Genomic DNA, 1,153,433 nt, shown 5'->3' with positions numbered 1-1,153,433 from the left:
GACACTATCTGAGGGGCTTCTTTAAATTGGGATTTAAGAAGCAACAGCAATGAGATGAAAAAGACCACAGGAAGAGGAAGAATGACTCATGCATAGGCTGTTTGATAACATATTAGCCTACATAACTTTGTCACACGTATGTCATTAGTTAGGGAGAATTCCACTGATGGTCCTCTTATTAGAAAGAGTATGTGGGTAGTTGGAAGAGGTATTTTATTTCCTCCTTTGAGTTTCAAAGTGGGACTCCTAAGGGGCCTTCTCTAGCAATAATACATATTACCTAAACTCCCCTCCAAAGAGGGCCTTTGTTTTTCAGACTAAGTATACAAGTTGGGAACTAAAATGCCTAGTGGAAAAGGTGGAACAGGTAGAGAAGGCGTATAAGATTTGGGCAAACCATATCTGTGGTCATTTGCTATGTAGTAGGCAATATAAATTACTTCTTCTGTTTTCCCAATGAAATCTTCCACAGAATCTTTTTAAAAAATTACAAAACATGAATATGATTAGATTTTCTAGTGCAGAAATGGTAAGGATCTGCCTACCAGCTGCTGTAGCTCCAAGCCTATGGAAATGAGGGGGGCCCTGAATACCCCCACCATGGGTGTGCCACAATCAGAATCCAGTTTATCTGCCTCTTGCTTTTTATGCTAATCTTCTTGGATGACTGCAGGGCTGTCAGGGTCTCTGCTTTTTTTATTATTATTATTATTATTTCTGGTGATTATAATGCAAGAACATTCTCCTTTTGCCAGCAAATATTCTCTGCTATCACCGCTGTTGTTGCTGCAGCTGGAGGCTTCTTCTAGCCTCAGCACATTTGTGTCCCACAGAATATGCCGTGCGTGGCTGTTTCCTTTGTGATGCTTCTCTAGGCTGTGCTTTGTGCCCATTTTTTATCATTTGCCTTAAAGATGGCCATCAGATTTCCCAGGTCTCCAAGTGATTCCCTGCCCTCAGCCACATGGTCTCAGGGTCATGACCTCACAGATCTCATTTCTTCTTCTTACCTCACAGCCCACCTCACCACGTGCCCACATATCACATGTTTGTTCACTTTGAAAATCTTCATGGAGCACCCTTTTTGTGCCTGGCACTGCTTTAGTTTCTGCTTCCATGGGGCTTACAACCTAGTGAGGAAAAAAGATCATCAAGAAGTAAAAACATAGATAACATGTGCTGGACGGTCCCTCTTTGCTACTCCAGATCCACTCCCACCCTTTTCCATGCTGCTTCGTGCCCCTGGATGCTGACCTCTGTCGTATCACTTGGGATTCCTTGACCTCTGGCTTCTGGCTGGGTTTGGCCAACAGGGGACACCTGTAGGAGACAGGCGATCAGAAGGAGGAAGATGAGGGTATTTATTCCCTTGGCACTCCTTCTACCAGGTGGCCATTAGGCAGTGGCCATATTATTCTAAGGCCACATCTCCTGATGGAAGTCCTCTCTACCATGGCTACAGCTCTCTCTGGGTTCCAGTATCAACCCCCTTCCCTCGTCCCTTCAGGACCACCTCACTTTCTTTAAAATAGCTTCTGACTATTGCCAGACTGGGTGCTTCACCATCCCTGGGTGGTTCTCTTAACCTTGCCTACATCCTTGAAAATAGTGTCTTTGTTAAATTACCCCAATGAATGTGCCATCTGTTTCCTACCAGGATCCTGTTCCATATAAATGTCAAATGATAAGGAATACACACACACACACACACACACACACACTCATACACACACACACAGAGCAGGAGAGGGATAGGAGTAAGAGGCAATGAGGGGAGAAGGGTTAATTAGTATCATGTGGATGGTAGTCAGGGAAGACATCAGAAAAAAACACAAAGGAAATCAGGAGTAAGTCCTGCAAATATCAGGGAAGAGCATGCCTGGCAGAGGGAACAGCACATTTAAAGGTCTTGCAGTGAGAGTTTTCTTGGAGCATTTAAAGGGCTACAAGCAGTCTAGGGTGCCTGAAATGGAGTGAGAACAGGGCAGGGCTAGGAAATGAGATCAGAGGGGTGGTAGAAGGCCAGAACAAGTAAGGCAGTGTAGACCATGGTAAGGACTTCAGAGTTTATTCTGAAAGAAAGGGAAAGCAGTTGGAGAGTTTGGGCAGAGGACTAGCATGATCTGACTTTATTTTTTATTTTTTTAGAGACTAGGTCTCTTTATGTTGCCTAGGCAGGCCTCAAACTCCTGGGCTCAAGCCATCCTCCCGCCTCAGCCTCCTGAGTAGCTGGGACTATGGGCACTTGTCCCTGTGCCTAGCTCCCTGACTTTATTAAAAAGATCACTCTGGGCCAGCCATGCTGGCTCACACCTGTAACCCCAACATTTTGGGAGGCTGAGCTGGAAGGATCACTTGAGCTCAGGAGTTTGAGACCAGCCTGGGCAACATAGTGAGAACTCATCTCTACTAAAAATAAAAAAAAAATTACCCAGGCATGGTAGCATACCTGTAGTTCCAACTACTCAGGAGCTGAGGTGAGGGGATCACTCGAGCATAGGAGTTCAAGGTTGCGGTAAGCTATGATTGCACCACTGCACTCCAGCCTGGGTGACAGACCAAGACCCTGTCTCTAAAATAATAATAATAATAATGAAAATAAATACATAAAAAGGATTAATCTGATTGCTATACAGAGAATCCACTGCAGGGGAGCAAAAGTGGAAGCAGGGAAAACCATTAATGGGCAATTCTAGTTGTCCAGGCAAGAGAAGGTAGAGGCTTGGACTGGAGGATGAAGGCAGCGAAATGCAGTTTGTTTTTATAAATATTCCTTTGAGATGCTTATTCCATATCCAAGTGGAGATGACAAGCAGGCAATGGATTTCCAGCTTTGGAGTCTGGAGGAGAGGGAGCTATAAATCGGGGAATATTCAGTCTATAAATGGCATTTGAAGTCATGGCACTGAATGAGATCATCTTGCGAGTGAGTATCTATGGAGATGCAAAGGGCTAAGGCTGAGTGTGGGGCCTACTGTCATCTAGGGTTCAGAGGCTACAGCAAACAAGACTGAGTGAGGTAGGAGGCAATTCAGAGGGGTCCCAAAGGCTAGGTGAAAGAAGTGTTTCACAAACACAAAGGGAACACTGTGCAGGCATCAGATAGGACTGAGAGTTGACCACTGCATTTAGCAATACAGAACTCATTGGTGACCTTGAAGGAGCTGTTTTAGAAGAGTGGTGTAGATGAAGCCTAGTTTAAAAAGATTAAAGAGAGAGAATGGGAGGAAAGGAAATGGAGTCAAGGAGGAAATATATCTCTTTTGAATGTTCTGCTATAAAAAGAAGGAGAAAACTGAGGATATAACTGCAAGGGGACGTGGGGTCAAGGAAGGCCTTGTTTTGTTTTGATTTACAGGCTGATGGGAATGATCCAGTAGAGAGGGAAAAAATAATGATGTGGGAAAGAGAAAAAGGCCTAGCCTGCAGGAAAGAGGGGTTGGCCTTAGACAGGACACAGTCAGTTCATCCACAGTTACAGAAGGAAGACAGGGAAAATGGATGCAGATGGAGGTGGGTGGGTAATTAAGGTGGTGTATTAGTCCATTCTCGCATTCCTATAAAGAAATACCTGAGTCTGGGTAATTTATGAAGAAAAGAGGTTTAAGTGGTTCATGGTTCTGCAGGCTGTACAGGAAACATGGTGTTAACTTCTGCTCAGCTTCTGGAGAGGTCTCAGGAAACTTAAAATCATGGTGGAAGGCAAAGCGAGAGCAGGCATGTCACATGGCCATAGCAGGAGAAAGACAGTGAAGAAAGAGGCAGTACATCCTTTTAAATGACCAGATCTCACGAGAACTTAGCATCTCAAGGACTGTACCAAGGGGGATGGTGGTAAACCATTCATGCGAAATCTGCCCCCATGATCCAATCACCTCCCACCAGGCCCTACCTCAAACACTGGGGACTACAATTCAGCATGCAATTTGGTTGGGAACACAGATCTACAATATATCAGGTGGTGAGAGCTTATGGAAGTCCTCTTCTAATTGCTTCTATTTTCTTTACAAGAAATAAGAAGCAAGGTCATCAGCTGAGAGTAAGGAAGGAGGAGGAGGAGTTGATGGTTTAAGGAGAAATGGTGTAAAATGTATACTTAAGAGACTGAGAGTGTGAGTTGAATGGAAATGGATCATTAGGCAGCACTCAGAGTCCCCTTGAGGTTTGTGGTCACACTGACCAGTGACTTTTCCCTGACCATATATCCTTCTGATCTGGCCCACCCTCACATACATTTCTATATCCCATTTTTAGTATGCCCTGGCCCTTGGGAAACACTCATCCCTTAATAATCATCTCTGCACATATAGAGGGCATTTTCCCAGCACCATGACTCTAGAAGGGTTGCCTTTCAGGCAAGGCGGCACTGGGAAGACTGTCCCAAGAACAACAGAGCCTTCTCTATTCCTCCATCTCTCATTCAAGGTGTCTTATTTGGGAGACAGGGATTAATGTTGTAATTCTGCTTCACTCCCCTAGGCATTGTGTTAGGTGCTTCAGGAATACAAAGACTAATAGGGATCCTGCCTGCGTTCAATGAATTCATAATCTGGCTGGGGAGCAGTGATTTGTACACAAGCGAGCGGCCTATGTACAATAGCTAAGCCTACTTGACCATGAGCACTTCCATCCAGGGATGGAACTGTGAATAACTAGAGCATGGGGTATATGATTCCCATCAGATAATAGAGGGGATCAGGAATGGAAGAGATCAGATAAGGCTTGGAGGCATCAGGGGAAACGTCTACCGGGGCAGTGGGACTTGAGCACAGTCATTAGGCATGCAAATCATCTTGTGGGCTTTCCAATGTGTGCACTGGAATACGTTAATGAGCTCAATTTCCCCCGTGCTAAAGCTCTGCTCTATGCCTTTGAACTGACACACCCTGTCAAAATATGTAGAAACTGAATACCCTGAATCCAGACCTCCCATGGAGGCTCTGAAGGGAAGAGAGAAAGAGCTACTCACATGTTGGCCACCACCACCTCTCTCCCTCCCAGGCAGCTGGATGGAGGAGGCTTTGCCTAGGCTTCTCAGTTCATTTCCTTTCTGAGACATCTTTGTCCTTGATGTTTGTTTTAACCAGAGTTTGCCCATATTTGGGAGCTGGGGGGGGCATCAATGGTGAGATACAGTCACACCCTCCCAGGATGGCCTCATTCCAGTTCCTGGGAGTCTGGGATGTGTACATTATCTCTACTCTGTATTACAGCTGGGCCAGGAATTGGCTCGTTTTGCCTATTTAAATTAATAAACTGGAAGAGTCTTTTGTTTCATAGCCATCGTGTGGTTGAGTGACAGCTCTATGCCTTTGCCTGATGCTGAGCCTCCATGGGAAACATCATGTACTCTTGCTGAACTCTGATGAAAAGACAAGTGCCACAAACTGTTTAATTTTTAGATTGTACCTGTCATTCACCTTACCTTTCCAATGCCTCACGGTGATAAGAAACTCACCTAACATCTGTCATTCAAAAGATCCTAAACAAGGCTAGTTCATTCTGTGACCTTAAGGAGATGGCAGAAACTGCATTATAGCAAGCAATAACAGAGTGCCCTGCAGTGAGCATTAGAGATTACTGAGAATATGTTTAGAAATATCATAGGGGGCTTGGCATAGTGGCTCATGCCTGTAATCCCAGCACTTTGGGAGGCCAAGGCGGGCGGATCACAAGGTCAGAAGATCAAGACCATTCTGGCCAACATGGTGAAACCCTGTCTCTACTAAAAATATGAAAATTAGCCAGGCGTGGTGGTGTGCACCTGTAGTCCCAGCTACCCTGGAGGCTGAGGCGGAGAATCACTTGAACCAGGGAGGTGGAGGTTGCAGTGGGCCAAGGTCACGCCAACACACTCCAGCCTGGGCAACAAGAGTGAAACTCCATCTCAAAAAAAAAAAAAAGAAAAAGAAAAAAGGGAAAAAATAAATATATCAGAGGGAATAAAGTGACTAGCTAAGCAAAGAAAATAAAAGTACATAAAATTGGGGCTTAAAGGGCAAACTGTAGGTATATCTAAAATTGGCAACCTCAAAGACAAGAGCAAGAGAAAGAACTAAAATAAATTTAGACTATAGAGGGGCTTAGTTCCTGACTAATGTCAAAAGCTGATTGTCCTTTTCCAGGAGTGGGGCAAAAAAAAAATCCTTCACCCTTCGCTAGCTCTGCACTCTCTAATGGGTGTTCTCAGTCTGACATCTGTTAATGGTTGGAGCTGGTTACAAGTTTTTAGTAAAGAACAACCAAGAATTTTGCCTCTGGCAACCCAGGGAGGGACTTTCTCACTAGACAAGCCTTATGTAAGAATGGGAGGAAGGTGCACTTTTCTTAGAGAAGGAGAGAGCTGTGCTGGTTGAAGGGGAAGTGGACACCATCAGCCTTGAAGCTCAGGGCTTGGCCAGGAATGCTGCCTGCTTAGGCAGAACTGGGAACAGATGGGGTCTTTGGACGAGCTGGGAGTCCAGCCAGCCAGTGGAAGTTCTGCAGGAGGCTCCGCCTAGTCTGACAGTAGAACAAGGACAGGACTTCGTGGAGAAATCATTTCTCAGCTAGAGAGAAGGGCTAACTGCTCCAGAGAATTTGCCATCCATATACTCACTTAGCAACTCAGCTTTGTTTCATTATTTAACATCTATTTATAGTCAACATCTCCCCAACTAGATGGTCATATTCTTAAGGGAAAGTGTTTTATGTTAAACCTTTAATCTCTATGGCAAGCTATAAATACCATTACTGGCTGTATATTGCATAGGAAGAAACTGAGGAAGAGAGAGAGATGGGTAAGCAACTGATCAGGATCAGCCAAGGCATGGCCTCTCGTATTTTTATTGAATAAAAGTAAATCAATAAGTAACAATTTGTACATTTCCAAAAATGTCCTTTTCAACTTTTTCTCAAGCAAGTTTAAGATGTCATTTGGAATTCATCATTAAAGAATTGGAAGCAAGCTATTTTAAGGGAGCAACTCAAATTGAGTGCATTGAGATGGCAAAACAGCCAAAGGGTGATCCTTAATTAGTTTATATGACTGTAAAATGCAAAACAGTAATGCCTGTTATCTAAAGGAAAAGATAAAAGGCAAAGGCAGAGTCAAAGATAGCAGATTTCAGCAGTCATAGATTTCGCTCTCTGGAAAGCACAGCTATTTTTTGTATCTGCCAACCTAATGGAACTCCTCAAATGACTTTTGTTGAAAGCCCACAGGTCCTGGCAGGGCATACAAGAACTTGAGAACACATGGATTCTTTCTTTCAGGACCTTACATTTTAAAAAGGATTCACCATGAGAACTCAATGGAAAATTGATCTGGTGAAGGGGGAAAGACAAGCTTCAGAGCGTGCTTCCACAGGCCCTAACATTTCAGCCAGGGAGCACGGCCCCTAGTCAGTCTGTGCAACAGGGGAAACAGGGACATAAATAAGTCTATATATACTAAAAGGCTACTATCAATTTTAGTATTTATGGGTGGCATCAGCACTGACAATAGTCATTGCTATAGTTTGAACACTTGTCCCCTCCAAAACTCATGTTAAAATTTAATTGCAATTGTAACAGTATTAAGAGGTGAGTGCTTTAAGAGGGGATTAGGCCATGAGGGCTCTGCCCTCCTGAATAAATTAGTGCCCTTGTCCTGGGAGTAGGTTCCTTATAAAAGGAGAAGTTCAGCTCCATTTTGCACATCTTCCTCTTTCTTTCTCTGTCTGTCCTTCCCTCCCTCACTGCCTCCCTCTCTTTGCCCTTTCACTGTGGATAATGCAGCAAGAAGGCCCTTACCAGATGCCAGCCCCTCAATAATGGACTTTTCAGCCCCTAGAACCAAAAGCCAATAAATATCTATTCATTATGAATCACCCAATCTGTGGTATTTCTTTTGTAGCTGTACAAAACAGACTAAATCAGTCATCTAATTAGTCAATAAGCATTTGGTAGGACCCACTGGGCTCATTGCTAGTTACAGATTTGCCAGCACGGTAGAGCTATTCCTACAGTCTTGCAACTCAGGGGACCTTATTCCTCTACAGAAACCAAGTTCGAGTTGCATGTTGACCCAAGTCAGCATCAGGTAGATGGCCAGCTGGGCTAACAAGTCATCTGACGAGCTCTTATACAATCAACACATTGCCTCCTACTTGCCTTCCCATCTCCGAGGCAACAGGGGTAGACCTGAAACTGGCTGCCAAGTGCCCCCACTGTCAGCCTCTGCCCTTTTGTGACATTTTCCTCATCTCCACCTTTGTCTGACTCCCTCAATGCTTCTACCCACACTTCTATCCACTGCTGTCCCTAGTGTTGACACTCATACTGATCAAGGCCACCCTTGAAATTTCATTTTTACTAGATTTTGTGTCTGCTGCGACACTGGGGTGCAGATATATCACCCTCAGAAGACCTGTGAATAGTCGCTACAAAGTGGGCTGGCTGAGATGAAAGGAAAAATGGAGTTAGCATTTACCGAAACTGGTCAGGCTGAAGTGGAAATCCCCAAAGAGACAGATGCAAAACATTCTACTGTTTCTAGAAGGGATGAAGAGATCTGTGGAACCAAAGTGGGGGTAGGGAGCAGGAATATAGTGTAAAGTTAGCTATATGGTGAGAGGAAAATGAGCTGAAGGCTACATTTCTTTAGATGAAAATAAAATTTTTCAAACATGCAGAATAATAAAGGAAATAATCTAATAGTGCCCAGATTAAATAAATGTTAGCATTATGCCTTTTTGCTCTAACTCTTTTATTTTAAAAAATAAGATGTTACAGATCTAATTGAAGCTCCCTTGTAATCCTTCTGATTTCATTCCCCCCACCACCCCCTGCCAAGTGCAGATCACTTTCAAACAGAATGAGAGCTACTGATTCATCATATTGGGATTATTTTTTATAGACTTTCATTGGTTTTTGCTTCACATCAAATATTAAAAAGCTTTGTTAAACAACTACCAATTGGTCAAAAAAAAAAAAAGGTTTAAAATAAGGCAAATTCTATTTCTTATATACCACACCATGCTCAAATGAACCAAACCTGGTTTATGTAACACTTCTTAGAAAACGTGACTCATTTTACAACTGAAAAGAAATGGAGGTTTAGCATGTCTTCTCCTACATATCACCCATTATGCCTCGGAAAAGAATCTGCCCCTCTGGGACCCATTTCTGAAATTTACCACTTTCAACACACACTTCACATGTGGCCTGTGTCACTTCTGTAACTAGCATCTTGTCCTGAGAACATTTCTCAGTGTGTAAGTCAGCAGGGGTTGGTCTAAGCACTTTGTGTATATTAACTCATTTAATCTTTACAACAACGTGGTGAGGTGGATACCGTTACTATACCCATTTTATAGATGAGAGAACTTACTGGTCATTGTATTTTTGTGAAGGAATCATGTGGCTGCCAAGAGTTCTTGTGTGCAGAGTAAACTGTAGCCCTTCCTATTTTATGTTATTGCACTGTGTTCATTACTGGGTCTTTAAATAGCCCAAGGCTCCTAACCATCCAGGCATTGTGTTAATGCTTGGCTGTATTGTAGCGACTTCCTTGACTTTCTTCAAATACAGAGTTTTCATTTCTTCATAGAGAACACACTAGAAAATTAATGTCTCATAAGGCCTAGATCGCCCATTTTTCACAAAGAAGTATGTTAGTTACTCACCTTTTTGAGCCGAAGGAGGCGCTGGGGCTCTAGAGAAGGTATTTACCCATTGGCACTCGGCCGCAGCAGGACACAAGTCATATGGATGCAGCAGGAGAGGAAGGAAGGATGGTGTCCCTTCAGCCATGGCACCTCTCTGTCCTCTCCGTTTCATTCTACCTCTAGCCACCCTTCCCTTCCCAACTGGCCTGGCCAACCCATAATCATTCTTCATGGCCCAGATTAACCCCACATCTCCAGGGAAGCCCTCCTGGACAATTACAGCCCACATTGGTTCTTCATCACATTGGCCCTTAATGCTGTGTAATTATTTCATTTCCTTCATTCTTCTTCTTTTTTTTTTTTTGAAGCAGGGTTGTGCTCTGTCACTCAGGCTGGAATGCAGTGGTACAATCATGGCTTACTGCAGCCTTGACCTCCCAGGCTTAAGCAATCCTCTTGCCTCAGCCTCCCAAGTAGCTGGGACTACTATGTGTGCCACCATACCCAGCTAATTTTTAAATATTTTTTATAGAGACTCTGTGACCTTCCTATGTTGCCTCAGCTGGTCTCGAACTCCTGGACTCAAGTGATCTTCCCACTTCAGCCTCCCAAAGTGTTGAGATTACAGGCATAAACCACTGTGCCTGGCCTTTCTTTCTTCTTTTCTTCTTTTCTCCCTTTCTTCCTTTCTTCTTTTCTTCTTTCCTTTCTTTCTTTCCATTTTTCTCTTCCTTTCTTTCCTTCCTTCCTTTCTTTCTTTCCTTCTATTTTTCTCTTCCTTTCTTTCCCTTTTTCTTTTTCTTTTTTTCCTTTCTTTCAGTGACTGGCCAATGAACACCTAAAGGTCAGAGATAACATCTTATGTATACCTAACGGCCACCACCACAAAAATCACTGGCATGCTGGTTATTTCCTGTTTTAAGGCTATGGAGGGGAGAGTGGAGGGGACTGGATGTAGAAAGAGAGGTTATCATCATGGTGCCCTACCCAACCCACCCAGAGGAGGAAGATGGTGTTGCTTTGGAATTGTATGGCTATTCAGCCTTCTTCCAGCCACAGGAGGGGCAATACTCCTTCCTTCCACTCCAAGCAAGAAATAATATGGACATGTAAAGGATCTTCAAATGCCTTCTTGTGCTGGTTTACAGGTGGCTCAGCAGGACCTGCCATTAGATTCCTAGCTGAAAACAGGAATTAAGCACAAGACAAAGGTAGCAGAGTGAGGGGGTTAATAACATGGACTCTGGAGCCAAATTTACCGAGATCAAATCCCAGCTCTACCACTTACTAGCTGGGTGACCTTGAGCAAGCTGCATAACCTCTCTTTGTCTCTGTTTCTTAATCTGGAAGCCCAGGGTAACCATGAAAGCACCTATCCCATAAAGTTGTCATGAACTTTAAATGTGTTGGTAGTCACAAAGCACTTAGAGCAGTACCTCATACAAAGGGGGACTTTACAAGTGTCTGCTATTATTATTCATGTCCCCCTTCTTCTAGTGTTTTCTTTTTTACTAAAATAGAGCTTTCATTCAGATGGCTTATCTTATAGCTTTGCACACCTAGGCCTCTGCTTATCTTATAGCTTTGCACACCTAGGCCTCCTAGTATACATGAATGATTTTTGCAAAAGCCATCAGCAGAAAAGCCTTTCAGCCTGGCATAGTGGAAGAGGTCTGGCAGACCTGAGTTCAAATGCCAGTGTTAAGCCCCAGCATTGCTGAGTCTCAATAGTCTCAATTTCTTTATCTGTTAAATGAGGCTAATAATGCTTTCTTCATATTATCATTGAAACAGTTAGAAATAATGCTGGATATAATCACTTGTTGGCACACAGTAGGCACTCAATTAATGTAGCAACTTTCACCATCCCTGTCATCATCACGAGTTGAGTTTCTCTCAGGTGTCATAAAGTACTTAGCACACAGCTAGAACTTATTTATAAAAGATAGCTATTACTTACAAGCTTGAGGTTTATAAGGTCTTCTACAAAAGAATGCACAGCTTTCCCATACAAGTTGACATGAACTTTATAAACATACTATCATACAATTCTAATGCTTCTACCAATTAACAATATGCTGGCAAAATCTAAAATCAATTTTTGCATCATGTTTATATTTTAAACAAATCCTCAGGCTTCACTATAATCTACACACTGAAATATGCATTTAAAACCATTTTCAGGGGGCTGGGCACAGTGGCTCATGCCTATAATCCCAGCACTTTGGGAGGCCAAGGTTGATGGATCACCTGAAGTCAGGAGTTTGAGACCAGCCAGGCAACATGGCCAAACTCCGTCTCTACTAACTGTACAAAAATTAGCCAGGCATGATGGTGTGTGCCTGTAATCCCAGCTACTCAGGAGGCCAAGGCAGGAGAATTGCTTTAACCCGGGAGGCAGAGTTTGCAATAAGCCGAGATCTCGACACTGTACTCCAGCCTGGGCGACAGAGTGAGACTCCGTTTCAAAAAATGAAATAAAAAATAAAACTATTTTCAACAAAGAAAGGCTTGGCCTCAGTAGTAACTAAAAATGGTTACTCTATTATAGGCAGTCGCAGGCATCACTATTTTAAAAGAGAAACCAAGCACCAAAGGAATATAGCAAGAGCTTGTTCAAGATGTACACTGCCTAAAGAAAACATTGTGATGAAAAAGCAATTACTCAAAATCTTTTTGAAGTTACAAGTTACAAGGGATTTGTTCCTTTGAAACCATTTTAAGAGTTTAAAAAACTTTTTAGAAAAAAATAATGAATAGCTTTAGCCTTATTCAGAAGACTCTTAATAGAATCATTGCATGTTACAGCTGTAAGGAATCATCCTAAAGATAATTTTAGGATAGTTGCCTCCCTTCACAGATTAGGAGCTCAAGCCCAGAGAGGTGATAAAAGTAGCACAGAATCAGTCTTTTATCACCTCTTCCACTGCCGCTCACCTCTCTGGACCTGAGTTCTCACATTGGCCTTAAACTCAAGAGCTACTGCATTTCTTCTCTGACTTTAAATTTAAATAAATGTGTCAATTGATGTACATGCACCCAAAAGAAGATGATTTACACCTCTGTAAAGGAGGTGTGAGAGATTAGCAAGGTGTGAGATTAGCGAGAAAAACATGAAAGAGCAGGAAGGTCGAGAACCTTTTTAACATAATTTTGTTTTATCAATGTCTTAGACTACTTCATCCATTGTGAAAATTTTTTATCTAAAAACTATTAAGTCAAAAACATATTTTTTGATGAGGACTATAAAGCTTTGACTACTGAAACATATGAACCCACCGAAAGGCACACCCTGAGTATTCGAGTCGGGTGGATTATAGGAAGAGCACCAGCGCCATGAATTGTATTAGTCAACCTGGTATCTATGGTCATAACGTATGTTTACGGAAAGCCCCTTTATTCACAGCGACTGAAATAGAGTAAAGCCTTCACAGATGATGGAGTACAAATTCTGTTCTCTGTTCTAGCCTTCTTGATGCTTTCAGCACTCAGCCTCCCAGAGGAAACCAGCCAGTACCAACGTGGACAGCTCAAAAATGGTTTCCAACAGGTGTTTCCATGGCTGCTTTTCACTTTTTGGAACTTTGTAAAGGGCTATCAGAACCAGGATTAGACACATAATGCAGAGGCAAAGCCAATTTTTTTTCTCCATTGTCCCGATATGACTTTTTTCCCTGTATCTTTCATCCTCTGTATGGGAAGCCACTCATCTGGACTATGTGAAAATTATTTGGGGAGGGGTGTTGCCAAGGCAGAAGTTCTTTCATAGGGTGGAGAGAGTAAGTTGCTAAAATTCTTATCTCATTCTCCCTCTCACAGAGCCTCCTAAGTCTTCTGGGAATAGGAAGGAAAGTGGAGATCACCCCGCCAAGCCAAGCCCAGCTCCCTCTGTGTATTCCACTCATGATTAACTTCTAAGTACCTAAATGGGAGTTATTTTGAAGTCTTCATTCCTTACTTTTTTTTTTCTCCTATTCTCAACTTCTTTGTTATTTCACTGCTCATTACCACCTCTACTAGAGAACACAGGAAAGGAAATGAAACTCACCTATAATGATATAATACTAGGAAAAAAAATTGGTTCAGTACATGCTGTGAGAGTCTTAGAACAAAGTGACTTTAGAGAGTATCACTTTGTAGTGGTTACAATCACTTAACATGTGACTTTGGCTGTAAGAAAGAGGAAACCTGACTCTGTTTAAGAGCTAGAGACATGGAATCACTTCATGTAATAAGAAGGCCATAGGTAAACAATTCTGAGATTGGTGCAATGGCCCAGCAATGGTGGTCAAGGGTCCAGGCTCTTGCTGTCTCAAGGCTCCGCCATCCTCAGAGAGTTGACTTTTCATCCTCACATCTGTTTACACAAGATAAAGTGGTCGTCCCAATTCCAAGCATCTTTCCCCCACAATTGCTTTCAAGGCAGGAAGGTGAAGGCAGGGAACAGGCTGTTTTCTCGTGTCTCTATCACTTTATTTAAGAAAATAATTCTTCCCAGAAACCCTCCAGCAAACAGCCCCTTAGGTCACATGAGCCACCTAATTGCAAGACAGGCTGAAAGAAGTCATTTGTCATTTACCAGCCTCTATTCTATACTGAGAAGTAGACAGGAAAAGGGTGTTTGAAATGACTATAGAGTTAATCAACAGTATCTGCCACAGTGGAAAACTGTCTTATTTGACAACAAAGAAAATCGAGGCCAAGAGAATTTTTAAAACTCACATTTCACATGTGTTGGACACCCACTGTTTGCTGGACCCAAAAGTTAGTTGGTGACAAAACCAGAGCTAAAAGCAGGGTGGGCCTGACCCCATCTCTATGCATGTGTGTTAGGCCACACTGCGGTCTGTCTAGGAGTAGAAGAGAGAAGAATGCACACTGATATTTGCATTAGACAGATGAAATGACTTTAAAAAGGAGAAGGAAGATGGTTTGATTCTTCTTGAGTAACAGAAACATAAACACTTTTCTATTAGATATAGCATTGATTAAAAAGATGCACCAGGGAGAACATTTTGAAACTTCTGGCTATAGTAAGATTTGGGAGAATTTGTTATAGATTCATTCTGTAGCAAGGTATCCATAAGGAACCAAGACTCTACCAACCAAAAGACTAAAAGATAAAAATATAAAAGCACGCCAGTGTTTTGGAACCTTTTTATCATCCCTGATTTCATAATGAAGAACTGAAGCTAAACAAGGTTCAATGACTCACATTAAGCTCAAGGAGACTCGATGACATGGCACAGGTCAGTGATTAATGAAATTTTCATGTGATCTCAGGCAGTAGAGTTTAAGCCATACATTTAAGCAGAGTATATGTTACATGTTTCTGAAGCATGTCAGCTCTGTCTGATTCCCTAGACAACTCAGGCAAACTCCAAGATACCAACCTGAATTACCCTTGGATTTCATCCCAGCTTTGAGACTATGACCTAGAAAACTGTAACTATGGTCTATTCATTATTGTCCTACAAATAACGTTATATGGAAACTTCTAACAACTGTGGTAAATTGTTTAATTTGTAGCTTAATGTGGAAATGAGAGTTTCAAAATTATATTCTACTATGAATATTAACAGCCACAAATTACCAACACACCTTTGTCCTGAGCAAATGGTCACAATAAACCTATACATTGAGGGCATTGATGCAGGTCCTCCCTTAGATACCCTAAGGGAAGAGTGGTGATGGTGTCACCAGGCTGGGGCAGGGCAAATGAGTGGGTCTGCCCAGATCCCATGCAGCTGCCAATTGCATTGTGTGACTACAAGGAACTTTATTTCCTATAGCATTGAGGAGTGGCCTTCTACTGTAGGGGAAGCTTGAGCAGGGCCTGGAGGGATGGGAAGTTTCATTCTTCACCCAATTCCCTAAGACATTGTTCTGATCTAACAAAGCCCAGTCATTTGGAGAAACACAGAGTCCTTTTGTCCTATGCAGGGGAATCCACATTCGATTTAGCACAGAGGCCCAGTTTTACTAATTATGTCACTATGCAATACTGTGCTATGAAGAAGCCCCAGACAAATACGAATGCTTAGCCATGTTCTTGCCCTATTATATGCAAATGTTTTTTATTTCTGAATTCAGATTATCTATATGACTGCTCTAGAGAGATACAGAATGCTAGAGACAGAAGGGGCTCTAGAAATGATCTACTTAGACCCCATCCTTTGACAGAACAGAAAAAGACACTCTAACAGTGTTAAGAAAGCAGCCAAACTGGAACCATAATCCAGAGCTCCTAACTTACTTGATTATCTTTTGTAATGCAGAAATAAAGTGCTGCCTTCTGCATGGATCTATCCATGACCACCTATAGTGGAAGGCGTGTCCCTTCCTGGAATGTACCTTTCTGTGAAGACACAGTTTTACAAATAACAATTGGTAAAACTGAAATCATGCTATACTTCAGGTACATTGTGGTCTTTTGTGGGCTTACAAGGAAACCTATTACTTACTATTTCTATGAAAAAAAAATGTACTTAGGGTTCCAAACAACCAACTTGCACATGCAATTTCAGAATAAAGGCATTTCATAAATAGCCTGAGACTATGACCCCATAGCATAGTTCTTGGAAATTCTTGCATTGTTTCCATGGTCACAGATACCCCGTGACTGTGAGATGGCTGCAATGGTTGATAGGAAATTCCCAGCATCTTCACTGGTGTCTCTCCTGCCTAGGCCCTTCCTTCCCAGTATCAGAATGGCTGCCCTCCCAGCAGCTGAAACAGCAAGTCCTTGCTGAAGATCATCTGTGGCACATCTCCATGTCTACTGCAGAGATTCACTGAGGTAGACACTGCTGATGTAGTGGACACAGACATGTGCCACCCAGATTCTCTGTCAAGGAGGGGCTTGCTGCCCAGCTGCAAGGAGTGTGGCCAACAGATGGCCTCCAGCTGTCAGCTTCTTCAATGTCAGCCTCAGCTAGAAAGAGCCACTTTGCCCAAGATTGTGCCTTCCTGGCATGGTCCACACCTAGTGATGGAGTGAGGCAGCAGGATAAAGGCCCAGAGAGTTCCGTTCAATGTGGGAAACACAGACAGACGATGGTCTCTCCAGAGCTCCCCAGGGGTTGGCTGAGATTTCCATGGTCCTGCATTGTGATTCAGCTTTTTCTTCTGCCCAATCCTGTTAGCTCTCCCTTCTTTTGACAGGTTTTGGTTTGTTTATAATAGACTGCTTTTAAGAATAGTTTCTGAGGCCGGGCGTGGTGGCTCACGCCTGTAACCCCAGCACTTTGGGAAGCCGAGGCGGGCAGATCACGGGGTTGGGAGTTCAAGACTGGCCTGGCCAACATGGTGAAACCTCATCTCTACTAAAAACACAAAAATTAGCCAGGCACGGTGGCATGTGCCTGTAGTCCCAGCTACTTGGGAGGCTGAGGCAGAAAAATCGCTTGAACCTGGGAGCTGGAGGTTGTGGTGAGCCGAGATTGCACCATTGCACTCCAGCCTGGGTGGCAGAGCAAGACTCCGTCTCAAAAAAAAAAAAAAGAATAGTTTCTGATATACAGAAAAACTGAGACTATAGCACAGAGTTTCCATATGCCTTCATTCAGTTTTCCCTATTAGTAACACCTCACATTAGTATAATACATTTGTTACAATTAATGAAGCAATACTGATACATTACTATTAACTAGAGTTGGTAGTTTATTTAGCTCTCCTTAGTGTTTACTGAATGTCCTTTGATGGTTCCAGGATCACATCCAGGATGCCACATTATGTGTTGCATCTTTATGCAACACATATGTTGCATATGTTGCATATCTTTATGTTGTTATGTGTCTTTAAGCTTCTCTCCTTTCATAGGTTTCAATCCAAATAAATATCTTGCATCCCAAGTTCCATCTGTGAATCTGCTTCCAGAGAACCCAAGCCATGTCAGCTGGTTCACTACCCAAAAGCCATTCTCCCTTCTTGCTAACAGCATCCCAATTTCCGATGGGCAGCAATAAGCCCAGCCCCAGGACGTGAATCACAATGGGTCTAATGCAATAGGTCCTCTGCAATCTTGTTTGCTAGTGACTGACCCAGGGTGACCACCCAGTCCTGACAGACATCAGGGGATATCTTCCAGGGTCTTTCTAAGAAGATTTTCCTCCTTGATTTTTTTAAGAAAATTATCATAAGGGTTCAAGGAGAAAGTTTGTTTGTCCCACCTCTTTCTCCATCTGCTTTAGTCACTGCCATGTGACGCCTGAAACTACACAACATCAGGCATTAAAGCAAAGCAGAATGGGCCAAGGGTCCTGGATATCTCATGACATCACTGAGCTGCGGAACCAACACTGTAACTGGAATTCTTAAGTAAATAATAAATGCCCTTGTGTTTAAGACACTGCCAGTTGAATTTTCTGTTACTTGCAGCTGAAAGCATTTCTAATATGCACTCACAGGCTAGCATAAGGGAAGGATTTACTGTAAGGATTCACATGGCTAAAAGGAAGTTAGAATCTCATAAAATTTTAAGAACAAGGTCAGACTGCACAGAAAGTAGTTCTGAACAGTAGTTCTAAATCCAGGGAAGCTGTAAAGACCCTCATTAACAGTTTTAAAGATCCTTACTCCAGTGCTCAATTTTTTATAATCTTTTATCTGCCTCATAGTCTCTGCTTCCTCATCAATGTGACTCCCTTAAGATATCTCAAGTCTCTCTTAATCTACTGAACTTTTAGTTCTAGCTCCCACTAGAAATTCTCGTATGTCCCTGTTGAAATCCCTCAGGGGAAGACCGTAGCTGACCCAACTCATCTTTTTTCTGCTAGGCTATACCAGGACACTGGCCAGCCTATAACTTGTCTATTTTTGACACAAGTATCCTATCTTAGTCCAATCAGCTATTCTTGGAGGGACAAGGTCACAAGGATAAAACCTGGCCATACATACAGCTATACTTGGAGCAACAAGGTCACATGGATAAAACCTGCCCCTTCAACAAGACTATATATGGGACAGAGACTTGGTCTGGCATAGGGACACACAGACTCTAGCACAGTCAGGAGCAGAAAGGTGAAGCTATCAATGCCTTGCACTCTTATCCTCATTTCTGCCCCCCTCCTTCACCAAATTAGTCTGGTTCTAATACTTTTTGTCCATTTTGAGTTTTATTACTGGCAACATTTACATCTCACACAAATAAAAGATGTCTCCAAATGCATCTTTGGTTACTACTGATAGGAAAGAAAAAGAGAAAGACAGAAAGAGAGACAGAAGAAAGAAAGAAAGAAAGAAAGAAAGAAAGAAAGAAAGAAAGAAAGAAAGAAAGAAAGAAAGAAAGAGAAAGAAAGAAAGAAAGAAAGAAAGAAAGAAAGAAAGAAAGAAAGAAAGAAAGAAAGAAAGAAAGAAAGAAAGAAAGAGAGGAGAGAGGCAGGGAGGGAGGGAGGGAGAGAGCAAGGAAGGAAGGAAGGAAGGAAGGGAAAAGAGGAGGAAAGCAAGAAAAACAGAGCGAGAGAGTATTGTGTTTCACTGGCACAAACAGGTGTTGATGGCAGAGACTTGGCACTTTAGCCAGAGAGGAAGACAGAATGCAAAGCCATGGAGGAGTGAGGTCCAAGCCAGCTCCCAACTCAGCCCAGAACCAATGGGAAACAGAGAAGGTTTCATGGAAGATGGAGGTTTTAATTGATGACATAAACTAGACTAATCCCACAGGCTCCTGCAGCACAATCCTGCTCCGCGGAAAGCATTTTGTGGACTTAGCCATACCCTGGGTCATACAATTCTTCCCACAGGAGTGTCATCTCCCTTCCCCTGACATCAGCACTATGATACATTTTTACTGCATATCTCATCAGAGAGGCTTAAATTAATACCATTTCCAAAACAGCATAAGCATCCAATTTATCCCTGAGAATATGACAAGCAATGGGAAAACCCAGCCCAACATATCTAAAAGCACAGTGAAACTATGAAAATGGGATTTTACTCCATGACTACCAGAAGTTTCTTGCAAGTATTTGCTTTGCAGAAACCTTGGCTTTCATTCTTCTCTTGATTTTTTAAGCTGGTCTTTGAACACTACTCTCAGTAGGTAGTTGGCCCTTTTGATGTTTGGCACTTGCATAAAAAGGATGAGTTATTTAATTTTCTGCAAAGGCAACCAAGCCTGTTCTGTATGTAAAGAGGCAAGCAGTTCAGGCATATGTGACCATGTGGGAGTGAAAACTTTTCTTCTTTGAAGGTTCAAAGTTAACATGTCAATTGAATTTCAAGGAATTGTGCATTGGACCCTAAAATGTGGAAACTAAACAGTTAGGCAACTTGAAGTGTAGGGTTAAAGCAATTATCAAAAAAATTAAGAGGAACCAAAGGACTGCTCATGGTGGAAAACATTTTTTTTCTTCTTTGTTTCCAATTATCTAACTTGGCTATATTCTTACCATATAGAATGTTGGCAATCCAGCAGAAAATCCAAAAGAAACTTAAATTGGCTACGACCCTAAAAGCAAGACAAATTAGAAGTCTGGCTTGCTCATGCAGTTGGATTAGAATACAGGCTGGTGAGAAAGGTCGTTTAGCCTGAATGGTCCAGATTGATCACTTGTGTGAAGTTGAGTTAATGTGTGCTGATAGACGTTTTCAATTTATGTATAGACAAGGCCTGAGAGGAAGTGAACAACACTCAACAAACTTGTTGAATGTCTGTATGTGGTAGGCTGTGTGCTAAAGGCTACAAATACAGAAATGAAAAAAATACAAACATCTACCAAAGCTACTCTGTAAAATGAACCTAAGAAGGATAGACTAAAAATAAATTAAATATTCAAAAAGATTATGAGTTTTGAGGATGATGAAGCATTTTGAGTTTCATGGACTTTCAACTCCCACCTCCCACCCCACGGACCAGCCTACTTGAAACCAATCCAATCACCTTAAATGGAATTGAAGACCTTCTACAATTTGATTTCAGAAAGTACTTTTCCACTCTATCCCCAACCAAACATCTCCAGCCCCACGCCATACCCTCTAGGGTCAGCTCAACTGTTTTCCAATGTACTGTCACTCCGTGGATTCAGTCAAGCCATTCTCTCCCCCTGAAATATCCTCCCCTCCTTCATTCATCATAACTCCCCATTCTTCCTCCCACCAGTCCTTCCTGCCCTACCATATCTGACTGTTGAAGCCCACTTTTTTAAGCCTAATTAAATGCAAAAGCCTCCATGAAGAACATGAGTGATTCTTCTTAGTCTACAATTACCATGCACTCTCTGGGCTCCTATGACATTTTGTTTATAGCTCCTGCTGGGATCACATTATTTTTACCTGTCTTTGTAGTCATATACATATCTCCATCTCCTACTAGTTTGTTATTCTGAAGAGAGTCATGGTCTTATTCATTTCCTTAGTCGTGCTGGATTTGCACAGAGTAGATATTCAACACGTTCATTACTGTATTACTGTTGAAGAAGGACAAAGCAAGATGCATGATTGTGTTCTCCTTCTAGAAGCAGAGCCAACAGTAAAGACTAAATAGCCTGCAAAAATTAGTTTGTGAGGTTTCTTTGTATCTTTCGTTATTTTCTATATCAACACGTTGCTTTGACCATGAGTTTCCCCTCCAGACTTCTGTAATTCTTGATATTTTTTGTTTTGAAAACTTATTTTTGTTCTGAGGCACTCTTCCTTTGTGTGTCTATCTGTGCTAGGAAGTTGGTCCACTTCAGGAAAGCATGGACCAATATACGGCTGACAGAACTTCCTTATCATCAGAACACGCCCACATCCAGACTTTTCAAGGAAATGTACGTTTTGCAGGAATGTTCACCACAATTTCAGCTAGAGGGTTCTCTTTTTCTCAACTTTTATTTTAGATCCAGGAGGAACATGTGCATGTCTGTTACAAAGGTATGTTGTGTGATGCTGAGGTTTGGGATGCAAATGATCCCTTCACCCAGGTAGTGAGCATAGTACCCAATAGGTAGTGTTTCAACCCTTGCCCCCTTCACTCCCTCCCTACTCCGTGGTAGTCCCCAGCATCTATTGTCCCATCTTTGTGGCCATAAGTACCCAGTGTTTAGCTCCCACTTACAAGTGAGAACACGCAGTATTTGGTTTTCTTTTTCTTTTCTTTTCTTTTTTTTTTTTTTTTTTGAGACGGAGTCTCTCTCTCACCCAGGCTGGAGTGCAGTGGTCCAATCTCGGCTCATTGCAAGCTCTGCCTCCAGGGTTCACGCCATTCTCCTGCCTCAGCCTCCTGAGTAGCTGGGACTACAGGCGCCTGCCACCATGCCCAGCTAATTTTTTGTATTTTTTAGTAGAGACAGGGTTTCACCATGTTAGCCAGGATGATCTCGATCTCCTGACCTCATGATCTGCCCGCCTCGGCCTCCCAGAATGCTGGGATTACAGGCGTGAGCCACCACGCCCGGCCTTTTTTTTTTTTTTTGAGTTGGAGTCTCTCTCTGTTGCCCAGGCTGAAGTGCAGTGGCACAATCTTGGCTCACTGCAACCTCTGCCTTCCAGGTTCAAGTGATTCTCCTGCCTCAGCCTCCAGAGTAGCTAGGACTACAGGCGTGTGCCACCACATCCGGCTAATTTTTGTATTTTTAGTAGAGACAGGGTCTTGAACTTCTGACCTCAAGTGATCTGCCTGTCTTGGCCTCCCAAAGTGCTGGGATTACAGGCGTGAGCCACTGCACCCAGCCAAGGATGGATTATTCTATGTCAACAATTAGAGAAATTCAGAATAGAGAAATCAAGAAAAGAGGTAAAGGCAACAAGGAAGGTATTTTTTACATGAACTAAGCTGCTTTTGACCTCATGGACTTCTGAGGTTTCAAGGAAAGGATGGTTATCATACTAATGACAGTCCAGACAGAGTCATTCATTCAGTCATTCAATAAACATTTATTGAATGTCTAACACATAGCAGGACTGTTCACAGGACAAGGCAAGGCATGATCCCTGTCCTCAGTCTAGTGAGGTGACCAGATCTTAAACTACACAATCAATTGTGAAAAGTCTGACTATGGAAAAATGTATGGTGCTGTGAGAATGAATGATGGGGGTGTGCAACCTAGGCTGGAGGTCAAGGAAACCTCTCTGTGGAAATGACATTGAAGTTGGGCCCCAAAGGACAAGAGGATGTTTCCCATGTTAGAAAGTAAGGAGAATTTGTTTCAGGCAGAGATAATGTGAACATGGACAAAACCAGGCCTGGAAGTCACAACAGGAAGAAAGATGGGAGACAAGAAAATTAGGGTGTGAATTTACATGTAGGGACCCAACCCTGACTGTCCCACTAGGCCTCCTTATTATGTGTTCTTGTAGCACCCGGTCTCTGTCTTCCAGAGTTCATAATTGTGTGTGTGTGTTTGCCCAAAGAGACTATCACTCAGTCTCTACTGCCTAACTGTAAGACCCACGAGGGTGAAAACATTTTCCGTTCCATTCACTATTGCAAACCCAGTACCTACCCCAGAACCTGGAACATCGTATGCACTCAATAAATATTTGCAGAATTAAGGAATGACTAAGTGACATTCCCTCCATATTGTTTTATCCTACATTGTTATGGTATTTTAAAAAACACTGCAAGGAGTTGGGTTTAATTCTGGTTCCAGCCTTAATTCCCCAGTGATCTTGGATATTTCCTTTAACCTCTTTGGGAGCCATATTCATTCATGACCAAAATTAAAATATTGAATGTGATTATCTCTGAACTCTTCACCAGCTAAAAATTCAAATGTATTCTATTTCTATGGGTTATACTTTTTGTTTCTTTTCTTGTGTTTATATTTCCCACTGGGTCTTGTGTGTTTTTCCCTACCATTTATTATTTGCCTCCTCACAGGAAAACCCCAGTACTCCAGGTGCTGCTATATAAAGTTAGAATTTGTAAGTTTATCAAGCCTCAAAGGAAGCAAATCCTGAAGAACTAGCCTTTCCTCTATGCACACCCGTGGGGGTTATCAAAAGACTAACATCAAAGCTGATTACTTTACCAAGAGGTTCCCAGCCAAGTAGCCCTTTGACTTGCTTTCATACCCATACACTAAGATGAAGCTAGTTTCGCAACCTACTCATCTGACAAAGGGCTAATATCCAGAATCTACAATGAACTCCAACAAATTTACAAGAAAGAAACAAACAACCCCATCAAAAAGTGGGCAAAGGACATGAACAGACACTTCTCAAAAGAAGACATTTATGCAGCCAAAAAACACATGAAAAAATGTTCACCATCACTGGCCATCAGAGAAATGCAAATCAAAACCACAATAAGATACCATCTCACACCAGTTAGAATGGCAATCATTAAAAAGTCAGGAAACAACAGGTGCTGGAGAGGATGTGGAGAAATAGGAACACTTTTACACTGTTGGTGGGACTGTAAACTAGTTCAACCCTTGTGGAAGTCAGTGTGGCGATTCCTCAGGGATCTAGAACTAGAAATTCCATTTCACCCAGCCATCCCATTACTGGGTATATACCCAAACGACTATAAATCATGCTGCTATAAAGACACATGCACACGTATGTTTATTGCGGCATTATTCACAATAGCAAAGACTTGGAACCAACCCAAATGTCCAACAATGATAGACTGGATTAAGAAAATGTGGCACATATACACCATGGAATACTATGCAGCCATAAAAAATGATGAGTTCACGTCCTTTGTAGGGACATGGATGAAATTGGAAATCATCATTCTCAGTAAACTATCGCAAGAACAAAAAACCAAACACCGCATATTCTCACTCATAGGTGGGAATTGAACAATGAGAACACATGGACACAGGAAGGGGAACATCACACTCTGGGGACTGTTGTGGGGTGGGGGGATGGGGGAGGGATAGCATTGGGAGATATACCTAATGCTAGATGACGAGTTGGTGGGTGCAGCGCACCAGCATGGCACATGTATACATATGTAACTTACCTGCACATTGCGCACATGTACCATAAAACCTAAAGTATAATAATAATAATAATAATAATAATAATAAAAGAAAAAAAAAAATAATAAATAAATATAATATATAACATTATATAATAAAATTATATATTATATCTACAATCTCATGATTATATATTTATTATATATAATTATATATTTGATTATATATATTATTTTATATATAATATATATAATTATATATAATATATATTATATATATAATTATATATAATATATAATAATATATAATTATATATTATATATAATAATATATAATTATATATAATATATAATAATATATTTATAATATATAATATATAAATAATATATATTTATAATATATAATATATAAATAATATATATTTATAATATATAATATATAAATAATATATATTATATATAATATATTTATAATATATAATCTCATGATGTCATATAAATACATATATATGAGTAACCTCATGTATTTTTTTTCCCATGAAAACCACTAGCTAGAGGAATTCTTCAGACAACCCTCCCATTGGGCTGCTTCTCTGAACTCCAAGCAACAGTGAGTCTGAGGTCATACCTGTGAGAAGAACTCTGTAGCCAGGTAGATGTCATGTGTCCTAAACCATCAGCCCAAGTGGGGCAAAAGTGAGTCACATTTGTGAGGAGCTGAAGAGCTAAACCGAAATCAGAAACTGAACGTGAGACCAGAGATCTCAACAAACTCCCTGAAGACTGGCCCAAGAGTCCCCTCAAGGCAGAATTTGGGCTCTCCCTAGCACAAAGGTAGAATGAACAAGCCTAGGTTCGTCTCTGTGGCTGAACAGCGCCTCCCCAGTCTAACCACTTTCTCTCCCTCTTCTTACATATGACCTCTTCTGCTCAGGAAAAATCTAATCTATATGAGTCTAGGGCTTACAGTTGAGACATTTATTCCCTGCCTTCTCCACCTGAGAAATGCCCATATTACAATTCCAAGCTTAATTTCTATCTCCTTGGTAAAAATTTTCCAAGCCACAGTCAAAGTTCCCTTCTCTGAAGTTCTACATTTTTTAATTCATTATGACGATTTTACTTCTATGAATGTATGCATTCATTCAAAACAAATATGTATTAAGCACCTGCTGTATGTCAGATACTGTGTTGGTAGGAAATTCATCACTCAGGCAAATGACATATATTGTTTGACTATAAATAAGTCAAACAGAAATTGTTAACTAACTGACTATTAATATGCATTTTTGCTTCCTACCTATGTTTTTTTCATTTTTTCTCTCCTGTCCTTTTCTTAGTTTTTAAACTGGGTAATAATAGATGCAGTGAAAGAACATCAAAGTTCAGAGCCAATTGAGTGGCGGGTAGTTGTGCTGATTTTCTCATAGCTTTACAATATAGGGCTGCTTTTGTGTAGATGTGATCGTATTTAATCAAACTAATAACACTTATCAGGAATGTATCTGAATATATTCCAAGCATATCTATTCTAAAAAAGCAAGTCCGCTGAATGCATAATACACTTTTTCATTTGTTTCAATTTGATCAACTTGGGATGCTTAAATGAATACATAATACACTCACATCTCCCTAGGAATATCCTAAACCAAAAGCTAAGAACGACTTGCTCCTTTCTTTGCTACATAAGCTTTAGGAGTAAAAATATTGCCTTTTACATTTTTCAGCAAGGAACTAAAATAAAAATATCTTTATATTGTGAAAAAAAGACAAAAATTTTTACTATATTTCTGTAATTGAGTAGTTTGGAACAGCTATGAAGCTGAATCCACAAACACTCTTACAATAAAGCTTTTGAAATACACAACAATATATATTAATTACAGAAAAATTTGAAAACAGATAAGTACAAAGAAAAATAGTTTTTTAAAATCACCTGTAATCATACCACTTATGTAATAACACTTGGACTATATCAATAGGTCTTACTGAAGAAGTCTTTAGATTTTTTTTTAAATATTGACTTGAAATCTTTGGATTTGCTAGCTCTAAGAATAGAACTATGTCATCTAGCCTTTGACATAATGGTAGAATCAGATAGAAAAAAACCGGTATGGAACAGGCAGTATGTTCCAAGAAACTTCCTACGCACCTTTCTTAATGCAGCTATTAAAATGGGGGAGAAAAACTGTTAACAAAAGGTAAATTTATCACCAGGACAAGATATGCTATTATTGCCTTAATAATCAAATTACTCTGTGATATTACTTTCACTCAAGAATGTTCTATGCTTAATAAGAAGTGTCAGGATGGGATGTGCTTGGCATTTTCACGCTCATTGATTGCAGTGCCTCTGAGCATTATAGAATGTTCAATGGAAATGTAATTTTCCAGCTAAGTTACAGCTCTGCAAAAGATTAGGGAAACTCAAATCCTAGATTTCATCCTACAGATTTTGAAGTTAATGTTATTATGACTATCTCACATGCCAGGGTAAACCCAATAGTGTTAAGTTACACTCATGAGAATAGAGTGAAACTACAACCACCAACTTACAACTGACTTACAAAAAAGAAAAAATTTACACAGACTAACTGCCGCTTTAAAGGAAACTTAACTAATGACAGTATTGCAAAGATGAAAGCAACTTGATCTCTACATATTAATGTCAATATGTCCATGCATATCCCACTATAATGACAATATAAAAATGGAAATATGTCAGGATATCTAAGCATGGTGTTAATGTCTAGACAAAATTAAATTTGATCAAAGAACAAAGATATTGTGACTATCAATCTTAACTTCCTTCTATTAAGTTTAATTATGAGCGTACCCATAATTTATTTCCAAGATCCCCGAGACATTCTGACTAGTACTCTGGAACTTTTTACTTGGCAGTTCAGAGATTGAGATATTTTAAGAATATAAGCCTATAATAGCATATTTATAGATAATTATATATATAACACGATTCCCTGATCTTTTGATAATACTAGGACCCGTTGAATGAGAGCTTGAGTGAAAGCAGTAATTCAAAATTTCCTTCCTTTGTGATTTTTTTTCATCTAAATCTCACCATGGCTTTTTCATTGTTTGGGCCTTATTGTATAAAGGGCAGAGTGAGCCTGATAAGAGTAAAGGAAAGGCTTAACACAGTTTGGAGAAAGCAGTGTGGATTTCCTCCAAAATCAGCACAGGGACCCGCCCTGGGGGCCTGGAACCATGGGAATTTCCTACTGAAGGATGTACCAGACTATAACATAATTTTCACCATAAGATTAATGGGACTTGGACTATGGAACATTCTCTGACTCTGGGTAGAATCAAATACCACAAATTAGAAGTTGAATTTTTCTTTTTTATGGATACCAGCATATTGTCGAGGAGACCCACAGACTACATACAGGGAGAAAAAAAGATTTCTCCTGCATCTCCTATGAACTGTGAAGAATTAAAATTCTATGCTTGAAGACAGCAACCACACATAGCTTCAGAAGAAGAAAAAACTTTAAAGCCACTTCTGAAAACCGATGAATGTCACATATTATGCTCACTGGATATCCTATCCAAAAGGATTTGCTCCTTTCCACTGTCAGCTTGCAGCTGTGACTGTCACATTCTTGGGGTGAAACTATGCTCCACATCCACTTAAGCCTGATCTGTCCATGAAAGTTACCAACCACAAAAATGCATCCACTGGAACATCCTGCCCTCCCATCGCTACTGTAAATACTTTGGATACTGCTTGATTTATTAACGTGGTAAGTGATTCTACTAGAACAGTGGTTCTCAACATGGGGCAATTTGCCCTTCAGAGGACATTTGGCAATGTTTGGAAACATTTTTGATAGTCACAACCAGGTGTTTGGGGCTGCTACTGGCATCCTGTGGGTAGAGGCCAGAGATATTGCTAAACATCCTACAAGTCATAGAAGAGCCCCCACAGCAAATAATTATTTTGCCTGACGGGTCAATAGTGGCAAGGTTGAGATATACTGAGCTGGAGTTTTTTATTCTTTTATTTTTTTACCACTGCTCCGTGGAAATGATTATGTATGCGGATGTGTAGGAATGAAATAAGAGTATATTTATTTACTCTCATATTTCTCCACCCATCAACATCCTACTGTCTACCTTTACATAAGTGGTCACCATTCTGCTTTCACCTAAAGCCATGGCTTCCTATTGAAAGACACAAAGAGTCACTTTTAGCACAAAACAAATGTTTCTCTCTTCTAGGAGCCAAATGGTAAATGCTAACTTTTCAAGTGACTTCAACTATTTTGATGATGAATTGAAGCTTCTTCTCTAGCCGGTGATGAAAAACAACATAGATAATAGTCTCTGCAGCTGTTGGGAGGCCTGTGTGTCTCTCTCTCTCTCTCTCTCTCTCTCTGTGTGCGCGCGCGCGTGTGTGTGTGTGTGTGTGTGTGTTTTGTCTAGATTAGCTGTCCTGGCTACATCAATTCATGCGCTTTACCAAGCAAAATGTCTCATTCCTAAAATAGGGTAGTCAAAGAAACCAGATCAACCTGGAAGGAAACATGAAACCATGGGAAAGAAGATAAGGCTGACCACACCACATAATCATCTTGTTTTCAGAAGAATCAAAGGCTTGCAATGCCAAGGCCACCTGTTGAAGTCCAGGAAAAGAAACATTGGAAGAAGACAAAAATGCCCATGAGGATGCAATGACAGGGCAAACCAGAAATAGAGGTTGGGGGACAGAGAGGGCCACATTCTTTTACCAGAACTACCTCAGAACCATGCCCCAAAATCTAGGCATTGCCTGCCTTCTCTTAAAAGTGCCAAAGGATAATATACATCCTCCCTTGATTGCACATCACAGAGTTTACAGCCCTATTCTGATAAAAGCAGATATCTCTATTTCCTGAGATGTTTGAGTCTAAAAAGCAGAGTGGCCTGCATGACCTGATAAGCCCTTATCTGGTATCATCTTTTGACATGGAGCACATTTTTATTCCATGTGCGTGGATTATAGAAACTATGATGTGAAGGAAAAGGCCAAGTCCTTGCCAAAAACCAGAGCCCCTTATCGGAGAGAGGACTTGAACTTATAATGAGGCAGAGTGACATAAAGAAATATCCCTTGCTCAGAATGAGTTTTCCACTGTCTATCACAGTGCTTGAAAGTCACCATCAGTGATTCATTCCTCCTTTCTCCTTACACTCCAGCTACAGAAGGAAATGTGGGTTTCTCCTTACACTCCAGCTACAGAAAGACACTTCGGGATTCTGTGTCCTGCCCCCATTCCATTTATCACTCTGTCCCTCACTCACCCTCATCCCCACCCTTGTCTTCTCTTTCATTAAAATAGGCTCAGGTGTCATTTTGATTCTTCTTCTTCTTTTTTTTTTTTTTTTTTTTTTTGAGACAAGTCTCACTCGGTCACCCAGGCTGGAGGGCAGTGGCGCGATTTCGGCTCACTGCAAGCTCCGCCTCCCGGGTTCACGTCATTCTCCTGCCTCAGCCTCCTGAGTAGCTGGGACTACAGGCGCCCGCCACCACGCCCAGCTAATTTTTTTTGTATTTTCAGTAGAAACGAGGTTTCACCGTGTTAGCCAGCATGGTCTTGATCTCTTGACTTCGTGATCCGCCCGCCTTGGCCTCCCAGAGTGTTGGGATTACAGGCGTGAACCACTGCGCCCGGCCCCAGGTGTCATTTTTAGGGAACTTCCCTTTTGATCCTACCCCACCACCCCCTTCTATGCTTCTATAATAATCAGTTCATAACATCATCATTATACCTAAGATATTTCACATCCATTCACAAATTCCAGTGGATTTCAATTGTTTAGTGTGCAAAATATTCACTTGAGGGAGTTGTTAAAATACAGATTCCCTTGCCCTGTGCAGATTTTGATTTAGCAATTGTGGGGTGGGCGCAGGAGGCAACATTTGTAAATAAAACCTTCCCCAGCGATTCCTTTTTTTAAAATGATTTGTTAATCTTTATTGAAGTATAATAACACATTTTAAAAATGTATATATTTAAGGCATTCAACGTGGTGTTTTGACATAAGCATACCTTTATAACGATTTCCACAATCAAGCTACTTTTGCGTGTATGGTGAGAACACTTGAGGTCTACTCCCTTAGCAAACTTCCAGTATCTAATACATGATTATTAACTAGAGTTACCATGCTGTACATTAGGTCTCCAAAACTTATTCATCTTATAACTGAAAGCTTGTGCCTTTTGACCAACATCTTCCCATTTCCCCCACCCCCTGGCAACTGCTATTTCTCCGTTTCTCTCAGTTCAACTTTTTAGATTTCACATATAAGTGCCATCATGCACTATTTGTCTTTCTGTGATCCCTAGTGATTCTGGTGCTGGTGTTCGTCAACCACACCGAAGAACCTGACCTTGTCTACACTCCAAGCCCCTTGACGCTCAAGGCTACAAGCCATGTTTAATTTATCTTCATATCCCTGGTGCTGGCCCAGGACCTGACACAAGGAAAGTCCATGCTCGATAATAGCTGTTGAAGGAATGGGTCCTGAAACATCTCTAACTGAAAAGGCCAATTAAGGCCAGGCATGATGGCTCATGCCTGTAATCCCAGCACTTTGGGAGGCTGAGGTGGGAAGATTGCTTAAGCTCAGGAGTTTAAGACCAATATGAGCAATATAGTGAGACTCCCCTCTTCTCTATTAAATATTTTTTAAAAATTAGCCAGGTGGGTTGGGCACAGTGGCTCACACCTGTAATCCCAGCACTTTGGGAGGCTGAGGCAGGTGGATCACGAGGTCAGGAGATCAAGACCATCCTGATTAACATGGTGAAACCCCATCTCTACTAAAAATACAAAAATCAGCTGGCTGTGGTGGTGCCAACCTGTAATCCCAGCTACTCAGGAGGCTGAGGCAGGAGAATCACCTAAACCTGGGAGGTGGAGGTTGCAGTGAGCCGAGATGGCGCCACTGCACTCCAGCCTGGCAACAGAGTGAGACTCTGTCTAAAAGAAAAAAAAATTAGCCAGGTGTGGTGGCATGCGCCTATGGACCCAGCTACTTGGGAGGCTGGGGTGGAAGGATTGCTTGACCTCAGGAGGTCAAGACTGAAGTGAGCCATGATTGCACCACTGCACTCCAGCCCAGGCAACAGACTGAGATCTTGTCTCAGAAAAAAAAAAAAAATGTTGATTGAGATGTCAAAGTCTTAAATGTGGAGTTGTTGGGAGTGTGAGAATAGGAAGGAAACTAGAAAGCAGGAGTGATGGAAAATTCCTAAAATCAAATTTCCATTTGCTTCACATTTTGTCAAGGAACACTGCACCAGTCCCTCCTTCACTTTCAGCATCAACCCACTACTGAGCTTCCCTCGGCCCACCATGCCCACAGTTACACCAGTTAGCTACCCATGAGATTTTATATCATCTTTCCACCGCAGCCTACACCCTCCTAGTATTGTAGTCAGGAAGTAGGTGCGCTTTAAGCACCCCCGTGTACTGTCTCAGCATCCTTTTTTTTTTTAGCTTTATTGAAGTATAATTGATATACCGAAGTGTGAACACATTGAATGTATACATCTTGATGAGTTTGGACATATGCGTATACCCATGATATTATCATCAAAACCAAAGCATGTAATATTTCCATCATCTCCAAAAATTTCCTTGTGTTTATTTGTTATTATTATTATTTTGTAAGAACACTTGCAATGAGATCAGTCCTATTAACATATTTTAAAGCGCACAATATAGTGTTGTTAGCTATAGTTACTAAGTTGTATAGCAGGTCTCTAGATCTTAATCATCACCCATTCTTAATAACTGGTAGTGCTCAGCCTAAGATAAAATGTTTAAGAGCTCAATTTGAAGGAAAGCAAGGAGTGGGTCTCATATCATACTATTTTTGGACAAACATAAAGGAAAGCTTGTATTCACACAACTAGTAAAATCTGGAAAAGAATATAGATCCTGGTTTGTAAATCAAAGTCTTGTGTATGCTGTTTGGCATAGATGTTAGCCAGATTAGAAAACAAAAAGGGAAGTGTGTGTGTGTGCGTGTGCGTGTGTGTGTGTGTGTGCCCGCGCGTGTGTGTGTGTGTGCGTGCGCGCATGCAGTTAAAAATAAGCTGGCCAACAATTTTCTAGTTTCCTATTGGAGCAAAAAGTTTAATTCTTTGTTCCAGTGTTCCCATCCTGGTTCATCGTGAGCTGAAACTGTTCGCCTAACCCTCAGGGTCAAAGAGTTATGTGTAATTGGATTGCTATTTTGTTTTCAGGCTGTTTGATGTTAATGGCTTGATTACCAATACAGTGGTGTAGCAAGGAGTTTCATTTTGGGAGGTCTTAGTACCATATGTCAACAAATAACAAGAAAAACATTCCTTCATGTCTCCAAAACACACACACACGCACACACACACTCCAAATCCTGATTTACTCCCCCAACAACAAATCTCTTTCTAAACATTTCATCTAAAAAGCTTTCCAATTAAATACTTTTTTAAAACCAGCTTTTTATTTTGGAATAAACTTAGATTAACAGGAAGTTGCAAGGAGAGTACAGAGAGTTTTTGTATACCCTTCATCAATTTCTCCTAATGTTAACATTTAACACAACTTTGGTTCATTTGTTCAAACCAGGGAATGACAAACTGTAGCAGCCTGTAGGCCAAATCCAGCCCACTGTCTGTTTTTGTAGGTCCTGCAAGCAAAGAGTATTAAATGTTTAATGGTTAAACAATCAAAAGATGAGTAATACTTCATGGCATGTGAAATTTATATGAAACTGAAATTTCAGTGCTCATAAATAAAATTTTAGCCAAACAAGTTGGCTCACACCTGTAATCCCACCACTTTGGGAGGCTGAGGCAGGAGGATCACCTGAGGCTGGGAGTTTGAGACCAGCCTGGGCAACATAGTGAGACTCTATCTTTACCAAAAAAAATTTTTTTTAATTAGCCAGGCAGTGAAGTGTGCCTGTAGTCCTACCTATTTTGGAGGCTGAGGCAGGAGGATTGCTGGAGCCCAGGAGTTCAAGACTGCAGTGAGCTCTGCCATTGCACTCCAGCCTGGGCAACAGAGCAAGACTCTGTCTCAAAAAAATAATAATGATAAATTTAAAAATAAACTTTTACTAAAATAGAGCCATGCTCATTACTTTATATATCTGTCTGGTTGCTTTAGCTCTACAGTGACCGAGTTGAGTAGCTGCACACAGACCATCTGGACCACAAGCCCCTGAGTATCTCCTCTGCTCCTTTACAGAAAAAGCTTCCGGACTCGTGGTCTAAACTAAGAAATTAGTTTAGTTGTTACATTACTATTAACCAAACGACAGGCTTTATAGCACCAATGTTTCCAATTTCACGATGCAATCCAGGAACCACACTACATTTAACAAATGTATTTTTGTATGGTGAGCCTCCATCTATTCATCCACCAGGTGCATGGTAGGTCCTACTTTGGAAAATTTTCCTGACTCACAAATGAATTTCAGCTGGCCACTTGAACAAGGTTTGTTTTTGTTGTTTGTCTGGGGTTATTTACGTCTTTCACACAATAGGCAGACAATGGAATACAACATCTGGGCTAGGAATGCTGTGCGAACTTGAAGACGGAGGAAGAGCTGTATTTGTTCAAGCAGTTCATGCGCTGGGCTAAAACAGGGCACCAATTCAGGGCCTTGAGAAAAGGGGGTTCCCAATGTCCCCCCTCGCACGGTGTGAGGCCTTCTCCTGATCCCACGCAATCCCTGCCTCAGCTCCCTGTCCTTTGTTTCCTGTTCCCCGGGACCGGCCTGTGAACCACGCGGCTCTGCCTTTCAACCCGGCTGCGGCTGCTTTCAGTGCGCTCTGCAGGCGCGATCGGGCGGCGTCCAGTTGCCGGGCAACGGCCTGACAGGCAGCTCACGTTGCCGCCGGGGCCAAGACACATCCGCACCAGCCAGTCTGCACCGCGAGCCTGTGGCCTGATTTCTCCCCCTCCATTGTTGTCGCTAACACAAAAGGCTACAACTCCAGTGTGGTCACCGGGCCTGCATTGAATTACACGCCAGGCCATTCTTCGGGCCAGAGCCTTTGTAGTCTGGGATGCGTTTCCTCCAAGGGCCAGAACTCTGGGCCTCGCCAGCCTTTACGAGTTGTCTGCCTCCCTCCGCCACTTCCACCCACCTACCGCCTTTGTTCCTTTCAGTTGGCGGCGAGGCCCTCGCTTGCCTTTTGGCTGGTATGAGATCACTGGCGGCGGGCTTGGACAGTCCTTCCCACCGGCTCCCCTCACTCTCAATTAAGCACTGCGCATAAAATCCCAGGCCTATTCAGTCATCTCTTCTTATCTCTTTCTCAACCATCCCCCCAACCCCCATCCCTCTCTCTCAAGTTTCTAAGGCTGCCGTTGCTAGGGAACTCAAACCTGAGGACTGAAGGGAGGTTTTCTACGATGTCTGCCAAACTCCCAAAACTCAGAAAGCGGAGGCAGCACAAAGTCTTTGGGATTCCCCAAACGCTGAAAAGAGTTACATGTAACTCAACGCCCTCTACCCCATAACCTAGTGTTCAGCAGCATGTTTGGATTCCGGGAAATTCAGCGGTGAAGTGGGAAAAGAGATTTCAAATCACACTAAGAAGCAATTGCTCCTAATGTAAAAGCTGGAAGGGATCTCCTCTCAAAGGAAAAACATCCCAAGGTATGAGTTTATTTTTCTTCAACAGTGTAACATGGACAAAGAGTGTTCTTACATCAGCTATTTCATAGAAATCCTTACTTAATGAGGGAGGAATGCATGAAGATAACAATATGCTATCTGGCTTTTTAAATACTAATACCAGGCTTTACATTGTGGCTCACGCCTGTAATCCCAACACTTTGAGAGGCCCAGGTGGGAGGATTGCTTGAGCCCAGGAGTTCGAGACCAGCCTGGGCAACAAAGTGAGACCCCTGTCTCTACAAAAAATAAAAATAAAATTAGCCAGTTATGGTGACCTGAGCCTGTAGTCCCAGCCACTATAGAGGCTGAGGCGGGAGGATGGCTTGAGCCCAGGAGTTTGAGGCTGCAGTGAGCCTTGATCTCTGCAGTGAGCCATGATCATGCACTCCAGCCTTGGTGACAGAAGACCTCTAAAAAAATAAATACTATTACCATTGTGAAATGCCTCCTCAGCTGGTCCCCAAGTGGGGGCTCCACTCACAGCGCCATCCGCAGGCCAGGGGTGGGAGTGCATGCTGGCTACAACCAGTGTGGCAATCCAGGTCTACCTGGCTCCTGCAGCCTTCTGCCATCTCTTTGTGTTTCTCCGATTATTCCCTCTACCCTCCGTATAATATTCTGTTAAAACCTAGGCATAGGGCTGGCCATGGTGGCTGACACCTGTAATCCCAGCACTTTGGGAGGCTGAGGCAGGTGGATCACCTAAAGTCAGGAGTTCGAGATCAGTCTGGCCAACATGGCAAAACCCTGCCACTACTAAAAATACAAAAATTAGCCAGGCGTGATGGTGGGCGGCTGTAATCCCAGTTACTTGGGAGGCAGAGGTGGGAGAATTGCTTGAACCCGGGAGGCAGAGGTTGCAGTGAGCCGAGATCATGCCACTGCACTCCAGCCTGGGTAACAGAGCAAGACTCTGTAAAAAAAAAAAAAAAAAAGAAAAAAAAAGAAAAAAACACCTAGTCACAATGAAGTAAGGCAGGCCATGAGAGGGATTCAAACCATACATTGTAACTTATTGTTAATACACAATTCATATTATGAGGGTGGCAGGGAGAAAGTCAAACCTGTATACCTTTCCTCTATTTTAACTTTTTTAGTTGGTCAAGGCTAAACTCCAGTTACCATAAATCAGTCAAGCAAGGGTGATGTGCAAATATTTGTCAACCAACGTGGCACAAGCACTGACCCATCAGAACAGATGCCCTACGGAGGGGCCTGGACCCTGGCTGGTAGCCGGCATGAGCACAATCCAGCTGAACAACACTCCTGATACCCACTGAGATCACAGCCCCATACTGGGCAATTGCTGGGCTTCAAAGGGAAGCCCAACAGGCAACACATTGTCTTCTCCTCAAGATATTTACCTTTTGGGTAAAAAATAACTAAAACTAGCATACATGAAATGATACCAAATATTAGAAGAAAATAAAATTTACTTCATAGCTTGGCATTTTCTCATTAATAATAATAGCTAAACTTTCACAACAACCCTATGAAATTATTAGTATTATTATTACCCCCCATTTACATATATGAAAACTGAATCACTACAGACTTCTTCCCCCAGCTTTGGTATATGTAGGATAGATGGAAAAAGAAGAGGAAGACACTTATTAACCGCTGCAGTGTTTCAGGTGCAGTTCCAGGCAAGATGGGCCATGTCTGCAAATGACCACATTGTAGAAACATAGATTTAGCAGGTATGTGTAGGACAAATAGGAGGAAGAAAAGCTGTGATCAAGAGCACTAATTAGGAGAAGATTGGAAGAGTCTAGATCAAAAATTATAGGAAGGAAACTAAGGGAATCATAGTAAACTAGTTTCAGTTATCTAGCAAACTCAAGGGAGTAAAAACAGAATGCTTTGAGGGAAAAGAGAAAAGAATGTCAGGGCTATAGGGGATCCCTGGGAGGAGGGGATCCAAGCCTCAACCACAGAGTGGCAGTTGGGTAATAAGGCCTTCCTTCAAGACAAGCAGATGAAGAAAGGAAAGAAGTGATGTAAGAGGCACTTGGGAAAGAATCTTAGCCACTGATTTGTGAGGGGGATGAGACAGAGGAGTAAAAGTGGTGGAGGTTTTAAACATGCAGAAGTTTGTTATAATCAATAGCTAAAGCGCTAACTCATCTCTGAGTAGCTTACCAGCAGAAAAACTGAACAAATGAATAAATATTAAATTACTTTATGTTATGCAAAACAGTGCTAGGCACACAGTAGTAGCCAATTGAGTATTTATTAATTGCTTAAATAAATTGAGGAACAAAGATATGTGCCAATCCTAAACTTTTCTTCAAATCGATGTGCTTTCAGCTTCTGCCCTGGGTGCAAGGCATGGAGGTACAATAGAAAGAAGCAGAAGACTTTGGTTTGTACCCTGGTTCTGGCTGTAACTTGCATGTAACACCTTAAGGTCATTTCATTCCTCTGTTCTTGGGTGTCCTTGCCTGTCGAATGCTGAGGCTGGACTAAATAATCTAAACTATGAAAATCCAAATTTTACAAACATATATCCACCCAAAGTACTTGAAGAAAAGTGAAGCATTTTGCACTGAACAGAGCTTGGCAATTTTCTCCAAAGGCAATAGAAATACATCTGACTAAATGGTGAAGGAGATGATTATAGGCTCTTTTCCTATAAGAATCCTGGCAATTTTCACACTCTTGGAGGGACTTTCCCATCAATTTTGATTCCCATGATTTCACACTCATGGAAATTTCCTCAGAGAAGTAGTTTCTTTGGCAACTTCACGCTCATGATCATCATAGCATCAATAGGAGTGACGCAGACATGTCAGCAGGAGAATAGGCCTCTTCTGAGCAATAGGAAAAGGCTCTGTCTCCTTTTGTTACCAAAAAAATAAATACAGAATACACAAAAGATTTTTACCACACTTGTCACATATGGTGCCATAAGTGGAAGGTAAAGCTAAAATAATCTCCATAAAACAAAGGCTTTGTGTGTGTTTCAAAGACATTTTATGTTGCATAACATGGAATTAACTCTAGCTCTTTGAGCATTACATATATATGAGTATTAATGCTCATATATGAGCATTATATATATATGTGTGTGTGTGTGTGTGTGTGTGTGTGTGTAATGCTCAAAGAGCTGGAGCTAATATATTCTGAAATGCAAACATATTGAATTCTTCCTTATGCTTCCCCTCCCAGGAAAACAGGATGCCACTTAAAAGACTGAAAAGAAACATTGTTTGGGGAGAGCTTATCTATAAACAATGAGTTGTCCTCAATAATAAACAGTTCCACCAAGTGGTACCCGTGGTCACATTCACTATGCCTTGGTTTGGTATATGTTGTACTAAAATCTTGACTTAGCTTTGATTTACTATTGTCTGTTTAGTTGCATGTTCTTCTGATTGTGGTCCCTGGATCAGCAGCAACAGCATCATCTGGGAGTTGGTTGAAACACAGTATCTCTAGCTCTACCCAGGCCTATTGCAGCAGAATCTGCCTTGTAAAAAGACCCCCAAGTGATTTTTACATTACTACCAGAAATAGACTGCTCTAGTCTACAACACCCCCTCTATCAGAGATAATGTTCAAAAGTGGCTTGATTATTTTGAAATGGCATTTTCCTTTCTGGGGAAAAAACTGTAGAAATCATTGGCTACATTGGTCAAAAATGGCACTAGTACTCTAGTGACAGAGAACAGTGAAATATAGCATGCTATCATTAGTATAAGAAAATGCCAACAGACACCTGTGATCAATGAGGCTTGCATTTGTGGTAATTTTGGGACTCCTCCATCCACATTCTCTTGACCCAGCCTTCCTATGACCAAATGTTCACTTTTGCAAGATGGCTGAGGTTAAGAGTGCAATCTGGCCACAGAAAGGAGAAAAGCTTGCTGACCCATGCTGACCTCTGACCTTGACCTCATTAGCTAACCAAATGAGCTAACCAGCCATGGACATCAGAGAGCATTATGTGTTGATTGAGCCAAAGCATAAGAAGGACCAGTAAAAGATCAGTCATAAAGACATTTCTACCTTGATCATCTATACTTATTAAAACGATATGAGGAGCACATATGCGATTTCTTTTCTATCTTCCTGCATTTTTCCCCATTGTACAGCAGGACTTGAAGACAACAAAAGGTTCTTTTCTTTCATAGCTCTCTACTCTTTTCCTTCAAAGTAATTAAATTGTAATTATAAATTTATTCTTGTCTTTATTCATTTGTGATAGTCTCTACCACTAAAACCTCTAAAGGCAGAGATCTTCTTCCTCTGGTTTGTCATCTATACCGAGCACTTATCAAGATCTCCAGTGCCCAGTAGGAGTTCAAGAAACATTTGCTGAGTAACGGACTAAATGAATAAATGAGTGAATAGTGGGTCAGAGCTCTAAAACCAAATCTACCAAAACTATCCTCTAACATTCAAGAAGCATTGAATATTCTATTATGCTAGGGATTGGATATACAAATTTGCCCTTCCTTTTTTCCACATTCTTGTGGAAAAGATAGATTTATAATAATATTAACAGCTAATATTGTAGTCACTGCTCCAGGCACATTACACATATTAACCTTGATCCCAACAGCAGCTCTAGGAGACATTATCTCCATTCTGTAGTCTGAGCCACAGAAAGGTTACGTAACTTGCCCAAGGCCACACATCTAGTACCTGTATGTGAATGCAGGCTGGCTGGCTCCAGAAGCCATACTCTTAATAAGGCACGTTGGTTACTTGCCTTCCAATAAGCCAGCAGCGACTGGATATCATGAGAAGCGGTCAAAGAAGTAGACACAGGATCTAACGAAGCAGAGAAGGGACAACTGGTTCCAAACCCAGCCTATGCTCTTCAAACAAATAATCAAAAGTGAGCACTTGCTGCCAAGGAAGAATTCCCTGGCACGGTCTGTGTGGTGGCTGCAATGCGCAGCATGGTGTTCCTTGGGGTTGGAGTCAGCCTGCCGGAGGGTCAATTTCATCTTTCCTCAGCTTGCTCTTTTCAGCCTTAGTAGCAACAGAGATCCCAGTCCAATAAAAACGTGTATTAACCTAACTGTGAGTTTGAGGCAGGAAGCAAGCTCTGGCTTCAACAGTTTAGTGGATTCAGAGGAAGCTGGAACAGGATATCAATGACATCCAGATTCAGAACTTAGGGCACAAGAGGATAATCACATACCCAGGCACAATGCGTATAACTGTTTTCCCTCTTGGCCATCTCTCTACCTTTATTCTTCCTTTGTCCCCCGGCCAGGGAGGGACCTGTCTCCTTCAGTCTTAACATACATTAGGGTCCTTCAAATGGAATCACTTCCTTTAATTCCTGATAGGTTATGAGCGTGACCTCTGGTTCCGCCTCATGTGTTTCAAGCTGAGATACCATCAGAAATCACATTTCCCTTCCAGGGCTTCACAAATTACTCTGGTGTGCAGATGACATAAAAATATACTCTCAGTTCCTCGAAGTAGTTTAACAGAATTTGAAATTTGGGGGAAATTATACACTGTGGCGCAATTTTTAAATAACTTGCTTAAACCAGTTAAGTTGAAAAAGGAAGATGTCATTTAATTCAAGTCTTCTCGAAGGCAACTATCTTTGAGTAGCTCCTTGGTCACTGAATCCATAACTCTGGGACCTTTTTCTAAGGAATAAGTTATAAGAAGTAAAATAAAAGAAATCTTTCACTAAATTAAAACTTACTTGAGTCCAGGCACAGTGGCTCACGTTTGTAATCTCAGGACTTTGGGAGGCCAAGGCAGGAGGATCACTTGAGCCCACGAGCTTGAGACCAGCCTGGGCAACATAGTGAGACCCCATCTCTACCAAAACAAAATTTTAAAGAAACATTTTTAAAGTTACTTGATATAGTCTTGGTCCATTTTACGTCTTTTTACCTTCTGCCTCCTTTTTTGGTTAATTGTACCTTTCAATGTGTTTTATTTGTTTATTTTCCTATTCCTTTTGTACTTAAAAGGTACTTGCATTTTTTATTCAAAAGAAAATCTCTCTTACAGCATTTCCACTTACCCTTTGGGGTTTGGTTGTACTTCCTCCTTCCCCTTCTTTTTCACCAGCCCCTCCCAAATTCTTTGCCCCTAAACTTCTCTCTATTTGCTTGCTTCTCCCACCACCAAATTTATCTTATTTCTCTCTCCCTTACATGCCTGGATGGCACAAAATGAACAGTATAAGGTGATAGTATTTTTCTATGTGCTGTTAAATTTATTTGCATTTTTTCCTGTCTGTGCATATATTATCACAGAACTTAGTCATTCCTTGGAAAACATTACCAATGACTTGCAACTCAATACTAACAATTTCTATGATTCCCATCGTTATAGAAATATACCAGCTATAGCCATATCAAGTGCAACTGATGACCAGGGTGAAGGCTAGGTAGTGGTGAGTATTCTCTCCTTCCAAGTCAGTGCGCTCCCTGTAGTGGCCTGGGTGAAGGCGGCCATTTAAGTAAGGGGCACACAGAGTGGGAATGGGGTAGGATGCAATGGTAGTAAATATTTTTATTAGAAACCATTCTGTTGGGCCAGCCACAGTGGCTCACGCCTATAACCTCAGCACTTTGAGAGGCCAAGGAGGGTGGATCACTTAAGACCAGGAGTTTGAGACCAGCCTGGCCAACATGGTGAAACCCCATCTCTACTAAAAATATAAAAATTAGTCGGGCATGGTGGCTCTTGCCTATAATCCCAGCTGCTTGGGAGGCTGAGGCAGGAGAATTGCTTGAACCCAGGAGGCGGAGGAGGTTTCAGTGAGCCGAGATCGTGCCACTGCTCTCACCCCAGCCTGGGCAATGAGCAAGACTCCATCTCAAAAAAAAAAAACAAGAAACCATTCTGTTGATCTCATTTGCCCTGCGTGGCCTGACAGAAGAAACTGAGAGCTTTAAACTTGACATGAATAACCACTTACTTATGATTTTCCAGCCATGTCTACTTTCTGAGTAACTGAAATACTTTTCTGTTCCTGATTTTGGATAGGCAGTACTTTCAATGTGCCACTGTCTGACATACACAAAAAATAATTTGAAAACTCAATACAATTAGGTAGAAGTATAAATGCAGTCATGTAATGTTTTATTATTAATACCTTATGCAGCACAGAAAGAATGGTTCAAATACTTTTTTTTTTTTTTTTTTTGAGAGGGAGTCTCACTCTGTTGCCCAGGCTGGAGTGCAGTGGCACAATCTCGGCTCACTGCAACCTCTGCCTCCCAGGTTCAAGTGATTCTCCTGCCTCAGCCTCCCAAGTAGCTGGGATTACAGGCGCCCACCACCACGCCTAGCTAATTTTTTGTATTTTTAGTAGAGATGGGGTTTCACCATGTTGTCCAGGCTGGTCTTGAACTCCTGACTTCATATGATCCACCCGCTTTGGCCTCCCAAAGTGCTAGGATTACAGGCATGAGCCACTGTGCCCAGCCGGTTCAAATGCTTTTAACATTTGGGTAACCACTTGCTAAATTTAACTTTTAACTAATGCTTGCTAGTAAGAATAATCCTAAGCTAACTGAAGTTTTCATTACCTTCCTATCTAACAGCATTCACCACAGTTTAACTCTTCAGCCCACCAAGGGAATAAGCAAGACTAGTGGGCAATTTTATTTTCATTGCATAATATCAATTTTATTTACATCCCAAGAAAATATGGATGAAAAATTACAGTTGAGCAGTTAGACTAAGGTGGTATGTAGTATTGCCTAATACATCAAGTTTTCTGTTAATAGTATTTCTAAATCTATTACCCTATTAGAATAGAATTAATAATTTGCTATGCATGTATAACAATAGAAATCAAGTTGGAAGCTTGTTTCTTCCATAGGTCTTCTGCACTGTCACTATTCAAAACAAGGTCTCTTTCAACAAAATGCCCACATCCGACGAGTGATGTTGAAATGTTAAGTGATTTGTAATTCCTAATAATAACTTTTGTTTTGTTAAGTCCCTTTTTTCTGCCCATTAGCATCCTTCAAAGCTTTAATGATCCATGTAATTAAATTACAACCCAGAATGAGACCTTTCTGGAAACATATAATACTAGAAATATAGATTTTGATTAAAATCAAAGCAATGTAACTTAAAGACAAATGTCTAAATGTCATTAAAACTGGGGGAGCCTGGGCCTAAAACAAGTGCTTCTGATAAAGAAGCGAATTGAAGATGTGTAAGAGGGCAGAGAACCACACCCCTGAGGCCAAGGTCAAGATTAATTCACTTTCTAACTAAGACAGATGAGAATCATTGCACAGGAGCCCACAGAGATGAGGGCCATGCATCAAGCCCTGATGCCTATGGATCCCAAATGCTTCAAATAGCCACTGAAAATTCATCAATTCCATTTCAGAGGAGCAGTCTTAATGAACAAGGAGCAGGGCTCAGGCAATCACATAGTTCAGACTTGGGGGAGTTTCTACCCAAGGATTAAGTGGTGTCAGATTCCTGCCAGAAACAGAGCTACAAGGCAAAAGAAAAAAAATAAAATAAAGCTGAGTTTCATCATCATAAGAGAACACTTTGCTATTTTGTCACCTGAAAAGAAATAACAACACAACTGCACAGCTGATACCTTTGGATGAGGTCCTGCTGTCTTCAGAGAAAAGAGAACATCTGAGAGAAAAGCATGGCAAGTTTCTCAATCCAGATCCTCTGCTTTCATATTTTTTAAAAGGTGAAAAAAAAATGTTAAGGTATGAAATGAACGCGAGTGCATGTATGTGTGCACATGTGTGTACTCAACCTTGCTGCTAAATATATTGTGAGATTTCTTATTGCTAGACAAAGCAAATTAGCCATGCTGTTCTAGGTGGTCAGAGGACAAAGGAAAGAGCTCATCCTCCCCTGACCTTACCCCTTGTACAGTCCAGGAGAAAATGTCTTCTGTCTATTGTAGTGCACTTTAGAGGATGATTAGCTTGGTCAGGTTCATTCTAGCATAGCATTTTAGTAGAGCACATCTGTTTGAATTTCTAGACTGATGCCTCAATGTCTACTCCCCAGACACTTAATTTAACACATCTACCAGACAGAGATCAGAATCTCTTGATATTACATGTTAGCCACAGATCAAAATAGTTGGCCACATAACAACTCTAGCTCCATCTAGCAGTTCCCACAACAGCTCAGCTCTGACCCATTATCTGCAATGATGAGAACTCACATCATCCTAGAATTGTAAAGAAGTAGCCAAAATTTATATTTGATAGAAACTGACCTTTAGGGTTCTCTTTCTACCCTTAGAGACTCACTGTATCTTTCTTACACCTTTTTAATTGCACTTTTGAAATTACAACAGTTCATAGCTCTATGACATTTTCAAAATGGTAGGGAAGAGGTTTTCCTAAACACCTTGACTGAATGTGCAGAATCCATAGAGAAGGATAAATAACAATTCACAAATACCGACTCAGTTTTGTTTGGTTTATGTTACCTTTGATTATCCGCACTTAAGCCATATGAGATTATTTCTCTTTGACTCAAAGCTTAGTGATGCTTTTTTTTTTTTTTTTTTTCTGAGACAGAGTCATTCTGTTGGCCAGGCTGGCGTGCGGTGGTGCAATCTCGGCTCACTGCAACCTCCGCCTCCCAGGCTCAAGTGATTTTCATGCCTCAGCCTTCTGAGTAGCTGGGATTACAGGTGTGTGCCACCACGCCCAGCTACTTTTTGTGTTTTTAGTAGAGACGGAGCTTTGGTTTTTTTTTGTTTGTTTGTTTTTTTTTTGAGTCAGGCTCTTGCTCTGTCACCCAGGCTCACTGCAGCCTCGACCTCCTGGGCTCAAGCAATCCTCCTGCCTCAACCTCCTGAGTAGCTGGGACCACAGGTATGAGCCACCATGCCAAGCTAATTTTTATTTTTTGTAGAGACGGGTCTTGCCTTATTGCCTAGACTGGTCTCCAACTCCGGGGCTCTCACAATCCTCCCACCTCGGCCTCCCAAAGTGCTGAGGTTACAGGTGTGAGCCACCAGGCCCAGCCTGGTGTTTTTTGTTTGTTTGTTTTTTAATGACAGTGCTGCTCCCAAAAGATCTTCCAAGATGATTTATATACTGGACTATCTAAGAATTCCTGAAAGCCAGGGCACTGAAATTCCAGACCTGCCTGTTGCCTAACCCTTTGTCCTCCAAACCTCGTGAGTGCCTTTTCCATACCTCCTAGCTGGTCTTCCCTCTCCTCAGCAGGGAGAAATTCAAAAAGAGCTGGAAAGCAGCAGAGTGGGGAGGTAGAGGGAAGCCCAACAGAATGTGCCTGAAGGAACCTGGAAAGAAAGAAAAATCTGTCAAGCAGAATGCCAGTGAAGAGCTTGCTCTGTGTGTTTGGAATACCAACTAAACAGGGTCCTAAGGAGAAGGGTTCTTAAAATAACTTTTTTGTCTTTATGTAACCACCATGTGATACTACTCAGAGCAGGGAAAAGCCAAGTGAAAGGCAATTATTCCATCTATTCCACATGCTCCATTAAATATTCCCACTGTAACTTGTTTGTCCTGTATTTTATACACAGGAATTTGGGACAATATAGTTCCTTCCTTGACAAACAAGCATTTTCCCTCCTGGCCACCACACTATAACACAATTGTAACCCTGGTGTGCCTGATGGGCCCTGTTGAGCCTGCAGCCTCTCCTTCCTTGCTGCTCTGAGAGCTTCCTCCCCACACTGTGTGTGCTCCAAGAGTTTGCTCTGCCTGAGCCTGTTTATAGCACGGGAGGAGGAAGAAACAAAGCAATTGTGAAGCTTGTTAATAGGCAGTTCATATGATATTAAAGGTGACCTTGCCATTTCCAGTTCTATTTATTCCACTTCCTTCCAAACCGGGGCAAATCCTTCCTTTCAGGGCAAGAGCACCGCTCTGTGGATACAGTCTGTGGGAACGGAGAAAAGTTCAAGCCCTCAGAGGTTATTCATTACCCATGTCTGGAAATATAGTATTTCCCATTCACTCACATGTTGGGTCTGTAAATCACTGCTACTTGGCAGGAGAGGAACCTTGGTGAAAAGTAGTTTTTGTTGTTGTTTACTGCAAAAGGTATTCATATCAGTGAGGTTTAATTTTATCACACTAGGGAACTTTAAAAAAAATAGTAATGATCTCCTTTTTGCCAATATAATATATGCATATAAGAATTTATACATACTTATGTAAGTGAAGAATCCATACTACGTAGACTCTACATATATATGTGTATATATATGTGTGTGTGTGTGTGTATGTATATATATATATATATATATGACTTTCTTTTTTGAATTTGACCTTAGCACAATCTGCAAATATTAATCACTCAAGTATCTAACCCTGTCAGAGAGAGGACAACAGTTCACAGTTTGGTGTCAGCTGGCTGGCTGTGGTGGTGTTTTGGGTTGTTTGTTGCATTCTTCAGGAAGCAAAGGTATTTCCTGAAGGGCCGAGAAAGCCAGCAGGTGTATTGTGAAGTACAATAGGACATGTAGGTATGAGTTGTACTCAGTGGGGACAGAAAATTCCTTAGCAACACTTAGGCTTGACTATTCTGAACAGTAGTTCGGCTGTTCAGCTTAACTTCCTCATTGACAGTCTCCAGGCATTTGCACCATCAACATAAATGTAGTTTTTGCTGTATATTGACTCTGGGAGGGTAGAAATCAATGTGCGTCATTAAAATGCTTTCAAATTCCTTTTTCTCCACTGAGAACACTTTGTTTCTATTTTTATTTTGCCCCTCAACTATATGGATAGTCCTCATCTCTTCATTTTGTGGACAAATGTGCTGTCGTTGAGGCGGTAAAAGAGCTGATAACTTAACCATAAGCGATTACCTCGTTGCAATGTCTTCATCAGTTCTCCCTTGGTAAAAATTCCAATTTATCCCTCTTCCACTAAGTATTGGGGTGACAGGGGTTGAGAGTGGGAAAGACTGCAGTTTGGTTTACCATTCTGGTCTCCCCCTCTCGGTGGAGAGATGAGAGGCTCCCCTCAATGGCTCAGATGAGAAGTTTCAGCCTGAGGTCTCATGCCACACAAAAATCAAAGAGCATCTTTAGCATTTGTCAAGTTTATTCCATGTCTGCAGAGAATATGAGCATTTGGCTCCAAGTGTACTTTTGCATTCACTCACTCGCTTATTCAGTCAACAATCATTTTCCCAGCATGCTTTATAACTCTGGGGGGGTATAAATCTGAACAAGATTGGCCCCTGCCCTCAAGTTGTTCAAAATCTAACAGGAACAAAACAAGACAAAAAATATATACACACACATATACATATATTTCGGTAATTCTAACACAGGACAAGGGTGAGTAGAATAGAAAATGAACAAATTGCTATGAGCATACAGAGAAGGAAGTAAATCCTTCTGGCTGGGTGAGGAAGGGGGACATCATAATAACATTATGTAAGGTGGCTTACACAATTGGGTCTTGAAGAGATGAGACCTCAGAGATTAAGGAAAGCCATTGAGACAGTGGGAAAGCACGAGCAAAGGCAGAGAGGCAAGAAAGTGTATAAGGTCAGTTCAGGACACAAATAGCAAGTTGTCCTATTTGGCAGAAGCACAGAATATCTGAAGAGGAGGAAATGGAGGGGAGGGGATTGACCTTGGGTAGAATTATTAATACTAACTTACCTAAAACACTTGGAAGATTTTTTTTTCTAAGTCACTAGGCTTGGTTTCTAGGCATAGTGGACCACTACTATTCCCTTCCTAGCGTAATACTTTTAAATTTATTAACCTATTTTGGGGCATTTCTTTCTTTCTTTCTTTCCTTCCTTCCTTCCCTCCTTCCTTCCTTCCTTCCTTCCTTTCTTTCTTTCTTTTTAGACGAAGTTTCGCTCTTGTCACCCAGGCTGCAGTGCAATGATGCAATCTCGGCCCACTGCAACTTCTGCCTCCCAGGTTCAAGAGATTCTCCTGCCTCAGCCTCCTGAGTAGCTGGGATTACAGGTGCCTGCCACCACGCCCAGCTAATTTTTGTATTTTTAGTAGAGAAGGGGGTTTCACCATGTTGGCCAGTCTGGTCTCGAACTTCTGACTTCAGGTGATCCACCCGCCTTGGCCTCCCAAAGTGCTGAGACTACAGGCATGAGCCACCGCGCCTGACCGGGCATTTGTTTCTCTACTCATTCTTCCCAATAATAAGCAAAGCTCTGAGGAATAATTTTGTGCACAAGTTTTTGCATAGGTCTGTACTATTCCTCTGGAATACATTCCTGGAAGTAGACTTGATGAGCTATAGGATGTGGATTGTTCTCCAGCCATGGTGAGCCAAGGAATATTCCACAGGTAGAAGGAGAAAGCCTGTCACTCCTAACCTCCCCAATGCTTGGTGGCCATTTTAAGTCTTTACCAATTTGATAAACCAAAAACAATGATTGACTTTTTATTCTAGTTTTCATTCCTTTGATTACTAATGAGGCTAAACACCTTAATCAAATACTAACGGCCATAGAGCCAACATATAAAATCCTTCAGGTTGGATTTTATTAGTGTGAAATGAACTAAAAAGAACGCTTCAGATTCATTTTCATTTTGCTTCCCGAAATGAGATTATAAAACTATTGATCATGAAACTGCATCTATGGGAAAATAGGAGAGGGTGGCCTGATTTTCCCATTGATTGCACCTGCCCTCAGCTTCCGTCTTCGTTTGACTGGGAACAGCTGGCCTTTGAAAATTGGCCATGCTGTAATGCATTGTACCAGAACCCCAGTTCTGTGCCTTATCTTAGGCTCTTTGAACCTTGACCTCTTCTTCCAGCTCTTTGAAGCCTCATTAAAATTTATTCCTCTCTAAAGATATGTATCATATCATATTTTGCTTGGAATAGGCACTTAACTTTCCCTTCTACAAAGTGGTAAGTTTTTTGAGAGCAGCTTTGTCATATTCATGTTATCCCCTGCAATTGCTAACATGATGCCTCCAGCATTTTTTGAAAATAAATAAATATAACAGTTTAAAATGTATTTATCTCCTTCTCTTAAAAACAATGACTTTTGTTGTCATTGGGATTTCTTATTCTTAGAAAAACTACCCCCCCAACATGAAAACAAAATCTCAAAAAAAAAAAGATATAACCAAATTAAATAAAACAATGAATTAAATAATACACTTAATACCTAAGTAACACCCAAAGAGGGTATTTCCTCCTTTCTAGAAACTCTCCCCTTCATGGGCCAGCTGTCATTGAATCATTAAATTATATTGTATTCTAGTGGATGCAAATAAGAACGTGTTTTCAAGCTAAATATGGTTCGGTTTTTGGACCCAGCTGTTTTTTCCCTTCAATTCTAAAATAATTTCAGATTTTTATACATATTTAAGGACTGTTTATTTAAAACCCCAGATTGAAGTATTTTCTAAACATAATTCATGTTGTATTTCTCCACTGGAAAGGTTCACCTCCATTGAGCACAGGGACTTCTGAAACAGAACCTTAATAGCATACTTAGCCAAGGAATAGTCACCAGCTGACTAGCTATTGATTTAATGTTCCATCATTTCCATGGTTCAATCACACCTACCATGGTGAATCAGTTGGAACATCCTCAATGAACCAATAAATGAGCAATTTCCCCCACCAAGGGGATACGTTTCATGTGCGGCAGAGGCATACATAACTTATCTCAAACAATGTGAGGATCAAGTGCAGCATTGATTTACCCTGAATCATCCAGCCTTCTGTTTTCAGTAATGGTTTAGTCCTCTAATTGGCACAAACCCCACACACCAGCTTTTTGTTTAAATATTTGGGCATGTGATGTATCTCTGCTTGAGGTCAGGGACCATTTCTTACATACTTTATCATTTTCAAGGCATATATTAGGTGGTCAATTTTTATTTGTCAAATGAGAATCATATGTTAAGGTAGAATAGGGCCAGAGTTTGCTATATGCCTGTGGTTCTCAACCCTCGGTATCCATTAGAATCACCTGGGGATCTTTCTGAACAATACCCAAGCCTCATCCTCAAAGCTGTGGGCTTAATTGGGTCTAAGATAAGGTCTGAGCATTCCATCCAAACCTTATGTTTTAAAAGCTTCACAGGTAATTCTAATGAATTGCTAGGCCTGAGAAGCGCGGCTATATTGTGACACAATTAGGCAGGCAGGAAGTATGGTAAATGGTCTCGTAAGTACCGCACAGTACCATACTTCTCAAAGTGTGGTCCCTGGACCAGCAGCAGCAGCAGCAGCAGCAGCAGCAGCATCCTGCCACTTGTTAGAAGTGAAAATTATTGGGCCCCTTTCCAGACCTAGAGAATCAGAAACAGGCCAGGCATGGTGGCTCACGCCTGTAATCCCAGGGCTTTGGGAGGCCGAGGCGGGTGGATCACTTGAGGTCAGGGGTTCAAGACCAACCTGGACAACATGACAAAACCCCATATCTACTAAAATATAAAAATTAGCCGGGTGTGGTGGCGTAAACCTGTAATCCCAGCTACTCAGGAGGCTGAGGCAGGAGAAGCACTTGAACCCAGGAGGCGGAGGTTGAAGTGAGCCGAAATCACACCACTGTGCTCCAGCCTGGGCAACAGAGCAAGACTCCATCTCAAAAAAAAAAAAAGAGAGAGAGAGAGAGAATTAGGAACTGTGGGTGACATCCGTAAATTTGTGTTTTTGTGCCCTCCAGATGACTCTGATGCCTCCTAAAGTTTGGGAACCACTGTAATAGAGAAATCTATGTTGAACTGAAAATGGCAAGGCTGGCACTGTCTTAGAGAAACTGATTTCAAGTTATATTAAACTCAAAACATAAAGCAGGTTATGCTTCATAAAACAACACTCTGAATCATAGTTTTTTCTTTTAAAGAGACAGGATCTCACTCTGTCACTCACACTGGAGTGCAGTGGTGCAATCATAGCTCACTGCAGCCTCAAACTCCTAGGCTCAAGCTATCCACCCACCTTGGTCTCTCGAGTAGCTGAGTAGCTGGGACTATAGGCACGTGCCACCATGCCCAGCTAATTTTAAAAAAAATTTTTTTAGACACAGGGTCTTGCTTTGTTTCCCAGGCTGGTCTTGAACTCCTGGTTTCAAGTGCTGGGATTATAGGCATGTTGGCCATTCACTGCCCCCACCCGTAGTTTTCCTTGGTATTATCCTTTTAGCACATGAAAACAAAAACAAATTTCAGTATGTATAAGATAATCCACTAATACCAAACCGTGAAGATGGCCATGTCGGCCTTCCCTATACAAAGATACTTGGCCTAGAGGGGGAACCAACCACATGTCATCAGCTCGTGCCTTCATTGCTCTATGCTTCGTGATGGCCCTCAATACTTGGGCAAGAGACCTGTTACTCAACCTCAATTTCCACTCATTGTAAAATCAAAGGCAGCAGGAACCTCAAACCACAGGCCCAACTTTCTAGCCAGGTTTGCAGAGCTTCTTCAGAAGCCAGGGTCAGAATTAGGTGTGCTTCTGCTCCCAGCTGTGGCCTTGTGAATGTAGAATGGGAACACCCTCATCCCGCCTTCCACAGTGGCTTCTTCCTCAAGTGCCCAGTGCTGGATCTGACTCAGCTATGGAGGGTGAGGAGCAGAGGGACAGTGGCCGTTGGTGGTGGCAAGGGGGAAGTGACAAAGGGAAACGTGGGGGGTTGGTGGCAACAGCAGAAGTGATGACTGGCAGCACATGATGTGGTGAAGGGGTGATGCCGTGACTGTCACACCCCACCATGACAGGAGGCTTGTTTGCCACACCTGTATCCGGATCCATTCAAGGGACAGGCAGATTAGGGTTGCTGGTTTAAAAGTGATTAAAAAGCCGGGCGCAGTGGCTCACACCTGTAATCCCAGCACTTTGGGAGGCCGAGGCAGGCAGATTGCTTGAGCTCAGGAGTTCGAGACCAGCCTGTCTCTAAAAAAATTTTAAAAATTAGTTGGGCATAATGGAGCATGTCTGTGGTCCCAGCTACTCAGGAGGCCGAGGCAGAGAGGATCGCTTGAACCCAGGATACAGAGATTGCAGTGGGCCAAGACCGTGCCACTGTACTCCAGCCTGGGTGATAGAGCAAGACCCTGTCTCAGAAAAAAAAAAAAAAAAAAAGTGATTAAAGGCCTAACAGAAAGTAACGTTGGTGATGCAGAGCTGTGAACAAATCTCTCCAAGTTTGGCTGCTGTGCTACCTGTGTCAAAATCACCAGAGGTAATTGTTAAGGCTGCAGCCTCTTGAACCCCCACCCCAAACTCCTGAATGAGCATTTCTTTTTTATTATTATTTTATATTTTACTTTAAGTTTTGGGATACATGTGCTGAACATGCAAGTTTGTTACATAGGTAAACATGTCCATGGTGGTTTGCTGCACCCATCAACCCATCATCTGGGTTTTAAGCCCCACATGCATTAGGTATTTCTCCTAATCCTCTCCCTCCCCTTGCCTCCCACCCCCCGACAGGCCCTGGTGTGTGATGTTCCCCTCCCTGTGTCCATGGGTTCTCATTGTTCAACTCCCACTTTTGAGTGAGAACATGCAGTGTTTGGTTTTCTGTTCCTGTGTTAGTTTGCTGAGGATGATGGTTTCCAGCTTCATCCACATCCCTGCAAAGGACATGAACTCCTGAATGAGCATTTCTGAGGGGGGACAATCTGGAAATTTGCACACTAAACAAGCTCTTCATGGGATTCTGATACGGGTGGTTCTTAAGATCTCGCTTTCAGAAAACCACCCGAACATAATTTTGTTGCTTGGAAATTTGAAGTTGCTTGTCCTTCAACATTGACTCTATGCAAAGAACTGCAGAAGACACACAGTCCTAAGATATAGTCCCTTAAAAAGAAATTAACCATAAGTATTATTAGGAGGAGGAGCAGTAGTCGTGATAAATAAACAAATAAACACTAAACTGCAACAAGGTAGAATGAGGGAGGAAAAATAGCAATGAAAGTTTATGGGCATTAAAATGAGAAAAGTTAAAACTCGGGGTTTAGGAAAGGGATTGGGAAGGAGGTGACAGTTCAGACTTCTTAAATAACTTTTTTCCTTAAAACAGTATGTGTGTAACAGGGGTTTATGTTCCTTGAAGACATCTGAGATCATTCTTGGAGGAATGAAGAGAGGATTTCAACAGGTGGAGCAGGAAGGGGAAAGCAAAGGATTCCAGGAGGAGGGAAAAACATAGGCATTGATGTGTGTTGACTAGTATTTCTGTCATCTCGGGAATTTGCTCTTAGTAAGAATCCTCAAGTGCCTTAAAGTTAGGACCTTAGGAAACTGGGTTCTCTTTCAGGCTAGCCAAGGCTAATTTACATTTTTGGGGTCCAGTGATTTCTTATAATGTTTCCTGGTTCCACAATGTATATAAAATTGAGGTATTAAATTATTAAATGATGATAAAACACTATGCTGCTTTAGGGGAAGGAGTACAGATGTCTGCAATTCACTTAGAAAGGCATCCAGGAAATAAGGTGATAGAAGGATGGATAGAGGGATAGTTAGAAAATAAACAAGTTTAATAAAATATTAACAGTAGAATCCAGGAAATGCATATACAGCTGTGCCTTGTAAAAATCCTTTCAACTTTGCTGTGTGTTTGAATTTTTTCACAATAAAATGGGGGTGGGGATGTTCTGCTTCTACAGGTCATGTGATTCTGAGCAAATCTCTGCTTAGCTCCCCTCAGCTTCACTTTGCCATTATTTTTAAGGACAAAAACTGCAATTACTTTTGCACCAACCTAATGGTTAATCTGCAAGGTCCTGTCCAGTTCCCAAATTCTCTCTTATTCCCTCTTCTCAGACAGGGAACACAGGGGTTACTACCACAGAGAAGCAGTCCTCTAACCTACCATGACTTAGCTCTGCTAATAAAGTTAGTTAATCTTCCTTATGGTGTGGCAGGGAGGACCTAACTTGGACCCAGACAGTGTCAAACTGCTGTCTGTGGTTCTAGAGCAGGTGCCAGGCGAGTCAGACCTTGAAATTTGTTTTGAAACTGACCACCTGTTACTGTAATTGTGTGGCTGTTTTCCTGGCTTATGGGATTTTACTTCAGCTGTTGTTCTCAGGCGAGAGTTTATTTCCTCTAGCAATCACTCAGTTCACTTGCCCTAAACTTAGAATTTGAGTGTAGGGATCTTCCGGAGACTGAGTCAACTATGCAAATCTGAATCTTCTGTCAAAAATCCTGAAGTTACCTACAGACTTGAGTAACAAATTTTAAGGAAAAAAGTGAGAATCCTCTTTCAAGTCTTTTGTTACAGATAAAACATCTTCTGAATTTTGCAGGGAGAAGGAGCTAAAGGATTAAATTTATGGTTGCCCCTCATTTTTGTTCCTGGCTAACAGACAGCATTGTGCTGAGTCAGCACTTTCCTCGCACTCACCACCTCGCTGAAAATTCTCACGCCCATAAAACTTTACTGCAAGCTACAACTTAACAAAGAATAAGTCAATTTTTCCCTGATAGTTAGAAGGGAATGCCACAATTATGGAACTAGAGTGGACCTTAGTGATTAACTAGTTCAATCCTTCATATTAGAATTGAAACAAGTAAAGTTCTGTGACATTATTATAAAGAGACTTGATCAAGATCATAAATCTTGTTCAGGGCTGAGATGGAAATCTCCTTATGTTGCAGAATGTGCTCGTATAAAGGGAAAAATAATAAAAGCAGCTTAAAAAGCTCTGCTTATGAATATCAAGTTATTTTCTAAAAAAAAAAAAAAAAAAAGCTATGGTGTTCTAGTTTCCTATTGCCACCTAACAAACCACCACAAAACAGAGTGGCTTCAAACAACAATTTATTATTCCCTGCCATGGTTCTGTCAGAGAGAATAATACTAGGCTCCTGTAGGCAGTTCTCGCTCAGGGTGAGCAGTGTAGTTGCATCAGATGGTAGCTGGGGCTGGGCATCTAGGATGGCTTCTTCACCACATGTCTGGTACCTGAACTGGGGATGGCTGGAACAACGGGGGGCTGGCCAGATGTCTCTCCATGTGGACAGCTTGGGCTTCATACAGGAAAGAACACTTGAGCAGAATCATGAAATACAAGTGGGAGTTTGCCATACACGGGAGATGGGAAAAGGAAAATCAATAGAACAGACACAGCATGTACAAAGGCATGGAAACAGAAAACATCACCGAGAAGGGAAAGCAGCTTTAGACTGGGAGTGAGAATGCAGTGCCTCCTCCCTCAAAAAGAGCCCAAAATGGAGGTAATCCTAATGGGGAAAAGAAAGTCGTTGAGGCCGGGCGCGGTGGCTCACGCCTGTAATCCCAGCACTTTGAGAGGCCCAGGCAGGCAGATCACCTGAGGTCAGGAGTTCAAGACCAGCCTGGCTAACATGGTGAAACTCTGTCTCTACTAAAAATACAAAAATTAGCCATGCGTGGTGGTGCATGCCTGTAGTCCCAGCTACTAGAGAGGCTGAGGCAGGAGAATCGCTTGAACCTGGGAGGCAGAGGTTGCAGTGAGCCAAGATTGTGCCACTGCCCTCCAGCCTGGGCAACAGAGCAAGACCCTGTCTCGAAAAAAAAAAAGCTGTTGAATATTTCAAGGGAAATATTCAAGGGAAAGCTGAAGGAAAATAATGTTCCTAAGTGAGTACCATCTTGGGGTGAAGTTCCCCTTCATTATTTGAAACTTCACAGTTTTGTTAGAAATTGAAGCTTCTGCTGGGTAGCAACTGAACTCCCTGAAGCTCTCTTCTTTTGAGTTTTTCACTGCCGGAGAGAAGGGTCCTTTCTGCCTTGTGAAGGTAATAGAAACTTTCCCAGATCTAACATTGACATAGATGTGTCATGTGTCTCAGAAATTAAAATGCAAAACTCTTTTTTAAAAAAGTGAAAGCAGTTTGATAGCACTGAAGCATAGAGCCAAAAGGAAGGAAGAGGAGAAATGAGGTCAACTAGAAGCACCGACAAAGGGACCATTTTGGAAGCCATCATGACAACCCAAGCAAGAGATGATGAGGGCTTGAACTGGAGTTGAGTAGAGATGAAGGAAGGGGTGGTGATTTGAGAGCAATCTAAGGAGTACAATGAAATGACTGGTTAGCTATCCAGAGACAGGATAGAAGGAATCCAGAAACTGCCTGGATTCCTGGCTAAGATGAAACAGTGGGTGATATATATAGTCATTAGCTGATAGAGTGTAGCCAGGAAGAAGAATGGATGGGGTGGGAAAGAAAGTAATGAATTTGGACATACTAAGATGAAGATGCCCACAGGTCATCTAGAAGAGAACTGTTCCATATGCAGTTCAATGTATGGGCCTGGAGCTGGGGGAGCTGGGGCAGGAGAAGAGATTTGGGAGTTACTTGCCCATTTGGAGAAGTATTTTTAAAAGTTACTGTTTTTAGGCCGGGCACAGTGGCTCATGCCTGTAATTCCAGCACTTTCAGAGGCCAAGGCAAGTGGACCCCTTGAGCCCAGGAGTTTGAGACCAGCCTGGGCAACGTGGCAAGACTCAGTCTGTACAAAAAAATGTTTTTTAAAAATTAGCCAGGACTGGGCATGATGGCTCACACCCGTAATCCCAGCACTTTGGGAGGCTGAGGCAGGTGGATCACCTGAGGTCAGGAGTTTGAGACAAGCCTGGCCAACATGGTGGAATCCCGTCTCTACTAAAAATACAAAAATTAGCATGGCATGGTGGCACGTACCTGTAATCCCAGCTACTTGGGAGGCTGAGGCAGGAGAATCACTTGAACCTGGGAGGCAGAGGTTGCAGTGAGCCGAGATCACACCATTGCACTCCAGCCTGGGTGACAAGAGTGAGACTCCATCTCAAAAAAAAAAAAAAATTACCCGGGTGTGGTGGTGCACTCCTGTAGTTCTAGCTACTCAGGAGGCTGAGGTGGGAAGATCGCCCCTAGTGGGATGCAGTGAGCCAAGATGGTGCCATCGCACTCCAGCCTGGGCAACAGAGTGAGGCTGTGTCTCAAAAAAAATTTTTTTAATAACAAATAAAAATTCCTGTATCACAAACTAATCAGGAAAACCTGCCACCCCTTAGTTGATGTCCATTTAGTTGGTTCTATACACAACTAAATTATATACAAAGAAACAGTCCATTGTCATGGAGTTTGATTCTCCCTGGTTTACAACAGTATCAAGTAGGGTTAGGGTCTAATAAAGGTGAAAGAATTACTGCCAGTTTGTTTCAACTATTTTCACTAAAAGATACTAAAGATCATTATCATTCTTTATCATTACTTACTCTTCTCAAGACTCTCTAAGAGCATGCCTTAGGAATGAGGGGCTATAAGTTCTGATATCTATTCCACTGTTTCCTGTTACAATTGGTTCTCAAACTTTTAGCTTTAGAATGTCCTAGCAGCTTCTTTTTTTTTTCATCTAGATTCCAGAGCCCCAGCCCCAATGATTCTGATTCAGTAGGTCTAGGGTAGAGCCCAGGTATCTGCAATTTTAACAAGCATTCTAAGTGATTCTGATAAAGCAAGTATTACCAACACAAATGGAATAAGTTCCTAGGGCTCAATTTCTTTATCTATAAAGGGGAAATAATGACACCTGCCATGCCTATTCTCAGGGCTTTTATGAAGTCCAGAACAACAGTAATATATGTAAGAGAGCTTTGAACACTGTGGGTTCTCCACACTGGTAAGATGTTGGTATTGTGTGGGGCAGTGCATCAGAATTACCTGGCAGCCTCCTTAAAACATAGAATGGTGAACCCTATTTCCAAGATTTCTGATTCAGTAGGTCTGTGGTGAGGCCCAAGAATTTGCCTTTCTATCAAGTTCCTAGGAGATATTGATGCAACTGCTCAGGGGACCAGGCTTTGATATGCTCATCTGGGCACCCAAAAGCACTGGTCTTAGGTCAATCAACTGAAAGCTGTCGAGTTGGTTCAGAGGGTGACATATTTTACCTTAGAATTGTCTGGGCCTGGGTTCTCAATGCTCATGATTCCCAAAACTGTATTCACTTACCCAATAAACATTAACTCAGCACCTTTGATGTGCCAGGCACTCTTCTGAACACTGGACACACAATCCTGAATAAAATAGACCCAAAAATGAATGAATAAAATTACTTCAGATAACAGTAAGTGCCATGAAAATATAAAACAGGGTAATGGAATAGAGAGTAGCTGAGTTGGAGGTAGTTCTTCATATAGAGGGGTCAGGAAAGCATCGTCAAAGGAAGTAACTTTTTTTTTTTTTTTTTTGAGAGAGGGTCTCACTCTGTCACCCAGGCTGGAGTACAGTGGTGCAATCTTGGCTCACTGCAACCTCAGCCTCCCAGGCTCAAGCCTCCCGAGTAGCTGGGACCACAGCTGTGTGCCACCACACCTGACTAATTTTTGTATTTTCTGTAGAGACGGGGTTTCGCCATGTTGCCCAGGCTGGTCTCAAACTCCTGGGCTCAAGTGATCTGCCCACCTCGGCCTCCCAAAGTGCTGGGATTGCAAGTGTGAGCCACCGCTCCCAGCCAGAAGTAACAGTTAAGCTGACATAAAAGAGTCAGCCATACTAGATGGGGCAACAGCACTCCAGGCAGAGAGAACAGCAAGTACAAAGGCTTCGAGGCCAGAACGAGAAAGTCTAGTGGGACTGGAACTAGTGAATGAGAGGTAGAGTGACATGGGATGAGACTAGAGAAGTATACAGGGCCAGAAACATAGGATCTTGCAGGCTTTGGGGAGTGTGGGATATGAGTCAGGCCTATAGGGCAGATCTGTACAGATCAGCCCTTTCCAAACTAACATGCATGCAAATCACCAAGGATCTTGTTAAAATGCTGATTCTGATTCAGTAGTCATAGGATGGTGCCTGAGATTCTGCACTTCTCATAAGCAAGATGCTGCCGTTCTGCTGCTGGAATCACACTTTCAGTAGCAAGAGCCATAGAAGAAGATGCTAGGAAGCAAATAGACTCTGTCTTCTTTCAATCAGGGAAAAGTATGGATAAAAGGTAAAGGGAATGGCAGAAGATAGGGACCAAAGAAAAAAATCATCATATTGGGGAACCGTGGATACTAAAAATTATCTTTCAGGAGGATCTATAATGTCCTTTTCAGCATACAGCTCAAAGGATTAAAAGATTGTCACCGAAATGAGGAACCTAAATAAAATAATAATTCTCTTGGTAGTTTACTTAGAAGTGGCTGCATAGGTTTCCAAAGTGAGTTTGTCTGCTCACAGTTGAGTGCTGCTGCTTTCTCAAACCCCACCAGAACTGCTTGCAAAACAAATGACTGTTTCCACAACCTCTTTAACCTTCTATGACTCTCTATGGCTATTGCCTGCCACTGCCTTCCTCGACATTCTCTATTCCTGTTAACCAATGTTGCTGGCCCTTCTCCCTCCCTCTGCCATGTAAGGGCCCAGAACTTGGGTGGAGTAAGAGGGAAACATAGGCCTGAGGATAGCAGGGGGAAGAAGGCATCTCAGAGCCTGCCTGTTGCCTCTGCAGTACTGCCTGGAGTGCAGCCATAAAAATATAGCCAGAGTCTGCTTCCCTTCCTCCATACTCTTCTGGGGGTTGGGGTGGGAACTGAGTAATCTTACCTTATAAGCCATATGGCTATTTCTTTTAAGGAATGATCTTCCTAGAATGCAGCCAGAAGCCCAGAACGGTAAAAAAAATAAATAAATAAATAAACTTAAAATCGGATGCCTCTTTGTGTAAACTTCTATACCACATGATAGAGCCCTTGTTTGTTATCATAAGCATGTTTCCCCAAAATTTCCTGTTTTTTAGATGATTTGTGAATTGAAAATTCTGTCTGTGGAAGGAAAGCCACATTATTGAAGCCCCAAACAATAGAATGACTATGGCTTTAATCCTTTGAATAAGGCTTTGTTTCCCATTGACTGAAAACTTCCGAAAGGAAGAAAAGCTAGGAACATTCAGGAAGGATTTGTATTTCATTTTACAACAGTTTTGTGAAAGGGGAAAATCATCTGGAGGCCTTAGACTCCCTTTCCTGGTTGATGGGTATCCGAACATACAGCCGTGCTGGGAGCTGGCTGCAGATGGTGGCTCCCGCCCACCAAACACTTCCCCACCCTACTGGCAACTTTGTCTCATTATTGTTGTGCTGACACCAACAGACGTTCATCCTGAGCCAGAGTTTCACATATTCCCCGGGCATGACTAGGAACAGGTGCACCCAGTCTATCTCAATTTACTTGCATGGATCAAAAATGTTTCTTTAATATATTCCACAAGGCTTATATTGCATACTCCTTAATTTATGAATTTCCTGTTAATAAAGAGATATCATAATAATTGAAAAAATAGTCATCAACCATTGAACTCTTACATTACTTTGAATTACACTACCCCTTGACTGTGTTTTCATTTACTTTACACATCAATAATTATTTTCTTTTAAAATAAAGTAAAATCAATGAGCTGAATCCTCCTTACAATTTGGGGAAGAGGTCTGTGGATAAAAGAAGCTGCTTTAGCTGGGCATGGTGGCTCACGCCTGTAATCCCAGCACTTTGGGAGGCCGAAGAGGGTGGATCACCTGAGGTTGGGAATTTGAGACCAGCCTGACCAACATGGAGAAACCAGTCTCCACTAAAAATACAAAATTAGCTGGGCGTGGTGGTTCATGCCTGTAATCCCATCTACTCAGGAGGCTGAGGCAGGAGAATCGCTTGAACCCGGGAGTCGGAGGTAGTAGTGAGCCGAGATTGTGTCATTGCACTCCAGCCTGGGCAACAAGAGCAAAACTTCATCTCAAAAAAAAAAAAAAAAAAAAGCTGCTTTAAATCCCCAAATGCTGATACGGCCATTCCTGCTTTGCACAGATTCTATGCCAGAGGCATAAATTATGGAGCTCAGTTCACGGGCTGTCAGGCCCCACTGCAGAAGTCAAAAGGGCCTCTTGGACACCTGCCCCTTCTGAGTGATATCATCCTCATTTATAAATCCCCACTGAATGTAGAATACCACACACACCTTCTTACGGCCAACAGCCCTTAGGGTTTTGTCTCAGGTATGTCTCTGGGGACATAATTTAGAGATTCATCATCCTGAGAATTATGTTTCAGGTACCAAATCCTAATTATAGGTCTACTCCATAAGTGACTTCCCAGAGACAGAAGGTGCAGTTGAGGTTAGGCCTGGGTCTTTGTTATCTGTAAATAGAGAAGGCAATACCTCTTCGTCCACATGGTCCTATCTTTACCGCATTACCTGTACTGGTGGAACAGCCAGACTCCCACTCTGTTAGGAACATACTGGAGAAAAGAGACCAGTCCTTGGCTGAGAAAGACAGGATCCATTTTTCCGGTGCTTTCCAAAGCAGCATCCACTTTAAGTCAGGGAAAGCCTTCAAATTACTTTCCATAGAAGAAGATTTAAAAGAATGTTTCTGTTTAGGGTTTTTCAGTCTTCTGTCCAAGGACTCTTCCATCTTTTGTCCAACCACAGAATCCTTTGAGAGTCTGCTGACAATTATGAATCATTTCCCCTCAAAAATGCACATATGTGTAGACACAAACAATGTTGCATGCAATTTCAAAAAGTTCACGGACCCCTGGAAACCCATAAGCCTCAGATTAAGAGCATTTAATCAAGATTTAGACACTTTTTAAATTTATAGAAGTTGTGAATTTATAGAAGTTGAAAGCAGAAGAGCTATTAAATGCTCCAAAGCATTTAAAGGACAAAACTAAAATAAGAAAATAAAAAGAGAAGCGATTAAAAGATAGCATTTTTCTAAAATAGATCACGGTGATTGTCTTTTTTCCTCTGCAAACATTGTACAGCAGGGCATGAAACACCAGCTTTACCCTTTGCAGCTTACATGCTAAGACTGCATGGTATGTTAATGGTCTCATAGATCCACAATATATTCTATGTTTGTAATTAATAGCTACCCTGATGGTTGCCTGGTATATATGAGGCCAAGGGTTCTGACTATAGGATTACTTATTGCTCACAACAAGCACACAGGGTAAATATCACTAACCCATTCTACAGCCAAGAACATGGAGAATCTGAGAAGAAAACAGCTTTCCCAAAGCCACACAGCAATTAAGCAGCAGAGATGGAACTCTGACCCAGGGCTGTCTGTCTCCAAAGGCCTCATTCTTAATACAATGTAAGAATGCAGGCCTACTGAATTTTATAATTAGCGTTTAAAATGTTCCTTCAGAGTCCTTGGGGCAGTTATCAGGCAAATAGGAAGCAGGAGAACTTCAAGGGCTGCTTGAAGCAAAATCACACGCTTTGCAGTGACAGCTCCAGGATGTCTGCCTGGGAGGGATCTGAAGGCCCTGGGGAGCTTGCCTTAAGGCTGCAATTGCAATTGCGTAGCAAGCAAGGAGACTTTCCTCCCCTTCAAGTCAGATGGCACAGTTTTGGCAGCCATAGCCCTTGCTATTGGAAGAAGAAGCTGCCCTCTCCGTCAGTGGGTGGTTGGTGAGAGTTAGGGCTGAGCTCCCACCTAGCTCTCACACCTGAGATGTGCAAATAGCTCCGCCCACCCCTGCCCTGCCTGGGCCCTCCATCAGTTCTGCTTCTCTGCCCCCTCTGCACCCTCAGCCTGTCACTCTGCTGCCCTCTGCGGTGGCCACACAGGGATGAGAAACCTGGGAAAACCAAGCAAACACTCTATCCTACCCTGAACTGTGAATGTAGGAATAGTCAATTTAGACTTCTCTAACATTAGAGTTTTCTAAATGTAACTGCCAGCATGAGACACAGCCTGGAACCTAGAATAAATGAAGGAGGGAATCAAAGCTTTAGAGGATTTTCTTAACTCAAGTAGGGCCAGGCATGGTGGCTCACCTGTATAATCCCAGCACTTTGGGAGGCCAAGGGAGGAGGATCTTTTGAGCCCAGGAGTTCAAGTTTACAGAGATCCATGATCATACCACTGCACTCCAGCTTGTGTGACAAAGTAAGATCCTGACTCAAAAAGGTTTCTTAAAAAAATAAAAATAAGCTTGAGATATTATTTATGGGAGGCAGGACATCGCAGTAGCTAAGCATGTGGCTCTGGGGGCCGATGCTTGGGTTCTGATGGTGATTCGACCCACTTACTGTCTTACAAGTTACTTTGCCTCTCTGTGCCTTAGTTGTTTTATCATAAAATGGAAATAATAATAGTGCCTAGCTCAAAAAAGTTGTTCTAAAAATTGTTTAGACTGAAAAACCCTAAACAAAAATATTCCTTTAAATCTTCTTCTAATGAAAGTAATTTGAAGGCCTTCCCTGACTTAAGACAAAGAGAATGCTGCTTTGGAAAGCACTGGAAGTGAATCCTGTCTTTCTCAGCCAAAAAGTTGTTTTAAAAATTAAATATATGAATAAATATATTATACTTAAAACAGTGCCTGGCACATCATAAGCATTCAAAAAGTCTTAATTAGTATTGTGATCATTATTTGGCCACTTTCATAGTCACTGATGAGTGAACCACTTTGTCCATAGAGCTAAAATGATTGTGAAAACCCAGAAAGTAAGTTGTATTTCCCTGCAGAGGTTTGAGGGTGATGAGGTGAGCAGGTGAACGTAGTGCAAGGCCTCAAAACCAAGCTGAGCAAAGGAGCCCCAGTGTTTCAGTCAGGTATTGCTGCATAACAAACCACCTCCCAATGTACTGGCTTAAAACAGCAGTTTATTATTTCTTATGATTCTGCGGGTCGATCAGGCAGTTCTAGTTTGTAGAGTGTTGGCTAGGGCTCCAATAGGCTGGAACACTCAAAATGGCCTCATTCACATTCCAACTGGGAGCTCAGCTGGGGTTGTTGGCCAGAGTCCTCGGTTATCCTCCATCAGGTCTTGTCATATGGCTCTGGAGCTTCCTCACAGCTTGGCAGATGGTTCCAAGAAAGAACACTCTAAGACATGAAGACAGAAGCTGAAGACTTCTTAAGGCCCAGCCTTGGAGATTATATTATATTTGTCAAAATAGGTCATAGGCCAGTCTAGATTCAAAGGGAGTGAATCTAGACTCTACTTCTTGATGAGGGAGTGACACAGTCACATTGCAAAAGAACATATGGGATGAAAGATATTGTGGCAGCCGTCTTTGGAAACACGATCCACCACAGCTACAGGAAGAGAGAGGAACCAGATTTTCCTACCAAGGTTTGGATTGAGTGACTCGAATAGGAAGACCAATCCAAGTTTGGATCACAAAGTTACCTACTAAAATGAAGAAGTAAATGGAACTAAATGTTTTTAATTTAGCACAACTTGTTTATACGTGACTTAAATAGGATTATTCTTCAGAATATTAAAAATAGTTCCTTTAGGTCAAAAATCACATGGAGAGGTCGGGCGTGGTGGCTCACACCTGTAATCCCAGCACTTTGGGAGGCCAAGACGGGTGGATCACCTGATGTCAGGAGCTCGAGACCAGCCTGGCCAACATGGTGACACCCCATCTCTACCAAAAACACAAAATTAGCCGGGAGTAGGGGCACACACCTGTAGTCCCAGCTACTCAGGAGGCTAAAACAGGAGAATCACTTGAACCCAGGAGGCAGAGGCTGCAGTGAGCCTAGATCATGCCACTGCACTCCAGCCTGGGCAAGACAGAGTGAAACTCCGTCTCAACATACATACATACATACATACATACATACATACATACATACATAAAACCAGAACCATAAATGAAAATAGAAAAAAAGACATTAGGTTGGAGAAAATAATTATCAGTAATGTGCCTTTCTAAAAGTAAAAACTTTTCCTTAAAAGGTAGATGATAAAACCACATACTCCCTGATAGTGACAATGGTGAGCTTGTAGTGAACACTGAAGGGTACTGTGTTAAAGTGAGCAAAGCAGAAAACCATAAAAAGGAGGCTGGCTGATGAATAGGAAGAGTCAGACAAGAGCCCCAGGAGAGTCTTGAAATTGCTATTGCTGAGATTTTGATTTTTCCCTACCTCCTTGCATATATAGAATTCTTTTTAAAGTGTGATATACTTTATATTTGTATTTTACATTATAATTTATTGGGGTTGGGGGTTAACACCCTTTTTAAAATTTCTGGATATGGCTGCAGTCATACATGGATTTACAAAATAAGACTGGAGATAATCTCACCAAATGAATTATGATTTACCTTGAATGTTCCAGTTCTCCACAATTACAAAAGGTCCGGTCTTTAAGATTCATTAGAGATGGATAATGTTAAAAAAGGAAAAAGCAGAAAGACTTTGACAGATTTTTGAATGGTGGGGAGAAGAGAAAGCAACAAGAAATGGCACCAAGATTTTGGGCCTCGGTGATAAATGAATGGTTATGTTTCCTAGAGTGATTGAGAAGATGAGTAGAAGGAAAGAGAATTGCATATTGCAGGGCAGAATTACAAAAACAACAAGTCTGGGACTGAAAGACTATATGAAGGGAAAGTAGCAGACATCCAGCATTTTCATAACATCCTGATGTCCCTGGCTTACTTCTATTTGGGAGGGGGCCCCACTCGTTCTCATTTTATGTGACTATAACTTTTTAGTATTCATTTTACTGTTTGTCATTTATTGAGTTGTTTCCACCCAGTGTGTTTACAACTCACATAAAATACTGAAGACAATCAAATATACAGAAACAAGGCTGGGAAATGCAACTTGCCTGGCGAAAATGTCGTTAGTATCTAGCAGCAGCTGTGTACTGTAAAATCATTGGCATCGCCTCAGATAAAAGGCAGATGAAAAACAAGGGAAATTACTATCTAGATGCCCTGATGGAAAACTGTTTTTAATAGAAGGTGGTTTTAAATAGGCTGTCAGAGAAAGAGGATAAGTTGTCCAAGTGAGAAACTAGACAATCCATCAAGAACAGAATGCAAAGAGGAGAAAAAGGTAAAGTTCTCATGGGAACAGGATATAAAGTTGATGACAAAAGACCTTCACAGGGAATGAAGAGCAACACAACAATGTGTGCCATGTATTATTTGCATAAACTCCAAAGAACTTGGCACAATTTATATTTCCTACATCACAATCATAAACCAGGAAGTAAGAAAAAAGAGTGTTAAGCAGCCAAAATAGGTGGAGTATTCAACTTCACTCAAGGGAGTTAAGGGAGTTCTCAGGTCCTCACTTTAACAGTAATTCCAACAAGCTTGACTATCTGTTTCTCCAAACCCAACCATTTCAAGTGAGATGCAGATTCAACACTTACATGTTATGTATCTCAACAGTAGCTCACCCTTGTTGAGCATTAACTACGCATCAGGTACCATTCTAAATTCTATCTAGATGGACCTATTTATTACCATAGCAACCTAAGAGGTAGGGATTAGAATTATCCCCATTTTACAGATGAGGAAGCTGAAACACAGAAAAGTTTTTAAAACTACCCACCAATCACATAGCTAGTAAGTGGTAGAGTCAGGATGTGAACCCAGGCTAGGCAGATTCCTATATCCTTAACAACTAGGCCAGCCCTGCCCATAACAATCACCTGTTGGGCTTTTAAAACAGTTTGCTAGGCTTCACTCTGAGAGTTTCGGATTCAGTAGGTCTGGGATGGGGCCAGAGACTTTACATTTCTAACAAGTTCCCAGGTATATTCGTTTGCTTGGACTGCCATAACAAAGTACCATATACTGGGTGGTTTTAAATAACAAAATTTATTTTCTCACAGTTCCAGAGGCTGAAAGTCTGATATCAAGATGTTGGCAGGGTTGATTTTTTTTCCGAGGCCTCTCTTCTTGGCTTGTAAATGGCCCTCTTCTCCCTGTGTCTTCACATAGCCTTCCCTCTTGTCTGTGTGTGTCTGCGTCCTATTTCCCTCTTCTACAGACACCAGTCATACTGGATTAGGGCTTATCCCAATTACCTCATTCTAATTTAATTGCCTCTTTTAAGACCCTATCTCCAAACACAGTCATCTTCTGAGATATTGGGGGACTCCAACATATGAATTGGGAAGGTGGAGGTGGGACTACACCTTCAGCCCGTAACACCAGGTGATGCTGATGTTGACATGCTGGTCCGGGGACCACAATTTGAAAATCACTGAAATTAGCAAAAGTAGGTGTCATGGACTGTTTTCTCTTTCAATTATTTTTTTTTGCTTTTATTTTTATTTATTTATTTTTATTATACTTTAAGTTCTAGGGTACATGTGCACAACATGCAGATTTGTTACATATGTATACATGTGCCATGTTGGTGTGCTGCACCCATTAACTGGTCATTTAACATTAGGTATATCTCCTAATGCTAGCCCTCCCCCCTCCCCCCACCCCACAACAGGCCCCGGTGTGTGATGTTCCCCTTCCTGTGTCCATGTGTTCTCATTGTTCAATTCCCACCTATGAGTGAGAATATGCGGTGTTTGGTTTTTTGTCCTTGCGATAGTTTGCTGAGAATGATGGTTTCCAGCTTCATCCATGTCCCTACAAAGGACATGAACTTTAATCCTTACATGAGAAAACACCATGACTCTTATTTTCTTGACAAAACTGAGGATCCAAGATGTCAAATGACTCTCTTCAGATCACACAGCTAATGTAATGGACACAGCTGGCTATCCATTCAGCATCCATTCTTATCCTTCCTCCATCCTAACAGAATCTGGTTTTATTTAGATGTCCACCCCTCTCCCAGGTATACATGTGCTCCAGTGGAGGCAACACTCCCAACCCACCCCCAAAATTCGGAGGTAGGCTTGATTGCCTATTGATCACATTTCCCTTACCAGTAACTGGTTTGAACACAAGCATGTTGATCCAATTCTGGCCTATCAGGTGTGAAGGAAAGCTGGCTGCAGAAATTTTAAGGAACGGTTTCTACATTTGAGGGAGAGGCACGGGAAAGTACGAGGTCTGTCTCATTCCCTGATGTTGTCACAACTGAACGTGATGCCTGAACTTGCCGCAGTTGTCTTGCTACCAACCTGAGGGTGAAGCCTCCAGAGCAGCAAGAAGGAAAGAACTGCTCGGTCCTTGATGACATTGCTGAATACATGGATCAACCAAACCTGTACTCTCCTCTTTCCCCAACTTCCTACTGGATGAGCAATATATTACTGTTTGAAACAGTCTGAGTCAGGGTTTCTCTTATTCGCAGCCAAAAGCTTCCCACCTGATTCAGCTGGTAAACAGGGGTGTTAAGATTTGAATTACATCCAGGCGTGAGAGAAGTAATAGCTAAATTCAACATGACAGCAAGGCTGGAGCCAGAAGGAATTTGCAATACAAGAACTCAAAAAGTTTGGCAATATACAACAGGACAAATACTATATGATTCCACTTATCTGAGATATCTAAAATAGTCAAAAATCATGAAATTAGAAAGTCGAATATTGGTTGCCCAGGACTTGGGGGAGGGGAAATGCCAAACTGTTACTCCATAGGTGCAGGATTTCAGTTTTGCAAGATGAACAATTTCTAGAGATTTATTACACAATGTGAATATAGTTAACATTACTGAACTGTATACTTTTAAAAGGTTAGAAAGATAAATTTTATGTGTTTTGTCACAATTTTTTAAAAAGATTGGCAAACTAGAGTCATTCAGGATAAAGAATCCTACATACTTCAGAGGCCTTAAAGATGTTACCCTAGGTATAGAACATTGGCCTCCTTGCTCCTCCCATCTTAAAGCCCTTACACTGGTTGTCCTCTTGCCTGGAATGCTCTTTCCCCAAATATGTACACAGGCACATCTCTCAGTGCCTTCAAATCTTCGAATGTCACTTTCTCACTGAAGCCTACCCTGACCACCATATTTAAAACTGCAACCTCACCTCCCCAGAACTCCTGTTCCTCTTAACTTGCTCAATTTTTTTCATTTTCTCACGTTACATAATTTACTTATTATGTTACTTATTTCGTTATTTATTATCTGCCTCCATCCTCTAAAACATAAGATCCACAGGAACAGGGACCTTTATCTACTTTATTCTCTGATGTATCCCAAATGTCTAGACTAATGCCTGACACATAGTCGACTCTCAAGAAACACTTGCCGAAAGAATGTATGAGCACTGGGACCGGATGTGGTGGCTCACACCTGTAATCCCAGCACTCTGGGCGGCTGAGGCAGGTGGATCATTTGAGGTCAGGAGTTCAAGACCAGCCTGGCCAACATGGTGAGATCCCATCTCTACTAAAAATACAAAACTTAGCCGGGCATACTGGTGCTCACCTATAATCCCAGCTACTTGGGAGGCTGAGGCAGGAGAATCTCTTGAACCCAGGAGACGGAAGCTGCAGTAAGCCAAGATCGTGCCACTGCACTCCACTCCAGCTGAGACAGAGTGAGACTCTGTCTCCAAAAAAAAAAAAAAAGTATAAGCATAAGCATTGGTATAAATTTTGGTAACTACAGTCATCAGCCAGAAACTTTGTATACACTGAGGTTATAAAACATGAAAAGTGACTTCTGCACTAAGATGGCAGATCTAATCTTGCTCCTGCCCTTAATGCCACAAAAACTATAATCGAGAGGATGGGAGAACAGGAGAGGAGACAATCCCCCCAAAATTGCAGTAAGCCAAAAAGCAGCCAGTGGGCCAGTGGTAACCTACTTAGCAGATATGAAAAGCTGAATCCTAAGGGAGCAGTCAAGAAAGCTGAGAAGTGACCTCACTCATACCACAGAAATCACAAAAGACTCAAGACAAGCAGCACCAAATACCTCTGGAAACGGAGATGGGGAGTGGGAATGATAATGACAATTTGGGGAAAGCTACACGAGAAGTCTGATCCCTGCAGCCCTCCATACTCTACTCTTTTGGCAAGAGTCCTCTCCTACTCTGACATGATGGATTCTCTAGAGAAGGTAAAAGATGGGTCTTTGACTTCAGGAACTGGGTACTGTACCCAACTAGGGGAATTCAGTGACCAAATACATGTGGGATGCCAGATATTCCCAGAACACTAGCAGTCAGACCTTTATTCTTCATGCAGCAGATCAGAAGAGCTTTGTCCCTGAACAATCTCACCAGCCAAAGGGAAAGATCTAAAGATACTGACACCCATCAAATGGCCCAACCAGACCATCATACAGTAAAACCCACAATGGACAAACCCCATGGAAGTGCTCAGAGAGCTTCTAATCAGCTTTTTAGTCTCCACTTTTTTTTTTTTTTTTTTGAGACGGAGTCTCGCTCTGTCACCCAGGTTGGAGTGCAGTGGTGCGATCTCGGCTCACTGCAAGCTCCACCTCCCGGGTTCACACCATTCTCCTGCCTCAGCCTCCCTAGTAGCTGGGACTACAGGCACCTGCCACCACGCCCGGCTAATTTTTTGTATTTTTAGTAGAGACAGGTTTTCACCGTGTTAGCCAGGATGGTCTCGATCCCCTGACCTCGTGATTCGCCCGCCTCGGCCTCCCAAAGTGCTGGGATTACAGGCGTGAGCCACCACGCCCGGCCTAGTCCCCACTTTTAACATAAGCAGACAATCAAGGATTCACTGAACGCCTGAGGTAGGTCTCTAACATGGAAGACAGAGGCCAAAAATAAACAAATAGAAAAGCAACTTGTAAGAAAGGGGTTATGTAGAGAGAACACTTCTAAAAATTCCCCAAAAAATCACTTTATTAATATGCTCAGTAAGATGAGAAGATATTATATACATTTTAAAAGATCAGGATTCTATTATTTTAAAGGACCGTTCAAATAACAAAAAGAGTGCTTTAGGAAATTATTAAATGATGGCAATAATGGGAAAAACGCAACTGAAAGACTATATGATAAAGTTGAAAAAATCTCCCAAAAGCACATCAAAATACAGTAAGATGGAAAAATGGAGAGAAATTATAAGGAAATTAGACCAGCTCAGAAAGTCCAATACTTAATAAGAATTCAGGAAACAGAGAAGAGAAGAAATGGAAGGTAGAGAATCATCAAAGACATTTTTCAAGGAAATGCCCCAGAACTAATGAGCTTCCAAGATGGAATGGCCCAATGTCCAGCACAATGATGAATTTAAACCCACAGGCTGATAAATATTATGAAATTCCTGAGCATTAGGAACAAAGAAGGACCCATGTAGTCTACTTAGCAGATGTCCTGTGAGCTTCTTTCTTTTCCAGGGGGAAAAGAACCACATACAAAGGACCAAGAATCAAAGTGGTGGTTGGGTACAACGGCTCACACCTGTAATCCCAGCATTTTGGGAAGCCTAGGCGGATGGATCACTTGAGACCCGAGTTCGAGATCAGCCTGGGCAACATGGGGAAACCCCATGTCTACTAAAAAACAAAAAAATTAGCTAGTCTCATAACCCAGTCTTGAAAAAAATAAAGAAATAAAAGAACCACAATGGCACTTCAACCCTCTTAACAGCAACAACTGGGTCCATGGACCTACCCAAAAGTCATTTTCCAGCTCCCTAAATGTATAGTTTGGGATGGATATCGTATTGGAAATTGGCAGAGTCCCACGCTGATTGCTGTCAAGACAGTAACACACAGGACAAGCAAGGAAAGATCAAGGCCTGAATGATTCCATCAGTAAAGCTGTAACATGCTGCTTTTAGATTTAGATGGTTTATTACTTACATAGACAGCAAAAACAAGAAAAAGCCCCCAGCCTGGACAACATGGTGAATCCCCATCTCTACAAAAAATACAAAAATTAGCTGAGCATGGTGGTGCACACCCGTACTCTCAGCTACTCCAAAGGCTGAGGTGGGAGGACCCCTTGAGCCCGGGAGGTCAGGGCTGCAATGAGCCTTGATTGCACCACTGCATTCCAACCTGGGCAACGGAGTGGGACCCTGCCTCAGAAAAAAAAAAAAAAAAAAAAAGGCTAGGTGTGGTGGTTCACGACTGTAATCCCAGCACTTTGAGAGGCTGAGGCAGGCAGATCACCTGAGGTCAGGAGTTTGAGACCAGCCTGGCCAACATGACGAAACCATGTCTACTAAAAATACAAAAATTAGCCAGGCATGGTGGCGGGCACCTGTAATCCCAGCTACTCGGGAGGCTGAGGCAGGAGAATCACTTGAACTTGGGAGGTGGAGGTTGCAGTGAGCCAAGATCATGCCACTTCACACCAGCCTGGGAGACAAAGCGACACTCTGTCTCAAAAAATAATAATAATAAATTAAATTTAAAAAAAAAAGAGACAAAGAAGAATAAGCCAAAGGTGCCAGCTCCCTGTGATTCTTGTCCCATTAAGGACATCACTGAAACAAAAGGCACCAAATGACTGCAACATGAGTAGTGGGACACTCTGTTGCTTAAGAGCCACTTCTAGACTCCACTTAAGCAGTAAGTTATTATATACATTTTTGTATTCTGCATTTCCCTTGAGGGAAGGGGGCAAGAAGTCCCACACCTCATCAGAATCTAGGAGGTAATAAAAAACCATCCCATGACAGCCTCTCAGGGAGACAGGGAAGTGAGTGGGAGATGGCCTTCCACCCTCTCATGTTCCAGCAGGATCACAAGGTGTTTTTCCAAGATTCAGGTTAGCTGCAGTTCACGCCCTTGCCTACATGGCTTATGTGGATCTTGCAAAGCAGCCAGAGCACCATGGCAGAGCTGTTTCCCTATTCCTTGGTCTGTGGAATAGGCTACCATACTGGATAAAGCTAAGAGGAAATCTCTAAAAGTCACTTTCCCAGCCCCCAACTAGGATAGTAAATCATAAACAATAACATGTCCCCAAGAGGAATAGTGGAGATCAGTGCAACCCTTAAAGACCTGATGGTTGGTAGTCTCCATCACATTCCTATTGTCACCAGTGTGGCTCCAGCAAAAACCAGACAAATTCAGGAAATTGACAGTAGACTACTGCAAGTTCAACCAAGTCACAGCCTCAGTTGCAGCTGTGGTATCTTTACTACAACAGATTCTTAAAACCTCAGGCATATGACATGTGGCCATTGATCTGGCAAATGCTTCTTTTCTATCACTATCAGGAAAGGAGGCCAGAAACAAGAATATATATTTACAGTCTTATTCCAGGACTAAATAAGAATACTTTTATCAAGGCAACGGGGCCAAAGTAAGAAAGAAGTACATGGATAGGCCTCATGGACAGATGGAAAGGTAAGATCGCTACCCTAGCAAAGGGATAATAGATGGGATTTGTATTCAGATTTCTGATAACCAGTCCATACATTAGGACTATACCTGATTGAGGCAATCCAAGTTTTAAAAAAAAATTCCAGGATGAAGCAACTTCACAGACCCCCTTCTGTATTCGAATCCCATGAGTATAATGGGATGCCTTTTTTAACGGAATGTGATATTGATCATGAATATTCAGTGCTGCTCCCCAAGGAATGAGTAAATTCTCCTGCCCCCATGAACTCAGGAATGACTATGTGACTTGTTTTGGCCAATAAACTAGGAGAATGTGAAATGTGTCACTTCCAGGCAGCCATTTTAAGAGCTAAATTCTCTTCCTGACACTGTAATCATGGAAGCATGTATCAAGATGGCGCATCTATCAGCCTAGGTACCTGTGTAATATTAAGAACAGGAACTAGGACTTATCTTTTTATTGCCAGCACCTGATAGAATGCCTGGCACAAAGTAGATGTTTGTAAATAATCTTTGATCAATTAAATAGGGAATAAAATTTCATACCACCTGCAATTAGAAGGAAAGCTACAGGCGAGCAAGGACCATGGCTGTCTTCTCACTACTCCATGGGGGAGCCTCCAGAGAGAGCCTTTCACTTGGGCTGGGATCTATGTGCACCCCTTAACACTTTGTGCCAGACTAAGACACTACCAAGTCAGTTTAAAAAATCAGTTTTTTAAAAAAGCCTAACTTGGGGATATTCGCCCATCGGGCAACCAACACTATGCACTGTCCCTAACACTGCAACAGATCCAGGCAATCAGTGCAATTGTATGGGTTTCTTGTTGTCGTTGCCACTGTATTTACACCTCACTTACACAGGGACTGGTACCCCATGCTGCCTTGGCAAGACAATTGCACTCCTCTGTCCCAACAAGCAGGGCAATGGATTGCGAAGAGGCCTCCTCCGTCCCCAAGCAGCTACGTCGCCCAGGGGAAGAGAGAAGGCTGGGAAGTCCAAGAGAGGAGAAACCAAGGCCCGCGCTTAGGTGGGTGTTTTAGTGACGAGTCTGCCGTTACAGTCGAGCGGAGTTGAAAGGGCTGTTAGAAGAATGGAGCAGAAGTCGCAGTTGGGACGAAGCTGAAGAGAGCTGGCATTCGCCCAGGTCTACAGCCAGCCACCTGGTAACCCCAGACCCCGCCCCCAGAGCCAATCCAGCGAAACTACCGCGAATTCCCGGGAATTCCCTCCAACTCCGGGAAAACTCCCGGAGGGGCGGGGCAAGAGTGGGAGGACACCCCGCGCGCGGCCGCCAGCGCTCCGGGATCTCGAGATAGCCGCAGCTCTCGCGATCTTTCTGGAGCCGCACCTCCACGCGGAGTCCGAGCGCGTGTGCTGAGACCCGAGGGTCGGGAGGGCGGAGACTGGGAGGGAGGGAGAAGCCCCTTTGGCCTGCCTTACGGAAGCCTGCGAGGGAGGGTGGTGTCCACTGCCCAGTTCCGTGTCCCGATGCCCAGCGCCAGCGCCAGCCGCAAGAGTCAGGAGAAGCCGCGGGAGATCATGGACGCGGCGGAAGTGGGTTTCCTCCTTTCCCGGGCCTGGGAGGACAGACCCCTGGGCCGGGCTGCGCCGAGGGAGGGAGGAGGGAGAGCGGGGCCCTCTAGGTCCTTGTCGGCACGTTCTCCGCAGGCTGCGGGCGTGGGGTCCGGGCGCCTAGAGCCCTTGCCCCAGCAGTGGGGCCATACCTTCTCCGGACCGCGTTTCTTGCGGGGGTCACCTGGGAGTTTGGCCTACTAGAAACGTGTCCCCGGGGTGGGGAGGACGGGAAAAACCAGCCGCCCCGGAAGTAGGAGCGCGGCCTCACACTTGAGTCTCTCTGGGTTAGGCACGTCCTGCACGTAATGCACAATCCCTGGGAAAATTTTAATAAGCACTAGTAATCGATATGTACTCAGCCCTCGTGTTCCTAATGCTTTAGCAAGTAATGACAGTACTTAGCAAAGCCATCTGCCAATATGTTTAATGACCATTTCCCATGTGACAGCTTTAAAGAACACATGTCATTTTTATTTACTTTCTCTCTCTCAGTGACCCGGTAAGGTAGGTAATAGGAGTTACCGAGAATGCATTTGAGGTGAAGTGACCCCACATCACGTGGATAATTCATAACAGCCAGTGATCCTTCGGTGCTTTTCAGAAATCAGAGTTTGAAACCATCCTACAAGTTGTGTGTGCTGTAGTACTGTTAAGCCTTAATTTCCGTCTGGCTCCCTAATTTTTCTATGAGGAGTTCTGAGTTTGTGGTAAGCAACATGAGAAATAGGTCATCTTAGAATACTAAATGAGGAAGAGTCACTGAAATATTAATAGTACTAATTATGAATGCAACTTTTTTGTCCTTCACACAATTTAATCTCCTTCTGTTGCCCTCAGGCTTCATTGTGTGACTGTATCTCTCTACTCTGGCCAGGGTTATCTTTTTCTTTAAATTGTTCAGTAAGCGCCTTAAACATGTCTGGTTTTATTTTGGTGTAAACACAAAATCCAGCACCCTCCTGCTCTAAAGGAGAATTCCAACAGGTAGCTGTAAAGTGACAAACTTAATTGTTTCATACAGATCTTAAGTTACCTTGTAAAAATCTAGGGCAATTATTTTTGTGTACTCTTAATCTGCTTAATTGCATAAACTATCAGTGTACCCTTACAGATAGTATAGGTTTAGATACAAGGTAGACATTGTGGCAGAGTTATGCCATTTTATAGCTAGAAGAATCTTAGATCATTTTAGGGGTAAAGTAAGATTGAAATAAAGGCCACTTACCTATTTAATAAGTATATTTTGTTAACAGATTGGACCCTAGGTCTCCTGTTTCCTGTTCCTAACTCTAATCTGTAACAAGAAATTTGATATTATTATATTGTCAGTGTCAAACTCCTGTAACCTGGTATCCTGAAGCTGGTTTTTAGAAACAGGAAGCTGGTGAATTTTTTGATGATGTTTTACAAAAGGAAAGTTGTAGTTAGCTTATACCCAGCATCTCCAGTTTCTAAAAACTGTGGACATCTGGTGCTCAGAAAGCTTACCCAAAACGTTGGTTCTCTTTGAACATTTCTTCCTGTAATAGGAAGTTAATAAAACTGTGGTACTTCATCCTACTCCCTTCACAGAGGAAATTTATGTCCCTGCTTTGAAGTAGTTTCATCTTTTTGAAGAAGATAGTTAAGATGTGTTGTACATATGTGTAAATTTTCTGAGAATGTTATTAAGTATGGTAAATCCATCTAGGAGTGGTGGTCTTCAAAACAAACTAACCAGAAACAGTACTTTTCTGTAGAGTACATATGTAAATGAATGACAGATTTCCACATTATGAAACTACTGACTTTCTGAATTAATAAAATGATCCTGAAAGTTAAATTCATTTTTATATTCTATTATTAGTATTTATGTGTTTACTGTGCTCTTAGTGTTTACATAAAAAGTCACAATGCAAAAACTTCTTTTGTAGGATTATGCTAAAGAGAGATATGGAATATCTTCAATGATACAATCACAAGAAAAACCAGGTTAGTAGCTATGTGACAATAAATAAAGCTTTTTTGCTTTCTAATTCCAGGAAAGCTCTTCATGAAGTTTTAAGTAAGGTTGGCATAAATCTGAAGGTATAATTCTGAAAAGCTTAAACGACGTTAATAATCCAAGTAGATGTCATAACCCTGTGTAAACATTGTCAGTTTAGAGTTCCGACTCTAGAAAAGGAAAAAAAAAAAATGTTATTAGGTATTGTAGGTTAAATGGTATGTTTTAAATGGTAGATTATATTTTTTAAATATTCCTAAATTATTAGGTAAGATTCAGCCGTTGTCTAGGAGATAGGAGAATGGCTAATAATAACTGCCTTCATCACATGTAGCCTTTTTGCATGCTTTAATAAAGCTACCTCTTTTACTTCCCCCAACCCCCACAACTTTACTTCTCTGACTGTTTTTAGCTATTATTTATTCCTATTTTGCTTAACTCTTCCCAAACATTTATATTTTCACTTATTCTCTACAGCATCCTTGAAAACTAAAGAACCAAAGTTGAAAGATAAGAAACTTGACTTACACAGTCTGCCAGACCTGGGATTAGAACCAAAGGCCATCTGACCCTAGAGTCCATGGGTCCTTCCATCTTACATCTTCTCTGGCTTCTTTGGCAGTACTATGATTTGAGTTTTAAAGCCTCCAACTCCACTCCATTTTGTTTACTCTTAGCTTCAGTGTCTGGGAATGAAATTAATTATTCTTAGACCCCAGTCTATCTTTTCTCATAACCACTCTTTTTTGTTAGCGTATGTTGGCATCTTTATATTTTTTTTTTTTTTTTTTTTTTTTGGAGACGGAGGCTCGCTGTGTTGCCCAGGCTGGAGTGCAGTGGCATAATCTCGGCTCACTTCAACTTCCGCCTCCCAAGTTCCTACAATTCTCCTGCCTCAGCTCCTGAGCAGCTGGGACTACAGGCGCACACCGCCACACCTCGCTTTTTTTTTGTATTTTAGTAGAGATGGGGTTTCACTGTGTTGCCCAGGCTAATCTCGAACTCCTGAACTCAAGGCAGTCCACCCACCTCGGCCTCCCAAAGTGCTAGGATTACAGGTGTGAGCCACCGTGCCCGGCCTTATATTTCTTTGAAATTCACCTGACTCATGTTGTTTCTCTCAGACCTGTAGATTTTTTATTTATAAATGTTTGCCTTTCTTTTACTTCTATTTTGTATATGTAATTTCAACAGATTTATCTTACTCAACTATTTGACAGTCTTTTTTCTTTTGGTAGACACTTCAAATTACGTCTCTCACTCTTTGGTGCAGTAATTGTAGACCTTTACATTCTCGCCCATTGGAAGCACTGCTTCAAGTTCAGAGGGCTGCCTATGAATATTATGCTTTGGAAATAAAACACCTCTAGGTTAATTTTATTGTTATATTTGATTTACCACATGATCACAAAATCACTTTTCTTTCCCAGCCTTGTTGGGAAAGAATACAGTAAAAGACCAAAATTCAGAGACTGAGTTGGGAGGATCACTTGAGCCCAGGAATTTGAAACTAGCCTGGGAAACATAGTGAGACCCCATCTCTACAGAAAGTAAAAAAATTAGCTAGGCATGGTGGCATACACCTTTTATCCCAGCTACTCAGGAGGCTGATGGGAGGATCACTTGAGCCTGTGAGGTCAAGGCTGCAGTGAGCCACGATCACACCACTGGACTTCAGCCTGGGCAACAGAGTGAGACCCTGTCTCAAAAAAAAAAAAAAACCCAAAACCAAAATTTCTGAAAATCATTTCCAAAACATAAAGATGAAATAAAGTAGTTGAGTACAGGTTGAGTATCCCTTAGCCAAAATGCTTGAGACCACAAAAGTGTTTTGGACTTTATTTATTTATTTTTTTGGACTTTGGAATATTTGCATTATATTTACCACTTGAGCATCCCTAATCTGAAAATCCAAAATCCTCCAATGAGCATCTCCCTTGAACATCATGTCAGCACTCAAAAAGTTTTGGATTTGGGAGCGTTTCGGGTTTTCGGGTTAGGAATGCTCAACCTACGGAAAATGGAGTATGGGGGATGATATTCCTCTGCCAGGGCAAGCAGGAGGAGACACTTGAGACTTTGTTTTCAGGTTAGGTGTCTTTCTCAACTGTACTTCCTTGAGCTGTAACACAAAGAAGTTCACTGGAGTTTAAGTCTTTAACATAGGTCCAAAGCAGCCATTAACATAATTGCTGTTCTTCTTTTGCTGGCAAATCCACAGACTGTTGCATTCTTCCACTTAGAGAGAAAGATAACCTATGTATGTAATATGGTTATAGTAATATAACAATAAAATTCTACCTTTGGTTTTACCTCTGCAAAAATCCCAATTCTTTGCTCAAGGTGGTTTCCTTTCTCATCTGCTTCCATTTCTCCACATTAATCACTCTGATGCCCATGACTCTTAAAAGTGCAGTTTTCAAACGGAAATCCTGCTACCTTGGTTGTTACTGGTTAGCCAGTCATACTGGTGTGAGTATGGCATGGGCTTCAGGTATGTTCGGGTGTATTAAAGGTTGAGAACCCCTATGCTAGTTAATTGCCATGCCACAAGAAAGAAGAGCCATTACCCTTTTTCTTTTCCAAAATGCTAGTAAAATTATCCTAATTATCACATATCTCTTAGACTTATGCTTTTCTGTTTTGTGTGGTTTTGAGTTGTGATTGCTTGGTTAGCCATTGCTTTTTCAGTCTTGGCATTTTCAAATCTGCCTTTTAAAATCTTCTGCTGATGTGTCTGTCTTTTCTCTTTCACACTTTCTTTTGCCTGAGTTTACACAGCAGACTTGGAAGTTGGCTTAACTCATAAAGTCTGTTGGCAGTGTTTTGCAGAAATCCTCTTATGATGCCAGTGGCTTTAAAATTCCTCTTTCATTCTCTTTGCTTTTGGCTATGAGAACCATGTTATTTATTCTCCTATAAATCAGATTCTCTCTGCAGCTGCATCTTTTCTTCAATAGGCAAATTATAAATACATTTAGACAAATTCGGTAAGACATACAGTATTTATAATTTGACTTCATTTTATGTCTCAAAAGGTATTCTTGATATTGTAATGTCATGTCTATTGCTATGTTTAATTTAACTAATACTTAAATGTTTTTCTCTAATCAAATGATTGCATTTAGAAGAGTAGCAAAAATGATTGTTGAATGTTGCATTGTATACATATCTTTACATAATAGTTGTTTTGTAGCTGTTTTCCTGTTTAGGAACTCTAGATGAATGTAGTATTTTGTTTAGTATTAGGAGCATAATATTTGGGGCTCACTTACAGCCAAAAGGCTCGATAGGGAAATGTATGAGATGACATCAAGCATGATTGGATCTTGGGGCTCAGGAAGCATCTACAGGCCTTTCTCTCTCCACCTTTTGGCTCTGTTTCCTTTAGGATATTGGCCTCCTTCTCGAATCCTGCAAACATAGCAGGAAAGGTGAAAGCTGCAGCCCTGGGCCTGCACCGTGTCAGCGCAGCAATCCCAGGAAAGAGAGCTTCATTCCCAGCATCTGTATATTTAGTCCCAGAGAAAGACTTTTATTAGCTCAGTTAGAGTTACTGCGTCCTGGGGAATAGGGTACTGCGACTGTCCAGACTTGGCAGAGACTAGCTGACTTAGGTACTGTGGCAGGCAGGCAAAAGTTCCATGTCCTAGGCAAGATAGGCTGTGTTTGGCCTTACAAGTCATTGAAGTGTTCAGATTTGCATTTTGAAACTGTCTGACTTCAAAGGAGACTGAATTAGAAGGGGACACAGGGATTGCAGTTAGGAAGCTATTGCTGTGGTTTAGGTAGGAGACAATAGCTTGGTTTAGTATGGCGGCAGTGAAGATGGTAGAGAAATAGATGGATTTTAAACATATGTTTAGAAAGCACAGTTCACAAAACTTGAGGCAAATTGCATATGGAACGTGATAGAGAAGACAGTGTTGTCAAAGATTGAGAATTATTCAAGATGGTTCCAAGTACTTATGCTAGCTGTCAAAAATAATTATGATCTCTTTGTAAATTCTGAATTTAAAAATTATTTTACTATATAAAAATTGTTTACTTTTATTACAGATCGAGTTTTGGTTCGGGTTAGAGACTTGACAATACAAAAAGCTGATGAAGTTGTTTGGGTGCGTGCAAGAGTTCATACAAGCAGAGCTAAAGGTAGGATTGATTTCATTATTAAAGCTCTTTCGGTAAGGACTCCGAATTTTTTGTCTTACATGTTCCTCACAGACCAAAGTAAATCTTTAAAAACAAAACAAAAACATGTAACTTTTCTTTCTTAAAAGTCACTGTAAAGTATTAACCCATAGTTAATCAACTTTAGATTCCTGTAAGACATCCTTACAAATAATTTGACCCTAAAGACTGATGAAATCTAAGACTTCAAGCTACTTTTCTAGCATCGCTCTAAAGTTTTAATTATTTTCAGCTGGAGAAGGAGTAGCTTAAAAAAATTGAAAAAAAGTAAAGTTTAATTATAAAGTGAAGAGTGTTTTTGAGAAACTTCCCGTTTGTTAATATTTTTATATTTGTAATTATCTAGATGAGGAGAGAAGTGAACAAAAGATAAGACTGGGCAATTCAGTACAGTAACCACTGACCACATGCAGCTATTTACATTTAAATTCAGTAATTCCGTCACACTAGCTGTATTTCAAGAGCTTAATGACCACATGTGGCTAACGGCTCCCATTTTGGACAGACAGCACAAATACAGAATATTCTCATCATAGAAAGTTCTTTCAGACAGTGCTAAAAATGTAGCCTCAACAGAAAAGAAACATTAGGATCATTTAGACAGACCTCTGTTTCTTATAGGAAATTGGCCTACTATAGTGTTCAGAATTGTCTAAAAATATTAATTGACACATTAGTTTATAACTTTATACTTTTCATACTTTTTCACATTTGATCATCCCTGCAAGTTTGTGAAGTAGGCAGAACAAGCATTCCTGTTCCACTTTATAAATGAGGAAACACGTTCAGAATGAAGCTACTTACCCAAAGTCTCATAGTAGTTGGTGGAGTATAAACAGAAGCTAGAAGCTTTCTAAGACACCTCCTTCTCTTTAGCAGAGTTCTTTGCTTCTGTAGTATTTAATATGTCCCATGATAATAGCATTTTTAATTGTGTTTCATAATATTTTTATTGTAGAATTAATACATGCCCATTATTTTAAAAATTCTACTTTGCTTCTATAGTATTTAATATGTCCCATGATATATAGCATTTCTTTTCTTTTCTTTTTTTTCTTTTTTTTTTTTGAGACAGAGTCTTGCTCTGTCACCCAGGCTGGAGTGCTGGGTTGTGATCTCAGCTCACTGCAACCTCTGCCTCCAGGGTTCGAGTGATGAGTGATTCTCCTGTCTCAGCCTCCCAAGTAGCTGGGATTACAGGCATGCACCAGTATGCCTGGTGAAGTTTTGTATTTTTAGTAGAGACAGAGTTTCACCATGTTGGCCAGGCTGGTCTTGAACTCCCGACCTCAGGTGATCCTCTCACCTTGGCCTCCCAAAGTGCTGGGATTACAGGCATGAGTCACACCACCCAGCCGATAGAGCATTTCTTAATTGTGTTTTATAATTTTTTTATTGTAGAATTAATACATGCCCATTATTTTTAAAATTCCAGCACTTTATACATATATTTCACTTTTAGGGCCACCATTGTTAAGAGTTTGTCTATTCTTTCAGTGTCCTCCCCTGATGAATACTGACAGACTTTGAGAGGAGTACTGGTGGAGTTTTAAATTTTCGAATAATGTTGATATGCCTTCCTGAAAGGTTGGGCCATTTATTCTGCCAATAGTCCGTCACATTGTATTATAATCCTTCATTTACTCATCTCTCTCCCGTTATACTGAGAGCCTTTGTTCTGTCCAAATGGGGCACTTTTTCCTAAACATAGTAATTTAGCAAATTAAAAGATAGAATGCATACTACAAGTAAGCCTGAACCAAGAACATTTCTCTTCACACCCATCCCTTTATTTTATGACTGCCGTGTCTGTTTCTTCTTAACAGTTAAAACTCATGAGTGATACTTCCCAGTGGTTGTGAATAAGACCTTTTCAGTGAGACAGATGTGTGTTTGAATCCTGGATTTGTGCTTACAATCTGTTTACTCTAGGCAAATTGCATAACCTTTCCAATCCTCAGTGTCTTCTCTTAAGACAAGTATATATTAATACCTAGCTTATAAGATGTTATGTAGTAATATTTATAAAGTATTTAGCTCTATGTTTGGTGCAGTGTAAGCCTTCGATAATTGAGTCATGTTAATGAGCATGACAGTTACTTGCCTTCCATTGTAGTTTTTTATGTGTCTTATTTCCTGTTGTCAGCTCTTGGAAGGTGCTACTGCTTATTTTCTTGCTTTGTTTGGTACACAACACATAATAAGAACCCTACCGAATAATAGATGAATAAAATAGGTGTTTTATACACATATAATAGAGCATTGTCTTCTGGGTCTTGTTCTTGCTGTCCAGTAGCTCACTCTAATTGAGATCAGCATGTAAGTATGAAGCATCACGTAAGTGAAAAAATATACAGGTTGAGTATCCCTTATCCAGAATACTTGGGACTGGTGTTTTGGATTTTGGATTTTCTTTTTTTTTTTTTGGAATATTTGCATTACTGGCTGAGCATCCCAAATCTGAAATCCAAAATGCTCCAATGAGCATTTTTTTTGAGAGTCATGTGGGCACTCAAAAAGTTTTTGGATTTTGAAACATTGCAGATTTTCGGATTTGAGAATGTTCTTCCTGTACCATCTGCTAGTGTTTTTTTTTTTCCATTTGTGACAAATTATTTGTGTCTCTTAATTGATAGTGCCTCCTGCCTCAAAACCTGAAACAAATTGCAAGGTGTAAGGACTTTATTGATGATATGAGCTAATCATGGTGGGCGGATAGGGAGAGTTTATGAGTGTCAATGTTATGAACAGACTGAACGGTTTAAAACTTTCTTGAGTTTTTAATTTAGGAATTTCATAGCACTTTTTATTAGTATATTAACTAACTGTTATTCTATCTCAAAAAAATAAATTATTTATGGGTATTGGGGAATTTTGGAGGGGCTAAATGCTAATGCACTATTTTAAAACTCAAACAGCACAAAAACTAAAGAATAAAGCAGAAAGTGTAATTCACTTGTTCTGCTCCCAAGAGAATAAAAACACTGTGAAAGTTTGAAATGATAGAAATTGCTTTAAACAAAGATTGATACTTTTTCTTTTACAAAAATGAGTTCATATGCTATATCAGTGTTTTATGTAGCTCTACATGATCATTTACAATATTTTTAATTTGCAAAATAGAAAAATTTGTTCTAGATTATAAAAGTAATAACCATTTTTGTGAAATACTCAAGCATTATAGAATTAAATCAGGTATAAAGTGGAAAACTGACTGTAATCCTTCTTTACAGATTTGTGGGGTTTTTTTGGTTTGTTTGTTTGAGGTGGAGTCTTGCTCTGTCACTCAGGCTGGAGTGCAGTGAGGCGATCTCAGCTCATTGCAACGTCCGCCTCCTGGGTTGAAGCAATTCTCGTACCTCAGCCTCCCAAGTAGCTGGGATTACAGGCACCTGCCACCACATCCAGCTAATTTTTGTATTTCTAGTAGAGATGAGGGCTTTTTTTTTTTTTTTTTTTTTTTGAGTCAGGGTCTTGCCCTGTCACCGAGGCTGGAGTGCAGTGGTGTGGTCTCGGTTCACTGCAACCTCCTTAGTTAGGACTACAGGCATGCGCCACCATGCCCAGCTGATCTTTGTATTTTTAGTAGAGACGAGGGTCTCACCATGTTGGCCAGGGTGGTCTCAAACTCCTGACCTTAGGTAATCTGCCTACCTCGACCTCCCAAAGTGCTGGGATTACAGGCTTCAGCCACTGCGCTCGGCCTCAGATTTGTTTTTATGGGGAGGTTGAGGGTCAATGTGAGTGTATATGTGTGTTTGAGCTAAAATTTTTATAATATTCTGTATTATTTTATAACCTGCACTTTTCTTTATCTTTTGGATATCTTTTCATGTCTGTGCGTATAGTCCTGCTGCATCATTGTGTTTATTTATTTATTTATTTATTTATTTTTTCGAGACAGAGTCTTGCTCTGTCGCCCAGGCTGGAGTGCAGTGGCACAGTCTCCGCTCACTGCAAACTCCGCCTCTTGGGTTCACATCATTCTCCTGCCTCAGCCTCCCAAGTAGCTGGGACTACAGACACCCGCCACCACGCCCGGCTAATTTTTTTGTATTTTTAGTAGAGATGGGGTTTCACTGTATTAGCCAGGATGGTCTCGATCTCCTGACCTCGTGATCCACCCACCTCAGCCTCCCAAAGTGCTGGGATTACAGGCATGAGCCACCACGCCCGGCCGCATCATTGTTTTTTAATGGTTTCATAGTATTTCATAGTGTGGCTATATTTATTTACATATATTTTTCCCATTTGTATAAAGTTCAGGTTTATCCATTGTTGCTTTGATTTGTGTTTCAGTCATTGGTTAAACTTCTTTTCCTGATATGTTAACTATTTTGAACTTCTTTGATATATTGTTTGTTCTTGCCCTGTTCGTATTTTATTAAAAAAGAATAATTTTCTCCAAGTCTGTTTGCATTTCAGTTTTTTGAGGTGAAGAGAGGCATTACAAATAATGATCATTATGTCCTTTTCTTTCAGATGTTTGTATCTCATTTCTTGTTTCTCTTTGCAATACTAGTAGGTTCTCTAGTACCTCAGGGATTCACACAGTGAAGAATTTTTGAAAGAGCAGAAATTCCAGTTCTAAATGAATGATTTTGAGTTTAAGGTTCTACATAAAATGTCATTAGAAAACAAATGGCAAAGTTTTAAAAAGTAGATTAAAAGTAGTTTCCCAGCCAAGTTTTCTGTTTGTCAGGAGGAGATGTTGAATTTTATCAGACCTTTTTCTAGCATTTTTTCCCTTCAAAATATAAGTGTGTTATGTAATGTATATGTAGAGAGGTTCATTATACTATTCACTCTGCTTTTGTGTTTGTTGGAAATTTTCTGTGTAATAAAATAAATTTTAATGTAGTTGATCCTCATTATTCGTGGACTGCATATTCACAAATTCACCTACTGGCTAAAATGTGTTTATAACCCCAGAACACTTGCAGCACTTTTGTGGTCATTCTCAGTCATGCCAGACCTGTACACGTGCAGAGTGGCAGAGTATTTGCGTCATCCAGTACACACATTCCCAATTAAAGTCAAACACAGTAATGCTCTGCCTTCTTGTTTCAGCTCTCATACTGTAAATAAGCGTCACTTTCACAGTCTCTTTAATGCCACATTTATGCCTTTTAAAAAAGGACTTTTAAAAACTGTGTGTGAGTACATAGTAGGTGTATATATTTATGAGGTACATGAAATATTTTGAAACAGGCATGCAATGTGTAATAATCACATCATAGAAAATTGGGTATGCATCTCCTCAAGCATTTATTCTTTGTGTTACATACAATCCAGTTATATTCTTTTGATTATTTTTATTTTTTAAATTTTATTTATTTTTTGAGACAAGGTCTGGCTCTATGGCCCAGGCTGGCGTGCAGCCGTGTGATCTCAACTCACTGCACCTGTGGCTCCCAGGCTCAAGCCATCCTCCCACAGCCTCCTGAGTAGCTGGGACTACAGGCACATGTCACCACGCCCGGCTAATTTTTATTTTTTATCTTTTCATTTTTTTTGTAAAGATGGAGTTTTGCCATGTTGCCCAGGCTGGTCTGAAACTCATGAGCTCAAGCTATCTATCCACCTCAGCCTCCCAAAGTGCTTGGATTACAGGTGTGAGCCACCACGACACCCAGTCATTCTTTCAGTTGTTTTTAAATGTACAGTTATTATTGGCTATAGTCCCCCTGTTCTGCTATCAAATACTAGGTCTTATTCATTCTATTTTTTTTGTTGGTACCCATTAATTTCCCCAGGACCCCCCGCCTTCAACCCCTTTTACCCATCCCAGCCTCTGGTAACTATCTTTCTATTCTCTATATCCATGAGTTCAATTGTTTTGATTTTTAGATCCCACAAATAAGTGAGAATATGCGATGTTTGTCTTTCTGTGCCTGGCTTATTTCACTTAAAATGACCTCCAGTTCCATCTATGTTGTTGCAGATGATAGGATCTCATTGTTTTTTATGGCTGAATAGTACTCCATTGTGTATATGTAGCACATTTTCTTTATCCATTCATCTGTTGATGGATGCTTAGGTTGCTTCCAAATCTTGGCTGTTGTGAATGCTGCTGCAGTAAACATGAGAGTGCAGATATCTCTTCGATACACTGATTTCCTTTCTTTTGGGTATATACCCAACAGTGGGATTGCTGGATCATGTGGTAGCTCTATTTTTAGTTTTTTGAGGAGCCTCCAAACTGTTCTACATAGTGATTGTACTAATTTACATTCCCACCAGCAGTGTACCAGGGTTCCCCTTCCTCCACATCCTCACCAGCATTTGTTATTTGACTTTTTGATATAAGCCTTTTTAACTGGAGGGAGATGATACCTCATTGTAGTTTTGATTTGCATTGCTCTCAAGATCAGTGATGATGAGCACTTTTTCATATGCCTATTTGTCATTTGTATGTCTTCTTTTGAGAAATGTCTATTTAAATCTTTTGCCCATTTTAAGATTGTATTAGATTTTTTTCCTGTGGAGTTGCTTGAGCTCCTTATGTATTCTGGTTAGTAATTCCTCATCAGATGGATAGTTTGTAAATACTTTCTCCCATTCTGTGGGTTGTCTCTTCACTTTGTTGATTGTTACCTTTACTGTGCAGAAGCTTTTTAACTTGATGTGATCCCATTTGTCCATTTCTACTTCAGTTGCCTGTGCTTGTGGAGTATTACTCAAGAAATTTTTGCCCAGACCGGTGTCCTAGAGAGTTTCCCCAATGTTTTCTTGTAGTAGTTTTATAGTTTGAAGTCTTAGATTTAAGTCTTCAATTCATTGTGATTTGGTTTTTATATAAGGTAAGAGATGGGATCAAGTTTTAGTCTTTTGCATATGGATATCCAGTTTTCCTAGCACCGTTTGTTGAAAAGACTGTATTTTCCCCCATGTGTGTTATTGGCACCTTTGTCAAAAATGAGTTTACTGTAGATGTGTGGATCTGCTTCTGGATTCTCTCTTCTGTTCCACTGGTCTGTGTGTCTGTTTTTATGCCAGTACCATGTTGTTTTTGGTTACTAGAGCTCCGTAGTATAATTTGAAGGTAAGTAGTGTGATTCCTCCAGTTTTATTATTTTTGCTCAGCATAGCTTTGTCTATTCTAGGTCTTTTGTGATTTCACGTAAATTTTAGGTTTTTTTTTTTCTATTTCTGTGGAGAATGTCATTGGCATTTTGATAGGGATTGCACTGAATATGTAGATTACTTTGAGTAGTATTTAACAATATTGATTATTCCCATCCATGAACATGGAATATCTTTCCATTTTTTGTGTTTCCTCTTCAATTTCTTTCAGTAGTGTTCTATAGTTTTCAGAGATCTTTCACTGCTTTGGTTAATTCCTAGGTGTTTAATTTTCTTTGTGGTTATTGTATATGGGATTACTTTTTTTTATTTCTTTTTCACATTGTTCACTATTGGCATATAGAAATCCTACTGACGTTTATATGTTGATTTTGTATCCTTCAACTTTACTGATTACTGAATTTATCAGTTCTGATAGGTTTTGCTGGAGTCTTTAGGTTTTTCCGAATATAAGATCATAGCATCCACAAAAAAGGATTATTTTACTTCTTCCTTTCCAATTTGGATGCCCTTTATTTCTTTCTCTTATCTGATGGCTCTAGCTAAGATTTCTAGTCCTGTGTTGAATAACAGTGGTGAAAGTGAGCATCCTTGTCGTGTTCCAGATCTAAGAGAAAAGGATTTCAGTTTTTCCCCATTCAGTACAATACTAGCTGTGTGTCTGTCATATATGGCTTTTATTATGTTAAGGTATGTTCCTTCTATGCCCAGTTTTTGGGGGGTTTTTATCATGAAGGGATTTGAACTTTATCAACTGCTTTTTTAGCATCAGTTGGAAATGATCATATGGCTTTTGTCCTTCATCCTGTTGTTACAATGTATTACATTGATTGATTTGTATTTTTTGAACCATCCTTGCATCCCTGAGATAAATCCCACTTGGTCATGATGAATGATCTTTTTACCGTATTGTTGAATTTGGTGTGCTAGTATTTTGTTGAGGATTTTTGCATCAGTATTTATCAGAGATGGTGGTCTGTAGTTTTCTTTTTCTGATGTATCTTTGGTTTTGGTTCCAGGGTAATACTGGCCTCTTAGAATGAGTTTGGAAGTATTTTCTCTTGCTCTGTTTTTTGGAACAGTTTGAGTAGGATTGGCGTGAGTCCTTTAAATGTTTAGTAGAATTCAGCAGTAAAGCCATCAGGTCCTGGGCTTTTCTTTATTGGGAGACTTTTTATTACAGCTTTAATCTTGTTATTTGTTACTGGTCTGCTCAGATTTTGGATTTCTTCATGGTTCAATCTTGGTAGGTTGTATGTGTCTAGAAATGTCCATTTCTTCTAGATTTTCCGACTTATTGGCATATAGTTGCTCATAGTAGCCACTAATCTTTTGAATTGCTATGGTATCAGTTGTAGTGTCTCCTTTTTCATCTCTAATTTTATTTATTTAGATCTTTTCTCTTTTTTCCTTAGTCTGGCTAAAAGCTTGTCATTTTTGTTTATCTTTTCAAAAAACCAACTTTTTGTTTCATTGATCTTTTATATTGTTTCCTTTATTTCAAATTCATTTATTTCTGCTCTGATCTTTATTAGTTCTTCTAATTTTGGGTTCAGTTTATACTTTTCTAGTTCTTTAAGATGCATTGTTAGGTTATTTGAGGTTCTTTTTTTAGGTAGATACTTATAGGTATAATTTTCCTCTTAGTACAGCTTTCACTGTATCCCATATGTTTTGGCATGTTGTTGTTTCCGTTATCATTTGTTTCAAGAAATTTTTTTATTTCCTTAATTTCTTCATTGACCCACTGGTCATCCCAGAGCATATTGTTTAATTTCCGTGTGTTTATATAGTTTCCAGAATTTCTCATTATTGATTTGTAGTGTTATTCTGTTGTGGTCCAAGAAGATGCTTAATGGGCTCTTTTTTTTTTTTGAGACAGGGTCTCACTATGTTGCCCAGGCTAGAGTACAGTGGTTATTCACAGGTATGATTGTAGCACACTGCAGCCTCCAACTCTTGGCCTCATACAATCCTCCTGCCTCACCCTCCCAAGTAGCTGCGACTATAGTTATGCACCACTGTGCCCAGCTTGCTTTTGCCTTTTAAAATGGCCCCAAGTATGGTTCTCAAATGTTTCTAAAGTTCACAAGCACAAGAAGACTGTGCTGTTCCCTTAAGAAGAAAATACCTGTGTTTAGATATGCTCTGTTTAGGCATGAGTTATAGTGCCCTTGGCCATGAGTTAAGTGTTAATGACTCAACAATATATATTAAGGTATCTTTAAACAGAAACACACACAAAAGAAGGTTATGTATTAATCAGCTGGCAAAAATATTGTGACCATAAGCGTGAAGAAACCTAACCCTAAACTTCCCTCAGGAGCAAGGATTCAGTATGCCCTAATTCAGTATTATGGCAGCTTTACAGAGCATAACTTCTATAAATAACAAGAATCAACTTTATGTAATTGTAGTGAGTGACAATAATGTATTTTATAATGTTGAACCATTTTTAGATTCTTTGAATAAACTCAATTTGGCAAAGGTGCGGGTGGCTTTTTTTTTAGTATAGTGCTTGTTTAACTTACTTTTTATGGAATTTTGCATTTATAATCTGGTCTTCATTTTTAACTGGAAAATTCTATTCTATTTTTAAGTTATAATACTTAATGTAAATTACTCAAATAATACATTAATACTTGCAACATGAATCTTTAAAAGAATACAGAAATAATGATACTCCCTTTTTTCTTCTATACTACCTATCCTCTGCCTGGGATTACACGCTTGTAATCCCAGCTACTCGAGAGACTGAGGCAGGAGAATCACTTGAACCCAAGTTGCAGTGATCGTGCCATTACTCTCCAGCCTGGACAACAGAGCAAGACTCTGTCTCAACAAAACAAAACAAAAACAAATAAAATATGAAAAGATAGTTCATTCAGCTGTTTTGAACACTGACTTTGTTTTCTATGAACTGTCTTTTGTGTTGGAAAGTTCCAAGAAGAAAGATTAATAATATTTAGCAGTTGATTAATCTGCCCTCTAAAGTTCATATACCAGCTTTTGAAGTGAGAACTTTTTACTAAACTGAGGAATTATATATTTGCTTCTTAAAATAGAAAGTAATTTATGGGTATGGTAAAAATAAAAATTCCAGTAGTAGAAAAAGATATGGAAATAGAGGTTTCACAGTTCTCCTCCATCTCACCACAGTCTCTTCCCTGCAAAATAGCCACTGTTTTTTCTTGTGTGTTCTTGCAGAAAAAAAAATATACATTTACAGACAGACAAAATATACATACAGACATGACCATATTTTTTGTTTTTTAAATTTGCACAAAAAGGATCATGTACACACTGCTCCTATTTATCTCTCAGCATGTGGAAGGTAGTGCCTTGTAAAACATGGAACTAAGCTAATCATGCAGTATAGTGTGTCACCAACCAGAGCCAAAGAAAGAACAATTTTGTTTCCTAATACATGACAAGAACTTGGTCTCAAAAGTACTTCATAGAGAAGTAGTCTGAGTGGACAGTTCTATTTACCAGGAAGCCAGTACTGGTTGTTTGTTTGTTTGAGTCCTTTAAAAATCATTTTAAGTGGACCATCAAGGTTCTTGTATTTGAAAGTGCTTTGAACGTAGAAAGCTTGGGGACCATAGCATTAGTCACAAGTAGTTCTGTTTTGATTTCCTTAACATGTATTCTAAGAAATGTATTTATTGAGTCAAAGATAACGTTTTTAAGCCTTTTAATGCTTATTGCCAAATTGTTCTCCAGAAGCATTACGCAAGTTTACCCTGCCTTCAACAAGTTATAAAGGAACAGTTTTATGATTTTAATTCTCCCAAGCATTGAGTAATAATTCGATTTTATATTTTGTATTTTTTTAATCTTTGCTCATTTGAGAGGTAAATAATCTGTCGTCGTCGTTTGCTTCAACTTGCATTACTTGCATTACCAGTAACATTTTTTTCCTTATACGGTATTTACTTACTATGGTTTTTTTCTTTCTCCTTCAGATTATCTGTTTTGGTCTATTGCCTGTTTATGTGTTGGGATCTCAGTGTTCTTTTCTCATAAATCTTTAAGATCCTTATGTATTAAAAAGATCAACTTATATAGGTTATATGCTGTTCAGCACTTATTTTTTCTCAGTGTTATTGTTCCTTTGATTTATTTTGTATATAGATGTTCTTTCATTCTTAAACTTAGAAAGTTCTCCCTTCCTCCGTGATATAGTTTAATATTCGGTTCCATTTTTTACTCTGTTCTTGTATTCGTTGGGGTGTTTATTTAAATTTTGTAATCTCCTGAATTCTGTTTAGAATTAGGATCTCCTTTATCTAATAGGGTCTATTATCAATTTTTTCTTATGTTCTATTGATCTGGTTATTTTTGTACTGGCACACTTTTACATACTATATAGGTTTTTGTAAAACAATATGCTCATAGACTGTTCTCACTACTTCATTCCCTTCCTCCCCCATCTGTTGCCTTTTTTTAATATGAAAAAATTTTTAGAATTAAATCTAATAAGCACAGTAAACATTTAAAGGGTATAGTGAACATTCTTCACTTTTTTTTTTTTTGAGATGGAGTCTTGCTCTGTTACCCAGGCTGGAGTGCAGTGACACAATCTCAGCTCATTGCAACCTCCGCCTGCTGGGTTCAAGCAATTCTCCTGCCTCAACCTCCCAAGTAGTTGGGATTACAGGCACCTGCCACCACGCCCAGCTAATTTTTGTATTTTTAGTAGAGATGGGGTTTCACCACGTTGGCCAACCTAGTCTCGAACTCCTGACTTCAAGTGATCCGCCCACCTCAGCCTCCCAAAGTGCTGGGATTACAGGCGTGAGCCACCATGACTGGCCTTCACTTCACTTACAACCATTGATTTTATTTCTTTTCTCTAGCAGGCATGCAAATCTTAGGAGGTACATTTGCTCTTATGTTTAGCTGCCTAAAACCTCCAAGGTTCTACTTAACTGCTTCTGTTTAATTTTGAACTTGGCCAAAATTTCCTTTCAGCCCTTACCTTTCTTCTGTACCTACCTCTGAGTGTATAGTTCTCTTAAAAAATTTTTATTCTGATGAGAAAAGGAGTGCATATTTATTGTAGAAAGTTCAGAAAATACAGAAAAATAAGGGACAGAACAATTTCCTATAATTTCACCATTCATTGGTAGCCACATTTTGGTGGTTTTTTTCCCTATATGATCAATCTTAATATAATTCTTACACAAACAAAATTGGGATTACACATTACATACGGTTTTATCACTTTTTCCTCATGTAAGAGTCTATCATGATTTTCTAACAAATATTTACGTTTGTGTTCCCAGCGCCCTGCATACTTTTTGTATATAGTCATCCAGCTGCGAAATAGGAATGATAATCAGTCATCAAATAAGTAGTCAGTGGTAGTGGTGTTACTAATAATAGTCATTAAGGCCAGGCACAGTGGCTCACGCCTGTAATCCCAGCACTTTGGGAGGCCAAGGCGGGTGGATCACCTGAGGTCACGAGTTCGAGACCAGCCTGACCAATATGGTGAAGCCCCCATCTCTACTATAAATACAAAAATTAGCCAGGTGTGGTGGCGGGCACTTGTAGTCCCAGCTACTCAGGAGGCTGAGACAGGAGAATTGCTTGAACCCAGGAGGTGGAGGTTGCAGTGAGCCGAGATTATGCCATTGCATTCCAGCCTGGGCAACAGAGGGAGATGCCATCTCAAAAAAAAAACAAAAGTCATTAATAGGCCGGGCGCGATGGCTTACACCTGTAATCCTAGCACTTTGGGAGGCCGAGGCAGGTGGATCACCTGAGGTCAGGAGTTCGAGACCAGCCTGGCCAACATGGTGAAACCCCATCTCTGCTGAAAATACAAAAATTAGTTAGGCCTGGTGGCACGTGCCTGTAATCCCAGCTACGCAAGAGGCTGAGGCAGGAGAATCGCTTGAACCTGGGAGGCGGAGGTTGCAGTGAGCTGAGATAGCACTATTGGATTCCAGCCTGGACAACAAGAGCAAAACTCCATCTCAAAAAAAAAAAAAGTCATTAATAGTTAACATTAATTGGGCTCCGTCTCAACTTTAAACATATTATAAAATCCTTATGATTATGGAAGAAAACCCCATGACTATTACCGTCTCCATTTTCCAGATGAAGAACTGAGATATAAAGTGGTTTAATAATTTTCCCACAGGCCCCTTCATAGGAAGCGACAGGATATGATACCAGGCCTTTTGATTTCAAAGCTTTTACTTTTTTTTCTACCAGACACACTAATTGTTACCCCCTGGTGCTGACCCATAGACTTATCCTGTGCTCACCCTTTGTAAGTCCTTTAGAGTTCTTCATTCTTTCTCCAGGGTCTTTGTGTAGCACTGAAATTCATCACTGGACAGCTTTGTGAGGCAGCTAGGTTGGTGCTGCTTCTGTCTGGACTATTAGAGTAGCTAATACACTCTGACTACATTATGGCTTAGCCTAGCACTGTCGTGTGCGCATTACCTTCCATTTCACAGTAACATACTTTTCTAAGTGGGGTAACATGTGGCTGTGGTTTCAGTAGTAGTTCCTAGGAAAATGTTATTTTTATTCATCTGCAAGTTTCTCTGTGGTTATAACCTTTGTCCATCCAATATTTTAAAATTCCTTTGAATTTGTTTCATGTATTAATACAACTTCGTTTTTTGGGATTTTACTTTGTGACTGGGTCATCCTCCAAAGGAAAAGGGAAAATTAAGAGTGTTTTTTAGTGGTTAAAAACCTGCCAATCAAATATGACTCTAAAGTCAATAGATTATATCTGTGTTGACACTTTGTTTGCAACCTGTCTTTTTTAACTTGTGATTGCTATCTGATTTGCATTTCAAAATACTGTATGTTAAAAGTAGTAACTGTAAGTCTGCTTGCATTTTTTGCTTTCCTCTTTCTTTCTTTTTTTGGTTAAGGCCCATTCTAAATGTAAAATATAATGCTCAGTTTAAAAAACAAAATCTTCTTGTGATGTTTTATAAAACAATCTGTTGTGAAAAGTGGTCTTGGAGAGATTAACCCCTTTTTTATGAAGAAGTAATTTCCCAGAATTTGATCAGAGACTTAAGAAGGATCTGCTTTGGAGGAAAAAGGGATATCACAAGGATACATAATAACTGAAATATATTATGAATAATGTTTTTCAGAAGGTTAAGAATAAGGAGTGACAGTTCTTTATCAAAGAAGAAGGAATAAAGAGGCCCAGGATATGTAAAAATAAAACTGGTTATAGGGCTTGAAGAAAATGATCTTTAATAGACAATATAAGTTATTTGGAGTAAGAAAAATGCGAGACTCATAAAATATGAAGGACTAGGAAGGTGATAAAGGAAAAATGAAGAACATAGAACATGAAAGGCACTACCCTGTCAATTTAAATGCTCTTTAAAATGTACTTTGGTAGGAAGAAACTCTGTAGATGGGCCACCCCCACAGAGTGTTTGTGTCCTTGTTTTTAAGCACTGTGTTAGCACTTTTGTGGTTGCAGTATTGAAACTTCCGTAGTAGTACAGTGCCTTTGCATGTAGAATATACTAACTATTGAATGAATGTTGAAAGTGATCTCAAGTTACTTGAAATTTGTTTAATAAATCAATGCAATGACAAAATAATTTTCTTGATTTAGAAGTTTTTTTGAAATTGGTGATTTGCCTGTGTTCTTATAACAAACAAGTTGAAAGCATTTCTTGTCACTCATCATAGGAACTTGAGTTTCTTTAAGGGTTGTCAATTGAGTGTGAGTATTTTGTCTGTGGAAGCCAAATGGATAGTTTACACATGTGTGCGTGCCTGATGAGTATAGTAAATTTTGGCCCACTTTTAAAGTAGAGAGCATTTTCCTTCTTTGTAAAACCTGAAGTTGCATGTCCTTAATACATTTGTGTTCTTTCTGTCTTTTTCAGGGAAACAGTGCTTCTTAGTCCTACGTCAGCAGCAGTTTAATGTCCAGGCTCTTGTGGCGGTGGGAGACCATGCAAGCAAGCAGATGGTTAAATTTGCTGCCAAGTAAGTAAGCAATTATATCCTGTTGTCAGAATAAACAATGGTGGGAACCAAGACTCCCAGGGGTTTGGACCATTTTCATACATTAACATCAATGCTTCGTTTGTTTAAAAATGTAGTTATTTAAATTGTCAGTTCAGTGTTGCTGAATACATTAAACTTACAAAAGAGAAAATATGGAGCACAGGCTTAAAATTCATTTGGAACTGCTGAAGCAGCACTCTCTACAGACAAGTCACATTTACTTTCAAGTAGAGTAACAAAAAGCCTGGCAGCCTCAACATAGCAGAGCAACTTTATTTTGTTGTGTTTGTCGAGCTTCATTTCCTCCCTTCCTCCCTCCCCCAGTTTGAGATTTGCATATTGAGCAACAAGTTTTCTAACCAAAAAATAAAAGTATATAAAATAAAAGAATGTCGTTTGGCAAATGATTGCCCCCAGAAGGAAGTAAAACAAATGTTCTACAACTTTTAGCCTTGACACCAAAAGGGTTTAGGAGAAAAAAGGTAAAACTTGCTTTTTCCTCCTGTAAAAGTCTGGGCTGTCTGGCTCAGAGTTCCCATAGAAGCAGCACGTTGTTTTGTTCAGCTTGCAGGAGGCGGATATAGAGATAGAAGTGTGGTTGTGTGTGCAGTGGCTCTAAGGTGATGAGAGCTGTTTTACTTGGTAGTGGTGATGTGGCTAATTTTGTTTCATGTTTTTTTCAATTTCATCAGAATTTTATTTCCATGATAATGATCTCAGAAAACATGAGAAAATGGATGGTCTTTGTGTTTGAAGTAATAAAGTAATTTCATAGGTGTAAGTGTTTTTTAAAAGAAAGAATTCAATCAGAGTAAATGATATATTTTTCTATTGATTTTTTTAAATGTTTGCTTTTTAGATGCATGCTTTCTAAGAATGAGTTAATACAGATGGACTTATGAATTTTAGAATTGGAAAGAAACTTAAAAATTATCTAATTCAATATCCTAATTTAGCTTTCAGCCCTCCCTGACCCTCTAGCACAATGTTATACATATAAAGGATGCTCAGCAGCTGGTTTTGGTTTAGATATTTATCAAATTACATCATAGTAATACCTGCACTCGGATTTAAGAACTTAAGTGCCATGAATTATATCAATTCATTGATGAGATCAGTAGTATTTTAATACTACTAGTACAGTAGCCCCACCCCTCCCTATCTCCCAGTGCTGCCCAGAGATGACCACTTTTCTTCTACATGTGTCTTCTGGTAATTAGGTTTGCTTGTTTCGTCTCCTGGTTAGAGTGTGTGCTTGTGAGGTGCATTTGTTTTCCAGCCTTTTAAGGCTAGTGTGTATCCTATGAAGTCAAAAATAAATGAGCTTGGTCCCTAGAAATTTTATCTGCACAGAGAACCTTCTATAAAAGAAAAAATGATGGTCCTGGAAACCGCAGACGTAGATGCTAAGTTCTATTAAATATACTGAAAAATACTGGAAAAAAGTCAACCTCAAATCAACAAACAACTTTTGTCTTTTGTATAATAATTTGGTTTTGAAAACTAATACGTGAAGCCGACAGTTACATAGAGAATATATTTTTCCATTAAACTGCATTATAACCTCGGTGTTACATTCCTAAAGCTTCCAGTGGAAAAGCCTTTTGAAAATCTCACTTACCCATAATATTCAGTGAGAGGCATTCTACTGACAAGTGGACAGTTAATCCATGTGATGTGTTTAGAAGCAGACACATTAAAGTACTCCACAAATAAGTTATTCCTATTATTTTGGATCTTCTCAGAAACCCCCGGGACTTGACTAAATAACAGCGATTGACTACATCAGATGTCAACCATAGCTTAGTAGCTAAAAGAGCTACCTTCAAATGCTCCCAAACAGAACTTAGTTCACTAATGCCCTCATAAAATTAAAGAACATCTTTTTATCATTATTTTATTAAAGGCTTTCATCCAAATGGGATGATATATGGGCGATCTTTTTTTTTTTTTTTTTTTTTTGTGAGATGGAGTTTCTCTCTTGTTGCCCAGGCTGGAGTGCAATGGCGTGGTCTCTGCTCATTGCAACCTCCTCCTACCCGGTTCAAGCAATTCTCCTGCCTCAGCCTCCCCAGTAGCTGGGATTACAGGCATGTGCCACCATGCCCAGCTACTTTTGTATTTTTAGTAGAGACGAGGTTTCTCTATGTTGGTCAGGCTGGTCTCGAACTCCCGACCTCAGGTGATCCGCCCACCTCGGCCGCCCAAAGTGCTGGGATTACAGGCATGAGCCACCGCGCCCGGCCATGGGTGATCTTTCTTTTAGACAAGGGAAGAATATAGGTAATTTAGCCTAGATTTTTTAATTCCTGAAGTGGAACTCCATAAAGATCTAGATGCAGTTCAGGCTTAACTAAATTGTGACTTGATTTTTTTTTTTTTAAGCAAAGAACATGCAGCTATTTTTAGTCCCTTTAAAAAATGGACTTTATATAAAGTAGCAATGTGTGGGAAAAGGTTGAGCTGTTCCAAATTATAAACCTTGTCACTGGTTATATGTAGGTAAATGGAGCCAATTTTATACAATAGGTTCAACATGTGGTACATAGATAACTATTATTAAACTTTTGGCACTAGTATGTTAAGGAATCGAGCCTGAATAATTACCAGTAGGTGGGTTAATGGCTTTTGCTATCTTGTGAAAAAGGAAAATTCTTATGGCTAAGACTCGTTGGCAAAAAATGATGAGTTTTTAGGTTTTGTAGTTGGTTAAGATAATCTTCTTAGGAACATGATTTTATGTTCCAGATGGGTCAGTCAGTTTGTCCTTTCTGTGTGATGTAACCTATACTTCTAAGATAGTTCAGAAATCCTGATCCTTCTTGGTAGGAGAAGTCCACTTTTAGACTTCAGCAAGAACTTTTTAGAACTTTTTTAGGGAAAAGATGTGCGGGGTTTTTTTTCGTCTTTTAAAATCCTTTTCCTAAAAATTGTTAACTGTGTTTTATCTAAAATGGGTATGCGCTAAAATTGTGAAAGCGAAAATTAAGGTAGCTTTCATACATTTATCTCTGAGGTCACTTGTTTAGGCAGTACTGTTTGGTGAACTGATACTTCTAAAAACAAAAATCTAAGGTGTAAGGTTATTATTGAATCATAAATAGCAATAAAAAGAAATTCCTCTATTTGTTAACAGATTAAAAGGAAGAAATTTTATAACCTGATGTTGTCTAACTCTATTCACTGTGGTTATTATTATTGTTATTCACTAACTGTATTCATTATTGTTGTACCAAACTGCAGAAACCTTAAGTTCACTTGGACTTTCTGTGTTGTTGTTGTTGTTGTTGTTGTTTTGAGTTGGAGTTTTGCTCATTTCCCAGGCTGGAGTGCAGTGGTGTGGTCTCGGCTCATTGCGACTTCCGCCTCCTGGGTTCAAGTGATTCTCCTGCTTCTCAGCCTCCTAAGTAACTGGGATTACAGGCGCCCGCCACCATGCCTGGCTAATTTTTTGTATTTTTAGTAGAGACAGGGTTTCACCATATTGGTTGGTACCAAACTGGTCTTGAACTCCTGACCTCAGGTGATCCCACCCGCCTCAGCGTCCCAAAGTGTTGGGATTACAGGCGTGACTTTCTGTGTTTTTAAGCATGGGAGATAATTGAATTTTCTGATATGACACCAGAATGAAAGCAGTACTAAAATCTCTAAAACATTTGAGAGTAAAGTCTTAACATTTGTCTCTCCACATGAGATTTTAAAGATATTTGGCTTCAATTTTTCTTGTCTCCTTTTAGTGTCGTTCTTTATATTTTCTGCCATGTTATTTGGTTTAGGACAAAATAGTCCAATCATTTATTAAACTAATATTTATTGAAGGATATATGCCCTTTTTGCCCCCTCTTTAAGTTCACACTTGCCAGAAGTTTTATTTTCAGTGCTAGTTTATCTAAAATCTTTAATGGCTTCCTACTTCCAACCATGTCCAAGATTAATCCTGCCTGGTGGTTCCCTCACTGCAATGTTATTTCCCACTACTTCCCAGTACATACTCTTCAGATTGGGCAGACACTCCATGCCTGCAGTGACCTCTCTTACTTCCCTTCTCATTTTAAAGGCATTGGCTTTATTCATTAATCCTCATTCTTTGTCATTTAGCTTAACCCCATATCCTTCACTATCCTCATTGTTTGGTTTCTCTGTTCATTTCTTAGGGATCCACATATATATTCTTAGGAGGCTGAGAATTATATATATTTAAATATATGTATTATATATATTTAAAATTTTTAGTATACATTTTGATGATAATCTTAGAGCTACATTATTCCATATCATCTTAAAGACAGATTTATAACTGAAAACTGCCATGTGAATTTAGTGCTCCATTAGCATTACTGTCTTATTTACAATTGCATTCATGCCAGCTGAAGCCAAATGATGTTCATATTCTGTAGAAATGAAGGTTTCACAGTAGTTTGAATAGAGACACATGCTGAACGAGTTGGGTTACCAAGTAGTACTTGGTAATTTAGAGGAATTCTGAACTCAGAAAAGCCTGTACCATTCAAGCAGATATATTAAATTCTCTTTTTGTCTGTATAGGAGCAGCAGATCACTAATAGTATAACAGTTTGATGCAAGGAAAAATGTTTCTATTTCTAGTTCCAGTTAAGTTTCAGATACTTGATAATTCATTTGATACAAATTTTAACTAACAATGCCACATTAACTTTCACATAAGTAAGACAGTTTTATAAAATGATTGACTGATACTTTATTTAAGTTGTCATTCTTAGATTACACTTTGCAGAATTTTGGTTAATTGTGAAGCTGAAATATCCTGACTACCTCAAAGTTAATGTTTTAGGTAACTGAACAGGTATTCTTCCCATTACTAGTATTGAAGTCAGAATACAGAAACAAATTAATTATGGAACTGGCTCTGAGGCTACAAGCTTTATACAGTAAACCAAATGTCAGCAATTTAGTTTTAGTGAAACTAAAAATTAATATTACTTATTAATTTGAATTTTGTTTTTATTTAAAAATTTATTTCTGTTTTAAAGTTAAGGGCTATAAGCATAAGCATTTACACTAGTTTGGTATTTGTAGGTCTTTAAGTAACATGACAGAGCTTATTTAAGTGATTAATGGGGTTTGCTGACATTTTTTGTTCCGCTAAAGAGAACCCATATAGTAGTTTTAGAACTGCTGGTCTGTGCCTTATTGAGTAGTGCATACTTCTCACCACGCTTATTTTGGACCCAAAATTCTTGTGATTTTGATGAGGAAAAGTGAGTTCATAAAATAAGTTATCAGCTGGGCATGGTGGCTCATGCCTGTAATCCCAGCAATTTGGGAGGCCAAAATGGGCCGTTCACTTGAACCCAGAAGTTTGAGACCAGCCTGGCCAACATGGCAAAACCCCATCTCTACCAAAAAAAAATTTTTTAAATTAGTCGGCCGGGCGTGGTGGCTCATGCCTGTAATCCCAGTACTTTGGGAGGCCAAGGCGGGCAGATCACGAGGTCAGGAGATCAAGACCATCCTGGCTAACACCCGTCTCTACTAAAAATACAAAAAATTAGCCGGGCATGGTGGCCGGCACATGTAGTCCCAGCTACTCGGGGGGCTGAGGCAGGAGAATCGGTTGAACCCGGGAGGCGAAGGTTGCAGTGAGCCACTGCACTCCAGCCTGGGCGACAGAGCGAGACTCTGTCTCAAAAAAAAAAAAAAATTAGTAGCACATGGCTGCAGGCACCTGTAGTCGCATCTACTCTGGAGGCTGAGGTGGGAGAATCACCTGAGCCCAGGAGATCCGGGCTGCAGTGAGCTGTGATTGTGCCACCGCAGTCCAGCTTGGGCAACAGAGCAAGACTCTGGCTTAAAAAATAAGTATCACAGGCCCGGCGCGGTTGGTCACACCCCAGCGCTATGGAAGGCCAAGGTGAGTGTATCATCTGAGGTCAGGAGTTCAAGACCAACCTGGCCAACATGGTGAAACCCCGTCTCTACTAAAAATAAAAAAAATTAGCCAGGTGTGGTGGTAGGCGCCTGTAATCCCAGCTACTCGGGAAGCTGAGGCAGGAGAATTGCTGGAATCTGGGGGATGGAGGTTGCAGTGAGCTGAGATCACACCATTGCATTCCAGACTGGGCGACAGAGTAGGACTCCATCTCAAAAAAAATAATAAGTTATCATGATTTAAAGAATGATTTAAATCTTTAATTTTTGCAAAGCACCAGTGGACAGATGGGTGTAATAGAGGTACAGAGAACACAAGGATTTAGTTCCCTACTAACTAGTGACAAAGAGTCCCTCATTGACCAAACTCTCCTCAGATTCCTTTGAAAGAACTTTCTGCTCCAGTAAGCCTCGACTTTTTTACTTCATGTTTATGCCTGCATTGTTCAGTTTTAGTAAGAATCCTGCTGAGTTGCTTTAACTATAACCCCTGTCATCCCCCCTCAGTATCTGATCACCCGCCATAGCTAATTGGGTTCCTTCTCCTCCACCATCCCTCAGGTGATGTCTGATCACCCTCGCCTGCCTTCAACAAGAATCCTGTTAGGTCACTTTAGCCAGAATCTTCCCTTTCTCCTGATGGCTCCTCTTAGTAATTTTCCATCCACTGACTCTATATTCCCATCTTTGGCTCTAAGTTTCCACTTGCCAATGGTGTATTCAAAGTTGAGCCCAGTTCTATACTCAGATCTCTTTTCCCCTATTGCAATAATCTTGAATAAAATTTGTTTTTACCACTTTAAGTATTGTCCATCTCTGGTTTTCCCTGACACAGCCATGTGACTTCTTATATTGTTTATTGTTTGGTTATTTTAACTCATTCTTCAAAGCTAAGATGCTTATTCAAACACTTATTTCTGCTTGCCTGAGAAATATAAAAGTCTGAGATCTAGTGTGGTACTAATTCACTATAATTGAAAGAAGTGCTTGACCTATAAATGAAGCTTATACTTACCTTAGAATTGAAACATATGGCTGGGCGCGGTGGCTCACACTTAAAATCCCAGCACTTTGGGAAGCCAAAGCGGGCAGATCACTTGAGCCCAGAAGTTCAAGACCAGCCTGGGCAATATGGCGAAACATCATCTCTACAAAAAAAAGTCAAAATAATTAGCCAGGCGTGGTGATGTGAGCCTATAGTCCCCAGCTACCTGGGAGGTGAAGGTTGCAGTGAGCCAAGATTGTGCCACAGCACTCCAGCTTGTGTGACAGAGCGAGACCCTGTCTAAAAAAAAACAAAAAAGAAAAAAAAAGATTTTTATTTTCAAAAGGTGGTTTTATTATTTTTTGAAGTACTTACCTAATTTATTTTTGTTCTTTTGATGCTGTTTTAATTAGCAAATACGTGGTTTCTTGTGTTTGGGCATTTTGTACTTCTTTGCCTCAGTGAATTGTACATTTAATTTATAACATTGAAGCATTTTATGTTGGTGCATTATTTGAAGAACTGGTGTGTGACAACTTTATGGCATGCCTCTTTTCTAACTAATCTTTTTTTACTCCCCTTGCAAAGATTTAAAAATTACTCATTTGAGTGTGGGTGGTTATGTAGATCTGTAAAGTATATTTATCATTGAGTATATAGTAAGATTTAACACATTATTTCTGACAACCAGAAAGCTAAAAAATGTATCAGTTTTGCTGAAAATCTTTAATAGTCAAGTTTCTGTGTTAAAAATTTTAGTAGTTTTTGTTGATGTAAGGATATATAAATATGCAAATGGAAAAACTGTTAATGTACATAGTGTCTCTTTCACCATTATTGATTTTTGTGTGTGTGTGTGGTGGTGGTAATCAGTGGAACTAGTTCAGAAAAATATGAGCCGATGACTATCCAAAAATAAAACTTGGTCATCCCCCAGCCTCTACCAACTCCCAAGTTTATCCCTACTATTAACAACACAATCAGAATACATCAATATATAGGATTTCTGTTATATTTTAGGCATTTATTGAGACTATCTAGTATAATGAAATACTTCAAGGTGCTTAAATCTGTGGTACCTAGAATGATGAGAAATAAAAGGTAACACTATTTGTGTAAAGGTTATGCTGCCCATCTTCTGTCATCTTGGGTTTATTGATAGATTATATGAATAATGATGGGCTACTCTTCCTCGACCTCCGTAGCAGATGTCATGTATTTTTTAGATGAAAGGTCATGGAAAACCCATCCCCCCCCCCACATACCAGACTCATTGCATGTGAAATATTTTTAATATTTAAGAAGCTTAATCTGAAATTAAAACTCGGTATAGTAACTACACTTGCTTTTTTTTTGCCACCTTTCCAGTGTCTAGCATGGATTTTTATGCTTATTTGGATGCCTCTTCTCTGTTAGTCCCTGTACCATACCCAAAAGTTACAGTACAGTGGTCACCAGCATCTTCCCCAGTTGATGTACAGGGGAAATAACAGGTTCCCTTATAATAATAGCAATAATAACTGACTATTATTATATACTAAGCGTGGAGCCACAAAGTGCCAGACTTTTTTCTCACTTGATCCACACAACAGCCCCATGAGGTGTAAATACTGTTTTTGTCTTTTTTTGTTTTGGGACGGGGAGGAGGTTGGTTCTGTTCTCTCTCTTTTTTTTTGGTTTTGTTTTTTTGGTTTTGTTTTTGTTTTCAGATGAGAAAATCGAGATGTGAAATATTAAGTGTCTTGACTAAGGTGTCTTAGATTCTGGACTCACACTCTAGTCTCTGTGTCATCCTGCCTCTCTGAAATAGTGTGTAATGGTGTTAGATCAAAACCCTCCACATTATACCTCCACTTAGAATACAGTTTGTTAGCTAGACACTGCTCCCAAGCTATTACAAGTCAAAACTAAAGGGAAAAAAGTTTAGTTTAAAAAATAGAACTGGGCCAGGCGTGGTGACTCATGCCTGTAATCCCAGCACTTTAGGAGGCTGAGGTAGCAGGATCACTTGAGCCCAAGAGTTCAAGACCAACCTGGGCAACATGGCAAAACCCTGTCTCTACAAAAAAATAATTAAATAAATAAAAATTAAAAATAAATAAAAAGTGGATCTGATTATAAAGTAATAAAAAATATTTTTATGTTTGAGTGATAAATTCCTGCTAAAAATTCCAAAGGAGGAATTTATTTTTAACCATTAGTAACACTAATGAGTTTGTCTCTTCCAGTATAAAGCAGTAGCTGCCTTCTAAGGAATCACCCTATTGCTAAAAAGCATGCTCTAAAAATAAGGGGAAGGGACAGGGAGTTGGAACCTAGAGAGTTTCATGTTTTCAGTGACAGTTATTCTTCCTGAATAATCTCAATAATAAAAATTTTGATAGTTATAAACATGAAACCTAACACCACTAGAGGCAAATCTAATAATTAATTGCATCTACTTTTGCTTAGGCTTTGGGCTTTTTTTTCTTATCAGCACTGCCATTAACACAACACAATACATTTTGCACCTTTGTATCACTCTCTTGAGAAGTAAGGCACAAAGTCACTCAAAAAAGCATCTGTGTGGTGTATGCCACTGATGTTGAAAATAAAACCACAGACTCAGAATTTAAAATAAGAATTTATCTTTTACTAAGATTGTGGATGCAGGAAAGAATTGAAAGAATTTGGCTGGATAACTAATACTGTTCCTTAACACATCTAATTGCAGGCGCTTTGTTAGACACTTGTACCAACTAAAGTCCTTTCCTAGAATTGCTCCGTCAACAGCAAGGGAGAAGAGATCTTGGAACATTTAGGTATGGGTGTCCTTTTAGATTAGCTTTTTGTAGAGTGTGCTAATGTACTGTCCGTTCTGCTGTGTGACATACGCATTCCTAAAAATAACCGTCCTATGCAAAATTGTGCAATAAAAACCACGGTGTTTATGGAGAAAATGGGGTTAATGGCATAACACTCAAAAACTTGATGTGGAGAAAGGGAACCCCTCATACACTATTGGTGGGAATGTAAATTAGTATAGCCTCTATGGAAAACGGTATGGCGGCTCATGAGAAATTAAAAATAGACTACCATATGATCCAGTAATCCCATTATGGGGTAATTATTCAAAGGAAATGAAATGATTATGTCAAAGAGAGATACCTATTTGCACTCCAATATTTATTGCAGCACCATTCACCATAGCCGAGATACCAATTCAACATAAGTTTCCTTCAACAGATGAATGGATAAAGTGGGGATATATACACTCTGGAATACTATTCAGCCATAAAAAGTGAAATCTTGTCATTTGTGGCAACATAGATGAACCTGCAGAGCATTATGTTAAGTGGAATAAGCTGGACACAGAGAAATACTGGATGATCTCATGTGCTAAAGATGTTGATCACATAGATGTAGAGAGAATAGTTGGTGGGGGGCGGAGGGGGATGACGGAGAGATTGGTCAGTCTGTTCAAAATTACAGATAGGAAGAAGAGTAAGTTCTGGTGTTCTCTTGCACAGTAGGGTAACTATGGTTAACAATATTGCATATTTCAAAACAGCTGGAAGAGAGGATTTAGGAAGTTCTAACCACAAAGAAGTGATAAATGTTTGAAGTGATAGATATGCCAAATGCTCTGATTTGATTTTTACATAATGTGTACATATATGGAGACATCACACTGTACCTCATAAATATGTACAATTATGTGTCAATTAAAAAAAAAACTTCATTAATGGCATACTTTTTGAAAAGATGAGATGGAGTCTCACTCTTGTTGCCAAGGCTGGAGTGCAGTGGTGCAATCTCGGCTTACTGCAACCTCTGCCTCCCGGGTTCAAGCGATTCTCCTGTCTCAGCCTCCTGGGTAGCTGGGTACATTACAGGCACCCACCACCATGCCCAGCTAATTTTTGTATTTTTAGTAGAGACAGGGTTTCACCATGTTGGCCAGCCTGGTCTTGAACTCCTGACCTCAGGTGATCCACCCGCCTCAGCCTCCCAAAGTGCAGGGACTACCGGCATGAGCCACCACGCCCGGCCAGTAACCTAACTTCTTAAAGGTAACAGTTTTATACTCGTTGAATGGTTAAGAAATACATAAATACTACAATAAATATAGCATTTTACCTTGAAAAAAATGTGCAGTTTGCTTGTGGAAGTGGGTATCAAAAGAAAGGCAGTTTGTAAGTTATTGCGAAGTGATAGAAGGAACAGTGTCTGAAATCAGAGGGAAAGTTGTAACACCAGATGTGGATGGGTATGGCTCATAACATGAGTTACAAGTAGATGTTGAAGGTGTGTGCATTTTGTGTATTCCTGCATGGCCGAGTGCACCCAAGTATTGTTGTCTGCATTGACCGAGTGTTCTCACTGATGAAATCTGGCATAGGCAAAAGCAAAATTATCATTGTACTCAAATTGTTCCCTAATGTGTCAACGATGTTGAAACAAATTCACATTTTCAAAACAAGCTTTATAGCAAAACTGTACTCTTGAAAGTGACAACAGGGTTTGTTAGTGAATCGATAAAACATGAATCTTATCTGTTTGCTTACTGCTTATGTGTGGGGGTAAGGAAAATAATGAATTAGAAAATCACCGGTTTGAGAAACTAAGTGGAAATGACACCATTAATCTGGAATAAATTGCCAACATGGACTGAGAGTACACATGACCCACTCTTTGGAACTGAGATAGGCTCATCTTCCCATATAGCACTTGGCCAAATAAAGAGGAGACACCGAAGAGGAGTGAAGCTAGCCCCTTTAGCAAAGAAGAAAGGAAGTCCATTGGGTAGGCAGCCAGTAGTGTTTCCTAAGCTTAACTATATCGAGAATTGAAGAGAAGTTCCAGGCTTTTGAGTTTATAAAAAGCCCAACAGGTTGTTTTACCCAATAATCCTCTGATTATAATTTCCACCAGTCTGCCTCCCCCAGGCCACCTCATTTTCTGTTGGACCTCATCAAGACCTCTAGTCTTTTTATCCATTTCCACATTCTCCCCCAGTCTTTTCAGCCTCCTTCTGACCTCATGTGGCCCCATGCTCCATTCCTGAAACTACTCTCTGCACCTTTATCCACTGTTCCCTGCCCCTTTGTTTCTCTTGCCCCACAAACACCCTACAAACTCCCCTGTCCCAAAGACTCCTGATTCCATCATCTAACACCAGGCTAGAGTATCCTGTGTGTTCATGGCATGACAACTGATTCCTATTCCTCAGCTGGGCCCACTAGTGTATATTCTACTTTATACTGAAAATAGAGGTTTATGGGCTGTGCCTGTATTTTCGTTGTTTCACTGACCTCTTCAGGGTCTCATTCCTCTTTATCTCTTAGTTTGTAAGTATAATTGGAAAGGCAAAATTTGGAAAGCACTGTGAGTTCCATTGCTTAGTATTCTACCACCCTTCTGTTATTATTAAAAACAGTACATCACCAACATCTAAACCAATTCTAGTGGATTCTGTTGCTTAAATAAAACAAAAATCTTTACTTAGAAACTTGAGGATCAGTGAAGCATGAGATAATTCAGAAGAATATTTACTTAGTAACACATTCTCTTCGGGAAGCTAGCAGCTCAGTTAGTGGACGACCTAACTATTCTGCCAGAATCTGGCTTGGAAAATAGTATGGATAGAAATATGTCTGTGAGGAAAAGGCCATTTCTAATCTCCATTTAATTTTAATTCTGTCTTAGATCAGTTGTTATATATAAAATGCTTGGAGCTAGAGCTAGAGGAGTGCCTAAGGACTATTTGTTTATTTTCAAGATGTTTCGTTTCCATTTTGAATGTTACTGCCCAAAGAGACTGGACATTAAAGCATGTGAACTCATACACAACAAAGTGGGAGAAATAATGGTATTTATATGTTAATTCCATGAAGCCCTATATTTAACTCTATTCCCTCTGGCCATATACCAGGTGGAAAAAAGCAAGATCTCTGCTATTAAAAATATCAAATCAGATAGTTCCAGCTGGGGTTTCTTAATCATTTAAAAGGCAAAATATGAGGTCACTTTTAATATCTTAAGTAGATAACGATCTTAGCATTTACTTTAGATATTAAATCTGAAGTGCTTATCTTTTGCCTCACTGGCTAGACAATACTACTAGCAGTTTCTAGCTCTGGAGTATTTTCCTTAAAAGAAACATTGGAATTTAATACGGAGCCAACTATTTTGCCTCAAATTGTCTGTCTTAGGAATATCCAATTCATCAATAGAGTAATCTAAAAAGTTGATTCACTAATTGGATTTAAGTGCCACAGGACTCTTCACACATTTTTTAATCAATTTGTTGGAAAGATCAATTTTCTCATGGCTGAATGCATATAAAAATGAAGCAACTGAATGAGTTACATAGGAAGGTTGGCACATCTAATTCCCTAGAGGTTCTAGGAACAGGTTCTTAATTATATATCTGAAATGGTTTGAGGTTTTTAAATGAAATTTGTCTAGAAGCAGGAAGATGCAATACCTATCTATCCAGGCCTGTATTTCTGGATCCCCATCTTATCTAATATTTAATAGTTGATCCTGAAGTTGAGATATTATCCCTTTATTCTTTTAAAAAAAATTTTTTTTGTATGTGTGCCATTTTAAAGTATAACAGAGTAGTTTGTGTTAGTTTTGGTTAAGTGTTATAAAGCCAGTTTTTTTTTAAAGGAAGTCCTGGAGGCCTTTTTGTATTGACTGTTAGAGAGGACAGTGAGTGTAAACACAAGTTTTTAAAGTTTAAAGTTACAGTGCCCACTATAAAGGACTACAATTAATGTGAAAAGTAGTTTTAAAGTTAAAATTTATATATCGCTGTTTGTGCTTACATAATACTTCCCACTCTCCCCAAACATAGAGGTATTCTGATTCTGAAAATAAGCCTTTTTTAGTACCATTATGTGTATACATATATATTTTATTTTATTTTTCTTCATATTAGTCATTGTGGTTAAATGATTTATTGGTAGCTGATGAGTCACAAGTATGTTTCTCATTCTCTAATGAGTCACCTAGCTACATACAAGTTTATTTATTTTCTTTCCTTTCTAGATCTTTCACCTAAAATAGGTGTTTTACTAGTTGGTAGGTTAAAATTTCAGTTTGCTACATTAACTTTTTTTTTTTTGGAGACGGGAGACGGAGTCTCGCTTTGTCACCTTGGTTGGACTGCAGTGGCGCAATCTTGACTCTATGCAGCCTCTGCCTCCCAGGTTAAAGCGATTCTCTGCCTCAGCCTCCCGAGTATCTAGGACTACAGGCACACGCCACCATGCCTAGCTAAATTTTTTTTGTGTACTTTTAGTGGAGACGGGGTTTCACCATGTTAGCCAGGCTGCTCTCTAACTCCTGACCTCAAGTGATCCACCCGCCCTGGCCTCTCAAAGTGCTGAGATTACAGGCATGAGCCACTGCACCCAGCCTACATTAACTGTTAGATCTGGAAAATACCAAAATAATACTCAGAAGAAGTCTCATTGATTTTTACAAACTTGTATTTAGCACCTGCTCTGGTCCAGGTACTCTGCTGGGCTTGAGTATGCAAAGATTTATGTGTGTCATATATATCTTAGGAGAAGCTTAATTTTGGGAGAAGGCAAGGGAGATAAACAACTGCATGCAGAGGCAGGGTATACAGGTGCTGCGGTAGGAGTGTATATTGTCTGTAGTTGAGGCCCAGAGAGAGGTGTGCATGTGGATACCCCTTGAGCATCTATGTGGATAAGTTGGTGAACGTAGGCAAGGCCATTATACTGTTGTGTATTGCAACTCCTTGAACAGTTGCACCTACATTTTATACCTCTTTGTTGGAACAGGGTATTTATCTGTTAGAGGAAAAACAGCTTCTGTTTTCAGTCCTGTCCACTGCAACATCTGTATTGAAAATTTGGATAATGCTAAAGATGTGCTAAGAAAAAAAACAGGTCTAAAATCTGTCAGAAATTTTCAGATCGTTTGTGGGATTAATTTTCCTGGGCTAAATATAACTTTGTATAAAACAATATGAAATTATTATTTAAAGATTTTGCTGAATTTCTACTAAGGTTGGCAGCAACAGCAAAACATCAAGATACATCAGCGTTACTGGGGAAGGTAGTATGATTCCTGGACATTTGGGAAACTATTACTAAAGGGCCTATTATTTTCAGTTGGTTTTTTTTTTTTTTTTTTTCACAGAAACTATAAAGCAATCTAGCAGCTCATGAGCTTCTAAGAATGAAAATGTATTATTTCAGAGTGAGCTGATGATGCATTCTGAGATATTTAAATTTAGTTCTAATTTGTCAGTCTGTAACAGAACTGTCTAGTGCAATAATCATTAAATGATCTTATTAGCTATGTGATGGTAGTCTAATTACTTAACCTTGTAGAGTCTCAGTTTTCTCATCTGTAAAATGTTGATAATACCTACCGTGTAGGCCTTTGTGAAGCTCAAATGAGATAGTGTGTACCTAAAGCACTTCACACAGAACCTGGAACATAAAAGGGAATTGCTAAAGAAATAATAGAAATAGTACTTTAGGGATTTAGTTGTTAAATCTCTTTTCTTTTTTCTGTTTTTTCTTTCTTTCTTTCTTTCTTTCTTTTTTCTGAGATGGAGTCTCATTCTGTCACCCAGGCAGGAGTGCAGTGGCACCATCTCTGCTCACTGTAACCTCTGTCTCCTGGGTTCAAGCAGTTCTTCTGCCTCAGCCTCCAGAGTAGCTGGGGCTACGGGGCCGTGTCACCACACCCAGCTAATTTTTTTGTATTTTTAGTAGAGACTGGGTTTCACCATGTTGGCCAGGCTGGTCTTAAACTCCTGACCTCAGGTCATCCACCCACCCCGACCTCCCAAAAATGCTGGGATTACAGGCATGAGTCACCATGCCTGGCCTAAAATCACTTTCATTTGAGCTATAAAAATAAAAGTGTGTTTGCCAGGCATGGTGGCTCACGCCTGTAATCCCACCACTTTGGGAAGCAGAGGCAGATGGATCACTTGAGCCCAGGAGTTCAAGACCATCCTGGGCAACATGATGAAACCCTGTCTCTACATAAAATACAGAAATTAGCCGGGCGTTGTGGTTCCTACCTGTAGTCCCAGCTTCTCAGGAGGCTGAGGTGGGAGGGTCACTTGAACCTAAGAGACGAGTTTGCAGTGAGTCGATCCCAGTGATTCTTCTCTGTACTCTCAGGAGGACTCGTCAGAGTCAAAACCTGACACTGGGACCCAGCAGCAAGAGATAAACTGCTTTTTCTCCAGATTTATGTCTCCATTTATTTGCAAGATGGTGACCTCTTTGACTGGAGTTGTGTGCTGTTAAATATTTTTTCACGTATCTCCTATACAGAAATTATACCTTCACCCTTGATTTTCAGATCATCTACAGTAGCCATTTCTCAGGGTTTATGATTCTTGTTCTCTACCCCAGTGCTCTCCAAAGTGTGATATGCTCAAGATTACCCATTGAGGGAAAGAAAATAATTCAACTTTCTTCATTCTGCCTACCCTTTCTTCCCTGCTTTTTTCTTTTATCTAAAAGAATGAGAATGAATTTGAGTTTTTCCAATAGTTAATTTATACATAAACACTGGACCCATAACTTGGATTGCTTCTCAGAAGGTTACATATCACCTATAGCATGTGAGGTTTCTGAAGGAAGATTGTGGGATTCCAGTAATGAAAAGAAGCTAGCAGTGGTACCCTCATTCTCCTCTCTCCTCCCCTCTTTCTTCCCCTCCCCTCCTTTCCTCTCCTGTAGATATTATGCCATCTTAATTTACAATGTCAGTTAAAATCATATAATTAGACTGTTTCTACAATCAGTAGAATTTTATTCTTCTACTGGCAGTAATGAACGCAAGTATTCCTGTCTCTTGTTTTGACTCTTATTTTATATATACACATAAAACCCTCGGATAGTCTGACCCTTTTTCACAAATGGCACCTTTTTGATTTTAATGTTTTTTCTTCTGAATTCACTCATGTCTACAGTAAGATAAAAATAGATGTAGATACAGATGTAGCTGTATAGAGATAATAGGGCTAAATTGTCCAAAATCATGTAATAGTTTTACTAATGTCTAAATAGGTTATGATTTTTAACAGCTGCATATAATAAGGGGAAATACTGAGATTGGAAGGGTTAAAAAAAATTAACTGTTCTCTATCTCTAATTAATCCTGCCTTCTTTCCTGTTGATTCAGTAGAACAATTTGTAACTGCAAAAATTTATAATAGCTTTGGCCCTAGCTTAAGAAATAGTTTGTGGTTTCAGAAGTTAACTTGTAAGTTGTTTAGTCCTGGAAACAATGTTCTAAGTGGTAGTTGTTTTCTAGACTACCTGATCTAATATTTTAGCACTCAGTACTACGAAATTAAAGTACTAAAGGTAGGTATAGTTCCAGGTTTCAGGTCCTGGGTTAAAAGAGTCATCTGGTACTTTTGAATGAGAAAGAAGAGGGAATTTTTGTTTGCTTTAATTGGACCTGCAGCCAGCCCTGGGCAGATATCTTTAACTACATTCCACCTTCTTTCTAGAAGGATACTAGCATGATGCTCAATCCTTAAAAGTAGATGTGTTTGGGCCGGGCGCGATGGCTCATGCCTGTAATCCCAGCAGTTTGGGAGGCCGAGACGGGTGGATCACCTGAGGTCAGGAGTTCAAGACCACCCTGGCCAACATGGTGAAACCCTGTCTCTGCTAAAAATACAAAAATTAGCCAGGCATGGTGGCACATGCCTGTAATCCCAGCTACTCGGGAGGCTGAGACAGGAGAATCACTTGAACCCAGAAGGCGGAGGTTGCAATGAGTCGAGATGAAGCCACTGCACTCCAGCCTAGGTGACAGAGACAAGACTCTGTCTCAAAAAAAAAAAAAGTAGATGTGTTTGACTTGAGTTGGCTTGAAGAAGACTGTCTGATAATGGAAGGTGCAGAGGGCCAGCAAATGCCGTCTAATAGGAGTCAAAGGAGGTGAGATGAGGGGACCAAGGGGTCAGGGATATAGAAGAAAGGTAGCAGAGTGGACCTCTACTTGGGACAGGTCAGGTTGCTTGATGAAGCAGTACATTGATCGATACAGAGGAGAAAACCTTCCTTGTGAAGATGTGTGAGATAAGCAATAGAATTCTCACCAGGCCTGAATATACACTCAGTTACCACATTACTGATAGGTGGCAGTCACATTGAAGATAGATTCGTTCAGTGACACTAGATTGCAAGTATTAGAAAACCTTATAACAGTCCACTGGAGCTTCTTGATCCCTTCAAGCCTCAGAAGAGCCTTATCTTAGTTCACCAACTACTTCTTTTGCCATAATAAATTCTGAGTTTCTTCAGTAGTCAAGATTTTAGCTAGGTGTTAGGTGATAGCCCCAGTGCAGAAGACTTATGAGAGTACAAGAGATTTGCATGCTGTTGATTTTTTTTTTTTAAGTTAGTTGGTAACAGACATACAGATTTCTAGGCAGTGTAGCCAAGTGACATAAACAATTTTCTTTCTTAACTACTCTTACCTATTATCCTCATTTTGATCCTTTTTCATTGAAATGGATTCTGGTGTTCTCTTGTATAAAGTACTGTCTGGTTTCTGGAATGTCTAATTGCACCACAACTACTAAAGACCCAAATCCTCATCAGAATGAATAGAATTTTTCCATGAAAATTAAATCTTATCCTTTTCATCAACTATCTTGTGATATACTTTGTCAGTACAAGAATATACACAAAAGAAAAACTGGTACATTTTGTATGGGAATCACCATTTTGGATTATACATTTTCTTCCTTGGTTATGTACTAGTGATTAAAAAAATAATCATTGTGTTCAATAAGCTACTTTATAAATTTTGTATTTTAGAATTTCAGTGTCTGGTGTTCAGAATTCAAGTTATAAAAATAAGCTGTCCAGGAGATGCATTTATTTTACACTCATCATATATTAAACTTCATATAGGCATCCTTTTAAATGGGAGTACACAATCCAATAATCATAAATCCGATGATGGGTATACTCAGAAACTAAAGGTAGTGAGGATTTAATTGCAAAACAGCACCCTAATGTCCTCTTATTACCTTAAAATCTTTTCAGTTGACCTTCTTCTATTATTTAATTCCATCACATACCAGTAATTGCATTTATTGAAGCCAGTATTTCTCATTATAGGAAATGCTGATCTTAGTGATTCTCAAAAATAGGAAGGGAAATGTTCTTTAATAAATAATTAAAAGACTTTTTACTACTTTTCCCAATTTGGTACTGGTTTTATTACCTTTTATGTGCAGAGTATTTTATAAGTGGTAACTAAATTTTGGCATCTAAAAAATCATCTCTTCAAGGAATCTCACAAGGTATGATACATAATAGCTTATTCTAAGTAGGTTAAATAGACTGGGTTTATCTCAAGTGGCTTACTGTATTAAAAAAGAGTTTAACATATTCAGCTTTACTGCTGAAACACCAGATGAGTTCTGGCACCTCTGTTGAGATGATTAAAGTTGGGAATTTTTTCTCTTGACAGCATCAACAAAGAGAGCATTGTGGATGTAGAAGGTGTTGTGAGAAAAGTGAATCAGAAAATTGAAAGCTGTACACAGCAAGATGTTGAGTTACATGTTCAGAAGGTAACTTTTTTCAAAATATAAAATCGCATATAGAAATAGATTTGGGTTCTAATAGTTTTCATGTCAAATTTATATGTTCTTACTAATTAAAATTAATGTAAAATACTGAGGTTTATAAATTAGTTACTGAATCAATTAGCTTTTGTTATATAACAAATCACCCCAGTACTTAGTGACTTGAAACAACAAACGTTTATTTGCTTACAATTCTGTGATGCACCCAGCTGAGATAGCTCATCTGCTCCATGCGACATTGGCTGGGCTCACTGATAAATCTGGCGCATCTCTTTCTGTGGCTTCCTCTCATCCAGCAGGCTAGCCCAGATATGTTGATATTCAGGTACCAGGAGGGTTCCCAAAGGCAAGACAGCAAAACCCTAAGAACAGATACTTTTCAAGCTTCTACTTGTGTCACATCTGCTAAATATTCCACTCGTCAAAGTCACACAGCAAAACTTAGATTTAAGGGGTAGAGAAATAGATTCTAGCCCTTGATGGGAGGAAAGGCAACATGATTGCAAGGGAATATACATGCAGGAGCAAGAGGAAGTATTGCAGCCATTTTTGCAAACAGTCTACCACAGCCACATAGGGAAAAATACAAAACACATCTGAAAAACTACTCGCCAATATAAGTGAATAATAATGGACCTATCTTGCTATAAGTTTTCTGATGATGTACTTTTATTTTTCAGTTTCTATTTTTTATTTTTTCTTTATTTTTATACTTTAAGTTCTAGGATACATGTGCACAATGTGCAGGTTTGTTACGTATGTATACATGTTCCATGTTGGTGTGCTGCACCCATTAACTCGTCATTTACATTAGGTATATCTCCTGATGCTATCCCTCCCCCCTCCCCCCACCCCACTACAGGCCCTGGTGTGTGATGTTCCCCTTCCTATGTCCAAGTGATCTCATTGTTCAATTCCCACCTATGAGTGAGAACATGCAGTGTTTGGTTTTCTGCCCTTGTGATAGTTTGCTCAGAATGATGGTTTCCAGCTTCATCCACATCCCTACAAAGGACATGAACTCATCCTTTTTTATGGCTGCATAGTATTCCATGGTGTATATGTGCCACATTTTCTAAATCCAGTCTATCATTGATGGACATTTGGGTTGGTTCCAAGTCTTTGCTACTGTGAATAGTGCTGCAATAAACACACATGTGCATGTGTCTTTAGAACAGCATGATTTATAATCCTTTGGGTATATACCCAGTAATGGGATGGCTGGGTCAAATGGTATTTCTAGTTCTAGATCCTTGAGGAATCACCACACTGTCTTCCACAATGGTTGAACTAGTTTACAGTCCCACCAACAGTGTAAAAGTGTTCCTATTTCTCCACATCCTCTCTAGCACCTGTTGTTTCCTGAGTTTTTAATGATCGCCATTCTAACTGGTGTGAGATGGTATCTCATTATGGTTTTGATTTGCATTTCTCTGATGGCCAGTGATGATGAGCATTTTTTTCATGTGTCTGTTGGCTGCATAAATGTCTTCTTTTGAGAAGTGTCTGTTCATATCCTTTGCCCACTTTTTGATGGGGTTGTTTGATTTTTTCTTGTAAATTTGTTTAAGTTATTTGCAGATTCTGGATATTACCCCTTTGTCAGATGGGTAGATTGTAAAAATTTTCTCCCATTCTGTAGGTTGCCTCTTCACTCTGATGGTAGTTTCTTTTGCTGTGCAGAAGCTCTTTAGTTTAATTAGATCCCATTTGTCAATTTTGGCTCTTGTTGCCATTGCTTTTGGTGTTTTAGTCATGAAGTCCTTGCCCATGCCTATGTCCTGAATGGTATTGCCTAGGTTTTCTTCTAGGGTTTTGATGGTTTTAGGTCTAACATTTAAGTCTTTAATCCATCTTGAATTAATTTTTGTATAAGATGTAAGGAAGGAATCCAGTTTCAGCTTTCTGCATATGGCTAGCCAGTTTTCCCAGCATCATTTATTAAATAGGGAATCCTTTCCCCATTTCTTGTTTTTGTCAGGTTTGTCAAAGATCAGATGTTTGTAGATGTGTGGTATTATTTCTGAGGGCTCTGTTCTGTTCCATTGGTCTATATCTCTGTTTTGGTACCAGTACCATGCTGTTTTGGTTACTGTAGCCTTGTATAGTTTGAAGTCAGGTAGCGTGATGCCTCCAGTTTTGTTCTTTTGGCTTAGGATTGACTTGGCAGTGCGGGCTGTTTTTTAGTTCCATATGAACTTTAAAGTAGTTTTTTCCAATTCTGTGAAGAAAGTCATTGGTAGCTTGATGGGGATGGCATTGAATCTATAAATTACCTTGGGCAGTATGGCCATTTTCACAATATTGATTCTTCCTATCCATGAGCATGGAATGCTCTTCCATTTGTTTGTGTCCTCTTTTATTTCATTGAGCAGTGGTTTGTAGTTCTCCTTGAAGAGGTCCTTCACATCCCTTGTAAGTTGGATTCCTAGGTATTTTATTCTCTTTGAAGCAATTGTGAATGGGAATTCACCCATGATTTGGCTCTCTGTTTGTCTGTTATTGGTGTATAGGAAGGCTTGTGATTTTTGCACATTGATTTTGTATCCTGAGACTTTGCTGAAGTTGCTTATCAGCTTAAGGAGATTTTGGGCTCAGACGATGGGGTTTTCTAAATATACAATCATGTCATCTGCAAACAGGGACAATTTGACTTCCTCTTTTCCTAATTGAATACCCTTTATTCCTTTCTCGTGCCTGATTGCCCTGGCCAGAACTTCCAACACTATGTTGAATAGGAGTGGTGAGAGAGGACATACCTGTCTTGTGCCAGTTTTCAAAGGGAATACTTCCAGTTTTTGCCCATTCATTATGATATTGGCTGTGGGTTTGTCATAAATAGCTCTTATTATTTTGAGATACGTCTCATGTATACCTAGTTATATTAAGAGTTTTTAGCATGAAGGGTTGTTGAATTTTGTCAAAGGCCTTCTCTGCGTCTATTGAGATAATCATATGGTTTTTGTCTTTGGTTCTGTTTATATGCTGGATTACATTTATTGATTTGCATATGTTGAACCAGCCTTACATCCCAGGGATAAAGCCAACTTAATCGTAGTGGATAAGCTTTTTGATGTGCTGCTGGATTCGGTTTGCCAGTATTTTATTGAGGATTTTTGCATCGATGTTCATCAGGGATATTGGTCTAAAATTCTGTTTTTTTTGTTATGTCTCTGCCGGGCTTTGGTATCAGGATGATGCTGGCCTCATAAAATGAGTTAGGGAGGATTCCCTCTTTTTCTATTGATTGGAATAGTTTCAGAAGGAATGGTACCAGCTCCTCTTTGTACCTCTGGTAGAATTCAGTTGTGAATCCGTCTGGTCCTGGACTTTTTTTGGTTGATAGGCTATTGATTATTGCCTCAATTTCAGATCCTGTTATTGGTCTATTCAGGGATTCAACTTCTTCCTGGTTTAGTCTTGGGAGGGTGTATGTGTCCAGGAATTTATCCATTTCTTCTAGACTTTCTAGTTTATTTGTGTAGAGGTGTTTATAGTATTCTCTGGTGGTAGTTTGTATTTCTGTGGGATCGGTGATGATATCCCGTTTATCATTTTTTATTGCGTCTATTTGATTCTTCTCTCTTTTCTTCTTTATTAGTCTTGCTAGCGGTCTATCAGTTTTGTTGATCTTCTCAAAAAACCAGCTCCTGGATTCATTGATTTTTTGAAGGGTTTTTTGTGTCTCTGTCTCCTTCAATTCTGCTCTGATCTTAGTTATTCTTGCCTTCTGCTAGCTTTTGAATGTGTTTGCTCTTGCTTCTCTAGTTCTTTTAATTGTGATGTTAGGGTGTCAATTTTAGATCTTTCTTGCTTTCTCTTGTGGGCATTTAGTCCTATAAATTTCCCTCTACGCACTGCTTTAAATGTGTCCCAGAGATTCTGGTATGTTGTGTCTTTGTTCTCATTGATTTCAAAGAACATCTTTATTTCTGCCTTCATTTCATCATGTACCCAGTAGTCATTCAGGAGCAGGTCGTTCAGTTTCCATGTAGTTGAGCGGTTTTGAGTGAGTTTCTTAATCCTGAGTTCTAGTTTGATTGCACTGTGGTCTGAGAGACAGTTTGTTATAATTTCTGTTCTTTTACATTTGCTGAGGAGTGTTTTACTTCCAACTATGTGGTCAATTTTGGAATAAGTGCAATGTGATGCTGAGAAGAATGTATATTCTGTTGATTTGGGGTGGAGAGTTCTGTAGATGGCTATTAGGTCCGTTTGGTGCAGAGCTGAGTTCAGTTCCTGGATATCCTTGTTATCTTTCTGCCTCATTGATCTGTCTAATATTGACAGTGGGGTGTTAAAGTCTCCCATTATTATGGTGTGGAAGGCTAAGTCTCTTTGTAGGTCTCTAAGGACTTGCTTTATGAATCTGGGTGCTCCTGTATTGGGTGCATATATATTTAGGATAGTTAGCTCTTCTTGTTGAATTGATCCCTTTACCATTATGTAATGGCCTTCTTTGTCTCTTTTGATCTTTGTTGGTTTAAAGTCTGTTTTATCAGAGTCTAGGGTTGCAAACCCTGTTTTTTTTTTTGGTTTTCCATTTGCTTGGTAGATCTTCCTCCATCCCTTTATTTTGAGCCGATGTGTGTCTCTGCATGTGAGATGGGTTTCCTGAATACAGCATATTGATGGGTCTTGACTCTTTACCCAATTTGCCAGTCTGTGTCTTTTAATTGGAGCAATTAGCCCATTTACATTTAAGGTTAATATTGTTATGTGTGAATTTGATCCTGTCAATGATGTTAGCTGGTTATTTTGCTCGTTAGTTGATGCAGAAAAGCTGAAAATTCTAAAAATCAGAGCGCCTCTTCTCCAAAGGAACGCAGCTCCTCGCCAGCAACGAAACAAAGCTGGACAGAGAATGACTTTGACAAATTGAGAGAAGAAGGCTTCAGATGATAGGTAATAAACTTCTCTGAGCTAAAGGAGGATGTTCAAATGCATCGCAAAGAAGCTAAAAACCTTGAAAAAAAGATTAGATGAATGGCTAACTAGAATAAACAGCATAGAGAAGAACTTAAATGACCTGATGGAGCTGAAAACCATGGCACAGGAGCTACGTGACGCATGCACAAGCTTCAGTAGCCAATTTGATCAAGTGGAAGAAAGAGTATCAGTGATTGAAGATCAAATGAATGAAATGAAGCGAGAAGAGAAGTTTAGAGAAAAAAGAGTAAAAAGAAACGAACAAAGCCTCCAAGAAACATGGGACTATGTGAAAAGACCAAATCTGTGTCTGATTGGTGTACCTGAAAGTGACGGGGAGAATGGAACCAAGTTGGAAAACACTCTTTGGGATATTATCCAGGAGAATTTCCCCAACCTAGCAAGGCAGGCCAACATTCAAATTCAGGAAATACAGAGAACGCCACAAAGACACTTGAGAAGACAACTCCAAGACACATAATTGTCAGATTCACCAAAGTTGAAATGAAGGAAAAAACGTTAAGGGGAGCCAGAGAGAAAGGTCGGGTTACCCGCAAAGGGAAGCCCATCAGACTAACAGCTGATCTCTCGGCAGAAGTGGGGGCCAATATTCATCATTCTTAAAGAAAAGAAATTTCAACCCAGAGTTTCATATCCAGCCAAACTAAGCTTCATAAGTGAAGGAGAACTAAAATCCTTTACAGACAAGCAAATGCTGAGAGATTTTGTCACCATCAGGCCTGCCTTACAGGAGCTCCTGAAGGAAGCACTAAACATGGAAAGGAACAACCGGTACCAGCCACTGCAAAAACATGCCAAATTGTAAAGACCGTCGATGCTAGGAAGAAACTGCATCAACTAATGATGATGTACTTTTAAAGGATGATTAATTAACTAATTCTTAATCTTATAATCATTACTTTTCTGATATTTTTTACAGCATAGAGAAGTCAAAATAAATAGTACCTTATTGGTCTTATATTCCAACAGTAGCTTCCTTTTTTTTTTTTAACAAGACTTATCTCTGATCTGTTTTTTCCTCAGGATTAAAAACTGAAAGAGCTCATTATCATTGACTTAAAATACCATAAGTGTCACTTGAGGTCAGGAGTTCAAGACCAGCCTGATCAACATGGCGAAACCTTGTTTCTACTAAAAATAGAAAAATTAGCCAGGCGTGGTGGCAGGTGCATGCAATCCCAGCTACTCAGGATGCTGAGGCAAGAGAATTGCTTGAACCCAGGAGACAGAGGTTTCATTGAGCCAAGATCGCACCACTGCACTCCAACCTGCATGACTAAGTGAGACCCCATCTCAACAACAAAAAAAAACCATAAGTGAATTCACACATATTTAGTACTATTGAAATAACCCTGCCAGTTTGAACCTACAGTGCTCAGATTTAGGTCTAGATTGTATCTACAATATACATCACTAAATTTCTCTTAAGGAGTAGTCTTTAAGACAGCATGGCCTCTTCTCGCCCTGATCCGTGTGCACATGCATGACCATATGTAAGAGTCAGGCAGACCAACAGGCAGACAGATTCAGAGATAGGCCCATATGTACTTACTAATTTAAGAGTAACATTGTATTTAACTGGAATCGATTTTCATGGAACTCTTCAAGACTTAGAAAACCTTGTAATTTTTACTGACCTAATTTGACAAATGACTTTGTTGTCTTTGTGTAAGTCTCATCTTAAACCAGCCCCACCAGGAAGTTTGTAACCTAGTAAAGACAAACTGACCAAAGAGTAAGAATAAAGATAAATGAATAAACCCGTTTATGTTGACCAAGAAAGATAACTCCCACATCCTTCTAAGTAGCACATCTTTTTCAGTACTTGAATAAAGAAAATTTGGCCAGATGTGGTGGCTCACACCTGTAATCCAAGTACTTTGGGAGGCCAGGGTGGGAGGATCACTTGAGCCCAGGAGTTGGAGGTTACAGTGAGCTATGATCACACCACTGCGCTCTAGCCTGGGTGACAGAGCAAGACCCTGTCTCAAAACTAAAAAAAAAAAAGTGTATGTGTGTGTGTATATATATTTCTGTTTTTTTACTAGAAGCAAATGTAGTTTTAAGATATTCTTATTGTCTAGATGTGTGCAGTGCAACATTAATAAATATCAGTAATAAATTTTAAGCCTAAAGAGCTTACAGATTTTGCCATAATAAAAATAATTATAAAGTATTTCACAAAGCATGAAGTATTACCTACTAAGTAGAATCTTATATAAGTAATGACTTTGCTTTATCACTTATTTATTTATTCAGCCAGCAGTTACTGTTGATAGGTACTTTGTGCGAAGCACTATGTGAAGACTCTGGGGTCAGAGTACTCATGGTCTAGTAAAGAGGATGATGAATTCCCACTAGTTCTAAAAGTAGAAGTAGCAGCTCTTCAGTTCCCCAATTTGGATTGGAGATCAAGTTTCTGTTAACTTGTCAAAGGGAATCCTAGAATTTGGGTTTAGGGAGTGGTGACAAATAATTCTCTTTTATAATAAGGAATACTAGAGTATCCTACACTATTTCTTGGAGTATCTAAGCTGAATGCCAATATTGATCTGCCAACTAGAAGAGTATAATTCCCTTTCATGAAGTAACTAAATAAGGTATTTTTCCCGTTTGTGCTTTAGCAGGTTTTCCAGACATAGTTTGGGTTAACTAATATGGTAATATGGTTTTTAAAGGTAGCCAGAAAAACAAAAAGCAAAAAACTCTAGTTCAGTCTTTATGACCCAGTTGCTTTTTATCACTAAAATGTGAAATTAGTGTGAGTGAATATTGAGGGAATTTTTTATTTATTTATTTATTTTTTTTTTTTTTCGAGACAGAATCTTGCTGTGTCACCCAGGCTGGAGTGCAGTGGTGGGATCTCGGCTCAATGCAACCTCCACCTCCCAGGTTCACGCCATTCTCCTGCCTCAGCTCCCGAGTAGCTGGGACTATAGGCGCCCGCCACCACGCCCCACTAATTTTTTGTATTTTTTTTTTAGTAGAGATGGGGTTTCACTCTGTTAGCCAGGATGGTCTCGATCTCCTGACCTCGTGATCCACCCACCTCGGCCTCCCAAAGTGCTGGGATTACAGGCGTGAGCCACCGCCCCTGGCCTATTGAGGGATTTTGACAACATAAAGGAACATCCCCTAGGGCATTTCCTAACCAGGAGACTGGCAGGAAATCAGATGTTTGTAACATGTTTAATGAGAGAGAGCAATGAAGGGGTACTTGAAAGGAGAAAGAATGAGAAAAGAAGTGTAGCAGAGCTGGACTGAATTTGGTCCTAGTGGTGGCAGTGGCAGTGGCGCTGGCCAAATGCTGTTAAAAATAACAAGACGGCCGGGCGTGGTGGCTCATGCCTGTAATCCCAGCACTTTGGGAGGCCAATGCAGGCAGATCACGAGGTCACGAGTTCGAGACCAGCCTGGCTAACATAGTGAAACGCTGTCTCTACTAAAAATACAAAAATTAGCTGGTGTGGTGGCACGTGCCTGTAGTCCCAGCTACTCTGGAGGCTGAGGTAGGAGAATGGCTTGAACCCGGGAAACAGAGGTTGCAGTGAGCCAAGACCACACCATTGTACTCCAGTCTGGGTGACAGAGTGGGACTCCGTCTCAAAAAAAAAAAAAAGATAGCAAGTCATATGTTAATTGCTCCTTCACATGAGTAAAGTGTTTTCACATTTATTATTCTGTTTGATTCTTATAGCAGGCTTTATTTTAATTGAAGCTCTGAGATTAAGTGATTTCCCTAACAATAGCTTTTTCGTGTTTATGTTTGTTTTTGTTTTTTTGAGACAGGGTCTCACTGTCACCCAGGCTGGAGTGCAGTGGTGCGATCTTGGCTCACTGCAACCTCTGCCTCCCAGGTTCAAGTGATCCTTGTGCCTCAGCCACCCAAGTAGCTGGGATTTTAGGCACGTCCCACCATGCCTGGCTAATTTTTGTGTTTTTTGTAGAGACGGGGTTTCACCATGTTGCTCAGCCTGGTCTTGAACTCCTGGGCTCAAGTGATCAACCCACCACAGCCTCCCTAAGTGCTGGGATTATAGGTGTGAGCCACAGCACCAACCCCTAACCACAGCTTTTTTGACATAGCTAGACCATAAGCCAGTGCCTACACCCCAGTCATTACTTATTACATTGGTAGGCATCTTAGAATTTACAAATAATTTTTATATATATTTGACTGATATAACAACCATAGAGGTAGGCAAAAAATATTATTATCCCCATTTTAAACAAATCATCAAGGTGAAAAAACCTGTGTCATCTTGTTTGATTTCAGCAAGTAGTTTCAATTAAAGATGTATGCAAACATTGCTTCATGCTTAAGTCAACTGTAGATTGTTTTTTAAGCAAAAGATGCAGATTTTGTGTGCTTTCTACTATTTTTGGTAATCTCTCACTTACAGATTTACGTGATCAGTTTGGCTGAACCCCGTCTGCCCCTGCAGCTGGATGATGCTGTTCGGCCTGAGGCGGAAGGAGAAGAGGTAAAAATTATACTTATGAAATATTATGCTTCCTCTGTATATTTAGTTTGCAAAACATTGAAAACCTGATGTACTAAGGGTGCCTGTGAATTGATTTTGAGCTCCATTGTTATTTAAACTTACTCTTAAAATCAGCAATTCTCAAACCTTTTGGTATCGAGTTGCCTTTTACATTATTAAAAATAATTAAGAATCCTACAAGCTTTTGTTTTTATTGGTATATATATCAATATTTACAGTATTGGGAATTAAAACAAATTTTTAAATATTTATTACTTTATTAAAAATTATATATACATTGCATACATGTTTGCATATGTAGTATTATGTAAATAATGAAGCTAATAACATATTTTATGAAAAAATTACAGTTGTCCAAAGCAAAAAATAATTATTGTTAAGAGTGACATTGTATTTAGCAGTCCATTGCCTTAACCACTCAGCTACCTCATCCTTCGGATGACATTCTGTTTATATAACCACAATTCCTTGTAATTTCTGGCTTAGTAGACAACAACTAGATTCTCATATTGCCTCTGCATTCATTCTATTGTGATAATGCACATCATAGAATCTTTAGAAAACTGCTCAGTATACTCATGAAGAGTGAAAAACAAAAAGTATTATTATGAAAAAGTAAATTTGACTTCATCAACTTCTGGAAAGTCTCAGGGACCTTCACTGCTCCCCAGACCACATTTTGAGAACCACTACTCTATGTCAGCTTTTATCTGTTCCTTCACCCTTGGGCTAGCAGGTTAAATCCAGGAATCAATGAAGAAGCGAGTGGTTAATTTTTCTTATATCCCAATAATGAGGCAAGGCTTTGAGGGGTGGAGGAGGGAAAGAAACCATTAATATCTGTTCATTCTTTGTCTTCTTTCCATCTCTCTTTTAACACTAACTTCTCTCTGGCCGCACTTTGTGTTTCTACCATTATCTGATTTTCGGGCATAATATTAACGTACACACATCCTACTCAATTAAAAGTAAACATGGCTTCTAAAAGTATTTTTTGTGCTCTTCAAAATATTAGTAAAATTTATTTTTTTCTTTTCTTTTTTTTTTTTAGGAAGGAAGAGCTACTGTTAACCAGGATACAAGATTAGACAACAGAGTCATTGATCTTAGGGTATGCCTCATTTATTTATTAAGTGAAGCGATTATGCCACATTCGAGAGGGGCAGGGATACCATACCTGTCTCAGGCTTATAAAGCTAAATGGTATTTGCCTGACTGTAAGTATGATAATACAGGAAACAATTTCCTTTTCTGACTGACCCTTCCCCTAAAAAGAACTGCAGGCAACAGGAACAGTTAAATACTAGTTAACAGGATATTGACTTTCTTTGTTTTAAAATGACAAACGAATTTGAAGCCAGTAAATGATCTTGCTTCCAGGTGATATCTTTTTTAGACAAGTTATTCAGCAAGTAGAAACATAACCGTTAATATCACTACAAAATTATGAAAAAAATTACATGCACATTTGAGATCAACCAGGTGGGGATGAGTAATTAGTGTTTCAATCCTTTGAATTTGATTGGAGCACCAAATTAAAAATATAGAAGCAGTTGGCTCTGGTGGTTTATGCAGTAGTCTCATGGGTCTTCTGTTTCCCTTTCTGGTTTGGTTGCAAGTGAAAGAGAGTTTAGTGGTTTCATCATTATTGTAGTAAAACCATTGCATCTTTCTTTCTTAATATTTTGACCACATCTTCCTTTTTTACTTAAATATTCTACTCAAGCTCAAATTTTTTGTCACCTTAAGAGTTCTTGGCTCTTCTACCATCATGTGAGTCTACCTTTACTATATACTCATGTTATTCCTAACTATTTGCTTTTTGTCTTTTACCTTTTCCATTTTAATTTGTATAGGGAAAGCACGCAGTAATCCAAAGTCCTCTTGTTACTACCTAGAAACCTCAGGTTTTTCATGTATGTTGGCCACAGGAGTGAGACATCATTCTTTATTTATTTGCCCTTGCTAGTTGTTCACACAAGTTATTATTGGTTTGTGCCTCTAGAATTTGGCCTGAGAAGTTTTTGGGTTTTGGGTTGTATTGTTTTGTTTAAATTCATTGCCACCATTGAAAAAATGGGTTTTCACATTAAAATCTGGATGACATTTCTTAAAAAGAGGAGAATCTGGAACATGAGCTGGCATGCTAGATGTGACATATACAGGTTTCTTACACTGTCCTTTGCTTTGCCCTGCACCACCCAGCAAATGTCATTCATTTCATTCATTCATGTTATTTGGCCCTTGCAAGCGTTCACATGTTTAACCCTTACTTTGACTTTACATTTTGGGAGATGTTGTGTACATTAGTAACTTTAAGTTTTTAAGCACCTTAGTTTCCTTCTAAACTACTGTCTTGGTTTGGTGCATTGTCTCACACCTGTAATCCCAACACTTTGGGAGCCTAAGGTGGGAAGAATGCTTGAGCGCACGAGTTTAAAACCAGCCTGGGCAACATGGCAAGACCCCTGTCTCCTTAAAAAATTTAAAAATTAGACAAGTATGATGGCATGCATCTATGGTCTCAGCTACTCAGGAGGCTGAAGCAGGAGGATTGCTTGAGCCCAGGAGGTTGAGTCTGCAGTGAGCTGTGTTTGTACCACTGCACTCCAGTCTGGGCAACAGAGCAAGATCCTGTCTCAACAAAGAAAAAATAAACTACTATCTAATTTAGTCCCCAACGAGCTCTTTCATAGACTCTCAGCAAAGTCAAGGGTTAAAGAATTTGGAAATAAAAGGCAAAATTGCCATTCTTCTTCTATAATACAAATGTTCTAAGATATATCCTCCTTTAGGTTCTAGTGTAGCCTGACTTTTTTCTCGTATATGAATTGTTTTCTCTCTGAACTTTACAGGCAGGTGCCCTGATTAAAAATACTTCACCTTCCAGCCCCCTAGAAGGTTAAAGCAATTTTCATTCCTAGAAAAGTGAATTAAAATGTCTTTGGCACCCTTTTCATACATAGCACTCACATAGCTCATATTCCAGATTGGCATGGCAAATTAGCTTCATCCTCATAGGTTAGCAGGTCGTTAGGAGGGTTTTCTGGGAGCCTGTTCAGGAGAGTTCCCTTTAGATCAGAATTGTCCCCTTTATTTCACCTCACTCTTAGGTACAGGTGAAGGTTGTCCTAGGAGTAAATGTTAGTCTTCCCTCTTGAGAATCATTGTTTAAGTACTTTTCCCAAATACAAATGGATTAGTTGGTTCAAAATTACAGTCTATTTCTTTTATTTCTTTATCTAGACCCCCGTACTATAGCTAGTCTACAAAATATTTATTATGTTCGTATTACAGGTTTCTTATACTGTGGAATATGTATTGGTCATCTTCAAAGAACACATCATTTTGTTGGGGAGATAAGACTAGTAGTGTGAGGTCTCCTTAATAGGGATACCCTCCCTTGGGTTGCCAGGTAAGCATAGAAACTGAGCCATCTTTAAAGGTGAATCATCATCTCTTTTTTGCTACTTGGTTTCACATGCCAAGGGGATAGACAATTCAGGACTCATGGGCATCCTAACCCTTGAGACCCCATGGCTTTCCTAAAGTTCTCTTCGTTTGCTAATACACCACATTATCCTCAGTGCTACCTCTGAAATCACGCTATCAAATAGCCCCTACATGTAATTCTGTAACTTTTTTTCCTGAATGTTTAGGTCTATTTTGGCATGCAGGGATTAAGAAAATAGCTATCTGAGCATATATTTTATAGTTCACTAATGAACCCTACTTTGACCCTGTGGGTTAATGAATGAAAAGTATCTGCTATTATGGTGTGGTTTCATCTTATCAATTACATGTTTTTGTTTTGAAATTTGTCACCTTTGTCTTCACCATTCTTTTCTCTTGGACAGACTGTTAGCCCCTTAACTCATGTACTTGCCTTGACTTAACAGTCTGTCCAAGAGAAAAGAATTACATTCATGGCAAATGCCCCCAGTCAGGCACAACATACCACATACGTATTATTCTTGATGAGCTTAAAGTAGCCACACAGCACTCAGGGCAGCCTCCACTAACTGATTGGAAATAAGCCTATTTGCCATATCTCCCTGAAACTTTCTATTAACAAAGCCACAAAACGCTTAAACAAAGAAAAATTAGATAATATCAATAGCCCGTCTTCTAACACATTGCCTAGCTCATTACTTTCAATACATATTTTCCAAACTAAAAATTAAAATCTCAACTCTTTAAGAGAAGTTTTGTAATTTTGTAGTATAAGAGATTATCCTGGCAATATAGTTTTAATGCCAATATATTGAAACTTATATGACATTTCAGTGGTTTTGCAGTGTTTTCCCAAGTATGGTACCTTTACCACTGGAGGTACACAGTGATTTCTGGGTGTTAAACAGATGAAGATTTTTTATTTTAATAGCTATACAATATAACCAGCAAATAAACTCCATGTTTTCATGGATATTATTGCTTAGAGTTAGTTAAGTTTTAAAATGTGATTTAAAGGAAAATATTAAGTACTAGTACAAGAGATACCCAGTGTGACAGAAATGATAGTAGAAGGCAAAAGACAAGTTTAAGAAATGCTGGTTTGTGTCAGCAGTGGGCAGAAAATTGGGGACTCAGGGCTGCCATGAAAATGATAGGTGTTTGATCACCACAGCTATAGGAGTTCTTTGAAAGTAGATCTGGACAGTCTGAAATAGTCAAGGGAGGTGTCCTCAGGGATGTCATAACTGTTGACCTCAAGACCAATGTATCAGTTAGAAAAACATTTTAAGGATGCTCAGCACTGCTATATATCACAGGGTCCCTCCATAGGACATACATACTTGATCTGCTAGCGTTTTTGTCATATGTTAGAATGAATGGATATGTGCTGGAATGTCTTGACACAGAGTTAACCTGAATACATACAGCTGGAATCCCCCTGTTGCAATTGTTATTATATGTGATATAATAGCAATTGCAGACAGCTCGGATTCTTTCTCACAGATATTACTTTTGTTCGATTGGACATTCTACATAATTCTGGCTGAGCACAGTGGATCACTTGAGGTCAGGAATTCAAGACCAGCCTGGCCAACATGATGAAACCCCGTCTCTACTTAAAATACAAAAATTAGCCAGGCATGGTGGCGGGCACCTGTAATCCCAGCTACTCGGGAGGCTGAGGCAGGAGAATCGCTTGAACCCAGGAGGCAGAGGTTGCAGTGATCCAAGATCACGCCATTGCACTCTAGCCTGGGCGACAAGAAAGAAATTCCATCTCAAAAAAAAAAAAAAAAAAAGGAAAAACAAATTCTACATAAATCTGGCCAGGCGTGGTGGCTCATGCCTGTAATCCCAGCACTTTGGGAGGCTGAGGCAGGTGGATCACTTGAGGTCAGGAGTTCAAGACCAGCCTGGCCAACATGGTGAAACCCTGTCTCTACTAAAAATACAAAAAAATTAGCCAGGCGTGGTGGCATGTGCCTGTAGTCCCAGCTACTCAGGAGGCTGAAGCAGGAGATTCGCTTGAACCCTTGGAGGCAGAGGTTGCAGTGAGCTGAAATCACACCACTGCACTCCAGCCTGGGCAACAGAGTAAGCCTCCGTCTCAAAAAAAAAAAAAACTACATAAATCTGATTTTTTAAAATAATAGTTCCCTTTGGAATTAAATCAGGTATCATTTTAGAAATGTCTTTCCCACTGCCTTTTCTACTATCTCTCCTGACCCCTAGTCCAGCTTCACAGTAGTGTCTCTGTAACCTGATAAACCATAAATGAACAGGAATTCTCTACAGCCATTAAAAGCAAAAGATACAGTGGGTATCTTAACTAAGATGATAACTTAAATAGGTATTTTTAAAAGCTACAAGCCTAATACAACATGGAAGTAATTTGTTGTGAGGATTGTAAGGCGCTAAGTACTATTAAAGATTGCTGTATAAAGTTTGGGTTTGTTTGAATTTTTGTCTCCTATTGGAATTCTTTCTCTCAACACCCTTACTTCTCTCCATGTACCTGCCTCTCTTCTCCACAAAAGATATAATTTTGCTTTCTAGTGCTATGAGGACCTCAGGGAAAGGAATTCTATAAATGCAGAATATTGTTTTTCCCCTTATTTCAGATCTTTCACATAATACAGAATAGCAGTGTTTTAATTTTAACAACCATACTTTTGGGAAGTTTGCTATAGAATTTAAAAATACTATTTTAATATAAGGAATGTCAAGCTTTTTTAGAACCAAAGTTCAAGGACTGGGTTTTTCGTTTGGTTTTTCTAAGTGTAGAAAAATTAGTTTTCTGCTTTCTGTTTAGTTTATCTTCTACCTCATGCCCTCTGTAATCACCATTATCATCTAACACCTAGCCCAGTACCAGGAGGCATATAATAAATATTTGTTTAATGAGTGAGCAGGAAGTACTTTTTTTTACATATTATGGAATCATTAAAATATTTGTTTGACCCAAAACAATTTTTAGATTTAAACATTAGGGAAACTAATATTATTAGTATGGTTTATAACTTAAATGATAAAGAAGGCCTTTTTCCTGTTCATTTAGGTATCTTAAGGTAAGAGTAAGTATAGTAATGATAAATTAAATATATAAGGTATTTGTACGTTCCTTGTCAATTGAAAATAAGGTTGTTATATATTTTCATTGAAATTAACATATGTTGCATTCATTTTATGTACTATATTTTAGAAGCATTTAATTTGAGATAGATTTAATATATAATTACCCTTATTAAACATACTTTTCTTTTGTTATATACGTTCTGTAATCTTACTGATAAGTTGGATCATTGTTGATTTTTACCTTAACCATCAAATTCTTACACACATGTAGAAGTCAGTTGTAGTAATCAATATGTAATAGGGAAACAGTTTTAAAATGAGTCTATAAAAAACTGATTTTGTTTCTCTTTAGATGTGTTCTACACAAGAGTGTCTTGTTTTGATCAGGAGAGGAAAAAATACCATTACCATTTCTTATTTTAACTATATTGTGTTGTTCTCTCATGTAATGATAAGGCTTTTTGAAGGAGGAATAAATGTAGAAAGACAACCCAGCAGTAGGTACAAAAAGTTTCTCAGACTGTGATGCAGTCTGCTTAGTGCTCTTCCTCTACTAAATTAACTGACTAACCTGGGCCTGAGGACATTATTTTCCTCTGAGCAAAGTCAGAGAGTTTACAGGATACTAATCTTACCTCTTTGTCTTGTTCCAACCAGCAGAGATAGCTAGTCTGAATTCACTTGCACAATGTGATTCTCTTTGCAGTAATGGGTATTCTTGCTAGTAAGATACATAATCAAAATAGTTGAAGATTTATTTTGAAATATTTGTTTTTCTTCCTTGTTATTTACTTTTAAAGAACATCTTATATTTAGTAATTCCTTTTTGTTTAATTATTTTCCCATCTACCTCTGTGATTGGTGGTTTTCAAATTAAACCATTTAAAAGCTAGAATCTGCTAGAAAATATTCTCCAGTATGTAAATGCTAGGTGGAAATTAGTATGTATTAGAATTGTCATGTGAATAACTGTTCACTGTCTAATCAAGTAGGTGCCTGTCTTCTTATTAGCAAGTGCCTTGAAGAAACTAATGAGAAAAAAATCATTTTTCTTATATATGACAGATCCGTTTTCCCCATAAATGTTACACATTAACATAGTTGTTTGTACAATCAGGAAGTGAAGAAGTACAGTTTTTTAAAAACATAATTGGTGAAATTTCTATTCATATTAAATAATCTATGACAACCAGTTCATAAGTTAAATTTCCATTTAGCAAGATGTTGAAGTGAGTTTAGGCCAGGTGTCGTGGCTCACACCTGTAATCCCAGCACTTTGGGAGGCCGTGATGAGCAGATCGCCTGAGGTCAGGGGTTCAAGACCAGCCTGGCCAACATGGTGAAACCCGGTCTCTACTAAAAATACAAAAATTAGCTGGGCATGGTGATGGGCACCTATAATCCTAGCTACTCAGGAGGCTGAGGCAGGAGAATCACTTGAACCCAGGAGGTGGAGGTTGCAGTGAGCCAAGTTTAGTTGAACTAGCCAAGAGGCAAGCGGCAATAAAATGTATTCAGTGACCCTCTTATAGAATATATTCTAAGTGAAATACATCTCTGTACATTTGTCAGTAACAGTGAAACAGCTTTTTGCTAAATAGGTCACTAGGTTTTTGAAAGCAGAAGATTATGCCATTTGTTTTGATTGGATGAACCAAATGTTGCACTAAACCACATAATGTGAAAAAAACGCAAGTCTTTTTCTATAGTTTAAATGTAGACATCTTGAAAATGAGTAAGTAAATAATAAATTATAAAGACCTTTGAAATGGTTTTCATTGTTTTATGAGAAACTATTGATTTGTAACTTTGAATGTAAGTTATAAAATAATGTTACTTAAATATGACCAGTTTACATGAATGTTTTTATCTGATCTGCAGAAATTCAAGATTATTTAAATATCATTCTTTAGAGTGAAAGAAATGTAATCATTCCATTAACAGTGTTTTCACAGGGTACTACTGTGTAAATGCAGAAGGGGTGAGCCCTTTGATATGGGAGAAGTAATTGAAATTCTCGTAATGAGACTAAGAAGACACCTTCTTCACCTAACTGAGTTATTCACAGCTAACTTAGTGGTTTGAGGTCACATGTTTTACTAAACACCTACCTAGCCATAGGATAGCTATTTTTTAAAAATATAATAAGCCAGGACCTAAAGATAAGAAGTCACTTCTTTTGACCAGAGAAGTGGACAAAAGTTAGTCTAAAGTAGAGATAATTACCTCTAGAGCTTTCTGGTCACCATCACAACTGATTGAGGCTAAAAGTAAAATAGGAGGACCAGAGAAACTGAGAAAGAAAGGAGGGAAAGAGAGAGAATAGAAAGAACAGGCAACTGTGCTGCACAGTTGGAGTGCTACTATTGTTTTATGTACCACATTGGAAATCAGTGTCATGGGATGCCTACCCCTTTTATTTTATTTTTTTCTTTTTAATTTCTTAATCTAGTTGAACAAATACACAAGTATCTGCAATTGTATTGTTGTAACGGTTAAAATAAAAATACATGGTTTTCATTAATTTATTGCCAAATACCAAAATCTTACTTAGAACATTAGTATGCTGCACAAACATTGCTATGTCTCACTTTATGGGTTGCCTTTAAAAAAAACAGACCATTCACAAGTAAGTTGTTTCACTAATTGTTAAGAAACATTTTTCTTTTATGGAATTCCTACAAATTAAAACATATGCTCACTAAGCATTTCCAGTGAAATACCTTTTTATGATCATATATAGTCATTATATTCCAGCATGCCTTTTTGCCTTGTATTTATTCATATCCTTTTGTCTTCTCTCCAGTTATTAGAATTTAAAAATGTTGAAAGCAAGAATTGTTAGGTTTCCACAGTGCCTAGCCCACAGAGTTAGTGCTTAGTAATTAAGTACGTTGATATAATTAGATTTTATTACTGTCTTCTAGACATCAACTAGTCAGGCAGTCTTCCGTCTCCAGTCTGGCATCTGCCATCTCTTCCGAGAAACTTTAATTAACAAAGGTTTTGTGGAAATCCAAACTCCTAAAATTATTTCAGGTATGCTTCAAAATATTTCTCTTAATTTTTAAAAATAAATTTGCTCTCCCCAGAGTTGCTTTATATTAATAAAATTTTTAACTTGAGAATCCCAAGTGTCCATTAAGGTTTATTGCCATGAGACTACTATTTTGAAGACCATCTTATATAGCAATAATCATATATCACCAACCTTAATAAGTACATTTTCTTATTCCAAGAGTCATTTTGTGATAATGATTGTAATGTGAGGCAGTAACACACAAAGCAAGATTCTTGTTACAGAAGTTACACCAGGAACTACTTTCATTATATAGATTTCTTTTGAAATTAGTATTGCAGTTTTGTTTTGTATAAACTGCATTGTAAAATCAGTAAATACTAATGATGGGAAAATTTCCTTAATTCTTGTTGCCCAGGCTGGAGTGCAGTGTTGTGAATTCGGCTCACCGAACCTCCACCTCCCAGGTTCAAGCGATTCTCCTGCCTCAGCCTCCCAAGTAGCTAGGATTACAAGCATGCACCACCACGCCAAGCCAATTTTGTATTTTTAGTAGATACGGGGTTTCTCCATGTTGGTCAGGCTGGTCTCGAACTGCCAACCTGAGGTGATCCATCTGCCTCGGCCTGCCAGAGTGCTGGGATTACAGATGTGAGCCACCACGCCTGGCTAATTCTTATTCTTGTATGAGAATCTTGTCTTAATCATTTTACCCTTTTTAGATTTGTTTAACACTAGAAAGTGTGTTACAAATGGCATTTTGTTACAAATTCAGAATTGAACATTGCATTCTTAATAATTATTAGAAAAATGATTATTCCAGGCTGGGCGCAGTGGCTCATGCCTGTAATCCCAGGAGTTTGGGAGGCCGAGGCAGGTGGATCACGAGGTCAGGAGTTCGAAACCAGCCTGGCCAAGATGATGAAACCCTGTCTGTACTAAAAATACAAAAACTACCTGGGCACAGTGGTAGATGCCTGTAGTCCCAGCTACTTGGGAGGCTGAGGCAGGAGAATCGCTTGAACCTGGGAGGCGGAGGTTGCAGTGAGCCGAGATCGTGCCACAGCATTCTAGCCTGGGTGACAGAGCAAGACTCCATCTCAAAAAAAGAAAAGAAAAGAAAAATGATTATTCCAACTCCTGGGGAAATTTTTTTTAAAAAGGAAAAATGATGAGTATCTCTTCATTTAAAAAAAAAAAAATTACAATTACAAAGGGGCTTTAATAGTTTTGAACTGATGCAGAAAGGGAGCATATATATCCACAGAAGTGAAATAAAAGCATAGCCAAAGAAGTAAATCTGGTTTAAATATAAACTATTTAGAATCACATACAAGACGATGTATATAGACTATGATTTAGCCACAATTCTTCATTTTCCAGTTTTTCTTAAAGTGAGCTACCTGAGTATAAACTTTTTAACTAGAAGTTTGCATTGATAAGCTTACAATTGATTATAATAATATAAATATAAATGTTTACCTTTCAGCTGCCAGTGAAGGAGGAGCCAATGTTTTTACTGTGTCATATTTTAAAAACAATGCATACCTGGCTCAGTCCCCACAGCTATATAAGCAAATGTGCATTTGTGCTGATTTTGAGAAGGTTTTCTGTATTGGACCAGGTAAGATTTTGGCAGTTATGTTTTATCCAAGTTCATTAATTATGCAGTAGTTAAAATTTAGAAACATTTTACTTAATGTACAGACACTTTGAAAGCTTAAATTATTTTATCTGCTGACTACACAAATGCTAGACTTTGAGTTAGAGATAATATATTTGGGTAGACATTTTCTTAAAAGTAATAATAATAATAATATGGTCAATAGTTCTTTAAACAGATGAGCATCATTCCATGTGAATACAATTATAAGCATATGTATTCTTACAGAGGAATGCTGAAGAAAATTTTTATCTTGAGAATATGTCATTTTAAAAATGCGTTTTTTGAAAATATACACCATCTGAAATATACCTAAGTATATATTTTAATATACCTCAGTGTAGTTAGAACAGAATTAGCTCCCATTTGCACTCTTTTCAGCTCCCTATCAGCACTAAAGAGCAAGTAGTTGCAGTGGTCAAAGTAATATATGTTTTTGTCCTTTATAATTTCTTACTCCTGTAAGTTTACAGTGTACCTCTGTCTAATTTGCTATCAATTTTATTCCAGAGCTGTTCTGTTTCACTATTTTGTTTGTATTGTCCTTACTATTGGTAATGTGCTGATGTCCATTAGAAACTACTAACAAATATCTTATATTTAATAAATTTTATTAATATGGTTTTTAAGAAATGTTTGCTAAAAGTCAAGCACAGGCACATAATCATGTGGCAGATTCTTTTTTGAAGCTAATTGTAAGTGAAAAGCCAGCGTTACTTTATTCTTTAACACTTACCAAGTTATTTTATATATGTTTTTTGATACCTTAATAAAAATTAAATACTTGCTAATAGAGAAACTGGCAAGATCATTAAGGGTCTTAATTTTCTGAATTTATTAACTGGTTATTTGTTGAACACCTGCTGTTTATATAACCTTGTGCTAGGTACCATGTACATAAAAGAAGAACCAGCCAGCACTTCTCAAATGTTAATATGCACACAGATTACCTGGAGATCTTGTGAAAATACAGATTCTGATCAGTAAATCTGGCGAGAGGTCTGAGATTCTGCAGTTCTCACAAGTTCCTGGGTATTGTTGATGCTGCTCATTTCCACACCATGCTTTGAGTGATAAGGGAATCAATATTGTGCCTGCTCCCAAGACTAAGACATACATACATATCACAGTCATAGGGAATAATCAGATAATTTTCACAACGAATAATCAGATTGTCCTTATACAATCAGCAAATGGGTGTTAATTATGTAGTATAAATAGTAAGTGTAAAAAGAGAGAAAATGGAGTTTGCTAGAGTCACCATAAAAGAAAATTCAAACTGAGATGTGCTTTAAGGACAAAGTAGGATATATAGACAACAGAGATGGCATTCTAGACAGGAAGCAGACTAAGTAAAGAGCAAGAACTACACAAGAAAACAAAAATAAGACAAGTTAGTATTAAGAAGTGAGAAATATAGGTTAGGATTAACTTATGAAAGCATAAAGGTTTTAGGGTTTTTTTTGTCATTTTATGTCTTACTGCAGTAGTCATTTGGGAACCATTGTAAGTTTCTGAGCAAGGATGTATTATACAAATATTAGTGATGTGAAAGATGAGTCGAGCTAGAGTCAAAAACACTGGACAGGAGGAAAAGGCACTGAGGATATTAAGGCTGGACTGGATATTAGCTGGACTGAGATAATGGCTCTTAATATCCTCAGTGCCTTTTCCTCCTGTCCAGTCTTCCTGACTCTAGCTCGACTCATCTTTCACATCACAAATATTCCTATAAATGACTACTGTAGTCAAATGGAATATGTATGTTACTTTATTTGTAGAGTTTCACTTAGTTTGAGTCAGGTATGTTACTTTATTTGTAGAGTTTCACTTAGTTTGAGTCAGGTTTTAATAAAATGGAGAAGAACTCACTATCTTGGTCATAATTGAATATATTTTTAAATATTGAGAAGACACCTCAGGATCTTGCATTCCCCCAGGGTTCTCTTGAACCTCTCTTACTAATTTACATTTGGTACGGCTTTTATTGCATGACCGTAGGAGTTTATAATGAACTTGCTGTCCAAGAGAATGCTCAAACAGATGGTTCATCAGAGGTCCTTCCAGCCCTGTAATATGAAAATAATACCACTGGAATCCAACTAAATAAAATTTTGTATTTAAATCCCAATTTATCCAAAATTGAAATCAGTGTTTGCTCTCTATTTCTTTTATTAACTTCACAGTATTCAGAGCGGAAGACTCTAATACCCATAGACATCTAACTGAGTTTGTTGGTTTGGACATTGAAATGGCTTTTAATTACCATTACCACGAAGTTATGGAAGAAATTGCTGACACCATGGTACAAATATTCAAAGGACTTCAAGAAAGGTAAAATGTATTTTATGCACCTAGATGGACTTAATTTCAGATGTTTGGGCTCTTTAAAAAAAAAATTCTTCAATTTAAACATACAAACTTAAGTTTCTATGAACATATATATAAAGATTTACCAGTTAGATGATCCATTTAATTGGTTGGGAAAATCTACACTCAGAATACTGCTTCTGGATCCAAATCATTTGGGGGCTCAACTAATTAACCTCTATTGTGCTAGTAAATTTACCACACTGTCAACAGTCCAACTGTATTTTGTTGTTGTTTTTGTTTCCTTTATACTGACATCCCGAATGTCTCAAGAAATACAGCATGTGTTTCTTTTAACAGTTTATTTGGGAAATAGTATGAGGGTAGTGCGTAAGAGGTTGGATTCAGCAACATCCAGATAGCCTGAGTTCAAATCCCAGCTCTGCTCCTTCTCTGTGTGGGCCTTGTGCAGGTTATTTAACTCTGTGCCTCAGTTTTCTCAGCCATTAAGTGGAAATAGCATTATTACCCACCTCAGAGGCAAAAAGTTCCTTCAGTCAGCTGAATCTGTCGACATGTAAATTAAGCCTGGTCAAATATGGTTAATTCTTAAATTAATTTATATTTACATTGAGTGCTCAGTAAAGATTAGAAACTAGTAGACTGAACGGATGTTTAAACCTATTTGGATCTGATGAATTAACATTTATAGAAATATTAGATGTGTTCTAGATGTTCAGAAAATTGAATTATGTAGAATGTCCACTTCACCTACACCCTCTAAACTGGCAAAGAGCTCTTTCCCTTTAAAGGTCATTGAAAGTTGTTTATTTATGATGATGTTTAACATGGAGAAAATAGGAAAAGAAAATAGAAGCGAGTCGAGTTGATTAAGAAAGTCTCTGTTTTTCCCTCTTTCTGTATTTGTGACTATATTTCAAGTATTAGGTAAGCTATAATAGTCTAAGCTAGCATTTTAATAACTGACAGAAGATCATATTTAAAATTTTTATTTGAAGACCAGCAATTCAACTATTCCTTGTTGATGTATTTGATATGTTTCATTGGTATTTTAAAAGAGTTCAAAAATACAAATTTTATTTACTGCATTGCAGGGCTAATGAGTATGTTTAAGAATGTAGAAATTGGCCTGGCAAGGTGGCTTATGCCTGTAATCCCAGCACTTTGGGAGGCTGAGGCAGGCGGATCACTTGAGGTGAGAAGTTCAAGACCGACCTGGCCAACTTAGTGAAACCCCATCTCTACTAAAAATACAAAAATTAGCCAGGCATGGTGGCACGCGCCTGTAATCCCAGCTACTTGGGAGGCTGAGGCAGGGGAATCACTTGAACCCAGGAGGCGGAGGTTGCAGTGAGCTGGATCACGCCACTGCACTCCAGCCTGGGCAACAGAGCAAGACTCTGTCTCAAAGAAGAAATAGAATGTAGAAATCAATCACTGATCTTAAGAATACTGTAGCGTAAGTGCCAATATTTCCAGGCATTCTCTGCAGCTTTGTACCTTTGATAGCTAGTTAATTGCAGACAGCCTTTTTCTTTTTGTATCTTTGTTCTCTAAAACATTTTGATGCAATTTATTTTAATCAATTTTCAGTGGTTCATGGAACAACTGATAACATTTTCCTTATAAGACAAAATATACTTTAGAACTACAATAAAGGAACACACACAGCTTTTCTCATTTTCTGTTCCATTTATAATTCAGGAAAGTTTCAGAAACTCATTTTTAAAAAATACTGATAGCTTCTCTATTAAATAATAGAGTTTGACATTTCCACTTTGATTTTTATAACAACAGACCAAGCATGAATTTGAGTCCTTGGGATTAATCAAATCTCTACTTACAAATTAGACTCAAACGCCATTACTGCTGAACTTTTTCAGTAGAGTTAAGGTGGCAATTTGAAAATAAAAACCTTGTTTGTATGTTCTTCAAGTCATTTAGGAATTTTAAGTTTTGGTGTCACTTGTTTATTGGGTTATCTGACCTGTGTCATGTTCCTCTCATGTTTATCATTAGTATTTACCTCTCATAGAAAAATACATATACAAATGTATTTGTATTATATTGTATGTATATGTATTGTATATATATCCAAATATGTATATGTGTATAAAATACATATATAAATGTATTTTAAAGTATTGATAGTCATATTTTTGTACTACCATTGATAGACATGATGAATGGGAGTTGATATATACAGCAAAGAAAAGCTATTCAAAAATCAATTTGGGGGCCGGGCTCCGTGGCTCATGCCTGTAATCCCAGCACTTTGGGAGGCCGAGGTGGGCAGATCAGGAGGTCAAGAGTTTGAGACCAGACTGGCCAGCATGGTGAAACCCCATCTCTACTAAAAGTACAAAAAATTAGCCAGGCATGGTGGCACACGCTTGTAGTCCCAGCTACTTGGGAGGCTGAGGCAGGAGAATTGCTTGAACCCGGCAGGCAGAGGTTGCAGTGAGCCAAGACAGCTCCACTGCACTCCAGCCTGGGCAACAGAGCAAGACTCCGTCTAAAAAAATAAAAAATAAATTTTAAAAAATCAATTATGGGGTCTTTTTAACCCTTCTTACATCAAGATTTTAATAAATCAATGGCTAAGCTTTATTATTCCCATGAAAGCCTGTAAGACCAATCAAGAAATGATAAGTGTTTTAATTTCGAGAATATAAATTCTAGGCCAGGCATGGTGCACATCTGTAATCCTAACACTTTGGGAGGCCGAGACGGGCAGATTGCTTGAGCCTAGGAGTTCAAGACTAGCCTGGGCAACATGGTGAAACCCCATCTCTACAAAAAGTAACAAAAAATTAGCCGGTCATAGTGGCACATATCTGTAGTCCCAGCTACTCAGGAGGCTTGAGGTGGGAGGATCGATTAAGCCCAGAAGGCCGAGGTTGTGGTGAGCCAAGATTGCACCACTGCGCTCCAGCCTGATTAACAGAGTGGGACCCTGTCTCAGAATTAAAAAAAAATAAAAATAGACTGTAAATTCTAGGTAAAGAATTCTATATATAAAATACAAACGTACTTTTTTCTGTATATAGAATATAAACATACTTTTTTCAAGTCTGTTAATTATGGAAAAATTTCAAACATACAAAAGGATGTGCAGTACTCTAATGAGCCCCCATGAACTCATCAACCAGTTTCAGTCCTTGTCAACCTGTGGCCAATTTTGTTTACCCATTTCCCTCATTCACTATTATTTTGAAGCAAATCCCAGCCATCATTTAATACATAAATACTCCAGCAAAAATACACTTTTTTTTCTTTTTTTTTTTTTTTTGAGACGAGTCTTGCTCTGTTGCCCAGGCTGGAGGGCAATGGCCGATCTTGGCTCACTGCAGCCTTCACCTCCCAGGCCCAAACAATTCTGCCTCAGCCTCCCGACCACACCCAAATAATTTTTGTAGTTTTAGTAGAGATGGGGTTTCACCATGTTGGCCAGACTGGTCTTGAATTCCTGATCTCAAGTGATCCGCCCCCCAAAGTGCTGGGATTACAGGTGTGAGCCACTGTGCCCGGCCAAAAATAGACCTTTTAAATCTCAATAAAATACCGTCTTCCATAGCAGAAATTCAGCTCAGTGCAGTAAACATTGTCCTATACCTTCTATATATATATAGGGTAGGCATTGTACTATAGAGATTATCAAAATGGGAAAGAAATTGGCACTCCCCTGAACATACAGTGTAATACTGATGGGGGAAGATAAGACAAATACTCATTAATTTGGTCTTCCTCAGTGATAACAAGAATTGTTAAAGGATTAAAAAGTCAGATTTTTGTAATGCTTCATAAAATGGGTATTTTATGTTTCTAACCATATTAACTGATATAAAGAAAATTTGTAATCCTTTGATGTTACTGTGGTTACAAAAACGAGATTCAAAAATGGTGTTAAATATTTTAAGTATTTAAATTTCATTCTTTAATAATTTGATAATGCTTTTCCTGGTGTATATACTGATTCAAAGATTGATTTTTGTATATTGCCATAGTGACCTCTTGTGGGGGAAACATTTATCTCATACATTTTATTAACTAAATCATTCTGCAAATAGGTTTCAGACTGAAATTCAAACGGTGAATAAACAGTTCCCATGTGAGCCATTCAAATTTTTGGAGCCAACTCTAAGACTAGAGTATTGTGAAGCATTGGCTATGCTTAGGGAAGCTGGAGTCGAAATGGGAGATGAAGATGATCTGAGGTTTGTCTTTGTGGTTTTTGTTTGTTTTTTTTTAAGTTCCAGGATCCATGTGCAGAACGTGCAGGTTTGTTACATAGGTATACATGTGCCATGGTGGTTTGCTGCACCTATTGACCCGTCCTCCAAGTTGTCTTTGTGATTTTTAAAACCTTAGTAATTTGGTTTAAGATAAGAGAAAATGAAAATATTAATAAATGATTTTTTTCACCTGATACATTTTATTAACTTTGGTATACAGTATGATGCTCTTTTATATAGTGTGTGATCTGAAATAAAAATGTTTACTATAGTTTGCCTAAGTTTTCATAATTTTGTTTATAAACACCATTTTCCATTATTTTCCCCTCATGTTTGTAACTCTTTAAAGAGTATAGAGAGTTTTGCCTGTGATTTTATCTTCTAATATGTCACTTTTCTTTCCAAATTAGTGATATTAGAGAAGGTAGACAGCAGTCTAAAATCCATCCCCACACAGGATCGGGGTATAAACTGTTAACATCCAAAAGTTATAAAAGTATATATTGTTTATATAGTATCATACATACTATATTATATATAGTATTTGGTATAGTATTATCTAAATTTAGATCATACGACTTCTAATTTTGAAACAAATTATGTAGTTCAATAAAGATTGAGGCTGGGCATGGTGGCTCACGCCTGTAATCCCAGTACTTTGAGAAGCCAAGGTAGGAGGATCATATGAGGCCAGGATTTCGGGACCAGCCTAGACAACACAGAGAGATGCTGTCTCTACAAAAAAATTTAAAATTTAGCTGAACGTGGTGGCACACACCTGTAGTCCCAACTACCCCGGAGGCTGAGGCAATTGGATTCACTTGTGCCCAGGAATATCAAGGCTGTAGTAACCCATGATCATGCCACTGTACTCCAGCCTGGGTGACAGAGTGAAAGCCTGTCTGTAAAAAATAAACAAACAAAACATGGAAAGGTTGAAAATTTCTATTTACTTATATTTTATTCAAGACTTCCTTGAATGATTCCTTTAAACCATCACAAAGAGGGAAAGGAAATGATTATTGTCACTTTTTAGGGTTTCTTAAAAAACAATTCACCCAAAACCCTTTATTTTTGTTTAACAAAAAAATATATATATGGCTTTAAATATTGCCTACATTGCTAGATGACATTTTAAGGCAAAATGAAAATCCTATAAGCTTAGGTAGTATTTTTTTAAGTATTTTAGAAATTGTTTTTACATAAGATAGAAGCTAAAATAGCTACCTCTTGGCTATAGAAATGTAACATGTTTATATAAACACTTTTAAAACCTTGGATAATACTAATTTTTATTTCATAAACCATTGATAAAGAGTACCAAAAAGGGAAGATTATTTCATGGCAAGACTAGCCCATATTAGTATAGCAAACTTTTATTATGTGTAATTGTAGGAAATTACTTCATCCATGATATTTCTGAATCAATGAATTGCTATATTCTGTTTATTGTTTTAAGTAAATATTTGAGCAGCATCTACTAAGCACTGAGTCACTGTACCAATGTATACTCATAAGTGATTTTCAATAGCACTTGCCTTTTAAGAAAAGAGCAGAATAGACAACTGCGTGTTTTGGCCAAATTTTGTAATCCCTTGAGAAACTCAAATAGAAGAAGTTCCTTATTAATGTTTTTAAGTTGCCATTTGATCTTCAAACACTGATTTCATGTTTCTTTTTCAGCACACCAAATGAAAAGCTGTTGGGTCATTTGGTAAAGGAAAAGGTAGGACTCTTGTATATGCTGGATTTCTTTTTCTAATTCTGAAATGTCTCTTGGGACTAAAAACAATTGCAGAGGGGTCTGAGCTTCCTAGAATGGTATGATTCTGGAATAAATAAAAACTGAAGAAGGACAACATTAAAAAAAATTTTTCTTAGAAAATTGAGAAATATTCAGACAGCCTGCCTTTCTCCCCGATGATCTGATTAACTCAGTATTTAATGTTTCTACGAAGTTGTTCTGAGGTGTCTCTAAAAGTGATACCTATGTCGGATTAGTTGGAAATGACCTCCAAATTATCTGAAATTATTTAGAAATGGTCTTCCCTGTGTACCCCTGCTGTCTCATGAGACTTCAAGATGAATGAGCTTCCTCTCTGCCTCTTATGTAATAGCTACTTTCCAATCTCATTTTCTGAAACCAAGACTCCAAAGAGAATGAAAGCTAAACTTAGTACGATCTTTTTCAAAATTTTAAGATAATGATATAATGAAAAGGAAAATTAGTCCTTGAGCTCCTCCTACTGGTTGCAGTTGAAACTGTTAAGACTAGAGAACTGATATTTCTGAAGTCATGCAATATTCAGTTTATACCTTTAAAATGCTGTGTCAGCAGAGCCAATTTCAGTTTGTCAGTTGTTAACATCCTCATCTCAAGTTTTATCAAAAATGTTGAAAGTCAGAAACTGTTGAAATGTAATTTTTTTTTTTGAGACGGAGTTTCATTCTTTTTGCCTAGGCTGGAGTGCAATGGCACTATCTTGGCTGACTGCAACCTCCACCCCCTGGGTTCAAGGGATTCTCCTGCCTCAGCCTCCCGAGTAGCTGGGATTACAGGCACCCACCACCACACCCAACTAATTTTTTGTATTTTTAGTAGAGATGGGGTTTCACCATGTTGGCCAGGCTGGGCTCGAACTCCTGACCTCAGGTGATTCACCTACCTTGGCCTCCAAAGTGCTAGGATTACAGGTATGAGCCACCGCGCTGGGCTCTCAAATGTAATTTATTTCTTTTTAATTAAATCTAGGTCACATAGTAAGCATTCTCTAAAAAAAGTCATAATTTCAAGTTAATGTCATTTATTTCTTTCAGTTGTAGCATTCATTTGAGGAAAACTACCAAAATCTCATGTATATATCTAGATAAAAATTTAAATTCTTGGGAAGATAATCCGTGTTTTTCAATGATGAATATTGTAAAATACATCAAATTTCCCAAAATAATTCATGGACTTAATATAGTTTCTATAACAACCAAAAGGATTTGAGATAATTTTTTTCATTATAAAATGCATCAGAATGACTAGATGAACTAGAAAAATCAAAGATGTTTATCAAAGTGTAATTTAGAATGGGGGAGAAATTAGAAAGGGCTTACATGTTCAAAAAAAAAAAACAGGAAAAAAATGAATATTTAAACCATAGGCCTGGCACTGTGGCTCATGCCTGTAATTCTGGCACTTTGGGAGGCCAAGGTAGAAGGATCATTTGAGGCCAGGAGTTCAAGACCAGCCTGGGCAAACATAGCGAGATTCCATCTCTACAAAAAATTTTAAAAATTAGCCAGGCTCCTGCTTAAGCTATGATCTCATCATGCACTCGAGCCTAAGCAACAGAGCAAGACCCCATCTCTTAAAAAAAAAAAATTTTTTAACTATGGATAATAAGTAATGCCTAAAAATTAGGTATTGCAAGAATTTATGACATCATGGCAAAATGCTATAGAGTAAAAATGTTACTTGAAAAAAAGTAAGATATTCATTGTATATACAATATAATTAGAGTAATTATGAAGAACCAAAATTTTTGTATAAAAAAGTTAATTACCAAAATGTTAGCCATTTTATTTTAAAAATGTATTTTAATTGCATTTATTCTTTTTATAGTATGATACAGATTTTTATATTCTTGATAAATATCCATTGGCTGTAAGACCTTTCTATACCATGCCTGACCCAAGAAATCCCGTAAGTAATTTGGTTTTAAGTAACCCATTTTGGGGCAGAAGAGAAATTTTATTGTCACTGTCAGATTGTATAATGGGAATAATGGTTTTCATTAATAATTTGCAGTTTTGATAGACATACATATTACCACTGATGTCTGTCACCACTGGTCAAAATGATAGTGTAAAATTTGAATATTCTAGAAAATTAGTTTTAAAAACCCATGTTAAAATCATTTTCCTTGGTCATTTTTCTGAAGATTTATGAGGGAGAAAGACTATGTAAATTATAAATAGTACTACTAGATTTGTATACTTTAGCAAATCATCCTGTCATTGACCTTAAACTGGGAATTCACATTGTATCCTGGGAGTTAATAATCTAAATAATGTCTTATGGTCTTTTACCGTTTTTCCATTGCAGTGGTTTCTAAACTTTACCATGCATCAGAATCACCTGGAGGGCTTTTTAAAACACCAATTGCTGAGGCAGAATTTCTCATTAGTTGCACTGGAATGGGAGCCTGATAATTTGCAGGCCCCACTCCAGACCAACTAAAAAATTTCTGGTAATACTGAAGCTACTGGTCCAGGAATCACACTTTGGGAACCACTGGTTTATTGAAAGACAGGGGATTAAAGTAAAAATAATAATAAAGACTCACACCTGTTGATAACTTGGAGTTCCAAAAGTCACCCCAAAATCATACCATGCTTAAAAACATCTCAGATGATAAAGTGAAATAAGGATCAGCACTGCTTCTTAAAAATTAGATGTGGTGCTCTGATTTGTTATTGGGGGGTGTGGGAGGAGAGCACAAAATCTGATATAAACAAAGAAAAAGTTATTCAGCCCTCAGTAGTTTAATTCTACTTTAGAGAACAAGGTTGCATTGTTAACTGTAGGAAAAAATGAACTTGCTCTTCATGCAGCAGAGATTTTTTTCCGTATATATGTAATAGAAATAGGATGGTAGTCACTTGAGGACTGGTGTTTTTTTTCTCTTGCAGAAACAGTCCAACTCTTACGATATGTTCATGAGAGGAGAAGAAATATTGTCAGGAGCTCAAAGAATACATGATCCTCAGCTGCTAACAGAGAGAGCTTTACATCATGGAATTGGTAAACAACTTAAAATAATTTAGGAGAGTGTATATTCTGAAAATAATACATTATAAACATTTAAAAGACTTCTCAGTCTTTTTAAAAATCTCCATTGAACAGTAATTGCTTTTGTGATCTTTTAAGATAAATAAGATGATAAATTATATTTTATTTTGTGTCTTTTTGCAGATTTGGAGAAAATTAAGGCTTACATTGATTCCTTTCGCTTTGGAGCCCCTCCTCATGCTGGTGGAGGCATTGGTAATATTCTGTTATTGCTTACAAATAAGTTCATAAGTTCTAAGTATAATATAAATTTGAATTACAAGAATTTTTAAAAGTGAATTACAACGTAAGTGAAAATTTGATTTCCAAGAAACAAAATAAACAGCTAACTTGCCTGTTATAAAATATTATTGTCATAAAGTTCTAGCCATTTTTTTTCTCTTAAGAATTTAGAAGCCAAATGTCCTGTAAGTGGAGTATCCTGTTTTCTCTCTGCTGCTGTGAGTTCATTCGCATTAGCACAAATTAAAGCTCTACCTTAAAATAGCTCAAAGAGCTGCTAAGTGTTTTTATTGAGATGTAGCACTTGATTGACTTTAAGAACACTTCTACAGTATATGTAAGGGACTGCTCTGCAATTTAAAATGAGTAAATATTTAACTCATCTTTGGATGTCCATATCAAACACTCTTAAAAATTTTTTTGAATGTATAGTTTCATTGAAGTTTTTATTTGTTGTTTTGGGGTTTTTTGGAAAATACAAAATGTACTTAAAAATTTTCAAATTAAAATTGATCGAGGGACAGTTTTTTCAACAGATGGTACAGAGAAAACTAATGTCCATTTGCAGAAGATTGAAATTAGACCCTTACCTAACATCATATACAAAAATTAACTCAAAATGGATCAAAGGCCTAAATGTAAAACCTACATATAAATGGCCAATGGGTATATGAAAAAATGCTCAACATCACTAAACATTAGGGAAATATAAATTAAACCCTCAATGAGATAACCATCTCACACCTCTGGCTGTTAGTAAAAAGATAGTGGATCATTGTTGCTAAGGATGTGGAGAAAAGGGAATCCTTGTTTGTAAATAGTTGATGGGAATGTAAAATTGGTACAGCCATTATGAAAAACAGGATGGAGATTCTTCTAAACATTACAAAGAGAATTACCATATGATTCAGGAATTCCATTTCTGGTCTTACATACCAAGGGAAATGAAATCAGCATGTTGAAGAGATGTGTGCACTCTCATGTTCAATGCAGCATTATTTACAATAACCAAGATACAGAAATGACCTTGGTGTCCATCAGTGGATGAATGGATAAAGAAAGTATAGATTGAGTATCCCTTATCCAAAATGCTTGGGACCAGAAGTGTGTCTGATTTTGGATTTTTTTCAGATGTTATCATATTTGCATTGTGCTTACTGGTTGAACATGCCAAATCTAGAAATCTGAAATGCTCCAATGAGCATTTTTTGGTTTTTTTGTTTATGTTTTTGAGTATCATGTTGGCACTCAAAAAGTCTCAGATTTTGGAGCATTTTGGATTTTCATATTAGGAATACTCAAACCTATTTTATCTATACAATGAAATAACACTCTGCCTTAAAAAAGAAGGAAATCCTGTCACTTGTAGCAATGTGGATGAACATAGAGGACATCATGCTAAACAAATTAGCAAATCAGGCACAGAAAGACAAATACTGTGTGATCTCACATATATATGGTACCTTTTAAAAGTTGAACCCATAGACAAAGAATAGAATGGTTGTTGGAATGGGGAGAAGATGGTCAAAGGGTATAAAGATTGAGTTAGGATGATTAAGTTCTGGAGATCCATTGGTCCACATTGTGACTACAGGTAATAATGTGTGCTTGAAAATTGCTAAAAGAGTAGATTTTAAATGTTCTTTCCACAAAAAATATAGGTATGCAAGATGATAGATATGTTAATTAACTTGATTTAATCATTTCACAGTGTATCAGAGTGTCACATCGTACACTGTAAATACATAGAATTTTTGTCAATTATAACTCAAGCTGGGCAAAATTTTAAAAATAAATAGCACCAGTTAAGGTCATTACATATGGTTTTTTATTTTTTGTTTTTTTAAGTTCTGGGATACATGTGCAGGATGTGCAGGTTTGTTACATTAGGTAAACGTGTGCCATGGGGGCTTGCTGCATCTGTCAACCCATGACCTAGGTATGAAGCCCTGCATGCATTGCTCTTTTTCCTAATGCTGTCCCCCACCCCACCCTCCCGACAGGCCCCAGTGTGTATTTTTCCCCTCCCTGTGTCCATGTGTTCTCATTGTTTAGCTCCCACTTATAAGTGAGAACATGTGGTGTTTGGTTTTCTGTTCCTGCATTAGTTTGCTGAGGATAATGGCTTCCAGCTTCATCCATGTCCCTGCAAAGGACATGATCTCGCTCCTTTTTATGGCTGCATAATATTCCATGGTATATATGTACTACGTTTACTTTATCCAGTCTATCATTGATGGGCATTTGGGTTGATCCCATGTCTGCTATTGTGAATAGTGCTGCAATGAACATACACGTGTATGTATCTTTATTACTCAGAATCCACAAGGAACTTAAACAAATTTACAAGAAAAAAGTAAAACAAACAACTCCATTAAAAAGTGGGCAAAGGACATGAACAGACACTTCTCGAAAGAAGACATTTATGAGCCAACAAATATATGAAGAAAAGCTCAACATCACTGATCATTAGAGAAATGCAAATCAAAACCACAATGAGATACCATCTAATGCAAGTCAGAATGGCAATTGTTAAAAAGTCGAGAAACAACAGATGCTGACAAGGTTGCAGAGAAATAGGAATGCTTTTACACTGTTGGTGGGAATTTTAAATTAATTCAACCATTGTGGAAGACAGTATGGCGATTCCTCAAAGATTTAGAACCGGAAATACCATTTGACCCAGCAGTCCCATTCCTTTGGATATAAATATGATTTTTTTTAAGAGTTATAGAGATGAATGACAGTGATGATTGCACAATGCTGTGAGTGTATTTGGCACTACTAAGCTGGACACTTAAAAATGGTTCAGATGGTAGATTTTATGTTATATGTATTTTAACACTTATTTTTTAAATTGGAGGAGGAAAAAGAATAGTGCGTATTCGCCTCCCTACAGGAAAGCATTGTTTCTAGTTTTCAGCTTAACCTTTGCAAAGATACCTTTGCATATACGAAAAGACATACACATTTCTTTAAATATTTTTACACAAATTGTAGCATACTATTATATATAAACCATTTAGTACTTTGCATTTTTTACTTAATGTATCATTTTTTTAATATGAGTCCGGATGGAGAAGAAATACTTTAATGTGTCTTGTAACTTGTTTCTTATCAATACCTGAAGAGCTTTTTCATTCTTTTTACACCTCTACATAGAATCAGTTGAAAGGAGGGACCATAATCTTGTTAACCACCTTCCAAAAATCAGTTTCTTCTTTACAGTCAAAACACTTAGTGTAATAATGTACTCCAGAGCTTTTTATCGTAGGGTCCACCATGTTAAATGTCTATAAAATTAACAGTAAATTTTCTCATACTTCTATTGTTGCTTAAGCAAGTTGATGGCTCTCATCCTCATTGCCTGGACTGTATAATCAGAGTGTGGTATCATTTGAAACGTTCAAGCTTATAAAGTCTTTTGTTTTGTTTTTCTTATTGTTTACATCATAGATTTTGTTCATTCGTATAGATTTTTGTGGTTCACATTTTAGACTCCATACCACTTAAAGATATATCACTTAGTCCTTTTCATTTATAGCAGCATCTTTATTTCTGAATCAATACTCAAAACAATTTTAAATAAACCCAAAATAATAGGAGTCATTTTCTTTCTTAACAAGGAAAAGTATTTAGTTTAACAATTATATTTATGTTTGTAGTTCTAAGTAAGACCCTGAGAGATTTTCAGAAAGGAATTAATGATTATTTTTGTCTTCCCCAGGATTGGAACGAGTTACTATGCTGTTTCTGGGATTGCATAATGTTCGTCAGACCTCCATGTTCCCTCGTGATCCCAAACGACTCACTCCTTAAATTCACACTTTGCCACTTAACTCCAGTGTGGATGACAGAGCAAGACCCTGCCTCAAAAAAAAAAAAAAAAAAAAAAAAAAAGCCACACTTATTCTTTTCAGTAACCTGCTAGTGCATAGGCTGTACTTTAGGTACTTAAAATATGCACTAGAATAAATTTGCAAGGCCCTAAAGTATCACTGTTATTTTTGGAGTAATTCAGTGTAGGTTCATTTAAAAGAGATTTTTATAACTTCAGATATGCATCAGTAGGAAATACTTGAGAAATTCATATGGTTATGTTAAAAATTCATATTCTGTTACTACAGTAAACGTTAAGAGTTTTAAACAGTTAAGATTGTACAATTTTTTTTCTTTTCTATATTACAAGGGCCCCAGTGTTAATGTCTTAGATTTTCAGTATTTGAACTTATTTTTTTAAATTCTGACATTGGGATAAGAATAATTCAGGTAGCATCTGAAATTTTAATGAATGTATAATTGGCATATCATGGAAAATTAACCATAAAGTATCAGTTCTTAAAAGTTATGCCTAGAAATTATGTAAAGCTAAACTACTGGTTAGAAAGTATTCAGTGTAATATTGTATTAATTTGTTAAATTCTAAACTTGAATTTCAATAAAATTTTAAAGCTAATTATAGTTTGTTTTTGTGTAACTTTGTGGCCAACTGATTTTATAAGTGCTGCTAGGCATTTATAATTTGGGAAAAGAAAAAATACACAACTAGTTTATATAAATAAATGAAGACTAATATGTTGTCAACATGTATTCATTTCAGGATATTAGTTTAGATGGGCGTAGGGATAGAGTTGTTAAAGTTGACAGCTTGGGTCAGTTGACAGAGTTCATTTCACATGGGTTAAAATATATTGCAGAATTTTGTTTGATTTTTAACTGGAATGGTACTGATACTTAGTGAACGTCAGTAAAATCTAGTCACATCTTATCCATCAAAAAGAAATTTTTGTGTAAGAATTACAGTTAGAAACACTTTCCCTTTAGATTATTACAAATATTGATGCTAATGTCAATTTTACATGAACCACAAATATTGAGGAACAAAACATAACATTTTTGTACAGGAAGAAAAAATTATATGCAGAAAAATATGAGGGTCAAAAAGGAAGTTACCCCTGGACCACGAACATCTGCCTATTATTTTTGAAAGTTAAAGGGGGTGTTTACCATCTAGATTGTGCAGTCTTTGAAAGTTTAGATTCAGTTCTTATTTTTTCTTTCATATCCTACCAGAATACCTTAAATATAGAAGGCACCCCAAAAGTATTTCATAATTTAATCCACAGCAAGAATAAAATATCCATCTTCTATAGTGTGTAATTGCTAGACCCTAAAATAGTACAATAATATTGGCCCTAGAGCTGTTCTTAATTTAATATAATTATAGCTTGTTTCAAAGTAAAGTTTGTAAAGTCTTGGAATGATGTAATCTTTTTTATTGTGAAGGTTTTCAAACATGCTGACCAAATTAGAACATGATAAAATACTCTTGTACCTATTATCCAGTCTTATCAAATCTTAACATTATCATATTTGCTTCAAATATTTTTTCTTTTTTTTTTTTTTTAATTTTTATGTATTTGTTTTGAGACCAGGTTATGAGACTGGCTAATTTTTGTATTTTGGTAGAGAAGATTTCTCCATATTGCCCAGTCTGGTCTTGAACTTCTGGCCTCAAGCGATCCATCTGCCTTCACCTCCTAAAGTGCTGGGATTACAGGTGTGAGCCGCTGCACCTTACCTTTTATTTATTTATTTATTTTGAGATAAGTCTTGCTCTGTGGCCCAGGCTGGAGTGCAGTGGCACGATCTCAGCTCACTGCAACCTCCGCCTCCCCAGTTCAAGCGATTCTCCTCAGCCTCCCAAGTAGGTGGGATTACAGGGTCCCGCCACCACGCCCAGCCAATTTTTGTATTTTTAGTAGAGACGGGGTTTCTCCATGTTGGCCAGGCTGGTCTCGAACTCCTGACCTCAAGGGTGATCCGCCTGCCTGGGAATCCCAAAGTGCTGGGATTACAGGTGTGAGCCACTGTGCCTGGCCTTTATTTTATTTTTTAGAGAGAAAAGAAATTTCAAAAAAACGAGAAATTGTGGGCATAGTTAAGGTACCCTCTTATAGGAAACTATTATATGAATTCAAACTTTTATTCTTTTCTTTGTTTTTATATTTTTGCTAAATATGTTTCTATAAATGTCTAATATTGTTTTGCAGATTTATTTGATATGTAAATCCTGAGATTTTCATTGGAATTACCTTAAATTTATAGAATAATTTGAAAAGACTTGGAATTTCCCTCTCTTTGGTCTTCCAGTGGATGAACATGGTATATCTCTTCATTTATTGATTTTTTTAATTGTAGTAAAACATTTTTATTTTATACTTTAAAAGTATTTTGCTTTTTGTGTGATGTTATTGTTTATCCTACCAGCATTTTATTCTCAAGATTATCAAAGAATTTAGTACTGTTAATGCTGGAGGCAAATATCTTTCCATTTTAACTCTACATCCTTGTCCTTTGCAGATCTGAAGATATTTTAGCTGAGTCAGAACAGCCTTGCCAAGGATCTGCTAATCATGTGATGAAGGGAGAAACTGGTGAGGTAGCTTAGTGTTGTTTGTGGGCAGGATTTAATGAGTACTCTTGAAAACTAAATATTCAGTGTAACAAATTTTAAAAGATCTCACCCTGTTGCCCAGGCTGGAGTGCAGGGGCAGGATCTCAACTCACTATATCCTCCACCTCCTGGGCTCAAGCAGTCTACCTCAGCCTCTTAAGTAGCTGGAACTACAGGTGCACACCACCACAGCCAGCTAACTTTTGTATGTTTAGTAAAGACATGTAGTAGTTGTCATGTTGCCCAGGCTGGTCTTGAACTCCTGGGCTCAAGCGATCCACCTGCCTTGTCCCCCTAGAGTGCTGGGATTACACGCATGAGCCACCACGCCCAGCTTGTGTATTTTTTCGGTTTCAGCCCAGAAATAAATGTTTCCCCATGAATTCAATCATAATATAGACATTACTTTGTTTACTGTAATTTTACTTAGCATATTAAAACTACTTTTAATTTTCCAGTTTATGTTAGAACACCTTACAGTATTTTTTTTTCTATTGGGAATGAAACCATGCCCCAAGGAGTTAAAAAAAAAAAAGTTGGGTAACAAATTATTGGGTGTGGAGGATAAACAGATAAGAAAAAACAACTTACCTTCCTTATAACAAAACTGTCTAAAATCAGTTAAAACCAATATGGCTAACTAGAGTTTACACAGCAAGCTTGCTAATGTTACAGCCTAAAGTTTCACCACATATTTTATACTAACTACCTCCAAATTGGCATATGGGACCCATAAAGAGGCATAAAGAGGTAACTACACATGCCAAAGAACTTTCCAGACCTCTTCCACCAATCACCTACTAATCCCAGAATCCACCCCCTAAAGGATAAAATCACTGCCTTAACACCAGCACAGAGAGAGCAATTTGAGCTGCACTCCTGTCTCCTTGTAAGTCACTTGAAATAAAAAGCTTTTCTCAAAAACCCAGTGTCATTTTATTGGCTTAGAGCATTGGGCAGTGAGCCCCTTCTGCTTGGTAGCAGGATTGAGATCTCCTTTTCCGTGACATTTTTAAATTGTTACAAGGGTAAAGAACACTATCAGTTACCAATTTTTTTTTTCTTAGATGGAGTCTTGCTCTGTCGCCCAGGCTGGAGTGCAGTGGCAGGATCTAGGCTCGCTGCAAGCTCCGCCTCCCGGGTTCTCGCCATTCTCCTGCCTCAGCCTCCCGAGTAGTTGGGACTACAGGCGCCCACCACCACACCCGCCTAATTTTTTGTATTTTTAGTAGAGATGGGGTTTCACCGTGTTAGCCAGGATGGTCTCGATCTCCTGACCTCGTGATCCGCCTGCCTCAGCCTCCCAAAGTGCTGGGATTACAGGCGTGAGCCACCGTGCCTGGCCTCAGTTATCAATTTTTATATGTTGCCTTTTTATTCAGCAGTATTCTTGATCTCTTACTCGTTCTAATAGTTTGTATTGAGTATCTTGTATTTTCAAGGTAGGTGGAGAAGTGTTAGAAAGGATAGCATAACAGTAAAAAGTATGGATTCTTTTAGCCACACTGCCTGGGTTCAGATTCTGGTTTTGCTCTTACATTAATGTATAACCTTGGATAACTTGCTTATCTTCAGCTTTCCTCACTTGCATAATCCTATATCATGAGACTATTATGGCAATTAAAAAGTGTAGAACACATAGAATAGCATGGGGCAAAATAAGAGTTTAGTCTTTTCCTGTCTCATTCTTATATTTGCCGATTGCATTAGATTGGTTCTTCAGTAGAGTGTTGAATAAAAGCAGTGATAGAGGCATGCTTGTATTGTTTTTATTTAAATACTAAAGTCTTGAGATTAAGTGTGATAATTTCTGTAGGTGGTTTTTGTTTTCGTTGTTTTTTTTTTTTTTTTTTTGAGACAGGGCCTTGCTCTCTTACCCAGGCTAGAGTGCAGTGGCGCAATCTCAGCTCACTGCAGTCTCAACCACCCAGGCTCAAGCAGTCCTCCCACCTCAGCCTCCTAAGTAACTGGGACTACACGTGCATGTCACCACACCCAGCTAATTTTTTGTATTTTTTTGTAGAGACAAAAAAATGTATGTTGCTCGGTCTGGTCTCGGATTCCTGGGCTCAAGAGATCCGCCTGCCTTAGCCTCCCAAAATGCTGAGATATACAGACATGAACCACCTCACCTGGCCTTTAGATTTTTAATAAATGTCTTTTATCAGGTTAATGGAGACTTTGTTCATTTTCTGTTATGAATAAATTTTGAATTTGTCAAATACTTTATCAGTATTTGCTGTGATTTTTTCATTGTTGTTTGGATATAGTGGGCTATAATAACAGAAATCCCTGATACTGTTTTTCTGGAATAAATACCGTTTGATCACTACGTATTATTTTGTGTATGCAGCTGGGCATGGGCAACATAGCAAGACCTCATCTGTACAAAAAATGAAAATTAGCCAGTGTGGCAGCACATGCTTGTAGTCCTAACTACTTGGGAGGCCAAGGCACGAGGATGACTAGAGCTCAGGCATTCAAGGTACAGTGAGCTATGATTGTATCACCACACCCTAGCCTGGGTGACACAGTGAAACCTTGTCTCTAAAAATAAACATTTTTAAAATAAATGTTGTGTATGTGCCGAATTCAATTTGATAATTTTATTTAAATTTTTTTCATTTTGATCAGGTATACACAACAAAATTCATTTTAAGTATACAGTTTTATGAATTTTGGTAATTGTATAGAGTCAATTAACCTTCACCATACTCAAGCTACAGAGCATTTCCACTGCCCCAGAAAGTTTCATAGTGTATCTTTATAGTCAGTCCCCATTGCTAGCAACTCAAGGTCTGTTTTTGCCTTTTCTAGAATTTTATGTAAACAGAACAATACAGTATGCAGTCTTTTGTATTTAACTTCTTTCATTAAGCATAATTTTTTTAGATTCATCCAAGCTGTTGCATATATTAATAATGTTTCTTTTTATTGAGTAGTATTCTGTAGAATAGATATACCATAATTTGTTTATTCATTCACCAGTTAATGGATATCTAGGTAGCTTCCAGTTTTTAATCTATAATGAATAATGCTGCTATGAGCAATCATTTGCAAGTCTTTATATAGACATGTTTCTATTTCTTTTAGATAGATACCTAAGAGTAAATTTTCTGGATTATATAAGTGTACTGTCTTGGTCTGTACTACTATAACAAAATACCATAGATTGGGTAATTTAAAAAAACAAATTTATTTCTCATAGTTCTGGAGGCTGAGAAGTCCAAGATCAGGGTGCCAGCAGTGACTGGTGAGGGGCCCAGTCCCTTCTTCGAAGATGGTGCCTTGTTGCTGCATCCTCTGAAGGGAATAGATGCTGTATCCTCACATGGCAGAAGGAACAGAAGGTCAAGAAAGGGTCTAAACTACTCTCCAGCCCTTTGATAAGGTGGATAATCCATTCGTGAGGGCACAGCCTCATGACTTAATCACTTCCCAAAAGGCCCCACCTCAATACCACCACAATGGGGATTAAGTTTCAACATGAATTTTGTTTTTTGTTTTTTCTTTCCAACTTTTATTTTAGGTTCAGGGGGTACATATGCCAGTTTGCTACACGGGTAAATTGCATGTTGAGGTTTTGGAGTAAAGATTATTTCATCACCCAGGTAATAAACATAGGTAGTTTTTGGTTTTGTTTTGTTTTGTTTTTCTCTCTTTTTCTGGAGTAGGTGTTTGTAAGAAAATGATAGGTAGTTTTTCAATCCTCACCCTCCTCCCACTCTTGACTCTCATGTAGGCCCCGGTGTCTATTGCTCCTTCTTATGTTCACATGTACTAAATGTTTAGCACCCCTTGTAAGTAAGAACATGCAGTATTTGCTTTTCTGTTCCTGCATTAATTTACTTAGGATAATGGCCTCCAGCTATCATGTTTTTTGCAAAGGACATTATCTCATTCTTTTCTATGGTTACATAGTATTCCATGCTATACATGTACCACATTTTCTTTATCCAGTCCACTGCTGATGGCCATTTAGGTTGATTCCATGTCTTTACTATTGTGAATAGTGCTGTGATGAACATACATGCCTATGTCTTTCAGGTAGAACGATTATATTCCTTCCATGTCTTTACTATTGTGAATAGTGCTGTGATGAACATACATGCCTATGTCTTTCAGGTAGAACGATTATATTCCTTCCATGTCTTTACTATTGTGAATAGTGCTGTGATGAACATACATGCCTATGTCTTTCAGGTAGAACGATTATATTCCTTCCATGTCTTTGCTATTGTGAATAGTGCTGTGATGAACATACATGCCTATGTCTTTCAGGTAGAACGATTATATTCCTTCCATGTCTTTGCTATTGTGAATAGTGCTGTGATGAACATACATGCCTATGTCTTTCAGGTAGAACGATTATATTCCTTGGGTATATACCCAGTAATGGCATTGTTAGGTTGAATGGGTAGTTCTGTTTTACGTTTTATGAGAAATTTCCAAATTGCTTTCTATAGTAGCTGAACTAATTTACATTCCCACCAGCGGTGTTTAAACACTTCCTTTCTCCACAACCTCACCAGCATCTGCTATTTTTTGGCTTCTTAATAATAGCCATCCTCACTGGTGTGAGATGCTACCTCATTGTGGTTTTTATTTGCATTTCTTTAATGATTAATGATATTGAGCATTTCTTCATATGCTTGTTGGCTGTGTGTCTTCTTTTGAGAAGCGTCTGTTCATGTCCTTTGCCTGTTTTTGTTTTTGTTTTTTTTTTGTATTTTTGGTATAGATGGGGTTTCACCATGTTGGCCAGGCTGGTCTCAAACTCCTGACCTCAAGTGGTCTGCCCGCCTCAGCCTCCCAAAGTGCTGGGATTACAGGCGTGAGCCATCGTGCCTGGCCCTAACTGATATTTTTAAGTGAATATATATAAAATACATTACTGTATAGATGGGTTAGATAAGAATATGTTTTTTAACATAGGCTACTGTGATCTCTGGAAATTTTTTTTTCTTTTTTTCTTCACTGTATATATTAGGATCTGGAAGTATTTAGACCATTAAAATAGCCTGGGTTTTGTTGTTGTTTTTTGTTTCTGGGCTATGGTTATAGACTTCTAAGTGACACTGCCTTTGGCAAAGTCTAACCATAAAGAAAATACAACATTCTCCGAATTTATGTTTCAGTTCAGTTGGCTGGCACTTGAGGGTTTCTCTAGATTTTGAGTTGTATTTGCTACCTGCTGTGTCAGTTTCTCAAAAGTCAGGTAGACTCAGATTAATACAAACATTTTTATTTTTCCACTTTCTGCCAAATGTCAACATCTGCACAAATGATTGGCTAACTCACTAGTCAAAGTAGTCCTTTGTTCACTACATGGTGTTGTAAACCAAAAAGTGACTGAGGCAGATCTCAGCTGAGTAGAGGTTTATTTTGCCATGGTTGAGGACGCACCTGGGAAACAAAACACAAGTTACAGTTGGATCTGTGACCCGTGCTTTCTACAGAGAAGGTTTGGGGAACTTCAATATTTAAAGGGGAAAAAGCAAGCAGGAGGGGAAGGAAAAAAAAAAGGAGGGAGGGTAGGCAGTGAGGCAAGTGGATACATTATTGAGAGGCTTTGATTAGGGCTCAGTGAATCTGCATTTTACATGTGAAAATAAAGGAGTAGGGGGAAAGTCAATTATGCATTTGTCTCAGCTCAGTAAATCTACATTTTGCGTAAGATAAAATAAGCATTGTGAAGTTACAGCCATCTGGGAACAAAAAAAGGTTTTTTGTGTGTGACTCAGTTCCCAAGTTTAACTTTTCCTTTGGCTTAGCGAGTTTGGGTTCCCAAGACTGTATTTTTCTTTCACAGTGTCTTACATTTCCTCATCAGTACAGCAGAACCCACACCACCAGCCCCTGATGTTCTTTCTCCAGATGGGCTGCATCTGCCATTTCTTCCCCTTGCTCAGCCGTAAAATGTTGTCCTTTTATCCTATCAGACCCGGGCAAACCTTCAACCCTCCTTTCCCTAGGCCTGCTTCTGTCTCCCAACACTTACAGGAATGAATCTTCTGCTCCTACAGCTGCTCAGGATCTTCCAAATACTCACCTGTCCATTCACTATATTGCAGGTTATTAAACCAATGAAAAACGTGACCATCTTACTATCAAAACCGTGTGGTTTTGGCGCTGTGAGAGGTGGGTGGGAGGGCAGCCACTCCCGGCCCTGGGCCCAGGCCTGGAGCTGGCACCCTTGGAGCGATGCCGGAGGGGGCCCCGGGCAAAGCCTGCACATCCACTTGGACCTGCACACCTTCTACCACTGGTGGTACCAGAGCCCTCAGAGTGAGGGCCACTACATTCACTCGGACCCCAAGATCTCGGCCAGCTACCGCTACAGCCACCACAGCCCCCCAGACGACTTGGGCTCCAGCTTCTACATGGAGCTGGGGCCCTACGGCTCCTGGGACCCCAATGTCCTGGTCCCTTCCAGGTATACACCTGGCATGGCTGATGGTCACAGGGAACCCTCAGATGACCTGGTGCCTGCCATTCTGGACACCACCCACCAGTGCAGATCCAGATGACTGGATCCACATCCAACCCCACATCCACATCCAACCCCACAAGGTCAGGATGACATCACTGTACATGACAACATCAAGTATATCATTGACATGAATGGCTCCCATGGTGCATTTTATCCCCATAAGAAGCATGGGCAAGAGCACCCCACTGTTTTATATCTATGACTCATACCTGACATCCCTTGAGTTCTGGACCCACCTCCTGACACCAAACAGCCCCCACTATGGGGTCTTCATAGCACTGCTGGTGGAAGAGGGCCACACCCATGATGTCCTGGCCACGGGGTTTGACGGCATGTCCACCTACTTTGTCTCCAATGGATTGTCCTGGCCACGGGGTTTGACGGCATGTCCACCTACTTTGTCTCCAATGGATTCTCCTGGGGCTCCTCCCATCAGAAGTGGAAAGCTGTGAAGAACTTTTATGACGCCAACAACCTCATGTTCATTCCCAGCGTGGGGCCTGGCTGCATAGACACTAGCATCCGGCCCTGGAACGACCACAATAGGGAGAACAGGGTCAATGGCAAGGACTATGATAGGGCCCTGCAGGCGGCTGCGATGGTGAGGCCCAAGATCAGCTCCATCACCTCCTTCAATGAGTGGTCCAAGGGCACCCAGATGGAGAAGGCCACTCCCAAGAAGACACCCCAGCCTGTATTTGGACTACCTGCCTCCTCAGCACAGCCTGTACTTGGAGCTGACCGGCTGCTGGGCGAGCACTTCATCAAAGAGAAGGTGCAGTGGCTCAGGTGAGGGGCCTGTAAACAGGGGTGTGAGGTGCTAATGCCCTTGTCTCTCTGGAAGATGTCACCACATGGGGCTCAGCTGAGGTTGGAGGCACTCACTCCTTCCCACGTTGGCAGCTGAGTGCTTCTGGGTGGCCCTCAGATAACCCAGTTATCTGGAAATCATCCTGAGCGCTCTCAGGTTCATTGAACACTTGCTCCTCAAGCAACTTCCTATGTGCCAGGTGCCAGGGAAAGCTTGACCAAGGAGCGGTCCCTGTCCTGAAGCTTACAGGACCCAAGCTTTCCTTATCCGGTGCAGCCTTGTAGCTAGTGCCTGGGCACAGGTGTTTTTCTTTTTGCAGTTTTGCCCGGTGCTAGGAGTTCAGTTCTTTTTCCTCCAAAAAAATACCTCTGAGTGGCTGGGTGCAGTGGCTCACACCTGTAATCCCAGCACTTTGGGAGGCTGAGGTGGGTGGATCAGGAGTTTGAGACCAGCCTGGCCAACATGGCGAAAACCTGTCTCTACTAAAAATACAAAAATTGGCCAGGCATGGTGGTGGGCACCTGTAATCCCACCTACTCAGGAGGCTGAGGCGGGAGAATAGCTTGAACCTGGGAGGCAGAGGTTGCAGTGAGCCAAGATCATGCCACTGCACTCCAGATTGGGCGACAAGAGCAAGATTCTGTCTCAAAAAAAAAAAAAAAAAAAACCCAAACCTCTGTGCTCCAGAGCCTACTTTTTCCCAGGTGCATATTTAGCTCCAGGGAGAGGACTAGGAGGACACTCCCCTCCCTTTAGCTGCCTGAACTGAATGAGGCCCACTCACTAAAGCCATGTCCAGTGCTCCTGTGATTTGTGGTAATTAAATATGAACTGGTATTCTCAAAACACACACACACACACACACACACACACACACACAGTTTCACACCTAATTTTTCTCTAAAATTTGTTACTTTGTCTCTTTCACTAGGTTTTGTTTTGTTTTTTGGGGTCTTTTTTGAGACAGCATCTCACTCTGTTGCTCAGGCTAGAGTACAGCGGTGCCATCTTGGCTTACTGCGGCCTCTGCCTCCTGGGTTCAAGCGATTCTCTTGCCTCAGCCACCTGAGTAGCTGGGATTACAAGTGTGCACCACCACCCCCAGCTAATTTTTGTGTTTTCAGTAGAGATGGGGTTTCACCATGTTGGCCAGGCCGGTCTCGAACTCCTGACCTCAAGTGATCCACCCACCTTGGCCTTCCAAAATGCTGGGATTACAGGTGTGGAGCCCCCGTGCCTGGCCTCTTTAACTAGGTTTTAAACAATTTGGTGTAGCAGCGTGGAATCAGAAAACTTCAGGTTCAAATTCTGACCTGACACTAGGTGTGTAATTCTGAGCACAGAATTCACATCTGTAGAGTGGCATTAACGATGCTTACCTTGAAAGATCATGAGGATTAAATGAGACCCATAAGCGAAGACTCTTCTACAGCTCCTGACATATAAAATATATTCACTAAGCAGGTATTATTGTTAATGCTATGGGTAGGGACCACATTTTAAACTTTTTTTTTTTTCTTTTTCATACAAGGTCTCTCTCTGTCACCCAGGCTGGAGGGCAGTGGCAATCATAACTCACTGCAGCTTGACCTCCTGGGCTCAAGTGATCTTCCCACCTCAGCTCCCAAGGAGCTAGGACTACAGGCACACACTATCACACCCAGCTAATTTTTTATTTGTTGTAGAGAGGGAGTTTCACTATGTTGCCCAGGCTGGTCTCAAACTCCTGAGCTCAAGCAATCTACCTGCCTCAGCCTCTCAAAGTGCTGGAATTACAGGTGTGAGCCACCATGCCCTGACCACATTTAAACTTTTTGTAGTCCCATATTCATAGCATAATGATGAGTATATGGCATGTGCCTGATACTACAAATTGATTGCTTAGTTTTGGGAGTTCAGAGATAAAGCTGATAATAATAAACCAAACATAAAATGTATTTATACTAGAAGTTTTATTTTTACATTCACATCTGACAGTTTATTATGTACATTTATGTCTGATAGTGTGTGTGAATATATTTAGTTGAGAGATGAAAATATGACCCATAGGCCTTTCTTAAAAATGAGCTAAGACACTTTGCAAAATCTTACCACTTTTTCTCTATAGTCTTTCTTCAAATCATTATGTATTAGCTTAATTAAAATGAGCTGGCAGACTCATAATTGCTACCCAGAATGTTAAACTGGTAGCTGCCACTGTTTCTCATGGATAAAGATACCATACTCCTAGAGCAAGAAAATTCTCTGCTTTCAATGTCAGTAATATTGAAGGAACTTTTTTTTTTTTTTTTTTTTTTGAGGTGGAGTCTCACTTGGTTGCCCAGGCTGGAGTGCAGTGACAGGATCTTGGCTCACTGCAACCTCTGCCTCCCAGGTTCAAGCGATTCTCCTGCCTCAGCCTCCCGAGTAGCTGGGATTACAGGTGCCCACTACCACGCCCAACTGATTTTTGTATTTTTAATAGAGATGGGGTTTCACCATGTTGGCCAGGCTGGTCTCGAACTCCTGACCTTAAGTGATCCTCAAACCTCAGCTTCCCAAAATGCTGGGATTACAGGCGTGAGCCATTGCACCCGGCTAGGAACTCTTCAAATACCTTTTTAAAACCTTATTCTTTAAAAATATTCAGCTTCCCTGGTGATCATGAATTGAAACAACAGTGAGGTGACAAACTGGCAATGAAAAAAAAATGTGCTTATTGTTCACCACAGGGTGGAGAATTGGGAACTTTGAGGTGCTGTTGGTGGAGTATAAACATACATCATTTCAGGCAGGCACAGTTTAGCTGTGTGTATCAAAATGTGAATGTGCATATCCTTTAACCCAGTAATGCCTCTCTCTTAGAATTTAGCCTTAGCTGGGTGGGGTGTCTGGCATCTGTGATCCCAGCTACTATGGAGGACTGAGGCAAGAGGATCGCTTGAGCCCAGGAGTTAAAATTAAAGGCTGCAGTGAGCTATGAGTGCGCCACTGCATTCCAGCCTCAGTGTCTCAGTGACACAGCGAGACCCCATCTCTTAAAAAATAAAATAAAAAAAGAACGTATCCTAAGAATACAGGTGCACAAAACAAGATGTGTTTAAAGATATCTATTGTAGCATTGTTTATACCAGAGAAAGAAATGCAAACAACCTAAATGTCCATTAGTAGAGGATTAAATAATGCTATATCCATATTGTACAATGTTAATCAGCCATTGAAAAGCACAGTACAAGAAGTCCTCACTTTGCATAATTATGTGGGACCCTAAAAATGACCATGCAAAGCAATGTTAATATTCAAAGGGTAAAATATGATTGTCCTATGATCTTTAAAAATTTTTGTCAAATGTTAAAAATTCCCTTACTGTTGGTTATAAGAATATAGAGAAATGAAAAAAATAGTGGCCAGGCACGGTGGCTCATGCCTGTAATCCCAGCACTTCGGGAGGCCGAGGAGGGCAGATCACGAGGTCAGGAGATTGAGACCATCCTGGCTAACACAGTGAAACCCCGTCTCTACTAAAAAATACAAAAAAATTAGCCGGGCGTGGTGGTGGGCACCTGTAGTCCCAACTACTCGGGAGGCTGAGGCAGGAGAATGGCATGCACCCGGGAAGCAGAGCTTGCAGTGAGCCTAAATCCTGCCACTGCACTCCAGCCTGGGTGACAGAGCGAGACTCCGTCTCAATAAAAAAGAAAAAAAAAAGAAAAAGATAGTGAAACTAATATTTATTTAGTGTACTATAATTTAAAACATTAGAAACATTGAAAATTAAAATGGTTTATGCCTTTGTAAAAAAAATTATGAAGAGCAGTTTGAACAATGCTTCGCTTCTTGTGGTGTAACTTTAACTATAGAATGACTGTTTGTTTTTTTAAGAGACAGAGTCTCCCTATGTTGCTCAGGCTGGTCTTGAACTCCAGAACTCAACCAATCCTTCTCCCTCGGCCTCCCGAATAGCTGCAACTACAGGCACACACTGCTGCACCCAGCTTGGGGTGACCATTTCTTCTATGCTTTGGTGAATTGTCATACTCCATCCTATATTCAGATCAGCTTCCAACATTTTATCTGTTGTGCTTTCAAAACCATGAAATCTCTTCAAAATATTTTAATGTGAATTTTTTTTGCTATTGTTACTTCCTCTAGGAAATCCTCATCCTTTCCATCACAACCTCTTTCCTCATTTATGGTATATACCTGGAGTTTCTCAAAAGGTGGCAGTGTCGATACTCCCATGGTCAGCTATTTCTTAGGCAATGTCATTTATGTTTGATGCAAATTTCACTTCCAGAGTTAACATGTTTTGTTCCTTTGCTGCACTGTCATCTTTGTTGACTAATGCCCTCTTTTGAATATCTATTTTTAAAAATATCACATGGATTCATCAGTGGGAGACATGGAGGCAACACAACTACACATTTTGCTCTCTGTGCATGAACTGAATAACATGTACAGTGACTGATCACCAACAGATTTTGAAAGAAATGACATAGCTGATCACCGATTATGACACACATCTGTTATTTATGGAGTAATTTCTGACCTGAAGAGGTGACAGTGTATTTTATGCAATTACTCACAATTAATATACCATGGTAACTGAAATTTGAACCACATTGAGGGACTGATGTAATTTAACTTGACAGAGGTAACTGAAAATAATATATATCAGAACCACCCAAAGCAAGGACTACCTATATGTGTGTTCATTGTCATTGAAAGCTCTTCCTGTGAGCTGGACATTCTCTTTGCCCTTGCTTTCTCCACTTACTGCCCTTTTCCACTCTGCTGTGTGTCCTGGGAGGCCAACCTCTATGGACTGCATTAACCAAGCACCTTCCCTAATGGCTTCTAATTGGCTTTGGTCATTGGAAAACACCAACAGATCAAATGGAGGGAGAAGAGAAAGGTCAGGATATTTATTTTCTTTCTTTGCTGGACCACATTCTAGCCATAGCTACTTTCCTCTCCTGAAGGCCACAGCCTCCTCTCTACCAGTACACATGCTTCTTAGACCCCACTAGCTGCTCCCTCTCTGCTCCTTCAGACCTAAAGGTGGTAGTAGTTTCATCAATCCTTTCTGTTTCCTTTAAAGCTTCCCAGATCTTTATGGCTTCTTTACATAACTCTTCAACCATATTTTGTTTGAGTGGCCATATGTTTCTGACTGACCCTGAGCTAGATAACATATCATACTGCTCAGGGAAATTTATATGCACATATCCAAATAGTATATGCATTCGGAGGTCTGAAAGGATGCAAGCAGTAACATTTTTAAGCAATTTCCTTTTTCCCATCTGTTTGTAAAAGTAGATTACATATATTGATGGATTATTTGGGCTTCAAAATAGTTATTCATTTTTCTAATTTAGTCAAATCTATTATAGAAATTTCCAAATTAACTATTCTACCTTTTTTTTTTTTTTTTGAGACGGAGCTTCACTCTTGTTGCCCAGGCTGGAGTGCAATGGTGCGATCTCGGCTTACTGCAACCTCCACCTCCCGGGTTCAAGTGATTCTCCTGCCTCAGCCTCCCAAGTAGTTGGGATTACAGGCATGTGCCACCACGCCCGGCTAATTTTGTGTTTTTAGTAGAAACAGAGTTTCTCCATGTTGGTCAGCCTCGTCTCGAACTCCCAACCTCAGGTGATCTGCCCACCTCAGCCTCCAGCCAACTATTCTACGTTTTAACATATTCAGTCAGATATATCTTTGAATGAGTGTTCTTATAAATCTGTTCTAACAAAGAAGAGCAGATCATGCAGCAATTCATATTTAAAAATTGCTAGCCAGGCGTGGTGGCTCACGCCTATAATCCCAACACTTTGAGAGGCTGAAGTGGGAGGATCGCTTGAGGTCAGGAGCTCAAGACTAGCCTGGGCAACACAGCAAGACCCTGTCTCTACCAAAAATAAAAAAAAAATTAGCTGAGCATGGTGGCACGTGCCTGTAGTCCCAGCTACTCAGGAGGCTGAGGCAGGAGGATTGCTTGATCCCAGGAGTTCAAGGCAGCAGTAAGCTGACTCCAGCTGGGGCAACAGAGCAAGACCTTGTCTCTTAAAAAAACAAAAAGAAAAAGAAATTGCTGAACAGAGACAAGTTTCTGGAATTAAATAAGATTAGCTGTTGTCTTCTTTCTTAGACTAACTCAGAACCTGCTTTCTTTCATAACAGACTCCCACATCTGGACTGTCACTGGGTCCAATTTGGGAGAGCTAACATTTCCACTTTGCAAGAAAACAGGCAACATCCACACTCAGCTTTAGTGCTGAGTGGCTTTAGGCCACAGCCTCCACATAGCAAACTTAACATTTGCTTCAGAATGAGACTCAGTTGATTTTACTTATGAGAAGCATTAAAATGCTAATTCTGAAACTCCTTTGTGTTCTTAGTATTGTCACCAGAATACCAGAATATTCAACGAGGCAAGCAAACATGATGGGGCTAAACACATATACAAAATAGCTTTTGAAAATGCCTATGTAGATTTATCATTTGAATTGCTAAAGGTTCTGGGGTGTTTTTTTATTTTTATTTTTATTGTAAGGTGATAGGAAAGTAAAACATTTCTTGGATGTTTTTGAAGAAACCTATCATAAAAGAGCACCCTAAAGAAGATTTGTTTACTGGAATTCCTTGCCTTTGCCTTTAAAAGTCTACCATTTCTACAGCGATAGCTGTAGAATGCACTCCACTGGTTTCACGTTTGTGAATTGTATTAGGCCATTTTTGCATTGCTATAAAGGAATACCCGAGACTGGGTGATTTATAAAGAAAAGAGAACTAATTGGTTCATGGTTCTAACGTAGGCTGTAAGGAAGCATGGTGCCAGCATCTGCTTCTGGTGAGGGCCTCAGGAAACTGACAATCACAGTGGAAGGCAAAGGGGAAGCAGGCACGTCACATGGGAGGAAGAGAGGACAGAGATGCCACACACTTAACCAGATCTCACATGAACTCAGAGTGAGAACTCACTCATCACCAAGGCGATGGTGCTACACCATTCATGAGGGATCTGCCTCCATGATCCAAAACACCTTCCACCAGGCCCCACCTCCCATACTAGGAATTACATCTCAACATGAGATTTGAAGGGGACAAATACCCAACCCATATCATGACTGAAGACAGATTTATTCAATAAATAACATTTTTACAGTGCCTCACTTTTTGTAAGACATTCAAAAAGTGTTATAATAATAATAACTTCTTGGTTTCTTTGCACTTCCCAAGTCCAGAATACATGGAACTAGTAACTAAATAACTATTGAACAGAACCTTCAAACAACACTGCTCTGACCCATCTACATGGAGTGCTGCCAGTTTTGAGCTGTGCCTAGCACAGGAGAGGGCTCTAAAGCAGTTGCAGGCTATGGTTCAAGCAGCAGATCCTATGCTACTAAAGGTATCTGTGGTAGGAAATGATGCCATGTAGAGTTTATGGGAGGCCCCAGTAGGAGAATCACAACACAGACCTCCTAGGTTCTGGAATAAGACTATGCCATCTGCAGCAGAGAACTATACACCATTCAGAAAAGAGACCCTGGCTGGCTACAGGGCCCTGGTGGAGATAGAGAACCTAATTATAGGACATCAAGTGACTGTGCAGCCAGATCTTCCCATTGTGTGCTGGATTCTTTCAGATTCACCAAGTTACAAGGGCTAAAAGCATCCTAGGATAGTAGTTGCCATCTGGGCACAGTAGCTTACACCTGTAATCCCAGCAATTTGGGAGGCTGAGGTGGACGGATCACTTGAAGTCAGGAGTTCGAGATCAGCCTGGCCAACATGGTGAAACCCTGTTTCTACTAAAAATATAAAAAAATTAGCCGGGCATGGTGGCACACGCCTGTAGTCCCAGGTACTCCGGAAGCGGAGGCATGAGAATCACTTGAACCTGGCAAGTGGTTGTTACAGTGAGCAGAGATCTCACCACTGCACTCCAGCCTGGGTGACAGAGCAAGACTCTCACACACACAAAAAATGTGTACACACACACACATATATATAGTAGTTGGACACTTGGGATTGGGCACGAGTAGAAGGACCCAAGTAAGCTGGATAATAATCAGGACTCCCAGAGTTTCATGTCATCACCACTGTTGGGTCTGTTCTCTTCCTCAGCTCAAACTTATGGTCATGTTTGGAGTTGGAGGAAGAGGGAAAAAGGAACCTCCCTTGACACCAGCTGGCAGAGGATGAAAAGAGCCATGTTTGTTTCACGGTTGGGCTGACTTAGTAAGAGGCTGCTACTATTATACTACAACAACTTAAGGTTGGCCTTGAAAGACTTAAAATCTTTCCAATGGGCAGTGCCTCTGGTTATGTATTTTGTATGGAAAGGGAAGTGGCCCAAGGTAAGAACAACATACATGCATTTGTGGACATTAGTGAATGGCTAGGCTAATTAGGGGCTTGGAAAGAGAAAGATTGGAAATTTAGGGGCAAGGAGGCTTGCCCAAAAATCATATGGATGGAACTACAGAAATAAGAACAAAATGTAAAGATCTTAGTATCATATGTTAACACTCACCAGAGAATATCCACCATGGAATTCTGGTGGACAGAACAACTTGACCATTCAACGTCAACCTGCCTCTGTCATCAGTCACTGCAAGTCTAGTACAACAGTCTCATGAAAGTAGACAGGTGGCAGGGATGGAGGCTATGGACCCAATGTGGGTTCCCACTCACTGAGACTGATCTAGTTTCTCTCACTGCCAAATGTCCTATTGTGTCTGGAATTTATTCCTTCTGGTGGGTTCTCGGTCTCACTGACTTCAAGAATGAAGCCGTGGACCTTTGCGGTGAGTGTTACAGCTCTTAAAGATGGTGTGTCCGGAGTTTGTTCTTTCAGATGTGCCTGGAGTTTCTCCCTTCCAGTGGGTTCGTAGTCTCGCTGACTTCAAGAATGAAGCTGCAGACCTTCACGGTGTCACAGCTCTTAACGGTGGTGCGGACCCAAAGAGTGAGCAGCAGGAAGATTTATCTTGAAGAGCGAAAGAACAAAGCTTCCACAGCATGGAAGGCGACCTGAGCAGTTGCCACTGGCTCAGATGGCCAGCTTTTATTCCCTTATTTGGCCCCGCCCACGTCCTGCTGATTGGTCCATTTTACAGAGCACTGATTGGTCCATTTTACAGAGTGCTGATTGGTCCATTTTACAGAGTGCTGATTGGTGCATTTACAATCCTCTAGCTAGACAGGAAAGTACTCCAAGTCCTCACTTGACCCAGGAAGTCCCACTGGCTTCACCTCTCACTGTCTGCCAGCAACAGAACTCAATGCCAAGCCCTCAGTGTGGCAACATCCCTGGAGGAAACCAACCACTCACTTCTTAGCAAGTTGATAACATTGGACCCTTCCAACCTCCAGCAGCAATTCACCTTTACTGGACTCAGCACATGTTCTAGGTATGTGTTGGGAGAAAAGCTGAGTGTTGGGAGAGAAACTAAGGCAGGGCTTGGAACATGTCTGGGTCCAGGGTCTAAAACCCCTCGTGGCCTCTGGAGTGTGTCTAGATTTGCTGGCTCCTTGCTTCTGGCACTCCCATTATCTCAAGTAGCCATATGTCTCAAAGAAAATGCTAAACCATCACAGCTGTACCTCATTTGCTTGATACACTGCTTCCTTTCAACCCCTACATCCTCACCACCTGTTTCTTTGTTTGATCACCAATAAATAGTGTCGGCTCCCAGAGCTTGGGGACTTCATAGCCTCCAAACTAGCATTGGCCCCCGGTCCCATTTTCTTTCTTAACTTGTCTCTTCTCATTCCTTTGACTCTGCCGGACTTCGTAGCCCCCACAGCCTGGTGTTGGGTCTGATCACCCCAACAGGGGTTTTCATTTTCTGCCTTTGAGGTCTCATCTAGTAGCAGTGTCCCAGCATTTATAAAGTTTGATGCACCAACATGGAATCCCCCACAGCTCAGACTCAGAATCCCACCTTACAGCAAAGCAATAGGCGCAATACCATGGGATCTATGGGTTGAGGAGTCTGGCCCTTGGTTAAACACCTATTTGTGATTTTTCAGGCCTGACCATAAGCAATTACAAAGACTACCTGGCAGGCCTCACAGGGAAAGCTGCCCTCTCCATGCCATTCATGGTGCACAGCCAGTGCATCCTGGTTTCTAAAGGAAGTTGCAGTCAAGGACTCAGGCTCCCCTGGCCAGTCATGGTCTTCATGCATTTACATTCCGAGCCTGGTGCCTTTGTCTCTGGGTCACCGTCTGAGACCTTGGGCAGAGGTCCTCCTTGGCCTCCTCTGCTGAGGTCTCCTTATGGGGGGAGGAGGAAGAACCTTGAAGACACTTTTTCCCCAATCTGACTGAGCACCCAGGACTTTTTTACCCCAAACCCTCTCCACTTCAGGGTCCATAAAACTGCTGGAGCCTTTTGCCCAAGAGACCGCCATGTCTGTGCTGATGCATCTGACCCTCATCCACTGCATCATTTCATAGGGGAAATGAAGCAGGAGTCGGCACTTTCTCCAGCTTTAAACTCGCTTTTACCATCGCAGTAAGTGATTAAAGGCTTCACTTTCATTTTTGGCTTATTGCTTTAATCAGCTACTCTGACAGCTCACTCTCCCAGCTCCACTGAGTTCCTGACACTGATCCTATTACTCACTGAACTGCCCAGAAGCTTCATGACTTATAGGGTGATAGAAGGGCCTTTTAGAGGCTCAACCAAGGTGCTGGCTTGGAGATGTTATTGTGCAAGGCAGGGGCACCACCTCCAAATATGGTCTATGCCTTAACTCAGCAACTGTTTTAAGATGCATAGTCCAGCTGGGCACGGTGGCTCACGCCTGTAATCCGAGCACTTTGGGAGGCTGAGGCGGGCGGATCAGTTGGGGTCAGGAGTTTGAGACCAGCCTGGCCAACATGTTGAAACCCCGTCTCTACTAAAATACAAAAAAAAAAAAAAAAAATTAGCCGGGTGGTGGGCGTGGAGATTGAGGCAGGCGAATCACTTGAACCCAGGAGGCGGAGGTTGCAGTGAGCTGAGATTGCACCACTGCACTCCAGCCTGGTGACAGAGGGAGACTCTGTCTCAAAAAAAAAAAAAATCAGCTGGGCGTGGTAGAGCACACCTGTAATCCCAGCTTCTCGGGAGTCTGAGACTGCAGAATCGCTTGAACACGGGAGGTGCAGGTTGCCGTGAGCCGAGATCGCACATTGCACTCCAGCCTGGGAGATGAGAGTGAAACTCCATCTCAAAAAAAAAAAGATGCATAGTCCCCATGAGGTAGAATACAAGGGTCCAGGATACAAGAGGTGGAAGGAGTGGCCCTGCACACCAGCTCTTCCGGTGATCCGCTTGGGAAATTGGTGCTTCCTTCCCCACAGCTGGAGACTCTGTGGTTCTATACATCCTAGTTCCCACAGGTCTAACACTTGCACCAGGAGACACAAGAAGAGCTCCTTGAAACTTGAAACTGTCGCTGCTGCTCTGCCATTTCAGGCTCCACATGCCTGCCGGCAAGCCAAAGAGTCATAATATTAGCGGGTTTAACTGACCTGAGCAGCAAGAAGAGGTCAGGTGTCTGTTATACAGTGGGAGCAGGATAAAGGTTTGACACCCAGGTAATCCAGCACTTCTCATACAACCACTAACCAGTTTTGACAGTAAATGGACAAGTATACCAGCCATGGCCTGAAAAAGTATGGTGACCAAAGACTTAGGTCCTTCAGGAATGAAGGTCTGTGTCACTCCGCCAGGTAAGCCACCTAGACTAGAAAAGGTGCTAGCTAAGAGGGGAATCTAGGAATGGGTGGCAGAGGAGGGAATCATGATCAGTATCAGTTTTAGGCTCAAGTTCAGCTCCAGCCGCAACAGCTGAAGTTCGTCCTATTAGCCTTCCTCTTGTAAGTTTCCTTAGGAACAGAGGCCAACCAGGATCCTGTAGGTGCTGTTCTGAAGTGCAGTCGTGTTACTATACAGAGCAGGTACTAGGGTGGGCTCTAGTGGATGGCATGATGTGCAGCCCAGAAACCTACTTTAGTATCTCATTGGCTATTGACAGCTCATAGCTAACCTCTCTCCCTAGGAATTGCCCTTGACTAAAATAAGCTGGTTCACCCACATTTACACTACTTCCCCAAGGGCAGCCTGCATCCCATGACTGGTTGATGCTGGGTAAAAGGCCCAGCCCCCTTGCCTGATTTGGAGCCACTCTGAAGGGCCATCTGAGCTGCAGAGCTCCCTGTGGGCTCCACCGAGGTCTTTGTTGCAACTGCACAGCAGTTCAACTTCTCCCTCTGCCCATTCATGCCCTCCCTGTCCCCACTAGCTATTGATCCCCAGAGCACTCCCCAGTAAACCTCCTGCACACCGATCTCCATTTCTGAGGACTAAGACAATGAGGAAGATGTACTCTCAGAGTGTGCACCCTTTGTGTGAAATGCAAGAGGAGAGAACACCCTTGTACAAGATACAATGGAACAATCCAAGAAATCCTGGTTGAGTGCAATCCACTGAACTGGACTGATTGAAAGCTGGTGAGGTGCCCTAGGAAATTATTAAAATATATGTAAGAAGTAAACATGGTCTTATTTTTCCCCTTTCAATTTGACAAGGAGAAAAATAGTTGTAACAGCACTATCATATGCCTGTGAGGATGTGCAAGTTTTCTGGAGGATACTTTGGCAGATGTATTAAGAGCATTAAAATGTGATTCCCGGGCTGGGCGCGGTGGTTCACGCCTGTAATCCAGCACTTTGGGAGGCTGAGGCAGGTGGATCACGAGGTCAGGAGATCGAGACCATCCTGGCTATCACGGTGAAACCCTGTCTCTACTAAAAATTTAAAAAAAAAAAAATTAGCCGGGCGTGGTGGTGGGCGCCTGTAGTCCCAGCTACTCCGGAGGCTGAGGCAGAAGAATGGCATGAACCCGGGAGGCAGAGCTTGCAGTGAGCCCAGATCGCGCCACTGCACTCCAGCCTGGGTGACAGAGCGAGACTCCGTCTCAAAAAAAAAAAAAAAAAAAGTGATTCCCCTTTGACTCATTAATTTCTCATCAAAATTATCTAAAGATTTAAATTTGTAAAAATATACTACATGGATGGTCTTTATAGTAATAGACTTAGCCATTAAAATAATACAAAAATATATTTATCAACTGAAAAGATGTTTGTGATATACTGTTGAATTTCTTTTATTATTTATTTATTTATTTATTTGAGACGAGGTCTTACTCTGTCACCCAGGCTAGAGTGCAGTGGCACCATCTCAGCTCACTGCAACCTCTGCCTCTCAGGTTCAAGGGATTCTCCTGCCTCAGCCTCCCAAGTAGCTGGGATTACAGGCATGCACCACCACGCCTAATTTTTGTATTTTTAGTAGAGACGGGGTTTCACCACGTTGGCCATGCTGCTTTCGAACTCCTAACCTCAAGTGATCCACCCGCCTTGGCCTCCCAAAGTGCTGAAATTACAGACATGAGCCACTGCACCTATCCTGAATTTCTTTTAAAAGGAGCTTATACAATAATGAAGTTCATATGAAAGGATGAAATTCATCAAAATATTAAATAATATTTCTGTGTGGTACAATCTGGGGTAGTTTTTATTCTTTTTGCTTTTCTGTATTTCTGCTTTCCTTCAATAAATGTATATTATTTGCAATTTTTTAAATTATAATTTGCTATAAAATAAGAAATCAGTGATTTTTTTGGCCTCCCAGTAGATTATCTCTTTTTACAGTAAATATCCTAATTAGGATCCTTTATTTCTACTGTACCCTCGTACTTTGATTTCACTTTACACTTTATGTATTTTGGTACAGTTGCATATCACTCTGCACATTGTAGTTGTGTTCATATCCTACCTCCACCATTAGGTTGTAAGTTTCCAGGAGCCCTATCCACAAACACGGCTGCCCACTGCAGGATACCCCAACAGAAGGATGGACTGAAGGACAGCAGAAGACTGAAGGACAGAATGCACACACTGAAACGAATCATATCACAGAACACATCAGCCCTTCATTCTTCTTAATTAGGAACCTAACAACAAAACCCCCACATACCATGCCCTTGGATATTTTAGCTGAAGTCACACTAGGAATAAACTAGCCATCCTTGATGCCTGCCACATACTGTGCAACTAAATGCTTTCTACAAAGCTGCCACCATTCATACAATCCTCTCTGCACCTGCTGAAAGCACCATGGGCTCTTTTTGTTTTTTTTTGTTTCATGTTTTGTTTTAATTACTTCAGAATAACTTGCATTCAGATCAGAAAAAATGTTCCATTTGGTTCCACCTGAATTTCTTGAAAGTGCACCTTTTTCTGAGCTCCCTGTCAACCCAATGATCTGTTAATCTTTTTTTTTTTCATGGACCATACATGAGACTTAATGGTCTGCTATTTCTAGGATATCTCCTGGGGCTCATGAAAGTGAGGGTCAACCCATGCTGCCTGTGCAGCCTCCTACAGCTGCACATGAGGAGTACAGATCTCTTTTATGTCTAGAAGAGTGGGATGTGAAATTTTCTTTTTCAATCTCAAGCCATGGAGATGGGTTTTATATCTCTGTGAAATACTGGGTGATTCTTGGGCTCTATAATATAATAACAGAAGCAATTTTCTTGTTGAGGCTCAAAATCAAGAAGGAATGAATTGTATCAAACTCTTCAGTGTGCTCCAGTGCACCTCGCCCCCTAGAATGTAAGCTTCATGAGAAGCACGGACTTGTGTCTGTTTTGTTCACTACAATATCACTAGTACCTATCACAGTACCTGACGCAGAATGATTGAATACATTAATGAATGGAGCAGTGTGGGGATGGCTGAGATTTTAGAGACATCAGGAAGCTTCTAATCCCCAAATAATCCTTTCCCACTGACAGACTGAAGCCTGTAATTCTAAGATCAGAACTAATGCATTTGCCTTAAGGTTCTTATTTTACTTAAAATGAAAATGCCATGTGCATTGATAAGAGAATAAATTGATACGACCTTATTGAAAAGCAATTGGGCAGTTTATGAAAACATAAAATGTTCATACCCTTTCACCCAGGACTAGCTCTTCCAGAAATTTAACCTCCAGAAATACATGCATGCAAAGATGCTAATCGTACTGTTATTTCTAATGGAGGAGCAGAGAGCAAATAACCTAACCTAACCTAACCTAAATATCCATCTGCAGAGGATTGGTTAAAGACAAGAAATTTAATCACTGACTCATGTCTTTGACCAATGTCAGAGATTCTCCAGGGCCTTAACCCCTCTCTCCTTCAAGGTGCTTCTGAGAGGCATGAGCCTGTTCCTCATGGGGACGATAGAGAAGCCTGAGAGCCACAGAGGGCAAGAGTCATCACTGAGTGACTCAGAGCCCATATGGAGCTGGAATGAGAGACAAGTGAACCTGGGAGGATCTTAAGGGGGACATAAAAGCATTTTATAGTAGCTATAAAACAGGAGTAAATTTGTATGCAGCTTCGTATTTCTTAATTTATAATATAATGTGAAGTAATTTAAAATGATAGGTTATTATGAATTGAGGAGTATATGAAAGTTAAAAGTGAGTGTATCAGCCAGGTTCTCCAGAGAGCAGAACTAATAGGAGAGAGAGAGAGAGAGAGGGAGATTTATTATGAGGAACTGGCTCATGCAATTAGGAGACTGGGAAATCCTATGAGCTGGCATCTACAAGCTGGAAACCCAGGAAAGCTGGTAGGTGGTTCAGTCTCAGCCCGAAGGGCTGAAAACCAGGGGAGCCAACGGTGTAAATCTTATCTGAAGGCAGAAGATGAGACGAGATGTCCCAATTCAGGCAGTAAGGCAGGGAAAAGAGGGCAAACTCCTCTTTCCTCTGTCTTTTGTTCTATTCAGGCCCTTAACCGACTGGATGGTGCCCACCCACACTGGGCAGGCCAATCTATTATACAGATTCTATCTATTCAAATGCTAATCTCCTCCAGAAACCCCTCAAAGACACAAGCAGAAATAATATTTAATCTGGGCAGCCCATGACCCACTCAAGTTGGCACATAAAATTAACTCTGTGTGTGTGTGTGTGTGTGTGTGTGTGTGTGTGTGTGTGTGTGTGTGTATGGAATTCTGGTGTTCAGCTTTTGGAAAAACTAAGAATTATGTAAAAATAACTAAAAATTGCCATTATTTGCACTTATTTTGTTAGACATCATAGTCGAACTTATTTTGTTAGAAATCAAGATCAAACTTTGCTTATTTAAGTAATTAGGAAGAAAGTCATACTGCTAAAAACTGGTTAGCAGCTAGCATACATTTGTTGTTGTTGTTGTTAATAAGAAGTAGAACAGGCTGGGCACAATGGCTCATGCCTATAATCCCAGCACTTTAGGAGGCTGAGGCAAGAGTATAGCTTGAGCCCAGGAGTTTGAGACCAGTCTGGGCAACATGGTGAAACCCTATCTCTACAAAAAATAGAAAAATTAGCTGAGTATGGTGGTGCACACCTGTAGTCCCAGCTACTTGTGAGGCTGAGGTGGGAGGATCACCTGAGCCCAGGAGGTCAAGGCTGCAGTGAGCTGTGATTGTGCCACTGCACTCCAGCCTGGGTGACAGAGTGAGATGCTGTCTCAAAAAAATAAATAAATAAATAAAAAAGAAGTAAAATATACCAAATATTTTATAAGATGAGGGTTGACTGCATTGAAAGAAAATATTTCATAATATGAGAAATATCTTATTGAATATTGCACACCACCCACAATAAATCATGTAACTTTTTAATCTGCTGGTTTTATTTAGTGTAAGTTGAAGTGTCAATGATTCTGGAAAATATTACAGTTATATTTAAAATAATGAGCATCACTAACCTGTACTGCTACAGCTGTTTGAAGGATGTTTCCTTCCCAGCTAAAAACATGTCTCAGGAAAAAGAACCCTTATGTTTTAGAAAATCATTCTGAAATATCTACAAATGAAATGATACAATGTCTGGGATTTGCTTCAAAATCATAAGGTAATGGTAAGAAACCGTGTACTTTACCTCTGTGATCATCTTTCCCTAACCCATAATCACTGTCTAATCATGAGAAAAACATTAGACAAATCCCAGCTGAGAGACATTGGCATTAAAACTATGGAAAGTCTGAGACGCTGTTACAAACCGGAAGAGTCTAAGGAGACATGACCACTAAGTGTAATGTGGCATCAGGATGAGATCTGGGAAGAGAAAAAGAACAGTAGGGAAAAACTGGTGAAATCTGAATAAAGTGTGCAATATTAGTTAATACTAACATACTAAAGTTGGTTCCTGAGTTGTAATAAATGTATTATAAGAGTGTAAGATATTCACAGTAAGGGAAAATAGGCAAGGTGTATTTGAAAATTCTATACTGTCTTTCACAACTTTTGGTAAATCCAAAGCTATTCTAAAATAATTTTTTAAAAAGAATCATGGATGGCCGGGCATGGTGGCTCACACCTGTAATCCCAGTACTTTGGGAGGATTGCCCGAACCCAGGAGTTCAAGACTGACCTGGGTGACATGAGGAAATCTTGTCTCTTCAAAAAATATAAAAATTAGCCAGGAATGGTGGTGCACATCGTGGGAGGCTGACGTGGGAGGATCGCCTGAGCCCAGGAGGTCATGGCTGCAGTGAGCCATGATTGTGTCACTGCATTCCAGCCTGGGTGACACAGCATGACCCTGTCTCAAAAAAAAAAACCAAAAAATAAGGCCCCAGTGTGGTGGCTCACACCTGTGATCCCAGCACTTTGGGAGGCCAAGGCAAGAAGATCGCTTGAGCCCAGGAGTTTGAGGCCAGCCTGGGCAACACAGCAAAACCCCATCTCTAAAAAAAATACAAAAATTAGCCAGGCGTGGTGGCATGCACCTACTTGGAAGGCTGAGGCAGGAGGATCACTTGATCCCAGGAAGTCAAGGCTTTAATGAGCCGTGATTGTGTCACTGCACTCCCGTCTGGGTGACACAGCAAGACCCTGTCTTTAAAAAAAAAAAAAAAAAAAATTTTAGACTTCCAGGTTTTCAGCATAAATCACATTGTACAGTTTAGGTACAATGAGCCATCATTATCAAGGGATAGTGTTATATCGATGTAGAGAATTATTTACCAGTCAAGTTCCCAATGCCAGCCAAAGGCCAATCTTGTGAACAGGCCTTTCTAAGGATAGCAATCAGGCCTGGGCACCAGTGCACACACATAGCATACAACTTTCTGGGGTGTGACAGAGATATTTCATAACTCATACCCTCCTCCTGTTGTGGAAGTTATCCCTACAAACCTCACTTACAGACCTCATCTACTATTCTGATTCAGAGATACATGTCTGAAGGAGGAAGGGAACACCTGTGAGATATGGAGAGCTGAGAAGAGGAAGCCTTGAGTTTCTCAATGAGCATAGCTGAAAATCAGCCCAGAGCTCTGCACTATCATTTTTGTTTTTTCCCTTCTGTACATGGGACTTTAGTTCTGAGAAATCTATCCTGAGGATAGAAAAGGAAGAGAAGGGAGAAGAAGAAAAATGAGAAAGAAAAGAGTGAGGCCTTTTGAGAGGATGGAGTAGAATCGGGTTAGCTCAATCGGGTTGTGAATATCCAGGAAGCACTGTTGAGTTCAAGCTTCCTAAAATATGTACAAGTGGTGATGTCCAGTAGGCAGGCAGACTCTGGAGCTGGTAAAGGGCTGTAGGACACAGAGCCTCAAGTGTTCATTTTCTTTTCTTTTCTTTTTGAGACAGAGTCTTGCTCTGTCGCCAAGGTTGGAGTGCAGTGGTGCGATTTTGGCTCACTGCAACCTCTACTTCCTGGGTTCAAGCAATTCTCTGCCTCAGCCTCCCGAGTAGCTGGGACTACAGGCACCCACCACCACGCCCGGCTAATTTCTGTATTTTTAGTAGAGATGGGGTTTCACCATATTGGCCAGGCTGGTCTGGAGCTCCTGACCTCAAGTGATCCACCCACCTTGGCCTCCCAAAGTTCTAGGATTACAGCATGAGCCACCGCGCCCGGCTGAGTGTTCGTTTTCGGTTTTTGGTTTTTTTTTTGAGAAGGAGTCTCACTCTATCACCCAGGCTGGAGTGCAGTGGCACGATCTCGGCTCACTACAAGCTCCGCCTCCCAAGTTCAGGTCATTCTCCTGCCTCAGCTTTCCGAGTAGCTGGTACCACAGGTGCCTGCCACCACGCCTGGCTAATTTTTTTGTATTTTTAGTAGAGACAGGGTTTCGCCCTGTTAACCAGGATGGTCTCGATCTCCTGACCTCGTGATCCGCCCATCTCGGCCTCCCAAAGTGCTGAGATTACAGGCGTGAGCCACCGCGCCCGGCCAAGTGTTCATTTTCAAATGAGGTAATACATATAATTACAGATACACAGCAACACACCAGCATTGAGCTTTTTTGTTAAACTCTGTAAATATCTTGTGAATAGTGTATTTGTACATATGTTAAAATAATTACTTGAGCTTCTGTCCATTCTGTTTGGCATTTTAAAATCTTTTCAGGCCGGGCGCGGTAGCTCATGCCTGTAATCCTAGCACTTTGGGAGGCCGAGGTGGGCGAATTGCCTGAGCTCAGGAGTTTGAGACCAGCCTGGGCAACATGGTGAAACCCCATCTCTACTAACATACAAAAACAAAAAAACAAAAACAAAAAAATTAGCCGGGCGTGGTGGTGTGCGCCTGTAGTCCCAGCTACTCAGGAGGCTGAGGCAGGAGAATTGCTTGAACCTGGGAGGCAGAGGTTGCAGTGATCCGAGATTGTGCCACTGCACTCCAGCCTAATGACAGAGCGAGACTGTCTCAAAAAAAAAAAAAAAAAAAAAAAAAGAAAGAAAGAAAGAAAAGAAAAAAAAGAAAAAGAAAAAATTTTTCAATAAGTTGGATTTGGTGGTGGCAGGAAATCCCAGCTACTCGGGAGGCGGATGCAGGCAGATTGCTGGAGACCAGGTGTGTTCAAGGTCAGCCTGCACAACATAGCAAGACCTCATCTCAAAAAAAGAAAAGGAAGAAAAAATATTTTTAATATGCAACAAGCCTCAAAAAATGGAAGTGGTCCCCGTTTCTCTTAATGTCTTGGAGGCCAAAAAAAGGTACTGGTTGGTGAAATACACATATAGATATCAGATAACGTCTGATATCATCAGTACCCAGACGTTAATTAACGCCAAGGGAGTGTAAGGAGTCGCCGAAGAGAGCGACTTTATGGGAAAAGAAGGCTCTGGAACCAGAACATTTAAAAGACTCACTGAAGGAGAGGGGCCTACAAAGGATGCTAACCAGGAATGGCCAAAGAGATGGCAGAAAAACCAAGTGAAATGGTTAGGGAAAGATGGGGGAAAAAAACATAAGGATAACTCAAGCCAATAGTGCATTTTAAGAAGGGTATTAAGGCCGGGCGCTGTGGCTCATGGCCGTAATCCCAGCGCTTTGGGAGGTCGAGGCAGGCAGATCACCTGAGGTCAGGAGTTCAAGAGCAGCCTGGCCAACATGGCAAAAACCCTGTCTCTACTAAAAATACAAAAATTGGCTGGGCATGGTAGCGGGCGCCTACAATCCCAGCTATTCAGGAGGCTGAGGCAGAAGAATCCCTTGGACCCGGGAGCTGGAGGTTGCAGTGACCCAAGATCGCGCCATTGTTCTCGAGCCTGAGCGACTGGGTGAGACTTCATCTGAAAAAAAAAAAAGAAAAGAAAAAGAAAAAAAAAGATTAATCAAAGTGTCAAATATTTCTTTCTTTCTTTCTTTCTTGAGACGGAGTCGCACTCTGTTGTCCAGGCTGGAGTGCAGTGGCATGATCTCGGCCCACTGCAACCTCCTACTCCCGAGTTCAAGTGATTCTCCTGCCTCGGCCACCCGGGTAGCTGGGATTACAGGCATGCACCACCATGCCCGACTAATTTTTGTATTTTTAGGAGGGACGGGGTTTCTCCATGTTGGCCAGGCTGGTCTCGAACTCCTGACCTCAGGTGATCCACACGCCTCGGCCTCCCAAAGTGCTAGGATTACAGGTTGTGAGCCACCGCGCCCGGCCAATGTCAAATATTTCGCTGATTTTCCTCGGTCAGCACCACCACAATAATTGTGCCACCTTACCCATGCAAGGTTTAGATATCTCTTTGACCCTTTTACAGGGTTTTGTACTGTGGTTTCCATTATTTCCTCCAACTAGACAGCAGAAGCGGGAGATTTGAATCTTACTCATTTTTCTCTTCCATAGAGTCTTACTCCGATCGTTCAATTAATATCAGTGGACTGATTTAAAGAACATTTGAAAAACCACTCGGACAAAACCCTCTGATTCGAACTTGTTCCAGCAGCCAAAAATACCCGCGGGCCACGTCTACACTGCGCAGGCGCAAAGGCAGATGGGCTTTTTCCAGAAGGGCTTTGCATTTGGCGCGAAATCCCTTTCCGTGGCCGGGGGCTCTTGGAGAAGCGCCGTTCATTGGTCAGGTTTGGCGCGAAATCTCCGGCTCTTGTGTCACGATTGGTTCCAGCCTTGCAGGTCGGAAGAGGGGGCGGGGCGGAAGCGGCGGCGGCGCGCGCAAAGCTGCAGCGTCTGGAAAGAAGCGACTTGTGGCGGTCGAGCGTGGCGTAGGCGAATCCTCGGCGCTAGGCAAATATGGACCTCGCGGCGGCAGCGGAACCGGGCGCCGGCAGTCAGCATCTGGAGGTCCGCGACGAGGTGGCCGAGAAGTGCCAGAAACTGTTCCTGGACTTCTTGGAGGAGTAAGTCGGCGAGCGCCCGGGGCCTCGCCCGCCTCCGGAGCCTGCGGTGTCTGGGCCGGGCGGTGCCGTGTGGGCGGCGGGTGTTCCGGAACCTGGGGGTCGCGCGTCCGGGAAGCGCCTCCCCGCCCGCCCCCCAACTTTAGGCTCCGAGCCCAGCAGCCGCGAGGAGTCTGGCACAGGCTGGGTTTTTCTGGACTAAAACCCATCTCGAGCCCTAAGACGTTCGTGCCGAGTGCTCAGCGCTTTGCTTCTGTCACTTGATGCTCACCACCCCGCGAGCCTGGTATTTGCACGGCCCCCGGTGACCGGCGCGGAAACCTGGGCTCGCTGAGTATATTAACTGGGCCGCTGGGTGCGGCCGGTTCGAGTGGGAGGCCGAAGTGCCATTGAATCCCGTCGGTGCCTTGCTGGGCCACCCAGCCAGGAGCCTGGTGCTGGGTGGGGGTGCGCAGGGCCCGGGCCACCCTCGCCTCCTGTGCTGATGAAAGTTTCTGCGTGAACTGTGGTTTGAAAGCTCCTGGGGGACGGAGCCCTGTCCTGTAGAGAGTAGCTCACCATATCCCTTCTTCTGGGTCCCTTGCTCCCCTTTCCCTCTGGCCTTCCTTTTCTTTCTCTACCCTTCTTTTTTTCTGTGCCTCTGGGCTCCTAGCTTCATAACCCCGACCTCCTCCCTCCCTGGCTTGCCTCACCCACCGGTTATTTTTCCTAGAGCAGATACACCACGGCCTCCAGGATGAAGGGTCAGCAGTTTGGAATGGCTTATGAAGTTCTTTTTTAGTAAAATATACATAACAAAGTTGACCATTTTAGCCATTTTTAAGTGTACAGTCCAGTGGCACTAAGTGCGTTCACCTCGTTGTGCAGCCGTCACCACTCTCCCATCTCCAAACTCTTTTTTTCTTTTTAGGCGTAATTTAGCCCTTTGTTGCCCAGGCTGGAGTGCAATGTCACCATCTCAGCTCACCGCAACCTCCGCCTCCCGGGTTCAAGCTATTCTCCTGCCTCAGCCTCCCTACTAGCTGGAATTACAGGGATGCGCCACCACGCCCGGCTAATTTGGTATTTTAGTAGAGATGGGGTTTCTCCATGTTGGTCAGGCTGGTCTTGAACTCCTGACCTCAGGTGATCCACCCGCCTGGGCTTCCCAAAGTGTTAGGATTACAGGCGTGAGCCACCGTGTCCGGCTCCAAACTCTTTTCATCTTCCAAACTGACATTCTGTGCCCATTAAACGCGAACTCTCCTCCGTTACCCTCTCCCTCAGCCACCGTCACCCACCACTCTGCTTTTCATTATGAGTTTGACCACTCTAGGTACCTCATATAAGTGGAAGCGTATAGTACTTGTCCTTTTGTGTCTGGCTTGTGTAGCATAATGTCTACAAGGTTCCTCTGCGAGGTAGCATGTGTCAGAATTTCCTTACTTTTGAAGGCTAAATAACATTGTACAGATTGAGTATCCCTTTTCTGAAACGCTTGGGACCAGAAGAGTTTGGGATCTTGGATTTTTTTTTCAGATTTGGAATATTTACATTATACTTAACCAATTGCATCCCTAATTTGAAATGCTCCAGTGAAAATCATCTCAGCACTCAAAAAGTTTCAGATTTTGGACCATTTCATATTTTAAATTTTCAGATGAGGGCTGCTCAACCTGTATATATACTGCATTTTGCTTATCCATTCGGTGGACACGGGTTCATTCCACCTTTTGGCTATTGTGAATAATGATGCTGTCTTATGAAATTTTGGTATACTTAAAACCATAATTTAATTTCCATTTCGCTACCTATGGCAATGTTATTGTCTGCCTGATAGTGCCTCCTTCAAAGCCCAGCTAAAAACTCACACCTTTGTGAAACCTTGTACACCTTTTTGAGAGGCACTAATCCTTTCTTCCTTAGGCTCCCAGGGTGCTGTTTTTCATTATCTCCGGCAGTGTAACACGTTTACCTCTCAGCTACTTAGTCTGGAATTCAAATTCCATCCTCAACCCCACCTACCCACCACATCACATTACAAAGGTTCTTCAATAAATGTTTCATTTCAACAAATAATCTAAGTGCCTTGACTTTGCAGCTAGATGATAATGATGAGACAAATAATCTCTGTACTTTGTTTAAAGAAATGCCAACTCCCTGTCACAAAATAAACTTTAATTCACCATTGCTTGTGGAATAAAGTTCAAATTCTTCACCACTCCTCTTTCCTGTTTGTCTTACAAAAACACCCCAGTCATCACCCACACTTCTCCCCTACCTTCTCTGACTTAATCACATACTTGCAATCATCTATAGTCAGTCACTCCACCACCTGTTTTCATTTGAAATTTTTAACTCTTTCAGAAGCTGAATTCCAACGCCACCTTTTATATGTATGACTCTTGTAGATGTTCTGTTAGGCAGAATTAGTTTCTATTACCCTAGCACATTTCTTGTTCTTCTCATTAACAGGAACATCTTTCTTGTCTGTCTTCATTGTTTACATGTCTAACTCCCTAGACACAGACAAAGTGTTAGTTAACCGTAGGGCAGGAACAACACTGCCGTTTTCAGCCTCAGGTACCTCTGTTATAGGGCTTTGCACGTAGTTGTTTAACAAATATTTTAAGGAGTCAGAACATGCTGTATTTGGAGGAGAAATTGATTTTTTTCTTAAAGCGAATCTGCATATTATGTTTAAAGGAACAAATAAATTTGTATGATATCCTGCTTGGGCTTTAGAAGCAAAAATACCAGCAGCTTTATTTAGTGTGCATGTTTCACTGTCTTGGGCAGTGAAACACCTCATTTCCATGTATTCTTATTTCTATTCTGCTTCTTAAATCCCTGACTGATTTGTTAGTTTGCAAATTCCCTACAGAAATGGAATCATTGGGTTTGAGACTGAATTTCTTGATTTAACATTTTCCAATCTTAATTATACATGACAATAATAAAAGAAGAGTTAGTTGTTTTGTTGGGTTTTTTTGTTAGTTGCAGTTAAACCTCACAATCATGGTGGAAGGCAAGGAGGAGCAAGTCACTGATGTCTTACGTGGATGGCATCAGGCAAAGAGAGCTTGTGCAGAGGAACTCCTCTTTTTAAAACCCATCAGATCTCGTGAGACTTACTATCAGAGAACAGCAGGGGAAAGGCTTGTCCCCATGATTCAATTAACTCCCACCAGGTCCCTCCCACAACATGTGGAAATTCAAGTCGAGATTTAGGTGGGGACATAGCCAAACCATATCAGAAGGGACGAGTAACTTGCCCCAAGTTACAGAAGTGCCAAACATGGGCCTGTCTGAGCTTAGTTGTTGGACTTTAACTAATATTCTGAATTATCATTCAGGTTCTTTGTACTGCCTGTGTCCTTAATCTAGTTGACTCGAATGTACCTGCAGGTTTCAGAGCAGCGATGGAGAAATTAAATACTTGCAATTAGCAGAGGAACTGATTCGTCCTGAGAGAAACACATTGGTTGTGAGTTTTGTGGACCTGGAACAATTTAACCAGCAACTTTCCACCACCATTCAAGAGGAGTTCTATAGGTATGGGCATATTAATCTTCTTTACTTTGAATAGGGGTTGAAATCCGGGAAGCCAGCTCTTCTTGGACTGTAAGTGTTCACTCGTGTAGCAGAAGGGCAGCTTTCACAGTTATTTCCCACTGAGAAGAGGCGCTTTGATACTGCCAGTGGTCATTTTAGTACTGCTCTGAACTTCATGTAGGCCTTTGTAGAGCCGAACTTTTTTTTGTTGTTGTTGGTTTTGTTTTGTTTTTTTTTTTTTTTGAGACGGAGTCTTGCTCTGTCACACCCAGGCTGAAATGCAGTGGCGCGATCTTGGCTCACTGCAACCTCTGCTTCCTGGGTTCAAGTGATTCTTCTGCCTCAGCCTCCCGAGTAGCTGGGATTACAGGCACCCGCCATCACTCCTGGCTAATTATTTACATTTTTTAGTAGAGACAGGGTGTCACCATGTTGGTCAGGCTGGTCTCCAACTCCTGACTTCAGGTGATCCGCCTGCCTCAGCCTCCCAAAGTGCTGGGATTACAGGTGTAAGCCACCGCGCCCAGCCAGAGCTGAACTTTTTTTTTTCAAATACAAATGTTGAAAATCTTTGCTTTCTATATAGTTTTCCCAAGAGGGAAACTGTACTTACTTACTTTTGTGTCATTCCATTGATCCTTTTTCCCCACAGGAATAGGTGTTTGTGTGGGTCCTTTTCTTGTACTGGGGATATCTTTACAGCATTGACGTTGTTGTACTTCTTGTTCCCTTAAAGTTTAATGTTGTTTTCGCTTATAAAAGTAATAGGTATATATTGTAGAAAATAGAGAAAAGTAAGGAGAATTAAATTGCTTATACACTTGTAATCCGCCACCGTCATTAGCAGGTCTGCTACAACAAAGTTCCAGGAGCCTTCCAAGTCTGCAAGTGCAGAGTCTTGTAAGGGTCTTCTGTCACATTTTGTCTTTGTGTGTGTACTGTGTATGAAATTACTCAAATTCATATAAAATTTCCTAAAATCATACTAATAGCTCCAATTGTGGTTTTTTGGTAGAAATACTGTGGTTAGACATTATATTTAATAGAAGGCTTTTATTTTGTTTTGACTTGTTATATACAGCAAGAAACATCTTTGCACACAAGACTTTCTTTATATTAGGATTAGATGAATGTGACAATCTATAGAAATAGAATCAGGTTAAAATAAATTGTGGACAGTTGTGAAAGATAAATGAAAACCCAGGGATAAGGAGGCACAGTCTTGTTCATTTCTTGTTAGATTAGGAGATGGTGGATTTGTCTGTGTTTCTAGTCATAGCTGATGATCAAGAATAATTGGAGGGGTAAGTAAGCAACAGGATTTATTATGAAAGCCTGCAGCAGTAGAAGTTATAGCACTGACAAATGAGGGAGAGGTAGACAATCAAGCCTGGTGGTAGAAGCAGCTGTGCCATGCCTCGTGCACAAGCCAGGCAGCAGTTCTCTTTCCTGAGAGTAGCGCCTTTTTTAGAGGGCTTTCAGACCCCACTTCTTAAACAAACTAAGCTGGAGTAGGTATTAGAAACTTACATCAAAAGGACATGCATACTTCACTCTCACCAGTCAAATGGAGCATTTTTGCCAATTCGTTCTCACATTAGTGCACAAATACTTCTCCTGTCCTCATCCATTTCTTATCAAACCAGCCAGATGTGGCTCACACCTGTAATCCTAACACTTTGGGAGGCTGAGGTGCATAGATCACTTGAGCTCAGGAGTTTGAGACCAGCCTGGACAACATGGTGAAATCCCATTTCTACAAAAAAACCCACAAAAATTAGCTGGGCATGGTGGTGCATGCCTGTAGTGCCAGCTACTCAGCAAGCTGAGATGGGAGGATCACCTGAGCCTAGGTAGATTGAGGCTGCAGTGAGCTGTGATCGTGCCACTGCACTCCAGTCTGGGTGACAGAGAGAGACTTTGTCTCAGAATGAAACCAAAGAAATAGACTGACTTGACACCTGACTTACTAAGTCATAAACAGCCCACAGAAAATTCACAGTATTGAGCATAATATTGACAAGATGATTGTTCAGCTAGTCATCTTGGACAGAGGAATGGCCAACAGTGTGGGTGCTATATGATTATTTATGTGCTGTATGATAATCAGGTATGGTGTGACATTTTATATTTAGTGTTTCGGTGGGATAGGAGAGAACTGAAAGAGGGTCCTAAACCTAGACTAGATAATAGAAGTGTCCTGCACAGTTAAGTTCTAAGGCTTAGTTGTAACCAGATGAAATTCCTTAATCTCGGCTGTTGGTAGGTATGTAAAGGGAAGGAGGCCTTGGTAAACCTCTAAGGTATCAGTTGACTTTTTTGTTTTTCAGAGTTTACCCTTACCTGTGTCGGGCCTTGAAAACATTCGTCAAAGACCGTAAAGAGATCCCTCTTGCCAAGGATTTTTATATTGCATTCCAAGACCTGCCTACCAGACACAAGTAAGAAACCCTTCTCTGGAAAAAAAGGGATTCACCAAATGGTATAGGTACCACTTAGCTGGTAGTCAGAAAACCTGAGAGGTTGCCTTGATCTGCTATTAGCTGACTATTTAACATTATACAAATCACTTTTACCTCCCTGAGCCTCAGTTTCCTTGTCTGTGAAGTCTTTTGGCTTAGGTTTTCTACCTAAATCATGCAAAAAGTAGGTTTGTTGCTGTAAAATTACTTTTTCATAATTGATAATCACAATAATTATAAAACAAGTACTTACAAAATTGATGCTGTAAAATACCAGGAAGAAAAAATAGTGGTTTGCATTCAGATTTTGTAGAAGGTTGACTTTTGTAGGAGTTATACCCAGTTATCCAGAAAGTTTAGTTTTGGAGAAATGTATTTTCCTATGGAGATAGGATTAGATGTAAAGGGAGTGAAGCAAATTTTTAGGATTATTACATTTGAGGGCACCTTTTAGGGAGATTTGGGAGAAAATTGATCAAGGGAGAAAATATAAAATTCTAGAAATTCCTGAATCTCTGGAAATTTTTGTCGGTTTAAATGCATAATTTTCAAACACCCCTTTGGCAGTTATTTTAAGAATAAATTTACTGGATAAAATTGAAGTGATATTTTGAAAAGTTAAACTACTGAAATTACTTTATAAAATTACTTAAGTATTTCACATAAAATGGGTTTGTAAAGGAAGTGTTTCTGAACTTTGAGTACAAAATTTTTTCTCATGATAGGATTATTATGTGACACATGCTTTTTTTAGAAATTGCAGGTAAGCAAAAAAGCATATAAAACAAGAACAGGATCATTCTGTTTTTTTTTTTTCTGAGACAGAGTCTTGCTCTGTCACCCAGGCTGGAGTGCAGTGGCACGATCTTGGCTCACTGCACCCTCCGCCTCCCAGGTTCAAAATTCTCCTGCCTCGGCCCCCCGAGTAGCTGGGATTACAGGCACCTGCCACCTCGACTGGCTAGTTTTTGTATTTTTAGTAGAGATGGGGTTTCACCATGTTGGCCAGGATGGTCTTGATCTCTTGACCTCATGATCCGCCCGCCTTGGTCTCCCGAAGTGCTGGGATTACAAGCGGCTCAGCCCGTTCTGTTTTATAATTTTAATTTTCATTTTTTTGGCATCCTTTAGTTTATTCATTTATATATTTTGTTCTGGATACATATACATCATATAATTTAGGAATGGGCACGTTGACTAAATTATTCTTATAGGAAAGTCCAAAGAATCCCTTGTCTCTTGAATTTTTTTTTAAAACATAAATTATCTTTGAATACCCTCTCACTAAAATGGAAAGATTCTTAGTTAAGATATGAATGTTTACTAATGGGACATTTGTCTTTAAACAGGATTCGAGAGCTCACCTCATCCAGAATTGGTTTGCTCACTCGCATCAGTGGGCAGGTGGTGCGGACTCACCCAGTTCACCCAGAGCTTGTGAGTGGAACTTTTCTGTGCTTGGACTGTCAGACAGTGATCAGGGATGTAGAACAGCAGTTCAAATACACACAGCCAAACATCTGCCGAAATCCAGTTTGTGCCAACAGGAGGAGATTCTTACTGGATACAAATAAATCAAGATTTGTTGATTTTCAAAAGGTATTTATTTAACATCTGTTTAGATCAGAGTCCATCTATGATAATAATTCACTTCTAGGCCCTTGCAATAGCTTATTTAGATAATGTTCAACTCAATTTTTATATAAGTTAAGCATCATCAAAATGACTACAAAGTTAAGCCCAAAACTGTTCATGTAAATTGTAATTGTTAGTATATACATTTGTTTTAACTTTCAATAACTTGGAAGTTCCTTAAGACTGACAAGATGTATTTGTCAAAGAATAAATGGTAACTAGGTGGTGGTGGTTGTTATTATGAACTGGAGTTAAGAAAACTTAAAGAAATAGCAACTTGTTAGTGTAAGATTTCCATTTGCTGCATAGAAAGGAAAGCATGAATAGGACAGGCTAGCTTGGAAGCAATGAGGAGTATCATGATTGAAGTAAAGGAGCCAAATTGGAGATCATCTGAGAGATGATTTGATGTGAGACCTGGAGGTACTTGGATCCCTAAATCTTAGGCCGAGGAGTTTGAGCCTATCTTAATAAGCAGTGGGAATATAGTGGGAAGGTAGTTTGTGTGTGTGGGTGTGTGTTTGTTTTGTTTTTTTGTTTTTTTGAGACAGAGTCTCTCTCTGTCACCCAGGCTGGAGTGCAGTGGCGTGATTTCCACTCACTGCAAGCTCCGCCTCCCGGGTTCGCGCCAGTCTCCTGCCTCAGCCTCCTGAGTACCTGGGACTACAGGTGCCCACCACCATGCCCGGCTAATTTTTTGTATTTTTAGTAGAGACGGGGTTTCACCGTGTTAACCCAGGATGGTCTCGATCTCCTGACTTCATGATCCGCCTGCCTCGGCCTCCCAAAGTGCTGGGATTACAGGCGTGAGCCACTGCACCCGGCCTGTGTGTTTTTTTTTTTTAAAGGAAACTAAATAAGTCCATGATAGGCTTAACAGAGGGTAGTAGGCAATTTCAGTTACCTGGGCAAGAGGTGATAGATGGCAGTAGTAAGAATGAAGGGGACCCTCAGATTTCAGCAGGACTTAATTTTATGGGACATACAAAAAGGAAAGAAAAGTTGAAGCAGCTCAAGTATGGAATAATTATTATCAGATGAATTTAATATTATTTATATTGCTCTGATAATCATTCTCCTTATTTAGCTTTGTTACATTAACCTGGTAGCTTATAAGATGCACGTATTCTACCAACAGCTTTGGGTAGGAGATGCCTTATCTTACAAAGTGTGAGTCTAGATTGGGTCTTAGTTTGGGGGGGAAAACACAACTGTATAAAGGACAATCTTGACAAGACATTTGAAGACAGACTAGATAATAGAATATATGTAATTTTATGAAATTAAATATTGTTTAATTATCTTGGTTGTGATAATGGTATTGTAACAGAAGATTGTCTTTATTCTTAGAGATGAATGCTAAAATATTTAGGTGTGAAGTTTCTTGATGTTTACAACTGTGTTCAAATATATAGTAAAAAAGAAAAAACGTATCTATAAATAATAGCAGTTGTGTTGAAGTGGAGGGTATAAAAGGTGTATTTGAAATTTTCTGTAAAATTAAAGCTTAGGAGAAGATGGAACATAGAACAGATATTTGGAGTCATTTTGAACAAAGAAAAAAATTATTTTTTAATGAGAGTAAAAGTGAAGTTTTATTTTCTCTGCTGCTTGAATCAGCATGAAGTTTTTAAATAGATGTAATCTCTTGCCAAATTGAACTATTTGACTAAAAGGAGTTCTAGAGTAGATAATTTTTAGGATAAATGTTGGTACATGTGAAAAGTCTGCTAATGGGTCAGATAGTCTAGAATATGTCAGTATTTGTGGTATTTAATTTAGATTGTATGGCATCTGAAAGGGATCGCTTCTCATTCTTGGTTGGTTGGTTGTCTGTATTACAGGTTCGTATTCAAGAGACCCAAGCTGAGCTTCCTCGAGGGAGTATCCCCCGCAGTTTAGAAGTAATTTTGAGGGCTGAAGCTGTGGAATCAGCTCAAGCTGGTGACAAGTGTGACTTTACAGGGACACTGATTGTTGTGCCTGATGTCTCCAAGCTTAGCACACCAGGTCAGTAATCTGTGGCTCAAATTTAACAAGTTCTAAGTTACCTAAACTGCAAAGTATCTAGCTTCCCACATCTTCATTGTCTTCTTTTTGGCTACCAATCAGAAGCTGAGCAAGGAAGTGTGATGAGAATAAAAACAAATTGGTTTTGCCACAAATGGTGCTATTCTGAAAGTGTTCAAGGCTTAAGTGAAGTCTTTGGATTTATAGCTTTCATTTATTTGAGCAATTTTGATGTTCAGCACCTTTAATATTTAAGTTGTGAAACAACCTATCATTCTGTTTCAGGAGCACGTGCAGAAACTAATTCCCGTGTCAGTGGTGTTGATGGATATGAGACAGAAGGCATTCGAGGACTCCGAGCCCTTGGTGTTAGGGACCTTTCTTACAGGCTGGTCTTTCTTGCCTGCTGTGTTGCGCCAACCAACCCAAGGGTCAGTCGTTTTGGGGGTTTTTGTTTGTTTTTGAAACAGTCTCTCTCTGTCACCTAGGCTGGAGTGCAATGGCAAAGTCATGGCTCACGGTAGCCTCCACTTTCTGGGCTCAAGTGATCCTACCGTCTCAACCTCCTGAGTAGCTGGGATTATAGGTGTGATTCACTGCACCCAGCTAATTTAAAAAATTTTTTTAGAGATGAGGTCTTGCTCTGTTGGCCAGGCAGGCCAACAGTGAGTCTTAGTAGAGTGACAGCTTAAGAAACACCTACCCTGAGGCTGCCACAAAGTGATAGGATTCTGAAACATCTGGGCTGTCTCATCAATGTTAAGAGCACGGGATGGGGTTAAGATTTGATGAGTTTTAAAACCAGATCTTTTGATATTTGTCTTTCTGATCTTGAAAAAAAGTCTTATTTGATGTCTTACATAAAATCTCAATGCTTTTAAGTGCGGTGGTACAAATTATCCACGCTGTTTTTTGTTTTAAAGTTTCACAGTTCCTCTGTTATTCTTCTGGAGGAAATATAAATAAAAAGATTAGTAATCTGGGAAGTAAACTTCTGAGAATGATGAACCCCTGGCAGTATTGTTCAGTTAACTTGATTCTGTGTCATAAATGGGAGTTTGGAAAATAGTTCAGTATTGGAAAAGGGGAGTGAACATAATATTCTTTTATTTTATTTGCATCTTTATATCAGTGATTAACATTCTGCTATGGCTTATCTCTTGAGCATTCAGGTAGCTTTTTTTCTATTTAACTCACTGGACGAATGACATACCCTTAAGTGTCTTTGTTAACTGAGGGCTTACTGGTTTGGGGAATTGTTTTGTTTCTTTTTTTTTTTTAAACCTTTACAGTCAATAAATTGTGAGGTTGACTTCCCACGCTATGTTGTGTTCGTAATGAAGTTTCTTCTCCTTTATGCTCTTTTGACTGCTTCTATACTAATGATTCTTCCTCTGTTCTCTACCGTTAGTTTGGGGGGAAAGAGCTCAGAGATGAGGAACAGACAGCTGAGAGCATTAAGAACCAAATGACTGTGAAAGAATGGGAGAAAGTGTTTGAGATGAGTCAAGATAAAAATCTATACCACAATCTTTGTACCAGCCTGTTCCCTACTATACATGGTAAGAATTCCATCCATTTGTACCATAAACTTGAAATGAAAATAACGATTATAAACAGCCACAAGTGATTTCTGAAAGCACATAAATCAGACTGTGAAAGTTTTTAGTGGGTCTAAAAGAGGTCATTTACAAAAGGACAGGTACATGATTTCACTTATACGAGGTACCTGTAACGTGCAAATTCATAGAGACACGGTAGGATAGAGGTTATCAGTGGCTGGGGGAATGGGAGAAATGAGTTATTTAATGGATAAAGTTGCTATTTGGGATGATGACAAAGTTCTGGAAAGGGATAGTGGTGACAGTTATACAACATAATGTACTTAACTGCCACTGAAGTATACACTGAAAAATGGTTAAAATGATACGTTTTATTATGTATTTTTATCACAATTTTTCTTTTTTAAGGAAAAGTTATTTTGTCATCTTATTTCCTGGCCTTATGACAGAACTGCACTTAAGTGTGTTTCTATATGCTAGACTAGTCTCCTGGCCTTGTTGTGGTTGTAGTCTCCTGGCCTTGTTGTGGTTGGGGGGGGTGTGTGTGTGTGTGTGTGTTTTAGAGACAGGGTTTTGCTATGTTTAGGCTGAAGCACTCCCTCCTGGGCTAAAGCAACCCTACCTCCAGCCTCCCCAGTAGCTGGGATTACAGGTGTAGGTCACCACACTTGGCTCTTGTTTGTCTTTTTATTTACCGAAATGGAGTGTTTATGATTGGTTACTTGTTCTGTCTATACCTTTGGCAGTTTCTTTCACATTTTCCTGACTCTTGGTTGCTAGCTGTGTTTTGAAGGCTATGACTAAAATTTTAGGCCTGATGCTTTATCTTGGAACTCTTCCATCCTTGTCTTCCATACTCAATTGGGATTATGGTAAGAACTCAACCTTTTTAAATCTTTTTTTATTCTATTTTATTTTGAGACAGAGTCTTGCTCTGTCGCCCAGGCTGGAGTGCAGTGGTATGATCTCAGCTCACTGCAACCTCTGCCTCCCGGGTTCAAGCGATTCTCCTGCCTCAGCCTCACGAGTAGCTGGGATTGCAGGATTGCCCCACAACACTCGGCTAATTTTTGTATTTTTAGTAGAGATGGGGTTTCGCCATGTTGGCCGGGCTGGTCTTGAACCCCTGACCTCAAGTGATCCGTCCACCTTGGCCTCCCAAAGTGCTGGGATTACAGGCATGAGCCACTGCGTCCGGCCCTTTTTTTCTATGTAAATATAAGTCAAAGAAGTTTTGTTTGTGGAATGGATTTTTAGTTTTCTACCTGTTTTGCTTTTGTTTTGTTTTGTTTTGTTAGGGTCTCACTCTTGGCCAGGCTGGAGTGCAGTGACAGCAAACATGGCCTACTACAGCCGCAACCTCCTGGGCTTAAACGATTCCCCACCACAGCCCCGAAATTAGCTGGGACTACAGGTGCCTGCCACCATGCCCAGCTAATTAAAAAAAATTTTTTTTTTTTAGAGATGGGGTTTCACCATGTTGACTGGGCTGGTCTCAAACCTCTGGGCTCAAGCAGTCCTCCCTCCTTGGCCTTCCAAAGTGCTCGGATTGCAGGCGTAAGCCACCACACCCAGCCTAATTTTCTGCTTTAAGTAATGCCTTGTGTAAATTTGCATAGCACTTTGTTGATGGAGTTCAGAGAGTCGATAATTCCACAGAAAAATGTTTCTTTTAATAGCAGTGTTCTTTTTTAAGAAAATTGTTTTTCCTGGCCGGGCGCAGTGGCTCACGCCTGTAATCCCAGCACTTTGGGAGGCTGAGGCGGGTGAATCACGAGGTCAGGAGTTCAAGAACAGCCTGGACAACATGGTGAAACCCCATCTCTACTAAAAATATAAAAATTAGCTGGGCGTAGTGGTGCTCGCCTGTAATCCCAGCTGATCAGGAGGCTTAGGCAGGAGAATTGCTTGAACCCGGGAGGCGGAGGTTGCAGTGAGCCGAGATCGCGCCACTGCACTCCAGCCTGGGCAACAGAGCGAGACTCCGTCTCAAAAAAAAAAAAAAAAAAAAATTTTTCCTTCTTATTGGATTTATGAACTAAGCAGCTGTAAATTGCATTCAGCATTTTATTTAATCCACATGAATTCAGTTAACATATATTTATTCAGTGCTGGTCACTGTAGGTGATAGAAAAGTGTTATGAACCATTTCCTCAAACTCTTGACAGAACTATAAGAACTGGCATTAAAAAGGACTAGCAAATGTGGTAGGCCTTGGTGGACATAGTTCATTTATCAGGAGAGATCTTTGAGGGCTAAGGCACTGGGTAAGGTTTTGTGTAGGAAGTAGGACTCATGGACACATAAAGGCTCTTAGGATGGTGAGCACTGGCACGGTGACATCTGTGGTGTAGGAGAAAACACTGGAACAGTGGTTTAGGTGACTGAGTCCACAGAACAAGAACCAAGATCGGAAGCCAGGTGTTATTACTCCAGTTTTATGCTTTGCTTTAGCTGACTCTGCCTTTTGGTTGGTAAACATGCCTTTACTGTTTCCTCTGAAAGTGTTTAACTTCATGTTGAAAAATTAGTTTTTCATCTGTAGCTTCTTTTCATTTCAGGCAATGATGAAGTAAAACGGGGTGTCCTGCTGATGCTCTTTGGTGGTGTTCCAAAGACAACAGGAGAAGGGACCTCTCTTCGAGGGGACATAAATGTTTGCATTGTTGGTGACCCAAGTACAGCTAAGAGCCAATTTCTCAAGTAAGCATTTGCCTGATACAGTGTAGCAGGGAAAAGTGTACATAGTTCCCAGACTGGCTGTGCTACCAAGAATGCAGTCAGTATGGCCTTACTAGGAGTGTAAATTATGACTATGTTGAATATATAATTCTCATAGATTAAAGATATGGCAACATTGTACAATTTTTTAGACTAGGGAAAAATTGCCTGTAATACCAATCTCACATTGAACTCTTTAGTCTTTGTATAATATCTTTGTATAAAAGTATTTGAATATATGAATTACGTATTTTCATTATTGTAAATCATATTATACATACTTGTAATTTCAATTTTCCGTAAACATTTTTTCCATGTTTCTTTTCGCATGGAAAAATCTCATGAGTTTGTCATTTTCACAATTGTCTTTTTTTGTTGGTATACTATAACTTACAAAATCATTTTCTTAGCCCTGTTAAATTTAACAGGATAGTTTATTATAATAATTACCAATATAGATGCAGTGAACATCATAATGTTATATACATTTTTTGTTTGTTTCCTCTGGGTAAATTGCTAGATACAGAATTGTTGAGACTAAGAATACAAACATTTGTAAGGTTTTAAAATAAGATGTACTGGCCGGGCGCCATGGCTCATGCCTGTAATCCCAGCACTTTGGGAGGCCGAGGCGGGCGGATCACGAGGTCAGGAGATCGAGACCATCCTGGCTAACACGGTGAAACCCTGTCTCTACTAAAAATACAAAAAATTAGCTGGGCGTGGTGGCGGGCACCTGTAGTCCCAGCTACTCGAGAGGCTGAGGCAGGAGAATGGCGTGAACCCGGGAGGCGGAGCATGCGGTGAGCCGAGATTGTGCCACTGCACTCCAGCCTGGGCAACAGAGCGAGACTCCGTCTCAAAAAAATAAAAATAAAAATAAAATAGGATGTACTTTCCAAAGGGAATGCTATGACATATTTTATGTTAACTTTGTCAGTGTGAACACCATTTTTGACTGTTCTTAGAAGCTATAATAAATATTGGTTACTTTCAAACTTTTAAGAAACTTAGGGCCCAAAATAAAAGCAACAAGTTTCTGAGCACCTACCATGTTCTCGGTGCTGTATATGTGTTATGTCTTACTCTAGCAGCACCCAGACAGGCATGTGTATTATTCCCTTTTTTTCAGGGAGTCAAAACGTCTCCAAGCCTGCAAGAAATTTGCCCACTTTCTTGTAGGTGAAAGGTGACACTGAGCCATGAATATTAAAATTCAGATACGGTTGCCTGCAAAACATGTACTTCATACTACATCAAGCTGCCTTTTCTTTGTTTTGGAAATTTGTAACATAGTACCATTTTAGAATATTGAACATTTTTAGTTGGTTTGGAGTTTTATGATTAAATATTTCTTTTGAACGTATCACAAACAGTTTTAGATTTTAAGATGGTAGTCCTGTGTTACAAAGGATTCTTTTTTTTTTTTTTCTTGTCATTCTCTGTCCCCTCCAAAAAAAGATGTACTACAATGTTGCCTCTGGTAACGGTATCATGTGGTATGTGACAGTCTTAGTGAATTCCATAGCATTTTCTATGTATAAAATCTGTATATAATGATAGTCGGAGTATCCAATCTGGCTGCCTTTTTTTCTTGCCTAATTGCCCTTGATTAGAGCCATCAGTATAATGTTGAATAGAAGTGGCAAGAGCAGACATCCATGTCTTATTCCTGATCTTAGGGGCAAAACATTCAGCCTTTCACCTTTAAGTTTGATGTTTTCTGTGGGTTTTCATAGATGCCCTTTGTCAGGTTAAAGAAAAAACCCTTTATTAGACTTAGGAAAACCTCCTCTATTCCTAGTTTGTTTGGTTTTTGTAATGAAAAGGTGTTGGATTTTGTCAAATGCTTTTTCTACATCTATTTAGGTGGTCATGTAGTTCTTTTATTAATTTAGCATATTGATTGATTTTCAGATGTTAAACCAATCTTGCATTTCTGGAATAACCCCCATATCTAGTTTTGTTTCGTTTTATTTTTAATTGCAAGGCCTTCTGATAGATGATTGTTGCTATTTATTACTATTAAAGACTTCTTTTAAAATTGATGTTTTAGCCAGGCGCAGTGGCTCATGCCTGTAATCCCAGCACTTTGGGAAGCCGAGGTGGGTGGATCACGAGGTCAGGAGATCGAGACCGTCCTGGCTAACACAGTGAAACCCCATCTCTACTAAAAATACAAAAAAAATTGGCCGGGTGTGGTGGCGAGCGCCTGTAGCCCCAGCTACTCGGGAAGCTGAGGCAGGAGAATGGCATGAACCCGGGAGGCGGAGCTTGGAGTGAGCCGAGATCAAGCCACTGCACTCCAGCCTGGGCGACAGAGCAAGACTTTGTCTAAATAAATAAATAAAATTTAAAAATAAATAAATAAAATTGATGTTTTAGGCTAGGTGTGGTGGCTCACACCTATAATCCCAGCACTTTGGGAGGCCAAAGTAGGCCGATCACCTGAGGTCAGGAGTACGAGATCACCTGAGGTCAGGAGTTCGAGACCGCCTGGCCAACATGGTGAAACCCCATCTCTACTAAAAATACAAAAATTAGCCAGGCACAGTGGCGCACACCTGTAATCCCAGCTACTCGGGAGGCTGAGGCAGGAGAATTATTTGAACCCAGGTGTCAAAGGTTGCCGTGAGCTGAAATCACACCACTGCACTCCAGCCTGGGCGATACAGTAAGACTCTGTCTCAATTTTTTAAAAAATTGATATTTTTATCAGGTATTAACTCTGAAAATACAAAAATTAGCCAGGCATGATGGCGCACGCCTGTAATCCTAGCTACTCGGGAGGCTGAGGCATGAGAATCGCCTGAACCTAGGAGGTGGAGGTTGCAGTGAGCTGAGATTGTGACAGTGCACTCCAGTCTGGTGACAGAGCGAGACTCCATCTCAAAAAAAAAAAAAAGAAAACAAAAGCCGAGGGAGATAAACCTTCCCATTTAGTCTGTGGCATGTGTCTTTATGAATTGCTTAAGCTTAAGCTCTCAAATGTTCTTTCAGTAATTTAAACTCTTCTGCTGGTTTTCCTGGGAAGGGTGCTGTACAGTCACATATTAATGAGTCTTTATATGATAACCTTGAACAGGCACGTGGAGGAGTTCAGCCCCAGAGCTGTCTACACCAGTGGCAAAGCGTCCAGTGCTGCTGGCTTAACAGCAGCTGTTGTGAGAGATGAAGAATCTCATGAGTTTGTCATTGAGGCTGGAGCTTTGATGTTGGCTGATAATGTAAGAACATTTTACGCTCTTCAGTGTAAAGAAGTCAGAATACCCCTACTCTATCAGTAAAGGCCTATAAGTTACCATTAAAAAAATGTCCTTAAAAACAGCATTCTCAGCTGGGTGCAGTGGCTCACACCTTTGTCCCAGTACTTTGGGAGGCCGAGGTGGGTGGATCACCTGAGGTCAGGAGTTCGAGACCAGCCTGGCCAACATGGCGAAACCCCATCTTCTCTACTAAAAATACAAAAATTAGCCGGGCGTGGTGGCGGGTGCCTGTGGTCCCTGCTACTCAAGAGGCTGAGGTGGGAGGATCACTGAGCCCAGGAGGTGGAGGCTGCAGTGAGCCGAGATTGCACCACTACACTCCAGCCTGGGCGACAGAGCGAGACTCTGTCTCAAAAAAAACCAAAACAAACCCAGCATTCTTTAGTAAATAATTCATAGTTTTCTTCATTTAGAATTTAAAATTGTGATAGTTGATCAGCATGTCCTGAGCACGTGTGTTTGCTGTGACTAGTTTAGATCGGTAGATGTGTATATAAGTTGTAAGTATAAAATCAATCCTGAGTTGACACAAGGTTTTGATGTTGAGTACAAGTACAGTAAGTGTATATTTTTAGTTGTGCAATTAGTTTTAAGTCAATTGTATGGTTCTTTCTAGCTTTAGGATCTGTTGAATTATCTTCCTTAGAAAAGGGAGTTAAGAATCTTCACTTACCTATCTTCTACTTGTTTGGAGAATAGAAGAGTCCCTGTGGTAGCAGACTTTGTGAGTTTACTTGTAATGTTCCCTCTGAAAGACTGTTGTTCTTGTTTTTTGCGATGAAGTCTTGCTCTGTCGCCCAGGCTGGAGCGCAATGGTGCAATCTTGGCTCACTACAACCTCTGCCTCCCAGGTTCAAGCAATTTTCCTGCCTCAGCCTCCCGAGTAGCTGGGATTACAGGTGCACGCCACCACACCTGGCTAATTTTTGTATTTTCAGTAGAGGCGGGGTTTCACCATGTTGGCCAGGCTGGTCTCGTACTCCTGACCTCATGATCAGCCCACCTCAGCCTTCCAAGGTGCTGGGATTACAGGTGTGAGCCCCCACACCCGGCCGTTGTTGTTTTTTAAGAGACAGGGTCTCACTCTGTCACCCAACCTGGAGTACAGTGGCAATCATAGCTCACTGTAACCTCAAATGCCTGGCCTTAATGAAGCATTCTTCCTGCCTTGGCCTCCCAAAGTGCTGGGATTACAGGTGTGAGCCATGCATCCAGCTTGAAAGACAGCTTCTTAGGCTTGATTTGTTTGGTTATAGGGTGTGTGTTGTATTGATGAATTTGATAAAATGGACGTGCGGGATCAAGTTGCTATTCATGAAGCTATGGAACAGCAGACCATATCCATCACTAAAGCAGGAGTGAAGGTATGTATTATCTACTTCTGTTCTGCTGCATCGTCCATAGCCTTGTTGATTAATGTAGTACTAGAGAAGTTCACCTGGATAAAATTCATTACTTCAATGTGTAATGCTGTTCATTAAAATGGAAAATACAGCCCTGAGAATTATTTATTCAAACTATAAATGTTGTTTAGAGTACTGTGTAAATGTATTGCTGTGATAATAGAGGAAAATGTCCATGAACAAATCTTCTATTTTCTTTGATAAAGCGTGCTCCAATTGTAACAAAAATAACCAAAGATCAACAGATTGATTATATATGTATATATTTATTTATATTAACAGATTATTTAAATGAAAATAAGTATGACAGTATAACCAACACTAGGGAGAATCTAAACTTTAAAAGCTACAGATTCAAGTAGCTTTTAAGCAGTACACAATTGTAAATTGAAAAGAATTCTTTCCCTGCAACTCCCAGCAACAGTAGATACTTAGAGGTATCTAATGGATAAAAAGGAATTTTAGGAGGAAGAAAAAAAGGCATCTGTTGAGTTTGTGCCCCTTTTAGGAATATTTTGTACATAAATAAGCATAATATCGACAGTTTCATTCCTGCTGGTTTAACTTCATAATTTTATTTTGGCAATCTTTTACCAGCACATATTAGATCAACTTTGGTTTTTTATTACTTTCCCGTATTCGATTGTGTATACCACAGCTTGATTCTTTAGACTCCTGTTGAGTGACATTTGGTTCATTTTCAGTGTTTTGTATTACAAACAAAATTGTAGTAAGCATCCTTGAATGCAACATCCTCTTATATTTGGCTATAAGAGAAATTTCTAACAAATTGATGTCTTCAACGGTGTGCACGTCATACCACCAAAATCACATAGGAGTTCCTGTTTATGTGAAAAAGGTTATGTCATTATTTTGGTTTGCGTTTAGTTAATTATGGGTGAGATTGAACATGTTGTTATATATTTATTGGCTGGTGTCTGTTTAAACCTGTTAAGATTCTTTTCTTTTGTGGTCAGGCTACTCTGAACGCCCGGACATCCATTTTGGCAGCAGCAAACCCAATCAGTGGACACTATGACAGATCAAAATCATTGAAACAGAATATAAATTTGTCAGCTCCCATCATGTCTCGATTCGATCTCTTCTTTATCCTTGTGGATGAATGTAATGAGGTAACCCCATGAGCTTCCTTTTTTATTTCCAGTTTGAGTAATCGAGTGAGACAAGGCTGGAAGATACACTGCTCAACAGCTGGTGCATGTATGTGCACCAGCCTTTGATTTCCCTCAGGGTGGCACAGGATCGGGCAAAGGGTTTAGTAAGCAACTCAAAATAAAGTCATTTGAATTGCCGCTTCCACTTAATTGTGTTAAAGAATATTAAGTTTTCGGGTTTTGTTACTATTTATTTCTCAAAAGGAAACAAGTTACAGTTAACTTCCAACCACACTTTTTATTTTTTTAAACAGCCTCTCACTGGAGACTGGGCTGGAGTGCAGTGGCACAGTCTTGGCCTACTGCACCCTCCACCTCCCAGGTTCAAGCAGTTCTTGAGTCTGAGCCTCCCAAGTAGCTGGGAATACAGGCATGTAACACCACGCCTGGCTAATTTTTATATTTTTAGTACAGACAGGGTCTCACCATGTTGGTCAGGCTGGTCTTGAACTCCTGGCCTCCAGTGATGCACACCCACCTCAGCCTCCCAAAATGTTGGGACTATAGGTGTGAGCCACTGTACCTGGCCCCAACCACACTCTTAAGATTTTTATACGATTTTTTGTTTTGTTGATTGGGCTTTTATTTTATTTTTCAGTCACCTTGAAAAAAACTGGGATGCCAAAGAAATCTCTTTTCTTTTTTTTAATCACGAGTCATTTATCTTCGTATTTTTTCCTATCAGGTTGCTGAACGTATTTTACCTTTTTTTCCTCACTTTTAAGATTGAGTGAAAAAATGTAGATTTACTTGGATTCTGATACGTTAGTTTAATTATTAGAGTTATTTGTACTTAAATATTTAACAATGCATCTCATGCCCACAGAACTATAAAATGACAGTTTGTAGGAACTAATATTTTAGGCTGTACTTTTTAAATCATTCAGCATTGAGGTTCTACATTTTATTGGGCACAATGCACAACTCTTTATTACAGTGGAACTTTAAATGTTATCTAAATAAAAGTAGCCTTCCATTTTGAGTGGTTGGAGGGCTTGGTCCCCTATTTTTTAACGACAGAGTCTTACTCTGTCACCCAGGCAATGCCACAATCATAGCTCACTGCAGCCTCAATCTCCTGGGTTCCAGTGATCCTCCTGCCTCAGCCTCCCAAGTAGCTGAGACTACAGCTGTGTACCACCATGCCTGGTTAATTTTTTCATCCTTTTGTAGCAACAAGTTCAAGACTTGTGTTGGTCTTGAACTCTTGGCCTCAAACCACCTTACTACCTCAGCCTTCTGAGTAGCCAAGATTATAGGCCTGCACCATCACACCTGGTTTGGTTTGGTTTGGTTTGGTTCACTTTTTTTCCCTTCACAAGAGAGACATATTTAATCACCAGATAATTGAGTTGTCTGATTTTCATACATTTATGTTTGTTCATGATTCATTAAAGTAGCTTTAGTAGCCGATCAAGTTATAAACCTTTGAAATATCAATTTATAAACCTTTAAAACATTCAGGATTTTTTAAAAACTGTTTTGTTTAGTTTTGTTTTGTGACGGAGTCTCGCTCTGTTGCCCAGACTGGAGTGCAGTGGCACGATCTTGGCTCACTGCAACCTCCGCCTCCTAGGTTCAAGTGATTCTTCCGCCTCAGCCTCCTGAGTAGCTGGGATTATAGACGTGTGCCACCATGCCCGGCTAATTTTGTGTATTTTTACTAGAGACGGGGTTTCACGATGTTGGCCAGGCTGGTCTCGAACACCGGACCTCAGGTGATCCACCCACCTCAGCCTCCCAAAGTGTTGGGATTACAGGTGTGAGCCACCGTACCTGGCTTGTTTTGTTTTTGAGACGGTCCCACTCTTTCCTGCAGTGGCGTGATCATGGCTCACTGCAGCCTCAGCCTCCTGGGCTAATGCAATCCTCCCACCTCAGCCTCTCGAGTAGCTGGGACCACACATGTGCACCATTGTGTCTGGCTGACTTTTGAGTTTTTTTGTAGAAACAGGATTTTGCCATGTTGCCCAGGCTGGCTGCAAACTCGAGCTCAACCAATCTGCCCACCTCAGCTTCCCAAAGTGTTGGGATTATAGGCATGTGCCACCGTACCTGGCCAAAAAGCCTTTTCTTTTTCTCTTTCTTTTTTTTTTTTTGAGATTGAGTCTCACTCTGTTACCCAGGCTGGAGTGCAGTGGTGCCGTCTCACCTCACTGCAACCTCCGCCTCTCAGGTTCAAGTAATTCTCCTGCCTCAGCCTCTTGAGTAGCTGGGATCACAGGCATGTGCCATCATGCCCGGCTAATTTTTGTATTTTTAGTAGAGACGGGGTTTCACTGTATTGGCCAGGCTGGTCTCAAACTCCTGACCTCAGGTGATCCCCCTGTCTCGGCCTCCCAAAGTGCTGAGATTACAGGCGTGAGCCACTGCGCCCAGCCTGTTTTATTTTAGTTAGTTATTTTGAGACAGGGTCTGGCTGTATTGCCCAGGCTGGATTGCAGTGGCATGATCTCAGTTCACTGCAACCTCTGCCTCCTGGGCTCAAGCGAGCCTCCCACCTAAGCCTCCTGAGCAGCTGGAACTACAGATGCAGGCCACCATGCCCAGCTAACTTTTGTATTTTTTGTAGAGACAGTTTTGCCATGTTGCCCGGGCTGGTCTTAAACTCCTGAGCTCAAGCTATCCACCAGCCTTGGCCTCTCAAAGTGCTAGGATTACAGGCATGAGCCACTGTGTTCCGCCCAACTTCTTAATTAGAAATAATTTCAAGCTTACAGAAAAGTTGCAAGAAATGGAATAGTGCATAGAACACCCATATACCCTTTACGTGATTCACATAATAACATTTTACCCTGTTTGCTTTATTGCTTACTGTCTCTATATATCTGCACACTTTTTTCCTGAACCATTTGAGAGCAAGTTGCAAATTTTGGGGTCTTTTTTTTTTTTTTTTTCCCCCAGTATTCTGGGATGAATATCTTCAAAATTTAGTGGCTAAGAGCACAGTCTCTGAAGCTAGACTGTTCAAATCCTGGCTCCACTACTTAACTGTGACCTTGGATAAATTACTTAACCTTCCTAGGCCTCAATTTGCCCATGTATAAAATGGGGATAATATCATTTACCTAATAAAATTTTTGTGAGGATTGCATAAGTTAATTCTTCTAAGACCTGCCTAAGACAACAGTGTCCCATACACAGAGGGCCCTGTAAATGTTAGTTCTGCTATTTTTGTTGTTTTGTTTTTGAGACAAGGCTTGCTCTGTTGCCCAGGCTGGAGTGCAGTGGTGCAATCATGGCTTCACTGTCCTTTCAACCTCCTGGGCTCAAGTGATCCTCCTGCCTCGGCTGCCTGAGTAGCTGGGATTACACATGTGCACCACCATGCCCAGCTAATTTTTTTGTAGAGACAGGGAGGGTCTCACTTTGTCGCCCTGACTGGTCTCAAGCTCTTGACCTTAAGCTCTCCTCTCACATCAGTTTCCCAAAGTGTTGGGATTACAAGTGTGAGCCACTGCACTTTACCCTGCTGTTGTTTTTAAAGCCAATTAATTCCTTCAGGTATAGTTTTAGAGTGGGGCAATGGTATACATTTAAAAGTTTGATTTTAAATCCACCTGTTCCCAAACTTTCATTAGAAACTTGGTACCCATTAATACTTCTTTAAGTGGCATATTAGAGCTTGTTTTTGGCTATAAATCATTTCTTATTGCCTGGGATAGTCTGGAGAAGATATTGCTGTGACTATCAAAGTGATTTTCTTGTTTTGAATTAGGTTACAGATTATGCCATTGCCAGGCGCATAGTAGATTTGCATTCAAGAATTGAGGAATCAATTGATCGTGTCTATTCCCTCGATGATATCAGAAGATATCTTCTCTTTGCAAGACAGTTTAAACCCAAGGTAACCTACCCTTTTGTACTGGGATAAGGTATAATGGGTATATTAAAGTGGAATTTAAGTAAGTGTGTTATATGGAAATTAACTGAACCTGTCATCTACCTTAGTTCCTAAATTTTACAACTTTTTTTTTTTTTTTTTCTGGAGCAGCAATTTGTTTTTTCAGAGAGGGCTGAGAAAGGGAACTTTAAAAAAAATTCTGAATAATTCCATTATTTGTTCGGTGGTAATAAAAAGATTTGTATAGGAGAAGAGTTTTGGATAACTGGATAATCTAGAACATTCTTTTATTTCAAACATTACTAAGAACGTTAAAATTGTCTATCTGCCTAAATCAATAGTTGAATCTTTCTTTGAAGGAAACATTGGATTCATCTAGGCCATTATGATAAATATAAATTACTGTTTTACAGTGATTGATGCATTGTATTGGACTGCCTCTGTCCTGGACCCAGGATTCTTACCTGGACATAAACCCCCAAATGCTTGGCATTTTCCCAAAATAGGGTATGAAAAGGAAAAAAAATACTCATTCTGGTTGAGATTTTCACACTGTTGGCTAACTTGACTTCTGGAAGGTGTTACTAGGTATTGATCATTTATCATCTTCACTTGATTATTCTTGAGATTCCAGTTGGCTTTCACTGTCCCAAAAGAAATTTAATCATTTAAAACTAAGGATTATGGGTGATTCTTGTGTAAAAAAGAGCATCTGGTCTCCATTACTGCATACTGATATACTGATCCCTCTGTAACCTTGGCATGCTTCCTTAATATGCTGAATTCCTTGCTCTGAAAAGCTGAGGATCCTTTAGATATAAAGTTTATTGAAACAGCTTTTTTCCCCCCAAAGAGTGTGAGTTAATTAATTGAGCCTCAAATACTGAGCATTAATTTATTTAATGAGCATTGACATCCTGAGGTGTAAAAGACATTACATCTTGTTCCATTGCTTCAGCTTGTTAAGCAGCTTTTAGAAATAGTCATTTGCTTAAATACTAAGCCTTTTTTCAGGTTCATAAAATTAGTAACATGGAATTCACAAGCCTCCTTAATATTAGTTTCTTTTGAAAGACATTACAATAGTAATTTATTGTCACTGGCTTCTCAAAGTTTCAACCCTCTTGGGTCCCTAAATGTTTCCACCTGGAAGGCTCTTAAACTTAGGTTTACCGTAGCTCTCATCAAATAGAAATGTTTCTCTAACTTGAGTGATGATCTGAAACAGATTTCCAAAGAGTCAGAGGACTTCATTGTGGAACAATATAAACATCTCCGCCAGAGAGATGGTTCTGGAGTGACCAAGTCTTCGTGGAGGATTACAGTGCGACAGCTTGAGAGCATGATTCGTCTCTCTGAAGCTATGGCTCGGATGCACTGCTGTGATGAGGTATCAGAGTCACTTTGATATGATGAGAGCAGAGATAAACAGATTTGTTGCATGTTTTTAATCTTTGGTATGGGACATACTAGAATTCACCGCAAATATATTTTTATGTAACTGTTGAGTGCTCATAGGACCATGGAATTCTTCCCTTTAAAAAGCTTGTTAAGCATTTGAGTGTAGTTGTTAGACGGAGATGATCACGTCATAGGTTATAGAGTGCATAAAGACGTAAGTTACCATTTAATATCTTTCATTCAGGAAAAATGTACTTAGACCCCACAATATACTAGTAGGCCTCTGCGCTGGCAATACAGATAAGATAATGTAGCCCCTGGCCTCAAAGGAACTTTCGTCCTTAGGTTGCATTTGTATAATGTTTGATTTTTAGATTGTTCTTTGAGCCCTGCATTCCACGAGGATAGGTCAGTGGGTATTAACGGGGTAAAAGGGGAGTAGTACGAAAGGGCATTCAAGCGTCCCATCTTCGCTTCAACCAAAGCAGCCCTGCTTTTTCCTAGTTTTATTAATAGGTTTGATGTGAGGTTTTCTTTGAAAAGGGGATTTGGCTTTTTTTTACAGTATGACTGAGGTATAATTTATAAAAAGGGAAATGTATGGCATGGTGAGTTTTTTCACATACATCCTTGTGAATACCCAGCTCAAGATCCAAAACATTTCCATAATTTCAGAAAGTTCCAAACCCCTGCCTTTTTTCAGTCTTAGCCCTCTTCCCCTGAAGTAACCACTGTTCTGACTTCAATCACTACTTTTATCCCACAGGTTAATTTTTTGGCTTTTTTCCCCTAAATTTTCAAATTCTTTGATATGGTACTTACTGTTGATGAAGTACTTTCACACTAAGTTATTTAATATTCTTTGATTCACCTAATATTTAGGGAACACCTGTAGGGAACAAAAAAGGAATGAGAGCCCCTGCCTTCCATTGCTGCTAATCTGGTGGGAACAAGACATGTATTTAATTAAGCATGTAAAAAATGAGAGAGCGTGGGTGATGAAATAATCTATATACCAATCCCCATGACACACAGTTTACCTATGTAATAAACCTGCATATGTACCCCCGAACCTAAAATATAAGTTGGAAAGAAAAAAAAACCAATGAGAGGGAGAATAGAGCATCACAAGCAGAGTGCTGAGATGAATTACTTTATTACTAAAGAAGGAGGAGGACTCAGGGAGGTGCCGACATTTAAACCCAATCACTGAAGGGTGTGCAGAATTTGGATAGGCAAGATACCCTGGGACAAGGTCATTCTAAAACTATGCTAACATTTGTACTTTTTTTTCATTGTGATAGTTCCTGAAATGAGTTGCATAAAACTGATATGTGTCTTAGGGCAGTCTCTAATTGATTTTTATTTTGTTCTATTTTTAAAAATTAGTCTTCAAATAGATAGCAAATTCACATGGATATTAAAATATATGCACATAAATTATATACACAAATATATTTTCTGAATGAAATTTAGTATATTTGCATATATTTAAGAGCTATTTCTGTCTCATATGTTCATAATCGTCATCCATTAACAAAACTTTTGTTAGAAAGGCCTTTCTCTAAGATTAAAAAAAATTCTCCCATTATTTACCTAGCTAGTTTTCTAGTTGTTCCAACACCATTTATTGAACAATCCATCTTTTTGACACTGGTTTGGCATGCCTTAATTATATATTTTTGTGTGTGTTAGGATCTCCTTTTGGACTTTCCATTCTGTTTCATTGAGTCTTATCAGCTCCTCTTACATTGGTACCATGATGTTTTAATCTATGGGGCTTTCTAGTTTAAATGTAGGGCTAGTTCCAGCGCATTGTTCTCTTTCAGCCGTTAGGAACTTAGAAATCAGCTTGCTCTGTTTTAAAGAAAAACCTGGTATTTTTTATCAGTATAACATTCAGTTTATATTAACTTGAAGAATTGAAAACATCTTTATGATTTTTCCTATTCAGTAACATAGCACTTAGAATAGGTTAGGTTGTACTACTATAAAATCTCAGCTGCATAAAACAATTTTTTTTTTGCTTGTGCTACACATCCATTAGGTCACCAAGGGACTCACCTTGTCAAGTTACTCAGAGATTCAGGCTGATATAAAGGTTTGATCTTGACATACGCTTTCATGGTAACAGAAAGCAGGGAAGAGAAGGTGGTGAGCCACGTGCTTTCTCCACCTTCTATCCAGAAATGACACATACTCACATTTCATTCGCTGGAGAAATTAACATGGCCACCCCTAAGTTCAAGTGAATAGAGAAATGCCTTCCTACCTGGTGCCCAGAATTAGAAGAGCAAACATTTGTGAACAGTTCTGAGTACCATAAATACCGTTATCTTTCCACTTAAGTATTTTGTTTCACTGAGTAGTGCTTTAAACTTTTCTTCATATGTTTTTCAGTGTTTCTTGTTGAATTTCTTGATATTTTATCATATTTGTTGGTACTGGAAGTAGCCTTTTTTTCCATTTCATTTTCTGGCTGGTTTCATTGCTGGTTTTTGTTTTGTTTTGTTTTGTTTTTGAGATGGAGTCTCACTCTGTCACCCAGGCTAGAGTGCAATGGCACAATTTCAGCTCATTGCAACCTCTGCCTCCCAGGTTCAAGCGATTCTTCTGTCTCAGCCTCCCGAGTAGCTGGGATTACAGGCATGTGCCACCATGCCTAGCTAATTTTTTGTATTTTTAGTAGAGATGGGGTTTCTCCATATTGGTCAGGCTGGTCTCAAACTCCCAACCTCAGGTGATCCGCCTGCCTCTGCCTTCCAAAGTGCTGGGATTATAGACATGAGCCACTGTGCCTGGCCTAGTTCTTATGGGATGTATATGTCTTTGGGTTCATATGATATGTATATATGTTTATATTTCTACAAGTACATACTTAGGAGTGGAATTGTTGGGTCATAGATTAATGCATGTTTTTCTGCCAAACAGTTGTGTCAATTTCTGTTTTCACCACTGTGAATGAGAGTTGTTCTACCTTCTTGCCAACACCTGATATTGTCAGTCATTTTAGCCATTCTGGTGAATTTATAGTGCTATCTCTGTGTGTGTAAGAGAGAGAATGAGAGAGGGTGTTTGTGAGAAAACCAAAGCAACACTGTAAGAGTGTGTGTGTTTGTGAGAAAACCAAAATATATACTACTGTGATTTCATTGGGAGAAAATCTGTTTGGTATATCAAAAAAAGTAACTTAATTGCTTCATCATTATTGGTTTAGGTCCAACCTAAACATGTGAAGGAAGCTTTCCGGTTACTGAATAAATCAATCATCCGTGTGGAAACACCTGATGTCAATCTAGATCAAGAGGAAGAGATCCAGATGGAGGTAGATGAGGGTGCTGGTGGCATCAATGGTGAGATACTTGTTCATGTGACTGTTTTGGAGTTAGGGACCAGAACATTTTCTGAGATGTCATGTGGTAGAAATACACCTGCTGATGGTTAATAAAGTCTATGGTAGCAAAAAGGAAAAAGCAGGTACTGAATTCTATTAACTGTTTACAAGTTAAAATGAAATTAGTTGATATAAAATATATATACTTGGCTGGGCACGGTGGCTCTCGCCTATAATCCCAGCACTTTGGGAGGCTGAGACGTGTGGATCACAAGGTCAGGAGTTTGAGACCACCCTGGCTAATGTGGTGAAACCCCTTCTCTACTAAAAATGCAAAAATTAGCCAGGCGTGGTGGTGGCCGCCTGTAGTCCCAGCTACTCGGGAGGCTGAGGCAGGAGAATCGCTTGAACCCGGGAGGTGGAGGTTGCAGTGAGCCGAGATTGTGCCACTGCACTACAGCCTGGGTGACAGCGTGGGACTCTGTCTCAAAAAATATATATATTTGAAAGACTAAAAGAAAAGGCACCAAAATGGTGATAATAGACATAAATCCCTGGGTTTTACCCTTATTTGTGGTGTTGTTTTGCTTCTGAATTAAAAACATTTTTTCAAGCATATTAGAACAGAAAAATACTAGAAATTTTATTTATTTTGAGATGGGGTCTCATTCTGTCACCCAGGCTTGAATACCTTGGTACACTCATGGCACTGCAGCCTTAACTTCCTGGGCTCAAGCAGTCCTTCTCCCTCAGCCTCTCTAATAGCTGGGACATATGCCCATGCCACCACTCCTGGCTAATTTTTTGAGAATTTTTTCTAGAGACAGGATCTCGTCATATTGCGCAGACTGGTAGAATTTTTTAGTTTGTATATAATACTGCAAGTGGACTTTCAGATTGTGAAATCTTTATATCTCTGATCCCTCGCATTCCTCCCAAGTTAGTTTTTGTCTTTACTAGTAGAGTTTTTATATTTGCTTGTAATTTATTTGAAAATTATTATATACTATGTGTAACTGTATGCTTGTTTTTTGTTTTTTGTTTATTTATTTTTGAGATGGAGTTTTGCTTTTGTTGCTCAGGCTGGAGTACAATGGTGCAATCTCATCTCACTGCAACCTTTGCCTCCTGGGTTCAAGCAATTCTCCTGCCTCAGCCTTCCGAGTAGCTGGGATTACAGGCACCCACCACCACGCCCAGCTAATTTTTGTATTTTTGGTATAGACAGGATTTCACCATGTTGGCCAGGCTGGTCTCAAACTCCTGACCTCGGATGATGTGCCCACCTTGGCCTCGCAAAGTGCTGGGATTACAGGCGTGAGCCACTGCACCTAGCCGGTTTATTTTGTTTTTCATTTTTATTTTTTGGCAGAGGAGATCATGTGGGAATGTATGCTTGTTTTAAAATTAGTATTAAGGCTGGATGTGGTGGCCCACACCTGTAATCCCAGCACTTGGGAGACCAAGGCAGGAGGATCAGTTGAGTCCAGTAGTTTGAGACCAGCCTGGGCAACATAGCAAGACCCTGTCTCTAAAACAAATAATAATAATTTTTAAAAGTGAAAAAATCAGTATTAAATATAAGTAGTGTATTTGTAAATGCTTGACAAGGGGATGTTAAGGGCACAAAAATAAGATTCAGGTGGTCAATTTTTCACTTAGGTCATGCTGACAGCCCTGCTCCTGTGAATGGGATCAATGGCTACAGCGAAGACATAAATCAAGAGTCTGCTCCCAAAGCTTCCTTAAGGCTGGGCTTCTCTGAGTACTGCCGAATCTCTAACCTTATTGTGCTTCACCTCAGAAAGGTGGAAGAAGGTGAGGCTTACCTGGTACTGCTTACATGCTCGGTCACCTCTGTAAGCTCTGTTCACATAGGCCACTTGTGATTGCCAAACTTCGTGTTGTTCTGTCGGAAGAGAGGATAAGTTGTTAGATAAACTCACTTTAGCAAAGTAAATTTGTGGAGTATCAGCATACCTGCCAGCCTGAACATTTCTTCACAAGCTTATTGTCAGGCAAAGATTTGTAGGTCCATCATTTTAACATTCTGGGCCTATTTTAATAATTTTGGGACCTGATAACATATGAAGCAGCACATACAAATTTTTTACAAATGCAAAGTTACTATTCCCTTTCAATGGTCCTGTTTAAAACAGCTGGACCCCTAGGGTATATTTTAACAGTAATATTTTAACAGTAATTAACTGAGCCTAGAAATCTATACTATCAAAAGGTCATTGCAGACTAGAAATGGAGTAAAATCCTCATCTAGTTATTGGTAAAGTGTGGCATCTGGACACTGGTACGCTTCCTACCCTTAACTGCTTTACCATGCTATTCAAAGTTTTATCATCCAGCCTTAACTACAAAGCAGAAGGAAAAATGATGAATTCAAGATGTTGAACCTAAACTTCTACTTGATAGTTAAGCATCAGATAATTCTTGATTAAAAGCCTCAAGGATGGCTTGTGCTGGCTTCCTGGAATATTTTGTCATCACAGTATTTGCTCTGCTATGAAATAAGAGAACAAGAGATTGTAGTTTCTGCCCTTGTTCCCCTGGGAACTTTAGACTAGTAGGAGAGAAGGCAACAAAGTGGCCACTAGGACGCCTCAGCTTTTGTCCTCATTCCCGTCTCACACAAAATGATTTGGGAACTCAAGGTGTTCTTGATTCATGTTGTATATCATTATTCTCTTTCTCCCTCATACAACTAAGTTTTAAACATAGCAGAAGTTGAGTTTTATGGTAGTTATGTTATCCAGGTCCAAACATTTCCTATGTGTTGAGGGTTCTACCAGGACTTTCTAAAAGTCTGGTAGACCTTGGACTTGTTAAAAGCAGCAGGCAGTTCACGTAGTAAGATGAACCTTGCTAAAACAAACAGGTAATTTTTTATTTTGAGTGAATACTCATGAGTTTTACTTCTTACTAAACTCCAGTTCCATAAAGGCTTCCCCTTTCTACAGAGGAAAAGTTGTTATATTTCAGAATTTTTGCTTGCTGTTGCTTCATTCCTAATTTATGCTTTTAGTTTCTGTTGGCAAACATTCTCAGAGGTGGTGAAGCATAAGAAGATGAAGAAAAGACCTTCATACTTTGAAATCTTAATAGCTTTAAGAAACGTATTTCTTATAATCTATTTTATTAGGTTTCTCTCCTTATGGATAAAATAAGGCATGCTTTAATACAAGTGATACGACTTGTTATTTCAGGCTTATGCTAGAACATTGCGGACCTTATGTCACCAGATGTACTTTCGGACGGCTTGACATTTATCTAATCTGTACATTATCTTGTTGTATATGTGGCAGAGATTTAACCAAGGACTGACAGTACGAGTTGCTAGGATAATTTGAATGTGTTTTTTTGTTGCAGAAGAGGACGAGTCAGCATTAAAGAGGAGCGAGCTTGTTAACTGGTACTTGAAGGAAATCGAATCAGAGATAGACTCTGAAGAAGAACTTATAAATAAAAAAAGAATCATAGAGAAAGTTATTCATCGACTCACACACTATGTAGGTGCAGAAGTGCGCGTGCTCTGGTATCAGGGAGGGAGGGAGTTCATGCCCTATATCTGCAGGTTCACTAGTGAAAATTTTTTTGACCTTTGTTTGTTTTGAATCATTGGAGTGTAGTCAGAAGTATGAGTTGTAAAATAAGAGAGAATTAACAGCAGGTAAATGACTTATTTCCTCTGCTGAAACAAGCAGAATTTAGGTTAAATCTCAGAAGGTGGGATTGAAGTCTTACTAGTTAGGTGTTTTAAGCTTCTGTTTCCCACCCTTATATTCACCCTTGGTCGTACTGCTGTCACCTACTTTCTATGTTTCATTTTCCTCACATCCTTAGTTCCCACCTTACCCAACCCAATAATCAATCTTTTGTCTTACTTGCTTGGCGAAACCCCAGACTTGGTTAAATATAACTTTTTTTTTTTTGTATCCTTATCTAAGCAGCTGAAAGTATCTGGAGAAAAGCATACAATTATGAGCCCAGTCTTATTTAAATCGATGACCAGAAATTTCAAGTGGACAGTTCTTACTGTCTCATCAACCTCATGACAGCACTGCCCAGTGCAATTCATTTTCCCGGGTCAGTTCTTTGCCTCACTCTCTCACAGGCCCATCGCATACCTTCTCTCCACTCCTGTCAGCTGGCCATTCTCAGTACTCAGCCTGTCCACAGCTTTGTCACAGTCGATCACTCCTACAAATACTGTCTTCCTCACTTGGTTCTGAGTCACTGTATCCTCCTGGGGCTTCTTTCTCACTGGTTATTCCCTCTTAGTCTCTTTCCCTGAATGGTGTTTTTTTGTTTGTTTGTTTTGTTTTGTTTTGTTTTGAGACAAGAGTTTCGCTCTTGTTGCCCATGCTGGAGTGCAGTGGCACAGCACACTGCAGCTTCCGCCTCCTGGGTTCAAGGGATTCTCCTGTCTCAGCCTCCCAAGTAGGATTACAGGTGCCTGCCACCATGCCCAGCTAATTTTTTAATTTTTTTTTTTTTTTTAGTAGAGACGGGGTTTTGCCATGTTGGCCAGGCTGATCTAGAACTCCTAACCTCAGGCAATACGCCCACTTTGGCCTCCCAAACTGCTGGGATTACAGGCGTGAGCTGCCGTGCCTGGCCTGAGTCTTTTCTTACTTTACTCTCAGATAGTTTACATTCATTACCTAAGTGATCTCATTTGGTTTTATGAACTTATCCATCTACTGATGACTTCCACATTTATGTCACCAGCTCTCACCACTCCTGTAAACTCCAGATGTATAGAGCTGGTTGCCTACTGATGAGCGTTTAACAGGCATCTCGTGCTTAATGTGTTCAAAAACAGAGTTGTTCTTCCCTGTTTGCAGTTGAGTTGTTCTTACTCAATTGCTATAGGCCAAACGCCTTGGAATTGTCTTTGACTCCTTGATTCCACTCTCCCCTCACAACTCCTCTTCAGCAGCAAATCCTCTGACCCCCAGCTTCAGTGTGTGTATATTTTCTGTTCTCTTTTTACCGCCTTCACCAGCCCACCCAAGCCACCAGGCATGGACTGTTGCAGAAGCCTCATAATTGTCCTTTTTTTTGTATTGGCTTCTTGCTCAGCAGCCAGATAAGTCTTTTTAAAATATAAATCAGATTATTTTACTACCCTCCCTTCCAGTGCTTCTCTCACAGTAGAAGGAAATTCAGCCTCCTTGTCATGGCCTGCAGAACTATTATACAGTGTAACCCCTGTCCCCTCATTCACCTAATTTCACAGCAGTCTTGTGCGTACCCATTTCACCCCAGTGACACTGGCCTTGTTACCTAGACACACCAAATATGAGGGCCTTTGCACTCACCCTTTGTCCGTTTCCCTAGATATCCTCCTCCTCTCCAATGTCTGCTCAAATGTTACCTCTTCAAAGAAAGCTTTCTTGCTAGCCTGCCAAAATAGTAGCCTTCTGCTCTTGCTGTCACCCTGCCTTGTATTTCTTCATAATGTTTAACATGGCCCAGCAGTATATTCTTTATTTAAGTGGTTAGTTTGTCTGTTATGGAATATAAGCTCTGTGAGGGTAGAGACTTTGCCCCAGGAGCTACAGTGGTACCTGGCACATAGCAGGATCAAATATATGTTGAATGGTTACATTTTCCTATTATGTGGCAGAGATTTAACTGTCGTGCCAATTCACAGGGCTCACTATATAAATATTACAGAGGTCATGTATTAGAGTTGTGTCTTCTCAAAAACCGTTTTCCTGTGAAGGTAGATCAGTGTGTGATTATTGGGGGGTAGGGAGGTGTAAGAACAGCTACTCAGATCAGGGTCCAGAGTTGCTTTTCTAGTGGTGGGACATGTCTATGTGCTCCTTGGGATCAACGTAAAGTAAAACGACCCAGGCAAGGAATCTGCTTCAGGACTTTGGAACACACTGTGAAGCTAACTGATCTAAACTTGAATTACCTATTTATTTATTTATTTATTTATTTATTTATTTATCTTTTGAGACAGAGTCTTGCTCTGTTGCCCAGACTGGAGTGCAGTAGCGTGATCTCAGCTCGCCGCAACTTCCGCCTTCTGGGTTTAAATGATTCTCTGATCTCAGCCTCCAGAGTAGCTGGGATTACAGGTGCCCGCCACCACACCCAGCTAATTTTTGTATTTTTAGTAGAGATGGTGTTTCACCATGTTGGCCAGGCTGGTCTCAAGCTCCTGACCTCAGGTGATCCACCCGCCTCAGCCTCCCAAAGTGCTGGGATTACAGGCATGAGCTACTGCGCTCAGCCTGGATTACCTTTTAAAATTTGGCTTACCACCTGAACTAATTTGCTACAGAAAACTAGAGAGCTTATACTGTGCTGATGAGATACGATGCTTCCTATGAAGGTATGTTAACACATAGAGTGAGTGCTTGAAAGTGTCCAATCTAACTTCAGGGGTAGATTTGAAAGGGCAATTTTTTTAAAAAGTGTCCAGTCCCCCTTAGTGGCTTCAGTGTTTATACTGTGGAGCCTTGCCAAACTTCTTAGGATCAAATCACAGTTTCCTGAGTTCCTTTCTATGGGCTTGGCTAGGAGTTCTTCTCATTTGTGGACATTTTTGACTAACCTATAATTATATTGTGGGCTTAAAATCTGTCATCAAGATTTTAAGCCAGATGGCATGTTCTACCTTTTTTTTTATTAGCTCAGAGTGAAAAATTTTTCAGATGAATTTTCATAGATTCTTCTCCTAACTCTGAAATGGTGGTATATGAAAAAGTTCAGTGGTCAGTAATTAAAAATTGCTGAATGATATTAGGTATGAAACAGACTTCCAGTTAATTAGAAGATTTTGCAGAGTTGTTTAACCTTAAAATTCAAGCATTACTTCCTTTTTTGAAGTTGTATTTACAAGCATTTGATGTAATATATTTAAGTATTTCTTAATTTTCCACAAGGGGTTTATGGTATGAAAAGGTCAGCATCCTACTAGGAACAGGGTTTAGCAGAGCACTGATAGTGATTTTTAAAGTGTGGTCCTTTTCCTAGGAGTTTCTAGTTGGGAAATGAAAGAAAGTGTTGATAGCAAACACTCGGAAGAAGGGTCAAGTCTTGTATATCTGGACATTGGTGTAATACTGCTTGAAACCTGAGGACAAATATTTGTGTTTTCACAGGATCATGTTCTAATTGAGCTCACCCAGGCTGGATTGAAAGGCTCCACAGAGGGAAGTGAGAGCTATGAAGAAGATCCCTACTTGGTGGTTAACCCTAACTACTTGCTTGAAGATTGAGATAGTGAAAGTAACTGACCAGAGCTGAGGAACTGTGGCACAGCACCTCGTGGCCTGGAGCCTGTCTGGAGCTCTGCTAGGGACAGAAATGTTTCTGGAAGTGATGCTTCCAAGATTTGTTTTCAGAAACAAGAATTGAGTTGGTGGTCCTGTGTGTCACATTCATCACAGGTTTCATACCAACACAGGCTTCAGCACTTCCTTTGGTGTGTTTCCTGTCCCAGTGAAGTTGGAACCAAATAATGTGTAGTCTCTATAACCAATGCCTTTGTTTTCAGGTGTAAGAAAAGGCCCATTACTTTTAAGGTATGTGCTGTCTTACTGAGCAAATAACTTTTTTTCAATTGCCAGCTACTGCTTTTATTCATCAAAATAAAATAACTTGTTCTGAAGTTGTCTATTGGATTTCTTTCTACTGTACCCTGATTATTGCTTCCATCTACTTGTGAATGTGAGACTTTCGCTTTTTGCTTAACCTGGAGTGAAGGGGTAGAACTGTGGTATTATGGATTAGGTTTCTATGAGAAGGAGTCATTAGAGAATTCATATGAAAGCTAGAGGCCTTGGAGATGACTTTCCAAGGTTAATTCCAGTTTTTTTTTTTTAAGTTTATAAAAGTTTATTATACTTTTTAAAAATTGCTCTTTAATAATTTATTTTACTTCTGTGTCCTAAGGGTAATTTCTCAGGATTGTTTTCAAATTGCTTTTTTAGGGGAAATAGGTCATTTGCTATATTACAAGCTATCTCCAAATTTTATGGTCTTCCAGGAAAAATTATTACCGTTTATGATGCTAACAGTTCCTGAGACTTAGCTATGATCAGCATGTTCATGAGGTGGAGCAGTTCCTGTGTTGCAGCTTTTAACAACAGATGGCATTCATTAAATCACAAAGTATGTTAAAGGTCACAAAAGCAAAATAACTGTCTGAGGCTAAGGCCCACGTGGGACAGTCTAATACCCATGAGTACTCAACTTGCCTTGATGTCTGAGCTTTCCAGTGCAATGTGAATTTGAGCAGCCACAAATCTATTAGTAGAAAGCAAGACAGATTAATATAGGTTAAAACAATGATTTAAACACGTTTCTCCCAATAATTATCTCTTTCCGTGGAATCAACTTGTATGAAACCTTGTCAAAATGTACTCCGCAAGTATGTACAATTAAGTATTTTAAAAATAAATGACAAACATTAAAAACAAGAATGAATACTCAAGTAGATTTGTCATGGGATTTTTATAAGAAGACTGGTATCATGTATCTTTAGGCTGCCCTGCCGACGTAGTAACCATTTTTTATTCCTTTACTTTCCTAATAGGCTTGCTTTCACTTAAGAAAGAAAAAGGCTAGGCACGGTGGCTCATGCCTGTAATCCCAGCACTTTGGGAGGCTGAGGTGAGTAGATCACCTGAGGTCAGGAGTTCGAGACAAGCCTGGCCAACGTGGAGAAAACCTGTCTCTACTAAAAATACAAAAATTAGCCAGGCATGGTGGTGGACACCTGTAATCCCAGCTACTCGGGAGGTTGAGGCAGGAGAATTGCTTGAACCCAAGAGGTGGAAGTTGCAGTGAGCTGAGATCATGCCACTGCCCTCCAGCTTGGGTGGCAACAACAACAACAAAAAAAGATTCCCAGGCTTCACCCTCTACAGTCTATGGAAAGTCATGGGAATCTATTTTAAAAAAGAAAACTATAAACCAAATTAAAAGATGGGAAAATTTTTCTATCACGTTTTAGTATGTGATATCCAAACTCCCATTAAGAATTCCTATATCAGTAATAAGATAAAACTCAGAAGAAAAATGCCCAATTAACAAGAAGAGCTTCACTTCTTAAATAATCAGAAAAAGCACATAATATTTACGTCAAAGTATCAAAAATGTAAAAGTTTTATAATAGGCATTAGCAAGGCAGACAGATACAGGCACACATCTAACTATATGTAAAATTTAACTTGGAAGACAATTTGCATTTCAATCAATCAAAAACCATTTTTTTTTGAGACATGATCTCCCTATGTTGCCCAGACTGGCCTCAAGCTCCTGGGCTCAAGCAGTCCTACAGTCTCAGCCTCCAAAAGTACTGGCAAAACAGGCGTGATTGACCATGCCCAGCCTGTATATAAGGATATTCATTTGCAGCATTGTTTGCAACACAAAAATGTAAAACCAACCGAAGTGTTTAATATGCAAGATGTTAATTTATGGTACATTCTTGCTGTGGAAAGCTGTGCATCTGTTAGAGGTGGATCTATATGTTCTGATACAAGCAGAGCTCTAAGAGCTATTAAGTGAAGAAAAGAAGGCTGAAAATACATATGGCATAATTCCATATATGTTAAATTGTTCTATATTTTAAATGTTATACACACGTTTCCATTTGTATATATGTAATAATAATGATCCCTGAGCTGTACTGTTCTATACATGCTACAAGAAAGACCGATTTAATCCCCACAGCCTATGATGAATTATCCACATTCTACAGGTGACAAAATAGAGGCACAAAGTTAAGTAATTTTCGTCAGATGAGATTTCAACCCAGGCATTCTGACTCCTGTATAACCATTAAGATACGCAGAGAAAGAAAACTGGAAAGATACATATTGCTGAAGATACTTATTCTAGGAAGAGGAGGGGGGAGGGTGAAGGAATTTGCAAGTTTTTCATAGATGTTTCCGTACTGTTTGAATCTTACAAAATATGTTCAGCATATTTTTAAAGAAAATTTGGGGCAAAAGACTTATTTTTGTTGTATTATGTAAACAAATTTTAAAATAATTTGTGGCTGGGTGCACTGGCTCACACCTGTAAGCCCAACACTTTGGGAGGCTGAGGCAAGAGGATTGCTCGAGCCCAGGAGTTCAAGACCAGCCTGGGTGACATGGCAAAACTCCATCTCTACTAAAAATACAAAAAATTAGCCAGTTGTGGTGGCGCACACCTATGGTCCCACCTACCCAGGATGCTGAGATGGGAGGATCACTTGAGCCCAGGGAGTCAAGGCTGCAGGGAGCTGTGATCGCACCACTGCACTCTCACCTGGGCAACAGAGTGAGACCCTGTCACCAAAAAAAAAAAATTGATAATTGTTTTCTTCAGACATTTTCCGGGTTCCTCCGCTTAAATTGAATAGGAAGTCTGAGGTTTTTGTGTTGGTCTTTACCTTTTTTTTTTTTTTTTTTTAAGATGGAGTCTCATTCTGTCGCCCAGGCTGGAGTGCAGTGGCATGATCTTGGCTCCTGCAACCTCCGTCTCCTGGGTTCAAGTGATTCTCCTGCCTCAGCCTCCTGAGTAGCCGGGACTACAGGCGCATGCCACGATGCCCAGCTAATTTTTTGTATTTTTAGTAGAGACGGAGTTTCACCGTGTTAGCCAGGACAGTCTCGATCTCCTGACCTCGTGATCCGCCCGCCTCAGCCTCCCAAAGTGCTGGAATTACAGGTGTGAGCCACCACGCCCGGCCCTGATCTTTACATTTTTAAATATTGCATTAGTGAACCGTGTACTGATTTTGTGATCATAGATAACCCAGTTAAATATTAAGTCTTAATTATCACTTAGTATTTTACAACCTCAGTTGTAGTTATAAAGTAAGGGTTCCACATACCTCCTAACAGTTCCTAGAAAATGGAGCTGTCTTGGCATGTAGTCTTTATTGCCCTGCTAAGTTTTTCATGCTGGGGGTCAGACTGGGAGTCTGATAGAAATTTCATTTCCACCGCTGGTCCTCTAACCAATGACTTGCTGCACAACCTGAGTGGTCCCCTGGGAGACCAGAGTTCTAACTTTGTAACAGGGGACAAAGACATGTATGTTTGTCACCAGCCACTGCCCACTTTCCTGCCAGAATACTTCAGCAGTCTCCATGCCAGTCAGATCACCCATTATAAGGTATTTCTGTCATGGGCACAGCTCCTCCCAGCAGGAAGCACCCAGAATCCAGACGAGAAAACAGTGCAGTGCTACCGGCAACTCCTGGAGGCCCTCAAGACTGCACGGCTTCAGCCCATGGTCATCCTGCACCAGCAGACCCTCCCTGCCAGCACCCTCCAGAGAACCGAAGCCTTCGCTGACCTCTTCGCCGACTATGCCACATTTGCCTTCCACTCCTTCGGGGACCTAGTTGGGATCTGGTTCACCTTCAGTGACTTGGAGGAAGTGATCAAGGAGCTTCCCAACCAGGAATCAAGAGCGTCACAACTCCAAACCCTCAGTCATGCCCACAGAAAAGCCTATGAGATTTACCACGAAAACTATGCTTCTCAGGGTGAGTACACATTGACCTGATGGTGACCCCTTGGCAGCCTTCATCACACACCTTCCCCGTCCTCCTTAGAGCAGATTCGACATTTTTCCCCACTCACCTTCAGCAGTCCTCTTATGTCTGTGCATAGGGAGAAATTAATATTGTATTGATTTCCCACTGGCGATAGGAAGGGGTAGCTAACATGGCAAAACGCTGAGCATTTCCTTTGATAAATATCTTTGAGGCCAGGCACAGTGGCTCACACCTGTAATCCTAGCACTTTGGGAGGCCAAGGTGGGCAGATCACTTGAAGTCTGGAGTTCGAGACCAGCCTGGACAATATGGCAAAACCCCATCTCTACTAAAAATACAAAAATTAGCCAGGGATGGTAGCAGGCGCCTGTAATCCCAGCTACTCGGGAGGCTTAGGCAGGAGAATTGCTTGAACCCAGGAAGCAGATGTTGCAGTGAGCCGAAATCATGCCACTGTACTACAGCCTGTGCGACAGAGCAAGACACCATCTCAGAAATATATATATGTATAAATATATATATATAAATATATATATATTTGTATACACACACATATATCTTTGAAATAACCCTTGCCCAGTCTTGAGCTGTGCAAGCACTGATTGTCTTTCTGTCTTCCTTTCCGTCTAGTCCTGCTGCCCTGACTTGGAGGCAAGGTTTCATGGTTTCCCGTCCTTCCCCCTCAGCTCCCCTGTACTTACATGTCTTAGTTGGAGCTTACAATCCAGCTTGGGAGACAGACAAATACAAGATGAAACAATTATATACCACAGGATGGGGTGAGCACAACTGTCACTGTTCACATTCCTGCCTCCTAGGGGACTTGAAGTTCTGATCTGTAGGCCTAGGCTGAACCAGGACATTTGTGATTATAATCAATTCCCTAAGAGTATGTTAGGTACACCAATTTTGAGAATCAATTTTGGATTATATATGCTTTCTTGTTTTTATTATATACCATATACGTACTTATTTGTATATATAGTACCTGATATGTATATATATATACTTCTATGTTCTACTTTTTCATTTTAACATAGTTTATGACTATATATTCTCATTTTATTAAAAACTTGAGCCAGGCGTGGTGGTCATGCCTGTAATCCCAGCACGTTAGGAGGCCAAGGCAGGAGGATTGCTTGAGGCCAAGAGTTGGAGACCAGCCCGGGCAACATAGAGAGCCACCATCTCTAAAATAATATTTTACTGCAGTGCTAGAATAGTATTGCTTAAAACAAAACAAAAACTTGAAAGCATAACTTTCAATAGTCTTTTAGGTTCCCATTGTATAAATGGAGCATAAAGTTTAAGGTATTTTCCTTATTTTTGTATGTTTATTCTAATTTTCACTAGTTACAAGTTATGTTGCAATGACATTCCTATCTATAAACTATTTCCCACCTTCTGATAAATTCTTTCTGACAGAGTCTTAGAATTGAAACTACTATGTGAAAAGATCTGCATTCTTTAAGATTTTAAAGCGTGGTACTAAATTTTTTTCCAGAAAAGTTGTAATCATTTATACGAACAATTATGAAATTACTCTTCTGACCCCATTCTGTCAGTTTCAAATGCTATATTTTATTACTAATTTGACAGCTGAAAACAACTTATTTTCATCTCTTGTTAATTTGCATGTATTTGATTATAGAGATGTTAAACATTTTTTTCTTCTTTTTTTTTTTTTGAGATGGAGTCTCACTCTGTTGCCCAGGCTGGAGTGCAGTGGTGTGATCTCGGCTCACTGCAACCTCTGCCTCCCGCGTTCAAGAAATTCTCCTGCCTCAGCCTTCCCAGTAGCTGGAAATACAGGCACGCACCACCACATCTGGCTAATTTTTGTATTTTTAGTAGAGACGGGGTTTCACCATGTTGGCCAGGCTGGACTCAAACTTCTGACCTCAGGTGATCCGCCCGCCTCGGACTCCCAAAGTGCTGGAATTATGGGCATGAGCCACCACGCCCGGCCTTAAACACAAAAATAAAATAAGGCCGGGCGTGGTGGCTCACGCCTGTAATCCCAGCACTTTGGGTGGCTGAGGTGGACGGGTCACGAGGTCAGAAGATCGAGACCATCCTGGCTAACACGGTGAAACCCCGTTTCTACTAAAAATACAAAAAATTAGCCAGGCATGGTAGCCGTGTCTGTAGTCCCAGCTATTCAGGAGGCTGAGGCAGGAGAATCGCTTGAACCTGGGAGGCAGAGGTTTCAGTGAGCCGAGATTGCGCCATTGCACTCCAGCCTGGGCAACAGAGCGAGACTCCGTCTCAAAAATAAATAAATAAATAAATAAATAAATAAATAAATAAATAAAAAATAAACTAGGACATCATAGCCACCTTATTCACAATAGCCAAAAGGTGGAAGCAACCCAGATATCCACTAATGGATGAATGGATAAACAAGATGTGGCATAGACATAAAATGGAATATTACTCCACATTTATTAAAAAGGGAAGAAGTCGTCACATGCTACAACATGGATGAACCTTGAGGACATTATACTACGTGAAATAAGCGAGACACAAAAAGACAAACGCTGTATGATTCCATGTATAGGAGGAAACTAGAGCAGTCAAATTCAGGGAGAGAGGAAGGAGAATGGCAGAGGCCAGGGACTGGGGTAGGGGAGAAATAGAGAGCTCTTTAATGGGGGTAGAGTTTCTGTTCAGAAAAATGAAAAAGTTCTGGAGATTGATTGCCAACAATGTGAATATACTTAATAATACTGAACTGTGCACTTAAAAATAGTTAAGATGGCTGGGCGCGGTGGCTCAACGCCTGTAATCCCAGCACTTTGGGAAGCTGAGGTGGGTGGATCACGAGGTCAGGAGATCGAGACCATCCTGGCTAACCCGGTGAAACCCCGTCTTTACTAAAAATACAAAAAAATATTAGCCGGGCGTGGTGGCGGGCCCCAGTATTCCCAGCTACTCCGGAGGCTGAGGCAGGAGAATGGCGTGAACCCAGGAGGCGGAGCTTGCAGTGAGCCGAGATTGCGCCACTGCACTCCAGCCTGGGCGACAGAGCGAGACTCTGCCTCAAAAATTAAAAAAAAAAAAATTTAAATAAAAAAAAAATAGTTAAGATGGTAGTTTTTCTGTTATGTGTGTTTTACCACGATTTTTTTTTAAAAGACAGAGTAAGGGAAGAAAGTGTGAGAGTGGCTGGGGGTATTTTAGAGTTGCCAGGAAGGCTGTTCCTGGGCCACCATTTGAGCAGTCGGGAATACAGGGAGACAGCAGGCTCCAGAAAGAGGAAAGGGGCCCAGTCTGAGGGAGAGCGGAGCTCTGGACATGGAGACAGTTTCCTGAACCTAGGAGCGCCATGAAGAAGAACCACTGCGCTCATTGCAGAGCCTGTCTTGCGGCGGGTCAGCAAATAAACACAGAGACGTGTGTTGGCTCCAATCCTACTGAAGAAGCTCTGAGTAAAATAAACTTTGAAAAAATGAGACCAGGCGCAGTGGCTCACATCTGTAACCCCAGCGCTTTGGGAGGCCAAGGTGGGAAGCTTGTTTGAGCTCAGGAGTTCGAGACCAGCCTGGCCAACATGGCGAAAACCCCATCTCCGCCAAAAAAACAAAAACAAAAAAAAACACAAAAATTAGCCAGGGGTGGTGGTGTGCGTGTGTAATCCCAGCTACAAGGGAGGATGAGTGAGAGAATCGCTGGAACCCCGGCGGCAGAAGCTGCAGCGAGCCAAGATCACACAGTGAGCCAAGATCACACCACTGCACTCCAGCCTAGGCGACAGAGCCAGACCCTGAGAGAAAAAAAAAAAAAGGAAAGAAAAAAGAGAGAGAGAGAAAGAAGGAAGGAAAGAAAGAAAAAGAAAGGGAAAAGAAAAGAAAAAAAAGAACGAAAGACTACAGAAGAAGCAGGATTGAAAAATGATAATAGAAAGAAGGAAAGACAATATAATCTCAAATAAAGAAAAATCTTATTTTGAAGGTGAATGCCACAAAATTCTTTAAATTATAAAACTATATGTACATGTTTATTTAAATGTTTTCCATATTTTATTTTTACTTTCCATCAGGTGACTAAAGACTTTCTTTTTAAACTCATATCTTCCTTCTTTTCTTCTGCTTATTTCTCCTACCCTTCATTTTGTGTTTCCCCAAATATCTGTCCCCAGTATCATGCAAGACAGAGAATAAGTTCTCTTTTTCAGTCTCCTTACTATTTTAAAAAGTGGTTTTTCTTCCCTTTCTCTCCCTCATTCTCACTTCCCTTCTAAGTCCAATCCTGTAGACTTATTGTTCTTTTAAAAATGTATTATTTAATATACATCAAAAATGTTATATAACATAGCTTGGTTAAAAGTAAAAAAAAAAAATAAGAAATGCCAATGAACCAACTACTTAAACAATTAAAATAGAACAGAATACTGCTTCACACCTACAAGGAGGGCTATAATTAAAAAGACAGACAATAACAGTGCTGGTGACACTGTGGAGTGAATGGAACCTGTGTACACTGATGGGGCCATGAACAACGGTGCACCCACTTTGGAAAACAGCCCAGTGTTTCCTCAAACTTTAGAGTTAATATATGGCTTAACAATTCCTCTTCTAGGTATAGATCCAAGTGAAATGAACAAATGTCCAAACAAAAATGTGTACACAAACATTCATAGCAGTGTTATTCATAAAAACCAAAACTGGAAACACCTAATGACCATCAGCTGGTGGATAAAATGTGATATTGATATATCCATACAATAGAATATTATTTAGCAATAAAAAGAGAAGTTCTTTTATTTATTTATTTATTTATTTTTTTTTAGACAGTCTCGCTCTGTTGCCCAAGCTGGAGTGCAGAGGCGTGATCATGGCTCACTGCAACCTCCACTTCCCAAGTTCAATTAATTCTCCTGCCTCAGCCTCCCAAGTAGCTGGCACCACGGGCATGTGCTACCCCGCCCAGCTAATTTTTTTGTATTTTTAGTAGAGATGAGGTTTCACCATGTTGGCCAGGCTGGTCTCGAACTCCTGACCTCAAGTGATCCTCCCATCTCGGCCTTCCAAAGTGCTGGGATTACAGGTGTGAGCCACCGTGCTTGGCCAGAAAGAAGTTCTGATATATGATACAACACAGATGAACCTTGAAAACATGCTAGTGAAAGTGGCCAGTCACAACCACATATTTACATTTACATTTACAACAAATGTCCCGAATAGGCAAATGTATAGAGACACTGAAGTAGATTAGTGGTTTAATCTGCGGAAGTGATGATGGTCTGAAGTCTGGAAATCTGTGGAATGTGAAACAGATCCATGGGGCACAACCATTAAATAACTGGGAAACGTTATCTTGTCAGAATGAGAACTAAATATCTCAGAGTGATATTCCGTGCTAGAAGGATTTCAAAGATTCATTAGGCTTATCAAAATAAGCACTATTGTAGTTGGTAATGGTTGTTTGTGGTGGTTTCATTGGTGGAGGATATATCTTCCTTCTGTAGAGAATTTGGGTGAAAGTGAGAAGACAGCCATATGGTCCTATTGTTAAAATCTGAAACTCCGGTTTTATTCAATTTTTGTTTTGTGTTTCCAAATCACAGGTCTGAGCACTTTCTATCCACCCAGTCCTAAGCTTGATACTTGGAGGGATTAAATAAATGTTTAAGTTTTGCTCCTCAAGGAACATCCAATGTGGGTTGAAAATTTATATCCATCGATAGCAACACAGAACGGCTTAGCCATCCCAGCTCCACACAGTGTTTCTCAAATTATGGTCTGAGGACCATTGTATTGGAATCCCCCGAGAAGTGTGTTAAAATACATGTGCCTGGGCCCACTCTACTCTGCTGACTCTGAGTCTCTGAGGGCAGGGCCTGAAATCGGCATTTTTTTTTTTCTTTTTGAGACGGAGTCTCACTCTGTCGCCCAGGCTGGAGTGCAGTCGTGCAATCTAGGCTCGCTGCACCCTCTGTCTCCCAAGTTCAAGCAATTCTCCTTCCTCAGCCTCCCAAGTAGCTGGGATTACAGGCGCACTCTACCACGCCTAATTTTTGTATTTTTAGTAGAGACGGGGTTTCACTATGTCACCCAGGCTGGTCTCGAACTCCTAATCTCAAGTGATCCACCCACCTCGGCCTCCCAAAGTGCTGGGATTACAGGCGTGAGCCACCGTGCCCGGCCTGAAATTGGCATTTTAACAATTTCGGTAGGTGATTGTGATGCACACAACAGTTTCAGAACCACTGTTATGTCATCCAATGTCAAAGCAAGTGGGTACAAGCCACACATGCTTATATTTCCTTGTTTCTCCCCTCAATGCCCAGTAGGGGCTGTATTGATGTTTTCCCATGAATAAGAATCAGGGAACAGCAGTTTCCTGAGAGCACCCTGACTTTAAAAAGAAGTTTAGGAATGGACGCAGTGGCTCATACCTGTAATCTCAGCACTTTGGGAGGCCGAGGCGGGAGAAGTGCTTGAGCCTGGGAGTTTGAGATCAGCCTGGAAAATATAATGACACCATATCTCTACAAAAAATTTAAAAACTAGCCAGGCACGGAAGCACATGCCTGTAGTCCCAGCTACTCAGGAGGCTGAGGCAGGAGGATTTTGAGCCTGAGAGGCAGAGACTGCAATGAGCTGAGATCGCGCCACTGCACTCCAGCCTGGGCGACAGCAAGACCCTGTCTCAAAAAAAAAAAAAAAAAGAGGCCGGTCACAGTGGCTCACACCTGTAAACCCAGCACTTTGTGAGGCCGAGGCGGGCAGATCATGAGGTCAGGAGATCGAGACCATCCTGGCTAACACGGTGAAACCCCATCTCTACTAAAAATACAAAAAATTAGCTGGGTGTGGTGGCGGGCGCCTGTAGTCCCAGCTACTCAGGAGGCTGAGGCAGGAGAATGGCATTAACCCAGGAGGTGGAGCTTGCAGTGAGCCGAGATTGCGCCACTGCCCTCCAGCCTGGGCGACAGAGCGAGACTTCATCTCAAAAAAAAAAAAAAGTTTAGGAAGGAGTTCTCTCCTTGCCAACTTTCCAACTGCTCTGCATTTCATAGTCCATTTTCACAAAACACTCTCTAAAGGAACATTATTTTTTTAAGCCACCTTGTCTTCTAAAATCTTTCAGCTAAAGTCATTTGGATGATTTCTTCAGGTCCATAGGAAATGAATCCCGCAGTGGTTTCCACAGTCAAAGCCTCCTGCCCTCGCTCACCTGCTGTTCATGTCTCTGGTTGGTTTCAGGTGGAAAAGTCTCTGTTGTCCTGCGAGCTGAAGATATTCCGGAGCTCCTGCTAGAACCACCCATATCTGTGCTTGCCCAGGTGATAGCAGCCCAAAAATATAACTGTAACATCTCAGGAGAGTTTGATTTTAATTTTTTAAAAACAAGAGAAGTGTTGGTCTATTGGTTTGACATTTCTGTAAATGCCTCAGAATGAGTGGTGTACATTCTCCAGGTTCATAATTACCTTAAAAACAAAATCTTGAAGCTGAACCTCCTGTTTGGTCAAGTGTCGGCTTGCCTGCAGGAAGAAGCCACTTGCCTCTGCTGGCTCTGATTTTTGAGTCCAAAATAGCTTATAGGATAAGAGATGAGATTATGGCAAAACAGGTACTAGGGTAAAGGGGTTTTTCAAAAATGTGCACCTGGCCAAACACGGTGGCTCATGTCTGTAATCCCAGCACTTTGGGAGGCGGAGGTGGGAGAGTTGTTTGAGCCAGGAGTTCGAGACCAGCCTGGGCAACATGGCAAAACTCCCTCTTTATTAAAAACACAAAAATTAGCAAGGCATGGTGATGCATGCCTGTAGTTCCAGCTGCTCAGGAGGATGAGGTGGGAGGATCGCTTGAGCCCTGGAGGTCAAGGCTGCAGTGAACTGTGATCATGTCACTGCACTCCAGCCTGGGTGACATAGCAAGACCCTGTCTTGAAAAAAAAAAATTAAAAATGTGCATATATCCTCTATCACTTTTTATTTTTTATTTTTATTTATTTATTTTTTTAGAGACAGGGTCTTGGGGCCTTGCTCTGTCACCCAGGCCAGAGTGCAGTGGCATGATCACAGCTCACTGCAGCCTCTACTTCCAACTCCTGGTCTTCAGCAGTCCTCCCACCTCAGCCTCCCAAAGTGTCAGGATTAGAGGCATGAGCCACCACACCCAGCCAACTGTCACTTTTTAACTATAATTTATATTTTTTATTTTATTTTATTTTTTTGAGATGGAGTTTCATTCTTGTTGCCCAGGCTGGAGTGCAGTGGCATGATCTCGGCTCACTGCAACCTCTATACCCTGGATTCAAGCGATTCTTCTGCCTCAGCCTCCCAAGTAGCTGGGATTACAGGCGTGCACCACCACGCCCGGCTAATTTTGTATTTTTAGTAGAGATGGGGTTTCACCATGTTGGTCAGGCTTGTCTCGAACTCCTGACCTCAGGTAATCCACCTGCCTCGGCCTCCCAAAGTGCTGGAATTACAGGCTTGAGCCACCGCGCCAGCCTTTAACTATAATTTTTAAAAGAAAAATTAAAATAATCTGGGAAGTGAACGGCTTCAGGCCCCCTTGGGCAGCTGGGCAGTCTGGAAGCCATGGGAACCATCACTGGTCTCCGTAGTTCTGCAGCATCGCTCTGGCACTGAAGAGATGCCGTGCTGCTCATTGGCATCTGTGTGTTGATGGGGGCCCCAGGAGTCAGGGTCAGGTCTTCAGATTTTCCAGTTCAAACACGATGGAACCAAGACCTGATAAGGTTCTGGAGGGACAACTCCCAGGCTGATTGCACGGCCAGAATGGCACCTAAATTAGTTTACAGAGGGCGATAACTGCTATCAGTTATGAACGCGGGAGACCAAAGTGCTGATCAGAAAAATGCTTGTCGAGAAATAGCCTTTGTACTAGTCTCTCCGCCCCAGTCCATGCTGTGCAACGCTTCTGGGTAATGTCCCAAAAGCACAGTTCTGACCAGTTCCCTGCTGGGAAGCCACACTCCCGAGTGGGACGAATCCCGCAGGACCCTCCAGTGCATGAATATGTGGGCGTCTCTCTCTTTCTCTCTGGCCTCACCTCCTATTTTGCCCGTGTGAGTGCTGTGCTTGCTTCCTACCCTCCTGCATCCCTTACTGGACGTCCTTCCTGTCTTCCTGTCTTCTTGCCTTCCTCAAATCTCCTTCCAGCAAAATTTTCTCCATTGTTAATGTACATGTAACTGTGCTCTCCAGCGGAGGCCTCACTCAGTAACACTCACTCACTCACCCTGATGCGCTCTCTCCCCACCCGGACCCTTAGCCATTGCTTTAGACCAGTGGTTCCCAAGCTTGAGTGGGCATCAGAACCACCTAGAGAGCTAGGAGAGAGCACAGAGACCAAGACTTAATGTGGTGGGACCCACCTGGGCCTGCACAGGCGTCCCAAGTCCCCAGGTGAGTCTAATCCCCAGCAAGGCATGAGAACCACTGGTGTGGGCTTCTTACAGCACTTCTAAATTTCTGCCTTCTCCTTGTGTGATTGGTGCATTTGCTAACCCTCCCTATTAAAGGTGTAAACCTCTGTGGATATTATTTATCTCTAAATGTGAATCCCTGCCCACCATCTCAGCACAGTGTGACATTCAGAGGTAGGAACTCAGTGACGATGTGTTGTGCAGAACTGACAGACACAAGCAAGAGCTGCGAGAGTGGGCAGGGAATGCTGGAGTGATACCTGCCAGTGTGGTCTTTAGTGAACCCTGATGACAACTTGACTGAGAAAGAAACAGGGAGCCAGTAGTGAACCACTTATTAACCCATTTATGCCTGAGGTTGCAATTTTTTGAACTTTTGCAATCAGACCTTAGCGAAGACCTTGAGCAGGAGGATATAAGTAACTTCCATAGGCTTAGCATTCCAATAATGGAACACTAGGCATGCACAGAGCACTTGGTTCTGACCAGGTGACAGTAACCGTTAGTCCTTGTCTTGAAGAAGCAGATGATCAGTGCGAGGGATAAGACAGGTAATGATCTAATCAGGCCAAGGGTAGACAGGTACGGCCAGCCAGGCTCGTGGAGGGGAGCGCAGCATTGGGAGTGTTGGCATGGTCCTGTGTAGACTCTGTGAATCTGAAGTTCTTTGAGCACATGCAGGCCAGAGGCAGGGCAGAGGGGACATCCTCATCAGAAGTGTGGATGGGGGTGTCGATGACCAGGACCATGAGGGTTGTGCTCTGCTAAAGAGGAAGTCCCCAACGCGTACTCCACAGGCCCTAGCTCTTGGCCTGGCTAGGGATAACTGGGGGTGGACTTCAAATGGTGGCCTGAAATTAAAACCAAAACCAAAAACCTGGTAGGATTCACAGGGATGACTGTGGAGTCATGTGTGGCTGAAGGCTCCACCACCCCCATCCTGGCCAAATGTGAGGGTCTGTGGAGGAAGCACCAGGGGCAGCACTGGCCTCTAGCTGCCTCCCATTTCTGGCATACACACTCCTTCACGCATTCATTTAGCCATCAACACTGCGTGCTTTCTGTGTGCTGAACACAGAGGCACATGGATGAGCACATAGGTGATGCATTCCCAACAACATACAGGCATAGGCACCCCCCGCTACCCTACACACACACACACACACACACACACACACACACACACACACACACACACACACACACACACACACACACACACACACACACACACACACTCTTTCTCATTCCATCTCCATCTTTTCCTTTGGAAAATCCCGCTTTGGAATATTTGGTTTAGTGATAAGGGGAGAAACAAAATTCTGAGAGGCTCTTAGTCTTGACACTGCTTAGGTTCTAATGACCCTATTTACTATTTTCAGGACGCGGTCGATTTCCTCTCTCTTGATTTGTCTTATGAATGCCAAAATGAGGCAAGTCTGCGGCAGAAGCTGAGTAAACTGCAGGTAATTTGAGCCCTTTTCCACATTAATGATGAATGCGGCGAAGATTTCAGAGAGCAGATTAGACATTTAATGCTTTGGCTACTGCATAAACTGAACTTCCATCAACAGTCAGAGACCGGCTGAGTTGTGTCTGGGGAGATATCTGTTGCAAGCATCCCTAGAGAACATCGGATGTTAGGCAGTCTTTCCTAGAAGGGATACGAGGGTTAGCTTGTTAAGATGAATATTTATATAGATCCTCTGCTTGCTTGTGTAGAAATCTGCCGAGAATCGAGATTCTAGGGTTCATTCTGAGTTTTAAAAAGGCAACTCATCAATGGGGGTGATGGTTGCATAACGATAAGCATCTACTTAACGCCACTGAACTATACATTTAATGGTTATGATGGTAATTTTTTTTTTTTGAGACGGAGTCTTCCTCGGTTGCCCAGGCTGGGGTGCAGTGGCACGATCTTGGCTCACTGCAGCCTCCACCTCCCGGGTTCAGGCGATTCTCCTGCCTCAGCCTCTCCAGTAGCTGAGATGACAAGAACACACAAACACGCCTGGCTAATTTTTGTATTTTTGGTAGAGGCAAGTTTTCACCATGTTGGTCATCTTGGTCTCAAACTCCTGACCTAAAGTGATCCGCCCACCTCAGCCTCCCAAAGTGCTGGGATTACAGGCGTGAGCCACCACACCTGGCCTGTAAATTTCTTCTTTATGTCTATTTTACCACATTTTTAAAAAAACAAACATTTCACACCCAGGTCTACTAAATCAGATCCCAGCTGTATGGACCTTCCAGTAAGCTCAGGACTCCCTCCTGTACCTGGTACTGCTTTTCTCAAGTCTAATGATGCGGGCTCATTAGAGAAAGTATGTTAGGAGCCTCCTATCCAACTACCAGGTTTCTCTCTTAGGCTTGGTCACTGCTGTGTGACTTACTTGCTTCATTCCCTAGAGTCCCAACTATTCCCCTTGTCTATCTGATGGTGCCCATGTTTTCTCCTGCACCTTCCGAGTGCTGGCAGTATTCCTATAACCCTGGAGAGCTGCCTTCCTGTGGGCCTTTCCAAGGATGTCTGGCCACTGGAATGCACCCACATTGGACCTCCTGCCTCTGCAGGTTTGGGCACAAAGCCACTCCCTGCTGCTTTCAGCCTGTGCCTCCCACGAGGCAGGCAGAGCAGCCCCCTACACTCACCTGTGGTTTTGAATCCCACCATCTCCGTCACCAAGGAGGATGGTTTACCTGAGGAATTATCCCTTTAAAGGCCAAGTTTGGCCGGGCACAGTGGCTCATGCCTGTAATCCCAGCACTTTGGGAGGCCGAGGCAGGTGGATCATGAGATCAAGAGATTAAGACCATCCTGGCCAACATGGTGAAAACCCATCTCTACTAAAAATACAAAAATTAGATGGGCATGGTGGCACGCACCTGTAGTCCCAGCTACTTGGGAGGTGGAGGCAGGAGAATCACTTGAACCTGGGAGGCGGAGGTTGCAGCGAGCCAAGATTTCGCCACTGCACTCCAGCCTGGTGACAGAGTGAGACTCCATCTCAAAAATAAAAATAAAAATAAAAGGCCAAGCTCAGGAATGTCAAACTGAGCTTCAGGTACATGGACCCTCCATTTTACCTGAGGCAGTGTGCTTGAAATGGACAAATTAGCACCAGTCCAATCCCAATGTCTATGTGTTTCTAGCTGTTTGTGTAGTAGACACTGCTGCTTTTGTTATCTACAAATAACAAGATGATCTAATTCAGGGGTCCCAAGCCCCCAGGCAGAGCACCAGTACTGGTCCATGGCCTGTTAGGAATCTGGCTGCACAGCAGGAGGTGAGTGGCAAGCGAGCAAGCATTAACCACCTGAGCTCCACCTCCTGTCAGATCAGCAGCCATATTAGATAGGAGGACAAACCCTACTGTGAACTGCGCATGGGAGGGATCTAGGTTGCGTGCTCTTTATGAGAATCTAATGCCTGATAATCTGAGGTGGAACAGTTTCATCCCCAAATCATCCCCCCTACCTCCCCCAAGTCTGTGGAAAAATTGTCTTCCATGAAACCGGTCCCTGGTGCCAAGAATGTTGGGGACCACTGATCTAATCAAAGGTGACGGATACAACCACAAAGACATCTGAGTAACAGCTATATAATTTTAGTGCTTGCTTATCCCAGACACCTGGGAGGCACTTCATCCTCACATCATCTCAACCCCTCAAAACACACTCTAAGGTTTAAACAATTTAACCAAGGTGGTGAGCTCCAGGGTTGGGATTTGAACCAGGGCTTTCTCATTCTAAGACACCACACTGTCTCTTCAAAAGAAAAATAAGTCTCACATCTGCAATCCCAGCACTTTGGGAGGTTGAGGCAGGTGAATCACTTGAGGCCAGGAGTTCAAGACCAGCCTGCCCAACATGACGAAACCCCGTCTCTACTAAAAATAGAAAAATTAACCAAGTATAGTGGCACGAACCTGTAATCCCAGCTCCTTGGGAGGCTGAGGCACAACAATCGCTTGAACCTGGGAGGTGGAGATTGCAGTGAGCCGAGATGGCGCCACTGCACTCCAGCCCAGGGGACAGAGAGAGACTTTTTTTGGTCAAAAAAAAAAGAAAAAGAAGTCCAAGTGTTGGGAACATGATAATGAGGGTGGTATTTTTTAAATCACATATGATCAATTTCAGTTGTTTTTGTGACTGCCTCACCTGAACCTAAACTTGCTTGCTACCCAGGGCCTGTGTTTGTGGGCTGGCTGACAAGGTTTCTGGGCCTTACGTAGCACTCTAGTGTCTTCGAGGTCTGCTTGTGCCTTTTGTCCTCCTCATGGAATTAAACCAGAGCTTGTTGCTAGGCTAATGGGTTCAGACACAGCTGCCATTTTAAAACCATCTCTGTTGTGCGGAGGCGGCGTGCCTCTGACAGGCAGTCAGCAGAGGCACTGCATGGCTGGTACTTGAGGATGTGATTTTCAGTCTCTTCCCTTTTTCCATCACAACATTTTTTTTTAAGATGGAGTCTCGCTCTGTCACCCAGGCTGGAGTGCCCTGTGGCATGATCTTGGCTCACTTCAACCTGCACCTCCGGGATTCAAGCAATTCTCCTGCCTCAGCCTCCCAAGTAGCTGGGACTACAGGTGCCCGCCACCATGCCTGTTTTTTTTGTTGTTGTTGTTGTTGTTGGTTTTTTTTTTTGTAGTTTTAGCAGAGACAGTGTTTCACTATGTTGGCTAGGCTGGTCTCGAACTCCTGGCCTCAAGTGATCCACCAGCCCCCTCAACCTCCTAAAGTGCTGAGATTACAGGCATGAGCCACTGCACCTGGCTACCACATTTTCAAGACACTTCTACCAGTGTCTGGGTAAAGCACTGAAACTTCAGTCTGTAGCTGGCCAGTCAAATAGTAAAACTCTCCCTGGACAAACGTAGCAGCCATTTATAAATGCTCTGCAATGGTTATGTATTCCTTTTACTTCCTTGGGTAGGGTTGGCCCCTCTGAGGCAGCCTCAAAGATGCGGAAATGACAGCTGACAACCCCTGAGCTGGAGAGGACAGTGTTCCTTCCTGGGATTGTGGTCTCATGCCTGGTAGCATTTCCCATGCACAGTTACCACACCCAGGACAGGAATAACAGCTGAGCCTGCCCTGAGGACAGGGCCAGAGTTGTGTCCACAGGAGCCTGAATCGTGCTGCCCACCTTCCCAGTGTCCCCTCCCTCCCTGTCCCGGAACCCCACCCTCCCCTTGCAGGGGCCTCTTCCTGTGGGCTGTGAGGGAAGAGGGCGAAAGCAGGGCAGGGAGGAGCAGGCACCTTTTCCCTTTCCCACCCTCTCCCCGGAGCACCTGCGCAGCCCTCTCTGAGCCACAGGGGCCCTCAGCGGCCACTCCCCAACGGCACGCAGCTGTCTGAGGGCCTGAGAACAGCCTCGAGCCCAGCAATGAAGAGCTGCGGCACACCCTTGGGTTCTCGGTTCTGCAGGAGGCACGCGAGGAGGTCCCGCATCCACTTATCAGAAAAAGCTGTGCTCCCAGGGAGTTCTCCGCTTGGCAGAAGGCAGGCTGGGGGCCTCCGAGGCTCCTCTAGCTCTCCAGCCCTGGGACATCACCGGCTGCCTCATGGCATATCCGTCTTTCAGGAAGGAGAAAACCCTTGCTTCCCCTAAGCATGCCACCCTGGGTGGTTTGTCCCCACTGCACTGACACAGCACAGGGAGGGATGAGGACTGTGTGGAGTCACAGCTCCACTAACTGCACAGTCATGGGCAACCTGCTTGGCCTCTCGAGCTTCTGACTCCCCGTCTGTAAAGGAAGTCACAGGTGGCTATGAGAAAGTAAAGACTATGCCTGGCTCCTTTTAAAGTGGTTACTATTGGTATCTTTTGGTAGCTTTTAGTTGCTCAGAGGAGAAAAAAGTTACTGTGAGTAAAATGACCAAACTCCAACCCCCGTAAAAAAGGTAATTTAAAATGAAGTCAAACAGCATGTCAGCCCTGAGACGTTTTCCTTGATACTGAAATGGCTAGAAATAAGGAGAGGAAATTACGTTTGCTTCCATTTTAATGATGACAGCTAACATAACTTTTTTTTTTTTTTGAGATGGAGCCTGGCTCTTGTTGCCTAGGCTGAAGTGCAGCGGTTCACTGCAACCTCTGCCTCCTGAATTCAAGTGATTCTCCTGTCTCAGCCTCCCAAGTAGCTAATATTACAGGCATGCACCACCAAGCCCAGCTAATTTTTGTATTTTTGATAGAGACAGGGTTTCGCCATGTTGGTCAGGCTGGTCTCGAACTCCTGACCTCAGGTGATCCGCCTGCCTCAGCTTCCCAAAGTGCTAGGATTACAGGCGTGAGCCACCACACCCACTGGGCTGCTGTAACTTTTTGTTTTGGAAAATTTCTAACGTCCAAAAGTAGAAAGTATGATGAACCACTATGAAGCCATCTCCAGCTGCAAGAGCTATTACTGGCTCGTAGGTAATCTTCTTTCACCTAACCTATAACTTCTATCTCCCAAACTAGATTTTTAATTTAAAAAAATTTTTTTAGAGACAGGATCTTGCTCTGTCACCCAGGCTGGAGTGCAGTGGTGCAATCTAGCTCACTGCAGCCTTAAATTCCTGGGCTCAAGCGATCCTCCTGGCTTAGCCTCCCAAGCAGCTAGAACTACAGGCATGCACCACCACACCCAGCTAACCAAACTGGATTATTTTGAAGCAAATCCCAGACATCCATAATGGCAATGGTGGCCTCTTAACTAAGCTTCTTAAGTAGCACAGGCTCTGGATGTGAGCAGTGGCCTTGTTCCTGATCCTAACACCGTGCCTGGCTCTAAGAGGTGCCCTGTAAGCCTGAGATGAAGGAAGAGGTGAAGGTGGGGGTTGGTGGGGAGGGTAGACTGTTATTGAAAATTGTAGATCTTTCTCCTTCAGAGTCTAGAGTCAGCTCCTTTAATTAACTGGGACAGAGGTCATTTCCAAAGCCAGAGTAAGTGCCATAGCTTCTCATCTTGAAACTCTGTCCCTGTTATCAAGATGCTTTCCAGGAGGCTTCAGTTCACTTGCTGGTCCTTCTCTTTTTCAGACCATTGAGCCAAAAGTGAAAGTTTTCATCTTCAACCTAAAACTCCCGGACTGCTCCTCCACCATGAAGAACCCAGCCAGGCTGCTTTTCAGCCTTTTTGAAGGTGAGTAGGCCATGGCTGAAGAGGTTTTGAGTGACATTTGCTGCACTGGTGTGCTGGGTAGCAGTCTTAAAAGTCCGGGGTTCCAATGGGAGGAGGAGCATGGAGGAAGGCTAGTCTAAAAGCCCACCCCAGATTGGGTTAGTGTACTATGCCTTCCTACTGATGGTCCCTTGTAACCATCCCCCATTGACCCAAGAAAGAGGAGAGGTTCTACACAAGGATGCCTCTTATGGCCATAAAGATAGTTAGGCCTCAGCTGTGAATTGTAGGCATGGAAACTCATCTTTGCCTCCTTTCATTACCTGTCCCTCCAAGGTCTCTCATCTCTGCTCCTCTTGGCAGGGCTTTCCTGTGCCTCTCTCTCTCCAGCCAGCCCTCTCCACTTACCCTTGTTCCGTGTCCCCATTATCTTAGTTTGCACATGGCCCTGATGGGTACCTGACCAAGATGCTAAGAACTTTCAACTGTAGGACTCACGGCTCAAGGGCCATCTTCCTAGTGTCTCTTAGTTCAAATTCTTGAAAGTGAATCTGATTGTTGGCCATGGATCAGGAGGCTGCTCCTGGTTCAATCAAGTCAGGGGAAAGATGGGGTCTATGACAGCATTGAGGCTGGCAGTCACTGGAGACTCTGCAAGAAGGGAGGAAGGGGCAGAGGGGAATGTGCCTGAGGGCCCTGATATTCAGGTCTGTCACTCTTGTCCATAGGCCAGAATATGGGAGAAGTCAGTTGTGTTCTTTCTACCACTGTGTCTTAGTCTGTCTTGTGTTGCTGTAATAGAATACTCTAGACTGCATAATTTATAGAGAAAAAAGGTTTATTTAGCTCATGGTTCTGGGGACTGGGAAGTTCAAGATCAGGCAGACACGTCTGGTCAGCTTCTGGTGAGGGCCTCATGCTGCATCCTAACCTGGCAGAGAAGTGGAAGGGGAAGGAAGTGCCTGCAAATAGATAAAACACCAGAAGCAGCCTCACTTTATAACAACCACTGTCATGGTGACTAATCCAGTCCCACTAGAATGGGAACTCACTCACTGCCTGGAGACTGCACTAATCCCTTCATGAGGGCGGGTCCCTCATGACCCAAATGCCTCTTAAAAGTCCCATAACCTCTCAACAATGTTACATTGGCAATTAAATTTCAACAGGAGTTTTGGTAGGGACAAACCACATCCAAACCATAGCACACCTGGACCCCCTCCCAGCATTGGGTTGGCTCCAGAGGGCCCCTGAAGTTCATCCATTGATACCATTTAATAATGCTTATCTGAACTCACCTTTGATGGCATTACAATTTCTGTTCTTAGATCCCACCTCTCTCTAAGTGGTTAAAATTGTACCTTTTCTGTTTATGCGTATTTTACCACAGTTTAAAAAATATTCCACCCCTTTCTGATCTTTGAGTTCTTCTAAATCAATTGTTCCCAAAGTTGTGGTCCCCAGACCAGCAGCATCAACATTAGCATCACCTGGGAGCTCATTAGAAATGCATATTCTTGAGCCCTGCTTGAGACCTACTGCATCAGACACTCTCAGGGTAGGACCAGCAACCTGTGTTTTAACAAGCTCTACAGATGATTTTGATTCACATTGAAGTTTGAGAACCACTTTTAAGTAATAAGTAAGTAGAATTCACTTCTAAGCTTTTAAAGTCCTTAGCCCATGGTATTTTCCAAAGGGGCTTGGAACCACTGCTTGGAGTTTGGGTGTGTTGTATGAGCGAGGAAAACTGTTGATTTCAGACTTGCATGTTCTTAGTTGGCATTTACATAGAGTTAATTTAATTTCTTCTCTTACAGCCATAAATAAAGACCAAGTGCTCACCATTGGGTTTGATATTAATGAGTTTCTGAGTTGTTCATCAAGTTCCAAGAAAAGGTAATGTCAGGTTGCCTATTGAACTATCGATAACTGATATTTGTAGAATACTCTGTTTCTTTTACATGTATAATCTTATAGGACTGTTGTCATCAACTCTTGGGCCACCAAGTTGATTACTGCCATTCAATTGATGAGAAACAAAGATTCAGAAAGAAAGCAGGGAGTCTCTTACTGAGTGGGACTCACAAGGTTCTGCTTTCTCATCTGTCAGTTCGCCCAACTGTGCGCAACTAGCATGATGGCTCACACCTGTAATCCCAGCACTCTGGTAGGCAAAGGTGGGAAGATTGCTTGAGTCCAGGAGTTCAAGACTGGGCTGGGCAACATGGTGAAACTCTGTCTCTACAAAAAATTACAAAAATACAAAAATTAGCCAGGCATAGTGGTGCATGCCTATGGTCCCAGCTACTTGGGAGACTGAGGTCGGAGGATCGCTTGAGCCCAGGAGGCAGAAGTTGCTGTGAGCCGAGATTGTGCCACTGCACCAGCTAGGATTTGAACTCCTGCCTTCTAGTTTAAGATCTTGTTGGAGACAGTGTGAGCTTGTGGAAGAGTGGCCAGGTTAAGGATAGATCTGACCATCCCGCTGAAGTTACATGATGAGTAAGAGAAATGGGTTCTCTGTGCCCATTTCCTCAATATGAAGGGTGAAACATCCTCCCCGGAAGGAGACAGCGTAGACAGGAAAGCCAGTTGCTGCAAGCCAGATGCCTAACTCGACAACATTCTAGGGACAGAGGTTTCAATCTATGGTGGGGTTGTAAATAATATCTTACTGAGTGACTCAAGTGCCAAAGTTTGCAAATGATACGCTTTAAAAAATTAGAGCAGATTGCCGGGCACGGTGGCTCACGCCTGTAATCCCAGAACTTTGGGAGGCCGAGGCAGGTGGATCGCGAGGTCAGGAGATCGAGATCATCCTGGCTAACACAGTGAAACCCCCGTCTCTACTAAAAATACAAAAAAATTGGCCGGGCATGGTGGCGGGTGCCTGTATTCCCAGCTACTCGGGAGGCTGAGGCAGGAGAATGGCATGAACCCTGGAGGTAGAGCTTGCAGTGAGCCGAGATCGCGCCATTGCACTCCAGCCTGGGTGACAGAACGAGACTCCATCTCAAAAAAAAAAAAAGAAAAAAATTAGAGCAGATTTTGAGGTTGTACCCATTATTACATTGCTTTCATGCACACATATCCCAATACGCTCTTGAGTGAATGAGAAAAGGCATGGTAGCCAGCACTGGGAATTGCCCAGAACCTCAGCGCTCCTGGAGGGATGTTACATGCATGAAGTTCATGCACCATCCCTTAGGGTGGGACAGAAGCTGGAGACAATAATTGACTTCCAGACCTTCAGCTAGAGTTCTCTTTGTCACTCACCTCTGATATTTCCAGTGCAGCCCTGTTCAGGGTCATTCAGTGCCAACACCTCTTTGTACCTTTCCTCTTCCAGTACTTGACTGTTCTGAGCCGTATCCTCCTTCTATTGTTCCATCCTTTCAATCCACTTCAAATCAGCAGTTCAGATCAACAGACCCGCAGCAGCAGCTGTACCTCAGGCTTTGAGTGGCAGTGCAGACTTGCAATAGACAGACATGGGTTACCACTGCTCCCTGACCACACTTGGAGTCAGCCAAGAAGGACTGGCTGTGGCTTCAGGAAAGAAAACTCAAGAAGCCATAATAAAATGGGTTCCCTGAGAAGCCAGTGATTACAAATGACGCCAGCTCAGACGTTCTCTCAGCACTTGGTGGTGCTTTGCCTGAAGGGGAGGGCCAACACAGGCTTACATTAAATGGACAGCCAGGGGCCCCTACTCAGGAGGATGTGGTTGGAGAACCCGCTGAATGCAGGGGCGGTGGGTGGGGAGTGATTCAGAAAGGACTAACATAGTTTTCTCCTTCAGAATTTTAGACCTTATAGGGGAGACAGGCCCCTGAACAACTCTCACATGAGAATGTGGCAGGAGACACACAGCACTGCACCCTAAAAAAGGGAGAACTTAGGAGCCCTGGGTGTGGAGCCTGAGGCGCCATCATGTGCTAAATCCCTCTCCATGGCCGGCAAACCCAGGGTTCCCAGCTCCAAGCCTGTACAGCAAGTTCTGTTTCATCCCAGGGCAGTTTATTTGTTTCCTCAAAACTCTTTTCATGCAATCCAGGAGGACAGAGTCAGGGCCAGGAGGGCTGGGTAAGAGCGAGGTTCAGAGCAGCGGACACTGTGTTTATGGGCACCGTGGATACGTAGAGGCTGAGCACCAAGGGGCGGCGACACATCCCCGGCTGCGCTCCACAGTCGCATATGTTTTGGGATCATCTACAAAGGAAAGGATCATTTCCCTTTCCCCCTGATCTAGCAAATGTCAGGGAGTTGATGCTGAGTGAAACAGAAGGCTTTTAGGTCTGGAAGACGCCTCCTGCAGGGTGACCCGGCCCCAGGCTTCGCTCTTTGAGGGGAAGATCCCTGTGCAGTGTTCCTGTCACTTCTCCCAGTTCTGCGCTGTGGGCCAGCCTGGTATAGGTGCCATCGGCTCTCCACACAATGGCTGTGTGACAGGGAGATGCTCTTGTACTCCACGTCCTTTTCCCCAGGCATGTGCCACACTCCTCAAGGCCGCCCTCTGCTGGCTGTAATTTGCAGCATGCATGCTTTCCTGCCTGCATGACATGACTCATTGTGAAATCAATTTAGAAGTTGGCAATCACAATTGAAAAAAAAGAGGAAAGGAGAGTGGGAGGGAGGAAAATGGACTAGAATAAAATAGAAAATATCAGACCACATTTTGTATAAATGCAGCATGCACTTTTATGTGATGTTTTATTTCATATGCATATACATATGTACACGCATATACATGCACATAAACATGTATGTGTATGAGGTTAAAAGCGCAGAATCTGCTCCACCACCTGCAAGCTGTGTGCAAGGAGAAGTTACTCATAATCACCAGGAATCCAGGCTCCTTTGTTGTTGCTTTGTCACCTTTAACAAGGTTTCTACCTCATGGTCTAGGATGGATGCTTGAGCTCCTGCCATTATGTCTGAAATCCAAGTAGCATGAAGAAAGGAGGCAGTAGCCAGGACTGATATTCAACTGGTCCACATCAGTGTACTTCTGTACCAGCTGATAAATAGCTGCTGGCTCCCTGAAGTCAGGAAGTTTTCCATTTCTTTTTTTTTTTTTTAGACTGAGTTTCACTCTTGTTGCCCAGGCTGGAGTGCAGTGGCATGATCTCAGCTCACCACAACCTCTGCCTCCCTGGTTCAGGTGATTCTCCTGCCTCAGCCTCCTGAGTAGTTGGGATTACAGGCCCCCACCACCACTCCTGGCTAATTTTGTATTTTTAGTAGGGACGGGGTTTCCCCATGTTGGTCAGGCTGGTCTCGAACTTCTGACCTCGTGATCCACCTGCCTCGGCCTCCCAAAGTGCGGGGATTACAGGCATGAGCCACCACACCCAACTCCCATTTCTTTTAGTCTCAGTTTCCTCCTGTGTAGGATGAGGATAAATCATTGTAGTACCCATCTCATAAATTTGTTGGGAAAATTAAATGAGATAATACACATCCATTCTTATCACAGTGGCCAGCGCAGAATCAAGGCTCAATAATTTGAAGTCATTGTTATTATTAGCTATGTTTTACAAATAATGAATTATAAGAAGAATAAAGTATGGTACTAACACTGAAGACAATATTCAAGGGCAATCTAATACAGAGAACAGTAGCATTGTTCCTGTTTTAACCACGAAAGAGCAAGAATCACTCACCTCAGAAGGGGTAATAATAATAATTTTCCCATCTGCCAGTTACTTCCTGCCCATGACTTTGCAGATATGACTTTTGACTCAGTGTTTCTGGAATCTTTTCTGATTAAACACAGTAGTCATCCGTAGGGGGCATTTGTAACTGACAGCATCATTCATTATTATGTCCCTTTTTGTCCCTTCAATCCCACAGCATGTCTTGTTCTCTGACTGGCAGCCTGGCCCTTCAGCCTGACCAGCAGCAGGACCATGAGACCACGGGCTCCTCTCCTGCCTCTGCCTATCAGAGAGTCTGGGAAGCATTTGCCAATCAGTCCAGGGCGGAAAGGGATGCCTTCCTGCAGGACACTTTCCCTGAAGGCTTCCTCTGGGGTGCCTCCACAGGAGCCTTTAACGTGGAAGGAGGCTGGGCCGAGGGCGGAAGAGGGGCAAGCATCTGGGATCCACGCAGGCCCCTGAACACCACTGAGGGCCAAGTGACACCGGAGGTGGCCAGCGACAGCTACCACAAGGTAGCCTCTGACGTCGCCCTGCTTCGCGGCCTCCGGGCTCAGGTGTACAAGTTCTCCATCTCCTGGTCCCGGATCTTCCCCATGGGGCACGGGAGCAGCCCCAGCCTCCCAGGCGTTGCCTACTACAACAAGCTGATTGACAGGCTACGGGATGCGGGCATCGAGCCCATGGCCACGCTGTTCCACTGGGACCTGCCTCAGGCCCTGCAGGTTCATGGCGGATGGCAGAATGACAGCGTGGTGGATGCCTTCCTGGACTATGCGGCCTTCTGCTTCTCCACGTTTGGGGACCGTGTGAAGCTGTGGGTGACCTTCCATGAGCCGTGGGTGATGAGCTATGCGGGCTATGGCACCGGCCAGCACCCTCCTGGCATCTCTGACCCAGGAGTGGCCTCTTTTAAGGTACTTCCCATCCCTGCAGCTCCTACTAATTGGAGGAGAAAGGACATTGGCTGGAAGAAAGTCATTTTCTCTGTTTTCTTCCATCAGCAAGCCTTTACTTTTTGTTCTTTCTTTAAAGGAAATCAGGGGGAGGGAAGGAACCATAAATTGTTAATTAAATTGTTAATCACCTGGCCAGGTGCAGTGGCTCATGCCAGTAATCTCCTCACTGTGGGAGGCCAAGGCAGGCAGATTGCTTGAGTCCAGGAGTTCGAGACCAGACTGGACAACAAGGCGAAATCTCGTCTCTGCAAAAAAAAATACAAAAATTAGCTGGGCATAGTGGTGCACGCCTGTGATCCCACTTACCCAGGAGACTGAGGTGGGAGGATCGCTTGGCCTGGTATGCAGAGGCTGCAGTGAGCCAAGATTTTGCCACTGCACTCCAGCCTGATCAACAGAGCAAGACCCTGTCTCAAAAAAAAAAAAAAAAAAAATGTTAATCACCTTATTTTGTCCAGACACTCTACTGGTACTTTTAAAATATAATAGTTATTACATCCTCAGAATAGCACTGATGGATGAGTGAGGCTCAGACAGGATAAACAATGTGGTCATGATGACATTGTTAGTGAGTCGCCAGGTGGAAGTCAGGATTTGAGCCCGAGTCTTCTTGACTCCAAAGCAAGTTCCTCATGTCACTTAGTGACAAGTGACAGAAAACTCAACCCAAAGTGACTCAAGCAAAGAGAGAATTTACACATTCAGGAGGTTGAAAATTCTTCATTTAGCCTGATCAGGGTGGAATTTGATCAGAGCGCAAGCGATGCCACCAGGACCCAGTTCTCCCTCTCTTGTTCCCCTCATTGGCTTTATTCTTGGGCTACTTTGCAGCCAGATGGCAGCAGCCCTGTTTCTGTTATTTCATGACCAGTAGGGAAAAAAGCTCGGCTCTTTTCTGTCCTTCCCAACAGAAGTGTCCCTGTGTCTCATGGTCTCTCAGTGGGTTGCATACCCACCCTGAACTCATTGCTGGGTCCTGGCCGGGGGGCTGTGACAACTGACTGGTGTGGGCCAAGGACCCATGCTTTACTCCTCAAGACGCTCGCTGAGAGCTGAGGAGGCGGAGAGGGAAGAGGCAAGGAGGCATTGGCTTTCCAGACACCAGTCAGGGCATCGTTTCAACAAGAAGGGGATGTATACACTTGGCACAAAATTTTAAATGGTTATAGGTCTTTTCCATTATTTCCCTTTTTCTTCAGAATCTCCCAGAAAAACCCACCAGCTTTCTCTGGCAGCGTTCTTCAGGATGGACGTGTTAGTCTGCCTTTTCCCTGTCACTGTTTGGGTTCTGTTCTTAAAGATGAGTATTTCCGGCCGGGCACTGTGGCTCACACCTGTAATCCCAGCACTTTGGGAGGCCAAGGCAGGCATATCACCTGGGAGGTCAGGAGTTCAGGACCAGCCTGGCCAACATGGTGAAACCCCGTCTCTACTAAAATACAAAAATTAGCCAGATGTGTTGGTGGGCGCCTATAATCCCATCTACTTGGGAGGCTGAGGCAGGAGAATCACTTGATCCTGGGAGGCGGAGGTTGTAGTGAGCCGAGATCATGCCACTCCACTCCAGCCTGGGCAGCCTGGGTGACAAAGCGAGACTTTCATCTCAAAAAAATAATAATAATAATACTATTTTCTGTGCCCCGTGCTAGGTGTTAAAAAGGGGTCACAGCCATGCCCTGGACATGTTATAGCCTTTTGGGAAAGATGACACTAACACACACAGCAAAATTACAGAACTCTTCAAAAAGACCATTACTAGGGTGAGCTGGAAGGAACATCATGAATAAATGACTCAATGAAATGTCAAACATCGTAGCACATAAGTCAGAGCTTCCATTCAGCTCTTGAACAGCAAGTGACTGCACATATGGAGTCATTCCACCACCCACCTTCTGAAAATGGAAGGTTTGAAATCTTCTGTTTCACTCCTTGTTGTAAAACTTATCTAAACCTTTTCTTCTTAGGCTTTTCTTCCCCTTTGAACTGTGGCTCCTGAGATATCTTTACAGATACTTTGATGAGAAAGTCCCCTTCACTCTTCTCCTTCAATTCTTCCCTTTATTTATTAGTTGAATGTTAGAATACCATTGTCTTAGTGAGCTTGAGCTGTGATAACAAAACACCATAGACTGGTGGTTTAAACAACAGATATTTACTTCCCAGCATTCTGGAGCTGGGGAAGTCCAAGATCAAGGGACCAGCATGTTTGGGTTCTGGTGAGGGCTCTTTTCCTGGCCTGCAAGCAGCCACCTTCTTGCTGTCCTCATATAGGGGTGGTTGGAAGAACTCACTGGTATCTCTTCTTATAAGGATACTAATAACCACCACCATGAGAGTCCCACCCTCACGACCTCCTCTAAATCTAATCACCCCTCAAAGGCCCTATCTCCAAATACCATCACATTGGGGATTAGGGCTTCAACATATGAATTTTGATGGGGGAACTAATTCAGTCCATAGCAACTATTAAGGAAAAAAATTAAACAAAAAAATGTCTTGGGCCGGGCACGGTGGCTGACACCTGTAATCTCAGCACTTTGGGAGGCCGAGGCAGGCGGATCACGAGATCAGGGGCTCAAGACCAGCCTCGCCAACATAGTGAAACCCTGTCTCTACTAAAAATACAAAAATTAGCCAGGCATGGTGGTGGGCACCTGTAGTCCCACCTACTCTGGAGGCTGAGGCAGGAGAATCGCTTGAACCCAGGAGGTGGAGGTTGCAGTGAGCCGAGATTGCACCACTGCACTCCAGCTTGGTGACAGAGTGAGACTCCATCTCAAAAAAAAAAAAAAAAAAGTCTTTTATTATTTTAGAGTATTTCCTTCCAGTCTTGGCTTCTTTGCATTTATGATGTTGTCACAGGGCACCTCAGATTGTTGCTCACTGTTTGCTTGATATCATGTCATTAGCACTTTTCCCTATTATTAAGCAGTCATGATGACTATTTTTGATGGTTGTCTAATATTCCACTGAGCTCGCTTCCTGACACTGGCTAATTTAGAAGAAAGACATCCTTGCTTTTGGGAAAGGAGCACAGTTTGCCATTCGAGTTTAGAACTCAATTAAGGACTAATATTTGGGATGTGAGAAGCAGCCAGTCGTTTTAGTGATTATGGCATATTTTGACATGAAATTCTTCAGAGGTAAGTGTCATCCTCTTCAGATGATAAAAAGGAAAAAGGAAAGCAAGCTAAGATTTAGCAAGCTCACTCCTGCTCTCTGAGTTTCTGCTCAATGCTTTATATACACGTATTTAATCATCCCAGATGGATCCATAATTACCCACTTCTTGCCAACAAGTAAGCTGAAGTTGAGAAAACAAATTGTCCAAGTTAACAAGTTAGTAACAGAGTCAAGATTTAAATCTAGGCTTGTTATATTTCAGACACCCTCCTTTTGCCCCTACTTCCCACAAAAAGCTGTTGCTGTTTGTAAGAGCATGAGTTAAGTCTACAAAGAAACTCCTAGTTTGGTTTTTCTTCTGAGATTCCATTAAATAGAAAGAAGAACAAGTAAGCAAGAAAGAGCCCTCCTCTCCCTTGTGTGCTAATTAAAATAATCTCCCCATGGACTAATTTCTCAACAAGCACTTATTAAGGACAGAGGCAGAATAGCAGTGTGGGTAACAGTAACAGGCTTGGAGTCAGACTGCCAGGGGCTTGTTCTCACTTTACTCCTGACTCTTGGCCTTGTGAAGTTACTACACAGCTCTGGATCTTGTTTTCCCCATCTCTATAGTGGTGATAATAATTGTACCTGCCATATGAGGTTGTGGTGAGGATTACATGAGAGAATTCATTAAGTAGTAGGTGCCCAATACATGTTAGTTGTTATTGTTAATGTGGTTGTTGATGCTATTATTTTGTTGACAATGTTAAAGAATTGCTATTGACTTGTTGACTTTGTTGATGATATTGGTGTTGACTTGTTGACATTGTTGACTTGATATTGTTGACCTTTTCACATTGGTGTTCACTTGTTGATGCCGTTCATGTTGGTATTGATGTTGTTGACATCAACATCATTGATATTATTGACTTGTTGACATTGGTGTGGATTTCTTGACATTGTTGACTTGTTGACATTGTTAGTATCAGTCTTAACTTGTTTATGTTGTTAACTTGTTAACTTTATTATTGACTTGTTAACATCATTGACATTAGTGTCAACGTTGTTATTTGTTGATGACTTGATGTTAACATTAGTGCTGATGTTGTCAATATTGACAGTGTCAATGTTGTTGTCTTTATTGACTTGTTGACGTTGTTGACTTGTTATTGGTTCATTAGTCCTGTTGTTGTCATTGTTGTTATTACTAATCACTGTATTTCCTTCTTACTTTTTCACAAGGTGGCTCACTTGGTCCTCAAGGCTCATGCCAGAACTTGGCACCACTACAACAGCCACCATCGCCTACAGCAGCAGGGGCATGTGGGCATTGTGCTGAACTCAGACTGGGCAGAACCCCTGTCTCCAGAGAGGCCTGAGGACCTGAGAGCCTCTGAGCGCTTCTTGCATTTCATGCTGGGCTGGTTTGCACACCCCATCTTTGTGGATGGAGACTACCCAGCCACCCTGAGGACCCAGATCCAACAGATGAACAGACAGTGCTCCCATCCTGTGGCTCAACTCCCTGAGTTCACGGAGGCAGAGAAGCAGCTCCTGAAAGGCTCTGCTGATTTTCTGGGTCTGTCGCATTACACCTCCCGCCTCATCAGCAATGCCCCACAAAACACCTGCATCCCTAGCTATGATACCATTGGAGGCTTCTCCCAACACGTGAACCATGTGTGGCCCCAGACCTCATCCTCTTGGATACGTGTGGTGCCCTGGGGGATAAGGAGGCTGTTGCAGTTTGTATCCCTGGAATACACAAGAGGAAGAGTTCCAATATACCTGGCCGGGAATGGCATGCCCATAGGGGAAAGTGAAAATCTCTTTGATGATTCCTTGAGAGTAGACTACTTCAATCAATATATCAATGAGGTGCTCAAGGGTAAGAACAATGGATGTGCCAGTGATTGGAAGGTGGGTGGTACTTTTCCAAGTCTTCACAGTTTCATTTAATAGGACAAAGAAAGTCTCCTAGAGAAGTGGAGCCAAAGAAAGCATTATTGGTAGTAATAGTGGGGAGTCCTTCACATCAGCTCCCTAACTCTCTTTCCCAAGGTTCATTCATGTCATTCACATCTTTGCTCCTGTGGCTTTTTTGTTTTGTTTTGTTTTGTTTTTGAGACAGGGTCATGCTGTGTTGCCCACTGGGGAGCATAAGTGCAGTGGCATAAACATTGCTCACTGCAGCCTCAAAGTCCTAAGCTCAAGCCAATCTCCCACCTCAGCCTCTTGAGTAGCTGGGGCCACAGTACACACACCACTATGCGTGGCTTTTTTTTTTTTTTTTTAGACACGGGGTCTCTTCACATTGCCCAGGCTAGTCTCAAACTCCTGGGCTGAGTCTTCTCACTTCATCCTCCCAAAGTGTTGGGATTACAGGCATAAGCCACCATGCCTGACCCAGTGTCCTTATTGCCTCGAATACCTGCCTCTACATTCTGCCCATCTGAGTCCTATGCAGTCATCAAGCCTCATCATCTTTTTTTTTTTTTTTTTTTTTTTTTAGAATTGGGGTCTTGCTTTGTCACATAGGCTGGAATAGAGTGGCATGTTCATAGCTCACTTCAGCCTCAAACTCCTAGGCTCTAGTGATCCTCCAGACTCCAACCCATTAACTCTTCCCTCATTGCTCCAGCCACACTGGTCTTCATTTCCTCTAATTGGCTATAAAATCTGCATTCTATGTCATTGATTTTGATCCAGTTGATCCACATCTACGGTCTCATTCTTACCTAACATACTATTTCATATGTCTTTTTATTCCAATTGGAAAGGTATAGCAAATATGTTTCATCTCACAGGTCAGTCCTCAGTTAACCCAGGATGTTCTTATCTTGAGCTTATTAACTTAATTACATCTGCAAAGATCCTTTTTCCAAATAAGGTTATATTCACTGGTACCACAGGTTAGAATTTAGACATATCTTTTGGGGGCCACCATTGAATGCACTGTACCAGGGAATACATGTTTTAGGCTTTATTTATTTCTTTATTTTAATTTTAATTTTTTTAAAAAGGGTCTTGCTCTGATGCCCATGCTGGAGTACACTGGCCTGATCTTGGCTCACTGCAGCCTTGACCTCCTGGGCTCAAGCGATCCTCCCACCTCAGCCTCCCAAGTGGCTGGGACTGCAGGTGCACACCACCATGCCAGGCTAATTTTCTTTCTTTTTTTTTTTTTTTTTTGAGATGGAGTCTCGCTCTGTCACCCAGGCCAGAGTGCAGTGGCGCGATCTCGACTCACTGCAAGCTCCGCCTCCCGGGTTCATGCCATTCTCCTGTCTCAGCCTCCTGAGTAGTTGGGACTACAGACGCCCGCCACCACACCCGGCTAATTTTTTTGTATTTTTAGTAGAGACAGGGTTTCACTGTGTTAGCCAGGATGGTCTCGATCTCCTGACCTCGTGATCCACCCGCCTTGGCCTCCCAAAGTGTTGGGATTACAGGCGTGAACCACCGCACCCGGCCGCCTTTTTTTTTTTTTTTTTTTTTTAATAGAGACAGAGTCTGGCCATGTTGCCCAGGCTGCTTTATTTCTTTTTTAAAATATGAAATATGTTGTCACTTAATGTCAATATTACTAAACATAAACAAGGTAAAGCAAAAGCATATTGTTAAAAGATTGATTTATATATTTTATATAAAACCAAGACATCCTGGTGGTAACACATGGGACACATCCCCTCCACTATTTATTTGAAGATGGAGATGCTCCTTTGGTTTGAGATTTATGGCCACAAAAGTGGCCTGATATTTTGTGAGGATCTTGTGGATTTTCCTTTTATCCATTCTGAGGAGGAAAAAGGGTGAACATTTGGGGGGTAACCCAACTCACCCCCAAAACTTTCATGTCAAAAGGAACACTTTTTAAAAGCAACATTAGTAACAGAGACTATACTTCTAATTTTTCAATAAAAACTATTTTATTGAAAACCAGTCCTTGCTGGTCCAAGGTTATAACTTATCTCAGTTGACTGTTCACAACCAGTTACAGATCAAACAGCTTCTAATACCCTTCTCCCCCTTCTCACTACTGCACTGACTAGTCTTTAAAAGATAAATAAAATAGTGGTGCACTAGCTCACTCCTGTAGTCAGTCCCAGCTACTTGAGAGGATCACTTGAGTCCAGGAGTTTGAGACCAGCCTGGGCAACACAGTGAGACCCCATCTCAATTAAATAAATCCATAAATAAATAAATCTAATTTTTATTTTTCTTCACAGCTATCAAGAAAGACTCCGTGGATGTTCGTTCCTACATTGCTCGTTCCCTCATTGATGGCTTCGAAGGCCCTTCTGGTTACAGCCAGCGGTTTGGCCTGCACCACGTCAACTTCAGCGACAGCAGCAAGTCAAGGACTCCCAGGAAATCTGCCTACTTTTTCACTAACATCATAGAAAAGAACGGTTTCCTCACCAAGGGGGCAAAAAGACTGCTGCCACCTAATACAGCAAACCTCCCCTCCAAAGTCAGAGCCTTCACTTTTCCATCTCAGGTGCCCTCCAAGGCTAAAATCGTTTGGGAAAAGTTCTCCAGCCAACCCAAGTTCGAAAGAGATTTGTTCTACCACGGGACGTTTCGGGATGACTTTCTGTGGGGCGTGTCCTCTTCCGCTTATCAGATTGAAGGCGGGTGGGATGCCGATGGCAAAGGCCCCAGCATCTGGGATAACTTTACCCACACACCAGGGAGCAATGTGAAAGACAATGCCACTGGAGACATCGCCTGTGACAGCTATCACCAGCTGGATGCCGATCTGAATATGCTCCGAGCTTTGAAGGTGAAGGCCTACCGCTTCTCTATCTCCTGGTCTCGGATTTTCCCAACTGGGAGAAACAGCTCTATCAACAGTCATGGGGTTGATTATTACAACAGGCTGATCAATGGCTTGGTGGCAAGCAACATCTTTCCCATGGTGACATTGTTCCATTGGGACCTGCCCCAGGCCCTCCAGGATATCGGAGGCTGGGAGAATCCTGCCTTGATTGACTTGTTTGACAGCTACGCAGACTTTTGTTTCCAGACCTTTGGTGACAGAGTCAAGTTTTGGATGACTTTTAATGAGCCCATGTACCTGGCATGGCTGGGTTATGGCTCAGGGGAATTTCCCCCAGGGGTGAAGGACCCAGGCTGGGCACCATATAGGATAGCCCACGCCGTCATCAAAGCCCATGCCAGAGTCTATCACACGTACGATGAGAAATACAGGCAGGAGCAGAAGGGGGTCATCTCGCTGAGCCTCAGTACACACTGGGCAGAGCCCAAGTCACCAGGGGTCCCCAGAGATGTGGAAGCCGCTGACCGAATGCTGCAGTTCTCCCTGGGCTGGTTTGCTCACCCCATTTTTAGAAATGGAGACTATCCTGACACCATGAAGTGGAAAGTGGGGAACAGGAGTGAACTGCAGCACTTAGCCACCTCCCGCCTGCCAAGCTTCACTGAGGAAGAGAAGAGGTTCATCAGGGCAACAGCCGACGTCTTCTGCCTCAACACGTACTACTCCAGAATCGTGCAGCACAAAACACCCAGGCTAAACCCACCCTCCTACGAAGACGACCGGGAGATGGCCGAGGAGGAGGACCCTTCGTGGCCTTCCACGGCAATGAACAGAGCTGTGCCCTGGGGGACGCGAAGGCTGCTGAACTGGATCAAGGAAGAGTATGGTGACATCCCCATTTACATCACCGAAAACGGAGTGGGGCTGACCAATCCGAACACGGAGGATACTGATAGGATATTTTACTACAAAACCTACATCAATGAGGCTTTGAAAGGTGTGTGAGGGTTCAGTTCCCCTTAAAGAAACCTTCCAACATTCCCTGGGTCATATGCCTGAAATGTTTTGCCAAGATAATTTATGAACCATCAACAGGTCTCTCTCTTAGGTCCCAACTCCATAATTCTTTATCCGTTTGGGGAAGCTGGGAGAAAAAAGGCTATGGTTGTCTCTGCAGAGGAAAAACACAAACACAACACACACAGGGTCCCTAGCAGAATATTCATATTGTCATGGGTCCATTCATTCATTACTGAGCAAGTTCTATTTTAGGTGCTGGGAATACAGCAATGAACAAAACACAAATTTCTGCCTTCATAGAGCTTATCCCATGCACCCCAGAACAAGAAAGTTGTGTAAATTCAAACTTCCTTTTTTTTTTTTTTTTTGAGACGGAGTCTTGCTCTGTTACCCAGGCTGGAGTGCAGTGGCCACCATGCCCGGCTAATTTTTTTGTATTTTTGGTAGAGATGGGGTTTCACCATGTTGGCCAGGCTGGTTTCAAACTCCTGACCTCAAGTGATCCACCTGCCTCTGCCTCCCAAAGTGTTAGGATTACAGGCGTGAGCCACTGTGCCCAGCCTAAAAATCATCTTTTTGTTTCATTGATTTTTTTTTTTTTTTTGAGACAGAGGAGACAGAGTCTCACTCCGTTGCCCAGGCTGGCGTGCAATGGTGTGATCTCGGCTCACTGCAACCTCTACCTCCCGAGTTCAAGCAATTCTATTGCCTCAGCCTCCCCAGTAGCTAGGACTACAGATGCATTGGGCTTAACTTCCTAAGTGGGCTGAGGATCTTGAATTTGGGGCATATTTCTTTACCCCAAGAGAAGAATTTGATTTGGAGATGATCAGTCATTAATGCTTGCTGTGGGGTCATAGGTACTGGCAGAAAAGTAAGATCGACAGATGATCTGTTGGTCTCTCAGGGCATATGTCACTTTTAGGACCACAACCTTGAATTGAGGAGCTGGCACTGGGTTGGCTGCATGGAGGTCCTGACTCCTGGTGTCAAGCTCTCCTCTGCTCCCTTTGGGATGTTCCCAGCCTACAGGCTCGATGGTGTAGACCTTCGAGGGTATGTCGCCTGGTCTCTGATGGACAACTTTGAGTGGCTGAATGGCTACACGGTCAAGTTTGGACTGTACCATGTTGATTTCAACAACACGAACAGGCCTCGCACAGCAAGAGCCTCCGCCAGGTACTACACAGAGGTCATTACCAACAACGGCATGCCACTGGCCAGGGAGGATGAGTTTCTGTACGGACGGTTTCCTGAGGGCTTCATCTGGAGTGCAGCTTCTGCTGCATATCAGGTGAGGAGTTCAGGGTGGTGGGACACCAGTGACTACACACCTGCCCTGTGCCAGGCTCTGGGCTCAGTGCTGGGAAGGGCAGATGCATGAACAGGAGATTCCAGCAGACCCATGGAGGGGCAGCATGGGGTCTGGGAGGTCCTCTTCCGGACAGCCTGGCTTCCTCACAGCCCCAAATTTACCCAGACCAGCATGGTGAGGCTCACCGTCCTGAGATGGGTGCTTGCAGGGCCAGATGGAGCAGGGGGAGCCTGGGCAGAAGTACTTGGGCAAAGACACACAAATACAGTCATGCATCGCTCACAACAGGGATTTGCTCTGAGAGATGTGATGTTAGGTGAGTTCACAGTTGTGTGAACATCACACAGAGTGCACTTACACACACCTAGATAGTGTAGCCTACTACACACCTAGGCTACACGGTATAGCCTAGTGCTCCTAGGCTACAAACCTGTACAGCCTGTTACTGTACTGAATGCTGTAGGCAGTTGTAACACAGTGGTATTTGTGTATCTAAATGTATCTAAATGTAGAAAGGCACAGTGAAAATATGGCATAAAAGCTGTGAATGGAGCCTGCGGGACTGGAAGTTGCTCTGGGTGAGTCAATGGGTGAGGGGTGAGTGAATGGGAAGCCCTAGGCATTACTGTACACTACTGTGGATTTTATGAACACCGCACACTTAAGCTACACTAAATTTATTTTTTAAATGTTTTTCTTTCTTCAATACCACATTAACCTTAGCTTACTGTAACATTTTTACTTTATTAACTTTTTAATTTTTTAAACTTTTTTACTCTTTTGTGATAATGCTTAGCTTAAAACAAGCACATTGGTCCAGGTGTGGTGGCTCACGCCTGCAATCCCAGTGCTATGGGAGGATCACTCGAGACCAGGAGTTCAAAACCAGCCTGGGCAAAACATGGCAAAACCCTATCTCTATAAAAAAATCAAAAAAATTAGCCAAGTGTGGTGGTGTGCTCCTGTAGTCCCAGCTACTCGGGAGGCTGAGGCAGGAGGATCACTCAGCCTCCCCATTAGCTGGGATTACATGCACATGCCACCACACCCAATGAATTTTTTATTTTTAATTTTTTTTGTAGAGACGGGGGTCTTGCTATGTTGCTAGGACTAGTCTGAACTCCTGGCCTCAAGTGATCCTCCTCCCTCAGCCTCCCAAAGTGGTGGAATTACAGGTCTGAGCCACAGCACCCAGCCTGCATGTGCTATACTTTTATACTGCTGGCCATACGGTAGATTTATTGACATGAGCACTGCCACAAACATGAATAATGCAGTGCTGTACAACGTTACGATGGCTGCAAAGCACTAGGCAATAGGATTGTTTCAGCTCCATTATAATCTTATGGGACCACCATCATATATCAGGTCCATCATTGACCAAAACACTGTTCTACAGCCCATGACTATGACGAGTCCCTGTTGGACCCCTTTATCCCTCAGCTAGATTCCTCCAAGCAGGCAGTTTGCTCACATTGGCTCTCAGCATGGGCCTGAGCTTATTCTGATGTCCTAACAACATCACACCGCTACTGTATTCATGCCAAAATGAGGCTTACTCATACAGAAAATAGGATGGTTTTATTTTGCCCAAGAAAAATGGAAAAGGCAAGAATGACTTGCCTGGCAGTTAGTGGTGGTTCCTGCTTTCCATCTTCTGCCTGCGCCTGTCTCTGAGCAAGAGTGGGCCTGCCACATGCATAGAGAAAGCCAGGGGAGTTCTGAGACTGAGTAGGGGCCAGAGCAGGCTCCCAGAGGAGGTAACCCCACTTGGCTAATTTTTTGATTTTTTTATAGAGATGGGGTTTTGCCATGTTGCCCAGGCTGGTTTTGAGCTCCTAGGCTCGAGCTATCCTCGCATAGCACCGGGGTTGCCGGTGTGAGCCACCACACCTGGACAAATGTGCTTGTTTTAAGCTAAGCATTATCACAAAAGAGTAAGTCTCCTGACTTGAGACTCACCCAGTGGCAGAAAGGAACCTGTGAGTGCTTGACTGAATGACCTAATTAGACCGTGTCTTATCATCTTGAGATTGAAGGCGCATGGAGAGCAGATGGCAAAGGACTCAGCATTTGGGACATGTTTTCTCACACACCACTGAGGGTTGAGGATGATGCCATTGGAGACGTGGCCTGCGACAGTTATCACAAGATTGCTGAGGATCTGGTCACCCTGCAGAACCTGGGCGTGTCCCACTACCGTTTTTCCATCTCCTGGTCTCGCATCCTCCCTGATGGAACCAACAGGTACATCAGTGAAGCGGGCCTGAACTACTACGTGAGGCTCATCGACGCACTGCTGGCCGCCAGCATCCAGCCCCAGGTATGGTGGGTCCTGGCAAGGCCTCGGGAAGGTCGACATGCAGGAACCAGCGGGGCTGGGGGAGCACATTTTTCATGTAAACAAAATGCTAGTTTCAAATTTAGCTGTTGGTGTTGTTGTTGTTGTTGTTTTTGAGATGTAGTCTTGCTCTGTCACCCAGGCTGGAGTGCAGTGGCGAATCTCGTTTCTCAGCCTCCAGAGTAGCTGGGCTTATAGGCACGCACCACCATGCCCGGCTAATTTTTGTATTTTTAGTAGAGATGGGGTTTCACTGTGTTGGCCAGTCTGGTCTCAAACTCCTGGCCTCAAGTGATCCACCCGCCTCGGCCTCCCAAAGTGCTGAGATTATAGGTATGAGCCACCATGCCCGACCTCAAATTTAACTTTTTAATTGTCAGTAAATTCATATGGTGCAGAATTCAAAAAGCATAAAAGAGTTTCCTTCCCAGCCTTGACCTCAGCCATCTAGTTCTCCCTGAAAGCAATTTACCCCTTTCCTAAAAGAAAAAGAAAAAAATCTTTGAGCCTTTTTGTCTCATAAGTCACTCTCAGGATTAGCAGCAGATATTGATGCTGGCACATCTAACCTAGGGCTTCCCATGGAAAGCACGATTGATGCAACAGCTGATCTGGCTTCTTCCCAGGTGACCATTTACCACTGGGACCTACCGCAGGCGCTCCAAGATGTAGGAGGCTGGGAGAATGAGACCATCGTGCAGCGGTTTAAGGAGTATGCAGATGTGCTCTTCCAGAGGCTGGGAGACAAGGTGAAGTTTTGGATCACGCTGAATGAGCCCTTTGTCATTGCTTACCAGGGCTATGGCTACGGAACAGCAGCTCCAGGTAAGTCCCAGCCCTGGCTCATTAGCTCTTTGGATCATGGCATTCTTAGCACATCAAGAGTTGAAATCCGGATGGCACAGGACGAGGCAGCCAAGAAAGCCCCATGGCAGAAACCCTGCCTCTTGCTCAGGGCTGTAGAGGTTTCCCTCCTGGCATTGCATTGCTAAACATGAATTTCACATCTCAGTTCCTCAAGGTGGGTTCGTTTCTTTGCTCTGTGACTCTGATCGGCCTCAGGTGGGAAGCTCTCTGAGATCAGAGATGTGGGCACATTGATGTGGGGGAGGACAGTTTGTCAGGCTGTACAGGTCTACAGTCTGTTTCCACAATTCCCAAACCCCAAAGTTTCTGACGATTGGTTTGGCTGACCTGAGCTCATTTAATAGTAGTGAAACCTGATTCAGACCAACAGGAGGCTGCTCATGGTCTTTATAACACTGAGCGAACATTCCTAAGTTCTGCTGCAGGGATATCAGTGTGCTTGACTGTGGAGAGCTGTCCGCGGCCCGTGGGGCTGATAGGTACTTTTCTCAAAGGAAACATTTAATTCCAAAACACATCTGACCCTAAAAGATTTTTTTTCTTTTAACTTTGGTTGACATGCAATAATTGTACATATGTATGGAGTACAAAATATATTTTGATACATGTATACAATGTGTGATGATGAAATCGGAATAATTAGTATATTCATCACCTCAAACATTCATCATTTCTTTGTGTTGGGAAAATTCAGAGTCCTCTTTTCTAGCTTTTTGCAAATATACACTAAATTATTTTGTATCATTATTTTTTATTCATTTTTTATTTTTTTGAGACAGAGTCTTGGTCTGTTGGCCAGGCTGGAGTGCAGTGGTATGATATCAGCTCACTGCAACCTCTACCTCCTGGGCTCAAGCAATTCTCCTGCCTCAGCCTCCCAAGTAGCTGGGATTACAGGCATGTGTCACCATGCCCAGCTAATTTTTGTATTTTTAGTAGAAATGGGGTTTCATCATGTTGGCCAGGCTGGTCTCGAACTCCTGACCTCAGGTAATCTGCCCGCCTCAGCCTCCCAAAGTGCTGGGATTACAGGTGTGAGCCACTGCACCCAGCCTAAATTATTGTTAACTATATTCACTCTACAGTGCCACACATCACTAGAACTTCATCTTCTTATCTAGCTTAACTTTGTATCCATTAACCAACCTCTCCCTATCCTTCCTCCCCACTAGCCTTCCCATCCTCTAATAATCACAATTCTATTCTCTGCTGCTAGGAGCTCATCTTTTTAGCTTCCACATGTGAGTAAGAACATGCAGTATTTGCCTTTCTGTGCCTGACTTATTTCACTTTACATAATGACCTCCAGTTCCAGCGATGTTGTCACGAATGACAAGATTCATCCTTCTTTATGGCTGTATAGTATTCCATCCTATATAGATGCCACATTTTCTTTATCCATTCATCTGTTGATGGACACTTAGGTTGATTCCATATCTTGGCCATTGTAATAGTGATGCAATAAACACAGAGGTCAAGGTATCAATTTGGTATACTGACTTACTTTCCTTTGGATAAATACCCAAAAGTAAGATTGCGCTATCCCTTAAGGTTTTGAATAAGAAATTGTGGACCTATTTTTGTGCCTTGAGAACCATCCAGTTTCCCTTTTCTCTAGTTCTGAGTTAATGAGAGTAAATTTGTGTTCATCCATGTGATTCCTCAGAACACTGTGTAACAGCTGGAAAGAGCCACCAGGAGATGTGCCTCAAATCGTTATCAGAGGCATCTCCATTGGTCCTAGGTCGCCTGTTTGGTTTACACTCCTTCAACACATGAGAGGCGCCTCTCTTGCAGCATTCACTGTCAGGGTATCTCCGTGTCAGCTGCTTGCATTAGCTACATTCTCCAACCCTAATGATCACAGTGGGTCCCCAAGCAGCTCCAGATTATTAACTCCTGTCAGTTCATTTGAGCCCAGGAGTTCAAGGCTGCAGTGAGCCATGCTCATGGCACCACTGCACTCCAGCCTGGATGACAGTGCATGACCCTGTCTCAAAAATAATAATAGGCCGAGTATGGTATCTCACGCCTGTAGTCCCAGCACTTTGGGAGGCCAAGACAGGTGGATCACCTGAGGTCAGGAGTTCAAGACCAGCTTGATCAATATGGTGAAACTCCGTCTCTACTAAAAATACAAAAGTTAACCAGGAGTGGTGGCATGTGCCTGTAGTCCCAGCTACTCAGGAGGCTGAGACAGGAGAATTGTTTGAACCCCTCGGCTCACTGCAGTCTCCACCTCCCGGGTTTGAGTGATTCTCCTGCCTCAGCCTCCTGAGTAGCTGGGATTACAGGCGCCTGCCACCACAGCTGGCTAATTTTTTGTATTTTTAGTAGAGACGGGTTTCACCATATTGGGCAAGTTGGTCTTGAACTCCTGACCTCAGGTGATCCACCTGCCTCAGCCTCCCAAAGTGCTGGGATTATGGGTGTGAGCCACCCTGCCTGGCCTGGGTTGTCTTTTAAGTTTTAAAAAATCATTTGTACATATAGTCCTTTCTGAATGTAACATTGGTTTGAAGCTAACTCAATAGAAAGAAATTCCATCTCTTTAGCCTCTCTAGTTTGACTATAGTAGCTAACAGAGCTGGGCTGCAATGTCACACTTCACCTTTAGGTGCCACCATCTGATTTGATTTGCTCCAGCTTAAGCATTTCTTCAATTGGGGGCTTTCGATTCTGCGATAGGTATCTCTATTATGGGTATTTTGCCTGAGACATACGAGCCACTCTTCTGGAGGAGGGGAACAGAAGCCAACATTTATCAAGTGGCCTTCCCTCTTCCAGACACAGTGCTGCTGTGGGTGGGTTTCATACACTGTTTCATTTCCCTCTCACAAGCACTCTCTGCTGCCCATTTCACCAAGGAGGAAACTGAAAGGCTGAATTACTCACCCAAAGTTACACAGCCAGGTAATAAGAGGGAGAGCCAGGGTTTGAATTCCAGTTTTCCTAGTGCCAGAATCTACACCCCTTCTCCCAAACACAGAGGGGACATCTGCAGGCAGGGACTAACAATCTCAGTCACATCCGTTCTATCCATTCTCTGTTGACGTCCATGTGTATGTTTCCAGGAATCTCCAATAGGCCTGGCACTGCCCCCTACATTGTTGGCCACAACCTAATAAAGGCTCATGCTGAGGTCTGGCATCTGTACAACGATGTGTACCGCGCCAGTCAAGGTGGCGTGATTTCCATCACCATCAGCAGTGACTGGGCTGAACCCAGAGATCCCTCTAACCAGGAGGATGTGGAGGCAGCCAGGAGATATGTTCAGGTCTGTTTTTCCTCTGGGCGCTTATTCTTACTCTTGTCCATCTTTCCTTCCAGCCTAATGGAAACAGATTGTGAATCAAAGATTTAGGGTGTGGTGGCTCATGTCTGTAATCCCAGCACTTTGGAAGTCTGAGGCAGGAGGATTGCTTGAGGCTAGGAGTTTGAGACCAGCCTGGGCAACATAGAAAGACCTTGTCTGTGAAGAAAAAAAATTATTAGGGCATGGTGGCACACACCTATAGTCCCAGCTGCTCAGGAGGCTAAGGTGGGAGCTTGAGTCCAGGAGTTCAAGGTTGCAGTGAGCCATGATTTTGGCACCATTAAACTCCAGGTGACAGAGGGAGACCATCCCTAACCCCTAAAAAAGAAGAATTATTAGGATCTAAGCCTAGTTTTTCTATTGCCTGATTTTGTGAGCTTGGGAAAATCATCTAACTTTTTCGTACCTTAGTTTTCTCATCTTTGAACTGGAGATGCCCTGCCCGCCTCATAAGTTTGCTGTGATGAAAGTGATAAAGTCTATGGGGTTAAGTTGTCTTTAAGTTTTTAAAAATCATTTGTACAGGTAATTCTTTCTGTAACATTGGTTTGAAGTTAACTCCTAGAGAGAAATTTCCATCTCTTCAGTCTCTCTGGTTTGACTATAGTAGCTAACAGAGCTGGGCTGCAATGTCACACGTCACCTTTAGGTGTTGCCATCTAATTTGATTTGCTCCAGCCTAAGCATTTCTTAAATTGGGGGCTTTAGATTCTGTGAAACTCATTAGTGCCCCTAATTTGCCAACTCAGTGAGTTTAAGAATAGTATCTTTTGGTCATGGAATTTCACCAAGGAAGTAGAGACATTAGCAGGAAGCCAACTGGGCATGGCGGCTCACGCCTGTAATCCCAGCACTTTGGGAGGCTAAGGCAGGCTGATAACCTGAGATCAGGAGTTCTAGACCAGCCTGGCCAACATGGTGAGACCCCATCTCTACTAAAAATATAAAAATCACCCAGGCGTGGTAGCACATGCCTGTAGTTCCAGCTACTCTGGAGGCTGAGGCAGGAGAACCCAGAAGCTGACATCACCATTGCACTCCAGCCTGAGCAACGGAGAGAGACTCCATCTCCAAAAAAAAAAGGAAGCAGGTGCCAGCATGGCCTACCTTTATTTCCACCTGAACCCCCGACTGACAAGAGGAGAGAAGGAAAAGAATGATCCTCATTCACGGCACAGCTCCTCTGGCTCCTCCTAGAGTCTCTGAAAGGGATAGAAGGTGCTCTCTCCTACATTTTGCATCAGGAAGGAAAGGCAAGGGTTTCTCTCTGGATTGGTTCCCACTTTGGGCTCCGTGGAAGAGTCTGCTAACTGTGGCACTATAACTCTCTCGGGGGAAACACCATGGGCCTTGGTTTGCCAAACTCTTCACAGGAGAACTTGACAAAGATAGTGAAATTAATAAATGCAACGAAGAGCTTAATTTTCTGGTCTGCTAGCCAGCTGGGGAAACAGTTTTGAAATAAAATTAATGTATCCCTCATTTCAGACTCACAGAACTGGTGATTTAGAGCAACATTTCCTTTTTTCCTGAAATCAAAACTTCAAACGTCAGGAAACGTTAGGCTGTCATATCGTTAGATTGAGCCACTTACTGGTGAACTGTGATACTGCAGTTATGGACTATGACAGATGCATCTCCTATTAGAATCAGCTTCCACGAAAATATCTAGTGTGTTACCTTGGAGTGGGTGCATTTAAGCCTCTTTACCAGGGCATGTGTGTTCCATGCCTCATCTCTGACCATGAGTGGAAGCTGCCCTCACCCCACATTCCCAGCAGCAGCCAGTCGGTGAGGAGAGGATTTGGAGAGACTAAAGAAGGCTCTCAAACCCCCAACATCATAGTGTTTGGGTGCCACGTATCTCCCCTCATGATAAGGATGGCCTAGGCCTCGTTAGAGAAAATAGGTCAAACAGTTCCCCACTCTGGGGCTGTGAAAGCCCATTAAGAGTTATGCTTTGCCCAGAAAGTCAGGAAAGCCTTGCATCTCAGCCCTCCCCGGAAAGTTCTGGTTGCTTCTTGGGCACTTTGATGAGGAAGTTCAGCCGCTCAGTGGTGAGAAAGGGAACTGGGATCCTGGAGGCTTGTGGGTTCTCCCTTCTCCTCTGCAGGACCCATCCAAGGGCAGCCAGGAAGCATTTGTTGAGCACCAGGGCCAGTGCCCAGGTCAGTTCCTGTCACCTCAAGCTGTAACTATGAAGAGGTGGCCCTGTCCTCAGTGCAACAGCAACTGAGCAAGCACAGACCCAGCTGGGAGACCTGTGGACACTGGAGCTGCAACAGGCAGGAGCCACAGAGAAGAGAACTTAACCTGGAGGTCCAGAAAAAGGAGGGAGGTTGTGAGGCCAGGCACTTCTGAGTGGGGACGGTGCTGTCTCTTGCTGTGCCCACCTGTAATGCCTGGACTGACTGTCTCCCCCACCCCACCCGCAGTTCATGGGAGGCTGGTTTGCACATCCTATTTTCAAGAATGGAGATTACAATGAGGTGATGAAGACGCGGATCCGTGACAGGAGCTTGGCTGCAGGCCTCAACAAGTCTCGGTAAGGGCCTGGTGCCCGCAGTGGTGAGGGCATGGGCGTCGGGGTCACAGAGGCATGTCTCGGGCAAGTTACCATGACTGAGCTTCTTTGCTTGCTGGGAAGTTACATGTGATCATATATGTAAAGCTTAGCCCAGCACCTGGCACTGCTATGTGCTTGACAGAGGGGGGTTGCTATTATGGTTATTATATTGTGGAACAGCCAGGAAATCTGTCCCAAGGATATCCACCTCTGAGCAACCCCACTACGCCACTCCACAGACAAATCCCAGCTCATCCTATCCTATTTCATCACTGCACATGTGAATGTGGGTGGCAGTGGGTGAGTCAGGCGTGTGCTTTGCATCACTTGGCCAGCAGGTGGCGATGGTCTGCACCAAAGCGTCCTTCCTTACCCGCCCGCCCCTTCTTGTCAAGGAAGGAGTAGCAACATCAGCAGCCAACGTTTACCCATCTTCTGTTGGTATCTTTATTTCTACTTAAATATGAGTAAAGTGAGGCGCAAAGATTAGGGCAAGATCACCCAGCTATTAAGAGAGAGAGCTGAGATTTGCAGCCAAGCTGTCTGCCCCCAGGGTGCATGCTGGGGGCTTGAGAATCATGCAGGTGGGGTGAGCGGTGTGGTGTGCAGAAGCGCAGGAAGCGGCAGTCACTGCCCACGGGAACATGCCCACCGCTCCAAGGCCGGTGGGAATCAGCTGTGAATTCCCAACATAGCCTTTGAGTCCTGCCCCTAGATGCCCCCATATATCCCAGCTGAGGATTAAAAATCCAGCTCCCAGGCTGGGTGCGGTGGCTCACGCCTGTAATCCCAGCACTTTGGGAGGCCAAGGCGGGTGGATCACTTGAAGTCATGAGTTCAAGACCAGCCTGGCCAACATGGCGAAACCCTGTCTCTACTAAAAATACAAAAATTAGCTGGGCGTGGTGGCGGGGGCCTGTAATCCCAGCTACTTGGGAGGCTGAGGCCAGAGAATCTCTTGAGCTCGGGAGGCAGAGGTTGCAGTGAGCTGAGATCGTGCCACTGCACTCCAGCCTGGACGACGGAGCAAGACTCTGTCTCAAAAAAAAAAAAAAAAAAAAAAAATCCAGCTCCCACCTCACAATGCACACCCTGGCCTAGTTAGGGTAAGTCCACCAGAGCAGGCTGTGCCTAAAGGTCTGATCTGCGAACTGTGATCTCCAGCAAAACCGATGAGTGCCCGGCCCATCTGCACAACTTTGCTGAGCACCTACCATTTGCCCAAGCCAGGGCCAGGGGAGGGGTCCACGGAAGGAGAGGATTCCAGTCGGCTCCTCAAGCTGCTGACAGATCAGCTGGAAAGACAGTTCTCCATGGAATCCCATTCCCCAGGCTCTTCAGTACAAAGAAGACTCAGAAGATGAGATCAGGGTAGTCTGGGTAGACCCAGGAGATTTCATGGACAAGGCAGGATATCAGCTGAGCTGGGCCTTGACAGGGGATAGAATGTGGGAGATTACAGGTCATTCCTTCCAAGGGGCAGGGTTGTGAAGACAGGCCTAGAGGTAAGAATGAGTGGGGTGCCAGAGCTGAGAGTGGGGAGACCAGCCCAGCTGCAGTGAAGGGGCTGAGGCCACATGGTGGTGGGCCTGGAAGCCAAGCACAGGGCCTTGGCTTTGGTGCCACAGGCCATTGCTGGCTTCTGAGCAGAGGCGTCAGGGACATGAGGAGGCTGTGCTTTGGTTTTCTCCCATCATCCCATAAACCCCAGGGAAGGAAGGTTCTTGATCCCTCAGGTTAATGGTAGCAGAAAGGTCAAGATGGAAAGTGTCAGAGGCCTCAGCAGGGCATCTCTGGGCCACACCTAAACCAGAAACACCAGGTCTCCCTGTGGGCATGCGCGTGCATTCAGGATCACCTGTACATGCTGCACACAAGTGTATTAGTCAAGTTCTACAGGAGAGGCTTTTCACTCAGACTGCTGGAAAATGTTCCATCTACACGTTAAGAAGCCAAAGTTCCCAGGCTCACATGTAATCCCAGCACTTTGGGAGGCTGAGGCAGGAGGATTGCTTGAGACCAGGAGTTCAAGACCAGCCTGGGCAACATAGTGAGACTTTGTCTTTACAAAAAATTTAAAAATTATCTAGGCATGGTGGCGCACACCTATATTCCCAACTACTTGGGAGGCTGAGGTGAGAGGATTGCTTGAGCCCAGGAGACTGAGGTTGCAGTGAGCTACGATTGCACCACTGCACTGCAGCCTCAGGGGGCGTGCAGTGTCCCCAGGAGGACAGAGAGAGACCCTGTCTGCAAAAAAAAAAAAAAAAAAGAAAGAAAGAAAACAAAGTTCAGTGAAATCGTGAGAACTGAGAAATTCAAACTCAAATACTCAATTTGCAAATTATTTCCCCTGCTACTTTGAAGATCTTGAAGCTATTATTATTATTAGAGTTGGAGAAAAGAGGCATGCCTAAACAAACCCCAACAGGAGCAGAGAAATTTGGAAAGGGCAGAAAACGGAAATACAAATTATACAAGATACAGGGCCGGGTGCGGTGGCTCATGCCTGTAATCCCAACACTTTGGGAGGCTGAGGTGGGCAGATCACTTGAGGTCAGGAGTTCAAGACCAGCCTGGCCAACATGGTGAAACCCCATCTCTACCAAAAATACAAAAAATTAGCCAGGAGTCGTGGCAGGCACTTGTAGTCCCAGCTACTTGGGAGGCTGAAGAGGAGAATTGCTTGAACCCAGGAGGCGGAGGTTGCAGTGAGCTGAGATCGCGCCACTGCACTCCAGCCTAGGTGACAGAGCCAGACGCCATCACACACACAAAAAAATTATACAAGATCTAATTTTACAAACATAGGGGAAGAGTCTCAGGTATGTACCTCAGGCATGCTCTTGATTTTGAAATCTGTCATAGATGCTAAATATCAGAATTTACATATGTTAATGTTTGAAAGAAATTAAAAACTGTGTGTGTGTGTGTGTGTGTGTGTATGTGCATGGGTGCGCGTGTGTGTGTATGTGCATGGGTGCGCGTGTGTGTGTGTGTGTGTGTGTGTGTGTGTATGGTCCTTCAGGCTTCAGAAGCTCTTGTAGAGACCTAGGGAAGCCAGGTTTATGATCTGGTGGGAGGAGCCGCAGGTGCTTCCTGCACTGCCTGAAGGACCTCTTCTCCTTCCCTGCCAGTTTCCCCTACTCACTGCCAAGTGCCTGGGGTTCAGAGAGCTCCCCAGCCCCAGCCCTATGACATTCTCTTCTCAAAGCATGGCTTTCCCCAAAACCCTGCCGTCAATGGCTTCTTCCACCTAGGCTGCCAGAATTTACAGAGAGTGAGAAGAGGAGGATCAACGGCACCTATGACTTTTTTGGGTTCAATCACTACACCACTGTCCTTGCCTACAACCTCAACTATGCCACTGCCATCTCTTCTTTTGATGCAGACAGGTAAGTCCACCAACAGGGAACCCGGAGCCGTCTCTGGGAAAGGCAGAAAGGTGCCCTTGGCTGTGCTCTCCGAGGCCTGCCCAGCCTCAAAACAGGGCCTCCAACGCCGAATGTGCCAGGGTTTGCAAGATGCTCGCCACCCCACAGATCCCAAGGAAATCTCCAGCAAGCAAGAGGGAGAGAAGGCCAGGGTCTCCAGGGCACCTCCCATTAGGGCACATGTGCTTGGCTTTTTATTTTATTTCATTTTTAAAATTTATTTATTTATTTTGTGTTCTTTTTCACAGGCTGCTCAACTCTAAAAATGCTTGGTTTTTAAAAAGGATTTTCAAGAAAAAAAATTGTTTAGGTTTTATCAAAATTCACTTTAATATTAATAAATATTACAATAATACAAGAGTAAAATTTTATTTTCTCTTTTTAAACAATGCTTTTATGAAGTAGAGATAGTAAAAGATTTTGGTTCACCTTTTAAGTAACGGTTTTTATTTTTATTTTATTTATTTTTTTTGAGACAGAGTCTCGCTCTGTCACCAGGCTGGAGTGCAGTGGCACAATCTTGGCTCACTGCAACCTCCACCTCCCGGGTTCCAGTGATTCCCCTGCCTCAGCCTCCGAGTAGCTGGGATTACAGGCGTGTACCTCCACGCCTGGCGAATTTTTTTTTTTTTTTTTTTTGTATTTTAGCAGAGACGAGGTTTCATCATGTTGGCCAGAATGGTCTCAGCTAATTTTGTATTTTTAGTAGAGACAGGGTTTCTCCATGTTGGTCAGGCTGGTCTCTATCTCCTGACCTCAGATGATCCCCTCGCCTTGGCCTCCCAAAGTGCTGGGATTACAGGTGTGAGCCACTGCGCCCAGCCGATTGTCTTTTTCTTTATGATATCTATTTATCTAGAGACTTTTTCATCCATATCCTGTATTGTTTTTTAAATTTCTATAAGTTAATTTTCACCTTTCTCTAGTACCTCCTTGAGTAGTTTAATAATCAACCTTCTGAATTCTTTATCTGGCAATTCAGAGATTTCTTCTTGGTTTGGATCCATAGCTGGAGAGCTAGTGTGACCTTTTGGGGGTCTTACAGAACCTTGTTTTGTCATATTACCAGAATTAACATTTCTGGTTCCTTCTCATTCAGGTAGACTGTTTCAGTGGAAAGATCTAGAACTCAAGGGTTGCCCTTCAGATTCTTTTGTCCCACAGGGTGATCCCTTGATGTGGTGCTCACCCCCTTTCCCTAAGGATGGGGCTTCCTGAGAGCCAGACTGCAGTGATTGCCATTGCTCTTCTGGGTCTATCCACTCAGCAGGACTAATGGGATCTGAACCGGTGCTGAGGAATGTCTGCAAAGAGTCCTGTGATGTGATCTGTCTTCAGGTCTCCCAGCCATGGATACCAGCACCTGCTCCAGTGGAGGTGGCAGGGGAATTAAGTGGATTCTGTGAGGGTCCTTGGTTGTAGTTTTCTTTCGTGTGCTGGTTTTCTCAAACACTGGTTATACCAGCAGTGAAGTTGTCATGTGGACAGACTCAGGACCTCTGGTTAGCCAGGATGTTGCAGGCAGCGGAATTAGTTGTTGTTTTCTCCTTCTTTGGAGCAGGGTTGTTCTGTTATGAGTTGCTATAATGGTGTGAGTTGGTTGGTCTCCAGCCAGGAGGTGGCACTTTCAAGGTGGCACTTTCAAGGTGCTTTCCCCTTCCACTGCCACCAGCTGCAGTAGTAGAAGGGGGATTATAAGCTTGCCCTACGTTGGCCAGGGTAAATATTTGGGTTTCTCAGGTTATGGGCGGGGCCATAGAGCTCCCAAGAGTTTATGTCTTTTGTCTTCAGCTACCAGCAAAGGTAGAGAAAGACCATCAGGTGGGGGCAGCGTTAGGCATGTCTGAGCTCAGACTCTCCTCGGGTGAGGCTTGCTGCGGCCACTGTGGGGGAATAGGGGACTGGTTCTCAGGCCAGTGGAGTTCTTTTCCCAGGGGTATTATGGCTTCCTCTGCTGTGTCATACAGGTTGCTAGGGAAGTTGGGAAAGCTGGCAGTCACAAGCCTCACCCAGCTCCCATGCAGCCAGCAAGGCCAGTCTCACTCCTGCTGTGCCCTGCCAACAGTGCACAGGGCAGAGATCTCACCCCAGGCTACAAGCCTTCTCTCTGAGAAAGCAAGCAGGGCTTTCAGGCCTTGCCCCTCCCCACCTGCCCACACTGTTGGCTGTGGCTTCTGTGCTTTTATCTGCACTTCTTGTTTGCCCCCAAGATTCTGCTCAGGAAAATTCATGCTTCTAGTTGAAATATAGTTGAGCTAGAAGCTTCCTTCATCCTGCCCCTCCCTAATTCCACTGGCTTCCTTCTGCAAGGACCCCTGTAGGATAAAGTCAGGAATGGCTTCCCTGGGCTCAAGCTGGGGACAGGGAGTGGCTACAGGGCTCTTCCCACTGCTTCTTCTACTTTTACATTTCACTTGGCTCTCTAAATCCACTTGCACTCTAGGTAAGGTTAAATCCTCCTATGATCTGGATGTTCAGGTCCTCAGAGAGGATGTGTGTTCGGAGGCAGACTTTCCCCTTCTCACACTTTGGGAACTCACAGTTTTGCAGCTGTCTCATGGAGTTTGCAGCAGCATTCTGCTTCTTTCAAAGGGTCTGTGAATTCTTTTGGTTTTTCTGGTATGTTCCCACAGTAGTTCTTGGAGCAACAGTTAACAACGTGAGTCTCCACACACTGTTCTGTCCATCCAAGTGGGAGCTGTACCTAAGTCCTGTCTCCTATCTGCCATTTTCAGAAAATCTCATTTTGTTCCTTTTCCATCAAGCATCTTTCCACACCAGTAGCTCTGAATGTGTCCAGGTTCTTCCTTTGAAAACCAGCCCCTCCACTCCTACTGTATCTTGAAGCCCCCAGAGTCAGGCTCACCAAGGGGGGCTCAGGAGACTCCAGAACACCCCTCTACTCCTTCTGATTCTCCCTCCCTCTCATAAGCCCTGGGGCTGTCCCTGGGAAGACCTCCACTAGTGCTTATGAAATGGCCCACATTCAATTCAGCTGAGTCAGATAAATCCAGGTGCCAATAAAACTAACATTTTTTTTTTCCCTGAAAGGTCTGAGTGTAAGAAGTGTCTAAATGCTTGGTCCTTATGTGACATATGTGACTACAGGTGATCAGGCTTCTGTGGCCTCCCCCAGCAGGCACCCCTGTGGCAGGAGCTGTCCACCTCCTCGTCCATCACTGAAGAGAGAGGCCGGGCTCCTGGACACTTGAAGGAGGTGCCAGCCTGTCTGCTGCCTGTCTTCACACAAAGCAGGGCCCCTATAAATATTCGTGCCTGAGGCCTCACCCATGGTCTGCATGTGGCATTGACTAGACATGGGTGACCTGGGGGAGCCCATTCTCTGAAGACACAGCACTGGCGTCCATCGGAAGCCTGGAGCTGGGGACACCCACAGCCTTTCATAGCTGGTGTAAGGAGCCATCTATTCAGAGTAGTGGAGGGCTGGCCTCCACGAGCAAGACCATTCTCTGCACAAGCAGAGAAATTGAAGGACCGAGAGCTGAGTGGCTTGTCCAATGCTATACCAGCACAGAGAACAGGCAGCTAGAACCAGCGAAAGGAGGAGAATTTGAGGCAATTTGATTCTTCTGGGTTTAGTATGATTCTTAAGGCTAGACAAAACCTAAGGCTTTTCCTGGTCTAAGTCCTGTTTTGTGTTTCGTGTAAAGGGCCTCTTGAGATTTACAAAACAAGACCTCATCTTTAGTTTTTGAACTTGTAGAGGAGTTGCTTCCATCGCTGATCGCTCGTGGCCAGACTCTGGCTCCTCCTGGCTGAAGATGACACCTTTTGGCTTCAGGAGGATCCTGAACTGGTTAAAGGAGGAATACAATGACCCTCCAATTTACGTCACAGAGAATGGAGTGTCCCAGCGGAAAGAAACAGACCTCAATGACACTGCAAGGATCTACTACCTTCGGACTTACATCAACGAGGCCCTCAAAGGTATGACGGGCCCGCCCTTCCCCAGCGTGCACCTTTCCCTTTTGGAAACATCCGCTATCTGCAGGAGTGTGATACAGCGTCCTTGGGCCACAGTAAGAAGAGAACGATAAGGCTTCTTGCTCCTGTTGGGATTAAGCTTTGCTTTAGGGCTGCGCTCTGAGTTTTTTCCTTCCTATGTCTAAGCTCAGCAAGCAAGCCCAGTGGCCTGACACCACCAAACCCTAGTTCCTGGCCTGAGTCACTTGCTCCCCTTGATCCTCCCTGATGTTGGAACAGCAGTGCCCTCCTGAGAACGGTCTGGGTAGGGCCCAGGAGGAGTAGGCTGTGTGGTTGCCTGTACGGTCTCTTAGTCTCCAAGCAAAAGTTTGAGGCCCTTGGCTCAGCCCTAACAACTTGAGATGGGATCACGAGGATAAGAGAATGGAACAAATGCTGAGTAAAAGAGCAAGCAATGCACCAGCAAAGGAAATGATTAGAAAAATCCTACCCAGCTGAAATCTATTCTATCTAAGGGCTATTTTCTACAGGGAGAAGCATTAACATTCTAAGGCACTGACCAAGATCATGGATAGAAGTGTAGATGACCCAGGGGAATTAGTCCACCTATGTTCCCGACTCCCATTCAGGGCTGAGCCTTTCTAAAGATGCTGGTGGCTCTGCATCTCCATCCACAGAGGACCCGCTAACAATCACTGCATGCAAAGAAAGGGGCAGCTTTCTCACAGAGCTAAAGCCAAAGCTTACCGCCATCTGTGAGGGCGGTGGGGAGAGCAGTAGGCAGACCTGGCTTCCGAAGGCCTGGCAGGAAGCTGCCTTATGAGATAGGAAACTTATGCCTAGTCCTCTGTGTTTGAGCAGCTGTGCAGGACAAGGTGGACCTTCGAGGATACACAGTTTGGAGTGCGATGGACAATTTTGAGTGGGCCACAGGCTTTTCAGAGAGATTTGGTCTGCATTTTGTGAACTACAGTGACCCTTCTCTGCCAAGGATCCCCAGAGCATCAGCGAAGTTCTACGCCTCTGTGGTCCGATGCAATGGCTTCCCTGACCCCGCTACAGGGCCTCACGCTTGTCTCCACCAGCCAGGTGAGATGTGGCTCTGGGAGGGAATAAAGCCTAAGGGTGAGGAGCAGGTGGAAGGGCCTCTCTCAGTCTGTTTTCTTCTAGTTTATTACCCTCCTCTCTGCTGCTCCATCTCCTTCATTCATTCAACAAATGTTTATTTTCTTTGAATGACTCCAGACATTTCCTGGGGTGGAACAAAGGACACTTAGGGTCAATGTTACACCTAGAAACCAGAGCCCTGGTCTGGGAATAAGCAGGTCTAGACTCTTCTTCCAGCCCTACCACTAACTTGCTGTGCACTCACAGATAAGAAACCAGGCACATGCTTCTGGGCAGTTACAAGGATCAAATAAAGGGACCATGAAAGTACAATGCCTGCACCATGTGGGTGCCCCATATTTGTTAAATATAAGAGTATAAATCACTACACAAATGTAAATGACAGTTATCCAGTTTCAATTATACAGGCTGAAATTCCTTCATCTGAAAATTCAAAATCCAAAATACTCCATAATCTGAAACTTTTTGAGCACTGGCATGACAACACAAATGGAAAATTCAACACCGGACCCCATGTGACAGGTCGCAGTCAAAACACAGTTAAAGCTTTGTTTCATGCACACAATTATTTAACATACTGTACAGAATTACCTTCACACCATGTGGATAAACTGGTTATAAAACATACATGAATTTCATATTCAGACCTGGGTCCCATCCCCAAAATATCTCATTATGTATATGCAAATATTCCAAAATCTTACAAAATCCCAAATCTGAAACACTTCTGATCCCAAGCAAGCATGTCGGATAAGGGATATTCAACCTGTATTCTAATTGCTGACAGAGATGTTTAAAAAATACAACCGCTTAACTTCACTCAGAGGCTCCTGACACACAGTGAAAGGGGATGGGTACCTCCACCTCGGCAACCCGTCAATGGCTGTGCGGATTTGGGGTACTGTGCAGCCTCTGCTGGGGTCTCAGAGATCTGAGAACTCAAATCAGCGCCAGAGCACCAACCACCCTGTGTCACACTCTCCTAGATGCTGGACCCACCATCAGCCCCGTGAGACAGGAGGAGGTGCAGTTCCTGGGGCTAATGCTCGGCACCGCAGAAGCACAGACAGCTTTGTACGTTCTCTTTTCTCTTGTGCTTCTTGGAGTCTGTGGCTTGGCATTTCTGTCATACAAGTACTGCAAGCGCTCTAAGCAAGGGAAAACACAACGAAGCCAACAGGAATTGAGTCCGGTGTCTTCATTCTGATGAGTTACGACCTCCAAGTTTTGTGAAGCAGGCCTAGTTTCTTCATCTACCTTTGCTGGCCACCAAACTCCTTAGGGTCTTAGATTCTGCTTATACTGGACTTCTCCATAAAGTCCTGCTGCACCGTTAGAGATGACTTTAATCTTGAATGATTTCGACTTACTGATTAAAATGGAAATATCTCCATCTTGCTCCAGTATCAGAGTTCATTTGGGCATTTGAGGAGCAAGTAGCTCTTGCGGAAACATGTAGATACTGGTCTAGTGGGTCTGTGAACCACTTAATTGAACTTAACAGGGCTGTTTTAAGTTTCAGAGTTGTTAAGGATTAAGTTGTTAAGGGAGCAAAAACCGTAAAAATCCTTTGTATAAGAAGAAATCAACTCCATTGCATAGACTGCAATATCATCTCCTGCCCTTCTGCAAGCTCTCCCTAGCTTCACATCTTGTGTTTTCCAGAAAATAAAAACAGCAGACTATCCTTTCTCCTATGGTTGCCCCTCCTTGAGAAATAGGTTCAAGAGAAGTTATGAAGTCACACAAACCATCTGGAGCTCCGATTAAGCTTTCCCACCAGACCAAGTCTTTCTGTTGACATTATATTCCTTGGGGCAAATACCACAACATGCAGAAAGTGGCCTTTTCCCACCCCTCAAACACCCCCACTGCCACTTTTTATGCCATCCCCAGCTCTCCCATCTGACCTTGGTTCATTTAGCCTGTTTCCTTCCTCCTTTCCCAATTTGTGGTAGTTCTAAACTGCACATAGGACAACTATCCATATTCCTTTGTGTCTTCCCAAATGCTATTCCTTCCACCTAGGATGCCCTTTCTTCTGAAAATGCCTTCAAGTCTCAGTTGAAATAATGTACTTCCTCCTCTGAATGGCTTCCCTGAAATCCCCAGGCAGATTCTCCTTCGTCTGCTTTGCTTGTAAATATCCCCTATTACAACTTGACCATCCAGTTTCTATACTGGAATTGCGTATTTCTCTATCAGCTTCTTAAGGCCAAGGACCATGTTTCATTGTCTCTGGCAAGCACAACTTGGAGAGAGCAATGAAAAGCACAAATGCTCCTTTTGTGTGTTCACCCATTCACATACCATTTCCAGGGCAGTGGTGGGAGCAGAGAGATATGTTCTTTATAATCCCCTCAAATGTGCTGAGAGACGATCTCAGTGTGAAACACCTAAACACTTGATTGGCCCATATATTACGTCTAGATAGCTAGGAAAATGTTTTGTAAAAATAGAGTAATTTTGGGCTGGTCTTAAAAGGATGATCACACTTGAAATTTGCTTCTTGTAAGCATTCCTTTCCTTATCAAAACATTCCAACGCCATGAGTCCCAATCTGGCAGTCAGGAGCTTGTGGTGCACAAGCATTTTTCTCCATCAATCGACTGGAAAAATTTGTCAGATGGGGGTGGGGGTGGTTCTAAAATTGATATTAAAGACATTCGTTGGCCAGGCGTGGTGGCTCACACCTGTAATCCCAGCACTTTGGGAGGCTGAGGTGGGCAGATCACGAGGTCAGGAGATCAAGACCATCCTGGCTAACATGGTGAAACCCCGTCTCTACTAAAAATACAAAAATGAGCTGGGCATGGTGGCAGGCGCCTGTAGTCCCAGCTACTCAGGAGGCTGAGGCAGGAGAATGGTGTGAACCTGGGAGGCGGAGCTTGCAGTGAGCTGAGATTGTGCCACTGCACTCCAGCCTGGGCGACTGAGTGAGACTGCCTCAAAAAAAAAAAAAAAAAAAAAAGACATTCTTTGGGTAGAAACTCAGTATCATAAGGTGCCAATTATACCTAAATAATCTCAAAACTCAACATCACTTTTTTGGGACAACAGTAACAAAATAATATAAAGTTTCATATACGAAATAAACTTGTAAGAAGAGCCAGGATAAATCTGGGGGAAGAAGATTAAAACACATTATAAAGCTAGCTTAGTTTGGTATAGCAGAGAGCAAACAGATCAATAAAGGAAGAGAAAGCCTAGACCCAGAAGCATCTGCACATGGAACAGATGCCCGCCTCGCAGGCAGTGTGCCTACTCGGGGCAGAGGGCCCGTGAAGGCAGTGAGGGAATAGACTCCTGGGGATGTTAGCCACGGGCATGGGAAGGAGCCAGGTCCTTTCCTTGGATACCAGATTTAAACATACAAAAAGGAAACCATAAGAATCCTAGGATATAAAAAAAATAATTTTTGAAGTGGGAAAGGTATTTATAAGCAAGACTCAAGACCTGGAGGTCATAAAGGAAAACAGATAATATTGTGGAAAAAATTACCAAATATACTCAACAAAAGGGAGGGAGAAGCCAGGCGTGGTGGCTCACGCCTGTAATCCCAACACTTTGGGAGGCCGAGGCAGGTGGATCACGAGGTCAGGAGATCAAGACCATCCTGGCTAACACGGTGAAACCCTGTCTCTACTAAACAAAATACAAAAATTAGCCGGCCGTGGTGGTGGGCACCTGTAGTCCCAGCTACTCGGGAGGCTGAGGCAGGAGAATGGTGTGAACCCGGGAGGCAGAGCTTGCAGTGAGCCGAGATTGCGCCACTGCACTCCAGCCTGGGCAACAGAGGGAGACTCTGTCTCAAAAAAAAAAAAAAAAAAAAAAAAGGGAGAAAATATTTACCGCATATGCTAGCAAATGGCTTTAATGTACACAGTAGTCAGTAAGAAAAATATGAAAACAAAAATTGGCAAGGAATACAGAGTTCTCAAGATAAGCCAAACTCATCAATAACATCAAGATGCTCACTTCATTCATGATAAATACAATGCATACGAGATTATATCATTTTTCATCTGTCATTTTGACAAAGCTAACAAAGTATGATAATACAGTGTTGGCAAGGGTGTGAGAAAATGGACATTCTCATGACTGTTGGTAGGGGTTCAAATTCACACAGCTTGTAGAGGAAGCAATGCAACAGCATCTTTCATAATCCAAACTGCAAACACTCTTCTTTCACTTAGCAAGTTATACAAACATATTCTACAGGTATATTCTCACAGTAAGACTATACCTCCCACCCAAGGTTGCTTACGATAGCAATGTTTGTAACAGAAAAACAAAAATGTGTAATAACCACTGAATGCCACCAGAGCATGGACAGTAAGCTGAATGCAGTACATTCATCAAGCAGAATGCTATGCAACCATTAAAAATGAGGTAGCTTGGTGTCGACAGGAAAAGATCTCAAGACTATGTAAGCAAAAAAGCAAGACGCAGGGTAGAATATATAATATGATCCCATTTATTTAAAAAATAAAGATTACATATTTGCTTATATACGCATACAAATTTTCTGAAAATTACATAAGAAATTGTTAATAGATTACTTCTGGAGAATAGTACTGGGGTAAGAGGTGAGGGGGCAGAATTCTCATTTTACAGCCTTATATACTGTTGTGAATTTTTTTTTACCATGTACTTTTTAAAAATACAAAATTGAGGAGGGATCCTCCTACTCCAAAATTACGAAGCATTCTTTTATGTACATTTCTCTAAGAGTTATATTTGATATTTTTCAAGGCAAACTGACTTGAGGTACTCGATGTTTTTCCAAATGTATTTCTAATAATTATTAGTAGGGTCACAACTATTTGACAGCTTTTTTAAAAAGTCACATATTGCTGTATTTTTTAAACATGACAAACCTTTATTTAAATGGGATGCTTGCTGAAGATTTTTTCAAACTCACTTTTTAAGTTATGGAAATTACATCACTGCCGAAAGTTTGGAAAACATATATAAGGGTGCCAAAAATACCATTGAAATCACATAAACCAATCTTACCATTATTAATGTTTTGGTGTGATTTCTTTCTTTACATATATATTAATACCTAGTACTATCTATGTAGAAAATGTGTTTGCAAAGCTGAGATCACACTGTACCTATAGCTCTGGATCCTGCTTCTTTTTCCCCCAACACTTAACAGATGCTCAGTAAACATGTTAAACCAAGTTGTTAATTAGTATTGTACCATTTCTCCTCATCAAAAATTACTTCTACAGAAGGCATTTAGTTGGTTTCCAGTTCTTGAGTAAAATAAATAACACTTAATGATTATGTCTTTACCTAAACGTTGTCTGCATTTATGATTTAGAAGAAGCTACTGGATCAAACGGCATGAAATATTTTAAGTTTCTGATAAGTGTTTTTCAGAAGAATTATACTGGTTTTCACTCCTACCAACAGCACAGCCTGTGTTGCTGTTTCCTTGCCAACACTGTCACCATTTTAAAAAGACAGTTATTTCACAAGTAAAAAATAGAAAGTTTGCTCTGAAAAAATTTCCTCCTCCCATTACAAAATAAAGTCACAGTCTTTCCATATGTCCACTCTAGAGTGCTATCTTCCAATCTAAAACAGAGGAACTGTTTTCAAACATCATTAGTTTAGTGGTCTCCACTAACAAAGACATATGGATAAAGTAACACGTAAGTCAGATTAAGAATCTCAACTTTTTAAGAAAAACCAAATGACTAAAGGCATATCTTTATTCTACACTTTTTGTCCTATAGGTACTCTAGGTCCTTGTGTAATTATTGAGGACAAAACTTCAGTCAAAGGTGAGAGGGAAAACTCGGTTGCAGACTAGCAGCTGTTTTGCATCGCACGAGAACAAAGGCCTTAACAAACCGTATACTTTATGCAAACAAAGTGATGCCTCACTGACTTAGGAGACAAGTCACATGGCATCAGTGTGTGTCAGAAAATTTCTTTCTTCAGTGATAGTTAAGGTAACCTAGCCAGCTACTTTCCAGAGACAGCTCCAGGGCAATACTGGGGAAAAAAAAAATTAGAGACATAGGACCTCAATAGAGAGCCCTGTGCAACAAAAAGATGCTAGATAACAAAACTCAAAGCAAAACTAAGATCATTCCAATTTAGGGGAAAGTTTTTTTATTCAGTGTTTAAGATTAAAAACTACAAGATTTTGCTTGCAGCTGATGAGTAAAAATAGAAGTTAAACATAAATTCTCATCTGAGTGGCTAGTTAAAATGCTCTGACACAGAGTCAAGCTACTCAGTGACATACCAGTTACTTTGGGCTTAAGAGTCTTGGAGCAAAGTAGCTCTAAACAAAACGTGTCATCTGACAGCACAGGGCTAATGGGCATATGAAATACTAAATAAGAAGCTGATGGAGGCAGGCTGCGGCAGACTTTTTGGTTCTTTTAGGCTTCTAGCAGTGGTTGCCATATAAGCAAGGACCTAGCAGAGTTATTTCCTGTCTTCACTTTTCTGAGTTAAACACCTTCAACCCACACCCACTAAGCAGGAATAAAGAGACATTTTATAGACCAGTTGGAAAATATAAAGCAGTCCCACTTCTCCAGTAGAATTTTAGTTGAATTAAATCGTAAGAGAAACAATGATTATTGCACATATTATACTTGTCACACTACATCTGTTGAGTGGAATTTCCATTCCAAGTGTTGTTTTCATCTTCACCATCATCTTGAGTCCTTAATCTATAAATTTTCCCCTCCTTTTTAAAGTCGTCTCCACGTTTTTCCAGCACTCTTTTTCTCACTGGTTCCCTGATATGAAAAAGAGGGAGCAAGGGGAAGATGTCATAAAATAAAAACAATAGTAATACAAGCTGTTTCCAACTTCCATCAGTACAGGCAACTAAGTTTTACTTTTAATGCCATCTAAAGTAAGGAAAGTCCATGGGAGACCATTATATCTACTAACACAGTACTAGACTTTAGTAGTCTTTGGTAGTTTAGCTTCATCTGATTTCTAAGTCAAGCCAGCCAGCCAAATCACGTATTCCATTTCCACTGTTTCTTAGTGACTTACTAAGCATTAGAGGAGTGTGACCATTTGCCAACTAATCTTTCCTTTGTTATTTATGCAAGCTGACATATCTACTAAAACATTTGCAACTTAGCACCCTAGAGACTATCCAAAGCTCCAGTCAGCTTGACAGAAAGGGTCAATTTTTAATCCTTCGCAAAATCTTCAAGAATGACTTATTTATAAACAATTAAGAATGAAGAGGACTTCCTCATCTGAAAATACAAAGGTATAAGGATAAAATTTAAGCCAACAGACTTTTATAACTCTAGAGGGGAGAGAGAAAAAAGGAAAAATAATGGTGGAACACAAAGCTTCACCCTCTCTTTGACACACCTTTTATTCCATCCTTTGCTCCAATCTAAGACCTTTCTCTTATTTGAAAAAAGTGTTGTTTTTTGTTCTTTTTTGAGACAGGGTCTCCCCTCTGTTGCCCAGGCTAGAGTGCAGCAGCACGATCACGGTTCACTACAGCCTCAAAACTCCGGAGCTCACACAATCCTCCTGCCCCAGCTTCCCAGGCAGCTGAAACTATAGGCACACACTATCACACACAGCTCACTAAAAGTTTTTTTTGTAGAGATGGAGCCTCACTATGTTGCCAGGCTGGTCTCAAACTTCTGGCCTCAAGTGATCCTTGCGCCTCAGCTTCCCAAAGAGCTGGGATTACAAGTATGAGGTACCACACCCAGCCTGAAAAAAGTTTTAAAAAACCACACAACGAGCTCTCCTGTATACAGTAATTCAGTATTAAATGTTCCCACCCATTGCTCAGTATGAGTTTTAAGATTCAGCCTTGTTTGGGTTTCCCTCTGTCCTCACTAGAGTAATGTACTTAGTAGGTAACTGGTCTTCCTGCCTAACAGTTATGAAATAAGATAAAGGACAAAGCAGCCCAATCACAATACTTATATGTCATTACCTATGGAATCCATAAACACATGACTAGGGCTTCTCCATACTGAGGGCAGAGAAGAAAGAATTTCTATTACTTATCACATAGGACTGGCATGAAGATTTGTTATAATGCCTATAAAAGGCCTCAGAGAGTGCTTAACAGAGGTGTCCATTTCAGTAAGTTACATTATTATGTAATTATTAGAAAGGGGCATAATCTTACTTTCTAGGAAAATACTTCCCATTAACCTGTTTCAAGTATATAAAATCTTAACAAAGATATGAGTTAAAATTGTCAGTGTTGTATTACTGTGCTAACCATTGCATGCTATCTGCTATAAAGGTTGTTTCGTTTTTGTTTTGAGACAGGATCTCACTCTGTGTCACCCAGGCTGGAGTGCAATGGCACAATCTTGGCTCACTGCAGCCTCAATCTCCTGGGCTCAAGTGATCTTCCCATCTCAGCCGCCCAAGTAGCTGGGACCACAGACATGTGCCTGACAAATTTTTAAATTGTTTTTGTACAGACAAAGTCTCACTATATTGTCCAGGCTAGTCTTGAATGCATGAGCTCAAGTAATTCTCTCGCCTCAGCCTCCCAAAGTGCTGAGATTACAGGTGTGAGCCACTGCATCAGGCCCTGGCCTCTTGGTTAAGGGATTAGTACAAAATAATTATCTGAGAGAGAATTTTCAAAGGAATAACCTGTTTCCGCAATTTGGTCCTTCTCTGAATGATCCAGACAAGGCTGTCAGCCGGTAGATAAAAGAACCAACAGGGTTAAAATGATCAAAGCAGAGTAGTTCATCTACAGTAATTATGCAAGACGACCCTGAACGATTAATGCAATGAACTATCTTGTCAAGCAAAACATGGTTAGCAAGAAAGAGGTTACTAGAAAAAAAAGTCTGCCTTGATAGTTACGGGGTAAAGAAACTTCAATGAATGAAACAATAAACCAGTAGAGGTGAAGCTGCTTTCCAAAAAATTGGTTTTATAAAGCTGGCTGAGAAAACGCAGGTAGTGAGCTTTGCAGTAGAGATGATATAATAAAGTTTCAGAGCATCGGAGTTTTTCTCCTCCACTGTGGGAACTGGAGAGGACATATACAGAAAGGCAAAGTACTCAACTTTTTACTTTAAAAAAGATATTGGGCATGACTTACATATTTTATAAATGGGGAAAACACACACAAATACCTTTTTTCTGATTTGCTAGATGATGCAGGGTTTGGGGGTTCTGACGATGTTACTCTCACTGAAGTCTGTGTGGGAGGCGGATTACTAAACAAGAAATTGCTAATTAATCTCCAGATGGCAAGGAATGGATAAAGCACTGTTCCCAACAAGGTCCAAATGTCTCCACTGGAAGAGTGTACAATGGATGCAGTTGGTCTTCCTGCCTAGAAATTAATAAACAAACCTAGATAAAGACTACATTAGCACAATCACATCAGGTCCAAGGTTCCAGATAAAACTTTTATCTGGAAAAGGAGGTCCTACTGATTTCAGTTTACTTCAAGAGGGTAAAATGGTATCTTTTGCTGTTTTTCACGTATATATAAACTTCTGAAGACTCCCAGGAGTTTTAAAGATAAATTATAATATACAATATTACAATTGTATATAATTGTATATTATATATACAATTGTAATTTTATGTTATAATATTTGGAGCTCTGTTTAAGAGAAATTGTAATATACAAACTAGAAAGTAGTTCTCAGTGAAATAAGCCAACTAAAAGTCTTTCTTGCTGATTTAAAAAAAAAGGTTCAAACAATGAAGTCCTGATTACTGGAGAGCTAACTGTTTTGGGGTGGAGGGCACATCTAGTATAGAACAAGGAAAACTATGTTAACCAGGACATAGAAGACCCAGGCTCTCATCCCAGTTACGGCACTTAAGGTAGGACCTTGGCAACAGTCATTTAAGCTGTCTGAGCTTCTTTTCTTCACCAGAGATTAAAATATTGTTGTGCAGATCAAATGGGATAATCTGTTTGAATATTCATGTTATTTTTAGGTTAAAATAATTTTTTTTAAAAAACTTGGCAAACAGTAGAGCATATATAAATAAAAGACACTAAATGTGTGGATTAGGCAGATAATCTGCATTTCTCATTGTCTTCTCCTATTGGTCATTTTTTTGTACACAAAAATAGGTGAAGAAAAAAGTTGAAAATTAAACTATTTCATGTCTCACAAGTCATATCAGCAATACAAATAAAGCACAGGATAATGGAATTATAGATTCATCTAATTATTGGATCACTTGAATTTTAATTACCTACAGTGTACCTCTGTACTTCCTTTCCCCTAACTATAAGAAGAGTATGATAAACAGAAAACGATAAGAAGAGAAAAAAATGCATCTGTATATACATACTGGCAACACTACCACCGAAGCGCTTGGGGCAAGTTCCAAATCCAGTAACTTCTTTTTATAATCTTCTTTGGTAAATTCCCTCCTGGGAAACATGGTTGCTAATGAAAAATTACCGTAAGTGTTGCCAACAGTCTGTAAAATAAGTTTTAAAAACTTAAAGGGTGCCTTTAAAAGTAAGGTATTACTCAGATGAATCCAAAATGATTGCTTTAATTAAAATTGCCTTAATTTTAAAAGTTCATTTACATGTAAACTCAAAAAAAGGTATAAAATTGTGCTTCCAGCCCCTAAGCAGCTGAAAAGCTATCAAGTCCAAACAGTTTTTAAAAGCTTCTATAACTCAAAGATGACCACAAAATAGCAAAATATAGTTCCTAAAAACACACAAATAAATTGAGTAAAAATGGACAATTGTGTATCTCCTTTAAGTACTGTTGCAGTTCATCATTAGGTTTTCACTATCCTTTGGCAAAATCAATGTCTCATGAACACACATTTGGATTACAGGTAATCCCTATTAAGAATCTGGACTAGACCAGTATTTCCCTCATATATACCTTCAGGAAGTGTAGCCTCCTCCTTGTCTCAAAGCACAAATGGTCCATAATCAACCTACATGATACACATAATCCCAGATCCAGGAATGTACAATGGACAGCACCATAAGTCACCCTCACAATTTTAAGTCTTCTATATACAAAAATCACTTGTAAAATCTTAGACATCTGTGTATCCTTCCCTAGAAGATTCCAAAGAAGGAGACTAACTTGTTTTTGTTTTTTTTTTTTTTTTTTTTTTTTACCGTAGATCACACATACCCCTCACTGTTCTAAAGATATACACAATACAAAACTTGATAACTGTACTGAGGTGGAGTTTTTGTTTTCTGGGGTTTTTTTTTTGAGACAGTCTTGCTCTGTCGCCCAGGCTGGAGTGCAGTGGTGTGATCTCAGTTCACTGCAAGCTCCACCTCCCGGGTTCACGCCATTCTCCTGCCTCAGCCTCTCGAGTGGCTGGTACTACAGGCGCCTGCCACCACACCTGGCTAATTTTTTGTATTTTTAGTAGAGACGGGGTTTCACAATGTTAGCCAGGATGGTCTCGATCTCCTGACCTCGTGATCTGCCCACCTCAGCCTCCCAAAGTGCTGGGATTACAGGCGTGAGCCACTGCGCCCAGCCTGTTTTTTGTTTTTTTTGAGATGGAGTCTTGCTCTGTTGCACAGACTGGAGTACAGTGGCGCAATCTCAGCTCACTGCAACCTCTGCCTCCTGGGTTCAAGCGATTCTCCTGCCTCAGCCTCCCGAGTAGCTGGGATTACAGGCGCCCACCACCCCGCCCAGCTAATTTTTGTATTTTTAGAATAGATGGGGTCATCGTGTTGGTCAGCCTGGTCTCAAACTCCTGACCTCGTGATCCACCCACCTCGGCCTCCCAAAGTGCTAGGATTACAGGCGTGAGCCACCATGCCTGGCCTGAGGTGGAGTTTTAATAGGACACATGCAATCAAAGATGTAGTCCCTTCTCCATTTACCTGTGGCAAAAGCAGTGAAACTCAGGACAGGAGACACATTGTGGGAGGCTCCAAGACAAAAGAAGAATGAAAGCACCTATTTGGGACTATTTCTACTATAAAGCTTAGGGGGAAACAGTTTTTAAAATAAACGTTTACATCGTCCAGCCTAGTTCACGAGTGCAAGAAGAAGACCAAATGTGGAGAAAAGGTCTGGCGGAAAGATCTGAACCCAACTCCCTAATTTTAATCTTGAAGTTACATATGAAAAAAATACTGATACATATAATGAGCCTAGAACCCAAAGGACATCTGATGCTCAGAATCTGTTTTGAATAAGGAATCAATCAGGGAATAAAAATAAATTGAAAACTACTCATATCTTAAGATATATATTCCATTCAGATTCTGAGTAAGGCCACCTTTTGGAAGTAAATTCCTGAAGAAGATACTATTGTCAAATAAAGTTTACTGCCTCTTTTTCCTTAGCCAAAAGGTAAATCATAGGAAAATGACCAGCCCCTAAGCAATCTGTAGGAAATGGAGAGAGGACCGAGAAAAACTGCTTCCATTTCAGGGGAGTGGGACAATTCCCTCACATCAGACCTTCGGGAAATCACTTGCTTGTCACTCCTTCAGTGAGTCTACTAATCAGTGAAAAAAGTTCCCAGTGGCTGGGCTGGGTGGCTCACGCCTGTAATCCCAACGCACTGCGAGGCTGAGGTGGGAGAAATGCTTGAGCCCAGGAGTTCAAGATCAGCCTGGCTATATGGTGAAACCCTGTCTCCACAAAAAGTACAAAAATTAGCTGGGCATGGCAGTACATGCCTGTAAGTTCCAGCTACTTAGGAGGCTGAGGTGGGAGGGTCGCTTGAGCCCAGGAGGTCGAGGCTGCAGGGAGCTGTGATCACACCACTGCACTCCAGCCTAGGCGACACAGTGAGATCCTGTCTCAAAAAATTTTAAAAAAGAAAAGTTACCAGGACCTATTATACAATATCAGCAAATTCCTACTTCTACAAACAAAGCAGATTATGTTACTCCCATATGCACTAACACCCGACAGAATTTCCACAATATCTCAGAGGCGCCTTGTGCCTCCCTCCTGGAGAGGTCACAATTCACTCACATTCAACTTCTGCTTTGAAATTTTCCCTTCCTATAATTCAGTAACCTACATATCTATTTTTACTACAACTCAAGACATAAATTTACCTGTGCAGCAAACTGCCTTGCCTCTTCTAGAGGAGCATCAGAAGGGAACTGATTTGTAAAGGAAGAACCATCAGGAAGACGGAATTGAATTCTTGCAACAGTGCTATGAAAAAAGAAAATTAAAGTCACAATCTTCACCTCTATATATTCTCTAACAATATCATTAAGTTAGAGAAAATGGAAGTGGAAATGTGCAATGACAATAGTTTTTTCCACCATATCAGATCTTTTTGTTTGTTAATAACTGCTTTACTGAGATTCATATAAAAAAATTAACCCTTTTAGGCTGGGTGTGGTGGCTCACGCCTGTAATCCCAGCACTTTGGGAGGCCGAGGTGGGCGGATCACCTGAGGTCAGGAGTTCAAGACCAGCCGGGCCAACGTGGTGAAACCCTGTCTCTACTAAGAAATACAAAAATTAGCTGGGCATGGTGGTGCCTGCCTGTAATCCCAGCTACTCAGGAAGCTGAGGCAGGGAGAACTGCTTGAACCCGGGAGGTGTAGGTTGCAGTAAGCCGAGATCACGCCACTGCACTCCAGCCTAGGCAATAGAGAGAGACTCCGTCTCAAACAAACAAAAATTAAGCCTTTTAAAATGTACAATTAAATGATTTTTAAATATATTCAGAATTATGCAACTACCAACACTATCTAATTCCAGAACATTTTCATCATGCCAAAAAGGAACTCCAACCCCATCAGCAGTCACTCCCCATCCTTCCCTCCTCCAGACCCTGGCAACCACTAATCTACTATCTCTATGGATTTGTCTATTTTGGGCATGTCATATAACAGAATCATACAGTATGTGACCTTTGTAACTTGCTTTTTTCATGGAAATTGTATTTTCAAGGTTCACCCATGTTGTTGCAAGTATCAGTTCTTATTCCTATTGCTGAAAAACACTGTTGTATGAGATACAGTTTACACATTCTTCAGTTGCTGGACATTTGGGTTATTACCACATTTTAGCTATTTTGACTAATGCTGCTATACATACTCATGTACAGGTTTTTGTGTGGACGTTTTCAATTCTCTTGGATATAAACTGCTGTATAAACTGCTGCTGTAGAACTGCTGGGTCCTATGGTAACACTATGTTTAACATTTTGCGTTACTGGCAAACTGTTTTCCAAGGTGGCTACATCATTTTACAATCCCACCAGTAACATAGAAAGGTTCCAAATTCTCCACATCCTCACAAACACTTATTACTTTCTCTTTACATTTAGGCATACTTAGTGGGTGTGAAATAGTATCTCATTGTGGTTTTGACTTGATTTCCCTAATGACTAATGATGTTGAACATCTTTTCATGTGCTTACTGGCCATTTGTTTATCTTCTTTGGAGAAATGTCTATTCAAATCCTTTCCACATATTTGAACTGGGTGTCTTTATAATTGAGTCACAGGTTATTTTTATATTCTAGACACAAGTCTCTCATCAAATATATGATTTGCAAATATTTTCTCCAATTCTATGGGTTGTTCTTTGCATTTTTTTTTTTTTTTTGAGACAGAGTCCCACTCTGTCGCCCAGGCTGGAGTGCAGTGGTGCGATCTCAGTTCACTACAACCTCCGCCTCCCTGGTTCAAGTGATTCTCATGCTTCAGCCTCCTGAGTAGCTGGGATTACAGGTGTGCACCACCATGCCTAGTTAATTTTTGTATTTTTAGTAGAGACAGTTTTTTGCCATGTTGGCAAGGCTGGTTTTGAACTCCTGGCCATAAGTGATCTGCCTGCCTCAGTCTTCCAAAGTGCTGGGATTATAGGCGTGAGCTACCACACCCAGCTTCTTTGCACTTTCTTGCTGATATCCTTCAAAGCACAAAAGTTTTAAATTTTGGAAGTGTGATTTACCTATTTTTAAATTTTGTTCCTGTGCTTTTAGTGCCATGTCTAACAATCCATTGGCTACTCCTAGATCACAAAAATATATTCCTCTTTTTTCCTCTAAGAATATATATTTTATACAGTTTTACTTTTTGGTAGATGATCCATTAAGTTAATTTTGTACATGGTGTGAGGTAAAGGTCCAAATTCATTATTTTGCATGTAGATATTCAGTTGTCCAAGCACCTTTTGTTGAAAAGATTCTTCTTTCCCACTGAATAGTCTTGGTACCCTTTTCAAAAATAAACAGTTCATAAATGTAAGGGTTTATTTCTAGAGACTCCATTCTATCACACTGATCTGTATGTTCATCTTACACCATTACATCACTGTATAGCTTTGTAGTAAGTTTGAAAATTGGGAAGTATGAGTCATCCATCTTCATTTTCCAGATTGTTTTAACTATTGTGTTTCTTGCATTTCCATATGAATTTTAGGTTTATAATTTATGGAAAAAAGCCAGCTGGAATTTTGATAGGAATGTTGAATCTATAGATCAGTTAGATCAGTTTGGGGAGGATTATCATCTTGACAATATTAAGTATTCTTATCCATGAACATAGGATACTTTCCATGTATTTAGATCTTAAATCTTTCAACAATGTTTTGTCATTTTTAGCACACAAATCTTACACTTTTGTTAAATTTATTACTTCATTATTTTTGGAAAATTATTTTTAAAAATTTTTCTCATTACAAAATACTACTTGTTAACTGTCCAATACAGAAGTATGAAAAGGCACAGAGAAGACAATAAGTATTAACCATAATCCAACTAGCAAGGTGTACTAGAAATCTAAATTTTTTTTGTCTTTTCAGCATATTTTTGTTTTGGGAACTGCCTTCTTACCCTGCTATGTGTCCTTCATTCTGGTATAATTATCAAAAACATTTCCCCCACCTCCTTCACCACAAGGTTGGGCATGTCACCTCCTCCAACCAGAGGGCCCACACATGTGGACACTGACTACTCTGAAGGTGGCCACATGATCCAAACAGGGGCAGTCAGAATTCTCAGTGACTGATACAGGCATGAGAGAGAAAAGGTTAAATCTCTTCTGTCTGGGATCGTGAATTCAAGGTCCTGAAAGTGCCAGGAGGTGCTGGGCTCTCCTGACACCATTTGGAGAGTTTCTCCAAGAATGAAGCTAAAACAGAAGAAATCAATAATTAAAAAGAGAGAGAAAAATTTTAATGGTATCCTTTAGATTGTTGGACACAGCTATGCCTAACCAAATTCACCCTTGGATTTCTGAACTGCAGAGCCAATGTATTTCCTCTTTTGCTTAATCCTATCGGATAGGGGATTCTGAAAACTAAAGAATCCTAATATGTATGAGATAAACATTATATTCATTTGGTTACAAATCATTTCTGTCTTTGGAAAATAGGTATTTATTGGGCCCTCTTTTAAAGTCATTTATGTAGTACTTTTTTAGTGTACACTCACACGAAATGAGAGATATCATTGGGAGCTGTCAAATTAATCAATATGTCCCCTGGAATGGACTGCTTATAACTACAGTATACATCAGTGTTAAAAACCAGCCTATAATCATTCTCCTCGGGCCCTATGTGCACAGAGATGTTTCAGCATGAAATATAGTACCTTCTTTCTCTTGCATAAGATTCCCTCTTGACTTCCATTTCTGCCTGTTTGGCTAGCAAGGCAGCAGCTTTGGCAGCCTCTACTTCTTCCTTTGTCTTTGCAAAACGAGCAGCTCTCTCTGCACGGTCCTTTAAAACATCATTAAATAGCAATTACCTTTACTGCCAGAATGGTCAATTCACACAATTCCAAACAAATATGCATGGATTTTTTTTTTTTTATTAAGAGACAGGGTCTTGGTCTGTCATCAAGGCTGGAGTGCAGTGGCACAATCATAGCTCACTGCAGCCTCTGAACACCTGGGCTCAAGCAATCCTCCCACCTCAGCTTCCAGAGTAGCTGGGACTACAGGTGCACGCCACCATGCCCAGCTAATTTTTTTTCTTTTCTTGTAGAGGTGGGGTCTCACTTTGTTGCCCAGGCTGATCTTGTACTCCTGGCTTCAAGCAATCCTCCCACCTCAGCCTCCCAAAATTCTGGGATTACAGTTGTGAGCCACTGTGCCTTGCTGCCTGAAATTCTCTAACATCATATGTGAACTTTAACATTCTGGAACTGTTATTTTTTACTTTTATCAACTGTCGGAGACCAGAATTATTATTAAGGAAACAAGGAAATGAATTCACTTACTATTGTATCTCCAAAGCCTGGAACAAGGTCTGGCACATAATAAATACTCAACAAGACTGGGCGTGGTGGCTCACGCCTGTAGTCCCAGCACTTTGGGAGGCCAAGGTGGGTGGATCACCTGAGGTCAGGAGTTCGAGACCAGCCAGACCAATGTGATGAAACCCCATCTCTATTAAAAATACAAAAATTAGCCGGGCATGTTGGCGTGCTCGTATAACCTCAGCTACTTGGGAGCCTGAGACAGGAGAATTGCTTGAACTCGGGAGGCGGAAGTTGCAGTGAGCCGAGATTGCGCCATTGCCCTCTAGCCTGAGCAACAAGACTAAAACTCCATCTCAAAAATAAATAAATAAATAATAAATGCTCAACAAATACTTGTTGACTGAGCAAATGAACAAAAATATTAAGGTAGGGATGGGTTTTTTCTTTCTTTTTTTTTGAGATGGAATTTCGCTTTTTGTCACCCAGGCTGGAGTGCAATGGCACGATGTCAGCCTACAGCAACTTCCACCTCCTGGGTTCAAGCGATTCTCTTGCCTCAGCCTTCCAAGTAGCAGGATTACAGGCGCCCACCACCACACCCGACTAATTTTTGTATTTTTAGTAGAGATGGGGTTTCACCATGTCAGCCAGGCAAGTCTTGAACTCCCGACCTGAGGTGATCCACCCTCCTCAGCCTCCCAAAGTACTGGGATTATAGGCATGAGTCACACCTGGCAGGATGGTTTTAATATGTATTGCAGCTGATGAATTCTAAAAGCAATTGTTGCAAACTAAGCTTTATGATGTGCCTAAATCCTTTCAATGTTGCAAAAAAGTGTGCCCGTGACTAGAGAAGAACTACTAGGTACTTAGTACTAGTAGTTACTAGTAGTAGGTACTAGTACTTAGCTTATTTTCTAGGGAATCTTTAAAAGCTGCTTTTTGAATGCTGATAAAAGTCATAAATTAACAAAATATGAATAAAAATCACTTTGAAAAAATCAACTCAATTTTAATCTTAACTATTTTAATTCATTTACAATTTCTAATAAAAGGAAGCTCAGGATTGGTAGTCTATGAGTCACTAAAATCTACTATTTTTGTGTAAACAGTCTGGTAGTAATCTAAAGCTACTGTGCACAGAAAAACAATTTCACTAATGTCTGGAAACTTAAGACTTACCAATGCAATCTGCTGTTTTATACGTTCTCGAGCTGCCCTATCTTCTGCCTTTTCTCTGTTTCTTTCCTCCAGCATTCTTTTTGTTAATTCTTCTTCTTGTTTTCTTTTATAATCCAACATTTCTTTTCCAGTTTTTCTCCTCTCAATTTCCTTCTTAATTTCTCTCTGAATTAAAGAAAAAGTTTTATGATCCAAAAACTTGATAATCTGCCCCAGATATTATTTTGAATGCAAGGAAAACTGCAGTTAAAAGAATAAAACTTCATAAAAAGTAAGTCTAGACGAGTTTATTAATGGCACAGTTAATGGTCAAATGTCCATCAATCTATAAATCATTGCCAGCGGTCTGTTAAGATAATAATGTAGTCAGTGTAATTTGAAGGCAAGCATAATTACAGGTCTTTAGTCATGAGGGTAAATATATTACCCTTCAGGGACAAAATGGCAGTCATGTATTCGGCTTGAATGAAATGGTAACCTTCCTATATTAGAACTCCAAAGAAATGCTACACAGTTAGGTATACATGGTGAGAAAAATGAACCATGTGCTAGAATGCTTAAAAGGAGAGGAAAAATTCAGCAAAATGTCTACACATTTTTTCACAAAAATGAACTAAAACTTTGTTCTGCCTCAAGCCAAACAATTTTAGCTCAAGTCCCTTTATTCTTAGTGTAAAAAAAAAAAATCATTGCAGAGGGAAAAAGCATGGTCTAATTTATTCATAGCAATTTACGAAAAGAACACAAAAAATGTATATACTATGACTATACTAGAGAAAACAGGAATTATCTTCACAGTGCTGCAACACTGAACTAAAACTAGGAAGTCACTCTAGGCCTGCCACACTGTATAGAATAATCAATCACAACCTCAGTTAATGAGAGGACAAAACAATGCTAACTGCATGAACTTTACCTGTTCTTCCTCTTTTCTTTTCTCTTCTCTCCTTTCTTCAAGTTTTTTTGTTAGTCTGTATTAAAAAAAAAAAACCACTAATTGAGACACATCATATTAATATAATATAAAACACATTTAGGAGATGGATTTAGCTAAAACAATTGGAGAAATACAGAAACAAACAAAAAGCAAGCAACTATTTATCTGCCTGGCTTCAGGCCCCTACAGAAATCCTGGAGTCAACGAGAGACCATCAGAAGCCTAGCTTCACTCTATATGCCTCACTTCCCACTTATGATTAGTTTCCCTTTTTTTCTGATTTACCTGATATTGACTTTAAAATCTACAAATACATTTTCAAACAAATACATAAATCAGTGACTTATAAATGCTCTACTCCTTATATAAAACTAAACAGCACTATGGTAAAAAAAAAAAAAAACAAAAAAACCTGTAAAAATAAAAACTTAAGGCCAGCAAATTATTAATACCAAATTACTAACACCAACTTCATTCTCAACTGTAAGAAGTTCATCAATTAAAAATGGAGGCTGGGCACAGTGGCTCATGCCTGTAATCCCAGCACTTTGGGAGGGCTGAGGTCGGTGGATCTCTTGAGCTAAAGACCAGCTTGAGCAACATGGCAAAACTCTGTCTCTACAGAAAATACAAAAATTAGCCAGGCGTGGTGGCGTGTGCCTGTAGTTCCAGCTACTTTAGGGGCTAAGGTAACAGAATTGCTTGAGCCGGGAGGTCGAGGCTGCAGCGAGTCACGTTCGCGCTACTGCATTCCAGCCTGGGTGACAAAGGGAGACCCTGTCTGAAATAAACAAACAAATGGAGGCTGGGTGTGGTGGCTCACATGTGTAATCTCAGCACTGCAGGAGGCTGAGGCAGGAGGATAGCCTAAGCCCTGGAGTTCGAAACCAGTATGGGCAACAACTTGAGACCCCGTCTTTACAAAAAATAAAAAATTAGGCTGGGCACGGTGGCTCAAACCTGTAATCCCAGCACTTTGGGAGGCCGAGGCAGGTGGATCAATTGAGGTCAGGAGTTTGAGACTAGCCTGGCCAACATGGCGAAACCCTGTCTCTACTAAAAATAGAAAAACATCCGGGCGTGGTGGTGAGCGCTTGTAAACCCAGCTACTCGGGAGGCTGAGACAGGAGAATCGCTTGAACCTGGGAGGCAGAGGTTGTAGTGAGCCGAGATCATGTCACCGTACTCCAGCCTGGGTGAGAGAGTGAGACTCCGTCTCAGAAAAAAAAAAAATAATAATAATATAAAATCAGCTGAGCATGGTAGTGTAATGCAATGTAATGAAACCCCATCTCAAAAACTAATAAAATAGGCCAGGCACGGTGGCTCATGTCTGTAATCCCAGAACTCTGGGAGGCCGAGGTGGGCAGATCACAAGGTCAGGAGTTTGAGACCAGCCTGACCAACATGGTGAAATGCTGTCTCCACTAAAGATACAAAAATTAGCCAGGTGTGGTGGCGTGCGCCTGTAATCCCAGCTACTCAGGAGGCTGAGCCAGGAGAATCGCGTGAACCTGGGGGGCGGAGGTTGCAGTGAGCCGAGATGGTGCCACTGCACTCCAGCCTGGGAAACAAAGCAAGACTCCATCTCAAAAAAATAAAAAAATTAAAAAAAAAAAAAATGATTCTGAAATTAGACAGTGGTAGTGGATGCACAACCTTGTGAATATGCTAAAACTCACTGAATTGTACACTTTCAATTTCATGGTAGTGAATTATATTTCATTTTTTAAAATGAAAATGGTATTTTCTCTAAAAGTGTTTGGTGTATACCAAACTGAACAACATGTGCCAGCAATCAAGGGAGTGAGTACTGTCAAAAAGCCAGAAGACCCAATATGAAGGGGATTCCAACAAGTCAAATTTGGGGCAATTTGTGCACCAAAAAGAATAGAGAAATGGATAGTAACACATGAGAGAAAAAAAAGCATCTGTGACATATCTTAACTGCTAAGGGGAACTGTAAATTGGCCTAACCACTTTGGAAAGCTGTTTGATCAGTATGTATAACCCAGAAATTCCCGCTTCTTCATATATATGCCCAAAAGAAATGTGTACACATGTTCACCAAGACATATACAAGAATATTCCTCATAGCAGTTCTATTCAAATAGCCCCAAACTGAAAACAATCCTAATATCTACCAACAGTAGAATGGATTAATAAATCAAGGTAGAGTCAAATAGAATACTATAAAGCAATGAGAGTGCACCAATTACTGCAACATGCAAAACAGATAAGCCTCAAAATACAAAGCTGAACAAAGGAGATCAAACACAAAATACATGTTGCGTGATTCCATCACAAAGTTCACAAGCAGACAACTAACCTACAGTGTTAGATTCAGGATAGTGATCCTCTTATGGAGGGAATCCATAACTGGGAAGGGGCATTAGGAAAGCTTATTAGGCACTGTTAATTTTCTTTCTTTCATTTTTTTTTTTTGAGACAAGGTCTCACTTTGTCGCCCAGGCTGGAGTGCGGTGGCATCATCTCGGCTCACTGCAACTTCTGCCTCCCCGGTTCAGGTGATTCTTCTACCTCAGACTCCTCAGTGGCTAGGACTACAGATGCACACCCCCACGCCCAGCTAATTTTTGTATTTCTAGTAGAGACAAGGTTACAATGTGTTGGCAAGGCTGGTCTTGAACTCCTGACCTCAAGTGACCCGCCCACCTTGGCCTCCCAAAGTGCTCGGATTACAGGCGTGAGCCACCATGCCAGACTAGCACTGGTAATTTTCTATTCCTTCATCTGGGTGCTGGTGTCCAATAAGTAGTTTACTGGAAAAAGGGGGCGGGGGTGGGCAGATGGAAAGTAGAGGGGGTAGATCAAAGCATTTCTCTACAGAAGAATGCTAGCTGATAAACGTAGAAAAAACAGAATGAGAAAAATACCACAATTTTTAAACATCAATGAAATAAGTGATTACAGCAAAAATCAATGAATGCTGAAACCACCGGGTGAAGTTTTTAAGCAGTAGGATATTGACCGTTTGAATCACCCCATAGACAACTTATATATTAGAAAATGAAAAGGGTACCCAACAGATACCATCCTAACCAAATAATTAAACTTTACATCTCCAATAATGCATACATCTGATATTACTTGTCTCCTGATATGAGTAATGGAAAGGACAAAACATTATCTTGGTAATGTTCTTATCAGAGTTTAACCTGAATCTAATGATAGAACTGGGACCAGATCAAAGGACATTGTAGAAACAACTAACCTAGACTCTTCAAAATGTCTAAAATCATGAAAAATGCAAACAAGAATAGAAGTGTCTTGGATTCACAGCCTAAACTAAATGCAATGAACAATCCTTGACTGGATCCTGAATCAAGGGAAGAAAAGTTAAAAGGGCCATTATTGGAGCAACTGGGAAATCTGAATACGGACAACAAATTAGATAATCTTACTGTATCAATTTAGAATTTCTTGAGTATGATAATGGTATTGTGCTTATATCTGAAAATATACACCATCTGAAAATGGTGTATAAATGTATTTATAGACCATTTGTAGAATTTTCTTCTGAGAAATATAAACGCAAATTTGTTTTAATCTGGGTGAAAAGCTAAACTGCATCTAATTTAATAACAAATCGACTGTTCCATAACTTCTACATTTGGGCATCGACTTTTTTTTTTTTTTTTTTGAGATGGATTTTTCTCTCTTGTTGCCCAGGCTGGAGTGCAATGGCATAATTTCAGCTCACTGCAATCTCTACCTCCTGGGTTCAAGCAATTTCCCTGCCTTCAGCCTCCCAAATAGCTGAGATTACAGGTACCCACCACTACATCTGGGTAATTTTTGTATTTTTAGTAGAGACAGGGTTTCACCATGTTGCTCAGGCTGGTCTCGAACTCCTGACCTCAGTTGATCCACCTACCTCAGCCTCCCAAAGTGCTGGGATTACAGGTGTGAGCCACTGTGCTGGGCTGGCATCTACTTCTTAATGGTCACTATGCCTGCCTGGGCGCCAGAAGGGGGAAGGACACAGGTCTGTGAGCACAGATCCCCAGATCCTGGCCTAGGATGGAGTCCCTGCTCAAAGCCTACAGACCCTCAGCCAATGTCTTCCTAGGAGATGCATGCTGAGGTATCTAGGCATGAAGTGAAATTATGTCTGCAACTTTCAAATGAAATCAGAAGAAAAAAAAAGAAAAAAAATGAAAAGGTGGTCATTACACTATTTTTTCAACATTGAGGTTTGAAACTTATTCAAATAAAAAGACTGGAAGTCATGGTACTATATATTATCTTTGCCAGATAATTCTGCCCATGTTAAACATAATGACATGGCTGGGTGCGGTGGCTCATGCCTGTAATTCCAGAACTTTGGGAGGCCGAGGCGGGCGGATCACCTGATGTCAGGAGTTTGAGACCAGCTTGGCCAATGTGGTGAAACCCCACCTCTACTAAAAATATAAAAATTAGCCAGGCGTGGTGGTGGGCACCTGTAATCCCAGCTACTCGGGAGGCTGAGGCAGGAGAATCGCTTGAATCTGGGAGGTGGAGGTTGCAGTGAGCCGAGATTGTGCCATTGCACTCCAGCTTGGGCGACAAGAGCAAAACTCCATCTCAGGGAAAAAAACAAAAACAAAAAAAAACCATAATGAAATAAACAAAATAATGCATTTTATCTAAAGATTCGCTAAAAGATTCCTATTTCACATCTGTTAGCTTTAATGAAACACTGTATATCCTGGCCAGATGTGGTGGCTCAAGCCTGTAATCTCAGCACTTTAAGAAGCCAAGGCAGGTGGATTACTTCAGGCCAGGAGTTCAAGACCAGCCTGGCCAACATGGCAAAACCGTCCCTACTAAAAATACAAAAATTAGCCAGTCATGGTGGCGCACACCTGTAATCCCAGATACTCAGGAAGCTGAGGTATGAGGACCACTTGAACTGGGAGGAGGAGGCTGCAGTGAGCCGAGATCACGCCACTGCACTCCAGCCTGGCAACAGAGCCAGACTTCATCTCAAAAACAAACAAAAAACCATCACAGGCGAGGTGCTGTGGCTCACACCTGTAATCCCAGCACTTTGGGAGGCCAAGGTGAGCAGATGACCTGAAGTCAGGAGTTTAAGACCAGCCCAGCCAACATGGCGAAATCCTGTTGCTACTAAAAATATTTTAAAAAATTAGCCGGGTGTGGTGGTGCATGCCTGTAATCCCAGCTACTTGGGAGGCTGAGGCAGGAGAATCGCTGGAATCCCGGAGTCAGAGGCTGCAGTGAGCCAAGATCATGCCACTGCACTCCAGCCGGGGCAACAGAGCAAGACTCTGCCTCATAAATAAATAAATAAATAACCACTGTATATCCATTAATATTAAAAATAAAAACTTAGATCTCACAATTTCAAATCACCAATCCGTTTTTTTTTTTTTTTAATTATGTTTACTTGACAAAATGCAGCTCAAGATTGAAGGACTATGTTCTTATGTACAAGATAGGATGAATTTCTCACTAATGTCAATTTTATTTAGTCACCCTTTCCCTTAACAAAATTAGTTTTCTTTGAAGCTAGATGAGAAAAAAGCCTAAGACTTAAAGTCAACTACAGTAATTAAGTTTTCCAAAAACATAGTCTTTGGAAATAGATCTCAGTTTCAACTGTAGCCTGAGAGGAAAGTAAGAATCTTACATTTGCTAATCCATCCTGCTTTATTTTTTATTTTATTTCATTTATTTTGAGATGGAGTAGCACTCTGTCGCCCAGGCTGGAGTGTAGTGGCACGACCTTGGCTCACTGCAACCTCCGCATCCCGGGTTCAAGCAATTTTCGTGCCTCAACCTCCTGAGTAGCTGGGACTACAGGTGCGTACCATGCCCAGCTAATTTTTGTATTTTTCTAGTAGAGACGGGGTTTCGCCATGTTGGCAGGCTGGTCTCGAACTCCCGGCCTCAAATGATCCACCCACCTCAGCCTCTCAAAGTGCTGGGATTACAGGCGTGATCCACCATGCCTGGTCTTATTTATTTACTTTTTGAGACAGAATCTTGCTCTGTCACTCAGGCTGGAGTACAGTGGTGTGATCATGGCTCACTGCAGCCTTGACCTCCTGGGCTCAGGTGATCCTCCCACCTCAGCCTCCTGAGTAGCTGGGACTACAGGTGTGCGCCACCTCACCCAACTAATTTTTGTGTTTTTTTGTAGAGACAGGGTTTTGCCATGTTGCCCAGGCTGGTCTCTATTTCCCAGGCTCAAGCAAACCACCTGCCTCAGCCTCCCAAAGTGCTGGGATTACGGGCGTGAGCCACCACTCACAGCCCCTGCCAAATTTTAACTCTGAATTTTTAATTTGTATGAAATAGATTTTAAAATATCATCAAGGTCAGAGAAAAATGGATGAATTTTGCTTTATAGAACTTCATATAATTCTAAATTATCAGATTACACCACAGGGACTGATGGGTCCAACTTAACCAGGCTGAGGAAAAGCACTTCAGTTCAGAGAGACAGGGAAACTAGTAGTTTCAGAGTTCAATACCCTGCAGAAGATGGCAGAGGATGAGTTAGTTGAGGGCACAAGAGCTTCATAGTCTATGGCAGGGGATGGTGAGAATGATGGCAACTCTTAGGGTATAAATAATGAGCTAAGTGGACATTTGGAATAGGAATATTATACGCTGGTGTCATTAGTTATTGTCATTGTCAATGAATCAGATTCCACAAAAGGAACAAGATTCCTAATTTGGCATGAACTCAGATGAATAAAATGCAGGATCTCAGCTTGTGAATTAATTAGTACTATGACACAGGCAGACACTAGCTGACATTCCCTTACATAAGAATGGAGGCTATTAAAAACTTTTTCCAGTGTAACTAAATAGCGCCTGACCCCACCTCAAAATAAAGGGCTACCTGATGTAATTCAGGTTTTCGCCCCAAGTCTCCAAACCCTTTTCCAGATTTTTTATTTTCACTTCAGCCCGGAGTGGTGCAAATAAAGGTACAGAGTAGTGGGCCTGGTGTTAGCAAATCAGAAAGAAGCAAAACAGGATGAACCCTTGGGAACTTAAGTTTCCTGCTGCTATTCTTCTAGTCTTATACCACTTTCCTCACCACTGTGAGGTCCAGCCTGCTTTTCACCTCAAGGTCTGGGCACTGCCCCTACCCCTACAAAGAACAATCAGAATCTAGGTTTTGTTGAAAAGAAGCTGATCTTTACTGAGTCACAAGCAAACTCAAAGACAGTATCAGCAATCACTTTGAACCCTGTTTCCCCGAAGCATCTATGTGAACAAGAAAATATCAAGTCTCTCTAAGGAAGGTTTTTTAAAAAAAATTTTTAAATGCTAAGGAATTTTTTTAAACTTCCATATAACTAACGCTAAAGGGGTTTAAATCAGGGTTTAAAATATTCCTGCTTAACCACTATTAACTCATGTAGGAATCACAGCATAAAAGACTATGATTTGACAATTACTGTATCATTAAAAATACTAGAAACTACAAAGAGCCAGAAATTTGTATCTGATTATTAGACCAACTAATGAAAAATGCCACTTAGTAGACACCCACTTATGCAGAACTTAAACTCAGTACATAGTCATGAAATAAGCTGAAGCCCATATGGAGCTTATTATCCTTATGGCATAAAGAGATAAAAGCAGAAGTGACAGATGGAAACACCCATGTACCAAAATACCATTAAAAAGGGGATTCTTAGAATGATCAGACCAAAAGCTGACTGGTGACTTCAGACATACAGGAAAGCTTTACACTTAGAGTGTAATGTTTATGGATACAAATTAGTTAGGTGATCAAAAATTTCAACTCAGAATTCTAAAACTTCATTTGTATAACTTTAGCTTTAATTCAAATTAATGAAATAACTGAAAACCACTGTCTTTTTAAACAAAATGCTATTTGCAAAAAGAAGAGCAAACCTTTCCACTCGGATGTTGAGGTCCTCCGCAGGTCTCTGATCTGAGCATCCACTAGGCTCCTGAGAGGAAGTGGCATGGCCTGCACTTTCTCCTCCTTAATTATTAAATAAAAAGAAATAAGAATACTGCATTTAATGCAACTTTTTAAAGGAATAAATCTTTCAGATTACAGCATCTGTTAATAATTTTATATCTTAAGCATTATATATTTTCCCTAAAAATGGAGAAGGAGCTAAATATGCTATTACTAATCCTAAAGTTTAGACGTGGATAAAATTGTTCACAATTAGAAATAAAGCAGTTACCGAGTTAAGATCACCAAGGTGAAGGTCAGACGTAAAACATGAATACCAATCTGGCAGGAGGCATGCCTGGCTATGGGTAGGCTTCACTCTAGAGCAGTGCCCTCCAATATCTATACTGTCTAATACAGCAGCCACTAGACACGCGGCTGTTGAACATCTAAAATGAGGTTACTGCAAGTGAGGAACAAATTTTAATTGTAATTAATTTTAATTAAAATGTGGCTGTGGCTATTGAGCAGTGAGCAATACAGGCCAGGTTTGATCCTGGGTATGGCTCTGGACTTACACTGGTCCAAGGAATCTGCTTCTGCTGACCAGAGTGGTTCCTTAGAGAGCCTCTTTGTGCTAGTTTTCTTTGAAGGATTTCCTGAAAGACAGACTTTTATCCTGGCCTGTTCTACAAGACCTCTGTCATTCCCTTCTTACAACTTGCCACCAACCTGATTCTTCTTTACAGTCTTTGGCAAACAAGGACTCTGGAGCCACACAGTCATTTCAGTAAGTTCCTTAATCCCTCTGTGTCTCATCAGTAAAATGGGGATAGTAACCTCACACGGTTGTTATAAGAAATACGTGTTAACACAAGTAAAATGCTTAGAACTTAACTGAGACTGGCACATGGTAAGCATTTTCGTTACTACAGTAGTAGTAAAAATAATTAGTATGACTAAGTAGAGATGATGGTGCATATCTATTCTCCTTCCCCATTCAGGGGCATAACCTAGGTAGCTTGAAATCAACAAAGTGGGAGTATTTACACCTTGGAAATTAGCAAATACTACAAATATGGGTCTTTGCTTCCACAGACCCTTCTGATAAATATTTACCAGTGTATCACTGAATGCAACTCTTGGATAAGAACTGGTAACCACTAGCAGCCAGTAGAGGCTCAATAGGAAATTAATCACCTTTCTTTAGCAAATAAAATGAATGCTGAGGACATGTCTTATTATCAGCAAAAATTTAACATCTTATGAAGATAACTTGTGGACAAACTGGGGGAAAAGTGTTGAATAAGAGTACAGTTAGGTGAATCTATGACTCATAATCAAAGAGAAATGGATAGATGTCATATAGAGGAAGATTTCCAATTGTATGTCACAGAGTTCTCTGCCTTTGGTATTTTATAAATGACTTGAAGATGTAAAATATAAATTTGTAACTTTTTTTTTGAGACAGGGTCTAGCTCTGTTGCCCAGGCTGGAAAGCAGTGGTATGATCTTGGCTCACTGCAACCTCCGCCTCCTGGGATCAAGCCATCTTCCTACTTCAGCCTCCCTAGTAGCTGGGGCCACCAGTGCACGCTACCATGCCTGGCCAATTTTTGTATTTTGTGTAGAGACTGGGTTTTGTCACACTGCCCAGGCTGGTCTCGAACTCCTGAGCTCAAGTGATCTTGGCCTCCTAAAGTCCTGGGATCACAGATATGAGCCATTGTACCTGGCCCATGTGTAACTTTATGGGTGACCCAAAATTGTGTGAAATAGCTTATTAACACTCATATTTAACTGCTAATTCCTAAATGAAAAATTCTAGCTTGGGTATGGTGGCTCACACCTGCAGTCCCAGCACTTTGGGAGGCAGAGGCAGGTGGATCATTTGAGGTCAGGAGTTTGAGACCAGCCTGGCCAACATGGTGAAACCTCATCACTACTAAAAATACAAAAATCAGCTGGGCATGGTTGCGGTGCCTGTAATCCCAGCTACTTCGAAGGCTGAGGTAGAAGAATCACTTGAATTTGGGAGGTGGAGGCTGCCGTGAGCCAAGATCACGCCACTGCACTCCAGCCTGGGAGACAGAGCGAGACTGTCTCCAAAAAAAAAAAAAAAAAAAAAAAAATCTGGATTGAAAAAACACCTCAATGGAGCGCCTCTGCCCGGGCGGCCCCGTCGGGGAAGTGAGGAGCGCCTCTGCCCGGCCGCCCCGTCTGGGATGTGAGGAGCGCCTCTACCCGGCTGCCCATCGTCTGGGATGTGAGGAGAGCCTCTGCCCGGCCGCCCCGTCTGGGAGGAGAGGAGCGCCTCTGCCCGGGCGGCCCCGTCTGGGAAGTGAGGAGCGCCTCTGCCCGGCCGCCCTGTCTGGGACGTGAGGAGCGCCTCTGCCTGGCTGCCCTGTCTGGGAGGTGTACCCAACAGCTCCAAAGAGACAGCGACCATCGGGAGCGGGCCATGAGGACGATGGCGGTTTTGTTGAAGAGAAGGGGAGGAAGTGTGGGGAAAGGAAGGAGAGATCAGATTGTTGCTGTGTCTGTGTAGAATGGGGTGGGCATAGGAGACTCCATTTTGTTCTGACTAGGAGAAATTCTTCTGCCTTGGGGTGCTGTTGATCTATGGCCTTTCCCCCAGCCCCATGCTCTCTGAAACATATGCTGTGTCAACTTAGGGTTAAATGGATTAAGGGCGGTGCAAGATGTGCTTTGTTAAACAGATGCTTGAAGGCAGCATGCCCTTTAAGAGTCATCACCACTCCCTAATCTCAAGTACCCAGGGGCACAAACACTGCAGAAGGCCGCAGGGACCTCTGCCTAGGAAAACCAGAGACCTTTGTTCATGTGTTTATCTCCTGACCTTCTCTCCACTATTATCCTATGACCCTCCCATATTCCCCTCTCCGAGAAACACCCAAGAACGATCAATAAATACTTCATAAATTAAAAAAAAAAAAAAAAAAAAAGAAAATAAAAAAAAAAAAAAAAAAAAAAAAACACCTCAATAAGCTAAAACAACTGATAAAAATCCAAATATAATAAAAATGTATTAAGAGAAGTTCTGCCTTTAGGCTTAAAAAGCCAACTGGAATAACAGACATAATGTATCTCCTGAGAGAAATATACATCATCATCTATAAAGTAGTCTTGTCAAAAAGAATAATGAAGCTGACTTGATCAAGTCTGTAGCTTTACCAATTTAGAGGAATAAAGGGGACAGAGGAACATCTTACACAATTCCATGGGGATGCAGTAAAATCCAGACTGTGGAAAACGATAGGAAAAACTACCAGGGAGAGCAGAAATCACCAATAGCAATATATCGAACTGTAACTCAAACTGAAAAAAAAGTATAATATAAATATTGCCTAGATAGTTGATGACAAAAAGGATTACTATTAACCTTTCTGGCTTTGATAATAGTATTGTGGTTATTTTTAAAATTTTCTTATCTTTTAGATATTGATATTTTAAAAGATGAAATCATATAAATGCCTGAGATTTGCTTCAAAATAACCTGGGAGGGATGGTCATATAGGGAGACAGATAACAAAAACCGAGCAAATAATGGGAATCACTGACGCAGGATGATGAGTACCTCGAGATCGTTATTCTGTTCTCTCTACTTTAGAATATGCTTGCAAATTTCCATAATTAAAATTTATTTTTGCCGGGCGCAGTGGCTCATGCCTACAATCCCAGCACTTTGGGAGCTGAGGCGGGCGTATCACCTGAGGTCAGGAGTTCGAGGCCAGCCTGGCCAACATGGTGAAACCCCGTCTCTATTAAAAATACAAAAATTAGCTGGGCATGGTGGTGCGCGCCTGTAGTCCCAGCTACTCGGGAGGCTGAGACAGGAGAATCACTTGAACCTGGGAGGTGGAGGTTGCAGTGAGCCGAAATCATGCCATTGCACTGCAGCCTGGCCAACAGAGTGAGACTCTGTCTCAAAAAAAAAAAAAATTATTTTAAAAGGCAACTATATATAATCTTAAAAGATTTATATTCCTTTCTTATATTTTAGAGATACATACTGAAATATTTTACCTGAGATTTGTTCTAAATAAGTTGAAAAAGAAGAGGAGTGGAGGGCACAGATGAGAATACTGGCCATGAAGCTAGGCAATGGATTAATGGGGTTTTCTTATACTATTTTTTTCTACTTCTATATATGTTTGAAATTTTCCATAATAAATAGTTTTAAAAAGCTACAGGCCTGGATCCAATGACTCATGCCTGTAATCCCAGCACTTTCAGAGGGCAAGGCAGGAGGATTACTGGAGGACAGGAGTTTGAGACAGCCTAAGCAACATAGTGAGACCCCATCTCTGCAAAGAATATAATTAAAAAATTAGGCTGGGCGTGGTGGCTCATACCTATAATCCCAGCACTTTGGGAGGCCAAGGCAAGCAGATCACCTGAGGTTGGGAGATCGAGACCAGCCTGATCAACATGGAGAAACCCCGTCCCTACTAAAAATACAAAATTAGCCAGGCATGGTGGTGCATGCCTGTAATCCCAGCTACTCGGCAGGCTGAGGCAGGAGAATTGCTTGAACCTGGGAGGTGGAGGTTGTGGTGAGCCAAGATTGCACCATTGCACTCCAGCCTGCGCAACAAGACCAAAATTCCATCTCAAAAAAGAAAAAAAAAAAAAATAGCCAGGTGTGGTGGTGCACACCTGTAGTCCTAGCTACTCATGTGGCTGAAGCAGGCAATCACGTGGGCCAGGAGTTGGAGATTATAGTGAGCTATGTTTGTGCCAGCACACTCCAGCCTGGGTGACAGAGCCAGACCCTGTAGACACATTTTTGTATTTTTGTAGAGACAGAGTTTTGCCATGTTGTCCAGGCGGGTCTCGAACTCCTGGGCTTAAGCAATCTGCCCACCTTGGCCTCTCAAAGTGCTGGGATTATAGGTGCGAACAACCACACCTGATCAAAAAAAAAAAAATTTTTTTTTAAGCTAAAAAAAACTGAGATTAGAGCTGCTACTCACCTCAGGTTAAGCCAGAGCTTGCAGTTTTAGTCTAGCCAAGTTAATTGTCTACTAAAACAAAAACAACACTCTTTGCAGGAATACAATGAAATCCAGAGTGTCCACAACAATGTACAAGATATAATCCAGCATTTTTTGACATACAAACAAACAGGAAAATGTGACCCATTCTAAAGGGTAAAGGTGATCAACACAAGCCAATCCTCAGATGAGCTAGATATTGAAACTGTCAGACAAAGACTTTAAAGCGGCCATTATAACTGAAATGAGGAAAAGGGAAATACACTTGAAATCAATTAAAAGAATAAAATGTAGATGAAGAGTACTCATTCTGCACAACTTTTGTAACTTATGAGTCAAACTATTTCAAAATAAAAAGTTATAATAAGAGAGAAAGAAATGGAAATCCTACAACTAAAAAATGTATAACATAATTTTATCTAAAATAAAAAATTCACTGGATGGGCTTAACATCAGAATGGAGATGATAAGGAGTCAGTGAACTTGTAGATCAACAGAATTATCCAATCCAAAGAAGAAGAAAAAATAAGAGTGAAAAAAATAAACCTGTGGGACAATACCATGAAGCCTAATATACATGTAATTCATTCCAGCAAGATATATGGACCAAAATTCCCAAACCTGGTGAAAGTCACACATTTACAGATGCAAGAAACTAGGCAAACCAAACACAGGATAAATACAAAGAAAAATACACTTAGGCATATCACAGTCAAATTGCTAAAAACCAAAGAAAGAAATCCTGAAAGCAGCCAGAGAAAACCAACATACTCCTTACAGGGGGGAACAATCAGAATTTGTGGAGACTTCTCAATAGAACACTATGAAGACCAGAAGACGGTGGACAATACCTGTAACTGTAAACACAAAATTTTTATATCCAGCAAAAATATCCTTCCAGAATGAAGATAAAACAAAGTCATTTCACATAAAGAAACCTCCAGACCTGTACAATAAGTAATGCTAAAGGAAAATTTTCAGGCTGAAAGAATATTATACCAGAGGGAAACACGTGTCTATCTTCAAAATGGAATGAAGAATTTTGGAAATGATATATATCCAGGTAAATACAATTAAAATAATTATTCTGTTGTAGACCTAAATGAACATCCATAATAGAGTCCCCCCGTTCCATACACATCCAGAAGTTGAATGATCCATGGATGTAAAACCTCAAAATGAGACAAATAGCTGTATTTCAAATATTCAAAACCTGTCACGTGTAACTCCACAAGGCAGCATTAATGTTAATAGGAAGTTATGGGGAATCAAATTTCAGCTCAATATAAGGAAGACTCTTTCTAAAAACTAGAGCTGTTCAACAACAGAACAGGCTTCCTAGCAAGGTAATGAGCTTCCCATCATTGAATGCATTCAAATAGAAGCTTGATGATTATTTGTGTGGGATGCTAGAATAGAATCATCTTTTAGGACACTAATATCCTAACATCTTGATTTATCTACCCCTCGGTTGCCTAATACAAAGCTATATTACACCAAACAACTCCAACCACAATCCCAAAAATTCAGTTTAAAATTTCTCTTTTGCCTTTTCTATCAATGAGTTTACAGTCACACCTCTTACTTCTACAAGCTCTATTTCAAAATTATCTTTTACCTCTAATTAAAATATATATATAATACTATTCTCTTAAATTTATATAGCTTTTTACATGTTATAGAAACAATTTCAAATACAATACTTTAGTTCATTTGAAACTTTCAAAATTCTCTAGGCTAGTAAGAGATTTATAAAACTGCTCAGCGTCATGATATTCCTTGAAGCATATAGTGCAATAGCAGAAATTATAAATCAATTGCTCTGGAATGTTGACTATTTGGGAGTCAAGTTGACATTCACTGACTTTATTGTCTTCTGCCACTAAAAGACACGTGTATTCAATATGATTCTTAAATTTTAAGTTAAATAAATGTGAAGAAAAATACATACAATATATTTCAAAAATATTAATATTTAAATATTAAAATGTAGTGAAGGAGCTTCTATTGTACTCAAAAAGGTACATTAAAAGTTACCTGTTGCAGTATCTGACTTTGTATCAGAAGTGGGTGGTATCTCACAAAGCTCTGCATTTCTTGACTGAGAGTTTTCACAAGTGTTGTTAGGTTCAAATGAGGCAGATGGTGTAGACACTGAACTTTCTGACTGACTGCCATTTGCTACTGATGTTTCACTTTTTAGCAAATGCATCTAGGGAGAAAATAAATTGGATTTTAATAAATAGATAAGAATCTAAACTTACCATGGCAGTAGAGACCAAAATACAGGTTGATTTATACTCTACAAAAAGAGAAATACGAAACGCTCATAAACAGATGAATCCAAAATGTATAATCCTAAGTATGATATAATCACATTATGGAATTTACCTGCAGGCTGGCAAGACCATAAAAACATTTGTTAAAGCACACTATTGATTTTCCCTCAAATTAGAATTCAAAGAAAAGTTACAAACTTCTACTAGCCATTTGTCCAAAGTAGACAGAAATGATTAATTATTGAGTATAAAGTCCTTAAAATATATTAAGCAATATATAGTTAGAGTCTTAATATGACAGCAACTTTCTCTTTCAACAAATTTATGGTGATATTCATTATGTGTTGAGATTGGGGTGAAAGATGGCTCGGTGTAGTGGCTCACGCCTGTAACCCCAGCACTTTGGGAGGTCAAGGCGGGCAGATCACTTGAGGTCAGGAGTTTGAGACCAGCCTGGCCAACATGGCAAAATCCCGTCTCTACTAAAAATGCAAAAATTAGCTGAGCATGGTGGCATGCACCTGTAATCCCGCCACTGGGGAGGCTGAGGGCTGAGGCAGAAAAATCGCTCGAACCCGGGAGGTAGAGATTGCAGTGAGCTGCGATCAGTCCACTGCACTCCAGCCTGGGCAACAGAGACTCCATCTCAAAAAATAAATAAATAAATAAATAAAAAAGAAAGGTAAAGAAGTCAGTCAAGTATTAGGTACTGGCTACTGGCACTTATAACTTCATGCTATTTACAAAACAGGTGACAAAGACAGTACTTACTACCTTTTAAGATTTTTGGCATGGCAGTTTCCTGAATATACAGAGGGGCTCCAAAAATATTCCAATGTTAGGAACGGTGCGGTGGCTCACGCCTGTAATCTCAGCACTTTGGGACGCCAAGGCGGGCAGATCACCTGAGGTCAGGAGTTTGAGACCAGCCTGGCCAACATGGTGAAACTCTGTCTCTACTAAAAATACAAAAATCAGCTCAGTGTGGTGGCAGGTGCTTGCAATCCCAGCTACTTGGGAGGCTGGGGCAGGAGAATCACTTGAACCTGGGAGGCGGAGGCTGCAGTTGAGCCGAGATCACACCACTGCACTCCGGCCTGGGCGACAGAACGAGACTCCATCTCAAAAAAAAAATAAATAAATAAAAAATCCAATTCCTGACATACCATTTATGGAAACAACAGTTCTGTTCCTTCTTACCTGTCGGACTTTGTGAATTCTTGTAACAAGTTCATCTGCAGAAACACTTCCTGCTATTACTTCCAAGGGAATTCCACTGTCTCCAATAAAGAAACTGGATGGAACACACACTACAGGATCTGTACAGTTTAATTAAGTCTAACAATTCATGTGAAACAAAAGGATAGTTTTATGAAATACTATTGGTAACAAAGGAAAACAAATTATCTTTGTGATTTTCACAATATAATCTAACATTTATTAAATAATTTCAAGTACTGCATCATTATACCTGTAGTATTAATACATGTGACATGTTAATTTATGAGGTATATTCTACTGAAAAATCTACTACATTCTCCTCTATCATAACTTCCTTTTCTATCCATCTTGCTGCCAGCTGACTCTTGCAAGCTACTTGTAACATTCCAACCCAACTGATCTATATTGTTTTTCAGATATTCACATTTTTAAAACTCCCTATCCTATCTTTAGCTACAATATATTATCTCAATGTATGGGGTGCACTACACCATTGAGTTACTTTTATATACGTTTGAAATTTCCTATAATAACATTTTTTTTAAATGAGGACACTTAGTAATAAAGTTTCCATAAAAAAGAATGTATGATTTCCTAAATAAAAATTAATAATTTCTAAATTTCATAAATTAACCAAAAGGAAGGTAAATAAATGTATATATATAAGCAATTCTTTACTGAAAGGATACAGATTTGTGAAAACTGTAGGCAGGCTTCACTGTAAAACAAAATCAAACAGAAAATCACTAGATGAATGCAAGTATTTTCTAAATACTGAGTTGTTTTAATAAAATTTACTGTACCACAGTAATTTTATCAATTTTATTTGTGTACTTGTATCACAAGTATTTTCCTGCAACTACCAGTTTCTTTCACAGCAATCGGGTTGAAGGAGAAAAATATAATTCTTATTTCATTAAGACTTTTTCTGGTTTGTTTTATAATTTTCAAATGAAAGAATTATTTGTGGCCGGGCATGGTGGCTCATGCCTGTAATCCCAGCACTTTGGGAGGCCGAGGCAGGCAGATCACTTGAGATCAAGAGTTTGAGACCAGCCTGGCCAACATGGTGAAACCCCCATCTCTACTAAAAATACAAAAATTAGCTGGGCATTGTGGCAAGTGCCTGTAATCCCAGCTACTCGGGAGGCTGAGGCAGGAGAATCACTTGAACCCAGGAGGCGGAAGTTTCAGTGAGCCAAGATCGCACCATTGCACTCCAACCTGGGCAACAAGAGCAAAACTCCATCTCAAAAAAAAAAAAAAAAAAAAGGGCTGGGCGCGGTAGCTCACAGCTATAATCCAAGCACTTTGAGAGGCCAAGGCGGGTGGATCATGAAGTCAGGAGTTGACACCAGCCTGGCCAACATGGTGAAATCTGGTCTCTACTAAAAATGCAAAAATTAGCTCGGCGTGGTGGCACACACCTGTAATCCCAGCTACTCAGGAGGCTGAGGCAGGAGAATCGCTTGAACCCGGGAGGTGGAGGCTACAGTGAGCTGAGATTGCACCACTGCACTCCAGCCTGGGCAACAGAGTGAGACTTCATCTCAAAAAAAGAACTATTTGCTCTTACAACCCACAAGCTAGTGGCTGCATCTGGTGGCTAAAAAATTAATTTGGTATCTGCCATGCTGCTTCCTCAGCAGACAAGTATACCTGAATACAATATCTTAACCTGGAACACGAAGACATAAGGCCTACAACTTACTTAGGCATGTGATAATGTAATACTCTATAATAACAAAAGATTAAAAGCAATCTATCTACCAATAAAAACTGAATAATTATGCAATCATAAAAAAAGGCAGGCCAGCACTGTGGATCAGTCTGTAATCCCAGCATTTTGGGAGGTCAAGGCAGGTGGATCACGAGGTCAGGAGTTCATGACCAGCCTGGACAACACGGCAAAACCCCGTCTCTACTAAAAATACAAACATTTGCCTGGCGTGGCGGCTCGCACCTGTAATCCCAGCACTTTGGGAGGCCGAGGCAAGTGGATTATGAGGTCAGGAGTTCGGGTCCAGTCTGGCCAACATAGTGAAACTCCCTCTCTACTGAAAATACAAAAAATTAGCTGGGTGTGGTAGTGTGCGCCTGTAATCCCAGCTACTCGGGAGGCTGACGCAGGAGAACTGCATGAACCCAGGAGGCAGAGGTTGCAGTGAGCCGAGATCATGCCATTGCACTCCAGCTCAGGGGACAATGTGAGACTCTATCTCAAAAAAAAAAAAAAAAAAAAAAAGGTACAGAAAAATATGTCAAAATGCTATTAATACTATTTTTGTAAAACACGGAAGGAAAACAAACATAAATATATTTTCTTGATTTGGTTCCCTCCAGAGAAGGGAGCTGAGTGGTCAGGGATGGGAGGGAGAATTTGTAAGACTAGTAAGAGATACTCATCAATGTAGATGCTTCCAATAATCAAACAAATGCTTCTAAGAACTAGAATTTGCTTTTTTCGCCCAAATATAAAGCATTATTATCATAAAAACATTTGAAAACAGTAAAAAATCAAGAAAAAAATTACCAAAAATCCTACCATCTCAGAAATAATTGTAAACTTTTTATGCATTTCCTACTAATCTATTTTCAATGCACACTATCTCCAAAAATACATATACACTAAAACGTTCCCAAAACATTGGGTGACTTAGTTATTATGAAATAAAGAAAATTTATTTTCCATAATTTAAAGGCACACTAGATTCTATCAGTGTGCAGTCTATAGTGAAACAAACATGAACCATCACTATATACAGGTATCCCTGCATCTGCTAATAGAAATTTGTTTTTAAGGCCAGGCGTGATGGCTCACACCTATAATCCCAGCACTTTGGGAGGCCGAGGCAGGCGGATCACGAGGTCAGGAGATCGAGACTATCCTGGCTAACACGGTGAAACCCTGTCTCTACTAAAACTATTTTAAAAATCAGCCGGGTGTGGTGGTGGGCGCCTGTAGTCCCAGCTACTTGGGAGGCTGAGGCAGGAGAATGCCGTGAACCCGGGAGGCGGAGCTTGCAGCGTGCCGAGATCACGTTACTGCACTCCAGCCTGGGCTACAGAGCAAGACTCCGTCTCAAAAAAAATAAAAAATAAAAAAAGTAATTAATTTTTAAAAATACCAGACACGGCTGGGCACGGTGGCTCATATGTGTAATCCCAGCACTTTGGGAGGCCGAGGCAGGCGGATCACAAGGTCAGCAGATCGAGACCATGGTGAAATCCCGTCTCTACTAAAAATACAAAAAAAAAAAAAAAATTAGCAGGGCATGGTGGCGGGCACCTGCAGTCCCAGCTACTCAGGAGGCTGAGGCAGGAGAATGGTGTGTGAACCCGGGAGGCGGAGCTTGCAGTGAGCTGAGATCGCGCCACTGCACTCCAGCCTGGGCAACAGAGCAAGACTCCGTCTCCAAAAAAAAAAAAAAAAAAAAAACAAACAAAAAAAACATGCCAGACACATCAGTCTGTATACAATCTCTAGAATTCTGGAATTCTCATGTATTGCACATTCCCTATAAATCCCTATATTCTTCTTGCCACTGCCAACTCTCGAAGGTGCTTCAGGAAGCTGATGAACAATAAAAAAAAAAAAAAAGATATACTTAAATTGACAGATTCTGTTTTTTAAAAACTACTCAGTAAATATATAGTCCAGTAACTGTTGTGAGACAGGCTATACTACGACTTGATGTTTTTGTAAATACAGAAAATTTTTACATAAAGTTTACAAACTTATAGGCAAATTTCTGAATTTATTTTTTTATTTTTATTTTTTTTGAGACGGAGTCTTGCTCTGTTGCCCAGGCTGGAGTGCAGTGGTGCAATCTCGGCTCACTGCAAGCTCCGCCTCCCAGGTTCACAGCATTCTCCTGCCTCAGCCTCCCAAGTAGAAATTTCTGAATGCTTTAATCTTGACAGTGATTTTCAAACACATTATTCATTCTGATAGTATCAATATCAAAAAGACAGGAATACCACTTTGTAAGTGCTAATGAATTAATGTTTTCAGCACCAGGCACAGTGAAGCATGCCTGTAACTACAGCTATTCAGGAGGCTGAGATGGGAGGATCTCTTCAGTCCAATATTTTAAGACTAGCCTGGGCAACATAGTGAAATCCTGCTTCAAAGAAAAAAATAAATAATAATGTTTTTAGGTAATGATCACTGATAGCTGCTAACATCATAAAGAGAGAAAACAGGGTATTATCTGTCTTCTGATGGAAGACACATCACTACCTATGAAGTAGTCTTAGGACAGGATGAGGGTAGGGGAAACAAACCTGAATCTACCTATCAATACAGAAAATAGGAAAGAACCAACTTGACACTAACACATTGCAGTCAACAAAATCCATACTGTAGGAAACCACAGAACAAATGTATAGAACAAATGACCTGGTGTCTTTAAAATATAAATTCCAAGGAGCAGGGGAGTTGGAGGAGAGGCCTACATACTGAGAGAAATCAATGCTTCCTAATGTGTAGCCCTTGAATAATTTTGAACTAAAAAACTGCAATAAAGTAATAAAACTATAACTTTGATGAGACAACTGAAAAGTTGAACACTGGCTGGTTATTTGACATTAAAGAATTATTATTAGTTTGTGAAGTATTAATATTATAGTTATGCTTAAAAAATTAACAATACTTATATTTCAGAGACATGCTAAAATATTTACAGATGAAGTGATACAGTGACTGTGATTTGTTTAGAAATTATTTGGATTGAGTGGAAATGGGTGGGGGTATAGATGAAATAAGACTGACCATGAGTTAATTACCAAAGCTAGTAGACAAGTACATGGGGTACATTACACTGCTACATTACTTTCATATATGTTTGAAACTTCCTATAATAAAAATTTGTTTAAAAGATGGGGAGGAGGAACGGAGAAACAAAATAGACTTGTGGACATCAGGTACTGTGAGGAACCTATAAATGTCCTTATTTCCATTGATTAAATTACTCCATTCCCAAAAATAGGATTCAAGACAGTAAGTGATCAACCTCTCAGAGATATTCAATGTATGATTTACCATTACTTCCAAGTTTTTAGAAGCTGGAGATCACTGTTCTTTTTGCATTCCTGGTACATGTTAGATGGCTGCTTGGTAGAGTAGGAAAGCTTAAAGTTTTTTCAGCAGGATTCATGATGAATTTAGCAAACAGCAGTCAGAATTTAAGTTCCTAATATGCCTTAGATATCCAAAAACATAGCATAAACATTTTTTTTTGAGACAGTCTTGCTCTCTCACCCAGGCTATAGTGCAGTGGTGCAGTCACTGCTAACTGCAGCCTCAACTTCAACCTCCTGGGCTCAAGTGATCCTCTCACCTCAGCCTCCCGAGTAGCTGGGATTACAGGCGTGTGCCACCACACCTGGCTAATTTTTGTATTTTTTTTTTTAGTAGAGACAGGGTCTCACTGTGTTGCCCAGACTGGTCTCAAACTCCTGACCTCAAGTGATCCACCTGTCTTGGCCTCCCAAAGTTCTGGGATTACAGGCGTGAGCCACTGTGCCTGGCCTACATTCTTTTTTTTTTTTGAGACAGAGTTTGACTCTGTCGCCCAGGCTGGAATGCAGTGGCATGATCACAGCTCACTGTAGCCCCAATCTTCAGGGATCAAGTGATCCTCCCCTCAGTCTCCCAAGTAGCTGGGACCACAGGCACACACCACACTCCTAATTTTATTATTATTTTTTGTAGAGACAGGGTCTCACTATGTTGCCCAGGCTAGCCTCTAACTCCTGGGCTCAAGCAATCCTCCCACCTCAGTCTCCCAAAGTGCTGGGAGTGCCCAGCCCAACATCAACATTCTTATAGTCCAAGAGTATCACTATAAATCAAAGACAATACTTATAAATTTTAAAACTAATAAAATATTAAAACATAAACAAACCTTTTGGTATCGATTTTAATAGCAACAAAACTGTTTGAAGATGCTTCTGTAACTTTATCATCTTCCCAACTTGCAGCCATCTGTGTAGACTGTTCATCATCACCTGTAAAACATTTCAAAAATTCTTATACCAGGCTGGGATCTGCTGATTGCAAATTCTTTTTCCCTGGAAAACGGAAACTTCAAATAAAATATAATCCCACCTATATCACTTTCTGCCAAATTTGAAAACTGAATTTTCCACTAAATGAAAAGTGTGACTGCATACACAGTTCACATCATGAAGAGCAATGAAAACAAACTACACTGGACTATTTAAATGATACAAAATATTTCATAAAAGAAGCCATCTAAATGATGATGCGAAAAGTACCACAATAATAAGTAGTCATGGGTGCAGTGCCTATTTGGGCTTTTGTACATGAGATTTTAGAAAAATAAAAGTTGTGAGCTGGGCACGGTGGCTCACGCCTATAATCCCAGCACTTTGGGAGGCTGAGGCGGGTAGATCACCTGAGGCCAGGAATTTGAGACCACACTGGCCAACACGGTGAAACCCCGCCTCTACTTAGCCAGGTGAGGTGGCGCATGCCTGTAATCCCACCTACATGGGAGGCTGAGGCAGGAGAATCGCTTGCACTCGGAAGGTGGAAGTTGCAATGAGCGGAAATCGCGCCACTGCACTCCAGCCTGGGCGACAGAGTGAGACCGTCTAGAGAGAGAGAAAAATAAAAAGTTTGATATCTGTCCTTTATGTGGCAGCTTTCTGTTGAGTTCAACATCTCCACTCCACAGCATTTATACTCCAAAATTAATCCAAGGTAGACACAGGCAGGTACAATTCTGTTTGCAATTTTGGACTTGCCTTTTATTGTAGGTATGCTAATTATAAAAGGTATGCTAACCTATAACTAATCTATGGTGACAGAATTCAGTATAGTGGCTACTTTGATAGAGGGGAAAGGTACTACCAACTGAGAAAGAGCATGAAGGAGCCTTCTGGAATGCTGAAAATGTTCTGTATTTTTTTTTTTTTTTTTTTGAGATGGAGTTTCACTCTTGTCGCCCAGGTTGTAGTGCAATGGTGCGATCTTGGCTCACTGCAATCTCTGCCTCCCGGGTTCAAGCGATTCTCCTGCCTCAGCCTCCTGAGTAGCTGTAATTACAGGCGCCCGCTACCACGCCCAGCTAATTTTTTGTATTTTTAGTAGAGACGGGGTTTCACTATGTTGGCCAGGCCAATTTAATCCACTTTGGCCTTCCTCATTGCAGTTATTCATTTATGGTAACTCCATCCTTCCAGTTCTCAGGCCAAAAACTTTAGTTTTCCTTGATTGTAACTGACTCCAGCTCCAAAATAAATCAAGAATATAACTATTTCTTACCACTTCCACTACTACTACCCTGATCCAAGCTATCACATCTCACCTGGAAGCCTAGTAAAAGCCTCCAAATTGGTCTTTCTGTTAAGTCTATTCTTAACACAGCAACTTTCTCTAAAAAAAAAAAGATCACATCAACCCTCTGCTTAGATCACACAACGGCTCCCCATTTTCCTCAAAGTAAGAAGCCCCCACACATCAGGCCTCCAACTACCTCTGTGACCTCATTCCTTTTTCCTTTCTTGCTATCTTTTTCCTTCTATTCCTCAAATATGAAAGACACTTCAGCCATAAGGTCTTCGTACTAGTTGTTTCCTCTGCCTGGAATGTTCTTCCCCCAGATAACTACATGGTTAACTTCCAACTCCTTTAAAACTTTGCTCAAATATCAGCTCAATAAAGCTGATACTTAATCACCCACTTTAATATTACAACTCCCCTAATCACTCACTTTAAAATTACACTCTTGAGACATTCCCAAAGCTCCCTTACCTCCTGTTCTGTTTTTCTGTATTACTTATCACCTTCCAATATACTATGCATTTTTAATTATGTTTACTAGTATCTGTCTCCCCTAACTAGAATGAAGGTTCCATGAAGGCAAGGATTGGTTCCATTTTATTTACTGACAAGACTAAAATCTCTACAAAACATAGTAGGCACCCAATAAGTACTCTGTGGAATAGCTAAATGCCTAATATAGTAAGTATGATGGCATGCCTATAATAATTGACTCTAATGCTGTTTATTTGCATATATTTTGTGAGATGAGATTCAGGAATACCAGAAATAGGAGTTTCAGAAATTTGACCATGGAAAAGTAAACGGGGGTCGGGCGCGGTGGCTCATGCCTGTAATCCCAGCACTTTGTGAGGCTGAGGCGGGCGGATGACGAGGTCAAGAGATCTAGACCATCCTGGCCAACACGGTGAAACCCCGTCTCTACTAAAAATACAAAAATTAGCTGGGCGTGGTGGCACACGCCTGTAGTCTCAGCTACTCGGGAGGCTGAGGCAGGAGAATTACTTGAACCAGGGAAGTGGAGGTTGTACTGAGCCGAGATTGCACTACTGCACTCCAGCCTGGCGGCAGAGTGAGACTCCATCTCAAAAAAAAAAAAAAAAGAAAAAAGAAAAGTAAACGGGACTAGAATGCATCCACAGACCAAATGCTCCATTAAGAATGCTCCATTAGCAGACTCCTAGATGCTGAAGATGCAAAATAACGAGAAGTTACTATTTGCAAGTGAGATCACTCTAAATGCATCTTCAGAAACCATCTGATGAGGAGAGATGTAAGATTCCAAATAAATGACTCACCTACCAAAGAAAAATAAGTATATGAGAATATTCTTACCACAAACACTTCTCAGAGAAGGCTGTGAAGAGTGAGAAATCCTTTCCATTCATTCTTTCATATGTTCACTATTTTATTGCATTTATTTTGTTCTAGGCATTGAACTGTATACTAAATATACACCAAATGAGACGGTGTCTGCCTTCAACAGAGCTTAAAATCTAATGGTATACAACATTTTTAAACAAATAGACGCCATACATAATTACAGTAATAAATGCTACGAAAAAGAAAACTATGAGAGAAAATAACAAGAGAACTCTTTATAATGGTCAGAGAAGCCCTCTCTGAGGTGACAGTTAAGCTAAAATCTAAAGGATAAGAGAGCTCAGCCATGCCAACAGCCAGAAGAGTTCACCATGCAGAAGGAATACGTGTGTAGGGAAAGGCCTATGTGATTTGGAATGTTGTGAACAATCCGGAGCTCAAGACGAGACTGAAGAGTTAAGAGTCAAAGATGACTCTCACATTTATGGTTTATCCAACCAGATGTATGGCAGTGCCACTCAGATGCAGAACACTGGGAGAGAAACACAGGTTTAGGCAGTACTTACACGTTTAGGCTTGAGAATCCCGGGAGGATCTAAACAGGGATATCACGTAAGTAGCTGAAAGTATAAATCTTGCTTCTTGTGAGGCTGGTGCATCACTCCCTCACCTATACTGTACCATGTGATTAGGGTCCCAGATGTCTCAACCCCACTGGCAGTGTCTGTCCTAGACTCAGCCTAGTGGTGGCAGCAGCTGCTTGAACAGCAGTGGTGGAAAGCTGAATGGAATTACCCAATGCTTAATGACAACTTTCCTACTACTACTAAGTGGGATGACTGATTGCTAATTCTGGTATCTTTCTTTTCTTATTTTTAATCAAATTATCAACTATAAAGTTAGGTGGGCCTAAGATTTTAGGAGAAAACATCATATCCTTTGTATCGGCAGTATCCTAAGCGAAGGCACTTAAAGAGAACAACACGAACTCAGAAGCAAAGAGTTGCAGACCCTCATACAGCCAGTCTTTCCGATGTAAAAAAAATCTCAACTGCTCAAAACCTAAAGGCTTCTGTGGTCTACATTCACTAAAAAAGGCAGAAAATGGCGTCTGTCATTAACAAAGTTTAGCCTACCTACCTAGCAACATTAGCCAGTGAACAGATACCTTTGCTTCAGTCTCCTTGTCAGATTATTCTACCTTCTCAAGTATTAAATGAATATCGTTTTGTTTTACTTACTTTACACAGCCACAATACTTTGAAAATCATATTAATTTGTTAGCTGAAGTAGTAGTAATCTCTCCAGTCTCCTAACATCAACTCTACAATATTCTTTAATTCATCCATGAAAATGTCACTAACTAAAGACAACTTGCCTAAAACGTTTCCCACTTGAACAGTTCTATGAACCAAAGTGTACTCCTGAGATCACTTCTTCCAGCTATAAAGACATCTTTCAAATTTTCCATTAAGTTGGTATATTATTACTGAGGTCTCAGACCTAAGAAAATCACGAGTTCTGGCTTCAGAGTTATGAAGAAAGCTCTAAGCAATCTGTGTTTTGGTTTCATGAGTCCAGTATCTACATATTCCTAGAGTGACACTAATCCTACTTAGTCTTGGGGATTAACTGGCTAAAGCTCTAAAAAAGCTAGCTGTATTTTGGAACAGGTCAAGGGACAGACAGAGACTCCTTTGTGAGATTGCTAACAGTCTTCCTGCAAACATTCAAGAGTCATTATATTCTAAATACATGTAATACATGCTCATCAGTAAAAAATTAATTCAAGTATATATATACACAAAGCCCCGAAAGGCAAGACCTATAACTTTATTTAACTATTCCAATAATTTGTACTAGAGTTTCCAAATATTAATATTTGTTAATAAAAATCTCTCGTTTCTTTTTTTAAATTAACTGATTTACCTCAAGAGTGCCTTCTAGGAATGTCTGGACATTTGTTCAAAAACATGACTACCATAATTCTAGATTTCTGATTTCTATACCAATTTAAATCACCAATTTACAATTGTTCAGTTTCTTCCTTAAGAAACAAAAAAGCCAGTTTTTTTGAAGCTACTAAAAAATTTGACCGTTAAGACAACATGTAAATCCTTTTCGTGACCCTAGTGCAAGTCACTTTGTGACTGCTGACCTAAGTGCCTAATCTATAAAATGGGGATAATTAAACCCGTTCTATTTACCGCAAGGATCAACTGAGATATTAGGAGAAAAACAATTTAAAATGTCAAAAACCTACTACTGTACACAATAAGCATAGTGTCATTTACTTTTCCTTTCATTTTCAATCCATTTTTTTCCTTACGGGATTACAGAATTAATTTATGTAAAGTATAATATAACCCCCAGACAGCATCACAGAATCTAAACTATTCAAGCTCTTCTAATAAACAGCATTGAACTAAAAACTTAGCGTAACAAAACAATTATAAATTCCAAATTTAATGCTAAATGACATTCACATTTCAGTAATTCGTTCTGCACTGCAGTGCATAAAGTTATAGAGCTATTAAAAGACGTGAGTTAATTATGAATAAACCGTTATTAAACACAAATAGTTGAAGAAATACACCTCAAATTAACAATAGCCACAAACATTGATTTGGTCCATGTAATGAGAATGAGCAGAACCGTAGAGGCAGGGAGTTCACTGTAAATCTACAAGATTTCAGTAATAAAACAGGAGAATACGGAGCAAAATAACCCAGAGCAACATAGAATATATGAGTTAATAAACGTTCTCAAAGTCGTGTAGATTTTAGCCTAGGAAGACAACAAAGGGAAGAAACCAAGGACTGAACGTCTATTTTCTTTGAAACTAATGGATTATTTTTAAACTTGCAACATTATTTCACACTAGATCCCCTACCAAGACTGCCATTAAAAAAAATTAAACCTCTATTCAGCTCAAAAGTTTACGTTTCAGGAACGTACTAACACCAGTAACCGTGAACATCAGGTGGTTTCTCTTTGTTGCTTATCGATGACACAGCTTTCTTCCCGACAGTCCACAACTAATTACAACCCAACTGCTTGCCTAATGGCCCGTTCCTACCTCCAACTAAACAGTAGTAACGAAACGGGCGTTCTAGCAGCCCAAAGAGGATCCTTGGAGACAGAGAGGGACGTCAGGGAGAGGGTCGCGGGGGTCTGGCTGCGCAGGGGAGAGGCTCGGGGCGACGAAGCGGGCTGGGCGGCTGGGGCCTGCTGGCCGCGTCCGTCGCCCCGAGCGGGGAGATTTCGGCGGGCCTTGGGGCGCTTTGGAGACCAGCGCCAGACGGTGCCTCCGGCCCGGGTGCCGGGAGAGGCAGCGGTAGGGCCAGGCCCGCTGTATCTCAAACGAACCGGGGAGGCGCTTAACAGCCACGGGCCGGCAGCCCGGGCCTCTCGGACACTGAGGAAAGGCTGGGGGCGCCCGGGGCCTGAAGGAGCAGGGCGCTGAGGGTCTGCTTGGCCCCTGTGGGGGATCTGGCGGCGGAGTCGCAGCCGTCCCTGGGGCGCGGGGTAGTAGTGGCAGTTGTGCGAGCCGACAAGCGCCCGCGTCTCGGGGAGGGCGGGCCGGCGGCTGAGGTATACAAGAGGATGAAGGTAGGCCGGAAGGGTGTCCCGGCCGCCTCTCGAACCCCTGCCTCCTTCACCTGCCACGAACACCACGAAGACCGCGCCGCTCCTTTTGGCCGTCGCGATGGCGGCCGGAATGGCGCCCTGGAACCACAGCATCGCTCCCTTCGGGCCCAGGCGCTCGCTCGGTGTGTAGTCTCCGCAGTCCCGAAGCCGGCTCCGCCCTCCGTCTTCGTCCTGCTCTGCGGCCCCCGCAACCTCGGCTGGTTCGGCCCCCACCACCGACTCCGCAGAAGCGCGCACTCCCGTCAGCGGCACCCGGAGACGCGCGCTACCGCGCGCGAGAACACCTCACGTCACATGACGCAACCCGTCGCTGTCCGTGCCCCAGGGCCTTCTCTCGTTGGCGAGTCGGTGGTGCGTGCGCGCGCCCGCTAGGCCTCCTGTCGCGCAGTCCAGGAAGTGGAGGAAGGCGGTAGGAAGGATGACTAACCGCTAAGACACGTCGGCGGCGCCTGCAGTGAGGCATGATGGGAATTGTAGTCCTCTTAGGCTTTTTCGCCTCCATATTGTGGAGCATGTAACTGTGGGTTCTGAGGCACGGCTAAAGGGGGCAGCAGTGAGGGCCACTGCACATTCTATAAAGGGGAGAGGGAGAAATAAGTGTCACTCCAACTGGCATATGCTATTCTCGGCCTCGTTGAGACTCTCAGTGTGGAGGAAATAGTCCTCGCATGGAACTAAATGGGCTTTGTAGGGATTAACTCCGAGGCTTTGATTTCTTCTGAACGTAGCTCAACCTTGCGGAAAAACAGGATAAAAACCGCAAGTCACCTTCTGTAATAACCTGTAGTCCATGTGCCTAAGCGGAGGAATTGGTAGAACGCAGGCCTTCAGCAATTTCCTAGACACTGGATAGAGATCATTCCAAAGCTTCAAAATGCGTTAGGCTATTGCCACAGCTACTTTTTAAAGTAACACAAAAGCAGAGAATAGATCATTTATTTTCCAGCTACTTTCCATGCTAATACAAAACAGACTAGATAGTGATTTATTTTCCAATTTTCTGGGAGAATGTCCTATAATTAAGATGTGGCGCTTTGTGATTGGCTGCCATTAAATGAAAACTGATCCATATTTAATACTTTTCATGAAATCACATGGTCTGTAATAACTATTAGCTAAAGGCTTGCATGGTTTATTTAAAGTTGCATATACTATTATGTTAAATTCTACATCAATTAAATTTATCCTCCAGCAGTACATCTATCTGACAATCTTTGCAACATAAAGGAAGTGATACATCTGAATATACCAACTTTCCTACAAATAGCTAATTATTTGCACTCCGATTTTTGTACTTTTTTTTCCCAATCAGGCCTCTCGTATATAGTGTTATTATAAACTGAGACATAATGCTGATTACGGACAGTTGCTTCTATAGGACAACAGTCCTATAGAAAAATTAGAATTGACTTTTAACATCAACTTTAATGGACTTCTTGAAATTCGATCAATCTAGAAATTATTCCAATAGAACTATGTCTTTAATTATCTCTAATTTTAGAATTAAATAAGAATCCTTCATAGTTTTATATTCATTTGTCAAGTGTTTATCACTCATCTATTATGAGCTAGGCATTGTGCCTGGCACTGATAAGGAGGTGAGGCAGTCAGAAAAAGGCCCTATCTTTGTGACTGTACAGTCTAGTCAGGAAGACAGACATTGAATAAATGATTATGAGTGATGATGAATGTCACAGAAGGGTAATTCAGAGTGCTACAGAAGTGTATGAGGATGGGACCGAACATGGACTAGTGGAGTCAGAAAGGGCCTTCATGAGGAAATGACATGTCGGGGAACTCTAGGTAGGTGAAGGAGAAGGCCATTCCACATGGAGCAAGCAACAGTGTGAGGCTCTGAAGCAAGCAAACACAGTGCACTTGCAGAACTAAAAAATGCCCACTGTGGCTATAACATAGGAAGAGGAGTGTGGTACAAGTGAAGCTGGAAAGCTAGGCAAGGATCAGATGATACAGAGTCTTGAAAATCATGTTAAAAATTTTAAGACATTTTTCTAAGGATTACAGGAAGCCATTGAAAATTTTTAAACAGAAAAGCTGGCCAGGCACAATGGCTCACGCCTGTAATCCCAGCACTTTGGGAGGCCAAGGCGGGCAGATCACGAGGTCAGCAGTTCGAGACCAGCCTGACCAACATGGTGAAACCCCAGCTCTACTAAAAATACAAAAATTAGCTGGGCGTGGTAGCACACGCCTGTAATCCTAGCTACTCAGGAGGCTGAGGCAGGAGAATTGCTTGAACCTAGGAGGTGGAGGTTGTAGTGAGCCAAGATGGGGCCACTGCCAACCAGCCTGGCGAAAGAGCGAGACTACATCTCAAAAATAAATAAATAAATACACAGATACATATAAGACTTCCATTTTTAAATTGTAGCATAGCAATTGAATAGATTGGATTTGAAGTGGAATGGCTGAATGTGAATAGACCAGGTAAGAGGTACTTATTCATGTATTAACATAAGGGAGACAGTGAAGTGGATACTTTTGATATTCTGGAGACAGACCCAATATATGTTGTTGAGGTTGAGGAAGAAGGACTCAAGAAGGGATTTTGTGGCCAGGTGTGGTAGCTCATGCCTGTAACCCAAGCACTTTGGGAGGCCAAGGCAGGAGGATGGCTTGAACCCGGAGTTTGAGGCTGCAGTGAGCCATGACTGCACCACCGCACTCCAGCTTGGGTGACAGAGCAAGACCCCATCTCTAAAATAAAAGAGAGAGAGAGAGAGAGATTTGGGGTATCTGCCTTGGGAAATCATAAAGAAGATGGTACTGAGATAGGCAACACTGAAAGAAGTGAAGAATGGTGGGGAGGTTGTTCATGAAGGTGTGAGTTCAATATTAAACATGTGTTTGGAGTACTAGAGAGATAGTCACATGGCGGTGTTAAGTAGGCAGATAGCTGTTAGTCTTGGAGCTCAGATAACAGTTCTTAACTAGAGATAGGAAAGTGAGATTTATCTACATACAGGGGATCAATGAGGCACTGGAAGATAACGATACCATCACTTAGGGAGATGGTGCAAAGTGAGGTGAGACACGAGCATGATTGAGGTCTTAGGGCCTCCAACGTTTATAGGGTTGTATTAAAAAGTATAAACCAGTAAAAGAGACTCAGCAGGAAAGGCAGAGTGTGGGGTGGTGGAAGAAAATGGGAGAGTGTGTGATATCAAAGAAGCCAAGGGTAGAGAGAATTTTAAGAAAGGAGAAGCAGTGGTGTGGAATGCTGCTGTTGGGTCAATTAAGATGAGAGACTAAAAAATGTCCATTGTTTTTGGTAACACAGAGGTCATTTTAAGCTTAGCAAGAGCAATTCTCATGGTTCTTGTGTACAGAAGCCAGATGGCAGAAGGTTGAAAAGTAAGGGGAGGTAAAGAGTCAGTGCATGTGAAGGTGAGGAGGAAGAAAGGAACATTAGCTGGACAGGAATTTGGATTTGAAAAGACAGCTTTTTAAAGATGGGAGAGATTTGCACAAAATTAAATGCTAGTGGAAAGGAACTGGTCTTAGATTGAACAAATGAGATAACGGAAGCCCCTCTGGAGATGGGAGGGAAAATGGGGTATACAGCACATTCTGTTGATGGCCGATCCAGCAGTCATTCTTCTACCATGCCTTCTATTATTCCTTCCTGACAGAGTTGATTTTCTACTGAGAGGCAAAACTGCTGGGTGCAGTAGCTCACTCCTGTAATCCCAGCACATTGGGAGGCTGAGGCAGACAGATCACTTGAGGTCAGGAGTTCGAGACCAGCCTGGCCAACATGGTGAAACCCCATCTCTACTAAAAATACAAAAATTAGCCAGGCATGGTGGCATGCACCTGTAATCTCAGCTGCTTGGGAGGCTGAGGCATGAGAATCGCTTGAACCCGGGAGGCGGAGGTTGCAGTGAGCAGAGATTGCGTCACTGCACTCCAGCCTGGGCTACAGAGTGAGACGCTGTCTCAAACAACAACAACAAAGCAACCTGCCAGATACTGGGCTTTTCAACCTCCCTTTGAAGCCAGTAAGACCTTGTAGGAAGGGTAGGGGGTGGGAGGGGCTACTTCTAGGAAAAGCTTTCCTAATAAAAGACACATAGAAGAAAGCACAGATTGGGCACAGTGGCTCATGCCTATAATCCCAACATGTTGGGAGGCTGAGATGGAAGGATTGCTTGAGGCCAAGAGTTCGAGACCAGCCTGGGCAACATAGTGAGACTGTCTCTACAAAAAAAAAAAAAAAGAAAGAAAGAAACAGAAAAAATTAGCCAGGTGTGGTGGTGTGTGCCTGTAGTCCTCAGGAGGCTGAGGTGGAAGGATTGCTTGAGCCCAGGAGATTGAAGTTGCAATGAGCCATGTCCACACCATGGCACTCCAGCCTGAGCGACAGAGCGAGACCCTGTCTCAAAGAAAAAGGAAAAAAAGAAGGCACAATCTTCCTTTGCTGGATGTGGTTATATGCAAATGATGCCAGGTACTGCTGCAGCCATCTTGTGGCCATGAGGAAAGACATTGCTTATGCTCTAAGAATGGCAGAATGGAATCTAGAAAGCACTTGTGTCTATGATGACCTCACAGAGCTCCTGAACCAACTCTGGGACTACTCAGCCTCCATATGACTTGTTTTGTGAGATAGTAACTGTCCTCACTAGTTAGGCTACTGGAAGTTGGATCTTGCTTCTTATAATTACCACCATTCTAAACAGTCTGGGGTGGGATCCAGAACACAGGCAGATAGAAGAGATACCCTTCCCATTTTAACAGACACAGGAAAGAAAAAATAACTTATGTATTTTTGTTGTTGTTGTTGTTTTGTTTTGTATTTTTAGTAGAGACAGGGTCTTACCATGTTGCCCAGGCTGGTCTCAAACTCCTGAGCTCAAGCATTCCACCCACTTCAGCCTCCCAAAGTGCTGGGATTACTGGCGTGAGTCACCACACCTGGCCGAAAAAATAACTTCAGATATAAATAAGTTTATTTAAAAAAAAGATATAAATATGTTTATACATTTCAAAACAATAATTTGAGGAAGATTTTACGTGAAAGCTTTAGCTGTTTTTTCTATGAAGGAGAGGTTATTTGCTGAGAGTAAGGTGGGGTAAGGAAATTGGCGCCCTGAGTACAAGGAAACAAGGTTTGAAGTAATGTTGAGTGTTGGAGGGCAAGTGGACTAGGGAAACACAGTGTGCCAAACAGTGCAGAAGGGACTGTGAAATTGGTGGTCTTGAATTTGCCCAATTGTATAATTTTCTTCAGCGGTCACTTAATCCCTGAGGGCAGGCGTGGAGAAAGTGGAGACTTGGATTTATCCAGGGTTTTAGGTGCTAGGCAGTGGGAGAAAGAACAAATGAAAAAGAAGTTTAGGAGATTAGCAATGGAACAAACAATGTGATGGAACATGGAGTCTAAATTGGTTGGGGGACGGGTGCCGTGGCTCACTTTGGGAAGCTGAGACAGGTGGATCACCTGAGGTCAGGCGTTCAAGGCCAGCCTGGCAAACATGGTGAAACCCCGTTTCTACTAAAAATATAAAAATTAGCCAGGTGTGGTGGCTCATGCCTATAGTCCCAGCTACTCGGGAGGCTGAAGCATGAGAATCACCTGAGTCCAGGAGGCGGAGGTTACAGTGAGCTGAGATCACACCACTGCACTCCAGCCTAGGCAACAGAGTGAGACTTGGTCTCAAAAATAAATAAATAAATAAATAAATAAATAAATAAATAAATAAATAAATTGGGGAGGGAAAGAAATGCAGAAAGGAGAAACAAAAAAACAAAATGGTACAGGGGAAGCAATGGCCTGGAGGGCTCAGAGTGGGCAGGAAACAGGTCAGCAATATGGAGTTTTAAAATGTTGGCTGGGGGTGGTGGCTTATGCCTATAATCCCAGCACTTTGGGAGGCCGAGACAGGCGGATCACCTGAGGTAGGAGTTCAAGACCAGCCTGGCCAACATGGCAAAACCCTGTCTCTACTAAAAATACAAAAATTAGCTAGGCATGTTGATGGGCGCCTATAGTTCCAACTACTCGGGAGGCTGAGGCAGGAGAATCCCTTGAACCTGGGAGGAGGAGGTTGCAGTGAGCCGAGATCGCATTATTGCACTCTAGCCTGGGTGACAAGAGCGAAACTCCATCTCAAAATAAATAATAAATAAATAAATAAACAAATATAAATAAAACGTGGCCAGGCACGGTGGCTCACAACTGTAATCCCAGAGCTTTGGGAGGCCGAGGCTGGCAGATCACTTGAGGTCAGCAGTTCGAGAATAGCCTGGCCAACATTGTGAAACCCCATCTCTAATAAAATTACAAAAATTAGCCGGGCATGGTGGCACACGTCTGTAATCCCAGCTACTCGGGAGACTGAGAGAAAAGAATCGCTTGAACTCGGGAGGAGGAGGCTATAGTGAGCTGAGATCCTGCCACTGCACTACAGCCTGCGTCTCAAAAAATAAAATAAAATAAAATAAAATAAAACAAAATAAAATAACAAAACGTTATGCTTTCTGGGAGGGAAAGCAGTCAGAGATTATGGAAAAGATTCTTGAGTCCTGAAGTCTGATATTATAAAATTCAATTAGAACATAACCCCTGTCGGCCGGGCATGGTGGCTCACGCCTATAATCTCAGCACTTTGGGAGGCCAAGGGGAGCGGATTGCCTGAGCTCAGGAATTCGAGACCATCCTGGGCAACATGGTGAAACCTCGTGTCTACTAAAATACAAAAAATTAGCCAGGCATGGTGGCGGTTGCCTGTAGTCCCAGCTACTCGGGAGGCTGAGGCACAAGAATCTCTTGAGCCAGGGAGGCAGAGGTTGCAGTGAGCTGAGATCGTGCCACTGCACTTCAGCTTGGGCTACAGAGATTCTGTCTCAAAAAAAAAAAAAAAAAAAAAAGAACATATCCCTATCCCTTCTCGAATCAACACACCCTTGTGTCTTCTGTCACATAGAGTGAAGCCAGAGTCTTCCCTTTACTTGTATGAAACCAGTCACAGAAGCCTTCCAATTGTTTTGTGTTAATCTTAAACCCTTTTAATTTCTACTGTAATGGATACCATAGTGCCCCATCTTCAGGATCCTGGCACTCTCTCTCCCCAGCAGTTGAGAATATCCAAAGTGTGTCCTTTCCAGGAGTGGTGCTTCACTGAGGACACAAAGGCCTGGGCCCCTTGCCTCATTTTGGCTTCTGAGGGGCTTCTCATCTCCGGCTGTCTTTGGGTGCATCTCACCAATGTTATTTCCCATGTAGCTTACTCCCTATCAACCTCCTGCAAGCAGATCTTCTGTTTCTGTGAACCCAGCTGAGAGACATACCTAATCACCTGATGCCCGAAAGATTCATACAGCTTTCCTAACCACTCTGTCTTCTCTCCAGTCTATCTCACACAATTATGTCATATCCATCTTCCCTGATTTTTAGCATGTTTCTGCTTAAAACTCTTCAGTGCCGGCCAGGCGCTGTGGCTCATGCCTGTAATCCTAGCACTTTGGGAGGTCGAGGGGGGCAGATCACGAGATCAGGAGTTCGAGACCAGCTTGACCAACATGGTGAAACCCCGTCTCTACTAAAAATACAAAAATTAGCCGGGCATGGTGGTGTGCACCTGCAATCACAGCTACTCAGGAGGCTGAGGTAGGAGAACCACTTGAACCCAGGAGGCAGAGGTTGCAGTGAGCCAAGATCGTGCCACTGCACTCCAGCCTAGGCGACAGAGTGAGACTGTGTCTCAAAAAACAAAAACAAAAAAAAACTTCAGTGCATCTGTAGTGCCTCCAAAAACAAAGTTTGTAGCCATTCAAAATCCTCTGCATTCTGGCTCCAACCTGCTTTTCCAACATTCATTTCTTCTCTTTGCCCACTTGGGTCCTCTAAACCGACAATACTATTATTCACCTACCAGGGCATACTATTTGCCAACTCTGTTTTTGTTCACACCATGCTGCTTCTTGCATGGTTCACTCTTGCATGGAATTCTATCCCTTCACTTATTATTATTTTGTTTTCCAGACATAGTCTCGCTCTGTTGCCCAGGCTGGAGTACCGTGGCACAATCTCGGCTCACTGCAAACTCCGCCTCCCAGGTTCCAGCAATTCTCCTGCCTCAGCCTCCCAAGTAGCTGGAATTACGGGTGTGTGCTACCGTGCCTGTCTAATTTTGTATTTTTAGTAGAGATTGGGTTTCACTATGTTGGCCAGGCTGGTCTTGAACTCCTGACCTCAAGTGATCCTCCTGTAATCCCCTCCCAAAGTGCTGGGATTACAGGTGTGAGCCACTGCGACCGGCCTCTCCCTTCACTTATTAAAACTTTGAATGCCTGTTTTGGGACAGGCAATAGATTAGGTGCTGGGATTGAACTATTGGTTAATTCATTGACAATAATACTATTTTTGTCCTCAAAAAGCCTGTAGTCTAGTCAGTGAGAGAGATTGATACATGAATAGGTGACCATAATTCTTTGGCTTGGATAAAATGAAAGAGCCATGTACTGGTTATTGTAGAGGGAAAGTAGGGGTGAGTGGTGGCCTGTTGAGGGAAGCAGCATCAACGCCAATTTTCAGACAGACCTGAATCACAAACTACAGCAACTTTTTACACTCAGGACCTTACCACAGAAGTTTGTTCACTGCTGCGCAGCAGGAAAAATACGGCATGGTTTGCACTGTTATTTTCCTTCCCAGTGCAAACCCTTAATTCTAGAGATAAAAGACTTCCTGTGAGCTGAGTCCCAAGGTTTTATGGGCTTCTTTGATACACAATGAATGGTTTCATTGCAATGAGCTCTTCTCTGAGGGGTCTTGGGTCTTAGGCTGGTTACCAGGTTTAGAGCTGCTGAAGAGGAAGGTCAGGTTTCAGTTGGTGTCTCTGTGACCATTGGAAGAACCCTCACCACATCAGCTTGACCCCAAAAAGCATTCTCAAAGTCCTGCTTTTTGTCTTCCAAGACAGAGAGGTTGTTCATGGTGGTCCCAGGGCAAGATGGGGAACCATCCCATGTGGCTTGCCATAAAGCCCCTGGCCTTCCACCTTTGAAATCTCCCTGTTTTCCTCTGTGACCAATCACTGTGTGCTGTTTCTGGTTTGCTCCGTGGAGGCCCTGCAGCTGTTTACCTCACACAGGGCCCTTCTAACTCTCTTCATGTCTTGGCAGTGTGAGATGTATGAACTGTGTCTGGTCTCCTGATGTTCTTACTGGGCCTGCAAAAGGTTGTAGAAAGGTCATGTGTGTTCTCCTTTGCCACAGCCCCTCCCACTACTAAGCTTCACTCATTTACTTACACTCAGGCTATAGCGAGTATTTGAGTTTGCGGTCGCTGCTGTACATGTGAAGCTGGCATCGGACAGGCATCAGTGTACTCACAGCATTGGCCAGTGTGGCACATACCTGTTCAGTACCGGCTTCCATCACATCTCAGGGAAGAGCGCAGTTTCTCATGGTCATTTATATCCTGTGAACATTTTATTTTATATAGTTACTTAAAGTTCTGGGTTTATATCTTCTCTCTTCCCCAAGAAGAGAGTTTGGAAACAATAGATTTGGCTGGGCGCGGTGGCTTATGCCTGTAATTCCAGCACTTTGGGAGGCCAAGGCATGTGGATCACCTGAGGTCAGGAGTTGGAGACCAGCTTGGCCAACATGGTGAAACCCCGTCTCTACTAAAAATACAAAAAATGTGCCAGGTGTGGTGGCGGGTGCCTGTGATCTTAGCTACTCTGGAGGCTGAGGCAGGAGAACCACTTGAACCCAGGAGGCAGAGGTTGCAATGAGCCCAGATCACACCATTGCACTCCAGCCTGGGTGACAAGAGTAAGACTCCTTCTCAAAAAAAAAAAAAAGAAAGAAAAAGAAAAAAAGAAACAATAGCTTTACTCAATCTTCTTTTATTTATTTATTTATTTGAGATGGAGTTTCGCTCTTGTTGCCCGGGCTGGAGTACAATGGCACGATCTCGGTTCACTGCAACCTCCGCCTCCCAGGTTCAAGCCATTCTCCTGCCTCAGCCTCCCGAGTAGCTGGGATTACAGGCGCGCACCACCATGACCAGGACATTTTTGTATTTTTTTTTTTTTTAGTAGAGACAAGGTTTCACCATGTTGGCCAGGCTGGTCTCAAACTCCTGACCTCAGTTGATCCACCTGCCTTGGCCTCCCAAGGTGCTGGGATTACAGGCGTGAGTCACCGCGCCCAGCCTCAGTGTTCTTTCTATTTTCAGTGTCTTGTATTTTTTGCCAAATGAATGAGTTACTAGTGTCATTGAGGCCAAAGGTTTCCCACTACTAAGGTACTATTTTAATTTGCACAGAGAAAAACCTACCACAAACTGAATTCTTAACTGTAGTAATTCAAAAGAAATCAAAGGGCATTTCCTACTGAAACTGGATTGGTAACATCACCTTAAAATATAAAGTCTCACATCATGCTTTAAAAAAAAAAAACATTTTCTGTCCCACAGAAGCCTGTACCTGCTTACCACCAGAGAAGGCTTTATAACTTACATGTTGCAAAGCTGGTTGTATAAAAACCATGTAAAGGAAAAATATTATTGTCTGTTCTTGTTTTTTCTTGAGTGAAAGTGAGAAGTATAAAAAATGCTAAACATGGCCGGGCGTGGTGGCTCACACCTGTAATCCCGGCACTTTGGGAGGCCAAGGTGGGTGGATCACCTGAGGTCAGGAGTTTGAGACCAGCCTGGCCAACATGGTGAAACCCCATCTCTACTAAAAATACAAAAAATTAGCTAGACATGGTGGCAGGCGCCTGTAATCCCAGCTACTTAGGAGGCTGTAGCAGGAGAATCACTGGAACCCATGAGGTGGAGGTTGCAGTGAGCCGAAATCGCACCGTTGCACTCCAGCCTGGGTGACAGAGCAAAACTCTGTCTCAAAAAAAAAAAAAAAGCTAAATATGATAGATGACACAGAGCATCATCATCACTCACCTGTAGACCAGTAGGAGAATAGTTTGATTACCACATAAAGTTCATGGGTGCGCATAAAATAAAAAAAGAAGAGAAGAAGCATTTAAATAGGTTTCAGGGCCAGGCGCAGTGGCTCATGCCTGTAATCCCAGTACTTTGGGAGGCCGAGGCGGATGAATCACAAGGTCAGGAGTTTGAGACCAGCCTGGCCAACATGGAGAAACCCCGTCTCTATTAAAAATACAAAAATTAGCTGGGCATGGTGGCAGGCGCCCGTAATCCCAGCTACTTGGGAGGCTGAGGCAGGAGAATCACTTGAACCTGGGAGGCAGAGGTTGCAGTGATCCGAGATCGTGCCATTGCACTCCAGCCTGGGCGACAAGAGCAAGACTCTGTCTCTAAATAAATAAATAAATAAGTTCCAAGCTTCACTCGCAACTATCAAATTTTCACATGTAAGATAGGATGGTACTCCTCTCTGGCTTCTCATAGAGATCCAGGTGAATAAGCCAAATCAAAAATGGCAATTACTGTGTTAGCAAGGCTTGAAGCAGTAATATAAATAGTTTAGCCCATGACCTCTGGAGTCAGCCTGCCTGGTTTATGAATACCATCATCACTTATTAGCTGAGACGTTAGGCAAATTTCTTCACCTCTCTGACACTTCAGTTGCCTCACTAGTAAACTAGGGTAATAATATAATTTATCCTTTAGGGCTATTGTGATGATCAATCACATAGAGACCCTTGTAAGTGCTTAGCAAGTACTTGGCACATAGTATTTAACTGCTTTACATATGTTAATTATTTCTGACAGCCTGCCAAAATCTTGCATATATATACACGTATATACACATATGTATATACGTGTATATGTGTAGATATACATATGTATATACGTGTATATGTGTATATGTATATATGTGTATATACAAATGTATATATGCATATGTGTATATATGCATATGCATATGTATATGTGTATATATGCATATGCATGTGTGTATATATGCATATGCATGTGTGTATATATGCATATATGTATATATGCATATGCATATATGTATATATGCATATGTATATGTGTATATATGCATATGTATATGTGTATATATGCATATGTATATGTATATATGCATATGTGTATATGCATATGTATATGTGTATATATGCATGTGTATATGCATATGTATATGTGTATATATGCATATGTGTATATGCATATGTATATGTGTATATATGCATATGTGTATATGCATATGTATATATGTATATGTGTATATGTGTATATACATATGTGTATATGTGTATGTGTATATGTGTATATACACACATATGTGTATAGGTGCATATGTGTATATGTGTATATACACATATACGCACATATGTGTATATGTGTATATACACATACACGCACATATGTGTATATACGCACACGTGTGTACACGCATATGTGTATATACGCACACGTGTGTACACGCATGTGTATATACGCACACGTGTGTACATGCATATGTGTATATACGCACACGTGTGTACATGCATGTGTATACACACGTATATACGCATGTGTATACATGCACACATGTATATACGCATATGTGTATACATGCACACGTGTATATACGCATATGTGTATACATGCACACGTGTATATACGCATGTGTATATATGTGTATATATACATATGTGTATATATACACGTGTATATATGTGTATATATACATATGTGTATATATACACGTGTATATACGTGTATATATACATATGTGTATATATACACGTGTATATATACGTATATACATATATATGCAAGATTTTGGCAGGCTGTCAGAAATAACTAATAACTAACAAATGTATAGCAGTTAAAATGTATGTATATACATATATATATATGCCTTTCAAGATTCAAAGCAGCTGCGCACAGTGGCTCAAGCCTATAATCTCAGAATTTTGGGAGGCCGAGGTGATCGCTTGAGTTCAGGAGTTTGAGACCAGCCTGGGCAATACAGTGAGACCCTGTCTCTACAAAAAATTTTTAAAAATTGGCCAGGCACAGCGGCTCATGCCTGTAATCCGGGCACTTTGGGAGGCCGAGGTGGGTGGATCATGAGGTCAGGAGATTGAGACCAGCCTGGCTAATGCAGTGAAACCCCATCTCCACTAAAAAATACAAGAAATTAGCCAGGCATGGTGGCACTCGCCTTTAGTCCCAGCTACTCGGAAGGCTGAGGCAAGAGAATTGCTTGAATCCGCAAGGCAGAGGTTGCAGTGAGCCAAGATTGCGCCACTGCACTCTAGCCTGGGTGACAGAGTGAGACTCCATCTCAAAAACAAAACAAACAAGAAAAACAAAAAATTTTAAGAAATTAGCCAGTGCAGTGGCTCACACCTGTAATCCCAGCTGCTTGGAAGGCTGAGATGGGAGGATTGCTTGAGCACTGGTGGTTGAGGCTGCAGTGAGCTATGATCATGCCACTGCACTCCCAGCTTGGGTGACAGAGCAAAACTCTCAAAAAAAAAAAAAAAAAAAAAAGAAAGAAAAAGAAAAAGAAAAAACATTCAAAGCATTTGACTCTGCCAAATCATTTGTTCATTTAATCACTGGATAAATGTTTACTGGGAAAGGCACTGGTGGTGCCAGGGATATATTAGTAAACAGAAGCAATAGACATTTTCCCTGTCCTAAAGATTACATTCTGATGGATAGAAAAACAGTAAGCAACTAATTGGCCAATTACTCATGTAATTATCATTGTGATAAATGCTTTGAAGAAGAAGTACAGGATATTATTAGAGTTTATTACTTGCAGAAATGAGCCAGTCTGGCAGATCACCTGAAGTTAGGAGTTTGAGACCAGCCTGGGCAACATGGTAAAACCCCATCTCTACTAAAAATACAAAAAATTAGCTGGGCATGGTGGCGTGTGCTTGTAGTCTCAGCTAATCGGGAGGCTGAGGCAAGAGAATCGCTTGAACCTGGGAGGCAGAAGTTGCAGTGAGCCGAGATTGCGCCATTGCATTCTAGCCTGGGCAACAGAGCAAGACTCTGTCTCAAAAAATAAATAATTAATTAATTAAAAAAGTATTTAATGTATCTATTTCAATGCTTCCTCTTCCTCAACCCCCAAAGAACAAACTTTTATCATTTTTCTTTCTGATTCAGAAGTTCCCTCTGCCTTTTCTTTACAGCCCTCCAGTATTCTTATGTGGGTGAAATCAAACCAAAATGAATACAAGTAGAGACATTGAGGGGAAAAATAATGAACAAATATGCACTGTGTAGCCTGAGCATATGTGGACGTGGGGGTGGATTCAAGGGCAGCTGTATCTGTTTTTCAAGCTGGTGAAGGTCATGGGCTGAATGTGTGTGCAAGAGACTCAGGTTCTTTTAGCACCAGCTGTTAAAGGCTTCTAGAATCCCAAGCAACCAGGGGCCAGCTTTGAATCCCACCAGCATGTATATAATGCCTTTGTGCTAGCACTTCACTGGGCCCTAGAAGACGGAACTCATGCCCTTAGCCTTTGGAGACTATAGATAACATATTATCTGTTGGGCAGGCAGTGGGCTGGGATTAGGGGTCTTGCCTCTGCTGAAGTCTTAAGTTTGCATGTCTTCTGTTGTTGGTAACAGGTAGAGAATCCAACTCAGCTGTTTCCTGAGGTAGCTGCAGATATGCTGACTTTACTCTTCCCAAGCTAATCCGGAACTGTGGGTTCTACTCAGAGGCCTGTGTTGCCACACTATTCATAGGCCATAAGGCCCTACCTAGTGGGATCAGGAAAACATTTTCCTAGCTTGGGAAAGGCTCACATCCCTATTTTGTTGCCAGCTCTGATGCCAACCTAATAATTTTTAATTACCTGTGGCACCATGGCAAACACACCTTGTACTCTAGATCACAAACATGTACCCAATATATCTGTGTTCTTTGCAAACCAAGAGCTTCAAACCATAAGCCATATTCTCAGTTTTCTAATATTAAGTAGCATAAACAGACAGAATGTTATGGACTGACCTCTATCATTCCCAAAGAAAGGACTGCTGGAGCTGCTGATATTGGCACAAGAAAGAATAACACTTTGTTGGTAAAAGTAATATCTGGCCGGGCGCGGTGGCTCACACCTGTAATCCCAGCACTTTGGGAGGCCGAGGTGCGCGGATCACAAGGTCAGGAGATCGAGTCCATCCTGGCTAACACAATGAAACCCCATCTCTACTAAAAATACAAAAAATTAGCCGGGCGTGGTGGCAGGCATCTGTAATCCCAGCTACTTGGGAGGCTGAAGGCAGGCGGAGCTTGCGGTGAGCAGAGATCACACCACTGCACTCCAGCCTGGGCGACAGAGCAAGACTCCATCTCAAAAAAAAAAAAAAAAAAAAAAAAAAAGCAATATCTACCCCTAAAAATGGTCAGGGGTCTGGAAAAACCCATGATAAGGATTATTGCCAGGGCTATGGGACATCGAAAGCTGTCTTTGAGATTACCAGTCTAGACCAAATCACATCTTAAATGCCTCCTGTATGTGCTTCTACCTCCCACCATTTTTATACAGGGGAAATCAAAATTTACATTAAAAAAAAGGGGGAATGTAGATTAGGGAACGTGTGCATATTTTTGTAATGGTGGTGGGATTGGCCAATTTCATTGTTATTTCTATGTGATTGTCAGGGAACGTGGTGGTGGTGGCTAGGAGTTAACTCTACAATAGCCTCTGATCTTTTTTTAGCTCTAGTGTCTTACCTATTTACTTTGCACAGTATTCAACTCCTACAAGGTAAACTAAGAGTTTAAAGCAAAAACTGGTTTACCAGAATTCCTACTGCAGGAGTGAAAGATAATTTCTTTGAGACGGAGTTTCCCTCTTCTGCCCAGGCTAGAGTGAAGTGGCGCAACCTCGGCTCACTGCAACCTCTGCCCCCCAGGTTCAAGCGATTCTTCTGCCTCAGCCTCCCGAGTAGCTGGGATTATATAGGTGCCCACCACCACACCCGGCTAATTTTTGTGTTTTTAGTAGAGATGGGGTTTTGCCATGTTGGCAAGGCTGGTCTCGAACTCCTGACCTCAAGTGATCTGTCCGCCTCACCCTCCCAGTGCTGGGATTATAGGCATGAGCCACCATGCCTGGTCTAAAGGGAATATTCAAGAGAAATTAATTGCAGGCCAGGTGTAGTGGCTCATGCCTGTAATCCCAGCTCTTTGGGAGGCCGAGGCGGGTGGATCACCTCAGGTCAGGAGTTCGAGATCAGCCTGGCCAATATGGCGAAACCCTGTTTCTGCTAAAAATACAAAAATTAGTGGGGCATGGTGGCAGGTGCCTGTAATCCCAGCTACTCGAGAGGCTGAGGAAGAATTGCTTGAACCCAGGAGTCTGAGGTTGCAGTGAACTGAGATCGTGCCACTGCACTGTAGCCTGGGTGACAGAGTGACTCTGGTCTCAAAAAAAAAAAAAAATTAATTGCAAGGAACCATGAGGTTGTGACTTTTTTTTTTTCAGATGGAGTCTTGCTCTGTCACCAGGCTGGAGTGCAGTGGCACGATCTTGGCTCACTGCAACCTCTGCCTCCTGGGTTCAAGCAATTCCCCCGCCTCAGCCTCCCAAGTAGCTGGGATTACAGGTGCGCACCACCATGCCCAGCTAATTTTTTGTATTTTAGTAGATACAGCGTTTCACCATGTTGGCCAGGATGGGAGGTTGTGACTTTTTTGGTCTCCATCCCCATGTATGATTGAAGAATTGTTGCTGAAATGCTAGCCTTACTTACGTGTCCTTTCCATCTTTGACTCTCTGCAGGTCAAAAACAATTAAAATTCAACAAGCCTTGGAAGCAAGAGATTTTCACAGACCTCACACTCTTACTCTTTTCCCTGGCTATGGCTCCTTAATCTAAAATGGTTCTAAGACAGCTTCAACTTTTGATCCCAGGAGTACAATATTCACAATTGGGATGTGCTAGTTGGTGGGGAGGCCTGGCATTCTCTGGGACCAGTGGGACCTTGCAAATGCGCTGAAGTGAGTGCACATCTGCACCAGAGTCTAGTAACACCTAGTGCTCTTCAATTTCATAGTAGAAGCCCTACTCTGGGCTGGAAGATAACCAGACTCCAGGCAAGCTGCAGCTGGCAGACCCCTACCTTTTAGATTTCCCAACAGGGTGACTTTGCTTGGCTAACCAAAGGGAAAAGATGTCTATAAAACATTTGAGCCTAAGTGGACAATTTGGTGTGCAATACATAAGCTAAAAACAAATTTATCTCACCAAACATAATATTCTATTTTTAGTTGCCTGACAATAAGTATGTTCATACTCCAAATTTCTACAGTTGGTAATAACTTTGTGATAGAGAACACAGTAACACGAATCGTATCCACCAGGAATCACTGCCACAGAGAAAGAGATGTTTAGGACATTTGTAAAATGAGGTGGTTTACTGTTTTTCATCTTCTGTAAGTCTGAAATTGACTTAAATCTTCCAAAAAGGTTATTGTCTTCAAAACTGACACTCATTTAAAAGGTGTTTTTAATTAAAAAAAAAAAGACAAAGTGAGCCTATATTTGTAAACATTTATTCTCTTGAACTGAAAAAGGCTTGCATCAGCACACATTGTACAGCCTTGCAGATTACACAGAAATTGAAAAGAAGGTTCCTTGTTCATAAGTGCAATGAATCTTTGATGTCCAGTGATCCGCTGCAAACAATGAAAACAAACTGTAAAGCACTTAGGAAGTTTCCAGCACTCATCAAATGCATTTCCTTAGGTGACAAAAAATCCACAAGGAGGGGAATGCAAATAAGTGGCATTTAGTTATTAGAGAGATACTTGAAAAAAAAAAAGTGGAAGTATTTTCCTGCTTAGAATGATTTCTGTTCCCCTTTGAATGTAAGTGGTTTAAGAGGCATTAAGAACATAATTTATTTTATACTTAATGTTCACACTACCTAAATGAATAAGGAAAGGGCCCTACAAGGAAGAGTTATGTATTTTTTGGCAATTGTTTCTGAGTTTAGAGATTCAGGGGAAGAGGAATCCTCTATTTGTGGGATCTTCTTAGCATCCCTAACCCCCAAGGAGATAGTACATGGTTTTGACTTGGTTATTTCACTCCTGCATTCTTTTTCCCTGAAATTTTAAGTTGGGTCACATTGTGCTGGCTGCAAAAAGAAATACAGGTTGCAACTGGTTATAATCATTTTGAAGAATAATTTGCTGTACAATAGAGCTTTGGATCTGATACAAGAATTTAGAAATATAAAACGAAATAACTATAAAAGTTAGGAGGCATTTGAACGGCATTTCCTTAGAAAAACCTGCTAACTCTGTATCATTCTGATGTGGATTCCTATAGTCATGTGGGGTGAAATGCATATTTTTTCCCCCTTTGCTGGATCACTGGCCTTTCTTCAAAAGCTATAACGCCATGAACACACATCCTAGGAGTCTCTATAATGTTAACAGAAGCTCCAAATACCAAGCCAATCAAAGATGGGAGAGGGCAGGGGAACCATAAAGGCGAAGGGTCCAAAGGTGGCTGTTACTGAGAACTTGCCCTTTCCAAAATGTGAAAGTCATAGTGCTTCTTGCTTGTTCTCAGCTTAAACTTGTTAACTGAGTTAATTTGTTTCTTCAGTGCATTCTGTGCAGCTGAAATGGAGGGGAATGTGGCTAAGACGGTGTAGGTGGAGGCCAAGTCACTGGGTTTAGAGCGTTCAGGGTTGACAGTGTTGTCCCCGCTGCCACAGCAGAGGGGGTGACGACGTGGTTGGGACTGGGGGTCCCGGAGCCACCGGATCTTGGCGCCAATTTTAAAGAGTTCCCCAAAAAGCTTTTCAGCTTCCATGCGAGTTATTCCATCTGGCAGTTCAGTAATTTCCAAGACCTTCCCAACAACTAGAATAGAAAAGGTACAGAATCAGTACATCCCTGTTACCAAAAAAGTTGGGTAAAAAAGCACTGCAGACCCAAATATGACATGGGAAATGACCATTCGAATACACAACATTAAAACTGTTAGGGCCATCTTTTTTTTTTTTTTTTTTGGGAGACGGAGTCTGACTCTGTCTCCCAGGCTGGAGTGCAGCGGTGTGATCTTGGCTCACTGCAACCTCCACCTCCCAGGTTCAAGCGATTCTCCTGCCTCAGCCTCCCAAGTAGCTGGGATTACAAGTGCCTGCCACCATGCCCAGCTAATTTTTTGTGTTTTCAGTAGAGATGGATGGGGTTTCACCATATTGGCCAGGCTGGTCTCGAACTCCTGAGTTCAGGTAATCCACCTGCCTCAGCCTCCCAAAGTGCTAGGATTACAGGCATGAGGCACTGCACCCGGCCAGGGACATCCATCTTTTAAATCATTCCTACTTACCCCATAGGCAAGGAATAGAGGGCTAATAGTGTTAAAGCTACTAAGCCGGGCGCACCTGTAATCCTAGTACTTTGGAAGGCCGAGGTGGGTGGATCACCTGAGGTCTGGAGTTCGAGACCAGCCTGACTAACATGGTGAAACCCATCTCTACTAAAAACACAGTGGGCGACTGTAATCCCAGCTACTCGGGAGGCTGAGGCAGGAGAATTGCTTGAACTTGGGAGGTGGAGGTTGCAGTGAGCTGAGACTACACCACTGCACCACTCCAGCACGGGCAACAAGAATGAAACTCCATCTCAAAAATAAATAAATAAATAAATAAAATAAAATAAAATTAAGCTACTGATGTCATAGTCTTTACTGGTAGTTGCACAAATAAAAAGCATCGTACAGTGGCTTTTCTAAATTAGGTGATCTCAAACATTTTTCTGAACTTCACATTTCCATTGTAAAATAAAATAAAAGCACTTGCCCTATCCACACCACAAGGCTGCTGAGTAGAAAGTTAAAATACAAACTTGAAGGCACTTTACCAGAGAGGCAATATATTTGTTCACTCAGACTCTCTCCCACATGGATGTAAGGAAAAAACCCTTTCTCAAAGAACTAAGAGGCTGAGTTTCACTCTACTTGTTCCTCTCACACATTTCCCTTTGGCCCCTCTGTCCCTCCTAAACCTACCTGCATCTTACCATATATATTCTCACATCTCAAATGACACAGGGTCATAGGAACATATCCAAGAACGCTAAATCAGAGATGGCAAAAATTATGACTTTTTGCAGGATTCTAGGAAGAGGAAAACCCATTTCTGTGCTGTGGTGTATTTTTAAAGACTGTCACCAGTTTGCAGACCCACATCTAGCTGCCCCTCAGAGACATACCTGTTTCTCCTGCTCCAAGGTCCGTGGATGCAGCTTTTTTAGCTTGTCTCCTTCCTCGGTTTCCATGCCTGCTGCCAGGCTGACCCTGAAAACCCACAAATAGTTGAGAAACAAGGTTAATAATGCTGAAAAACACACTTTGGATGTTTACCAACTTAACACCAAAACACTTTTAGTTTGGGTTTTGCACTCTGGCAGAAGAAAATCAGTCCGAGGCCTTCTGGATTCTGTCTGTGCAGTGGCATTCCTGTCCTTCATTATGACCAATCACTTGCTGACGGTCCTTCATTAGCAAGAGTGCCCCAATCCCTAGCCACTGCCTTGTCTTTGGGTGGCACTAGAGAATTACTGCTCTGCCAAGCAGCACACCATCTTCTCCTTTGCTCTGCTCCTGATGGAGCCAGTGATAATCTGTGTAAACCAACTGGCCGAGGCACAGAGCTCTTCTTGGGCAGTGCCAACAGGTGGGCTCAGGGTTACCCCTTACACTCTGAGGGAGCTATGATGTTCTGCAACAAAGCCTAGGAGGTTAGTTGTCTTTCATACCTGTTGGTTTGGAATGTGTCCGTGCAGAACAGCAGGAGGATTATACTGCAGTGGCTGGCCAAGTAATGGATACCTGGAATCTCCTGAAAAGTCAATAAAATATTTTTACATTTTTTCTTTCCTCAGTTAAAAAGTACTTGCCAGAGGCTGGGCATGGTGGTTCATGCCTGTAATCCTAGCACTTTGGGAGGCTGAGGCAGGCAGATTACTTAAGGCCAGGAGTTTGAGATCAGCCTGGCCAACATGGTGAAACCCCCATCTCTAATAAAAATATAAAAATTAGCCAGGACTGGTCGTGGGCACCTATAATTCTAGCTACTCAGGAGGCTGAGGCATGAGAACTGCTTGAACTTGGGAGGCAGAGGTTGCAGTGAGCCAAGATGGTGCCACTATATTCCAGCCTGGGTGATGGAGTGAGAGACTGTCTCAAAAAAATAAAAAATAAAAAAAATAAAAAGTACTTGCCAGAGTTTTCTAATTGTTCAAAATAAGATGAACAGGGGACACAAGTATGGTGGCATAAAAAAAGTATAGATAACTGACATTTTTCTTTTGGAGACAGGGTACTGCTCTGTCGACAACCCAGGCTGGAGTGCAGTGGTGCAATCATAGCTCACTGCAGCCTTGAACTCCTGGGTTCAAGTGATCTTCCTGCCTCACCCTCACAAGTAGCTGGGACTACAAGCACAAACTACCATGCCTGGCTAATTTTATTTTAGTAGAGATAGAGTCTCACTATGTTGACTAGGCTGGTCTCAAACTCCTGGCCTCCAGCAATCCTTCCACCTCATGAGTTGCTGGGATTACAGGTACAAGCCACCATGCCTGGCTAAATGACATTTTAAACAAGAATGAAAAATTTCCACATATCCTTTTAAGAGCCCAGGCAAAATTCTGAAAAGATTAAGGACTAATAACAGTGGTTAGGAAGGAGGGTGCATGGTAGGAACTACATGAATAGAGACAGGATGGAGAGAAACTTCTCTGGATACTTTGAAGATATGGAAGAGGAAGAATCTAAGACAACTATGACACTAAATCCTAACATCCTGTATGAAATACACCAAAATAACTACGACACACATGCCAATCACTTGAGGTGCTGAAATTCACATCACTCTATTATGATTAAAATCTGACCTTTCAGAGGAAGGAAGAAACTCTGGATAAACATTAAGTTTTTATCTCCCCAATTCACTATTAATTGCTATAAATTTATGCATAGAATATATGCATGTACACATTTACATATACTCAAACACACTTTAATAGTTTTAACCAATGAGTAGTTGTACATCCTGGGTCTTAAGTCTGCTCTTCTTAATCTTTAAGTGAAATTTGCATTTATAATTTGAACCTGTTCAGAAAAAGTTGTGTAGTTCTTAAGTGTCATTATTCATAAGTATTCCCTTCCTAAATCAGTAAATGTGGGTTAGTGAGGATGGAGATCTTCCAATTGCTTTCTTTCACTCAGGAAAGCCTAAAGTCATCACATGGCAAAGGCTTAATAAATGCTGACTGCAAAAACTTTGTCTTGGATAATAAGATTTTAGTGTTACATTTTCATTTATTTTATAATCATAAGTTCTCAAATTTAGTACATTTTGTGTTTGGGGGAGGGTTATCAGTAGGTGCTAGGAAAGCATCCTCAGGAAATCGTACACCCCTTCTCCTGAGAGCTTCATAACAAGCAGCAAGGTGTGGACTTCTTGCCATTCCACAAGGCTCCTTCCGGGTGAACACAGTGAAGATGCCTGGGCAGCACCCTGGCAGGACATATGCATGACATACTCACTCTTTCCCAACCTATAGATGGAAGGGCAGATATGACATGGGGATTTAGCACTGAGATCAGAGATGCCAAGTGAACTGTGAAGGTGTATAAAAAATAGTTGTCAAGGTCGGGCGCGGTGGCTCACGCCTGTAATCCCAGCACTTTGGGAGGCTGAGATGGGTGGATCATGAGGTCAGAGTTCGAGATCAGCCTGGCCAACATGGTGAAACTCCGTCTCTATTAAAAACACAAAAAATTAGCCAGGCGTATGGCGCATGCCTGTAATCCCAGCTACTTGGGAGGCTGAGGCAGGAGAATTGCTTCAACCCAGGAGGCAGAGGTTGCAGTGAGCCAAGATAGTCTATAATGACTGATGTTAAATATCTTTTCAAGGGCTTATTAGACATCTGCATACTATTTCAAAATGTCTGTGTAACTTGTTTTTCAAAATCACTCACCATATTGTGAATACTGCTCCCCGTCTTTTTTTTTTTTGAGACAGAGCCTCTCTCTGTCGCCCAGGCTACAGTGCAGTGGCACGATCTTGGCTCACTGCAGCCTCTGCCGCCCAGGTTCAAGCGATTCTCCTGCTTCAGCCTCCCGAGTAGCTGGGATTATAGGTGCCTGCCACCATGCCCAGCTCATTTTTCTAGTTTTAGTAGAGATGGGGTTTCACTGTCTTGGCCAGGCTGGTCTTGAACTCCTAACCTTGTGATCCACCTGCCTCGGCCTCCCAAAGTGCTGGGATTACAGGTGTGAGCCACTGCGCCTAGCCTGAATATTGCCCCCTTTTAGTGATTCTTTAGATAGCTACATAATATTACTTGTATGAATATACCATAATTTAAGTACTCCTCATTGATGAACAGAGTTAGGTTGTTTCTAAATTTTTTTTGCTATAGGATAAACTCTTCTGTATATAAATCTTTGTGTGCATTATCCTTAGGATAAATTCTAGGAAATAAAATGGTTTCCATATTAGTTTATAATCATCTGCTTGCATATCTGCTCCCCCAAGTAGACTAAGGGTTAGTGAGGGTGAGGACTTCTCCTTATTCATCTTTATACACCAAGGGCATAGCCATTTCCTTAATAAATGATTGCTGAATAAATTTTTGGATAATCTCTTTTTTCTGTTTTATTTTTGAGACAGAGTCTTGCTCTGCTGTCCATGCTGGAATGCAGTGGCATAATCAGAGCTCACTGCAGTCTTAAATTCCTGGGCTGAAGTGATCCTCCCGCTTCAGCCTCCCGAGTAGCTGTGACTACAGTCATGTGCCACCACTTCTGGCCGATTTTTGTAGTTTCTCTAGAGACGGGGTCTTGAGTGGCCTCAAGTGATCCTTCCGCATTGGCTTCCCAAAGTGCTGGGATTACAGGCGTAAGCCATTGCGCCCGGCCTGGATAAACTTTTGATATATATTACTCTAACGTAGAAATTAAAATACCGAAAAAATGTAGAAAACTGTGTATTATTACTATAGAGGAATGGATTCTAAGAATAAGTTAAAGTGATTTTAATGTGATCATGTAATTACTAAACATAAGTAATTACTGAATTAATAATTATTAATTAGCAATGATACATTAAGGTTAGGAGAGTATATGGTCACAAATAGACATGCCTGAGTGTAGATGAAGATGCAGCTCTATGGAAAATAGAAAGGCAATATTACCAAGATAAATTACCAAGTGACTGGGAATGGATGTCTTAAATTCTCTGAAGTTGTGACTAGTTTCATGTACACTTACCTTGCCCGGGGACAAAAGGTCTAGAAAATTGGGGCATGATGGAAAGTGGTGGTCCAGAGGGACGTACAGTTTTCAGGGTGGACAGCTGAGCTGGTGCTGGCGACTGAGCTGGTGAAATAATGGGGCTACTGAGTTGAGGGCTGTGCTGCAATTACAATACGTCAAGAAAATGGGTCAGCATTTTGGGCAGGCTTATTTTTTATTCTTCCTGATTACATATATGTACTTGTTAGAAAATAATTCGAACATTATAGAAGCATGTGATCTGCAACTCCCAAAAATAAACACTGGTAACAGATGGTTTCTTTTTTTTCTTTTTTTTTTTTTTTTTGAGACGGAGTCTCGCTCTGTTGCCCAAGTTGGAGTGCAGTTGTGCAATCTCAGCTTACTGCAAGCTCTGCCTCCCAGGTTCACGCCATTCTCCCGCCTCAGCCTCCTGAGCCTCCTGCCTCAGTCCCAGCCTGTAGCTGGGACTACAGGTGCCCGCCACCAAGCCCAGCTAATTTTTTGATTTTTAGTAGAGATGGGGTTTTCCTGTGTTAGCCAGGATGTTCTCCATCTCCTGACCTTGTGATCCGCCTGCCTCAGCCTCCCAAAGTGCTGGGATTACAGGCGTGAGCCACCGCATCCGGCCAACAGATTGTTTCTAAGCACATGCATTCATACATCCATTTTTCACAAAAATGGGAACAGACTATACATCCTACTTTCGAAACTTGCTTTTGTACCTTGGCAATAATATTGCTGATACTTTTGCATGAGAGAATACATACAGCTAACTCACTCTTTTTTCATATTAAATACTGTAACATTTCATATTTAAATAATTTCATTAGAGAATAGTTCCTAAGATTGTAAAAGAATTCCCAGATTTCCCAAATGATGTTAACTTTTATTACACTGCTTTCTCTCTCTCTCTCTCTCTGTGTGTGTGTGTGTGTGTGTGTACACCCATATATATACATATATATCACTGTGTTTTTTGGAACTGTTTGAAAGTGAATTTCACATGATATTCCTTTAACCCAAAATAATTAGTGTCTATTTCCTAACAACAAGGACTTTTATAATATAATCAAAGTAGAATAATAAAAGCCAGAAAATTAACAATACAATAGTATTATCTAATCTACAGTTAATTTAAATTTTGCCAAGTGTCCCACTAATGTCCATTATAGCAAAAGATAAGAAAAATGTTTCCCTTCAAGTCCAGAATCCAGACTAGAATCAAGGGCTGCATTTTGTTGTCATGGCTCTTTAATCTTCTTTAATCTGAAGCAGAACAGCACAGTCTCTTCTTTCTTTCATGACTCTGACATTTCTGAAGATTTGTTTCAGAAGATCAGTTATTTTGTAGACTGTCCCTCAATTTGGGTTTGTCTGCTGTCTCCTCATTAAAAAGTTCATGTTATATATTTGGGAAAGGAACACCAGAGAAGTAATGTGTCCTTCTCAATGGATCACATCAGAAGGAACCTGATGTCTATCTGTCATCACAGTATTGGTGATATTTACTTCGACTGCTTTGTTAACGTGTTGCCTATCAGGTTTCTCCACTGTAAATTAAAATTTTTTTCCTTTGTTTTAAGTATCTTGTAGGGAGATACTTTAAAAAAAAATTCTGCTTTTCCTCAGAATTTCACCCACTAGTTTTGTAGCCTCTAGTGGTGACTCTTGCCTGATGGTTTCTTGGTGGTGATCTTCTAATTTCACGATTCTACATTTATCACTTTACATTACACTAAGGTAAGACAGAGCTTCATTTTCCATTTATTGATTTTTATCAGTATGGACTCATGAATTCTTATTTTATTCTATGGATGATCATTCATTTCTATCATTGTTTTATGCCCCAAACCTCCACTCCTGATCCTGTATTCTTCAACACGTCCCTATTTTTCTTCCATCCCTTCCTTACTTTCTGGCACAGCCAAGATGGCCTACGCCCATCTGGTACTTTCCCTGCACCAACTCTGGCAACAGTTATTTTTCTAAGGAGCCCTAGTTCCTTTTAATGGTGACTGGTTATTTACAAACTACCATCTCAATAGTAGGTGTATCTTATTCTTTTCAGTATTACACACTTAAGGGTGTTTTCCTAAATGGCACAGTAATAATCAGTTACCCACTGATGAATGTCAAGACTGTTTACAGTTTTTCAATATTACAACAGGGAAAAAAGAAATATTGTACACATATTTTTGCACTTATTATTTAATTTTTACTGGATAAAGTTCCAGAAGCATATCTGTGGATCAAATTCTACATTTTGAAAAATGTCTCCAAAGTGCATTCCAAAGAGCTGTACCAATTTACACTACCACAAAGAGAGTCCCAGAGCTTATAACTTGATCTTTGCCAAACTATTACTATGGCAGATTATTGGTCTTCCTGAATTTTCCCAATTATATAGATGAAAAGTAGTTTTATATTTTCATCTGTTTAATGGCCATTGGTAGTTTGTGAGCTGATCTGTAATAACTTTTGTTCCCCTCCCTTTTTTTTTTGAGATAGGGTCTCACTCTGTCACCTAGACTGGAATATGGTAGTGTGATCACAGCTCACTGCAGCCTCTACCACTCAGGGTCAAGCAATCCTCCTGTTTCAGCCTCCCGAGTAGCTATAGCTACAGGTGTATACCACCGCACCTGGCTAATTTTTAACTTTTTTATAGAGATGGAATCTCATTATGTTGTCTAGGCTGCTCTTGAACTCCTGGACTCAAGCGATCCTTTCTCCTTGGCCTCCCAAAGTGCTGGGATTTTTTTATTTTTATTTATTTTTTTTGAGACGGAGTCTTGCTCTGTTGCCCAGGCTGGAGTGCAGTGGGGCGATCTTGGCTCACTGCAAGCTCCGCCTCCCGGGTTCACGCCATTCTCCTGCCTCAGCCTCCTGAGTAGCTGGGACTACAGGCGCCCGCCACCACGCCCGGCTAATTTTTTGTATTTTTAGTAGAGACGGGGTTTCACCATGTTAGCCAGGATGGTCTCGATCTCCTGACCTTGTGATCCTCCTGCCTCGGCCTCCCGAAGTGCTGGGATTACAGGCGTGAGCCACCGCGCCCGGCCGGAAGTGCTGGGATTACAGGCATAAGCCACCATGCCCAACCACTGTCTTTTAAATAAAGTTAAAACCTGGCTGGGTAAAGCAGCTCAAGCCTATGATCCCAGCACTTTGGGAGGCTGAGCCAGGTGGACCGCTTAAGCTCAGGAGTTTGAGACCAGCCTGGGCAACACGGCAATACCCCATCTCTACAAAAAAAAAAAAAAAAAAAATTAGTTGGGCATGGTGGTGTGCATATGTGGTCTCTGCTACTCAAGTGGCTGAGGTGGGAGGATGGCTTGAGCCCAGGAGATGGAAGCTGCAGTAGGCCCGGAACATGCCACTGCACTCCAGCCTAGGTAACAGAGCCAGACCCTGTCTCTAAATGATGAGCCCAGGAGGTTGAGGCTGCAGTAAGCTGATTGTGAAAATGTAGTCCAGCCTGGGTGTCAGAGGGTAACCTTGTCTCAACAAAAGATAAAACCTTTTAATTCTATAAAATTTCAAGTATATAAAAGTATAGATAGAAAAGCACAATGAAATTCCATGTACCCATCATCCAGGTTCAACTGTGATCTCCCCTGCTTTGTTTTTCCTGAAGTATTTAAAGCAAATCTCAGCATTTTACTTGTAAATATTTCAGTATACAAACACTTGTATCTAATGGACAACTCTTTTTTTTTTTTTTTTAATTTTAGACAGAGTCTCGCTCTGTCACCCAGGCTGGAGTGCAATGGCATGATCTCGGATCACTGCAACCTCCGCCTCCTGGGTTCAAGCAATTCTACTGCCTCAGCTTCCTGAGTAGCTGAGATTACAGGTGCCCGCCACCACATCCAGCTAAGTTTTGCATTTTTAGTAGAGACGGGGTTTCTCCATGTTGGCCAGGCTGGTCTCAAACCCCTGACCTCAGGTGATCTGCCTGCTATGGCCTCCCAAAGTGCTGGGGTTATAGGCATGAGCCACTGTGCCTGGGTTTTTTTTTTTTTCAAAGAGTTGGGGTCTCCCTCTGTTGCTAGGGGGCAATGCAGTGGCATGATCGTAGCTCACTGCAGCCTTGAACTCCTGGGCTAAAGCAGTTTTGCCTCAGCCTCCTGAGTGGCTGGGACTACAGGTGCACACTGCCATGGCCGAATAATTTTTTGTATTTTTTATAGAGATAGGGTTTCACCATGTTACCCAGGCTGGTCTCGAACTCCTGAGTTCCAGGTCTGCCTTAGCTTCCCAAAGTGCTGGGATTACAGGCATGAGCCACTGCGCCTGGCCTTAAAAAATGTCTTTTGATCATTCAATATCCAAATAAGATCCATACATTATATCTGATATTATACCTCTTCAGTCTCTTTTAATGTATAACAGACCAAGCTCCTATTTCAAAATGCCATCTATTAAAGTAATAGGGCCAATTTGTCAAGTAAAATGTCCCACTGGTATCAGGTAATTTGCTTTTGTTTCTTCTTATATTTCCCATAAACGTAGCTAGGGTTAGAGGCTTGAATAGATTCAGGTTCAAATTTCGGTAAGAGTGTATCATAAGTAATGCTGTGTACTTCCTGCTATACCACATGAAGAGGTAAATAATGTTTGGCTGGCCTACTTTTAGTGATGTTACAACTGATCAGTGGATTCAGGGCTGTCTGTCTAATTCATCCATTTAAAATACCCCTCAAAACTTTTTTGTTTTTTTAAGTGAGCAGTTTCTCAACCAAAACTTTTTAATCCAATATTTTTAGGATCTGCTGATGATTTTCTGGCAATTTTCTAATTCTACCATTGCTTCTGCATTTATTAACTGGATTATTCTACAGAGAACATTCTCTTATCAACTATTTGGTTACATTAATATATACTCATATGGGAAAGGTAGGATAAATGCTTATTTTTCTTTACCAAATTTTAGATCTAGTTTATCTTTTGAAGTTAAAAAACATTTTTTGAATACGCAGAAGTTAGCAAATAATATTTAAATACTGATTCTTTTTTTCCTTCTTTTTTTTTTTGAGATCTTGGCTTACTACAACCTCCACTCACCTGGGTTCAAGCGATTCTCCTGCCTCAGCCTCCTGAGTAGCTGGGATGCATGCTACCACCATACCCAGCTGATTTTGTATTTTTGCATGTGCCATCACACCCAGCTGATTTTGTATTTTTAGTAGAGATGGGATTTCACCATGTTGGTCAGGCTGGACTGAAACTGGGTGATCCCCGTGCCTCAGCCTCGCAAAAAGTGCTGGGATTACAGGGGAGAGCCACCGTGCCTGGCCCAAATTCTTTTATTAATCTGGCTGACAGGATTTCAAATTCAAGCCTTATAAGTCAATCTTAGGTAACAAAAATGTAATGTTTCAAAATGATAATGAACAAAACCATCTTACCTGGACAATACTGTCTACACTGCTAAATTCTACACACTTCTGTCCTCTCTGGTGATCACAGTAATATTTGTTTTGTTTCCACTGCGGGGGTGAGTGGGCACAAGATTGTGGATTGTTTGGTACACTGAGCTGCATCATCACCATGCCCCCACCAGGTGGCGGTGGTGGTCCAGCTGAAAATCAGAATTAGGATGCTACAGTCAGAATATTTTAGCAACTAGTTGGTGTTTCTCTGAACACTAGGATAACAGTAGTAATTTTACATTTCTGAATAAAATTTTACTATTAACTAAGGAACCAGGTTGAAGCCCTAGTGCATCATACTACAAGTATTGTGTGTTTAAACAGGCATTAAGATGGACTCTGTAGGCCTCAACATCTCACTTATCATAATGGTAAGTTGGAGTAAACAGGAACAGCTGGAAGAGTAATGAGAGAAGGCGTAGGAAATAACCCTAGAGAATATCAATACTTACGAGAAAGGAGAATCAGGATAGTACTGTGATAGCAGCAGTAGAAGGAAAGGAAGAAGTGGACTGCACATGTTAACTATGATTCAGTACAGCACCCTCAATATTGTGGGTGTATTTCAGCACATCACAAATTGAGAACCTTTTTGTAGAAATGCCTAAGGAAATTAATCGAACTACTTCTCATATGAACCAATCATTACCTTATTTTCACTGATTTCTTCATACCTGTACATTGGTGGCCTTGAAGCTGCTGGGAACTGCATGGTGAAGTGGTTCGAGGAAACTGTACTTGTTCTGATGCTGGATGTTGCAGGTAACCTACTGAAGAGCTATGGAAAAAACAAATACAAAAACACAGCATAATGAGAGGAGGATGACTATAAAGATTCTTGAATGGGCCGGGCGCGGTGCTCACGCCTGTAATCCCAGCACTTTGGGAGGCCAAGGCGGGCGGATCACGAGGTCAGGAGTTCGAGAACATCCTGGCTAATATGGTGAAACCCCATCTCTACTAAAAATACAAAAAATTAGCCGGGCGTGGTGGCAGGCGCCTGTAGTCCCAGCTACTCAGGAGGCTGAGGCAGGAGAATGGTGTAAACCCGGGAGGCAGAGCTTGCAGTGAGCCGAGATTGCACCACTGCACTCCAGCCTGGGCACCACTGCACTACAGCCTGGGCGACAGAGCGAGACTAATTACTAAGAACAGAGGAAACAACAGAACATGTTCTGACATAGTTAACAAAATATTGACAAAAATTAAACGCTATTAGTGTGAAACCATTAAGTTACTCCTGTATTTTTGAACAGTTAGTCTTTTTTTTTGAGATGGAGTTCTGCTCTGTCACCCAGGCTGGAGTGCAGTGGTATGATCTCAGTTCACTGCAACCTCTGCCTCCAGGCTTCAAGCGATTCTCCTGCCTCAGCCTCCCAAGTAGCTGAGATTACAGGTGCCTGCCACCACACCTGGCTACTTTCTGTATTTTTAGTAGAATGGGGTTTTGCCATGTTGGCCAGGCTGGTCTTGAACTCGTGACCTCAAGTGATCCTCCCGTCTCAGCTTCCCCAAATGCTGGAATTACAGGTGTGAGCCACTGCACCTGGCCTGAGCAGTCTTTCAGACTCAAATTAATATGGGGTTTGTCATAACATTATCTCTGAAGTTTTTTCTAGAAAATTTTTTTATAATAGTTAAAAACCACAGAATGATACTATTCTTTCTGAGAATTCATGAGTAACTGAGAACCATAATTTATATCTAAAACTCTATTGTCTTTGTCATTTTAAAAAGCTGTCTTACAAAAAACAGTATTTCTTAATTTGGTCGGAATAACTTTTTGCACCTGTGTCTCGTATAATTGCGTTAAACTTTGTACACAACTACTGAATTACAGAGAATACAGGAAGACATGTTAAATGACAGCATGATGATGCAATCAGTAAAATCCAGAATATGGGAAACTCTAAGATAAATGTGTAAAAACATAAGCAATATTTGCGAGGTGGAAGGAAATACAAATATGAACCGGATATTTGACGTAATTAATGAATTAACCTCAATATTTTAAGATATAAAATGATATTAGTTATGTGGGATTAAAAAATCCTTCAGGGATACATATACTGAAATACTCATGGATATGAAATACTATGATGCCTGGGATTTATTTCAAGCTAATATTGGAGGGAGAAGAGGCAGAGATTTATATGAAAACAGATTAGTAATTACATAATTGGTGATGGGCATATATGGGTTGAGTATACTTCTGTTTATATTTATATATGTTTACAGATTTCCATAATAAAAAGTTAATTCTGTCTTTCAGGCTGACAGTTAATAAGAATTAGTAAAGCTTTATGCATTTTTAGGGGCAGTAACTCAGAGCGGCTCAATAAAAGGGAAAAAGAGATATAAAGGGAGGATTTAATAGAAAGTGATTTTGGATCATAAGTGAAAACAGTACTTTCTGAAATTTATGTTAATTATGATTGTAATGTGTAATATAAGTATTAGCTACCTGTGGAAATAATACAGCTTAAGTCTGTAAATGTGCCGAAACTGAGGAAAACAGAAAGGTTCCCATAGGTGGAAGGTTTTTTAGGCTCTGTTCTAACCCATGTGAACAGCTCTCCTGAGCCATGCCCCTCACTCTGATCTTTTTCGCTAAGGTCTGAGACATGTGGGTGAAAGCAAGCCATCCTACAAAGGGCAGGGAATACTCAGGTCGGTCACTGAGGTAAGCAATATAGCCCATACTCTACTAAACTACAAACTGCGATTCCATTTTACCACTCGAGTGGGTTTCTAGCACTAGACACCCGTTAGGTAAATGAGTAAGAATCAAGTTTTAGAATTATGTAAATGAGTTCCAGGCCTCTACTAATCTTCTGAGAGATATTTAGATAATTCAAGGGACATAGACTAGACAATGAGACACCCTCTTAAATCACTTAAACACTTTAGAAAAAAGAAAGCATAGAAGTCAGTATTTACACTCTCTTTAAAAATACAAATATATTATACCAGAGATGAATCAGTTCTGTAGTAATTTCACAAGTTTCTCCTCCTTTGGAAGACAGGAGGGAAAGAAGGACTTTTAAAGTAAAGCACCAGGCCTAGTCATTCAAAGTTGATATCCTACACCCTTTAACAGAAAAATGAAACATCAATTTCAAATAATCCCATTTATCCCCAAACTTCCTGAAAAGTCCTGACATAAAACTATGAATATGTAAACTAAAAAAAAATCAAAATATCCACTTTCAAATGTATTAAGGTCACTGCTATAAAAATTATTGCCAATATATTTTTCCTGTTTAGGAGCTGCCTCTTCTCTACGTAAGGTAGAGCCTGGCAAACTGCCGTGAAATGCTTGAGAGATTGATGAATGACATTATAGGATATCCCACAGGTTTCTTCTGAGTTTTTTTTTTTTTTTCGAGATGGAGTCTCCCTCTGTCACCTAGGCTGGAGTGCAGTGGTGCGATCTTGGCTCACTGCAACCTCTGCCTCCTGGGTTCACACCATTCTCCTGCCTCAGCCTCTCGAGTAGCTGGGACTACAGGTGCCCGCCACCACACCTGGCTAATTTTTTTGTATTTTTAGTACAGATGGGGTTTCACCATATTAGCCAGGATGGTCTTGATCTCCTGACCTCGTGATCCACCTGCCTTGGCCTCCCAAAGTGCTGGGATTGCAGGCGTGAGCCACTGTGCCCGGTCCTTCTTCTGAATTTTTTACAGTGATCATCTTATTCCTTTAACATTAGAGGGTAATTCAGAGAGATTCCCCTTCTCTCCAGTTAATTATTTCTTCAATCTTACTATGTTTTGGAATTGAAGCCATGATTTAAAAAAATGACAAATATAATGTATTTTTAAAGTTAGAAACTTACTTTATCAAAGTGTGATTTTATTTTATTTATTTATTTATTTTAAACAGACAAGGTCTCACTCTATTCCTCAGGCTGGAATGCAGTGGTGTTATCATAGGTTACTGAAGCACTGAACACTTGGGCTCAAGTGATCCTCCTGCCTCAGCCTCCCGAGTAGCTAACTACAAGCGCCCACCATTGCTTAATATCAAGCAATATCAATGCTTGATATTAAGATATATTCACTAGATCTTGCAAATTCAAGTGACAGTACATTGCTATTTTAATGCCTTTGACATTTAATACCTGACCTAGGGCAAAGCACCACGTATTTGGGTGTCAGAAGGGAGCACAGGGCTGTGTTCCAACTCTACTTGTTATTCGCTATGTGAGTCTGAACATGTTATTTGAACTTCAGCTCTTTCATCAACAAACATGCAATTAGCACTTAAACATGCGATTAGCACTTGCCTTACCAAACTATGATGAAAGATTTGGCCAAATAATTCAAAGCATAAACAGCCAAACATAAAAATGTACAACTTCATTAATAATCACAGAGCCAAATTAATACATGTTGCCATTTATGAAATGTGAAAACAATAAAGCAGAGTCAGTACATATTGGGACTGTGAATCAAAGATTCTGGCAAAATGTACCATGGACCTTAATAACAGTCACATCCTTTAACCTACTAATTCCCTTCTAAGGACTCATGCCAAGGGAGTAATTAAAATTGCTTACAAGATGGCTCAATAAAGTAAAAAGATATGACCTAAATGTTCTGCAGTAGGGTAAATATACTATTGTATATTCATAAAATGTAAGAGTATGATCATTAAATTATATTAATGAAATTTTTAATGGGATGAAAAAATTTTTACTATGACCAATAAGTGAAATATATACAGTAAGATTTCAACTACATTAAATCTCTGTAAGAGGCTGGGTGTTGTGGCTCATGCCTGTAATCCTAGCATTTGGGGAGGCCGGGGAGGATGGCTCACTTGAGGTCAGGAGTTTGAGACTAGCCTGAAACCCTATCTCTGCTAAAAATACAAAAATTAGCTGGGTGTGGTGGTGCATGACTGCAGTCCCAGCTACTTGGGAGGCTGAGGCAGAAGAATCACTTGAACCCGGGAGGCAGAGGTTGCAGTGAGCCGAGATGGCACCACTGCAGTCTGGCCTGGGCGAAAGAGCGAGACTCTGTCTCAAAAAAAAAAAAAAAAAAAAAAAGCATGCATGCATTTTGTAATTATAAATAATACTTTAAAAATGCTTTTTGAAAACTGAAAAGTTTAGCTTTTAAATATTATAGTAGAAAGTTAATTTCAATGAAACAATCTGAATTTGCTTCAGAAAACTTCAGCAGATGTCAGAGTATGGCCATTTGAAGATGTTTATGCTGATATTCTGTAATATAAACCTTCAATTCAGCCGGGTGTGGCGGTTCACACCTGTAATCCCAGCACTCTGGGAGGCTGAGGCAGGTGGATCACTTGAGGTCAAGAGTTCGAGACCAGCCTGGTCAGCATGGTGAAACCCGTTTCTACTAAAAATATAAAAATTAGCTGGGCGTGGTGGTGGGTGCCTGTAATCCCAGTTATTCAGGAGGCTGAGGTTGCAGTGAGCTGAGATCACACCACTGCACTCCAGCCAGGGCAACAGAGCAAGACCCTGTCTCTAAATAAATAAATAAATAAATGAATAAATAACCAATTCATTTGTGGGTCAGATGCTCAACTAGGCTTGTAGTCTCTGGAAGAAAACACCAACTTTCTGCCTCATAAACTTTCTCAAAGTCATAGGGATTTCCATTTTATATATATTTTTTGTGGTGAGGGTATATATACCTAGTATAATATAAACTTTCAATTAATCAGAATTTGACTATATGCTCAATTAATGAAAATAAATGTCAAAATCTTTAATATATAATTTTTTGGGTTTTCCTTTAAATGCTAATAGCTGATTTATCTGGGCTTTCTGGTTAAATGCTCATATTTATAGAAGCATTTATAGCTCATCTATTCCCTAATGTGAGCCATTTAAAAAAAACTGAATTTGACTAAAAAATGAAGTATTAAAAAAGGGAGTGGGGACGCCTGCCCTAAGATTGTTGCTTTCACAGAGCACTGAATGTACCTTTGTGTTTCTTGGCAGCTAAGATAAAATGGTGAGCCCAGGCATTATATAACTGCCAGGATGATAAGGAAAGCAAGCAGTTAAGCCACTGGCAGGTGCTGGATTGCAGAATATCATAATTGTATTCTACAACAGATTTACAGCATGCAGTAATTATAGAGAAATCCAGTCTTCCCGTATCACATATAAAACATACTTCATGTTTTACTAGGAAACTTAGAAGCTGGGCTGGAAATCTTGCCCAAAGAGGATTATTTCCCATTTAATAAATAGGTAGGATGCAGAAGTACCTACAAGAAGGGCTAATATATATTCCTTAAAAATGAGCTCTGAACTTTTTAAGTACTTAAACAAGTATTTGCATGAAACCTAAAAAAGAGTCTATATTATATTTTTAATGGAAAAGATGCCTTTGGCTTGAGAAATTGGAGGGTAGGTATCATAAACACAATTCACCACAAAGATGTCTCTGATGCTCCTGGAGAATGACTGATCTTGAGATGGGGCATATTCTGACCAGCCCATTAGGATGAACCAGCCATCATCAAGCAGCATATTAGCAGATCTGTTAGAGACAGCACTTTAGTGGGTCAATGAAGTGATAGAAAACACCTGCTAAACAATAATTTCAGTTTTAGTACAGTTGATTCTATGCTGCTCTCTTTTGCCACCTCTTAAGTCTGTTCCTAGACTGAGATCTCTTTACTCTTTATATGTTTTTCTTTTTTTTGAGTCAGAAGTCCTGCTCTGTCACCTAGGCTGGAGTGCGATCTTGGCTCGCTGCAACCTCCACCTCCCAAGTTCAAGTGATTCTCTTGCCTCAGCCTCCCAAGTAGCTGGGATTACAGGCACACACCACCATGCCTGATTTTTTTTGAGACGGAGTCTTGCTCTGTCGCCCAGGCTGGAGTGCAGTGTCATGACCTCGGCTCACTGGTTCGGCTCACATGAACTCGGCAAGCTCCTTCCTCCTGGGTTCATGCCATTTTCCTGCTGTAGCTGGGACTACAGGTGCCCGCCACCATGCCCGGCTAATTTTTTGTATTTTTAGTAGAGACGGGGTTTCATCATGTTAGCCAGGATGGTCTCGATCTCCTGACCTTGTGATCTGCCAGCCTCGGCCTCCCAAAGTGCCGGGATTACAGGTGTGAGCCACCACACCCGGCCATTTTTTTGTATTTTTTAGTACAGACGGGGTTTTGCCATGTTGGCCAGGCTGGTCTCAAAACTCCTGACCTCAGGTGATCTAACCACCTTGGCCTCCCAAAGTGCTGGGATTACCAGCATGAGCCACTGCGCCCAGCATTTTTTTTTTTTTTTTCCTGAGACAACGTCTTGCTCTGTCGTCCAGGGTGGAGTGCAGTGGTGCAATCATAGCTCACTGCAATCTCAAACTCCTGGCTCAAGCCACTGTATGTACATACCACATTTTCTTTATCCACCCGTTGATAGACACTTGAGTTGCTTCCACCTCAGGGTTTCTTTCTGAGGGTGATGAAAATGTTTTAAAATTGACCATGGTGATGTTGCACATATTAGTAAATACACTAAAAACTACTGAAATGTACATGTTAAGTGAATTGTATAGTATATAAATTATATCTCAATAGAGCTGTTTAAAAACAAGATAAATAAGAACATGGAAGAATGAATAAAAATGGTGCATACAGTAGTCACCCCTTATCTGTGGTTTTGCTTTCCTTGGTTTCAGTTACCCTCAGTCAACCATGGTCCAAAAATATTAAAAATGCAAGAAATAAACACTTATCTGCCCAAGATGTGAATCATCCCTTTGTCCAGCATATCCATGCTGCCTATTAGTCATGGACACTGTTTGCTCCTGACATTTAGCTATCAACACTGTCACGACTTGATGATCTAGATTACCTGAAGCAAATGATCCTCCTCCCGACATCCTGTTGGAGAGTCAACAGTAGCCAAACACTATGTCACAATGCCTACAATCATTCACCTCACCTCACTTCATCTCATCACATACGCATTTCATCATCTCACATCACCACATCTCACATCATCATCTCACATCACATTTATATGTATGTATGTGTATATATTTACTTTATTACTATTTTTTGGAGATAGGGTCTTGCTCTGTGACCCAGCAATGCAGTGTTAAGATTGTAGCTCACTGTAACCTTGAACTCTGGGGCACAAGTGATCCTCCCACATCAGTCTCCCAAGTAGCTAGGACTACAGGTGTGCACCACTACACCTGGCTAATTTTTATAGGTTTTTTTTTTTTTTTTTTTTTTTGGTAGAGATGAGGTCGTTATGTTATGTTGCCCAAGGCTGGTCTCAAACTACCAGCCTCAAGTGATTCTCCCATCTCCGCGTCCCAAAGTGTTGGGATCACAGGCGTGAGCCACTGTGCCAGGCCGATGTACAATATTTTGAGAGACCATATTCCTGTAACTTTTCTTACAGTATATTGTTATCATTGTTCTATCACTAGTTATTAATCTATCACTGTGCCTAATTTATAAATTAAAACTTTATCAGAGGCATGTATGTATAGGAAAAAACATAGTACATACAGGGTTCAATTCCATGGTTTCGGGCATTCACTGGGAGATCCTGGAACATATACCCTCTGGATAAAGGGGACTACTGCACATGAAAGGTATTTACAAAATCCTATTGTATGAAATCACCCACAAAAAGGTCGAGACTTAGGAAAATTAATAGCATGGGAAATTCCACATGAAAATATATTGCCATCATGTGTCTTTTCTCTATATTTTTTTGTAAATATTTCATGGCTGCTATTTCAAATTATTTTTTAGATGGGAGAATAGGAACAAGTGTATTCTTCTCAAGCAATAATGGATTCATTTGAAAAGCAAGCCATACATCTACTACAGCTTTTAGTGACTACTAGAAGCGATATCTTTGAAAAATTTATGAACAGTTGTCAAGGTGTGTTAAGTCATTTGGTTTTCTGCCTTTTTAAACCACCCGACATCTTATTGTCAATGGCAGTTAAGCAAGTTTCCTGAACTTAATAATATTACTTAATAGACATGTGCTCTATTCACTTAAAATGCTGTAAGTCATCAATAAAATCCATTTGTGAACTACAGCAGCCTGAGTATCAAACATTTATTCTTCTGAATTGAAGAAACTGGAGCAATTAACACAGAACAAACACCTTTAAAACTCACTGGTCCCACTATTTGAGAAACGGTCTGTGACAACTAAGTAAATCTCACTATGACTTAAGCTAAACTTAATCAGCCTAGCAGAAAAATGAATGGAGAAGAAAATTTAAACTATTCAAAGGTTACTAGGTTACGCCATGTTTTTTTTTTGCATCTTTTAATTTGGATTCTTATGTTAATAATAGCACTGTTATAATTTGTTTAGCCACAATTTAAATTCTGGGGTGGATTATCTTTGTGATAAAATTTTAGAGGTGGAATTTAAAAGTACAGCAATTTTGCATTTTGTTAAATATCCCGACTGATTTATAGAAAAATGGGCTTGATATGCCTAGCAACCAGCAATGGTTAAACGTCTCTATGCACAGTATTGCTAACTATATGTTTTAGCCTACTTTTTTGTGTTAAAGTTGCCTTAATTCTCATTTTTTGGATTGCTGGTAAGACAACATTTTCCCCATGTGAAAACTTACTATCAGTTTTCTTCGAGTAACAATTTATCTTTATGGATTATTTACTTGTAGTCTCACTGTTACCATCTTAGAACACAGAGAAGTGATAAAAATGTTCTATACAATAAGCTTTTATTAGGCATACTTATCACATTTCCCCTGTATCTTGCTTCTTTCCTTTGAATATTAGTCTTAATATAGCGGTAATGGATTTCTATATTTACAAAACTTTAAAACGTTCTTCTACTCTGATAATGTACTTGATATCTTGACTAATTCACTGAGAAAAGCAAAGCAATCAGAAGAGAATTTCTCTCGCTGCCATATCTATCCACCTACCCATATCTGTATCCTTATACTCTCCTTGTCCTCGTTTACTGCCCATGAAATCCTCTGCACTGTTATCTAAGGCTAACCTGCTTCCATTTTTGTGGTGGCTCTCACCCTCCCTGGGGACCTTACAACTCTCTCTCCCGTCCCTTGTAGAGGCAAATCTTCTGTATCTACTAAGCCTTTCCCTTCAGCATACAAACACATGCATCTTTCTTTCAATTAAAAAAGGATCCTCTGTCTTGACTTCATCCTCTCCATATACGAATCCAATTCAATGCTCATCCTTATGAAAGCAATTCTCTTCAAAGGCTGTCTCTATTTATTGTCTTCAATTCCTCTCCTCCCATTCTGTTAGCTTTTTTTCTCCGAAAGTCTTCTTCATATTTAGGCCTCTCTTCAAATGATTTTATTATTTTTCGGGGTTTGGAATATCTATCTTATCTATCTATCTATTCTTTCTATCTATCTATCTATCTATCTATCTATCTATCTATCTATCTATCTATCTAATCTGAGTGTAATATTGTTTGGATGTGTGTCCCCACCTAAATCTCATTCACAATGTAATCCCCAATGCTGGAGGTGGGGCCTGCTGGGAGGTGACTGGATCATGGAGGTGGTTTCTAATGGTTTAGCACCATCCCCCCTTGGTACTGTACAGTGAGTTCTCATGAGATCTGGTTCTTTAAAAAGTGTGTGGTGCTCCCCCCACTCTTCTCTTCGTCGGGCTCCAGCCATGTAAGATGTGCCTGCTTCCCTCTTGCCTTCCGCCATGATTGAAGTTTCCCGAGGCCTCCCTAGAAGCCACTATACTTCCTGTGCAGCCTGCGGAGCTGTGAGCCAATTAAACCTCTTTTCTTTACATTACCCAGTCTCAGGCATTTCTTTACAGCAATGCGAGAACAGATGAATACAGAGTGCTTAGAAATATATTACAGTTTAAATTAAGTATAATAACAAAATAATTATCTATGTAACTTCATTCAGATTGGGAAACAGAACATTGCTAGTATCTTAGAAGTAACCCTGCCTTGGCTGGGCACGTGGCTCATGCCTGTAATCCCAGCACTTTGGGAGGCTGAGATGGGCGGATCACGAGGTCAGGAGATCGAGACCATCCTGGCTAATATGGTGAAACCCCGTCTCTACTAAAAATACAAAAAATTAGCTGGGCGTGGCGGCGGGTGCCTGTAGTCCCAGCTACTCGGGAGGCTGAGGCAGGAGAATGGCGTGAACCCGGGAGGCGGAGCTTGTACTGAGCCGACATCGTGCCACTGCACTCCAGCCTGCGTGACAGAGCGAGACTCCGTCTCAAAAAAAAAAAAAGAAGTATCCCTGCCTTCCCGTCTCATGCACCTCTAACATCAGAACCCCCTCCTAACACAGTTTTGTGATAAGCACTTACTTTTTTTTTTTTTTTTTGAGACAGAGTTTTGCTCTCTCACACAGGCTGGAGTGCAGTGGCACCATCTCGGCTCACTACAACCTCCGCCTCCCAGGTTTAAGTGATTCTTATGCGTCAGCCTCCTGAATAGCTGGGATTATAGGCATGCACCACCATGCCCGGCTAATTTTTTGTTTTTAGTAGAGATGGGGTTTCACTATATTGGTCAGCCTGGTCTCAAATTCCTGGCTTCAACTGATCTGCCTGCCTTGGCCTCCTAAAGTGCTGGGATTACAGGCGTGACCCACTTTGTCCGACCAGTACTTACTCGCTTTTTATTTCTTGTATAATTTTACCACATATATATGTATCCCAAAAGAACATAGTTACGTTTTGACTGTTTTTGATCCTAAATAAATGGAGTAATATATTTTATGACTGTTTAATTACTCAGTATCATATCTGTGAGACTCAACCAATTGGATACAAACAAGTAGTTGTACTTTAGTAATTTTCTTTGTTGTATAGTAGTGTCTGAAATGAATACATCAAAATATACTTACACATTCTATTCCATTTTATTTGGATTACTTCCAGTATTAGGCTAAACGTTGTTGCTACAAACATTCATAAACACATCTCTGATACATATCTGTCAAGGTTTTTTTAAAGGCAGATGCTGGTAAACTTTTTCTGCAAGAGCCAGCTAGTATATATTTTAGCTCTGAGGAACACATGGTCACTTAGGAGTTAAAAAATAATAATCCTTTAAAAATTTAAAAACCATTCTTAGATTGTGGGCTGTAGTTTTCTGACATCTGTTCTAAGATATAAACCATATGGAGTACAAATCTTCCACATCACAAGATGGTTTTGGGCATAAAGGTTTTACATGTATTTTGTTGGGATTACAGGAATATGCCACCACATCCAGCTAATTTTTTGTGTTTTTAGTAAAGATGGGGCTTCACTATGTTGGTCAGGCTGGTGCAACATAGTTATTTGGACTTTCTTTTTATTGTTTTTTTGTTTCCCCCCAATCTCTCACCTCTGGCTGAAAGGAGTTTTTAATCATTTGCTTTTTAAAAAATTTTTTTTGATTAAATTTTAACATTTCAATATGACTCTGTAACAGGTTTTACAATCAGTTAGTTCAAGTCTACCTTTATCCCTCCATTAAATGCCCTGTAGCCTATCTTACCTTACAAATTCTTACTCTTGTTTTTAATAATTTGTTAGTTTTACAGTATTTCTTTTCACTTTATCTAAAACTAGTCTTTGTTTAACCTATTAGAAAAGAAGGCTAGGCAAGGTGGCTCACATCTGTAAACCCAGCAGTTTGGGGGACTGAGGTGGGAGGACTGCTTGAGCCCAAAAGTTCGACACCAGCAGGGTAATACAGCGAGATCCTATCTTTAAAAAAAATTTAAAAATTAGCCAGGTGTGGTGGTGTGCACCTGTAGTCCCAGCTACTTGGGAGGCTGATGCAGGAGGATAGCTTGAGCCCAGGAGGTTGAGGCCTCAGTGAACCAGGATCACACCACTGCATTCCAGCCTAAATGACAGCAAGAACCAGTCTCTAAGAAAAAATTTAAGACTCAGATTATTTTATAGTTTTATTGAGGTATAATTTATAGAAAATAAACTGCACATAAAGTATAGAATTTAAAGAGTTTTATGTATATGCACATCATGAAGCCTCACCAAAGTTGCCTTGTGCCCCTTTGTAGTCCCATCTTTCCTTCTTCCCCATAAACTCTTCCCAGCCTCCTGGCTCCAGGCAACCACTGATCTGTCTGCTGTCAACAGAGATTAGGTTGTATTTTCTATAATATCAATGGAATAATATGGTTTATATACTTTTTTTGGCCTGACTTTGTTTTCTTTTTTCACTCAGGATAATTATGAGATTCATCCATGTTGCTGTTATCAACAGATCTTTTTTTTATTGCTAAGTAATATTCCACTGATGAATATACCATGGATTGTTTATCCATTCACCTGTGGGTGGACATTTGGGTTGCTTCTAGTATTCATTTTTCTTAAATACTTGGAAGTGGAATAATTGGGTGAGATGGTAGGAGTATGTTTAACGTTTAAAACAAACTGTTTCCCTAGGTGGTTGGTTTGAGAATTCTTGATTTATTATACACACAAGCCCTTGTCAGAAGGACAAAAATATATTTGGTTTTTAAGCCTGTATATTGCTTACCTTTTATTTGTATTCTTTTGTGTACCACCAATTTCCATTTGGTATCATTTTCCTTCTGTCTGAAAAACTTGCTTTAACAGTTCTCACAGTGCGGGTTGGCTGGCAATTAATTCAGCTTTTGTGTGTTTGAAATCTCTGTTTCTGAAAAATATTTTTACGGGTATAGAATGCAAGTTTTCTTTCTTTCACTTCTTCAAATAAAGATGTTGCTCCACCGTCTTCTGGCTTGTATTGCTTCTAAGTCGGCTGACATTCTTAACTGTGTTCCTCTGTATGCAATGACTCTTTTCCCCCTCTGGCTGCTTTTAAGATTTTCTCTATAACTTTTTAAGATGTTTTCTTCACATTTCTTTTGCTTGGATTTGCTGAGCTTGTTCGATCTGTGGGTTTATAATTTTCATCAAATTTTGAAAAACTTCAACCATCACTTACTCAAATATTTTTTGTTCCCTTTTCTCTCTTTTGAGGATGCCCGTTACACATGAATTAGCCCCTTAAGAGCAATGATGCTTTGTTAATCATTTTCCCTCTCTGATTTTTATACTGGCATTGTTTCACAGTCAGTTTCAACTCACTGATTTTTCTCCTCATTATTAGCCTTAGTTTCCTGATTCTCTGCATTCTCAGTAATTTTTGATTGGAGACAGGTAATTTCTGATTGGAGTCAAGACTAAATTGTGAATTTAACCTTGTTGGGTGTTGGATACTCTTGTAATTTGTAACAGTATTTTTGAGCTTTGTTCTGGACCACAGTTAACTTGTCTGGAAGTAATTTAATTCTTTTGGGTTTTGCTTTTATGATTTTTTAGGCAGGACCACAGCAGCCTTTTGTTTTTAAATGTTTTTGTAGGGGTGGGCAACAGGAAGCTTAAAGCCAAACAGAGCAGCCTTTAATCTAGGACCAATTTTCCTCCACATTGAGATAGTGTCCTTTTAAGTCCTCTACTTGTTGCTTCCTGTATTATGAAGTTTTGCCAGTGGCTGGTAGGACTACAAATGATTACTGTCCTTGGGTGAGTTCCAGGGATTGTTTGTGTCTGCTCCTTTTGAGTGGTTCTTTTCCTGGCCTCAGGTAGTTTTTGCGAACATATGCACCAATCTCTTCAACTAAGACTCAAGGAGGTCCCTCCAGAGATCCTAGAGCTCTCTTCTCTTCAGTATTCTGCCCTGTAAACTCTAGTTACCTTGGCTTCCTTAAGTCCCAACTCCATCTCCTAACTCAGAGACTCTGGTTGGGTTCCCCCTCCCTAAGCTGTGTCTGGGAAACATTCTTGTGGCACTAAGCCGGGGCAATCCTAAGACTCACTTCTTTTGTTTCTCCCTCTCAGGGTTTACTGTTCTTCAATGTCCCATGTCCAATATCTAGAAACTATTGTTTCACATAATTTCTGGCTTTTTGGTTAAGGTAGGAGTTAAATCCAGTCTATATTACTCCATTTTGGCTAAAAACAGGAGTCAGGAGGATGCAAGTTTTAAAGATCCTTTCTTCAATATCCCTCATAGTGGCCCTGATACCACGTAAGATGCCAAAGTCAGCACACTCCCAAGACCTGGAAATTATTCAAAAAATAAAATACACAGGATATGCTAGAGGGACACTTCCAACACATACCTCTTCTACCTTGTAAACTGGGTTGGCCTATCTCAGAGGACTGCTTGTTATACAGGTTGCTTGTGGCCTCAAGAAATATCTAAAACAGCAAGTTTGGCAATAGCCATTCAAAACCTTAGGCAGTACAAACAGTCGCTGTGGATTTTTAAAAACAATTTGGAAAAGTTTAAAATTTACTTGAGGAATAAAAGCTGTAAAAATCTAAACTGAAGAATAATTCAAAAGTAGGCAGGGAAGATTTAGAGAATCATTCCTTTTTGTCTCATATTAAATTAATTTTTTTTTTTTGAGGCAGTTTCGCTCTTGTCCCCCAGGCTGGAGTGCAATGGCGTGGTCTCGGCTCACTGCAACCTCTGCCTCCCGGGTTCAAGCTATTCTCCTGTCTCAGCCTCCCAAGTAGCTGGGATCACAGGCGGGTGCCACCAAGCCCGGCTAATTCTGTATTTTTAGAAGAGATGGGGTTTTGCTATGTTGGCCAGGCTGGTCTTGACTCCTGACCTCAGATGATCCACATGCCTCAGCCTCCCAGAGTGCTGGGATTGCAGGTGTGAGCCACTGCACCTGGCCTAAGAATTCTTTTCTCCTTTATACAAGTTCTTTCTCTTCTAGTTTTCAAAGTAGTTACATCTTTCCTCTTTTTGAATAAATACTATGACCTTTTGTCCATAATACTTCATGAACCATCTGAACTTGTTATTTTTTCCTTAAGAGTCCTTTTTACTTTACCACATGCTATCTCAAGGTTACAAATGACCTCTTCTGGTCACATCCAGTGTTTTTTATTCCCTTTAATGGTCTTCAACTCTCTTCCTTCCTCACCCCCCACAACATCTGACTATTAATCTTTGAAATCTCCTCATATGTTGGCTTCCACACTCCTTTTTCCTAAGTTGTTGGTCTTCATTTGTGACCACTGCCTCTTGGTCTTTTTTTTTTTGCTGGCTATCAACCATCTAGTACAGGAGTTGGCAAACTATGGCCTATAGGCAAAACCCAGACCACTGCTTGCTTCTGTATTGCCTCCAAACTAAGAATGGTTTTTACAGATGAACATCTGAAATCAACTTGATAACAAAGAAAACTAACTTTGAACCCCAATTAAGTAAAATATTATCTGCCAAACAAAATAAATCCATTGTGCTCATTATTATATTTTGAATTTTAGCAATAAAAATTTATGGAAACTTATTTTTCCCCTTGTTATATAAATACCTAAATAGAATCCATAATTCTGTATTTTGGCTTACAAAGCCTCAAATATTTCCTATTTGGCCTGTTTCAGAAAAAGTCTGCCGACCTTAGATCTAGTAGGTGTGTTAAAGTAAATGATACCCAAATAACAGTTACAATGATTTTCAATCCCAACACGTATTGCTGCTAGTGGGGCATTACCCATTAAGATATCTCAAATCTTTCCTTAATCCTCACTTAACGTAAAATATTTGTTTCTTCTTTCAAAGTGCACCCCAGATTAATCCCCCTCCTACTGTCACTACCACAGCTGAGGATGCCACCACCTGATGCACATAATACGATATCCTTCTGCCTGGGGGTTCTTCCCACTTCAAGTTCACTTCAAAGACTGCTACTGGACTAATTTTTGACCTTTTTTTTTTAAAGAGTCTCAAACTAATTTCTTTCTATCCTAACCTAAAATTCAGATGCTCTATGGAAAGAGGTTTAAGCATAATGTTTGTTTATTTTTTTTGAGACCGAGTCTTGCTCTTTGGCCCAGGCTGGAGTGCAATGGCATGATCTTGGCTCACTGCAATCTCTGCCTCCTGGGTTCAAGCGATTCTCCTGCTTCAGCCTCCTGAGTAGCTGAGAATACAGGCATGTGCCACCACGCCCAGCTAATGTTTGTAATTTTTAGGGTTTTGCCCTGTTGGCCAGGGTGGTCTAGAACTGACCTCAGGTGATCCACCTGCCTTGGCCTCCCAAAGTGCTGGGATTACAGACGTGAGCCACTGTGCCCGGCCAAGCATAATGTTTAATAAGACAAGCAAATTGCAGAATAAAAGATTCATAAAGACTCCACATGACACAAACAAAAACAACACTGATCTCCACCTTAGAAAAAAAAAATGGCTGGGTGTGGTGGCTCTTGCCGGTAATCCCAGCACTTTGGGAGGCTGAGGCGGGCGGATCACTTGAGTTTCAGGAGTTTGAGACCTGCCTGGCCAACATGGTGAACCCCGCCTACACTAAAAACACAAAAATTAGCCAGGTGTGGTGGCGGCAGCCTGTAATCTCAGCTACTTGGGAGTCTGAGGCAGGAGAATCGCTTGAACCTGGAGGGCAGAGGTTGCTCAGTGAGCTGAGATCTCACCACTGCCCTCCAGCCTGGGCTACAGAATGAGACTCCATCTCAAAATAAAAAAACAAAGACAAACAAAAACTCTAGTGATTATATTGGTGTATAGTGACTGCTTTCCAGAAAGGGCAATGGAGGTAGAATTTTACTATTTAACTCCAGATATTTATATATGGTTTATTTATTTATTTTTGAGACAGAGTCTTCTTTTGTTGCCCAGGCTGGGGTGCAGTGGCACAATCTCGACTCATTGCAGCCTCTGCCTCCCAGGTTCAAGCTATTCTCCTGCTTTAGCTTCCCGAGTAGCTAGAATTACAGGGGCCCACCACCACATCCAGCTTATATATTTAATTTAAAAAGAAAATCTCTTTCTTTACTTCTGTTTTTTTTGGAGACAGGGGTTCTCTCTATTGGAGTGAAGTGGTGTGATCTCAGCTCACTGCAACCTCAACTTCCTGGGCTCATCCCACCTCAGCCTCCTGAGTAGCTGTGACCACAGGTATGCGCTACCACGCCCAGCTAATTTTTGTATTTTTTGCAGAGATGGGGTTTTGCTATGTTGCCCAGGCTGGTCTTGAACTCCTGAGCTCAAGCGATCCATTCACCTTGGCCTCCCAAAGTGCTGGGATTACAGGCATGAGCCACCATGCCCAGCCTAAAAGAAAAATTAATAATGGAGTTTTTACAAAGTATAAAATCAAACGTTAAAAAATTTGATTGCTAACATGGTTCATATACATGTACGCACACTGAAAAATGACTTTGGTGAGGTACATCAAAATTTATCAGTGATTATTTCTGGGTGCTAAGACTGTGGTTGATTTGTCATCAAACACTTGAAATTTCAAATATTTTCAAATTTTCTACAATGACTATGTATGTTTAACCAGAAAGACCTAAACAAGGTACATAGAGGAAAGACTGTTTTAATAGACAAAATACAGATATAAGAGAAGTATTTTTCAACAACAGAAACTCACTGAGAGGCTGAGGAAGCACCACAAATACTCAGTGTGATCAATTATGGATAAAGGGGTTTTTTCATGAAATGTTGCCTCTCTTACTCCTTAAAGGTACCTACTTAAATAATTTAAATCCAAAGTATTACTATTATCACTCATTTTGGTGAGTTCACAAAAATGAAATAGCTAAAGCACCTTCTTCCCTTCTCCTTTAACATTTTTTGGTGAATAAAACAATTTACTAATAAATTTTGCTAATAAACACATGCCTACAAAAATGGTAAAAAAGAAAAAAAAACCCAAAAAAACCAAAAACAACAACAACAACAACAAAAAACCTCTTTTATATCCACTAAAGAAGAAATGATGTTCTGAAAAGGCAATGTTTTAGCAGTGAAAGTAACTTTTTTTCTTTTACATTTTATTCCTTCAACAGTATCTTTCTTCATCTATTCTGTTAGTGCTACAAAATCATACATAGGTTATCAGCACAGATATGCTGTAGAGTATATTGGTTTGCTCAGTTTAAAAAATATTTTTATTGGTGTAAAAACACTTAACACAAGATCTATCCTCACAGAGTTTTAAGTGTATAATACAATATTTATCTGTAGACAAAGTCTTGTACAGCACATCTCTTGGACTTATCTTACAAAATAAAAATTTTATTTCTTATTACATTTTATTTCTCTAAGATGTTAGTAACTTCATTTTTAAGAACGGGAGAAGTAAAACTTTACCAAAAGATATAGTTCAGATCAAGAGACTTATTATCAACAATTATTTCAAAGGATAGCTGAGGCAAACAAAAAACTGAAAATGTAAAACTAGAAGCTTAGGAGAAATAAAATGAATACAAGAGAGGTATCACAAGTAGGACAAAAGGGACACTAGAGAAATACTAGGATACAAAAATGAGGAAAAACAGACTGTGGACAGAAAAAAGGGAAAAAGACTTGAAAGTAGGTTTTCTTTTTCATAATTTCATAAAGATTCTGTGAAACATTTTTTAAAGGTTCTTAAAAAAAGGATACAGTCTTTTCAAGTTCCTCTCTGTATGCTACCCCTTTGAGAATATAGATCAAAGACAAAGGTATTATCGTTTTGAATTTCAAGATAAAAATAGTGAAAATGAAAGGCAAAATAGGAGAAGAACCGGTAAAAATGAGAGCATTTTGAAGATATCCAACTCACTTGCCCACTTTTGAAGACTGCTGGTATCAAACTAATTTTCTCTCCACACTAAGGACTGAGAAAAATCTCATGAGTTGTTGTAAAATTAGTGTCCCTGACTAGTACTTTGCTCGCTTAAAGTGACAGTATATGTTGACTTGTATCAGGCTGTGCTCAATCTTCGTAATGATAAGTAACAACACAATCCAATCCAAACACAAAGTTGCCTCAGTGAACTGAAAGGATGAGCTGAAAGTAGACATAATTCAAATTCTACCTTTCTACACAAGGAACCTCTGTAAGAAAACAATTTTGCTAAGCAACCCAAGCTAAGTAAGACATTTTTCAAAACACTCACTTTGTGTTCTTATAGGAATCTTATTCCTTACAATCTTGTAATAAAATGAAGGCTACTACAGTCCATTTAGCATCTAAAACATAGTAAGACGGTATGGATCAAGACCCTGTAACCTAGAGTTTAAGATACACTTTCCATCTAAGATCTAGAAATTTATAAACTTGTTGATATGTAGTAATTTATAGTTTTATGTCAGGACACTGGATTTCAGATGAAAATCTACTAATAAACAGTGACAGACATCATGACTTTTCTGCTAATGTGTAAAGTTTTACTGGGCTATAGCTACTTGTGGACAGCTGACGGCATGAATAAAAACCAGACTAAAGGGCTGGTTAGTGTAGGCCAGAGGGTTTCAATTCTTGGCTCCCACTAGAATCACCTGGAGGGCATTAAAAAATAATGTTGCTCAGGCTTAAGATCAGGGCCAGACCAATTAAATGAAGATATATAGGGTTGAAATTTCAGTGTCTACACGTAAAATAGAAACAAATACATATTCTTATCCTTCTTAGAAGGACACTGTGAAGACAAACGAGATTCTAGAAATGTAAAAACTTTGCAGTATTTGTTTTTGAGAGGGAGTCTCGCTCTGTCAGTGGTGCCATCTCGGCTCACAGCAACCTCTGCCTCTTGGGTTCAAGTGATTCTCCTACCTCAGCCTCTTGAGTAGCTGGGATTACAGGTGCCCGCCAACACACCTGGCTGATTTTTGTATTTTTAGTAGAGATGGTGTTTCACCATGTTGGCCAGGCTGGTCCCCAACTCTTGGTCTCAAGTGATCACCTGCCTCGGCCTCCCAAAGTGCTGGGATCACAGCCATGAGCCACCATCCTTGGCCCTTCGCAGTATTTCTTGATAACAAAACACTATTTGAGAAGTGTTTACCATTTTCCTGACCTTGGGTAACATGATCATGAATTTCTTTGGCTTTCAGTTTCACAACAATTCTGTCCACTATGCTTTTTAAAAAACTTGGTTATCATATTGAGAAGCCAAGAGAAAGGAAAAAAAAAATCCCCCAAAACAGGAAGATAAACTCATTCATCATCTCATGAATCCACCAATCCAGCTGCCTTTCCATCTTTTTCATAACTTTGTCATGTATTTCGGATGTTATTTTAGGACTTTCTAGAGTGGCCTCACATACACATCTGTGAATTTCCTCTTTTTCTGGATGTACTGTATTGTTGATTCATTAACACTGAACTGATGGCCGGTACCAACTCATGCTTGAACACACAGCAGAGCTTTCTTGTGCTTAGTAACACAAGACAGAAAATCAGCATTGTTTGGGAGCCATTTCAAACAAAAACCAAAAAAGTGTGAACAACGTGGCACTAAATAGACTGAAAAGGACAATTGTTTATAATAGAAGAACTGAAACAGGGAGGCAGCATGTGCCTTGTTTGACCTCAGATGGGAATGTGCTTGCCTGTTGACTCAAACTTTTTTGCCACACTGAACATGTCCACGAATGAAAAAGAAAGTACAATAAGTATCAATTTAGGGGTTACAAATAATTTCATCAAATAGGCAAATTTGCAAATACAAAGTCTACAAATATTGAGAATCTGCTACACATATTTTTCTTTATGTAACTCTGAAAATTAACGTGATTTATTTTTCATTTCTCAGCTGAGTGTTCTTGTAAAAATGTAGACTTCAAATTCAGTGAGGTAAACAAAAAGATAACTTTTCTTAAACCCAAAAAGGTAGTGTCTTTGTAAAAGACACTACTGGTTTGATGAGCCAGAAAAGAACAATGACGTAGATTCATGTTACACAGAAAACATATTAATCAGGAAAAAAGTCACACTAAAAAAATTCACATCTTACTACATTTAGTCTAATTGGGAATAAGAGCCAAAATAAAAATATTTGTTGCTTTAAGGATAAACTAATGATTCTGTATGGTTTCTTCAAGCTTTCATACTTGCTTTTTGGAGAAGTATTCACTTATTACAATGATCTGGAACAGAGCTCAGAAACAGGTTAAGTGCTAAAGACATGTGAACTATTAAAACGGATGTAACAAATCCCTCAAAGACACCATAACTGTTTTTCTTTTTCTGTTTGTTTTAAACACGAGAGCTACCCTTTTAATAAAATTTCAAGTGTACAACACAGTATGACTATAGGCAAAATGTAGTACAGCAGATTTCCAGAGTTCATTCATCTTGCATAAAAGAAATGTTATATCCACTGAAGAGTAACTCTCCACTTCCTCCTCCCTGCAGCCCCTGGCAACGACCATTCTACTGTCTGCTTCTACAAGTTTGACTATTTTATTTTATGTATTTTTTGAGACAGAATTTTGCCCTGTTGCCTAGGCTAGAGTGCAGTGGCACTATCTTGGCTCACTGCAACCTCTGCCTCCCAGGTTCAAGTGATTCTTGTGCCTCAGCCTCCTGAGTAGCTGAGACTACCGGCACCACCATGCCCGGCTAGTTTTTTGTAGTTTTAGTAGAGATGAAGTTTCACCACGTTGGCCAGGCTGGTGTACACTCCTGACCTCAGGTGATCCACCCGCCTTGGCCTCCCAAAGCGCTGGGATTATAGGTATGAGCCACTGCGCCCAGCCAAGTTTGACTATTTTAGAGGTCATACTGTGGAATAAGGCAGTATTTGTCCTTCTGTGACTGGCTTATTTTACTCAACATAATGTCCTCAAGGTTCATCAACACTGTTACATATGGCAGGATTTCTGTCTTTAAAGGCTAAATAATGTTCCATTACAGTACATATATAACCTTTTTTTCTTTCAGAGAGGGTCTGGCTCTGTCGCCTAAGCTGGAATACAGTGGCGTAATCATGGCTCACTATAGCCTTGACCTCCCAGGTTCAAGTTATCTTCCCACAACTCAGCTTCCTGAGTAGACTAGCTTCACAGGTATTTGTCACCACACCCAGCTACTTTTTAAATTTTTTGTAGAAATGGGGTCTCCCTATGTTGCTCAGGCTGGTCTCAAACTCCTGGGCTCGAGCCATCCTCATGCCTTGGCCTCAAACAGTGTTGGGATCACAGGAATGAGCCATACCCACATTTTCTTTATCCATTCATCCACCAATTGACATTTAGGTTGTTTCCACATCTTGGCTATTGTGAATAATGCTGCAATGAATATGGAAGTGTAAATCTCTCTTCGAGATACTGAATTCAATTCTTCTGTGTAAATATCTAGAAGTATTTGGAATTGCTGGATCAAATGATAGTTCTATTTTTATTTTTTTAGGAACCTCTGTACTGTTTTTTCCATAGCAGCTACACCATTTTACATTCCCAACAACAGTTACAAGGGTTCCCTTTTTTCCACATCCTTACCAATACTTATTAGCTTTTGATTTTTTTGATAATAGCCATTTTAACAGGTGTGAGGTGATATCTCATTATGGCTGTGATTTGCATTCCTCTAACGATTAGTGATATCAAGCATCCTTTCACTGGCCTGTTTGCCATTTGTATGTCTTCTCTGGACAAATTTCTATTCAAGTCCTTAACCCTTTTTTTTTTTCTGAATTGTAGGATTTCCTTAATATTTTGGATATCAGATATACAGTTGGCAAATTTGCAGTTTCCATATACAAAGTTCTAGACATGTAATTCCTTCCACCAGTCCTGTAAGGTATTTCTGTCTTACAAATGAGAAAACAAAAGTACAAATAAATAACTTGTCCAAGGTCACACTGGCTTGAAGACAGGTTTTTATGATTCCAAAGCCCATTTTTCTAACCACATCATGCCACCTAATAACTAATGTTTAAAGGCATGAGTTTTAGTTATCTGAAAAATTAGCTTATTGGACCAGCATATTCCCTGGTATCAGATCAATGGGATTTCATGATGAAGAGTCTCAATGAATATAGCATGTATTTAGAGAAATTTCTCAGATAAATATCTGAGAAAACAGCAGAAGACTAACCAATCAGTCGTCAGTTACAAGTAGAGTGTGGTGAAATACACAAACAAATACGGGCTGGCACAAAAAAGTTCGGTATATCAGTTGTAATATTAAATGTGAATGGATTCTCCCATTACATGTCAGACATGATGTGCTCCTACAAGAAACCAAAACCAAGTTGTAGACATTTTATATTTAAAACTATTTATAAACTCAATTTGAGTGTGTGTATGTGTGCTATTTTGTTCATGTTGCCATACCATATCTGTGTTAGTATATGAATAAGCACAAGGAGAAAAGTGAGGAAGGAAGGACAGAAACCAGGAGAGAAACACGGGTTAACTAGCATGTGTGTGTGTGGGAAATGGTCCAGTGGTAGGGTAGGGAGAGAGAAGGAGGTTAGGACAATAAAAAACTGCCAGGATGACATAATCTTATTTATATAAAATTATGTTTGTCAAGAAATTAGAAAAACAAAACAGGATGTTTTATACTAGTATTTACTAATCTGATGTTCATGATACATTATTATGAAAAAAATGCAGGCTGGGAGCAGTTGCTCATGCTTGTAACCCTAGCACTTTGGGGGTAGAGGTGAGAGGACTGCTTGAGCCTCGGAGTTCAAGACCAGCTTGGGCAACCTAGTGAGACCCCATCTCTACCAAAAATATAAACAATTAGCTGAGTGTGGTGGTGCGTGTCTGTGGTCCCAGCTCCTTAGGAGGCTGAAGTAGAAGGATCGCTTGAGCCTGGTAGGAGAAGGTTGCAGTAAGCCATGATCATGCCACTGCCCCACAGCCTGGGTAACAGAGTGAGACACCTCAAAAAAAAGAATAAAATGGAAAAAAAAATGCAAGAGAATGTGTATTTCACTAAAACTCACCACCCAGTTCCTATATATGAGTATTTATGAGTGTATTGTTTGTGTAGCCAGGAGGCCAATGTGACAGAACACACCCTCGCCTGTGAATGCTGGTTACCTGGGGATGGGGGGCGGAGTAGGGCATGATGATTACCTTCCCCTTTACACATCTCTGTATTGCTTCACTTATATTAACAGCATTATTTATTTTATAATTTTAAAAATTATTGATGAAAAATTTAAAAAGCATAGAGAGGTTACAGAAACAAAATAAAATTGAGTCCAACAGTTAATGATGTCTATGTACATACACACATGTGCAAGCTGGCCTTTAACATTTAAGAAATATGTTCGGCTGGGAGCAGTGGCTCACGCCTGTAATCCCAGCACTTTGGGAGGCCAAGGTGGGCGGATCACGAGGAGAGGAGATCGAGACCATCCTGGCTAACATGGTGAAACCCCATCTCTACTAAAAATACAAAAATTAGCCGGGCGTAGTGGCGGGCGCCTATAGTCCCAACTACTTGGGAGGCTGAGACAGGAGAATGGCGTGAACCTGGGAGGTGAAGCTTGCAGTGAGCTGAGTTCGCGCCACTGCACTCCAGCCTGGGTGACAGAGTGAGACTCCGTCTCAACAACAAAAACCAAAACCAAAACAAAACAAAACAAAAGAAATATGTTCATTCAGTATAGATTTACCAAGCTCTGACTCTATGCTAGGCCCTGTTCCAGGTGCTTGAGTATGTATGTACGTACGTATTTATTTATTTATGAGACAGAGTATCACTCTGTTGCCTGGCCACCACACCCAGCTGGTGCTTCAGTAATTAGATCAACCACTGCTTTTCGTGTAAATATACTGAAATATGTAGGATAAAATATAATTTATATAAGCCACTAAGTCTAGATTTCTGAATTGCCTCTATTCATTAGCCCTTAGATGGTAATTCAACTATTTGATTAATAAAAATTACCAATAGTTGACTTTTTAAGTGATGGTTCCAAGTAAACTTGAAATATTATGGTGATTTGTCTACTAAATATTGCCCAGAAGCAGAAATGACATTTTCTGTAAAGACTGCTGCTATGTTTTAAAAAAATTAATCAGTTAATTATGAATTTTTTTCACCCAAAGAGATCTTTAATGAATTCTGTTTTTTTTTTTTTTTGAGATAGGTTCTTACTCTGCTGCCCAGGCTGGAGTGCAGAGGCACAACCTCGGCTCACTACAACCTCAACCTCCCAGGTTCAAGTTATTCTCCTGCCTCAGCCTCCCGAGTAGCTGGGATTATAGGCACCCACCACTGTGCCCGGCTAATTTTTGTATTTTTAGTGGAGACAGGGTTTCAACATGTTGGCTAGGCTGGTCTCAAACTCCTGACCTCAAGTGATCCACCTGCCTTGGCCTCCCAAAGTGCTGGGATTACAGGCGTGAGCCACTGCAGCCAGCCAGAGATCTTTAATTCTGTACATGACTTGACTTCCTACCAAGTAACTAGTCCAAAATGTACCAAGATGAGTCTGACAGAATACACATTCCCTGCTTCACGTACAACTCATTCAGTTTCTCACATTGGTACTCTATACTTGGAACAGATCAATGCTAGTTTGTTACATGGTGACCAATCACTACTGTCAGCTTACACCTACCTTATTTCAAGTTTATCTGCCTCATTTGGGTCACAGCTCCAAGCTGCGGGTAATTCCAAAGACTTTTTTTATTTTATTTTTTTGAGGCAGAGTTTCCCTCTGTTGCCCAGGCTGAAGTGCTGTGGTGCAATCTGAGCTCACTGCAACCTCTCCCTCCCAGGTTCAAGCAATTATCCTGCCTCAGCCTCCCGAGTGGCTGGGATTACAGGTGCTCGCCACCATGCCTGGCTAATTTTTGTATTTTTAGTAGAGTTGAGGTTTCACCATGTTGGCCAGGCTGGTCTTGAACTCCTGACCTCAAGTGATCCACCCGCCTCAGCTTCTCAAAGTGCTGGGATTACAGGCGTGAGGCACCATGCCCAACACCAAAAACTTTTAATCAAGATTCACATTGGAGGTTGTTGGAGAATCTCATCTATCTTTTAATTTCTGTGCTGCAGGCTATCCCTCAGGCCAAGGCTAGCTCTTAAAAATTTTTTATTTTCTTTGTGAAGCAGGCCCAGGGACTAAAACCAAGGATCTTTCCAAAGTGTAGTCATCAGCACCCACTTGACAGCTTTTGGATTCTGCTCTTATGCTTAAAATAAGGCTCACTATAGGGGCAGGAACATAATTATGCTCTCTCACCTGTATCCACACTCTTATGGCAAGCTCTCTCACAAGTCAAGCACACAAAATCTTTTTTGTTTCAAGGGACTGACAATATAACAAACGTGAAAAAGTGTGAAAGCCTAAGCCATCTTATGTAGGTTCTTATAGGCTTGATATCCTTCCCTCATGAAAGCCCCTCTTCCCAGTAGGCAGGCCTACAAAGGTAACTTAATACCCATCTCTCAGCCTCTGCCCCACATAGAAATGATGACTTTGGTAATATTCTCTGGTAAATAAAAAATTAAACTTTGGTTCAAAAAGTAGATAATTCATCAATTTTCTCACTCCTCATTTCACCCTACTTTAGCACAGATTTCTGCCTCTAACTGACAGTTTGGAAACTGAATTGGCATTCTAGATACCAAACTTAGATTTATCAGGGTAAAAAACTCAGATTCGGAGTATTTTTTCCTTATTTATAAAATTTAAACTCATACAACAAATGGGAAATTTAACCAAGTACATATTTCTATTTTCATTGTGTAGCAGTTTTGCCTCAAAGGGGCTGGGATTAGCTAATCTTAAAACTCCCACTAGCAAGTCATGTGGCCAAGCAATATATAACTAAACTCCCACTGTTTTCCTTATAGATAATATTTCTGACGGTGGGTAACTATATAACAGGTATTTAAAGCTGTTTTTCAGGATCCAGGGGGCAGCTCATGTCCAGTCCAAGCTGGTTGAGATCACGAACCCTTCAACTAGGCCTGCACAGGTGCCCAGAGAGTGACCTTTTGGCGTCAGAGGGCCTAAAACTCCACCTTCAGATCATGCTAACACCATTTTCTGCACACACGTCCTATGAAGAACCATGTAGCTTGATTATGCTTGTGCAGAAACCCCAATTACCTCATCTTTCCAACCTGCCAATCACCTTTCCCACCCATCAATCACATTTTCTCATACTTTAGACCACCCTACTTTCTATTCCATAAGTACCCACAAGCCCTATTTTCAGAGGCAGATTTGAGATTTGTTCTCCCACCTCCTTTCACAAGCAGCCTTGTGAATAAAATATTTTCTCTTTTGCAAAACCCATTGTCAAAGTGATTGGCTTGCTATACGCAGGCAGAATGGACTTGGTTGGTAACACAGGGATGCCAATGAGAATAAATGAATGGTTTGGTAATACATTATGAACAATGAACTAAAGGGACCCAATTCAATGAAAGATTAGTATTTTCAACACATGGCTTGTCAGGGACATTTCTGCTGATGGAATACTTCATGACTTGCTTTAATGTAGAACTACTATCATTTACTTCTCTTTCATGCCTTCCCTCCCTTACTGATGAAAAATGAGCTTCCCAAAGCCTGAAATATTCCAGCAAGATATTTCACTGCTAAAGTTATACATAGGAAATACAATTTTTCCAGACCCCTATAAAAACCTTAAATATTACACTCCAACTGTTACTCCATTTGTGTGAGTAACAGAAGACTGGCCTAATTTTTAGGCACAAGAGAGATTTGACTTGCCTTTAGTTTTTATATGGACTGCTTTCCTTGTACTGATTTTACTGAAAGAAATATACATATATATTTTTTTGGAGACAGAAGTTCACTCTTGTTGCCCAGGCTGGAGTGCAACGGTGCAATCTTGGCTCACTACAACCTCTGCCTCCCGGGTTCAAAAGATTCTCCTGCCTCAGCCTCCCGAAAAGTTGCGATTACAGGAGTACGCCACCTTGCCCAGCTAACTTCTGTATTATTAGTAGAGACAGGGTTTCGCCACGTTGGCCAGGCTGGTTTCGAATGCCTGACCTCAGGTGATCCACCAGCCTTGGCCTCCCAAAGTGCTGGGATTACAGGCGTGAGCCACCGTACCTAGCCGAAAGAAATATTTTAAAAAGTATACTGTATTATAGTTTTTTTTCTATTCTACATTACAGAATGTTCTCAAGTAATGCCCCTTAGTCAACTTTAAAACTAGCAACAGACCATAATCCTGGTAAACATGAGAAGCTGGAAGATTAGGTTACTCAGTCATACTCACCTTAAATTATTTTGTTGACCAGGTGGAATGACACTATAGTAAACAGGCATTCCGGTTGTGGGCATAGATCCTTGATTAGACTGATTAGGGAACATAACAGGCTGTTGATAAGTCTGATGGGGAATTCCTTGAGAACCTTGAGGCAGTGAAACCTAAAATTTGAAAGACAATTTCAAGAGAAAAAGGTTTTTTTCAAAGCCTTGCAAATGTTTATGTTTTCAACCTCCATAAACTTTATTTTTTTCGAGACGAAGTCTTGCTCTGTTGCCCAGGCTGGAGGATAGTGGTGCAATCTTGGCTCACTGCAACCTCTGCCTCCTGGGTTGAAGCAATTCTCCTGCCTCAGCCTCCTGAGTAGCTGGGACTACAGCCATGCGCTACTATGCCTGGCTAATTTTTGTATTTTTAGTAGAGATGGGGTTTCGCCATGTTGGTCAGGCTGATCTCAAACTCCTGACCTCAAGTGATCTGCCCACCTTGGCTTCCCAAAGTGCTGGGATTACAGGTGTGAGCCACCATACCCAGCAGCCTCCATAAACTTTTAAAGCATGAACAGTCAGAAATAAGCTAACACTGCCAACAGGCTTTCCTGTTAGCCACAGCACTACCACTTTATTTCTATGTCAGCTATTGCTTCTGGCTAGCATTTGTAAATGTATGTACTGTAGGCTGGATGCATTAAATTATGAAAAGGTTAAATTATGAAAAAGAAACTTTCCACATAAGGATGGCCATTTGATATAGAAAGAGTAACACAGTTTACCTCAGGTAGAACTAAGTAAAAATCAGGCAGGATGGCAGTGAGATGCAATGGGTCATAAAAAGTGAGAGCTTTGGAGCTTAAAGTACCTACATGTGATATCAGCTGTCTATCTAAGTGATATTGGGCAAGTGACTGTTCTGAGGCTCCTCAGCTTCTTATCAGAAGAAATGGAAACACCACCTCCATTACAAAGGAGGTATTATTTCCATTATGAGATAGCACAACTAAAGGATCTAGTTATAGAAGGCATTCAGTAAACAGTGTATCTTTCAGTTCTGTTTTCTATATCATCTAAATGAAATCGCACGAACACAATTCTGTATTGCCATTCTCTAGTTTCTACAGTTTCTAAGATAGAAACAACACAGACATAAAGGGTTCTTAATTTACAAATGTACCTCAATATTAGAGTTGGATTACAGTGATTTTGTTAAATAAAGCCAATATATATTCAATGGCCTGAAGGATCGTTATTTGAAAAAAAAAAAAAGAAAGAAAGCCGGGCTGGGTGCAGTGGCTCACACCTATAATCCCAGCACTTTGGGAGGCCGAGGTGGGAAGATTGCCTGAGCTCGGGAGTTCGAGACCAGCCTCCGTCTCTGCTAAAATACAAAAATTAGCCAGGAGTAGTGGCGCGTGCCTGTAGTCCCAGTTACTCAGGAGGCTGAGGCACAAGAATTGCTTGAACCAGAAGGTGGAGGTTGCAGCGAGTTGAGAATGAGTCACTGCACTCTAGCCTGGGCAACAGAGTGAGACTCTGTCTCCAAAAAAAAAAAAAAAAAACCACACAGAAAACCCAGTATAACCACTATAACCACTGATGATAATGATGTTAGTAATAGTAATGATAGGGAGGGTTAACATTATTGGGTACTTATTGCCATGTTTTAAGTTCTGTTCTAAGTGCTTTATGTGTATTATCTCATTAAGGCTTCTGAACAACCTAAGAAGGTATTTTTCAGTAGAGATGGGGTTTCACCATGTTGGCCAGGCTGGTCTCAAACTTCTGACCTCAGGTGATCCGCCTGCCTCGGCCTCCTACAGTGCTGGGGTTACAGGCATGAGCCACTGTGCCAGGCTTGAAGGTACTTTTTATCATCTATTTTATAGATGGGTAAATAGAAGGCATGAGTTTGAATTCTGACTTTCCCATTTAGTAGCTGTAAGACCTTAGATTAGTAAGTAGGAAACTCAGAATTCAAACCCTGTGGCTCCAGAAACTCAGTTCTAGAATCACTTCACTGTTCTCTACACCTGGCTCTATGATTTAAAAGGTAATGACTGGCTGGGTGCAGAGGCTCATGCCTGCAATCCCAGCACTTTGGGAGGCCAAGGAGGGTAGATCACTTGAGGTCAGGAGTTCCAGACCAGCCTGGCCAACATGGTTAAACACCGTCTCTACTAAAAATACAAAAATTAGCCAGGCATGGTGGCACGCGCCTGTAATCCCAGCTACTTGGGAGGCTGAAGCATGAGAATCGCTTGAGCCTGGGAGGCAGAGGTTGTAGTGAGCCAAGATTGCGCCACTGCACTCCGGCTTGGGTGACAGAGCAAGACTCTGTCTCAAAAACAAAGAGAAGGAGGGAGGGAGGGAGAGAGAGAGCGAGTGAGAGAGAGCAAGCGACCGACCACTACTAGAGAGTGTACAGGCATAGAATACACTGGAGGGAAAGTCAGAATTCAAACCCATGCCCTCTGGCTCAGGAGGTATAGGACAGATGACTTTTCTGGCTTATTTTTTAGATGACAGTTTATCACTGCCTAGCTTGTTTATCAAATGTAGTAGGAGCCATACTTTAAAGCAGATGACTATTATTGATTGCTGGCCAGAGCAATACTTCCTACAATCATTCAGGCAATCTGAGAATTACATTAAATACAATGAGAAAATAATGTTAAAATGTAAAAATGTATGGTGTAAAAATTATGACCACTATCTTAGCTCTGGAATATTTTCAATATCCAGCTAATTAAAAAAAAACTATACTAATTAGGCTGTAATTTGTTTAAAAATGACATTTCTCTTACTAGATGTAAGCCCCCGAAGATTAAGGGCAGATCTTATATGCTGAACTCTGTATTGGATTAGATAGTATAACCACAGTCTTTGAGAAAGGAAGGCTTCAGGCTTGGTGCCAATCCTGTTTAATGCTTAACTATGGGGAAACAGATGAAGGGCAGGCTCATGTGCCTAGGCTCAAGGATGGAGGATAAGGGGTCAGAAGCATGGGGGATGTGAGAGAAAATGAAGATGGAAAACCCAGTTTTTATGAAGTATCTTTTCTTTCTTTTGTAGATGTGTTCTATGGTCAAGGGTTCTCAAAACTGGACATACACTTGGTACTCGACAACATTTGACAATCTCACATTTCACACTTTAATTTCAATTTTCTGAAATTATATGGAATATGTTTGCACCTTTGCTTATATTCTTCTTCATTCTCAGAATGTCATCTTAACCAATTTACGCCCATCATTTTCTTTGAAGAGCTAAAGGTTTCTAACTTCTCAGAAGGCTTCAAATCAAGTCCTTAACCTGTTCATTGCTGTATTTCATGATCCTCTCAGTTACTCATCTGTACACTATCACCAATTTGTTTACATGTGTTCATATAAAATACACAAAATACGTGTATTTTATCTTCCCAACTAGGCTATTCCCTGTCTTCCCAACTAGGCTATTCTCTCCTTGTTGAGATGAATGAAAGTGGTCTTTGGAGTTCTCTCCTTTTTTGTGACAGAGTCTCTCTTTGTCACCTAGCCCGGAATGCAGTGGCGTAATCTCAGCTCACTGCAACCTTTGCCTCCCGGGTTCAAGTGATTCTCCTGCCTCAGCCTTCTGAGTAGCTGACATTACAGGTGCCTGCCACCATGCCTGGCTAATTTTTGTATTTTTCATAGAAATGGGGTTTCACTATGTTGGCCAGGATGGTCTTGAACTCTTGACCTCAAGTGATTCACCCGCCTTGGCCTCTCAAAGTGCTAGGATTACAGGCATGAGCCACTGCACCTGGCCCTGGCCTGGAGTTCTTAAAATCAGACTCAGCTATGAAAAAAATGAGGCTAATAAAATAAACCCTCTTGCAAATTACTCCATAAAGATAAAGGTAAAACAAATTTTTGAAAAATGTGTCATATTATATTGAAGACACGTGCTTATTCATGAAATAATAGGTATTTCTGCTTTAGAACTATAAATTAAAATCTGTAACATTTTGTTTTTATTTTTGAGATGGCGTCTGCCTGTTGCCCAGGCTGGAGTGCAGTGGTGACCCACTGCAACTTCCACTTCCCGGGTTTAAGCAATTCTCCTGCCTCAGCCTCCCGAGTAGCTGGAATTATAGGCCCCGCCACCTTGCCTAGCTATTTTTTGTGTTTTTAGTAGAAACAGGGTTTCACCATGTTGGCCAGGCTGACCTTGAACTCTTGATCTCAAGTAATCTGCCTGCCTAGGCCTCTCAAAATGCTGGGATTACAGGTGTGAGCCACTGTGCCTGGCCTAAAATCTACAACATTTTAAAATATGAGACATATCATCGCTTTTTGGGATGTAGAGGAAGGAAAAAAATCAGTCACAGCACAGAAAACTGCACATACTTCCCTATTCTATAACTACAGATTCATGGTCTATACTGTATCTCACTATTTCAAATATCTACCACTAACCTCTATTTTCCCTCCTATTCCTCTCTCCCAGCAATGAGGACTTTCTAAAGAGCTGAGGAATAGAATAAGACATTTGCTCATCTACCTATATTGCTGGAAACATAAGACAATGCCAGACAATATTTACTTGCCGATATCAATGTGTTTCAGATCCTAAACATTAATAAATGAATAATGCAATAAAGTGACGATAAAACCAAGCTTCTACGACTAATAAAACTCTTAAGACTATAAAAAGTTGTATATTACAGAAGCGTTTTTCCTGTATTAAAAGGAGACCATAGAAGATGTATTGTAGTTGTGCACTTAATTTATTCAAAATCATCTCTACCCAAAGTACATAAAAGAGACAATATACCTGATATGTTGGCACTGAAGTATAGGGGATGACCACTCCTTGAATCTGATTTCCAATGCTGTTGGGTTGGCCACTGACTAGGCTCTGACTCTGGGGTTGCTGAACTCCAACTATTCCTTGGTAGTTTTGCTGCTGGTTGGGTATAACTTGATAACCTGTAATGGTACAATGAGTTAAATCCTGCGCTGAATTCATTTCATATAGTAAGATTTAAAAAAAAATTTAAGCAAGTACTTTTATGCTCTAAAATGACAAAATTTTGATTAAATGGTAAGCCCCTAAAACCATCTATTATGAAATAACATTTTAGCCCAAGTTACCTACATTCCCTCACTAAAATATAATGAAATAAAATCTGCCTACAAAGATTTCTTCTACAATTGCAAAGATTATAGGGTCACACACTTAGATAACATAGGACAATTACTATTCAGGGCATATTACAATCGATTATGACAACTAGTTTCTCAGGACCAGGAGTTGCTACATAACATGAGCCCAGAGTAAATGGAAAATATGTAGGGCCCTTTGTTAAAAAAAAAAAAAAAAAAACTATTAAGAATTTCAAGTTGGTAACAACAGAATATTAACACAAGCATGTGGCTCTATGCATCTGCAGAGGTTCCATTCCCATGAAACTGTCCCTGCTGGGATTAAAAAAAAAAAAAAGGCAGGGGAGAGAGCCACTTATGAATGTGTCAAAGACACAGGCAAATGGAGTTATACAGTAATTTTTTAGATTATTTCTTCATTGTATGATTAAGGTCACTTGACAGATCATTAAACAAATCAAGTAAACTGCTCAAGGTCACAAAGCAAACACCTAAACTGACTGTTGGTAATTTAAGTGGTAAGTTAAGTGCACAAATTTACTTTTATCAAGTAAACTTATTTACTTAACAAGAATCTACAATGATAAGCGCTAAGTAGTGAATACGAATCGTATTTTGTCTCCTGATCCTAAGAGGATTCTTTTAAGTATACTAATTAGCTAAAGACTCATGTAAATTACTAGATGCTACCCACAAAGTTTTTTTATTTTTTAAAGAACTGGATAAAAATAATCATCTAGCTTCAGAGTACTGAAAAGTTTTTTTTGAGTTGGAGTCTCTCTCTGTCGCCCAGGCTGGAGTGCAGTGGCACAATCTCAGCTCACTGCAAGCTCCGCCTCCCGGGTTCACGCCATTCTCCTGCCTCTGCCTCCCCAGTAGCTGGGACTACAGGTGCCCGCCACTGCGCCCGGCTAATTTTTTGTACTTTTAGTAGAGACGGGGTTTCACCACGTTAGCCAGGATGATCTTGATCTCCTGACCTCGTGATCCGCCCACCTCGGCCTCCCAAAGTGCTGGGATTACAGGCGTGAGCCACTGCGCCCAGCTGAAAAGTTTTTACAAAGATGAACTGAACTAGAACACCACCTATACAGACTTTAACAGCTAAAGGGCAATGAAATTGTTTCCCTGATAACACCATAAATACATTTTGTTATCAGTTTTCATTTATATCCTCACTAATTCCTAAAGCAACAAAAATGGCAATTTCAAGTATTGATTATAGACAGCAGCATCACTGTAGTTGTCTGGTAGCCTTAATAATTCTGCTCAAGGACCAAATAATTGAATAAAATCTAGCATCTATGTTCTCTAAAAATATAACTACAAAGTATATCCAGTAACAAAGCAACACATTAAAATTAAGAAACTAAAAATCTTGGCCAGGTGTGGTGGTTTACACCTATAATCCCAGCACTTTGGGAGATGGATGGATTGGGTGGATGGAGGTGGGTAAGCTCAGGAGTTTGAGACCAGCCTGGGCAACATGGCCAAATCTTGTTTCCACAAAAAAATACAAGATAGTGCCACTGCACTCCAGGCTAAGCGACAGCGCAAGACCCTGTCTCAAAAAACAAACAAACAAAACCAACCAACCAAACAAACAAAAAACCAAAAACACAGAAAAAAACCAAAACCAAAGTAAAAATTCAGTTATAGTGAATCCCTTAACAGTGAAGGGTTTTTGTAAAATGATGTTATTTCTATGGCAAAACTACTTTATGGCCATGTTTCCAATGACTTCCTTCTCACCAATCTAACTTTGTAAAAATAAAATACTGTGTGTTCTAGTTCTTATCTGTAATAAAGTGATTGATAATATGCTGTTTGCTAAACCTTTATTCCTTGTGAATTTCCTATACTACTTAAACTTACAGGCAGGTAAAGGCTGAGAACAGAATAAACTTCTTCCTTTTTAATCTAACAATTAACATTTAACACTATTTTCAGTTCATCAAATGATAAGTATTTCAAATTTATACCCCAAATTCCAAACACCATTAAAACATACAATGACAAATTTCCACCCTTAGAAAAATAACACAGGAATGGAAATGAAATGTGAACATGAGACCTTTTTTTTTTGTGTTGGAAATGCCACCTCAACACATACACATGTCTATTGCAGCATCAGAATTTGGGTTCTGTATAGACTGGAATAATAACTTCTTATGACAGACTTGGCAGAATTTTAGTTTACTAAAATGAAAACAAACTGTATATATCTGGCAGAAATCACTGTATATAATCTGACTTAAAATAATTTGACTTAAAACAGTCATACCCCCCTAAGAAACTAAAAATGTTATGCATATTACTTTTGTAGTCTATTCAAGAAATATTCAAGGTTATAGGTTGCCTTGAAAGAAAGCTTTAAAAAGCAAAAACAAGGCCAATTTATGTGCAAATGTGCTTCTGATTTTTTTTTTTTTTAAAGACAGAGTCTCATTCTGTTGCCCAGGCTGGAGTGCAGTGGCACAATCTGGGCTCACTGTAGCCTCCGCCTCCCGGGTTCAAGTGATTCTCCCGCCTCAGCCTCCCAGGTAGCTGGGATTACAGGCACATGCCATAACGCCCGGCTAATTTTTCTATTTTTACTGGAGACGGTTTCACCACATTGGCCAGGCTGGTCTCCAACTGCTGACCTCAAGTGATCCGCCCACCTTGGCATCGCCAAGTGTTGGGGTTATAGGCGTGAGCCACTGTACCGGGCCTGATTTTTTTTACTTATCTAAATTTAACAATTTTACGAGACTCGTCTTGGAGGTCTCCTGCTTAAAATCCTCTATTATGATAAAAGGTCTGAGACAAAAGGCTTTCAATAAATACCTATAAGAAACCATGTTGTAGTGATTTAATATGGGGTCAGTAGGACTCTAGGTCATTGAATTTGTTTTTTTGTTTTGTTTTATTAGAGACAGGGTCTCACTCTGTTGTCAAGGCTGGAGCCCAGTGGCATGTTCACAGCTCACTGTACCCTCGAGCTCCTTGTCTCAACAAATCCTCCCCACCTCAGCCTCTTGAGGAGCTAGGACTACGGGTGTGCACCACCACGCCTCGTTACATCATGAAAGCTGCGTGAGTAAATTTCCAATGGCATCTTATTCTTTTTTTTGTTTTGTTTTTAGATGCAGTCTCTATCGCTCAGGCTGGAGTGCAGGGGTGCAATCTTGGCTCACTGAAACCACCACCTACTGGGTTCAAGCGATTCTCTTGCCTCAGCCTCCCCAGTAGCTGAGGCTACAGGCACACACCGCCATGTCCGGCTAATTTTTGTATTTTTAGTAGAGATGGGGGTTTCACCATGTTGGCCAGGCTGGTCCTGAACTCCTGACTTCAGGTGATCCGCCCACCTCAGCTTCTCAAAGTGCTGGGATTACAGGCGAGAGCCACCAAGGCTGGCTTGGTGTCTTATTCTTTAAAGCAGCCTAATCTCCATTAATATCCATGCCCACTAATTGCCACACACACACACAAGCACACACACACACTCTCTTACAAACACCACGTACATTTTGAAAATTTGACATGAAATATAAAACAGTTGATCTCAGCATCTAGTTATTTGTTACAAACGATAGTAAAAAGGACACCATCTGAGTTAGATAAAGATAGATATGACATGGTCCCTATCTTTGAAATTAGGCATTTTTAGCCACCACACCGTATGAGGATAGCAGTATAAATAGAGTCTTATGAAAATAAGAGGAAGAAATTAGTCCTGACTGATATTTATAGAGGTAGTGACATTTGGGCTTGCACTTAAAGGAAAAGCTCATTTCAGCAAAAATAAAAGGTTTGGAAAAAGTAAGACAGTTAATATGTTTTAATGGGGAATAGTCATGAATGAATGAATATGGTATGTGAAGTGATAAGCGGAAGATGAAGGTACAACAGAATACTGGTGAAGAAGCAAAGGTTTTACACATAGAAGAGTGATAAGAACTACCAGGAAGTTCTAGATTTTAAAGACTGTGAAAGGAGAAAAAACACTAACATCTCAGGATTTCATTCAGAAGTAGCATAAATAAGCTAGGATTGAGTTTTTGAACACAGTGGAGCTGTTAAAAATAATGATGCCAAGCACTTAAAAAATGCCTTCGTTAAGAATCTATCTTATTAATCCCTTCACGATTTTGTCCATTTTCTTATGCCACATCTCATAAAACTCTACAGGTAACATAAATGTTTTCTGGTTAGTTCTTCTCTCACGGTTTGTGTATGCCTCTTTTTTTTTTTTTTGAGACACAGTCTCACTCTGTCGGCCAGGTTGGAGTGCAGTGGCACCATCTTGGCTCACCGCAACCTCCACCTCCTGGGTTTAAGTGATTCTCATACCTCAGCCTGCCGAGTAACTGGAATTACAGGCGTGTGCCACCATGCCTGGCTAATTTTTGTATTTTTAGTAGAGACAGGGTTTCGCCATGTTGGCCAGGCTGGTCTCAAACTCCTGACTTCAGGTGATCTGCCCGCCTCAGCCTCCTAAAGTGCTGGGATTATAGGCATGAACCACGGCGCCCGGCCTGAATTTAAATTTTAAGGTAACATTGGGCCAGCACAGTGGTTCACACCTGTAATCCCAGCACTTTGGGAGGCCGAGGTGGGTAGATCACCTGACGTCAGGAGTTCAAGACCAGCCTGACCAACATAGTGAAACCCCATCTTCACTACAAATACAAAATTAGCCAGGCATGGTGGCGCATACCTGTAATCTCAGCTACTTGGGAGGCTGAGGCAGGAGAATCACTTGAACCTAGGAGGCAGAGGTTGCAGTGAGCTGAGATCGCACCATTGCACTCCAGCCTGGGCGACAAGAGCAAAACTCCATCTTAAAAAAATAAAAATTAAAATTAAAAAAATAAATTTTAACGTAACAATGGTTTATAAGATTAAACATATTTAATCACCTTTTCATTAAAATGACACTCCCACGAATACAAATCACATCAGACTGGAATTTCTGGATCACTCATTAAGTCTCTCCTAGAAAAACTGTACAGCAGCTAAATCACAGATTCCATATAATTAGCCTCCAAGTGCTTAGGAAGAACTCAAAGAAAGAATACAAATGTTTAACTTTATATCTAGTATGTAAAGTTTGTAATGAAGGTGTTATTTGAATATTTTTACTTTTAATTTATTTACTTACTATTATTTTTTGAGACAGAGTCTTACTCTATCGCCCAGGACAGAATGCAGTGGTGCAATCTCACCTCACTGCAACCTCCACCCCCTGGGTCAAACGACTCTCTTGTCTTAGCCTCCTGAGTAGCTGGAATTACAGGTGCGTGCTACCTCACCTAGCTAATTTTTGTATTTTTAGTAGAGACAGGGTTTTGCCATGTTGCCCAGGCTGGTCTTGAACTCTGGAGCTCAAAGTGATCTGCCCCTGTTGGCCTCCCAAAGTGCTGGGATTATAGGGGTGTGCCACGGCACGTGGCCTGAATATTTTTAAAAACGTAGACTTAATATCTTTTATAAAAATATTTTTATGCTCTATAAGGTAGAGCATAAAAAAGATTTTTATAGTAGAAAATTTGGAAAAAAATACATACATAGAAAAAGTCTACATGGGAAAATAATCACTTACAGATACTCTCCATTTACATTCTTATATGTGGCTAGCCTAATTTTCCATGCAGAGGGCAACATATATATTCATTTTCATTATTTATAGAAATGGGGCTATATGACACAGACTATTTCAAAATCTTTTTTCATATAATGCTTCCACATCTTATCAATAGAAATTTTACAATGTATGGGAAGAAAGTATTTAAGTAATTTTCTTCAAAACATATTTAGACCTCAAGTTTAACATCAAACAACTCAACTGATCTTTACTGTACTTTCAGGATGAAGGCATGTGTTGAGTAGCTAAAAGGACAAAAAATATAAACATTTTAGAGCTAACTCTGTCAGCTTCCTGTGTCTGCTCTGGAATTTGGCCCCAAATTCCTGTCTTTTCACTTAAAATATAATTTAAAATTATATTTTCATTTTAAATTTAAATTTTCACTTAAAATATAATTATCTTAAAAATTATATTTTCATTTTAAATTTAAATTTTCATTTAAAATATAATTATCTTTGCTTCAATGATACCACAAGCTAATCTTTTTTGTTGGTTTGTTTTTTTTTTTTTTTTTGAGACTGAGTCTTGCTCTGTCTGCTCTGTCGCCCAGGCTGGAGTGCAGTGGTGCAATCTCGGCTTATGGCCACCTCAACCCCCTGGGTTCAAGTGCTTCTCTCGCCCAAGGAGCTGGGATTACAGGTGCGTGCCAGCATACCCAGCTAATATTTGTATATTTAATAGAGATGGGGTTTCACCATGTTGGCCAGGCTGGTCTTGAACTCCTGACACCAGGTGATTGGACTGCCTCAGTCTCCCGAAGTGCTGGGATTACAGGGGTGAGCCACCGTGCCCAGTCACACAAGCTAATCTTAATACCTAAGCCTCAAATGATATTTATTAAGTTTCAGGCACTGTTCTGAGTACTTTACATATGTTAACTCATTTAGTGTTCACAATTTTATGAAATAGATACAATTATTATCCCTATTTTTCAGATGAGGAAACAAAAGGCACAGAGAGGTTCATACCTTCTCTATGGTCAACAGCTATCAAGTGTGTAGCTGGGAGCTGCACACAGCTGTCTGATTCTAAAATTTACTTTTTTGAGGAACATATGTTGAAGAAGAAAAAGTATTATAGTAATATTGTTCAAATAAGCAGAACCTGGCCTTGTTTCATTTTCTGATAATTTTGGTTAATGAAGACTTTACTGTAGCTTAACATACCTAAGTTTCAAGATAAACTTAATTACAGGAAAACAGATAATTACTGGAAATAATGTCAATCAACAAGGAAACTTTTCGTTCATTTGAACTAAAGATTTATTGGTGAGTATAAGCATTGTTATTTAAAATAGAAATCAGAGTGAAAATTTTTGAGTAGTTAGTTCAGATGGTAGCCACATGAACTTGGGGGCTTTAAAAAAGAGCAGGTGTAAATAAGCATATGATTAGCCCACATTGTCCTCTCTGTGGGAGGAACAGTCCTTCCCTTGGTTTGTCCACTACCCCCAAGATTCGTGGTTTACTACTTATGTATTTCAAAGTTACACTTCCTTGCCTTACTATAATTAGATTATATGCATAAATTGTATTAAACAATTAGGAAGGGCCACTGCACTCCAGTCTAGGCAAAACAGTGAGACTCCATCTCTAAAAATATTAAAACATAACAAAAGACAATTGGGAAGGAGAAGAAATGGCTCAAATGGTGACACTATTTCAGGTTCCACATCCCACAGTTCTGTCTCTCAGCCTGAGTATTTCCATGTGAATCTCCAATGTTCCCTTTGGGCTTTAGTTTTGCTATTTCGCCTCAGAGGCTGCTTTTGCTCAAAATGTCTGCTGCCACATTCCAGATGAGTCTATACAAGATTAGTCTGGCAGAGTTTTCATAGATACTGGCTGTCTTCTCCACAAAGTCAGGCTGCTTTGCCAAGAAGTCAGACTTTACTCAGTAGGGCTGTGACAGCTTTAACCCGGACACATTTTGTGCAAAGAGAGCTGCTATGTTTTATGGGTGAAGTCTTGAAGTTCTGTGAAGCAATGACTTTTTTCCATCCACTGAGTAGCATTTCATTCATTTTTACATCCAAGGCAGGAAAACTCAACCAGGTTTAAACTACACTGGGTAGAAAGCCATCAGGGTCTGAGGAACCGTTCTAAACTAACATAACTAAAATTGTCATTTAACATTTGATGCTCAGTATGATCAGTACCCCAGGAGGGAAATTCGACTGGCATTAGGACAGGAATATGAATGTTTTTTCCAGAAATCATGATGAAATGTTTTATCACTCATTCTAATAATTATACAACACAGTAACTGGCTAAAAAGTATATAATTTTGAATTATATTCTCTAAAGAGCAGAACATTAAAGATTACTAAAAGATTATTGGTCTTTTTCTAATGCAGTCCTTAGCAGAAAAGTACTCAACAGGCATTAACAGGCTAGCATTTGTTCCAATGAAAAAGAAAATAAAACTGGGATCTATATTGGTTAAAATTACTATAATCACAAGCAAAACTAGAAATACTCAGCTGGAAAGCACTAAAAACAAAAAAACCCACATAATTCTCCTAATCCAATCAAAGATAAGAATCTTACTCTTGCCTATATAAGACAAAATCATTAATAAAATAATTGTTAACATAAAGGATCATTTAATTACAGGTATGCCTCACATTATGTACATTTGCTTAATAAAATTTACATCTTGAACTGTTCAAGTTGCTCATGAATTCCTCTGAACTTTTGTTTAAACAAAGAAATTTCAGACTGCTGGGCATGAACCGTTACAGAGTGACACCTAGAGAAGTGGCATTGTAGGTTTGGTTCCTTGTCTAATTATTCACACAAAAGCAAGAGTGGGTACAGAGTTCTGATAGTGTCAAAAGTATAGTTTGAACACTGCCAAGTTTGAGAAAGAAAAATCCAATGATCTGGAAAAGAGGGAGAAGGCTGAGGATTAGGAAGGAGAAGTAGATTCCTAGAGAATGAAAAGTATCAACAGGTTTCAAAAATGCTACAAGAAGAGTATTTCTAGTATCCTGACTCCAACTTGGCTACCACATAAATTATTCTTTCTTCATTAAAAAGTATATTTTAGTATATTAGAATTAAAAAAAATTCTTCCTGTGATACTTCTGAATTTAACCTGGAAAGTAGAGGAAAACAGTATATCTTTTATAGGAATTTACGTCAATATTGTGGGAAAGCCTCTATTTTGTAAAGTAAGAAATGCCAATAGTAAGTGATACCAAACAACAAAATAAATATCCAGATCTCAACATAGATTTTTTTTTTTAAAAAAACACTACCATTCTGCTTTGTTAAAGGACTGCACTGCTGCAATATTATCCCATTTCTTTCAGCACTTTCAGAGGAAAGCACAATCAATTCTGCAAGCTGAGAGAACTAGGACAATATAAATTGATGGTTCAGGAACTTCCCTGGAGGGCTCCAAAGAATATTCTATTTTTAACTCTCTTTCACTTTAACCGAGAAGAGAGCAGGAAGGAAATGCAGTGTTCAGCAGAAAAGTATTGAACAGGCATTAACAGGCTAATTTTATTTTATATAGGTGATCTGAACTAGCATTTGTTCTAAAGGAAAGCATTCTTAATAACACAGAAATAATCAGAAAAATTACAAAAAGTATTAAAGAAATGCTTAGAATACCAATGAATCTAAGGTTATTTCACTTAATAGTACCTATTAATTTTTTTTTCCAGACTGTGCTTGTACAATAGAAGCACTGTGAAGGTAGGTTTTTTTTTTTTTTTTTTTTTTTAAAAAAAGATGAGCCATTTTACTAAACTCAAATTTATTTGTAACTAGGCATCTACAAGACCAAATTGTTAAAATCTCAAGCTTATAATCTTGGGCTTCTGTCTGTGGCACTATTTTAGTAGGCAGGCAAGTTCAACTAAAGCCAGCCCCATGGGTGTATTTGGAAGGAGATGCAATTGCCATCACACTTGATTATCCCTTCTCATCTATCATCCCCTCTTCTCTCACTCCTGTGCCTGAAATAAACATATACATATACAAAAACCAATTCTAACAAAAACAGCCACACAGAGTTTATTGCTCACAGCTATTTAAAGAACTATTCCATGGAAGAGTCTATACAACTCAAGGAAATCTGTGGGTACTTACCAGATATATTTGGCTCCAGATTTCAGTGGCGGCAGGTTAATGGAGAAGGGAAAAGGGAAATAGGTGGATTTGTAGGTATTATACAATGTCTGAATCTATGCTGAATCACACAATACATACTAAGAAATGCTCACAGAATCAATGAAAAAACAAGAATAGCCAGAGCCACTACCTAGTAATTTACAAATACAAAATTCCTACTACTTGGATTGAAAGTTGTCAATAAAGAAATTGACTTTGTGCCTAGAGTCCCTATTTGACATAGCTGACTCCCCTATCAATAAGCCCCCTCACCTGCTCACTCAGTAGCGCTGACCTTTCCTTTCTCGGCTTTTACACCCTAGTTACTCTTAAATTTGTGCCTTCAAATTCTGTCAACAATATGCACACATTGAAGACTGTTTATCCTAACAAGTTTCTTCCATAGTGTCGTTCATCAGGATCCTACCATAGTCTGCTGGTAACAAAGTTTAATCAATTTGGAACCGTATGATTCTGGGTTATCTGGAAAGCTAAGACTATAGATATAATGCATTGATAATCTTTGAAGTTATCAAATGGTTGCAAAACTAAAAGTATAGTTTCACAGAATCATTTTGCTTTCCACAGGTATGCAACAACATCATCGTTTGGAAAAAAAAATTAAATTATATCGTTGGTAAGAACCGAGACCAAGTAGCTTCAAATGCATTTAGGTGTATTAGGTCCGTTTGATGTCATGCTTTCATATATAACAATATCCCTAAAAAGTTGTGTAGCAATAGGGAGAGACATATTTGACTTCTGCTAATGAGTTTGGTATGCTTAAAACATTAAGCTTTTTAGATAAGCTCAAAACCAAACTGAATTTGTCATCCAAATCTACTTTGGAAAAGAAAGAAGCGATAGCTTTCACAAATTTTTAATAGGTAAATTATATTAGGCCAAAGATGTCACTTAAATTCTAATCCTTATTTCTGAGTATGATGCATAATTTAAAGGTATTACAATTAATGAAAAATATAAACAAATGTTAACACCTTCATACAGCATTAAAAAAAAGCAAAAAAGCAGTGGAAACCTGAGTAAAAAGAAGCCAGGAAGCAGCTGAAAAAGAGACCGGTTCACTGTGAGAAATGTAAACCTCTCAGACAGTGCTACGGCCCCGAATCCAACAGCTCAGGAACAAGGCCAATTATTGCAAAATATTAAATGTATATGGTGAAGCTACAAACTTTTCAAGAGTCATAAGAATAATAACAGCTACACAGAAAACAGCTAGGGCTTTGTAAACCTACAATCTTCACTATAATTACTACCTGCAGAAAGTTTCTTTATACTATACCACACTCCTTATATGCAGTGTACTTCACAGTATTCAAAGCATACATTTTATGATAAAGGTTTAAAGTAATAAATCTTTATTAGTGAAACTGGTAAGTAATCTGATCTTTTGAAATAGTTGCTTTCATTGACTCCAGTTATTGACAGTTGGTTGCCAAGCTGTTACAAACCAATTCTCTATTATTCTACCTTTCAGAACTAGAAATGACTCACATGAGACACAAAGAATCATGGAGTTTTAGAGTACACAGAGGCTTCAATAGACAACACAGTAAAACTTCCATACTTTGCAAATGAGTCCAACTGAAACTCAGTGGCTTTAAGTGATATGCCTAACACCAGTTACAAATGACTAAGGGCCATCAGGATTCTGACTTTTATTTTGTTGTTCTTTCCCAATATACAGTGCATTGTCCAGAAAGTCTTATGTGTGTAGCCAGGGTTTCTTCCGTTTCTGTTGATAGGGGTTTACTCAACCTTGTTTTGAATGAACAGTTCAGTAGTTTCACATTCATAACAGAAGACTAGTACATTCATTTCCCCAGCAGTAATGTTAGTCCTGATTTCAGTTGTGGTCCACTGGCACACATGGATAAAAGACCTAGAGCATTTTATCCTTGAGATATTTCCCCAACCTCCTCCCTATCCACCAAAGGAAAAATAATGAAAGATCCTGTATTTCTACTGCCTATACCCTATCTGGTCTAAAAATACTTTGTTCAGTTGGGCTTTTTAATTTAGGGCAAAATTTCTTTAAGTTCAAATACAAACATTTAAACATTACTTGTGCCACAGTGAAAAAAAAATTGCTCCAAATCTACTAGTGTTTTCATTATTTGGTTGAATAATTAGTTTCACCCTTTTATGTAATTAAAAAAAAAAACATGCTTCTTGACACTGTGGGGTAAGCAAGTGCTGTTTGACAAGAAATAAAAATATAAGAGATATGAAAAATTATTTCTCATTTTTAATCAGATTGGGATAGTAGAATGTAGAAAGGTAAGAAAATAAAAACCAAAAGGAAACCCAGAAGTATGTTTCCATATAAAAATGTAAATTATGAGACAGTAATTGCTATATATCTGTAAAAAAACTCAAAAACAATAAACTATTGTGTTAATTTCCCAGTACCTTTTACTTTTCTACACTAGGGCACATACAAACATAAATGCACACTTTTCTGTTAAGTTTTTTTTTTTTTGAGACAGAGTCTCACTCTGTTGCCCAGGCTGGAGTGCAGTGGCGCCATCTCAGCTCACTGGAACCTCCGCCTCCCAGGTTCAAACGATTCTCCAGCCTCAGCCTCCCGGTAGCTGGTATTACAGATGTGCGCCACCATGCCCGGCTAATTTTTTTTTTGTATTTTTAAAGTAGACACAGGGTTTCACAATGTTGGCCAGGCTGGTCTGAAATTCCTGACCTCAGGTGATCCACCTGCCTCGGCCTCCCAGAGTGGTGGGATTACAGGTGTGAGCCACCGTGCCTGGCCTTCTGCAAGTTTTGACATAAAAATTAATGATGAGCTAACTATAAAAAAGTCTTTAGATTATAACTTTTAAAAAAGAGTTCAAATCCCCACTAATTCTATGAAAAGGTTCAATACAATTACCAACACAATAGTTGGCACTGGCCCTGCTGAACTTTTCTTTAAAGGAAAATTTTCTATGATACTTATTAGCATAACAAAATTCCTTTCTCTTTTAGATAAGAATGCTTTGAGGATTTATTCCTTTTATTCTTCAAACTGAATGAGTCAACTAACTTAAGCTGTAAGTTAAGAGGATACTATATAAAACAGCTGAAAGGACAAGTCTAGTTTTTATAAAGTTATATTGTGACTGACTCGTAAGAGTCAAACACAATGTCAAACATTTTTCAAAGACATGATTCTCTTTTTTGTGCCTGTAGCACTATCCAGATGCAACCTGATTTATTGTTTCCTCCTTCTCATCATAACTAGCATCAGAGAAAACCCCACAGTTAAAAATATCACCAATGATAAACACATGCTATCTGTCACATAGATGTTTTCACCCCCAATCAGGCATATTTAGTTGGATTCTATTGAGTGTCATTTTTTTTTTTTTTTTTTTTTCAGAGAGGCATTCATACTAGCACACTAGTCCCAACCTGTGATTGAAAGTGATTTTGTAGGCAGTTTGACCATGGAGAGGGATAAAAATTTTGCCATGTTGAAGAACAAAATTAGTAAGCTAACACAAACACAGAACAAAGGATTTTTAATCGCCTTATTAATAGAGTGTACTAATAAGTTAATTAGTCACACACAAGGATATTTAAATGAGTAGCATGAAGGTACATTTCTTTATTATGGCATCAGCTACAGTCTGTGTTATAATTTTGGAAGAAAAAAATCAAGAAAAAACAATATGAAAATTCTATTACTTGAGGTCCAGAAAAATTCAGAAAATTGTTTCTGAATAAAACACCAATGTATATAAAGCTAATGAGCAGTACCACAACCAATGTTCCCACGAATAGAGAATAACTTTTGATACCTTTTGAAATTATATCATATACTAGTTTACATTATTTGACGTGGACTGTATTATTAAATTTTAGGTAGCTTGGAACTAAAATTCTAACTTGGCTAAAATGACCAATGTTTGTATTCAACGTTCTTTGGAAGAACATTTGTCACACGTACAATACAAGGCTAGTAACATACTAAAAAGGGGAGAACCTGTAAACTAACAACGAGACAACTCCTAATGGTAACAGATTGAGGACCTGGAAGTTATCCTGCATGGCTATGCTAAGCATGAACTATATCTAGCAGAGAAAGTTAGTGAATCACAATGATCACTGAAGACTGCAACAATAAAGAGAAGTATGACTACTATTCATCAGATGGGCCAGTGCAGAGATGCTTCTCCTAAACTGGTGGTAACCCTGAAGAGTTTCACACAATATCAAGAGCAGTAAACAGCCTCAGTGGAGGAGGAGGTTATGGGTTCCTCAGTGAGTCACACTCACATAGTCAGGGAGCCTCCAATAGTGATAAGCAGTTAAGAAAGCTCTAAAGAAACCAATGATAAAATTCTACTTCAACTCCTAGAGTTATAAAAGGCTGAATAAATACCTTATTAAACATCTGGGAAGTACACATCTAGGTGAGAAGCATATAGAGAAATGAGTTCATTAAAAAATCAGTAAGATAGTTTTATACACTGAGATCAAAATTGTTTTCACTGAATGCTTGAAGAAAATCTGCAAAGTGCTAAAACAAAAACAATGCTGAGTTTTAATAAATTTCATTTAAGTGGCCTTAGATTGTATTTGGTTTAAAAATACTTTTCATTATCAATCAATAAACTGAAAAGCAAAACACAGAAAATATGCTAAGTACATCATTTCTTTTAAAGGCATGCCTACTAAGAGATCAAAATATCATCCCTAGACTAGGGTTCTCAATCCAAGTTAGGTGGTTTTGATCTTTGCTTCTGGTTAGCCATTCATAAGTCTCCTTGCCTTGCCTTGCCTCTCTTTTGCTGTTACCATAGGTGATTTATCAGGCTGCAAAGACAGTTTCAATCTCAATGGCAGTGAGAGATGGCAGCCACTTAACAAACTGCTTAAGATATTCCCAGTACAGCTCCCAACTCTTTAGCATGTAGACGTGACACTGTGGTATTTTCCAGAGGATGCTAAGATTTGCTCACTCTTTTAATCTCATTGGTTTGCAAACTCATATGTATGAACATATTCGAGATCCTGAGAGACTCAGTAGGTACTATCTTAAGAGCAATACTGAAATAGAAGATGGAAAAAAGCATGGCTCAGAAGTTATGACATAAGAAACACAACTCACCTGTCTGCTGCGCAGGTTGTGGCAGTGGTTGGCTTAGATGTGAATTGTAATGAACAGAAGGGACTGGGCGATACTGAGGTTGGCTGGAGTGATAGTGGCCTGGAGCGCAATAACAGGCTGGCATCTAGGATCATAAATATTCCGGGAAAAAAATCAATTTTACTTGCATTACATATGTTTTTCTGTGAGGAAGATCAGAGTTTAATGAGTGATAATTCTTTTTAGCACTAATCATCGGAAAACTGATTTTTCTTAAATTTAACTGAAATTTTTAAAAAAATTCAAACATACAGTATCCATAAAAAGATAACTAATGTGTCATCAATCATATTTAGATTTTAATTTTTTTTGCCATATTTGCTTCAGCTCTCTCTCTTACAAAACCAAACTTACTGAATTAGCTAAAGACTCACCCTATTTCCTTTACTCTAACTTCCACAGAAGCCATTATTCTGTAGTTGGTGATTTTACTATATAGTATATATCTATTTACTATATATCTATTATCCATACATGTATTACTATTTTATTTATTTTTAGGTTTTTTTTTTTTTTTTTTGAGAAGGAGTCTCGTTCTGTCGCCCAGGTTGGAGTGTAGTGCTGCCATCTTGGCTCACTGCAACCTCCGCCTCCCAGGTTCAAACAATTCTCCTGCCTCAACCTCCCGAGTAGCTGGGATTACAGGCATGTGCCACCATGCCCAGCTAATTTTTGTATTTTCAGTAGAGTTGGGGTTTCACCATATTGGCCAGGCTGGTCTCAAACTCCTGACCTCAAGTGATCCGCCCACTTCGGCCTCCCAAAGTGCTGGGATTACAGGCATGAGCCACTGCGCCTGGGCGAGTATTTTAAAAATTCAAATGTCCAAAATCTGAAATGCTCCAAAATCTTTAACTTTCTGAGTACCCACATGATGCCAAAAGCATCATGTCACGTCAGTACTCAAAAAGAAACTCCACACCTGACTTCATCTGACAGGTTACAGTGAAAACTTTACATCATGCATGAAATTATTTAAAATATTGCTTAGATTACCTTAAGCTATGTGTATAAGATGTATATGAAACACAAGTCAACTTGGTTTTAGACTTTGGGCCCTATCCCAAGATATCTCATTGTATATGTGAAAATATTCCAAAAAAAAAAAAAAATCTGAAACTTCTGGTCCCAGGCTTTTCAAATAAGGGAAACTCAACTACATACAACTTCATGAAACTTATTTTGCAATTCATATTGTTTTTGAGACATCTTTCTTTATTGAAACATACACAGCTAGCTCATTCAATTTAATTGCTAAACAACATTCATTGTATAAACTATTTTATCCACTCCCACATTAATGCACAGTTATACTGGTTCCATACTTTAATTCTTCTCATACAGTCATGTATCACAAAGTGACATTTTGGTCAATGATAGATTGCATATATGATGGTGGCCCCCTAAGATTATAAAGGAGCTGAAAAATTCCTATCACCCAGTGATGTCATAGCATAATACATCACTCACATGTCTGTAGTCCCACTGTGCTAGCAGTTGTTTAAAAATGTAGCAGATAGTATATAAATAAGACTTGGTAATGATAATAAATGGCTGTTATTGGTTTATGTATTTACAATATTTTTAACTATTATTTCAGAATGTAGTCCTTCTGGGCTGGGTATGGCAGCTCACGCCTGTAATCCTAGCACTTTGGGAGGCTGAGGCGGGAGGATCGCTTGAGCCCAGGAGTTCGAGATCTGGCTGGGCCACATAGTGAGACCCTATCACTACTGAAAATTAAAAAATTAGCTAGGTGTGGTGGTGCACACGCCTGTAGTCCTGGATACTCAGGGGCTGAGGTTGGGGATTACTTGAACCCAGGAGGTCACAGCTGCAGTGAGCAGTGATTGTACCACTGCACTCCAGCCTGAGTGACAGAGGCAAGAGCCTGTCTTAAAAAAAAAAAAAAAGGATGTAGTCCTGCTACTTATTAAAAACTACAAAACAGATTCAGGGCCAGGGGCAGGGGCTCACACCTGTAATCCTAGCACTGTGGGGAGGCTCAGGTGGATGGATCACTTGAGCTCAGGAGTTCGAGACCAGCCTGGGTGACATGGTGAAACCCTGTCTCTACAAAAAATACAAAAATTAGCCAGGTGTGATGCATGTGTCTGTAGTCCCAGCTACTTGGGGGGCTGAGGTGGGAGAACTGCTTGAATCTGGGAGGCCGAGGCTTCAGTGAGCCAAGATCATGCCATTGCATTCCAGACTGGGTGACAAAGTGAGACTCTGTCTCAAAAAACAAAAAACAAAAAACAAAAAACCAACTCCAAACCAAACACACACACACACACACACACAGAGGCTCAGGGAGGTCTTTCAGGAGGTATTTCAGAAGAAGGCATTGTTATCATAGGAGATGACAGCTCCACAAAGGAGATGACAGCTCCACGTGTGTTACTGCCTCTGAAGACCTTCTAGAGGGACAAGATGTGGAGGTGGAAGACAATGATGCTGATGATCCTGAACTGTGTAGGCCTAGGCTAATATGCATGTTTGCACCTTAGTTTTTAATTAAAAAAAATTAAAAAGAAAGAAAATTTAAAAATTCATAAAAGAAAAGCTTTAGAATAAGGATATAAAGAAAATGTTTCTGTAGAGCTGTACGGTGTATTTGTGTTTTAAGCTGTTTTATTACATAAGAATAAAAAAGTGAAAAGAATTAAAAAGTTTATAAAGTTACATAAGCTAAGGTTAGTTTATTAGTGAAGAAAGAAAAATGTATTAATTAAATTAGGTGTAGCCTAATTTAAGAGTGTTTATGAAGTCTACAGTAGTAAAATGTCCCAGGCCTTCACATTCACTCACCACTCACTGACTCACCTAGAACAACTTACAGTCCTGCAAACTGCATACATGGTTAAGTGCACTATATCGGTGTACCATTTAAAAAAATCCTTTGGCCGGGCACAGTTGCTCACACCTGTTAATTCTAGCACTTCTGAAGGCCGAGGCGGGCAGATCACAAGGTCAGGAGTTTGAGATCAATCTGGCCAACAAAGTGAAACCCCGTCTCTACTAAAGATACAAAAAATTAGCCGGGCGTGGTGGCACGCGCCTTGTAGTCTCAGATACTCGGGGGGCTGAGGCAGAAGAATCACTTGAACCAGGGAAGCGGAGGTTGTGGTGAGCTGAGATCATACCACTGAACTCCAGCCTGGCGGCAGAGAGAAACTCCGTCTCAAAAAAGAAAAAAAAAAAAAAAACAACAAAAACCAAAAAACTTTTATATCATATTTTTACTGTACCTTTTCTATGTTTACATATGTTTAGATGCACAAATACTTACCATTGTGATATAATTGCCTACAGTATTTAGTACAGTAACATGTTGCATAGGTTTGTAGCTTGTAGGCTATACCATATAACCTAGGTGTGTAGAGGGCTACACCATCAAGGTGTGTGTAAATACACTTTGTGACATTCACACAATGACAAAACCCACTAGAGATGCATTTCTCAGAATGTATCTCTATCATTAAATGATGCATGACCATATTTCTAATGCAAATTAAAATGCCATCAAGACCATCTTGATTTATTTTTCCTTCCAGAGTTATTAGTATTAGTAATGAAGTTCTCTTAATCTGACCTAGTTTGGGGTGAAGAATAAATACCTAATCCAGTATTACAGAGGTATGTGGGTAAGTTAACTTTAACAGTGTCATGGGCTCACTCACATTCTGCTCTTCTGATTGGGTTATCTGTAAAAAGAACAGAGATCTGTGGAGATTTTAAAGAGTGCTCATCTCATCTGAAAACCAGCCAGGCATAACATTCCTAGGTTAGTTTTTAGCCAAGAATCACTCAAGTTTACTGTAGATCTCCTGCCTTTGAAGCATTAACATAGACACAATACATATGGGATCCCTTAACTGTTCCTGGAGGTATCAGAAAGTAATCTAAATCCTGAGTTTAGGTATTTTCCTTTAATTAAAAAAGGTATCTTTTTTTTTTTTTTCTGGAGACAGAGTCTCACTCTGTCTCCCAGGCTGGAGTGAAGTGGCGCAATCTCAGCTTACTGCAACCTCCACCTTCCAGGTTCAAGCAATTCTCCTGCCTCAGTCTCCCGAGTAGCTGGGATTACAGGTGCCCGCCACCACACCTGGCTAATTTTTTTTTTTTTTGGTATTTTTAGTAGAGATGGGATTTCACCATGTTGGCCAGGCTGGTTTCGAACTCGTGACCTCAAGTGATCCGCACATCTCGGCCTCCCAAAGTGCTAGGATTACAGGCTTGAGCCACTGTGCCTAGCCAATATCTCTCTCTCTTTTTTTAATTGAGATGGAGTCTTGCTCTGTGGCCCAGAAGTGCAGTGGCACGATCTCAGCTCACTGCAACCTCTGCTGCCCAGGTTCAAGCAATTCTTGTGTCTCAGCCTCCCAAGGTAGCTGGGATTATAGGCACCCACCACCAGGTCCAGCTAATTTTTTTTTGTATTTTTAGTAGAGATGGGGTTTTGCGACGTTGGCTAGGCTGGTCTCGAACTCTTGACCTCAAGTGATCCGTGTGCCTCGGCCTCCCAAAGTGCTGGGATTACAGGCGTGAGCCACTGTGCCCGGCTGCCAATATCTCTTTTAAGGCAAAAATTATTGACACTGTTTTTGGTATATCATATATAGAGATGCAGTGTATATGGCAACAACAGCAAAAGGATGGAGAGAATGTAAATGGAATTATACTGTTATAAGGCTGCTACATTTTACTTGAAATTTCAATATTAACTTGAAGTAGATTTTGGTAAGGTAAAGGCACGTAACACATTCCCTAGAAAAACACACACATTCAGAAAATTCAAGGGGATGTACCTAAAAAGACAGAATTGGAACAATACAGAGAAGATTAGCATGGCCTCTGCACAAGGATGACACGGAAATTCATAAAGCATTCATTATTAAAAAAAAAAGCTCAAATAATATAAAATGCGGGAAAGTAAAATAAAATACAGATAGAGCAAATAAAAAAAAAATAGAAATGTGGCATACCTGAATCTAACCATGTCAAAAATATATTAAATTTAAAGGGTCTAACGATACTCCAATCACTGTATAAAGAGGCAGAACCAAACTAATAATCATAAATGAAAGACACTTTAAATACAGGGGTTGCAAGTAAGATAGAAAAAGATATACCATTTAAATGTTACTCAAAAGAATGACACTATAATGTCAGATAAAATAGGTTTCAAGAAATACTATTAGAGACAGAGAAAAACGTTATGTATGAGTCAATATATCAGGAAGACATGATAAATATAAATTGTTTAATATAGCTTCAAATACTATAAAAAACTGATAGAACTTAAAAGGGAGATAGACAAATCCCAAAACAATAGAATATGAAATCAATGATGACCAGAGTAAACAAAAAAACATCCTATGCTCATTTAAGACTGGAAAACTTAATATTGTTAATATGGCAATAATATCAAAGAGACCTACATATTCCACGCAATACCTATCAAACTCCAAAGGTCTTTTTTTGCAGAAACAGAAAAGCCCATTCTCAAATTCATATGGAATTGCAAAGAGCCTGAATACTAAAAACAATTTTGAAAAAGAACAGAGTAGGCCGGGTGTGGTGGCTCACGCCTGTAATCCCAGCACTTTGGGAGGCCGAGGCGGGCGGATCACGAGGTTAGGAGATCGAGACTACTGTGAAACCCCGTCTCTACTAAAAATACAAAAAATTAGCTGGGCGTGGTGGCGGGCGCCTGTAGTCCCAGCTACTCGGGAGGCTGAGGCAGGAGAATGGCGTGAACCCGGGAGGCGGAGCTTGCAGTGTGCCGAGATCGCGCCACTGCACTCCAGCCTGGGCGACAGAGCAAGACTCCATCTCAACAACAACAACAACAACAACAACAACAACAAGAAAAAGAACAGAGTAGGAGTACTCACTCTTCCCATTTTTAAAAGTTACTACAAAGCCACAGCAATCAAAACAATGTAGTACTGGCAAAAGGATAGAAATATATAATAGGGTAAGGTGAGAGCTCAGGAAAAAACCCTTACATTTATGGTCAACGGATATTCGACAAGGATTCCAAGGTTATTTAATGGGGAAAGAAAAGTATCTTCAACAAATAATGCTAGAATTACTAGATATATACTTGAAAAAGAATGAGGATGAACTCTTGCCTCACGCCATATTCAAAAATTAACTCAAAATGGATAAATGACCTAGGAGCTAAAAACATAAAGCACTTAAAAGACAGGACAACCAATTCTTAGATATGACACCAAAAACACAAGCAATAAAAGAAAAAATGGATAAAGTGAACTTTACCAAAATTAAAACACTTTTGTCCATCAAAGAACATTATTAAGAAACTAAAAAGACAATTTTACAGAATGAGTGAAAATAATTGCATATCACTTATTTGACAAGGGTCTAGTATCCAGAATACAAAGAACTCTTAGCTCAATAACAAAAAGACAAATATATACATACACACACACACACACACTTAATATATATACACACATACACCAAAAAACTGAAAACAGATATTAAAAAAATACATGTACCTACATATTCAAAACAGCACTATTTACAGAAACAAAAGATGAAAACATTCCAAATTTTGGCCAGGTGCGGTGGCTCATGCCTGTAATCCCAGCACTTTGGGAGGCCGAGGCGGGAGGATCACCTGAGGTCAGGAGTTTGAGACCAGCCTGGCCAACATGGTGAAACCCCGTCTCTACTAAAAACACAAAAATTAGTTGGGCGTGGTAGCTTACGCCTGTAATCCCAGCTACTCGGGGGGCTGAGGCAGGAGAATCGCTTGAACGCAGCAGGTGGAGGTTGCAGTGAGCTGAGATCGCACCACTGCATTCCAGCCTGGGCAACAAAAAGAGACTCTGTCTCAACAACAACAACAACAACAACAACAACAACAAAGAAAGAAAACATTCCAAATTTCAATTAATGGATAAAAAGGTAAAGAATGAATAGTGTGAACAGATTTTTAAGTGTGAATACATTTTAAGTATGAATAGTGTGCCACTGTGTGTGTGTGTGTGTTTGCAGGCCTATGCTACAATGTGAACTTTGAAAATATTATGTTAAATGAATGAAGTCAGACACAAAAGGTAACATGTCGCCTGATTCCATTAATATGAAATATTCAGAATAGTTAAAACCATAGGAGACAGAAGCAGATTGGTGGTTGCCAGGGGCTGGGAAATGGGGGAAGAAGTATCAACTGCCTAACAGGTATGGGGTTTCCTTTTGGAGTGATGAAAATGTTTTGGAACCAAACAGAAGTGGTGGTTGTACAACACTGTGAATATGTACTAAATGCAAATAAAATGTTCACATAAAAATGGTTAAATGATTCATTTTATATTATATGAATTTCAATAAAAAAATCAGAATGCCCTGCCCCACAAAAGAACCCTGAACAAAAAACCACATAACACTAAAATATTAGAACACAAATTCTCGGCTCACTGCAACCTCCGCCTACCAGGTTCAAATAATTCTCCTGCCTCACGCTACCGAGTAGCTAGGATTACAGGTGCGCACCACCACGCCCAGCTAATTTTTGTATTTTTATTAGAGATGGGGTTTCAACATGTTGGCAAAGCTGGTCTCAAACTCCTGACCTCAAGTGATATGCCCACCTTGGCCTCCCAAAGTGCTGGGATTACAGGCATAAGCCACTGTGCCCGGCCCAAAACACTGAAATCTTAAAGAGTAAGCTCTCTGACCACATGTAATTAAAATAGAAATCAATAACAAAAGGTATTTAGAAAGCCCCTAAATATTTGGAAATTAAATAACATACTTCTAAGTAAGTCATGGGTCATAAAAAAATCCTCTCAAAAGAGAAAACATTTTAAACTAAACAATAACTAACATACTACATATCCAAATTTGTAGATAGCACCAAAATGGTGCTTAGAAATTTGCAGCATTAAAAAAAAAGAAAAAAAAATTTATAGCATTAAAAACTTCTATTAGAAGAAAAATCTAAAATCACTGAAAATAAAATCATAAAAATTAATGAAACCTTGTTTTTTTTTGAGATGGAGTCTTGCTCTGTTGCCCAGACTGGAGTGCAGTGGCTCAATCTCAGCTCATTGCAAACTTCATGTCCCGGGTTCAAGTGATTCTCCTGCCTCAGCCTCCCCAGTAGTTGGGATTACAGGCATGCACCACCACGCCCAGCTAATTTTTGTATTTTCAGTAGAGAAGGGGTTTCGTCATGTTGGCTAGGCTGGTCACGAACTCCTGACCTCAAGTGATCCGCCTGCCTCAGCCTCCCAAAGGGCTGGGATTGCAAGCGTAAGCCACCACATTTGGCCCGTGTTTTTATTTTTTAAGAACATCAAAAGACTTGATAAATCATCTGGCTACATTAATAAAAAACAAAAAAGAGAGAGAAAAATCAGCAGTATCAACAAATAAAAAGGGGATACCACTAAGATCCTAAAAACATTAAAAGCATAAGGGGATATTAAGAACAATTTTATGACAACAAATTTGAAACATGAAATGGAAACAAAGTATGAAATTTAGTCCAAAGAGAAAAAGAGAACTGGAATCATTTTATATCTACTAAGAAATTAAATTTGTAATTTAAAAACCTTCCCTGCAAAAAATCTACAGCTATAGATGAATTCATTGGTGAATTCTGGCAAACATGTGAGAAGAAGTAACATCAATCCTACATAAACACCTTCAGAAAATAAAGGAGGAGGGAACAATGCCCAACTCATTTTAAGGCTACTACCATCCGGATAGTACAACCAAAAATATTACAAGCAAACTGCAGACCAATATCCTTCATGAACATAGATGCAAAAATCTTTAACAAATATTAGCAAACTGAATCCCACAATATGTAAGAAGGATACTACATCATAACCAAGTGGGGTCTGTTTCAGAAATTAAAAGTTAGTTAAACATTCAAAAGTTTTGCCATCGCCCAGGCTGGTCTCCAACTCCTAGGCTCAAGCCCAGCCTTGTGAGTCGGCCTCAGCCTCACAAAGTGCTGGGGTTACAGGCGTGAGCCACTGTGCCCAGCCTTACCATTTTATTTTTACAGTGGACTTACACTTTATTGTGTTTCCCTTAGGTTAGTTTTTTAGAAACCCATACCTCTCAGTCAGAAAAAAAACCCCTCAAAGCTCACATACTTTACCAACCAACTGGAGCATTTACCTGTCATATGGTTGCTTGGCATGTGCATGAAAATCTCCAGAGGAGGAAAGATGAGTATATGCTTTGTTTATATACTCTCACAAATTCTCTTCAGGAGAATTTAAAAATAAGTTCTTTGAAGTTAAAACTGATCTTAAGTGAGAGGTTTCCACAAGAAAGAAAAGGTTAAAAAGCAATATACCTGTGGTGATGGCTGCTGAATATATCCCTGCTGCTGGAGCACAGGCTGGCTGACAGGATGACCAGAGGCAGGATATCCAGCAGTAGGGACTGGCTGCCCAGGTGGTAGGGGAGGAGGAGGAGGTGGTGGTGGTGGCGGTGGAGGAGGATGTGGTGGAGGGGCTGCTGTCATGATATACCCAGACTGCTGTGGAGACTGAAGAACCACAGTGGACTGGAACATGGCGGCATGAGGGTCAGAACCATCAGCAGATGGCTGGCGAGCAAGACTCATGTGGCTAAACTGAGACCCAAGGTTATCCTGCTAAAAAAGGAAGAAGACAAAAATTAGTAAGCCTTCTACACATAGTCCAAACTTATCAAAGAAAAATACTTCCTATTTTTAAATAAGATGCAATAGTACACATTATGGAAATTATATATATCAACAACAGCAATGATGTAATAGGGTGAAGCTTCAAAAAAATGACAACTCTATTGTTGAATATTACAATGCTGTCATTATAAATTATTTAAAAAATATATCTAATGGGGATGTACAGCATGCAGAAAAGAGTAGGGTACAACATTTCACATTAAAAAATGAAGACATTTATTTAAATGAAGATGAAAGCAACATTAGAATGTAGAAGTGAAATTGGCCCAGTTCATATTATACAATTAATATTTTCTGAAAGGACTTCAAAGACCAAGCAATGAGCAAGGTACTAATTAGTATTTGCTTTAAACTATCTCCCCTCTTCCTAGAAGGCAAAATGCAAATTCTATGCATTTCTGTATCCCTAACCACGAAAATTACTTGCAGAAATTCAATACATAAAATCCAACTACACAGTCCTTTCTCTAATCTTTCAAAAATAATTTGGCCACACGTTCCATTCTTCCCTTGTGTTTTTCAGTCTGTTCTGGAAGTCAGATAATTTGACAAATGTAATTCAAATGACAGTTTCCTATGCTTTTGCTAAATGGTGCCCTACCAAGACAAGGGTTATGATTTATGTGCTATCTGACAAACATTTCTCTAATTCAACAGGATAAGGACCAGCTCTTATTGTTCCAGAAAAATATCAATGAAATGATGATATAGGGTTAAAATGCTCCCTGTTCCCAAGAAACCACGGACTGGCAACAAAATATACCACATTTTGTTAAAAGGTCAACAATGAAAAAAATGACTTACAAAACTGTGGCAATTGAGTCATCGTATCAAAGTTGACATGTCTGCAGTTTCTAAATCTGCTAGATTTTCCAAAGTAAATTAAGGCTATAGAGAAGATAAAGGACTGAAAGGAGATGCCTGATTTAATGATCGAAAATATATGGTTTTTCTCTTCCCAAACTGTCACTCTGACACTCTAACACTATTAGCCTAATTCAGTGAATGGTGTCAAAAGGAAAAAAAATTTACCTATGAACTGTAATTTCAACGTTATATTGAATATTGTAATCAAATATTGTTAACAGAAGTACCATAATTGTATACCACTCTCAGAGTCACCTTGGAAAAAAGTGATTTTCTTATTCCAGTAAAAATTGGGGCATACTTTGGATTGAAGAAAGTATCATTACTTTACATTCACAGATTAAATATCCAGAAATCTTCTTAGAAAATATACTTAGAAGTCCTCTGTAGCTGTAAGCTACAACTCACCCTAAGAACTGGTACTGGGTCTACTGGAGTTACAGTGTTGGGGAGAAAATAGAATGCCTAAACCCAGATGAAAGCTGCCATCCCAGGGCAGCACAGATCCTGCACTGGCCTCAATGAGAAAGTTGCTAAAACATCTTAGGACTAGAATAATCAACCTGAAAATTATTTCGTTATGAAAAAGCAGGAAAAGGTTAAACAATCACCATAATAAGCCACTATAACCAATATTTTATGGAATAGAATAAATTATTTCTAGTTTGAATTAGAAATACTTTTTTTTAGATGCATATGTAAACCTGACTCAAAAAAATCACAAAAGATCATATTACATTAATGACACTCTTGAGCATTCATCACACATCCACCCACAGAAACAACGCAGGAGGTGAATAGAGATATAGTACCACGGAGTATTGCTGGGTGGGTGAGACTGGCAGGAGCGGGGATGGGTAAGGGGCTGTAGAGTACTGAACAGGCTGTGAAGAGGACTGCAGAGGACGAACAGGCTAAAGAATAACAGGTTGGCAAACAATGTTAATGTCAGAATAAAACGTTAGAAGAATTGCATAAAACGGAAATTTACACTTTTCTGGCAATAGCTTTAACTACATTTATAAAGTCATTTAAAATATAACAACATAGGAAACAACAAAAACAATACAAAGTGAAAAAACTCTAATATAGTAAAACTTTCAAAAACATGTATGCCTGAATTTATTACATAATTAGGAGAATAATTTTTTGCAATAAAATATTTCTTTATTATAGATTAATGGAACAGGTGATTTAGGCATTTTGAATCCTATTATTTAACCAAGACCCCCGGGTTAAGTCAGTAAAAGCAAAACTACTTCTCATTATTTCCTGGTTTTATGAAAGGGTTGCCCTATTTTACAGTATAACACTAAATTATAAATGAAAAACTTCATTCTTACTATCAGACAGTAATAACTTACACAATAACTCTTCCAATTACCCTACTGATACGGTAAAATTAAGCAGTCTTTTGAGACCAAAGCCCCTAACTTTTAGCAATTTTATAAGAAAAATGCACTAGGTAAAAAAATATATCCCAGCACTTTGGGAGGCCGAGGCGGGTGGATGACGAGGTCAGGAGATCGAGACCATCCTGATTAACACGGTGAAACCCCGTCTCTACCAAAAAATACAAAAAATTAGCCGGGCGTGGTGGTGGGCGCCTGTAGCCCAGCTACTTGGGAGGCTGAGACAGGAGAATGGCGTGAACCCAGGAGGCGGAGCTTGCAGTGAGACGAGATCGCGCCACTGCACTCCAGCCTGGGCGCGAGAGGGAGACTCCGTCTCAAAAAAAAAAAAAAAAAAAAAAAAAAAAAAATGTATATTATATATATATATGGTGGGAACTACTAAGAATAGCCTAAGGAACAACAAACACATATATACATACAGACACATGCACACACACACAAACACATCTCTTTTATATAAGGAAGATAAACACTTTCTTTGTAATTAAACACATTTCTATTAAGATAGTACATGTTAGGAGCTGAGAAACTAGTTACTTAAAATCTCTGGCCATTAATGAAATACTCCTGAGTTTCAGGAAAAAAAGGGTTTTATGTTTCCCAGGGGCACTCAAAAACAGGTGTTTTTTTTTTAAAAAAGTTGTAATCACTTTTCAATCTTGCAAATACAGCTGGTCATCCACAAACTAAAATTGCATCTGTTTAATATTCTCATATTTATACTGTTTATTACAAAAATGGTAATATACATATTGGCTTAAAGACTCTAGCAACCCACTTTACAGAAGGCAGTTAGACTAAGGTAAATTAAGTGACTTGTAGACAGCCACATAAGCAAGTAGATGAGGAACCCAGGGAATCTTACTTGATGAAAACTCTTAGTTAAAATGTATATTCATGCATCTCCTTCTGAACAATATCTCTGAATATTGTCTTCAGAGACAATACTTTAAAAATGTTAGATAAACTAATGGAATTAAGATTGTTCAGGCAATAATTTAAATAAAGAACTTCTATGTCAACTAAGATAGACATTGTTTGTCTATCATATCTTAGATAGATAATAGATAATGATTTGAGTTGCACTTTTACCACAAAATCAACACAACGGTTTCTAAAAAACAAAAGCTTAGATAAGCTTAAAATAAAGCAAAAAAATCTATAATTAAAGCATTAAAAAAACTTTCAGTAAAAGCTGAAAGATCTATAAAGTAGCCTCTGGTTCCTCACAAAACTCATGGCTAGAAATAAGTGAGCTTCCTAACGGATGATAGTACATATTATACTACATGAGGTGCCATAGCTTTAGAACTCTCAAGAACAAGCTACTTGATGTGTTATTAAGTCAGATAACCATTAAGACATAACTTTCAGGTGACTTGATCTCCTATGCATCAGATGAAACAAAAGTTTTAGTCAGCTGGGGGATTAAGGAAAGTACTATGAGCACCAAGGGTATGAATTAATGTCTTCCTGAATTTCAGAGAGTAACGAAAAAAACTGTGGGCTAGAAGATTGATTGATGAAAGTGAAATTCTGACACCATTTAGGGAAGAAAGAGCCTTAGCACATCCTTTTCCTACTTGAATTGCAACTGGCTGCAAAATAACATCCACCTAAAGTAATTGGTTTTATGTTAGGTCTAAGAAAAGTATCCCTTCTGAAGGCTTTGGAAATCACAGCATTATTTTGTTTGGTTATTTGCAATCTCATTGATGAATTATTTCAGATTGTGCAAAAGGTATTTATTGAGAATCACTTTTCTTTGAGTCTCTGTTTCTGGATCTGATGATGCATTACCTGAACTTGGAGCAATGCTAGAAAAATAAGTTATGAAATTTGATGACTATTCCAAGAATTCCAATTATAGCTCATTAAAGCATCTGTTTCTAAACTAGGTGGCCTACATCTTCATTTAGAACTGTCTCTTATCACTAAATCAGACAAAGTTCTAAGAGACAATAATCTGAAATATATAATCACAGATAAATCCCAGAGTTTTTAAAAGTTGCCAGATTAACATTATTTCCACTGAAATTTAAATAAAAATGAAACCAAATGAAAATTAGTGTTTCAAAGCTCCTGGTGAAATACATGGCACTGCAAAGACAACTACATGACAGCATAATAAAGAGGAAACTCTCTGGGACCAAGCTGACTGAAGCCAAGGCAGAGAAAGCCAGGGAAGTAGTTTTATGCAAGCTCATTGTATGTAACCAAATGGGATTAGGAAGGGAATATGGGAGTCTGTGGAAATAGTTTTAGGCAATCTCTTCTACATACACTAACTGATTTCTATGGTCTTAGAAGTATATCCATAACTTGTAAGTTCTTCTTCTTTTTAAAAAACTGCCTTGCCCAGTATTAGGAGTCTTAATTGCCAGAAGTACAATTACTTTTTATGACTTTCACACCATTAAATAATATAATTAAACTTGTATGTTCTTCAACCCTACAATACAAATGATATCATCTGTGAGCAAAATTAATGAAATTTCTCCAGTTCAAGTTTATCATTACACTTCTTCTTCTTTTTTTTTTTAAGGGATACTCATTAATTTAATTTTTTTTTTTTTTTTTGGGATGGAGTCTTGCTCTGTTACCCAGGCTGGAGTGCAGTGGCCTGATCTCGGCTCACTGCAACCTCCTGGGTTCAAGTGATTCTCCTGCCTCAGCCTCCTGAGTAGCCGAGACTATAGGTGCACACCACCACGCCCGACTAATTTTTGTATTTTTAGTAGAGACGGGGGTTTCACCGTTTGGGCCAGGCTGGGCTCGAACTCCTGACCTCAGGTGATCCGCCTGCCTCGGCCTCCTAAAGTGCTGGGATTACAGGTGTGAGCCAACGCACCTGGCCCATCATATTTCTTTCATACAAAATCACTCTGCATGTTTTCACCAATGGAATATTTAGAGTCTTGCAGGGAAAAAGAGGTATAACTAACTACATAAACTTTGATAGGTTAAACAATCTTTAAAAGTTAGAATAGGCTGGGCGCGGTGCCTCACGCCTGTAATCCCAGCACTTTGGGAGGCCGAGGCGGGCGGATCACGAGGTCAGGAGATCGAGACCATCCTGACTAACATGGTGAAACCCAGTCTCTACTAAAAATACAAAAAATTTGCCGGGCGTGGTGGCGGCCGCCTGTAGTCCCAGCTACTGGGGAGGCTGAGGTAGGAGAATGGTGTGAAACCAGGAGGCGGAGCTTGCAGTGAGCCGAGATCACTTCGCTGCACTCCAGCCTAGGTGACAGAGCAAGACTCCATCTCAAAAAATAAAAATAAAAAAAAAAGTTAGAATAAAAATAAGAGTTCATACTGGTATAGTCAACTTCCCCAAAGATGGATAATACATCTGTAGGGGAAAAAGACTGAATGTGAAAATGAATGTGTAAATTCTAAACATTTTTACAAACTCAAAATATTACTGAGAGTACTTTTGGGAATTCTAACTCAGAACTGCTTTGTCTTTCATAGGGTAGGTAGAATGGATGAAGAGTACCTTGTAGAACCTGAGCAGCCTATCTCAGTTTCTTCTAACTGCTTAATCTGTGGAATCTTAAAACAACTCACTTTGCTCATTGGGCCAATGAACAATCATAGTTTTGTTTTTATTTCTCCTGTTGTCCATTTCTTGCTGTTGTGAAATAGGGATAAAATACTCACCAGACAGGCTCATAAGATTAAAACAATTCCCTTCTTTCCAATATATTTTCAGTATTTATCAGGGGAAAAGCCTTTGAAGTTATCTCTCTTTTCCTATGAGTAGTGAGTGGAATATCACTGGTGGCAGAATATTAAAGTTCTAAGAGATACTTAGGCTATCTCAATTATAATTAGCGAATTTAGTCCCAAATATGTAAAGGCAAGTCAACTTAGCATTATGTAATCATGGATATGTGCACCTGTGAGAAGATGTGATTAGCTGCTGGTTGTTGAGGTGGGGCTGGCAGAGGTGGCTGTGGAGGTCCAGGCACTTGGGGTCTAACTGGTTGTTGAGTCATAGGAGGATTATACACAACTGGACTCCCATCTGGGTTTATGAAGGGCTGACCTGAAAAATTTAAAAAGAAGGAAAAAAAATAACTTAGAATACAGATGGAAAACAGGTCCTTTTACTAACAATTTACAAAGCATGTCCAAAATCCTTTAACCTCAATTAAAAAAAAACCCTAATATTTGAAAACAGAAAGATTTCCTTAGGTTGGGAAATGCCTGCTCTGACATGAGGCTATTAATAGTCTTTATTTCCCTCACTTAAATATTCAAATGTTTTACTGCATTTCTTATTATGGGGTACTGGCCCAGACTGCTAGTGAGCTTAATTTAATTAATTAATTTATTATTATTATTTTCTTAGACGGAGTCTCACTCTGTTGCCCAGGCTGGAGTACAGTGGCACAATCTCACCTCAGTGCAACCTCTGTCTCCTGGGTTCAAATGATTCTCCTGCCTCAGCCTCCCGAGTAGCTGGGATTACAGGCATGTGACACCACACATGGCTAGTATTTGTATTTTTCGTAGAGATGGGGTTTCCCTACATTGGCCAGGCTGGTCTTGAACTCCTGACCTCAGGTGATCTGTCCGCCTCGACCTCCCAAAGTAATCCTAGCCTTATTTCATAATATGTAGTATTTTCTGAAAAACTCTGAATTGCGAAACACATTTAGCCTAAGAAATTCAGTTACAGGACTGGGGTCCTATAAGGCTATATTTCAGTTCAAAGAGAAAATGCTTGACTTCAGGATACTGGAAAGTTATTCATTAATTTTTATTAGGAGGTAGGAAATATCTAATTTTTAGGCCACATTACATATATTTCACTAATAAAATTAGAACTGGATGAAAAACTAAAATGATTAATAGCTCACGTTTCAAATTGTAAACTTGATGGTACTGTCCTTATTTTACAACCTCTTTTCTCTTTTTTTGAGACAGTCTCACTCTGTTGCCCGGCCCAGGCTGGAGTGCAGTGGTGCAATCTCAGCTCACTGCAACCTCAGCCTCCCCCGGGTTCAGGCAATTCTCCTGCCTCAGCCTCCAGACCGGCTGAGATTATAGGCACCTGCCACCATGCCTGGCTAATTTTTATATTTTTAGTAGAGATGGGGTTTCACCATGTTGGAAAGGCTGGTCTCGAACTCCTGACCTCATGTCATCCACCCGCCTTGGTCTCCTAAAGTGCTGGGATTACAGGTGTGAGCCACTGCACCCGGCTTCTCTACACGTACATTCTAAACAACTTTTTCTTATTACAAAAAGTAACATTTGTTTTAAGAAAATAACAAATAGAAACAAAAAAGAAAATAAATTCACCATAATCTCTGTGTGTGTGTGATTTCACTTTTAAGTTCAGGGGCACATGTGCAGCTTTGTTATACAGGTAAACTTGTGTTATGGTGGTTTATTATGCAAATTGTTTTGTCACCCATTCGTTATTTTTCCTGATCCTCTCCTTCCTCCCACCCTCCACCTTCCAATAAGCCCCAGTGTGTACTGTTTCCCTCTTATGTGTTCACATGTTCTCAGCATTTAGCTCCCACTTATAAGTGAAAACGTGTGATATTTGGTTTTCTGTTCCTGCGTTAGTTTGCTAAGGATAATGGTCTCTAATTCCATTTGAGTTCCTGTGAAGGACATGATCTTGTTCTTTTTTATGGCTTCATAGTATTTAATGGTGTATATGTACCACATTTTCTTTATCCAGTCTATCACTGATGGGCATTTAGGTTGATTCCATGTCTTTGCTATTGTGGAATTCCCCATAATCATATCATTAACATTTCAGATACTGTCTTCCAGACATTTTTTCAATAAGTAGATTAAAAGATTAGTACTTTTCTTTACTAAAATTGGATTGTTAAAAAAAGAAACAAGAAAGGACTACATAAAAAGTTAACTGTTCAATGATTATCAGTGAGAAAAATACACAGAAACAGAAAAATTTGACGAAAAACAGTTTCTTAAATTGTCTTAAAAACATCTGTTCTTCCATAGTAAATCCCTCTCCATTTTTTTTTTGAGGAAACTTATGATATAAAATCATAATATTAGGGAGAGAAGACTATATTAGTCTATAGCTATCAAGCAGAAAAAGTCCTCTAAAGTAAAATTATTTTAATCAATTAATATACTGATAATTTGTGTGATAGTTATAGATAACTAAAAACAAGTTGTCCTGGGTATTTGTTGACTGCTAAATAATCTGGGGAAAAAATTGGTGGAGCAGATTCGGGTGAAGGCGGTCAAATGTAATTTAAGGGTCGCCTTAAAAAAGTTCAATGTATTGTAATACTGTTGTCAAAAACCAGAGATTACTTTTGGATTCATTTAAATTAATAGTACAATTCAATTTCAGACCAATCAGTTTCTCAGTCTATCCCTTCCTAAGCAAATGAATCTTTCATGTTACCAAAACCATATTAATATGTTTTGAATGAAAAATAATAAGAAAAAGTAAAATATTAAATCATCTTACATCTTGCTGGACAAAAACAGGAATGTTAGTAACATAATAACCTGAAGAATAAGAAGGTAATTACTAAGCAAAAATTGAATTTCTGAAAAATCAGTTATTTATGCTAATTTAATTCTTATAAGAGAAACAAATGTTTGCATACTTCATCTTAAAAAGAGATGTGAATAAAACCTGAAAGTAATGAGTCCCAAGCCATGATTTTTCTACTACAAATGAAAGGAAAGGGCCAGGAACACTTAGAGACCTTATACTCCCACCTGTATCTGCCTGTAAACTACTGCCATTATGATGAGACCACATCAGCTAAATCTATGAGATTTAAAGTTATCAAAAGATCAAGGAGAGTTTTCATTACCTTGCCAAATGACTGGTCTATGCTATCTTGAAGAGACCAAGACTTCTTGTGATCTTTTAAAAGATAATTTTTTCTACATAAATCATTTTTACCAATTTACATAGTGAAATGTACTATAACTGCAGTTTCTTCACCTCTCTGAGGTTCAGTTTCTTTATCTGTAAATGAGGATTTCACCTACCTAACAAGGTTATAACATATTTAAAGCACCTAACAGAGCATATGGTAAAAGGAAATGCTCCAAAATGTAAATTACTATTAGCTAATTGCAAAGAATATGTATTGTCAATATTAATACATGACTCCCCCCAATTTTTTTTTTTACTACCAATAAGATGTCCTGTATCTTTTCCTCAGTAGAAAATCAACATTCTGAAAGATAATTATTTTCCCCCCCTCCATTATATAATGAAAAAAAACTGCTCATTCAGTCCTTCTTCATAAAATGTACCCGATTTTCCCAAGTATAAAATTGTTGTATCATCCAAAAAAACAATGTTTAAAAAAAATTGTTATATCAAACAAAGCTCTTTCGTAGGTAGTTGTCTCATTTCTAGGAAATAAATTTTTAAAAAAATTACAATTGGGCTAGTATTTGGCATAGATGATATCACAGATGTCATAAAGGGAAAAAATGCTTTCTGATATAAATGTCTTTTAAACTTCCCTAGCATAAGTGTTTTTGTTATAAAGTTCTTCGAAAATGCTAATTATTCATGAATAATAAAAAGCTGACTACACATATTCAGAAAATACATTTAATAAGTATCCTTAAATTTTCAGATAATTCCTGAAACACCTTTTTCTGGATACCAACCTGTTTGTGGGTTGATCAGAATACTGCCAGGTGGTATGCCTGCCGCTTCCAAGGGAAGCAAAAAGAAGCTAGTGCTAGGAGATGCGACTTGCCCATTTAGGCCATCATCAAAGGAAAGAGAACTATGAGTGCTGACAGTTGGATAGACGACAGGTGCGCCATGAGAAGACTGGCTGAGAGCTGTACCTGGAAGAGGCTGCTGCATGTGAGAAAGAGAGCCTGTAGATGACCCTACACTACCAGAAGACTCAGAACCTAGAAGAGGAGTAATGAAAAATATGGATTTTTTAAACCTCATATAAAAAACACAGGTTTTTAAAACAACAATAAAATTTACATTGCATAACATGCAGTTACTACATAAAAGCATTGGCTCTTTTTAATTTACTGTCCACGTTTGCTTACCCTCCCCATAACGAACAAGTTTAATACAGCAAACTGATTACATAAGTTGTCAGAGAAATCACTGCCAAAGCATGCAACTTAAGCACGTTTATAACAACACCAGCCACAGACAGCCACAAAAAGCACATTACCCACATTCCCAAAAGGACAAAGTTATGTACATTTTACCTTTTAGATTAACACCTAGGAATATATAGATAATTTTCCCCCAGGAAAAAGAATTTAGTACAGCAAAATGCCCAAAACCTTTAATACCAGAAACCCCTTATCTATAAGAACACAGAAAGATTCAGTGTAAGAAATAAATAATAAATTCTGCATTAAGACAAACAATTGTCAAATTTAATTGCAGAATCTAATTTCTCATTTTACTAGCATAACATTTTCCCAAAATGTAAAATCAACTTTGAATACTTTATCTAATCAAGGGACAGAGATACCATGAAAAATATTCCAAGTACTTATACTGGTGTTAACTTAAAATTTATTTCTTACTGAACTAATTTGATAACTGATTTTTAAATGCTTTCATCCCTGCAATTTATTCCATTTTCTATTATACAGGGACTGAAAATGTCACTGATTTTTAGCATAATGGCTGAAAAAGGTGGCCAACAAGACAAAGAAAGAAAATGATTTGCATCTTATGTATATAGTTAATTAGGTTTTGAATAAGAGAATTGATTCTGGGATGGAGAATTAATCTTTAATGAATGAAACAACTATGATACACTATACAGATTGCCTTCTGAAGGACAGTTTCTATTTTAAGTTGTGCCAAAATAACTCTTCATAAAAACTGTATCAATTTACCCTAAAAACTGTATAAATTTACCCTAAGTATTAAAAACAAAAATCATTTTTTGCCTATTAAAAGGGCCAATTAATATTTCTTTTCATCTCTGAAGAGAATACAGAATACATATAGTACACATTCTTAAAATGTTTTAATTTGGCAGTGTGTCTACATAATTTTCTCATGATACATAAATAGTTTTTTCTGTTATGATGACCAAGTGGCCATTTTCCAAATAATGCATATTTGGTACACAAGTAGATTTCTTATACTGATAAAATTTACCTATTTTTAGCAAAATCCTAACATAGATACTAAGATATTTTCAATACAACCACATTATACATTAAAAAGATGACAACTGCAATTCATAAGCCTTAATAATTTAAAGCACTGATTACAGCCCTTCAGTTCAAACATGTCCTTCAATTCTTATGTGTAGAATACCTTATGTTTAGGCTCATCCAAATAGGTTAGGGAGAAACAGTCATTTCTTTTACTTTTTTTTTTTTTTAGACGGAGTCTTGCTCTGTTGCCCAGGCTGGAGTGCAGTGGTATGATCTCGGCTCACTGCAGCCTCTGCCTCCTGGGTTCAAGCGATTCTCCTGCCTCAGCCTCCCAAACAGCTGGGACTACAGACATGTGCCACCACGCCCAGCTGATTTTAAAATATTTTTAGTAGAGATGGGGTTTTGCCATGTTGGCCAGGGTGGTCTTGAACGCCTGACCTCAGGTGATCTGCCTGCCTCGGCATCCCAAAGCGTTGGGATTACAGGCGTGAGCCACTGCGCCCGGCCAGGGAAACACCCATTTCTGACTTTCATGCTTATTTTGGGATAAAAATAAAGATCTTCAAGGATCCTAAAAACACATGAGCTTCTTTAGTATTGAAGCCAGTTAGAGGAAATGAAAAGAAGAAATGTTATGAGCCAATGAACTCCAAGGAAGCAGGTAGTAGAATGAGGAGATTACTGAAATTTTCAGTAATTTATAATAGTTACTTATTTTTGTTTTTTAAATTCCTCAAAATCTCCTCAGCAATTTAATTTTCTTTAATGGAAAATGAAGGACTTTATCATAAAAAATGCAATCAATAATTGATAGTATTAGCTGAAAATGCAATCAGTGTTAAATAATCCTAGGTGAGAACCATGCCTTCTACCAACTACGAATAAGTAATAAAGAATTTCCAATTACCTATGGGCATTCAATCAAGAGATAATGTTTCATTGAACCTACCTAATTAAGTTTATGTCACAATAGAGAAGAATTTTTATGGTAATTAATGGTTGTAAATCTGTGTCCAGGACAGAGAGTGAATCCTCATGTCAAGAAACATATTACCCCTTAAGTGCTTTGGAGGTGGTCAAGGTACTATTGATAGTGATTTTATATTTTAGGATAATTAGAAGCCATCTGATAAATAAGGACCTAAGACAACATTAGGAAAACTAATGACTTGACTGCACAGTTTTGTGTAGATATTTATACCTGTTTTTGAAAGCCTGCCTATGCTTTTGCTGCTTCCAGAACTATCACCTCTTGTCAGGACTGAGATTCCACTGAAGCTGCTGGCTTTGGTTACAGCAGGTTTCAGGTTTCGAAGAGAGCTGTCTGAATCTGTGCTGCTCCAGGGTCGTGGTTCCGAGTACTTCAACTCATTCTCAGTGCTGCTTTGATGGCTATTTGTAGATCTCCCTGAAGCATCTTTATTAACTCTGTAATTTAGAAATAAAACTTTGAAAAGCTAATGCAGGGGAACAAAAAGTAAAGAAAAAAATGCTTTAATTTTTCAATACTGTATTGAAAACATGCTTCCAATACCTAAATATCTGGCGCCTCTGCTGGGTACTACTGGCATCCTCGTCTTGGAGTCTGTTGGCATTTTAATAGGACATTTTAATTTTTATTAGCATCAGTCAGACAATTACCAAAACAGATGTTAAAAATTCCCTCACCTTTTGTCAATAATGTAATTCTCTTGGGAACACAGGGACTAGAAAAAAGAACAGATACAAAAAGTTGAACTTTTGTCAAATATAATGTAATGCCATCTGTAAACCAATGATGACAACAAAAATCATGTATAATAATATAAGTTAAAAATGGTGATAAGGGTACACAAATAAATAATAATGGAATTTTTTTTTCTGGTTTGGAGATCCTATGCTTACTTTTAACAAATATATAATATATACATATCTTGAAGCCATTCATTTTGTGGCTCAAATTAATTTGAAATTCAAATATTATCTTCCAAATAAGTGAACCCATTTTCATTATATATTCAAGGTATATATAGGATACATATTCCACTTCATTCACTTAACAAATATTTGATCACCTGTGCTTTATCTGTGGCTAGAGCAGTGAACAAGCAGCTATGCCTTAATGGTGCTTAAAGTCCTTCAGCACTGTTAATCTGGGTTAGGAATGACCATTTTTGTTCGTATGATTACAACAGTCTTCTAACTAGTTTTCCAGCTACCATTTTTTTGCCCATTTTATATAACAGGAGCAATCTCTCTAAGATGTCAACCTGATCATAACTCTTCCCACTTGAATGGCTCCCTGATGTTTTAGCACCAGTGTCAGCAAACTACAGCCAGATACCTGTTTCTGCAAATAAAGTTTTACTGGAACACAGCCATGACCACTCATTTATGTATTGTCTGTGGCTGCTTTCATGTTTGAGTAGAAAAAAAGTCAGATTTGAGTAGCTGCAATGAAGACTATGTGGCTCACAATGCCTAAAACAGCTATTATCTGACCTTTACAGAAAAAGTCTGCTGACCAAAAAAGAAAAAAGCCAAAAGTAAAAAACAAAACAACACCACCAAAAACCCCAGAAGTCCAATCATCTTAAACCTTCAGGACCAAGTCATCTCATTTCTGATTATTTTTCCAACCTAAACTTTCCTTACTTCCTGTATCACTCAGGCTAGAATCTGACTACTCTGAATCTTTTGAGACAGGGTCACTCTATCACCCAGGCTGGAGTGCAGTAGTGCCATCTTGGGTCACTGCAACCTCTACTTCCTGGGCTCAGGAGATCCTCCTGTCTTAGCCTCCCGAGTAGCTGGGACTACAGATGTGCACCACCATGCCTGGCTAATTTTTTGTAGAGATGGGGTTTTGCCATGTTGCTCAGGCTGGTCTTGAACTCCTGAGCTCAAGTGATCCACCCACCTCAGCGCTCCCATAGTGGTGGGATTACGGGAGTGAGTCACTGTGCTTGGCCGCCTCTTAAATCTTTTAATTCCTAATGTGTGTCAAGTTCTCCCTTACCTCTGGGCCTCTGTACATACTGACTCTCTACTTGGAACTCTTCACTCCTGTAAGGTTACGTCTTGGAAGCTAACTCTCCCATCCCTTCCCCAGTTCTGATTTTGGTGCTTATCTGCTGTGTCATCTATTATATCTTCATGTCTCTATATAAACCACACACCCTGTTGTCATTACTTGGCTATTCATCAAGGGCAGATACCTCATCTATCTTATAAACTAGAGAGAAGGACATTTAGTATAGGCTTGGAGTTCAGCAGACCTGGGTTGAAATCCCAACTCTGCCATTTTCTAGCTGTGTGATCTCTATTTTAGCCTCCTGGAATCTCGGGTTCCTTATCTGTTAAATAAAAACAATGATAGTATCTACCATATAGGGTTGTTTTGGGGATAAATTATTATAACTGTCCATGAATATGTTCTCCAGTGCCTAGGATAGCACTTACTAAAGGTGCTCAATAAAATTTGTTGAATGAATAAGTTCTTCACTTACAATCTGGATTTTAGTGTTATTTAATCTTCTTTTTTTTTTTTTTTAACACAGAGGAAATTTCTATCTGTAGCTGATTAACACATATTATAGGACAGATGCTTAATAGATGTTGACAAAAAACAAATTGATTCTCTTCTGGCATATATGCATAAAATAATTAGCCATTTAGAAAGCCTATATCTTATATAATCACTTATGAAGTAGAAAACAGATATTAACCTACAAAATCAATTAGCTTTATTTCAAAAGAAGAAATAAATTATTTGTCAAAGAAAGTCAACTAAAAAGCATCTAGAGTATATGATTTTGCAGACAGTGGAGCAATGTTCTATTAATAAAAGTCTCAAGTCTGTCAGAAGTCTGGGGAAGAAAAAAATCACACAAACTACATAGACTGGAGAACATTCTTTTAATGACTCCTGTAGTCCACCTGCTTCCAACTTTTGTAAAATTTTATATAACTACTGCAATGTAGTATTTTATAAACTATTAAATTAATAACACAAACAAAACTGATCTCAATATTTCTAAAAGATGATCTTATGTGCAACAAATGTGATTAAAAATAAATGTGATCAATAGATAAAAGGGAGACTGAGACCCTACAATGTAATTAGAATATACTCTAACATGAAGACCTAAATATAATAGTACATACATCTTGGGAAAATATTCGGTCTCTAGCTCTCTGGTACTCTTCTTCTCTTTCTTCTATAGATTTGCTTCTTCTGTCATCTTTCAAACGTATTCTCATCTACAGAAAAGAGGATAATTTTTAGGCAAATGAACTATTGGTATAGTATGTCTTGCACCTATAAAAATGCTACAATTTTTCTAGATTACCTGGTTATCATCTTTGTCAAAGCTAGAGTTATCTCTCTTGAGGATATAACGTTTCTGAAAGTCTTCACCTTTATCATCCTTAATATGTTCATTAAATTTCTGATCAGGTCTTAAAAAACAAAAACAAAAACAAAGGAACAGGAAAAGACAATGAACAATATTAGCAAAGAAGTTAAACATAACATTTTATGAAAAGCAATAAAATAAAAGTTACCACTTTTTAGTGCCATCCATAGATACTTATGCAATCTCATTTAGTCCTCACAATAATCTCATGAGAAAATACTAACTATTCCATGTTATGGTTGAAAGGCCATATCAAATACAATGTTGGCTCTGGAGTCAGTCCGCTTGAATTCAAAGGCTGAGCTTTAGCACTTTATCTGCTTTATGACTTGCACAAGTTACTTAACCTTTCTCTTTCCCAGTTTCTTTATTTGTAAAATGGGAGTTATATAGTGTATCTATTTCTTAGGGTTGTTCTGAAGATGAAATGAAAACGTCAATAACACATAAAACAGTAAACACTCAGAAGTTAGTTACTGATATAAATATTATTGAGCAAACTGAGGTTCAAATGGCTTAAGCAAATATACAAGGTCAAAGGCAGGCATATGATTAAACCATAGTTGGAGCCTAGGTCAGTTAGACCCAAAGCCTGTACTGCCTTGTCTAAACCTACGAAAAAATGCTGGGACAAGGAAAGTAGCACTTATGCTACTCCTGCGGTACCTAGTTTGGTGTTATACAACTGAAAGTAATAAAATATTTTGTCATTCAATTAGCTAAAAACTTACAGACTACTTCAAAGTGCATCCATTAATTTTAAATTACAGTAGGGCACAGGTTTGCTTAACATTAACTGGAACAGGTTAGAAAAGAGATGTTCTTTTATAGAGGTCAAAGTTGTGACCTAAAGTAATGATTATGAAATCTTAGCAATATATTTTATAGTGGACTTGTCTTTCTTCTACAGAAATGTTGCAAGTTCCACTGTGATCTAGAGGACAAACACAAGGTTGTGGCCCTTGGAAAATTACAATTATCTAAAATTTCACCTCCCAAAATACATTCTCAGCTTCAACAAATTAATTCAATCAATACTCTTGTGACTGTCATTCTATTATAAAACTGGAATTATTCTTTTGAAATATGAAATATAACAATATATTAAATGGCTTTAGAGAAAATCTCATTGAACTCCTAGGTAGTTTTTATAGTTCAAATATCTATTATATAGTCAAACGATATATGTGAATAACCTAAGTAAATTTCTAATCCAAATAAATCTGAGTAATGATATTTTCAGCAAACTTCCTTATATCTAGAACCTAAGTAACACTTCTTTTTTTAAAAAATTTTTTAGAGACAGAGTCTCACTCTGTCACCCAGGCTGGAGTGCCATGGCACGATCTTGGCTCACTGCGACCTCTGCCGCCTGTGTTCAAGTGATTCTCCTGTCTCAGCCTTCTGAGTAGGTGGGATTACAGGAGGGTGTCACCATGCCCAGCTAATTTTTTTTGTATTTTTAGTAGAGATGGGGTTTCATCATGTTGACCAGGCTGGTTGCACACTCCCGACCTCAACTGATCCACCTGCCTCAGTCTCCCAAAGTGCTGGGATTACAGGCGTGAGCCATTGCGCCTGGCCCTAGAACCGAAGTAATACTTTTGAACATTTATTTTAACCTATGAATTTCTAATAAAGTACGTAAAAGCCTCCTGTCAAATTATGCAAAAAGAGATTAAAAGTGAGAATTATCTACGCAAGTTAATGAAATTTCTATTGTAAAATACTTAGATGGGTGAAATAGAGAACAGATTTGTACACAAATATATATAAGAAGTAAAGAAGAAAAATAAGAAGACGAAAAACAGCTTTGTGACCAAAATAATAAGAAAAAGAGTATTTTCTTCAAGGGTTTGAAAGATTTTTATTTAGTTCTGACAATGGCAGTATGTTATTTTTGTCACATGATTGCCCCATTTACTTATGTCATCTATCTTTGTAACTGTTCAAAGTCACATTTTCTTATTCATGGAGTTTATATTTGAATGAGAGACTGCTATTCCAAAGTGAACTATAAGGTTTAACCAAGGGCCTGGCAACTTTTCTAAGAGCAGCTGGATTCCCACACCGATAGCACTGGGCAGGCATTTCAGCTAACCTTAAGACTGTCTTACCTCATTCTTTTATAGATGCCTGAATTTACTGCCCTGTAATCGCCAACTTCCCGCTCCATTGAGATACCCCAGTGGACACTGGGTTGTTGACATCCATAACACCACTGATTCAAGGCTGGAGCGGGTAATCTCCCTATGAGGAAAAGGTAAGTTTGTTTTTATTCAATGTGGAGCAGATCTCTAAGGTCTTCTGATTTACAACCTTCTTCATATCCCAGAAGATATATTAAAAAAAAAATACAGTGTAACTTCAATGATCTGAACTGTCTGATTATATTATTGACCCATACTTCTTTAAGTATATTACAAGCATCTCTGCTGAGCCTAGCTTTTGCTTATCTTGATAAAGACAGCTCTAATGCTTTTTGATATCATTCATATAATTCAAATAACTGAGGTTACACTGTATTGAAAACCTTAGAGAGTCACCAGTCAAAATGTTAGTCAAAATGCCTGCTAATGTATATGTGCTTGTGTATCCAGCAGCTCTGAGTAATGTTGAGAGGTACTGGTTAAATGAATTAACAGTTCTATTCACCTCTAGCTCAGCTCATAGCTTAATGGTTACTATCCTACTTTAGTCATGATATTACTGACTGGAAAAAGACTAACTGAACAGAATATTAAAGACGAAGGGATATGAAAATTTAAATTTTAATGAAAACTAAATCAGACTCACATTTTGGTAACATTTAATCCCTATAAGAAGAAAAGATCCCTTTCTAAACACATCTGTTTTCACTAATTTACTTTTAATTACAGGAACGATCATTTAAAAATACTGAAGTATTTACTTAGTTTACAAAAAGACTATTTAAAATGGGAGAAAACCAATAGTTCCAGCAAGTGATATGGCAGCTATAAGGACAAAAGACCATAAATCAGAAAAGGCATAGATGAATTAAATATAACCATGCAAATTAAATCATTCATAGATAAGAACCTGAGAGAAATCTGGCTTCAGGAAAGAAAGAAAAATAATGGACCAAAAAGGATTATTTATGCCATCTGAAGTTGACTGCTATTCATTACCACAGACTTGTTGCTGCCTCATATCAAACTGAAATTCCTTTTGATAGGCAAATCACCATCAAAATATAAATTTCGGCTGAACTCAGCTGGGTGTTTTAGGATTAGCCTTATAAATAGGGAGAAGATGTAACGGATGTGCTGTGTACGTTTTATAACTTGGGTGCCTCTGCATTGGGTCTTCTGTTCCCAAGTAACAGCAATGATGATCTACTTCCGTAACACTATAAAGCAATCAATTCTTAAAACAAAAAGCTCCTCCAGAGAATCATACATAGCCCAGGAAGAAGACAGCACTAATGATATTGCATTAACCAATAGTCCCACTTTCTTAAGAATTGTGAGAGAAAAGGAGTAAATTTGGAGGCTTTTGGAAAGAACGGTAAACTGATAGAAGATTAACTAAATGTGAGGGTGTCACAGACAAAGTCTGCTCTCTCTCCTGTTTTTTTTTTTTTTTTTTTTTTTTTTTTTTAATTTGACTAAGGCTGGCTATAGCTATCTAAATTAATTTTAAAAATCCCTAAGAGTGGTTGTCAAACATCACTGATACTATGTCCTCTGGATTTTTATTTTTTTTACCATATGCCCCAGTCCTCATTCATATGCCATATTTGAGTCCAGGCTGTTGCGTTTTGTTCCCAGTAAACTAAATGTGTTTTTCAGTCTTATCACATAAGGTTATCATGAAACTTAATTAGACTGTTCAAACATGTGGAAAACCTCAGATGATAGGTACTATAGAAAGATAAAGTATTATTATTTAGATATATAATACGTAGTTACATCTCTTGACACTTACATTCTTGTATTGCTAGTTTTGTTTACTATGACAGACTTCCCACTCTGATCAACGTTGTGGTCTAATCCAAAGTAAGCAGCTACTCTGTGTAATAGCATCCTATGGTAAGATGTCATTGGGGGGAATTTTTTACGTGGAGACCTAGAAGCACAAGAAAAACCAACTTAGTAAGTCAAGGAGAATGGTGATGACAATTTCTTTTCTTGTTAAATGTCAGGACTTACTCATTATTACCAATGAAATCTAAAATTTCTTGTTCCAATTTCAGCAGCATCATTCTGTCCCTGAAACAAAGTATGAAGACTCTGATATGTAAAACTTGGCAATGAAGTAATCACAAATGTCAACAGCCTATGATTTATACAGCTAAATTTCACCCCCTAAAAACTATACATTCAGTACTAGCCCAATCTTGATGCTAGAATATTAATGTTTTAAAACAATAAAAGATGATTTTTTTAGTTTAACTTTTTATCACAGAAGTTTTCACACATACACTAATGTAGAGAATAGTGTAATGAATTTTGATGTACCCATCACCCAACTTTAACAATTATCAACATGTGGCTATTCTTAAATGCATTTTTTTTTTTTTTGCTTACACATAACGAAGGAACTTAAATGTATTTTGAACTGCTTAGTATTACTATATTAGAGTTTGCTCTGTGAATGTGTGGATAATAAAAGCATTTTAGTTTTTATTTCCTCATTCAATAAAGTGGAGAGGAAGCAGAAGAACAGACATCTTTAGTTAGACTCAGGACTTTGTTATCATGCTGAACTCCATAGAAACAGTATTCTAAAGAACATGCAACGCCAGTAACAACAGGAATACTTCTATGGGAATCTAATACTAGTATGTAGATGGGACTATGGCAGAGTAGTATTAATGATATCGCTAATTTAGAAGAAGAGGATATTTCAACCCATTCTATAAACTGCCATTATACATTTTTAAATTTTCCCATAAAAATCTAAGTGAACCAAAAACCTCCAACATATAAAATAAATAAAAACTCTAGGGAGTACCTGTATGTGCTCCTTTAGATAACTAGGGTCTTATTTAGTTCTCTTAGCTGCAACAAGTTAATGGTATTGCTCCCCAAAGGACCTCCCTGCTCACACACCCATAACATGGCTCTAGAATTTTCCTGTGGTAATTGGAAATTTCATGTACGTGTGAAAAAAAAAGTAACTTACAGAAACTTAAAGCTAAAAGCAGCTTTACAAATCATTCAGTTTTGTCTTCCAAAGTTTACAGATCAAGAAAATGAGGCCAAGGGGTTAATGATTCCCTAAAATAAACACTATGCAGATTATTCTCAATTTCAATAGAAGAACTGGTAGCCCCTGCTTTGGTCACCTGAAAGTCTACACATCAGACCTGCATTTGATTCTCCTCCTATACTGCAAAAGTTTCATAAAAATAAGTAATAACATTTCCCCCATCATTCATTAAATATTTAACTATACATTTTTATATTCGTTTAAAAAAAATCAAGAGAAAAACATGTCTACCTGGTGATTTCAAATCCAAAGCTGAACACAGAATTACATTTTAACAAAATTTATAGCAATATTCAGTTTTGTCTCCAAACCTGCTTCTCCTTAGTATATCCCAGCTCAGTAAGTGGCACCACCTTCTACTTAGTATATGATAGTAGAAGCATGAGAATTTTAGTTTTTTTTTTTTTTTTTTGGTTGAGACGGGAGTTTTGCTCTTGTTGCCCAGGCTGGAGTGCAATGGCACAATCTTGGCTCACTGCTACCTCCGCCTCCCAGGTTCAAGCGATTCTCCTGCCTCAGCCTCCCGAGTAGCTGGGATTACAGGCATGCGCCACCAGGCCAGACTAATTTTCTATTTTTAGTAGAGTCGGGGTTTCTCCATGTTGGTCAGGCTGGTCTCGAAGGTTTTTTTTTTAATCATCCTTTTTCAAATGCTCCTAATACAGTTAATTACTACTGCAAATTTTATCTACTTTTGATCTATTTTTCTACTGCCACAACCCTGGATCTAGGCAATCAGGATTTCTGGCTTGACTACTACAGCAGGAGTATATCATCTCCCTGTATCTTCCCTGATCTTCCCTAATCATTATATTCTACATGAAACATGCATAACAATCTTTTAAGAACACATATGTGATCACACATCACTCCCTTTGTTAAATTGGTCATGGGTTTCTTACTGTTCTTAGAACTAAACATATGTACAAGGCAGGCATGAGCTGGTCTTCATCCAGCTCCAGCCACATCTCCTGACCTGAACTCACAAAACTGTTATCATCCTGGTTTATTTCTGTATTTGCCAAGCTCCTGTCTTTCTCAGGTACTTTGAATATGCTGTTCCCCTTTACTGAAACATTCTTATATTCTTTCTTAGAATTGTTTCTTTCATATTTTTCTTTAATAGCATTTATCACAATTATTGTCATATATAGTTATTTGAAATATTTGTATATAGAAAGGTTCAACAAATATATTTTGCATGGAATAAATTAATAAAATTACTTCATCCAGAAGGTCTTTTAGTATTCTTTTTGTTTTCTTAAATTTTAGGGGAGCGTGAAGAATTTTTACTTCCTAAAGTTTTCCCAACAAAGAATTTATTTACTAAATTATAAGACCCTCTTTCACCCAAGTTTTGTTTGTTTGTTTGTTTTTGAGACAGTCTCGCTCTGTCCCCCAGGCTGGAGTGCAGTGGCACAATCTCGGCTCCCTGCAACCTCTGCCTCCCGGGTTCAAGCGATTCTCCTGCCTCAGCCTTCTGGTAGCTGGGGTTACAGGTGCGTGCCACCACACCCGGCAAATTTTTGTATTTTTAGTAGTCACAGGGTTTCACCACATTGTCCAGGCTGGTCTCAAACTCCCGACCTAAGGTGATCCACCCGCCTTGGCCTCCTAAAGTGCTGGGATTACAGGCGTGAGCCACTGTGCCCAGCCTCATCCAAGCTTTTGGGGTTATCGTTGAGACAGTATTTGCAGTAACTTTTATAATTTACATATTGCCTTACTGTAAAAAAATAAAGATGAGAATCAAAAGCAGGCAACTACTGAGATTACAGGTGGTGGCTCACGCCTGTAATCCCAGTACTTTGGGAGGTTGAGGTGGGCAGGTCACCTGAGGTAGGGAGTTCAAGAGCAGCCTGACCAACATGGAGAAACCCCCATCTCTACTAAAAATACAAAATTAGCTGGGTGCGGTGGCGCATGCCTGTAATCCCAGCTACTTGGAGGCTGAGGTAGGAGAATCGCTTGAACCCGGGAGGCGGAGGTTGCTGTGAGCTGAGATCGCGCCATTGCACTCCAGCCTGGGCAACAAGAGTGAAACTCTGTCTCAAAAACAAACAAAAAAGGAGGCAACTTATTTGGAGTTCATAAAACAGTACATTTAAATTGATTTTCTGTGTTTGAGCTAAAGAGCAGGTATAAGAATATTTCAATTGTTCTTCAGTGAATGTACTGCCACTGAAATTTCCACTATCTGCATGATATAACAGAATCTAACAATTTTACTAGCAATTGATACAAATTTAGGCTTTCTCTCCCCTTAATACGTAGATCTATAGATTGCAGAGGATTTTTAGATTATCTGGGTCACTTATTTTAAAAAAGATACCCTGCTTTTAGTAGCACTTTTTAAAAAAAATAAGAATGACAACTTTCCTAAGGTCTTAAGATTTATACCTTCTGCCTTTTATTCCACATTGTAGCTTATTCAAGCTTTCAAATTTTCAAATCTGTAATTGAGGTTAGATATTTTTATAATGGTCATAACTTAAAGGTTACTAATCCTTTATAGAGGCCCTACATATGAGACTCAAACTAACAGGTAAACTACTTTTCTTAAGGTATACTGATGTTTTAGCAGGTGAGCCAAAACCATCTAAAAGTAGGCACAAACTAAAACTTCTATCGTGTAACCTTTAAAATGAACTGATACATGCTGTTAATTATTAAAGAAGTAATAAAAACAAGCTAATAAACTAAAAGCTAAAATGAAGGGCTAACAATCTTTTAGTTACTAGTGTTCTAGTCATTGTTCCAGAAGTAATTTTAGAGAAACAGGGAACCGATGTTATACCAGTGGCAAATAAAAAAAGAAGAAAATAGTAATGTTTCTGTTTGACCACCCTCCACCCAATGTTTCATATGCTCTTGGTTAAATGTCTGCAACAGATAAGAAATAAAATGACTTAAATATCACCTCCAATAAAAATGACTTTTAGAAGATATTTCAGAGAACAAATACGTGATGTTCCCTAGAGCAAAACAAATTACTTAAAAAAATCCATTTTCAGGATTAATCCATGGTATCGTTTTCCTGTTACATAATATAGTTATCTGTCCCATCCATATTTCTCCATATAAAATTTATACAATATGGCTAAAAGCAACACAAAAATACGTATAAAATCATGTCAGTGAGTGTAATCTTTATCAGTAACACCTTCAGGTTCCTAGGTTCTAATTTATTAATGACTGTATTTAATAGGGTAGTCTCTGAAAATATTGCAGACACCCAGAAATTCCAGATAACTTATTATTTAACCCCTGAAATTTAGTTTATTTATTGGGCTATGACAAGATGATGGAGATTTAATGATGTGAAAAAAAATTTTGAAATTAAAGTGATCCAAAAAGGAAAGGTTGACTAAATTTTAGTATCACTAAAAATAAATCTGCTTAACATCTAGTAGAATTCTCCAGGCAGTATTCAACCCTGAATGCTTCAGTGGCAATTTGCCATACTTCTAACTAATTGTGTAGCAGGTATAGCTGGCAATTAGCTGTATGCTTCACTGAGAGAGAATACTGAATCAATTATTAAGCAAACCTTATTTCTCACAAAATTTAACATTAGCTTCAACTTCGTAAAACCACAATGACACTAATAGTAACTTATACATTAGCCATTATACGAATTATTCACTTGTATATTTGCTCAAATAAAAATGCATACACAGAAGGAATAAAAAAAGATACATGCTACAATATGGATGAACCTTAAAAACATTATGCTAAGTGAATAAAAGCCAGTCCTGAACGACCATATATTATATAATTTCATTCATATGAGATGTTCAGAACAGGGAAATCTACAGAAACAGAAAACAGATTAGGGCTGGGATCATCCAATACCAGTATTACTATTATTATTAGCATAGGAATAGCTACAATGTATGGGGTTTCTTTTGGGGCAATGAAAACATTCTATAACTGTGGTGATAGTGCTCCTATCTGTATACTGAATATACTAAAAACCATTAAACTATACAGTTAAAAAATGTCTATGTGGATAACTTAAAAACGTTTGCATCTATAGAGGAAAAATAACTACACAATCAAAACGTAATTTGGAAGACATAAAAATGGATTTATAATCTTTGTTCCTTGCTGATGTCTTTCCCACAGGTTTAGAGAGAGAAGAAAAATTCTACCTGTCTAGGATCTTGTTTTACTCATACTAGTTATGAATTCCTACCTTCCCACTTATTACTCAACCCACTGAGTTCTGGTTCCCACCATCCTATCCCAAATGAAATGACTTGTTAAAATAGCCAACAATTTCTAACTTCTGAATCTAACGAATTATTTTTGGTACTTGTTTTGGAAAACCTCTTTAATCATGTTTTCCTTCTGTTCTCACACCAACACAACAACAATCAACAGAGAAGACTTCTGTGACCCGAAATATGTGGAGATTTCTCTCCACCAGCAAGCAAGCAAGCAAGCAATTCTGCAGTGTACAGCAGCTGGGTGTCCTCCAATTCAATTCTGACACTCTATACCTGGAGATAGTGTCAGATCCCACAGTTTGGGTCTCAGTCCCCAAGACTGCCCCACTTCAGACACCAGTTCCAAGTCTAGGCCTCTGGAACTTCTGACTACCGGCTTCAAGTTGGGGTTCCCATGACCCCTGCTTTGGATTCAACTAGTTTGCTGGAGCAGATCACAGAACTCAGGGAAACACTTACTCATATTTGTTGGTTTATTATAAAGGATACAGATGAAGAGATGCATACAATGAAGTATGGGGGAAGAGGGATGGAGCTTGCATTCTTTTCCTGGGGCCTGACATCCTCCAGGAACCTCCATGTGTTCAGCTATCTGGAAGCTCTCTGAACCTGTCCTTTTGGGTTTTTATGAAGTCTTCATTATGTAGGCATGATTGTTGAGGAGACTGACTTTCACCAATCTCCTCATCCAGGAGGTTGGGAGCAGGGACTGAAGTCCTAACCCTCTGATCATGCCTTTGTCCTTCCAGTGACCAGCCTAATCTGATATCTTGAAGCTATCAGTCAACCTTAGCATACAAAAAGATAGCTCTTTGGAGATTACAGGTATTATAGTTGTAAGCTAGGAAACAGGGAGGAAGACCAAATATATATATTTCGCAATATTACAATACTTATATTTTCATATCCCTCTGTTATTTTAATTAATTAATTCATTTATTTTGAGATGGAGTTTTGCTCTTATTGCCCAGGCTGGAGTGCAATGGCGTGATCTCGGCTCACTGCAACCTCTGCCTTCCAGATTCAAGCTGTTCTCCTGCTTCAGCCTCCCAAGTAGCTAGGATTACAGGCATGCACCGCCCAGCTAATTTTTGTATTTTTAGTAGAGACGGGGTTTCACCATGTTAGTCAGGCTGGTGTCGAACTCCTGACCTCAGGTGATCCACTGTCCTCAGCCTGCTAAAGTACTGGGATTACCGGCATGAATCATTGCGCAGGGTCCCTCTGTTATTTTATTTTCTGTGTAACTGTTCCCTTTTGGTTGAGTTCCAGGACAGATGTTCTCAGGATTCCTCTGCTCTCTCTCTCTCTTTAGAGATGGGGTCCAGGCTGGAGGGCAGTGGTGAGATCACAGCTCAGTGCAGCCTCAACCTCTAGGACTCCAGTAATCCTCCCACCTCAGCCTCCTGAGTAGCTGGGACTACAAGCCCATGCCACCAGGCCCCGTTTTTGCTATCTTTAGTACTTGGCCATTCTATTCTACTCTACTGTCCCCATTGCCTTTCCATATACAAATGATCATCAAGTCCTGCCATGATACTTCCTAAATATCTTTCAAATGTGTCTTTTCCTCTCCATTCTTTTCTATGGTCTCCTAGCCACTCTTTTTCTTTACAGTTATCTCTGCCAAAATAATCTTTCTAAAACACCAAAGTAATCTTTCCAAAACACAAATCTCATTATGGTATGGCCCTATTTAAAATTCTGTTTAACCACTCCTTAACTTGGCATGCCATAGTCAGTATTTCTCGACTGATGCACTACTGGCATTTCAAGACAATTTTTCGTGGCTCATCACCATTTCATAGGTCTTTTCGGCATCCCTGGATTCCCAGCAGCACTCTGCACTCACTGGGACAATCAAAAGGTCCCCTCACATTTCCTCACTGCTGTAGGGTGTTGGTATTATCCCTTGTTGACGATAGTTGGATATGACCTATGCTTCATACCTCACCAGTACCTTTACTGTCACTTTCTCTTTTTTTTTTTTGAGACAGAGTCTCACCCTGTCGCCCAGGCTGGAGTGCAGTGGCGCATCTCCGCTCACTGCAAGCTCTGCTTCCCGGGTTCACACCATTCCCCTGCCTCAGCCTCCCATGCAGCTGGGACTACAGGCGCCCGCCACCACACCCAGCTAATTTTTTATATTTTTAGTAGAGACGGTGTTTCACCGTGTTAGCCAGGATGGTCTCAATCTCCTGACCTCGTGATCCACCCGCCTCGGCCTCCTAAAGTGCTAGGATTACAAGCGTGAGCCACTGTGCCCGACCTTTACCGTCACTTTCTAGAATAACTTGCCACATGCCTGTGAGAGCCAGAGGGTACAATCTTATCTTTCCTTGAATGTAACACTCCCTCTCACATAACTATGCCTTGGCAATCCTCTAGTCTCTATCTCGAATGCCCTTCCCATGCTTCTCTGTATAGACAGCTCCAATATGAAACACTCTTAATTCAAGATTCAGGTTAGGCACTACCTTTTCAGTGACACATTCCCAAATCCTTTAAGAGGTTGTGGCCCTTCTCTGGCTATTACAGCACCTGTAAACCTCTTTTACATTTGTTTTATTTTAATTATCATGTGTCTTTTTCTAGTACAGAGACAGTGAATACTGTAGGGTCAGAGCTTTTATGTAATACCTTTTCATATCTACAATGTTTAGCACAATGCTTGGCACATAGTTAGAGCTGTTCAATAGACTCATAAATTTATCTTTCTGTTGGGACTACTGAGGAATAAACTTGAACTGGAGGAAAAAAAGTCAAGCAGAGTTGCCTATCTTCTCTCTAAATCCTTACCTATAATTCTTCAGCTCCTATTATAGAGACCACTTCATTTTGTAATTCTCTTTGGGGTTGATATTAAATACAAAACAGAAAATCAAGATAGTACTGAATACAATACATCCTGAATAAAAACAAGTTATCTTGAAGCAAGACTGTGTAAGAGATAAACAACTCTCTTATCTTCCGTGTGCCCATATCTAGTGACACCATTTTTATTTCAACGTATGTCAAATACCTACTACTCTGGAAAGCTAACATCTAGAGGAAGATTTCTTCACCTTGGCATCTTTCACTCTATGAAAGTGTTGGTCAGATAATTTGTGGGTAGCCATTTTTGCAGGGAGAATGCCTCAAAGTGCTTATGAGTTGTCAAAAAGTTAAAAAGTATTCATTTAGTAATCTGAGAAAATGAAAGATTTCACAATTAAAGTAGTGACTCAAACACCTCAAAAATCTTTGGGTTGATGGTTTATAAACACAGCAAGAAGGAACAAAAACTTTGCATTTAAAACGTTCAAAAACTCATAAGTGAATACACTAAGTTCTTATTTGGTTGAGTGCACTATGGTGAGATACCTATTTTTCTTTTTTTTCATGATTAATGGTATATGTCTAACTCAATCAAGAGCCTAAATATCTTAGTGATTCTGTATTTCCCAAAATTCATACATCATGGTGACATGCATAATGCAAAAAGATATTTATATATTTGCATATACTAGACCAACAACATCTTTGCCCTAAAAAACTAAAATGTTTCTGGTGTACTTCAAATATCTGCAATCTTATTCTATTACTCTAACTCAATAATGAAAACATATATAGCAAAATTATGGTACTCTAGAAGCAATGGAAACCTTATAAATTTAATTTTTACCTGGGATTGTTTTTTAATGTATTTACTAAAAATTCATGTAGATCTATGCCAGTTGAATCAGTGTATTCTTGACTGGAATCTAAAAAACAACAACACAAAAACCCAGTATAAAGTTGTTTGAAAACAAGTCCCATTCCCTTTTACACATGATGTATATCTTAAATAAAACAAGATGCCCCACATTGAAAAAAATTTGACAAAGTAGGAAAAGTTACAATGAAATCAGGTGACCACAATTTTTCTATTCCCATATAATGTACATGACATGAGTTTATATAACTGCATATCCACGCACATTCTTAAAAAAAAATTAACCTCTCACATGTGTCTGTTTAATTTCCTCTAAATTCTTTAAAGATCCTTTTATATACTCACCACAACCTCATGTTCAAAATGCCTCTGTGGGTGAAAAATTTAAATGATTTACATAATTAACTACATTTGTAGCAAATTAAGACAGCTTAGTTCAGATATGAGTATAATGGAGGCAATAATTTGGAGGTAGACAGAAATTTTAGTTGTGAAAGAATTTGATTTTTATCAGGTCTATTACTACAGGCTTGCTTTCAAAATACTTTTCAAATATTCATGCTATCTTTGCCTTAAATGTAGTATCTTTATACTATTTATAATACTGATCAACATAACTGGGTTTTTAAATTTATAAAGCATTTCTATTGATCTGCAATGCTAAGTAATAGTGAAGACCCTCCAAACTTATAAAAAATAAACACTCTGTTTCCAAGAATATTCTTACTGGATACTCAATATTATGACGTCAGCTCTTTGTACCATAAGGAATTCAAGAGTGATAGTATCCTTAGTGGAATCAATATAAAAATTATAATGACTTTAGTATTTTACTATGAGTGAGGGACCAGTAAGAGATTAAGATGTTTACCTTCCTCAATGTCTGTTATGTGTTGCAGTTTTTGGCTGAAACATCTTACTGATATATGGAACTGTGTTAAACCATTTTGCCCAGATGAGTAAGTACTGTATCATCCTTCCAGTCTGTTCTGTGTCATTTTACATAAACATATACTATATATAATTATTCAAGGGGAAAAGGATGGAATTACTGATAGCAAAATTATTTTTTTTAAAAAAGCAAAAGAACTGCAAACCTCTTGATAACATTTTTCTGGGCAACTTATCACTGGCCTTTTCTTTTTCTGCTTCATCTTTTGAGGGCTTCTCTTCTTTCTCAAATGATTGTGTTAACTGGATCTGAATTTTCTCCTGTTGGAAGGCAAAGTCAATTATTCAATGAAAATACAATATAATTCATTTAATACCACACATTTATATTGTTTGAGTAACATAGAATTGTACAGAGGAAAAAGATTATTTTACCCAACTAGATTCTTCAAACTAAAAAACAACTTAATAATACTTTACCATTTTTATCAAATACTTTATATAAAACGTAAAATTAATGTTCTGAGTTGAATACATCAATTAAAACAAATCCTCAACATTATAGAAAAAAATAAATGTTTTCTATTATAGTTTAAGTGCATCAACTTGTAAAATCCCTGGAGGATGAGAACTCAGGTCTTCTTAACTTATTTTTGCAAGTAAGATGCCAAGCAAGAGCATAATTATCATCAATCATGACAATACGAATGTATAAGTGTCAAGTCAATGATTAATAAAAATCAGGTTTCTGAGTATCCATTATAATCACACATTCCGTCATTCTCCTACCATATAAAAATGTTAAGTACAAAAATTTCCAAAATCAACGGCACACAGCTTTATTTCCTTTTTGAGATTTATATATCACTGCCAATCCTTCAATCACCACAGTTGTTTAGAAATATTTCAAACAAAATTGTATCCTTACAGATATGTAATGTTTAATTGTAAAGTAACCACATTCTGTAAGACTGAGCAAGGAGAATTCACGTTTTATTTTAAAAGCAATGCCATTACATGTAATTCCAGAACCCAAAGGGATTACTAGAAATTAATCCACACAGAAAAGGCAAAAATCATGTAGCTCTGTTTACTTAGGTGAAGTTATAAAGAAAGCTATAACAAATTCTACACCAGTTTTACTAAAGATAAAAGTGTAGCCTATTTTTAGACTACATTATACTGTTGTTCTATAGTCATGAAAACCATCAATCAGACACATAGACTTTTTACCCCAATAGGACTGCTACCTGCTATTTTCATCTCTTTTCTTCTTCTTAATTCATCATACCAGTTAAAATTTGTGCTCATAAAATAGGGTAAATGATGCACACTGGCAGTTTTCACTAGGATGACAAACACTTGCTTTATGCACTCTCTGTCTTGTTTACCAAAGACACTGGCAACTTCCTTACACTCATCAACCAGTAAGTAATTTTTCTTATTGTGATTCATTTTCCAACCCACTTTCTTTACTCTTTTCATAACTGTAAAACAGGTATCTAGAAATGAATCCCAGAACTATTTTTCAGAAGTATAATATTTAGAAGTTTTCTCGACTTGTAACTACTATTCTGGTTACTCAAGAGGAACCCAGTGAAATCCAGGCTGAGAGAAAAGATTTCACACTACCTCCTCTTAGATCTTCACTAAAAGGCACTTCCAGTAACTAGCAGATTTCATTTCTAAGCTCTCCTCAAAAAGCCATATATTTTAATTACAGACACTAAACTATTTTATCAAAATGAACTATATTTTTAAAATCTTGTAAGCTTAATGTACTGTGAGGCCTGTCTTCAGTTGGCCTAGTTTTCAGTAGCAAATAAACAAGATATATTTTAAACACTGAAGTTCTTATATACAAAATCTTCAGACTATAAATAACTGGAATAATAGCTACCTCTCCATAGGAAGCTGCAATTCCTTTCCTCTTCACTCTGTCAATGACATCTGTTATTGAGGTCACTTCCCTCTCACAAGCTCTTATCAGATACAAGTGACATCTCTCTCTTAATTGCCTCTCAACTTTTTGAATAATGAGTTTTCTTCCAGATTAATTCCTCAAAAATCACATTCTGAATCAAGCAAATTAGTTGGAAAGTGTGTCTACCATCAAGGATTAGATACTAGTACCTTTCATGAGAAATAATTTATTTTCCAATTTCCACTCAGGTGCAATTTATTTATCTCAAGGTTTGGAAAAAGACTTCCTACTAGAAGAAGTATCTTTTATTCAGAGGATTGTATTCATAGGCAATTATCCAAAAAGAAAAAGCTTACTGTATCTAAGAGAAACTGAGAAAGAATATATTAAGGGAAATAATTGAGTTTTGATATAGCTTCTTTAGTCATTATCCACATGCCATAACTCATCTTTTTGAACTGTCAACACAAAAAATTATCTATTATCAATAATGTATATATCAATACACAACATATATTCCTGTTATTTTTTCTTCATATAAATTGTCACTAGCCAAATTTAGTACCATAACAGGCTCTCCCTCAAGATTTTTCAAATAGGTAAAATGCACTACAAAAAACAAAGGTCATGGTACAGCTTTTATTTTTTCAAAAAGTATGCACTTTCTCTATATTAACAGATTTATGAATGTCTGACTCTTCTTTCCTCAATCTCTTTTGACTGTCATGAGGCTAAGATGGTGTAATATCTGTTTTTTTTGGTAAACAGAAAGAAGACATAAATTTTCAAAAACATTACACTGCCTACTACTCCATCCCAAACAGGCGTATTCTTTACTCTGACTTGTACAAAATAACTTTTTTTTTTTTTTTTTTTTTTTTTTTTTTTTTTTTTTTTTGAGATGAGAGTTTCGCTCGTCACCCAGGCTGGAGTGCAATAGCGCAATCTCGGCTCCCTGAAACCTCTGCCTCCCGGGTTCAAGCGATTCTCCTGCCCCAGCCTCCCAAGTAGCTGGGATTACAGGCGTGTGCCACCACACCTGCCTAATTTTTGTATTTTTAGTAGAGATGGGGTTTCACCATGTTGGCCAGGCTGGTCTTGAACTCCCGACCTTAAATGATCCACCTGCCTTGGCCTCCCAAAGTGCTGGGATTACAGGCATGAGCCACTGTGCCTGGCCAAAAGAACTTTCTAAAAGTGCTGTTTCAGAAAACAATTTTATCGATTTTTTTTCAGACTGTATTATAGCTCTTCAGCTTTATTACAATCATGCAAAAGCCAAAGGTTAATATTTGAAAATGTTCTCCAAGCAAGGATTTAGTAAATATTTTGACCGTATTTCTGCTTTTTGCTAGAAAGTCTATTTCATTGCTAAAATATATCTATTATATCAAATAAATGCATACAGCTATCTCTCCTACGTAGATACATTAAAAAAAAAAATCGGCCGGGTGCGGTGGCTCACACCTGTAATCCTAGCACTTTGGGAGGCAGAGGCAGGTGGATTACCTGAAGTCAGGAGTTCGCAACCAGCCTGGCCAACATGGTGAAACCCCGTCCCTACTAAAAATACAAAAAATTAGCCAGGCGTGGTGGCGGGTGCCTATAATTCCAGCTACTCGGCAGGCTGAGGCAGGAGAATGGCTTGAACCTGGAAGGCAGAGGTTGCAGTGAGCTGAGATCACACCATTGCACTCCAGCCCGGTCAACAAGAGTGAAACTCCATCTCAAAAAAAAAAAAAAAAAAAAAAAAAAATCATAAATTAATTTTCAGCCGTATGTTTCTGATGCAAAGAAATGTCAAAGCAAACAGATTTTTAAGTACATTTCATTGACAACAATCTATTTCAAAACACTTTCCTTGCATTTTCAAGCAATGAAATGTAGTGCTTTTCAAAAACAGTACATATTCTAAATATGTGACAACTATCCTAAATATCTGTAATAGGCTTTTCAGGGTATCATGTAAATCAAGGGAAAGTATAACAATTTTAGTTTGAATCACCAAATGTATAATGATATTTACTTTATAAAAAAGATGTGCATGTCATGGATCAGTCATGGCTTCTTAAATAACCACATAATTGCCCAAATTCCTTGGAAACTGTTTGTTGGGGTAAAGGAGCATTTTAAGTTGCTCAAACTCTTAGTAAGTAGAACAAGCCACTAGGCAAAGTTATCACAAGATAAACATTGGTAAAGGATCCAAAAATATTTATGCATAAATATACAGATGTAACATGAGACAGAGATCAACCCATAGCTGAGATTAACAGAAAAGTAGTCATAGCATTAAAAAGAATGCAAACTAAATGGTTTGCCTAAACCTCATTGTCCCAAATTTTACAAGAATAGACATGTGAGAAATTAGAAGTACTAGATAACTATTAAAGAGCCAAGCTAATATGAAAATTGGTTTCACCATGCATTCAGGTTACGTTAACCTATCAAGAAGAAGTCTTGGCCGGTCTCTTTACATAGAAGCATTAAGTATCTGAGAAATTTCTAAAAGGTAAAACTAAAAGGGCAAATTTCACCACAATTATATTCACTGGAAGTGCTACCTTAATATATATATATATTTTTGAGACGGAGTCTCGCTCTGTCGCCCAGGCTGGAGTGCACTGGTGCTATCTGGGCTCACTGCAAGCTCCGCCTCCTGGGTTCACGCCATTCTCCTGCCTCAGCCTCCTGAGTAGCTGGGACTGCAGGCGCCTGCCACTACGCCCGGCTAATTTTTTTGTATTTTTTAGTAGAGATGGGGTTTCACCGTGTTAGCCAGGATGGTCTCGATCTCGTGACCTCGTGATCCACCCACCTCAGCTTCCCAAAGTGCTGGGATTACAGGCGTGAGCCACTGCGCCCGACCAACATTTTTTAACTTTATGAAAATTAATTTATAACTTTATTAAAGCCACATTCCTAATTAATTACATGATTCCTAAGTTTTTCCAGAAGAGAAATAATTGCTCTAAGCCTTAGATTGAAGGAAAGAAGTTTTCTAACTTTTCATATATATCTTGGGTGCCAAGTATTATTGAATCAGTTTCATTTAGTCAAAATAAAACAAATATAACAAACACAACTTAAATCATATACGAAAATTCTCCAGTTCCACCATGTCTTGAAATAACATTTGTTTTGCTTTTTTACCTGGTTCTCCTGTGATATCTCTGGTGCAGGGGGTGGTGGAGATTCTTCACACACTGCAAGGCTCCGAACTAGCTTTAACTTTGAGCTTGACTAAAGAGAAGTATTTATAATTAACACTACATTTCAGAAATCTAGGGCATATCCAAAAGCCCCCTAGAAAGAGTTTCTAAGTTTCTTTATAGTTTCTGCCATGTATAACAGTAGATGAAATGTGCAAGTTAAATATATCATTAAACACTACTAAAGGCCTTTGTTAAGAAGGAAAACAAACACTTGCAGTTTTGAAAATTATAGCAATAGAAAGAAAGGGAATAATTCCAACTTCATATCCCCAAAAATGGTGAGAAAGCGATTTTCTCTACAGATAAAGAACCATCAAGATAAAAAAAGCAATGCACAAAAGCGACTAGGCAAGACAAAAATCCCAAATAAAACAAAATAAGCTTTCTGCCCCCCATAAAATATGGAAGAACTAAACTGAATGTAGTGCTATATGAAAACAAGGATTCATCAAGCATGAAGGAAGGCCCTTGGCATGCCAGCACACCAAAATATTTACTATACCTTAGACCTTTTTCCTGTCTGTCCAAATGACTGCAATGGCCGCTGAATATACAAGAAAGATTTGAATTAAATTTCATACTGAAACAGAAAATTTGCTTCTTAATTCATAGTCCTAAACCACAGAAAAACTAACTGTGCATAAAGTATGAAAAGTGAGGAAATCAAAGTTGGTTTCAGTAAAGGAGTACTGACTGCTCCCAGAAGCACACTTGCAGAAGATTCTTTAAAATCCTGATAGGTTGGCATTTTTATTATTATTTTTCTTTCTTAGGCATTTTTCTTTAAATCAGCAAATGGCCACAATTTCTGTGTTAATTGAGTACAATGGAACTTATATGGTGACTTCTTGGTAGTAAAATAAAATACACTTCATTATTTTACAACATATTATAGTTTAGCCAAGGTTATGGAAAAACAACACACACAAAAACCAGCAGTTAAAGGTGGATAAACTCAGAAAAGTTCCAAACTTAATGAGAATGTTTCAAATGCACAGTGAGTTAAGAGTCCAACCACAAATCTACAGAGGTGTTTCAACACTGTATAAAGTACACCACCAGTTTATTAGTGATAGAAACCTATTCATCAGGTCTGAGGTGAGGCAGTGAAGCAGAAAGGAAGAAAAAACGGCAGACTTCCAGTACGGATGTCCAGCATGACTGACAGGCCGACCATCAGTCACATGATTGGAGAACGCGGTAAGGCAAACTAACTCAAGTTTGTGATACAAGCTTTGGTTTGTGAAACCAGCTGAAGCACCTGTGAACCACAGCCAGACAGCTTTTAAACACTCTTTCCTTCTACTTTCTTCCAATTTTCCTCCCCAAACCCAACACCAAATAGTACACGGCCCAAGTATCTATCATTTTTACTCTTAATGTGAGGGAGCCAGTCTGGTACCAAACATAAAACAGATACAAAATCCTTAATATCCAGACTAGTATGCTTTACATTAAAAAAAAAAAAAAAAAACCCATCATTTTATTTCAAAAAGGCCTTCCTTGTAGAGTCAACAGAAACAAGAGTCTATAGTACCAGTATGTCCTGCTCCCATTTTGAGCCAAAAGTTCTTCAAAATTAAAAAGCACTGTATTCTTGGGATTTTAACCCTAGATTACACTAACTACAGAATAACAACAAAAGGAAAATAGAAAAAATAAAAGAAAAATGACTTTGTTTCTTATACAGAAGAAAATAGCATGTGTACGCACACATGCATATGGCAGTGCTGCCTAAGAGGGCTTCTGCATGTTGGTATTGTCTTCTGTTTTTACCTACTCTCTAACTTGTTCAAGAGGATTTCTAATTACCCGTAACTCACATCTAACAATAGAAGTAAAATAAATTGTACTATCATCTAGTCTAGGTGGTAGATGCCACCATCTAGGGATTACAGGAAAAAAAAAAAGAGGGAGAAAAGCAACAGGTGAATACTATGAAAATGCATATACCTAAATGAGTTCTGAGGAAGCAGAAGGGAAAATAATTTGTGACTTACTCCCAGTCCTCTGCTTTAATCTCTTGTAATTTTAAGTATCACTGGTATAAAATCTTCTATTAAAAATTCTAAAATGAAAGGGGTCATTAACTGTCAATGTAAATCCTATATTCATATGCAGAAGAGCTGGACTTAAATTTTTGAATTTGCTTCTTATTACTGGGTAACCATGGTCAAATTACTTCCCTTTACTTTTATCTGTCTAAAAGTTCATACTACTTGCACTAATTCACAGGATTCTTGAAAGGATTCAGTGAAAGCGTAGCTAACAAAGGGGCTTTGAAAACTCTAAAGTGCGTCATAAATGTAATCGATTATTAAAGGTTAGGAACTGACCATGTCAGAAAACCAATGTGCTGCCTCTGCTTATTAGCAACGAGATTAAGATAAATTACTTAATCTAACAAATGCTAATTTAAAAAAGTCTATAAAATGGGGGTGCTGTATATTGTCCCTATTGTAATGCTTGAGAATATTTATAGACTTACACATGTATTTATCTCACTTTTAATCTACAAGGACGCTTTAATGAAAATGAGGAAAAGATAAAGGAAGATACAGAGAAGTAAAATTATCTTAATTTGACTTCATTTAACGAACATGTTTTAGGTTCCTGCTGTACACCAGATACTGTGCTAGGCACTAGAGCTATGAAGATGAATAAGACATAGTTCCTGGTCTTAAAGACCTCACAGTCCAGAACCAGTTACTAAAGTCAAACAGAACCCCAGATCTGCAGAATCTTAGTCCAGTGCAATTAATATATTTAAAAAAACTTTATTGTGGATTAAATTCTACCTGAGGTAGACAGAATTCTAAAGATGGCACCCAAGATTCCCACCCACTGGTTATTTAATCAAACACAAATCAAGGTACTGCTGAGAAAGGATTTTGCTTTTTTTTTTTTGAGACTCAGTCTCACTCTGTCGCCCAGGCTGGAGTGCAGTGGCGTGATATCGGCTCACTGCAACCTCCGCCTCCCAGGTTCAAGTGATTCTCCTGCCTCAGCCTCCCAAGTAGCTGGGATTACAGGCACTTGCCACCATGCCCAGCTAATTTTTGTATTTTTAGTAGAGACAGGGTTTCACTGGGTGGCCAGGATGGTCTCAACCTCCTGACCTCAAGTGAGCAGTCCGCCTTGGCCTCCTAAAGTGCTGGAATTACAGGTGTGAACTACCATGCCCTGCTGGATTTTGCATTTGTTAACTAAGCTCCAAGCCAGCTGATCTTAAGATACAATTTAAGATTCAGGTGAGTCTGATTCAATCAAGTGAGCCCTATAAAAGCTCAGACTTTTCTCTGGTGGGAGCATGGGGGCAAGTCAGAGAGATTTAAAGCGTGAGAAGGACTTGACATATCGTTGATGGCTTTGAAGATAGAGGGGCCATGTAAGGAGGACTATGAGCAGCCTCTTGCAACAGAGTGGCCTTTACTGACAACCAGCCAAAAAACAGGACCTCAGACCTACAGCTTCAACAAACTAAGGTGTGTCAACAACTAGAATGAGCCTTGAAGCAAATTCTTTCCCAAAGCGTTCAGAAAAGGGCCCAGCCTGGCTGACTTTGGCCTCATAGAACCCTAAGCAGACAACACAGTTGGGCCCACTGTGAGCTGATAACGGGTGTTGTCTTTTAAGCCTCTATGTTTGTGGTAATTTTTATGCAGCAATAGAAAACGAATACATTACTATATAAGTAAACTATAAATTGCCAAAGTGGCATTATTCAATAACATAATTTATTTCAATTTCCTTTCAAACAGCAAATAGAAATTATATGTACTAGAAAATATGCCATACACACACAACAAAGCAGAGAAAACAAGTTGTTTATTAAAGTCAACATACTTTATTTCAGATTTTTGTAATCTACTTGGCAGCCAGATTTGGCTTTAAGTAGGAATTCCCTCTATTTGATATGTAATTATTTTAAAAGTGGATTTTATTATTTAGAGCACACTTTTCACCCTTAGAATTTCACTGTCACAGTAAAAATTTAGCAGCTTGTTTAATAGACCTGTATTAGTCCAGAGAAATGGTATCTAAATTAGAATTTAGAAGGCTTAGGGACAAAGGCCCCAATTTATAATTTACGTTGTTTTATACTGAAGTATAAGACAGGAACTAGGCCAAAAAATGGGTGCAGAATATGAAACATCCTTAATAGAATTTCAGTTTGAAATTGATACTAATACGTTGTCAGAGTTACCAGCTACTAGAATTTGGAGAACTGAAAAAAACAGAGCAATCCTTATGAGTTATATATGTATTAGCACAAAAATAACCAATTAAATATCACTCAACTAAGAAAATCTGACATTTAAAAAATAGGAATAATTTTCTTTGTAATTAATAATTGTTATGAAGAAAAATTATAATGGTTACACCCTTTCAACCAGACTCAAAACACCTTGAAGAGGTTACGAATTCTCAGTACTTTTCTAGGTAATAGTAAAGATTAGTGGCAATTGTAAGGAAGATAATGAATTAAAATGTTCCATGTCTAGTTAAGGTCAGGGCAGTAAAAATAATGGATGCCAGGATGCTAATTTCTACTGGAATAAATGAAAAATACAAAGTTCTCTGAGGTGGGAGAGCTATTTTAAAAATCAATAAACTAAACACAATCACGAATTTGTTTTTAACATTTAACCTTTTGAGCCATAAAGCACAGAGTTAAGTACTCAAAGGCCTAACTCTTAGATTCTAATGAAAAGTATGTGGAGAAAGTCACAACTATCTGGTTTGTAGTTATTCCTTGTAATAAATGAAGATACAGGATCACCCCATCCTACTGGTGATGTACATGAAAATTATCCAAAGAAGTACAAACGGTAAGTATGCAAAAGCATTTCTACATCTACAAGATGTAGCCAACATCTTTACACAGCACAAGAAAGCACCGTGAAAAGTAAATGCGCTTAAAAGAGCTACCATATGTGCATATGACCCAAGTTCAGTAGAAAGAGTACCAAATCCTAGAAATAATTATAAAAATATACTATGGAAAATGTATCATAAGTTTTAAAAAGTTGAACTCATTCAATATTAATAAAAAACAATAAAAATACAGTGTACAGATACAGAACTTCATAGAAATAAAACTACAGTACTGAAAATGTGGGGAGGTTATGTTAAAAGTAAGTTTTACTCTGTTTTATTACTAAAGAAAAAATCTATCTTGCATGACAAAGTGATAAATTTTTGAGAAGCCAAATAATCGTGTTATTGCTAATAAATAGTAACAATTATAATTATTATAACATTGTTAATGGCACCTACCATTTGCTAGGCTCTATGTACTAGGTACATTACATGTATCTTTTTTTCTCTGAGACAGGGTCTGACTCTGTCACCCAGGCTGGAGTCCAGTGGCGCAATCACAGCTCACTGCAGCCTTGACCTCCTGGGCTCAGATGATCCTCTCACCTCAGCCTCCAGAGTAGCCTCCATGTCTGACTAATTGTTTGTGTTTTTTGTAGAGATGGGGATTTGCCATGTTTCCCCAACTGGTCGGCCTCCCAACGTGCTGAGATTACAAGTGTGAACCACTGTGCCCAGCCGTCCTTTTTTTTTTTTTTTTTTTTAAATTTTATTTTTTTTAAGGGACAGGTCTTACTCTGTTGCCCAGGCTGGAGTATACTGGTGCAATCCTAACTCACTGCAGCCTTGAACTCCCAAGTCATCCTCCCACCTCAGCCTCCCAAACAACTGTGACTACAGGTGTGTACCGTGACGCATGACTAATTTTTTTATTTTTATTTTTGTAGAGACAAAGTCTTCCTGTGTTGTCCAGGCTGGTCTCAAAGTCCTGGGCTCAGGTAAACCTCCTGCCTCGGCATCCCAAAGCGCTGGCAGGAGCCACCACGCTTGGCCACATACATCCTTTTAATCCTTGTTTGACAAACAGGAAATAGCTAAGATTATTATTTGAATGGTTTTATATAAAGAGACTTTTATTCAGTCCTTTAAAAAAATACTTCATTTCTTAACAGATTAATGACATAAGTTAATTGTTTCATCAATACTTTCCAAGCAAATGAGGGAATTTGTTATGTACTGCCTTCATTGTCGAAGAAGTGTGGCATTGTGTTCTGAACTTTTCTGATAGCCTTATTAGATTCATTGCTTTCTTGCCCAAACCACTTTTAAAGAAATGCACTGGAATTAACTTGAAGGATACAAGATGTAAGAGTCTCATCTTGATTATCGAAGGGCTTACTACTGAAACAGAATATACAAAATATGCACTTTAGCCAACTCTGTGTATGGAAAATTGACTCATGTATGTCAGAGCTATTCATTGACTCTGGCACACAAGGCCTAGTTTTTAACAAAAATCAGCTCTCTTATTTTCTCCATGACAAGGGTTACCAACACAATGTGGACTTGCTATCCTACTGTTAATAATAATGTGAGGGAGAGGCATTGTTTGAACTGTTCCCAAATATGTTTTGAATTGTGTGCATATACACATGTATACAGATGAACATCCCTGGACAAACTATTTGTTAAGTACAAAGATACAACTGTAAAAGAAGGGGAAAGTTGAGTTTGAACCTTTAATAAGCAGAGCACAGGGTTCTGAATTTTATATTTAAAATAAATGACTGTAAAAATCAACACAAATAATTTACTCTAAGTTTATTATTTAAATTTTTTTTTTTTAAGACAGGGCCTCACTCTGTCACCCAGGCTGGAGTAGAGTGGCACGGTTTCAGCTCACTGCAACCTTGATCTCCCTGGCTCAAGCAATTCTCCCACCTCAGCCTCTTGAGTAGCTGGGACTACACGTGCATGCCACCACACCCGGCTAATTTTTGTATTTTTTTTTGGTAGAGACAGGGTTTCACCATGTTGCCCAGGCTGGTCTCGAATTCGAGCTCAAGCGATCCGCTTGCCTTAGCCTGCCTCAAAGTGCTGAGATTACAGTCATGTGCCATCGCACCAGGCTAATTTAGACTAATTGTAATCTGAAAAACCTATCCGTGAAGAAAATCAAACAATGGAGACCCATCGGTGAGTTATACACAGGAAATCAAAGCAAATACTCCCCACCATCCAATTAACCCATGTTAAAGATTAGGGATACTCATAGTCTAACAAAATACATTTTTCTGGATTTAGAAACCTGGCATCCACCACCCCAACCTTCCAAATGTTTCATAAAAATATAAAGTCCGAAATGTACCTCTACATTCTCAATAGGAACAGTGTGTGGCAGCAGAAAAATTCCTAACCAAAAACCTGTCAGATAATTATCTGAGACCATAATCAACAATTCAGAACAACTCCAAGGCAATTACGTGGGAAAGTTAACTTCCTGACGTTAATGCACACAGATTTCTTGAATTAGCTCTGAAGTATTAAGAAATTCTTATGAAAGTAATCCTAAAATTTCTATAAAAGATTACAGTCCAAAACAAAACCCCGAATAAGAAACACAACATTTTTTAAAAGTGGAAAGAGAAAACTAGTAAAAGCAGAAAGAAAACACAAGTAGAATTATTTATAAATTAAATGGTCAAAGAGCTCTCTTTGAGATAATCGCTGCTTGGAACCACCTGAGATGACATGTAATGTCTGTTGGCCTCTCTCTAGTTTGATGAAATTATTTTTTATGTAAATACTACCCTTAACAGAAAGAAAATAATAAGGTCTCTTCATAGTACAAAAGGGACTGTAACATCCCTTAATTAAAAATGACTTCACTCAAAATGTATATATTAAACGTGCAGTTTTGTTATATAAATGAATGAAATGAATGCGTCTTTTGGAAGGTAAACATTTGTTTCCTTTAATCACTTTAATATTACTATGCTGAAGCAAGATAACAGACGTAAGTTATAATATTCATGGTAGCTGATTTTCAGAATGAGAGCAAAGTAGAGAGTATCTTATCACTCTATTAGAATAAAGTAATAGTTTATTCAAAAATCTCAATAGAAAACCTACATTATTTGCTACATACATCCAAACTTATGAGTGAAAAATAGCAGTTGTTATTTAAGATGACAACCTTTAGGCGGTACCTTAGAGGTACCAAAGGAAGATGAAATATCTGGTAGTATGTTAGAACAGTTAACTCCACATTAAGTTAAAAGTAACTCTGTATTAACCAGACTTTTTAAAACAAAACACTTATTCCCTGTTGATGCTTTAAACAGTTAACTTTGTTTTATAATATTTTAAATGAAAACACAGAAGAAACCAATTTTCCAGTTTTATCTACTTCCAATTCCCAATTTCCATTAATTAAATCTATTCTATACAAGGTATCTCAACTGTACACCCCTTGCCAGGCACCTTGGATGAAGGCATCTTGGGCCTCAAAAGCTCAAAGCAGAGTCAATATTCTTACATATAGTAAATTATTATTATTATTATTTTGAGACGGAGTCTCGCTCTGTCACCTAGGCTGGGTGCAGTGGCGTGATCTCGGTTCACTGCAACCTCTGCCTCCTGAGTTCAAGTGATTCTCCTGTCTCAGCTTCCCAAGTAGCTGGGATTACAGGCGTGCGCCACCATGCCCAGCTAATTTTTTTGTATTTTTAGTAGTGACAGGGTTTCACCATGTTGGTCAGGCTGGTCTTGAATTCCTGACCTTGTGACCCGCCCACCTCGGCCTCCCAAAGTGCTGGGATTACAGACGTGAGCCACCGCGCCCAGCCCATATAGTAAATTATTAATAAATACTTCAATAAACAATGAATATGGCATTCACCAGATTAACATAAAATAAATTCTCACATTCTCTTTTTCCCTCCTTCCAAATCGTTACAGTCACTATGCTACAGGAAACGAGAGGTCAAAGACCATGCCCATGTTTGTTTACTATGGTATTCCCTTGGTAAAGAAGAGATTTTTCCATAAATGGTTTGGGTAATGTGGGAAATTTTCTTATACTACAAACAACTGGGCCATGATGCAAAAGTGGTCATCAGAATGTTCTTGTGGCTTACTGCCAAGGGCAACACAATAGACATTGTAGGAAATGCAATAACCCAAATTAATGACTTGTTGATAAGCATGATATAGGAAAAGAAACATTAGGTGTAGAAAAGAGGCTAAAATGAAGTATTTTATTATTTCAATCACAAATGCAATAGAATTTTAGCAGATTTTCTCTGATGTAATCAGGACACTGGCATGCTGTCATCACCGAGTGTACTGATTACAGGTATGGCAATTTTTTGTTGTTCTAAAAAGTGCTGTTAGTAAAAATGACTGGGAAAAAAATATGTTATTTCTCCCAATTTCTTAGATGATTACCACTTGACTATAAGTGAGGCCGAAATGCTTTTTTATAGCTGGAGGAATTGCTATCGTTGTCTCACCTGCTGTCTGGCACATAATAGGGAAAAAAGACAGTTTTTGACTGAACGAAAGAATGAGAAAACCTTTAAAAACAGGTTTCTTGGCCAGCAGTGGTGGCTCATGCCTGTAATCCCAGCAGTTTGGGAGGCTGAGGCAGGCGGATCATGAGGTCAAGAGATCGAGACCATCCTGGCCAACATGGTGAAACCCTGTGTCTACAAAAAATACACAAATTAGCTGAGCATGGTGGCGCAAGCCCATAGTCCCAGCTACTTGGGAGGCTGAGGCAGGAGAATTGCTTGAACCCGGGAGGTGGAGGCTGCAGTAAGCCAAGGTTGTGCCACTACACTCCAGCCTGGTGACAGAGACAGACTCTGTCTTAAAAAAACAAAAAACAAAAAAACAAAAAAACCCCACCCCTCCCCACGCAAAAAAACCAGGTTTCTTTACTTTAAAAAAGTGAAGCTAAAAAAGAAAACACAAAAGAAAAAAAAAGTGAAGCTATAATTTTTGGCTTATAGCCTTCAAAGTGTTTAGTATATAGAATGATAGAATATTTTCTCCAAAAATAGAATTCTTTAATTGCAAAGCAAAATTAAAACATTATTGTTAAACATTTTTTTTTAAATTTTTTCTTTTTTTTGAGATGGAGTCTTGCTCTGTCGCCAGGTTGGAGTGCAGTGGTACGATCTTGGCTTACTGTAACCTCTGCCTCCTGGGTTCGAGCTATTCCCCTGCCTCAGGATCCCTGGTAGCTGGGACTATAGGTGCGTGCCACCATGCCTGGCTAATTTTTTCTATTTTTACTAGAGACAGGGTTTCACCATGTTGGTCAGGATGGTCTCGATCTCCTGACCTTGTGATCCACTCACCTCGGTCTCCCAAAGTGCTGGGATTACAGCCATCGCTCCCGGCCTAAACAATTTTTTTTTGAATAACTTTTTCTGATAGCTTAAAGGTGGCTACAAATTCTTTACTACTGAGAGGTAGGGTCTAATTCCCCATCCTCTGGCCTGGCTTTATTGACTTATGTCATCAAAAGAAGACAGCTGAAGTAACGTTCTGGAACTTCTGGGCCTATGTCAAAAGAAACCTTGCAGCTTTGCTTGGCTTTCTTGGAACATTCTCTCTGGGACCCCTGAGCTGCCACATAAGAAGTCTGACTACTTTGGACCCACCTTGTTGGAGGAGCCATAAATAGGTGCTTCTAGTTCCACCTGAGCCCAGCACTGCAGCCATTCCTACCTAGGTGCCAGGCAGGTGCGAGAAGCAATCCGGGATGCTCCAGACCAAGTCCACCGGCCTGTTAAATGCCAACAAAGGACCTCTTTGGATACCTTGTAGAATAGAAAATTCACTCAGCCCAAGCCTTGCTTCGTTTCCTGACTGATAAATGATGAGACATTAAAAAAAAAAATTGTGGGCCAGGTGCGATGGCTTGCGCCTGTAATCCTAGCATTATGGGAAGCCGAGGCGGGCGGATCGCTGGAGCTCAGGAGTTCTAGAACAGCCTATGCAACACAGTGAAACTCCATCTCTACTAAAATAGAAAAATTAGCCGGGTGTGGGGGTGCATGCCTGTAGTCCTAGCTACTCGGGAGGCTGAGGCAGGAGAATTGCTTGAACCCGGGAGAGGGAGGCTGCAGTGAGCCGAGATCACGCCACTGCACTCCAGCCTGGGCGACAGAGCGAGACTCCATCTCAAAAAAATAAAATAAAATAAATTGTTTAAAAGTGTTAGCCTTTCATTCTGAGAAAACAGATAACTGGAAAACCTTACCAAAGAAATGAAAACTACTAGAAACGCTATTACTTGGGACCATTTTTACCTATCTTCAATTTGTTAATCAACTCAATTTCCATTTATGCCTGGAATTAGAAGCCTTCTCAGTGGCTAGTTCTAAGTTATTATATATGCACAGCATTAAAAGCATTAACTTCCCCCGGGCCCACAAATCTTTTTTGTCAGTCAGGTTGAGTGACTGAGGAACCCCCTGAGGGCTGTTTTTGCCAATAGTTCGTCTGCAGTTTTATTCTATTCTATTTGTCTTTCCTTTAAGAGCTCTTAGGTTAAACTCAAAATTTAACTGTGAGAGTTCAAAACTCTCACAGCACTGGTAATTAGGAAAAGGGTGGAATGAGAAAGTAGAAAGCCAATAAAAACGCACTAGCCACATACAAATAAAAAGAATTATATTACATGATACAAGCCAAGTTAAGACTCACAGCAAGCTAATCCAACTGGCTCCAAAACCAGCTAGTAAGCATGTCACGAAGGGTCAACTTACCCTTTTAGAATTTTGAGAAGTGAGTTTTGTATGAAAATAAACATAAATATATACTGAATATTTAGTATTTGTAGCCAGAGAAAAATTCCTGTTTACCTGCAAATCTATATTGTTCTCAATACAATGTTCATTCTTCTCTACCAAAATCTTCCCATAGTTTTCTGATTTGATAAGATTTTCAACTCTGGTTGTATCTTTCACTTCTGCCTCCAAATCCTTCATTGTTGCAGTTTCATCTTTTACAGTAACAGTATCAGACATCCTCATTAGAAAAGGTTATTTTCGAATTCTACAGGGAGCTTGAAGCCTTAAGAAAAAAAAATTAATACAATTTGAAACTTTTTTACATTCAGTTACTGCATGATACTGACCTACTGTCTGTTATGTTCCAGAAATAATGTTGAATATAGACAGGAACAAAATTCTTGATTTCAAACAGTATATAATTTTGTGCTAGATACATCCAAATTTAAAAAAAGATCACAATACAGTCAGAAAAGAGCTATAGAAAGTATGTGAGCCAGGCACAGTGGTACCCAGCTGTAGTCCCAGCTACTTGGGAGTCAGGCAGGATGACTGCTTGAGTCCAGGAGGCGGAGGCCAACCTGGGCAACACAGCAAGACCCTATTGCTAACACATAAATAAGTACATTTAAAAAAAGAATACGGAGTAATTTTGATGCACATATACTTGTGGCAATTCTTAAGAAACATTAAGGACTAAGCCAGATCAAGGTAGAAGGTAATGGCTGGAGAATAATATATGTGTATTTAGAAGACATTAGAAATCTTTTTCTCCAAAGGGATACCTATAATAGCTTTTTCATCTGGATTCCTAAAATTCCAAATTTCTTAAATTACCCAGAAATATTTCCAAAAGGAAGTAATTTAAAAATAAACAGTAACATTCTATTACAAAATACACTTGTAAATCTGGATTAACAAATACGTTCAGCAATATGAAGAAAGCATTGAAAACTCTCCTGAATTAAGTGATTCATTGCCAAACAACACATATTATCCAGGCAGTCTAGAATATGGAATCCACAGGAAATCAAATACATAAGATTCCAATATATTTTCATGTCATTAGTGAGTTTAAGAAAATCACTGGTTTCACACTGGATTAATGTATCAGAGATTAAGCTAAAGATAGCACTCATTTTAAGCTGCAAAAAATGTAATAAAAATAGCAGAACTTGGCTGGCTGCGGTGGGTCACGACTGTAATCCCAGCACTTTGGGAGGCCAAGGTGGGCGGATTGCTTGAGCTCAGGAGTTCAAAACCAGCCTGGGCAATGTGACAAAACCCAAACTCTACTAAAAATACAAAACTTAGCCAGGCATGGTGGTGCACGCCTGTAAAACAGCTACTCAGGAGGCTGAGGCACGAGAATTGCTTGAAGCTGAAAGGTGTGTGTTCCAGTGAGCTGTGATCACGCCACTAGACTCTGCCTTGGGTGACAGAGTGAGGCTCTGTCACGAAACAAAACAAACAAAAAAACCCAATAATGGCAGAACTTGATATAAACAACTTATTCTGAAATGCATCTTTAAAAAAAATGAACAGATTGATATACAGAGGGATAGACAGATATAGATTATAGCAAGTATGCTAAAATATTACTGGTAAAATCAAGGGGTGATTATGGGGTGTTCACAGTAAAATTCTTTCAACTTTTCTATATTTCTGAACATTTTCGTAATAAAATCTTGTACGGGGGGAACCAGTGAAACTTATTTTCTCTATATCAATTTGAAAAATTCAAAAGTTCATTTCCTGAAAGAATGTTTTGCAATCTAAATGGATTTTAGGGCCAGGTGCAGTGGTTTACACCTGTAATCCCAGTGCATTAGGAGGCTGAGGCAGGTGTATCACTTGAGGCCAAGAGTTTGAGACCAGCTTGGCCAACATGGCAAAACCCCATCTCTATTAAAAATACAAAAATTAGCTGGGCATGGTAGCGCATGCCTGCACGCCTGTAGGCCCAGCTACTTGGGAGGCTGAGGCAGGAGAACTGCTTTAACCTGGGAGGCGGAGGTTGCAGTGAGCCAAGATCGTGCCACTGCACTCCAGTCTGGGTGACAGAGTGAGACTCCATCTCAATAAATACATAAATAAATGGATTTTAGGAATTGATAAATACAGCTGAAAAGTTAAAAAAGCCAAAGAGAAGTAGATCCTAAAGTCACAGACAGACTGAACTGAATTAAGAAAAAAACCATGTCTTCCTTAATTATAACCCATACAAAAGTTAATTGGTTCATTCCGAAAACAAACAGCTGCAAAGTAGGGAGAGGGTGGTGAAGTTACTTAAGACACTGGCTTCTTGCTTTTTATAGGTGAGATTTTGTAAGAAAAAGAAATGTGTTTTTATGAATGACAGGGAAGTATTACCTGATGCGTCCTTTGGATTTGGGATTGTGGTGTCCCACAAAAATAAAATAAAATAATCCAAGGTTCTTTTTCACAGTTGTCAGCCAGGATGTCAACTGTAGTGAACCATCTGTAATCTGGCAGGAGGAGTCCCATGTCCTTGTCACCACTGTAGATTCCTGGACTGGAATAGACTGTCTTGGATCAAATATATCATACCTTTCCGTGGCCTAAAATGAAAACAAAAGAAACCATTTTAACAAAATGGCCAAGGGAAATGGAACACTCCACATGAAACTGAGAAATTAAAAATATTACTGTCAGTTGTTTTATTACATTATTTTCCTAAACAAAAGTCAGAACACTGAGTAACAATGAATTCTAACATATATTAGCTATGTGAACCTGAATAAGTCACTGAGGCCGAGAGGATTGATTAGTTAAAAGCAGAAGAGAGAAGAGGAAAGAAAATGATATGTACTGAGAAGCTGCAATGCAGTCAGGGTTATAATTGAGATAGTATCTATAGATAAGGAGAGAGAAAAAAGATCATAATCAGAAACACTTTAACTCCAAGAACCATCATTTTTAGAGTTCTCTTCTAGAGCTGTGTAATTCTGTGGACTTAAGACTGTAATTTTGAACAGTAATAACATTCTAGATTTTTAAAAATACAAAAGAAAAAATAAAACAAAAATAACAAGCCATTTAACATTTTTAATGAAACCCACATTGTCTGTTCTAAAAAAAAAGGTTGGCTGGGTGCAGTGGCTCGTGCCTATAATCCCAGCACTTTGGGAAGCCAAGGCAGGAGGATCACTTGAGACCAGGGGCTCAAGACTAGCATGGGCAACACAGTGAGACCCCATCTCTACAAAAATTAAAAAATTAGCTGGGTGTAGGGGTGTGCACCTGTAGTCCTAGTTAATTGCGAGGTTGAGGTGGGAGAATAGCTTTAGTTGGGGGTTACAGTTAGCTATGATCATGCTACTGCACTCCAGTCTGGATGGCAGAGCAAAAACAAAACAAAACAAAACAAAAAACCCCAAATACAAAATTTTCTCCATGTTATATTTTTGAAGTCAGTTTTATTCTATATTTATTCGGTATGAATGAATATAGCCTAGCAAGTAAACAACTCTAAAAAGATTATTTACCTCTTCCATTGTCCTTTGACAATTTTGCTGTCAATAAACAGAATAGTACATTTTAAGGTGAAATAACTAAGCATACATATATGCATATAATGAGATCTAAGCACCAAGAGACCTAATACCAAGACAGCCAAGCATGCATTATAGAGTAACTCACATTTTATACTAACTCTTCAAAAACCATTTTGAAATACAATCACTTGGAACCCTATATATCCTTACATTACTTTTCACATTTTGATTTCACAATGTTTGACACAAGGATAATAGAAAAGGGGGTATCAAAAACAAATGTCAAAAAACTTTTAATTGATACTGTGTCATCTCAATCTGACCAAGATTCTCCAGCCACTACATCAAATGATTAAGTTCCACCAAAAACAAAACAAAACAAAATCCTTCAAGTATTTTTTCTCCATTTTAGCTTTTTATCTCACAAAATGGTAGACACAAGATGGCAGCATTCTCTAAGCAACCAAATTATTTGTGTTCTTCGTAAAGTGACTTTACAATTTAATCATGAATCTCTTAATTTTGTAATTCCATAAAAGCAAGGTTTTAAATCCATTTAAGAAATAAATAAGGTACTAGATAAGGCAATAGCTGCAGGGGAGAGTGAGGAAGGGGCAAAACCGAAGAGGTGAACACCATAGAAAATCCTCTTAGGATCCCAAGGTTCCATGAAACCCCAAAGAACCTGAGAGTCCAATATTGTAATTCAGCATTCAAGTTATTATTGCCTAGAAGTCAAATGACTTCTTCAAAGTCACACAACCAGTATGTGTGACCAAAACTTGGTAATATGCCACACCATTTGATAACAGACTAAATAATGAATGATTCAGAATGAAAATGACCAGTTATTGCCTGGGAAGGAGTCAATGGCATATAGAAATGGCAATAGAAAGGGAAGTGGACTAGCATTAGACAATGATTTAAATCCCAGCTCTGCCAGTTATATTTTCGGTAAATAACTTAATCTCTCTGAGTTGCAGTTTTCTGATCTGCAAAGTGGAAAAAAGAATATCTAGCTTCTAGGTTTGTTGTGAGGACTGACTGATTTAAATGTAGAGCACGGGACCACAGCCTCTCTCCCAGGGCAGGCCCTCCAAAAATGTTAGCTCTCTTCTCTGGTCAGAATCCCTTTAGATCAGCAGTTGGCTGAGCCTGAATTTGCTGTGTCCTGACCCCCACCACTACACAGCAGTAGACTGACAGGAGGCCTACCACTGTGTACAAGTGGCTTAGCATTTTTGTGTATGGCTCTCATTTGAAGGCTTCTAATTGAATATTAAAAATTCATACAAACTGTTGGGTGTAGTGGCTCAGGCCTGTAATCTCAGGACTTTGGGAGGTGGAGGCAGAAGGATCACTGAGACCAGGAGTTCAAGACAAGCCTGGGCAACATAGCAAACCCTATCTCTACAAAAAAAAAAAAAAAAAAAAAAAAAAAAAAATCATATGAACTTTGTATTCTTCTCCAAAATATTAATGCACTTGTTTAATTTTTAATTTTTTTTTTTAGAGACAAGGTCTCACTCAGTCACCCAGGTTGGAGTTCAGTGGCACAATACTGACTCACTGCAGCCTTGACCTTTGAGGTTCAAGCTATCCTTCCACTGTAACTGCGACTATAGGTGCACACCACTATGCCCAGCTAATTTTTAAATTGTTTTTGTAGAGACGGGGTCTTGCTATTTTGCACAGGCTGGTCTCAAATTCCTGCGCTCAAGTAATCCCCTGTCCCAGCCTCCCAAAGTGCTGGGAGTGGCTGTGAGCCACTCTGCCCAGCTAATGAACTTGTTTGATATAAAAATGTTTTCCCTCTCCAAATCTTCAAGTAAAAGGGATGTTTCAGCTTTTGGTACTCACTGGAAAAACAAAAACAAACCCCTTTTTGGTAAACCCATGAAGCCTACACTTCTCAGTTTGCCAAAGGTTGTGTGGGCACGTGGGTGTCAAGTATAGAAAGCTACAAGATAGACATGGCACATCATGTCTCTAACACAACGTTTAGAAGTCCATTAAATGTACTGTCTTAATATAATAAATAGTCGTACAGTAAGTGAAAGATACTTAGGAACTTACAAAATTAAGGAAGACAGCTTAGAGAAAAAAATGAACAAAATATAGGCATTCAAGTATATATCTCAGTTCCTACTATTACTGAAATTTAAAAACTGATTTTTTCAGAATCTTTGTCAACCTAAGAGAGATGGATATATGAGCTCAAAATTCATATTCAACTTCAAAAAAAAATTCTAATTGTCAGCATGCTATTTATTAGGGACAAGTCAGAGATGTGCTTATATATAATTCCTGTGCTACCAGGTAGATAACCAGAGAAACGCCACATGTATATTTACGTATGCACAAAAAGGATGGCACTTACCTGAAACCATAAATGAAAGGAAATTACAGGTAAAATTAAAGGTCATAACCTTAAAAAAGTAAAACTATGAATGTACAATGATATATAGGAAATCTTTTTATAATTTTTGGGTGGGAAAGTCCTTCCCAAGTGTGACACCAAAATCTAGAAGCCATTAAAGGTAAATAGTTATAAAACTTACAACAAAGTTTCAAGATTCCTATATAATAAAATAGAACATAAACAAAAGGCAGATGATACATATGAACTATTTCCAACACGAAAGGGTCAAAATGTTGAAAGTAAAGAAGGGCTTATAAATCAAAAGAAAGAAAAGGAGGGGAATGACAGGAACAGGTAAGCTAAAAAAGAATACAAACAACTACCACCAAAACCAAATACTAATACATATATTTACCATGTGCCTGGCCCTGTGGTAATATTTTTCATAATGAATTCATTTAAAAATCACACAACAGTTCTAAGAAGTATGTCCTATTATCACTCTGTCCTACAACAGATTAGGAAACTAAGGCACATAGAAAAATCAAGTAATTTGTCCAACGTCACACAGCCAGTAAGTATAGAAACCAGGATTTGAATTGGACAGACTAGTGCTCCATTTCAGGCTCTTACCTGTAATACTGTATCATCATCTGTAGGTACCAAGAAGAGGGGCAATTTGTGTTTACGGAGCACTTTTATTTCAAGAGTAATTATGACATGGTAACTCCTTTGTACTGGACTTAAGACAAAGTAAATTTATTCTTTTCACATGAAGAGGAGCTATGTATTTTTTTGTGTGTACAAGAAGATAGTACTATTAACTTTGTATTAATGGTCACCAGGAGTAATCACCACCAAACTATCAGAACTGCCACGAATTATATAACCATTCTATTTCTTTCTCTCAATCCTCCTATTGCCTGTGATGATGAGTACCAACTATGAAAACTTGGGTGGCAATAAGGATTCAGGGTTTGTGGCTAAGGAACAATGAGAAGGCAGTAGCCTACAAATGATAAATATGCATGGTTAAGTACCTTCCTCTATGAAACAAAGCAAAGCAGAATTAGGATCAACACTTTCAAAGGCAAACTAGTATATATGAAGTCTAAAGACAAGTAGTTTCTCTAGTGAAAATTTTAGTTAGCAGTATTAACAAAAATGCAATACTGATACTGACAATTCAAAATATCACTTATTATACTTGGGGTCTAAGTTTCGGTTTCACAACACAGAACTGAAAAGTTTGGTAGCCCCAACAACAAATACTCAAATTTCACACAACGAAAGTCAATTTACTCTAGGTTAACAAAATATTTAAAAATCATTTAAGTTAATTTATATGTGGGTAAGAAATCTCGCTCCTATAGGTAAAAATATTCTTCACAAAAATATTTAGGGGAAAAAGAGTTACATTATTGATGTTATCTGAACAGAATTTGGCAAAGCCCAAAAAAAAGGGTTGTTGCTTCCTTATCACTATCTAGTTATCCAATCCCATTTCATTAGATAAGATGTTATGTTTTTTCTCTTAGAGACAGAAATATAACCAAGCAGGCACATCTATAAAGAAAATCAAATGCACAAAAGCAACCCATATCAAGTTCTCCCTGAGGTTATAAACTGGCACAACCAAATTGGTCAAATGCCTCTAGAAAGAAAGGCGAAGAGCACTGTTTATGCTGTATTTAGAAATAGTGGAAATTCACATTTGCAGTCACTTTGTCAGTCACTTGAACAAGAATATAAGCACTGACATTTCAAAATGTTAAATGTGCATGTGATTTGTAAACAGTTACTGTCATCTAACAAAAATTTACCAAATAACCACAGAAGGCACTATAGCTTTAACGAATATCAGCTACATTTAAAAAGAGTAAAGAGAATGAACTTCCTTGACCTAAAAGGGTTCGTTAAACCATGAAGAGGTTAATGATGACACTTATCAACAAATATAAATAATAATTTTAGGAGGACATTATAAGCAAGAAGCAAAGACTTTTGGTAGTTGAAGAATGAGAGAGAATAATTTATTAGTGGAGTCTTGTAAGACTATATGAAACAAATTACTTTTAGGGAAAAAGTTATATGGAGAGGCAAGGTGTTACATGAATGTGCTGCATTCTGAGTGGAGAAATGGGGAAGACACTGAGCCTCTCATACACTGTGATCCACTTTAGAAAACAATTTGTGCTATCAAATGAATTTTAAATCCCACATAACCTATGACTCCACATTTCCACTTCTGGTGTAGATACACCCTAAGGAAACGCCTTATACAAAGGGACATGTACAAAAATATTCATTGCATTGTTTTATTTAAAAGCAAAGAATGGGAAAGACCAAATGTTGTATTAATAGGAAAACTGTTTTTTTCTTTTTAAAGTAAAAACAACTGTGGCATATTCATGTTGCATGATACCATGAAACGATTAAAATGAAAAGAACTAGAACTACAGGTACAAATATAAGTCCAAAGAAAAATGTCAGAATGTTTAGTCAAAAAGCAGAATGAACTCTACCATATAATGTAACGTATATAAAAATTTAAAAACCACACAAGCATGGATGGGAAGAGTATATACCTATTTCATCTTAGTAATTACCTTTGGAGAGGGAAATGAAAGGGATTGGGTAAGACAGAGAAGGGACTTCAAATCACATCTGTATTATTTTATTTTAAAAAAAGATCTCTAGCCAATATAAAAAAGGTTAGCAACTGTTAATTCTGAGTCGTAAGTACTGAGTGTTATAATGCTCCTTTTTTGTTTATGACATTTTTCATTAAAAATGTCCTGAAAATAAATGAGAATAACAAAAAATGTGGATATATTTGAAATTAAGATTAGAAACTTAGTATTAGGCTGGGCGCGGTGGCTCATGCCTGTAATCCCAGCACTTTGGGAGGCTGAGGCGGGTGGATCACTTGAGGTCAGGAGTTTGAGACCAGCCTGGCCAACATGGTGAAACCCTGTCTCTACTAAAATACAAAAATTAGCTGGGCGTGGTGGCGCACACCTGTAATCCCAGCTACTCAGGAGGCTGAGGCAGGAGAGTCGCTGGAACCTGGGAGGCAGAGGTTGCAGTGAGCTGAGATCCCACCACTGCACTCCAGCCTGAGCGACAGAACGAGACTCCCTCTCAAAAAGAAAAAGAAAAAGAAGAAACTTAGTACTGATCCCAGGAGCAACAGGAAGCTTAAGTAATAGAGGAACACATTTTAAGAGAAGCCAGGGAGAATGATTTTAGCTACAATATAGATTAACCCTGTTCTTGCAAACAAAATGAAAGTTTTGATGGAAAGTGACTAGGGTTTAGACAAAGAATTAAAAGGTGAAAGCTGAAAAGGAGAAAAGACATTCCATTCATTCAGTCTCCAGACTGGATACTATGTACAGAGCACTGTTCTAGGTAATAGGGATACATCAGTGAACCAAGCAGATGGGATCCTAGAACCTAAAATGCTTACATTCTAGTGCAGAGACAAAATACACAAGATAATAACTGATTGCAATATGTGCTGTGAAACCGGTAATATTAACAGCAAACCCTTAAAAAGTTACTTATTATTTACTAAGCACTACTCCCAATGCTTTAAGTGTATTAATTCATTTAATCCCCATAAAAGCAGTATTATATAGTTTGCAGCTGAGGCAGAGGAAGATTAAGCAGCTTTTTCAAAGTAGCAAGACTAGTAAGGGGTAGAGTTAAGATATGAACTCAGGTAGTGTTGGCTCCAGAGCCCTTGGTATCAGCCACTACCTGTACTCCATGTAGAAATGAATAGATTAATATAACAGAAAGTAACTAACTGGGGGAAGCCAATTCAATAAAGGAGTGGTCAGGGAAAAGGTAAGGGCTGTGAGTTGGAAGAGTTATGAGAGGACACACTGAAGGTGCAGGTAGTGCTCGCTACCACTAAATATAGGAAATATATCTGGGAGGAAAATGGATTTGATGGCAGAACGATGATTTCGGTTTTGCCTACAGTTAATTTTAAGGTGTCTTCAGGACATTCAGGTGGAGAAATCTAACAGAAAATTGGATATATAGACTTGGGGCTCAGGAAAGAAGTCAGCTAATGTTATTTATTTGGTGGAGAATCACTATATAGATTGAAGTTTTGAGTTATCAACGTCAATGAAGTTGCCCACGAGCCTTCATTGAAAAGAGTAGGTGTGGGATAGAATCCCTAGGGAACACTGAACCCTTAAGAATTGAGGAGGACATTGGAAGATCACAAAGAATATACATGATTTGGTAATAAAGTTAGCAGGAGATGCGAAGTTAGAGGAAGGCTGTCGGAATGAAAAAGTGTGTAGGCCACAGAAGCCAGTAAGGAAAGATGGGGAGAGGCTAGAGGTTTAGGAGGGAAGAAAGGTAGTAAGAAGGAAAATCTGAAGAAGTGGGATGAAATGAGAAAATGTAATCAGAAGCACAAATTGGTGAATAAGCCTGAAATGTATACATTATCCTAAGACACTGAAGGGAATGTGGCAGGAAAAGGAGGGAATTCATACCTAATAAATTTCTTCTTTTTTACCCCGAACCTATTTGCTAGAAGTGAGGGAGCCGGGATGGCTGTAGGGCTTGTGGAGAATGGTGAGTGAGTCACTAAGGGGTGGTTCATTAAGGCCAACAACAACATTCAGGACTGTTTTGGCACAGTCCTTCTAAGGAGAAGTCTGTAAACTACAAGACTGGGGGTTTCTCTAATTCTTTGACTGAGGGCATTGTAATGAGTGAGAGTGATGCAAATGAGAAAACTCAGATGCTACTTGGCTATAGAATAGGCTAAATGTTTTTTCACAGCCATTTCCAGATCTGACTTTTTATCACTGTATGGTATAGTAGCTTAAGAAACGTAATTTAAAATGCCAAATCAAAACATAAAAAGCTGGAAATTAGGAATGCTAGAGTACTAAAAGAACTATATATGTATCTTAACATAGCAGCGATCCTAGTTTAAGTGAAAGCAAAAGCTAAAGGAAGTGTTTTCACTGGAGAACCAAAGCAGGAGAGATGTGGGAGACAAGCAGCTCCTGGTGCCCAGGTGACCAAGCCCACCACAGAAGCAGGTGAATGGCTTGCCTAACTTCTCTGAGGATGGCATGGTGCTGGTACATAGAAAATTCTAGAGAAGGCCAGGCACAGTGGCTCATGCCTGTAATCCCAGGACTTTGGGAGGCTGAGGCGGGCGGATCACTTGAGGTCAGAAGATTGAGACCAGCCTGGCCAACATAGCAAAACCTCATCTCTATTAAAAATACAAAAATTAGCTGGGTGTGGTGGCGTGCACCTGTAATCCCACTACTTGGGAGGCTGACGCATGAGAATCGCTTGAACTGGTGAGGTGGAGACTGCAGTGTGAGCCGAGACTGTGCCACTGCACTCCAGCCTGGGTGACAGAGTCAGACTCCGTCTCAAAAAAATAAATAAAATAATAAAATAAAAAATAAGAAAATTCTAGAGAATATGGTACCCTGAAGACTAAAGATGCTGGGAACATTAAGAGATACAACCTTTGGGAAGGACATGAGCTAATTCGTGGCAAACACTAGCAAAATGGTAGTGGGCAGTGGGCCAGAGAAAGACAAAACTGGAAGATCATGAAAGGGCTGTTCTTGAGCTCATGGGGAGATCCTGGATAATCCTAGGGACAACCTGATGAGATTCTAAAGGGGTTTAGATATCGGCAGATATAGCTAAGAGACAATGTAAGAAAGTCAGGGCCATTAATTTAACCCTAAACCTGAAGTTAATGACCTCCTAATATAGTGCTAGTGAGGGTAAAATGTATTTTGCCTTAATTCTGAACCTACCATAGTCCAGGGTTATACTGAGAGCTCCCCATGTATGTGCTAAATGCAGGACTGAAATAAATAACTCAGGGTGTAATATGATCTGATTGGCATGAGGTAAAATCTCTTTTAAAGATTACACACAGGGCCAGGAGTGGTGGCTCGCGCCTGTAATCCCAGCACTCTGGGAGGCTGAGGTGGGTGGATCACTTGAGGTCAGGAGTTCGAGACTAGCCTGGCCAACATGGTGAAACCCCATCTCTACTAAAAATGCAAAAATTAGCCAGGCGTGGTAGCAGGCGCCTGTAATCCCAGCTATTTGGAAGGCTGAGGCAGGAGAATCGCTTCAATCCAGGAGGCAGAGGTTGCAGTGAGCCGAGATGGCACCACTGCACCCCAGCCTGCGCGAAAGAGTGAGACTCCATCTCAAAAAGAAAAAAAAAAAAGACTACATGGAGGTAGAGTATGGTGACACATGCCTGTAGTCCCATCTACCACAAGAAAGGATCCCTTGGGCTCAGGAGTTTGAGGGTACAGTACACTACGATGGCGCCACTGCATTCCAGTCTGGATGACACAGCAAGACCCTGCCTCTTAAAAAATAAAAATAAAAAAAATAATAAAAAACTACATGGAGGAAAAAAAAACCCCAAACTGGTATTACCATCTAGTCATGCTTTGAGAAATAAACAGCAAAGAACATTCAAAAGGTTTGGATTCCTGGAAACTGAGCTATGGATAATAAGGATGTGAGAGGAGAGCTTAAGATAACAGGCATGTAAGAGAAAACATAGATTTTTTTTGTTTGTTTCCATACTGGATTGTTAACAATTCATTTTTCAAAAAATAATTCATTCTTTCAAAAGTGATCCATTTAGAGATGCTTTTAAGATACAAAATCAGCTAAAGGGAAGTGGTCAGAAGGAGAAAGATCACTTACTCAGTCTTGACCTCAGAGTTATCTCACATATAATTACCATAAAAGTAAATTACTTCCCATATAGGGTACACCAAAGACATTCTCAATAATTGGAAAATAAGATATTGTGTAATGGAAAATTTGGCTGACCTTTGTCCCTGGTATGCAGCTTCTAAATTCTTGGAATTTCTGGACTGATGGAAATGTCTTTGTCATTCATGGTGGGTCCTGATAGTGTATGCTAATGAGGTTACTCATGGTGGGTAGTTTATGTTAAGATGGTGATTCCAGATGGGGACTGGCTGGAAAGACTAAACATGTTAATTAGAAAGTTGGGGCTTTGAGGAATGTGATAAACAGTCTGACTTCCAAGGAAGGAAGTGAGGCTGGATATTGAATTCAGTTGCATGGCCAATGATTCAATTAATCATGCCAATGTAATGAGATCCCAATAAAAACTCTTAACACTGAAGCTTGGGTGAGCCTCCCTGATTGTCTGCAAATGAACAAATGCCAATGTGCAGGAAAGACAATACATCTTGACCTCATGGGGAGAGAACAAAAGCTTTGCATTTGGGACTCACCCAGATCTTACCCTGTCTGTCTTTCCTTTTGGCTAGTTATGGTTTGTATTCTTTTGGTACAATAAAGCTCTAATGCTGAGTGTAATTTGAGTTATTCTAGTCAATTAAACCTGAGGGAACCTCCAAATTTGTAGCCAGCTGATCAGAAGAGTGGCCTGGTGGCTGAAGTGAGGGCAGTCTTGTGTAGGACTTGTCTGGCGTAACTGCACATTAGTGTCAAAAGTCATTGTGGGTGCATAATCTAGTCTCATTAAGTTACATTCTTTAATGTGTTTTGTGCTTTGTTCATAGCATGATAATGTTGGTAGTTCATAAGTAAAGGTGAACATCATTATAAGCACAATCTTGGTTTCTAAAATTTAGCCATTCAGAATGCCATCAATGAGTAGGCATTTGCTTTACACAGACTTTGGCAAGTGCTGGACTATTTATAAGAAACCCTCAGTCTTACGGTATTTTAGCTAGACTTTGATGTGGTGTTTCCTTCATGCTTTCAAAATTCGATTTCACTTGATTTATTTTTCTCTACACTACTAATATATAACTAAATGAATTTATCTCTATGTACTTTTTACCCATGACCAACATTTCATTTTTATTATAGGGTCACAATGAAAATCCTTTACAGGTCTTAAAGGTACAAAGCTTATCATCAAAGAATCTTAGCAAAATTCACGCTGGGCTCCTGGCACATTAACCCACCCAATGGTTCTTTGATGGCTTAAAATGTGAAACTTCACATTCTCTAGCAGTTGAATCGGTAGATCTAACATGACCCATTTCCTTCCTACACCAAAAAATCTGTTTCCTTTATAGGATTTTAATTTAGGTTACAATTGGTAGACATTCGGTTTCATAACTACTAATGTGCCACCCTTTATTTCTTGAATTGCCAACTACATTTTTTTCTAATAAAGGATCACAGCCCTCTCAAGAAAGCACCTAAGGATTACGTTAGAAGGAAAAGGCTAGAAAACGTTTGATTTCTTCTTTCTGTCAAAGAGCATTTTGTGGCCAGTAAAAATAGCTTAAAAACAGCTTGAGGTAGAACAGGTGCTGTCTTTCAGCTGCCATCATCTACCTCCATACTCTATAAAAGGATGTGTACAACAAAGTGCAAACAATTTTACAGCTTGAAGGTGCTGCTGCTGGGCATGGGTGAACACTGCTAAAAAGCTCACAATCTCTCACAGTTCACACTACATACTATACATGTAGAGCTAGCAGATATAATTTCTCTTTAGAGTACCTGTCCAATTTAATTGGCTCAACTTCCTATGGCTTTGCACAAAACACAAAAATTCAATGGGTTTAATGCATTTCAGATTTGATTTTTTTTGTGGCTTTATTTCCTAGCTATGTCTACCACATCAAATTGTTTTAGTAGTTATTCATATTTAACCCATGGGTTTCTTTACAATTGTCTCATTGGAGCTCAAGGGGGCATACAGTTTTCTATTTTTGTTGTCATTCATTTTCTACCTGTTAAGGAAAGCTGTGGTTTAGCCAGCACTCTGAAAGTACCGGCATAAAAAAATGTTCTGCTCTCTCTCTCTAGTGACCCCAAGCTGAAGTCTGACATCTGATGTGCCTAGTAATCAGTCACTGTATATTTTCAAACTACTTCAAAAAACTGTATGTGATCTCTGTTGATGTGTCTGCTATTGTAGAGGTACTACATAACTTTCTAAGCATTTGAAAATGAAAAGAGAGAAAATCTAAAATTAACAAAGCATATTGAGCAATGATTTATGAACACTATAAAGCAGTGACTCTTAATTATTTTTGGGCCATGAAAGGATCCCTCTTGAAAATCTTATTAAACCCAAGGATCCTCTCCTCAGAAATGCAGCTATCACATGTGCTTACTCACACATGTATGTTCACAGTTTATACATGCTTTTAGGGACTGCTTGGTTCTCCAGAAGCCTATACATGAATCCTAGCTAACAACCCCTTTTTTGTATCTATGTATATTATAATAAAATGACATGCATATTTATAAGATGACAGATTTGCATCACATATATTATATAATGTAACATTTGCATAATATATATTATATAATGTGACAGATATATTATCCAAGTCACTTTATAGCATACATATATAAAATATAAAATAAGGGTTAAGTAGGATTCATATATAGGCTTCTGGAGAACTAAGACCGTGGAAACATATATTTATTATATAAACTTGCTCTGTTCAAGTGAGAAGGTGGGGATGAGTAGAGCAGTGCTAACTGGGTTTCAGGCTTTTCTCTATTTCCTGAAGTACTTTTGTCATACTCTGGGGCTTAGAGGAACTCAGTTTGGAAAAAATAAATTATATTAACTGTATTAAAGATCTCAGTTATTAATCAGAAGGAGGGTTGGTCAGCTGTAGAAGTATGGCAAGATTTAGAGATGATGATTTTGTTGGTTCTGTTTCATTCCCACCTTTTGTCCCCTACAACCAGAGGGGGATCACAGAGCAGAGATGAAAACTATACAAAGCAGGAGAGACATCAAAAGAATGCAGAAACAAGGAATGCTACATAATTTCAGAGGAGGAAGAGCTGTATGTGAAAATGACATTTAACTCAGCTCTGAGAAGATTTTCATCTTATACATCTTTCTTTGCTCTTGAATACTTTATATATATAACTTGTTACTTGTAAATCTAATTTTCTTTCCTGATAGCTCTATGCTAGTTATGACAAAGCCATACTGCTATTAATATATACTATGCTTGCATCAAATGGTATTTTAATCTGCTTTACAAAATGAAATGAAAACAATATAATGACAGGTGCTAGGTTTGTGATTATGTAAACAGGTAAATGCTAAATGAGTGTCTGTTCTTCTATTTTAAATACTCAGATACAAAATACAAAATCTTGAGGAAAACATTAAAAAATACTCTGTACTGTTTTCGCAACTTTCTATAAATCTATAATTATTTCAAAACAAGAGGTTAAAAACAAAAGAAGAAAATACTCGCATATATCTGCTGTTAACACATTTGAAAAATACAGATGGTATAAAAAAGTCAATACAAGTTTTAAATACAAGCTTACCCATAATCTGAAATATAACTATGAAGTGGGGAATTATCTCATGTATCCTTAAAAGGAAAAAATTTTAAATTGCTTTCTATAAATCTTAAAAATTAATGGAAAAATCCTTTAAGAGAAAAATAATTCCCTTTAATAGTAGCCTAACACGTATATCTTTAGAAGACAAAAAATTTTTAAATAATGATTTCAATCCACTTATAAGACCTCAAGCATAAGTTTCTCAAAATTAAAAAACTGAGCAAACAGTAAATCATGTTTATTTAAAATATAGTATTTAATTTCTTTATCTAACGGTTTATTAATTCACCAAAAAATTTAAATTTACGTGCAGATCTGGCTCCAATGAAAACTGAAAACCTGTATGAGAATGAAAATTTGCAGAGTGAATGTGTGTGACTGAAGCTTAGACAGAAAAGAGAAAGATCTGGGAGTAGGGTGGGAAAGGGAGCAGAGTGCCAAGAGAGGGAAGGACCGAGGCAGAGAGACTGAAAGAGGTGTAGCCAGGGAGACACGCAGATAGAGACAGAAAGGTAGGGAGAAAGAGAGGCACGGAGCAGGAAAAGGATGAGAGAGGGAGAAGAAAGAAGGGCACATAGAGAAACAGACAAAGGAAGAGGGAATGATGGACAGAGACTAACAGATAGGGACAGGAAGAGACCAAGACACAGTGGGAAAGCAAGAGACAGAGAATGGGAGATACTGAAACAGACAGGGAGAGACAGTCAGAGGGGCAGAAAAGGAAAGACAGAAAGAGAAAGAAAAGAGGAAGGAGGGAGGTAGAAAGATAAAAGAGAGAGAGAGAGATTAAGACAGATTTAGTCAGAAAGGGAGAGACACCCTGAAACACCAGGTAGATGAACAGAAAGGGAGACAGACTGAGACAAAGTAGGAAAGACAAATGTAGAGGGAGAGGGGGAGAAAAATGGGTGGGGATAGGAGGAATGGAAGATGGAGGGAGAGATGAGATAAATCAAGAGGGAGAGACAAGTATTCAGAAAGTCAAACAGAAAAAGAGGGAGGGCAAGATAGAGACACACAGACAAACAGAAACCTAAAGGAAAAAGAAGAAATGAAAATGAGGAAAAGTATGAAAAAGAAAAGCAGAATGTGACAAAGGATGGATAAAAGCAGTTGTAAGTAAGAACTGAGAGTATGTGTTGCTTATTTTAATTTTTTCTTTTATAGTTCTCAATATAAAACTTAAAATCTGAGGCTTAAAAATAATGAAATTCTCTTGGCATTAGGGTGAAGCAATGCATCTGATAAAAGACCCTAATTTTAATAATAGCTATTAATATTTTCATGACCCTAATTACTTACACAGTTGGGAATCAGAAATAGACAAAAGAAAGAGCAATGACATTCAGCGTTGATAAAAGGCCATTTAGTGATTTTCTTCCTATTTCCTCTAGAAAAGAGATGAATTATTTCTTCAGAACAAAATAATTGTTTCGTAAATGGAGGGGGAAGGAATTCATATCATAACAATTCCAAATGCTGTTAAAATTTCAGCTAATTCCAGATAAAAAGCAAGCAAAACTCTCAAAAACCTTCTAAACAATTCAATTATACACTAATGGACATGTGTTAGTCATTCAGTATCACCTACATGATGAGATTTCAGTTTTGAGGAATCAAAATACCGAGGTAAATGTCAAAGTTTTCAGACTGTATAATTAGGAATAAGATACTCCTCAAAAATTACACAGTTTGATTAGCATTTGCTCTCTTTTGCAATGTGATATCTGATTATGTTAATCATAGCAATGACAGATCTAGGTTTTGCTGTTACAAGCACTTTAAAAATTATTCCACCTCTTCCCCCAAAAGGGTGGAAAACCGTTACCAGGAGTTTTGAAAGTTAAGATTCTTAGCTTCTTAATTTCCAAAAGTCTCATTCACATTGTATTTGTTCCACAATAAAATTTTTAAAATTGAACAAGCCATATAGTATGTCTATTTTAAGATGAACTTGAAAGAAAAGTCATTTTTCCAGCTGACAATTTGCTGTGCTATACATAAATACCAATTAGCACACAGGTAAACCATTCTATCAGTAAGTTACAAGAAATATCAAACATGTGAGGGGTGGGGAGAAGAAATTGGTGCTACAGCTGAGAAGTAAATGACTCTACTTTTCACTCCACCAACCTAAACAAATATATTTTTGCAAAAATAAATAAAAACAATTTCAAAATGCTCACTTTCAATATAGTAGAATTTTATCACACATCCTCTAACAAAAATTATGGTACTAAGTGAACATGAATACTTCTTCATGTATCAGATTACCTTCTATACAAATTTAGCAAATGAATTAAGAGTCACATACCTTCATTGTATTGGTATTTGCTTCATCATACAGAGTTAAGAAGATGTTCTTTCCATAGTACCTGTAAACTGATGCTCTGCATTGCTCCTCTATAGAGCTCACTGCACACATCCAGCTGATTAGTCAGGCATTGAGAGTGCCTGCTAGAGCAGTCTAAAGCACTTGCCGAGGAGGACTCAGACAATAGAAAGTCAACAGCTGTATGTTGTGATGTCAGTAACACTCTAGCCAGTCACCACCCAGAATATCTGAAATGCATCAGAAGCTATATTGAGCTCTTCATTAGCAATTCAGAAGCAATGATGCAAAAGCCCATGAAACTGTGAATATGCAAAGACTGTCAGGATTTTTGAGATTTCTCGCTATTAAAATATTGTTGCACAATGATGCCTGATCCCAGGTTGAAGAAAAAAAGTTGAGACAACCATGTTTTTCTATAATTCCTTAAAGAACAAGCCATAAATAATTTAGGTATGGTTAATATATCATTTTTAAATTACTCTCTTTGACACTTTATTACTAACAAAAAGCCTTAAAAAAAGGCAATTTGTCTATAATAGCTAACTTCCTGTGACAGTTTTGCATCTTCCAACTGACTTTACCTGTCACAAAGAAATAAAATGAATTAACAGCACAATTCCTTATTTCTTAATCTGTTTTTGCTAAAATTAAAATAAGCTTGCTTATTCTGGCAAGAGCATCACTTCTTCATACCAACAGATGGAGATAGCAATAGAACTGGGATCCGAGGACAATTCTGCCTCGTGTCAGATGCTTGTTGGCTATATTAGCTCAAGTGGCGGACTTACAAGAAAAGGAATCAACCAAAACCAAATTTAAAAAACAATGTTTAATAATTATAAGGCAAACAAATAAGATAAAGAAAACAGAATACTAATTGTATCTATTGGGCAACACACTGAACCAGATGAGTAGGTTTTCTGGATTCCAACTATTGTTTTCTGTGATAGCTGGGTACAGCATGTGCCTCTGTTTCCCATTTTGTTAAACAAAGATCATACTTTCCAAAAGCATACAGGAATGTTCTAAGGATCCATCAGACAATGCTCATACATTACCTGCACTATGTGAAGAAAGATCTGTACACCAACCAGAAATCCCTTTTCTATGTCACTAAAATGTTAAAAGTCATGTAGAGTTTATACAACCTTACAGATTAATAAACCAGCAGTGCTCTTTATACCAACTTGACAAACACTAAAAGATACCAGCTTTATAGTATAATGTGAAAAAATATTAACACCTCTCCAAAAATAGACTCAGCCCTAGAAGTAGATTGTTAAAAATACATAAGAAATCCACAAAATCTTCCTAAATCTTCAAACAACAAAGGTGATGAGGCAGCTAACAACACTGAGACTTATCTGAGAGGCTTCCCACTGATTTACCTAAAATTTCTCCAGTGTACAATCTTTTACTGCACCCTGTACTTTCTGGTAAAAATCAAGTGCCAGCCTAGGTACCCAAAAAACAAATATCCAAACTCCTGACTTTTCCCTAAAGAATTACCGCTTTTGCCAAAGGGTATAAATGATTTTTTTCTCAGATAAAATCTTTGTTACTTATGAGAAACATATTTCAAGGCAGCTTTTCTTAAAAACTGTAATAGAAACTCGTTACGAAACAGATGGACAAGCTAAAATGCAGAATAATTAAGCAACCCACTTACACTGTAGCAAAAACAAATGAATATTTTCTACTACATTTCAAAAGATTCTCTCTCTCTCCAAGCTTTGGAAATTATTAGGTAGGCCTTATAAACTCAAGTAATTGTGAATTAGTGAAAAGTCATAATTAAAAATATCTTAAAATACAGTTTTATTGCTGTCAAGTAGAGGCCTTCCTCTATTATGAAGGGAAGTAACTTAGCTGTTAATAGTGAGCTTTAGTGATAATAAACTGTTAATTTAGGAATAATCCACAACTTGTTAATAAGACAGAATCTTATCTTTTAATATTCTTTTTGGATGCTACACTGGTAATTGTATGAGTTGGCTTTGTCTCTACCTTACAAATGTTAAAACACAAATATGAAACAGGTTTAGGTTTCTAATGATGTTGTGGAACTGTGCTTAAACATGCTACTGAGGTCAGGTAATGAAAACTTTCAAATAAATCCTCAATAACAGAAATTTGAGTTAATATTTATTTATTTATTTAAGACAGAATCTCGTTCTGTCACCCAGGCTGGAGAGCAGCGGCGCAATCTCAGCTCACAGCAACCTCTGCCTCCCAGGTTCAAGCGATCCTCCTGCTTCAGCCTCCCGAGTAGCTGGGATTACAGGAACCTGCCACCACAACTGGTTAATATTTGTATTTTTATTAGAGATGGTGTTTCAGCATGTTGGCCAGGCTGGTCTTGAACTCCTGACCTCAAGTGATCCACCTGCTTTGGCCTCCCAAAGTGCTGGGATTACAGGTGTGAGCCACCACACCCAGCTGAAATTTGAGTTAATAAAATTTAACTTTTTGCTTGCACCTTAAATTTTGTGCTATCCATTTTGGAATGTCCAGCAACTTCTTCTGCAAAAACAGAAGTATACTGACTCTACAGGGTTTAACTGCGGTTATAAGGTAAAAAGATAATACCCATCTGAATGATAGGAACTGGGGCAACTATGGGACTAACATCAGAAATTTAATTATCTAAATCTAATTACTAACATGGCTGATAAACTTTCTTCTTAATTTTTTCTGGTGCCTTAGCTCTTGCGGAACTTTTCAAAGATCTCAACCTTTACAGGTAAAGACAACATTTGAACCTAATCCTCTCACATACTTCCTAATACATTCTAAATAAAAAAAGCAAATGATTACTATAGCCAAGGGCCATCTTACGGTAACAATTTTTTAAAGAAATTTAACACATCTCTTGAAGTAGAAAATCAATATTTTGCAACCATTAAGGTAATCACTGATTCTAGCAAGGATCATAAATAGATGACAAAACCTATTAGATGACAGATGGTCATTGAACAAGATAATCTTTGGTTACTGATAACTTTTAATTTCAAAGGTATGTTTTCTACCAGCAGACTCTACCTTAATCAAGTGATCAAATTTAACATCACCAATAACCAGGCAGGCTAACCTTTCATGCCTCCTGATATAATGCAACAGGGAAAAAAAATCACCTATGCTGTATTTCTCCAAAAATATTTAATCTGAATCTAATCATGAAACAATCAGATAAATTCAGACTGTGGACTACTCTACAAGAGAGCTAGCTTTAATGCTGAAAAAAAATCAGTATTATGGGAAAAAACTGGGAAAATTACAGAAGACTAGAGAGACCAGTAAACAAAATGCAAAGTGTTATATCTGATTAGATTCGGGAATCTGAGGAGCAACTGAAGCAGTATATACACGGTTGGTATATTAAATGATTACATTTTATAAATGTTAAATTTCTTGGGTGTGATAAAAATACATTAGCCAGAGAAACAGAGACACACAAAGAGAAAGCAAATGTGCCAAAATGTTAAGAACTGGTGAAGACAGAAGGCTATCTGTGTGTCTATTTTATAACTTTAAACTTTTCTGTGTAACCTTTTCCAGTAGGCCTCCTTTCCTTTTCTTTTTGAAGTAAAGATCTATATTTACTGCAGCATTTTTTATTTATTAAGAATTTAAAACATTTTAAAAACTGGTTAGGATTATTTTTTCTTTACAATGTTATGGGGGCAGGAGACCATTATATAGCAATAACCCACTATTAGCAAATATACAACATTCTCCTATTAATTATATACAGTACTGTAATCTGAAGTAAAAATACCTCACTTTGAAATATAAAAATAGACTGCAGACGATGTTATCCTCCTAAGGGAGGGTTCTTTTCCACTATTCCATACCACGCAGTGTGGGTTTCTGGCCCTCCTGGCTTCCCCTGTTCCCTGCACCCTGTACTGAGTAAGCTGATCTCCCCAAGTGGTATTCTGTAGCAGAGTCACACTGCCAACAGCCCAGGGACACAAAACGACCAAGGCATTTCAACTCTGGAAGCTTCCTCATTCCCCTAAGATTCTGCTTTTACTGAACATAAAATTGTAATAACCTAAAAGGAGGTAAGAAATTCACTTCCTATGAGCTATTTTTAATTTTCATTAAAACTAAAACCATTAACTAAATAATTTGTATTTATTTATTTATTTGAGACAGTCTTGCTCTGTTGCCCAGGCTGGAGTGCAATGGCGCAATCTCGGCTCACTGCAACGTCTGCCTCCCGGGTTCAAGCGATTCTCCTGGCTCAGCCTCCCTAGTAGCTGGGATTACAGGTGTGCCCCACCATGCCTGGCTAATTTTTTTGTATTTTTAGTAGAAACGGGGTTTCACCATGTTAGCCAGGCTGGTCTCGAATTCCTGACCTCAGGTGATCCGCCCACCTGGGCTTCCCAAAGTGCTGGGATTACAGGTGTGAGCCCAGCAAGACGGAAGGATTTTTAAAAGGAAAGAATAAATCAAGAGGTATGGGATATACAGTTACAAAGCACTCATCCATTATCTCATTTAGTCCTTAAAATTCTGAGGAAAAATCAGTTCACCAAGATAATTTGATGTCAAAGCTTAGAGTCAATATAATTCTTATGAATCTAAGTTGAGGATAACGATGCAAAGAAATTAAGAATATAAACTGAGAGATTTTACAATAATTTAGATATAAGGTACCATGAGTTAAAGTCAGAGAGTTAACTGGGAAAGAAAAATGAAGACAGTGGAGAGACACTTCAAAGTAAAACTTAGAAGGCTAATGAAAATTCAAAAACTTGAAAACCTGGATAAATAAAAGAATGTTGATGCCACTAGAAATAGGAAATTTGGCATGGTCAACTGGGATAGGGGCAAAAATACTAATTTCTACTCTTGCTCACCACTCACCAAAAGCAAATAAACAAGCATTAAGCAAATAAACAATCCTAAATCATCCTCTTCAACTTAACATGTCATAGAGAGGAGATACTATTAATAAGTGGTGAGGAAAGATTGTGGTATTACTCAGTTAGTCAGGTGAGGTCAATCAACAGTCCACAACCAATGGTGAAATGAGGTATCCAAAGTTCCAGCGTCAAAGACTACACAGATAATTATAGAAGTAAGGCACCAAGACCGTTAAGGGTAAAGTGAAATGTTCCACAGGTGGGAAATGGAATTGGAATTATGAGTATAAGGAAGGACTCATGAGAGTTCCCCTACTGTGGATCTACAGGCAAACAGGACAGACAATGCTCTCAAGGATCTTATACCCCACTTTTCTTCATACAGTATCTCTGGGCTCCATCCTCACTAATACCTTAATATAGGGAACCATTATTAGTTCCTGCTTAGATTTCCCCAAGAGGCTTCTTACTGGTCTCCAGCCTTTAAAATGGTTCTGCTGCCTTCTAATTTATTCTTCATACCATAGATGGTCTAGTATAAGACATAAACATTATAATAGAGTAGTAAGTGCCAGGACAGGGGAACTAAAGGATGCCATGGAAGTATCTGAGGGGGATACTGAAAGCCAGTCTTTGAAGGTCAAAGAATGTTTTGTGGAGGAACTAATACTTAAGCTATCATTTGAAAGAATTAGCCAGGGAAAGAAGTAAGACAAAGAATTAGAGGAAGAAAGAACAATATGAACAAGACCCAAAAAGCATTAAGAAGAGGGGATCTGAAAGTAGCTCAGCAAGGCAACAGCTTCAAGTTCAAGGAATGAGTGAATTTCGGAGTAGCTCAGCAAGGCAAGAGCTGCAAGTTCAAGGAAAGCTAAGAGTTTGTTGTTTTAAAACAATAAAGCTGAAGATGTAAGTAGGAGCAGACAGGCAAGGCCTTGTGAGTGAAGTTTAAGAGCTGGGACTTTTCCTGAAACTCATTAGGGAGATAATGAAGACCATTAGGAGAGTGACATGTACAGATTTTTCACTTAAAGGGTGACAGCTGATGCCAATCAAATGGATGAGTCCTCTAAGGGAGAGTATATTAAAAGAACAAGCAAAGAAATCAATGGTTGACTCCAGGAGAATAAGAATAAATTCTATTTAGATCAAGTTCCAATAATATTGCAACAAAAATATCAGTAATAAATACAAGTATCTCTTGTGACTCTAGTCAGTCTTAGTTCAAATAGTGAGAGCTCTGATAGCAAAGCTTACTGTGTCATGAAAATTTTTCTGGCTTCTGAGCTCAGATAACAAGAGTTTAGGTAACAACAGATACCTGGTACCTCAAGCCTTTATCATTTATTCATTCATTTATTTAGAGACAGGGTCTCCCTCTTGCCCAAGTTGGAGTGCAGTGGTGCGATCTCAGCTCACTGCAACCTCCGCCTCCTGGGCTCAAGCCATCCTCCCACGTAAACCTCCCGAGTAGCTAGGACTAAAGGGTGCATGCCACCATGCCTGGCTAATTTTTGTAGAGACGGGTTTTCGCCATATTGCCCAGGCTGGTCTTGAACTCCTGGGCTCAAGTGATCCGCCTGTCTCGGCCTCTCAAAGTGCTGGGATTACAGCGCTGCGCAAGCCACTATGCCCGGCCCCTATTTTTAAAGATGTTTTATTGGAAATAATTGTAGACTCGGAGAAAAGTTGCAAAAGTAGCACAGACTTCCTGTATGTACCTCATCCAACTTCCCCTTATAACATGTTACAAAATTATAGTACAACTACTGACATCAGAAAATTAACATTGATGTAACACTATTAACTAATCTACAGACCTTATTTAGATTCCTTTAAGCAAACGTCACCAGTTTCATGATTAGATTGAACTTAGGCATTTTTGGTAGGGATACCACAGAAGTGAAATTGTGCCCTTTCAGTGCATCAGGGAACACATAGTTAAGGTGGTATCTGCCATTTCCCCCCACCCACCCCATAGTTACCATTTTTCTCTTTGTAATTCATATCTTGTGGGGAGATATTTTGTGACCTTGAAAATATCCTGCTTTTCATCACAACTTCTCCATTGAGTATCTGCTCATAGTTCTTGCATGCAATATTTATCAGTGTTGTCTGCCTAATGATGGTTTTTACCTCTCTTTTCGTCTATGCTAATTGGAATTCCATGTAAGGAAGAGCTGTCCTTCCTATCCCTCCCATCTATCTTATCTACCTAAATGCCTGTACATGTGTTTTATTTTGTGGGTTACAATCTTAATATTCTCATTATTTTGTTTCTCAAATTATCCCAGTTTGGGCCATTGGGAGTTCCAACAGATTGGTTCCTGTTGTCCTTTCAACATGCCCTCATCATTTTTTGAATTACTTTCTGGCACCACATGATGTTCCAGGCACATCTTGTATTATTCTTGCCCCAGACTCAACCATTTTTCCAAGGACCCATGGTTCCCTTTACTGGAGAATGGCATTTAAAGAAGATCCGAACACTAATGTGCTTACTAGGGTATCATTCCTCTGGCTCTCTCAGGACAGAGCTCGGGAATATGTGTATGTACAGTATACACATATTCACACATCTGTATTATGTATTTTTGTATTCATACATCATATATACATATATATTAAAAACCACGACTTCATATGGATACCTCAAACTCCAGTCAATGAACACAGGGTTAATTCTAGCCTACTCCTATCTTAATCTGTAACTACTTTATACAACAATGAGAAGTCTGACTTTCATTATCTACAATATATTCACTTATTTTTAAAACTTTACACAAAGGGCAATTTCAGAATTCCTAAGCGATACCACTGTGAGAAACACATTTACTACTTACAATATTTGTTTTTTGTCTTGTGTTTAGCTTTAGAATGCCTATCAAAATACTGTTTTCCAAAGCTACTTAGTTCTTTTCTTCCCCGCTCAAGTGTTATTCATTGACTTCATAAATCAAGTTAATATTGTTCATCTGTTAGTGCTTGCATTACATTTTGGGCTCCTTTCTCCATACTTGCCAACGTCCAAGTTGATTTTATGTTATTTCTGGAGACTATGTAAAAAATTACCAGGGTTCTGAGAGTCAAAGTCATATAAAAAATTATAGTCAGAGAAGTGCTGCTCCCTATCCCTACTATCTTATTCCCATTACTCCCAATCTTTCTACCCCATTCTCATGTACTCCCTGTAAGAAACCAGTTTCAATAGTTTCTAGTTTATCATTCTGGTATTTCTTTCGCATATTAAGTTGACATCTGTGCCTGTATTTCCCTGCTTCATAGACAGTAGCATATTATACTCTTCATACTTAATTCCCTTAATTGCACTGCAAGTAGTTCAGAGATTTTCCTCATTCTTTCTTACAGTGACACAGTACTACTTCATTGTGTGGCTGTACCATCATCTATTCAATCATTCTCCTGCATGGGTATTTAGGCTACTTGCAATATTTTGCAATTACAAACACTCCTAAAATGGATCAACTTCTTTAGAGAAGATTCCTAGAAGTGGGATTGCTGGGTCAAAAGATAAGTGCATATGTCAATTTATTAGGCACTGCTCTTCAGAAGAAGGGCTATGCTAGTGTGTACTTTTACCAGCAGTATCTGAAGGTGCCTCGCACAGAATTAGCTGACATTCTTTTTAGTTTTCACTAATCTGGTAGATGAGAAATGGCGTCTAAGTGCTGTTTCACTTTTTTTTTTTGAGATGAAGTTTCATTCTTGTTGCCCAGGCTGGAGTGCAATGGCGCGATCTCAGCTCGCCATAACCTCTGCCTCTCGAGTTCAAGCGATTCTCCTGCCTCAGCCTCCCAAGTAGCTGGGATTACAGGCGCCTGCCACCACACCTGGCTAATTTTTGTATTTTTAGTAGAGACGGGGTTTCTCCACGTTGGTCAGGCTGGTCTCGAACTCTCAACCTCAGGTGATCCACCCACCTTGGCCTCCCAAAGTGTTGGGATTACAGGCGTGAGCTTATTTCTCCATATGAACTTAAAACTTTTTATGTGCTTAAGGCCCAATTTTCATTGTTTGTGAGTTGTCCATTTATGTCTTTTCCCCATTTTTTCTATCAGGTCTTTGGTACTTTGGTGCTCAAGGCTTTTTTTTTTTTTGGTCATTTAATTATTAAGAGTTCTTTATATATTAGGGATATGGCTTCTCAGCCTTTTGGCTAAAATCAAGTGTAGTATATATTAGTGCTATAAGCCTTTTGGCTATGGTATATGTTGAAAAAATTTTCTTCCAGTTTGTCAGCTTGTGTTTTTGACTTTTTTTCATGTTGGTTTTTGCCATGTAAAATTTTCTTATTTTTATATAGACATATTTGTCAATCTTTGGTTGTCTCTGCATTTTGAGTCATAGCCCAAAAGCCTTTTTCATAAACAAAGGTTAAAGAAGAAAATATCGGTTTTCTTATATGGTCTTTTTTTCTCTCTCTTTAAACATTTAGATCCTTAACCTGTTTGGAGGTTGTTTTTTTTTTTTTTTTTTTTTGTAACAGCTAATTATTGGATATAATTTATATAGCATACATTCATCCACTTAAATTCATTCAGTGTCTTGTTCAGCGGCTTTTGGTATATTCATACAGTTGTGTAGCCATCACAATAAATTTTAGAACATTTTCATTATTCCAACAAGAAACTACTGTACCTTTTATCAGTCACCCCTCTTTAAACCAAACTCCCTTAGCCCCTGGCAACCACTAATCTACTTTCTCACTTTATAGATTTGCCTATCATTGACATTTCATATAAATGAAATCATACAATCTGTGGCCTTTTGTGACTGCTTTATTTCACTTAGTATAATGTTTTCAGGTTTCACCCACATTGTAGCATGTATCATTGCTTTTCTTTTTATTGCTGAATTATGTTTCACTGTACAGACATACCACACTCTGCTTATCCAATTATCAGTCAATGGACATATGAGTTTGAATTTTTTGGCTGTTATGAATAATGCTATGAAAACTTATGTACATGTTGTATTTATTCTTATACATGGCACAAGATGTGTATCTAATTTTATCTCTTTCTAAATATCTCAGTACTATTTATTCAGTGGTATCATTTATTATCTGGGACATTCAGATATCTCGGTACCATTTATTAAAAAGCCAATTTCTACCTCAGTAATTTAACACTTTTTTTTTTTTTTTGAGACAGGGTCTCACTCCGTCACCCAGGCTGGAGTGCAGTGGCACTATCATGGCACACTGCCGTCTTGGATGTCCCGGGTCCAAGCAATTGTCCCATCTCTCAGCCTCCTGAGAAGCCACCGTGCCTGCTAATTTTTTAGTCAGGGTTTCGCCATGTTATCCAGGGTGGTCTCAAACTGCTGGGCTCAAGTCATTCGTCTGCCTTGTCCTCCCAATGTGCTAGGATTACAGATGTGAGCCACTGAGCCCAGCCCAAGATACCATTTTTATTATTTCCACTTGTACCTGTGTCTGTTTCTGGGCTTTCTATTCCACTTCTCTATTTATTTATTCATGTGACAGTAGCACACAGATTTAATTATAGACGCTTTATAGTATATGTTTTAATGTTTGGTAGAGCTAGTCCCACCAGCAGTTTTTCTTTTCTAGTTTCTTCCTGGCTATTCTTGTATGTTTGTTTTCCCATAAGACTTAGTATCAAGTTGTCTAACTTAAACAAAAAAAAAAAAAAAAAAAAAAGAGGCTTCTTGGTGTTTTTACTGTGAATGCATTAATTTCAGAAATTAAGGAGAACTGACATCTTTAGAATGATAAGCCATCCTATTCAAATCTAATTTTATGACTTAAGTATTGAAAAAGTTTCTTCCTGTAGGCTTTGCACATTTTTATGTTTAATAAGTATTTAATCTTTGTTGCTATTGTAAGTGGAGTTTTCTCTACCATTGTGACTGACTGCTAACTGGCTACTGTCTGTATATGAGTCTATTGATTTTTTAAGTTAATTTTATATCCTGCTATTTTATTGAATTCTATTATCATTTGGATTAATTTTGCCAGTGATCCCCTGTAGTTTTCCAGCCATATTACAGGTTGACTATCCCTTATCAAAAATGTTTGGGTTGGGCCGGGCATGTTGGCTCACGCCTGTAAATCCTATCACTTTGAGAGGCCAGGCAGGTGGATCACCTGAGGTCAGGAGTTCGAGACTAGCCTGGCCAACATGGTGAAACCCTGTCTCTACTAAAAATACAAAAATATCCAGGTGTGGGGACAGGCGCCTGTAATCCCAGCTATTTTGGAGGCTGAGGCAGGAGAATTGCTTGAACCTGGGAGGTCAAGGTTGCAGTGAGCCAAGATTGTGCCATTGCACTCCAGCCAAAACCAAAAAACAGTTTGGGTCGAGGTATTTTGATTTTTTTTGCATTTTGGAATTTCTTCATTATTTTCATTGCACCCTTAATCCAAAATCTGAAGTGCTTCAATAAGCATTTACTTTGTGCATCGTGTGACTGCTTAAAAAGTTTTGAATTTTGGAGCCTTTCAGATTAGGGATACTCAACCCGTATCATATAATCTGCAGAGATAGTCTTTCTTCTTTACCCAGTCTTATGCCTCAAATCAATGTATCTAACTATATTGGTTAATACCTCCATTATAATGTTGAACAGCAGTGAAGATAGTGTACATTTGCCTTGTTTCTGTATATTGTGGAAATACTTCCAGTATTTCCCATTATATATAAGATTCCTGGCTTTAGGACTAAGATATATAAATTTTATCATTTCAGAAATGTATCCCACAGTCACTATTTGAGAGAGAGAGAGAGAAATATCACAAAATGGGTGGATCTTGTGGAAGGCTCCTTCAGCACCTATGGAGATAATGAGTTTTCCTCACAAATCTATCAATAGGGAGTATGCTAATGAGTATCCTAACATTAAGCCAGCCCTGCATCCCTGAAATAAATCTCACATGGTCATGGTATATCACTTCATAATGATAATATTTAATTTAGTACTTCTGCATCAATATTATTTGTCAATTATACTTTTTAATTTTTTAAGTTTTTAAATTATTATTATACTTTAAGTTTTAGGATACATGTGCACAATGTGCAGGTTAGTTACGTATGTATACATGTGTCATGCTGGTGTGCTGCACCCATTAACTCGTCATTTAGCATTAGGTATATCTCCTAATGCTACCCCTCCCCCCACCCCCCACCCCACAACAGTCCCCAGAGTGTGATGTTCCCCTTCCTGTGTCCATGTGTTCTCATTGTTCAATTCCCATCTATGAGTGAGAACATGCGGTGTTTGGTTTTTTGTCCTTGCGATAGTTTACTGAGAATGATGATTTCCAATTTCATCCATGTCCCTACAAAGGACACGAACTCATCATTTTTTATGGCTGCATAGTATTCCATGGTGTATATGCTGCATCAATATTCTTATGGGATGCTGATTTATAGCTTTCTTTCTTCAATACTGTTCTTACCAGGTTTAAGTATCAATACTATATCTGTTTCACAGAAATTCAGAAGCTTTCCAACATTCCAATGCTCTGGAACAATTTATGCAGCAGTGGAACTATCTGGTCTTTGAAGGTCTGATAGAATTGCTCTGTGAAACCATTCAGGTCTAATGCCTTTTGGTGGGATAGTTTAGTAGAATTATTTCTTTTATGGAAATTAGTCTGTTCAACTTCTCTAACTCCATGTTGGTAATATGCATGTCCCTAGAAAATTACTCATTTCATCTAGGTTTTCAAATAACTGCAGTGAGGTCTGCTAAGTAGTCTCTTGTGATTTAAAAATTTTTTAAAAATTATTTTTGGTGGTTATTTACTGCTTTATCTTATTTTGCATATCTATGTTTTACTCCTTTCCTTTACATGATTAAGTTAGCTAAACTGTTTGTCTATTTTCATAATTTAAAATTTTCAGAATACAGATTTGTTAGGTCTTGTTTTTCTATTCCCTACCTCATTAATTTCTGCTTTTATCCTTATTATTTCCTTCTGGGTATGCTCTTTAGGTTTACTTTGTTTTCCTAAATTTTGTTTTGAGCTGGAAATTTAATTCATTTGTTTATTTTTTCAGATAAATGTGTTTACTGCCATAAATTTTTTTATTAAAGCATCATATTACTGGGATGTTTTACAAGATTCCTATTTTAATAGTGCCCTCTTCTGTTAGTATAGCAAAGTCCTGCCAATTATTTGTTTTGTTGTGGGGGGAACAGTTGGCTATGAATCCTGTAACTTTGTGGTTCTCTTTGTTTTGCTGCATTCTGAATTTCCTCCTTTGCTTTATTACCTTTTCACCACTCAACTGCCAAAGGGTGCTTCTCCTCTACTTATGTACCTTCTTTTTCTCCCCTATAAGCTACGCACTTTGAAGACTGCCTCTTCAGATTGTATGTATTTTTAAGTCCCTCCCCTATAATCCCTACTCTTATTCTATTTGGATACCTTAAAAAAAAAAAAAAAGAATTTTCAGACTTAGGGTGGACTTTTTCTGGCTGAACTAAATTTAGATAACATTAAGATTCCCTCTCCATTTTGTCTTCATTTTTCTTTGCCTGTGCTTGCCACAAAGTCTTGTGGCAGGCAGGAGCTGAATGGAGTATGAAGAGATCACATGCCAGGATCTGGTGAGTGCTCTCTTTTAGTTACAGTTATACTGAAGTCTTAAATTCTCTTCAACTTATGTCTTCAAATTCTGTATAGATTTTTGTCCTTCTTATTCTATATTTATTTGAAGGAAAATTGGGAGGCAGTAGATCGATGACCACTACTGTCTTTAGCTATTTGGAAGTCCTCCTTGAAAATTTTCTTTGGTAACAGCTTATCGACATACAAATGACATGTCATATAATTGCCCATTTAAAGTGTATAATTCAATACTTTTTAGTATATTCATAGTTATGTAACAATCACAATCAATTTTAGAATATTTTCATCATCCCATAGAGCAACTGCCCTCTTTAGCTATTGCCTCCTAATTCCTCCATTCCCCATCCAGCCCGAGACAACCACTAATCTACTGTCTCTATAGATTTACTTATTCTAGGCATTTTATATAAATGGTATCATACAATATATGGTCTTTTGTGGCTGACTTCCTTCACTTAGCACAGTGATATCAAGAGTCATCCAAGCTGTAGGATTTATCAGCAATTCATCCTTTATAGTGAAAATAATATTCCATTTTATGGATACACCATATTTTGTTTATCCATTTGTCAGCTGATAACATCTGGCTTGTTTCCATCTACTGATTATTATAAATATGCTGCTATGAACATTTACGTATTATGCAAATTTTTGTGAGAACACGTTTTCATTTCTCTTGGCTATATATCTGGGTTGACTTGTTGGGTAAAATGACAACCCTGTTTCCCTAGCAATTTGTGTACAATTTAACATTCCCAACAGCAATGTAGGACGGTTCCAATTTCTCCACATCCTTACCAATTCTTATGTGTGTTGTTTTATTATAGTAATCCTAGTGGGTATGAAGTTGTATCTCATTGTGGTTTTGATTTCAATTTCGGCTTTGATTTACATTTCCTTGATGGCTAAAATGTTGAGTATCTTTCCATGTGCTTATTGGCCTTATGTGTATCTTCTCTGGAAAAATATCTATTCAGATCATTTGCCCTTTTTAAATTGGGTTATGTGTCTTTACTATTAAGTCATAAGAGCTCCTTATGTATTCTGTATACATGTCCTTTATCATTTTTCAAAATTTTGCAGGCTGGGGCCAGGCGCAGTGGCTCATGCCTATAATCCCAGCACTTTGGGAGGCCAAGGTGGGGTCACTTGAGGTCAGGAGTTTAAGACCAGCCTGGCTAACATGGTGAAACTCTGTCTCTACAAAAACAAAAAAAATTAGCTGGGCGTGGTGGTGTATGCCTGTAATCCCAGCTACCTGGGAGAGGCCAAGGCAAGAGAATTGCTTGAACCCGGGAGGTGGAGGTTGCAGTGAGCTGAGATGGCACCACTGCACTCCAGCCTGGATGACGAAGTGAGACACTGTCTCAAAATAAAATACATTAAAATAAAATAAAATTGTGCAGGCCACATGTAGTGGCTCACGCCTATAATTCTAGCACTCTGGGAAGCCAAGGCGGGGGTAGATCGCTTGAGTCCAGGAGTTCGAGACTAGCCTAGGCAGCATGGTGAAACCCCGTCTCTACAAAACATACAAAAATTAGCCAGTATGGTAGAGTGTGCCTGTAGTCCCAGCTCCATTGGGGGTTGAGGTGAAAGGATCGCTAGAGCCCCAGAGGCAGAGGCTGCAGTGAGCTGTGATTGTGCCACTGCACTCCGGCCTGGGCGAGAGAGTGAGACCCTGTCTTAAAAAAATAAATAAAATTAGGCCGGGCGCAGTGGCTCACGTCTGTAATCCTAGCACTTTGGGAGGCCGAGGTGGGCAAATTGCCTGAGCTCATGAGTTCGAGACCAGTCTGGGCAACGTGGTGAAACCCGGTCTCTACCAAAATACAAAAAATAAGCCGGGTGTGGCGGTGTGCGCATGTAGTCCCAGCTACTCGGGAGGCTGAGGCAGGAGAATTGCTTGAACTGGGGAGGTGGAGGTTGCAGTGAGCCGAGACTGCGCCACTGCACTCCAGCCTGGACAACAGAGCAAGACGCCATCTCTAAAAAATAAATAAATAAATAATAAAAAATAATAATAATAAAATAAAATTTTGCTAGTAAACATCCTGTAAATCTTTTATCAGATACATGGTTTGTGAATATTTTCTTCCAACTGTGAAAATATTTCACTTTCTTGATGGCATTCTATAAAATATAAAACTTTTTAATTTGATGAAACCCAATTTATCTGAATCTGTCATACTTGAAAAACATTTTTCAACAAACATTTTATATTCCTCATTAACTAAAAAAAAATGTCACAACTCCAGGAATTTCTGGCAGTATAGGCATGTTTTAAAAAACAATGTATAGTTATTTTTGGCCTCAAGAAAAGTAAATAAAATATGCTAATAAGTATATTGACTTTTCTGAGGGGTCAAAATGCAATTTTTGATCAAGTCATTGCCTAAATGAGTCTTCCCACCATTAGGCTACAACACACATGTTGAAAATACTTTTGTGACACTTTAGGCTAGACGATTTTTTAAAAACGAAAATAGTTTTAAAATTAAGACAACAAAGCTAAATAAAAGAGCAAAGGACCTGGAACAATAAAATTGTACATTTGATGACATGTAAGAGCAACAAGGACTTTGTCAATACTGACAAGAAGCTTTATTACACATAATCTCTACAATGAAGTCTGTGAATTACTTAATTTCTATCTTCTTGTGCTCATTTCTACAACTTTGGGAGAACTAATTTTTATCCTAGGTCCTCAGACAGTTGTAAAGGGGAAGTGATTTTAGCATTAGGTGTGGGATGCATAATGCAATCAATAATTTTTTTTTCCAAAAAAGTTTTTCTTCCCCTTTGAGTATATAAACCAGTTTTCCCTCCTCTTTTTAGCTGCTAATTAAGTTATACAAAATAGATTCTTGAGAGGCTGAAGGTAACTGTAACACAGTCATCTAATCACTAACAAAAATCAAATGAAAGATTTTTTTTTTTGCAAGTACATGGGCCACAAAGTAAAAGGCAATATTTGCTTATGTATTCCTACAGCATACAGACACATCATTACACATAGAAGATACTTTACTACCCTACATGACATTTAATACTGAGATCATTTAACTTGTGTAGCAAATGAAAGGTCAGAGAATTATTCTAGATGCAGTTGGTGGAACACAAGCTTAAGTAGGAGAAAATAAGAATAATTTAGTTGTTTAAAATTCCTCATCTCAAATATCCTAGTAAATAAAAAAGATGTTTATAATTAGTAGTTAATTCAAAATCATCAGCTGAGGAAATCGATTTTTTCTAATTCTTGAATGAAAACAACAAATGGATCAAGAGTTAACACTTAAAAAAAGCTTACTGGCCGAGCATGGTGGCTCACGCCTGTAATCCCAGCACTTTGGGAGGCCGAGGAGGGCTGATCATGAGGTCAAGAGATCGAGACCATCCTGGCTAACATGTTGAAACCCAGTCTCTACTAAAAATACAAAAAATTAGCCAGGCGTGGTGGCGGGCGCCTGTAGTTCCAGCTATTCGGGAGGCTGAGGCAGGAGAATGGCGTGAACCCAGGAGGCGGAGCTTGCAGTGAGCCAAGATTGCGCCACTGAACTCCAGCCTGGGCGACAGAGCGAGACTCCCTCTCCAAAAAAAAAAACAAAAGAGCTTACTATGTGAAAGGTATGTTCTAAGCATTCCCTATGAGGCAAGTTGTACTAACATCCTAATCTCTGAGCTGGGAAAACTGAGACACAGATAGGTTAACTAACTTGTTTTAAGGTCACACAACTAGTGAGCGGTAGAGTCTAGTATCTGAAGTGAGTGGTCTGGCTCTATAATCCATGTGCTTAACTACTTTGATATACCACCTATTTCGCCGTGATTATGAATTTTTTTTTTTTTTTTTTTGAGATAGAGTCTCATTCTGTTGCCCAGGCTGGAGTGCAGTGGCTCAATCTTGGCTCACTGCAACCTCTGCCTCCCGGGTTCAAGCAATTCTCCTGCCTCAGCCTCCCAAGTAGCTGGGACTACAGGTGTACGCCACCATGCCTGGCTAATTTTTCTATTTTTAGTAGAGATGGGGTTTCACTATGTTGTCCAGGCTGGTCTCAAACTCCTGACCTTGTGATCCACCTGCCTCAGCCTCCCAAAGTGCTGGGATTACAGGCATGAGTTGCCGTGCCTGGCAGTAATTGTGAAATTTAAAAAAATCTTCTACATTCTTAATAGTTTTAACTGACAAACAACACCATCTACTCTGATTTATTCCTACAGAGTAGGGCAAATCTATCCTATGTATTCCAGAATACTAAACCACTGAAACTTAAATAGGCCACAGTAAAAACTGCAGGACTTAGTAAGTGACTGGACTGGAAGAGATAGAGGAGATATGATGCCCAAGTTTCTGGTTTGAGTGACTGGGTATACAGAGTGAGAATTAAGATCAGGATTTCCTGAGGTGGGGGTGGGGGAGGAGGAAGTCTTCCCTTCGCTGTCCTCTTACACATTATTTGACTTTTAGGGCAGTGAAATCTCAAGGCTGAATTGTTGGACCTCATCCACTTGAGTCTATTTCCCTTACCGGCCAAGAGACGACTCCTTATCCCTTTCTTCCGAGAGGTCACCAATACGCCCTATGAATAGAAGTGTTTTTTAAACGAAAAACTGTTTTTTTTTTAAAAAAGTATTGTTAAACTTGTATGAATACTAACTCCATTTCAAAGGTTAAAAAAACTGTGGCCAGGCCGGGCACAAGTGGCTCACGCCTGGCATTCCAGCACTTTGGGAGGCCAAGGCGGGTAGATCACCTGAGGTCAGGAGTTCGAGACCAGCCTGGCCAACATGGTGAAACCATGTCTCTACTAAAAATACAAAAAATTAGCCGCATGTAGTGACGGACACCTGTAATTCCAGCTACTCGGGAGGCCGAGGCAGGAGAATCACTCGAATCTGGGAGGTGGTGGATGCAGTGAGTGGAGATTACACAACTGCACTCCAGCCTGGGCAACAAGGGCGAGACTCCGCCTCAAACAAACAAACAAAAAAAAAAAACTGTGGCCAGGTGCAGTGGCTCACTCCTGTAATCCTAGCACTTTGGGAGGCCAAGGTGGGCGGATCACTTAAGCCCAGGAGTTTGAGACCAGCCTGGGCAACATGGTGAAATTCCCTATCTACAAAAAATTAGTGGACATGATGGCATGTGCCTATAGTCCCAGCTACCTGTGAGGCTGAGGTGGGAGAATCACCTGAGTCTGGGGAAGTTGAGGCTGCAGTGAGGCGTGATTGAGCCACTGCATTTCAGCCTGGGCGACAGAGTAAGATCCTGTCTCAAACAAACAAACAAAAAAAACAAAAAAACACAAAAATGTGGCCAGACATGGTGGCTCAGGCCTGTAATCCCAGCACTTTGGGAGGCCAAGGCAGGAGGATCCCTTTAGGCCAGGAGTTCGCGACCAGCCTGGTCAAAAGAGTAAGATCCTATCTCTCCCCCTCCAAAAAAAAAAAAAAAAAAAAAAAAGCCAGGTGTGGTGATGCACGCCTGTAGTCCCAGCTACTTGCGAATCTGAGGTGCGAGAATCACCTGAGCCCAGGAATTTGAGGCTGCAGTGAGCTATGACTGTGCCTCTGCACACCAGCCTGGGCAACAGAGTGAGACCTTGTCTCTAAAAAAATCAAAAATAAAAAAACAACAAAGACAAAAATAGAAAAAATACCTACAGGAAAATCCTGAAATGAGACCAGTAAATGACTTGGGCATGGTTTACCCTTTCGATGGAGAAAACCCATTAGTTTAAACATTTAATTAAAGATTTTAAAATTTTACTTTACTTTTTTAAAGGGAAGATAAAATAGATGCATCTTGATATACTCTAGGATACTAAGCTCTAGAGGTGAACAGGTGAAATACTCAGCTTTACCATTCTCACCAGAATGCTGGTCAAGCAGTAAGCCCCTAGTCCCCTTCCTCACACTGGTAAAAGGTCACACTTTGGGAGTGAAAAGTAAAGCTTATGAGTGTATGTGTATGCATATACACAATGTACTCATTCATCTTTGGGAAAAATCAAGTTACTGTCTATATATGACTCAAGAAATTAACAGCACCCAAAGTACCTGGGTGTATAATTCCAAGCAATAAGTACCAATTAATTATATTGGGCTCTAACTGGACCAAATGTATAAAAAGAAGCAGGATTGTTAGGAGATAGCAGGGACTACCTGTCTATGGGCTGCAGATTGGTAGGATACTGCTCAGTTACTGCAAAAAATTCATACATTCATCTGTATCCCAAGCACTATTACAGACACTTTTGAAATTAAAAACAAATTCTTTCACACTTGAAAACGCTGAAAACTTGACCACAAAGACGTGTAGTAGAGCCAGTAGTGCCAATAACAGCAAGGTAGAAAGCATCTCGCTGGGGTTTACATTTTTTTTTTTCTGAGACGGAGTCCCGCTGTTTTGCCCAGGCTGAAGTGCAATGGCACTACTCGGCTCAGTGCAACCTCCGCCTCCCAGGTTCAAGTGATTCTTCTGCCCCAGCCTGCCAAGTAGCTGGGATTACAGGTACCCGCCATCATGCTGGCTAATTTTGGTATTTTTGTAGAGACGGAGTTTCACCATGATTACAGGCGTGAGCCACCACGCTGGGCTTACAGTTTTGATCATTTCCTTCCCTAGAACCATCCAAACGACTAACAAACCTTAATCTGAACTTCTTGCTCACCAAACAGCCTTCTAATTAATGGTTTGGATTTCCATGCAGATTAACCTGACGAAGAAAATATACTGGTAATGCTGACAGAAGCGCTACTCAACTTTCACAGTAAATTAATAATCTGGCATTCAGATTTATTCAGTCTCTGCAAACATCATTAGCATATATAACCTGAGCTTATTTTATGTGAATCTACAAAAACAAAATTTCTGAGTTCTCAAAGTTGAGGCCACAAGCACTGTATTTCAATAATGTAAACGATGCCTTGTGAGATCTCTGGGCAGTATCACTCTTACTCCCTAACTTACCCCTTTTCACGTAAAGACGCTATGTAAGATAGTACAAAAGAGTTTTACATATATTCTAGATTAGTATTACAAAACAATTACCAAGATTTTTTAAAGAAAAAAAACTCCCCTGTTTCACCCCTCAAAACCCCTAGCCTTCTATCTGCTTCAAAAGGGTGTGTCTAGCTCAGGTAAGGTAGAAGTTGTTCAGGGTAGACAATCAGATAAAATAAGATGCAAACATAATATATGAATCATAAGTTATTTTAATAAGTTTTCAATTTCACTATATGTATATATGAAGTTAAGTTTCAAATATATCTGTTGGGAGAAAAGCTGAGTGTTGGGAGAGAAGCTGAGGCAGGGCTTGCATGTTGGCTAGACTTGCTAGCTCCTTGCTTCTAGCACTCCCATTACCTCAAGTAGCCATAGGTTTCTCATTCACTTGATACACCGTTTCCTTTGAACCCCCACATCCTCACCACCTGTTTCTTTGTTTGATCACCAATAAACAGCGTACACTCCCAGAGTGGCCCCCTGGTCCCACTTTCTCTCTCAAACTGTCTTTTTCTCATTCCTCTGACTCCACCGGACTCATCGCCCCCATGACCTGGTGTTGGGTCTGATCACCCCAACATAGATCTTTTTATTGTACAAGGCACTTTTTATTGTTGAAACTGCAAAAAAAAAAAAAAAAAAAAAAAGAAAATCAAGTCTGGCTCTGAGCAGTAATTTCTACCAATTAAAATTCAATAATTACTATTAAGTTATATTTTTAATTTTGCAAGTAAAGAAGAAAAATATGAACATACCTGAAACAGCCAAAGAAATGAAGAGCAGTCCAAGGCAAAGAAATTACAGATTTTTGATTAAAGAAAAGCAATTTTTAAAACAGCATTTTTGAACTAGATGCAATGGCACGTGCCTATAGTCCCAGTTATTTAGGAGGCTAAGGCAGAAGGATTCCTTGAGCCCAGTAGTTCAAGTCCAGTCCAGGCAACATAATGAGATCTTGTCTCTTAAATTAAAAAATAATAATAATAATAATAATATTTTTTTCATTGGCAAGGACAGGAGAGAATTTTGCCAAGTGCAAGGAAGGCTCAGCAAATGTACACTCTCATAAACTGTTGTGAAAAATGGTCCAAACTCTTTGGAGGTCAGTTTACCACTATGAAAGCCTTACACTGAATACATCTTTGATCCAGGAAGACCAGGAAGACCACTTAGAGAAAGTTTATCCTTAAGAAAAAATTACAGCATATATCAAAGTGTTGTTTTAGGCTGAAAAACTGTACACACTAGAACTGGCTGTGTTAAATGGAAATACGGTACATTCAATAAAATCAGAAATGTACTTACTGGCAGCAAAAGAAGATGATGGCATTTTAGGTGAAATAAAAAAGTAGACCATAAAATGGTATGTACAGGATGATCTGATTTTTAGTTAAAATAAGAAAAAGGAATACCTTATCCATTTTGTGATAACTACTTGCCAGGCAATGTGGAAAATATACTTTTAAAAGTTTGGAAGGTTATACACCAAATGTTAACAGTAAATAGTAATTTATTGGTGGCTAGTTTTCATATTTTTGCTTATCTGTATTTTGTCCTCTATTAATGTGTATTACATATTTATTTATAAAAATATAAAGAAAATCTATGAGCTAGGACCTACACATATGGGAAATGTGACTCGTTGAGACCAATCTTACTCTACTCTGCACTATAGAAATTTTTCTGCAACATTTAGGCTGGGCCTGGTGGCTCACGCCTGTAATCTCAGCACTTTGGGAGGCAGAGGCCGGGTGGATCACCTGAGGTCAGGAGTTTAAGACCAGCCTGGCCAAACGCTGAAACCCCATCTCTACCAAAAATACAAAAATTTGCTGGGCGTGATGGTGCATACCTATAATCCCAGATACCTGGGAGGCTGAGGCAGGAGAATCGCTTGAACCTGGGAGGCGGAGGTTGCAGTGAGCCAAGATAGTGCCACTGCACTCCCGCCTGGGCAACAGAGTAAGACTCTGTCTTAAAAACAAAACAACAAAAAAAGGATATTTTTCTGCAACATTTAAATTCACCATTTGCAGAATGCACATTTCATATATCTCATTTCTAAGTACAATATTACACATGGTAAGAAAGAAGCTGCATATAACTTACTGTCTAGGTAGAGGTACAAAATATACAGTAATATAGTTTGGATGTTTGTCTCATTCAAATTTCATGTTGAAATGTAATCCCCAATGTTGGAGGTGGGACCTGGTGGGTGGTGTTTGGGTCATGGGGGCAGATCCCTCATGAATGGCTTGGTGCTGTCCTTGTGATGGTGAATGAGTTTTTGCTCTGAGATCATAGAGGATGTGATTCATGCGGCACCTCCCCACTCTCTCTTGTTCCTCCTCTTGCCATGTGATGTGCCTGCTTTCCCTTTACCCTCCCTATGATCGTAAGCTCCTTGAAGCCCTCACCAGGAGCAGAAGCTGGCATCACGCTTCCTGTACAGCCTGCAGAACACTGAGCCTAAACAAACCACTTTTCTTTATAAATTACCCATGCTCAGGTATTCCTTTATAGCAATGCAAGAATGGACTAACACATATAGAATAATACATAAGAGCTAAACTGTAACCACAAAAAAATGAAGGCTGGTGTTGTATAGCTAGCTTATTTTTAGTGGTTGGTCTTTTCCTCCCATAACAGGATTATAAAAGTATTCCACTGGGCTTTGGGTATTTACCGCACCCTCGTCCCAACTTATTTAAATAGTAATGGCTATCATTATGGAGTCCTAAAAAGATACTTGTTATGATTTTATAACAAATACCTTGCCAAAAATTTTAAATGGCTACTAAAGAGCCAGAAAGTATACAATAAAATCAAATAAATCACCCTTACCAAAAGGAAGACATATGCTAACCAAAAATGCTGATGCAGAATTGACAGTGGATCAAATCTGGACCTAGAAGTCGTGGCAGCAAGAGCAAAATGGAACAAGATATGTACACAGTTCTCATTCTCAGCAAATCAGGAAATGCACCAAAGTTTTTAGAACAAAGAAGATTTTTCTTGCTTTAAATTAAAAGGCAATTCTTAAGTTTGCTTTGGCAGTGCATAAGCAAAAATTATATTATATGGCCCCAGCACAAGAGTGACACACATGCACGCATTTATTCCCCATGCTAAGGATTTCAGAGTGCCTGAGTATGATCTCATAGACTACTTGTTAGTTGTAAGGGGTAAATGAAAAAATTAGGTTATCAGCCAAATGAAACGAAACACTCACATAAGACATTTCTGCCAATCATTGCCAAAAATGGTAAACAACAGTAAGGATGACCAAGTAACTTATCCAAACTGGAATACTTTTCATAATGAAAGGGGATACTATTATTTTTGCTGGACAACAGGTAATATGGTCGCCCTGGTTATCAACCTGACAGCAAACAGTAAAGGCACAAAGTAAAAGGATAAAATGGTCCATTTATTTTCATAAGAAATGAAATAAAAGAAACAGTTAACATTTACTGAGGTTGAAACAGGAAGTTTTCCTTTGCTAAAGATGAATTTATCCCAACCAGATAAGGTTAGTTGACTTAGCGTAGTTGGCTTTAAAAAGATACCTGATAAAGTATGGGACTAAAGTAGGAATGTAAAGATGAAAGCACCTGGCCACTTAAAATAAGTTCAGCTGTGCAGGTCTTCATGAACCTGAAGGTGTAAATAAATTTGAGAAGGAAAGTTTTATTCAGTTAAGGAGATAAGATTTTTCAAGTCTAGATATTGGTAAGTGAACTCTCAATTTGCAACAAATGGTGTAAGTTTAAGACTTATGGCTTAGTATATCTGATGCCAGATCCTTCCAAAATTATAGTCTAGATTACTAGAAGAAATGCAACTAGAAAAAAAATAATAAGCGACCAAATAATTAAGAACTGGCATTGACAGAATAAGTCATATCATCTAATACTCAACTTTATATTCTTTTTTGATAGATTAGTATGTTGTTAATATACTACAGACTATATGCTGTATGATTTCAGAAAAGTTCTTGACCAAATATCCTATAGAAGCTTTGGGGATGATGGTCAAACACATAACTGAAAGATGCTGGCTAGAAAGATCAAATGTAAAGCCTGGATGCCCATACGCCTCATTCCTACCAACAGCTATTAGTCATCTGCCGTGAAGATAGAGAAAGAAAATTAATAAAAGACAGATTTCATTGTAATTATCTGCGATCATGAGATATTGTTCAATGGGCTGTTTCTCTTTAAGTATCTCTAATTCCTTCAGCCTTTCATTGTGTTTACGGTATCTAGACTTTTGTTGAGACATTCTGGTGACCATTCCTCTAGACTAACTTTGTCAATTTTTCCTTTAAACTTGGTTGCCTCTAATGTAATAGATGGCTGGACTCGTTCACAGTACAGGAGAGAAATATTTGCCATAAACAAAATGCCAAGCCTATAATTCAGTTAATTCTTTAATGGTCATTTTATTGTTTTGTACTAAGCTGACAGTTTTTTTCTCAGAACTGGGTCAAATCTTTTTACCACTTGTGTAGTTAATTTTTCTAAAGTTAAATGTAGTTTATTATATTCTAGTTAATACAACTTTTATTTTAAGCTTGGTTTTTTGTTTTTTTGTTTTTGAGACAGAACCTCACTTTCGTCACCTAAGCTGGAGTGCAGTGGTTCTATGGTGGCTCGCTACAGCCTCGACATCTTGGGCTCAGGTGATGCTTCCAACTGAGCCTCCTGAGAAGCTGGGACCACAGGCACATGCCACCACAATCAGCTAATTTTTTATATTTTTAGTGGAGACGGGTTTTCGCCATGTTGCCCAGACTGGTCATGAACTCCTGGGCTCAAGTGATCCGCCTGCCCTGGCCTACCAAAGCACTGGGATTTCAAGTGTGAGCCACCACGTCCCGCCAAGCTTAACGTTTTTTAAAATGTCATTTGCTATTTTATTCTGTTTTCTCCTACGTTAACAGACCAGGGAGACCTGAAAACTATCTTTGGATAATGAAAAGCTGCCACAAAATATAAAACTTATCTGGAGGCAAAATTGGAACCAACAGATAAAATGGACTCAGGACTTTGGCTCACTAAAAAGAGAAAAATTTGTTACAGACAAAGTTGTCCATCAATGGAATAGGTCATCTCACAGAATGTACAGTGCAGAGATTCCTGGTATCAGAAGCACTCTTTAGAAATCTGGTGGGAGTCAGACAGTTAGATGAGATCACCTGTGATCTAGTAAGTCAAGTAATGCTGTGATAATTAACCCTTAAAACGTACTGGATTAACAGAAAGACTTTTGTCTTGGTTGCACCATACATTTGTTACCACTCAGGTGACAAGCACAGAAGTTAGTAAACTAGGGCCTGTGGCCTGTTTCTGTATGTCTCTTGCACTAACAACAACTTTTATATTTATATTTATTATCTGCCTTCCATGTCATGACTCAGAGACTCAGGATGCTTTAAGTCTGGGGTTCCTGGCTTCTTTCTGTAAGTGGCTCTGCCATTTTAACATACAGCCTCCACGACAGTCTCTCCTCACACTCCAGAATGAGTCACCTGGTACCAGCTAAGTGCAATGGTACTGGAAAGTGTACTGTTCTAGATGCCCAGAAAGCAGAACTGAGTACAGATAAGCACCTCAAGTCTCTACCACAACTTGTATATTTTTTATTCTTATCCAAAGATTCTATGATTCTAAATATTTCAACTATAATTTTCATTTTTAGTGAAATGGTTTAAATGAAGGATTCTGAAAGAGCTTGTAATCCCAGCACTTTGGGAGGCTGAGGTGGGCAGATCACGAGGTCAGGAGATTGAGACCATCCTGGTCAACGTGGTGAAACCCATCTCTACTAAAAATACAAAAATTAGCCAGGTGTGGTGGTGCGTGCATGTAGTCCCAGCTACTCGGGAGGCTGAGGTGGGAGAATCACTTGAACCCGGGAGGCAGAGTTTGCAGTGAGCCGAGACAGCGCCACTGCACTCCAGCCTGAAAAAAGATTCAGAAAGAAATGTGTCAAAATATCATAGATTGTGGTAAAGTAAAAATGCTTCATGTTTGAGTTAGAACTGAGACAAAGGGAATCTAAGTATCACCTGCAGCATGTTTAAATTCTTTGGTTTACACAGCCTTCAATTTTTAGTATGCTCACGATGTTACTAATAAATCCTAAAAACTTGAAATTTTAAACATTAAGTGGTTTAGAGTGGAAAAATCAATAGGTCCTGCAGAATAATATATACATGTGCCAACTTTGTAAACAAAGACCAAGTGATTTCCATGCCATCGCTGCAGGGAAAATTTGTCATTTGGTCATTTCAAAATCTCAGCCCTCTCACTGAATTGATTTAGTAAGTTATGGAACAGATGCGAACTGAATTATACATGATGATAGTGAAATACTTAAAAGTTTTGTTCAACTCTATCTACTGTGCATAGCATAAATTAAGAGTATCTCTTTTTCCTTTAATTTAGTAAGTGAATGTTTCATTACTTAGACGAATTTATTACTAAGAGAAAGCTACAGTCAGCTCCACATTCCAAAAACAAAGAGCTCTGCCAGGGCATACTTCAAACATTCATGGAGACAGACAGTTCCTTCAATCAGCTAGTGATAAGAGACAACCAACTACTAAACAATTGTCTAAAATACTGAATTACAGACAGTAGTAAATAGTTGGATCCTACTGCAGGAAGGAGGGAAATGAGATGGTCCAAGGGGCTCAGCACAAGTATCTAGTAATTGATAATACAGAGATTAAGGCATATAAATATACTTCTAGCCAAGGGTTGATATTTTAAAAGCCACAAAAATAATATAAATTAGAAGAAATGCAGGATGGACCTGGTGATTTTCTACCATTCCAAAATATCTCAGGGGACAAAATAACACTCTAGTAAGGAATGCAAGAAGCTAATATATTTTGTGGGCCAAGTATGGTGACTCATGCCTGTAATCCCAGCACTTTGGGAAGGTGAGGTGGGAGGATTGTTTGAGCCCCGGAATTTGAGACCAGCCTGGGCAACATGGTGAGACCCTATTTCTACAAAAAAAAATTTTTTTTTAATTAGTTGGATGTGGTGGCATGTGCCTGTAGTCCCAGCTGTGTGGGAGGCTGACACAGGAGGATCACTTGAGCCTGGAAGGTCGAGACTGTAGTGAGTCGTGATCATGCCACTGCACTCTAGCCTGGGAGACCAAGCGAGGCCCTGTCTCCAACAACAACAACAAAACCACACACACACACACACACACACACACACACACACACACTTTGTGGAATCAACCACACACACACACACACACACACACACACACACACACACACACTTTGTGGAATCATAAATACCAGTGATAAGGTATTTTAGTTTTAAGGTTTCGTAAAACAATTTTAAAGCTAAGACAGGCTAAAAAGTAGTAACCTTTTAAACTTTTTAAATTACATTTTGACTTTCAGAGAAGAAAACCCTTAAGGAATCCTAAAAGGAGATGATTATCATTTTAAACGTTTAAAAATACATTTAACCACCTTAGAAACAAAATACTAACCAAATCACCATGAAATATGTACAGAAACCTTTGATAAAAATTTTAAATTGCCAAGACAGTACTGAAATGTTTATCCCTAAATCTCCCCAAACTACATTTTCTGTACTCAGTCTATAATAATATACACATTAATAAATTGTTCAACTGCTATAGCTCCACAGATGTTCCATAAAATTTTTAACTGTTGGATTACTGGCTACTCATTTCTTTAGCTCCCATTCTAAGGTAGTGATATAACAATGACAATAAAGACTAACACTTAAATGCTAAATGCTAGGTGAGTGCCAAGCACATTCATATGGATTAAGTCATTTAATCCTCAAAATAATCCACTAAGGTTATTTATTATAAGATATTTACTCTCATTTTACAAATGGGAAAACAACAGCAAGCAAGGTTTGTAAAACTCCCCAATATCTTAAATTAAATATAGGAGGCAGGATATTGATCAAGTTGTTCCAGATTTAGACAGCTGTGCTGTCTAATAAGGTAGCTACCAGCCACACACGGCTGTTTAGTACTAAATAAAATTAAAAATTCAGTTCTTTAGTTACACTAGACACATTTCAACTGCTCAGCAGGCATATATGGCTAGTGGCCACCATGTTGAGCAGTGCAGATACGAAACAATTCCATCACTGTATAAAACTCTATTGGATGGTACCAATGTGTGAAAACTAATGTTTTCATACCAGCTGCTTATGATGTGTGCTTAAAGAATTGGCATTACACTTGAACCAATTAATCTATAACTCAATATTTCTAATGTTTTATTACTTTTCTCCCCACTATCATTTATCATTATGCACTGTATCTCTTAAAATACGTACTTCTCTAGCACTGTGGGCTCCATGCAACTCAAAGAATTACATAGTTTTAATGTATTCTAAGATCTGATGTCATTCCTTTGTACATGGGCCCATGTTTTTTGTTCAATGTATACTAACTACACTGACTAGCCTCTATTATTTTTGTCTCTTGATTGCCTTGTTCCTCCACCTCTCCTGGTAATAATATCACTCAATGTCAGCAGCCTTGCCTGGCAGTTAAGTTCCACTTCCAGCCCCAGGGGTGAGAACATGACCTAGACATGAACTATACTCCAGTCCCTGGCCACAGTTCGATGTTGAACATGTGACTTAAGCTGGGTCATTCAGAATATGCCATATGATCTTCCTTGCCACTGGCTCATTGCTATTGGGCCATAAGGACCAAGTAAGTCAGGATTTATAGCAACCAATTTTTCCTGGCAACATGAATGAAGCTGTCTACAGAATACCTGTGGAGAAGAAATAAGACTCGATTATACCATCTGAAACCTGAACCTAGCTGCCTCTTAACTTCTGGACCTGGCATTCAGATGAATTTAGTAAATTCTCCGACTCCTGTTTTGTTGAGTTTGTATGCTTTGGATTTGTATCATTTGCAATTTAAAGTGCAGGAGTAGAATAATCAGAGATAAAGAGTTTTAAGACCCTTGGTATAGTATGGGAAGAAAAAGATACAAAGGATATACTTAAGTTAAATATGGACAGTAAAAAGAAAAAAAAAGTAAAATTAGTAGAGAAAAAAAAGAGCAATAAACTAACAACAAAATACTTCCTTAAGGTTACTAAATTGCTAATTACCACTGTAGAATAAGTAGAACCACAAGGGCAGGGCACTTGTCCTAGAATTCTAGATCTGGATCTTCGCAGAGGCTTAAAAGTCACTGATTAAGAAAGAAAAAAGGCAGTAAGATCCCACGTTTCAGTCTTCATCTTATGCTCTTCCATCTTTAAAGAGCAGTACCTTTCTTACAAGTAAAGCTAAAAATATTTCTAAAATAAGCTAGATCAGTGAAGAATTCTTTGGGTTTTTTAAAAAAAAGGATGCTAGAGCAATATGATGTAGGTAAACAGGTAGCTGATAAAGTTGTAAGACCTAGAGAATCTAAGCAGAGGAATTTTAACAGGTTTTTTTTTCTGTATGAATTCTAGTAAGTGTTGCTTCAAAATGACAGTTTTGGGCTGGGCACGGTGGCTCATGCCTGTAATCCCAGCACTTTGAGAGGCCGAGGTGGACAGATCACGAGGTCAGGAGATTGAGACCATCCTGGCTAACACAGTGAAACCGTGTCTCTACTAAAAATACAAAAAATTAGCCGGGTGTGGTGGCGGGTGCTTGTAGTCCCAGCTACTCGGGAGGCTGAGGCAGGAGAATGGCATGAACCCGGGAGTCAGGGCTTGTAGTGAGCCAAGATTGCGCCACTGCACTCCAGCCTGGGGGACAGAGCAAGACAATATCTCTATCAACTTCCTCCAAAGCCGCCCTTAATTAATATACTATCTAAATAAATATAGTATTTTTGCTATGAAAAAAGTACCTAGGGTCAACTATCAGATTGTCACTCTCAAGTTACTCATTAGAAATTCTGAAGCTATGACTGGTTGTTGACTTAGTCTATACTGTGAAGAATTTAAATTCTGGATTAGGCTGGGTGTGGTGGCTCATGCCTGTAATCTCAGCACTTTGGGAGGCTGAGGCGGGTGGATCACTTGAGGTCAGGAGTTCGAGACCAGCCTGTTCAACACGGTGAAACCCCGTCTCTACTAAAAAGACAAAAATGAGCCAGGCGTGGTGGTGTGTGCCTATAATCCCAGCTATTTGGGAGGCTGAGGGGGGAGAATTGCTTGAACCCCAGAGGCAGAGGTTGCAATGAGCCGAGATCATGCCAATGCACTCCAGCCTGGGTGAGAGAGCAAGACCCTGTCCCTCCCCGCACCCCCCCAAAAAAGAAAAAAAAATTCTGGATTAGGTCAAGCCATAAGTTAAAAGAGATGTAGGTATGCTTTCATAATTATTACAGCATATATTTTATTATTAAATCTTACAATGCTGAAAGCAAAATCCCTTGCATAGTAGACACAAAAACTTCTTTACTAAATAAACTGAAATTATTTTTCATTTATATGATGGATAATTTATGCTAACTTTTCAATTTTGCAATTAGACTCTAAGCAGCTCATGTTAATTTATGATACAGTCATAAATACTAGCATCAACAAACGAACTATCATTTTCATATTAAAATAAACATTTGCCTTCAAGGTAATACTGAGTTAAACAAAATCTGAAGCTTAATGAATCAGATAATGAAAACAACTCTCAAATCAGTTTACAATAATTTTTGACATTTCACTCAAAAAATTTAAAAAGCTATAGAACCAGAAAGAAACCAGAAAGATACACCCCCCCGATCTCAAACAGCAATCACTCTAGCAATTCCATTTGAAAAGATTCTCCTAATACCCCACAATGTAAAAGGACAAAACTATAAATTATATACTATTTCACTAATGTGAGTTTGAAATAACTATCAGTGCTCATATGCAATTCAACGTGATTTAACTTTTAATGCACACTCAATTATTTTGTAATATCTTAATTACTTGGCATAGTCAAAGAATAAGTATATTTTCTAGATGACTGTTGCACTGGTTTTTTTTTTTTCATTATTCTTTTAAAAACAAAATACCAGAGTGCAATAGAATAAGCTTGGCAGTTTTTCATTCTAGTGGGTACGTGGACAATTTATCCTATGCTAAATGGTCCTGCATAGTTTTAAACTACTTAATACCTTTTATAGTTCTCTTTTCTTCTTTGATTTTAGTTATCAGTTCCTGCTGCTAGTGCAGCTACAGAGGGCAGCCTCTCCCACTTCTAATTTTGTTTCTAATTTTCTATGAGGAAAAAGAAACCTGTCAGTCTGCCTGCATCTCCTATTAACCTACTGCCATGCATTGGCTAGATAAAAGTGTTAATGATAGAATGGCAGGGAATCACTACTCTGTGTCTATGATCTTAAAACTATTATCAATGAGGAAATTATAGATTTCCTCAGCCAACCTGTCCATAAATAACTTACAAATTTGGATTACATGGTATAGGTCCCTTGTCCACTGGTGGATGGATTTATTTTTTTCTTAACCTTCATGACTTGAGTCAAGACAGAAGGTCTTCTAAGTGCATATGTAATTTGCTGTAAGCAACTAACAATTCTAAGAACATTACAAAGTCTGAACAAAATACGAAGTATAATTGTAGTATGCCTGACAAGCTATCCATTTTGAAAATTTCCCTAATAAACCCATTAAATTTTGGGGATAAAGGCACATTAATTGACTTGATTCCTAAAATGATTTATAGTTGATACAAGCATAAAGTTGAACTTTTATAAGAGGAGGACAAGCAGAAAGAGGAGAAAAAAGAAAGAAGGTACAATATTTTATATTGAAATTTTGACTCAAATAGATCTCCACTAAGTCATGAGCAGAAGTTTATCTTTGATGATGGAAACAATTTAATTAGTAGCCATTTCTGTGATCTTGGTGTGACTTTCAAAAACAAGAACACCAATTACCCCTTATCGTAGGACCAGTATTTCTGTAAGCATTTTCACAAATGCCACATAAGCCAAGAAAAAAATGACATGAGAAAAGATAAGCCCTTTCTAAAATTACAGTATAGGTGTTAAATGCTAATGAAGTACAAGTGATACAAACTTAACATTTAAATCAATTCTCTTAAACTGCCACCTATTTTACCATTGGGTTCTCCATTTCAGTAGCAAGGTAAATGCAACAAAAACATGGTAGAGCAGCTGTATGAAAGCTGCTTGTCTAAGAAAAGGCATAAAGAAATTTCCATATACCACAAATAAAACTTAAATGCTAGACTAAAAACACGCTTTACCCTTTCCTTGCTTTAATTTTCAAAATCAGCATTCATTAAAAAGAAAATCAACACTCACAAAAAGCTGTGGAGTGTGTAAAAGAAATAGTTCCTGTAACATAGAATGACAACCAAAAAATTTCATTTGTAATTTATCATATGGACTTAACAAAACTTCAGCTGGAAAAGACATTCCAGATCATGAAAAGATTTTAAACTTGGGTCTTATGAATATAAACTGCCATTCCCAAAGCTATGAAAAGTAGAACTGACAATAATCTTTACCAAAGAACAAAGAAAAATTTATAACTACAAAAGTTACACATCTTTGTGTCAAGGGCAATACATATGTAATGTATTCTTATTTAAATGAGGTGAAAATCAAACAATTGACCATTTTAAAGGTACATTTCAGTGGTATTTAGTCTATTCACAATGTTTGTCTCTACCAGCTATCTCTAGTTTGAAAACTTTTTCATTACCCTGTAAAACACCCATTCCATTTAAGGAATAACTATTTTTCCCTTCCCCCAACTCCTGGTAAACTCTAACCTGTTTTCTGTCTCTGGATTTGCCCACTGTGAATATATCATATAAAAGGAACTATATAAGCTGGGCATCCCTTGAGCCCAGGAGTTTCAGTTCAGCCTCAGCAATATAGCAAGACCCCATTTTTTTTTTTTTTTTTTGAGGCAGAGTTTCACTTGTCACCCAGGCTGGAGTGCAATGGTGCAATGTCGGCTCACTGCAACACCCGCCTCCCGAGTTCAAGGGATTCTCCTGCCTCAACCTCCATCTCCCGAGTAGCTGGGATTACAGGCACCCACCATCATGCCCAGCTAATTTTTGTGTTTTTAGTAGAGACAGGGTTTCATCATGTTGACCAGGCTGGTCTAGAACTCCTGACTTCAGGTGATCCACCTGCCTCAGCCTCCCAAAGTGCTGAGATTATAGGCGTGAGCCACCGTGCCTGGCCAAGACCCCATTTAAAAAAAAAAAAAAAAAACCCAAAACAAAACCAAACCATACAATATGTGTTCTTTAAAATTAAATGACTTCATATACTGCATATGCATATAAATGCATTCTAGGAAAGATACATACTTAATTACACCTAATTAATATAAACACCTATTTACCTAAAGTCAATTAAGAGTTACAAAGGTTAATTCTAGTTTCAATACAAATGTTCAAAACTTTTTAAAAAAGGGGATGACTTTAAATAATCTTCTTCCTGCTCTTATTATTACTGAGAACAAGAAATCATAAAAAGTTTGACAGTATTAAATTGACTGAATTTTGTATTAACAAAATTTCAAAAACTAGGAATAAAGAAATGTAGGACTAAGAAGTAGATTTTTGTGCACTGCATGTTAGCAGGTATTTCTTATTCGAAGATTTAAAACATTCTTAAATTACTAAATAGAAACAATACCGGAAGCCATCAACAGAAAGGAAAAATTAACTGTGTATTTATATAATAAAAGACTATTCTGTAATAAAAAGGATATTCATATGTGCAATAAAATGGATAAATCTGAAAAACATGTTGAGCGGAAGAAGCCCTACACAGAGTATATACTGTATCATTTCACTTATGTGAATCCTAGACAGCCAAATATATGATGGAAAAGAATTGGAAATTTTGATTGTTGCCTCTTGGGGTATGGGGTTGGGGTGGGGGTGATGACTGGGAAAGAGAATGAGGGAATTTTCTTCAGTGACAGCAATGTTCTATATCTCGATGGATGTATGGGTTGTAGAGATGTATACAATTTTCAAAAACTAATTGAATGACATATTTATGATTTGTGCATTTTTCTGAATGCATATGTACCTTTAAAAAGCAATCAAACATTGAACTCTAGTTAATGATATGCATGCCCAAGTGTTTGGGGGTGATGTATACTATTATAATACCTGCAACTTAATTTAAAATGCATAAAACATGGATTAATATGGCAGAAAGTAAAAAGAGCAAAAGGTTAACAACTGTAAAATTGAGTAATTTATCAAATTTTGTGTACATTTGGAAAATTTCAAAATAAAATGAAATATCAGATTGCCAATAGGTCTCTCAACAGCAATCTAGATGTTAGAAGACACTAGAAATATGTCTAAGTACAAAAGGAACATGATTCTGTACTTAGCATTCTATGCATCAATCAAGTCTGATGTCAGAAAAAAGACTTCAGGCTGGGGCGGTGGCTCACACCTGTAATCCTAGCACTTTGGGAGGCTGAGGAGGGTGGATCATGAGATCAGGAGATCGAGACCATCCTGTCTAACATGGTGAAACCTTGTCTCTACTAAAAATACAAAAATTAGCTGGGTGTGGTAGCATGCACCTGTAGTCCCAGCTACTCAGGAGGCTGAGGCAGGAGAATCACTTGAACCCGGGAAGTGGAGATTGCAGTGAGCCGAGATCGTGCCACTGCACTCCAGCCTGGGCGACAGAGCAAGACTCCATCTCAAGAAAAAAAAAAAAAAAAAAGAAAAGAAAAGAAAAAAGACTACAGACATATAAGTTCTCAGAAGGTTTATTTCCTAAGCAACCTTCCTCGGGAAAATATCTCAGACTATTACCTAGACAAATTAATGTAAAAAACAAGAGAAGGATCCATAATATTCAGCAAACAGTTGATTCAACCTAATAGGGCAGTGAAGGAAGGAGACCTGTGAGCAGAACGTAAGATTCCAGGAGAAAAATCTCATGGAAACACAGACTGGATAATCTTGAGGATATGCTGATGGTGCACTATTGTTTGTCAACCAGAAAAAAAAAAGAGAGACAATTAGAAACTCCAGAAAAAAAAATTGAAGACAGTCATAACAAGTAACAATGTGACATAATTCTGATAAACTGATGGAAGCATTAAAGAAATTCATTTGATTTTTGGTGCTAGAAACATTCTCTTCAAATAACTCATGAATCCTGATAATAAAACAGAGGATGAGAATGATAGTCAAATGCAGACCCACCATACTGATTTCTACATGCATGTACTGTTTTGATTTTTAAAAATGCTACTTAAAAAAAGTTCTAAAAAATTAATTCAATTTTAGAAATGTAGTTAAGTTCTACACAGGCTCAGTTTTCTATTCCATGCCTTCCACCAAAATGTTTATAATTTGTCAAGCATACTGAACAATATGATAGGTGTTTGAGTTCAAAAGATGCAGGAGTTATCAAAATTACTCCAGATAAAACCAATTTGACCATCTTCTTTCTCAAATCAACTTATAAAATGATCTTAAAAAAAGGTTTTAAAAATGTCCTTCAAAACATTTCTTGGCTGGGCGCAGTGGCTCATGGCTGTAATCCCAACATTTTGGGAGGCCAAGGCAGGCAGATCACTTGAGGTCAGGTGTTCGAGACCAGCCTGACCAACATGGTGAAACTCCATCTCTACTAAAAATGCAAAAATTAGCCAGGCGTGGTAGCACACGCCTGTAATCCTGGTTACTCAGGAGGCTGAGGCAGGAGAATGTCCTGAAACCGGGAGGTGGAGGTTGCAGTGAGCGAAGATAGTGACAACTGCACTCCAGCCTAACCATTTCTTTTCTGCGGTCAAACCATCCTGAGTAAGACAAAAACTAAAATCACAAAGATAACATCATGGTCTGGTTGCCTGGCTCTGTGATAACATCTCATGTGCTTTGGGTACTGGATCTAGCATCTTAGTCAGCAACAATATGTAATACAACCTGGTAAGCCTAAGAAGGGTGCCAAAACAGCCAAGGGGAATATAAAGGGGAGATAATTACTTACTGAGGACATTTATAGAATTACTCGTCCACCATTTCCCCTTTTTAGCACAACTGAGCCAGGCTGGAGGGTCTTAAGTGCAAACAAAGTCTCCCATCCCTATTCCCATCCCATCTATTCTATTCTCTTCAGGGTGGAGAGGAAGGGAAGGAAGAGGGCACAGGTGACATTGATACTGATGCAATTTTAGGATAACATCTCACTTGTGTCTGGGACCAGGTGGATTTCCTCTCCCCTGCCTATCCCCTTCCTCCCTATGGCCAAAAAAAGAACAAAAAAGAGAACAGAACAAAAATTTATCTGGTAATCTTCAGACCCTGAAACAAAGAAATACAATGTCGAGACAAACATTCTCTTAGGAATGTGCTCTTGTCACTAGAATAGTTCAAGCAAAGAATAAAAACATTATCTGCCCGATTTCAGATACCCACAGGCACTTGCTCGAAAGGCATGAGCCAGGCATCTCCTCTTCCCCTATTCTGATATCCCCTGGAAGAAGACAGACAAGGAAAAGCAGACAATTTTAGGAAAAGCTGCCCAGGTGATTGCCCCTGGATGTGTCCCACACCAATGAGGTTGGATCGGATGACTTCTCACATTCTAATAGCTAAGATTTATCAGTCTGTCTAAACGCAGGTAATTTTGTTTAAGAAAAACTATGGCATTTTTTGTTTAAACACTAAGAAGACAGGAAATCCTTGATATATGGAGATTAAAGATTGGGGTTTAGACATCACAAGTGTCCCCCCAAATCTACATTTGGGATGAAGAGACTACTGTGGGAATGATTCACCTAACTAATGAATACACCTAGCTGACAGCCCAGAACCACATCTCCAGTATTCTTTCTGTACTTTTTATTTTAATTCCCAATTGTCTACAGGAAAACACTGCTGAACTTCAGTAAACAAGTGTACTTGCAACTTCATCCAAATGTGTACTTCTTTCATGGCCTTTGTACTTTCTGTTCCTTCCATCCAAAATATTCTTCCCTGATATATCTCATGGCTTTTTCCTTCATTTCATTCAAGTGTTTGCTTGAATGTCAAGAGATGTTGCTCTGACTACCCTGTGTAAAACAGGCCCTCCACTCCATTCTATCATGTTCTAACCTCTCAACCTCCTTTTTTAAAATCATTGCAGTAGTTTCTATCTGACACTATATTATACATAAATATTTCATTCTTTGTCTCACTCACTAGAAAATAAAATCCATAAGGGCATGTACTCTCTGCTTTATATAGGCAGTACAGGGCACACAGTAAATTATCAACAAATATTTCACGAATGAATGCTGAGTGAATCCATAATGTCCTGGGTGGGCAACAATCCTATCACTTTAGTTTTGCAGGTACATTCAAAATTAAAATTACCATTGGAATAATACAGAGTTTTAACCACAGGAATTTATTTTTTAGAACTTTGTATATGATTTGGGCCAGTATTTATGGAATCATTAAGGAGGTGGGGTTATTTACATTTTATTAATTTCAACAGGGAAAATACATGCTAAAGCACTATGTTCTATTTTTTTTTTTTTTAAGACAGTTTTACTCTATCACCCAGGCTGAAGTGCAGCGGCGTGATCTCAGCTCACTGCCATCTCTGTCTCTGGGGTTGAAACGAATCTCACGCCTTGGCCTCCCCAGTAGCTGGGACTAACAGGAGTGCACCACTATGCCCAGCTAATTTTTTTGTATTTTTAGTAGAGACGAGGGTTTTGCCAGGTTGCCCAAGCTGGTCTCGAGCTCCTGGCCTCAAGTATTCCGCCCGCCTCAGCCTCCCAAACTGCTGGGATTACAGGCGTGAGTGAGCCACCGTGCCTGGCCCTGTGCTGTAATTTAATGGAGAATTTTTGCAGTTTCTTTCATTCTTCAACAGTTGATAGTGGGATTAGAGTGAGTGGCAAATGGTTTTAAAGGTGCTACTAATTTTATTCCTCCATTTCTGGAAATTTTTACCTTTTTTTGTTAGCCCTTCCCTTTCCTTTACTTGTTCAATATCATTTGTAGTAAAAAGTCCGGATAATAGGAAACTATATGAATACAGCTCAGCTCACTGTAAATACCACTACAAAAAACTAAAGTTTTCATGTTGAGACTACTAAGAGTTTGTCAAGTTGTGTTTGCCCCTACTCCAGTAAATCTAATAAATACAACTTTGATCAACACATTTTTTCTGGTGTCCTTTTTTGGGAATCAACAATTGACAGCTGAATGTCTATTTGATGTGTTTTTACTACATAAGTATATTTAAAATTCCAACTTCTCTCATTTCCCAACTATTTGTACCTTTCACTGGAAAAAAATTAGCTAATCCTATAGCGAGAGGTTGACAAGTATAAACGAATGAAAACAGCATAATTTCTTTAGCGGCTTCCACATACCAAAACGTTTACAGGCATTATCTTGTTTCCTCCTTACAAAATCCCTAAAAGGAGATGTCATTATCTTCATTTTATAAATGAAGAAACAGACTGAGAGGCTAAGTAACTTAACTTGTTCAGTTGTTAAGAGGCAGAGCTGTGAATTTCAATTAGGTCTCTGAGTTTCCAAACACATACTTGTTTCCTTTCAACACGTGGTTCTTTAAGTGTGGTCTGAGGACCACTGCAGGGTCACCAAGATCCTTTCAAAGGGTTCATGAGGTCCTCCCCTTTTTATCTTTGTATCTACGTTTGGCCAAAATTGTCTTCTTGTATTTCAACCCAAACCACGTATATCAGAGTGAATGCAAAAGCAGGTATGTGAACCCAGCCATCTTCTTCGGTTAAGCCAGACATTAAGGAAATTTGCAAAAATGTTAAAACAATGGGATTCTTCTTTTTTAAGAAGAATCTTTTCTTTTATTTTGTATAAAATATGGTATTATGTAAACTTGCAATAAGTTTATCATTCTTATTAATCATTAAATATTTTTTAAAATTTCTCATTTAATATTTTTTAAATGGCAATACTATCCACATTGACTTACATATTTGACATAATCCCCATTAAAATCCAAGCTGGCTTCTTTGCAGAAACTGGCAACCTGACCCTAAACTATATAGAATAATAAACGGGATCTGGAATAGCCAAAGAAAGACAAAAAGAAAAAAAAAACTCGAAAAAGAAGAACAGAATTGGAGCTCTCATTTCAAAACCTGCTACAAAGGTACATAATCAAACAGTGTGGCACTGGCATAAAGACAGACATATGAATCAATGAAACCGAATTGAAAGTCCAGAAATAACCACATTTTTTGATCAATCGATTTTCAACCACAGTGCCAAGACAATTCAATGGGGGAAAGAACAGTCTTTTCAACTAATGGTGCAGAAAACTAGATATTCACGTATAAAAATAAATCTGAACCCCTATCTCACACCATAAACAAAAATTAATCATCCATTTTACATATTACAGAGACTGTATCCTCCCCAAGTTGGTGGTCTTTTACTTTTTATCGCCTCACATTCCATTCCCATTGCTTTAAAACATTCAGACCAGGCACAGTGGCTCACACCTGTAATCCCAGCACTTTGGGAGGCTTGAGGCAGGCAGATCACTTGAGATCAGGAGCTTCAGACCAGCCTAGCCAACATGGTGAAACCCCATCTCTACTAAAAATATAAATACTAGCAGCATGGTGGCACACACTTGTAATCCCAGCTACTCCGGAGGCTGAGGCAGAAGAATTGCTTGAACCTGGGAGGTGGAGGTTGTGGTGAGCCAAGACTGCAGCACTGCACTCTAGCCTGGGCTACAGAGTGAGACTCCGTCTCATGGTCATATAGTAACCATAGCGTAACTTAAGCATTTACATTACCCTCTTCCCTCAAATTAGTTATCATCTGCCAGTTTGATGCTTGGTATGTCATTATAGGGGATGAAGTCTTTTATTTCATCTTACAGATAATATGCTTACAATATAAATATCTGGTTGAATAATGCCTCTTGACAAAACCATATTATAGCAACTGGACAATGAAAAATACAGATAACAGATTCTTTTTAGTTAAATGAAGAGGAGTTAAAAAATGAAAGAACAGCAAGACCTAAAAAAAGGAGAATGAGAAAAGAACTGACATTTAGAAAAAAACAAGGTATACAAAGTGAAAACAAAAACTGTAACTTGGATTTGTTTAGTGTTAAGAGGTATTTCTATTGTGCTCTATACATGTGAACATGGCTTAGTAAAAATAACACAATTGAACTATGTTAAATGTATGAATGGTATTTTGCAGAGGATATTCATTTAAAAATAGGTACTTTTCCCCCTTAGTACTATACAGGAACACACAGGTTGTGTATACCTAATCTGAAAATGTGAAATCCAAAATGCTCCAAAATCCAACAGTTTTGAGCACCAACATAACAATACAACTAGAAAATTCCACACCTGACCTTACGTGATGAGTTGCAGTCAAAACTTTGTTTTATGCAAACAATTATTTAAAATAGTGTATAAAATTCCCTTTAAGCTATGAGTATATGGTACACATGAAACAAATAAATTACCTGTTTAAATTTGGGTCTCATCCCAAAGATATTTCAATATTCCAAAATCTCAAAAAATCCAATACACCTCTGGTCTCACACATTTTGGGTTAAAAATACTCAACCTGTATGCACTTCAGAGACATTGTTTTTCTTTCTTTTTTTAAACAAATTGAAGGTTTGTGGCAACTCTTGAGTCAAGCGTATCGATCAGTACCATTTTCCCAACATGTGCTCACTTCATGTCTCTGTGTAATAGTTTGGTAATTCTTGCAATATTTCAAACTCTTTCATTATTATGTCTGGTGATGGTGATCTGCAATCAGTGATCTTTACCACTGTAATTGTTTTAGGGGACCACAAATCACACCCATATAAGACAGTGAACTTAGTTGATAAATGCTGCAGGTGTTCTGATTGCGCCACCAACTGGCTGATACCCCATCTCTTCTCCCTCTCTTTGGTCCTCCCTATTCACTGAGACAAAACAGTATTGAAATTAGGTCAACTGGCTGGGCGCGGTGGCTCACGCCTGTAATCCCAGCACTTTGGGAGGCCGAGGCGGGCTGATCACGAGGTCAGGAGATCAAGACCATCCTGGCTAACACGGTGAAACCTCGTCTCTACTAAAAATAAAAAAAATTAGCCGGGCATGGTGGCGGGCACCTGTAGTCCCAGCTACTCAGGAGGCTGAGGCAGGAGAATGGTGTGAACCCAGGAGGCGGAGCTTGCAGTGAGCCGAGATTGCGCCACTGCACTCCAGCCTGGGCGAGAGTGAGACTCTGTCTCCAAAAAAAAAAAAAAAGAAGCTAATGCAGATACTTAACTTTAAGTTGAAGCCAGCGCTCACTTAACATTCTGAAAATCCTAGGGCCATTAAGAACTATGCTAAAAGTACTCTGCCTGTGCTCTATAAATGAAACAAAGCCTGGATGACAGCACATCTGTTTACAACAGAAATGCTATTTATGAATACTTAAAACCCTCTGTTGACACCTACTCCTCAGAAAAAAAAGACTCCTTTTAAAAAACTTACTGTTCGTTGATAATTTACCTTGTCACCCAAGAGCTCTGATGGAGATGTAAAAAGAATGAATGTTCTTTTGACTGCTAACACATGTATTTTTCAGCCCATGTATCAAGGATTAATTTCTATTTTTAAGTCTCATATTTATGAAATACATTTTGTAAGGCTACATGGCTGCCAAACATAGTAATTCCTCTGATGCAACTGGGTAAAGTAAGCTGAAAACCTTCTGGAAAGGATTCATCACGCTAGATGCCATTAACAACATTTTTGGGCATGGTGGCTCATGCCTGTAATCCCAACACTCTGGGAGGCTGAGGCAGAAGGATTGCTTGAGGCCAGGAGTTTGAGAACAGCCTGGGCTACGAGCAAGACCCTGTCCCTGCAAAAATAAATAAATAAATAAAAATAGACAGATGTGGTGGCATACACCAGCACTGAGGTGGAGAACTGCTTGAGCCCCAAAGTTCAAGGTTACAAGGAGCTATGACGGCAGCACTACAGTCCAACCTGGGCAACAGAGCAACACCTCCATCTCTTAAAAGAACATTTGTGATTCATGGGAGGAGGTCAAAATATCAACTTTAAAAAATTTTTATTTTTTGACCACCTACGCATCTGTGTAGTTACAAAATATCAACAAAAGTCTGGAAGAAATCGATTTCAACCTTTATGGATGACTTGGAGGGGTTCAAGACTACCCTAGATAAAGTAACTACAGATGTGGCGGAAATAGTAAGAGAACTAGAATCAGAAATGGGGCCTGAAGATGTGCTTGAATTGCTGCTCATGATATCATTATTTGTTCATGATTATGGATGAGCAAAGAATGTGGTTTCTTGAGATGGACTCTACTCCTGGTAAGTCTATTTCTGTTAGCATTGTTGAAATAGCAACAAAGGATTTAGAATATTATACAAACTTAGTTGTAAATTAGTAGGAAAATTGGAGAGGACTGACTACAACTTTGAAAGAAGTTCTACTGTGGGTAAAATGCTTTCAAACAGCAGCACATGCTATCGAGAAATCTTCCATGAAAGGAAGTGCCCATCAACGTGGACATTGTTTTCATTGTTGTCTTATTTTCAGATATTGCCACAGCCACTCCAACCTTCAGCAACCACCATCTTGATTGGTCAGCAGCCACCAACACTGAAGCAAGAATCTCCACCAGCAAAAAGATTACAACCTGCTGAAGGCTCAGATGATTAGAATTTTTTAGCAATATTTAAAAATTAAGTTATGTGCATTTTTTAGACATAATGCTCTTACTTTAAATAGACTACAGATTGTATAAAACTCTTTTTTTTTTTTAAATTGATAACGTCAGTAGTAAACCTAACTTTCAAATGCACCGGGATACCCAAAAATGTATATGACTCGCTTTTTCATGGTTGTCTGGAACTGAACTCGCAGTATCTCCTAGGTGTGCCTGCAATTCTTTTGGGATCCATTCTAGTTGCTGTATTAATACAATCATGCACTGCATAATGACATTTCAGTCAACAATGGACTGCATAAATGACAGTGGTCCCATAAGACTATGTTGGTGAAAAATTCCTAGCACCTAAGGATTATCACAGCCTTCATAACACAACACATTACTCATGTGTTTATGGTGATGCTGGTGTAAACCTACTGCACTGCTATATGCATATGACTATATGAAAGTATAGCACACACATATGTACAGCACGTAATACTTGATAATGGTAATAAATGACTATGATACTGATTTATGCATTTACTACACTTCTTATCATTATTTTAGAGTGTATTCCTTCTACTTATTTAAAAAAGAAAAAATCAGAAGTTAACTGTCAAACAGCTCAGGGAGGTCCTTGAAGAGGTATTCCAGAAAAATACATTAACATCAAGATGATAGATTCATGTGTGTAATTGTCTCTGAAGACCTTCCGGTGGGACAAGATACAAAGATGGAAGACAATGATACTGATGATCCTGACCCTGTGCAGGCCTAGGCTAATGCATGTGTTTACATCTTGGTTTTTAACAAAAAATTTTGAAGGAAAAACAACAACAAAAACTTTTAAGCCAGGCGAGGTGGCTCACGTCTGTAATCCAAGCACATTGGGAGGCTGAGGTGGGTGGATCACCTGAGGTCAGGAGTTCAAGACTAGCCTGGCCAACATGGTGAAACCCCGTCTCTACCAAAAATACAAAAATTAGCCGGGCATGGTGGTGGGCACCTGTAGACCCAGCTACTTGGGAGGCTGAGGCAGAAGAATCGCTTGAATCCAGGAGGTGGAGGTTGCAGTGAGCCAAGATCGTACCACTGCACTCCGGCCTGGGTGACGGCGACGAGAGCAAAACTCCGTCTCAAAAACAAACAAACTCCAAAAACTTTTAAAATAGAAAAATGCTTATAGGGCATGGATATAAAGAAAAAATATTTTTGTACAGCTATACTATGTCTATTTTAAGCTGTTACTAAAAAAGGGTCAAAACTTTAAAAATTTTTTTAAATTTATAAGTAAAAAGTTACTGCAAACAAGTTAATTTTTTCAGATAGAAAAATATTTTATAAATTTAGTGGAACCCAAGTATACAGCATTTATAAAGTTTACAATGGTGTACAATTATGTCTGAGGCCTTTGCATTCACTCACTGGCTCACCTACCATAACTTCCAGTGCTGCAAGCCACATTCATGGTAAGTGCCTTAGGTATACCATTTAAAAATATTTTACACCTTATTTTTACCATACCTTGTCTTTATTTACATATACAGATACTTAACCATGGTGTTAGAATTGTCTACAGTATTTAGTATAGTAGCATACTGTATAGGTTTGTAGCCCAGGAGCAACAGGCCATACATATCATATAACTTAGATATCCATAAGGCTATATACAATGTAGGTTTGTGTAAGCACACTCCATGATGTTGGCACAACAAAACTTTTTTTTTTTTTTTTAACAAAACTCTTTAATGACACATTTCTCAGAAGTTATCCCTAATGTTAAACAAGGTGTGACTGCAGTTTGTTCCTTTTTAAAGGCAGTATAGTATTCCATGGTATGGATGTATCACAGTTCAAGAATTCACGCAGCGAAGGACATTTGGGTTGTTCCCAGTAAAAAGCAAACAGATACACAGTAGTTCTGTATGAAGGAAGCTTCTTTCCCAAGAGCATTTTTAAAATGAGAGCCCACCGGGCGCGGTGGCTCATGCCTGTAATCCTAGCTACTAGGTAGGCTAAGGCAGGAGAATCGCTTGAGCTCAGAAGGCAGAGGTTGCAGTGAGCCGAGACTGCGCCACTGCACTCCAGCCTGGGCGACAGAGTGAGACTCTGTCAAAATAACATAACATAACACAACATAACATAACATAACATAACATAACATAACATAACATAACATAACAACATAACATAACATAACATAACATAACATAACATAACATAACATAAGGGCTCACTAAAATGAAGGCCTAGGCTGGGCATGGTGGCTCACGCCTGTAATCCCAGCACTTTGGGAGGCTGAGGTGGGCGGATCACTTGAGGTCAGGAGTTCAAGACCACCCTGGCCAATACGGCAAAATCCTGTCTCTACTAAAAATACAAAAATTAGCTGGCATGATGGCTCGTGCCGATAGTTCCAGCTACTTGGGGGGGGGGGGGCTGAGGAAGGAGAATTGCTTGAAACTGGGAGGTGGAAGTTGCAGTGGGCCGAGATTGTGCCACTGCACTCCAGCCTGGTGACAGAGCAAGACTCTGTCACAAAAAAAAAAAAAGAAAGAAAGACTAATGCTCACTGTAGCTATTGTTTTGTATACATGTTGCATACATGTACAAAGAATTTTGATTTCACAACAATAAGACTTTTTTTTTTTTTTTTTTTTTTTTTTTAATTCCAGAGCTGCTCTCCCTACTGAGGGGCAAGGTAACAAAGTAAATACACAGTTAAGCTACCTCATACTGTAAGGTGATATTTTACTCTAGTTATGGAACTTCTTTCTTTCTCTCCTAAGAGCAGCAGTCCCCAACCTTTTTGGCACCAGGGATCTGTTTGGTGGAAAATAATTTTTCCCCAGATGGTGCAGGCGGTAAGGAGGATGGTTATGGGATGAAACTGTTCTATGTCAGATCATCAGGCATTAGATTCTCATAAGAAGCACACAACCCAGATCCCTTGCATGCACAGTTCACAGTAAGGTTTGCAATCCTATGAGAATCTAACGCCACCGCTGATCTGACAGGAGGCAGAGCTCAGGTGGTGATGTTCACCGGTCCACTGCACACCTCCTGCTGTGTGGCCCAGTTCCTAAGGGTTGGGGACCCCTGCCTTATAGGACAGGTTAGCAAAGTTAATTGTACAACTAACCCACAAAAGTAATTTATATTTGTCTTTCATCAAAGTAATGTTGTGACAAGTCAAATTCACTATTTTAAATGCTTAGATCAGACAATATCAAGTTATTCCCTCTCGAGAATGGTCAAGAATAAAAACAAATGTAGTTTATTTTCTCTACCTAATTTCTTTTGCAGATGAAGTCGTTATAGGGAGTTGTAGATAAAAACTTTAGTAAAGCAAACATCATTTAAACATGCTGTGCAATCTACTATTTATGAAATAGGCTGGGTGCAGTGGCTTATGCCTGTAATTCCAGCACTTTGGCAGGCCAAGGCAGTAGGACTGCTTGAGCCCAGGAGGTGGGAGACCAGCCTGGGTAACACAGTAAGAACCTGTCTCTACTAAATGAAAAAATTAGCCATGTGCCTGTAGTCCTAGTGACAAGCTTGTAGTCCTAGTTACTTGGGAGCATAAGATGGGAGGCTCCCTTGAGCCTCAGAGTTCAACGCTGTGGTGAGCTATGATCCTGTCGCTGCACTCCAGTCTGGGTGACAGGGTGAAACCTGTCTGTTAAAAAAAAAAAAAATGAAATAAGGGGGCTCAAAAACCTTACAACTTGCCTAAAGAAGTGAGCTGACAGGTAGAAATTTGGAAAAAACTCACAAATATAAAATTCACAAGGCAAAGAGGGAAAAAAGATCATAAACTATAGGGCTTTCAAAATTCTCAGAAAAACAAATTTAAGTTAATAGGTGTGTATGGAGACTAAGAATGGGTAAGATGAGGGAAAATATTAAAGATAAAATCTAGATATAAAAAAACCAAATTGCTGGAAAATAAGGTACAAAACTAGTTTTGGGCCAGGATTTAGTTTCATCTCTATTTCATCCCTCAGCCAATAACTAATTGAATTAAATTCTGGAAATGATATACATTCATGTTGATGCTAATGTCTCATTAGGTACAAGCAAAGGTGTTTAATTATATAACTTCCTTATTTGAGAAGCAAAGTTAACCTGACAAAATTTTATTTAATTATATGATTTAATTCTTTGCACATGTCCGTATTATTAAACATTATGGGAAGTCTCAGGGATTAAGTGGAAGATGATTTAATTTTTTTTAAAGTTTACAATTATACTGGGAAAAAACTGAATTCCTTCTCTTCACAACAGCCATCTCATATTTATTTATTTATTTATAGGACAAAGTCTTGCTCTGTCGCCAGGCTGGAGTGCAGTGGTGCAATCTCAGCTCACCGCAACCTCCGCCTCCTGCGTTCAAGTGATTGTCCTGCCCCAGCCTCCTGAGTAGCTGGGACTACAGGCACCTGCCAAGAAGCCCTACTAATTTTTGTATTTTTAGTAGAGATAGGGTTTCACCATACTGGCCAGGCTGGTCTCGAACTGCTGACCTTGTGATCCGCCTGCCTCGGCCTCCGAAAGTGCTGGGATTACAGGCGTGAGCCACCTCACCTGGCCCTTCATTTTAGTTATCTTAAGTTATAAGAAATAAATTATTATCCCTATATGCAAATGTGGTTATAAAGACAGAGTATTGATTCTGTGGTTTGGTGCTGCAATAGCTATTTGAAAATTACATTACCATTTGTTACCACACCTCCTTGACACACTAATTCCCCAACTTATTTACAATAGAATATAGAAAGTCAATAGTGAAATTTTCTAATTCAAATAGCAATAGTATTTTACAAACCTATCAAGCCTTGTTTATCACTGTAATATTTTCAAGAATGGGAAAAACAAAACTGCTACCAATTTTCAATACTTTATTTCTGAGAAATTAAAACTTAATACTAACTCAAATGGATGTAATTAGGTATACTAAAGTAGCAGTTCAAAAAAGAAGAAAAAAAGCCTATTACTTGCAAGGCACGGCAATGCACATCTTCTGCATAATATCTGACAAAGCTTATTTCAAGTTTATATAATTTTCTATTGCTACTGTCATGTAAGACCTCCTTGGAGAAGCACCCATTTGTACAAGGTCCAATGACTTGGGAGGCCCACCATATATACCTCAGCTAGTTATTTTGCATAAGGTGCAGCTTGTCTTGAACCCTGACTGGACATTCCTGTCAGAAAGACTTCACAATATAACTGTCTTCATGCTAACCTTAAATTTGTTTAACTATACAAATTCCAAGAACACTATTATGTGTGAAGACTCAGTAAATTTTCAGAAATGTCTCTGAAGAGAAAGGAATAGCATCTCTCACAAGTGTTTCACAGAAAAGAAACACTCAAGTGTTGATAAATAAGGAGAATTGAAAAGAACAGCAACAAAACTGTAGTCACATATGGTCATAACAATTTCAAATGATTTGCTTAATCTTAACTCTGTATTAAACAGTTCAAATGTCATCTGGCAGCACAATGAATATGGATAGCAAGTATATAAACTAGAGCTTGAAACATGTAACAGCTAAATAAAATTTAAAAGATATTACAATAGTTAACCACTACATGGAGTACACTAATTTTTATTCCCAATAATCCATTTGAAATGTATTCCACAGACACTTGCATTTTAATTCAAAGTCAAAAAAACCTCCATAAGCTAATCAAAAATAGCCGCAAACTGTGCTTAAGTCACTATATAAATTAATACACCCATGGTACTCTTCAGTAACAGAACGTGTTCTAAGGCTGCAACAACACCCTCAGCATATGAACAACAAACCCATTCTCTAAATATGCATGAAAATAACAACAGTTAATATTTAATTGCACAAACTGTGTCAGGCACAATGCTAGGGGATTTACATACTTCATCTCTAATTTTCTGTTTTCTTTATTTTTAAGATGGAGTTTCGCTCTTGTTGCCCAGCCTGGAGTTCAATGGCCTGATCTCGGCTCACGGCTGCCTGCCAGGTTCAAGCGATTCTCCTGTCTCAGCCTCCCGAGTAGCTGAGATTACAGGTGCCCGCCACCACTCGCGACTAATTTTTTGTATTTTCAGTAGAGACGGGGTTTCTCCATGTTGGTCAGGCTGGTCTCCAACTCCCGACCTCAGGTGATCCGCCCGCCTCAGCCTCCCAAAATGCTGGGATTACAGGTGAGCCACCGCGCCCGGCCGTTATTATACATTTATCTCTAATTTTCATAACTCCCTAAGTTAAGCATTATCATCCTCATTTTACAGACGAGGAAACCGAACTGAGGTTCATGGAGGGATCCAACAGCCAGGAAGAAAATGTAGAAGACTCCTAAATTTTCAACAGCCCTTTCTCTATATAAATCACCCAAGATCTGAAAGTATCGGTTGCATAATTTATCAATTAACTCTTAAGTTTTGGAAAATACTATGCTGGCAGCTGGCAATATATGTTACAGTAACTTTGTGGGGATCTCAGGGGACTTGCCTTCCAAGGCTATGTATTTATTTCTTTATTTTTTTGAGACGATGTTCTGCTATATTGCCTAGGCTGGCCTTGAACTCCTGGGCTCAAGTGATCCTCTCACCTCACACTCCTGAGTAGCAGGGACTACAGGTGACTACTACATGGCTGGCAATTTTCATTTTTTTAATAGATACCCAAATTTCCTCCAGGACCTGAATGTATCTATGTCAGTTCTGTATCTAGGTGTACTAGTTATGGAATATAGAAGATCATTAAGCCATCATAGTCTTCTCAGACCCTGAAGAAATGAACAAAACTCAGATATTTCTTCAGAACCCAAGTTTATTCTGCTAACAAGTAAACCTCAGAAACGGGCCTAGAATTTTATCTCTGATCACAGTTATGTCTACTACAGACTATAGAATCCATGATTTAAAGACATATTCTTCCAGGCATAAAAGCAGAGTGGTATTTGAAAAGACGAGCACTCCATCAAAATGTGATGAAGAAATCATTACAGAATGCCCTAAAAATAGCCAAATATGCCAAATTTTTAGAAATTGAGACGTGTCCAATTATTCCTGTCAGACTGGTATCCTATTACTTAGAAGATCTTGTTTCACATATTATAAATGGGTACACTTTCAGTTTGACTTTAACCATCTTTTCATTTAAAAGTTTTTGTCATCAATGACATTTAAGCTGAAAAGGGGTTCTTACAGTTACAATTAGGTAAACTATAACTATGAATATATATATATACATATATTTAGAAAATTTTATTAGAAAAACCATTTGCTGTTCACTAATCCTAATTTGGAAAGCACCTCTTCACCTTTTACTTAGTTAACTTACTATCCCAGGACAATTACACACGGAGCATGATAGTGCCAATAATTTAAGTTTCTTTATGAAAAGAAGCTCAACAGAGTCACCCTTTGCACCTAGTCACAACAACAAAAGAAAACAAAACACCAAAAAACTTCAAGGCACACAAAGATTTGTTGGCAGCCTAAGGCTCAGGCATCAAAACGTGTGTAAATCTGATCCCGGGGGACCGTGGCACTGACAGTCATTCAACTTTCTTTTTAATATTTCCATTGTGCTTTTTCTGGTACCACAGGGAAAATGTACCTACATTTTACCAACCAGGCGAAGCTGAAAATTCTCTTGGTGCAAGGCCAAGGGATGCGCCCGTGGGGCGGCCGGGGGAGCCCGGGGCACCGGCGCCAGCCACCCGAGAGAGCAGTACCACGCTCCTGGCAGGCCTGCTGTGGCTGGCTCCCGAGTCCCTGGGGCTGCAAGAGCAGCCGCGGAGGCAGCAGCAGCAGCCATGGCAGGGACTCGGGAACCTTTCCCCTGCCTCCTCCGCTAGGCCTCGAGGGGTTTGCTTTTCACATGGCCCCCGGGTGGGGGCGGTGGGCACAAGGTAGTGGCTGCAGCTGCAGCTGCAGCCGCAGCCGCAGCCGCGGGCCAGGCGAGCCTGGCTCACTCGGAACCCGACCTAACGGCGGGCTGGCAGCAGCGGGACCTCAGAAGGCCCTGGCTGAAGCGCCGACGACCCGACGAGCAAGGCCACCTTTTCACACACCACATCTCTCCCCTGCCTGCCTCCTTCTCCGTTAGCGCTACCGGTTGGCGGGCGGGGGAGGGGAGCGAGGCGCGTTATTCCCGGGGAGCTGGACGGGGGAAGGGAGGGCATCTCTTACCCGCGTTACTGAGGAGGAGGAGGCGGTTGGAGCGCGGCGCGGCGGGGCGACGGCGGGGCTGGGTGGGTGCAAGTAAGAGTCTTACGAAAGGGAATTAACCCCATCACCAGCCCGGACACCGGCTCCAGCGGCAGCCGCGGCTGGCAGAATCCCGCCCCTTCCCACCACGCACTAGCCCCGCCTCTTCGTTCTCTTTGAGCGGCAGCCGACTATTCATAGGTTGTACGTCCCCGGAGTGACATGAGTTTTGCCCAATAAAGCTTGAAAAAATTGTCTTCTCTCCACCCCTTTACCTCCTCCCAGGCCGCGGAGAGCCGTGCCAAATCTTCCTCCAACCTCAAGAGAAAAAGAACCAATCCGTGGTAAGTAACCGCCCTTGAAGGACGCAAAAGCCAACCAATGGTAAAACTAGGAGGACAGCCATTTTGCCCACTTGTAAAAGAGCTACCTTTTCCCACGAGTTGGAGCCTGAGGTGAGCGAGTTTCGTGAGTTTTTACTGACTCGAGGTATTTAAAAGACAACCATATCTCCTCAGGGGGTATTTATAGTGCTTTTTAGGGATAAAGGAAAATTATCCTCCATGTGGGGCGAAGTGAGGCATGCTGCTTAAGGGCTTGGCTCCTCCTCTTAGCGCTAACGGGTTCTGAAACGAACACCTGGTTTCTCCAGCTTCAGTGGCGGAGGGCGGGGAGATTGCTCTTTTCGGCCTGGAGCGGACTACAATTCCCAATAAGCTTTTCCCCTACTTAAAACCTCTCCTCCGTTCACTTGTCGCGGTGCTTGGCTGGAATTGTAGTTCCTGAGAGGTACCCATGCCGCCGCTTCAGCCAATGAAAAGGGACAGAGTTTTGAATGACTTGGAATTAGGGCGGAGAACGAGTTGTCGCGAAGCTGTACAGAGCCCTTTTCGCAACCCTAACGGGAGAGATGATGGAAGAAGGGTAGCCAGAAGAGTTTCTTCAAAATACCATAGGGGTTTTAAATTATTAGTACGTATTTAAACTCATCTACTTTCACGTTGTCCCGTTCAACGTCACTTCCGCTTAGGGGCGGACACGTCCCAAACCTGTGGCGGGAGTTGGAGATTCTGCGGCGAATACGCCAGGTGTGACTGTCTGGAAGTGGCGTGGCTGGCAAGTCGCTAGTTTCTTGTATGGGAGATAAAAAGTTGAACGGAATTTAATGGCATTTTAAGAAAGAGTGGGTGACATGGGATGGGGGTAATTTCCAGGGCCCTCATACTTTCTCCACCCCGGCCTTCAATCGCGGGCGTCTCGGCCTGCTCACTATTAGATTGCACGGCTAAATTTGTAGAAAGTACCTCTAATGCCTTTAGTCTTCGCGTGGTCAGTTTGAACTGTAAAGACAGGCCTCCGAAGTTCTGAACTACATTTACAGACATACTTTTTTTTTCTTTGAGACGGAGTCTTGCTCTGTCGCCAGGCTGGAGTGCAGTGGTGGGATCTCGGCTCACTGCAACCCCCGCCTCCCGAATTCACGCCATTCTCCTGTCTCAGCCTCCGGAGTAGCTAGGATTACAGGCGCGCGCCACTCTGCCCAGCTAATTTTTTGTGTTTTTAGTAGAGATGGGGTTTCACCATGTTGGCCAGGATGGTCTCGATCTCCTGACCTCGTGATCCGCCCACCTTGGCCTCCCAAAGTGCTGGGATTACAGGCGTGAGCCACCGCGCCCGGCCACAAACACACTTATAAAGTCAGCTTTGAAGGAAAAAAGTCACAGAAAAGGGCTTTTCTGTTTGAAGGATTGATAATCAAGAGTGGCCCCATCACCATTCTTTGAGTAACGACCATTTATTAAACGAGTGGCAGACAGGCGCGGTGGCTCAGACCTGTAATTCTAGCACTTTGGGAGGCCGAGGCGGGAGGATTACTTGAGGTCAGGAGTTCGAGACCAGCCTGGGCAACATGGTGAAATCTTGTGTCTACTAAAAACTCACACACAGACATTAGCCGGACGTGGTGGCAGAGATCTGTAGGATCTGTAGTCCCAGCTACACGGGAGGCTGAGGCAGGAGAATCGCTTGAACTTGGGAAGTGGTTACAGTGACCCGAGATCGCGCCACTGCACTCCAGCCTTGGGTGACAGAGCGAGACTCCGTCTCAAAACAAAAAAAAAAAAAAAACGTGTGACTACAGGGTGCCAACTATAATACACCAATGAATAAAGGCATCACTAAAAAGATGCCTTTATTCATCGGCCACATGGAGCCCACAGCCTAATAATCTTAGCACCTCAGGCCCTGGTTTATGCCTTCTTCAGTGTTCAAGGGCGACTGCATGTATGCTTTTGGACATTCCATTTAAGGTACCCAGGAAAACTGATTGAATAAAGGAGATACAAGTTACAGAAAAGGCTTTTTCCCTCCCTATGCATGTGCCCTTTATTCTTAAACTCTTTGCTTTATTATTTTGACTGAGACTTTCTCAGATAAATTCTAATTCAGTTTACTCCATGATTTTACTGAGATTTTCTCTTATAAATCCTCTTGTATTTATGGTATGAGCGCTTACACTGTATTGGGTACTATACCAGACTTTGTGGGTAGAGCAGTGCCTAAAAAGACAGGCTCCTTGTCCAAAAGTTGTGAGGAAGAGAGAGGCTAAACAAAATTGTAATGTCACTTACTCTTTTAATCTCTAAGTCAAGTCTTCTTTAGTCACATTTTGTATGTTTATTTGGTCCCTTCTTTACATTCTACCTTTGGATTAAAATAAGCACGTTTTCCTCTGCATTGTTTTTACTAAAGCACTAATAGATCTGTGTCCAATACTCATGAGTAATGTTTGTATACAAAGTAGATGGTAAATTTTATGGTGTAATCCTGCTAGATATAGGAATGTAACCATACCTTGCAGCAAGACATTTTTGTAGATCTACCAGGCAAAGTGTTGTCTCCTACTTTTTAATGCAATTAGGATATTCAGTGATAATTTAGCAATGCAGTCTACTGTAGATGCTTAGGTTTTTTTTTTATTTGTTTGTGTTAGGAGTTCTTCCAGTGTAAATCGAGTCACTAAATAGTAATGATGGCCATCATTTTATTGAGTTTCATCTGAGCCAGAAATGATGTTATGTGTGATAAGTACATTTTCCTTGTGACAAACTGTAAGTCTTCTTGACATTTTTATATTTGAAGAAAATGAGGCTCAATGAAGGTAAATAAGACTTGTAGAGGTCTGACCTGGTGGCTCACAGCTGTAATCCCAGCACTTTGAGATGTCAAGGCAAGAGAATCATTTGAGTCTAGCAGTTCTAGACCAGCCTGGGCAACATAGGAAATTTCAGTCTCTACAAAAAATAAAAAAATTAGCTGGGCGTAGTGGTGCACAATTGTGGTCCAGCTACACAGGAGGCTGAGGTGAGGGAATCGCTGGGGCCCAGGAGGTCAAAGCTGCAATGAGCTGTGATTGAGCCACTGCACTCCAGCCTGGGGCAACACAGGAGACTCTGTCTCAAACAAACAAACCAAAAAAAAAAAAAAAAAAAGGAGCTTTAAGGTCTGAGGCCCCTGTTAAATAAATTTGAGTTGAGATTCATATCCAGGCCTGTCTGATTCCTGAACTCTTAACCACTGTTCATCTTGCCTCTCAAATTTTTATTAATCCTTCAACATGTGCCAGACACATAGTGATGAGGGAAACAAAATTCCGTTCCAGGATTCTGGAGCCAATGGTGGCAGTCACTTCCTCTTTTAAGCCATCTTTTGCCATGTACATAATACTTAGTCCACACAGGAAAATGTAAAAAGAAAGTAAAGGTCATCTGCAATTCTGTTACCAAGAGATGCCACTGTTTATACATATCTCTGTCTTTAGTTACAGGTATGGACACATGTTTTAATGATATAATGCTTTGCTTTTTTTAAATTGAAAAAACTTGCAACAATGGGCTATGGGTGTGGCTGAATAGATACCAGTATTATCATTTTTGATGGCTACTTTATTGTATAGCTCTAGCATAACCAGTTCCCTGCTGATGAATATTTACATTGTTTTCAGTTAATAATTTATTTTTTATTGTGTTAAAAACGCATAGCACAATTTATCATCTTAACCATCTTTTTTTTCTTTTTTTATTTTGAGACAGAGTCTTGCTCTGTCTTCCAGGCTGGAGTAAGGTGGCTCACTGCAACCTCTGCCAGCTGGGTTCAAGTGATTCTCCTGTCTCAGCCTCCTGAGTAGCTGGGATTACAGGCGTGCACCACCATGCCTGGCTAACTTTTGTATTTTTAATAGAGACGGGGTTTCACCATGTTGCCCAGGCTGGTCTCGAACTCCTGACCTCAAGTGATCTGCCCACCTCGGCCTCCCAAAGTGCTGGGATTACAGGTGTGAGCCACCGTGCCTGGTCATCTTAACCATTTTTAAATGTATAGTGTGATCCTGAGTCTTCTCTGAGGCCCCATGTGTGGGTGCCAGATGGTTGTTGACAAAAAGAGTCAAACTGTAAAATATGAGGAGATTTATGCTGAGCCAAATATGAGTGACCATGGCCCATGACACAGCCCTCGGGAGGTCCTGAGAACATGTGCCCAAGGTGGTTGGGGTACAGCTTGGTTTTATGTATTTTAGGAAGGCATGAGACATCAATCAAATACATTTAAGAAATGTGTTGGTTTGGTTTAGAAAGGCGGGACAACTCAAAGTGGGGACTTCCAGGCTATAGGTAAATTTAAACATTTTCTGGTTGACAATTGGCTGAGGTTGTCTGAAGACCTGGGATTGACAGAAAGGAATGCTCAGGTTAAAGATAAAGGATTGTGGAGACCAAGTTTTATTGTGCAGAGGAAGCTCTTAGCAGACTTCAGAGACAGCAGCTTGTAAATTGTTTTTTATCGGACTTAAAAGGGTGTCTGGCTCTTAGTTGATTATCTGCTGGATTTGGGAAGGAAGGTGGGAAACCAAGGGGGAAGGGGATTCACTATAGAATATGGATTTTTCCCACAAGAGACTTTGCAGGAGAATTTTAAGGTATGGCAAGGAAATATATTTTCGGGTTAAATATTTCTTCCTTGTCTCATAATGTTATGCCACAGTCAGATTGAAAAGTAAATCACAATATATAGTGTCAAATAAAGCCCACCTGATGAGAATTTATGGTTTGTAGGACATGACTCCCTAGACCCCTTAGGTAGGAATTTGGGTAAGATAAAAAAATCAGGTTGGGCTCATTGGCTCATGCCTGTAATCCCAACACTTTGGGAGGCCAAGGCAGGCAGATTACTTGAGGTCAGGAGTTCAAGACCAGCCTGGCCAACATGGTGAAACCCTGTCTCTACTCAAAATACAAAAATTAGCTGAGTGTGGTGGCGGGCGCCTGTAATCCCAGCTACTCGGGAGGCTGAGGCAGGAGAATGGCTTGAACCTGGGAGGTGGAAGTTGTGGTGAGCCGAGATAGTGCCATTGTACTCCAGCCTGGGCGACAGAGTGAGACTCCATCTCAAAGAAAAAAAATCAGAGCTTAGTCCTCAAGTACAATTAAATGTACCTTATGCAATAGCTATCTAGAACTTTTTCATCTTGCAAATGTGAAATTCTATACTTATCAAACAACAACTGCATCTCCCCTGTATCCTTTGCACCACAGCCACCATTCTACTTTCTGTTTCTGAATTTGACTACATACTTTAGATACCTCATGTAAGTGGAATCATGTAGTACACTATTTCACTTTTTGTGGCTAATTTATTTCACTTTCCATAATGTCTTCAAGGTTCATCTGTGCAGAGCATGATAGGATTTCCTTTTTTTTTTTTTTTTTTTTTTTTTTTTTTGAGACAAGAGTTTTGCTCTTGTTGCCCAGGCCAGAGTGCAATGGTGTGATCTCAGCCCACTGAAACCTCCTCCTCCCGGGTTCAAGCGATTCTCCTATCTCACCGTCTCGAGTAGCTGGGATTACAGGCACGCACCACCATGACCGGCTAATTTTTTTATTTTTAGTAGAGACGGGGTTTCGCCATGTTGGCCAGGCAGGTCTGGAGCTCCTGACCTCAGGTGATCCGCCCACCTCGGCCTCCCAAAGTGCTGGTATTACAAGGCATGAGCCATCGTGCCCGGCCCAATCCTGTTTTCAGTTCTTTCAGATATATACCCAGAAGTATGATTGCTGAATAGACTAGGTTTTATAGGTAATGCTGTCATGTGCACTCTCTTTGTATGCTTTCCTGATTATCCCTTGAAATTAACCTTTTAGAAGTAGGTTTATTTAGCCACAAATACTCTGTGATTTCTAAGTTGCTCTTCAGAAAGGATGTTCCCATTTTCTTTCCTACTAATGGTGTTTGAGAGCACCCATTTTCCATGTTTTACTCTATTCAATCTGATCGTAAAAGGTGATGGTTCATTATATTTCATTTGTATCTAGTTGAATTCTATTGATGTGGAGCATCTTTTTTATGTTTATTATCCTTTGGTGTTTAGTCTCTTTTGTGTAGCCTGTTGCTGTCATTGTCTCTTAATATTTTTAAAAAATTACTTCATAGGCTGTTAATTCTTTGTCATATTTCTCACATCTTTACTCCCATTTTGAAATATCTTTTAACTTTTTAATGTTTTTTTCCTATGGCTAGAAGTTTAAATTATTTTAGTGTCCAAATCTATCCATCTTTTTTTATAGCTTCTAATTTATTTGTGATGCTTAGAAATGCTTTCCCCACCCCAGATTAGTAGAAAATATTATATATCTAATTAAAACATTTTTGTATTTTATAATTTATCTGTAATTTTTTTGGTATAAGGAACAAAATAAAAATTAATCTTTTTTAGGCTAAACCCAATACCATTTGTTAAATAATTCATCTCTCCACACCCATTAATTTAAAATATAATTTTATCATATTCACAATTCTCATTTATACGTGGTTCTCTTTGGACGCTGTTCTTTTTCATTGTTCCTCTTTTCTTTGACTTGTACCATACCCATTATCTTAATTTCTGTAACTTTATAATATGTTTTGGTGTCTAGAGGTAAGGTGTGTTCCCGCTCTTCTTTTTCAGTCATTTTCTTGTTATTTTCAGCTTTTCTTGTAATCTATTAGTTAGATTTTTGTCAAGTTAAAAATCTCTGCACTTTTATATTTTAACAAAATGAAAGTTTGACATTTATATATATTCCAAATATGACTTCTTAAAGCCAAGTATTTCATTTCATAATAACAATACAGAAGTTTTCATGGGTGTCATCGAGAATCAATGGGTCATTCTATGCTTTGTTAAAACATATTTCTATTATAGAATTCTACAGGATGGTCGTGGTGGCTTAAGCCTGTAATCCCAGCACTTTGGGAGGCTGAGGTGGGTGGATCACCTGAGGTCGGGAGTTCGAGACCAGCCTGACCAAAATGGTGAAACCCCGTCTCTACTAAAATACAAAAAAAGTAGCCAGCCATGGTGGTGCATGCCTGTAGTTCCAGCTACTCAGGAGGCTGAGGCAGGAGCTTGAACCCGGGAGGCCCAGGTTGCAGTGACCCGAGATTGTGCCATTGCACTCCAGCCTGGGCAACAAGAGCGAAACTCTTTCTCAAAAAAAAAAAAAAAAAAAGAATTTGACCAATTTAAAAGCCCATCTTATTTTTTAAATTATATAATCACTTTTTAAATATAGATACTTGTATTTTGTAGATGGCTTCCAGGAGAATCTGATAACTTCTAAATGCTTATCTGCAACTTACAACTGTTTATCCCACTGTACTTCACAGCCTTCTCCAAGTACTTCAAATTCAGCATGTCCCAAATCATGGCCCATAATCTTTACCCCTAAATCTGTTCTACCATCTGTATTATCTCATGTGTTTATTTGTTCAGGGAATATTTATTGAGCATCTACTGAAAGAGGTACTGAATAATCAAGACTATAGGCTGGAGTCTGCCTAGGTTTGATTCTTTGTTGTGTCATTTACTTGTGTTACCTTGGGCAGATTAGTTGACCATCTGTGTCTCAGTTTCCTTATTTGTAAAATTGAGATAATAAGAATACCTACCTTAGAGGCCTTTGTGAGGATCAAATGACTTAATACATAAAATACTTAAAATAGTACCTGATACATAATAAGTGTGTGTTGCTTTTTTATTAATAGTTTCCATTAATCAGGCTGATGCTAGATGCTAGAGTCCTGAAATAAAACCATAAGAAAGTCTATGGTCCCTGATTTATGAAGGCATTCTAACAGAAGTGAGAAACAAAATTTAAGGAAACAGAGAAGAATAATTGCCGATTACAATAAGTACTTTAAGGAAACCAAGTGGTATTAAGGGAAATTTAGAGGAGTCCAGTTGGGAGCTGTTGTACTAATCCTGTTGAGCGGTGATGATGGCTTGGGTTTGGTGATAGCAGTGGAACTGGGGGGAAAAAAGGATAGACTTGAGATACATTAATATTTTGGGAATAATGAATAATAAGTGGATTCAACTTGGTGGTTTAGGGAAAGGGAGAAATCAAGAATGAAACCCAGTTTGAGTAACTTGCATGGTTATCCTATTTACTGAGACTACAGGGGCACACAAATTTGGTAAGAAATCAAGACTGGTTTTGGACATTTAAGCTAAAAATGTCTGTGAGATATCCAAAATGGCAGGTAGGTAATTAGATATAGGAGTCTATGAAGAGATTATGAATTGTATTACCTGGACTATTTGTGGTAGCCTTCTGAAAGGTTATCCCTGCCCCCACATTCATTTTTCTAAACTTGACAAGGTAATCTTTGTAAAATAGCAACCTGATTACACTTTAAAAATTGCTTCCAATTCCTTACAGAAAAAAGTCCAAACTCTTAGCATGGCACCTCTTTGACTTGGCTTGTTTTTACTTCTTTACTACATGTCACAAGGATCTTATTCTTTAGCTATACTAAACTGCTTAGAATTTTCTAAAACTTTTTTTTTCTTTTTCTTTTGAGATGGAGTCTCACTTTGTCACCCAGGCTGGAGTGCAGTGGCGTGATCTCGGCCTGGCAAATTTTTGTATTTTTAGTAGAGACAGGGATTCACTATGTTGGCCAGGCTGATCTTGAACTCCTGACCTCAGGTGATCTGCCTGCCTCGGCCTCCCAAAGTGCTGGGATTACAGGCGTGAGCTACCGTGCATGGCCAGATTTTCTAAAACTTTATGCCTTTGCAACTGTGGCTTCTTTCTCCCTGTTGGGGAAACCAGCCCCACACCACCCGGCGGGTACCCCAAGTCCAGCAGAAACAAAGGAATTAGAAAGAGACAGAATAAGAGTTTAAAAGGCGGGTCCAGGGGACTGGAGCATCGGAGGCTTGCTCATAGCCTCAAGCTCTCGGCCTCTACCCAATTTATTGGTTTACAAGCTCTTTGTTCTTAGGGCAAATGGGAGGAATAGGAAGGGAAGAGGAAAAGGATTAATCAGTGAAGGAGAACTTGTGAGTCATTCAATAAGATGTATAGCAGTGGTGGTTTCTGTGAATTTCCTCTAGCAAAGGCGTGTGTCTAAACTACTTAAGATCTTTAACTTGGTGGGAGTGGGTTTCAGGAGAATCCAAGATGTTTGATTATACTCCCCTGCTTCAAGGGAGTGTTATTTTCCTGAGCAACCTGTGGCATGCCGTGGAGCTGTTATGCTGTAGGGGCATAAAGACATGAAGGCAATAAGGAGACTTTTCTCCTCAGAGGCCGCCCACGGTTTCCCGTGGGTGTCTCACACAGGGGAGACCAACTCATCTGGCACCCAGAAACTGTCTTTCCCACACTCTCTGGAATATCCTTATCATGATTCTCTGTCTGCAGACACCACTCTTCAAGTTTTAGCGTGAGTGGCATCTGGTATTTAAGTAAGGGGTACCATACCAAGCATTTTTTCTCACAAGTGAAGGCTTCTTTGATTACTTGCTACCGTATAAAGTCAATGTTCCCTCTTATGTGTAGTGCCTTATATATATTCTACTTTCGTAGCAGTTATCGCATTGTGTTGTGTTGTTTACAGCTGTCATTTCCCCTGGGCTTGGAGGTGAAGCTACAATGGCACAAATTCATCTTTGTTTACCCAATATCTTCTGTAATGTCTGACACATAGTAGGTATTTATTTATGTATTTATTTATTTATTATTTTTTTTGAGACGAAGTTTGCTGTTTTTGCCCAGGCTGGAGTGCAGTGGCACGATCTTGGCTCACCGTAACGTCTGCCTCCCGGGTTCAAGCGATTGTCCTCTGTCAGCCTCCCAAGTAGCTTGCCACCATGCCCGGCTAATTTTTGTACTTTTAGTGGAGACAAGGTTTCACCATGTTGGCGACGCTGGTCTCGAACTCCCGACCTCATGATCTGCCTGCCTTGGCCTCCCACAGTGCTGGGATTACAGGCGTGAGCCATCATGCCCGGCCATAATAGGTACTTCTTAAGTATTTCTTGAGTGAGTGATTTGGAGAGGCAATGTTGCATAATGGCAAAAATTCAGACTTTTAAATTAGACCAACCTGAGTTCTAGGCCTAATATCACCAGTTGCTAACTCTTAAACCTCGTGTAAGTTATATAACATTTCTGAACTTTTAAATTTTCTTGTCCTTAATGTGAGGATAATTATATTTATCTTGTGAGTTGTTTTGAGAATTTCAAGAGATCTTCTAAAATTTCTTAGTGTAGTGGTTTGCAGAAAGAGGTCACCCAATAAGTGGGAATTATTTTATCATTAATCTGAAAACAGTTGCCTATAGAAAGAAAGATTGTAATATTCTTGCTTTTAAAGTAATTGGAGGCTGAGGTGAAAGGATTGCTTAAGGCCAGGAGTTCCAGACCAGCCTTGGCAATGTAATGAGACCCTATCGCAACAGAAATTACAAAAAAAACAATTAGCCTGACCAAGATGGTGTAACCCCGTCTCTACTAAAAATACAAAAATTAGCTGAGCACAGTGGCAGGCACCTGTAAGCCCAGCTCCTCGGGAGGCTGAGACAGGAGAATCGCTTGAACCCAGGAGCCGGAGGTTGCTGTGAGCCGAGAGCGCACCACTGCACTCTAGCCTAAGTGACAGAGCAATACTCCGTCTCAAAAAAAAACAAAAAAAACAATTAGCCAGGTGTGGTGGCAGATGCCTGTAGTCCAAGCTGTTTGAGAGGCTGAGGCAGGAGGATTGTGTGAGCCCAGGAGTTTGAGGTTACAGTGAGCTAATATTGCACCCCTGTACTCCAGGCAGAGTGACAGAGCAAGACTTTGTCTCAAAAAAAAAAAAAAAGAAATCCTTTTTTCTCTTTGAGGTGGAGTCTTACTCTGTCACCCAGGCTGGAGTGCAGTGGCATGAACTTAGCTCACTGTAACCTCTGTCTCCTGGGTTCAACCGATCTCCTGCCTCAGCCTCCCCAGTAGCTGTGATTACAGGCAAGGCACCTGCCACCATGCCTGGCTAATTATTTTTATTTTTATTTTTAGTAGAGATGGGGTTTCACCATGTTTGCCAGGCCGGTCTTGACCTCCTTACCTCAAATTATCCACCCGCCTCGGCCTCTCAAAGTGCTGGGATTACAGGCATGAGCCACCATGCCTGACCAAAAAAAAGAATTTAAGTGGAAAAAAAGATATAATGAAGAGGGAGTGATTACTGATAGGTCCAGTAAGATGAAGACTGAGAATTCCTTACTGCTTGCTTCCTTCCTTTTACCTCCGATTCACAGCCTTTATATATACCATATCCTCTTCCTAAAACACTCTTTGATCCTTTCCTCTCTGGTTAATGTTGTTGAAGTATCAACTTTGATGTATGTATATTTAGAAGCCTTCCAAACACTCTAATCTCAAAAATTAGTCCCGTTTGTATGCTCCCTTAACACCCAGTACTTCCCCTGTAGTCTTTCTTCAGAACTGCATGTAATAATATATTTACTATTATATATCTAGAGCCTAGCGCAATGTCTGCTACATGTGAACAACTGAATACATATTTGTTGAATGCATGAAAAAATGAAATTCAGGGAGTTGGATGATTACTTTTTATAGGATATAACTGTTTATAGGACCAGTATATTAATATTTAAAATAGATATTTTCAGTGGGATTTAGCCCTGAAGTAGAGATGGAACATTCATATGATAAAAAGGGATGAAAGACCCAAATATAGGTCTTACCTCTGCTGTTAGCTACATGATCTTGAAGTTTTATCTTTCTGGGTCTTGCTCTGTTTAGCTCACTGCAGCCTGGACCTCCCTGGCTCAAGTGATCTTTCTGCTGCTGCCTCCCAAAGTTCTGGGATTACAGGTGTAATCATCATGCCCAGGCCAGGGTGTTTTATTTTTTTTAATCTAAAAAAGATCATACTTTTTGAGTTCATTGTAAATTCACGGGAAATTGTAAGAAATAATGTGGAGAGATACTGTGGACCTTTCCCTAGTTTCCTCCAGTGGTAACATCTTAGAAAACTACAGTACAACCAGGATACCGACACAGTCGAAATAGAGAACATTTCCATCCCAGGAGGATCCCTCATGTTGCCTTCTTATAGCCACAACCACTTCTATCCCACCCCAACCTAACCACTAATCTATTATCCATTTCTAAAATTTTGTCAAGTAGGTTGTGTAAATGGAATAAAATAATACATGGAATTAAAAATAATAAATGGGCTTTCCCTGATGAACCACCTAATCTGAGGGGACAGAAACAGTTTCCCCTGTCCAACAATCAGCCCCAAATTCTCCCTCCTGAACCCTATTATTTTGGAATTTTTGATAGCAACAAACAGAAGTAGGAAGCAAGATTAAGCAAACAAGGAAATAACATGCTGCAGTGCCTCCCAGCAGATAGATCTTCTCAGTAGGGAAAGCATATAGAATAGCAGCTAAAAGCGTGGCATCTGACATCTGTAGCCACATGACCTGAGTTTGTGACCCAGCTCCATAACTACAAGTTACAGGACTATGGTGGCTGGCAAGATGGCTGAATAGGAACAGTTCCAATCTGCAGCTCCCAGCGAGATCAACTCAGAAGACTGGTGATTTCTGCATTTCCAATTGAGGTACTTGGCTCATCTCATTGGGACTGGTTAGATAGTGGGTGCAGCCCATGGAGGGCAAGCCAAAGCAAGGTGGGGCGTTTCTTCATCCGGGAAGTGCAAGGGGTCAGGGAACTCCCTCCCTTAGCCAGGGGAAGCTGTGAGGGACTGTACCGTGAGGAATGGTGCGTTCCAGCCCAGATACTATGCTTTTCCCATGGGCTTCGTAACCCGCAGACCAGGAGATTCCCTAGGGTACCTACACCACCAGGGCCCTGGGTTTCAAGCACAAAACCAGGCAGCCCTTTGGGCAGACACCAAGCTAGCTGCAGGAGTTTTTTTCATACCACAGTGGCTCCTGGAACACCAGGGAGACAGAATCGTTCACTCCTCTGGAAAGGGGGCTGAAGCTAGGGAGCCAAGTGTTCTACCTCAGCAGATCCCACCCCATGGAGCCCAGCAAGCTAAGTAGATCCACTGGCTTGAAATTCTCACTTCCAGCACACAGTCTGAAGTCTATCTGGGATGGTTGAGCTTGGTGGGGGGAGGGGCATTTGCCATTACTGAGGCTTGAGTAGGCGGTTTTCCCCTCACGGTGTAAACAAAGCTGCTGGGAAGTTCAAACTGGGTGCAGAACCCACCGCAGCACACAAAGCCACTGTAGCCAGAATGCCTCTCTAGATTCCTCCTCTCTGAGCAGGGCATCTCTGAAAGAAAGGAGCCCCAGTCAGGGGCTTATAGATAAAATTCCCATCTTTCTGGGACAGAGCACCTGGGGGAAGGGGCAGCTGTGCTCACAGCTTTAGCAGACTTAAACGTTCCTGCCTATCAGCTCCGAAGAGAGCAGCATATCTCCCAGCACAGCGCTCAAGCTCTGCTAAGGAACAGACTGTCTCCTCAAGTGGGTCCCTGACGCCCATGCCCCCTGACTGGGAGACATCTCCCAGCAGGGGTCAACAGATACCTCATACAGGAGAGCCCCAGCTGGCATCTGGCAGTGCCTCCTCCCAGAGGAAGGAACAGGCAGCAACCTTTGCTGTTCTGCAGCTTCTGCTGGTGATACCCAGGTAAACAGAGTCTTGAGTGGACCTCTAGCAAACTCCAACAGACCTGCAGCAGAGGGGCCTGACTGTTAGAAGGAAAACTAACATACAGAAAGGAGTAACATCAGTATCAACAAAAAGCACACTCACACAAAAATCCCATCTGAAGGTCACCAACATCAAAGACCAAAGGTAGATAAATCCATGAAGATGAGGAAGAAACAGCACGAAAAGGCTGAAAATTCCCAAAACCAGAATGCCTCTTCTCCTCCAAAGGATCACCACTCCTCGCCAGCAAGGGAACAAAACTGGACGGAGAATGAGTTTGATGAATTGACAGAAGTAGGCTTCAGAAGGTGGGTAATAACAAACTTCTCCAAGCTTAAAGAGCATGTTCTACTCCAATGCAGGGAAGCTAAGAACTTCGAAAAAAGGTTAGAGGAATTGCTAACTAGAATAACCAGTTTAGAGAAGAACATAAATGACCTGATGGAGCTGAAAAACACAGCATGAGAACTTTGTGAATCATACACAAATATCAATAGCCAAATTGACCAAGCAGAAGAAAGGATATCAGAGATTGAAGATCAACTTAATGAAGTAAAGCGTGAAGACAAGATTAGAGAAAAAAGAATGAAAGGAAATGAACAAAGCCTCCAAGAAATATCGGACTATGTGAAAAGACCAAACCTATTTTTGATTGGTGTACCTGAAAGTGACAGGGAGAACAGAACCAAGTTGGAAAACACACTTAAGGATATTATCCAGGAAAACTTCCCCAACCTAGCAAGACAAGCCAACATTCAAATTCAGGAAATACGGAGAACACCGCAAAGATGCTCCTTGAGAAGAGCAACCACAAGACACATGATTGTCAGATTCAGCAAGGTTGAAATGAAGGAAAAAATGTTAAGGGCAGCCAGAGAGAAAGGTTGTGTTACCCGGGTAACAAAGGGAAGCTCATCAGACTAACAGTGGATCTCTCAGCAGAAACCCTACAAGCCAGAAGAGAGTGGGGTCCAATATTCAACATTCTTAAGGAAAAGAATTTTCAACCCAGAATTTCATATCCAGCCAAACTAAGCTTCAAAAGTGAAGGTGAAATAAAATCCTTTACAGACAAGCAAATGCTGAGAGATTTTCTCACCACCAGGCCTGCCTTACAAGAGCTCCTGAAGGAAGCACTAAACATGGAAAGGAACAACCGGTACCAGCCACTGCAAAAACATACCAAATTGTAAAGACTATCAACACTGTGAAGAAATTGCGTCAACTAATGGGCAAAATAACCAGCTAGTATCATAATGACAGGATCAGATTCACATATAACAATATTAACCTTAAATGCCCCAGTTGAAAGACACAGACTGGCAAACTAGATAGAGTCAAGACCCATCAGTGTACTGTGTTCAGAAGCCCCATCTCACGTGCAAAGACACACATAGGCTCAAAATAAAGGGATGGAGGAATATTTACCAAGCAAATGGAAAGCCAAAAAAAAAAAAGCAGGGTTTGCAATCCTAGTCTCTGGTAAAACAGACTTTAAACCAACAAAGATTAAAAGAGATAAGGGCATTACGTAATGGTAAAGGGATCAGTGCAACAAGAAGAGCTAACTATTTTAAATATATATGCACCTAATACAGGAGCACCTAGATTCATAAAGCAAGTTCTTAGAGACCTACAAAGAGACTTAGACTCCCATACAATAATAGTAGGAGATTTAATGCCCCACTGTCAATATTAGATTAATGAGACAAAATTAACAAGGATATTCAGGACTTGACCTCAGCTCAGGACCAAGCAGACCTAATAGACGTCTATAGAATTCTCCACCGCAAATCAACAGAATATACATTCTTAGCACCACTCACACTTATTCTAAAATTGACCACATAATTGGATGTAATGCACTCCTCAGCAAATGCAAAAGAATGGAAATCATAACAAACAGTCTCTCAGACCACAGTGCAATCAAATTAGAACTCAGGATTAAGAAACTCACTCAAAACCACACAACTACATGGAAACTGAACAGCCTGCTCTTGAATGACTACTGGGTAAATAACGAAATGAAGGCAGAAGTAAATAAGTTCTTTGATACCAATGAGAACAAAAACACAACATACCAGAATCTCTGGGACACAGCTAAAGCAGTGTGTAGAGGGAAATTTATAGCACTAAATGCCCACAGGAGAAAGCGGGAAAGATCTAAAATCAACACCTTAATATCACAAACAAATTCAAAAGCTAGCAGAAGATAAGAAATAACTAAGATCAGAGCAGAACTGAAGGAAATAGAGAACTATTAATAGCCTACCAACCAAAACAGTCCAGGACCAGACATTCACAGCCGAATTTGTACCAGAGGTACTAAGAGGAGCTGGTACCATTCCTTCTGAAATTATTCCAAACAGTAGAAAAAGAGGGACTCCTACCTAACTCATTTTATGAAGCCAGCATCATCCTGATACCAAAACCTGGCAGAGACACAACAAAAAAAGATGATTTCTGGCCAATATTTCTGATGAACATCGATGCGAAAATACTCAATAAAATACTGGCAAACTGAATCCAGCAGCACATCACAAAGCTTATCCACCAAGATCAAGTCAGCTTCATCCCTGAGATTCAAGGCTGGTTCAACATATGCAAATCAGTAAACATAATCCATAACATAAACATAACCAATAACAACACATGATTATCTCAATAGATGCAGAAAAGGCCTTCCATAAAATTCAACACCCCGTCATGCTAAAATAAACTGTCAATAAACTAGGTATTGATGGAATGTATCTCAAAATGATAAGAGCTGTTTATGACACACCCACAGCCAATATTATACTGAATGGGTGAAAGCTGGAAACGTTCTCTTTGAAAACCGGCACACAAGGATGCCTTCTTTCACCACTCCTATTCAGCATATTATTGGTAGTTCTGGCCAGGGCAATTAGGCAAGAGAAAGAAATAAAAGGTATTCAGATAGGAAGAGAGGAAGTCAAATTGTCTGTTTGCAGATGACATGATTGTATATTTAGAAAACCCCATCATCTCAGCCCAAAATCTTCTTAAGCTGATAAGCAACTTCAGCAGAGTCTCAGGATACAAAATCAGTATGCAAAAATCACAAACATTTTTATACACCAATAATAGACAAACAGAGAGCCAAAACATGTATGAACTCTTATTAACAATTGCTACAAAGAGAATGAAATACCTAGGAATACAACTTAAAATGGAGGTGAAGGACCTCTTCAAGGAGAACTACAAACCACTGCTCAAGGAAATAAGAGAGGGCACAATCAAATGGAAAAACATTCCATGCTCATGGATAGGAAGAATCAATACTGTGAAAGTGGCCATATTGCCCAAAGTAACTTACAGATTCAATGCTATCCCCATCAAGCTACCATTGACTTTCTTCACAGACTTAGAAAAAACTACTTTAAAGTTCATATGGAACCAAAAAAGAGCCCGTATAGCCAAGACAATCCTAGGCAAAAAGAACAAAGCTGGACGCATCACGCTACCTGACTTCAAACTATGCTACAAGTCTACAGTAACCAAAGCAGCATGGTACTGTTACCAAAACAGATATATAGACCAATGGATCAGAACAGAGGCCTCAGAAATAACACTACACATCTACAACCATCTGCTCTTTGACAAACCTGACAAAAACAAGAAATGGGGAAAGGATTCCCTGTTGATTCCCTATTTAGTGAATGGTGTTGGGAAAACTGGCTAGCCATATGCAGAAAACTGAAACAGGACCCCTTCCTTACACCTTATCCAAAAATTAACTCAAGATGGATTAAAGACTTAAACATAAGACCTAAAACCATAAAAACCTTAGAAGAAAACCTAGGCAATACCATTCAGGACATAGGCATGTTCAAAGACTTCATGTTTTTGCTTTTAGTGTTGTTGTCTAAAACCATACCATAACCCAAGATTACAAAGGTTTACTCTTGTGTTTTCTCCTTGAAGTTTTATAGTTTTAACTGTTATGTTTTAATCTTTGATCCACGTTAATTTTCATACGCAGCATGAGGTGGGGGTTTAATTTCATTCTTTTATATGAACATCTAGTTGTCTCAGCACTATTTGTTGAAAAAGTTACTCTTTTCCTATTGAATCCTCTTAGCACCCTTGTCAAAAAATTGACTGTAAATGTAAGGGCTTATTTCTGGACTTTCAGTTCTGTTCCATTGACCTAGCTGGTTGTCATTATGCTAGTAGTGCTACACTGCCTTGATTATTGTCACTTTGTAGTAAATTTTACAACCAGGAAGTAGCAGTCCTCTAGCTTTGTTCATTTTCAAGATTGTTTTGGCTATTCTGGGTTCCTTGCATTTCCATATGAATTTTAGAATCAGCTTGTCAGTGATTGAATTTTGAAAGTATAATCAGCTGTGCATTCCTGAAATAAGCCCATTTTAGTCTTGGTGTCTTAGTCTTTTAATTACTGCTATATTTGGTTTGCTAATATTTTGTTTACCTGTGAATATGAGAGATTGTATTATGTATGTTTTTTCTTGTAATGTGCTTGTGAGATTATTTAGGCTGGCTTCAGACAATGAGCTTGAAAATAATATTCCTGTCTTTGCACCAAATGGGTCAGATTTGTTTATTGTATTCTTGAAATCATCTTTATCCTGTTACAATTTAATCAGCTTGCATAATCAATTACTGAGAGACATGTGTTAAACTTTTCCACTGTGGTTATAGATAGATATGGTTGTGTCAAATTTTCCTTTTATTTTTATCAGTTTTTGCCTTGTGTATTTGTTAAGATATATTTGCAGGCTAAATTTTTCTAATAAATCTTTTATCATTGTAAAATGCTTTTCTTTATTTTAATAATTTTTTTTTGCCTGAAACCTATGTTATCTTATAATGTAAAGCAATACTAGCTATACTTTGGCATGTATAATATGTCTTATTTTAATTCTTTTACTTTCAATGTTTATGAATCCTGCTATTTAAGGGTATGTCTTTTAAAAGCAGCATGTAAATTTATATATATTTTAATTTAATATAGGAATCTTTTCATTTGTATTTAGTCCATTTACATTTAATATCTTTTCTAATTTACTAATTCTTTATTCTGCAGTAAATTTCATCCAATACATTCTTAATTAAAAAAAAAATTATCTCCCCAAAGTTTATATAGTTGTCCTGACCCGCCATTTACTTGTTATTTCCAAAATAAGTCCCTAGGTAGTGTATTTTAACAATATCTGATTCTCCTCAGTACAGTTCTACTATTTACTTAAATGAGTCAGTGAATTCCAGTTGAATTTGCCTTGTTCTCGATTGAGTACAAAAACACTATCTTGACCTAAAAGATAGAAAGTATTTCCTTCATTCTTTTTTTTCAAGTGTTGCGTACCAAGCAAATTGCTTAGAAAATAAGTTCTACTAGATTTTGCTTTCACTAAATTTCCCTAGCCAATATTATCATTTTGATTTTAATAATATGGTATTAAAAATTATGTATTGCTGGTGCGGACACAGTTGCATGAGGGGTTTCTGCCATCATCAGTGCTGTGTAGCAGAGCTAGTTCCTCTCCAGCTCAGCCGCACAAGTTTGGACATATTTGACTTTTTTCCCTTGGGTTGAATTGACCAAAGCAATGGTGATGGAGAAGGCTAGTCCCCTGCTGGTTGGGTGGGAATTTGTGAGACAGCATTACACACTGCTGAACTAGGCCCCAGACATTCTGCATAGATTTTATGGAAGGAACTCTTCTTATGTCCATGGGGGATTGGATTCAAATAGAAAGCTAGCAGATGCAGTTTACGGACAGAAAAAAATGCACAGGAAAGTGATGTCACGAAACTTCACCAACTGCCACACCAAGATTCTCCGTGTTGATGCTTATGCCACGCTAAATGATGGTGTGGTAGTCCAGGTGTTGGAGCTTCTGTCTAACAACAACCAGGCTTTGAGGAGATTCATGCAGATGTTTGTACTTGCTCCTGAGGGGTCTGTTGCAAATCAGTTCTATGTTCACAATGATATCTTCAGATTGCAAGATGAGGTCTTTGGTGGGTTTGTCACTGAGCCTCAGGAGGAGTCTGAAGAAGAGTAGAGGAACCTGAAGAAAAGATAGCAAACACCTCAGGTGGTACCTGATGATTCTGGAACTTCCTGTGATCAGGTAGTTGTCAGCAATGACATGGAAGAACATTTAGAGGAGCCAGTTGCTGAGCTGGAGCCTGATCCTGAACCAGAACCAGAACAAGAATGTGTATCTGAAATCCAAGAGGAAAAGTCTGAGCTAGCATTAGAAGAAACTGCTCCTGAGGATGCTCAGAAGAGTTCCTCTCCAGTACCTGCAGACATAGACAGTACGGGAAGACTTGAGGACATTTTCTTAGGCATCTGTGACCAGTAACAACCTTCAACCCAGTGGAGCTGTTCCAGTTACTGGGATACCTCCTTATGTTGGTAAAGTACTAGCTTCACAGCCCTGTGCAGAGTCTAAGCCTAAATCTCAGATTCCACCACAGAGACCTCAAAGGGATCAAAGGATGTGAGAACAACAAATAAATATTCCTCCCCAAAAGGGACCCAGACCGATCTGTGAGGCTGGTGAGCAAGGTGACATTGAACCCCAAAGAGTGGTGAGACACCCTGACAGTCACCAACTCTTCATTGGCAACCTGCCTCATGAAGTGGACAAATCAGAGCTTAAAGGTTTCTTTCAAAATTATGGGAACGTGGTGGAGTTGCGCATTAACAGTGGTGGGAAATTACGCAGTTTTGGTTTTGTTTTGATGATTCTGAGCCTGTTCAGAAGGTCCTTAGCAACAGGCCCATCATGTTCAGAGGTGAGGTCCGTCTGAATGTAGAAGAGAAGAAGACTAGAGCTGCCAGGGAAGGGGACTGACGAGATGATCGCCTTAGGGGACCTGGAGGCCCTCTATGTGGGCTGGGTGGTGGAATGAGGGGCCCTCCCCGTGGAGGCATGGTGCAGAAAGCAGGATTTGGAGTGGGAAGAGGGCTTGCTCCATGGCAGTGAATCTTCATGGATCTTCACGCGGCCATACAAACCCTAGCTCTTACAGAATGGTGAATTTCTTCGACCAGCCTTTGGTATCTTGGAGTATGACCCCAGTTTGTTATAAACTGCTTAAGTTAGTATAATTTTACTTCTTTTGTGTGTTAATGGTGTGTGCTCCTTTCTTCCTCTCTTCCCTTTCCTGACCTTTAGTCTTTCACTTCCAATTTTGTGGAATGATATTTTAGGAGTAACGGATTTTTCAAGAAGAAGAAGAAAGAAAGACTGAATTTCCTTGCTTATTTTGCATGTACAGACTGGATTTTTTTTCTAACATCCATTTCCCCAAAGGAATGTGTCTTGCGTATTATTGACATTTGGTACGTTTCATTCATGGGAATATTTCTTACTTTCTGTGTGTTTCAAAAGCCTGTGAGAAATACAGGATTTGATAACATTTTGAAGGCAGGAAAACCCCAAATTGTTTCTTCTTTGAGAGTCATGACCACTTTCTGGTGTGGAGAAATTGCCATTGGAAAATTTGACAATTTTGATTCTCGCTGGTATGTTTAAAAACTGAATAAAAGGAATAGAATTTTTCTTTTGATATTGGATCACGAAACACTTCTAAAACCTGTTTTTACAGTGGGTTTGGAAAATTTGACAATTTTGATTCTCACTAGTGTGTTTAAAATTTGGAAAATTTGACAATTTTGATTCTTGCTGGTATGTTTAAAAACTGAATAAAAGGAATGGAATTTTTCTTTTGATATAGGATCACAAAACAATTCTAAAACCTACTGTTTTTACCATTGAAATTTATACTGTGGTATAGGTTTTAAATGTCTAGAATGCAACTGGATGGGCTTTTCTTGAACTGTTAGTTTTTTTGAAGTAGAGTTTTTTCATGTTTAATTTGTATTTGTAAAAAAACAAAAGACAAAATATTCCCAAAACCCAGATAACAACCAGAACAAAACTGTTGTGCCTTCTGTTTATCTTTGATTTTAGTCTTGGCAATTGTTTAAAGAAAAATAATTTTTTAATATATCTAGATTTGTTTTATTAGGTTCAGATATTGTTTTTAATATCTAGATTTGTTTTATTAGGTTTTACTATGGTTGACTTATACTTCATGTGGGGAATTGTAGAAACCCTCTTTTATCACCTTGTATGTCTTCTGTTAACATATTTGTTATACGTTATTCTAAAATTGAGTCTCAAACTAGAATCCCTTTGAAGACAGATGCTTCTGTAGAGGTTCTTTGACCTAAATGGTTCAGCATTTGTAGTAAGTTTTATTCTGGTATCTAATCGGACTCCTATTCATAGCCCATAAGAAGGAATGTGACTTTAATAATGGACTTGCTGATGTGCTCCTGTCCACATTTTTTTCTTTAAATCATAGCCATATGGTAAATTTTCTATTTTGTTATGGTTCTCTTTAATTGATGGGCATGCAGTGGGTGTTTCTTGGAAATAGTCAATGTTTATTAAAATATTTCTGGAAGAAATTTTTTTTTAAATTATGTATTGCTGGTTTCATTTTGATAGGCTTCCCCCGCCTTACTGTAAGTAAATTAGGATATATATATTGAATAAAACCTTTTAAGCTAAACCTCTGAACTGAATAAAGTATTCATTATTAAAAAGGTATGCACATTATTGTAACTGTTAATTTCTTGGTAATCTAGAATGAAGATAAAATGTGCGTCTTCTTTTATTAATGTAATGTTGATTACAACTGACTTTTTGTAGCAATTAAACCTATATGGCTGAACCTACATGAGATATTCTTTATTACACCTTTTTTACTTTAGATCCTATAAATAGAAAAGAATATTTTAAAAATTATTTTTAGGATTAACGAAAACATTCATGTTCTATTCATTAGATTGTACCACTACATATTTTTAAGTTCTTTATTTATCCACATATCTATTTAAATCATCAATGAACCACACTGTAATCTTAAATTCAACTGAAATTTTTTTCTGTACATTTTCATAATGTTTTAGATTTCTTTTATCTTCATATTTAATTTTTTTCTCTTATTTGTGCCTATTAAAACAAATTTTTGATTAACATAACTTTAGTTTCATTGTTTATTTTCACAAATATTGTGCCTTGGCCAGGCGCAGTGGCTCACGCCTGTAATCCCAGCACTTTGGGAGGCAGAGGTGGGCGGATCACGAGGTCAGGAGATTGAGACCATCCTGGCTAACATGGTGAAACCCTGTCTCTACTAAAAATACAAAAAATTAGCCGGGTGTGGTGGCGTGCGCCTGTAGTCCCAGCTACTCGGGAGGCTGAGGCAGGAGAATGGCATGAACCCAGGAGGCCGAGCTTGCAGTGAGCCGAGATCGCGCCACTGCACTCCAGGCTGGGCAACAGAGTGAGACTCCATCTCAAAAGAAAAAAACAAACAAGCAAACAAAAAATACTGTGCCTGAGTCAGTCCTCATAAAAATAAATCATGTAAGCGGCAAAGGGACCCCAATTTACCAGATTTTTTTGGAGTGTCTATTAAAATTTTTTACCGAGTAAGTAAAATGAAAAGGAGTCGTTTTGTTATTCTCTCTCTCTCTTTCTTTTCTTTCCCTTTCCTTCTTTTCTTTTCTTTTCCTTTCTTTTCTTGATAGAGTCTCACTCTGTCATCCATGCTGGAGTCCAGTGACAAGATCATAGCTCAAATTCCTGGGATCAAGCAGTCCTCTGAAGCCTCCCAAGTAGTTGGGACTACAGGCATGCACCCCCACAACTGGCTAATTTTATGATCTTTTGTAAGCAACAAGATCTCGCTGTTTGCCCTGGCTGATCTTCAGCTCCTGACCTCAAGCTATTCTGCCTCAACCTCCCAAAGTGTTGGGATTACAGGGATGAGCCACTGCACCCAGCAAAGAAAACAAACAAAAAAAAGGAGTCTTGAATAAAGATGATAGACAGCCACATTTTTTTTTTTAATTTTTTACTTAACTTCTTGCCAGTGTTCCACCCTAAAACATTGCATCCTTTATCCCATTGACCCTAAAAAGTGCTCCTGAAACTCCTGTTACTTCTGGAAAGTGGACATGGTTTTCTGCTGCTGTTAGCCTTGCCAGAGGGAATTTTACTTAATCTCTGCTCCTTTGAGTTTTGACTTTCTAAAGTCCACAATAGGTATATCTGATCAGTAGCTCTAAGGCAGGCTGGGAAAGTGTCTGATATTTCTCGTGTGTATCCATTCTCTATCTCTCCCTATAGGAACTTCAGACTCATATATTTTCAAGCATACCCAACATTTCCACTTCGTATCTTATAGCCATCTCAAAGAAAATCTGTGGATTTTTTTTCTCCCCTGTTTATTTATTCTGGAGTCCTCACCATCCCAGCCAATTGCATCACTAACTCCATCACTCTAGGTCCACATTTTGATTCTACATTTCTGTTATTCTCTACATGTACTGCATCAGCAGGTGCTGTTTGCTTTACCTCTGATATACTTCGTGAATCTTTTCAGTTTCACTGCTAGAGGTTTTTTGCCTTGTCTGTTGCAACCTGAAAACAGTTTTCCTGCTTTCCCTTTTTGCTCCATTCTCTATTCCTTGCTAAGTTTTGTTATGGGGGTGGTGGTGGTGAGAGGGTCCTAGGGAGGGCCACTCATGAGTGTTTATGAGGACCTTATTCAAACAGAACTGACTCATAAATCATTTCTAAATTCAATTGCCTACTGAAGCAGTGGAGGCTTTGTTGACTGGCCAAATCTTATAAGAACATTTGTCTCCTGCCTCCTTATTGATATCTTTGTCTCCTTCAGGTGTTTTTTGAAATGTGAGTCAGATTGTGTCATTCCCCTGTTTAAACCTTCCATTCAGTACTGTCCAATAGAACTTAAAGTGAAGAGAGAAATGTTCTGTATCTTTACTATTAAATATCGTAGCTACCAGACACATGTTACTGTTGAGCCCTTGAAACATGGCTGGTGAAACTGGAGAACTGAATTTTTAATTTTAATTAAATATTTTGTTAATGGTGTATGCGACAGCACAACTCCATTAGCATTCCTTCCTTCTTAAAAAGGAATCCAAAGTTACTATCAAGGCTGTATATGATTTGGCTCTTGTTTATCTCAGTAGCTTCATCTTACACTATTCCCTTCTCTGGATCATCAGCCACATTGGCTTTTTTTTTTTTCTTTTTTTTTTGAGATGAAGTCTTGCTCTGTTACCCAAGCTGGAGTGCAGTGGTGCGATCTCAGCTCACTGGAACTTCCTCCTCCTGAATTCAAGTGATTGTCGTGCCTCAGCCTCCTGAGTAGCTGGGATTACAGGCCTGTGCCACCACACCCAGCTAATTTTTGTATTTTTAGTAGAGACAGTGTTTCGCCACGTTGACCAGGCTGGTCTCAAACTCCTGACCTCAGGTGCTCCGCCCACCTTGGCCTCCCAAAGTGCTGAGATTATAGGCATGAGCCACCGTGCCCGGTCCACCTTAGCCTCCTTTCTGTTTTCTGAAAACACCAAGCCCTTTCTCAATTTGGGTCCTTTGCACTGATGCTCTCTGCTTGGACTGCTCTTCTCTTAATTTTGATCCTGGGTGGCTTTTTACATCTTTCAAACAGCACTTCCTAAGACAGGCCACTCTTGGTCAGCCTACCTAAAGTGACCAGTACTCTCTTAAATTCCTTACACTATTTATGCTATATTATAATTAATCATCCTTCCCATTCGATCAGGTGTAGCTGAAAACAAAAAAGAAAAACCATCATATTTATTTATTTGCTAATTTTAAGTTTTCCCCTGAAGAATATGAGCCCTACGAGTGTGTGGGTCTTGCTTCTCTAGGTTGTGGCATGTAGTACCTATTTGTTATTAATAAATAAATACTTGCTTTGTTCTTGACCTTCTTAGTAGACACAGAAGTTGGTTACTTTTTTGGATGGAAGAGAGCAATAGTTACATAAGTCTATATGTAATTGAGGAAAAAAGCAAACTTTTTTTTTTCTTGAGACAGAGTCTTACTCTGTCACCCTGGCTGGAGTGCAGTGGCATGATCTTGGCTCACTGCAACCTCTGCCTCCTGGGTTCAAGCGATTCTTCTGCCTCAGGCTCCTAAATAGCTGGAACTACAGGCGAGCACCACCACGCCCAGCTAATTTTTGTATTTTTAATAGATACGGGGTTTCAACATATTGGCCAGTCTGGTCTCGAACTCCTGACCTCATGATCCACCCACCTCGGCCTCCCAGAGTGCTGGGATTACAGGCGTGAGCCACCGCGCCTGGCCCGCAAACTTTTTTTTAAAGATGAAATGAGATAATACATAAACAGGAGGCAGGGTACCACCTAAATACAAAATATTATTATTTGATAGGCATTATAGTGTAGTGGTATAATAGGACATTTTCTTCCAGAGTTATAAGAATTTACAGATATATGACATTTTTATGTCATAGAAAATTACAGTAACATCTGTGGAAAACCAGGGGGTGAGGAAGGCGTTAATCAGGCAAAGTGTTATACTGTGGATTCAGCTCATTAAAAATAATTAATTTTAATATTTAAACAATTTAATAATATTACATTAATTTAATTAGTATAAATTAAATTTTGAAGTTAAATAAATTTGATTTTGAAGTTAATGTCTTTGTATTTTATAATTTTTTTAAATGCAGCTTTACCTCACTCTTAGAAAATCTGGTGTGATATGAAAATGTGGATCCATAAAAGGATAAATTATTAGAGTATTCATCTTTCTCTAGCAGATTCATCCCTTATTTTAAAAATTATTCGATTTGTGAAAAATCTAGTTTATTTATAATTTTTTAGTAATAAATTTGTGGCGTTAAACTGGTGTATGGTATATGGTATTATGGCTCAAAATGAAATAGTACATGCTGAGTTCCTAGAGAGTGCATTAAGTAGTTGCTTTCAAACTCAGTGCTTTGAATTTTCTTAGTAGCTTTCTGTGAGAATATGATTTAGTTTATATAAATGGTATGTCAAAGCTATTTATAAGTACTTTAATATTATTTATATGTGATTCTGTAACATACTTAGTAATATCTATTTCTTATACCCCTCCCTTTTTTGTTTTTTCTTTGTTTTTAGGATCATCATGCCTAGGGTTCATAACATAAAAAAGTCTCTTACACCTCACATTTCTTGTGTGACAAGTGAATCTGATAAACTGCTGGATTTTTTGCCTGACAGACTAAGAGCAAAGCTGCTTCCATTCCAGAAAGATGGCATCATTTTCGCCCTCAAAAGAAATGGCAGGTAAAGTTCTTCTTTTAAGACATGCTAAAAATGTTAAATTCCTGGCAAGTGTATTAAAAACATAGTTCTGTTCAAACTATTGTTTTTGTGTATTCACAGTCTTTCTTTAGTAGAATTGATTGTGACCAAGTTAGCTTTATCGATTTACTATGGTTGACTTATACTTCATGTTGAAATATATTGAACCAATTGTGATTTCTTAAGAGAAAGTATGTTCAGTTATCTTAATTATTTCAGTTATCAGATATTCTCAGCAACTCATATATTGACGGTTTTCTAGAGTGTATTGCTTTCACATGAAACTACTTCAACTTATTTCCATCGTTTTTTGGTTTTTTGTCTATTACCAGAAGGATTTTTTTTTTTTTTTTAATTGACTCTGCCCTTTCACCCAGGCTGGAGTGTAGTGGCACGATCTTGGCTCACTGCAACCTCTGTCTCTTGGGTTTAAGCGATTTTGCCACATCAGCCTCCTGAATAGCTGGGACTACAGGGTGCACGCCACCACACCTGGGTAATTTTTGTTTTTGTTTTGTTTTTTTTTAGGGATGGGTTTTCACCATGTTGCCCAGGCTGGTCTTGAACTCCTGGGCTCAAGTGATCCTTCTGCCTTGCCTCCCAAAGTGCTGGGATTACAGGCATGAGCCACTGCACCCATCCATTGTATTCTTATTCTTTTTATTTTCCACCTTAGATTTAGCAACTTCTGGGTGTGTCTTATGAGTACCTTATACTACTGTCTGTATTTCTTTACTTTTTTCAAACTTCATGATAGTTATATGATCTCTTCCATCAAATTGGGCCATTATATTGTTTTCTATATTTTTAAGGATAGCATTATCTTAGTTCCACAGTCACATATATCATATACTTTCTCTTCAACATTTTATTATGAGCAATTTAAAAAACATACAACAAAGTTGAAAGAATGTTAGAGTAAATGCTTGGTAGAGGCAACACCCACAGTTTATTATTAACATTTTGCCATGCTTGGTCTATCACGTATTTATCTATGAATCCATCCTTCTATCCTATCCCATCAGTCCCTTTTATTATTTTCATTCATTTCAAAGTAAATTGCAGACATTATTATACTTTCCCATATATACTTAAGTATATGTATGATTAACCAGAATTCATATTTGTTTACAGACTTTTTTTTCTGTTGAGATTTAATTAATGAAATGTACAAACCTTGACAAATGCATATACTCTTATAACCCAAACCCATCATCCTAGAAAGTTACTTCATTCCCTTGCTCAGTCAGTCCCCACTCTCACATTGATCTGATGTTTTTTATTTTGCCTGTTTTTAATGGTTTATATAAATGGAATCCAGTAATATGTGCTGTTTATGAAAAACTTCTTAAAATTGTTGTAATCTTACTGAGATTCATGTATTAGTAGTTTGTGTCTATTGTACACATTTGTATTTATAGCTGTTAGTTGACACTTAAGGTTATATATCTGGTGTTTTTCACCTTACACCTGCATCTTCTCAGTTTTTCCAGCCTAGACATCACTTCTGTAGATTTCCATTGCTTTTATGGAGTTAGAAAAGTTGTACTCTTCCATATTCACAGTGTTAACGGTCCTCAGATTCCTGAAGATTCAGTCACAAATGACATTTTAAACTGCCATTTGACAGCCTTTAGGTATTTCATACTTGTGTGGTTGGGCTTCTCACTAGTAGAAAGAACATACGCTTTAGGTTTAGACTTGGTTGAAATCTGAGCCACTTACTGTCTCTGTGATGCTGTTCATGCTTCTTTAACAATTCATACTTCAGATTCGTTAACTATAAAATGGATTTGATAATCCTAATTACTGTGGTTAAAAAAGAAGCCCGAGTTCTTCATAATGGTGAAATTAAATGCCTTTTCCCTTTTTCGTAGCTAGACTTAGTAATTTCCAAACACTTGTCCCTGGACTGTTAACCAGTCCTAACAAAATATGGTTACATGTAGCAAAATGAGAAAATAAAAAGTGTGCTGTTCATAAAGCAAAATTCATTCATTTTAGAGAACTTTCATTTATTTTGAGCTTAAGTCTTCTTTTTTGGAAGCTTAGAATTGTCCTTTCTTTTCTGAAAACATGATGTTAGTAGTGGAAATTTTTTATTATCTTATTTGGCAAATGAAAACTTGGCAATGTTTCCCATCAAGTTTTTTGTTTACTTGACCATGAAATAATAATTTCAGGATTTAAAAATAATTTAAGGATATATTTTATCTTGAGTTCGTTCTTCAGTAATATTTTCGTTGGCAATATATGTCTGCTTTAATAGTTATTTTTTTCTTAGCCCTTTGAAGGTTGTATCCTCCTGTCTTCTGGCTTCCATAATTGTCATTGATAATACCCTTGAGTCTCAAAATATCACCTTACAGATGACTTATTTATTACAAAGGGAAAAATTACAAAATGGCCAAGCTTGGTATTGCTAATAGTGGGACAGCCACATGCATAATGTGGTGCACAGGAGAGACATAACATTAACTTATGTGGTGTTCTTACTGGAAACATTTGATCTAGGAATCATGGCGAAGCAGTCCAACTAATCCAGAATGTAGAACATTTTTTCAAGACAGCTGACCTGGACTCTTCAAAGGATTCAGTGTCATCAAAAATCAAAGGAAGTAGCATATCAAGGAAAGTCTCTAAATTGAGAGAGATCTAATAACTATACCATCTGAAAGTAATGCACGAGCCTTGATTAGATCCTGGATCGGCAAAAAGAAAAGCTTTAGGGAACGCTTTTAAGATCACTGGGAAAATTTCATCAGGACTCTCTTTAGATGATGTTATTGGATTAATGTTGATTATCTTAGATGAGGTAATGGTGTTGTCGTTGAATAGAAGAATGTTCTTGTTTCTGATAAATGCATGATAAAGAATTTTCAGACAAAGAATAATAGTGCTATTGTTAGTGCTATACTTTCTATATTTTCCCAAAAGAGAAGGACTTATGTTCAGAAACATTTTGAGTGGATAAGCCAAAATGTTAACAGTGTGAATTTAGTGAGTAGTATATTCTGGTGGGTGTCTTCATTGGTGAGTGGTATAATCTGTGGGGTATACTCATTGAATTATTCTTTTTAGCTTTTCTATGAGTTTGAAATTTTTCAAAATAAAAAAAAAATCAGTCTAATTTTTGTTCCTTTGTGCATCATCTGACTTGAAGATTTTCTCTTTGTCTTTGGAGTTCTGCAGTTTCACTATACTTTATTCAGTATGGTTTTCTTTTTATTTATCCTGTTTAGGATTGTTGTGCATTTTAAATCTGGGATTTGTGTCTGTTGATTCTAGGAAATTCTCAGCTATTCCCTCTTCAAATATTGCTTCTCCCCCATTTGTTTTGTCTGCTGGAATTCCAGTTAGATTTATACTTGACCTTTTTACTTCATCCTATGCTTCTATTAATGTCTCTTATATTTTCTCTGTCTGTGCTACATCATGACTGTTTTCAAGTTCTCTCATAGAATTCATAACTGGCTGGTCTAATCTGCTGTTTCACCAACCTATTCAGTTTTTTAAAGTAGTTTTTTTTTTAACTGATATGTAATTTACATGGACAAAGGTACACAGATTATGAATGTATAGCTTGAGGAATTTTCACAGTATAGCACCACCAAGATCGAGAAATAGAACATTGCCAGCATCACAGAAACCTCCCTCTTCCCCCTTCCCAATCATTACTACCTCCTTTTTCTTGAAAAGTAACCACTATCCTGACTTCTAACATTATAGATTGCTTTTGCCTGTTCAACTATATTATTGTAATTGTATATTCTTTTGTATCTTGTTTTTCTCAACATTATTGTGAGTTCAATCTATGTTTTTGTATGTAGTTGTAGTTTGTTCATTCTCATAGCCATGTAAAATTCCATCATGTGAATATACCATAATTTATTCATTCTACTGTGGAGCATTTGTGTTATTTTTAGTTTGGGGCTCATAGAATAGTAATGATATGAATGTTCTTATACAAATCTTTTGGTGAACATATATACACATTTCTGATGTGTATCTACCAAGAAGAATTGTTAGGTCATAGGTTGTGCATGTTTTCCACTTTAGTAGATAATGCCTGTATTAGTTTGCTAGGACTATCATAAAAGCATACCGCAACTGGGTGGCTTAAACAACAGAAATTTATTTTCTCACAGTTTTGGAGGCTAGCAGTCCAAAATTAAGGTGTTGGCAGGGTTGGTTCCTCTTGAGAGCTGTGAAGGAATTATCTTTTCCAGGGCTCTCTTTCTTGACTTGTAGGCTACTGTTTTCTTCCTATTTCTATTCAAATTGTCTTCCCCCTGTTTATGTCTCTGGGTCCAAATTTGCCTTTTTTATATGGACACTAGTCATATTGGTTACATTGGTGATACCCTAATGACTTCATCTTAAGTAATTATGTCTGCAGTGACCATATTTCCAAATAAGGTCACATTCTGAGGTACTGGGTGTTTGAACTTCAACATATGAATTTTGGTGTTACATAATACAACCCATACCACTGCTAAACATTTTCCAATGTAATTTCACCAATTTTTACTTGTATCAACAGTGTTTAAGAGTTCCACTTTTATCTCATCCTCATCAACACTTCATTTTGCCTATCTTTATTTTCATTTTAGATATTCTGGTAGGTATATAGTGATGTACATTGAGGTTTTTATTTACATTTCTCTGATGATAAGTAAAATTTAATACCTTATCATATGCTTATTAGCCATTTGGACATCTTTTGTTAAATGCCTGTTCATGTCTTATCTGTTTTTCTTCTGGATTGTCTATTTGCCTTTTTCTTATTGTTTTGTAGGAGTCCTTTTGTCAGATTTATATTCTGGATATGAGTCTTTTATCAGGTATATTTATTGCAAGTAAATTTTCTCAGGTTGTGTTTTGCCTTTTCCTTGTCTTAATGATGTCTTCTGATAAGCAGAGATTCTCAATTTTAATGTCATCTTACATAATCTTTATCCGTATTCATTCTATGGCTAGCACTTCTTTCATCAAATTTTAAAAATCTTTGTCTACTACTATTGGGGGAAATCAGCCCCCAGTATTCAACATGGGTCCTTTTCTATTTTCCCTAAGTGTCGGCTGGCCTGAGAAATAAAGGGAAAGAGTACAAAAGAGAGAAATTTTAAAGCTGGGTGTCCAAGGGAGACATCAAATGTCGGCAGGTTCTGTGATGCCCCCCAAGCTGCAAAACCAGCAAGTTTTTATTAGTGATTTTCAAAAGGAGAGGGAGTGTACGAATAGGGTATGGGTCACAGAGATCACATGTTTCACAAGGTAAAATATCATAAGGCAAATGGAGGCAGGGCGAGATCACAGGAATGGGCGAAATAAAAATTGCTAATGAAGTTTCAGGCGCACATTGTCATTGATAGCATCTTATCAGGAGACAGGGTTTGAGGGAAGACAGCCAGTCTGACCAAAATTTATTAGGTGGGAATTTCCTCGTCCTAATAAGCCTGGGAGCGCTACAGGAGACCCGGGCTTATTTCATCCCTTATCTACAACTGTAAAAGACAGACGTTCCCAAAGCGGCCATTTTAGAGACCTTCCCTTGGGAACGCATTCTCTTTCTCAGGGATGTTCCTTGCTGAGAAAAAGAATTCAGCGATATTTCTCCTATTTGCTTTTGAAAGAAGAGAGATATGGCTCTGTTCCACCCAGCTCTCAGGCAGCCAGACTTAATGGTTATCTCCCTTGTTCCCTGAACATCGCTGTTATCCTGTTCTTTTTTCAAGGTGCCCAGATTTCATATTGTTTAAACAATTTATGCAGTTAATGCAATCATCACAGGGTCCTGAAGTGACATTCATCCTCAGCTTACGAAGATGACGGGATTAAGAGATTAAAGTAAAGACAGGCATAGGAAATCACAAGAGTATTGACTGGGGAAGTGATAAGTGTCCATGAAATCTTCACAATTTGTGTTCAGAGATTGCAGTAAAGACAGGTATAAGAAATTATAAAAGTATTAATTTGGGGAACTAATAAATGTCCATGAAATCTTCACAATTTATGTTCTTCTGCCATGGCTTCAGCCGGTCCCTCCGTTCGGGGTCCCTGACTTCCTGCAACATACTACAAAGTCATGAAGAGATTTCCTGTGTTTTCTTCTAAAAGCTTTATTGTTTTAATTTTTACATTAATTCGATTTACAGTCTACTTGGAATTGTTTTGTGTATATGGTATGAAGTAGACATCAGGATTGATTATTTATTTATTTATTTATTATTTTTTAGAGACAGAGTCTCACTGTCGCCCAGGCTGGAGTACAGTGGCACCATCTTGGCTCACTGCAACCTCTGCCTTCTGGGTTCCAGCGATTCTCCTGCCTCAGCCTCCTGAGTAGCTGGGACTAGAGGTGCACACCACCATGCCCAGCTAATTTTTGTATTTTTAGTAGAGACAAGGTTTTACCATGTTGGCCTGGCTCATCTCGAACTCCTGACCTCCATTGATCTGTCTGCCTTGGCCTCCCAAAGTACTGGGATTACAAGTGTGAGCCACTGCGCTCAGCCTCACTTACTTATTTTTAAATTTATTTTTACATATGAATGTCTACTTGATCCAGCACAATTTATTGAAAAGACTTTTTCCTACTGCATTGTAATGTTACTTTTGTCATAAATCAAGTAATTTTATGTGTATACCTTTCTAGATAAGTGCTGTCTAATGGAACTTTCCGCTGTGATGGAAATATTCTTTATGTGTACTGTTTAATTCAGTAGCTATTCACTGCAGATGGCTATTGACTACTTGAAGTGTGGCTAGTGCAACTAATGACTGAATTTTTAATTTTACTAATTTTAATTAATTCAAATTTAAATAGTTACATGTTTAGTGCCTACCATATGGAATAGTGCAGTTGTAGATTCTTTGTTTTGTTTCTCTGTTTGCAATCTTTGTGTCAGTACCATACTTCTTAATACTTCTTACTGTAGCTTTATAATAAATATTCTGGTATCAGGTAGTATAAATCTTTCAGCCTTACTCTTTTTCAAAATTGCCTCAGCTATTATTGACTCTTTGCATTACATATAAATTGTACAAGTCATTTATCAATTTTCACAAAAAAATGTGCTGGGATTGTGAATGGAGTTTTACTGCATCTATAGATCAGTTTGGGGAGAATTGATATATTTATAATACAGACTATTTCATTCCATGAACATGAATTATTTTTTCATTTACTTAATTGCTCTTTCGGTGTCCTGTATATCTCTTATCTTTTTTTGTGTGTGCTGCAGTTTTGATATTTTGTATTTAGCCATATTCAAGCTTACTGATTTTATCTTTTGCTGTTAATTAATTTATTGAATTCTCTTAAGGATGAGACCATCACTCAATATACTTGAAATCAGAAACCACTCAATTTCTTTCTTGATAAGCAAGGGAGAACTGTGCTTCTTAGCCATGACTTTCTAAACAAAGCAGAGTTGGTATTGCATTGGGCTTTGGAAGCCTGGAGACTTTCAAAAACAGGAGTGTTTAAGGACTGTCTGAAATTTCTGTGTAGAGTTTAGGGATTAGCTGACTACCAGAGAACAGTTAGTCCTTTCCTTTCTTGAAATTGTAGAATAGGGACATTTAACTTTCTGTTCTTAATTTCAGAAAGTATATTTTTAAGTCCTAGAATATCCAGTTCAGTTCTGCCTGCTTATGTTGGTAGTGTCTTGTTTTTTGCAATGTTTTGATTCTGTGTCTTATTTCTGTAAATATTTAGAACATACTTATTTATGTAAGTCATACTTATTTGCATATTTGAAGTCCTTTAGAGGTTGATTTTGCCTTTTATTGTTTTATGTGATGGTTTACTTCCCAGTGTATTTGCAGATGTCTTAAATTTTGTTTTAATAAATAATCTTAATCTGCGGAGTTTTGTTTTTTTTTTTTGTTTTTTTTTTATTTAAATGGAGTTTTGCTCTTGTTGCCCAGGCTGGAGTACAATGGCGCCACCTTGGCTCACTGCAACCTCTGCCTCCTGTGTTCAAGCGATTGTCCTGCCTCAGCCTTCCGAGTAGCTGGGATTACAATCGCACGCCACCACGTCTGGCTAATGTTTTGTATTTTTCGTAGAGATGGAGTTTCACCATGTTGGCTAGGCTGGTGTCAAACTCCTGATCTCAGGTGATCCACCTGCCTTGGCCTCCCAAAGTGGTGGGATTACAGGCATGAGCCACCATGCCTGGCCAGTCTGTGGAAATTTTGAGAGATGTAAATGAGTAAATTCTTTAATGGAGGATTTGCAAAATTAGATTCTTGGCTTGCGGTTTCCCAGGTCACACAGGTAATATAAATTCAAACCTCAAGTTCATTTTTAGGTAGGCTTACTATTATGAATTTTGATCATTAATTTTCATCTCCTGCCAAGCTTTAAATTTCCTTGTTAGCTTAAAAAATTAAGTATAATTTAATTTAATAAAATATATGGATTTTAGGTGCACAGTTTTGCAGATTCTGATACACTGAATACCCCTGTGTTTTCAAAAACCTCAGTCAAGATATAAAACATTACCATCACTCAGAGTAGGCCTCTTTCTAAACAACCCCATCCTCCTAAATTAAAATCACTGATCTGACTTCTGTCACTAAAGTATATTTTTTATAGTTACTTGGTGCTGTATTTTTTTCAACTTTTTGAAGTAATTTCAAATGTACAGAAAAGTCACAAAAATATAGAATAACTTTTATGTATGTTTTACCTAGAGTCACAAATTTTTAACATTTTGCCATATTTACTTTATTATTCTCTCTCTCTACACAAACATACATACACATATATACACCTATGCTTGCATTCATATTTTTATAAACCATTTGAGAGTAGGTTGCATACATTATGATCCTTTAATCTGCAAAACTGGCTGCTCTGCCTATGGAGTAGCCATTCTTTATTCCTTTACTTTCCTAATAAACTTGCTTTAAAAATAATAATAACATGCAATACTATAATATAGTAGGTATTTTTTAAAAATAAAGACATTCTCTTATATAGACACAGCACAGTTACCAAATTTAAGAATTTAACTTTTTATTTGTTTTTTTATTCTTAGTTTTGTTTTTTTAGAAACACGATCTCACTCTGTCACATAGGCTGGAGTGCAATGGCACAATCATAGCTCACTGTAACCTCGTATTCACAGCCCTAAGTGATCCTCTGACCTCACCCTCCCAAGTTGCTAGTATTACAGGTGCACACCGCTGTAATACTTTTTTTATAGAGACAGAGTTCCACTATGTTGTACGGGCTGCTATTGAACTCCTGGCCCCATATGATCTTCCTGCTTTGGCCTCCCAAAGTGCTAGGATTACAGTCATGAGCCATTGCACATGGCTGGAATTTAACTATTATACAATACTTTAATATATTTTGTTAATTGTCCCAATACTGTCTTTTATAGCATGTTTTTTGTTCAGTATGAAGATCTAATCCAGGATCACTTACTGCATTTAATGATATCTTTTTGTTTCCTTTAATGTGGGACAGTTCCTTACCCTTTCATGACACTGGCCTCAACTTATTTTTATAATGTTTCATCACAATGAGATTTAGATTATGCAATCTTTCCTGCATCAGTACATAGTGAGATTGAGGTCATATTCTTCTCAGGGTATTATTTTGAGCCCCTTAGCCCCAAGGCCAAGTTCCTGGCCAAAGTTTGGTCCGGTTTCACTGTATAGTTACTATTTTTGCTTCTCACAGTTGTTTAGTATGTAACAATTAACATGAGATATTATGACCATGCAAATATGCTGCTCCTTCTCTGATTTTCCCTCTCTTGGATTTAGCATACATAGATGATTCCTGTTCAAATCAAATTTTATCATGATGGCTATAAAATGATTTATTAATTGGCATTTTAATGTAAAGAAGAGCCCCCCCTTCTGCTCCTTTCCTCTCCTCTCCTTTCCTTCCTTTCTTTCTTTCCTTTATTTTCCTTCCTTCCTTCCTTCTTTTTTCTTTTTTTTTGAGACGGAGTCTCGCTCTGTCACCCAGGCCAGAGTGCAGTGGCGCGACCTCAGCTCACTGCAAGCTCCACCTCTCGGGTTCATGCCATTCTCCTGATATAGGCGTGAGCCACCGTGCCCTCCCTCCCTCCCTCCCTCCCTCCCTTCCTTCCTTCCTTCCCTCCCTCCCTCCTTTCTATTTCTATCCATCCGTTCATCTTCCCATCCATCCATCCTTCAGATGGACTCATTAATTTCTTACTGTATCATATCTTAGTTTTCTCTGTTTTGGAACATGCTACAAACAGAATCATGCAGTTTATGTGGATCTTCTCTCACTCAACATAATGTTTTAGCAATTTCATCTATGTTGTTTTACCTCTGACTATGTCACAATTATTTTGTTCATTTACTTGGTGATGGACATTTGGGTTGGCTCTGGTTTAGGGCTCTTATGAATAAAGATAGTCTTAACATTCTTAGATGAGTCCATCTGTGGACATGTTTTCAATTCTTTTGCTAGCTCTTTGGGTGGGAGTCTACTTTAACTTTATTTAAAAACTGTCCAACTTTTTCCCATCAGTCAACAATATATGAGAGTTCTAGATGATCCACATCTCTGTCAACATTTGATATTGTTAGCCTTTTTTATTTTAGGCATTCAAAATGAATGACTATTCGAGACATAGCTTATTATGTTTTACTTTGTACTTTCTGAATAATGTTGAACATGTTTCCCTGTACTTACTGATCATCCTTATATAGTTATATATGTTATATACAACATATAATAGATACATTGTAAAGTGCTGAAATGTTTTGCCCTTGTTTTAATTGGGTTGCCTTTTTTATTATTTATTGGAAGTTCTTTTTATATTCTAGATATAAGACTTTTGCCAGATGTGTATCTTGTGAATATTTTCCCTAGTCTGTAGCCTCCTTTTGATTTTCCTTGTAGTATAGTATTCTAATGAACAGAAAATTTTAACTTTAATAAAATTAACTTCATCAAGTTTTCCTTTTATAGTTAGTGCTTTTTATATTTGAACAAGTCATTTCCTACCTCAAGATTACAAAATCGTCTTCTGTTTTCTTTGGGAAGCCTTATAGTTTTCCTTTTTCTATTTTGACATATATATATTTGATATCATCTCAATTTTTAAATATGGGGTGAGGTAAGAGTTCTAGGTTCTGTTTTCCTTCATACCAATATCTAGTTATTTCAGCACCATTTGTAGAAAAATCTATCATTCCCATAAATTACCTTGGCACTTTAGTGGAAAATTGATTGACCACATATGTCTAAATCTATTTCCTGTTTGTTTCCTTTTGCCACTGGATCTCTTTTTCTATTGTCACCCTTCTTCCATTTTCATTTAATCTCCAGCTTTCTTAGGCTCAAGCTTTATTTAGGACTCTTATTTCTGCTATCTATTTATTTTAGGTCTAGGGCCTTATTCTTGTTGCTCTGCATGGTTCTTCAGTCCTAAGGTTCTTTGTTGGTGGCTTCTGTAGACACCTTCAATGTAGCGTGTGTTTTTATCACTCATCACTGTATGTTTGACTTTCTCTTTGTAAATTTTCATTGACCATTATAAATTACCTTTACTTTTTCTTTAGACTGGTGCTACATTTTAAAAGATAATGTTTTACCTAATTTAGCATTTCTAGGTGTTTGCAAAAGGAGGGATTTTTAGAATATCTAAACCACCATAGTATGGGGAGCAGAAACCTTACAGTTAAATCTTCATTCATTCTGGATTATACTCTTTATCATTATAAAATTTCTTTATTATAAAATCACTTAGTTCTTTCCTTTTGTCTTCTGAATGTGATCTATAATTAGTATCCCAACAACTATTTCATTCTGTCCATGCTTTCCTAGCATGCCTTTAACCATCTTTTTATTTTCAACATTTTTGAAATCTTTAGATAAATTTTTATGTTACAAGGTTAGGTTTCACTTTGTTATTCAGTTTGTCTTTTCTCTTAAGTAACAGTGTTAAACTCACTTTCATTCATTGATATTAGAGTTATATTTAGTCTTTATGCAATTATCATAGTATTTGTTATGGTTTCTGTTGCCTAAAAATATGTTATTATATGATCATTCTATGGTCCACTAAATAGGTCATTATATAATCCATGTTTTCCTGTTTTCGTTTAGTATAAACCATTAGTAATTTAAAGGTTTGGTTTGGAATCCATTCGTTATCTTTATAACTAATGTTTTGTGTAATATACTTGGTTCTCTATTTTATTACGTATTGTTTTCTTATTCCCAGTTACATGCAGTGACATTGGTATATTGCCTTTTTCTCCCTCTCTGTCCTTTCTGAGCACAGTATTGATTGGTTATTTTTTTTGATGTTCACCTTTATATCTTTAATAATACTTACACTTTTCATTTATAAAAATACTCACGTGGCTAGGCGTGGTGGCTCACGCCTGTAATCCCAGCACTTTGGGAGGTCAAGGCAGGCGGATCACAAGGTCAGGAGATCAAGACCATCCTGGCTAACACAGTGAAACCCCATCTCTACTAAAAATACAAAAAAAATTAGCCGGGCCTGGTGGCGTGCACCTGTAATCCCAGCTACTCGGGATGCTGAGGCAGGGGAATTGCTTGAACCAGGGAGGTGGAGGTTGCAGTGAGCTGAGATTGTGCCACTGCACTCCAGCCTGGGCAACAGAGTGAGACTATATCTCAAAAACAAAACAAAACAAAACAAAACCCAAAAAATTAGCCAGGCGTAGTAGCACATTACTGTAATCCCAGCTACTCGGGAGGCTGAGGCAGGAGAATCGCATGAACCCGGGAGGTGGAAGTTGCAGTGAGCCAAGATTGTGCCACTGCATTCCAGCCTGGGTGATAGAGCAAGACTCTATCTCAAAAAAAAAAATTTAATTAAAAAAAATACTTAATGTTATTTCTTTACCAACTTTAAACTTTGCCTTTGTTTCCTTTTTACCTTCTGATAGGTATGTAATTTCTGTGTTGTGATTATCTATAACTTATGTTCTCATCTGTAAACCAGATTATTTAAATAGTTAAGTATTATTTAAATAGTGAAGTATTTTCATTGCTTCCCTCGGTCCCTTTTATTTCTGTACAGTGTCCTTTGGTTGAAGTTATTTTGAAATGTATAATAGATTAATGCTGACTATAGTCACCCTACTGATCTACCAAACATTAGGTCTTATTTCTTCTATCTAACTGTATATTTGTACCCATTAATCAACCTCTTCATCCTCCCCTCCCCACTACCCTTCCCAACCACTAGTAGCCACTAAGATACTCTGTACCTTTGTGAGATTCACTTTTTTGAGCTCCCACATATGAGTGCAAACATGTGATATTTGTCTTTCTGTGCTTGGCTTATTTCACTTAGCATCATGACCTCCACCAGTTCCATCCATGTTGCTGCAGATGAGAGGATTTTATTCTTGTTTATGGCTGAATAATATTCATTTTGTATATATATATCACATTTTCTTTTTCCATTCATCTACTCATGGGCATTTAAATTGATTACACATTTTGGCTGTTGAGTACATTGCTACAGTAAACATAAGAGTGCAGATATCTCTTGATTTCTTTTCTTTTGGATATATACCCAGTAGTGGAATTGCTGGATCACTGGTATTTCTATTTTTAGTTTCTTGAGGAATCTCCATATTGGTTTCCATGGCAGCTGTACTGATTTATATTCCTACCAACAGTGTGCAAGGATTCCCGTTTCTCTACATCTTTACTAACATCCCTTATTCCCATTTTTTTTTGATAAAAGCAGTTTTAACTGGGGTGAGATGATATCTCATTGTGGTTTTGATTTGCATTTCTCTGATGATTAGTGATGTGGAGCATTTTTAATATACCTGTTGGCAGTTTATATATCTTCCTTGAGAATTGTCTGTTTATATCTTTTGTCCATTTTTTAATTGGAGTATTTCTTTTTTTTTTTTTTTGCTATAGAGTTGTCTTATATATTCTGGCTATTAATTTCTCATCAGATAGACATTTTGCAAATATTTTCTTTCGTATTCTAAAAATATCCTTTCACTCACTTTATAATTACACATCTGTGGGGTAAGAAATTCCTCAGGCCCACTTTATTTCCTGGCTGATTTTGTAGGCAGTGCTCACTGTTTGCTATAGACTAGTCTGAGGGCTTGCTGGATTTTTTTCTACTTAGAAGTGATCAGTTTTTTACCTCACTACCCATTTTTTGCAGTCCAGTACTAGAATATGTCTTGGCATTGACCTTTGTGTTTCTCTTTTTCTTGGACGTGCCATAGTCTTTTAGTTTCTAGTTTACATTTTTCTTCTATTTCTAGAAAGTTTTCTTGAATTACACTGAGAACAGTTTTTTACTTTTTTCATTTTGGCTTGCTTCTTTGAAGACATCAAATATGCTTATATTTGTTGATTTGTCTTGGCCTATTTATATCACTTGTTTTTTTCTCTTTTGCGTTCTTAATTTATTTTTTTCTCCAAAACCCTTTTTTTGTTGTTTAAATTGTTTTTGAAAATTTCCTTTTCAATCCTATCCTGTGTGTACTTTCCTATTTTAGTAGTACCTGTTCTCTCTTCTGCTTCCATTTGGTCTTCATTTCAGTTTTGTTTGTTTATTTATGTATTTTTTTTATTTCTCTGACCTGTAAGTTCACATTTTATTTCTTCATCTTTTTGACCATAGCTCTCCTGAGCTCCTGCATCTCCTCTTTATGTTTTCTGTGTTATAGAGGTGATTACTTCTTTAAGTTTATATTTGTGGCAACATATTTGACTATAATTTTCATCTGCTTCATAACTGTTTTTCTTGTGTGTTTCCATTTGATTTTCCTTTTTCTTTCCTTCATTTTATTTGTAGAATTCCTTTTTTAAAAATGACTGCTCATCATTCAATGAGAAACATTTTTTTCTCATCATACTGTTTGCAAAAGGTCATCTTGGAGGGCTAGAGCAATGTTATAGACTAACACCTATTCTCCTTATGACACTGTTTTTGTGTGTAATTGATTTCTTTTGATATGACACTATTTTTGTATGTAATTGATTTCTTTTGATTATATGGCATACTTTGTTTTATTAGGCTATATAGTATAATAAAATATATATGCTATATAGTATAATCAAATATGGTATGCTATATTTGATTATATAGCATAGTTTGTTTTATTATAATTTGCTTTATTGTGCTTTGCATATATTGTGGTTTTTACAAATTGTGCTTTGCATATATTGTGCTTTGCATATATGTGGTGTTTACAAATTGTGCTTTGCATATATGTGGTTTTTACAAATTGTGCTTTGCATATATTGTGCTTTACATAAATTGTGGTTTTTACAAATTGTGCTTTGCATATATTGTGGTTTTTACAAATTATGCTATATAGTATATTCAAATATAGTATGCTGTATAATATAATCAAATATATATGCTATACAGTATAATCAAGTATAGTACGCTATATTTGATTATATAGCATACTTTGTTTTATTATAATTTGCTTTATTGTGCTTTGCATATATTGTGGTTTTTACAAGTTGAAGGTTTGTGGTATTCCTGCATTGAGCATGTCTTTTGGAACCATTCTTCCAACAGCATGTGTTAGGTTTGTGCCTCTGTGTCATATTTTAGTAATTCTCAATATTTCAAACTATTTCATTATCTGTTATGGTGATCAGTAATTAGTGATCTTTGAGTTTACTGTTATAATTGTTTTGGGGTACCATGAATGATACCAATTCATACAAGATGCTGAACCTAATGGATAAATATTGTGTGTGTTCTAACTGCTCCACCGACTGGCTCTTCCTCTCTTTCCCTCTCCACAGGCCTCTGTATTCCCTAAGACAAAACGATATTGAAGTTAGGTCAGTTAATAACCCTACAGTGGGCTGTAAGTGTTCAAGTAGAAGGAAAGATCATACATCTCTCACTTTAAATCAAAAGCTAGAAATGATCATGCTTAGTGAGGAAGGCAGGTCGAAGTGGATATAGGCTAAAAGCTAGGCCTCCTGTGCCAGACAGTTAGCCCAAGTTGTGGGAAGTGGATATAGGCTAAAAGCTAGACCTCCTGTGCCAGACAGTTAGCCCAAGTTCTGGATTGCAAAGGAAAAGTTCTTGAGGGAAATTAAATGTACTCCTCCAATACACAAATGAGAGATAAGAAAGCAAAACAGCCTTATTGCAGATGTGGAGAAAGTTTCAGTAGTGTGGATAGAATATCAAACCAGTCACAACATTCCCGTATACCAAAGCCTAATTCCAGAGCAGGGCCCTAACTCTTTTCAGTTTTATGAAGGCTGAGAGGTGAGAAATCTGCAGAAGAAAAATTTGAAGCTAAAGAGGTTGGTTCATGAGGATTAAGGAAAAACGCCATCATCATAACATAAATGTGCAAGGTGAAGCAGCAGGTGCTGATGTAGAAGCTGCAGCAGGTTACTCAGAAGATCTAGCTAAGATCATTGATGAAAGTGACTACACTAAACAACAGATTTTGAATGTAGATGAAACAGGCTTCTATTGGATGAAGATACCATCTAAAACTTTCATAGTTAGAGAGAAGTCAATGCCTGGCTTAAAAACTTCAAAAGATAGGTTTTCTTGTTAGGGGCTAATGCAGCTGGTGACTTTAAGGTGAAGCCAGTGCTCATTGACCATCTGAATATCCTAGAGCCTTTCAGATTTATCCTAAATCTACTCTGCCTGTGTTCTATAAGTAGAATAACAAAGCCTGGATGACAGTACATCTCTTTGTAGCAAGGTTTACTGAATATTTTAAGCCTACCATTGAGACCTACTGCTGAGAAAAAAGATTCCTTTCAAAATATTATTGCTCATTGACAATGGACCTGGTCACCCAATAGCTCTATTGTAGATGTACAAAATGAATGTTGTTTTCGTGCCTGGTAACACAGCATCCATTCTGTAGCCCATGTATCCAGGAGTAATTTTGACTTTCAGGTCTTAATATTTAAGAAATACATTTTGTAAGGCTGTAGTTGCCAAAGATAATGATTCCTCTGATGGAACTGGGCAGAGTAAATTGAAAACCTTCTGGAAAGGATTATTCTAGATGCCATTAAGGACATTCATGATTCATGGGAGGAGGTTAAAATGTCAAATCAATAGGAATTTGGAAGAAGTTGATTCCAATCCTCATGGATTACTTGTAGGGGTTCAAGACCAGTAGAGGGGGCCGGGTGCAGTAGCTCACGCCTGTAATCCCAGCACTTTGGGAGGCCAAGCGGGTGGATCACCTGAGGTCAGGAGTTTGAGACCAGCCTAGTCAACATGGCGAAACCCCATCTCTACTAAAAATACAAAAATTGGCCAGGCATGGTGGCAACCACCTGTAATCCCAGCTACTCAGAAGGCTGAGGCAGGAGAATTGCTTGAACCTGGGAACGGAGGTTGCAGTGAGCTGAGATCACACCACTGCACTTCAACCTATGCAACAGAGGCAGACTCCTCTTATATTGAAAAAAAAAGACTTCAGTGGAGAAAGTAACTGCAGATGTGGTGGAAATAGCAAGAGAATTAGAATTAGAAGTGGAGCCTGAAGATGTGACTGAATTGTTGCAATCTTCCATTAAAACTTGAATGATAAGGAGTTGCTTCTTATGGATGAGCAAAGAAAGTGGTTTCTTGAGATGGAATCTACTCTTGGTGAAGATGCTGTGAGCAATGTTGAAATGACAACAAAAGATTAAGAATAAAACGTATACCGATACAGCATCAGCAGGTTGGAGAGTATTGATTTCAATTTTGAAAGAACTTCTACTGTTACTAAAATGCTTTCAAACAGCAGTGTATGCTTCAAGAAATCTTTCATGAAAGAAAGAGTCAATTGATGTGGCGTAAGTCATTGTTGCCTTATTTTCAAGAAATTGCCACAGCCGTCACACCCTTCAGCAACCACCACCTTGATTAGTCAGCAGCCATCAACAATCATCGAGGTAAAACCCTTCACTCTCCATATTTATGTCTGGATATGTGTATTTGTGAATATACATGGTTAATAATAATTGATATATGTATTAATACACGAAATTTTTAGTATACTGTTGAACAAGAATGTTTCCTATTTGTCATTTACTGATTCACGTCTGAGGAGATATAAGAAGAAAATGTAATCCAAAAAGATTACAACTCTCTAAATGATCGCATGTTCATTACCATTTTTTAGCAATGTTTTACAACTAGGATATGTACATTGTTTTAGACATAATGCTATTGCATACTTAATAGGCTACATTATGGTGTAAACAGAGCTTTAATATACACTGTGAAACAAGTCTGTGTGACTCACCTTTTTACGACATTAGCTTTGTTGAGGTGATCTGGAACGGAACCCACAATATCTCCAAGGTATGCCTGTATCATTCTGACAGTATTGTGACCAATATAAAGATTAAATGCCATGTTTATGACAGCACCCTGCACAGTGCCTCTAGGGGAGCAGACACTGTAAATGGTGACTGCTATAATAATTATTGTAATAATCTATCTCATTCTGGGCTGAACTCACAATATCTTGGAGGTATGCCTGTATCTTCTGAATCAAAAGAAAGATGGCTAGCAGGGCAAAGTCCCTCATACATGCCCCTGCCTTAATATGACTACTTCCTACATTCAGCATTTGTCGTTGAGCCTTGCCTGCTTCTCTTCTCCTGCACCCAGACAGGCCCAGGGATAGACAGTGTACATATCATCCTGCGTTGCTGCAAAGAAGGGATTCTTGACTTTGCAACACAGCTATTCCTCCTACTTTGGAACTGTGTTTGGCTGTTATGTTATGTTTTGTTTTGTTTGTTTTGTTTTGTTTTGTTTCTCTGAGATGTATAGCCTGAAGTGTTCTTTCTAGGTATACTCCCTCAGTTATTGGGGTTTTAAAAATATATTTATTTTTATTTATTCGTATTTTTTTGAGACAGTCTCACTCTGTTGCCCAGGCTGGAGTGCAGTGGCGCAATCTTGGCTCACTCCAACCTCTGCCTCCCAGGTTCAAGTGATCCTCTCACCTCTCCCTCCCGAGTAGCTGGGACTACAGGTGCCCGCCATCTCACCTGGCTAATTTTTTTGTATTTTTAGTAGAGGCGGGGTTTCACCGTATTGACCAGGCTGATCTCCAACTCCTGACCTCAAGTGATCTGCCCACTTTGGCCTCCCAAAGTACTGGGATTACAGGTGTGAGCTGCCGTAATATTTAAAATATTTATTAAATATTTTATTTAATTTTATTTTATTAATATTTATTAAATATTTCAAAAACCCAGACAGGTTTTTGAAATATTTAATACTTTCGGTAACCTATCTTTTTGTTTTGCCATTTGAGATTTTTAGATTTCTCCCAATTTTTTCATAGATATTAAGTAACCATGCATTAAATCTTTGAATCTCTGCTCCATCAAGCTTAGTGTTAGATACATTACCTAATTTTTTATTAATTCGTATATATGTCATGTATTTATTTCTGGATATGTATATTGTGAATATACATGGTTAAAAATAATTGACAAATGTAATAATACATGAAATTTTTAGTATACAGTTGAACAAGAACATTTGCTATTTGTCATGTACTTATTCATTCAGGAGATGTAGGAAGCTTATGATTGAATGAAATTATTAGGCTTAGCATTGTACATTTTCTTTTTTGCCTTTTTCATTAGTTCATACTCTTTGTATGGATATTGTTCTGAAATAAAGTGAATTTTATTTTTTCTGGAAATCCTGGCAGAGTAATTTGTTTTAATTGTCTGTCTGGGGAAGAAAAGACTTTGTAGTATTTAAGGCTTTTGCAAAAAGGATAAGAGAAGATTTCATAGTAATTTTTATTCTTTAAAAGTATCACTTGATGACAACCTAATTTCTTTCATTGTTTTATTTTCTTTCCTAAAATTGAAAAGTTTTCTGTTACATTACCCATTTAGGTGTGCTGTTTTTGTTGTCTTATAATCCTTATTATTTGGCTGACTAGATTGAATTTTTGCATCAGTGAACAAAAATTTTATTCAAAAAATACCTGGTGGTTTTCCTATAAGAAGATTCTTTGTTAAATTATTTCAAGGGCATGAATTTCCATGCTTATCATCTCAACCTAACAAGGTAAGGGTAATTAAGTGAAAGTATGAGGCCGGCGCTGTGGCTCACGCCTGTAATCCCAGCACTTTGGGAGGCCAAGGCGGGCGGATCACAAGGTCAGGAGGTCAAGACCATCCTGGCTAACATGGTGAAACCCCATCTCTACTAAAAATACAAAAAAAAAGGATTAGCCAGGCGTGGTGGCGGGCGCCTGTAGTCCCAGCTACCTGGGAGGCTGAGGCAGGAGAATGGCATGAACCCAGGAGGCGGAGCTTGCAGTGAGCTGAGATGGCACCACTGCACTCCAGCCTGGGTGACAGAGCATCCGTCTCAAAAAAAAAAAAAAGAAAGTATGAATTAATTGTAAGTATAGGTATAAAAAACCAAAAGAGATGTTACAAAAATTTACTAATTAATTGCATACTGCCTGATTCATCTAATTTATGAGAAATCATATCTTGGCATTCTGAATAGTATTAATTTGATTTGTAGAATAGCATCATAGTTGTGTCCCCTCTTCAAGCAGGGTGGGTCCTGTAAGAGTGTCTATAGAGAGACTTGGCTGTCCGTGTCTGAAAGTGTTATGTATGCATATATCAATAGGTGTCCTTTTTTTTTTTTTTTTTTTTTTTTTTTGAGACAGTCTCCCTCTGTCACCCATGCTGGAGTGCAGTGGCACAATCTCGGCTCACTGCAACCTCCGCCTCCTGGGTTCAAGCGATTCTCTTGCCTCAGCCTTCCTAGTAGCTTGATTCTCCCGCCTCAGCCTTCCGAGTAGCTGGGGTTACAGGCACCCACCATCATGTCTGGCTAATTTTTGTATTTTTGTAGAGATGGGGGTTTCACCATTTTGGCCAGGCTGGTCTTCAACTCCTGACATCAGGTAATATGCCTGCCTCAGCCTCCCAGAGTGCTGGGATTACAGGCATGAGCCACCGCGCCTGGCCAATAGGTGTACTTTTTAAATAGATGAACTTAACTGCTGTTTTCATTGTAGATAAACCTTCTACTTTATCAGACTTTTTATCTGAAAGTACCCTTCTACAATTCTCTAGCCTGTGAATTTCAGAATAAAATTAAGTTGCGTTGGTGAACATATGTATTAATTTCTGTTGGAGATATGCATATATAAGGACAAAATTGGAATGCCACTACATACATACCCACCAGAATGACTGCATTAAAAAAAAAAAGAATACTAGCAAGGATGTGAAATAGTGTTAAGTGTCTTATACTATTGTTAGAAGGGGAAATTGGCACAGCTACTTTGGAAGACTGTTTGGCAGTGTCTACATATGTGTGTTCTGAGAGCTAGTAATCCTTCCTGTAGGTATATCAGTATATATAACATATATAAGTATATATACACATATGTTTACATATATACATATAAAACATAAAATATACATATATACATATAACATGTATACATAAACATGTATTAAGTACATATAAACATATATAACACATATATGTTTATATATATAAAACAAAAGAATAGCAGTCCTATTCATAATAGTTAGGAATAGCAGCCCTATTCATAATAGTTAACTTCAGCTGTCTATCCACTCTATAATGGGAGATAATCGTGGTATATTCACATAATGGAAAACTTAAAACAATGAGAATGAACAAATTTATCACTACCATGACAACTGGATGAATTTTTCAAACATAGTGTTGAGTGAAAGAAACCAGCCATAAAAGACATATATTAATTGTACATACATACATTAAGTGTATATGTCCATTTACATAAGAGTTATATAAGATACTAATTTATGTATAACCACTTACATGAAATATAAATAACATATTAATCTATGGTGTTCAGTGTCAGTCAGTGGCCAGCATAGCATTCAGTGGAGGTGGGGGTGTTGTGAAAGGATAGGCCACAAGAGAGGCTTCGGGGGGGTGCTGATAATATTCTGTTTCTTTAACTTGGTGCTATTTACATCAGTATGCTCTTTTTATGAAAATTTTTGAATTTTCTTAAGCCATATACTTGAGATTTACATAATTTCTGTGTTTTTAATACTTCAGTAACAAGTTTACCAAAAATATTAAATGTACTTTGCTTTTCATTATATATACATGTAATGTATATATGTATATTTATAGATGTGTGTATGTATATATATTTTTAAGCATAGACACTATTGAAATAGTTCTATTTTAGGTAATTTATCAGAAAGAAAACAAATTCTAATAAGCAATAAAAAAGTGTGTGTGTTTGTTTTGTGTTTGTATATGTGTGTGTGTTTCCAGACTGAACTGTTAACACTCTTTTTTCTTTTCTTTTTTTGTGACAGGGTCTCATTCTGTCACTCAGGTTGGAGTGTGGTGGCATGATCATGACTCAATGCAACCTTCACCTCTAGGGCTCAAACAGTCCTCCTCCCACCTCAGCCTCCTGAGTTGTAACCACAGGCATATACCATCATACCTGGCTAATAATTTTTTGTAGACATGGAGTCTCACTGTGTTGCCCAGGCTGGTCTCCAACTCCTGGGCTTAAGCAGTCCTCCAGCTTTGGCCTCCCAAAGGGCTGAGATTACAGACCTGAGCCACCACACCTGGCCTACTCTATTTTCTTATGCTACTTCATTAGTCAATTCAAGCAGGAAATAGAAATTTACTCAGATGATTCAACTTAAAAGATTTTAGTGGGAAACTGTTTCAGAGGTGTAAGGTTAAGAGAGCCAACCATTAGTTTCAGTTACCAACAACCGGCAATAGATAGCAGCCAGTCATGACCATTCCTAGGCCTGAGAGAACAAGTATAGCCCAGTGGGCCTTGAAGCTAAGGAAGAGGGGCCGCAGGCAGGATCCAGCTACTACCAGACCTTGCTCTACCATTCCTGCTTCCTGTTGTATAACCTCCATTGATCAAACTCCATTCGAAGCTAGTTGTCAAGGGAGTATTCTGTAAGGAGAGAGCAAATGGAGAATAATCAGCATAACTAAGACTTTGGAAAACTCCAGAGAATTAGTACAGACTATGACTTTGTTTTCCCCCCAATCACCTTTTGCCTTTGAAGTTCTATTTTGGGTAATTTTCATGTTACATATACATATCCATCCTTCTTTCTCCCTCTTTCTGGTTATGTGTATGTATATTTACACATAACAGAGAAAAAGACATACTATACTTCACAGCAAGTAAAGTGAAAATTAAACACTAAATTTAAAATCACTAATTAAAAAGTGATGATGTATAAGCAAATATGATAAGAGTTTAAAACAGTAAAATATGTTATTAGAAATATAGAGAAGGTAGGCATGGTGGCTTATGTCTGTAATCCCAGCACTTTGGGAGGCCAAGGTGGGAGGATAGCTTGAGCCCACGAGTTTGAGACCAGTCTGGGCAACATAGTGAGGTCCTGTGTCTATAAAAAATTTCTTTTAAGTAAAAATTAAAAATTAGCCAGGCATGGTGGCACATGCCTGTAATCCCAAGCTACTTGAGAGGTTGATGTGGAAGGATCTTTTGAGGCTGGGAGGTCAAGGCTGTAGTGAGCCATGATCATGCCACTGCACTCCAGCCTGGGAGACAGAGTGAGACCCAGTGTCAAAAAAAGAAGAAAAAAAAAAGGAAAAGAAATATGGAGAGCTCAATATTTGTTGGATTTTCTGGTTTTCTCTCAACTGAGGTTTGTAACATAATTACCTAGTGTTTAATACCATTAAGAAAATGTACAAAGTACAGTACTGCCTTTTGTTTTATCTAAACATTTTTATTATAGGAATTTTCAAGTGTATATAGAAGTACAGAGAAGAGTATAAGAACCCCTTGTGTGGTTATCACCCAACTTTAATAATTATGAACATTTTACTATTTATTGATTGTTCTGTTTCCTGTCCCTTATCTACAGACATACTTTTCTTTCCCTGGAATGTTTAAAAGTAAATTTAAGAAATTATATTTTACCCATAAATACTTCTGTTATTTTAATCTCTAACAAATAAGAAACTTTTCTCATACATACAATGTTATTTATCACAGCTATCAAAATTTAATTGCTCAATATATCTAATATTTGGTCCATATTAAAATGTCCCCACTTATTTCAAAAGTATCTTCATGCTGTTTGTTTATTCATATGAATATCCATATAAGCTCCACACATTGAGTTTAGTTGACTCTAACTTTTATTAGATCAGCAAGCTCACTAAACATTTTAATTTTTTTTCTTTTGAGATGGAGTCTTGTTCTGTTGTCCAGGCTGGAGTACAGTGGTGCGATCTTGGCTCACTGCAACCTCCGCCTCCCGGGTTCAAACGATTCTCCTGCCTCAGCCTCCCGAGTAACTGGAATTACAGGCACCTGTCACCATGCCTGGCTAATTTTGGTATTTTTAGTAGACACTGGGTTTTACCATGTTGGCCAGGATGGTCTTGAACTTGTGACCTCAGGTGATCCTCCCACCTCAGCCTCCCAAAATGCTGGGATTACAGGTGTGAGCCACTGCACCCAACCAAAATTTTAATATTTTTATTTGCCCTATTAGCCACTTTAATTTTTTCTTTGGTTAATTTAAATATCCTTTAGCACTTTGTATGTTTTTGTGAATCCCCAAAATAACCTAATGAAATAACTTTAAAACTTGGCCTTTCTGGAAAGTATCTGTGTAGTGCTTAGCATTGCTTTAAGTGCTTAATAACACTGGGATAGCACAAAAGAAGCATGAGCTTTGGCCAAAGCTGGCTTTAGGTTCTGTTCATTCCATCCATGTCAAGAGTATGCCCATGCCACCATTATGATCACGGGTATACTCTTAAAACTCTATGCAATTGAGCATGACAACATGATGCCCAGTTCAAAAGATATAGTCAAGAAGCGTTAGATTTAATTATTGTGAGTTAGTTATTTACATATTTATGAATAGATGAATCATCTCTGCAAACTGAGGCTTTCAAAATGACTGCAGACAGAGAAGTGGATGGAGGGCAGGAAGAGGATCCTCTCTAGCAGTGAAGACATAAATGAGACCCCAATGTTAGGTGAATGCTTCATGTGTAAGTATAGACTGTGTAAGAAAGGGTTCTTTTTTTCTATTCAGAAACTAGAAATTGGGGAATAGTTACAAAATACAGAAGAATGTGTTACATTTCTAACAATTAAAACTGGCTACTGGGTAAGTGAATGGTTGATCCAGTTGTTAGGCATCAACAAATGAGGAAACCAACTAATGAAGTGTAAGGTAGAACAGCCCTTTTGTCTGCAGAACAAGCACGCCATGGTTCTTACCATTTCATGAAAGCAGAGGCAGATGGCCAGTATCATCCTGAAAGTCAGTGTGTGAATGGGAGTGCAGGGGTGGTGTGTTTTTGGATTAAGGTAATGCCCTTTTGAGTTGCATCTCAATTCTCGGTTTATGATACCTCACTGGTATGTATAAAACCTTTCTTTCCCCTACCTTAGAAGAAATAACTTTGAACACCTAGATATTGAACTTTCAGCTTATCATAGTAACTGTACTATATTTAAACCAAACTACAGGTATTCTCGAAAATATTTCAGTATCCATCCTTGCATTAGTCCTTGTAGTATTGCTATAAATGAATATCTGATGCTGGATAATTTATAAAGAAAATAAGTTTATTTGGCTCTGGTTCTGCAGGCTATACTAGCATGATACCAGCATCTACTTGGCCACTGGTGAGACCTCACATGAGCTTTTACTCATGGTGGAAGGTTAGGAGCAGGCATGTCATATGGTGAGAGAGGGAGCAAGAGAGAGAGGAGGTGCCAGCTTCTTTTGAATGATCAGATTTCATGGTAACTAAACGTGCGAGAATTCACTTCTAACTGTGGGGAGGGCACCACACCCCCATGAGCCAGATTCCTCCACGAGACCCTACCTCCACCATTGGGGATCACATTTTAATAAGAAATTTCGAGGGGACAAACATCCAAATTATATCAATCCCTTGAAAGAGGAAATTTAAGTAAGGCTAGAGTCAGGTTGAGTCAAACATGGCAGAATCCAATGAATTTACATTATTTACTAAAACTGAACTGGAACTAATTGTTGGTTTTAGCATTCTAGATTAGTTTTTTGGTTTTTTGTTTGTTTGTTCGTTTTTGAGATGGGGTCCTGATCTGTCTCCCAGGCCAGAGTGCAGGGTGCTATCATGGTTCACTGCAACCTCTGCTTTCCAGGCTCATGTGATCCTCCCGCCTCAGCCTCCCAAGTAGCTGAGACTACAGACGCAAGCCACCACGCCCTGCTATTTTTCGTATTTTTGTTTTTGGTAGAGACAGGGTTTCGCTATGTTGCACAGGCTGGTCTCAAACTCCTGAGATCAATTGATCTGCCTGCCTCAGCCTCCCAAAGTGCTGGAATTACAAGCATGAGCCTCTGTGTGTGTCCTACATTAGTTTTTATAAGTGTGTCTATCAGGCAAGGTAAGTTTCTTCTATAAAAAGTGAAATTTTTATATTGGGTAGGATGGGAGCTTTGCAGCTGAGAAAGTGACTTCTGTCCTGGGCCACACTGCCACCTGGGGGTCTAAAAGATGGCCATTGTGTCATAGCCAGAAATCTTTGACAATGACCTTGGTTCTATTTAAGACAAATACGAAGACACCATTATCTATTCATAGGCACCAGAATAATTCTGTGGGCTTACCTAATGATGTGGAATGATACGCTATTATGAAAACACATTTTAAAATCGAATGTGTATTTCCATATTCTTTTCCTTTCCATCTTTTTTTTTTTAGCATATTACTAGCTATCTTGAGACAAAGGCAATGTACATTAACTGAGTCCTTTCATATGTATACTGCTACTTAGTACTTATAAAGCATTATGTGGGCAATGGTAGTAGTTTTCCAGTTATGCCATAAAATTGGTTAGTATATCAATGTCCTTTTCCCAGCTCAAATTCTTTGATCATAAAAATAGATTTTTTTGGTGTTGGTATGTTTGCATGTGTTTATTTTAGGTCTTTTTGGTAGATGAGTTGCTGTTACCATTGGATTATTTGATCCTTTATATATAACTGAAGGACAAATACATGATTTCATTTACATGAGGTACCTAGAATATTCAAGTCCATAGAAACAGAAAATGGAAGGTGGCTACCAGAGTTTATGGAGAAGGGACATCATGAGAATTATTTAATGGGTAGAGTTTTAGTTTGGGATGATAAAGTTCAGGAGATGGATAGTTGTGATGGTTGCACAACAAAGTGAATGTACTTAATGCCATTCGACTGTATATTTAAAATGCTTATAGTACAGCTCTACTAGTAATATTGAATGGTCCACTTTCTTAGAGTATAGGAATGAATATGAAAGTGAATTTGATTTTCAGAAGCACATATTATACGCTAGAAGTGTTACATATATAAGGCTACAACCCTAGGATGTATATACTTATTACTAGCTCTCCTTTACCTGTAAATGAACCACATTGAGCTTAAAGTGGTTCATTTATACAAATTTATTAACAGCCTCCTGTTTGTTCAACTCTCAATGTAATTTGTCTGAGGTATAAGACTTATAAGCCAATAACAGAGGTGGCTGATATTTCAACCTATTTCTGCTTTACTCTTTCTGTTCCACCACTCTGCCTTCCATGAGAATATTGCAGATTCCTGTTATGATGAAATATGGACAATGGCATTCTGTTATACCATAGATTCTGACATGTCATAATGCAAGACTGGGGGAAAAAAGTCAAATAGTGACAATGCAGGCATCCCGAAATAATCCCAAGCTTGTGAACATCTGTGAGTTTTTTTTTTTTTTTTTTTTTTTGAGACCGAGTCTCGCTGTCACCCAAGCTGGAGTGCAGTGGCTCGATGTCAGCTCACTGCAAGCTCCGCCTCCTGGGTTCATGCCATTCTCCTGCCTCAGCCTCCCCGGCATGTGGGACTACAGGCACATGCCGCCATGCCCGGCTCATTTTTGTATTTTTAGTAGAGACGGGGTTCCACCATGTTAGCCCGGATGGTCTCGATCTACTGACCTTGTGATCCGCCCGCCTCGGCCTCCCAAAGTGCTGGGATTATAGGCGTGAGCCACCATGCCTGGCCACATCTGTGAGTTTTAAACAGGTCCTATCTAATTTGAATACACTATAAGATGGAAATTATTCATATACTATGAGGTTATCTATGACAGTATGTTTTGTTTTAAATTAGTTTCCCATCAGATATAAAGTTGGTGCTTTTCTTTATAATGCCGCGAGTCTCTGGAGTCTCTCAGGGAAGAATTTCATTCATGTATTTATTTGCTGTTTCACTTTGCATTCCTTCCTTTCTATTTTGCTTTCTTCCTTTGGGAGGCTTCATCCTGCCAGTGAAAGAAGACTGAAGTTGTCTCTTCATGATAAATAATTCAATGGAAAATGTCAGAATATAATAATTTCCAAAGTCTAGTCATGGAATGACTGATTTTTGGTAATGCTAAACGCAAAATAACTTTAGCCTATACCATAAAAAAGATCTAGATATTCCCTTTGTATTTGTGGTAACTTGATTTTACATATACCCTTTCCATTACCCTTCAGAAATGGAATGTTTGATGTACTATGGAGAAAACCAAATCAATTCTACATTTCGTGAACCCTGTTACTTAACTATCTTTAGTAGCCATGGAAATAATTCCCCAGTAAGTATATAGTTGCGAAATCACTGCCTAATTACCTTTCTTTACATACAAAAATGACTAATATTTGATAAAATACGAAGTTTTTAAAAATAGTTACGATATTTTTTTACAGTGAAGCAATTTATATATTTTCTTAACATCTCCCCAAAACTCTGAAACACATTGAATGCTTCTTTGGAAGCCAAGGAGCTTGTTGCTGACATAGTAATAATTTGGTTGTTTGCACATTTTATAAAATACTAAAATGTTGCAAGTTACCATATTCCTTAAATAACTCATGGTAAGATGTTATAGCTGAAGTGTTGGCTTGTGTGTAGGAGGGAAATTATATGTTACAGTGTTATATAAAACTGACTCATATGAGTAGGTGAAAGAGCCCAAGAATACCAGGACACCCACACTAGAAAAAGCCAATATGTACACTTTCTCTTTACACTGTGTTCTAGCAGGCTGCTTAATGGAACTCTACATTCATTAAAGAAATTTCTGTAATTTCTTTCATTGCCTTGGTGGATATCTTTCTGGTTGAAAAAAAGAAAAGTGAGGCCGGGCACAGTGGCTCAACCCTGTAATCCCAGCACTTTGGGAGGCCGAGGTGGGCGGATCACAAGGTCAGGAGATTGAGACCATGCTGGCTAACATGGTGAAACCCCATCTCTATTAAAAATACAAAAAATTAGCCGGGCGTGGTGGCGGGCGCCTGTAGTCCCAGCTACTTGGGAGGCTGAGGCGGGAGAATGCTGTGAACCCGGGAGGCAGAGCTTGCAGTGAGTCGAGATTGCGCCACTGCACTCCAGCCTGGGCGACAGAGTGAGACTCCATCTCAAAAAAAAAAAAAAAAAGAAATTTCGTGATCATTAAAAAAATTATTTTCTGTAGGATGAAAAAGCTTGACTCCGTATGTGACGTAATTAACTTCTCTGTGCTTTAGTTTTTGTTCTGTCTTGATTTGTTTTGAGATGGAGTCTCAATCTGTCACCCAGACTGGATGACAGTGGCGTGATCTTGGATCACCGCAACCTCCGCCTCCCGAATTCAAGCAATCCTCCTGCCTCAGCCTCCCGAGTAGCTGGGATTACAGGCGCCTGCCACCACTCGCAGCTGATTTTTGTATTTTTTAGTAGAGATGGGGTTTCACCATATTGGTCAGGCTAGTCTCAAACTCCTGACTTCAGGTGATCCACCCACCTCAGTCTCCCAAAGTACTGGGATTATAGGGGTGAGCCACCACTCCCGGCCTGCTTCAGTTTTTTAATGAGTTAAGATCAAAATAATAAAACATACCTAATTTCAGAGTATTTTAGAATTTTTTTTTTTGAGACAGAGTCTCACTCTGTCACCCAAGTTAGAGTGCAGTGGCTCAATCTCGGCTCACCGCAGCTTCGTCTCCCGGGTTCAACCGATTCTCCTGCCTCAGCCTCCTGAGTAGTTGGGATTACAGGTGCCCACCACCACGCCTGGCTAATTTTTGTATTTTTAGTAGAGATGGAGTTTTGCCATGTTTGTGAGGCTGGTCTCAAACTCCTGACCTCAGGTGATCTGCCTGCCTCAGTCTCCCAAAGTGCTGGGATTACAGGTGTGAATCACCGTGCCCAACCTAGAATATTTCTTCTTTTGTTTTTTTTTTTTGAGATAAGAGTCTCACTCTGTCTCCCAGGCTGGAGTGCAGCGGCGTGATCTCGGCTCACTGCAAGCTCCACCTCCTGGGTTCACGCCATTCCCCTGCCTCAGCCTCCCGAGTAGCTGGGACTATAGGCGCCCGCCACAACGCCCGCTAATTTTTTGTATTTTTTAGTAGAGATGGGGTTTCACTGTGTGAGCCAGGATGATCTCGATCTCCTGACCTCATGATCCACCCGCCTCAGCCTCCCAAAGTGCTGGGAATCCAGGCGTGAGCCACCGTGCCCAGCCCAAATATCCTTAACTGTATTTATTATATTATCCAAAATATTGTTTGGTTGAATATCCCAAGTTAGATTTTGTTTGTATGGAGAATTTTTTGTTGGCGTTTGTTTGTCTGCCTCCAGTACAAAAAGAAATCTAACAAACTTTTATGGAAGTTTGTCCCGGTTCTCAAAATGGGATGCTATTCAAACTGAATTAATTCCATTATACATTAGTATGGTTATGTTTTCCAGATTTAAAAAATGAATTTAAATTTATTAATTATGTTCTTAATTGATAATGATTAAAATAACCCTCCTTATGATAGTTATTTGTATTAGAATTTCCATACTTGATCATGTAACTAAAGCTGTGATCAAATAATTAACGTTATTTTTACAAATGTTTATTTGTTTTAGTAAAGAGGACTCATGAAAGAATTTTAAGTAAATCCAAATTTCTAGGATGTATATGTTTATCACATATATATATGTGTGTGTATGTGTGTTTGTGTCTGCATGCATGTTGGTATGTGTATCAGATTAAATTTTAATTAAGATGTGTTGAACACTTAGAAAAATATTGATTTGTAAATCTTTCTGAGCCTTTTCTTAGTCAATGGAAACTTAATTTGATCAGCAGAGTCTTCAGAAGTTTAGTTTTGAATTGTATCTTGAGAAGTTTAGTTTTGAATTGTAATCAATCTTAACTAACTATAGTGATCATTCCTTGGATTTATGTGGCATCTTTATTTTTTATAATTTAATATTTTAACATGTATGATTTCATTGTAGTTGTCACTCCTACTGTATGCAAATAGTAGGTTGAAGGAGATAATTCTTGATAATTTTCTCAGTGTTGGATAATATCAAAGATAGAAATAGAATTCAGGCTACTTATGACCACTGATCCTTAGTTCTCTCCCCTGAATCATTGTTTGCAAATATGTCTGTCAGATCTGTGAGAATTTTTTGCTTTGTCTTTTTAGCTTAATGATAAAATAAGTTCTATAGGCAAAAACTCATTTCTCGTAATACTTTCTCGTTGCATTGACATTTTTGTAAGATTGGACTTTGTTTCTTAAACCAGTGTTCTACAACTTAGGGTCTAAATACTGTTTTTGCTTTCTGGTGGCAGTTCAAATAAATGTCCACTGAGTGGCTATATATTGGCCACAGAGAGAGGCCCTTAGATACAGAAATGAATAAGACGTTGTCTTGTCTTTAAGAAATGCATTGCCTAGCTGCAGAACATACATAAATTTTGTTACATTGTGTAGATGTCACAGTGGAAGTGTGTTGAAAATACATAGAGTATACTGGTTGAAGATGACATGAAAGGAAAGTTCATCTTGGAATGCTTCTCAGGGGACTAATGTCTAAACTGGGTTTCAAAGGACAAATATGCATTTACTAACTAGATAGGGTGGGATATGGGAAGGGAATTTTTATGAGATCATTTCAGGTAAAAGGAACGTAATGATTAGGGAAACATTGTACAGACGAGTAATCCACATATATTCCAGAAGATGTTTTTAAGCATGTTTCTTCTTGCTTTTTAAGTAAAATTTTGCAGTAATTAGAGCATTTATCAAATAGTACTTGTACTGATCCAAGCTTCTATCCATCTGTGATCATTGATAATCATTAAGGTGGCACTAATAAATGATAAAGTAACTGAGTAGCAGGTCATAAAAGGGAAATGGAAGAATAAGATGCCTGGATTATCTACCAACTTTATAAAGAAAAGGTAACATGTGTTTTCTAAAATATAAATTCTGCAGAAGACTCATTTATTCAACACATATATATTGAGCTGGTATCTCCACTTCACAAGCCGTAAAACTAAAGCACAGAGGTAAAGTAGTTTGTCTAAGTTTACCAGTATAAATGGACAAGGCAGCTTACAGTTTGATTCCAAGCCAGTGCTTAAAGAACTTGAAAAAAGCTCAGAGGGTCTGGAGTGCTGTTAATGAGAGAGAGACACAAAGTAAGGCTGGAAGCTAGGCCGTGAAGAGGTGGGACAGAATGGCTGGAAGCTAGAGAGGCAAAGTAAGGACCAAGGAGGCATTTTTGTTTGTTTTTAAGATGGGCAATGCTTAGCATGTATAAATGCTGATAAAAATTATCCAGCAAAGAGAGATAATTAGAAAGTACAGATGAAAGAAGGGGGGATCCTCAATAGTAAAGGTTTCTGAGAATGTAAGAGGGGTTGGGACCCAGAATACCAATTTAGAGTTTGCCAGAAGGAGCACCGCCAGGGAGGACAGAGATGGGCGTAGTACAGATGAAGAGTTAAGGTTTGTATTGGGAAATTAAAGGTGGTTTATTTATCTCATGTATTGGCCTATTGGGCTGCTTTGCTTGTGCACATTGTCCTTTAAGTATCCCGGATATACCTGAAACAACAACCTTAATATGGATTAGAAGTGCTCTTGGCATTCATCTGGGAGTCTTAACTGTAGATATGGACAGGGAGGGGTTGGTATTTGGGAGTCTTAAGAGAGAAAGTTGTGACTCCCTGGTACAAAGGAAAAAGTGAGATAATGCTCTGCTCATTTGTTTAAATGGGAGCAGAGAATGAAAGCCACTCAAGCCTGGGTCTAGGAGATGTGGAGAGAAATACACATTAAGCCATAGGAAGAGGAATTGGACCAAGAGAGACATAGTTCCTAAGCTCATCTACCTTAAAGGTAATGAAAACCTATCATGTAAAATAATAGAATAGCATCACACTTAAAGAATCTAACCTTTTTTCTAAGTGCTTTTATACGCAATAACTTTTCAGATCACAAATCATAAAGCCAGGCGTGGTAGCTCACGCCTGTAATCCCAGCACTATGGGAGGCCATCGCAGGTGGATCACTTGCAGCCTGGGCAACATGGTGAAACCCCATCTCTACAAAAAATACAAAAATTAGCTGAGTGCAGTGGTGTGTGCCTGTATTCCCAGCTACTCAGGAGTCTGAGGCAGGAGAACTGGTTGAGCCTGGGAGGTGGAGGTTGTAGTGAGCCAGGATTGTGCCATCGCACTCTAGCCTGAGCAACTGGAGTGAAACCCTGTCTCAAAAAAAAAAAAATCAACACAAATCATAGAATTCTAAAGCTGAAGGATCCTTATATACTATTATGGATCATTTAATAAAAAAGAGAACTGAGACCCATCAAAGTTGAGTAATTAATCCAAGATTCCAAACAGCTTTTAGTGGCAAGGTCAGAACTCAAACCGCAGGTTTTTGACTTGCAGTTTACTGTCTTTGCACCACACCATGCTTCCTTTAAACATGATCCTCGCCTCTCCAAACATTTTTTTCTCTTATAATAGTTTATTCCTCTATTCTTCTTCTGGTTTTTTTTTTTTTTTTTTTTTTTTTTTTGAGACGGAGTCTTACTCTGTCGCCCAGGCTGGAGTGCAGTGGCGTGATCTCAGCTCACTGCAACCTCCGACTCCCGGGTTCAAGCTATTCTCCTGCCTCAGCCTCCTGAGTAGCTGGGACTACAGGCATGCACCACCACGCCCAGCTAATTTTTGTATTTTTAGTAGAGATAGTGTTTCACCATGTTGGCCAGGCTGGTCTCAAACTCCTGACCTCAGGTGATCTGCCTGCCTCAGCCTCCCAAAGTGCTGGGATTATAGGCGTGAGCCACCACGCCTGGCCCATCCATTCTTCATATATTGTGTTTTTCAGATTCTGTATTATTTTAGTGAGTCCTCAGCATTTAATTGATATTTCTCTTCAAATACCTAATTTAAATGGTCAGCTACTTGGTCTGCAAAATGTCTGTTAGGTGAAACCATCAAATTTATTTTGTTGTTTTGTTTCCATAAATATGATGAGCTTTTTTTCATGTGTTTATTGGCCACATAAATGTCTTCTTTTGGCAAGTGTCTGTTCATATTCTTTGCCCACTTTTTGATGAGGTTGTTTGTTTTTTTCTTGTAAATTTGTTTAAGTTCTTTGTAGATTCTGGATATTGGCCCTTTGTTAGATGGATAGATTGCAAAAATTTTCTCCCATTCTGTAGGTTGCCTGTTCACTCTGCTGATAGTTTCTTTCGCTGTGCAGAAGCTCTTTAGTTTAATTAGATCCCATTTGTCAATTTTGGCTTTTGTTGCCATTGCTTTTGGTGTTTTAGTCGTGAAGTCTTTGACATTTCATATTTTTTTGAATTCCTGTATTTTCTTTTTGTGGATTGAATCAATTTTCAGAACATGAACTGAATATTTATGTGAAGTTGAAAATAAATGATTAATAACTTAAGACTTGTACTTTTGGATATAGATTTCATTTCGTTGTCATAGGAACCAATGGGTAAGATAATGACAAAATTAGGTAACCATCAGTTAAGGGGGAAGTGTTTACATGAACTTTAAAACAGGACCAGAACTAAAGGTTTCTGAATCTTTGATATTTTATCTTGGTGTTCTTTGATAAGTCCGCTTTGGATTCATTATCTTCATTGATGGAATGAAGAGGTTTATCAATACGTGCAGGAATTGTTTACAAAATACCTCCCACACATGAGGAACTGAGTATACCATTTCATTTCTCAACTTCTTCGATTTTGTTCTCCTTTTGCTCTGCTATAGACTGAAATGCCTTCTACCGCCCCATTTTTAGTTTCTCTTGGTGATAGCATGCCCTCCAGGCTGAGACTATTTTTTAGTTCATCCTGCCTGCCCAGACTAACAAAGCTTCTAACTATATGGCATTCGAGTGGTTTGTGTAATTCTCTTTTGAAACAGAGGTGGTGTCCCAACACATCTAAACAAAGTCTCTTTCGGCAACTCTTGTTAGCCGAAAATGAAAGACAGATCCTTATACCCCAGCAGTCAGATGATTGGTATGTCCAAGCTGTGGAATAAGTACATGGCTTAGTTGCCTTTCCTATTGTAGATCTTAAGAACTACCTGTCAGTTTCTCTTGAAATCAACTTGCAGGCACCAGGCAGGTAACAGATACCGATGTGGCAGGTTGATTGCAAAGCAGGACTAGCCTCATATCTCAGGGGGACAGCTGCTTCTTAGCTTTAGCCAATTATTGCCAGGCCAGAGTACCCATCCAACATTGCCAAATTTCTCACTTTTTAAAGGTTTTTTGTGAATTATTCTGATTTTGAAATGTTAGCAACTAATGTGAATTTCCCAAGCACTCTGAGGCCAAAGCAGATCCTTGTGTAAACCAGACTGTGAGTTTGCAACTTCCACCCTAAGGAGAACAGTGTGACATGGATCCCTGTGCCTCCACATTGCTTCACCTGCCACCACTACCAGTCTTAGCCAGTTCTGAAAACATTTGAGGGCTCTGGGGCTGTTAGGCAGAAAGAAGAACAAAAGGAGGTAGGAACTTGTTTAGCTCTGTGTGTTACCTCAGCTCCTATACTTTTCCCCTTTGAAGGGGAAAAGCATTTATATTTAAAAATAAATAAAAGCTTATGTTCCTCTGAGAAACACTTTCTTTTCATGGATGATAACTCAATTTTGTTTTAAGATTGACCTTACCTGTCTGTTGAAATTGACCATAGCACATCCTTGATCCTTGAGATTTTACTATTCAACCTGTTTTTCTGTTTTTGTTGTTGTTCTTTTCACTTTCTGAAATTAGGAGAGTAGTACATATTTGTATCTTCCACAAACAATACAGACTTTAAGATGTAGAAGCTCATGGTTTTATAGATGAATGGATTTGGAACTCTTCCCTTCAGGGTCAGTGTGCTTGATTGTCTGAATTAAACTTGGTTCCCAAGTTAATAACTCCCAAGCTAATAAGTCAATTTTTGTGACTAGTTCTAAGGTACACTTCTGTCAATGAAGAAAAACTTTCTGGTATACTTTTGTGGAAAAATAGAAGGAAAGATAGGGGTAACAGGCAGTTGTTAAGTAAGACCTAAAGGTGACTGGGTGTGGTGGTTCACGCCTGTAATCCTAGCACTTTGGGAGGCTGAGGCAGGCAGATCACCTGAGGTCAGGAGTTCGAGATCAGCCTGCCCAACATGGCGAAACCCCGACTCTACGATAAACAAAAAATTAGCTGGGCGTGGTGGCAGGCGCCTGGAATCCCACCTATTCAGGAGGCTGAGGCAGGAGAATCGCTTGAACCTGGGAGGCGGAGGTTGCAGAGAGCCGAAGTCGCACCACTGCACTCCAGCCTGGGCGTCAAGAGTAAAACTCCGTCTCAAAAAAAAAAAACAAAAACAAACATATTCCTATCTTATGGAAAGATAGGAATATTGTAAGTGACCGATGAAAATTTCTAGTTACTGATGCCATCCTTCCAAAACATTGTTTTAAATGTTTTATATATACAAAACAGAAGAGGATTAATATAATGAATCTTTATGTGCCTATCACAAGCTTCAACAGTTACCAACTCAAGTATACACACCCCCAACCCCTGTGCCTCCCACTGGAGATATATTTATATGTAATTTTTAGGAACTTAAAACAATTTTTTTTAGAGTCAGAGTCTCACTGTGTTCCCCAGGCTAGTCTTGAACTCCTGGCTTCAAGCCGTCCTCCCACTTCAGCCTCCTAAGTAGCTGGGACTTCAGGCTCATGCCATTGCATCCAGCTTGGATATTTTTTTAAAAGCAAATCTCAGACTTAGATGAAATTAACCTTAAATACTTTGGTTCACATGACATTTCAATTAGTTTCCTCTGATGAGGGAAGAGTTATTTGTGAATGAGCTAGAGAAAAGACAATAATAGAATAAAAAATAATTAGGGCTGGATGTGGTGGCTTATGCCTGTAATCCCAGCATTTTGGGAGGCTGAGACAGGTGGATCACCTGAGGTCAGGAGTTTAAGACCAGCCTGGCCAACATGGCGAAACCCTGTCTCTACTAAAAATACAAAAACTAGCCAGGTGTGATGGTGGGCACCTGTAATCCCAGCTGGTAGGGATGCTGAGGCAGGAGAATCTCTTGAACCTGGGAGGCAGAGGTTGCAGTGAGCCGAGATAGTGCCACTACACTCCAGCCTGGGCAACAGAGGGAGACTGAAAAAAAAAAGAAAAAGAGAGAGAGGGAGGGAGGGAGGAAGGAAGGGAGGAAGGAAGGAAGGAAAAGAAAGGAAGGAAGGGAAAGAAAGGAAAGAAAGGAAGAAAATTAAAGAAAGGACAGAGTTAAGGAAAAATTACTATAATATGAAAGTTGCCTGAGAAGAGGCTACAGAAAGTTGCCTGAGAATAGGCTACATTTACCACGGCTTTAAATGCTGTGTGTGCTTATATATGTCTACTCTTTTTAGTTACATGGAATTGTAGCCAAAGATTATTTCTGTACTGGATGCAGCCCCTGGGAAGAAGCTTTCAAAGTGACCCCTAGGGTTTCATTTGTAGGGAAGGAGGAGCTTGGAGTACTTATAATCAACTGAAGTAGAAAAGGCTTTTAAGCTAATAGATTTGTTGTGGAAAGTGTCCATCGGTGCCTTTATGTTTTTACCTGGTCCTTAAAGTTTTTATTTGTGGTACAGCAGTTTATTCATATATATGTATGAATGTGTATATCTGAAACTTGAACCAATAAGGTAATTAATGTTTTTCGTCTACTTTAAATTGCATTTGCCTTCTATTTTGAATTCCCATCCAATTTCCTTTGCTATTCTTTAGAACTATTCCAACTCTATCCCCCACCTGTAAAACTTTTAAATTTACTTATTATTGAAATTTAGTCTTTTCCAGGCTAGGAGTGTTTACTGAATCTTACTTTGCCTAGAGACTGCTAAGTGATTTATATGTTTTAAATTATTTAATCCTGCTAACAATCTTTTCAGACGTATACTATATTTTCCATTTTGCTAGTGAAGAAACTAGGTTCAATGAATTTAAGGTTTCTCAGACAAAGTGGCAGAACCTATGTTTGAATCATTTTTTTGACTTCAGAACTAGTATCATGTCCAGTGCCTACGACGCTACGCAGAGCTGTCTAGTCCAGGTACAGTGTTTTCTGCTTATAAGCTCATGATTTTAGACTCATAGTACTGAGCTATAGATTATAATTATCTATAGCAAAAGACCTGCTTTGTGAACTTGTTGTCAAATTTATCTGTTTTGTTTTGTTTAAGATGGAGTTTTGCTCTTGTTGACCAGGCTGGAGTGCAATGGCGTGACCTCGGCTCACTGCAGCCTCCGCCTCCTGGGTTCAAGCAGTTGTCCTGCCTCAGCCTCCCAAATAGCTGGGATTACAGGCATGCACCACCAAGCCCGGCTAATTTTTTGTATTTTTAGTAGAGATGGGGTTTCTCCATGTTGGTCAGGCTGGTCTTGAACTCCCAACCTCAGGTGATCCGCCCACTTTGGCCTCCGAAAGTGCTGGGATTACAGGCGTGAGCCACCGTGCCTGGCCAGATTTATCTTAAAGGCATGTTGTTTATCACTTATTTGGTTGTGAAGGTCAAACAAGTATACCAGCCATTTTTATTTATAGCATAATATGTGAATAATGTATACATGAGCTATACAGGAGTGATGAAAGTGATTATATAAAGTTTTCACACCCACCCGTAAGGGGAATATCAGCTTCAATGGTCATTTTCAGGCCTGTTCTCTATTGCTATCCGATAGAACTTTATGCAGTGATAGAAATGTTTTATATCTACAGATGTGTAATACAGCATCTGATAGCTACTATGGTTATTGATTACTAAAAAGTTACTAATATGACTAAGGGACTGAATGTTTTATTTTATTGCCTTTTAGTTAATTTAAATTAATTAAAAATTGGTCACTAGTGGCTACCATATTGAACAGCACAGCTCTATAAGATTATAGTTTGTATTATGATTTATATGTATTAAAAATATATTTATTTTAAGGCAAAAATAGAGTACTTGATTTAATTTCTTTTTCTGAGATTCTTGTTGGGGCAAGAAGCATACTTTGTTAAATTCAGTGCCTACTACCTTTGAGAAAATACGAAAATTGCCTTAGATACTAAAGATTCATGGAACTAAACTTACTTTGGTTTATTTTATGCAGTTTCATCAAGCAGCAAGTTATAAATATTACATAATTGATAATGCTTCTGGATGAGTGGAAATTTTCAGATTCAAAAGTTAGCCGTTTCGTCCAGGCTCGGTGGCTCACACCTGCAATCCCAGCACTTTTGGAGGCTTAGGGAGGCAGATCACCTGAGGTCAAGAGTTCTATACCAGCCTGTTCAACATGGTGAAACCTCATCTCTACTAAAAATATTTTTTAAAAATTAGCTGGGCGTGGTGGTGGGCACCTGTAATCCCAGCCACTTGGGAGACTGAAGCAGGAGAATCACTTGAACCCAGGAGGCAGAGGTTGCAGTGAGCTGAGAGATCACGTCACTGCACTCCAGCCTGGATGACAGAATGAGACTCCATCTCAAAAAAAAAAAAAAGTTAGCTGTTTGAAAATTTGCCAATATTTAAGCAGTAGACAGAAAAATTAAACTAAAAGTTACCATTGGAGTAGGGACTTCTTGCAGCTACAGGTGTAAAACATTGTCAAATAGCAATTCTGAGCCAAGTCAGGAAGGGACATTTAAAAATTTCACACATCGTGACCCTCTTTCCACACCCCCTACCCCTGCTCCATTCATCACCTTCACACCCTTGAATATTCTGGTATGTTTCCCTTTCTGTTTCAAGGTACTTTGTATAATGGGAAATCTTACTGATAGTAGTGAAGTACCCATGAGAATGAGATTGACAGGAAAAAACACTTGAGAACCAGAGTTTTAGACTTTAATAATTAGGATGAATCAATGAAAGATTTGTTACTTGAAATTTTTCTATTTTTTTTTAATCTTTTGGCTGCTGTCAAATTAATATAAATAAATCAACCCAAAGATTCCTTTTTCTTAGTTGTTTTCAGAGTTGGTACCCCAGAAATTTATGTTGTCATTCTGAATAGATCCCTCTAAAGTTAACTGTGTTGTTAGAAGATTTGTTTCATAAGGAGAATTTCTAGATATGTTAAGCTCTGGAACTGGATGAAAACTTTTTTCTTTGTGCATATCTTACTTTTTTAGATCTTTATGTTTTTCAGATTTTAAAAAGCAGATAGAGATAAACAACTGCTTTAAAAAAATCAAAGACAGTGATAAAATTCCTCATTGGAGCAAAGGATCCTAATTTCTTCTGTTAGGGCCTTTCTTTGACAGAATAGTAATAGGACATTTATAATAAGAGGAAATTATAGTAATATTCTTTCTTCTCTGGGCATGGTATGCTTCTCCTTTGTGCTTTGATTTGAGCTTCAAATTTTACTAGGCAAGCTGGGCACTGACATTGTCTCAGTAAGCTGAAAGTGTATTAAAATGAGATGAAGAGATGAGTTTTAGAAGCCTATTGGTGACATTGTAGCCCCAAATATCTCATGTATATGGGAGTAGTCTTATGTTTAAGAGAAGAATGAGGCAGAAAGAATTGACAAAGTCGAATGATTATGCTTTCTGCATAGCTACCAATTCCATTAATACAGTGTTAGGCCGGTCTGAACTTTGAAAGTCTGGGAGTCTGTCACATATATAAGAAATAGTCAGGATCACTTTCATTTAGTTTTTATCAGTTATCCAAAAGAAGATGATAAGAAGTATCATGACTGGGGAAGAGAGGGTTCAAAAAAGTTAGCTTATAATCTACAAACCACAGTGTCTTTGGGAGTTAGGAGACCTGGGTTCTTGTTTTAGTTTGAATATTAATTAGGTGTCTGACCTTGAGCAGTGATTTAACCTGCTTTGATCAGAGTTTTATTTTTTTCTTTCTGTCCGTTTTTATAATTTGGAAATATTTGATTATAGTCAAAGTAATGTATGTAAGGTATTGTTTCTACAATAGCAAAATAATAAATTTAGCACATATCATCCTACAACTCAATTTAAAAATATAGGAATATTAGTGATACTATTGAATTTAGTACTGGGTGGATTAGAATAGATCTCTGTGTCTCCTCATAAGCTTGTTTGTTGTTTTCTTCCCCCCACTTAGATCTAGGGACTGTCTGGAAGAATTTTCTGATTCTAAATAGCTTTTATTCCTAGAATGATTTTCTTCTGTCATCATTAGAGTTCAGTGTCCCTGAAGTACCAATTTCATAAGTGGTTAACATGGTATGTAATAAATGTGATTATTTTTCTCTGAACTCTAAATGTAACATCTTTTTTGCATGTCTAGTAGACATATATGCAGCATGTCTAAAATCAATTGATATTACACATTCAGTGTAATAGCTATCAAGATTCCAGTTGCCTTTTTTTTTTGCAGCCTTGGCAAGCTGATTCTAAAATTCATATGAAATGCAAAGGATCCAAGATAGCCAAAACAATTTTGAGAAAGTCTCATACTTCTGATTTTGAAACTACTACATAGCTATAGTAATGAATGAAGAGTATAAGTACTGGCATAAAGAGAGACATATACATGATCAGTGGAATAGAATTGAGAGTCTAGAAATTAATGCATACATTTATGGTCAGTTGATTTCAACAAGTATGCTTACTCATTGGGGGAGAGAATAGTATTTTCAACAAATAGTGCTGCAACAGTAGTTAACTCACATACAAAAGAATGAAGTATAAACCGCTACTTTACACTATTCACAAAAATTAACTCAAAATGGATCAAAGATGTAAGAGCTAGAACTTGAAAGAAAACCTAAGTGTAAATTTTTGTGACTTGGTAGGAGGCAGTGGCTTCATAGATATGACACCTAAAAACATACAACCAAATTAAAAGTACATAAACTGAATTTCATTAAATTAAGAAACTTCTGTGCTTTAAAGGACATCATTAATAAAGTATAAAGATAATCCACAGACTAGGAACAATTATTTGCAAATCATGTTTCTGAAAAGGGACTTGTATCAAGAATATATAAACAACTTATAACTCAGCAATAAAAAGATAACTCAATTAAAAAATGGGCAAAGGATATGAATAGACAGGCATCATCAATAAAGTGTAAAAACCCATAGACTAGGAACAAATATTTGAAAGTCATGTTTCTGATAAGGGACTTGTATCAGGGATATATAAACAACTTATAACTCAGCAATAAAAAGATAACGCAATGAAAAAATGGGCAAAAAATATGAATAGACATTTATCCAAAGAGGATATACAAATTGCCAATAAGCTCATGAAAAGATGCTGAACATCTTTAATCTTACCCATGAGGATGGCTGTAATCAAAAAGAAAGACAATAGTAAGTGTTGACAAGGATGTGGATTAATTGAAATCCTCATGCACTCCTAATTGGAATGTAAAATAGTGCAGCCACTTTGAAAAACAGTTTGCTAGTTCCTCACAAAGGTATGCATAAAGTTACCACATAATCCAGCACTTCCACTTCTACATGTATTGTACCCAAGAAAATTGAGAATATATGGTGACAAAAACATGAATACAATTGGTCTTTCACTGTTTTTCATGTTATCCTAAAAGTAGAATGAAGCCAAATAGTCATGGACAAATAAATGTGCTGAATCCACAAAATGGGCTAGTATCCCTGAAATGGAATACTAATACACTGTATCACATGTATGAACCTTGAAAACATCATGCTGAGTTAAGGAAGCCAGACACGAGGCCACTTATTGTATGATGGCATATTTATGAAATGTCCTGGAATTAGATAGATGATTGCACAACTTTGTGAATACATTAAAATCTGCATTGTATGCTTTAAAAGAGTGAATTTCATGGCAAGTGAATTATATTTCCATTAAAAATATTGAATTTACTAATTTCCTTGTCAATCCTGCCCCTCCCACAGTCTTCTCTATTTCAGAATTTAGAGACCATTTGAAAGGTGTTCTACTGTCAGAGGTAGTAGATTCTTAAATGAGAATGAGATCCAGAGGCAGTCAGTAGAGTGATAATTTGAGGTTCTTTAGGAATAGACTGTTCCCCAATCCTGTACTTTGCATCCAAGTAAAAAATTCTTTGGCCAGGCATCTAGTAATGTAACAATCTAACTTCATATGAATCGGTAAGTGTGGCTTTCTGGTTCCTTTGGAAAGATCACCACAGCTTCCCATGGCTGGCATTCTCAGGATGAATGAGAACTACTTTAACCATAAAATTAACTATTCTTACAGTCTACCCCAAAGCACCTCCCCATCTCTCCTCTAAAAATAGATTGTCATGAATAGTGCTTTAACAGAATGGCTATGACAACACTGTTAGCTGTTCACCAAAATCTGTTTCTTATTCTTATTGAGGATATAGCTAGCCTACTTTTCCCCACTTTCCTTACAGGTAATGTAAGGCCATGTGACTGAGTTCTAGCCAATGAAATATTAGCAGAAGACACTTCCCACATCTGTTTTCTTGTTATTCCCCCTTGCCAGCTAGATGGAGAACCTAGGTGTTGGCAAAACCTCAAGATGTAAGTAAGGAGCCTGGATTCCTAAGTTACTGCATGGAGGAGAACTGCTTGCAAATCAGCAACACCTTCTCCTACTACTATGTGATTAGGAAATAAATTCCTTTTTCAGATGAATTCTTACATGTTTTGGAGTCTATTTGCTATATAGCCAAGTCTACCCTAATCAACATACCAGCTGAATGTAATTCTCACAAAAAATAATGACAAAAAAAGAAAAATCTCCAAAGCCAGTATCATGACAGGCAATGAACTAAACAAATAACATAACTTTAATCCAAGGAAATAAGCAAGTAGATTTTGGAATAATTTAATCCTTTAGAGATGTGGAATATTTTATCCGTAAACAATAATCAACTAGAGATACTGGCAAGCTGAAAATTTAAAAAAATCAATAGTTGGGCCGGGTGCGGTGGCTCACGCCTGTAATCCCAGCACTTTGGGAGGCCGAGGTGGGCGGATCACCAGGTCAGGAGATCGAGACCATCCTGGCTAACACGGTGAAACCCTGTCTCTACTAAAAATACAAAAAGAAATTAGCCGGGTGTGGTAGCGGGCGCCTGTAGTCCGAGCTACTCGGGAGGCTGAGGCAGGAGAATGGTGTGAACCTGGGAGGCAGAACTTGCAGTGAGCCGAGATCGCGCCACTGCACTCCAGCCTGGGGGACAGAGCGAGACTCCATCTCAAAAAAAAAAAAAAGAAAAAGAAAAAAATCAATAGTTGGCCTCATTAGTAGTATGGAGTCATTTGAAGGGTGAACCAGAAGGTTGAAAAAGAAACTCTTCTAGTTAGAAAGTATAAGAAGGCGGCCGGCCATGGTGGCTCACACCTGTAATCCCAGCACTTTGGGAGGCCGAGGTGGGTGGATCACATGAAGTCAGGGATTCAAAACCATCCTGGCCAACATAGCGAAACCCTGTCTCTAGTAAAAATACAAAATTAGCCAGGCATGGTGGCACATTTCCGTAATCCCAGTCACTTGGGAGGATGAGGCAGGAGAATCGCTTGAACCTGGGAGGTGGAGGTTGCAGTGAGCCAAAATCGTGCCATTGCACTCCAATCTGGGCAACAAGAGCAAAACTCTGTCTCAAAAAAAAAAAAAAAAAGTATAAGAAGGCATTGTGATCCCATTCAGTGGCCAGGCACACTGAAAGAGTTTGAGCAGGTAACTGACATAAAGATAGTTTTCATTTGTGTATTCTTCTTGACCCAGCCTAAGTTATATATACCTCTTGTATATGATTGTTCTGTGGGTTCTGGTGCCTCTTTTGTTGGCTGAAATAAAAAAATAGCAAGACTGTTGGATTTGGAGAATAGGAATGGAAAATTTGCTCTCCTAATATTCTCCATTCTAAATTGTAGTAGCGCATTGAGAGAGACCCAAGACCACAGCACAATTCACAATTACAAAGATACAGAATTATCGTAAATGCCCATCCGCCAATGAGTGGATAAAGGAAGTGTGGTATGTATATACCATGGAATCCTACTCAGTCTTGAAAAAGAATGAAAAATGTCTTTTGCAGCAACCTGGATGGAACTAGAGGTCATTATCCTAAGTGAAGTAACTCAGGAATGGAAAACTAAATACCGAATGTTCTCACTTGTAAGTAGAAGTTAAGTCATGGATATGCAAAGGCATACAGAGTGGTATAATGGACCTTGGAGACTCAAAAAGGGGAGGATGGGAAGGAGGTGAGGGATGAAAAGTCATCTTTTGGGTAGAGTTTACACTATTTGGGTAATTAGTAGACTAAAAGCCCAGGCTTTACCACTCTGCAAGTAATCTATGTAACCAGAAATCACTTGTATTCCTAAAGCTATTCAGATTATTAAATTAAAAAAAAATTAAAGATTTAAAAAGAGAGTGAGAGACCCAATAAATTAATAATGAGAGCCTGGTCACTGTCTTTGAAAGGCTCCAAAACAATGTTTTTATATAATATGAATGTTGATATGGTTTGGCTGTGTCCCCATTCAAATCTCAACTTGAATTGTATCTCCTGGAATTCCCACGTGTTGTGGGAGGCTGTACTGTCTAAAAATGGTTGCACCAATATTTTCTATTAACACATGTTCTTCCTGGAAGGGACCCAGCAGGAGGTAACTGAATCGTGGGGGCCAGTCTTTCCTGTGCTATTCTCGTGATAGTGAATAAGTCTCATGAGATCTGATGGGTTTATCAGGGGTTTGCACTTTTGCTTCTTCCTGATTTTTCTTTTGCTGCCGCCCTGTAAGATGCGGCTTTTGCCTCCCGCCATAATTCTGAGGCCTCCCCAGTCCTGTGGAACTGTAAGTCCAATTAAACCTCTTTTTGTTCCCAGTTTCGGGTATGTCTTTATCAGCAGCATGAAAACAGACTGATACAATAATTGGTACCAATAGAGTTGGGCATTGCTGAAAAGATACCCAAAAATGTGGAAGTGACTTTGGAACTGGGTAACAGGCAGAGGTTGAAACAGTTTGAAGGGCTCTGAAGAAGACAGGAAAATGTGGGAAAGTTTGGAACCTCCTAGAGATTTGTTGAATGGCTATGACAAAATTGCTGATAGTTATATGAACAATAAGATCCAGGCTGAGGTGGTCTCAGATGGAGATGAGGAACTTGTTGGGACTTGGAGCAAAAGTGACTCTCGTTATGTTTTAGCGAAGGGACTGACGGCACTTTGCCCCTGCCCTAGAGATTTGTGGAACTTTGAACTTGAGAGAGATGAGTTAGGGTATCTGGCGGAAGAAATTTCTAAGCAGAAAAGGATTCAAGAGGTGATTTGGGTACTGTTAAAAGCATTCCGTTTTAAAAGGGAAACAGAGAATAAAAGTTTGGAAAATTTGCAGCCTGATGGTGCAGTAGAAAAGAAAAATCTATTTCTTGAGGAGAAATTCAAGCTGGCTGCAGAAATTTGCATAAGTAGCAAGGAGCCTAATGTTAATCCAAAAGACCATGGAGAAAATGTCTCCAGGCCATGTCAGAGACCTTCACAGCAGCCGCTCCCATCACAGGCCTGGAGGCCCAGGAGGAAAAAATGGTTTTGTGGGCCAGGCCCAAGGACTTGGTGTCTTGTGTCACAACCACTCCAGCCATGGCTGAAAGGGGCCAATGTAGAGCTTGGGCTGTGGCTTCAGAGGGTGGAAGCCCCAAGCCTTGGCAGTGTCCATTTGTTATTGAGCCTGCAGGTGCACAGAAATCAAGAATTGAGGTTGGGAATCCCTGCCTAGATTTCAGAAGGTGTATGGAAACACCCGCATGCCCAGGCAAAAGTTTGCTGCAAGGGCAGGGCCCTCATGCAGAACTGCAGTTAGGGCAGTGCGGAAGGGAAATGTTGGGTTGGAGCTCCCACACAGTGTCCCTACTGGGGCACTGCCTAGTGGAGCTGTGAGAAGAGAGCCACTGTCCTCCAGAACCCAGAATTGTAGATCCACTGACAGCCTGCACTGTGTGCCTGGAAAAGCTGCAGACACTCAACACCAGCCCATGAAAGCAGCCAGGAAGGAGGCTCTATCCTGCAAAGCCACAGGGGCAGAGCTGCCCAAGACCATGGGAGCCCACCTCTTGTATCAGCATGACCTGGATGTGAGACCTGGAGTCAAATGAGATAATTTTGGAGCTTTAAAATTTGACTGCCCCACTGGATTTCAGACTTGCATGGGCCCTACAACCCCTTTATTTTGGCCAGTTCCTACATTTGGAACTGCTGTATTTACCCTGTACCTGTAATCCCATTGTATCCAGGAAGTAAAGTCTCAGATGAGACTTTGGATTGTGGACTTTTAGGTTAATGCTGAAATTAGTTAAGACTTTGGGGGACTGTTGGGAAGGCATGATTGGTTTTGAAATGTGAGGACAAGAAATTTGGAGGGGCCATGGGGGGAATGATATGGTTTGGCTGTGTACCCATTCAAATCTCAACTTGAATTGTATCTCCCAGAGTGTCCATGTGTTGTGGGAGGGACCCAGGGGGAGGTAATTGAATCATGGGGGCCTCTTTCCCATGCTGTTCTGATGATAGTGAATAAAGTTTCACAAGATCTCATAGGATCATCAGGGGTTTCTGCTTTTGCTGCTTCCTCATTTTTCTTTTGCCACTGCCATGTAAGAAGTGCCTTTTGCCTCCCCAGCCATGTGGAACTGTAAGTCCAATTAAAACTCTATTTCTTCCCAGTTTTGGTATATCTTTATCAGCAGCGTGAATACAGACTAATACAAATGTTTATAATTTTTCCTACATTTTTTGACTTCTCTCCCCCTTCTGTTTCATTTTGGATGTTTTGCTGTGTCTTCAAGTACACTAATCTTTTCTTCTACAATGTCTTATCTGTTGTTAACCATATCAAATGTATTTTTATCTTTTTCAGACATTCTAGTTTTCACCTCTAGAAGTTTAGTTTGGATTTTTTGTGCGTCACATATCTCAAACATACTAAGTCATTTTCTCTAGCTTCTTCTACATATGGAATGCTGTTATTAGTAACAGTTTTAATATCCTTCTACTGGTTTAAACTACTGGTTTTAGTTGATTGGTTTTCCTCCTCATTGTTGGTCAGTTTCCTGGAGTTTGTATGGCTGGTAATTTTTGTGTGGCTGGTAAATTTTGTTCTCTCATGATTTTTTGTTTCTGTTTTTATTAGCTCATCAGGTATTTTTAGTGTTAGTGGTTTGTTTTTTGTGTGTGTTTTTGTTTTTTTTATTTTTTGAGATGGAGTCTCCCTCTGTTGCCCAGGCTGGAGTGCAGTGGTATGATCCCAGCTCACTGCAACCTCCGCCTCCCAGGTTTAAGTGATTCTCATGCCTCAGCCTCCCAAGTAGCTGGGATTACAGGCATGTGCCACTTTGCCTAGCTAAGTTTTGTATTTTTAGTAGAGATGGGGTTTCTCCATGTTGGCCAGACTACTCTCGAACTCCTGATCTCAGATGATCTGTCTGCCTTGGCCTCTGAAAGTGCTGCGATTACAGGCATGAGTCACCGCACCCGGCCAGTAATTTTTTACTGGATGCCAGACATTGTATATATTTCCATGTTCATGTTGGAAATTTTTAATATTCGTAGGAATATTGTTGAGCTTTGTTCTAGGACATAGCTAGTTTACTTAGAAATGGTTTGATCCTTTAGGGCCTGGCTTTTTAACTTTTGTCAAATAGGACTAAAGCAGTATTTAATCTAAAGATAATTTTGCCCCACTGTGAAGGCAAAAACTCTTCTGAGTACACAATATCCTGTGTGAATTATGAGCAGAAACAATTCCTGGTCTGGAGATTGTTCCCTCAAATCTTTCAAGTGATTCTTTACCTGTACTTTGGTAGTTTGCTCACTGGCGTGCATTGAAGAGTACTAGGCTAAAGACTTGAAGGGATCTTTGGATGTAGTAGATATGGATATCTCTCTCATGTGAACTTTAATTGTCTTGGCCTTCCCAGACACTCAGCTCCCCCTCTTCAACTCACAGAGACTGGATATTCTGAGGCTCTATCTGGGTCCCCCCGGAAGCTCTTCTCTAGGCTTACTCTTTGGCTTTCATAGGGCTAACGTCTTTTGATTTCTGTCTTTCAAGGATCACTGGCCTTGGTTGTCTCATGTCCAGTGTCTTCAAACCCATTGTTTATTTTGCATTTTTTTTGTTTCTTTGTTTTCAGATTTAGATAGAGGGTTAAATCCAGTCTGTTACTCTGTTGGCTAGAACTCTTTCTATAGTTTTAAGAGTCTCGTAAAAGCAGTAGGAGAAGGCTCTGAAGCTCAGTTGCTTCAGTTTAAATGCCGGGCCTTCTACTACTAGCTATTTGACCTTGGATACGTTACTTAACCTCTCTGAGCCTCAGTTTCCTAATCTATAATAGAAACAAAATTTTTTAATATCGTAGGGTGTTTTTGAGGATTAATAGAGTTAATTTGAATAACTCAATAGAGTTAATTTGAATTAATAGAGTTAATTTGAAGCATATGAAATGCTTCAAATATTGCCTGTTATATAAGCTCTCAATAAGCGAGTTACTCTTTTTTTTAAAAAAAAAATTATTTTATTTTATTTATTTATTTTTTTTTTGAGACAGAGTCTCACTCTGTCACCCAGGCTGGAGTGCAGTGGCGTCATCTCGGCTTACTGCAAGCTCTGCCTCCCAGAATAAACGAGTTATTCTAAAATAAAATTTCTATTGCAAGAGACTCCACCTTTGGAAGGAGACAGATGTTGGTTTCATTATCAGCTCTACCACTTATTGTGGACTTACTTAACCTTTGTTAATCTCATTTTACTCATTACAAAATGTGGACCAGGTGCCATGGCTAATGCCTGCAATCCCAGCACTTTGGGTGGCTGAGAGCCCAGGAGTTTGAGACCAGCCTAGACAACAGAGTGAGACCCTGTCTCTGCAACATATACAAAAATTAGTCATATATGGTTGTCTTTGCCTATAGTCCCAGGTACTCAGGAGGCTGCAGCAGGAGGATTGCTTGAGTCTGTGAGTTCGAGGCTGTGGTGACCCAAGGTTTTGTCACTGCACTGCAGCCTGGATGATAGAGAGAGACGCTGCCTCAAAAAAAAGAAATAAATGGGGATGATAATAAACCTACTTATTAAATAGTTATATGGATAAAATAAAATGGTATCTGTAAAGCACTTGGCACAGTGCCTGGCACAGATGAGTTACTTAGTGATTATTATTGTTCCAATTATTTTATTTTTTATTTTTTGAGATGGAATCTCACTCTATTACCCAAGCTGGAGTGTAGTGGAGCAATCTCGACTCACTGCAACCTCTGCCTTCCGGGTTCAAGTGATTCTCCTGCCTCAGCCTTCCGAGTAGCTGGGATTACAGGTGCCCACTACCACACTTGGCTAATTTTTGTATTTTTAGTAGAGATGGGGTTTCCGCATGTTTGCCAGGGTGGTCTCGAACTCCTGACCTCAGGTGATCCGCCCACCTTGGCCTCCCAAAGTGCTGGAATTACAGGCATGAACCACCACGCCCAACCAAAATAACTTTTAAAATACCATTGCTTGTTTTATTATCTGTAATGGTTCAGTGGTTTGGCTGGGTTCACTCGGGATTTCTCATTGAAATTGTATTGGATGGTGTCATCTTGAGGCTTTCCTAGTCACATGTCTGTCAGTTGATTTAGGTTCTTTGCTGGAATCTCACCTGGTGCTATGGACACCCTCATTTGATCTCTTTAGTTCCTCATAGTATGGTTACTGAATTCCAAGAACAAACATCCCAAGAGGATCAAGTGGGAAGACTACCTTTTATGACAGCCTCAGAAATCACCTAGTATTACAGTGTAGTTGTGATCACCTAGTATTACAATGTACTAGGTTATTTTTATTGTAGTCACAGGCCCACATAATCTCCAGAGGAGGAAACATAGACTCCTCTTTTAGTAGGATGAGGGTCAATGTCACCTTGCAAGAAGAACTTGTGTGATGGGAAGTATTGGTGCAGACATTTTTAGACAGTACAGTCTGCCACAGTTAGCTATTATTCATGTGCATGTTTACATGTATACACACATTTCACATAAAATTTTGGGTCCTCTCCACTTCTTTACAAAGTTTTCCATGTACTTTTTGTGAGCTCTTTTGTCTATATCTGAAGTACCTGTGGCCAGCATTCTTCTAGCTTGCATTCTTCTGGCTTCCATTTGAGCCTTATAAATCGTTATTAGTTTTTAATCAGAGTGCATGAAGTCTGCCTTTTGAGACTAATGCATTAATTCCTTCTCATTTTTATCATTAATGAATAATTTGCCCACTCATATGTGTTTATGGAGGACATCAGCAATTGGCATAAAGTCTTTACTCCTATTTCTTGTGTTTTGCATGTGATTGCTAATAATTTGTGTTATAGTGAATTTTCCAACTGTTGTTGGAAACAGTTGAACTGTTGTTCAGTTGAACTGTTGTTCAACTGAAATATCTTTTATTACTTTACAAAGAGACTGAATTCCAGATTGATGTGATTGAAGTTTCATCATAAGATTACTTTGAGAGTTTTCAAAGTAAACGTGTGGCAGCTGTTCAGATAAATGTCAACATTTTATTGATGTCAACTCAACAATTAATTGCCAAGAGTGGTTTTCATTAAAATTGGTGTGCAGCTGAGAGCGCAGGAAATCTTTGTTAAAAGAGGAAAGATCATGAATCATAATGCCTAGTTCTTATCTACTTAGGCTATTTGTGTATTTTTCTATTTCTTTTAATCTTGCTTAAGCCCGATAGACCTGGAGATTTGGCCAAAAATAAGAACTCTAAAATATTAAATATTAAAGAGCTCATCTATTTCCTTTTCCTTTGTAATTTAGCATACATATTTGGAAAGTCGGGTCCGTTCTCTCCAGGTGGCAAAAATATGGCAACTCTTCATCTTTGTATAATACTCTAGAGTTTCCAAAATTACTTTAACTAAATGGGCTTTCTAGTTGAATACATTTCAGTACAATAAAAAGAATATGGCTTCTGGTACAAAATGGTAGAATAAGTAACCACTGTCATTTCCCTTGTTTCCCTCTCAAAATCTCATTAAAACTCACTATAAGTATAAAAAATAAACCCATGACAGTGAAAAGAGACTGGTCATTTGTGGATGAAAAGGTTCAGCAAATTTACTGAAGATTGCTGACAGCTGAAATAGAAAAAGAGGAAGTTCCAACCCAGGGTACAAAATAGAAGGAAACTTAGTGGACCTTGCAGCTGATTTTTCTACATATCCAACAGCAGAAGGGATAAAACACAACATATTACCTAGAATTATAAGTCCACCCCTTCATTCTTATTATAAATGAACCACCAGTGATCATCCATCATAGGAAGCAAATGAGCATTTTGAAAGAGGGAGACTGTCCTCAGAAGAAGCAGATTATTCAGGGAACATAAGATACTTTAGAAAAAATATTCTGAGAAACATAGAGAATGCTGAAAAGCCACAGCATTTATAAAATGAAAAATGGCTCTGAAAAATGAACAGGCTGAGAATAAGAAAGAGCTCTTATAAATCAAAAATATGATTCTTGATATTTTAAAACTTAATAAAGTGTTGGCCAGGCACAGTGGCTCACGTCTGTAATCCCAACACTTTGGGAGGCCAAGGCGGGCAGATCACCTGAGGTCAGGAGTTCAAGACCAGCCTGGCAAACATGGTGAAACCCCATCTCTACTAAAAATACAAAAATTAGCCAGGTTTGGTGGTGCGCGCCTGTAATCCTAGCTACTCAGGAGGATGAGGCAGGAGAATCATTTGAACCCGGGAGGCGGAGGTTGCAGTGAGCCGAGATTGTGCCACTGCACTCCAGCCTGGGTGACAGACAGAGCGAGAGTCTCTCAAAAAATAAATAAAATAAAAAAATAAAGGGTTGAAACAAGGAACCTAAAAAGACAGAAAAATAGAGGAAAGACAATTAAACAGAACAACCCAAGAGGTTAAACACATAGCTAAGAGATAGCTAAGAGATACTTCATAAAGAGAAAATAAAATAGCAAAATTAAACATTAAATTGAAGGAATTATCAAATAAATTTTATAAGGAAAATTTTCGCGTCTTATTTTTCCAGCTCACACCTTTTCTACTCCAGTTCCAACAATTAGTCAACACTACCAGGACCTACAATCTATTGATCCTTCCAAACGCTACACCTTTGCACAGTCTCTCACTCTCCTGATAGCCTCTTTTCTTCATACCTAGATTAAATTCCATGGTTAATCATTCTAATAATTTCCTCAAATACACTCTCAAATTTCTTGCTCCATCTCATTTTCTGTCCTCATGTGGCTAGGACAGTTCTGGTTAAATCCGACTTTTCATCAAGCTTGTTCCTGTATGCCCATACTTCTAATGGTGGTTGGAGAAAAACCTGCCAATTATTGTAGCTTTAAATCCATGCTCTGGCTGGCAATCATACTATACTGCACTATTCATTCTCTATCATTCTCCATGACAACTATTTCTTTCTTTCTCCCATGTCCTCAAATTTCTAACACCTCCTCCTGCATCTTAACACCCAGTTGATGACACTGCTTCCTCCGTTTCCAAGGAAATGAAGCTATCAGACAAGAAGTATTATAAGCTCTCTATATCTACTCATGTCTCTGCTTTTTTACCCCTGTATTTTATCATCTCCCCTAATACCCTGGATGAACTATCCGTCTGTTGATTCTGTCATACAATTTCTTTCTTTCTTTTTTTTTTTTTTTGGAGATTGAGTTTCGCTCTTGTTGCCCAGGCTGGAGTGCAATGGCGCAATCTCAGCTCACTGCAACCTCTGCCTCCCGGGTTCAAGCGATTCTCCTGCCTCAGCCTCCCAAGTTGCTGGGATTACAGGCTCTCACCACTATGCCCAGCTAAGTTTTTGTATTTTTAGTAGAGACAAGGTTTCAGCATGTTGGCCAGGCTGGTCTCGAACTCCTGACCTCATGTGATCCACCCACCTCGGCCTCCGAAAGTGCTGGGATTACAGGTGTGAGTCACCGCACCAAGCCGTGTCATTTTTTCTTTTCCTTTTCTTTTTTTTTTTTTTTTTTTTGAGATGGAGTCTTGCTCTCTCACCCAGGCTAGAGTGCAGTGGCACAATCTTGACTTACTGCAACCTCTGCCTCTTGAGTTCAAGCAATTTTCCTGCCTCAGCTTCCCATGTAGCTGGGATTACAGGCACCCGCCACTGCAGCCGGCTAATTTTTGTATTTTTAGTAGAGACAGGATTTCACCATCTTGGCCAGGCTGATCTCCAACTCATGACCTTCTGATCCACCCGCCTCAGCCTCCCAAAGTGCTAGGATTACAGGTGTGAGCCACTGCACCTGGCCCTTGTCATGCAGTTTCAACCATTGCCTCCTATTATGTACTCAAGAACATTGCCCTGGCAATTCTGTAAATTTTCTCCCACTCAATCCATTCTCTATTGATCGTTCTTATTACCCATTAGCCTCACCATTAGCTAATGTAGCCTCCCCATTAGCTGGAACTACAGGAGTTTGCCAACATGACCAGCTAATTTTTGTATTTTTAGTAGAGATGGGGTTTCATCATGTTGGCCAGGCTGATGTCTAACTCCTGACCTCAAGTGATCCACCTGCCTCGGCCTCCCAAAATGCTGGAATTACAGGCATGAGCCACCATGCCCGGCCTATTTTTCTCTTTAAAAACAAAGCAACCAAACCAGCTTACTCTTGACTGCATATTCTCCTCCAGTTACCACTATATTTCTCTACTTCTTTACTGCAAAATTCCATGTAATAATTATGTGTATTTGTTGTTTCCATTTTTCAGGTCCTATTCTTGTTGGGTTTTCATGCTAACCATAACACCAAAATTACGCTTATGGAGGCTACTAATACTCCCCAGTGTGGCTAAATCCAGTGATCATTGCTCATTTCTTATTTTATCAAAACTATTAGCATAATTTGAGACATATGTTTTCTTATCTTTTTGATTGTACCCTCCCCGCCCACGCCTACCACTTTAATAGCTTATTGCAGTATAATCTACATATAAAAAATTAACACATAACTGTATAATTTGTGTTATAAACTATACACAGTTTGATCAGTTTTAGCAAGTATCACTAGAATTCTTTTAGAATTTCCGTTTTACCAAAAAAAAGTTTGTGCCTGTTTGTAATCAGTCAATCCTTGTCCCCACCTCCAGACCTAGTCAACAAATGATCTTGCTTTTTTTCCTTCTTTACAGTTTGCCTTTTCTGTAAATTTCACATAGTTGAAGTAATATACTGTCTAATCTTTTTTTTTTGAGTTCCTATTTTTTTCCAGTCACCAGCTCTCTGGCAAACTATGTAATCTTTTGTGTCTGGCTTTTGTTTCCAGGTTCATCCTTGTTGTATAAATCAGTAGTTTGTTCCTTCTTATTGCCGAGTATTTCGTTGTATGGGTAAACTACATTTTGTTTATAAATTTACTAATTGATGGAGATTTGTATTTTTCCACTTTGGGGCTATTATGCATAAAGCTGTTATGAACATTCCCATGCAGTTCTGGATATTTTTTTCATTTCTCTGGCATGAAAAACTAAGAGTAGGATTACTGGGTTGTATGTTAACTGTATATATTATATAACCTCCTAAGACAATGCCAAGTAGTTTTCTAAAGTGGTATACTATTTTACATTCCCTATGGCAACATATGAGGGTTCCAGTTTCTCCTCATTTTTATCAATGCTTTTTTTTTTGTCTTTTTGATTATAGCCATTCTAATAATGTGTATTACATTGTGGCTTTAATTTGCGTTTCCATGTAAGTAATGATGTTGAACAACTTTTCATGTGCTTGTTTGCCATTATGTATTGTCTCTAGTGAATTGTCTATTCACATATTTTACCTAAGTTTTAATTGGGTTGTCTGTCTTCTTATTAAAGAATTCTTTATATATTCTTCTTACATAGCTTTTATCAAATACAAGATTTGAAAATATTTTCTCCCAGTCTGTGACTTGTTACTTTATTTTGTTAATCCAATACAGGATATTACATTGCATTTAATTATTGTCTTTTTAGTCTCTTCATTCTGTGGTAGTTTCTCAGTCTTTCCTTATCCTTCATGACCTTGAAACTTTTTGAAAAGTATTTTGTTGAATGTCCCTCACATCGGATTTGTCTGATGTTCTTTCACTTTAGACTGAGATGATGGACTTTTGGGGAGAGTACCGCAGAGATGCTGCATCTGTTTCTCTTTGACTCCATTCTTTTGTGTTAAACAAATGCCTTTTGCTTACCAATGTACTTTTTTTTTTTTTTTTTTAATACTTTAAGTTCTGAGGTACATGTGCACAACGTGCAGGTTTGTTACATAGGTATATATGTGCCATGTTGTTTTGCTGCACCCATCAACTCATCATTTACATTAGATACTTCTCCTAATGCTGTCCCTCCCCCAGCCCCCCACCCCCTGACAGGCCCCACTGTGTGATGTGTCCCCCCCGACACTCCCATTGTCCATGTATTCTCATTGTTCAACTCCCACTTATGAGTGAGAACATGCAGTGTTTGGTTTTCTGTCCTTGTGATAGTTTGCTGAGAATGATGGTTTCCAGCTTCTTCCATGTCCCTGCAAAGGACATGAACTCATCCTTTTTTATGGCTGCATAGTATTCCATGGTGTATATGTGCCACGTTTTCTTTTCTTTTCTTTTTTCTTTTTCTTTTTCTTTTTTTTTTTTTTTTTTTGAGATGGAGTCTTCGTCTGTGGCCTAGGCTGGAGTGCAGTGGCACGACCTTGGCTCACTGCAAGCTCCATTTCCCGGATTCACATCATTCTTTTGCCTCAGCCTCCCAAGTAGCTGGGACTACAGGCGCCTGCCACCATGCCTGGCTAACTTTTTGTATTTTTAGTAGAGATGGGGTTTCACCGTGTTAGCTAGGATGGTCTCGATTTCCTGACCTCATGATCCACCCACCTCGGCCTCCCAAAGTGCTGGAATTACAGGCATGAGCCACCGCACCCAGCCCACATTTTCTTTATCCAGTCTATTATTGATGGACATTTGGGTTGGTTCCAAGACTTTGCTATTGTGAATAGTGCTACAGTAAACATACGTTTGCATGTGTCTTTATAGTAGTATTATTTATAATCCTTTGGATATATACCCAGTAATAGGATTGTTGGGTCAAATGGTATTTCTAGTTCTAGATCCTTGAGGAATCACCACATTGTCTTCCACAATGGTTGAACTAATTTACACTCCCACCAACAGTGTAAAAGTGTTCCTATTTCTCCACATCCTCTCCAGCATGTGTTCTTTCCTGATTTTTTAATGATCGCCATTCTAACTGGCGTGAGATGGTATCTCATTGTGGTTTTGATTTGCATTTCTCTAATGACCAGTGATGATGAGCATTTTTTTGTATGTTTGTTGGCTGCATAAATGTCTTCTTTTGAGAAGTGTCTGTTCATATCTTTGCACACTTATGGATGGGGTTCTTTTTTTTCCTGTAAATTTGTTTAAGTTCTTTGTAGATTGTGGATGTTAGCCCTTTTTCAGATGGGTAGATTGCAAAAATTTGCTCCCATTCTGTAGGTTGCCTGTTCACTCTGCTGATAGTTTCTTTTGCTGTGCAGAAGCTCTTTAGTTTAATTAGATCCCATTTGTCTGTTTTGGCTTTTGTTGCCATTGCTTTTGGTGTTTTAGTCCTGAAGTCTCTGCCTATGCCTGTGTCCTGAATGGTATTGCCTAGGTTTTCTTCTAATGTTTTTATGGTTTTAGGTCTTACATTTAAGTCTTTAATCCATCTTGAGTTAATTTTTATATAAGGTGTAAGGAAGGGATCCAGTTTCAGCTTTCTACATATGGCTGTATGTCCCTCATTGTTGAATGTCCCTCATTTCAGATTTGTCTTATGTTCCTTCACTTTAGACTGAGATGATGGACTTTTAGGGAGACTGCTGCAGAGATGATGCCTCTGTTTCTCTTTGACTCCATTCTTTCGTGTTAAAACAAATGCCTTTTGCTTACCAATGTAAATTTTTAGCCTTTTAAAAAGTTTTTTTTCTTAATTGTTGCTCTAGGAATTATAATACATATTTTTAACATTATCTCAGTCTACTTCAGTTTAACATTGACTTAATTCTGACTTAATTCTGGTGAAATATAGCAGTTTCATTCCAGTATCACTCTATTTCTTTCCCTTTGTGGTATTGTCTTGTATTATGCAAGTATATATTATATGTAAGAATATAGTGTTATAATTATTGATTTTAAATCTTTTTTAAATAAAGAGAAAAAAGAAAAATATGTGTGTATGCATGTGTGTATTCAGTCATTTATATTAATATATACTTAAATATTTACCGTTGTGAAACATATATAAAACTACTGTAGGATAGGTCTGCCAGCAACAAATTCTCTCAGTTTTTGTTTTTCTGAGAATGTCTTTGTTTCACCTTAAGTTTTGAAGGGCAGTTTTGCTGGATGTGGGAGTCTTGGTTGGCAGTATTTTTTCTTTCTACACTATGAATGTCATTCGATTGCCCTCTTGCCTCTGTTGGTCTGATGAAAAGTCAGCCCCTAGTAGTATCATTGCTTCCAGTACATAATAAATTGTTTTTCTCTTTCTGCTTTTAATATTTCTTCTTTGTCTCTATCTTTAAACAGTTTGACACTGATGTATCTATGTGGGCTTCTTTTGTGTGTTTATCTGACTTAGGATTCATTGAGCTTCTTGGGTCTGAGAGTAAATGTTTTTCTTCAGATTTGGGAAGTTTTGGACCCTGATTTTTCCATATTTTTTTTTCTGCCCCTTTCTCTCTTTTTCTGGGCCTTCCATTATATGAATGTTGGGATGCTTTGCATTGTCCCAAAGGTCTCTGTCTGAGGCTTCATTCATTTTTCTTCAACCTTTTATTCTCTGCGTACCTCATATTGGATAATTTCTATTGCTCTATCAAATTCACTAATTATTTGTTCTCGTAAGTTTGTGATCCCAGTGTTAGTTTCCGTTTGCTGCATAACAAATTACCACAAACTTAGTAGCTTAAAATGATACCCATTTGTCACTCACAGTTTGTAGGTTAGAAGTCTGGCATGGCATGGCTGGATACCCTGCTCAGAATATCACAAGGCTGAATCAAAGTGTTAGCTGGACTGAGTTCTCATCTGGAGGATCCATGGAAAAAATCTGTTTCCAAGCTCCTTCTTTTTGTTCACAGAATTTATTTCCTTGCAGTTGTAGGAGTGAGGTGCCTGTTTCTTTGCTTGCTGTCAGCCTGGCTCAATCTCAGATCCCAAGGACCATCCACATTTCTTACCATGTGGGCTCCCCCATCTTCAAGCCAGCAATAGCATATAGCATCCTTCTTGCACAGTTGACTGTTGAGCAATGTAAGAGTTAGGGGTGCTGGTCCCTCATGCAGTTGAAAATCTGTATATACTTTTTTTTTTTTTTTTTTTTTTGAGACAGAGCTTTGCTCTGTCGCCCAGGCTGGTGTGCAGTGGCGCAATCTCAGCTCACTGCAACTTCTGCCTCCTGGGTTCAAGTGATTCTCATTTTTTTTGGTAGAGATGGGGTTTCACCATATTGGACTGTGGTAAAATAGACATATTTATTTCTTATCTCAAGAGAGATGGTCAGAAAGTTCAGGAAAATAAAATAACTAGATAAGAAAGTTAGTGTCCAAAAATATTATGTAGATTAAAAGTAATATGATTTTGAGGAATTTATGGAGTATAAGAAACTTCTCCTGGCCTTGATGTAGATAGTAGGGAAGAAATATAACCTGAGAGCACAGCTTGGTTCTGCTCTGAACAATACATAAATCCTGAGACTACATTGTGTATTGATTTTTTAATTAGAATTAACTATATATCCAAAGTCTAGCAGTCTTAATTATGGTTCTAGAATATAACATAAATTGCATCAGCCTGAAAAATGTTTTTTAAAAGTACAGGTGATAGAAGTTGGGAGCGAAAGGCATGGTCACTGCTACTAAAAATCTTCATCCTATGTAGTGGTTCTGAAACTTCGTTGCACATTAAAATCACTTGAGAAGCTTTCAAAATCTTGATCCCCAAACTTCATCAAACTGCATTATACCCATTAAATAAAAATCTTTGCTGGCAGGGAAAGCTAGGTATCTGTTTGTTGTTTTCAGTTTGCCAGGTGATTCCAGTGTATAGTCAAATTTGAGAACCATAAAGCTAAATTTCACAGAAATAGTCCTAGAATCTTAAATATATTTTCTAAAATCACGAATGTTATGAGTGGTAGAATCATTCTTATAACTATTATCATTGTGAAAATGAAGGGGGAGGTGAGGTAGGAGGGTGCTGGAAGTGGACCAAAATTTTTTTTTAGTGGAAAGCCAAATCTCTTATAGTGGGATGTGGTAACAAAACAAGATTCTGCATTTTACTTCAAAGTTAATCTGTTAGTTATTTTATTTTACTTGCAAAGAGGAAATGTCCCTTTAGTCATGTTCTTAATTTTATGAGAATCTGTATCATCTTTTTTTATATAGATTGAGTTAATTAGAGCTAGATCAATGAGGTCGTTATGAATAAATTATTATGTGGATGTTAAAATCAACTTCATTTGACAAACACAGTTGACATTTATTAGTGCATAGGCAAAGTATTCTATAAAAGATACTTTAACAAATGTAGTTTCCTCTGACAGACTTTAGATACAAAGTTACATGCTAGTAGACCTTGGAAACTGTCATTTGTTTTTCTTGGCAAAAAACTTAGGAAAAAGCTCAACTTTTAAAATTTCTTATAGTATCCATATTTGCTATACATTAGCAAATACAGATAATATAACGTACAAAATAATTAGGGATTTACTTTAAATTTTATAGTAATTACAAGGTAAGGTAAATATATTTCAGCCTTCTCCTTTTTCATCTGACTCAGCCTGTATCAGCCTTGATTGTGCATTTGAATCACCTGCAGAGTTTTCAAAATCAGTCTCATCTTTTTAAAAGTTCTTCATTAACATTAAAGGAGCCCAGTGCTCTGTCTGGCCTCAGAGATATTCATTAGAGCCCAGTGTTCTGGCCTCAGACATATTTTTTTAGTCAGGTTGAAATTTAAGAATATGGATTTATGATTTTCTCTTTCCACAGAAGTCAGTAGATAATGTCTTCAGTTAATACATAATGGAGTTGTAAAATAAGTATGTTATTTAAGATTATCAAGGTTGTCTTCAGGAGTGGGATTGGGACTTGAGGTGAGAAGGGATCAAGATGGAGGCAGTTGCTCTTTACTATAAGCTCTTCCATACTATGTCTTTTTAAAAATAAAAACTATGGCCATGAAATACAATTAACAAAAATTTTTTTTTTGAGACAGGGTTTCGCTCTTGTCATCCATGCTAGAGTGCAATGGTGTGAACTCGGCTCACTGCACCCTCTGCCTCCTGGGTTCAAGCGATTCTCCTGCCTCAGTCTTCTGAGTAGCTGGGATTGCAGGTGCATGCCACCATGCTTGGCTAATTTTTGTATTTTTAGTAGATACGGAGTTTCACCACGTTGGCAAGGCTGGTCTCGAACTCCTGACCTCAGGTGATCCACCTGCCTCAGCCTCCCAATAAAAAATTTATAGACATGAAAATATTGCTTTCCATGTTAGTCAGGGTTTCCAGAGAAACAGAACCAATAGTATATATAGAGAGATATAGGAAGAGATTCATTGTGAGGGATTGGCTCAAGCAATTATGGAGACTGGGAAGTCCTATGATATGCCAACAGCAAACTGGAGGCCCAGGAAAATTGGTGGTGATATTTAGTCCAAGTCTGAAGGCCCAAGAATCAGGAGCACACATGTCTCAGAGGAGGAGAACATGTATTTCCGAGCTCAAGCAGACATCAAATACACCCTTCCTCTACCTTTTTTTCTATTCACACCCTCCCTTGATTAGATGGTACCCACTCACATTGGTGAGAGTGGATGTTTACACAGTCTACTGATTGGAGGGATAATCTTTTCTGGAAACATCCTCACAGACATACCCAGAAATAATGTTTTGCCAGCTATCCCATCATCCTTTAGCCCAGTCATGTTGACACACCAAATTAACTATATTACATTCCCTTATATTTTGTAGCAATAGGATGTATTTTATGAGAATCAAAATTTATGAACTCAGTTAGATTGTGGTTATTTTGTATGAAAAAATAATTTTAAACTTAAAATCCTTTTAGAAAGTCTCTTCTTGATTTTTTAAAGTAAGCTTTTTACTAAAGTATATCATATGTGCAGAAAGGGCCCACATCATAAGTGAACAGTTCTGTGAATTGCTCACAAATGGAACATTCCTGTATAACCAGCATCTAAACTGGAAACATGTATTGCCCAAATCCAGGACTTTTATGGTGTGTTCTTTCCAGTCACTGTTCCCTCATCTCCAAACTACTGTTCTGCCTTTGTACATCATTGGATACTTTGTTTCTGAATGTTATGCAAATAGAATAATATATTGTGCACTCATTTGTGTTTGGCTTTCTTCACTGAGCATTATGTTTATTAACTTTATCTTGTCATGTTGTGTAGTTTTAAATACTTCATTCTCATTGCTGTATGGAATTCTGTATCAGGACTATGCCACCGGTGGCTCACGCCTATAATCCCAGCACTTTGGGAGGTTTAGGTGGGTGGGTCATGAGGTCAGGAGTTAGAGACCAACCTGACCAACATGGTGAAACACCATCTCTACTAAAAGTACAAAAATTAGCTGGGCATGGTGGCGGGCGCCTGTAATCCCAGCTACTTAGGAAGCGGAGGCAGGAGAATCGCTTGAACCCAGGAGGTGGAGGTTGCAGTGAGCCAAGATCGTGCCACTGCACTCCAGCCTGGGCAACAGGGCGAGACTCCATCTCAAAAAAAAGAATATGCCACAATTTATCCATTCTAGTATTGATGAACATTTGTGTTGTTTCCATTTAATCTATTATGAATAGTACTGCTATGAAAATTCTCTAGCCTTGTAGTATAGTTTGAGGTTAGGTCATGTGATGCCTCCAGCCTTATTCTTTTTGCTTAACATTGCCTTGGCTATTGGGGCTTTTTTTTTTGGTTTCATATCAATTTTAAAATAGTTTTTTAAAATTCTATGAAGAATGCCACTTGTAGTTTCATAGGAATAACATTGAACCTGTACATTGTTTTGGGCAGTATGGCCATTTTAATGATATTGATTCTTCGTATCCATGAGCATGAGATGTTCTTCCATTTGTTTGTATCTTCTCTGATTTCTTTGAGCAGTGTTTTGTAATTCTCATTGTAGAGATCTTTCACCTCCCTGGTTAGATAGATTCCTAGGTATTTTATTCTTTTTGTGGCAGTTGTGAGTGGGATTGCCTTTCTGATTTGGCTCTTGGTTTGGCTGTTGGTGTATGGGAATGCTAGTGATTTTTGTACACTGATTTTGTATCCTGCCAATTTGAAGTTGTTTATCAGATAGAGGAGCTTTTGGGTGTGCAAGGCTATATGAACCAAAACAGCATGGTGCTGCTACAAAACAGGCACATAGACCAATGGAACAGAATAGTGAGCTCATAAATAAGGCTGTACATCTATGACTATCTGACAAAAATCAAGCAATGGGGGAAAAACTCCCTATTCAATAAATGGTGCTGGGATAACTGGCTAGACATATGTAGAAGATTGAAACTGGACCTGTTCCTTACACCATACTAAAAAATCAACTCAAGGCAGATTAAAGACTCAAATGTAAAACCCAAAACTATAAAAAGCCTGGAAGACAATCTAGGCAGTACCATCCTAGACACAGGAGTGGACAAAGATTCCATGACAAAGATACCAACAGCAATTGCAACGAAAGCGGAAGTTGACAAGTGGGATCTAATTAAACTTACAACCTTCTGCACAGCAAAAAACTGTCAACAGAGTAAGGAGAAAATCTACAGAATGAGAGAAAAATATTTGCAAACTATGCATCTCACAAAGGCCTAATATCCATCATGCATAAGGAAATTTAAAAAATTCACAAGAGAAAAATAACCCCATTAAAAAGTGGGCAAAGGACATGAACAGACACTTCTCAAAAGAAGACATACATACAGGCAACAAGCATATAAAAACTCAGTATCACTGATAATTAGAGAAATGGAAATCAAAGCCACAGTGAGATACCATCTCACACCGGTTAGAATGGCTAGTACTGAAAAGTCAAAAAAATAACAGATGTGGACAAGGTTATGGAGAAAAGGAAACACATACACTGTTGGTGGAAGTGTAAATTAGTTCAACCATTGTGGAAAGCAGTATGGTGATTCCTCAAAGAGCTAAAAGCAGAACCATCATTCGACTTAGCAATCCCATTACTGGGTATATACCCAGAAGAATATAAATCATTCTGCTATGAAGACACAGGCATGTGAATGTTCAATGTAGCACTATTCACAATAACAAAGACATGGAATCAACCTAAATGCACATCACTGACAGATTGAATAAAGAAAATGTGATACATATACACCATGGAATACTATGCAGCCATAAAAAAGAACAAGATCGTGTCTTTTGCAGGAACATGTATGGAGCTAGAGGCCATTCTCCTTAGCAAACTAACGCAGGCACAAAAACCAAATACCACATGTTCTCACTTGTAAGCGAGAGCGAAATGATAAGAACTTATAAACACAAAGAAGAGGAAACAATCGACACTGGGGTCTACTTGAAGGGGGAGGGTGGGAGGAGAGAGAGGAGCAGAAAAGATGACTATTGAGTACTAGGCTTAATATGTGGGTTATGAAATAATATGTACAACAAACCCCTGTGACAAATGTTTACCTCTGTAACAAACCTTCACATGTACCCCCAAACCTAAAATACAAATTTAAAAAAAAAGTTTAACTCTTAAAAAAAAAAAGAAAAAAGAAAATTCTGTGTGTATCTTTTCTGTTGCTGCATTTGCCTAAAATTTAAGTTTAGGATCTTTTGCCAAAGAAAACACAATCAAATGATGAAAATAGGTAAGAAATTAGCTTTTCATTTACAGAAACTCCATGTAAAGTTTTAAGAATGCATATATAATGTGCACCTTTCTTGTTCAGCTTAGATTAGTTTATATTCTATCTTCTGAACAGTTTGGCCTGTGAAGTACACTCGTATTTAATGGAAAAACAGGATTCATGATAGTAAATCTAGATATTTATAAATTAACCTCTGTTGCCTCAGGTTTTGTGCCAGCACAGGGGATAAAAATGACAAAATAAAGAGTAACAAGTTTTGATTCTGATAACTGGGCTATAAGAGAAACTATGTTCCTTTAAATATTCACTTCTAGCCCTGTGTTTTGAGGGCTGTTGCACATCAATCACCATTTTAACTGATAGATTATCTTTCTTCTCCAATGTTTCAGAACATGCAGTCTAAAACTGGCTTTATTCTTAAATTCTAGTTCTCTCCTAATTTACTTCTTCAGCCTTTGCATCATTCAGTCTTCTCTTTGTTTACTCATAGCTTTCCATTGACATTTTGTGGGCAGCCATTTGACTTTGTTCCTCTGCCAGAGTATCACCAACAGCAGGCAAGGGACTCAGATCTGCCTGTTAATATTTGGGACATCTAACATATTTCCTCAGGGACAACCCTGCCTGAGGTTGCCCTGGATCAATTTTCCACCCCCAATTTATTTCTTTTCTTTTTTTGAGACAGAGTCTCGCTCTATTGCCCAGGCTGGAGTGCAGTGGCACAACCTTGGCTCACTGCGACCTGTGCCTCCTGGGTTCAAGCGATTCTCCTGCCTCAGCCTCCTGAGCATCTGGGATTACAGGCATCTACCACCACACCTGGCTAATTTTTTTGTTTTGTCTTGAGATGGAGTCTTACTCTGTCACCAGGCTGGAGTGCAGTGGTGCTATCTCAACTCACCGCAACCTCCGCCTCCCAGGTTCAAGCAATTCCCCTGCCTCAGCCTCCCAAGTAGCTGGGATTACAGGCACACGTCACCATGCCCAGCTAACTTTTTTTATTTTAGTAGAGACAGGGTTTCACCAGGTTGGCCAAGATGGTCTCAATCTCCTGACCTCGTGATCTGCTCGCCTCGGCCTCCCAAAGTGCTGGGATTACAGGCGTGAGCCACTGTGCCCAGCCACACCTGGCTAATTTTTGTATTTTCAGTAGAGACGGGGTTTCGCCATGTTGGCCAGACTGGTCTCGAATTCCTCACCTCAGGTAATCTGCCTGCCTCGGCCTCCCAAAGTGCTGAGATTACAGGTGTGAGCCACTGCGCCCAGCCCAAAATTGTTTTCATTTGTCAAATTCATCTAGTGTTTTTGAATCTGAGAATTTTTACCTTCTATCACAGAGTAGGCCTATCTTGGGTTCTTCCTGGAAGGGGTAAGTCTATGTGTCCTATTTTTGATCAAGTGCTTTTTTAACTTTGATTTCTTTGCTGTTTTTTGTTTTGTTTTGGTTTTTTTTTTGAGACAGGGTCTCACTTTGTTGCCTGTGCTGGAGTGCATTGGTGCAAATATGGTTCACCGCAGCATCAACGTCCCAGGATCAAGCAATCCACCTGCCTCAGCACCCCAAGTAGCTGGGATTACAGGTGCGCGTCACCACACCTGGCTAATTTTTCTATATTCTGTAGAGACGGAGTTTCGCTATGTTGCCCAGCCTGGGAACTCTGATTTCTTCTTTATGTCAAGATCTTCTGTCTTAGGGGGTTCATTCATCCTTATCCACATATAATACCCTGTTACCTGCCTCAATTTACCTAGACCTGCCAGAGTTTCAGCCCAGCATACATAAGTTAGGCCACTCACCTTGGATACCTTTGATAATCTCCCCAGCTGTAAACTGATGACTTCTCCATGGAGCAGGGGAAAAATAAGCACTTTAGTCTAGCTTGTCCTTGTTTTCCAGAGGCACAGACTCCTAATGCCAAATAGCCATGACTATTTGAAGTCGGGGGTGAGGGAGATTTTCCTCTGGTTCACTTGGAACAGTGACAGAATGTTCCTGCTAGCCTCTGAAGAGTATTGGCCTCCTATTTAAGACAGCCCTTCAACTCCAACTCCTAACTTTTTGTTGTTGTTGTTCCTTTCTGGCCTTATTTGAGGCATTCTAGATAAGACTTTCCTACATTTCAGACATTCCTGTTTGGGCCAACCGAAGCCTAGAGGAGGGGAAGAATGGAAGAATAGTTGATTTACAAGGTTAAGCTCTACCTAAGTGCCCAGTATTAGCAACTATGAATACCTGGCATTCATAAGTGTTAACAATCCAGCTTGTCAGCTATGGTTAACTGTTAAAACCATAAAGTTTACCAAACTTTATGTTCATCTTGTGTTATTATTATCAGGAAATCTTTGTTATAAAATTGAATTTTACTCTATAGATTAGGGTTTATGTTTATTGCTGATCTTGACTCAAAATTTGAGAACATAAAAAGCAGTATCACTTCTATAACTTACTGAAAGCATTAAAAATTCCCATTTTCATGTAATGTTTTATATATTTGAATGAATGTGTATTTCTTTTTTAAATTCCTCTAGAAATATTTGAATTTTTAAAATTTTTTTTACTATGGTCCATTTGGGAATATTATTATTATTTTGAGATGGAGTTTTCGCTCTTATTGCCCAGGCTGGAGTTCAGTGGCACAATCTCAGCTCACTGCAACCTCCGCCTCCTGGGTTCAAGTGATTCTCCTGCCTCAGACTCCCGAGTAGCTGGGATTACAGGCATGCACCACCACACCCAGCTAATTTTGTATTTTTAGCAGAGACAGGGTTTCTCCATGTTGGTCAGGTTGGTCTCAAACTCCCGACCTCAGGTGATCCACCCGTCTCAGCCTCCCAAAGTGCTGGGATTACAGGCATGAGCCACTGCGGCCAGCCTTTTTTTTTTTTTTAACCATTTTTAAGCCTTTACCTTGGCTCACGGTATACAGTTCAGTGTTATATACATTCATAATGTTGTACAACTATTTAAATTTGGTATATATTTTTCATTTCCACCAGCAAATACATGAGGTTCTAGTGACTTTGCATCCTTGCCAGCATTTGGTATTATAAGTTCTTTTAATTTTAGACTTTCTAGTAGGTATATTATGGTATTTCACTATGGTTTTAATTTGCAGTTTTTGGATGGCTAAAGATGACAACAACGTTGTCTTGACTTATTGGCTATCTATACATTTTTGTTAGTCAAGCATTTGCTCAAATCTTTTGCCTATTTTAAAAATTGGATTGTCGGTCTCCTTATTATTGAATTATAAAAGGTGTTTATATATTCTGGATATAAGTTCTTTATCAGCTATTATATTTTCTCCCAGCCTGTGCCTTGTCTTTAAAGTGTCTTTCAAAGAGCAGATATTAATTTTGATGAAGTCTAATTTACTTTTCATACTTTTTGTGTCTTCTCTAAGAAAAAGCCTAACTCAAGATCACAAAGATACATATATAATCCAAATATATATGTAAATACATAAATTACATATAATAATATATAATATTTAGTAATATATAATCAATATATATCATCTACATTTTTTTACATATATATTTACATATACACATTGAGACAGGGTTTCACTGTATCATTCAGGCTGGAATGCAGTGGTGCCATCACGGATCACTGCAGCCTTGACTCTCTGAGCTCAAGCAATCCTCCCACTTGAGCCTCCCGAGTAGCTGGGATTATAGGTATGTGCCACCACACTCAGCTCATTTTTATTTATTTATTTATTTATTTTTTTGTAGGGACAGAGTCTCACATCATTGCTGAGGCTGGCCTCAAGCTCCTGGGCTCAAGCAGTCCTCCTGCCTCAGCCTCCCAAAGTGCTGGGATTATAGGCATGAGCCATTGATGCGAGCTGATATTCTATGTTTTCTTTTACAACTTGTACCGTTTTTGCTATAGTTTTACATATAGATCTGTGTTTCTGCTTAAATTTTGTATATGGTATGAGGTATCAGTTGAGAGTTTTGTTTGTTTTTGTTTTTACCTATGGAAATCCAGTTATTCTATCACCATTTGTTGAAATGACTGTCGTTTCCCCACCAAATTATTTTCTCAAAAAACATTTGTAAAAAATCATTTGACCATATATAGATGATTTTTCAACTGTATCCTGTTTGATTAATCTATATATCTATTCTTATAAAAATACCATGTTGTTTAGATTATTGCAGTTCTGTAGTAAATATTGAAATTCGATTAGTCTTATATTGAGAAAACTCTACTTTGAGCTGAAATTTTTCTATCTGTAAATTCTACCTATTAATCCTGTTTATGTCCTCTAAAACAAGATTACTTCCTATTTTATCTGACAGTTCATCTGTTTGAACAAATGTTTATACATTTTAATCTGGACCAAGCCTCTATATGCTCTAAAACTCTGCACCTTACTATGTGTTTGGGTTTTTTTTTTTTAATCTTCTTACTTTATAATATATTAGAAAGTCAATCAGTATTTATTGAAGTAAAACTAAACTCTGTGGAATAATTCCTCATTAGTATCCTTAACATATGTACCTTACGTTGAATGTAGTGAAAAAAACATAGTTCCTGCGATCATATCATTAAGAAAAACTATGGCTGTCTTCACCAAGAAATGAATCTTTCCAGACCCTTGCATTTATTTAACTTGTAACTGTTTTTTTTGTTTCTGTTTTTGTTTTTGTTTTTTTGAGACAGAATCTTGCTCTGTCACGCATGCTGGAATGCAGTGGTGTGATCATGGCTCAGTGCAGTCTCAGCCTCCTAGGCTCAAGTGATCCTCCCACCCCAGCCGCCCAGGTAGCTGGAACCACAGGTGTGCAACACCACGTGGGCCTGGCTAATTTTAAAAATTTTTTGTAGAGACAGGTTTTCACCATGTTGCCTAACTACTGGGCTCAAGCGATCCTCCCATCTTGGCCTCTCAAAGTGCTAGGATTATAGACATAAGACACCAGGCCCAGCCTGGTTTGATTTTTATACACTGGAAAGTTCTTCATTTCATTATCAACTTTACTTTTGTTTTTAATCAGAGTTTTACATGAACATAGTTTAAAGGGTCAATAACTATTATAATTTTCATTATTAAAATAGCTACCTCCTACGCTCCCTTAATCTTTCTCTCTACAATTTCCCGTATCTCTAAGTAATGTATGTATGTTGAAGTTTTTGTTTTTCCAGTTTTGGGCATTCTCTGTTAACTCTCCAATATGGAAGATGAAAAATTGCCTCTCTTTAACTCTACTTCCCACATCACATACTACTTATCATTCTTACCTTCTCGGTATAGATATATTATAATTTTGGTTAGATAAATATTTGATGTTGCGAGTTTTTTTTTTTTTAACTTTTAGGTTCAGGGGTACATGTGCAGGTTTCTTATACTGGTAAATTGTGTGCCATGGGGGGTCTGGAGTACAGATTATTTTGTCATCTAAGTGATAAGCATAGTACCTGATCCTCTCCCTCCTCTCACTCTCCACCCTCAAGTAGGCCCCAGTGTCTGTTGTTTCTTCTTTGCGTTCATCTGTACTCATGTTTAGCTCCCATTGATAAGTGAATATGTGGCACTTGGTTTTCCGTTCCTTTGTTAATTTGCTTAGGATAATGGTCTCTAGGTCCATCCATGTTGCTGCAGAGGACATGATCTCATTCCTTTTTATGGCTGTGTAGTATTGCATAATGTATATGTACCACATTTTCTTTATCCAGTCTATTGTTGATGGGCATTTAGATTGATTCCATGTCTTTGCTATTGTGAGTAGTGCTGTGATGAACATATGGGTGTATGTGTCTTTATGGTAGAACAATTTGTATTCCTTTAGGTATATACCCAGTAATGGGATTCCTAGGTCAGATGGTAATTCTGTTTTAAGTACTTTGAGAAATCTCCAAACTGCTTTCCACAGTGGCTGAACTAATTTACATTCCCACAAGTGGTGTATAAATACTCCCATTTCTCTTCAACCCCACCAGCATCTGTTATTCTTTGACTTTTTAGTAATAGCCATTCCGGATGGCATGAGACAGTATGTCATCTTGGTTTGGATATTCATTTCTTTAATAATTAGTGATGTTGAGGATTTTTGCATATGCTTATTGGCCTTATGTATGTCTTTTGAGAAGTGTCTGTTCGTGGCCTTTGCCCGTCTTTAAATGGCAAAGTTAAAGTTAAATGGCAAAGTTAAAAACAGTTGTTTGTTTTTTGCTTGTTAACTTGTTTAAGTTTCTTCTAGACTCTGAACATTAGACCTTTGTCAGATGAATATTTTGCAGATATTTTCTCCCAAAATTCTGTAAGTTGTCTGTTTAGTCTGTTGATTATTTCTTTTGCTGTACAGAATCTCCTTAGTTAATTAGGTCCCATTTGTTAATTTTTGCTTTTGTTGCAATTACTTTTGGAATCTTCATTATGAATTTTTTTTTTTTTTTGGAAACAGAGTCTCACTCTGTCACCCAGGCTGGAGTGTAATGACGCAATCTCGGCTCCCAGGTTCAAGTGATTCTCCTGCCTCAGCCTCCAAGTAGTTGAGACTACAGGTGCGCACTACCAAGCCCGGCTAATTTTTGTATTTTTTAGTATAGATGAGGTTTCCCCATGTTGGCCAGGCTGGTCTTGAACTCCTCACCTTAGATGATCCACCTGCCTCTGACTTGCAAAGTGCTGGGATTACAGGCATGAGCCACTGCACCTGGCTTTATCATGAAATCTTTGCCATGGCCTATGTCCAGAATTGTATTTCCTAGATTTTCTTCTAGGGTTTTTATAGTTTTAGGTTTTACATTTAAGTCTTTAATACATTTTGAGTTGATTTTCTTGTATGATCAAAGGAAGGTATCCAGTTTCAGTCTTCTACATATGGCTAGCCAGTTATCCCAGCACCATTTATTGAATAAGCGTTCCTTACCATGTTGCTTATTTTTTTGTTAACTTTGTTGAACATCAGATAGTTAACAGGTGTGAGGCCTTATTTCTGGACTTTCTATTCTGTTCCATTGGTCTATGTGTCTGTTTTTGTGCCAGTACCATGCTGTTTTGGTTACTATAGCCTTTTAGTATAGTTTGATGTCAGGTAACATGATGCTTCCAGCTTTGTTCTTTTTACTTTGAATTGCCTTGAGTATTCAAGCTTTTTTTTGGTTCCATATGAATTTTAAAATAGCTCTTCTAATTCTGTGAAGAATGTCATTGGCAGTTTCATAAGAATAATATTGAATCTGTAAATTGCTTTAGGCATTATGGCTGTTTTACAATATTGATTCATCCTATTCATGAGCATGGAATGTTTTTCCATTTGCTTGTTTTCTTTGAGCAGTGTTTTGTCATTCTTGTTGTTGAGATCTTTCACCTCCCTTGTTAGCTATATTCCTAGGTATTTTATTCTTCTTGTGGCTGTTGTGGATGGATTGGGCTCTTGATTTGGCGCTCAGCTTGGACATTGTATATAGAAATGCTGCTGATTTTTGTACATTGATTTTGTATCCTGTGGCATTGCTTAAGTTGTTCATCAGATCTAGGAGCTTTTGGGAGAGACAATCGAGTTTTCCAGGTATAGAATTATATCATCTGCAAATAGAGATAGTTTGACTTCTTCTCTTCCTACGTGGATGCTTTTTATTTCTTTCTCTTGCTTGATTGCTCTCGCTAGGACTTCTAGTATTATGTTGAATAGGAGTGGTGAGAGTGGGCATCTTGTCTTGCTCTGGTTCTAAAGGGGAATGCTTCCAGCTTTTGCCTATTCAGTATGATGTTGGCTGTGGGTTTGTTGTAGATGGCTCTTATTATTTTGAGGTATGTTCCTTTGATGCCTAGTTTGTTGAGAGCTTTTTAATGTGAAGTGATGTTGAATTTTATTGAAAACCTTTTCTGTATCTATTGAGATCATTATGTGGTTTTTGTTTTTAGTTCCGTTGATGTAGTGAATCATATTTATTGATTTGCATGTATATATATATATATATATATATATATTTTTTTTTTTTTTTTTTTTTGAGACAGAGTCTTGCTCTGTCACCCAGGCTGGAGTGCAGTGGTGCCATCTCGGCTCACTGCAAGCTCCATCTGCCGGGTTCACGCCATTCTCCTGCCTCAGCCTCCCAAGTAGCTGGGACTACTGGTGCCCACCACCAAGCCCGGCTGAATTTTTTTGTATTTTTTAGTAGAGATTGAGTTTCACCATGTTAACCAGGATAGTCTCAATCTCCTGACCTCGTGATCCACCCACCTCAGCCTCCCAAAGTGCTGGGATTACAGGCATGAGCCACCGCCCCTGGCCAATTTGCGTATATTGAACCAATCTTGCATCCCGAGGATAAAGCCTACTTGATCATGGTAGATTAGCTTTTGATGTGCTGCTGGATTCTGTTTGCTAGTATTTTGTCAAGGATTTTTGCATCTGTGCACATCAAGGATATTGGCCTGATATTTTGTTGTTGTTGTTGTGGCTCTGCCAGGTTTTGGTATTAGGATGATGCTGGCCTCATAGAATAAGTTAGGGAGGAATCCCTCCCCCTCAATTTTTTGGTATAGTTTTAGTAGGAATAGTGCCAGCTCTTCTTTATACATGTGGTAGAATTTGGCTGTCAATTCTTCTGGTCCAGGGCTTTTTCTGCTTGGTAGGCTTTTTATTACTGAATCAGTTTTGGAACTCATCATTGGTCTTTTCAGGGATCCAGTTTCTCCCTGGCTTAATCTTGAGAGGGTTGTATTTTTCCATAAATTTATCCATTTCTTCTACATTTTCTAGTTTGTTTGCATAGAGATGTTTGTAATAGTCTTTGAGGGTTTTTTGTGTATCTGTGGGGTCAATGGTAATGTCCTCTTTGTCACTTCTGATTGTGTTTATTTGGATCTTCTCTTTTTTTCTTTATCAGCCTAGCTAGTCGTCTATTCTTTCAAAAAACCAATCCCTGGATTCATTGATCTTTTGTATGGTTTTTTTTCGTATCTCAGTTTCCTTCAGTTCAGCTCTGACTTTGTTTATTTCTTGTCTTCTGCTGTCCTTGGGGTTGCTTTGCTCTTGTTTCTCTATTTCCTCTTGGTGTGATGTTAGGTTGTTTATTTGAGATCTTTCTAACTTTTTGATGTGGGTGTTCAGCACTGTAAACTTCCCTCTTAACACGGCTTTAGCTGGATTCCAGAGATTCTGGTATGTTGTATCTTTGTTCTCATTCATTTCAAAGAATTTCTTTCTTGATTTCTGCTTTAATTTCATTTTTTACCCAAAAGTCATTCGGGAGCAAGTTGTTTAATTTCTGTCGTTTACAGTTTTTTGACTATGGAAAAATCTACTCACAGCAGAGCCATGTAGCCTACTATCATTTCTTTTTCTTACACAATATTTTCATCTTCTGGAGTTAGTAATTGGTTTATTCACTTGCTTAACTTTGTATGTTTTTTATTATTAATTAAACCCAAACTAACTTCTACTTGGGTAAATCTCTTCTCAATACTTTCAGACACATTAAGTATTCTATCATTTTTATCTTTTAGATGTCTCGTCCAGAGACTTCTGACCTTTTCAGTACAATTTGTTGCTGGGTATGCTGCATAGCTATTGTTTTGTTTTTTTCTTTACCTCATCATCCTGGAGATTTTATTCACCACTCTTGTGTTGAATTTCAGGGAGCTAATATTGCATGAAAAATGCTTTGAGAGCCTTGCATGTCTTAAAATGTTTTTATTTCACTCTAACATTTGATTAACAGTACAACTAGGTATATAATCCTGGCCTATAAATTTTCTTTTCTCAGAATTTGTAGGTATTGCTCTCTCTGTCGTCTAGTTTTTGGAATTCCTATTCAAATCCATTGACTTTATATGCTCCATATTTTTCTAAGCTTTCTTTTTCTGACACCTCATCATTTGTATGCAGTCTTTTGTATAATAGGTACCTTTTGTATGAAACCTTTTTCTGGAAGCTTTTAGGATCTCCTGTTTTCCTCATTGTTCTGAAATTTTGTAGGAGTGGCTTTAGGGTTAGAGTTATTTTCAGACTTTGTGCTGGGCACTGGTTTGACCCATTGAATATAGAAACTAATTTCCTTTCATTTGGGGATTTTATGTATTTATTCATTTATTTTGAGATAGAGTCTTGCACTGTCACCCAGGCTGGAGTGCAGTGGCACAATACTGGCTCATTGCAACCTCTGCATCCCAGTTTCAAGTGATACACTTGCCTCAGCCTCCCCAGGAGCTGGGATTACAGGTGCCTTCCACCGTGCTCGGCTAATTTTTGTATTTTTAATGGAGACAGGGTTTCACCATATTGGCCAGTCTGGTATTGAATGCCTGACCTCAAGTGGTCTGCCCACCTCGGCATCACAGAGTGCTGGGATTACAGACGTGAGCCACCGCGCCCAGCCTAGTTTGGTGATTTTAAAAGAATTATTACCATTAATATCATTTTTATTCTTTTTTATTTTGTTTTCTTTCTTTCTACATTGTTCAGATATTAGATGTCTTGGAATTGGTCCTTTAATATTCTTATCTCTTTATCCTGTTTTTGAGCTCATCTTTTTGCTCTGTTCTGTGAAAATTTTCCTCAACTCTATTTTTTAGTACTTCTATTGAGCTTTTATATTAATGCTATTATATTTAATTCAAACAGCTCTCCTTTTTTCTTTGAATATTTTATTTTACTAGTATTCTCTTCTTGCCTCATGAGTGAGACTTCTCTGAAGGTACTAATGACAACTTTTCTTAATTTCTTTTCTTTTTAAATCATCAGTGTTTTCTCCAACTTGCTTTTTTAAAAAGGGTTTTGCATTCTGTCTTTCATGTTATTAGCTGTTCGTAAATGTCTAGTGATCCATCTCTGTCGGCTTCAGTTTAAGATCAGGACAGCAAAAAGGCAGTCAGAAGCACCCTGACTAAATGAGGTTGTGGGGTTGTTGACTGCAGTCTTTGCTGTAGATTATTTGGCTTAGTTGATCTCTTGGAGGAACTCTTGATGGTAGCATATTTAGATCATTTATTGTGGGCTGGTCTGATTGTCTAGAGAAGATACTTTCAGACTTTTACCTGAGAAATATAAAACTAGCTGTTGGTTTTCTTTAAATTAGGAAAGAAGCCTGAAAGTTTTCCTCAAATTTTATAAAGCCTCACCTGTTTCTCCTATTTTCAGTTCATATCCGCCTACCCTCCACTGTGACTGTTCCAACTCTATAAATCCTCTGGGTAGTAGATGAAATTGTGTCCCCTGAAAAAATATGTTGAAGTCTTAATCCCTAGTACCTGGGAATGTGACTTTCTTTGAAAATAAGGTCTTTGCAGGTGTGATCAATTTAAGATGAGACCATACTGGATTAGAGTGAACCCTAAATCCAGTGACTGGTGGTTTTACAAGGAGAAATTTATTTTTTATTTTTTATTTTTTTGAGACAGGGTCTCACTTTGTCGCCAGGCTGGAGTGCAGTGGCACGATCTTGGCTCACTGCAACCTCCGCCTAGGTTCAAGCAATTCTCCTGTGTCAGCCTCCCTAGTAGCAGGGATTACAGGCACCTGCCACCACATCCGGCTAATTTTTGTATTTTTAGTAGAAGACAGGGTTTCACCATGTTGACCAGGCTGGTCTCAAACTCCTGACCTCAGGTGATCAGCCCGCCTCAGCCTTCCAAAGTGTTGGGATTACAGGCATGATCCATTGCGCCTGGCCAGGGGAGATATTTAAACACAGAAAAACACAAGGAATAATGCTGTGTAAGCAGAATGGCAGAGATTAGAATGATGTGCCTACAAACCAAGGAACACCAAGGATTCCGGGCATCCACCAGAAGATAGGAGAGAAGCATGGAACAGATTCTTTTCAAAACCTCCAGAAAGAACCAACCCTGTTGATATCTTGATTTTAGATTTCTAGCCTCCAGAACTGTGAGAAGACAAATTGATTTTGTTTTAAACCACCCACTTTGTGATACTTTTTTACAGTAGCCCTTGCAAACTAAAATACTCTGTTTCAGCCTCTCTAGAGAAGAAAGTCAGACTTCTAATAGAATGTGGGAAAACTTTGTATCAAGTAGGGCATCTGTAAATCTAATTATTTTATAAACTTTTAACCAGTCATTCTATTTTCTTCACATCTTCACGCCCCCTCCCCCTGCAGTAATACCTTTTTCTGTCATTTTCTGGGCTCTTTGGGGGTTCATCAGTGACAATCAGGTTGCTTTTCTGGTCTGTCCCCTGTTGAAGTAGAATTCCCCATTCTTCTCTGTTAAGGCGCTTTTCAATTGTTCATCTCCTTTCCACCTTCTGGAATTTACTTGCTATTTTCTCCTTCTGTCCTGTGGGTTTATGCCCCCACCGCCCCCCCCGCCTTTTTTAAAGAAAGATACCAGAAGAATATGGCATTCTAGAAGCCAAGTAAAAATATTTTCAACCAGCAGACAATGAACAACTGTAGCAAATGATGCTGAGAAGTCTAATAAAATGAGGACTGAGAAATGACCATTTGATTTGGCAAGATATATCATTCATGGCTTTGACAAGAGTAACTGTGATGGAGTAGTAGGGGATAAAGCCTCACTTGAGTGGGTTCAAGAGAGATGAGAGGAAAGGAGAAACAATGAGTATAGATTACTGTCTGAGGAATTTATCTTATAAGGGGAGCAGAAAAACGTAGCTCTCAGGAAAACTGGGGTCAAGAGAATTTAAAAAAGATGGAATAGAATAGACAACCTAGTAAGTGTCTTATTGACTCTACGAATGTGACACCTTGTAGGCAGATAAAAATGTGATTCAGGAATTTAGAAATCAATTCAAGACAATGAATAAAAATAAGAAAGAAGCTATGCATGAAGATAATGATAAATGTAGAAATAAATAGGGTTCTCATGTGTAAATTGTAGAGAGATGAGGGAAATTTTGCATAGCCAGAACCTTGGGAAACATTCTTTTAGAAAGCAAAAAAAAAAAAAGAAAAAAAAAATAAAAGTATTCAAGAAGGAGGAGAACAAGAAGCTGAGGGGAGGGGAAAGACATTAACCACAGAGTAAATAGGTTGACAATATAAAATACCACAAAGATGATGCAAAAGAAGAGGGCTAAAAGGCCACCGTACTAAGTAATGATCAGGTCACTTGTAAACATCATTAAAAATTGGTTAAGGAGATTGTAGATAGTGAGAAATGGAAGCAACAGATATAGAGTAGTCAGAGAGGAATTTTGGTAGTAAAGAAAAGTTTCAAAATAGGGCAGGAGCTGTGGAATATGTTGGAAATCTGGAAGAGTGGGGAAGGAGTCAACAGTGAGAAAGAAAATAAGAAAGATGACTAATGGAAGCTTTAAAGTGCTGCTATAAAAGGGGGAAAATATGGCTAATAAGACTTTTTACTTTATAGAAATTTCATACCATATTTGACTACAAATGAAGTCTACTTTGTAAAAGGAGGCCTCTCCATAATTACAGTTATCCATGGAAATAAAAATTGCTTTTTTTCCACATTGGAAAATGTCAAATAGGATCTGAGTTATAGGGTTTTTAACCTGCAGCTAAAAAGAAAACTTCCTTCATTAAAGACAATCCATTGTATTTGCCAAATCTGGTTTGGTGTGCCAACAGCTACACAATTCTATCAGAATTTTACAAGCAGTTCAGTTTTCCATAGTTACAAAAGTAAATTATATTCTTTGTTTCAAATTCATTGTTAATTGCTTCAATTGTAATTTATCCAGCTTGACTGCAGACTTCAAAAAGCAGCTTTCCATTTCAGAGTGGTTTTCAGAACCTTGAGGCTCCTTGCATTAATCATCCACTTACAATATCAGTACATATAGACTCCAGTGTTTGCAGCAGCCATATCTCTGGATGCACATACTCGGTGTTTACTATTTTTAATCCAAATTCTGATACAGATAGAAAATAGAAAAGTAAACAGCATTATATTTTCCTGAGAATCATTTTAAACACCAGCTAAATTACTGAAGACCCATAGAACTGAACAATATGTATCTAACCTAAAATTTTCCTTTAATTTCTTTACATAAAAACATCTTTTTCTATAATACTTATATCTCTTTTGAATAAATTATATTGATATAAAGAAAACAAGCAAACTCTCCAAAAGAATATTTTGATTATTCCGAGAATTTAATGAGGTGCACAGATATAAGAAGAGCACTCTTACTCTCTTTGGAATCCTAAGTACAGGATTCAGGACATGAAAACAGATATACTTCATCAGTTACCATGCACACTTCAGCCTCAGAAGTAGGATATTAGCTCAAAGACAATTAGCCCCATTTGGACATTCATATGTAGTCTGTCCTTAGTTAGGAATCAATCACAACCTATTCTTTTATATGGTATATTTGACCAACACTAGCTTAATTAACATTAATTTAATAAACTCCCCCACTACCTCACCATAGACTAAGTTAAAAAGATCCTGGGTTCAGTGGACCAAGTCACAACATATTTTTCAGCCACGGTGATGTCTAAAAATATTTTTCCCCAAACTGTAAAACAAGTGCAACATGATAAAATGGCCTTTATTTATCAGTTTTAATTTTATTAATTTTTTGAATTGATGATAAATCCACATGTATACCATTAAAGAGGTACAAAAGTGGAAAGTCTCTCTCTAATCCCTATTCCTCAGGAGTGCCCCAGATACTGGCAACTCTGGAGGCAGAAAGTTACTAATTTGTTGTGTAGCCTTCTAGAAATATCCTCTATAAGTTTTATATATATATATAAATATATAAATATAAGATATATATGTATCTTACATAAAATCTAAAATGTACACAAAAGATACATATATATGGAGAGAGAGTTAAAGGTACATATATATGTATATGGAGAGAGAGCGACTTAAAGTTTTTAAAATCAAAACAAATTCAATTGTGTTAAAAACCCTATCAAAGACAAAACCTAACAAACAGAGCCTGGGAAGGCTATTAAGGGAGGATTCTTAGACAAAAATGCCTGATAACAACAACTACCACCAAAGACTGCAAAAACCACAACTTTGCACAAAGGCCATCCAACCTTATACAAAATAATACTTCTGGGTGTTCTAGGTGCACTGCCTATGGGGTAGCCCTGCTCTGCAAGGAGCAGTATAATTTTTTTTAAGGAAAAAAAAAAAAACCTTTGTGAGGACATTTGCCCAGCAACTGTCTTCAGACTGATGCCATCCTTGTTACTGATTCTCATGGCCAAGGATAGTTATCTCAAAACAATTTCTTGTTTAGAACTTGTGTATGGGTGCAATCCTTATTTTACCCTTAAAAACCTTTGTTTTCTGTTATCTCCCTGAAGATGCATACAGTTTACTATGGCATGCATATTCCCATTTCAGTGCCTATTTCCAAATAAACATCATTTTCTCTCAGAGTCTTCCTGTTATTTAGGTTATCTTTCTCTCTCTCTCTTTCTCTGTACACACACACACACACACACACACACACAATGTGTGTATGTCACATATAACCTACGATTGATTTATACCTTTCCTAATCTTATGTAAAATCCAAAACGTACACAAAATAGTACTGTAACATCATGAAAACTAAGAAAAGGAAAACTTTGGTTGAAAATAAGAAAAAAAAAGGCCAGGTGCGGTGGCTCACGCCTGTAATCCCAGCATTTTGGGAGGTTGAGGCGGGTGGATCACGAGGTCAGGAGATCGAGAACATCCTGGCTAACATGGTGAAACCCCATCTCTACTAAAAATACAAAAAATTAGCCAGGCGTGGTGGCGGGTGCCTGTAGTCCCAGCTACTGGGGAGGCTGAGACAGGAGAATGGCGTGAACCCAGGAGGCGGAGATTGCAGTGAGCCGAGATCACATCACTGCACTCCAGCCTGGGTGACAGAGCGAGACGCAGTCTCAAAAAAAAAAAAAGAGAATCCTTATTTTTCATTGCTTTGGCAAATGGCAGGATATAGTTAGGAAAACCTTCATTGTCAACTCTCATCTATCTCAGCCTCTTTGTAGTGTCTCAGGAGGAACCACTGTTTCCTAGAAAAGCTCCTCTGGGCCCCTCAGCTTTTCTGATTCTTCTTTAAGCTCTCATCTCTGCCTCTTTTCCTGGTACCTCCTCCTCTGCCCACTGTCTTCAGTGTTCAGTCTTTAGTCATTTTCAGTTCTTGTTTCACCTAAATTCCTGAGGCTATCATCCATTCTCATAGTTTTAAGTACCACCCATATATAAGTCCTAAATGTGTACATTTGGCTCTTAGCATATGCTCCAGATCCAAACTTAATAGCTCCTTTTGGACTTTTTCCCTGTATATTCTGAGGTTATTATGACATACAATGCATGTTGATATTTGAAGCTAAAGCTAATTAAGCCCTAGGTTTAAAAAAAAAAAATCTCTAAATGTATTAAACAATTTGAGTCTGTGATTCTTATTCTTGGGCCAGAAGTTTCTGTTTAAAATAAAAACTACAAAACAATAGTATAGTCATCCCTTGGTATATGCAGGAGATTGGTTCTGGTACTCCAATGCATACGAAAACCCACAGATGCTCAAGTACTTCAAGTAAAATGGCATAGTATTTGCACATAACCTACATATGTCTTCCCATATACTTTAAATTATCTCTAGATTACTTATAATACTTAATACAATGTAAATGCTATGTAAATAATTGTTGTACTGTATTTTTTATTTGTATTGTTTTTGTTATATTTTTTGATGTTTCTTAAAAAGTATTTTTGATCTATGGTTGGTTGAATCCACAGATACAAAACCTGTGGAAATAGAGGGCTTACTTTATCTTGGTTGCATATCAAATTAGTCTGTTGCATTTCTGTAAAAGCTTAAAGTATACTCTTGTTAACAAGCATATAATTATAAATACCCTAGATCTCTGTACTCAGTTTCCTAGTCTCATGTGTTTTTGTGAAAATGACAGCCAAGTAAACCAAGCTGTGATTAAATGAGGAGAGACAGTACTTTGTAAATGGATAAGTGTCATAAAACCTTTATTGCTGTTGTCAGTAAATAAATACTGGCAACAGATATAAGGAAGTTACAGAGGATAGTAGCTTCAAATGTAGCCATTATAAACTGAAGGAAATGTGATTGGCCTTAAAACCTGGTTTTGTAAATACTTTGAATTAGGATGTTGTACAATAACAGAAATACAACTCAAAATGGCTTAATCACTAAAGAGATCACGTAACACATAAGAGTGTGATAGATCTAGGATTGGTTGATTCACTAGTCCATCATGTTATCTTTCTACTTTGTCATCCTTAGCAGCTCCAGACATCATATCCTTACCCAGCAATGTTCAGAAGCACATGGAAGGATATATCCAAAGAGTTCTAAGGTGTCTTAATAGGGAAAAAAGAGGAGAAAAGCTTTAGGTGAAGCAGCCTGTATTTGCAACATATGTTATAACTTTGAAAAACTAGTTAAAATAACATTCAGTGTTTTGTTTTGTTTTAGTTCTTTTTACCTATTATGAAACATCAGTAATATACAGGAAAGACATAAAAGCTTGTAATAATTTCAGAGTACATAAGAGATCCAGAGTAATACAAATAAATCCTTGTGTATTCCAAAAACCTAATGAATTTTTAAAAAGAACTGCCTTTTCTGTTCATAAGCTTTAAAAAAATTAAACTAGTCTCTAATGCTTGATAATATCTTGAAAATATTATGCTTCATTGGTCTGACTCCATTAGCAGAAAATTGCCCTATAACTTTCACTAATAAAGAACAAAACAGGAAATAGTCTCTGCATCTTACTAGATGGTTTAAAAAAAGGTATACCTCAGCTGTTTTGAGAGAATTTATTATTTTCAGGATGTATAATAATTCCCACTGAGCCATTATTTCACACATTAGCTTTTATACAATTATTTATTCTTATTCATAAAACTGCAGATCAAAAAACTTGATTATGCCTGCAGGAACTAGTAGAAAATTTTTAGGGCTTAATTAGATAATAATATTCATTGGAATATTTTGTAGTTAAAAACAAAAATATATTTTATATAAAAAAGCCACAAAAAGTAAGCCAGGTCTACTTGATCTAGTTTATAATGATTTTATAAGTAGTAAAAATGACTTATAATATTAAAATCACTTCATTAATAAAGATGTGGATATAATTGATACCTAAATGTTGATAGATGGAGGAATAAGTGAAATAGTTTTGTTACAAACTGAGTGCCTCTCTCAGAATATAACGTGACACCATTTTGTCTACTAATCAGCTGTAGGTGAAGCAGCCCATGTCTAGCCCATATTTAGTCTAGTTGTTTTGATTTATTGAATTATATGCTAAGAAAACCTGAGCATTTCTGTTATAGTCTCTATATTGTGGACATGTAGAGGTTAGAGCAGGTATATATCAAAAATTGTTTTTCAATTTTAGTAGCCATCAAATACACATTATTATTTATTTAGTTATTCACAAAACATACCTTTGAGCATCAAGCACAGTGTTAAGCCCTTAGTTTAAGCAAGAGATAACCATATAAACAAACAAGTGTACCAAATGTTATTGATGTTATGGTATAAGTTTATTCAGAGGCAGAAGAAGGGTGCAGTCACTTGTTTTTTAAAAAATTATAGATTCAGAGGGGTACATGTATATGTTTGGTACATAGGTATGTTGCATAATAGGAAGGTTTGGGCTTCTGGTGAACCCATCACCCAAATAGTGAACATACTCAATAGTTTTTCAACCCTTGCCCGCCTTTGCCTCTACCCCCTTTTGGAGTCCCCAGTGTCCATTGTTCATCTTTATGTGTACCCATTGATCAGCTCCCACTTATAAGTGAGAACACGAGGTATTTGATTTTCTGCTTCTGAGTTATTTTATTTTCAGTAACTATTAGGAAAATGGTCTCTAGTTGCAGGCATGTTGTTGCAAAGGACATCGTTTTGTTCTTTTTTGTGGTAGTATTCCATGGTGTATATACACTAAATTTTCTTTATTCAATCCACTGTTGATGGATACTTAGGTTGATTCCGTGACTTTGCTATTGCAGATAGTGCTGTGATAAACATATGAGTGCAGGTGTCTTCTTGATAAAACAATTTCTTTAGCTATGGATAAATACCCAGTAGTAGGATTTCTGATTTGAGTGGTAATTCTATTTTTAGTTCTGTGAGAAAATTCCTTACTGCTTTCCATTGGGGTTGAACTAATTTACACCCACCTCCCCCCTCAGCAGTGTATAAGTGTTCTCTTTTCTTCATATTCTTGCCAATATCTGTTACATATTTTTTCTTTTTTTTGAGACAGGGTCTCACTCTGTCACCCAGGTTGGTGTGCAGTGGCATGATAGGGCTCACTTCAGTCTCAACCTCTGGGGCTCAAGCAATCTTCCCACCTCAGCCCCGAAGTAGCTGTGACTACAGGTGTGCACCATCATGCCCAGCTAATTTTTTGTAATTTTAATAGAGATGGGGTTTCACCATGTTACCTAGGCTGGTCTTGAACTCTTAGACTCAAGCAGTGTGCCCATATTGGCCTCCCAAAGTGCTGGGATTACAGGCATGAGCCACCACACCTGGCCTATTTTTTGACTTCTTTATGATAGCCATTCTGACTGGTGTGAAATGGTATCTTATTTTGGTTTCAGTTTGCATTTGTCCAATGATAGTGATGTTGAGCATTTTTTCATGTTTTTTGGCAACTTGTATGTCTTTTGAGAAGTGTCTGTTGATGTCCTTTGCCCACTTTTCTTTTTTTTTTGACAGTATTTTATTTTATTTTATTTTTATTATTATTATACTTTAAGTTTTAGGGTACATGTGCACAATGTGCAGGTTAGTTACGTATGTATACATGTGCCATGCTGGTGTGTTGCACCCATTAACTCGCCATTTAGCATTAGGTATATCTCCTAATGCTATCCCTCCCCCCTCCCCCCACCCCACAACAGGCCCCAGAGTGTAATGTTCCCCTTCCTGTGTCCATGTGTTCTCAATGTTCAATTCCCATCTATGAATGAGAACATGCGGTGTTTGGTTTTTTCTCCTTGCGATAGTTTATTGAGAATGATGATTTCCAATTTCATCCATGTGCCTACAAAGGACATAAACTCATCATTTTTTATGGCTGCATAGTATTCCATGGTGTATATGTGCCACATTTTCTTAATCCAGTCTATCATTGTTGGACATTTGGGTTGGTTCCAAGTCTTTGCTATTGTGAATAGTGCCGCAATAAGCATACGTGTGCATGTGTCTTTATAGCAGCATGATTTGTAGTCCTTTGGGTATATACCCAGTAATGGGATGGCTGGGTCAAATGGTATTTGTAGTTCTAGATCCCTGAGGAATCGCCACACTGACTTCCACAATGGTTGAACGAGTTTACAGTCCCACCAACAGTGTAAAAGTGTTCCTGTTTCTCCACATCCTCTCCAGCACCTGTTGTTTCCTGACTTTTTAATGATTGTTGCCCACTTTTCAATGGGGTTGTTTCTCCTTGTTGATTCGTTCCAGTTCCTTATAGAGTCTAGATATTAGTCCTTTTTCAGATGCATAGTTTGCAAATATTTTCTCCCATTCTGTAGGTCATCTGTTTACTCTGTTGATTGTTTCTTTTGCTGTGCAAGTCCCATTTGCCTATTTTTTGTTTTGTTGCATTTACTTTCAAGGTCTTAATAATAAATTCTTTGCCTAGTCCAGTGTGCAGAAGAGATTTTCCTAGATTTTCTTCTAGGAATTTTGTAGTTTGAGGTCTTACATTTAAGTATTTAAACCATCTTGAGTTAATTTTTATATATGGTGATATGTAGAGTTCCAGTTTCATTCTTCTGCATATGGCTAGACAGTTATTCCAGTACCATTTATTGAATATAGAGTCCTTTCCCCATTGCTTGTTTTTGTCAGCTTTTTCAAAGATTAGGTGGTTGTAGTTGTGTGGCCTTATTTCAGGGCTCTCTATCCTGTTCCATTGGTCTATGTGTCTCTTTTTGTACCAATATCTTGCTGTTTTGGTTACTGTAGCCCTGTTGTATAGTTTGAAGTTGGGTAGTGTGATGCCTCCAGCTTTGTTCTTTTTGCTTAGAATTACCTTGGCTATTGGGGCTCTTTCTTGTTTCATATGAATTTTAAAATAGTTTTCTCTAGTCCTGTGAAGAATGCCATTGGTAGTTTGATAGGAATAGCATTGAATCTGTACTTTGCTTTAGGCAGTATGGCCATTTTAATGATATTGATTCTTTGTATCCATGAGCATGAGATGTTTTTCCATTTGTTTGTGTCATCTGTGATTTCTTTCATCAGTGTTTCTTACAAAGTTCGCCTTATAGAGATCTTTCCTTTCACTACCTTAGTTAAATGTATTCCTAGGTATTTTATTTTGTGTGTGTGGCTATGGTAAATGGGACTGAAGTCTTTTTTGGCTCTCAGCTTGGACATTATTGGTGTATAGAAATGCTACTGATTTTTGTATGCTGATTTTGTATCCTGAAACTTTACTGAAGTTGTTTATCAGGTCTAGGAGTCTTTTGGAGGGATCTTTAGCGTTTTCAAGGTATAAAATCATGTAATCAGTGCACAAAGATAATTCAAGTTCCTCTTTTTCTATTTGATTACTTTCTATTTCTTTCTCTTCCTCTGGCTAGGACTTCCAGTTCTGTGTTGAATGGGAGTGGTGAAAGTAGACATCTTAGTCTCGTTCCAGTTCTTCGGTGGAACACTTTCAGCTTTTCCCCATTCAGTATGATGTTGGCTGTGGGTTTGTCATGGATGACTCTTATAATTTTGAGGTATATCCCTGATGCCTAATTTGTTGAGAGTTTTTTTTTATCATAAAGTGATGTTGGATTTTATCAAATGCTTTCTCAGCATCTATGACGATGATCATGTGTCTTTTGTTTTTAATTCTGTTTATGCAGTGATATAGTTTGGATATCTTCTCCAAATTTCATGTTGAAATGTAATCCCCAATGTTGGAGTTAAGGCCTGGTGGGAGATGTTTGGATCATGAGGGTGGATCACTCATGAATAGCTTGGTGCTTTCCTCGCAATAGTGAGTTCTTTTTTTTTTTTTTAATACAAATTATTTTATTTTATTTTATTTTTTTTTTGTTTTTTTTAATTTATTTATTTTTTCTTTATTATTATTATTATTATTATACTTTAGGTTTTATGGTACATGTGCGCAATGTGCAGGTAAGTTACATATGTATACATGTGCCATGCTGGTGCGCTGCACCCACCAACTCGTCATCTAGCATTAGGTATATCTCCCAATGCTATCCCTCCCCCCTCCCCCCACCCCACAACAGTCCCTGAAGTGTGATGTTCCCCTTCCTGTGTCCATGTGTTCTCATTGTTCAATTCCCACCTATGAGTGAGAATATGTGGTGTTTGGTTTTTTGTTCTTGCGATAGTTTACTGAGAATGATGATTTCCAATTTCATCCATGTCCCTACAAAGGACATGAACTCATCATTTTTTATGGCTGCATAGTATTCCATGGTGTATATGTGCCACATTTTCTTAATCCAGTCTATCATTGTTGGACATTTGGGTTGGTTCCAAGTCTTTGCTATTGTGAATAATGTGGCAATAAACATACGTGTGCATGTGTCTTTATAGCAGCATGATTTATAGTCCTTTGGGTATATACCCAGTAATGGGATGGCTGGGTCGAATGGAATTTCTAGTTCTAGATCCCTGAGGAATCGCCACACTGACTTCCACAAGGGTTGAACTAGTTTACAGTCCCACCAACAGTGTAAAAGTGTTCCTATTTCTCCACATCCTCTCCAGCACCTGTTGTTTCCTGACTTTTTAATGATTGCCATTCTAACTGGTGTGAGATGGTATCTCATTGTGGTTTTGATTTGCATTTCTCTGATGGCCAGTGATGGTGAGCATTTTTTCATGTGTTTTTTGGCTGCATAAATGTCTTCTTTTGAGAAGTGTCTGTTCATGTCCTTTGCCCACTTTTTGATGGGGTTGTTTGTTTTTTTCTTGTAAATTTGTTCAAGTTCATTGTAGATTCTGGATATTAGCCCTTTGTCAGATGAGTAGGTTGCGAAAATTTTCTCCCATTTTGTAGGTTGCCTGTTCACTCTGATGGTAGTTTCCTTTGCTGTGCAGAAGCTCTTTAGTTTAATTAGATACCATTTATCAATTTTGGCTTTTGTTGCCATTGCTTTTGGTGTTTTAGACATGAAGTCCTTGCCCATGCCTATGTCCTGAATGGTACTGCCTAGGTTTTCTTCTAGGGTTTTTATAGTTTTAGGTCTAACATGTAAGTCTTTAATCCATCTTGAATTGATTTTTGTATAATGTGTAAGGAAGGGATCCAGTTTCAGCTTTCTCCATATGGCTAGCCAGTTTTCCCAGCACCATTTATTAAATAGGGAATCCTTTCCCCATTTCTTGTTTTTGTCAGGTTTGTCAAAGATCAGATACTTGTAGATATGGGGCATTATTTCTGAGGGCTCTGTTCTGTTCCATTGATCTATATCTCTGTTTTGGTAGCAGTACCATGCTGTTTTGGTTACTGTAGCCTTGTAGTATAGTTTGAAGTCAGGTAGTGTGATGCCTCCAGCTTTGTTCTTTTGGCTTAGGATTGACTTGGTGATGCGGGCTCTTTTTTGGTTCCATATGAACTTTAAAGTAGTTTTTTCCAATTCTGTGAAGAAAGTCATTGGTAGCTTGATGGGGATGGCATTGAATCTGTAAATTACCTTGGGAAGGATGGCCATTTTCATGATATTGATTCTTCCTACCCATGAGCATGGAATGTTCTTCCATTTGTTTGTATCCTCTTTTATTTCCTTGAGCAGTGGTTTGTAGTTCTCCTTGAAGAGGTCTTTCACATCCCTTGTAAGTTGGATTCCTAGGTATTTTATTCTCTTTGAAGCAATTGTGAATGGGAGTTCACTCATGATTTGGCTCTCTGTTTGTCTGTTATTGATGTATAAGAATGCTTGTGATTTTTGCACATTGATTTTGTATCCTGAGACTTTGCTGAAGTTGCTTATCAGCTTAAGGAGATTTTGGGCTGAGACAATGGGGTTTTCTAGATATACTATCATGTCATCTGCAACCAGGGACAATTTGACTTCCTCTTTTCCTAATTGAATACCCTTGATTTCCTTCTCCTGCCTAATTGCCCTGGCCAGAACTTCCAACACTATGTTGAATAGAAGTGGTGAGAGAGGGCATCCCTGTCTTGTGCCAGTTTTCAAAGGGAATGCTTCCAGTTTTTGCCCATTCAGTATGATATTGGCTGTGGGTTTGTCATAAATAGCTCTTATTATTTTGAGATACGTCCCATCAATTCCTAATTTATTGAGAGTTTTTAGCATGAAGGGTTGTTGAATTTTGTCAAAGGCCTTTTCTGCATCTATTGAGATAATCATGTGGTTTTTGTCTTTGGTTCTGTTTATATGCTGGATTACATTTATTGATTTGCGTATATTGAACCAGCCTTGCATCCCAGGGATGAAGCCCACTTGATCATGGTGGATAAGCTTTTTGATGTGCTGCTGGATTCTGTTTGCCAGTATTTTATTGAGGATTTTTGCATCAATGTTCATCAAGGATATTGGTCTAAAATTCTCTTTTTTTGTTGTGTCTCTGCCAGGCTTTGGTATCAGGATGATGCTGGCCTCATAAAATGAGTTAGGGAGGATTCCTTCTTTTTCTATTGATTGGAATAGTTTCAGAAGGAATGGTACCAGCTCCTCCTTGTACCTCTGGTAGAATTCGGCTGTGAACCCATCTGGTCCTGGACTTTTTTTGGTTGGTAAGCTATTGATTATTGCCACAATTTCAGCTCCTGTTATTGGTCTATTCAGAGATTCAACTTCTTCCTGATTTAGTCTTGGGAGGGTGTATGTTTTGAGGAATTTATCCATTTCTTCTAGATTTTCTAGTTTATTTGCGTAGAGGTGTTTGTAATATTCTCTGATGGTAGTTTGTATTTCTGTGGGATCGGTGGTGATATCCCCTTTATCATTTTTTATTGCATCTATTTGATTCTTCTCTCTTTTTTTCTTTATTAATCTTGCTAGCAGTCTATCAATTTTGTTGATCCTTTCAAAAAACCAGCTCCTGGATTCATTTATTTTTTGAAGGGTTTTTTGTGTCTCTATTTCCTTCAGTTCTGCTCGGATTTTAGTTATTTCTTGCCTTCTGCTAGCTTTTGAATGTGTTTGCTCTTGCTTTTCTAGTTCTTTTAATTGTGATGTTAGGGTGTCAATTTTGGATCTTTCCTTCTTTGTCTTGTGGGCATTTAGTGCTATAAATTTCCATGTACACACGGCTTTGAATGCATCCCAGAGATTCTGGTATGTTGTGTCTTGGTTCTCGTTGGTTTCAAAGAACATCTTTATTTCTGCCTTCATTTCGTTATGTACCCAGTAGTCATTCAGGAGCAGGTTGTTCAGTTTCCACTTAGTTGTGCAGTTTTGAGTGAGATTCTTAATCCTGAGTTCTAGCTTGATTGCACTGTGATCTGAGAGACAGTTTGTTACAATTTCTGTTCTTTTACATTTGTTGAGGAGTGCTTTACTTCCAAGTATATGGTCAATTTTGGAATAGGTGTGGTGTGGTGCTGAAAAAAATGTATATTCTGTTGATTTGGGGTGGAGAGTTCTGTAGATGTCTATTAGGTCCGCTTGGTGCAGAGCTGAGTTCAATTCCTGGGTATCCTTGTTGACTTTCTGTCTCGTTGATCTGTCTAATGTTGACAGTGGGGTGTTAAAGTCTCCCATTATTAATGTGTGGGAGTCTAAGTCTCTTTGTAGGTCACTCAGGACTTGCTTTATGAATCTGGGTGCTCCTGTATTGGGTGCATATATATTTTGGATAGTTAGCTCTTCTTGTTGAATTAATCCCTTTACCATTATGTAATGGCCTTCTTTGTCTCTTTTGATCTTTGTTGGTTTAAAGTCTGTTTTATCAGAGACTAGGATTGCAACCCCTGCCTTTTTTTGTTTTCCATTTGCTTGGTAGATCTTCCTCCATCCTTTTATTTTGAGCCTATGTGTGTCTGTGCACGTGAGATGGGTTTCCTGAATACAGCACACTGATGGGTCTTGACTCTTTATCCAATTTGCCAGTCTGTGTCTTTTAATGGGAGCATTTAGTCCATTTACATTTAAAGTTAATATTGTTATGTGTGAATCTGATCCTGTCATTATGATGTTAGCTGGTTATTTTGCTCGTTAGTTGATGCAGTCTCTTCCTAGTCTTGATGGTCTTTACATTTCGGTATGATTTTGCAGTGGCTGGTACCGGTTGTGCCTTTCCATGTTTAGCGCTTCCTTCAGGAGCTCTTTTAGGGCAGGCCTGGTGGTGACAAAATCTCTCAGAATTTGCTTGTCTGTAAAGTATTTTATTTCTCCTTCACTTATGAAGCTTAGTTTGGCAGGATATGAAATTCTGGGTTGAAAATTCTTTTCTTTAAGAATGTTGAATATTGGCCCCCACTCTCTTCTGGCTTGTAGGGTTTCTGCCGAGAGATCCGCTGTTAGTCTGATGGGCTTCCCTTTGATGGTAACCCGACCTTTCTCTCTGGCTGCCCTTAACATTTTTTCCTTCATTTCAACTTTGGTGAATCTGACAATTATGTGTCTTGGAGTTGCTCTTCTCGAGGAGTATCTTTGTGGCGTTCTCTGTATTTCCTGAATCTGAATGTTGGCCTGCCTTGCTAGATTGGGGAAGTTCTCCTGGATAATATCCTGCAGAGTGTTTTCCAACTTGTTTCCATTCTCCCCGTCACTTTCAGGTACACCAATCAGACGTAGATTTGGTCTTTTCACATAGTCCCACATTTCTTGGAGGCTTTGCTCGTTTCTTTTTATTCTTTTTTCTCTAAACTTCCCTTCTCGCTTCATTTCATTCATTTCATCTTCCAGGGCTGATACCCTTTCTTCCATTTGATCGAATTGGCTACTGAGGCTTGTGCATTCTTCACGTAGTTCTCGAGCCTTGGTTTTCAGCTCCATCAGCTCCTTTAAGCACTTCTCTGTATTGGTTATTCTAGTTAGCTATTCGTCTAATTTTTTATCAAAGTTTTCAACTTCTTTGCCTTTGGTTTGAACTTCCTCCTTTAGCTCGGAGTAGTTTGATCGTCTGAAGCCTTCTTCTCTCAGCTCGTCAAAGTCATTCTCCATCCAGCTTTGTTCTGTTGCTGATGAGCAGCTCTGTTCCTTTGGAGGAGGAGAGGCACTCTGATTTTTAGAGTTTCAGTTTTTCTGCTCTGTTTTTTCCCCATCTTTGTGGTTTTATCTGCCTTTGGTCTTTGTTGATGGTGACATACAGATGGGGTTTTGGTGTAGATGTCCTTTCTGTTTGTTAGTTTTCCTTCTAACAGTCAGGACCCTCAGCTGCAGGTCTGTTGGTGTTTGCTGGAGGTCCACTCCCGGCCCTATTTGCCTGGGTATCAGCAGCGGAGGTTGCAGAACAGCGGATATTGGTGAACAGCAAATGTTGCTGCCAGATCCTTCCTCTGGAAGTTTTGTCTCAGAGGAGTACCCGGCCGTGTGAGGTGTCAGTCTGCCCCTACTTGGGGGTGCCTCCCAGTTAGGCTACTCGGGGGTCAGGGGCCCACTTGAGGAGGCAGTCTATCCGTTCTTAGATCTCCAGCTGCGTGCTGGGATAACCACTACTCTCTTCAAAGCTGTCAGACAAGAACATTTAAGTCTCCAGAGGATTCTGCTGCCTTTTGTTTGGCAATGCCCTGCCCCCCCAGGTGGAGTTTACAGAGGCAGGCAGGCCTCCTTGAGCTGCAGTGGGCTCCCCGCAATTGGAGCTTCCAGGCCGCTTTGTTACCTACTCAAGCCTCAGCAATGGCGGGTGCCCCTCCCCCAGCCTCGCTGCCACCTTGCAGTTTGATCTCAGACTGCTGTGCTAGCAATGAGCGATGTTCCGTGGGCATAGGACCCTCCAAGCCAGGTGCAGGATATAATCTCCTGGTGTGCCGTTTGCTAAGACCATTGGAAAAGCCCAGTATTAGGGTGGGAGGGACCTGATTTTCCAGGTGCCGTCTGTCACCCCTTTCTTTGACTAGGAAAGGGAATTCCCTGACCGTTTGCACTTGCCGGGTGAGGCAATGCCTCGCCCTGCTTTGGCTCCCGCTGGGTGCCCTGCACCCACTGTCCTGCACCCACTTTCCAACACTCCCCAGTGAGATGAGCCTGGTACCTCAGTTGGAAATGCAGAAATCATCCGTCTTCTACGTCGCCCACACTGGGAGCTGTAGACTGGAGCTTTTCCTATTCGGCCATCTTGGCTGCACTCCCTCAGGCATTTGTTTATAGCAGTGGAAGAATGGCCTAATACCTGTGTATTATGCAATAAAGGTTACATTGAGAAAGAATGGACTGGCCTGGTGCGGTGGTTCATGCCTGTAATCCTAGCACTTTGGGAGGCTAAGCTGGGTAGATCACCTGAGGTCAGGAGTTCCAGACCAGTCTGGCCAACATGGTGCAACCTCATCTCTAGTAAAAATACAAAAATTAGCTGGGCGTGGTGGCCTACACCTGTAATTCCAGCTACTCAGGATGCTGAGGCAGGAGAATTGCTTGAACCCAGGAGATGGAGGTTGCAGTGAGCTAAGATCACACCATTGCACTCCAAAGTGGGTGACAAGAGTGAAACTGTCTTAAAAAAAACAAAAAAGTCTGGGTGCAGTGGCTAACGCCTGTAATCCCAGCACACTAGGAGGCCGAGGTGGGTGGATCATGAGGTCAGGAGATGGAGACTATCCTGGCTAATGCGGTGAATCCCCATCTCTACTAAAAATACAAAAAATTAGCCAGACGTGGTAGTGGGCACCTGTAGTCCCAGCTACTCAGGAGACTGAGGCAGGAGAATCACTTGAACCTGGGAGCCGGAGGTTGCAGTGAGCCAAGATCGTGCCGCTGCACTCCAGCCTGGGCAACAGAGGGAGACTCTGTCTCAAAAAAAAAAAAAAAAAGAAAAAAGAAAAAAAAGAGAAAGAATGAACTAACAGGTGTATATGCAATAAAGGTTACATTGAAATATTAAAATATTGCCTCAAATCAAGATGAATGAATAACTCTAGAGCAGTCGGTCCTCGTATGTGATTAATCACTGAAGTCATTTCAAAGGAAAAATATTTTCCAAAAGCCTCATTGTTTACTTAAAATTTTTGTATTATATTAAATATGTACACACCAAAACTAGGTTAAAAAATTTCATATACTTATAGCTTTTAGGAAATATTTTCAAAATATGAAAAATTTTCAAAATTAAATAAAAATAAGGCAAAATAAAAATAGTTCAGTTAACAGTATTAATGTAATGTGATAGTATTATTTGGCAGATTCTAAATTGATGCTATTGAGGTTTTATGGCCAAAACTAATAGCCTCATGTCTCTTAAATATTGAAAGTTTATTCATATCCTATACTTCCTTTTTTAATGATGAGGAATTGAGTTCAGCTGCACATAATAATAGCTAAAATATGTTGGACTATTTTCTTCTGCAGTTAACAGGATTTTAGAGCTACACCTTTCCAATCTTCTTGTCCTTTTCTGCCTAGTAGATCACAAGGCAGCTATTACAGTTCCAGATTTGGCATCATTGTGTGATGCAGGAAGAAAGGAAGAAGACAAAATGACATGTGCCAACTGAGTCAACCCTATTTTAACAAGCTTTCCCAGAATCACCACCGAGTGATGTTGACTAAGGCCTCATTGGCCACATTTTGTCATATAACCATAGCTAGTTGAAAAAGTGATTGGAAAAGGAGAGGTTTAGTTCACCACAGGCCCCCCACCCACAGGGTGTGTTAATGAGGGGGAAGGGGAGAAGGGATTTTGGAAAAGCAACAGCAAGCTCTACCACAACTTCTAAGGCCGTTTTTATTGAGGGATGATTTGGAAGCACTATAGCCATCTTCATCACATAAAGATCACATCAACTTTGGGGTGTTATTGAAATCTCTCTCAAGTAGGTATCTAACTGTGTCTGCAATCTGGGAAAGAAAAATGCTTCATATTTGCTCTCATAATTACTGATAATTAAAGTTTAAATTTTAAAAGCTAAAAGAAATCAGTTCCCTCATGAGTATGATGTTCTCCGTGCATGCACCCCTATGTGCCTGGTGATGTCTCAATTCCACACTACCCTAAGTCCGACTATTGTAAAAACCTATTTACTCATCATTCTGCAATAAGAAGTATTTAATATAGGTAAATGGGAAGGGATTTCTCATATAATCCTAAATGCAAAAGGGACCACTAAATATACATAGGCCTGATTTTAAAGTAGTTGCTCAGATGACCCAGAATATACTTAGAGTAATATTTTTTAGAATTTAATCTAAATGACTTAACAGTTAACAAAGAGAATTCTGAGTTCCTTACAAGTTCATAAATTACTGTCCGTAGGCCAAGCCAGGCCCACCAATTATGTTTATAAATAAAGTTTTTTTGGAACACAACCCTGCTCATTTATTTATTTGTTGTCATTGGCTGCTTTTCCAGTATTAGAACAGAGTTGAGTAGTTGTGACAGACATTGCATGCATGATCTGTAAAGCCTAAAATATTTACCATTAGAAAAAAATTTGCCAACCCTTGCCTTAGAATATATTGGTGAACAACCTTTTAAGAATTAGTGACCTAAAGAAAGTTTCTGGTGCAGTGCCAAAAGTTATGACTTTAGTTTGATACATAAGACCTTACTATTAAGACTAGATGAGGCCGAGGTGGGCAGATCATGAGGTCAGGAGTTAGAGACCAGCCTGGCCAACATGGTGAAACCCCATCTCTACTAAAAATACAAAAAACTAACTGGGCATGATGGTGTGTGCCTATATTTCCAGCTACTTGGGAGGCTGAGGCAGGAGAATCACTTGATCCCAGGAGGCGGAGGTTGCAGTGAGCCAAGATCATGCCACTGTACTCCAGCCTGGGCAACAGAGCAAGACTCCATCTAGAGGAATAAAAAAGACTAGACGAAGAAACAAAATATGGATTTATCAGAAGAGTGAACACACACAGTCCATGCCAATAGGATGTTATTTATTTATTTATTTTTATTATTACTATTTTTGAGATGAAGTCTTGCTCTGTTGCCCAGGCTGGAGTGCAGTGGTGCGATCTCGTCTCATGGCAACTTCTTCCTCTCAGGTTCAAGCAATTCTTCTGCCTCAGCCTCCCGAGTAGCTGGGATTATAGGCGCCCGCTTCCACGCTCGGCTAATGTTTGTACTCTCAGTAGACATGGGTTTTCACCGTGTTGGCCAGGCTGGTCTCAAACTCTTGACCTCTTGATCCGCCTGCCTTGGCCTTCCAAATTGCTGGGATTACAGGTGTGGGCCACCACGCCCAGCCAGGATGTAATTTAATAGGAATAAATTCAAAGTCCTAAGTTCAGAATTGAGAAAAATACGAAAACCTTTTCGAAAAACAAATTAGGCCTTATACACTGAAAGAGCTGCAATGACAGAGATCACCAGTTACAGAAATGGTAGTCTTGAATTGATAGAATCTTTTGTTTTGCCCCTTCCCCGTGACCATGTACCAAGATCTTTCTCATTCAAAAGCATGTTATTGGCATTCCTTACAAACAGCACTCAAATGACAACTCAGTTATAAGTGAAAAAGATAGAATACTAAGCAATACTAAATATTTTTAGTAACAATACTAAACATTTTTCATTTTTGTCATCATGTTGTGAGTTAAAGTGTCTAAAGAGAATCTTCTGTCTAACCTTGTATGCCCTCTCTTAAGAATATAAGTGGCATGCCTATGAAAAGACAATGTAAAAAAACCCCTCCAGTTTATATGTGTTCACCCTCGTTCCTTCCAGGGTGCAGCTTAGTCAGTCTTACTCTAAAACTTTAGCCTGTGATCTTATTTCCTATAACATTGTTCATATTTTAAAAACCTGTGAATTTTTGTCGATGGCATACTTAATATGTTGCCACCAATTGAATGTACACTTTAATACTATCTGAGGTTGTAGTTTTAAAACACTGTATTTCTGATCTATAATTCACATATGCTTATAAATTCATAGACTTCTAGAAGGATACATAAGACAGCAGGTCCAGAGGTTGCTTCTGGGAAGGGGCTTGGGGAGCTGGGAGACCAGGTGACAGGGTGAAGAGAAACATTTCACTGTATATTCTATTGTGCCTTTTTACTGTTGGTCCATGTACATGTATAGCCATTCAAGTAAATCAATGAAATATCTTTTAAAACCCATATCTTCTCCAGAATCATCTTCTAACCTAGGCATAGTTCATTTGCAAATCATACTATCATCACAGTCACACTATGGACGTGAAACAGCCAACCAAAGCAACTATGACAAGTCAAAGATTCAACAAGTGTACTGAACACAGTGTGATTAGGTGGTTGTCATCATTTAGGGAAAATAATTGGTTGAATAGGTATATGAAAACCCAGTTTACACAGAAATCCAAGGAGAACTGATCAGTAAAAAAAGTGACAAAATGCTGGGCGCAGTGGCTCACGCCTGTAATCCCAGCGCTCTGGGAGGTCGGGGCTGGCGGATCACGAGGTCAAGAGATCAAGACCATCCTGGCTAACACAGTGAAACCCCGTCTCTACTAAAAATACAAAAAAAATTAGCCGGGCGTGGTGGCGGGTGCCTATAGTCCCAGCTACTCCGGAGGCTGAGGCAGGAGAATGGTGTGAACCCAGGAGGCGGAGCTTGCAGTGAGCCGAGATAGCGCCACTGCACTCCAGCCTGGGAAACAGAGCGAGACTCCATCTCAAAAAAAAAAAAAAAAAAGTGACAAAAGAAATGGTTTTTGTTTGTCCAAAGGAGGTAGAAAAAAAGAGTAAGGGCAAAAAGATGCAGTGAAATGTGCAGCACGAGGCTTGATACCTTTAACAGTGGAAGTCAAGAGTCAGAAGCTAGTAGATGAAATTAAGAACAGGCATGTAGGGCCAGGTGTGGTGGCTCATGCCTGTAATCCCAGCACTTTGGGAGGCCGAGGCGGGCAGATCACGAGGTCAGGAGATCAAGACCATCCTGGCTAACACAGTGAAACCCCGTCTCTACTAAAAATACAAAAAAATTAGCCAGGTGTGGTGGCGGGCACCTGTAGTCCCAGCTACTGGGGAGGCTGAGGCAGGAGAATGGCATGAACCCGGGAGGCAGAGCTTGCAGTGAGTGGAGATCATGCCACTGCACTCCAGCCTGGGTGACAGAGCGAGACTCCATCTCAAAAAATAAATAAATAAATAATAAGAAAAAGAAAAAGAAAAAGAACAGGCATGTAAAACGTGGAGAGCAAATGGACATGATCCTTATTGCTGCAATTCTCCAAAGATATGTAGTTCATAAATGTGCAAGATATGGAGAAACAGCCACTTCTGCTGCATATGCAGACAATGACCCTAAGTATGTGTCTCCTCCTTGTATATGTTTTGGGGGAGGAGAGGTAAGGGAAAGGGTTACATGGTAACTTTCAGCATTCCTCTTGATCTAGGGCTATAAAAGCAGCAGAATACCGTAGCTTATTGAAAGCGCAGCAAACAGGACATTTCCAGAGTGTAGCAGAAAGCAGGCCTGGAAGCCCACTGTATCCCTAGCATGTATTCACAGTTACCAATGGAAACAATGGTTACTTTTAGTAGCCCTCCTGCTAAAATAACTTAAATTAGAAATGGGTTCTTGGCTGAAGAAATTAAGCAAGATTTCTGGTTAAAAAGTTTAAAGAAGAAGAGGAGCTACGTGAGCATGTTCAAATGCTATCTTTAACTATAATAGAAATCTTTCTTATTTCTTCAACAGGATATACCCATCCTAAAGTGAAAATAGAAGGTTTTTCTTTCCTTTCCTTTTTTTTTTTTTTTTTTTTTTGAGGCGGGGTCTGGCTTTCTTGCCCAGGCTGAAGTGCAGTGGTACGATCATGCCTCACTGCAGATTAAACTTCCTGGGCTCAAGCAGTTCTCCTACCTCAGTCTCCCAAGTAGCTGGGGCTAGAGGCACACACCACCACACCTGCCTAGTTTTTTATTTTTATTTTTAGTGGAGAGGAGTCCTCGCTATGTCGCCCATGCTGGTCTCAGATTGGTACACTAAAGTAATCCTCCCACCTCAGCTTACCAAAGTGCTGGGGTTATAGTCATGAGCCACCTTGTCCAGTCTCTTGGTTTTGTTTGTTTTTGTTTGTTTGTTTGTTTAGATGCAGTCTCACTCTGTTGCCCAGGCTGGAGCACAGTAGCATGATAATAATAGCTCACTACAGACTCAACCTCCTGGGCTCAAGGGATCCTCCTGCCTCAGCATCCCTAGTAGCTGAGACTACAGGCGTGGATAACACACCTGGCTAATATTTTTTAATTTTATTTTAAATTTTTTCCTTTTTGTTTTTGTGGGTACAGAGTAAGTGTATATATTTATGGGGTACACGAGCTATTTTGATACAGACATACAATGCATAATAAGCAGATGTATCACCTCAAGCATTTATTCTTTATGTTACAAACAATCCAATTATATTCTTTTAATTATTTTTAAATGTACAATTTAATTATTATTGACTATAGTCACCCCATTGTGCTATCGAATACTAGATATTATTCATTCTATTTTTATTTACCCATTAACCATCCCGACTTTCCCCCTACCCCACCACTACCCTTCCCAGCCTCTAATAGCCATCATTCTATTCTCTATCTCCATGAGTTCAGTTGTCTTAATTTTGGATTCCCACACATAAGTGAGAATGTGCAAAGTTTGTCTTTCTGTGCCTGGCTTATTTCACTTAACATAATGACCTCTAGTTCCACCCATGTTGTTGCAAATGACAGGATCTCATTCTTTTTTATGGCTGAATAGTACTCCATTGTGTATATGTACCACATTTTCTTTATCTCTTCATCTGTTGATGGACATGTAGGTTGTTTCCAAATCTTGGCTATTGTGAATAGTGCTTCAATAAACATGGGAGTGCAGATATCTCTTTGATACACTAATTTCCTTTCCTTTGGGTATATACCTAGCAGTAGGATTGCTGGATCAGATGGAAGCTCTATTTTTAGTTTTTGTGAGGAACCTCCAAATTGTTCCCCATAGTGGCGATACTAATTTACATTCCCACCAGCAGTGTACAAGTGTTCCCTTTTCTCCATATCCTTGTCAGCATTTGTTGTTGCTTGTCTTTCATTTTAACTGGGGTGAGATGATATCTCATTATAGTTTTGATTTGCATTTCTCTGATGATCAATGATGTCGAGCACATTTTCATATAACTGTTTGCCCTTTGTATGTCTTCTTTGAAAAATATCTATTCAGATCTTTTGTCCATTTAAAAAATTGGATTATTAGATTTTTTTCCTGAAGAGTTGTTTGAGCTTCTTCTTTATTCTGGTTATTAATCCCTTGTCAGATGAATAGTTTGCAAATATTTTCTCCTATTCTGTGGGTTGTCTCTTTACTTTGTGGATTGTTTCCTTTTGTGTGCAGAAGCTTTTTAACTTGATGTGATCCCATTTGTCCATTTTATTTGGTTGCCTGTGTTTGTGGGTTGTTACTCAAGAAATCTTTGCCCAGCCAGGCACCGTGGTTCACCCCTGTAATCCCAGCACTTTGGGAGGCCGAGGCAGGTGGATCATTTGAGGTCAGGAGTTTGAGACCAGCCTGGCCAAAATGGTGAAACCCTGTCTCTACTAGAAATACAAAAATTAGCCGGGCGTCATGGTGTGCACCTGTAGTCATAGCTACTCAGGAGGCTGAGGCATGAGAATCGCTTGAACGTGGGAGGCAGAGGTTGTAGTGAGCCAAGATTGCACCACTGCACTCCAGCCTGGGTGACAGAGAGAAACTGTGTCTCAAAAATAAAAAAAATTTAAAAAAAAAAGAAATCTTTGCCCATTCTTGTGTCCTGGAGCATCGCCTCAGTGTTTCCTTGTAGTAGTTTCATGATTTGAGGTCTTAGATTTAAGTCTTTAATCCATTTTGATTTGATTTTTGTTTATGGTGAGAGATGGTTTAATTCTTCTGAATGCAGATATCCAGTTTTCCCAGCACCATTTATTGAAGAGACTGCCCTTTCTCCCAGTGTATGTTTTTGACAGCTTTATCCAAAATGAGTTCACTGCAGATGTATGGATTTGTTTCTGGGTTCTCTATTCTGTTGCTTTGGTCTGTGTGTCTGTATTTATGCTAGTACCTTGCTGGTGACAATAGCTCTGTAGTATAATTTGAAGTCAGATAATGTGATTCCTCCAGTTTTGTTTTTGCTCAGGATGGCTTTGACTATTCTGGGTCTTTTATGGTTCCATATAAGTTTTAGAATTGTTTTTTCTGTTTCTGTGAAGAGTGTACTTTTTTTTTTTTTTTTTTTTTTTGTAGAGACAAGGTCTTGCTATGTTGTGCAGGCTGATCTCAAAGTCCTGCATTCAAGCAGTCCTGCCTCAGCCTCCCAAAGCACTTCGGGATTATGGACATAAGCCACTACACCCAGCTTAGTATCTTTTACATAAATGGACATTCCTTCTCATTCTCTTTTGCTGGATTCTTCCCCTCTCTTGACTTCTCATTGTTGTAGTGCTCCAAGGCTTTTTTTCCCTTGTGGTAAAAAAACACAATGTAAAATTTACTACCTTAACCATTTTAATTTTACAGTGTAGTAGTGTTAACGATATCTTATTATGTAAGGTATAGGTAACAACTTTTTCATCTAGTAAATCTGAAACTCTACACCCATTTAACAGCTCCTCTTTTCCTCCTCCCTTGTCTCTATACTCTTCCTTCCTAGGTGATCACATCTAGTCTCTTGACTGAAATATCATCTATTTTGCTTTAGAATAATTTCAGCTTCCCATCTCCTTACCTCCCTTCAGTTTTGAATATTCAGATTTTTGGATTATGTCCCTTCTGTTTCTAGTCTTTATTTAGAGTATATATGGTCCATTAAATTATCACATATCAAGCTTCATTGCTTACCAGATTCCCTTTTCCTTTTTTCCTATCTTGAATCTATGTTAAGGTGTTTTTATTGTTTGGTTATTTTCTCAAGTATTTTTACTGAAATGGTTTGCTTTAGTGGTGTAATTTTGGTAATCTTGAATAGCCTTAAATATCTTTTTCCCATCCCGTAACAAATCGGGGGTATCTCAGCTGAGTATAAGATTCATAACTTCTAAGCTGGGCATGGTGGCTCACGCCTGTAATCCCAGCACTGTGGGAGGCCAAGGCAGGCAGATCATGAGATCAGGAGTTTGAGACCAGCCTGGCCACCATAGTGAAACCCTGTCTCTACTTAAAAAAAAAAAAAAAAAAAATTAGCTGGGCATGGTGGTGGGCGCCTGTTTACCCAGCTACTTGAGAGGCTGAGGCAGGAGAATCGCTTGAGCCCGGAAGGCGGAGGTTGCAGTGAGCCGAGATCGCACCATTGTACTCCAGCCAGGAAAACAGAGTGAGACTCCATCTAAAAAAAAAAAGGTTCATAACTTCTGCTGCTTTTCGTTTCAGTTAGTTTAGATCCTGTTGCATTTTATTCTAGCTTCTAGAGTTGATGATTAGACCAGTACCAGTTCTAGTTTTCTCTTTATGGATAATTGTTCTTTCTTTCTGGACACTAATAAGATTTTTTCTTTATTTGTAAAATTAATGAATTTTACAAGGATATAATAGATATTTGTCTTTTCTCTTTAATCCATCCTGAAACTTGGTTTCCCTTTTCACTTATCCACCAAAAGCCAGCCCAGAGAAATTTCCCTTTATTAGTTACTTAATTGTTGCCTTTCCTCCATCTGGCGCTTTTTCTCTTTTTGAACACCTATTTTTCGTAAAATAGGTCTTCTGGGACTATCTTCAGGTCTTTCTGTTCCTTCAGTATTTCCATTTATTTTGCTTTCTGTTCTGTGCTTTGAGAGAATCCACATACTGCATCTTCCAGTCTATTTATTTAGCTGTCAGTAATGATCATCTTTAAAAAAAAAGTTCATGTTCTCGTTTTGCTTTGAAATCTATACATGAATCTTCCTGGAAAAAAAAAATCATGTTTTTCAAAGTATTGCTTTTTAGTTTTCTAATCCATTGGCTTGTTTACAAAGAATGTAATAAATTTTTTACTCTTATATATGTTTTAAGTTTCAATTAAAGTATTTGAATTTTATTTTTTGTAAAGATATTTATTGGGGCCGGGTGCAGTGGCTCACGCTTATAATCCCAGCAGTTTGGCAGGCCTAGGTGGGTGGATCACATGAGTCCAGGAGTTCTAGACCAACCTGAACAACATAGTGAAACCCTGTCTCTACAAATAAAAAAAATAGCTGGGTGTGGTGGCATACACCTGTAGTCCCAGCTACTTTGGAGGCTGAGGTGGTAGGATCATTAGAGGTCAAGGCTGCAGTGAGCCGTGATCATGCCACTGCCCTCTATCCTGAGTGACAAAGGGAGACTGTCTCAGAAAAAAAAACCCAAAAAACATATTTATTCGGTAAGCTGACATCTTTTTGAACAGTGAAATTTCATTTTCATTTAACTGTAATGAATTCATTGGTAATTTATTTACTCCAAATGCTTAATTTGTTGTTGTTGTTGTTGTTGTTTTTGAGACAGAGTCTCACTCTGTTGCCCAAGCTGGAGTGCAGTGGCATGATCTTGGCTCACTGCAACCTCTGCCTCCCGGGTTCAAGTGTTTCTCCTGCCTCAGCCTCCCAAGTACCTGGGACTACAGGGGCGCGCCATCACACCTGGCTAATTTTTTACTTTTAGTACAGACAGGGTTTCACCATGTTGGCCAGGCTGGTCTCGTACTCCTGACCTCAGGTGATCCAGTCGCCTTGGCTTCCCAAAGTGCTGGGATTACAGGCGTTAGCCACCGTGCCTGGCCATTATTTGTATTTTATATATAGAAATAAATCTTATAAGATTATATGATATCAAGAGAACTGTTAATAAAGGAACAATAAAATAGAAAAAGTAGCTTTTTCCTGCCCTTTTTTTTTTTTTTTTTTTTTGTATTTTCATTTTGTTTTGTTTTGTTTTAGAGATAGGGTCTCCCTCTGTTGTCCAGGCTGGAGTACAGTGGGACAATCATAGCTCAGTGTGGCTTCCAATTCCTGGCCTCAATCTATCCTCCTACCTCACCCTCCTGAGCCACTGGGATAACAGGCATGAGCCACTGTACCTGGCCTCTTGCCAATTTTTATAATATTCCAGCACTTTTTTTAGGTTGTCTGGAAATATCCTTACTTAAGGGATTGGTTTTACCGCTTATCATATATTTGCTGTCTCAAAGGAACACCCGATGATCCTGACCATGCCTGCTATTCTTTCCCTTTGCCCTTTGTTTTTCTGCTACTTAATACTTGAGTTTATGCCCCCATCCTCAATTATCATTGTATAGAATTTATTTATACAGGTTAATAAGAAAGAACTGAGAAAAGAAAGTTTAGCAAAGTAATAGAAATAAAAACTCAGCGGCCGGGTGCGGTGGCTCACGCCTGTAATCCCAACACTTTGGGAGGCCGAGGTGGGTGGATCACGAGGTCAGGAGATCGAGACCATCCTGGCTAACACGGTGAAACCCCGTCTCTATGAAAAATACAAAAAATTAGCCTGGTGTGGTGGTGGGTGCTTGTAGTCCCAGCTACTCGGGAGGCTGAGGCAGGAGAATAGCGTGAACCTGGGAGGCAGAGCTTGCAGGGAGCGGAGATCGCACCACTGCACTCCAGCCTGGGCAACAGAGCGAGACTCCATCTCAGAAAAGAAAAAAAAAAGAAAGAAATAAAAACTCAGCTTAAAGGTAGGCTTAGCATATATAGTTATGTATTCAACTTATGCTAATATGTAATTCACACTTATTTTCTTATATTTTAATGCAGCATTCTTCTCTTTATAGGGAATACCAATCTTAAGGTTTAAGGATGAGGAGGGTGGTCATTGGTACAATCACTTACCACTTTGCTCACGTTTTTGAAGGGTCATTGTAGCTATCTTCATGGGTGGGCTGTGGAAACAGCACATCTGAAGCTCTAACACTCCCACGTAGCCATATGCCTTTGGCAACTGGAGAGTCATATAAAATCAGCACTGGCCCATGTTCTCATACTTATAAACACCTCTCTCTGGCTTACTACTTTAGTATTTATAAACTATTTTGTGACAAGCTACTTAATCAGAACTTTAAAAATGGTTCACTTTGCCTGGACACGGTTGCTCACACCTGTAATCCCAGCACTTTGGGAGGCTGAGGCGAGTGGATCACGAGGTCAAGAGATCGATACCATCCTAAGCAACATGGTGAAACCCCTTCTCTACTAAAAATACAAAAATTAGATGGGCGTGGTGACACGCACCTGTAGTTCCATCTGCTCAGGAGGCTGAGGCAGGAGAATCACTTGAACCTGGGAGACAGAGGTTGCAGTGAGCTGAGATCGCACCACTGCACTTCAGCCTGGTGACAGAGCAAGACTCTGTCTCAAAAAAAAAAAAAAAAAAGGAAAATGTTCACTTTGATAATTAATTTTTTTTTATTTTTTCCAGGTGTATGGTGGCTGATGAAGTAAGTGTTCAATGGTTTTTATGTCTTTTATAAGATTACACAGCTTGTTTTTAGTGTCCGCTATTTTCCATGTACTCTTTCTCCATATGACTATATGTCTATATATGGGGATGGGGAGAGAGAGAAAGATGGGAGGGTCAGGAGGGAGGGAGAGAGAGAATGAGAATGAAAGAATGTGTGTGTGTGTGTTTTCTAGACATGCATCTGATACATATGTTAATATTAACATTAGTGACCCCAAATTGTTACCTAGGATGCATGGATGAGCTTTGAAATGCAGCCCCCCAAAAAGCTTTTGTTATAATAGTACTTGCTTAAAAGCTAAACTTTAAAGATTCTGTTCTAAAGGTTATTGTTAATTGTTTCCTATGAGTTTGAAACATAGTTCTGAAATGGTATTTTATTATCAGTCAACAGTTTGATACATTTAAATGGCATGTGCTTATATGTATCCCTATTCGTGTTTTCTCTCGGAAATGGAGGCTCTTGTTACATGAACTATGATATTCTTTGTGTACATTCTCAGACTAATATAAATCAATAAAGTTCTAATTTTTAACAACAGTTTGAGAAATGTGTTGCTGTTTTTCATTATGTCTTTAAGAATAACAGCAAAACAGCCAGGCGCAGTGGCTCACGCCTGTAATCCAACACTGGGAGGCCGAGGCAGGTGGATCATGAGGCCAGGAGTTTGAGACCATCCTGGCTAACACGGTGAAACCCCATCTCTATTAAAATACAAAAAATTAGCCGGGCATGGTGGCGGGCATCTGTACTCCCAGCTAGTCAGGAGGCTGAGGCGGGAGAATGGCATGAACCCAGGAGGCAGAGCTTGCAGTGAGCCGAGAGCATGCCACTGCACTCCAGCTTGGGTGACAGAGTGAGACTCCGTCTCAAAAAAAAAAAAAAGAATAACAGCAAAACATACACTTTTCAAAATATATTAGAGATGAAGGAAATGGAAACTGAATTGTTAAAAAATAAAAGTGGAATCATCAAAAAATTCTCCCAATTAATTATGATTTAGTTTTACTTGCATATAGACTCCCACCAATGGCTTATCTCTGTAGTCTCTTCAGACGGAATCTGGCTCTGTTGCCCAGGGTGCAGTGCAATGGCACGATCTCGGCTCACTGCAACCTCCGCCTCCCGGATTCAAGCAATTCTCTTGCCTCAGCCTCCCGAGTAGCTGGGACTACAGGCGCTCATCACCATGCCCAGCTAATTTTTGTATTTTTAGTACAGAAGGGGTTTCACCATTTTGGCCAAGATGTTTTCCATCTCTTGACCTCGTGATCCGCCCGCCTCAGCCTCCCAAAGTCCTGGGATTACAGGCGTGAGCCACCGTGCCTGGCCTGTAGTCTGTTTTTAAGGAAAAACATGAATAGAGAATTTAAGGATTTATTTAAGGAATAACATGAGTCCTATACAGAAATGTTGATATAGGGGTTCATAGTTCATGCTAATTTATAATGGCCTAATTTTTTAGTTTGAACTCTTCATTCATTCAATAGGTGTTTATTTAGACTAGATATAGTTAGAAAGAGAGTCATTGCCAGTGAAGAACTTTAGCGATATAATTGGAGAAACAAGACATAGACATTTGGGAAACAATAAACAGAAATTTTTCTTTTGAAACAGGATGAGTTCTTTTGTTGTTTTGTTTTTGTTTTTGTATTTGTTTTTGTTTTTATTTTGAGGAGGAGTCTCGCTCTGTTGCCCAGACTGGAGTGCAGTGGCGCGATCTCGACTCACTGCAAGGTTCACCTCCCAGGTTCACGCCATTCTCCTGCCTCAGCCTCCGGAGTAGCTGGGACTACAGGCACCCGCCACCATGCCAGGCTAATTTTTTGTATTTTTAGTAAAGACACGGTTTCACTGTGTTAGCCAGGATGGTCTCAATCTCCTGACCTCAGGTGATCCGTCCGCCTCTGCCTCCCAAAATGCTGGGATTATAGGCGTGAGCCATCGCGCTCGGCCTAAAACAGGATGAGCTCTAAACGGCTCTTCATAAATTAATTAATTTGAGAGTCCAAATGACTGAAAGAGGCTTACATTTTTAGTCCTTGAATATGTTTTCAACAAATAGAAATGTGAACTCATTCTCCAAAACCTCAAGACTAGCCATAACTATTTCCTCTTATATATATACATGTATAGAACATATATGTCATATATGTATATGCATGTGTATAAATTCTTTTCCAAACAGACTAGTTGATGTCCACAGAAAATATATTATAAAAGGTAACAAACAGCATCCTTTATGATTTCCACAAGTAAGTCATGGGTAAAAATCTTAGCAGTTATGGTACACCATTGGTTCTTTGGTCCTCACTTTGATGTTGTAGAAATCTAGATGCACCTTAAATCTATGGAATTCACCATGGATTCAGATAAACACTTGATCTGCACCATAACCCTTCTGATATGGTTTGGCTGTGTCCCCACCCAAATCTCATCTTGAATTGTAGCTACCATAATTCCCACATGGGATGGGAGGGGTGACCCAGTGGGGGATAGTTGAATCATGAGGGTGGGTCTCTCCCATGCTGTTCTCATGATAGTCAGTAAGTCTCACGAGATCTGATGGTTTTATAAATGGGAGTTCCCCTGCACATGCTCTCTTGCATGCTGCAGTATAAAAGATGTGACTTTACTCCTCTTTCACCTTCCACCATAATTGTGGAGCCTCCCTAGCCATGTGGAACTGTGAATTAAACCCAGATTCGGGTTTATAAATTACCCAGATTCGGGTATGTCTTTATTGGCAGTGTGAGAACAGACTAAGACACCTTCTTAACTCTTATATTCTCTAACAAACCCTTATCCTCAGTTAACGAGTATGCAGAGGTCACGAACCCTTAGCCAGCAAGAGCGTTCCCGTTATACAAATCACTTTTCCATTTCTTGTGATTTACAATTACATAGCACTTTTCACATTTGGCTAATTCACATGTTGTCATCTTCTTTCAAAACCATTCTTACTTTTTAATTAAATACATTGCAAAATCCGTTTAATATTTCCTCAATACTTAAAAAAACTTCTACCTTTCTATCCATCATAATTACTTAATTACTTCTCTCTTTTCACCAGCATTTTTGAAGACCCATTATTTTACACCTATTTGACTTGACAGGGTTTATGATGTTATGTCCTATTAATAATGTTGATTAAGAAAAAATCTTCAACTTTATACATGAATACAAGAATCAGGCCATAGAAATAAACAGAATGACATACAAGACGTAAGATCACAGCTCATAACCACTAATAATCTATTTAGTGGTAGAGTTGGACTGCTATTTTTATGGAATCTTACCATGCCAGTGTGGATGAAAGTTAATAAATTAAATGTGCTGAAGTAAAAAGAACTTCTATATATGTAAATTATATGAACTCTGGTTTAACCTTCATTCTGTTTTCTAATATGGTTTTCCTTCTCTTGCTTTTATCATAAAACAGTGGTGAAGCCAGAGAAGGAAGTACAATTTATAATTTAAAGGCCAACCACTTTTTGATTTGTAAATTAAAAATAGATTTTGATGTGATGACTGTTTGACTCATCAAATAGTGAAAAGCCTTGGAAGAGCAATTTTACATCTGTGTTATTGAACCTACTTTTTTTTTTTTTATAAATGCTTGAATACTCACTTGGAGTATTGTGTACTTTAGCTGTCTGCTGTGATCTTTTCTCCCTAGCTTTAGAAACAAATGACGTCCTTCACTAGTATTATACCCCTTCTTACGGTATCTTTTCATTGTTATCTTTTTCTTCTTCTTTTCTTTTTTTTTTTTAATTCTTTAAGATCTAGGGTACCTGTGCAAAACGTGCAGGTTTGTTACATAGGTATACATGTGCCATGTTGGTTTGCTGCACCCATCAACTCGTCATTTACATTAGGTATTTCTCCTAATGCTATCCCTCCGCCAGGGCCCCACCCCCGAAAGGCCCCCGTGTGTGATGTTCCCTGCCCTGTGTCCAAGTGTTCTCATTGTTCAGTTCCCACCTAAGAGTGAGAACATGTGGTGTTTGGTTTTCTGTCTTTGTGATAGTTTGCTGATAATTATGGTTTCCAGCTTCATCCATGTCTCTGCAAAGGACATGAACTTATCCTTTTTTATGGCTGCATAGCATTCCATGGTGTATATGTGCCACATTTGCTTAATCCAGTCTGTCATTGATGGACATTTGGGTTGGTTCCAAGTCTTTGCTATTGTGAATAGTGCCCCAGTAAACATACGTGTGCATGTGTCTTTATAGTAGCATGATTTATAATCCTTTGGGTATATACCCAGTAATGGGGTCACTGGGTAAAATGGTATTTCTAGTTCTAGATCCCTGAGGAATCACCACACTGTCTTCCACAATGGTTGAACTAGTTTACACTCCCACCAACAGTGTTAAAGCATTCCTATTTCTCCACATTTTCTCCAGCATGTGTTGTTTCCTGACTTTTTAATGATCTCCATTCTAACTGGCATGAGATGGTATCTCATTGTGGTTTTGATTTGCATTTCTCTGATGAGCAGTGACGATGAGCATTTTTTCATGTGTCTATTGGCTGCATAAATGCCTTCTTTTGAGAAGTATCTGTTCATATCCTTTGCCCACTTTTTGATGGGGTTGTTTGTTTTTTTCTTGTAATTTGATTGAATTCTTTGTAGATTCTGGTTATTAGCCCTTTTTCAGACGGGGAGATTGCAAGAATTTTCTCCCATTTTTTAGGTTGCCTGTTCACTCTGATGGTAGTTTCTTTTGCCTTGCAGAAGCCCTTTAGTTTAATTAGATCCCATTTGTCTATTTTGGCTTTTGTTGCCATTGCTTTTGGTGTTTTAGTCATGAAGTCCTTGCCCATGCCTATGTCCTGAATGGTATTGCCTAGGTTTTCTTCTAGGGTTTTTAAGGGTTTAGGTCTAACATTCAAGTCTTTAATCCATCTTGAATTAATTTTTGTATAAGGTATAAAGAAGGGATCCAGTTTCAGCTTTCTACACATGGCTAGCCAGTTTTCTGATCACCATTTATTAAACAGGTAATCCTTTCCCCATTTTTTGTTTTTGTCAGGTTTGTCAAAGATCAGATGGTTGTAGATCTGTGGTGTTATTTCTGAGGCCTCTGTTCTGATCTATTGCTCAATATATCTGTTTTAATACCAGTACCATGCTGTTTTGGTTACTGTAGCCTTATAGTATAGTTTGAAGCCAGGTAGCATGATGCTTCCAGCTTTGTTTTTTTTGCATAGGATTGTCTTGGCAATGCATGCTCTTTTTTGGTTCCGTATGAACTTTAAGTAGTTTTTTCCAATTCTGTGAAGAAAGTCATTGGTAGCTTGATGGGGATGGCATTGAATCTATAAATTACCTTGGGCAGTATGGCCATTTTCACGATATTGATTCTTCCTACCCATGAGCATGGAATGTTCTTCCATTTGTTTGTATCCTCTTTTATTTCATTGAGCAGTGGTTTGTAGTTCTCCTTGAAGAGGTCCTTCACATCCCTTCTAAGTTGGATTCGTAGGTATTTTATTCTCATTGAAGCAATTGTGAATGGGAGTTCACTCATGATTTGGCTCTCTGTTTGTCTGTTAGTGGTGTATAAGAATGCTTGTGATTTTTGCACATTGATTTTGTATTCTGAGACTTTGCTGAAGTTGCTTATCAGCTTAAGGAGATTTTGGGCTGAGACAATGGGGTTTTCTAGACATACAATCATGTCATCTGCAACCAGGGACAATTTGACTTCCTCTTTTCCTATTTCAATACCCTTTATTTCTTTCTCCTGCCTTATTGCCATGGCCAGAACTTCCAACACTGTGTTGAATAGGAGTGGTGAGAAAGTGCATCCGTGTCTTGTGCCAGCTTTCAAAGGGAATGCTTCCAGTTTTTGCCTATTCAGTATGATATTGGCTGTGGATTTATCATAAACAGCTCTTATTATTTTGAGATACGTCCCATCAGTACCTAATGTATTGAGAGTTTTTAGCATGAAGAGTTGTTGAATTTTGTCAAAGGCCTTTTCTGCATCTATTGAGATAATCATGTGGTTTTTGTCATTGGTTCTGTTTATATGCTGGATTACATTTATTGATTTGCATAGGTTGAACCAGCCTTGCATCCCAGGGATGAAGCCGACTTGATCATTGTGGATAAGCTTTTTGATGTGCTGCTGGATTCGGTTTGCCAGTATTTTATTGAGGATTTTTGCATCAATGTTCATCAGGGATATTGGTCTAGAATTCTCTTTTTTTGTTGTGTCTCTGCCAGGCTTTAGTATCAGGATGATGCTGCCTCATAAAATGAGTTAGGGAGGATTCCCTCTTCTTCTATTGATTGGAATAGTTTCAGAAGGAATGGTACCAGCTCCTCCTTGTACCTCTGGTAGAATCTGGCTGTGAATCCATCTGGTCCTGGGCTTTCTTTGGTTGTTAATCTATTAATTATTGCCTCAATTTCAGAGCCTGTTATTGGTCTATTCAGAGATTCAACTTCTTCCTGGTTTAGTCTTGGGAGGGTGTATGTGTCAAGGAATTTATCCATTTCTTCTAGATTTTCTAGTTTATTTGCATAGAGGTGTTTATAGTATTCTCCTATGGTAGTTTGTATTTCTGTGGGATCGGTGGTGATATCCCCTTTATCATTTTTTATTGCATCTATTTGATTCTTCTCTCTTTTCTTCTTTATTAGTCTTGCTAGCGGTCTATCAATTTTGTTGATCTTTTCAAAAAACCAGCTCCTGGATTCATTGATTTTTTGAAGGGTTTTTTGTGTCTCTATGTCCTTCAGTTCTGCTCTGATCTTAGTTATTTCTTGCCTTCTGCTAGATTTTGAATGTGTTTGCTCTTGCTTCTCTAGTTCTTTTAATTGTGTTGTCAGGGTGTCAAGTTTAGATCTTTCCTGCTTTCTTTTGTGGGCATTTAGTGGTATAAATTTCCCTCTACACACTGCTTTAAATGTGTCCTAAAGTTTCTGGTATGTTGTGTCTTTGTTCTCATTGGTTTCAAAGAACATCTTTATTTCTGCCTTCATTTCATTATGTACCCAGTAATTCAGGAGCAAGTTGTTCAGTTTCCATGTAGTCATGCGGTTTTGAGTGTTTCTCAATCCTGAGTTCTAGTTTGATTGCACTGTGGTCTGAGAGACAGTTTGTTATAATTTCTGTTCCTTTACATTTGCTGAGGAGTGCTTTACTTCCAACTATGTGGTCAATTTTGGAGTAAGTGAGGTGTGGTGCTGAGAAGAATGTATATTCTGTTGGTTTGGGATGGAGAGTTCTGTAGATGTCTATTAGGTCTGCTTGGTGCACAGCTGGGTTCAATTCCTGGATATCCTTGTTAACTTTCTGTCTCGTTGATCTGTCTAATGTTGACAGTGGGGTGTTAAAGTCTCTCATTATTATTGTATGGGAGTCTAAGTCTCTTTTTATGTTTCTAAGGACATGTTTTATGAATCTGTGTGCTCCTGTATTTGGTGCATGTGTATTTAGGATAGTTAGCTCTTCTTGTTGAATTTGTCCCTTTACCATTATGTAATGGCTTTGTTTGTCTCTTTTGATCTTTGTTGGTTTAAAGTCTGTTTTATCAGAGACTAGGATTGCAAGGACTACCTTTTTGTGTTTTCCATTTGCTTGGCAGATCTTCCTCCATCCCTTTATTTTGAGCCTATGTGAGTCTCTGCACATGAGATGGGTTTCCTGAATACAGCACACTGATGGGTCTTGACTCTTTATCCAATTTGCCAGTCTGTCTGTGTCTTTTAATTGGAGTATTTAGCCCATTTACATTTAAGATTAATATTGTTATGTGTGAATTTGATCCTGTCATTATGATGTTAGCTGGTTATTTTGCTTGTTAGTTGATGCAGTTTCATCCTAGCCTCGATGGTCTTTACAATTTGGCATGTTTTTGCAGTGGCTTGTACCGGTTGTTCCTTTCCATGTTTAGTGCTTCCTTCAGGAGCTCTGGTAGGGCAGGTCTGGTGGTGACAAAATCTCTCAGCATTTGCTTGTCTGTAAAGGATTTTATTTCTCCTTCTCTTATGAAGCTTAGTTTGGCTGGATATGAAATTCTGGGTTGAAAATTCTTTTCTTTAAGAATGTTGAATATTGGTCCCCACTCTCTTCTGGCTTGTAGAGTTTCTGCCGAGAGATCAGCTGTTAGTCTGATGGGCTTCCCTTTGTGGGTAACCCGACCTTTCTCTCTGGCTGCCCTTAACATTTCCTTCATTTCAACTTTGGTGAGTCTGACAATTGTGTGTCTTGGAGTTGCTCTTCTCAAGGAGTATCTGTGTGGCGTTCTCTGTATTTCCTGAATTTGAATGTTGGCCTGCCTTGCTAGATTGGGGAAGTTCTCCTGGATAATATCCTGCAGATTTTTTTCCAACTTGGTTCCATTCTCCCCGTCACTTTCAGGTACACCAATCTGACATAGATTTGGTCTTTTCACATAGTCCCATATTTCTTAGAGGCTTTGTTCATTTCTTTTTATTCTTTTTTCTCTAAACTTCTCTTCTCACTTCATTTCATTCATTTGATCTTCTATCACCGATACCCTTTCTTCCAGTTGATCGAATCGGCTAATGAAGCTTGTGCATTCGTCACGTAGTTCTCATGCCGTGGTTTTCAGCTCCATGAGGTCCTTTAAGGACTTCTCTGCATTGGTTATTCTAGTTAGCCATTCGTCCAAGGTTTTTAACTTCTTTGCGTTGAGTTTGAACTTCCTCCTTTAGCTCGAAGAAGTTTGATCATCTGAAGCCTTCTTCTCTCACCCCGTCAAAGTCATTCTCTGTCCAGCTTTGTTCTGTTGCTGGTGAGGAGCTGCGTTCCTCTGGAGGAGGAGAGGCGCTCTGATTTTTAGAATTTTCAGTTTTTCTGCTCTGTTTTTTCCCCATCTTTGTGGTTTCATCTACCTTTGGTCTTTGATGATGGTGCCGTGTAGATGGGGTTTTGGTGTGGATGTCCTTTCTGTTTGTTAGTTTTCCTTCTGACAGTCAGGACCCTCAGCTGCAGGTCTGTTAGAGGTTGCTGTAGGTCCACTCCAGACCCTGGTTTCCTGGGTATCACCAGTGGAGTCTGCAGAACAGTGGAAATTGGTGAACAGCAAATGTTGCTGCCTGATCGTTCCTCTGGAAGTTTCGTCTCTGAGGGGTACCCGGCCATGTGAGGTGTCAGTCTGCCCCTACCCAGGGGTGCCTCCCAGTTAGGCTACTCAGAGGTCAGGGACCCAATTGAGGAGGCAGTCTATCCGTTCTCAGATCTCCAGCTGCATCCTGGGATAACCACTACTCTCTTCCAAGCTGTCAGGGACATTTAAGTCTCCAGAGGTTTCTGCTGCCTTTTGTTTGGCTATGCAGTGCCCACAGAGGTGGAGTCTGCAGAGGCAGGCAGACTTCCTTGAACTGCCATGGGCTCCACCCTGTTCGAGCTTCCAGGCTGCTTTGTTTACCTACTCAAGCCTCAGCAATGGCGGACGCCCCTCTCCCAGCCTCACTGCTGCATTGCAGTTCGATCTCATACTGCTGTGCTAGCAATCAGCTAGGCTCCGTCGGTACAGAACCCTCCAAGCCAGGCATGGGATATAATCTCCTGGTGTGCCGTTTGCTAAGACCGTCAGAAAAGCCCAGTATTAGGGTGGGAGTGACCCGATTTTCCAGGTGCCATTTGTACCCCCTTCCCTTGGCTAGGAAAGGGAATTCCCTGATCCCTTACGCTTCCCAGGTGAGGTGATGCCTTACCCTGCTTAGGCTTACACTCAATGCACTGCATCCACTGTCCTACACCTACTGTCCCACAATCCCCAGTGAGATGAACCCAGTACCTCAGTTGGAAATGCAGAAATCACCCATCTTCTGCGTGGCTCACGCTGGGAGCTGTAGACTGGGGCTGTTCCTATTCGGCCATCTTGGAACTGCCCTCACTGATTTTTTTAAGGGTGTTTTGTGTTTTTATCTCCTTCAGTGCTGCTCTGATCTTAGTTATTTCTTGCCTTCTGCTAGCTTTTGAATTTGTTTGCTCTTACTTCTCTAGTTCTTTCACTTGTGATGTTAGGATGTCAATTTTAGATCTTTCCTGCTTTCTCTTAAGGGCATTTTAGTACTATAAATTTCCCTCTACACACTGCTTTAAATGTTTCCCGGAGATTCTGGTACATTGTGTGTTTGTTCTCATTGGTTTCAAATAACATCTTTATTTCTGCCTTTATTTCGTTATTTAACCAGTAGACATTCAGGAGCAGGTTGTTCAGTTTCCATGTAGTTGTGTAGTTTTGAGTGAGTGTCTTAATCCTGAATTCTGATTTGATTGCACTGTGATCTGAGAGACAGTTTGTTGTGATTTCTGTTCTTTTACATTTGCTGAGGAGTGCTTTACTTCCAATTATGTGGTTCATTTTAGAATAAGTGTGATGTGATGCTGAGAAGAATGTATATTCTGTTGATTCGGGGTGGAGAGTTCTGTAGATGTCTGTTAGGTCCGCTTGGTGCAGAGCTGTGTTCAAGTCCTGGATATCCTTGTTAACCTTCTGTCTCGCTGATCTGTCTAATATTGTCAGTGGGGTTTTAAAAGTCTCCCATTATTATTTTGTGGGAGTCTAAGTCTCTTTGTAGGTCTCTAAGAAGTTGCTTTATGAATCTGTGTACTCCTGTATTGGGTGCATGTATATTTAGGATAGTTAAGTCTTCTTGTTGAATTGGTCCCTTTACCATTATGTAATGGCCTTCTTTGTCTCTTTTGATCTTTGTTGGTTTAAAGTCTGTTTTATCAGAGACTATGATTGCAACCCCTGCTTTTTTTTTTCGCTTTCCATTTGCTTGGTAAATCTTCCTCCATCCCTTTATTTGGAGCCTATGTGTGTCTTTGCACATCAGATGGGTCTCTTGAATACAGCACACTGATGGGTCTTGACTCTTTATCCAATTTGCCAGTTTCTGTCTTTTAATTGGTACATTTTGCCCATTTACATTTAAGGTTAATATTGTTATGTGTGAATTTGATCATGTCATTATGACATTAGCTGGTTGTTTTGCCTGTTAATTGATGTAGTTTCTTCATAGCATCGATGGTCTTTACAATTTGGTGTGTTTTTGCAGTGACTGGTACTGGTTGATTCTTTCCATGTTTAGTGCTTCGTTTAGTAGCTGTTGTAAGGCAGGCCTGGTGGTGACAAAATCTCTCAGCATTTGCTTGTCTGTAAAGGGTTTTATTTCTCCTTCACTTATGAAGCTTAGTTTGGCCAGATATGAAATTCTGGGTTAATTAAATTGCCCAAGGACATATAACTAGAAGATGCCAGGACCTGATATTTGACCTCAAGTGAAATAATTGGAGTGATTCAGCTCCAACTCTCACTATCAATTACATTACAGTCCCCAGGTACCAGACTTTCTATTTTTGAAACAGTATTCTTAAGGACAGAAGAATTTGGACGACATAGGGCTCAAAGGAATAAGACAGTAAAGTTAGAATGAAGGTGATAGCATTAAAATTTTGTGTTGGTGAGACTACACGGTAGTCCTTTAAGTCAGTGTCACCTGCCTGCTTACTTCCTTGTTTCTAAGTCCAACTTTATTATTTTTGAATGTGCTCTTTTAAAAAAAATCTTAATTTAAAACAATTTTAGATTTATAGAATTATTACAAAGATATTACAGAGTTCCTGTATACCCCACACCCAGTTTCCCCTATTATTGATATCTTAGATTAGTATGGTACATTTGTCTCAATTAATGAGCCAATATTCATATATTATTATTAACTGAAGACCATACTTTATGCAGGTTTTCTCAGTTTTTCTCTCATGTCATTTTAAAAAAAATAAAAATAAAAATAAAACTAGGATTCCATCCAGGAAACACATTACTCCACATATTAGCAATGTCTCTTTAGGCTTCTCTGGGTTGTAACAATTTCTCACACTCTCTTTGTTTTTGAAGACCTTTACAGTTCTGAAAATTAGTGGTTAGGTATTTTGTAGCATGTCCTTAATTGGGATTCAACTGGTACTTTCCTTGTGGTTATACTTGGGTAATATGTTTTTTTGGGGAAGACCATAGAGGTGAAGTGCTGTTGTCATCACATCATACAAAGTATGCATACTGTCAATATGATTTATCACTGTTAATGTTAATCCTGATCACCTGGCTTAAGGTAGTGTTTGCCAGGTTTTGTTACTGTATAGTTACTCATTCCCCCCCCCCCTTTTTATACTGAATTTTTGGGAAGAAAGTAACTGTTCACAGCCCATACTTTAGGAATGGAGAGTTGTGTTTTACTTTTTTATTTTGTTTTGTTTTTGAGATGGAGTCTCACTCTGTCGCCCAGGATGGAATGCAATGGCGTGATCTCGGCTCACTGCAACCTCTGCCTCCCGGGTTCAAGCGATTCTCCTCCCTCAGCCTTCTGAGTAGTTGGGATTACAGGCACCCACCACTACACCTGGCTAATTTTTGTATTTTTAGTAGAGACCGGCTTTCGCCATGTTGGTCAGGCTGGTCTCGAACTCCTGACCTCAAGTGATCCGCCTGCTTCAGCCTCCCAAAGTGCTGGGATTACAGGTGTCAGCCACTGTGCCTGGATGTATTTTACTTTCTTAAGCTTGTGTTAGTCAGGGTTCTCTAGAGGGACAGAACTAATAGGATAGATGCATATATAAAGGGGAGTTTATTAATGATCACAAGGTCCCACAATAGGCCATCAGCAGGCTGAGGAACAAGGAAGCCAGTTCTAGTTCCAAAACTGAAGAGCTTGGGAGTCCAATGTTCCAGGGCAGGAAGCATCTAGCACAGCAGAAAGATACAGGCTGGGAGGCTAGGCCAGTCTCTCTTCTCACATTTTTCTGCCTGCTTATATTCTAGCCACGATGGCAGCTGATTATATTGTGCCAACCAGATTAAGGGTAGGTCTGCCTTTGTCAGCCTGCTGCCTCAAATGTTAATATCCTTTGGCAACACCCTCACAGACACACCCAGGATCAATACTTAGTATCCTTCAGTCCAATCAAGTTGACACTGAGTATTAACCATCACAAAGCTGGAGTAAATACATAAATTATTTGGAATTCATTCATTCATTTATTTACTTAATCATGTATTTGTATCAGTGTGGACTCATGGATATTAATTGTATACTTTGAATTAAAATTCATTACTACTTTCTTTACCTTGTTGCTCAAATTGTTTCAGCTTTGGCCATTGGGAACCCACTCCTGTGTCCCTTTGACATAACCCCTTCATTTTAGAAGTTTTTTGTTTTGTTTTTGTTTTTTGAGCATTTTCTTACTCTCTGGTACTACAGGATGCTTCAGGCTCATCTTGTGCATTTCTTGTCCCAGTCTAGAATCAGTCATTTCTCCAAAAAAAACTAGTTTCATTTTACTGAAGACTGATACTAGAATGAGGACCTGGGTGCTCCATTTCACCGGGGGTGTCCTTCCTTCTAGGTTCTATCAGGTTATAGAGCAAGGAGATTATGTATACTAACTTGTGTGTGTATTTATACATAGATATACATATATATATATCTATATGTACATGTATAGCAGGGTGTGAAGGCCAGGAATCCTTGACATTCCTTGGTTTGCAGATGCTGTACACATGCATTGCTATGCACACACATTATGTATCTGTAATCTTTAACCCTAACAGTGGGTCCCACCATCTGCCATCTGTTTACTTAATTGCTAATTTCCAGTATACATGAATAGCACTTTCACGGTTGTTAACCTGTACCTCCATGGGAAAGAACTTTATTAGCTGGAGCATGGTGTAATGTACAGTTCCTTTTGACTTTATTCTTACAGACTCCATTCATTTCCAATGTTACTCAGGTCAGCACCTTATTCCCCCACATCCTCCAGTGAGGATATTTCAGACATTTGTAATACATATACATTCTTTTATCACATTTTGTTTTCCATCCTGGCATCCTTGCCCTCCTCAGTTATTTTTAAAATATTTGCATACATTCAGGTTTACTCTTTATACAATAAAGTTCCATGGATTTTCACAAATGCTTAATGTCTTGTATTCATCATTATAGTATCATACAGGACAGTTTCACTACCCTACACAATCCCTTGTGCCTCATTTATTCAATTTCCCCCAGGGCTGAACCCCTGGTAACCACTGATATGTTTAACAACTTCATAGTTTTGCCTTTTCCAGAATGTCATATAATTAGAATCTTATATGTATAATATTTACAGACCAGCTTTATTAACTTAGCAATATGCATTTAAAATTCATCCGTGTCTTTTTGTAGCTTGATAGCCTTTTCTTTTTATCACTGATTTATATTCCATTGTATGGATGTACCACAGTTTGTTTTTTCATTCACAGAGATGAAGAGACATCTTGGTTGCTTCCAGTTTTTGACAATAAAGCTGCTGTACATATTCACATGTACGTTTTTGTGTCAACATAGGTTTTCAAATCTAGGACTGTGAAACTGCTAGATCATATAGTGTGCTAGTTTCCTAGGGCTGCCATAAGATAGTACCACAAACTGGGGGGCTTAAAATAACTGAAATTTGTACTCTCATAGCTCGAGGCTAGAAGTCTGAAATAGGTGTCAGCAGGGTAGATTTCTTCTGATGTTTCTGAGGGATAATCTGTTCCATGCCTTTCTCCTACTTCCCAGTGAAGGCCAGCAATCCTTGACATTCCTTGGTTTGCAGATGCATCACTGTATTGTCTGCCTGTCTTCACATGCCATTCTCCCAGAGTGTCTATGCCTCTTCCCTTATAACTTATAAGGACACTGGTCAGATTGAATTAAGGTTACTCTAATATGACCTCATTTTAGCTAATTATGTCTGCAGCAAACCTATTTTTAAATAAATAATTTCATATCCTGAAATACTAGAGGTTAGAACTTCAATATATCTTTTGGGAGAGAGTTACCCAATTCAACCCATAACATATGGTAAGACAATTCTTTTTTTTTTTTTTTTGAGATGGAGTTTCGCTCTTGTTGCCCAGGCTGGAGTGCAGTGGCACAATCTTGGCTGACCACAACCTCTGTCTCCCGGGGTTCAAGCGATTCTCCTGCCTCAGCCTCCCAAGTAGCTGGGATTACAGGCATGCTCCACCACCCCGGCCAACTTTGTGGTGTTTTTTTTTTTTTTTTTTTTTTTTTTGAGATGGAGTCTCACTCTGTCACCCAGGCTGGAGTGCAGTGGCACAATCTCGGCTCACTGCAAGCTCCGCCTCCCGGGTTCACGCCATTTTCCTGCCTCAGCCTCCCAAGTAGCTGGGACTACTGGTGCCTGCCACCATGCCCAGCTAGTTTTTTGTATTTTTAGTAGAGACGGGGTTTCACCATGTTAGCCAGGATGGTCTCAATCTCCTGAGCTCGTGATCTGCCCGCCTTGGCCTCCCAAAGTGGTGTGATTACAGGCGTGAGCCACCGTGCCCGGCCACTTTGTGTTTTTAGTAGAGATGGGGTTTCCCCATGTTGGTCAGGCTGGTCTCGAACTCTCGACCTCAGGTGATCCACCTGCCTTGGCCTCCCAAAGTGCTGGGACTGCAAGCATTCTTTCTCTGATTAATTCCTTTCCTTCTGTGTCTCATATTTTTCTCAAGTCTATCTAAAAAGTAATCCTTCAATACATTCTTCAGTTTTGAAGAATGTGGCAAGCATGAGCCACTGCACCCGGCCAAGACTATATTTTTTTAACAGAAACTGTCAAAGTGTCTTTTGTATTGGCTATACCATTTTCCATTTCCATTAGCAGTGAATGAGAGTTCCGCTTGCTCTGCATCCTCACTAGCAGTTGGTATTATCATTTTTCTTTTAGCTATTCTAATGTATATGTAGTAGTATCTCATTTTCATTTGTAATTCTCTTTTCACCTATGTTGTTGAGGATCTTTTCATATGCTTATCTGCCATCTGCATATCTTCTTAGGTGAGGTCTCTGTTCAGATCTTATGCCCATGTTTAAATTGTTTCTTTTTTTGTTGTTGAGTTTTAAGAGTTATTTGTATATTTTAAGGACAAGTCTTTATTAGTTATGTTTTAGGCCGGGCACGGTGGCTCACTGCTGTAATCTCAGCCCTTTGGGAGGCCAAGGCGGCCAGATTACCTGAGGTCAAGAGTTTGAGACCAGCCTGGCCAACATGGTGAAACCCCATCTCTACCAAAAATACAAAAATTAGGCAGGTGTGGTGGCAGGTGCCTCTAATCCCTGTTACTCAGGAGGCTGAGGCAGGAGAATTGCTTGAACCTGGGAGGCAGAGGTTACTGTGAGCTGTGATTACGCCGTTGCACTCCAGCCTGGACAACAAGAGCGAAACTCCATCTCAAAAAAAAAAAAAAAAAAGGATATGTTTTAATATTTTCTTCCAATCTGTGGCTTGTCTTTTCATTCTCTTAACATTGTCTTTCACAGAGCAGAAGTTTAGTTTAGTTTGTTTAGTGTAGTCTTGCTCTGTCGCCCAGGCTGGAGTGTAGTGGCGTGATCTCAGCTCACTGCAGCCTCCCAATCCTGGGTTCAAGCATTTCTCCTGCCTCAGCCTCCTGAGTAGCTGGGATTACAGGAACTGGCCACCACACCCAGCTAATTTTTGTATTTTTAGTAAAGACGGGATTTCGCATGTTCGCTATTCTGGTCTCAAAATCCTGACCTCAGGTGATCCGCCTACCTTGGCCTTTCAAAGTGCTGAGATTACAGGCCTATAGAGTAAAGTACTTCACAAGCTAGCCACTACCTGTTTCTTCCATTTTCTTCTGCTATTCTCTGGCAGAAATTCTAGAGACAGTTCCATCTATTTGTTGTAATCTTTACCAATTACTATTTACATCACACTGGACCAGTTAATTGATCTCTCAGCTTCAATTATCTCTTGTTTAAAGTAGGCAATAATAATACTTTTGCCATTGGATTGCTTATGTAAAGCATAGGAACAATATGTCTCATATACCCAACAAATGTTAGTTTTCTTTCTCTTTTTCTTTTGTTTTCAAACACCATGACCTTCTTTCTTTCTCTTTCTCTTTCTCTTTCTCCTTCTCTCCTCTCCTCTCCTCTTCTTTTCTTTTCTTTTCCTTTCCTTTCTTTTCTTTCTTTCCTTTTTTTTGACACAGTCTTACCCAGGCTGGAATGCAGTGGGGCAGCCTCGGTTCACTGCAACCTCCGTCGCCTGTGTTCAAGCGATTCTCGTGCCTCAGCCTCCCGAGTAGCTGGGATTACAGGCATGCACCATTACACCCAGCTAATTTTTGTATTTTTAGTAGAGATGGGGTTTTGCCATGTTGGCCAGGCTAGTCTCGAACTCCTGGCCTTAAGTGATCCGCCTGCCTCGGCCTCCCAAAGTACTACAGTTATAGGTGTGAGCCACTGCACCCAGCCCATCATGACTTTTTATGCTTTACTATTTCTATGTAGTTCTTTCTCTGATTAATTCCTTTCCTTCTGTGTCTCATATTTTTCTCAAGTCTATCTAAAAAGTAATCCTTCAAAACATTCTTCAGATATCACTACCTCTATATTGTCATCTCTAGTTGCCTTTTGGTTCCTGTCTGCTCTCACTTCTGCTGTAGTTTGAATCATATCTTACCGTACTTGTCTGGTTTTCTCCACAGATTGGAACTCCTAGGAGCCATATGTACTTACCACAGTGCCTGGGAATATATTTCTAGTTAATGTCTCCTGAAAAATGAATGAATTTTTATTAATTTATTCTTTATGTTGACTTAAGATCACTCGAACTAGTCAGAAAAAAGAAAAGATCTCATCACCTAGACAAACGGAGGTCTTGTCTATCAGTAACCAGTGCTTTTTTTTTTTTTTTTTGGAGATGGAGTCTCGCTTTTGTTGCCTAGGCTGGAATACAGCCTTGAACTCCTGGGCTCAAGCAATCCTCCTGCCTTAGCCTCCCAAGTAGCTAGGACTACAGGTGTATGCCACCACATCAGGCGAATTTTTTAATTTTTTTTTAGAGACAGGGTCTCACCATGTTGCCCAGGCTGGTCTCAAACTCCTAGCCTAAGCAATTCTGCCTTGGCCTCCCAAAGTGCTAGGATTATCCGTGTGATCCACTGCACCTGGCTTTTTTTTTTTTTTTTTTTTTTTTGAGACGGAGTCTCGCTCTGTCGCCCAGGCTGGAGTGCAGTGGCGCAATCTTGGCTCACTGCAAGCTCTGCCTCCTGGGTTCACACCATTCTCCTGCCTCAGCCCCCCGAGTAGCTGGGACTACAGGCACCCGCCACCACGCCCAACAAATTTTTTTCTATTTTTAGTAGAGACAGGTTTCACCATGTTAGCTAGGATGGTCTGAATCTCCTGATCTCATGATCCTCCTGTCTCGGCCTCCCAAAGTGCTGGGATTACAGGCATGAGCCACCGCGCCTGGCCAGCACCTGGCCTTTTAACCAGTGCTTTAAATCAGATCCATGCCTACTACCACCCACCTCTAGTTATTCTAAGCATGGAGATAAAGTAGCAGATATTCCTTTAAGTGGGTTTGGGGATTGTCTTGATCCCGTCTGACTCCTATAACAAAAATACAGTAGACAGGTGGCTTAAACAACAAACATGTATTTCTCACAGTTCTGGGGCCTGGGAAGTCTCAGATCAAGGCGCCAGCAGATTCAATATCTGATGGTTTATAGACATCCATCTTCTTGATGTGTCACATGGCAGAAGGGGTGAGATTGCTTTCTGAAGTCTTAAGTTTCTCTGTGTCTCTTTTTTTTTTTTTTTTTTTTTTGAGACAGAGTCTCGCTCTGTCACCCAGGCTGGCACAGTGGCACCATCTTGGCTCACTGCAATCTCTGCTTCCCAGGTTCAGGTGATTCTCGTGCCTCAGCCTCCCAAGTAGCTGGGATTACAGGCACCTGCCACCACACCTGGCTAATTTTTGTAGTTTTAGTAGACATGGGGTTTCACCATGGCTGGTCTTGAACTCCTGGCCTTAAGTGTTCTGCCTGCCTTGGCCTCCCAAAGTGTTAGAATTACAGGTGTGAGCCACCGCACGTGGGCTGAAGTCTCTTTTAAAAGGACACTGATCTGATTCATGAGGGCCCCACCCTTATGACTTACCTCCAAAAGCCTCCACCTCCACCTCCTGATACATTCAGGGTTAGAGATTTTAACATGAATTTTTTGGAGAAAAAACATTCAGCCCTTGACAGGAATCTTTTCAAAAACTTTATTAAAATGTCTAGCATAGAGTATTCTTGGTTTTCTAAATAAGTTTAAGTCATTTCTCAGCCTAAAAATTTATCTTGACCACTAGCAGAGTACAAATGCAATTGATTGCATCTTCAATTTCAAAGAAGTCTATCCTGATTTCTTTGGAAGCTGATGTAATTTTGTTGAGAGCTCCTGCTGTTTTGCACAACTGGGTTATTGTAGTAGTCTCTCAATAGTCTTAGACAAAATTCGAAATGAAAAGCAGAGGTGGCAATGATGGTGAGTTAAACCGTACCCAAATAGATACAGGCAGAAAGCATCCTCCTGGAATTTAATGTTTAAGTTCACATGAGCATTTGAAAAGCACAAAGCACTAATAGCATCATCTCACCGTAAGTATTGTTATTATATTAATACATTAACACCTCCAAGTGCGTCGTAAAGAAAATGTTGCAAACATTCCTACCATACCAGTTTTTATTAAGTGAAATGTTCTTTATGACTAGCAGTTGTTTAAAAATGGGAAGAATGGTTAAAATTAAATACCACCCTGTAACCTCCTTTTCCTTTTTGAGTAATGAGCTTAAATTTTAACAGAACATAAAAACCCAAAGAGGCCACAACTTTACTGGTGTGTTAGTTCATTCTCATGCTGTTATAAAGAAATACCTGAGATTGGGTAATGTATAAAAGAGGTTTAATTGACTCACAGTTCCACATGGCTGGAGAGGCCTCAAGAAACTTAAAGTTATGGCAGAAGGCACCTCTTCACAGGGTGGCAGGAGAGAGAGAATGAGTGCAAGCAGGGGAAATGCCAGATGCTTATAAAACCATCAGATCTCATGAGACTCACTATCATGCGAACAGCATGAGGGAAACCCCCACCATGATCCAGTTACCTCCACCTGGTCTTACCCTTGGCACATGCAGATTATTACAATTCAAGGTGAGATTTGGGTCGGGACACAGAGCCAAATCACATCAATTGGCCTCTTCCCACATCTGTATTGGGAATTGGACAACTGAGAATGTACATAAAGGCTCCCAACTTTTCATGTAGAGTAGCTAGGGATGGTTATCAATACAAGTCTTAACTCTTTGTACTGAAACATTTTAAAGCCATTTTTTTCCTGTATCCATTGATTAATCTAACTTTTACTCCTGTATTCAACAAATAAATATTATTGAGTCTTCTAAGTAGAACTATGGATTAAGAAACATGCCTTCATTCGCAGCAACCTGGATGATATTGGAGACTATTAATTCTAAGTGGAGTAACTTAAGAATGGAAAACCAAACATCATATGTTCTCACTCATAAGTGAGAGCTAAGCTATGAGGATGCAAAGGCATAAGAATGACACAGTGGACTTTGGGGACTCGGGAAAAGGGTGGGAAGTGGATGAGGGACAAAAGACTAAAATTGGGTGCAGTGTATACTGTTTGGGTGATGGGTGCACCAAAATCTCACAAATCACCACTAAAGAACTTCCTCATATAACCAGACACTACCTGTTCTCCAATAACCTATGGAAATACAAAAGTTAAAAAAAAAAAGATTATAGAACAATAGGTATAAAATGAGCTTGTTTTTGTTTAAGCCACGTCCCTCAAAACACACAAAATTATAGCTATTTATCTGTATGTGTATAGATAAAGATCTTCAAGGATATTAAAAAAAAAAAAAAGAAACATGCCCTCCCTCTAATCAAGTAAGGATGAGTGGGGGTGTATAGCTCTGTGTGGTATCTGTAAAATGTAGGGTGCTGGAAATATTGGAAGTGAAGTTTACAATATAAAGTCTATGATACTATTGTGGAAGGAACCATTCATTTCATATTGATTAAGTTGGAAGGGTTTGTGGAGGAGGTAGATTGGAAGTGGGTCTTGTAAAAGAAATAAGTAGAAAACCAGCATTGAAAAAACAAAAATTGAGGAGTTTATTGACTGAGCAACCCTCAATGATTTGCAAGCCCTGTTTCACAGAACTGTCTTTCACAGAACTGAGGTTGAGACTGAGGGTATGGGACTATGAGGTCCCCACTTTACTTCGGCTATAGTGGTCTCATGTTTTCGGCTTTACAAATGTTGAGTTTCTGTGTAATACTTTATTTGTAAAAAACTTGCATTGCTTTAAAAAAACAGTGTAAGATTGACTTTTCTTGATTCTTAGCTTCTTTGCGTCCTCTTCTTATATATTATAGTGAGGCAAAGTGTGTCTGTTTCTCTTAACCTTTATCTAATTTTACTCATCAGTGCTTCAGAAGTTTTCAGTAGAATGATTTAATCTTTGACATTTTCTGCAGGTTCTAATCTTCTCATACTGCTTTCAATTTTGTAAACATTAATTTAGAAACAAACTATTAATAAAATATATTTGTAATGATGGCAATGTTTTACTGTTTTGAAATTTTATATATTTAAGCCCATAGGAAATGAGATATTTCTAGAGAGTCAGAGTTTTTAGGATAGCCAGGCATTCCATTTTTTTTTACCGTAACAGTTTTGAAAGAAACATTTTTTTCAAATACTTTCCATGTATTTCTGTTTTTTTAAACATTGTACTCTGAACATAATTTAACCTTTTTTGTTACTCAAAGTTATCAACTACTGAGACAAGTTAGGCCCTTTACTTAATCTAATAGAGTGTTTTAAGTTATGTGTCTGCATCTTATTTTTTATTTTCACCCCTCCAAAGCCTTTTTCTTCTCTGTCCTAAGTGAGTTTACAGGCAAAATGAAATGACTCTTTATCTATTTTTGTTAATGTTGGTATTGAGGTATTATTGATAAATAATATTAGAAAAGACGAATAAATGCTGTCTGCTGAAATTTTCTGCTGTTTTTCAGTACATTTTTATTTGAAATTTACGTTTTAGGTTATTTTATAATAGATCATTAATTCATGGATTGAGTTAGCTATCTTTTTTTAAATTTTAATTTTTGTGGGTACATAGTAGATGTATATATATTTATGGGGTATATAAGATATTTTGATACAGGCATACAATGTGTAATAATCACATTAAGGTAAATGGGGTATCCATCTCCTCAAGCATTTATCCTTTGTGTTGCAACAATCCAATTATACTTGTAGTTATTTTCAAATGTACAATTAAATTATTATTAACTACAGTCACCCAGCTATCTTACTTTTTTATTTCAATATTGATTCGTACCATTTACTACTTTATTTCAACATTTTCATAATATTTTATGTTATTTTATTTTAACTTATTAGTTTATGACATGATGTTAACCATGAATTTAATGAACTATTTTCACTGCTTTTAATGCCACTAATATTTCAGTAAAATAAAATCAAGCCCAGATTTGGTCTTAACATATTCATTTTCCCATAAAAACTAACTTTCATTATTTATTGTTTATTGTTGTAGTTATTAGTACATAGCAAATAACATTTATTTTGATTCTTAACCCAATTTGAAATTTTTTTCTTAGGAAGATATTTTTAGATAACCTTCTCATTAACTTTTCTGAAGTTCATTATGTATTGCATTTTCTCTTATCAACTGGTTCTACAAAATTAAAGTCATTTTAAAATTTTGACATGAATAATATTTAATAAATTAGGAATGTGACTAGCATATGATGACATTATCAGTTTTGACATATCTCATTTCTTTTTATAGATTAAAAGTGAATTCCTTAAGTAATAATTAACAGACTGTTCTCTTTTGAGTATATTCTACATATAGATTCATTTAAGAAATTTGGAGCTATTACTAATTCTACTAGAAGACAAAAGAACAGAGAAGTTATTCAATAATAACCTGTTATTATTGGTTATTATAACTAATAATTAAACATTATTGAATAACTTCTCAGTTAATTCACGCTATTGAGTAAAAGAAAAGTTATTCAATAATATATTTAGTTATATTGGGAAAACAAGGGACATCTCTATCCAATAAAAATGTCAGAAACTGAATATTTTTCACCTTGTCATACTACTACCCTGGAGATCATGGTGACATTGCATTATAGGGAAAAGTTATCTATCACTATGTTTAATGCAGAAACAATTTATGCAGATGCTACCGTAGAGAAGAAAACCATATGGTTTAGACCCAGGAAACTCTACCTTGACTATGGGGTGGTTGATTTTTTTTTTTTTTTTTTTTTTTTTTTTTTTTAGGTTCTAGATCTTTATTAAGTTTTCCAGATTTGTGATTTTTGGTTTTCTCTCTCTCGTTCATGTGCACACTCTCAAACACAAACACACACACAGTGATTGTTTATAAAGACTTGACATCAATCCTTAAGGTAGACGTCCCAAAAGCAGATACAGACAGGGCCTCCAGGGAGTGAAGTCCTCGCAGGGACATGGGCACACTGGGATGAGAGGACCCCAGCTAAGGAGCAGTCCCCGCCTCCAATCCACTGTCTACACGGGGACGTGGCTGCCACCAGTCCTGAGTTGTTGAGAGAAGCCAGGAGTCACATTTTTACACAGATCTGAGTTTTAAACACTATAAACTGAGGTTCTTACCATACAGGTCCAAGAGATCACACTATGGGCCACCACTCCAGAGCCTCCTGTCCTAAAGTATGAGTTCTGAGCACCAACTTGGAAATATCAAGGTAATTAGCACACAATTGCACGACCATTTTTACAAAGCAGCATTGGGGTGGTTTTTAGAGTAAAAATCATTGGTGCAAATGTTCTTTAAATAGATAAAAATTATTATTATTATTATTTTTGAGATGGAGTCTCTCTCTGTCGCCCAGGCTGGAGTGCAGTGGCATGATCTTCGCTCACTGCAAGCTCTGCCTCCCGGGTTGACTCCATTCTCCTGCCTCAGCCTCCCAAATAGCTGGGACTACAGGTACCTGCCACCTCGCCCAGCTAATTTTTTTTTTATTTTTAGTAGAGATGAGGTTTCACTGTGTTAGACAGGATGGTCTCGATCTCCTGACCTCGTGATCCACCCACCTCGGTCTCCCAAAGTGCTGGGATTACAGGCGTGAGCCACCATGCCCGGCCTAAAAATTAATTTTTAAATAATAAATACTTAAAAGAATTGATAGTTTTCTCTTTCTTTTTCTTAGTAGTCCTGTTTTTTTCTTTTATTGCCTAACTCAATTTAAACAGCAAATTTTACTTGTAACATTCCATGTCTTTCTTAGAATAACAAATTGATTTTGCTGTCTCATTTGATTCATATTCTTGTTTTTCATTTCTGCACATAATACCCAGCCTAATCTCTACTCAGTGGCCTTCCTTTATGTTTTAACTTTTGAAAACTACTCAACTCATTAGGGCTCAATTTTTAGTCAATTGTTGCATTTTGGCAACTGGCAGAGGATGTGATTAACCAGCATTTTGTTTTCCTCTTGCTTATTTCCTTTTTCATTTTATGTAATGATTTAGTAACCATTAGGTAAGTTAATTTTTACTTTTCTTAAAAAAAAAACTTTCACAAAGGCGTCCTTTCTTTCTCCTTCTTTTTAATATATACAAGACCCATCTTAAAAGGGTGTACGTTCTGAATCTGAGTAGGGAATCTCCATCATTGTTTAATTAACATTTCCAAAAATTACCTAGTTGAGATTTGGAATTCTTTCTAATGGTTTATTCTGAAGTGATTGCTGTGTGTCAACACATGAATTGACAGATTAATCCAAGTACTTGTTCAACCGAAAGCATCCTAATAACCTTTAAAAATTTTGTCTCAAGCTGTTGATGGATGTGCTTTTGATTCCTTATTTTGAAAGCAGAAATAATTTTCCCTTTGTTATAAATAAGTGATGGCTTTATTTATTTACTTTACTTCCACCATAATTTTATGTGTCATTATGTAACTGCAGAACATAGTATTTTAATATACTAGTCTGAATTTCAATACAAGGTTCTTTATTTTCTAATTATGATGTCTTCAAATTAATTATAGTGTTGCCACATTAAAAAGGATATAAAGCGTCACGCTGTAATTATTTATGATACTAAGCAAGGGATTTATTCATCTTACCTTTTATAAAATCCCCAACTGAACTTATCTATGGTCCTTAATGGCAGTAATCAAGTTTGCCAAGTGCAAATGCTTATCTGCTCTTTGTTTCCTAATCCTTATTTTCATATATTTTGAAACACCATTTTGTTTACATTTGTGATCAACAAATTCACAGTGTTAGTAAACAACATAGAAAATTTAGTATTTTTCATGCACTGTTTTTTTTAAGAATATGTTATATTTTGTTTCACTGTGTTCATTACCTATAGAAATTTTAGTGATGTAAGTTATTGTTCTTCCAATTTGTTAAACAGTTAAGGTTGATCATTGAGGCTTATATATAGCACTTTAATTGATTACCTGAGATATATAATGGAAGCAAGGTGCAAATTAGATACCCTTTCAGTGCCTTTATTAAACTTCTGAAATTAGTCTTTTTGTATAAAATTGCTAGCTAATTCAAGTAGATTATGAAGTGAAAAGCCAAATTTCGTTTTTGTTTTGTTTTTTGAGACAGAGTCTTGGTCTGTCACCCAGGCTAGAGTGCAGTGACGCAATCCTGGCTTACTGCAACCACTGCCTCTTGGGTTAAAGCAATTCCCCTGCCTCAGCCTCCCAAGTAGCTGGAATTATAGTTGCCCGCCACCACACCTGGCTAACTTTTATATTTGTATTTTTATTTTTCATTTATATATTATTTATTTTTATTTTATTTATTTTTTTTTTTTTTTTGAGACAGAGTCTCTGTTGCCCAGGCTGGAGTGCAGTGGCACCATCTCTGTTCACTGCAACCTCTGCCTCCCAGGTTCAAGAGATTCTTCTGCCTCAGCCTCCCGAGTAGCTGGGACTACAGGTGTGTGCCACCACGCCTGGCTAATTTTTGTATTTTTAGTAGAGACAGGGTTTCACGATATTGGCCAGGCTGGTCTCAAACTCCTGACCTCGTGATCTGCCTGCCTCGGCCTCCCAAAGTGATGGGATTACAGGCGTGAGCCACCATGCCTGGCCTTATTTATTTTTTTGTGACAGGGTCTAGCTCTGCCATAGCCTAGGCTGGAGAGCAGTGGTGCAATCTCAGCTCACTGCAACCTTTGCCTCCAGGGGCTCAAGTGATTTCTCCTGCCTCAGCCTCCCGAGTAGCTAGGATTACAGGCATGAGCCACCACACCTGGTCTAATTTTTGTATTTTTAGTAAAGGTGGAGTTTCACCATGTTGGCCAGGCTGGTCTTAAACCCTTGACCTCAAGTTATCCGTCCACCTCAGCCTCCCAAAGTGCTGGGATTACAGGTGTGAGCCACTGTGCTCAGCCCCAAATTCTGTTTTAGATAAATTTATTCTACATACTGTATAGCAGGGTAGAAAGCACTATGTTTATACTGCCTTGGAATTGTAATTAAAGGTCAGTCAAGAAACCAGATACCCCAGAAATGATTTAAAAGTTCAAGAATCAAATCATGGAAGTGTTTTTCGTGTTTTTATCTTTTTGTTTCTCCTGATGAGGAAATGGCCAAAAATTAGGCAAAGCTAAGATTTTTTTCCCAAAGTTTAATCATTATAGTAGTTATTCTCAAAAGGCAACCTGAGAGTCATCCACATAAGAATCATTTTTGCTTGCCTCTTCCTTCCTTCCTTCCTTCCTTCCTTCCTTCCTTCCTTCCTTCCTTCCCTCTTCCCTCCTTCCCTCCTTCCCTCCTTCCTTCATTTCTTTGTTATTTTTAGAGATGAGGTCTTGCTGCTTCACTCAGGCTGAAGTGCAGTGTCCTGGCCTCAAGCAATCCTCCTAGCTCAGCCTCCCCAGTAGTTAGGACTACAGGCACACGCCAGCACATCAGCAAATTTTTGTGTTTTTTGTAGAGATGTGGTTTCTCTATATTGCCCAGGCCGATCTCAAAACTCCTGGCATCAGACAATCCTCACATATCAGCCTCCCAAATGGATTTTTATTTTAAAAGTCCATTTCTATTGAATCAGAATTTGAGGTGTTGCCCTGAAGTCTGAATTTTTAACTTGTATCTAAATGATGCCTAGGTATAATGGATTGTAAGAACTTAGAGCATAACTGGGAGATTGGACTTTTTCCCCCCATTTCTTTTTGTCCTTTCCTTTTCTTTCTCCCTACCCTGCCCAAGCACTTGTAGTTATTTTCTTTGTGCTGTGTTGGGCTCTCAATTTTAAGAGATTGCTGAGGCTCCTATACTGTGATGCAAGTGGAAAAAAATGACTAGAATCTTAATTAAGTTTGTTAACTTGGTTTTAATTTTACAAAACAGATTTAAAACATACAAAAATTATGGAAAATTTATTTCTGAACTTCAAATTTTATCTGAGGAATGGTACTGTTGAATGAATAATACATATGCATGTGAGCAGTTCCCATTATAGTTAAGTATCTCATTTTTTACTGTCTTGTGACTCTTTAAATATGAGCTGGGTGAGGTGATGCTTGCCTGTAGTCCCAGCTACGTGGGAGGCTGAGGCAGGAAGATCACTTGAGCCAGGAGTTTGAGGTTACAGTGAGCTATGATCATGCCACTGCACTCCAGCCTGGGCAACAGTGCGAGATTCTGTCTCAAATAAATGAATAAGAATTTAGAAATTTTGCTTCTTTTGGCACTGTCTGGTATAGATTATCACTTCTTTTTGTCTACTACTTTTGAAGTATAGAACAGCCCTCTCTTTTCCTTCCACCAAGCACAACTGCTACTACGTTGTAGAGCTGTAACTTTTTTTTAATCTTTTTACTTGAAAGTCATTTCATACTTACAGAAGGGTTTCAAGAACATAAATAATACAAAGATCATCCATATACCCTTTACTCAGATTTATCAGTTGATAACATTTTATTCCCTTTGTAAAGCTGTGACTTTGAATAAAACTTTACTAGAGACTGAAGGAGGATAAAAATACCACATTAAAAGCATAACATTTAACTGCCACTAGAAATGTCTATTCTTAAGACACATTTGCTGAAGGGGGGCACGGTGGTGTGCACCTGTAATCCTAGGTACTCTGGAGGCTGAGGCCAGAGGATTGCTTGAGCCCAGGAATTTGAGGCCAGCCTGAGTAACATAGAGAGACCCATGTCTAGGAAAAAAATAAAAAGGGGCATATATTTGCTTATATCCAGCCTCTCAGACCATTCCAGAGCCTTCTCCCTGATTTTCTTTTTCTGGTCCCAATATGGGCATCTCTAAGCCATGCTTTGGACTACAGCTCTACTTAAGTTCTGCCACCATCCCCGACTCAGTGCCCTTCCTTTAGATAAATAAGATTTTTCTTCATCCTGCTGCTCTCTAAGGCCCATCTCCTTTCTGCCTTCCTCTGTTCCCAGTGCATTCCCTTCAAGAGAAACCAACCATCAGGACCAACCAACCATCAGGAAAGTGATAGCACAGTTCCCAAAGCGTAGATTCTTCTGTCTTGAGGAAGAAGAAGATCAGGGCTATGTGCATACCTGTATGGTCTGTTCTCTTTTCCTAGTCACTTATGAGAAAAGAAGACAGAATTGAAATGTACACACACTATTCTATTCTCTTTTTTTTTGAGACGGAGTCTTGCTCTGCCGCCCAGGCTGGAGTGCAGTGGCGCGATCTCAGCTCACTGCAAGCTCCGCCTCCCGGGTTTATGCCATTCTCCTGCCTCAGCCTCCCGAGTAGCTGGGACTACAGGTGCCCGCCACCATGCCCGGCTAATTGTTTGTATTTTAAGTAGTGATAGGGTTTCACTGTGTTAGCCAAGATGGTCTCCATCTCCTGACCTTGTGATCCACCTGCCTTGGCTTCCCAAAGTGCTGGGATTACAGGCATGAGCCACTGTGCCCGGCCGTACACACACAATTCTAAGAACAAATAATCTTCACGTATACCATCTAAAATTCTCTATTGGAAATAGCACTAACAGTGTACAAGAACAAGAAAGTGGTTCTGCTAAAATATATACCCCCTTAATAATAAATAACAGAACATAGTATTTCAGTCTGCTATTTCTCTATGTGGGTTTTCTTTCTTAATTGAAATCCTCACTAAGATTTTAAAAGCATACCTAAAAGGGTCCTCCAAAGCAATCTCTTTTATAACAAACAGGCCACCTATTTTAAAGACAAACCTACATCTCTGCCTTCAAAGGAACAAGCTGCTTATAACATTAAAACTGGAAAAGTTTTTAGTTTCGAAAAATTGTCAATGAGCATTTTTTAATGCATAGGAATAAAAATTGCTTTATAAAAGTATTCACAGTATAAAAAAGTGAAACTGAAATTTTATGTATCAGGATAATTGTTATTTAATTGCTCTTAATAATTTCATAGAATAAAACATTTAGGAAACCTAAAATTATTCTCCTAAGTAAAATGGTGATTTACAATTTTGAAAACATTGATGAAATGTGTTCTTGAGGTTAATGTATTCTATTTAATTCTTATGTAGCTACCTGGACATTTGTACTATTGTTTATTCAAGACTTTGATTCTTAATCATTGATTTAGCCTTAATGGTGATGAAACACTGAAGAGTTCCACATTAACAAATTCTATTGTTGTTAGAGCCCAGGGCTTTGAACCACATGTTGAGTGTTGTTATTCCTGTATGCCTAAATTACTTGAAGTGTGTTGTTGCTTTTATAATTGAATGCTATGCTGTTTTCAATTCTTTTCAAAATACTGAAGTCTGGCCAAGTGCAGTGGCTCACGCCTGTAATCTCAGCACTTTGGGAGGCCAAGGCAGGAGGATTGGTTGAGCCAGGAGTTCAAGACAAGTCTGGACAACAAAGTGAGAACCCCCATCTCTACAAACAAACAAACAAACAAAAACAGTCATGGTGGTGTACACCTGTAGTCTCAGCTACTCAGGAGGGTGAGGTGAGAGAACCGTTTGAGTACAGGAGTTTGAGGTTGCAGTGAGCTGTGATCAGGCCAGGCCACAGCACTTCAACCTGGGTGACAGTGAGAGCCTGTCTCAAAATAAAAGCAAAAACTGAAAATCTAAGTACATGTTTTAAAAGTTTGTTTTTTATTTTATTTTTTTGAGACGGAGTCTCTCTGTGTCACCCAGGCAGGAGTGCAGTGGCACAATCTCCGCTCACTGCAAGCTCCGCCTCCCAGGTTCACGCCATTCTCCTGCCTCAGCCTCCCAAGTAGCTGGGACTACGGGCGCTCACCACTACGCTTGGCTAATTTTTTGTATTTTTAGTGGAGATGGGGTTTCACCGTGTTAGCCAGGATGGTCCCGATCTCCTGACCTCGTGATCCGCCCACCTCGGCCTCCCAAAGTGCTGGGATACAGGCATGAGCCACCACACCCAGCCAAAGTTTATTTTGTTTTATCTATTTATTGATTTCTTTATTTTTGAGACGGAGTTTCACTCTTGTCGCCCAGGCTGGAGTACAAACGCATGATCTCAGCTCACTGCAACCTCCGCCTCCCCTGTTCAAGCAATTCTCCTGCCTCAGCCTCCCGAGGAGCTGGGACTACAGGTGTGCGCCACTATGCCGGGCTAATTTTTTTGTATTTTTCGTACAGACGGGGTTTCATCATTTTGGCCAGGCTAGTCTCGAACTCCTGACCTCAGGTGATCCACCCACCTCAGCCTCCCAAAGTGCTGGGATTACAGGCGTGAGCCACTGTTCCTGGCCTTAAAATTTCCAACAAATTTACAAGAAAAAAACAAACAACCCCATCAAAAAGTGGGCAAAGGACATGAACAGACACTTCTCAAAAGAAGACATTTATGCAGCCAAAAAACACATGAAAAAATGCTCACCATCACTGGCCATCAGAGAAATGCAAATCAAAACCACAATGAGATACCATCTCACACCAGTTAGAATGGCAATCACTAAAAAGTCAGGAAACAACAGGTGCTGGAGAGGATGTGGAGAAATAGGAACACTTTTACACTGTTGGTGGGATTGTAAACTAGTTCAACCCTTGTGGAAGTCAGTGCAGCGATTCCTCAGGGATCTAGAACTAGAAACACCATTTGACCCAGCCATCCCATTACTGGGTATATACCCAAAGGACTATAAATCATGCTGCTATAAAGACAGATGCACACGTATGTTTATTGCAGCATTATTCACAATAACAAAGACTTGGAACCAACCCAAATGTCCAACAATGATAGACTGGATTAAGAAAATGTGGCACATATACACCATGGAATACTATGCAGCTATAAAAAATGATGAGTTCATGTCCTTTGTAGGGACATGGATGAAATTGGAAATCATCATTCTCAGTAAACTATCGCAAGAACAAAAAACCAAACACCGCATATTCTCACTCATAGGTGGGAATTGAACAATGAGAACACATGGACACAGGAAGGGGAACATCACACTTCAGGGACTGTTGTGGGGTGGGGGGAGGGGGGAGGGATAGCATTGGGAGATATACCTAATGCTAGATGACGAGTTAGTGGGTGCAGCGCACCAGCATGGCACATGTATACATATGTAACTTACCTGCACATTGCGCCCATGTACCATAAAACCTAAAGTATAATAATAATAATAATAATAAAAAAAAGAAAGTTTCTTCAAAAAAAAAAAAAAGAAAAATGTTCAATGATATCCAAGGACAGAAAACCAAACAACACATGTTCTCACTCGTAGGTGGGAACTGAACAATGAGAACACTTGGACACAGGGTGAGGAACATCACACATCGGGGCCTGTCGTGGGGTGGGGGGACGGGGGAGGGATAGCATTAGGAGAAATACCTAATGTAAATGACAAGTTAATGGGTGCAGCACACCAAAATGGCACATGTATACATATGTAACAAACCTGCACATTGTGCACAAGTACCCTAGAACTTAAAATATAATAAAAATTAAATTAAAAAAAGAAAAATTTTCAATGAAAAAAAAAATTTATTTTAAAAGGTAGTCCTTTTCAAATTTTATTTAGAACTGAGTCATTCTATATATTATTCCTTTCTTTAATGGGAATATGAGATTATGCCAATATACTTTTATTTTCTAATTTAGAACTATGTATTTTTCTAGTTTGTTCCATCAAACTTTATTTCCTACTTCACTATGGCCCAAAAATGAACAACCAACAACAAATACCTAAGAAAAATAGTACCCAAATGTTTCACTTTGTATTGATAAATATCTTTCTAATTTCTGAGAATCACTTTTAGTCATTTCACTACATAATCTTTAAACTAAAGAGATGCTGAATAAGAAGTTGGGGGTTGTTACCAGGAAAGATAGCTGAACAAAAACTAAGTGTCAGTGTCAGTCCTAATACCATAGGGTATGATCTTCAAGTAGATTAGGAAATGGGTAGATTAAGAAATTTCCTTTTCTTCTTTTCTTCTCTTTTCTTTCTTTTCTTTTCTTTGTTTCCTTTTTTTTTTTTTTTCAGGGTCTCATTCTGTCACCCAGGCTGGAGTGCAGTGACGTGGTAATGGCACACTACAGCTTCAACCTTCTGGACTCAAGCAGTCCTCCCACCTCAGCTTCCCCATTAGTTGGACTGTAGGCACATGCCACCACACCTGGGAATTACTAAATTTTTCTATAGAGACGGTCTCACTCTGTTGCCCAAACTGGTCTTGAACTCCTGGCCTCAAGCAGTCCTCCTGCCTCAGCCTCCCAAAATGTTGGGATTACAGATGTGAGCTACTGTACCCAACCAAGAAATTTATTATTTTCAGTGATAGCAAGTTGATCAAATCCTGAGATGTTTTACTCTAGCTAATAAAGCTCAAGGAAACTCTTTTATAAAAATCACAATGCCAGTTTATTAATCTATATTGAAAAATGGCTTTCCCTTTATCATGGTCACCCTGAAGAGATGCAATGGACCTTTCCACTCAAAATTTCATTTGGATGTCAAGGCTGATGATGCTACCCAGACCTGAAGAGGGTATGAAAGGGTTTATTACTGACATAACAAGTCTTTCTGGGATGAGGAGGGCAGGCTCCCAAGTAGATATAAAAATGACTTGAAAAAAAAAAACAAGGAGAAGAGACAGGCATAGTTTGTTATTGAGCTTATGGGGTGGAGTTAAGGTGAGGCTTCTTACCATATGGGCCGGGGCTTGCATAGCTTGTATTTCCCACCAGTGCCAAAGGAAATAGCACCCACACTTTCGTATCTGCTTGTACACAATTGGGGCAGAAGGGTAAGAGGGCTCGCATGTAAACATCAAAAAATGGAGTGAGACTCTTTATTTTATCCTTGTGTTTGCTTCCATTGCTGATTCTTATATTCAACACATCAGCTTTGCAAGACCAATCCTTCCATGAGTTATACTGAAAACTGTTTGACTTGAGAAACTTTTTTTTCTTTTTAAAATGACTTCATATTTCTTAATTGGTACTTAATGTCTTATGTTTAATAGTTCTTAAATGGCAGTCGTATTTTTTTAGGTTATTAGGAAAGTATGATATGATAGCTGGGAGCAGGAAGAAAATGTTTAGAATTTTGAAAACCTAACAAAAATAATACATTATTAGCTCCCATAATTTGTTTTTTCCTTTTCAGCTGCCTAAATTCATCACCGAATATTCAATTATTTATCTTCCTTAAGCCTTAAGCAACATAAGTCAACAGGCTGCTTCTACTTGTTTCTCTCAGAGACTATTCTGTCTACTTCCCAAATTATGCACTGTGCATGTAGATACAAAGATAAAAATCTCAGAGAGGAGGAAACTTGAGAGAATTATAAAGAAAATCTGCATGTACATTAGCCTTAAGTCTTTGGCTATTTCCTAAACTATACATGCACAGAATGAGATCCCAAGAAACCCAGAAGAAATATAGAGTTGGGAAAGATAAAAACTAAGCCAAGATTTTAGCAGTATTGTGGTATTAAGTAGACAGAGATGGGGTTGAGCCTTGTTGAGGTGAGAAATTGTTTACAAATATCTTGCCTTGGCTTCTGTTGACCCCCAGAAGGGCCATCTTCTATAATAAATACCAGGCGCTGGGAATAAGGGCAACACTGAGTAAACTTGCCCTTTAAAAGCGTAAAACCAAGTCTTAAAAGGAATGAGGTATTTGCCGTTACTCAATTTGCCTTCCCTAAGAAAACTTAACCTAACCCAAGAAGATAATACTACCCAAAGCTTCTATGAATTTTTTACTCATGATATCTGGTGTTAAATTAGAAAATATGAGGGATCCTGAAAAACTGGTACCAAAAGGAAAAGGAAATAGAGCCCACACGAGATCAGATGTTGGTATCAGAGAGAGACTTTAAAATAACTTATTTTTTTGGCTGGGCACGGTGGCACACACCTGCAATCCCAGCACTTTGGGAGGCTGAGGAAGGCAGATCACTTGAGGTCAAGAGTTTGAGAACAACCTGGTCAACATGGCAAAACCCTGTCTTGGCAAGGCACAGTGGCTCACGCCTGTAATCCAAGCACTTTGGGAGGCCGAGGCGGGTGGATCACCTGAGGTCAGGAGTTTGAGACCAGCCTGGCCAACATGGGGAAACCCTGTCTCTACTAAAAATACAAAAGTTAGCTGGGAGTGGTGGCATGCACCTGTAATCCCAGCTACTCGGGAGGCTGAGGCAGGAGAATCGCTTGGACCCAGGAGGCAGACGTTGCAATGAGCCGAGATCGTGCCGCTGCACTCCAGCCTGGGTGACAGAGCAAGACTCTGTTTCAAGAAAAAAAAAAAAACAAAAAACCCTGTCTCTACTAAAAATAACAAAAATTAGCCAGGCGTGGTGGCACTCGCCTGTAGTGCCCAGGTACTCAGGAGGCTAAGGCACGAGAATCACTTGAACCCAGGAGGTAGAGGTAGTTGCAATGAGCCAAGATCATGCCACTACATTCCACCCTTGGTGACAGAGTGAGACTGTCTCAAATATAAAACAACAACATCATCAAGAAAATCAGCAAAAAGGTGGACAAAAAGACATTTCAAAGGAGAATGTAATCTATTAAAAAGAATGTAATAGATTGTAAAAAATGTAGTTAATAGAATGTAATCTATTAGGCCGGGCATGGCGGCCCTCGCCTGTAATCCCAGCACTTTGGAAGGCTAAGGTAGGTGGATCACTTGAGCTCAGGAGTTCAAGACCAGCCTGGCCAAAAAGTACCAAAAAAAATAGCTGGGCATGGTGGCACATGCCTGGAGTCCTGGCTACCCAGGGGGCTGAGCTAGGAGGATTGCTTGAGCCCAGATCGAGGCTGCAGTGAGCCATGATTTCGCCACTGCCCTCCAGCCACAGCAAGACCCTATCTAAAAAACAAACAAACAAAAAAAACCCCAAGAATTTTTAATGTGTTAGAACAACAACAACAACAAAAACAGATTCTAATGGACATTTTAGAACTGAAAAATAACATCTGGAGTTAATTCTAGTAGATTTAATAGATTAGATACAAGAATACAGAATTAGAGAACTAGAAGACAAACATATTCAAACTTCTAATCAAATTAACTTCCCGGCATATCAGGATTCTTCTTATTCTTACCCATACTTATGCTAGTTTCCCTTTTCTTCTCCTGTCGTCAAACTAAAACTTCTTTTTCTTATTTTTTCTTTAAAAATATTTATTTGATAAATAAAAATTATATATATTTATGGTGTACATTATGTTGTTTTGAAATATATATACATTGTAGAATAGCTACATTGAGCTAATTAACATATGCATTACTTCACATGCTTTTTTGTGATGGGAACACTTAAAATCTACTCTCTTTGCAATTTTTAAGAATGTAGTATGTTGTTATTAACTATAGTTACTCTGTTGGACAATATATCTCTTCACCTTATTCCTTCTATCTAACTGAAATTTTGCTGTTTTTTTTTAATTCTACCTATTGTTTCAAGTCCCAATTCTATGTATCCTATTGAAGGCTTACATACCTGATCTCAGTAGACAAGATGAGGAAATTTTGAGGAGTGGCGGTCTTTGGGAGAGAGTTGTCTGGCAAGCCAACACAGAACACTGTTAGTCATACATGAAGTGCAAAATGTATACATAGACAGGTGACTGGCACCAAGTAAATTTAGCAGCAAGAAGCTGAGGTTCTAGTGATAGAATCTGGGTTGCAGAGAGAGAATTCTGCTTTCCAGAAAATCAGGGAAGCAAAACAGATCCTATTTCCAGATAATTGAAATTAAGAAAATGTGTTATGAAATCATGGCAGGAAACAAAACCAAAGACCCCTAACCATAGCACAAAGTTAGTGTTATTGTCCACACACAAAAAATAGGGCCAAGCCTCAGTTCCTGGAAGTCTGTTTTTGGCAGAGTTGTTGAGGCGGGGAAATGGCACACTGAATAACTCTAGCCAGCTAAAGATCTGTAATTGTTGGCCGGGTGCAATCCCAGCACTTTGGGAGGCCGAGGTGAGCGGATCACCTGAGGTCGGGAGTTTGAGACCAGCCTGACCAACATGGAGAAACCCCGTCTCTACTAAAAATATAAAATTAGCCAGGCGTGGTGGCGCATGCCACCTCAGCTACTCCAGAGGCTGAGGCAAGATAATGGCTTGAACCTGGGAAGCGGAGATTGCTCTGAGCCGAGATCGTGCTATTGCACTCCAGCCTGGGCAACAAGAGTGAAACTCCGTCTTAAAAAAAAAAAAAAAAAAAAAAGATCTGTGATTGTTAAAGTTCTGCTGTATTGGAACCAAGTTGTTCCCAGAATCCAGTGATGTTTGAGTGGCTTCCGGTATGAAAATTGGAGGGCTTTGAAGACACGGAAACACACTAATTATTATCCAACGAATGTATAAATATAACTTTGCATGAATTCTAAGATTGCTTTTTTGTTGTTAACAGGAGCAGTTAAAAGAAAAACACATAAACAAAATAATAAAGTTTTCTCAATGGAAACTTGCTTAAAATCCAAAATCTGCTCTTTTCTCATTTCTTTAGTTTTGCTCAGCATTTAAAATTCATTTTTAAACTCTTTGTTTTCAGTTTCTGCATTTTTCTTTTTTCTCTTTGTATAGTCTGGTAAACAGGGCCTGTCTTTTAGTCTCTCTTTCCCATTGTTTGCCATAGTTACTACTAAAAAAGTAAGGATTATTGAGGTATAATTCGCACTTTTATGTAAATTCACCCATTTTTAGTGTACAATTCTATGAGTTCTAAAAAATGCATACGGTTATGTAACAGCCAGTAACATCAAGGTGTAGACCGACTCCATTCCTGAAAGTTCCCTCATGCTATTCCCCTCCCCAACCTCCAGCCCCTGGCAACCACAGATATACTATGGCTCCCTTTTGTTTTACTTTCCAGAATGAGACATATAAATGGAATCATATAGTATGTAGATTTTGAATCTGGCTTCTTTTGCTTACCGAAATGCATTTTAGATCTATTCACGTCGTGTAGAGCATGAGTTCATTCTTTTTTTATTACCAAATAGTACTCCATTGTATGACAATGACATCATTTGATTATTCATGCACAGGTGAAGTACGTTTGAGTTACATCCAGTTTCTGGCTATTTTGAACAAAAACACTATAAATATTCACTAAGTGACTACTTTTTAAATTGGAACAGTTTAGAAGTCAGGCATTGTGACAGTGTGGATACAAATCAAGTGGGAAGACACCTGAGACCTGGGATCTCATACGAGTTTTGCATCAGCCAGCTGTGATTTAAATAATTTAACTTCTCTATGTCTGCTTGTTTTGTAAAATGTGCATCATTCAGGACTTACTCTAGTTTTGAAATAACATGGTTTTGTGCTGTTAAGACATTTATTATTGTCTAAGAGGAGAGACTATAAATGGTTACATACATTTTATAAAACTAATTATATAATATCAACATAATATTTAACCTTAGGAGTAATTTTGTCTCTTTAAGTTCAATCATGAATAGTTTGAATATAATATGATTTGCTTAATGAATTTTACAGGTCCTTATTATCTCAAACTTTTTACTAACTGTATAATCCAACTAATTTTACAATGGAAAATTATTTTGATAATACATTTTTTTTTAGACAGCCTTACTCTGTCACCCAGGCCAGAGTGTAGTGGTTCATTCTAGGCTCACTGTAGCGTCAACCTCCTGGGTTCAAGCAATCCTCCCACTTCAGCCTCCGAGTAGCTGGAACTACAGGTGTGTCCTACCATGCCCAGCTAATTTTTTGTACCTTTTTTTATAGAGACAAGGTTTCACCATGTTGGCCAGGCTGGTCTCGAACTCCTGGGCTCAAGCGATCCACCTACGTCAGCCTCCCAAAGTGCTGGGATTACAGTCATGAGCCATCACACCCAGCTAATAATACTCTTAAATAAAATGTTTGATAAATATTTTCTTTTAAAATATTTTAGGCTCTATTATTAATTAACATTTATTTATTTTTTAATTTAGATGGGTCTAGGAAAGACAATCCAGGCAATTGGAATTGCTTACTTCTATAAAGAGGAATGGCCTCTGTTAATAGTGGTCCCTTCGTCTCTGAGGTACCCTTGGACAGAAGAAATCGAAAAATGGATCCCAGAGCTAAGTCCAGAAGAAATCAATGTTATTCAGAATAAAACTGATGTTAGGTAAGAACAACTGTTTAATATTTAAGGAGAAAAGTCTTCCTTGTGTGTACCTGGTATATGTTCATGTTTTAGAATGCAATATCACCTATAGATCATAATTTAGAAGTGGAGTAAGTAGTATGGAGAATTTTATTTTACATTTTAAAATATGAATTATTTATCTAAAACCCAACAGTATATTTTATTTCTAAGTTCCTTTATGGTATATTTTTAAAGTAAATGTAAAATACGTATACTTTTAAAGATATATATGTAGTATATCTACTTTATATCTACCTTAAACATATTTGAAACCATCTTAAGGTTCAAAAATAAATCTCACAACTTTTCATTGATTGACTTGAAGCTTTGTGATCGTTTATTATCAGCAACTTTAGTGGGTTTTGCTTTCCAATTTGTTAATTAATATGCAAGTTTTGTGCGTGACTCATTAGTAAGTTTGATTTTCCTGATTTATAATTTTAATATTTTATATCTTGAAAATATTTGCTTTGTGTTTATTTGAAGCTCTCACTCTAAAATCTGTTATAGTGTTGTTAGTATTTTTTTCCTCATTTTGCTTTCTAGCAATTAGAATAAGACAATCAGTTTGAGTATTGATGAGTTATTACATGGAATGTGTAGGTGATTCATACAAATTATGTCTCCAGAGGTTCAAAGTTATCTATTTCTGAATCTTAAATGAAAAGCAGTACAGTACATCTACTGAAATAAATATCTGTTAATACTTAGATTTTTAAATTTTGGTATTATTGTACTGTATTGTATTCTCTAAGACTGTTAACATAAAAGGTATATTTAAAAATAAAATTGTCTTATGAATGTGGAAGGAGGAAACACAAAATGCATGGAGGGCCTTTTCACTTGCAACCTTGAAATGCTAATTCAGTAGAATATATCTTTATGGGCCCAAGAAAATCTGGACTCTATTTACATGGTTAAAATGGAAAAACTGCTATCTTATCCTAATTATTATAAATAAATCTCCTCTCCAATAAAACTGAATGAAATTGAAAAGACTTACAAATTTAGAGAATGTAGAATTTTTTTAAGGCCTCCGTAACCATCATCTGTTTGGTATACCTTATTTATTTAATTTAATTAATTAATTTTTTTTTTTTTTGGAGATGGAGTGTCACTCTGTTGCCCAGGCTGGAATGCAGTGGCACCATGTCGGCTCACTGCAACCTCTGCGTCCTGGGTTCAAGGGATTCTCTTACCTCAGCCTCCCGAGTAGCTGGGATTACAGGCACCACCACCACACCTGGCTGACTTTTTTTATTTTTAGCAGAGACAGGGTTTCACCATGTTGGTCAGGCTGGTCCCAAACTCCTGATCTCAGGTGATCCACCCACCTCAGCCTCCCAAAGTGCTGGGATTACAGGCGTGAGCCACTGCACCTGGCTGATAAACCTTATTTAAATGTTCACATTTAAATTTTCTTAAAATGACTCTTCTGTCATCTTTTATAGCCAATAGGGCATCTAGTTTTTATATTATTTTGAAAATACACTCTTGCAGTTAAATGGTGGATAATATATTTATTTGAATAGTATTTGGGATATGTTAGATAGGACTACAACTCCAGAGTATAAGTTTCCTGGAGGATGTTAGTTAAGGACAGAAAAACTACCCAGTGTCTTCCAGGTACTTAAAGAAACAGGTTTAGGTGTATACCAATATGTCCACCACAAATACATATACTTTCCTTCTGGCTTATATCAGTTATGCCTGGACTGTTTACTAGCCAAGACATGGTAGGATAGAAGCTACAGACTGCTGCAGTGGCCTTTGAAGCCAGTCTCCTATATGTTGCTCTCAGTATACCTAAGTTAGTTAGTAATATTAAATAACCTATTACTTTTCTTCTTCAGGCTCTTCTGGTGTTTGAATACAGTGAAAAAATTATAGGTCTCGGCCGGGCGCGGTGGCTCATGCCTGTAATCCCAGCACTTTGGGAGGCCAGGGCGGGTGGATCACGAGGTCAGAAGATCGAGACCATCCTGGCTAAAACGGTGAAACCCCGTCTCTACTAAAAATACAAATAATTAGCCAGGCGTGGTGACGGGCACCTGTAGTCCCAGCTACTCGGGAGGCTGAGACAGGAGAATGGCATTAACCTGGGAGGCAGAGCTTGCAGTGAGCCAAGATCATGTCACTGCACTCCAGCCTGGGCAACAGAGTGAGACTCTGTCTAAAAAAAAAAGAAAATTATAGGTCTCTGTATTAAGTAGATTAATCCAGGGCTTAAAATGCAGTAGCCATAGTGGTTCTGGCTGCTTAGGAGCGCTACCTTTTCTGTTAGAGGATAGAGAATTGCAGAAGACTGGCTCTGTCCTGTATTTTTTTCTGGTGATATAGAAAATGCAAAAGTGACATGTCTTAGTATTATTGAATTTATTTGTCTAATTATTTCATTCTACGAACTTTATTTGGGATCATAGCACTGTGTATGAATACTACTAAAAGATGAATAAGACACATTCCCTGCCCTTACCAATCTCATGATATGGTAACAGACATAAATATGTAAATGAATAATTTATTGACAGCAAGATACAGAATATTACAGATGTGTGAATTACAGAAATCTAAAGATCAGGGATCATTTTAGCTCAATGGTTCTTGATGTGAGGGTGGTACCCGCTTCTTCTAACCACACTTCACATTTTATCACCTCAGGTCCAGGAAGCTTTTTGTTGTCACAGTGACTCGGACTCCACTGTCCTTTAATGGGTAGGACCAGGAAATGAAGCTCTGCAGTGCACTGAACAGCCCTGTAAGTCCGTTCTGCTACTGGTATTTTGAGCAGGAGGGCCTGTTCAGTGCACCGCAGAACTTCACTTAGTCCTGCTCAAAATACCAGTAGCATCTGGATTGAAAAACTGCTATCCTATTTGTGTGAAAGTTTCATTGAAGAGTCAACTAATATTTAAGTATCCATTTTATGCATGATCCTGGGTGCATAGAAGCAAATATTGTCAGAAAGTAATGTGGCTTGCTGGATGTGAAAATCTTTCAAAGATCATTTAACTAAAATTTTGGTTTTGGTTAACCAAAACTGTAAATTTTGGATCCTGGTTTATTACATTTGAGGATAGTGAAATCTTAAGAGTTTCAGTAGTAGTACCATCTCCTTTTATTTTTCCTCTATTCTTCTTTCTTCTCTTCTGTATTTTTTCCCAAGAGAGTTGTATTGTTTATGATAACGTCATTACTGAGATATTTTTTTAAGTACATGGATTTTCTTTTCTAGGAGAATATCGACCAGTAAAGTGACAGTTCTGGGTTATGGTCTCTTAACCACAGATGCAAAGACTTTGATAGATGCCCTGAATAATCAGAACTTCAAAGGAGTTATAGTGGATGAATCACACTACATGAAATCCAGAAATGCAACTCGCAGCAGGATTTTATTGCCAATAGTACAGAAAGCCAGACGAGCCATTCTTCTTACAGGAACACCAGCTTTAGGAAGGCCTGAAGAGGTATTACAATCCTTATACTTAGAACTTAAAAGAAGAGAAGGGGGGTGAGAGGGGTATTGAATCAACCACCTGTTTTGCAATTTTTAATTTCAAATTGGATGCCTCAAATGCTGGAGGAGTACATTGGGAATTTCTAGATAGTATGTATGTTTTATCATGGCTATTTTAATCTATTTACATTTAAGCCTTAGCCAAGCTTGTAGGTATGTATAAAACATAGCTTTTACCTTTATTATAAGGCTTCCATATTTAGTACAACTTTATAATATTCTTCACAGTGTGTTCCTGAGGTTCTTCTATGGTCTTAATCTTCATTTATCCTATCTACTTTACATTGTAAGCTTCTTAGGATTGGGACTGAATCTACCTTATTTCTTTTACACCGCATTTCAGAGCTTCTCTCTGTTCTTTCACTTTAAGAGTCACATTTGGGAAAGTAAAGAGAAACTAAAATTTACGTGCAGACCCGATAAGGTATCTGCTTAGAATGAAAGAATAAGGCATGTGTTTGATACCCCATTTAGCTTTTGCTACTCTAAGAGATGGGTAGTACGTGGAGTGGTTAAAGGGTTAGGAAGAAGACGTGATGGAAGAAATGTCTGTAAGGTTTAGTGTTGTTTAAGGAGGCTCTGTTTACTAATGAACACTGAATCTTAGAAAAACATGGGCTGTCATGTAGGGTTGCTGGGAGAATTAAAGGTAATACTGCTTTGAAAGTTCCTCACCCTGTGCCTTGTCACATAGTAAGCACTCAACATATGGTAGCCAATATTATATTAATTTTTGAGCCAAGCCTGGGTGACAGCTATTATCATTGCCCTGTCTAACAGTATTACCTAAGCTCTGCTTTTCAATTCTATCCTGGAAATCTTGTGAGATACATATAAAAGTACATAGATAGTGATGATAAAATGCTTAATTTTACCTTTTATAGTTTTTACTCTTGGATACCCACTGACAGTGCTGTAGCTCCAAGTAATTGACATTATGTCCGCAAATTATGTCAATGAATAATAGGGGTGATGATATACTTAAAAAAAATCATGAAACGTATCCTTCAAGATACTCAGTCCTACTGAGTCCAGCGAGTCGGCTGGACTCAGTAGCTCATGCCTGTAATCCCAGCACTTTGGGAAGCCAAGGTGAGTGGATCACTTGAGGCCAGGAGTTCAAGACCAGCCTGGCCAACATGGTAAAACCCCATCTTTACTAAAAACACAAAAATTAGCTGGGCATGGTGGCCTGTGCCTGTAGTTTAGCTACCCGGGAGGCTGAGGCAGGAAAATCACTTGAACCCAGGAGGCAGAGGTTGCAGTGAGCTGAGATCTCACCATTGCACTCCAGTCTGGGCGACAGAGTGAGACTCTGTCTCAAAAATAAAAGAGAGTATACAAAAGATACGTACGTTTCAAATGATAATAATAAAATGAGTACTCATCTACTTATAATGGAGCATAAGAAATAGAACATTAACAGTACAGCAGTGGCTCTTACGTCCTACTCTGATCACATGTCAGTACTTTTCACTCTTCACCTGTGGTAGCCACTATTCAAAGCAAGGGTAAATACCAATTTTGTGGGTTCTGATGATTGTATAATTTGTGTTTGGGATTTTTTTCTAAGAAAAAGAATATAAAATTAGAAATTCTAAGTTTGGAGTTTTGAAATTAGGAAGTGTGAGTTCTCTAATTTTGTTTTTCTTTCTTTCTTTTCTTTTCTTTTTTTTTTTTTTTGAGACAGAGTCTCACTCTGTTGCCCATGCTGGAGTGCAGTGGCATGATCTCGGCTCACAGCAACCTCTACATCCCAGGTTCAAGCAATTCTTCCGCCTCAGCCTCCCGAGTAGCTGGGATTGCAGGCGCATGCCACCACGCCCGGCACATTTTTGTATTTTGAGTAGAGACGGGATTTTACATGTTGGCCAGGCTGGTCTCAAACTCCTGGCCTCAAGTGATCTGCTCGTCTTAGCCTCCCAAAGTGCTGGGATTACAGGTTTGAGCCACCACACCCAGTCTATTTCCACTCTTATCTTTATTGTGACTTTCCTTCTATTTGCTGTGGGTTGTTTGCTCTTACTTTTTCAGTGTGTTAAGGTGAAAAATTAGGTTATTGTTTTGAGTTCTTCTTGTTTAACATAGTCATATGCAACTATTAATTTCCCTCTAAGCACTATTTTTGCTGCAACTCATGTTTTGGTATGTTGTGTTCTCAATTTCCTTTATCTCAAAATGTTCTCTAATTTCCTTTGTGATTTCTTCTTTGGCCCATTGGTTATTTCTGAATATGTTGTCATATTAAACGGATATAAAGCACTGAAGTCACTTTAGAAAAATTTAGGAGTTACTTAAAACGTTACTGTATGACCCAACGATTTTATTCTTAGGTATATACCCAAGAGAACTGAAAACAGGCCAGGAGCAATGGCTCACGCCTGTGATCCCAGCACTTTGGGAGGCCGAGGCGGGCAGATCACGAGGTCAGGAGATCAAGACCAAGGTGAAACCCCGTCTCTACTAAAAAATACAAAAAAATTAGCCAGGCGCGGTGGTGGGCACCTGTAGTCCCAGCTACTCGGGAGGCTGAGGCAAGAGAATGGCGTGAACCCAGGAGGCGGAGCTTGCAGTGAGCCGAGATCGCACCACTGCACTCCAGCCTGGGCGACAGAGTGAGACTCCGTCTCAAAAAAAAAAAGAGAACTGAAAACAAATTCTCACCAAAAATTATATACTCATTTGTATAGTTACATAGTAGCATTATTCATGATATTCAAAAAGTGGAAACAAGTAAAATGCCCATCAGCTGATGAATGTATAAACAAATGTGATATAGCCATACAATGGAATTATTTGGACCTAAAGAGGAATGAAAATACTATACGTGTTACAACATGAATTAACTTTGAAAGCACTATGCTGGGTGAAATAAACCAGATACAAAAGGCTACATATTGTATAATTCTATTTATATGAAATGCCCAGAATAGGCAAATTCATAGAGACAGAAAGTGGGTTAGTAGTTGGCAGGATTGGAAGAGAGGAGAAATAGGCAGTGACTACTAATGGGTGTGGAGGTTTTTTGGGGGGTGATAAAAATATTATAGAATTAGTCATGATTGGTGCACAACTATATGAATCTATTGAAAGCCACTGAATTATGTTCTTTCAAAGTTTGAATAGTATATGAATTACATGTCACAATAAAGCTGTTGGTTTTTAAAAATATATTAAAATAACAGTGAGACAGTCCTATGTGTAGCCTATCAGAGCTGTAAAAATGAAAAGATTTCATGATACTATTGATGGGAGTGTAAATTGGGATAATCTTCTTACTGGGCAACATGGTCACATTATCAAACTTTAAAACAGCATATACCTTAGAATCAGCTATTCCATTTCTAAATATAATCCTACATCACCTCTAATAGAAATGCAAATGGATGGATGAATGAATGGATGGATGGATGGATGGATAGATAGATGATTAATAGATACAGATATAAATATATGTACTATACCTATATATTCATATATATATATACACACACAGTTATATGAAGTTGTTAATATTAGTAACTTCATAAAAGCTAGAAATAGGCTGGGCGTGGTGGCTCATGCCTGTAATCCCAGCACTTTGGGAGGCCAAGGCGGGTGGATCACGAGGTCAGGAGATCAAGACCATCCTGGCTAACAAGGTGAAACCCCGTCTCTACTAAAAATACAAAAACAAAATTAGCTGGGCATGGTGGTGGGCGTCTGTAGTCCCAGCTACTTGGGAGGCTGAGGCGAGAGAATGGCGTGAACCCTGGAGGCAGAGCTTGCAGTGAGCCAAGATCACGCCACTGCACTCCAGCCTGGGTGACAGAGTGAGACTCTGTCTCAAAAAAAAAAAAAAAAAAAAGCTAGAAATAGCCTGTATGTCCAATATCAGGAGTCTGTTTAAATCTTTTACAGTACATCTACATCATAATGGGTTGCTATTCAGTTTTTAAGCAGTGCATTATTATTATATTGTCTATATAAGGTTTTAAAACTAAATAAAAATAGACACGTGTAATTTAAGTGTCTGAGACATGTTTTATGGGACAAAATTCTAGTGTAACAATATATATGATATGATCCTCCTTATGTGAATAAAAGCATAAACATATGCTTATATTAACATAGAAAAATGTATAAATGTATGTTTATACAACAGATAACAGTTATCCCTGATGAATAGTAGTGAGGGGATTTGAGGAAGAAAGAGTTGGATTTTCTTTTATACTTCCTAATATTTTGTTAAATGGTTTTATCATTGTAATAATTTACTTGAAAATATTACAACATACTACAAACTCTTGTATTATTATAGCTTTTTATGCAGATTGAAGCTCTCTTTCCACAAAAATTTGGAAGATGGACCGACTATGCAAAAAGATACTGTAATGCACGCATCAGGTAAGTTAAACTATTTTCCGTAAACTTTTTCCTCACATGTTTACTGTGAACATTGCTTTATTAATCATTCTTTTTTTTTTTGAGACAGAGTCTCACTCCTATCGCCCAGGCTGGAGCGCAGTGGCACCATCTTGGCTCACTACAATCTCTGCCTCCTGGGTTCAATCAATTCTTCTGCCTTAGCCTCCTGAGTAGCTGGGATTACAGGCATGTGCCACCATGCCCGGCTAATTTTTTTGTGTTTTTAATAGAGATGGGGTTTCACCATGTTGGTCAGGCTGGTCTTGAACTCCTGACCTCGGGTTATTAATCATTCTTTATTCCAGTGTTTTACAAACTTGTGGTAGCTATGAAATAATTGGTGGATTATTATACATATAGGTGGATGACCTATATGTAAAATAAATAAAAGTAATACATAATGGCAAAGTTTTCCTTTGTTTTTATTTTTTACTTTCTACTTTTTATTTTTGAAATTATTTATTTTTATTGGCTAGATTTACATGTAAATTATACAAAAGTAAAAACTAAGTGTTTCTTCCACTCTTGTCTCTCAGCAAACCATTTCCCTTCCCATGTAACCAGTGTTGGCACTTTATTGTGTATCCTTCTGAAGATACCCTTTAGGTGAACAAGCATGTATGATTACATGTGTATAATATTATTTCATTTTATTTCAACATATATAGCACAATTTTTGTGCATTATTCTGCAGTTTGCTTTCTTCATCTAGTATGTATTGTAGATCTCTCCATATCAGTTACTCAAAGAGCTTTGATATTCATTTTATTTTATCATATTTTTTTCAGACGGAGTCTCGCTCCGTTACCCAGGCTGGATGGAGTGCAGTGGTACAATCTCGGCTCACTGCAACCTCCACTTCTGATGTTCAAGCAATTCTCCTGCCTCAGCCTCCTGAGTAGCTGAGATTACAGGCATGCGCAACCATGCCCGGCTAATTTTTGTTATTTTTACTAGAGATGGGGTTTCACCATGTTGGCCAGGCTGGTCTCGAACTCCTGACCTCAGGTGATTTGCCTGCCTTGGCCTCCCGAAGTGCTGGGATTACAGGCTTGAGCCACCACGCCCAGCCTGTTATTCATTTTAAATGCTGCATCTATTCTACCATTTAGAATTTATTTATGCAGTCTACTCTTATTGGACGTTTGTAGTATATAGCTGTGCATACAATGCAGCAATGAATATCTTTGCACATGTTGAGAGGTAGTATTTTATAGTTCTGAAGAGCATGGAAATTTAGAGCTAGACCACCTGTGTTTTCTTTTCACGTCTACTATTGCCAAACGCTTCGTTTTAGAAAAGTAACTTTATCTCCTCATACCTCAGTTTCTTCAGCTCAAAAAAAATGGCAAATTATTATGCCTGCCTTGGAGAGTTATTATGAGACTTATATTAACTAATATTTCTAAAGTGCTTGAACAGTGACCATACATAGGGAGTACTTGATAATTGTTAGCTATTTTAGTATTTCATGCCATATGCATAGGGGAAAAATCTAAGATAAAGTTATAGAAGTGAAATTTCTAGTTTAAAGGGCATGTGCATTTTTATATTATTAGATTTTTCCAAATCATACTTTACGGAAGGTATAGCTTTTTATATTTCCACCAGCCTTGTGTCAGATTGTTTCTTTTTCCGTACTTTTCAAACATAGTGAAATGTAAATTATTTTATTCTTGCCAATGTGAACTGATAGTAGCTTGTGACATTTGCCCATTATGTCATTAAATGCATTTGAGCATTATTTTTTCACACATATGAGTAATTTGTACTTTTTTTCTGTCAGTTGTCTATGTGTGCTGTTTGCCCTTCTGTCTACTAAATGTATTGACTTTTTTCTTGATATGCTGAAAATCTTTATCTATTACAAAAATAATCTCTTTATATGTGATATGAGTCTCTCATGTTTTGTTTCCCAATGCATTTTTTTTTATAATTCCTTTAGATAACACCACATGGTCATGGTTTTCTGATGCTTTTTAAAGGGCTCCAAAGTACAAAGATAGAATTCTTCTGAATTGTTTGTATGAAGTCAGTCTAACACTTAATACCAAAATCAGACAAGATAGCACAAAAAATGAAAACGAGACTACAAATGCAGAAATCCTCAATATTAATAGATTAATGAAATCCAGAAACTCATTAAAAACCTAATATATTGATTTATGCAAATGGCATTCACATTAGGAATACAAGGAAAGTTGAATATCAAGAAAGACATAAATATAATTCACCATATTAATAATGACAAAGAGAAACCTCATCATCTCTATATGTGCTGGAAGTCCTTAGGTAAAATATAGCATTTACCCTCCCTGTTTTTTTTTTTTTTTTTTGGGGAGACAGAGTCTCACTCTGTTGCCCAGGCTGGAGTGCAGTGGCACAGTCACGGCTCACTGCAACCTCTGCCTCCCGGGTTCAAGCAGTTCTCCTGCCTCAGCCTCCAAGTAGCTGGGACTACAACCGTGCGCTGCCATGCCCTGCTAATTTTTTTTTTTTTTTTTTTTTTTTTGTATTTTTAGTAGAGACAGGGTTTCGCCATATTGGCCAGGCTGGTCTCGAATTCCTGACCTCAGGTGATCCACCCGCCTCAGCCTCCCAAAGTGCTGGGATTACAGGCGTGAGCTACCATGCCCAGCCAACATTTACCCTTGATTACAGTTTTTAATAAATTTAGGGTATATGTGTATATGTGTGTCTTTACATATATATATAAGTGTATATATGTTTATGGGTGTCTTTCAATCCCAAAACACTACCACATGATATACTAAAATCCAGAAAAGGATGTTCACTATTACCACAGCTTACCTGTACTCTGGAGAACTGATAATTCCATTACTCAAAAGAGAAATAAGAGGCTATGAGGCTAATTTTGTCAGGAAAAAATTTTTTTACTTAAAAAAAAAAAAAACAGGCATGGTAACTCACGCCTGTAATCCCGGCACTTTGGAAGGCCAAGGTAGGACGGTCACTTGAGCCCAGGAGTTTGACACTAGCCTAGGCAACGTAGTGAGACCCCATCTCTATTAAAAGAGGTAAACATTTTCAAGAAAGAAAAAATTATCATTTTTTACAGCTGATGTTATTTATTTGGAAGACTGAGAATGAGCTGAAACATGTTCAAAACAAGAATAGATTAAGATATCCTAGCACAAAGTTACTATTAAAATGTCAGTTGTCAGCCGGGCGTGGTGGCTCACACCTATAATCCCAGCATTTTGGAAGGCCGAGGTGGGCAGATCACTACTGGGGGAACCAGCCCCCAATATTTCAATGTAGGTTCTTTTCTATTTTCCGTAAGTGTCGGCCGGTCTGAGAAATAAAGGGAAAGAGTACAAAAGAGAGAAATTTTAAAGCTGGGTGTCCAGGGGAGACATCACATGTTGGCAGGTTCTGTGATGCCTCCTGAGCCATAAAACCAGCAAGTTTTTATTAGCGATTTTCAAAGGGGAGGGAGTGTACGAATAGGGTGTGGGTCATAGAGATCACATGCTTCAAGGGCAATAAAATATCACAAGGCAAATGGGTAGGGCAAGGTCATAAGGCCAGGGTGAAACTAGAATTGCTGAGTAAGTTCATGTCCCACTGTGCACCCATTGTCTTTGATAAACATCTTAACAGGGTTCAAGAGCAGAGAACCAGTCTGACTAGAACTTGCCAGGCTGGAATTTCCTAATCCTAGTAAGCCTGGGGGCACTGCAGGAGACCAGGGCGTGTTTCATCCCTATCTACAACTGCATAAGGCAGACACTCCCAGAGTGGCCATTTTAGAGCACCCCCCCCCCCGCCCTGCCCTGCCCTGCCCCGGGAATGCATTATTTTCCCAGGGCTGTTAATTATTAATATTCCTTACTGGGGAAAGAATTCAGCAATATTTCTCTTATCCATTTTCAGCAATAAGAGAAATACAGCTCTGTCCTGCCTGGCTCCCAAGCAGTCAGACCTAATGGTTATCTCCCTTGTTCCCTGAACATCGCTGTTATCCTGTTCTTTTTTCAAGGTGCCGAGATTTCATATTGTTCAAACACACATGCTCAGATAACGCAATCATCACAGGATCCTGAGGGGACATGCATGCTCAGTTTATGAAGATGATGGGATTAAGAGATTAAAGTAAACACAGGGATAGGAAATTATAAGAATATTGATTGGGGAAGTGATAAATGTCCATGAAATCTTCACAATTTATGTTCTTCTGTTGTGGCTTCAGCCGGTCCCTCCGTTTAGGGTCCCTGACTTCCTGCAACAGATCATGAGGTCCAGAGATCGAGACCATCCTGGCTAACACGATGAAACTCTGTCTCTACTAAAAAAAAAAACAAGAAAAAAAATTAGCCAGGCATGGTGGTGGGCACCTGTAGTCCCAGCTACTCTGAGGCAGGAGAATGGCGTGAACCTGGGAGGTGGAGCTTGCAGTGAGCCGAGATAGTGCCACTGCACTCCAGCCTGGGCAGCAGAGCAAGACTCCGTCTCAAAATAAATAAATAAATAAATAAATAAATAAATATATAAATAAATAAATAGTCAGTTGTCTTTCTCTACACAAATAATAAATATTTCTAAAATACAATGAAAATAAAATATATAAGACTCAAGAATATTACTAAAGGACATATAAAAAGATAAATAAAAAGACACACTCCTATTTGATGAAAAGACTTGGTATTATAAAGATTTTACCGTTTTTTTTGAGATGGAATCTCACTCTGTTGACCAGCCTGGGGTGCAATGGTGCAGTCTTGGCTCATTGCAACCTCCGACTCCCAGGTTCAAGCAATTCTCCTGCCTCAGCCTCCCGAGTAGCTGGGATTACAGGCGCATGCCACCACAGCTGGCTAATTTTTGTATTTTTACAAAATACAAAAAATACATGGTTTCCCCATGTTAGCCAGGCTGGTCTTGAACTCCTGACCTCATGATCTGCCTGTCTCGGCCTCCCAAGTTGCTGGGATTACAGGCGTGAGCCACCACACCCGGCCAAGATTTTACTTTTTTCTGAATTTATTTGTAGATATAATATATTCAAATAAGAATATTTTTCTTGTAGATCCAGAAAATTGATTCTAAATATTATTTGAAAAAATAAATAAGCAACAATTGCCAAGAAAGTTATGAAAAACTAGAGTATTAAAAAAAGGGGGTTGGGCGTGGTAGCTCGTGCCTGTAATCCTAGCACTTTGAGAGGCCGAGCCAGGTAGATCACCTGAGGTCAGGAGTTCGAGATCAGTTTGGCCAACATGGTGAAACCCCATCTCTAATAAAAATACAAAAATTAGCTGGGCGTGGTGGTGGGCACCTGTAATCCCAGCTACTCAGGAGGCTGAGGCAGGAGAATCACTAGAACCCAGGAGGCGGAGGTTGTAGTGAGCTGAGATCGCGCCATTGCCCTCCAGCCTGGGCGACAAGAGCAAGACTCTGTCTTTATTAAAAAAAAAAGAAAAAAAAGGGACAGGGATTCTTTCCCCTCTTCTTAACACAACAATAAATTCCAGATGAATAAAATATTTAAACATTATTAAATAAAACCCTAAATAAAACATAGAGTAATTCTTTTATAACTTTGTTTTAGGGAAGTCATAAAAAGGAATATATTTGATTGCGTAAGAATTTAAAAGGTATCACCCTTCTAGAAAATATATATAAAGTAAAAAATTTCTAATTAAGGAAAAATTATTTATGTGTTGCAAATTAAAGAGAAGGCTAATTTCAGCGACTGAGAAAAACGTGCAAAAAATGTAAACAAATAATTGATAGAAAAGGAAATACAAATAGGTTTTAACTGCATAAATCTAATTGATGAGAGGAATTTAAATTGAAATACAATAAGACAAAGTTTTACTTATTACAGTTATAAAAATTATAACATTTAACAAAACAGTATGTCAATGAGCATATGAAGAAACAAACTGTCTTACATTGTTGAATGTTATGGCTATACCATCTGTTTTGGGGTTTTTTTTGAGACAGGGTCTTGCTTTGTCACCCAGGTTGGAGTGCAGTGGCACAATCATGGCTCAGTGCAGCCTCAACTGCCTTGGCTCAAGTGATCCTCCCACCTCAGTATCCCTAGTAGCTGGGACTACAGGGATGCACTACCACGTCTGGCTAATTCTTTGTGGTTTTTTTTGTTGTTTTTTTTTTGAGACAGAGTCTTGCTCTATCGCCCAGGCTGGAGTGCAGTGGCACGCTCACTGCAACCTCTGCCTCCCGGGCTCAAGCGATTCTCCTGCCTCAGCCTCCCAAGTAGCTGGGATTACAGGCATGCACCACCACACCCAGCTAATTTTTGTATTTTTAGTAGAGACGGGTTTTACCACATTGGCAAAGCTGTTCTCGAACTCCTGACCTCAGGTGATCCGCCCACCCTGGCCTCCCAAAGTGCTGGGATTACAGGCGTGAGCCACCACACCTGGCAATTAAAAAAATTTTTTTTGTAGAGACGGGGTGTCAGTATGTTGCCCAGCCTTGTCTGGAACTCTGGGCTTGAGCGATCCTCCCACCTCAGCATCCTTAAGTGCTGGAATTACAGTCATGAACCACCCTGCCTGGCCTATACCATCTATTGATAGAAATTTCACTATACCTACCAAACATTGAAAAGCCCATACATTAATTCTAGCAATTAAAATATAAGTTTATCTTACACTTGTTCATATATACTATTGTATGTAATTGTTCATGTATGTTCTTATACATGTGTTATTCACATATTAAATACACAACATATAGATATACACATACACATATATGCACATGTATGCAAAATTTAAATTGCATGTTTAGTAAATAATATATGATTGGATAACAACTAGTTGTAGAGAACTTACTGTAAATTATTGTACCTCCATACAGTGGAATACTGTGTAATCTTGATGCAACTCATTTCCAAGATACAGTGTTGAAAGAAAAGGAAATTACAGAAAATTGTGTTATCTTTTGTATTTTTTAAAATGTATATGTGTAAAACACACGCACTGATTTTCCCTGGATGTCTTGAAATTGTCAACATGGTAGCCTCTGATGCCCCTGACCCAACTGACAGTCTCTGAGACTTCTGTATAGAAGCCACGCAGCACTTTGGAGTCCACTTTGCATGCTGTTAGTTTAACTGTTCAGCATAGTGTGATTACCCAGCTGGCTGGAGATTTATAACAAGATGCCAGTTTGCAGCGGCAAGTGATCAGTTTGATAGGGAACTTGACCTGCATTGTATTCCTCATTGGAGTGAATTACTAGCTAGAAGCTCTTTGAGGGCAGAACACTTGTTTTTTCCAGTATTCTATTCCCAATGGCTAACACGGCACCTGGCACATGATATCCAATGTTTATTGAATTATTGAATACTGGATCTGGGGTTTTTTTTGTATGCTAGATCCATGTAATCTTCTTGACATGAATAACATCATTCATCTGCTAAATTCACAGATGTTGTCAAACTAATGGGGTTACTCATATAACTTAAAATTGCTCTGAAAATTGACATAGTATTAAAAAATACGCAGCACAGTCATCTTGGAGAAGCATTTCTTATACTTTAGATTTGGAGCTTCTGGAATAAAATGGCTGAACTAAGTGATTTGGATAATCTTTCCCAGCTCAAAGTTTGGTTTCTTCATATTGACTTTAAAAATCATGAGCAAAACAGGGATTCTTCTTGTATTAAGTGAAATACTAAGAGGAGTACTTACATAACTGACACTGTTACATTTATTTTACTACTTCTGTATAAAAGAAAAATGGAAAAACTAGTATAATTTGGCTACTTTCTATTAAGAATTTTAAGTTAATATACTTTTGTGACTTGGACTGAGAGTTCTGTGATACAAAGTTCTTAGTTGTTCTTCTGGTAACTGGGGGCATAATTAATTTGCTAACATCAGTTTTGATTAAACTATAAATCCATTTAGATGCTAGTTTGACCAAAGTAATAACTCTTTAGTCTTTACCAAGTGATTTTTTCAACAGTGCATGGAAATGACTATAATGATTTTGCTACAGTGCCACAAATTAATATCCCTTCCGTCCACTAGGAAATCAACAGTAGCAAATGTAGTAAACACTGTAATTGCCTACCCTGTCTTCCTTCCAAACAGAGTTCTGATTTACTTCAGTTATATATACATATCTATAGAACTCTGGGGAAGTTGACTTTGTATCCTTTTTCCCTGGTGGATTCTGGTCATTCTAAGCCAGTTAACACACAGTATTCTTCAGATAACTATTATTGGTCTAGGGTTGGTCTTGTGCCAAGCATGCTGAAGAAAGGCTTTATTTCAAGGATGGAGGACAAGATAAGCATCTTAAGCTGAATATGAACAAAGAAGCATGTTGTCCTACCTGCTTCTGGTAGCTGTCTTCTGACCATGGTGGGTATTGGGTTTAGATGACGCAAGCTTTTTAATGACACAGTGACGAGGTGCAAGGAATACAAGAGTTGACCAATCCAGGAGCCTTCCTGGACTCTGAATTCCTTTTATTCATGTTGTAAAACATTTCTTTTTTTATTAAACAATCTTGATTGAGTTTCAGTTCCTTATAGCCAAAAACCATGGTTCCTGGCATGTCATTTCTAAATATTCATTTTGTTCCTATCATAGGTCTTTTTTTTCCATGATGCTCGGTATTGGTAGGAAGCCCTTAATTGTAATTCTTGCAGACTGTAAATGCCAAAAATTTGCCCACATAAAACAAACATACTTACCTGCATTTATCTTTTGGAGTCTGGAGCAACTTACATGGTCAATAAGCATTTCTTTTTTTGTTTCCTGACTAGAACTTGTCATATGACAACAGAAAGAGACAGGATACCTGTCTCTTTCTTACTTAATGTCTACCCTGTTTCATAAAAAAATTCATCTCTGTGAAATGCTTTATGATTGTGGAGGACATGTTCTGTTTTCTGGAGAAAGCCATTTCAAGATTAATATCATGCTTCTCAAAAGGCATTTTCTTTCAGGTTCCATTTCAGAAGTTTTATGTTATTCCTTTACTTCTTTACCTTGAAAGCGCTATGGTTCCATACATTCTAACTCAGCTCAAGTCACTTCCTGGCATTTTAAGTTAGTCTGTGGAGTGCTATATATTTTTCCATAATGTTTTGATTCTGTGAAGGTGTCATTTTCACACTATAATTTTGCAGAATGCAAATTTAGTTAGTTATTCAGTTCTAGACCCATATTTTATATTTGAAATGTCATGACTGTATTCAAAATAAGTTAAATGAAGCTTCAGCAAAAATATAATTTTGCTTTTATAAAGTGTATTAAATACCTAAGTAATGACAAACAGAAATGTACTAATGCAAATGTAGTTCAGGGATGAGAAGTTAGGGTATAGGTAACCAGCTACCTGGTTTGACTTGAGACATACAGCAGAAGTATTACTCAACCAGAACATCTCTTATCCAAAATGCCTTACATCATTCACTTTACAGGGTTATATTTAGAAGAAACTATAAATACAAATATGATTTGGAGAAGGCAACATAATCATTTGTCAACCATTAGCACGTTGAATGATCAATTGTTAAAGCTAAAAGACTTTGGAGATCACCCAGTTCCCCTCTGTCATTTTATAAGCACTTGGTGAGTTTAAATGGCTTGCTCTATCTCACTTCCTTTTATGTTGTTTTTTTTTCCCCTGGAAGTAATGAAAACTTAGGGAATGGCAACTTTAATAAATATTGTTTTACGTAGAAAAAGAGGACACATAGATAACCCAGCCAAGCATCCTGTTATCAGCAGCTGTCTTCAAAAAGTATGCTGTGAGAAGACATATTGGTCTTCCCTAATATTATGTTTTTGTTTTTGTTGTTTTGTTTTGTTTTGTTTTGTTTGAGACAGAGTCTTGCTCTTTTGCCTAGGTTGGAGTGCAGTGGTGCAATCTCTGCTCGCTGCAACCTCCGCTTCCCTGGTTCAAGAGATTCTCTTGCCTCAGCCTCCCGAATAGGTGGGACTGCAGGCATGTGTCACCACACCAGGCAAATTTTTGTATTTTTAATGGGAACAGGGTTTCACCATGTTGGCCAAGCTGGTCTCGAACTCCAGACCTCAAGCCATCTGCCCACCTCAGCTTCCCAAAATGATAGGATTTACAGGCATGAGGCACAGCGCCCAGCCTCTTCCAATGGTATGTTAATGTTATGTTTGAATTACCGTTAGGATATTCTAGACACGATTCTGTGTCACACAGAATCGTGTCTAGAATAATAGTGTCTAGAATATCCTAACAGTAATTCATCAATTTTTTAAATGTTCTTTGTCATTGATATTTTGTACCATTTCCACCTCTAAGGAGAATTCGTTGTCTAAATTTTTATGAGAGGAAAAATGCTGCATGATAATACAAATTAAAAGTATATATAGACATACCTAAAGATTGTTAATTAATGGGTCATTGTCAGCTTCAAGAAATGTCTCGAGGGAGAGCATCAGGATAAATAGCTAATGCATACAGGGCTTAATACCTAGGTGATGGGTTGATAGGTACAGCAAACCACATGGCACTCATTTATCTGTGTAACAAACTGCACATCCTGCACATGTATCCTGGAACTTAAAATTAAATTAAATTATTTTTATTTTTTAAATTAATTTATTTATTTTTGAGATGGAATCTTGCTCTGTCGCCCAGGCGGGAGTGCAGTGGTGCGATCTCAGCATGCTGCAACCTCCGCCTCCCGGGTTCAAGCGATTCTCCTGCCTCAGCCTCCTAAGTAGCTGGGACTACAGGCATGCGCCACCATGCCTGGCTAAATTTTTGTATTTTTAGTAGAGATGGGGTTTCACCATGTTAGCCAGGATGGTCTCGATCTCCTGACCTCATGATCCACCTGCCTCGGCCTCCCAAAGTGCTGGGATTATAGACGTGAGCTACCGCGCCTGGCCTAAATTAAATTAAATTTTAAAAAAAAGTCTCTTATGGAATTGCACTGTCCCTCCTTTGTCCTCAGCATTATTGCATTTAATGTTCTCACCCATGGCTAAATAGAGGTTGTGTCTATTCCATTTGCAAATGGTTCAAATCTGAGAGAAATAATTAATATAGTGGATGGCAGAGATATGTTTGAAAAATAATTAGATAAATATTAATAGAATATGTATTCTGCATTGAGACTTAGAAAGTCAGCTTTGTGTGGAAGGGATTTGAGAAACCCTCACCTATTTATCAATAGTTCAGTTCTAAAAGATTTGTGGTTTTGAATAACCTTAGGCTAAATTGGAGTAAGGGGTGCTTCTACTCCATTCATTGATTAGACTGCATCTAGAGTACAGTTTAATTTTGAATTTATCCATTCATTCTGAAAGTATTTTAGGATGCCTCTTATATGCTAAGCCATGTGGTAGCCATCAGATATGCATTAGGGAACAAGACCCACATAGTCCAGCCTTCACTGAGTTTTCAAGTCAAATACCAACCTAGTTGAATATTCTAGAACTAAAAGAAGAGAGTTTCAAGATAGTGATGGAGTTAGGTAGGGATAGTATACAGAGTCTTGTTCTTCATCATAATGGCAATAAGAAGACATTGCAAGGTATTTTGGTTTTTAGTTATCAGTATTGTAGTTTTTTAATTGCAGTAAAATATGCATAACAAAATTTACCATTTAAGTGTTTTTAAATGTAAAGTTCAATAGATACAGTTGCCTATATGTATGTTATGTTTTAGGTTTTCTAATTGCAGTAAAATATGTACAACAAAATTTACCATTTAAACATTTTTAAGTGTACAATTCAGTGACTTTCAGTACATTCTAATGTGTTTCAGTACATTCTGTTGTTGTGCAACCATTACCACTCCTCATCATCAGAACGTTTTCATCATTACAGATTGAAACTCTGTACCCATTAAATAATTGACCCCATTTCCCCCTCCCCCAGTCCCTATAATGTAAAACTTAAAGCATGAAACATACATCATTAGATTTACAAATTTGATTTATTATCTAAGATATTTCACATGGTTCAAAATTCTAACCTACGGAAGAGTATACACATTGAAAAATCCCTTTTACCTAAATTCTTCTCCCTATAGACAACTGTATGTAGTTTTTAATCTTCCCTCAGAAACTGTGTGCATATTCAGGCAAATTCATTGTTTTAAAAAGATTGTAATATAAGCATAAACATTGTTTTGTACTTTCCCTTTTTGTCTTTTTCTCATTTACATAAATGGTATACATTATGGTTGCATGTCATTATGTCATTGGAAATATACTGTACTTTCGGGGATGGCGGGAATTTGAGAGTTTGCATTGTACAGTTTATATTTTCTCTGTGGAATGGGAAGGACAATAATAGGTTCAGAGAAATGAAAAAATAGAGGGTTAAAGGTTTCATGAAAGTTGATGTGGTTTGAAATTTTACCAAATGAGAATGAGATTAGTGTGTTAGGATTGTTAACAGCTCTAGTAATCATTTGAGATCAGCAACTCCAGATTCGTAATGGAACCAGTTTTCTCTAAGGTACAATTTCTCCAGCCACAGCCAGCAGCCTGGATACAGGCCTGGAAAAGGCTTCAGGCCTTTTTGATCCTGAAGTTGGATCCATTCAAGATTGGATTTTTTCAACAGCTTATGGTACATGGACTGTGGGACAATGGAACTTAAACTATATTAATAAGAACAAAGGTAATGTATGAACTCAGAAATCAAAAGGGCTGAGGAAAGATGTGAAGACAGAAAAAATATAATGGATTTGGAAATTGGAGGAGTCAGTTGACTGAAATGTATTGATGCGATAGTAAAGACATAGTGAGTATGAATGAACAAGCACCTTCGAAGGATGGGGTAAGTAGAGAGTAGAATGTCTGAATTTACCAGGTAGAACGGTTTCTTAGGACCCGGTTGTAACCACAGGGATAGTTGGAGTAGGTTTTATAAGGTCATTGAAGACAATGAGTGTGAGGAACTAAGAGGGAACTAGAAGCCACGTTTTAAGAAGCATTTTAACAAATGAAAACATATCTGGAAAAGGGTGACCAGAATAATGAGAGGAATCTCATATTCAGTTCAAAAATGTCTAAAGTTATTGATCGCCTACTATATTTAAGACATTATTTCAGAGCTGCCGGCAATACAAAGATGAATAAGACATAGTACTTGATCTTATGAAGCCTATAGGAATTTGAAAACGAGAAGCTCTAAGGGGAGCAGGTTTTTAAATATTTAAAGATCTGTCATGTTCTAAAAGAATTAGACTTCTGTCTTTGTGGCCTCAGAGGGCAAAACTAGTATCAAGCAGTGGAACTTAATAGGGAGGTAGATTTTGGCTTAATATGAGTAAGAAGTTTTAAAATATATGTACTTATGTATTAAGCACTATAACAATAAAAATGGAATGGAAAAATACCATAATTCTACTATACTAATAAGTAAACTGTTTTCATTTTTTATTTCTACTCTTGCCTACAGATCTAATAATTTTTACATAGTTTTATCTATCTTACATGTAATGAATGCTATCATCTGCTAATTTTCTTAGGAATGCCTTGTCTCATGAGTTAACATTGTCTTTATAAGTTGTTTCATTTCCTTTACTTTTATTGATTTAAAGATAGTTTATTTCATTTTGGAAAGTTATTCATACTTATTTTTTTTTATTTTTTATTTTTTATTTTATTATTATTATTATTATTATTATACTTTAGGTTTTATGGTACATGTGCGCAATGTGCATGTAAGTTATATATGTATACATGTGCCATGCTGGTGCGCTGCACCCACCAACTCGTCATCTAGCATTAGGTACATCTCCCAATGCTATCCTTCTCCCCTCCCCCCACCCCACAACAGTCCCCGAAGTGTGATGTTCCCCTTCCTGTGTCCATGTGTTCTCATTGTTCAATTCCCACCTATGAGTGAGAATATGCGGTGTTTGGTTTTTTGTTCTTGTGATAGTTTACTGAGAATGATGATTTCCAATTTCATCCATGTCCCTACAAAGGACATGAACTCATCATTTTTTATGGCTGCATAGTATTCCATGGTGTATATGTGCCACATTTTCTTAATCCAGTCTATCATTGTTGGACATTTGGGTTGGTTCCAAGTCTTTGCTATTGTGAATCATGCGGCAATAAACATACGTGTGCATGTGTCTTTATAGCAGCATGATTTATAGTCCTTTGGGTATATACCCAGTAATGGGATGGCTGGGTCGAATGGAATTTCTAGTTCTAGATCCCTGAGGAATCGCCACACTGACTTCCACAAGGGTTGAACTAGTTTACAGTCCCACCAACAGTGTAAAAGTGTTCCTATTTCTCCACATCCTCTCCAGCACCTGTTGTTTCCTGACTTTTTAATGATTGCCATTCTAACTGGTGTGAGATGGTATCTCATTGTGGTGATGGTAAACACCAAAAGCAATGGCAACAAAAGCCAAAATTGACAAATGGGATCTAATTAAACTAAAGAGCTTCTGCACAGCAAAGGAAACTACCATCAGAGTGAACAGGCAACCTACAAAATGGGAGAAAATTTTCGCAACCTACTCATCTGACAAAGGGCTAATATCCAGAATCTACAATGAACTCCAACAAATTTACAAGAAAAAAAACAAACAACCCCATCAAAAAGTGGGCGAAGGACATGAACAGACACTTCTCAAAAGAAGACATTTATGCAGCCAAAAAACACATGAAAAAATGCTCACCATCACTGGCCATCAGAGAAATGCAAATCAAAACCACAATGAGATATTCATACTTATTTTTAACAAACCACACATAGAAAAAACATTTTTTTAAAAAAGTAAAAGTCTCCTAGTCTCTGATAAAACAGACTTTAAACCAACAAAGATCAAAAGAGACAGAGAAAACCATTACTATAATGGTAAAGGGATCCATTCAACAAGAAGAGCTAACTATCCTAAATATATATGCACCCAATACAGGAGCACCCAGATTCATAAAGCAAGTCGTTAGAGACCTACAAAGAGACCTAGACTCCCACACAATAATAATGGGAGACTTTTTAACACCCCACTGTCAATATTAGACAGATCAGCGACACAGAAGATTAACAAGGATATCCAGGACTTGAACACAGTGCAGACCTAATAGACATCTACAGAACTCTCCACCCCAAATCAACAGAATATACATTCTTTTTAGCACCACATCACACTTACTCTAATATTGACCACATAATTGGAAGTAAAGCACTCCTCAGCAAATGTAAAAGAAATCACAACAAACTGTCTCTCAGACCACAGTGCAATCAAATTAGAACTCAGGATTAAGAAACTCACTCAGAACTGCACAACTACATGGAAACTGAACAATCTTCTCCTGAATGACTAGCGGGTAAATAATGAACTGAAGGCAGAAATAAAGGTGTTCTTTGAAACCAGTGAGAACAAAGACACAACGTACCAGAATCTCTGGGACACATTCAAAGCAGTGTGTAGAGGGAAATTTATAGCACTAAATCCCCATAAGAGAAAGCAGGAAAGATCTAAAATTGACACCCTAACATCACAGTTAAAAGAACTAGAGAAGCAAGAGCAAACAAATTCAAAAGCCAGCAGAAGACAAGAAATAGTTTAACTAAGATCAGAGCAGAACTAAAGGAGATAGAGACACAAAAAACCAAAATCAATGATTCAAAAAATCAGTGAATCCAGGAGCTGGTTTTTTGAAAAGATCAACAAAATTGATAGACCACTAGCAAGACTAATAAAGAAGAAAAGAGAGAAGAATCAAATAGACACAATAAAAAATAATAAAAGGGATATCACCACTGATCCCACGGAAATACAAACTACCATCAGAGAATACTATAAACACCTCTACACAAATAAACTAGAAAATCTAGAAGAAATGGATAAATTCCTTGACACATACACCCTCCCAAGACTAAACCAGGAAGAAGTTGAATCTCTGAATAGACCAATAACAGGCCCTGAAATTGAGGCAAAAATAGCCTGCAAACCAAAAAAAGCCCAGGACCAGACAGATTCACAGGGAATTCTACCAGAGTTACAAAGAGGAGCTCGTGCCATTCCTTCTGAAACTATTCCAATCAATAGAAAAAGAGGGACTCCTCCCTAACTCATTTTATGAGGCCAGCATCATCCTGATACAAATGCCTGGCAGAGACATGACAAAAAAACAGAATTTTAGACCAATATCCCTGATGAACATCGATGCGAAAATCCTTAATAAAATACTGGCAAACTGAATCCAGCAGCACATCAAAGAGCTTATCCACCACGATCAAGTCAGCTTCATCCCTGGGATGCAAGCCTGGTTCAACATAACACAAATCAATAAATGTAATCCATCACGTGAACGGAAGCAATGACAAAAGCCACATGATTATCTCAACAGATGCTAAAAAGGCCTTCGACAAAATTCAACAGCGCTTCATGCCAAAAACTCTCAGTAAACTAGGTATTGATGGAACACATCTCGAAATAATAAGAGCTATTTATGATAAATCCACAGCCAATATCATACCGAATGGGCAAAAACTGGAAGCATTACCTCTGAAAACTGGCACAAGACAAGGATGCAGTCTCTCACCACTCCTATTCAACATATTGTTGGAAGTTCTGGCCAGGGCTATCAGGCAAGAGAAAGAAATAAAGGGTATTCAGTTAGGAAAAGAGGAAGTCAAATTGTCCCTGTTTGCAGATGACATGATTATATATTTAGAAAACCCCATTGTCTCAGCCCAAAATCTCCTTAAGCTGATAAGCAACTTCAGCAAAGTGTCAGAATATAAAATCAATGTGCAAAAATCACAAGCCTTCCTACACACCAATAACAGACAAACAGAGAGCCAAATCACGAGTGAACTCCCATTCACAATTGTTACAAAGAGAATAAAATACCTAGGAATCCAACTTACAAGGGATGTGAAGGACTTCTTCAAGGAGAACTACAAACCACTGCTCAATGAAATAAAAGAGGACACAAACAAATGGAAGAACATTCCATGCTCATGGGTAGGAAGAATCAATATGAAAATGGCCATACTGCCCAAGGTAATTTATAGATTCAGTGCCATCCCCATCAAGCTACCAATGACTTTCTTCACAGAATTGGAAAAAACTACTTTAAAGTTCATATGGAACCAAAAAAGAGTCCGCATTGCCAAGACAATCCTAAGCAAAAAGAACAAAGCTGGAGGCATCATGCTACCTGGCTTCAAACTATGCTATAAGGCTACAGTAACCAAAACAGCATGGTACTGGTACCAAAACAGATATATTGAGCAATAGAACAGAACACAGGCCTCAGAAATAACACCACAGATCTACAACTATCTGATCTTTGACAAACCTGACAAAAACAAATATGAGGAAAGGATTACCTGTTTAATAAATGATGCTCAGAAAACTGGCTAGCCATGTGTAGAAAGCTGAAACTGGATCCCTTCTTTACACCTTATACAAAAATTAATTCAAGATGGATTAAAGACTTGAATGTTAGACCTAAACCCATAAAAACCCTAGAAGAAAACCTAGGCAATACCATTCAGGACATAGGCATGGGCAAGGGCCTCATGACTAAAACACCAAAAGCAATGGCAACAAAAGCCAAAATAGACAAATGGGATCTAATTAAACTAAAGGGCTTCAGCACCTCAAAAGAAACTATCATCAGAGTGAACAGGCAACCTAAAAAATGGGAGAAAATTTTTGCAATCTACCCATCTGAAAAAGGGCTAATATCCAGAATCTGCAAAGAACTTAAACAAATTTCCAAGAAAAAATCAACCCCAGCCAAAAGTGGGCAAAGGATATGAACAGACACTTCTCAAAAGAAGACACTTATGCAGCCAACAGACACATGAAAAAATGCTCGTCATCACTGCTCATCAGAGAAATGCAAATCAAAACCATAATGAGATACCATCTCATGCCAGTTAGAATGGCAATCATTAAAAAGTCAGGAAACAACACATGCTGGAGAGGATGTGGACAAATAGGAATGTTTTTACAGTGTTGGTGGGAGTGTAAGCTACTTCAACCATTGTGGAAGACAGTGTGGCGATTCCTCAAGGATCTAGAACTAGAAATACCATTTGACCCAGTGATCCCATTTCTGGATATATACTCTAAGGATTATATTTCATGCTGCTATAAAGACACATGCTCAGGTATCTTTATTGTGGCACTATGCACAATAGCAAAGACTTGGAACCAAACCAAATGTCCATCAATGATAGGCTGGATTAAGAAAATGTGGCACATATACACCATGGAATGCTATGCAGCCATAAAAAAGGATGAGTTCATGTCCTTTGCAGGGACATGGATGAAACTGGAAACCACCATTCTCAGCAAACTATCACAAGGACAGAAAACCAAACACCGCATGTTCTCACTCTTATGTGGGAATTGAACAGTGAGAATACTTGAACATAGGGCAGGGAACATTACACATGGGGGCCTGTCGGGGGGTGGGGCCCTGGGGGAGGGATAGCATTAGGAGAAATACCTAATGTAAATGACGAGTTGATGGGTGCAGCAGACCAACATGGCACATGTAAACCTATGTAACAAATCTGCACGTTGTGCACATGTACCCTAGAACTTAAAGTATAATAATAATAATAAAAATCAGCTTTAACTAAAAAAAAAAGATTAAAAGTCAACTGAAGTGCTTTCGTAACTTTCCCTCTAGATAGCTTCTCTACTTAAGTACATAAATAAGGATGAATTGATAGATAAGCAATTTTATATAAATAAGATCATATTGTCACACTTTTCTGTAATATGCCTTTATCACTTAATACTATCTTAGGACATTTTTTGATATCAGTAACTAAAATACATAATTTTTATTGGCTATATGATTATATTTTATATATGATACTATGCCATGTGTTTTAGATGTATTATCTTTAATTCCTTCAACAATCCTACAAGGCAGATGATAGTATGTCCATTTTATAGATGAGGAAGCTGTATTTGGAAAGGTTAAGCTGTATTTGGAACGGTTAAGTAACTTGTCAAATCACATAAGTAAAAAGTGAAAAAACGAGTATAAACACCCTTTGACACCCCTTTTCTTCCGTTCTCCTTCTAGTATTTGAATTATTTGGTAATTCAGTGTCCGGTTTTATATTATTGACTAAGTAAAATTAATGGACTAAATAAATTAATATTGTTCTCTACTAAATCAAGAAGTTGACTGTTCCTTTCTTGGTCAACTTTTTGTTTACCTTATAATTCATTTTTTTTCCCATCTGTTTGGTTTTCTATATAGCTATTGCTGCTTTTTCACTGAAAGATTCCAACCAATCTGTCAACTTCCAACATGTCTTATAAGCACATAAAATAATCTTTTTTCTTTTTCCTGGAGATTTTCCTCCCACAGCCTTCTGTTATGCTCCAATCTAAACCGATTTTTCTTTAGGCATGGCAGAAAGCTGTCACCCTGAATTTCCTTGGGCCATTCTGCTCTGTTGGATCCTCACATTCCTGGATTTCATGACTTTTATTTCTTAGTTTATTCCCTGATATTTTAAATATTTTATTATGGAAAAAATTAACATATACAAAAGTACATCCTATAGTATAATGAACCCCCCATGTACTCATTACCCAGCTTCAACAATGATTATCTCATGACCAGTTTTGTTTTTGCTATGCTTCATCTATCTCTTCTACTCCATATTCTTTTGAAGGAAATCCTAGAGATTGTATTTTATCTATAAAATGTTTCACATATGTCTCTAAAGAGTAAGGAATGGCTGTTCTTTTTTTCTGTTTTTTTTTGAGATGGAGTCTTGTTCTGTTGCAAGGTTGGAGTCCAGTGGCGTGATCTCTGCTCACTGCACTCTCTGCCTCCCAGGTTCAAGTGATTCCCCTGCCTCAGCCTCCTGAGTAGCTGGGACTACAGGTGTGCGCCACCATGCCTGGCTAATTTTTTGTATTTTATTAGAGACGGGGTTTCACCATGTTGGCCAGGATGGTCCCAATCTCCTGACCTCATGATCTGCCCGCCTCAGCCTCCCAAAGTGCTGGGATTACAGGCATGAGCCACCATGCCCAGCCGGGACTGTTCTTTAAAATATTTATGCAGGACTTAATACCTAAGTCATGGGTTAATAGGTGCAGCAAACCACCGTGGCACACGTTTACCTATGTAACAAACCTGCACATTCTGCACGTGTATCCCTGAACTAAAAGTAACATTTTTAAAAAAAACTATAAATTTTAATCCCCATTTAAAAAGTAATTAATTATAATACCATTATTATACCTTAAAAATTAAAATTAATTGCATTAAATCCCTTGATTGCATTAAAAATGCAGTAAATGGTTGGGTGATGTGTGCACCAAAATCTCACAAATCACCACTAAAGGACTTATTCATGTAACCAAAGACCACCTGTACCCCAGTAACCTATGGAAAAGCACAAGCATGCACACACACATAAAACATATTTAATTTTACATAATTAAAATGCACTTTTTATGTTATAAAAAATGCAGTAAAGGTTGAAATTTCCAGTTGTTTTCTGAATACATAATTTTACTATTTTGTGGGGTTCTTTTTAGTTTTTTCCCTGTAGTTTGTATAGATCAGTACCCAAATAAGGCTCACATACAGCAAATGATAGATGTCACTTAAGTCTTGGGTTTCTCTTTTATTTCCTTGTTTTATTTATTTATTTTTCCATTGTGGAAGAATCTAAATTGTTTTTGTAATCTAGATTCTACTGCCTGCGTCCTCTTGGTGTTGTTTAACATGTTCCTTTGTCCTCTGTATTTCCATATTCGTATTTAGATATAGAAACTTCTAATATTTGGAGACAATTCTCCTTTGTAGTGATGTTTTCTTCTATTAGGAGATATCTAAAGCCTCTCTTTTTATGATGTTAGCAGCTGTCTATGTTCAGTACATTATTAAGCCTTTGGACATTGCAGAATGGTGATATTCTAACACACTTTCTTCATTTAATAGTTGGCATGCCTCATGGCCGGGTGCAGTGGCTCACACCCATAATCCCAGCACTTTTGGAGGCTGAGGTGGGTGAATCATGAGGTCAGGAGATCAAGACCGTCCCGGCTAACATGGTGAAACCCTGTCTCTACTAAAAATACAAAAACAAAATTAGCCAGGCATGGTGGCAGGCGCCTGTAGTCGCAGCTACAGGCTGAGGCAGGAGAATGGCGTGAACCTGGGAGGCGGAGCTTGCAGTGAGCCAAGATCACGCCACTGCACTCCATCCTGGGGACTCCATCTCAAAAAAAAAAAAAATAGTTGGCATGCCTCTTTAAAATAAAACCTCATCATAATTTATTATGTGGACATTCACTGGTTCAGTTTGTTTAAGAAAGGCAGGATAAATTTTTTCCTTCTCATTTATTAATTTTCAATGTAATAAGTTGTTTTGTTAGCAACTTACAGTGGTGTCCAGTGCTCTTTATTTTCAAAGTTGGCAAGTTGAAGTCCTTCAACTTTGTTCTTTTTCAAGGTTGTTTTGGCTATTCTGTGTCACTTGCATTTTTATGTAAATTTCTGTATCAGTTTGTCAACTTCAGCAAAGAAGTCAGCTGGAATTTTGATACAGATTGCATTGAATCTGTAGATTAACTTTGGGAGTTTAGCATTTTTATAATAGTAAGTTTTAAAATTCATGAACAGTAATGTCTTTCCATTTATTTAATTAAAAAAGAAATCCTACAATGTTGTGTAGCTTTCAGGGTATAAGTCTTACATTTTAAACAAATTTACAAGAAAAAAACAAACAACCCCATCAAAAAGTGGGCAAAGGATATGAACAGACACTTTTCAAAAGAAGACATTTATGCAGCCAACAGACACATGAAAAAATGCTCATCATCACTGCTCATCAGAGAAATGCAAATCAAAACCACAATGAGATACCATCTCACACCAGTTAGAATGGCGATCATTAAAAAGTCAGGAAACAACAGGTACTGGAGAGGATGTGGAGAAATACGAACACTTTTACACTGTTGGTGGGACTGTAAACTGTTTCAACCATTATAGAAGACAGTGTGGCAATTCCTCAAGGATCTAGAACTAGAAATACCATTTGACCCAGCCATCCCATTACTGGGTATATACCCAAAGGATTATAAATAATGCTGCTATAAAGACACATGCGTGCATAAAGACACATGCACGTGTATGTTTATTGCGGCACTATTTGCAGTAGCAAAGACCTGGAGCCAACCCAAATGTCCAACAATGATAGACTGGATTAAGAAAATATGGCACATGTACACCATGGAATACTATGCAGCCATAAAAAATGATGAGTTCATGTCCTTTGTAGGGACATGGGTGAAGCTGGAAACCATCATTCTCAGCAAACTATCGCAAGAACAAAAAACCAAACATCGCATATTCTCACTCATAGGTGGGAATTGAACAATGAGAACACTTGGACACAGGAAGGAGGACATCACACACCGGGGCCTGTTGTAGGGTGAGGGGAGGGGGGAGGGATAGCATTAGGAGATATACCTAATGTTAAATGACGAGTTAATGGGTGCAGCACACCAACATGGCACATGTATACATATGTAACAAACTTCCACGTTGTGCACATGTACCCTAGAACTTAAAGTATAATAATAATAATAATAAAAATCAAGATGAGGGCCAGACGCAGTGGCTCATGCCTATAATCCCAGAACTTTGGGAGGCTGAGGTGGGCGGATCACCTGAGGTCAAGAGTTCGAGATCAGCCTGGCCAACATGGCGAAACCCCATCTGTACTAAAAATATAAAAATTAGCTGGGGGTGGCTGGTGCATGCCTGTAATCTCAGCTGCTCAGGAGGCTGTGACAGGAGAATCACTTGGACCCAGGAGGCAGAGGTTGCAGTGAGCCGAGATCACACCACTGCACTCCAGCCTGGGTGACAGAGCAAGACTCCATCTCAAAAAAAAAGAGAAAAAATCAAGGTGAGGAAAGACCCTTTCTAATTCTAGTTTATTGAGTATTTGAGGGTTTTTAACTCATGTTTTCTTTAATCAATTTTATTTATAATCCTTATTGATCATCAAATTGTCCCTCTTTTGACAAATGGGATGATCTCCAATTACTTTGTAATTTACATTCTACTCTTTTCATGATGATACCTTTATTCCACTTTCAGAGCACTTTGATAGTTCAGTATTTAGTGAGCAAGTTTGTGTTCTGTTTATCTGGGCTGTTCTTTGTCAATTCTATTTGTAATCTGTCATCATCATCTCACTCTGAATAATTTCAGTTTTTCAGTGTATCCTCCTGTAACTTCTACACTCCATTATCTCCCTCTGTTATGTTAACAATTAGATTGTTTCCCCTTTCTAAATCTTGTCTAGTCTATAATATTCTTCTTGCATGATAAACCAGAACTAAACATTCTGTTACATTTGCAGGGCACTATTATTTGATATAAGAACAGAGTGTCGTAAATTTTCCCCCAATTCTATCATGTGTCAAACCGTTTCATTGTTAAACTCATGTGATTGGAAAGCAAAATACTACAACCATTTTGGAAAACAGTTTGATAATTTGTTTATAATTGTTTATAAAGTTAAACTCACAAGACCTGCAAAACACTAATGAAAAATAAAAGAAGACCTAAATGAATGGAGTGGTATACCATGTTCGTGGACAGGGAGACAAAAAAAAAATTTTTTTTTTTTTTGAGACAGAGTTTGTTGCCCAGGATGGAGTGCAGTAGCATGATCTTGGCTCACTGCAACCTGTGCCTCCCAGGTTCAAACAATTCTCATGTCTCAGCCTCCCAAGTAGCTGGGATTACAGGTGCCCACCACCACTCCTAGCTAATTTTTGTATTTTTAGTAGAGATGGGGTTTTGCCATGTTATCCAGGCTGGTCTTGCACTCCTGACCTCAGGTGATCCACCTGCCTCGGCCTCCCAAAGTGCAAAGATTACAGGCATGAGCCACTGCGCCTGGTGTCTCTTAAAAAAAAATTTTTTTTAAGAGACAGGATCTTGCTTGGTCACCCAAACTGAAGTGCAGTAGCACAATCATAGCTTACTGTAGCCTCAACCTCCTGGGCTCAAGGAGTCCTCCTCTCTCAGCCTCCCAAGTAGTGAGGACTACAGGAGCACAACACCACACTCACCTAATTGTTTTCCATTTTTTATAGAGATTGGGTCTTGGTATGTTGCCCAGGCTGGTCTTGAACTCCTGGCCTCCCGCAGTTCTCCCACTTTGGCCTGCCAAAGTGTTGGGATTACAGGCATGAGTCACCGTGCCTGGCCTCAATATTTTTTAAATGGCAGTTTCCCTCAAATTGTTCAGTAGATTCTGTACAATAACAATCAAACCCGAGTAAGATTTTGTAGAAATTGACATTTTAAATCTAAAATTTATATGCAAAGGCAAAGTTCCTTTTTTAAAGGAACTTTGAAAAAGAAGAAAAGAATAAGATTCACACTATTTTTCTTTACAGTCATCAATCAGGAGACACATGTAAATCACTGGAACATATAGAATCTAGAAATAGACCCATATATGTGATCAGTTGATTTTTGACAATATGCAAGACAATTCACTGGAGAAAAGCTAGTCTTTTCAACACATGCTCTTGGAACAATTGGACATCCATATGTGAAAAGAAGAAACCCAAACCATATCTTACACAATATGCAAAATTTAATGATAAATGGATTGTATATTTGGGACTTCGGGTTAGGTAAGGATTTTTTTAGACGGGGCACAAACTTCATGAACGATAAAAGACAAAAGTGACGAATTTCACCTCATCAGAACTTAAAATGTCTGTCCCCAACACTGTTAAGAGGTGAATAGACAAGCCATAAACTTGGAGAGAAAATTGTAAACTACATATTTGATAAAGGAATATATAAATGTATAAGTACACAAAAGGAATTTTTAAAATAATATATTAAAAATTCTCAGCTAGGCAGGGTGGCTTACACCTGTAATCCCAGCACTTTGGGAGGCAAGGTGGGCAGATCACCTGAGGTCAGGAGTTCGAGACCACCCTGGCCAACATGGCAAAACCCCATCTCTACTAAATAAAAAAAATACAAAAATTAGCCCGGCGTGGTGGCACAGACCTGTAGTCCTAGCTACTCAGGAGGCTGAGGCAGGAGAATCGCTTGAACCTGGCAGGTGGAGATTGCAGTGAACTGAGATCGTGCCACTGCTCTCCAGTTTGGGCGACAGAATGAGACTCTGTCTCAAAAAAAAAAAAAAAAAAATCCCAAAACTCAGTAATAAGAAAACAAAATAATTTTAAAAACAGTTAAAAGATTTAGAAAGGCACTTGACCTAAGGCGATATGCAGAAGTCAAATAAGCACATGAAAAAATGCCCAAGACCTTAGTCGTTAGAGAAATGTGAGTTAAAATCACAATGAGGTACCAGTACACGTGCATTAGAATGGTGGCAAGGTTCCTGAACAACTGGAACTTTCTGCTGGGAATTACATTGCTTACATTGCTGCTGGGAATGCAAAATGTTCAACCACTTTGGAAACATTATGGCATACACTGATGATACAAATCAGAAATCCTACTGCTGGGTATTTAGTAAAGATAAATGAAAACATATGTTCACTCAGAAATCTGTATGCAGCTGTTTATAGTAGCTTTATTTATAATCACCTAAAACTGGAATAATCCAGATGTCCTTCAACTAATGTGATTGCAGAAATTGTGATATAGCCATACATTGGAATGTATTACTTGACAATAAAAAGCAATGAACTATTAATATACCCAATAACATGTATAACTTTCAAATGCAATATGCAAAGTGAAAGAAATAAGATTTAAAAGGCTACTTACTGTATAATTCTATTTATATTACATAACATTCCAGAATGTGCAGAACTACTAAGGCAAAAAACAGATTAATGGTTGCCAGCAGCCAAGGATGAGAGGAAAGGATTGCTACAAGAGGCACAAGAGAACCTAACTTTAAAAAATCAGAGGGTGATTTCCAAAGTCAGAAGTTAACTCTGCATGTGTATGTGTGTGTGTTCATGAACACAGATAAGCATATATGTTCTTGGCCATAAACTTCCTGTTTCATCATCGTAAGCTAATGTTAAATGCTACTGGGAAATGCCTTTTTAAAATTATATATGATCAAAAGGAGATTAAAGGCATATGTTTATTCTTTCAATTTAGAAAAGGATAAATGAATTTTTACTTACTCTGTAAAACTGAATGAGAAAATAATTATTCTAAGCTCAAAAGAAAGTTCATGTTTCATAATGTCTTTAGGGACATTTACAATTTTTTGGTTGTTGCTAATTTTAGTTTGTTAGGAATTAAATAGCCTTTTGTTTTAAGCCTACCCCCAAAGCATACTGCTTATACTTTGTCCTTAAAAATATTTTTCTTATTCATTTACACCTTTTCTCTTTGTTCTATGCACTTTACCTCTTTGATAATGCATTTACAAATTTGTTTTATAATTTTCTTTCCTTCCCATGAAACTATGGACCTTAATCTTCAGAATCTTTCACTTTTAGCTGGGCCTGGTGGTATGTGCCTCTAGTCCCAGCTACTCAGGTTGCTGAAGCAGGATAATCACTAAGAGCCCAGGAGATCGAGGCTGCAGTGCACTATGGTTGTGCCTGTGAATGGCCACTGTATTCTAGCCTGGGCAACATAGTGAGAACCCATCTCTTGGGGGGGAAAAAAAAAGAATCACTGACTTTTTAGGCCATTTCAAGACCCTAGGAGGGAGTTTTGGCATTTTTCACAGGATCATATGTCCCTGTCAAATTTATAGAAGTAGACACTTTTAATATATTAAAAGATCTCTTTTCAGCACATCTTCCTCTTCTCATATTTTTCCTTGTGTTTTGTGATGGTGGAGTTATCACCAAGTGTTGTTGGGATCAGGCTAAGAAGAAATTATATTAGTGGTATGTTTGGTTTGGATTTAGTGGGTTATATTTATGTATTTAGTTAGGTTATTGCTAGCCAACCTAGTATAGGAATGGCTTCCAGAAATAATCCTGGTAATGGGTAAGTGGACATATTGCAGTGTGAACGTGTCTTATGGTGCCAGATGCTGGGAACATGTGAGTACTGGAAGAGAAGCAAGGTTGAAATGTAGAGAGCCAGAGGATAATCTGCGAATAATTCTTTCAATTCTTATAGCTTATATTTGACAGAAATTTGATAGAGTTTTTTTTCAAATTTGGTTATAATTAGAAATATATGTACACACACAGAGTATGACAGTAAGTTATAAACTTGAAATAAACTTAAAAAAATTATCATTAATAAACAACAAAATTCAATCATCCATGCTTGAGTAAAGACTGAAGTATCCTATTTCTCAAATATTACAAAGTTATTGTCACCTGAAGAGGCAGTCAAAGCATAAGCAGTGGACAGTGTTGAAAAAACATTATAGATGTGATAAGTGGTTAATTAAAAAGTGTTATTTTTCTGAATTTAGGAACATCTGTAAGCATTTATAAATTTTTTGTTTTATGTAACTTGTGTTTTTTTCATTATAGACTCATATTTGTACTTCACTTTTTATTCGTAATTCTGTTTAAGTAACAAAAGTGTCTAACTCTAAAAAGGGCTCATTGTGTCTTTACTGGCCAAGTCTGTCAGTCAAGTTGTGCCCATGCCTGCTAGGCACTTGCCCGTCTTCTCAACTCTGTATACACCCCATTTTAAAGCATTGTTTTTTAGCACACTGCCAATGCATGAATTATATTCATGTTACTATTCTAGGCATTATGTATATTTTAAAACTTACATGAAAGAGAAGCTAATTTAGAAAGCTGAGATAAGAATACAATATGTAGAGGAAGTTCCTTCTGCCCCTCAGTGGGTTGACTTGAACGCCTCTGGAGTCTACTCATCCCCACACTTTGGAGACCAATGCTATGAAGTGGGAGCTATTGAAGGTATTTTTTTTTTAAGATTGTTTTTACATCATTGAATTTTAATTACAAAAGCATTATTTGCTTATTGTAAATTTTCAGATAGACAAAGTGAAAACAAAATGGGGTAACAAAACCCCAGTTTTTCCCGTAAACTTTTCAGTCTCTTTCACTATGACCCCGAAGGTAAGCAATGTATCATATCTTGATGTGTATTCTTCTGGAACTGTTTCCATTGTTATACAGACATACATATGTACACACATCTACACACATACATAATCCTTCATACCCAACATATTACTCTGAGACTTCCATTTTTCATTTAACATATATCTTCGACATTCATCTTACCCCTTACATAAAGTTCTAAATGATTCTTATGAATAGTTGCTTAATAGTCCATAGTTGGCATGCCCCACATTTTATTCAGCCATCCCCCAAACAGTGGATCTTCCCATTTTATATATGTAGGAATTGAGAATTAAGAAAAATAAAGGCCAAAACCTAAAGTTAGGAATGTTTCCTAGTCCCAGAAACTCCTACTTTTGTGTAACTGCCCCTAATACACACACACACACACACACACACACACACACACACACACTAGTGTGTAAATAGCATAGGAAAATAATCCCAAGAAATATATTTAATATAATTTTTTTTTTTTTTTTTTTGAGACGGAGTCTCGCTCTGTCGCCCAGGCTGGAGTGCAGTGGCTCAATCTCAGCTCACTGCAAGCTCTGCCTCCCGGGTTCACGCCATTCTCCTGCCTCGGCCTCCTGACTAGCTGGGACTACAGGCGCCCGCCACCGCACCCAGCTAATTTTTTGTATTTTTAGTAGAGACGGGGTTTCACCGTGGTCTCAATCTCCTGACCTCATGATCTGCCCGCCTCGGCCTCCCAAAGTGCTGGGATTACAGGCTTGAGCCACCGTGCCCGGCCTATAATTTTTATATTATTAGGTAAAAGTTGGCTTTTAGTAAAGCAAGACTTTGGAGTCAGACTGCCCAAGTTCAAATCTCAGCACCACTATTACCATCCATGAGATGTTGGGCAAATTCTTCAAATTCAGCAAATTTAAAGAGACTAAGGGTTTACAGGTGGCACCTCTTCTAGTCCTCCCTAATCCCTCTTATTTCCCCTTTGCACCCCAGACATGAGGCTGGGGTTTTGGCAAATGTGATATTGTCACCACTCTTCAGAACAAACGCCACCACTAGCATTCCAAGCTCCAGATGAAAGAGATGTTGGTGGGGAGAGTGGGTAACAAGAAATAATTCCTCTGAACCATGGTTCATACCAGGCATATGGCACTTAGGATCAACTAGTGGCATAAGACCCAGGAGGCAACTAGCTGAAACTTCTCTCAATAGTGTACCCTCCCCTGGAGCAGTGAGGAAACCTCACTGTTACAGACCAGGTCCTGGCACTATGACACACTGAAAATAGATTGCTCAGACTTCAAAACAGATCTGCATTTTGGGAGTACAACTGTTGGTACTCTGCAGGAGGCAAGTGTGGCCTATGTGGTTAGCCTGTTTTAAGACACTTGTATGTTGTCTTTGCCAGCATGTAGCAGTCATACCAAAAGACCTCCAGGTAGCATACTGCACACCTGTACAATGTCTCATGTAAGTGGAGAGTGTGCTTAAGAATCCATTTTAATGGCAAACACTGCATTTTCAACAAAACAAAACAAAAACCACCACCTACCAACTTCTTCCCAATATTGGTAGTTCTGAATGTTAGATTTTTTTTTGTGACCATGTGATCAAAATATACGTAAGTGTATGAATGGAAAAATAGGTGCAGAACAGGTGGCAAGTATTTTCCCATTTTTATTAGTGTGTGAATTTTTAATATAAATGTGGGGACATGATGCATTAAAGGAAGTCAAAATATTTTAATGAACAAGTTTCAGCAATTCAATTTATAACAATTATAAGTAAATCCATTAAAAATTTTTATATAGTGACAGTACTTAGATTTTTTAAACAAGTAAATTTCTTATTGATGACAACTAAATGGTATGTGTACAATTTTATCATACAGTAGATTCCGTTCATTCACTATAGTTATGTAATTGACTCTACATGCAAGTATATATATATATATATATATATATTTTTTTTTTTTTTTTTTTTTTTTTCTCGAGACGGAATCTCGCTCTGTCACCAGGCTGGAGTGCAGTGGCACGATCTCGGCTCACTGCAACCTCTGCTTCCCAGGTTCAAGCGATTCTCCTGCCTCAGCCTCCTGAGTAGCTGGGACTACAGGCGCACACCACCACGCCTGGCTAAATTTTGTATTTTTAGTAGAGACAGGGTCTCACTATGTTGGCCAGGATGGTCTCGATCTCTTCACCTCGTGATCTGCTCGCCTTTGCCTCCCAAAGTGCTGGGATTACAGGCGTGAGCCACCGTGCCCGGCTACAAGTATATCTTTTTAATATTGTGTGTATTGTTTATGTTTAATATTTATTTTTTAAAAAGCTAATGTTAACGAGTTCCACATTTCTCAAATTGACACCTATTTGTGCTAAAATACACCCAGTATTTTTTATCTAGTAAAATGGATAGTTACTTACATTATTAATATTAGTAATCATAATCCAACCTAACAGGAATTTTTTATTTGTTAATTATTCTCTAACCGCTGTTTTCAGTAGTGGGTAGTATGGACCCCTAAGAGATGATTGGGAATTTTATGGGCTGGTATTTTGGTTGTCACATTGATAGGGATATGTTATTGGATCAATTGTCCTAATGCGTAAGTTCAATTGATCCACTAGATTTCAACCCTTCTCTTAACATTTGTTCACAGTACTTGGTGCTTCGAGCTTCCAATTTTCTGAAAGGTCTAGAGAATAACTTGTCTTTTGCAAGCAGTTTAAGTTATTGCTTCCTTTCTTTTGCCAAGTCAGTTACCTCTTGTCTATCTGCATTATGCCTTCTAAATATTTCTTCAAAGCACTTATTCTCTGATGTCTCCTCTCATTCTCTCTTTCATAGTAATTTTGTGTTCTTTTATTTTATCCCTTTGCTGTCAATCCAGGAAAGGGTTGGAAAGGAAGAAGTATTTCAAAGGAAGAAGAGACCACCATGTAATCAATCTGCTATGCTTTAACAACCCTATTGGAGATAATATCTCCTCCTAGAGGGCACAGAAAATGTTCTGGGTGGTTTTGGTTATTATAATGACTGGCAGATGCACTGGCAGTTCATGCCTACTTTATGGAGAGATCTGCTAAAACACCACCATGTGTGAACCCATTCAAAATGCCAATAACACCCCCATTTACAAACAGTGACCTAGTGCAATTCAGTCATCAGTTCATCACAGCCTTGCATTAACTCAGTATAAACAGTATGCTTAGACACTAACATCTTCTCTAGTTTAAAGTAGTGTCAAATCTTATTCATTACTGTTTTTCAGGCTGAGCTTTTTGAAACTAATATTCACTCAGAAATATCAATGAAAACAGTGTCATGCTCCTTATCATTAAAAGGAAGAACACATTGGATAAATTATTTTCTTAACTCCAGCATTCAATTTTGCTACATGTTTTGTCTTCATTTTAACAGATATTTTGGTAAAAGACCTCAGTGGGATTGTAGAGGGGCATCAAATCTTAATGAACTTCACCAGCTATTAAGTGACATAATGATTAGAAGATTAAAGACTGAAGTTTTAACCCAGCTACCCCCTAAAGTCAGACAGCGTATTCCATTTGATCTTCCATCAGCAGCTGCCAAGGTGAGAACCGTTGCTTGACTGAAAGTCTTACTTTAAATAATTTTGAATTATACTATTAAAGATTGTACGTATTTCATATTTCACAGAAGGAAAGATTTGCTTTCTTAAAATAGGTTTAATTAATAGAGCCTATACATTGGTTTTGTATATCAGCAAGAAAGCAGGAAGAATTCAATTTTATTCATCAGATACATAAGAAGATATGGTAACCTAGTGGTTTAAAAAAAATATATTTTTGCTGAAAAAAGAGCTTCAATTGCAACAGAGATGTAGTATTAAGAATTCTAAATATCGGCCAGGCGCGGTGGCTCATACCTGTAACCCAGCACTTTGGGAGGCTGAGGCGGGCAGATCACCTGAGGTCAGGAGTTTGAGACCAGCTGGCCAACATGGTGAAAACTTGTCTCTACTAAAAGTACAAAAATTAGTTGAGTGTGGTGGCGAGTGCCCGTAATCCCAGCTACTCGGCAGGCTGAGGCACGAGAATCAGCTTGAACCCAGGAGGCAGAGGTTGCAGTGAGCCGAGATCACGCCATTGCACTCCAGCCTGGGCAATAGAGCGAGACTCCATCTCAAAAAAAAAAAAAAAAAAAAGAATTCTAAATAGAAGGTGTGAAACCCAATAATTAGCAAGGGAAATTGTGTTCCTTGCTCTAGAATTTCTTTTTAAAGTATGAATAACTCTCTTCTAGAATAACTTCATGCAGCCCTATTCTTGAAATTCTAAAACTCTGTGATCATGTTGTAAGATGTGAAATTCAGTATATCAGAAAACCAGCTTACTAATCCTTACCTAATCCTTATCTATGTTTACTTTTGGGGAATGCAGTGCTTTTATATTCTCTGAAATTTCTGCAAATCTGAAAATGACTTTATTAACAGAGTTTTTCATTGTTATCTTGAAAGCTTATAAGCATTTTGTAAACATTGAGCAATATGTTACTTCTAAAATAAGAACAATCTGATTTTCTTATCAGTATTAGAAAGAAAAATAAAATGGAATCAACATATGATTATATTTGTACTTAATATTAATTTTATTTAATATTCCCCATCTTTATTTAAATCAAACCACATCTTTTTACAAAAGTACTTAGCTGCCGTATACATTTTTACTACTCTGCTTTCTTATGTTTCTTATGTTCACTTTACAGAATGTATCTTCTTAAGAAGTTACAGGCCAGGGTGCGGTGGCTCACGCCTGTAGTCCCAGCACTTTGGGAGGTCGAGGTGGGCAGATCACCTGAGGTTAGGAGTTTGAGACCAGCCTAACCAATATGGAGAAACCCTGTCTCTACTAAAAATACAAAATTAGCTGGGCGTGGTGGCGCATGCCTGTTATCCAAGCTACTTGGGAGGCTGAAGCAGGAGAATCGCTTGAACCCGGGAGGCGGAGGTTGTGGTGAGCTGAGATTGCATGATTGCACTCCAGCTTGGGCAACAAGAGCGAGACTCTGTCTCAAAAAAAAAAGAAGAAATTATAATTGTTTGATTTATGCTGTTAGCAAAGGGCTTTGTTTTCACCCACAGCTTATCATTGGTTTCTATAATTTTGAAAATGTGACTGACCTACGTCTGCATTGATGTTTTTAAATGAACATGTTGGAATCTTTGGGAATTTTCTTTTTATATCTTTCTATAGAGAAAAGGAAAAAAAGTAGGACATGATTCATGATTGCATTAATTTGTTCTGTTCGTTATGCTATATTCATAAACAATGTTATTTTTTCCCACATAGGAATTGAATACCAGCTTTGAAGAGTGGGAAAAAATAATGAGAACTCCAAATTCAGGTGCCATGGAGACAGTCATGGGGTTGATAACTCGCATGTTTAAACAAACTGCTATTGCCAAGGTACTCTTTGCTGGGCCATCATGTATTTGTCTTCATACAAATTATTCAATGTATTTTACTGTTTTTAATTAAGCAAGTTATTTATATATTGCAGAATTTCTTTGCTGTTGTTTAACTCTTTTTTTTTTTTTTTTTTTGAGTTGGGAGCCTCACTCTGACCCTGGCTGGAGTGCAGTGGCGTGATGTCGGCTCACTGCAGCCTCCGCCTCCCAGGTTCAAGCCATTCTCCTACCTCAGTCTCCCAAGTAGCTGGGACTACAGGCACATTCCAACATGCCCAGCCTGTTTAACTCTTTTTTATGGAAAAATTCAGACATACTCAAAGTAAACGGTAATGCTGTATCCAACCATATATTTATCTTTTCCAATATACAGGTATATTTTGATGCAGGAAGATACTATACGTTATACTTTCTCATTTAAATTATATATATATATATATATTCATCTTTTTCTTTTCTTTTCTTTTCTTTTTTAAAGACGGAATCTTACTCTTTTGCCCAGTCTGGTGTGCAGTGGCTCGATCTCAGCTCACTGCAACCTTCACCTCCTGGGTTCAAGCAATTCTCCTTCCTCAGTCTCCCAAGTAGCTGGGATTCCAGGCACGTGCCTCCACGCCTGGCAAATTTTTTTTTAATACTTTTAGTAGAGACAGGGTCCATCATGTTGGCCAGGCTGGTCTTGAACTCCTAACCTCAAGTGATCCACCCATCTTGGCTTCCCAAACTGCTGGGATTACAGGTGTGAGCCACCATGCCCGAACTATATTCATCTTTATTATTAGTATTCCCATGGTTTTACTACATTATTACTGCAAATAATCTTTTTTTATTTGTCAGTCATCTTCCTTTGATATTGCATGTTCAGTACCCTACAGAGGTAATTTTGCTCACATTCTGTTTGTCTAAAAGTGAAAAATATAGGATTTTAGAATTTAGTAAAATTAGTGTAACTGTCAAGTAAACTTATCACATATTTGTGGTAGTTGTTTTTACCACCATGGTAGAACCTGTAAATACTGACGAGCGTCACCCCTCTTGATTCTGAGATTTTTTTGGTAACATAATTTTTTAAGATGAGGATTTTTGAGGTATATTTACATAAAGTGAAATTTATCCTTTTAAAATGTATAGTTGGTCCAGACATGGTAGTGCGCTTGTCGTCCTAGTTACCTGGGAGGCTGAGGAGGGAGGATCTCTTAGCTCAGAAGATCTGGGCTACAGTGAGCTATGATTGTGCCACTGCACTCCAGCTTTGGCAACAGAGCAAGACTCTGTCTCTAAAATAAAATAAAATAAAATAAAATGTATGGTTGGATGAGGCTTGACAAATGTGTATAGTTGGGTAACCATCAGTACCATGAAAATAGAGATATTCCTGTCTTGCCAAAAAGTTCCCTCATGTGCCTTTGTAGCATTTTCCCTCCACCCATCCCTATACCTTAGCAACCTCAGATATGCTTTCTGTCACTATAGTTTTACACGTTCCAGAATGTCACAAAAATGGAACAATAGCCTGTAGCCTTGTGTATGGCTTCTTTCACTTAGCATAAAGGTTTTGAGATTGATTCAGGTTGTTGTATATGTTATTACTTTTCCTTTTTATTGCTTTCCTTACATCCTCCAATGTATGGGAACAAAACTTTAAAAAAATTTTTTTTGAGAGAGTCTTGCTCTGTCACCCATGCTAAAGTGCAGTGTCACAATCATAGCTCACTGCAGTTTCGAACACCTGGGCTCTAGGGATCCTTCTGCTTCAGCCTCCCAAAGCGCTGGGGTTATAGGTGTGAGCTACCTCATCTGGCCCCTAAAATTGTTTTTTTTTATTCCTTCACCAATTAATGGACATTTGGAATATTTCTGTTTTAGACTATTGTAAGTCAAAGTGGTATAATCATTCATGTACAGGCCTCTGTATAGTCATATATTTTCATTTTCCTTGAGCAAATACTTGGAAATAGAACTGGTGAGTCATAAGAAAAGTATAGATTTAATTTGATTAAAAAAACTGCCAAATTGTTTTTCAAAGTAGCTATATTATTTTGCATTTCTACTGACATTGTATGAGAGTTCCATTTGATATCTTTGTCAGCACTAGGTATTGCCATCTTTTTCATTTTAGCCATTATTGTCGGTATGTAGTGGCATCTCATTGTGCTTTTAATTTTTCTTTTTCCGATGACTAATGGTGTTGAGCATGGTTTTTGGTGCCTTTTGTCTATTCATTTTCTTTTGTGAAGTATCTGTTCATATTGAGTCCATATTTATATGAGGTAATAAGAACTCTATTTTTGAAACAAGTTTTGTAATATATATATCTTTTACAAATATGTCCTCCAAGTCCATGGATTTGATTTCTATTTTATTAACATTGTCTTTCAGAGAACAGAAGTTTTAAATTTGGAAACAATCTAGTATATCAATTTTTTTCTTTTTTTTTTTTTTTTTTGTATTTTGAGTCCTAAGAAATTTTTGCCTAATCTAAGTTCACAAAGATACTCTCTTATATTTTCTTCTAAAAATGCCATAGCTTTAGGTTATCAGTCATGTGCTACTTAATCAAATTTCAGTCAACAAAACAGCACATATACAACGCTGGTCTCATAAGATTATAATGGAGCATATATAGAAACATAATAAATGGCACTTGACATTGCATTGCAGATCAAGTAGGAGAAATAATTGGTATTCAGTAATGATGCTAGGTCCTTTGGTTTTTCATATGAAAAATATATATATAAATAAAAATACATATACCATATAGGTTTGTGTAAGTACACTCTGTGATGTTCTCACAATGACACATGCATTTCTGAGAACATATCCTTAACAATGCATTTCTGAGAACATATCCCATAGCTAGGTGATAGATGACTTAGATGTAAGTCTATGAACTATTATTTTTGTAGCATATAATTCTTTTATATGCTACAAAATAAAGGTAGAGGTTCTGATTTTTTTATTTTTGTCTTGGTTTGTCATTTTACATATGGATTTTCAATTGTTACAACACTCATCGGAACACAGAAGAATATTTTGCCCTCCTTAAATTTCCTTGGCACCTTCATCAAAAATCAATTGGCAACGTATGTGTAGGTCTGTTTCTGAACTCTATTCTCATTCATTGGTCTATTCATCAGCCTTATACTACAATGGCTTGATTACTGTAGCTTTATAATAAGTCTTGAAGGCCAGGCATGGTGGCTCATGCCTGTAATCCCAGCACTTTGGGAGGCTGAGGCAGGTGGATCACTTGAGGTCAGGAGTTTGAGACCAGCCTGCCCAACATGGCAAAACCCCATCTCTACTAAAAATACAAAAATTAGCTGGGCGTGGTGATGCACACCTGTAATCCCAGCTACTCGGGAGGCTGAGACAGGAGAATTGCTTGAACCCAGGAGGCGGAGGTTGCAGTGAGCCGAGATCGCGACACTGCACTCCAACCTGGGCAACAGAGCAAGACTCCGTCTCCAAAAAATAAATAAATAAATAAGCCTTGAAATTATATAGTGTTTACCCTACTGTATTCCTTTTCAATATTGCTTTGTCTTTTGTAGGTCCTTTGCTTTTCTGTATGAATTTTAGAATCAGCATTTTAAGTGTATACAATTTTGTTGGAATTGTGTTGGATCTGTTGACTAATTTGGAAGAATTTACTTCTGAATAATATTTAGTCTTCTGGTCCCTGAAAAGAGTATCGTTCACTTTTAATTTATCCCCACAATGTTCTCTAGTTTTTTGAATACATTTTGTTAGATTTATCCATAGGTATTTTGTGTCCTTTTATGCTCCTGTAAATGGCATTTTTTAAAATGTAAATTTCCAGGTTTCCGTTGCTAAGTATGGAATTATTATTGATTTTCTTATATTAACCTTTTATTCTGTGACCTTGCTGAACTCCTTTTATTAGTTCGTTTGGATTTTTGGTTAATTCTAGAAGATATAGGATCATTTTGTCTGCACATGAAGACATTTTTATTTCTTCCTTGTAATATATATGCCTTTTATTTATTTGTTTTGCCTATTACGTTGAAGGAAGACTAGTACAATTTTGGATAGAAATGATAGGACTGAACAGCCTTACCTTATAGCCAATCTTAGGGGGAAGGCATTTAGTCTTTCACCATTAAATATGATGTTATTGCGGCTGGGTGTGGTGGCTCACGCCTGTAATCCCAGCACTTTGGCAGGCCGAGGCAGGCGGATCACGAGGTCAGGAGATCAAGACCATCCTGGCTAACATGGTGAAACCCCGTCTCTACTAAAAAATACAAAAAATTAGCCAGGCGTGGTGGCGGGTGCCTGTAGTCCCAGCTACACGGGAGGCTGAGGCAGGAGAATGGCGTGAACCCGGAACCTGGGAGGCAGAGCTTTCAGTGAGCCGAGATTGTACCACTGCACTCCAGCCTGGGCAACAGAGCCAGATTCCATCTCAAAAAAAAAAAAAAAAAAAAAGATGTTATTACTAAGTTTTTTATAGATGACTTTTCTTATGTAGATGAAACTTCTTTTTTTTTCTAGTTTGTTTAGAGAAGAGATGGAACATATGAACTTTTTTTCCTTTGGCAGAGAAGGGGAAGAAGAGGTGGTTATTATAAAAGTGGATATGAAGAAAATAGGTAATGTTCTAACACTACTATAAGTGAAAGAACTAGGCTTTTATGAATGTTCACCCAGGCATGGTGGCTTACATCTGTAATCCCAGCACTTTGGGAAGCCGAGGTGGGAGGGTCCCTTCAGCTTAGGAGTTCGAGATCAGGCTGGGTAACAGAGGAAGACCTCGTCTCTATTCTATAAAAAACAAACAAAGGAAAAGACAAAACAAACAAAAAAGGACAAATTTTTTTCAGAAACAAAATTTAAAGAAAGAAAAAAGTTCATAATAAAAGTGGTCCTGACACAGGGGAGTTTATACTCACTCACAAGCTTTATTTCCACTGGCATCTACCAGGTGCTAGCTGGGAGTCCTGAGAGCATATCCATTAGTGGAGCACAAGTTCAAAACTCTGCCTATTTTCAATACCCCTTTCTTACACTAAACAAAAGCCTTAAGCCATTGTGGAAGAGGCAGAGTACCCCCTCCTCCAACCTCAAAGCCTAGTCCATGACGGACTGCTTCTGGTGATGGGATAGGGACAAATGCTGCCTACCCCTGGGGAGTGGGCAGGAAACCCTGTTGGACTCAGGACCCTGCACTGATATAAGACAGAGATTTGTTACTGCCAGGGGAGAGGCAGAGACCTCTTTAGCACCACCTGCAGTTACAAGACATAGTTTTGTTAGTGGTGGGGGACAGGAACACCAAGAAAGTCCCACCCCCAAGGCTCAGCTGCAGCAAAAAATTTGTCTTACGCTGAGTTGGTACCAGGAGACTCAAAAGGTCCCTCAACCCCCACTATGAACTTAACACTAAGAAACCTTCAAGATCAATCTACCACTGGGAAAGAGAGACAACCCTCTATCATACAGGCGTGCAGGACTACTGAAAGCTGAGAATGTGGCAGGAACACTTAGCAAAACCCTTGACACACAGTATTACAAGCTAGAAGTATCCCATTGCTGGGGGAATTTGAGGTTCATGGTGCTCCAAAGGTAAATGTAACAAGAGAACCTAAACAGAACTCAGTGCTGACTACATTCACTCAGTCCCCTCCCCCACCATACTATCACCTCAAAGGAGGAAGCATGCTCAATTCTGGATGTAACTATCATTTCCTCAGTCTGTACTATCCTTCTACACATAACTCCTAGCATTCAATAGAAATTGCAAAATAACAAAAAAGACATTTAAAAAAACAACCATTGCCAAGAGATAAAGCAACTGATAAAGCCAGATGCAGAAATGACCCAGATTGTAGAACTATTAAACAAGGGCTTTAAAATAGCTATGAATAATATGTTAAAGCATCAAATAGAAAAGATAAACAACATGCAAGAAAAGATGGAGAATTTTAGAAATAGTATGAAAATTGTAAGACAGTAAAATGGAAATGCTAGAAATAGAAAACACAGTATCAGTTATGAGCCAATAATGGAAATAAAATGTAATCATAAAAAATATGGCCGGGTGTGGTGGCTTACACCTGTAATCCTAGTGCTTCAGGAGGCTGAGACAGGCAGATTGCTCGAGCCCAGGAATTCGAGACCAGCCTAAGCAACAAGGCAAAAACCCATCTCTACTGAAAACGCAAAAATTAGCTCAGTGTGGTGGTACACGTCTGTGGTCCCACTACTCAGGAGGCTGAGGTGGGATAATCACTTGAGCCCAGGAGGCAGAAGTTGCAATGAGCTATGATCATGCCACTGCACTCCAGCCTGGACAACAGAGTGAGTGAGACCCTGTCTCAAAAATTAAAATATAAATAAAATAAAGTAAAATAAAATAAAATTCATTAATTAAAACATTTGGCTGGCACAGTGGCTCATGCCTGTAATGCCAGCAGTTTGAGAGGTTAAGGTGGGGGGATTACTTGAGGCCAGGAGTTAGAGACCAGTCTGGCCAACATGGTGAAACCCCATCTCTACTAATAAATACAAAAATAAGCTGGGTGCAGTGGCTGATGCCTGTAACGCCAGCACTTTTGGAGGCCGAGGCGGGAGGATCACTTGAGGTCAGGAGTTCGAGACCAGCCTGACCAACATGGCAAAACCCTGTCTCTACCAGAAATACAAAAAATTAGCTAGGTATAGTGGTGCTCACTTATAATCCCAGCTACTCGGGAGGCTGAGGCAGGAGAATTGCTTGAACCCAGGAAGTGGATGTTACAGTGAGCCAAGATTGCACCACTGCATTCCAGCCTGGGCAACAGAGTGAGACTCTGTCTTAAAAAAAAAAAAAGGCCAGGTGCGGTGGCTCATGCCTGTAATCCCAGCACTTTGGGAGGCTGAGACGGGTAGATCACGAGGTCAGGAGATCAAGACCATCCTGGCTAACATGTTGAAACCCTGTCTCCACTAAAAATACAAAAAAAAAAATTAGCCAGGCATGGTGGCGGGTGCCTGTAGTCCCAGCTACTCGGGAGGCTGAGGCAGGAGAATGGCGTGAACCCAGGAGGCGGAGCTTGCAGTGAGCCAAGGTTGCACCACTGCACTCCAGCCTGGGTGACAGAGCGAGACTCCATCTCAGAAAAAAAAAAAAAAAAAAATCAGTCAGATGAAAAAAGAATAAAAAGGGATGAGGAAAGCCTATGGAATACCATAAAGTGTCCAAATATTTAAATTTGGGGTATTCCAGAAGGAGAAGAGATGGGCAAAGGCATAGAAAAAATATTTAATTAAATAATAGTTTAAAACTTCCCAAGTCTAGCAAGAGCTTTAGACATCCAGATACAGGAAGCTCAAAGACTTATCAAATAGATACAACCTGAAAAGGTCTGCAAGGCACATTGTTGTCAGAAGTCAAAGACAAAGGGAGAATTGTAAAAGCAGCAAGAGAAAAACATCAAATCACATATAAGGGAATGCTCAACAGAGTAAAAGCAGATTTCTCAAAAGAAACCTTACAGGCAAGGAGACACTGGAATAATATATTCAATTTGCTGAAAGGAAGCAAAAAAAAGCTTTCAACCAAAAATACTATACCCAACAAAGCTATCCTTCAAAAGTAAAGGAGAAATAAAATATTTCCCAGACAAGGAAAAACTGAAGGAATTTATCATCACTAAAACAGCCCTATAAGAAAAGCTTAAAGGAGCCCTACACCTGGAAAAAAAATAATTGTATCTACCATCATGAAAACACATGAAAGTACAAAACTCATTGGTAGAGCAGGTACACAAATGAGGAAAAGGACTCAAATGTTAACTACTACAGAAAGCCACCAAACCACAATGATAAAAAATAAGAGAGAAAGAAAGGAACAAATGATATAGAAAACAACGATAAAACAATTAACAAAATGGCAGTCCTCACATGTAAAACATAACGTTAAATGTTAATGGACTGAATTATTCACTTTAAAGATACAGACTGGCTGAATGGATTGTTTTAAAACAAAAAACATCGCCCAACTATATGCTGCCTACAAGAAATTCACTTCATCTGTAGAGATACATATAGACTGAAAGCAAAGAGATGGAAAAAGATGTTCCACACAAAGAGAAACCTAAAGCGAGCAGGAATAGCTATATTTATCAGAAAAAGCAAACCTTATGTCAAATAGTAAAAGGGGCCAGGCGCAGTGGCTCACACCTGTAATCCCAGCACTTTGGGAGGCCAAGGCGGGTGGATCATATGAGGCCTGGCAAACATGGCGAAACCCCATCTCTACTAGAAATATAAACATTAGCAGAGCACGGTGGCACACACCTGTAATCACAGCTACTCGGGAGGCTGAGCCAGGAGAATTGCTTGAACCCGGGGAGGTGGAGGTTTCAGTGAGCCGAGATCGCACCACTGCACTCCAGCCTGGGTGACAGAGTGAGACCCCATCTCAAAAAAAAAAAAAAAAAAGAAACTTGAAACTGTTTTAAAAGAATAAAACTTGTAAAACTTAAAACAAAAATAGAGAAGAAAGTAATTTACCCATGTCAGCAGTAGAATAGAATAAAAAGACTGTCACTACAGACCCTATAGGCATTAAAAAGATAATAAGAGAATATCATTAACAACTTTATGTCAAGAAAGCCAACAAAATTTATATGAATATATAGATTCCATAAACATCACAGCTGACTCAAAAAGAAATTAAAAACCTGAATAGCCCTGTATCAACTAGAAAAATTTAATTCATAGTAAAAATCTTAATGAAAATTTGAGGCCTCAATGGTTTCACTGCTATATTCCATTGAACATTTAATGTAAAAAGTAAAACCAATTCTAAAAATTTCTTAGGAAACCAAAGAGAAAGAAATACCTCTTAAATAATTTTATAACTTCAGGATTACCCTGTTACCAAGACCAGACAAACAAAATAATGAGAAAACTATAGGTCAGTGTTCTTAATGAATGTGAAAGTCCTTAACAAAATATTAGCAAATTGAATCCACCAGTATGTAAAAAAGTATACCAGCAATGCAAAGTTTAACACTGAATTAATCACTGTAAATCATCACGTGAACAATATAAAAATTGAAAACCATATGATTATCTCAATATAAGCATTTGACAAAATTCAATATCCATTCCTGACAAAACCTGTCAACAAATCAGGAATAGAAAGGAACTTCTTTATCACAATAAAAGGCATTTATGAAAATTTACATCTAACATCATACTTAATGCAGAAAGACTGATGCTCTTCCTCTAAGATCAGGAACAAGACAAGAGAGCCTTTCCTCATCACTTCCCTTTAACATTGTTCTGATTCTGGTCTTAGCTGTGCATTAAGGCTAGAAAAAGAAATACAAGGTGTACATATCAAAAAGCAGTAAGTAAAGTTGTCCATATTCACAGGCAGGATTATCCACATAGAAAATCGAAGAGTGATTTTATCAAGGTCACAGAATTCATGTTCAACATATAAAAATCATTTCTAGTTCTGTATATCAGCAATAAAAATTGGAAACTGAAATTTTAAAAATACGATTTGAAATAGCATCCAAAATCATGAACTAATTTAGAATAAAGTCAGCAAAAAATATGTACTGAAAACTACAAAGCATTGTTTAGAATAAGTAAAGCAAATTTAAATAAACAACAGATAGATTATGTTCATGAATCAGAAGAGTCAATATTGTTAAGATGCCAGTTCTCTGTAAATTTTTATATTCAATGCTGTTAATCAAAACCCTTGTAGTCTTTTTTGTATAAATTGACACACTAAATATAAAATTTATGTGGCAATACAAAGGACTTACTATAGCCAAAACAATTTTGAACGAGTCACACTACATTATATAAATAATGAGAAGTTAAGTAATGAATCAGAAAAGAGAGTCCAGAAATAGAACCTCACATAGATGGTCAGTTGATCTGTTAAGAAAGGAGACAAGATAACTCAATAGGGAAATTATAGTTTTCAGTAATGGGTACTAAGACAATTGGATATTCATAAGGAAAAAAAGAAGTCTTGAACATTATTTCACACCATACATAAAAATTGAAATGAGTCATAGAATTAAATATGAGAGCTAAAATTATAAAATTCTTAGGAGCATACATATGTAAAAATATTCCCAACTTTTGGGTAGGACAATGTTTTAGATAGGATACAAAAAGCACAAACTTTGAAGAAAAAATTGAGATTAAAAACTTGAACACATGGTGGTAAAAAAAATATATATATATGTAGTATGAAAGATACTGTTAGGAAAATGAAAATGCAAAACATAGATTGGAAGAAAATATTTTCAATATACTCTCCTTGTTCCATTTTCCCATGTCTTAATTTTCAGTTTGATCATAATTTTTTGTTAGATCAGTGTTCATTATTTACAGTATAATAACTTTGTTAAACATCTCACTGTTGAGCTATAATTAAATTTTTTTCTTTGACAGCTGTTGTTTTTCCTAGAGTTAATAACTCTCTTGTTTTTTGCTTGTTTGCTTACTTAGCTTTCTTTGTATATAATACTGAATACAGAATGCTTGCTTAAGGAAAAAGAACATATACGAGAACCTTTTAGATCATTTCTTGTCTGTGGTTAAAAAACCCTAGTTGGGGCCGGGCGCGGTGGCTCCTGCCTGTAATCCCAGCACTTTGGGAGGCCAAGGTGGGCAGATCATGAGGTCAGGAGTTCGAGACCAGCCTGGCCAGCATGGTGAAACCCTGTCTCTACTAAAAATACAAAAATTAGCCAGGCATGGTGGTGCGTGCCTGTAGTCCCAGATACTCGGGAGGTTGAGACAGGAGAATCACTTGAACTCAGGAGGTGGAGGTTGTAGTGAGCTAGGATGGTGCCACTGCACTCTAACCTGGGTGACAGAGCGAGACTCCATCTCAAAAAAACAAACAAACCCTGGTTTGAAGTCAGAAGCGTTGACAATCAATAGGAATCTGGCATCTAATTCCTAGGATTCTTGAAGGAAAAGAAAAGAGATGAAAAGTAGTTGGCCCTAAATTAGGTAATGTTCCCAAAGATTAATGGCAGCAGAAGGCCAATCCTTGCCTCCCCAGTTCCCTAGAGTTTTTAGTCATTTTTCATTCCCTAATAGAACTTCTGTCCTCAACCACCTATGGAAATTGGAACTGTGTATTTCTATTCCTGAGCTACAGCCAGAAATAATTAATTCAAGCTGTGACCAAATTGGAATTCTTAATACATTTTCCCCAGAAATATTACTGATATTTAGTAGAGTCTATAGTAACTGTGAATAATACAGTTTACCTACATTATAGATTAAATAGGCTTTGCAGGAGGTAGCTAGTTATCAACTACATTTAATATTGATTCTGTGAGAAAATGAGTTTCAGAGTTCTCTCAAACCAGTTTGTAAATGAACTTGAAATACCATAGATTATAATTTGATTATTATATTGTATGTATACCAGTGTTGGTGCTTCTTTTCTTTGATTAAATGTTTTCCTATTAATTCAGTACATATTTATTGATTGCCTACTATGTGGCAAGGTGCTAGGGAGGTATGGTGAACAGAATGTCTTCCTCTCAAGGAACTTGCAATCTACTGGGGAAGACCATGAAATAAATATTCAGCTACAATAGAGTATATTTAGTGCTTCAAAAACAGAATGCTTATGAAAGTACATGAGAGAAGATACCTGGCCCAGTCTTGAGGGTGCAGGAAAGACATCCCAAGGAATGAACAAATAAGATTTAGCCTGCCAGAGGGAGGGAGTAAAATGGAAAGGAGATGAGCTGGTGGAATGTATTTCAGGCAATTGAAACAGTTTGTGGAAACTCACAGAATAACCAGGAAAGACATATTCAGGGAACCAAAAGTAGCCCAACATGCCTGAAGCATACAGTGCTAGGGAGGAATTCTCCAGCCTGGGCAACGTAGTGAGACCACACCTCTACAAAAAATTAAACATAGCCAGGTGTGGTGGCTCATGCCTGTAATCCCAGCACTTTGGGAGGCCTAAACGGGCAGATCAGGAGTTCTAGATGAACCTGGCCTACATGGTGAAACTCCATCTCTACTAAAAATACAAAAATTAGCTGGGCATGGTGGTGCGTGCCTATAATCCCAGCTACTCGGGAAGCTGGGGCAGGAGAATTGCTTGAACCCAGGAGGCAGAGGTTGTGGTGAGCTGAGATGGTACCACTGCACTCCAGCCTGGGCAACAAGAGTGAAACTCTGTCTCAAAAAAAAAAAAAAATTAAACATATTAATTGGGCATGGTGGCATGTGCCTGTACTCCCAGCTACTTGAGAGGCTGAGGTGGAAGGATCACTTGAGCCCAGAAGGTCAAGGCTGCAGTGAGCCACGATCGTGCTACTGCATTCTAGCCTGGGTGACAGAGCAAGATACTATCTCAAAAAGAAGAGGAATTCTGACTGAGACTAGGCTGGAGGTCAATGAAAGCTGTAACTACATTATGAAAGTCACAGTTCATAGTTTGTAATTTATTCTAAAGGTTCTTAGCAGTCAGGTACAGTGGATTGGAGTAAAGTAATCAGATTTGGGCTTTAGAGGAATAACTAGCTGTGTGGAGAATGTATTGGAAGCAATAACTAATAGGCAGAGAATCCACTTAGGATGCTCACTGATAATCTAGATGAACAATGCTGGTGATCTAAACCAATGTAGTGGCTGTATCATATCTTAACTGGGAAAGGAATAATTCATGATAGATTAAGGCAGTGCAATCAGTAGACATTGGTGATTGACTGAATGTGGAAGGGAGGGAAAAGGTCAAATCTAGATATCTTGCTTGGTCAACTGGGTTGATATTTCTGCCATTCATCAAAATTGTGAAAAAATAGGAGATATATTTTGTGCCCAGACCCCCATTAAGCATGATCTGTGCCAAACACAACAAGGTGCAAGCTGTTAGATAGTAGAAATTTTCTTTGTACTCTGTAGCATCATTTTAGAAATACTTTTGTTTTCAATGAATCATTTGAAAAATTATGTTGAGGAATTTGAAGATAATTTAAAGCCACCTTATGATGTTTTTTTTTAATCTTCATAAGAATAAGAAGGAAAAATTTAAAGAGAATAATGAGTTTTCAAGTAAATAGATTGGTGCAAATATGCAGCTACTTATAGGATATGCTGTTTTAAGGGCATATACTTAATTATTGCTTATAGTAAAATGAATTCCTCATTATTTGTGGTGTTTAGTTTTTCAAAGGCTATAATTCCATAATAAATACATAAATGTATGAAGTATGAAATCTTGTTCTTGTCAAACTGAGGAAATGAATACTTTCTCTGTTCTTTTTTTTTAACACTGTTCACTAATTGTGGTTAGAGAGCATTGGGCCTAGAGAGTATTGGGTCATCTTTCCTCTTCCTTTGCTCTAGACAGAGTTATGCCTAAAGCCTTCCAAACAAATGGGTCTCTATCTATCCTAATTTTATAGATCTTCAAGATAAAAGATTTCTTTCTCTGCTGTAATCTTTTCTTTGCTTCATAACATACACACTGTTCTAGGCAGACAAGAGGATAGTACAGGGCTTCAAATTAGGTCATGTCAGCAAATTAGGTCATATTGTTAATAAATTTTAATATGTACAGTGCTATGCTACAGAATTATGGTATTGGCATATATTATTTATGTGCTATATAAATATTTATGCTAGTCTGCCTTTTGAAGTACTTCTTAGGAGGACAAAGTATATTTTAAGTATGTTTGTTATCTCCTTAGTGGTGTTATTAGATTATCTAGGTCTCTTTTTCAGATAGTTCTTAAAGAAAACAAATAATGGTAATGATAAATAGTAAATAATGACGATAGGGAGGGCTTCCAGTGGAACTGGGAAAGGGCCACAAGGAGAAGGAAACTTCCAGCTGAACTCTAATAATTTCGACCGAGTGCAAATTTTCCTGGGCAAAAACCTGGGGAGGGGGATGGTGCTCAAGGAGAATGGGAAGTGCAGATACAAGCACAGAAGCAGCTGTAGGCAGAGCAGGGGAGGCTTGTAGCCTGGGGCAAGAGCTGCCTGGATGTAAACTCAGTGCTTTTGGTGGAACACAATGGGAGTGAGACTGGCCTTGCTGGCTGCCTGGGAGCTGGACGAGGCCTGTCACTGCAGGCTTTCCCCCACTTCCCTGGAGACCTGTATGACACAGCAGAGGCAACCATAATCTCCCTAGGAACATAAGTCCATTACCCTGAGAACCACACTCCCAGCCCCCACAGTGGATGCAGCAGTCCCAGCCCAAGGAGAGTCTGAGCTCAGACACAACTAACCCTGCGACTGATGGTCTTCTCTACCCTCCCTGGTAACAGAAGACAAAAGACATAATCTCTTAGAAACTATATAGTCCTGTCCATCGCCCGAGAAAGTGGAATACTTGTCCAGGGACTTTAGACAAGCTTGTATGCCCCCTATACTGCTGCAGCTGATGTTCTCTTGAAAGCACCCCCTCCTAGCTAGAGGCCAGCCAACTCAAGCCATTACGGCGACTCAGAACAATGCTGCTCCAAAAAAGGAGGAAACAACAGCTAATTCCACTGCCTGTAACATCCTGGCTAACCTGAGATCCTCAGTCTGTCCATGTGACAAATTCACTGCTAGCACAACCAGCATTCAAGAAAACCAGTGCACTAAACAAAACTACAACTGAGGACCCTCACAGAGTCCATTTCACTGCCCTACTACTTCACCAGAGCTGGTGATGGTATGCACAGCTGAGAGACCTGAAGACTGATCACATCGCAGGACTCTTTGCAGACACTTCCCAGTACCAGCCCAGAGGCCAGTAGCTCTACTGGGGTGGTTAGACCCATAAGAGCAATAACAATCACTGCAGTCCAGCTCTCAGGAAGCCCCACATCTAGGGGAAGGGGGCAAGCACCACATCAAGGGATAACCCTGTGAGACAGAAGAATCTGAACAGCAACCCTTGAGCCCCAGATCTTTCCTCTGACATGGTCTACCCAAATGAGAAAGAACCAGAAAAACAATTCTGGTAATATGACAAAGCAAGGTTCTTTTTAACATCCCCAAAAGATCACACTAGCTCACCAGCAATGGATCAAAACCAAGAAGAAATCTGAAGTGCCAGAAAAAGAATTCAGAGGTCAATTATTAAGCTACTCAAGGAGGCACCAGAGAAAGGTAAAAACCAATTTACATAATATTTTGTTGTTTTTGAGACAGAGTTTCACTCTGTCACCCAGGCTGGAGTGCAGTGGTACGATCTTGGCTCACTATACCTTCTGCCTCCCGGGTTCAAGCAATTATCATGCCTCAGCCTCCCCAGTAGCTAGGACAACAGGTGCACACCACTACACCCAGCTAATTTTTGTGTTTTTAGTAGAGATAGGGTTTCATCATGTTGGCCAGGCTGATCTTGACTCCTGACCTCAGGTTATCCACTCACCTCAGCTCCACAAAGGGCTGGGATTACAGGCATGAGCCACCAAGCCCAGCCAATAAATTTTAAAAACAATACAGGATATGGACAAAAAAGTCTCCAGAGAAATCGATATCGTAAAGAAAAGACAATCATAACTTCTGGAAATGAAAGAAACACTTAGAGAAATATATAATATACTGTAAACTTACAACAATATAATTGAACAAGTAGAATAAAGAACTTCAGAGATCGAAGACAAGGCTTTCAAATTAATGCAATCTGACAAAGACAAAGAAAAGAGAATTTTTAGGATGGCTGCATAGGAACAGCTCCAGTCTACAGCTCCCAGCGTGAGCGACGCAGAAGACGGGTGATTTCTGCATTTCCAACTGAAGTACCGGGTTCATCTCACTGGGGAGTGCCGGACAGTGGGTGCAGGACAGTGGGTGCAGCGCACCATGCATGAGCCGAAGCAGGGCGAGGCATTGCCTCACCCGTGAAGTGCAAGGGGTCAGGGAATTCCCTTTCCTAGTCAAAGAAAGGGGTGACAGACGGCACCTGGAAAATCAGGTCACTCCCACCCTAATACTGTGCTTTTCCAACGGGCTTAACAAACGGCACACCACGAGATTATATCCCGCACGTGTCTCGGAGGGTCCTACGCCCACGGAGCCTCGCTCATTGCTAGCACAGCAGTCTGAGATCAAACTGCAAGGCGGCAGTGAGGCTGGGGGAGGGGTGCCCCCCATTGCCGAGGCTTGAGTAGGTAAACAAAGCGGCCGGGAAGCTTGAACTGGGTGGAGCCCACCACAGCTCAAGAAGGCCTGCCTGCCTCTGTAGATGCCACCTCTGAGGGCAGGGCTAAGACAAACAAAAGGCAGCAGTAACAACTGCAGACTTAAATGTCCCTGTCTGACAGCTTTGAAGAGAGTAGTGGTTCTCCCAGCACACAACTTGAGATCTGAGAATGGGCAGACTGCCTCCTCAAGTGGGTCCCTGGGATTAGCCTAACTGGGAGGCAGCCCCCAGTAGGGGCGGACTGACACCTCACACGGCAGGGTACTCCTCTGAGACAAAACTTCCAGAGGAACGATCAGGCAGCAGCATTTGCGGTTCACCAATATCCGCTGTTCTACAGCCACCACTGCTGATACCCAGGAAAACAGGGTCTGGAGTGGACCTCCAGCAAACTCCGACAGACCTGCAGCTGAGGGTCCTGACTGTTAGAAGGAAAACTAACAAACAGAAAGGACATCCACACCAAAAACCCGTCTGTACGTCACCTTCATCAAAGAGCAAAGGTAGATAAAACCACAAAGATGGGGAAAAACCGGAAACTTTAAAAATCAGAGTGCCTCTCCTCCTCCAAAGGAACGCAGCTCCTCACCAGCAACAGAACAAAGCTGGATGGAGAATGACTTTGACGAGTTGAGAGAAGAAGGATTCAGAAGATCAAACTACTCAGAGCTAAAGGAGGAAGTTCGAGCCAGTGGCAAAGAAGTTAAAAACCTTGAAAAACAATTAGACGAATGGCTAACTAGAATAACCAATGCAGAGAAGTCCTTAAAGGACCTCATGGAGCTGAAAACCACAGCACGAGAGCTACGTGATGAATGCACAAGCCTCAGTAGCCGATTCGATCAACTGGAAGAAAGCATATCAGCGATGGAAGATGAAATGAATGAAATGAAGCGAGAAGAGCAGTTTAGAGACAAAAGAAAAGAAATGAACAAAGCCTCCAATAAATATGGGACTATGTGAAAAGACCAAATCTACATCTGATTGGTATATCTGAAAGTGACGGGGAGAATGGAACCAAGTTGGAAAACACTCTGCAGGATATTATCCAGGAGAACTTCCCCAATCTAGCAAGGCGGCCAACATTCTAATTCAGGAAATACAGAGAATGCCACAAAGATACTTCTCGAGAAGAGCAACTCCAAGACACACAATTGTCAGACTCACCAAAGTTGAAATGAAGGAAAAAATGTTAAGGGCAGCCAGAGAGAAAGGTCGGGTTACCCACAAAGGGAAGCCCATCAGACTAATGGCTGATCTCTCGGCAGAAACTCTACAAGCCAGAAGAGAGTGGGGGCCAATATTCAACACTCTTAAAGAAAAGAATTTTCAACCCAGAATTTCATATCCAGCCAAACTAAGCTTCATAAGTGAAGGAGAAATAAAATCCTTTACAGACAAGCAAATGCTGAGAGATTTTGTCACCACCAGGTCTGCCCTAAAAGAGCTCCTGAAGGAAGCACTAAACATGGAAAGGAACAACCAGTACCAGCCACTGCAAAAACATGCCAAATTGTAAAGACCATCGAGGCTAGGAAGAAACTGCATCAACTAATGAGCAAAATAACCAGCTAACATCATAATGACAGGATCAAATTCACATGTAACAATATTAACCTTAAATGTAAATGGGCTAAATGCTCCAAATAAAAGACACAGACAGACTGGCAAACTGGATAAAGAGTCAAGACCCATCAGTGTGCTGTATTCAGGAAACCCATATCATGTGCAGAGACACACATAGGCTCAAAATAAAGGGATGGAGGAAGATCTGCCAAGCAAATGGAAAACACAAAAAGGCAGGGGTTGCAATCCTAGTCTCGGATAAAACAGACTTTAAACCAACAAAGATCAAGAGACAAAGAAGGCCATTACATAATGGTAAAGGGATCAATTCAACAAGAAGAGCTAACTATCCTAAATATATATGCACCAATACAGGAACACCCAGAATCATAAAGCAAGTCCTTAGTGACCTACAAAGGGACTTCGACTCCCACACAATAATAATGGGAGACTTTAACACCCCACTGTCAACATTAGACAGATCAACGAGACAGAAAGTTAACAAGGATATCCAGGAATTGAACCCAGCTGTGCACCAAGCGGACCTAATAGACATCTACAGAACTCTCCACCCCAAATAAACAGAATATACATTCTTTTCAGGAACACACCACACCTATCCCAAAAGTAACCACATAATTGGAAGTAAAGCACTCCTCAGCAAATGTAAAAGAACAGAAATTATAACAAAGTCTCTCTCAGACCACAGTGCAATCAAACTACAACTCAGGATTAAGAAACTCACTCAAAACTGCTCAACTACGTGGAAACTGAACAATCTTCCCCTGAATGAGTACTGGGTACATAACGAAATGAAGGCAGAAATCAAGATGTTCTTTGAAACCAGCGAGAGCAAAGACAGAACATACCAGTGTCTCTGGGACACATTCAAAGCAGTGTGTAGAGGGAAATTTATAGCACTAAATGCCCACAAGAGAAAGCAGGAAAGATCTAAAATTGACACACTAACATCACAATTAAAAGAACTAGAGAAGCAAGAGCAAACAAATTCAAAAGCTAGCAGAAGGCAAGAAATAACTAAGATCAGAGTAGAACTGAAGGAAATAGAGACACAAAAAACCCTTCAAAAAAAATCAATGAATCCAGGAGCTGGTTTTTTGAAAAGATCAACAAAATTGATAGACCACTAGCAAGACTAATAAAGAAGAAAAGAGAGAAGAATCAAATAGACACAATAAAAAATGTGTCCCACAGAAATACACCACCGATCCCACAGAAATACAAACCACCATCAGAGAATACTATAAACACCTCTACGCAAATAAACTAGAAAATCTAGAAGAAATGGATAAATTCCTTGACACATACACCCTCCCAAGACTAAACCAGGAAGAAGTTGAATCCCTGAATAAACCAATAACAGGCTCTGAAATTGAGGCAATAATTAATAGCTTACCAACCAAAAAAAGTCCAGGACCAGATGGATTCACAGCCAAATTCTACCACAGGTAGAAGGAAGAGCTGGTACCATTCCTTCTGAAACTATTCCAATCAATAGAAAAAGAGGGAATCCTTCCTAACTCATTTTATGAGGCCAGCATCATCCTGATACCAAAGCCGGGCAGAGACACAACAAAAAAAGAGAATTTTAGACCAATATCCCTGATGAACATTGATGCAAAAATCCTCAATAAAATACTGGCAAACCGAATCCAGCAACACATCAAAAAGCTTATCCACCATGATCAAGTGGGCTTCATCCCTGGGATGCAAGGCTGGTTCAACATATGAAAATCAATAAACGTAATCCAGTATATAAACAGAACCAATGACAAAAACCACATGATTATCTCAATAGATGCAGAAAAGGCCTTTGACAAAATTCAACAACGCTTCATGCTAAAAACTCTCAATAAATTAGGTATTGACGGGACGTATCTCAAAATAATAAGAGCTATCTATGACAAACCCACAGCCAATATCTTACTGAATGGGCAAAAACTGGAAGCATTCCCTTTGAAAACTGGCACAAGACAGGGATGCCCTCTCTCACCACTCCTATTCAACATAGTGTTGGAAGTTCTGGCCAGGGCAGTGGGGCAGGAGAAGGAAATAAAGGGTATTCAATTAGGAAAAGAGGAAGTCAAATTGTCCCCGTTTGCAGTTGACATGATTGTATATCTAGAAAACCCCATTGTCTCAGCCCAAAATCTCCTTAAGCTGATAAGCAACTTCAGCAAAGTCTCAGGATACAAAATCAATGTGCAAAAATCACAAGCATTCTTATACACCACTAACAGACAAACAGAGAGACAAATCGTGAGTGAACTCCCATTCACAATTGCTTCAATGAGAATAAAATACCTAGGAATCCAACTTACAAGGGAAGTGAAGGACCTCTTCACGGAGAACTACAAACCACTGCTCAATGAAATAAAAGAGGATGCAAACAAATGGAAGAACATTCCATGATCATGGGTAGGAAGAATCAATATTGTGAAAATGGCCATACTGCCCAAGGTAATTTATAGATTCAATGCCATCCCCATCAAGCTACCAAAGACTTTCTTCACAGAATTGGAAAAAACTACTTTAAAGTTCATATGGAACCAAAACTGAGCCCACATTGCCAAGTCAATCCTAAGCCAAAAGAACAAAGCTGGAGGCATCACACTACCTGACTTCAAGCTATACTACAAGGTTACAGTAACCAAAATAGCATGGTACTGGTACCAAAACAGAGATATAGACCAATGGGACAGAACAGAGCCCTCAGAAATAATGCCACATATCTACAACTATCTGATCTTTGACAAACCTGAGAAAAACAAGCAATGGGAAAAGGATTCCCTATTTAATAAATGGTGCTGGGAAAACTGGCTACCCATATGTAGAAAGCTGGAAGTGGATCCTTTCCTTACACCTTATACAAAAATTAATTCAAGATGGATTAAAGACTTACATGTTAGACCTAAAACCATAAAAACCCTAGAAGAAAGCCTAGGCAATACCATTCAGGACATAGGCATGGGCAAGGACTTCATGTCTAAAACACCAAAAGCAATGGCAACAAAAGCCAAAATTGTCAAATGGGATCTAATTAAACTAAAGAGCTTCTGCACAGCAAAAGAAACTACCATCAGAGTGAACAGGCAACCTACAGAATGGGAGAAAATTTTTTCAATCTACTCATCTGACAAAGGGCTAATATCCATAATCTACAATGCACTCAAACAAATTTACAAGAAAAAAACAACCCCATCAAAAAGTGAGCGAAGGATACGAACAGACACTTCTCAAAAGAAGACATTTAGGCAGCCAAAAGACACACGAAAAAATGCTCATCATCACTGGCCATCAGAGAAATGCAAATCAAAACCACAATGAGATACCATCTCACACCAGTTAGAATGGCGATCATTAAAAAGTCAGGAAACAACAGGTGCTGGAGAGGATGTGGAGAAATAGGGAAACTTTGACACTGTTGGTGGGACTGTAAACTAGTTCCACCCTTGTGGAAGTCAGTGTGGCGATTCCTCAGGGATCTAGAACTAGAAATACCATTTGACCCAGCCATCCCATTACAGGGTATATACCCAAAGGATTATAAAACATGCTGCTATAAAGACACATGCACACGTATGTTTATTTTGGCACTATTCACAATAGCAAAGACTTGGAACCAACTCAAATGTCCAACAATGATAGACTGGATTAAGAAAATGTGGCACATATACACCATGGAATACTATGCAGCCATAAAAAATGATGAGTTCATGTCCTTTATAGGGACATGGATGAAGCTGGAAACCATCATTCTCAGCAAACTATCGCAAGGACAAGAAACCAAAGACGGCACGTTCTCGCTCGTAGGTCGGAATTGAAGAATGAGAACACATGGACACAGGAAGGGGAACATCACACACCAGGGCCTGTTGTGGGGTGGGGGGAGGGGGGAGGGATAGCAGTATGAGATATACCTAATGTTAAATGACGAGTTAATGGGTGCAGCACACCAACATGGCACATGTATACATATGTAACAAACCTGTACATTGTGCACATGTACCCTAAAATTTAAAATATAATAATAATAAAATTAAGAAAATAAAATAAAAATAAAAAAGAAGAAGAATTTTTTGAAAATGAACATAGCCTACAAGAAGTTTGGGATTACGTTAAACAACCAAACCTGAGAATAATTAAGAATGGCCAGGTGCTGTGACTCATGCCTATAATCGCAGCACTTTGGGAGGCCGTGGGGGCTGGATCACTTGAGGTCAGGAGTTCAAGACCAGCCTGGCCAATATGATGAAACCCCGTATCTACTAAAAATACAAAAATTAGCTAGGTGTGGTGGCATGCACCAGTAATACTAGCTACTTGGGAGGCTGAGGATGGAGAATTGCTTGAATCCAGAAGGCAGAGGTTTCCTTGAGCCAAGATCATGCCACTGCACTCACTCCACCCTGGGTGACAGAGTGAGACTCTGTCTCAAAAAGCAAAAAAGAATTAAGAGTAATTGGTGTTCCCGGGCCAGGCGCGGTGGCTGACGCCTTTATTCCCAGCACTTTGGGAGGCCGAGACAGGTGGATCACCTGAGGTCACGAGTTCGAGAGCAACCTGGCCAGCATGTTGAAACCCCATCTCTAGTAAAAATACAAAAAATTATCCGAGTGCAGTGGTGTGCACCTGTAATCCCAGCTACTCAGGAGGCTGAGGCATGAGAATGGCTTGAACCTGGGAGGCAGAGGTTGCAGTGAGCCAAGAACATACCATTGCACTCCAGCCTGTGTGTCAGAATAATTGGTGTTCCCTAGGAAGAAGAAAAATCTAAGAGTTTGGAAAACTTATTTCAGGGAATAATCAAGGAAACCATCCCTGGCCTTGCTAGAGATCTAGACATCCAAATACAAGAAGCTCAAAGAACACCCAGGAAATTCATCGCAAAAAGATCATGAGACTAGATCTTGAAACAAATCCTTGAAATTCACCAAAACAGTACCTCCTTAAAGCATAAATCTCACAGGGCCTGTAAAACAATGACACAATGGGGTGGGGGTGGAGGGGGGGAGCCCAAGGTATTCAGGCAACAACTAGCACAATTAATAGAATAGTACCTCACATCTCAATACTGACCTTGACTGTAAATGGCATAAATGCTGCGCTTAAATGATACAGATTGGCAGAATGAATAAGAATTCATCAACCAAGTATCTGCTGTCTTCAGGAGACTCACCTAACACATAAGGATTCACATAAACTTAAGGTAAAGGGGTGCAAAAAGATAGTCCATGTAAATGGACACCAAAAGTGAGCAGGAACAGCTATCCTTATATCAGAAAAAAACAGACTTTAAAGCAACAACAGTTAAAAGAGACAAACAGGGACATTATATAATGATGAAAGGACTAGTCCAACAGGAGGATACCACAATCCTAAATATATATGCACCTAACACTGCAGCTCCCAAACTTTTGAAACAATTACTACTATACCTAAGAAGCTAGATAGACCACAACAAAATAGAGGGGAACTTCAATACTCCACTGACAGCACTAGACAGGTCATCAAGACAGAAAGTCAACAAAGAATCAATGGACTGAAACTATACCCTAGAATAAATGGACATAACAGATATGTACATAACATTCTGCAGTTGTACCCTAGAACAAATGGACTTAACAGATATTTAGAGAACATTCTACCTAACAACTGCAGAATATACATTATATTCATCAGCACATGGAACATTCTCTAAGGTAGACCATACGATAAGCCACAAAACAAGCCTTAATAAATTTCAGAAAATCTAATGTTTTTGTTTTTGTTTTTGAGACAGGGTCTCACTCTGTCACCCACGCTGGAGTGCAGTGGCACAGTCTCGACTCACCACAACCTCCGCCTCCTGGGTTCAAGCGATTCTCCTGCCTTAGCCTCCCGTGTAGCTGAGACTACAGGCATGCGCCACCACTCCCGGCTAATTTTTGTATTTTTAGTAGAGATGGGGTCTCACTATATTGGCTAGGCTGATCTTGAACTTTGGTCCTCAAGTGATCCACCTGACTTGGCCTCCCAAAATGCTAGGATTACAGGCTTGAGCCACTGAGCCCAGCCAAAAAATCAAATTATATCAAGTACTCTCTCAGACCACAGTGGAATGAAATTATAAATCAATTCCATGGCCGGGCACAGTGGCTCATGCCTGTAATCCCAGCACTGTGGGAGGCTGAGGCGGGTAGATCACAAGTTCAGGAGTTCAAGACTGGCCTGGCCAACATGGTGAAACCCCGTCGCTACTAAAACTGCAAAAAGTAGCCGGGCGCAGTGGCAGGCACCTATAATCCCAGCTGCTTGGGAGGCTGAGGCAGGAGAATCGCTTGAACCTGGGCGGCAGAGGCTGCAGTGAGCTGAGATCCCGCCACTACACTCCAGCCTGGGCAACAGAGTGAGACTCTGTCTTAAAAACAAAAAAAGAAATCAACTACAAAAGAACCCTCAAAACCATGCAAATACGTGAAAATTAAATAGTCTGTTCCTGAATGATCACTGAGTCAACAATAAAATCAAGATTGACATTTGCAGATTCTTTGAACTGAATGATAATAGTGACACAGCCCATCAAAACCTCGAGGATACAGCAAAAACAGTGCTAAGACGAAAGATCTTAGCATTAAATGCCTGCATCAAAAACTCTGAAAGAGCACTAATAAGACAATCTAAGGTCATACATCAAGAAACTAGAGAAACAAGAACAAACCAGACCCAAACCCAGCAGAAGAAAAGAAATAACAAAAGTCAGAGCAGAAGTAAATGAAATGGAAACAACACACACACACACACACACACACTCACACACACACATGATAAATGAAGCAGAAACAGGTTCTTTAAAAATATAAACAAAGTTGATAGACCATTAGTGAGGCTAACCAAGAAAAGAGGAGAGAAGATCCAAGTAGGCTCAATTAGAAATGAAAAAGAAGATACTACAACCAATACCACAGAAATGCAAAAGATTATTTAAGGCTGCTGTTAACACCTTTATGTGCACAAACTAGAAAACCTAGAAGACATGGATAAATTCCTGGAAATATACAACCCTCCTAGATTAAACCAGGAAGAAATAGAGACTCTGAACAGACCAATAACAAGCAGCAAGATTGAAATGGTAATTTAAAAATTGCCAACAAAAAAAGTTCAGGACCAGATGGATTCACAACTGAATTCTATCAGACTTTCAAAGAAGAATTGGTACCAATCCTATTGAAACTGTTCCAAAAGATAAAGTGGGAATCCTCCCTAAATCATTCTATGAAGGCAGTATCACCCTAACACCAAAACCAGGAAAGGATATAACAAAAAATGAAAACTACAGACCAATATTTCTAATGAACACAGATGCAAAAATCCTCAACAAAATACTAGCTAACCAAATCCAACAGTATATCAAAAAGATAATCCACCATGATCAAGTGGGTTTCATATCAGGGATGCTGGGATGGCTTAACACACACAAGCCAATAAATGTGATACACCACATAAATAGAATTAAAAACAAAAATTACATGATCATCTGAATAGATGCAGAAAAGGCATTTGACAAAATCCAGCATCCTTTTGTGATTAAAACCCTCAGCAAATCATCATAGAGGGGACATATTTTAAGGTAATAAAAGCCATCTATGACAAACCCACAGCGAACATTATACTGAATGGGGAAAAGTTGAAAGCATTCCCCCCTGAGAACTGGAACAAGGCAAGGATGCCCACTTTCACCACTTCTATTCAACATAGTACTGAAAGTCCTAGCCACAGCAGTCAGACAAGAGAAAGAAATAAAGGGCATCCATGTCAGTAAAGAGAAAGTCAGATTGTCATGGTATATGATCGTATACCCAGAAAACCCTAAAGACTCATCCAGAGAGCTCCTAGATCTGATAAATGAATTCAGTAAAGTTTCAGGATACAAAATCAATGTACACTAATCAGTAGCATTGCTATACACTAACAGTGACCAAGCCAAGAATCAAGTCAAGAACTCAAGCCCTTTTACAATAGCTGCATTAAAAAAAAAAAAAAAAAAAAAGGAAAGAAATATACCTATCCAAGGACCCAAAAGACCTCTACGAGGAAAACTACAAAACACTGCTGAAGGAAATCACAGATGACACTAACAAATGGAAACACGTCAACACATCCCATGCTCATGGATGGGTAGAATCAATATTGTGAAAATAACCATATGGCCAAAAGCAATCAACAAATTCAATGCAATTCCCATCAAAATAACCATCATCATTCTTCACAGAACTAGAAAAAACAATCCTAAAATTCATATGGAACCAAAAAAGACTCCTCATAGCCAAAGCAAGACTAAGCAAAAAAGAACAAATCCAGAGGCATCACATTACATGACTTTGAACTGTACTATAAGGTTATAGTCACCAAAACAGCATGATACTTGTATAAAAATGGGCACATAGACTAATGGTACAGAACAGAGAACCCAGAAATAAAGCCAAATATTTACAGCCAACTGATCTTCGACAAAGCAAACAGAAAGATAAAGTGGGGAAAGAACACTCTATTCAATAAATGGTGCTGGGATAATTGGCAAGCCACATGTAGAAGAATGAAACTGGATCCTCATCTCTCACCTTATACATAAATCAACTCAAGATGGATCAAACACTTAAATCTGACCTAAAACCATAAAAATTCTAGAAGATAACATTGGAAAACCCCTTCTAGATATTGGCCTAGGCAAAGAGTTCATGACCAAGAACCCAAAAGCAAATGCAACAAAAACAAAGATAAATAGATGAGACTTAAATAAATGTAAAAGCTTCTGCACAGCAAAAGGAACAGTCAGCAGAGTAAACAGACAACCCACAGGGTGGGAGAAAATCTTCACAAACTATGCCTCCAACAAAGGACTAATAGCCAGAATCTACAAGGAACTCAAACAAGGCAGCAAGAAAAATAATAATAATAATAATAATAATCCCATCAAAAAGTGGGCTAAGGACATGAATAAACAATTCTCAAAAGAAGATATGCAAATGGCCAAAAAAATGAAAAAACGCTCATCATCACGTATTATCAGGGAAATGCAAATTAAAACTACAGTGCGATACCACCTTGTTCCTGTAAGAATGGCTATCATTTAAAAATCAAAAAATAAGGCTGAGTGCAGTGGCTCATGCCTGTAATCCCAACACTTTTAGGAGGCCAAGGCAGTCAGATCACTTGAGGCCAGGAGTTTGAGACCAGTCTGGCCAACATGGTGAAACCCCATCAGTACTAAAAATACAAAAATTAGCCGGGTATAGTGGCGTGCGCCTGTAGTCCCAGATACCTGGGAGGTTGAGGAAGGAGAATTGCGTGAACCCAGGATGTGGAGGTTGTTGTGAGCCGAGATTGCACCACTGCACTCCAGCCTGGGTGACAAAGCCAGACTCCCTCTCAAAAAGAAAAAGAAAATGCAAAGGCATAAGAATGATACAGTGGGACTTTGGGAACTTGGGGGAAGGGTGAGAGGGGTGTAAGGGATAAAAGACTACACATTGGGTGCAGTGTACACTGCCCAGGTGATGGGTGCACCATAATCTCAGAAATCACACCTAAAGAACATATCCATGTAACCAAACACCACCTGTTCCCCCAAAAACCTAATAAAATAAAAATAAATAATAAAACAATGAAACATTTTTTAAAATAATGATAATAAATAGTAAACAAAGGAATGAACCAAAAATAATCAGTGTTACCAGTACAAAGTCAATTAGTGGAGAATCTCCGATAATTAGGAGAATTGCTTTTCTTCTATATCATTATTTTTGTCGCTTTGTAATGTATGTTGAGAATACAATGGATGAAAATGAACAAATTCTTCAGATTTGTGATCAGCATAATATTCTTCTAGAAAAAAAAACATACATGTGTTACATATGGTCTAGCCATCTCTCAATTCAAGTACATTACAACAGGCACATCACAACAATGCCTTATTTTTAGAAGAAACCATTTTGGGAGAAATGCCAGTTATTTTTCTATGAAAAGGATTAAAGCCAACCCATAATTTAAACTTTCTTGTCACTAGAGGGATGGCAGCATTCCTTCGTGCCTTAACAACTTTCCAGAAGGCAAATTACTTTAAACACATTTTCCTTACGCACAAAGTGTTTCCTCTTTAATTGCCTCAGCAGCTTAGCACAGGTGGAATCCTATTTATAATATTCGGTGAGGTATAATGAGGCCACTGCAATATTCCCTGCTGCAGAGGGTCTGGGAAGATATGAGACTGAAGAGTGCTTCTTCTTGTGCCAGTTCTGTAGTTTCGGAAAGGATCTCTGGCTCTGAATTGGGGACACTCTGCCACCTCTTCATTAGCAGGAAATAGTCAGCAATAATCAATACAGTGCAAATAAAATAATAATGTTACCATTTTACAGGATGAAAGAGTATATTAGCTATATGAAGATGTGGCATGGAGGAAGGCTTTATTAAAGATAAGGAAATAATCCACTTGAGAAGGAGTGTTGTAAGGTTTTTGAGGTGGCAAGAATGGGTAGGTTGGAATCACAAATAGAGGAGTTTACCATAGAAAAAGAAGAAATAACCTCTCTGCCAGGCGCGGTGGCTCATGCCTGTAATCCCAGCACTTTGGGAGGCCAAGGCGGGTGGATCACCTGAGGCCGGGAGTTCGAGACCAGCCTGACCAACATGGAGAAACCCCGTTTCTACTAAAAATACAAAATTAGCCAGGTGTGGTGGTGCATGCCTGTAATCCCAGCTGCTCAGGAGGCTGAGGCAGGAGAATTGCTTGAACCCAGGAGGCAGAGGTTGCAGTGAGCCAAGATTGCACCATGGCACTCTAGCCTAGGCAACAAGAGCAAAACTCTGTCTCAAAAAAAAAAAAAAAAAAAGAAAAGAAAAAAAAGAAGAAGAAATAACCTCTCTTGTTACAAAAGGAAAGGAAGTGAGGATGGGTAAATTAAGGAAAGGTAACAGAATTCTCAGATGTGATTCTATTTCCTTTGGGCAAGGGGTGGTTTGAGAGCCAGGAGTCATAGGTTATGATTTTGAAGGAAGTGGAAGAGGTTGAAATAGTTTTTGCATTTTACTGGAGAAATACGCTAATAATAAGAGCTAAAACTTTTATAATGTTCACTATGTGCCAATCACTAATCCAAGCATATTTCATGGACTAACTTATTTAATTTTCACCACAACCCTATGCGGTGTAGGTACTTTTATCTTCTTTTATAGATGAGAAAATTAAAGCACAGAGATTAAGTGACATTCTCAATGTCACTCACATTGTAAATGACGGAGCTAGGATTCAAACCCAGACTGTCTGGCTCCAGAGTCCATGTGCTTAGCCATCATTCAACAAGGATAGCTTAATAGACATAATATTTGTTAGTGACCATGGATTAATGTGTTACCTGTTTTTCTATTAGTCAGGGTCAGGGTCTCGCTCTGTTGCCCAGGCTGGAGTGCAGTGGTGTGATCATGGCTCACTGCATCCTCTAACTTCTGGGCTCAAGCAATCCCACCGCAGCCTCCTGACTAGCTGGGACTACAGGCATGAGCCATCATGCCTGGCTCCCTATTAGTGATTTTTCAACATCCCTGAATAGGCATGGAAAAGATACAGACATTAAAGTCTGTACATTCTAAGGGAATGCCTCCAGTTTTTGCCCATTCAGTATGATATTGGCTGTGGGTTTGTCATAGATAGCTCTTATTATTTTGAGATACATCCCATCAATACCTAATTTATTGAGAGTTTTTAGCATGAAGCGTTGTTGAATTTTGTCAAAGGCCTTTTCTGCATCTATTGAGATAATCATGTGGTTTTTGTCTTTGGTTCTGTTTATATGCTGGATTACATTTATTGATTTGCGTGTATTGAACCAGCCTTGCATCCCAGGGATGAAGCCCACTTGATCATGGTGGATAAGCTTTTTGATGTGCTGCTGGATTCAGTGTGCCAGTATTTTATTAAGGATTTTTGCATCAATGTTCATCAGGGATATTGGTCTAAAATTCTCTTTTTTTGTTGTGTCTCTGCCCGGCTTTGGTATCAGGATGATGCTGGCCTCATAAAATGAGTTAGGGAGGATTCCCTCTTTTTCTATTGATTGGAATAGTTTCAGAAAGAATGGTACCAGTTCCTCCTTGTACCTCTGGTAGAATTCGTCTATGAATCCATCTGGTCCTGGACTCTTTTTGGTTGGTAAGCTATTGATTATTGCCACAATTTCAGAGCCTGTTATTGGTCTATTCAGAGAGTCAACTTCTTCGTGGTTTAGTCTTGGGAGGGTGTATGTGTCGAGGAATTTATCCATTTCTTCTAGATTTTCTAGTTTATTTGTGTAGAGGTGTTTGTAGTATTCTCTGATGGTAGTTTGTATTTCTGTGGGATTGGGGGTGATATCCCCTTTATCATTTTTTATTGCGTCTATTTGATTCTTCTCTCTTTTCTTCTTTATTAGTCTTGCTAGCAGTCTATCAATTTTGTTTATCCTTTCAAAAAACCAGCTCCTGGATTGGCACAAGACAGGGATGCCCTCTCTCACCACTCCTATTCAACATAGTATTAGAAGTTCTGGCCAGGGCAATTAGGCAGGAGAAGGAAATAAAGGGTATTCAATTAGGAAAAGAGGAAGTCAAATTTTCCCTGTTTGCAGATGACATGATTGTGTATCTAGAAAACTCCATTGTCTCAGCCCAAAATCTCCTTAAGCTGATAAGCAACTTCAGCAAAGTCTCAGGATACAAAATCAATGTGCAAAAATCACAAGCATTCTTATTCCCCACTAACAGACAAACAGAGAGCCAAATCATGAGTGAACTCCCATTCACAATTGCTTCAATGAGAATAAAATACCTATGAATCCAACTTACAAGGGACATGAAGGACCTCTTCAAGGAGAACTACAAACCACTGCTCAATGAAATAAAAGAGGATACAAACAAACGGAAGAACATTCCATGCTCATGGGTAGGAAGAATCAATATTGTGAAAATGGCCGTACTGCCTAAGGTAATTTATAGATTCAATGCCATCCCCATCAAGCTACCAATGACTTTCTTCACAGAATTGGAAAAAACTACTTTAAAGTTCATATGGAACCAAAAAAGAGCCCGCATTGCCAAGTCAATCCTAAGCCAAAAGAACAAAGCTGCAGGCATCACGTTACCTGACTTCAAACTATACTACAAGGCTACAGTAACCAAAACAGCATGGTACTGGCACCAAAACAGAGATATAGATCAATGCAACAGAACAGAGCCCTCAGAAATAACGCCACATATCTACAACTATCTGATCTTTGACAAACCTGAGAAAAGCAATGGGGAAAGGATTCCCTATTTAATAAATGGTATTGGGAAAACTGGCTAGCCATATGTAGAAAGCTGAAACTGGATCCCTTCCTTACACCTTATACAAAAATTAATTCAAGATGGATTAAAGACTTAAACGTTAGACGTAAAACCATAAAAACCCTAGAAGAAAACCTAGGCATTACCATTCAGGACATAGGCATGGGCAAGGACTTCATGTCTAAAACACCAAAAGCAATGGCAACAAAAGCCAAAATTGACAAATGGGATCTAATTAAACTCAAGAGTTTCTGCACAGCAAAAGAAACTACCATCAGAGTGAACAGGCAACCTACAGAATGGGAGAAAATTTTCGCAACCTACTCATCTGACAAAGGGCTAATATCCAGAATCTACAATGAACTCAAACAAATTTACAAGAAAAAAACAAACAACCCCATCAAAAAGTGGGCAAAGGATATGAACAGACACTTCTCAAAAGAAGACATTTATGCAGCCAAAAAGCGCATGAAAAAATGCTCACCATCACTGGCCGTCAGAGAAATGCAAATCAAAACCACAATGAGATACCATCTCACACCAGTTAGAATGGCGATCATTAAAAAGTCAGGAAACAACAGGTGCTGGAGAGGATGTGGAGAAATAGGAACACTTTGACACTGTTGGTGGGACTGTAAACTAGTTCCACCCTTGTGGAAGTCAGTGTGGCGATTCCTCAGGGATCTAGAACTAGAAATACCATTTGACCCAGCCATCCCATTACTGGGTATATACCCAAAGGACTATAAATCATGCTGCTATAAAGACACATGCACACATATGTTTACTGGGGCACTATTCACAATAGCAAAGACTTAGAACCAACCCAAATGTCCAACAATGATAGACTGGATTAAGAAAATGTGGCACATATACACCATGGAATACTATGCAGCCATAAAAAATGATGAGTTCATGTCCTTTGTAGGGACATGGATGAAATTGGAAATCATCATTCTCAGTAAACTATCACAAGAACAAAAAACCAAACACCGCATATTCTCACTCATAGGTGGGAACTGAACAATGAGAACACATGGACACAGGAAGGGGAACATCACACTCTGGGGACTGTTGTGGGGTGGGGTGAGGGGGGAGGGATAGCTTTAGGAGACATACCTAATGTTAAATGACGAGTTAATGGGTGCAGCACACCAGCATGGCACATGTATACATATATAACTAACCTGCACATTGTGCACATGTACCCTAAAACTTGAAGTATAATAAAAAAATACAAAACTGTACATTCTGTGTATTTTGATTTTTAACACCCAAATAAGGTGTATTCTGTGCTTTAGTAGGACAAAGTTGATTATCTTATTGTCATGACTAGTGGATGGAGTTTAGAAATAAATCAAGAATGTTTTTAAAAATTGAATTCGGTTTTTTTGTTTTTTTTTAAGACAGAGTCTCGCTCTTTCACCAGGCTGGAGTGCAGTGGCGTGATCTTGACTCACTGTAACCTCCACCTCCCAGGTTCAAGCGATTCCCCTGCCTCAGCCTCCCAACTAGCTGGGACTACAGGTGTGCACCACCACGCCCAGCTAGTTTTTTTGTATTTTAGTAGAGACGGGGTTTCACCATGTTAGCCAGGATGGTCTCGATCTCCTCACCTCATGATCCACCCGCCTCAGCCTCCCAAAGTGCTGGGATTACAGGCGTGAGCCACCGTGCCTGGCCTGAATTCAGTTTTAAAAGATTTAGATTAGCTGTTTTGTTTGTTTGAGACAGGGCCTCACTCTGTCACCCAGGCTGGAGTGCAGTGGCACAATCACAGCTCACTGCAGCCTCAACCTCCCAGGCTCAAGCAATCCTTCTGCCCTAGCCTCCCAAGTAGCTGGGAATATAGGCACATGCCACCACACCTGGCTAATTTTTAAATTTTTTGTAGATACAGGCTCCCACTATGTTGCCCAGGCTTGTCTCAAACTCCTGGGCTTGAGCAGTCCTCCTGCCCCAGCCTCCCAAAGTGCTGGGATTATAGCCATGTGTTGCTGTGTCCGGCCTAGTTTAGCTGTTTTGATCAATGACTTTTATGATCAAACTTCCATGAACATAACTTTTTTAAAGCTCATAATACTATTGGCTTTACTTTTTCAAAATTTGGGTAAATTTTGAGTAAATGGAATTATGTCATTCATGGGAATGTTCTCATGTATCTTTGCCAAATTGATTGATTGATTGATAATGATTGCCTTATTATAACTTGTTCTGAAAACCTTATGGAAAGATTTAGGATCTTAGGGTTTTTTTGTAAAACTATGTTGGTTAAGATATTAAATTGGAATCGCCTTCTTCACAGGGTATTGTATCCCGTCTACTTTTCAGTGTGCTGCTTGTGGAACTCCATCAGTGTCAAAAGATTAAATGTATTAGAGGTATTAGATTTGTATTTGCAGATATATTTATAAGGAAGTAAAATATTCCTTGAGATAAGAAAATAATACTTTTGATAGTTCACTGGAACCATCTTTTGAAGTGAAACTAGTGTTTCTTTGGGAAAATTTGGGCATGAGGCTCTGTAAAAATGTTCAGAGCCCTGACATTATGGTATGGAAACTGCCAGTCTTCTCCTGAAGGCTGTCTCCTACCAGATTTGAAAATGTTCACTAGCAGATTTGAAAATGTTTTTTCAGGCTAATGAAAAAGTTTCTAAATTAAAAACTATCGGCAAAGGGGGAAGGGATACTGGAAGACAATGTCTAGCCTTTCTTTTGTGGTGAGCTGCAGAAGCTAGGTGTGGAGTAAATAAACAATGCATATTCTTTAATTTGGTACTTGCCTCTGCTTATTTAAGATAATTTTAAAGGATAGAAAGTAAATCAACTATCACAAAGTAAATAAGTTATTAAGGAACAGTATAAGGTGAGCTAGATAAATGAATAAAAATAAGAGAGTATATCAACTGATGGGTAAATAAAATGCATATATATTCATACAATGGAATATTATTTGACATTAAAAAAGAAACGAAGTGCTGATGTATGCTACAACATGGATTGGAAACCATTACACTAAGTTAAAGAAGCTATCTCAGAAAACACATATTATATGATTCCATTTATATGGAACGTCCCAAAGAGTCAAATCCATAGAGACAGAAAGTCTATTAATGTTTACCTAGAGCTGAAATGATGGGGAACTGGGGTGTGACAGCTGAGAGGTAAAGGAATCCTTTTTAGGGTAATGAAAAGGTCCTAACATTGTTAGGTTGTGATTGTTGTGATGATACACAATTCTGCAAATGTACTAAAAGCCATTGAATTGTACACTTTAAAAGAGTGAATTTTATGGTATGTGAATTGTATCCCAGTGAAGCTATTTTTTAAAAAAGAGAGAGAACCCAGGTTCTTCTGTCTTCTGTTGTCTGACCCAGTTCACTGCTTGCCCTCAACAGCTCCTATTATAGCCCCAAGGTGACTTCTGCATTCCGGGATGTCAGATATCAAGTGCAGCCTATAATGTCCAAAGCAAGGAAAAGTGTTCCTAAGAGTATCTTTGTCAGGGAGGATGTTTTTTTGAAACCCCCAGCAGACTCCTCAGGTGTCATATTAGTCAGAGTCATTTGCAGGGGAAATGAAAATGCTAGGTTTGCTTAGACCAATCACAATTCACCTGTGACTAAGAGGACATTAAAAGAGCTTTAAAAAAAAAGAGCTTAAAAGGTCATGCGATACCTGAACAAAACTATCATTTGATTGGGTTCTGAGGACTTTAGGACATAAAGGGAAGCTTCCTTTGTGCTCACACTCTCTTAGCTGCAAGTTATAACTGTTAAAGAAAAGATTATTCTGACTTGTTAAAACAGTAGGGAAGACTACTCAAGACTATTGCAGTAGAGGTCAACTCTTTTGCAATAGACGAGAGAGGTTGAGCTCAATTGCAAACACAAGGACAAGTAGAGATTTATAGCCAGCGAGTAGGTTGAGAGAGTTGATGAATGGAAAATTACTAAGAGGAGACATCAAGGGTAAGGGATTCTTGCTACAGACAGGCCAAGGGTTTATACATCAAAGGTACGGAATAAGGAACTAGATCCAATATCAAGAGTGGGGGGATTTTCACTGAAATGACTTAGTGGGGTTCCTATAAGACCGGGCTATGCAGGCCTGGCAAGGACAGGATGGACACCGAAGGCCAAGGTGAGGGCTTAGTTCCAAAGAGGGCTCAGGAGAGCCTAACTGAAGTTAGGTCAAAGGAGAGTCTTTGTCATAGCTCAGGTTTCAAGTTTTTGTCTTTCTTTTTTTTCTTATTATTTGTTTAAAAGCCAACAATTTGAAATCAAATAACTTTTGTCAGGTCTTTAGTGCAATGTAGATTTTTCTTAAACTACTTTTACTTCAGAAAGTAAGATGTTACCTCTTCACTGAAAAAAAAACATGAATATTCTCTTCATTGTTGTATTTTATTTTATTTTATTTATTTATTTATTTTTTTGAGATAGAGTTTTACTCTTGTTGCCCAGGCTGGAGTGCAATGGCGTGATCTCAGCTCACCGCAACCTCTGCCTCCCAGGCTCAAACGATTCTCCCGCCTCAGCCTCCCGAGTAGCTGGGACCACAGGCATGTGCCATCACACCCAACCAATTTTATATTTTTAGTAGAGATGGGGTTTCTCCGTGTTGGTCAAGCTGGTCTCGAACTCCCGACCTCAGGTGATCCACCCACCTTGGACTCCCAAAATGCTGGGATTACAGGCATGAGCCCCCGCACCTGGCCTGCATTTTTTTAAATAAGATATAATGTATAGTCTTCATTAATTACTTAAATTAGATCTTCGACTAACAGGCTTATTACTAACAGATCAATTCTAGTAAAATAGAGTTTTGAACACATGCATTTTCTGCAACTTCTGTGAAACCTGAACCGACATAACCAAGATGCTGATTATTATGAGGACCTGCCATTCCACATACTATGTACTTAAGATCGTTTGGAAGCAAATTCCTGTTCAGATAATTTAAAATCTGACAATGCAGTGATAGTTTTTATTAGGATAATATCAAAATAGTTAAAATGCATGCATAGTACATTTTAAAATGAAAATCTATGTAATCCCCATCTTAAGAACCTAAGAGAATCCCAAAAGTTCATTTGTTACTTTTGATGTTTTGGTATTCCCAACACATTTTCTCCTAAAAAGCAATATCACAAATGATGGTTAATTTGCTTTGTTAGTCCTAAGAGCCTATTTAGTCAGTTATGTAATTGAACTTTATAATGTTAGTAACCATAAACCTTTTTGAAGCACTAGTGGAAAGGAGTGGGAAAAAGGGGGCTTGAACTTTGGCATCGGCATCTTTGGTTGTGATGGAAGCAGGTGATATCAGTGGAGGAGACTCTAAGAAAAATTGTTCACTTGGGAAGAGGAGGGGGAATCCATCCGAGACTAGAGGTTTAGCAATTATATAGTTTGTAAGTCTGGACTGGATAGTAATGAATGTACCTTAAAAGTACTCCATCTTGACATGTACATTTTGAAAGGCTTATCACAATAAATATAGATCTTTAGGCAAATATGCACTTTATTAAAGTGGTTCAGTTGCCATGACAACATATCCGGAATTTATAGCTCCTTGTTTTGACAGTACTTCATTTCCACTTTCCAAGGCACTGAAATCCAAGGCTAAAGTTCTTAACAGCCCCTACTCTCATTGTATGATGAATTTCTGTGGTTTAGAAAACTTAGACATGCAAAATGTAGTTTGCAGAATCTGTCATGTGACTTTATAGTCATATATGAATTTTAAGTAGGTATTTTTCAGTTTTGAAATGCCTCCTTTTTAATTTTTTATTATTGCCAAAGCTACATAGTATCATAGTTTAATGACCAGAGATCCAAAAAATAACAGTCCCCTAACCTTATTTCTCAAAGGCAACAACCTTCTTTTCTTTCAGCTGATTTTTTTTTAGTATTTACTTCAAATCCCTCAACACCATACTTATATTGCTGCTTTGTTTGTATTACTATTTGCTTTGTAATTTTAGCTGTCATCAATTGGCTTCTTAATAAGGAAGATTAAATTTTAGCCCTGTCCCCTATTGCCCCACTCTCACGCACATATCTTTCTGTTATTTCCATCCTTCCATGAAAGTCATAATCATAGTTTTACTGATTTTATAGGAACTTATTACCAATTTTGGCTTGATCAGTATTCACCATGTTTATTATTAGAACCATATTTATAACATTTACAGGTGAAACATGGTATGCTATGGATATGTTTTCTTCCACAACTCATTTTATTTCTTTGGCATTAATAATTATAAAGGTTTTTCTTTTCTTCTTTTATTAGTTTTCTATGTAGTTGTCACTAATCCATCCTCAAAGTTTCCCCTAGTTATTTAACCTCCTCCCAATATCTTTAAACATTAAGCATTGTATTAATCTCATCTTCTTAAAGAAATTTCCCCTGATTCCTTCTGATTAGCTCCAGTCTGAACTGTTACTCTTCAGGCCTGCTGCAGAGCTCTCATCCTGGAGATTTTTACCTCTTTCCTTTATATTATTTTCTTTCTTTATTTACTTCCTTGTTTTGTTGGAGCATTTTGTCCAGTAGCCTCCCAAGAAATGGTATATTGGAAGCAAATTATTTGCATTCCTTGCATATTTGAAAATATTACTATTCTATCTGATTTTTAATTAGCTGGATATAAAATTTGGAGAAATCATTTTCTCTCATTTCTGGTATTGGTATTGAGAAATCCAATACAATTCAGAATTGTTATTCTATTTTGATTCTATGAAATCTTTTCTTCCCTTTTCTGGAAGCTTATAGAATCATTTCTTTGTCCCAGTGTTCTAAAATTTCTTGATAATGAGCCTCGTTCTGGATCTATTTTCATTCAATGTGAAAGACACGTAGTGGGTCTTTTCCATTTTTCATTTTGGAAACTCATGCCCTTCAGTTATGTAGAACTTTATTTCTTTGATGATTTTTGTTAGTTTTCTCTCTGTTTTCTGAGACTTTTATTATTCATATATTTTCATATATTGCCCTCATGACCTGATCCCCTAATTATTTTACATTTTATATATATATATTTTTTGAGACAGAGTCTCACTGTTGCCCAGGCTGGAGAGCAGTGGTGTAATCTTGGCTCACTGCAACCTCCACCTCCCAGGTTCAAGCGATTCTCCTGCCTCAGCCTCCCAAGTAGCTGGGATTACAGGCACGTGCCACCATGCCCAGCTAATTTTTGTATTTTTAGTAGAGACGGGGTTTCACCGTGTTGGCCAGGCTGTTCTTGAACTCCTGACCTCAAGTGATCTGCCCGCCTTGGCTTCCCAAAGTGCTTGGATTACAGGCGTGAGCCCCCGTGCCTGGCCTATATTTTATATTTTCTGTTTACTTTCTGGGAGATTTCCTTAGCTTAATAACCAATGAATTATCCATTTTTGCTATTATATTTTTCATTTCTGACAGTACTTTTTTTCCTCTTTGTATCTGTTTTTTTTTTTGTAGCATACTGATCTTGTTTTATAAATGCAATCTCTTCCAGTTTTCTTAGCTCTGTATATTTGATCTGTTCATACATGTTGCTTTCTACAAATATCTATTGATCTTTGGTTGGTTGCTTATATTTACAAGAAAGACACTAACCACTGACTAGAAGCTCTGCACATGTATATGATTTATAGACTATGGCCTTCGATAAATGGTGATCTGAATGGGATGTCTCCCTGGGAAACCCCTGATAGCAGTATCTTTAGTTTTTTCTCTTGGCTGATCAGATTCCTTAGAAAAGAATCACTTTATATGATTCTGCTCTCTTGCCTAAAGGACATAAGCCTATTTCTGTTTTGGGAAGTATAGGGGTAAGAATGCTGGGACAGAGGGGCAGATCTCAGCATTTATTTTGTAACTTTCAAGTAATCCCCATGAGTTTTGTAGGATATACTTATCATCAATATAGGATTCCTCCATCCAAATACCGTCTATTTTATCCACTCCAGAGAATAAGTCTGTAGTTTTCTACCAGAATGGTTATGGTAGTTACCTATTGTATGGAATAGGTAGAGAGAAAGTAAATAGCAGTATTGTACATAATCAACTACTTAAACATTATTTCAGCAGGTCCTCCTAACCACACTCCTACCCCCCATTCCAGAGGTGTCATTTTCTGAGCCTTTTTAGATGACTGCAGCCGAAATCAAGTGCTTCTCCACTTCCCATAGCCAGTTTAGGATCTGTGAGATTGGTTAATCAGTTATCAGTCATTATCTACTTTTTAGCTTCCAAAGTTTTGTTGCTATTGACTTTTCTCCAGTTCTCTTTGTCCCTTTACACTTGCTATCTTTTAAACATAGCATTGAGAAGGAGCAGAAGTTAAATGTGGTCAGCCTGGTATCTTTTTCCAAAATTTCTAAATAGCCAGTTTTTAAAAGTTAAAAGATACATATATTCATATTTTAAACTTAATTCATGCTATCCTCTTTAATTCCTATTTACTTTATATCAAATTGATTTTTCACTCTTAATAAGTAACTTGGCTTCAAGTTACCTGTTAATCTGAACTTTTTAAATTTTCTTCCTTCTGTGTCACAATTGTTCTATATGTCCCCCTGTTCTCTCAGACCTCACTACTGTTGTCTTCATCCCATCACTCCAGCCTCTTCTGGAACCTTCTCCATCCGAGAGATAAGCTAAATGACCTCATTTCCATTTCTCTTAATCTGTGTACTCCTTGAACTGCTTATTTGTAAGTCTACCTAAGTTTCTTAAGTAGAAAAAAAAAAAAAAACAACTTTCCTTAAACCTTCAGCTTCAGTCCCTGATTTCTTACTGTTTTCAATCTTCCCTTTTAAAACAAAATGTTCTTCATCTGATTTTTTTGCTTTCTGTTTTCTCCTTAACTCTGTTCTACTTGGTCTTATATATAAACTTTTTTGAAAATCACCTTCTAAACAAAACTGCCAACTCCTTCTTGGCCATAGCCTACTTGACTACCTCCTTTCCATTGAAACCCATTGTTGTGTTGTTTTTAAATTCTTCTAATTCTTGTCTTCTTCTCATTTAATTGCTCAGTTTTTCCCCTTCTTGTCCCTCTTTTTTTACATTTTCCTTATATATGTGCTTCTACTTGCTTAGGCTACCTGGAGAACAAGGCAGCTAAAAGTTCATATTTACTGATTTTCAAGCCATTTTTCTTGCTTTATTAAAAGTGACATAAATTTTAAATAATCATTTTTATGACACTAATAAGGTTTACCTTTTAATATTTAGGCAGGTGCTGTAAAGGATTATATTAAGATGATGCTTCAGAATGATTCGCTTAAATTTCTGGTTTTTGCTCACCATTTAAGCATGCTCCAAGCTTGCACAGAAGCAGTCATCGAAAATAAGGTATGTTGCCATTTTTTAACTAAATACTTTTTAGAATGCATATTTTTACTATACTAAACATCAGTTGTAGTCTCATAATTGAAGTGTTTTTTGTCTTCTTTAGATGATGGTACATAAATTATTACACATTTTTCTTGAAAATTATATTAATATTATATGATGATGATTATATACTATTAAATTTTCTCTTTTCTTAACTGATCTCATAATTTTCCACTGACCAAATTATCTGGATTGATTAAAGATATGCTGCCATGATAGGCTATAATGTGAATTTTATTTTTGTTCCTGGATATACCGTTTTAGAGTGGTGTAGGCAGTTAAACGTTAGACTTTTTATTTACCTACACAGCGGCCTTTGAATGTGGGTGACATAGAGAGGAAAGAAAGAATGAATTTGGCCAATGTTAGTACCCAACTGCAGTCATACTATTTAAACTTCCAGGCAATATATGGAAAACGATTACTAAAATTTAGTGTAGATGTATTTGAAACATATGGCCCAAGTAATTTATCAGGTTAGCTCCATCAAGCCATGTGGCTTTACTGCATCTTCTTAGGTCTACCTTGATTTCCAATAGTCCACCAGTGAGTGACAACATCTTCCTTTGTTTCTATCAAAGATAAAAACTTAGTATACATTGTTTAAACATTAGGTAATATGTTCATTAATATTACCAGACATACTTCTAGTGTTTCCTTCATAGGAAGAGTTGTAATAAAGTGCTATACATTCAAAGGTACTTTCTCATTGGTTATCATATAGTTTCTGAAAAACACCCTCTAAGAGTTAATTAACCTTAATATTTTTTAAATGATTGGGCAAGAAATTAGATTCATAATATTTTTCTTATTCTGATTCCATTATACCTTAAAACTACTGGGATGGATTCCAAGTATAATAGTCTTTTTTTCTTACATCCATTTTACTGATATGTTTAGAATCCCATTTAGCTTTACTAAGAGTTAAAAATGTAGATATAGGCCAGGTGCGGTGGCTGACACCTGTAATCCCAGCACTTTGGGAGGCCGAGGCGGGCAGATCACCTGAGGTTGGGAGTTCCAGACCAGCCTGACCAACATAGAGAAACTCCGTCTCTACTAAAAATAAGAATTCGCCGGGCATGGTGGCACATGCCTGTAATGCCAGCTACTCGGGAGGCTGAGGCAGGAGAATCGCTTGAACCTGGGAGAAGGCAGAGGTTGCAGTGAGCTGAGATCCCGCCATTGCACTCCAGCCTAGGCAATAAGAGCAAAACTTCGTCTCAAAAAAAAAAAAAAGTAGATATTCATGGGGTTGGAGGTGAATTTTTCCCCAACTCTCCCTACCCTGACAATGTATTTTCTTTAGAAAGACCCTCAGAGAATTTTATAATCTTCCTTAATGGCTATTAAATGGTTTACTGGTTAATGTATACTTGCTCTTTGAGGACAGAACGTTAATACGGGACATTCTTTTTAATAATTAACTTGGATATTCCCTTATAAGAGTGAATATTCATATGTTCCAACTATTTAAGGCTATATTTTCTATGGCACTACATATATGAATAAGGTTTTTTGAAATTTAGGACTTATCATTTTTAGAAGTTGAATAATGACTTCTTTTTTTTTTTTTTGAGACAGTCTCGCTCAGTCGCCCAGGCTGGAGTGCAGTGGCTAGATCTCCACTCCCTGCAAGCTCTGCCTCCCAGATTTACGCCATTCTTCTGCCTCAGCCTCCCGAGTATCTGGGACTACAGGCGCCCGCCACCACGTCCAGCTAATTTTTTTGTATTTTTTTAGTAGAGATGGGGTTTCGCCATGTTAGCCAGAATGGTCGTGATCTCCTGACCTCGTGATCCATCCTCCTCGGCCTCCCAAAGTGCTGAGATTGCAGACGTGAGCCACCGCGCCCGGCCAATAATGACTTTCTTTTTAGCTATTCTAACACATAGTGATAACCCCCTTTTCTCAACTCAAATCATTCTTAAAGACAACAATGTTCAGTTTAACACTTAATGTTTCCCTACTTTTCAAAAATGTGTGTGGGTGCCTCAGTGCCCCACCTCACTGGAGATGACCATATCACATATTTCTTTAAAGTTTAATAATGTGAAAAACCAGAATTAAAAGCTCTATTTTCCGGCCGGGTGTGACGAGGCGGGAGGATCACAAGGTCAGGAGATGGAGACCATCCTGGCTAACACTGTGAAACCCCGTCTCTACTAAAAATACAAAAACTTAGCCAGGCGTGGTGGTGGGCGCCTGTGGTCCCAGCTACTCTGGAGGCTGAGGCAGGAGAATGGCGTGAACCCAGAGGCGGAGCTTGCAGTGAGCAGAGATCCCGCCACTACACTCCAGCCTGGGCGATGGAGCAAGACTCCGTCACACACACACACAAAAAAAAGCTCTATTTTCCCAGTTAATATTTGGGATATTTCAGAAATAAATGTACTACTCTTCATGAATCCATGATTTGTGGACAGAATCATCTTTCTCTTTTCTCACATGTCTGGCTGTATTTTCACTTTAGAATTAGTGATCTTATAACTTTAGAGTTAGTCTGATCCATGATTTAAAGTTTGCGTGTCAATTTACGTAGAATTTTACTGAAGACAACATTAGCTTAATTCATAAAAGATTTGTGGAGCTTCTGCTATATACAAGGCATTGCCCTTGGCATTGATGGGATAAAGATGAATTAGACATAGACTCTACCCTCAAGTAGCTTAAAAGATTAAAAAAATAAGAAATTGTTATAAGAAGCTATTAAAAAACTTGGTTAAGATTCTTCTTGTATAATATTTACCCATCTGTCACCTTAACCAAGTTCCATTTTGTTATGTGACCATAAAAATAAGCTGTAAAATATATAAAATGAGATGGGTACATAGGGGCTTGTCCTAATTTTGCCGTTTTCCTTGTTGATGCTAGACTCGTTACATTAGGATAGATGGAAGTGTTTCATCTTCAGAAAGAATACATCTGGTTAATCAGTTTCAAAAGGATCCTGACACTCGCGTGGCTATCCTAAGCATTCAGGCTGCTGGCCAGGTAAGAAATTTTAAGTCTAAATTTGGTAATGAAATGTCATTGAAATAAGAAAAAAGGCCATTCGCTATAACTTTGGTTTATAAACTTGTAACTTTGTATCTGGATGCCTTGTATAATAAATATTAATTCTTCTTCAGAGAGTTCCAGAAAGTATAATAGAAAGAGGCCTCGATGTCTTTGACACAGATCTCCTAAATTTTCAAGGAAAGGACGTCTTTGAAAGAATATACTTTCAAAGAAGAGTAAGAAGAGTATAGTTAACTTGATTGTAATATTTTTGCGTGACCTTTTTTCCTTCCTTTGAATTTGTATAGGCTTTTCTCATACCTGTCTTATATCCAACCCTTCACTTACTTGATTGTGTTGCATTAGGACCTGTATGGCAAGGTGGCCTGGGGGAAAATAACTCTTGTCTCAGGACTTTTTATAGAGTGCTTCTGTTTTGTCCCTTAGGATTAAGTTTGAAGGCAAGTAAACAAATTCAGATTAAGACTGACTTTAAATACACAAAGTTTAATTCTCTTATGTAGACAGTCCAGGCCTAGCCTGATGTTTGCACAAAGTCCTTAGGACCTACACCCCTTCTCGCTTTCTGCTTTACCACTCTTAGCAAGTATGTCTTATCTAAAAGGGCTGCTAGAGCTCCATCTTATCTGCAGTCTAAGCAGCTGCCTGGAGAAAAGCACACTGCACCTCTTATAGTTAGTCCCACAACCACACCTAATTTCAAGGGAAGCTGGGAAGAGTATTCTTTATTCCATGTAGCCCTGCTAAAAATTGGGTGTTATGTTACAAAGCAATAAGAGAAGGATAGATATTAGGGAAAGTAATGGCAATCTCTGCCACAGTAGGTAAGAGGGGATCTTCTGGACTGTTTTTCTGCTAACATTCTAAAATACTTTGTTGTAAATGGCTAAGCTAGGATATTTAACATAGGGAAAGGTAATTGAGCATATTGCTGTTCAACCAAGCTGGTACATGCCAAAGATCTGCTTTTACTCTGCTAATTAAAGTATATAAAATTATATACAGAGAGAAACTTTATGAGGATGAAGCAGTTCCACAACTCTCTGGGAGTTCTAACCAAAAGGAGGGTTGTCTCAATGCTTCCCTCATGTTGAGTTAAACTTCCAATAATCGGAGTTATTTATCTGTTAGACTATTCCAGCCATAGAGAATATCATCAAAAAGGGCTTAGAATTAGAAATGAAGTGCTTAGAGCTGGGGAGGTGCTAAGTAGGAGAAAGCCAGACAGGAGAGTCTAGGACCTTTTGAAATTAATAATGTATGGGGCACTTACATTTTATTCAAGGCTGTACTTCTGAAGACCTTATATAAATCAAGACTCATATACTTGAGGACTGATATCTCCATAGGAATAAAGGAAAGTAGAAAGGTCTTTGTTCTTGGTACTGTGAATCTTACATTATAGTTTAGCAGCTGCTTAGAGTGGTATTGATCTTGCCAACATATTTTCCCTTTATGCTTGTATAATCAAATGATGTTTTTTATAAAATTAAAGATGTCTCTCTTTAAATACTACTTTTTATTTTTTCAGCATTATTTCTAATATTCTGTGGCATTTTCAGTCCTAAATAGCAGCACAGTTTAATATATTTGTCTCTGTATTTTTATTACCTCTAACTTCTTTTTCAGAGACTGATTTTCAGTAAATTTTTCAGCTTGAGAACTAGTACCACCATTTAATTAGTGCTAGCATGATTTTGTTATGTGACATGAAAATATTTTAAGTGAAAATAACATATCAAAATAATAGCATAGCAGTCACAAAAGTCACTCACAGGAGTTTGGTGCATGTGAACAACAAACAGCATTGATTAAATAACACTCCAAAAAAATGGCAGATATTTCTGTTTACCACCTAATGTCATTTTACTGCTATATGGCTATAGCATAAGCGTGGTTCACATTTCATTCAGCCTACCAACATTAAAGTCATGCATTTTTTGACACATTTTTTAGTTTGAGGATTTTGCATTATTTCATATATTGATTATAAAGCAAGACTTAGTTAATATTTTTATGTCACACTATTTGAAATTCATGAAAATGCAGTTGTACAGAAAATGCAATTGCATTGTATATATTGAGACATAGGCAGTAAATTTCAGGTCTTCGGAATATAACATCACAGGAAGAAAATAGTATAACCAGAGACGTTATTTTCTTGCTTTATAACATGACAGTGTGAGTTAGATGAAGAGGATGTAAATGCTCTCTGCCTAGTTGCTATAGATACCATATGTTGGAAATTGTATTCTCATTTATAAAGTATTTTATTAGATTTTCCAGTGGTAATGTGAATCTGTTCATCATCAGAGAATAAAGTGATTTAGTTTATATACTTCCATCAAGCTGACTTTTGAAATTTTGAAATACCTTTCAAATGTGTTTTTTGTAGTTCACCTAGCTATGTTGCATTAAACATTCTTCATTTGCCTTTCATGAATTAAATCTTAATTTGGCCTAAAATAAACAACTAATTTGTTTTCAAGTCCTTCAGTGTTCTCCATTCAACATGTTCAGAAAGACTTTATTATATATGGCTGTATGTTGCATTCTCAATTTATTCGCATCTCAATTTATTTGCTTTATTTCACTTAGGGATTAACATTTACTGCAGCAAGTCATGTTGTATTTGCTGAGTTGTATTGGGACCCTGGACATATAAAACAAGCAGAAGACCGAGCTCACAGAATTGGCCAGTGCAGTTCTGTGAATATTCACTACCTTATTGCAAATGGAACCCTAGACACCCTTATGTGGGGAATGTTGAATCGCAAGGTAAAGCTTGAATTTAAATCAAGTTAGCAGCTTACTTATTATTAACCATAGCCAATGTGAGTTAAGAGGCTGAGTTTTAGTGTTTTCAGGCAAAGGATACTTAAGCACATCAAGATAATGATGACAATAGAGACCAAGCTAAGAAAAGGCTTCAATAGTAGTACCTTGCCTGCTCTCCTCTGTAATAAGAGAGGCATGAACTTCCACGTACTCCTGTTATCTTCCAAGCCCTTCCACTACTTTAGAGATACAATGATGGGGTTGGCTAGCAAGGAAACATAATGTTTCAAGCCCCAAGTCCTTTGCATAACCTAAGAATAAACCTTTTCTAGAAGAATTCTTGAGTTCCAAGCTAATTTTGGACAGAAGGTAGCCTGTACCCAGACTCTAGAAAATGTAGGAATGACATTGCTTGCTCTGTCCTCTCAGCTGTCTCATTTCCTCAGTCTTGACAATGTTTATAGAAAGGACTTGACTAAGAATTAGATGATTTCTGGCTGGGCGCGGTGGCTCATGCCTCTAATCCCAGCACTTTGAGAGGTCGAGACAGGTGGATCAACTGAGGTCAGGAGTTCGAGACCAGCCTGACCAACATGGTGAAACCCTGTCTCTACTAAAAATACAAAAAAATTAGCTGGGCATGGTAGCAGGTGCCTGTAATCCCAGCTACTTGGGAGCCTGAGGCAGGAGAATTGCCTGAATCTAGGAGGTGGAGGTTGCAGTGAGCTAAGATCGCACCATTGCAACAATTGCACTCCAGCCTGGGTGACAGAGCAAGACTCTGTCTCAAAAAAAAAAAAGGATTAGATTATTTCTGGGTTAGTTTGTTTGGGAAGCCATAACAAAATACCAATCTATATTGGGTAGTTTATAAATAACAGAAATTTATTTCTCATATTCCTGGAGGCTAGAAGTCTGAGAACAGGATGCCAGTATGGTTGAGTTCTGGTGAGGGCCCTCTTCCAAGTTGCTGACTACTGCTTTCTCATTGTGGAAAGAGGGCAAGAAAGCTCTTTGGGGTCTCTTTTATAGGGGACTAAGCCCATTCATGAGGGCTCCACCCTCATAACCTAATCACCTCCCAAAACCCCACCTCCGAACACCATCAACATTGGGAGTTACAATTTTAACATCTGAATTTGGTGGGGATACAAATATTCAGCCCATAACACTGTTTTTCAATGAAATGTTTTTTAAGCACTGGATATAAATATTCAAAATGGCCAATCATTTGTTGGTTAAGTTTCAAAGCATATAAATATTAGAATAAAAGTTTTTATGAAGAAAGTGAATAGTATAACTTCTCAAGTTAGACCTTTTCTCATTAAGCATGGAACCATTGACTGGGTAATGGATTATAATTTTGGATAATTATTGCTATGGTTTGAATGTTCATTCCCTCTAAAAGTTACTTTGAAACTTAATCCCCACTGTGGCAGTATCGAGAGGTGGGCCATTAAGAGATGATTGGCCTTCTTTCCCACCCTCTTCTAAAAAAAAGAAAAAAAGGTGATTGGGTCATGAGGGCTCTGCCCTCATGAATGGATTAATCCATTCATGGATTGAGGGATTAATGGGTTATCATAGGAGTGGGACTGGTGGCTTTATAGGAAGAGGAAGAGAGACCTAAGCTAGCACCACTCAGCCCCTTCCCCATGAGATGGCCTGTGCTGTCTCAGAACTCTGCAGGTACCCACCAGCAAGAAGCCCTCACCAGATGTGGCCCCTCAACCTTAACTTCTCAGCTTCCATAACAAATAAGTTCATTTTCTTTACACATTACACAATTTCAGATATTCTGTTACAAGCAAAAGAAAAAAGACTAGATGTCAATGAAGAGTCAAACTGAAATATTTTAAGAGATTTATTCTGAGCCAAATATGAATGACAGTGGCTCATGACACAGCCCCAGGAGATTCTGAGAACTTGTGCCTTAGATGGTTGGGCTACAGCTTGGTTTTATGCAAGGTGGGGTGGAGGGAGGCATTGGTTCCAGATCATAGGTGGATTCAAAGATTTTCTGATTGGCACTTGGTTGAAAGAGTTTATCTGAAGACTTGGAATACCTGGGTTAAGATAAGGAGTTGTGGAGACCAAGGTTCTTCTTAGGCAGATAAAGCATCCAGGTAGCAGGCTTCAGACAGAATAGATTGTAAAAGTTTCTTATTAGACTCTTTTTTTTTTTTTGTATTTAGAGATGGAGTCTTGCTCTATTGCCTGGGCTGGAGTACGGTGGCGTGATCTCAGCTCACTGCAACCTCTGCCTCCCGGGTTCAAGCGATTCTCCTGCCTCAGCCTCCTGAGTAGCTGGGACTACAGGCGCCCGCCACCACGCCCAGCTGATTTTTGTATTTTTAGTAGAGACGGGGTTTCACCATATTGGCCAGGCTGGTCTCGAACTCCTGACCTTGTGATCCGCCCACCTCAGCCTCCCAAAGTGCTGGGATTACAGGCATGAGCCACCACTCCTGGCCTCTTATTAGACTTTAAAAGGTGTCAGACTCCTTAGTTAATTCTCTCCTGGATCAGGATAAAGACCTGGAAAGGAAGGGGGATTCTCTACAGAATGTAAATTTTCCCCACAAAAGACAGCTCTGCAGAGCCATTTCATACAAAAGAAATATGTTAGGGAATAAAAGGTTTCAATTTGTTTTAGGGCCTGCTATCTGTCATGTTGGCATCTTGTTGCTACATAGTCTGTTTTGTCAGCCTTAAGATCTCTATTTTAATGTTAATGCTGGTCAGCTTTTTTGAGAAAGAGTCTCACTCTGTCAAACAGGAGTGCGGTGGCAAGATCTCAGCTCACTGCAACCTCCACCTCCTGAGTTCAAGGGATTCTCCTGCCTTACCCTCCCAAGGAGCTGGGATCACAGGTGCCTGCCACCACGCCCGGCTAATTTTTCTATTTTTAGTAGAGATGGGATTTCACCATGTTGCGCAGGCTGGTCTCAAACTCCTGACCTCAGGTGATCGCCCCCCTCGGCCTCCCAAAGTACTGGGATTACAGGCGTGAGCCACTGCACCTGGCGTGTTTCAGGTTTACTTTAGAATGCTCTTGGCAAAGAGGAGGAATCCATTAAGTTGGTTGGGAGGCTTATAATTTTATTTTTGGTTTACAAAGATAATTATATTACTAAAGCCCATGATATGTTGGAACAGTAAGATTTTCTTAGTGGTTAGCTTATGATTTAAATGCAAAATCAAGTTACTTAGTGAATTTCAGCTGTGAAGTGAACTGCTGAAAAATTCATTTACTTTTTCCTCTTGTAGGCTCAAGTTACAGGGAGCACACTGAATGGTAGGAAGGAAAAAATTCAGGCTGAGGAAGGTGATAAGGAAAAATGGGATTTCCTGCAGTTTGCTGAAGCTTGGACTCCAAATGACAGTTCTGAAGAGTTAAGGAAGGAAGCTTTGTTCACTCACGTAAGATTATATGCCTTACTCTTTTCTATTTTTTTTTAGTATCCTGAAACTATAACTTTGTATGTATGGTTTTAAATAGCAACTCTCAATTATTTATGGTGTTGAAAGGAGACTTCACATAAAGCTGGAAACCCTCTTAGAACCAAAAATTAACATTGTTTTCCAACAGTTTTAGTACTTACTGTTCAGCTCCTCAGATAAACAAACTGAATAAAATTCAGAGTTCAAAAGAAAATATAGGAGGCTATCTTTATGACACTGAGAATAGGGAAAGGTATATTAAATGTGCCTTAAAATGTGCAAATAATAAAGAAAAAGATTCAGATATTTGAGTATATCGAAATCAAAGGTTTTGTTATACAAACTGTCCTGTATATAAATCACAGACTCAGTAAAGATATTTGCATTACAATGTCCAAAGTATATGAAGAATTTATACAACTCAATTAGTAAAGCATAAACAAGTCAACAGAAAAATAGGCAAAGAGCTGGGCATGGTGGCTCACACCTGTAATCCCAGCACTTTGGGAGGCTGAGGCAGGCAGATCACCTGAGGTCAGGAGTTTGAGACCAGCCTGGTCAACATGGTGAAACCCTGTCTCTACTAAAAATACAAAAATTAGCTGGGTTGTGTTGGTGCATGCCTGTAATCCCAACTACTCGAGAGGCTGAGGCACAAGAATCGCTTGAACCACCTGAAGGCAGGGGTTCCCGTGAGCTGAGATTGCATTGCTGCACTCCAGGCTGGGCGATAGAGTGAGACTGTGTCTCTGTCTCAGAAAAGAAAAAAAAAATAGGCAAAGAATATGAGCATCAGAGGACACCTGAATAGCCAATAAACATGAAAAGAAGCTCTACTTCACTAAAACAAGGCAAATTGTAAAGATAATTTTCCCCTTTACTATTTATTAGTAAGTAATTAGCGGTATAACACTTTCAAAGCATGTGACCCCCCGTTCCCAAAACTTTTTACTGAGTGTTTTTAGCGTTCATTAATGATATTTGCATGAATCACCTTTGAAATGGTTTTTCTTTTCTTTTCTTTTTTTGAGACAGAGTCTTGCACTATTGCCCTGGCTGGGTACAATGGCGTGATCTCAGCTGGCTGCAACATCTGTCTCCCGGGTTCAAGCGATTCTCCTACCTCAGTCTCCCGAATAGCTGAGATTACAGGTGCTCGCCACCATGCCTGGCTAATTTTTTGTATTTTTAGTAGAGACAGGGTTTCACTATGTTGGCCAGCCTGAACTTGTGATCCGCCCACCTCGGCCTTCCAAAGTGCTGGGATTACAGGTGTGAGCCATGGCGCCCGGCCTGAAATGGTTTTTCTAATTCCATCATTGCTTCTATATTTATTAGTTGGCATTTTTCTGTAAAGAAGACATTTACCTCCCCGCTTTGAAAAAATACCACTATGGACCAGGCGTGGTGGCTCACAAACCTGTAATCCAGCACTTTGGGAAGCTGAGGTGGGTGGATCAGTTGAGGTCAGGAGTTCAAGATCAGCCTGGCCAACACGGTGAAACCCCATTTCTACTAAAAAAATACAAAAAAAAAAAAATTAGCCAGGCGTCATGGCACACGCCTGTAATCCCAGCTACTTGGGAGGCTGAGGCAGGAGAATCACTTAAACCCAGGAATTAGAAGTTTCGGTGAGCCGAGATCACGCCACTGCACTCCAGCCTGGGTGACAGAGTGAGACTCCGCCTACAAGAAAAAAAATTACTATGAACTTAGGGGTTTCAATTATTATTATTTAATGTGTTATAATCCTTTACCTTTTTTTCTTTTTAAGCTTAGATCTGGCTAATGAAAACTCCTTTAAACTGGCTCCTTTTTTAAAAAACACATCCTTATAATTCTCTGAGTGCTTCCTTGCTTTCTGGCACACAATATATAACAGGTTCACCTAAATTTTTTTGCCCCAGACCTGGAATTGGCCATTTCTTTAAGGAGCACTTACTCCCTTTACTGTGGAGTGATATTTGGAAATTAGGATTTTCTTGTTGTTGTTCCTCTGGGCTATCGTCGCTTCTAGGCTCTTTTCAATATACAGAATATATTCTCACACATATGTAAGGATACATGCACAAAGATCTTTACTGTGTCATTTTTTAGAATGCAAAAAAATGGAAACAACCAAAATGCCCATCAATAGAAGAATGGATATGTAGATTGTCATATCTTATAAAATGCTATTTAGAAGTTAAAGTGAATGAGTTATATTTATATGTATCAACAGGATGAGATCTTGAAAACACAAAGTTGCTTTAAAAACACATAGCACACACACAGTATATTCTATATTTATGAGTACATATATGTAGTAAAACATAAACACACATTGGAAGAATATATATCAAATTTATAAAATTGGTTACCTCTGGGAGAGAAGAATGGATATGGGGAAGAATAAAAATGTGATAGCAATTTCAGCAAAAATGTTTTATTTCTTTTATTTTATAAAAAGATCAGAAGTACAATATTAATATTTGTGAATTTTGAACGGTGGATATATAGATTTTTGTTATATTCACTATACATTTCTATATGTAAAATCCCCCAGTCTCACCTCTAACAAATGCTATATGTAAAATCCCCCAGTCTCACCTTATAACAGATTATTTATAAATTTAATAAGAAATAATATATTAGAGACATTTGTAATTTTAATGTCTGCTGTTTCCTAGCCTTTTTTTTTTTAATTCTTATTTTTTTAAAAGACAGGCTCTCTGCGTATCACCCAGGTTGGAGTCCAGTGGCATGATTATAGCTCACTGCAGCTTCAAAGTCCTGGACTCAGGAGATTCTCCCATCTCAGCCTTCTGAGTAGCTAGGACCACAGGCATGTGCTCCATGCCTGGCTAATTTTTTATGTTTCGTAGAGACAGAATCTCACTATGTGGCTCAGGCTGGTCTCAAACTTCTGGCCTCAAGCAGTCCTCCCACCTCTGCCTCCCAAAGCACAGAGATTAGAAGCATGAACCGCCACCACTCTTGGCTTTCTAGTCTTTTTGACGTAATATGGTGTCAGAGTTATAGAGAGTTTAATTTTAATTTTTCAAAGAACTGATCAGAAATTATAGGAATAAAATTAATATTTACATTTTTCTGATAATACAAAATTTAAAAATTTAATGTGAAGTTTAATTTTATAAAAATACATTATTTTATGTAGAATTGTATTAAATTTTTAATTATCTTCCTTGGCGGTCTAGTACAATTTTTTTCTAGAATATTAGAGTGTAATTCCGTCAAATATTGCTAAAAATTAGATTATTTATAAGATTTTCTTTTAATTTAAAAAAGTTTTCTTTGTTTTTTTTTTTTTTTGGAGATGGAGTCTCACTCTGTCACCAGGCTGGAGTGCAGTGGCGCAATCTTGGCTCACTGCAACCTCTGCCTCCCAGGTTCAAGCAATTCTCCTGCCTCAGCCTCCCAAGCAGCTGAGACAACAGGCACACACCACCACGCCTGGCTAATTTTTTGTATTTTATTAAAGACAGAATTTCACCCTGTTGCCCAGGCTGGTCTCCAACTCCTGAGCTCAGGCAATCTGCCCACCTCAGCCTCCCAAAGTGCTAGGATTACAGGTATGAGCTACTGTGCCCAGCCAAGGTTTCTTTCAACAATGCTTATTATATTATATTCTGGTCTACAATAAAGTCAATAGAAATCCTAGCTATTTTAAAAATATATAAATAAATCTATGATTTGTAGCTGCTCTTTCTCTAAAATTTCCTATCAAACTATGTTTACAAGTTCATTTCTAAGATATTAAGAATTTGAAATAAATTTTCCTACATATATGTATGTTTATTGTTTTTAAAAGTTTATCTGAAGAAAAATATATATTCGTGTACACAATTTTAAAAAATCACCCATACCAAATTTTACTTTCTTGAGTTAGGTGTATGTCTTTCATAGTTTAGTGTTGTCTTATAGATTTTCCAGTACTTGTCTTTATACAGATGCAGTTTGATGTAAACTGGAATCTTAGAATGTAGGGGTCTTTTGTTTGTTTTGGTTAGTTTTGCTTTGTTGGTATTTGCTTATTTATTGTATGGCCAGCAAGTGAAGTGTGCTTTGATTGACTGTAGGTGGGTGTGCCCTCTCACCAGTCTGTCTATACCCTCCCAGCTTCATGCAGTTTAAGAAATGTTCAATTTGTTGGCAGGTACTAAGGAAATTTAGTCTACTGATTAACTTATTTTTCTTCTGAACATTGCCAGAATTTCAGCATTTCCAACGGGAATTTTCCTATGAATTTGATTTATTTTTTATCTATTTACAAAGCCTTTTAAAGGACATTTCCAGCATCTCCATTTTTAGAAAACTTTCAACTTTCAATTAAACTTTCCTAGATTAACCAAACTTGCCATTTGACATCAAAAACTTCTTTGACTCAAAAATTTTTATCAGTTCTAATTGGATGGTTTTTAACAGCTTGTGGATATTTCAGTATATTATATATTCAAGTATATATATACTATATATAGCATATACTATATATATCAAGTGTATATATAGAATAAAAATACAAAAATACAAAATTTTTATATATAGTATACACTATATATGTCAAGTGTATATATAGTATATATTATATATATCAAATATACTTGAATATATATAGTATATATATAGAATATATAGTATGTAGTATATACTGTAAACTTTGAATATATATAGTATATATAGAATATATATAGTTTATATACACTATATATATTCAAGTATACTTGATATATATACTTGAATATATAATAGTCAATAATATATTCAAGTATATATATATAAATATGTTCAAGTATATATATTCAAGTATATATAGTACATATATAGAGTACATATAGTATAGTATATATAGTACATATATACTATATATATACTTGAATATATATATACTTGAATATATATTATTCAAGTATTTGAATAATACTTTAAATGAAACTAATCCACACAAATGTATGAGTCACAATTGTTTACCCATGCTAGATGTATTTACATTTTTTAAGAAATTACAGTATTTATTAACCCAAAGGAAACTCAAATTGAAGCCCAATTCAAGTGAAAAGAAAAAATTCCACCACCACAAGGAAAGATACTTTTGCACAGCCCAGTTGGCTGTCCCATAAGTAAGCAGTCTTGCCTTGGAGTCCATCACCAGGGTCACTGCCTAAGATGTGGTCAGTCCAATTTCCACTGCTTCTTCCTTTCTTCTACATCTGAATGTGTCTGACTTCTAAGTACTATTTTGGCTTTGAGGTGTTTTGATTTCTCTATAGTGGCTTCCATTGAGTGATAATGTAGGTCATCTCCAGGCGGGAGAATGGTATAGATTAATATTAATGTATGTTATTTCTAAGCAACGAAAGGCTGTTTCTGAATAAAGCAAGCTGAGTGGAGTATTCAAATAGGGAGCTTCCTTCTCTCTCCGGTTTTCATTTTGCTACCATCATCTAACAAGTATCTCCTCCTCTAGCTCTAGCTGTGGGAAATTGGGGCCCTTCCCTTAACCTCTTTAGGGCCTTTTCTTATCCTCTTTTGTTCCTTGCTCCAATAATCAGCAACATTATTTATCTAGCCATTTGAGTCACTAGATTACTAGACGGTTTCTAAGCCCCCTTTCATCCATTATATATAAACTATAAAGTATCCTAAGAGAAACTTGGTGCATAAATGATTCATAGATGAGCCAGAAAAAAAAAGGACTCTAATTTAGTATGGGTAATGAGTCCTGCTTGTGGTTAGGACATGTCTGCTTTCTGGCTGGGCACAGTGGCTCACGCCTGTAATCCCAGCCTGTAATCCCTTTGAGAGGCTGAGGCGGGCGGATCACCTGAGGTCGAGAGTTCAAGACCAGCCTGACCAACATAGAGAAACCCCATTTCTATTAAAAATACAAAATTAGCCGTGCGTGGTGGCACATGCCTGTAATCCCAGCTACTCAGGAGGCTGAGGCAGGAGAATTGCTTGAACCCGGGAGGCGGAGGTTGCGCTGAGCTGAGATTGATTGCATCTTTGCACTCTAGCCTGGGCAACAACAGCAAAACTCCATCTCAAAAAAATAAATAAATAAAAATATGTAGAATGGTTGCTTGTCTGCTGCAAAAAATTGTATGTAGTTAGGAGAGCTCTGCAGCATTATTATGAAATTTAAAAATATGCCCTCAGGCCAGAGCTTGGTGGCTCTTGCCTATAATCCAAGCACTTTGGGAGGCTGAGTCTCCATTGAGCCCAGATGTTTGAGACCTGCCTGGGCAACATGGCTAGACCTTGTCTCATTAAAAAAAAATAAAAATAAGAAAATTAGCTGGGCATGGTGGTACACACGTGTAGTCCCAGCCACTTGGGAGTCTGAGGTGGGAGGATTGCTCGAGCTCAGGAGGATGATTGCACCACTGTACTCCAGCCTGGGCAACAGAGTGAGACCCTGTCTCAAAAACAAACAAAAACGAAACAAAGTTCTCAAAATTCAAAAAGAAAATGCATTTTTAAATTAAATGTCAACATTGTATGAAATGTTTGCTTTGTTGTGGTAAAAAAGTGCAAATTAAAAATGTCTCGTATATACAAAAAATAACCTTTTTTTCCTGCATATTGTCCAATCGAATACATGGTAACAGCAAAAAGAAAGTTGCCCACAGGAGCTGTGGCACTTGTGAAATCTAAATCCCTCTTGTCCAAAATCTCTTCTTTCTGAATATGGTAAAGAACTGGTTTCTTGGGGCAGCACATCTTAAATGAGAATATTTATTTAATATATATTTTAGGAATTCAAAGCACTTTGTAATTATTATGTAATTAGTCTGCATAATAGCCTAATTAATAAGGACATGAGGGTAGCCTCATTGTACAGATAGAGACATACAAATGTCTCTGTCATAGTGTTGTAGGAAAATCCGGGTTCTTGTCACACGACCAGGATAATTTAGGCATGCGGATACATTGTAGGGTGAGAAGGGCAGCATTTATTGTGTGAAAAGGAATAAAAGGAAAACAGGGACTCTCAGCAAAGGCGAGAGTCCTGCTAGCAGGCTTTGCGCTTCACAGATTGAATCCTCTTTTACCACCCAGGAACAGGAGAGGCCAGGCTCCTCCTTCCTGCAATGGGTGCTAACTCCCCAAGGCTCCACCCCATCCTCCCAATGCACAGGTGGGTTGGAGATTCTCCAGGGAGCCCTTTTTACTTCACTGTCTCAATAGCTTACATAACATTATGTTATTATTAGACATTTGTCTTATTTACTTTTATGACTTTTAATACACTCAGTAATAATGACTAACATCTATTGAGTTGTTATTTCTTGCAGCCACTGTGCTAAGCCCTTAACATTCAGGATCTTTCTTTAAAAAAAAACTTACTTAAATAAAGATGGGATCTCACTATGTTGTCCAGGCTGGTCTTGAACTCCTAGGCTAAAGCAATCCTCCCACCTCAGCCTCCCAAAGTGTTGGGATTACAGGCATGAGCTACCACTCCAGGCTCATGATCTTATTTAACCTTCAGAGCAACATCATGAGGAAGATACTATTAAGTTGCCCCACTAAATCTGAGAAAGGTTATATAATCTGCCCAAGGTCATACAGCCAATAAGTGGCACAGCTGGGGCAGAAAGTGCCAGGCCTTTCTGCTCCAAGGTCTGTTCTCATAACTTTGCCAATCCATACTAGGTGCATTAGAGTTAGCATATCATGGGCCTTCAATAAATGTATGTGGAATGAATACAACATTGAAAAATTTCAATTTGGTTTAGCCAAGTTTCTGGGATGTGAGCCACATACAGGACATTCAGAGATCATTCATTATATAAACATCTATTAAGATTATATGAAATACAAGTCAAAACCACATTGAGATATCACATCACACCCACTAGGATGACTAAAATAAAAAAGACAAGTATTGGCAATGATGTAGAGAAGTTAGAAGACTCATATATTGTTGATAGGAATGTAAAATGATGCAACCATTTTGTAAAACCATCTGAGAGTTCCTCAACATGTTAGACATAAAGTTACCATATGACCCAGCAATTGTACGTCCAAGAGAATTGAGAACATCTGTCCACACAAAAACTTGGACATGGACATTATGGCAGCATGATTCATAGTAGCCAAAAAAAGTTAGACCAGACCAAATGTTTATAAATTGATGAACGGGTAAACAAAGTGTGGTTAATCCATATGTTACCAGAAAGGGGTCTCGATCCAGACCTCAAGAGAAGGTTACTGGATCTCAGGCAAGAAAGAATTTGGGGTGAGTCTACAGAGTAAAGTGAAATGACATTTATTAGAGAAGTAAAGAAACTAAAGAATGGCTACTCTATAGGCAGAGCAGTGGCATAGGCTGCTTGACTGAGTATGCTTATGGTTATTCCTTGATTATATGCCAAACAAGGGGTGGATTAGTCATGAGTTTTCCAGGGTTGCAAGTTCCTGGAACTGAAGGTTCCTCCCCTTTTTAGACCATATAGGGTAACTTCCAGATGTTTCCATGGCATTTGTAAACTCTTTTGGTGCTGGTGGGAATATCTTTTAGCATGTGAATCCATTATAATTAGCATATAATGAGCTGTGAGGATGACCAGAGGTCTCTTTCATTACCATCTTGATTTTGGTGGGTCTTGGCTGGCTTCTTTATTGCATCCTGTTATATCAGTAGGGTCTTTGGGACCTGTGTGTTGTGAAACCAGTCCTGCCAAGCTCCTGTCTCATCCTATGACTAAGAATGCCTAACATCCTTGAAATGTAGCCCAGCAGTTCTCGGCCTCATTTTACCCTGCCCCTGTTCAAGATGGAGTTGCTCTGGTTCAAATGCCTCTGACACATACAGTGGAATATTATTTGGCCTTAAAAAGGATACATGCACTGGGCCTGGTGGCTCACGCCTATAATCCCAGCACTTTGGGAGACTGAGGCAGGTGGGTCACCTGAGGTTGGGAGTTCGAAGCCAGCCTGACCAACATGGAGAAACCCCATCTCTACTAAAAATACAAAATTAGCTGGGCGTGGTGGCGTGCACCTGTAATCCCAGCTACTCGGGAGGCTGAGGCAGGAGAATTGCTTATACCTGGGAGGCAGAGGTTGCAGTGAGCTGAGATTGTACCACTGCACTCTAGCCTGGGCAACAGAGTGAGACTCTGTCTCAAAAACAAACAAAAAAAAGATACATGCTACACCATGGATGAACCCTGAAAATTTGCTAAGTGAAAGAAGCAGGACATAAAGGCCACTTCTTGTATGGCTCTTTTTATTCAGATTAGCCAGAATAGGCAAATCCATAGAGACACAAAGTAGACTAGTACTTGCTAAGAGAGTCAAGGAGAGGATGGGCAGTGACTGCTGTGAAAGAACAAAATTTAGCCTGGACAACATGGCAAAACCCTGTCTTTATAAAAAAATACAAAAATCAGGTGGGCGTGGTGGCACATGCCTGTAGTCCCAGCTACTCAGGAGGCTGAGGTGAGAGGATCACCTGAGCCCAGGGCAGTCGAGTCTGTAGTGAGCCGTGATTTCTCCACTGCACTCCAGCCTGGGTGACAAAGTAAGACCCTGTCTCAAAAAAAAAAAAAAAAAAAAAAAAAAAGAACAAAATTTTAATGAGTTGACTTTTAAATATCTGACTGGGTTTTTTTTTGTTTGAGGAGGGTTGTTTTTGTTTTTAAGAGACAGACTCTCACTCTATCACCCAGGATTGTTCAGTGGAGAGGTCATAGTTCACTGCAGCCTCGAAATCCTGGGCTCCAGTGATCCCCCTGTCTCAGCCTCCCAAGTAGCCAGGACTATCATCATGCCACCATGCCAGGTTAATTTTTTATTTTTTGTAGAGATGGGGGTCTCCTTATGTTGCTCAGGCTGGTCTCAAATTCCTCAGCTCAAGCAATCCTCTTGCCTCAACCTTACAAACTGTTGGGATTACAGGCGTTAGCCACTGCACCTGGCCCTGATTGGTTTTTATTAGCAAGTGATGAATTGGGCAGCATCCTGTTTATGAACTAGAATGATGCTTCACTAAGCTGAGCAGAGCAGAGTGGGTGAGTTTTATAGGCAGAAAAGGAGAAACAAGGAACAGAAAAGGAAGCAGAAACAAGGAAGAAAAAGCAGATTAATAGTTTCAAAATTATTTTCTTTGTAGGGGTAAAGCAGAGAGAACTTCCTCATCATGCTGGTTCAGGTTGACTGGGCCCCTTTTGATTGCTGTGAATCCCTGGTGTGTGTGTGTGTGTGTGTGTGTGTGAATCCCTGGTGTGTGTGTGTGTGTGTGTGTGTGTGTGTGTGTTGTTTTGTTTTGTTTTTTTAAACTGGCCTGTTTTTAAGTTCAGTTTGATTAAGTGGCACCTAGCATGTGTTACTCCATCCTGGTTTGGTCTGGTCTTTTGGGTCCTAGTGTAGGAGCTCAGACTACAACAATGGCTTTATATACATTTTATTTAACATTGCCTAATGAGTATAGGGTTTCTTTCTGAGGGTAATGAAAATGTTCTATGGCTGGACGCAGTGGCTCACACCTGTAATCCCAGCACTTTGGGAGGCCGAGGCAGGCGGATCACCAGGTCAGGATATCAAGACCAGCATGGCCAACATGGTGAACTCCCATCTCTACTAAAAATACAAAAAAATTAGCTACGTGTGGCGGCATGTGCCTGTAGTCCCAGCTGCTCGGGAGGCTGAGGCAGGAGAATGGTGTAAACCCGGGAGGTGGAGGTTGCAGTGAGCTGAGATCACACCACTGTACTCCAGCCTGGGTGACAGAGCGAGACTCTGTCTGAAAGAAAAAAAAAAGAAAATGTTCTACAATTAAACAGGGGTGATGGTGCCAAACTCTGAATATACTAAAATCATTGAATTGGACACTTTAAAAGGGTGAATTTTATGGTATATGGATTATATCTCAATAAAGCTGTTTTTTTTTGTTTTTTTCAAGACTGAGTCTCACTCTGTTGCCCAGTCTGGAGTGCAGTGGTACGATCTTGGCTCTCTGCAACCTCCGCCTCCCAGGTTCAAGTGATTCTCCCGCCTCAGCCTCCCAAGCAGCTGGGATTACAGGTGTGAGCCACCACGCCTGGCCAAAGCTGTTATTTTTTTAAAAGACTATATGCTAAATTTTGAGAATGCAAAGATAAGGAAAATAGCTAACTTTGTTTTGGGGCTTACTCTTTAGTTAGGAAAAAACAATTGTAAACAAATCATTTTAATGCAATATGATAAATATGAAAATAGAGACATGTAAGCCAGGCTCTGGGAACACAGGACAGAATAAATAACTACCTGGAGCATTTGAGAAAGTTTCCATTAGGAAATATCTGAGCTGGATTTTGAAGGATGAATTCAGAGGCAGTAGGTCCAATTTCAGGCAGAGGGAACACCAAAAGCATGCCTAAAAGCACAGAGATATGAACGAATATTAATTGTTCTAAGAATGCAAAATCTACACAAATATGAGAAGTGAGTTGAAGGAGAGGAAGCCTAAAACTTTGGCAGTAACCAGTTGGAGAGGAACTCACACTTGCCATGCCAAAAAGTGAGACCTGATTCTGGAAGTATGTAGTGTCATGAGATGTTTTTAAGCAGATAAATAACATGATCAGATTTCTGTCTTCAAAAGATAGTCCTAATGGTAGTGTGGAAAACAAATGGAAGGGTGAAGAGACAGAAGTTCTTGGAGGCAGTGCTACTTGGGGAATGGATTACAGTCATACACCACATAATGATGTTTTGGTCAACTACGATCACATATACAATGGAAGTCTCATAAGGTTATAATGGAGCTGAAAAGTTCCTATCACCTGGTGAGGTTGTAGCCGTAGTAACATGGTAGCACAATGTATTACCCTTTCTATGTTTAGATATACAAATACTCACCATGTGATACAGTTACCTATAGTATTCAGTACTGTAACTGCTGTACAGGTTTATAGTCTAGGAGTAATAGGCTATACCAGGTAGTCTAGGTGTATAGTATGCTATACCATCTAGGTTTGTAAAGTACACTCTATGATGTTGGTACAACTGCAAAATCACCTAAAGATAGATTTCTCGGAATGTGTCTGTATCTCCGTTGTTAAGCAAAGCACAGTATAGTCTCCCATCTAGTTTCAGCCTATGGTGAAGGGATCTCTCTCTCTCTCCACTCCCTGTCCAGGCTTTCTCCCCCTGATTTTTTAGAGCCTGAGAACTTGGTTGGGTCACAGTTCAAGGTAGGTGAGTTACTGTTCCCCCAAGAGGCATGCCTCTCCTTTGCTTTCTGCTTCCACTGTGAGCATAGCAAATAAGCCTGCATTGGCAGGCCCTACCACCTCCTCTGCCGCTAGATCTGTGCTGACAAGTTAGGAAGTCTACTTTTGACCTTGGATTCTAGCTGGGTTCTTCAGTATACCTTTTACCAGAATTTTACTTTGGTACTATCAGGCACTTACAGGTCTATTAATAAAGCCAGTTCCTTTTTATTCATGAGGCTATTGGTATGTATAAAGCTCCTTTGTCAAGGATTCCTAGAGGCGATTTGAGGCACTATAACCACCCTGAATTCCTAATAGTGGTAGTGACAATAGAGAGGCAAAAAATGCCAGACATTTCAGCAGTAGAATCAATAAAATGAGACCTGAGTGGAATCCTGTCTAATAGCAGCAGTGCAAAAAGAGTAGAAGGGATTGAAGCAGGCACTTAAGGAAAACACCACAGCCAACAGCATGCAGGTAGATAAAGAGAGGACAAGTTGAAACAATGGAAAGAGATCTAATTTAGTCTAAAACTGGAGATTTCCATGCAGAGGACTTTATAGTTAATTTGGATGAGCAGTGAAGAGCCAAAAGATTGTGGTGGTAGAAGAGGAGCTGGCTTCAGGACAGAGGTGAAGGGTTCACTCAGGACATCTTGAGTTTGAGGTGTCTCTGAACCTCAGCTGTTGTCCAAGAGTCATTTGGAGCTCAGCCCTAGAGCTTAAAGAGAAATAATGGTACATAGGTACACACTAGACATAAGTGGATTAATTTAACCCCCTGAGTTACATTCTTATCATCTGTATGTTATGTGAATTTTGCTATAAATTCTCATTGTCCTTATTGGAAGAGACAGCCATTCCCAAAGACATTTGCATATACTACTTTGGATGTCATGGGATTTTTTCTACAAAATAATCTTCTTAATATTTTCTTTATATTTTTTAACTTTTATTTTAGGTTTGGGGGCACATGGGAAAGTGACACATAGGTAAACATGTCACAGGGGTTTGTTGTACATATTATTTCATCACCCAGGTATTAAGCCCAGTACCCAATAGTTATCTTTTCTGCTCTCCTCCTTCATGCAACCTCCCCTCTCAAGTAGACCCTAGTATCTGTTGTTTCCTTTTTTGTGTTCATAAGTTCTTATTATTTAGCTCCCATTTTGTATTAGTCCATTTATGCTGCTGATAAAGACATACCCGAGACTGGGAAGAAAAAGAGGGTTTTTTTGTTTGTTTCTTTTGTTTTTTTGAGACGGAGTCCTGCTCTGTTGCCAGGCTGGAGTGCAGTGGCATGATCTAGGCTCAATGCAGCCTCCGCCTCCTGGGTTCAAGCAATTCTCCTGCCTCAGCCTCCCAAGTAGCTGGGACTACAGGCACGCACCACCACACCCAGCTAATTTTTGTATTTTTGGTAGAGACGAGGTTTCACCATGTTGGCCAGGCTGGCCTCAAACTCCTGACCTTGTGATCCACCCACCTCAGCCTCCCAAAGTGCTGGGATTACAGGTGTGAGCCACCGTGCCCAGTGGAAAAAGAGGTTTAATTGGAATCACAGTTCCACATGGCTGAGAAGGCCTCAGAATTATGGCAGGAGGTGAAAGGCACTTCTTACATGGTGGCGGCAAGAGAAAATGAGAAGGAAGCAAAAGTGGAAACCCCTGATAAAACCATTGGGTCTCACGAGACTTATTCACTATCACAAGAATAGCGCAGGGAAGACTGGCCCCCATAATTCAATTACCTACCCCTGTGTCCCTCCCACAACACATGGGAATTCTGGGAGATACAATTCAAGTTGAGATTTGGGTGGGGACACAGCCAAACTATATCATTCCGCCCCTGGCCCCTCCAAATCTCATGTCCTTACATTTCAAAACCAATTATGCTTTCCCAAAAGTCCCTCAACATCTTAACTCATTTCAGCATTAACCCAGAAGTCCACAGTCCAAAGTCTCATCTGAGACAAGGCAAGTCCCTTCTGCCTATGAGCCTGTAAAATCAAAAGCAAGCTAGTTACTTCCTAGATACAATGGGGGTACAGGTTAAATATAGCTGTTCCAAATGGAAGAAATTGGCCAAAACAAAGGGGATACAGGGCCCATGCAAGTCTGAAATCGAGTGAGGCAGTCAAATTTTAAAGCTCCAAAATGATCTCCTTCAACTCCAGGTCTTACATCCAGGTCACACTGATGCAAAAGGTAGGTTCCCATGGTCCTGGGCAGTACTGCCCCTGTGGCTTTGTAGGGTACAGCCTCCCTCACGGCTGCTTTCGCAGGCTGGCATTGAGTGTCTATGGCTTTTCCAGGAGCATGGTACAAGCTGTCAGTGGATCTACCATTCTGGGGTCTGGAGGACAGGTGGCCCTCTTTTCACAGCTCCACTAGGCAGTGCCCTAGTAGGGACTCTGTGTGAGGGCTGCAACCCCACATTTCCCTTCCGCACTGCCCTAGCAGAGGCTCTCCATGAGGGCCCCACCCCTGCAGCAAACTTGCCTAGGCATCCAGTCGTTTCCATACATCTCCTGAAATCCAGGTGGAGGTTCCCAAACTTCAATTCTTGACTTCTGTGCACCCATAGGCTCAACATCACATGGAAGCTGCCAAGTCTTGGGGCTTCCACCCTCTTAAGCCACACCCCAAGCTGTACATTGGCCCCTTTCAGCCATGGCTGGAACAGCTGGGATGCAGGGAACCAAGTCCCTAGGCTGCACGCAGCACAGGGACCCTGGACCTGGCCCACGAAACCACTTTTTCCTCCTGGGCCTCCTGGCCTGTGACGGGAGGGGCTACCATGAAGGTCTGTGACATGGCCTAGAGACATTTTCCCCATGGTCTTGGGGATTAACATTAGGCTCCTTGCTACTTATGCAAATTTCTGCAGCCAGCTTGAATTTCTCCCAAGAAGTTTTCTTTTCTGTCACATAGGCTGCAAATTTTCCAAACTTCTATGCTCTGCTTCCCTTATAAAACTGAATGCCTTTAACAGCACCCAAGTCACCTCTTAAATGCTTTGCTCCTTAGAAATTTCTTCTGTCAGATACCCTAAATCATCTCTTTCAAGTTCAAAGTTCCACAAATCTCTAGGGTAGAGGCAAAATGCCGCCAGTCTCTGCTGAAACCTAACAAGAGTCACTGTTGCTCCAGTTCCCAGCAAATTCCTCATCCTCATCTGAGACCACCTCAGCCTGGATTTTATTGTCCATATTGCTATCAGCATTTTGGGCACAGCCATTCAACAAGTCTCTAGGAATTTCTAAACTTTCCCACATTTTCCCGTCTTTTTCTAAGCCCTTCAAACTGTTCCAGTCTCCCTGTTACCCAGTTCCAAAGTTGCTTCCACATTTTCAGGTATCTTGTCAGCAACGCCCCACTCTACTGGTACCAGTTTACTGTATTAGTCCATTTTCATGCTGCAGATAAAAGCATACTTGAGACTGGGCAGAAAAAGAGATTTAATTTGACTTAAAGTTCCACATGGCTGGGGAGGCCTCAGAATCAACAGCAGGCAGCGAAAGGCACTTCTTTATATGGCAGAGAAAATGAGAAGGAAGCAAAAGCGGAAACCTGTGATAAACCCATCAGATCTCATGAGACTTACTCGCTATCGCTAGACTAGCGCAGGAAAAACTGGCCCCCATGATTCAATTACCTTCCCCTGAGTCCCTCCCACAACATGTGGGAATTCTGTGAGGTACAATTCAGTTGAGATTTGGGTGGGGACACAGCCAAACCATATCACACTTATAAATGAGAACATGTGGTATTTGGTTTTCTGTTCTTGCATTAGTTTGCTAAGGATAATAGCCTCCAGCTCCATCTATGTTCCCACAAAAGACATTATATCATTCTTTTTTATGGCTAAATGGTATTCCATGGCGTATAAGTACCACTTTTTCTTCATTTAACCTGTCATTGACATGCATTTCTGTTGATTCCATGTCTTTGCTACTGCGAATAGTGCTACAGTGAACATTCCTGTGCATGTGTCTTTATGGTAGAATGATTTCTATTCCTCTGGGTGTATGCCCAGTAATGGGATTGCTGGTTTGAATGGTAGTTCTGCTTTTAGCCCTTTGAAGAACTGCCATACTGCTTTCCACAATAGTTGAACTAATTTACACTCCCACCAACAGTGTATGTGTTCCCTTTTCTCTGCAACCTTGCCCACCTCTGTTATTTTTTTCACTTTTTAATAGCCATTCTAACTGGTGTGAGATGATATCTCACTGTGGTTTTGATTTGCATTTCTCTAGTGATCAGTAATATTGAACTTTTCTTCATATATTTGTTGGCCGCATGTATGTCTTCTTTTGAGAAGTGTCTGTTCATTTCCTTTGCCTACTTTTTTTTGTTGTTGTTGTTGAGACAGAGTCTCGCTTTCTCACCCAGGCTGGAGTGTGATGGTGCAATCTTGGCTCACTGCAGCCTTCGGCTCCCAGGTTCAAGCAAGTTGCATGCCTCAACCTCCCGAGTAGCTGGTACTACAGGTGCACGCCACCATGCTCAGCTAATTTTTGTAGTTTTTGTAAAGATAGGCTTTCACAATTTTGGCCAGGCTAGTCTCAAACTACTGACCTCAGGTGATCCACCCATCTCGGCTTCCCATAGTGCTGAGATTATAGCCATGAGCCACCATGCCGGGCCCTTTGCCCACTTTTTAATGGAATTTTTTGTTTTTCTCTTGTAAATTTGTTTAAGTTTCTTATAGATGCTGGATATTAGACCTTTGTCAGATGCATAGTTTGCAAATACTTTATTCCTTTCTGTAGGTTGTCTGTTTACTCTGTTGATAGTTTATTTTGCTGTGCAGAAGCTCTTAAGTTTAATTAGATCCCACTTGTCAACTGTTGCTTTTGTTAAGATTGCTTTTGGTGTTGTCATGAGAACTTTGCTCATTCCTTTGTCCAGAATGGTATTGCCTATGTTGTCTCCCAGGACTTTTATACTTTTGGGCCTGGAGGCTCTGTACAGGGAGTTGCCAAGCAGCTACTGGCTCCATAGCTCTGGTGGGTGATGGCTAGAGCCCCAGGCTTGGAGGACCTACCCAATGAGCAGATATGGGAATGGGCACCCATGTAACAGTCTGACCAGTTTTCTGTAGGGCTACTGAAGTAGCTGAGGGCCCCTCCAGTCCCTGGTCACCTCAGATTTTCCAGTACCTAGAGGTATCACCAGTGAAGTCTGAAACAGCAAAGATGGCAGCCTATCCCACCCTCTAGGAGCTTCATCCCAGGGAGGTACAGGCCTGTTGCTGGTCCAAAGGCACCTGAAGGAGGTAGCTGGTGACCTGGTTGGGAGGTTCTGTCCAGTGAGGAGGAATGGGATTGGGGACTCACTTAAAAAAAGCAGTCTGGCCACGTTTTGGTAGAGCAGCTGTGCTGTGCTGGGGGATCCCTTCCACCCTCCACACTCCCTCCACTTGGACTTTCCAAAGCTGGAAGACTGGAACAGCTAAGGTGCCTAAACAGCAAACATGGCGACTAGCCCCTCCCCTCAGGACCTCCTTCTTAGGGAGGTGCAATGCCGCTTCTGGTAGCTGACTGGAATTTTAGAGGTGCCATGGAAGTGAGTTGCCGTGGAAATGGGGCCTGCAGGCTGTTGCTGTTCATCCACCTGCATTCAGCCTCTTTCCTAGGGATATGTACAGGAGTCTAACCTCCCACTTCATACAACACTGCACCTGGCTAAGACCATGTCTCTAAAAAAATAATAATAATAAGTAATAACGTTTTCTTTTTTACTACTTTGGGTTTTTAAAAAAATCAAAATGTGTTTTATTTTGTGTGTTTTGTTTTGTTTTCTCTCTACCTGCAGAGAAACACTAGTAGTTGTGCCCAAGAGTGGATATTATCAGTATTTTATTTAGCTGTATGGGAATGAACATTTTGGAAAATCTGAAAAAAAAAAAACAGTCATTTCTTTCTTAGAGTAATTTAAATCTATTTTTTTCAGTTAGATGATTAAAACCCTTCTTGTGTCACTCTATCTCCTTTGAAAACAGACTCTTGTTGGCTTGTTTACAAATGCTCACGAGGGCTTTTTAGTTCCAGTTCCAATCATCAATTCTCTGTGGTTCAAGAGACCAGCATGATGTCCCAATCACCCATTTGTAAAATAGGTTTATTAATATTTTTAGGAACAGGAGCCAAATGACATGAGGCAGTAATGGTTCCTACCAGAGCTGCCCTTTGATCAAAGTCTATTAAACTTGACATCAGTGCTTTTGTTGGTAGCCTGTGCTTCCCTGGAATAGCACCAAGCTTTGAAGTGCTTTATTTTTTATGAGTTTTACTAGATTTTTTTTTCCCTCTCCTTCAGTTCTAATAACTGACTTTTAATCCTATCATCATAGCCAGGGGATTTGTCTGTAAAGACCGGTAGTTTGCTATGGTGAAAAACAGGGCAAATAGATTAGGACTCTGAACTTTTCAGATAAAAACATACATTTTGCCATCTTAAGCATTTTGCAGTTTGTATTCCCAGCACTTCTCACCAAAAGCAGTATTTTTCTTTTGTTTTTCAAAAACAATATTCAACAAAAGACAGGAACATAATAACTGAGTTTCAGCTGTATAACTGAAGAGAGGAATATGTTCTTCTATCTTCCATTTTCCTTATGACATGGGCGTGTTGTTATAATTATATTTTTCTCATAAGCTTTGTGATAAAAATTACTGTAGGCTTAGATCACTCTTCCTTCTCTAAGGAGCAGGGAGTCATGTTATTGATGAATCTAACATTTTTGGAAAATATGCATTTTTTTGGGAAGCATTCTGTTTGCAATTATTTCTACGTTTTTCCCAAATGCTTTAATCAGTGAATCTACTAACAGCTGTAGCAGTGTTGCCAGCTCTACTAAAAGAGAACACTTTATGAAAAATTAACAAAAAAGGACAACAGAAAAGTCATTAGAAGCATATTTATATTTGATATCTGTATCTACAAATTAGTATCTTGTTTAAGGTCACCTTCTTCTTTTATAAACCAGACATGTTCCCAATACCTGCTTGAGTCTCCATGAGTTGATGGTGATATGTCTCTGTCTCAAAACATCAAGGATGGCCGGGCACGGTGGCTCACACCTGTAATCCCAGCACTTTGGGAGGCTGAGGTGGGTGGATCACCTGAGGTCAGGAGTTCGAGACCAGCCTGGCCAACATGGTGAAACCCCATCTTTACTAAAAACACAAAAAATTAGCCAGGCATGGTGGTGGGCACCTGTAATCCCAGCTACTTGGGAGGCTGAGGCAGGATTCGCCTGAACCCAGGAGGTGGAGGTTTTGCAGTGAGCCGAGATTGTGCCATTGCACTGCAGCCTGGGCGATAGAGTGAGACTCCGTCTCAAAAAAAAAAAAAAGAAAAAAAAAAATCAAGGATAATGTGTTTTGTTTTAAACTGACCTATGTGACCTTTGGGTCCTGCCAATATAGTAATTTCCTAGCCATTCAAATCCATGTATTTACTTCTACTTACCTTATCAACAGTTTCCCTCTTTTTGATTGTGTGACTCTACTTGTCATTTGCCGTCTTATGAGAAACTATCCAAACTCCAGTTACAGTGACAGACAGATGAGCTCAGCTAGCACATTTCATGCCTGCACAGGGGTTACTCTGTGCCAGCATTCTTCAGTTTATAAAAATTATTATTTCAAAGAGGCCAGAGGGATTCTCATGAAGTATGTAAAAGACTTCATGTATTTGTTTCTCCTTGAAGGGAGTGTCACCACCCATGTGTATATTCACATATGAATTCTCAGTCCCTCTTTTCGTGCAGAAAATTAAGGAAAGAAATGAAGCTATTAGTCCTGGCACAGTGGCTCACGCCTGTAAGCCCAGCACTTTGGGAGGCCGAGACAGGCGGATCACCTGAGGTCAAGAGTTCGAGACCAGCCTGGCACATGGTGAGACCCCGTCTCTACTAAAAATACAAAAAATTAGCTGGGCATGGTGGTGGGCACCTGTAATCCCAGCTGCTTGGGAGGCTGAGGCAGGAGAATGGCTTGAACCTGGGAGGCGGAAGTTGCAGTGAGCTGAGATCACACCATTGCACTCCAGCCTGAGCAACAGAGCAAGACCCTGTCTCAAAAAAAAAATTAAAAAAAAAAGAAAAGAAATGGAGCTATTAAAACCACAAGTCCACCTTCACATGTTTATCATGGTGAAACCCTGTCTCTTTTTTTTTTTTTTTTTTTCGAGACGGAGTTTCAATCTCGTCGCCCAGGCTGGAGTGCAATGACGCGATCTCGGCTTACCATAACCTCTGCCTCCCAGGTTCAAGCGATTCTCCTGCCTCAGCCTCCCAAGTAGCTGGGATTACAGGCATGTGCCACCATGCCAGGCTATTTTTGTATTTTTAGTAGAGATGGGGTTTCTCCGTGTTGGTCAGTCTGCTCTTGAACTCCCGACCTCAGGTGATCCGCCTGCCTCAGCCTCCCGAAGTGCTGGGATTACAGGCGTGAGCCACAGCACCCAGCCCCTGTCTCTACTAAAAATACAAAAAATTAGCCAGGCATGGTGGCACATGCTTGTAGTCCCAGCTACTCAGGAGACTGAGGCACGAGAATCACTTGAACCAGGGAGGCGGAGGTTGCAGTGAGCCAAGATTGTGCCACTTCACTCCAACCTGGGCAACAGAGTGAGATTCTGCCTCAAAAAACAAAACAAAAAATCATTTTCAGTAAACCAGGAGACCCTCTTTGTTTCCATCCAGCAGGTATAATTATCTTTAGAATATGTCAAAGAGATTTTCTCACTTGTTTTTCTATTAGTCATAGCTGCTAAATGTCAAAGAGACCTCATCAACCAACTTCCTGCTGATTGCCCAGAGGCTACAATCAGAAAGCACAATTGATGACATGGATCAGGTTTCTCACTGATTACCTCATAGGAAATCCTTACTCCTTTTAGGCCTTCCAGCTTATGGCAGCCCTGTGGCTAGGACCCTAACTTGTAAGGTTTACTTCCTGTGACAGCATTCGTCATTGTTCAGTTCAGCCATCATAACATTAGCCATAGTCGTTGCTAATCTTGCCCTCTCCTTTTGCTAACATTGTATTCTTAAGAGTATCTTTTGGTTCACAATATTATTGAAATGATTTCCTTTCTATCCTTTCCCTTGTTTTCTGGATTTTATGTACTAAAGCCTCAATTTTGTTACCCAAGTGGAATGTTCTGTTTTAGAACATCACCTGTACTGATTACTCCTATGCACTGTTCATAAACTACCATAATGGCAGAAGTATGCATCAGTTTCTCATTACTGTCAGTCACTGCTAACCTTACCTCTCAGCCTGCCTTCAGCACATAATGAGAATTCTCAAATGCTATTTTCCCAAAATAAGTCATTGCTTAAATAGTAAAATAAGTTATTTTTAAAATAGCTTAATTAAATAGCTTAATTAAGAAGATCAACTGTAAAGCTGGTATTTGAAGGCCCTGAGAATTCTTTTTTTGCGGGGAGGCTTCTTTAATTGTGTTTATTTATTTATTTATGTATTTATTTTTGAGATGGAGTATGCTCTGTCACCCAGGCTGGAGTGCAATGGTGCAATCTCAGCTCACTGCAACCTCCACTTCCTGGGTTCATGTGATTCTCGTGCGTCAGCCTCCCGAGTAGCTGGGATTATAGGCACCCACCACCACGCACGACTAATTTTTTTGTATTTTCAGTAGAGACAGGGTTTCACCATGTTGGCCAGGCTGGTTTCGAACTCCTGACCTCAAGTGATCTGCCCGCCTTGGCCTCCCAAAATGCTGAGATTACAGGCGTGAGCCCCAACGCCTAGCTAATTTTTGTGTTTTTAGTAGAGATGGGGTTTTGATATGTTGTCCAGGCTGGTTTGATCTGTTTGGCCAGATCAAGTGATCTGCCCGCCTTGGACTTCCAAAGTGCTTGGATTACAGGCATGAGCCACCACGTTTGGCCTTCTTTGTTGTTCTGTTTTGTTGTTGGGAAGGTTCCTTTTGTTTTAACAAATGTTGCAAATTTTTTTTTTTTTTTTTTGGTGGGGAAATGGAGACATAAGTCATTAAATAAACAGATTCTTTAAAATATAGAATAGGACAAAAGATTCAAGTATTATTTAAACATTATTCAGTGTAGATGACAGTGGACTATTATATATTTTATATATATAGCTACGCTGACATCAGTTTGTTTTATTTGCTCTTATTAAAAAAAAAAATTTAAGGCCAGGCATGGTGGCTCATGCTTTTAATTCCAGCACTTTGGGAAGCTAAGGCAGAAGGATCGCTTGAGCCCAGGAGTTCAAGACCAGCCCAGGCAACATAGGGAGACCATTGTCTAAACAGTAACAACAAAAATTAACCAGACATGGCAGCATGCACCTGTAGTCCCAGCTACTCAGGAGGCTGAGGCAAGAGCATCTCTTGAGCTCAGAAGGCTAAGACTGCAGTGAGCTGTGATCACACCACTGCACTCCAGCCTTGGTGACAAAGTGAGACCCTGCTTCAGAAAGAAAAAAAAAGTTTTTTTAAGTATAGGAAGAGAGGTGGTTGAGGGTATGGTTAAGGCATTAAATTGAAAACAAGCAGATTAAGAAAGATTCCTTAATTAATGGTAATTTTTTTTATTATTATTTCTTTTAGAAGGAGTCTCACTCTGTCGCCCAGGCTGGAGTGCAGTGGCGCGATCTCGGGTCACTGCAACCTCTGCCTGCCGAGTTCCCTGCCTCAGCCTCCTGAGTAGCTGGGATTACAGGCACCGACGCTATGCATGGCTGATTTTTGTATTTTTAGTAGAGACGGGGTTTCACCATCTTGGCCAGACTGATCTTGAAATCCTGACCTCATGATCCACACACCTCGGCCTCCCAAAGTGCTGGGATTACAGGCGTGAGCCACCGCGCCCAGCCTCTTTAGCACCTTTCTCTGACCAGCTCCGTGGTAGCTAACATTGTGTCATCTGTGGAGAAACTGACTAGACCAAGCAAAAACTTGTGGAGACTGAAGGAGATCATAAAAGAGTCTGTGATGACCCTACAGTGAAGTCTCCCATGTGGAACTCCTGATGGCATTTTAGCATCTTATTAAATACCAGTGGATAACAGAAGGCCATCTCTCATGTGAAAAACAGAAACCAAAACAAACATGTAAGCCAAGAATGAGATACAAAAGAAACAATGTAATGAGCTGAAGAAAATGTAAAAACAAAACAAAAAACTACCATCAGTAGACACAGATAAGTAAAAATATTGTGCTCATGAAACAAGAATAAGAAAAAGGAAAAATCAGAGAACACAACAAGCTCTTAGAGCTTAAAACTGTATTAAAAAATAATACCAGAAATTAATAATTAAATAAGGAAAGAAAGGAGGATAATGAAGAAATTACCCAGAAGTAGAACAAAGATATAGAAAAAATGAAGAAAATTAAATAATCTGTTCAGAAGGGGGTCTAGAAAGATGAAATAGAGGAAGAAAAAAATAATTTAAGAAAACTTCCCAGGACGGAAGGACACAAGTTGATCTGATTGAAAGTACCTACCGAAAGCCAGGTGCAGTGGTGTGCCTGTAGGTTCCAGCTACTTAGTAGGCTGAGCAGGAGGATTGCTTGTGCCCTAGGAGTTTGAGCCCCGCCTGAGTAACACTGAGACCCCATCTCTTTAAAAAAAAAATTAAAAAAGAAAGTACCTACTGAGTGTCTACTATAATGAATGGGAAACTGAAACACACACTAAAGCCATTACCCTCCTGATTTTTTGCTTGAGTTTTCTTCTGGATATCTTTTACTCATTCAACCATTAATTTTGTTCCCTTGTTTTCTGTCCTTTTTACCTTTTCTTACTTTATTGAACTACCTCTATGTGGCATGACATCCACTTTTATGATTTTATCCACCTGCATGTCCATGATTGTTCTCTGATACCTAAATCCAATTGTCTCTCTTTTTTTCTGGAGACAGAGTCTCACTCTGTCACCCAGGCTGGAGTTCAGAGGCAAAAGTCGGCTCGCTGCAACCTCTGCTTCCTGAGTTCAAGTGATTCTCATGCCTCAGCCTCCCAAGAAGCTGGAATTACAGGCGTGCGCACGATGCCCAGCTACTTTTTGTATTTTTTGTAGAGCTGGGGTTTGACCATGTTGGCTAGGCTGGTCTGGAACTCCTGACCTCAAGTGATTCGCCCACCTTACCCTCCCAAAGTTCTGGGATTACAGGTGTGAGCCACCGCGCCTGGCCTCAGTTGTCTCTCTTATGGACTCCAAACCTGCTTCCTGGAATCCTGTACCCCAGTACCACTAGTTCTCGTACATTTCTAAAAGTGAACTTGTTTCCTTAGCTCTTCTTTTTTGGTCTGCTAATGAACCTATTTATCTTTCTGTATTTTCTATTGCAGTAACTGAAAATATCATCCCTACCATGTTACAAGTCAAAAATCTAGGAGTCTGAAGCTTACTCTAGGCCCCTGCATCTTCCTTACCCCTCATGTTCAATCAGCATGTCCCATCAGATCTTCTTGTTGCTAGCCCCATGTGTCCTGAGTTCCCAGGAAACTCTCCCATTCCCCATTCATCCCTCAAGGAAGGGACGATCAAGTGTCATTAGACATTTGAAGAGCAAATCTATAGCATGAAAAAGGTAAGCAAAAGTAAACTAATACACAAATTGATCCTGAAGATAATTTTTAAAAAACTCTTAAGTAGTAGTTTTAGATTTGAGATTATATTGCCCATAAAAATAAAATGAGAATATGGTAAAAAAAAAAAAAGAACAGAGAATAACAAGGAACTTTTAGATGTTAAAAATATGCTTGCCAAACTAAAATGATTCTATAGAAGGGTTGAAAGATAAGTAGAGGAAAACTAAGAGTTTACAGGGTAAAAAGACAAAAAGAAGGAAAATATTACAGTAAAAGGTAAGACATGAATGTATAAGTCTAACATTCTACTAATAGGAATGCCAGAAAAAGAGAAAATTAAGAGGAAGGAACTATCAAAGAATAATAGAAATTTTCAAGAGCTAAAGATAATAGTATTCAAAATTAATAAGGTATCTTAGGTGCTGAGCAGAATTTTTAAAGGCATATAAATATAGACTATATAGAGGTAAATCACTGTTAAATTTTAAAACACCAGAAATAAAATTTCCTGAAGAGCCCTAAAAGAAAGCAAAAATGTGCAGCCTACCAAGGAACAACATTTTCAGCAACAACAGATGTTGGAAGAAACAGAACAATGCCTTTAAGGATTTGAGAGGTCAGGCACGGTGGCTCACGCCTGTAATTCCACCACTTTGGGAGGCCAAGACAGGTGGATTACTTGAGCTCAACAGTTCAAGACCAGCCTGGGCAACATGTTGAAACTCAGTCTCTACAAAAAAATACAAAAATTAGCCAGGCATGGTGGCATGCTCCTGCAGTCCCAGCTACTTGGGAAGCTGAGGTGGGAGGATCACTTGAATCCAGGAGGTCAAGACTCCAATGAGCTGTAATTGCACCACTACACTCTAACCTGGGTGACAGAGGAAGACCCTGTCTCAAAAAGGAAGGATTCAAGGAGAATCGTATGCCCAGCAAAACTACTGAATAAAGATGAGGACAAAATCAACTCATTTCTAGACAGGCAAGGACAGAAAGTTTACCTCTATCAGAAAAACAGTATGGTTTAACTAGAAATAGCTGATAGAATTTGTTCATGTTTGCTGAACATTTGCTAGTATTTTCAAAATTCTGCAAGCTCTCTTTGCTGTTTTATTGTACAGAATAGAATATTTTCTTTAAATGTTTAATTCTATTTGTTTCTTTGTTACCTTTTTGTTTTTAAGAGACAGGGTCTTGCCATGTTGCCCAGACTGGTGTGGGACTCCTGGACTCAAGCAATCCTCCTTCCTCAGCCTCCTAAAGTAGCTAGGACTACAGGCGCACGCCACCATACCTGGCTAATTTTTCTGTTTTTTGTAGAGACAGGATCTTGCTATATTGCCCAGGCTGGTCTCGAACTCCTTGCATCAAACAGTCCTCCTGTCCTGGCTTCTCAATGTACTGGACTACAGGCATGAGCCACTGTACTCAGCCTGTTACCTTTTTAAAAAAAACACCAAACTTCATCAGTCTATTAATCTCTCTGATTTCCTCCACCCTTTTTTTTTTTTTTTGACATGGAGTCTTGCTCCATCGCCCAGGCTGGAGTGCAGTGGTGCGGTCTTGGATCATGCAACCTCCACCTCCCAGGTTCGAGCGATTCTTCTGCTTCAGTCTCCCAAGTAGCTGGGACTACAGGTTCATGCCACCACGCCCAGCTAATTTTTGTATTAGTAGAGACAGGGTTTCATCGTGTTGGCCAGGCTGGTCTCGAACTCCTGACGTCGTGATCCACCCACCTCAGCTTCCCAAAGTGCTGGGATTACAAGCATGAGCCACCATGCCCGGCCCCCTCTTTCTTTAATTTCCCTTATGCATTGTTTTAAAAATCGTGTCTTGTGGTTAATGATTTCATTCTTTATATTTATCTGAATTCTGTATATTTTCACAACTAATTAGATAACTTTTTATAGTATTTGAGAATGTATAAATTAACAGCCATGCAAAATAAGAGTTCTACATTATTGGGAGTAGTGGAATAGGGGAGAGAGCTTTTTCCCCATGATAACATGTTTTAATTTTACAAATATGGGAACAGCCTAAATTTTCCTTCCGTATTTTTTCGCTTCCTTTTTTTTTTTTTTGAATTTTTATACTGTGGTAAATAAAATTTGCCATTTTAACCATTTTTAAGTGTACAGTTAGTGGCATTACATTCACAGTGTGTTGTGCACCCACCACCAGTATTTCCAAAAATTTTCCATTACCCCAGAGAGTCTATAATTATGTAGCAATCACTCTCCATTTCCCCTTCCCCTCCGGCCTCTGGTAACCACTAATCTTTCTGTTTTTATGAATTTTATAATTCTTTCTTATACAGTACCACTAAGAAGTACAGATAATATTCATTATGTAAAATATCATTTACAATATATGGTATTTTGCTATCATTATCTACAGGGTCTGTCTTAGTTATCTATTACTGCATAACAAATTGCTCCAAAACTTAGTGTCTTAAGACAACAATAGCCATGTATTATTTCTTACAGTTTCTATGGGTGCAGGATTCAACTAGGGTAAAACAGGAATGACATGTCTCCTCCATGATGACTGTGGTCTTTGATGGAAGACACCCATGCTAGGGGCTGAAAACTTCTCTGAAGGCTTGTTCACTCACATGTCTGGCAATTGGTGCTGTCTGTCACGTGGGAGCTTTTCTGGGGCTGTCAACTGGAACACCGCAGGATTTCTCCATGTGGCCTGGGTTTCCTCACACCAGTGGTGGCTAGGTTCCCAAGGCAAGTGTCCCAAGAGAGAAAGAAAGGGAGAGACAGAGGGCCAGCCAAGTTGAAGCCATATTACCTTCAGTGACCTAGCCTCAGAAGTCACACAGCATTGGCCAGGCACGGTGGCTCACACCTGTAATCCCATCGCTTTGGGGGACCGGGGCGGGTGGATCACCTCAGGTCATGAGTTCAAGACCAGCCTGGCCAACATGATGAAACCCCATCTCTACTAAAAATACAAAAATTAGCTGGGCGTGGTGGTGAACACCTGTAATCTCAGCTACTTTTGGGAGGCTAAGGCAGGAGAATCACTTGAACTCGGAAGACGGAGGTTGCAGTGAGCCGAGACTGCGCCATTGTACTCCAGCCTGGGAGACAAGAGTGAAACTCTGCCTCAAAAAAAAAGAGAGAAGTCACACAGCATTACTTTAACTGCATTCTGTTGGGTGAGACAGTTACAAAGGTCTACTCATGTTCAAGGAAGAAGAACATAGATCCCACCTCTCAATGGAGGCATGTCAGTGTCACATTGTACGAAGAGCATGTGAAATGACATAAGAATTGGTGTGACCATCATTGAAAATATATTCAGCCACACTGTGTTTCTAACATAGTTCCCAACTCCACCTCTGAAAATAAATCCTTTAATTTGCCCTAACTGTAGCTAATTAACCCTGGAGATAGGTATCCTACTTTCTCTAATTAGGAAACTGAGATTCACACATTGAAAAGATGAAAAACATGCAATGATGTAGCTGTTCTTAAACAAAAGAAATACATTTCTTGAAAACAAGGTTATTATTAAAATGTGTCTACTAAAGAAGCTGTCCTAATTAACAGGTTTTTTTGTTTTTTGTTTTTAATTATACTTTAAGTTTTAGGGTAAATGTGCACAACGTGCAGATTTGTTACATATGTATACATGTGCCATGTTGGTGTGCTGCACCCATTAACTCGTCATTTAACATTAGGTATATCTCCTAATGCTATCCCTCCCACCTTCCCCGACCCCACAACAGGCCCTGGTGTGTGATGTTCCCCTTCCTGTGTCCATGTGTTCTCATTGTTCAGTTCCCACCTATGAGTGAGAACATGGGATGTTTGGTTTTTTGTCCTTGCGATAGTTTGCTGAGAATGATGGTTTCCAGCTTCATCCATGTCCCTACAAAGGACATGAACTCATCATTTTTTATGGCTGCATAGTATTCCATGGTGTATATGTGCCACATTTTCTTAATCCAGTCTATCATTGTTGGACATTTGGGTTGGTTCCAGGTCTTTGCTATTGTGAATAGTGCCGAAATAAACATACGTGTGCATGTGTCTTTATAGCAGCATGTTTTATAATCCTTTGGGTATATACCCAGTAATGGGATGGCTGGGTCAAATGGTATTTCTAGTTCTAGATCCCTGAGGAATCGCCACACTAACTTCCACAAGGGTTGAACTAGTTTACAGTCCCACCAACAGTGTCAAAGTGTTCCTATTTCTCCACATCCTCTCCAGCACCTGTTGTTTCCTGACTTTTTAACGATCGCCATTCTAACTGGTGTGAGATGGTATCTCATTGTGGTTTTGATTTGCATTTCTCTGATGGCCAGTGATGATGAGCATTTTTTCATGTGTCTTTTGGCTGCATAAATGTCTTCTTTTGAGAAGTGTCTGTTCATATCCTTCGCCCACTTTTTGATGGGGTCGTTTGTTTTTTTCTTGTAAATTTGTTTGAGTTCATTGTAGATTCTGGATATTAGCCCTTTGTCAGATAAGTAGGTTGCGAAAATTTTCTCCCATTTTGTAGGTTGCCTGTTCACTCTGATGGTAGTTTCTTTTGCTGTGCAGAAGCTCTTGAGTTTAATTAGATCCCATTTGTCAATTTTGGCTTTTGTTGCCATTGCTTTTGGTATTTTAGACATGAAGTCCTTGCCCATGCCTATGTCCTGAATGGTAATACCTAAGTTTTGTTCTAGGGTTTTTATGATTTTAGGTCTAACGTTTAAGTCTTTAATCCATCTTGAATTAATTTTTGTATAAGGTGTAAGGAAGGGATCCAGTTTCAGCTTTCTACATATGGCTAGCCAGTTTTCCCAATACCATTTATTAAATAGGGAATCCTTTCCCCATTGCTTGTTTTTCTCAGGTTTGTCAAAGATCAGATAGTTGTAGATATGCAGCGTTATTTCTGAGGGCTCTGTTCTGTTCCATTGATCTATATCTCTGTTTTGGTGCCAGTACCATGCTGTTTTGGTTACTGTAGCCTTGTAGTATAGTTTGAAGTCAGGTAGCACGATGCCTCCAGCTTTGTTCTTTTGGCTTAGGATTGACTTGGCAATGCGGGCTCTTTTTTGGTTCCGTATGAACTTTAAAGTACTTTTTTCCAATTCTGTGAAGAAAGTCATTGGTAGCTTGATGGGGATGGCATTGAATCTATAAATTACCTTGGGCAGTATGGCCATTTTCACAATATTGATTCTTCCTACCCATGAGCATGGAATGTTCTTGCATTTGTTTGTGTCCTCTTTTATTTCCTTGAGCAGTGGTTTGTAGTTCTCCTTGAAGAGGTCCTTCGCGTCCCTTCTAAGTTGGATTCCTAGGTATTTTATTCTCTTTGAAGCAATTGTGAATGGGAGTTCACTCATGATTTGGCTTTCTGTTTGTCTGTTATTGGTGTATAAGAATGCTTGTGATTTTTGCACATTGATTTTGTATCCTGAGACTTTGCTGAAGTTGCTTATCAGCTTAAGGAGATTTTGGGCTGAGACAGTGGGGTTTTCTAGATAGAAAATCATGTCATCTGCAAACAGGGACAATTTGACTTCCTCTTTTCCTATTTCAACACCCTTTATTTGTTTCTCCTGCCTTATTGCCCTGGCCAGAACTTCCAACACTGTGTTGAATAGGAGTGGTGAGAAAGTGCATCCGTGTCTTGTGCCAGCTTTCAAAGGGAATGCTTCCAGTTTTTGCCCATTCAGTGTGATATCGGCTGTGGGTTTGTCATAGATAGCTCTTATTATTTTGAGATACGTCCCATCAATACCTAATTTATTGAGAGTTTTTAGCATGAAGAGTTGTTGAATTTTGTCAAAGGCCTTTTCTGCATCTATTGAGATAATCATGTGGTTTTTGTCATTGGTTCTGTTTATATACTGGATTACGTTTATTGATTTTCATATGTTGAACCAGCCTTGCATCCCAGGGATGAAGCCCACTTGATCATGGTGGATAAGCTCTTTGATGTGTTGCTGGATTCGGTTTGCCAGTATTTTATTGAGGATTTTTGCATCAGTGTTAATCAGGGATATTGGTCTAAAATTCTCTTTTTTTGTTGTGTCTCTGCCCGGCTTTGGTATCAGGATGATGCTGGCCTCATAAAATGAGTTAGGAAGGATTCCCTCTTTTTCTATTGATTGGAATAGTTTCAGAAGGAATGGTACCAGCTCTTCCTTCTACCTGTGGTAGAATTTGGCTGTGAATCCATCTGGTCCTGGACTTTTTTTGGTTGGTAAGCTATTAATTATTCCTCAATTTCAGAGCCTGTTATTGGTCTATTCAGAGATTCAACTTCTTCTTGGTTTAGTCTTGGGAGGGTGTATTTGTCAAGGAATTTATCCATTTCTTCTAGATTTTCTAGTTTATTTGCGTAGAGGTGTTTATAGTATTCTCTGATGGTAGTTTGTATTTCTGTGGGATCGGTGGTGATCTCCCCTTTATCATTTTTTATTGCGTCTATTTGATTCTTCTCTCTTTTCTTCTTTATTAGTCATGCTAGCGGTCTATCAATTTTGTTGATCTTTTGAAAAAACCAGCTCCTGGATTCATTGAAATTTTGAAGGATTTTTTGTGTCTCTGTTTCCTTCAGTTCTACTCTGATCTTAGTTATTTCTTGCCTTCTGCTAGCTTTTGAATTTGTTTGCTCTTGCTTCTCTAGTTCTTTTAATTGTGATGTTAGTGTGTCAATTTTAGATCTTTCCTGCTTTCTCTTGTGGGCATTTAGTGCTATAAATTTCCCTCTACACACTGCTTTGAATGTGTCCCAGAGATTCTGGTATGTTGTGTCTTTGTTCTCATTAGTTTCAAAGAACATCTTTATTTCTGCCTTCATTTCATTGTGTACCCAGTAGTCATTCAGGAGCAGGTTGTTCAGTTTCCATGTAGTTATGCGGTTTTGAGTGAGTTTCTTAATCCTGAGTTCTAGTTTGATTGCACACTGTGGTCTGAGAGAGAGTTTGTTATAATTTCTGTTCTTTTACATTTGCTGAGGAGTGCTTTACTTCCAACTATGTGGTCAGTTTTGGAATACATGTGGTGTGGTGCTGAAAAGAATGGATATTCTGTTGATTAGGGGTGGAGAGTTCTATAGATGTCTATTGGGTCTGCTTGGTGCAGAGCTGGGTTCAATTCCTGGATATCCTTGTTAACTTTCTGTCTTGTTGATCTGTCTAGTGTTGACAGTGGGGTGTTAAGGTCTCCGATTATTATTGTGTGGGAGACTAAGTCTCTTTGTAGGTCTCTAAGGACTTGCTTTATGAATCTGGGTGTTCCTGTATTGGGTGCATATATATTTAGGATAGTTAGCTCTTCTTGTTGAATTGATGCCTTTACCATTATGTAATGGCCTTCTTTGTCGCTTTTGATCTTTGTTGGTTTAAAGTCTGTTTTATCCGAGACTAGGATTGCAACCCCTGCCTTTTTGTGTTTTCCATTTGCTTGGCAGATCTTCCTCCATTCCTTTATTTTGAGCCTATGTGTGTCTCTGCACGTGAGATGGGTTTCCTGAATACAGCACACTGATGGGTCTTGACTCTTTATCCAATTTGCCAGTCTGTGTCTTTTAATTGGAGCATTTAGCCCATTTACATTTAAGGTTAATATTGTTACGTGTGAATTTGATCCTGTCATTATGATGTTAGCTGGTTATTTTGCTTGTTAGTTGATGCAGTTTCTTCCTAGCCTTGATGGTCTTTACAATTTGGCATGTTTTTGCAGTGGCTGGTACCGGTTGTTCCTTTCCATGTTTAGTGCTTCCTTCAGGAGCTCTTTTAGGGCAAACCTGGTGGTGACAAAATCTCTCAGCATTTGCTTGTCTGTAAAGGATTTTATTCTCCTTCACTTATGAAGCTTAATTTGGCTGGATATGAAATTCTGGGTTGAAAATTCTTTTCTTTAAGAATGTTGAATGTTGGCCCTCACTCTCTTCTGGCTTGTAGAGTTTCTGCCGAGAGATCAGCTGTTAGTCTGATGGGCTTCCCTTTGTGGGTAACCCAAGCTTTCTCTCTGGCTGCCTTTAACATTTTTTCCTTCATTTCAACTTTCGTGAATCTGACAATTGTGTGTCTTGGAGTTGCTCTTCTTGAGGAGTATCTTTGTGGCGTTCTCTGTATTTCCTGAATTTGAATGTTGGCCTGCCTTGCCAGATTGGGGAAGTTCTCCTGGATAATATCCTGCAGAGTTTTTTCCAACTTGGTTCCATTCTCCCCGTCACTTTCAGGTACACCAATCAGATGTAGATTTGGTCTTTTCACATAGTCCCATATTTCTTGGAGGCTTTGTTCGTTTCTTTTTATTCTTTTTTTCTCTAAATTTCTCTTCTCGCTTCATTTCATTCATTTGATCTTCCATCACTGATACTCTCTCTTCCAGTTGATCGAATCGGCTACTGAGGCTTGTGCATTCATCACGTAGCTCTCGTGCTGTGGTTTTCAGCTCCATGAGGTCCTTTAAGGACTTCTCTGCATTGGTTATTCTAGTTAGCCATTCGTCCAATTTTTTTTCAAGGTTTTTAACTTCTTTGCCATTGGCTCGTACTTCCTCCTTTAGCTCGGAGTAGTTTGATCATCGGAAGCCGCCTTCTCTCACCTCATCAAAGTCATTCTCCATCCAGCTTTGTTCCATTGCTGTTGAGGAGCTCGTTCCTTTGGAGGAGGAGAGGCACTCTGATTTTTAGAGTTTCCAGTTTTTCTGCTCTGTTTTTTCCCCATCTTTGTGGTTTTATCTACCTTTGGTCTTTGATGATGGTGACGTACAGATGGGATTTTGGTGTGGATGTCCTTTCTGTTTGTTAGTTTTCCTTCTAACAGTCAGGACCCTCAGCTGCAGGTCTGTTGGGGTTTGCTGGAGGTCCACTCCAGACCCTGTTTGCCTGGGTATCAGCAGCGGAGGCTGTAGAACAGCGGATATTGGGGAACAGCAAATGTTGCTGCCTGATCATTCCTCTGGAAGTTTTGTCTCAGAGGAGTACCCAGCCATGTGAGGTGTCAGTCTGCCCCTACTGGGGGCTGCCTCCCAGTTAGGCTACTCGAGGGTCAGGGATCCACTTGAGGAGGCAGTCTGTCCATTCTCAGATCTCCAGCTGCGTGCTGGGATAACCACTACTCTCTTCAAAGCTGTCAGACAGGGACATTTAAGTCTGCAGAGGTTTCTGCTGCCTTTTGTTTGGCTATGCCCTGCCCCTAGAGGTGGCATCTACAGAGGCAGGCAGGCCTCCTTGAGCTGTGGTGGGCTCCACCCAGTTCGAGCTTCCAGGCCACTTTGTTTACCTACTCAAGCCTCAACAATGGCAGGCAGCCCTCCCACAGTCTCGCTGCAGCCTTGCAGTTTGATTTCAGACTGCTGTGCTAGCAATGAGCAAGGCTCCGTGGGTGTAGGACCCTTCAAGCCAGGCGCAGGATATAATCTCCTGGTGTGGCGTTTGCTAAGACCATTGGAAAAGCACAGTATTAGGGTGGGAGTGACCCGATTTTCCAGGTGCCATCTGTCACCCCTTTCTTTGACTAGGAAAGGAAATTCCCTGACCCCTTGCGCTTCCCGGGTGAGTCGATGCCTCGCCCTGCTTCGGCTCGCACTCAGTGCACTGCACCCACTGTCCTGCACCCACTATCTGACACTCCCCAGTGAGATGAACCTGGTACCTCAGTTGGAAATGCAGAAATCACCCATCTTCAGTCACTCTGGGAGCTGTAGACTGGAGCTGTTCCTGTTCGACCATCTTGGCTCCATCCCCCGGGTTTTCTTTTTTTTTTTTTTGATAGGGTCTCACTCTGTTGCCTCAGCTGAAGTGCAGTGGCACAATCACAGGTCACTGTAGCCTCAACCTCCCAGGCTCCAGCAGTATTTCCATCTCAGCTCCCCGAGTAGCTGGGACTACAGGTGCATGCCACCACTCCTGGCTAATTTTTGTTTGGGGGTTTGTTTTTGTTTTGTTTTTTTTTTCGTAGCGATGGGGTTTCACCATGTTGCCCAAGCTAGTCTTGAACTCCTGGGCTCACGCAATCCTGCCATCTCAGCCTTCCAAAGTGCTAGGATTATGGGCATGAGCTGCCGCACCCAGCCTAATTAACAGCTTCCTGGTCAAGATGCTTCCTGGTCAAGAAAACATTTTCATATGAATAAGATTATGTGTGAACATTGTGTTTATAGTTTGGGTGTGAAAGCATTTTTTTAGGTCCTTGATTGACCTGAAATATTTGAATACACAATTGCCTTTTTTCCGTGACATATATTTAGGGTAATGTATTAAGTACATTTTTGTTATATAACTGTTCTAACCAAGTTATCTTACCTCTCTAAAGCTGCAGTTTCCTCCTTTGAAATGTTATAATAATAATAGTATTGACTTCATGAGCTGACATGAGGATTAAATGAGTTAATATATGTTAAATGCTTGGCACACAATAAGTGCTAAGAAAAAAGTTAGACACAGGAAGTACATGGATATGTTTTACATATATATATTTATATATGTATATATGAAGAGTCAGAGCATAATGAATTCATTTCCAAATGGTATTTAAAGGATAAGGCAATATGGTTAATTAAAATATTTTGTTAAGCTCTTTTATGTAAGAAGAACATATTAGATTGCTTCTTACTTTGATAACTACTGTTTGCTTTTCCTAGTTCGAAAAAGAAAAACAGCATGATATTCGATCATTTTTTTTACCACAACCTAAAAAAAGACAGTTGATGACCTCCTGTGACGAATCAAAGAGATTCCAGGAGGAAAATACTGTAGTGTCATCAGACCCTACAAAAACAGCTGCAAGAGATATCATCGATTATGAAAGTGATGTTGAACCTGAAACTAAAAGATTGAAATTGGCCACCTCAGAAGACCACTGCAGTCCGTCAGAAGAGACACCATCCCAGTCCAAGCAAATCAGAACTCCACTCATGGAAAGTGTCCAGGAGGCCAAGGCCCAGTCAACCACCCCAGCCTTTCCTGTAGAGGGCTGGCCGTGTAGTCTCTGCACCTATATCAATAATTCAGTGTTACCTTATTGTGAAATGTGTGAGACTCCTCAAGGCAGTGCTGGTGAGTATATAGAAGGTGACCATGGAGGTAAGGGCTGTTAGTGGTGTCTTCAGATAACCTGTGCTTTTAGAGACTGCTGTTATCCAGGGTTAGTATGACTCAGCACAACTTTAGCTTTTAAATTGGAATAAGAGCTTCGTATAGTGAAGACTGAATTTATCCCTTATGGAATGTGAAAAGCTCTCAGTTCTTTCAAGAATGTATATCCCCAAATGTCTGTGATATGGCATTAATTTGGCACAAATGGACATTTCTGATTAATGTCAGCAGGATATGAATTCAGTGAGCAGGAATAGAAGCTCTGTTGCTATGGTAGCAAATATGCCTTATACTCATAGACCTTCTATTTTCTCTCCTCTGTAGCTAATACTTGTTTTTAAGGAAATTGTGGATTATTTTTATGTTTAAATAGCAAAATAATCTAATGTAGCTTCTTTGCCTAGTCAGTATACATTGTGCCATGGTTTTTGCTTGTCAAAGCATCAAAACTCCTCTATGGATCAGTCTTCATTTGTGAACCAATTTGTTGTCTGGTTTTTTTGAGTTTATTCTTTTTTAAAACATATTATTTTAAAGTCAGAAATCATAAATATACCTCTAGTATGTTTTTATAGCATGGGATACCATTTTCTGATGTTTAGTTTCTGAAATGATTATTAATACCCATGGTTGTCATAAGAAAAAGATCATTCGTATTCTTGTTTCCAATTCTACAGAGCATTTTTATAGTAATAAAAATGCCAAGTTGACAGTTTTGGAAACTAGAAGTACACATTGTATTTTATCAGTTGTAATAATTGTACACATCTAATTTTGCATCATACATTAATTCTTCAAAATATTGGTATTGACAAAGACTCAGCTAAGATATAAATTCTGATATTGCAGTTCCTTCCTCTTGCCTTGCTCTTCTCTCTGTCTTAATTTTGATTTGAAGGAAAATGTAGGGAGGAGCTGAGTCTTCCCTCTTTCACTTGTGGGTACTCCTACCAAAATTGACAAGTCTGCCGTCTGAGTGGTTAAATTTGTATGTGGGCACCTGTTGTCTGTGAACTAAATTGGAATCACATGCTTATTCCATGTAATATCTCTGTTACAATTAGCATGATTGCATGCAATTCCCAACTGCTACAGGCAATAAAAATAAGTTCTATTGTGACTATAAAATAATGTCAGTTCACATTAAATGTATAAGTTGAATGATTTAGCAACAAAAGTCATAATTTAATATGGGTTTTATAGTTCTGATTTTTCCTTTGCAATACCAAGAGCAACAATGAAAATTTCTAGACCCATGATTTAATAAGGAATCTGTCAAGCAACTTAAAAAAATAAAAACTATCTTTTGTGAATGTGAAAGTCTGATTAGAGAGAAATACATAGTCTAAGTAACCGTGATATTACTATATATAAAAAATATAATTATTAGGTTTATATTTCTACCACTGCCACATCTGATACCCAAATCTTCTCCTCCCTGTTCTTTACTACATCATGCTAAAAACTTGGGCTGTATCTTTGGTCTCTTTCTCGCCTCCCACACTCAACCCATCAAGTAACCTCCAAAGAAATCTTGATTCCAACCACTCTATCTTTATTGCTACCATCCTACTCTAAAGCCACCATCTTTCTCCCAGACCTCAGTGGCCTCCATATTAATCTGATCCTTTAGTGCACAGCAGCCAAAGTGATCCTTTATTCCTTTGCCTAAAACTCTTTAATGGCTTCCAGTTACATTTAGAATATTTAAACCAAGAATACAGGCCCGAATCCAAGCTTCCTAGAGCCATGAACAGCTCTCAGAGCTTGGTCCTCATGACTTTTGCTATAGTAGTGCTCTCCAAAACCTTCTTACTGAAAAAAAAAAAAACCAAAATAAAAACGTAGTTGTGTTCTCTTTATCTGAAAATATACTATTTACCTATTTGTTAATTTTATTGTCTTTCTCTGCCATTTAGAATGGAGTCTAGAATGCAGGGATTTCTCTGTCCTGCTGTCTCTTTAGCATCTAGAATAGTACTGGATATATAGTAGGCTCCTGATAAATGTTTTGAACATATGCATAAACATTATTCACTTTCTTTTTATAAGACCTAGCTGTTACATTCCTTTTACTTTACTTTTAAATGTAAATTATTACATTTTTGTAATAATTTTTATTTTAACAGTTATGCAAATAGATAGCCTCAACCATATCCAGGATAAAAACGAGAAGGATGATTCTCAGAAAGACACCTCCAAAAAGGTTCAAACTATCTCAGACTGTGAAAAACAAGCCCTTGCACGGTCAGAACCTGGCCAGTTGGCTGACAGCAAGGAAGAAACATCAAAAATTGAGAAAGAAGACGGACTTACATCCCAGCCAGGTAATGGTAAGTCTTGTTTCCATTTCTAGCATCCAAGTAATAACCATTACTTTCACACATAATACTGTTATTAGATTAGTAATTACTACCTTGTTCCAGGTTCCTTTTACTCTCTTTTATATTAAAAATACCAACCATTTGTAACCACATACTTAAACACCAGATGGCTAGAAGAGCTGAGTGTGTCTGTTGGCATTCAGACATTATACATAGAGCAAAACCGATAAATAGCTACATGTGCTGCCACCAGGCCTGTTGCCCAGCTTCAACCAAGCCTAGCTCATTCACACAGTAAGGGTGTTGTTTTGATATTTGGGAGGTGCTTTGGGACAAAACAGTAAGACTGACAGATAATTAACTAACACTTAGCATGTCATTAATCCTTTACACAGAAATTCTTGTAAATAGTTCTACTTAATTGGCATATTTTTTAAAAAGTATTTTAAAGAAAATGTTTTTAGGGTACATAATGTCAAGACTGTATGAATCATGACTGCATTTGGAGCCAACCATACAGTGTTTCGGGTTTGTTTACTTTTTGGTTGATTCCATTCATTATTTATAGCTGTGATGGTTAGCAAATACCAGCCTGTATGTCATACTTCACTATCATTTATGGGCTAGCTGGCAAGAGACTGAGTAATTTTGGGTTATTTTCCTTGTTACTCAGTGACCATAGTAACATACAGATTGATATTCTTATTCAGATAAACCCAATAGTTGGGATGAGACGGTTGAAGCTTTCCTTCTAAGTTAGTTGCTATTAAACACTAATATAATTTAGAGTCTGACTCATAGCTTTAAAATGAAATGTTCATTTAAGAATTTCTGAGCTCAAGGCATCCTTCTTTCTTCTTCTCTCAGCCTTCCTTCTAACTCCTCAAGGTCTTCCCAAAGAATGTCTTGGAATGGATCTGTTTAGGTCTGTTAATTTTAACAGCTTTTAAGTAGACAGTGTAGACTCAGGTGGGTTATACTCTTTTGTGTCTCTAGTTTTCTTGATCTCACTGTGAGAAACTCTCAAGTGCTGATGAAACTCTGGTTATGGGACAGCATATGGCTCATTGAACTAAATATCAGACTAGGAACCAACACCTGGCAATTGTCATCACCTGGGCTATGGGTCTCTTCATCTATGGCAGGGAAATATTGGCTTGTTAGTTGTACATTGATCTCTTGATGAAAACATGTTAGCTTGTACTTACAAATGCTTTTTTAAAATCACTTTGAAGTTTTGTTCTGCCAATGAAATTTGCTTTGCCCTCATTCACTCCAGACAATGCCAGCATTTACCCCTTACCTATTCCTGCTTCCCTTTTTTGACTTTTCAGATCACTGGGCTGAGAATTCCACATAAGAGGTATGCTTCACATCTTTCCACTAACATGGATTTCCATGAAAAACAAACAGAAAACAAAAGTAGGCACACTATGTTAAATGCTTATTCTACCTACATATGCTCTTTTAGAACCAGAGTGGTACATACTACTCTAGAACTGTAGTTTTGTTCTTTCTGGAATTCCAGGAGTTTGGAAGAATGACCATAGGTGCATCATCTATAGTCTCAAACCATTAATTTACACTTCATGGCAACACTGAAAAGAGAAATATGTTCCCTAATATAGCTGATAGCTATCAAGAATTAATATCAACTGATTTGGAATTGTTGTTACAGTTATTTTTATCAAAGAATGGCTTCTGATCTTTAAACATTAATGCATAGTTCTTCAAAGAAAACTGCCAATTAAGCTATGACACAATACCTTAATGATAGCCGAGGCCAGGCCACATCATCCTCTGTTGCTTGGACATTTCTTTCATTTGTTCTGAGGGATTTGGCAATTTCTCCTGCTTTCATTTGCTTTCTTTGGCATGTAATAGGCAACCTTTTTGAACATCTCAGTAACCAATGTAAGACACTTTCCTCTATTTGCAGAGCTCTTGCTTCCTTCAGTACCATGAAGCACTCCATTATTCCTTTACAAGAAAATAAGATATTTTGGTTATTCCTCCAGTGATACACATTTGCTTCTTTAATACCAAGTTTATGCTTTCCTGGTCTGTATCCAAGTTTTATGGTATATATGATAACTTTTCATTTCAGTACCAAATCATAGTGAAAAAATTTAAAGACATTTTAAAGGTAATAAATACATATAGTAGCAACAATGCATATACCTCATGTGTAGTGTAGAAGTGACAATAGTATTACAGCTATGACTGAGCTCATCCATACTAAGGCAAAGACAACTATTTTACAACTGCCACATAGCCAGCAATGATTGTAAAATGCCATTGTTGTTATTGGCTCTAAGACATGCCAGTTTCAGAGATGTTAAAGTACATTTTTGAATTTACAAAATAAGGAAATAATTCATAACTCAAGTTTGTAAAGTGGCCAATGCCTTGATTAGAAAAATAATAGTATGATGACATTGCCAAGTAGAATGGCAAACAAATCATAGACTTCTAGGTCTGGGAAAGTACTTTAAAAGATCACTGAGGAACTGTGAGAGAAGGTAAGAGCACAGACTCTGGAGCCAGCTTGCAGGTTTTACATCCTCTTACTAGCCATATGACCATAAGTAAGTTCACGTGCCTCAGTTTCTTCCTATGTAAAATGCACTATTTATTTCTAAAAGGTGTTACTGTATGTACCTACAACAATGCCTGGCACATTGTGTATGCTCACTAAATGTTAACTATAATTATTATTTAGACCTGAATTGATAATCCTGTATCTCCTGCAAAATATATTGGACAATAGGACTGAGAAAGGGCTAAAAAAGAGATCATCAGAAAAGAAGCTTGTCTGCTTATCTTCTTTTGTGAATGTCAGGCACCAGGCTACAGGGAATCAGGCATTTAAGTGGCCCTCAACATAGCGATGTTGCTGCTAATAATCAAAATGATGCTCATTCGGTCTCAAATCTACTCTAGCAAAAGGAATAGATTAGTCTAAATTTTTTCAAGACCAATAGCAGCTCTTATTGGTGGAAATTCTTCCTTATGCCTACCAACTTGTAGTTTTTCAGCTAATTCTGAATCTGTTTGTTTCTTGTTAGGTCATTAGCAAAAATGTAAAACAATTGGTTACCATATAAGCCAATATGCTCTTCAATGGCCTACCGTGGTAGTTTTATTTCAAGCCTAGACAATTACTTTTTGTTAAATATATTGATATTTTGATATAGCTATTTCATCATTCTAACCTACACACGATTAAAATAAGCTATTTTAGATAGAGGGTAGATAAGCCTTCAGGTTCTCTTTTGTCTTCTTTAATAGAACAGTTGAAGAGTTCAGACACTTTGCCAGTGTATGACACCTTAATGTTTTGTGCAAGTAGGAATACTGACCGGATTCACATCTATACTAAGGTAAGCGTCATGCAGATTCTGTAACTCGAAACATAAAAAAGACTTCCTTTTTTCACTTTTCAATGGAGATACTTAATTTTATTAACAATGAGATAAGCATCTAGTTATTTTCCTCAAAGTTAATTCTCAAATTTCTGTGTTAAATCTACAGACAATGAGAGGTAAAACCACATGTCTTTAAGAACATAGACTTCAGGGCCAGACTGCTTCAGTTCAAATCTGTTAGTATGTAATCTTGCACACATTACTCAACTGCTCTGTGCGTCAATTTCCTCAGCTGTAAAATGTGGTAAACCCCATTTACCCTGATGTGATTATTACACACTGTATGCCAGTATCAAAATATCTCATGTATCCCATAAATATATAAACCTACTATGTACCCTTAAAAATTAAAAATTGTTAAAATAATAAAAAATAAAATGCAGACAGGATTTGTTGCAAAGATAAAACAAGCTGAGTCCTGTAAAGCACTTAGCACAGTGCCTGGCCTATATGAACTCTCCATAAATGTTATTTCCTGCAACGATCACTTGCAGCAGCAGGAGCAGCAGCATCCTTACAGAGGCCTAGACCTGCCCATTTGTGTTGAGTAAATGCTAGGAAGCTTTTTGTCAGATGATTGCTGATTCCTGCCATATGCTAGCTTAGTAGTGCCCAAACTTTTTAGACTCAGGACCCCTTTGCACTCCTAAAATTTATTGAGAACCCCAAAGAGCTTTTGTTTATATGGGTTATATCTATTGATGTCTACTATATTTGAAATTAAAATGGAGCCTCTCAAAAATACTTATTTATGGCCGGGTGTGGTGGCTCATGCCTGTAATCCCAGCACTTGGAGAGGCCAAGGTGGGTGGATCACCTGAGGTCAGGAGTTTGAAAGCAGCCTGGCCAACGTGGTGAAACCCCTCACCTCCACTAAAAATACGAAAATTAGCTGGGTGTGGTAGCAAGTGCCTTTAATCGCAGCTACTCAGGAGGCTGAGGCAGGAGAATCTCTTGAACCTGGGAGGCAGAGGTTGCAGTGAGCCAAGATCACGCCACTGCACTCCAGCCTGGGCTACAAAATGAGACTCTGTCTCAAAAAAAAAAAAAAAGTTTTTTCATTTATTCACTTAAATGTGAATAATTAACAGTTACATTTTTCTATTTCTGTTTTGTATTTTTTGTTTTTTTTAGGACAGAGTCTCGCTCTGTCGCCCAGGCTAGAGTGCAGTGGTGCAATCTCGGCTCACTGCAACCTCCACCTCCTGGGTTCAAACGATTCTCCTGCCTCAGCCTCCAGGTAGCTGGGACTACAGGCGCCCACCACCGTGCCTGGCTAATTTTTGTATTTTTAGTAGAGATGATGTTTCACCATATTGGCCAAGCTTGTCTCGACCTCTTGACCTTGTGATCCGCCCACCTCAGCCTCCTGAAGTGCTGGGATTACAGGTGTGAGCCACCCACCTGGCCATTTTTTATTTGTTTGTTTGTTTTTGGAGAGAGAGGGTCTTGCTGTGTTGCCCAGACTGGTCTCAAACTCCTGGGTTCAAACAGTCCGCCCGCCTCAGCCTCCTAAAGTGCTAGGATTATAGGCGTGAGCCACAATGCCTGGCCAACAATTATTTGTAAGTGAGTAAATGCATATTTTAAGAGAAACAAACCCATTATATATTTATATAAATAACATTTTTTATTTAAAATAATTATATTTTCCAAGTCAAAAAAATATTTAGTGAGAAGAATGTCATTGTTTTACATGTTTAGCAATTTTCTCTAAAGTCTTAATGGAAAACAGTGGGATTCCCATATCTGTCTCTGCGTTCAGTTTGTTGAGATAGCATTTCATGTAGCCACTGGAAAAAGTCACCACACATTTGTGAAAGAATGAGAGTGGAAAAGGCAAACAGTATCTTACTATTAGTATGAAAACACTTATGACTTTCTGAAAGGATCACAGGAACCATGTGAGAATCTATGGCCTGGATAGATTATGAATACTTTTATTTGGTCTAAAATTTTAAATTTCTTTTTTTTTTTTTTTTTTTTTTTTTTTGAGATGGAGTCTAGCTCTGTCACCCAGGCTGGAGTGCAGTGGTGCGATCTCAGTTCACTGCAACCTCTGCCTCCCAGGTTCAAGTGATTCTCCTGCCTCAGCCTCCCGAATAGCTGGGATTGCAGCACCCACCACCACACCTAGCTAATTTTTCTATTTTTAGTAGAGACAGGGTTCCACTGTGTTGTCTAGCCTGGTCTTGAACTCCTGACTCCGTGATCTGCCTGCCTCAGCCTCCCAAAGTGCTGGGATTACAAACATGAGCCACCACGCCCAGCCTAAAATTTTAAATTTCTAATCTTTATAAGTATATACGATAGTATTTGAAACTTTTAAAACTCATGGTCCATTATATAGATGTTTAAAAGATAGTATGTTGGAGATGACCAAACTTTCAGTTACAGGTTTTCTACTAAACCGAATATAGATACAGATAGATAGTGTACCATGTAATAATATTCTTTTAGGAGGAGATGGCTAGGATTGTGAATACCAGAATCCCCAAGCAGCCTCTAGCATGGGACAGTAACTGAGAGAGAGACACCAAGAACCAAGCCAGGCAGTAATCAATGCTCCTCTTATAGGTTTGGAGCCTGGTCTACCAAGTGGAGCCTCTGACATGGTGAACCAGGCTGCAGGGAGCACCAATGACTCCTTTATTCATCTTGAGGCAGGTTTAAGTGCCTGAGCCACCCTCATCCCCCATGCTGGGGGATCTTTAGGCCATGCCTCTTTCTCAGACCATCACATGAGAGGGACAGAGAAATGGTCCCAAGAGGGTAGAGAAACCAAAGCGCAGACACCAGGCAGAGCATACCACAGAAATCCAGAAGCCCTTAAATTCTTTAATCTTTTTTTACTGTATACAGTGAAAGCTCTGCCTCTTGGATTACCTGATCAGTGTTTTATCCCCGTTGGGGTGGAGACAGGGAGAGAACTGCAAGCTCCTGGTAGAGGGTATAATGCACCTGCTGCCAAACCAAACCACAGCAACCACCTCACTGACCCTTATTCAGGCTCTGCCACCAGCCTAGTAGCCTGCTTCTTCTTGACATCTCTGTTAATGGTCTGAAATATATTTTTATGACTGTTCTAAATACTTACGTGTCCCTTTACCATAAAATGTTATCACCCAAATAATTTTCCAAACACAAGACACTAAGCAGATGAGTTGTCGACATATCTTTTCACAACCAGAGTAGAGCTGAGATGAAAGCTTTCTTTTTCACCGTAAAAGAGCTGAAGTAAGGCTGGGCATAGTGGCTCACATCTGTAATCCCAACACTTTGGGAGGCCGAGGCAGGCGGATCACCTGAGGTCAGGAATTCACGACCAGCCTGGCCAATATGGTGATACCCCGACTCTACTAAAAATACAAAAATTAGCTGGGCATGGTGGCAGGCACCAGTAATCCCAGCTACTTGGGAGGCTGAGGCAGGAGAATCGCTTGAACCCCGGAGGTACAGGTTGCAGTGAGCCAAGATCGTGCCACTGCACTCCAGCCTGGGCAAAAGAGCACGACTCTGTCTCAAAAAAAAAAAAAAAAAAAAAATTACTAGTTCACTGCCTAAAAGGATATCCCTTTAAAGGAAGAGTAGTAACAGACATTTAGCATCCTGTGTCATATTAGAACTGTTCATTTCAGCCAGAATCCCAAGTCTGTATCAGGGTTTAGAATTACATACCAATTTTTTTTTTTTTTTTTTTTTTTTTTTTTGAGATGGAGTCTCTCTGCCACCCAGGCTGGAGTGCAGTGGCGGGATCTTGGCTCACTGCAATCTCTGCCTCCCGGGTTCAAGCGATTCTCCTGCCTCAGCCTCCGGAGTAGCTGGGATTACAGGTGCACGCCACCATGCCCAGCTAATTTTTGTATTTTTAGTAGAGACGGGGTTTCACCATGTTGGTCAGGCTCGTCTCAAACTCTCATGACCTTGTGATCCTCCTGCCTCGGCCTCCCAAAGTGCTGGGATTACAGGCATGAGCCACTGTGCCTGGCCTCAAAATTCTTAATCAGTGCGTACTTTTTGTATGTTTTTCTCCAAAGCAATTGTGGGAGCTGTAACTTTTTTTTTTTTTTTTTTTAGCTGAGAGACTATGAGTTCAACTATTGTTGATATAATAGATTTTCGTATGAGAGGTTCTTCTTCCCCTTTATAAAGGAAATACCTCTACTACACCGCTGTATGTAGTTACTTTCTACCCTTAAGATTTCAGGGGCTGTGTGGTGGCTCATGCCTATAATCCTAGCACTTTGGGAGGCCGAAGCGGGAGAATCACTTGAGCCCAGGAGTTCAAGGTGGTAGGATCACTTGAGCCCAGGATTTTGAGACCAGCCTGGGCAACATGGTGAAACCCTGTCTCTACAAAAAAATATAAAAAATTAGCCAGGCATGGTAGAACGTGCCTGTAATTCCAGCTACTTGGGAGGCTGAGGTGGGAGGATCACCTGGGCCCAGGAGGTTGAGGCTGCAGTGAGCTGAGATCATGCTGCTGCACCCCAGCCTGGGTGACAGAGTGATACCTTGTCTCAAAAAAAAAAAAGGGAAAAAAAAGATTTCAGGATGTTGTGCACCAATTGTTGGGACCTAATTGCAGTTCCACTTACTCTCCAGGTGGTACCATTGGCAGACAGTCCTCATTGACTGATATTGTGACATTGCTTTGGGGGAGCCAATTTTTAAGTAATTTCTCTAGAATTGATCTTTCTACCTTCTCTTTACTTCCTTGTTCCTGTAACAATCGACAGGCATATCATTTGGTGAAGGTTATTCAGACTATTCCTTGATACCATTCTTTGATGTGATACTTATATTGTCAGTGAGTATAAAGAAGTTTATTTGCAAATTTGGAATGGTTGTGCTACTGTTAACTTCAAGGATGTAATATTCTTCTATATTAATTTGCAGCGTACAGATTTTATTGTTTTGATACATCTTTCCAAGATTAGTCAATAGAAAAGAGTATGACACAGCAGTAAACAAAGCATTCCAGGCTGAAGGCAATAGCCTTGGGCTAGGCATGGGCAATGGAGGCATCCAGTGCAGTAGAGAGCCTGCCTCCTCTTCTTGGCTCACAGTTTCTCCAGAAGAGCCATTTTGGTGGACCCTTGTCTAGAATGTGTCACCTCAGTTTTTCTTTTAGGAGACTAGGCATATTGTGTCATAATGTAATTATTTTCATTTAAAATAGTTGCTAGTGCCTATACAAAAATGGATTATTAGTGTCTTCCTAATCTATCATCAGGATGGAAAACAGATGAGCTGTAATTTCATTCCTTTGGATATAAAATTAGACCTTTGGGAAGATTTACCAGCAAGCTTTCAGCTGAAACAAAATCGCTCACTGGTAAGAATAGTTTTAAATAAAATGGCTTTATTTACTTTAAATAAACTTGTTTTAGTAATTTTAATGATCATTTTTAGTTTAATTTTAAAAAAGCACTTTGTGGCATGTTGTAGAGTCAAATCCCTGGTTGCATTTTCATCAGTCTAGGCGGTGCCTATTAATTACCCAGTGCTAAGAATATATGTGAAATCTGTTTCCTTGGCAAATGATCACACCTACAGTTGCTGTTTCTGTGGATAGAATCATCCTCACATTATTTAATTTCTCATTCACAGGATTAGCAACTGTGATATTTGTATCTGCTAGAATCACATTTTTTCTATTAAGGTTAAGTTCTAACAATGACAAATTCCCAGAGCAGAGATAATACCTTATTGGGTGATTCTTGATTCATTATTAGAAGCACTAGCATGCAGCTTCAGGCCAGGTTCCTGCCAGGGAGGTCTTAACACTGATCTGTGGCTGATTTTCCTTCACTGCCAAGAAGGGTCATCATGCGCAGGGACTAACCCAGCATGCTGTGTGCTATTTTTACAAGAAAATGGTGACTATTTTTTTTTTTACCATTTGAGTGGAAATGAAGCATTGCCTGTAGGTCAACTATACCTGTTTTAAATGAAAAGGGAGCAGTAAGCTATTTACTTGGAATCTTCTAACCCTGATTCTCAGTGTCCCACAAAATAGCCAGTTATGTATACTTGACTGGTAACCCTACTAAAAATGTCCCAGATTTATTGATGTTTTTTTTCCTGTGAAAACTTAGGCATCATTTACGAAGCAATTCTCAGATGTTGCACTAACATTCTGTCACCCAGTTTTGCCTTGACCCCAGCTAGGGTATGTACTTCCAGACCTTTTTTGATCTCAATGAGCATATTATCACTGTTGATCTATGTGTGTTAAGGGCATACACTGCATGTCCTGAAACATGCCTTTAGAGAACCTTTGGCTTGAAAAAGATCTCTTGGCTGGGTGAGATGACTCACGCCTGTAATGCCAACACTTTGGGGGCTGAGGCAGGAGGATCACTTGGGCCCAGGAGTTTAAGACCAGCCTGGGAAACATAGTGAGACCCTGTCACTATAGAAAATAGAAAAACTAGCCAGGTATGGTGGCATGTGCCTGTAGTCCCAGCTACTCAGGAGACTAAGGCAGCAGGAGGACTGCTGGAGCCCAGGAGGTCAAGGCTGCAGTAAGCCGTGATCATGCCACTGCACTCCAGCCTGGACAACAGAGCAAGACCCTATCAAAAAGAAAAAAAAAAAAGATATCTCTTGAGAACTGCTGTAGGTAGTTTACAATAAAGATATGAAAACTGCATCAAATTGAAGAAAGCCTTAGGTTGTGGAACTCAAAAGCCTATTTGGGGGACATAACAAAATAGCAGTTTTCTGATGTTGTAAATAGGCTCACTTTCAAAGGAAGATATCTGCCTGTGAGCTGTTAACTCTTATTATCTCATTTTCTGCCAGATTTTGAGATTTGTTCGAGAATGGAGTAGTCTAACTGCCATGAAGCAAAGGATAATCAGGAAAAGTGGACAGCTATTCTGTAGCCCCATTCTTGCTTTGGAAGAGATCACAAAGCAACAAACCAAACAAAATTGCACCAAAAGGTATGAGTTGTCTTTTTTTTTTTTAATTTTGTATTATATTACTTTTCATGGTTCTTTCTACAGGGGGGTCTGAGGCATCTTTTGGAACCACTAATGAAATCCTGATGAGTTATGAGAAAATTATGCATAAAATCACAGCCGTATTATTTCATAACAAGATAATTATATGTCTAGTGAATTTGACAAAATCTGCTAAAAGAGATCGGGTTGTCCAGATCTTACTCTCCATGAGTCCCATCAATCAACAAAAAGACCAGAGTCACAGGATGGTGCAACCTATGACCTGCCAAGCCTGGGACACTTATTAGCAGCAGGAATACATTTTACTCTTAGAACATCAGAGCATGCCTCTGGACCCCATCTGCTTTGCCCTGCTTTGGGTGAGTATGATGCTGTGCAGCAAGGGAGCTGGTTCTATTTGAATGCATCACCACCCAAGTAATGGAAGATAACTATAATCATGTCCATGATTGGAAATGAAATAAAAGGAAAGGTTGACTGTCAGATATTTGTGACTGTTTTGCCCTTATCATTACAGGTTCCTTTCTAATCTCTGTACATTTGATTTCCTTCCTTGTCATCACAATCATCGTTATCCCACTCAAGTCTCCCCATGTGTGATCTCAAATCCCTGTTCTTTGTAAACTCTTTTCTTAGCATGAAGCAAGGATTATCAGGAAAAGTGGTCAGCTGTTTTGTAGCCCAATCCTTGCTTTTGAAAGAGATTGCAGGCTGGGCGCAGTGGCTCATGCCTGTAATCCCAACACTTTGGGAGGCCAAGGCAGGTAGATTGCATGAGCCCAGGAGTTCAATGATCAGCCTGGGAAACATAGGGAGACCCTGTTTCTATTAAAAAAAAAAAACAAAACAAAAATTAGCCAGGTGGCACACTCCTATAGTTCTAGCTACTTGGGAGGCTGAGGCTGGAGGATTGCTTGAGCCTGGGAGGTTGAGGCTGCAGTGAACTGAGATTGTACCACTGCACTCCAGCCTGGGCAACAGAGTAAGTCCCTGTCTCAAACAAAACAAAACAAAACAGATGGCAAAGCAATAAACCAAATGGCATTATTGGCAGAGAAAGCCCTTTAGCTCTTGCTGCCTCCATACATCTGTAATCTCTCCTCATCCTTATATTTCATCAGTTTATCAGAGAGGTTTCCTTTCTCTAGCTTTTTCCGTGCACACAAGTGAAAAAAATCCAGGGGGTTGGAGGGGAGCAAGGGACCGAGAACATGGTTGATTAAATAAATTATGATATTTCCATAACATGGTTGATTAAATAAATTATGATAGTTCCATACAGTGAAAATCTTTTCCACTGTTCCAACGTATGGCATATGGTACATTTATTTGTTTGTAAGAACAAGGAATAATACTTGTGATAAATTGTTAAGGGTAAATATAAATTGTAAAAAAAAAAAAAGGGATGGAGACACAAACTTTACTATTTGCACAACTTGCTATTCCTGACATAGAAATTGTCTAGAAGGATACCTTAGAAATTCTTATCACGGGTTTCTCTTGGACAGTGGTTTTCAATTCGGAGCAATTTGGTCCCGTAGGGTGGTAGTGTCTGGAGACATTTTAAATTGTCTCAAGTAAGGGATGTGACTAGGGAGTATCTAGTGGGTAGAGGCCCAGGATGCTGCTGAGAATTCTACAGTGAACAGGATTGCACCCCCCAAAACAGAATTATCCATTTCAAAATGTCTATATTACCACTGTTGAGAAATCTTGCTCTAGGGCATAAAACTTGAGGATTTGTGGAGGTAGTAGGGACTTTATACTTTATGCCAGGATTACAAACTCATTTGACTAAAAACAAAACAAGAATCACAAATGAATGAATGAGGTCAGTTATAAAACTAAAAAAGGATGAGATATGGGCTGAGACTATGTCAAACAGGCAGATTTGGAACCCAGCTGAAGTCATTCAAATTCAGATTTAAAAATAAAATACTGGTACATGGTGGCTCACGCCTGTAATTCCAGAACTTTGGGAGGCCAAGGAGGACAGATTGCTTGAGCCCAGAGTTCAAGACCAGCCTGGGCAACATGGCAAAACCTCATCTCTACAAAAAACAGATAGATTAGCTAGGCATGGTGGTGCGTGCCTGTAGTCCCAGCTACTTTGGAGACTGAGCTGGGAGGATCACCTGAGCCCCTGGAGGTCCAGGCTACAGTGACCCATGATTGTGCCACTGCAGTTCAGCCTGGGAGACAGAGTGAGAACTTGTCTCAGAAATAAAATAAAATAAAACACAACAAAAATTAAATTAAATTAATAAAATAAAAAAATACTGGCTAGCCATGGTGGCTCACACCTGTAATCCTAGCACTTTGGAAAGCCAAGGTGGAAAGATCACTTGAGGTCAAGAGCTCGAGACCAGACTGGTCAACATAGCGAGACTATATCTCCACAAAAACCCAAAAAAATAGCCAGGCATGGTGGCTCACGCCCACAAGCCCAGATATTCGGGAGGCTGAGGCAGGAGGATCACCTGAGCCCAGGAGGTCAAGGCTGCGATAAGCTGTGATCGTGCCACTGCACTCCAGCCTGGGTGATAGAGCAAGACCCTGTCTCAAAATGAATAAATAAATTTAAAATGCTGTATGATTACAGTAAATTAATGCTGTATGAGTACAGTAAAGTCCTTTGACTAACTGAATTTATCCATAAGTTGCCAGTTTTGGACTCTTAGCCTGAACTCTTCTGTAACGGTTGATTTTTTTCCCATGGGCGTGTGTCATTTTCTATAAAAATACATTTAAAATATGTGTTACATATTTATATACATATGTACACATACCTACACATAAGTGCACACACGCACACATATATCAAAAAGCACAATGCCTATTTTATTTTTTCCAATACTTCCAGTCCTCTCAATCTTTCTCATTTTTGTAACCAGTCTTTGTTGACCTTCTCTTTCTCACATGATCATAATTCTCTTCATAACTGAATTTCTAGCTATTGCTAGACATGCCCTATTATTTCTTCTCCATCAGACATGGATGACCACTTAAAGTACCAACTGAGAAAGGTGACTGATCAGATTTAAAAGCAAAAGTCAATTCATAAAACCAAAGTCAGACACAATATTATTTATAAAATTATATATAGATAATATATTAAGGATATAACTTGTGTTAACAAGCAGCAGATTAATCAGATTTGTATTTTTAAGAGATAGCTCTAGCAGCAGTTGGGAGATTAGATCAAAAAGGGCAAGACTCAAAGTGGGGAGATAAGTTACATTTTCCTATCGCTGCCATAACAAATTACCACAAATTTAGCAGCTTAAAACAACACACATTTATTATCTCACAGTTCTATAAGTAAGAAGTCCAAGTTGGCTATTACTAGTTTTCTAGTAATGCTCTGGATTTTACAAGGCAGAAATCAAAGTGTTGGCTGGCTGGGCTCTAGTTGATAAGCTTGGAAGGGAATTCACCTCCAAGCTCACTAACATTGTTGGCAGAACTCAGTTCCTTGCAGTTGTAGGACTGAGGTTCCTTTTTTTTGCTGGCTGTTAGCTGGACCATCAGCTCCTAGAGGCCTCTCTGTGGTCCTAGCACATGGACCTCTACATATTTCTCCTTGGAATCTCTCTGCCTTCCTCTTCTGCTTTTAAGGGCTCAAGTGATTACATTGGACCCACTCAGTAATCTCCCTATCTCAAAGTGAACTGATTAGTAATCTAATTATATCTGTAAAGTCCTTTTATAGCATTATCTAAATTAGTGGTTGATTAAATAACCGAGGGACAGGAATCCTAGAGGGTATCTTAAAATTCTGCCTACTACACAAGTTAAAAGACTATTCTAGTATACCTGGAGAAAAATGATGAGGATCTATATTAAGTTATTACAATGGGAATCAGGAAAGAGAATAAAGAGAGCTCTTAAGGAGGTATATCTACAGACTTGGTGACTGATTATAGAGAGGCAGAGAGAGAGAGGCCTCCAGGGAAACCAGCTTAGCAGCGTCATGAAATTAAACCTCTGTACCTGCAGCAGGGAGATACTATCAGGAAACATTCTGATTCTTGCTGCAGAACCCAAGTTAAGTCTCAGTAATTTGGAATAACCATGTATCTCTGAAAGCAAATGTGAAATATGCTGTTGAACAACAGCATTGACTGGCAGTCTGTATGAGGATCAGTTAGACACTGTCCTATCAATTTACTTTCTAGAGAAACTGAATCAGAGCGTCTCCAGACTTAGAAACAGCAGGCTCAGTAGAGATAAAGAGTGAGGTATTATATTGAAAACTGAAACTCCTCAGACCCCCTTTTTTGCACAGCTTTCAGATTGACAGCAGCGACATTTTACTTCCTAAGCAGGACGTTAGAGGATTTCTCTCTCAAAAGTATTGAATGGTTCTGAAAAAAGACCTATAGTTAACTGACTTTGGGCACGCCCCCAAATGCAATGGGTAGGTCTCCAACCAGATTATCCGCCAGTGATGTCCACCAGTTTGCAGGCCCCATCCAAGCTCAGAGCTTGCAGTCAGCTTTTGAATGTCTCACTTTTACATTTGAATGGAAGCCAAGATTACCAGCCACTGTTTTGGTTACTGAGTCCCATTTATCAGAGGCAGGCCTAATTCACTTGGAGCCCTGTCATGTTTAGGATGCCAATTGTTTAATCTCTGGTTACAGCTAAGCTCGAAAGCAGGTCAGAAATCCAGAGCCCAAGATTGTGTTCATTGATGTGGGCCACTTTGCAACGTACACTTTTCTTGCAAAAATTGCCATCTTCCACTCCCGTCCCTATCCAGGAATTTGTTTAGTAGACAACATTCTCCCTTCTCTATTTACTAAAATTGGGATTTACCATAATCCTTTTGGGAGTTGGTGAACTTCCTAGCAAACCTAAGTAGAAAATTTCAACTACGTTTGAAAAGTTGTCAGCTCCATTTTTTGGAATTGGTTGATCTGTTTCTTGTGGTTTCCAAAAATTTATTCTTAAATCTCTTGTAGGAAAGCAAAAGGTTATTTTTAGTTTCTAAATCTCTGACTAGATTTCTCAGCATCTTTTAGTTACTGAATTAGGTTTTTAAGCTTTTAAACATTGAATAATACCTCAGGCAAGGCTTAATATCCCATTGCCCCTCAAAGCTAGGAAGCTTTTGAGTTCATTTAGAATTCACAGGAATACTTTCCCAAAGTGCATTTTTCAAGGGAATAAAATGGTTGAAGAAATTGTTGGAGGTCGGGCCAGAGAAGGACGAAATTTGGGAACTAAAAGGGCAAGTAAAAGACTCTAAAACAATTTACTGTGCTTTAACTACTACTACTACTGCCCAGACTGGAGCACGATGGCTTAATTTCCTTTTTGCTCTAAGACAGACATGCAAGTAGAGTGCAAACATGTGAAAAGATATTCCCCCTTACTCTTAATAGGAATGCAAATTTTAAAATCTACGATGAGATACCTATCACTATTAGCAGAGACTCTTAAAAACGACATTGTGCTAGTTGAAAGAGAAGAAACAGGTACTCTTATTCATTGCTGGTGGATACCTACACTGGTATAACCTTAGAGGAAAGAAATTTGTCAAAATCTACCCACATTTAAAACACCTAAGACCTTTGACCAAGGAATTCTACTTCTGGGGATTTATTCTACAGATACATAATGTGTAGAAAATATCATATATAACGATACCTATTGCAGCATTGTTTGTGATAGCAAAGACTGAAAACAACCTAAATGTCCATTTATCAGAGACTGGTTAAATATATGGTTTATCCATATAATGGAATAACATGGAGCCATTAAAAAGAATATGGAAACTATGAATCCTAATAAGGAAAGATCTCTGAGAAGCATGTTTTGGTAAAAAGAGCAAGGTGAAGATTAGTGTATATGCTATGCTATTATTTATTTCTAAAAATAAAAGGTATAATGAAAAATGAGTGCTAGTGGGTACAGGTTTCTTTTTGTTTTGTTTTCGTTTGAGACAGGGTCTCAATCTGTTGCCCAGGTTGGAGTGCAGTGGCAGGATCTCAGCTCACTGCAACCTCTGCCTCCCGGGTTCAGGTGATTCTCCTGCCCCTGCCTCCCAGGTAGCTGGGACTGCAGGTGCACACCACCACGCCCAGCTAATTTTTGTATTTTTAGTAGAGACAGGGTTTCACCGTGTTGGCCAGTCTGGTCTCGAACTTCTGACCTCAAATGATCCACCCGCCTTGGCCTCTCAAAGTGCCGGGATTACATGCGTGCGCCACTGCACCCAGCCTCAGGTTTCTTTTTGGAGTGATGAAAATATTCTGGAATTAGTGATGATGGTTGTACAACCTTGTGAATATACTATTAATGCACTTAATTGTAAACTTTAAATTGGTGAATTTTATGCCGTGTGAATGATATGTCAATGGAAATGCAAAAGTAAGTAAATAAAAGGCATACACCTATACTCAGAAAAAGATAAGCTATTTCTTATTTTATTTTTCTTTTTTTTTTGAGACAGAGTCTGTCTCTGTCACCCAGGCTGGAGTGCAGTGGTGCAATCTCAGTTCACTGCACCCTCCATCTTCCCGGTTCAAGCAGTTCTCCTGCCTCAGCCTCCTGAGTAGCTGGGATTACAGGCACACACCACTATGCCCAGATAATTTTTGTACTTTTAGTAGAGATAGGGTTTCACCATGTGAATGTGTGAAAAGATATTCCCCCTTACTCTTAATAGGAAGGCAAATTTTAAAATCTATGATGAGACACCTATCACTATTAGCAGACTAATATGTTGGCCAGGCTGGTCTCGAACTCCTGACCTCAGGAGACCCACCCACCTTGGCCTCCCAAAGTGCTGGGTTTACAGGTATGAGCCACCATGCCAGGCCAAAAATAAACTATTTCTAAAATGAGCCAGACACGGTGGCTCACACCTGTAATTCCAGCACTTGGGGAGGCTGAGACAGGCGGATCAATTGAGGCCAGTTCGAGACCATCTGGCCAACATGGCAAATTCCCATCTCTACTAAAAATACAATAATTGGCCAAGCATGGTGGTGCATGCCTGTAATCCCAGCTACGGGAGGCTGAGGCATGAGAATAGCTTGAACCAGAAGGCGGAGGTGGCAATGAGCTGAGATAATGTCACTGCACTCCAGCCTGGGCAACAGAGTGAGACCCTGTCTCAAAAAATAAAATAAAATAAAATAAAATGAATTAATCAGCATTTCTGCAAAGATAAATTAGCATGTCTCTGAGAGATAGGGAAATACACTATTTCTCTAATAATATCCAGAGTTCCTGAAAGATCTTTTGGTCTTAATTGGTGAGGGACGTATTGTACACATCCCAGGGATGTCAGTCAGACTCCAGTTACTGCTGTCTCAGTGTGATGGCTTCCAGAAGACATGCAATAAAATGACTCAAGGTCATTTTGAGTCAAAATAAAATAAAAACAAAACTGCCAACAGAGGTAACTTTTGGGGAGGAGAAAAAGGAAGATGGGAGTGAGAGAGAAAATTACTCATCACCATAAACACGCTTGTTTGCCTTTTGAATTTAGAACCATGTGCTTATATCACCTAATCAAAAATTAATAAAATAGTTTATTAAAAAAGGAAACCTGTTTATTTTAAATCTATCCTAATAACATAAAGCAAATTTCTAAAATTTTACCTACAATTGCACAATTCCATTGTGATTGAACTTTAATTTTATTGTCAAGCTGCCTAATTAAGCACTCAATAATATTAAGAAATTCATGTTTAAACTAATTTCCAAAAAAAATCTACAATAGGTGTAAACCACCAGAGAAACTAGGCCAATTAATAAGAAGGAATTAATTGGGTAATTGCATTTTACCAACTTAAATTCCCCCATCACCTTTAATGGGAATAACTTCTCTTTACTTCTAGTCCCTGAACATTGTGTGGTATTGTTAGTGTTGGGTAATAAGGTTCTGAATCCCATATCAAGAGTGGCTTTATTTCTGTGGAAGAATCCATAAATCCTGTATGGGCTGATAATAAGGGGAACAACCTTGAGATTACAGAAGATGTGATTGAACCTGGTTAACTAAAAAGAGACTCAGTTTACCCAAACACTGATACACTATTATAACTGACTAAGGTGATTTGGAGAAGCCTTGAAGGGAAGGCCAAGAGGGAGGTAAAATACAGTTAGAGATTTTCTGCACAGCTTGCCAAGCAGTTTCCTTAAGGCTGTCAGTTGTGCGTGTATTTGATCATTTCTTATTCTCACACCCACTCCTTTTTCCCCTAAATGAAAATTGCTCCAAAGGATATTGAATGACTCGAATTTCTTAGAAAAAGAAAGTTGAGAAAACTAATTTGGAACAAAGAGATGTATTTCTCACTTAATGGACACCAAGATAAAGGGTAAAAATTCCATTTTCTAACTTGAGTTTTAGCACAGTTAATAGAATTGTGCTTGCTTTTTCTTCTATTGCTTTTGCAAGGAACAATGTGAACATGCAATAGAGACATTTTTATATGAGATAGAGGGAATCTATTTAACATATCATTGTTTTAGATACATAACCAAAGAAGATGTTGCCGTAGCCTCAATGGACAAAGTGAAGAATGCTGGGGGCCATGTCCGTCTGATCACAAAGGAGTCCAGGCCACGGGATCCTTTCACAAAGTAAGGTTTTTCTACTACTAGTATATAGTAGTACTAATTCCACTCCTTTACATTTATGTATTGATTTTCATAATAATGTCTCACCTTTGCATGACCACTTTAGAGGTTACAAAGAACTTTCACAAGATAGTAGCTCTTCAGTTGTCCTAGCAACCTGTTGAGGTACCTGGTGTCCTCATTTTAAACATTAGAGATGAGGAAGGACACTGAGACCAAGTGGACTAAGTAACCTGCCCCAGGGCTTGGGAGTAGATGCCAGGAGACCTGAGGTTAAATCTGGGCTCTGTCCCCCAATCTTGAGCTCCATCATTAGAAGTCTTTCTTTTAACTCTTCTAACAAACAACCGTGGAAAACAGACAAAGCAGCTGTTGTTACTTCCCAAGTAGGACTTTCTAACAAAATTGAGTAGTGTACCTTTTCTTTTATTCTAACAAATTGAGCACATATCCTAACTCTTCTAACAAACAACCGTGGAAAACAGACAAAGCAGCTGTTGTTACTTCCCAAGTAGGACTTTCTAACAAAATTGAGTAGTGTACCTTTTCTTTTATTCTAACAAATTGAGCACATATCCTATCATGTTTTGTATCCTATCATGTTTAATTTCATCAACTCTGCATTTACCTGCAGGAGAAAGTCTTCTAATTCCTATCAGCACTGTCAGCTATTTCACTCTGTCACTTTATGGCTGTGACTCTGTTTCCTGTGAGCTAGCAGAGGCTGGAGGAGAGAGTTTGTAATTACCTCTCTGAGCTAATGAGGTGTGTGACCACATATATTTAAGGAGCAGGGTAGCCACTAAGCTTTAGTTGGGGTTTTACATTAGCCTGTCCTTTCCCAGCCTGAAGAAGCATTTTCTAACAGCTTCTCCAGATGTTTCACATGTTTCCAGATCGTTTAACACAAGGGCATCTAAATTCCCAAGAGAGGCAACATATTTATATTCAATTAATTTTTGTAACACACCATTCTTCTTTACTTGGCATGGGATATAGAGTGCTGACTGTAACTATTTTATTTCTATACTGTGATCTGTGTTTACTATTTATCCGTATAGAAACTTTGATAACCTTTATATGAAGCAATTACTATTTAGACTAATCATTCCTTAGTTACCTATTCAATGTTTTTATCAATTGTAGAAAGCTTCTTGAAGATGGAGCCTGTGTCCCATTTCTAAATCCATACACAGTCCAGGCAGATCTCACTGTGAAGCCCTCTACATCCAAAGGCTATTTGCAAGCTGTGGATAATGAAGGAAATCCACTTTGCCTTCGCTGTCAGCAACCCACTTGCCAGACTAAGCGAGCGTGTAAAGCGAACTCTTGGGATTCACGGTTTTGCTCTCTGAAATGTCAGGAAGAGTTTTGGATTCGATCTAATAACAGTTACCTGCGAGCCAAAGTATTTGAAACTGAACGTGGTGTGTGTCAACTCTGTAATGTGAATGCACAAGAACTCTTTTTACGTCTGAGAGATGCCCCTAAAAGTCAGAGGAAGAATCTTCTGGATGCTACCTGGACTTCAAAGCTCCCATTAGAACAGGTAAGTTATAATCATGTGATAGATAGAAGGCAGCATTGTACTGAGTAATGAATATTGACTCTCTAACTTTATTTTGTACATTTTAACATGGGAATATTCAGATATATAAAAGGAAAGAAAATAATGGACCCATATGTCCATCAGCCAGCTTTAAGAGTTTCCAGCATTTTGGCATTCATTTTCGTCTGTCATTGACTCACTTGTTTGTTTCTCCTAGAATATTTTGTTTATTTATTTATGTATGTATGTATGTATTTATTTATTTAGGAGACAGAGTTTCGCCCTTGTCACCCAGGCTGGAGTGCAGTGGCGCAATCTCAACTCACTGCAACCTCTGCCACCTGGGTTCAAGCGATACTCATGCCTCAGCCTCCCGAGTAGCTGGAATTACAGGCATGTGCCACCACGCCTGGCTAATTTTTGTATTTTTAGTACAGACGGGATTTCACCATGTTGGCCAGGCTAGTTTTGAACCCCTGACCTCAGGTGATCCACCCGCCTCAGCCTCCCAAAGTGCTGGGATTACAGGCATGAGCCATCGTGCCCGGCCATCTCCTAGATTATTTTAAAGAAAATTCCAGACATTTCTTTTCACTCTTGAATATTTTCATTCTGTATCTCTCACAGGTAAAGACCTCCTTCCTTCCTTCTATCCTTCCTTTCCTCTCCCTCCCCTGTTCCCCCCTCCCTCTTCCCCTTTCTCTCTCTCTCCCTTCCTTCCTCCCTTCCTTCCTTTTCCCCTTTCCTCCTTCCCTCTTTGCTTGTCCTCATTTCCTTTCCTCTCTTTCTTTTAAATATAATCCCAGTATGAGTTATCACACCCAACACAATTACAGTTCCTTAATTATACTAAGTCTATGTTTGGTTTCCCAGGTTGTCTCAAAAATGCCTTTTGCTGGGTGCAGTGGCTCATACCTGTAATCCCAACACTTTGGGAGGCCAAGGCAGGTGTATCACCTGAGGTCAGGAGTTCGAGACCAGCCTAGCCAATATGGAGAAACCCCATCTCTACTAAAAGTATAAAAAATTAGCCAGGCATGGTGGCAGGCACCTGTAATCCCAACTACTCGGGAGCTGAGGCAGAAGAATCACTTGAACCTGAGAAGCAGAAGTTGCAGTGAGCCAAGATCATGCCACTGCACTCCAGCTTGGGCAACAGAGCAAGACTCTGTCTCCAAAAAAAAAAAAGTATTTTGTAGTTACTTTGTTCAAATTAGAATCAAAATGTCACCCACATAGTATATTTGATTATAATGCCTCTTATGCTTCATTTAAAGTATTATAGCACCCCATTCCTTTTTTATACTATCGTACTATCAATGGTTGAATATACTGGATCATTTGCCATTCTGGATTTGTCTTCCTGTATCTGCAAGGTATTGTTTGACATGTTCTTCTATTCCCCCAATTTTCTCAATAATAATTGTAAGATCTAGAGGCTTAGTTTCATTCTCATTCAGTTATTTTGGGAAAAGATCTTAACAGGTGGTGCAGTGTATCAAGAAGCACCTATGGTCTGGTGATTCCCCTTTCCATAATGTTAATATTGAAAGACAAGAGGCAAACAGATAACCCAGAAATGTAGTCCATCACAATCAGAAGGCTATGTATGTGTATATACACTCACACACGTATGTGTTCATTGCATTGAAAAATATAATTTTAATACACCAAATTATGACAAATTATTATTTATAGCACACTATCATCAATATTCACTTTCATTTCCAAAATTCAACTGGATTTCTAATCTTGCTATCTGAACAATTCTAAATTTCAAACTAGGCCCGGCGTTGGCTCATACCTGTAATCCCAGTACTTGGAGAGGCCAAGGTGGGAGGATTGCTTGAGCCAAGAGTTACCAGCCTGAGCAACATAGTGGAACCCCATTTCTACAAAAGAGAAAAACCAGAAAAATTAGCTGGGTGTGGTAGCATGCACCTGTAGTCCCAGCTACTTGGTTGGCTGAGATAGGAGGATTGCTTGAGCCCAGAAGGTCAAGGCTGCTGTGAGCTGTGATGGTGCCACTGCACTCTAGCCTGGGCAACAGAGCGAGACCCTATCTCTAAATAAAATGTAATTTTGTAATGTGCTTAATTTAAAAAGAATCACCCCTCAGCCACTGTTTGCCCACTAAAATATTGGATGAATTCCTGCCAGTTCGACAAATTATATATTTTTATTTACCTGGGACAGTGTTGCTGAATTATGAGAGAATGAATTAATCAGCATTTCTGCAAAGATGAATTAGCATGTCTCTGAGAGATAGGGAAATACACTATTTCTCTAATGATATCCAGAGTTCCTGAAAGATCTTTTGGTCTCATTAGTGAGGGACATATTGTACACATCCCAGAGATGTCAGTCAGACTCCAGTTACTGCTGTCTCAGTGTGATGGCTTCCAGAAGACATGCAATAAAATGACTCAAGGTCATTGAAAGCAACCTGTCCAGGAATGCAGAAGTAATATAATAGACATCTAAAACAAAAGTGCTCTGAGAATAAGGAACACAATAGGCTCAAATTGGGTAGGACTAGTTAGAGAGTGATTTTATATGTATATATAATATATATAAAAAATATATATTTATATATAATATATATAAAAATATATATTATATATAATATATATAAAATATATATATTATATATTTTATATATATATATATATATATTTTTTTTTGAGATTGGGTCTGGGATCTCACTGTGTTTCCCAGGATGATCTTGAACTCCTGGCTCCTGGGCCAAGTGATCCTCCTGCCTCAGCCTCCCAAACATCTGGGATTACAGGCATGCACTACCACATCAAGTGATTCTTTCAAGAGGTGGGCAAATTTAGGATATTGAAGAGTGGCCCCAAGTGATTTGCCTTACAATTGCTTGGAAAAACTAAAGAAGCATCTTCTGAATTATTGAGTCTGTCAGAGTGGGGGCTGCTCAGAAAGAAGGAATTGGTTTAAAAAGGCAAAACCAAAATTGTTTTTTTTCCCTAAGACTATGCCATTTGCTTGATGCACAAGACCGCCATTTGTAGTAGCTTCTAACAATGCCAACCTCAAAACCAAAAATCAATACATTTCTTCTAACAGAAGTTGGGAAGTTCAGCACAGAAGAGAAGGTAAGGCAGGCAGTAACAAAGGTCAGCTGGACAAAGTTTACTGCTCCAACTTGTTGCCTCTTATGACTCCTCATGGGCCAGCACTATTGATCAGGTCATTGTGCCTGACAAGCTTGCTTAAACAGGCTTTATACATAATCATGGGTTCCCGTGGCCAGCAGCCGTGAAGTTGAAGGAAATAAAAGCAAGTGCCATACTCATCTTTGTGATATTTAGACAACTGCATTGCCGTGGTGTGAGCTGGTTTTACTACCTCCGGAAAATGATAAAATACATCCCATTTTAATTGTAGGTTATCATTGATTAAATATAAAATGTGTATATATGGACTGGCCTAAATAAAGGCTACTTTAAATGGTCATCTTTAATTATTCCAAATATGCAAGTTACAGATATTTGTTCTAGAAATTTCATTCCAGTTCACATAACTTGGAAAGTTCTCTGGTGAATAGTATAAAAGTTCTAGGTAATAGCTACTGACATTAAACTGCCATTGTATAGTGACAAAAGCATTTAGGTCAACAATTAAAGATTGTTTGACTCAGTAGTATTGAGAAGTTTTAAATTTCTTTTTTTTTTTTTTTTTTTTTTTTGAGACTGAGTCTGTCTTCTAGGCTGGAGTGCAGTGGCGCGATCTCTGCTCACTGCAAGCTCCGCCTCCTGGGTTCACGCCACTCTCCTGCCTCAGCCTCCGGAGTAGCTGGGACTACAGACACCTGCCACCATGCCTGGCTAATTTTTTGTATTTTTAGTAGAGACGGGGTTTCACCGTGTTAGCCAGGCTCGTCTCGATCTCCTGACCTCGTGATCCGCCTGCCTTGGCCTCCCAAAGTGCTGGGATTACAGGCATGAGCCACTGTGCCTGGCTGAGAAGTTTTAAATTTCTAATCTATTCTTATTCTTTTCTTAGATTTGGTTTAGTGAATATATAAACTAACTTACAGGTGTAGAAAAACCAGTTTTTCCCAATCTGTCAGGAGTCTTGGTATTTTATATTTTATTGTAATTTTTTCAAAATGAGTTAGGTTAAGGGAGAAAAAAAAACTTTCAGAAACACATCTTATTGCTTTCAAACTTCTAACAGAGGGTTTTTTCTACTCACAATAAAAGCTATAAAAAGCTCTCCTGATGTATTTTTCCCCATGATTTTCCTGTATAAACATGATTGCACAATGCAAAACCAACAAACACTTCTTGCAGTATATGTTGAAAATTGCTGATCTTGTATTCTTATTGCAGCTAAATGAAATGATAAGAAACCCAGGGGAAGGACATTTCTGGCAGGTGGATCATATCAAGCCAGTGTATGGGGGAGGAGGACAGTGTTCCCTGGACAACCTGCAGACTCTCTGCACAGTCTGTCACAAAGAGGTCAGTGAAGCTCTCATATAGCTTTGACTGCATCCTGAGAAGTCAAATGGAAAATTGTGCACACAATTGTGGAAGATTATGTGGATGAATTTATCTCTGGTCTGAGATTCGAGGCGCATATTACTCCTTTCATCATCTAACACTTGCCTTTCCTCTCAAGGCCCGTGTCACAGATGCAAGAGAAGCTGCTTCCCTTTTCATTCATTCTAGGACCAAGACATTTGCACCACTACCAAGAAAGAAATGAACACAATTTACATATTGTCTTGATGAGACCCAGATCCTCAAACTGGAAGTTTGGTGAATTGGGGCAGTGATACATGTTTGCATATAACTAGGGATATCCTGAAATATCTGAAAACATTGATAAGTTATCTCTAGGACCAACTCAGTTCAACATGCAAAGGTTTCATTGCTGGCCAAAGTGTGAAACCAATTAACTCTGCCCCATCTTTGGGTAGTTAGTTACCTATTGCTTAGAATGAGAGAAAAAAACACATACTATTGTTTATCTACCAGGATGAATTTTTTACAGGCAGTCCAGTAAAAGGTAGTGGGATTTACCTGCTGAGATCATCTTAGAAATATTCAATATGCAACTTCGTATTCAACTTTTTTTCACTTACAGCAAGATCTAAGCATTTCTCATGTTCTCTAACCATTCATAACTTATATCATCTAAAATGACTGCATAATATAGCATTCTATTGAGCAGATCTCTACTGTAGTTTACTTAACCATTCCCATACTGATTAATATTTATTTAAATTTTTTTGCTTTTATATATCATGCCACCAAGCACATTTTTTGTAAACAAAACTGTTTTCTACATTTTGAGGTCATTCCTTAAGGTAGATTCTCATGTGTAAAACTCACCGAGTCAAAAGTATTTGGATATTTTTGACAATGTAGGAATTTATCACCAAACTGTTTTCCAAAGAATTTTACTCATTTATGGCCCCAGAAGCCCATTTAACTGCCACTGGGTATGGTCAGTGGGTGCCAATGTGGTGCAGGGAGAATGGCCTGCAATTGTTTTGTTTGCTAAAGACACTGATGTTTTTAAAAGATGCTAATCAGTTATATTTAAACTTTTGAGTACTATTTCAGATCCTTTGCCAATGTTTATAAAGTATGAACTCTTTACTACTCTTTTTTTTTTTTTTTTTTTGAGACAGAGTCTTACTCTGTCACCCAGGCTGGAGTGTGATGGTGTGATCTCAGCATGATCTCGGCTCACTGCAACCTCTGCCTCCCGGGTTCAAACTGATTCTCCTACCTCAGCCTCCTGAGTAGCTAGGATTACAGGTACCCGCCACCACACCCAGCTGATTTTTGTATTTTTAGTAGAGATGGGGTTTCACCATGTTGTCCAGGCTGGTCTCGAACTCCTGACCTCAGGTGATTTACCTGCCTCGGCCTTTCAAAGCGTTGGGATTACAGGTGTGAGCCACCACCCTCCACCGTAAGCTTCTCTTCTGTCCTTACTGTTTCCGCCTGGATCACCTCACATGGACTTCAATTGGGAAAAAAAAGTCATCTGATTTCTCAGCTGTGCAAGTTATTAGCAAATTCAAGACCTATAAGAGAATTAAGAAATAGCCAAAGAAAATGCAGCCCTTTCTGTAATTATTTTTGTAGATTCTCATGAAAAATGTTATTTGTGGGATTAGCGGAAGAATCCAGTTCTAGTCTATGGTCATTTTATTTTCTACACCAGTTCATCTGTTGAGTTGGAAATGGCCTCTGGGATCAGAGAATAGGAAGTGGGTAGATTTTCTTCGCTGGGTAATCCCAAGTTGCCTTAAGAACTCCCACTTGGGGAGGCTGAGGTGGGTGGATCACTTGAGGTCAGGAGTTCGAGACCAGCCTGGCCAACGTGGCAAAACCCCGTCTCCACTAAAAATACAAAAATTAGCTGGGTGTGGTGGCAGGTGCCTATAATTCCAGCTACTCTGGAGGCTGAGGCTGGAGAATTGCTTGAACCTGGGGGGTGGAGGTTGCAGTGAGCCGAGATCGCGCCATTTCACTTCAGCCTGGGTAAAAGAACAAAACTCCATCTAAAAAAAAAAAAAAAAAAAAAAAAAAAAAGAACTCCCACTTGGATGGGAGAATCAGGGCCTTCCTAGTCTCCAAATGAGGAATTCATGCTGTCACTGGGTAGCAAGACATCCCCCAAGTTGTATGTTTTCTCCTGCTATGTTGGTCCTACGAACCTAGGACCTCAGGGACTTACCAGAGCTGCTAAGATACTCTGCCTTGTGGTTTGGTAACCCTTTAATAGCCAACCACTGGAAAATGGGTGTAGTGACACTGGAAAATGGGTGTAGTGACAGTGTAGATTTTCCAAACTAACAATATAAAGAGTTTTTGAGCTTCTGTAGCCAGTGCTTTTTTCCTAACATGTACACATGCATATTTTTTAACTTTTAGAGAACTGCCAGACAAGCTAAGGAAAGAAGCCAGGTGAGAAGACAATCTCTAGCATCAAAGCATGGATCAGACATCACACGATTTTTGGTAAAGAAGTAAAGTAGAAAAATATATGAATGAATGACAAATGGTTTACATGTGGAAGACTTTAATACAGAAGTTTTCCATGTTTGTTTAATATATTGAGAGTAAAAATTTTCAGAACAAAAATCAAGAATTCAAATTCTCTTCTACTAATTACTTTTAGTGTTAAATACATTTTGAAAGTACTTAACAGAAACTAAGATACAATACTAAATATTTCTGTGGCCTTTTTGATTTGATGCAGACTCGCAATTATGTTTCAGCAATGTTTTGTTAAGCTCTTTACCCCTAATATGCCTAATCACTGTATTGTGTATAGATTGTGTTTAAAAAATGTACTCTCAATTACCTAAAAATGCTTCTGGATTAGTATTGTTCTGGACTGTCATAGGTATGAATGGAACATTGCAAAACCTTATGGGAAATTTCAAACGCAAATCATTATTTGGGAATTCTGGGCCAAGCATGACCAGCCTGCTTAGGATTCAGGAGAGACTGTCCACTAAATACCTCCAGAATGAGCTTGGGGTACATATTTTGGGTGTTGCTTTTCTTGCTTTATTTCTTAGCTAGTCATCTTTATCAAAAATATCCTTTCAAAATGAGGTACCTATGGTGTTTGTGGACAATTTGGGCGTTCTGTGTAAAGTAATTGTTAAAATTATTAAATAACTGAAAACATAAAATGTAAAATGCCACTTCAGCTTGATTTTTTAGATCTTTTTTTAAAAAATGAATAAAACTAGGCTTACTGTTGGCTGGGTGTGGTGGCTCACGCGTGTAATCCCAGCACTTTGGGAGGCCAAAGCGGGCGGATCATGAGGTCAGGAGATAGATCGAGACCATCCTGGCTGATACGGCGAAACCCCGTCTCTACTAAAAATACAAAAAATTAGCCGGGCATGGTGTTGCGCGCTTGTAATCTCAGATACTCGGGAGGCTGAGGCAGGAGAATTGCTTGAACCTGGGAGGCAGAGGTTGCAGTGAGCCGAGATCACGCCATTGAACTCCAGACTGGGCGACAGAGCGAGACTCCGTCTCAAACAAACAAACAAACAAACAAACTAAGTGTACTATCAAAATACTCTTTATCTTCTGGTTCTCATTTTCTGTTTTTAAAACCCTGTGTTATTAAAGGTATGTTTCTGGTACTTCTTTTAAAGAGAGTGATGATGATAAAACACTTTATAATAAGACATAATCAGATGGTTATATGCATTTAAATATACAATAATAACATTAAAATGTAATTGACAGAAAATAAGAGTGATGATGAAACAAACCCAGGGCCTAGTCCTGCAATATGTCAGAATCATGAGAGCAAAGAGTCAGAACTATACAAAATACAGGACCAAGGAAGAATTACATTCCCAAAAGGGAGCTGTTTGTAAATACTATTAGGACATATACCTCTTTAGTTTGAGCATTTTCCCACGTTAATTAATAGCTAGTGTTTTACAACATTAAAGGACTTGTTTTTAGAAAGATTTACAATCAAAGATTATACAACCACAGTTGTTCCTCAGTTTCTGTTTCATTGTATGAGCTCAAATCATGTTGGTTATTTTATAAATGAAGTTTGGGCTTTCTTTGGCCTCCTTTCTGCTTAGTTGGTCAGCGCTCTTTGCAGTTTTCTGCCTCATTTCCAAGGTAATCTAGGATTTGTCACGGTTGAGAGCCAAGAAGCAGGCACGCTGCCTTTCCTCCAGCATGGGGTTTTACAAGCGAGGTCTAAGTAGGTCAAATTTGAGGGGAACTTGCTCTTCAGATCACACTAAGGTGATAATTCTAAGGAGAAAGTTCTCAGATGTAAGAACTGTGTGATGGTTTGAGGTAAAACAATCCATGAAGATAGGCTCAGTCTATACCAGGTTTCAGAATTCTGACTAATTAAAAATGCTGTAAGGAGCAGTGAGCATTTGCTGTACAGGACACTGACTGGCCCATCCCCATCCCTTCCTGTCTCAGAGCTTTGTGTCCTGCCTTCCCCTAATTTGGTCTGCATTACTTGTGGGGCACATTGAGATGAAGTGTTCTGAGACTGAAAATAGAGATTGAGCTAATAACCAAGACCAAAAGGGCATCTTGAGGAGACTATTCTTTCCTCCTCACAATCTGAAACAGAAGCTCCCCACTATGTATTGCAAATGGGAGGTTATGACAGAGGGACACAGAAAGTGTCAGAGCAAGCAGCAGATCCTGAGTGCAGAAAGAAGTGCAGATGCCCCCAGGAAGAAGATAGCTGCTGCCACTCAGGAGATGGAGATGGAGTGAAAAACACAGGTGGGTAGAATGAGTGTAAAAGGATAGGCCTGGCTCTGAAAAGACTCAGAGAAGCTGCAAGATACAGTTTAGGCTAAGAAAACGACAACAAAAAAGGGCTCTGGCCAGGTATGATGGCACTTGCCTGTAGTCCTAGCTACTCAGGAGGCTGAGGTAGGAGGGTCACTTAAGCCCAGGGGTTCATGACCAGCCTGGGTAACACAGCAAGGTCCCATCTCAGAAAAAAGGCTCTGGGTCCAGGGAACAGAGCTGGGAAGTGGTAGGTGAGGAAGGAACCTGCTTACGATAGGGAACCATATGAAAATATGCCTGTGGGTAGGGGTAGGGTGGGGAGGACTTCCGGAGCATGGTGGGCTCACACACTCAAACCTTGCACAGTCAGCGTCAGGCTGGCCTGCCTTCCTGTTCCTGTCACTGGGTGACATCGATCCCAGACACATTCTGATGACTAGTAAAGTTGCTTTTAGTAGCCTCAGAGCCAGGAGGAATAATTCATATGGAATTTTTAAAGACGCCCACTCTTGGTGTTAATTACAGCCCAACGTACATTTCTTGGGGAGATTTTCCTGTGACAAGTGAATACCCTCTACATTTTCTTAACTGGATGGGGAAAGGATTTTCTGCCCATACATCTTGCTAATAAATCAAATCTCTTCTTCAGATTCTTGAGTGAAACATTTAAAATGTAGTTTCTTTAGAAATAAAAGTATGAGGCATTTTAAATTATATGACAAAAAAGTCAATGCTCTTGAGCGCTTTATAGTAAATAGGTTGTGTTTACTCATAGGATACAGAATCATGGATATCAAACATCAAAAATAAATTGTAAAAATAGTATCTCATTTTCCGTTGCAATAATATGCAATATGAGTATTAGCCTGTCTCTCATTCCACCATTTGTTCTTTTGAACTGGAAAATTGTGGGCTCCTAGTCACTGCACTAATCTCTCTGAATATCCAACTACCAGAAAAAGTTTTATCCCATCTCAAGTTTGTCAGTTGCTTTATATCGTTAAGGGTGTTTTTGCCACCCTGGTTGTGTTCGTAATTACCATTGAGAAATGTCACTGTTATTAAAATACATTCTGTGTTCCAACTACCTGCCTCTCTGCCTTAGCAGTTTCTCTCCTCCCTCCCTCAAATCATTGACTAGGGTCTTTCCAGCAGTAGCTTCTAGCTATTTTCTGGAAACTGGCCTCTGGTACACCTTAAAAATATTGTTAATTATTCCACATTTGCTAAAGTGTTTATATTTCATGGTCTCTCTGCTCTCACACATCTGCCTTCCCTGCAACTAGATGTCATCATTATATTGGAGAGCCGCCAAACACCTAAACTATATGAAGCTAAAGTCTGTTTAAGAAAGCCCATCCAGGCCAGGCGCAGTGGCTCATGCCTGTAATCCCAGAACTTTGGGGGGCCAAGGTGGGTGGATCATGAGGTCAGGAGATCGAGACCATCCTGGCTAACATGGTGAAACCCCGTCTCTACTAAAAATACTAAAAATATTAGCTGGGCGTGGTGGCAGGTGCCTGTAGTCCCAGCTACTCAGGAGGCTGAGGCAGGAGAATGGCATGAACCCGGGAGGTGGAGCTTGCAGTGAGCCGCGATTGCACCACTGCACTCCAGCCGGGGCGACAGAGCAAGACTCTGCCTCAAAAAAAAAAAAGAAAGAACCCATCCCAACACTTTGGGAGGCCGAGGCGGGTAGATTACCTGAGGTCAGGGGTTCAAGACCAGCCTGGTCAACCTGGTGAAACCCTGTCTCTACTAAAAATACAAAAAATTAGCTGGGCATGGTGGCGGATGCCTGTAATCCCAGCTACTCGGGAGGCTGAGCCAGGAGAATCACTTGAACCTGGGAGGCAGAGGTTGTGGTGAGCCGAGATTGCACCATTGCACTCCAGCCTGGGCAACAAGAGTGAAACTCCATCTCAAAAAAAAACAAAACAAAAAGCCCAACATCATTTCAACTTAGCCTCCAAAATGAGTTAAAGAAAGCACTCTCGTGCTACCTGAATCTAGCAAGTGCTTGGCATGCATCATTTACACACAGATGCCACAGACACAGCCCAATCTTCTTCTTGTAACCCAGATTGCTGTGCTTCAGCTTAGAGCCTTTGCGATCCTGCAGAAATGTTTTACCTGCCTTCTACATAATACTTTCTTACAGAACTGTGACTTAATTTATGTCTTGGCTTTCATCAAATGGATATTTTTTAAAGCCATATATGAAATATTGCTATGCTGTTTTTGTTCTTACTGTTTTGAAAACTGCTCTTAGGAGGTTTAGGAAGGATAATTTCTAATGCCTCTCTCCCCACATCAAACTGGGAACCAGTTGAGAAATGAGACGCAGAAATCAGACAGATGGAATTGACAATGTCAGTTTTGAGGTTAATAAAAGAGAATTCGAAATCATGCATGGATCTGCAGCACCAGTCAAGCTCTCTAATACTTAGGGCCTCTGTGTTCAACTGGGGCCCTGGGGTAGCCCCCCTGCAGGAAAGTAAGAGTTAATCTATCCTGGAGGGCAAGCAAACTTACCCCAAAACCCAGGCCTGCAGTCACTTGACTTCATCTTGGGGACAATGAGAGAAGGATCCCCAGGCCAAACTTGAGGGCTTCTGTCCTCAGCACATAAAAGCAGTCTGTTCTGTAGGCAGGCTGATCAGAGAGAAAGGGGGCAGGCGTTTTCATCCTCCATGACTTCTCCTAAATTTGCCAGTGGGATAAGTCACTCTGCTTCCTTTAGGGAGGAGGGAGTGAGGGTAGAGAGAAGCCAAAAATTTCTTCTTTTAGCAAAACTTGAGGTTTGAGGAAGAGGTATTTCATGTTGCATCACTGTATGCCATCTTGTGCATATAGCACGATGACAAAATCAGTCCCTATTGAAATACCATTGCTCAAATACTACCCTAACCCTGGACCCTGGACGTGTGTCCACTAGTTCTTGAACTCCCCATGGGCCTTAGAAACCATCTGCCACCCTGACATCAATACCTGCCCTTTCTCCAGCCTAATGTGCATCTCTGTGGCCCATTTGGTTCCTTGTGCCTGCTGCAGCTTGTAAGTAAAAATGACTCCCTTCCTTAGTGTACCATATGCCAGTGTGGTTTCATATTAGCAGTTAAGTAGAGGTCAGGCACCTGATTTTGTTCAAATAAATCCTGCCAAGGGTGTTTTTGCTTTTTTTTTTTTTTAAAAAAAAAGGTATTTGTGAATTATGACCACTAATCACAATTAACTATAAAACATGTTGTGTTTCCAGACCAGTACAATCCAACAGAAATATAATACAAGCCATATATGTAATTTTTGTGGTAAAATTTATCATTTTAATTGTTTTTAAATGTACTTAAATTGGTATTAAGTACATTCACATTATGGTGTAACCATCCTCACCATGCATCTCTAGCACTTTTTTATCGTCCCATACTGAAACTCTGCACTCATTAAACTAACTCTTTCCCCAGTTATTGGTAACCACCTAATATAGTTTGGCTATTTGCCCCCACCCAAATCTCATGTTGAATTGTAATCCTCAATCTGGAGGTGGGGCCTGGTGGGAGGTGTTTGGATCATGGGGGCGGATCCCTCATCAGTTGGTGCTGTCTTCATGATAGTGAGTTCTTACCAGATCTGGTTGTTCAAATGTGTGTGGCACCTCCCTCGCCACTCTCTCTTTCTCGCTCCTGCTTTCACCATGTGACGTACGTGATCCCCCATCACCTTCTGCCATGATTGTAAGCTTCCTGAGGCCTCCCTAGAAGCTGAGCAGATGCCAGCACCATGCTTCCTGTAAAGACTGCAGAACCATGAGCCAAATAAACCTCTTTTTTTTTTTTTTTTTTTGAGACGGAGTCTCACTCTTGTCACTCAGGCTGGAGTGCAGTGGTGCAATCTCAGCTCACTGCAACCTCCGCCTCCCGGGTTCAAGTGATTCTCCTGCCTCAGCCTCCTGAGTAGCTGGGATTACAGGTGCCCACCACCATGCCTGGCTAATTTTTGTACTTTTAGTAGAGACGGGGTTTAGCCATGTTGGCCAGGCTGGTCTTGAACTTCTGACCTCAGGTGATCCACCCGCCTCAGCCTCCCAAAGTGCTGGGATTACAGGTGTGAGCCACCACACCCAGCCATAAACTTCTTTTCTTTATAAATTACCCAGCCTCAGGTATTTCTTTATAGCAATGCAACAATAGTGTAAAACACCACCATTCTACTTTCTGTCAGTACGTATTTGACTAATAATCTAGGCACTTCATATAAGTGCAATCATACAATATTTGTCCTTTTGTGTATGGCCTATTTCACTTATCATTATGTCCTCAGGGTTTATCCATGTTGAAGCATGTGTCAGAATCTCCTTCCTATTTTAGGCCAAATAATATTTCATTGTTATCTACTATTTTTTTTATTCATTCATCCATCCATGGACATTGGGGTTGTGTCCACCTTTCAGTTGTTGTGAATAATGCTGCTATGAATATGAGTATGCATATGTCTGTTTGAAACTCCGTTTTCAATTCTTTGGGGTATGTACTCAAAAGTGGAATTGCTGGAACAAATAATTCTAGTTTAATATTTTGAGGAAATGCTACATTGTTTTCTACAGCTGCAACATTTTACATTCCCACCAGCAATGCACAAGGGTTCCAATTTCTCCACATCCTCACCATCACTTTTCATTTTGTTTTGTTTTATAGTAGCCATCCTAATGGGTTTGAAATAGTATCTCATTGTGGTCTTGATTTGCTTTTCCCTAATGATTAGTGATATTGAGCATCTTTTCATATGCTTATTGGCCATTTGTATATTACTGTTGGAGCAATATCTATTCAAGTCCTATGCCCATTTTTGAATTGAATTATTTGCTTTTATTGTTGAGCTTTAGGAGTTATTTGTATCTTATGGACATTAATTACTTACCAGATATGTGATTTGCAAATCTTCTCTCTTATTCTGTGAATCGTCGTTTTACTCAGTTGAATGAACTTTACACAAAAGTTTTAAATTTTTTATGAAGCCCAATTTGTCTGTTATTTCTTTTGTTGCCTGTGCCTTTGATGTCAGATCTAGGAAGTCATTGCCAAGTCCAATGCCTTGAAGCCTTTCCCCTGTGTTTTCTTCTAAGAGTTTTATAGTTTTAGTTCCTACATTTAAGTCTTTGATCTATTTCATGTTAATTTTTGTATTTAGTATTAGCTAAGGTCCAACTTCATTCTTTTACATGTAGATGTGCAGTTTCCCCAGCACCATGTGTTGAAAAGACTGTCCTTTCCCCATTTAATGATCTTGGCACCCTTGTTGGAAATCATTTGACCATATAAGTATGGATCTGTTTCTGGGCTCTGTACTTTATTCCATTGGTCTATATGTCTGCCTTTATGCCAGTACCACACTGTTTTGATTACTGTAACTCTGTAGTAAATTTTGAGATCAGGAAATGTGAGACCTCTGATTTCTTTACAAGATTATTTTGGCTATTTGGGGTCCCTTGAGATTCCATATAAATTTTAGGATGGACTTTTCTGTTTCTACAGAAATATCAGTAAGATTTTGATAGGTGTGTTAGGCCATTCTTGTGTCACTATAAAGAAATACCCGGCCTGGGTGTGGTGACTCACGCCTGTAATCCCAGTACTCTGGGAGGCCGAGGCAGGTAGATCACCTGAGGTCAGGAGTTCAAGACCAGCCCGACCAACTTAGAGAAACCCTGTCTCTACTAAAAATACAAAATTAGCCGGGCATGGTGGCACGTGCCTGTAATCCCAGCTACTCGGGAGGCTGAGGCAGAAGAATTGCTTGAACCCAGGAGGCAGAGGTTGCGGTGAGCAAAGAACGTGCCATTGTACTCCAGCCTGGGCAACAAGAGCGAAACTCCATCTCAAAAAAAAAAAAAAAAAAAAAAAGAAAAAGAAATACCCAAGGCTGGGTAATTTATAAAGAAAATATGTTTAATTGGATCACAGTTCTGCAGACTGTACCAGCATGGCTCCAGCATCCCCTTCTGGTGAGGGCTTCAGGAACCTTACACTCATGGCAGAAGGCAAAGGAGGAGCCAGTGTTTCATATGGTGAGAGCAGGGGGAGGTACCACATACTTTTAAACCACCAGATCTCACAAGAACTCATTATCACAAGGACAGCACCAAGCCATGAGAGATCTGCCCTCATGACCCAAATACTTCCCTCCATGCCACACCTCCAACATTGGGATTACATTTCAACATGAGATTGGGAGGGGATAAATATCCAAACCATATCAATAAATATTGCATTGAATCTGTAGATCACCATGAGTAGTACTGACACATTAACTATATTAACTATTCCAATCCATGAACATGGAATGTGTTTTCATTTATTTATTTATATCATCTAAAATTTCTTTCAGCAATGTTTGTAGATTTTAGTTTATAGGTCTTTCCCTTTCATGGTTAATTCCTACATATTTTATTCTTTTTGATGCTAGTATAAATAGAATTGTTTTTTAAATTTCCTTTTCAATTGGTTCATTTTTAGTGTATAGAAATGAAACTTATTTTTGCATGTTTTATATCCTGCATCTTTGCTAAATTCATTTATTAGTTTTTACAGAGATTTTAAAATGTGGAATCTCTAGGGGTTTCTATATTAAGATCATGTTGTCTGCAAACAGATAATTTTACTTCATCCTTTCCAATTTCAGTGCCTTTTCTTTTTTTTCTTGCCTAATTGCTCTGGCTAGAACTTCCATTAGTGTTGAATGGAAATGGTGAAAGCAGGCATGTCTTGTTCCTGATCTTAGAAGAAAGGCTTTTAGTCTGTAATCATTAAGTATGATTTTTTTAATATATTGCCTTTATTATGTTGAGGTAGTTTCCATTCCTAGTTTGTTGATTGTTCTTAATGTAAAAGAGTGTTGAATTTTTTGTCAGATTCTTTTTCTGCAGCAAATGAGATGATCATGTGGTTTCTGTCCTTTATTCTTTTAATGTGGTGTATTTACAATGATCCATTTTTATATGTTGAATCATGCTTGTATTCCAGGAATAAATCCAACTTTGTCATAGTGCATAATCCTTTAATATGCTGCTGAATTCAGTGTGCTGGTATTTTGTTGAGCATTTTTGCATCCATGTTCATAAGGGATACTGGTTTGTATTTTTCTTCTCTTGTGGTGTCCTTGTCTGGCTTTAGTATCAGGGCAATGCTGGCTTCATAGAATGAGTTAAAAATTGTTTCCTTGACCAACCTGGCCAACGTGGTGAAACCTCGTCTCTTAAAAATAAAAAAATTAGCCGGGTGTGGTAGTGCGCACTTATAATCCCAACTCCTCAGGAGGCGAGGCAGGAGAATCGCTTGAACCTGGGAGGCAGAGATTGCAGCGAGCTGAGATTGCACCACTGCACTCCAGCCTGGACAACAGAGCGAGACTCTGTCTCAAAAAAATAAAAAAGTAAAAGAAAAAAAAAAGTTTCCTCCTCTTCAGTTTCTTAGAAGAATTTGAGAAGGATTTATACTAGTTTAACTTCAGTAGCATATAGAAACTCTACTTCTAGGCCAGGTGCGGTGGCTCACATCTGTAATCCCAGCACTTTGGGAGGCCAAGGCAGGCGGATCACCTGAAATCAGGAGTTCAAGACCAGCCTGGCCAACATGGCGAAACCCCATCTCTACTAAAAATACAAAAATGAGCTAGATGTCATCGTGCACACCTGTAATCCCAGCTACTCGGGAGGCTGAGGCATGAGAATCGCTTGAACCTGAGAGGCAGAGGTCACAGTGAGCCAAGATGTGCCACTGCACTCCAGCCTGGGTGACAGAGTGAGGCTCTGTCTCAAAAATAAATAAATAAATAAATAAATAAATAAATAAATAAATAAATAAACTCTACTTCTATACAGCTTCATCTCAACCCCTTTAAGTTATTAATGCTACAAGATTCTATTTTTATGTAGTGTGTGTGCAAAAACATAGACTAATAATTTTTTTTTTAATGCATTAGTCTCTTAAGTCATGTGAAAACAAAAACTGGAGTTACAAACCAAAATTACAATAATACTAACTTTTATAATTTCCCAAGTATTTATCTTTGCTGGAGATATTTCTTCATATGGTTTTGATCTACTGTCTCATATCCTTTCATTTCAACCTATAGGACTCCCTTTAGCATTTCTTGCAGCTAGTCTAGTGGTAATAAGCTCTCTCAGTTTTTATTTATTTTAAAGTATTTTAATCACTCCCTCATTTTTGATGGACAGTTTTGCCAGATATAGGATTCTTGGTTAGCCATTTTATTTCTTGCAGCACTTTGAATATATCAGCCCACTGCCTTCTGGCCTTCAAGACTTCTGATGATAAATATGCTGATAATTTTTTTGAGCACCCTTTGATGTAATGAATGACTTCTGTTCTGCTGATTTTAAGATTCTCTCTGTGTTTGGTGTTTGACAGTTTATTAGAATGTGTCTCAATGTGGGTTTCTTTGCGTTTATATTCATCCAAGAATATAAACACTAAATTGCATTAAATTTGGGATTTTTTTGCCATTATTTTTTCAAATAATGTCTCTGCTACTTGTCTCTCTCTTCTCCTTCTGTAACTCCCATACTGCATATGTTTGTCTGCTTTATGGTGTCTTACAGATCCCACAGGCTCTGTTCACTTTTCTTTAATATTTTTCCTTTCTTGTTCCTCAGGTGATAATTTCAATTGTACTTTCTTCACATTCACTGATTTTCTCTTCTGCCTGCTCAAATATGCTTTTGAATCCCTTTAATGAATTTTTCATTTCAGTTATTGTACTTCTCAGCTCCAAAATAAAATTTTTGTTTTTTTGAGAGAGTCTCACGCTATGCCCAGGCTGGAATGCAGTGGCTCAATCTCAGCTCACTGCAACCTCCACCTCCCAGGTTCAAGCGATTCTTGGGCCTCAGCCTCCCAGGTAGCTGGGACTACAGGGCCGCACCACCACACCCAGATAATTTTTATATTTTTAGTAGAGACAGGGTTTCACCATGTTGGCCAGGTTGGTCTCAAACTCCTAACCTCAAGTCATCTGCCCACTTTAGCCTCCCAAAGTGCTGGGATTACAGGCATGAGCCACCATGCCTGACTCAAAATTTGTTTTGTTCCTTTTTATGTTTTCTATTTCTTTATTGATAATTCCATATTGTTCATACATCATTTTCTTGACTTTGTCCACCTCTTCCTTTAGCTCTTTGAACATCTTTAAAACAGTTGTCCTAAAGTCTTTGTCTAGGAAAAAGTTTTCTACTATTTGGTCTTTCTCAGAGACTATGTCTGGTGATTTAATTTTTTCCTTTGAATTAGCTATACTTTCCTGTTTGTGTGCCTTGTAATTTTTTGTTGAAAACTGGACATTTGAATTTTATATTTTGGCGGTTCTGGAAATCAGATTCTCCTCTTCCCCAAGTTTGTGGTTTACTGGGTTTGTGGTTGTTATTGCTGTTGTTTTTTGTTTCTTTGTTTTGTTTTTTTTGTTTTTGTTTTTTGTTTTTGAGACAGAGTCTCGCTCTGTTGACCAGGCTGGAGTGCAGTGGCGCGATCTCAGCTCACTGCAACCTCCACCTCCTGGGTTCAAGTGATTCTTCTGCCTCAGCCTCTCGAGTAGCTGGGACTACAGGTGTGCACCACCACGCCTGGCTAATTTTTTTGTATTTTTAGTAGAGACAGGGTTTCACCATATTGGCCAGGCTGGTCTCTAACTCCTGACTTCATGACCCGCCCACCTTGGCCTCCCAAAGTGTTGGGATTACAGGTGTGAGCCACTGCACCCAGCCTGTTGTTGCTGTTTTTACTGTAGTCGGGTGACTTTGTGCCAGGTATTCACCCAAGGTGTAAATTTAAGCTCTTCTTGGGTATTTTCTGAGCCTAAATCTTTCCCTGGACATATGTAGTGACTTTCTGAATTCCCTATATATGCAGCTGCTTTTTGATGTTCCATTATTCAAATGTGGCTCCCAAAAGGGAATAGAGGGAATAACGAAGGGGGCGGGAGGTAACAGCCTCTGGGTCTTTAAATATTCTGAAACCTACTTCAGATGGTGAGGTTGCAACAGTGGAGTCTGCCTCTGTGTCTGCACCTCCATGATCAGAAGCAGCATTCAGAACATAGATCCCTGATATCTGGAAGACAAGGTCCTTATTCCCTTCTCTAAATTCCACAAGCTGTGTGCAAGCTGCACCAAGTACACGTGCATGACTGACTGCCATGGAGCTGGGAAAAGGGGATGGTTAGCCACTACTGTGCAAAGAGCTGAAATTGACCAAAATTAATTGCAATTTACTGTCCAAGCCTTCTTTTGGCAGCTGCAAGCCTTTGAATAGACTCCAGAGTTCCAGAATAGTTAAATCAAACAGATTCTGCCAGTGTAATTATCTAGATAGGGAGACAGAGTCCTATATTTCCCACGCTACCATCTTGCCTGATGTCATCCACATATGTAGTTTTAAATTTTTTAGTAGCTGCTTTAAAAAGTGAAAAGGAACAGATAAATATTTTAACAATATATTTTACTTAAACCAGTGTATCCAAATATGATTATTTTAACATGTAACAATATAAATATTGGTGATTTTTATACTAAATATTTCAAAATACATATTGTATACCTAGAGAACATCTCAATCAAAGATTCTAAATTTTCAATGGCTAAAGTGAAATGTAGCACTACCAAAACAATAACGTTGTGCTTAGCAGAAAAATATTTTATTCTGCTTTAGTTTCTAAATTAATTAAAAGTTAACAAAACTAAAAATTCAGTTCCTCAGTCTGGCAGCGTGGCTGTAAACACCCACTTCCAAAACAAGGGATGTGTGAGGTAAGGTTTGATTTGGTTCTCTTTTCTTTTTTCTTTTTTTTTTTTGTTGTTGTGTATGTGTGTGGGGTGGGGGACAGAGTCTTTCTGTGTCCCGCAGGCTGGAGTGCAGTGGCGTGATCTTGGTTCACTGCAACCTCTGCCTCCTAGGTTCAAGCAATTCTCCTGCTTCAGCCTCCCTAGTAGCCGGGATTACAGGCACCTGCCACCATGCCCAGCTAATTTTTTTGTACATTTAGTAGAGACGAGGTTCCACCATGTTGGCCAGGCTGGTCTTGAACTCCTGACCTCAGGTGATCCGCCCGCCTTGGCCTCCCAAAGTGCTGGGATTACAGGCATGAGCCACTGTGCCCGGCCGGGTTTACTGAAGGGCATTCTGTTCCTTCCTTTTTCAAAATGCATACTGGATTAGGTGAGATGGTTCCCATGCAAGGCAGGCTTCAATCTGTAGAAGGCTGGGAAGTCGCTGTTAAAACAGAAGCCTCCACAGGGAATCCCTCCAACCCTCCTAAGACTAACCCTCAACCTGTGGGTGAGTGGTTATATCTTCTAGGCCATAAGCTTCCAGCAGGGATGGAAGCGTGCACAGCCATTTCGTGCTCATCTTCTGTTCTGGAAGCAGCAATGCTTTCATTCTCAATCCAGCATAGAGCCTGCCACTTCTGATAAGAGCAGTGCTGGCAGCAGCTTCAGCTTCAGCTTCATTTTACAACCCTGAGAAGTTCTGCCCTGTTTGTGGGGATTCGTGCTGTGAACATCCATGCAGTAGAATTCCTGCTGCTTGCAGGAAGTTTTTAATAGAGCTGATTGAGCAAGACAAAGAGGACTTCTGAATTTTTTAAGGTTTTTAATTTTTCAAATTTAGTACAAGATGGTAAGCCTCAGGAAATGCAAATTAAAACCATAATAAGAGGCCGGGCACAGTGGCTCATACCTGTAATCCCAGCACTTTGGGAGGCTGACACAGGCAGATTGCCTGAGTTCAGGAGTTTGAGACCAGCCTGGCCACCATGGTGAAACCCCATCTCTACTAAAAATACAAAAAATTAGCCAGGTGGTGTTGCACGCGTCTGCAGTCCCAGCTACTGGGGAGGCTGAGGCAGGAGAATCGCTTGAACTAGGGAGGCAGGGGTTGCGTGAGCCGAGATCTCGCCACTGCACTCCAGGTGGGCAACAGAGTGAGGTTCCGTCTCCAAAACAAAACAAAACCATAAAATGATACTATTTTACAATCATCAAATTTTTGGTAAAAGAAAAAAAATATTGTCTTTGTCAACAACACCCAAGAGCCTGTAAGGATACAGACTAAAACAAATCTTCATCCAGAACTAGTGGGACTGTAAATTAGTTCAGCCACTTTGGAAAACAACTGGACATTATCAAATGAAGTCAAAGGTGCAGATCCTTCACTGAATGTACACACTAGAGGAACTGCATATGATGGAGGCGCCACTCCCCGGGTTGCTCAGAGACCACTGTTTGTAACAGCAAAAAGTCTGTTACAAACCCAAGTGTTCATAACAGAAGAATGGATAAATTGGATATATTCACATAATAAAATACTATATAGCTATAAAAATTAATAAAGTTATGTGTATCAACATGGTGATGTCACATATACAAAGTACAACAGAAATCAGGACGAATACATACACTGTGATTTCACTTACAAGAAGGTCAAAAAGAAGCTAAACTGGATAGCAGGTCAGGCGCAGTAGCTCATGCCTGTAATCCCAACACTTTGGGAGGCCAAGGTGGGCAGACAGCTTGAGGCCAGGAGTTCGAGACCAGCCTGGCCAACAAGGCGAAATACTATCTCTACAAAAAATTTAAAAATTAGCTGGGCATGGTGGTGTGCACCTGTAGTCCCAGCCGTTTGGAGGCTGAGTGAGGTAGGAGGACGACTCGAGCCTGGCAGATCAAGGCTGCAGTGAGCCGTGATTTAGCCACTGCACTCCAGCCTGGGCAACAGAGTGAAATCTCTGTCTCAAAAAAAAAAAACAAACAAAAAAACCTCAACTTGATAGCGTATTGTTTGGGAATACATTCCTATGTGGTGAAACTATAAAGAGAAGCAAGGCAGCCTACTTGTGGTGACTCACACCTGTAATCCCAACACTTCGGGAGGCAGAGGTGGGAGGATTGCATGAGGCCAGGAGTTCAAGACCAACCTGGGCAACATAGCAAGACTCCTTGTCTACAAAAAAATTTTAAACATTAGCTGGGTGTGGCGGTGCACACCTGTAGTCCCACCTACTCAGGAAGCTGAGGTGGGAGGACCTCTTGAGGCCAAGACTTAGAGGTTACGGTGAGCTGTGATCACTTCAATGCACTCCAGCCTGGGCAACAGAGTGAGACCCTGTCTCTTAAAAAAAAAAAAAAAAAAAAAAAGCCTGGGTGCGGTGGTTCGTTCACGCCTGTAATCCCAGCACTTTGGGAGGCCGAGGTGGGCGGATTACAAGGTCAGGAGATCGAGACCATCCTGGCTAACACAGTGAAACCCCATCCCTACTAAAAATATTAAAAAAAAAAAAATTAGCCAGGTGTGGTGGCGGGCACCTGTAGTCCCAGCTACTCAGGAGGCTGAGGCAGGAGAATGGCGTGAACCTGGGAGGCGGAGCTTGCAATGAGCCGAGATCACGCCACTGCACACCAGCCTGGGCGACAGAGCGAGACTCCATCTCAAAGAAAAAAAAAGAGAGAGAGAAAGAGAGAAGTGAGTCACAGGTTAAGAGAAAACCCAGAGAGTGGTTACCTGTTTTCTTTAAGGTACAGTCATGCTCTGAAGTTTGGTTTAAGTCACAGTGATCACTGCCATTCTGTATACCTTCCAACATACACATATTTGGAAATCTGAACTATTTCATAACAGAAATGCCACTAGCTTAGCTAAAAGGAATTATAGGAAATATACTTCTCTACAGACTCATGTGCATGCCCAATTAATTAGTCATATATTGTATATCATTTAGGTGGGTTAAAGAGCAGTGTAAATAAAACATGGTCCCTGCCCCTCAAGAATGTTCCATCTAGCAGATTCAGAGGCTTGCCCATCTGTGGCACAATGTATCCTGACAGTCACAGCTGGCCTCCTCTGTGCAGGCAGGAAGTAATTCATTAGATTAGCTAGCATGAAGGCTCTGCCCTATTAAGTAAGTGTAATGGGGGGTGGCTCATAAGTGGGGGTGTCTGAGGAGTGGGCCTGACCAATTGGTAAATTGGATGATTAGTTTGAAATGGCAGGATTTCAAATACATGCTTCACCCATTGTGTAGTTTTGCTGAAAATCAGTTCTGAATCTTAGGAGTTCTGTGGCAAATAAAAGGCAGATATCATATCCTCATTTTGCCACTGGAAGAATTGAGACATTTTCTGGCTTACTCTTTTCAGAAATACTTGGTACATGGAAATATCCCAAAAGAACCCTGGTGGGTTTATACTTAGTTCTGTGTGTCCTCGTGTTTAACAAGCTGAGCATGCTCAACCTTGGAAAGTGCAGGTCTCCTTGGGTGTTGCTGGCTTCCAGGCCTGCTGGGGGGCATCATTTTGGAGCCCATGCCAGTATTTTATGGGTAAACTTTTCATCCAGCATCCTACTCCCACCTCCCCCAAATGCTCTTGATTCTGAGCAGCCATGGGCCAGGCCTTTGCACCTAACAGCTAACATTTTGATAGGTGTATTGCTGGAAGGCTCAAGAGCACATGGATCTTCAAAAGGAAGCAAATCAGGATAGCTGAGGAAGAAAACACCAATTCCAGTGCTCAGTGAGAATGTATACAATTCCTACTAAGGCAACTGCTCTATGGACTGTTTTATCAGTCTGATTAACAGAGGGACCAAATACATCCTCACAGTTAATTGACATGATCTCTGCCCTTACCTGTTGTTATTCTATTTTTATGGTTATTTTTATTAACAAGAAAACTACTGTTTCTAGTGAACTTAAGATGGCTGAATATCAAACCTAACAATTTAGGATGTTTTCCCAGAGTCTTCCAATCATTCCTCCGAAAAATGAGGGAGCATTTGATTCCTAACTTCCTCTTCTCCCTTCCCACGACAAGCCATAGAATTATAAGCACAGGTATAAATATCTTTCAGCTGATTAAATGGTGTCCTGCCAAAAGAAGATTTGTTTTGAGTATAATTTCTTGGATGCTCTTCTAAAGGAGAATGATCTTTCTTTAGAGGCCTCCATGGAAACGCAGTATTACATTTTCCATTCTTTTAGAGAAGGGTAACAAAAGAACCATCTTCCTGCTGAAATCAAGAAATCGAGGGTCGGAGGATCCTAAGCTGTCCAGAACCCTATGACTGAGTCAGCTGGTAATTCCTGGTGAGAACTTGGCGTTTTCAAAGCCGCCTGGGCCGGATAAGTCAGGAGGTCCAAAGCAGCCTTCCAGATCAAGTCCTGCAGTGGAAGCACCTCCTCCCGTCCTCCCTCCAAATCAGGAAATGTGCTCAGAGCTGGGTTTGGGGACAATTTGAACAGACAGTCTTTGTTCCCTGCCCAGCACATTCCCACCTGGTGGGAGCTAAAAGCCGCAGCAGGGAAGGGTCTATCCCTCTGAGGGTCGGGAACATAACGGGGCTGCAGCGTTCGGTCCCTTTTGCTCTTCTGGGTGCCCTGCTTCTTGTCCTGACCCTGGAACCCAACCCTGTGCTCCTGGAACTTACATACTCTTCCTGTCAAACGTGAGCCTTCTGTGAAAAACAATGCCTGGTTGAAGTTTCCCTGAGAAGCCTGCTTGTTTCAGACACTGAGATCTGCTAACAGCCCAGATGGCAGGATCTCTGACCAGCCTCCTGTCGTTGAAAAAGGCTGCTTGGGGAAGGTCTTTTGTTGAGAGGATGCATTAAATCCTTCTCAGTGGGGTCAGCCCCAGTCCTTGCATAAATACCTCCTGTGGAGTCAATCTTGAAGGATGGGTAAATCCCAAAAGGAGGGCACCCTTCCTGAGCTCCAGAAGACTTGCAGCTCTTTCCCGTACTCTATGCAGCTGCGGCTGCATAGAGGAAATTTATCCTTTCCACTACTGCAGGCCAACAGGCGCTGTGAGAAACGAGTGATGAACACGATCGTGTTTCTGCAGCACTCGCCTACCTGTGACTCCCAGAAACAGTAGCATCCATGTACCCGGAGAGCAGCAGCCCCAGGTGGCATCTTCCCATGGCCACACCCAGCCTGGCCTTCCCTAAACCCCCTTCCACACAGCCACCAGTGCTGGGTTTGATCACTGAGAGGCTGAATCTCTGTCATGTGACTGAATGACTTACTGACCATCTGTCATTATTTTAGGGAAATATTTGTTAAAAGGATTTTTTTATAAAGATAGATGACTTTCCTAAATGCTCATGTAAATGAAATAGTTTTTAAAAATTACCACTCACAACCATAAATATCCTTTCTTTGTTGTGTGTGTGTACCCACACACATAAAGATATACGTAAGACATACACAATAAAACTGCACTGTTATAAAGGTTCTCATAAATTGGAAATTGGCTTCCGTCCTCCACTCAGGCCCTGGCTAAAGCTCTTATCCTACTGGAAGAAGAGGAGACACGGAGGGGCTGGCGAGTTCAGGTGGCAAAAGAGAAGGCCCCGCTGAGGCCCGGGGTGGAGAGGCAGAAGTGGGACTCCGCATTCCCTCATCCTCCCTAACTCATCCCTTCAAACCCGGCCGTAAGATCCAAAATTGTCCCCATCACTATGCAAGCTGCCGCCAGTCTGCATAAGCCAGACCAGCTGGGGGCTCCCAGCTGGACCCTCAGACTCAGGCCTCAGGCTCGGCGGGCTGGCTGCAGCCTTTGCATCGACCACTTGATAATGCAATCCTGCATCTTCTGTGATGGAAACTTTCAGTCCCGCATTAGGTTAGAAATATATACTATTTTTATTTCATTTATTTATTTTTGAGACAGAGTCTCACTCTCACCCAGGCTGGAGTGCAGTGGTGTGATGTCAGCTCACTACAACCTCTGCCTCCCAGGCTCAAGTGATTCTCCTGCCTCAGCCTCCTGAGTAGCTGGGATTACAGGTGCGCACCACCATGCCTGGCTAATTTTTGTATTTTTAGTAGAGACAAGGTTTCACCATGTTGGCCAGGCTGGTCTCAAACTCATGACCTCAAATGATCCACCTGCCTTGGCCTCCCAAAGTGCTAGGATTACAGGGTGAGCCACTGTGCCCGGCCTAAATATAAACTATTTTTTTAAAATAGTAAAATGAACAGCAGTGTACCTCCCACCTAGCTTAAAAATAGAGTCTTCCCTCTGCCTTTAAACCTGGTCCCCTGCTGCCCAAGTACGTTCCCTTTCCTTCCCCATAAACAGACCCACTCTCCTGAATTGTGTGGAAAGCAGCCCTTTGCTTTTCTTTATGGGAGTATCACATATGTGCATATTCCTAAACAGGTTATTGTTGAGTTACTCATTTTTGACCTTTAGATAATGAAATTATACTGCATATATGTCCCTGTGACATGCTTCTGCCACTCGGTTTTACCTTTGTGATACTCACCATGCCAATAAGTGTAAAGTAGTAGTTCATTTCTTTTAACTATTCTGATATAAAATAATTATCCTTTCCACTGTTGAAGGACATCAGAGTTTCCAGTTTGTGGTTTCTCTAAAGTGCTGCTGTGAACATTGCTGTTCATCTCTCCTGGTGCCGTGTGCAAACACTTCTCACACTTGGATGTGCATCAGAGTCACCTGAAGGGCTTACTGAAACCCAGGTTGCTGGGCCCCAGCCCTAGAGTTTCTGCCTCAGTAGGTCTAGTGGCTGGAGAATTTGCATTTCTAACAAGTTCCCGTGATACTGATGCTGCTGGTCTAGGGACCACTGCCCTAAAGTACATCCCAGGAGCAGAGCTACTGCATTGTAGGGTATGTATGTGTTCAAACCTTATTAGGTAATGCAAAATTATTTTCCAAAGTTGCACCAATTTGCAGTCTTGCCAACAATGAATATGAGTTCCTGTTGCTCAGAATCCTTGTCAACATTTGAATATTGTCTAACTTCAAAATGTGTGCCCATCTGGTATGTGTGAAATGGTGTCTCATGATTTTGATTTGCATTTTTCAAAATACTAATGAGGTTGAACAACTTATCCTGTGTGTTTTGCTCATTCCTCTTTCCTCTTCTATGAGAGACCTCTTCCTATCTTTGTGTGTGTGTGTATTTTGCTATTAAGTTTTTAGTCTTTTCTTACTGATTCAAGGGAGGGATTGTAAAGTCTGTTCTGCATAATAGTCCATATTGGTTGTCTAGGTACAAATTTATTTTCCTAGTCTGTAGCTTGTCTTTTCTCATTCTGTATTTTCCTAGTCCTAGCTTGTCTTTTCTCATTCTGTATTTTCTTTTTCTTTTTTGATATGGAGTCTTGCTCTGTTGCCCAGGTTGGAGTGCAGCGGCACGATCTCGGCTCACTGCAAGCTCCGCCTCCCGGGTTCACGCCATTCTCCTGCCTCAGCCTCCCGAGTAGCTGGGACTATAGGTGCCCACCACCACGCCCAGCTAGTTTTTTGTATTTTTAGTAGGGTCAGGGTTTCACTGTGTTAGCCAGGATGGTCTCGATCTCCTGACCTTGTGATCCGCCCACCTTGGCCTCCCAAAGTGCTGGGATTACAGGCGTGAGCCACGACAGCCGGCCTCATTCTGTTCTTTCTTTGTTAAACAGAAGTCCTTAATATTAATGGAGTCAAGTATATCCATCTTTTCCTTTGTGGTTCATATTCTTTGTATTTCCTTTATGGTTCATATTCTTTTGTGTTTATTTAAGAAGACCTCCCTGCTTTGGAATTTTAAAGCTACTTTCCCACATAGTATTCTAAATGTTTTATGTATTTGTGTTTTACAGAACAGTATTTAGTCTACCAGAAATTGATTTTTTGAGTAGGGAGTGATGTAGGGATCCAATTTTATTTTTCCTCATGGGATACAAGGATAACCTCTCATCCTTGTATGAGAGGTTTATTGACTATTCCATCTTTTCCCACTGATCTGCCTTGCTGTCTCCATCAAAACTCAAGTTTCCTTATATGGACAGTCTGCTTCTGAACTCTCTATCTGTTCTATTGGACTACTTTAAGTCAGTGCCATGCTCTTTTTTTTTTTTTTTTTTTTTTTTTTAACTTCTGTTTTTTGGGACAGGGTCTACCTCTGTCAGCCAGGCTGGAGTGCAGTGCAATCTCAGCTCACTGCAGCCTCAGCCTCTCAAGTAGCTGGGACTGCAGGCACATGCCACCAAGCCTGGCTAATTTTTCCTTTTTTTTTTTTTGAGACGGGTTTCACTCTGTCGCCCCAGCTGGAGTGCAGTGGCATGATCACATCTCACTGAGCCTCAACCTCCCAGGCTCAGCCTCCCAAGTAGCTGGGACGACTATAAGCATGCATCACCACATCCAGCTAATTTTGTATTTTTTGTAGAGACAGGGTTTTGCCATGTTGCCTAGACTGGACTCAAACTCCTGGGCTCAGGAAATCTACATGCTTCGGCCTCCCAAAGTGCTAGGGTTACAGACGTGAGCCACTGTACCCAGCCATTTTTACTATTTTATTTTTATAGAGATGGGGTCTCGCTATGTTGCCCAGGCTGGTCTTGAACTCCTGGGCTCAAGTGATTCTCCTACCTCAGCCTCCCAAAGGGCTGGGATTATAGGTGTGAGCCACCATGTGCAGCCTTAACTTTTGCTTTTAATTGACCATAAGAATTGTACATATTTATGGGGTGCAGTGTTTTCATACAAGTATAGATTGTGTAATAATGAAATCAGGGTAATTAGCATATCCATCACCTCAAACACTGTTGCAGGAAGTCAGGGACCCTGAATGGAGGGAACGGCTGGAGCCGCGGCAGAGGAACATAAATTGTGAAGATTTCATGGACATTTATCATTTCCCAAATAATACTTTTATAATTTCTTATGCCTGTCTTTACTTAATCTCTTAATACTGTTATCTTCGTAAGCTGAGGATGTACGTCACCTCAGGACCGCTGTGATAATTGTGTTAACTGTACAAATTGATTGTAAAACATGTGTTTGAACAATATGAAATCAGTGCACCTTGAAAAAGAACAGAATAACAGCAATTTTTAGGGAACAAGGGAAGACGACCATAAGGTCTGACTGCCTGTGGGGTCGGGCAAAAAGAGCCATATTTTTCTTCTTGCGGAGAGCCTATAAACGGATGTGGAAGTAGGAGAGATATCACTAAATTCTTTTCCTGGCAAGGAATATTAATTTTAATACCCTGGGAAAGGAATGCATTCCTGGGGGGAGGTCTATAAACGGCCACTCTGGGAATGTCTGTCTTACGCAGTTGAGATAAGGAGTGAGATACTCCCTGGTCTCCTGCAGTACCCTCAGGCTTACTAGGGTGGGGAAAAACTCCACCCTGGTAAATCTGTGGTCAGACCGGTTCTCTGCTCTTGAACCCTGTTTTCAGTTATTTAAGATGTTTATCAAGACAATACGTGCACCGCTGAACATAGACCCTTATCGGTAGTTCTGCTTTTGCCCTCTGTCTTGTGATCTTTGTTAGACCCTTATTAGTAGTTCTGCTTTTTGCCCTTGGAAGCATGTGATCTTTGTACCTACTCCCTGTTCTTACACCCCCTCTCCTTTTGAAACCCTTAATAAAAACTTGCTGGTCTGAGACTCAGGTGGGCATCACGGTCCTACTGATACGTGATGTCATCCCTGGCGGCCCAGCTGTAGAATTCCTCTCTTTGTACTCTTTCTCTTTATTTCTCAGCCGGCTGACACTTATGGAAAATAGAAAGAACCTATGTTGAAATACTGGGGGCGGGTTCCCCCAATAAAACACTTGTCATTTCTTTGTGGTAAGAATATTCAAAATATTCTCTTCTAGCTATTTTGAAATAAACAATACAGTATTGTTAACTATAGTCACCCTACTGTGCAATAAAACACCAGAACTTATTTCTCATATTTAACTGTAACTTTGTACCCATTAACCAACTTCTTCCCATTTCCTGCTACCCCCCACCACCTCCCCAGCCTCTGGTAACTACTATTCTACTCTCTACTTCTACGATACCAACTTCTTCAGATACCTGATATGAGTGAGAACATGCAGTATTCATTCTTCTGTGCCTGGCTTATTCACTTAACATTATATCCTCTCTGTTCATCTATGTTGTCGCAAATCACAGGATTTCATTCTTTTTTTTAAATCACTGAATAGTATTCCATTGTGTATGTGCACCATATATATATATATATTTTGTGTGTGTGTGTGTGTGTGTGTGTGTGTGTGTTTTTTTTTTTTTGAGACAGAGTCTGCCTCTGTCACCCAGGTGTGGAGTGCTGTGGTGCAATCTCGGCTCACTGCAACCTCTGTCCCCCGGGTTCAAAGGATTCTCATACCTCAGCCTCCTGAGTAGCTGGGATTACAGGCATGTGCCAACACGCTGAGCTAATTTTTGTATTTTTAGTAGAGGTGAGGTTTCAGTATGTTGGCCAACATGGTCTCGAACTCTTGACCTCAAGTGATCCACCCACCTTGGCTTCCGAAAGTGCTGGGATTACAGGTATGAACCACCATGCCGGGCCATGGACCACATTTTTTTTAATCCATTCATCTGCCAGTGGACACTTTGGTTGATTCCACATCTTGGCTGTTGTGAACAGTGCTGCAATCAACATGGGAGTGCAGATATCTCTTTGATATGCTGATTTCCTTTCCTTTGGTTAGACATCCTGTAGGGGGATGGTTGGATCATAGGGTAGTACCATACTCTTTTATAGTATAGCATTACAGTAAGTCTATCTTATAGAGCAATATCCACGACCTTATTCTTCAAGAATTGCTTGGTTGTTCATGGCCTTTTGCACTTCTATATACAATTCAGATTCAACTATTCTAATTTCACCAAAAAACAGTATTTTGGGGATTTTGTTTGGAATTATATGTCATTGTGGGGAGAATGGACATCTTTGTGGTACCCTATCTTTCTGTACAAGAACAATGGTATGTTACCAAAATAATATAACAATGGCAATATTGACATTCTCAACTTAAATGTCTTTTAATTCTTTTTCAATAAAGGTTCATGATTTTCTCTCTGGAAACCTTGCATATCTTTTGCCAAATTTATCAGTAGCTCTCTACCACATCTGATAGAGTTCGAATTTGAAAACCTAGAATTCAAATTTGAAAACCTGTCTCCTAATTGAAAATGTATCCCCTAAATCAGCTCTATGGCCACTTTGCCAAGTTCTGTCCTGAGAAGTGACCCAGCTTTTGTCTTTTCTCTCCGTCTGAACACACAGAAGAAAGGAAAAGTTAAGTGGGTAGCAGGGGAGCAGGCCACTCATAATTTCTACTTAACACAGATTTTTATTTACCTGTGAGAAAATGATCTGCTCTAAGAGCATATACAATTTGGGTATTTGCAGAGGTCTCAGATGAAATCTTCAGTGATGAGGCCACATCTATCCCGGCTCACTCAAGGATTTTTGGTTGCATTGTTTCCATTACAACCCAGCTGGATCCTTGCTGGGCTCCTGCCAGCAGCTTCCACATGCCTGAAGTGGGTCGGCTTTTCCTGCAGGTTTGCTTCTATGCCAGCTCCTGGGAGCAGCTGTCTACCAGGACACACCTGGGGAGCTGATAAACACACAAAAGAAACATGTCTGGCTCCCCAGCCAGATGGCAAAAACCCCTGAGCGTTTTGGACAGGTTTGCTTTACTGATGGGACAGCATTAACCCTGCTAACACCTGTGTTGGGGAAGCCTTCTTACCATGTCCCTCGGTGGCAGGGAGGGAGCCTACACACTTATTCAGGGTAATTTGCTCACCTGGACTAACCCCCAATGGGGATATTTCAGCCTCCTACTTGAGTCCCTAAGAGGACAGGCCATTGCTTGTGTTTTTTTCCCCAAAATAACAACAGGAGTCAAGAAAATCAGTGAAGACTATTCCTAGGCTGCAGAGTCCACTGCTGACAGTGGAAAGCCCTGTGCAGAGACAGCTACCTGCCACTGGGACAGGGCAGGATAGGGCACATCCCAACCCAGCCTCAGTGGCAACGGAAGCCCTTGGGTGGGACTCAGCCACAGCCACAGCCACAGAGAAGGCTGGGCCTCCCACCGTCACACTCCCTTTGTGATGTTGTGACTTCAGTCCCAGAATAGTTTAGGACGTTTGGGAAATTCACACTCTAAAAATATTTCATTTTTTCATATAGGCAAGATAACACAGCACAGTGACAGTGGGTTACTAAGAATGCATTTCCCTCGTTATGTAACATGGGCAAAAATAGTGTTTTGGGCAAAAATAGTGTTTTGGGCCAAAATAGGGCTGAGAAAGAGGAATGTGAACAAATAGCATGGACAAGTCATTATTTACTCAAATCGTCCTGTGGCTGGGGGGCTTTGGAAGAGCTTTGATGGTGTCCCATCACTGATGGTGTCCCATCTGGCCACAGCCGAGGCCACCTTTCTGAAGCAAAGTTTAATGGAAGCAAAGGTGTCTGTAGAGGAGGCTGTTTAAGGCAAGGCCCTGGCCTGGCACACAGGCAGGCTGGGAGACTCCTGGATGAGTGAGGGATGGAGACCGCCTCCTGGGACAACATCCCATTTTGGGGCACATGCTGAAGAGGAGGGGCCATTCCAGAGCACAAGTCACACAGCGCTCCTGTCATGGGGCTTGTGGGTGGGCTGGTGGCAGGGCCCCAACCCTGAGGGGCTGGGCCATGTCCCCACCCTCTCCGGATGGGGTCCCAAGTTGGGGGTCTTCTGGTTCAGCTGCATCCTTGGCTGCTAAGCTAAGGCCAAGAATGCTCCCTGCAAGAGGGGGGATTTTCCACTTTGGAGGGATCTATCCATGACCACCTGTCAGACATCACAAGCTGCCAGGGGACGAGTTGGCAGAGAAGTTGTGCTTAGATGAAGTAGCTTGAGTTTGTGCTACAAGAACTAGCCAAGTTCCACTTTTGAGAGCCAGAGAAATGCCAGCGGCAGAGTCCTTGGGCTCCCGGGAGCTAATATTCTCAAACTTAGTCTCATGATGCCAGATGGCCGTAAATTAGAGGCCAGAAGATTTAAACACAAGAGTGGGGCCTCTTTTGCGATAGAGGCATCAAGGCATCCATCCATCCATCCACCCACCCACCCACCTCTATCCGTTACAGCGTGCCCAGAAGAGAGGAGCTGGCAGTAGGGGCCAGGACAGTAGACGGGCCACTTGTTGGACTGAGGCAAACTGGCAGCTGCTTCATGACCTTCTCCCCTTCCACATCCTGCCCACCAATGCCTGGCAAGGAGCAGTGCAAGAAACCCAAACCCCACCTGGCTTGGGGCAGAAGTTTTAAGTGCACCCACCCTGCTAGCAAAGGGGTACTGAGGCAGCCCCTTCTCTATTCTTTCCCAGTAAGAAGTATTTGCCTCTCTCTGAATGCATTTGCTGCTCTGCATAGACAGACACAACAGTCGCTTCTTAGTCCTCATCTTATTTGTCATCTGAGTGGCATTTGACACAATTGATCAATTCCTGCCCTCTTGAAGTATGTTTTTTCTTAGCTTCTAAGACATCACACGTTTGGTTTTCCTTCTGCCTCAGTAACTATTTCTTCATCTTTTCTGTCAGTCTTTGTCCTCCTCTTCCTTTCTGCTCAATCCCCAGACCTCTTCTGCTTGGGTGACCTCATACTGTCCATGGCTTAAGTACTATCTATGTTTCCCAATTTATTATATTATAAGTCCTAACCCTTTCCTTAAGCTCCAAACTTACATAGCCAACCGCTTGGGTATTAGTTATCTATTGCTGCATAATAAATTACCCCCAAATTTAGCAGTTTAAAAATAAACATCTTACACAGTTTCTGAGGGTCAGTCATTTGGGAGTGGCTTAGCTGGTGGTCCAGGCCCAGGGTCCCTCCTGAGGCTGCAGTTACCTGCAGGCCAGGAGGATCCACTTCCAAGCTCACTCATGTGGCTGTTGGCAGGGACCTTCCATTCCGCACCATGTGGGCCTCTCTTTACGAACCAAAATAGAAGTTGCAATGGCTCCTATAACCTAACCTTGGGAGTGACATCCCAACACTTCCTCCATGTTCTGTTGGTCAGAGACTAACCCTGGTACAATGGGTGTGGGATTGGGGAACTCCACAGGGTGTGTGAGTTGGAGGCAGGAGGCTGGCCACCACAGCCACCTAATAAACCTCTCAAAATTAACATGTCCCAAGCTCAAATTCATCACTCGCAGCAGCCCCACAACTTGCTCTTCCCTGTCTTCTCCATCGTAGTAAATGACAGCATCATTCACTCAGGTCCCAAACCTTCAAGTCATCCTTGACTCTCAGACCCTCATTGAATCCATTGGTAAATTCTGCACATTCTGCCTTCAAGATCTGTATCAAATCTGATCCCTTTTACCCTCCATGGCTACCACACCAGTCCAGAGTGCTCTCACCTCCCCTCATCTCACTAGTTTCACTACTTCCACCCCAGCCTCTGCAGTGTATTTTCCACACAGTGGCCAAAGGGATTTTTTTTTTTTTTTTTTTTGAGACAGAGCCTCACTCTGTTGCCCAGGCTGGAGTGCAATGGCATGATCTTGGCATTGATCTTGGCATGATCTGCAACCTCCACCTCCCGGGTTCAAGCGATTCTCCTGCCTTAGCCTCCAGAGTACCTGGGACTACAGGCACGCACCACCATGCCCAGCTAATTTTTTTTTTAACTTTTAGTAGAGACAGGGTTTCACCTTGTTGGCCAGGCTGGTCTTGAACTCCTGACCTCACGTGATCCGCCCGCCTTGGCCTCCCAAAGTGCTGGGATTACAGGTACGAGCCACTGCGCCCGGCCCCAAAGAGATTTTTAAATGTCACATCATGACATTCCCTGGTTCAAACTCTCCAATGGCTTCCCTTCTTAATCAAGAAAACAGATCTCAACTCCTACAGCTTTGCACATCTGGCCCTTGCACGTGTGCAACTTTCTTTCCTGCTCCTCTTGCCCTCACTCCCCTTCAGCCACACTGGCCTTCCTCCTTCTGTGCTTCCCACGCGCCAGGTACACTCCTGCCTCAGGCTTTTCATTGCCCAGTCCCTGTCTGCAGTCTTCTCCTAGTCATCTGTATACAGGACGCTTCCTCACTTCAGTCTCTGCCCAAGTGTCACTGCCTCGTAAGCCCTCCCTTATCAAACCTCCTAGAAGACAGACTCCCTTCCTAGAGCAGCTGTTGATACTTGGTGTCCCATACTGTGAGCTTCCTGAGCACCAGGTCTTCCACGTTCTAGTCACTGCTGTCTCCCTGACGCCTGGCACATAGCAGGTACTCAATAAACATTTGCTGGACTAATGAATGAAATATAAACATAAATGCTTAGGGTTTCAAAATACTCCAACTTGAAGAAAAGTCTGAATTATTACAGTGGTATAGGAATGTATGGGGGTAGAAGGGCCCTGGAGAGGCCATTTCACAAGCATGTGCACCTCTTAGGAGCACGGTCTCAGGCACACAGGTGGATTAAAAAACACATCGCAGTTGTAATTGCCACCTTCCTTCTAAGGAGCAGACAGTTTAGCTCAAGATCTAGGACAGCTGTATACTTTCTTAGCATCTCCTCTCCTGCCAGAGTGTGGCCTTTCTAAAACCCACCATGTCACTCCCCTGCGCAAAACCCTTCAGTGGCTCACTACCGCCCCAAAGGCAAAGCCCTAACTAACTTGTAGCTGCGGCTTCCCCCAAACTTCTTGGTCTTGCCTTAGTTCACCTCACCATCTTCATTTCTTGCCCCTTCCCACTCTAGATACCACACTTCAGCCAAACAGAAATGTTGGCTGCTCCCCAAATAGACATTTTCCCTTATTTCTGGGATTTTGCCCATTCCATTCCTCTGCTTGTAATACGCTTTCTGCCCCTCCTGTCAGTTACCTTTTGCCCCAACTCTCACCCTAGAGTGGGCTTCAAGGCTCCTTCCTGGCAAGAAGGGAGGGCAAAAGCCCCAATGTGCAAGGACTTGTCAAGTCTCTCTCTGTTGACCAAAGAAAGACATGGCCGAGACCAGATTGAAGAGGTGGAGAAATAAAGCACTTCACAATGAAAATTATGATTTCACTGCACGCAGGGCTGGAGGAATGCCTGGTTCTCTGCAAGCCATTTCCCATACGCCCCCCACATGCTTTCCCCAGTGCCTACTCAGCTTCTGGTCTCAATCCCAAAATCACACCCTCTGGGGTAATTTTCCTGATCCCGAAAGCCTGGGTGAAGAAACTCCTACAACACTTTATGACATTGCTGCATTTATTACTCCACACTGCCAATGAATACATGAATGTAGGATTATATTCAATTGTTTGTAGGATAAATGCAGGCCCTCCGATCCACACGGCAGAGTTGCCTATGCTCAACATTCTGTGGCAACGTAGTGTCAGTTTTCCCTGTAAGGGAGTGTGTTTTGGTTTCTGTTTTATCTTCATTGCTTGTACTGTACCTGACACAAAGTGGGTACTTAAAAATATCTGTGAAATAAATACATAACTATCATAACAATAAAATGGAGTACTTTAAAAAGGCACAAAGAATGTTCTTGAGACCACTGCCTTGTTAGGCTCAGCAGGCTGCAAACATAAGAGCTGAGACAGCACAAAACTACATGAAATGAGACTGAAATGCCTCAGCAAGAGAAAATGAAAGAAAACGCCACAGAAAGCGACACTTTCCTTTTATTAGATTCACAATGCCTTTGTAACGCCCAACCTCTCCTTTGTAGACTCTTTCTTTGTTAGAAAACAGACAAACTGTGTCCTTAGGAACTGTCTTCTACTTGGTACAGCACTGGCCTCAGGCCGCCTGCATCTGCGTGGACCAGTAAGAATGAAGTCCAGCAGCATAGAGAAAAGCATCATAAAGGCTGGGAGGTCATCCCCCAGGGCCTCCCCTACTTCACATACACAGAGACGTGTGCATATGTCACACACACACACACATTATATACAGATACGTATTTTTTTTTACAAAAATAACAGGGTTTGCACAGCTCTATTAATTCTTTAAAATTACACAGGCAAGGTTTATGCTTCAGTATAACTATTTTTACTTTGGATTTATGTGGGAATTTTAGGCCTAAAAATAACTTAAGATTACCAAGCAGAGGCCATCTAGCGACACAGACACAAGACATCTTGAGCTCCATGAAACTAGAAATGTGGTGATGTCATCCTCACATGGGGGGGCTACGCATCCCCATCGATTATTTTAACTACAATACAAAAGCAAAATAGTGTGTTAAAATAATCCTCTACTCAATGCATTAGCACATATACCAAATTATACTACCTGCATGACAGTCTCTAGGTACCAAGACTGTATTTTTGCAAGTGCTATTCTCTACTTCATTAAATACAGTACCCAGCCAGCAACCACAAAAAGAGAACGCATGCTGTACAGCAAGAGAAGGGGAGGGAGACGATTTTCAGGGCCATAACTTACATGGCAACCAAAAGAAAAATAAGTAAGACAAATCTCATAAGACAGATATAAAACTAATTTGCAGTGACATTTGATATATAGTTTTATCAGAAGTAATATATTTAGGTTACAGTTACATGAAAAAGAGAAACTACGTGAAATTATAGGCTTTCTCCTAGAATATCCAAAATGTTCATCAACAGTTAATTAGTACAAGAAAGATGACCACCAGGTAATTGAATAGACAGAATGTCATGTAGTATTTTAAAAACAGATTCTGGGACTAGAAGCTACCACCAAAATAGCCAGAAATCTGAGTTAACAGGTCCTTTATTTTGCACACTTGCTGCTGATATATAGAACCACGAAGTGTTTGCACAGACCACGAATGCAGCCGCTAGCCTAGAGGCCGGTCACATAAGAGAATGCGATGAACACCATCCCGCCAGGGTGAGGACAGAGTGTCTGATGTGTTTGTGTCCCCCCCACTCCATGTACAAAGGCCATCTCTAGGGCAGAAATCTCTCAACAGCTCAAACCCATTCTCAGTGCCCCCTCCACGAAACGACACAGCTCAAGCTTCGTGCTGGGAAGTCTTTCTCATGCTGGTTTGATTCCTGATCACCCAACTGGACAGGGCCCTCTCCAGGACCTCCCAGGTTCTCCCTGGTACCTTCCCTCCCGCAGGAGAAGGCAGCACTGTCTCTGAAGCCACCAACGAGTAATGCTAGAAGAATCAGAAGAAGGAAGTATCTGATGAAAAGGCACCTGCAAGTCTAAAGTCCTCTTTGGTGAGAACACTGTACATCCGCTGAGGCAGAGCTTTGGAGTAGGGAGCAGGGCGCGGCACAGTGGTGCGCAAAATGAATTCTCGGCCAGCAGGGGGTGGGAAGTCTGACACGGAGTTCTGCCTTCTTTCCTCTGGGGAGCCCATTCTCTTCAATTCCTCCTCTGGTGGAGTCATGGCTGCAGCCTGGAAAAGAATCAAATGCTAAAGTCAAAAGCAGGTCAAATGCTAAACTCAGATGCTTTTGAAGGACAGATGAATTAACATAATAAAGATATGAAAATGTCCCACGTTACTCAGTAATGCAGTCAGCTATATGCTAAGGTTACTCAAAAACCACATAACACAGCAAATGCAAGAAGCTTGAGACACTGCATGAGCAGCCGGGCTGCAGACAGACAGGAGGGATGATGACTGCCAGGCAATCTGCTCTGAAGAGAGAAGGCCATATTCATACATCTGATGAAAAAGGACCTCGGAGCTGTGCTGCTTTCTATGTTTCTTCCAGCAATGACCCAAGTCTACGTCTGACAGCCTCAGTCCAGTAAGGAGCTGTTTTTCTCCAGAGTGAAAAGATGATTTTCATCTTGACTCTGGGTTACAATTTTTTAATTGATTCTTTTTAAGGTTCACTTGCCAAATTAAAAGTGGGGGCATTGGTCTTGCTTGCTGGGCAGCTAATGTGATGCCGAAGTGATAGAGGCCCATATAGCAATGACCACAAAAGAGAAGTTCTCAATATTAAAGGCATCTATTTTTTTCATTGAAATGACATAAAATGCATATTCATTTATAGCCTACAATTTTAATTCTGATTACTGCACTTTTTTTAATACCATCAATTTGGAAAAAAATTGTTTTGGCAATGGAAACATTGAAATCATGTTGCGCTAAACATCAGCAAGGTAGGTAAGCCAAATCCAGACTGTGAGAGAGGTGGTTTAGTGTTAATGACCTTATGAAATTAGAGGGATGGGAAGGAACAAGGAACTATGAGGGGCAAAGGCTATTTTGTTACCTCATCAGAAGATTCAGTCAGCTTGAGAAGGGGTAAGAAAAGAAACAGTGATGAAAGGGAAACAAGCAAGATGGTTTAAATAGGGCTAGACAAGGGAGTTCAGGATTATTTCAAAGACAGTATGCACTACATTATGGAACATGATCCTATCAATAGAATATTCAAGACAAAGTCACACCAAACACAGCACACCTAGCTGTCAACTACAGCAGACATCTACCACTACTCACGCATCCATGGCTCAACAGGTGACATATGATGTCATTTAATGGGAGAAATGACCAACAAAAACCTAGCTCCTTTACTGGGAATTATGATGCAAAAAAAAAAAAAGTGTTCATGGCTTGAAAAATAGATATTCCAGTGAATTTAGGAATAGGTGCCTAAGAGTTATTCAATCTAGCAAGTCTGAAGCGAAATCCAGTCAGTCATTTATTTGCTGAATTCCATTTAAGTATGTACATACCAGAGATACCTATAATCATGATAAGGCTTATTACTATTTATAATTTTAAAGAAAAGTTATAAATATATAGAATTACTATAAGCTATAAAAACACCAAGTGAAATTACATCACAACTTTTTTAAAAAATGTGTTAAAATCTTGACTAATTAGTAAAATTGATATAAAGTATCAGCTAATGAAAAGAAAAGTTACATGAATAAATTCTAACAGTTTACTTCAGCCAGACATTTAAGAACTGAGTTTAAAAATGTACCAACCAGATGCTTGTTATATGTATTACACAGTCTACCAATTCCCTAAAAACATTCAATACAAGGTCTGAAAACTTTAAAATTTTTTCTTAAATGACATAATGTAGATGGATGTACAATTTCAGTAGCCATTAAGGGGGTTAGCTATACAATGAGGCTACTGAAAGATGATATACTATGTTCCTGTATTTAGTGATTTTGAAAGATATCTTAAGTATATTAAGTGGAAAACAAGAATAATGAAGTAATTATATAATATAACCCTACTTTTAAAATTATATATACATATGTATATACTAGATGTTAAACCATCAATGGGTAGTGAGATTATGTGATTAATATTTTATTATAATTTTCTAGGCCAGGTGTGGTGGCTCACACACACCTATAATCTCAGCACTTTGGGAGGTTAAGGAAGGAGGATTGCTTGAAACCAGGAGTTCTAGATCAGCCTGGGCAACAAAGTGAGACCCCGTCCCTACAAAAAATACAAAAATTAGCTGGGCGTGGTGGTGCACACCTGTGGCTCCAGCTTCTTGGGAGGTTGAAGTGAGAGGATTGCTTAAACCTAGGAGTTCAAGGCTGCAGTGAGCTATGATCGTGCCACTGTACTCCAGCCTGGACCACAGAGTGAGACCCTCTCTTTAAAAAATGAATAAATAAATATAAAAGTTCCTATATTGTCAAAGTTTTACTTGCAGTCAGTAGAGGGGGTAAGGAGGTTATTTCTATTTTGGGGAAAATAATTTTGCTTAGTTATCTAAAATAAGTAACAATCTCAGGACTAAAAATGTAAATACTTCACATTTTAAATCCTCTTAACACTTAACTTTTTTTTTTTTTTTTTGAGATGGAGTTTTATCACCCAGGCCAGAGTGCAGTGGCATGATCTCAGCTCACTGTAACCTCTGCCTCTCGGGTTCAAGTGATTCTCCTGCCTCAGCCTCCCAAGTAGCTGAGATTACAGGTGCTCGCCACCACGCCCAGGTAATTTTTGTATTTTTAGTAGAGAAAGGGTTTCACCACGTTGGCCAGGCTGGGCTTGAACTCCTGACCTCAGGTGATCCACCCACCTCGGCCTCCCAAAGTGCTGGGATTACAGGTGTGAGCCACCGCACCCAGCCAACATGTCATTTTTTAAAAATGATCAAAGAGGAAAGAATTTTTGCAATATGAGGAACATTTATATTGGTAGCTAACAAGGAAATGTGCTTGTAAGCTTCTGGGTAGTGAACTGGATAGATATTATCAGATGTGGAACCAAACTCGGTTCTTGTTTTCATGCCAAAGAGAAAAACAAAATAAATCAAAGCAAGCATCTATTGTTTGCTAGAAGTCTAATTTATAAGGAAATAAATATTTGGTTATTAATTTGAAATTCTGAAGTTTAGGGAGCTGCCCCATAAACAAACTCAGATTTTAGCTCTTGCTAATAATTCCTATCAGTGTATTTGGCTATGAATATGAATATATTAACTAGTTGTACTCCAGACCAACTCTACAGGGATTATCCAGTTGTTATTCCACGTGTAGACCCATAGAAATTCTTTTTCTTATTTGTTTCTGAAAATTACTCTCTCAAAACTGGGTCATTCTAGTGTAATCACAGTGCCATATAAGGGGAAGCGTGTCATTAGGGCACATAACAACTTTATCAGAATCCCTAATATTAATGAGCCCTGAACTGAGAATTATCTGTGGGATGCCAGAGCCCTTAGCCAGTAACCAAAATACTATATAATTTTAAAATCTTTACTTTCATTACTAGAGGTAATGGTTATGATAATTTTTCAAACTGGGCTTTCTTTCTGTGCTGAAATCTGTTTCCATAGCCCTAAAAATCTGAAGTTTTCCTCTTCTTTTCTAGGAAACCTCAAAGGTAGATCTCCTCACCATTACAAGAACAATTATATTTATAATTCAAGCTGAGTTGTGACTCCACTTTGCCCTACATAGGGTTTAAAGATGGTAAAACTGAACTCCATTCTAATTTGAAAGTACCTGTGAGTAAACATTTTTTCCCACAGCACGGCCCTGGCCATTGCTAACTGAGTCCCTGCCAGCTTCTATAACAGTGGATTTTGGACTCTTCTAATTTTTAAAATTTAGGTCCTAGAATATACTTATCATTTTAATTCAACATGTAGGAAATCAAATGGATTTCAAAGACTCAGAAGTCATTGTTTCTTCAGTGTTCAAGCCCAATGCCCACACTTACACTCAGGTGACATGAGTGTGGTCAGCCACGTGTGGGAACTAAAACAGCCTCTTCCCAAGTAGAGGTCTGGAGAGATCATGATGGAGTCAATACTGACTCTCACATACCCTCTGGGCATTCACAAACAGCTTGTGAATGATCCTGCCAGCATGTCCTCTTCCTGCACCGGTGACTAACACTTCAGGCTGCTCCAGCAGGCAACTCACAAACCTAGGAGAGAGAGACAGGCAACGAAAGGGTGGAAAGTGAGCTGTCCAGGCCACTGGGCGTCCATCCTCCCACAGGAGTTTTGTGGACAAATCCTCAAGCTGATACTGGCTAAACCCAACAAGGTTGAAGTGAAATTTTACAGCAAGATAAGATTGACATTTGGAATTATTATCGACTTAACTGACAATCTTCCTGCTTTTTCACCTGTGCTCATAAAAAATGTTTAAAGCCTATCTCTGTCAAAGTGTAAGAAAAAATATTCAGTCTATTTTTTTCAGACTAGAAGCTTAGAAAATGCTAGTTAATAAAAGATGAAAATTTGTATAATATAAACCAAGTTATATTTATCCAATAAAAGCAATGATCCATATTTGTTTTTGTTTTTTTTAAGGGGTGTGTGGCTGTGTGTGCACGCACACGTGCACATATGCTTAAAATACTTGTGTTGGGCAAAGTCGCAATTGTAAACTGTGCCATTAGATGCTGGAAACACTGAACTTCCAAGTATGTCACAGATAACGTATGGTGGAACTAACAGAGTTGAAGGCACAAAGCCACCAAGCCTGCACCACCTGCTCACTAATTCATACTCTACTATTTTAGAAACGAGTCCCTTGATTAGAGCTTATTCTTCTCATTTAAAAGGAAGACATTTTCAAGAGCAAAGCAGTCTGGGAGAAAACTTCACCTAACAAAAGACATAAAATTCAAACATGAACTTGTTAAAAGCAAATGCCTTGCCATTAGCATCAATAATGCCATTTATTATAGAATGGCTAATGAAAATTTTTAAATGATGACAAATTTAAGCCACTGAACAAGCTAATTTGTAAACACTTTATCACACATTAAAACAATATTGTCCTTCCAAATAACATGGGCAAAAAATGAACAGGGCCTCACACTGATCTAAGCTCCATTGGGAATAGTGCTGAGTCTCATAAAGAGAATGCCCCAAACATTTGCTTCATCTGAGAAAAGCCATCTGGTCAATCTTTCAAAACATAATCGCAAGGCACATAGGATGTGTACCTTTGCTATCACAAATCTTGTTTAAAATAAACAACTAGGAATAGTAAGCAGAAATGGTTTCAGCACCTGCACCCTGTGGTCAAGGAATAGCTGAAAACAAAGTTTTGGGGCAGGGTGAGCAACACAGTTAACAGCTCCTCCACAAGAAATTCCAGACACCACATCTCCAAGAGCAAACCAAGGAGTCCCTAGAAAAGGAGGCTCTGGGAGACTGTTTCTAAAAGTGGGAACAATGGAAATACCTGGTAGAGACTCAGAAATACAGGAGAGGTCAAATGCTATGATAATTATTTCTGTCTCTAGACAATGCTTGTTTCAAATAATATATGAGTACCACAAAAGAGTCTTAATATCCTATTACAATTTTTCTTAAGAGAGTGGTGGCTTTTCCTACTGCAGACAAAACTGAATTAGCCAAATAGCAATTACCTTTCAAGATCTTCCTTTTCCTCCTCCTGTTCACATTTCTCAGTTCCAAACTTGGCTTTTAATGACCGAGCTCTGGCAATGAGAGCTTCCACATTAGTAATCTGGTGAATGATTTCCTGGCGGTGGAAAAGGAAGAGGCATACGTTGGGAGATGGCAAAAAAGCAAAGCCCTTTGAAAACGCATCTTAAAAATTATTTTTGCCAACTGAGGAGAACACTTGGCAAGATTCTGAGGCTACATCAAACTTACTTCCAATTTCTTGTCTTCTGGATTGGGGAAGTGCAAAACTTTACTGGAATGGGATATTATCTGCTTTATGATCTTCTTAACTGAAGAAATGTTTTCCAGACTTTCTATTTTAGAAAAGATTAAAGCCAGCATTAAATAAATTAAGCAAAATATACTTTCACTTTGGAAATGACTAATGACTAGTTAAATATGACATTTACCTTCTTCTTTTACCTTGAGTACAGCTGCATGAATCACACAAGGTAACAGGTGCCGAGCAAGGTCTGCAGGTTTCTGGATTGCCAGATAGTGCAGCACCTGAAGGAGGCACAGCACACACAAATGATCAGCGCAGGTGTCAAAGGATGAAGCAGCCACTTACAGAAGTGCAAATCCTCAGCCACTCGTCTTAATCCTTAACAAGACAGCACTCCAGGTAGGCAGCCACGACCCCAAAGGTGAGGATAATGTTACTGAAAGCACCTAAGAACTTCAATCTTTAATAATTATAAATATTCTATTTTTTTCTGCTTTCTTATGTAATACACGCAAATAAGGAAAATACAAAGAAAATAAAAACTACCGATTGATTACAATACCAAGAGAAAACAATCATTGACAGTGGAGCATTTTCATTTTAAGACACAGAATACATGTACTAAGGGCACCAATATTAAATATGTAAAATACTGCCTTTTAACCTGCTTTTCTCAGTTAATATTTCTAAACATTGTTAGTGACTTCCCACACATTTTTTGGTTTTAGTTGTTTTGGGTTTTTTTTTTCCGATTCTTATTATAAGAATACAGAGAAGTATGTACAAAACACGGACCCTACCTTTAGACTCCTTATTCAACAGTAGCAAAGATAAAAGAAGTATAACCCTATAAATATGTACAATTCTTTTACATCAATAAACAAAATTTTAAGAAGTATAATCTCATAACGTGAGTCTGACTGATAAATGCTCATGGATTTCAAAATTTAAAAAAAATACAGGTGATGCAGAAATTTTCCTGAAATCCTACTTCCCCAAAACCACATTTTCGTGTTTATCCTCTCAAACTACTTGTGTGTCCATTTAAACACGAAAATGTAGATGCATATGTAATTTCTTAACAAAAATTAATAACTTACATACTGTTTTATTATTTGCTTTGTTTATTTAATGACTTGTGGTGGACTTTTTTTTGGCTTAGAGTTTTGTCTGATTTGAAACTTTTTTTTAATTAAGAAATATACATACTAGAGTATTAGAAATAGTTTAAAGAAAACACCAGCTTAGGAAACAGAATGTTACCAGGCTTTTCCAAGTCCTCCTGTGTACCCTCCATCCCCAGAATTAACTACAAATCATTCTTTTGCTTTTCTTTATGGTTTTTTTTCACATATGTAGCCTTAAATAATATATTGTTTACTTTTGTCTAGTTTTAACCTTTATATTAATGGAATGTTTCTGTTTATTCCCCTCAGTGACTTGCTTTTTTTCATTCAGTATTTTGATATTTGTATACCATTCCAATATGCTATAGTTTACTCATTTTCACTGCTGTATTAAAATGTTCCTACATTAATAGTGGATAGCTCCTCAGTTTTTGGCTATTACAAATGATGCTCCTGTTAACATTACTGCACATATTTCCTGGTGCAAATGGCACATGTACAGCAATTACTTTAGGATATATACCTAAAAATTGAACTAGGAAATGTACAAGATAATTACTACAAAGTGTTTCAACAGATTTACATTCTTATCTAGAGTAATGAGTTCCCTCTGTTGTACATCCTTGCTAATACCCACCTTTCTGAATTTTGTTTTCCCCTGATTCACAGAAAAACAAATTTGCAGGAATAACATGAAATATGTGATTCCCCTTTACCTGGATTCACATATGAACTGTCTCCCTCCTCTGTTGTGGATCCCTTGCATCTTTCTCTGCTCTCATGTGTGTACACACTATAGACATAAACTTGTTTCGAATAATTTCAGAATAAGTCGCATACTCATGTCCCTTATCCCAAAATATCTGTATTTCCTAAAATTAAAAATATTTTATTATATAATCAAAATGCAAATGATTCTGATTATATACAATAAATTTAACATTGATAAAAATAATTGTAATCTAACCTACTATCTTTATTGCAGTTTTGTCAACTGATCCCATATGTGTCTTTTTTTTTTGAGACAGGGTCTTTCTCTGTTGCCCAGACTGGAGTGCAGTGGTGCGATCTTGGCTCCCCACAACCTCCGCCTCCCAGGCTCAAGCAATTGTCCTGCCTCAGCCTCCTGCGTAGCTAGGACTATAGGCACATGGCCACTACTGCCCGGCCAATTTTTGTATTTTTAGTAAGGACGGAATTTCACCATGTTGGCCAGGCTGGTCTCGAACTCCTGACCTCAAATTATCCACCTACCTCAACCTCCCAAAGTGCTGAGATTACAGGCATGAGCCACCGCGCCCGGCCGCAAAATGTGTCTTTTATGACCCTTTCCCTCAACCACTACAAGTCTTGGTAAGGATCATCCATTGCCTTTAGTTATCATAGCTCTTTAATCTCAACTAATCTGGAACAGCTTTTCACTCTGTCTTTTATAACACTGGCATTTTGAGTATAGTTTCCTCTTCCTCCCTACTTTTTGGCTAACTGAAATTCCATACTGTATTCAGATTTCCTTAGTTTCTAAAAATTGAGTTATAACTCACATACCATAAAATTCACCACTTTAAAATGGATAACTTCAGTGGTTTTTAGCATATTTGCAAGGTTATGTTATCATCACCATTATCTAATTCCAGAACACTTTCTTTCATCTCCCCCAAAAGAAACCCAGTACCCCAAAGCAGCCACTCCTGATTTTCCCCATTCCCAATCTCCACTGCTGCCAACTACTAATCTAACTCACTGTCTCTATGGACTTGCCTATTCTGGACCTTTCATATAAATGGAACGACGCAACATGCAGCCCATTGTATTCTGGCTGCTTTCACTGAGCATAATATTTTCAAGATTCATCCATGTTGTAACACATATCAGTGCTTCATTCCTTTTTATGGCTGAATAATACTCCATTGCATGGACAGATCATATTTGTCTTATCTGTTCATCACTGACAGACATTTGGGTTTGTTCAATTTTTTGGCTGTCATGAATAATGCTGTCAGCATGTATGTATGTACGTGGTTTCCTTAGTTTTTATCTAATGTCATTTTCCTGTTCCAGGATCCCCTTCAAGATACCACATTATGTTTAGCTGTCATGTTTCTAGGCTCCTCTTGGATGTGACAGTTCTCAGCCTTTCACTGTTTTTACTGACCTTGACAGTTTTGAGTTCTGGTCAAGTATTTCATAAAAACTCCCTCAATTATGGTTTATCTGATGTTTTTCTCATGATTAAGCTGGGTTATGTATTTCTGGGAGGAAGACCAGAGAGGTAAAGTGCCACTGTCATCACATCATGTCAAGAGTACATACCGCCAGTATGGCTTAGCCTGTGGATGTTAACCTTCACCACCTGGCCGAGACAGTGTCAGTCGGGCTGCTGCCCTGTAACATCACTCCTTTCCCCTCTCTGTGCACTGTACTCTCTGGGAGGAACACACTATGTGCAGCACACACTTACGGAGTGGGAATTAGCTTCACATCCTTGAGGGTGGAGTATCTATATACATTTAGAATTCTGCACAGGAGATTTGTCTCTTCTATCCCATTAATTTATATATCCAATCAATTATTTATACCAGTATGAACTCAAGGATATTTATTTTGTACTCTGAGTTACAATCCAATATTATTTTATTTTGTTGTTCAAATTGTTCCAGTCTTGGCCAGTTGGGAACTCTTTCAGTTGACTCCTGTGTCTTTAATATGCCCCCAAACTTGTGCAAATTTTTCTTTTTTCAAAATCTTTTTAAAATAGAATGTTTCCATTTTGGGTTCATCTAATGTTCCCTCACAATTAGACTAAGATTTTACATTCCTGAACCAAATAGCATGTAGTGGTGTTGGGTTCGTCAGAGTATCATAGCCCAATGTGTACGATCTCCATTTACTCCTCATTGGTGATTAATTTGGAGATACTGTCCTATTTCTCCACTTTCCTTGCAATGCAGAAGCATTCTATAGAGAAACACTTAAAAATCATGCAAGATGATGCTCTTCAAATTTCCACCTAGACTTAATATTCATGATTCTTGCTGAACCAATCCTTACTATGAACATGGTTGCAAAATGAAGACTTCCAACTCCAACATATCCCCTACATTTACCACTCATCTTTGTTCTGTAGGAAATGACCTCCCCTTTCCCCTAGTTCTTTGTTTATCCATTAATTATCAATATGGTTCCAAGAATTCCTATTTTTTCCAATGGTTTATAATCATTGCTGTCCTTAAATATTTACAACTCAAAATTGTCCCAGATTTGGCCAATGTGAGTCCTTTTTCAAGTTAGCTCTCTATGAAATGTCCCCATCTTTTTTTTAAAGCACTTCCTTACTGTCGAGCAATCCAGGATGTTCCAGGTTCATCTTGTACCTTCCTTGCCTCAACCTTGAAATCAGTCATTTTTCTGAGGAAAGCATGGTTACTAAAAGTAAATGTGTAAAAAAAGGAATGTGTAAAAAAAATCAAGCTATGTGTGCTCACTGCTATGAGGGTGTCAGTGCTTCTAGACTCTTTCAGAAGAAAGCCGGGGAATGTTTGCTTGTGTATATACATATACACAAATAGTTACTATGTCCATACCCACATACCTATCCATATTTTAAAAACCCGTAAGTCCACACCAATACCTCCAATTCCAATTCATTGCCACTGGGTTCTTCCTTGTCTTCCTTTATTGCATATTTGCATCTCACCTCCACAGTAAGAAATTCTAGCTTCCAATACCACCAACACATTTAGTTACTCACTTCACCTAACCAATAATACATCTAAAAGAGTTTCACAATTGCTGTACCCATATCATTACAAAAACCAAGCTTAGATAATAATAGGGTTCAAGATATATATATATGTTTTTTGAGATGGAGTCTCACTCTGTCACCCAGGCTGGAGTGCAGTGATGCGATCTCGGCTCACTGCAACCTCAGCCTCCCAGGTTCAAGCAATTCTCCTGCCTCAGCCTCTTGAGTAGCTGGGATTACAGACGTGTGCTACCACCCCCAGCTAATTTTTGTATTTTTAGTAGAGATGGGGTTTCACCACATTGGTCAGGCTGGTCTCGAACTCCTAACCTCAGGTGATCTCACCTCAGCCTCTCAAAGTGCTAAGATTACAGGCATGAGCCACCGCGCCTGGCCTCAAGATTTTTTTTGCAGTCCCATCCCCCACCACAACTGAGAGTATACAGTCAAACACATTTGATGTGTCGATAAATCACCTGGATTAGATTTTCCATCCTCCCTTCACCAATCCCCGTCGGTGTGGTTATGTTACTCATTTAAAATACAACTGGATTAATGTATCTCAACCTGCTTTCAGGTTTAGGTTATTTTTCCTCTTTCCATTCTTGTTATTTTTTGGAATAAGTAAAGCATAGGCTAGCACAGTGGCTCACACTTGTCATCCCAACACTTTGGGAAGATGAGGCAGGAGAATTGCTTCAGGCCAGGAGTTTGAGATCAGCCTGAGCAACACAGTGAGATCTAATCTCTATAAAAAATTAAGAAAAATAATTAGCTGGGCATCATGGTGTTCACCTGTAGTCCTAGCTACTAGGGAAACTGGGCCAGGAGAATCACTTGAGCCTAGGAGTTTTAGGGCTATCTTTCTGTTGTTCAAGTGTGTTTTTGAGGAGCGTTTTATTTTCTTCATTAAGATTTCAAATATTTTCTGTTAAGTATTTTACTTTTCCCCTTACAATGAAAATTATATTTAGATCTTCTAAATGGTTATTAGTGTATATGAATGCTACTGATTACTGTATGTTAACTATATATCCTGCTGCCTTCCTGGATTCTTTTGTTTTTATTAGTTTTAACATTGACTTTTTGAATTTTTCCAAGTATAGAGTCATATCACTGCAAAGAGTTCTTCTTTCAACTCCCATGCCTCTGCTTTCTCTTGCTAATTACACTAGCTAATACCTGCAGAACAATTTTGATTGGCAGTGGAGATGTCAGGCATCTTTGCTTTGTTCCTGACCTTAGTGACCCCCTAAGGCTTCCCAAATTAAGATGCTGTGTTTAGGACTAAAGTTTCTATATATTTTCTTATTTTAAGGAAGTAGCCATCTATTCCACTCTTTTCCCAAGAGTTAATTTTAAGTTAAATTTGTCAAAAGTTTTTTCAGCATAAATGGAGATACAATTTTCTGCTTAAATCTATTAATGAAGCAAATTATATAAACAGACTTCTAAATAATCATCCTCATATTTGATCAACATGTATTATTTTTTTAAAATGATATTAGAGTCTGTTTACTTCAGATTGTGCATTAAATTTCTTAAGTATTACTGGTCTGCTATTTTTAAAGATACGCTATCTTTATCAGGTTTAGGTACCAATGTTATAGTTGCTTCACAGAAAGAAGTTGGAAAATTTCCTCCAATTATTATGTGTTGAAATAATTTATGTAGCATTGGGACTATATGGTTTCTTGATATTTAGTTGAATTTCTCTGTGAAACCATCTGGGCCTGGTTCTTTTTTATGTGGCAGTTCCTTGATAATTGTCTCTATGAAAATTTGTCTGTTTATACTTTCTGTTTTTACTGGGGGTAGTTTTGATATAAATTACATTTTTGGTAGGAATTTCCCTAGGAAATTGTCTAATTCAACTTGATTTTCAAATTTAATACACTGAGATGTGCAAAGTAGTATTTTTAACACATTTCCTCTGTATCAGTAGTTACTAATATGTGCCCTTTTTGTCATTTATTATTTTACTATATATATGTGCTTTCCCTTTTCTTGATTAAATTAGCTAATGGCTTCTCTATTTTGTTGATTTTAAAAGAACTAGATTGAACTCATTAATTTCATCTGTTTTGTGTTCTCTACTTCATCACTCTCTCCTTTTCATTTGCTTCCTTTTGTTTTCTTTTGATTTGACTCTTTTTCTAGGGTTTTTAGTTAGGAATTTAATTCATTTATTTTCATTCTTTTGTTTTTACTGATACAGGGCTATGAAAGTTCCTTTCATCAATTTCTTAAGTATAGCCTATAGGTTCTAATATGTAGTGTTTTCATCCTCATTGTTTTTCAAAAATTCTGTACTTTCAATTTGTATTTTCCCCTTTCACCCATATTGTTTAATAGAAAGTTTGTATTCCATTAATTTTCTAGCCTGAGTGGTAGGCTATACCATCTGGGTCTATGTGAGTACACTCTATGATGTTCCCATGATAACAAAATTGCCTAATGAGGAGCTTCTCAAAACGTATCCTCTTTGTTAGGCCATAGGGACTGTATTAGTTCTGTCTTAGTATTCTGATTTTTCTCCTTAAAGGAAACTAATGAATTGAATATTCCAACTTTTCTTATCTTTCATTTATACTACTTTCTCTTCAATTCCTTTTACTCCTATATCTCATTTTCATTTTCTGGGCTCTTTTCCCACTTTTCTTCAATGCCCTTTATAAAATTTAAACTTGGGCCTCTTGTAATTTAGTCTTCATTTTTTATATGGTAATCTTTTTTCTTTTACTTCTATCCTGAGCTAAATCAGTTGTGGTTTCATTTCTTTGTGGGGTTTTTTGGTCCATCTCTGTTCTTGATTTTAGTATTTCTGATTAAACATGGTTTTGTCATATCCTTCTTAACTGTTTGAGGATATCTGATTCAGTTTGGAATGTTATGTTACAATTTTCTTCTGTTTTGTAACTGATTTTCTGGGAAATATTTTCATTACCTGAAGTGAGCTGATTTGCATTTTCTGTTTTGTAAAGTAGTTTTATATGGATGTGGTCTGTTCTCTTCTATTCCTGGTAATATCACAAACAGCTTCAAAGTGCCCTCTTCTGAAGTTTCTTTAATGGATAGAGGGAGATGAGGGAGGCTGGTTGTCTCGTTTTTCTTTCATTTCTGCAAGATCCTTAATTTTCCCCTCTTATTTCCTTTTTTCTCATCATTCCCATCCACTCCTTCTTTGTATATCTGATTTTCTCCAAGGCTCTATTTCTAGCCCTGTTTACATTCAGGTCCCTTCCCTGTGGCAAGTGCTGTGAACTAGCAAACCCTACCTGTGTTCAGTGTTTTGGCATGTAGTGTTAGGCTCTCTCTTTCTGGGGTGACTTTGTGTTTCATCTAAGTCTTCTGTATCTCTTGGCTCTTTTTCTTTTCCTGCCCCCTACTCACTATATCTGCATAGACTTACAGCAGCGGGAGCTCCACTGGAATTTGACTTATTTCTCTATTTACTGTTAATTTGAAGGTCACTGAAATTTCTATCTCTTAGGAATGCTGAATGCATGGATTTATTTACTTATTGATTTCATGGGTTTTTTTTGGGGGGTGGAGGAGGTAGGAAGGTGTGCAGGGCAATTAAATATCAAGCAGGTGCCACTATATTCTCCATAAATCCAAATGTTTTTTAATAGCTGCTGCAAAGCTGGCCACTAATGGATATACCATAATTTATTGAACCAAGTCCCTGTTGTTGGAAACTTTGGTTGTTTCTACTTTTTCACTTAAGAACTTTGTTGAACATCATTTGTATACACAGATCTTTGTATATTTCTCATTATTTCCTTAATAAATGTTTTGGTAATAGAACTGCTAGCTCAAAGGACATACCCATTTCTAACACTTTTAACATATACTGAGACAGTTCAATGGTAAGCAGTCTGTTTAAACTATGCATGCCTGTTATTTGCCCTATTTGCAACTAGTTCTAGAATCTTAAATGTGAATAGTAGATATATGAAACGCTCGTTGAATTTCAATGCTTTGCACCTCAAGTGTGTCCAAAGCTCTCACGTCTATGACAGTGAGTTCCTAAATCACAAGAACAGTAATTTTCATTATAGTATTAGAGACTCAAACCTCAATTACCTTTTCTGCTTCCCGTGTATCATCGAAGAGTCTCCTTTGCCTTCTAGCAGGAATTGGCTTAGCTGTTTCCCAGGCTTCTACCCACATATTGCTTGGAATCTTCATCCGGGCACTCAGTTCTCCTTTCAGCACCACGTTGCCCTTTTCATCAATCACCTCCTCTTCAATATAATCCCGGGGTGAATACCACCTCACAAAATCTTCCAGGGAGCAACCTGGATTAGCTGCCTAAAATAAGACAAAAAAATTCAGCAGAGTCAAATGAAAATCAACAGTTACTGATAAGCCTGTTTGCAAAATTGTATTTTCAAAAAAAGCCTATCTAATCTTTACAATCTAATGTGTAAAATGAATTTGGATGTCACCTTTAAAATAGGTCAGATGTTAAAGTACCAAAAGCATTTTATTTTTATTTTCTCAGCTTTATAGAAAAAGAAAACATTTTCATTTAATGAATTTGGATATAAAAACTCAATGTAAAGAGAAAATCATTTCCTTAAACACATTATGTGTTACACAGCTTAGTTTCATATTACAGTATAATAACTACTCAATACTAAGAAAAGTAAAAATTAAATAATACACCACATGATCAGAATAACACAGTGATGGAAAAGTTCTGTTCTTCTTTTCCTCAATAAATCAATACTGGTTCTGCAATAAATGTCAGCTAACCTCAAAACTGTTCTATTCTGCCATCAAATTCTTGTACTTTATATAACAAATTACCATCAAATTAATTGGTTTTGTGCTGTTAACGAGTTGGAATTCAAACGACTGTTTTTCAGGCTTCTGGAACCATACTGATTTAAGTTTTACTCAGTGGATAGTTCTATAGAATTAATGATGATGTATGCCAAAAACCTTTCAGTGATTCTAACTTCAAGCCTGTAAAAAAAGACGAGGCTTCCCAGTGTTTGTGGTAAGGCACAGAGGTCTTTCTGCAAGTGTTCCAGTGATGTACTAGTAGAGTCCTAAGGATGGGCATGAAAACTACCATGATGAGAATGTTCTGTCTTAAATGTGAAGAGTAAAACTACCAGTTTCTCCTCACTGGGCTCAAGGGCTACCAGCATGACCATCCCTACCATCTTAAGATATACCCCTGAGGGCATATCCCCTAGAAGATCCTTCACTGACTGTCAACAACACAAATGTAAAAGGGTTATGATATGGTCCATGGCAAAAGCAGTGGGTCAAGATTATTTCATGATACTGGGTGTCTCAGGATTCATGTACAAAGATCTAGATCTTAATCAGTCAACATCATACCCACATGAAAACATCCTAGGAAACCAGAGGCCCAGAGTAAAGAGCATAAACTTTAAAAGAAAATAATATTCACTCATACACTATAGATTATATTGAAGAAAGGCATTTCATACCAAAATTCTTCCTTCTGGTTGTCCTTATTATACTAGGCTGAACATAGCTACCAAGAGAAGGCCAAGGTTCACTTGAGCTTATCTTCTCTTTACTGTTAAAGGTATGTACCACAAGGGCATGCTCCAGAATCCACCCTCTCCTTCTGGAACTCTGAGGTGTAGGTATAGGTGCCCAGGCACATATTAGTATGCTTCCAATGCTCTGGGGACTCTCAAGAGCCCCTAACTCATCCCTATACAAAAAGTAAAGGCAACCATATCTATTTTAGAATAACTACATATTTCCTTAAATGTATTATCTGATTTCTGCATATGGGTGTATATGTAAGTTGACTATTTAAATTACTGTCTATTTTCTGGTTAAAACAATGTCATATAAGATTTGCAGGTACCCAGGTTAGCCCAAAATAGTCTAATGAATCACAGTTTTGCTGAAGTGCAGTGTTAGAGGAACTATAAAGAACCTTACCAAGAAGGACTAGTATGTTTCCATGGGGAAAAACTTTCATAGTTCCTATTTGGAATGTCCTCCCGTGCATGCCTCTGCAAAGACACTGCAGCAGGACAGGGAAAGATGACTCTGAAGGCAGCTAGAGGTCAGATGGAAAATTACTGCTGCAGAGGCTGGTATTTCCTGCTGTGCACACACACCTTAAGCCAATTCTCTTCTCTACCTTTTGGTTTGACATGTGCCCCAAGAGCCAACTGGCTTCTCTTTATCCACTGTACCAACTATTTGTTTTAAAGCAACTCATCTCTTTCTTGTCACATGGCAGTATAGAACTTGCAGATTTTCTGTATCATTTTAGTCTCCAAGGAAAACATACAGCTCTTAAGAGGTTCACTAAAGATGTTTTTCATTTAGAAAAGATGGGTAAAATAAGCAGGAAACAAAAGGCTCCCTTTTATTATCACTTAAAACTGCTAGCAAAAAAGGATGAAAGTGGCATAGGTGTTTGTGGAGTGTTTATGTTTAAAAATAATACACAGGTGTTTCAGAGAAAAATCAAACTCACACTGGCCTAAACAGTACAGAAGCAGGACTGAGTAGGGGATATGGATTGGGAAGGTGGAGGCCACCACAGGTTAAAGAGGGAAGTCTGGGCCTGGGGATAGTTCAGAGTATCAGCAGTAGGAAAGGAAGCCCTGTAGCCCATGGGGCTACCCACTTGGGGTTTTAAAATATACGTGGACTTGCCTGTGCTTTCAAAAATAAAAGTCCTTTCTTCATTCCTAGTTTTTAAGCTAATAAGCCAAATGTCACCATTCTCTGAATCCTATATGTTCGAAATACAGACGTGTATCCAACCCTAAAATATTCTTCAGATAGCAAATGCCTACTCATCTGAAATAGTGCCTCTTCTGAGAAACCTTTCATGACCTACTCAGCAGTCAGTCTTTTTGACTCTGCCTTCATAAGAGAACTCATGACAATTCCTTACATATCTCCTCCCACAACCTCAATCAACTGTAACTGAGGGTAAACACTGTATTTCTTAACTCATCTAATCACAGTGCAAGGTACACAATAGGCGCTCAAAAGTTTGTTGAGTGAAGTGACCCATGTTAAATCCTAAGTTTCCTAAAAGTCTTCCATTAAATTGGCTGAACACAAAGAAACCACTCTAATTCACATATAGAAATGATTCTATTCTCAACTTTCAACTATTAATAATACTAGATCTTTGCTTTTTTAAAACTTAAGAAACAAGTTTGACAATGTCCTCTGAGGGGATGGTGGCAGAGTGTTGAACTACTAATGAAATCCAAACACTTAACAAAAAGACATTCAGGCCTTTATACCACTTTACAGAGTGATTTTCACAGTTTCATCCCAGAATAGCTCAAAATAGACCCCAGAGCTCTGCAAGTGTGACCCACCTTAAAAGACTCCATATCTGAGAGCAGACAGGCACTCTGCATGCGTGCTCGGAGGTGAGCCCCTTCTGCCGATGTACCTAATTTAGCTAAAACTTCAGACTGCTCTTCTAGCAGATCTTCTGTCATAGGTGCTGGTTCCTGTGAAGCACAAAAGGACAAAGCTCACAAACAGCCTTTTTTAGAAAAAGAAGTACCATAAAAATAGAATAAAGACAACATTCATTTCAGCTGTTAGCGGTCACAAGATGAGTATTTTAAAAAATTCAGAGAAATGCATAAGTTTTTTAGAACTTACATAAAAAAGGTAACAAATTAAGAAAAATAAATACTACTTTCAGACCTCCTCCCCCTCACAGATAAGACTACCATGTTTCCCTTGAAGAGAATTGATAGTAAAAGACAGAGGAATTTGGGTCCACTGAGCAACATTTTCCTGCCTATTAGTGATAAAGAAATGAAGTCCTAATGATATTATTATATATGTCATTACTAGCTGCAACAAAATTTTAATTGTAAGTAATAGAAATGGTTTGATATAGAAATAATTGCTCTAACAGGGCCGGGCATGGTGGCTCATGCCTGTAATCCCAGCACTTTGGGAGGCCAAGGCGGGCAGATCATGAGGTCAGGAGATCGAGACTATCCTGGCTAACACGGTGAAACCCTGTCTCTACTAAAAATACAAAAACAAAATTAGCCAGGCATGGTGGCGGGCACCTGTAGTCCCAGCTACTCAGGAGGCTGAGGCAAGAGAATGGCATGAACCCAGGAGGTGGAGCTTGCTGCAAGCCGAGATCGAGCCACTGCACTCCAGCCTGGGCAACAGAGTGAGACTCTGTCTCCAAAAAAAAATTGCTCTAACAATGATCATCTCTGGTTATAGAACTATGAGTTTTTATTTTCTTTTCTCTACAATGAACATGCATCACTTTTAATTATCCTGCAAGTACCAAGCAAGAATCTCACACTGAGATTTAGGGTTGAATAACAACCTGTAACGTAGTATTGTATAATGGTTAAGAGCTTGGGCTCCAGAAACTATATGCTATGTGTTTATATCCCAGCTTTGTGACCTTGGGCAATCACTCAACCCTCTTTGTTACTCACTGTTGTGAAGAACAGATCCTGGCACATGCTCGATAGATACTAGCAATTAAAGATAAAATACTTAGGTTATATTATAGGCTTCATACTTTCTCTTTGACTAGGGTCAGTATACTTCTCAAAATATTTCAGTCAAGTTCACAAATTATATTCAATCTCTCATGAAGGAGTATACTCAAGAGCAGAGGCCTTCATTCTTTCTATTAAGAAGGGGCTACATTTCATTGGCCTACAGCCCTGAAATCACAGGATGGGAAGGAAGTAAATAGATATTGAGAGGACACTGACTATCTCTCCCACTTGGAAATTTGAGCCACTTATAAGTGGAGAAGAACATGATAAAGAGAAGAATAAGCAGCAAGTTGCATGTGGGCCACACATTTTCACATATACTGTTTCTGAATATGCCCAAAGCATTCTTATATACATGGACGCATGGGATCACTGAGAGGGGTAAGGGAATTTTGCAAGTGATGAAAATGAGGTGCAGAGATAAAGCGCCTTGCCCAGGATCACCAAGTGGCAAAACTACCAAGCAGCAAACAGAAAAGAGAATCTAGGACATCAGTTTAATGCTGACTTTTAAGAATTACTAGCTTGAGGCTGGGTGTGATGGCTCAAGCCTGTAATCCCAGCACTTTGGGAGGCCAAGGTGGACGGATCACTTGAGGTCAGGAGTTCGAGCCCAGACTGGCCAACATGGTGAAACCCCGTCTCTACTTAAAAAAAAAAAAAAAAGATACAAAAATTAGCTGAGCATGGTGTATGCCTGTAATCTCAGCTACTCAGGAGGCTGAGGCAGGAGAATCGCTTGAACCCAGAAGGTGGAGGTTGCAGTGAGCCAACATCGCGCCACTGCACTCAGGCCTCGGTAACAGAGTGAGAATCCCGTCACAAAAAAAAAGAAAAGAATTACTAGCTTGGTTCCAATCCACTGGCTAAGGACATTTTCTTCTAGCCCTGGCTCTAGTATATTGGGGTAAAGTCTTCAAACTTTTTCTAGCCATGTATTTTATGTTGTGACCTAAGTCTACATAAATGGAACACAGAAGTATGTTTGAATTCTTATGAAGCAACTATATGAAGTCATTATTTTTCAGTGAAGAGGCAACTGATTAATGGCACATTTTGAACTAACTTCTAAAGCTTGAAATTACATTGGTTTCAACTGGGATCATTTTGAATTCCAACCATTTCATATAAGTACACTTATAATGATCATAATTCAAATAAAATTAACCTTAAAATAAGAAAGTAAAATGGACTAAAATTTTGCCTAGATTTACCTAACGGCAAAATATAAAAATTAATTTCTAAATACATAAGATGCACATTGAAAGAAGAGTACGTCAGTCCAGATTTAGACTATAAATTCAAATGTAAAAATTCAAGCATCTGAAATAAGAGAGGGAGCACTGCCTTTTGAAGAAAAATAAAGCACTAAATTTAAAAAGTATTATTTTTATTTCAGGAAAGAAGAAGCCTGAGCTTCCAAAATAACTTTTTCAGACTGTTTATTAACCCAGTCAAACCAAGGAAACAAATGTACAGTTAGCTTATTAAAAATAGGGACTCCAGTCTGGTCAACAAAGCAAGACCCTGTCTCTACAAAAAATTAAATAAGTAGCTGGGCATGGTGGTGGGCGCCTATAATTCTAGCTACTCAGGAAGCTGAGGTGGGAGGACCGCTTGAGCCTGGGAGATTGAGGCTGCAGTGAGCTATGATTGAGTCACTGCACTTCAGCCTGGGCAACAGAGTGAGACCCCGAGTCAAAAAAAAAAAGGTGGGGGAGGGGACTACTACTAATTAAAATCTGGAAGGAGAAAGGATACAAAAAAATTAACTTTTGCTGAACACTTACATGCCAAGTGTTTTCGAATATGATATGTGATTTAATTCTGAACAAACTAGAGTAATATAAACTGTTATTGCTTTTTAAGAATTCAGTATTTATTTATTTATTAAACAGATAAGGAAGTAGGGTTTTACAACTGCAGAAGTGTTAGAACAAGATAGAAACACTTTCATTTTTCCTTTGTTAAAAGATTTTTTTTTTTTTTTTTTTTGAGACAAGAGTCTCACTCTGTCACCCAGGCTGAAGTGCAGCGGTGCGATCTCAGCTCACTGTAACCTTCACCTCCTGGGTTCAAGCAATTCTCATGCCTCAGCCTCCCCAGTTGCTGGGGTTACAGCATGCACCACCATGCCCAGCTAATTTTTGTATTTTTAGTACAGACAGGGTTTCGTCACGTTGGCCAGGCTCGTCTTGGACTCCTGACCTCAGGTGATCCACCTGCCTCGGCCTCCCAGAGTGCTAGGATTACAGGCGTGAGCGACCTCACCCAGCCCTAAACAAGTTTTTAGAAATATAATCAACATACAATAATTTAAAGGCACATTTGATAAATTTTCGTGTGTGTGTGTGTGTGTTTATACCCCCTTGAAATAATCACACAAGATACTGAATATATTCATCACCTCAGAAATTTCCTTATGCCCATTATTTTTGGAATGTTTATCAAGAGTGAATGGATAAACAAACTGTTGTATATCCATGCAAGGGAAAACGACTCAACCTAAAAATGTATGAACTATTGATACATACAATACGTGTGAATCTCAAGATAATTATGCTGAAAGAATGCACACAAAAAATGTTATTCCATTTGCATAAAATTCTAGAATGTGCAAATTAATCTATTACTGTTTTTTAAGATGAGAAAAACAAGGCTCAGAAAGGAAACATAGCTTGTACTAGCAATACTGTTAATAAATGGTGATGCAGGATATTAATCCAGTTCTGCTACATCCTAAAACCCAGGTCTATACAAGACCTCAATACCAACTGCATTCACCATAGCAAGATTAGAACAAATATACATTTGGAGTCAGGGGTGGCGGCTCAATCCTGTAATCCCAGCAGTTTGGGAGGCCAAGGCGAGCAGATCACTTGAGGTCAGGAGTTCAAGACCAGACTGACCAACATGGTGAAACCCCATTTCTATTAAAAATACAAAAATTAGGCTTAGTGGCGGGCACCTGTAATCCCAGCTACTCAGGAGGCTGAGGCACAAGAATCACTTGAACCCAGCAGGCAGAAGTTGCAGTGAGACAAGATCATTATCACACCACTGCACTCCAGCCTGGGTGACAGAGCGAGACCTTGTCTCAAAAAAAAAAAAAAAAAAAAAAAGAACAAATATGCACTTATACACTTGGTTTCTAGCATTAGAAGATTCTGTTCTAATACTAAAATTTAATCACAAAAAACCTAAACTCTAACTTACTTTTAAAAAGGTATAATAAAGCAAATAGCATATGGGCTATCAAAAACAAAACAAAAACCAAACGTAGTAAATTATACCTGGCAAACAATATAAGCATGGATAATAAAGTTAACAAAATCCATGTTTCAAATTATTATTTATTTCACTATACCTGGTACTTTATTAAAATTCATGACTATTAAAGCATATTATCATATACCACACAAAATCCAAGTTGAGGGACAGAACAGAAAGCACACAACTCACTGTACAAATATTATAATTCATCAACCCATTTCAGAATATAAAGACTAGTTACAAAAACTAAGTAATCCTTGCATCTTGAGGGGCAATAATAGCCACTTACATAAGAAAATGTCCTCAGAAGAGTAATAGCTAAAAATTAAGTGTTTATTTTGAATTAGACATTATGTTAATCACTCATCAGGTACTATGTCATTTAAATGATATAAGAAGTACTATGAACTTATAGTTGAAAAAACTAAGGCAAAGAAAGATTAAATAATGACCCCAAGCCATACATATGCTAAGTGGTAGAAATGGAATTTGAACTCAGGCAATCTAACTCCACTGACAGTGTTCCTAACTATCATGCTGTGACTCCTTATAGGTTTGGTAGGCTTAAAGCAAATGAAATAAAAACTACATAAAATTAGAATAATTACTAGAGATTGAGGAGTGTGTGTGTGTGTGTGTGTGTGTGTGTGTGTGTGTGTTGGTGAGGGGTGGTATAAAGAGGTTAGCTAATGGATACAAACAGTTAGATAGAAGGAATAAGTTCTAATGTTCAATAGTAAAGTAGGGTGACTATGGTTAACAACAATGTATTGTGTATTGCAAAATAACTTAGGAGAAAAAATTTGAAATGTTCCTAACGCATAAAAATGATAAATAAGTGACAGATTTATCAATCACCTATCAAGGCGATTGATACCCCAAACACCCTGACTTGATCATTACGCTTTCTATGCATGTAACAAAATAGCATATGTACCCCATAAAAATGTACAAATATTATGTACCAATAAATTTTATGTACCAATAAATTTTAAAGAATAAATGCCAAAAATAATAAGCAAAACTCTGTTAGTATTGACTTAGCAAATGGCAAATAAACCACTGTTACTCTACAATAGCACATTTTCTAAAAGAAAGTTCAGGATAATAACTTTATTTCATCAACAGTAATTTGTCAGTACAACCATCTTGTGTGCAGTGGCAAATTAAGACTCCGTAAGAGGAAACTGGAAAGTTCAGAGGCAAGAGAGAATACTGCATTTATAACACAAGAACCATTTTCTTTACAAGAAAAGAATCATTTTTAGGACTTGGAAATGAAAGTGTAATAAATCCCCCAAAACAAGAAAACACAAAACAAAACTAAAAATGGCAAATGGAATAAACAAAAAAGGTAAATTAATTTGTCAAAAGATTCTCCCATAATGCTACTGACAGTGGCAGGAAAAAGTCAAATGCCTAGGCAGATAAGAGGCAGGTCCTCAGTGAAATCTGACCTTCAAACCAAAGATAGTTTAAAGCCTGAAAGCCATGGTACAAGTTCCGGGTAAATCCACAGACCGGATTGAGAAACTCTCTTCCTACTTGGCATGCTTTCCTCTGAGTAATCCTCACCCTTCACCTATTTACATACACCTATCCTTCCCTAATTGGTTTTATACATTGTCATGCCCCGCTTTGAGTGGTGCCTTTGTTTTAGCCCTTCTTGCATACTTGCAAACCAATCAGCAAGCACTCCCCATTCTGAGCCCATAAAAGCTCTGGACCCAGCCATACTTAGAGAGAAACCACCCGACTTCAGGTGGGGGACCACCCTCGCAGCCCCTTTTGGCTGAGAGCTGTTTCTGTCACTCAATAAAATTCTTCTCCACCTTCCTTACCCTTTGATTGTCAATGTAAATTCATTCTTCTCGGATGTGGGACAAGAACTTGGGAACCGCTGAATGTGGGTACAAGTTGTAACGCAGGTGGGTTAGGGCATGCTCGAGTTAGGGCATGCTCAGCCCAGCTGAGAGCTAAGCTGGTGCACAAGCCTGGCGGACAGAGCACCTCCTGTGGCAGGCCCAGGGCTGAGTGAGGCCTGGGCTTCGGAAGCATCGCCAGCCACAGAGGGCCCCAGCTGGCAAAGTGGCTGAGAAAAATCCTGTGGCACTATGCAAAAAGGTAAAATGTATGAACAAACAGTGAAGAGGCAAGAGTTAAGAGAACATATTCAGGAATTATGATATCTGAGTCCCAAATGAAGGAGACTGCTTAAAATGTAACATGTTAGGGCCAGGCACAGTGGCTCACGCCTGTAATCCCAGCACTTTGGGAGGCTAAGGCGGGCGGATCACGAGGTCAGGAAATCGAGACCATCCTGGCTAACATGGTGAAACCCCGTCTCTACTAAAAATACAAAAAATTAGCCGGGCGTGGTGGTGGGCACCTGTAGTCCCAGCTACTCAGGAGGCTGAGGCAGAAGAATGGCGTGAACCCGGGAAGCAGAGCTTGGAGTGAGCTGAGATCGCACCACTGCACTCCAGCCTGGGGGACAGAGCGAGACTCCATCTCAAAAAAAAAAAAAAAAAAAAGTAGCATGTTAGAGAAGAAAGGTTGAATATCAATTACCTATGCTTCTAATAAAACAAGTTAGAAAAATAGCAGATTAGTTCTAACGAAAGTAGAAGCAAAGAAATAATAAAAGAAATCAATGAAATAGAAAACAAAATCAACAGAGAAAAATCAACAAAACCAAAAGTTGTTTTTTTGGGGAAAAGATTCATAAAATTAATAAAACCCTCTTACAGATCAAGAACAAAAGAGATAATATACCAAATGCCAATTTTAAAAATTAAAACTGCAATATCATTATAGATTCTATAATCATTAAAAAGATTATAAAAGAATACTATGAAATAATTTATGCCAGTAAATATACAATTTAGAAAAATAAAAAATTACTTGAAAAACACTACTTGCCAAAGTTGATACAAGAAATAAAAAATCAGAATAGTTTTTTATCTATTAAAGAAATCTAATTTAAAAGTAAGTCTATATTTGAAAATATTTCTACAAACAAAACTTCAGATTCTGAGTGGTTTCAGTGGTAAATATGTTCAACATTTGAAGAAGAAATAAAATCTTATTTATACAAATTTGTCCAGAGAAGAGAAAAAGAGGGGACACTTCCCTGACAAGGACAACAATAAGAAAGGTCAATACCTCTGACATATGAATATAAAAATCCTAAAAAAAAAAAAAATAAAATCCAGCTATATAAAAAGGGAAAGCCCAAGTGGGATGTATACCAGGAATGTAAGGATGTTTTAATACTCAAAAATCAATCAATGCAATTAACCACATTAATGGAATAAGGGAGAATAAAATAGGATTACTTTAATATACAGGAAAACATTTGATAAAATGCAATACCTGTTTGTGATTTTAAAAAAACAAAAAACAAAACTCTAAGCAAACTAGGAATAGAACTTCCTTAATATGATAAGTGATATCTATATCAGGTGCCTTCAATGACTATCACATGCTTTCTTTCTGAGGTTGGGAACAAGAGAATAATGTCCAGTATTCAATATTGTACTGGAGGTCCTACCCAGTGCAATAAGATAAGAAAAATAATTCAAAAGTATAAAGACTGCAAAATCAGAATTCAAATCATCTTCACTAAAAGACGACATGATTGTGTATATGTAGAAAACTCCAAATAATCTCTAAACTACTACTAAGTGAATGTAGCAAGATTGTTATATCCAAGGTCAATATATAAAAATCAACTGTTTATATCAAGAGGAAAAAATTGGAAAATGAACTTTTAAAATACCATTTATAAAACCATTTAAGAAATTACAAATACCTTGGAAATATATCTAATGAAAGATATGTAAGACCTCTACATTGAAAACTAAAACACTAATGAGATAAATGAACAGAAACTTTAAATAAAATTGAAGATATTTAATGGACTCAATATTAAGATGTCAATTCTCCATAAATTGATCTACAAATTCAATGCAATCTGAATTAAAATCCCAGCAAGATTGTGAATATGTGTTTGTTTATAAAAATTAACAAGCTGATTCTCAAATTGATATAACAATGCAAAGGACCTAGAATAGCTAAGATAATGTTGAAGAGTAACAAAGTTAGAAGATTTACACTACCAGATAGACTTATTATAAAGCTACAATAATGATGACAGTATATTATTGGCACACGATAGAGACCAATGGAACAGAATAAATAGTCCAGAAATAGACCAAAACACATACAGTTGCTTGATTTACATCAAAGACACCACTGCCACTCAATGGGAAAAGGCAGATCTTTTCAACAGTGGTGGTGGAACAATTCAATCTCCCTATAGAGAAGAGAGAATCTTAACCTGTTCCTCTTACCAAACAATTAATTTGAGGTGGGTCACAAACAAATGATATAGGTAAAACAATAAAGCTTCCAAAAGAAAAGATAAGAAAATATCTCCAGTACTTGGTAAAGAGTTCTTAAGCAGAACACAAAAAGCACTATCCACATAAGAAAAACAAGGATAGATGAGACTGTATTAAAATTAAGAACACCTCTTCAATCCAAGGCATCATTAAGAAAGTGAACAGGCCAGGCGCGGTGGCTCACACCTGTAATCCCAGGACTTTGGGAGGCCCAGGCAGGCAGATCACGAGGTCAGGAGTTCGAGACCAGCCTGGCCAACATAGTGAAACCCCATCTCTACTAAAAATACAAAAAATTAGCCAGGTATGGTGGCACACTCCTGTAGTCCCAGCTACTCGGGAGGCTGAGGCAGAAGAATCGCTTGAACCCGGAAGACTCAGGCTGCAGTGAGCCAAGACCACACCACTGCACTCCAGCCTGGGTGACAGAGTGAGACTCTGTCTCAAAAAAAAAAAAAACAGAAGAAGAAGTAAGTGAATAGATAAGCAACAAAATATTTGCAATACAAGTATCTAAGGACTCATATCCAGAATATATGAAGAATTCCTATAAAGTAATAAGAAAAAAAAGACAACTGCTTTAAAAAAATTAGGCAAGTGCCTTGAACAGGCTTTTCACCAAGAAGATAGACAAATGGGCAATAAATATATAAAAATCTGTATATGCTTCAGGAAAATGTAAAACCACAAGATCCTACCTCCTACCCTTCAGAAAGGCAAAAATTAAAATGACCAAAAATATCAAGTGTGCAGAAAAGAGTTAACATTGCAGGTCTGAGACTGCCATTCTTAGAAAGGCCTGCTTGCAAAGTTGGCCTTTGGCTGGCATCTGAGAACCTGGATTTTGAGAAGGTTCCCACCATTCCCAGAACTGATAAAAATGACTCACTATGCCTAAACAGTTTGTGCAAATAATATGGTTTATGCTGAACACCTGCTTTCTTTATGGGAGTCTAGATTTTGGTATGGTTAACCCTATGCTTAAGCAAAGGATGCCTACTTGACCAGCCCCTACTGATAACTCCCACTGCTGTGCCTCTTAACAAGCTTCCCAGGGAAGACAACATTTCACACGTGGTCACAATTTGTTGCAACAGGAATTAAGTGCACTCTGTGTAACTACACTAGGGGAAGCTTTTTGGAAGCTTAAACCTCATTTCTTCCAAACTTCATCCCATGTGCCTTTTCTCTTTGCTGATTTTCTTGTAATAAATTATAGCCACGAGCATGATTACAGGCTAAGTCCTATGAGTCTTCCTAGAAAATCACTAAACCTGGGAGTGATCTTGAGAACACATCAAATGGGGAGGATTCTGTAGAATAACTATACTACTATAAATTGTTGGTGAGAAGGTTAACTAGTTCAACCACTTTGAGAGACTATTTAGATAGATCTACTAGAGCCAAAACATATTTGCACCATATAGCCCAATAACTCTACTCTTAGGAATATATCCAAAAGAAACTGAGTGCCTATGTCTACCAAAAGAAACAAGAATGTTCACAGCAGCTTTATTCATATTAGCCCAAAGTGAAAACAACCCAAATACCCATCAACAGGTGAATGGATAAACAAATTGTGACAAATTCATAGAATAGAATACTAATAACACATGCACAAACACTGAAGCCTGCAACAACAAGGATGACTCTCAAAATCGGTAAATAAAAAAGCTCAATGGTATATAATGTAAGATTATACAATGAAAGAGTACACAATGTATGATTACATTTATATACAAAAAAGTAAGCAAAGCATGCCATTTAAAAGGTTCAAAAACTGACAAAACTAACCTATGGTGATAAAAGTTAAGAGAAAGGTTGCTGGAGGGGAATCCTGGGCTTCACTATCCAATACATCTGGCTATTTAATTTAAATAAATTAAAATAAAAAATTTAATTCCTTAGAAACATTAGCCACATTTCAAGCACTCAGTAGTTACATTTGGATAATGGCTATTGTATTGAATGGGAAAGACAGAGAATGTAGATAATTTCCATCTTCACAGAAAGTTTTATTTATCAGCACTGTTCTAGGATGATGGGAATTTTCTGTATCTTGATCTGGGAAGTAGTTATATGCATGTATCAATATGAAAAAACTCACCAAGCAGTATACTAAAGATTTGTGCACTTTTTATCTTTTATTTTTATTTTTTGGGACAGGGTCTTGCTCTGTTGCCCAGGCTGGAGTGCAATGGTGCTATCATATCACTGCAACCTCTGCCTCCCGGACCCAAGCCATCCTCCCACCTGAGCCTCCCAAATAGCTGGGTCTACAGCCATACACCACCACGCTCGGCTAATTTCTGTATTTTTCGTAGAGATGGGGTTTTGTCATGTTCCTCAGGCTGGTCTTGAACTTTTGAGCTTAAGCAATCTGCCCACCTTGGCCTCCCAAAGTGCTGGGATTATAGGCGTGAGCTACCATGCCCAGCCAAGATTTGTACACTTTATTAAGTTATAACTCAATAATTAAGTAAATACATGAACATATGTTTTTAAAATGACTAGCAGAAAACATATACAATATATGTAACTGTAGATTCACATCTAAAATATGAAGAATTCATACGAATCAGTAAGAACAGGAGAGCAACCTGAAAGAAAAATCATAGGCGATTCACAGGAAAGGATGGCTAACGAACATATTAAAAGATGCTCAGGTTCATGAAAATTCAGAAAAATACAATCTAAAACACTGAGATACTACTTTTGACCATCATGTTAGCAAAAATTTGTATGGTTGGTAATACCAATTGTTTATAAGAAATTGAGGCTGGGTACAGTGGCTCCTGCCTATAATCCCAGCACTTTGGGAGGCCGAAACAGAGGATTGCTTGAGGTCAGGAGTTTAGGACCAGCTTGGGCAACATAGCAAGACTCCATCTTTACAAAAATTTTAAAAGTGAAAAAATCAGCCTGGCATGGTGGTGAGCACTTGTAGTCCCAGCTACTTGGGAGGCTGAGGTCAGAGGATCACTTGAGCCCAGCAGGTCAAGGCTGCCGTGAGCCATGATCATGCCACTGCATTCCAGCCTATGCAACAGAATGAGATCCTGTCTCAAAAAAAAAAAAAAAAAAAATCCATAAAACCATGTATTAATATGTACACACATATATGTATTATACATCAATGCAGAGAAACAGTTATAAGAAATATAACCCAAACCAGTAATACTTGTTAGTTACTTCAAGGAATGCGAGTCAAAATTAGTGGATGGTGGCTTTCACTTTTTATTTTTTTGAGACAGGGTCTTGCTCTGTTGCCCAGGCTGGAGTACAGTGACACAATCATAGCTCACTGCAGCCTTAACCTCCTGGGCTCAATTGATTCTTCTACCTCAGCCTCCCGAGTAGCTGGGACTACAGGTGTACGCTACCCCACTCAGCTAATTTTTTTTTTTTTTTTTTTTTTTGGTAGAAATAGGGTTTTACCATGTTGCCCAGGCTGGTCTTGAACTCCTGGGCTCAAGCAATCCTCGGCCTCCCAAAGTGTTGGGATTACAGGCATTGAGCCTCTTTCATTTTTACTAGATTACAATTTTCACAATAAAATGTTTTCAGGCCGGGCGCAGTGGATCATGTCTGTAATCCTAGCACTTTGGGAGGCCAAGGCAGGCAGATGGCTTGAGTTCAGGAATTTAAGACCAGCCTGGACAACAGGGCAAAACCCCGCATCTACAAAAACCATGAAAAATTAGCCGGGCATGGTGGCATGCACCTGTAGTTTCAGCTACTTGAGAAGCTGTGGTGGGAGAATCACTTGATCCCAGGAGGTCAAGGCTGCAGTAAGCTATGGTCATGCCACTGCACTCCCACCTGGGTGACAAAGAGAGACTCTGTGTCAAAAAAAAAAAAAAACCAAAACAAAACCCTTAAACACAATTATTGCTGCTGTTGTTGAGTTATTGCTGTTCTACATCCTAATGGTGTATATGACTTCAAACTATATTTTTGAACAGATAAAAGCTAATCATATAATTGAAGGATATTTACTTTTGTTCTCTCTATATATTTTTGGATTTTCTTTTTCTTTAAGTCAATAAATTTTTATTCAAGGAATTCCATGTTGTGATTTTTTCCACTGTCCATCAAAGTCACTTCAGATTCTCTAAAGAGCTGGAGTCAAAAGATTTATCTTCAAGTTAGCCCTTTTTAATGAAACTGATGCTTATTTTAATCCAGTTGTCCTGTTAGCCCATAATTCTTTTATTTTGGCTTCTGTCATCTCCTTTTAATATGGATATACTGATGAAGACTTCAAAATTCACCAAGAATCTTTGGGATCTAATTTCTTCAACCAATTTACTTTAGGGTCCTTTTTACTGTAGGTGGTGGATCTGCCTGGTTCTCAATTACACCCTAAGCGATCATACTCAAGAATAGTACAGATGTGTGGAATACGCCAATACCTTTAACTACAGACATCATGTTCTCAAGATAAAAGCCTTTAAAACAAAAAGCCATCGTAGGTATCAAGTCAACATGAAATTGGAATGCAAAATTAATGCTGCTGAGGATTTCCTTCATATCCCATGCTGTTTATCTCTTCCACAGTCCTAGAATCAATCTTTTTAAATTAAGAGACAGAGTCTGTCTTTGTTACCCAGGCTGGAGTACAGTGGTGCCATCAAAGCTCAGTGCAGCCTCCAACTCCTGGGCTCAATCATCTTGCCTCAGCCTCCTCTTCCTGAGTAGCTGCAACTACAGACACATGCTCCAATACTCAGCTAATTTTTAAATTTTTGTGGAGATGAGGTGTTTGTTACTTTCTTGTACAGGCTGGTTTTGAACTCCTGGCTTCAAGCAATACTCCCACCTTGGTGTGGGGCTTGCAGGCTTGAGCCATTGCGCCTGGCCTGGGACCAACCTTTATGGCTATCAATACTCTCATCAGTTAATTGTCTCAGGTATCCTAATATCCCTTCTTATATGTATCAAAACTCATACTGAACAATGAGTTCTGGGTTGCAAAAGAGGATTTATTTTTTGCACCTATCCATAAGTCTTTGTCCACAAGTTAAACAAAAACATACATAAGTGCAGTTGGATTTTCTTTTTTAAACATCTGAGCATTCACTGCTCAGTTTATAAATCACCTTATATATGATGAGGTGATCTACTTAAACTTCAAAACATTTCACAATTACAGAAATGGCAAACCTAAAAGCCCCAAAAGTTTATTTAGATTTCTTTAATCTTTAAACATAGACTTTGTCCAATCTTTTAAAGGTCCTTGATTAAATCAAGACCACATTTATCTATGTCATTGGGAAATCCTTACCTTTAGTTTCTTTAAACACAGTCTATATCTTTATCTTTAAACATAAACATTTTTTTTTCTTTTGAGACAGTCTTGCTCTGTTGCCCAGGCTGGAGTGCAGTGGCGCAATCTCGGCTCACTGCAACCTCCCACTGCTGGGTTCAAGTGATTCTCCTGCCTCAGCCTCCCCAGTAGCTGGAACTACAGGTGTGCGCCACTGCGCCCAGCTAATTTTTGTACTTTTAGTAGAGACGGGGTTTCACCATGTTGGCCAGACTTATCTTGAACTCCTGACCTCAGGTGATCTGCCCACCTCAGCCTCCCAAAGTGCTGGGATTACAGGCACAAGCCACGGCACCTGGCCTAAACACAGACTTTTTGGATAATTTTCCTTACTCAAAGCACTATCTTCTACTAGGATGAAGTTATATAAACCACAAAATAAATTAAAATGGAAAGAACTAGTGCATCCTACCTGGGTTACTGGAATGTAGAGAGGTTCTCCATTATGCAGCAGTGTAAGTTTCCCATGCTGATAGAGCCGTCCTTCTGGCCTTAAACTTGCCATCTCCTTAGGTCCTCCTTTCTTGCCACTCTCTTGTCCATTTCCTTTAAGTTCTTCAGTATCACTTAGGCATTCAAAAAATTCTTCTTCGCTGTCACTCCAGGAATCCCAAGATTTTCCTACCTCTCCCTTTTCCTTATCTGTTTCTTTTAGATTATCTGGCACCAACTGGTCTCCTGCTTTTCCAGCATCCCCTGGATATATATTAGTGACATCTGAAGCACTTGTCTTTTTCCCCTCATCACGTGCCTTCTTTCTTTCAATACAACAATTTAACATCTTAAGAAAAGAGAAATAACATTTATAGTTGAATTAGTCACAGAAAAATAAAAATCTACCTACTGCTTGAATATTTAATTTTCACTCTCCACTTCTCAGGACCTTGTGAACCGCAGTGACTACTGACTATAGGCAACCCACAACAGCACCATGAGAACAGCACGTAACCCATTATTAAATTTAGTATTAGAATAATCTCTGATTAAATCAAGACCACATTTATCCATGTCATTGAGAAATCTTTACCTGTAGTTTCTGATGCAGTAAACAACACCTCAGATCTGGGGGTCCACTTGCTAATCTATCAAATAAAGTAAGGAGAAAAGAAAGCTTAGTTTTAGTAAAATTGCTTCAGATACGATTATTTTCTATACTACCATAATTTTTAGCTATATTGATAAGAAATCAAAACTAGATTTCCACAGGTAAGGTAAGTGAATTCCAGAGGGGGAGCACATAGAATTAAAAGATGAAAATTTATTTTATACTCCTTGTCCACAAATCACCAATAGCAAATATAATAGATACTTCAAAACATAATAGCAAATTAGTGATAGTTTCCAGGCTAACAAAAACTCAAAATGAGAAAAAGCCCCTGAACCCACTCCAGGAAGTAGTAGCACACAGTATTTCACACCATACAAAATAAATCAGTTTGTGTATTCAGTACTAAATTCTTACAGTGGATTCTCACTATAAAAACCAAGATCTCCACCTATATTTCAATAGGACCTCAGACTGTCTCTAGTTCTAGGTTCCTCTAGACCACTAGGTTCCCAGCAATCAGCCAGAGGCACTCCCTCATATTCAACATGCTTCTGGGTCTGTAAAACGTTCCAGAGCGAACTGTCTAAAACCAAGAGAGAATCCAGCAAAGCAGAGATTGGTAAATGATATAAATGTTTTTGGATCAGTAATCATTTTATATTGCTCAAAATCATGGTTCTCCTATCATAGCATGGGTAGATGAGCACTAAACTACGCAATATCAACCTATGTGCTAATGAAAATGTTCTGTTTAAGTAAAATGTCAATTACAAAATACAGGTTTATTACAAAAGACTTTGAAAATGCATAAAAGTATAAAGAACAAAATAAAAATATAATTTCACACTGGGAAAAACTGATAGCATTTCACAGTATTTATAATCTTTTTCCTGTACAAATATAGCAACATAATTAAAAGCACTTTGCATATGCATTAGTATATTCTACTTTATTAGAAACAATATGAACATGTTATTAAAGACTATTGGGGAAAAAATTATAATCAATCTGTAATTTTCTTTTGTAGAGATACAGTATAATTTATTTAACTATTCTTTTATGTTTGATATTTAGGTTTTTGCTTTTTTTTCTATTATATTAATAAATTTGCTGCAGTGAACACGTCTGAACATAAATCATGTCTAAGCTTCTTGCCACTTTCTTAGGGCAGATTTCCTAGAAGGGGGAAAAAATAAGTCAAAAGTCAAATGTCTGCTAACAAACAAAATCCTATCCAAACAATTGAAAATTGAAATTATTACCCTGGAATCAGAAAGTTGTTTTCCCATCGGAAACGCATTTCAAGAACAAATTCCTGCCAGAGGTGTGCCACTCCTTTTAACCCTCCATGGTAAAAATTGATCATACAGAGACACAAAGCCAATTTGTATGTTAAACTGTCAGATGGTGCAGACTTGAACTGATTGTAGAGATTCTAAATTTAACAAAATAGAAACAAAGCAAACTTGTTACCAAAATATTTTACACATATAACTGAAAAGTTTGTAGGGAGAGATTTTAATTGTAAAATTAACCTATCCCACCTAAACTAGGCATTATCAAATGTCTAATACACTACTGCATAAACTATTCTTAGGAAGTCCCACATTTTCAAGATTTCTACTAAGATTAAAAAAGATAAAGCTATAGTTTAATGAAGCTAAAGTTACAGCTTTCAATTTCTTCTGTGGAATATTTAGGAAGTATTCCAAATTTCATGTGTTGTTTTAAAAATCTTTTAATTACAAAAATGAGCACGTCTAAAAAAACAAAAATCATAACTATCTAAACTGAAAATGTAAAAAGCCTTTGCTTTTTTCTCTCACCTCATGAAATCCACTTCTCAACAGTAACTACTGTAAAGTTTGATATATATCTACACTTGTCATTTAAATTCTTCAACTTCTTAATTTTTCAAAGACTAGACAAAGAGACCATGAAAATTTTACCTAATTTTACACATTTTACTTCATTAAAGAGTTGCCCATTCACTAACTAGTTTTAAAATATCAAAAAGAATCTGTTGAAAAACACAAATTTAATGATTTCACCAAAACTCTACAATGAGAGAAATCCTACAGCTGTGTAGAGTATATTCGTGCTATTTTTTCATTGTTTCCAGAAAAATTCTTGCTACCCAAAATATGTATCTGTGCTAGTTATCTAAGTGGAAACCATGATCTCCCATCCAAAATTCCCAATGTGATTTTTAAAATAAAAACATATTAAGCTATTAAACTAGAAATATATAGAACCTCTAGAAATTCAGTACATTTAAAATATTTTAACATTGAACTCCACATCAACTTACATAGTCTTCACTCTCTGATGGAGGATTATTATTATCTGTTGAAGCAGTTCCATCTAATGATTTCTCAGAAACAGCATCAGGGAATAAGAACTTGAAGGAAAGGAAAAAATAATCACATTTTAGACCACATTTCCTATTTTGTTGATTTTTATACCTCATATAGACATTATTTAACTTTTTAATGGTTTTGCTGCTCTAACAATAGAAATGTTCCAGTTGTATTGGCCAGTTTGTTCTACACTCTCAAATTTTTTTCTATTTTTCTTTGAAAATATACAAGGTTTCAGTGACTAGCCAATTTTAGAAATTAGAATTTTTTTCTTAAAAGTAATTACTTGATTCTGTAAGCTGAATGGTGCAAAAGCAAAATCTCATCACTGTGACTTCATGCTCATCCAAGGCCATTACATTTTTTTAGTGTTACTACTATTTAAAAAACAAAATGACAAAAGACAATTTAAAAACACCCATGTACTCATGAGGATCTGAAGAGTTACATCATCCACAGGTTTTCATATACAGACTACTAAGAGATGATATTCAAGACCCACAACTTTATTTTATGATACCCCTGGAAAGTAGGAAGCAGTCTAAACCTACAATAACCAATGTACCTTTTCCATGTGGTTTCTGTTTATATGTACATGTACGAGTGATCAAAAAAAAAAATCCAGTGTACATGACAACTGAGCTACATGATTTGAATAACATTCTTTAAGAATACAGTCTTAAGAAGGAGGCTCTCTATAGACATTTATTTACAGTCCTTTTATCACTGTTCCTCTCAATTGTTTTGTGGTACTGCTGATTAGTAATCCCTCTTACTATGTATACTTTGCCACATATTATAGAACGTGTCCAACAGACTTTTAAAAATTAGATGAACTACATGTGCCAAGTGCCATAAGGCACAATTACCAGCATTATCCTATCCTCATACAACTGTTTGAGCTAAGTATCACAACCTACATCTTACGATGTACAAGCTAAAAAGTTGGCTAAGAGTTTTGTTCAGATAAATGGCAGGGGATAAGATTTACATTAAGTTTCCAAGTCCAGTTTTCTTTTCAACACTTTCCTTGAAGGTTTTTCCCAGATTGTCTTAATGCACAAATTTCCGGGAGTATGATTTTAACTACAATTACAGTAAGAATAGCTATCATTTATCAAAGACCCATATATGCCAGGCAGTGTCACAGAAGATCCTTTAATCCTTACAACAATCTCGCAAGGTTTTGTTAGCCATATTTTATAGATGAGGAAACTGAAGTGACTTATTCAAAGTCATGCAGTAAGTCATGCAGACATTAAACCATGGTGTGGATGGCCCCCAGGCTGGGGCCATTCCACTCTGTTATACCTAGGAGCCACCTTAGCCCTCTATTCATCTCCCTCTCGTTCTCACTAAAAGCTTTCTCTCAACTGTTGTCAAAGCAATCCTTCAAAAATATAATTCTGGGGCCAGGCGCGGTAGCTCACGCCTGTAATCCCAGCAGTTTGGGAGGCCGAGGCGGGCGGATTATGAGGTCAGGAGATCAAGACCATCCTGGCTAACACGGTGAAACCCCATCTCTACTAAAAAAATAAAAATACAAAAAAATTAGCCAGGCGTGGTGGCACGTGACTGTAGTCCCAGCTACTAGGGAGGCTGAGGCAGGAGAATTGCTTGAACCCAGGAGGTGGAGGTTGCAGTGAGCCGAGATGCGCCACTGCACTCTAGTCTGGGCGACAGAGCGAGACTTCGTCTCAAAAAATAAATAAATAAATAAATAAAAATAAAAAAATAAAAAAATTCTAATCATGTTCATCTTCTACTTAAACTGCAAGATAAAAGCCAGTGCTTCAGCATGGCAGGTTACCTGCTACTTCTCCAGCCTCAACCCTGGTCATGGTCTGGGAAGTATCCTACAAAATATCAACCGTTCAACATGCTCTCGAACTTCTGCTATTCCTCTGCTTCTAAAGCCTTCTTTTCATCAAGATTCAGCTCAAATGTCCCTCTTCATGAAGCCTTCCCTGATTCCCACTGACCAGACAGAGACAAATGCACCTCTGCTGTGCTCTCACAGCCCCCCTTGCCAGATTTCTCACATGCAACATGGTATCGTAACTACTGTTTACTTTCCTTCTCACCACTAAACTAGTAGGAATTTTCTAAATGTGGTAACTGTTTTACTCATTGTATATTCCAAGGTCACTGCCTACCACACATAAGGAACTGACTATATAATGAATAAATGATTCTGCATATAGACTTATAAAGACAGAACATTTAGTTACCAGGAGAATAGTATTGAGAACATCATTATTTAGCGGTGACTCCTCTACACCTCTGTGTTTTCGGATTTTCTTCTTTGCAGTGTGTACCATATTTGAAACTGATAATTTATGAATTGGAACTGATGCCGGCTCTGTCAATTTTGACAAAGCATGAGTTATATCAGCAGTTTCTATAAAAAGAACAGAAATAAATATAAATTATATCACCAACCTCAGCAGGCAAAAGTGATGAACAAATTGATGATTGTATAGAATATTTTACTCATTCTTTTTACTAGTGTTACATGGTCTTGGAATTATAAAATATTAATATACATGTTCAGCTTTATGTGCAAGCATGAGTGACAATGGTGTCACACAAATTATTTCTCCCTAGGAGACTTCAAAATTTAACCTCTAAAACTCTGCTTTTCAAAATATTTTACATTTTTGGTGGAAATAACTTATTGAATGCCTTTAATGTCTTAACAAGCACTGGGTACAGCCTGGAAAGGAACTGTAGCTGTCTAGTCCATCAAAACTTGATTATCCAACTTAATTCAAAATGAGAAAATAGATGAAAAGTTGCTGAAAAATGTGCCAAGGAAAAAGAGTAAGACATTTGAAAGTAATGTTAAAAAAAAATGTAGGTTACCTTTGCCTTCTTCCTCAAATGCAGATCGTCCAAGAATCTCATCAGTTGACTCCTTTCGACGGCAAATCTTAAAAAACTCAGTGACAAAATCACCTATGTAGGAAAAAAAGTTATTTTTGACACTTAACTGAAAAAAAAATCAGTCCTATAAATTAAAGTACATCTTTCCACAAAAGCTATTAACTAAGATATGGTAGAAAGTAAAACCATTCAGTTTTTCCATTGAAAAAGACAAAAATTAATCCTATATCAAAGATAGCCTTGTTCTTTTCTTTCTCTCCATGTCCCAGGATATTTAAAAAGCTTTTCCTTAAAATTCCTTCTAGAAGGAAAGAAAAAAATAACTGTACCTAATAGTACTTACTATATGCCTCAATGAGACACAGTATCCATTTGTCATTAAGTTATGTAAATAACAAGAACTCACCCTATGTATGTAGTAATCTTTCCCCAACTGCTACGCTACTAGAATCTAAATCCATTAATAAAATTAAGAAGAAACGCTAAAGACATGTTTCTAGAGGATTAGGAAATCATGTAGGATAAAGATATTTTGGTTTCTGCTACATATTAATGGTATTCTTTCCGTCATTATTACTATTATTATTTTTGAGACAGGGTCTTACTCTGTCGCCCAAGCTGGAGTGCAGTGGCACGATCACGGCTCACTGCAACCTTGACCTCTCAGGCTCAGGTGATCCTCCCACCTCAGCCTCCTGGGTAGGCTGGGACTACATGTGTGCATCACCACGTCCAGCTAATTTTTGTATTTTTTGTAGAGACGAGGTTTTGCCATGTTGCCAAGGCTGGACTCAAACTCCCAGGCTCAAGCAATCCACCTGCCTCGGCTTCTCAAAGTGCTGGGATTATAGGCATGAGCCATTGCACCCAGCTGTCTGTCATATTATAAACAGAGGTAAAGCAATTTGAATCTTCTAAACAGCTACAATGTTTACACAAATAAATGAATGCTTAACAAATACTATCAGTACTAAGATACATCAAGTACATCTAAATTTTATAATTCACCAACTAATTCTGAATTAACCCATAACTTTTTTGAGGCTTCTTCAGAAAGGTAGGAAAAGTCTATAATCTAGTCATACAAAATATTAAAAGAGGTAGGGTAAGATCATGGCACGTTAAACTAAAATGAGAATACTTTCAATTCTAAGGTCCTCAGCAATTATCATACAGTCACAAGATGAGGAATAATAATGTTACTAAGAAGCAACTTAGTACGTAAACATAATATGTAGTAATTCAACGATTAAACAAGAGAAACCATTTACTGTTCATTTACTATAACAAAGGCACTGTTAAATGTGATATATACACACACACGTACATAATCTCATATGATCCTCCCAATAACCCTATGAAGTAAGTACTAGTGTTATCTCTATTTTATTTATGAGGACTCTGGGGCTTAAAAAGATTAAGAAACTTGACCAACCTGGTGAATCTAGGATTTGAACTGAGGTCTGTCCAACTGTAAAACTCTTGACATTGACCCTATACTATTGCCCTAACACCCTAGATAAATCCACCAATGGTGGACTTATACCTTATACATCTTTGTATTCACTATTGTATAGTTAGCACAAATGGCAGCTACTAATCAGCATTTGACAAATAGTATATGAATGATAAAGAGCCCAAGAAAACAATGCTTTAGAGAAATGCATCATTACTGTCATAATAAATATTTGGTAACTCCATCAGTTAAATGGTAATATATCAAGTGATAGGGAGTTAAGGTAGCATGGATGAACATAAAGAAAAGGAGAAAATATTTTCATGTGTACTAAATATAAGGAGGAAAAAGATGACAAGGCACACTGAGGAGATGGGTTCAAAAGACTTCATGAAAGAGATACACCTAAAAAAAGAGAAGGGGACGAATCCCAGACATAAGACACAATAATATTATCTGAATAGCAATTAATATTTTTCAAAGTACTTCCATTTATGTTATTTCACTTGATCCCTCAAATAACCTTGTGAGGTGTGTAAGATTATTCACATTTCTTTTCCCATATCAGAAAATAGGCTGCAGATGTGACACAACTCCATAGAAGGGCTCTAAAGCGCACCGTCAAAAAACAGTGCTCTTCAGGTCGGGCGCGGTGGCTCACGCCTGTAATCCCAGCACCTTGGGAGGCCAAGGCGGGCGGATCATGAGGTCAGGAGATCGAGACCCTCCTGGCTAACACGGTGAAAACCCGTCTCTACTAAAAACACAAAAAAGTAGCAGGCGTGGTGGCGGGCGCCTATAGTCCCAGCCAGTCCGGAGACTGAAGCAGGAGAATGGCGTGAACCCGGGAGGCGGAGCTTACAGTGAGCCGAGATTGCGCCACTGCACTCCAGCCTGGGCGACAGGGTGAGACTCCCTCTCAAAACAAACAAACAAACAAACAAAACAGTGCTCTTCAGATAACACAGGTCTAGAGGGGCAACAAAAGGCAAAAAGGGTTTCAATAACAGAAATAGAAGATGCAGGCTATGCCACAGGAGGAAGGAAAGGGAGTAACATAAAAGCATCCGGAAAAAAAAAAAGAAAAAGCATCTTAAGGCTGCGCGGTGGCTCATGCCTGTAATCTCAGCACTTTGGGAGGCCGAGCAGGCGGATCACGAGGTCAGGAGATCAAGACCATCCTGGTTAACATGGTGAAACCCCGTCTCTACTAAAAATACAAAAAATTAGCCAGGCATGGTGGCACACATCTGTAGTCCCAGCTACTCGGGAGGCTGAGGGAGGAGAATCACTTGAACCTGGGAGGCAGAGGTTGCAGTGAGCCGAGACACGCCACTGCACTCCAGCCTGAGAGTGAGACTCCGTCTCAAAAAATAAAAAATAAAAAATAAATAAAAGCATCAGAAAAATAAAGGTGAGATAATGAGAAAATAATGGAGAATTTGCTGGCACTATTCAAAAAAGGATTCACTGCTATTGGCAATGATTTTTTTCCTACACGGTGTTAACTGAAGAGGTGACAAAGTATAAAGAATGTATGCAGTGTTTCTGATTTGGAAGTTAGGCAGATCAGCAGTATTTCAGGAAAGGAGCATAATATACCTTACCTAGCAAACACTGAGGATTCTCAGCTTTTCGAACTCTAACAGACCAATGTGGAGCTTGAATAGGATCCAAATCACTAAAATGCAAACCAATAAACATAAAATCCTAATTATGACAATCTGCAAGATTCATGAACTTATTAAAATGCAGTCTAATGAAAACATAGAAGGACAAGCAATCCATTTAGCCTCCCTTAAACTTACTCTTATCTGGATACATAGAGCCATTTGGATAAGCTTTTAAAAAATAACATCATAAGAAATCAAAGTCCTTAGACAATAAAACACAAAAGGGAACACCAAAATCAAAACAAAATAATTAAAAATTCATATAAAAATTACTAGCCATTTGAGAGTTATTCTACTGAAGTTTTTTAATCTCAGTGTACTACTACTCTTAACATACTTACGAATAAACATCATTATCCACAATGATCCCTTCGGTCAGATGAGGCCATGTAGTAGCTAAATGGAGTTCACTGAAAAACATAAAATAAACCCAAAAGCTTTAATACTGACTCAGCAATTATATTTAATACTTCTAGAAAACTATACCAAGGAAATAAAAGTATGTTACAGTGGCATTATTTATAATACAACATACTGGAAACAACTTATTTAGCAAATGGTAGCACATCCTTATGAAGCTAATGCTTTGCAAACATTCATCTCATTGTACATAATAGGCAAAAAGCATAAATAACCCACCAACTAATGAATGGATAAACAAAATGTGGCATATTCATACAATGGTATATTTACAGCCATAAAAAGCACAGAAGTACGTTAGTTCCCCCTTATCCACAGCTTCACTTTCTGCAGCTTCAGTTACCCTAAATCAACTGCAGTCTGAAAATACTAAGTGAAAAATTCCAGAAAAAAAAATTCACAAATTTAAAGTTGCATGTTGTTCTGAGTAGCATGATGAAATCTTGTGCCATCCCACCCCATTAGGTGAATCATCCCTTTGTCTAGTGTATCTACACTGTCTATGCTACCTGCCCTGTTAGTCACTTAGTAACTGTCTTGGTGATCAGAGCGATCACAAGAAGAGTGTGCATAGTATAATGAGATATATTGAGAGAGATACATCACATTCACATAACTTTCATTAAGGTATATTGTTATAGCTGTTCTATGTTATTATTAGTTATTATTGTCAATCTCTTACTATGCCTCATTTATATTTGTTTATTTTGTAGTACTACATCACCTGTAAATCTTACTGTGCCAAATTTATAAATTAAATTTTACTACTTACATGTATGCATAGGAAAAAACAGTATATTTAGTGTGTGGTACTATCCATGGTTTCAGTCATCCACTGGGGATCTTGCAACATACCAGCTGTGGATAAGGGGGGACTACTGTACTGATTCATGCTACAACATGGACAAACCTTGAAAACATGCTAATTAAAAGAAGTCAGACACAAAGAAAGCCACATGTTATATGATTCCATTTATAAGAAATGTCCAGAATAGGTAAATCCAAAGAGACAGAAAGTATATCAGTGTTTGCCTAGAGCCGGAGGGCTGAGAAGACTAAGGGGAAATGATGGCTAAGAGGTGAAGAATTTCTTTTTAAGGTTATGAAAATGTTCTGGAATTAGATGATTATGATGGTTGCACAGCTCTGTAAATACTAAAAACCATTGAATTGTACACTTTTAAATAGTGAATTTTATGGCAGGTAAATTATATCTCAAGTTTGAAAAATGTTATAGATCAGGAGTTGGCAAACATTTTCTATAAAGAGCCAGAGAGTAAATATTTTAGGTTTTGTGAACCATGTACAGTCTCTATTTCATTTTTTTCTTTCATAACCTTTAAAAATGTAAACACCATCCTGACTTCACTGGCCATACAAAAATAGGCTAATGGCCAGATTTGGCAAAGGACACAGTTTGCTGAGTTATAGATGAATATTAAATCTCAGAAAGTTTTCATGTAAAATTATAAGATAAAGCAAGCAAGTGTAGGTCTTTCTTTTTTTGAGACACAGTCTTGCTCTGTTGCCCAGGTTGGAGTGCAGTGGCGTGATCTTAGCTCACTGCAATCTCTGCCTGCCGGGTTCAAGTAATTCTTGTGCCTTAACCTCTTGAGTAGCTGGGATTACAGGTGTGCGCAACCACACCCAGTTAATTTTTACATTCTTTAGTAGAGATGGGGTTTCACCACGTTGGTCAGGCTGTTCTCGAACTCCTGACCTCAGGAGCTGCCCACCGCAGCCTCCCAAAGCGCTAGGATTACAGGCATGAGCCTGTGCCCAGCCCAGGTGTACGTCTTTCTTTATTTCCAGTACTACGTTCATCCTAGCAAGCTATAGCATCATAAAGCACAGTGAAATCAATATCAATATAAATTCAAAGTAAAATATTCCCACAATTCAAATGACAGGTTGAAATTCTCACCTAATAGGATCTTCGCAGGCACCAAATGGTAACTTGCCAAACTCCAAGCCTCCAACTTCTCCTCCTACAAGGGCATCTATGTCTAAACAAAAGAAATATTTTTCCATTATTTGGGAAAAAATAAAGAAGAGTCTAATCTAGTTAAGCCCTTTGGAATACCATAGCTTTAAAAGTGTCTGCAAGAGAACACATATAGCAAGTTAGCAATTTAGAGCAAGTTACAGCATATGTAGTCTAACAATATTTGACTTCCCCAGAGAATGTTATAGTAAAAGGGCACACTTATTTCCTATTCATCCAGCATTTCATTCAGGCCATGTATTCTAAATTTTGCCCTTCTGAAATATTCCTTAAATATTACTCAAGAGAATATTATTTCTGTGAATTTTTTTGCATTTTAAAAGAATGTAATTAGTATAACCCAAAAAGAGTATCCAAGTATTTAAAAATCACCAACTACATTAATCAGTTTTGCTATCAGTAATTTCTGAATAGGAAATTAGTACATTTGTCATCATTAATAACATTATATTTTGGTTGATAGTAAATGGAAATATATAAAGATCAGAAAAGAACCTCCTTTCCATTATGAATGGCATACTAGACTGGAAGAGAACTTAGAGGGTAAATCATTCCCTTACTTCTATCTCTCCTGAGGAAGTAATAAGCATTTCTAAAAGGCATCAAAAGGATTTTTTTCTCTTTGAAATAATACAAATTGTGATATTTAATTATTCACACTGCACTAGGATTTCCTGAAATTAAAGCCTACTGAGTTAAGAAAACTTCCCATATTTGCTAAAATCACATCTGATATTTATCTACATCCTAAGTAAATGATTAAAATTAGTCATCAAATATGAATCAATTACTTGATTCAGTAAATTTTCTCAAGTCAATTCCATTTTTCCAACTAAAGAATGCTTATAATAAGAAAGATCACAATGACTAGCATTGTTACAAGTGAGTTTGTAAAAGCTTCAAAATTACAAGCACATTTTTATAATTAGTAAATTAAAAATTATTACTAAAATATAACTGTACAAAAGTTTTAGCTGAATTAAAAAGGGAGAAGCAACTCGTGGAATGAAAAGCACATCAGACTTGGAGTTTGGCTAGCGTTTGTATGCAAACTTTATCACTTGGTGACCATAAGACTTTAAGCCAGTTACATGGGTTCTTTAAGAAACTTACATCTCTAAGAAAGATAATACTTGTCTTGGGCTGGGCACGGTGGCTCAAACCTGTAATTCCAGCACTTTGGGAAGCTGGGGAGGGTGGATCACCTGAGGTCAGGAGTTCGAGACCAGCCTAGCCAACATGGTGAAACCCCGTATCTACTAAAAAATACAAAAATTAGCCAGGCATGGTGGTGCATACCTGTAGTCCCAGAGACTCAGGAGGCTGAGGCTAAGGCAGGAGAATCGCTTGAACCCAGGAGGCAGAGGTTGCAGTGAGCCGAGATCATGCCACTGCACTCCAGCCTGGGTGACAGAGCAAGACTCTGTCTCAAAAAACAAAACAAAACAAAACAGAAGGTAATAATAATTGTCTCATAGGTAAGTGAAAATTATACAAAATGGGATATAAAACATGAAAAGCATAGTGTCTCATCCATATTATATGTTCAGTCCTTTCCCCCTTATAAAGAAAAATGTTAAGAATTTATATGTCTTTCAATATACTGAGGGAGAAGGTTAATATTTTTAATCCCCATTTTAAAAACTCGACAACAGAAGATTAACAAAGACCTTATTGGCAATCTTATAATGCTAAGGTTCTAACTCTTGGGCTTCTTCACAGATTATGAGCAGACCACACTACCTTAGGAAATCTTTAAAACTGCTTTATAAGGGAGTAGCCTTGGAAGAAAAAAAAGGAAGATAAGAATGGAAACTTCTAACCAGACATAGACTATAAATTGTCCAGTGGGTACTGTTATCTGGGAACTAAAATTACCAACACAAACATTTGAGTGTTTCTTCTGATATAAATCTAAAGCTTAGCTTTTATTTCTCTGTTGTAGTCTAGATACGGTCCTTTTAGTGTACATTAGAGTTGCAAATTATTTTGTGGTATATAAAATAAAACAGTAGTAGTACATATAACTGCCAAAAGCTAAGGATGTATTACATTCTTTTTTTTTTTTTTTTTTTTTTTTGAGACAGGGTCTCACTCTGTCACCCAGGCTGGAGTATAGTGGCGCAATGTCAGCTCACTGCAACCACCGCCTCCCAGGTTCAAGGGATTCTCCTGCCTCAGCCTCCAGAGTAGCTGGGATTACAGGCTCCTGCCACTGCACCTGGCTAATTTTTGTATTTTTAGTAGAGACAAGGTTTCACCATGTTGGCCAGGTTGGTCTTGAACTCCTGACCTCAGGTGATCTGCCTGCCTTGGCCTCCCGAAGGGCTAGGATTACAGGTGTGAGTCACCGTGCCCGGCCTGTATTATATTAATTTTTATATCACCTCATGCCTACCAATTTTTTCAATCCTATAAATAGCCAACTACTTGGAACAAAAATAAACAGTAAAGAATATTAGCTTATTTCTCTTTAGGAGAGGTAGATTAAAAAATGTTTTCAGGCTAGTAAAATTCTTACATTTTATAAGTTTGTATTATATTCCTTATTAGATGTGCTTTAATATAATCAAACATGTGAAACACCCAGGAATCAAAATATTAATTAGGATATATGTCCATGAAACTGAGCTTTTCTAGAACTTAGGTAATGTGTTGTTCATATTGCTGTCTTAGCACCACCTAGTCTCAGGTTAATAATTAATAATTGTTGAATGAATCTGTTTATCAAGGGTAAGCAGGCAAATTGATTTTGATTATATTTCTATAACATACAAGTTAATTATTATTTTTCCCCTACATATATTTTTCTTCTCTGCTTTCCTTGTTTAGCCCCCTTTCTTGAAACATTACTCTCTTTAAAGTTTTTGCGTGAGTGTTCTCAGTTTATGAGGGTGAGCTGAGAACAGCTCTTCTAATAGTCTAAAAACAGACATGTTAATCATTCACTACATAGTAATTTATGGCACATGATGTGCCCCAGCAAGGGGTGCCTTATAAATAAGGCTTTCAAAGACAGATTGTCAAATATAGAGTAATACTATCTCTAGAAAACCTACAGTTTTTCTTTAAGAGAAAAAAAATAAGGGCAATGAAAGTAACAATATTACATTTAAAATGAATCACAAATATTTCTAATGTAAAACACTTGAAACTCTTGTTAAGTAATTTTAATTTCTGAATGTATCTTCTTTTCCATTTATATTCAGTAAGTTAAATATAGTTTTAAATGATCTCACCTGGAGGTTGCTGAGGCCAAAAATACTGCTGCCAATCTTGAAGTACATAGGTAAATCGAATAGCAATACTAACTGGAGGCAATGGAGTTAAAGGACATCCCTAGGAAATACATGCAAAGACAATACCGTGTAAATGCTGGTACCCTTTTCATATTAATTCAACATCAAAATTTCAAACTTGTGGAATGGATTAATACTACCTTTATGAAAACTGGATTTTCAGATTCTAGTGTTAAACAATAGTGTGCATATTCTAGTTATTAAAAACATGATATTCTAGCCATTCCAAAGGAAAAATAAGTCACCGAAGTCATTAGAGCCAAAGATGCAAAATTTAGGAAACCCTTTTCACAGAAATTCTCACAGTCCAAAAGCTCAAGAGGTGGATCAGGGATGAACAGAAGGAAAGATCCCATAGTAAGGAACAGTACTGGCAACTGTGAGACTGAATTTTAAAAAATGGAAAAGTAAACTTTCCAAAGAATCACTGTATTTTTGTCCACATATTTCTGTGTACAGAAGGATTTCCATAATTTCTGCATACTGCTTCCACAAATGTTTTCATTTGATGTAGCTAAAAAAAAAGTTTCAAAAACAATGCCATAGCTTTAAAATAAAGCTGTTTAAACTGCTATTAGAAAAAGAGATATTACATTCTATTAAGCAAAATGCTCTTTAAAGTATCTTTTACTATTTTAATCATAAAATACCATTTCTTACTAATCACTTCAGACATATTAAATGTGAAAAAAAGGTGATTCATTTTTCAAATAAGTAAAAGTATTATAAAGCATAAGGCTTGGTTTAGGGAGAGGATGTCTTTTCTTTTAAATGAAAATAAACTCAAATTAAAGCCACCCTTGAATATTTAACCAAAATTTCAGACTAAGAGAAATGAATGATCACTCATACAAAATAGATTAACGAATCAGCTAACAAAAGAAAACTTAGATTTATCTGTCAATTCACTAAAAATCACAAAACTTAATACTATCATTTAAACATCCTATGACTTCAAATTCCCTTCATAATGCTTAACCTAAACTAATATAAAATAGGACTTAAATATGCATAGGAATCACCTAGGGAACTTGTGAAATGCAGATTCAATACTCTTCTGCATATCTAACCAGTTTCCAGATGCTGCTGTTCAGGAGACTACACTTTGAGTAGCAAAGGAATACATGACATTTACATTTAGCTCAGCAGCACCATCTATAAATGTCACTAGTAGCTTTAAGAACACAAACTCAATTTGAAGTCACAATAGTAGACAGCTACTCCCAAAAAACCTAATTCAGTTTTGGGCTCCTGTGCCCAACAGCAAGGTGAGATTTTGGCTGGTCAGCATATCAACTTTTTAGTCATGTGCAGATATCAAATAAGCATTCACCTACAATAAGGAGCAAATGTTCTAGAAGCCATAACAAGGCCACTTCGACACATAACCTCTGATCCAGTCACACAGAGAAATACAAAAACAGATGCCCAGAAAAGAAATAATTATGGCCAAGCGCGGTGGCTCACGCCTGTAATCCCAGCACTTTGGGAGGCCAAGGTGGGTGGATCATTTGAAATCATGAGTTCAACACCAGCCTGGCCAACATGGTAAAACCCCATTTCTAATAAAAATACAAAAATTAGCAGGGAAGTAGTAGTGCGCGCCTGTAATCTCAGCTACTTGGGAGGCTGAGGCAGGAGAATCGCTTGATCCTGGGAGGCAGAGGTTGCAGTGAGCTGAGATCATGCCACTGCACTCCAGCCTGGGTGACAGAGTGAAGCCCTGTCTCAAAAAAATAAGGACAGAAGGAAGGAAGGGAGGGAGGGAGGGAGGGAGGGAGGAAGGAAGCATTAGGATGAAAAATGACGGAAATATCTTTGTGGACCCTGGAGGATAAGTGGGGTTCAAAGCACATGCCTTGAGGTGTGGAAGGCGGCACTGACAACTTAGGATGAAACCAAAAGGGCTCAGTCCAGAGTGAGGGCATTGCAAGACTCTCTGCTTAAGCCAGACACTGGGACATGCCACTCCTGCTTGGCACAATGGCTTTATTGGAAGGTATGGGACTGGAGGTTATTGTGTGAGGGGAAAAAACCCTCACCCGCATGTGATGAGCAAACAACCCAAGATTCTAAGACCAGTTATCAAAATCCCCAACATTATTACAGAACAAGAGACTCCAAACACTATTTTAAGACCTAATTCTGAAATATTCTGCAGGTAGGGAGTAACCACAAAACTACAGAATCACTTAGAGAGGATGGATGGGAGTGAACATTAAAAATTTAAAATGAAACTCATTCAAAATGAGCCTACAAACTAAATTTCCCAAAACATAAAAAAGTAGTTCTAAAAGAGACAAATATCCAAATCAACAGTCATGATATAATACCATAAAATGTAAAGAACATCTCAAGAACTAAGAATGTCTAAGCTGAAAAAGAAAAGATGAAGTTATAAGAGTTTTCAAATATTTAGAGGATTATGGCAGAAGAGGATTAAACTTAAGAACCGAAACCAGCTCTTAAGTTCAATTCTCTCAAATCAATTTTGAGAGATGTTTCTTATCAGAAAAGTAAGTTTTAGGTTTGTCAGATGATGAGATAAACTGATTAAAAACTTTTTTTTTTAAACTACTGCTAATAAATAGCCAAGATCTAAGTTGGGTTCCACAGATCAATGTAGTCCCTAGCTTCAAAAAAGAGATGTGACATAAACGATCTGAAGATCATATTCATTAATGATTTCTTAAGAAGAAGGACTAAGGCCCAGGGCGGTGGCTCATGCCTGTTATCTTGGCACTTTGGGAGGCTGGGCAGGTGGATTGTTTGAGCCTAGGAGTTTAAGACCAGCATGAGCAACAGGCTGGTCTCTACAAAAAATACAAAGATTAGCTGTGTGTGGTGACACACACCTACAGTCCCAAATATTCAGGAGGCCGAGGTGGGAGGATTCAGTGACCCCAGGAGGTCGAGGCTGCAGTGAGCTGTAATCACGCCCTACACTGCAGCCTGGGTGATAGAGTGAGACCCTGTCTCAGAAAAAAAAGAAGAAGAAGAAGAAATAAAGTATTGATATTTCCATGTGACCAGAAACTTGATTTAAAAATTTTAAATATAATTGAAGACTTCTGGTGAGAGCAAAGGAAAACTAATGGAGAAGATACTAATACATACTTGCCTTTTTCAAAAATTTCCCAAACTATATGTGGAATTAAGCAGTACCTACAGCACTTCAGAGCCCAGGTTTTTGAAAAGAAAATTACATATATACATGGAATTCTCTAAAATCGAAGCATCTGTAATTTTTCTAATGGAGATAATCACAAGCCACTGCTAACAGTTGTCATTTTGAAGAGACAGGCAGAGAGGTAAAAGGAAGCTTTTACTCTAATTTCCTAACCTCGTAAATGCATTACTTTTTTTTTTAATACCAAAGGGATTTATCTAGTTAGTAATAATCCTACCAGTACACTATTTAGGTCCTCAACACTAAAAACATATTTTTATGATAAAATTCTAATCCTAAATATCTTTCTAACAAATGTTATCTATTTAAAAAGAAATTTCAGTAATTTTTTCTTATAATTCTTTTTCTTTTGAAAATTCTCAAACCTTCAGAAAGACTGGAAAACTAGTATAATGAACACCCATATGACTTTCACAGAGTTCATAATTATTAACACTTTGCCACACATACACATAAATATATTATGCATATGACATTTTTTTGGCTGAACCTTCTGAAAAAGGTAGGCATCATAACAAATCATCCTTAAATACTTTAGCATGTAATTCCTAAGAACAAGGACATTAGTCTATACAACTATAATACAATTATCACACTCAATAAATTAAACATTGATACTATTTTCTAATATACAGTCCATATTAAAATCATCCCAATTGTCCCAATAATGTCCTTACTGGCTATTTTGTTTTGAAAAAGGATCCAATCAAGAATCATGTGTTGCATTTAGCTGTCAGGTTCCATTTTCTCCTTAAATCTAAATTGCTTCCAGCCTTTATTTTGCCTATCATGATACTGACCAGCTACTGTTGCAAAACATGGCTCACTTTGGAAATATGTGATTGCTCCTCATGTTTTGATTTATAGTATGTTAAACATTTTGGCAGGAATGCCACATATGTAATTATATATCATAATTAATATATTTATTTATAATCAATATACTTCATTATAATATACATATAATCAATATCCTAATCAATATACTTAATATTTAAGTGCTAAAGCTGCCACTATCTCACTTAAGTGGCCAAATGTGACTAATAGCCATCACACGACACATGATGTCAGTTTATTAATCAACTGTGAGAGAGTGAGATAGGGTCATGTTTAGCACTTAACATACTCCAAATTTAAATCAGCATCCTAATAACCTAAGAGTAATATTTCTCTAAGTAGAGGATCCCCTCCACTACTTGGTTATCTAGCTTTCTCTATTTTCTAGAGGCATTCACAAACAGCTCCTCAACTTAAGCCCTAATCAGCCCCATTCCCCCAACCTCCACAGAGCAGCACAGGCAAGTCCTCCATAGCTATAGACAGTGTTGTTATGGAATATAAGAACATATTTAGCATGTCCCATTTAGCCCTGCTGCTCTCAGGCCTAGGATATAAGCCAGATTAACCTTGAAAATTAAATCAAATAAAGATTTGGGAGAAAAAATGCAATGCAGAACCCAAAGGGTTTAGACCTTAAGGAGCTCATAGTCAAATGCTTCAAATGCTCAAACAAGCAGCTACCTGAGCCCCATTAAGCTTGGGAGACTGGCAATACTACCAATAGAGGACAAGGAGTAGAAGAGATAACACAGTCAATAAATGCTAACAGACTGAACAGACAGACAAATCAGTTGTTGCTTTAGCATGAGTACACTAAAAATACAATTGGATATTTTGTTTCTTAGAAATTACAAAGTAATTTACGTAGTCACTTATAGCTTTCTTCTAAGCAATTACATTATCAATATTATACAGAAATGTTTCTATATGCTGAATAAAATGATCAAATCTCTACTTTTATCTGGATCTCAGATAAGACTGATAATATCAATCCCAACTCACAATCTTTGATTTGAAGATATCCAGCAGACCTGATAAGTGAGTGTACTGATTTGGCACTTTTCTAAGATGAACCATTTCGAAGTCAGTTCGTACACCAGGACCTTGACATTCTCCTACATACATTCTTCGCCATTTGTGGTGAATTTGCACAAAGAGTGGCACCTGACTGCAGGACATGATTAAATAGGAATAGAATACAAGCTCATTAAACATTAAACCTGAATCTCAAATTTTTTCCAAATTAATCTCAAGAATTTGAAAGCACTAAACTGCAAACACAACAAAAACACAGGTTTGTGTTTATAACAAAGACATTCTTAGTTCCTTTTTCTCCTTATACTACTAACCTGAAGAAACTATCATCTAGAAGTACTTTGATTAGTCTGAAAATTGTTTTAGAACAGCTAACTAAAAGTCAGAAAACATCAGAATGAAAACTGTCTTCAATAAAAGTGATTATTTCATATTAGTCTTTCCAAAGTAATAATAAAACCTAACTTACAGGTATTAAACAATATAAATTAAGCCAATATTGTGGTGAAATATTTTTCACATCATTTAAAGATAAAGTAGGGCTCCTAAGCACAAGAAGGTTGTGATGTGCCTTACAGAGAAAATACGTGTTAACACACGTATTTTCCCAGAAGCATCATTCATGCACAAGTTACATTGCTTTTGGCTACAAGTTCAATGTTAATGACTCAACAATGTATATTAAATAAGCTATCTTTAAACAGAAACACACATAAAAGAAGGTTATGTATTAACTGGTTGACAAAAAATATGACCAGAGGCTCGAAGGAACCCAAGTCTGTATTTCTCCTAGGAGAAACAGGTGAGGAATTGATAACTCAGTGCTTGTGGCAACTTTATAGCACATAACTACCTTAAATAACAAGAAAGGATTGTACAAATACATCCCCAAGTTAATAATCCTACATTAGTAAATATTCTAGCAAAATTATTCACTTAGGATATACCATGGAGCACATCCACTAAAATAAACTAATTCTTCCCCAGTAGATTTAGAGTATCATAGTCTATTCGATATGCAAATGAAATACAACCCAAAATAGCAGAATAGTGATTAAACAAATTTCATTTTCTTAAATACTTCCATTTAAGAATCGGGCCTAAAGGTACTGAAAATTAACTTTTAAAAAAGTTATTCCAAATATACATTGAATTGTTTCAGGAAGATTACCTTTAGAAATGGCCTCCATTTAGGTTTTATTAGTTTTGTCCTTATATACCAAATTCCAGTATAAAAACATGCAAATATATTGTTAAAAGAAAAATTTTCAACTAATTAAACTTAATGGAGTTTATTTAAGGCTGGGCACAGTCGCTTACACCTATAATCCTAGCACTCTGGAAGGCCGAGGTGGGCGGATCATCTGAGGTCAGGAGTTCAAGACCAGCCTGGCCAACATAGTGAAACCCCATCTCTACTGAAAATTTTAAAAATAAAAATAAAAATTAGCCAAGGGTGGTGCACACCTGTACTCCCAGATACTCGGGAGGCTGAGGCAGGAGAGTCACTTGAACTCAGGAGGTGGAGGCTGCAATGAGCCCAGACTGTGCCACTCCACTCCAGCCTGGGCAACAGAGCAAGACTATGTCTCAAAAAAAAAAAAATTTATTTGAGCAAAAATGAGTTGAGAATCACATAGTCTTCAGAACCAGTGGAGGTTCAGACAGATCAGCTCTGTAAGGTGGGCAGGCAACATTTACAGACAGAAAATGGAAGTAAGGTACAGAAACAGCTTGATTGGTTACAGCTTGGAGCTTGCTTCATTTGTGCATGCTCTGATCAGCTGCCCTGTGATTGACTGAACCTCAGCTGCTGTGATTGGCTGGGACTCAGTTAATTGTTTCAAAAGTATACTCCTAAATTAAGCTTTCAGTTTGTACACGGAATAAGTTAAGTAGCAGTTCTTTAAATAGGGAGCGGGTACAGAGGTAACCTCAAGCCAAATTTAGTTTAACAATATATATGCACTAAGTTCCTAATTACAATAAAAAAGCTAACATTTAATAACTGTTTGCCTTTGTAAATTATTGTTAAAAACAGTTTTTTTGTCTAGGTTTTAAAAAATGTCCACTCACCAGCCAGTGTTTCCCAAGGCAATAGAAACAGAACTCAGAAGAAGGTTGCACTTAGATTCGCTGAGAACAGCGTCACTGTGTGCAGCAGGGGCAATCACCACGAACTCACGTAGCCCATACCTTAAAAAATGAATTAAGTGCATTAAACAGGGGAAACCTCAGAACACAAAAATCCATTACTTGAAAAGCACAAAAAAATTTCCCTACAGAAAATTTAACAAGTCAGGTTTAAACTAAAAGTGTTTCTCTTAATGGCAACCGAACCTACAAGACCTCAATTTTAAGAAGCACTTCCATCATCCACCTACTAGTTCCCCTCTATTCTTTACAAATTAGAAACAATTTGCTGAAATCTAAATTTGATTCGGCTAAAATAGGCTCAGATATATTTGCGTGCCCATCTGTGTGTGTGTGTGTCTGTGTGAGAGAGAGACTTTGACAGTGTAAATACTTTTTCCACTTTGCCTACTTTATGTTGTATACCCATGTGTTTACTAACAAGTTGATCACATGGGTGTATTCATAAGAGCACTGTAATATTGATGTTATTGTTGCCGCTTGAGAAAAAAGGTCAACAGCTGATTCCTTAAAAGAACTGTCACAGAATGGCTGGGCTGAGAACGCTGCCAAGAGCCCTGCAGCTGGTGGGGGAAGTGTCTGGTGGGAGAGGTGTGTGGTGGGAGGTGTCTGATGCCTCGGCCTGCTGCTTCGCATCTCTCACTCAGGAGTTTCTTCTGGTTTCACACTTTTTAACCTCTCCTGTGCTTTAGCAGCCGTGACCTTGCCTTCATTGCTTCATCCAGTGCAGGCCTGAGTTATTGAAGACACCAAAGTGTTTCTCTTTCAGCTTGAAAACCAGGCACGTTTACACATGGGTTTCAGTGTATTTAGTGTATTTGCCTTTGAACCCTTAACTAATCTTTAGCCTTTTGGCTGGCGTAGAATGTCTTTAGCTGGGGTGACCTGGGACGGTGTTGTGGTTTACCGTCTCCAGCTTCAGCCTTTCCAGAAACCCTTGTGGAGGGCAGTATTGGCTGTAGGTTTCATCATCATATTGCAGTTTGAGGTCACCACTATTTGGGGGACAAGCTTGCGTCCTGCTGAGGGGCAGGGTTTTCAGCAGAGGGTCAGTGGTGGGGCTGAGCCATCGTGGAGGTGGCCCCAGGGGTTGTATGGCCATGCATATGGCCATGCTCTAACACATTCCGTGTGGCCTGCTCAGAGCTGGATGCCTCCTTTAGGCAAGGTTTACAGTCTATTTTCTAAAGTTTTAAGTATTTTTAAGAGGTATTGAGACTAATGAATATAACAGTTGGGTAATTTAAATGTTTATTTTTAATGGAAGGATTTTTATTAAAAAGAAGCTAATTGACATGGAAATGTCAGTGAAATTTCTTAACCTACAAGGAAAGTGAACATTTTCTATCTAAGTAAACTATAATGTGCACATTTTAAGAATAAAGAAATCTGATATTCGAAAGAAAAAAAAAGAAACAGTTTGCTGAAATCACAAGGACCATTAAACAACAGTTTTGCCTTTAAAGTTAAGTTTACAAGATAAAAGAAGCAAGTATTGAAACTTTGCTTTAATGAACTGATACCACTAAGTCTGCAGATGAAGTTTGACAGATTCCCTAAACTGCAGGAAAATTATCAGCAATGATGTATATGTCCTTTCTAAATGTGAGAACACAGTTTATTAAGTATCCTAATTAAGGAATTCTTGTGTTCTTTTACTCAATAACACATTAAAAAGGGGTTAAAAAATTATCATAAAACAGTTTAATCTTGCTATGACATCTACATTAATTAAAACTTCTCATTCAGTTGCCATATCCTTTAAAGTCACAAATTTGCTTCCAAACTTTTATGAAAATAAACAGTCAAACTGATTATCTTGTATACTGAAAATTCCTCTCCTATTCACTCTTTAATGTATTTATATTTAATATTTTTTGAATAAAGAAAATAACATGAGATATTACTCATTTGCCTAATTTATTATCTCTGGTATATAAAGTATTATTAATGCTTATTTTTACAAACATCCTCCTCAAGAAATCCCCCAAACTGGAGTAATGATTTAAAAAATTAAGTTTAATTCATAATGTTTATTATTTAGATGACAAAAAATTATTTCATTTCCTCACCCTACCTCCACCCTCCTAAGCCCTGAAATCAAAATTAGTTATGTTGAGGCAGCATAAAATAATGAAAATAATCTAGAGCTTTAAAAATTAAGCTCTAAAGATCTTTGAAAAATACAGTTTTCTTTTTTTCAAATGTCCCTGGAAGAAAGAAAACAAAACAAGTGAACATCCCCGTTCCATCCTCTGTACTTATATAAAATCATTGTCAACAGTTTCTTGGTTATTCTTCCAGAAATGTTCCATTTATTTGCATAACCACCCTACCCTCAAATACAATTATACTATTTGTATACACTTTGTAAAGCTTCTTTTCAAAAGGACAATCCCCTATTGATCAGTACTTTATTTCCAGTTTTATGCTGCTGCAACAATACTGCAATTGTTTTTCTACATATATATCTCTATAATAAATTTCTAGTGGTTGCTGGATAAAAGAACATTTGCATTTTAACACTGATAGCTGTTGCCAACCTTCTTACTGTACACACACACAATGCCACTGTATACAAGCCATGAATAACAAGCCAAACTGAATTGCCATTCATCTGCAATCTACCTTCTATCCCCTAAGCCTTTCTTTCCTCTACCTATTGATAAAATCTCTCCCCCCCATCCATTCTACTGCCATTACTAAATACACAAATCCTGACAAATTCTTTAAAGATTTACCTTGCCAGGTGTGGTGGCTCACACCTGTAATGCCAGTATCTTGGCAGGCCAAGACAGGAGGATCCCTTGAGCTTAGGAGTTCAAGACCAGCCTAGGCAACATAGCAAGACCCACTCTCTAAAAAAAATTGTAAAAATTAGCTGGGCATGGTGGAGAGCGCCTGTAGTCCCAGCAGCTTGGGAGGCTGAGGTGGGAGAACTGCTTGAGGCCAGGAGGTCAAGGCTGTAGTGAACCATCATTACACCACTGCACTCCAGCCTGGGAAGCAGAGTGAAACCTCATCTCAAAAAACAAAAAACAAAAAAAAGGATTTACCTCAAATATCACTCTTGATAAATGTACTCTCTTCTTTATGATCTTTAAAATGTCAATATAAGTCACTACTTTTTCCCCAATAGGTCTACTTGAATCCTGAGACTATGTCTTCATCAAAAGTAAACTAACATTAAGTGGGAGCTTTAAAAAAAAACAAGCAAAAATCAACAACAACAACAACAACCAACCAACCAGATTTTAAAATGGGCAAAGGACTTGGATAGATGTCACTCAAAAGAAAATATACAAAGGCCGGGAGCAGTGGGTCACACCTGTAATCCCAGCACTTTGGGAGGCCGAGGCAGGCGGATCACGAGGTCAGGAGATCGAGACCATCCTGGCTAACATGGTGAAACCCCATCTCTACTGAAAATACAAAAAGTTAGCTGGGCGCGGTGGTGGGTGCCTGTAGTCCCAGCTACTCGGGAGGCTGAGGCAGGAGGATGGTGTGAACCCGGGAGGTGGAACTTGCAGTGAGCCGAGATCACGCCACTGCACTCCAGCCTGGTGACAGAGCAAGGCCCTGTCTCTTAATAAAAAATTAAAAAAAAAAAAAAACATTTTTGGAGAGCAAAAGGGAAGAATATATCAATATTTAAAATGGACAAAACTCAAACGAATTACATATTTCTTTATATCTATGCTACAAAACCATTCATACAAATGCAAAAAGGTGTATGTACAGTGATTTTCACTATAATATTTTAATTTAATTGTAAAAATCTAGAAACAACCTAAATATTCTTCAATAGAGGAGTGGCAAAATAATTATGATTACCACCACCAATACCACCACACACACACATAATAAAGAGATATTCTATATTCATGGATAGGAAGATAATATTATCAAGATATTAGTTCTTTCCAACTTCATCTACAGATTCAATGCAATCTCAATCAAAATCTCAGCAAGTTATCGTGAGGACATCCACAAACTGATTTTAAAGTTTACAAGCAAAAGCAAAAAAAGACTCAAAGTAGCCAATAAAATATTGAAGAAGAAGAAAGTTGGAGAACTAACACTATCAAACTTCAAGCACTACTATAAAGCTACAGAAATCAATACAGTGTGGTAATGGCAAAAGAACAAATAGAGATCAATGGAACAGAATAGAGAGCCTAGAAATAGACCCAGATAAATATAGTCAACTAATCTCTGAAAAGGAACAGAGGTAATACAATGGAGATAGTCTTTTCAACAAATGGTGTTAGAACAACTGGACATCCACATACAAAAAAATTAATCTAGACAGGCTTTACATTCTCCACAAAAACTAACTTAAAATGGATTACTGAATATAAAATGCAAAGTTATAAAACTCCTAGAACACAGAATAAAATCTAGATAACCTTGAGTTTGTTGATGACCTTTTAGATGCAACACCAAAGGCACAATCCAGAAAAGAACAAACTGATACGCTAGACTTCATTAAAATTAAAAATTTTTGCTCTGCAAAGAAAACCATAGTCTGGGAGAAATATTTGCAAAAGACATTTCAGATAGAGGACTGTTATCTAGAATCTACAGAGAACTCTTAAAACTCAAAAATAAGAACATAACCCAAGTTAAAAAAAAAAAAAAAAAAAAAAGGCCCAAAGACTTCAACCAGACACCTCACCCAAGAAGATATAAAGATAGCAAACAAGTGTATGAAAAGATGTTCCATATCACATGTAATCAGGGAAGTGAAATTAAAACAATAGTGAGAGACCACTACATACCTACTAGGGTGAGTTTCATTAATAAATCATTATATTTCCTACAATTTCTAGCCCAGTAACTTAAATTTATTAGATCAAATGTATCAACACAAATTAAAATGTCACGATTGCACTTCTTAATAAAAGAACTGTTTCATCTGAATAATAGATTGCATATGTACACTAAATACTATATTTAAATATAAATGTGTTTTAGCATCCCATCCTCCAAATGAGAAAGGTAGGACAATCAACCATTCACTTTTGTTTTAAGATGCATTTTTCTTTCCTGTACCAATAAAGATCAAAAGTAACAACAACAAAAAGTTAACCAATATTTGATATATTTGTTGTTACTCTCACATAGGCAAATCATAAAACCATACTACTTACTTTGTGTTTTTTTATTTTTATTTTTTGAGATGGAGTTTCACTCTTCTTGCCCAGGCTGGAGTGCAATGGCACGATGTCGGCTCACTGCAACCTCCATCTCCCGGGTTCAAGTGACTCTCCTGTCTCAGCCTCCCGAGTAGCTGGGATTACAGGCATGTGCCACCACACCCGGCTAATTTTTTTGTATTTTTAGTAAAGACGGGGTTTCACCATGTTAGCCAGGATGGTCTCGATCTCCTGACCACGTGATCCAACCGCCTCGGCCTCCCAAAGTGCTGGGATTACAGGCGTGAGCCACCGCACCCAGCCATACCACTTACTTTGAATGCTACCATTCTACAACTCTCACATATATTACCTTACAAAGAAATAGATTAAGGACCTCTTAAAATAATGGTATAAAAAAGTTAAATACCTACCACTTACAAAAATACCTGGGTAATTGGAGGTGTTCAAACAACAATTCATTTTTTGAATTTATTTTTAGTAATTTTTTTAGATATTATAATACCCATCTTTAATTTATAATCTATTCAGGTTATTCTAGTAAAATCTACCAATTTTATATAGTATAACTTCATTCCTTCCCCCTCTTCCTTTGTGCAAAATTGTTATATTACATATTACATATATGTTATAAACCCAACAATACAGTGCTGTCATTATTGCTTAAGCAATCTTATGCTTTTTTTTAATTATGAGAATATATTTATTGTATTTACTAGAGTTATTTCCAATGCTCTTCATTCTTTTCTATGGATTCAAGTTACCCTCTATGTCTTTTAGTATTACTTTGTAAGGCAAGGATGAATTCTGCCAATCTTTGTTTACATGAGAATGTCATTATTTCATCTTTATTTTTGAACTATAGTTTCACTGGATATAGAATTCTTGGTCAACAGTGGTTTTTTTTTCTCCCTTTCAGAACTTTGTGTCATTGCACTGCCCTCTGGCCTCCACTGTTTCTGATGAGAAGTCAGCCAAGGGTATTGTTCTCTTGTACATGAGAAGTCATTTTTCTCTTGCTGCCTGTAAGATTTTCTTTCAATCTAAGGGATTCAGCAGGTTACCCATACGATGTCTAGGGGTGGTTCTCTTTTGTGTTTATCCTACTTAAGATTCACTAAGACTTCCAGTTCTGAGTGTTTTAAATCAAATTTGGAAAATTCTCAGCCATTATTTCTTCAAATTTGTTTTTCTACCACTTTCTTTCTCTTCATCTGGGAGTCCCATTACATGCATGCTTTGGAACACTTGACACTGACCCACAGATCTCAGAAGTTCTGTTTTTTCTCCAAACTTTTTTCTCTGTTCTTTGGACTGGACAATTTCTGTTAATCTTTCAAATCCCCCAACTCTTTCTTCTATCGTCTCAGATCTGCTTTTGAGCCCATGTGAACAAAGTTCATTTCAATTATACTTTTCAACTCTGGAGTTTCCAGTTGTTTTTTTGTTTGTTTTTTGTTTGTTTTGAGATGGTGTTTCGCTCTGTTGCCCAGGCTGGAGTGCCGTGGCAATATCTCAACTTACTGCAGCCTCCGCCTCCTGGGTTCAAGTGATTCTCCTATCTCAGTCTCTTCAGTAGCTGAGACTATGGGCACATACCACCACATCCAGCTAATTTTATTTATTTATTTATTTATTTTGTATTTTTAGTAGAGACAGGGTTTCACCATGTTGTCCAGGCTGGTCTTGAACTCTTGACTTCAAGTGATCTGCCCACCTCAGCCTCCCAAAGTGGTGGGATTACAGGCATGAGCCACCACACCTGGCCGCCATTTGGTTCTTTATTATAGTTTCTATTTATTGAGATTCCTATGTAACTCATGGTTAGTATTTAATTCTTTGAAGACCCTTTCCTTCAATTCTCTCAACATACTTGTAATAAATGTTTTGATGTTATTGCTAAATCTAATATCTAGACCCACTAAGAGTCCATTTCTACTATTTTTTCCCCTTGTATGGGTCACACTTTTCTGTTTCATTGTACATCTAGTAATTTGTGGTTGAAAACTCTGTATTTTGATAATACATTGTAGCAAGACCATATTCTGTTTAATTTTTCTGAGAGTTGTTAGCTTTTTCAATTTGTTTGCATTTCGTAACTTGCCTGGACTTACACTGAGGAAACTGTCTCCTCAACAGTGTGCAGCCTCTGATATCTCTATTTCATTGCTTTATTCTTATTTTCAATGTTTTAGCCTGGCTCTCTAGCAGCTACCTCTTGTCTGTATAGTTTGCAGGTAAACCAATAATTTGAGCACAGATCATGCCCAAACACCTGAGCCTATAAGGTTTTCCTTTCACTTTCTGCTAAATCATCTGTGTGTGGGTTGGGGAATGCATTCAAAATTGCAACCAGCACTCCAGTTTGAGCTCTGCTGGGTCTCTCCTGCATATATGTAGTTTTCCTGTCATCTAGGGATGTGTAGAGAGGGTATCTGTCTTTCTATGGCTCTAATAGAAGATCTCCTTGTTAAATTTCTGACTAATCCATCACTTGCCTCGAATTGGGACTGCAATCTTGGTCTAACAAAGGTACAGGTTTTACCCATTTGTTCCCAACCAAATCTGTTCCTTTTGGTTGGCAAAGGCAAAAGTTTTTGTACCTTCCCTCCCCCCCAACAAAGAATTAAACCTGCTCATCTGGCAACAGAGGTGGTATTTTCATGGCCAGCCTAGACTAGAAAGCTCAGTTATCACCAACATAGATTAGAGAGAAGAGGGGAGGTGACAGAAACAGCTACAGGAAGAGGGGCCAGAAATGGTTGTTTTTTGACAGTTCAGTCCAGTTTAATGCCTTTTAAAAAAAATTCCCCTTTAGCAAAGAGGAATCACTAACCACTTCACGCTGCCATTACAAGAAGTCCTCTTAACATTCACTTTTGGAAGAATGAAAACATTTTACAGGTCCTTAGGGCTATTCGAAAATGCTGGTTTCTCAAAACTGTCAGGTTCTTTTACATGTATGTATTACCAGCAAAAAAATACATTAAAGTCACAACAATGAGGCTGGGCGCGGTGGCTCGTGCCTGTAATCCTAGCACTTTGGGAGGCCATGGTGGGCAGAGTGCCTGAGCTCAGGAGTTAGAGACCAGCCTGGGCAACACATCGAAACCCCATCTCTACTAAAATACTAAAAATTAGCCAGGCTTGGTGGCGTATGCCTGTAGTCCCATCTACTCGGGAGGCTGAGGCAGGAGAACTGCTTGAACCGGGGAGGCGGAGGTTGCAGTGAGCCAAGATTTCGCCACTGCACTCCAGCCTGGCAATACAGTGAGACTCCGTCTCAAAAAAAATTCACAAAAATGAATATTTCTTTTCTTTTTTTTTTTTTGGAGACGGAGTCTCGCACTGTCGCCCGGGCTGGTGTGCGATCTTGATTTGCTGCAACCTCTGCCTCCCAGGTTCAGGCAATTCTCCTGCCTCAACCTCCTAAGTAGCTGGGACTACAGGCATGTGCCACCACGCCCAGCTAATTTTTGTTATTTTTAGTAGAGACGAGGTTTCACTATGTTGGCCAGGCTGGTCTCGAACTCCTGGCCTCGTGATCTGCCCGCCTTGGCATCCCATAGTGCTGGGATTACACGCATGAGCTACCGCGCCCAACCAAAAATGAATATTTCTTAAAAGCCATAATAATTATTCAACTACACAGTTTTCACAAGATTATTTGTGGACTGTTCCTTTGTGGTGACCAATAAAGCATGACTAAAGCTAAAGGCCCAAAAACAACGCTCAACAAAGGCAGAGCCATGGGGACAAAATGTGTCCTCCCTTAAACCTAGCTATGCTTTCAGTGTTATTGTTCCACTCTCAATAGAGCCTCTCCAGGCATCTACAGCTTTCACGCTGTTACTTTCTGTATTAGTTCATATTGCTGCTGTAATAAATTACTACAAGTTTGGTGACTTAAAAAAAACACAGATTGATCATCTTATAGTTCTGCAGGTCAGAAGTCTGAAACAGGTCTCACAAGGCTAAATTCAAGGTGGCAGCAAGGCTGTGTCCCTTCAGGAGGCTCTAGCGCAGAACCCATTCCAGTTTCTACAGGCTTACCCTCATTACTTGGCTCATGGCCCTCTTCTTCCATCTTAAAAACCTACATTACTGGGACCAAGTTCTTCTCATACCGCTATGACACTAACTCTCCTCTGTCTCCCTCTTCTACTTTTAAGAACTCCTGTGATTATATTGGGTCCACCCAGATAATCCAGGATAAATCTCCCTACCTTAAAGTCTATTGTTAAGCAATGTTAATTCCATCTGCTCCCTTAATTCCTCTTGCCACATAACTCATATTCACAGGTTCTAAGATTTAGGTTGTGGACCATCTCTGGGGGCTAGCAGGGTTCATTATCTTGCCTACCACACCTTCCTATTAAAATCTCTGCTCATGAATTTCCATTTGGACATAAATGTTTGCTACGGTTAAAGTCTGTGTCATTTCCAGGGCTATTTATATTATCATGAAGCATAACAACCAAGAGAATAAATCTGTAATGATGGTTTCAGGAAACACCCACTAGAAGATATTTAAAGAAAAAAAGAAGAGTATTTAAAGGATAGGTATATTAGAAGGCTGAAATACATCCAGCAAAACACATCATTAAGATCAATTACATTGCCAAGAACATAAAATTGATCATGCCCACATATCTTTTAAAGTCCACTTTTATAAAAGTCCCTTAACAAAGTTAAACAGGCTTGGAGCTAATCTCAGAGGTGCTTGATATGAAAACTGAAACTAGAAGATCTCAAAATAGATAAAGATTAATAGACAAACTTGAACTACCAAAATTGAGCATTGGACATAAATGCCAAAAATCTATTTTCTAGAATTTGATTTGAAAATATAAGTTAATCATATATTAATTTTAAATCACTCTGATAGGGTCAACCTATACTAATTGTATATTTATGGTATAAATAAGTACAGATGCATATATTGCAAAATCGTTTTCAAATTTTCACTGTCATTGCTTTAATTCTGGTTTAACTTTTTAAAATTCAAATTTAAATAAATGTTTAGATGAAAACTTCTGTGTATGTTATTCTTCAGTATCTCTGAAGCATTACAAGTAATTTGTATCCTTGAAATTTTTGAGAAATGTATTTATTAACAATTACAATAAAAATTATATGAATAAAACAGAAGGAGAATATTATGAAATCCTCTTAAGATGTCCGGTTCACATCAGTCTTAAAATACCCACATACCAAAGTCCTTCTCATCTTTTCCCATTCCCAACCCTCTACTGCTATACCCAACCTTACCAAACTACCTACAAGTTTCAAAAGTTCATTTAAACATCATCACCTCTACTAATTCTGCCTCAAGTATCTTTTTACCTAACTTATTAATTAAGCTTATTCACCTGGTTTATTCTCACTTGTCTTTCAGGATTCATGTGAGGTATCACCTTGTCTGGAAACATTTTCCTGACTTAATCTGTCTGAATTACAGGTACCTCCTATGAGTTTCCATCAAACCTTGTGTTCTGCCTTCTATGAGAGCATTTATCACAAAATGTTGTTGTCTACTCCCTTATCTGTCTTTCTATTAATCCCAAAGATTACTAAGGCAGTAACCATGTTTTATCCTTGATATTTCTGTATCTGGATCACAGTAAATGTTTAAAAATTATGTTTGTTAAATAAAACAAAATACACATACATTTAATATGCTTAACTTTTAAACAGTTCTCAAAAGCTTTGTTGTTGGCTTCCTAAACTTTAAGAAAGGTCAAGTAAGACAAAACTGAAAGTGACTTCCAACCATATGGCAAACTAACATGACACAGGCCCTCCTTGTCCCATAATACACAGAAATACCTGATCAAATATGACAATGCTGTCAAAATACACAGCTGAATTTGAAATAATAAAAAGGAGATTCCTGGGTAACAGAAACAAAAAGTATACTGAAAGGCAAAAGTGAGCATAGAAGGTGACTGAAAAATACCAGGGGATGATCAGCTTTGGCTATAGGCCCTAACAGATGGACACTGGGAGCTGGGATTTTACAGGGTAAGCCTTTTACTGCTAAAAGTCTGTTAGTTTGACTTATAAAACTGTTTGCAAAACTGACTATGCTGTGCTAGACTGAAGAGAACAAGAATGATGGAAGAAAAGTCTATTTACATCTGACAATACCACGTATTTTAGCCTAGCAGTCATAATGTGAATTATATAACTCTGAGATGATGAGGTACACCCAGCCCAGGGAAAGTGGTCTCTGGCATGCATCCAGATTAGGCTATGTCCAAGAATGCCCCAGTCTCATAATAATAAATATAAATAAGTCTAGGCCCAGAAACTAGGCTTTCAGAAGCACAATATCACTCAGATATTATCATCCACAACTCTGCCTCTGCTTACAAAGCCCTGGGACTTGGAAGCTGCCTATCTTTCTGATGAGATTACCAATCTCTCTGCTATATAACCTAAACACACAAGCTTCCTTCTGTATCCTTTAGATTTAGATTTACTCCATCAATCCAAATCACTACGGAGGTTGTAATGTTTTGAATGACCTCTCAGGGATATGGGTATACACGAGACAAGGTACTGGAACTGAGACTTCTGCTTAAATCCTGGACCCTAGAAGGAACTGCCACCTCAATAAAATGAGAATGCCAGGCTCAGAAAGTTTCAAAGGCAAATTCTATCAAACAGTTAAAAAAAAAAAAAACAATTTTACACACTCTCTTAAAGAAAATAAACGAGAACAAAATATTTTCTGACTCACATTATAAGGCCAACATTACTCTCATACCAAAACCAAAGCATGAGAAAAGAAAACTACAGACCAACATCCCTCATGAACATAGACACTGAAGTCCTCAACAAACTATTAGCATATCAAATACAGCAATACAGATACACATACAAACACACACACACACACACACACACACACATACACACACAGAGAAATACAAATTGTACCACAAAGAAATGGAGTTTATCTTGAGAATGCAAAGCTGGTTATATATCCAAAAATCAATCAATGCAATCAACATATTAAAAATCTAAAGAAAATAAATCATATCAATTTAAACAGAAAACAACAATCATATCTATTTAAACAGAAAAAGGATTTGACAAAATTCAACATCCATTCATAATAAAAACTCTCAGCAGAGCAGGAACAAAAGGGAATTTTCTCAATCTGATGAAGAGCATCTACGAAAAAACCTACAGCTAACATCACACTTAACAGTAAAAGACTAAATACTGTCCCCCTGAGATAAGCAACTCCTATTCAATATTTTACTGGAAGCCCTAGCCAGTTTTAAAAAGAAAAAAAAAATGAACAGACTGCTTCATGGTATCCTGTAACACATATTTTTAAAAAAGAACAGAGATTAGAAAAGAAATAATGCTATCCATATTCAGAGACAGTGATTGTATACATAGAAAATCCCAAAGAAACGACAACTCCTAGAACTAGTCATTGTGTTTAGCAAGGTTACAGGATACAAGGTCAACCCCTCAAAATCAGCCATATTCCTACGTACTAGAAACGAACAATTGGAAATGAAAAAATTTTAAAATAATATCATTACAATAGCTCCTTTATAAGAAAGCAACAAGTAGAAACATAATATATAACATTTACAGGATCTTCATGCTGAAAACTGTAAGACACTGCTGAAAGAAATCAGGTAACATCTAAATATCAAAATGGATATATTGGGATTAGGGGTTTTTGGAAAGAATATTACAGGCCACTGCCACCCCTTTTGCCAGCCGGGTAATGGATCTGCTACCACCATCCCCAGCATCCATAAACAGCTGCTTTCATCCTCAGATTTTGAATAATTCCAAAATAAAATAATTTTTTTAATAGGAGAAAGATTTGTGACCTAGAGCAAAAAGTCCTCAGACATGGCACCAAAAGCACAATCCATAAAATTAAAAATTGATAAAACTGAACTTCATTCAATTTTAAAACTTTTGTTCTAGAAAAGACATCGTAAGAGAAATCAAAAGATAAGTTACAGTCTTATCTGTTACAGATAAGCTTTTCATTTCTCTTAGTGATGTCTTTTCTAGAAAATTTTTGGAAATCACACATTATAGAAAAGATTTATATCCAAAGTATACAACGAACTCTCAAAACTTAACAGTAAGAAAACAAACAACCCCCAACACCCAAAAAAGAAAACAAACAGCCCAATTAAAACATGCGCAAAAGACTTGGACACTGTTAATATAGAGAAGCTATAAATGGACAAATAAACACACGAAAGATGTTCAAAATTAAAATTAGGATGAGATACCACTATGCACCTACTAGGAATGGCTAAAAACAAATACTGACAATACCAAATGCTGGTAAGGATGTAGAAACTGGAATTTTCATACATTGTTGGTGGGAATGCAAAATGGTACAACTACTCTAGAAATGTTTTGCAGTTTCCTACAAACATACACTTACCACATGACTTAGCAATACTACTCTAGGTATCTACTCTAGGTATCTACCCAAGTGAACTGAAAATTGTTTTCACACAAAAATCTGTATACAAATATTTATAGTATAGCTCTATTTAAAATTGCCAAAACCTAAAAACAATCCTAATAACCCCTCAACAAATGAATGAATAAACAGCTTGGTATATCCTTACAATAAAATACTACTCAGCAATAAAAAGGAACAAACTATTGATAAGCAGAATCACCTCAAAGGATTTCAAAGGTACCATGCTGTTTTAAAAGCCAGTCACCAATGGTCACATACAGTAGAATTCTATTTACATACAGTAGAATTCTATTTATATGACACTCTCAAAAGGACAAAACTATAGTGACCAAGAAAGATCAGGGATTCCAGGGATTATAAGGATGTGGGGAGTGTGGTCAGGTACAGTGGCTCACATCTATAATTCCAGTACTTTGGATGGCTGAGGTGGGAGGATCAGTTGAGGCCAGGAGTTTAAGACCAGCCCAGGCAACATAGCAAGACACTGTCTCAACAAAAAATAAAAAACCCAACTTAGCCAGGCATGATGGTGTGCACCTGTAGTTCTAGATACTCAAGAGGCTGAGGCAGAAGGATCACTTGAGCCCAGGAGTTCAAGGCTACAGTACCCATGATTGCACCAATGTATTCCAGCCTGGGTGACAGAGTAAGACCTGTCTCTTTAAAAAAAATAAAATAAATAAAAAAAAAGTGGGAAGGATGTGCCTATGCTTACTGAGAGACAAAAGGGACAACAGGGCTTTTTTTTTGGTGGCAGAGGTGAGGGGGTGTTATAGAACTGTTCTATCTCCTGATTTTGATACCAGTAAAAAACTATATAAAGTGTTAAAGTTCAGAGAACTGCTCACCTCCACAAAAAGTCCAATTTTACTACGTTGATTTTAAAAATATTTTTAAAGTAAATGGAAAGGTTACAAAAACCACCCTACTAACAAGTTATTTATATTAATATATAGAAAGGTTTCATTACTTCATTTAATATTTTGACCACGGACTATGTAACAGTGAGGAAATACATATCAAAAGGCTGAAATCATGTTAATAGCATTTAGATTTTGATAAACATACTAGGCGCCATTATCTTATTTGATCCTCATAACTACCCTGAAAGTGCATATTATTTATTATTCTTAGTTTACCAGTGTAGAAACAAACTACAAGAAATTAAGTAACTTGCCCAAAGTTGCAGAGACACTAAGTACCTGAGTTAGGAATTAAACCTAATTCAGTATGTAGCCAAACAGTAAGTAAGTGTTCAATTAATGTTGAATGAATGAATGCATACAAAGCTCATGCTCTGATACTATGCTGCCTTCTGATAAATTTAGTCATATTAAATGTATATATTCATATTTTAAAAGGCCAGAACAGAATGTGGAAGGATTAAATTAAATTTAATAGATATAATTATTACATTTCTTTTTTAGTTAAGCTGTTTAAGTGAACAATTTTTAAAAGGTCATACTAAAAGAGGAATATTTATGAAACACTATCCCGTTTACCTGCATTTGCAAATAACTTTCTTTTTTTAAAGTGCTACACAGCCTATTTGCTATATGAAATGAAGAAAAAGATAAACACAGATTAATATCATTTTCCCCTACCTTAGAATTCTTTAATTAAAAAAAATCAAAAGACCAACTGATAACAATAGAATAATTTCAAACCAGTATATAAACTTCCTTTAACTAGATCTCCTTTCTTAAACATATACTCTTTACTAGGGCCATTTTGGTGGTAGTTTGTTCTAAGCCCACTCCATCCAAAACAAATGAAGTTCACAGACACTTGGAATAATTGAAAAAGACAGAAGAGACCTTTTAAATGTGATGTAAATAGTCCCTCCTTATCTGTGGAAGGTAAGTTCCAAGACCCCTAGTGGATGCTTGAAACTGCAGATGGTATCAAAGCCTGTATGTACTGTTTTTTCCTATATATAGTACCAATAGAACAGTTACGACAATATTTTGTAATAAAAGTTATATAAATGTGGTCTCTCTCTCTCTCTCTCAAGATATCTTATTGTACTATACTCACCCTTCTTCTTGTGATTTGTCAATCTGATAACCAAGATGACTACTAAGTGCCTAAGGGACAGGTAGTGTATACATTGTAGATACACTGGACAAAGGCATGATTCACTTCCAGGACAGAATGGCCCAAGACTTCACCATACTACTCAGAACAGCATGCAATTTAAAACTTGTTGTTTTTGCCTGAAATTTTTCATTTAATATTTTCAGACTACACTTGACCACAGGTAACTGAAACCACAGAAAGCAGAACCACAGATAAGAGGGGTAAGATTGTACCTTATATTAATGTATCACATTTATAGTTTAGACACAGTGAGTTTTGATTTTATCACATAACAGATCAACATCCAACATACTGAGTTTATTTCAATATTCAATAATATGTATTAAAATTTCTATGATATTTAAACGTTCCATGCTTGTCATGAGACTATAGTTAAGCACTACCCTGGATTATGAAATACATTGTGCAGAAAAGATGAACCAGCAGGCCTGTGACTGCTATCCTTAAAAAAGCCTGCCTGCAGCCGGGCGCGGTGGCTCACACCTGTAATCCCAGTACTTTGGGAGGCCGAGGCGGGCGGATCACGAGGTCAGGAGATCGAGACCATCCTGGCTAACACGGTGAAACCCTGTCTCTACTAAAAATACAAAAAATTAGCTGGGTGTGGTGGTGGACACGTGTAGTCCCAGCTACTTGGGAGGCTGAGGGAGGAGAATGACATGAACCCGGGAGGCAGAGGTTGCAGTGAGCCGAGATCGCGCCACTGCACTCCAGCCTGGCCGACAGAGTGAGACTCCGTTTCACAAAAAAAAAAGCCTGCTTGCAGAAAGGAAATCAGTATACTGAAGGGATATCTCCACTCCCATGTTTACTACAGCATTATTCACAATAACCAAGATATGGAATCAACCTAAGTACCCATCAATAGATGAATGAAGAAAATGTGGTACATATACACAATGGAATATTATTCAGCCATAAAAAAGAATGAAATCTTGTCATTTACAACAGCATAGAAGGAACTGAAAGACATCTAGGTGAAATAAGCCAGGCACAGAAAGACAAGTATTACACGTTTTCACTAATATGTGGGAGCTAAAAAAAAAAAAAAAAAAAAAAAACTGAACTCACGGAGATAAGAGAATAGAATGATGTTAGTGTCTTATGGATAGTCATTTAAGTGTGTAAACATGGGTTAGAAGTGGGAAGCTGGGTAGAAGTTTTACAAGAAGATTTAAGATGGCCAGGAGGCTTAAAAAGGCTAGCTATGGGAGGTGATACAGAGTTGACATATCTCTAAGTAGAATTACCAGAGGCTTAGAAGGGTAATGGGGAGCAGGGCATAAAGAGGGGATGGTTAATGGGACAAAAATACAGTTGGATAGAAAAAGTAAGATCTAGCATTCAGTAGCAAAATAGGGTGCCTATAGTTAACAATAATTTGTGGTATATGTCAAGATAAATAAAAGAATGGAATTGGAACATTTAATTGGGGAATCCATCACCTCAAGCATTTATCATTTCTTTTGAAAAAAAGATAAATATGTACAACTATTACATATGTAAAATTATTATATATCCACAATAATTAAAAACAAAAAAACTAAAAGAAAAAACAAACCAAAAAAATAAAAAAGAAAAGAAAAGCCTGCTTGCAAGGTTAGCTCTTAGCCGACAGCCGGGAAATGGGATTTGGGGAGGGTTCTCACCATTCCCAAAACTGATAAAGCTGCTCACTAAGCCTAAATTGTTCATGCAAACAATGTCATTTATGCTGAACACCTGCTTTCCTTCTGGGAACCTGAAATTTTGGTATATACAAGTTAAAGGGTGCTTATATGACCAGCCCCCTAATTAAAAACCTGGGGCGCTGAGCCTCTAACACTGTCCCTGATAGACAATGTTTCACATACTTTGTCACAATTTGTTGCTGAGGGAACTGAGTACATCTTGCCTGACTCCATTAGGAAAGGATTCTTAAAAGCTTGTACTTCTTCTGGACTTTGCCTCATGTGCCTCTTCCCTTTGCAGATTTTGCCCTGTATCGTATCTCTGCAATAAATCAGCTGCAATTAAATGCTGAGTCCTCTGAGTCTTCTTAGCAAATCAGTGAACTTGGGGACAGTGTTGAGGTCCCCCGCAACACACATACTAAAAGATACTGAGTAAAATATATACCTACCATCTTACCAGGCAATGTGCTCTTGGAGGAAAGTCATTATTCATACACAGCAAATCTTGCATAGACTGTGGAATAACATCTACAAAAACATTTGATAATGAAAAAGTTAGTATGTTCATGATCAGGCAGAGTTTTATAACAAGCTTTGAGGAAACACATGTCTTGCTAGATCACGCAGTTTTGATATTGCTTTAAGATTCATACCTAAAGATAGCTCGAGTACAGGGAGAGGGATTTCTCTCTCATTTTTTTTTCTTCAAATAAAAGTAGCCTATAAAAAAGACATACGCCACTCCCATGTTTAAAATATTTTTTTGCTTCTGAGTCACAACTCACACAATTCCTCACCCTTACCAGAAAGCTTTGTTTTATTTATTCTTCTTAGCCTGTCCTTGCCTCTACTTTTCTTCAACATTCTATTTAGAGATATGTCAACTCTGTATAACCTCCCATAGCAAGCCTTTTTAGGCCCCCTGTCCATCTTAAATGTTCTTGTAAAACTTCCACCTGGCTTCCCACTTCTAAACCATGTTTACACACTTAAATTACTATGCACGATAAGGTACTAACATAAAAGATCATTATACTCATAAATACATGACAAATTCAATGCATAAAAAATAGTATCCATTCACAAGAATAATTTTTGTTGTATAGCTATCATTGCTTAGCAGATCTATACTTTTTATTTTGCTAAAAGACTAAAGAGAATGCTAATGATGTGATGCTTTTCAGACCAAAAGCAACAGGCAACTCTGATAAAATAAATGATTAGTGCTCAAATCTCCTGACCTCTGATAATATAGTTTTAAATGCGTATCTGTAAAACTGAGCTGATGGTTTGGCTTGTAACTCCCACCGTAAGTTACAGGCTCAATCACAACCAAATTAAAAGAAAACTGCACTTTATATGTACACTTGCAACAATGCCTTAACTAGCTTAAAATTCATTCACCTTTGGCTGGCCACAGTGGTTCACACCTGTAATCCCAGCACTTTGGAAGGCTGAGGCAGGTGGATCACCTGAGGTCAGGAGTTCAAGACCAGCCTGGTCAACATAGCAAAACTTTGTCTCTACTAAAAATACAAAAAATTAACTGGGTGTGGTGATTGGTGCCTGTAATCCCAGCAACTTTGGAAGCTGAGGCAGGAGATTTGCTTGAACCCAGGAGGCAGAGGTTGCAGTGAGCCGAGATCACGCCATTGCACTCCAGCCTGGACAACAAGAGTGAAACTCCGTCTCAAAAACAAAAACAAAAAATCATTCGCCTTCATTGTACCACAGTCTCCTTTATCTATTCATCTCAGACCACTGATTCTAAGCCTCTTTACTACAGCAGCTTTTCCTTGATGCATAATCTTCCCTTAAATTAATAGCACTTAAATTTTCACTATCTTTAATAGTTTCCTTCATTAATTGGCAGAATGTTGAACCTGAAAATTGCTGGGCTATTATGAGACCTCCCTCCAATTGCACACACTTCCCTCTTCCTCTTAAAGTTCTCATATTCACATTCTGGCTTAATTATTTTCTTTTGCTGTATAATTGCCTTCCATATATGTATATATGGTTTTAATGTTATCTGCCCTGGTTTATGAATCTGAATGCATATGTTATCTAATTGTTTTGTTTCCAAGAAGAATATACGTAATAGAAAAGGTAACATAATTCTATTCCTACACAAGAAAAAGCACAGATTTTTTCAGGTCTGAGTTTACAAATGATAATCTGTTATGATCAGAAAAAATTTAACACATTCTACCTATTTATTTGCTTAGTGAATGAAGAAGGATATTTGACTGGCAGCTCCAAAGTTCATGTTTATTCAGTATCTTGCTCACTCACTGTTATGCACTAGTTTATCTAAGGACAGAAGATTTTGGATGATTTGACCTATTAACAATTATAGACACCATTTATTGAGTACCTGGCATGGGTCAGGTACTGAGATACTTGCTTATGTACAATTTCTCATTAGATCTTCACTTAGCCCTCCAGGTAGTATTACTTCATTTCACAACTGAGATAACTCAAGCTTAGAAGGGGCAACTAACTAGCAAGTAGAAAAAATAAAATTTTAAACCACTTGTTTTGACTCCAAAATCTGGAGTAAATCCAAAATACTACCCTCTAATCAACAGATTTTCTTTTATTTGTAATCCTTCAAAGCCAAACTTACTTGCTTAATTCTCCTTCTCTAATCTCCCAATTAAAAGTGATCTTTTCTCCTCTGAATTTCAACAGAATTTTATCTGTACTTCAGGATGCACTTATCACTTTCTACCTATTATGGTTACTTACTTATCTATCTTATCTTCCCTACTGGAATGTAGGGCTTGGAAGAATACCTGGTACATGTTAGGTACTCAATAAATATGAGCTGATTTAATTAATTAAAAAATGAATGACACCGTAATTCATCCTCTACCTCAGATGTGGTGAAACAACTTTGCTTATGTAAAACAGTTCCAGAGAAACTGACACTATGGAAGAAAACTAAATTAATAATTCAAAATTACAGCCACTCCTAAAAATCAGAAGTTAATATTATTATATAGAAATAACTTACCCTCTAATAACTCCTTTCCTTCTTTATCAGTGGACTCTTGTACAAGATAATGATGAGTGACTGAGAACTTGAAGTCAGCAAAGGAAATTTCATCTGATTTCTCTTCCCATGTGCCAGAAGTAAATATACCCTATATGTAACAACAAAATGGCAAAATATTTACCTTAATCAATAGCTATCATTATATTTACTAACGACAGGGATATTTTCCCCTTTTTCTGCCCTATAAATATCCTCCATGCAATCAAAGAAAAACATAAAAGTGAATGCAACCAAGAGAAGATTATTTTATAAATGATTGATCACAGTGTTCCTTTAAAAAGAAATTTCTCCTAGAATATTAACTATCAAGTGACTTACAAAGATTAATAATAATTTTTTCCAAGATGTCTCTATATAAAATCATGAACACATCACTATATATTAATAATACAGCATATAGCATTATTTGATACCAGAAATTGCTTCATAAAGAAGCAGTCTGCACAATCAATTTAAGTGGCATGACACCTGTAGCACTTATTTAACAGATTCCTGCTTCTTTATCAAGCTTTGGCATTCAAGTCTTTCCATTTGAATAGCAACCTCTTGAATGAAAAACATATATTAATTAAGAGTTCCAAAGAGCTCCTTACTTATACAGAACCCTAAGCATAAAAAAGGATTTTTCCCACAGAGCTTCTAATCTCCCATAGCTATTTTTTCCAATGGAGAGGTAAACAGTCATTACAGCATAGCACCACATAAGGCAGGAAATACCAACCAAGCAACTAGCCAAGCACAGATAGCCCCAAACTAGATTGAAAATATATAAGCAATTAATCTGTGAGTTACTATTTTAAGAATGTTTTCATGGCTATACCTAGTGTAAACACCTGAATTTTCATATATATTCCTGGAAAGATATTTATAATTCTAAATTAAATTAAATCCTATTTAAGTGTCCTAAGTGTATATTATTACGTAAGTACATCAAATATCAATCTTTTCATTAGTATTTGAAATGTCATGTATGATACACATTCAAAATGATAATCTTTTTATTGTACTTTAAGTTCTGGGATACACATGCAGAACATGCAGGTTTATTACATAGCTATACACGTGCCATAGTGGTTTGCTGCACCCATCAACTCGTCATCTACATTAGGTATTTCTCCTAATGCTAACCCTCCCCTAGCCCTCCCCTCCCCCAACAGGTCCCAGTGTGTGATGCTTCCCTCCCTGTGCCCATGTGTTCTCACTGTTCAACTCACACTTATGAGTGAGAACATGCAGCATTTGGTTTTCTGTTCCCGTGTTAAGAGTGCTGAGAATGATGGTTTCCAGCTTCATCCATGTCCCTACAAAGGACATGAACTCATCCTTTTTTATGGCTGCATAGTATTCCATGGTATATATGTGCCACATTTTCTTAATCCAGTCTGTCATTGACGGACATTTGGGTTGGTTCCAAGTCTTTGCTGTTGTGAACAGTGCTGCAATAAACATACATGTGCCTGTGTCTTTATAGTAGAATGATTTATAATCCTTTGGGTATATACCCAGTAATGGGATTGCTGAGTCAAGGAAATAAGAGACGATACAAACAAATGGACAAACAGTCCATGCTCATGGATGGAAAGAATCAATACTATGAAAATGGCCACACTGCCCAAAGTAATTTACAGATTCAACGCTATCCCCATTAAGCTACCATTGGCTTTCTTCGCAGAATTAGAAAAAACTAAATTTCATATGGAACCAAAAAAGCGTCCATATAGCCAAGACAATCTTAAGCAAAAAGAACAAAGCTGGAGGTATCACGCTGCCTGACTTCAAACTATATTACAAGGCTACAGTAACCAAAACAGCATGGTACTTGTACCAAAACATATATAGACCAAGGGAACAGAACAGAGGCATCAGAAATAACACGACACATCTACAACTATCTGATCTTTGACAAACCTGACAAAAACAAGCAATGGGGAAAGGATTCCCTATTTAATAAATCGTGTTGGGAAAACTGGCTAGCCATATGCAGAAAACTGAAACTGGACTCCTTCCTTATACAAAAATTAATTCAAGATGGATTAAAGACTTAAACATAAGACCTAACACCATAGAAACCCTAGAAGAAAACCTAGGCATATTAGCAAAGACCTCATGATTAAGACACCAAAAGCAATGGCAACAAACGCCAAAATTGACAAATGGGATCTAATTAAACTAAAGAGCTTCTGCACAGCAAAAGAAACTATTATCAGAGTGAACAGGCAACCTACAGCATGGGAGAAAATTTTTGTAATCTATCCATCTGACAAAGGGCTAATGGATCCAGAATCTACAAAGAACTTAAACAAATTTACAAGAAAAAACAACCCCATCAAAAAGTGGGCAAAGAATTTTAATTTTTTTCTTTTCTTTTTTTTTTTTGAGATGGAGTCTCGCTCTGTCACCCAGGCTGGAGTGCAGTGGTGCGATCTTGGTTCACGGCAACTTCCGCCTCCCAAGTTTAAGCGATTCTCCTGCATCAGTCTCCCATGTTGCTGGGATTACAGGCATGCACCACGCCTGGCTAATTTTTGAATTTTTAGTAGAGACAGGGTTTCACTATGTTGGCCAGGCTGGTCTTGAACTCCTGACCTCAAGTCATCTGTCCACCTCAGCCTCCCAAAGTGCTGGGATTACAGGCATGAGCCACCACACCTGGCCAAAAATCATAATTTTTTTGTGTGGGGTGGGTTTCTTTACCATGAGGTTGACCTGTGTTAAATCAAGGCATCAATTGCCTATACCAAAGTCTCAAGAGGCAGTAAGTAATATGATAATGTACATAAGAGCTTGTTTTGCTAGAAGAAATGCCCAATATAAAGCAGTTATGGCTAAAACTAGGTAAAAGAAAGTCCAGAAAAGGAGAGAGAAACCCCTTTTTCAAGTTTGCAGTAAATCTTTTTAAATGATACAGAGATACTGTCTGACCCTAATTCTGGATTTTGGTACTATTGTCAACCTTACCAACAACTATCTAGAGGAAGATCTGATAGTATTCAATAAAGACAAGGCATCCAAATTCTGTCTCCAAAACAGACTCAACTGATAAACAACACTCTAACATCCCATATTCAATTCCATTAGGATATAGTCATTTGATACCAAGTTCCAGTATGGCATGTATCTGCTATGCGAACCGAAATGACAATTCTAGTTCATCAAAACTGACCTAGTACTTCATTAAAAATTACCTTTGAGGATCCTAACCAGAAAATAAAAAGAGATAAATGTATAGATTTAAAAGAAAACTGTCCCTATTCACAGATTACCTGATCACGTATGTAGAATATCCAAAAGAATCTACAAACAAATGACTAAAACTGATGAGTTTACAAAGTTATGAAATTCAAGGTCAATATATAATAACCATCTGTATTTTTAAATACTAGCAACAAATGCTTGGAAAGGGAAATTTTTAAAAATATCCCTTACTACCATTAAAAAAAGAAATTATCTAGGAATAAACTTAATGAAAGATGAGCAAAAACTCTACCTAAAATACTTCAAAACACTGCAGAGAGATATTAAAGACCTAATAGAGATACATCACATACATGGATTGGAAGATAAAACACTGTGAACACACCAGTTCTCCCCAAGTTAATCTATATATTCAACATGATCCTAATCAAAACATCAGCAACAGGCATTTTGTAGAAATTGACAAGTTGATTTTAAAACTAATATGAAAATCCAAAGAACCTAGAACAGCTAAAATAATTCTGATGAATAAGTATACTACCTGATTTTAACACTTACTTTGCTACAATAATTAAGACAGTATAGTATAGGCATAAAGACAGACAAACAGATCAATGAAATAGAGTCCAGAAATAACATTCGCACTTATATCTGACTTCACAACAGAGGTGCCACTGGAATTCAGGGGGGAAATAATAGTCTTTTCAACAAATAGTCTTGGAATAATTAAATATTCACATGGAAGAAAACATGAGAATATCTTGGGATCTTGCAAATACCTTGGGATAGGCAAAGATTCCTTTGACCAGACACAAAAAAACACTAACAATAAAATTAAAAATAGAGAAAATAAACTTCATCTAAATAAAATTTGTGCTTATCAAAAGACACAGTTAAGAAAATGACTAGGTGGCTGGGCACAGTGGCTCACACCTGTCATCTCAGCTCTTTGCTTGGGCAACAAGACCCTGTCTCTACAAAATAATTAGCTGAGCATGGTGGTGTGTACCTGTAGCCCTAGCTACTTAGGGAGGCTAAGGTAGGAGGATCATTTGAGACCAAGAGTTTAAGGCTGCAGTGAGCTATGATTGTACCACTGCACTCCAGCCTGGGTGACAAAGCAAGACCCTATCTCTAAAAAAAAAAAAAGTTTAGGGGAAGCCATGGACTACAGGAAAAACAAAATACATACCTGAAAAAGCACTTGCAACCAGGATATATGAGGATAATAAAAAAAATTGAACAATCCAAATTTTTTAATGAGCAAAAGACTTGAATAGACAGCAGAAAGCACTATGAATGACCAATAAACAGTAATTCTGATTAATTACTAGATGACTACTCACTATCAATAGTCATCAGTGAAATGCAAATTAAAACCACAATGAGATTCCATTCCACACCCAACAGAATGACTAAATATAAAAATCTGACAATGCCAAGTGTCACAGAGAACACAGAGGAACTTGAAATCTCATGCAAGGCTAAGAGCATAAAATGATAAAACACTTTAGAAAAGAATTTGCCAGTTTTTAATAAAAGTAAACATGTAACTACCCTAAGACCTAGCAACTCCACTCCTAAGAATATGCCCAAAGAAAGGAAAGCAGTTATCTACAAAATTCTCTAGAGAAGCTTTGATAATAATAATCCAGAAATGGAGACAATTTAAATGCCCACCAATAGGAGAAAGGATAGTGTACTGTGGTATAGTTATAGAATAAAAAGAATGATACATACTATATGGGTGAATTTTTAAATCATCACGTTCAGCAAAAAAGTTAGATACGAAGAGTGCATACTGTATGAGTCTATCTATAAAAAGCTCAAGAACAGGAAAAACTAAAATATACAGTGAAAGAAGTCAAAATTGTGGTTACCTCTGGGACCGAGAAACAAGCAATCTTTCTGGGATAACAAAAATGTTCTATATTTTGATGTGAATGGTGGTAACATGGGTATACACATTTGTTAAAACAATTACATACATGAGTTCTGTAAACTTTGCTGTGTATAAATCATAACCCAACAAATAAAAAATTCAATAAAATATCCCTTAAAAATGAGATAAAGAAGCAGTGGAAAAATAACTTCTGAGGAAAATGTGAGGGTTGGTGAGAGGAAGATGCTCTTTTTCCTAAAGAAAAGACAGTAATGGCAACTATGTAACAACAGCATGGTACTAATCATCATAATTTGGCACCAACAATCCTTTCCACTTACCTTTCAACCTACTCAATAAACATTAGGTAACTAAGACAGAGTCTAAGCCATAACTTTGGAGGGCCAAAGACTTCAGTAAGATAAAGATCACTGCCTTAATTAAGCCCTTCACAATATGTTTCCCGGACTGTTTTAATAGCCTTCCATCCTTCTTCCACGTGGTTATCTTCCTAAAATACAAATCTGCTATTGTTCCCTCCTCCACTTAAAATATTCAACAGCTTTCCATAATCTATAACAGTGACCTCTATCAGTAAAAATCTGATTATACACCTCCATATATTTTTGATTTCCAATTATGTATTGTAGTATTACACATATTATATAAAAATAAAAAAAAACCTGACATTAAAAGGATATAAAAATGTAACATAATTAGAAGTTATAATATACAAAAGTTTCAACACGAGCACCCTCAAGATAGCCAAGTTTCTCACATTGGTGGAAATACAAAGCTTACAGATCTGACCCTATTCCTTTCCAGTTTTACCCCCACAGCTACCTTCCATCTTCCTTGTATTACAATTATGCCTAACAACTTGTTTTCCCCCAGAGGTGTGCTTTCTTTATACACCTGTGCATAGGTTATTCCTACTGCTCTTCTCTACTTCATTCTTTCAGTATACTTTTAACTCATTCTTCAAAACTCAACCTAAATATTAATTCCTATAGAAAATCTGCCTTTGATTATTTTCAAGCAGTTAGTGATTATTTCTCAGCATCTTGTTCAAATAAAAGAACGATACCTTATTCTAATTATTTATTTATATGTCTATTTCTCCACTAGATTGTGAAAAGCAAAGACTATTGCTCTATTCATCTTTGCAGCCTGGTACTTAATAGTACCTACATGCTTAATATGTATTTAGGGAGTTACCTTTGTTCAGTATTAATAATAACCCCTATAACTTCCAAAGGTACTAGAAAATATTTCCTAACCAGTATGTTAACCAGTAACATACTGGATATCCATATATTTCAGTAATATATACATTGTGATCTAACAAGCTGAAATAGCAAACAATCCCATCCAAAAGGTATTCCTATGTCTTGAACTGCTGCAACAACTAGATATCCACATGCAAAAGAATAAAATTGGATTCTTTTCTTACTCCAGACTTAAAAATTAACTAAAAATGGATTGCAGATCTAAATATAAGAGCTAAAACTATAGATACCATCAAGAAAGTAAAAGGATGACTCACAATGATACATGCTACAATATAGAGAACGGGAGAAGATGTTTGCAAATTATGCACCCCATAAGGACTTGTATCCAGAATATATAAAGAACTCTTACAACTGGATAAGGAGAAGACAACCCAAATTGATTATTGTTTTTATTTTCTGAGATGGAGTTTCGCTCTTGTTGCCCAGGCTGGAGTGCAAAGGAGTGATCTCGGCTCATTGCAACCTCTGCCTCCCGGGTTCAAGCAATTGTCCTGCCTCAGCCTCCCAAGTAGCTGGGATTACAGGCATGTGCCACAACATCTGGCTCATTTTTTTATTTTTAGTAGAGACAGGGTTTCACCATGTTGGTCAGGCTGGTCTTGAACTCCTAACCTCAGATGATCCACCCGCCTTGGCCTCCCTAAGTGCTGGGATTACAGGCATGAGCCACCGCACCCGGCCAACAACCCAAATTTAAAATGGGCAAAGGACCTGAAAAGACATTTCTCTAAAAAAGGTATACTAACAGCCAATAAAAACATCAAAAGATGTTCAACATCATCAGCCATTAGAAAAATGCAAATCAAAACCACAAAGAGATACTACTTCATATCTACTAGGATGGCTATAATTTAAAAAAAAAAAAAAAAAAAAAAAAAACCATGTTGGGTACAGTGGCTGACACCTATAATCCCAGTACTTTGAGAGGCTTAGGCAGGAGGATTGCTTGAGGCCAAGAGTTTAAGACCAGCCTGAGTAACAATGAGACTCCATCCCTAACCGAAAAAAAAAAAAAAAAAATTTTTTTTAGTATGTTGGTACATGCCTATAGTTCTACCTACTTGGAAGACTGAGGCAGGAGGATCACTTGAGACCCAGGAGTTTGAGGTTACAGTGAACTATGATTGTAGCACTGCAATTCAGCCTGGGCAACAGAGCAAGACCTTGCCTCTAAAAAATAAAAACAAAAGTAACAAGTGTTTCTCAGGAGTCTTATACATGGCTGGTAGAAATGTAAAATGAAAGAGCCACTCTGGAAAACAGTCTGACAGGTCCTCAAAAGGTTAAAAACAAACATAGGATCTAGAAATTCTAGTCCTAGATATACAGCTAAAAGAAATAAAAACATGTCCACACAAAAACTTAATGTGATGAATGCTCATAGCATTACTCACAGTAACCAAAAGGTGGAAACAACTCAAATTCCCATCAATAGTCAAAGATATAAATGTGGTATACCCCTACGATGGAACATTATTCAGCAATGAAAAGCAATCAGCCCTCCATATCTGCAGATTCCACATCCTTAGATCCAACCAACTGTGGGTTGAAAATATTCAGAAAAAAACCCATCAATACAACAATTTAAAATACTATATATATGTATTTTTTAAATACAGTATAACTACTATTTATACAACATTTACATTGTACCAGGTATCATAAGTAATCTAGAGAGGATTTAAAATATATGGGATAATGTGTGTAGGCCATTTGCTAATATGCCATTTTATAAAAGGGACTTGAGCACCCAGAAATTTTGGTATCCAAAACAGGGATAGGGGAATGGTGTCTTGGAACCAACCCCCCAAGGATACCAAGGGATGACTACACTGATAAATGTTACAATATGACAAACCTGGAAAACATTATGTTAAGTGAAAGAAGCCAGTTACAAAAGTGTACATATTGGCCGGGCATGGTGGCTCATGCCTGTAATTCCAGCACTTTGGGAGGCTGAGGCAGGTGGATCAGCTGAGGTCAGAAGTTCAAGACCAGCCTGACCAACATGGTGAAACCCCGTCTCTACTAAAAATACAAAAATTACCTGGGCGTGGTGGCAGGCACCTGTAATCCCAGCAACTTGGGAGGCTGAGGCAGGAGAATCATTTGAAACCAAGAGGCGAAGGTTGCACTGAGCCGAGATCGCACCATTGCACTCCAGCCTGGGCGACAGAGTGAGACTGTGTCTCAAAAAAAAAAAAAAAAAAAAAAAAGTGTGCATATTATATGATTCCATTTATATGATATGTCCAGAACAGGCAAATATATATAGGGAGAAAGCAGGTTAGCTGCTGTGTAGGGTTAGGGGAAAATGGGAAGTGACTTCTAACAAGTATGGAGTTTCTTTAGGTGGTGGTGAAAATATTCTAAAATTGATTATGGTAATGGTTGACAACTCTATCAATATACTAAAGACCACTGAATTATATGCCTTAAATTGGTAAATTTTATGGTATATAAATTTTATTTCAATTAAAATCTTTATTCATTCATTCATTCATTCATTCATTGAGACAGAGTCTCACTCTGTCACCCAGGCTGGAGTGCAGTGTCATGATCTTGGCTCACTGCAACCTCCACCTCCTGGGTTCAAGCGGTTCTCCCACCTCAGCCTCCTGATAAGCTGGGACTACAAGTGTGTGCCACCACACCTGGCTAATTTTTGTATTTTTAGTATAGATGGGGGCTTTACCATGTTGGCCAGGCTGGTCTTGAACTCCTGATCTCAAGTGATCCACCCGTCTCGGCCTCTCAAAATACTGGGGTTACAGATGTGAGCCACTGCACCCAGCCCAATTAAAAATTTACACTGAGAAGATTCTCTTTCAATCACAATATTTTGTATCTGTCTACTCTGTCTTAAAAGAACCCAGGCGGTTTATAATCCGAATGTGCAGAAATCTTTAAAAATAAAGAATACTCACTGAGCATTTCATCTATTTCTGGAATAAAATAAATCAAATGTTTCTTTAGTCACAAGTAACCCTAGAACTATACATTTTTCAAGCAGCTTTCCTAAAACAAACACGCAATTATGCTCACAAAGTTGCATGCAAATAAAAACCTAGCTCTCAATTCCAACAGATATCTATCTGGTCTGATGGTGACCACAAACAATAATCCCAAAAGACAGCAAAAGTGTGGAAGAACACTTTTATTCTAGAAGGTTGACTTTCACCATTCACATTGTTATGGAGATTTGCTATATACAAATATATATATATATATTTTTTTTTTTTTTTTTTTAGACGGACTCTTGCTCTGTGGCCCAGGCTGGAGTGCAGTGGCGCGATCTCGGCTCACTGCAAGCTCCACCTCCCGGGTTCACGCCATTCTCCTGCCTCAGCCTCCTGAGTTGCTGGGACTACAGGCGCCCACCACCACGCCCGGTTAATGGAGACTTGCTATTTTAAGGAATTCTTCTGTGCCGTGACATGGATATAATACGTAATATGGTCTTAACACTAACGAACATTTGCTTCATGGCAAAATTTCCAGCTCAGTATATGTATTATGCAGACATGGATATAGATATTTTGATCATGACAATTTGAGATTAATCAATAGTTTCTAATCATTGAACAAAAACAACCTAGTCATCTAGATACATTCCACTCTATACAGGTGGCCTGGCTGGCCTTCAGCCTGGATCAAGATCATCCCACTAAAAGCACAAAAGCACAGAAAGGAATGATATCGAGGCTCAGTCCAAAAGCTCTTTTGTACGCAACTTTTGACTTTCATTCCACAGGGGAAATTCAGAAACAAAGGGGAACTTGAGATAGTCCTTCTTCAGTCACCAAGAACCACAATTCATCCAGAGAACATTCAACTACCTAACAACTGTCATAAGAAGAGATCCTGAGCAAAGGAACATAGCCAACTGTTAAGTGAAAAACCAGATCAAATATAAGAAGAAATCCTCAGGGAAAAGAATTAGCCAGGTATTGATTCACGTAGGCATAAGGTACATTTGTTAACACAAATAAGCCTTCTTTAAAGGAAACAAGTACCATTTAGCATCATCTCGGGCACTCAGATCTAATAGGCACTTGGGCCTACCTGAGCGGTCAAAATCTATACTCCTTTCTGAGCCAGCCTGGCTCCATTTTAAGCCTGTGTGTTTTATTTCCTGATCTGACCTTCTCCTCTGTATGTATGATCTTCTCATCTGCTCATAAATATGTATCTCATTTATGTATACCCACCAAGGATTTTAATTACTCCAATTGCATATACTTGAAGTTCATTGTAAGTATTTTTTTTAAAGTAAAAGCAGACTGTACGAATTAATTTCCTGCTCTTCAAGATAGGAACTCACTCACATCTACTAAGTACCTACTAAGCCAGATAATTCATGTGTGTGTACCCCTGTGCATACAAAATTAAACTTACATGAAGTTAAGTATTAACCTCATTTTATAGATGAGAAAAGTTAAGAAACTGAAAAACCTGTCCCAGGTTACCAAACTATTAAGTGGTAAAATGATTTACCATATCATTTACCAGTAGGGTAAGTGGACATGACTAAGGACATAATTAAAGACATGATTAAATGCCAGATAAGTAGGCCATCAGTAGATTCATGAAGAAAATTGGATCCCTGCTAGCCTTTAGGTAAGGTAAAACTGATAAGAAAGAACAGACGAGGATTTGGGGCAGGAAATTGAACAGCAAATTCAGGAAACAACCCAACTCAACTAAAGTTCCCTATAGGGGAGCAGAGAAAAAAGGTGGAGAAATTAGAGACCTGACCATGGAAGCCTATGAATATCAGTCCTAGTTCAGACTACCCTGTAGGCAATGGAAAGCCATTGAAGGCTTCTGTGAAGTCTCATAATATAATGACAGCATTAGTTCAGGAGAATTCATCTGAACACACTGGAAGGAGAAAAACAAATGAGAAAGAGAAGGTAAGGAAGGGGAAAGCATGGAGAAGTAAGGAATAAAGACAATCAGAAAGTAGTATAGGGGCCAGGTGTGGTGGCTTAGTCCTGTAATTGCAGCACTTTGGGAGGCCAAGACGGGAGGATCACTGGAGCCCAGGAGTTCAAGACCATCCTGGACAACATGGTGAAACCACATTTCTGGCTGGGCGCAGTGGCTCACTCCTGTAATCCCAGCACTGTGGGAGGCTGAGGCAGGCAGATCACAAGGTCAAGAGATCGAGACCATCCTGGCCAACAGGGTGCAACTCTGTGTCTACTAAAAATAAAGAAAAAATTAGCCAGGCATGGTAGCGTGTGCCTGTAATCCCAGCTACTCAGGAGGCTGAGGCAGGAGAATTGCTTGAACCTGGGAGGCAGAGGTTACAGTGAGCCAAGACCATGCCACTGCACTCCAGCCTGGGTGACAGAGCGAGACTCCATCTCAAAAAAAGAGAAACCACATTTCTACAAAAAATAAGAAAATTAGTGAGGTATGTTGGCACATGCCTGTGGTCCCAGCTACTCCAGAGGCTGAGGCAGAGGATCACTTGATCCCAGGAGGTCAAGGTTGCACTCCAACCTGGGCAACACAGCAACACCCTGTCGAAAGGAAAGGAAAGGAGAGGGAAGAAAAGCAGAGGGAAGGAAAGGGAAGGGAAGGGGAGGGGAGGGGAGGGGAGGAGAGGAAACTAATATAGCCCAGTGATTGCAGAAGGAAATAATGCGGGGATATTTGTCCTACCAGAATGTATAACAAATGTATAGTAATTAAAATAAAATGATATGTATATAGGAATAAACATTATTCAGAATTCAGAAATAGATCCAAATACATATGGGAACTCAGTACATAATAAAGGGAACATATTCAATGGTACAGTTTAGAAAAGTTGGCTATCCAATAGCAAAACAAAAACAAAAAGTCTCATTTCACTCACAAAAATTAATTCTAAGTAGAATATCTAACTGTTAAAAGAAAAAAATCTTTCTTTAGAAGTACTAAAAAATAGAGAATTATAAATTTATCATAGTAAGGTCAAGAGACCCTTTCTACATACAGTATGAAATCTAGAAGTCATAAAGAACCTCACTACTTAAAAATATAAACTCTTGTTACATTACATATAAAAATCAAAATGGATCAAAGGTCTAAACATAAGAGCTAACAACTATAAATCTCTTAGAAGTAAACACGGGAAATCCTTCATAACATGTGAATCCGCAATTATTTCTTGGACAGGACACCGAAAGCACAGGCAATAAAAGAAAAAATAAAATGAATTTCATCAAAATTAAAAACTTTTGTGCATCAAGTACACTATCAACAGAGTGAAAAGGCAACCCATGAATGGGAGAAAATATTTGTAAGTCATAAATCACATAAGGGATTAATATTTAGAATATATAAAGAACTCTTACAACTCGACAACAAAAGAAATAATCCAATTGTAAAAATAGGCAAAGGACTTCAATAAACACTTCTCCAAAGAACATAGACAAATAGGCAATAAGAACAGGAAAAGATGCTCAACATCACTAATAATTGGGGAAACGGAAATCAAAACCACAACCACTTCATACTCATTAGAATGATCATTTTTTTTTTTTGGAAAAAAAAAAAAAAAAGAAAGAAAGAAACACCAGGAAATCACAGTGTAGAAATTGGAGCCCTTGAGCATCGCTGGTGAGAATGTAAACTGCTACAGCCACTGTGGAAAACAACGTGATGGTTCCTCAAAAAATTAAGAGTTACTATAGGACCCAACAATTCCACTTCAGATTGTATACCCAAAAGAGGTGACACCAGCAGTTCCTTGGGGTTTTTTTTGGTAGAGATAGGGTCTCGCTATGTTGCCCAGGCTGGTCTCGAACTCCTGGCCTCAAGTGATCTTCCTGGCTGGGCCTCCCAAAATACTGGGATTACAGGCATGAGCCACCATGCCCAGCCTACACAAAGGAACTGAAAGCAAGTAGAACAGGAACTTGTAAAACACATGTTCACAATAGCATTATTCACAATAGTCTACAGAAGCAACAGATGACAGACGAATGAATGGATTCGTTGTTGTTGTTGTTGTTGTTGTTCTTGTTGTTGTTGTTGAGATGGAGTCTTGCTCTGTCGCCCAGGCTGGAGTGCAGTGGCTCGATCTCATCTCACTGCAACCTCCACCTCCCAGGTTCAAGCGATTCTCCTGTCTCAGCCTCCCGAGTAGCTGGGACCACAGGCGTGAGCCACCATGCCTGGCTAATTTTTGTATTTTTAGTAGAGATGTGGTTTCGTCATGTTGGCCAGGCTGGTCTCAAACTCCTGACCTCAGGTGATCCACCCGCCCTGGCCTCCCAAAGTGCTGGGATTACAGGCATGAGCCACTGTGCTTGGCCAATGAATGGATTTTAAAATGTGGTATATACATACAATGGAATATTATTCAGCCTTTAAAAGGAATGAAATTCTGACACGTTACTACATGAATGAACCCTGAAGATATTACTTCATGTTTCATGTTAAGTGAAACATGTCGGACACAAAAGGACAAATACTGTATGATGCCACTTATGTGAGGTTGTTATTGTTTAATGGGTAGAGTTTGGGATGATAAAAAAGTTCTAGATATGGATGATGGTAATGATTGCACAACAATGTGAATATATTTAATGCCACTGAACTATACATTTAAAAATGGTAAATTTTATATGATGTACTTTGCCACAGTAAAAATATATATAAACTCTTGTGAAGCATAAGACATTTAAAGAAAAATGACACATGAGGGGAAAATATCTGCAACCCACAGAGTCAGCATTCATAAAAATATAAAAGCCCTTGTGCAATCCAATGAGACAGTAGAAAACTGGTCAGCATATCTAACATGCCATCAAAAAGGAAATTCTAATATCTAATAAACACAAACGAATGCTCAATCTCATGAGTGCTCAGGAAAATATAAATAAAAATGAGATAGTTTTAGTCTGTTATATTAGAAAAAATATAATGAAAATAAACAGTGTGGACAGAGTGAGGATATGGGTGCTTTCATATACCATACGTGGAAAAAGTATAAATGCAGTCAACTATTTTGGCAGAAAACATGGCTGTATTTATCAAAAATAAGAATCATGTCCTCTTTGACCGAGTAATTCCACTTTTAGAAATCTGTTACAGAAGGCCAGGCACGGTGGCTCACGCCTGTAATCCCAGCACTTTGGGAGGCTGAGGCGGGTGGATCAGCAGGTCAGGAGATCGAGACATCCTGGCTAACATTGTGAAACCCTGTCTCTACTAAAAATACAAAAAATTAGCCAGGAGTGGTGGCATATGCCTGTAATCCCAGCTACTCGGGAGGCTGAGGCAGGAGAATCACTTGAACACAGGAGGCGGAGGCTGCAGTGAGCTGAGATTGCACCACTGCACTACAGCCTGGCGACAGAGTGAGACCCCGTCTCAAAAAAAAAAAAAAAAAAAAAGAAATCTGTTACAGAAATATTCATACAAATATGCAAGACTATTCACAAGGAGGAGATTGGTGGGCTCAAATGAAAATGCCTACAGAGACTGACACTCTGTGACCACACAACGAAATAAAAAAGTTTTTGATCCTATGACTCCCACAAATTTTAGTTCCTCACTCTCAAATGAGTAGACAGAGATCGTCAGATATTTGAGGAAAACCCCCATATGAAGGAAATAGTGACCCCTCCCAAAAAAGGCAAATATGCCAAAAAAAAAAAAAAAAAAAAGGCAAATATGCAAGAGTATGTAGAACAATGCTTACCACCACAGTACCTTAACTGCAAAAACTGGAAAGCAAATATCCTTCAATAGGAATATGTATAAACACATTATGATAATCATACAACAGACTACAATGCAAGAATTAAAGTAACAATAGATGTTTATGTCCTATCTTGCAAACATGCCAAAATACAGTTTTTAAAAAAAGGTAACTGTAATAAAAAGTTATTGATCTTTTTTTCAAGGTATAATGTGCACACATGGAACTGTTAAAAGTTGTTCTGAAAAGTAGATGAATGGAGAAGTGATGAGGGACTATCACCTTTTTATACATATGTATCATTTGGTGTGGTTACATTATTTTTGTAATTAAAGGTCTCTAAAATTTTTTAATGAAAGAATTTGTTACTCAAAAAGTAGAAAAGAAAGAACAAGGGAAACAATGGGGACTGGCTCCACAGGACAGCCTTCTAGGCCCTTAGACAGATACCTTGCCCCAAAATATTTCCCCATATAATTTTAAAGTGTTTACTTTTCTTACATTTTACTGAAATTCCAGAAGCATTTTTTTTTAAACGTTAAAAACTTGAGGACTGAATGATGCAAAGTGTGGAGTCCCGATTAGTAAGCAACAAGGAAGGGGTCCCAGGTGGGGGAGAACAACTGTTTCAAGAGACAACTAATCACAAACAACCTGCTGACACAACATTCTGTTCCCAAATACCTCGCCCGTACATGGCCCCTTTGGCATGACCCTATAAAACTTCCCTCCAGCTCCTGCCTCTTAGTAGACAGCCCCTTCTCTGCTGTGCTGCCAGTATTGTATCTTCGTACTTTTTCTAATACATACTTCCTCTAAATACATCTACGTACTTTCTCTAAATCTGCCTGTCTTTACCTACAACTATCTTGGTAAATCCTTTACTGCCCGTGACACTGGCCCCAACCAGTGGCACCTGCAACATTTTGGTGGCCCACCTGGGTAGTGTTTGGGGACTGCTTGGGGACCTCTCTCTTACTGTCTCCCTTTCCTCTCCTCCAACTCCAACCTCTTGGTGGACAGTATCCAAGCCCGGAGACAACTGAAGGTTCCTGGCCAGGGCCAGTAAAAAGATGTCTGACCCACCACCCAACCGGGTAAGAGTTCAAAGTTTGCTTTCATTTTCAGTCTTCTGGCAGACAAACTCTAATATTCCTCTGGCAATGAATGACAACTGGCCAGGGCCACTCCCTGGTGTAGCCTGAAGGCTAGGGACTGAACAGGTTTGGCTGCCTTGCCCAGAAGGGAGGAAGGCTCTCTCCTATCCTTTCTGGTCGAAAGTCCCCAATCCCTACGTCTGGCATAACTGACAGGCAGAAACTTGACCAGGGCGAACCTATACACCTTTTGGGGAAGTCAGACCCCCCTCTTTCTCACTCTAAATTCTCCCACGTAAGGCAGCCAACCCTCCTGCTCCAGACATCTTAAACCAGGTAATCCCAAACAGCACCAAGACAGTGAGTCTTCCCTCAACCCTTTCCCCTCCTACCTGGATTGAGCACCCAGCGCAATTCGTACCTAGACTAACCTGGGGTCTTTCACCTAGTGTTCATCCAGTGTAAGGCCCTAGTGCCAAGAGATCCTTTCCAATAGGTGGAATGCCCCTTTGGAAAGTGCATCGAGAAGTCCCTCAGCAGATGTGAGTGGATCCCTTATCCCTTGGTGGGATGCCCTGGGAGAAATTGCAGTTTGAGTCTCCAACAGACGTTTTTTACAGTCTCATCATAGGACGAAGCCCCTCAATTCCCTCAGACTCACCCCTGGGTTGCATTTTACAGCACTGGGATAAATTTAACCCTCAGACTCTCAAAAAGAAATGTCTAATTTTCTTTTAGCATGGCTGCTATGCAAGAAATCCTCAAATTAACCTCCTCTGTCTTTTATAACTGAGAGTAGAATGAGGAGGACAGGGCTAAAGAGAAAGAAAAACACAGGAACACAAGTGAGGCTCAAGTGCTGGCTGCTTTATAAGCCCCCAGCCTCCTCCAGGTTGTCCTAAGGACACTCCTCCAGGTAACTGCCACCGGTGCAGAAGGCCAGGCCACTAGAAGGCAAACTGCCCCAATGAGATACATGGGAAAGAACCCTTTACAACTTGCCCCTCTGTCACATGCTCAGTCATTAAAAATGGGACTGCCTAAAGGCCAAAGGGCCCCCAGGATAATCCCAACCACTGATGGCCTTGAGCTGAGGGGTCTCTCTGCTCTACCTGGCTTCCAAATCAGACATTGGCATCAACAAAACAAAGGCAAGGGCAACTCTGTAGGATGCAAATGAAATTATAAATTTCCCTTTTGGGTTCAAGAGCTGCCTATTCTGTACTAATCTCCTTCCCTGATGAGCAACACTCTTCCAAATCCTGCTGGGTAATTGGGGCAAATGCACTCCCTCTCTCTGTCCAAAAGAAAAAAATCACACCGCTTTATATTACTTAAGGGACCAATTACCATTCTCTCACCAGTCCTGGGCAATGTCTAAATATTCCACACCCCTTTGGGGCAAAAATATACTTTCCAAGATGGGTGTCTGCTTAATATGTGCCCAACCTCTGAATTCATCTTTCCCTCTAATAGCCCTATTTCTCCCAGGAAAGCTACCTAAATCTTTAACCAATAACTTCAACCTAGATAGTCCTACCCCTGGGCTTAAAAACAGCCCACACTTATTCAGACAGACCCTAGCAGGAAATCTAACTGGGCAATCTCTTGAAGGGGGATAACTTCTACAGTATGTAGACAACTTCCCTATCTGCTCCCCTTCACAGGCTCACACAGCAACATGTAATACAAACCATAACTTACTAACAGAAGAAAAATAATTTCTGCCTAATTAGAGGTTATAATGGTAAAGAGGTATTTTTGGTAAGGAAGGTTATAAAAAAAGATATTTTATATGAGAAAGGATCTTGTATGGTAATTTCTCGTCCTAAAGTAAAATAACTCGTTGTTTAAAAATAAGGGATGTTCAGGACAAGCCAAAAGGTCCAAGCATATAATAGATGGTCTATGTAAGTCATGAGAAAATCATGACAGGAAATTTATAAAAAGAATATTGTATGTAATTAAAGCATAATAGTCTCTCTAAAACTGGTTCCCTATGTTGTGTCTAATTAAATTCAAACACTTTTTCATCAAGTTTAACTTCCAGGTTACCCAAATGGGCTTTCAATAAGGACAAAAAGTCACACTGCAAAAGGTTTTTTGCCTTTTTGATAACTGGCTTAAAAAACAAAACTTTATCTTCTAGAATTCTACAGTTTCACCTACAAATGATACTGCAAATGGGATATAAGTCTCTCCCCAATGATGCCTGCTACTTTTATGAATCTTCCCTGGATTCAGTTGAATGCTAGTTATGTCTTAACATGCTCCCCCTCTCTGATAAGTCCCTTCCTCCAACAAGATCCAATATATGGCTGGGCACTGTGGCTCATGCCTATAATCCCAGCACTTTGGGAGGCTGAGGTAGGAGGATCACTTGAGGTCAGGAGTTTGAGACCAGCCTGGTCAACACGGTGAAACCCCATCTCTACTAATACAACAAGGTAGCCAGGCATGGTGGTGCGCACCTGTGGTCGCAGCTACTTGGGAAGCTGAGGCATGAGAACTGCTTGAACCCTGAAGATGGAGGTTGCAATGGGCCAAGATCACACTACTAGATTCCAGCCTGGGTGACAAAGCGAGACTCATCTCAAAAAGAAAGAAAGAAAGAAAGATTCAATACAATATCCTAAGTCCCACAATCCAGGACAATGACCCACAGAGTCTCCTGACAGACCAACAGCCATCTGCAGGGCCATTGCCATACCCATGGTTAGCAGGAAGTGGTTGGGAGATGAGACCTCTACCCTCAATGTCAAAGACTTGTCATTGTTGTTCTGTTGTGGGGGCAATGTGGAGTCCTGATAGGTAAACAACAACAAGGAAGGGGAGCATGTAGCCCCAGGAACATAACCTCATCCTGCATTTAGCCCCCTCCAGCTCCTTCCTCTTTGCAGACAGCCCCTTTTCTGTTGTGCTGCACTTGCACCCTTGCAACATATCTTTGTATCTTCATACTTTCTCTAATAATTCTTTTTTTTTTTTTTTTAACCTACAACTGTCTTGGTAAATTATTTTACTACCTGCAAAACCAGCCCCAGCCAGTCGTACCCACAACAGAAAGGAATTCAAAGATAGGAGCCTAAAAGAAGTTTCTGTGACTATTTTAGTAAAATATGAAACCAAACTATTTTTGTAACATCAAATAATTATCATCCATTCAAATATTTTAAATAAATTAATAAAACTGCTTTCCACTGATCAGGATTAGCATAATATTTTGGACAGGGGATGAAGTTAGGGGGTAGAGACTGGAAACAAAGGAAAAAAGTGGGTAATTTTGGAGCATTTAAGGGCCAGTAAAATGAGGCTCTGGGCCTCAAGGCCAGGATACTAGGATTATGAAAAAGGGTAAGATGGTAGAAGGGTATCAAGGACAAATTTCACCAACTTAAAAACCACCAGTCCTGTATGTGAGTAAACTGTGGCTTCCACACAAACCTGTAGTCTCTATCATACAAGCTGTCCCAAAAGTACATGTTCAAGTAAGCCTTTGTATATATATTCTGTTAACATGAAATACATTAATTTTTAAAATAATGAATATATACCAAAATATTTTTAAACGTTAGCTTTTATTTAACCTTTTTGGGGTCATGGGCTCCTTTGAGTATCTGACGAAAGCTGTGGACCATCTCCCAAGAAAATTGTGCATATTCACATTCAAAATTAAGAATGCATACAATTTAAAGAGACCCAAGACTCTGGATTAAGAATTCCCTTTACAGGCCGGGCGTGGTGACTCACGCTTGTAATCCCAGCACTTTGGGTGGATCACAAGGTCATGAGTTCGAGACCAGCCTGACCAACATGGAGAAACCCCATCTCTACTAAAAATACAAAATTGGACGGGCGTGATGGTGGGTGCCTGTAATCCTAGACACTCGGGAGACTGAGGCAAGAGAATTGCTTGAACCTGGGAGGCAGAGGTTGCAGTGAGCCAAGATTGCACCACTGCACTCCAGCCTGGGTGACAGAGCTAGACTCTGTCTCAAAAAAAATAAATAAATAAAAATAATAATTCCTTTTATAGGCCAGGAGTTTGAGACCAGTCTGGACAACATTGCAAGACCCTATCTCTACTTAAAAAACTAAAGACAGAAAGAACACCCATTGTATACCATGGTAAAGTCCTTCTATCCACGATGAGCTATGTGGCTTTTAAACTGGTTGAACTCTAACTGCCTGAATAGCTCCAAGTCATTAGTTACACATGTTGACCTAAAAGAAGAAGCTGAGGCAAAATTAACAGAGGGACTTTATTTGGGCCAAAGTTGAGGACTGCAGCCCGGGACACATTTCCAAGTTGCCTTGGGGAGCGTTCTGTCTGTCTGCCTGCCTCTGTTACAAACAGGTTTTTGAAGGAAACAAGGAGTGGGCTGATACGAAGTTGTTTGACAGGAATTCTCATTGGTTTACAGAGATAACACTGATTAGTGATTGGCTATACATTGTTGAACTACAGGGTATGAATTATAATACCCATCGTATGGCATTTTATGGCTATTTGGCATCAATTAACAACCCACATGGCAAATGGCTTCAAGGTAATTATTTAGCTCAGGAGAGGTGAGACTGCTGTTACATTTTAAATGACTCTCTCTGATAGATAATTTAAAGAAGCTCCCATTCCTCAGATAAAAAGTTTTTTCCTTTCCTGGAGGGAGGCACAGAAAGAATGACAGCTGAGATAACATGACTGTGGAGTAAAGGGGAAAGGGTTTAATAATCTGGAGGTGAGGGAGGGCAGGGGGAGAAGGTTGTTTTAATAAACAGGAAGTGAGGGGGATAATTCCTACTGCACAGTAGGCTCTCTACAAATAAATGAAAAAAATGAATAAAACAAAAGAACAAAAAGAAGTAGTCGAGATAATGAAGAATCTTTTATGACATGGCCCCAAAAGTAGAAAAAATTAATATTTTATTTGCTACCCTGTAAACATATCTTAAACACATCTGTTCTACGGAAAAATGCAATTGAAATTCTCAACAACCATTTTTACAAAGTTTTAGAAAATGACTCATCCATAAAACTTGCCAATTTATATGAAATTCATTAGAAGGAAAAATCAAATCACTAAATCAAAAACCTAAAGGGAAAAATGACTAAATAAAGAAAAAAAAGTACAGAAAATGGTCAATTATAAAACTAAATGCAGAAAAATTAAACTACACAGTGATTTTAAAAGGTAGAAGACCATCCAGAAGACTTTCCATTTTCTGTATAATGCTTTTAAAAATGCCACCATCACCATATTTTAACAAAATTCCCGGCAAGTAAATGTGGTCTGTTTACACTGCATATCTTATACAAAGGGAACATGACAAGTTCAAGGGGTTAATCGTGTATTCCGGGGAGTCAATCAACAAACGTGTACTAAGCATATACCAGGCAATGTGTTGTGTATGTAATAAATGAATTATCAAATTAACTGTTATTGCTAATGATACCAAATTACACCCTCTGTATGCCAGACCATAAAAAAGGTTAAGAGTCACAGCAATAGAGTTGTAACTGCCAAAATCCCCCATAAATGATTATGGCTTTGTTAATTTATTTTTTCTGAAAAATCTTTTTTTGTTGCATTTGTTATAACAAAATGTGATCCCTACCCAGCCAAGTGGTAAAATTTAAGTTAGCACGTCGTGTAATGAAAATGAGTATTAATTTATGAAAAACTCTCATAGCAGATTGATGTTTGTTGTTTAGAATTACAGAGAAATTTCATTACATCAAACAGTGTCTAAAATAAGCATGGATTTTTTTTTTTTTTTTGAGATGGAGTCTCACTCTGTCACCGAGGCAGGAGTACAGTGGCGCGATCTCAGCTCACTGCAACCTCCGCCTCCCCGGTTCAAACGATTCTCCTGCCTCAGTCTCCCAAGTAGTTGGGATTACAGGTGCCTGCCACCACACCTGGCTAATTTTTGTATTTTTAGTAGAGACAGGGTTTCACCATATTGGCCAGGCTGGTCTTGACCTCCTGAACTCAGGTGATCTGCCCACCTCAGCCTCCCAAAGTGATGGGATTACAGGTGTGAGCCACAGCACCCAGCCTCTTTTTTTTTTTTAAGAAAGATTTTTATAGTCTACTTCCTTTAGTGGCATATATCTTAAACCAAATTTAAGTTCAAAGTGAAATTCATAATGCATATTGAAAATTTCACTCATCACAAATTTAGTTATTGTGCTATAACTAAATGGCAAGCAAATCATTAAAAATATATAAAAGAATTAGGAAATAATAGAACTAAAAATGTCTACAGAAATACTTAATTCTTATCTATCTCAGAATTGAACTTGAGCTTTTTCAGCCAGAATATATTACATAAAGCTTTCCCCCAGCTAGGTGCTATGCTTTTAACTGATAGGTGCTCTAAGAAACAATGAATCGTTTTTATTGCAATAGAGTGTTAAATAATTCTATGTTTATATTCTACTCTACTTAAGCAAATATCATTTTAATGACTCTAGTAAATACCTGTAAGAGAGGCCAGGCTCAGTGGATCACACCTGTAATCCTAGCATTTTGGGAGGCTGAGGCGGGAGAATCACTTGAGCCCAGGAATTCAAGACTAGCCTGGGCAACATAGTGAGACCTTATTTCTACAGAAAAAAAAATTATTTAACCAATTAGCTGGGCATAGTGGCATGTACCTGTAGTCCCAGCTACTTATGAGGCTGAGGTAGAAGGATAACCTGAGCCCAGGAGGTTGAGGCTCCATCCAGTAAGCCAAGATTGTGCCACCGCACTCTAGCGTGGGTAACAGCAAGACCCTCTCTCAAAAATAATAACAGCAATTAAGACAGAAAGGCAAAAACAATAAATAATGACTAACAGTAACTGAGACAGCACAATGCCACAAAGCAAATAAGCAACAGAACTAGGATTCCAACACAAGCTGTACCACTTTAAAGTGCATACTCTTCATCACCTATGTGTGCTATTCTGCCTCTTAAAGATATCTCCTGCCATTTTCATACTACAATAAAAATGTTGACAACAATAACAGCAAGATTCCCAAAACTTCCAATTTGAATGAATCGGAGATATAACAAAACACCAATTTTTTTTCTTCTACATAATATCCAAAGAAGCTATAGACACTATGGTTACGATTTAAAGGAAAAATAAAAATGAAGAGGAAAAAAAACAAACTACAAACCTTATCTTACATGTCCCATTCCAAACAAGGTTCTGAGTAGCTCAATGTTGCTTCTGTTTTTATTTACTTCATTTCAAAAACACTGCATTCCCATCAGTGACTGATCCTCAACCTTCTATAGTTTCCAAAAACTTCAGCTTTGATAAAACTCATACTTCCCCACTTTAATACTCCATAAAACACCTAAATGTTCTGAGATAATGCAAATAAAGGAATCTAAACTGTTTATATAAAGTTTATATAAGTCCCAAATTTGACTTATTGTTATAACTTAGTTTGGGAAGTTTCTAATTGAGAAAATTTATAATTCAAATTCATTTTAAATTTGCCATATGAACTTTAAGTACTGAAGTGTCATTCCCATCTACTGAGTGGGTATGAAAAATGTGAACTCATTTCAACATTATTGTAGTCATTATTATTCTATTAATACTCTCAAGCTAATTCTTCTTCCATGAATTTTTCAGGGAGATACGAGTCAGTCACTGACTAAACAGTTATATTACTGGATCATGACATACCTAAACTTAACACTTCATTAAAAGTACTTAAAATTTTTGCTAGCTAAATAGAATCATAAAATTACAAGGCTAAAAGGAACTTAAAAGGTCATTTCTTTACCTCCCTTGCCTTCAAGGATCATACTCATACCACCAAGATTTTTATCTATTTTATAAAGCCCCAGACAACAGAATCCCAAAATCTGCCTTAGAAACCTATGTTAATACTCACTGGAAGTAATTTTACACACACTTAAATTTCTGAAACCAAAAAGGACAGAGTAAAATAGAAACAACATGGGTTTTGAAGGCAAGACCTAAGTTTAATCCCACTTATACCAAAACTACTGGCAAAATGACACTGGGAAAATTACAGTACCACATGAACTCAAAGCCTTATTTCTTCTCCATAAAATGGGGTTATAACTAACTGTTGAAATCTGTTTAAGGATTAAGTTAACAGACACAGTCCCAACTATAGTGCATGATACCAATACCACAGCTGATGCTCAATAATTGCCATTTCCTTCCCTTTTACAATCATTTCCCAGCACTTCGGGTTCTGGTAATGGCGAAGCAGCTTGGTCAGATAAACTTTCCTATAAAATCTGGACAAAAACACCATTTTTGTGCTCTGGAGAGAGACCAAATGCAGGCAGAAGCTGGAAAGAGTTTACCCATGAAAAAAAGAAAGTGTATCTGACAACAGGCACTTGTTTATACCTTTTTGTCTAAGAGCAATTCTCAAACTTTCTGGACTCAGACACCCTTACACTCTTAAAAATTACTGGCTGGGTGCAGTAGCTCATGCCTCTAATCCCAGCACTTTGGGAGGCTGAGGCAGGCAGATCACAAGGTCAAGAGATTGAGACCATTCTGGCCAACATGGTGAAACCTCGTCTCTACTAAAAATACAAAAAAAAAAATTAGCTGGGCATGGTGGTGCACACCTGTAGTCCCAGCTACTCAGGAGGCTGAGGCAGGAGAATCACTTGAACCTGGGAGGCGAAGGTTGCAGTGAGCCGAGAACGCACAACTGCACTCCAGCCTGGTGATAGAGTGAGATTCCATCTCAAAAAAAAAAAAAAAAAAAAAAAAAAAATTAGTGAAGATCCCATTTTAGAAATTTTAAGAGATCCTTTCATAGTTTGAAAGCGTGACGTTTTACGTTTTCACGCATACATATGAGATATGCCTCCCTCAAACATTGTCACAACATTGGTACATTACCATCTGACATGAAAACACAAAAAAATTGAAAAGGAAAAAATTGTAATGTATTAATTCATTACAAATAATGATGAACTTTTAATATTTTAACATATAAATTCTAATGACATTTTCTGGAACAAAAATATTAATGAGAAGAGTAACCCTGTAACCCTGTTCTACCTTTTTGCAAATCTGTTTAATGTATAGTTTTTAAAAAGTTAACTGTATTCTCATATCTGCTTCTGCAATGAATCACTGCAATTCATTGTTCTAGTTGAAGTATATGAAGAAAATTTGGCCTCAAGTACACACGTACCTAACTGGAAAAGGCAGGGACCCTGATCACCCCTTGCAAAGCTCTCAGAGACAGACAACGGTCCTCAGATCACACACTGAGAATTGCTGATCTAAGGGGGCTCTAATCTGTGTACAACTTGGGAAGCAGAAAGATATAGCTTTACTGAATTTAGGTGACACCGGACAAAGTTTGAGGTTGACAGGACAGTTCTAACATTGAGGTGTAAATTCTGGAAGGGAAGAAGCCAAAAGGGGGTAAGTCCCCCAAATTTATATATAAACTGTCCTAAACCTTGGCTATCTGGTAAACCATGCATGTGCAGAGGAGATTCTAGGGTACAATGACAAAGAAAAAGCTGGAAAGAAAAGATTTCAGCTGCTGCCATCACTGAAAAGAGAATGCAGTTTTAATCTAGCCAAGCAAACCACTCGCTAGAACCAAAAAAAAAAAAAATACTCTTCAGAGGAACACAAATGTTACAAATTTTATGAATGAAAATTTATGCTTACATTATAAATAAAATGTAGACTACATTTCATCTCTACATTTCATAATGTAAGCATGAAACTTTAAAATTACTGGATACACATACCAAAAAAAAAAACAAAACAAAACAGGAAAATGTGATCTATACTCAAAAAAAAAACAACATAGTCAACAGAAACCAACCCCAAAAAGCCCTAGTCATGCAACTGGCATTAGACTAGCTATAATAAATACACTCAAGGACTAAAGAAACTATTTTCAAACAAACTTAGAGATAAGTAATCTCAGAGAATTGGAAGTTTTTCATAAGAATCAAATGAAAATTCTAAACATAAAAAGTACAATAACTGAATTGAAAAATACAGCAGGTAGGCTTAACAGCAAGTTGGAAACAAAAGAAGAAAGAATAAATGAACTCGAAATCAAGAAAAATTATCCCACCTAAGGAACAGAGAGAAAAAAGACTAACAGCAGAACCTCAGAGACCTACCTGTGGGTCAGGATCAACAAGTCAAATGTTAAGTATAGCTTAAGTCACAGAAAAAGAGTAGAGAATGGGGCAAAAAAATTTTGAAGATATAATGACCTAACACGCCCCCAATGTGGTGAAAAACAAAAATTTATCCAATATCAATATAAACCCTATGCAGCAAAAATACAAAGAAAACATATCTGTGCACATCACAGTCAGATGGCGCAAATAAAATTTTTTTAAATAAAAAAAAATCTCAAAAGCAGCCAGAGAAAAACAACAAAGTCAAACAAAAATAAGAATATATCTACCTACTCCTTAGAAACTACAGAGAACAGAAGACAATGGAACTACATCTTTATAGAAGTGGAAAAAAATAAGGATCAAGCCAGCACTCTTCAGCAAAACTATCCTTCAAAAATACGGCAAAATCTTTCAGGAAAACAAAAACAAAATTTGTAGCCAGCCAAAAGTATGGCAGTTCCCCAGAAAGTTAAAAATAGCACCATCAAGTAATTCAGCAATTCCACTTCTGGGTATAAACCTGAAAGAACTGAAAGCAGGAACCTGACAGATATTTGTACATTCATGTTCATAGCAGCATTATTTATAATAGCTAAAAGGTAGAAGCGACCCAAGTGTCCATCAACAGATGAATGAACAGATAAACAAAATGTGATATATACATACAATGTTAATATTCAGCATTAAAAACAAAGAAAATCCTGACATGTGCTAATAACCCTGGATGAACCTTGAAGACATTATGCTATGTGAAATAAGCCAGACACACACATAAAGAAACAAATACTGTATGATTCCATTTATATCAGGTACCTAGGATGGTCAAATTCATGGACAGAAAGTAGAAGAGTGGTTACCAGGGGACTGAGGTTGGGGAAAGAGTTCTTGTTTAATCGGTAGTTTCAGTTTGAGCTGATGAAAAAAGTTCTGGATGTGGATGGTAGTAATGATTGCACAATAATGTGAAAGCACTAAATGCCACTAAATTTTACACTTAAAAATTGTTAAAATGGTAAATCTTACATTTTACAACAAAAAAATTGTTTTAGTCAACATAATTTACCATATTCAGAAAATAAAAAAGAAAAACCATATGATTATCTCAATAGATGCTAAGTAAGATTTTACTAACTTGACTACTCATTTACAATAAAAACAAAAAACTTTCAGCAAACTAAGAAAATAATTTACTCAGTCTTACGGACACCTATTAAAAAATCTACAGTTAAGTTTTGAAGCATTGAACATTTCCCCCCACCTCACATTTAAAGAGGGCAAGGATGTCTACTTGCAGCAGTTCTACTCAACATGTCACTGAAGGTCTGCGATAGTACAATAACAGTAATAAAGGTATAAAAATTGGAAAGAAAGTAAAACTGTCCCTATTTGTGTGCAACATAATTATTAATGTAGAAAAATGCAGAAGAATTACATGATTACGATTAATAAGTGCGTTTAGCCAGGTGTTATGACATCAAAGTTAACATACAAAATTTTACTGTGTATCTGTGTACTAGCAATGAACAACTGGAAAACAAAACTAAAAAACAATTCCATTTATTTTTGCATCATACAACATAAAATCCTTAGTAATAAATTTAACAAAGGATATACAAGACCTCTATCAAAACTACAAAACGTTGCTGAGGAAAATTAAAGATGATCTAAATAAATGGAGAGATGTGCCATGCTCATGACTAGAACTTTCACGACTGTTAAAATGTCTCCAAAGTGAATTACAAATTCAACACAACCCCAATTACAGTCTCAGCATAATCATACTCCTTTTTATAGTAATTAGCAAGCCTATTCTAAAATTCATAATTGAAACACAAAAGATCTAAAATCTTGGGAAAACAACAAAGATGGAGAATTTACATTAACATCAGAATTTACTAAAAAGCCATTCAATGGTTCTCAGCTGGGGCCAATTTTGCCCCTCAGCGGGCATTTGGCAATATCTGGATACAATTTTGGTTGTCACAACTGGAAACATGTTACTGGCATCTAGCAGGTAGAAACCAAAGATACCATTAAATATTTGACAATGCATAAGACAGCCTCACAACAATGTGGCCCAAAATGTCAACAGTGCCAAGGTTGGGAAACCCGAAACTACAGTAATCAAGACAATATACGACAGGCGCAGTGCCTCATGCCTGTAATCCCAGCACTTTGGGAAGCCAAGGCGGGCGGATCAGCTGAGGTCGAGAGTTCAAGACCAGCCTGGCCAACATGATGGCAGGAGGCTGCAGTGAGCCAAGATCAAGCACTCCAGCCTGGGTGACAGAGTGAGACTCTGTCTCAAAAAAAAAAAAAAAAAAAAGACAATATGGTATTGACATAAGGATAGTCAAATAGATTAATGAAACAGAATACAGACTCCAGAAGTAGACCACTTAGGTCAACTACTCAATAAAGGTGACAAAGCAACTCAATGGAAAAAGTGTTTTCCAAAGGAGGTTTTAGAACAACAGGATATCCATACACAAAAAAAAAAGGAAGAAGAAACTTGATTCCTACTTCCCTCTATATAGTAGCTCAAAATAAATCATAGACCTTAACAAAAGTTAAATGATAAATTGGTAAAGCCTCTAGAAAAATGCATTAAAAACATCTTCACAACCTAGCAAAACTACTGAGAAAAGACTTAAAAGCAGAATATATATATACAAAAAAAAAAAAAAACACTAAAAGAACTCCTACAACTCAATAAAAACAAAATCCAACTTTTAAAATGGATAAAGAACTTGAAAAGACATTTCACAAAGGAAGATAAACAAATGGCTAATAAGCGCATGAAAATTCAAAGTGGTCAAAATTAATATCATCACAGAAATACAGACTAAAACCAAAATGAGAAATATAAATTAAAAGCACAAACTACATACCCATTAAGATGACTAAAATATACAAGACTGCAAACAACTGATTGTTGGTGAGAATGTAGAGCAACACAACCTCCCATGTATTGATGGTGGGCAGGTAAAACAGTACAAAAAGCTCTAGTTGTTTCTTATAAAGTTACACCTATCCTATTACCCAGTGATTCCAATCCTAGGTATTTACTCAAGAGAAATAAAAACATATGTCCACAAAAGGCCTCATACAATAATGTTCTGCTTTATTCCTAATAGTACGTATGTGGACAAGTGAAAGAAACCATGTATATTCATCAAACAGACCACTTACTACACAGCAATAAAGACAAATGAAATTCTGGTATGTACAACAACCTAGATGAATCTCAAAAACATTATGGTGAGTAAAGTATGTCAGGGACATTTATGGTCACCTAAATGTAAAATTCTGGAGCAGGTGACAGTAATTTATGTTTATTTAAAAAAAAAAAAAAAAAAAAAAGGCTGGGCCCGGTGGTTCACACTTGTAATCCCAGCACTTTGGGAGGCCCAGGCAAGCAGATTGCTTTAGGCCAGGAATTGGAGACCAGCCTGGCCAACATGGTGAAAATACAAAATACTAGAAACACAAAAATAGCCAGGCAAGGTGGCATATGCCTGTAGTCTCAGCTTCTTGGGAGGCTAAGATATGTGAATTGCTTGAACCCGGGAGGCAGAGGTTGCAATGAGCCAAGATCACACCAATACACTCTAGCCTGGGCGACAGAGCAAGACTCTGTCTCAAATAATAATAATAGCAGATGACTGGAGGGCATGGGAATTAACTAGAAAGGGTCACTAAGGATCTTCCTGGGGTAACAGAGATGACCTCTATCTTGATAGGAGTATAAGTTATACCCATCTGAACATTTGTCAAAATCAAGCAGTTGGCCAGGCGCGGTGGCTCACACCTGTAATTCCAGCACTTTGGGAGGCTGAGGTGGGCAGATCACAAGGTCAGCAGATCGAGACCATCCTAGCTAACACGGTGAAACCCCGTCTGTACTAAAAAATACAAAAAATTAGCCAGGCATGGTGGCGGGTGACTGTAGTCGCAGCTACTTGGGAGGCTGAGGCAGGAGAATCTCTTGAACCCGGGAGGCAGAGGTTGTGGTGAGCTGAGATCACGTCACTGCACTTCAGCCTGGGCGACAGAGCGAGACTTGGTCTCAAAAAAAAAAAAAAAAAAAAAACCAAGCAGTTAAGTTTTGTCCATTACAATGTATATAAATCTTACCCAAAAAAAACTATTAAAAAAATCTAGTGGAGGTAGGGGAGTAAACAGAGGTACCACTCAAACAAGAAATGGCAAAGTATTAATTGTTGACATTAAGTGATGGGTACATGGGAGTTCATTATACTATTCTGTTTACTTCATATATGTTTGAAATTTTCCATAATAACGGTTTTTAATAAAATAATTTCCCTTAATTCCCCCTCAGTGGAGGAAGAAAATTAATAATCACTGTCCTTCATACAAATTAAAATCTTCAAAGGAAGTCTCTAAACTTTGTTTTCTACACCAAACAATCCCTGTCCTCTACACTTTCTTCATATTCATCATAGTTACAGCTCACCTTGAAATCTGCCCATATTTTCTGTATCTTATTTATGTACTACTATCTAGTAGGGAGAAACAGACTGGAGCTACCACTTCATTAGCCTCTACTACATGCCTGGCAGTGTGCTACCTACTTTAAATGACTGCCCACTTAAATCCCAAAACTGAATTTAGCATCTAAAACTTTAACCCTTAGAGTGACTTTAGTTAACGCTAATTGACTGTACATTTCAAAATAGCTAAGAGAGTAACTTGTACGTTCGTAGCATAAAGATAAATATTTAAGGGTTCCCAAGTACCCTGATTTGATTGTATGCATGTATCAAATTATCACATGTACCCCAAAATATGTACACCTATCATATATCAATTTAAAAAATAATAAAATAAAATTTTAGTGTTTCTTTACTGATCACCCTCACCAGAATTTATGTTCAATGGCAACACTGATCTTATCTTGTTCATAATGTCTTCATATCAGGCACATAGCAGGTACTCAGTAAATACATGTAAATCAAAGAATGAAAAAATATCAGAGCTCGTAAGTACCCGGTTTAGCTCTCTTCTTAGTAGTGTAAATCATTTCCTATTCTAGCTATATCCAGCTTATTTTGCCCTTAATCTTATTGGCATCTATATCAATTGTTATGTATTTGTTTCAAGTGGAGTAGAATGACCCGTGTTTGAAAGCGTCACATTTTCTTTATTGACACATGTAGTGTAGTAAATCAATGTATATATTGCCAAGAGTCTTTGAATGATGTATTTTTTATATGTGGTCTTACTTTTTCTGTTCATATTGATATAAATAAGGAGATTTTTTTTTCCTTAAGAGACAGGGTCTCACTATGTTGCCTGGCTTCCTAATGCATTTTGACAGTCTCTTTTTTGATAGTATCACCATCAAAGAGCTGAAAAACCCTAGCAAATATTGAGAACTCAAAGTTCCTAACACAGGGTAAATTATAATTAAATTACTATTGAATTAATAATTACTGAGTTAATAAGTTATCACTGAGTTAGTAATATTGAGTTGTAATAAAACCAACCATAAGTTTTATTTCAAAAGAATTTATCTAACAAACTAAGCATCTACATAAACTTAAAATCAAATTATTAGATCCCTTCACAGTGAATCCAGGTTTGTTCTCAGAGTACATTCTTCAGTAAACATTTGGGGTGTGGTTTCTGAATAAAATTACCAATGCTTTAGATTAGAATTTGATTTCTACCTCAATTTCAAAGAGTAATTTTTTCATTCTTAAATAAAATCCTTAAAACATCCATAAGTTAAAAAGTTTAAAAGGGAAGGGGGATGTTATTAGTGATATTATAAAATACAAAAACTGAGTGAAATAGTTGTTAACTACAGTAAGTCAATGGTAAGTACCAGAATTTTCCTCATTAGTAAGCAAAATACACTACCAAAGAAGCTGGTCACTGCAATGTTTCTCTGACCAAATAAAAAACTTTTAAAAACATGTTTTAACATTCCAAGGGAAAAGGCAAAAGAGAAGCAAACTTCACTCACAAAGAATGACTCACAAAGAATAACATTATATATATATATACACACACATATATATAACTTTATTAAACATTTCACAAATGTCTTACACATATCATTTGCCACAGATTTAAATCCAAATTCTTCCAAATGCCATTTGATGTTTATAGATTATACATAACTTTAAAAAACATGTAATTCAAATGTGCCAAATGCAGCAAAGGGCTGGAAAATAGAGGTTTCAAAGTAAATAGTCATTTAGAGACACCAGCAAATAGATCTGACCTTTTCAAGTGGCTTTCCCAAAGAGTTTCCAATCAGTTTCCAGTCATTCAAGACTTCTTCAACTTTGGAAATAAACCTAGGAAGTAGGCAGAAAGCTTCTAAATACAACAGCACACATTTTTTCCTATTATTATATAATTTCTTTAAAAAGGTATTTTTTATATTTTAACAATTTGACCAAAGAGGACTCAGTACATTTAGAATTGCTAGCTTAATTTATGGATACGGGGTAAGAGAAATAATCTTCTTTCATTCAAGAATTCTTAGGTTTTGATTCATTTATATCTATTGCTTACCCAACAAAAGCATTCTGCCTTCTACAAAATGTAAATTAAGAATTAATGAATCTCTAATAAAACGAATAAAACAAATTTGGGGCACAAATAAAAACTGACAGACTAAAATGATACTATTAAAGATAATTATGGGCTGGGTGCAGTGGCTCATGCCTGTAATTCCAGCCCTTTGAATTCCCAACCCTGAGGTTGGGAGTTCAAGACCAGCCCAGCACAAATACAAAAAAAATTAGCCCGGTGTGGTGGCACACATCTGTAATCCCAGCTACACAGGAGGCTGAGGCACGAAAATCACATAGAAACAGATGTTGCAGTGAGCAGAGATCGCGCCACTGCACGCCAGCCTGGGCAACAGAGCGAGATTCCATCTCAAAAATAAATAAATAAATAAAATTATGAAACCAATAATCTCTCTCCTACCCACAATAACTGACCCATTTAAATAAACTTTTCTTTTAAATATATTAGGAATTCCCTGATCTACCCCTCCTCCCAACAAAAAAAAGAAAATATTATTTGGGAACTTGGCTCATGAAACTAAAACAAGTTTTAATGGACAGCTGACAAGAAATTGCAAGTAAATATGTCAACTTGAAGGATAAGTGACAGGTCTTAAAACTAGTCACCAATCTTTAAATCCAATGATCAAGAAGGCCTATTAAAAAGAGAACTGAATTTTGACTAGCAACATGCTCAACATCAGTAAATAAAAACTGTAAAGTCTCAGTCAAAGACACTTTCCGAAGAATTGTTATTACTCTAAGAAGTTGACTTCTTATATAAGCTAAGTATGATGCAATCTAACAGCAACATTGCTCTCTAAACACCTGGAAGTACTGCTAGAGTACTAGAGTTAATTCTAGTCAAACTGTACGAAAAGGCAACAGATTTTTTCCTTCAGTGACATTATGAACTAATATGAACTAATAATTATGTTTTAAGATAGTAATAATAAATCTATGATTCATCTGAGGCTTCTTACTAATTCCTCTTTAAAATTAAATGCAGTATCAATTCATACACTAATTCATGGGGGAGGTCAGTCAAATGACAATTACTAGGTTTGAAAATGAGTGCTCTAGAAACAAGTTTACAAGTTTACCAAAAAGAAAAAATTTAAATATATCCATAGGCAAGCAAAAATTTGCATGAAATGTATACTACATTTACGAAGGTAAAAAAACTGGAAGTTACCTTAATGCCCAACTGCAGGAAATACTTGTAAATTAATGGTATATTCATCCACTCAGAGGACTAATATGCACCCAATAAAAATCATGTCAATCAAAAGAAAATATACAAAGGCCAGGCACAGCGGCTCACGCCTGTAATCCCAGCACTTTGGGAGGCTGAGGCGGGTGGATCACGAGGTCAGGAGTTCAAGACCAGTTTGTCCAAGATGGTGAAACCCGTCTCTACTAAAAATACAACAAAAATTAGCCAGGCGTGGTGGCAGGCACCTGTAATCCCAGCTACTCAGGAAGCTGATGCAGGAGAACTGGTTGAACCCAGGTGGCAGAGGGTGCAGTGAGCCAAGACTGCACCACTGCACCCCAGCCTGAGCAACAGAGTGAGACTCTGTCTCAAAAAAAATAAAATAAAATAAAAAAGAAAAAGAAATATAAATATTTGATCCAAAAAAGTTTTTAACACACGTTAGAAGGAAATATGTCAAAAAATTAACAGCAGTTATTTCCTGGTGTTAAATTTACAGGTGATTTTTATTTTTTATTCTACTATAAGGTATTACTGTTATAGTTAAAACTATTTAAAATATAGTTTTTACAGTAAAAGAAGAAATGTCTTTTTTTTTTTTTTTTTTTTTGAGACAGGGTCTCAACTCTGTCACCCAGGCTGGAATGCAGTGGTGTAATCACGGCTCACTGCAGTTTTGTTCTCCAGGACTCAAGCAATCCTCCCATCTCAGCCTCCTGACTAGCTGGGACTACAGGTGCACATCACCACACCCAGCTAGCTTTTGTATTTTTAGTAGAGACAAGGTTTCACCATGCTGCCCCAGCTCCTCTTGAACTCCTGAGCTCAAGTGATCTGCCTGCCTCAGCCTCTCTAAGTGCTGGGATTACAGGCATGAGCCACTATGCCCAGCCGGGAATGTCTTAAAATACTTATTGTATGAATAATGAAGGACTTTATCCTACAAGTATTGAGATTTGACTAGAAAAACTAAGTAATTTTTTCCTTAAAAGCTCTCAGGAAATGAAGGGTCATTTCCTGATTCCTTATTCTATGTTAGGTCCGTCTGTTATAGGCTCTTATAAGACCAGGTTTCTTTCCCTTTCTAGCTCTTACATAAACTCATAATTACAGACTTGTATTACTTGATTTCTGTCTGTAATGCACTAGACTGCACATTTAGTAAGAGCAGAAACTGTACCTGTTTTACTAACCACCACATCCCTAAATCTGTAATGTGCACTGTGCTTGACATATGGGGATTCAATAAATATTCTGTCAATGAACAAATGATAAAAAGAGTTATGGGCTTCTATACAGTTCTCTCAATAAATTATCTATACAGTTCATAACATATTGTACTCACAAGATCTTTCATTTAAAATTAAACTCAAGGTTTGAGACTTCAAAGTCTTAACATTTTTTCTCATGAATTGTAAAATGCACTCTACAGTGTAAAAGCCAAAAACCAAATTTTATACTTTGCAATAGTTCTTATAACTGTTAATAATTATTTCCATATGCAAAGCTAAAGGACTTAATATTCCATTTCAGGATAATTTTAACAGGGGAAAGTGGTCATTTTTCCATTCAAAACTCTGATGTTTCCCTACCCCACCCTGCAAGATTTGAATTACATTTTTCTAACTACCTTCAAGACATCAAATTATTTCAAAATCAACAGGTTCAAATCTTCTCACTTTGATACTTCCTTATATTCATTCTTACAGGCAAAAAACTACAGTTCACATTTGATTTTTCCCACTCTTAACGTATCATCAAGCTTATTACCTAAATCTTCTCTGAAATATGTTACAATCCTCCCTTCTAGGTTCCCTTTCTATTCCAGTCCACAAATCACCATCCTAATTATGAATCAAGTTAAGTCTCCCACCATTATTCTACATCATGTCCTAAAACCACTCTCATCATATCACCTGGCCACTCTAAAACCAAGGGTCTCTCACTACTGTCTTAAGCAGTGGTTCTTTCTAAGTGTGGTCTCCTGACCAGCAGCATCTGAATTACCTGAGACCGTGTTACAGAAGCAAAATTTTCAGTCCCACCTCAGACCTACAGAATCAGAAACTCTGAGGATGGGGCCCAGCAATCTACGACGCTGATGTACATTAAAGTATGAGGATCACTGGTCATAGGAATACTGAATCTGGATTCCTGTATTTAGTTTGGGAAGATGTCCATAACCCAATCCCGTCTTCCTCGTTAACCTTATTTATTTCCCTTCAATAGACAGTCTTCACTCTAGTGAAGATATATCTTCATTCAGTCCCTTCAAAGATTCATTCTCACCCATGTCTCTACCCATGTCAGTCCATTCTCATGTTTAACCAACCACTTCCCACTTTCAAGGCCCAGCTCATTTCCTATCTTTTCTATGAAAATATCTCCAACTATTGTAGTCCACAATATCACCCCTATTTAAATAATAATTATTTTAATTATTATTTTTATAAGTAGTACCAATTGGCTTACTTTTTAACTATTTGCTGTTTGTTGTTTTTTAAAAATATATGGGTCAAGTTTCTGCTTTTCCCTTTGTATATAGCTCTGGACACCCAGTACCTACTCAATGAAGTCTTGCCAGTGTGGTTGTCTTACTGACACTTTTATGAAGGGTACCACAGGTCTAACTATTATTCCAACAAGGACCTTTTATATTTTCCTGTGCCACCTAATGACACGACATCCACAAATTTCCTCTCTCAACCAGAAAGATTATAAAATGTTGTAACAGCGTAAACACTGACTTCACCCAGAAAACTGAAGGGTTTCTGTGACACTTAACAGAAACCTTCTCGATCTAAGCTATCACTCCTCCACAAACTTGGCTTTCAACTAATTTCACTAATAGAACAGTTTCACCCAGACAGCTGTTCATCTGAGTTTGACAGGCACAGGAAGCCTGGGCACAGTACCCACCTTAATGTAACAACTTGAATCAAAGCATTCCAAAACCATATACAGACTTTTTTAAAAGGTTACTCTAAAATACAGGATGGGCGGAGGCTCACGCCTGTCATCTCAGCACTTTGGGCGGCCGAGGCTTGAGCCCAGGAGTTCAAGACTAGCCTGGACAACACAGTGAGATCTTTAAAAAATCAGTTGGGCGTGATAGCGCGTGCCTGTGGTCCCAGCTCCTCCAGAGGCTAAAGCGGGAGCTTCACTTGAGCCTAGGAGTTCGAGGCCGCAGTGAGCTATGACCTCGCCATTGCACTCCAGCCTGGGCGGACAGACTGAGACTCTGTCTCCAAAAATAAATAAAAATAAAAAAATTAAAGACAGCATGGAGATGGTGGGAGTGTGACAGATGGCCAACCACCAATACTCTGAAGAAAGACTTCCTCCTGAAAAGGGTATACCAACGTACACGGGATGAGGTGCGGGACGCACCTGCCAAGTTTACTGCTTACGATAATGAGTTAAACGGTAATGAAAACCGGAACGGTTGTTGCAGTCTCGGAAATTGTTCTTGCGAGTGGGTAACCAGAAAACCAAAGTCTAAGGGAAGCGGTCTGACAGGAGAGAAAACAAAACTTTCTGAGAGCCTGAGCCCCAAGGATTGGCTGACGGGGGCGGGCCGGGTCTTGCCAGACGCGAGACGCAGAAGAGGCTTGCGGTTGACCAAAGAAGACAGGGTGAGGAGACCCAGGACCCAAGGTATTACCGTTCCCGCACAAGTGGCGTCACTTGTGGTGTGTCTGGGGTCAGGGAAGCGGCTAGGGGACGCCAGGGCCCATGGGAGCTGGTAACCAAAAATGCGATTCACTCACCTTTCCCATTCCGAGGCAGTGGTGAAGTCCGTGATCTCAAATACCTCGGATTCGGGCTGCGGGAAGGGGAATGAGAGAAAAAGAAATTAAGCCCCAAGGCGAAGACATGGAGGAACGAATTTAGATAGTGACAAGGATTAAGTAAGGAGCAAAGAAATCACCTCATTGTCGGCAGCCATCTTGAGCAGCTCCGGGCCGGGCGCTAAGGCTGCCGGGAAGAAGAGCGGAAGAGATCGGGGCGCGTCCCCGCCCCCGGAGCCCCCGCCCCCTGTTCATGAGTCTTGCCCTGGTAAGTAGGAGTGCTGCTTCTTCGCCCGGGTCTGGAAGTCTTTAGTCCGCCCTCAGCTGGTTAATAAAACTCCGCCCTAGCTGGTTTAATAAAACTTGAAAATTTCCTGTAATGAATACAGAAAGGGAACAGAAGCCAAGGTGGTAGGACAAGACTGTAAACTCATGTGGATAAGATTGTATTAAAAAACCTGAAGCATGTTGGGTTTGTTTTCATTCAACCCCTATTTGTAGTTAGTACCAATTAGCTTACACTTTAACTATTGGGTTTCTTTTCATTCACCCTCTATTTATTGATTGGAAGGCACTGAACTAGGTGCTGTAATACCACTTCTACCCTCTGCCCCTGACCCTGCAAGAACTTGCTCAGTTGATTGTCCTGAAATAAAATCATACTAGTTACCTGGTTTCTGGGAAGAGCAACATGGTGTTCAACAAACACTTCATTTTTTTTTTTTTTTTTTTTTTTTGAGACGGAGTCTTGCTCTGTCACCCAGGCTGGAGTGCAGTGGCGCGATCTTGGCTCACTGCAAGCTCCGCTTCCCGGGTTCACACCCTTCTCCTGCCTCAGCCTCCCGAGTAGCCGGGACCACAGGCGCCCGCCACCACGCCCGGCTAATTTTTTGTATTTTTAGTAGAGATGGGGTTTCATCGTGTTAGCCAGGATGGTTTCGATCTTCTGACCTAGTGATCCGCCCACCTCGGCCTACCAAAGTGCTGGGATTACAGACGCTCCATATTTTAGGTTGTTGAAGAACCGAAGGGGTGTCAGCTAGCAGTTTTAAGAATTCTCTTACTGAAATATGTACAAATGAAATGCTGCCACATCTGGGGTTTGCCTCAAAGTAATGGGAAGGAGAAAAGAGTAAGGATAGGAGTGAAATAAAAGTTATGAGAGGATAATTGTTTAAACCAGTGATATACTATTTCCTCTTCTTTTGTTTAGGTTTGAATGTTTACATAATTAAAAGTTTTTAAAAATGTAATCTCATTTAATGAGTTTTGCAACCCACAGAGGGCATTTGGAGATGGGGAACTGGGAGATGCAGCCTCAGTGATAAAAATTATTATTGGCCGGGCGTGGTGGCTCACGCCTGTAATCCCAGAACTTTGGGAGGGTGAGGCGGGTGGATCACAAGGTCAAGAGATCAAGACCATCCTGGCCAACATGGGGAAACCCCACCTCAACTCAAAATACAAAAATTAGCCGGGCGTGGTGGCAGCCGGGTGTGGTGGCACACACCTGTAGTCCCAGCTACTTGGGAGGCTGAGGCAGGAGAATCACTTGAACCCAGGAGACGGAGGTTGCGGTGAGCCAAGATCGCACCATTGCATTCCAACCTGGTGACAGAGCGAGACTCCGTCTCAAAAAACTATATTATTATTATTTATTAATGTATTTTTTTTTGAGATGGAGTTTCGCTCTTGTTGCCCAGGCTGGAGTGCAATGGCACGATCTCAGCTCACCAAACCTCCGCCTCCCAGGTTCAAGCAATTCTCCTGCCTCAGCCTCCCGAGTAGCTGGGATTATAGGCATGCACCACCAAGCCCGGCTAATTTTGTATTTTTAGTAGAGACGGGGTTTCTCCATGTTGAGGCTGTTCTCAAGCTCCTGACCTCAGGTGATCCACCCGCCTCGGCCTCCCAAAGTTCTGGGATTACAGATGTGAGCCACTGCGCCTGGCCTGTATTTATTTTTTGAGATGGAGTCTCACTCTGTTGCCCAGGCTGAAGTACAGGGCACAATCTCCGCTCACTACATACAACCTAGGCTTCCCATACTCAAGCGATCCTCCCGCCTCAGCCTGCTGACTAGCTGAGACCGCAGACTCAAGCCATCATGCCTGGCTAGTATTTTGTATTTTTGGTAGAGACGGGGTTTCACCATGCTGCCCAGGCTGGTCTTGAACTTCTGAGCTCAAGTGATCACCTGCCTCAGCCTCCCAAAGTGCTGGGATTATAGGTGTGAGCCACCACACCGAGCCAAAAATTATTAATCTTAAAATAAGAATGAAAGATATCAAAAATTTAGTGATGTAAATAGACCAGATGAGGAAACTAAAGGTCAGAAGAATTTTGACAACAGGTTGTTACTGCCAGTGCCAAGCCTTGAACTCCTGTCTCTTGATGATCCTTGTGGTTTCTATCCACTACACTAGTGAGGAAGTGTGGGTTACTACTGCAGCAATCTTTCCCAAAACATCTCAACTTGCACCTTCACTCATTTACAGGCATTCATTAAACACCCACTACAAGCCAATCACTATGCTAGGCTCCAGGGATATGAAAATGTATTGTAGGTACAGAGTTTGGCTTCGAAGAACTCAGGGTCTTGTAGAGAAACTGGAACTTTGCTGCATGAGCAGAGAGAAGAGGTGCCACATAGGTCAACATGGCTATTAGCAATGTGGAGGCCAGTGGTAACCTTGACAAGAAGAATCTTGGAGGAGAGCTGAAGGATAAGATAGAGGCAGCTGGGCACGGTGGCTCACGCCTGTAATCCCAGCACTTTGGGAGGCCGAGGCGGGCGGATCACGAGGTCAGGAGATCGAGACCATCCTGGATAACACGGTGAAACCCCGTCTCTACTAAAAATACAAAAAATTAACGGGGCGCGGTGGCGGGCGCCTGTAGTCCCAGCTACTCGGAGGCTGAGGCATGAGAATGGCGTGAACCCGGGAGGCGGAGCTTGCAGTAAGCCGAGATCGCGCCACCGCACTCCAGTCTGGGCGACAGAGCAAGACTCCGTCTCAAAAAAAAAAAAAAAAAAGATAGAGGCAAGAGAGTTAGGGGTGGGGAAGGCTTCTAAGCAGAGGAAATAACTTATCCAGAGACTCAAAGGTAGAAAAGTCTGATTCATTTAATGAACTGAAGGAGTGTCTTGCACCTAGAACACAGTGTTTGTGATAAAGTTGAAGAGATTGGCATGAGCCAGATCATACAGGGCTTTCTACACCAGGGTTGGACTTTATTTTAAGTACAATGGAAGTCACTGAAGTGTTTTAAGCAAGAGAGCTATGTGATCCAATTCACGTTTTGCAAATGTCTGAATGCTACATGAAGAATACATGGGAGGGGGCAAAAGAAGAAGAAGGAATAGCTGGAGACTATTAAAACATCCAGTGACAGAGGGTGGAGAAGCTTTGACTAGAGTAGTCAACAGGCAAAGCGAACTAATTTGATATGTATTTTGGAGATAGGTCAGACAGGACTTGCTACTGTATTGAATTCAGGGATAAGGGAAAGGTAAGAATCAAGGATAATTTTCAGATATCTGGCGTAAGCAACTGTGTGAGGATGGTGCCATTTCCTGAGATGGGGAAAAGTGGAAGGAGCAAGAAAACAAGAGTTGAGTTTGGCAGATGTTAAGTTTGACAAGCTTGTAAGATAGTTTAGGGGAGATGTCAAGGAGAAAATTGAGTGTAGTAATAGGACTCAGAGGCAGGACCTGGGGTTGAGATGGCATTTTAAATCACAAGCCTAGGTGAGGTGATTCCAGAAAAGAATATAGAAAAAGAAGAAATGGCACCTCATATAAAGCCCTGAAGAAATTTTATATTTAGACAATAGATAGAAGAAAAATATCAAGCAAAGAGAGAGGGAGGAAAGAAGTGGCTAGAGAAATAGAAGGCAAACAAAGAAAGAGTGATGGTGTAGAACCCAAGGATGGAAACTGTTTCGAAAGGTAAATATGGACTGCTGCTGAAAAAGCAAGTAAGAGAGGAATGTGGAGTCTAGGATGATTGGTTTTTTGTGTGTTTGTTGCGGGGGGGGTTTGTTTGTTTGCCTTTAGAACAGAGAATAGCAGACCTGTTGATATGGTGGTGGAAATACTCTAGGAGAGAGAGAGATTGATGGCGAAGAGGAAATGGGAGAGCTGAAGGAAACAATTCCTAATAAGGTGAGAGGAAAGGAAATCCACAGAGCTTGTAGTCACACAGCTCCAAGGGACACTACTCACATTGTGTTCTGAAGTCTTGCTTCAGGAAGTGCCACCTGCAGAGAACTCCTTGTGAATCATACCCCTTGGAGTTGTGCATCCGGGCAGTGGAGGAATTCAGAGCCCACATAGCAGGAGGGAATGAAGCATATGTGGTGAGGTTGGCCTTTTTTGGGAAGAGAAGGAAAGGAAAAGATGGGTACAGACATAGGGAGATTTATGCATATAAAAGGAAAAGAGTTTCTTGTTCACTTACGTGTTAAGATTCTCACCAAGTGAAGAAAGTTCTTGGGTTTTAAGATCAGGTAGATCTGGGTTCAGTCATTTATTAACTATATGACTTTGGGAAAATTACTTAACTCCTCTGAACCTGTTTCTCCAATAGTAAAATGGGACTTGTAATACCTATTTCTACATACGATTTTGGCCAAAATTAAGTTCTATGTTCATATGTAAAATGGTCAGCACAATGTCCTGGCATGTAACAGATGATCAATTATCATAGTCATATTTGTAATGAATGTACCAGGAAAACCAGGAAGTGCTACTCAACGTGTAAGGCATTACTGTTTTTCCTTCCAGCTTAGCCATGAAGAAGTTTCAATACATAAAAAAGTCAGAAACTAAAAAAATCACAAGGGAGGAGCCAAGATGGCCGAATAGGAACAGCTCCGGTCTACAGCTCCCAGCGCGAGCGACGCAGAAGACGGGTGATTTCTGCATTTCCATCAGAGGTAACGTGTTCATCTCACTAGGGAGTGCCAGACAGTGGGCGCAGGTCAGTGGGTGAGCGCACCGTGCGCCAGCCGAAGCAGGGGCGAGGCATTGCCTCACTCGGGAAGCGCAAGGGGTCAGGGAGTTCCCCTTCCAGGGGTGACAGACGGCACCTGGAAAATCGGGCCACTCCCACCCGAATACTGTGCTTTTCCGACGGGCTTAGGAAACGGGGCACCAGGAGAGTATAGCCCGCACCTGGCTCAGAGGGTCCTACGCCCACGGAGTCTCGCTGATTGCTAGCACAGCAGTCTGAGATCAAACAGCAAGTCCGCAGCGAGGCTGGGGGAGGGGCGCCCGCCATTGCCCAGGCTCGCTTAGGTAAACAAAGCAGCCTGGAAGCTTGAACTGGGTGGAGCCCACCACAGCTCAGGGAGGCCTGCCTGCCTCTGTAGGCTCCACCTCTGGGGGCAGGACACAGACAAACAAAAAGACAGCAGTAACCTCTGCAGACTTAAATGTCCCTGTCTGACAGCTGTGAGGAGAGCAGTGGTTCTCCCAGCACGCAGCTGGAGATCTGAGAACGGGCTGACTGCCTCCTCAAGTGGGTCCCTGACCCCTGACCCCTGAGCAGCCTAACTGGGAGGCACCCCCCAGCAGGGGCAGACTGACACCTCACACGACCGGCCAGGTACTCCAACAGACCTGCAGCTGAGGGTTCTGTCTGTTAGAAGGAAAACTAACAGAAAGGACATCCACACCAAAAACCCATCTGTACATCACCATCATCAAAGACCAAAAGTAGATAAAACCACAAAGATGGGGAAAAAACAGAGCAGAAAAACTGGAAACTCTAAAAACCAGAGTACCTCTCCTCCTCCAAAGGAACGCAGTTCCTCACCAGCAACGGAACAAAGCTGGACGGAGAATGACTTTGACGAGCTGAGAGAAGAAGGCTTCAGACGATCAAATTACTCCGAGCTACGGGAGGATATTCAAACCAAAGGCAAAGAAGTTGAAAACTTTGAAAAAAATTTAGAAGAATGTATAACTAGAATAACCAATACAGAGAAGTGCTTAAAGGAGCTGATGGAGCTGAAAACCAAGGCTCGAGAACTACGTGAAGAATGCAGAAGCCTCAGGAGCCGATGCGATCAAATGGAAGAAAGGGTATCAGCCCTGGAAGATGAAATGAATGAAATGAAGCGAGAAGGGAAGTTTAGAGAAAAAAGAATAAAAAGAAACGAGCAAAGCCTCCAAGAAATGTGGGACTATGTGAAAAGACCAAATCTACGTCTGATTGGTGTACCTGAAAGTGACGGGGAGAATGGAAACAAGTTGGAAAACACTCTGCAGGATATTATCCAGGAGAACTTCCCCAATCTAGCAAGGCAGGCCAACATTCAGATTCAGGAAATACAGAGAACGCCACAAAGATACTCCTCGAGAAGAGCAACTCCAAGACACATAATTGTCAGATTCACCAAAGTTGAAATGAAGGAAAAAATGTTAAGGGCAGCCAGAGAGAAAGGTCGGGTTACCATCAAAGGGAAGCCCATCAGACTAACAGCGGATCTCTCGGCAGAAACCCTACAAGCCAGAAGAGAGTGGGGGCCAATATTCAACATTCTTAAAGAAAAGAATTTTCAACCCAGAATTTCATATCCTGCCAAACTAAGCTTCATAAGTGAAGGAGAAATAAAATACTTTACAGACAAGCAAATGCTGAGAGATTTTGTCACAACCAGGCCTGCCCTAAAAGAGCTCCTGAAGGAAGCGCTAAACATGGAAAGGCACAACCGGTACCAGCCACTGCAAAATCATACCGAAATGTAAAGAACATCGAGACTAGGAAGAGACTGCATCAACTAACGAGCAAAATATCCAGCTAACATCATAATGACAGGATCAAATTCACACATAACAATATTAACTTTAAATGTAAATGGACTAAATGCTCCAATTAAAAGACACAGACTGGCAAACTGGATAAAGACTCAAGACCCATCAGTGTGCTGTATTCAGGAAACCCATCTCACGTGCAGAGACACACATAGGCTCAAAATAAAAGGATGGAGGAAGACCTACCAAGCAAATGGAAAACAAAAAAAGGCAGGGGTTGCAATCCTAGTCTCTGATAAAACAGACTTTAAACCAACAAAGATCAAAAGAGACAAAGAAGGCCATTACATAATGGTAAAGGGATTAATTCAACAAGAAGAGCTAACTATCCTAAATATATATGCACCCAATACAGGAGCACCCAGATTCATAAAGCAAGTCCTGAGTGACCTACAAAGAGACTTAGACTCCCACACATTAATAATGGGAGACTTTAACACTCCACTATCAACATTAGACAGATCAACGAGACAGAAAGTCAACAAGGATACCCAGGAATTGAACTCAGCTCTGCACCAAGCGGACCTAATAGACATCTACAGAACTCTCCACCCCAAATCAACAGAATATACATTTTTTTCAGCACCACACCACACCTATTCCAAAATTGACCATATACTTGGAAGTAAAGCTCTCCTCAATAAATGTAAAAGAACAGAAATTGTAACAAACTGTCTCTCAGATCACAGTGCAATCAAGCTAGAACTCAGGATTAAGAATCTCACTCAAAACTGCTCAACTACGTGGAAACTGAACAACCTGCTCCTGAATGACTACTGGGTACATAACGAAATGAAGGCAGAAATAAAGATGTTCTTTGAAACCAACGAGAACCAAGACACAACATACCAGAATCTCTGGGATGCATTCAAAGCAGTGTGTAGAGGGAAATTTATAGCACTAAATGCCCACAAGAGAAAGCAGGAAAGATCCAAAATTGACACCCTAACATCACAATTAAAAGAACTAGAAAAGCAAGAGCAAACACATTCAAAAGCTAGCAGAAGGCAAGAAATAACTAAAATCAGAGCAGAACTGAAGGAAATAGAGACACAAAAAACCCTTCAAAAAATAAATGAATCCAGGAGCTGGTTTTTTGAAAGGATCAACAAAATTGATAGACCGCTAGCAAGATTAATAAAGAAAAAAAGAGAGAAGAATCAAATAGATGCAATAAAAAATGATAAAGGGGATATCACCACCGATCCCACAGAAATACAAACTACCATCAGAGAATATTACAAACACCTCTATGCAAATAAACTAGAAAATCTAGAAGAAATGGATAAATTCCTCAACACATACACCCTCCCAAGACTAAACCAGGAAGAAGTTGAATCTCTGAATAGACCAATAACAGGAGCTGAAATTGTGGCAATAATCAATAGCTTACCAACCAAAAAAAGTCCAGGTCCAGATGGATTCACAGCCGAATTCTACCAGAGGTACAAGGAGGAGCTGGTACCATTCCTTCTGAAACTATTCCAATCAATTGAAAAAGAGGGAATCCTCCCTAACTCATTTTATGAGGCCAGCATCATCCTGATACCAAAGCCTGGCAGAGACACAACAAAAAAAGAGAATTTTAGACCAATATCCTTGATGAACATTGATGCAAAAATCCTCAATAAAATACTGGCAAACAGAATCCAGCAGCACATCAAAAAGCTTATCCACCATGATCAAGTGGGCTTCATCCCTGGGATGCAAGGCTGGTTCAATATACGCAAATCAATAAACGTAATCCAGCATATAAACAGAAAGAAAGACAAAAACCACATGATTATCTCAATAGATGCAGAAAAGGCCTTTGACAAAATTCAACAACCCTTCATGCTAAAAACTCTCAATAAATTAGGAATTGATGGGACGTATCTCAAAATAATAAGAGCTATTTATGACAAACCCACAGCCAATATCATACTGAATGGGCAAAAACTGGAAGCATTCCCTTTGAAAACTGGCACAAGACAGGGATGCCCTCTCTCACCACTTCTATTCAACATAGTGTTGGAAGTTCTGGCCAGGGCAATTAGGCAGGAGAAGGAAATCAAGGGTATTCAATTAGGAAAAGAGGAAGTCAAATTGTCCCTGTTTGCAGATGACATGATAGTATATCTAGAAAACCCCATTGTCTCAGCCCAAAATCTCCTTAAGCTGATAAGCAACTTCAGCAAAGTCTCAGGATACAAAATCAATGTGCAAAAATCACAAGCATTCTTATACATCAATAACAGACAAACAGAGAGCCAAATCATGAGTGAACTCCCATTCACAATTGCTTCAAAGAGAATAAAATACCTAGGAATCCAACTTACAAGGGATGTGAAAGACCTCTTCAAGGAGAACTACAAACCACTGCTCAAGGAAATAAAAGAGGATACAAACAAATGGAAGAACATTCCATGCTCATGGGTAGGAAGAATCAATATCATGAAAATGGCCATCCTTCCCAAGGTAATTTACAGATTCAATGCCATCCCCATCAAGCTACCAATGACTTTCTTCACAGAATTGGAAAAAACTACTTTAAAGTTCATATGGAACCAAAAAAGAGCCCGCATCACCAAGTCAATCCTAAGCCAAAAGAACAAAGCTGGAGGCATCACACTACCTGACCTCAAACTATACTACAAGGCTACAGTAACCAAAACAGCATGGTACTGGTACCAAAACAGAGATATAGATCAATGGAACAGAACAGAGCCGTCAGAAATAATGCCGCATATCTACAAGTATCTGATCTTTGACAAACCTGACAAAAACAAGCAATGGGGAAAGGATTCCCTATTTAATAAATGGTGCTGGGAAAACTGGCTAGCCATATGTAGAAAGCTGAAACTGGATCCCTTCCTTACACCTTATACAAAAATCAATTCAAGATGGATTAAAGATTTAAATGTTAGACCTAAAACCATAAAAACCCTAGAAGAAAACCTAGGCATTACCATTCAGGACATAGGCATGGGCAAGGACTTCATGTCTAAAACACCAAAAGCAATGGCAACAAAAGCCAAAATTGACAAATGGGATCTAATTAAACTCAAGAGCTTCTGCACAGCAAAAGAAACTACCATCAGAGTGAACAGGCAACCTACAAAATGGGAGAAAATTTTCGCAACCTACTCATCTGACAAAGGGCTAATATCCAGAATCTACAATGAACTCCAACAAATTTACAAGAAAAAAACAAACAACCCCATCAAAAAGTGGGCGAAGGACATGAACAGACACTTCTCAAAAGAAGACATTTATGCAGCCAAAAAACACATGAAAAAATGCTCACCATCACTGGCCATCAGAGAAATGCAAATCAAAACCACAATGAGATACCATCTCACACCAGTTAGAATGGCAATCATTAAAAAGTCAGGAAACAACAGGTGCTGGAGAGGATGTGGAGAAATAGGAACACTTTTACACTGTTGGTGGGACTGTAAACTAGTTCAACCCTTGTGGAAGTCAGTGTGGCGATTCCTCAGGGATCTAGAACTAGAAATTCCATTCGACCCAGCCATCCCATTACTGGGTATATACCCAAAGGACTATAAATCATGCTGCTATAAAGACACATGCACACGTATGTTTATTGCGGCATTATTCACAATAGCAAAGACTTGGAACCAACCCAAATGTCCAACAATGATAGACTGGATTAAGAAAATGTGGCACATATACACCATGGAATACTATGCAGCCATAAAAAATGATGAGTTCATGTCCTTTGTAGGGACATGGATGAAATTGGAAATCATCATTCTCAGTAAACTATCGCAAGAACAAAAAACCAAACACCGCATATTCTCACTCATAGGTGGGAATTGAACAATGAGAACACATGGACACAGGAAGGGGAACATCACACTCTGGGGACTGTTGTGGGGTGGGGGGAGGGGGGAGGGATAGCATTGGGAGATATACATATGTAACTTACCTGCACATTGCGCACATGTACCATAAAACCTAAAGTATAATAATAATAATAATAATAATAATAATAATAAAAGAAAAAAAAAGAAAAAAAAAAGAAATAAATAAGCTTAATTTAAAAAAAAATAAAAATAAAAATAAAAATAAAAAAAAATCACAAAAGCTTCATTGCATGAAGTTAAATTTTAGAAGCTGTATGAAACAGCCTATCAGGTTGCTAGGTAAAGTTTTCTTCCAAGATGTTTTTGGCTCCTTGTCTTCTCCCAGGAGAAATTTTTAAAATAAGTTATTTGTTAAACCAAAGTGAGAAGCCAGGATGCTAATGACGTAAAATACCCAGGGGAGACATACTTTTATCAGATTTCACTGGTTCACAAAGCAGAAAAGATTCTGTTTCTTCAGTATTAAGAACTATTTTGCTACACGTCCAAAGGCAAGGGCTTTTCCATTCAAGTGCATTTCCTTTCTGGCATAATTCAGTTATATTTTGAGGTGTTACCAATAATGGCCACAGAGAGATAGTTTGACGCATAGGCAATTTAAGAGATTAGAAGCCTGGAAAAATCACCCTCAGCTTAGTCCTCAGAGGAATGTAGGGGCATAACAGTTTAATTAGATCTTAGTTATAGAGCAAACATTGTTTGTGAAAGGAGCAACAACTATGAGACTGATTATAGCATCCTCATCTATCTGGACGGCCTTTGTGAAGGGAGAATCAAGAATTCTCTGTGATGCTGCTGTGAGAACCAGTGCAATAGAAGGTGCAGCTGGAAGAGGAAGACTTGTATGAGAACAAGAAACTCTTCAGAGAAAACTTCTCTAAATCAAAATTATCGGACAGCATTTTTTCATTCATTTGGTCATATTTATGAAGTGTCCGCTTTCTTGGCACTGTGGTCAATCCTATGGAGGGATTCAAAGAATCTCTGCCTGTTGGGTTCTCACAGTCTGAGCATCTAGAGATAAGACAGAAATAACTATATATGGTTTATAAAGGGATGCATGATGGTTATCCAACTTCTTAAAGCTCTTTGTAAAATCAATGGCAAAAAAAATTCAAGGACTTTTCAGAACACACACATAAAATCTTATGTGCTTTTTTTTTAAAAAAAGTAGTCCACTATTTCTTGAACCAGAAAGCAGTATAGTCACCTAGGCAAGGCATCTCCAAAGAATTTAATGTTTTTCTTTTTTCAGGTCAGATGGGTAATGCGCTGACATTGTAACAAGGTTCGAGGGTGGCACATCTCACACGTGCGCGTGAACACCCAATCATCACGTTCGTGAACTACAAAAGGATCACGAATCTCCACAGAATTTCAAGAGAAGTAATGCAATCTTCATTCACTCACCAGTCACTCAGTCATTTTTTCTCTCAGAAAAGATTTGTTAAAGGCAGCTGCTATGTGCCTGGCACTGTTCCAAAAACTGGGAAACAAAAATATAAAAACAAGGTGCCTGCCCTCAGGAAGTTTCAAATATAAAGTAATTGAATTCTTCTAACTGGTAATAATAAGTCAAGAGCAGCTAATTTCAGTCCTTAAGTTTGTAATTTGTTGTCTGGCAGGTTTGAATAAGACATAACTGCTAGCAGGTTGATTTAGTTTGCTCAAGTTTATGTGTTTCTAGTTTTAAAAACATTTTAATGGATCTTGAACTCAGAATGTGAGAAACAAAATAGCTAATTGAAGAGTCATGAGAGTTACATAAAGTTTAGAGAATAAGCATATTCTGCTAAGCATGTACATGTGAGCATATATCTATATACAACTAATTACTCTATTTTACACAGACATATTCTTATTTAAACTCTAATCTTTCCTAATTTAGGATGGTGAACTATTCTAGCTGCAGATGCTTAACAAATGAGACTGAGCACGGTGGCTCACGCCTGTAATCCCAGCACTTTGGGAGGCTCAGGCGGGTGGATCACCTGAGGTCAAGAGTTTGAGACCAGCCTGGCCAACATGGTGAAACCTCATCTCTACTAAAAATACCAAAAAAATTAGCCAGGCGTAGTGGTGCGTGCCTGTAATCCCATCTACTCAGGAGGCTGAGGAACAAGAATTTCTTGAACCTGGGAGGCAGAGGTTGCAGTGAACCGAAATCATGTCACTGCCCTCCAGCCTGGGCGACAGTCTCAAAAAAAAAAAAAAAAAAAAAAAAAAAAAAAAAAAAAAAAAAAAGCAAAGTTTTAGACCTAAGCCTGACTCTCTTCATCTGTTTCCTATTGCTTATAACAAAATACCTGGAAACTGGGTAATTTATTTAGAAAGAAATTTCTTATAGTTATATGGAAGCTGAGAAGTCCAAGGTCAAGGAGGCATCACATGGGGAGAGGGCTCAGTGTGCTAGCTTAGATCACTTCTTCCTCAAAGCCACCAGTTCCACTCCCACGATAACCCATTAATCCATTAACCTATTAATTGATTAACCTGTAAGTGGATTAATCCATTCATGATGCCAGAGAACTCATGATCCAATCACCTCTTAAAGGCCCCACTTCTTACATAGCCACATTGGAGATTAAGATTGAACATGAGTTTTGGAGGGAACATTCGAACCATAGCACTGACTTTCTTTTGTGTCACATTGCTCTGAGTCCCACTAACTACTTTCACAGCAATAACATCACCAAATGCTTGCTGATCTACTCCTCAGATTTCTTTTAACATGCACTTCAGTCTAGTTACTAACGTTTAAACATTTCCATCTCAGACGGGCATGGTGGCTCACGCCTGTAATCCCAGCACTTTAGGAGGCCGAGGCAGGCAGATCGCGAGATCAGGAGATCGAGACCATCCTCGCTAACATGATGAAACCCGTCTCTACTAAAAAAATACAAAAAAATTAGCCGGGCGTGGTGGTGGGTGCCTGTAGTCCCAGCTACTTGGGAGGCTGAGGCAGAAGAATGGCATAAACCTGGGAGGCAGAGGTTGCAGTGAGCCGAGATTACACCACTGCACTCCAGCCTGGGTGACAGAGCAAGACTCCATCTCAAAAAAAAAGAAAAAAAGATTTCCATCTATACCGCTTCTGCTATGTTGCTGCAGTTGATCTTGCACTTCCATTTATGTCTGTTGTTTGGAGATACTTAACACTGTTTATCACCAAAGATACAGCCTGGGAATCTGTATTTTAATTTAAATTGTTTAATTATGATACAAGTAATAGGAATGTCTTCTCACTGTAAAAAGTTCAAATGATATGCATAAAATGAATGCCCTCCTTGACTGTCTTTCCAATGCACATACTCTCAAGATATAATGATTGATAGTAGTTAAGTGTGAATCTTTTCAGATGCTTTCCTATGCTGTTACATACATATTTGCATATAGAGAAATAGTTTTTGCCTTTTCTTTTATCAATATTTTGCACAAATAAGGACATCTGTCACTTGATATGTACATTCCTCTAAGTACTTTACTCCTATTAACTCATTTAATTCTCACAATAACCCTATAAGGTAGACACTATTGTCGTACAACCCTGTTTTATAGATGAGGAAACTGAGGCAGAAAGAACATAGACGACTTGCCCAAGTCACACACCTAGTAGGTGGTAGGGTGACTCCTGAGCGTGTTCTCTGAATCCCTTCATCATACCAGTATCATATGATATGCATTATTTACCAATTCACTTTTTTTACTTAAGTATATGACTTGGAGCCCATTTAAGATGTGATGTAAAGCTCTTTCCTCCTTTTTTATGCTGTTGCACAGCACTCCAAAATCCAGTGCATGGATATACCACCTTTTGTTTAACTGTCTTCTAAGTTTTGACACACAGACCATTTACTATTGACTGTTAAGTCAATAGTAAATAGCAATAACTTGCTATCAATAACAGTCTTAGATGGGTGAGAAGTTTGTGGGGGTTCATTTTACCATACTGTTTACTTAGTATATTTGAAATTTTCATAATAAACATTTAAAAATATGGTTATGTAAGAATTATTGTAGGGTAAATACTGAGAAATGGAAATGCTGGGTTGAAGAATATGTGCATTTTGCAATGTAATAGGAGCAGATTGCAATATCTAAAATGGACTTCACTAATTTACATACTTACTAATAATATACAAGAGTACATATTTCCCTACAACATTTAAAACTATCAGTCTTTTGTACTTTTGGCAATATGAGCAAAAATGGTTTGATTTGCATTTCTCTGGTTCCTGGTCAGATTAAACAATTTTAGGCCAAGTGCGGTGGCTGACATCTGTAATCCCAGCACCTTGGGAGGCCAAGGTGGGTGGATCACTTGAGCTCAGGAATTCAAGACCAGCCCGAGCAACTTGGTGAAATCCTGTCTCTACAAATAATACAAAAATTAGCCAGGCATGGTGGCTTGTGCCTATAGTCCCAGCTATGCAGGAGGCTGAGGTGGGAGGATGGCTTGAGCCCAGGAGGCAGAGGTTGCAATGAACCAAGACTGTGCCACTGCACTCCAGCCTGGATGACAGAGTGAGACCCTGTCTCAAAAACAAAAAATAAAAATAAAAAATAAACAAAACTGTTTTATATGTGGTTTTTAGCCGCATGTATTCCTCTCCTATGAAGAATGATTTCAAATATTTTGCTTCTTTTTCTGTGGAATTGCAAGAATCTGTGTTTTTATAAAATCTCTCCAGATGAAGCTATTAGTCAACCGTATTTGGGAGCCAGGGCTTTAAGGGATGGTCAGCTTTGGCTCTGTGCCATAGAGTTGGGGACCTCCCTGCTCACATTGCCTTTCTGGGTCATAAAACACCTTAGTTAATGAAATTGTCAGCCATCCATTCAGAGTTACAGGAAATCCTGTTCCTTCACATTTCTCCAAGCTTCTGTGACTCTTGGACCTCAGTGATTTTTTTTTTTTTTTTTTGAGATGGAGTCTCGCTCTGTGGCCCAGGCTGGAGTGCAGTGGCATGATACTGGCTCACTGCAACCTCTGCCTCCCGGGTTCAAGCAATTCTTCTGCCTCAGTCTCCCGAGCAGCTGGGATTACAGGCATGTCCCACCACACCCAGCTAATTTGTTATTTTTAGTAGAGATAGGGTTTCACCATGTTGGCCAGGCTGGTCTTGAGCCCCTGACCTCAAGTGATCTGCCAGCCTCGGCCTCCCAAAGTGCTGGGATTACAGGCGCGAGCCACCGCGCTCGGCCCCTCGGTGGTCTTTTACCTCTCTTTTCAGCCCACTGAGATGCCCTATTTATCTTGCCCCCTTTCTTCCATCTTCTATTCCTTCCTGATACCGTCTTCTAAGTGGAAAAAAAAAAAGAGATTTTGGGCAGTGTTCCTAGGAAGTTTGTGTTCCTTAAAAGCAACAGGCTTCTTCATGGTCTTCCTGAAAAATCTTTCACCTTTTCCAATTGTGTTGCAAGGGACAAATAGGTCATGCTTAACATGCAGAAGATGTAGCTCACATTCAAACCAGTGCTGCCTCAGCAAAAAAAACCCTCTTATTTAGAACGTTAAACTCCTTTAATCCTTTTTTACTCAATTCATTGGGGTCACCCAAGCATTCCAAAATTATTCATAGTGTTCTTCTCTTACAGCTAGCATTAGATTCAAAATGATAATTGTCATCCATTTCAAGGCCCTCCCTTCCAGTATCTCATTTGACACTAGTTTCCTGAAATTATTTCTCCTCCTTTCCACGTAGCCAGGATGTAATAAACACATAGCTCTGCTGAGAACCTAACCTTCTGCTAGAGTGAGCAAAATGCCACTGCATGAAATTCTCTAAGAACCTTTTTTTTTTTTTTTTTGAGACAGAGTCTGACTCTGTTGCCCAGGCTGGAGTGCAGTGGCGCGATCTCAGCTCACTGCAACCTCCGCCTCCCTGGTTCACGCCATTCTCCTGCCTCAGCATCCGGAGTAGCTGGGATTACAGGTGTCCGCCACCACACCCAGCTAATTTTTTTTTTTTTAAGACGGAGTTCACTCTTGTTGCCCAGGCTGGAGTGCAATGGCACGATCTCGGCTCACCGCAACCTCCGCCTCCTGGGTTCAAGCGCTTCTCCTGCCTCAGCCTCCTGAGTAGCTGGGATTACAGGCATGCACCACCATGCCCGGCTAATTTTGTATTTTTAGTAAAGACAGGGTTTCTCCATATTGATCAGGCTGGTCTTGAACTCCCAACCTCAGGTGATCCGCCTGCCTCGGCCTCCCAAATTGCTGGGATTACAGACGTGAGCCACCGCGCCCGGCCCACCCGGCTAATTTTTTAAAATATTTTTAGTAGAGACAGGGTTTCACCAAGTTGGTCAGGCTGCCCTTGAACTCCTGACCTCAGGTGATCCTCCTGCCTCAGCTTCCCAAAGTGCTGGGATTACAGGCGTGAGCCACCACGCCTGGCCTCTCTGAGAAACTTTTATGTGTAAAACACGTAACCACAACAGAGGAAACAAAGGTAATTAAAACACATTTCTAATCCTCCACAAACTAGAATCTAATGGAGAGATAAAATAACTCCAAACAAGACTGGCTCCATTAATGTGTTGTAATAGTAAGAAAAGGCATGGGAATAGAATGGCTTGGGGCTTGGGAGGGACTAAAGTCCTCAGGAATATAGCTGAAGGAGGGCAGGCGTTTGAACGTGTTGACCACCAGAGGGAAGACTTGACTACTGTCATGATTCTTGTTTCTTTCTTAATTTTTCTTGTGTAAAGAAATTGTTGGCTGGGCGCGGTGGCTCATGCCTATAATCCCAGCACTTTGGGAGGCCGAGGTGGGCGGATCACATGAGGCCAGGAGTTTGAGACCAGCCTAGCCAACATGGTAAAACCCCATCTCTACTAATAATGCAAAAATTAGCCAGGCGTGGTGGTGCACAGCCGTGATCCCAGCTACTCAGGAGGCTGAGGCATGAGAATCACTTGAGCCTGGGAGGTGGAGGCTACAGTGAGCCAAGATCACACCACTGCACTCCAGCCTAGGTGACAGTCTGTCAAAAAAAAAAAAAAAAAAAAAAAAAAGAAGAAGAAGAAATTGTTTTGCTTACTTACTGTCTTGGAATTCCAGATTTTTAGAACCAGAGGGGATTTCTGAAATCAAATGACCCAACCGTTTCATTTTAGAGACTGGAAAACTAAGCCCAAGTCACATAGCAAGATAACATTGAGGATGGGAGCTCAGTAATTCTAACTCCTATTCTAGCGTCCCTTTCACCAAAACCATTGTCTTTATTATTTGAAGTTCTCTGTTCTTCTGTCTCTTGGAATATGAGTGATATCACCTATAGAAGGGGGCTCAAAGCCATGTTTAAAAGGTAATTGCATTCAGTAGCCAAGCAAATGTATGTGTGTCTACACACAAAAAAGATACTGTCAAATCAGACACATAAGCAGAGGTCTTACCTAGTATCAAGCTTTACTAATAATTTCAGGAATACAATCAATCAACAGGAACAGGCAAGCAGGGAGGGTCTGAGACACTAAGGGCAGCTCCTAGGTGGTTCCTTCCCAACTAAGACATATACTTTCTATAATAGAACATCTCCATTTTACAGTCATATAGCTGAATAGCTGTTGTGACCATTTTCAGGAAGTTATGCTCTTTAAATCCATAGATTCACTAAAAGCAATTCTAAAGTAGGGATATCCTGCAAAAAACATTTCATAGATAAGGACACTTCTCCTACCAAATAATGTAGTATGTTTTCGAGGAGATCCAGTTATTCAATGTATTTACAGTAGTGAGTCACCTACCTTCTTTCCTTCTCTAGTAACATCTCTACCCCCACCTTCACCTCACAGTAATGGGAAAGAAATGAATCATAGGCCAGCTGCCTTAACTCCTTCCTGCCCAATATTTACATATTCAGTAAAAAGTAAATAGACCCCATATGTATACTTCTTCCATAACACTACCAGATCTTCAAAGGAAAGAGAAAAAAAAAAAAAAAAAAAACAACGAGAAGCCTGTAGTTGTCTGTATTTAACTATGATCAGAGTGAGGGGAAATGGAAGTGTTAGAACTAGACTCCTTCAGGGTCTGGTTTGTGCTTAGCCCTGCTACTTCAGTGCTAACACCTATCCACCCTCCTTCTGTCTGTAACACTACCAGATCTTCATAGAAAAGAGAAAAAAAAATAAGCCTGTAGTTGTCTGTACTTAACTATGATCAGAGTGAGGGGAAATGGAAGCGTTGGAATTTTGGTTCTAGAGCATCTTTAATCATAATCTATAAAAATGCTAACGCAAATTGGTTTCTTTGGACCAAACAAATAACAGACGTCCACAGGCAAGCAGTCACTTCCCAATGCCTTTTATTTCACTCTGCCTTAGTTAAAAAAAAAAAAAAAAAAAAAAGTGCCCATAAGAATGTCCTTCAACCAGAGCACTTCCAAAGTCATTTATATTTTTTGCCTTTGAAGCTTCCACTCATTGGCAGATAGGCAAACCAAGCACCAACTGCTTTGACATTCACCTCTGACTTCCATTTTTGTGCCCTACAATCTATAAAGCTATTGATGTGATCTTTTAAAAAACCAAGTCAGACCCTATCATTTCCTTGAGTAAAATATTCTAATGGCTTCATATTGCATTTGGAATAAAATCAGACTTCTTATTATCTATGAATCCCTTCAGAGTCTATTTCGTGCTTAGCCCTGCTACTTCAATTCTAACATCGTCCCCACCCTCCTTCTTTCTGTAACTTGAGCATTTTATATATATATACATGCCTCAGGATGTTTGCACAAGCTGTCCCCACTACCTAGAAGTCTCTGCCCCTAACTCTTCAAAGGGCTGGCTGCTGCTTTTCAGTCAAGTAACAGATGAAGTGTCACTTCTTCAGGAGATCTTCTGTGAACACACAATCTAATAAAGTTCCCCTCTTGTCCACAACTGTCAGTCTCTATTTCTTTGATTTTCTTCATAGCATTTATAGCCAGTTATTATTACCTTGACTGTTTATTTGCTTATCTTATCTATTTGGTTTTTCTGATATTTCTCCAGTGCTTATAATGCTTTGCACAAAAAAGGACACTCAAGATACAGTGTTGAGGACCAGTTCAGCAGGTCACACCTATAATCCCAGCATTTTGGGAGGCCGAGGTAGGTGAATCACTTGAGGCCAGGAGTTTGAGACCAAGCTGGCCAACATGAGGAAACTCCATCGCTACTAAAAAATTCAAAAATTAGCTGGGCATGGTGGTGTACGCCTGTAATCCCAGCTACTCAGGAGGCTGAGGCACGAGAATCGCTTGAACTCAGGAGGCAGTGAGCTGAGATTGCACCGCTGCACTCCAGCCTGGGCAACAGAGGGAGACTCTGTCTCAAAAAGAAAAGGAAAAAAGATATAGTATTGAATGAATGAATGAATGAATGAATGAATGGGTAGGTCTCCTTCCTTCCTTCAGGCACACTTTCAGGTAATCTCACCCATTCCCATGGCCTTATGTCATCCATATGCAGATGACTCTCAGATTTTTCTCTTTCACCCAAATAGCACCCTTGAACTATAGACTTCCATGTCCAGCTGCTTATATGATATCAATTCTTGGAAGACTAACAAGCATCCCAAACTTAAGTAGGTCCAAAACATAACTCTTGGTTCTTTTGCCCTAAACTTTCCTCTACCAATATCTGTGTCTCAGTAAGTACATCCTGTTGAAAGACAAAATTACAACAAATTTAATTTAAAGATATCAAATGGGTTTATTTTCAATTCTATCATAGGGCAACACTTTATTCTATAAAGTAGAATAAGTGTTCCAATGAGCTAAACAGAAAAAGTTGGTTTTATAGACATAGAAGGACCAAATAAAGCAGAAACAAAGAACCAAAAGCAAATTTTCGTCATTTCAAAGTTACTTCCCTTATAATGCAGGAACAGAACAGAGAAATAGAAAAATAACTTAGTGGTTAACATCAAGTTACTTCAAATTATCTTTTGTGTAAGGATTAAAGGCTGGTGAAACTTCATTATTATGCCAATTGAAACTGGTCTATTTGGGAAATTAGGCTATTTTCTCTCCTAATTTTTCAGAAGGACTGATAAAAACTCAGTTTTGGTTTGGTGTCATAGAACCTCACCATGAGTGGCTCCATTTTGATTTAGTCTGGTCTGTTGGGGCCTACTGCAGGAGCTTAATCTGAAACAATAGTCTTTTATAATTTTTATTTAACAACCTCCTCCATTTATACTTTTGCTGAAGTCTGAATGTTAAGCCTTCCTTGGTTCCTTTCTATCCTTCACCTCCCAATTCCAATCCTCTTAACATAACCTATTAATTCTACTTCCAAAATAGATTTCAAAAAGTCCACTTTAGAACTGGAACAGAAACCATCACTTGCAAAGCAAACTGTTTCCTGACTCAAAACAAATAAATTGTACCAAATCACGATGTGCAAAACAAACTGTCTAAGCTTAATTCAGAGTCACATCTACCAAAACAAGTCCACAGTCATGGTAATTTTACATAGATTCACATATTCTAAAGATAAGCCCACTGGCTATTGAAGCAATCCACCTACTTTACAGATTCCCTGCCAAACTGTCCTGTGACTAACTCCAGGACTTAAAACTCTAAATATCCTTTCCTGAGGCCCCCTTTTTGAGACACCTCTCCCCTTTGCTCAGCAAGTTGAAGTTTAATATATCCATCTCCTTTTCTTTTAATGAATAGTTTACCTGGTGGTTTTGTACAGGGATTTCAATAATTTCTGTCTCTCTTCATGGCTACCATTCTTGTTGGCCTTGGCATCTCCCATCTGGATTTCCACCAAAGCCCTCTAAACAATCTTTCTGCCTCTCTTGTTGAAATTGTCTTTGCAAAAATTACAACTGAATAAAAACTATCCCAGCAAAGAAAAGCCCAGGACCCGATGGCTTCACTGCTGAATTTCACCAAATATTTAAAGAGGAACTAATACCAATTCTATTCAAAGTATTTCAAAAAAATAGAGGAGGAGGGAATATTTCCAAACTCATTCTAGTAGGCCAGCATTACCCTGATACAAAAACCAGACAAAGACACATCAAAAAAAGAAAACTATAGGCCAATATCTCTGACGAACAGATACAAAAATCCTCAACAAAATAGTGACAAATCAAGTTCAACAACACATTAAAAAGATCATTCATCATGACCAAGTGGGATTTATCCCAGGGATGCAAGGATGGTTCAACATATGCAAATAAATCAGTGTGATACATCATATCAACAGAATGAAGGACAAAAACCATATGATCATTTCAATTGATGCTGAAAAAGGGTTTGATAAATTCAACATCCTTTCATGATAAAAACTCTTAAAAAACTGGGGATAGAGAGAAGATACCTCAATACAATGAAAGCATAGACCCATGGCTAGTATCATACTGAATGAGGAAAAACTGAAAGCCTTTCCTCCAATATCTGGAACAAGACAAGGATACCCACTTTCACACTGTTATTCAACATAGTACCAGAAATCTTTGTTGTTGTTATTGTTGTTGTTGTTGTTGAGGTGGAGTCTTGCTCTTGTCACCCAGGCTGGAGTGCAATGGCACTATCTCAGCTCACTGCAACCTCTGCCACCCAGGTTCAAGCCTCTCCTGCCTCAGCATCCTGAGTAGCTGGGATTATAGGCACCCACCACTATGCCCAGCTACTTTTTGTACCTTTAGTAGAGACAGTGTTTCACCATGTTGGCCAGGCTGGTCTTGAACTCCTGACCTCAGGTGATCCACCTGCTTTGGCCTCCCAAAGTGCTGAGATTACAGGCATGAGCCACCGTGCCCAGCTGGGTCTTCTGTTTTATTCATTCTGACAACCTCTACCTTTAAGTTATAATCAACACAGTTATTTGTATGACTGTATTTCTGTCTACCACCATACTATTTGTCTTCTATTTGCCCCATCGATTCCTTGTACCTTCTTATCTCTTTAACTTTCAGATTACCAGTTCATTTTCCATACAGCAACCAGAATGATCTTCCAGAAAAATGGAATCAGACCAATGCAATTTCCTGCTTAAAACCCATCAATGGCTGTATAGTGCCCCTGAAATAAAATTCTAACTCCTCACTGTGGCCTGCATGATCTAGCTTTTTCCTGCTCCACAAATCTCATATGCTACTACTTTCTCCCTTGACCAATCTGCTTGAGTCACACTCCTCCTTCTTATTGTTTGAACAAAACTCAAAGTTCTTCTCCTCCCTAGGTCCTTTCCATTGATGACAGCCCCTTTCTGTAGTGCCCCTCCCCAGGATCTCATATGGTCTGCAATTCTCATCTGCCAGGTCTCAGCTCCTGTGTCTTTCCTGTCATAGTAAGAAAAACAGTGAAAGCTCATAAAACAAACATTCAAGTACCACCAGGTGAAGAAATAGAACATTGCCAGCATTTATGTGCCCAATACCAATTACAGTCCCTCCTTTACCCTAGAGATAAGCACTATCCTGACTTTTGTGGTGATCATTTCCTTGCTAATCTTTAGTTTTACTACCTGTAATCAATTCATCTGTAAACAATATAGGCAGGACATGGTGGCTCACGCCTGTAATCCCAGTGCTTTCGGGGGCTGAGGTGGGAGGATCGCTCAAGGCCAGGAGTTTGAGACCAGCCTGGGCAACATAGTGAAACCCCATCTCTACAAAAAATTTAAAAATTAGCCTGGCATGATGGCACATACTACTTGGGAGGCTGAGGTTGGAGGATCACTTCAGCCCAGAAGTTCGAGGCAGCAGTGAGTGATCACTGAATGACTGAGTGATCACTCCATTGTACTCCAGCCTGGGTGACAGAGCAAGACCCTGTCTCAACAAAACCAAACAAAACAATATAATTTAGTGTTGCCTGTCTTCAATGGAATAATATTGTATTTTTTGTGTGTATCTTTTCTTCAACAGTGTGCTTGTGAGATTCACCCATGCTACTGTATGTAATAGTAATTAGTTAATTTTATTGTTATATGGTAGTCCATCATATGAATATGTCACAATTTATCCATTAAGTGCTTATAAACATTTAGATTATTTTTAGATTTTGATTATTATGAATAACGCTAGTGTAAATATTCCTGTACTTCTGTCATGGTATACATTTATGAGAGATACTAGGAGTGGCTTTACCCCAGGTCATAGGGTATCAGTGTTATCAACATTGCTAGATAATGCCGGTATTACAAAGTGGCTTATCAAATTATATTCCAGCAATTAACAGATGTCCCCACTGCTTTGTATCCACACCAGCCCCTGGAATTGTCAGATTAAAAATATTTCGCCACTCCAATGGATGGGGAGTATCCTACTATGATTTTCATTTTCATGTCACTCATTTTTAATGAAGTTAAGCACTTTTTCATTTGCTTATTGGCCATTTAAATATGCTGTTTTTGCAAAGCAGAAAATTAAATGTTTTTAGTTTTGGTCTATAGGGCTGTCTTTATTTTATTTATTTTTTATTTTTATTTTTTGAGACACAGTGTCGCTCTGTTGCCCAGGCTGGAGTGCGGTGGCGCGATCTCGGCTCACTGCAAGCTCCGCCTCCTGGGTTCATGCCATTCTCCAGTCTCAGCCTCCAGAGTAGCTGGAACTGCAGGCGCCTGCCACCACGCCCGGCTAATTTTTTGTATTTTTAGTAGAGACGGGGTTTCACCATGTTAGCCAGGATGGTCTCAATCTCCTGACCTCGTGATCCGCCCACCTTAGTTCTGTCGCCAGGCTGGAGTGCAGTGGCTCGATTTTGGCTCACTGCAATCTCTGCCTCCTGGGTTCAAGTGATTCTCATGCCTCAGCCTCCCGAGTAGCTGGGATTACAGGCACGCGCCACAACACACAGCTAATTTTTGTATTTTTGGTAGAGATGGGGTTTCACCATGTTGGCCAGGATGGTCTCGATCTCCTGACCTTGTGATCCGCCCGCCTCGGCCTCCCAAAGTGCTGGGATTACAGGCGTGAGCCACCGTGCCTGGCTCTGTCTTTCTTTTATTAACACCTTCAAGTTATTTATATATATTCTGCATCTGAGCTTTATATTGTTTATATATGTAGCAAATACCTTCTCCCACTCTACAGCTTGCTTTTTCACTATTTTTTTTTCAAACTGGTGCTCTAAAAAAGCAGACTCTACAATTCCAAGCTGGCGAAGTCTCTGAAGTCCAACTGGAAGTGCTGGGGCAAAAATTATCCATCAGGAAATGCATAGCCCCTTGTACTACCGCCTTGCTCAGTCAATCATTGGCCAGGATCTCCCCAAGAAAAGAGTGGCCTTGGCTATCACTGTTTGCTCAGTTTTTGGCTGGAGGAAGCACTCCAAGAATAGCAGGTCCTTGGCTCAACAGTTAGACAAACCTGATAAACCCAACAGCCACAGGCTGTTCATCTAACCACACGCCTTACAGCTGGGCAGTGAGTCTTTCTTTAAGGGAGGTCTGAGCAGCACATCTCTGTGTCTGCCACTCTCTTTTAATAGACAGCCTCTTTTAACATGCACCTACAATGTTTTCAACATCCTGTGCTTTCTCTTTCCTCTGGACATGCTGCCATTTAGAATCTGCAATGTCCTTGTGTCTATAGTTTACCTGGTAAACTATTTGTCCTTCAAGTTTCAGCTTGGATATTTGCTCTTCTGTGAAGACTTTCTCTGCCCCCTGTTAGGAGCTTATTTGTATTTGCAATCAGTTTGGTCGTAATCAATTGGATTCTCACTCAAAATTCATATGTTGAAGCCCTAACTCCTAGTACCTCAAAATGTGACTGTATTTATGGACAGGGTGTTTAAAGAGGTGATTAAGTTAAAACTAGGCCACTAGAGTGGGCCCTAATCCAATCTGACTAGTGTCCTTTTGAGAAGAGATTAGGACACCAGGGATGTGCACACACAGAAGAAAGGCCATGTGGGGACACAGAGAGAAGGTGGCCACCTGCAAACCAAGGAGAGAGGCCTCAGGAGAAACCCAACCTGCTGATACCTTGGTCTTGGGCTTCTAGTCTTCAGAGCTGTGAGCAAACAAAAAATTTTTTTTTTGAGATAGAGTCTTGCTCTGTCACCCAGGCTGGAATGCAGTGGCGAGATCTTGGCTCACTGCAATGTTCACCTGCCGGATTCAAGCAATTTTCCAGACTCAGCCTTCTGAGTAGCTGGGATTACAGGCACGTGCCACCGCATCCAGCTAATTTTTGTATTTTTAGTAGAGACAGGGTTTCACCCTATTGGCCAGACTGGTCTCAAACTCCTGACCTCAGGTGATCAACCCTCCTCAGCCTCCCAAAGTGCTGGGATTACAGGTGTGAACCACGGCGCCCAGCCCTGTGAGCAAATAGATTTTTGTTGTTTAAGCCTTCCAGTCTGTGGCATTTTGTTCAAGCAGCCCTGGGCAAACATACATCCCCCACCCTCAATCCAGGAAGTCAGACACTCCCCTTCCATGCTTCCTTAGAGCTTTTGACACAGCCCTAAGGCAGCCTGATATTGTCCTTGTTTTGCATGCCTAACCCTCCACTATTTCTAAAAATTGAGTTTCTTGAAAAAAAAATGGTTTGAATGACTCTATCTCAAAATGAGAGACAAAAGGAGGACTCCTTTTTTGTTTAAAGACAGGATGTCTTTCTGTTTCCCAGGCTGGAGTGAAGTGGCATGATCATAGCTCACTGCAGCCTCGAACTCTTGGACTCAATCCTCCTGCCTCAGCCTCCTGAGTAGCTGAAACTACAGGTGCCCACCACCACGTCCAGCAATTTTTTCTATTTTTTGCAGAGACGTGGTCTCACCATGTTGCTCAGGCTGGTCTCAAACAACTAAGCTCAAGCAGTCCTCCTACCTTGGCCTCCCAAAGTGCTGGGATTACAGGTTTGAGCCACTGCGCCTATCCAAAGGATTACATTTTTTTAGGGGGGGGTGGGGACGGAGTCTTGCTCACTCTGTCACCCAGGCTGGAGTGCAGTGGCACAATCCCGTCTCACTGTAACCTCCGCCTCCTGGGTTCAAGCAATTCTGCCTCAGCCTCCCAAGTAGCTGGGATTACAGGCGCTAGCCACCACACCCGGCTAATTTTTTTTTTTTTGAGATGGAGTCTCGCTCTGTTGCCCAGGCTGGAGTGCAGTGGTGCGATCTCGGCTCGCTGCAAGCTCCGCCTCCCAGGTTCACACCATTCTCCTGCCTCAGCCTCCCGACTAGCTGGGACTACAGGCACCTGCCACCACACCCGGCTATTTTTTTTGTATTTTCAGTAGAGATGGGGTTTCACCATGTTAGCCAAGATGGTCTTGATCTCCTGACCTTGTGATCCACCCACCTCAGCCTCCCAAAGTGCTGGGAGTACAGGTGTGAGCCACCATGCCCGGCCTAATTTTTTTATTTTTAGTAGAGATGGGGTTTCACCATGTTGGCCAGGCTGGTCTGGAACTCCTGACCTAAGGTGATCCACCCACCTCAGCCTCCCGAAGTGCTAGGATTACAGGTGTGAGCCACCACGTCTGGCCAGGATTACTTTTTGAGAAGCCAATTTAAAGATTCATGGATTACAGACAAGTTGGAACCCTAGGATAACCCAGCAGAAATCCTAAAAGTCAGAAACTACGGTACTTACACCTTCCTCTGTTAGGCTGAGAGAGTACTCACCTTGCTGGGAGTAGAAACAAAGTAGAGTATAGGAAGCAAAACAGAGTAATAGCCTATGTGTGCTTAAATTGGTGTCAAGCAGCTTGAAGCTGAATTGGTAATGAGGGAGTTTACATAGATCTAACAATCTGTGAATGGTTTTTACCCTGAAGTCTTCATCCACTAAAGGAGAGAGAGAGAGAGAGAGTGTGTGTGTGTGTGTGTGTGTGTGTGTACGTGTTCGCGCATAGTAAAGTTATTATCGCAACATTGTGGCCAGGCCACTTAGGTTCAGTCCCTAGCTCCACCATTCATTAGCTTAAAACTTCTAAGCCTCAGTGTCATCTTCTGTAACGTGGCAATGATTCTGTTTATTGTTTCAACTCCATAGAGTTGTTATGAGGGTTAAATGACATTAATCATGTCCTTTATGGACTAACGTGGGAACTAGTCAATAAATGTCAGTTGTTGTTATTGTGATAGAATATCATACCCCGTTCAGTTGAGAATATATAATGTTACGCCCTACCTTAGAAGAGAAACCCTTGCATCCTTTGGTAAGTGGCAGAAAAGAATTTAGCAGCACACAAATGCCAGGTGACCTTATGGAGTGCCCTGTGTCCACTTCCTCATGATTATGTTTTCATAGTCCATGATTTGAAGTCTTTTGCAGCTGGGTTTATTACCATTTGACTCAGACAAAAATGCAGTCTGTTTACTGAAGCTTTTGCTTCAGAATACCACAAGCATATCTACAGAAGAAGTATGTTGTAATGTAAGGATTTGTGTCTGCTAGCGCTTTCTCAAGGCTGAGTCTAAGAATGCAATCAGTTTGGTGGTAATCGATTGGATTCTCACTCTGCGACCTATATGCAGCTTTGAAAGGGGCCCTTCTGGCACCTTGCGGGGATTACAAAGGCATGGATCTCTCGGAGAAAGTCTCAGTGCATCAGGTGATCACAGTAATTGTGCCAACCATGGAAGTACATAGGGGTTCGGTAGTTTTAAAGCACTTAAGCAACAACTTGGAAGAGCATACAAAACTTGTTTTCCTTCCTGGATGAGACTGTCCTGCTTTCAATTCTCTAAGCTAAATGCACAGTGGATGGTTGCCTGGGCGACAACCTGTAAACTAAGCAGTCTCTTTGCAGCTAACTAAAGGGTTTGTGCATGCAGGACCAGCTTAATTAAAGACAAAATTTAAAAGGAAAAATTATTTGGGCTGTGCAACACTGTGAAATCATTTAAAAAAACTCTGAATCTATGCTGTTTTTAAATGGATCCCTAGTTGAAGTGTGGGTTACAGCTGTCCCAGAAATCAGTGCCACAATGAATTAGGATGATGTTGGCTACTGTTTGGCTTGGTGTTTCTTCAACTGTGTGCCACGTCCCTCAGCAAAACACAGCACAGGTAAGCTGACTCTCTGCTTTTCATCTCATTTTAGATAAACTGTATGTTGCAACTTTTTTACTCCCCAAAGGATGTCCCAGAGGAGGAACACCAGGTAAACTGATAGAAGAAACTGTGTCCTAATCTCAAATAATAATATCCTTGGAGTTGGAATAAACTATTTTTTTCTTTTCAAATATTGTGACAATTTCCTCCAATACTTAATGCAGGCACCTCTAGACCATAGGCTAAATTACTAATGACAAGAAAAATGTATGAAAAACACTTGCCTTCGTTGAATTATACCTAGGGGTAATCTTTTAGTTTAATCACCCAAATATGTGTAAACTTTACATGGTATGAATCTTCTTGTAACCAATCAATATTGTATACATATGTTCTTAACCATGCTTTCTCAACATGAAATGAGATTTCTGTTGCTTTAAATCTTTATTACATAAGGTTCTAAATCAAATGTACAGTATAACAAAAGGTTTTGGTTTTACAAATAGATAAACCATGCATGCAATTAAAAGTAAAAAAGACTGGGCTTTAATAGATGCTAAACTAAAAACCTCTGTGGAATGAAACACTATTCCTCAAAAATCATTGACCAAAACAATTCTAAATGGGGCAGGCATGGTGGCTCATGCCTGTAATCCTAGCACTTTGGGAGGCCAAGGAGGGTGGATGACCTGAGGTCGGGAGTTCGAGACCAGCCTGCCCAACATGGTGAAACCCTGTCTCTACTAAAATACAAAAATTAGCCGGCGTGGTGGTGGGTGCCTGTAATCCCAGCTGCTTGGGAGGCTGAGGCGGGAGAATTGTTTGAACCTAGGAGGTGGAGGTTGCAGTGAACCGAGATTGTGCCACTGTACTCCAGTCTGGGTGATAGAGGGAGACTCTGTAACAACAACAACAATAACAACAACAATTCTAAATGGAAAATTGAGAAATATTTTCTTATGAAAAAAACCTAAAATGGACATGTACAGATTGAAGGTTGGAAGAGGAAATAGAGCTCAATAATAAAAAGCACTGTGGGTTCGTGACTAAGCCTGGGCAACATAGTAAGACTCTGTCTCTACAAAAATAAAACATAAAAAAAACTAGCAGGGCATAGTGCTGTGCACCTGTAGCCCTAGTTATCTGGGAGGCTGAGGTGGGAGGATCCCTTAAACCTAGGAGTTTGAGGCTGCAGTGAGCTATGATCCAGCTGCTGTACTCCAGTCTGGATGACAGAGTGAGACCCCGTCTCTAATAAAAATAATTTTTAAAAGCCATGGTCTGTGCATGTTAACTAAAAGAATGACCTGCATATAGGGATAATGCTATGTGCTCATTCAATCTTCATTGTCTTCTTCCAGTCTCTATTGAGTATGTGAGACAATAAATGGCCAAATAATGACCACATTACCCGGTATTACAGTGATTTGATTTGATAACTTTGGGATTGTAGTTTACTTAAATCTGAATTTTTATGTTTTATTTTAGATGATAGATACTACCTATGAAATGCTCTCCCCTAAGGGGCACATTAAAAAGTTAAATTACAACTCCATAACATTGCTAGGTAATAACCTTGGGGGAAAAATGTTTGAAGTTTTATTACTACTTTATGAATAAGGTGTGATATAAATATCTATTTCTTGCCTAATATCTGATTTTTAGCTTTATTGAAAGACAAGTTTTAATTATCCTTTGTTTCAGAAAACCTTTTTTTCCTCCTGAAATGATCCTGCAAATACTGTTGCATTTTCAAAAACAAGTATGTAAATCTAAGTTACAAAGCAATTTGCTGGGACAGATGTGTGTATTGGTTTTAATTATTTCTGTGGCCTGATTTTGAGTATATCATCTGCCACTTCTGCCCTTAGTAAGGTTCCAAGTACACTGCTTATTAAATGCTAATGATTAAGATAATGATGATTAAGTGACAGCAATCAACTAAACGTCTGCTTCTCTTAAAAGAGCTTAAAGAAAACAGTTAGGCATTACTGGTGGGAGTATAAATTGATACAGCCATTCTGGAGGACAATCTGGCAGTACTTTGAAATTAAATCCATTCGACCCACTTGCCCCAGAGAAACGTTTACAGGATGCATAATAAGGCCCAAGCAAGGATATTTATCACAGTGTTGTTTGTGGAGTGGACAACTTAGATGTCCATCACTAAGGGAGTAATAAAATACGGTGAACATAAAACCAAAATCCTTGTACATATAAGTACAAGGATAAAGCTTAAAAAGCAAAGTGTTAACAAATAATTAACAAGCTCTACAGTACAATATTATTTGTGTAAATTTAAAACCAATGTAATATAACAGCACTATATGCCTTATAAGGATATACACTTATTGAGGATACCTCTCAGGCACATTAGATTGGGTTCTTATCAGACAGAGGGGATCAGAGCTGAAGGGAAAAAATAAAACAAGAGGAAAGCCTGACACCATCCAGTGTGGCTAGCAAGGAGTAATGATGAGCTCATCCCCATCTAGCTAAGGTCCAAACATGAAAATGGAAATAAGCCTATTCTGCAAACGTGCCTTTAAATACCAGTTCCATTACATCTTTTTTGTTGTCATTGTTTGTTTGAGATGGAGTTTCACTCTTGTTGCCCAGGCTGGAGTGCAATGGTGCGATCTCGGCTCACTGCAATCTCTGCCTCCCAGGTTCAAGCGATTCTCCTGCCTCAGCCTCCCAAGTAGCTTATATTACAGGCATGCGCCACCATGCCTGGCTAATTTTGTATTTTTAGTAGAGATGGGGTTTCACCACGTTGGCCAAGCTGGTCTCGAACTCCTGACCTCAGGTGATCCACCCACATCGGCCTTCCAAAGTGCTGGAATTACAAGTATGAGCCACTGTGCCTGGCTCCATTACATCTTTTTGGGCAGTGGCACTCTCATCTCTCTGGAGTGAGATACCATTTTGCCAATGTCTGTGCTTCATTTTCCTCATCTATAGGATAGGGATAATAATACAACTGTTCTGATGGTGTTAGTTGGAATTAAATAGAAAAAACACCTGTAAAGCATTTAGAACAGCATATGACACATAGCAAGCATTCAATAAATGTTGGGCATGATTGCTGTTGTTGTATTATTGTTATTATTATGTAACTTCACTTTGAACAAAGGTAGATAAAGACTTGAGGAATTCATTCTCTATTTCAAAGTATTCTGCTAGAAATTTGAAGGGGAAACTAATATCTATTCCAGGAAGTTTAAATCAAAAGGAGTAACAGGTAGTAATGATAAATGTCAATTAGAAAATAAAGTGGATTGCAAGAAAGATTGTGGATTCAATTCTAATCACAAGATCTGTGTTTCCAGAAGTTGCCTTTTAATGTGGCAACTGATTGGGAGCCTCCCAGAGAAATAAAAAGGTCACCAGTTGCCCGGGGTTAGTGAGGAGGGAGGAATGAATGGGCAGAACACAGAAGAGTTTCAGGGCCATGAAACTATTCTGTACCTACTAAAATGGTGGATGCATGTCATTATACCTTTGTCCAAACCCATAGAATGTACAACACCAAGAGTGAACCCTAATGTACACTACAGACTTTGGGTCATAATACTGTTTGTAAGTTCATCAATTATTAACAAATGTACCACTCTGGTGCAGGCTGTTGATGGCGAGGCCAGTAGGGGGCAGCGGAGAGCGAATATTCTGTACTTTCTGCCCAATTTTGCAGAATTTGCCCAATTTTGCACAATAAACTTAAAACTGCTCTAAGTAATAAAGTCAATTTTTAAAAGTCTATTAAAAATTTCTTTCAAAAAAAGAGAGTCGCCAGGCTCATCCCAGATCTACTAAAGGAAACTTGGAATCTTTATAACAAGGAAATGTTTATGCTCAAGCAAGTTCAGGAAACTGCACTGAGCTAAGGCCACCATTTCTTTGAAAGCCAAGAACACTAACCACACACACTTGTTTATGTACTGGCTCTGCTGCTGACCTCATCTATTGTCTTTCTGTAAAAGGAATCACCTGCCCAGTAGTGGGTCCTCCCTCAGTTCCTGGACCCCAACCTCTTGGACCTTTTCATTGTCTATGGTCAATCAGTCACAAATCCTGTGAACCCTCACATTCAAATTTTGTTGTTGTTATTGTTTTTTGAGATGGAGTCTCGCTCTGTTGCCCAGGCTGGAGTGCAGTGGTTTGATCTCGGCTCACTGCAACCTGTGCCTCCTGGGTTCAAGTGATTCTCCTGCCTCTGCCTCCTGAGTAGCTGGGATTACAGGTGCGCACCACTACACCCGGATAATTTTTGTATTTTTTAGTAGAGACAAGGCTTCACCATGTTGGCCCAGCTGGTCCTGAACTCCCGAACTCAGGTGATCCCCTCGCCTCGGCCTCCCAAAGTGCTGGGATTACAGGCGTGAGCCACCATGCCCAGCCACATTCAAATTTTTGTTTCTGCCTTTTTCCTCTGCATCATAATAATCTTACTAAAGTACCAATGTTCCTAAAATGCACTGCTGAAAGCTCTCCATGGGCTTCCCGATGTGTTGGGGAATCCAGGGTAAATTCCCATCTGGTTTTACTCTCTCCTCCTCGGCCCCAGATAGAGGCCTGAGTTCATGCCTGTCCTTCATCAGAGCTGCCCATTCTCCTTCACTGTGCCTCTCCAGATATCACGAATGCCTTCTTTCTTTTTTCTTTTTAATTTTCTTTTCTTTTTTTTTTTTTTTTTGAGACGGAGTCTCACTCTGTCGCCCAGGCTGGAGTGCAGTGGCGTGATCTCAGCTCACTGCAAACTCCACCTCCTGGGTTCACGCCATTCTCCTGCCTCAGCCTCCAGAGTAGCTGGGACTACAGGCGCCCACCACCACGCCCAGCTAATGTTTTGTACTTTTAGTAGCGGCGGGATTTCACTGTGTTAGCCAGGATGGTCTCAATCTCCTGACCTCGTGATCCGCCCGCCTCGGCCTCCCAAAGTGCTGGGATTACAGGCGTGAGCCACTATGCCCGGCAATGATTGCCTTCTTTCAAGGGGATCTTCCAGATCACATGGCCAGCCCATTTCTCTGACATCTGTAAGATTCATTATCTGATGTTTACATGGACACTTAATCATGTCTGTTCTTCCTTGTATTTTGTCCAACCTATTTTGTGTAATGTTTATTGGGACAGGTCAATGAAAGCTGCTGAAGGGCATATAGCATCTTCCTGATGAATGGATGAATTCATGGGCTAGTACTATTTCTAGAGTGAAACACATGTTCTCTGTGTTTCTGTACATGTTCATGTAGTCTGGCCCATGAATTCTGAAGGCATTTGTGTGTTTAGAACATTAAAGAGCAAATCTAGACACTTTTTCTTGTTTGTTTTTCTTAGCTGTCCTCCACAAAGTTATACTATGAAATGAGCCTCTTGTTCTTTTGCTTTCAATCTCATGCCAGATTATAGCAAGGAAATTGCACATCGAATCAATAGCATGTGGCTCCACACAGTGACTGTAGTGTCAGAAGCAGAAGTTGGAGTGTAGAGCCTGACAAAGCATGTCACGCTGTTACTAACAGCAAGAGGCTCCAGGCTGGGTGCGGTGGCTCATGCCTGCAATCCCAGCACTTTGGGAGGCCAAAGTGGGCAGATCACCCGAGGTCAGGAATTCGAGACCAGCCTGGCCAACTCGTCTCTACTAAAAACTACAAAAATTAGCCAGGCATGGTGGCGCACCAGTAGTCCCAGCTACTCAGGAGACTGAGGCAGGAGAATCGCTTGAACCCAGGAGGCAGAGGTTGCAGTGAGCCAAGATCGTGACACTGCCCTCTAGCCCGGGCGAGAGAGTGAGATGCTATCTCAAAATTAAAAAAAAAAAAAAAGGCTCCATGCAGGAGAGGGTAGTTTGGTGACCTCCAAAATTGCAATTTGAGATGTTTCAATGATTTGGAAAACTGATATGAGTTATTTAAAATTAGGGCTTTCCTGGAAAATCCGGAACAGTGGGCACTGTGCTCCTCAATGATTCCCACTGTGCTAGAATCACAGAGGAGACAAAAGGATAAGTCATGTAATGTCCCTGCTATTGAGGAGCTTACAGTATTGTTGGGAAGCTAGGACTTTCAGAAAGGAAATATGTATAAGGTGGTTAATAAACAAGCTAAAAAAAAATCCAACAAGCATTTTCCCCTGTAGAATGTGCCAATCCTCTGTAGATCATATTTCAGATCCTCACCAACCTTTTGAAGAGGGGACGATCATTTCTATTTTAGAGATAAGTAAACGCAGCCCAGAGATGAGCCATATGCTCATGGTCACACAGTTGGTAATCTGTGGAGAAGGAATTTAAATCCAGGTTCTACTGGGCTCCAAGCTTGTGCTGTTTCCATTCTACTGTTGATCCATCCTCTCTTCTCCTCTACCACAGCAGATCTTCCAAAATAATGGTGAAATTATTATTCTTCCTAATTCAACATGTACACAAAGAACCAAGCCTGGTGGTATTGCGGCATTTCCCCCTATTTTCAAAATTATCTTTAAAACTGTTATAAGATTTTTATACAAAAAAGAAGGAAACAGGTGGCAGTAAAGGCAGAATATGTTATATTTGAACTACTCACAGCTTTGCTGGCTCTCATATAATTAAATCGTTCCTTTTCTTTTCAAGGCAATCATGTGGAACTAGCAAGATGAATAAAAATAAACTGATTCATGATTTCCTAGAAGTAGTTTCAAGAGGTGATGTGGAACTCATCTGTGACTATATTACTAAAGTCCAATCCATCCTCGGAAACCTTGACTTTCAGCACCCAGAGACGGGGAATACGCCTCTCATTACTGCAGCAGAGGAAAATCTAACAGAGGTAATGTGGCATGCTGGGCTCAAGGATAAAAAGTCTTCCAAGCTAAGGATTCTGAGAGTGAGGTATTTGTGAATAGTGATATCACCCATTGCCATAAAAGAATGTCTGAAGACAGAAAATGGGGTATGGGGAGGGGGATACCCTAAATCTAGACAGGAACCATCTCTATTCATTTCCTCACTCAGTCCACAAATATTCCTGCTATATCCAAGGTGATCACTAGATTTTATGGTGGATCTGGATGTGAATCAAACACAGATGCCATCCCCGAGGAGCTAATGGTCTAATGGCGCCACATAATGGACCCCCAACTCCATCAGTACCTGGAAATTTATGCTCTGCTCTAACAAATGCACATAAACCTGGCAGTACGGAAACAGGGGTAAATAAGTGAATAATAAGGGCTAAAAGGGCAGGAGACTTTGTCCTCTTTGTTCTAGCTGTATCTCCAGCTACCAGCAGAGAGCCTGACCCAGCCAGGTGTAAATAAATATTTATTAAATGGAGACATTAATGAAAAAGTAACTCATTTGGGTCTTACTCATCAGTTATATCATTGTGTGCTGTAACTTAAAAAGTTCTGTTTAAGCATTCAGGTAAAAGTGGCAACAATATGAGCATGTAGAGTTGGGGAGAGGCAGCAAAGAGGGAGGCTTCAGGAATAGAAAGGGCAAGAATAGGGAAACTAGGCTGGAAAAGACAAATTTCACTTAACTGTACAAGTTGATGCCTCTACAAGTTCTTGGGACTTTGCTTTTTTGTTTGTTTTGTTTTGTTTTTTGAGACAGGGTCACTCTGTCGCCCAGGCTGGAGTACAGTGGCACCATCTTGGCTCACTGCAGCCTCAACCTGCCCAGACTCAGGTGATTCTCCAAACTCAGTCTCCCAAGTCGCTGGAAATTACAGATGCACACCACCATGCCCGGCTAGTTTTTTTTTTTGTTTTTTTTTTTGAGACATGGGGTTTCAGCATGTTGCCCAGGCTGGTCTCAAACTCTTGGTTTCAAGAGATCCACATGCCTCAGCCTCACAAAGTGCTGGGATTCCAGGCATGGGCCACTACACCTGGCCAGTTCTTGGGACTTTAAATGCAAGTGGACCCTCAATCCTGCCTGGTCACCTTTGCTTCCTCAATTAGCCTCTCTTGACTATGTTTTAAGCTCCTTTTCTTTTTTGACTCCTTTCCATGAATGCTTTTTAAACAAATTATAAAATATAGCACAAATGCTAAAAAAAAAAAAGAAAGAAAATTAATGAAATAAGCACCTGTGTACCCAACACCCAGGCCAAAAATTAGAACATTGCCATGCCTCAAAAGCCCTCTCTATATATGCCTGTCTTGAATTGCATCCCCCACCCTGGCTAACCATTATCTTGAATTTTGGGTTAATAATTTCCTGGCCACCTCTGCATCTATGCCTAAATAATTACTTGCTTTTTCCTGCTATTGAACATTATAAAAACAAACTCACACTGTATATGCTCTTGCATAACTTTTTTTTTTTTTGAGATGGAGTCTCACTCTGTAGCCCAGGCTGGAGTTCAGTGGCATGATCTCGGCTCACATCAACCTCTGCCTCCTGGGCTCAAGCGATTCTCATGCCTCAGTCTCCCAAGTAGTTGGGATTACAGGTGTGCACCACCATGTCCAGCTAATTTTTTGTATTTTTAGTAGAGATGGGGTTTCGCCATGTTGCCCAGGCCGGTCCCAAGCTCCTGACAGACTCAGGCAATCCACCCACCTTGGCCACCCAAAGTGCTAGGATTACAGGCATGAGCCACTGTGCCTGTATTGTGGCATATATTTTTATCTAATGGAACACTAGATAGCACTAAAAATGAAAAACCATAGCTACACTTCATGTTTCAAAATGGAGGAATCCCAAAAACATGATAATGAACAGAAGCAGCAAGTTATGCAGGAACATGGCTGGGCATGGTGGCTCAGGCCTGTAATCCCAGCACTTTGGGAGGCTGAGGTGGGAGGATTGCTTGAGGTCTGGAAAAAGAGCTTAAATATATACATACACATATATACATACATATATACATACATACATACATAAATATATATACACAAATATATACATACACATATGTATATATATGCCACAATTTATCTGCCTACACAATTTATCTCCCTATCCTACTCTGGTGGACATCTGGGTGGTCTCCAGATTCTTGTCATTACAAAGAATGATGCTTCTTTCCATCAGCATTTAAAAATGCTTAGATAAGTGCCTTCTGCCAGCCCATAAAGAAGCAAACACCTCCACTGATCCCACGTCCTCCTGCAACCACTTCCTTTCCTCTCTCAGGCCTTTTCACTTGCAGATATCTCTCGAGAACTATGAAGGATCTGAGATTTTACCCTACTCGCAGCTAATGAGCGTGCCAGAATTGCTTGGATTCCTAGCAGAAGAAACAACTACTGGATCAGAGAAAAAGGGCAGTGTATTTATTCATAACAATAGCATTAGTCAGAATTTTAGCAGTTTTGTATCAGTTCCCTAAGCCCTAATTCCCACTGAGTGATAGGAAGAGGACCAAGTGACCCCTGAACATGCAGTGAGTTGCATGACAGCAGAGGAACCCTCAACTTAGAGACCCCTAATAATTTACAATGTGCAGTAAGCAAAGCTACTCTTTGCTACAGAAGGAGACACTATCTCCATCTTCCAAGGCCATTCACTATACAAATAAGCTTGAAAAGTTTGCGTGGAATAAAGGCAGTTGCACCTTTGCTCACAAGACCTGCAGAAATGTAAGAGACCTGTGGAGACATGCCTCCTAACAATGTCCACCCCTCATTTCTACACTATCTTGGCATCTGATTAATTTTCTCATTATTTCATCACTCTCTTGGCCACTCTGATTAATCTCACCAACAGAGGCTGGGACCAAATTCATCAATTTGTCTCATATAACATTCAATGAAAGCTACTGTCAACAGAACTCCAAGCAGCAGGAGGAGGCCAATCTACAGTACTCACCTCAACAATGCCGCTCAAAGTCCTGAATCCATTCAGCTGAACAAATCATATAAACCATCAGGGTCTGCTGTCAAAAACCAGGTGATGTAATCCCAGCACTTTGGGAGGCTGAGGCAGGTAGATCACCTAAGGTCAGGAGTTTGAGACCAACCTGGCCAACATGGGTGAAACCCCATCTCTATTAAAAATACAAATATTAGCCAGGCATGATGGCGGGTGCCTGTAATCTCAGCTACTACAGAGGCTGAGGCAGGAGAATTGCTTGAACCCAGGAGGCAGAGGTTGCAGTGAGCCAAGATAGTGCCACAGCACACTCCAGCCTGGGCAACAGAGGGAGACTCTGTCTACAAAAAAAAAAAAAAAAAAAAAAAGAATGTTTTACTGGTTTATCCTCACTGCCTCCACTTACTTACCTCTTCAAACTACTGCAGTCTGACATCTTCCTCTACTACTCCATTGAAACTGCTCTTGCCAATGTTCCCTACAATGTCCTTTGCCACTTCTATCTCTTAGCACCATTGGACTCCAATTTTTCTTCAAGTATTTTCTTCGTTGACCTCCTCCTGGTTTTTCCCCTTACGTCTCTGGCAACTTCTATCCAGTCCCCTTTATGGGTTGTTTCTTCTCATCCCTTAAATGTTGGTGTCCTTCAATCATGTGAGGATGGCCCCTGATTCTCAAGCCCATATCACATACAAACACACACACACAATGTTGAACTCCAACTAAATATTTCCACTTGTATATTACAGACATCCCAAACACAACATGTCCAAAATTATCTTCATCATCTTTCTTCCCAAACCTTACCCTCCTGAGGGACACCAGCATCAGTGTTACCCATCTTATGAAATCAAATAAACATTTAATTATTTGAAATTGAATTAAATTATGGCATCATCATCTATTTATCTTAAGCCATTCATTCACTCATTCATAAAATATTTATTCATGTGATAAGATCTCTTGCCCTTGGGGACTTACATTTGAATGAAGGTGAAACACAACAAATAAGGAAACAAGAAGCGCTTACATAAATTACAAATTGTTGTTAGTACTTTGAAGTAACCAATAGAGTGGCTTCTCTTTTGATAAAGTGGTCAAGAAATCCTTAATGATGTGGTTGTATTTATGCCAAGACATAAACGAAGGGCAATTGGGGTAGAGGGAACAGCAAAGACAAAGACCTTGGTTAGGAAAAAAAAAATCTTGGCCGGGCGCCCAGTGGCTCACACCTGTAATCCCAGCACTTTGGGAGGCTGAGACGGTCGGATCACCTGAGGTCAGGAGTTCGCGACCAGCCTGACCAACATGGAGAAACCCCGTCTCTACTACAACTACCAAATTAGCCAGACGTGGTGGTGGGGGCCTGTAATCCTAGCTACTCAGGAGGCTGAGGCAGGAAAATCGCTTGAACCCTGGAGGCGGAGGTTGCAGCGAGCCAAGATCGTGCCATTGCACTCCAGCCTGGGCAATGAGAGTGAAACTCCGTCTCAAAAAAAAAAAAAAAAAAAAAAAGGAAAAACAAATCTTGCATTTTTGAAGTATAGAAAGGTGACTTGATCTTGCAGAGGGAGGGTGAAGAATGGCACAAGAAGATAAAGCTGGAAATGCAGGCAGGGGCTGGATCATGCAAAGCCATAAAGGCATGAAAAGGCATTTTCAAAAACTGCTTTATTGAGATAAAATTCATATACCATACAATTTACTTACGTAAATTGGCCACTTCCATGTTTTTTTGTATATTCATATTAATGTTCAATCCTCACAATTGATTTTAGAACACATATCATCTCAAAAAGGACTTCATCTCCAGAAAAAGTAGATAAAAAGAAACCCGATATCCTTTAGCTATCACTCTCTATCCTTTCTTCCCAACTCCCACCCCAGCCCTAAGCAGTCACTTATCTACTTTCTGTCTGTATAGCTGTTCTTTTTTTATTGTTTTTTGTTTATCTGTTTGTTTGTTTTGAGACAGGATCTCACTTTGTTGCCCAGGCTGGAGTGCAGTAGCACGATCACAGCTCACTGCAGGCCCTACCTCCTGGGCTGAGGTGATCCTCCTGCCTCAGCCTCCCGGGTAGCTGGGACTACAGGCATGTGCCATCACACCCAGCTAATTTTTGTATTTTTTGTAGAGACAGGGTTTCACCATGTTGCCCAGGCTGGTCTTGAACTCCTGAGCTAAAGTGATCCACCTGCTTCGGCGTCCCAAAGTGCTGGGATTACAGGCATGAGCCACCGTGCTTGGCCTCTGTAAATTTTCTTATTTGAGATTTTCATATGAATGGAATCATACAGTATGTGGTCTCCTGTGATTGGCTTCTTTCACTTAACATAATGTTTTCAAGGTTCATTCATGTTGTAGCATGTGTCACTACTTTATTTTTATAGCCAAATAATATCACATTGTCTTGATATACAACATTTTATTTATCCAATCCATTGACAGAAAATGGTTCTTTTCATCTTTTGGTTACATTTTGAATAGTGCTTCTGTAAACATTTGGTGTGAGTATATGTTTTCATTTCTCCTGAGTACCATACCTAGGAGTGGAATTGCGGGATCATAGGGGAGTTCTATGTTTAATCATTTGCGGAACTGACAGACTGTTTTTCTTTTCTTTTCTCTCTCTCTCTCTTTTTTTTTTTTTTGAGACAGAGTCTCACTCTGTCACCCAGGCTGGAGTGCAGTGGTGCAATCTTGGCTCACTGCAACCTCCGCCCCCTGGTTTCAAGCAATTCTCCTGCCTCAGCCGCCCGAGTAGCTGGGATTACAGGTGCCTGCCACTGTGCCTGGCTAATTTTTGTATTTTTAGTAGAGATGGGGTTTCACCATCTTGGCCAGGCTGGTCTTGAACTCCTGACCTCATGATCTACCCACCTTGGCCTCCCAAACCAGACTGTTTTTCAAAGTGGATGCACCGTTTACACTTCCACCAGCAGAAATGGTGGTATGAGGGCTCCAAGTTCTTCTCATCTTTCCAACTCTTGCTGTTATCTGAATTTTTGACTTGGGCCTTTCTAGTGGGTTTCATGCAGAAGCACTTGAAATGGAGAGAAGGCCGTTCCATTGCTTCAGACAAGGGACCATGGTGGCCTGGTCTGCAGTGGCAGTACAGGAGACAGACAAAAGTACACTGCAGACAGTATCTTGGAACTATCCCTGATTTCTGGCTCACCGTTAACACCCACATTGAATAAGTGGCTATGTTTTGTTAATTCCACCTCCTAAGTGTTCCTAGATTATGCCCTCAGCCACTAAGTCTCCACTACCATTTCTCTTGTTCAGTCACTGTCGTCTCTCCCTGAGGCCACTGTGGTAGTCTCCTCCCTGGTTCCCCACTTCCCTTCTTCCCCACATCAATCTATTTCAGCAGTCAGAGTGATTTTCTAAAACACTGACTTGATTATGTCATTTTCCTGAGGAAAATCTTTCACTGTCTGCCTATTGCCCTGAAGACCCAGCCCTAACTCCTCAGAGGGGTTTGTCAGGTCTTTCAGGACTGAGGCACAGCTGATTTCTCCACCCGCATCTCCTTCCCTTCCTTTTCTTATCCTGGGCTCTAGACATACCTAACTCCTTCCAGAGCTTTGAATATTACTTGCCCTCTTGTACACACTGTACTTTATTTACACTGTATCCTCTGCTTGGAACAATCTTTCTCCCAGTCTGCCTGGCTGAGTCTGATTCCTCAGGTCTTAGCTTAGACATCACTTTCTCCAAAAAGTCTTCACAGACTCTCCAAGATATCTTAACAGATTTCGTCGAAGTGCCCCCATCATCCTCTTGTATTCACTTCTCTTGTTACATTTATCACCCCATGTTGCAATTGCCTTTTTTTTTTTTTTTTTTTTTTTTTTAATATGTCTCTGTTCTTCACTAGACTGCAAATACTTTAAAGGCTGGCTGCTGGTCTTGTTCATTGGTGCAGTCTCAGCACCAAGGACAGTTCTTAACATTCAACTGGGCAGTCTGTCCCCTCACCATATTGAATAGAGTTTACTCTCTTCCTAGAAACACTTGCAGAAATACTTGTGACATTCAAGAATATGTAAGCCTGAATCATCTTTGTTTTTGTATTTTTTAGAGACAGGATCTTGCTATGTTGCCCAGGTTAGAGTGCAGTGGCTATTCACAGTAGGATTATAGTGCACGATGGCCTTGAACTCCTGGGCTCAAATGATCCTCCTGCCTCAACCTCCCAGTAGCTGGGATTCTAGGCACACACAACCATGCCTGCTCCTTTTGGTTTTGTATTCTTGATTATAGACAGTTATAAAACTTCAATGTTTTCTGTGGATTTAACATACAATACTCATAGATCTCTAGTCCCTGCAAAAAAGACTATCCAAAAATCATGCATGTCATGGAGATTTTTGTTCCCCCAAATTAAAAAGGGCAAATAGCAGTTACCCACATCCCAATGAATCAGATCCATGCCTAAGTCAGTTTTCCACCCAGCTCTGAAGACACTGTTGGTACTTAAAAATATTTAACTAAGACTGTGTCGTTTTGCAGGTTGTTGGATTTCTTCTGGAAAAGGGAGTAGATATCACCCTTTGCAATTACAGCAATCGAACCGCAATTCATGTAGCTAATTGCAATATCCAAAGACAACTCTTGGCAGTCAATAGAATCCAGGCTCCCCAAATGCAACTTCTACAAAGTTCATGGCAAGGTGATCTTGAGCAAGTTCAACATTTACTGGTTAGTTGATATTTGTTTCTGTCTTTGGGTGGGTGAGTGAATGGTGAAAAGGGCACAGACTACATATGACTCCTTTTAAAGAAAAATAAGTTCTTTCCAAATGTAATCCTAGGAAGTTTCAGACAGAATATATAAAAAAGAAAGGGGATCAAACAGGACACTGGAGTGGAAAACAAGATAATAAAAAAACACAGGAGCAGTCGATTTCCACCTTCCTTGAGCTGGATGCTAGAAGTCACGCAACACCCCTGGGAAACGATTTGCTCCCAGGAAGCCTCCAGAGGACGACTATCAACTTGCTCAGAGGAGTTCCCTTGGCATCATTGCCATTTGTACAATTGCTGCTTAGATCCCTTTGGACCAGTTGCTGTTATTATCTTTATCCTGAAAAAGGAATTTGAGAGCCTATGCCTTGCATAATATTTAGTTGTCATGAAAGAGTTCAGAGGATACATTTTTAAAGGGCTGTCTTCTCAGGGTATTGATCCTCGTGTTGAGATTTTCTACTTACAGATACTTTTTCCCAAAGCAACTTGCAAACTCATACGCATAACCAAGGACATTAATTATTGGTGACTGGCAATTGCCTACTCTTGGCATTTACCTTCAAAGAGACTGTCAGACCATGTGACCTTCCAACTGAAAGAAAATCAATTGCTGCTAGGAAACAGTTTCCTCTAATCCCTTATGGTAAAGACACAAACAGATAAAGAAAAAAGTGAAAGATATTCCAGTCAGGTACAGTTCAAGGAGAGATATAACAAAACCAAACAATACTTCAAATTCTTTTGTTGGACTAAATGGTAGTCTAAAATTGCCAGACATCACGAACTGAGGCTTAGAAATTTTTCTGAAAGACAATGTATTTTACTTAATGGTGTTTTCAGCAGTCGTAATCTAATTTTTGTTTGTTTGTTTGTTTGTTTTTTGACGGAGTCTTGCTCTGTCGCCCAGGCTGGAGTGCAATGGCGCGATCTCGGCTCACTGCAATCTCCACCTCCCGGGTTCACGCCATTCTCCCACCTCAGCCTCTGGAGTAGCTGGGACTGCAGGCGCCCGCCACCACGCCTGGCTAATTTTATTTTTGTATTTTCAGTAGAGACAGGGTTTCACCGTGTTGTGTTAGCTAGGTTGGTCTCAATCTCCTGACCTTGTGATCCGCCCGCCTCGGCCTCCCAAAGTGCTGGAATTACAGGCATGAGCCACTGCGCCCGGCCCAATGTCTGTTTTTATAACCACATTTTTAACCCCTAAACATTAGGAACCAAGTTTTAAGAAACTGGTACCTGCAACTGGATCTATACCTTGATCAACAGATGCTGAATTGATATGGTATTGCAAGACTATTCTCAGTTCAAAATTTTCATATTGGTTCTAATAATAAACATTGATATCAGAGGTGGTTTCTTCTTAGCGACTAAAAAAAAATTAACTAATTAATTCCCACAGTACCCTGCTGAAGTAATACCATTATCTCTAGTTTGTCCCTAGAGAAGCTGAGGTAGAGACACTGAGTATACTTACATGGCATAAAGTGAAATAGAGATGGAAATTAGTGCATTTCTTTGGTCTATAAAATGAACAATTTAGGTGTTTTGGCCTGCGGTTGCTTTTCAGTTTTGAATTATCCAAATTAAGTTTTACTTTCATTAAGGCATCAAATTACATCCATATGCCTGCCTCCATTTGACTATATAAATACAGGTAAGTTAGCTGTTTTTTAAATTTTTTTTTTTTTTTTTTGAGACAGGGTCTCACTATGTTGCCAAGGCTGGGGTGCAGTGGCGTGATCACAGCTCACTGCAGCCTTGACTTTCCCAGGCTCAGGTGATCCTCCCACCTCAGCCTCCTGAGTCACCAGGACTACAGGTGCATGCCACCCTGCCTGGCTAATTTTTTGTATTTTCAGTAGAGATGGGGTTTTGCCATGTTGCCCAGGCTGGTCTCAAACTCCTGGGCTCAAGCAATCCACGTGCCTCAGCCTCCTAAATTGCTGTGATTACAGGCGTGAGCCACCATGCCCGGCTGAGCTGCTATGTTATTATAAATTATTTATTCATTCAATGAATGTTTACTGAGCACCTACTGTGTGTCAGACACTCTGCTAAGTGCTTTTTACATTCTAGTGCCAATCAGCAACATAACCCTACAAGGAAGACACTACTATTCCAACTTACAGCTGAGGGCTCTGAAGTTTAGCAAATAGGGTTGCCAGATTTTGCAAATAAAAATACAGGACACCCAGTTAAATTTAAATTTCAGATAAACAACAAATAATTTTTTGTATAAATACATCCCAAATGAAAATTATACATGATTTAACTGGATACCCTCAATTTATCAGGGTGATTTGGTCACCTTTTAACAGGGTGTCCCTGATACAGCCTGTCAGGGAAGTTTAACTACCTTAAGGAGCTGAGATTGAAACCCAGATCTGTCTTTCTGGCTTGTGTTCTTTCACCTCATCAGTTCCCTTTCAGGACAGACACTGAGAAAGAACATATTGAAGTTATAATGAAATGTTGGCCAAGCAATGAAAATGCAAAGATTAGCATAAAGAGCTATGTAGTAAAAACACAACAGAAATAAAGCTGCATGTTTCTAAAGGCATCTGAAGAGTTCCTGGATATAAATTTCCCAAACCAACATGGCTTGACCCCTCTGATGCTGGCTGTGAGAGATGTGGACCTGTTTGAGAGTCTTGACATGGTAACAGTGTACAGACCTGTGGAAGTTCTGTCCCAGCTCCTAAGGCATCATGCGTGAGTATGAGCAGTTAGTCAGCCCAGCTGAAGGGTGTCTATTCCATTGTTATTTACAGAAATCACATGTAAACCGAGACACAAAGCTTCTTTTTTACCCTTTCCCTCCCTCCCTCCCATCCTTTTCTTTCTTTTCTTTCTTTCTTTCTCTCTTTCTTCTTTCTCTCTGTCTCTCTCTTTCTTTCTTTTCTCTCTCCTTCCTTCCTTCCTTCTTTCCTTCCTTCCTCTCTCTCTCTTTCTTTCTTTCTTTCCTATTTTTTATACAGGATCTTGCTCTGTTGCCCAGGCTGGAGTGCAGTGGTGTAATCATAGCTCACTGTGACCTCAAACTCCTGGGCTTAATGGATCCTCCTGCCTCAGCCTCTCGAGTAGCTGGAACTACAGGCACATACCACTATGCCCGGCTAATTTTTAATTTTTTGTGGGGATGGAGTCCCACTATATTGCCCATTCTGGTCTCAAACTCCTTCCCTCAAGCTACTCTCCCATCTTGGCCTCCCAAACTGTGGAGATTACAGGCTGTTTTCTACTATATATACCAAATGCACATGCATCATCATAAAAGTGACTTCACAATTGCAAAGTGATGTGCAGTTTCTAAAATTTGCTACCTATTATTCTTATGATATCTGGCTCTTTGTTTCATTTCTTGAAATGATTACTGTTTTGGTAGTTACTGGGAATGTCAAATAATTCTTGAGTATCCAACTCTCTACCCCCAAGATATTACTAATTATTTCAGAAAACACTGTCAATGTCTGAAAAGCAATTTATAATAGTGTTTTCCAGTTATCTTAAAATTACTATATGCCAAATGCTCTTTTAGGAGGGGGGAGATAAACAATGAATTTTTTTTTTTAAATAAGAGGGTTAATAAGCAATCTCTCATGTTACAATTGCAGTTTCCTAAAGCTGTTACTTAGTTATCTTGTCATCAAATAAGAACAGATGGCCTGAGCTCTTTCTCAGTATTTCATATGAATTTCGTTTTGGAAAAAAAAAGGAGGAGGGAACTTCAAGAACAAAATTATAGTCAAGAATACAAGATATTGTAAAAGGATCAGTTAGTATAATGGAATGAAAAGGGAATTTTGAAGCTACTTCAGCCTAGTGTTGAGAAATAGTTTGGCCAATTGATAAAAGTGGAGATTCCTGGACATCATCCCAGAGATGTTCAGTAGGTCGGGATTGTGGTCCAGAATACTGGAAATCAAGGTATGCCACTTGGAGACACCCTAATCTAGGCAGATGAGGAGAGGTCCCAATGAGTTTATCTTTACTTGTTTTTATGCACCCTTAAATAATTATAAAAATTTTTGTCCAAAGTTGGGAATTCTCTGCAAATATGATAAGTGGCTTGCTTAAGGCCATATATCAAGGTAGTGGCAACCCCAATTCTCAGTCCTATGCTATTTCTTTTGAATTACAATCTTTGATGAAGAAAAGTCCATAAGAGAATATTACTGTGGCTCATGACACATTACCCGGTCCCATAGCAACGAAGAGATTCAAATTCAAATGTTTTAGGATACAGACCATGATCCACTTGCTCCTTGTCCTAGAATAGGATAAGTAAAGCAAGTTTCATCGTTTCCCTCACTGTAATCTATTAATGGGATTCTCATCATTTCACTTTGGATTTCTCTGAGCTGATATCTAATGCAAGGGTTCAGTACAACATAGGATAAGAAGAGACTTGTGCTGCTGTAAATGGTCCTAAGATCAGCCAGTTGGGCTTACCAACCACAAAGCCAGGTAAAGAGGAATGAAAAGGCCATGTGGGGGCCGGGCGCGGTGGCTCACGCCTGTAATCCCAGCACTTTGGGAGGCCAAGGCCGGCAGATCACGAGGTCGGCAGATCGAGACCACTCTGGCTAACACGGTGAAACCCCATCGCTACTAAAAATACAAAAAAAATCAGCCGGGCGTGGTGGCGGGCCCCTGTAGTCCCAGCTACTCGGGAGGCTGAGGCAGGAGAATGGCGTGAACCCGGGAGGCGGAGCTTGCAGTGAGCCGAGATCCCACCACTGCACTCCAGCCTGGGCGACAGAGTAAGACTCTGCCTCAAAAAAAAAAAAAAAAGAAAAGGCCATGTGGAGAGGCACACTTTGGTTTTTATGACAAGATTGCTCCACTCATCCAAGAGACCATGAAATAAAAGTATCAGCTTAATTTTAAAGAGAAGATTCTATGCCATTCCACCATTTTGAATCATAAAAGAGCTAGCTGTTAACATTAGAAAAAAGAAATATCAAAAAAGTCAGCAGTTAGCTTAATTATTGAAAAGAAAAAATCAAGTGAGCTATTTGGAATAAGACAATCGTTTATCAAAATGTTTTAATCCTTATGACTCATTGAAAAAAATTTAAAAATATAAAAAAAAAACAAAAGATGTTTTTATCTTTACTTGATTTTATGCACCTTTGTCCAAAGTTGGGAATTCTCTGCAAATCTTAGAATGTTTTTAGAATGGGGATGGGAATAAAGATACACAGCAAATTCCTTTTATTTAAAATCTTGTAAAATTGTCATCCACTATTCATACATTTTGAAATCATTATTATTATCCCCAAACTACATAAGATTACTTTTTATTTATTTGATGTAAATGTTTCCCTCTCATATTAGTTTTCTTTTTTCAGCAGATTCAACTAAATAAAGTTTAATGTTGATTCTGTTCTTCCTAGAGATCCTAAACTTTGTGATTTTAGTGGAAAATCAGCGATACATTATGTGTCACAAGTAGAGAGTTCAAAGAAACAGCAGCTTTTGGACATTTTAATGAGTTCTATGCCAAAACCAGGTAAATACTTTCACTCCACATGCATAATTTCCCAACCCAAAAATTCCTGTTAGAACTCTTTCTTTTTCTACATCTGTTTGATGGATCCATTTAAAGAAATCAAGTCCACGGCTATTTATGGAGCAGTGACTCTGTACAAGGCCCACAACTAGGTGCTCTGGGGGATGCAAAGAAGTCTAACGCAAGGTTTAAATTTTTGAAAATATACAGCATGGTCAGGGGCACATCACATAAGTCAGAGAGAAAGAGCTTGCTGTAAACTTGAAAGGAGAAGAGGGACTTATAGTGGTTCTTGAAGGCTGGATAACAGTGGGAAGGTTTGATATAGGTGGGAAAAGAGTCCATGCAAAGACAAAGAAACAGCCACAGCAAGAAGTATAACGAAAAGTGTGCCGCTGAGCAGCGTGTGACTTTGTGAAAGCTGCCTGACTTTATTGTTTGATTCGCTTTCTGTTTGAAGCTTCGGGGGCAGAGGACAAAGCTATACCTAAGAAGGTTTCATGAAGGAGGTGAGACTTGATCTGACCTTTGAAAAAAGGATGCAATTTGATTTTGTGGAGCAGAGGCCCCTTGCTGGGAGTGAGCATAGCTTATCCCAGGGGCAAACAAGAAACTAGAACTGAAAGTTCATGTCAGGAAAAAGAGAAACAAAAGGTCAGATACATAAAGAAACTGGGTCCATGGAGGGGAGAGCCTTAGATGTCAGGCTGAAGGACATCACTTTTTTTTTTTTCAATAAAACAGACACTAAAGAATTTTAAGCCAGAGAATGATGAAGGCCATGTTTTAGGAATATTAACCTGTTCCTATCGTGTTGGCTACATCTCAGGGAAAAGGCAGGGATCTCTATTAAGAAATTATAGAAGTGCCTGTATGTGTGTGGTAAGAACTAGGGAATGAGTCCTTGGGTGGGGCGTGAGAGTGAGCCTGAGAGACGCTGGGAGTGGTGGGTCTAGGAGACATTGTGAAAGAACAATTCACAGAACTGCAAGATGTGATGTTGACAGCGGAGACAGAGACAAAAGCTGAGAAACTTGAGTCAAAGATGACTAAATTTTAAGGCCTGGAAAGTGCAGGAGATGGAAATACAACCAACAAAATGGGAGCACATTGGAACTTTGAAGTAGCAAGTTTCTGTAGGACTGGGCTTGTGGGAAAGGACCGGTTGAAAGGTTAGTTTGGGAGTTCTCTACAGAGAGGAGATTGTGAGGACATGACGGTGGGTGAAGTCGTTGAGGGACTGACGAGAGTGAGAAAATTGCAGAGGGCTGAGCCAAGGAGGTGCACCCACAGATAGAGAGGAGCGGTGGGAACATCAGGACTCAGGAAGTGAGAGGAGAAGGAGAAGAATCAGAAGAGAGTTGCAGGAAGAAAGGCGCAGGAAACAATGTTAAATTGGAAAAGAGATTACAAAGCAGATGTGGTAAGGATGTGAGACGTTTCAATGGCAGGATATAGGCAGAAGATAGATTGCAGAGAGTAAAGAAGGAAAATATGATGAAGAAATGGAAAGTCTGGATATAGATCACTTGTTCAATTTTGTTTCCACTGCAAGATAAATGGAGGAGCCACTGAAAGAGCTGGAGTTTTTGTTGAAAGAAGCCAATGCTTATTTGAAGAAGCCAGGATAGCAGGAGGGGATACATATGAGAGCAATGTCCCTAGGGTACAAACTGGGAGTCTGCTGTTTGGTGTTAGGAACTCTGTCCATTTAATGTGGCTTTAATCACTAGATAGGAAGTGTGCTCAGAGGAGCTGAGTGTCTGTCCTGGGCAACTGTAGAGCAAATGTGATTTCCAGCTTATCATTGGGGTTTCACTTAGCAACTTTGCCTACCACAAACCATTAATCCCAAACATTTGAAGTGATAACTGTTGATCGCTATTAATTTAACTTTATGATTCACTCCCTTCTACAAACTAAAGAAGAAAGTTTGAGCGATCCAAATTTTTTAAATTATAGGATGGTCTGTAAGGCCCTGTATTGCTTTGATTTCAGTTGTTAGCCAAATTGTGCAGAAATTATCCTCAATCCCCAAGAAATAACTTCAGGGGCTTCAGGGCAGTGCACAGATTCAGAGAAAGAAAATACAGTATCGATTGAGCCAGCACTAAGTCTTCAGTACCCTGAAAAATACATGGTAGTTTTTCAGGGTTCAGTTGGAAGAGGCCAAGAAGCATCTCCTAATCTTCCACTAGTAGAAGTCCATAATGATGGGTCATCCTCAGGAAACATGGAAGACAGATGTCCTTCCTCTGCACAGCTCTGGAGAAGAGGGTTCCCTAACCTTGAACTGCTGATGGCTTTAATGGCTAAAAAGTTCTTACTCATGTCCTAGCACCCTACAGAGGGTTTTGCAATGACGATGTAGACATTAAGTATGAGGTGACTGGATTTAAGTTGAACTAAAATCTGACTCATGTTAAGTTTTAATTTCTCATACAGCTTAAAATTTGGTGGGTGCTCAGATCAGATGGGATGATTGATTCATCCTAACTCTCTAAAAAATATTTCACTTGCTCAAAATCTCAAAGTACCTGTCTGATTTTTTTGCCCTTATGTAATAGCAGTTACCATCAAAGCCTTAAAAAAAATAGTAAGCCATCCACTCTGTAGACTCTTGTCTTCACATCTCTTCTTGTGAAAATTAGTGCTTGAAGCTTCATCAGGATCCCAGACCACTATTTCAGGAAAATCTTTGACAAAATGGAGCTGATTTTAGAACATAGAGCTAGATCTTCCTTTGAAATTGCTGGAGCTGAATCTTATCAAAATATACTATTATGTTTCTTTTGATAGAAAGACATGCTGAGTCATTGCTTGACATTTGTCATGATACAAACTCTTCTCCAACTGATATGATGACAGTTACCAAAAATCAAAACATCATCTTGCAAAGCATCAGCAGCAGTGAGGTAAGAGCCTCCCTTTAAAGAAACAACAGAGAGCCTACTCCATGTACTACTTTATCTGTATTGCTTGAATACTTCATAACACTCATATATTACAATTTTATTTTTAAGTGTAATCATAAAAAAGCATATTTGTTAAGACACTCTTCTGAAAGTTTAATCTCAGAGCAGTAATTAGCTAGTAAACTCTGAGACTCATGCATAAGATGTGTGTGTACACATGTGTGTGTGTGTATGTGTGTGTGTCTTAGTCAGTTCTGGCTGCTATAACAAAGTACCATAGATTGGGTAGCTTATAAACAGAAATTTATTTCTTACAGTTCTGGAGGCTGGAAGTCAGATCAGGGTGCCAGCAGGTTTGAGTCTGGTGAGGGCTGTCTTCTGGACTGCAGATTGCCAACCTCTCATATGCTCACTTGATGGAGAGAGAGCTAGCTAGTGCTCTGGGGTCCCTTTTATAAGAGGCACTAATCCCATCATGAGGACTCTACTTTCATAACCTACCTCCCAAAGGCCCTACCTCCCACTGCCATCGCATTGGTAGTTAAGATTTCAACATACACATGTTGGTGGGACACAAATATTCAGTTCTTTACTCTGGGTGAGCGTGCCTGTGTGTGTGTGTGTATGTGTCCCCAGTACCACAGAAGATTGTTTCAGCTGAATCCATACTAAATAATCAAATGTACCTTCCTTTTTCTGTACGTTAATAACGAAAAGGAAGTCTAGGCTAGCCATGGTGGGTCACACCTTGTATTAGTCCATTTCACACTGCTATAGATACTACCTGAGACTGGGTAATTTATAAACAAAAGAGGTTTAATTGACTCAGAGTTCCACATGGCTGGGGAGGCCCCAGGAAACTTACAATCATGGTGGGAGGCAAAGGGGAAGCAGGCACATCTTCACAAGGTGGTAGGAGAGACAGAGAGGGTGCAGGGGAAACTGCCACTTTTAAAACCATCAGATCTTGTGAGAACTCCCTCACTATCACAAGAACAGTATGGAGGAAACTGCCCCCAAGATCCAATCACCTTCTACAAAGTCCCTCCCTTGACATGTGGGGATTACAATTCAACATTAGATTTGCTGGGGGACACAGAGCCAAATCATATCATACCTGTAATTCCAGCAGTTTGTGAGGCTGAGGATCTCTTGAGGCCAGGAGTTCTGGACCGGCCTGGGCAACAAAAAGAGACCTCATCTCTACTAAAAATAAAAAAAATTAGCTGGTCATGATGGCACACGCCTATAGTCCCAGCTACTTGGGAGGCTGAGGTGGAAGAATCACTTGAGCCCAGGAGTTTCAGGCCACAGTGAGCTATGATTGCGCCAGTGAACTCTAGCCTGGGTGACAGAGCAAGACCGTGTGTCAATTTTTTTAAAAAGGAAAAGACAGGCGCGGTGGCACACGCCAGTAATACCAGCACTTTGGGAGGCCAAGGCGGGTGGATCACCTGAGGTCAGGAGTTCAAGACCAACCTGGCCAACATGGTGAAAGCCCATCTTTACTAAAAATACAAACAATTAGCCAGGCTTGGTGGTGGGCACCTGTAATCCCAGCTATTCAGGAGGCTGAGGCAGGAGAATCGCTTGAACCAGGGAGGCAAATGTTGCAGCGAGCCAAGATTGTGCCATTGCACTCTAGCCTGGGCAACAAGAGCAAAACTCCGTCTCAAAAAGAAAAGGAAAAGAAAAGGAGATCATTAATCTGATCATATGAAACCCATAATAGGGTACCAAAAAGGAGGTGCCTCCTCGTGCCCCTGGTTATCATCCTGTCTGTGATGAATGACTTTACAAAAAGTCCCCTATAGTACAGTAACAGTATTAGTAACAAACATTGCAGCCCATAGAAAACTGTGGAATGAGACCCAAGATGTACAACAAACTGGCAGCAGTAGTTGCCTACAGAGAGAGAACTGGAGATGCAATTTGCACCGTGTACTCATTTGTACCTTTTGAATGTTTATAAAAATTAACATATTCCAATTAAAGATCCTACTACTCTATATTTTATTGGTTAAAAAAAAAAGTCCAAAAAATTGTTTATTTATTTTGAGATTGGGGTCTCATTCTGTTGCCCAGGCCGAAGTGCCCTGGCATAAACATGGCTCACTGGAGCCTCAATCTCCCAGGCTCAAGCAATCCTCCTACCTCAGCCTTCTGACTAGCTGGGACTGCAGGCACATGCCACCACACCCAGCTAATTTTTAAAATTTTTTGAACTCCTAGCCTCAAGCAATCCTCCTGCCTCGGCCTCCCAAAGTAGTGGGATTACAGGCATGAGCCACCATGCCCGGCCCCATTGCCCATTTTCTAATTGGATTATTTGCTTTCTAACTGATAGGTTTAGAGAAGCCTTTATATATTCTAGGTATATGCTTCATAAAATATTTTCTCCTAGTCAAGAAAATAATTTGACTTGTTTTTTAAATCCTTTTAATGTTTTATTAAAAAGAAGTTTTAAATTTTGATAAAAAACAACATCCATTTTTTTCTTTATGGATCATGATTTTTGTGACTAAGAATTGTTCACCCAAGCCCAGGACACAATTTTATCCTACGCTATCTTCTAAAAGATTTATAGTTTCACATTTTACATTTAGATTCATAATCCAATTACAGCTTTTTTTTTTCTTTTTTTTGAGATGGAGTCTCACTTCTGTCACCCAGGCTGGAGTGCAGTGGCACGATCTCTGCTCACTGCAACCTCTGCCTGCCAAGCAATTTTCCTGTCTCCGCCTCCTGAGTGGCTGGGATTACAGGTGCCCACCACCACGCCTGGCTAATTTTTGTATTTTTAGTAGAGATGGGGTTTCACCATGTTGGCCAGGCTAGCCTCGCATTCCTGAGCTCAGGTGATCCGCCTGCCTTGGTTTCCCAAAGTGTTGGGATTATAGGTGTGAGCCGCCACACCCAGCAGAATTTGAGTTAATTTTTACAAAGTACAAGGTTTAGGTTGAGGTACGTATTTTTGCCTGTTGTTCCTCTATCATTTGTTGAAAAGACCATACTTCCTCCACTGATTTACTTTCACATCTTTGTAAAAAAAGAAAGAAAGAAAAAGAAAAAGAAAAAAGATCTGGGCCAGGTGCAGTGGCTTATGCCTATACTCCAAGCACTTTGGGAAGCCAAGACAGTAGGATCACTTTGGGGGGGCAAGAGTTTGAAACCAGCTTGAACAACATAGCAAGACCTGTCTCTACAAGAAATTTTAAAAATTAGCTGGGCATGGTGGTGTATACCTGTAGTCCTAGCTACTCAGGAGGCTGAGGCAGGATAATCGCTTGAGCCCAGGAAATTGAGGCCTCAGTGAGCCAAGACCATGCCACTACTCTCCAGCCTGGCCAACAGTGAGAGGCCCAATCCCTTAAAAAGTATATATGTTGAGCTTCTTTCTTCAATTAAACTACTATCAATTCTTTTTTTTTTTTTTTTTTTTTGCTGTTGTTGCCCAGGCTGCTGGAGTGGAATGGCTCGATCTCGGCTCACCACAGCCTCCGCTGCCCGGGTTCAAGTGATTCTCCTAACTCAGCCTCCGGAGTAGCTGGGATTACAGGCATGGGCCACCATGCCCGGCTAATTTTGTATTTTTAGTAGAGACAGTGTTTCTCTATGTTGGTCAGGCTGGTCTTGAACTCCCGACCTGAGGTGATCTGCCCGCCTCGGCCTCCCAGAGTGCTGGGATTACAGGCATGAGCCACCGTACCCGGCCTAAACTACTATCAATTCTAAGATGTGTACTTTGCATTTTAACCTCTTTGAAGTTAGACATCTTACAATTGTCACTGTCAAATTGGTACTGTTTTGTCATTTTTAGTGGTACATAAAACAACAGTGTAGCTTTTAATCAAGGACATCTTAGATTTAGTGAAACATTGGTAGGATACATTGCTAAACCCAAGTCACAATATAAGATGTCAGAAAGTCGATAGAGAAGTGAGAAATGATTTTGCAGCATGGAGAATGGTAAAACCTAATTTTCCAGAGAAAGGATATTAATGAGAATCAAGATGATGTACTGCAAAAGAACCATGGAAAAGCCCAGGAATTAGAGGCACCAGGTACTGCAGACGTTGGGAGTTAGCATGAGGTTGAAAAACAGGAGGGTTTGGTTGAAAATGTATATAAGGAGCAGAGAGATCCCCAACATTCTACTTCCACTCTACGTAACTACATCACTACTCCTTCCCCACCCTCACAGAAGGCAGGAAGATTTGGTGGAGGATGATTTGAGCTGGAGGAATTCTGGACTTAGTAACAACATACAAGGTGAAAGATGGGAATCAGGTCTCAACCTACAGGCTTAAGTCTGAATATTGACAGAGAGATTGCATCCATCCTCCTTCCCCACATAGCTCCCATATGGCCAGCAGCCCGTTTATACTACCAAGCCAAAAGACTGGAAGATTCTCTTCTGGAGATTTAATAACCCCAGAAAATAAACCTACTGACACTGACATTTTTAAGTTCCCTGAAACAAAAGCATTTCACTACCAGATTAACCCCAGCGAAGCCCACCAACAGGTAAATAGCAATATACATAGAGAACTTCTAGTCATATTTTTAGTGTCTCTTTCTTAATATAAAGAGCCAAGATAGCCAAGGGTTACCAGGTATTTGAGGAAAGCCTCCAATATGAAAAGTAGCATCAAAACAACAAGGAATGCAGATGACATCAGGAGCACAGAGAAATGAAGGGGAAGAAATAGTTTTAAAGGGAGGAGAGAAAAATAAGGAAAAAAAATGTTATCAGAACCAAATGATATGAGTTTTCAAGTTTAAAGCACCCATCACTGCAGGACCCATCATTGCAGGACAGTGACTAAGTAAATTACCTTAAAGTATTATGAACTTTTAAAGCACTGAGGCTACAAGAGAATCCTAAAAGTTTTCAAAGAAAGAGAGAGAGGTAATATAAAGGATAGGAAACAAGAATGGCACCAGATGTCTTAAAAATACCATTGTAAGCTACAAATATATGGAGCAATAAAAGACCTCTACACTGAAAGTAGTAAAATATTGCTGAAAATTTTAAGAAGACTTAAATAAATAGAATGATGTAACATGTTAGTGGATTGGAAAATTTACTTTTATAAAGATGTCAATTCTGCCAAATTAGTTTGTAGATTCAACACAGTCCCAATCAAAACCTAGCAGGTTTGTGTGTGTGTGTAAATTAACAAGCTGATTCTAAATTCATATAGAAAGGCAAAAGGCCAAGAATACTGAGGGCAATATTGAAGAAGAACAAAGTTGGAAGATTTACGCTACCAGATATCAAGTCCTATTATAAAGCTTAATCAATTAAGGCAGTGTGATATTGCTAGAAATATAGATAAATCCATTACCTGATTTATGACAAAGTTCATGCTGCAGTGAAATACGGGAAAGAATTTTCAATACATGGTTCTGGGTTGCATGGATAGTCATATACAAAACAATACGTATGTTGACCCCTACCTCACACCATACACAAAATCAATTCCACATTGATTGGAACAGCTCACTGCAGCCTAGCATTCCTGGGCCCAAGCAAAACTCCTGCTTCAGTCTCCTGAGTAGCTGAGACTGCAGGCACATACCACCATTCCCGGCTAATTTTTTTCAATTTGTTTTTGGTAGAGATGGGGTCTTGCTTCGTTGCCCAGGCTGTTCTTGAACTCCTGGCTTCAAACAATGTCCCTGCCTCATCCTCCCAAATTGCTGGAATTATAGATGTGAGCCATTTTGCCAGACCACACTAACCCTTTTGAAAGAAAATGTAAGATAAAATCTTTGTGACCTTGGAGCTGGCAACAATTTTTTTTTTTTTTTTTTTGAGATGGAGTCTCGCTCTGTCACCAGGCTAGAGTGCTGTGGCACAATCTCGGCTCACTGCAACCTCCAACTCCCTGGTTCAAGGGATTCTCCTGCCTCCGCCTCCCGAGCAGCTGGCTAATTTTTGTATTTTTATTAGAGATGGGGTTTCACTATGTTGGCCAGGATGGTCTCGATCTCCTGACCTCATGATCCACCCACCTTGGCCTCCCAAAGTGCTGGAATTACAGGCATGAGCCACTGTGCCCAGCCAACAATTTTTAAAACAGAACACACACACACAAAAAATGCTTGCCATAAAAGAAAAGTTAATTAAATGGGCTATATTAAATGAAGCATTTCTTTTTATCTAAAGACATCATTAAGATAATAATAAGCAACTCATAAAGTGAGAAAAGATACTTAAAATGTATGTATCTGACAAAGGACCTGCATTCAGAAAAAATTTAAAAACTCCCACAAATTAGGAACAGATAGGCTAATAGAAAGTGGGCAAAAACTTGATCAGACACTTAGCAAAAAAAAGACGTCTAAATGGCCAATAAAATATATTAAAAGATGCTCAGCTTTTAGTTATTGGATAAATGTAATTTTAAACAACAATGTGATAACACTGCACATCCACAGAATGATTACAATTTTACAAGTTGGGAAATATCAAGTGTTGACAAGGATGTAGGGCAACAAGAACTTTCATGCACTACTGATGGGAGAATGAACTGTTAGAATAATTTAGAAAGCTGTCTTTTGGTGTCTGTTAAAGAGAAATATATGCATACTCCATAATCCAGCAATTCTGCTCTTAAGTACATACCTAACAGAAATGCATCATATGTTTACCATAAGCTACATATTATAATGATCATAGCAGCACTATTATAATAGCCCCCAAATGGAAAATACCCAAGTGCCTATCAAGAATAGAAAGGATACATAAATTGTGGTATATTCACATAGTATAAAACTACACAAAAACGAGAATGAGAGTGAATGATATAAAATTACATGCAAAAATACAGATGAATCTCACAAATACACTGTTGAGCAAAAGAAGCCAGACATAAAAAATTAAATCCTGTATGGGTCTATTTATATAAAAACAAAAGGAGGAATAACAAATCTAATCTATGGTGTTAGAATTCAGAATAGCACTTGCATGAGAGTGTTCTTTGGGGATATTGGTAGTGTTCTTTTATTTGATCTGGGTCCTGGATACACAAATGTATTTGGTTTATTAAAATTAATCTATACACATAGGGTAAGTGAACTTTTCTGAATGTATGCTATACTAAAATCAAAAGTAATGGAAAAGGGGTGGAGTAGGGAATGTCTTCAAATATCTGACATACACAAAAAAGAATATGGTTTTCAGCCAGGCATGGCTGTGGATACCTGTACCTGTGGTCCCAGCTACTCAGGAGGCTGAGATGGGAGGATAACTTGAGCCCAGGAGTTTGAGAACAGCCTGGACAACATACCTTTTTTTTTTCTTTTCTTCTTTTTTGGAGACAGGGTCTCACCCTGTCACCTAGGCTGGGGTGCAGTGGCCAGTGGCATGATCACAGCTTACTGCAACCTCCGCCTTCCGGGTTCCAGCAATCCTCCCACCTCAGCCTCCTAAGTAGCTGGGATTACAGGCATGCTCCACCATGCTCAGCTAATTTTTGCATTTTTTTATAGAGATGGGGTTTCACCATGTCACCCAGGCTGATCTCGAACTCCTGGCCTGAAGTGATCTGCCCACCTCAGATTCCCAAAGTGCCAGGATTACAGATGTGAACCACTGGCTCGAATGAATATGGTTTTCAGACTAGGATTCTATGCCCAAATAAACTCTCAGTTAAGCATTAGAGTTGAATAAAGACATTTTTCAGACACAGAAATCTCAAACATATTACTTCTGATACACCTTTTAAGGAAGCTACTAAGTGCTCTATTAAATTGAAAAAGTAAATAAAGAAAGAGGAAAAAATAGGATCTGTGACTCAGAGGATCAAGAGAGAGGAGGGAATCATTGGTATAATGAAGAAGGCACGTCCCAGGACTCCAGCTAGTTAGCAACTCTAGAAAACAAAGAGCTCAGATGATTGGGGGATTGGGGTGGGGGCAGGGAACAGGACAGAGGAGGGAAACAGAACAGATATTATTGTCCGATAAATTTCACCAAGTGGAGAGACCATTGTACATTGGGAAGATTTAGGCTTTAAATAAAAAGACATAAGAAATTAAATAAAATAAACCAACTAGAAATTAAAAAACCAAGGGATGAGGGGAAGGAAGGATGAATAGGCAGAGCAAAGAAGATTTTTAGGGCACTGAAAATACTCTGTATGATTCTATAATGGTGGATACAGGTCATTATACATTTGTTCAAACCCATAGAATGTACAACACCAGGAGTGAACCTTAATGTTAACTACAAACAACTGTAACAAATATACCACTTTGGAGGGCGATGTTAATAATGGGTGAGGCCGTGCATGTGTGGGAGCAGGGGGTATATGGGAAATCCCTATACCTTCTTCTTCTTTTTTTTTTTTTTTTGAGACGGACTCTTACTCTGTCGCCCAGGCTGGAGCGCGATCTTGGCTCGCTGCAACCTTCACCTCCTGGGTTCAAGTGATTCTCCTGCCTCAGCTTCCTGAGTAGCTGGGATTACAGGCATGCACCACCATGTCTGGCTAATTTTTGTATTTTTAGTAGAAACAGCGTTTCACCATGTTGGCCAGGCTGGTCTCAAACCCTTGACCTTAGGTGATCCACCCACCTTGACCTCCCAAAGTGTTAGGATTACAGGCGGGAGCCACTGTGCCTGGCCTATACCTTCCTCTTAATTTCTCTGTGAACTTAAAATGGCCCCTAAAAATAGTCTATTCAAACAAACAAACAAACAAGGGTTTGGGGGTTTGTTCGGGAAAATAAAACAGTTATACAAGAAAGAAAGCATAATCATACTATATTACAATTGTACTACTACATAGTACAATATCCTCATAATCATAATTAGCCATTGACTATTGATTTAACAACAAAGAAGGTAAATGTATTGGGAGGATGGAAGCAGGGCATAAGAACATTAAATTATTAACTGCCATAATAAGTCAATAGATGATGCCTCACTTTGATGAATCAAGAGACAGCATGATAACTATGCAGAAATACGGAAGAAAATACCAAAAGAAACACCTAAAAGTTTGGAAGTGATTGCCTCTGAGGAAAATGGTGACTGTTTTTCTCGGTATAAGTCTTTTACCATTATTTGATTTTTTTACATGTGCAGTTTAATTTTGATAAAAATTAAGTGAAAATTAAAAATAAACGGTTAAATCAAGACTTCTCTGGGACATGGGATGGGATGAGCTACCATGGAAACATTCCTTTTTAAATCGTATTTGAATATTTTAGCATTGTGCATTTATAAATTTTCTAAGTAGTTTAGTCTGCTTCCTACCAAAGTGGAATTTAGTACCCTGGTTCCCAACAAGGGAGTGATTCCCAGTGCCCACCTCCCACCCCTCCCACCCTAGGGGGTCATTTGACAATGTTTGCAGACATTTCTGGTATCATCACTAGGGGAGAATACAACTGGCATCTAGTGGGTACAAGCCAGGGACGCTCCTAAACATCCTATCAGGCACACGACAGCCCCCACAGCCAAGAATTATCTGGTTTTGAATGTCAACAGTGCTGAGACTGAGAAATTTGCTACGTTTTGTCACAATATTGAAGGTTGCACTGTGTTTGGTTACTAATATTATATAGTAATCAAAATAAAATACCTAGAGACAAATCTTTAAGGTGAGTGTCATGCATAAGATATTGATAAACAAAAACATCCTTGTTATTTTTTATGGTCTATTTAAGCAATTTTCTTTTTAAAAAGACTAACTATATCACTTCATATTAATACATTGAAATAAATGTTTAAAAACATTTTTGTAGAGATGGGGTCTCACTATGTTGCCCAGGCTGGTCTCAAACTCCTGGCCTCAGCCAGGTGTGGTGGCATGCACCTGTAGCCCCAACTACTTGGGAGACTGAGACAACAGGATCACTCAAGCCCAGGAGTTCAAAGTTACAGTGAGCTATGATCACACCACTGCACTCCGCCAGGATGACAGAGTGAGAGTCTGTTTGTAAAAAACAAACAAACAAACAAACAACATCAAACTCCTAGTCTCAAGAGATTCTCCCACTTCTGTCTCCTAAAGTGCAGGGATTACAGGTGTGAGCCACTGTGCCTGATCAGTACATTTTTTGAGGCAACTTTAAAACTTTTTTTTTTTTTTGAGACAGAGTCTCGCTCTGCCGCCCAGGCTGGTGTGCAGTGGCGCGATCTCGGCTCACTGCAAGCTCCACCTCCCGGGTTCACGCCATTCTCCTGCCTCAGCCTCCCCAGTAGCTGGGACTACAGGGGCCCGCCACTACGCCTGGCTAATTTTTTGTATTTTTGGTAGAGACGGGGTTTCTCCATGTTACAGGATGGTCTCGATCTCCTGACCTCGTGATCCACCCGCCTTGGCCTCCCAAAGTGCTGGGATTACAGGTGTGAGCCACCGCGCCTGGCAAAACTTTTTTAAAAATAACTTTCATTAGGTGTTTTTTCTTATTGTAGCTGAAATAAAGTTTAAACTCCTTTTTGAGGGATAAATGGACTTTTTCAGTATTATATTTGCCTTTTCTTCCCTAGTGGTTTAACTGGGGTTTAAATCCCTTTCACTCTTTTCTTTAAATGAAAGCTTTGTTTTCTTTTTGGTTGTCTGAAATAGGTTTTTATAGTTTACAAATATAAGCAGCTGCCTTGCATGTAGGACAGCTCCAGAGAGGCTCATTATAGACTCGCCCAGTCATCTTTTTTCATCTGAGGAGAATCTTCTTTCAAAATTTTATTATAGGCTGGATATGGTGGCTCATGCCTGTGATCTCGGCACTTGGGGAGGCTGAAGTGGGAAGATCCCTTGAGTCCAGGCATTCGAGACACTCATGGGCAACATAATAAGATTTTGTCTCTACAAAAAAAATTTAAAAATTAGCTGGTTATGGTGGTGTGCGCCTGTAGTTCCAGTTACTTCCTGGAGGCTGAGGTGGGAGAACCACTTGAACACAGGAGTTTGAGGCTGCAGTGAACTATAATTGTGCTGCTGCATTCCAGCCCCGGCGACAAAGTGAGCTCCCATGTCTCTAAAATATAAAAATAAAACAATTTAATTACGTCTGATTTCCATCGTGCCTTTACCTTCTGTATGTTTGGTATGCTGTTGTCTGCAGGCTAGAATGTGATGCTCTATTTCTCATCCATCTATCAGCTCCTGTGGTGTTGTCAATGGTTTATGAAATCCATCTATGTTTGGGACTTGATATTCTGATGTTTTCTCTCTTTTACTCACTCCTAGGTGACACTATTTCAGTTCTCCTCCTTGTGGCACCCAAGCACATCTTAAAGTCATTGCTGGTTAGATTTATAAAATAAGTTAGAAAATTCTGAGCTGTTTCTGTTTGAGTCTTCATTTCCATCATCACCTTCAAAGTAGATCTTATTCCCTACATCCTTTTCGATTGTGATACTTACGATTTTTCAGTTTATTCCAGGTTATAAATTTTTGTCAGATACTTATAGGGATCACACATCTTTTATTATTATTTTTTCTATGCAAAACGTATCAATTAGGTTTGAGTATCCTTTCCCTTTATTTTGCTCATTAATTCTTTTTTTTTTTTTGGGTCTTGTTGAAATTCATTGTTTCAAACTTTTCATGCTAACAAGATCACAGAGTGGTCACAACCTCTGGACCCAGATTTCACAGTCTGGGTGTAAATTCTGGCTCTGCCACTGGCTAGCTGTGTGACCTCATGTAAGCTACTTAACTTTTCTGGGCCTCAGGTATAAAATGAAGTAATAGATCCTAACTTTAGAGTTGTGAGGATTAAATTAGTTAACCCATTTATGCCTAGTGTTCCATTATTGGAACGGTGAGCTTGTGGGGGTTATTTATATCCCACTGCTCAAGGTCATTGCCAAGGTCTGATTTTTCACACAAAAAAATTTGCAACCTCTGGGATAAATGGGTTAATATGTGTAACGCATATAGAACAGTGTCTGGTACTATATATGTAAATGCTAGTCATCATTATGGATTTTGTAGGTGGGTATGACCACACTGCCGGCTTCCAACTTTTCCTACAGGACCAACTGACAAATGAACTGTGTAGTTGAGATTGACCACAGCCCAGTAATCATGGAAACTTGATGTAAGAACCTGCTGTATGACTAACACTTCCAAATGAAGGCTGCTGTTTTCTCAAAGCTTAGCATAAAAATTTCACTGAATCACTGTAATTAAATGAAATGGTAGAAATGTGTTTTGAGGTCTCTTAGAGTGTTCTAGACTAAGGATCTACACAAAAACTATATATAATACTAAAAAAGAAAAATTCAAATGACCCATAAGCATCTAAAACTATCTCCAACTTTTCTATTAATCAAAGTATGCACATTCAAACAATAATAAGAGGACCAATTCCATATATTACATTAAATACGATAAAATGAAAAGTTGGCCAGACGTGGTGGCAGGTGCCTGTAATCCCAGCTCTTTGGGAGGCAGAGGGAGGTGGATCACTTGAGATCAGGAGATCGAGACCAGCCTGGTAAACATACTGAAACGCCATCTCTACTAAAAATACAAAAAAAAAAAAAAAAAAAAAAAAATTAGCCAGGCATGCTGGTGGGCACCTATAACCCCAGCTACTTGGGAGGCTAAGGCAGGAGAATCGCTTGAACCCGGAAGGTAGAGTTTGCAGTGAGCCGAGATTGCACCACAGCACTCCAGCCTGGGCAACAGAGCAAGACTCTGTCTCAAAAAATAAAAAATAAAATGAAAAGGGGCAGGGCATGGTGGTACATACTTATAGTTCCAGCAACTCAGGAGGCTGAGGTGGGAGGATCACCTGAGCCCAGGAGTTCAAGGCTGCAGTGAGCCATGATAGTGCCACTGCATTCCAGCCTGTGTGCCAGAGTGACACACTGCCTCAAAATAACAACAATAATCATATAAACACCTGTGAAAAGAAGGGAAAACAATAATAATTAATTAATTAAATGAAAAGGAATGACGATAAGGGAGAAGATATGATATAGCACATTCATGCACTGCTGCTAGATTATAAATAGGGATAAACTTTACTTTTAAGGCAATGTGTGTACAAAAAAACAACTTTTTCATAGTCTTTGGATCAATAATTCCATATCTAGGGATCTACTCTAAAGAAATAATACAAAATTGCGGTATTAGTTGCAAATATTTAATAATACTGTGTGTAACAATGAAGAATTTAAAATGACCTACTAAACATCATGGGAGTTACATTGTAAGACTAACGGGGCTTATTAAAGAAGTACTATTGGCTGAGCGTGGTGGCTCACGCCTGTAATCCCAGCACTTTGGGAGGCCGAGGCAGGCGGATCACGAGGTCAGAAGTTTGAGACCAGCCTGGGCAGCATGGTGAAACCTCATCTCTACTAAAAATACAAAAATAAGGCGGGCATGGTGGTGGGTGCCTGTAGTCCCAGCTACTCGAGAGGCTGAGACAGGAGAATCTCTTGAACCCGGGAGGTGGAGGTTGCAGTGAGCTGAGATTGCACCACTGCACTCCAGCCTGGGCGACAGAGCAAGACTCCATCTCAAAAAAAAAAAAAAAGTACTATTATGACCCGCTGATATTTGTTGAAGGAAAGAAATTTTAAATTCCATTAAAATTAAAATGACACTTACTTAGTAAATTGCTTATGAATTTATGCTTAAGTGAAAAAGCCAGGTACAAAAATTATGTGATGCAACTATATTTTTAAATACTTAGGAGAAGCACAAAGAAAATATGATTCCTGTGTTAACAGTGTTTGCTCTTTGGTTGTCAGGTTATAGGTGATTTTTTAAATCTTGCTTTAGAAAATACTTTTTTGTATTTTCATATGTTCTAGGAAGAATAAACTTCCCTCTGGGATTTGATAGGAAGGAGGAGGGATTTACCAGATAATGGTAGAGTTTTTGAAATACAGAGAAGGTTAAGCCGTGAAATTGACAACAGCCTAGGAGCCGAGTGAACCCGTCCGCCATTGACAAACAGGATAGTCTGAGATAGGGCACTCAACTTTTGCCAGGAGATAGAAAATGCTTTAGAAAGTATTAATAAGGGTAGTGGGGAGTAGGGAGGAAGGGGGATGGTTAATGGGTACAAAAAAAATAGCTAGAAAGAATGAATAATCAACCCAATGAGAGAACAAAAAGAAAAAAAGAGGAAAAGAAAGAGTAAGACCTAATATTTGATAGCACAACAGGGTGACTATAGTCAGTAATAATTGTACGTTTAAAAATAACTAAAAGTATAATTGAATCATTTGTAACACAAAGGATAAATGCTTGATGTGATGAATACTCCATTTACCCTGATGTCATTATTATGCATGGCACGCCTATATCAAAATATCTCCTGTACCCCATAAATATATATGCCTATGTACCCATAAAAATTAAAAATTAAAAAACAATGTTTAAGTATAAACTGCTGAATAAAAGTAAGGTATGACAACTAAGTTATTATGATTTAATACCTAAAATATTTTTAATGACTGTATAAATGGAGGGTTTTACTTCTGGTTTTTTTTTGAGACAAGGTCTCACTCAGTTGCCCAGGCTGGAGTGCAGTGGTGCAATCATGGCTCACTGCAGCCTCAACTTCCTATGGCTCAAATGATCCTCGCACCTCAGCCTCCTGAGTAGTTGGGACTACAGGCACGTGCCACCATGCCTGGCTAATTTTTGTATTTTTTGGAGAGATAGGGCTTCACCATGTTGTCCAGGCTGGCCTCAAGCAATCCACCCATCTCAGCCTCCCAAAGTGCAAGGATTATAGATGTGAACCACCATGCCTGGCCAGGTTTTACTTTTGTTTCCTTTTTCTTTTCTTCCTTCTTTTCTTTTCTCTCTCTCTCTTTTCTTTTCTTTCTTTTGACAGGGTCTCACTCTGTCACCCAGGCTGGAGTGCAGTGGCGTGACCCTCGCTCACCGTAGCCTCGACCTCCCAGGTTCAAGCCATCCTCCTGCCTCAGCCTGCCAAGTAGCTGGGACAACAGGTGTGTGCCATCACATCCGGCTAATTTTTGTATTTTCGGTAGAGACAGGGTTTCGCCATGTTGCCCAGGCTGGTCTCGAACTCCTGAGCTCAAGTGATCCACCCGCCTCAGCCTCCCAAAGTGCTGGGATTACAGGAGTGAGCCACCGTGCCTGGCCAACTTTTATTATTTGCTATGACAATTAAAATGAACAAGGACAGGAAAGCAAGAAATTTCCTAGCTCTCTTGGGAATTAATAAATGAGCTATCAGAGAATTTTTGTGACTCGCCACTTCTCTGACATTTCAGATGACAGGCTTGTGCACTTAGGGCAAAGACTTATTGTCCATCAGTCCCCTTAAATAGGTGGTCCACCTAGATCGTAGAAACCAGACAGCTAGTTGTAACATGCAGGTTGTGATGGGATGTTTTAACTACTACTTGGGTCTATCATGGTTCTAGAAATTTAAAGGCACAAAATCACCAGCTATAACTTTGAATGAAGGAAACTATCAAAAACAATGAATTCTACTAAGAAAACATTTCCTCTTTAAAATGTTTGGAGTACTTTTTGTAAATCAAGTTGGTTTTCAACTATAATGATTATTTTCTAGAGAGTGAAAAGGAAGTTTAAGAGGTTATGCACCATGATTTAGATCAGAACACCGTCATAGGGAAGACTTTAATCAGCTTTGCTGCCTCGTTTCAGTCTAGGGTTATATCTGTAGCTTCCACAGGGGCAGGGATTTCCATTCTTGCCATTTGTAAATGATGCCCCAGGGAGGCATTATGGAAAGATCACGTTCCTTTGGGGTTGTTCACTGTGAGTGTGGCCAAAGGATTCTTTCCAGTGACCCACCCAGATGGAATCTGGGGCAGCTTAGCAGCCTGGGCACTGAGATGATAAAGTATAAAATACTGAATTTCTATGTGTCGATGTGATTTCAGCTTTGCTCTTCATTTTTGATTATGCAATTAATCACATCCATGACTGTCTGAGCCTAGTGCTCCAAGGGCAGATACTTTCTTATTATTTTAGTCCTAAATACTTTATCCAATTTAAAAGGCACGGCGTAAATCTTTAGCCCAGAAAAATCAACATTCACTCTGCCAACAAACTGGTACATCGAATAACTAATAACTGAGTTTTGAATTTTATGATATTGCAGGAGTTCGACCAAGATGGTGAGTGCAGTCATTCCACACTGGTTAATGAAGAAGAAGATCCCAGTGGTGGTAGACAGGACTGGCAACCCAGGACAGAAGGTATCGGGCTTTAGTCCTTAATGTGTTTACAAAGATAACATTATCATATGGGCTTCCCTCCAATTTCAGAAGGGCTTATTGTAGAAGTTTGAACAACATACACTGGGGCCTATGGGAGGGTAGAGGGAGTGGAGGAGGGAGAGTATCAGGAAGAATAACTAATGGGTACTAGGCTTAATACCTGGGTGATAAAATAATTTGTACAACAAACCCCATGATATACGTTTACTATGGAACAAACCTGCACTTGTACCCCTGAGCTTAACTCCTGCAATAAAAGTTTAAAAAATTATAATAAATAAGTTTGAAAACACAGAAAAAGCCCAAAGGAGAAGAAAAACCACTCATAATATTACCTTTTGGTCCATATCTGAATCAGTGGGTCTAGGCAGCTTGACTGGCCAGAATAGGCAATGCTCTCTGGCTTTTTTATTCCACCTCACTCCAGCTCAGCCAAGCCATTCCCTGTCCCTTTCTTTTTGTCTGATAACGTCCTTTCCCCATTTTCTTCCTCTCAGAATCTTCGAGCAGCTTCAGCGATCGGTTCCCTTCCAGAGCCACACATGTCTCCATCAGCTGTTGTCCCTGAGGGGAAGGTGGCGGGGGGTGTACAAGGCATGAAAGTCCCTAAGTCTCGGTCTTTTATTTACAAGGACGTAAGTCTGGAATCTTCCAGAACACCACCCATTTCAAACATGTTATCCTGTCACACCGTAAGTGCCCTTGCACTTAACAGACCACAAGGTATTTGCAGATTCTCGCCTCAGAACATAGTTGCCACGGCTATCCCATTTGTCTGTCATCTATTCATCCATAACCTTCTTAAAGTAAATGTTTATTTGAACTGCTGCAATTTCTCCCGGGCAATCTTCTGGCTTCTATTTCTAACACTCCAGGGAAGCCGCCCTCTTTGATGCCCGTGTTTCTCATCCCTTCGCATCTCCCAGAAGGCTGCAGCTCTCCCGAGTAGCGTCTCCTCCGGGAGGTGGTGCGATGCTGCCCTCTCCTGGGCAGCTGCCTGCCTTTCTCACGCCCACTGGGAATCTTCCCTCCCCAGGCTGAGGGCCGAGAGTAATCTAGTAACCGTTAAAATTATGAACACCATTAAGCCTGAAAGAGCTAACAGAAAGAAAATAAACCCCGAAACCCTTCAGAACGGTCCTTGCAGTCCTCCTTCGACTTTCGTAGACTTCAAAGCCAAGCTCTTAGAAGCCTAATGGTGTCCCAAGCGCCTTCCAGGAGGTTAAGTATTTCATGTATTCTGCTCAATATGGAGATAACTCACCATTTGGGATGTTAGTCATTCTTTTAAACGTGATTTGCAATATTTTCAGTTTTCATATGGGAGCCATAATACTTATGAGGCATCTCCACTAAGTTATTTCAGTTTTAAGCTTTTAACAACTTGAGTTACAAATCTGGAAGAAGCAATTCTCTTCCTGATAAAATTTCATCTCACAGTTGATAGAGACTTCAGTTGAGCTAGCTACTCTTTCTAATCAGAAATTCTGAAATAAAAGTGTTTTAGATATTATTGTCCATTATATTCATTTTAAATATTGGTTTAAATCTCTTTAAATGGGCCAGGCACTGTGGCTCACGCCTGTAATCCCAGCACTTTGGGAGGCCAAGGTGGGCGGATCACCTGAGGTCAGAAGTTCAAGACCAGCCTGGACAACATGGTGAAACCCCGTTTCTACTAAAAATACAAAATTAGCCAGGTGTGGTGGTGCACATCTGTAATCCCATCTACTTGGGAGGCTGAGGCAGAAGAATCGTTTGAACCCGGGAGGCGGAGGTTGCAGTGAGCTGAGATTGTACCATTGCACTCCAGCCTGGGTGACAGAGTGAGGCTCCATCTCAAAACAAACAAACAAACACTATTTTCTCAGAACATAACAGACACAAATCTTATAGACTAGAAATTGAGCCTATAAATTTACTCTTTTCATGAGTGAACAAGAGAGCCTATTCCCTAAAACTAATGGGCTTAAAAATATTTTAATACAGTATAAATTCATCAGGATTTGTAGTTGCAGGTATACAAGAACCTACTCTTGGTTGGGTTAAAAAGGAAGGGAATTTTGAAAGATATTAGGAAGTTCATATACCATTGAAAAACCAGAGGAGAGGAACACTCTTAGTCTACCCATGCTGCCAAAACAAAATACCATAGACTGGGGGGCTTAAATAGCAGACATTTATTTTCTCACAGTTCTTAAGAACGGGAAGTCCAAGATCAAGATTCTAGCAGGGATGGGTTTCTGGTGAGGGCTCTCTTCTTGGTTGCAGATGGCTGGTCTGTCCCCACATGGTCTTTCCTCTGTGCACACACAGGCAGAGCACAAGTGAGTGAGCTCTCTTCTTAGAAGGACACAAATCCAACTGGATCAGGGCCCCACCCTTGACACCTCATGTAACCTTCATTTCTTCCTTAGAGGCCCCATCTCCAAATAAGCCACACTTGGGGGGTTAGGGCTTCAACATATGAATTTGCGGTGGGGGACACAAACATTCAGAACATCCAGTCCATAACAGGAAGGTCCCAGGTTGGATTGTCAGGAAGAATTCCCATAACTGCATTTCAAAACTGGCTGCTACTGACCCTCAAATCATGCCACGTCTGCCATAACCAGAGAGCCGCTCCCGCTATCAATGTAAGAACCCCCTGCCTCTGCTGGTACCCACATCAGCACACAGCATGCCTGCACCTTATCTTTTTTCATGTAACTCACATGCATCAGTCTCTCAACTAAGCTTTCTGAATCTAGCAGCGCAGGAAGCCGGAAATACAGTTGTTATTTTTTTTTTTTAAGTCTGTGTTGAGCTTCACAATTTAGGAAATCATCAAAACGTGAAGATGGCATCAAAATATTTTGAACCTTCATGCTCGCAATCCAGACAGATATGCACATCCATTTAAATAGAACGAGGACCTCATTGATATATGCACCTATTATGTACCCATGGAAATTTAACAAATAAAATAAAATAAGGAGACCAAACAGGAAAGTAAGGCTTTTCTGGAGAAAATAATTTTTCTTTATTGAAATCAGTTAGGCTGGGCCTGATTTTAAGTCTTTATTTTAATAATGGTTTTGACACTAACAACAACAAATTAATGATCATTTTTCTGACTGGTTATGAATGTCATTTTCACCTCTTCTATAAAGAAAATATATTCGTGGCTATGTTGAAATGTTGCCTTTTAATTTCTCTCTATGGTAATGTTTTCTGATAGGGTTAATTTACCCTCATTATGTGAAAAATGCACTTAGCTAAGAGCAAGTGTTTTGTCTTTACCAGTGACAATGCATCCTCTTCCCTGGCCTACTGGGTAGCTTGAGAGGCCTTATCCACAGCAACGTCAGCAACTCACAGTATTCAAGAGGCAGAACAAAGAGAACATTTGTATGTTTCTAGAGGATTTCAGAATCAGTACATTCTGTAATCTTTTTTTCCAATTTAGGACCAACAATTAGGATGGTGGCCATTAGCTCTTAATATCTTAAAAGGCAGGTATTTCTTACATGTGCTTATTATATCTTTGTTTCTTGGTTTGAAAAAGAAGTCAGCTGATGAACAGACTTCGAAGCACATTAAATTTGTTTGAAAACATTCTGGGTTTATTAATTCTTGACAACTGCAAAAGTACAGTTGTTCTTAAATATGGTTCATGTGAGTACACTCAGTTTTCTAACTTCCACAGCAAAGAACTAAATACATTTAGCTTTTGTGCCAGAACATCCTTTTCACTGACAGTTCAGTTATTAGGAATGTATGCTGTATGTTTTTCTCACTCTAACATGTCAGCTAGGTGTTTGCACTCAAGGATGACTACAAAAATGTTATGAAAGACATCCATCTTCCTTTCAAGTAGGAGAACAACCTTGAGAATGTCATGCAAACTCATTGCTATCAGTTTCTTCGTCTCTGAAATGAAAGGCTTGGGTTAGGTGACCTCTAAGTTCCTTCCAGCTCAGTAATTCCAAGTCTCTCATTTTGTGCTACATAGTGTGGTGATAGGCTCTTTGAAAACTTAAAAAACAATGGACCGTTCCAGGGAAACTTCATTTTTAGACAAGTGTTCCATGCAATTGTATAGTATTAGAAAACATGCAATCAAGTTGTCTCCTTTCAGAAACATTAAGAAAATCAAAGCTAGCTACATTTTTATGGTAGCACAAAACAATATTATTGGATGACAATGATAGTAAACACTATTATCATTTGCCTGATTTTAAACAAAACTTTTCCTTTTGGAATTTTTTACTTTTTTTTTTTTGATGCACTTGTTTCATTAAATGGCACAGGTATAAAAATTGAACAACAAAAATGCTTTCACTATGGTAGTTCCTATGTACTACACAAATATATCCAAAGTCCTTTAAAATAATAAAAATCTACTAATTTAGATAATGATGATAGCTATTAAGCAACTTTCCCAAGGTCACCCAGGAAGTGGCAGAAAAGGGATGTCTGATTCACACCTTAACCTTATCCTCCCTGCGATACTCCTTCCCCAGCCTTCAATTAGTGGAGCTCATACAGCCATTGCTCCTCCAGGCACATGCAGATTGAGTGAATAAATGGCTCTGACACATAAATGGATAGAAATGAATACCGGGGCAAGCACTTGGTCCTCCCAGAAGGACACCCCTCTCTGCTCCCACATCACCACTTGCTTCTATCACAGTGCTTATCTCACTGCATTCTTTATTTTCTTATCAGCTCTACTAGGGTCTCAGCTGCATCTTGTTTATTTCCCTGTTTTCAGCACAAAGCGCTGGGCTTGGCATATCCTTAATAAAAGTTTGTTAAATGGAAAAAAGGAATGAATGAACACACCTTAAAGAACAGGCAATGTTAGAGTAGTTCACACTAGTTTTTTACATAAATTTGCTTAACATCTTATATTGTGAGCAAGCGCGTATTCTATAAGTTGAAACTTTCTGTCTTAAGGGTTATTCTGGGAATTAGTTCATGGAATGAGACAGGAGATGACCAAAATTACAAATACAAGCTAACATCTTTGGTGTTACATAAATTATCTCATTGAATGCTCACAATAGTTCTGGGAGATAGATGTCGTTACGCTTTATAGAAGGTGGTTCTGTTTTCTCCATCCTGAGGACAACATAGTTTGTTATAAAAGTTTATTTTACATCTGTAAAATATTATTATATGGTTTTTTGCTCTTTAAACAAGCATTCATTTAGGATCTATCATATCCTGAACAGGAAAGATACAAAGACGGCTAAACCTCAGCCCCTGATTAACATCCATTTTGTAATCATTAAGAAGAGATTAGCCAAACAGAAATAAAGTACGTCTCCCGCTTTCCGCTGGAATTCATTACTTTCTTCCTTCTACTGCTGTGGTGTGTTTCTACAGGTGTTGAGATCACTGTGACTTTTCCAAGAGATGTGAGTCCTCCCCAAGAAATGAGCCAAGAAGACTTAAAAGAAAAGAAGTAAGGAATATTCTTTGAAGTATCAGATTTGAAATGAAGTATGATGCAATGATGGTCATGTGGCAACCTACATTATTAGTAATTCAATCCATAAAAATGCTTAAAAGTAGAGGTCACAATAAATGGTATGTGGCAGAGGCCAGATCATAAACACTTTGGCTGTGTGGGCCATATGGTCTCTGTTGTAATGATTCAACTCCGCAACTGTCATTTGAATGCAGCCATAGACAACATGTAAACAATGAGTGTGGCTGTGATCCAATTAAAGATATAGAAAAAGGCTGAAGGCCGGAGATGGCCCCCAGGCTGTAGTTTGCTGACCCTACTGCAGGGCAGAGCTACTTAAAATGTGGTTCTGCGGTCCTGTTACTTGTCCATGATGAGGTCAGGACAGGCTGTGAGGGTGACCATTAAAAAAGTTGCAAAGCAATTTGGCAAATAACTTACGTTCATTGATTGGGTAGTGAAACAAATTGAGGCTTATTTTTTGCATGTCTTTTATTTTTCTTCCATTTTTATGGCAATTCATTTATATTTTACAAAAGTATCAGTTCACAATGATTGCAAATTTAAATGCTGGTTCTTCATCAAAGATAGTTTGAGAAACACTGGGCTAGTCAGTGCCTGTGGAGATAAAAGGGTACATCCCCCAGACCTGCCCTTTGTCTCTGATTTCTCTATGCAAGGAAATGGTGATTGGGAAAACGAGACTGAGCTGAAACCTAATCCATCCAAGCGATGGTACAGAGGACTAAGGAGGCCAGGAGGAGTCGGCAGGTGGAGAGGTCTTACCCTCTCAGGATTCAGCCTTTCCTTTCAGCAGCACCATTTGGAAACAGTTCTTCAAACTTTCTAGTGATGTCAGGCTGGACTGAGGACTGGAGTTTCAGAAGATGTGGCAACTGAGTTTTAAATCAAACATTTCCCTCCCCCTTTAGTCAGATAACCTCATCTCATCAAGAATGGGCACAAGCACCTGCAGTTTCTCATCCAAATGAAGTAGAAACGGTGGAGCTTGGGACAAAGACGCTGACCATGCGGCCCTTAGTTTTGCAAAAAGAGGAAAGTTCCAGGGAGCTCTGTGATGTGAACTTGGGCTTTTTGCTGCCAAGATCTTGTTTAGAACCAAACATTTCCAAGTCTGTAACCAGAGAAGATGCTCCTCATTTTCTGAAGGAGCAGCAAAGAAAATCTGAAGGTAAGTTGAACACTGAATTCCACAGTGAGTCCTTTTGGTCAACAAATATTTATGTATTGTGCCAGGCACTGTTCTAAATGCTAGAGATAAAGCAGTAAACATATCAGACAATAACCCCAGCCCTTGTGTAATTTACATTCCTGGGGGTCATGGGGGTGCAGGACAGACAATAAACTAGCAAACAAGTAAAATGAAGGATGGCATAATGTTCCAGCAGAAAGAACACTATATGTGCAAATGTTTATATATTTGTTCAAGGAATAGAAGGCAAATATTTTGAGAATATCTTATTGTTTAGATTATTTCATTGCTTATTTCTGTAAACATTTCAGACATTATTTTGTAAACTATATTTGATAATTTCAGTATCAATATCCTCCTGATTTGCACTATGTTTGGCTTTTTTTCTTGAGTGTTTGAAAATCTTCACTGTGAGCTCATATTTGGTTGATGTTTATCTGTGGGAATCTTGGGGGCCCACGCTGTGGATGCTTTTGGCCAGAAGTATTGAGTTTACTTCTACCAGGTCCCAGGGTCATTATGGACTTGAGCCTACGGTAGCCTTATTCCTGGATCCCCAAGTTAATGTGCAAGTCTAAGAGCCAACTTCCAACTACATTGAGCCCAAGACTCATTTGCTAGATAGCAGCACTGATGCTAGCATTTCACCCTGAGCAACATTGTCTTTGCTACTTGCTTACCACTGTCCTCAACCAACCAGTCAAAACCACCAGGAACAACCTTATAATCCAACAAGTTACATTCATTGATTTCTCACAATGAGGGAGACTGCATGCCAGCGGAGCTGTGACGCATCTTACCAAAAAAAAAAAAAAAGAATAATTATTATGGGATTTTAAGAGAAGGGTACATTTTAAGTGAAATTTAAATGAAGCAGTGCTTACTTTTTTTTTTTTTTTTTTTGAGACAGAGTCTCGCTCTGTCGCCAGGCTGGAGCACAGTGGTGCAATCTCAGCTCACCGCAACCTCTGCCTCCTGGGTTCAAGCAATTCTCATGCCTCAGCCTCCCAAGTAGCTGGGACTACAGGCACATGCCACCATGCCCAGCTAATTTTTGTATTTTTAGTACAGATGGGGTTTCACCACGTTGGCCAGGATGGTCTCGATCTCTTGACCTCGTGATCCTCCCACCTTGGCCTCCCACAGTGCTGGGATTACAGGTGTGAGCCACTGCGCCTGGCCTAAATTTTTTTTTATTTTCTTATGCTAAAATGTGTGTAACATAAAATTGACCATTTTAATCGTTTTCAAGTGTACAGTTCAGTGGCATTTAAGTACATTGACATTGTTGTGTGACCATCACAACTATTCATCCCCAGAACATTTTCTTCTTGCAAAACTGAAACTCTGTGCCCATTAAACAATAACTCTCTATTTCCCACTCTCCCAAAGCCTCTGGCAACCACTATTCTATTTTCTGTCTCAATACGAATTTGAGCATTCTAGGTCTTTTATAGAAATGGAATCATGCAATATTTGTCCTGTGACTGGCTTGTTTCATTTGGCATAATGGTGAAGCAGTGTTTTGATGGGCTGTATGTAAAATAGTTCATAAGAAATCTGGACTGTGAAGTGGACCTAGACTCTTGTTCCTTGAAATTTACAAAGTTAGTTCCCAAATCTTGATAGCATTTTTTTGTTTTTTGTTTGTTTGTTGGTTGGTTGGTTGGTTTGAGACACGTTCTGGCTGTGTTGCCCAGGCTGGAGTGCAGTGGCATGATCTTGGCTCACTGCAACCTCTGCCTCCTGGGGCTCAAGCGATCCTCCCACCTCAGCCTCTTGGGTAGCTGGGACTACAGGTGCATGCCACCATGCCTGGCTAATTTTGTTTGTTTGTTTGTTTGTTTTTTGGTACAGATGGGGTTTCACCATATTGCCCAGGCTGTTACTGAACTCCTGGGCTAAAGTGATCCTCCCATCTTGGCCTCCCAAAGTGCTGGGATTACAGGCGTGAGCCACCGTGTTCAGCTTCAACAGCCTCTTTCAGCCTCATATCTTGCCACTCTTCCTTAGCAGCATGTTAAACTTTAGCACACTAAATGTCCTCTATTCCCTAAACATGCATGTGAATATTTGCACCTACTGTTCTTTCTGCTGGAGCATTATGCCATCCTTCAGGTTTTGTCTTAGAAACCCCTTTCTCTGGAAAGTCTTCTTGAACTTCCCAAGACTGGATGAGTTGCCATTTCTTTGTTCCGCTATAGGATCCTGACCTTACCTGCAACATAGCACTAATCAAGCATAATTGTCACTGTTTGTTTATGCAAGAATCATTCAACCTCCAAGCACTTGGCATCATACCTGGCACATAGCCATTACAAATGCACTTTTAATTAATAATAACAATAATCAGGTCCAGGGCAGCATTTTGGGAGGCCAAGGCGGGCGGATCACTTGAAGTCTCAAAAAGAAAAAAAGAAATAAGAAGTACCAGCTGTGCACAGGTACATGCCTGAAACCCCAGCACTTTGGGAGGCTGAGGCAGGAGCACTGCTTGAGGCCAGGAGTTTGAGACCAACCTGGGCAACATAGGCAGACTCCACCTCTAAAAAAACTACATATATAAAAATAAATTTTAAAAATTAGGTGGCTGTGGTGGTGCACACCTATAGGCTCAGCTACTCGGGAGGCTGAGGTGGGAGGATTGCTTGATTCCAGGAGGCCAAGGCTGCAGTGGATGATGACTAGTCCATTGCACTCCAGCCTGGGTGACAGACCTCATCTCTTAAAAAAAAAAAAAGTACAACTAGTGCAAGACTTTCTTCTAGTGTGTACTTTCATATTGCTAAATATCATGTTTAGAATGGTATTTATTGGTTGTTCAGTTTGGGCTTCATCTATTAAGATTTATTACTTTTACATTACTTGCCTCACACACAAGCAATGCTCAATTTTCCCAATCTTTGTGTCTATTTTTTTAAAATCAATGTTCAATGTCTCTGTTATTATGACTAGGTAAAATATTATTTGCAGCTGAGCTCCATAGTGTTGTTGATTACATTTCCTCTCCTTTTAGACATTGCATTTATCTCAGCATTAGTAATAACCACTTCATTTCTTTATTTGCTTACTTTTTGTATATCTGTTACTAATTCATCCCATCCTGTGTATTGCACCTATAAAACAAATCTCAATACAGGTGATTAGATATCAGGCAATCCGTTGGTTCCTTTTGTTTTTGGAGACATTGCTCCTGGACCCTCCTGGCCTCCAGTTTTACTCTATACCATCTGCTCTCTGGATCTACTGCCCAGCCGCCCATCTGAGATTCCCTTCGTGTCATCCTGGGAATTCCCTTGCCTCCTTGCTGTGTTGAATCCCTGTGTACTGGATATGTGGCTTAATCTTCCTTTCCTTACTTTTTTTTTTTTTTTTGAGACAGAGTCTGACTCTGTCACCCATGCTTGGAGTGCAATGGCACGATCTCAGCTCACTGCAACCTCCATCTTCTGGGCTGAAGCCATTCTCCCTCTTCAGCCTCCTGAGTAGCTGGGACTACAGGCATGCACCACCAGGCCCAGCTACTTTAAAAAAATTTCTTTGGTAGCGATGGGGTCTCACTATATTGCCCAGGCTGGTCTTGAACTCCTGGGCTCAAGTGATCTACCACCTCGGCTTCCCAAAGTGTTGGGATTACAGGCTTGAGCCACCTTGCCTGGCTTCCTTGCTTTACTTAATCCTCATTTACTAGGGCATATTTCCCAGCAGCTTCTTGAGAAAGGGTACACGGAGAATATGAATGATAGAGTTGTTTGTTGTCTCTAATTCTTCTGAGCTCTTTTCTTTCTTTCAGTTTCATCTGTTCTCTGTATGTTCATATTGGAGCATTTCCTCACATATCAGTTGAATTTGTATCTAAAAGAGTTTCACTAAAAAGTTCTGTATGTTTGAGTGAGCTTGTTGAATGGGCCTCAAAGGAGTTGAATAGGTGGAGAACTGGATGATTGATAGAGGGATTCCCAAGTGTCAGCTTGTATAGATCAATGGACCTTTTCTCTCGGCTAGTTTTCCCCAGAGAGATAATCCAAGCACATGCCTGTATGTTATGAGACTGGAGGCAACATTCTTGGCACTGAATAGGGTTCATATTTCAGTGTGTAGACTCTTCTTTATCCTCATATTTTCACTCCAGCACCCCATTTCTGCTCCCAGCCATACCCAGCTCCTTAGCATCTTTGTTTCAAGCCCTCCAGGGAGTAAACTTCCAGCCATCTGCCAGGAAAGGAGAAGAGTAACTCCTCATAGGGGACAGGGCAGGGAATCCAGTACTTATTCCAGCACAGACTTATGAGCACCCTCTCGTTTCAGTCTTGCCTGCATCCCTGTCTTCGGAGGTACCTTCAGTTCCCATTCCTTTCTGAGATTCTTATTTCTGGTTGGGCTCTCCCCTTGCAAGCATTGGGCAGAACACAGAAAGCTGACAACTCAATCAGTTATTATTCGTCCGTATGGTTTTCTCTGTCCAAAATGTTGATATTGCTCATCTGTTGTTTTATCATTTGGGTGTTTTTATTTTTTGTCCTTATTTACACGTTTTTAAATTCCTTTGCTGTGATTTTAGTGTGATTCATGGAGGGATTGGAGAAAAGCTTGTACATTCAATCTGCCATTTTTAATTGGAACTCTGTACTTATTTTATTTTATTTACTTTTTTGGAGATAGGGTCTCGCTCTGTTGCCCATGCTGGAGTGCAGTGGTACAAACATGGCTCACTGCAGCCTCGATATTCCAGGCTTAAGCGATTCTCCACCACAGCCTCCTGAGTAGCTGGGACTACAGGTGCATGCCCCCACACCTGGCTACTTTTAACATTTTTTGTAGAGATGGGGTCTCGCTATGTTGCTCAGGGTGGTCTCTACACATTTTTAAAAGGCTTTGACACATGTTATCAAATTACCTACCAGAAAGATCTTGCCTCTACATTCCCACCAAAAGTTTTTATCCCACATAATTCCTGACCAATACTGGATAATACCTATTCAAATATTTATAAGAATACTTGAAAGCGTTTTTTTTAAAAATTCAGGATGCTATCCATATGTACCCAACTATAAATTATATTCAGTTGTATTTCTAGATTAACTTCTAACATCTTTTCAATAGAAAACCTCAACCTCTAGAATGCAGCCTCTGGGAGCAAAGAGCAAAGATCTGTCTTTCCTGCCCACAACTATAAATTGCCATCTTCTGGGACAGTGTTGGCCACTCAGCAGGCACTCAGTAAATAATTGTTGAGTAAATGCATTAAGAATGAAGGGGGGTGCCGTGGCCAGCTGTGTCCAAAGGGAATGCCTGTGCCCCCTCCTGTTGCCTGTTGGGGGTCCTCTTCTTAGGTGACTTGTTTTTCACCTGGGATTGGCTTTTCTACTGTGTTAAATCTTAGAGGTCTTTTTCTCTCTGTGTGAAACTTCAGAATGACAGCCTGAGGCTGAAATGGACCTACAGACATTTGTTTGACCCTCACAACATTGAAAAACAAGGGAGGAGAGGCCCAGGCCCAGCGGCTCACACCTGGAATCCCAGAACTTTGGGAGGCCAAGGAAGGAGGATTGTTGGAACCTAGGAGTTTGAGACCAGCCTGGGCAATATAGTAAGACCCTGTCTATACAAAAAATTAAAAATATAAAAATTTTAAATAAATAAGCAAGGGTGGGGGAAGGAGATTTCACATAAAACCTGCAGCTTGGGCCAGGCACGGTGGCTCACACCTGTAATCCCAGCACTTTGGGAGGCCGAGGCTGGTGGATCATGAGGTCAAGTGTTCGAGACCAGCCTAGCCAACATAGTGAAACCCCGTCTCTACTAAAAAAAAAAAAAAATACACAAAAAATTAGTCGGGCATGGTGGCAGGCGCCTGTAATCCCAGCTTCTTGGGAGGCTGAGGCAGAAGAATTACTTGAACCCAGGAGGTGGAGGTTGCAGTGAGCTGAGATCATGCCACTGTTCTCCAGCCTGGGCGACAGAGCGAGACCCCGTCTCAAAGAAAAAAAAAAATCTGCAGCTCTCTGGCTTCTTTTGGAAGATCTAGCAGGGCTGGATTATCCATCTAGGTTGGATAACATGACTGAGAGCTGGGTAATGATGCCCCTTTACTTGGGCATATGATCTCGATTTACTGCTGTGACTTCCTGTCCCACATCATCCGTTTCTGTGACCTGTTTTGACCTTGGAGACACTGGAGCTTTTGGCTTCAGCTTTAGAAAGTCCAAACTATGCAGAAGTGGTGGTGGTGGTGGTTCATGGGGTTTTGGGGATCATTCTGACTTTTTGGTAAGAAGAGAACAACTTCTAGGTTTTATACTACCTAGTAAGTCCCATCTCATTCCCTAGGTAAGCCTTCCTCACACTCAGCTTTCAGAGTTTATGGTCGATCTAGTTTAAACAACCGTTGGGAAACACTTACACGATAATATTTTCATATTTGTGCACAGTTCAGGCTTTCTAAGCAAAAAACACTAGGAAACTAAGTTAAAAGATGACTGAATGGCAAAAACGCCTCCGAAGTAAGTGTATTGCTCCAGAGAAATTTAGAGACTGATTTTCCCAAAAGCTGTTTGCTTATATTCTAGGGTAATAAAACATAGAGTCACCTTTCTCCTGGAGGCATTTGCTTACAATTCATAGTAAAGTTCTCTCTTTCTCTGGAGGGAAAGATGGGCTAAAGTGCCACCCACCCAATACACCCCCTGAGTCTCATCATTCCAGGGCTCCCTCCTGTGATGCAGCTCTGCCAGCTGTGCAGGTCCACACCTGGCTCTCATCACGTTGCCCTGTGAGGAACTGGGTTGTGGGGAAGTGGCATTACAATGTTCTGTGAGTGATAAATGGTCTGCTCTCTGGTCTAGAGATCTCAGGTTTTCTGTTAGAATAGAGATATAAATATAAAACAGCAACCCCTGCTAGTGGCAGCAGCCTGAAGTTTTGTGTAATGATTCCATCTCTGTGTGAATTCCACAGGGGAAACCTCCAATTTCTACAACTTTTCCTCAGACTCCTTAGCATCTGTATTATCCATCCCCAGACTCTGGCTTGAGACTGTTTTCTCTCTACTACTAAGAATATCCAGTTTTTTTTCTTGTTGTAGAATTTTCGACCTCTCATATGAAGTACAGTGGCCGAAGCATCGAGGTAAGATTAGTGCTAGCATTTTTGACTTGAGAATTAAAACCAAAAAACTCTATCAACTAATTTAGAACCAAATCCTCAGCAATTACAGTTGACCCTTTAACAATGCAGGGGGTAGGGTCACTGATGTCCCCAACACAGTCAAAAATCCACACATAAGCTTTGATTCCCCCAAAACTTAGCTACTAATAGCCTACCGGTTGTTTTGTTTTGTTTTGTTTTGTTTTTTTGAGACAGAGTCTCGCTCTGTCACCCAGGCTAGAGTGCAGTGGCACAATCTCGGCTCACTGCAAGCTCCGCCTCCCAGGTTCACGCCATTCTCCTGCCTCAGCCTCCCGAGTAGCTGGGACTACAGGTGCCCGCCACTACGCCCAGCTAATTTTTTGTATTTTTAGTACAGACAGGGTTTCTCTGTGTTAGCCAGGATGGTCTCGATCTCCTGACCTCGTGATCTGCCTGCCTCGGCCTCCCAAAGTGCTGGGTGTTCTGTTTTGTTTTGTTTAGAGACAGGGTCTCGCTTTGTTGGCCACGTTCGTCTTGAACTCCTGGCCTCAAACAATACTCCCCCTTAGCCTCCCAAAGTGCTAGGGTTACAGATGTCAGCCACCACACCTGGCTGCAGTAGCCTACTGTTGACCAGAGCCTTATAGATAACATAAACAGTTGATTAACACACATTTTGTGTTATATGTATTATATGCTGTATTCTTATAATAAAGCCAAGAAAATAAAATGTTATTAAGAAAATCATAAGGGGCCAGTTGTGGTGGCTCACGCCTGTAATCCCAGCACTTTGGGAGGCCAAGGCGGGTGGTTCACAAGGTCAAGAGATCGAAACCATCCTGGCCAACATGGTGAAACTCCGTCTCTACTAAAAATACAAAACATTAGCTGGGCATGGTGGTGGGTGCCTGTAGTCCTAGCTACTCGGGAGGCTGAGGTAGGAGAATTGCTTGAACCTGGGAGGCGGAGGTTGCAGTGACCTGACATCATGCCACCGGACTCCAGCCTGGCAACAGAGCAAGACTCCGTCTCAAAAACAAAACAAAAAAACAAACAAACAAAAAAACAGAAAAAGAAAATCATAAGGAAGAGAAAATATATTTACTCTTCATTAAGTGGAAGTGGATCACCATAAAGGTCTTCATCCTCATTGTCTTCATGTTGAATAGGCTGAGGAGGAGGAGGAACAGGAGGGCTTGGTCGTGCTGTCACAGAGATAGCAGAGGAGGAAGAAAATCCACATATAAGTGGACTTGCGCAGTTTAAAGCTGTGTTGTTCAAGGGTCAACTGTATTTCTTGGAAAAACAACAACTCACATATAGTTCCTAGAGTAGCAAATCATTCCTGGGAAAATTATGCCTTGCCATGTGCAGTGCTTTTCTGGAGTGTTTCTGTTCTTTACATAATGAGCTGAGTAGCTCCCTTAGACATTTTTTTTTTTTTTTTTTTTTGAGACAGAGTCTCACTCTGTTGCCCAGGCTGGAGTGCAGTGGTGCAATCTCAGCTCACTGCAACCACCACCTCCTGGGTTCAAGCGTTTCTCCTGCCTCAGCCTCCGGAGTAGCTGGGATTACAGGCACCTGCCACCACGCCCAGCTAATTTTTGTATTTTTAGTAGAGATGGGGTTTCACCATGTTGGTCAGGTGGGTCTCGAACTCCTGACCTCGAGTGATCCGACTGCCTTGGCCTCCCAAAGTGCTGGGATTACAGGCATGAGCCACTGCGCCTGGCCAGACATATCTTAATTTGTCTTCTTTCAACCTATCTAGAAATTAGGCAATTCTTTTTTTCCCCCAGTGGTGGAAAGATTTTCCTAGTTGTCTAATTTATAAGTTTTTGGAAAGATATTTGCAATTCTTAGTTTCTCAACTACCTGACCCTTCTTTTCCTATGAGCCTTTGAGAAATACTTATGCATAGGTACTGCTTAGCATTGTAAAAAGGAGTTTATTGACCTAAAAAATTGTAATGGCCGTAACTAGGCAGATGGTTAAGCATTGGTTGAATCTGCCTTTATTTCCTAAGTCATTTTTGAGAAATGAGGAAAATCATCTAGACAGTCAAACTGGGGCCTACACTACATCTCTTCTACTTTTAATGCCTAAGTTTCTAGAGTCAGGTTCCATTTCCTTCCTTCTTACACACAGGTGGCAATAGAATGAAAATTCAACATATATTTCTCAATTACTACCCATGACCCATGCCTATAAATATTGTGATATAAACAGGTATTGAATCTGTATACACAGGAAAAGACCACAATGAAAAGAAGCATAAAGTTAAGGAGTTTATAGCTTACCACCCACAAAGTTTAATATTATACATTGGGTTACACTGACCTCTTCAGGATGATAATAAAAACTAGCTTAGTTTGAAACTAGAGGGCAAAGGAGAAAGGAAAGCCATCCATTTTCCTGTCATCCACAAAAACGAAATTTTGTACATTTTATTCACAAACCAATTCAGCAAAACGATGGTAAGTAGTTGTGTTTCAGATACGAATTCTGAGTTAGTCAATAACTGATAATTTTTGAGGTATTTTAACAGCAATTTTAAACTGTTCTCAGTGGGATTTCAAAAATTTTAAATCAATTCTATGGAAAGTAAAAAGAAAAAAGAAGAGAAATAAAATGCTTCTTATCTTAAATTTTTACCATTTACATTATAGGGCCTTCATTTAAAAATATATAACCATGAATATTTACATCTATAATCATCCTGGTTTTAAAACGTGTTGTTTTAAATTGGTTCAAAAAAAAAATGTTGGGAATGAGGTTTTAGTTTTAAAAATTGTGATCTTTCCAGGCATAGTGGCTCATGCCTGTAATTCAGCATTTTGGGAGGCAGAAGTGGGAGGATTGCTTGAGGCCAGGGGTTTGAGACCAGCCTGGGCAACATAGAGAGACCTCGTCTCTACTAAAATTTAAACATTAGCCGAGCATAGCGGCACACGCCTGTAGTCCCAGCTACTCGGGAGGCTGAGGTGGGAGGATCGCTTGAGCCCAGGAAGTCAAGGCTGCAGTGAGCTGTGATTACGCCACTGCACCCCAGCCTGGGTGACAGAGTGAGATCTTGTCTCAAGAAGAAAAAAAAGAATTGTGATCTCCAGGATAGCTTTGAACTTTAAAAGCCTTCCTTAAGAGGATATTATAATCTCTTTAGACTACTTTAAACGAGTTAGCGTGGTATTTATATATGTTTCTGCATTCATAGCTTTTTCTGTCTTCGTTTTAGTTCCTTCTGCCACCACTGTCACTCTTGCCCACGCGATCTGGTGTCCTTACTATCCCCCAAAATCACAAGTTTCCAAAAGAAAAAGAAAGAAACATTCCAAGCCTCACATCTTTTGTGCCTAAGCTCTCAGTGTCTGTTCGTCAATCTGATGAGCTTAGCCCATCAAACAAGCCGCCGGGAGCCCTAGTTAAGTTGTTGATGGATCCGACTCTCAGGTCTTCTGATGGCTTCATTTGGTCAAGAAACATGTGCTCTTTCCCTAAGACTAACCATCACAGACAATGCCTGGAGATGGAGGAGGACTGGAAATCCAAGGAAATAGAAGAATGTAACAAAATTGAAACCACTCACTTTGAAAAAGGGCAGTCTTTGGTGTCTTTTGAGAATTTGAAGGAAGGCAATATTCCTGCAAATAGGGAAGAGGATATTGACTGCCATGGTAGTAAAACGCGAAAACCTGAAGAAGAGAACTCTCAATATCTTTCATCAAGAAAGAATGAGAGTTCAGTAGCCAAAAACTATGAAGAAGATCCAGAAATAGTATGTACCATTCCAAGCAAGTTCCAAGAAACCCAGCATTCAGAAATAACTCCAAGCCAGGATGAAGAGATGAGAAATAATAAAGCTGCTTCAAAAAGAGCTTCATTACATAAAAATGAAGCAATGGAACCAAACGATATTTTAGAAGAGTGTACTGTACTTAAAAGCTTGTCCAGTGTAGTCTTTGATGACCCCATTGATAAACTCCCAGAAGGTCATAGCAGCATGGAGACAAACATAAAAATATCAATAGCAGAAAGAGCCAAACCAGAAATGAATGGGATGGTGCCTCTTATCCACATCACCTTCCCTGTGGATGGAAGCCCCAAGGAACCAGTGATAGGCAAACCAAGCCTCCAAAAAAGAAAGGGAACCTTTCATAACAACCATAATGTCAACATACCTGTACACCAAGAAAATGACAAACATAAGATGAATTCCCATAGGAGTAAGTTGGATTCAAAGACCAAGACAAGTAAGAAGACACCTCAGAATTTCGTGATTCCTATTGAAGGTCCCGTTAAGCCTACCATGCATAAAACCAGCATAAAAACACAGATTTTCCCGGCTTTGGGACTTGTTGACCCCAGGCCTTGGCAATTGCCCAGGTTTCAAAAGAAAATGCCACAGTTAGCAAAGAAGCAATCAACTCACTGGACTCAGAAACCTAAAAAGCAATCATTTCCTTGCATCTGTAAAAATCCAGGAATACAAAAGTCATGTGTTCCTCTCTCTGTTCAACCGACAGAGCCAAGACTAAATTACCTAGATCTTAAGTATAGTGATATGTTCAAAGAAATCAATTCAACTGCTAATGGACCTGGAATCTATGAAATGTTTGGGACCCCTGTTTATTGTCATGTGCGAGAGACTGAAAGGGATGAAAACAAGTATCACCATGAGATATGTTCGGCTCCATCAGGCAGACGTATCACCAATAAATGTCGATCTTCACACAGTGAGAGGAAGAGCAATATCAGAACAAGACTTTCTCAGAAAAAAACACATATGAAACCCCCAAAGACTTCATTTGGCATTAAACAAGAGCACAAAGTCTTAATTTCTAAAGAAAAGCGTTCCAAGGCTATACATAGCAACCTACATGACATTGAAAATGGTGATGGTATTTCAGAACCAGACTGGCAGATAAAGTCTTCAGGAAATGAGTTTATATCTTCCAAAGATGAAATTCATCCCATGACCTTGGCTCAGACACCTGAGCAGTCCATGAAACAGAATGAATTCCCTCCTGTCTCAGATTTATCCATTGTTGAAGAAGTTTCTATGGAAGAGTCTACTGGTGATAGAGACATTTCTAACAATCAAATACTCACCACAAGCCTCAGAGATCTACAAGAACTTGAAGAGCTACATCACCAGATCCCATTTATCCCTTCAGAAAACAGCTGGGCAGTGCCCAGTGAGAAGAATTCTAACAAGTATGTACAGCAAGAAAAGCAGAATACAGCATCTCTTAGTAAAGCAAATGCCAGCCAAATTTTAACTAATGATCTAGAGTTTGATAGTGTTTCAGATCAGTCTAAAACACTTACAAATTTCTGTTTCCAAGAAAAACAAGAAAGTGCGTCTTCCCAGACATATCAATATTGGGTACATTATTTGGATCATGATAGTTTAGCAAATAAGTCAATCACCTATCAAATGTTTGGAAAAACCTTAAGTGGCACAAATTCAATTTCCCAAGAAATTCTGGACCCTGTAAATAATGAAGAATTGACAGATGAACTATTAGGTTGTCTAGCTGCAGAATTATTAGCTCTTGATGAGAAAGATAACAACTCTTGCCAAAAAATGGCAAATGAAACAGATCCTGAAAACCTAAATCTTGTCCTCAGTCGGAGAGGAAGTACCCCAAAAGAAATGGGTGGAGAGACAACAAATGTCAAAAGACAGGTTGGTATAATTCGAATCCGAGATTCATTGGGGTGGGAAGGACCTCAGAGACAATCTGGTTCAAACCCCTTATTTTCAAACAGGAATTATAAACCCTAAACAATTAAATAGTTTCTTCAAAGTCTCACTGTTTGATCACAAGGTTGGAATTCAGGTCCTCTGACCCCCAGGCTAAGATGTTTTCATTATGTTGCCTCCCTTCTGGAATTTAGCTAGCTTCACATTGCAATGAAATCAGTTTGGTTAAATTAACTTAGCAAAACCATTCAAATAGGTCAGTATTTTATTCAATGATGACATTTTCAATCAACAGCATATCATTTCCAACTATCATCAGTTAGATAATTACAGGCAAGACATTGCTCTAGGTATGTGAGATAGAAGGAATGAATGTGGCTCACCATTTTGTTCATATGAAGACATGAAATGTACATTTCTCAGAGCCCCTACACCTGAGCATTTGCTCTCAGATGATTCACGACTTTAACGCAAAATTATTATTGGTGCCTACTGTGTTTCTGGCAGTGGGTCAAGAACTAGGACCATAGTGCTGTACCAGACTCAGCCATTGCTCTCATGGAAGTGTAAGCAAAAATCCTGAAATAAGATTTTTAAAAATTTTGTTTGGCACGGGAGTGGGCATGGAGTGGGGAAGAAGATCAACAGATAGTCGAGTTTTCTTTGTTATCGTTTTCACTAAAGTACACGAGCCTCCCAAACTGAAATTTTAAAGACAGAAACAGTAGGTAAGCTGAAACATTATTTATTGAACACTAACTCAGGTTATACTACACTATATCCACACTATATCAGGATCAGGAATAATTTGTTTGTTTGAGACGGAGTCTTGCTCTATTGCCCAGGCTGGAGTGCAGTGGCGCGATCTCAGCTCACTGCAACCTCTGCCTCCTGGGTTCAAGCGATTCTCCTGCCTCAGCCTCCCGAGTACCTGGGATTACAGGCGCTTGCCACCATGCCTAGATAATTTTTGTACTTTTAGTAGAGACAGGATTTCACCATCTTGGCCAGGCTGGTCTTGGCACTCCTGACCTCGTGATCCACCTGCCTCGGCCTCCCAAAGTGCTGGGATTACAGGCATGAGCCATTGCACCCAGCCAGGAATAATTATTTTAAATAGTTGGTCAGAAAAACATACAAGGTAAATTATTATCCCGTAGCTTCCTGGACTGTTTGCTAGAGATACTAGTCTGACTTCCTGCAAATCTGGCTTGTGGATGGTAAACTGGCTTCCTGGTTTGGTTACTGCAGATAATGGGTTGATTTCCTGGGTTGGTTGCTGTACATTGTAGGTCAGAGTTCTATTTTTATGTATGATCTGGCCATTGTTGTTTTGTATATTATCTCTCAGTACGTATGTGTATGTATATATGTGATATATATGTGTGCATGTATGTTTATGGATTATATATCATTTATGTTTATGTGTGTGTACATTTGTGTGAACACATATATGAATATGTGTGTATGAGTTTGTGTGTCTCTATGTGTGTGTTCAGCTCTGTGTATGTTTCTCTTTCTGAACTTGTCTGTGTTTAGGAGCAAGTTGACCGTGATCATGGGAATTTTGAGGAGAGAGTTGAGTTTAGGGGGCTGAGGAGATGGCACACACTAACATATTCTGTCATGATAGGGACCTCGTGAAATATCATTCTCAAAAGACAGTGGTTAGTAGCTGCAGGCCTATGTGGGGCCTGAAATGAACAGGCCTAAGATCTCCTCCTATAGAATATACAGAGCAAGATGTGGTTTTAAAATGTGTATAATTAACAAGGCTGAAGTTCCAACTAAGATACACTATGTGGTCATTTGGGGGAATGATGTGTCTCTAGAAGTTACCTGTAAGAGTGGCCACAGACAGGAACATTTGAAAAGAAGACTTTACTCTCACCCCTTTCTCTCCATCCCAGTGACTACTTGGTTTAATGGTCATCTTTCCTTTTGTCTCATTCTTCCAGAGGCATAATAGTGGGCTCAGGATATATGACAGGGAGGAGAAATTTCTCATCTCAAATGAAAAGAAGATATTTTCTGAAAATAGTTTAAAGTCTGAAGAACCTATCCTATGGACCAAGGGTGAGATTCTTGGAAAGGGAGCCTACGGCACAGTAAGTTAAACTGGAAACTTGAAATCAGCACTCCCCACCCCTCCACAGTCCCTCCCTCCACCCCACCTGCTCCCCCAGTCATCCTCCCTGCTTCCTCTGGCAAGCACTCTTTTACTTAGAACTCTTTCAATTGGAAGTAACAGAAAATCCAACCACTGAGGGAAAGGACAGTTACTGCTTTATCCTGCTGTAAGGTCTGGAATAGGTCTGGCTCTGGGCCCAGGTGGCTTCAGGGATCAGACAATGTCATCAGGATCTGGTCTCTCTCTCTCTTTGCCTAGCTTTTTCTCAGGCACATATGGTGATACAATGGCCACTGCATTTCTAGCCTCTCATCCTCCCGGGTTCAAGTCCAATGGGAAAGAAATATCTTCCTTCAACAGCTGAATATGTTACTGGAAGTTTGGAGAATCATTGCTAGATGGCAAAAACAAAAGATGTTCCTTACATTTTGTGAACTGCCTAAGAGATCTTGGGGGGTGGGCGATGAAGAGAGGTGGGTACAAACATATAGTCAGATAGAAGAAATAAATTCTAGTGTTTGATAACACAGTAGGGTGACTATAGTTAACAACAATATATTGTGTATTTCCAATTAGCTAGAAGATTGAAATACCCCCAACACAAAGAAAATGACAAATGTTTGAGGTGATGGATGTCCTAAACACACTGTCTTGATCATTACACATTCTATGCATGTATTAATATATCACATGTACCTCTTAAATATGTACAAACATTATATATTTAAACCCTAGCACTTTAGATAGTTATTTACATAGACGAGTAAAGAAAAGGCTGGCCCCCAAATAAGACTTGTGCTGTCTCCAGATGGGGACATTTCAGAAATCAGTGAGAAGACAGGAAGACACAAAACCACTGAGATTACATCACAAGGGTGATTTCCAGGGCCTGTCTCCTTCTCACTCCAGAGAGCTTGGGAGCTGAACTAGCTCTATTTTACATATTATCAGGAGCTTTTCCAAACCACTATCTCATGTAGTCATCATAGAAAACTGGGAGGCAGGCCAGGTGTGGTGGCTCTCACCTGTAATCCCAGAACTTTGGGAGGCCAAGGTGAGTGGATCACTTGAGGTCAGGAGTTCGAGACTAGACTGGCCATATGGTAAAACCCCGTCTCTACTAAAAATACAAAAATTAGCCAGGTGTGGTGGCACATACCTGTAATCCCAGCTACTCAGGAGGCTGAGGCATGAGAATTGCTTGAAACCAGGGGGCAGAGGTTGCAGTGAGCCCAGATCACACCACTGCACTCCAGCCTGGGCGACAGAGCGAGACCCTGTCTCCAAAAAAAAAAAAAAGAAAAAAGTCTATGAGGCAGACTGGGCAACATAGAGAGACCTTGTCTCCACAAAAATACTTTAAAAATTAGCTTAGTGTGGTGGTACATGCCTGTAGTCCCAGCTACTCAGGACACTGAGGTAGGAGGATTGCTTGAGCCCAGGAGTTTGAGGCTGCAGTGAGATATGATCAGGGCCACCGCACTCCAGCCTGGGTGACAGAGAGAGACTCTGTCTCCAAAAAAAAAAAAAAGAAAAAAAAAGAAAAAGATAGCACGGTGGCTCTACAGAAAGTACGCACACACGCACACAATTAGCCAGGTGTGGTGGCACACACCTATGATCCTAGCTATGAGCTGCTCAGGAGGCTGAGGTAGGAGGATTGCTTGAGCCCAGGAGGTTGAGGCTTCAATGAGCTGTGATTGTGCCAATGCACTCCAGCCTGGACAACAGAGTGAGACCCTGTCTAAAAACAAACAAACAAACAAAAAAAAAAAAAAGAAAAGAAATCTGTGAGGCAAGTATTGTTACCTCAGTTTTACAGATGAGAAAAACTGAAGTCAAAAGATTACACATTTATCCCAAGTTATACAGCTGGGGAAAGATGAAGCCAGGATTCTAGCCAATTCAAGCCACTTGACTTTAAGCCAATATGACATCCATCCACCATGTTTCTCATACCCATCTTGGCTCCACTGAAACACTGAATTTGCTTAAACACTTTGCATTTAGGAAGGGAGGTATCAACTTAGAGAAAGACAAGGGTTTAGAAAGAGAAGGAAAGTCAAGTGTCACCTGAGGCATTTTGTGAATAAGTTATGTCATTAATTTAATAACAAGGTATTATTGATTTGCTTCTAGGTATACTGTGGTCTCACTAGCCAAGGGCAGCTAATAGCTGTAAAACAGGTGGCTTTGGATACCTCTGATAAATTAGCTACTGAAAAGGAATACCGGAAACTACAGGAAGAAGTAGATTTGCTTAAAGCACTGAAACATGTTAACATTGTGGCCTATTTGGGGACATGCTTGCAAGAGAACACTGTGAGCATTTTCATGGAGTTTGTTCCTGGTGGCTCAATCTCTAGTATTATAAACCGTTTTGGGCCATTGCCTGAGATGGTGTTCTGTAAATATACGAAACAAATTCTGCAAGGTGTTGCTTATCTCCATGAGAACTGTGTGGTACATCGCGATATCAAAGGAAATAATGTTATGCTCATGCCAACTGGAATAATAAAGCTGATTGACTTTGGCTGTGCCAAGCGTTTGGCCTGGGCAGGTTTAAATGGCACCCACAGTGACATGCTTAAGTCCATGCATGGGACTCCATATTGGATGGCCCCAGAAGTCATCAATGAGTCTGGCTATGGACGGAAATCAGATATCTGGAGCATTGGTTGTACTGTGTTTGAGATGGCTACAGGGAAGCCTCCACTGGCTTCCATGGACCGGATGGCCGCCATGTTTTACATCGGAGCACACCGAGGGCTGATGCCTCCTTTACCAGACCACTTCTCAGAAAATGCAGCAGACTTTGTGCGCATGTGCCTGACCAGGTAAGAAACTGAAAGCAAGAGGAGGAAGATAAATGCCCGGAGATTCCAAGTGGCTGACATCTCCCTTGCAATTTATGGCCCATTAAAAGCTCTGTTTTGGTTATGAAGTCAAGTAGACAGTGATTTTGTGCTGAAAGTAATCATAATCAGTCATATTGGGTAACTGTGTTCATTGTTGTATCAGGGTATAGGAGGCAATGCTTCAAGTAGAAAGTGCCTTCATTAAATGTCTTATCAAGTTCTGTCAATACTTGCCCAAATCAATAGGTTTGCAAAATTTGTTAAAGATCTACTTATTTACCGATGAGACATCCTCCTAGGAACTGGCTAGGGTGAAATGACATCATCTTGCATTTAAAGTGAGGGGAAACATTTTGAGCCAAATAAACAAATGTCTAATTGGAGATTTCAAGCGTCAAATGGGGGAGTATTTGGTGAATCAGAAAAGCCTTAGAAAATTGCCTGTTTTCCCCTTCCTTATCTTCTCTCATATCTGTGGAATTAAATTCTGGGTAAAATGTTAGAACTGTAACTGTAATGTAATGGAGATTAACTAGTGCTGTGATTTTCAAATTTTTAGCCAGGTACTCTCTGCTCATAGAAATCTTAAATCAAAGAATAAAATAAAAGCAGAGACATGGCTCTAGTTAAAGTGTGTACCCATGGGGCGGGGAAGAGTTAAGGAGTAGGGCTGTGGGTGCTGGAGCCCACTCTAGGATACTGCACAGCAGCCCCAAACCCACCTACCTAGCAAGGCTCAACTTTAGTTGGAGGACAAGAAAGGCCTGAGACTCAAAGTCAATTTCCTGTCTTTCAAGGAAGTTTGCCTTCTTATCCCTAGGTGAAAAACTCCAGTGTCCCATCTTTTAGCAAGCACATATGGCAACCCCCAACTCTCAGGGGGTTCATTTTGCCTTTCTGAATGAATCTTAGAATCTACAGGTCTCCCTCTCTGCCAATGAATGTGCCTCTCTTTCAGTCTCTGTCTCTCTCTCCCAGCACATGTGTATCAGCCTGTCCTGGCTGATTTCAGGATGATTACATGGGCCAGGGCAGGAATGCCACTCCAGGGGTACAGTTTTTGGCATTGCTAGATGCAGGGACCCCTTAGGTTTCTAGAGTGGATTTTGTGGACAGAGCCCCAGTCACTGAGCTGCCCACCCTCTCAAAAAAAAAAAAAAAAAAAAAACTGCATAAATGTGTTGGAAAATCGTATAGACCAGTACCAGTTTTAGAGATTGGTGTTAACTCTTAAAACTATTGTAGTTGCTTTGTTCCGAATTTAACAATTACCTATATTATTGACTCACAGCTAGAAACCACTTGTTATTCTCATTTTCTTTCAAGTTGTGATTAAATACACACACACACACACACACACACACACACACACACAAAGTGCTTTAAAGGGTGGAATCTTCTTTTATGGCTCTCCTTTTGAACCGTTGCTTCATAAACTAAGCAATATACAATTCACACCACTAATAAAAATTAACAGGGTTATTGTGAAGGTTAAGTGAAATGGTGCATGGAAATTGCTTAGCAGAGTGTGGGGCACAAAATCAGGAGTTTACAGTTAATAATTATTAGGAAGAATACTAACATACCTTACCTAATTAGAGTCATATACAAGTATATAATTACCTCCTAAAATTCTATGGCAAAGACCCTGAGGACCCTAGCATCTCACCTGATATCAATAACAATACTCCCTGGAGATATGGATAGCCAGAAAATAAAGGGCAAAGCACTCTTAAACATTCAGAAATAGAGGTAATCAGGCATAGACTAGGAAAAGTCTGAAGAAAACAGAAATGAACTTGGGGAAGCTGAGAGAAATAAGCATGGAGGGGGTACTCCTATTGACAGATCAAGTTCTGGGAAGTCAGGCCAAGGAGTTTAGCTTTGTTGCAATAGGCAGTGAGGAGCAGGGGGCTGCAAAAGATTTGGGGTAGAAAAGGCCATAAAGAAAAGGGCCTTTGGGAAGGCAGGTCAGATGGCAATGTATTGAAGGGCCTGGGATGGATGCCACTTGAGACTAGAAAGCTCTGCAGAAATCCAGAGCTTGGATGCTGATGGTGGTAGAAGCAGTGGGATTGTAAAGGATTCCAGAAAATTTCAGAGAAAAGGTGAATCAAGACTTGGTAATGGAGCAGGATGATAGGATTTCATATTTTTGAGTCTGGATAATGGGAGAAATCACAGTTGTGAGAGAAAAACAGGGAAGGCAGCTAAACCCTTCCCACCCCCTGTAAGGAGACATTTGAAGCTATGGAATTGCAGCTCAGGAAAGCAATTAAGATTGGAAGGACACATTTAAAAATAATTATAACAGCCAGGTGCAGTGGCTCATGCCTGTAATCCCAGCACTTAGGAAGGCCGAGGTGGGCGGATCACTTGAGTCCAGGAGTTCAAGATGGAGACCAACCTGGGCCACATGAAGAAACCCCATCTTTACAAAAAAATACAAAAATTAGCCAGGCATGGTGGTGTGTGCCTGTAGTCCCAGCTACTCAGGAGGCTGAGGTGAGAGGATGAGAGGATCGCTTGAACCCGGAAGTTGAGGCTGCAGTGGGCTGAGATGGCACCACTGCACTCCAGCCTAAGGGACAGAGCGAGACTCTGTCTCAAAAAAAAAAATCATTATAAGGTTGATTGCTACAGTCATAACAAAATTATGGGGCTGAGGAAAATATTTTGAAAATGCTCACAATGGAAGCTAACAGAAATGCATGGCATCAAGTCTAGCACATAACTGGAGAAGGGAAGGGAGGAAGGGAAGGGAGTTGCCCCAAGGTGTAAGAAGAAACAAGAGGACAGAGTGTGCCTAAGTCTAAGCAGAGGTAGTTTCAGGTAGGAGGGAGTAGTGAATATTTCAAGTGCTACAGAAATGACAAACAGCTCATTAAATTTGGTTAATTTCAAGAGGGCAATTTCTATAGAGGAATGGGCCTAATGGTTAAGAATACAGGAGGGAAGTCACCGAGCTTAGCCTTGTTAGAGACATTTGGCAGCAATTTTTAAAATGGGATGGGCCAGGCGCAGTGGTCCACGCTTGTAATCCCAGCACTTTGGGAGGCTGAGGCAGAATAACTGATTGAGCCCAGGAGTTTGAGATCAGCCTGGGCAACACAGGGAGACCCTGTTTTTACAAAAAATTTAAAAATTAGCTGGGTGCGGTGGCTCACGCCCGTAATCCCAGCACTTTGGGAGGCCGAGGCGGGCGGATCACAAGGTCAGGAGATCAAGACCATCCTGGCTAACATGGTGAAACCCCGTCTCCACTAAAAATACAAAAAATTAGCCGGGTGTGGTGGCAGGCGCCTGTAGTCCCAGCTACTTGGGAGGCTGAGGCAGGAAAATGGTGTGAACCCGGGAGGCAGAGCTTGCAGTGAGCCGAGATTGCTCCACTGCACTCCAGCCTGGGTGACAGAGCGAGACTCCATCTCCAAAAAAAAAATTTAAAACTTAGCAAGTCATGGCGGCGTACACCTGTAGTCCCAGTGACTCAGAAGGCTGAGGTGGGAGGATCACTTGAGCCTGGAAGGTTGAGACCACAGTGAACCATGATCATGCCACTGCACTCCAGCTTAGGCAACAGAATGAGACCCTGTCTCAAAAAAAAAAAAAAAAAAAAAAAGTGGGTGGGGGAGCGGTGGTAGCTAGAAATGGTATCCAGTTCAAGGAAAGGATTTTAAAGGAGAGAGATTTCTGCATATTTTAAAGGCAAGAGAAAGGGCCTCCAGATAGTGAAAGAATTTTTTTTTTTTTTTTTTCCGAGACTTGCTTTGTTACCCAGGCTGGAATGCAGTGATGTGATCTTGGCTCACTGCAACCTCCGTCCACGGGTTCAAGCAATTCTCCTGTCTCAGCCTCCCAAGTAGCTGGGATTACAGGTGCCTGCCACCATGGCCAGCTGATGTTTTTGTTTTTTTAGTAGAGACGGGGTTTCACCATGTTGGCCAGGCTGGTCTCGAACTCCTGACCTTGTGATCCACCCACCTTAGCCTCCCAAACTGCTGAGATTACAGGTGTGAGCCACTGCGCCTTGCTGGATTTTTGGTTTTTGGTTTTGTTTTTTTTTTTTTACTTTTGAAATGACATAAAATATAATACTTTTACACAAAATACTTTTAAGAGTATTTATTTTCCATTTTCACCTGGAAAATGATCTGGTGGCCATTGTGCTTTTAAAATTATTAAAAGAGGAGGGGCTTCAAGATGGCTGATTAGAGCATCTGGCACTTACTTCCTCCACAAAGAACTAAAATAGCAAGTAGATAACCACATTTCAAATACAGCATCTGAGAGAGAACACTGGATTTCAACAGAGAAGTTACAGGAAACACCTGAGACATGGAAGAAAAGGAAAGGAAGGCAGTCAGTTTGGTTGAGATTGGCCGAGAGCCCACAGAGCCTCCCCAGTGTGGGGAAAGGGTGAGAGATCCTCAGTGTTCCACATTCTCACAGTGAACTCCTGCAGTCCTAGCCATAGGAGAACCCTTTAGTCCTTGCAGACACTGAGACTAGAATATGGAGCTGCCTGGAAACCATGTGACAGCATTGCTCCAGAGAGGGAGCTCACACCTGAGTCCTAAGCAGCTACAGCATGACACCATTTTGAGAGTCCAGCCCCCACCAGACTCCATCCCGCCCTGGGGTCCAACAGCCCCTGCAACTCCATATCCTTGGAACCCTACTTACATCTTCTTGTGTTTACCTGGAGGACTGCAGCAGTGTGATGCCAGTTGTATCCAGTGGAGTGGCCAGATCCCCAGCATTGTAGCACACACGGTGTCCTGCTCCCTAGAAACAACAGTGCAGTGCACCAGGAAGGCTGCTCCTGGGACAAAGGGAGCCAAAGCATGTGCTCCCCAGTGCCTAAGAACTGCCTACCTGAGGTGGCTATAACAGATAGCAACCCCACCCTTTCTAGCAGCAGGGCTGCCACACACATGCTCTGAGGACAGACTCTGCTGCTGTCCACTGCAGCTTCTGCTTAGGCTGAAGTGTGTGCCACTGGCAGTGACCCCACCCGCTTCAGCAACAGGGTTGCAGCACATTTTCATGTGCCCTGAGGACTGGCTTTCTTGGCTGCAGCTGCTGCCACCACCAGAAGCCAAACCATGAGCTCCCTGGAACCTGAGAGCCACCTGCCTGAAGCTGCTGCCACCAGTAGCAGGGCTACTTGCACGTGCCCTAATGACAGGCTCCCCTTGCCCACCACCACCGGAGCTGCAGCCACCCAATCATCATGCCAGGGCCCTGGGGATCACCCCACCCTGCCCACTACTGCTGACCCCTGAGTGTACCACTGGAGGGCCTGAGGAAAGGTCAACCAAGCCTGGCCCAGCAGCCCTACCGGTGTCTGAGCACATTGCCTAGGGCCTAGGGATTCTCTGCCCTATCACTGCTGGTATCTGTACATTCCTCCTGAGGACCTGAGGACTGGCCCATCCAGCCCATTGCAGCCACTATTAACACCAATGCCTGCTGCTATGGAGCCCAAGCATTATGCCAGTACCACTATTGCCATTGCCCATGCCATGCATGCTGCCCAGGAGTCTAAGGACCTATCCACCTACCCAGCACACCACTGCCACTACCAGGACCTGAGCAAGCCTTGGAGGCCCAAGAATTGGCTCATTTGAACCCACTAACACTAGTGCCCATGTATGCCACCCAGGGGCCCAAGGATGGGCATGCTTGACACACCACCACTACCACTCAGGCTAAAGGACTGGCCCACCTGGCATGCCAATCCCCAGCAAAACCTCACCACAGACTCCACTAACAATCACAGACTTAGCCGCTGAGGAAATCACAGACACCACTGGTACTGTTTACAGCTGAAGAAGTTATACTAAGACCACACTACTGCATACACCCAGAATCAAAGCTAAAGCATCCTACCCAATCAACACAAATAGATACATCTTCAGGAAGTCTTCCCTTATGAAAGCCAATCCAAAAATTTAAAAGAAGTGATTGTTATACCACATGTGCAAATTCATTCAAGAGCTTCGACAATAGACTACATCAAGCAGGAGAAAGAATCTCAGGACTTGAATACAGATCTTTTGAAATAACCCATTTAGACAAAAATAAAGAAAAAAAAAGAGTGAACAAAGCCTACATGACATGTAGGAAACTATAAATTGGCCAAATATACAATTTTGATTGTTCCAGAAGGTGAAGAGAAGACCAAAGGTATAGAAAATCTATTTAAAGACAGAATAGTTGAAACTTTCCCAGGTCTAGCAAGAGATTTAGACATCCAGATACAGGAAGCTAAGAGATCAACAAATAGATACAACCTAGAAAGGTCTTCTCCATGGTACATTGTAGTCAAACTGTCAAAAGTCAAAGACAAAGAGAAAATTCTAAGAACAGCAAAAGAAAAGCATCTAGTAATGTATAAAAGAACCCCCATCAGACTAACAGTGGATTTATCAGCAGAAACCTTACAGGCCAGGAGAGAATGAGATGATATATTAAAAGTTTTAGGCCAGGCACAGTGGCTCATGTCTGTAATCCCAGCATTTTGGAAGGCTGAAGTGGGTGGAACACCTGAGATCGGGAGTTTGAGACCAGCCTGACCAACATGGAGAAACCCCATCTCTACTAAAAGTACAAAATTGCCCAGGCGTGGTGGCACATGCCTGTAATCCCAGCTACGCAGGAGGCTGAGACAGGAGAATCGCTTGAACCTGGGAGGCGGAGGGTGCAGTGAGCTGAGATTGTGCCTTTGCACTCTAGCCTGGGCAATAACAGCAAAACTCCATCTCAAAAAAAAAAAAAAAAAAAAAAACCCAAAGTTTTGAAAGGCATAAAAACAAAACCAAAACTGTCAGCCAAGAATGCTATACTCAGCAAAGTTATCCTTCAAAAATGGAGAAAGTCTTTCACAGACATGCAAAAACTGATAGACTTCATCACTATTAGTGGCCCTACAAGAAATGCTTAAGAAAGTCCTATACCTGGAAGTGAAAGGTCATTATCTATCATCATGAAAACATATGAAAGTGTAAAACTCACAGGTAGAGCAAACCACACAAAAGAGGTAGAGGAAGGACTCAAACATTAACACTACAGAAAACCATCAAACCACAATGATAAATAACAAGAAAGAAAGAAAGAAAGAAAGAAACAAAAAACCAACCAGAAAACAATCAACAAAATGACAGGAATAAGAACATAAATGGATTAAAATTTCCAATTAAAATGGCTGAATAGATTTTTAAAAAGTGACCCAAAAATATGCTGCTTTCAAGAAACTCACTTTACCTGTAAAGACACATATAGACTGAAAGTGAAAGGATGGAAAAAGATAGTTCATGCAAATAGAAACCAATAGAGAGCATGAGTAGCTATATTCATAACAGATAAAACACACTTTATGTCAAAAACAGTAAAAAGAGACAAAGAAAGTCACTATATAATGATAAAGAGATAAATTCAGCCAGAGGATGTAACAGTTCTGATGCACCCTACACCAGAGCACCCAGATATATAAAGCAAATATTATTAGATCTGAAGAGACAGATAAACTCTAATACAATCATAGATGGAGACTTTAACACCCCACTCTCAACATTAAGCAGATCATCTAAACAAAAAATCAACAGAGAAACCTGGATTTAAATTGCACTTTAAACCAAACAGACACAGCAGATACCTACAGAATATTTTCTCCAACAACGGCAGAATAAATGTTCCCATTAAAACATGGAATATTTTCCAGGATAGGCCACACATTAGGCTGCAAAACAAGTTTCAACAAATTTTTAAAAATCAAAATCATACCAAGTATTCTTTCAGCCACAATGGAATAAAACTAGAAATCAATAACAAGAGGAACTTTGGAAACTGTACAAATACATGGAAACTAAACAACATGTTCCTGAATGGCTACTGGGGCAAGAAAGAAATTAAGAAGAAAATTTAAAAATTTCTCAAAACAAATGAAAATCAAAACACAACATACCCAAATCTATGTGACATAGTAAAAGCAGTGCTAAGAGGGAGGTTTATAGCAATAAAAGCCTACATCAAAAATGTATGAAGATTGGCTGGGCATGGTGGCTTACACCTGTAATCCCAACACTGTGGGAGGCCAAGGTGGGAGGATCACTTGAAGCCAGGAGTTCAAGACCAGGCTGGGCAGCAAAGTGAGACCTTGTCTCAAAAAGAAAAAAAAAATTAGCTAGGTCATTTGGGAGGCTAGGGTGGGAGGATTGCTTGAACCCAAGAGTTCGAGACTGCAGTGAGCCATGATCGCACCACTGCATTCCAGATGGGGTGACCTTTTAAAAAAAGTATAAAAATTTAAATAAATAATCAAGGAAACAGAAGAAAAAGAGAGCAAACCAAACCCCAAATTAGTAGAAAAAAAGAAATAAAGATCAGATTATGTTAAGTGAAATAAACCAGGCTCAGAAAGACAAACATTGCATGTCCTCACTTATTTGTGGGATCTAAAAATAAAAACAATTAAATTCATTAACACAGAGAGTAGAAGGATGGTTACCAGAGGCTGGGAATGATAGTAGGAGGATAGGAGTAGGGCAGATAGGGATGGTTAATGGATTAAAAAAAAATAGTTAGAAAGCTTGAATAAGACCTACCATTTGATAGAACATCAGGGAGACAATAGTCATTAATAACTTAATTGTACATTTTAAAATAATTAAAAGAGTATAATTGGATTGTTTGTAACACAAAGGATAAATGCTTGAGAGGATGGATAACCCATTCTCCATGATGTGATTATTTGACATTGCATGCCTGTATCAAAACATCTCATGTACCCCATACATATATACACCAACTATGTACCCACAAAAATTAAAAATAAAAAAATTTAAAAATCAATAGAAAAGTAATAAGGGTCAGAGTAGCATTAAATGAAATACAGAAAAAAATACAAAGGATCAGTGAAATGAGAAGTTGGTTAAAAAAAAAATAAAATCAATAAACTGCTAGCTAGACTAACCAAGAAAAAAAAGAGAGATGACCCAAATAAAAATCAGAAACAAAAAAGGAGACATAACAACTAATACCACAGAAATGAAAAAACCCACCAGAGGACATGATGAACAAGTATAAGCTAACAAACTGGAAAACCTACAGGAAATGGATAAATTCCTGGACACATACAAGATTGAGTCAGGAAGAAATAGAGAACCTGAACAGACCAATAATGAGCAATAAGATTGAATCAGTAATAAAATATCTCCTAACAAAGAAAAGCCCAGGACTGGATGGCTTCACTACCATATTCTACCAAACTCATAAAGAAGAACTAACACCAGTTATCCTTCAACTATTCCAAAAAATTGAGAAGGAAGGAATTCTCCCTAACTCATTCTATGAAGCCAGCATTACCCTGATACCAAAACCAGACAAGGATGCGAAAACCACAAAAAAAGAAAACTATAGGCCAGTATCCTTGATGAACACAGATACAAAATTCCTGAACAAAATACTAGCAAACCTAACCCAACAGCACATTAAAAAGATAATACACCATAATCAAGTGAGTTTTATACTAGTGATGCAAGGATGGTTCAACATGCACAAATCAATAAACATGATACATCACATTAACAGAATGAAGGACAAAAACAATATGACCATCTCAATAGGAACAGAAAAGGCATTTTCTAAAATCCAACATCCCTTTGTGATAAAAACTATCAACAAACTAGGCATAGAAAGAACATACCTCAATATAATAGGCCATATATGACAAACCCACAGCTAACATCATACAGAATGGGGAAAAGGTGAAAGCCTTTCTTCTTAGAACTGGAACAAGAGAAGGATGCCCACTTTCACCACTCCTATTCAACATAGTATTGGAAGTTCTAGCCAGAGTGATTAGGCAAGAGAAAGAATAAAAGGCATTCAGGCCGGGCGCGGTGGCTCATGCCTGTAATCCCAGCACTTTGGGGGGCTAAGGCGGGCAGATCATGAGGTCAGAAAATCGAGACCATCCTGGCTAACACAGTGAAACCCCGTCTCTACTAAAAATACAAAAAATTAGCTGGGTGTGGTGGCGGGCACCTGTAGTCCCAGCTACTCGGGAGGCTGAGGCAGGAGAATGGCATGAACCTGGGAGGTGGAGCTTACAGTGAGCTGAGATCGCACCACTGCACTCCAGCCTGGGCGACAGAGTGAGACTCCATCTAAAAAAAAAAAAGAGAATAAAAGGCATTCAAACTGGAAAAGAGAAAGTAAGTCAAACTGTGCCTCTTTGCAGATGACGTGATCTTATATCTAGAAAAACCTAAAGACTCCACCAAAAAACTCTTAGATCGATTCAGTAAAGATTCAGTAAAGTTGCAGGATACAAAATTAACATATGAAAATCTGTTGTGTTTCTATATACCAACAATGAAGTAGCTGAAAAAGAAATCAAGAAGGCAATCCCATTTAAAATGGCTACAAAAATAAAATACCTGGGAACAAATGTAACCAAGGAGGTGAAAAACCTCTACAAGGAAAACTACAAAACATTGATGAAATAAACTACAAAACATTGATGAAAAAAATTGAAGACACAAACAAATGCTCATGGGTCACAAGAATCAATATTGTTAAAGTGGTCATACTAACCAAAGTCATTTACAGATTCAGTGCAAAAATACCAATGTAATTTTTCACAGAAATATATACAAAACAATCCTAAAATTTGTGTGGAACCAAAAATGAGCTCAAAGAGCCAAAGCAATACTGGGCAAAAAGAACAAAGCTGGAGGCATCACACTGTGTCACTTCAAAATATACACAAAATATATACAAAATATATTACAAGGCTATAGTAACCAAAACAGCATGGTATTGGTATAAAAACAGACACATAAACCAATAGAACAGAGTAGAGAATCCAGAAATAAGTCCCCATATGTAAACCAACTTATTTTTGACAAAGGGACCAAGAACATATACTGGGGAATTGACACCCTCTTCAATATATGGTGCATATTCATATTCAGATGAACGAAGTTAGACCCCTATCTCACCATATACAAAAATCAACTCAAAATTGATTAAATACCTAAACATAAGACTCAAAACTATAAAATTACTAGAAGAAAACATAGGGAAACACTCCAGGTTATTGGTCTGTGCAGAAGCTCTTTAATATATAGTTCCATTTGTCTATTTTTGGTTTTGTCACCTGTGCTTTTAAGGTAAAGGAAAGCACAGAGTGAAGAGACGACCTGTTGAATGGGAGAAAATATTTGCAAAATGTTCATCCAACAAGAAACATATCTCAAAAGAAGACACAAATAGCCGACAGGTATACAAAGAAATGCTCAACATCACTAATCAACAAGGAAATGCAAATTAAAACCACCAAGAGATACCATCTTATCCCAGTTAAAATGGCTACTATTAAAAACACACAAAAATAACAGATGCTGGCAAGAATGTGTAGATAAGGAAACTCACGTACTGTTGGGTGTGAATGTAAATTAATACAGCCATTATGGAAAACAGTATGGAGATTTCTCAAAAAACCCCCAAAAAACTAAAAATAGAACTACCTGCTGTACGATCCAGCAGTCCTCCTACTGAGTATTTATCCAAAGGAAAGAAAATCATTATCTCTAAGGGATACCTGCATCCTCATACTTATTGCAGCATTATTCACAATAACAAAGGTATGGATCCACCTAAGTGTCCCTCAACAGATGAATGGATAAAGAAAACTTAGTATATATACACAATAGAATGCTACTCAGCCATAAAAAAATGAAATCTTATCATTTTCAGCAACAGAGATGGATCTGGAGTTCTTTATCTTAAGTAAAATAAGCCAGGCCCAGCAAGACAAATACCACATGTTCTCACTCTTAGGTGGGAGCTACAAAAGTAGATCTCATGGAAGTAGAGAGTAGAATGATAGTTATCAGAGGCTGGGAAGGGTGTGTATGTGGTGGGGCAGGGAGGATAAAAAGAGGCTGGTTAATGGGTACATAATTAGATAGAAGGAGTAAGTTCTAATGTTTGATAACAGAGCAGGGTGACTGTAATTAACAACAATGTATTCTGTATTTCAAATAGCTAGAAGAGAGGACTTGAAATGTTCCTGACACATAGAAATGACAAATACTTATTATATATCAATAAAGAAAGTGGTTGCACAATGTAGTGGGTAGGGGAAGTTACCTGTTTGTTAAAGCCTTAATAAATATTTATGTATCTGGAAAAAAAAAATCAAAAGATAGCCAATTTAACCAAAAGAATGCCTCTGGTATAGGCCATTGCAGCTAATCATTGACTATTTCATTAGCTCATTGGTTCATTAACTGGCTCATTGACTGATACCTTTCTAAAATCTTTTGAATTTCTTGAAGAAAAAAACTATGCCACAATAGTACTGAACAACTGTCTCCTTCTATTTTACGTTAATCCAGGAGTGCCCAAGATGGGATTATTTCAATTAATCACCAAAGCATATTTGAATATCTATTTTAAAAAGTTTTCAATTCTGGATTTTAATGCTTCTAAATTTTAAAAGTAAATGTAAGTGTGAATTTTACCATATGTAAATTAGACTCCTAACAAATTGAACAAAAGTACAATGGGAAAGCAGGTCCTAGTTTTCAATCACAATAGCTACCACTTTTCGAACAAGTACCATGCTATTGTTTAAAAGTTGTATATATATTATTTAATTCTCCCAATGAGTTAGGTATTATTGTTATCTCCATCTTACTGATGAGGAGAGTTTTAGTCACTTAGCTTAAGGTCACACAGCTAAAAATTGGAGACTGGACTCAACCCAAGTCTGTTTGACTATCAGAAGTTGTATTTCCATCTTTAAAAGTTCACATTTAAGTAGATCTCATTGGCAGTCTCATTACTGGGTGCTACTGCTTCTAATGTGTTTTTCCCTTCTTAGGGACCAGCATGAGCGACCTTCTGCTCTCCAGCTCCTGAAGCACTCCTTCTTGGAGAGAAGTCACTGAATATACATCAAGACTTCCTTCCCAGTTCCACTGCAGATGCTCCCTTGCTTAATTGTGGGGAATGATGGCTAAGGGATCTTTGTTTCCCTACTGAAAATTCAGTCTAACCCAGTTTAACCAGATCCTATGGAGTCACTAACTGAAAGTTGCAGTTACATATTAGCCTCCTCAAGTGTCAGACATGATTACTGACAGTATCAGAAAACATGTTCTTAATAACAACAAAAAACATATTTCAGTGTTTACAGTTTTGATTGTCCAGGAACTACATTCTCTATTGTTTTATATGACATTTCCTTTTATTTTTGGCCTGTCCTGTCAATTTTAATGTTGTTAGTTTAAAATAAATTGTAAAAACAACTTATATTTTCTTGCTTGGTGAGTAAAGACGCTTACTTAATTTGTCCAAAGCAGAGTAGAGGAAGGCAGGAAGGTAAGTTAAAGAGATTCTAGATTCTGTACTTTGGCAGCAATCTTAGCCTAAAAGATTCTAGGAGGCTCAAGGCCTAATAGGGAGGAGGTGAGGGCCTCGGCATTTCATTATCAGAGAGCCCCCAAACTCCTCAGATGTCTCTGAGAAATTGTGCTAGTTAAGGTGGCATCATAAACCTTGGGCTCTTTTCTCTGTAATTTATTTGTAGTGATTTGAAGTTTTTAATCTAGTTGCAGTGAATCAGGTCATTTCCATATGCAGAACTAGCTAAGCCTAAACCAGTTGGTAGGACAAAAGCTAGGTCTGATAAGGGAAGGATGATTTTTCCACAGACCTTTGCTCATTTCATTTGACTAGTTACCTCTGCTGAGATCATCCTTCAAATACTGCCATTCCCAGAACATTAGCAGACTTCACAAAAGTGAGCATGGATGAGTTAGTAGTATTACAAACCATTTTAAGTTGGTGGATTAAGCAATTTTTTTTTTAGACTGAGTCTTACTCTATCACCCAGGCTGGAGTGCAGTGGCATGATCTTGGCTCACTGCAACAACCTCCGCCTGCCGGGTTCAAGCGATTCTTTTGCCTCAGCCTCCCAAGTAGCTGGGATTACAGTTGCCCACCACCACGCCCAGCTAATTTTTGTATTTTTTGTGGAAATGGGGTTTCACCATGTTGGCCAGGCTGGTCTCGAACTCCAGACCTCAAGTGATCCACCTGCCTCGGCCTCCCAAAGTGTTGGGATTACAGGCGTGAGCCATCGTGCCTGGCCAGGATTAAGCATTTTTTATAAGGTTTCCATTGCTGTTGATCTCACTGATCCACTAAACTTCGCACCTATTGTTCTTTTTATTATTATTATTATTTGAGATGGAGTCTCACTCTGTTGCCCAGGCTGGAGTGCAGTGGCGTGATCTTGGCTCACCGCAACCTCTGCCACCTAGGTTCAAGCGATTCTCCTGTCTCAGCCTGCCAAGTAGCTGAGATTACTGGGAACTGCCACTGCGCCCGGCTAATTTTTGTAGTTTTAGTAGAGATGGGGTTTCACCATTTTGGCCAGGCTGGTCTTGAACTCCTGACTTCGTGATCCACCCACCTTGGCCTCCCAGAGTGTTGGGATTACAGGCGTGAGCCATCACGCCCAGCCAGCACCTATTGCTCTAAGCTATAGCCACAGATATTTTTATGGGCTGCCGTCATTTCAAGGTGGTACAAATACAAATTAACTTTAGGAGTATTCTAATACTAGTATCAGGATTTGTCAAAACCAAGCTGGTTTAGTTTTCATGAAATAAATGTGAAATGCTGTCCAGGTGAGGTAAAAACAGATTTTACTCTGGACATGTAACATTAGATGAGTCTTTGTGGGTATAACTATTCTCAAATTTTCTTTTTTCATATTTAAGAAATTAAGGATCGCTTCTCGGCCTTTTGGCTAAGATCAAGTGTAAGAAATTAAGGGAAGAATATGTCCTTTATTTTACTTCCTTGTATCTCAATATGACCAGAAACAACATAATTTTGAAAGGTTAGGGCTTATTCCTTTTCCATTTTGGAGGGATCTTCAGCATTCTTTCAAATCTGAATATTATATTGGACTTTAAAGCAACTATTTACAATCAAGCCTGTTAAATCCTATGGGGAAAGGGCAAAGAGTAAGACCTGTTAATACTGTGTATAGAGACCACAGTAATGGACACATGAAGTTGGTGTTAACAAGTTACTCCTATTCTACTGAAATATAAGGGTACTGAAGACAATTTGGGAATATTGAACAGCATCTTCAAAAAGCTGAAGTTTTGGCCGGGTAGGGTGGCTCACCCCTGTAATCCCAGCACTTTGAGAGGCCGAGGCGGGTGGATCACTTGAGGTCAGGAGTTGGAGACCAGCCTGGCCAACATGCTGAAACCCCATCTCTACTAAAAATACAAAAAATTAGCTGGGCATGGTGGCGTGTGCCTGTAATCCCAATTACTTGGGAGGCTGAGGCAGGAGAATCGCTTGAACCTGGAAGGCGGGGTTGCAGTGAGCCGAGATTGCACCACTGCACTCCAGCCTGGGCAACAAAAGCGAAACTCCATCTCAAAAAAAAAAAAAAAAAAAAGCTGAAGTTTTCAATAGGCAAGCCTTGGTCCTCAAAGCTTCTGTGTTTTTGTTATTCACTGTGTTTAAGAGATGAACAATTGTTTGGAATTACACTCTTTCATTATTATTGCCCACATGTGTGCTCTCTTCCTTTTGAAGAGGGTCTGAAAGGAGGTTGGGAGTGGAGGTAGGGTGGGGCTGGGATGGCTAGCATTCACTGAGCTTTTAGAAGAAAAAGGCATATCATTTCATTCTAGCTGCTGATTGGGATGGTAGTATTGTCCTCCCTTTATTATTCTGAGTACTTTAATGGTATGAAAAGCTTTTCATTGTTCACCTAGCAGTAATACTGTCCTCCCTTCCATGAGCATCACCCTTTTCCCAAGGCACAACCGCTGAGTTTTCAATCACATTGAAAACTCATCTTATTATGTACTAAATTCCTGTATGCTCTGGGCCCAAGCTCAAAGACATTTTAACCCCCAAGTTCTAAAAAGTAGATCTACAGCATCTCCTTAACTTTAACCTACTTTAGTCTTACACTGTGTAATGAGTAGCTCCAAGATAATAACCCACTTAATCTGCTCAAGGAGCAGCCAAAAGCTACATACCATCACCTATTAGGCCGTCTTTATTCTTCACACGAGCTGCACTTACAAGTATTAATTCAGTTTAAAGCAGCTTTTTAAATGCAGAAACTTGCATTTTAAAAATCTTTCCAGGTGATTCTGCCAATTAAAAAATCTCTGGTGTAAGCAGCCTCTCTCTCTACTGGTAATAAAGTTTTTAAAAAGTTTGTATATGCCATTACACTGTCAAGTTTATAGAGGATAGTGCTTTTTCCTATTGACAAGACATCACAACATTAAGAAAATCCATGGCTGAATTCATCCATAAGGCAGTCACTAACAGGCTGACGTGAAAGACTAAAGAAAACTGGCCCCCTCAACTGTGTCTGAACATTTGAAAGGTCTAAGTAAGCCTCTTAATTTCATGGCAATATAATAAAAATCTTTTGTCAGTGAGGCCCTACATTGTTTTGGGAGGTGGTGTTGAGGGGAAGGAATAGGCAGGCCATATGCTGCAGCTAAAATAAAAACATACAATTTATTATATTGAAAAGTGCAAGGGGCAGGGGTGAAGGAATAAACAATGGACTTGGATGAGTTTGGTTAGATGGAATTACTCAATTTGTAAAGTTAAAACCCATCCAATTTATTATGTTAATAAAACAAGCCCTTACTGGTGTCAGCACCAGTGAGACAAATCTCTTGTGATACAAAAAATATTTGTTACATTTAGGCTGAAATTGTTTTATTTTTAATTAAAAAAAATTTTTTTTTTTTTTTTTTTTGAGATGGAGTCTTGCTCTGTCGCCTAGGCTGGAGTGCAGTGGCGCTATCTCGGCTCACTGCAACCTCTGCCTCCCAGGCTCAAGCGATTCTCTCCTGCCTCAGCCTCCCGAGTAGCTGCGACTACAGGCGCGCACCACAACGCCCAGCTAATTTTTTTGTATTTTTTAGTAGAGACAGGGTTTCGCCATGTTGGTCAGGCTGCTCTCGAACTCCTCACCTCAGGTGACCCGCCTGCCTTGGCCTCAAACTCCCAAAGTGCTGGGATTACAGGCGTGAGCCACCGTACCTGGCCTTAAAATCTATTTTAAAAGAAGTGACTTTTCTATCCTAATTCTACTTTATCAAAGTTATTGCAATTAGCTTTCATTTTCTTTCAAGTGGAAGGTGCAGGGAAATTGCTGGGAAGGGGAGGGAAGCTGGTGAGCAGACTTATTAAAGAACAGCTTATGCTTAAATATTTTTGAAGGGGCTGGGCGTGGTGGCTCACATCTGTAATCCTAGCACTTTTGCAGGCCAAGGTGGGCGGATTGCTTGAGCCTAGGAGTTTGAGACCACCCTGGGCAACATAGCAAAACCCCGTTCTACCAAAAACAACAACAACAACAACAAACCCCAAAAAAACAAAACAAAAAAACCCCAAAAATTAGCCGGGCATGGTGGCACATGCCTGTAGTCCCAGCTACTCAGGAGGCTGAGGTTGGATGATCGCTTGAGCCTGGAAGGCGGAGGCTATAGTAAGCCAAAAATCACACCCCTGTACTGTACTCCAGCTTGGGTGACAGTGAGAACTTGTCTCAAAAAATAAAAAATTTTAAATAGGTAATTCCCCTTCCAGATAACTGCAACTATTCTTTGTGCTTTTTATGGGAGTGATGCAAGAGGTTAGACAAGAAAATCTTAAAACAGAAATTAGAATGAACAATTTAAGAGAATTCTGGACACAGCAGGCATGCAGTATTTAATATGTTCCAGTTATACACCTGGATTGGCCTTCATCATTCCAATATCCCAAATCTACCCCTCAATTAGAATTCTCTTTAATGCTATTCTATCTAGCCTTCCTTGACCATCCAAGCCTTACACAACTCTATAATGAACAGGTACTACTACTAACACTTTGTAGGGAAGAAAAAGCATGAGATCAAGTAATTCACCCAATGCCATTCTGTCGTTAAATGGTAGGGCTGAGACTATGGCATGGACCATTTGATCCCAGAGCCTGCACTCCAGAATGATACATGAAATTACTTGGATAAAGGGTCAATTATACTAGAGATCTCACATTTCCCAGGGACTTAAAGTTACTTCTGTTTTTGTTGTTGTTGAGAAGGAGTCTTGCTCTGTCGCCCAGGCTGGAGTGCAGTGGTGCGATCTCGGGCTCACTGCAACCTCTGCCTCCTGGGTTCAAGCGATTCTCTTGCCTCAGCCTCCAGAGTAGCTGGGATTACAGGCACGTGCCACCACACCCGGCTAATTTTTGTATTTTTAGTAGAGACAGCGTTTCACCATGTTGATCAAAAACAACCACCACCACCACCACCCCCCCCCCAAAAAAAAAACCCAAAAATTAGCCGGGCATGGTGGCACATTGCCTGTAGTCCCAGCTACTCAGGAGGCTGAGGTTGGATGATCGCTTGAGCCTGGAAGGCGGAGGCTATAGTAAGCCAAAAATCACACCCCTGTACTGCACTCCAGCTTGGGTGACAGTGAGAACTTGTCTCAAAAAATAAAGTGCTGGGATTACAGGCATGAGCCACTGTGCCCCACCTGAAAGTTACTTCTGATTCACATTTTAACTTAAGACATGTTAGAGCCTTGGATTTATGTTGTCAATAAACATTTTATTAGTTCCTTGTATGGATAAGAAGCTTAAAGTCAATGACTAATTCATGCCATATACACATACTCCTGTTTTAGATTTTCTATTAGCAAACATCCTATTCAATTGTTGTTGGGAGTTTTGAGTACATTCAGAAAATGAAACCCCACAATCACTGTTTACAAAATAAGTTCTAATAAAATGAAGCTGCTTGAAAAACAAAACATACCTTAAAAATAAGAATGTACTCATCACTTAATAAGAATGTACTCATTATTAAACAATAGGCAAATCAAACAAACTACTAAAGTGGCAATGCTTGGGATTTTGAGTTTCTGCCCCAAACTTGAAAATAAAGGAAATTAGACGGCCCTCAAAACTCTGAGATAAATGGATTCCACAGTGAAGTTGCCTATGAGAACAGAATTACTCCTAGCCATTCAATCTTCGATGTATCTTATCAATCTACTTAAGCAATCTGTCAGGCAGAATAGGTAACAGTAAATTATAAAGAAGGAGCCACAGAGGCAAAAACTGGCTGTGCCCAAATTGACACTGCAGAGCAGAAAATCAATCTATGATATTAGGCCTAAAACATTCTGAGCTTTTCAGTTCCACTGGCAAGATGTATTACAAAAATAGATGCTCCAGGGAAACTAACAAAAGCAACCTTTTGATTTCGGCTTCCATGTATGTCAGCTTACAGCAATTAGGTTGCTCACTGATTTCTGATATTAACGTATCAGAATGTGATTCTCAAATTAGTATCATAGCTTGGTACCCAAGGTCAGAGAATGTGCTGCTTTTCCAATGCAAAAATCCCTGTCTAAATAAGCCCATCTTAGGGTGCATGAGATTACCACCTATTGTCTTGTCAACTCATTTAGTTCAAGTGTGAGATTTGTTGATCCCTCATCTGGGTAAAGGTAGTCAGTGAATCCTACTGCCTCCCTTCAAGACAGCCTCTCTGAGGCAGTAATCAGGTTAGAAATACTGAATCCATGATTCTTCCTAACAAGAGCCTCCAAATATTCTCAGCAAAGACATCCTAAATTTAAGCAGATATGCTTTTCATTTGAATAAAATTGGAAATGGTGTAATACCTTGAGAATGGTTTTCCTAAGATGTTACCATGTTAAGAAAGTCCCCATGTCTATAAAAAATGCAAAACCCTGAAATATCTAATCAACTAACTGTACTCATGAAATGCATAATATTCATGCAGATATAAGCAGTGGTTTATTTCTAAGGTTGCTTAACGAATACAAGTCAGCAATTTAAGTTCTCAAATATAAACTAAAATGTGCTTGAAACCTTTTAAGGCAAGGGTATTTGGTACTAACAAAAACATTTCATATTGGTTCTCTGAAATAGCCCTCAAGTAGTCATTTCTAGTTCAAAGAGGACAGGCCAAAAAAGTTAGGTATTCTATGTAATTATTAATACAATCTGTTGCTACAAAGTAATATAAGCAGCCACTCATGACATTCAAGAAACCATACATCATGTTAGAAATTTCTTTTAGATGACTGAATAAGAACTTTAACCAGAACAAAATCTGCACACACGGAGGAAGACCAAGGTGCACATTTAACTGCTTTCAAAGATAAACCTAGGGCTGACAACAGGACTTTTTTGGTATTTACATACCTGCAAATTAGGAAACTGTGAGGTTTTACCACTACAGGATACTGCTGCCCGTTAAGTAGGCCTCTAAGAATGTTTCAGTGAACAAACCACCCCTTTGCTTTGGTTCTGAAAATACCTATTTTGAAATAGCTAAGGCAAATATTTAGAGGGACACAGCTCAATATTGGAAAACTAGCTAGAAGAGGTAGAAGTAAAGCCTTTCTTTGCAATGTGCTTCTGTGTAAAGGTAACAAATCAGTGATCTAGGGAAAACACAACTTAAAAATGACTCACTCTTTTATAGGATGTTTACAGATAATGCTTTTTAATATTTCAAATTTTTTAAATCTCATCAAAAATGTTATCACCTTAACAGTACTTTGCACATGTGGAATTTCATACCTAAATTTGATACTATTTTGGTTTATTTATGGCTACTTACAAGAGTCACAGTAATAATGTCCACTCATCAGAGTCTTTCTTTGGTAGAGCCTAATGGGACCAGGCAGATGAACTGTTATGCAAATGAGATGGATAAAGCAAATTCATGATAGTATGAATTATAAGGGTTTTTGTTTAATGGAAATACAACTTAAAAAGGATTTCCATATTTATCCCCATCGTTATTTTGGAAGCTTAATATCCTGTTAAGGGGTTGAAGAGTTTGAATAGCTCACACAATCCTGTAAAAATGACAACTGGCTGCCCTTTAATAAATAAAGTCATTGTAAAGAATTACATTTACAGAGTGAAAAGTGAATACATAGCATTTCAAATTCAATTTTGGAAGTACTAATAAGTACTGACCCATAACAATATACACTAGCTATCTTTTTAACTGTCCATCATTAGCACCAATGAAGATTCAATAAAATTACCTTTATTCCCACGTCTCAAAACAATTCTGCAAATTCTTAGTGAAGTTTAACTATAGTCACAGACCTTAAATATTCACATTGTTTTCTATGTCTACTGAAAATAAGTTCACTACTTTTCTGGATATTCTTTACAAAATCTTATTAAAATTCCTGGTATTATCACCCCCAATTATACAGTAGCACAACCACCTTATGTAGTTTTTACATGATAGCTCTGTAGAGGTTTCACATCTAAATTACCAAGAAAGCCCTTCCCTCCCTCATCTTGCACTCAGCTTAATTCTATACTAGTCCTTGGATTATGTACCACTGTAAAAGTATAACTATCAAAATTACCATGTTTATGGATACAATATTATGCCATACAGAGCAACAAAGTTACATATAATGACAAAGATTACTAAAGTTATGCAAGACAAGAACAAATGTTAGGACATGCTACCTAGGCACAGTCCCTACAAAGAGGCTCCTAAGTACCCCAAGTTCAAATAACATCGACAAAATAATGAACAATTATCTTTAAAAATTATAAAGCTACTGGCAAATTAGATAATTGCTAAATAAAGGTAGAGCACGAGATTAAACTCTAATATTTACAACTGCAACATACTTAATTACAATTGTGCACGTATCAGTGGCTTTGTAACAAAAATACAGAGAAAAAATTAAGTTTTCAGTTCAACAAGAGGTTGAATCCAATCAATCTCAAATATACTCAACAACTCAAAGATTTACCACAGAATAAATTCAAGATTAGCTGATAAACAAGAGCCATATTACTGGTGTTTAAGACAAAATCTAAACACGTTAAAATCTAATGTTTGATCAGAAGTCAGATGACTGTGCAAACTTTACCTCAACAGAAATATACTGAGATGTGCAAACAAATGTAAAACCTCCACTAGTGGTTTGCCTGGGAGGCTGACCTTTTTTCTTACAGAGCTTCCTGATAACCATAAACTATAAATACAGGTACAATGCACAGTCAGTAATCTTTTCTTTTTTATTTATTGTTAGAATATAAAAGAATTGAGAGCATAGGTTTAATTTCATTTTTATAAGGAAGACTACATTTACCTGAAAAAGAAATATGGCATCACACAAAAACACGCTTCAGAGAAGGAGTATATTTAAGAATATGGTGTCATTCTGAATGCTAAAGGAAAAGTGATCCCTGTTTACTATTAAAATATGTAGTGTAAAATACTTTAAAGGAAACAACTTACTAAATCTCTACTAGGTAAGTTATTGTGAATTTAGTTTTCAAATCACAGTAATCCACATAACCATTATTAACAGCTCTGTTTCATAGAACTGCAACAAGCCAACAAACATTTAAATGCACTTCACATCAAGAGTATGTAAACTTTATTTTTTCCTCTTCAAGCCTTCAGAAAGTTAGGGGCTATTTCAGCAGCCAATCTGGTCAGAACCTCTGAAGGCAAAATTTCAGTGCCTCACAGTGTATATGACCGTCTGTGGCACTGCACACACATCTGGTAGTGAAGTGTCCCCTATCAGTGGCTTCCAGTAAGGCCTAGAGTTTAAGGTTAACATAAAAAAGTGCCACCTTTGTTTTAGATTAGTGATGGACTCTGACAAGATAAAATAAAGTTATTCTGTATATTGTTATACTTACAAGCAGCTCCAATCCTGAGTATTTATGGTAATATCTAAACATACAAAAATGTATGTACATTTTTCTCCACTTTCTTGTAAACAGTTGTCAGTATACTGTTTTATCCCTTTATCATTGAAACATGCAAATCATACATACAAGTATAAATACACAAAAGAAAACAATTTACACTCATTCAAAAGCCAAGCAACAACAAAAAATAGCTACAGTATTCAAATCATAAATAATGAATGCTTGAGGCATCTTATATTCCTAGAAGCAGCCAGCCATTCATCCTAATGTTCTTAGCTGCAATTGTAGAAATACTGAGTTTTGCACCTTCCATGCTTTTACAGTATTTTTAACACTATCATATGTGGAGATAAAGACTTGTTTACTATAATCTCTTCTTTTCAGAATGAAGAATAAAGCAGCACTTACAAATATTGAAGCAGTGGCAGCAACAGCAGGGGTTACCACTGCTAGATCAGAAGGAATTTTTCCATTCTAACAATTTTTAAATTAAAAAAGTAAAGGAAAAATTGACCTAAACAAATTATTACATGTTCATTCCTTGGGCACTTAACAGCGAGTCCAGCATGTCGAATGTGTCTTTGTAGTCCATATGCTGGCTGCTTGTACTGTACTCGTGATTGGCATCAGGACCGTTGGTCTCCACTGGCTTCTTGTCCAGTTTCACGAGGGTGCTGAGATGTCCGTAGCCCACCTGGTATGTGACAGGGGGAGGAGGGGGTAAGGGATGGTTAAAAACAGAGTTGTGAGAGGATATATACTGCTTAACAGAGGAGGAAGAACTAGATGAACTACCTGAACTTTTGGAACTTTTGCTCATTTTGGAGTGGTGGTTGTGAGATGCATCATTGACATGCAGCCTCTTCCTTGAAGAGCTGGAGCTAGTGGAAATGCCATCACTGCTCAGGCCAACAGGACTCCTCAGAACAGTGGGTGGTATTCCGTCAGCACTGTGTTTACTGCCACCGCTGCTGCTGCTGCCACTATGCGAGTGGGAATGCTTGTGGCTGCTGGTGTGGTGGCGGCTTGAAGGATGCTCCTTGTGCTTCTCCTTATGGTCTCTGCTAATATGTGGGCTTGAATGTTTGCTCTTCCCACTGCCTTCATCAGAAGAGCTGTGTCTTTCTGAAGAAGAAACTTTTATTTTCATTTTCAGTTCTTCTTTACTGGCGCTTTTATCAGTGGGTGGTATTGGAATCCGTAATTTCAGTGATCCACTCTTTTCCTTTTTATCTGCCATGTATTTTTCAGTATTTGCGATAGGTATTTTCATTTTAATGGGAGAAGTAACAGAACTGCTGCTGGCTGCCTGTGACTGCCCTTGTTTGTGCTGCTGTTCTACCTGGGCAGCTATATAATGATCCCTTACATCAAGATCAAGAGTTTCTAGTTTACGCTTTTCTCTATATTTATCTAAAGACATTTTCTGAGGAATTATTCCTGGAGTAGCGGAAATTGGCCCATGGTGTTTACTGCTCCCTGCTTTATGAGTATATTCTTGCTTAACAGAAGAATGATCTGAAATTTTGTCAGGTCTGTGATGTAATCCTGAATGCAGTGATATAGAAGGTCCCTGCTGGAAGTTGATGTTGTACTGGCTACCAGACAAAGATGTCTCCTGTTTCTGTGAATATAGCTGTTCTGTCCTTGCTGAGTCTTGATGTTGAGGCCATTCCTGGTGTGATGATAAACCGTATGAAGTACTTGGCATTCCTGTTGCTAGCATTGACAAATTATCAGATGTATGGCTGTCTTGAACAGAAATATTTCCTGAATTTAGAGGTACTGGTGCAGGGAATGCTGTTGTAGATGGTTTCTGAAAACTTGGGTTTGTAGGCACACCAGTGACACTATCTACTAAAATGGAATTCTGGACCAAAGATGAACCAAGAAGTGGTGTCTCTGATACCTGTCCATCTACTTTTGGTTTCCTAGCTGCCTGATTAGCCTATTAAAATAAAACACAGAAGAAGCAGTGATATAGCAAAATAATTTAATGCAAATTTCTTGTCTTATAAAAGTTATATATTAAAAACATTATATATTAAACATATGGAAATAAAATGACCTGGGGTTCAAGGTTTTATGTTGCCAGTAAATAAATGCCTTAGAGGCATAAAAGAAGGCTATAAAAAATTGAAAACACCAATTTTAGAATCAGATACAAGTTAAATCCTAGCCCAGCACTTGAGAAAGTAATTTAACTTGTCTAGGCTTCAGTTTCCCCATTTGTAAAATGAAGAGGATACTTTTGTCATAATCACTGCAAAAAATTTTTTAGAAGTATAATGTACTTTAGCAAAGTCCACTGGACTCAGTAGTTGAATATGTGAGTATATGTAACTTGAGATATGTTGAATTATTCAGGAATACTGCAAAGATTATTTAACCACAAAAATTCAAACTGGTTAGCTATGTAAATGTTACATAAAAGACTGAAATTCTGTTAAACCTTGTCAATTCTCTTACCCTCCAGTTTCGAATCTTCTTCAACCTATTAGGCGTTTTCTCCAATATTTGTAGAAACTCATGTGTTAGCTCTAAAAATAAAATTTAAATTTGAAACTTAGAAGGTGCCTTTAGGATTTAAATTTCTCTTAAGTGGGCAAGTATTAAAAAGGAATGCTAGGAGTTCATCTACTTCACTTTTACCCTCCTATTAAATCCTCAGCATACACAGAAGTACACACAACTCTCAACCGGCATTTTCAAAGCTGAATCCTTTTGTAACGATTACTTTCCCTCTTGATTTTACTTGCTTAATTAGAATCTCTAGAAAATCTAGTAGCATTAAAAATAATCCCCCCCAATAAAAAAAATCTTCATTAGCAAACAACACAATGATTTTTGTTGCAGGCAAGATCTATCAAAAGATTCTTTAAAATTAGTGGACAAAAGTTTGAGGAAAAAGGTTATTTGTATAATCCCAACGTATCTTCCCCATGAAATGTATTAATTACAAAGAGAAAAAAAAATAGTGACTTTAAAGTGCAGAAACCACTTTAAGGATATCACTGTAACCAAGTGATCACGGTTGTCATTACCAGTTATAAGACATATCAACATACTGTACCCCTTTATATGATGCACCAAGCAAAACCCAATCTACTTCTACGGTATTCTTGCTCAAAATGCGTAACTTCAATGTAATAATGAGAAATCATCAGACAAACCCCAACTAAGGAACACTGTATAAAATGACCATTATTCTTCTAAGTGTCAGTGTTAGGAAAGATTGAATAACTGTCACAGACTGGAGAAGACTTGAAGGGACAAGTCAACTAAATGGAACATGGGATCCTAGAACAGGGAAAAATATGGAATACTGAATAACATCTGTGGTTTAGTTAACAGTATTGTACCAATGTTAACTTCCTAGTTTTGATAATCATATATTGTTATGTAAGATGTTAGTACCAGGAGAAGCTAAAGGGTATACAGGGAACTATGCAGTATTTTGCATTTCTTTCTTTTTGTTGTTGTTGTTAAATAATAGAGACAGGGTCTCGCTATGTTGACCAGGCTGGTCTCAAACTCCTGGCCTCAAGTGATCCTCCTATCTTGGCCTCCCAAAGTGCTGGGATTACAGGTGTGAGCCACCACGCCCAGACTTTTTTTTAAAGGGGAAAATTCCTCCAAATATACTCATACTTCCTAGCAATCAACACTATTAATATATTAGCAAACTATCTTCGTTGTAAATTTCTATCAACTTTCTTAAAATTCTGATTACAATGAAATGACCCACTTTTCCAAAGTAGTGTCATTTTGATGAACTAATAATGTCATTAATAGTTACTAGCCACTCTCAAATATTCATCAGTCAAATACCTTAGAATATTATATAATATTAATAATGCCAATTCCACCTCAATACTGGAGGAAACTCTATTAATAGAGACTACAGGTTCATTTTGTAATAGCAAGCTTCTTTGTAAACTATTCTAAGCCAATGTTAAGATCGATAATTCAGACAAGCTATAATTTAACCATTAATCTTTCAAGACGTAATTTCCTTGACAATGTCATGACTAGTCCCTGCTAAAGTCTCATGAGCTTTTTCATCCAGTTTGGATGAAAAAAACCCTAATGCCCAGACCTTTACTTCCTCATTTGAAAAAAAAGAAAAAAAAAAAAAGACTATTTTTCTACTTTTGGGTCCAACATTAACTCAATTCTCTAATGAGAATTCTCTAATGTTGAGTCATTAACATTTGACTCAATTTCTGTTAACAACTTGATTGTAAAACATTAAACACACTTCAAGTTCTGGTCCAAAATCTTGTACACAAAATGTAAGCTTTGTTTTTCTTAAGTATCCTACTGTATTAAATTTTTTCGCAGAAGAACAAAAGAATCTGTTAAATAATCCATTAACACAATTAATTAGCTATATGCACAAAAATCACAGTATGTGCCTAAAATAGAGGCCCTTCTCTCTCAAAGCTACTGTCTAAGCCAATGTTCTTTTCTGGAACACAGTCATTAAAGGAATTATTTCAGCAAATGATAAGAATAGTAGTATCACTTCACTCTACAATTCAGATAGATCTTCATGTCTTTTTTTTTTTTCAGTCAGGATTTCCTCTGTTGCCCAGGCTGGAGTGCAGTAGCATTATCACAGCTCACCACAACCTTGACTTCCCAAGCTCAGGTGATCCTCCCACCTTAGCCTCCACAGTAGTTGGGTCTATAGGAGTGTGCCACCACGCCCGGTTTGTGTGTATTTTTAGTAGAAATGTGGTTTTGCCATGTTGCTCAGGCTAGGCTCAAACTCCTGTGCTCAAGATATGTGAGTGACTGCAACCAGCCACATATTCACGTCTTAAATTTTGAATTGCCTTTTTGTGACTGACACAGAAAAAAAGCTGCTGCAAAACATGGTGAAAGTCTTAATGTATCAGGTCTCCAAGATTCCTATTCAATTGCTCTCCAAATTAATAAACTTTACTTTTCAGAATGGAAATGAGGTAGCTCCTGCTGTGTCAAAAAAACCCACATAAACCACAACCTAACCTCTGACCAAAAGACAAGATAAAAGGCAGATTACTTTTTTGTGATCTTTTTACTTCAGCACCAGGTATATAAACTATTTTTATTAAGATTATGCCTACTGGCTGGGTGTGGTGGTTCACGCCTGTAATCCTAGCACTTTGAGGCTGAGGTGGGTGGATCATGAGGTCAGGAGATCAAGACTAGCCTGGCCAACATGGTGAAACCTTGTCTCTACTAAAAATACAAAAATTAGCCAGGCGTGGTGGCGGGCACCTGTAATCCCAGCTACTCGGGAGGCTGAGGCAGAGAACTGCTTGAATCTGGGAGGCGGAGGGTGCAGCAAGACGAGATTGCGCCACTGCACTCTTTAGCCTGCGTGACTGAGTGAGACTCTGCCTCAAAAAAAAAAATAAAAAAAAATAAAAATAAAAAAATAAAAAAATAAAAAAGATTTTGCCTACCTAATCTTAATCTAGTGACTATTAAACTAAAACAATGACCCAGATAACCTGATTTTTCACGCTATAGAACAGATAAGCCCTCACTGAGTTTTAGATGTCATTTCAACTCACTGAAGATTTCCTTTCCTCTGGGTAAACTCTGAAAAAGCCTCTAACAATTTAAGAAAAACATTATAATCATGCAGCAATAATACAGCATGAGATATATATTCTGGGATAATTTTTTCCAGGTGGAGAACAAAATAGAAAACGATGAAACAAAGAAGCATATTTCACAAATAAGAACAGGCAAACTATGGATAATTGGCGAAATATGGCTGGCCACCTATTTGTGTCAACAGAAGTTTTATTGGAACACAGCCACACCCAATCAGTTACAAATTGCCTACGGCTGCTTTCCGGCTGCAATGGTTCCGGCTGCAGTGGTTGTATAGTTCCAACAGAGACCTTATGGTCCACAAACTCTAAAATAGTGTTACTCTTTGCAGATCGCTATCTTAAAGAAACATCAAGTGGGGCACGGAGGCTCAAATCTGTAATCCCAGCCCTTTGGGAGGCTAAGACAGGTGGACTGCAAAACCCCGTCTCTACTAAAAATACAAAAATTAGCCGGGCGTGGTGGCATGTGCCTGTGGTCCCAGCTCCTTGGGAGGCTGTGGCACGAGAATCGCTTGAACCTGGGAGGCAGAGGTTGCAGTGAGCCCAGGTTGCACCACTGCGTTCCAGCTTGGGGGGCAGAGTGAGTATCTGTCTCAAAAAACCAAACCAAACCAAACAAAACAAAACAAGGCCAGGTACAGTGGCTCAAGCCTGTAATCCCAGCACTTTGGGAGGACAAGGTGGGCAGACCATCTGAGGTGAGGAGTTTGAGACCAGCCTGGCCAACATGGTGAAACCCCATCTCTACTAAAAATACAAAAACTAGTTGGGTGTGGTGGCTCGTGCCTGCAGTCCCAGCGACTTGGGAGGCTGAGGCAGGAGAATTGCTTGAACTTGGGAGGCAGGAGTTGCGGTGAGCCAAGATTGCACCACTGCACTCCAGCCTTGGCGATAGAGTGAGACTGACTCAAAAAAAAAAAAAAAAAGGTTATCTATTTTCTTGCTGAAATCTACAGTACGTGGTTAAAATGCCCTAATCCCAAGAATCTCCCATTTCTGGCCAGCTTCTTTTACTTCTCACCCAGAGGAATTTCTCATCAAAACATCCCCAAAATTCCACGTTCCTAATTAAAAGAACACACACCCATAATTTCTCCTTGTGTATTCATATTTAACAATGTAAGGCAATAGTGGTAATACAAAGCAAGAAACACAATCCCCTGAAAATCCCTTTAGTTTACTGCTTCACAGTTAACACTCAACTTTCAGTATACACATTTAAAACTCAACAGAATTAGTATACTTTAAATCACTATTCTTATCTTGTCAGCTTATGGAATTCTAAACCTTATTTATTTATTTTTTTAAGTCCTGAAAAAGCTTTAGATATTCGGTGGTAGTTAATATATACCCAGGCTGGAGTAGAGCAGTGCCTTCAAGGCTTACCACAGCCTTGACTTCCCATGCTCAAGTGATTATCCCGCCTCAGCCTCCCAAGTAGCTGAGACTATAGGCACGCACCACCACACCCAGTCAATTTTTAACACTTTTTTTTGTAGAGACAGGGTCTATGTTGCCCAGCCTGGTCTCGAACTCCTGGGCTCAAGTGATCCTCCTGCCTCAGCCTCCCACAGTGCTGGGATTACAGGTATGAGCACAGCTTCCAGATCAATTTTTTTTTTTAGGCTGATGAATTGTTGTTTTCATTCTGTTCATTTGATAGTGTACTGACACTTTCTATTGTCAATTCAGACAACTGCCAATTTAGAATGGCAATTAGTTGATTGTTGATGAAGTATTTGGAGGTGGGGATCAGTAAGGGGGGAAACAGAACGACTGGTACTGCGGTGGGTAGGCCTAGTACTGTGGGGGTAATGAATGAGGTGAATAAATTTTCGTTCATTTTAGTTCTCAGGGCTTGGCGTGGTTTTTTGTTTTAGGGAATTTTGGCGAAGCGGGTGAATGGAAGTGTGTATTTAATAGTTTTAGTTGAGTGATAAGAAATAGTGCGAGAAGTACGGGGGTAATGACAGTAGGCCATGTGGTAGTGTTTAGTTGTGGCATTTCACTGCAAAGAGAAATTACCTCTCTTAGTCTTTAACTTAAAAGGTTAATGCTAGGTTAGCTTTACAGTGAGCCTTGAAGGGGAAGTGGGGCAAGCTGCGGGGTGAGTAGGAGGGCTATAAAGTGAATACAGGCCCTATTTCGAAGATTTTTAGGGGAATTAGTTCTAGGACGATGGGTATAAAGCTGTGATTAGCTCCGCAGATTTCTGAACATTGGCCATAATTATCTAATTCCAAATTGTTAAAAATGTATTTTCTCTACTTACCATCTAATAATTCTAGAGTAACTGTAGGATCCACATATTCCCACCAATGCTTTCCATCAGTTGATACAGGGATCTCCCAATTGGACCATTTGCAAGCCAAATGAATGCATACACATGCTATCACTGTTGGTTTGTACTGAAGACAGAAGGTTGTAAGATGCAGACTGTTGCAGAGCAGGTTTGAAAATGGAGAGCCATAAAAATTCAAGTATGTAAAACAAAGAAAAACATTTACCAGTAAGATTAGAGCAAAATTTAAACTCTATCTTTAAGTCTAGAGTATAAAACCTTATTTTATTAAATTAAAAGCTAAGTTATAAAATTCTAGTACTAAAAAATCTACATAAAATGAACATTTCCCCTCACTCACTCCCGAGTATATTACTACTACTAATATATTAATATTTAAAATTTTGTTTTTACATCTAAAATTGAAGTATTTTATAAAAGGAGAGGAGGATAGTATATTTGCAATAATCACTATATAGATAACATTGTAAATTTTTTGTGGTATTTTTCTTTTGTAATGTCACGGTAAATATGTAAATGGAAAGATAAAAACTATTTGTAAAATTGACAAAGTAATTTCAATCTCACAGTAATCAGGGATTATCCCATCTGATGTGGCTTAATAGGCATTTGCTTTCTTTAGTGAAGCAGAGAGAATTAAACACGTATCTATGTAAATCTATGCCTTGTTTTTCAGCAAAGCCACAGAGGAAACTTACCTTTTGCCAAACAGCTTCAAGGCTCAATGTTATTAAATACTGCAAAAATACTACCTTTCTCCTTCCACTATATGCCAAATATGGGGCATGTAATATGTGTCACAGCTAGCCTTTTCTAATCAAAGTTTCAAATTTAAGTCTTTTTATGTTGCTGTTCAGAATTACTGGGGATAGAGGTTAAATACCAACAACAGATATTTGAGAAAATATAGCAGTATTTGCCAATCTGAAATTGTAAATAAAACTTATCAGTGTTACAAGAAATTAGGGACCATACAAAGCTGGTTTGGTCCCTTCTCCCCAATGATCCACTCAAAAAGACAAATTTAAATCATTAATAAATCTAGGACAGAATTATATATTAAAGGCTCCTTAAAACTATTCTTCCAGTTCAGTTTCAATGATGGAAATGTTATCTGGTCAGCCATAAACACATACCATTTTTTACTCTATATAAACTGAAAAGGAAGGTTTTTTTTGTTAAAAAAAAAAAAAAAAAAAAAAGGGAAAAATTGTGTTTATGCAAATCCAGGCATGGATAGGACTTGACTACTTTTAACTTGCTACTAGTGGGTCTTATCTGAAAAAAAATTTCAAATTACATAAATTTTATTTATTAAAAAAACTTTAATGAGTATTTTAAAGTTAAGACTGGATCAACGTGAAATTTAAAAAATTGTCATTTAACTATAATTGTAAACTGGAAATAGCTTTATACTTACCAAGTTGCTCGAATTTCTACGTTAAGTTTAGCTCTTTGTAATCTTTAGCTGCTATTCAGGCTACCAATTTTAGACTTATGCACTCACAAATCGAGAATATGTCATCAGAAAGCACCACTACACTTCACATTGTGCATTTAACCCCTCTGTGCCCAAAGTCCCTTGTACAATACACCGCAAAGCAAACAGGAAGGTACCACCACAGTAGATGGTCCAGTCTCCTGTCGCAACAAGGGTAAGAGACACATTGAGGGGGCCCTGCATTAAAGGAAGCTATAGTGTGCTACAACAGTGCAACAAAGAGGGTCAGGATAACAACCTGTTGGTAGCCATGAAATAGGATGTCTGTGCCAAATCCTTGCTTGCTGTAAGAAAAAAAAAAAACGAAGACAATACTATCAGCTTTAACATGCTACCATCAAAAAGTTCTCAACACAACAAAAACTTCAAAGATTTGTACACAAAAAGTAAATTTTACTTACTACTTACAAATATCACAAGAGCGCCATCATTTTCTATACTACTGAAAATCTTCAACAACATTCACTCAAATGTTTCTTGCTATCCCCCAAAGATCTGAGAAACAAGCCGATTTGCTTTTAGCTAGCCAGTTACAAGGGCTAAACTTGTTACTAAGTTAAGCATCTAGTCAGCTAAAAGTTGCAATAAAGCATTCTCCTGGATTTAAAAAAAAAAAGAAGAAGAAGAAGAAAAGATTTTGAAGTCTAATACAAAATACAAAGAGTTGCCTGCCAGACTTAATCCTCAGTCATATTTAAAAGTTGGCTTAAATACTTCCATCAAAAACAAAACAAAACAAACCCCCACCCCACAAAACACAGAGCACAAACTGCTCAGTTTTTCATCATGCTATTAAGCATCAACAGAGAATAAACCTAGAAACAGCATATGGGTATAGATACAGGAGGCTCCACTGTATTTTATTTCAAATTACAGAATCTAATTAAAGACTAACTTAGGAAAGATACAGGTATTCTAGGGAGGATCAGAATGCTTCAACACTGGTCCCCAACAGAAAGGCAATTTTTAATTAGCTTAAGACACTGAAAAGTTTTCCCTCCCCTTATTCTGCCTCTTAGTCTTCCCAACAGGGATGCTCTTGTTATAGTTTCCCTTTTTCCCAATTATATCTACAAGCACTGACATACCTTTCCCCTCTGCTCACCTAGGATCAGTTTATCTCAACTCCACCCCTCTAACAGTCCTCAAATTTTTCCCCTCCCCTATTTTTTATTCATGGCACCTGTAATCCCTGCTGCCCCATGTGGATCATCAACATAAAGGTTTTACAAAAGGGATTGGGGTTTAGCAGAGTTGTGCTAAGGAAGAGTGTCAAAGCATCAGATGTCTTGGAGGCAGTGTGACTTTCCTGGTGGGGAGGGAAGGAGAAATCACAGAAGTGAAGGTCCCTGTAAAATGACATTAGCCAATTCTGCAGCAAAGTAGCATAATACCAACTTTCTCATCTCCAGAGGGGAGAAAAAGACTTCACAGAAATCAAATTTATTTTCCCCTCCCCCCCAGAATAAAAATACGTAGAGAAGGAAAAAATAATTAAAAAATGCCATTAGCAGTTTTCACCTAGGAATGTATCTAAATTCAGTGATCCAGAAACAGTCACTGTGCAACAGAGAATAGAGGGGAAATGCCGTTAGCTAAAAGTTGTAAAAGAGCAAAGAAAAAAAAAAAGACACCAAAACATGAAAGAGTACTTTTAAAATGGAGTGAGATATATTCTATAGTTACCTGAAATGTTAGTCAGACAAAATGACATTAAACATATATATGGTTTGTACTCAAAGAATCAGTCACATTTTAACAACAACAACAAATAATCTGGTCTAAATATTTGTTTTGGATGACATATCAAATTTGTAGTTTTTGTAAATGTTTTAAAAGTTACTATTTCATTTTTTAAGTAAACTGACTTCATATCTCTAGAATTTTTAGTTGTAGGAGAACATGTACAAAAAATATTAATCTCTGATAAACAATTTAAAGTTGACTCAAATTTCACAACAGTAACCTGAAAATCCAATTTCCTAAGTTAATATTCATAAGTAATATTTTTAAACATATACTAGTACTTCCTTCAACTAATATTTCTTCAATAGGCTCTCAATTTAAAGCAAATTATATGGCTACAATGCTTACAAAGTTTAGCTTAAACTTTTTCAAGTTTTTAGAAAAAACTAACCCTTTTTCCTTAATTCAACATCTACAACTAGTTATGTATACAATTCTATGCTATATTGTAATATTGAGATGAAAATGTGCTATAAAACACACTGATATAACCAAGAACAGGAACCACAGTTAAATGCTCTAGCTTACAAATGATAATGTGTGCTACTACAAAAAATACAAATTGGATTTTCAGATGTCTACTTCCTAATGACACTATCAGACAATTTTTAAAAAGTTGTAGCCACTAACATAATAAATCATAGGTATAAAATGAATTCAATTTAGAATGAATAAAATGTGAGAATACTTAGGTAAATACTAAAAACAAAAGACTTTCAAAAGTCTTACTCATTTTGTTTAGGATAAATCTAAAAAAGCTTGGTAGTAAATGAATGAAACTGCAAAATTCTGTTTTCAAAAAGGAAGTAACAGAAAATGGCACACTACAGGTCCCAAGTGGTTGCTACGAATACATTAACACTTGAAATGGAAACAGGAAAGTGGAAGTAAGAAGCAGAACAACATGCAACTGTGTAAAAAATATTTCTAGGGATACAACAGATATACAGGATTCATTTAGGAGTAGAAAAATGCTGTATCAGATACTACCAGATACTTTACAAGCAGTAAAGCAATACTTTTAAAAAGTACTCCTGTTTATAAACAAGAGGCTTAACAGGCACATCACAAACTAAATGTATTATGCTCTAATTATTTCTCCATTACACACAAAAAGGAAACCACTTTTAGTAATGTCAAAGACCCTCAAAAAAATATACTAATCAATTTTAGATTGCCCAAATGAATATGGGCAAAACACTTCCCCCTAAAAAATAACTTTTTTTTTGAGACAGGGTCTCACTCTTGTTGCCCAAGGCAGAGTGCAGGGGCAGGATCTGGGCTCACTGCAACCTCCAACTACTGGGCTCAAGCCATCCTCCCACCTTGGCCTCCTGAATAGTTAAGACTCCATGCGTGTACCACCACAACCAGCTAATTTTTGTGTTTTTTGTAGAGATGGGGTTTCACCATGTTGCCCAGGCTGGTCTCGAACTCCTGAGCTCAAGCAATCGGCCTGCCTTGGCCTCCCAAAGTGCTGGGATTACAGGTGGGAGCCACCGTACCGACAAATCTTTTAACAAAGGCAATTTTTATCTGAAAGGTCTGAGGTTGGCCTCAAAATTCTTCAACTGTTATCACTTTTCAAAAAGTCAAAGTTTGACACAAACCCAAAATTAATATTATTTTCTGGACCTATGCACTATTGGCCCACACCTGACTGAAATGGGACTAGCAAAGCTCAATGGGGGATGGATAGAGTCCTAATACTTGGAAGCCCTCCGGAGTTTTAGTGAAATGAGATTCTTACCTATGTTTAAAGGAAGCTAACATACCAGGTATAATGACAAATAGAAGTAGATGTAGAACACTAAAAAGTAATGCTTAAAAAATGACATTTCCCCCTAATTTTAATGAAACCTAACTAAAGGCTAGAAGAACAAAATAGCACCCAAATCAATTATAGATAATAAAAAGCATTAATACTTATCTTAAAAGTTTCAAGGATCACCTACCTCTTACTAACTGGGTACATTTCACCACATCTGTGTGTGGGTGTTCAATGGTGATCTCAAAACCTGAAATGATAAGCACTTTTTTTTTCCAATCATTTACCACTACAGTACTTGCCTGAAGAAAATGCCATAAATGTATAATATATTCTTCATTATTAAGAAAAATCCAAAGTTAAAGTTTCTCTTCACTGACATTCTCATTACTTTTCCAATGACAAGATATAATTTTTCAAATACAATGTCTCAATTATAAAAATAAAGTTAAAAGACCAAGGGTAAATTTATTCAAAATTCTGAATTATAAATGATTTGGGATTACCTTAAAAACAAATTAAATTCCTGGCAAATACAACTGTTAAGCTGGTCCCACAATTTAAGGACGGAATTCAACTACGTAATATCTTTCTTAATATTCCAAAGCTTTCTTTCAGAAGACGTGAAAAGTGCAGTTTTCATAAACATAACTGTTGGGCCACAGTGGTAGAAATGAGCTTTTAAATGATACGGCACCTAGATCAAAGGGTTTCAACCAGTTACCTTATAACTATACTTCATTAATAATTAAAATCATATGACAAACAAACCATAGAGGTCTCATGACTGCTTAAACTACTGTTTCTAATACCAAAGATGAAATGTTTAAAAGCTTTCAAAGTGCAATCAACCATTAGGTGTGGCAGGGTTTCTGTTTTTATTAAAAGTGAAGATCACATTTCGTTGTCTTCAGAAGCAGTAAGTAAATAAAATCCTAACAAATGGGTAATCTAGATTTATAAAGTTGTTGTGTGGTCTATATATAGTTCTACTGTAATTAAATATAGAGAATATTTTAAATAAAGCCATAGAGGCATATCTTCTAAATTCTAATGTTCCCCTTAAAATAACACTTTTCATTCTCTGTGCTTAAGAATATGTCATAAACAATATGGATATTACATTATTTTATATAACAATAAATATTTTATAATGATTTATAATTTTTCATTTTCAATTTTTTACTTAAATGAAATTTATATAATTTTGTATAGTAAAACAATAACATGCTAAATCACCGGATTTGGAAGAAATAAGACCCTCACTTTTTTGGTACCTTTTTATTTTATAGAAACTTCAAATAATTTACTGTTGACCTCTGAACAACGCAGGGCCTAGGGGTGCCGATCCCCATGCAGTCGAAAATCCACGTACTCCCCTAAGACTTAACTATCATTGACCAGAACCTGCTTACTGCTGAAGCCTTACTGGTAACATAAACACTTAATCAACACGTTTTGTGTATGTATCATATACTGTATTTTTACAACACAGTAAGCTAAAGAAACTATTAAGAAAATCATAAGGAAGAGAAAATTTATTTACTAGTATTAAGTGGAAGTGGATCATCATAAAGATCTTCGTATAGAGTAGGCTGAAGAAGAAGAGGGGTTGGTCTTACTGTCTCAGGTTGGAAGACACAAAAGAGGCAGGAGAGGCAGGCCAACACTTGGTGTAACTTTACAGAAATACACCACAATTTCTGTCTTTTGCTGGCATTAAATTCTCTGGCTTTAGATCCCTCACCTTCCCTTTGCTTTAAGCTTCTCTCCAATCATATTAAAGTCCATAGGTATGCCTTTCTTACAGCAATCCTGCATTCACATAAAACCTGCATTTTCAATATGAGATAAAGTGCAAGGTTTTTGTGCCTGCTGGTATAGCTGCAGCGATGACTTCACAAATGTCTTTTTCTTCTTTCACACTGAACCTTACACTGGATTCCTTTATCTTGAAATGGTGGGCAACTGTAGCTACAGACCTCAATCTACAGTACATATCAAACAATTCAACTGTTTTTTGTAACATCACAACTTGTATCTGCTTCTTGGGAGCACTTCTGGCATCACTAGAGGCACTCTGTATGGGTCCCATGGTATTAATCCAAGTTTCCAGTATCGCACTAAATACGGTAAAAATATGCCAGAACCTCTTTTACTGCAATATGTAACTTACTGGAGAGACAAACTGTTCAGAGATGACAAGTGTCACACAGCATTTTAAGTGGATACTCATAACACGTGAGCTCACTGCAATAGCAACTAACAGGAGGTGGCTACAAAATTATCACAGTAGTACAGTTATGTATTATTAAAGTTAATTTTATGTACCTTTAATTTGTTTATTTACATTTTCTCTTAACTGCGAATACAGCCACGTATGGTCTGTTTGTGTGCCTAAGTTTTTAAAATTTTTATCTTTTAAAAATAGATTTATGTATATTTTATGGCAGTAAATGATAAAATAGACTAACATCTATATATATTTTATGCATTCATGACATATCCAACTTTTTCTTTTTCTTAGTTTTTTCAATATTTCTAGGCTGCAGCTCACCTACAAGTTTTTTCAAATTGTTGCAAATTCCCAATTTTCCAATATTATTTATTGAAAAAAATCCATGTAGACCCATGGAGTTCAAACCCATGCTGTTTGAGGGTCAAGTGCATATGTATTTCACACAAGCTAGTTTTGTAATGAAGAGTCTGTCACAATGGGAAGTTGTGACTGATTCATTACACTTCTATTCAACATCTGGGAATGGAGTAATGAATTAAAAAAATGACAAATTCACGATATTACTTAGATACTATTCCACCTCCACAGAATGGAGGTACAACAGGTAAAGGAACTTTTGCCCAAGTTTGCAAAGCAAGTCAGAGGCCTACAGATTTTAACTCGGATCTCCCCAAAGCCCATGTTCTTCCTACCACATCCTAGTAGGTTCTTCCAGAACTAATATATGACTTTAGATAAGCCATCACTTTCTTAGGCCTCAATTTCAGTAAACTGAGTAAGGTGAATGGTGACAGTAAATGAACTTGCATACAAAGATATAACTTTTAGAAAAGGATGACCAACATTTAAATAATTACTACGTCACATTAAAAATCATGTGATAGGCCGGGCGTGGTGACGCACACCTGTCATCCCAGCACTTTGGGAGGCCAAAGTGGGCAGATTGCCTGAGCTCAGGAGTTCATGTCCAGCCTGGGCAACACGGTGAAACCCCATCTCTACTAAATTACAAAAAAATAAACGGGTGTGGCAGTATGCACCTGTAGTCCCAGCTACTCGGGAGGCTGAGGCAGGAGAATTGCTTGAACCCAGGAGGTAGAGGTTGCAGTGAGCCGAGATGGTGCCACTGCACGCCAGCCTGGGCGACAGAGTGAGACTCCGTCTTAAAAAAAAAAAAAAAAAAAAAAAAAAAAAAGGCGATATACTCATAAAATACTGACTGGAAGCTTGAGGAGAACAAGGATTGCTGTGTGGGTTTGTATACACCATAATCATGTGAAACAGCCCTAAAGGACCATTTTACTCTACAGTGCAAATCCAGAGTGAAGCATAGTACTTCAACTACCTGAAAACCTAAGAAATCATACTGAAGGGTATGTTTACCATTCAATTTAACTATGCCAAATGAAATTAAATTCTAGAAAAGTAATTTCCTTATAAGCAGGCAACCTTATTCTGTCTAAAACCTGTTTTAAAATAACTTTCTTCAATAACACCATTATTTCAGAAATCTTTTCACTTATTTAGAATGCTTTAGTGAAATACACACAAAAAGCTATTATCTGGTGTAAGTACGTACCTAGAGTTTGTAGCATTATGGTTTCAAGTATAACCAGTTCTTGAGTCTGTTGAAGGTAAGCCTGTCAGATAAAAATATCATCAAATTGATTAAAATAAAAATAACATTACTAGACTACATGACTGTTACATCTTGTGAAAATTACAGGTTGATTACAAAAGAACCACAGTAGTTTGAAAATATGCAGAAAATAAATTGAGGGTGACAGAGAAAACCTGTATTCTGTAGCAAGCCTAAACTGAATTACTTTCTGTAACAGGAAACAAACAGCAAAAAACAAAAACCTAACCAATACGAAAGAGGGTAAGTTAATTGAAATAAGGAAATGTGCACAGTCTGTAAAGTGAAACAACCTAGGCATTGGTGCTTCAAGAGATATTAAAGACAGGAAGCACCAAGTCAATTAAAAACATCCAACTCAAACCTGCCTTTAACCCAAACCTGGCTTACAAACTCACTCTAGGACTTTCATGTGGTAATTCCTCAAGTCACAGTAAGTCACTGAGTTAATTTTAGAATTAACTTCCCTGCCGCCTTAGAAATGACCAAACATACCAAAATAATGTATCTCATACCCATGGGGACATAAATACCAGAGAAACTCCTTACTCAATTTCAAGAAATTATCCCTCTATTACAATTACTCTGGAAATAAAGGATATGAAAAATTTACTGCTGTCCTATTCTGAAATCATGACAATTGACCAAAGTGATAAGGAAATACTATATTACAGATATGAATATACCTATATTCATTTTTGTAAGGACGTATTGCTAAAGCCAGAGAGTAAAAGTACCTTTCATTTTATTTATGCTCTACTTTGAAAGGTCATTGAGCTGATTTTTAAAACAGTCAATTTCTATTATTTAAACAGTACCCCAAGAAATAGTTCTGAATTTGTACAGTTAATAGAAACTGTAGGAATTATCTTTAAATAATGACAACCTATTATTTAATGGCTACATTAATAGTTTACTCCCTTAAAGCCAACATCTATGATAAAACTTGCCATTAATAAAATCAGATATAGTTCCATCGAAGCTTAAATTAATCTGGACTTTGAATTAATATAGTCTGTTAGTCATTCAACGGGTAAAGGTTCCTGATTAAGTCACTCAGGACGCTAGAAAAAAAAATTTTTTTTTTTTGAGATGGTGTTTCACTCTTATTGCCTAGGATAGAGTGCAATGGCGTGATCTCGGCTCACCGCAACCTCTGCCTCCCGGGTTCAAGCGATTCTCCTGCCTCAGCCTCCCAAGTAGCTGGGATTACAGGCATGTGCCACCATGCCTGGCTAATTTTGTATTTTCAGTAGAGACAAGGATTCTCCATATTGGTCAGGCTGTTCTCAAACTCCCGACCTCAGGTGATCTGCCTGCCTCGGCCTCCCAAAGTGCTGGGATTACAGGCATGAGCCACTGCGCCTGGTCGAAAATTTTTAAAGGGCCACAATTCTAACTTCCATCTTAAGATGTCAGAAAAATTTAAAACAGTTCTTTCAAATAAGGTCTATTACAATGCTGATGATAAAGTTGTCTGGAAAGGAACATTACTCTAGGAATATTAAAATACTAAAAAAATGCTGCTCATGAAAGCATAATAAAATGCAGCTTTATGTATCAGAGAGATAAGTAGTAGTACATGCATTAAAAAAGGAACAATACTTTAAAAAGACTACTCATCTAGGGGTAAATTCAGAAGATTTTCTGTTCCTTCATCTGTTGACAATTTAAGGAGTTATTTATATTCTGGTCTCAAATACAGCTTCCAGTGGAGGTGACAGGACTTACCCTCTACATATATCATAACTCTGAACAACAAAACGTGAAACAAAAGTATCTTTGAATCAACAAAGCATTTGGAATCAAAGCCTTCTATAATTCAGAATGACATCCAAATTCATGAACATACATGATATGTTTTTCTTCCAGACTGCTTCCTGGCATTGCATTCCTAAGAGGTAATAAAATAAGCAGCATTTGGAAGGCAACACTAATTGAACTGTGTATTTTTGTTAGGCCTACATTAAGAAAAAGTTTCAAATTTACAAAGAAAAATAAAAAACCCAGTATTTACATACATCACATTTAGTATCCAGCAGTGGCTCTAAAGGATGAAGACAAGCATGTGCTACTTTGATAACATGTTCAAGTTTTCGAGCCTGTTCTTCCACTTTTGCAGCCAAAAATAATGCAGTAGACGATATTATCTGCAGAAAAGATAAAACTCTGGTCATTTAAAAACAAATATATTTCAAAAAATCCTCTATTTTCTTTTCTTTCTTTCTTTTTTTTTTTGAGGTGGAGTTTCGCTCCTGTTGCCCAGGCTGGAGTGCAGTGGCGTGATCTCGGCTCACTGAAAGCTCCACCTCCCAGGTTCAAGCGATTCTCCTGCCTCAGCCTCCCTGAGTAGGCGGGATTATAGGCGTGCACCACCACACCGGCTAATTTTTGTATTTTTGGTAAAGACAGGGTTTCACCATGTTGGCCAGGCTGGTCTCGAACTCTTGAGCTCAGATGATTTATCTGCCTTGGCCTCCCAAAGTGCTGGGATTACAGGCATAAGCCACCGCACCCAGCCCAAACTCTCTATTTTTTAAGGGGGGAGGTGTGCAAGGAAGGAATGCAATATTAATAGTATGAACTGTGAGTTGGGCTATGACAAGACTGATGTAATAGTTTTAATAAAGTTATTCATTAAATAGAACTAATCTATAAATCTGTTTTACTCATTTTGCACATAGAACAAAGGGGAAAAGAGAAAAGACATAGTAAGTAAGTTGACTGAACTACTAAAAATGCTAAAAAGAAAGTTTAAATAATATTAATTTGCACATTGTGGAGGCAAAGAAGAAAATAAGCAAAAAGATGATGCTATACCTGAAAAAAAAAAAAAAAAAGATGAAAAGCGGATCAAGTATACCCACTATACTCCTTTTCTAGGCACAGAGTCACCATTTTCTAGTACTCTTTTAAATCAAGCAATGATTCCTTGGGTGGCTATAACTGCCACACAAGATAGTGAAGATAGCTTCACTATCTTGTTGAAGGAACAGAAAAACCATCTAGAGGGCAAAATAAGGAGGATTCTGAACATAAAACTGTTACTTAATTATCTCTATTACTTAACTATAGCAATAATGAAAGCAGCTACAACACCAGGGTATAAGCGTGTAATATAAACCAATATAGTAGAAACTTTGCCAATCAGAGATTCAGAAATTAGCAATTTTTTTTTTTTTTTTTTTAGCTTAGTAAACTAGGTCCTTGGGACAGAAGTATAAGAACACAAGCACTACAAAGATACTAAGACAGAGAAACATGAAGTTTGAATATGTACCCCAAAAGTAAATAATAAACCAAGTAACTGCAGACTTAGAAAATAGGCATAAAATAAACTCAAATAACGTTTTAAGATTACATTCAAGAAATTTCCCACGGGAAGACAATTTCTAAATGTCAAGATTTGAGTACCCATTTTTCAAGAGATGAACATTTGAGCCTCACTATGTCTTGGTGGGGGGGGTCACCAATTACTGTACAGAAACAATGCCAAACTGGAGGTGAAGAAAATTTCTGATACAGGGACAGTGGATCATTTCGGTATGAGATCTTTTAAAATGTAATATGAAACTTAATCACCGGATTTAGGATCTGAAAAGGACCTTTCTAGTCCAACTGCATCTGCAGATGTGTAAATGAAGTAAAAATGACTTCAAGAAGTTTTCCTTCTGCTAAATCTTTAAAACAGATGTAAAATAGAGTTTGGCTCCCAAGAACTAGAAATAATGTTACCTTAAAACGAGTGAATAATTTTAATTTGGACTTTCAACTTATTTCTTCCTTTTAAAATTACAACAAGGAAAGGATTAGAAAAATAGAGAATGCTCAAAAGAGTAATTTAGTCTGGAAGTAGCTTGAACACAGAACAGAGTTCTTTATTTGTGTTCCTAGTATTTAGCGCTATGTGGCTGTGGTTCCATTTGTTGAATGAATGAGGTATGTATAATATATAATGGCACCAATATTAAATTCAAAGTATTCCAAATGCCACTGTAAAAATCTGAGAGCTGATGCCCACATAAGACGTTCAAGAAAATGAAGACACTCTCAGTTTCCCACAATCTCTCATTTATTATCACTATTTATGTCTAACAGGCGAATGGCTAATCAAGCCTTCAAATGCTAAAACTATTTGTCAGAGTGAAGCAACAGAGGCTCAGGTCAAAAGTCAAATTAGACTGAATTTAGTACTTAAAACTTCCTTCCTGTCAGATGATCCAGAATTTCTCTTACTTGCCTGAAAGACACTGATCAAGAAATACTTTCCAACTAAACACTAATACCACACACTCTTCCAAAGTTCCTGGTGAAATCCACTAACTCCATTCACATTTCCTTCTCTATAACCTGCAAACATTTTCCTCCATCAAGGCTGTAAAAACAAAACAAAACACCTTTTTAGATAAATATTTCGTGAGTATCCATGTGAGGCTTTAATTTCAAGGATGATTAAGGAAGGTGATCAAACTAGGTACTACTGCTTTTTATATGGAAGGTGATTTTGTTGTGAGGCTTAAAAGAATTCCAAATGTTTTGGGTAACAGAAATATTACTAGTTTGTCCATAGCTTTTAAAGGTGAGCATACTTTTGAAGCCAACAAACATTCACTGGCACATGCAAGCTTGGTTCAAGCCAAATAATTCACACTAGTATTGTTGGAGGAATACAGCTGGTTTGGTTCAAGTAACTAAACAATTACAAGCTGAGATTCAGTTCACTGAGGACAGGGACCATGCACTATTTATTTTTGTATTTTGGACCTAGTTTAATAAACGTTCTCAAATTAAAAGGAAAAAAGTAAAAGGAAGTTGATGCAAATAGTGTTTAGAATTGTTTGAACTCTGAATAGTGTCATGAGTTTGTTACTCTAGCAGATATATAACTATTTCAAGGAAACCTAACATTCTCAAAACGAGACAAATTTCTATAGAAATATATCATACAAATCATGGAGACGGGGAGGTAGAGGTGACAGAGCCAGCTGTAGCCATGCTGCCTCAAGTGGAATATTGGCTCTGTGATCTGACTAGCCTAGACAATTTACTTATTCTCTTTGTGGCTCAGTTTCTGCATCTGTAAAATGGAAGAAACATTAATAGTACCTGCTTGTAAAGTTGTGTGAGGATTAAATGAACCAATATACACAGATGTAGTGTGCATGCACTAACAAAAGACATTTCAAGGAAACCGAAAGCCTAATCATAACGTAACAAATACTAATAAACAATATGCATCTTAATCATGTATAACTTTATCACACATTTGTTAATTTAAAAGTAGAATCAGGTTTTGTTTTGAGAATATCAATTTCTTAAACAGCAAGTAACTTTTTGGCATTTACATTATGCAATTAAATTATTTTTTAAAAAGCAATTATTTCATAAAATTATTAATTTGCTTGTTTGGGTAACAAAAATAATTTTAACAGATATTTAAGTCTACATAAAGTGAAGCGTATCAATTCAAACAGTTACTCACACTAGGCATTCAAAACCCCAATCGCGGAGCTATAGCAACACAAAGTAACTGAAATATCTACCTTGGGGTGGGGGTGTGGAAATACCTGGTATCCTCTCTGAATCCTTGCAACATTTAAAGATTGGCCCCAAATCCTCAGAATGTTCTCTTCCTGCCCTCTCAGGTATTTCTTTTTAAGCATGGAACTATATAAAGTTTCGTTATCTTCCAATTTTTGGCCACAGAATCGGCCAAAATTCCCATTTTGTTTTAAACTTCTAACCCTCAGTTTAAGATTAGTGTGAAAAGTGCACATGTGCCTTCGGAAGGAATTACTATAGTGTGAATAGCCAATAGTAATTCTATTTGTTAGTGGATACAAATGACTATAGCCCACACCATCACTGTCAAACAGAAATATAGTCCAGGCACGGTGGCTCATGCCTGTAATCCCATTACTCTGGGAGGCCAAGGCAGGATCACCTGAGGTCGGGAGTTCTAGACCAGCCTGACCAACATGGAGAAAACCCAGCTCTACTAAAAATACAAAATTAGCTGGGCGTGTTGGCGCATGCCTCTAATCCCAGCTACTTGGCAGGCTGAGACAGGATAATTGCTTGAACCCGGGAGGCGGAGGCTGTGGTGAGCCGAGATCGCGCCACTGCACTCCAGCCTGGGCAACAAGAGTGAAACTCCATCTCAGAAAAAAAAAAAAAAAGAAATATAACGTGAGGCCGGGCATGGTGGCTCATGCTGTAATCCCAGCACTGTGGAAGGCCAAGGCAGGTGGATTACCTGAGGTCAGGAGTTCGAGACTAGCCTCACCAACATGGTGAAACCCCGTCTCTACTAAAAGTAGCCGGGTGTGTTGGCACATGCCTATAATCCCAGCTACTTGAGAGGCTGAGGCAGGAGAATTGCTTGAACTACATATTGTCACTAAGCACAAGCCATTAACTTCACTTTTAACAACAAATAGGTGAACTTCTACAATTCTCCCCATTTCTTTTCCTATATCAGCTCCAAATAATTTAGAGAAAAATTCACGTTACATGTATTTCCTTATATATAGCCATATAAGGAGTATGTAATATGTCACTAAACAATCAGAGCCTTAGCTTATTTAAGGGTAAAATATTAGGTTAACACCAGAAAATGTAGAGTGGTAAGGAGATTCCATCATTTCCCCTAATTCCTACAACATGTGTAAATATGTACTCCCTAGAATGTATATGTATGTTTATAATAAAATGCAGTGATCTAATTGGATTTTCACTTAAAAAACTACCTTAACCAATTTTAGGTATTAATACTAAAAACAAAACCCCTGTTCTGAAATGGCCTTGAAAATCAGTTTATAAACTATATAAAATCTGTCTGATTTTATACTGAGACATTTGTATGCCTTGGCCAATGCAAACACTCAATGCACATTTGTTAATATATAAACCTGTTCTACTCTATACACCTAAGTTTAGAATTTGTTATGGTTTGAAAGGGCCTTGGATCTTGCAGGACTGGGTTCACTCTCTTGCACTCCTGCCATGCGATGACTCAACAAAAAGGATGAGCTAGGACCACAGAGAAGCATATAAATTACCAAGGCTAAAATATACATGTATCTGTGTGTGCAGAGAAAATGTATGAGTTATTTCACAATCATTTAATTTTACAATCATTTAATTTTGCAAAAAAAATTTTAAGCGGCTTCAGGAATACTTTATACGACTTGTATAATGATACAGAGTCACTGAAGTCAGCAACCCTGTAATTAGGCAGATAAGAGCAGCATGTTTCAAAATAACATTTAAAGCTTTCTGGGGAAGTTCTAGAGTAGCTTTCAGAATTAATTTGAGAAAATCAATCAAGAATATCATATATTCTTTGTAATGCCTATTAATAAATGAACTCTCCCACAGCTTCCTTATTTAACATAAACTTCAAGTGATTTATTCTTTTAAAAAAATCAACTTCATCTTCCCAGAAGTATTTATAAGTACATTTAAATGACAGCCTATTGTGGTCCCACTGGAAATGATTGTATCATCTCCTGAATGAAGATAAACTTTTAGTGATTTACCTGAAGAATTCTGAGATGATGGCTGCAGAGGGATACCTAAATCCCCACAGAAAAACAGAGCAACAAGATAGCAAAACCAAAACCCCATGGATAGTGACAACCAAATCACATGACAAGCCATTCCTAGGGAATTCCTAATACATATGAATGAGGACAAAACAGGCTACTATGTCAACATACACAGCACAGTGCAACATGATGCAAAGGAATGGGGAATGTGCTGGACTTGATACAAGAAGAACCTCCAACAGCCAAAAGACATTCACTGGAAATCATGGCAGGCCAATGTGAGAACAGCAGCTAGAACTGGGAGTTTTGCCAGTCCAATAAGTAGATGGATGCAAGAGACCTACTGTAAGGATTAAAAGACTGAAGCTAACTTCTACGAACTTTTGAAATTGATCTCCCAAGGTTCTCTTCCAAGACTCCAGTTTGAAGAGAAACCATTGGGAGGAAAAGCACAATCAGCAAGATAGGGACAAGGAAAAAGTGAAACTAAAAATGTGGAGGGGAAGAGGGCCAGAAACTCCCAGAAAGTAAGCTGCTACACTTCTGAACATTATACAAAATAACAGAAAAGGGAGCTCTGTGGAATTATTAAAGCACTCTGAAAGTACATCACCTTTTTGAAGTTCAGGAAAGCTGGTACCTCACAAAAATGAGTAACCGAAGAGTATTCAGTTCACACAAAGACAGTGTAAGAAAAGATTAGAAGAGTAGTGCTTAAAGTGACAAATCACACTGGAAAGAGCTGCTTTAGGCTGAGTGTTGGGAGGCTGAGGCAGGAGGACTGCTTGAGTCCAGGGGTTTAAGAACGGCCTGGGCAACACGGTGAGACCCCTGTCTCTACAAAAAAATATAAAAAATTAACTGTGTGGTGGCATGTGCCTGTAATCCCAGCTACTTGGGAGGCTGAGGTGGGGGAATCACTTGAACCCAAGAGGTTGAGGCTGCAGTGAGCCATGATTGTGCCACTGCACTCCAGCCCAGGTGTCAGAGGGAGACCTAGTCTCAAAAAAAAAAAAAAAAAAAAAAGGCAGCTATCCAAGTTTCCAATATTATTGGAATCTAGAGTTACTATATGATCCAGCAATTCTACTCCTGGGTATAAGCCCAAGAGAAACCAAAAACACAAGCCTACACAAAAACTTGTACACAAATGTTCTTAACAGCAATATTCATATTAGCCAAAAAGTGGCTAACAATCCAAATGTCCACCAACTGATGAACATACATATAAAATGTGGTCTAGCCATACAGTGGAATAATGGGTAGTACAGCAAGAAAAATAAACAACTTACTGATAAATGCAACAACACAGATGAGCCTTGAAAATACGGTAAGTGAAAGAAGTCAGTCACAAAGGACAACATATTGTATGATTCCATTAATGAAATGTCTATTAATAGGCTGGGGGAAGAATAGGGAGAAATGACTGCGGGGTTGGGGGTTTCTTTTTGGTGTAGTGAAAACTTCTAAAAATTGATGCACACCTCTGTGAATATTCTAAAAAAAACCCACAAACCCTACGGAATCATACTTTCAATGGGTGAAATGTACAGTATGTGAACTGTATCACAAAAAGGGCAAAAATCAAGTAATTATCCTATATGATACGTACCACTGGGTGTCCACATAGGAGATGAATCAAGAATTCCAATACAAAAATACCAATTTGTAAGAAAGAAATGACAGAATTAGAGTGTCACCAATGAATGAAAGGACCCAGGCATTGAATATCAGCAGCCACTAACACTACAAAGAGACACAACCAGACTTTAGACCTTCTGACGAAAGAACATTAACACCATCTACAGTCTTGCCTAAGGGATCTAACAGGAGTCTGATTAAGTTTCTGGATCTAATCATCAATTTTTGCAGGAATGCACGAACAAAGGAACACAGTAAACTGTACCATGAGTATACAATCAGCAAAATTCAGACAATTGGAAACTCTACAAGTCACACACTCTAGGGTCCTTCAACAGATAAAACTTAGGTGACATAAAAGGATGGAGGGGAAACATGCATACTGAGAGACTTCAAAGACTTACCAAACTTTTAATAATGAGCAAGGTCTATGGTATTTGGGAATGGAGAGTTGGGTGCTAAAACTATAAAGAAAGTGATTACTGTTAGAGTAAGAATACTGGGGCTGGGCGAGGTGGCTAACGCCTGTAATCCCAGCACTTTGGGAGGTCGAGGTTGGGGGAATCACAAGGTCAGGACTTTGAGACCAGCCTGACCAATATGGTGAAAAGCCATCTCTACTAAAAACACAAAAATTAGCCGGGCGTGGTGGCGCACGCCTGTAATCCCAGCTACCCAGGAGGCTAAGGCAGGAGATTCACTTGAACTCAGGAGGTGGAGGTTGCAGTGAGCCGAGATTGCACCACTGCACTCCAGCCTGGGCGACAAGACCAGACTCCCATCTCATAAAAATAAAAAAGAATACTGGTTACTTTTGGAGGGAGGGTGTCGACACTGAGTTGAGCACATGGAGGCATTCTGGGGTAGTTGGCAAAGTTCTATTTCTTGACTTGGTTGGTGATTACAAGGTTGTTTTATAATAATCCACTAAGCTATACATTTGTTTGGTGGTTTTATATATTTTATAATTAAAAAGAAAACACTCATCTCATACATGTACAGTTATACTACAGCACTATAAACTCCCAAATAGATGGAATACAACTGGATGTGAATAAGATTCAAAGGTAATATCAGAGAGATAAATTCACAAATGGAAGAGAGTTATCTGGGGAATGCTTTATGAAAGAGTAGCAACTTCAGCTGAGTCTTAAAACCTGACAGAGCACAGTCACACGAAAGCAAAGAGAAAGCACCCTAAGGAAAAACAGTGATACACAATGCATAAATGCTAACACTGATGTATAGTTGAAAAGGAGGAATTTGGGACTTATAAAGAGGACCTCATTGGATTTAGTGCAATGAGGCGGGCAAATCAAAATCTGAGGTTTTTTTCATTGTTTACTTTATAAATCTTACAAATCACTGGCATAAATTGCTACTGTGCTCTACTTCTGAAATACACTAGAATAGGAAAAAGTGAGAACTACAGTTTGGGATTAAGCAAAGGACTTGGGTTCAAATCCCAGCCACGTAATAGTTTTAATTTTGCACAGGTCACTTAGTAACTGTGTCTGCTTCCTTAGGAGAATACCTTACCTGAGAAAACAAGACAAATACAAAGTGCCTGGCATAGTGAGATCTTAATAAAATTTCAACGAGGTAATTTATAGTTTAAAAGGAATTAAAAAATCATCCAGACTAATCATCTCAAATTTACAAGTTAGTACCTACTACATTGAAGAGCACAGATACACAAAACTTGCGCTATGCAGAAAGTTCTACCGGACAGCGCAGTATTTCCGAGTAATGCTAATGGATCTTGGGCATAAGATTATTCTTGGATTAATTATTGCTTTATTAAACTAAAAGGCAGAAAGAGAAGTGAGCTATAAACACCTGCTTAGACTTCACAATGAAACACATGCTGATCTGACTCCTGTAAAACATGACCAGAGTATAACAATGAATTGAAATGAACAGGAGAAAAAGCAAAATTTATTTATTTATTATTATTATTATTATTGTTTTTTGAGACGGAGTCTCGCTCTGTTGCCCAGGTTGGAGTGCAGTGATGTGATCTCGGCTCACTGCAACCTCAGTCTCCCCAGTAGCTGGGATTATAGGCATGTACCACCACACCCAGCTAATTTTTATATTTTTAGTAGAGATGGGGTTTCATCATGTTGGCCAGGCTGGTCTTGAACTCCTGACCTCAAGAGATCCGCCCACTTCAGCATTCCAAAGTGCTGGGATTACAGGCATTAGCTACCATGCCAGGCCCTACAATAGCTTTAAATCTTGCATATTATACATTGAGTTCTGATTGCTAGAGCTCAAGAAAGAGGCAATGGAACTAAGAGAAGATGGAAAAGATCAAATAAATTGGAGATGTGCTATGAGAACAGACCATGACCAACAAAAATACTTAGAAAAGGGTGTGCTCTTTACAACCTAATCTTAAGAGACCTGGAACTGGTATAAGAAAAAAAAATGCATCACAAAAGACCAAATTAAGAGTTTGTAAGAGAAGCTGGGTCAATATCTACTTAGTGTGACTTGAGGGGTGGGTGCTTTCCCTCAGTATATACCTTGGCATCACTTTTGGCTCCAGGGCTTTTACACTTTACTTAATTTATTTTTGAGCTTGATCCAGCAAGGCCATTCTTTATTAATTCCAATTACATGAACCTCATTGCATCTAGTGAACAAAGTGTAGATTTATCTAATTAGGCTACATATAAAAGTCATTTACTGCTGACAGCTATTCAACTCTGAGTAACTGACAAAAGAACTCAATGATAAGAGACCATTTCTGGGTCACCAAAACATGCTGATATTGATTTTATTCTTAAATATTAATACAACAGCACATTACTTTTGGGGGTTTTAAAACTTTTAATATGTCAATGTGGGAAAATACAATTAAGTCACCTGAACATTTAGTGTTCAGTTTACTCTGGTGAAGATTCATGCTTAAGTTTACCATGACATTTCAGTATATAGAAAAAAATTTCCCACTGATGTGGAATAATACAAATTTAAAAGCAACTCACATTCAATTTCAGACCACCCCCTTTGCCTTAAAAGAACAGAGGGGAAAAAAGATAAAAGTGAGGCTGTGCAATTGATGCAAGTGCACTGACACAAATATAAAAACCACTTTTGATATTATAATAGCAAAGGTAAAAAAAGACAACAGATATGAAAGGTATAATATTATTTCTCAAAACGAACAGATTTCAATTATTACTGACTACGTAAAAATGCTGAAGTTTACCTTCATACACAATAAGACATTAAAGAAGGTAATAAAAAATTAATACCCTGGCCTTTTTATTGAAGGAAAACATTTAAGTAAAACAGTGAAAACTAGAATGCAAATGACAATCTAAAGTTGTGAATTCTGGCTTTAAGCAGGGTATTTGTTGTAAAGCACGCCAACCACGCCATAAAGACAAATTATAAGGAGGACTCAAAACAAAGAAGTGAAGATGGCCAGGCACGGTGGTTCGTGCCTGTAATCCCAGCACTTTGGGAGGCCGAGGCGGACGGATCACCCGAGGTCAGGAGCTCAAGACCAGCCAGGCCAACATGGTGAAACCCCCTCTCTACTAAAAATACAAAAATTAGCCGGGCGTGGTGGCACACACCTATAGTCCCAGCTACTCCGGAGGCTGAGGCAGGCAAATAGCTTGAACCAGTGAGGCAGAGGTTGTGGTGAGCCGTGACAGCGCCACTGTACTCCAGCTTGGGTGACAGTGAGACTCTGTCTCAAAAACATAAAAAAAAAATTAATAAATAAAAGAAGTGAAGACTTGTGGCTAGATCATTTATTGGAAGTAGAAAAGTATGCCTGATTCAGCAAGTGGGACATCTGTAGCCATATAAAGAATAGTCAGAACTATTTTGATTTGTAAGTTCTACCATTATTATCCAGGGTTACGTAAGGAAAGCCACATTTATATTAACATTCATTAGTTCACTACTGCCTTTGGAGACAATTTATATAAAAATTGAATTCCCTTAATCTAAATGTTATCACCAGTGGCTTCCTTTCTCTTCCATAACACTATCACTGACCTAAGTGTTTTGCACAAGAAATAACTAGGAAACTAGAAGCAACAGAGCAAGAATTACGCAGATTTAAAAAAGAAATAGAAGACGTCTTCAAGAGACCAAAATGTATATTAAAATACATATGGTCCAAGATAAACCTATATGCCAAACTGATAAACGAAATAGGATCCGAAGAGATTAAGGCAGGACTCCATCTAAACCATGAAGTCTTTCCTTCCATTTCAAAAATAATATTCTGAGGATCTTTCCTAGGATTGTTTTCTTAGCAAATAAGTCCTAATGACTATCCACAAATAGCAGAAAGTCTTCTTTGGTCCATTTTTCTACACATACCTTTCAGAATAATATTCTAAAAATAACTATGATAAAAAGTAACAAAGATAGAATTAAAGCAGAGTTAAGCATTTCTAAACAAAATGCAATTTTTTTTAACACACACAACACAGTATGCTTGTTATTCAACATACACCAAACTCGTATCTTTCATAAATGAAATGAACATTTCAACAAAATGCCATTACTCTACTTGTCAAGGTTTACAGGTTATGTACCTTAATATTCAGGTATAAATTTTACTAATAATACATAAACATATTCCTGACGTACTATAGCTGAAGCAAGAGTTGACATTTGAATCACCCAAAATTTTAGGAGACAATTGATGCTAACGTGATAAACAGAAATGTTTGACATCTTAAGAAATTACTAGGTTAGCAAATGAAGAAATGAATTATTTCTACTAAATAGCTCTTTCAAAAGAATGCCATAATTAATTTAATCTCAATTGACAGTCTTTTAAACAATGAGTCCAACATAATTAAGATGTATCACAGAACGACCAGGCTTGCCCAATTCCACTGTACATCACTACTGAAATTATTCAAATGTTAAGTTTAGAATTTAAATGAAGAAAACCTATGTAATAACTCTGTAAAGAAATAAATGTTTTTCTTTTTTAGCTTAAAAGGCCTGGCAGAGCTTAACAGTGCCTTGCAGTTTAATTCATCATAAATTTTAAAAACACAAAAACCCCCCATTTGAAGCAAAATATTTATCACGTGATATACGTTTACCGTTAATTCAGAACACCAAATCCAACAACGCAATGACCAACTTTTTTTCTGCGTATCGATTTACCCTAAAATTTGCGGACAGTGAAAACAGACAACTAGTACTTACATTTTTGTTGAATTTGGTGAAAGAATGGTGCATGTAAAACCTGTGCATATAAACAATCGCAGTGTTTATTGTAAGCTGAGAGCTGGAACGTAATATTTAGGAAATATCTGACAAAAGCAAGATCTCATTCCGAGAACAATTTTGATGGAAAATTTCCAGGTTCTTTTCCAATACCTCCCATTCAAATCCAAATCCCAAACTGGAAATAAAGAAATAAATGCCCGCGGGGGGTGGGGCGGCAGGAAGAAAATAGGCTTGACGCCAAATAAATGGGAATAAGAACTGCTGATCTTTTCACTCTAACAGCGCTAAGGGCCCTGGAACTATCTATCAATGGCTACGACTGACTAAACTCAAAATGAAACAGTTGAAACGCGCGCGCACACACCCATACAAAACCACGCCAAGAACATAAAGACCTCCAGTGCGCTCCCAAGGTAGAAGAGAGCCGCCATCAAGCCACCGACGAGAGCCGGGAAAGGCTGCGGAAAACACTTAGGCCTTTCAGCATCGCTAACCCTCCTACCTCTCAAACCCTTCGGGGTCAGGGACAAGTCCAAGGAGCCGCCCCTCTTCTGCAATAATCCCTAAAATTCCTCTTTCGCTTGAGCCACACTCCCATCCCCCGCCGCCACCACCACGCGCTGCCCCAAACAGATTACACAACGCAGGCTCCTGGCCCGCATTCCTGGGGTCCTATCTCCTCCTCCCCTCCTCTGCTGGCCCCTCGCGACTGCTCGAGCTGGAGCATTACTTCCCTGACCGCAGCGCCGAGGCCTAGCGAAGGCCGAGGCCGGCGGCGCCATGTTCGCGGGGCACCAGGCCCGGCGACCGGGCAAGGGAAACAGGGCGTGAGCGGCGGAGGATAGAAAAGGATACACATTGAGACGCTGTCCCATCTCCTGGATGAGGTTGGCCGCCTGCTGGCGGCACGAGAGCTCTTTATCCGCCTCCACTCCGCAGCGGCGGCTCGGCGTATTCTCCAGCTGTTCCCGAGTAAAGAACCAGCGAGAAGAAGCTCCACGGCCCGACGCCATGACACTTCCTCCTCCGCCCGCTCCCTCATTCACCCCCGCCCCTCCTGGCTCGCGGACTCCCCGCCAAGGCGCGCGACCCCGCCCCACTCCGCTCGCCGTAGACCACGAACCACCCTTTTTCACTACCGTCTCCGCCCTTGCGCATGCGCGGAGCCCGCTCTACCGGCTCGCCCTAGTCTTTTGCTTTCTTTTTCTGCCCTCGGCCTCGCTCTTGTGCACTGGACCACAATGCTCCGCGCCGCTTGTCATTGGGAGGCGCCGAAGGTGGGGGTCGGCTCGGAAGGAAAAGGTCGGCGCAGCGCATGCCGGGTCTAGGGTTGGCGGGGCGAAGGGGCGGAGAGGGGAGGGGAAAGTGGGAGAGGGTGGAGTCTGGCCGGTGTGGAGAGAGGCGGTCGGGCGGCTGCTCTATGGGGGCCTGGGCGTGTACTTCGGAGGCCCGTCGGGCGCTTCCTTTGACAGGAGGTCTAGCGGCCCTTTAAAAAGAGAAAAATACCCTTCACTGTCGCAGCCTCACGCCTCTACTTCCTTCCATTTTCCTTTCGGGCGGGTCCGCGCAGTCTCGTAGGCGTGCGGTTCCGGCCTCCGCCACCAACAGTCTCCGCTTAGCGCGGCTCTGGCGTGGAGCTGGCGGGGAAAGAGTGCACAGGAAGTCACGCTCCATGGCTGTCCGCGCCTGAGTTGCTTTTTTTCACCCTACATTATCTTGTTTAAATCCCAGACCACCCGGTTTATTTTTACTTCTTCAAATTACTTGGCAAACGCTATCCAGCTAGCAACGAGAAATTGAATTTCTAAATGAGGTGTTGAATCTAGACGGAGCGTGTTTTCAGGCCGCGCTGTGGTTTCTGCGAGACAAGGTTGGGGAGAATCACATAGTGCAAGAGGAACTGAGTTAAAATTTTATCTTTAGGATTTGATGTGGGAGCATCCCACATACCTGTTAACTCCTGTATTTCTTCCTGTAAGAAAATGCCGCAGAGCTTCACTCGGAGTTTGTGTTGTGAATAGGGTTTCAAAATTTAAACTCTTAACTGTTTGGAGGCCGGGCACGGTGGCTCACGCCTGTAATCTCAGTGCTTGGGGAGGTCCAGTGGGCCTATCACTTGAGGTCAGGAGTTCGAGGGCAAGGGCAACATGGCGAGACCCCGTCTCTACCAAAAATACAAAAATTAGCCAGGCTTGGTGGTGCGCCTGTAGTCCCGAGGCTGAAGTGGGAGGATGGCTTGAGCACAGGAGGTGGAGGCTGCAGTGAGCTAGATCTCGCTGCTGCACCCCAGCCTGGGCGATAGAGCAAGACGTTGACTCAGAAACAAAAAATAAAGTAATATCTATTTGCCAAAGACCATGGAGGCAAGTGATTGTTTTGGGGGCTCCCACGCTCAGCATACTGCATTGCACAAGAATATTGATTATAGTAGGCAGTTTTTGTAACAGTTGCTATTTCATACTCACCTCCCTTGTTTTATGTTTTATGTTGCTTACAATTTCCAGGATAGATTGATTTAAAGCAACATTTTAAAAGTGCACACCCTTGGCCAGGTGCAGTGTTTCCCGGCTGTAATCCCAGCACTTTGGGAGGCCAAAGTGTTCTAGACCAGCCTGGGCAACATAATGAGACCTCATCTCTACAAAAGTTTTTAAAAAAATTACCTGGATGTGGTGGCGTCTGTAGTCCTAGCTCCTTGGGAGTATCGCTTGAACGTGAGAGGTGAGGTTGCACCCCAGCCTGGGTGACAGAGTGAGATCCTGTCACACACACAAATAAAAGAAATGCCCATCCTCAACATCCATTCATGATAAAAACTCAGCAAACTGGGAATAAAGGAGAACTTCCTCAACTTGATAAAGAGCATCTACAAAAATTCTGCAGCTAACAATAGATTGTTTATATTGTGAGAAACTACATTCTTTCCACCTAAAGTCTGACACAAGGCAAGCATGTCCCCTCTCACCAGTCTTTTCAACGTGGTACTGGATGTTCTAGCTAACAAGAAAAGTAAATTAAAAGTATACATATTGGGAAGGAAGAAATAAAACTTCCTCTGTAGAATTTTAGCATACAAGGTTGAATACAAAAATCAATTGTTTTCCTGTATACCAGCCATGAACAATTGGAATTTATAATTAAAAAATGCCATTTACAATAGTACTGTCTCCCAAAGTAATACAGGTTGAGTATCACGATCTGAAATGCTTGAGACCAGATGTGTTTTGGATTTCAGATTTTTTTAGGTTTTGAAATATTTGAATTATAAACTTAGCCGTTGAGCATCCTAATCCAAATATCCTAAATCTGAAATGTGCCAATGAACATTTCCTTTGAATGTCATGTTAGGGCTTGAAGTTTTGGGTTTTGGAGTGTTTCTGATTTTCAGATTTAGGGATGCTCAACCTGTACTTAGATATGGATCTAGGCAGGGCGCAGTGGTTCACACCTATAGTCCCAGCACTTTGGGAGGCCAAGGTGGGGGATTGCTTGAGGCCGGGAGTTCAATACCAGCCTGGCCAACATGGGGAAACCTCGTCTCTACTAAAAATACAAAAATTAGCTGGGTGTGGTGGTGCATGCCTGTAATCCCAGCTTCTTGGGAGGCTGGGGCATGAGAATTGCTTGGACCCAGGAGGCGGAGGTTGCAGTGAGCCGAGATCACTCCAGCCTGGGTGATAGAGCAAGACTCTATCTCAAAAAAAAAAAAAAGATATCGATCTGAAATATGTGCAGGATCTATATGCAGAAAACTATAATAAAACTCTAATGGAAAAAATAAAAAAAGATTAAATAACAGAAAGCTATTCTGAGTTCATAGATCAGAAGAATCAATTTAGATGTCAGTTCTTCCCAGGTTGATCTACAAATTCAGTGCAAGCCCAACCAAAATTCCAGCAAGTGATTTTGCATATAGACAAATTGATTCTAAAACTTCTATGTAAAGGCAAAAAACCCAGAATAACCAATACAATACCAAAGAAGCTGGACTGACATTACCTAACGTCAAGCTACAGTAATCAAGACAGTGTGGTATTTGAGAAAGAATAGACACATAGATCAATGGAACAGAATAGAGAGCCCACCCGTAAATAGTCAACTGACGTTTGACAAAGGAACAAAGGCAAGTCAATGGAGCAATAATAGTCTTTTTAACAAACGGTGCTAGAACAACTGGAAAGCCATATTTAAAAAAAAAAAATCTACATACAGACCTTATACCTTCCACAAAATTTAACTCAAAGTGGATTGCAGACCTAAATGTAAAATGCAAAACTGTAAAACTTTTGGAAGATAACATAGGAGAAAATACAGTTGACCTTGTGTTTGGCAATGAGATTTTAGATGCAACACCAAAAGTACAATCCATGAAAGAAAAAACTGGTAAGCTGGACTTCATTAAAATTAAAAACCTCTGGCCAGGCGCAGTGACTCATGCCTGTAATCCCAGCACTTTGGGAGGCTGAGGCGGGCGGATCACCTGAGGTCAAGATTTCAAGACCAGCCTGGCCAACATGGTGAAACCTTGTCTCTACTGAAAATACAAAAAAAATTAGGTGGGCGTGGTGGCGCATGCCTGTAGTCCCAGCTACTTGGGGAAGCTGAGGTAGGAGAATTGCTTGAACCTAGGAGGTGGAGGTTGCAGTGAGCCAAGATCGTGCCACTGCACTCCAGCCTGGACGACAGAGGGAGACTCTATCTCAAAAAAAAAAAAAAAAAAAAAAAATTAGCTGGGCATGGTGGCAGGCGCCTATAATCCCAGCTACTCAGGAGGCTGAGATAGGAGAATTGCTTGAACCCGGGAGGCAGAGGTTGCAGTGAGCCGAGAGTGTGCCACTGCACTCCAGCCTGGGCAACAAAGAGTGAAACTCCGTCTCAAAACTTAAAATTAAAAAAAATTAAAAGCTCCATTCTGTGAAAGACACTGTTAAGAGAATGAAATACAAGGAAGAAATATTTGCAAACCGTACGTCTGATGAAGAACTCTTAAGATGGCTTAACTGCTAAATTTACTAAACACTTAAAGGAGAACTAACACCAATAGTACACAAACTACTCTGAAATAGAGGAAGAGAGAATACTTCGAAACTCATTCTACAAGGCCAGTATTAGCCTGATTCTAAAACCAAAGACACATTGAAAAAGGAAAACTACAGGCCAGTATCTCTGATGAATATTAATGCAAAAATCCTCAATAAAATACCAGCAAACTGAATTCAACAATACATTAGAGAGATCATTCATCATGATCAAAGGGGATTTATCCCTGGGATGCAAGGATGGTTGCAAATAAATCAACGTGATACATCATATCAACAGAATGAAGACTGGAAACCATATCATTTCAATTGATGCTGAAAAAGTATTTGATAAAATTTGACATCCCTTCACGATAAATGCCATAAAAAAACGGGATAGAAGGAGCTTACCTCAACATAATAAAAGCCATATGTGACAGTCCCACAACTAGTATCATACTGAATAGGAAAAAAACAAAGCCTTTCCTCTAAGATCTGGAACTCGACAAGGATGCCCATTGTCACCACTGTTATTCAACATAGTACTGGAAGTCCTAGCTAAAGCAATCAGATGAGAGAAAGGTATAAAGGGCATCCAAACTGGAAAGGAAGAAGTCAAATTATCCTTGTTTGTAGATGATATGATCTTATATTTGGAAAAACCTGAAGTCACCAAAGGAAAACTATTAGAACTGATCAACAAATTCAGTAAAGTTACAGGATACAAAATCAACACACAAAAATCAATAACATTTCTATATGCCAACAGTGAACAATGTGAAAAAGAAATTAAAAAGTAATCCCATTTACAATATCTACACATAAAATTAGGTACCTAGGAATTAACCAAAGAAGTAAAATATCTCTATAATGAAAACTATAAAACACTGATGAAAGAAATTGAAGATGACACAAAAAATGGAAAAATATTCCATGTTCATGAGTTGGAAGAATCAATATTGTTAAAATGTCCGTATTACCCAAAGCAATCTACAGATTTAGTGCAATCCCTATCAAAACATCAATGACATTCTACACAGAAATAGAAAAAAAATCCTATAGTTTATATGGAGTAACAGAAGACCCAGAATAGCCGAAACTATCCTAAGCAAAAAGAACAAACCTGGAAGAATCACATTACCTGACTTCAAATTATACTACAGAGCTTTCAGCACCAAAACAGCATGGTACTCGCATAAAAACAGATACATAGACCAACAGAACAGAATAGAGAACCCAGAAACAAATCCACACACCTGCAATGAACTCATTTCTAACAAAGGTGCCAAGAACATACACTAGGGAAAAGACAGTCTCTTCAATAAATCGTGCTGGGAAAACTGGATGTCCGTATGCAAAAGAATGAAATTAGGCCTTTATCTCTTGTCCTATTAAAAAAAAAAAGGATTAAAGATTGTAAGACCTTAAACTATGAAACTACTACAAGAAAACATTGGGGAAAATCTCCAGGACATTGGTCTGGCCAAAAATTTCTGAGCAATACCCAACAAGCACAGGCAACCAAAGCAAAAATGGACAAATAGGATCAGATCAAGTTAAAAAGTTTCTGCACAGCAAAGGTTACAATCAACAAAGGGAAGAGGGCTGGCCAGGGTGGCTCATGCCTGTAATCCCAGCACTTTGGGAGGCTGAGGCGGGCGGATCACGTGGTCAGGAGATTGAGACCATCCTGGTGAACACGGTGAAACCCCGTCTCTACTAAAAATACAAAAGAATTAGCCGGGCGTGGTGGCGGGTGCCTGTAGTCCCAGCTACTCAGAAGGCTAAGGCAGGAGAATGGCATGAACCTGGGGGGCAGAGCTTGCAGTGAGCAGAGATTGCGCCACTGCACTGCAGCCTGGACAACAGAGCAAGACTCCGTATCAAAAAAACAAACAAAACAAAAGAAAGGGAAGAGACAGCCCACAGAATGAGAGAAAATATTTGCAAACTACCCATTTAACAATGTATTAATAACCAGAATCTATAAGGTGCTCAAACAACTCTGTAGGAAATAAAATCTAATAA

The 1,153,433-nt window shown here is 39.5% G+C and overlaps 10 protein-coding genes, 4 non-coding genes and 2 pseudogenes across 73 annotated transcripts; 10 read left to right on the top strand and 6 right to left on the bottom strand.

The window, feature by feature from the left end:
• Positions 1–74,286: 74,286 nt before the first annotated feature.
• DARS1 (aspartyl-tRNA synthetase 1) lies at positions 74,287–152,151 on the top strand. Its single transcript, XM_054477889.2, has 16 exons — positions 74,287–74,599; positions 76,534–76,591; positions 80,664–80,756; positions 95,774–95,876; positions 115,282–115,384; positions 124,753–124,833; positions 125,906–125,965; positions 134,313–134,424; positions 135,894–136,028; positions 138,254–138,401; positions 142,469–142,615; positions 144,317–144,359; positions 146,244–146,324; positions 147,314–147,425; positions 147,597–147,668; positions 151,423–152,151. The coding sequence occupies exons 1-16, from the start codon at positions 74,534–74,536 to the stop codon at positions 151,512–151,514; spliced, it is 1,506 nt and encodes a 501-aa protein (XP_054333864.1). The 5' UTR covers positions 74,287–74,533; the 3' UTR covers positions 151,515–152,151.
• A 4,462-nt stretch (positions 152,152–156,613) lies between these two features.
• LOC129031539 (glycoprotein endo-alpha-1,2-mannosidase-like protein) lies at positions 156,614–182,998 on the top strand (annotated as a pseudogene).
• On the top strand, positions 182,779–219,118 carry MCM6 (minichromosome maintenance complex component 6). 2 transcript variants are annotated; one of them, XM_054477883.2, is made up of 17 exons: positions 182,779–183,129; positions 186,514–186,660; positions 188,991–189,101; positions 190,472–190,721; positions 192,602–192,767; positions 193,053–193,198; positions 194,179–194,329; positions 196,891–197,032; positions 200,136–200,277; positions 201,573–201,680; positions 202,697–202,852; positions 206,613–206,741; positions 207,967–208,128; positions 211,357–211,492; positions 213,136–213,291; positions 214,855–214,994; positions 218,610–219,118. In XM_054477883.2, the coding sequence occupies exons 1-17, from the start codon at positions 183,023–183,025 to the stop codon at positions 218,724–218,726; spliced, it is 2,466 nt and encodes an 821-aa protein (XP_054333858.1). In that variant the 5' UTR covers positions 182,779–183,022; the 3' UTR covers positions 218,727–219,118. The 2 variants fall into 2 exon arrangements, with proteins under 2 accessions (XP_054333858.1, XP_063503494.1); XM_063647424.1 differs by having other exon boundaries at positions 182,907–183,129; positions 190,472–190,559.
• Positions 219,119–222,087: 2,969 nt separating this feature from the next.
• LCT (lactase) lies at positions 222,088–275,367 on the top strand. 2 transcript variants are annotated; one of them, XM_054477882.2, is made up of 17 exons: positions 222,088–222,997; positions 230,221–230,300; positions 233,800–233,883; positions 239,448–239,550; positions 241,350–241,428; positions 245,389–246,109; positions 250,502–251,147; positions 253,489–255,039; positions 256,088–256,356; positions 258,410–258,700; positions 259,345–259,543; positions 262,660–262,862; positions 265,337–265,446; positions 268,728–268,862; positions 272,626–272,849; positions 273,708–273,935; positions 274,961–275,367. In XM_054477882.2, exons 1-17 carry the CDS (start codon positions 222,358–222,360, stop codon positions 275,179–275,181), a joined length of 5,784 nt encoding a protein of 1,927 aa, XP_054333857.1. In that variant the 5' UTR covers positions 222,088–222,357; the 3' UTR covers positions 275,182–275,367. The 2 variants fall into 2 exon arrangements, with proteins under 2 accessions (XP_054333857.1, XP_063503493.1); XM_063647423.1 differs by lacking the exons at positions 222,088–222,997; positions 230,221–230,300; positions 233,800–233,883 and adding an exon at positions 238,758–238,841.
• A 3,061-nt stretch (positions 275,368–278,428) lies between these two features.
• Positions 278,429–326,197, bottom strand: UBXN4 (UBX domain protein 4). The gene is made up of 13 exons (XM_054477881.1): positions 321,990–326,197; positions 315,602–315,704; positions 310,382–310,410; positions 309,672–309,790; positions 308,230–308,404; positions 301,162–301,255; positions 293,233–293,287; positions 292,317–292,481; positions 290,523–290,650; positions 287,020–287,122; positions 284,292–284,423; positions 283,106–283,308; positions 278,429–280,747 (listed from the first exon to the last, which is right to left on the bottom strand). Exons 1-13 carry the CDS (start codon positions 322,069–322,071, stop codon positions 280,609–280,611), a joined length of 1,527 nt encoding a protein of 508 aa, XP_054333856.1. The 5' UTR covers positions 322,072–326,197; the 3' UTR covers positions 278,429–280,608.
• On the top strand, positions 321,295–322,212 carry LOC134737680 (uncharacterized). The gene has a single exon (XM_063647422.1). It carries the CDS (start codon positions 321,335–321,337, stop codon positions 321,791–321,793), a length of 459 nt encoding a protein of 152 aa, XP_063503492.1. The 5' UTR covers positions 321,295–321,334; the 3' UTR covers positions 321,794–322,212.
• Positions 326,198–339,449: 13,252 nt separating the features above from the next.
• On the bottom strand, positions 339,450–527,326 carry R3HDM1 (R3H domain containing 1). 30 transcript variants are annotated; one of them, XM_054477840.2, is made up of 27 exons: positions 527,090–527,255; positions 459,452–459,660; positions 457,151–457,361; positions 445,954–445,995; positions 445,390–445,479; positions 440,519–440,633; positions 439,392–439,470; positions 430,433–430,492; positions 430,209–430,349; positions 426,195–426,303; positions 426,010–426,105; positions 423,532–423,569; positions 423,398–423,448; positions 423,065–423,291; positions 420,373–420,627; positions 416,628–416,776; positions 412,120–412,221; positions 410,066–410,368; positions 400,675–400,798; positions 385,450–385,604; positions 380,663–380,814; positions 352,332–352,435; positions 351,634–351,806; positions 346,217–346,361; positions 342,691–342,773; positions 342,145–342,229; positions 339,450–340,788 (listed from the first exon to the last, which is right to left on the bottom strand). In XM_054477840.2, exons 3-27 carry the CDS (start codon positions 457,319–457,321, stop codon positions 340,433–340,435), a joined length of 3,405 nt encoding a protein of 1,134 aa, XP_054333815.1. In that variant the 5' UTR covers positions 457,322–457,361; positions 459,452–459,660; positions 527,090–527,255; the 3' UTR covers positions 339,450–340,432. The 30 variants fall into 30 exon arrangements, with proteins under 30 accessions (XP_054333815.1, XP_054333817.1, XP_054333819.1 ...); XM_054477842.1 differs by lacking the exon at positions 412,120–412,221 and having other exon boundaries at positions 527,090–527,262; XM_054477844.2 differs by lacking the exon at positions 412,120–412,221 and having other exon boundaries at positions 410,066–410,365.
• Positions 405,513–405,615, top strand: LOC129032198 (U6 spliceosomal RNA). Its single transcript, XR_008501224.1, has one exon. It is a non-coding gene; the product is annotated as a U6 spliceosomal RNA (small nuclear RNA).
• A 72-nt stretch (positions 527,327–527,398) lies between the features above and the next one.
• ZRANB3 (zinc finger RANBP2-type containing 3) lies at positions 527,399–856,302 on the top strand. Of its 16 annotated transcripts, none has more exons than XM_054477865.2 (21): positions 527,399–527,451; positions 554,189–554,356; positions 660,091–660,109; positions 698,529–698,707; positions 701,964–702,195; positions 706,546–706,631; positions 738,087–738,258; positions 739,997–740,113; positions 780,439–780,558; positions 783,475–783,594; positions 786,220–786,399; positions 789,670–789,822; positions 825,268–825,682; positions 827,851–828,054; positions 831,337–831,428; positions 836,710–836,811; positions 838,284–838,426; positions 846,941–847,051; positions 848,195–848,597; positions 852,956–853,087; positions 855,521–856,302. In XM_054477865.2, exons 2-21 carry the CDS (start codon positions 554,196–554,198, stop codon positions 855,617–855,619), a joined length of 3,240 nt encoding a protein of 1,079 aa, XP_054333840.1. In that variant the 5' UTR covers positions 527,399–527,451; positions 554,189–554,195; the 3' UTR covers positions 855,620–856,302. The 16 variants fall into 16 exon arrangements, with proteins under 16 accessions (XP_054333840.1, XP_054333841.1, XP_063503485.1 ...); XM_054477866.2 differs by lacking the exon at positions 527,399–527,451 and adding an exon at positions 527,500–527,562; XM_063647415.1 differs by lacking the exon at positions 527,399–527,451 and adding an exon at positions 527,598–528,079.
• On the top strand, positions 547,275–548,120 carry LOC134737679 (ras GTPase-activating protein-binding protein 1-like; annotated as a pseudogene).
• On the bottom strand, positions 829,021–1,000,356 carry RAB3GAP1 (RAB3 GTPase activating protein catalytic subunit 1). 8 transcript variants are annotated; one of them, XR_010122793.1, is made up of 27 exons: positions 1,000,123–1,000,356; positions 999,962–1,000,017; positions 994,681–994,756; positions 962,054–962,183; positions 959,484–959,562; positions 941,540–941,659; positions 939,431–939,596; positions 934,339–934,438; positions 931,019–931,100; positions 929,016–929,084; positions 928,609–928,682; positions 925,525–925,617; positions 924,891–925,060; positions 922,611–922,700; positions 921,562–921,734; positions 920,279–920,333; positions 919,664–920,032; positions 905,068–905,205; positions 901,802–902,029; positions 893,025–893,121; positions 892,825–892,928; positions 892,575–892,690; positions 891,011–891,113; positions 886,931–887,135; positions 880,092–880,353; positions 879,246–879,443; positions 829,021–830,025 (listed from the first exon to the last, which is right to left on the bottom strand). XR_010122793.1 is itself a non-coding variant. In XM_063647420.1 (26 exons), exons 1-26 carry the CDS (start codon positions 1,000,138–1,000,140, stop codon positions 885,928–885,930), a joined length of 2,958 nt encoding a protein of 985 aa, XP_063503490.1. In that variant the 5' UTR covers positions 1,000,141–1,000,356; the 3' UTR covers positions 885,400–885,927. The 8 variants fall into 8 exon arrangements, 5 of the variants coding, with proteins under 5 accessions (XP_054333851.1, XP_063503490.1, XP_054333852.1 ...); XR_010122792.1 differs by lacking the exon at positions 829,021–830,025 and adding an exon at positions 859,582–860,636; XR_008501040.2 differs by lacking the exon at positions 829,021–830,025 and having other exon boundaries at positions 872,494–879,443.
• LOC129032267 (small nucleolar RNA SNORA40) lies at positions 918,843–918,970 on the bottom strand. The gene has a single exon (XR_008501282.1). It is a non-coding gene; the product is annotated as a small nucleolar RNA SNORA40 (small nucleolar RNA).
• Positions 987,071–987,174, top strand: LOC129032306 (small nucleolar RNA U13). Its single transcript, XR_008501313.1, has one exon. It is a non-coding gene; the product is annotated as a small nucleolar RNA U13 (small nucleolar RNA).
• Positions 1,000,357–1,011,931: 11,575 nt separating the features above from the next.
• On the bottom strand, positions 1,011,932–1,012,035 carry LOC129032279 (small nucleolar RNA U13). Its single transcript, XR_008501292.1, has one exon. It is a non-coding gene; the product is annotated as a small nucleolar RNA U13 (small nucleolar RNA).
• A 30,942-nt stretch (positions 1,012,036–1,042,977) lies between these two features.
• MAP3K19 (mitogen-activated protein kinase kinase kinase 19) lies at positions 1,042,978–1,105,313 on the top strand. Of its 2 annotated transcripts, XM_063647397.1 has the most exons (12): positions 1,042,978–1,043,160; positions 1,045,768–1,045,922; positions 1,048,610–1,048,725; positions 1,051,525–1,051,640; positions 1,067,739–1,067,835; positions 1,073,230–1,073,308; positions 1,074,247–1,074,506; positions 1,081,612–1,081,655; positions 1,084,891–1,087,344; positions 1,089,321–1,089,470; positions 1,091,633–1,092,330; positions 1,105,247–1,105,313. In XM_063647397.1, the coding sequence occupies exons 1-12, from the start codon at positions 1,043,104–1,043,106 to the stop codon at positions 1,105,311–1,105,313; spliced, it is 4,293 nt and encodes a 1,430-aa protein (XP_063503467.1). In that variant the 5' UTR covers positions 1,042,978–1,043,103. The 2 variants fall into 2 exon arrangements, with proteins under 2 accessions (XP_063503467.1, XP_054333814.1); XM_054477839.1 differs by lacking the exons at positions 1,042,978–1,043,160; positions 1,045,768–1,045,922; positions 1,048,610–1,048,725; positions 1,105,247–1,105,313 and adding exons at positions 1,049,825–1,049,897; positions 1,089,822–1,089,966 and having other exon boundaries at positions 1,089,321–1,089,474; positions 1,091,633–1,091,666.
• Positions 1,105,314–1,112,930: 7,617 nt separating this feature from the next.
• On the bottom strand, positions 1,112,931–1,147,660 carry CCNT2 (cyclin T2). Of its 6 annotated transcripts, XM_054477825.2 has the most exons (10): positions 1,147,243–1,147,615; positions 1,146,364–1,146,445; positions 1,133,995–1,134,123; positions 1,131,914–1,131,974; positions 1,128,283–1,128,345; positions 1,124,820–1,124,865; positions 1,123,051–1,123,214; positions 1,117,633–1,117,703; positions 1,115,959–1,117,111; positions 1,112,931–1,115,857 (listed from the first exon to the last, which is right to left on the bottom strand). In XM_054477825.2, exons 1-10 carry the CDS (start codon positions 1,147,398–1,147,400, stop codon positions 1,115,790–1,115,792), a joined length of 1,995 nt encoding a protein of 664 aa, XP_054333800.1. In that variant the 5' UTR covers positions 1,147,401–1,147,615; the 3' UTR covers positions 1,112,931–1,115,789. The 6 variants fall into 6 exon arrangements, 5 of the variants coding, with proteins under 5 accessions (XP_054333800.1, XP_054333799.1, XP_063503463.1 ...); XM_054477824.2 differs by having other exon boundaries at positions 1,112,931–1,117,111; positions 1,147,243–1,147,660; XR_010122791.1 differs by lacking the exons at positions 1,112,931–1,115,857; positions 1,115,959–1,117,111; positions 1,117,633–1,117,703 and having other exon boundaries at positions 1,123,080–1,123,214; positions 1,124,501–1,124,865; positions 1,147,243–1,147,469.
• Between the last annotated feature and the right edge of the window lie 5,773 nt (positions 1,147,661–1,153,433).

The sequence above is a fragment of the Pongo pygmaeus genome, chromosome 11 (assembly GCF_028885625.2).
Source record: "Pongo pygmaeus isolate AG05252 chromosome 11, NHGRI_mPonPyg2-v2.0_pri, whole genome shotgun sequence".
Classification (NCBI taxonomy): Eukaryota; Metazoa; Chordata; class Mammalia; order Primates; family Hominidae; genus Pongo; species Pongo pygmaeus.
The sequence above is the reverse complement of the archived record's forward strand: the minus strand, read 5'-3'. Positions and strand labels throughout refer to the sequence as shown.

Excerpts from the sequence above, each read along its gene's own strand:
- DARS1 (XM_054477889.2), top strand. The coding sequence starts at position 74,534 with ATGCCCAGCGCCAGCGCCAGCCGCAAGAGTCAGGAGAAGCCGCGGGAG. Across the intron at positions 80,757-95,773 it reads TCATACAAGCAGAGCTAAAG|GGAAACAGTGCTTCTTAGTC; the intron begins GTAGGATTGATT and ends TGTCTTTTTCAG. Across the intron at positions 115,385-124,752 it reads TTGAGTTACATGTTCAGAAG|ATTTACGTGATCAGTTTGGC; the intron begins GTAACTTTTTTC and ends TCTCACTTACAG.
- MCM6 (XM_054477883.2), top strand. The coding sequence starts at position 183,023 with ATGGACCTCGCGGCGGCAGCGGAACCGGGCGCCGGCAGTCAGCATCTG. Across the intron at positions 197,033-200,135 it reads GCTAAGAGCCAATTTCTCAA|GCACGTGGAGGAGTTCAGCC; the intron begins GTAAGCATTTGC and ends AACCTTGAACAG. Across the intron at positions 201,681-202,696 it reads TCACTAAAGCAGGAGTGAAG|GCTACTCTGAACGCCCGGAC; the intron begins GTATGTATTATC and ends TTTTGTGGTCAG.
- LCT (XM_054477882.2), top strand. The coding sequence starts at position 222,358 with ATGGAGCTGTCTTGGCATGTAGTCTTTATTGCCCTGCTAAGTTTTTCA. Across the intron at positions 233,884-239,447 it reads AGAAGCTGAGTAAACTGCAG|ACCATTGAGCCAAAAGTGAA; the intron begins GTAATTTGAGCC and ends TCTCTTTTTCAG. Across the intron at positions 265,447-268,727 it reads GCAGGCCTCAACAAGTCTCG|GCTGCCAGAATTTACAGAGA; the intron begins GTAAGGGCCTGG and ends TCTTCCACCTAG.
- LOC134737680 (XM_063647422.1), top strand. The coding sequence starts at position 321,335 with ATGACACAGCTTTCTTCCCGACAGTCCACAACTAATTACAACCCAACT.
- UBXN4 (XM_054477881.1), bottom strand. The coding sequence starts at position 322,071 with ATGCTGTGGTTCCAGGGCGCCATTCCGGCCGCCATCGCGACGGCCAAA. Across the intron at positions 308,405-309,671 it reads GAATTCACAAAGTCCGACAG|ATGCATTTGCTAAAAAGTGA; the intron begins GTAAGAAGGAAC and ends TTTTCTCCCTAG. Across the intron at positions 290,651-292,316 it reads TAAAACAGCAGATTGCATTG|GACCGTGCAGAGAGAGCTGC; the intron begins GTAAGTCTTAAG and ends GATGTTTTAAAG.
- R3HDM1 (XM_054477840.2), bottom strand. The coding sequence starts at position 457,321 with ATGAGGATGTCTGATACTGTTACTGTAAAAGATGAAACTGCAACAATG. Across the intron at positions 440,634-445,389 it reads AGATATCACAGGAGAACCAG|GAGAAAATTCAGATCCAGTT; the intron begins GTAAAAAAGCAA and ends GCCTTCCAACAG. Across the intron at positions 426,106-426,194 it reads TTGACAAAGATGATAACCAG|ATGAGAATACGTTTGAAAGA; the intron begins GTAATCTAGAAA and ends TCTTTTCTGTAG.
- ZRANB3 (XM_054477862.2), top strand. Across the intron at positions 786,400-789,669 it reads GGGGAATGTTGAATCGCAAG|GCTCAAGTTACAGGGAGCAC; the intron begins GTAAAGCTTGAA and ends TTCCTCTTGTAG. Across the intron at positions 825,683-827,850 it reads GACTCCTCAAGGCAGTGCTG|TTATGCAAATAGATAGCCTC; the intron begins GTGAGTATATAG and ends TTATTTTAACAG.
- RAB3GAP1 (XM_054477876.2), bottom strand. Across the intron at positions 925,061-925,524 it reads ATTTGAGGAAGAAGGCAAAG|AAACTGCTGATATAACTCAT; the intron begins GTAACCTACATT and ends TTCTTTTTATAG. Across the intron at positions 880,354-886,930 it reads AGAGGACTTTAGACTTGCAG|CTCCCCAGGTGTGTCCTGGT; the intron begins GTGCCTTTTCAT and ends TGTGTTTATCAG.
- MAP3K19 (XM_063647397.1), top strand. The coding sequence starts at position 1,043,104 with ATGCAACTTCTACAAAGTTCATGGCAAGGTGATCTTGAGCAAGTTCAA. Across the intron at positions 1,043,161-1,045,767 it reads AGCAAGTTCAACATTTACTG|GCATCTGAAGAGTTCCTGGA; the intron begins GTTAGTTGATAT and ends ATGTTTCTAAAG. Across the intron at positions 1,048,726-1,051,524 it reads GAGTTCTATGCCAAAACCAG|AAAGACATGCTGAGTCATTG; the intron begins GTAAATACTTTC and ends TTCTTTTGATAG.
- CCNT2 (XM_054477824.2), bottom strand. The coding sequence starts at position 1,147,400 with ATGGCGTCGGGCCGTGGAGCTTCTTCTCGCTGGTTCTTTACTCGGGAA. Across the intron at positions 1,134,124-1,146,363 it reads TCACCAAATTCAACAAAAAT|ATAATATCGTCTACTGCATT; the intron begins GTAAGTACTAGT and ends TCTTTTCTGCAG. Across the intron at positions 1,124,866-1,128,282 it reads ATGTACCCAGTTAGTAAGAG|CAAGCAAGGATTTGGCACAG; the intron begins GTAGGTGATCCT and ends TTTTTCTTACAG.